Here is a 1005906-nt window from a genome sequence, read left to right on the forward strand (position 1 = left end):
CCGAAGGTGGGTGCGAAGAAGCGCGGCAATCATTCTAGGAGAAAATTCACGCGCGAATAATTCCTCGTGTTGGAAAAGACGGGATTGATTTGAGTCGGGAATAAATTCGCGTAACCGAATCTTGCGTCTCAAGATATGTCAAAAGCTACGTACTTTGTCCGGTACTAAAAAGGGATAGTTTATATGGAGTAAAATAACATTTATGCTTTTTTAGATTTTTTAACTGTTCTAAATTTTTTATTATTATTGTTAATTATTATCTCTACGTCGCTTATATCTTAATTCTTCTATCTGAATCCACCAAATTAATCACATTTTAGTTTATCTTTTACACATGTATATGCATAAAATAAAACAATTATTGTATTAAATAACATAATTTTTTATTTTTATTTCTCGTCATCTGCAAATGTACAATTTAATAAAATAAATATAAAAAAAGTCATTTTATTAAATTTATCATTACACTTCAAACTCTTTCCGTACAAGTAACTACAACCGAAAAAAAGTTTTAAAAAACCGTAATTTTTTCGGTTTCGGTGTCGTTCACTGGTCAAGAAACCGAAACCAAAACTGAAACTGAAACACTAATTCGATATTTTATTAAACGGTAACCGGAACCGAACTGAAAAAAGCTTTCGGTCCGAGTTCCTGATTATAACATCAATTATTGTGTTATAAAAAAAGAGTCGCTTAGTGTCAAGAAAAATGATATAAACGCGTACCAAAAATTAACAAGTTAGAGATTGAATAATTAGTTAGACATAAAACAGTTCTAACCGTTATAATCGCGCGAAAAGGGAAAATTGATTTGAAATTCGCAGTCGGCCGGAAGTGCGCATATATATATAAGAGAGAGAAAGAGAGAGAAAGGACGCGTTGTATACGAGAAATTTATTAAAATTACACACTCCGATGAGTAGCGAGCGCTATTCAGAGAACGAAATATCTTCGCGGGTATTTCTAATTAACTGACCGCTAACGAGCGCCCGTTCGCCGTGATATCGTGCGAGCGAATTGGGATAAAATTGCGCGCGGGCATGCCAATCTCTCGTGCGAACGATGACGGAGGAACGACGTTTTTCTCATATTATGCGGCTCGTTATGCGACCCGAAGCTGTCCTGGAAATGATAATGAAAATCGCGCACGTTGCACGAGAGCGCAGATCTGCCACTGTGCCCCGAGCACAAAGCGCGGGGATCCGTAATTAACGGTGCTAATGATCAAATAATATGGGCCGCCGGCGCCGGAGCTAGCAGCACGGCGAACACGATCATTCACTCCATCGGAATACGCTCTCCCCGCACGATGATTAATCGAATGTTATGCGCGCAACAATATTGAATTCTGTTGCGTTGTTACTGTGTTGATAATCACGCGGGACGCAAAGCCACGTTTTCCATGAAATCCGTATAAAAACAGTTTTAATATGACGCTTCAACGTCGGACAAATATTTACAATACTAATTACTTTTTTGTGCTTGTTATTATTCAAATGCATGTACCATTCCAATGCATCTCTCATATGAGATAAATATCAGAGAGCAGAAATATGAGATAGAGTAGAAAAGTTGGAAATTACATGTTTAATTTTGACTTTTTTGAGGAAAAAACTTATGAAAATTTTGAACGTTTGTATGCTGTTTGATTTGCAGAACTTGTAAAAAAACAGTGACTAACATTACGGAAAAAAATGTAAGCTAAATTTTATAAATTTGTAAGAGATATTTAATGTATTAATATTATATTACGGGAAACATAATTCCTCATGGATCGAGAAGGATAAAGAGATCGCCGTCCTGTCGAGTTCGTTCGATCATAACGCAAAAAAGAGATTATCCCACGAGGAAAAGAAGCGTGAGAATACGTGACAGGTGCATAGTCCACGTGTTCTGAAATACGTCAGTCGAGCTGTCTGCGGTTTGCTTCAAGAATAATAAAATTTCGCGAATGCAATTACAAGAGGAATAATCGTGTGGAGAGACGAATTTGATCTCCCATGTGGTCTAATTAATATCAGCTTTCATACATATTAATAGCACTAATTTAACCGCTAATATTCATTCGTGTATTATTACGTTAGATGATTATTACTTAACGCAACACGTGGATCATAATACAGTATAATGTCTATTGATTAAAATTGAGCAATTAAATTCGCAAAATAGTCGCATTCTATTCATAATCTGTTTTTCATAAAGAAAAACCTATTTTATTTGAATAGATATCTTTATTTTAAGTTCAAAGGTGATAGGTAAACTTACTTTAGTCGATTTATTATTTATGACAAAATTTGGGGCAGATTTCTATTTATAATTTTATACATATATGTAATATAGAAAATAAGGAGGCCAGGATTCAATTTGAGCTAGCGCTATTGGAAAAAGAATATAGAAAATACTTCGAGATGTAAAATACATCTCTGCGCAAAATATATATCAGAATACGTACATGTATTAAAATGTGCAGTTCTCATAAAATTATAAATATACATATATTTTTATCATCAAATATTAGTTATGTCGAATTGTGACTTTAGAAATTTAATCGCTCTACATGAATTATATATATATATATATATATATATATATATATATATATATTTCTTCCATTTCAATAATATATATTAATCATATTTCTCCAATCTATTCATCTTCAATCAAAACATTTCAAAATATTATAAAACGTTTATAGAACATTTGAACACAAATAGAATAAATTTCATTATAATACGAATAGTCTCTTTGTAAGAACTTTTGAACATATTCTTATATTAGAATATGCACTTGCAGCCGAGATTCGGAGTGAAGAAATTAAAACAAGACGGACGAGCGATGGCAGAGGCACAGCAACGAGAAGAGAAGGGACTTTGGGTGCAGGCTGAAGCCGCGAAAGAAAATGCGGGTGTTGAATATGCAAATACCAGTCTGTAAGCGGCGCGAGAGTTCTTTCTCGGTAAAGTAGCCGGCCGGGTAAAATTATAACGGGCGCATGAAATCGTTGCCGGAAAACGGAGACCACCGTCGAGAGCTGCGGCGCACACGGTACCCCTTCTTTTTTTCGCTCCCTCACCCCCGATAGAGTCAATTTAAGTTTCCGTTGTTCGCAAATGTTTTCCGTCTGTCTGTGCTGCGCGGAAATGAAAGATCAATAAGGGTCATGGTGGCAGAAAGTCGAAAAAAGGCGAACGCAGTTCTCTTCTTGACGAATTCTTCAGTACTTTGGAGCAAGAATGCGTTATTCTGCAGTTGGAAAATAAAAAGAGAAACGAAAGAGGAAAACAGAAATTGAAAATAATATTTGATTGCAGAAGTATTGTTCCAATTTGAAAATAATGATATAAATAAAATTAAAACATGTATTTCTATTACATTTATAACAATGGAAACAATTATTTAAAAAGAATGTGTGTAATTGATATATGTATATCTACAAAATAAAAGTTGTGTTTATGTTATTGAAACATATATATTTCTATATCGATTTCCTTTATTTTACTTGCCGAAAAAAAAGATTATTTCTTAAGAAGAGCAATACCCAGGTAGCACATGTTCGTTTTATAAACGTTTTGTAAACGTATCCAATATTTTTTAACCGTCAAGCATCAATAGGAAACGTTTCAACAGAAACATTTTTAAAATCATGGTTTAAGAAACGTATTTTTTACGTTTCTATAAATAGAACAAAAATTAATTTTTTAATTCAAAATTATATATATACACATTATTAAGACTGTACTTATTAAAACGATCCCCAGATAGTACAGAAAATTAAAAGCTGACGAAAAGATGTCTTTTTTAAGTTATCTTTTTGACAAGGCTAAAAGATACCCATGTAGCACATGTTCGTTTTATAAACGTTTTCTAAACGTATCCAATATTTTTTAACCGTCAAGCACCAATAAGAAACGTTTCAACAGAAACATTTTTAAAATCATGGTTTAAAAAACGTATATTTTACGTTTCTATAAATAGAACAAAAATTAATGTTTTAATTCAAAATTATATATATACACATTATTAAGACTGTACTTATTAAGACGATCTCCAGATAGCACAGAAAACTAAAAGATGTCTAAAAGATGTCTTCTAAAAGTCATAATTACGTTAAGTCGACGAAAAGATGACTTTTTGATCATCTTTTCGACAAGACAAAAAAGATCTATTTTATAATATACTAATATAATATAATTTTATAATATTTTATAATATTTTATAATATAGTGTTCTTTTGTTTGCCGCTACGTGGCGTGTTCAGACTTAACTCGTATTCAAGTTTTCATAACATGTATATAAAACCTAAAAGAACAGGTACTAAAAGTATAATTTAAATTATGTCTTTTTTGTCAGTTTGACTTCTGACGTAATCTCAACAAGAGATTCAGAACATGATGAAAATAGATAGATTATATCCATATATGCATTATTTTATTGAATCTGTGAATAAACACATTTTTCACAAATAAAGGAAAAAAACCGTATTTTGACAATTTCTTAAATTTTTTTTTTGTTAGAAAATGACGTTTCCCTTGACGTTTTTTAAGTGGACATTTTAACCAATCAGAAACGTTTTTGAAACGAATATGTGCTACTTGGGTACCTTGAGGAGAGATTCAATCATCATCATTTGTGTGATATTCTTACAAAATGTAGATTAATTCTTTTTTTATTTTTCTCGCGATATTTCAAATCGAAACCTTGTTCACGATTTTCCGAGGCCCATTCAAATAGCTAACGGAATTATCAGCACCAAGTACGAACCTTACGTACCTACGTCTATTCGCACCCGGTCGTGTATGCATGCACAGGAGGGATTTGGAGGATGAGAGCGGGAGGCAGAGAACGCGGGCGTTAAATATGCATGCCGGGTAAAGCGGTAACAATAGAAGGTTCCTCGTCTCCCGTAGCCTTCCCCTCACCGTTCGTCTGCGCTACCCTGGTCTCGTTCCCCTTTGCCGGAGAGAACTGCCTCGCAGTTGATCGCGCGACCCGGGCGCAAAACACACCCCGCTAATGGCACCCCTGGTACTCTCGTCTCGTGATATCTCGCGCGCACCCTGCGCGCCGCCCTATTGCATGTATGTGTATGTATATACACATATACTCTCACCTATTTTCGGCGCTATACATCCACCTATCTACCATCCGGTCGTGCGGTACCGGTTTGCGTTCTTCCTGCATCTCGTATTTTCTATCGGCGCAAAACTCGATTTTCCCCCGTTTCCACCACCGCCTCCGCCGCTGTCGCCGGTTGTGCTAACTCGATCTTCGCGAAATGCAACGGCATTAATTAACGCACGATAATCCGATTGTTGTGATACACAGGTGTCGTGCAATTGTTCGTGATACACAGTTCAGTTCACGACGTCGTAAGCATTGAATTTCAAGTATATTTAATTTTGAATGTGGGTAGCTTTCGCATCGACTGCCTGCGTAAGAAAACGGATAAATCAGCCTTTGAAATTTACTCGGGAATAAATAATATGTCAGCATCGTGCATAGATAAATTGCCTTTAGACATGAATAAAAAATTTAATTTAATGTCATTTTGTATCGATAAAGATTGTTCATATATATATATATATTTGCATTTTTATCTTTATAATTAATACTCTCAAATGAAAATTTTGCTCTATATATAAGATAAAATTTGTTTTAAAATTTGGTAACAGGATGGCGCCGAACTTGCGCCAAATTAGTTTTGCGAGACGCGGGCAATATATCTTGATCAGCATGCGACAATATGTTACTCAGCTCGCGCCAACTGACAAGCGAAGACACAGATCTGTTTGCTATCTCTCGGTGCTATCTCTCTAACCGGCTCCTCTGCCTGGCGCGATTGCCTCGAACATCTGCCACTGATATCGCTAGCGGACAGCTCAGGAGATTGCGATGTCTCGAATCCGATACGAGAGAGGTCGGAATTAACCCGTTATAATCGAAAATAGGTAGCGTAGGAGGATAGGTAGCAATGTCGTATCAAGATACAAGAGAATTCATACGTCATTTTCATAAATCTAAATGTTAACTGAGACTTGACTGATTTTTTGCAGATTACGTTTTAAATACAATTCTATCTAATATGAACAAGAAATAGCGTCTAATAAATTATACAATATATATATATGTATAAAATGATATAAGCAACAAAAGTTAAGTTGCCTAACCGCAAAGAAAAGTAAAAAATTTCTTTGATTTAAGCAAATAGTTTAAAAATATAACAAGACAATTCAAAATTTTGCTTTTATTTTTAACTTCAATTTTTTACATTTATCCTATGGATTTCAATAAGTTTAATTTTTATAAAAATTAAGCCTTTATTTTGTAAGATTCAAATAAAATTTACAATAAATAAACAGTTCTCTAGTTAGAGATTTAAAAGAACTTTAGACTAAAATATAAACTAAATAGTCTTAAAAAAAGATCTGAACGATCTGACTACTCAAAATATCAAAGTAGATGTTAGATTAAAAATTGAGACTGACAGTAGGAAGAAGATTTTGATTCGGAAATAGCGTGAATTAATTCAAATCATCTCCATCTCTCGTAAGCTGTTACATAATATATTCAGCTTAATTATCCTTTTTATATTCTGGCAAAGTTACAATGTTCTTTGCATTGCAAGGAGGTTCAATCGTAACGGGAATATCGGATTTCGTGTGTCAGTCATTTGTACGGCGAACACGTTTTTAAGGAGCTTTCGACTGCTCACGTACTCCGGGAACTCACTATCCCGGAAGGACACGGGACAAGGACTATGCTGATCCACGCGCGAGACGTCACCGTTGCAACCAAGTCGGCCAGCCTTAAGGACGTTACCGTCCTACTGCCATCTTATCCTCATCCCATTTCGCTCGGTGAGTCCCGCCGCATTCGACGGTAAAACCGAGTTTGCCCGGTTCTCGACAGAGCCGTGAAGAGGGAAGGAAAAGTCGTCGTCAGTTGTTGGTCCGGCGGAATAGATCCTCGCTGGACCGCCGTGTGCGGCGGTACGACAAAATACGCGAAACGTACACATACAAACCATGGGTATATATGTATACGCGTGTAGGGTGCCCGAGCGCGCGATATAGTCTACTTGAAATGCGGCCGGCGTTCGCGTCTACTTCCGATCCATCTGGTTCAAGACGGGCGACAAATCGAGTTACCGCTCGAGACCCAAGACCAAAGAGTCCTCTGGCAGCCTTCCTTTCCTTCCTTCCTTCCTTCCTACGTTCTTCCGCCATGCTCTCCGCGACTTTTCTTTCTTTTCCCTTTCCTTATCTCCTCTTTTATTTCCTACTGCAGCCCCGTTCTATACTATTCTTTACGTTTCTTCGTTCGCAGTAGTTATTGGCTTCTTTCTTCGCTCGGCTGAACGATATAACTGCCGGGGATACTTGGCCTCCAGGTCGCTCCGATAGGATGATGGAAGAAAAACGGAGAGAATGAGAGAGAATGAAGAGAGAACAACCCTGTACCGTGCTAACTCTGTTTAGTGTCCGAGATCGCGAGTAAAACGACTTGCTAGCTCGTTAGACGCCACGAGTACTACTCACCGAGTTTTTCACGAGTGATGATATCACGTTTCGCGAGAATAGCACCTTTCCTCGGATTAGTCCCTTGAATTTCCACCGTATCACCGTCGTTGTGTCTCGTACTCGTCTCGTTTCTGTCATCCCTTACGTCGTGGTCGGATTACGGAAAGAAAAAAAGGGAATGTTCGTGCGACGGTTAACGCGCCCGTCGTTCATTGAATACGTGCGCAAGTAAATAAAGATTGACCGACGCGCTGTCAAGATGAACCGATAAATTACATCGTGAATAAGGGGAGCGACATTTGATCCACGTTTCAACGTGAACGATAATTGAGCAGTTTGGAGCGGAAGAGTACATTATTTACCAGGGTGAATTGAAATATATTGCCTTTTTTATATTAAAGATACAGTCTGTTAATACAATTAATTTCATAAGATTCTTGAAAGAAGTTATGATATTAAATTCAATTCATATATCTGAGTATTCGATAATTTATCTTTATCTTACTATACTTAAGAGGATGCTGGATTACCGACCGAGTTCTAACTTAACAAAACAATATATTTGCTTAATATAAAAGTTGCAATTTATATATATAAAATAAAATAAGTTCTTCGGGGTCAAAATTGCATGAAAGAATATTTATGAACTTTTAGAAATGAACTTAGAAGCCTAGATAAAACAAATTTCGTTACAGAAAAACGTTGTTGCCGTAAAACATTTTCTGTAACAAAATTTGTTTTATCTAGGCTTCTAAGCTCATTTCTAAAAGTTCACAAATATTCTTTCATGCAATTCTGACCCCGAAGAACCTATTTTATTTTATGTATATAAATTGCAACTATTATATTAAGCAAATATATTGTTTTGTTAGGTTAGAACTCGGTCGGTAATCCAGCAACCCCTCTTAAGTTAATATAAAAATTGAATTCTTAAATATACTACTTACTCATCAGTTATATAACAAATTAATTATGTACTAATCTTCTTGTTAGTTGAACAATATCGCGTTTTATATTCATAGTTTTCCAATATCAATAATTATTATCAATGTTGCAAGACTGATCTATTTTTCGATGAATGGAAAAGTAACATTTATATAAAAATAAATACAGAATATCAGATATCATAGAATTAGGTTTGATTATTAAATTCTTTGAATATAATAAGTTTTGCTTATAATTAAAATATTAAGATAGTAATATAGAGTTGTAAATCAGAATTATAAATCATGAAACTAATTGTAAGAAGTTTATCTTATACAAATCTTACTTTTCCATCACGAAATAAAATAAGAAATTCTCTTATTTAATTATATTAAATATATTAAATATGTTAATTAATATAAACATTTATAATTAAATCTTAAATTAAAATTTTTAAAAAATGTTGATATTAATTAATATATTTAACGTTTATAATATGAATTCAAAATTTTTTTTTTCTACAATAAAATTAATTTTAAATTTATAAAAGAATTTGCAATTAAAATTAAAATAGCCGTCAAGTGTATCTTTGCGGTAGAATGTTAACATCAGCATATTTGTATGAAGTTCGTAGCGGCAAGTAACAGCAGTCTGAAAAGGACCGAATAGGAGACGGTAGTGGTAACCTTATTTAGCGTCCCAGGATACTAATAAAGCGAGATGCTGGCTTGGGCATTCCCTACGAAATTTCTCAAATTAACCTCATGATCCCTATTCTTTGTCCGCTACTCCCCCGTGCATCGTGTTCATCTTCTTCGCAATTCTTTCCTCCATTTTTCACCTCTGTGAATAACGCGTCCCTTATTTACTCTTAAGCGGATAGCTATTGTACGAAATCCTTTGCAAATTGCCAGAGAAAGATCGAAAATTTCTGTAATATATAAAAATAATTGAGCTTCTTATATGTATAATAATATCGTCCATTTTTTTATAACAAATTAAATCTCCTCTTCGTTAAATCTTGAAATAACGAATCGAGCTGTAATTAAGAATATAATTGAAAATAGAAAAGAAAGAATTGCGATATGATTTTCAACCTTCAGCGTTTGTGAAATTTGCATTGAAATATAGTAATTTTAATAATTTTACATTTGCTTCTTTTGTATATTTTCTATATTTCTTTACTTGTTTTTATGTATATACTTTGTTTCTACTTCTCTATATTTGTTTAAGCATTTAGAGATATATTCCGTATAGGATTTTTCTAAATTACTACTTCGAAACTGTAACTCGAAAGTAACAAGACCGTAAAAGGTTGATGGGCGTACAGCTGAGACTATCATTACAGAACGTAGGGAGAGACGAAAAGAAAAAGAAATATGAAAAGACGAAGTGCAATCATAATCCCTATTTCCCATCCGGGAATAGGATTCGAAGTAAAATGAGTTTCTAGCCGAAGTACTTGCCGCGAATATCTAAAGGCGGCGGTATCACGTTTCGCGAGAATAGAGACTCTCTTTGAATTAGCCACCCGATCTGCCTTTCTTTCCCATCTCCTCTTTTCTTTGTCTCATCCGGATCTATTCGCTTAGCTTCTCACTCGGGTCGATAAGAGCCTTTTCGTGCTGGTTAACGCGTGGCTCATTGAATAAAGACTCACCGAAGTTCCATCTAATTTATGGCGTCATTCTGAGAGTGAATATTTCTACCGAATAGAGATAAGAATATGTCGACATGCCAGAGAGAGAGAGAGAGAGAGAGAGAGAGAAAGGGAAAGAGAGAGATCGCTTCTTCTGGAAATAATACCATCTGCCACTTTATGGCCGTTACGCCACGTACGGCTGTTTCTCAGTGATTTGTTGAGAATTATTGGCTGAAATATACATTTTGGCAAAAATATGCATTTTAAATTATTCTTCAATATGATAAAAATTATCGAAAAGTTTTCTATAGTGTATATATTTTTTTCAATCTGAGCTTGAAATAAAATTTCAGAGAGACTTTTTAGATTATGCAAAGTACATTTTTAGTTTTGTTAGAGATATTTAGTCGTACAATTATATATTACTAGGAAATATTTTATATAATTTTATCTTACTAATTTTATCTAACTAGGTAGCTTTAAAGAATATTTCTATGAAAAATTTCCTTATCATAAGTACTCTCGTTATAATAAGTCTTTTTTTTTCGTCTTGTGTAGTTATGTAGTGATAGTACTTTTTTAAAATCATAAATAAGCATTATTTTCATCGTTTCTTATATATTTTTACTTTGTGCCACGTTCACGTTACACGTGACATCTTTTCCAAATTTAGAAGCAAGCAGGGATAAAGACAATCAGCGTATAATAGCTATATATACATGCGGTTTATTAAATAAAGTTTCAACTTGATATATCTGACGCTACTTTATAATATAATTTCGCAAATTATTAGTAGAACAAGAACCAATAAATTGAATAACCTATTTTTAAAAATATGCAATTATTCGATGAAAATACTATATATATATATATATTACATCTATTGTATAAAAAATGCATAATTAATTATTTTAATTTTCACAACTAATTTTTTTTTATTAAAATATTTCTAAAAAGTATTTTTCAACTCCTATAAAAATGTTAACAACTTATGTTCAATGTTTGTACTACATATACAATTCTATATTAAATTCATATGTTAACATCGATTTAATAGAATTTATTTCTATTTTACACACATATTTGAAGTTAATACACTATGGAGAAATATTCGATAGAATTCCAAAGTAAAATAGCGATTTTTTTAATGTAAATGTTTTACAATTTTACACGACAAAATATATATTATAAATCAACGAACTTTCATAGAAAATAATGTCGCAAAATCTCAAAGGGATAGTGCGTAATATAAAATATGTGAATATTTTGCGAATAGAAAAGTAATAACTTTCCAGGTAATAATGTCAGAATATTAAGCTGACATTTGTGACTTTCGAGCATCGCCACTCGAGTCGAGAAGAGAGAAGTCCGACTCTACTCATTAAAAAGGAATACTTTAAAACTAATTTCTTTAAAGTCGGCCATTTGTTCGTCGGGCGTTTTACACTGAATTCTTCACTACTTGACACCCTCTACAAAGTCAATTATTAGCGCTCGATGTTGGAGAAGACAAGACGAGCGAGGAAAGGCGAGAAAAAAAAAAGAGCTCGAGTGGGAAACTCAAGCAGGCGATACAAATCTTGTTGGGCGTTCGTGACCGTGAATAAAACGAATCGTCGGTTCGAGTTCGCCTACGAATTGCCAAGATCGGGTATATCACGTACCACAGTGATGGTGTTTTCCGTCGAATTAACCCCTTCGTCTCTTCGTCTTGCCTTTTTGCGCCACGCTCACTTAACTCGTGGCCACTGCATTTCATTCGAGATGTTCGAGACAATGGCAGGAGAACGAGGAACCGTAGTTTGCGCCAAAGTCAGTGACTTTCGAAAGAACTACTGCGGCAAAAAAGACTCCCGCGGAATTAACGAGAAGGATACTTAATCCCCTTTGTAGTAACTCTTACAGAGCAACAGAGACGTCAATTTTATTTTCAAAGTATATCAATATACAATATGTAAATAAATATTATACATAAAATTTTTTCGTCGTAAAAAAGATGCATGCAAATAACGTTTCTCATATTGTCATAAAATAAGTTTGGTTGTCTCTCAAGTCTTACTTGACAGGATTAATGAATAGTATTTCAGATTTTATATATTCATTTATATATATATATATACAGGATGTCCGGTAATAATCGCCTCACCACTCATATACAGGTAGAGCAGGTCAAACTGAACATAAAAGTCCTCTGCCATTTTGTGATTTGCGCAATAATTATTAAACTATTAATTAAAAACGCTCAGCATATGCTGAGTGCTATATACGACGCGCGCTCATATGCTGAGCGTTTTTAATTCATATTTTAATAATTATTGCGCAAATCACAAAATGGTAAAAGACTTTCATGTTCAGTTTGACCTGCTCTATCAGCTCTAGAGAGATAAGGTGATAATTACCGGACACCCTGTACATATATCACAGAATATAAATAATATAAAGAATATAAAGAATATAAATAATATCAATACGAGCCGTCAAAGTCAAATGTTTATACGTAGTACATGTCTTGTAGTAATTATATCATTTTGCGTAGCATATAGTATGCTCTTCATTGTAATTTCAATCTTTATCACACGTCCTCTCCAGTCAAAGATTGATAACTGACTGAAAGCCTTCAGTGCTTTCTCACGCGCGTAAACTCGAGTCAAAGACAGGTCGTAAGCAAGTAATGTTCACGGCTGAGTCTGTCATTTTATCTGCGTGATAGCCTGATCTCGATAATAAATAAATTCAACCTTATTTAGCGAATTATTTTTAATGTGATGGGAATATACATGTGTTCAAACATTTTCGTATCTCGAATATCATATATGACAAATAATTTTCTCTAGTCGGGAGAGAGATACATATACGTATACAAATATTTATTGCATTGACAAATACGTGCGAAACGCACATTATTTGCCGAGACAGTTTTATTCCGGAAAACTGAGGCATTATTACGTCTTCTTTGCTCATTATTGTTGTTACTGTCATCGTTTTGCTTACCAAAGATGGATCGTTCTGGACTGTTCATCGTATCTCCTGCGAGAGCAAGAGTTGGACCGGCCGGGCTAAGAGACGGCGGGTCAGGCGCTGTGTTTCGTTTGAAAATTTAATTTCTCTAATTAAAGTGCCGACGGGCTTTACCAGGGCACATTTCTCGTCGTCCCTCGTCCTCCTTCCTCTCTCGCCTCCTCACGTCCGCTGCTTCGCGTCCTCTTTGTGTCCCGGATGCGAGCCGCGCCTGCGGCCTAGCTTTTGCCGGCATCACCCATTTCATTAAGCTAATGAAAGTTTTCTTTTGAGGATGATACGCCAAACAATTTTATTCCGCGTATCCGTGCTGGTGTTATACAATGCGTAGTATGTCCTTCTAATCACGAGTGTCTATCGGATAATTAAGCGTCTAATCATGCATGTATGTACACAAGAGAAAGCTCGCAGCACATACAATAGGAAATATAATAATATTTTTTACTCGTTCGATAATGTAATACTAATGAATAATTTTCAATAAGAAAGAATATTTTTTGAGTATGAAAATTTAAGTTTTTATAGATTCGATAGGAAGCTATCGTTGTTTTATCAATTTATTCTTACTGACTCTGAATATATTATGGTCTATAGTTTCACCTTCTGCATTCATTTTCGTTGAAATAAAAACTTTTATCATTATTTCTCGAAATGCTGATTTCCATTTGCAGACCCTTATCATGTATATTCGTGCACTTTTAGATCGCCGTAATCGACCCAGACGACGACGCGTCGCTCTTTGAGGTGGAAAAATCAGTGTTAGCGGGAAGGTTCGAAAATAGCGATTACGCTTACATCAAAGAGCATGGCTCCTGCCCCTCGTCCCGTGGAAACTAACGCCGGCGGAATTCATTTCCATTCGATAGCTGGGCACGACCGAATGCGAAAGCAGCTGCCGGCCATGTGGTGTGCAAACGAGGTGGATTAATCGCTTTTCCCTCCCCTTCCTCTGCCATGTGCGATATATCGCAACGGCGCCTCATTCGCGGAGAGTCGCAGTATCTCTCACGAAGTTTCATTTTGGCAAGATTTTTTTTTGCGGCGCGCTCTACTTTTTTTGTTTGCCTTTCGCGCTCGTCAGCCGCCGCGTATATTATAAATGCATTTTTTCCGCGATATAAAATAAAATGCATAATGCAATAGAAATAAAAAAATATTGAGAAAAATATAGCGCGTTGAGAGACTTAATAAGCGGCGTTTTTCTTTGTAACTTTTTTGCCTTATATCACGGAATATTATTTCTAACACTAGCTGATTTTTATTTCCGCATCTTAATTAAAAATTAAGAAAAAGGAAGAAGTAAAGTATATAAATTGTCTTGTTTTCTCTTGGCTGGATGCAACATGGATCGTTAAGTCGTAATTATCGGTCGAGGGGTTCGTTATACATATACGGTTTCGCAATCTAGTATCGTGAACCGGTTACCACTAAGTCATTCGTTGAAGGACTGTTGAACGGTGTCTTTATGCCAGCGTAGATTTCCGCCAACGTGATTTATGAATAGGTGCTTTCTACATTTCCCCGACCGCAGCTACACACTATACACTTGGTCTCCCCAGAGACGATGAATTCTGCGGGTATGACCTGTTTTCGTTAGTCCAAAGTGGTTTAATTATTAATTATCATCATAAGTATCTATCTCTCGACGCGATGATTTTTGCGCTCGGATAAATTTTAATTTTTTTAATTTGAGAATATTTTAGTATTTTTAATTTAATTTTATTCAGAGCCATTAGATTGTTTTATTCGCATATGTGTCCTGTGTTTTGTTTTAATTTAATTATTTAATAGTGTAAGTAATTATTGTTAAATAATTGAAATGCTTAATTTATTTTGCACATATGCAATCTGACAAATTTATCACAATCATATGTACAAGTGGAAATAGTTAACTATATAATTTTAATTAATTAGTTAACTCTAAAAATGGACAGAAAAAGATTAATATTTATGATACAAAAACTTTGTTATTAAATAATTTTTAAAATCTTTTATCGTTATAATTTCTAGGATTTGCAAACGAATCACATAAAGTCCTGATGACTGACTTTATCCGCAGTAATCAAATTTTCTCGAAACGTTACGGCGCTGCGTAAATTAGGCATTAAGATAATTAATTTGTAACACATTTAAGGGTATTAAGGCACGCATTAGAATAATAGATATTTCTTCATAAACTAGAGACCATCTTCCCATTATTTGCTCATATTAATTTGCGAGCTCTTATATAAACGCTTTTCTTCAGATATTACTCTGCACAATTACTTTACAACCTTTAACTTTCTTTACAAACAGATAAATTTAAATTTTTTTGAAGTCATTTTTAAGTTTTAAATATATCAAAAATATATTTGGAATCTTTTATGAATTATTTTGAGATTCAAAGCTTAGAATTATAACCATGCGAAGAGTATCGAAAATAATACAAAGAGAAGTCGTTCGTCGAATCAATGATATCTAAGTAATTTATATCCTGCGATCACGTTTTCGTCCTTTATTCCAGCAAACTAAACTTTACACCGTAGTTACAGCAAAGTTACGCAAACTCATTGTGCAAACTTCATTCGAAAGCGTTACAATGATTATACCGAGACGATCGATTGTCATCACGGTGCATCGGACTCTTGCAAGCTCTCTGGGCTTATTAAAGTCACCGATTAACGGCATGTAGGACACGGTGCTCTACATGGAAGGCTTTGTCCGATTCCGCATTAATCGAGCATAACATCGTGGCGCTGGTCCATACGGTAACAACGAGTATGAATGCAGTCCGTTCCGCTTAGGTGAGCGGATGTGATGTTAGGCCGGAAGCGTCGCGTCGCTGTATCCGCTGTACGCATCTGTAATATTCTCTTGCTCTAGGATGCTGGATATTTAATTGTAATATCGGTCTATTCGGATTGCATTATTGCTGAAAATTAGCGCCTCTTAATAATAATAATAATAAGATTAATAATTAATAGAAATAAGGAAAAGTTAATAATAACAATAAAAAATAAAAAATAAGAGAGATCCTGACAATAAGAGAAAAACTTGTTAGCCTTTTATTATAAGCTATTATATATATGAGAGCTTATGAGCTTACATATATATATGTATATATATATTATATTACATGTATGTTTTTTGTTGGGCAAAAAATAAAAAAATGATAATAATAATCAGAGAATTTTAAAAGAAAATTTCTATATTCTCTTCATTGCTTCTTTCGATGAATAATTGGTTATTAAAGAAGAAAATGATCTTCTTTCCCTTAGTTATATATTAAAGAAATTTAAATGCAATGCCATTTGTGACTATATCGTATACAACATAAATGTCAACGGTTGAAGCAGCAATAGTTTCTTGTATCGAAACTCGGTGCGTCGTTTAAAACTGACTTGCGAGATGTAGCTGCGACAAGAACGTTGCATCGTTAAGTCGCTAGTGAATTCCGCTCTGTCACGGCTCATTGACATTCATGTCGCATTCCACAGGAAGTGCAGGCGCGTTTAACTGCACCAGGCGGAAAGAGATGCGCGAGAGAAATAAAAAAAAAAAAAAAAAAAAAAAAGAAAAGAAGAGAAAAAACGGAAAAGTCACGCGGTGATGGATCGACGCGGTTCGCAACGTCGCAGCGACGATTTCGCGCTCTTTATTTCCGTTTTCGCAACTTAGAACTCGCTGCTATCTCTTTATGACAGCCTTGCCAATAGCACTTCCGGCGCGTGACGCGGAATAAAACGCAATCCCGCGAGAAACGCGCACCTGCGTAAAGTGTACGCTTTATCGGAGCACTCGGTTATTATTTAGAGAATCACTTGTAAAAAGCTTAAGGCTATTGAAAAAGCTTAAAATAACCTTAGTTCTTGTCATTAATCGATTTTTTTAATTTCTCGGTTTCAATTTTATTAATTGTGAATTAGCGTTTATGTACTCTGTATAAATATACAGAGCAAGAAATTTTTCTTATATCTCTTTTATTTATATATCTTTTATATATACAATATTTTTATTTTTCTCTCTTTTTAAATATTCGTATATTTGTATAGCGCTGTAAAAGGAAAAATTAAAAATATCAAATAAATTAATATATTGTATTCTATTATACATATACAACTTATTTTACTCTATCTTTCACTTTCCTATACGTTTCTCACACATTGCAAGTAATGAGCAGCTGCAAATTTTCCATTATCCCCTGCACCATTTCCGTTCTGCGGTGGTAATGGATAAATCAGGGGAAATGGTTGCGGTGAGTTCGGGGTAACAGCGAAAGTAACCATTTGACCTTACCCGTATGTGTGCTACTACACGCCAATCTTGTAATCTCGACGCGATCCTGCGGAATATTTTATCAGACTACATCGAGCGCACCTGCCGCCCCTTCGGAGTTCCGGTGGACTCACCTGTATCCTACAGGTTGAACAACAAACAGATTCCGTTTTCTCGTCCCTTCGATGCTATCGCTCTCGTCCGTGACGCTACTCGTTGTTTGTCTTTTGCTTTGACGGATGGTGGTTAATGGGCCGATTTATTTCAGTCGCGATTAGCGGTTCATGATGAAGAGGGTCATTGAGAAAAATTTTCTCTTCTTTATTCTCTTTCTACGTCTCCCTCTCTAATATTTTGCTTTATCCCATTTTATTTATCTTTCCCATTGAATTAATTCATCGAACGTGCGTCGAAAAGAACGTCTCTTAATTATTTGATCGAACGGTCGATTGTCCGGCGTATTTTGATGCGGTGAGAGAACGATGGTATCTAATATTATATGGTTTGAATATATTCGGGGTGTCACTGTTATTATTTATAAGCTAATGGTATAGAGCGTCAGAATGATCGATCACACGGGTAAGTAATTCCAAGTTTCCAGTCGCCGCGTGCGCCGTGACGTCAATCACTCATGGTAACTTCTTACTGCGGCAATAATACACCCGTCGCCTTATCGCCTCACCGCATCGATCACCTACCTTCGTCGAGCTACCACCGCACATCGAATTTCAGAATTGTTCGGTACACATCGTTACAATAACGACCCCAGCATCGCTTCCACCCCGTTTCCCCTGACTGCCGTTTCTCGTTTCCGCTGTCGCCAACTGCACACCGATGTACCATCATCTTTATTGCATCGCAGTCAATGCGATTACGATATCGATGGAAATAGATATTTATCGAATAACATTAATCGCGCTTAATGTATATTTTTATCGAATCTACATTTGTGCCGTCCTTTCTGATTAAAAATATATTACTATTTTTTATCTCAATTTAATATATTAAATATTTTTACTGCATTTTACAAAATAAAAGAAGAATAGAAAAATTCAATCTAGATTGACAAAATTAAATCGAGTTTTGATGAGCTGGAGCTATTTTTTAATTTTTATTTAATTTATTAATTGTTTGCTGCCTTTTTTTTCTCTAAAGTTGAAAATAATTTTAAAATAAAAAAGTTAACAAAGATTATTGGAAAATTAATCCGCAGTATTTTCTTCGACGAATCATCCTTGCTTTTTTTCCGCTTTTGTATGAAGAAGATGGGGATGGATCCTTTCCCAGAGGAGTCCTAGAGCATAATAAATGTCCGTCTATCTGGCTATCTCTTATTGCGTTCCACAGCGATATGGTGTAAAGAAATAAAGCGAGGGACCGAAGGCATAAAAGGGTGACGGCAGAGTTTCGCGTAAAAAGAAATAAGATACGTGAGATAAGGATGTAGAAGGACGCACGAAGACAGGCGCTTATATGCAGCGCGTGACATAGATTGCGGCAAGAAGGATAAAGGGAGGAAAAGATCATTGAAAAAAGCGACGGCGGAAAAACCTATTTTACGCCAAAGTCGTTTATTCCCTTGAAAAAAGAATTTTTAGTACCGTTGGAAGATCGTGACGCCCTCGTGACTTTTATCGCGATCTCGCAGCTTACTTCTGAATTTTAACGTTATACAATTTATGTTAGTCGTTATTATTATACGTAGCAACAATATCAAATAACATTGCAAAATAATTTTAAAAATAATTGAAAATTATTTTTCTCTTCAAAACAGAGAGACTTTTCCTTTTTTAAAGTTTACAATTTTACTTCATAAAAACGCGTTTATAGAGTTTGTAATAAAGTAAATAAAAATAGAAGAATGGTCAGTGAAAATGTAATATTAACGAAGAGAACCGTTTGAAACTGAACGATGGAATATATTCAGAAAAGAGACAAATGTCCTGAAAAAAGAGCAAGCATTATTGCGGAACTCTACTCGTAAACGAATAAATCGGTATACACTCTAACAACAAGTAGAAACCGGAGTAACTTGACGACGCACTCTTTGTCCACCAGTAGTTGTAAAAGCGAACGATGCTTGCAGAGAAAAAGGTCGGCAGTATCAATAAGACGCAAGATGGCAAGAGGATACGGAAGGAAAGATAAAAGCGCCGCACTTATTGCTAAATCATGAACGAACCGGAGTAGTAAGGCGATGCGACGGTCTTTTTACGGCGACGCAAAAAAGCGTAGAAAATGATCACGTAGATCTAAAAGGAACACAGGTAAATATAAAGAGAACATAAGTCGGGAGAAAAAATAAAAACGGAAAATAACGGAAAATGATATTTAGTACTGGTTAAATGTTTGCATTTTCAAACAAATTAACAAAGTCTATATATAAAATTATAGAAAGTATGAGTTACTAGAAGAGAGAAAAAAAATTTGTTGTAATTTCGAAAAAATACGATGCACAACCGGAAATAATATATAACAAAAGAAACATAATATATATATATATATAAGAACAGCAATAAAAAATTGATCATACCGTCATATATGTATCACATGAAAGAAAAAGAAGATAAAATAGATTTTGTAAAAAAAAAAAAAAAAAAAAAAGAAATAAATATAAGTACATATTCTTTTACGGTTTTTTAGTTTCTAGAAAATATTTCAAAGGCCCTTTTAAAAATACTTTCTGATTCAGCCTGGACAATTTCAATAGGTAATGAGATTCAGAAATAACATGGAAAAATACAGCAGTGAGACGGAGAATAAACGCGAGGAAATGCAAGGATCTCGGTAATGCTACAAGGTACATCGGTAAAGCCGGCATTCGAATGTCGTTAACTGTGGCAAAGGATTGCGCAGACGTGCAATCGTGTGCATGCGAAGTTGCAAGAGGCCAAGAAACGGAAAATCACGTAAACGGATCCAGACAAATTGCGGGGTATGCGAGGAAAATGCAAAGCAAACCAGAACGGCGAACTAAAGGGATGATGATAATACTTGTAAGCTTATAAAGTGGCACGCGCGTGGCGGTCGAGTTGCTGGACGAAGGGCCGCTTTTATTGCGGCTAAAAATCGATGGCGGCCTCTCTTATATAGTAGAGAAAAGCAAAAGATAAACGAGGTCAGTGAGTGAAAGCATATTAAAAGTAAGACAGTGTATAAAAATCAGAAAACACGAATAAAAAAAAATACAAAAGAGTGTAACTTGAAACTATATATAATCCAACGCCTGATATACCTTTTGCTTGTATCTTGTCGTCGTTGCAGTCGATTGTATAAGACAGGTATAGATTTTCATAAAATGAATTATCCTCCCGTGAATTAAAACATCTAAAAAAAAATAAAAATTATGTGAAAATAGAAAAAAACAGATACATAAAAATATTTAAAAAATATATCGAAAATCATTTTAACATTATATTAACATAAATTACGATAGTAAATAAATATGATAAAAAATGTGTGAGGTAAAGGAACACCGACATGATAAAATAATAAAAATCAACGATATTTTTTTATGAAAAGATAAAAATAAACAGCGTTGTGATCGTTAACGTCGATGTGAAACGCGAGAGAGATGGTAGGGATATTGTTAAAGTATTAAAAAGAGGACAGATAAGGGATTATATAGAAGATACAAAGCATCTCCTTCGAGACTGAAAGAAGAGCTCTCATGGTAAAAAGTCGAGATAAAATAATGTAGAAAGGGAAAAAATGGAGCGAAAACTAAACTAAGAGAAAAAACTAGATGAAAATGTGACAAGAGACTTTGAATTTTTAAGAAAGAGAAAGAGAAAGAGCAATGAAGTGCTGTCTCATAGATACATCTTGTTTCAAATAGCATTGGCAAAGTAAATAATACGTCGAGAAATTAATAATACATCAAAAATACATCTACGCAAGCTTTTAGTATCATATCGAATCGTTCTTTAACTTTCTAGCAATAAAAAAAACATGACTCAAATTGTTAGAAGTAATTGCTAGGAACATAATATATTAAATATATAAGCAATCTCAAGAATAACTAGAAATAAATTATCATGATTGCGGAAATGCGACGTTAATGTGACGTTTTAAAAAAATATCTTAATTTTCAAAGTATATATAATTAATCTCTTGACAATTCACATGAGGAATTAAGCTGTTTTCTATGGATTCCGCGATGCATCCTAAAACAATAAACAAGAAAACGTAATAAAAGTTGCACGCTAAATAAACGTAGGGTGGAAAAAATATAAAGGTGCGGTGAGAGAGAGAGAGAGAAGGTAACGCGCGCCCGGGGGCGGGGAGGATCGGAGGGGTTAGTAAAGATGAGTAAGTTTGTGAAAAATAAAATGGTCGTGACGACGCATCTCGGAGCGTCTCCTCGAGAAAGAAAGGCGCTCTTGACGGTGTTCCGCTTTAAAGATAACGAAGCGAGTTCTTCGCGGAACAAAGCTTGGTAACCGCCGCCGCCACCACCGTCGCAGTGGTCGCCCGAGTGTTTGCCGAGACTGTCTCCAGCAGCGCGACAGGAGCGACAGGTGGCTCCGTGTGCCCGCTTTTTCACCCCTTCTCTTTCTCTCTTTTTGCCGTTTCTCCATCCGTCATTTCCTCCCGATTCCTCGCCCCCGAGCTCGCTCGCACCGTTGGCACTTGCTCGGGGGTATGATTTAAAGTGTAAACTTAAATATTCTAGTTGGTACCTTCGTGCAAATAGATTCGATATTAATAGAGCTTCAGCACCTCACCGACAAAAAGAAAGAGAGAGAGAGAGATAAAGAGAAAACTGGTATATCTGAACATCCGGCGTAGAAAATTTTTAATGGCGAATCGGGAGTTACTTTGCTTAATATATTTCCTTTATTGTTAGTTAAAAGAAGCAAAAGAATAGAAATTTTTATAAATTAAAAAATAAAAGATATTAATATATAGATTTTTTAAATATAACAACAAATAAGAATTCAGAGATAATGACGAGAAAATTAACGTAGAGAAAATAACATGTCAAATAAAATATTCTTTTCTGGGCAGCTTATGTGATTATTTCAGTCAAAACTCTTGAATAAATTGCAAGTAATCGTCTCGAATAATATGCAAATTTTTTTATCTGACTTTTTCATCTTTCTTTAGAATGATTGATTTATAAATAGATGATATTGAGATAACCATATACATATATTTCGATTTAAAATAATTATTTTCTCTTATCGAAAATAATTATTTGCTCTTATCTACGACTTACCTGCTTTATATATAGGGAAAGATATTTCATTCAAATGGTAAATTTGAAGAAATCTATTAATTAATAGAATTATAATAAACGCGTCAGAGCTTATAAAAAAATTAATATCCCATATCTTTCATGTATAACAACTTTCATAATTTAAATAAATATTTAAGAGAAATATCTTTCTCGCGATAAAAAAAAGAAAAAAAAACAGTTGGAGGCAATAGTCATCTTCTTTAACACCTTACTAAAATGTAGGGAGGAAAAAGGAGTCGTATGAAATATGAAATATATCGTTGTATATTAGAGAAAAATAAAGGAAGCTTTATTCTTCACATATCATAGCAGGCGATACGAGTCGGCGGCGCGTCGTCGATGTCGAACGCGCGCGTCACCAACGACGCAGAGATATAAACGAATATCGGTAGGAAGATCGGGCCGATAGGGGATCTTAGGGTACACGGTAATGTCACGGTAAGAAGGGGTCCTCTTCCTCGTCGTGCGGGGTCGTATAATACACGCACCATCTTCTCATTCATCGTGTCTCCGTCCTCGCTTTCTCCACCTCCTCGGTCATCCTGTATTTCTTCTGGTCACGCCAAGATCGCCGCCAGTTTGTGCAGATTCGTAATGGTCGTTGCGTCGCCCGGTTGCAATCTAAGCGCCTCCCTGTAAGCCGCAGCGGCCTGCTTGTACTTGCCGTTCAGGTGTAAGATCGCCCCGAGATTCGTGTGGCTACGGGCCTCGTGCGGCCTCAGATTGGCCGCGTGTCGATACCAGATCTCGGCCTCATCGCGCCGATCGGCCTGACGAAGTGCCGAGGCCGCCGCGACCGACAGTTCATAATCGGACCGCGACAGCTCGGCCGCTCGCAGCTGCTCCTCGGCAGCTTCCACCAATCGGCCCTGCGACGTCAGGAACAGCCCTGAAAATTTTGTAATCAAACACAACGTTGTCGTGTGTCGTGAGGAATTACAGCAGCTATAGAAATCCGTTTATACAGTTCTAGTTAATTAAATTATTCTTTTCATGGAATTGTTAATCTACTAATTGTCTATTTAATCATGTACAAAGATCTGTGTGAAAGAAAATCTGTTTCAAAATAATTAATTAAATTCTATAGATATAAAAGATACGTTGTTTATATAGATTTACTTCTCAAATAGACTAAAAAGTTTTTAGAAAGCTTTTTTCAGGTCAGAGGAATTTTAATTGAGAAAATTAAAGAAAAACCGATATAATTGAAGAATGCAAATATGACAAAATATTTTTTTTTTCAAGCATGTTTTCAAAATCTTTGAAAGGAACTTGATGGAAATACGAGAATAGCTTTAGTTGCAAATGTGACGCAAGAAAAAAAAAAAAAAAGAACAGTATTTTTCACGGTGATGTTCTTGAAGTCTTTAAAAGAAATGTAATGAAACACAAGGACAGCTTTAATTAATGAAAAAATAAATATATAAAAACGCTTATTAAATCTTTAACTCTTCTATAATGTTACACAGAGAAATGTTCTTTATTTTATAATTAATTATAAAAATTAAAAAGTAAAAAATATCTCATTTCGCAAATTATGTTTTTTGCGTTAATAATAAACGTCTTATTTTATTGAGCGAACAGAAAAACGATAGGCGACGGCGAGATCGTCTTGAAATCCGCGCGCAAATTAACGTGCCCGATGTCCTGAAGCGTCGCCGAGTTTCTTTCCGGAATTTCAATACCCGTCGATTTCCGTTTCTCCCCCTGCATCTCGGTTCATTCCCGTGCCCTTTAGCATCCGTTCTTTTTTCGATTAGCCGGTCTGCCTCCCTCCTTTCACTTCAGATCTACTATCATCCCGCAGGAAATATTACAGCGGTATTTATAGCGGGTCGACGGAGGGAACGACGATCCTCTTATCTCCCCCTTCTATTAAGCGACTCTTCGAATCTTGGTTCTTTGATTCTTTTCCGTCGCGAAACCGCCCTCCCTCTCCCGCCCCTGGTCGAGAGGAGAAGCTTCGAGGACTCCTTTTCAGGACAGATTCGAGGATCGGGAATCAATTATACCATTGTTACAATGGGGCTTCGATTGTGGCGACGGGGGATACGTTCGACCGAGTGCAAAGACGGGATGGTTAAGAGAGCGTATTTCATTGCTTTAATAATGAACGAGGGGTCCCTTATCATTGCCGGCGACGGCTACAAATACGGGCATTAGATATTTAAATTGCGATGCGGTTGAGAAAGGAATTCTGGTCGATGGGAGGACGATACTGGAAAAACGAGATGGAGAATAGGCGGGGGCGATAACCGGAGACGCGTCTACTGTTGAATTTCGGATGACGACGACGCTTTCTCGTGGTCGCAATTAAAGGAGCTTTCGGTCGCGTCTTACCGTAATGATGGTGCACGCTGGGGTCGTCCGGTGCCAATCTGCGGGCCCTCAGGAACCATCTCTCCGCTTCCAGGACACGGCTCGACTAAAGAGAGAGAAAGCAGAGGCGACTTGTGAGCCACCGCGAACTCGATAGCCCTGTCTGTCCCCCCTCCCCCTGGCAGTTGCTACCGGCTGAGGAGCTTGTTCTATTGCATTGAACAACATTTTTGAATATATTATATCCATTAAATTGTATATATATGTGTACGTATAACGTTGAACATAAATATTTAAATAGATCTAAAAGAAATGTAAAAAATAAAACACTTTAATATATATTGAAAAATCGAAATTTTTTAAAATTTCAGCGAGCATCATCCTTCAATTTTCTTTTTGCCACAGAAATATATATTTTTGTTGATAAATTCGATCTAATATGCAATATGTCCATTTACAAAATCCAACCGTATCACAGAAAAAAAAAACAATATCTGATAAAAAATTAAAAAAAATAAATTTATATTCAACACTGAATTTCCTAAAAAAAATATTTTAATAGTGGTATATCCTAAAAAAAAAAATTTGCTTGCCATCCATTGTTATTTGTTGAAACCACCGGGACACAGTCGATATCTGACGCAAATGTAAATATATGTAGTTTCGGAAATGCACAAGAGCCGGGAGGAGCGGGGACTTTATGTGTTGACCCAAATATATTTATGCGACGCGTTATATATACCGCGTATCGCCGAGTAGTAGTTTCTCAAGTGGTAACGGTCGATATGTAGTCAGACTCGGAAAGTAGATCGCGATAAGATGAAACAGAGCGGCGACGACGGGCAAAATTTAAAAGCGCAAGACCGGTGGCTACTTACGTTCCGTGCCAAAAGTTTGCCGTAAGTGATGTGGGCCGGCACGTGGTCAGGCTGGCTGGCCAAACTCGCCTGGAACCACCTCTCCGCCTCCGCGTACTGTTGCAGTCTGGACAGCGTTTCGCCTAACAGATTATACACGCTCTGGAAAAGAAAGCAGGCGAGAATTCTCTTTTGTGTCATCTAATCTCTTTCGCCATCGCTAAAGAAGAATCCACTTTAAGAATTCTTTGAATTCTCTTTCTAAGAAAATGTTCTGAATTAGTTCACTTCCTTCCATCTACTTGAGCTTTTCGATTTATATTCTCTCTTTTTTTTTGGAGCAGATTTTTTTTAACGAAAGTGCAATTACATGCAATACGTCTGTATTCATAATTCTCTAACACGTGCAATTTTAAATATTATTGTAATTAGCGTAATTAAATATCTTTTTATTTCAGACAAAGATAACATTTATATTTAAATAAAAAGTAATAGTGTGCGACCCATTTGCACCGCCGCCGAATTTAATTCAGGAAAATCCTGTAATTTTGCGGTAATTTATGTCATTATAAATTTAACAGCTTATATTATACGCTTTTTCATAAATTTTTCAAAAACTTTAAAGAACCCTACATTTATAAGACTCAATCTTCCTTTCGCTTTACGCTACTTAAATATGCAAATACCGGCTAAAAAAATATGTTAAGCACGAGCGACGCTTGAAAAAAAAAAAAAAAAAAAACACAAGCATAGGATGCAACACAACCGAGAACTATATTTACGAGAAAATCACGTGTGGATCGAAGCGCGAGAGTGTTCGTTAGCGTGCTGAGAGAGAATTATGCTAATAAATTCAACAACTAATAAATTTGCCGACAACTAATTCACAAAGTGTAACAAATTGCCGCGATGTATGCGGACGCGTGTACGCGTTTTAATGCGTGTTACAATATAATAATAAGCTCTTAATTACCTTCAATTTAGAAAATGTGATTGCAAACGGCAGAATACTGAAATGCGTCATTGCTGCGTAATTAATTACGCTTCAATGTGAAGGATCATTTCCGAAATTTTCATCACGATTGAATCGGGATGTGGTATTTTAACACGTACAGTAAATAAAGAAAGCAAGCAGAGGATAATCGATTCCGGAAGGAATCCTCGCATTGGAAAGTTTACTGATTTTCAGAATCGGCTATTGTGTTGCTAATGGTTATCATTTGTTTGAAATGACAAATGTATGTTGTATGCGCACAAATTTATTTATCTATATTTATCTTATTCATTTATAATTTATTTATCTATAATTTATTATCTATTACCTAAATTTACAATCGTTGTAAAAAATCAAGAAGCATATAACAATAACCTTTATAAAATTTGAAGTAAATTCTTGCTTAAAAAAAATCATAAATGTGTGACTATGATTTGTCAGAAATTTTAAAATATATTCAATACCTTGATGACAAAGTTATAAATTAATATTCTTGTTAAAAAATGGTAAAATAAAAATAAAAATAAAAGATGAAATAGAAAAGAAATAACAGACTAAATTTTAAAAGTAAATTAAAAAATTGAAATGTTAAAATATAAAAGTATTAAAAATAAAATATGCGTATTAAAATAAAATTTGCTTAACTAACGCATAATGCTTGAAAATAATTAGAGGCTTACATTAAAAAAGAATTAATCCCAAATTTTACAATAAAATAAGGTTACATTTGCATTTTATATTTTTTTCTGGAATATACTCTGTCTGACACATACAAATACATAGAGAAGTAGCAAAGCGATCGAAAGCGGGAGCGTCACGCGGCATCTAACATCGAAAACCTTCTTCCCGGGCACACATGAGAGACCGCAGCTCGCATCTCGAAGTTGTAGTAGGCTAAAACTTTTATGATTTTGTTCGAGACGAGGGCCCGCGAGCCGTCGGCGTTATTGAGGAACAAAGTCTTTCACGGGTAGAGAAGACAAATGGCAACGCGTGAACGAGAGACAGGAAAAGAACGACTTCGAATATTCCCGACTCAGTCGTCAGACTCGATTGCCTCGTGATTCAATGGATTCCGCGGTTTTCTCACCTCCGTGAAAACGTCTCGTGAGGAATTGTCGCTACGCGATTCCAGTCGGCAACTTTGCCAGAGAAAATTGGAATGTTAATTGATTCTTTTATTCAAAATGCTTTATTACGTTTGTATCAAAATTACTCTAGTAATTTACAGTTGAGGAAATCATTCATAGATAAAAATAAATGTTTTGCTGAATTTGAGTTTTGCAGGGATAATTTGAAATTTTATATAAAATTGCATATCATAATAATATACAGGATGTCCCATTTTAAGTGTCCACCCCAAATATCTCTCTTATTTTTGATTTTAGAGAAAAATGGTTCAGACATGTGTTGTATGGTTTCGAGGGGGCCATAAGATGGTATCATTGGTTTGACTTTGAAGAGTCATTTGAAGGTCACGTGAAGGTCACCTCAATATTTTTAAATGGAACACCCTATATATTATTGCATATTCTTGTAGCTTATCTCGAGAACTTTCTAAAATACTATAATCAAATGTTTTTTCATTAAACACTTTTCGAGTTATAAGGCTTCAAAGTTGCAGTATTTTGACTTAAAATACAAGATATATCTTGTAAAATACCTATTCATTTTTCGATTATCTTACCTTAATACTTTTATGTACAGAATAATGAGACAAATCAATTGGCGTAATTAAAACACATAATTATGTTAAGGTAAAAATGTGTAATTGCTAGTTGCAAATTCAAATTTTTTCTTAAAGATAACTATGTGTTTTCTTTACATCAATTGATTCGTCTCATTATTCTGTGCATAAAAGTATTAGGGTAAGATAATCAAGAAATGAATAATTTACGAGAAATCTTGTATTTTATGTCAAAATATTGCAACTTTGAAGCCTTATAACTCGAAAAATATTTAATGAAAAAATATTTTATTATAGTGTTTTGAAAAGCCTTTGAGGTAAGCTCACGTGACCTTCAAATGACTCTTCATGGTTAAACCAATGGTACCATCTTATAGCCCCCTCAAAACCATACAACACATGTCTGAACCATTTTTCTCTAAAATCAAAAATAAGAGAGATATTTGAGGTGGACACTTAAAATGGGACACCCTGTATGTATATTACTTCATTGTGAAAATATTGTCACATTGTTATAAATCTCAGGATGAAATTGCAATTATATTAGCTGTCGCGGGAAATAGAATTACGCATAATAAAAATAATGAAGAGGAGATCTTGATGATATCATGATTTTCGCACAATTATTCTGACATGTCAGAGACCTTATTTCCTACTTCTCTCTCGCGTGTTATTCAGAGGCGTTCTATTATATATTTCGGGACTCGAAAATAACGTTTGCACATACTTTTTGTCACATACTCCAGCGTATGATTATGTCCGTGACGAATGTTGCCTCTTTGTGATCGCGATCATTATTTTCTTACTCGTGCGGCACAAATACACGTGGACTTGTGAATAGGAAACGTGACGAGCGGCGCTGCATCGCGTCAAAGAATTGCGCCGGCAAAGTCGCGCGCGCGTGAAGCAACCGGCTTTCCCCGTGCGCGCTCGCATTGTTCCGGATCATTATTCACTTGGACTACTTTTCAAGGATGTTGCGCGTAGTACTTGCTTAGGCATAATGCTCGCTCGAGCTCGCGGCACACAAAGCGACGCTTCTACCGATCGACGCGGCTTTTATGCACTCGAGATGGTTCTCACGCCTTTCTGCGCCGAGCTGAGGAATAATGATCTCGGGGTCGCACATCCCATTTATTGTAATACCGCGATATGTAATGACGTATGTATGTTTCGCAGCCAAGAGAGATGGATATAGACTGTTTTCATGTTTTAAATTTTATTATCAAAATCATATTGTATAAAATACATACTTAAGATGTCGATTTTTCTTCAAAACCATAGAAAAGATTCAAGGCGCAAAATTTTTCCATTTTCGACATTAAATTTTCTATCCAAAGTGAATGTTGAATCTTAAATTTTCAATAACGTAATAATTAATTGAAAATAATGCTTTATGCACTGTGTTGTGCACTCATAAAATTTAATTGCAATCGTTTCGATTCGTTATGATTTTTTTAATTAAGGGCTAATTAAGTTTGTATATACCCGCTATTCCAATTACGCATCTCATCGTTCGGCGAACCTTCAAATTTCCTGTAATTATAAAATATCTGGCTATTGTGCGCACTCATCGCGTAATTACTCCGATGTTCTCCCATCGTGTTTACATTTATGTCACAGTCAACGAGTATTTGGCAATTTCCAGCGATTGGCCGGAATGTCTGCTTTATAGTGCGGTTCGATGAATGTTTAATCAAGCCTTGTATGATGAGAGTCGACGGTATGTTGAACGTTTTGACTTTTCAAAAAATAATAGGATGTATTTTTTTCTCGATCCTGTCATCGCCGGACCGGATGGACGGTATGTACATTTCCCGTTCACGTGAATTAATATTGCCAGATCGATGAATAGTTAAGTGGGACGTTGGGACATTGTCCCAACTGATATTAAACCGATCGGAAACACGGCACACATTAACCGGACACATTTAAAATCACGTTACTATTAAATCCATTCTAAATAATTACATGTCCGTCCCATTACGGTATGCATGCAAATGGTCGGCGATCAATCGATGATCAATATTTTCATCATGCATCACGGAAACGGAGAAGGGATTAACGATATCATTATTTACTGTTGCAATATCGATTAATTTAAAAAAACTTCATTTACAGATAATGCCAAAAGCTCTTTCTTTTGCATTAATATAAAATTTTTCATGAAAAATGTGACAAAAAGAAAAACAAAATATTCTACAAGTAACAATTATTTAAAATATTATTTAAATTGTTGTTTAAATATTTTATTCCATAATTTTGTACATGTATAATATTGAAATTTTGCATGAAGTATCATTTGACAAGTAATAATGTTTTAATCATAAAATCTAAAGTTCTGAAAAGATACGAGATTATACATTCAAAAACTGAAGTAGGTATATATTTAAAAATAAAAAGTAACAGATTACTTTGAGTATGCATTTTCCGGAAATTGAAAACGAGGAATTATTCAAGATTAAATCTCTGTCTTGCCGTCAGAGATTCCGTAGAATTAATACGCGAATGATTGCGCGAAGAATTTCCACAGTGCAGTACGGTTAATCCGGTCGATAATTACGTCGAATCGTACACCGGCACGAAGTTATCTCTCCCTCTAATGCGGCATATTCCAGATTCCGTCGATTGTCTATGTGTGTGTATGTGTGAGAGAGGGAGAGAATGCAGAGAGAGAGAGAGAGAGAGAAAGAGAGAGAGAGAGAGAGAGAGAGAGAGAGAATACAGATGGCTGAGGATGTCGCGGTGTCGTCGTCGTCGTTGTTGTCGACGACATCTGCATACTGTCTCTCACAACGGGACAAACAATTAGGACAGCGCAACCCGAACCGGGTAATTAGACTAACTGACTACGTTTGAAAGCTGGCTAAAAGAATATACGTGCGATAGACAAGAGAACTAATCGCTGGAAATAATTGGATTAAAGCGAGGCGTTTGTCGTTCGCTCTCGCGCGAACAGTTTCTATCTATGAAAGTGTACAGAGTCTCTTCATACTCGCTCTAGCCACAAACCGGAAATAGGCTCGTGACACAATCGCGTATGTAGCGTTGAAAAATTAGCGATGAATAATGTAGATATATCGTGACGTAGAGTTGATGAAAATCCAAAGTATTTTGTTCTCGTGCATAAAAAAGAATATTGTAAAAAAGCGGAATTATATTAGGCAAATCAAGAATTAGGAATTTATATATATATATATATATATATATATATATATATATATATATACCATTGTTCCGATGGTTCAACAGAATCATCCGATGAAATTATACATTTGTTGCATATTGTGTTAATTCCTCGTTGTTGACAATTTTTAAAAACGATACAATATATATTTTAGTTTTATTTTCCAACATTTCAACATTCAACATTTTATTATCTTACATTGATTACAAACTTTTATCATTAAAAGTACTCTATAAATATTTGGGAAATATAATACAAAATTTATAATAGATATAAAAAAAATTTTTTAAATATTATTAATTAAAAAAAAATTATCAATTATATAGTTATTCGTCGTTCTTATAAATAAATAGTTCTGGAGAAATAATCTGCTACTAACACATATATATATATATATATATATATATATATATATTATATATTATATATTAGTAGTTTTTCAGCTTTTTGATGAGTTAATATATCTTCTATTCGTATATGAAACGAGCAAATATAACAGCATTTTATATAACACGTGAATCGATTCAGAACACGTGCATGTATGAAGTCGCGTAAATTAGCATCCGAGGTGAATTCTCCGGTGTAGAGACAGGACACAGAAAAGTTCCTCGCGATATCTAACTTTCACGAATCTCGCATCTGTTCGGTAACTCGATAACAAACGCGCATTTGGCAGAGAACTGGAATACGGATTATTCGTCTCGCGGAGAAGATTTGACAAAGTCTTTGAGTGGAACAATAAGACGGTTGATTACGTACACCGGGTAAATGGATTAATTCTTCGTCGTAATTTTATTGTCGTTGTGAGACTTTCGCGATGACTTTGATGTCTTACAGTAAGGACTATTTGATATAATACAATCAAATGTATAAAATTTTAAAAATCTTATTTAAAATGGGACAAAGTTTAACGTACTCGGAAAAATCTTGAAGTACGATTAAAGTAAATTTTTTGATAAGTATCATTATATAATTATTAAAAATATATAATTATATAATTTAATTTTAATGATGATTTAATTTTTCAATCACAATATTTTTTTAAGAATAATCTTGTTTGAACAGAATTTTTTTGATAAATTTTCGACAAGAAAATAAATTGATGAAAATGAAATGCGCATGAAACATCAAGATATCCGTTATTTGTATAGAATGTTCTGTGTTAAAAGAGGGACGTTTTGAAACAGCCTTTCATCAGAGAATACGCAAGGATCAGTAGCACCGATGTGATGGTCCAGTAATTTGATCGATTGCAGCTGGTGGGTTTTACCTAACCAATATTGGGCGGATTACGGTTTCATCTCATTTCGGGCTTTCACTCAATGTGGGATCCCGTCTCATTATACTATTAATGATTTTCCGATAGCTACGCAAGGGACAATAGTGTTCGTTGTATTCATACATCACGTGACATTTTGATAACGAAATCCTTGAATATATCGATGAATATTTTATAAAACATTTGTAGGTTTTTTGATCAATTAATTTATCATTATAATAACGTATTTTATTATCATTATATTTGAATTTTACTACAATCTTAGTTTGTAAAATATTGTAGAAAACGATAAATCTGTTACTAATAATTTGATGTTTTATTTGTAATGTTTATTTTATTGCCGTTTCTGCAATTCCGTTGGAAATAAACATTAGCGAGAAGGGAACAACTCAACATTATCGGAAGAAAAATTATTCTCATTGTTAGAGAGTTCGAAACACATTCCTTCTCGTCTTTTCCGGATATTGTTATATGCTCTTTCATTGTATACCAAGTCATCTTGACGATCTCGACCATTTATCATTCTCTCATGCAGATACCGCAACGTCCATGGAAACACGCCAAGAAACTGTTCTGCGGCGTACTTTTTGGACAAGATGATTCTCTCACTTGGAAAAAAAAAAAAAGAAGATAGTCTCGATGTCGATTTCTTCGGCGAATTTTCGCGGGATTACGATTAGGAGATGCGACCTTTTCGAAGCGAGATTCACGGAGGCGCCACCGCGCCGCTCTCGTAGAGTTTCATCTAACTTTCCACGGGACAACGTCGCCAGCCGTGCACGCCGTGGAATGAGAAGAGAAAGAGAGAGAGAGAGAGAGAGAGAGAGAGAGAGAGAGAGAGAGAGAGAAGAACCGAGGGCCATCGTGATAAAACATCGGGAACTGGCGAAACTCCGGTGTAATCTTGCCGGCGATGTTTTACTGCGCGGGCTGGCACGTAGGGGGCCTCGGGCTGCACATACACACATAGACACGCACGTACACACACACGCGCACACAACGTGTATGTATGTTCAGGGCCACGCGGCATCGTAAAGTCCTGAGAGATATCGCGCCGGCGATTAGACCCTCGTTTTGGGAACTAAATTTCTGCGGGTGCCGACTCCCTCTTTCCTTCGCCCCCTTCTCGTACCCTTTGTCCGCCCAGAAGCTTGGACCGGTTCGAAGCAAGGATCGAATCCTTTTGACGCAAGATCTCCACGGTTCTTCTCGCCGCTTTTTGTCAATCTCCTATATCTCCTCGGTGACTATCATCAGCCAATCACGAGCGCGCGTGATTTATGAATCTGTCATTTACTAACTCCAGTACTAAAAACAGTACGGTGGCTTCTTATACCAAAAAAGTTTCATGTGTTGCTATATTGTTTAGAGCTTTGCCCTATTCAGCTTCATCGAAAGCGTAATGCATTCACTTACAATTAGATTCATTTCTCGTCACCTTCATTTATACGTAGTTTTTTTCATTTAGTGTATTATTGATAGTGTTAGTAGGAGATTATTTCTCCAGAACTATATATGATTTTATTTATAAGAACGACGAATAACTATATAATTGACAATTTTTTTTTAATTAATAATATTTAAAAAATTTTTTTTATATCTATTATAAATTTTGTATTATATTTCCCAAATATTTATGGAGTACTTTTAATGATAAAAGTTTGTAATCAATGTGAGATAATAAAATGTTGAATGTTGAAAAAAATGTTGGAAAATAAAACTAAAATATATATTGTATCGTTTTTAAAAATTGTCGAAAACGAGGAATTAACACAATATGCAACAAATGTATAATTTTATCGGATGATTCTGTTGAACCATTGGAACAATGGTAGCTGCTTCTCTCATTGTCTGTCAAAAAAGCGCTATTTCATCAAACACATTTTTCTAGAAAAAAAACCGATATGAAGGACAAGGACGCCGTCATAATTGACGGAAAATTAGATGAATCATAAATCGCGCGCGAATTTATTTTCACGGATTCCTATCGAATGCGAGCGAGCGAGCATCGAAACATGATCCCCTCTTTCTCTTAAGATGGCACAGCCACCATCCTGCTGTTCTCGTTTTACTTCTTTCGACTTTCTTGTTTGTTCGACTACGTACTACTATCCGAACGCCCTCCCACCCCCCACCGATCCCTTTGATAGCACATGGCGGAAACTTTCGGTGACTTTCTGCCGTAGATAGGCAAGAATTGGAGAGTTTTGCTCCGGGATGGTCGGGTGTGAGTAAGTAAGTTTCCCGTCGTCTACTAGAGAACGGCTGTCGGATGGATTTGCGACACGGCGGACCGTCTTAATCAGCCAGGTTCTCCTGATCGATAAGTCGTCCGGATGCTTCGCCGGGCCCGAATTAAATTTCGCCAGCTGTCAACATGTAATTTATTTCAAATGCAAATCGGGTTGTCAATTAAGATCGATTCTCAATCGAAATAGAACTAAACTCGAAATTATTTCTTCATACAATTTAAACGTTTAATATATATTTAGATCGGTATCATTTAATATATATAATAATAACCCTCTTTTATTTTCACTTACAGGGGAACGTGGGGTAGAACGGCCAACGTAAGCATTGAGCAAGTTTTCAACATATTAGAAAAGAAATAACTCGATCTTTTTTTTACTAAAAATATTCTTTGGAATATCCACTATAAGAAAAAACACAAGTTTATTATAAAATAATAGTTTAAATAGACGAGATTATTGATTTAGTAAAAGCCTAGATTTTCGTGATATGCTTTTCATGCGGGGTATAATGGACTACCTCCAAAACTTGTTTATTTCATTAACATTGATATCTAAAACTTCTTAAAAGTTGTATATTATAATATGATATATGTATAGAACATAAGAATATAGATTTGTATTTTTAAATGATAACTATAAATTAATAAATAAAAACAATTCTTTTGTTATAATAAATATTTTTCTCTTTAAAACATGGAAAAATATCTTTTAATGTAATATTTTTTGATATTAATTTTGAAAGACAGCATCTATGTATACTCTCTTTCTTTCTCTAGTATAAAAATAAAAAGTACAACATTTCGTGAGCTAATATTTCATTAAGCCTTAAAACGTATTTATTTACTTTTGATCATATAAAAAATTCTAATTAATCAATATTTACATAGACATAGTATGAAATTAATAAGAAAAAATCATTTTAAAACATAAATGTATTTACGGTAATAAAAAATAGAATTTTATTATTGTTTACCTTATATAAATATATCGAAGAATTACAACTCAGTCGCGGAGAGCACAGCAAGTGCATTAAATAATTTATAACAACTTTCAACTAAAAATATTGTGACCACTGATAACAGCACGCAGAAAGAGACAATAGCAATAATTGCAACATATTTCATGAAATGGTAGCATCTCTGTAAAAAGATATCGACTCTGCACCATTGTACCCCGCGGTACCGTTCTACCCCACGTTCCCCTATAAAGAAATTTCTTTATATCAAAAAATTTATCTTAAGCGCGTGCATCACAATAACACGTTTTCGTAATGGCAAAATGAGATGGTACCGTGACTTATATCTCTTAAGCTTTCACGATTCAAAAATCCTCACTGCCAGCAGTGAGTCCACAATCCATGCACGTACACCGCCGCAGACCTCACGGAATAAAAAAAAAATGTTAGCTGTCGCAACATCGTGACGATATCGGGAACAAAGGGTAACGGCGAGGCGAGAGTGCTTAATTCGCGCGAGTGGCACGAGGCGGTGTACGCCCGCGGAATTCCTTCCGCCCCGTCCTCTTTTTTTCCTTTCCTCCGACTTTCTTTTTATTGCAAAAGTGCGCGCAGAAGGCCGGCAAAAGAGAGCAAGAAGGCACGGCCGGGTGCGGACGGACGGAGGGAGGATGATGCACAATGGGCGTTCTTCTGGAAGATTAAAGTGCAACGGCGGCACCGCGATGCGGAGCTGTGTCGGGCAGCGGCTCGCGTTAAAATTAAAATCGCGCGCAAAAACGTACGGAGAGAGCAAAGCGCGGGAGCGGTGGATGAGAGGATTGACGAGGGTGAGAGAGGTCCGGGGTGCTGGCTTGTAATTTAAAAGCTTCTCGCTGTTTTTCGCATGGCCCTAAGGAAGCCATTAGGATCCCCGCGGGCGACTGGTAGACAGATAGATAGAATGACCTGCAAAGTACATCGCCGGGAGCACACATCTCTTGCGTTCAGAAGAGAGTCTCCCTGGTGACTTTGGAATATTCTCGTTACTTCTTGCATTCGATTGTAAATCCACTTGCTTGCTTCATCGAAATATTAAGTCGAATCGTGAAATCGAGCAAAAAAAGGTCGCGATTGTTATTTGCTCCATTTCTAATTTTACGTTTTCTTGAAAAAGCAAGCGAATAAAGATATATATTTATCATATTTTGAAATAATCGATTTTAAAATAAAAATAAATTTAATACATATAGATAAAAAATTGCTACATCCTTACATAATGATATTGGTTTTTTATGACTAAAGCTATATTGTTATCCTGGAAAATATAGAAATTTTTATCAGCAACGCAGTACCACAATTACTCAAATAAATTTTCTTTCATTTGAGATCGTAAGTCAAGCCGTAGCTCGCAATAGCCTTTTAACCGTTCCAAACTGTTACTAGCAAATAATTGTCGGGACGGCTCTTTTATAGGCGTCCTTAATTCTCGTTCTGATAAGGTTAAAAGTTTCTCTTTACTTTTGACTCTCCACTTATCGATCTTACCGTCGATCGATGGTACCGAGAGCGTTAAACCGTTAAAGAAATAGCTTCGCTGCTTCGTCGGAATTACGAAGCACTATATCCTGAAAAGAACACTTAAAACTCATCCCTAAGTGTAAAGATCGAAACGTTGTACGATGAAGGGAATTGATCGGCGGATTATTATAAATTGACAATATACAAATTTGCGAGAAGTGCAATACACCGTCTTCGAGATAAAGGTAAAAGGGAAGTGAGAGACATGTTAAGTTGATGCCAAGAAGCGAGAGCGAAAAAAACGAAAGAGGGAAGACAGAAAGGGTTTGCGAAATTACCTCGAGCAGCATTGTGCTCTTGTCAGAGGGCTGCAAGCACCTAATTAGCCACTCAAACACTGCCGTACAAAGCGACCCTCTGTTATTAAAACGATATGTAAAACGAGGGTGTCTCTTCATGGTGCTTTTCTTTTTCGGACAGCTTAGGTTCGTCGATTTCGCGACTCCCAACGGTGCTGATAATTTCCGGGAAATTCGTCGCACCAGAGCCTTTTGTTTACCATATCAATATCGCGACATTATTATACGTCAGCTTAGCCATATTATATACGTCATGACACAATAGCAATAAAATTTAAATCACGCGTGTTAAACTTTAACACGTTAGAGTTTATGTCAGCCATACTTCAAGCATGTTTAAAAGAAATTTTTTCGATAAATTGAAATTTGCCAATACATATACACGTACATTTTCTAATAATATAAGCAGGAGCTGTTTGTTTCAATAAATTGTAAATCCAGAGCATTAGTTATGTATCAACTAGATTTCGTAATAGCATTTATTATAACTAAAGTTCATTGCCTCGTGGATTAAATCTGTTATGAGCTTGAAAATTGTTTCATTATTCATTATTATTACCAGAATTTAAATCGGCGTTAACGAGAATATAGTGACGTGCAAACAAACAAGGAAGACTAGAGAGTAATGAAATAAAATGTTTTAATAAAATAAGAAGCTTTCTGATAAAGCTAAAAAAAGGTTTAATAGAGGATTTCTGTAATCAAAAAGCAATTGTAATTGTGTTAAAATACGTTTTTAAAATTGTAAAGAACATTTTTGTAAGATATTTACGTATAATATACAATTGTCATTTGTTTGCGAATTAAATGAACTACTGTATCTGACAGAAATCGTGCGATAATACATTTTACGGAAACATTGCTCAAAGCACAGGGATGTTGAAAGGTTTAGCTGTGTCGGTTTGAAACGATGTCAGCATTGTTAAATTATTAAAACGGCTTATACAATTAATCGTTCAGTTGATTTAGCTGTAACTGCTAATCAATTGACAAACTCAATCGACCAAGCTTCTATTAATCACCGCATTTTTAACACGCGTTTGGTAAACGTGACCAAAACGATTAGGCACCATATCTTCTTTTAACGAGAAAAAAGAATAAGAATATCAATTATTTAAAGCAGAAATTCTTTAACTGTTTTAACCTAATTTCACAAATGTTATATACATATAGCTAGAAATATTTCATTGTAAAAAAAAATTATTTAAAATTTCTAAATGAGTAAATTGTGTGTATAAAAAATTTATATAAAGTTATTTAATTCATATATGTATAAGATCAATGTCAATTTTTCAATTTAAATTTATATTAGACAATTTAATCTATATCTATAAATATCGTCCGTCTGTCTGTCTGTCTGACCGCGAACTACTTCCACATTTGTGGACCGATTCCCACGAAATTGGTACCAAAATGTTGCAAATTATTCTGGGATGGCTGCTATGTGGTTTTTATTTGAAAATTAAAAAAATTTTTTTTTAATTATAGGTTATGTTTTCGCGAAAAAAGATGTTTTTCCAGATTTCTCTGCCAATGTGTTCAAAATGTTTCAAAACATTGAGAAATCACATTTTTTAAATTAAAAATTTTTTTTTTAATTATAAGAGGTTATGTTTTCGCGAAAAAAGATGTTTTTCCAGATTTCTCTGCCAATGTGTTCAAAATGTTTCAAAAAATTTTTAAATGGCAGAGAAATCTGGAAAAACATTTTTTTCGCGAAAACATGATCTCCTATAATTAAAAAATTAAACTTAAAAATTTAGAAGAAACCACATAGGAACCATCCCCGAAAAATTTAAAACGAAACATTTTGAACACATTGGCAGAGGAGTTCTGGAAAAACATTTTTTTCGCGAAAACATAACCTCCTATAATTAAAAAATAAATATGTATAAATAGATTGAAGAAATAAGCAATCAAGGATATCTTATTAAGTGAAATCTACAATTTTTTACGAAAAATATTATCTGGAGAGGTTTTGAAAATTGAATTATAAATTGTGTGAGAACTAATAATAACGAGGTCAGTATTGGGTAAAGGTTTTGAAGTAAAGAGTTTGAAGCGCGAAGCGCGGGGCGAAAAGCTAATATAATATAAATTTATATCTTTTATATTTATAGAGATCTCTAACATTTCGAAAAATTTTGTGTGCAATTCACCGCAAATTATCATCACTACATAAAATTCAAATTAATATTAAACACATATATCTCGTTTCCCCTTTTTCGACATACGGTCGTATCGACAGAGCTAAATGGTTCGGCAAAGGAAAAAGTTTCTGGTTATTAATTTTTCGTTACGCGCCACGACAGTCCAGCCTGTCAGCCGGTACCGGCAATTTTCCTCCGAAACTTTCCGTCCCGCTACTTATTCCATGGGGATGAATGCGAAGTCGCAAAGTTTGTCGGTCATAATTGATGTCTCGTAAAAAGAAATCGGAACCGGATGGAAAGGGGATTCGATCGAGACTAAAACCGCAAAGGAAAGGTTTTGACAGGATTCCGCGCCTCTATCTCTATGAAATCAATCGCTGCTGAATCGCTTTGATATGCCAAACGCGGCATACCTGAAAGCGATGGATATCCCGTGTTCGGGAATAAATAAATGACACATATCGCATTTTATTCCCGTCGCGGCTAATATATTTTTAGCAACGAAATATCTGAAGCATCTGAACGAAACGGTAAATGTGAAAAATTTGGCAGTGCAGAAGTTCCAATTTAAATCTTCTTTCTTCCAAAATTATTGAAATTCTATAAAGTACTTATAAACATATCGTAATATAATTTTATTTATTTTCCGATAAAAAAATATCGCAAAATTGTAAATAATATCTACGTTTCATAAAATCAGATTTCAATATCACTGAACGTGATGAAAGATGATATGTGAATGACTTTGTGTATCATTGAAAAATATATATAATAAAAGTTAATTTCGAAATATTGTGACTTTAACGTTTAATTTAATCCGAGTACATTTAATGAATGAACATATATTTATATAATGTTTCAAAAAGAATACACTTTTAGCTGCTTTCCTTTGTACTCTTTGACATTTTTCCGCTTTGCATGAAGATGGTTTTAATTTTTCAAATAGAACCAGAATGATAAATCGCACGGACTTAAGAGTAACGTATTACGAGCACCGGCTAATTGCTAAGTACTAATTAATGCGGTCTTAAGCAAAGCTATAGTAATGAATTATACTACGTCAAGGCTATTTGCAATGAGAACAAAAGAACAATACTCGCTAGCTGTTCACGTTTTTATCATCATCATTTGGGATGAAGCCTTCGTTTGTTATTCGCCGTTGCTTTAATTCATTGTGGAAACAATTGTAATTACGATTATAAATATATATTATATAAATACAATAAACGCTCGTTTGTAAACATTTGATTTTATACCTTCCTTTACCTTGAAATCTGTTATGATATAAAAGCACATAATAATTGTTTTTATAAGTCGTTATACAGGGTGTCCGGTATAATCGCCCCACCTCTCTAGGACAGATAGAGCAGGTCAAACTGAACATAAAAGTCCTTTACCATTTTGCGATCTTCGTAATAATTATCGAGAAATTAATTAACAAAAATTGACAAATCCGCGCGAGTACTAGGCGCACTACTCATACACATCCATTGCCAGTCGTAGATCGCTCCTCCTATCATTCAATGAACGCCTAGTAACCGCGTATCAGTAGGATGGGCCTTCTCGCCGCGCGCTTATACTCGTGCGGATTTGTCAATCTTTGTTAATTAATTTCTCGGTAATTATTATGAAGATCGCAAAATGATAGAGGATTTTTATATTCAGTTTGACCTGCTTCATCTACCCTAGAGAGGTGAGGCGATTATTACCGGACACCCTGTATATGTATAATAAAAATAGGGATTATTATTTTATATATATATATCGTGCAACATATTTATTAATAAGCAAAATTTGCTTCCTATCTCTTTCATAATAACGAAGAGAAATATAGCCGTGGCGAAATTTGAGAAATGACGATAATTTGGCGAGCGCAACGGCTATTTTATTAAATGATGAAATATTCCATCGACTTATGACCGAGGGATGCTTTGGAAGTTTCGCTATCTAATTCCCGCAGGCACTTCTCGACTGAGAGAAGGTTTCGGAAGGAAGTCCCGCCGAGGTCCTATCGGTGGCTAGAAGCCGCTGAAAGTTCATCGAAGTACTCAGTCGGGGATATTATAACTCGATGCGAGCGCGATGCCGGCAAAGTTCCCCGAAAATCGCGGAGAAGCAATAACTCGGGATGGAAAAACGGCAGAATCGTTTCGTTTCGACGAAAGCCCTCTTTCTTACAGTTGATGCTGTTCCGCCTGAGTCACCCGATATCACTCGGACGGCCAATTTAAAGTTACGATTCGCCGGCCATTTTCATGTTCCCCGGGGATGGCAATGGTGCTGGCGACGCTCCGATTTGAGGTGCCCGAAATGCGGTTTGACGACTATTACCGTATCGGCTGGTTGTTATCGTTGATGGAGGATCTGACTTGCGAATTTTTAAGATACGTTTTCTCCCTCTCTCTGGGATGGTTTCTGGAGATGTTTCTAAATGTGAAGTGTCGTATTGAGTTAAGAAAACCACTTTTCAATAATAATAAAATTTGACGTTATGACATTCTTTTCTACTGCAGTTTAATTGCGAGACGTGTCAGCTAAAGAATTTTTACTTACCAATAATTTTACTCTAAAGTACTTGTGAAAGTGAGATATTTCGATTTGTGTCGAAAAAGCTAAAGAAAAAAACGTTCACAATAGCAGTGAGCGTTTAGCAACGATTTATTTCAAGTTATTATATACATATAGATACATGTTACAAATATATAATTATTTTCATTTTTTTATGAAATAAATTAGAGAGAAAAATTATCTAAAAGATTTATCGCGATGCAATTTTTAGATGCAAGAAAGAACAATTTTTTAAAATAATTATTTAACAGTTATATGTGTGCAAACGAATATTTTGAAAAATTATAATATTGTAATATTATAATATTATTATTATTATTATTATTATTATTAACGCATTAGATTAATCTGAAATAAACGTACTCGCTATATATTCATGGCATAATAAATTTTTCTCGTTTCAAGCAAATTATATTCCTAGAACTTTCAGAAATATACGACTTCTCAGGACGGCATTTGCGAAATACCCCTTTACGTGCATATATCCGAAACGGCGGCGGTACACTCGAAACTTTCGTGGGATAAACGACTTGTGGTGTGTTTTCATAACGATTTCCCCTCCTGGACCGTCTCTCTTCGACTTCCATTCTGGAAATAGTCATTCCGGAAGTAAGAGCGTCGAGAGGGGGGAGGCGACTTACGTACGACAATCGAATAAAACCGTGCCGCTGTCGATGGGAGGGGGGGGGGGAGGGGCGGAATGCAAAAAGTTTTAAAGAGAGGAATTTCAATTTGTGTAATATCAGATATTTCGGATTCTCTGTCGCCTGGCGAGAAAGAGAGGTGAAGAGAAAGAGGGGTAGAAAGGAGGTTTAATCAATTAGGTGAACGCGCGAGACGCGACGGCGCGAATAACTGCGTGGCGGGGAAAAGTTTGGCGTGGAAACGTGCCAGTGTTGGCGATTCTCCTCGTCTTTTCGTTTTATGGCGATTACCAATCATGAGGCTCGAATGGGAAATTATGTCGAGTGAATAAAGCGAAATATCGAGATGAACGCACCTAATTTTGCGCGCCGGGGTAGAACCATTTCTCTCAGTTCCATTTTTCATTCCGCGGTCACGTTCTAAGGCGCATTATTCAATGACGTCGTGACGTTTCACCAGAGAAATGCTTTATTCAATTTATTTAAATATGCGTTTTAATCGCGCGATTAATGCATTTTCTTCTAAATTTTGTCGCGGATATACATGTATGCGCGCAACTCATTCATCCGCGTTTACATCGATAACTATAGACGCGTTTTGCATTTGACACGTGCATAGAATTCATACTTTGACGTTGCAACTGTTACGTCACTCACGATCGACAAACATTGCTTTCACGTCAAATCGTTGGTAACGCGACAACTAAAACCGTTATTATTTCGAGCCATTTTTTAAATAGCGGTTCAGTCATTCAGTTTCAATGCATGCAACCTCAAAAATGCTGGAAAATATCCGAAAGTTACGTATGCAAAAAAAAAAATTTTAATATAAATACGCTATCTTACTCTACAACTATATCCAATGTACATTCACAAAGTAAAAAATAAATCAAAATTAATAAAAATAGAATTTGTTTAGAATTCACATTTCTGTCGTATACATTGATTATATGCTTATTAATATATAATGTGTTTATTTATAAAACTTTTTTTATTGTCTGAGGTAAAAAATTTCTATTTATTAAATTACTATTATTTATTTAATTATTGTCTGAGGTAAAAAAAATTTCCATTTATTAAATCTCTCTGTTGTAAAAATCACTTAAGCGAATTATTCATAATAGTTAATAAACGCGAAAATAAAGTTCTGCGTTTACTGCTCTCGAGGGCGAAGACACGTAGACAATTTTATCTCGACGCGTAACAAGGTTCATGGTGCGCCGGGTAGTCGACGTATATATTCGTGGAAAAATCGTGGAACCTTGTACGTCCGAGCTCTCGCAGTTTCTTGGCATATCCGCAGCATCTTCGCTGCATATGCTTCCGCATACACACATACATATATGCTTAAACGTATATATGTATACATATATGTAGGTATATGTATATACGCGTACCTGCAGCAGCGTGTAAGAACCATGGAAAGGCGAAAAATACTTTTTGAATAAATTGTCGCGTAGGAATTCCACGGCGATGCGCCGAACAAAACGTGGCTGTAGCATGTAAAACGAAGAGAAGACAGGAAAAGAAAGGAAACAGGGAAGGTCGATCGGTCGGTCGGTCGGTCGGTCGGTCGGTCGGTCGGTCGGTCGGTCGGTCGGTCGGTCGGTCGGTCGGTCGGTTTAGACGGGGAGAGGGTACGGAATGCGTCTCGTAGAAATGCAAACTTCTCGCTTCGGCGTCGATACCTGGTTGTTGTGCGATCCGATGTTGTCGCTTCGCTTGCGCTGTGTTCAAAAAGTTGGACGTGGATTGTGAAAACAGAAAAGGAAGAAAAGAATGGCAAAATGGGCGCGCGAAGGAAAACGGAAGAAGGCACGGGAAAGAGGTAGGAACGAGAGAAAAGTCGGGGATGACGGCGGGTAAAGCTACCCTACGCGGAAGAAATTCGCGGGAAGTTCGCCCTGTGCGTCGTTGCGATACGGGCGGTTGCATCGGGAATGGTGGCATCGAGAAGAAAAAAACAAGGAAAGAAGGAGAAAGAAGGAGAAAGACGCGGCGAGTGAATGGATCGCGAGGAGCGTTTTCCTGATTTTTCAAGGGGAGAGGGGAGACCGGAAAAGCGACGCTAGGATGGTTACCGGGAATACGATACTGTTCACGTACTCGGTGGTTTGGAAATATCGATGCTTTCAGATATGTCATCGTCACAAACCACCTTCTAGTCTCTTTTTCCATATATCTTTTTTTTTTTTTTTTTTTTTTTTTTAATATAAAAAAACGTAAACATTTTCTCTCTTCTTTTTTTTATAAAATGTTTTATATAAATTTAAAACAATACTTTATGTCATATTGCTTCCGTTCAATTTTCCGATATTCTGCAATTTTCAATTGCTATTAACTGTTAGTTTTAATTTTTACCCTATATTGTACATAAAAGTTAAGAATAGCATAAAAATTAAATTGAATTGAATGTATCTCTAGTTGCTCCATATATCTCCTTATAATATAGTTTACGTAAAGTGTTCCACAGCATGAAAATACACTTTTTCCATTCTTTCTGATTATCATGCTGAACGAAAGAACAAGCGAACAAAGAATATATCGGTTTGCGTGGTGCAGACGATGATTGAGTGGAGAACATCGAATTGCCTCGAGTGAACCGGAAGCAACAATAATCTTGGAAAGCAATTAGTAATCGAAGGGTCGGCCGACGAAAACATGAGAAATCTGTTTCGAGTTGATTACTTTCTTACGGACCGTTCTCGATGTATCGTTCGGAGTGGTTTACCGCGTCCCCGGTTTGTTAATCGACCGAGTGCAATCGACCAAGAGAGGCAGAACGATTCATGGCAATCGTTTTTGTAGTTAACTGTCGCGTCTGCGAGCCAGAGAATTTGTACGCTAATATTTCTTGTCAAAAGGTATAAAATAGATTCATATTTCAAAATATAATTATTCTTCAGTCAATTTTCAGCGATAATTTTAAGAAACTTTCCGCTATAAATTCAATTCCGTTTACTGACATCTGATGAGTGTAACTAAATTTTACTTCAAAGTTATTGAAGTAATCAAATCATGTTAGTACATACAAGTTGTACCGATATAATCGATACGTGCTCTGTCGGCATGAATTTCATTATACCTAATTTTCGGAGAGATAGAGATAGAAATAGAGAGAGAGAGAGAGAGAGAGAGAGAGAGAGAGAGAGAGGAAGAGGAAACGAGAGGAAAGAGGAGGGAGAGAAACTGCATAAAATCGCTCGAAGCCAAACGAAGACATGGCCTCGAAGGCACTTACCAACTATACGTGCCCTAAGTATTCATAGTTCTCTCGCGCGCGCATCAAGTTATTCCGCCTTAGTGACGTAATGAAGAGGAAGCGGTGAACTACTAACCTGAGGTGGATAGTGATCCGGCAGGGAGCGTAGGGCTTCCCTGTACGCTGACAGGGCTCTTTGTAATCTACCCTGATCGGCATACAGGGCGCCTAATTGAAGGAGCGCCTGCACCCTGGCCGCCTCATGAGCCCTTTTGTCCTTCAGACCGGAGCCGTCCAAGGATGCACCAGCGCGCAAAACCGCAGCCGCCTCCGTGCCACGTCCGACTGAAATCAGCGCGGCTCCCAGATTTACGTAAGCTTCTGCAAAGAGAAATAATAAAGATCATGAGCATGATAATATATATTTAAAAAAAAAGGAGAGAGAGAGAGAGAGAGAGAGAAAGAGCGAGTTAGATCTCTGATTTTCATCCAAAGAATTTTAACTCTAGACTTAGCAACGTGTTTTATAATATTTTTTTCGTTGCCTGAATGAATCTACAATCTTTTGTGCATTTTGAAATGTGTAAATTGTATTTATATTTAAGTATTTACTTCTCCCATAGTGCGTTTGCTAGAAAAAAAAATTGTAAATATCTCTCATTTTTTATATATTTTTTAAACTTTGTAAAATGATTAAATAACGTTTTCAAAGTTAGACAATCCAGGATAATATATGCTAATAATATATTGTACTCGTGTGAAATATACGAAAAGCGAATAATGTAAAGTTGGATAAGTGACGTTTGGATAAATTATGGAGAATAATTTCATGAGCCGAAAAGATTACGTTGGAGCAAATCCTGGCCCGGCGGAAACTTTAGATGTGGCATTTCGTTTTCTCGACACCTTTATTTCTGACTTTAATTAAAAAAGTCCTTTCACGGAGAGAGAGAGAGAGAGAGAGAGAGAGAGGGCTAACTTTTCCAGACCCTAAATTGGAATAAGCGCTTTGTCGCTCAAGTAAAATTGCCATGATCTCTCGCAAACCGCAAGGGCGATAAGGGAGATTACGTAGTATGGGGAACTTTTAGCCTGAAATAAGGAACAGCCTCAAGTTTTTAAACAGATTTCATCTCTACATTTATACATTTCTTACGCGATTTTCTTAAAAAGGCCGAATGATGAAAATCGTGTGCAATCGGACAAATTACATTCTATTATGTTAATAAAATTGTTTATCATAATTTTATCATAACGAGAGTGCTTTCTTGTCGCAAGTTAATTATTATACAATTTTGTTGCAGATCTCTAAAGACACAAAAAGAGAAAGTAGAGATAAATATATAGAGTGTAATATATAAAGAATGCAATAAAATAAAGAAATATATGTAGTTTAACGAAAATGTCGGCGCAGTCTGCGCGAAAAAGCAGTAATCCACGTGGTCGCATTTTATTTCGAGACTTCGGCAATTGGTGAAAAAGAGGAAAAGCGGGGCAATGAAAAATGGCAAGCCGTAAAAGCCGGGCGGTATAGGTTCGCATTTAGTCCATGCGAAAACTTATTACGCGGCACGCTCGAATACCACCTGTTACCATTTATCTCTTGAACACGCTCGCGCGTTCTTACTTCTTTCTTTGTTGCGAGATAAATTTCGATCTCCTCGCGAGTGCGCGATCGCGTTGACTTTTAACGGGGGGGGGGGGGAGGGGCCAGAGGGAGTCGATACCGCAAATGTAAATGACTGTGATATATAAAGCAAGAAGAAAGCATCAAGCTCTCATTCTCTTCGCGCTATCTTTAATTAAAAAAAAAAAAGAAAGCTGCCCATTGGACGTATCGAAATAGCAATTTCCTGGTCCTCGCTCGTCGTGAACAAAGATAACTATGCCTCGTATTATTTTGAATAAAGAACCGACTGCGGCGCAATCCATTTTCCTCGTCGCCGTTCCCCAGGGATACTCTATGGAATTAGAGTGAGCCGACCGAGCTTCCTGTATTCCGGAATCAGGATGAATGTGTTCGCGACGCGAGCGCACGCGCGTATGTCTCTCTCTTTCGAGCGTATCGATGTTTAAGCCTCACGTTATTATAGTAGCTTTCATTGCATATATTTTGGCAGTGATATGTTCTGCCTACTGGATTCTGTGCACTTTTTCCAAACAGCGCTACGGTAAAACTGACCATTCAGATCTCGCAATTTTCTTTATAATAGAGCAAATAATCATAAAGTTAGGAAGAAACTATAGCTGACAAAATCAGAGATAAAAAAAACTAAACTAACAAAATGGCTATCCATTAAATTGCAATATTTAATATGCAAAAATAATTAAGTTTAAATATTTAATTATAATCTTACTATTAAAATTTAAAGCAATCTAAAATTACCTATATAGTTACAAGAATTTATTTCTTACGCGGAGAACTTTTATTATCGCAAAGTACGCGTGGATTCATGATTCGATAACACATCGGGTTATTAACTGATGCCGCTACAAATTCCAGATATTTTGATCTCTACGAAGACATCCGAGCATTTGAAAAGCAATAGCAATCGGCACGCACAAGATAATTACATCGTAAAAAAGAACTAAAAGATTGCGAAATGACGACGACGTAAGACAAACTTACTCTCCGTCTCTCGTATCGAGTTTGCTGATATCCTCTTCTTCGCTCTTTCTTTGTCTTTTATCTCCGGAGAGGTATTGCGACGCGTCGTAAAAAGAACGGAAGACAGGAAAAGAAGGCGAAATAACGCGCAATGGCAGCGGCCTGCGTTTGGCAGTGAATTATACTGTCCGCCTTTTGCGGCCTGCTCTTTCCACATAATCGTACCGAGTTGAGGAGGAGAGTCAGGTGGCCCGTCGACACACCGGAAAATGTGATGGCTGGTTTGAGATGGAGAGTCGGTACACGAACGTAGAAGGGAACTCCGAGCGGGCAAAGAGGAGGAAAAGGGGGGTGGTAGATTCCCGTGGGTGCTACGGCGTAGGCGGAAGAAGGATGGGCGGACGGAAACTGCTGTTTCATCTCCGACTCCGCCAACTTGGCAAGACCGCCGCTCTGTTTGCTTCCTAATTACGAAGGAAAGAGAATAAGATGCGAGACGAAAAAGAGAGAGAGAGAGAGAGAGAGGGTGGAAAATGACGCGGACAAGCAAAGACGAAGATGCGGAAGGGGTGGGAGGGCGAGGGGAAATAGGACCGAAGTGAATTCAACTCCACTCGCTCTCGCGGAATTAAGATTCCATTGTGCAGTCGAGAGTTTTGTATGTGCCTTGCAATTTTCTGGTTAACCTGACCGACTCCTGGCACGCCCGTCCCGCTTTTCCCTCCCTGTATGGGCCCCGCGCGTCGCGTCGCGTCCTTCTGACGAAGATGGATGGCGCGCGCGACCGACGCCCCCTTCGATTTATCGTCCGCGACACGCGCTGGTTTTCCACGATAATTCGTTGCGGGCGCGGGATGTGTTCGGCCACGCGGATATAGCGTCGTTGATCTTGCGAGACAAAAGCGGAGCGCCCGGCGCATCGAGCGGTCGATGTTATTCATAGAAGTCGCGGCTCGATTTATGCGCCGGCGAGAAGAATTAATTGCATCGGCGAATGTGAAAGCAAAGCGTTTCAATTCGACGCTACGTCGAATCGAGCCTGACGGGATGCCGATACGGGAGTTTTTAATTGTTTTTCATGATCTATTGCTGAAAATTATAATGCAAGCATAAATGATAAAATATATAATAATAATAATAATATTTTTGTACATTTCAGTATTTCGCCAATCATAACTTTTTTAATATTTCTCAATTTTAATTCTCTCTTTAGGAGATTATAATTTTAACACTATATAATGTAAGCACGTGTGTTCCTGAAAATACACTGAATCCTCGTGCATCTTGGCGTGAACAACGGTGACAAAGCGTAGAGACAAACTTTCGCCGAGTGACTCGGTCGAGTCCCGTTAGTTATTAAATATGGCCGTTAAGTGCTAGCTGGCGGTGCAAGCTGTTGACCGTTGAAATGTTAGTTTCAAGATTATGGGACAATTTAGTGCGCGGCATGGCAATGTAATTTCGCACGCATCCGACTGTGACTCGTTGTCGGAAATGCTCTTTACAGATGCATAGAGGAGGAAAGAAAGAGAAAGAGAGAAAGAGAGAGAGAGAAAGGAAGATGCAGAAGGTGGAAGAGACAAAGAGAGATACGTAGACGAGAAAATATACCTCTCATTAACGTATATACTATTAGGCCGTTGTTTTTGCGGCACGTACACAGTTTTCACTGTTTGCGACCGCTTTTCCACACTGGAACTTTCCGAGTAAGCTGATCGTTAGCGGACAATTAAATTGCAACGAACCAATGGCTGCTATTTGAACTCTTCCTACCGTCTGAAACCTCGCCTCGTTCCGGTCCGACCACCAGCGGTGGCTTATCTACTTGCGCGTCTGCACATGTCTTGCCTTATCTACTAGAAATGTTACGAAGTAATCTCGTAACATGAGTTTCAGCGAAATAGCCAAATTTTCGGTCTCTAAAATAACCAATTCAATTGCAGATAACATCATATATATCTTTTTAAAATTATCTCAAAAGATTCTTTTTTACTACTTTATTTAAAAATAAAAAATCCATTTATTACCGATTGTAAGAAATGTAAAAGAAAAAAAGTATAATTTTTATAATCAGCTTTTTTGTACTGTAGACTTAAAATTAAGTCAAGATTGGACACAGAGAATAGAAAGATAAAAAAAGCACTGATGCTAAAATTTAATACATAAGCTACTTTACAAAAATATTTATATATAAAAAATGATACGATCAATTTCTTTCACCCTTTCCGTATCAAAATTCTAACTGGATATATAACACGTCGTTTATTCGCACGATCCAAATCGCACGCGTGACCGCCGTGCTGAAACAGCCGATCAGACGAATAGACTAGACGGCGATGATCCGCGATAGGATTACGAGAGGAGAGCCGATACACACACAACTCGGCTTTCTTTTCGCCTCGGGCGGTCCGGTAAATCGATCGTAACCACCCAGCTTTTAAAACACGTTCGATCCGAGTAATTAGTGGCTCGATCGGCCACCAATTTGTGGATACGGCTGCCGCAGACTGCGCTCGCACCTTGCAGTATACGTATTTTCAGTCTGACATGGCGTATGCAGATGTGTCCACGTGTGCGTGCGCGCGCGCGCGCGCGTGTATGTGTGTATGTGTGTGTGTGTGTGTGTGTGCGCGCGTTTTGTGCACGAGTGTATGCGGAAGCTGCAAGTACGATACGTGTAAATGTGCAAACGTGAGAGCGACCCTTATCGATCGGCAATGGCAAAGGGACGCAAGTGCGTAGGTAAGCGTGTACACGAATACGCCCTGCGGGTGATTCGTAGACGAGCGTGCATACGCGCATAAAATCGCGCACGCATTTTGTGGGCATGCTATATACTGGAAACCGAATTAAGAAGGTTTCGACCCCGTGAATGAAATCATCTACATATTTATGTAATTGAAAATTAAAGCGAATCAGGATTTATATTAATATACATATATATATATATATATATATATATATATATATACAGTATCGGCCAAAAATATATCACTTTTAGTATTTTTGAGTATAATTTTATTTAAAGTGCATGGATATTTATAATATCATAATATATGTTTTGATAGTAAATACAACTTACCAAATAAAATATTTTTCATAAAATAATATAAAAATTTAATTTTAATAATATAAAAAATTAATTTTATAAGTAAGTAAATTAAATTAAATTTATGCTCAAAAATCCTAAAGGTGATATATTTTTGGCCGGTACTGTATATATGAACTTAAACTCTTTTAAATGCTTATTAAAAATTCGGTATTATTCTTCCTATAGGAAAATGTGGTTTTCTTTTGCATGACATAATTGTATGTTTGTGGCAAAATTATTTGAAATTTTCACAATCAATTCTCTGTTTTGTTTTTTGCGTATGGTAAATGGATTGTCCTTGTTTCGATAAAGTTGCACTACGGAATCGCTTTAAACAATCTGCGAATTTCAAACCGCTCCAACCGCCGCATGATATTAATTAAGTAAATGATTAAATTCGGATGAAACAATTAATTTGCGTGTTTAATATAGATTATCGCGACACACGGTACGTCTATGAAAAGCGACGGCCGTCGTCCATCCGGCTTTTCTGAAAATGTAATTACAATTCGCCGATTAGCGAGACGGAAAAATATGTAATTCCTGACAATTGCCATACAACGCGGCGGCATCAAATATGAAAATTAATTAATACGCTCGAATTCAATAGTTTATTTGATTCGCGTTACGTACTGATAGAACCTGTGCCAATCCCCGCCCGCCGTGCTGTGCCACTTGCGCTAAAAGCAATTACAAAACCAATAACAGCATATACGTGAAAAATATTCAAACGTGCGAGTTCACCGTTTTCACTATATTTATTAGTAATAACTGTATAAGCTTGACTGATCAAAACGTTAGAACAGTTTAAATATTAACTAAATGCACTTTTGACCAATATCTGCACAAATTGTATCAACTTTAACTATTGGAAAATATGATTCAATTTATTTTTCTTCTAATGCCTTCATAACTTTCATGTGCGTGATTTTCTATCGTTACAGAAGAAAAATTAACAATAAAAATCAGTTAGAGTCAATAGTCCGAGTTAATACGAATTACTCTCTTTAAGCTTTTAGCTTTTAAATATATGTAAATTGTAAATGCATTAAATTTCTTGTTAAAATTAAATTAACTTTATATTAATTGATAATATTACTTGAATTTCATTGCATCATATTAAGTGTGTAAAATAAATATAAATCTCTAGATAATATACAGTATTCATTTTATTTGGATCGTGTGTTGTTATATTGAGAAAATTAATTCGATATAATTTTATAAGAGATTGCTTACCACTTTATGAATTTTGAACTGCTTGTTACATTGTATAACTGAATAAACGAGTAGATAATATTCTAAAATAATTACGATTGTAATACGAGATTATAATGCAATTTGGCTGCTTTTCATATAACTATCCAATTAGAAGGCCTGATCGGATGTACATACACATTATTCTGATTACAACCTTGTTTTGATCCTCTCGAGAAACGTTTCTAATGAAGAAGACAAGCGGATATGTAACACAGCATACACGTATACATGTAAACTCGCTTTACGTATTTGAATGATCCTGTCAAAGATAGAAGGGATGAGGGCTGCGAAAGGGGATGCGGTCTTTACATGAATTGCCGTATTCACGGGAATCAATCGTGTTAAGTGCTCATATAACCGATCCAGCTAATTTCTCGCAATTCGAACCCCGAGACGACACTTTAACCGCGCACGATACGAAACTCTGTTTCTCAGAGCCCGGTAATCTCTGTCTTCTCGTCCCGCCAGCGCCATGACACTAACAAGATCGCGTTTCTACCGTGAATGATCGCAAGCAATTATAGCTCTACTAAAGACGTAGACTCGGAAGAACACGCGCATTCTAGAATTGCAATTTGAGCATTTCAAAATGTATTTTCCCTTCAAAACTTTATAAAATTAAAAAATTCATTAACAAAAAATTTCTTTCGAATATCCGTGTTATTATAGTAAGTATATGTATCTGTATATTAATATTAATAAATATGTGCTACAAAAAGTTATAATGCATCAAACTTAAATGACATGTTAACGCTACTTTAGCTCCAAGATTCTAAATACATTTGCACATTGTATTTAATATAAGTATAGCAAAAAACTATATATATATAACAGGAGACATTGATTTTTGTTTGTGACCCAGATATTTTCGTAACAATAATAGCTGAAAGTTGTAAATATCAAACCGGAATATGTAGCTGTAATTTTTAATTCTAACGTTTTAAATTTATCATTGTTCTTAACGACATCGTGTTATATATACACGCTAAAAAACATTTTGTATTTTTGTTGACATTTTTGTGTTAAATTTTTAATATACCCTTATGTTAATATAACATACTGTAGTTATGTTAGTTTAACTTTTCTGCATTGAGTTAATATTCACCGTTTCTAAAAGTTAAAACAACACAATTACCAAGTAAATCTTACACTAATTCACATTTTTGTGTTAATTTTTTACATATTATTTGTGTTATTTGTTTACATATTTGTCTTTTGTTAAATTAACATTTAAAATTAGAGTAGATAAATTGGGACACGAAAAATATGTTAAATTTAACACAAAATTTTTTACCGTGTGTGTGTATATATATATATATATATATATATATATATATATATCATGACGATTGTGTGTAACTGTGAGAGAATTGCTAATAATAATTCAAAGCATGTGAGTGTATAATATTATTGAAATAGAAATATCAATAAACTGCATTATACAAAAATATATATTATAAAAGAGATAAAACATGACATATATTGTACAGCAAATATAAAATATGGTAATTAAAAAGTTGATAATATTTTCGACATATATCGTGAAAAAATAATATTGATAAAATCGATGTGTTTTTCATTAATTAAGATTATCCGTTTGAATTATTGGATTGAAGTGTCAAAGGTAACTAAATAGATTCTTAAATTGGAAACCAAATTTTGACATCCGATACTTGTATTTTTCACCAGTTTGATGTTTGGAAGAACAATTCGATTTGTAAAAACATTCGATATGATAACGATAAAACTGCTTTCGCGTGTCGACGGCAAGAATCTTGCTAATGGAAAACTAGAAACGGCTTTCGAAGTGAGTGATTGCACCGCGAATGCTACCTTGCTGCATGTATCAGTTGAAATTAGCCGAGATTTATAGACGAAGGCGCGCGTCCCGGAGGCTTTTCTAATAATACTCCGACTAAAATTGCACCCGTCCGGTTAACCTACTTACAGGTTGGGTATTTCCGATGCGCCCGGTCTGTTCATATATTTCGCCTGTAATGAATCGTTACGTGTAGCTTTCGATTGCTGGTTGCCGTCGATTCGAGGACGCAAATAACGGTCTAGCAGAGGCTGCTCCATATAACCGGTCTAGCTATTTGTGAACCTACCCGTACATTATGGGGACAATCATTGTAGAAACTTCCAATAATAACACGCGATTTATAGACGATCCGTTCGCGAAATACGAGTACTTCGACACGACATTTGTCGATTATCGCTTATATATATGTTTAAAAGATGTTTCCCTTTTAAGGACCAATAATCACAAACATAGTGCATACACACACACACACACACATATATATATTTATTTATTTACTTATTTTTAGTGCCAACTTTATCGATAGTTTTAAAGTTTGTATCTCTGTTGTATGAAACGTGAGATCTTTTGATTCACTCTAGATTTTTAATTGCAATTTGTTTGTCATTTTATTATAGAATTAAGCAAAATTCATTTAAATTTTACGCAAATTTTTTGATTTATAAATAAATAAATTTAAATATGATAAATAAATTTAGTAACTAAACGTTGGAGTAAATAAATTTAACCATGTTTGTGTCACATTTAGTTGTCAAATTAGAAAAGTAAACTGTTTTTACAATGCTACGAAAAGCAATTATGATTCGCAATTTGATTTGACAAATCGTGTAAAATATTCATACTATAAAACTATTATTATTATTATCTTATATAAATATAATTAGGAAATGTAACATAGGAAGCGTAACAACAGAAATAAATGTTCCAAAAGTTAATGACTAATATTAATTGGAGCGATCATTATCTTGCGATTTATATGACTTCGCAGCCTGACGAGGTTATATGAGATTCACGTAATTTATTTTACCATAAAATCGTTAAACTTAATTAATCAAAGTTAATCAATTATTTATATAAGAGATTCATTATTGCAGAATATTAATATTGTTACTAAAACTGAATAACGTGCGATTGTTAATCAATCATTTGGTTAAGGGAAATTCTCGTCGCATTGTCAAATTAAAATTATTAAACTTGATTAGTGAAAGCTGATCCATTATCTAGTGGAGATGCGGTATCGTTAAATTAAAATCAGCCAGCCACAAGTTAAACCCGGATACAGAGCCAAAGCGGATGTATCATTTAACATTGTGGGAAAGTGCTTTGCGCGCACACGTCCGAGGGTTAATTGTGAAAGTAAAGCAGAGACGTCTAACTGTGAATATCTCTCCGCCTTCTGTCTACGCAAGTCTTTGCTCTCCGCGATTCTCTCGGCAACTTGGTTGCTGTAATTGAGTCGCCCGTATTTCGCGAGCGGGCCTTTTGCACACGTGTTGTAGACAAGCGGACATTTCCCGGAAGTTCGCCCTCGCGAGAAATCTTTCACACGTGGCGCGTTTGCTCGTGGCGAACTCCATTAACACAGAGAGCACTTCTATCTTCCTCTCTTTTTCTCTTTTTTTTTTTTTGACGCTAGTTTCATCCTTTTCGTTGGACGAACCAACTATAAATGAGCGTAGATACTGCCGCGAGATTTACGAGAGCGCGGCCGTTTTGTTGGATTATAGATAGCCTGTATTCTGAACTTGCGCTGGCGGGCGCAAACTAAGTCCGGGTTGCTCGTAAAATCTCGGCGAAAAGAGGCACGCGTTATTCGTTACTCGAACTGTCATAAAAGTTGCGCGTCGCGGATCTGTATATATGTGTATGTGTGTATGTATGTGTGTGTGTGTGTGTGTGTGTGTATGTGTGTGGGTGTGTGTGCGTATCCTGGAAATATAAATACAATCTATAAAATAGAGACTTTCAATCTTGTCGCATTGTCTTTCTCCCCTCTTGTCATTGTGATCTATGTACGATAAATGTGAAAAGCATGCGTTGTAATAATTGTAGTAGGTATAGAATAAAAGAGAGTTCAATTAGCATTCGTTGTTAATTAGATAACGTTAAGGCAGAGTGGACATTATCAAAGTTTTATGCATTCTTCAGCGACGAAGTTTCCGAAGTATTTTGCATGACGCTGCCATCGTGGACGAATGTTAAGTAAAGGACTTCTTAAACATTCCTTGTGCTCTTTCGCTTCCAGGCCGCTCTGGTCGTCGGGATCGAGTTTAACTTCGCTAATATACTTTCGCGCCCCGCTGCATAGAAGCGAGATGTATCCACATTTCAGTTATCGGTCGAACTTTCACGACGAGCGAGTGAACTTCGAATGAATAAAGTTCGTGGGCAAAAAAAACTAGACCGCGTCGCTTCTTTCTCTTTGTTTTCGTTCAACTGTTGATTAATCGATGATAATACGTCGACTTTAACGTCGACTAACTTTGAGAAATAACCTTTAAATGGCGGCAATGTTAGGCAACATGAAACTTGTCCATCAAAATATCAGACTAATAAGGAATATTATTGTGTGAGAATATATATATATATATATATATATATATATATATATATATATACATAAACAATATAAACGATATCAATGGAATTAATGTATACTAATATCACATATAAATAAATATGAGTCTTTCAAACAAAATATATTATTCAAAAAATTTGTTAATAGTGCTTAATGATTATTTTATTTTATATACAATACTTGTTCTTGCTTGTAAAAAGTAAAACTCGTTAAGGCTATACTTTTTTGGAAGTCTAAAAAAAATCTCGTAGAATAAAAAGAGACGCTGACATTTTAGTTTATTCTGAGCATTTTCTTTGATTTAACAGTCGAAATTATTTGTATAAAACTATCAAAAACTATAGAATTATTGAAAATAAAGTATTGAACCAATTATTGATGAGTTTCCACGAAACGATGGTGTTACACATATTATTTGATCTTCGTTTATTATATATAATTATTATTATATTTTATAAAGTATAAAATCTACATATAACGAAACATCATTATGAAGTGCGATTTAACATTATGCAAATCATTTTATGTTTCGAGCAATAATTCCCCTAATTAATTTAATAAAATTTTCCTAGCTTTTTATTCCCAACGGCAAAGTTAGCCCGCAACCTTATAAAATTAAACATTATAACGCGCACATGCAATTGCGGTCGTTTCCCTGGAGAAGTTTCATACGCGAGTAAGCTTTTTAGTTTCCCTGCGCGATAATCGTCAAAAATTTCCAACACAACGCGCTTTCCATTCTCATCCTCGCGCACAACAATGCATAACCATAAACGCGGTTTAACTTCTCACGATATATTTAAGCCACATGTTTATTTAATTGCTCCTTGCGGTTTAATTAAATTTTAACGTTCAATAAAGTCCTAGATAATCCTAAAGTACAAAAGAGCGTATCTCTTTTTCCGTATTTCTGTTCTATTTTTTTCATGAAAAGAAAATGATAAATTATGATTGCAGTAATTTGTTATATTTTCTAATAATAAAACTAAAAAAATAAAAATTTCTATATATTTTTTTTCTCTTAATAATTTTATCAAATATTTAACATTAATTCATTGTTAATTTTATATATAAATTAATGATAAGTTATTGATAATTGCATTAATTGATAAGCTAAATCTTGCATAAAGGATATTTCTTTTAAAATATATTTTTCTATACAAACGTAACAGTAAAGTTGTGCTTTCTGTGTACACGATTTCGGATATTTTCAATGTATCAACATCATTGTTTTCATGGATTTTATCTTAATATCCTCAAAAACTAAGAATTTTATATAACTTTCTTAAAACTTCTATTCTAATAAAAATCAAAACTTTCGTGATGTAACCAACACACGAATACTTTTAGAAGTTTAAATCAAACATTAGTAGTTTTTTTCTCTCAAAATAAAAATAATAAGGATATTGACCACAAGTTTAAATATTTCACGCTCTTAATTCTACTCTAATAATGGAAAAGAATTTTACTTAAATACACTATTTTTACCAAAATGAAATATTACGTCAAAATGTGTATCACAAAAAGATACTTATTTTCTTTTTATGACTGCTGTCACAAGCTCGTATATGTTCCGTAATAAATTCCAATCTTACGATCTAAGATATTACATTACGTTTTGATCCGACAATACAGTCGAGCTGATGCATTAGTAAACTTTCCCGGCAACTTTTAAGCCTGTTTAAACTGTCAACTTTTATCGGCCATTACTCACGTTGAGAGGGTAGTTTTAACCGATTAGTTCGCTATCAAAATCGATAGGGCATGGATACTCGTGACGTATAACGCGCAAAATGGGGGCAGTTTCGCGTTCACGTGTTATATACATGCACGTGTTTTCTGTATATCTGTTTGTATTGTACATTGAGTAAAGACATTTAATTGTGTTAATATTCACTTGCTAACGATGTCTACGCGCTTGAAAATATTGTTAAAGCGGTATTAGAAAGAGAAACAGACAAAGAGAGAGAGAGAGGGGGGGAGAGGGAAAGGGAGAGAGAGAGGGGGGAGGGAGGGAGGGAGAGAGAGAGGGAGAGAGAGAGGGAGAGAGAGAGAGAGAGAGAACATGTCAATATTGTTAGTTGGTAACTAAACCAACATTTGTTGATTGTTTGCATTGCTCATTTTTGATTGGTCAATAGAAACCGCAATGCTGGCCGCTAAATACGGGCGATATATAGATAACTTTGCAAACATTGTCGAAACTTTCGTTTTCACTTGCAAAAGTATACTGAGCACGACAAACAATTTAGGAAAACTCGTTAATATTTGACTAGGATGAACGGGATCAATCGCTAACGTAATTCAATGTGTACATAAATCCGTCCGTTCGCCTGTATCAATCTCTTGGAGATAATTATGTGCCAACGTCAAACGTGCTGAATCAAAGCAAATAAGATCTGAGGTTGTTGCCAAATAAACGCGTAATATAATTGCCATTAATCTAAAAAAATCTATAAAGTATTTACAGAAAATAAAAAATATTAATTAATTGTAATATATATATATATATATATAAACTTGCATCTTCTTCTAAATGTTTTAGAAAAAATATTACAAACAGAAACAGAAATAATTTCTTCTAAAAAATAAATTAAAAAAAAGAAAAGAAAAAAAATTATTATGTATACGTTTCTTTTCATTTTATATAAATAAGATTGGAACTTTTGCGGTAGAATATCTTTTATTTAGATAGATGGTCGTTTCTCGCAGGAAACCTTTCCGTTTAAAAATAAAACATGTTAATATAGAAGAACGATTTCCGTGTAACCGCGCTTTCCTCGCGTTTGCTTCCGTTTTCCTTTCCGGCTGCAATGTATAGACGCTTTGCGAATTCGATCGCGCTTATACGGATCGTTTCACTTCGTTCCGGACGGGAAACATTTCGGTCAGAAAAGTGGTATGTGCCATGGAGGACCAATAAAATCGATATTGTACTGTGCGGAAGTATCGTTTCGTAACGAACCAATTCCACATCGGTCAAAGTAAATCGTCGTACGTGGTATTGTGTACGGTATTGCGTAACAAATTCGCCACTGTTTCGCACTGTATACTTCGTGGTACGGTAAATATTCGTTTTCCCGGCATTTGCCGAAGCTCATTGCGCATGCAAATCGCCCGCGTATAAATTTATACAAAATTATACCTCTCTTTGACGGTATCGCATCTGTTTGGATTTATATATACATATATCGCATATAAATGTGTTTGTGAGTTATTCTTTACAATGCTAATACTTTTCTCGATATGTGTCTGATAAATCAGACGTGACATTGTTAATCTGTCGCACGATATGTACCATGTTACTAACCGGGCAAAATTTCAAATATATTTTTGTGCCTACAAAATGAATTTTTTTTTTCTAGTTAAAAATATTGAGTTATATCAATATTTTCACTGCTATAAATTAAGTTTTTCAAACTGTTCAAATTTGACATACATATATAAATAAAATCAAATTGAATTTTTCGCTCTATAAGGTTTGTGAAAATATTTTTAAATGTTTAAATCTTGTTAAAATTGACTTATTATAACTACTCAATGTTTAATATTAGAGTATCACATTTCTCGAGATTTCTCTCATAATAAAATATTGAAATTCAAATATACGCTCAATATTTCTGTCATTAAAATTAATGCAGATGCTTATGGGACGCGGTGGTGCGCGCAAGGCGTCGAAATCTAATCTACATTCTGCGTTTCGTTTCTCGTCGCAGATGTGCCCGTCGTTCCAACCGCGCGGATCTACCAGCGGTATCACCCTTTACGAAGGAAAAACATCTGGGGACCGAGAGAACCCGGAATGGCACGTGAAGGAGCCATAAAATCGATATTGTAACGCGACGAGTTATCTCGCGCGCGGTAACGAACCGCTCCCATGTCGGTTGAAGTAAATCGCGGATCGTACATATACTCTTCTATACGGAGGGATATACGTGTAACAAACGAGCTGCTCGTCTTTCTTTCTCTGAGCTTGCTTTATTCCTTTTCGCCTCTTGTGGGTCCTTTTCGACGCGCACTTCGCCCTCAGGTTTAAGGCCATAAAGATTGGGTCTCCCGGGTAAAAGACGGCTCGTTAAGGACGCGAGCCGATCTCTCAGCTTCTAGTCGTAAGTACGGATGTATACGTAGACCCGAGGGGACTTACTACATAAGAAGCAAACTATACAGGGAGAAAATAGCAGTGAGATAATACACGTGTCTACAGTAAAGCTTATTATACTGATCGTAAAAATAGTCGAAAGCATGCCATAGTGAAACGAGAAAAATTAGAGGATAAGTGTCTTGAGTGACTAAAAATAAAAACACGTTGGGGGATTGTTATATATATAACAAGTAAAATGGATCGAATAACGACAGTTCGTCTTCATTTCCCGTGATAATGCTACTGATGCGTATATTTTTTCGTGACGTTAAGAATCCTTCAACGATCGATCGGTGGTAATAAAGCGAATCCATCAAATAAACGTTAATGGTGCTCAAATATTAAGTTGCTCGAACGATATAGAGTTCGAGAGCTAACGAAACCGACGACGCTACGTGGTTTTTAAAGTTGGAAAACGAGATGCAATTAAAAGACTTACGAGCTAACGAAGGCCGGAAATGAATGGCTCGTTGATAACTCAAAATTGCCTCTTCGTAATTCTTCCTGCCCTGCTGTAAGATGCCTCTGTAACAAAGAAATAAAGCCTCTTTTAATACACATTTCAATAAGAAAACAAAAAATATATATTCAAAAAGTAAAAAATTTTACATAATTTTCATTCTATAATACAAAGAAGAAAAAAATTCAATAAGTCAAAAGGTCAATAAAAATATTCAATTGAATAAACATATTATAATGTTGCTAATGCATGGGCTTCAGCAAACCAGCCATTAACAAGATAAATAAATTTTATAATTTCTACTATAATAGTTTGTCTTTCATCGTGGTACATATTTTCGGCTTTCAAAAATATTCACCTCTTCGATATAATATCAAGTGTCAAACGTTGCGAAAAGAAAGGAAAAGTTTTCCGTCTTTTAGACAGTGAGCGATTAATCTTCCCTCGAAAAACGTCACTTTCAGAAACGATATAAAAATATTACTTGTCAAGGCGATGACTTATCGCACATGAGGTTGCTGCTACGCGGCGGGATTAAATTGCGAGCGCAATAAGCACGATTCGTAATACCCACACACACACACACACATACTCACACACCAAACACACACACACACACACACACGCACGCACGCACGCGCACGTACGGAGGCTCTCTCACTCTCTTTCTTTCGCAAAGTTACATATTTTAGAAAGGACCCACCGCTTCGGCGTTGCGGTGATTAATCTTCCGACATAAGTTGTCGCTCGAGAAACGATGAAAATATCACTTGTCGACACGTGAAGTATAGTCAGCCAGCCGATGGACGACTTGCGCAAGTACTATCGTTGATATTTTTCTCGTAACACGTTATCGAAATCGGACTGAACGATACAGCGTACAGTTATTTTTCTTGCTTCGCATGTTACGCTATTTTTCTTACTTTCCGACTAGATCAGAGTTGTGAACAGAATTTTGCACAAGAGTTATAACGTGGTTTGAGAAATATTTGTACTCTTTGCATACTACGTAGGTGTATATGTTGCTGTATTTTTTAAAAATTATACTATTCCCTCAAAAAATTATAATTTACATGTGTTATTTGAATAATATATTTTCTAAAATAGAGAAAAAGAGAAAAGAATAAATGAGCTTGTGCACATGTCTAATGATTTATTACCAAGATTCATTACGAAAATTCAAAATTTCGACCACGTTAACTTTTATAACGAAGCGCGTATGTACAATTTGAATTGGCGTAAATTACTGAATGTTAAACAAAGTTTTCTGTGCATTCCCAATCCAGTAGAAGCGCATCTTCGCGCTATATGCTGCCTTTTTTACAAATCTGTTAACGTTGAAATATATAAATTAACATCAGTAAATTGTAACATTTTATCGAGTTTCTACGAATGAATAAATTACGGATGAAAAATTTTCCATTTATTCTAAAGCGCAGTTTTGAAAATCATTCTTTCCTTAAAAACAATTAATTTATTATTAAAATTAAAAGATATTTAACGCGTAAATCGAATTTTCATGTCGATGCAGCGTTGCGAAAAAATTATACTAATGAGAGCGCTTCGTAAGCCTCCGAAGAGCGGCAAGTTTGAAGAGAAAAAGAAAAGAGAAGGAAAATGGCGAGATGGAACGAGATATTTCCTTTCCTGCCGTGCGAACCTAGCAAGATGAAGAGAATCTCTGTTCGTTAACGAGCCGCTACTCTGCATTCGTTAACTTTCAACAAGACCAAGACGTTCGTGGCGTATACATATACTCTGTTCGTCACTTTGTCGGCTTTTTCTCTTATAACAATTTCCAGTTTGTGCCAATTTACAATTACACCCTATTCTGCTTAATTTGTTATTCAACTCTTGGCCCGTTTACCGACCGTATACTGCGACGATTTTATAAATCTTTTTCGAGTAGTACAAATCCGTAAGTTTTTTACTAAAAACGTACGATAAAGAATCACAGGGAATTACAAATAAAATTAACGTTTTGTATAATTATAAAAGTCACAGTTGTTTCTGCAATTGTGGAATATGTGCTCGACATAATAAAAAGTAATTGATAAATTCACAGAACAGTTTAGTATTATTTATTTAAGAAATAATAAAAATGCTATTCTTACTTTTCTAATATTTCTTTAAATAATGTTTGATTTATGCTTTTAACCAAACCAAATTATATTCCATAATTGATGAGTTATATAATACTTCTCATCTAATTCTGGCCGCTATTATTTGATCAAAAGTTAACCGCATTTAATGTCAAATGCGAAATTGAGGCACGAACCAATTTATGCAGATGGCCGGGGAACGAAAAGACAAATCGCGCGCGTAATTCCCCGATGTCGTTCGTTTAAAACACGAAACTTAATAAAGCGACGAGGCGCGTCAAATGCTGTTACCGTCAAACCGCTGTGCGTACGGCGGCTTCGTGGCGTATAGTTCAAACGGGAACATGAGTGTGTGTTTCCGCACATCGACAAAATAAACCACAATCGTTTGGTCGAATCGCGCGGATATAATTATACGAATTATCCCAAGTTCTCCGTGTAACGGGTGATCGGTTTTACGGGAAAACCGTTTTACACTATAATGAATTATGTTTTCCGTCGACTGGTTTCGATAGCAAAGCGAATGTTCTCGAGAGTTTCGTTGGAAAATTTCGTTCGTAACAAGATGCGCAAGAGGAAGCAATGAATAAAAGAAGGAAGAAAAATAGTTAAAAGATCGAAGTGAGGGAAAGGAAATAAAAAGCACCAAATACACAGAAATTGTCGTTGAATATCTAACCGTTTTTATGCGGCGAGCCAATAAAATAGAAACGCCCATAAAATGTTCAACACGCGTATATACCGATAAAAGCTCGACGACGAATGTCGAAAAGTTGCTTCAATTCATGACGCGTGAATGTGCGTATTTCAACAAGACTGAAAATGCAAACGCGATGCACTGAAAGGTGTACTATACGAGAGAGATTTTGCGAAACATCACTTCAAATCGAATGCAATGATAGTTGGTTACAATCATCGACTTTCATCACTTAATATCATGGATATTTACTGTAATCTGTGTATAAAATATATTTAATTTCTAGAAATTTTGTTTATCAATTTTCATATTATTTATCCAGACATATCTCTCCTCCTCAGTCCATCGTCTCTTGACAGAGGCGTGGTGCCTTCTCTTTTTCATATACATTATACATGATTGCGTACGCGGATAGTACACGTATATGGGATACTCTACACCTACAATTTTTAACGCCGGTTCCGAACGGCTAATTTTTGTAGAGAAGTGCTCATGGCAAGATTACTCTCTCGGTGGGTTGCCAGCGTCCTTCCGAGAGGAGAGCGAGCGTATATAATTTTTCTGCTCTTACCCGGGGATCGAACCCGGGACCTTTGGCTTAGTAGACCGATACGCTGTCTACTGTGCCACGCTTCGCCTCATCCATACGTATATATGTATATTATATAATATAACAACTAATATAATATAATTTTGTATTATGTAAAATGCTTTTGCATAGAATCTTTTTTTTTATAAGCGATAATACATATGTGGATATATCTGCCGTAAGTCATTGTGAGAGCCGGTCGTTCCGACTGTATATATTTGTTTGTTCGCAGAGCTCTTCCTCGATGTTACTGTCTAGAGAGTCGAAATTAAAGTGTGTCTAAAACGACCCTGTGTGTCTAATACCACCACACTGGCGACGAATCATAACAACTCGCATAATCGGCACATAATTGGTTCGATTTTTGAGGAAGAAGCGTTTCGATCATCCGATTCCGTATATAAAGAGTGTTCATCCAGACTCGGGAAGGATGAGTTAGTGGAAGGACGCGACTTACCCGTGTCGAAACGCGCTTCTTACTCTAGACGCTTTCGACTCGAACAAACTATACAGAGTCCTTAACCTGTCATAGTCCTCGAAGGTCTCTTTTACTAGGCCAATAGGCCATTCGTTCCGTGGTCTCTTTTCGGTAAGGGAATTAAATCCCTGTTACACAGGACGGGACCTTGTGCGATTTCGGATTAGGGAAGTAAGAGTGAGGTTAATTAATTAAATTAATTATTAAAATTAAACATTATAATTTATTATAAAAATTTTAAGAAAATAAAGAAGAATAAACATACAGAATTTAACATTATTTTCCGCGGTAACATAAAGAGAAATATGAGTACATATATTTGTAAATTGTAATGCTACTAACGTAAATGACACAATTCTCTACCAGCCTGACATCCTGATCATCCTGAATAATTCGTTTACATATTCGTGAATTTTTATTAATTTTAACGTTTTATGTTATCGATTTACGTAAAAGAGTAATTTAAATAAAACATTGCTTTTATTTTTTATTGAAATTTTCTGTTTGTGTATGTAACGTGTGATTTAATATTTAAAATTTTTTTTTTGTTTTTAACATTTAGACGGTTTATATTCAAACAAGAGAAAAAGTATCTATATATGAAAATTGTTTATCTAGAGATATAATCTAGAACGCATCTGTATATCACAAACTCACTTTATGATCTCTATTCATATACATCCTCGCAACATCATTTTCAGTTTTATTATTATTAGAGACCTGTTAGCTTACATTATATTTTCATCGAGCAATATCGGAAAATGACCCTTTAAATTTGTAATATTCCAGTTGTTTACGTAAAACCTATCCACAAAATTATACAAAATGCAATTTTCAACAATTTATTATTAGAAATTCTTAAGTGTATCGCCGATAATTATTATGAATCGAGCATGCAAATTGATTACGTACAAATAAACGTAGCTATTAAAATGCAGACTGTAATAATACAAAATAATTCAAAAGAAACAAATTAAATAAACAAGTTCGTATTTTCGTAATTTCAATTCATTGAAATATTTGAATGTTTACATGCTACCGGAGTTTCATCGATCGGGCTATGTCCTAGCTAACTAAATTCAACTAAACTTAACTCATACAACTTTACCTCAATGATAGCGATCGTGCTTGTTCCTAGTAAACCGTACAGTATAATAATTGCATGCGAAAAATTCCTACACCTGGTGATTTAAGCTCGATATAAAAATTTGGATGTAATAAATCTAACCTTAACTACATGTATACGCATTCGCTTTTATATTTTACAAAAATTTAGATTACAAAAGTTTTCATCATCATAAAATTATATTTTAAATTGTTTTGGCGTAATATTGAACAGATAATTAGATGTAAAAACCGATAGCCCCAAAAGCTTTCATCATAATAACGAGGAATGCGTTACGCGATGATTATACAGTACGGCATGCATTATTACATAATTTGGCACCACGACAGAAAGCAAAACCACGAGCTCTCTTTGGCAAATAGTGCAAAAGTTACACAACACACACACACACACACACACACACACACAAATATATATATATATATATATATATATATATACACGTGTATATCAGAACAAAAAATTATCTCTAAAAAATGTTATCCTAGTTATATATTTCTACTTATATACGCGCGTAAAAAATGTCCGATATTAAATTTCAAATGAGAGTCTCGTTGGGCGGAACCGATATTAAAAAAGCATTAATATTCGCACGTAGCGGTTACGTACGCATTCAATACCCCGCTAATTTTTTGCGTAGATATAGCGGCAGTACAAAATGACGGTGCGTGACATAAATTACATTTCGCCTCGCGTATTTTCGCGTTTAATTATGCAACTCATTGTGATGTGATAACTGAAACGATGCGTAAGCCTAAAAAATTGCATGCAAAGTGCATGAAAAGAAAAAGAGATATAAAAAAACTAATGTATAATCATTTCATAAATATTAATTGCTTACATATTATTGATTCTAGATGTCGATTTATATTTAAGATGTTGCGTTAACATCATAGCTATATGTATATTACAATTTTTAGATCGCAACGTTTTTTTTTTTTTTTTTTGGTAACAGCATCGCATTTACTAAATTCAGCACTTGCAACGCTTTTTCCAGGTCACTTGTCGTGCATGAAACCTCGAAAATTTCATTTAAAACGCCGTCAGAGCTTTAATGCCATCCGTTTTCAGACAAATTGCGGAAATCCGTCATAAGTCACACCATCGTGATTGTCAATCTAATCTGAAAGTCTACCTTAAAACATCATCAATGTCACATACTGTACTTTCGCCTGTCACTCGGCTTTAATTTCCGTGCAAAAAGCTTCGCGGCGAAACGATCACCTGGCAAAAGCAGCGGAAACAAAAAAAAGAAAAGGGGGAGGGGAGGGGGGGGGGAAAGAGCACAACATCTGTGCGATGACTTATCGCACGCGGCGCCGGAACGAAAGCGGATGTCGTCGCGGCGGCGTCGATAGCGACGGGGGTGTTAATCGCCGATCGCAAAACACTAGTCGGCGCCAGAGAGAGAGGGTGGATCAAGTGAGCGGGATGGGGGCGATAAACCGCGCGATCGGCTTATGGATTTCGCAATGGCGCCGATCGATAATGTCTGAATTGCAATCGGAATAAAAATGGCAATAAAGACCCGAATCGAACCAAACAGCGACGTGGTTGACGAGATGCGGCAAATCTGCGATTGCTGGCGAACAAGCGGTTGACATCGATCGATACCGTGTAAAGTGCTTGCCATTATTCTTATGAATATTAAATTTAGCTGTAATCCGCGTTCTCAGCATCGGACGCGTTTGTCGCGCGCGGATAATATAATGGATTTCACCCGCTGGTATATCCATCATCGTTTCCCTGTTACCGTGTATCGAGGAGAATTGAGAGACCATTCCATCTTGGCCATTCCGCAGAATTTTCTATTTCGCATTAAATTTCATCCATCAAATTTTATTGAAGAAAACATGTGTATTAGACACGCCTGCCTGAGATACGTCATCAAATTATGTACATCAGTATCGTCGAATTTACATCGCCTTCGGAATTTTCTCTGACAATAGCGGTTCTTGATTTCATATGATGTGTTTCCTAATATGTGTGTTTAGATATCTTACATCTCAACATATTTCAAGTTCTTTCTAACCGAAAATGCAAAACCTATTATATCAATTAATATTCAATATTTAAATACACAACAAACAATAAAATAAAAATAATATCAAAATAAGTATTTGAAGCCTAAAGAATGTTTGATAAGCGAAATGAAAAAAAAAAGATGCATTGCAAAGATGTTATCACAACATCGAGGATGACAGTATCTACGGGCTGAATTTTTCGCAAAATGTGCGAGAATCGACAAATCGCAGGCGACTTATCTGCAATCGTTGGCCGTATTCCCAGATCGGCATCATTTTCCGTCAGACACCACATTCGTCAGAATGCATTTATCGCGAGCGGCGCCGCGGCGACGACGACGACGACGACGATCGTCATCACAATTTTCACCGTCGTCACTATCATCATCGACGCTGTTCCCGAGCATCGAATTGTTCGATCGATCGTTACATTGTCACATACGCGAAAAGCGTGTATGTTTGTGACTGATGGTTATCTCCAACGGTCATACGCTCCGGACTTTTCCAAGTCGAAATCAGAGCCACACATACGGATTTTCAACTGTACAGGGACGACCTAAAATCCGGGCCGCAAGCGCAAATACGAGAGAGAAATCGCCGTGAACAAACATTGCAAAGCATCGATAGCGCGACCGAATGTACGCTTTATCCTCTGCTTTTTTCCTAGAAAATCCTAACGAAAAAAATGCATATATAAAATGTAAATACACACACACACATATATATATATATATATATATATATATATATATATATATATATATATATATATATATATACGTATATTTCTATAAAAAAGATCTATAATGTTGGAGAGCATAAAAAACTTCAACTTGTAATTCTTCTTCCTATGTGTGATAAAGTTTTTGTTTTAAATTAAAAAGAGTAGAATCGTGTGTTTTAGTTTTAAAATTTACGGACAGATATTTTTCAAATAAACATTAGATCTGTAAATAAATGTCAAATCGCGCGCTATTATTCCGCGCTCTTGTCACTTTGACAGTTTTAAATTGGAATTTTATGGAGAAAGAGAAATACAGTCATCTTCACATAGACATCCATTATGTTTCGAATGTATTTATTACTCTTAATACGTTACGAAAGAGATTATTGACCAAAGAATTATTGCGATAGGACAACTTATTCTGACTGATAATTGAAGCCTTGCCTATTTTTTTTTCCTTCTCGAAGCATCGCGCACGATTCCATAATGATTGGCGATTTACGACACTCTCACTGTATTTTAACGATCGCTTTTCAAGAGTTCGAGAAAGAGAGAGACACAAACGGTAGAGCCCTTACGACCAAAGCGTCGCGCAAACAGAGGACGACGCCAGGCATCGGGATATAAATCGCAAGGGACTCGGCGCAATTTTATGTACTCTGCCTCGTAAAAAAGAATTTATAACGATTTTATGCGCCACAGAGCGAGCGAGCGAGCATGTCCTATCGGCGATTTCGAGAGAATTTATGTTTATTAATTGTTTATCGGATCGCGGGGCCGAGAAAACGGTCGGCTTCTATAGGTACAAAGTGTCACGGCAGGAAATACGGTTACGTCGCTCGTGCCAATATTGGCGTTACATAATATTTGATTTATGTTACAATTTGCGAAGATCGAGTCCTAATGTACTTTTGTATATTTAGTGCAATGGTTAATAAGTAATTGCGAAATCAACTAAGTGTGCACACTCATTGCATCGTAATTAAAATATATTAATAACGATATTAGGAAGAGACAGATTTATTTTGATATGTATTTCTATGAAAAAAATTAATTCTAAGATTTATTACATCTATTTGTATATATCGTTGCCCTTTACATTATGTATATATAGTGCGCTCTGGGAAACGCTACTGCAAGACGTTAAGTTAATTTTTATGGTCGGGTTCTCGGGTAAAATGTTACAAGAGCTTCCGAAAGCCAGGAATAACTTGCCGATAACGCGACACACTTGTAGTCTTCGTGCAAGAATACGGTCGGATGGAAGTTCCGTATCGAACGCTTCTCGCGCTCCTTATGCGAGTTACAAAGTTCCTCGATACCGATCGGAAATTTTCTGCGGAAGTTCTAAATCCAGTCGTATTTTTTGCCTCGTGTCAGTGGGAAAGTAATGACCGTAAATTGTTGAGAAGTAATATGATAAAAAAGAAAGTAAGTAATTAATTGTTTCGCAAGTGTTACGGAAGTATTACTAACTAAAAATATGAACAATTAAGAAATTGTTATGAAACTTAATTTGAAAAGAAATTTATGATTATTATAAAGCTTCAACATTTTATATAATACGACACGATAGCCCTTGACGAAGATAGCTGAGGAAAGCAGCAGGTTTTTGGTGAAATCGTGCCTCCTGTTCCTTGGCAACGTTCCCGTGGGAAAAGCTGCTTGAACTTCGGGCTCGAGTAGGCCATAGTAAAAATCCATCATGTATACTACAGACGAACTTTGATCCGAAAATACTGAAAGAATTTTTGAACATTTCATGTATTTTTTAAATCAAATGTCTAAAGAAATTCCAAAAAGAATAAAAAAAGATTATAGTAAATATAAAATTTAGAAAATTCGAAGTAGATATATTTTATCTATTCTACATTATTCTATTTCCTGCACTTGTAGAAATATTATTCTTTTCAAATATGAGTGTATTTTAAGCAATAGAAATGTGGGATTTAAGTTTTCTTTCTTATATAATTTTACTCTCTTTAATTTTAAAAAAAGCATGCCATTTAATTTAAGATAGATGATTAAAAGTAATCATAACTCTATAAAATATAAACAGTGAGTAATATTTTCCTTAGAAACCCAAGAAATATATTTTCGATAAGAAGAATGAGGTTGTAATTAGTTGAAAGATTGTAAGAAATAACCGACTCGTGTTATGTGATTGTAACAATTATTTTTATCTTAAATGTATATACGTCTATCTGTAAAGACACGAAAAATTAAAGTCAATCGATAACGTATCGGTTATTGACAACATTTTTCCACATATTTTCTAATTTTACTGTTCAATATAGAGTTTATTATTGTAACAAGTTTGATTCGTAGTAGCAATATATCATGTATATAATCTCGGTAAATTTAAAACTCGTGTTCCGTTATCGGAATTCTATTTACGAGTCCTGAAACATGTTTCGAACTGTACACTATACTTAACACAAGCGTTATATATGTAAAGTAAGAACTACATAAAAAACTTTTGTAATAAATTTCTAGTCTGCGAAAAATATTATTTATTAAATATCTCATTCATAAAAAAAATAATTATTACTTTAACTTTTATAAACTCCCACACGAACATATACATACACGCACGCATACACACACATACACACACACATATATACACATTAAAATTATCTATGAAAAAAGTACATTGATAAAATTAATATTTAATATAAAAACATAAAACTATTCTTCGCTTTTTTTTTAAATATCCTGAAATCAGAACATCTCTATTCATCGTGTAGTTCAAAGCTAAAAGACCAATATTTTGCAACTGTGTAACACACACACACACACACACACATATTCTTTTTTCATTTCTAAACTACGGTGCCACACATAACTTATCCCGATTCGGGAGTATCGATTTAACACGCGTCATTCCATGTTGATAAGTTTCACCAAACGATAAAGTTTCAGATCAAATCGATCATCATTTCCGAACGAATTAGTATAGTATCATATGTTACCTGTCATTTGCACGCCTCGCATTGAATGTAACCAAGCCCTCTCGAAGTCCACTCGGGGATTCAGTTTGCCGTGTCGGAGATGAAAAAGTGTTAAATTCGCAAACATCAAAGAGACGAGCTAACGCGAAATGTTTCATGCGACGTCGATGTTTCAATCGGCATCTCTCGACGACGTGATACATCGCCAGTGATTTCTATCGGCACTCTCATTTTCGCGACGTAAAGTTCGAAAGCACTATATATCGATCGAATAGAGAAAAATCGTATCTCATTGTTACTTACAAACGATGCGTAATAATCGAAAATATAAAATCATTCATTTTTATAGAAAATAATGCACGAGGTTTGATTTATTTGTAATAAATATATTTGCAATAAATAATAAATATTTTTAATAATAATTCATAATTAATTCATAATATTTTTAATATTAATTTTCGAGATCATAATATATATAAAATTTTAACTCCCTCGTAGTTGAAATTTATTTTAATAATTCAATAACATTAATAAATGTAACGTATTGATTTGATTAATAACGTTATTGAATTAATAAAATAAATTGTAACTACAATGATGTTCATTCAACATTTTTCTTTTTCAGTATTTAAGAGAGAAACAAAAAAAAAAGGATATATTGTACATTCTCGTTCTTTGTGAAAGAAACGCATGTTTAAGAGCCCCGAAAATTGAAGTTCCTGTACACTGTAAGTAGTTCAACCTATTTTAAGTCAGACCAAATATACTCCAAATGTATCTTCCACTTTAAACGAACATTTGTCCGGTCGTTTTCGCGTGATGCGGTAATAAATAGGCAAACAGAAACTTAATTCCACTCAGGTAAACGCAACACGGCGATTTTGTGGTCTACTTGTTAGATACATAGTGTGCTTCAGCTGGGTCTACCGTGTCGATACCATTGCCAGAGAACCTCCAGCGTCGAGCGCGATTTTAACGAGAGCTCGTCACGCTCGCCCGGTCCGTTCATTAATGAGTCCTTCGTATGTAATTTGCGGTTTCAAACTGTTTTTCTACCGTCCGTTGATGTCCGCTGAATTATGCAACGCGCGGCAATATATGAAGAAAGTGGGCCACACGTTTTTCTCCTCTATGTTTTATACGGCGGGGAAAATCGAAGATAAATATTTTCAATTTGTAAAAGCACAACGCGCACGCGTAAAGCTTTTGTTGAAACATTCTCGCGATTATTTAACCCGACCCGACGTGAAACGAATGATATTCGATAGGGAGCCGCCTAATTCATCATTGTTCGCTGTGGGCGTATGTACGTGTGTGTTTACGCGCCCAGTGGCGTAACATGCGTATACAGATGCGTATACACAGAGATGACTGCTGTCACGCAACGTTCAATAAAGCTTGCACAACATCGAATATGCTCACGTATTGTTCTCAACAATATAATATGTCATTTCAGTCGCAACACGTTATTCGGATGTACCGGACGATACACGTACAGGAATCTGCGGGAGAGAGATAATTTATGAAGAACGTACAGAGAACATACAAGGGATGTGCAATCATGTGGTAAACCCACTCTCATCGTAACGATTATGACCTACAAGATAATTATGATACTGTAAGATCGAGTTGCGTTGTGTCGAAGGAACAATCTTGCACGATAATAAATGTTACGGCGACTCATTTGACGCGCGTAGCGTTACATTTTGCTTTTAATCGCATAGATAAATCTAAAGAGAAAGAAAATAGTGTACGATATATATATATATATATTACAAAGTGTTAAATTATATAACAGAGAAGATAATTTGATATAACATTATAAATAAAAAAAGTGTGCAACATTATTTATATTATTTATATAATATTATTTAATAGCTATAAAAAAATAGATGAGTTTCGATGTCGGTGTTATTTTAGACTGTTTTATTTTCTGAATATTCGGATATTGTAAACTTAATACTTGATCAGATTTATATTTATCTTATTAATTTGTTATCGTGTTTCAAAATATTCCAATTATTTTTGCAGATACCATTAAAAATAGTAAATTGCAATCAATTAGTGTAATGTGTCACGTAAAATGCTGTCAAAATAATATGGTAAAGTAAATGAAATAAGATCGCTAGAATCGTATGTCTTTTGTTATGTCAAGTGACAAGATCTGAAAGATACATTGATTGTAATTTTTCATATTATATAATACATCCGATTCTGTTCTCTGACATCTCGCTTATCTATTACGTTTTGCATTAGCAAATTATTACATGACTTGATATTTGATATTCTATACATATACCTTCGATAATATTGAAAATACTGAATGGTCTCGATATTCATTTACCACATATCGATGAATATAATCGAAATTTTTAAATACTACTAATTAAACAATTTGAAGCTTTTAACAAGTATTAAAAATCCAAGTGGGATATTAATAAGCCTTTTAACGGTAAAATATAAATGTATCGAGCCCAATATTCCACTTTTCATTGCATTCCAATTTATAATCTCTCTACCCGCGTTAACGAAATCCTTGAAAATCGCAACGAGTATCTATTTATTTTCGAACTGAATCGCGGCGAAAACGACAAAGGCGGTAGTTTCGCAGCAATGAAAGCGACTTGTTTCGCTCTGTTTCCTACCGTTCATTCTGTTTTCTATTACGTGCTCTATCCTTTACAATCTGTAAAGCCAAATATTTGCAAAATACAATGTCCAGTGTGGAAAAGCTAGTACTTCGAGAACGTATTGCCGATTGAGATCGAGCTTTTCTTCAACAAAATCTCAACTAAATGTTATCCTTTTCAATGTACATAGTACACACACACGGGCGCACACACACGTGCAAGTTTTTCTGATATTTTATTCTAATTATTTTAGTAAGGAAATTTTTTAAAATCAAAAATTCTGTAAAAATTTCTATAAAACTTTCAAAAGATTCCCATTAATTTAAAAGTTGAGCTAAAAAATTAATGCTAATTGAGAATTAGCATCAATGGAGTAATATCTTGTTCGAGCTGTGTAGTTGCTCTAAATTTTAATAATGTCTGTAATTTTCTGCGAGTCAATTCTTTTTTTTCACAGTTCAATCTTGCTAAATATCCAATATATTTTGTGCACTAAAATCAAAAGTTATCGGCAAAATGGTGCGGCAAGGCCGCGTTCGTGATTTCATGGAACATATGTTAAATTCGTGGAAAGATCCACGCGATCGCGGAACGCGGTGGAACATTTATTTTTCCGCTTGGTTTTGTCGATCGGTGGGTTTGAACGAATCCGAATCGCTCGATTTTCTCCGAGTATTACAGCTAGGAATGAAATCGTCCTGCACACTCGTCTCCCTCACGCCCCGTCTTTGTCTCTTTGCCAAACTATTTTTTGCCGTCGGTTTTACAAACACTTCTTTTCCATTCCTCGTTTTTTCCGTTATCTCCTTCGCTCTTGTTTTTTATGTTGTGTGTATGGCTCAGCGCGGATCTGCCCGGGTTTTCGATACTATCGCGCGAAAAAATTTGTATGACGTTCAATACCGAATAAACGAGTTTCTATACATCCGACTGTTTCTCGTCATTCCAGTTAAATCTAGAAAGTCAACTATTTTAAAACTATTCCGTCATATTTTTAAGCAACTAATATTAAAAGTTAGATTTTAACTTTAATTCGAAATACGCATCTATGAAATTTTAAAGAATTTTTAAGGATGAGTTATAAAATATATATTGCGGCAAGAGTATTTACTTATTAAACTTGAAATATAAATTCAGATACACCTGTTATTATAAAATTTAAATATATAATTAATAACATATAAATCGTTACACTCACAAAATTGAACTATTATCATTAATACCAAAAAATGAATTAAAATACTAACTGTACCATCAAGAATAATTAAACTACCCTGTATAATTCAGTAATCGCATTATGCAAGTTTGTCCAATAATTCGTCGAAAATGAGGAGTCACGTATAATTCGCGCTGCATTTCAAACTGTATTAATATAATAATTATCCATGTTGCATTTTCCACGTTCCTTCTGCATTGAAAATGATTTCTTTCGCGCGGACATTTATTTTATTTAAATATCGCGAACGCGGGACACGAAAACGTGATATCGTGAAACGCATTTTCAGCATCACGATTCGTCGCGTTTTCGCAGTAGTACGTGAGCAAAATTGCGCCCAGCAAAATCATGACGCCAGCAACAACCCACCGGCGTCGTGTAGGCGACATGATTTTCTCAGATGTCACTGGCACCAACACGTTCATCTGCGTTCCTTCATAACGTATTCGCCTCCTTCTCTCTCTCTCTCTCTCTCTCTCTCTCTCTCTCTCTCTCTCTCTCTCTCTCTCTCTCTCTCTCTCTCTCTCTCTCTTTCCTTTTGCGCCGCGAAACACCGTGAAACTTGGAGAATAATTAATTTTCACCGACGCCATTGTTTTCTTTGCCTAACAAAGTGGACGGCTTTTCAGAGATACCGCGACGTTTTTCACGTATATATTCATAGTATGTGTCTCCGCGACTTGATGTTTGAATTTTTTGGAATCACATGCACGTGTATGTATGCGCGCGCGCGTGTGTGTGAAAAGTTGCAGTCACGCGTACGCTATGGAATGCGATACGTTCGGTTGCGTCATAAAGAGCCGAGTCACGCGAGCTTTATATATTATTCACGGAGCCACGCCACTGACCGCTGCGCTCGCATCCTCTCGCTCTTTTTGTTCTTTCGCTTTTACTACTCTTCCTCAATGCGCGGCGCATCGTTCTTTTTTCCTCACCGCATTTTTTTTCCAACACATTCCCCATTCCGCCGCGCCGGCTTCATATCTCGCGAACGAAGCGCGCGGTTCGCAAACATCCTCGCCGCATGCTACGTAGGAAACACGCGCGGCAATTTCATCGGCCCGACAAGATCTGCTTGCGCAATATTTATAGCCACCATCGCACCGTCCACTCTCACAATTGTTCCCCGTCAAGTGTCATAAAGCTAAATTTCCCGGCCGCGTGTGGTCTTGAGTTGCTAGCTGACAATGAGTTTTAACCTCCTAATGGTCGCAGAACTACAATAATTCAAGTTGACCGAGTGACGTAGGTCTAACAATAAGGCATATTTACAGTCTGCCTTTTAGTTCCATTGTTCGAATATAGTATGCCGATTACTATATATGTATATAATTCATTCTGGTTGGAATAAAACGATTGTGAAAAATCTGGACATTAATAATTAAATATCAGTGCTTAAATTTGGCGGAAAATTTTTTTGTTAATGTCATAGTAATTTAATAAAAAAATTAATGCATTATACAAAAGCTATATACGTTATATTGTAAATCTGTATTAATATTTTATTATACATACATTTCTGCTTCTACGTCATTCTTTAATTCTTTCTTTGCTTTAAAAAAATTTAGAGATTTATATACTTTATTACTTTTACTTTTAGCCATAGTCGCACAACTAATCACTGTATATAAATCTTTTCTAGATAGATATAGTCTTTAAAGCTTGATTATACATGTATATAAAAATTAAGAGAGACCAAAGAGCTGAAATGTTTTTGTAATATCTCTGCTTACAATGTTTTTTCGATAATACCTTTAATTGATCCAAAATACTATAGAAAAGGTATCGATTCTTTTTAAGAAGCAAAAGTTCGATTCGGTACTTCTCAGCAAGAACACTCTCAGGCTCATCGAGTGTGCGAGCTGTACATCGCGGCTACTCTGACTTTACCGCAGGCGAATAAGAGCGGTTTGTGTGCAATATTTACAGCGGTACCGGCACTCTACGGCGATTGCCTCTGCCCGTCCTTTCGAACATCGTGATGCATTATCCTGTTCGGACCTCTCGCCGTCGTCCTGTCGGCCGAGGCGCGAGAATGGAAACACAGGATGTCGTTTAGCGCGGAGGAAAAATACACAATCGATAGTGACATCGATCCCCGAAATATATTCGACTGTTTTGATGGCACTAACGTGCCTGCTTACGTTTATGCAATCTCTCGTCTTGGGGGCTCGCCTCTTTCTTGTTTTCACCGCTTATTGGCCAAGTTTCAGACGGCAGAGCCGTATCGAGGGCGCCTCCGAGTTCGCCGAGTTCGTCGTCGTTTGCAAAGTAAATCGCGCGCGTTTGAGAGATCTCTCGGCTGTGCATTGTGCACCTCCCTTCTCTCTTCTCCTTATCCTCTGGCATCACTTACTTCATCCCCCCTCGTCGCTTCCGCGATTTCTCATAAGCATCTCGCGTATTGCGAGACGAAATAGGATTTCCTAGATGGGCAGAACTTTTTGCAACTGTGTAAAAAAGGCTTTAGAATCTTTTAGTGTCTAAAAAAGTAATTGAAGAGTATTTCTAGAAGACCAATTCAAGTATGATTTCAGATCCTTTTTCTCTTCTGAAAGTTTCTGATCTATTTGCGTGATTAGATCCGTGCAAAATATCGTTTTTTTGAAAATACGCTTTTTACATTGCAGGGAAATAATATGTTCCATGTATCATTAGATTATTTCTAGTAGTCTATATTTGGAGAGAAAGATGAGATAGCAAGGATAGCAAATAAAGAAGATGAAAATGTTTTTTAAATTCAAGAGAAAGTTCTTATTTTAAGTAACATTTTAAGTAAGATTAATATTTTTGAGAAAGTAAATAAAGAATATAAAATAATAAATCAGGTAAAATATTACAAGTTGAATAATTTATATTTATAAATTACGTAAAATAAAATGTAAGAAATATTTTTAAGTTGTTTCTTAAACAAATAAATGCAAATACAAGTTTGACAAATTTGATATTTGTGTTTCGTTATTGCATCGAAACCGCTGGTTGAGGTGTATATCGAAATGATCGCGGATACTTTATGACTTATGCCGACTCTTACTGTCATTCTTCACGAAATGGCCATGAGTAACCGAACGAGACGTAAAACACAATACGGATATGGCATGACGCACGATCATGTCTGCTTCCTGCCGTTCTACAATCAGTTGCGCGGTCAACTATTCCGTTCACGTCGCTTACATCACTTACATCATTTTCGAAGACGCGAGCGTTGCCGAGTCAGACCCAATTTTATTCGCGTGTTCAAAGTCAAATTACCTCCAACTTTCTCTCTCTCTCTCTTCTCTCTCGAACGCGCCCCTTAATAAACGACTTTGGAAAATAGCAAGAGCAAGGAACGAGAGGCTTCGGCTTGGTTGATTGGTTGGTTGGTTGGTTGAATCGGCTCGACGACCTGTGACGATGAATAAAGAGTCGCTGTTGCGAGAGCGAGCCAAGCCAGGCTAACGTCGGAACCTATTATTCTTCGAAGTTTAAGGGAAGATTCAGGGTTGCCGGAGCGGCGGAGAGGCTAGAGTAAGGACAGACAAGGTAAGAAGGAAAAGAGAAAGAGAGCAGGGAGAAACGAGTGGCACCACCCATCCCCTATCTACTATTGAGTTCGCGCTAATTTTACATCGCTTAAAATTTATAGACGGGATGTTAAGGCGCTTATTAAGGCCGCGCCCGCGCGCCGCTCGAGTGGCCTCCAGGATCCGTAAGTTTTCTAGAGAGGGGTACTGAAACGTAATGATCCCTCCCCCGCGCTTTTACACGCCATGCCATGCAGCGTCACACACACACACACACACACACACACACACACACACACACACACACACACACACACACACACACACACACACACACACACACACACACATATATATACACACTATACCGCACCGACCGACTCTCGAGTCCTCCCCTCCCCTCCCCTCCCCTCCCCCTCCCACCCCTCTCTCCTCGACGCGGACGCCAGTCCTCCTTTTTCCGGCTCTTATACCTTCTTCACCTTCGTCATGTTTTCGGCTAATTCGCTGGGCAACTTTTCTAATAAAATACGAGTTTTCCGGCAGGACGGCCAAGTTTTCATGTCCACCACCACCCGTCCCGTACTTTCGAAGCGCAGATGCTCCCGGAAGTACGTGAATGTTACACGCTCCCCTGATTACGTTTTCAATGGCTCAAAGATGTGTTCTGGTTTTCGCGTGAATTAAAGTACATATTGCAAATATGTAAGATTAAAGTTTTCATATCATCTGGCGAGAGATGGATTTCAACAGAAATGATATAGCGACTCTCTTGTGTCGTTTATTCTTGTATTAAAAATTTCAAATAATTATAAATATATAAAACATTTTGAAGAAGTGATTGTTGAAAAATTACACTTTACTATAGATTGAATAAAAATTACCTAAACGATAAGAGTATCTATTTAAGAAGGATTTAGTAAATAGAATATACTCGAGTAAAAGGAAAATTTAACATTAATGTAGACATAATAGAATACGGGAAATAGATATTTAAGTATGTTAAACTCCTCAGATGTCAGAATGATGTACGGTATGGAAAGTAGTAAAGGATCAAGGTAATATGTCGCGAGTTAATAGCGTATAACGGGCAAGTGTCAAATTAGACGCGATTACACATTCCTTTCCCGTTTTCGCCGACCCAATATGGTTACCCTCGTCGTGAATCGCGTTTAATCCTTGGTATAACTTTTCTAATAAAATACAAGTTCCGACACGCGGACTAACAAGTTCTTGTGTCCGCTACTCGCGCCGGTCTGAAAGTTGGAACGCCTCTAGAGTTCGTGATCGCGCGCTGCGTACCTTTCATGAATCGTATTTTCGATTATCGAGATACTGTTTGCAGATATCGATCCATTTAAAAGATATCGTAATATTTGATTACGTTTTGCCAGGCAGAAAAATCGAACTGAATAAAACCGATTCCGTATTTATTACCCCGCCTTATTTTATATTAATCCACTATCCTAGAATTACTTTAAAATCATTTAATTCGCTTCATTAACTTCATAATTAACCTACTTTAAAACAGAAATAATTTTAAGTAGCGATAATGAAGAGTTATTTGCAAATTAATTTGATTGCTTTCATCGATATTTCGTTGATGTATTATTTAATTTTGTGACCAACCTCTCTCACAAATAATTTAATGCAATTTAAAAATCATTTTCCGGACATAGGTATATTTATAATTCAGTATATATATATATATATATACATATATATAAATATATATATTTTTTAAAAACATATATATACATATATATATATATATATATATATATTTCTGAATACATATATTTCAGTATTTATAATTCGGTGGGTCATCCTGAAATGAAATGTTACACAACTACGAGGATATGCAAATAATACCGTTCTACTTTCTATATTCGTTGCAACTGCAGCTTTCGCGTGGAAAAAAATGCTGTTCAACGACACGATATGCGTACAAAAGAATAAATAAAATAAAATATTCACAAAGAGTAAGTTTTTGTTATTCCCAGATGTTTTCAAATAACTTCTGTCTGTTAAAACTTGGAGAGTTCTATTAATATATATATATATATATATATATATATATATTTCGTATAATTATATTCAGTAAACATGAGTTTCCGGAGATGTGCAAAATGATAGAGAAACTTTCAGCAGAAGCGTGTACCAAAGAGGGAGGTATGAAAATAAATATAATAATTTATGTTTTTTCCTTTTATGCAGTACATAGATTTAATTTTTTTTTCTATTTTTAAATAAACTTATATAAAATGTTTCTATTTTATAAAATAATATAGTTTAAAACTTAAGTTTTATATATATATGTATAATTAACTGAGAGTTTAAGTTTATATTAGTTCTTTTTTTCTCCAATGGCACAATGACGCTTATTAAGAGAAGAATTCTGGCCAGCAGAACCGAATTAGCAGAGAAAAGAATAGCCCCGAAAAAGAACGATCAAGCGGGCAAAACGGATGAGCCGAGAAATTAGATCTGTCGTAGTGAACCGATTTAAATGCGACTGGAATTCCTCTCGCAATTAGTGGCCGCTCGCTTAAATCCGGTACACATTATACGATCTCTCGATACGATTCATTTTATTTTTAAAGTAGTAGGCGACAGCGCGAACGTTCTATTTCATTAATTACGCTCGAATCTATATCACTTTAAATCACTTTAAATCTACGACAATACGGTCTTATTTGTTTCGTTCTTCATGCAAAATTCTATTTTATCTAGGTTAAACTTTGGACTTGACATTAACTATTGTTATGACAAATACAACGAGAGAAGAATACATTTCATTATAATGCAAGAGATTGCGGTCTAATCTAATATGTGAACTAGGTATACAATATAATAAAACACGTTTGCATGAAATACGCGTGCGAGTAACAAGATGCAGATTGGTGACAATATTTATATAGAACTCGATTGTTTTATCTTATTGTGTGCGGAATAAATATTTTTATATTACATTGTCTGTCAATTTGCAACTTTTATACGTATACTTGATTCGATGAGATAATGTTGCGAATAGGAATAACAATATCGTCAAAATTATAGAAATTTATATCAACGGATTCGATTGATGGAGTGGTGTCAGTTTATGAAATCGAGCCTTTTTAGAATTTCGACATGATGACATTGCGATCGATGCCATTCCGGATGTACCTACTATATTTACCAAATACAAATGTAATGTAATGCTTTTTACGAGATGTCTGTTCGTTAATGACAGTTCCGTGATACAAATAATTTTGATTTTTATTATGATAACAATATCCATTATATTCTATCACGCGCAGCAACAGAATGCAGCTATTAATAATCAATTGTGTCGGTTGTCTTTTATTCATACCACAAATCAAAAAATTTTCAATAACTTTGATGCATGTTTATTGTAAATTGCAATTGAAATAAAAAAAAAGAAAAAAAAAGAAAAAAAAAAGAAGATATATCTGCAACTTTTTATTGTGGAGAAATATTTTTTAAAAGCAATACGAAAACCTTCAGAATTCTCAACATACTCTTAGAAAATCGCTGATAGCTTTTATTCGAATACACATATGATATCATAATATAGTCATGACAGATATGCGCATTTTGTTTTATGCATCCGGGCATATATAAGATGAGTCAGCTGCCTCCATCGCGAGCCATTGTTCCGAGAAATATAATGCAAATCTTGTCACGTGAGAGTCGATGATAAGACATAGCAGATACGTGCACTTTATATATGCTTTAATAATATTTGACAAGAGAATTTCTGCGTAATCTTTTTCAGATTTAAAACAAAAATGTCAATATATTACATCTTACACTTTTTTATTTAACATTTCAATTTATTGTTTTTAAACTTGAGTCATTTACATTTTCACGTTTTTGCGTGATTTTTGATGAAACCACATTTTTATGAATGTTCAAAAGAATTTTTAGAAAATGATATTTTTTATTCTGGACATTTTTTTTGTTAAATTTTAATCAGCTGCGAATGATAATTTTGGTTTCGTTAAGTAATGATATATTTTATGCGAGTACAAGTAATAAAAAATTTTAAACTTTCTACGTATTACTTATTCAAATTTCACCATGATAATGTAGATATTTTAAGAAATTTATACTCGATAATAAAATGTATGATTTATATAAATACAAAATATGCGAGAGAAATATAGGAATATTACGTCTTTTATTTATCTCTCAAATTAATATCCTTCATTTATTTGATTTTATAATAAAGTAAAAAACATTTGCTGTTATAACTTTAACATAGATTTCACTGGATAAAAAAATTCTCACTACGTCGTGCAGTTTACATATCGCGTTCGTAATGCAAACGATCCTATATTTACATTGACGTAAATGTAAATATCCGTTTATTTCTATTACTTCATTTTCATTCATTTGAAATTCCATTTTGATCGTTTAAGAATTAACTCCTTCCGCGCGTCACGCCACGTCATACGACAGCACGTCATTCGTCCACGCTCCGTCTCGTTTTACCGCTAACACTCTTCCCTAACTTCTGCTAACTCGATAACAGACAGCAATATATCATTTCGACATTGTAGAACTCGCTTCCATTAATAATTAACATTGACGTGAACGCGTATTGCCTTTGAGTGTCGTGGCTTTGCAACCGCAGCAACAAAGCTTCCGAATATTCGGTCGCGACGACCGAGACGGCCGGTCCCCGGTATTGGAACAGGCGTCGATTCCACCTTCACTCCGCGCTCGTGCGTTTGCTACATATCTATATACGTGCGTATTCGCCTGTATATGTGCATATATGCGCGCATGTGCACATTGCAAAGACTGGTCGATGGTACGCACATGCCTATAGTATAGAGGGTAGCACGGAGAGTGCTAGCTCCTCGCGCGGGGTGGATATGGAAGGCCGCGGTCCGCTGGACGCATTATCCTGGTAATATCTGATGCGTCGAGACAAAGCTGCAAAGGCCGATGCTGCCAACGCGGTAACCAACGGGCCGTATTGGGCCGGATGGTAATACGGTATTCCGTATGCGGGTCAGAATCGGCATCACATGTGCGCGCGCGATCCAGCTCGCGGATATTGCGCCGATACGTGCACGGTTATGGTGCGTGTATTCGGGGTGAGATGGCGAAACGAAGTGATATGCGCGCGATGTAATAAAGGATGGTATGGGAGAGGAGAAACGGGAGAGGGGAGGGGGAGGGTGAGGATTATATGCGGGTGCAAGAAGAGATTGATCGCGATGGTGGGATGCGGGGGTGGACAGTGTAATGCGGTGAATGCGCACGGGGGATGTGGGAGGACGTGAAAGACAGATGCAAACGGTTTCGCAAATGCGAATAGCTTGGTGAATAAATCTACACGGTGTACGGTTTATAAGTAGATTAAAATAGAGTACATGGTTGTTATAATCATTTGAAAGAGATGCTTGTGGAATTGTCCCGTTACAAAATAATTACTTTACATGTATATATATATATATATATATATTTAATAATGTACTTCTATCATTTTTTCTACCACATATATTTACAATATATTTCTATCTCTCGACAGGAGTTAGATTGCGAAAATTCCATTATTTTTTCCACAATTTCTAACTTCAATTCAGAGTATTAATTTTCTTTTTATTTCTCTTTATTAGTCGATTCGAAATTAACCAAATAATCTGTAATTTTCAGACATCTGGTATATAAGTGATACATGATTGGTAAAACCGGACAGGAGGAAACTAGCGGAGAGACAACGTAATAGCGAAATGAACGAAAGAGAGGAGAAATGTGGAAATAGAAAGAGAGGGGATACGCGAAGAGAGGAAAAGGGGGATGCACTACGGTAACGGCTGCATAGCCATTGCGTACATTATTGAACGCCGTAACGACGGACGGGAGGCGCGAATATTCCGTACGTGTGAGACTGGCCATACGCGATGCCTCATCGTCGATCCACAGGGAACACAAAAGATACATACGTCCGAAGGTCGATATTTAGAGGGCAGCCGGGAATTATAATCATACTTTAATCGAATGTATCTGCTGCCAACGACCGCGATTGCGCGCGATCAAACGACCTGGGCAATTGCAAAACGCGTTCCGCTCTCTCATATTGGGTGATTCGTTACGGTTTATCGCGAATACCATAGTCATATAGGCCGTACTCTACGTATAATATAATTAGAATATGCGTTGAAATACTGAAACAATATCGTTACCGTATTGTAAAGGATTAATCCGATCGTGTTGCGCAATGCCAGACTCACACAAACTGTAAAATTTAACACAAAATTTATATCACGTGAAAAAAGATATAATATTACAATATTATTTAATCTGTTAAATGGTAACATCTATTTACTTAAATTTATCAAATGTACTGTTTGTAGACTCGTATGCTTGATCAACAGACAACGCGAACAACTCGTTTGATCGGGCGTAAATGTACGGATCTTTCACCAACAACGCACGCAGGATTGCGCAATTTAGCGAGTAAAAGGAAATTACAGACGCGTTCTCTAGGTTGCAGATAGCCGAGAGAAGATAACAGAGAGATATTAACAGAGTACATGGGAAAAGCGGATACCTCGGTCAGCGTTGATTATGTCAAGGAGAGAAAGAGAGACCGACCAGCAAGGTCACCTATATATCCGATAAGAGAGACACGCGTCACTTGATATATACCTATTACTCGGTCAGCGGATCGATCCATTGGCTCGCAGGAGCAACTGCGTATAACGTGGACGACATAACGAGACATATTCATTGAAATTGTCACGAATGTTTGCCGTGTGGGGCATTATTTTGGTCGCGAGTCGAATAAATTGCTGGCGAGTATTGGGGAATGCATTAAGTTCTATCTCGCGCAATTTCATTTTCCGTTGGTGCATTTGCCTGTTCGATATCGACGATCTCACCCTATCTTGAAAACCTTGCTTTTTCACCAGCAGAAAAAGGCAATTTGCGTTTTTCGACAGTGTTAATAAAATCAGAGCTTATGGAAAAATCGATCATTTTCATGGCAAGAAAGCGACCAGCTGTTTTATGATAGTTATTTGTTAATATATGTATTATAAATATATTTAAAAATGTTCCTTCTATAAATATTATACAATATTAAGCATGTCCTTACATTCCGAAAAAAATCAGAAAATTTCGAAGGAAAAAAAAGATTTTATAAATCGTAAAATATCTTTCTCTAGTAAATCTTTTAAAATTTATCATTATATGTATAACAAGCCTCAACAGAGGTATTAATCACTTGTGTCGCGTCAGAAATTTTCATTGAATCTGCAAATCGTAACGGTAACAATTGATTCTCTTTTGATTATCCAATTTCAGGAATCGAAGAAGATGATGGACTCGTCGCACGGCGTCTCGTCGTAAATCTCGTCGCTGTTGGAAAAATTCGTTATACAAAAGAACGCGCACGTGGACGCGGGGAGAATCTTCTCTCCGGAATTTTGAAGGGTTTCGAGAAATATTATGAGGATCTCCGCGAGGGATCGTTTCGTGCGTGCGTGATTCCCCGGAGTGCCATCAGACGAACTCTCGAAAAGTTTCGTGCTGGGATCTGGCAGGAGGTCTTTACACGCGCGGCACCGTCATCTCTCACTCTCACGCGTGCGCCAGCCCTCTCACATCTGGACTATCACCTCTTCTTCTTCAACTCCTTTACTCTTACTTTTAGATTTATTTTTATGTATCTTCCTCCTCTCTCTCTCTCTCTCTCTCTCTCTCTTTCTGCATTCGAGGTAGCGCCGAGGGATCGGATACTATCAGTACGACTGAGAAACAGTGGATATGTATCGTTCTGTATTATTCACTGCTCAGTCGATCCTGAGGGATGTCGGAGTTCCAATAAGTGCTGCCTCCGCGTTATTCTTCCCCCCTTTTCACCATCCCCGTGTTTGCGAATTCACATGCCTGCCGGCGTCGTACTTTATACGCCTTCCGTCTCTCTTTATCCACTCCTGCTGTCTTGCTCCGTTATCCCGAAGCTCGACGTTGTTATCGCTCTACATTATTGTCAAAAATTCAGCGCCTTTTTCGCGACATCATTTTGTTTGCGTAACGTCCGTATGAATTTGTTAAATCTTCTTATTTGTTAATTATCTTGCTTTGATAGCGTTCTTTTTACAATAAAATGCTAATTAAAGGATATGAATAAAGATGGTGCGATGTTGGCATAAAGTAAAAAAACTTTGAAAAAGTTTTTAATCATTTTTGAATAATCGTAAAATATCGCAAAATTGTGATTGCTAAAAAGTTTAAAGCGTTAGTTATATTAATTCTCTGTCCTCGTAGTTACCGGTTCATTATTAGTAATTTATTAGTAAATATTATGTAGAATGTAATTATTTGATAAATCGTTTAAAACTTATTAATTCGTGTCACAGTAAAAAATTACGTCTTTTTCTGGCATCGTTATAAAGAACCTTTATTACACTTTCAATTTCATCCTCTCAAGCCAATGTCTGTACTCGTGTATGTACCCACCAAGTACGAGAGTCTCGACCCTTTTCTGTCCTGAAGTAGCCCTTACTACGATGACGACGAGCGTGCTGTCGTTTGCTGGCTAATTAATTCATGAGCTCGGTTTACCCTGACGAACCTGCAGTTCCACTTCAAGATGGTAGATGAAGATAACTCCATGATAGTTTATGTCTTGTCGCTTTTAAGGTTTCTGAACGATCTCTTCTTGTTTGTTTCTTCTCTCTCTCTCTCTCTCTCTCTCTCTCTCTCTCTCTCTCTCTCTCTCTCGCTCTTTTTTCTCTCATCCTTTGGTTCCGCTTTTACTATAGCTCACACAACTCTGCTTGTGTCTTTCTCGCCTCTAACGGTATATCCGTCTCGGTGTATATTACAGTGAGCATGGCGCGAGTGTCTTGCGTTTACATTGGACCGAGATTAAACCAAGTTTCAGCTCGATAAATTCTCCAACTTAACGGATTAATGTATCAAACTATCACGAACGAACTACGCGATGATTCATGGAACGGGTAAGTTTGTCGACCTCCTGGAATATTTCTCTGATTCTTGACTTGCGATCCATTTCGCCATTTTTCATAGATGATAAAAATTCAAATCAATATCGTATTATAATAAAAACTACGGCGATTCAATGTGACACGATTGATTGTTCCTTTAGTAATATTAATAATAAATGAAAATTTCGTTCAGAACATGTCACAACTCGTATAATAGATGATGTTTGCATTACCCGAGTAGTGTTGTTTATCCTGTCCATCTTGTTTAGCGTTAATCAATCGTGTTCGTCCGTATACCGTGGCCAAAAATGTGTCTCCAGGAAATTCCATTGTACTCGTCCCACGTCCGATCGATAATCCGCTTCATCGATTCGCAACTTACATTGTTTCCTGATCCTCCTGGACGCTCTCGGAAGTAGCTTTCGTTTCTGCGGTCGAACTCGAGATCCCTGGAAGAGAAGGGCTCTTTCGACGATGTCTTCTTATCCCGTACCGTTCACCGATCTCTTGACGTCAATACTTGTTCCAAAGTTGAAACGCCGAGTGACCTCAGCGGTCGCTTAATCGGTCAAAGACGCAACGAGAACTACGTCCTACGGCTATGTGCTCTTCCGCGTTGCAGTCACGAAGAAAAATCGCCCGGTTTGCTCCGACGATCCTGCCCGTTTCGAAGTCAATAAAGCCGACAGAACTACAGAACTTTCCTGATCAAAGATATCGGAACGCGGCCGCCTTTCCAAAGATACGCGTTTTCTCTCAATTTGTACTAACAGGCGAGCCTTTCTGTTCGCGATTTTGACGGCCTTCTGATCCGATGGAACTGAAGAAATTCTGAAAATCTATATGAACTTGGTACGTATGTGCCTACATATATGCATGGAAATATTTTGCGATGCTGTAAATTTTTTTATCTTCAAATATTTTTTTCAACGTGATTCATGTTTTACTTTTGACTGCGAGAGAAGTAAAGATTAATTTATTTATTTCATAAGTAAGTCGAGTCTTATATACTTGCTGTATTAATTAATAATATATTAGCGACATCAAATCATTTTTTGTAATATTATATATGGAAATTTTCATTCTTCTTTCTTTCTTATATAGTTTTCGAATGATATTTACTCAAGATTTATTCAGCTTGCTATGTGCTACGTGTATAGTAAGAATTTCTTCAATCTGTCCTTTCTCCACGATATATTCCGAGCTCATCGATATTCCGGACAGTTCTGAGCGTTTTCTTCAGTCACGAAGCCTCGAACATCGCTTCACCGCAGGATTCCTAACACGACGCGGAACTTGATATTCGCGCATAACTGTCGCTAGTATGCGATATGTCTGGCGCGCGATAATTGCCCGCGTGGCAGTAAGTTTATGCGACTTTGATGTGTCTCTAATACACGTCTCTTCATCTTATTCAGCGATACAGAGTCGGAGAACTGACGGGTAAATGGGTTTTGCTTGTATTTGCGTATTCAGTCGGGCTTTATGACCGACAAACATAAATGCACGGATAAAACCGCCACGCTGCTCTATAATCCGCAAGAAAATGTCACCCCGAAAAGCTTGAAACCCGCTTTAAGTTAACCATGCAGTCATCTCATTGTCAGCTAAACTTCATATGATGGAGAAGAGAACACTAAAATCGACATCATTAGATTTGCCCGAAAAATAACAACTAAAAATCACAACAAATGTCTTAAAAAAAGGCGTCCACGACTCGGCGATAAAATCGCCTAATCGTTTCTTAAATCTTTTCAATTTCCTTTGACATTTTAAATTTTTGTTCGAGTAAGCTCCCCCTGATGGTCCTTCTTTCGCGCTCTGATGCAACCAACGATGGAAAGACGAGGATAGTCGGGTTTACGAGGCGGCGGTACCACCAACGAGCTGGTATCTGATAACACAGACGGGAGAGCCTGAGATAATACCTCTGTACCAACCGCCGGCACGAGCGGTTAAAGTTTAGGCAGGTAGTTCAGAGCGGTAAAAGACATGGTCTCGCGTGCATCCCAAGGGCGGAGACAAGAGTGCACGGTGCATCTCGGCCTCGACATTTTCCGTACAACGTACGAGGGTGAGTTTGTGTCTTTCGATGTATTTAATGAGCTTACGCTTTACAGTGGTCACGTTAAGAGCTAACAACGGCGCGACAGAAACGTTAATTAAGAGACGCAGAGATGTAACAAGAGTTCACACAATCGCTACACTTTACCTTCTGTTAAACGCACAAAAATTCGAAACTTTTTTTTTTATCTTCCTTAAAAATTTTTCTATAATTGAAAATAGAAGGCATGACAATGTTTTCGCGCTTTTTGTAGCAGTAATGTGATTTTTAATATCCAACGTTGATAATGAAAAGACCAGAGATCATTAATATTTACAGTAAAATTGCGCGTGAATAGAATATTCTATACCAATTTTTTGCCAACAACTATAAAATCGCCAATTCTTTTATATTTTCATCAGCTATCCCTTCCTTGATATAGTCAGATTGAAATAAGCATTCATTTTTCAGCGAATAAGATCGCAGATTCTTTTGTACATTTCCAACGACAATGCTTTCTTTGACAGTCAAATAAGGGAGGCAAACATCCCTACTCTGCCCAGTAAACTGATAATATTTCGCATATTTGAATAAACAGCTCGTCTCTCTCGCAACTTGATTCCCATCTCGCACAAGAGGCGCATTAAATTCCCCTCGTTACGATTAAGCACGTGGTAAAGATCGTAACTCGCGAAAAGCTCATGATGGAGGAGAGAAACGTGTATCCGTGAGTGCCGACCGCACAAATGAACGACGCTCGCCTTCACGCACGCTGTTGCATCTTCTCAAGAGCCGGCTCGGACTCTGGCCCGTATGCAAATTCGAGCGAGGATGCACAATCAAAGCTCCGTCCAGACGATACATATTCAAGCGGCCGGCGCGGACAAACACCGTGTCGGATACGGGCGTTGATGACTTAAGGCCGATTCACGCTTAGCGACAAGTCATTCCTACTAATGAGAATCTAATGTCAGAGTTCATGATACGGATTAACGGTATTATATTTTGTGTCAATGTTGGTTCACATTGTCAAGCTATTTTTTAATAAAAATAAACAATAAACGTGCGATTGCATAAACTATCTAATATGTTTAGGTTCCAAATTGTTAATAAATTCCTTTAATAAAAATATTAATAAAATTATTATTTAATAAAATTATCTTCTAATTATCTACAAATTGAAGTGATATTGTCTAACTTAAACGGAATATATAATCCGCGATAACGGTTTATACATAACTTACACTGTTGACAGTTCATAGTTGCTATAAATTCTAGCATTATATTTTTATTAAAGATTGTTTTGTCGTGATGTTTATATCAATATCGGCAAAAAGAAGTTTCTGCCGTTGTTTTTAATGCTATTACGTCGTCATAATACTTCGTGCTGCAAGTGATTTGTATATCGGTCAGTGTAAATTCTATTGATACATTTCTATCAAAAAGCGCGAATCAGCCTTTACAGGGCTGAGGAATGTACGTAGTAACAAGGACGAGAACCGTTGAAATGGACGAGCGAAGGAGGTGGAGAAGGACGAGAGGAGATGGTGCGAATGGTCGGTTGCAGGTGCCTACATCCTGTATACATCAACAGGACAACAGATTCCAGGAGGTCTACGGCGGATACGCGCGCGGTCTCGTACATGACCGACAAGGACGAAGCCCATCAATTTCCCATTCAATTCGCTGGACCCGTCTTCCGCACCCTCGCGTTTACCTATCGTCGTCTTGCAGTTCGCCCAACGACTTAGTTTTACGTCAACTAAATAGTATTCCGTTAACCAAATCCTCTTCAACTTTTACGCTTCGCCTTGCATTACATTCCCTGACAAATCGCGATCTTTGCATTACAACGTAATCTTAACAATCGTCGTTTTATTTTATTTAGCAATCGTGTTTCAAACTAACTCGAACAATATGTTAAAAAGACCAATATATTTATTGATTAGAAAGACAACAAGATAATTTACAAAGGATTTGCTAGAAAAAATCGTTCTCAAAAAAGAAAAAAAAACAATAAAGATCGTAAGATCTATTCCAAGAATGTGGCCACGATTATTTGATTTTCTTTAAGACACAGAAATCTGAAATTTTGAATTGTAGACAATAATAATACATTTTTACTTCTGACTGCATGTACAGACAGTTAAATTCTACATGTATAAAATTCTTATCAAATTTGAACAATAAATTTTTTAAACAACCATCGATTCAGCTCAAAATGAAGCAAATTTTTGATAACAAATTATTATCTGAGCAAATAATGTTTCTGATTATTGGCTTAAAAATATTGAAGATCCTTATTGATTTTCTTAACATAATGACAACTTCAATTTAAAAGAAAGCTTTGCTTATAATAAGACCTGTTGCATAATGGTATTTTGATCAGTCAAAGGACTTTAAAATCTGCCTACAATGTTCTCGATACAAGTCGATCTGATGATAATCCGGATTATTCTACATATACACGTATACACTGCATTGCTTCTAAAATCGAACATCTGACAAAAAGATTCTGATATATCGTTTAAAATTTTGTTGGATTTCGATTTGATACATTTTAATATTTTTGACACGATTAGAAATTATGATATATATTTTACAATGATATAAAAGAACGTGTATTTTAATTATTTTTTCAGCAAGAATATTATTTTCTTCTCATTTAATATAGAAAAACTGCAACGTTAACACATTTGCAAAATGTATAAGTTATTATTATTATTTTTAATGTTCACATAATTCCTTATGCAAACAATAAATTTTATAGAGCATTAAAGCGATTAATAATAGCAGTTATTTAACATGTACACTCTGTTCTATTTTCCAAATTGGAGCGTCGAAATTCGTCGAATCGATATGACCCTCTTTTTTAATTTTGCATACTTGCATTGTGGTCTAACCTAGAAATCGGTCCATTATCGAGATGATACACCGACTCTGCTATGTATCAGCTGCATTACAGTGCAGCGGTATGTGCAAAGAGGTTTAATGCGTATGGTCTCGCTAGGCAGCTAAATGACACATCCCAATTTCATATTGCTTATTTCCGATAAATGGGTTTACATCTAATGAGAATTTGGAAATTGCGATATAAATCCACTTTGCAACATCACAATATTACGGTGACTAAACAAAATGATAATTATTGATCTATTGTAGCTGCGTGCGAGCGATGAACAGAATATGTTCGAGGACACACGCGTTCATGTTTCGTGACAGCGAATATCATCGCTGAGCTTTATCCACAGACCTGCAAATTCCATCCCAACATGACACTCCTCTTATGATCGTGAATTTATAATATTCGCTTTGTGTCGCGCTATTCCACCGTACATTTTTGGACGGTAGAGCAAATTTGCGGAACAATCGAGTCGCTGTGCAAAATTGTGATATAAGTTAGTAATTAATCAGCCATAGACATTTTAGACAGTATAATACGTAATTATTTCTGTATAACGTAAAATTTTCAATTATTCTCTTAAGCGTAAAAAAAAACATGTTACGGTAAAATAGCTATATTCTAAAATAAGTTCTTTTATAAATTATTTTGCTTCTAAAAATCAAGATAATATAATATATGTAATTAATGATATTCGTGCATATATGTATATGATTTATACTATTGCTGCGCGGTCCAATAGGGAGTTTGCATTTAAAAAAATACATTTTTTTATATATGTAATGTAAATATATATTATTATAAATTTATTTATAAGAAAATTTTAAATCATAGAAAGGTATAAAAAAATTAAATTAAAATTTAATAAAATTTAAATTGTGAGAAAACAATTTTGATTGGTTGGAGTGTGTGACGTTACAGTGCAATAGTTTCAAACGTTTGTTTTTTGTATTCTGTATTGCGATATTCAGTTATTCTTGATCTCGAGATACAAAGAAAAACAATTTATTGGGTGTTTTAATTGTTGTACTTTTACATAGAGATACAAAACAGGTTTTGTACGTGTTATACCTTTGCCCATTTTCATAATAACTGAATATTTTAATAAATAAAAATAGTGTGTTGTCACTGTATATATTGGTTAGGTTTGGGGAGACGCTATTTCACGCTATTTAGCGCTATTAGCGTCTCCCCGAATGCAGATATTGTACTGTGACGTCACATCGCGTTCGGGAGCACTTGGTCGTTTCTAGATCGTATTCGATAATTTCAAATAATGTAATTTTTATTATTGATTTTCTCGCTTAATTTGCATTAAAAAATTGCAAAAAAAATAATTACATTTAAAACTATATATAAATTATAAAATGCAATTGTTTTTCAAAATCATGCAAACTCCCTATTGCGATCACGGTATCGAAAAACAAACTTGATTCCACTCGCGTTATGAGGAATGTACCGCGGAATGTTCCGTTAACAGTGTTTATTGTCTCCATCAGTGCAGCGGAACGCAATTAGCAAGCTCTTTTAGCGCGTCTTTGACTCGCAATTTTGATTAAAATAATTAGTTGAATTAATTTCAAAATTCATCTTCGGATGCGGGTTTGCGAGATTTTATATCTCCGAGGTCCGTTTTCTCCTTTGCTCGCAACAATTTGTCATCCGTCGTGCGATACGTACAGAAAGCCTCCTCACCTGTCTGCGCGATGACGCATTCAACGGGTCTTTGACGCGGCTCCGCCTCTCTCTCTCTCTCTCTCTCTCTCTCTCTCTCTCTCTCTCTGCATCCGCATCCTCGTACCATTTTGCACGTCAATGCACCGTATAACGGCGCATGCCTACCTGGTACGACGACGAGGCGCCCCAAGCGTCGCGACGACGACAATTAAGCATCGAGAGAGAGAGAGAGAGAGAGAGAGAGAGAGAGAGAGAGAGAGAGAGAGAAAGAGGGAGGACGGGAGAGAGAGAGAGAGAGAGAGAAAGAGAGGAGACAGAGAGAGAGCCCTTTGACGCGGTGTCAATTCCCACCTCGAATCAACCGATTCCATTTTCCGCTGAACGACCGCCGGGAATCAACTTCCCGTTTCGCAGCAAAGCGCGTCGTGAGCTAATTTGGTTAGCCATTTTAGCGGCAGAGAGCATCTTAGATGATTGCTATGCGGAATTATTGTCATAATTATTGCTACGATAACTACAAAATTTGGATAGTTAATTACTTTCTGTGACAAGTTTTTGCTGCTTAACATCATCTGTATTAAACGTTTCTTATCTATTTTACGATTTAAAAACCGAGCGCCTAATTATAAGAAAAACAATTTGTGCCGCAGTAAAGGGTCGGTAGATAAATTGTATTACATATTTGCACGAGATTAAGAAAAATTGCGGTTTAGTTACAATTACTAATTATCTTGCTCATCTTATTTGCCTGCTGTTCTGTGCAGATTCCGTTTTTTTATTCGTTTTTCGTGTGCCCAATCTCCGCATCATCATACCACCACGTTGTGATAACAATGGAAACTCAGAGAGGGGGATGGCTAATTAAGTATCGCCTACCGACAAGAGTAACAGAGTAATACATAATTACAATGTATTCTTCGGATACCCGCTCGGGGAAAGCTTTTTGCTCCCTCACGGTTTTCTTAACACGTGGCGAAGACTAATCAATTTTCCATTCACCGGCAGCCGCTGATGGATGACTTACGATCACGCCGGGATTTTAATAAATCAACATCCGTCGTCGCTACTCGGGACGGGGACGGGGGGAGGGGGAAGGTCTGTCATCAGTCTTCTTAAGTTGACCTAGGTAGAGGAGAGACGCACGGTAGGCGCAAAATCGTCCGTCGCTATCTCGTCGCCGCGACGTGAACAAGCGCGCTCGTCGATGTCGAGCATGTCGCAAAAATCGATCTATCGCCGGAACTGAGATCGACGTTGACGGAAGTACGGTTTATCCGGTCGGTCGGAGGTTTTCTTCGATACGCGAAAGCAAGGAGAAATCAAACTCTACAGTTTGGAACGAAGGCGAATGGCAATATAGTATTATATAATATATATTATATACATATATATATATATATATATATGTGAACAATAAGTAAAAGGGAAGATTTAATATATCAGAGAAAATCATGAAGCACGAAGTGGACTTTATATTTCCTTTATAGCATCCAGGCTGTAATATCCTGCGATATATCTGATCTGCTCGTAAATTTCCGCGGAAGAAAGTAAAACGACCAGGGGGAGAAACGCGGGAACGCGAAGAGCATGAGAGCGATATACGTCGCTTTCTTATTAACCGTCTTTTTCTTTCGAGGATGATGACGGAGAGACCTAAACGGAAATTTCCCGGGCTATTGATTCGTATCGATAACGTACGTCGGGTGATAATTGCGCGCCGTATATCATCGGAAGGGATAATAATTGAAAAGTGATGAACCAACTCATTTTTTTGAGAGCTCGATCATGAATAGGTCGACGTATAAGTTGGAAAAAATTCACGTAACGAGGGACATATATTTACGATTGTAATTTTACTTTCAATAACATGGCAAAGTGCCTTCTGTAAGTCTTCTTCTCGAATTACACGGTCTTTTACATTAACTTGATTTTTAATATACAGCGTGTCCTATTTTAAGTGTCCACCCAAATATCTCTCTTATTTTTGATTTTAGAGAAAAATAGTTTAGACATGTGTTGTATGGTTTCGAGGGGGCCATAAGATGGTACCATTGGTTTGACCTTGAAGAGTCATTTGAAGTTCACGTGAAGGTCACCTCAATTTTTTTTAATGAAACACCCTATATATTCTTGCATATTCTTGTAGCTTATCCCGAGAGTTTTCCAAGATACTTTAATCAAATGTTTTTTCATTAAACACTTTTCGAGTTATAAGACTTGAAAGTTGCAGTATTTTGACTTAAAATACAAGATATCTTGTAAAATATTCATTTTTCGATTATCTTACTTTAATACTTTTATGCACAGAATAATAAGACAAATCAATTGGCGTAATTAAAACACATAATTATGTTAAAGTAAAAATGTGTAACTGCTAGTTGTGCAAATTCAGATTTTTTCTTAAAGATAACTATATGTTTTCTTTACACCATTTAATTCGTCTCATTATTCTGTGCATAAAAGTATTAGAGTAAGATAATCGAGAAATGAATATTTTACGAGATATCGTGTATTTTATGTCAAAATATTGCAACTTTGAAGCCTTATAACTCGAAAAGTATTTAATGAAAAAATATTTTATTATAGTGTTTTGGAAAGCTTTTGAGGGAAGCTACAAGAATATGTAATGAAAAATAGTAGGTTCCAATTAAGAAATTAAAGATGACCTTCACGTGACCTTCAAATGACTTTTCAAGATCAAACCAGTGGTACCATCTTATGGCCCCCTCGAAACCATACAACGCATGTCTGAACCATTTTTCTCTAAAATCAAAAATAAGAGAGATATTTGGGGTGGACACCCCATTAAAATAGGACATCCTGTATAGTCGCAAATCAATAGTATGACGCGTATTATGTCCGAAATTTTGATGACACTAGCAAATTTTTTAAGGATTTAGTGATAGGTAATTACATCGCGCTTCATTTCACTCCAAAAGCTGATCCTGAGGGTATTACCGTCAGTGCCACGAAAAGGGACAAACGTCGGGTGTGGCTTATCTGAACGGACGAGCGGTTTCACTGGAATTTGCTTGTAACCGCTTGTAGCCGCAGTGTACGCTAGTTCAGCATGTTGAAATCGTGTGTATAGTAATTACTTAACGAAGTAAATACGATTTCACACACACGTGAATATTCCGTAAATGTTTTTAACTTGTCCAAGTTAAAATAATTGTACTAGAATAAAAATTAAAATAATGCAAGTGTTATTAGAGAGCTAATCCTCTTAAATTTTTTTACCAAACCTCAAAAATATAATACGAGATATATTTTATGGATCATATCCCAAAAATAAAAAGTAAAAAAAAACATAGATAAAATATCATATGTTATACAAAATTTACTGCTGAAATTAAATCTATTCACTATTTCAAGAAACGGTGCATCGTAATGCTTTAAAAATAGTCGTAAGTCGCGAATGCAATGCTGGTATTATTAGAATTTCAAATTGTTGTTTTTTTAAGATTTTTTTTATATCTGCAACACCGGCTGTCAGATTTGTTTGAATAATGTATTTGGAATTTTTTGTTCCACACATTGGCCTAGTTCTGTTTTCCCCTTTTTACTCATTTGGATGACTTAAAATACTAGATTTATTATTAATTTATATAAATATCGGTATTAATTAATATTCTTATACCAATTAAATAATTTGATATTAATAAATAATTTGAATAATTAATATCTAACAATTACAATAATTAATAATAGTAAAAGCAATAGTTTTTTAACTTAAACATGCTAGCATGTTTTAGTATTAAAATTTAATTAATAATTATGCACCTTCTTTAGGTTAAACATATTTAAAACATTTCTATTTTTAAAATCTCATTTTATATTACATCTATTTTGTTTCAGAATTTGCTTTTTATTTTGTTATTATTACGTCAAATATTTGTAATATATTGTTTTTATTTTAAATATATCTCAAAAGCATTTTTGTCATGTTAATTAATTTATTATGCTATATTTATTCCGTTCTAAAATTATTTCATTCAACAGCATTAACTTGGCTTTCTCGATCGATATATTATTCTTTACACTGAATAATCTGAAGAAATCTTTATCTAATTTCCACATACATGAATTCTAAAATTAATGCTTATATATCGAGATATAATTATTTTGAAATTATTTCGTGACCTGAAATTATTTTGTTTCTGATAACTAATTTTGCTATCAATTAATACATCACCTTCTATCGATCGTTCAATTCAATCGGCAGGAGTTTCGTACTAAGACGTCTATGGTGAGTACATAATGGGGCAAGTACGTGGCGCGTAGTACGTGCTACGTAGTCAGCTTATCAGAAGCGCGCAGAGGGATGCCCAGGATAGGCAGGCTTATCGACTCAACGGCTTGACAGGCTTCCGTGTCCTTTCCCACCTTTAGTAGGTAGAGCATCGAAAGATGATGAACGCCAACCGAAGGACCCTAGGGACTTTCAGCTACTCTCTTAGGACTGTGCTTGGTAAGCTCTATACGAAGTCGTTGATGCGTTGTGGAGAGAGATCGGGAGGAGAATACGCTGACCAATATTACGTGCTTAAGAAGCTCGTGGCCGTTCCTCTACGGCTATAGTAGTAAACAGAGTTTCCTACCGGGCTCTTCCTTTTCTGAGGACCGACTTACAAAGCGCGAACAAATATATTCGGTATCGCGATAGATAGAAAAAGAAATCAAGGAAAAATTAATAAGTCAAATATGGGGATCGCCTGTAATCCTCTTAGCAGCAATCGCATTTTACCGATAGCGGACTAAGTTCAAACGATTATTGATGTTTAAAAAGGTTTGCAAGTATTATTTTTAACAAATCCTTAATAGGTAAAATCTCTAAAGAAAGAAGAATGGCAAATCGGTATGTTAAAAATAATGACTTTAATCTTTAATTTTTGAATAATAAGAGACTTCGTAAAATTTCGCGATTAGAAGTATGTATTTGACGATATTTTAAAGATTTACACAGAGAGAATGTAAACAAATATTTTTTCTCTAGCAAGTTTTTCTCGAAAGCTTCGAAAAATCGTTTAAAGCTTGAATTATCCATTATTCCTTTTAGTTTATTATTCTCGTTTTTGCCGGGCTTTTCATATATAACACGCATCGATATATAAAGAATATGACTGAGAGAATTAGAATGTGACACTTACAGGTTGTAGTGCACGTCTGCCATATTCGGTCGATATCGAAGAGCTTGGACGAACGCTTCCTCCGCTTCGGCTATTCGACCCTGTTCGCTGAGAATGCTCCCCAAATTACCATAAGCTAAAAACAACAAAAAAAATATTTGACTTAATATTTTATTTAATTTTTCATTAAATATTATAAAAAGCTCGAATCAATATAATCTATAGATACACATACAATAGTATGATAAATCAATTTAAACATATTTATATATAACAATATTACATAAGTTTAGAAAAATTTGAAAAATACAGCAATAATTGTAAAAAGATTGTGAAATATAGTTTACCTAAAAGATAATACTAGCGAGAGAGTACCAAAAAGGTAATTGTTAATGGATGGCACGATATACAGGTGCGAAATACATCTTATGTTTTCAGTGTTAATTATTATCCTAGCGGCAATTACTTGAGAATTATCACGATCAAGATACGCCCGCCCATCATTTCTCTGCTTACGTGCTCGCTCTAGTACACGGTAGTACGCTTGTAGTTGAATATTCAACTCGTTAAATGATCAGTAGGAAGTGCCCCAAGAACATAGTTACATGCTGCGCGCACGCACACCGCGCTTACATACATCACGTTCTAGACATAAAGGCTAATATTTTCGTCGTTATTCCACTTTCAGTGCTATTATGAGATATTTGAGGCGCAGTTTACAGAACATTTCGACCTACTCTAGTGATACTAATTTTGATAAATCCATAGTGCATGAAGTAAAATAATTTTAAACCAGAATTAAATATTTACGCAGCGAAAGCGCGGAACACACGAATAGAATAATTTATAATTTCATCAAATATATGGTATAGGATTTCCAATAATTAATAATCTATATACCTTTTTCGCATTACATATTTTAAATCAAAAATACATTTTCAAAAATATTTTCTTGAAAATATTGACTGGAACAAATTGACAGAAATATCGAAATATATCTCTTTCATTGGCACGGTTTCGCGAATGTGCCTAATCGTGATTGACATATCGCACTATTCGCGATCAATGGAAATCGGAGTTAGCTGAGGAAAACGGTGCTGAAGCGTGCGCCGACGACGGGCGTCAGGCACTATACACGCGTTAAATCAACGAGTGGACGTCAACCCGATGGTAGAGTGACTCCGTGAGCTCTGACAGAGGAAAGGGGAGGAGAGTGTGTGCAGCCACCGGGTGCAGGCTGTTGAGCAAGAAGGACACGAAGGGTCGAGCGGGAAAGACACACGGATATAACCGACGAATACGCGCGCGCACGTGCGTCGGCGACCTGAACCAACAAAATGTAAATTTATTTCTCGTAGCGGAGCAGCCTGTTAACACGGTAACACGCAATTTCTGTCGGCGCAATTAAAACGCACTGTGACGTCGCTGTTGGCGCCGCGCCGCGCCGGTAGCGCGTCGTGTCGGCGTCAGCTCGCGTGACCGTTGGCTCGCTTCTACATCGCTTCTATCCGCTTTTTCTCGCTCGCTTTTTTTTCCTTTCTCTGTTGCTCTCTTTATAAGAATATTTGAAAAAAAAAATGGACAACAGGAGATTGGGTGGGAATGGAAGGTATCCTGGGAGAAAGGGCGAGATTGTGTTCTCTTGCGAGAGCGCCTGGCAAATATCGGGCGCGGAATTAAGGCGAGAGCTGTTAATTTAAAAAACGTGAGCATGTGTGCGAATAAGAGAAAGAAAGAGGAAGAGGGAGAGAAAAGAGTATAAGCTTTCTCGATCAAAGCTTGATAAACACGTTTGATAATTCTTTTTATATTACTAAATTAAAATTTACTTCTTAAAAATTCTAATGAGAAAAATCTATTATTTTTACGTATATAGTGTACACGCACATTTATTAGTTAATGACTAAAAACTTATGTTCAAACATTTTATTTAAACATTAGATTGATTAGGATAAAAGCTGGTGCTGGCATAAAGTTAAACTTTAGAACGCTCCATTAATCGAACGAACATGCATAATAAATAATATAAAAGTTGGGTTAAGATAATCTTAAAATAATGTAATGCGATCGATGATGTGGAACAGATGCGCAGCCCTGATGTGCGGCGCAATTAATACGAACTACTGTCCGGTAGATTAAATCGTGCAATCAATCGTTAGATTATCATGAAAGTAAATGGAGCGGATAAAGTGTAAAAAGTGGCAAAGACGAATGGCGTTCCAAGAGAAAACCTATGTAAAGGAAGAATCGAGTAACTTATATCGTCGATGCTCCATATGTATCGAGTTTAAAAACTAAATATCCATCTGTCTTTCCCTTGAAAATCTATTTTTAAAAAGAAAAATAAATATTTCTTCGCGATTCTAAGATAAATTATTAATAAACATAAAATGAAAAGAAAAATATCAGAAATATTACTTTCAATAAAAACTGAGTACGTAATGGATAATAATCGTAGGAAAGAGAAACATTAGTACACAGAAATTCGCTATGTTTTTAAGTGTGTGTAAAGACATTTCACTTCGTGGAAACTCATTATTTGTTGAGAGTTTTAACATATATTTGTAATAGTAGTCTAGAGTTCATGATAGATTAAATAAATAGTTCTAGTCATTAAATAAAAAAAATTGCTCGGGACAAACTAAAAGGTCAAGTTTACGCTTCGCCTCACTTTCGTGTTAATCAAGATTTCATGTTATTCTGCAATCACTTTCGATTTCCAGAGCTCTATAAACAAAAATTATTAGAATATTTATTCAACAAATTAGATCGCCCGAGACGCTAAACGTATAAGTACCAATATGAAACACTAGTCATATTTCGATAATTCTATCGATTTTAAATAAAATTTCCTGTTATTCCGCAATCAATTTTAATTTCTAGCGAGAGTTCTCTATATGCGTATCAAGTATTGGAATATTTATTAAATATTTTATTATTAGATTTTATTATTAGAATTTAAACAAATTAAATTGTTACATGTATAACACGAAATTTCATTTAAAGACAATAGATAGTACTGTCGAAATAGATAGTACTGTCGAACGGAGTTTCACCTCGGTACTTAAACATCTGACATCTTGGACGAAATCTCGTCTAATTTGTTTAAATAATATTCTAATAATACACAAAACTATTTATTTAATCTATCAAGATCTCTAAAATTATTAAAAATATAAAGAACTTTCAACAGTTATTAATTAATAAACTTATGTTTCTATGAAGTGAGACGCCAGCTTCACACATCATATATTAATATTTGATATGTAGTAATAAAATTTTCTATATTTAATCTGCATTTCATAAAAGATAAAAATAAATTCTGTACATTTTTCACGACATAACATTTAATGTGTCAGCGTATATCAGTTATTTATACGCTTGTCATATAAATAACGCAGAGTGTAGAAAAATATATACAAAAATATAGTTAATTTTTATTGCATATTTTTGAAATAATTTTCATTATATTATTAATAAATATTTTTTAAATAATGAATAATTTTTTAATTCATTTCATATTCATAAAATATTTATTCAATTGTAACTCGTCCGATTGGTACCTAATTTAAGCTAACTTGTCACATACGGATTAAATACACAGCTCCACAAAAAAAAATGATCGAAAATTTAGTTTAACTAGAGTGGGTCTCCGACAAGGATTTTTGGTCACTGAATTCGAATCTGAAGTCCGTTTTCCTCCATCACATCCTGTTTTCTTGTAAAATGGTTATATGGTTTAAATATATTATATTTCAAATCCGAATTTCAAAAGTCACTGGATTCGGATGAAACACGGTACTCGGTGGACGAAAATTTTAAGCCATGATAGAATTTTTTATTTCAAACATTGAAATGTGCAAGGTGGATGGCCGTTTTGACAAAGAATGAATCATACATATATAATATATTTAAACCATATAACCATTAAAACCATTGTCGGAAACCCACTCTGATTAAACTAAATTTTCGATCATTTTTTTTTTTTTTTTTGTGAAGCTGTGATATTATAATATCTAATTAATATAGACTTACCAGTTGTAGCCCCGTTATTTTTTTTATCATTATTTTTTTGTCTTAAAGTCCTTTTATTAATCGATGATCGATGATCCATCACATATGCAATTGATTGTGGATCAGTCAATTGGGTAATAAATTATCATTACTCACGAAAATCATAATACTTAAAAATTCGACAATTGCACGGTACTTTTTTCAAGTACATTACCGATGCACATTTATTTATATTGTTTCAAATATTTCAAATATTTCATTACGAAAAAAATAGATGCTGAAAATCAAAACTTGTGATACTTGTATTGACATTAACTTTACGCGCGATGATGTAATACATACTTTCGATTGAATATCGATTACCGATATATATTCACGGCACTTGTTATTATAATAATCTAACACTTTTATTCGACACTTCCCACAATATTTATACGCGCTGATCTACTCAAGACATTTATCATATTATTCACTATCATTCGACACTTAAAATACATGCATCTGCAATGTACTTTTGTCCAATATTTATTTTCGGCATTCCCGTAATTCGTGTATACAGGGTGTCTCATAACTAACGAGCCAACGCTCGATGAACGGATAAAGTACAGAGTACAGTGAACTAAACAAAAAAGTATTAGGTCATTTTGCGATTTTCGCAATAATTATTAAAATATTAATCAAAAACGTTTGCGAACAATATTATACATATGTACAAGATGTCCGGTAATAATCGCCCCATCTCTCTAAGGCTGATAGAGCAGGTCAAACTGAATATAAAAGTCCTGTATCATTTTCCGATTTTCGCAATAATTATTAAAATATTAATTAAAAACGCTGAGCGTATGAGCGCGCGCCGCATATAGCGTTCAGCATATGTACTCTACCCACTCACGAGCGTTGGCTCATTAGTTATGAGACACCCTGTATACCAGGCATGTCAAACACGCGGCCCGCCAATATAAAGGTTGCGGTCCGCCGAGACTTCTTGAAAATTTTTTGAAAAAAATATTAATTAATTATTTTAAAGTAAATTTTATTTTTATTTGTATGCACTTTAGTTTAAATTTTGCATTTCAATAAATTTTAATTTAGTGCTTGAAAAATGTAGATTATTTTTTATTATAGTTTCTATTTTTTTTTCTTTTTATAAAAAATCGTAAAAGATTTTTAGTTTAAAAAATAATAAAATATAAAACGACTATGTATGTATAACAGTATAATGTATAATATACAATACATTGAGTCTAAGAAATACATAATACAATAATTATAAAAATCATATTTTATTTATTTTTTGAACATTGAAAACATGCGGCCCTCAACTTAATACAAAATAAATCATGTGGCTCGTAATATCATACGAGTTTGACATACCTGCTGTATACATATAACAGTCGTTCGATAACAAACGTAAAAGTGCGCGTTCATATTCGTGACATTGTCATAATCGTTCAACGATTGCCATTTTGACATCTAGCAGAGACGCAGTATGCGAAAAATTTATACGAATAGCTAAGAGAGATAAAGACAATGTTTTGATGAAAAATATCTTGAAAGATGCGTATTAATCTGACTGCGACTTGATATAATTTGTTTGTATATAACACAAGCTCTCTCCTCAATTTCGAAAATCGTTCGGCAAAGGTCCGTGTCTTTGTCCAATAAAACGCTTCGCGATACGTCTTTTGAGGTACATCTTCGCGTCGGGTCAAAAAATTCTAGCAATAAAATCGTCACGACTTACGCAGCGATTGAATCTCGATCCTTGTTTTTCGATGTGATACGTTATAACGTCCGTTATTTTTCTTCGGTACTCTCGAAATCATTTATATGTGTATAATGGCGGCCCTTCGATAACACAGCAAAAACGCGATTACTCCAACGGAGTTGACACGCTATTCGTCAAGGCGTCGAAGAAGGAAGCTCAATAAGATGTCTGATGCGAATCATGTACCGCCCAAATATCAATCACTATTATTCGCGAGATTTAATCTGACACTGAATTTAATCACGACAATCACTCGATATTTTCTGCTCGATACTCGCGACGGTTGCGATTCGACATGTGACGCGCTTTCCAAGGACCCTAATAGTGACGATTTTTGTAGTCAAATTCAGGAAAAAGTAGCTAACTCGCGCACGTTTACTCATCGTCCAATATCCAATATTTATTCGTTTAAATTCAACATTTTCATAACTACTACTCGTAATCGAAATAAACTTTACTCCCGTTCATGACGGTTAGCGAATTATAATAAATAGTACACTGAAACGAATACACTCCTGATACTCGTTCAAAACACGCCATTTATAACGCAGTAAATTATCTCAATATCACGAATATCAAAAGATGTAAATAGCGGTCGCGCAGACTAATAGACGTCCTGAGAAATCGCCCGTTATTCAATTTGGCACTCCCGACATTTGTTCGCTCGCGAAACTCCCCTCTTTCGATCGACAAAAAGACGCGAGAGACACAAGACTGACATTTCCACCAGCAGCAATTCTTCCAGACATTTACCCCTGTAACCATGTAACTGCATAACATAAGAGTTCCCCCTCCACTGCGCAGGATCATTGCGCGGTAGGCGATTGTGTTTGTGTATAGCGTGCGCCATAGACAGAAAAGTATAGACCGTATAAAGTGTTAAGGACCATGGGGGTAGGCGCTCACGTAGAAAAAGACAGATTGAAATGTGTAACCGTACGTTTTCTCTTATTCGTGCAAACGCATGGTCACACATTTCACTCTTTCTTTTTCTACGTGAGTGCCTATCCCCACTCCTCAAGTAAAGGCAAATGGTTAATCTGTACTTTTATGTCTATGGTGCGTGCGTCGACCAATTTGTCCGCGATGTTTTTTTTCCCTGCTTCGCGCTGCACGTGTTACTTCTCTGTATTCCTTGCTCGAACGAAATAATACTATAATAGTAATTTTTCTCGTTACACAGAGAAAATATTATAGTAAAAATTATAATATATAATATTTGTAATTTTAGAATATACTAATATATATATATATATATACAAGAAATCACGTGTAATATTTTTTTCAATAATATTGTATACGAATATTGTATATTAGCCTTATGTTTTACGAAGGAATATTGTAATTATTCAAATATTTTGATGCATAAATAAATACATAATTGTTAACAATAGAAGAAATACATATATAAATAGAATACAAATAGAAACAATAGAATAAATACATAATTTATTATCTTTACTATGTATATATGTATATATGTATATATGTACAATTAATTAATTATTGACGAGCAGATACAAGTGTCACACTTCAATATTTATACGGTATCTTGGACGATCTAATTTGTTTAATTTTCTAATCATTTTTACAAATAGACCTTTTTATAAAAGTATTGTAAAATTCTTAAGTGCTTAAAATCTGATAAGAAATGTTAGAAAATCGTCGACGGACAAAGAAAGACACAGCGTGAACTTGACGTCTCAGTTTGTCCCGGAGCTGTTAATTTTTTTTATTTAAATAGTCAAAAACTATGTTTGTTTAATTTATCAAAAATTCTAGAATTAAAACTATTAAAGATAAAGAACGACTCTCAACGATTAATGAGTTTTCACAAAGTGAAATATTACGAGTAGGTTTACACACAGCGTTTCTAATAATGTACTAGCATTGTATCATGCGGATGAAACGCTTTATAGAAACAAAGTAAAAATTCTCGCCAGCGAAAGGAAAGCCAGCCAATTACACGAAACTATAAGTTAAAATAATTACGAAAAAGTACACCGTAGGGGATAAGCGCTGTATGAAAGTGGATAAAAGGTGGAAAAAGGGTATGAACGGATTAGAAGGGTGCATTAAAGGGAGAACTCCCTCTCGACAGATGAGGAGAAACGAGAAATTCGCGTATGCTTTCAACGCGCGTACATGCTGGCGTGCACTCGTGTAAGACGGTTCTGTCAGATAAATTAAAAATATGAAAGATATGCAGGAAGCAAGAAAACGAAAAGAAAGAGAACTGATGATTTTTTTTTTCAGTGCAATCATATAAAAAATTTAATGATTGCTTCGGTGTTTATTTAATTAGTGAATATTAAATCGCGCATTATATGTTTTTGCAATTTTTATTTTAAAATGAAAAATGTTAAATTTCTTTCAATAAAAGCTATATATGTATATAGTAAAAATTTCGATATATGTACATATTTATTTGACTATAAATACATATTTCGTTTTCTACATACATACATATGTATAATGCGAACAATATCATTTTACAAAATCACTCTAAAAAAAGCTTTCATCAAAATTCTCTTTCCAACTTTATCGTCAAATAACGCTCACAGGTAAATTCAGAAATTTCTTCCATATATACAGATATAACCGCGAGTTGAAATACGTTCATTATACAAGACTTGAAAAATTAAAGGGAAGAGTCATCCGAGAAAGGGAAAAACAGAGAAACAAAGTGTAACAGACAGAAGGGTCAGATGGGGCTCTCGTTATATGCTCGTGTATTCATCTTCTCAGCGATTTTATGGACATGGTAGGCACATAGTTGCTGCGCCTAGATGCAAGATGAACAAACGGGATAGTGTCACACACACACACACACACACACACATGTACACATGCAGGCCGGTGGCACAATGGCCCCGCCGTTATAACGAGAAAACAGGCGGCGTGTGATATCCGTCGGTCCTATCGGCTGGCAGGGGAAATTTCATTTTTACGTGGCCGTATATTTCGTCGCGGCGACGCGCCTATCGGACCTCGATCAACGCGCAATGGCTTTTTATTATTAACGCGCGCAACGTTTCTATTATCTTTATGTCTTTAATCCGTCCAGCGAACAGGCAACAATGCATGGCGGACACATCGGTTGTTCTTTTTCCTTTTTACGTTTTCTCGCATATATAAAGAGATACTGAGTTCTCATAAATACTGCATGCATTTAAGAGCTTATGGCCGACGACGCAGCTGATAAAAGTGTCATCGGCAACGATGATACTTTACGAGATACCGAATCGAGCTCATGTATGAGATCACATAGTCGTTAAAAAAATGGATTAGTCGATAAAAAGTTTAAACTATTTTTAAATGACTATTACTTGATAAAAAATTAGTCATATATCTTCTGATGGCTCTTCTATCTTACTAGTCATCTTTTTCTCTTCATTTATCATCGCACTTTATTTCACGTTAATTCTTTTGTCCTACAAATTATTAATATTAAATATATATATATATATATATATATATATATATATATATATATAATATTGTCGACCTCTGAAAAACTTTTATCTAATTTCTGAACCTAAAATTCTATCCCATGCACGGGCATTACAAGTTTGAAATTTTTTATCACAAACTTTTAATAACTTTTAATGATATAGTCTATTCTATATACTTGTATAACTTTTCCATTTTAAATCTTGCGAGAATATATATTAAAATCTTTCTAAGCCATATAGGTAGAGAAAATTAAATTAAACGCGAAAAACAGAAAAAAAAATCGTGCTTTCTTCGATATTCATAAATTTAAATGATGCCTCTCTTTCATATACCTTTTTAATTATTCGATTAATATTAATCAATCTCTTACCTTTCGGCGGATTGACGTGCAGCGCGGACCTGTACAAGCTCTCCTCATCCCTCCAGTCAGCGTTTCTCACGAGCGTCTTCGCCGACATCACGGCGATGAGGATCGCCGCCGCCAACAGCACCGCCCTGCCGCGCGTTTTGGACCCGTTTCTTCTCGCTATCCGGTAGCATCCGGACACCGCGGCGCCGACAACTAGACAGGCGCCCACGCTGGGCAGGTACAGTATCCTCTCGGCTATGACGAAGCCCACGTAGAAGAACAGATTGCTCGCCGGCAGGAACGGGAGCACGAGGAAGCCCAGGGAGACGGCGACGGTGGTGGCCGCCGTTTGTCGGCCACCAACGTTGACGCCGCTATTACTGCTCGGCCTCTTGGCACAATGACAATCGCCGAGCGGACTGTTGTTATTGTTGTTGGCCGCCCTGCAGCCATCAGTGTGACAGCCACCGGCACGTCTACCGGCGCACACGGGACACCTGGACGATGTAGCCGTGCGTGTCGAATACGCCTGACCCACCGTCGACGAGTTACGTCGACGTCGTCGCAAACCCCTGACGGCCCAGAAAGCGGCGCCAATCAGGGCGCCGTACAGGCACACCGATTCTAGATTACGCAAGTCCAACAGGCTCGTTATGCGTGGCACGGCGTCCATCGACCAGTCGAAGCTCAACGTGCTCGGGCATAGCAGCATTCTTGCGCTGGCCGCCGGTAGATACAGGAACGTCAGGCCACGTGTCAGCCGCGACGGATGTCTCGCCGCCGGATTGTCTGCGCTCGCGAACTCGGGCCTGTTGCCTACCAGCCTCAGCCGACCCAGGGCGAGTAGCGCCAGACCGCCTGATAGAATGCTGACGCTGCGGCCTCGAGAGAATCCGCAATTGCCCTGAAATTCAACGATTGACAGATATGTCATTGCTCATAGTTCTGACGCTTTATTGCATGATGATTGTCATGCTTGATGACTGCACAACTAGATGGATGTTGTGCATATAGATTAGCTTAAATTAAGATATATCAGTGTTGTCAAGCATTATGACCCAGGTAGCACATGTTCGTTTTGTAAACGTTTTCTAAACGTATCCAATATTTTTTAACCGTCAAGCACCAATAAGAAACGTTTCAACAGAAACATTTTTAAAATCATGGTTTAAGAAATGTATTTTTTACGTTTCTATAAATAGAACAAAAATTAATTTTTTAATTCAAAATTATATATATATACACATTATTAAGACTGTACTTATTAAGACGATCCCCAGATAGCACAGAAAATTAAAAGATGACGGAAAGATGTCTTTTTTAAGTTATCTTTCTGACAAGGCTAAAAGATGTCTAAAAGAATATCTTCTTACCTACAAAAAAAGTCATTTTTTAAAAGATGTCTTCTAAAAGTCATAATTAATTTTAGTCGACGAAAAGATGTCTTTTTGATCATCTTTTCGACAAGACAAAAAAGATCTATTTTATAATATACGTGTTCCTTTGTTTGCCGCTACGTGGCGTGTTGAAACTTAACTATAACTCGTATTCAAGTTTTCATAACATGTATATAAAGCCTAAAAGAACAGGTATTAAAAGTATAATTTATATTATGTCTTTTTTGTCAGTTTGATTTCTGATGTAATCTCGACAAGAGATTCAGAACATGATGAAAATAGATAGATTATATCCATATATGCATTATTTTATTGAATTTGTAAATAAACAAATTTTTTACAAATAAAAAAAAAACCGTATTTTGACAGTTTCTTAAACGTTTTTTTTGGTTAGAAAATGACGTTTCCCTTGACGTTTTTTAAGTGGACATTCTAACCAATCAGAAACGTTTTCAAAAACTGGTTCTAAAACATTTCGCAGAAACATTTTTGAAACGAATATGTGCTACTTGAGAAATTTTTCATAAATAAAGGAAAAAAATCGTATTTTGACAGTTTCTTAAACGTTTTTTTTTTGTTAGAAAATGACGTTTCCCTTAATGTTTTTTAAGTGGACATTTTAACCAATCAGAAACGTTTTTAAAACGAATATGTGCTACTTGGGGAAGAAGCTTTACCGTCTAATTTTTTAAAAGACTTGCAGCAGCCAAAATTAAAAGGTTCAATTGCCTTTTGACAGTTATATATATTTAGTAAATTTTACTCTTACTCCGTATTGTTATTTTTGGCACCTTCTAACTGTACAGGTGGGTCAGCGTATTTTCAACAAATTTATTAATATGTAAAAGTGTTTTAAAAAATCTGAAAAAATGTATATACCACCTTTTTTGAACATTCTAAATAAAGAGTAAAATAATAAATTTGAAAAATAATTTACTTAAATATAATGTTTTATAATTATTTGTTTTCGAGAAATTGACGTTGTTAGAAAAATCACAGACAATAATGATCTATCAATACGGAATAAGGGTTAATTGAGAGATATCAAATATTAATTGATAAAGGTAATTGTTTAATTAATGAATTATAAATTTTACTCGGGTTGATTCGTAATACACGTAATACACGTTTTTTTTTGCTGTGATATAAAGAGAACGACGTTGTAGATTTTAAATAATCCAGCTAAAGATAGCACATATGTGTACACGCGTACATTATGTTGCGACACACGTGCGCGCGTAAAATACATGTGTTGCTCGCAGGTGTGTACAGAAATAATAAAAGTACCGTAGAAACGTATTACGAGGGGTATCTCGGGAAATATGATACCGTAATAACGCGACGGTTATTTTTGTTGTCAGTTCATCGGGTATACGTTGTTGCTGCTATTGCTATGGCGCGCTTGCGCTCTTTTTTCCCATGAATAAACATAAAGGAAAAAGAAGCGAATTGGAAGTATGAAAGCTTTCACAGTCGTCGAGACGATGTTTGCTTCGGCGAACGCGGCATCGCATCCGACCGGAAGGTGGTTTCGGTCGAATGGAAAGGAGAAAATCGTTTGTCCGACGAATCGACGAACAAGACGCGTTTCGCCGTACAATACTCATGTTGACGAAACGTGAAGGAATAACAGTTGCTTTGTTGCACCCTTTACCGCTCTCGATGGACAAGCAAAATGTTATTGAAGAACGGCAGCGCCAGGATTTTGCGTTGCACAAGCAATCCGATTACAATTCTCTCAGCGAATTCATAAAGCGAAAATAACTAATCAGTTTAATTATTTAAGTATTATTTGTTAATACGAAATATAAATATTATATAATTTCTAATAATAGAAAATTCAAATTCAAATAATAGAAAGTATAAGTAATAATTTTTAAGAGAAAAAAAATTTACTTTATCATCGATACTTTCACTCGACATTTTACATGTAACGTGTGTTTATAAAAAATAATGACAAATATTCTTTTATAAAGTGAAAAATATAGGGCATATAGAACTTTTTTTTTTTTGGTTAAATTAGATTATATAAAATTCGCGGGAAGAATCTTAATGAAATCTTTCTGCGTGGCAACCATGGCTGAAAATGCAATTCGAAAGTTACACAGACAGTCGGATCAGGCTGAAATAATAGTTTGCGGGGAATTTATAATTCACGTTAAGCACGATTACGCTCTTTCGCCGAGTGCCGAGACATTCGTCTCATATCTCCAACGACTGGAATGAGAACTGGCACAAAGTGCGCCGCAAAGTTCGTTAAAAAAGTTAGCTGACGCGAAATTGAATGCCACGTCGTTGTGTTTAAGAACGGTGTGGCGCGCGCGTTGTTTCCGGTATACGCCTTATTACTTCGAATTACCCCTGCCCCCTTTATTCTTATACTATTTTTCCTCGCTTCTGTATCCCTCTCTTTTCCATTCCAATTTCATATTATTTCCAAGTTTCTCTGGGCGCGCCGCGAGTTCAAACGTCGCAAAAGAGACACTACACGAGAAGATTTGTCAAAGCATGGCCGTGAATAGTTTAAAACTCGCCTTAATAAACGAACGATACGTCGCGCTTCGTACAAACTTCCGCCAAGTTCGTTACAACCGTAAGATGTAATTTTCCGGGCGATGCGAGCGGCTGCATCCGGGCGACGCGCCGACGCCGGCGGTCCCACAACCGCTAATTCCTGAACAAAACTTTTGCTATAAAGACTTCCTGTGACAGCGACAATTATCCGTATTACGTACAATAAGGTGCTCTGTACGTTTCACAGAGTTCGTGTAACATTACGCGATTAATGTTAATTTACTCATCGACTGCTGTTCTAGAAAATCAATCCAACATCAAAACATTTGCGAGAGAGATGGCACAAGTCTTTGATTATTTATTCAACATTTATATGTATAATCTACTGCTACATCTAGTTTCGAATTGAAATACATTTTCCTCTTCCATGATTTATATTTAATATTAAAAACTTTATCCATGGAGTATAATCCCAGGTAGCACATGTTCGTTTTATAAACGTTTTGTAAACGTATCCAATATTTTTAAACCGTCAAGCATCAATAGGAAACGTTTCAACAGAAACATTTTTAAAATCATGGTTTAAGAAACGTATTTTTTACGTTTCTATAAATAGAACAAAAATTAATTTTTTAATTCAAAATTATATATATACACATTATTAAGACTGTACTTATTAAGATGATCCCCAGATAGCACAGAAAATTAAAAGATGACGAAAAGATGTTTTTTGAAAGTTATCTTTCTGACAAGGCTAAAAGATGTCTAAAAGAATATCTTTCTACCTACAAAAAAAGTAATTTTTTAAAAGACGTCTTCTAAAAATCATAATTAATTTTAGTCGACGAAAAGATGTCTTTTTGACAAGACAAAAAAGGTCTATTTTATAATATAAGTGTTCCTTTGTTTGCCGCTACTTGGCGAGTTCAGACTTAAATATAACTCGCATTCAAGTTTTCATAATTCATGCATATAAAGCCTAAAAGAACAGGTACTAAAAGTATAATTTAAATTATGTCAGTTTGACTTCTGATGTAATCTCGACAAGAGATTCAGAACATGATGAAAATAGATGGATTATATCCATATATGCATTATTTTATTGAATCTGTGGATAAACAAGTTTTTCACAAATAAAGGAAAAAAACCGTATTTTGACAGTTTCTTAAACGTTTTTTTTTTTTTTTTTTTGTTAGAAAATGACGTTTCCCTTAACGTTTTTTAAGTGGACATTTTAACTAATCAGAAACGTTTTCAAAAGCCGATTCTAAAACGTTTCGCAGAAACATTTGTGAAACGTTTTTGAAACGAATATGTGCTACTTGGGATGTCGCTATCAAAGTTTTTATCCTTTTAATAATATAATTATATGTATTCAAATATGAGCAAATCGAACATAATCGATAATTCGAATGCGTCCTTGCATCTACTGGATATACTGGAATTAGCTACGAATATGCTGGAGGATTATCGAGGCTACACTATAATTGTCGTAATTCCACCACTTATCGTGGCTTTTCTGCGCTTCGTGGCGATATTGTTTTATCTCCGATAAAACGGCCAACGAAGCATCCAAAACGAAACAAACGTCACAGAGCTGGATTTAACATCGCAGTGATATTTCAAGAAGAGCTATCCGGCTGCCTGTTCGATACTTGCACCAAATCGATAATCTGAAAATCAGATTTTTTCCAATTACTTCGCGATCGTTCCGGACAGCTCGATCGTAACTTAATAAATTTCCGCTCTCCGCCCTTCTCGCGCGCTTTTCGCGTCCATCCCGGTTCTAGTTTTCATCTGCGGAACGTCACGTCTCGTTTGTCTCCCGGCCTCGCTGCAGTTTCCGTCGATCCACGCATATTTCCGCGCGACCGAACAAAGCGAGTAGAAAACGAAAGAGATGACGTTGTATTTGCTACCAGCGGTGACATTTCCGCTTTCGAGTGGCGAGACGTTTTCGTTTTGGACTTTGTGATTCGTGGGACAAAAATCTCCGATGCTTTTTTTTTTTCTTTTATTTTATCAATTATTATATTTTTTATATTTAAATAATAAATAATCATTTAATAATCTATATAAATGTTAAAAAATTTAATTGAAATGTGTTATTTAACGCGTTAAAATACCTTTGATTTAAAATTTTGATTCTCACAAAATATCATCTTTTATGTCTCGAATTCCATCTTAGAATTTAATCCTTAATCCGCCACTGAAGCACATCGCATTCGACTGCAGGCTATCCTGGTGGGAAACGGTACAAACGGTTCGCACACGATGGATACTTCGAACTGAACGAGAAAGGAGTAAAAGCCGCAGAGGGATGCAGCAGATGGCGAACGAGGAAGAAGAAACGGAAATATAATAAGAAGAGAAGTACGAAGATTGGGGTAGAGAAAAGAAAAGGAAAAAAGAAAGAGGAGAGGACGTGTAGAGGCCTCATGGTGTTCAGAGGGGCGTCGAAAGATGCGAACGATCCTCTTGGCACCCCTCCAATTCACCGCTGGTAAACGGGGGAGAGACGGGCGTACGTCATGCATCACGCGAGGCGTCCGGTGCATCCGGATGCGATGTGCGCGAAAGGAGAAGGTGAAGACGAGGATTTCGGAGATGGCGAGAGAAGATGGAAGCGAGAGGGAGAGAAAGAGAAAGGTAGGATAAGTGACGACAGTAGGCGCCCGAAGGTGGAGGCTGAAGATGGGCGGCTTGCCGTGTGTGCATCAGCTTGCTGTCTTCGCCAGAATGTAGGCAGGATGCAGTGCCTTGCAACGGCACTGCGTTATCGGTTACACGCTTCTCCGAATCCGTACGTGAGCACGCGGGCTCTGTCTGTCTTCCACCTTGTTTCTCTGTCGAAACTTTCACGCTCCGCGAAATGCGAGACGAGACGCGCGAGTAAACGAGTAAACGACGGCGCGACGCTCTCGCGCGTAACAATCATGGAGCGCAAATCGTGCGACACGTCCGCAAACTGATATCGATTCGCAAAACTCAATAATCTTATTATGAAGATCACGTTTAGTCCTAATTTTCAGATTTAAAATACTTTTAAACTGTAGTTTAAACGATATTTAAACGCGCTTACTTACTTACTTACATACTTGCTGTTTAATGTCTTTTACATTTTTTATTTTTAGTGTATATTAAGTTTTCATTAAATAAACGTACCGCTATGGAAAAACGTTAATTTTTTTTTAAATAAAATTACATATTTAATTATAAAAACTTTGAACATTTAGATAATCCGGATATATTCTTGGATTTACTTTTGAATATATATGTTACCATTCTGAGGAATAAAAATATAATAATGTAGATCCTCTCGTATATTTCAATTTACTATTACATATATATTTTATACTTTATATAACAAAACGTTTATGACTGTATCTATTAATTCAAAACAAATCCATTTAACAATCGAAGATTTCAGTGTAGGAATTCATATTTAAAATGAATCTCAAGTAGATCGAAAAATGCTACTTAATCTTTTGCTCTGAATGTTTGATTTGGCTGCTGTAAATCAATTTTGAATCATATGATAAAAACGCCTGATGTCGGTAATAAAATTATTAAACACTTACCTTTCGACTTGGCTCGCCGCGACAGAGCTCCCACAGAAGGCAGAGAGCCAGAGACGATATACCAGTTTCTTTGGCGAGGGTAGCCAGCGTTGATGACACCAAGGCCAACAGCAGAGGAAACGGCGATCTCGTGCGATTACAATGGGCCGAATACGTCAAGAAAGATGTCAAGGTCAGGAAGCAGGCAAGAAGGTCGGCACGTCCGACTATACCGGCCACAGCTTCGCTGTGAATGGGATGGACCGCAAACAGGAAACCCGTGATCGCGTGCGCGAGATTGCTCCTTCCTGGCAGGACCTGCAAAGTGTAATTGCGGATATCTCGTAAGGTACACATGTAAACGTTTCACGAGGCAATCCTTCAAGCGACGAGAGTGGGGTAATTAACTTAAACCATTAATTACCTATACTTAGTTGCAAACATTGCTTGACTTGAATTTAATTTAATCCTTTGTCAAGCAAACAGAAAGCAATAATTTTAACGATTTTATCAGAATATTAAAAATTTTTCAATTTTTTTGCTTTTTGTTTTTTTTTATATGAAACTTTCAAATCATAAAGTTTTATAAAAAAAAATTGTAATATAAATTAATATATATTAAAATATATAACATCAATGTCAAACACAAATATATACCGACAAAGATATAAATGTCTACTGACGTAAAAAATGACGAGTTTTTTTTTGAAAAACGAATAAAATGTAAGCGAGTAAAAAGAATGTTAAATATGTAAAAATATAGAAGAGCATAATTCGTAGGTTTTTACGCGACACTTAATAATCGTCCGTAGTGGTCATTGACAATATTCGAAAATTATACGATCTCGATGCACTTTTGCAATAAGGAGATAGAGGATACGACGAGATGGGCGGAATTTCGAGCAGGGAAATTGTATAAATGTCGTATATTTTTTTGCCGCTCGCCGCGCCGGTGGAAAATCGAATCGATAGCGATGGCTCGGAAGGAAAATCTCTCGGAATCGAAAATGAGGAGAGACCTCGCGAGGGCGGAATGCCATACGGGAGATATGAATAACATGCATATAACTCAAAACGTTGCTCTCGAAGTACGAGAAGTACCTTCATTAATACACTTAGACTCAGTTAATTAGTGTGACAGTTTCATTACTCAGCAAAGTGCTGTGTGTATTAAATTAACGTGGCTCTTCATACTCTTGCGCGCTCATAATAACGCGCTAAAACGATTTGAGTTGCTAATGAACTTATAAAATGGTATGCAACTTTGATATTGCTGCTTATTTTCACGGTCCCAAGAATGTGCTAAGTATTTACATGTAGAATTCTAGTGGAATCTTTCCATTTCCATTAGTTTCGTTTCTCTAGTGTGAGTTCGCTATACTAATTAAAAATTTTGGTCTATCTCATTTCAAAACTTGCCTGCGGTCCATTCGCTCTAATAGTAGTTGTTCTAATCTGTTTTTAGTTCATTTTAAACTTAATCAAAGTTGCATGTTTAATCGAAATTTTCTGTTATTTAATAACATATGTTACCGATTAATGTATTGATTTTATAATATATAATTTAATAAATATGTAATTAAATTTAATAAATTTCAATGCTTATAAAATTATGCTTTATTAACATATATAATTAAATTTGATTTAAAGTAATACAGTTATAATTAAACTTTGCGTAATTTACTATGTATGTAATTAAATTGTATTTTCCGCAATTCCTCAAAGCGCCATGCTAAAGTTAAATACTCCAAGTTAAACACGGTGACCAAAAGAGGTGATGTAAAATTAAAGTCTCATTAGGATGATAGATCCTCATCGCGGTTCTTTTGATCTTCCAACGTATCTGGAAGTTCTGTTCGAGATGTTCGCGTACAGTTACACCGAATCACTATTACAGTTCCTTTTCACGATCGCCTTACCGCGCCTTCGGAGTAAGAGGAATTCCAAGCTAACTAAAACGAAGTGGCGTCGTAAAATTAAAACCGCGCAGTAGGCTTGTAGCGAAGTTGAGCGAAATCTTCGGCTTTATTTAAATTCTACGACCGACAATTTTCCGGAGACATGTTCCGGTAAGTAAAATAACAAAGATCTCTGCGGTTTTATTTCAAATATAAAACGAATCTAGAATAGTTAATATAATTAGATGGATTTATAACATATGTTTTACTGTAAAGCGAATCGTGCTCTTAATTTCTTCTGACAAGACCATGCAAATTGAAACAATAATGACGCAATAAATGTAATGTAAAGTATAGAAGAAGAATTAAATCTATTGAAAATAGATCTATAAATTTTGATAAATTAAAAATATTGTTCTCTTATATTGCAAATAATAAAAACAATTTAGAGTAAAAAACAAAGGCAAAAATTGATTAACAATTTTTTTAATGACCAATTTATCAGCGACCTAAATATATTCCACATTTTAAAGGTTAACTTATTAATATGCCGATTAATATTCCAATAGAAAAATCTAACAACGAATATAATATTTCAATATCGGGCAAACTTTTATAGCTTTATATTTCAGACAGTTACTATATTTATATATATCGGATATTATCAAAACTCCCGTGTTATGTACATTCTACAGGTGTCACTATTAACTTCTTTCTATCGCAGTAAAATTTGTATATTATTTAAAAGAGATTGTTGCAACGTAATTTTTTTCTTCGCACAGATGTAAAGCCAAAATATTTTCATTTTTACCGTAACTTATTGTTTATTTTGATTCAAAAGGTAGAATTTCAAAATGTGTGTCTTAAAGAAAATAAGAGTGGTTACACTGTACCTTTCTAGCAACCTTGACCACGAGAATGGTGCAAGCAGCGTGCAACGCCACATTCACCAGATGATAGCCCCAGGGTTCAAGGCCACCTAGAGAATGATTCAGACGAAAAGTGGCCACACAAAGCGGTCGATAACTACCGTGCGAGCCGCGTTCCGTCAGCGGTGTTCCCCAAAAATCATTCTCAAGCAACCGGTACCACGGTGTGCTTGCCAGTAAATCAGGGTTCGTCAAGATTGCTCTTCTGTAACAGAAAAACAAAAGTTCACGTTATACATCAGCATTACGGGACATAAAAGTTTTTCTTATATTTTTATACACACACACACACACAATTTTAGTTTCGTATTAAATTGTTAGCAAATTGTAAAAAAATTTAAATGTCTTACTTTAACCACAGATTAATTTGCAATAAATATAATATAATCATTAACATATATATATATATATATACACACATACATACTTTATACATTAAATAATAATAATACAATAAAAAACTTTATTATAATACAATAAAAAATTATAAAGTGTTTTTTAAATTATAAATAAAATTCCTGACTACAAAACATCTTTCTAAAATTAAAGAATAATGACAACTCATGGATTTAAAACCAATATTTAAATTTATCCAAAAAATATCCAAAATTCAATATCCAGATTCGATATGAAAACAATAAAACTAGTTAGATGTGGGAAACAAAATAGCAAAATCAATTTTTTTGACGTGCCATGATTCGCGTATAACTTAATCAGTGTATAGTGTACTAATATAACTCGTACCGGATTACAACAGCAAAACATGTTAAAAACCGCGATGTATTATTATACCTAACGCAATTCAATCTGCGGTTAAAATAAAATAAGCCGTTTCAATTTGCCTACGCCATGCAATTTAATGCAGGACTTGCAACATTTCGGTCAGTTCATCGCGTTAACCGCATCAACCAAAGTTCTCGGGCCGAATGCCAGCGACAAATCATTTGGGATGGCATTTAATAAACCATTTTTATCTTGTGTCCGTAAATTAATTACTCGCGGCGCGAACACACCATCTACATGCATGTATTAGTTGGCAGAAACAATTTTCACGCTCGTTATCGTTTGGTCGTTTCCTAACCGTGTGTAAATATCATTGCTTCGACGCATTCTCGTTCAAGAATTTTAATTCCTTTTAAAAATAAAATTGAAAATTAATAACCAATATTATTTGACAGAATATTTGATGAAATCTCCGTTATATGTCAGATAATATTTTAATATAAATCGTGAGTTTTAAATAAAAAGTTTTAAAAAATACAAAAATTATATAATCCTATAAAGATCATAAATTGTAAAAATTTTTAAATTATATACATATTAAGGTATACATCAGAATTTTTAAAAATCGAGATAATTATCAGAAAATAAGATCTTATCAGATTTTAACATTTGAATTTATTTCATAAAATAAGTATAAGAATCACGAATAATACAACTAGTTAAATACACCACTCCTTATATGGGGTACTCGTTATTATCGTCTACTTCGCCGGCAAAGCAATTGTATGCGAAGATCACTTACACAGGTCGTAGTGTGTTAGCCTACGAAAACGGTTACGACAGCGATAGTGCTCTGTTGAAACGGCCTTATCGCTCGGTCTTATATCGTCGCTCGCACACTCACGGGTACATATGTATATTTCTACGTGTAAGAACTGCAAAGTGTATTTCGAGCACTTCATGAACCTAAGAGTCTTCGGTCGTCCACGAAGAAAGTGCTGGAACGACAACGACGTAGTTGCATGAGGATCAGAATGACGCCGTTTGCCTGGCGCATTTTTGTCTCTTTATTGCGACCTTAAATGGAAGAAGATATCTATACGAAGTACTCTCCAGACACACTCGATAATTTAAAAACTTCTCTTTCATCAACGATTTTTATATCTTCAAGTAAATATCGATTTCAAGCGTAAAATGTAAAAATAAATAATGTGTATAAATAAAAAAAAAAACAAGATAATTTTTTAACTGAAACACTAGTAACAATTATACAAACTCTATAATAATATGAAATATATATTTTTTAATATCTTTATCTTGTTTATCGACACAATTATGTAAATGATCATAACTTTTCACGATAGTAACGATGCATATTTTATAATAAAAGTACATTTTTTATATCGATTAATAAAAACATCGGATCGCGATCACAGATTGGTGATTATCGAGTTTACTTTACGTAATAACCGGCATGCGATAGAAAATGATGTTATCTCTTTCCTGGATTATATTTTCAATTATTGTATCGTTATAAATAATAAAACATAAAAGCATGAAGCAATGCGGAGGTAATTATGACACTGGAAAACTAAACGTTGCAACTGTGTATATAATATATATATATATATATATATGAAATAAATATAATAATTGCGAATAATAAAAAAAATGAAATATCGAATGCGATTTTTTTCGAATTATCAAACTCGAAACTAAAATCACAGAAGTCGATACGCAAAGAAAGCAATTTCGCGACCGCGCTTTTACCTTAAGAAATTCTTTCTTATATTATACATATATATCTTGGTGAAAGAATATAATTGAATCCTTACAAGACTAAATCTATTTGTTCTCTCAAAGAAAGGAGAAAGATTACCGCAACAATAACGTGTACAAGCGCTTCATACTGCCTTCGCGAAATGAATAAAGCTAAACGATAACATTTTACACAGCTAGCAAGTCTATTTATACCTCAACACCGTATCGGGGGAAACTTTCTGTCATCTTGAATCATTTCAAGTCTCTCTTGGCGATTTATCTCATGCGCGTTTCCCGAATTATGAAAACGCGATACGTTATATAATCTATTATTCTCGCCTTTACTTTCATCCAATTAATTCGATTCTACGTTGAACGGGCTTTATAAAAAGATTTGTAAAAAGTACGCCACGATTCGTTACGCTTCGTCGAACTTTTTCTTCGTTGGATCGTATAGACGATCCTTTACCTCAGGCGAAAAGGCGTTCTAATCGACACCTGATCAATATTCATGAGTATCGATGAACTCGATGTTTCGGTTCGTCTCTAGATCCTGATATCAAAGGTTACACTCTCGTCGACTATCGTCGAAAAAATAGGATTTCGTTGATTTTGCTTCGTATAATTTTTAACATTGTCCTTTCAAGCAGGTTAAAATTGACTCCCACCTTCATTTACTGCGTTATTAAATTTTTTTTTCATTTGGGATAACATGTCTCATGTTTATTGTCTATTTGACCTGTGCAATTTTCTTTTTTATCTAAATCCCTGACAAAGTTATTTCACAAAAGTAATAACTATTTTAAAGTATTCATATAAAATATTAAGTAATATTTTACGACAAAATATTTGATAATATATATATATATATATATATAGTTATTTTACATGAGTAATGTTTTTTCAAGACTCTTTCTTCGTCTCTTTATCAATTCTTTTCTTTCAAATCTAAGAGCAATATATATAAATATAATATTATTTTAATATTAATTATGCTTGAATAATTCGTAAATACTTGAGGCACAAGTCACATGGAAATATTACAATAAGTATATACTTATATAAATACTTATATAAATTGCATATTTCTTTGAATTTAAAAAATGTATTAATCATTATAACATGTTCATAATCATCAAAATTACATCAACTTATTAAAATACGATATGTGGTAAAGATTAATATAAATATAAATAATTAGAAAATAAAGTTTCTATTATGAATAGAGAGAGAAAGAGAGAGAGAGAGGGAGCGAGAGGAAGAGAGAGAGAGAGAGAGAGAGAGAGAGAGAGAGAGAGAAGACGAATAAAAATTATCAGAATTTTCAGATAGTAATTATTTAGACGTTATGATTCGGATGCATATTTAAAAGTATACACTTTCTTTATTAATCTGCAAATAAATTTTGCGCCGAGTTCGCATGAAAATCTCCGTACTATTCGGGACGTCGCGTAAAACGCGACACCAAATTACTTTCTTGTTAGTCGCTCTCGCACAATTCCCACCATTTTCCCGAATAATTTGTTATGCCGGAATGAGTTTGTCCGTAAAGCTGTGCTTGTCCTGGGGCGCGAGTAATCGAGATTGCGCGTCCTCAACTCTTTTTCGCGAAGCTTTCGTCCGCCATTCGTCCACCGCCCGTGTCGACTGGCTTGCATGTAATGAAAATTTGTAAAATCTCCCGGCGAGAGGCGCGAACGACAACCGGGATGAGGGAGCCATCAATTAATCCCCATTCATGCCGATTGCAGCATTCTGAAAATTCGCCCCGGTGTCGTCGCACCCGCCTCGTTTAGGAGTTATTTTTCTGTCGCGGTGCTCCCCGATTTTCCGCTTCGCTTAAACGAGAGGCGCCCAAGTAAGTCGCTTTTTCCACCCACGCACTCCTGCAATTGAATTCGAGAGTAATCTCCGTCGCGGATCCTGAATTTTGACATAGCTGCCTGATTGAGTGACGTACGTAAAAAAGAATAAGTGGAACAGAATGGGACAGAAAAAAAAATTTGTAATGTTCTTATATTAAAAATTTAAAAAAAATGTAAGTAGATGTTTTTAATATATTATCATTTATCATGTATTTAATATGATGTTTTGTATGCTCAACTAAAAAAAAGTTTATAATAAGAAAAAAAAAAAAAAAGATATGAAATATCAAGTTTTAAAAATTCTGTATACTATTTTTACCTTAATCAACGATTTGCATTATCTTTCATTTGACTTTAAATCTTAATTTTTCATCCTTCATCTATAAGATTTGCGAGATGACGTAGCGAAGTTAATACATCGCATGCCGGGCGAAACGAGAAAATCAACGTCGAAATTTAATCTCGATAATGAACGTCGTGGTCGCACCGACGTGCGCGAGTTTAATGGCGCGTGTAGATGTACGAGATACATCCGACAATTTAGAGATCGATCACTCTGTCATCACGGTTTGCACGTGATCGATTTCAACACGACGCTGCAATATTTGCATGAAGAATTATTTCTTTGAAATCCGTGCAAGAAATAAAGACGCCGCGCCGTACAACGGCACATCGTGTACAACAGTTCACGATAACGCGCGTGACGTTAATGAAACTTGCCCCGAGCGCACGAAGGGATGGAATATTTTTCTGTCATAAATTTGAACTTTTGCGCGAAGTAATTGTTCGAGTATGCTCTCTTCACACCATATACTTTAAATTCTATTTTTCTGCGAACGTCCAAATATTTTTCATAAATGAGTTTAAATTGCAAATTATTATTATATCTCTGTAAAAAATTATGAAATGTATAATTACAAAGTCCAAACTCGACGCTGACATTCACTCGCTTTTATTTTTTTATTAGAGCCATTTTTAAAAAGCAATGCATTATATGCTTAAACATAAGTTTCATGTTCACCAACATCCACATTTTATAAAAAAAAGGAAACGACTAAAGCAAGACACATCACTGAAATGTCTCATTCTGATAATCTCCGAAAAAAACGACGCGATGTCATGGCGTGTTCTTCACGTGTCGCGTATGACAAATGTAAACGTTCGCGAGTCGACGAAGCCATTAGAAAAGCGAGTGTATTCTTGTTGACACGCGTGTACACCCACACGTATACATATACATCCATGTGCACTTATGACAACGCGAGTGTGACATTAATGAAGCTCGTCCTGCGACTTGCGAAGAAACGGGGCGACGTCACGTAAATGGATTCGGAAGTGGGACGAGTAGCTCGCGTTCCTTCAACTTTTTCGCTCTGCCTTCTCCACACAGTCGAGTCATTTAATACTCGTCCGACCCCTTTAAGCCTCATCGACTTACGTAAGACGACACCAATTCAATTTTACGCCCTCCTTCTCGTGAAGGGTGAGGGCCGAATCGGAAAGCGCTTAACGACCACGGTCAAATTAGAATTATTGGGCACCCCCAAGTGCGCAGAAATGAATTAATAAATTACCAAGAGCTATAGGTGACTCCCTCTTCCCCTGTCCCTACTTTACCCTGAGGGGAGCATAGATACCATGCGCGACCGCGATATTAAAATCGACGGATGATTAATCTCCGTCCGTGGTTTCGTCCGGTTCGCATACAGTGCCGGCGCTATGAAAGAGCGCAAGAATGGCGAAAGTGTGATAGAGAGCATGGCGTAGGAACGAGGAGGGTGCGACAGAACAAGGACGAGCAATAGGGAAGAACGAAAAGGGAAGTGTCCTATCGATTACATCTAGTTTCTATGGCAAATCAATGTTAAGAGAGGCAACACGAGAATGACTGGATAAAATGTCAATTTTGTTCCAACATGCAGGTTCATGTTGCATTAAATTCAACAAAGATGATATTGCGTGATGCATTTTCTATGTATATGTATCGATTCTTCTATTATTTTTCTAATATTTAAACCGATTTATCATTATCGCTCTAGACGATCAATTTTGCAATCATTTTCTTATTTATATACCATTACTTTTCTCCATAATCCAATAATAGTTTAGATAAAAATCTTTCTCTTATAAATATGTGAGATTAAAAAGAAAAAAGAACGTTTTCTCTTGAAAATCTGCTCAATTTTTTATCGGTTTTTTATTCGCAAAAGAAGAGTTGTAAATTAGTATTCCGCGAATATAGTAAACATTATTAAAATAGATTTTATTACCATCCCCGATCTACAAGCATGTTGCTACAATAAAACATGATACTATAGGTGTATATTGCAAACATAACGATGAAGGAGCAGATGAAAGAATATTACTATACTCGCGCAAGAATATTTATTACTTACTTACTGCGATCGTGTCTCGAAAAAGAATGCGAACAACGTGTCTCGTCGCACGAATGACAACAAGGTTATCGCGCATATATATGTATAAACATAGCGCGTTATGTATCATCGAACAAGCACGCAAGCGCTGAATTTTTGTTATACGGTTTATTAAAATACGTAATTAGACATTATTGTATTTAGATGGCTGTGATAAACGTGACCACTGTGATTAAGGATGTTTAGCACCTACAATCGGAGCAAAAAGTAGTCGAAATTGACAAATATATGTATACTTTTCTCATATATCTTAATATATGATTAGTATAAAGATTGCATAAAATCTTATTATTTATTCATAGCTAGAGTGTAGAAATGTATTTTCAAACTTCTGTTGCTTTTTTTCGGAAAATTTTCATGTTTCTTAAATTATAATGAGAAACTTTTATCATTGATGGTACCTCGATTTCAACATTACAGCACAAAATTTGAATTATAAAAATAAAAGAATTTACTCGTACAGAGTAATTTAAAATGTCAGAATAAAAATTATAATAATGAATAATGGCAAAATATAGAAGATTTTTAACTATTTCTTTGATAAATTTAATAATTTGTCATTTCTCCGAGAAGAAAGAAATGTGGCAACATGGTAATTTTTCATAAGTTGGTCAAATTGCAAATTGACATATGAGGCCGAGTCGCTTCTCGCTTACACGTTTGTATATAGAGGCTTCTTCAGATGAAAAGATAGGTTATTTAAAATGTGAAAAGAAGGCTCAGCTGAATGCTATGTTGCCACGTTTTCACAATAAATAATATCGATGTCATCTCGGATAATAGGACGAAATTGAGAAAATTATATTCAATATCTTTTGAATTAGTCAATACTTGACCAAAATTATGTGATCAAATCTTTCCTCTATATTTAAACTATACTTTTGCAAATTTTGAATAAATTCCTATTATTATTTCTATCTATTTTAGCTCTTAAATCAACACGATCACAGGTTTTTTATAAGATAGAAAATCTATAATCGTATCAATTTAAGGGCTAAAAAGAACAGAAATAAATATATTTATACTTATTTATATAAATAATTATATTTATAATTATATTAATACTTTTACTTATAATTAAATTCACAAAATAATTATATTTATAATAATATCGACGGGTAAATTCATTGAAAATTAAAATCCTTATAACTTTTGATTGCTTCAGTGAATCAATTCCAGGTTTTTTTTATAAGTCTCTGAACATGTATCAGAACAATCTGTGCAAATTTTATTAAATTCCTATATTTTTAAAAATAAGTACTAAACATCCTTAAATGTAACTGTAAGGAATAGCGACGCGACCTTGTTTACGTACTTGACGATATGTCAGTGTGACGTACACGCTCCACTACACAGAAAAGACATTGAGAAGGGAGCAAGAGGACAAGAACCGACGCGTAGGAAGACGAAAAAGTTATTATTGTCCAATCAACTTTCGTACGCTAAGGAGGGTATATTATATACGTTCCATCGATAAAGTTCTTTGAGAGAGATTTTATCTAGTCCACTGGTAAAATTAGTTTTTCTCTACATGTATTTAATAATTAAATGCTCGCGTTTTAGTACCGCACGATCCGTCCTATATATTTTCCGTCCTGCTGTTTTATTACTGTTTTATTACTGTGTTTTATGATTCTAAAATTTAAAAAAAATAATTTTATTCTATAGCTCGCACGCAAGTAGCTCGCGATATTATACGAGTCAACTTAATGGCTGAAAGTTTACACACTATACGTAATACCATCATCATGTCAACGTAACATCAAAAATTCTTATGTATATAAAGTTTTAAATGGAGCAATATACACCGACTGTCATATAATCGGATCGCTGTTGACATTTAAAACCCATATAAGAATATTTGATGCTACATTATAAAGAATATGTGATGTTACATATAGTGTAAAACACGTTTTATAAGATGCGATGTATCGTTTCAATAAGCGAAGAAGACACGAATTCCGAATTTTGTTAAATATAACGCGCTGTTGTTAATACGCAGTCATTGTCTTTCGTGCAAGAAGATAGTAGTGTTTTTATGTATATCATCATTCTTAAAATACAATCACAATTAATATTATGTGTTTTCTAAAAACAATCATATCCTTTAATTCTACTTTTTTGTTGATTATTTATATAAGAGTTTATATCAAAAGAAAATTGGATTTTCTTATTATATTTTATGAAAAATTATATATCTATAAAAGAGAGGTTTTTTTTCGAAATTACGTATTAAATATCTATTTAAAAAACGAATGTAAAATTTAATAGAGCGCGTGATTATTTTTTGACAAATTGATTACTTTGTTTGGACTTTTTTAATACATAATTTAGATATGTTTATATCTATTTTTATAGATCAATGTTGTGTACAACACTATCATTGGACGGCGTACGTCCTGTTGTGGTGAGTGATAAATTATTTTTTATTATTATTCAAAAATATATTATATCAGAATGTAACTGCAAAATATGATACCGCTAGTTCTCAAGAAAGTAGCAAAATTCTATTCATTTTAATCAATTAACACTTAAAAACAGAGCAATTCGAATTTGTTGAAAGTAGATAAATCGAATAGGTTACTTAAGAATTAAGAAATAAGAGAGAAAGAGAGAAAGAGAAAAACAGATCGAAAAATATTTGTTTCATAACATAACGAATAATGTAACGGTTATTATGAGAGAGAGAAAAATTTTATATCCCTATCTTTTTACATTACGACGAGCGAGAAAATCGATTATGCGCCATCGCGCGAACCCGAGGTATTATCGCAAATGGAAATTTTTTGCAACGTGGTGAAAACCTCTCTCAGGCCGCGCGATCTCGTAAACTTCTGACCCGCGATCATTTCCATTCTCGCGTTAGAACGCGCATTTCGATTCGAGTTCGAATGAGAGTCGTTAATCCTTCGATAAATAAAAATTCGTATTGATTAGACGAATCGCGGTGAAAGTAAAGCGACATTCGTTAAAAGCTTTAAATAGGTTTAAAGATCTAAATATACAGATTTCCGATTTCGACACTTCGATATTTCGTTCATCAAATCGATTTCCTTTACAATATAAAAGCGGCACTACGTAACGCGTTGTATTTTTCGCTTTGTATTCGTCTCTATTTTTCCTCGTAGACTCTTTGATCTTCGCAGACTATGTCACGCGATTCGTGTCGAATTTATAATCACTGTGATTCTTTTGTCACGCGATATTACAAAGACTATACTGTCAAACAGATGGAACGCGTCATCGGAGTACTAACAATAAGTATTTGTCAATTAACGTTTTACAACTTCTGCACGTTTACCTCGATATCTGATAGGCTTTAAATTTCTTTTCCGGGGCTATAAATTTTATATATTGTACTAAACACAGAAAAAAATCATGAACCGTTGAGTCAATTGTAGTAATTTAAACATTTTCGTAAAAAATCATTATAAATATCAAAATTATATCCAGAACGTTGCGTTATATCCAAACTTACTGCAATAATTTATGGCATTAAAGTTCCAGCGCACAGTCTCGATACAATCAATCCTGATCGAATTTCGTAGCGCGATTCCCTATTGCGCGATAAGGTGATCTTCGTTGCCGCGACTGATAGAAATTCACACCGATGAACGCGACACGATACGGTGCCGCATCTTTGGCGAGAGCTGGCTGCACGATCCCAAGGGATGATGCGGTGCGTGGCAATTTGCAGATTTGTCCTTCTCTCTCACTCTCACTCTCTCTCCCTCTCTCTCTCTCTCTCTCTCTCTCTCTCTCTCTCTCTCTCTCTCTCTCTCTCTCTCTCATCCCTTATCTCTCACTAACCGCCGAGTTCTTGCGCTTTCTCCTCTACTTTCTACCACAAATCTTACAAATGGCGAAGGAACATGCGGAAAAATAGAAATGCAAAACATCGAAAAGAGAAGATAACAAATATAGAGAAAGGCAAAATAAATAAAAATTTGTTTGCGGAACGTGAGAGATATTACAGATATTAATAAATAATGAATAAAATTAATTAATCTTTTAAAATAGTTCTATGACAAAGATAGTTAAATAATAAGGCAACAGATTTAAATATAACGGATTCAAATATGTTAGCAGATTGATAGTAGGTATATTATTAACTCGAAAATACGTAATAGATCTTATTGACTCGAAAATACGTGATTTGGTCTTATTGACTCAAAAATACGTGGACGAATATCTAAATTCGTATGCGTCATGTTATCTAAATGATTTTAATAGCATTTGTCAGTTTTAGTGCAAAATATAGATCTGCATAAATAGAATTAGGAATAATTTCTGAAAAAAGGAGAATAATAATCGTTACGCAAAATTTCGTCATACTTTTTCCCGCATACATTTTCCCATGTATCTTCTGTGTTGCTTGTATTTATTGATACTTTTAACACTAACAAATTGCCAATCAGAATGCATAAAATCTGTGAATAATACAAATGAATAATGCAAGTAAATACTATAAATGCTATTGCTTTTATCGTCCATTTAGTTTCCATTCGGAAAACGATTATTCGTGAGATTTTTTTTTTTTTTTTAGAAAAGCACAAGAAGAATAAATGATTCAAGTAATATTTTCAATATCGAGAGAAATATATTGATATATTCTATAATTTTATAACAAAATGAGATTAAAGAAAGGTAGGTATTTACCACGGAGAATTCTTATCATACCCATACGTGACGTAAACGAAAGTATGTATACACATGTGTGAGTGTGTAAATGAATATTATTATTATTATAAAAACCGCACAATGTGATAGTGACGGACCTCCTAGTATTTCGTTTAAAAATAACCTATATAGCTTCGTGCCAAAGATCAGTACAGGAATCAATAGAGGAGAGATTGATAGAGAAAAGGCATTGACATTACCGCGAGACGAAAGAAAGGCGGAAAACGAGGGAAACCGGAAAAGCGACAGAAGAATAAGGGAAGGAGGCAAGACGTGAGAGGAAAGGTAAGAGCACATAGCTCGACGTTGCTACATTATGTCAGGCATTTCCCAGAAGATAGTCTCGGGAGCGAGAACCGCGAAGATGTCGGTAAGAGATGGGTAGGGCGGTAGTGCGGGGGTGCGCGCGAGGGAGGCCAAATAAATACCTGACTAAATCGTCCGGAAAACTCATTCCATCCTTCGGGCGTTTCTTACGGGGCGCACCTTCAACCGCAGCGCCGTCGACGCGCTCGAGCGGATCCGTACTGTTCCATTCCGCGATTTTCCTCGTGCGATTTCGCGAGCGGATCGGTAGGAATCACGACCCGGCGAAAACGGTGACGAGCACCGAAAATGTCGGAATGTTATCCGGGATTCTCTTAGCATTCATCCGTCCCGCGGAATTAACGCTTCGCGGCAGATTTCATACGTGTGTTACATCTTATTTGAGCGGAGACGCGCGATTCGCCAACAGATAAAATGATTAGTTATCCGGAAAAGAAAAAAACAAGATTATATACATATATCTGGAATATTTTTTTAACGATTATGGAATCTCTTTTCCTTGATACGACCATTAAAAGAGAAATGTTCCTTCTTTAAAAGAGAGAAAAATATTTTCTCCCTCATTTTTTTTTGTTTCTTTTTAATGTCAAGGTATTACTTAGAAATATTTTCCTTAACCATCAATCTTTTGCTGCGACCATTAAAGGAAATATATATCAGGTTTAGAAGAAAAATGTTTTCCTACTTTTTTATATGTTGCCTGAAACCACTATTATAGGTAAAATATGATGTAATATCAATTAATATACGATCGATAACACAACAGTACATGATAAACCATTATTATTAGTTAAATAAAATCATGATGTGCAGAAACAAAATTTTAAAAACATTGTATCTGCGAAATATGTAATCATTAAAAATTTTTTTTTTACTATGTGTTGTGTAATTGCACTTTGATATAATTATAAAATATATTTTAAGTTGAGTTTTCGCGATATATACGTACGCGTAATATAATATAATGTTAGATTATAGATACTGATTTCGTTGGATTACATTTATAAGAACGTCAAAATTATTCGTATAAATTTTCAACACGACGCCGCCGGCTCGACTCAATCGTATCCGGTAATAGAAATTCAGCGCCACGACGCTGTTACGCCGGCTGTAATCGATTTCAGGAAAGCAATTTGGGTTAAGTCGCGCCGTCGAAACAGATGCGACAAAGTGTCGCGCCCGCAAATGGTACGTCAAGTCGGAAAGGGGCGACGATAATTATTAAGCAAAGCGGATCGATTAATCTCATCAAATCGCCCCGAAAATTCATTTCACTCTTGTGTTATTTCGCGCGTCTATTTTGTTGTCTAATCCTCTTCACAGTAATTATACCGGCGTGACTCCGGGCCCGGATCTCATCACGTAAAAGGGTTATCGGGGCTACAACCGATAGTAGCCGCGAACATAATGAGGCGGTGAGAAGTAGCCTGATCGGCATGTACGTCGATAATCTATCGGTGCCTGCCATATATCGCGATAACAAGATCTCGCATGCTTTCAACAGTTAAAAAAAAATTTAATACCAAAACATGTGATATGTTATATGCGAAACATAAAAGGATGCATTATAAAGGCTAAATAAATGTTCTTATTTATAAATTCTGATATTTCCTCTACATTTTTTTTGTTATTAATTTTATAATTACGCTTAGTTTAGGATTAAAATATAAAGAGAGCAATGACTTGAACACATAACGTATTAATATTAAATGACGCGAAATGCAATTTGAAATTAATACTACGCATGCGCGAGATTATATATCACTCGAAAAATAGTTCATCTAAATGCTCGCTTCATCACTCTTTCTGTTTTGTTTTTCACGTGTGCTCTAGTTTTTCAGCTGCGATTGAGCTGAAAAACTATGCGGATTATTATACTCGCTGTGCATCGTCGGGCATGATAAGATCCACAGACTTTGGCGTGTACCCTCGAAATAACGCGAGTTATCCAATCTTCCGGAAGCGACTCTTTCGAATTGCTCGTGGAAAATATATATAGCGTTCGTATATGGGAAATAACCGTACGACGTATCGAATTTTATTCGCTGGCAGTTTAGAGGACGTTGCGAGCTAAATCGGAAGACGCGGCGTTCTCGTTTAGATCAATCTCGTGATGTACGATCTACAGAACATTCCGTAGGTATACGTAAGCAGAGCAGGGTATCTTTCCAATAATTTCACAATCGATACTTCCGCTCTCCGATCAACTATTGTTAATATTGAATATTCTAAACTATCGATTATAGACAAAGTAAAGTTGTTAATTTAATTGAAAATTATTTAATAACAAAACAATTTAATAATCTATAACTGTAATTTATAAATATATATATAAAGAAAAAATAATTTATAAATCACATTTGATGTTAATTTCGACGTATGTAAAACGAAATTTGACCTTTTTTTTTTTTGATATGACACTAAAAGCTTTATTCAGCTCTTTATTTAATATTAAAAAATGAATAAGTTGAAAAAGATTGGACCATGAAAAAAAAAATCATGCGTTAAAAAAGACATCATTTATAATTTCGTCAAGCGTAATTCATGGATAAAACTAATCGCATGATGTATCTACATGTCATCCTGAATTTCAATACGGGGCATTCATTCTAAGATCGACGCATGATTTATCGCGTCGTCGCAAGAAACTGTCTCACAAATCTGTGAACGAACGAATGCAGGGTTGGCCTTTATAAGCTCCGTTCCTTTCAGTTGGCTCACGCGGCGTCAAGTTTTTTTTCACGCATAATATATACGCTTCTTCGTTTGACGAAGAGGGGCGTGAAACTCGGCGGGCGTAAATCGAGGCTACCGAGAGGGACGGGACAAAACGGAGCGAGGCTTTTCGCAGAAAGCGGATTTGTGTGGGGAAGAGTGCGACCCTCGTTCCTTCGTACGCCGCAGGAGGACGTCGAGGACGTCGTAATAGAAACCCCTGACAGAGGTCAATCTCCTAACGGTCGATCCCAGTGAAACCAATCCACCTACCATCCATCGATCACCGTCCCCAATCCGGCGCGCAAGACGCGATCTATACCTATTCCATTTGGCGAATAACCCGCTCGTGCCGTTCGGCACGAAGTCATCCACCTCGCCTTTCTGCGCTTTTGCATACCGGCTCCATTCCGCTCGATCTTATTTCTCCAAGTCTCGTCGTCTTGTTATACGTCAGTTCGTCGCATTGATCATTATTTGAGATTTCGTCCGGAATTTCGCTTGCCTGTACGGCACGTACAAACGCCTTTCATTCATATACACGTTACAAATGTTGCAAATTGTTGTAAATTTTGCAAGATGTATATGTGTAAAAATATACCGAAAATATAAATGTATAAATGTACATACAAATAAATAAAAATATTTTTCTAAATTTAGAGAAAGACTAGATCTATTCGGAAATATTTCTGCAAAATTATGTTTTAAACATGACGAACAATTTCTCTGTCGTTTACTAAATATTGTACTATCTCTTATTAATAGATATTTATTCATTGATATTGCAATATAATATGTATATGCAAATCTCTCATTAACATTTATTATATCTTATTAATAATTAATGAGACACTTCATTTTCGAGACATGTATCATATATAAATATGAATATCATAAGTTTATAATATATTGATATATAATCTTTGCTTTTGATTCAATAATATAGTTTTACAAACGAATGTTCACTCATTCGTAATAATTAAATTGATCATTATGCGATCAATGGCGTGTCCAAGTGTGCACGCAAAAGTCAGGAAAGTCGCGATAGCATGGGAAAATGACGGTATTTAAGATGCGCGCCAAGGGGAAAATCGGAGTTTGTAAACTGTCAAAATAATGCCGGAACTGTGATCGTTACGCTTGCCGGTGATTATGTCTTTGAATAGATTGCGGAAATGAACGGAGATTATACTGCAACCTGGGCAGACTGCTAACGATAACTGGTACTCGACGGCTGATTGTGAGATGAATTGTATTTACGTTGTAAATTATATTTTCCGCCTACTATTCAGATATTTAATCATTGTTTAATCGAATCTCTTTTTAATTTAATTCTTTATTATGTACAATTCATTTTTTAGCTCATGTGATTTAGACGGAATATTAGAATAATAATTAATTTTACACATGCTTTTATAATGTAAAACAAAATAATCAGCATAACAAGAAAAATCTTCGATAAATTCACATGTATGAAATTACATTAAAGCTCTTTGTCGTAAGATCGTGTAATTTTCGGTAACCGTGTCTAATCCGTTTCATTCTCACTGCTATTAATTACACGCTCCGGCGAAATAAGTGTGATTATTAATGTGTAACTTTGAGGTGTTTGGCCTTCCGCGTAAAACGACGTATTAATCATCGTGATTAATGTACGCTTCGATCTTTAACCCTTCGTACTCTCGCGTGTCGCCTCTACACGACGACATAGATGTGCGATTACGGTTTTGCATAAATTAGAAAGCGCCATTAATCACACGGTCAAGTATCACAATGAATCGCTCTGCTTGTTGCACACTTCTTGTCAGGAAATTTATTTCATCATGAAAATCGTTCACGTATTCTTTTAATGCGCAGTAAGAATCTAATCTCTTATAGTAAGAATGTTGCAAAATGCTCGATTACGAAAGCTATATGAATCAAGTTTTTAAAGTGTAAATGGCTAACAAAAGCTTATTTCGCAATCAATCCCGAGGGGACTTTGTTTCAACAAAGTTTCAATCCCACGCTTAATTGCCAAGTTGAAAATTAAAAAGTTGTCCCCAACTAGGGACGTCGATCGGATTTTCCATAAAGAGAAATCCACCTTGAATTCGGTGAGAAATCCTCGGGACGCGGGAGACAGAACGAAGGAAAGGGGATGGAACTTGCGGCATACTCTGTATATTTTAACGCCACCATGGTGACCGATTGGGTAATCCGGAAACCTCCGAAACAGCGGCGGAAATAGGCGGGAATACGTATGGCTGTGGTGCACCCCAGGGAAATATCAAATTCACAGTATCGAATGTTTCAACGTCTCTGCTTGTGTCCCTTTCTACTCTAACTTCGTAAGATATTCGACCCTGACCAAAAAAAGCACCTTTCTTTCTCGCTGTCTTTCTCTCTTTATCTATACTCTTTTGTGTGACCGCTTCCGCGCATCTTATCTGCAATATTTTATTTTGCATAGAAAATGATCTCGAGGCAATCCCGCGACCCGCGTGTCCCGTCAACCGTGTGCCACGTGTCTTCTCTCTTTCTGCTTACACTCCCACGTATGTATAGGGTTCCACCTACGTGCAACGAGTCTTTTCGATACATCTCTCTCGTCCTCGTCTTCCGCGTTCGTTGCGAGGTCCTGGCAGACTGCCACAGGCGAAGACGACCTGTCTCTCTATTTTCCCAGTCGCTCTTCTTCCAGTAATAAAGGTATCTCCTTTTTCCTTCTCTTTTCTCTCTCCCTTCTTCCTTCTCCGTCTTTTCCTTTCCCTTTTTCCATTGCCTCTCACTGCTGTCTCCATCCATCTGGCGTGCAGCCTCTTGTTCTTTCTGCTTCTTTCCCTCACCGTATTCCTCCTCAACGACAGTCCATTTACGGCCGTTAGCGACGACGTTGCCGGTGCACGTCGTTTTCCACCAGAGAGCCGAGATTCTCTAGATTTCACTCTCTCCTCCTCTCCTTTTTGAGCTCTCTCTCTCTCTCTCTCTCTCTCTCTCTCTTTTTCTATCATTGGCTTTTCCTTCCACCGTTATCGACTCCGATAGGTATTGCCGTCGTAGGTCGAGTCACGCGTTTCATTTTATAAATGCGTGTGATTTCTCTGTGGCTGTCTCTATTTTGTGGCGTGGCATGGAATATCATCGCACTTTATAATTTCATTAAGCAGTACTTCGAGTAATGAACCTATCAAAAACCATGATGATTCGTGTAAGTTCTGAAGTAATGTTCCGTACTTTCTACTATTTGAATTTTTAAGACATATTTTAAATATTGCTTGTCTGACATTAAAATTGACTTTAAGATTAACGAGAAATAAAAATCAAGCAATTACATTAAGTATCAATGCTATTAAAAAAGTAATATTTGTAAGCTTGAAATATCGGTACGAAAATGTTAATTAAAAATAGCACAATACTTAGAAAACTATTGATTTGATCGCAATAACATTATTATTAAAGAATTGTTTATCCGAAATATTATCTAATGAAGAAAAGATAAGAAATTATCGTATTTTTCACATGAAATTGTAATGGCTCATATATGTCTTATTTTCTGGATAACTCTTCACTTCCGATATAGGAGATTTACTGCGGTAAGGACCGACGGCCAAGATGGAGAATCAATGCTCGAGAAGCAGAGAGGTGGAGTCGATACTGGGTCACTCGGAGACCGCTTCGAGGATCCTCTTTGCATTGTTGCTTCAACTCCATACCCACCAAGGACCTCGTCCTGACAGGACATTCGCGCGCTTAACCCAAATAGCGCAGATAGCATAGTCGACAATAATAAGCACATCATAGACGAATTTGAATTCGATTAGAAACGGTTGAATTAATAGATTGTCGACAGCGGATAAATATCTTACAATTGAGGAAAAAATAATTACAGAGAGTTGAATGAAGAAAAATGGCTCATAAAGTAAAGACATTAAGTGATAATTGCGAGTTTTATTATCTGCAAATATAAAATAAAATCGTTAATATTATAGATAGTAATTTCCAGTTAATCTAGTTTAAATAAACGATTAACACATTAATCTTTATGCGTGCTCGATTAGCGTTACTGATATTTATGCTATCTCATAATTAAATGTAATAGGAGTGTGAGCGTAATTGCAGTGGTACGAAAATCAGGTTAATTAATTTTATTAATGTCATCCATGCTATCGGAAAATAATCTGATGAACGCTTTTAACAAATTTTAATATTGGCTTTTCAAATTTTCTCGAGAAATGTAGTGTAAATATTTAACTTGGTATAATCCTGGCCCAACATTTTATTGAATCTTTCATTTGTCACAAGAGTTTATTCTGGTATCTATGTGTATGTACAGAAGAATATCAGTAAAATCATTTCTTATATTATATTTTGACATACGTTCTCTCTCTCTCTCTCTTCTCTGTCTGACTTTGAAGATTTAAAAAACTATTATTTTAAATAAAATATATTTGTCGTTCTTTTGTTACATAAATTTCATTAAAGTGATAAATAAATATTAAAAATTGTCTATATATATATATATATATATATAAAGTATGTAATATATAAACTTATATAATATTCATTTTTTAAGTATTATTAATAAATTATTTTAAACTAAGAATGTAGAAAATATTAAGTCAGTCTCATATTTCAAGCTTTTATTTTACGTTAACGGTAGTTATTATTTTACAATAATTAGCGCGATTATAAATCTTGCGCGCCATTTGGCGTATAGGATATTCCCATGCGGATCGTGGAACGAATTAAAGTGATATAAAAAGAGAATCGGTGCGAAATCGGAATATCCATCGAGGATCCTCGTTTGCCGAGCCGAATTTCGTTCGTCCGACATCCGGAAATGTAATTCCGACTTTCTCTTTCTCTCTCTCTCTCTCTCTCTCGTTCTCCTTCTCTCTTGCGCGTTTTATAATAAAATTCATGGCCTCGTCCGGAAATCGCACTCTGTACGTTCCCGATCGGCAGCGCGGTAGCAAGCACGTTTCTTGCTCGCGCACGGGGCGGCTGCAAGAGAAAAGTTGCCCCCTTCCGTCCTATGGGTCCCATTCACGCACACCAGATCGCTCGTGCAGAGAGCCCGGGAACTCGTTATTCCGATCACGAGGGGATTTCGCTCGCGCCCGGTACAAGAGAATCTTTTACGACTCGTGCTCGTGTCGCCAATATCGACGAGGCTTCGTAGTTTGCCTATATAATACGGCCAAGCGCTTTCCTCCGAGAGAAGAAACGGCGTCGAAGGAATTAGACGGCATATTCTCGCTACGATATACATATAAATCGATTTATAAAGCGATAAAATCAACGTTATAATCCTTAAGGAGCAATTCAGTGCGATACAAAAAAAATCACAAAAAATCGCGTAAACTGAATATTGATAATAATGATAATTAGAATATACTGATAAATAATTAAAAAGTCGAGAGAACTAAAATTTATTATAAATTTCCTCTACGCTTGTTGACAAAGTAGTTTAATCACAACACTGATCTCACTTTTCGCGTATTCTGGGAAAGGATATGTCTAACAATACAACTACAGCTTTTCAGGATTCAGTCATTTTGTAGCATGAGGATATAAAGGATCTAGAGGATTTCAAGAATCCGGAAGTACTACAATTTGGAAGTTGGAGATGGTTCGCGGATTCCAATATTTTGACGATTACGCGCGATAAACACGGGATGTTAAAGATTGAAAGCTCTTCTCTAACAATAATAAGATCTTAAACTGAATGGATTTATCGTAATTTTCGTATCCAAATTTTTACAATTTCGGATATTTTAACATGTAACGCAAGCTCAAAATATAATTCTTATATATAGAGGATATAATTGACACGTGTGATATTTCTCCATTTCATTGCGAAAATTACATTTTGAAATTCTGTAGCATGATATTCCGGAAATGAGATATCTGTCTTCTGTAAACTCTCATGATAACGCTTGAAGCTTAGAGGAGCTTCTCACGACTGTGAGAAGCGAGGGACAATTTATTGCTTTCTCAAGCTGACGTTTTCAACAATGTATATTATTATGCTGACTCCATAAATTATCATTCGTGCACTTTCATTCTTTTTACTTCATATACTCATGTTTCTAAACTTTATACACTAATTTTTCAAGTTAAACGATTTATCACATAATGCATAGGTTGAACAACTGATCTCGTATTTTTAATGCGATCGATTGTCAAAAGAGCAAGTGTTATTTCCGATAATTTTGATCAAGTATTATTTTTAAAATTTTATGAGCTTTGTTAAATTATATTTTCGCTAACTAACCATTTTTTTGCGTATTAACTTTTTTCTACCTTCATACGCGATAATCGTTAATTTTAATACATAGAGATTTCTCGACAAATTTTCGCGCCATATTTACAAAACCTCGCAAATAACACGGCTTCATTTTTCATGAGGCGTCACCGTTCAGTAAATTTACAACCCTCTCTACATACCGTCGACAATTACCGGCTGTGCGCGCGCACATATGTACCTTTGGTATCCAGGCACACGCGACCACCCCTGTCGTGGGCCCCTATCGCTTAATCGACGGCGATTCGAGGGTAGGTAATCCCATTCATTGGGCCGAAGACAAATTCCACGTGCCACAATGCGTTTCGAAGTAGGGGGGAGGGAGCATGATTCGGAGGGTGGCGGTGCTCGTTCGACTGCGGTTACATCGGGAAACTATGGCATCGGCGGATTTGTGTACGCGCGTATATGTGAGCACCCTACCTCCCTTCCCACCGTCGTCTCGAACCGTGTACACTGGGATGACTGGGTGCAGGAAATTCCTTGCAACTCGAATAGTTTGAATAGCTATGCCGTCCGGCTCTTCTCCATGGTTGCACTCCGGTGTTCTCAACGTCCTTCCATCTATATATCTCTTCCGTCTTTCACGTCAACCGCGTCCTGATCTTAAGCAGGATGCACACTGCATTCACCTTAATGCAGTTCAGTTCGGTTATAACGGATGCGTCTACATCGGGATTATAGTTTGCGTTTCGGCCACTATCTCGTCTGATCGATTAAAATATACTGCATCATAACTCGAGCAATAGTTGTATCAACCGGAAAGAGAAGAGCCGTTGACATTACAGCTACAGGTTGTGTAATTTATATTCGAATTTGAATTTCTTCCATTATAAAATTATGAAAGATTGGAAATCCTTTATTTTAGTGCCACGTGAATTTAGTTAAAAATAGATGAAATAATTTGATAATTTAAATACAAGTCATACTCAACGTTTTTTAAAAAAAAACATTCTGCTTTTAAATATAATTCCATTATTTAATTATAACCGTAAAATATCAAATGTGTTAAATTAATTTTTAATAGTATATATTAATTTCTTTCACATATTGATAATAAATGATTAATAAATGATTAAATAAGAAAATTTATTTTAAAGATTGAATTAAACCGCAGCAATTGCAAGTGTGCTTCCTGTTTATTTTACTCCTATTCACAATGCATTTCCTTTCTTGTTCTGCCACTAGCTAACCAGATTATGTAGCGAGATTAGCAAGCGTCGTTATGGCCACAAATTGGACGAAAGTCCGCGGACGCGAATATCGATTTTTCTCAATAGAATTTAAGAACGTTACGCTTTTCCAACCATCGTTACTCTACCGTCATCCATGTCAGTCTCAAAGACGAAGGCATTTCGTGAAAGCCGGTTTGATGTCGCTTTGATGCGATTTTTCCGCCTGACGATCAAGGCGACGGACCCGCGAATATTCTTAAAACTATGACCTGCAGCCGCCAGCGAAACTTTCTGAAATTTTCGCCGTTTTCCCTAATTGCAAAAGTTAATCGCTAGAGTCGAGATAACTTTCGGACGTATAATTATATCGTAATTCATAAGGCAGAGAATATACGCGGAAAATACGCGCCACCTTTTATTGCACATATGTGTATGTAGAGCGTTTTGATTAAACATACGACCAGATTTTTGCGGGATTACGCTAGGCGAAAAAGATAGGTATTTATTGTACTGCGCGCTCATAAATTCAGTCTTATCAAATTGTGAAATTGCCGGCTTTCGTTATCATGCATAACTGAGCGTACTCGCTTCAGGATGCGAGGACAACGGAAATTATAAAAATAGAGGAAACAGGAGAGAATCGAAACGACAGAAAAAGCTAACTTCCAGCTGGAATGATAATTATAAATATTATAATTAGCATTATGCAGATGAACATACGCTCCAGTTGCATATAACGCACTAATTTAATTTTTAACATGATATTTTTTAATGTTTGAAAAAAAAATGTTTTTCTTTCTCTCTCTAACTTCCCTCTCTCTCTCTCTCTCTCTCTCTCTCTCTCTCTCTCTCTCTCTCTCTCTCTCTCTCTCTCTCTCTCTCTCTGTAATAATATCATGCTGATTCTTTACAATCATATACATGTGTGAATATCATAAAATTTTTAATATTTAATAAAAATTTAACATTATTAAATACTTTTAAATTTCAAACATTTTTTTCTGAAAATATAATTAATAACATTCCCGTGATTTTACAATATTCGTATTTTTCGTAAAAAAATTGCTAAGTACGAAATTAGAAATTGTAATAAAATAAAAACTCATATAAAAGCATATATGCATATTTTAAGGAAGTGATAATATAAATTTTAATATTTTTTTCGAGTTTTGATACGCAGCTAACATATACACCAAACAGAACGGTTTAAACAAGTTATACATACATACATATATATATATATATATATATATATATATATATACTTATTATATCGTGTATATATTCCTGTGTTTTTTTATTTTTTTCTCACACTTTTTACGTTATTTACGTATATTATGGTACAAATTTCACAATGTTACAAATGCATTGTACAAAATCGCGCGAACCATTAGCTATCGTCGACGTTAAAATATTGCGCGATATAGAAAATATATATGAAACGGAATTTTGCGGAAAATTAAGTTTGGCCACAGTTTATGGCAAAATCGTTTCGCATAGAGAGGGCCATCGTTTCGCATAAAATAATCATTAGCATACTTCCGCGGCAGCATTATATATTCCATGTAAACCTATTGCCCGCGAACAAATTTTGTCGGCATCGTTACAGTAAATACCCAGTTATTAATCTATAATAATCTTTGACGTGTTTTGCCGAAATTCGTTTCCTATAGTGAACCATTTGATGGAAAAACAAAGTGATAGTCAACAGAAATATACTCGCGAAATGACGAATCCACGAGGCGACCATTATATTCAATTATCTTTGTAACCTGTCGAATCAAAACATAATATAGAACACTGTCATCGTTTTATTCGATGGATTACACGGCGTTATATAGATTTATAACAATAGAATCGTAGTATCTAACGAGATTGATTGAATGTCGCATTTTGCGATAGCCAATTGTAATAATAGATATAATAGCTACAGTGAGTGTGTATCAAATATAATTGCAGATTTAATTATACAATACAATGAAAATTAAATAATAGCAATTAAAATTCGCAAAAAAAATTGAATTTTATTATTGCATCGACAAACTAACATTTTTGCATTCTTCACAACATTGATACTTTAAACTATCCCTCGGGATATTTTTAAAACGCAAATCTGCAGCGACATATATGCATGGAAAAATTTATATTTTTCAGTTGACAGTGACAGATCGGCGGAACAAGCTGTGACGCGAAGAAGCCGCGAGGTCGATGGAAGAGTCAGATGGCAAAACGTGTGGCGGCTAAACTTCGCTGCCGATATCGCCGCGGCCGATGTCGTACCTCTTTATGACGTAAGATGGTACGTATCGTGGTTCAGTATCGTTGCAGAATATTTTACTCTTTTTCACCTTCGTTTCACAGCCACCATTCGAGTTCGCACGTACATAAAGGGGTTTCTCATAACGGCGTATTCGATCCGCTCTTTACGCGAATCCTTGTTTCCCATGCGTTTTTTTTTTTTTTTTTTTTTTTTTTTCTTTTATCCCTCTTGTCGAATCGCGTCTATTCTATTCACGTCTCTCTCACGTTTTGTATTCGATCGTATACCTTGCCGCGTATTCGAAGTGCTGCAGTCGGTTCTCGCGTAACGACACCGCTTATATTCCTCATCGACAAACCGGATTTTCTCAGCAGCGACATTGAGAAATGATCCCACGATCTCCGAACGAGAGATATTCGCAACTTGCCGTTCGCATCGGATCGCTAATCGATTTTATAGGACACTTTTAGAGGAGTCGAAAGAATCGCCCAGCATAGAATGTCGCGCGGAATGATATATTTGAGATGAAGACGGAAGTTTGGCGAAAAGTACTAAAAGAAGTGAATAATCTATAAATTTCATTGTCAAACATCCATTGTGACATTTGCTGTTGGTTATTTCTCAGTTAAATATCAAATATTCATTAATATATTATTTCATTTTAATCAATATTTATGAGTCTCTTTTTAAATGATCATCGTATCATGAAACATCATATCTTTTTATTTAATCCCTCATCAAATTGAATGAATAGTGAAAAGTATTTTCACATTTCATCACCAAGTCACAAATTCAAAGTTTTTAAATGCAATTAATATGAATGAAAATCATAAATGTTGTATAATCGTAACGTGTAAAATTAACGAGTTTTCTTTGACGCTTTAATCGTTAAGTTCCTTTGTTCCTGATGCCACATGACTTAGATATTCACATTGCTTTTTATATCCCTTTATGACGTTCCAATGGGCATCGTTTCTTCGTCCTGGAAAACGTTGTAAAAGCCGCTGCTACGTTCTTATCGACAGATCCAATGTGCTCGAGCGTGACGTTGAAAAACGCACGCTAGATCTTTGCCAAAGCGAGCTACGTCAAAAAGAGAAATGCGAATCCTCGCGGAGGATGCATTTGCAATCGATCTTTAAAACATCTTGCAAATCATGTCGGTTTACGAATGGAAGGTTTTCGCAATAACGCGCGCAACGTTTTTGCCTATAAACTGGTCTAACGCGTAATGTATGTATTTAAAATAATCCTGCTCGTAATGGAAAACATTAAACTTACTGCTAATGTGCTCTTGATAAATATTAATATTTATCTGTGCTTGAAAAATTACAGTTGTAATAAATTTAAAAAGATATATATTGAAATAATTTTTGAAATGTTTGTGAATCAGAGCACTGCTCACTCGTCGAATATTATCGTAGCAGCCTGTGTATCGTATGCATATGCAAATGCGCAGGATTCCAATTTCGTCAGCGAATGACATGGCTGACGATGCGAAAATTCCTGAAATTATGCGTAGATGACACCCGTTTCATGGGATTTAATGTTTCAACGTCAGACAGAGCGCGCGCAAAGAACAGTCAACTGTTTACTCAGGGGAGCCCAAGTTTGTAATATTACGGTCGTCGGAAAGAAAAACAGAGGATTTCCCGTAGGTACCCGTCCGACTGCGCTAATAAAAGAGATGGTCTCATCACGGTCCCGCCGTCTGAATATAAATCGCCCAGACACATCTACATAAAGCTAACGTTATTCTGCTGATCCGTCTCGAGAAATGGTCGTATAATTTCGTTTCCAACGTCGAAGCAACGATTATCTCTTTTAGATCCAAATTACTCCCAGCTTCGACACAAAGCACAAATGAAATTCATCTTAACTACATTCAATGTGAATTAAGAGCCATGCGACATTTAAAAAAATTTTGTCAATCATTATACTATGTATGATAATTAAACATAAGATCTGATCAACATTTTAGCTATAAACGACATTTAATTTCAGAACAATTATGTAATTACGTAAATGAATTGTTTTTACAAATTTCATTTAAAAAGTGGATTTTATATATAAATAAATATATATATACATATACAGGGTGGCCCATTTTAAACAATACGGTCAAGTTTTTCGTAAACTAAGCGAAATATCGAAAAATGGTTCAGACATGTGTTGCATGAACGTGTTTCGAAGGAGCTATAAGATGGTGCCATTGGTTTGACCTTGGATAATCATTTGAAAGTCATGTGAAGTCACCTCAATTTTTTTAAATGGAACCCCCTATTTTTTATTACATATTCTTGTAGCTTACCTCGAGAGCTTTCCAAAACACTTATGATAAAGTATTTTTCATTAAATATTTTTTGAATTATGAGACTTGAAAGTTGCAATATTTTGACATAAAATACAAGATATCTCGTAAAATATTCATTTTTCGATTATCTCACCATAATATTTTTATACACAGAATAATGAGATGAATCAATTGGTGTAAAGAAAACACATAGTTATCTTTAAGAAAAATCTGAATTTGCAACTAGCAGTTACACATTTTTACTTTAACATAATTATGTGTTTTTTTTACACCAATTAATTCGTCTCATTATTCTGTGCATAAAAGTATTAGAGTAAGATAATCAAAAAATGAATATTTTACGAGATATCTTGTATTTTATGTCAAAATACTGCAACTTTGAAGCCTTATAACTCAAACAGTGTTTAATAAAAAAACATTTTATTATAGTGTTTTGAAAAGCTCTCGAAATAAGCTACAAGAATATGCAAAAATATATAGGGTGTTCCATTTAAGAAATTTAAAATGACCTTCACGTGATCTTCATGTGACTCTTCAAGGTCAAACCAATGGCACCATCTTATAGCCCCTTCGAAACCATGCAATACATGTCTGAACCATTTTTCAACATTTCGCTTAGTTTACGAGAAAAGTGACCGTATTGTTTAAAATGAGCCACCCTGTATATATGTATATATATATATATATATATATATATATATGAAATTTTAATTTTAAATGTATACTACATTAACAAAACATAGTTTGCGTTGAAAATTAAAAGAATTTGTTTGAAAAATATATAAAGTCCACGCAAATTGTCGCTTTGGAAAAATCTGTTTTCCAAATATAAGTAAAAAATTAATGTTTTAAAGTTATTCATTAATATAGACATACATTGCACATTTCAAGCAGCGAATATGTGCGATGATATATTATAAAGTTAAATAATAATATTGAGATTTGCATGTGTATTTGCACAATCACAAATCAGAGCAATTTATTTAATATTTATTCGGCTTATATTTAATTGAAGAGTTTTGATAATTCGTAGAGCAAAAATATAAGTTTTCAGAAAATTTCAAGATACAATACGAAATTATGGCGAACGTAATACAACCATATACGAATCGTCACGATGAGTAAATAGAAAATTCCCCCGTGGAAGACAGAATACAATCGGTCTGACAAATGAAAAAGCCACAGTAACCTTCCGTGGTTCAAGTAATTGTACCGAGACGAGAGCGTCGGCTGCAATCTTATTGAAGTCATTCAGACACACGATAGAGGATGGTCTTCAGGGACGTTTTATCACTTGAGCAGCCGAGATCATAAGGGTCTGCGATTAATAAAGAACTCTGAGGGAGTTTTTCAAACTCCCATGAGTCAGGTTTTCAAATCAACTTAATAAAGTGCAACAAAAAATAAATATATATATAAAACGCAGTTTTTCAGATTTAATTTTCATTTAGTAGGCTCTAACAGACAAAGTTAGGACTATACGTTACGACAGAAAAACGTGTAAACCGTTTCTATTCGAAACTTGGGTATTAAAATTTTTTAATAAAACAAGATCGATAATATATCAACCGATATAATGCACATTAACTATAAACTTGAATACACAAGATAAACATAAGTGCATGAAATATATACGAGTACGTTAGTTTGATGTATCAATCACTGAGATGCTCTTTTAATGTACTTTAACGTCCGCGAATAAGCTAAAGAGCTCTCTGCCCTCTCGTTTGTACAATAGGTAAGAATAAATCGGATGAATCCCATTTCTCTGATAGCAGGATCTCAAATTGCGATGGTACATGTTCAAGAGGGATGAGTAACGGGATGAGTATCGCATATGATTGTTCAAAGCTTCTTTTCCTTCCCTCTGCACCTTCGTTCCTCGCCGATGACTTTTGCTCTTTCCCTTTCCTTTTCTTCCCAGTCGACGGATCCAATTCGCTGCCACGCCGCAGGGAGTCTAAACGTAGCTGTTGGTGGAATCAACGATGATACCGTCTTTTCTATGGCGCGCACATAAGATCTCCGCGGGGAGGCATAACGTATATATATCCGGAGCTCCCGAGAGGATCGCGGAAAGGTATTGTTGATTGAGGGTTGATGTCGGCTCTCTCTCCATTCGGCATTCTATTGTTAAGTAGAACGTTCCACTCGGGAGACGGCAAACGGAAGGTGAGTGGAAGAAAGCGAGTAGGAAACCCCGTATGACGGAGGAAGGCGGAGGAATAAAGGATGAGAAGAGAAGTAGCATAAGAAGTTACTTGGTCGTATCGATGCCGGCTTACGGAAAGAGCAAGAGAAGAGGTATGAGAAAGAGAGAAAGAGAAAAGTAAAATGAAAGGAAGAGAGGTTCAGAACTGCGTTTATCGCCAGGGAGAGAGTATAGAGAGAAGGAGAAAAAGAGGAAGAGAAAGATAGAGGGAGAATCCTTCTTTCTCGATTCACACGAGAGATCGTGTGCGGGTGCGGGTGCGGGTGCGAGGGCGAGGGCGAGGGCGAGGGCGAGGGCGAGGGCGAGGGCGAAGGCGTCGAAAGTCCGGATCAACTTGATGAAATGAAACGGGAAACCTGATAGACGTAGCAGCAGGCTAAAAGGAGATCGATCGGGCGGGACGGCCAGGACCTCCCTTATGGAAGGAATGGCGAAGGGGCGCGAGAAGATGGAGAAGGCAGCGCCTGCGGCACGTAGATAAGATTCATGCGGCCGGGCGTCGTAAACTTCAACGGGCTGAGAACGAGGCCTAACTTGCACGAGCTTTTGCGCAAAAATCCTGATACACTCATGCTCTCTTTTTACCTAAGGATCATTTGTCTAAACGGTGGATATTTCGAATCACGATATCAATCTACAGTTTATCTGAAATCATCATCGTGGAATAAGTAGAAGAACGTAGACCATTTTTTAAATTTATAAACAATCATTAAAAATTATGGATATTTATTTAATATTTATCTTAAAAGTAATAACTTGATACAATTTATAATTATATTAATTTATTCATAAAATACATTCAATGCATTATTCATTTTTATTTGAAGATTTTTCTACTTTATATCGTTGCAAATAATTTAATATGATTTCAAAAACATGGTTGAATGTTTTATGATTTCCTTGGTCATTTCAAAATTAAATCAGATTTGACTTGATCATGTGATTCAGTATTGATTGATTTATAGATTTATCATGTTCAATATCAGCTTTGTACGAATAAGGCGCTAATAAACACTGATCATATCTCTTCGTCAAATCAAATAAATTCGCAGTAATTTATTTAAACAATAATCCGACTACGTGGAATTGTCGTTTTCGAGAAAGATAGAAGCGAACATATAGCGTTAATATCGTACTCGATAATCGATTGTTCGATGATTGACGCAATGTAATCGTAGAGAGCGCTTTATCGAAGGATATTACGGGGAATTTGGAGAATGTCGAGAGAATGCTGGACGCGTACAGCACGAATACGTTATTGCCGTGACAATATTCAATTACTTAATATAATCCCTTTACTATGTTGCTAGGCGAGGTTTTACGTTACACGGACGAGTGCTGTAACCATTTTCGATGATGGCGTATTACGCCATGTGGATTCTCGTTAGCGAAAATATGGAAAACCGTGAGTGTGAACGAGCGAATCGTGCATAGATTTTCCGAAATATCAATGGAGCGTTATATATTATGCCCTTTCGTTGCAGGAAGTACTTTCCATCGATAGAATATGCAATGGCCAATGAATGCCAAAAAGCGTCATCGAGTAAAATATTTCTGATGACACTCAGAAAATACTCCCTATTTTCATATTTAAATAAATATGGTTATGCTAAAACTGCCCGCCGATATTATCTTTCAGGATATAAATACGTACCATCGAGATTAATGCGAAAATAAAATCGATATTTGTAGCAGACAATACACATACAATAGCGTTGTTCCTCCTTTGCGTCAATATTATCGCGCGAAGTCATACTACATCGTGATCATCAATAATAATTTTAACATGAGCAACGAGTTTCTTTATCTTCCCGCAGGGCATGTTCTTGACAGATTCTGACAAATGTCGGGGAATAACGCCATTGCCTAGTCATCGCGCTGTGTCAGAAATATTGTCACTGAACGTTTAACCCCATGCGATCTTATATCAAGATATAATTCAATATAACAATTTATAAAAATCATATCTGAATATTTTTCCTACAAATATTCGTAAATTTGCAAAATTGTTATTTTTTTTCTACGGATACAAACAAAAAATTAATTATATAACTTTACATTAATAATTATATAAAATATTGCAACTAAAATGGCAAAATATTTAAATTCCATTTATTGAAATTCTTTCAAACTATAAAATATTAATTATTATAAAAGAATGTGTTAAAATCGTAAATTTTAAATTATTTTTCAATTAAAGTTTCGTCAGTCGAGAGATACAAAAAAGACAATCATTTACAATACACAAATACGTCGCGCAAGTCATGACCGCCATATCGTTTGCTGCCACATTTATGTCAAAAGGCCTTATTTGAGAGACAGGTCAAAATCCGATGGACGGTGTTCTTTGTTTTGACAAGGGTAACGGATAAGAAGGATGCGAACGCGAAAGCAAGGAACCTAAGGGCACGTCTGAGCTATCGAAATTGTTTATCGGGTACCGGGGAGATTCTTGAGGGATTTTGGGAACACTCCATCTTCCGTCATGCGGCAGGACAGAACCCTACTATTAATGCAGCGCGCTCGCTCCGAAACGAGAAAAACCTCTACAGTCGACCCTTCGTAACGCGGAATAAAAATTCGTACGTCAACGCCAGATCCGAGGGAGGGACTCGCTTTATTTTTAATTTCACGAAAGCAATCGTACGCGCGCTGTTTACGGGGTGTAAAAAATCGTGGAAAAAACGGGAATCGAGTCGAGATCCCTGTGAAGAGAGCAAGAGGGAGTTGTAACCGAGGTTGGTGGTATCGTGGGAGGTGTACAAGGGTGAGTCTGGGCTGGCGCGCACACTCACTTGCTCGCTCGTGCACATCGCGGGCCAGGAAAAGACTACGGCTACGATGGATTTCACGTGTCAGAAACCCTCGATAAACGGCCCGACTGGCTGCTCGACCATAGTTGAAAAATATTAGCCGGGCGTCAGTGTTGCCCGGGCAAAGGTAAAATATTGCGCTCGACGGCACGACCGACGTGGCGGCACGGGCTCGTTATTGTTTCGCGGCGATCTGTAATTATCGGATCGCGCGAATATAACCGGACACAGGGCGAACGCGCGGAACGATTAATTCTCGCCTTCGATTCCTTTTTCTGTCTCTTTCTCCCTTTCTCTGTCTCTCAGCTCCGGCGCCAACCTCCGCTGCGCATCGATGATTCGCGCGCGGAACCACCACTCGACTCGGAGTCTGGCCAATTCGTCCTTTTAAATCAAGTAAAATTAGCATAAAACGTTGATTTGGCGAAATTATTCAGTGCGCTATGTGGTTTGAAATGAAGAATCTAAGACTAAGAATCGTTTCGTGTAAATAAAAAAGAAATTATATCAAATTAACGTGTGTAAAACATGGAAAATGCTGTGTTTGAACATCTTTCTTTGTTTATTATTACAATGGTTTTAATATTCGAGATTGGCAGTATCAACAATCTCATGCGATGACTAGATAATGTCGTATACTACATCGCTGGAATATCGAAATGTATCGCACGTTGGCGGTTCCAACAAAACAATCTGACTGTCGCGTCTATTATTTGGACAAAATAACGTTGGCCTGAATTACGAAACGCGTCGGTTTAATGATGCTCACGCTCCGGGACGGCCTCGAAATGCCGGCGTCATTAGGATCATTGACGATTCATTTCCGGCATATGACAGAGAGTGAGAGAGAGAGAGAGATACCGTTTGGGCGGGACAGAATCGGGTCAAGTTTCGCGTGTCACGTCACATGTCGTTCTGTCATCACACGGGTTATCGATCGATCGCGGTTGGACTGACCGATGTGATGGTTCGCGCGGCCGGAAAAATATCGCTTCTGACATTTGAAGCGACAAATTGATAAAGATGATATGTTCTGCGATAAAACCCTAAGTGAATTATTCTCATATATGTATGTATATGTATGTGTGTGTATATATATATATATATATATATATATATATATATATATATATATAATATATATATAATATATAATAAATTAATATTTCTTATTGCATTATATGAGTTTTAGATTTAACTGTTAAATCAATCACACGTAATATAAAATCCGCAAAAGTCTGGATCTTCTTAATTTTAAAGTCCGTAAAAAATTTATATATTATGAATGCGATATACCTTCTTTGTTTCTTATATATCATCCTTTTAACGCATCATAATAATAATATATAAACTCAAAGATTCAAACGGCAACTAAATATATGACGTGAATGTCGCAATTAATTATTGCTATTATACGCAGTTCCAGCAATGCAGTATTAATTTGTAGTCACCCGAAAGATCGACGAGACTGACAATGAATCGAGTAGAACATAACGTGTTCACAGTTAAACCTTAATTTGCGCTTAAAAGCTTCTATATACAATCAATGTCGGTCATTCTGTGTACTTATATGACTGTCAATGTACGATCAAGGAGACACTGCAAATCCAGATGGACATATGTATATGTACATACAAACATACATATATATATATATATGTATATATGTATATATACTATATATATAGAGAGAGAGAGGGAACGGAACGTGCTTTTGTCGTCTTAATGAAACGTCACAATCTAACTCCTCTTGGCATTCCTCGTGAGAAAGCGCCCTGGTATTCTGACTATTCCGGCATGACCGATGGAAAGCCCAATGACATAAGGGTTTCATTCAAGCTCTGCCAAGACTAATGAAGAATTCATGGCTCGCGGAAATCAGCGAAAACAAGAAGGGATACAAACAAGGATTATATACGAGCAATATAATGAAAAGTACAATACAATGCGAGGAATAAAGCATTAATTTTATTGTAAAATTGAGATGTTAGTAGAAATTATTCCGGGTATATAACTTGAATCTTATAAAGATAAAGAAAAATACGCAAAGCATTTCACAAAGTATGAAATATAAATTTAAGAAATAGCTATCTCTTAAAAGAAATATTCTTTTCTGAGTCGACGATTTTTCAATATTCGCATGATACGATTGCTAAAAGTATGCGCATGTATATGTATATATATATATATATATATATGAGCGAGTATTTGTACGATGAACGCACTGAAAGATTGAAAGCATTGCCGGTTAAGTGAATTCCTAACTGCAGCGCAAGCGAGTCTAATTAATATTTCAGATCACGCTCACGCTTAAGGCGACGTTTTTCATGACTAATTAATTTGTCGTTACCTGCGGGAAAGGTAACGATAAAATTCGCAACAGATGAGAAAACTTTACAAAGCGAGGCTTAACTTTTCCTTTGCCACTCACTCAGAGCAAGCTAACTTTAAGCCTGAGTGCAGGCCTGTAGGTCAACACGTTCTAATGTAAATCCAGAATTTCCATCTGCTTTTAGTATCAGAGCCTGTAGCTAATCCAGATTTTAGAAACTCTCTTCTCGTATAGCACTCACAGGTCATTTCGACAGTTTCCAAAGGTAACGAAAATTTAAAGCAGAATGCTCTTAATTTTCTCGCTCGTATTTCGATTTCTAATGTGTAATACGTACGATGACAGTAGTGTATTAACACGGAGATAACTCTTATAAATTTCCATTATGTTTCGCTCCAAAGATAAAAATCGGATATAGAATGAAACATAAATGAAATATGAATGTTTCGGAACAACGGGGTTAACACGATTTAATATAATGATATAACAGTACCAATATATATACGCGTTTACGTTGACTCGCAGTTTCCAGGATACATACATATTTGTGGAAATTACGAGAAATTTGTATTCACGAGATATTACGATCAAATGCAATAACCTGAATCGAACGTGTTATCATGTGTCATCGTCCATTAATTTGCTTGTGTTAGGAGAATTTCATAACACTTTGCTGAATAAATAATATTTCTAAACATATCTCTCGCGAAAAGTGTCGATTTAATATTTAATGCATTTATTATCAAGTATGATTAATAAAAGGATATATATAGAGAAAGAGAAAAGAATATATCACTCTTGAAATATCTATTTTCAAAAAAAATCTTTCCATGCCAGACAATATTATATTATCTTGGAATTGACAAACGATTGAAAAGATTTAAATAAAATTGTGTTTAAAATTTATACAGTAAATAGTCTTTTTTCACAATAATTATTTTATTATTTCAACTCTTGAAATATCTGATCTATCATTAATGTTTTTCCAGCAAGATATACAATGTTTCAAAACCGATGGAAAAAATAAAAAAGTACATTATATTGTGAGAAATGTGAACTTTCAATCTACAAGATAAACTGCAGTTTCTCTCTTTCTTCGCGAATCTATTGCATCGCGCTCATTCCAAAGGGACCCGGCGTGCCATTGCTCAAAGCTGACGCTAATAAGCCACCTGCGTATCCAACCCGGCTTAGCTGGCGTTCCTACAGTGGTCTGACCGAGTCCCTTAAGAGAGTGCGAAGCTATTACCACTCGGACATTGTCCGAGAAACATTGTCGCCAGGCGATACAAGTCAACTGGGATTAAATAGACGTGTCGCTTGGTAAACCGAATGCAGCAGGACGCGACAATTTCACGTCATTCTGTACGCACAGCGTGGGAAGAAGGCACTCGTTACATCGAAATCTTTACAAAAGAGCGATATCGATTGCGACAGGCGAAAAAATTGAGCTGTCGACGTGACGATGATGATGACGTCGGCGGCAGCGAGCGAAATAAGGAAAGAGAGAAAGATCTGGAAAAGGCGACTTCGCGCGTCGTTTCAGCAAACCCGCCGGCATTTTCCTCCAGCCCTCATGCCCTTTTTTCCATTCCGCCGAGACTTTGCTCGAAGATTAATAACGCTACGGCGTAGCTCGCATAAGACTCTCTTTAATCTGAACCAACGTGAACGCGTATATTACACCTGCTGATGCAGATCGTCTACCGACGCCTTTTCTTTTTGTTTCTCTCTTTATCCTTTTTTTAAATTTTACGAAGGTTGAAAGACGAGACTCGACGAGATTTTTTTTTTATTTTATACGACGCGGCGCTGATTAACTCCCGCAGATATCTCAACATCTGTGATATCGGGATGAGACGTCCCGTGATAATTTGTATTTCGTTCTAAAGGGATTCGCGCGCTTTATTAATGAATATCGAGGATAGCTGTTACAGAGAGAGAGAGAGAGAGAGAGAGAGATAGGTAAACAGCAAGAGATAGACAGAGAAGTGGAAGGGAGAGAGAGAGAGAGAGAGAGAAGGGGGGGGAGAGAGAGGAGAGAAGTCCAAGCTATGGTATATTAAAGCTGTCACATGCAGGCGCGTGCACATGTACACAAAGGCTCTCCGGTTAGTCACTAGTACAGGTGATAGCGAGCTTTTTCTTATCACGTTGGTAGACAATGTACAGTCTAAAATATCTTACTATATACTTGCGTTTCATTTTGGCAACCTTGAAGAAAATACTTTAAATTATATACAATGCATTCCAGAACTTTCGGTCTTTCTTTTTTAATAATCAATTATTCTTTAAATATAATCAATTACTTTTTATTGAAAAATATGTTTGAATATTTTTCTCATTATACAGATATGATTGAAAATGTAAAACTTTTTATTATATCGCGGAAAGATTTAGTGGAAATAAAGTCGCGGTACATCAACGAGCACTGACAGTTCAGTATTTTGACCTGTTGATAAGTCCAATTATGACGCTCACGCGACTTTGTTGTACAAGAAACGCGAGAGAAATAGATGAACAATGCCGTGAAAAGTTAGAAGTGAATCGGTCACACGAAATTTAGCTCAGCAAATTAAAGAGCGTGAACAAGGAAATACCGCAAAGTATAATTGTGACGAGAAAATAGTTGAGAAACTATAGTCTTGAACCGCACGAAAAGATCGTTAACTATAAAGCAGATTCTTCTCGCTTCCGTCGCGGCTGTCAAATTGCGTCGTATTTCTTTCCTCGGAGTTTGATATTTCGTTTTCTTAAATTTTATTCTGGGTTTTTATTCTTTGATCAACCACTTATATATGTCTCTAGTCATACAAAAAGTCTTGAAATCGTTCATATTACATTAACGGATTAAAAAAATTTCTTTTCAAAACTGAGGAATATCAAATGTTAATATCAATTCTTAATCTTTATACTCGTATAATTTTCACAATTACATTTTTTTAAATAGATTTTTATTTAATTCTTAATTTTATATATAAATGTTTGTAAATGACACATTAACGTGCGCGCGCAAGATATACATATAAATGTAAGCATGTATTCAGCAGTAATAAATAGCCTTGATATTAATTACTTGAATTTTTCCAGAAAATGAATTAAGTTTACTAAAATTTATTATTTATCTTTATTTATATGAAAATAAATATAATATAAATAAGTATAATAATAAATAATCTCTCTCTCTTTCTCTCTCTCTCTCTCTCTCTCTCTCTCTCTCTCTCTCTCTCTCTCTCTCTCTCTCTCTCTCTCTCTCTCATTTATTTAATGTCACGCATTAACGTTGAATTTTCTGATTATTTGCACGAGCTTTTCCAAGAAAAAGAATCAGTTTTTTGGATGTAAACAGCCTAAATTTATTTTGGTCGCATTGGTAATTATCAAACTAGTTATTTTAGTTAGCCATTCAAGTCAATTATGAATATACATGAGACCTTTATCGATTACGTTCGCTGTAATTTCTGCAAAGTCTGCCTTCGGACAGAAAGTAAAATTAGTTGAATCGTCCACCCTCGTGTGATAACGGAAAGTCGACTGTTTGACTTCCAAAAGCTAACTTTCAACGTTTAGACAATTTACGATCAGCATTTTGTGCAGAATCAACCAATGTATCAAACAAGCGTTAAAGATACAGTACCGGCCAAAAATTTATCACCTTTAGGATTTTTGAGCACAAATTTAATTTAATTTAATTTACTTACTTATAAAATTAATTTTTTATATTATTAAAATTAAATTTTTATATTATTTTATGAAAAATATTTTATTTGGTAAGTTGTATTTACTATCAAAACATATATTATGATATTATAAATATCCATGCATTTTGAATAAAATTATACTCAAAAATACTAAAAGTGATATATTTTTGGCCGGTACTGTAAGAGATGTATAAAGAAACTAATCAACTGATCTTATTGTGCGGTTTTAACAATAATTATCAAAGCAATAAGACATACAAGTATGATACACAAGTATAATATACAATTTTAAGATGCTTTTAAATGTAAGATAAGAATCATAGAAACATAAGTAGATAAATAGAAATCATTATTCGCGTTCTAAGAATAAATTTCCCAAGTATATTAAAAATGTAACGTTACATGATAAAAAATTCAATAAAAATCAATAAATTTACAAATAAATTTAGAGCATCGTATGAAAAGAATCGCATTTTCGAATTCGTCGATTAAATAATTATTGGTAAATAATCATTTCTATTGAGGAAACTTAAGAAAGCGTTGTACAATTAATTTTTTTCTAATTTTATGTATAAGTAATTAATGCGTGCGATATATTTATTAGCAAATAATTATATATACATATGTTATACATACGTAATAATATGATATTTTTAACATTCCTTACGCAAATAATACTTTGCAATCTGGACTGGCGGATACTGAATTTCGAGCGATTTTAAGATTTTGCGCGAACGATCGAAGTTTCTTGCACTATCAAGATAGAAGGCGATGGTGCGGAGGAAAAATTGTGAACCAAGAAGATTAGATTTGCGGAGTGCTCCCATCGGAGTGTCGAGTTCTTCTGGGCTGAGGTCGTTGTCGAAAACTATTTCCACCTTCTTGCCTCTCTACGATCGCTATCAGAATCGAGACGGTTAAGAACGACGATGTTCTTGCTAACGATGTTTGAAGCAAAAGTTATCATTATGCGAATATTTACAATATTGCGCGAACGATCGAATAAAGAATCGCGACCCTTATCAATTTTTTTCCCACCACTACAGAAGCACTAAGTACTCTCTTAAATACGGTCTGCGATAATGGATATCGATCGCGACTGAATGTGACTTAGTAATGATCGTAACCTCCGACAGTTAATGCTCGCATGAAAAATAAATTAGGTCACGTATAAAAATATCTCAGAAAAAACTATCACGAGACTATTCTTAACCACAGGCACTGTGTTAAAGAAAAATTGACGATTATTTCAATATCGAGACAACGAGACAATTTTAGTGCTATACAGGAATGGGCACTCAATTAAAAGGTATATTTTTAAATAAAAGATATGTTTTTTAATCAAAGACCGCGTATATACATATAAAAAGATATTGTATAAAAGAAGTATCGATAGCGATTACTACATCCGTGTATTTTATAATCGAAAAACTTGCTGCTTTTGTCGTATTATATATCAGTGAAATACGTTTGCTACTCGTTAAAGTAAACGCAAAATCATTACGACTGAAGAAGAGAGAACTATCAAACATAGATAATGTATACAAAAGCTGTTTAAGAGATGCAAATATTCATCGAAAGATTTACGGCGATCATAATGAAACTTTGTCAAGCTGAAAATTGTATGGCGTAGAAAAACGTAACGATTTGACATTTCGCGACGAAAAGAGAGACACTATTATATCAATCAATTCCCTCCTGAAACTCCGTGGCACATGTTCCTCTTTCTTCCTTTCTCAACGCGAATCGACCGACGACGAAATGTCGTGTTCGCGCTTGCAGGAAGAAACGTCTCAATTTTTCTCTCTCTTGACACGCGACAATGAAAGGAGAACTTTCCCTCCAGCCGAATCGCTTAATACGACGATGATCTACTTCAATGTGATCATAGAGGTACAAACTGTGATAAATGGGAATTCCGAAACATTTTTTCATTGCCAAATTTAATTGAACGTTTAATTACAAAGTTATTTATCGTTAAGAATTAAGAAGTTAACAAGTTAATTTTAGAGAGATAAACAATTAATAAGGTTTAATCTCCGTTTTAATTTTAAGCAGAACATCATTATTAAAACCTGAGAAATTGCGACCACGTGCGCTCTTACAATAATCCGCGACTGGTGATAAAAAGCGTCATCAAGACCATTCGCGATCGTAAATAAAAAAGGAAATACAACAATTTTTCTCGCACAGAACCTCGTCGCATGTGAAGCGATACTTTTGTGCCTCCACACGCTTACGGAAAAAATAGGGACTTTGCATTTAAAAAAAATACATTTTTTTATATATGTAATTTAAATATATATTATTATAAATTTATTTATAAGAAAATTTTAAATTTTAATCAATAGGAAGGTATTAAAAATTTTAATTAAAATTTAGTAAAATTTAAATTGTGAGAAAAGGATTTTGATTGGTTGGAGTGCGTGACATCACAGTGCAATAGTTTCAAACATTTGTTTTCTGTATTCTGTATTATGATATTCGGTCATTTTTGATCTCGAGGTACAAAGAAAAACAATTTATTGGGTGTTTTAATTGTTGTACTTTTACATAGAGATACAAAACAGGTTTTGTACGTGTTACCTTTGCCCATTTTCACAATAACTGGATATTTTAATAAATTAAAAATAGTGTGTTGTCACTGTATATATTGGTTAGGTTTGAGGAGACGCTATTTCACGCTAATTAGCGCTATTAGCGTCTCCTCGAATGCAGATATTGCATTGTAACGTCACATCGCATTCAAGAGGACTCGGTCGTGTCCGGATCGTATTCGACAATTTCAAATAATGTAATTTTTATTATTGATTTTCTCGCTTAATTTACATTAAAAAATTACGAAAAAAATAATTGCATTTAAAACTATATATAAATTACAAAATGTAATTGTTTTTCAAAATCATGCAAACTCCCTATTCTCGCAACGGAGCAACGTTAATACGGCCGATTACGACGATGCCCGATGCCCGTTTTATGTTTCATGCAAACCCGCGGCGATTAGCACTCGTGTTCTTGTTTCGTTCCTTCCATTACGCTATTTATTCCACTCTCGTCACGCACGTCTACTAGTATGTACGCTAATATTCGTGTAAGTATGCAAACGTGCGTATCTTTTACACGTATGTGCATGCGCCCTATAACCGGGTTTTATTACCAACATCGTTACAAACGGTTTGCTGTATATTCATTAGACATACCCTATTTTCAGTATTATTCGGTTGGCTACGATATACAATCGATTATACGAAGAGGCAGAAAAGAGACGTCGTTGGTGCGAATATAAAGTCGAGTTTCTCGTTCGTCGAGAAACTCGATCACGTGTTCTGTCACGTCGACGATCGTACGGCTATTGAGAAAAATGGAAATTATTTCGTCGCGTTGTCAATGAAAATGTTATCAACGAGAAGTATATTCGAAAACTTTTGCACGACACAATATCCCCATTATGGGATTAACTGCAACAACTCACGACTTGAGGCCATTATCCTCCGTTCCGTGTTGTTTGACCGTACTGCTAGCTTGAAGCTTATATGACTCGTTTCGTTGTTACAGTTATTTTTATCCGTTATTTGATTTCTTCTAACGAGCTCTATATAAGAGAAAAGTTAAACCCGCTGTTCAATTAACATCCCGATACTTTCGCGCGGACACTACGTGTAAATTAAATAATCGTTAACCTCAATTTCTCCTCTGACTCGTAACGTCAAAGTACCGTCAATTACAGGGCATTAGGCGCGTTTGATCGGTCACGTTTGATAACTGATACGCGAAAATTTATTAGATGACTTTACGGGATTGGTATACACGCTCGTGTATTTATATATTCATTATGTAAAGCGAATATGAAAAACAATCGCAAAAAAATTCATCGCGACGCAATAATATGGAGACTCTTTATTACGATATATATTATTGTAATTTTTTTCCACAATAATCGGGAAAATACACACTCATATCCAACTAAATGAAATTAAAGAGAAAAGAGATCCTATATTTGTTTATCGATCTAAAGGTTTTTATATAAAAAAAAAGGTTAACACCTTTGAGACGCCTTTAAGACGCTCGAAGAGAGAAATGCCAACAGATAAAACCTGTCTGCTCAATAAGAAAATAGTTCAAGAGTATATATAGTCAGACAGCTGAGAAAGAAACTATATTTTATTCTTTTCATCTAAAAGATTTAGAGATTCTTCTTATAATAAACTTATATTTATAAATTAAACTATTTTATGCAGAGCAACTTTAAACTCCACTTTGTTGTTTTAAAAATTCATTAAATTAATTTCATTAACTAATTTATGTCAATTATTTATAGATATTTCCCATGAAAAAAACGCTTCTGAATTATAAAAAACTTTAAGATACAGACAAGCAACATTATTCTATTATAATATTATCTTCAGAAATCATAGTTTAAAACTGAGAAATATTTAAAAATATTCGATACTAATTGTAAGAAATACTATAAGATACTATAAATATTATAAAATGGTTGTCTTTTTTAATTAATTGAATTATTTCTTCGTTTCAGATATAAATCACAGAATACTTTTTTGTAGCATGAGAAGAGAACAATTTTTAAATAATACACGAAAAGTGCGCGATGCATATAAATACCTACAATCTGCCCTCGGGAATTTTCTTCATGGTGTTTCTTGTCGGTTCAACGGCTAGAAAATTTCCACGCATGCGGTCGTACCGAGTTATGTGTGGACAAACGCGCTGTTCGTACATTCCACCCGGTGTGTTCTCGTAAAAAATTGCAGGCGCGACACAGTAATTTCTACGAGGAATACCCTTTCGTCGCGGCATTATTCCTATTTCCAGATTGCGTCGTGCGAGATACCTCACATTTTCATTTTCTTTTTGTCTCTCTCTCTCTCTCTCTCTCTCTCTCTCTCTCTTTCTCTATCACTTTCTCCCTCTTTCTCTTGTCACACGGAAATGAAGAGAAGAGAAAAAGAAAGAAATAGAACGAACATGCAAAATGTCACGAGGTATGCTTTGAAATTTACCGGCGCGACGATACACACGTAGGACATTTTCTCTACGCCTTCCCTGTTTCCTCTCCTTTTTGTAAAATCACAGACTTCAGCGTGCTCTGTTTTACGCATACATTTGTAATATGCGCCGTACGGCGCAGCGTAGCACAATTTTGCGAGGGAATATCGCCGGGCAGCGGTGTATTTATGGACGGCTATAATTTCGCGACTGTATACAATTTGCAACCAAAGAGAGCTTATGCTTATCCGTGGTATGCTAGCTTTGCGAGCACGAGAGTATTTGTTAATCGTCGTCGATATCGGTCGGCCGCGTCCCGCATCGTTTCGTCCGTATTCATGGCGATAGTGGAGCGTAAAGGAGAACGACGGAAATCTCATTTAAATATGCTTACCGTATCCGGATAGCTTTATCGAAAAATGTACGTAGAAGAGAGAAGGAAAAATTGTACGCCCGCGGCGGAGGTAAAGCCGATTGCGCGACTCTTAACGCAAGCTGCTCTTGACAAAGAACGATAATAGAGAATTTGTATTTTAATGAACGAACAATGACTATGCGGCCGTACGATTATATACATTTCCCTGTGCATTTGACCCAAGAAATTTAATAATACGGTTTGAAGATTCTCTCTCTCGTTGGTGCTCGCTGTACTTACCCAGTTGTAGTTTCTGACAAAAAAGCAAGGTTCATCCCGCAAAGAGAACCGCGGGTACGCGTAATAAATTGAATATGAGAAAATTTCCCGCCCTGAGGAAAATGGAAAGAAATACATAATAAGATGTAACATACTGCCCATAATATACTGCAATAAGGCGTCGCGCGAAAAATAAGAATCGCGGAAAAAGCGTCGCGGCATTTAACGCGACAAAGGAATATATAGAGCGTAGCGTGCACAATATGGAGGGAAAAAAAGTAACGGTTGAAAGTATATAATACATCTTTCTCGGAGCTGCGGTATATCGAGCGTGTGTGAAATGGTTAGCGCGACGTTCTCTATTCGAAACATTTCATGATATCGCTATTGCGAAATATGTCCCGTGGTCCCGTTGTCCGAAAGGATTCCGTTTCACGCGGTCGACAACCCTCCGATTCCTGCCGAAAAGCCGAACGTATAACGGACAGTAGGTATTATATAAATGTGATGATTCGCAGTTTATCCTGAAATGTCGGTGTTAAGTCTCGTCGATCGATACCTCTCTCGACAATTAAATTATATTTTTAGTAATTAATTAAATAATTCATTATTTAACTTATTCAGGAAATAACAATTTTGCTTGATTGATATACACACATGTAGAGAAACATAAATCTTGATTTTCCACTTAATTTCTGGAGAAAAATATTAACATTACATAAAAAAATGACTATATCTTTGGTTAGAATATAACGCTTAAGTCACAGTCGTGATATACTCCAAGAGTTTTGTCCGCTATGTATTCTAAGCAATATGCGGACGCGAGAAATACGCGGCGGAAGAGAAGGAGGTACAGACGACGTGTACAGACGACGTATAGGATCCTTAGCCGGGACTCTTTATTCGGCACGTCGCAACGGTGTCGTACAAAGCGCATCCTGCGTATACCATCGCGGCCGCGACTGTCTCGGGGCGGGAAGCTATTTCCTCGAGAAAAGTAAGACCCATTTCGCGCTCGTATTCTCGGGATAGCGCCTGGCGACGTCGATGGGGCGGTGGGGTTAACGTAGAGGCGTAAATTTCGGTAAATGCGACCACGTAAAGCACGTTCGCTTGCAACGACAGCGCGCACTACGAACTTTACTAGCGTGCACGATGACTGCAGCGCGACGACGACGACGAAGACTATGGCGTCCGCTACATAATGCTTTATGCATAACGAGCAAATTGAACCGCGAGAGCGCGTTGCGCGGGACACGGAATGCTAACGAGAAAACTTGAGACTTGAGATGTGCAAAAAAAAAAGAAAGAAAGGGCAAAGGAAAGGGAGAGGCAAAATTCGGAGCGTAGAATTCGGAGACGGGATTTTCAAAAAAAAGAGAATAAAGAGAGAAAGAGAGGCAGGTAGGCAGCGAGATATTGTATACCACGACCAATGCATTGTGTGGCGCCTGCAGAGATCATGCTTGTGGAATATCAACGGGCATCGCTGATCGATCGATTTACGGAATTTATGATACCAACGGGTATGTGGGTGAAATTGGCGTCTCACTTTGTCGAAATTGATTAATTGTTCAATTGTGGTTTTATTTTTAATAATTTTAAAATTCTTGATAAATTAAACAATTAGTTGTGGTCATTAAACCAAATAAATAGCTCGCCAAGTTCACGCCAAGTTGTGTCTTATTTTGTAAAAATTATTAGAATAGAAACAAATTAGATCACCCCAAGACGTTGAACGTCTGAGATTTTGTGTTATTTTGAAATCATTTACACTCTCTGAGCAAATTTTTGTGTATAAAATTATTAAAATAGTAATTATTAAAATATTTACTGAGAAAATGTGCAAGATTTTAAATAACTTTTACGCATAAAATTATCTCTCTTTCTCCCTCCTTCCCTCCCTCTCTCTCTCTCTCTCTCTCTCTCTCTCTCTCTCTCTCTCTCTCTCTCAAAATTAAAAATGATTAATTAATAACATGAAATCTCATTCAAACTCGATAGAGATATCGAAATAAGATCAGCGTCTCATCTTGATATTTATATGTCCGGTGTTTCGGGCTGTCTAATTTATTAATAAATATTCTAATAACTTAATAGAACTGTTCGGAAAGTAATTATAAGTGATTATAGAATAACATGAAATCTCATTTAAAATTGATAAAATTATCGAAATCCAAATTATTTGATTAATATTTTAATAATTGTTACGCATAGAACTTTTTGTACAATTATTTGTAAAACTCTCAAGCGTTTAAAATCTAGTAAAAAATGCTCGTCGAAAAAAATTATGGAAAAATCGTCGGCACGAAGTAAGACTTAACGTGAACTTGGCATCTCGTTGACAGTTGTGGTCTCGAGCCATTTTTTTTATTTAATGAACTACTCGCTTAATCGATCAAAACCTCCAGAAATATTATTAATAAATTAGAATTCTGAATAATTAATAAGTTTCCACGAAGTGAGACGTCAAGTTCACACCTAAATGGAATTGCACAAAATACGCTATGTGATCATCGCGGCAAAAAAAATTAATTCCGCGAATAATACGTAATAAATTACCTTATGATTTCTTCGACAAGGCCCGATGTCATCCCAGGCCTGCTCATCCTCTCCGAATCCTTTGTTGATGCATCTTCACACACTCACAAAACACTCGCCCTTAATTACGATCGTAAACATACTCGAATGTAACAATCGCGCGACATTTTGTACGACACTCCCGATAATAATATTGCACTCCTCGACGTACACTTAATTTTTATTGTGACGTAGAATAACGCGAAGGAAATATTGATGTTCATCGTGCTCGCGCGATAAATATCAATATTCTTTTCGCGTAATTCTATGTCACGATAAAAAGGTAAGGAGTGCGATTATTATCGGGAGTGTCGTACAAAATGTCGTACGATCGTTATATTCGAGTATATTCACGATCGTAATTAAGCGAGTGCTTTCGAAGATGCAACAACACAGGATTGGAGAAGATAAGCAGGCCTAAAATGACATCGAGTTTTGTCGAAGCAATCATGAGGTAATTTATTATGTATTATCATATCACGGAATTATTTTTTTTTTATTGTCATTTTATTGTGATTGCGTAGCGTTTTTCGTGCAATTCCATTTAGGTGTATGTATGAACCTGACGTCTCTTATCGTAGACGTAAAAAATCATTAATTATATTGAGAATTTTGGTTTTATTTGTAATATTTCTACAGTTTTTGATAGATTGAACAAATTTAAACCAAATAAATGTTTCGGGACAAACTGAGACGTCAAATTCACGCTGCGTCAAATTTTCACTTTTGTCTGCCGACGATTTTTTAAGCATTTTTTTGCGCTTGAGAGTTTTATAACATAATTCTATAAAAAATTCTGTGAGTAAAAACTATTAGAATATTTATTAAACAGATTAGCATTAGATATCCTGAGATGCTAAGCGTATAAGTACCGAGGTGATTGTATTTCGATAGGTCTATCGACTTTAATGAGATTTCGTGTTATATGTCCGGCGTCTCGGGCGATCTAATTTGTTCAATAAATATTCTAATAATTTTTACATAGAACTCTAGAATTCACAGTGATTACAGCATAACATGAAATCTTATTTAAAATTGATAGAACTATCGAAATAGAAGCAGCGTCTCATCTCGGACTCAGACGTCTGGCGATTCGGGCAATCGAATGTATTTAATAAATATGCTAATAATTTTTACATACAAAACTGTCTCTATAAATTAAAAATGATAGCAGAATAACACAAAGTCTCATTTAAAATTTTATTTAAAATCGATAAATTTATCGAAATACGAGTATTTCATCTCGGCAGCTCGATATTTATATATGCGATGTCTCGGACGATCTAATTTATTTAATTAACATTCATATAATTTTTACGCGTAGGACTTTTTGAAGAACTATCAAGCTCTTAAAATTTAATGAGAAATGCTAAAAAAAATCGTGGGAGGACAAAATAAGACGCAGGATAAACTTGGTGAACCATTTTTTTTTTTTTTTATTTAATAGCCAGAACTATTTATCAAAACTCTAGAACTATTAAAAATAAATCCAGAACTCTCAACAATTAATAAATTTCTACAAAGAGAGACGCCAGCTGCAGACACACCGATGACGGCGCGTAGACGTAATACGAACCACTCATTATCTTTTTTTTTTTTGTTGTAATGATAACATCGAGACAATCAGATACAATTTTGGGATGGGTTTACATTATATGTATAGTTTGTCTGTCTCTCTTTCTCTATTTGTGCGCATAAATTAAGAAACCTCGGTGTTAAACGCAAGCAAGTGAGATGTGCAAAGATTAATTATTTTGGTACGCTTTATTAAAGTGATTAATTTTTATTATATCCCGTTAGAATCGGATAAGTGTAATGGTGAAGAAGATATCGTTCTTCATTTCGTTAAACTAAGGACGGTAACTGGCGTCAGTTTCCCGGAAGTGTTGGAAAGATGAAGAAGAAGTATATCGTCGTAAATCCGCGTGGGTGTCATCGGAAAAATGGAACCGGACACGCAGATGTGTAATAAAGCTCGCTTAATTAACACGCGAAAAGATGTGGCCGCATTCGCGATAAAGTCGAGCGTTTTATTTTGCGATCCTGGACGCGACGACGGATATGAGCGCAGAAGCGCGCGGCTTAATGAATCCTGGGATGCAGCATTAAGCGCTATCGCGTTTTAGAGTTTAATGCTCCATCGTGGCGGGTGATACTTTCGATAAAGTGTTTCTTACATCGTCTCTGCGATTACCATTTTTAAAGACGGTAATGACGGTCGTGCGCAATTGTAAGAACGAAAAGGATTACATTTACCGTTAATTCAAACAATCTACCTTCATTTCTGTTTAATTCGGTTTTATTATTTCAACGAGGATTAACACTGTTTGAAACTATAATGACAAAGAAAAGTCATATTTTCAATATAGTGACATTGTGTGGATATATGTATATATATATATATATATAAGATACATTAAAAAGATAAAAATGTATTATATAATATTCGTGGGAAAAGTAATGATTTTATAATAATTCAAAGTTTCAAAAAGCATATTGTTTGCAGTTGCGATATGAAAGTTAGATATAAACATATTCACACACAACGAACATTGACAGAATCGCTTTTTGAATTTATAATAGAGTTCGAGAGAAACGAGAGAAACAGTTTCTATATCCGGATTAAACACATCAGGATTAAACCAACTATACACTCAGTTTAGATGAATATACGGCGATGTGTTTGCTCAAAACTCCTTTCGATTTAAAGAGGATTAGGACGAGAGCGTCGATTGACGTCAAAGGGTCCATTGCGCACCATCGAATCTTCTCGCTGAAAATTTCCTAAATACATATACGTTTGCGAATCGCGATACGACAGTATAAATTATTCATACTTTAATCGGCCGACCGGCATAAAGAGCGATAACGTGCGTCCAAGGACGAGAGGTCGGGACCGGCTTCTCATCGCCCGGCTTCCTGAATATTTTTGCGTCGCGGACAATGAAGTCGCCGGACAAAGGCTTCGCTTTCTAATAGCGCAACTTTTTCGGCTTGCCTCTAGGAAAAGAACGCGCTTTCTTTCTTGTCAAGCCATCGCGATTGTTCGCGCAACATAGCGGCGTTACTTTAAAGAAAGATCGATCTTACGCGCAGTCAGGACCGAGACATAATGAGATACGTATATAGGATACAAGATAAAAGATACAAACGATAAATGAGTCGTGAAGCGCGAAGTAACAATAAAAACATAAAGTTTAAAAATGCTAAGCTTTATTGATTATATTTTGACGTGATATAATTTTTTTTTTTTTTCTTTCAATAAAATCATACGCGCGCAATTAACACATTTAAAATCCTTTTTAAAATTTAACGATACCCTATAGTATCCTTTAACCACGGTCGTGTTTGACAAAACGAAAGTAACTTACAGTCTTTTCCTCGCAGACCCCGTGGTATTTTGCTGTCTTCCGTCTAAGGAAACTATTATTAAGAATTTAACGGATTAACGTAAGAATAAGATCGTGTTCTCCAAGGAAAAAAAATCTCTTTCTCTTTCTTCTCTTGTCCCTTTTCAAGCCCGATAAATTGAAGTCCTGCCATTACTACGGAATCCTTCTAACTTTTTTTTTTTTTTTTTTTTTTGCCTTGCCGCACGGGCGATGTTGCAATTCGCTTTTGTCCTTTCTCGCTCTTTCCATCTTGTAAAGTACCAGGCGATGCCCGGCGGCGCTTTCGCTTTGTACGCAGTTAGAATTCGCGCGAGACTCCGTCGCGGAATGCCGTTATGAGAATGCAAATTTTATTTCCGTCGGGGAAGCGACCCGGACTCGTAACAATGTTACTCGCTCCACTAAGATCGATATCTAAAACCGTAGTGATGTATAATCGACAATATCGCAATTACTGCTTACTTATTTCTAATTTTATATGAAATTTGCATAATACAATATGCGTATGTATTATTTATATCAACAGTTAAATGTTAATTTTATTATTACGTTACATTCTCTCTTTTATTATATGTAGTTTGCAGTTAGAATACAAAAATACAACAAATTAATCCAGTTTCAAAATCATAATCTTTTTTAGAATTCATGAATTTTCATGAAACCTGTTTCTTTCTTAAAAATCGGATTAAATGTATTTATATTTATATTACAATTCAATTTATATCCGCAATATATGTGAAATTAAAATACAAGAGAAATAGGTTACAAAAATTATCATTTAACTCTCAAAAATTCGGATAAATGTTTCGTCTTGAAATATTACTACATTAATTTCCAAGAGCCTACCCGCAATCTTTTGTAACTCTTTTGTTTCATTGCATTCGTAGCAGCGACAATCCATTGCTTGCTCGTTTTTCTTCAGGCTTTTCTCTCTTTGTTCTTTTCTCCTTCTCTCTGTTAGAAAGTGCAACAGCGGTGGCCCGCGGCGTTTAAAGCGGCCGCGTTTCAGGGCTGCGCCCGCGGTTTCTAATTGCGGCCACAGTCTGGGTTTCGTGAGTTCGAAAGGGCGGAGGGTAGAGAAGGTGGAGGACACGGGATAGGAGAGAGAGCAAAGGGTTGCTCGCGGAAAGCAACGGGTGCAGTGAATCCACATCAGGGAACTAAGCTCGAAGATCGCCCCCGGGGGTGGCGGTGGCGAAGACGGACGGGGGCGGGGATGCGGATGGTGGAGAAGGGCGAGGAAAGCGAGTTGGATTATTTTAAAACGAGATTGAGATAACTTCGAGAGCTAACCGTAGCGGTTTCACCTGAGGCGCAGAACTGGAAAACAGGAGCGAAACGAACAAACGGCAAAGAGAAAGAAAGACAAAGAAAGAAAGAAAGAAAGAAAGAGAGTGAAAGAAAAAAAGCCGTGGAAAGTGCATGCGTAAGAAAGTGAAAAAGAAAGGGGAACCGAAAAGCTAAGAGACGTAAAAGTAGACACGTGAAGTCGCGCGAGGTATATATAAATATATGAGTGATGAGGGAGGAAAAATGCAATGTGCAAGAGAACAGATATAAGGAGGATGGTGACGAAGGTTGAGAGGTGGAGATGGATAGGGTAAGAGGGATGAAGCACGGAGGACCGAGGATTTGGGGAACGCACGCCGTTAACCCGAGATTGGAAAGTTACCCGATCGTGTGATTGCGTTTGGACGGCTAAGTTCGAAGGGAAGAAAGCCAAGGACGGGGTGATCTCGTCCTTGGCGAACTCTTCCGTAGTCGATTTATCCTATTTGCCGACTGATCATTCTCGTGAAAATAATAAACCGATATATCGATCAGCGTCGTCGGTTTCTAACTGAAAAGCGATAAACGTGAAAAGAATTCAAGAATGAGGTTTTATTATATCTACATCTTTATTGAGCGTAATAAAATCTTATGATGAAAACGTTGAGATATATATTTGAACTTGAAGAGAGATATATTTATCGAGATTAAAAAGAGAGGGATATGAAATTAGCCGGTTTGTAAAGAATCCGAGAATGATTCGGTTATCGGTTTATGATCGGTATAGTGTTTAATTTTAAAGAAAAATATATTGCCGCGATTGATTTATATTTCGTGACTACAGTTATGCAATTATTATTTGTTTTCTTTAATTTTGAGCTATATTAATTATTTTACTTTATATATTTAACAAGATTAAATATTTAATAAATCTTCCGCGCGTTGTGTAATGTATACATAACATAAATACATTATAATTTCTTGTATATCTATGTGTAATCTAATATTTCCGTGAGAAAAATAGATTTAAATACATGTTAAATAACAGTATCAAACAGTAGCGGAACAGTAGTCTCGCTTTTAATGGAATTTACAAAATTTACGTCAGAGGCTTCTCTGTTTAAAAGGGGACGATGTAATGAACGGCGTAATGAAAAGCAACTAAGGCTTTTATCAAGAGACGGAGCACAAAGACTAAGCACCCTTAACGTCCATGGACGGACATGCGGCGCAGCTCCTTTACGAGGGAGTCGGGAACGTCGCTAGAATTAAACAAGTGGTAAAGTGTTCTGCACTTTGTACATGATACGCATAGTCGTAAGTATAAGCATGATACTAAATTCTTAAGTAAAATTCTAAATTAGCTAAATTATAGTCAGATTTGCATGGCCTTCACGTTTCCATAATTTTAGCCATTTCGTAGTTCACATTTTTCATGCAAACATAAATCAATGTTTCAACTTGCTTGAAAAATTTAAAATTATTATTCTCTCAACGAAAGAGAGAGAGAGAGAGAGGGGGGGGGCGGGCAGAGAGAGAAATTAATATTTAAAAATTTAGGCCATTTTGATATACATATTTTGAGCTATAGTGTATGGAACTGAATCTTGTCTGATTATTTGTTCTATCAAGACTATTTTATTTATTTTATTATTTTAATTTAAGGGCCTTTTTTAGTGAGTTAGTAGTTGTATTAGATTTACGCTATACATATACACTTACAAGACGCTTTCAATTAGTTCATCTTGTAATTCAAAATAGGACATTAAAAAATTCCTGAAAATCTGTTCAATTTTTTAATCCTTTTTTTATCCTTAAAAAGAATTATAATCCGTAAATCAATCTTTTCATTAACATATTAAATATTAAAATAAATTTTATTTTCTTCGCGATCAACAAGCATGTTAATATTATGGTATTACATTTACATGATATTATATCATAGAAACACTAAAGGAGAGAAAGAGAGAGAGAGAGAGAGATTCAATTAAAAAATATTACTTGTAGTAATAATATTCAAATAATATTAAAATAGTATTTGTAAGAAATGGTATCAGTAATAACAAGGTGATCACAATATATATATATATATATATATATATATATTATATTTTCGACAGGTAATACGAATGGACTTACGTTCTTCTCGTTCGACTGTCGCTACGCAAATGATAACAACGTGACTGTGAAGGACAACAATTTATGTACATATAAATTCCAGTTCAACGTTCGTGTTTTAAGGTGTCTAGCGCGCTATTGTAGTCCTTTACAGTCACCTTGTTATCATTTGCGTAGCGACAGTCGAGCGAGAAGGACGTAAGTCCTTTCGTATGTGTCGTATTATCTGTCGAAAATATACTCTCGTAATAAATATTTTAAAACATGAAACGCAATATAAATCACTATGATTATTATTAGAATTAAAGATTATCAGTTTGAGTAATTAATTAATTCCTGTGGTGTAAGAGAGCATGTAAGAGTAATCGATAAAGTTACGCTACACTTTCCGATAGATATAACTTTCTGCGAAACTTTAATTTTAACTCGTAAATTTTATCACGTAATTTTCAGATATTGAGTGGTTCGTGACTTTGTGCGATTGCAGGTTCCGTTTATTTTTCCATCGCAACATATGATTTGCATTGTGTGCGATCAATATCGGGAGTGCCGTGTAAAGAAAGTATCGCGCGATCGTTGTCTTCTTAATCAGTGCGCGTGTGATCGTAACGGATATGTAATTAATTGTTTTCGCGAGTATTATGTGAGTGCCGACGAAGAAGCAGCGAAGAATGAACAAGGAAAAAAACAGGAGGGAGTCCGGAAAGGCGTTATGCGGCAGGGAAGTAATTGTGAGATGAGCAAATTATAATTTTTATCGAAAATAAAATTTTTCTTCGGCATTTATATAATTTTCGTATTAAATATTTATTTAAAAAATTAATGAAACATTTACGCGTATCTAATAATTACTTTTTCATACTTTAATTACTTTGCTTTACAATTTGAATATATTTGTGTTCTATATTAATGTTGTTGTCGCTATTATATTTTTGTTTTTGTATATCATATTAAGAAAATGGAATAAGTCAAGAATTATATAATATGTATTTATTAATTTATTTTATTAGAACTCTTTGAACTATTCTCTCCTAAAGGACACTATAATTTTGTTTCTAATACATAATGATTACTTCTCGTAGTAAGATCGATTCTAATTGGGTGTAAAAACCTTATTAATTGTAAAATCAAAATTAAATACTGCTTTATAGACATAGATTTCTGAGAATATAAATTTATGTAGTTTCAACTAGATCATAATTTTTTTTTACACTTTTAACCCTATTTATACAGTCTCGTACGATATATTTCGCAAAGAGCGTAATCATTGAAACTCAAATATGCTGCCTCGCACAATGCTACTGAAACAATAGCCGGGAAGTTCATTTCTGAGTGACGGCAAACGTGGACTACCGGCCGATATTCTGTGAGAGTAGTATGATTTTATAATAAAGAAGAAGAGAGAGAGAATGCCGCGTTATCGGAATGAGAGAGTACCATGGAATAGACTCGGTTCTCGGTCCGCGCGATACGAGAGGCGAGGGATGTTGGCGAAACGAGCACATCGGTCGAATAGGACACTACGGTATTTCCCTCCTGCGGTTGGCGAGATCCCGTTTAAATCCCGTCGGTAGCGCCGTACGGCTAGTCCACTAGCTTCTCGACAAATTACTCGGCTCCGATAGCGCAGCAATTTCCAGGATTCTGGATCGGTGGTCCACAGTTCTGGACCATGGCTCGTGCCGCCTCGTACATACTCGATCCGATCGGTTGCTCAAGGTACAATATATGTAATAACAATATCAACAGCTCGCAAATGTCGTCTAATAATCCTGTTTGCAAATATACTCAAGGGAATTATCGCATTAAAAGCTATAAACTTTATTCGAAGACTCTCTTAAACATAAAAAATTTAATCAGAGTAGTATTTAAAATTAAATATAAATACTTGAAGAATTTTTAAAACTTTCTGACATTAAGAGTTATTTTAACAATTGTTCGCAGTTGCGCAGAAATTATAATTATATTAATCGCGCTTAATCACCTAATATGATTAATTCATCAAATATATCTTAATAGAAATATATTTTAAAAAATTGATACCATAAGCCTTCTTCCAGTAATTTCATTAGCTACTCTTTTTAATTAATAATATATTTTATCCTCTTTTGAAGGCATCATGCCGACGTGATCAATTATGATTTAACCCGACTTTGCGGATGCGTAGTGGTGAATTCCAGTCATTGTCCTTATCGTACGCTCGGAAAACATTTTAAAGGGAGATCAGAGAGAGAAGGAGAGAGAGAACAGACATTTCCCATTTCGGGAGACCGCCGCACTCGCTCGATCTTATCAAGAAAGATTTCCGGGTTTGAGAGTGTTCCCGGCGCTATTTTAAGAATGATCCGCCTCTTTGTTAGGAGCTCTCGCATCTGAGCCCCTTGCCATTATGCCGAGAGCAATATCCGCGCGAAGAAGGCACCGAAACGAATATAAAAGCCGCGCGCGCGATGCTAAAAGTCGCGTACCATCGTGTTCACGTATAAAAATAGAAACAGCGCTTTATACCAGCAATCTATTTTCCATTTCTCGACTATTATAGGACGATATAACAATAGATCGCGCGATCACGTAGATTTAATAAAAGATACTATTTTACAACAACGCTTTTTAAATTAAAAAATTTTTCTACGCATTTAGAAGATTTAGACACATTAGCTTTTTACAATTAAACCACGATATTACCTTGCATATACAAAATTTAACTGTAATTATCTAGTTCATTTTAATACGCAATATTCTCTCCATCTCTCTTATGTATACGCGCTTTGTATAATATAATATAAAAGTAAATACAAATATGTACATTTTCCATGATTGAGAGGTAATTAAAAACGAAAATTGCATTTACATATTGTACATTACAACGCAACGCAACGCAACGCAATATCAATTACATATTAAATATTTCTAAATAGCAACGTTTCATTATAAAACTAATTGCAATTGCAAGCGGCTCGAAATATCGCTCGTCTATCCGTTATTGCGATACATGTTTCGCGGAAACGATCGCGTTCGTGTCGACGAAAAAAATCTCGACGAAGGAGGCCGCGGTCGGTCCGTGACCGCGATTGATCGATTTCCGAATCGGGAGCCTCTCCTCTCTCGAAGAGACGGCGAAGCTGACAGGAAGGACGATAACTCAGAGACGGATAACGAACATCTATTTTGACAGGAGATGAGCGTTGGTGTAGGGTGGTCGAGGAGTAGAGACGCCGAGTGAGACGCGTGCAATACTGAACAGTTGGGAGAAGGGGAATGCCGGAGAATGGGAGAAAGGGAAAGGGGGGGGGAGGGAGAGGAGAGGGTGGATAGGATGCCGGCCCGAGGCATACATTATGCTAAGCTGGCCATTAGGGGGTGAAATATGTTTCGCGTGCCCCAGTCAGTTACCGGACGAACGGTAGGAGAAGGCATCCTCTCCAACGTTCTCCGACTACTGCGGCCTCCCGAACAAACGGCGCGCGCCTCTGAGGCGTCTTACATTGCGCGGTTACCAGTTATTTGCAACTCTAACGACCGCTAATTGGCTCGCAGCGTTTCCTATCCACCGCGTATTCCACGTGGCTCTCAAGACGAGCTCTGGTCTAGCATCTAACTGATGCGCTGCGTTATGTCTTTCGCTGATCTCCTCCCCTCCTTTCGCCGCGAATGCGAATAAGGAATCCGAGTGCTCTTTGTGCTGTGATTTTACACTGAATTAGAACTTTGGTAATTTCTCTAATTTCTCGAGTGATTCTGCGTTAACCCTTTGAGTCACGAACTTTCTAATTGTCAGTATTTTATAAAATTTGGTATATAAGGGTTTTTGGGATCGCTGATTACGAATCCGTTGTCAGATTTTCAAAATTCAGGATGGCGGATCCAATAAGGCACAAGAGGTTTTCAAAATTTTACTTCCGCCATATTAAATTTTTTTTCCTTTAGATTCAGATTCTGCGATCTAAAAAAAACTTTCAGAAAAAAAATTTAAAAAAGAATACAACTGTTACTTTTAATTTAGAACAGAAAATATTGCTTTTTATCTATTTTTTATCAAAAAAAGGAGGATTTAACAAAAACAACACGGTGGAAAATTCTGAAAAATACTTTAGAGTGTACTAAGATTATAAAAAAATTGCCGTATTTATTGTCTTAATAGATTAGTAGAAAATGCATTTTTTCATAAAAAAATACTAATTTTGACTGTTTGTTTATATATGGTATTTTTGCAATTAACAATTAATGACTGTTCATATTTTTTTACATTTATTGATGTTCTAGAGACTCTGTGGAAACAAAAAATCCGGTGTTTGTTGATAAAAAAGTTAAAACAATAAAAAACTACAAAAAAAGGTGGGTCTCTGGGTGATCCACTGTGATTCAAAGGGTTAAAGAGGTTACACTAATGTACCAAGATTTTCATGACTGTTGTAAAAATTAGAATAAGATATAAATTTTGAAATATAAACTTAAAAATAGATAAAATATAATTAGATAATAAAAGACAAAATAATTTTTAGATGTAATTTTTATGTACAGTAAATTTTTCATATCATTGAGTTGTCATCTTTGTCTTGCAACTACGCGTAGATTTTATCGATTGACAGTTTACTCTCGTAAATTCAATTTTTCACTTGCAGTATTCGGGTCTTAATGAAAATGTTCTCATTTATCCAAGCCCGACTATTCATTTGCATGCTATCGAACTAAACAAAATACACAGCCCGTTGGTTTAAACGTCCAATAGCCATTGCTCGTTAGCTTCCTCTTGTTTATTTACTTCTATCTGCACGCACGACCTATTTTTTTTTATATAAATACACAAATGTGCGCCGCGTGACTGCGTCCATTTCAATTAATAGTACATAGTCAGGATCTGACAATAAAAAGAAATAGCAATCGAATCCTGATGGAATCGATGGAATCACGAAATACTCGGTGAAACCTCATTACCGTAAATGTATGCTAGCTTTCCTATTGTACGGATAATGCCCGCCATTGAGAAGATATCAGCCAGATCTTATGAATTTCATGGCATTGTAAAGCATTAACTCAGTCACCGAAGCGACTTGCTTTTATCGATATCATGAATGAATGATACGTTTGAAACTGTAATTAGCATCGGATGAAAGTTATAGTCGTATGTAAAATGACAAAAGAAGGAATTAATATTTTCTTTCAATTGAAGATGTTAGAAATAATAACGAACGGCAAATCGATAATCTTTTAAATTGTCGAGAAAAATATTTTAATAAAAAATATAAATTATTTTAAGACTTAATTATATAGAAAATTTATAGATTGCACAGAAATGGAATAAAAAGATAGAGGAGAGAAAATTTTATTACTTCTTTATTTATTCTTATTTTATTTTTTATGAATTTTAGTAAAGCTTAATTATCAAAATATTTAATGTTAATTTATAATTTATATATATAATATACATTTATATTATTATTTCAATTTATTTGATACTTTAAATCGTTTTGAAGATATGCAATCCTCGCAGTTTTCATGATATTAAGTATATAAGTTAGTATCTTCGATCGTGTCTAAAAATAAACTTTTCTGCATACACGGAATTTAATTTCGTCTCAGAGTTTATCCCCAATAACCGAGATACCTTCATCGAGTTGGATTTAATTCTATCCGTGGAAATATTTTTATCGCAGCCGTAGCGATACGCATCGTGGGAAAATGCGACTTAATTAAGAATTCCCGATTGGCTGTACAGCGGCCGTGGTAACGCCGTTATTACGGAATGTGCTAGTATATGCTTAGGAAAAAACGAGGGATTTAAACGACGCCACGTGTTTCTGTTCGCGAAATTACCACACTGAAACTTCGACATATTTCATCTGAGCTTTTCCAAAGTTTTCATATTTAATCAATTTGAGAGTTAATGTATTATGAATTCATTTATTTCTTATTATTTCATTTAACTGCTGTTTTTCATTTAATAGGAAATATCTAATTAATTAAACATTGAATTAAAATTCTAAAAAGATCTCTAATTAAAATTCATGTGTGCTTTAAGTAGTACAGAAATTTTACATATTCTATTTTACGCACATTAAGAGCTTAATTTTCAAAGTAATCTTTATTTTTAGTCGCTTTATTTAAAAACTATTTGTATTACAATATTTCAAATAAAAAAATTGATTTTAAATTGGTGAAACTGTCGGTGAAATTAAAATAAAAAATTTATTAAGATTTTTTTTTAAACATTTTGTTTATTAGTCTATTTATTATCGATATGAATAGCCATCAGAACTTCTTATTGATTAACTGATCAACGATAAACTCGATAAAATACGAAGAAGTAAAAAGATTTAGAATAATCACGTTTTTCTCATCAATTACCAGTAATAAAGCACTTGACAATAAAGAATATCACCGAGACAGATTGCCTTGCGCGAAAATATTTTTCTTTTCGCGGTCTCTCCCGTGCCGTTGGTGAAGATACTTTTGTCGCCATTACTTACGTCATACTCGAGAGGTCCTGCGCTTAAATATCACATTGCTCTTATACGCAGCGTCTGTCGCTGGAAGATAATAAAGTGGTTCCTTTTTCCACACGGTTACCTCATTTTCGGCAATGTCGAGGGTCAAACAGAAACTGCCGTCTGTGATTCTTCACGAAACGATTTTCTCTTAACAACAGAAAAATACGATGATTCTCTTTCTAAAGAGAGAGACGGGGGGGGGGAGAGCAAGAGAGAGAGAGAGAGAGAGAGAGAGAGAGAGAGAGAGAGAGAGAGAGAGAAACATTCAAAGTGAACAAAATTAATCACATCAATATAAATATTAAATTTACAATCATGTATTTCAAACATCTTTTCATCATTATACATAATAATCGCGATGATAATCACATATACAGATCTGATGTAGCAAATTAAAAATTAAATTTATTTTAATTCAATTATTACAATTTTATTCGACACATTTTCCACGTTATTTTCATTTTCTTAAATATATATATATATATATATATATATATATATATACAATTATTACGCTTTATCCAAGCGATGACGAAATTACAAATTTGTCTTAAAGAGCGTTAACTTCTTACATTAATAAAAATACATGCATTATCTTGTTCATAATATTTATAATCTTATTATACATATATATTAAGTGTTTTAAATACATTTACACATATAGTTATTTATATGTATAATGTTACATATATAAAGTAGACTTTAAATAAATTTAACATGTAAATTTCTGAATATAATTTTCAAATATGAAATATACTATTTAATTATTTTATATTGTATTTTTTGTTATATTGATTTAATACAATTGATTAACTTATTTTATTCACATTTATTTATACAACAGTTTATTTCTTTCTATTTTAAAATATTATATATGTATATATATATATATATATATATATATATATATATATATATATATTTATATTTGTTTGAGGAAATTTTTTATTTACACAATACAATCAATTTCTTCTCTCTCAATCTTTGGACTAAGTTACAATATCCAATAATCCATTAATATCCGCAATGACATTATGAAAAGCTACATATAGCTAATGAAAGAGGAAAATCGACACTATGTCTAACTAATCTTTCCTTCTCTCCTAATCTTTGTACGATACCCACCCTGTCTTCGGCCGACTAAATTATTTCCTGTGGCTCGAAACTCTCCGGGGTGCGATAAGCGTCTAGGTTGCGGGAATGACATTATATGGAGAGGAGCAAATATTGCTGACCGCGCGAATAATTATAGCAACGCAATTCGGTGCAATGTCGGCGTCATTTGTCTATTACTGTCGTGAGTAAAATAATATGATTGTGTTTCGCGGTTTACGAGCATATTGCGATTAATTTTCAACGAAGAGTCAATTATTATAATTAGTGAAAAATCGCTTCGGATGTCGATTGGATCGTGTAATTTGCGGTTTTCGCATAACTATAAAGACCTACTTACAATTAGACAGCAATTTTCAAATAAACTCATATTAATGTTAAAATAACATGATGCATATCACACACACACACACACACACACACACACACACACACACACACATAACTTTTCTTTTTAATATTTTAATAAACTTTTGCATTTTTTGTTATTTGTTGTTTTAAACATTACATGAAGATCATTTAATAATAAATTGATATATGGTATTATTATATAAGAGCACATATTAAATTAGTTTTCTATATTTAGCACTTCGAGTTTTACGGTATAACGAGTGACAAGAAATCTTAAGAAAGTTTTTCCTTCCCTCTCCATCTGATTGACATTCTACTCTTGAAAATACAGCAATAACTTCTCGAGTACATCCGGAAAACTTTGAGCCTTCCTCCGATCCAATAAATTAGCCGCCACTTATTTCCCCACGATTCCCTGCAATTCCTCGCAATTAATATTCCTCGAGGATGCCACGGGAACGGGCAGAGCAAATCGACGATCGATCAAATACAATTCCGCCCGCAGTCGATGTAGTCTCCATTTATAGGAGGCAACGGTGAAATATCTGCCCGGCGTAATTCTTCCCCCAGTCAAATAATGTAAAAGATGTACATCCTTCAAAGTGCTACCAATAGAAAGACGAGAGACGGAAAATAAATGGCGGCTGCGTGGAGAGATCGATTCCATCCAAAACCCCGCGCAAGGAGAAGAACCGCTACGGAAGGGGAAAGGGTGGCAGAAGCATGAAAGAAAACACGCGAGAGACGTGTTTCCCTTATTTTTACTTTCAGCCCTTGTCGTCGATTCGACGACGATAAGAGGAACGAGTGGTAAACATCGAGTCCCGTTTAATTGGGCAAACTTTCTCTTGAGCGAGGAAAAACTACACTCGTACCATTTATACGTTCCGTCTTTCCCCGGAACCTTCGTACACCTAGCGTTTCGGGAGGGTCGGGTGGATATCCGAGAGGTTTCCTTGAATAGCAACGAGACATCGCGCTCCGCTTGATTTTAGATTCTGTCCAAGGCCCATCGTATAATTCGTCCCCGACCCTCGCGAGAATTTCACCCTGAGGGATCTCTGTTCTTCGTTCATCTTGAATTATCGTACGATAAGATTTTGATATGCAAACCCCGAAAAAATCGCTTATACGCAATATATATAACGCGATGATGTACGATCGTTAAAAGAGATTTTTTTTAAGTGACTTTCTTCATCTTAGAAATCGCTGTCATATATCACGAAAGACTGCCTCAAAATTAATTAAACTTCTGTACATTGAATATACTATAAATAAAAAAAAATATATCAATATTTGTATACAATTGTCAAAAACAATTTTTTTTTAATTTTTTATTAATTTCCATAAGTGAAAGAAAATCCAAACGATCTATACTATCGAAATTCAGTACTTACTGAAGCATTTATTTAGTCTCATTATGTCGATGTCTGGGATAGTGATGCAAAAGGACACGCTGATAACAAATAGGTATAATCGGCGGATACTGGATCGTGTGATAATAGCTTGCTAGACGATAATTAGCTGCGTGCCGCATCAAGTCGTAATAGGTTCACGGTATCGAGTGTCCAATAGCAGGTGCGATAATCGTCGAGCAACAATTCTGTTAGCAATAGAGTTACGTAGATAACATTGATCGATGTGTCGCTCCTGTCCAATGTTGATCGAACGTTCGTAATAATTATCCAAGACTGACTAGCAGGACACATAGGTGACACTTACGTAATGTATGTAGCAGTTACGTTAATATCCGCATAGCGTAGTGATCTTGTGATCGATCATACAACATAGTCTCGCACGCATTGCAAACCCATTCCCGTAATAGCTTCGATGTAACTCGTACGACAGTTTTTGATAACGAATATCATACAAAATACCATACACGTATCTTTTAAATATAAACTATACGAAATATTGTTAAAAATATTAACCAAAATATGAATTATATATAGCCTTCTAATAAAATAATTTATTTAAAATATAAGTAGTAAAAAATATTATATTAAAAATATTATATTAAAAATTTTATATTAAAAATACTTATATCGCTATATATTGAGTTTAGTTTCCTTTTAAAATATTAAATAATTTTAAGAACGAGATTTTTACGTACTGAGTAACATTTGGCGAAAAGCGAAGCAACACCGGTGAGAAATACAACGTTAAGAAGACACGTAAAAAGTAGGTTAAGAAAATAAGAAAATTGAAGAGTATAAAACTTTATGAATACCATGCGAAGAAAACAGCATCTACAAGGCTTTCTGGTCTTTATGCTTTCTCAAACATTAAACAGTTTTAAGACCAAAAACAAAAATTATATACTCCTTAAATATTATATTTGCCGAAAGAGAGCAAAAGTTATATAAAATATCTTATTAAATATTTTTATAAGAAACTAAATTAAAGCCAACACTAATGAAGCTGAAATATATAAAGATTTGAAACAAGTACGAAATTTTTTCTCCGACAACAGAATAATTACATTTTGTATTTTGCAATCTACAGATATACTGTTAAGATTACCGTGTTTTTATTACGTATTTACAAATATTACGCTACTTTAATGATAAAGAAAATATGATTAATCAAGTTTTGCCATTCGAGTAATTGAAATAAAAATTCGCACACACAGTAGCATCGAGTCTATTTGCGAAGAGGTCGTTTGTGTTCCTCGTAAATTGCGTGACCATGCACGTTTCATTTCCCGATAGACACGAGAAACGGGTTCGAGTATGCCAATTTTCACATTGCGTCGCGTTGTACGCCTCATAAACGCATATTGACGAGCGTCCGTGGTTTACGATATACATAGTAATAAAACGTAGCGGATTATATCAACAAGATTTAAGGGAGTTACAAAATATAGCTAAAATTTAAAATATATATATTTTTGCTTACAATTTTTGACTCATCTCTTTTTCTTCGCATGTTATAATAATTTGAATTAAACTGAAACTAAAATATCTATTTAACAAATCACTTTTATACGATTAAATAAAGAGATAACATTTTAAAACATTGAATACAATATTCTTTTATACAAAAAAAAACATGTTCTGTTTTTTTAAAATTCCACGAGAAACTTTAAAGAGCTAATAGATTATATTTACAGTGCAAAAAATTAGAAAAAATTGTATTTACAATATTAAATTTTCGAGAATAGGATTCTTTTATAACAATTTAGATATAAAAATTTTTGTATAAATGTATATATATATGCATGTATTGTGAGGTTATAAAAATAGATCTACCTTTTTATTTAATTGCATAAAGATTGAATCTTTATGGATACATACTTGATTGAATATTTTAATTGATCGAATAGATATATATCCTCTGAATTATATTTTACTCAGGGTACCGAATCGAAAGCTTTTTTCAGTTCGGTTCCGGTTACGGTTTAATAAAACATCGAATAAGTGTTTCAGTTTCAGTTTTGGTTTCTTGACCAGTGAACGAAACCGAAATCGAAATAATTACGGTTTTTTAAAACTTTTTTTTCGGTTATAGTTACTTGTACGGAAAGAGTTTGAAGTATAATGATAAATTTAATAAAATGACTTTTTTTATATTTATTTTATTAAATTGTACATTTGCAGATGACGAGAAATAAAAATAAAAAATTATATTATTTAATACAATGTTTTATTTTATGCATATACATGTGTAAAAGATAAACTAAAATGTGATTAATTTGATGGATTCAGATAGAAGAATTAAGATCTAAGCGACATAGAGATAATAATTAACAATAATAATAAAAAATTTAGAACAGTTAAAAAATCTAAAAAAGCATAATGTTATTTTACTTCAAACTAATATTTCTAAAAACTTATTATTAAAAAATTAAGCATTTGCAATCGAGCATTAAATCGTCATATTGATTCAACTATAAAAAATAGATCTATACATATATAGATTAAAAACTGGAAAAAAGAATCGAAAAAAACTGTTAACCGTAAATAATATTATTGGTTCGGTTATGATTTCGGTGTTATAAATTTTGTAAAATTTGGTTTCGGTTCATCTAAAAAAAAGGGTTAACCGGAACGGTTTTTGGTTTAACTTCCGGTTCGGGCCGGATCCCTGATTTTCCTACATTATATTTTATTATTAATTCTAAGCGTCATAGTTCTATATCTCTGCATTGCACAAGATGCAGCTGTACAGAACTGCTGCTGATACGAAATGACCGCGGCGTTTGCCAGCCGCGTTCGTTTAACGCGACTGGCAAACGGGTTTATCGTCAAATGAAACGGAAAAATTCAATTTAGATTCTCGCCGCCACCTGCCCGACTTTTCGAAGGTCGTACTTTTTCCCCCGATCCCTCGAGGTGAGCCATGACGACCAGCTCGGAAAGTGTTTCCCGTTTTCGTCGTCGCCGGGACGGCACATAAATCCCGCGCGGGATAAGAATTCCGGGGACGGGCGTGACTCTTTCTAGATCGGATTTCATGCTCTCGCGCGTCGCCGACCGCGGATCGTTAATGTACGAACGCCCATGTTAATGGAATTAAATCCAATCTATGTGGACGGAGATGTAGAGGTTGAGATAGATGCGGGGGAAGCGGGAGACAGAAAATCCACGCTCGCTTATACCATACTCGGCGTCACCGCGTAATGATAGTTGACTCTATGATGGATTGGTTCGTTCGGCCGTGGTTTCACCACACGCACAAGTCCCGCTAATGCTGACACATACGCTGCATTCTACACAACTGTAAACTAGCAAATTTTTCCAATGCACACTGAAAACTTTTTTGGAAATATTCTTTAATCATCGAAATGCAGATGTGGATTTAACGAAAAGAAAATTAAGTTGTCGATTGTAAGATCAAATTAATTTAGGAACCAATTTTTATCTCACTTATGTCAATTGTATTTATTATGTTTATTTTTATTAGAGATAGTTAATAATAAATGCACGATGCATTTATTATAATTTTATTATTACATATACTAAATTGTAGTGCTATTTGAAGGTATTTTTCAATTAGATTATTTATTTTTGTTACTAGTGCGGATAATTTTATCCTTGTTGTTAAGTTAAAGCATTAATTAATCTGCCAATCGCTCTAAAATTGAGATTAGCGTTATAATTATCGAAAGAGAGTTTTATACTATCGACAAACCGTCACGTGCAAATCTTCCAAGTACGCGTTTATGTGGCAAAATTAACTTGACTCGACAATACCAAATAGAATGCTGCATATAGAATGTTTTGTGATTCAATGTGTCGTGGCAGAAAATTACTTGCAAGTATATAAAATATGTAATGTCCAATCCTCTCTCTAATGCTTTAATTTTATTATAGTCTTAATGCACATTTTTTTTTCTCTTTTTTTTATATTTTATAATTTTGCTTATGTCATATTTCTTTCACCTATGCCAATCCTTTAAAAGCAGGCTTTCCTAGAATTATTTTCAATAATTCATGATTTATTTTACTACACGAAAGATTTATACTAATTTCATCTCTCACGTATTCAAACTCCGGCCGACCACAAAAGGCTACATTTACCAACTACATTCGCATTGCGAGGAGATAAAAAGCCGTTCGCATGCGCGCGGGAATGAAGCGCCGGCGCGCGTCTAATTTACCTTCGTAGCCGCGGGCGAAGTTCCGCGGATACCAAACAAGTCTAATCGACCTTCCGGCATGCTCGCGCGAAGTCAATGCGAACTCGATATTCGCCGTTGCGGTGTCTGTGCTTGGAAGTTCTTCCCGGTCATGGATGGTTAGAAGAGAGGTAGCGGACATGTGTGCATATATATATATATATATATATATATATATATATATATATATATATACGCGTGTATGCGCACACATAGGTAGGTCGTCGATAGAACGGCGACCGCAAGCTCGGTGGCTGTTACGAAGGGGAGGAAAAGGGTTGTCCGCGTCCGTGTGTGTTTGCTTGTGTGTCTCAAGAGCGTCGGAAAGCGGATAGCGGTGTGGCACACACACCGGAATCGCGGCCGCACAATGGACCCCTTCAACTATCCCCGGGATAGCACTCGACGTCGCAAACAAGCCCCTTCGCGGACTGGTCGGTGCGCCGCGCCACGCCGCGTACGGACCGAGTGACAATAAATTCCGCAAATATAAGCAACCAAACGAATTACCTCGGCGAAATTTTCTCTTCGCGGAGAGAGAAAGGCGGAGGGAAGAGAGGCGGAGACCAGAAGAGAGAAGGAAAAAAGGATGAATGATGAGATTATAATTTGACCAAATTGGCCGCCGAAAAAGAAAAAATTTATTTTGTAGGCTAGTGAGAGATTGATATGAATCTTTATCTCGGTAGGAATTAATTTAGGGATGTTTAGTACGTATTTTAAAAAATATAGGAATTTAATAAAATTTGCACAGATTGTTCTGATATACGTTCAGAAACTTATAAAAAAAAACCTAGAGTTGATTCACTGAAGCAATTAAAAGTTATAAGGATTTTAATTTGCAATGAATTTATCCGTCGATATTATAAATATAATTATTTTGTGGATCTAATTATAAGTAAAAGTATTAATATAATTATAAATATAACTATTTATATAAATAAGTATAAATACAGTCGGACCTCTTATCCTACGACCCTCTTATGCTACGAAACCTCTTATCCTACGACCGCGAAAGGGGAATTATACCCCTACTCTCAAATTTTTATCGTAGGATCAGAGGTTTAAGGGGAAGATTCCGGACCGAAAATGTCGTAGAATAAGAGGTTCGACTGTATAATTATTTCTGTCCTTTTTAGCCTTTAAATTGATACGATTACAAATTTTCTATCTTATAAAAAACCTGTGATCGTGTTGATTTAAGAACTAAAATAGATAGAAATAATAATAGGAATTTATTCAAAATTTGCAAAAGTATAGTTTAAATATAGAGGAAATATTTGATCACATAATTTTGGTCAAATACTGGACTAGTTCAAAAGATATTGAATATAATTTTCTCAATTTTGTCCTATTATCCAAGATGACATATTATTTATTGTGAAAACGTGACAACATAGCACTCAGCTGAGCCTTCTTTTGACATTTTAAATAACCTATCTTTTCATCTGAAGAAGCCTCTATATACAAACGTGTAAACGAGAAGCGACTAGGTCTTATATGTCAATTTGCAATTTGACCAACTTATGAAAAATTACCATGTTGCCACATTTCTTTCTTCTCGGAGAAATGACAAATTATTAAATTTATCAAAGAAATAGTTAAAAATCTTCTATATTTTGTCATTATTCACTATTATAATTTTTATTCTGACATTTTAAATTACTCTGTACGAGTAAATTCTTTTATTTTTATAATTTAAATTTTGTGCTGTAATGTTGGAATCGAGATACCGTCAATGATACAAGTTTCTCATTATAATTTAAGAAACACGAAAATTCTCCGAAAAAAGCAACAGAAGTTAGAAAATACATTTCTACACTCTAGCTATGAATAAATAATAAGATTTTATGCAATCTTTATAATAATCATATATTAAGATATATGAAAAAAGTATATATTCGTCAATTTCGACTACTTTTTGCTCCTACGTATGCTTTAAATAAAACAGAAATGAGACAAAATTACAAATTATGAAGAGAAATAAACAATTGCAAAATATTAAAAATGTATCAATTAATAAAGATAATAAAAGCACCATTTCAGTAATCTTGATATAATGATACTAATACCGTAATAATAAATTAAACACCTAACAATATATTATCATTAAGCGTATATAATATAATCGTTAGGAATAAACCAGAGAAAACTGGGATTGGAATGGAGTCGATAAATTGTCCTCACGCGCGATTGCAACTGCAACTGCAGCTGCTGTATCAATCCGACCGCATTGCTTTGGCGATCGACCTGTAGCGCTCTATTCGTCGTGACGAATAGGAAAAACAGACGGACATGGTGAGAATAATCGCAAAAAGTCAGTGCCGATGCTGTTGCCTTTACGTTTAATTAATTCTGTCAGTCACGCCGGAGCGTCGAGCTTGGTTTATCTCGACACGACGCGGGAGGGAAAGTGTCGCTGCCGGTTGTGCCTGCAGTCGTCATCCGCCATTGTCACCCGATTCCGCGAGCGCAGAACGAATAAATGGCGCAGCTACGAGAGACATCAAAAGACCGTTCCGTAGTCGTTTCGGAAAATAGATATCTCGCGTTTAATTGATGAGAACTCTCGCTTCATAAATGCGAGACGGAGAGTCTCGCTGGGAAATCGATTTCTTGTTGAATCCACACATACATATATGTATAAATGTCCTAGAATATCTTAATCTTAATTTGAGCGAGTTTCAATGAATCTGTTTTAACATAAAAAAGAAATTGCGAAAGTCAATCTATATTATATATTTTTTACTACTTGGCACATTAAATATCATGACAATTTTAAATCTTGTATAAAACGCTGAAAATATATAGAATGTTCTTTTATGAAGTTAAACGTGCAATTAAAAGGTTCCTTATTTAATTACATTCTAAAAGTTATACTCGCGTAAAATCATTAATTTAATTCCAGTTTGCTCATAACTCGAAGAGAATCAGCTTTAGGAAAAGCTTAAATTTGACTCTGAGGATAAATTGTATTCATTTTGACAAAAATTCTCCAAATTTCATTCCTTCATTCTCAAAATACACTCTTATTATTCAGGAATCTATCGAATAGAAATCGAAAGTAATATATTCGTGGCAAAATGGATTACGCTTGCATCTCACTTTCGTGCCGTCATATTGCGTTAAGCCGTGAAACTGTGCACAATGCGGCGAGATTTGAATAAACCAAATGAATTGTGTGAGAGAAAGACGGCATAAAACAATAACGATTTCGCCAAATAAACAGTGGTGCAGCGCGTCGCTCTTTCCCTCGTTTAATTCCACACCGCGTTATCGGCATGACACGTTTAATACGAGGATGCGGAGATATAAAGCGCACGTGCATCTAACTTCTCTACAACAGCGGCTGATATATAACATCGTGCTGCGATATAGACGTTCTTATATAGAGAAATTACGGAAAATATCTCAACCAACACAACCCAGACTGAAAAACTATACGTTGCCTTGCTCCTTTTAATAATCACACAGTTGCTCTTACGATCATGCGTTTTTCAACCATAGAATTAGCGTGCAGTAGCAGAATTATAAAATGAGAAAATAAAAAAGGTAAAAACGTACGAGGCAACGGATCTCACGAGCAGACAAAAATAGTTTGCATTCCCACATGTTCATTTCTCATAAATTTACTCAACGGCTTTATTTGACTTAGGCATCAGGAAATGGAGTTTGTTATTAAGCCTTTTATGATCGTGTACACGTAAATGCACATTACTCGACTTTATAACATCGTGGGTGACTCTATTTACCATCGTTATCGCCACCACTAAAATGTCAGCATGCCACTAGAACTGTATTTTGAGCACAGTGAAACAAAAATGTTTACATTTATCTTTCGAAGCAATTACAAATCGAGGCGGCATTTCGGCGAGCATAACGGCAGCGTACGTGATAGACATCGCAATTCAAATCGTGCGTAATCTTTTATTTATCTAGGGGACTCAATTTCGGAAAAAATGTCGCATAGGAAATGCCGTAGCGGATCGTGTTATTTTTGCACTTATGTGCGCGATATTTATTCTTTCGCTAACTTTATGTAAGTAGATGTGTATATAAAAAGAGACTTATCGATCTTACGCATTTTCTCATGTTAATGTGCATAATTAAAGAAATAATAAGACTTTATAATTACAAGAATAATTACATTATACAGCAGAATTTTCATCTAAATTGACTAACTAAAACTTTTAACGAATAATCCATAAAAATTGTAAGTTATGAGCAAACGCCAAGTTCAACAACTTATTATAATTTGTATCTAGAGTGAGTTCGTGTTGAAAATGAAAACGTCAGTTTCAATGTACGCGTTATAATGAAAAAAATCATTAATTCCCAAATTATTCTTATAATCATTCGATAATCTCCCTGGCATCAGTTACGCTTTAATGTAAGAAAAATTTTTAATTTACATCATGATAAATTGAGCGAGAATTTGTATTATGATAAATTGAGCGTGAAAAAACTCGCCAAATGATGTGAAATATTCTTGATTAGCCTGGGGCGAATAGCAGAGACAGCCTATATTTCTGTCTCGAGTGGCTTAACGTGTTATTGCTCTTAGTACGAGCGTTGTTTCCTGATCGATCTCTCCAGCATCTGGCTGACGTACATGTGCAACATACGAATGCAACGCACGAGCTGAGACGCTCGAACGGACGGACGGACGGACGGACGGACGGACGGACGGACGGAGGAAAATTCCGGCAATAAACGGGGCTGGATACGGGCCAAGTATTTTTATTGCCGCAAGGCCGTCCACCCCGTGTTGCACTCGCTGCGGGGTCACTGCCTACGAAATAATGCGACTTGGACCGTAATACTTGCCGCGCCGCGCGACTTACGGCTCGATGCGCAACCATTCTTGCGAACATTTTCATCGTTACCGATGCGGAAGTATCCCTGAATTATACCGCCGCGAATAAATCAGCAGATGCGCTGTAGTAAGCTATTTTTAAGCGGAACGAGAAAACGTTAGAAATGTGCTCTCTCTCTCTCTCTTTCTCAAAATCGCACGATAAATAAACCGATCTTAAAGTACGAAACTACTTGGTCCGGACTTCCAATAGCGAACGCGAGAGATTTATGTATTGCGAGTGATGTTGTATGATGCGAATCTGAAGAAAGAAGAATGTGAAAGTTTCGTGCCAATTTTCTTATGCAATGTTTGCAATTAATTAAATTGAATTTCATCGTACTTGTGTTCTTATCGAAATGTAAAATTAAAAATCCTATCAGATATATTATTGCGATATTAATTTAATTTAATTTAATCCTTATATCGAACATGTCGAACTTTATCTCCATTCATATGTAGGTATATCTTTGCGCGATTATATCATTTCTGAGGTAGGTACGTCTCGTCGGTTCAAAGTTGCATCAATTTGAATCCGAATATGAACGATAAGGGGAAAGGGGAGTAGACGGTCGTGACTTGGGGGTTCGCTTTACCTAATTGCGTAAAGTCAGGCCGGAAGTTTGAGCATATTAGAGGTACCTGCGCTTCGAATAACGTCATGCTATCAGGTCCGATTCCGATAGATGCCGATACCGCATCGAAGTGGGTTGTACAAGGCTGACTATACGTATCTCGATACAACGCCTCGAGGGGGCTACCCACTATCCACCTCTTCGCCGATCCTCCTTTCCTCGGGTTATCGCGTTACTAATGGTCGGCGTGGTAATAGCCGCAGACACCCGATAGCTTCCCTCCGATGAGCGTAACGTCAAGTCAAACCCGAGGTGTATGAATGCACGTGCTATGACGACATTGTGGACGTGAACGAACGTGAACCTGTGTGTCCGTGCATTTATGGACAAGAAAAAATGCGAGATTACACTACTTTGGATTAATAAAAAGGAATTACGATGAAAGAGAGAGAGAGAGAGAAGAAAATATATATAAAATAATTTGAAAAAACTATTTATCATTTTTTTTATTTGATCGTGTTTTTTTCCCCGCGCTTCAACGTCGCTATATTTTTGCTTCGCAAACTTTCGTTCATAATGAGAGGACTGAATGGAAGAAAGGTTAATAGAAAGATAAGACTTTTTTAATGGTTAATGGCGATCGATATTGCTAAAAATGGGAGAGAATAAGATAATAGCGCGATAGTTGTCTCGTTGGTTTGATCAAAACTTAGCTGATACATATTCTGGTACGTGACTGGTATTCATTGTTGAAGCTAGATTTATACAAAGTACGTATAAAATTTGAATTTTCTCGCTGTTGATTCTCACGAATCAATTTTATGTGACAAATATATAGATGTAATTTATACAGAATGTGTTTGCATTTAAATTGGGGAAGTCTATAGATTATTTATAAAAATTTGTTTGGTGCAAATATAAATAAGAGATGAACAATTCAAATATTATTCACAGAAAACTGAATTTTATACAGATGCAGAACAAAAAGGGGTAATAAATTTTAACAATATAACTTTTGATGTAATTACCAATATTAAATATATATTTGATCGATATGCTTAATAAAATCATTTCTATTTAATGTGCAGCAATCATTCGCAAGTATGCTATTGATGAAAAACTAACATTTACCTGGAAATGTAATATTAACTCTTAAAAGTCATATGGGTTGGTCATAAATAGTCATTTTAATGCTATCTATATTTTAATGATGGAATATCCTGAAGACCTTAACTAATAAATTAAAAAATGGTTAAAATTTATTTTTTAACTTTTGTTGTATATAATTATTTTCTATATATTTAATAAATATATACATGTATAAATCTTTGTAAATTTTTTCAAGCACTTTAAGACATTTAAATTTGCGACAAGATTTTCTAATCCATATGTGACTAGAAATGGAACAAAAAAATGTGTGACCTATGAGAGTTAATGTGATATTAATCGGTACAAACATGTATAGAAATATCCGTGTTTTTGACAGATTACGCTTCATTTATAGAAATACAGTTTGAACTAATTTCGAATTCGAATTGCATAATGAAATGAAATAATTAAATTAGATTAACATGTGCAAAGCAGCCCTCAATTAAGCGATACAATAGTATCGTGATGTATAAGAAAAACGATTGACAATGCAAATATTCTAGGCATATTGTCGAGACTAAATAATTTATTAGAGATTCTAATGTGTTTTCAATTAAAATCTCTCTCTATAACCGAAGAATAAATTACCAAATTAATAATTCAAATAACAGAAAGCTATTGATATGTATATAGACAGTGGAATAATGTACGAATCTCCGAGTAGCAAATAACTTAAATGGAAAAACTATTGTATATCAATCTATCAATAATAAGTCAGAAATACGAGTACAGTGTATTCGATAAAACTATGTCATAAATATTTAGCATAAAATAATGTTGCGAGAAAACAATTAGCTGGCATACGGCGTTTACATTGCTAGTATTGCATAGTATTTGCGCAGTGAAATTAGAGCTTCGTATATGTTTCCTTGAAACGCGATTATTCTTTATAATCAATTAGCAATTATCAACTCAGCTTAATAATTAATTCGATGATTAAAAATTCATAAACATGTAATAATGAATATTCCAGTAATATTGAATAAATTAGGATATAAATAATTTTTCGGATTGTTTAAATTTCTACTTTATTTATTTGAAATATTGTATTAATCAATTTATATAAAAGTTTTGCACTTTTATTGCTAATTTCAAACACTGCAAATTATTCGTATAACGTTGAATACTTACATTAAATTATTTAATACCGAAAACATCAATTTGTATACAAATTTGAATAGTATTTATTTATTATATTTGATGTGTGGTTTAACGATTTTTTTCATTAGAAAACCAATTTATTAAATATTTATAAATAATTATCGATTAGTACTATACATGAGAAGACACGTTTATTAATTTGTTAACTCGTTGAATCAATAATCCTAAATACGTAACAATATAATATTGGGAATAATCTCTGTCTCGGTGGGATAAAATCCGAAGTTCGACTTAAATTGGTGCAGAAACGTCAACCCGAACGACTGTGGATAGATACTCCCGTAAATTGACTCGAACCGCTTCCGAAGAAGATTCGGGTCGCGCGGTTCGCGGGTTCGTAACAAAAATATGCCCGGAAGAGACGTCAACCTCGAAAGCTGATCGAGGAAGGGCTTTGCCCCGCACGAATGATGCAACGGTGTTGGCTGCAACAAAACGGCACGGAAGCCGACGAGAAGAAAGGAGAGAGGGACGGTTAGAATCTCGCAGCCGCGAAAGATAAATCGCGTGGGCGGGCCACGGCGAAGAAGCTAACGGGGTAACAGCTACTCGGGAATATAGTCCCCGTGGCACCCCATTCGTAACGCGATATATCACGGGTAAGAAAAGTTTTGTCGGGGCATCGAATGAAGAAGGAAGGCGAAAACAAAGAAGAAGAATAGAGAGGAAAAGGAGAGGATAAGGACGGAGGTGGGGCTTCGATCCTGCTTGGAACAAACGACGCTGTCGTTGAGAATCTTATGAGAGAGAATGCGCGTCAGGAAGTAATACGCCTGTGAAATTGAATTAAATCATTTTCGTCTTATAGTCAAATTTATATTATGCATTGCGTGCAAAATGTGTGTAGAAGCCAAGTTTAACACGAATAAAAAATCTTTTCAAAATCAAAATAAAGTAGAAAACTGAGCGATATAGTCAGACAGCTAGTATAATAATCGACATATTCGTAATTAATACGTAAATTAATTATTCAAACGATTTTATATATATTTATTTATTTATTTATTTAAAGTTTTTATACTTAAAAAAAAAAAATTTCTTTTCCAGAGATATTATCAAATATGACGTTAGAGAAAAATGACGTGTAAGAGAGAAGGAGAGATACGATACGAAACTCCTGGGAAGGAAACGAAGTAGAAACTTATCGTTATAGTCAGACATTTGGTACACAGGTATTGTTACACTCGATCGTGCACGAGACGCGGGACTCAAATTGAACTTGCACCGCGCATTTATTGCCGGGTCGGCGGAAGCAGGAAGCATTCCATTATCTTCGACATCGATGATTCCGCGCGTGCGACGACCGCTTCGCGACATTAATCTTTATGACCGATCGCTTCGGGAACGCATTGCCGCCTAACCATCAATCCTCGGGACGTCTTGATCCATTGGCTTCCAATTGCACGTAATCGCGCGCAAGACATTTACATTCTGACCTTTCCTTTCAAATTTCACTCTACGGTACTTTGTTCATTCACACCGCCGCGCCGGTATCCAGACGGGAAAATAGCCCAGACGAGAGAGAACTAGTGAAGAACAAAAGCACCAACTCGCGTTTGGAATGCGTCGCGTCTCGTCGGTCTGTTATTTCGCCGTTAATTCGCGACTCGCGCTCGTTACCCCTTTCGCCTTTCGAGACTCAGATTCCTTTTTGTCTCGGTAACACGCCCTATTGTCCTTTTTATGCGGATCTTCCTGCTTGTACGTTGCAGAAGATATTCTATAGCCATCGACCAATTGTACGCCATTGTGTACCTGCCTATTGTGTGCCTCTATGTTCATTCATCCCGCGATCTGTGACGCGATGACGAAGACGAACGCGCTTTCATTAGCGATTGTAATGTATATTCTTTGCTACCACTCTCTCGTGCAGTCGCAAACGATAATAATCATTGTTGATTATTATCGGCGAGCCGTCCGGAAGATTTATTTTTGCGTAACGACGATCGTCGAGTTTTTCAAATTGTCGATATCTTTGTACGAAATAATGTCATTTATTTGAGAATACTAAGTAACATTAGGGAAAAAAAAAATGTGTAATGTGCTAATTCTTTTTTAGTTTTAATTTATCTTGACAATGTTTTATTTTATATTTAATTGTAAGTTTATATACGTTATACTGTGAATTTATATTACGAATATTAATGACAGCAAGCTGTAAAGTAGGGCATGTTGGCGGTGGCTGAGAGACGCAAGATACAACTCTAACATTTCGCGAATCTTGAAATTTGTACTGTAACCACATCTCGAAGCTCGTTCTCTCTCTCTCTCTCTCTCTCTCTCTCTCTCTCTCTCTCTCTCTCTCTCTTTCTCTCTTTCCTTTTGGCTAACAGTCTGTTTCGACGAGATTTCGACGCAAATCCCTTTATACACGCACTTGGATCGCTCGGGCCAAATAAAATTGTCGAGTGAACGATGTAGACCGAGAGAATTCAAAGTACTTGAGCGGAGCAACATTATGGCACGTTTGTGTCTCTTTCATATACGAAACGGTCGTCGAATCTAGGCGAGATTACTTTGTTTGCTGTGAGCGTCTCTCCCGTCCTCGTCCTAGAACGTGACTGTCGTTACACTGGCTGCGACGAAATTGCCCCGATTCGCGAACATCCCTCTGCCAGTTACAAAGCTGCGCCATTTTTCCCTCGGAGCTTCGTAAAGCGAAGATAAATAGCTCTTCGCCATACCGGACGAAGAAGGAGAGAGTATCTCTGCCATCATGCTTCATCCGACACGTATACTCGCATCTATATATATATATATATATATATATATATATATATATATATAATATATAATATATATAGATATATACATCTGTGTGTACACGGGTCTACCTAATTCCTGCACGCCCGTACGTTCCTGCGAGATACTCAACGTCGTTTTTCACGAAACGACTTCAATGGTTCATAGTTAGCGAACAGTTTTTATTAAACTCCGTTACTTGACTGCCTGAGGCCAAAACGTGAGTTTTATACGAAAAATCGCGTGTGTATGCGTGCTCGAATATTATCTTTTAGTGAATATTACTGTGCAGACTTTAGGAAATGCTATAATAAAAAATTTAAATATCAATGCGAGCTATCGATAGGAATCGACCTTCACTCGTTCGAACGTTAGCAATCGGGACTCTGATTTCTAGTATCCCGCGTCTTACAAAAAGCTAGTCTTGGATAAAATTCATCGCTAAAAGTAAAGAAAGTTTTGCAATCGCGAATCTTTTGCGAACTTTCGGAAACTCGAATACTCCTTTCCGACTGAGAGGGAGAGATGGGGTGGAGACAAGTCGCCGCTGAAGAGAATTATAAAAGTGCAATCTTTATCTTTGCTGACTCTCTCTCTCTCTCTCTCTCTCTCTCTCTCTCTCTCTCTCTCTCTCTCTCTCTCTCTCTCTCTCTCTCTCTCTCTTTAGTTACGATTGAACTACTAGGAAGAGGGAGGATAGAAAATTAAGTCGCGCTGGCTGTTTTCTTGCGTATCGCAATTGGACTTTTCACGTTCATCGAGCTCTATATAGATAAAAGATATCGCGCGAATACCGGACCAATTAATTATGCAAACGTTAAGCGCGCATTAAACGCCAAAGCCGGTAAAGCAGTTTGAATTAATTAATGCGCGATGCGTTTCTTCTGACGGCGTTTATCCTCCCTCTTCCTCCCGCTAAATCGCGAAAACGGATCCTTGTTTCTTGCGGTTCTTATGCACCGATCTTCGAATTATAGTCGGCAGTCGGGGACCAGGAACGGGTGGGGTCGATGAGCGAAGAAAGGACATCGCGAAAAGAGCAGGACACCAGGCACGACCTCCATCCACACCCAATGCCGAGAAAGTTTTTCCCACGCCTCGGGGCTTCCGTCGACGATGGCGGTTGGTGGCGATGAGTGGGGAAGGAGGCAAAAGCGAGGGGGGGGTTGATTTAAGCTGCCAGACATTAGCACCTCGTGGGGGCGCCCCTTTGCTTCCACTACGACTGCCGGCGCGCACCCCCAAGGTGTCCAATCGAGATAGCGGATTTTGGGGTAGTTTCTCTCTTTCTCTCTTTCTTTCTCCTTCTCTTCTTCAATCGTGCGCTCGCTTCGTGCCTCTCGATCTTTCGTCGCATTCTCTTTCTCGTCCATCGTCCCCGGAAGCGGGGCTACACTTTACCCTTGCCCACGTTTTCGTATCCTCGGGGGTGCTGCTGGCTTTCGAAACTCAGTTTCGAAACTTGCACATTTGTCGCTCTGACGCTCGCTCGCGCGTCCGGAGCCTTATATTTTAACCATATTCTCGGGGAAAGCGGGACGGATACTTGGAATTCGTTTTCTCGGATGGACCTTTGGACCGCTGTGACCTGTGCGCACACTTATCTATCTGTAGGTAAACCAATTCTCAGCGGGGCTTCCGTGCTCCGCATTCCCTAACTCGCTTTAGCCTATTTCGCGAGAGTGCGAAAAGTTATTTTACGTCGCGCGAGAGAGTTACGTCAAGCGAGATAGTTACGTCCGCGTGATCCGTAAACTGAATTATAACGACGACGTCGGTGACGCTTCGACGTCGGATATGTGCTCAAGAAATTCATCGCGATCGCAAGAATGGTTACCGAAATTCCTTTTTTCACCCTAATATTTCTCGAACCTTTCTCGATAATACTGTAATTGAAACGCGCTCGTATATGAGTAATTTTTTAAATGAAATAAATAGATGGAAATATTGGGTAAATATTAAAAAATTCAAATATCACAAGTTTATTTATATTCACGATGATTACGTTTCATCAGTTCAACAATAGAAATAACAAATAAAAGAAATTCAAAGTTTCCATTTATATAGTATATTACATATTACTGTAATTTTTCATACGTGTGATATTGAAATATTCGAATAATACAGATTTTTGTAAATAAAATATTTACACTTTTATCTGTGTTTCGTCAAAATATTTGTTTTATGATAGCGAATTTATATTGCAGATAGAAAGATTATATGTATAGCCGATTATCGATGCGCGTTTTTCTGTGGCTTCCGAAGTTAAATCCTATCGTCACAAATCTGCCGCGCGCCTGTTCTCTTCCGCGTCGTTCGCTGGAAAATCGTCGGTGCGGCTGATTAACCGGTCGACCTTGTGTATCGGAGTATAGGAAATTTCCATGTTTAAATCATACCACGAGAGCTCACAAATGTAAATGCGATGGCAGCAAACAATGTTGTCTCCGCTAAATTTTCCGGCATAATAAATTTGCATGGACGAAAAAATTGAAGTTGCTTTGAGTATAAAATAAAATATCGAGAAAAAAAGAGAGTGAATTTAAGGGGATTAAACGGAGATATTATATTAATATTATTGCGATACTCAGCTGTAATCATTACATGACACGTATGCATATTTTCACGTAGACAGAAATTATCAAAATCATATCGAACGCGACAAAAATCTGTCATTTGTCGGAGTATTAAAATAATCAAAACTTTACTTATTTTCTTGCGTTACAGTTGCGAAATTAAACGCAATGTGTGTCGCACGTAAAATTGAAATTACCGATATTTAATTATTTCCATGCTGTTGATCGACGTTAGAAAATATATGGTATGTTATTGCACATATTGTTTTTATTATATTTTTCATTTTCTATTTATATTTCATTAATTTATTTAATTGTTTACCTCTATGTGTTTTTAAATAGATTCAATAGTTATTTTACGAATAAACAAATAAATAATGTTAAAGCGTTGCAAATAAATAAATAATATATTATCCTTAATATACAATTGATCAGTCTCTAGCACATCAAAAATTTTTTATTTATATAATAACCGTAATAACACCCGGTATATCAAAGAGAAAAGATTTACCTCGCCGTGTGAAGAAATCGCGCCTTCATATCAGATTACGTATCTCGGATTGATCGACCGCGTGTTCGACGTACGATATTTCCCAGGAACATGAGACAACCTCGTCAGATTACAGGTGGCAGTCACGATCGTGGTATATTCAACCGTCAGAGATATATCGAAATCGCGAATAAGTCACGAAATCGCGCGAGATCTCGCAATGGAGCCTCTCGCCTATTTCTTTTCTTCGTATTACACGTTCCACGATTTTTCGAGCGACATTTCGTCGAATAAAATGGAAATTTTCTGCGCCTGCTGCTAGAAAGAAAGAGAGAGAGAGAGCGAGGAAGAAAGAGTGGAGCTCGATGTTTGCTCACGAGAAAGGATGATACTACGCAATGACAGTGATGCAAATAAATTTACGAATATTCCTGGAATAAATTGTTCACAAACGGAGAACCGAGTAAAGATCCGACGACTGTTTCTATCGAGCTGCCAAGTTAATTACAAAGTTATGAAGGAAATAGATTACTCCTGTACGTGCAATATCGCTGTTACTTTTGTTCCGTTCATTTCCGATAGATGCATCAAATACTCATTTGCTCGATTAAATATTTTATTTTGAGCAATAATGTAGCTGTCCATTATACTTATTCTTGGCATAAATCCATTTTGATCGCTAAATATATACAGAGGCCAAGCGGAATATTTAAGCTCGCTGTTCGTTATGTATTTGGATTATGGTCTCTACTTACTCGATGTTAGTAAGACGATCCCGGGAGATCGCGAAAGAACTATTCGGACACGTGCTATTCGTCTACCTGTTTGCGATGCGCGCGTATGTACCAACGAAGTCGAAGTCAGTTCAACAGGAATAGCGAACAAGAAAAATAAGAGCACTTGTGCATCTTTTAGGATCTAAAGTTTTCGTTCAGTCGCGCGTAAGACAACTTTATTCTCTTCCTGAATAAGTGAAATGTACTGCCAGATCGCATCTAAAACTCGAAACGATAGATTCGTCATTAATGAAAGATAGAATACACATTTGTTATTACAAACAATTGACGATGAAAATAAATCCAAAATTTTAATATATAGAATATCATGCAGATAATAATTTCTCTTTTTTTTTACGAATCATTTTAATTAATTTAATAATACTAAAAGAAATATTTCAGTACAAAAGCTTTTTTTATATGTGAAAAGAAAAAATGTTTTTGTCTACATTATTGAAAGATAAAAACATCATACTATACAATTTATAATATACTATGAGCAACTTTTTTTGCCCTATTAATGACGTCCAAAAGTTTTGTCGTATTTTTGCATACGACGAGCTTTTTGTTCGTAAATTTTATGCACTGCGTCTCTCTCTCTCTCTCTCTCTCTCTCTCTCTCTCTCTCTCTCTTTCTCTATATTTTTCTCACTCTCTTCACGAGCGTCCCGTGGGATCCAAAGTGAGCAGTGATCTCATCCATCTATTTACTCACGATGCATACGCTAACCCAGCAGTTGCAAGACGGTGGAAAAAATAGTAACGCAGCGTTAGAATTTTTTCTTCAATGTGAACCAATTTGCGACGAATATAAAATCAACTCAATAATAAACTTTTATATTTTAATTTGTATTTCGACGTTTTTATATTTTAATATGTACGCTTCAAGTTATTTAATAAAGCATCGAGATTGAACGAAGAAATATTATTAAAATAGTTCACAATTCTCTTCTATTTAGTCTTAATTTGATGCAGGATTATTAATTTTAATTACGTGTTTTCCCTTAATTCAATATTGATTTTAAAAATATTTTGCACGCGTCAAAGAAAAAGATATCGAAGTTGCAATTAAAAAACAACAGAACTATTGAAAGGATAAGATAGGAAACGCGGGGACGAATATCATAAAGGCCAAGAGAACGCGTTTGTGGGATTTAGAATTTTGCCGGGGAAGAATTACAATTGCAAAGCAGTTTCGTAACTGGTGCGGTATTAAACAGTCAGTGTAGAGACAGTACGACTCTACAGGGGCTTCCTTTTCCACTTTAGACGTGTGCGAAGGAAGCGAATCGTATAAGATGGCGGTTGAGTAAAAGGCTTCGTATGTCATTGAGAAGATCTTAATAAATTTCTCATTAATATAATAACGATATGACTGCATAAAGTGTCTCTGGTTCTCTGCATCTACTTTCACCTCTAAATTCTTTGACATATTTGTAGTAAATTACTCCTTAGAAAACGTTCTCGTTGAATCCTTTCTACAATTTCTGAACATTTAGATCCAACTAAAATTGCGTTAGATACAATAATATATTTAAAATTTAATAAAACGCAACATTTAATTATCTATAAATTCACTTTGACTACTTTATAAAAATCCTTATATTTACGATTGCTTTTAATTCAAATGTCAGTGAGTTTATAGTCTTAAAAGGAAAGAGAATATTACAGCTTGTTAAAGTTGCTCGGGATTGTCGAAATTGTTTGAAGAGTCTGATATATCGGATAATGTAATGAAGTTAAATATGTCGAATTCTGTCTCATCGAAGCTAATTCGTGAGTTCGAAACGGTTTCAGGAATTTCGAGAAACTCGTCCTCCCCCATTCGGTATTCCCGCAGGTTACTGTGATTATTCAAACGCGGAGCTTGCTATCAGCGGTCCCTTTAAATGCCCGGTGTTTTCGCGAAGCAAACGGGAACAGAACTGTCTGTAACTTGTCCCACGGGAAGCTTTCCACCGGCTGTCGTGCGAAAGCGCGCAGCGGTAGTCCACCTCGTCTGCTCGCCTCTGGTAGCGGCCATATATCACAGGCTTAATAAACGCGGAAAGTAGTCCAATGCCAAGAACCGGCAGCTGCAAGATGTTGCCGCGCGAGGTCTGACGGGCGGGCGAATAGCGAAAAATAACGAGGAGCTGGAACGCGGCATTAAATGCGGACAATCGTGCTCGAGCTCGTGTCGTGTCAACGATCGCTTGCCATTGGCGTATTAACCGGCAAAAATTTTTCTCGAGTTTGTAAAATTTAGCTATAATATTTTGCATTAAATTAGCTAGACTCGTAACAATTTGATTATTCCTTTTTAGATTATAATAGGGAGTTTGCATGATTTTGAAAAACAATTGCATTTTATAATTTATATATAGTTTTAAATGTAATTATTTTTTCCGCAATTTTTTAATGCAAATTAAGCGAGAAAATCAATAATAAAAATTACATTATTTGAAATTATCGAATACGATCCAGAAACGACCAAGTGCTCCCAAACGCGATGTGACGTCACAGTGCAATATCTGCATTCGGAGAGACGCTAATAGCGCTAAATAGCGTGAAATAGCGTCTCCCCAAACCTAACCAATATATACAGTGACAACACACTATTTTTATTTATTAAAATATTCAGTTATTGTGAAAATGGGCAAAGGTATAACACGTACAAAACCTGTTTTGTACCTCTATGTAAAAGTACAACAATTAAAACACCCAATAAATTGTTTTTCTTTGTACCTCGAGATCAAGAATGACCGAATATCGCAATACAGAATACAGAAAACAAACGTTTGAAACTATTGCACTGTGACGTCACGCACTCGAACCAATCAAAATCGTTTTCTCACAATTTAAATTTTATTAAATTTCAATTTAATTTTTTAATACCTTTCTATTGATTGAAATTTAAAATTCTCTTCTAAATAAATTTATAATAATATATATTTAAATTACATATATAAAAAACTGTATTTTTTTTTAATGCAAACTACCTATTATACGTAAATTATTTGACAAAAGAGAAGGCAATTTAAGCATAATTAATTTTAAACGAGATGTAAATGCAAATCTTTTATTGGACTTTAGAGCTTTAATTATTATTGACAAGTCTTTGTAAATGTGTAATTATTCGTTGTTGAAAAGTTTATACAAAGCACATATATATAAATTTATTTTTTGCAAATTTAATAAAATTTAAGCTAACAATAAACCAATTTTTTATATTTTATATATTTTTTATACTTTAATTTTATATGTTAATTTTATATTATATTAAAATTTATATTAGCTAATATAGATTTTATTGCGTTGACATTTTTGTTTCGCTTGAAAGGAGAAAAGCTTTTCAATGATATTATGTCGCCTGGAGGTCTATTTTAGCTACTACCCTCCGTTCTTCGTTACAAACCACAAAGATGGTCCGTTATTGCCGACAGATTCGTGCATTCCGTGGATTATTAGCTCGAATTCACCACTGACTTTAACGTTTAACGCAACTCTCCTGGAGGCAGGAAACTAACTCGCAATTCCATGAACGACCATTTCGTATACTCAACAACTGCAGCGGAAGTGTAAACAGCTCGCTCGTGATGCATCATCGAATTAAATTCGAAGAGTAGTGTTCTATCTTAATTTGACCGAAAATAGTCCAAGTTGACTGACAATAACGGATTGGCCAGACCTAGATTCGCGTGTTTCCAATAAAGTCCGAAACCCAAAACGTCATGTGTAAAGTCTTTTAAAGAAGACAATGGTATCGGTAGGTGAGCGATTAATGAAGCACATTAAAAGAATAAATTCGACGGCATTAGCGATCGTTAGTGCAGGCGTTAATGGCGGAAGGGCGCGAAGGGCGCAGCGCGGGTTAGGGATGTAAATCGCAAAGTTTTAATCACCGTTGGCGGTACGCGGCCGGTAGCGGCGGCGCGTTAAAGCGAAATTGCGCTCTACTAACAATGAAATACGTAAATTCTGTGCATCCGCGCGCGATTCAGGGCTAATGGCACGGGGTATCGTTATTTACGGTCCCACCAAGGATAAATATTCTCGTGTAAGAAAAAAAAATACAATCCAGAGGCCAAGTGTAGCCGGTAGCTATATCTGTATATTGCGGTGTATATTATGGCATTTTCATGTCCTCCTTTAATGAAGTAATGGAATCAGCTCTCAATCAGTCGATTATTATCATTTACTGTATTAATTATGTTAATCAATTATATTAAAATAACATCGTGATATTTTCTTAAAATTTAGAAATTTGACGCTTTTTTAACGTTTTTTAAATAGATCGTTAATATGTTTTTAAATAAATATTTTTCATCACTTTTAATGATATTATAATAATTAATAAACTCAGGATAATGAACGTATACTATCATGATTTATCTCAATGTCATAATTATTTTAATTGAGTCTGCCAGAAAAATATCGAACTGTTTGTATAACCATTTTTCTATAGATAAATTTAATAAATTTAACAATCATGAGATATAAATTACTATTTTTAAAATGGCGATCAATAATATTGCATTCTGGACAGTCACGATTTGGTATTCGAGGCTCAAGTTAGTCATCACCCTCTCTCGCGTGCCACTTCATCTCGCAGGATTATAAATTTGGCAGCTTCGGGGACGATTAAATGTTCCCATGAGGAAGAGGATGATTCGCACATCTTTCTTCTCGTTTCTGCAGGACCGAAAAAAATCACTCGGCTGGTGAGAATACAGTCGGAACATATCGCGCGCTGCGGAACATGGACAAAGCCATCGAGCCGCGTTCCGTCTCGTCCCAATTCCCCGGGGCACCATCCTCAATGGGTTCTAACCCTCCCACCCCGGGTCCCCTTTTCCCTCTTCCTGCCCACCACCTTCGACGACATTCCAATTTATTCTCAGCTGCTGGCTGGCACGCTTTACGACCAAATTCCCTCTCGCAAGACGCTCTTCCCTCTGTCTATACCCTATATCTTCCCCTTCCGTTATTCCGTTCCTCTCTTTCTCTCTTTTCCTTTCTCTCCCTCTCATCATCCCTTCTGCTCTCGATATTTGATCCTCTTTCCTTACATCTTCATCTTTTTTCGGTTTAATATATCGCCGTTTACCGCAAGCAATATATATTCTGGCTCTTATAAAATATTCGCATAAAATGTGTCGAGTTCTAGAATAAGGTTTTAGGTAACTTTGATCATTATTATAAATTTGAAATTTTACATTTCACATTCAACGTCAGCTAAAAAGAATTATTCGCGAAAATTGAAATATTCACGCACTCGTACTTTTATTAATTTGTGTCATTAATAATTTATATTATAATTTAATTTTTAATTATAATTTTAATTATAATAATTTTTTATATTATAATTTAATTTTTAATTGTAATTTTTTCTAACTCATTATAATTTATGTCATCCAAATGTGTCACTCATTTACGAAATCTTTTGTATATATATATATATATATATATATTGTATTTGGAATGTGTGCAGATCAATTCTTAAGCCTTCATCCCTTCGGGATCATGTCTATATTATCTGTGTGCTCTTCTCGTTTCTCCTATTGACGCTCTTTTCTTTGACTCCCGCTCTTATTCTCGTCTGTATTTATTCTCGCGTTCTTTTACCGGCTTCAATTTTCGTCGCTTTGACTCTGGGAGTTTATTATCGAGCTTTATCCGCGAGTACACACATCCCGTTCGGATCAGACTAGGAATAAAAGCTCCGTAGCCTCGAAACTTCTGCTGCACACATACACATACCCACGAGCAAATGGTGAAAGCGAGAGAAAGGTGAAACGTTAGGAAGAGAAGAAATAAGAAAAGAGAGAAAGACGAACGAGGGACAAGTAAAGGAGACAGATGGTGGAAGGTGGTGGAAGCTCGAAGCGAGAAGGCTGGTTCGTACAGCCGCGACTAGCAACATCAAAGAGCCATTCAGAAGTTTCTCGTGCCTTTGAGATTTTTCCGTTAAACGAACTCCAGGTTGTTGCCATTCTTCACCAGCGAGATAGAACGACGAGGATGAAGATGGCGAGCCAGCTAGATATCGATAGGATCTTATAAAGATCTAGTCGGATTAATCACTGCGCATTTTTTATTGCGCACAAAGACTGAAGGAATAGAAAATTCCTTCCGGGAGTGAATCTTTTTAAAGATCAAACTTTTGTGAGATAAAATAACGACGAATTGAACACATAGATAATTGATACACCTTTGAAACATAGGTTTTATATCTTTTCTGCGCATAAAGACTGTACAATTTAAAGTTTAAATAAATAAAGTTTTCTTGTCTGTTTTATAAAAAGTTTAAAACAAGATCATTCTTTTGGAATAACGATATTATTTTCTGCAATAAACTTGACAAAATAATTCCAGTAATTTTGCAAAGATAATTTTAACTAACTTTAAAACCGTCATCGTGAATAGAGTGCCATGTGTGACGCCGACATTAGAGAAGTGCATTACATTTTGTAATATTTCGCATTAATATTGTCACTAGCTCGTTGGCAGCGCGCAATGCATGCGTGCGATGACATCATTAAAGCAATTTGCATAATGAATTTCACCGCGATAATAGGGGTAAAAAAAATCCATACAATGTAAAACGAAATGTGATTAAAGTCGCTATTAAGTTTCCTGTAGTCGCTTCGAGCCCCTCGCGAATCTCGTCTCGCCTTGTCTCTCGTGTCGTTTCGCTCTTATCCGACCTCGCTCCGTTAAGATTTGGTGCATCAAGCACGACTGAATAATTCAGTCGCAAAACAAACGATCTTAGGAAACGCAGCGATATATTCCCCGACACCGACGACGACGACGGCAGCGGCGGTGGAGAGAGATGAGTCTTGTGTACATGTCGCAGCTGCCTTGCATTGTGCAGGAAAGTAATCATGCTAATGTATTCTCGCTCGGATGTTGCGCCCGAGAAGCGAGAGAGGGTCGAGAGCGAGGAGGATTGCGAAGTTTATTCTTAAACACGATTAGCGATCCCGTAGGCATCCCTCTCCCCCCGCCCCAAAGAGACCGAGGTATTGCTATGCAGGGAGAAAGTGAGAGGTATCCTGCGGGGGCCTCCTTTAATCTCGTACCGCGCAAACATCGGATTAACGATTCCGGAGAGACGAGACCGTCGACGCGCGAGAGATGAGGCGCTCATCTTTCTCTCGATATTCTTCGGCCCGAAGAGGATTCTCGTCTTCTCGTCGCAAAGAAACGAGAGAGGGAAATAGTGCCGACTTCCGATACTGATGACGCTGGAATGGTTGCGCGCGTTCTTTGACTATATATATATATATATCGCGATGTCGAATTTGCAGTTTGCGAATCTGAGTAAAATTGAAATTTCCTCTGCTGCGCATCGGGAACACGCCGACTGGTTTCTACCCGTACTATCGCGATTATATCGCGTCTGTATGGCGGTTGATGTGTAAAGGATAGAAACGTGGATAGCAGAAAATTAAAATGTGACGAATATCGATACTGCGTGATCGAGGAGAAGGCATTTCGAGGTACGTTTCATCTTATCGTTTCTGCGTTTTCAGATTTCTAATTATGTCATTCACTTTTTTCTACCTTCTTTATAGTATATTTTAAAATAAGATCATTTTTCTAATGAATTACAAAATTATATATTATCATATAATTATATTGCTTTATATATATATAATATATATATATATATACATACATTTCTTATAGTTATTTGATAATTGAGAGTTTTTTTACTGTTATATATATAAAATAATAACTATTATATATTAATCGATAATAATATTTAAATAAAAAATGAATAAAGATTAACGTCAAGAAAACTCTCGATATTCTCTTTCAATATCTGTTTTACAGCAATATTTTCAATAATTGGAGAAAACAATTGGACACAAATTTCGAACAATATGTAAAATTAATGAAAATGCTAAATATGTCCTATCGCGTGCAATAAAACCAAATATATGATCCTTATGTAAATATATATTTTACATTAATCTACAATTTATCAAATAAATAAACATTGTGTACACGAAATTTTTAACGCAAATTTAATTCGCAACAGATGTGAAAAGCCGAGTGTTTACATACGCAAAGTTCAACAAAAAATAGCGCCGGAAAATTTTCAAAATTCAACGTCGGGTCAGATACATTGTATTCTCGAGCATCTCTTCTCTCAGACTTTACATCTCGAAAAAGAAACTTCTTAGTATCACCTTATGGCCATTAGCAAAGAACGCGAAGAGTCTGGGAGGCAAAAATGGGGTACCTTCTTAAATGCAACGCGTCGAGACGTTTTCAGTTTTGTACAAGAATTGTGAAGAAGACAGAATGAAAGTGAGAGAGAAAGAGAGGAATAAAGGAAAGAAAGAAAGAAAGAAGGAAGGAAAGAAAGAACGAAGAAGAAAGAGATGAATCTCGACGTTTTAATTCAAGATGGAAAGACTGAATGGAGAAAAGGATGAGGGAAGGAAAAGAAGGAAGGAGTGGTCGGGTCGGGCGTGCGTTCCAGATTTCTGGAGCCGTTCAATGATATTCCCGAAGAGAACGAATGAAGGTGGAGGGCTCCGGATGGCCGCAATGGAGTTGGATTTAGCTGGAGGGCGAATGGCGAATCGGGTCGCACAGAGTTGGAAGATGCGGCTGTGTGTTCTCGAGTCTCATTCTCCAGCCTGCATTTCCTCCTGCTCGTCGTATTCTTGTTTCCTTCTCTATCTCTCTCTTTCTCCGTCTGCTTCTCTGTTCTCTCTAAGTACGTGTCTATCCCCATACATATATGCGCGCACGCGATCGTGTTATACCGTGCGACCGATAATATACCCGTGTGCGCCGCTCGATCTCTATCTGACTTTCCGAGATGCGGTTGACAGGTCCGTGTGGGTTTGTGCGAATCACCCGGAAAAATATGGCTCGCGTTCGCGTTCGAATGGAACTGTAGTCTTTTCTCTCTCTCTCTCTCTCTCTCTCTGGCTGGTATCAAACGTGATTTCCACGCTGATCGACAGTATCTCCCGCGAAATGATAGAACAGCGGACAAGACTGACGGATGAAGGGTTTAATTTTTTGACCGGAAAACTACTTGCGAATATCTATCTCGTCATTTCACCGCAATCTATTTATTAAATCTATATATATGTGTGTGTATATATATTCTGAACAAATAATAAAAATCACATATTTTGAGACTCAAAACTTCTTAGAATTTCCTTTAAAAAATCGGTTATTGATATATTTAAAATATTATATAATAATTTTTTCTTTATTTGCATACTTTAATGGAAAAAGTATGTATTAAAAAAAACTGTGCAAATACGACTCGCTCTCGGATAAAACCAAATCTAATTACGCGCAAACAGCCACGTGTACTGCACAGTTTCATTGGCCGGAGGAATGATTTGTATCTCCTTTCCTCATGGGTGTTACTCGGGCCCGACCGCAATCAACGATTATAATGATCGATCTAAATTCAGCAGCGATCTCGTGGCGCGAGTGGCAATTTATTAACGATCGATTTGCAATGTAAATTCATGGGGAAAGCCCGGCGCGTCGCTGATCGATATCGACTTGGCTGACGCACGCGATCATCCTGAGCCAGTGACAACTATGAATCGCGAGAGTCGCCGATTGGCTGGTCACGTAGTACGAACGTTAATTACGCTTCGGTCCTGACTAAGAGGGAACTTTGTTCCCGCGGGGATTAGACCCTCGCCGGATTCCGGAATCATGCGGCGGCACGGCACGGTTCCGTGGTGTTAAAATCAGCAACACCATATACATACAGAATAGGATTGCGTGCTGCTTCGTTACTACTCCAGTGACATCCCTTCTTTCGAGATCGGAGGTAGGGGCCGACAGCGACGTCAAGAACGTTACAAACGATAATTCCGTGGATACGTCAGTCATTGAATTCGTCGTCGAGGTAATCTTTTCCACTATGTATCACAAATGCCTTACTTTTCGCCAAATGAATTATTCAGACGTGTTGTTAAGATTTCTACGTCTCTTACGTTACCCATCTACACATTTTTAGTCTCATCTTGTAATCTTTATGAGATCTTGTTAGCGCCCTTTTTTATGTTTTATTAAATAAAAATGACACATGTATATATAATGCGCGTAATAATGATTTTCAAGAAGGAAGCTGGCGTGAGAATTATAATTCGTTGTGTGATAAATTTACCGATAGATCACGTATAATATTACAGTCCTCGATTGGTTACGTATATATGTATGAGACGGGTCTGATTAGAATCGATCATTACAAAGTGGAATATTGCGCGCTGGCGAAACAAGGACCATGAATAAATTTCGTGTGTCTTAGCTCTTAAGAGCCTTAGGCTCGCCACCGATGCAGCCTCCAGCGATGCCGCGCGTAATTGCATAATTTATCGTGGACGCAGTGAACCGCGCACTCTAATGGATTTCCGAAATAAATTTTGATAATCGCTCGAGGCAAACTATAGCTGTAATGATTAATTTTCGAGCCGTTCCCAATCTAATGGATTTATGGTTATACTAGTAAACAATAGATACACATTCTTTTCTCTTAACAGAAAAAAAAGTACTAGAAATGAAAAGACATAAGCGGCAAAGACATATCTATTAATACGTTGAAAAGTACAATTCACTGTTTGCAATTTATAATTAAAGGAACGCGCATATTATATATAGGTATATGTACATATATATAATAAAAAGTGTAAATAACTCCAAAATAATCGATCGCCCAATCTTAAATCAAAAATAATTTCTTTTCTTTATATTTTTTCTATTCCACGATAGTATAACAAAATTCATTAATGACTTGTAACTTACATCGTGTATTATTTTATTAATAAAACCGCATCGGCAAATATGTATCATCGCATGATGAGTGTTTTAGATGTTTTACAATTAAATATATTCATTTTCAAAACAAAATAGCCGTGAATAATGGAGGTTAATTTCACGATTTATCAAATATGACATGTTTAGTGATTATATTTCCAAAATAAATGCAAGCCCTGGATACACGAGTTATACAGTCCTACATACATGAATTATAAAGTCTGACACAGTTTCGGTTGAATTAATTCAGAGGTTGATCCATTTTCAATGTCTAAGAATAACGGCTTTTGTGAGTAAGTTTGAACAACGACGTCTTCCAAATAAGAAATTTATTTTTACTGTTTTTCTCAGACTGAAAACGACGAGATAGTTTTATTCGCTTCTTTCGATTCTTTTTAAGTGCTTGATGCACAAATTAGGAATCGAGGAAACACACACACACACACACACACACACACACACACACATACACACACTGTATCAAGTAACACTCAATTGCATAATTTATTCGGTATAACGTACTCCCTAATGGATCCCCAAAACACATTTCGACAGTCCGACGGAAGCGAGTCGCGCTATGGATGCAGAGTGGTAGGACCGCACGTTGCCGTTGGAAGTGCAGCGGAAGAGGCATGTGCGAGTGCAGCGCATAAATGGGTATTAACCCTTAAGTGATACAGCGGTGTGGCCGGGGTGTAAAGCAGGTCGACCGACATTCTGAGAACGTGTGCCTTCTCGATCGAGGTGAGGCACTGACGACGAATATATACGATACTGTTCTTCCGCTCTTGATAGAAATTTAATACGCTGATATTGCGTGCATAATGAACCTCGCATTCCATCGGAGGAATCTATCCCTCGTCGCCGCTAATTTAGCGCGAAAAAAATGGGGCGTTTAACAAGCCAAGATTAATGAATCAAGACCGTGCTCGATCGACCGTGTCTGAGTAATTTTCTGAGCATATCGCAAAGTGCATGTCCGAAAAATGGGGATGATGGAGGACGTTGCTTGTTCAAAGATCAATTCCGCAAACAAGGTCCCAACGACACCAGACGACCTTTCCATTCGAAAGGAAGAGCCCGAGCAAGAGCAGCTGCGACGTGCGCGCGATTTCCCATCCCTATTCGTCGGTATACGTCGCGTCGACCGGGATAAGCGCAAGTACGTTCTTACATAAGGCGTCTCGTCGTCTATCTGTTCCGTAACATATGCGCCAAGTGGATATGCAAAGAAGGCTCGCGTCTTGCGATCAGAGAGGATCGGCAGAATGGATGGAGAGAAGGACCAATGTGGGGAACTGACACGAAGCAGACGAGGAACGAAGTGGCGGTGAAACTGGAAGGGCGAGAAACTGGAGGGCGGTCCGGAGGTTGCTCCGGCAGTATGTTACAGGTGCCGAGGTGCGAGAGCTTGCACGGGGTAGGGTAGAGTAGGTAGATAGGTAGGTAGGTAACGGTAACGTTCGAGTCGAACGGAATATAGAGTAGCTCTAGCGAGGTACATACGTACGTTTGAGGACCGGGGTTTGCACGAACGACCCACAAGTGCCGCGCCAGCTCGTGTGTGTGCACAAGGCGGTCCTCTCCTGGATCCGCTCGCCTCGCCTGCATTTCTCGCCATCATCCATTCCAGGCCGCCTTTCCCCTGCCATCCTATTCTCCGACTAAACATCGTGGTCGCCTTCTTCGAACGACGCCGATATCTCTTTAAAAATACTTTTCGGCCCGAGTGTGCTGCGGTAGATTCGAACGCAAAAAGGACTGCAAGTGCGAAAAATAAACCTTTTAGGAGAAAGTTATTTCTCTAAATATAATATAATATTCTCTTCTAGTTCTTTGCGTTTCTTTTTTTTTTTTTCCAAGGTGTAAACGCTGGTACGAATATAACCGAGAAATTAAAATTAGACTTGATACTTTCTGAACAGTGGACATTGGCTGTGAGAATAAATTTAGAATAAAATCAGAATAAAATAATCTAAGTTTACACTCACAACCGTGTAACGCATTCAAGCGAAATCTCTTTCATAAACGAGAAAGTATTATCAAATTTTCAAATTTGTGCAAGCTTAAATATAAACTGATTAAAAGAATATCCGTTTCAAAGTGTGTAACGGATAATCTGTGAAACGGGGTGGAACTTCGTTGGTTCTATTAATACGAAAGCAGATTGAATTTAAAGCTATAAGTCTATATTCATTTCGTTTCATAATATCCATTTTCTCGAATGCAATCCGTTGTCATGTCATATTGTCGTTTCTTCGTGATTCGTTCTCTTCAGATTTCGAGCCGAAGTGCAGTGGAGGGATGCGGCCATCGATCGAATGATAAACGTACTTGTGACGAAACGAGAATGGTTTCGCCACTTTTCGACTCGGCCCGACCTATTTTTAGTAAACCGATATTGGTGTTTACACGTCACGGATGTTATTTTGTCGGATTTCATCATTCATATTGTACCTATTGTGTCAAGTCGAGCAAACAGTTTCGCGCAAAAGTAACACAGGGCAAATAAATTTATATGTGACTAAACGTTTCAGGATAAAACGGAAGTCTGTAAGTGAATGCGCGCGTCAATCTTTTAGAAGATGTACTCGCGCAGTTGCTTCTATCTCGCTGCAAATAGCTGTGAATACCTCGCGTTCGTGAAGGTAAACTCATAGCCGTCCTTTGAAATACGCTCCGCGGCGATATTCCTTTAAAGATATCTTTACGTCTATTCGAGTTTTTCCGCTTATTAGATCTCCGTGCTGTCCGGTACGTGTAACATTTTTAGTTTCACTGTTTGCTTTCGATAAACGTCGCGATAAACTTTCACGTCGCTCGTCTTGTCAATGTACTTTATCTAATGTCGTGCTTTATTTAATTTTACAGATTCAAGATAAAATCTTCAAAATGTCTCTGACTTGTCCTAGTTATTTTATCGTCACATTAATTTTATTATAATTATGCAACTACATTCTAATTACTCCTATTAAATTACGTATAAAATTTTAAGATTAAAAGTAGGATCGTTTTTTATGCACTTGTTAAGAGTTTATATCGAAAATTCATAAATTAAAAAATTTTTTTATCCGAAACATTTAGTCTGAAAATTTTATTAGCATAATTTAGCGCTTCAATAAAAGAAATAATGAAAGTAGCAAAATAATTCGTTAGTGAAAAAGGCAAAATCATCGACTCAGGGGTTTCGCTATCAAATGAGACATGTAAGGAGATGCGCTTGATGACGTAATCGTAATATAGATAATGGTAGGATGTAACGTCGACATATCCGTATAGATTTCCGAGGTCTCACACCCAGCTTGCGCGTTTACTGCATCGTTTCCCTCCAACTGATACGTAATTACCACCTCGTGCTACATAAGTCCCTGGCTAAAGGAAGGTGTACGGGTGCCGTCTTGCTGTAACGTTTCTCAGCTCTCCTTCGTGCCGTATCCTTTGCCAAGCAGCTCCTTCAAGAGTAAACGACGAAGTAGACGCCATTTGGTACGGGCGTTAAACCGTTATCGCGTTAGATTTTCCATTTTTCCGAGAATTCCTCGAATGACCTTCCACGTTACAAGAAATCATTACCTCCGTACGATCCTCTGATTCACGATATTTTGATCCGATAGGAAAAGCAGCAGAATAACAGCTGCCGCTCGTGAGACGCTATATAAATTCCTCAAGGCGGATTATGGAATTTTGAACACCCCGTCCTAATCTGACAGAGTTACGATAACGAAGGGAAACGCCGCGTAAACACAGGACGGCTACGCTAAATAATTCCGGCGAACAAACGGCTAACGTGAATTGCTATTGTACCACCCTTACACTGCAGAAATGATTTGCGTAGCTTGTGAGGCCGTTGTTTACTCAAAGTTTGATGATATGTGTATATTCACGCTTTCACAGTATCGTTTATAAATTGTAATGATATAAAAAATTAATAAACGCCAATAAAATTCAAGTAAACGGACCGATAAGTTGAACTTTTGTAAAACAATTTCGCGTAACAATATAATTGATGTTAATAGATTTGATTTTTTTTATTTCTCATTGTATTAAATTTTAAGTCATGGTTATATGTGTAAAAAATAGTAAACATTTTGATACATGATTTATCTGATATTTTGGTTAAGGCATAGCTATGTTGTGCAACATTATTGTAATATTTTCTCTTCCTTTTTAGTAATTAATAGGTTAGTAATTAATCTTCAATTAACATGATTAAATTTGGGTAATACAACTATTACATAATTCGGTCTGTTCATTCGCAATGAATCAATAATTTATGTTAATAGATTGGAAAGTATAACTTCATTGTAGAAGATAATTTTTTAATTAACATTTAAATTAATTTTAATTTTTAATTATCTATTATCTATTATTATTTATCTTTTATTTCATTTATTTTACAATCAGTATATTTCAGTTTAAATACAATGAAATTATATATACATATTGTATATATACACATATATAGTGAGAATTCTGTAGATAGATTTTCGAGCTAAATTGCCGATCTTTATAAAATTCTGGCATAATCAATCGCGCGTTGGCTAGTTCATTATCAATAATTTCCAAAATTAATTTGCAACAACAAAGTCTAACAAAGCCGATAAGCCCTGGAATGCCGAGCTGCATATTATTATACCCGAAAATGAAATTCTCTCGCATGCGAGACTACCTTACGGCATAGTGTCGCATCGTTAACACTAATCTCTGCCTCGTAAACCGACGCGTCGTCTGCTTCTTCCATCCTGTTGGCAGACATCATCACCGGTATCTCTTCAGGCTCTCCGCGCCTCATCTCGACGAAGCTACGTAAATATTTGTCGCGCGCGTTAAGGGATGAAAATAATAAGTAGACAGCTTCTCGAGAGAGGGTTTCCTCACTTGAGTTTAGGGGCGCTCATAAAGAGGGCAAAGCCGTTTTAAGCGAGAGCCGCTAAGTAACACGCCACCTATTAGGCACGACCCTTGGATATCGAGCGGTACTCATTGTCTCAATTACGTGGAACCTAAACGAGAACGTGCTCGTTGAGGAGCCACGAGGGCCACTCACCTTACCTTGTATGCAACTTCTTTCGATTTCTTTGTCGGTATATACTGTTGATCACACATACACGTCCACATTATCTAACAATAAGCACGTACATATGTCTAAGGTTGAATTTTGAAAGACTCATAAACGATAATTTTAAAAATAATCAATATTATTAAAACAATATAGTCTTATATACATATATTAAAATCTTTTCGCATTAAAACAAGAATTAAAAATATAAAGAATATGCTTTCAAGCTTACAGTATCTTGATAGTGTGAAGCTAATCAAAAATAATAATTATTAAAAAATTTTAAAAAAACCAATTTTATCTGAATCTTTAATAATTTCTTTAATTGTAATATCTCATATTAAATTATAAAAATATAAAAGATTTCAAGTAATATGTTTTACTACGATTCAAGAAATGCAAAAATAGGTCTTGTATAGATCGATTAGTCGTTCTAATTCGGTCAGAGCGGAAAACTTGGTATGATGACAGTCGCTCGTGACACTTGCAAATTATGTTTCATATCGAGTGTCTGTTTTAAACTCTTCGTGACACGCGGCACTTTCGACCGCGAGAAATTACACGTGCGCCACGCAATACCGTGACCGTGTCAAATCGTGAAAATTTAAATAGGTGACGGCTGGGGTGCGCCAAACCGGTCATTAAATGCAAAATACCAGAGTGTCGGATACAAGTTACGGAATTTCCTTAATAAAAAAATTGACGTACCGTCAATAACGTGATTATATAATCGTAAAGTCGAGACTGACGCATATATCCTAGAAACCTCGATTTTAGTTTTATGAAAAAAAACTGTCTCCATTTCTTAAACGTATTTTTTTTTGTAATTAAATAGTCAAAAAATACCTTTCTTGTAACAGATCAAAATATTATATTCAACTTGTCGATTCTCATGAATGGAGAAATTTATTGATCACATTTCGATTACGAAAGCAGATCTTGTTACTGTAAGATATCGTCAAATGCGGGTTGTATGCATCTCAAATTTCGATAATAACGATAATAGCATTTACGTAACTACAGATACTCAATGCAAGGAGATGCTTGTGTATTGTGAGATAGTGTCTACTAGAGCGGAAAATGTAATGTGTGTTATACACGAATAACAATATTTTCTTTGAGAAACGCAGGAATAACGCAAGATAAAGAAAAGCAATAATATACATATATATCTATCTTTTCAACTGTTAGATATCTGTCAAAAATATGTATCTTCAAAACGCTTCTGAAAAATAAATTGTGTAACCTTTTTTGATCACGCAAGACCGCAAAGTATAAAAGAAAGGCAAAAGGAGAATAAACATGTGCATCTATAAACGTGTTATATTATTTAAATATAATCAACAATTATATTTATTTATCAACAATTATATATTTATTTGAAAAAATTTATAATTCAACATTCATCGTTATAGTATAGGTATGTTATAATCTCTATAAATTCTATAATATATAATATATAGAAATATAATATAAAATATAATATAAATATAATATATATATGAAATACATAGAATATATAACAAATATATGATTAATTACACTTTTTAAAAAATTGTTGACGAAATAATCGATTAAGAATAATTGGGAATTAAAATTTCTCTATCGAATAGAACAAGAATATTATTCTCGGAATGCCGGTCACGACTAGGCAGGAGGATCTTCACTTTACTGTTTTCGGCCTGCCTTGCTGTCCTAAGCCACCCAATTTACGGTGCAAACATTAAAGTCGTCATAAAGTACTGGCAGTCTTAAGACGCCATAAATCGCGCCGTCCTTCCGCCACCCTTCTCTTTCTCTTCACGCGTTCCTTTCGCTCCACTTTCGAGGGTGAATCTGCGAGAGCCCGCACGGCACGGCAGGTGTATTTCACTTTCGTGGCCGTAGTTCTCTCAAGCACGCATGCCAAAGCAGCTTACCGGGAATTTCGTTGCCGTCTTTTGGCCGCCGGAGGAGAGGGAAGATTGCGGGCTGAAGTTGCGCGCCGCCGCTGCCACCGTAGACGAAACAAAAGCACCCCTTCCTTCGTCTCTTAAATATTAAATTCACCGCAAACTGAAGAGATGAAAACATTAACTAATAATACGAAACGTCTTTGTTTCAAAAGCCGGCCCGTTTATAAAGTTTGTGATGTTTGTCGACGTTCGATTTCAATTATCACATTAATGCAAGTTATGCAATGATGAATTTGATGAATTTTACTAAGTCAGACTGTCCGCTTTTTGTAAATCTTGCTAAATTTGAAGCATAACTATATGGGAGTGATAATGTCAATTCATGAAATATTAATTTTATTTTTATATAATTTTACTTTTAAATTTGATAATTAAAGACATATTTAATTATCTTTGTTTAAATTACTGATTAATTCAAAGCTGACTTTTTCATAAATGTTATTATATTTTTTCTTATGACTTTTGAATGTTTGAGGGCTTTTGATTAAAATTAATATAATATTGTAATTAAAATTAATGTGATATTAATTTAATAATTAAAATTAATATGTACACGAGAAATATAATGTATATATAATTTAAAAATAAAAAAACATCTTCTACTTAAAACAGAAAATTCTTCTTATAATATCGAAAGAATAATTTTAGTTAATTTTCACATTATAATTCACATGCATAATTAATAAATTATGATCACGTTAAAAATAACAACCATTGTTCCAAATTTTTGTCTTAGAATATCTACTTACTCTAGGTTAAGAAGTTATACGATTATACTTGTCATGTATATAAATCTTTTGCTTAAATTAAATTAAAAGATCTAAATACCACGAAAATACTCTTGTGGAAATAGCGTTCAGATTACGCGATCGAAGAAATAAGATAGGAGAGCTTCGAACCTCTTTATATGCAACAAGGTAGTCGTAATCAAAATCTATCGACTCCATTCGTCGGCCGCATATATCCGAGCGATATATCTATATCTAAGAGCGGCGTCGTATCTGAAACGAAATAAATCTTCTACGAGGAGGAAAGCGGATTAAAAGAAGCTGAAAATCTATCCGGCGATAATAAGGACGAGCGTTATCGGCGGAGATTGAGTCGTCGGATAGTCCGGCGCGGTAATTTGAGGCGCAAATAAATCGATATCCGCGCGAGCGCCCGTTGTTATTATTAATGACTTTAGTGCTCGTCGCTGCGGCGATAACGGGATATTAGGTGGACCCTATCATGTAAAATTATAGAACAGTTTGGCGAACACGGGCGTACTTCCGCATAAGCGGTGTCATTATCATTTTAGCGTAATTAGCGTTTAGTAATTACTGAGCATATTCATCACCAAGCGTCTGGATATCATACTGAACAGTATTTATATTGTCATGCGGAGCGTTTTCATTGTGCATATGCACGGCAAACTGCAATAACGCAGCTCAAAGTACGCATGACTTGGTCGCATTTTCTAAAATTGTGCATAATTGCCATGTAAATTAGAATTTGTAACGATATTAAGGACGGTTCAAACTTATTCATCTCCCTTTTCAAGTTTTAACTATTTTATAACTAGGAATAACTTTTTAACGTTAAAGAAGATAGTAAAAAAGTTGCGGGTTTTTATATACGATATAATATAGTCGTTACTTGACACAGTTTTGCAACCTTTAGTTGCAATTACTTGACTTAAATGCCAAAGTCAAACACGGGACAATAGCGAACGAAAGGAAAATCCACGGAGATGAGGGAGTATTCAGAATTACGGCAGTTGCATAACCGGCAGAGCTGTCATTAACGCGGTTGCTCGTGCGCGTGCACATATCTATGTATGTGCACGCAGATGCGTTTCACGTGAGACACATTCGCCTAAACCACTCGCGTTTCGCGGCTCGCATACAAGAGATATCCTACCGGTATGAGGGAATGCGAGTGCCGTACATAAAAGGCAGTTGTCGAGACAGATGCGCGGTAGCGCACCGGGTGGGTGGATGGGTGGTGTTAATAATGCCCGACGACGGTTCTTACAAGCCGCCTTACGTCGGAAAGGCAGCATCGCTACGCCAAAGTGACACACCGTGTGCAATTTAAGTGGCGTATCCCGTCGTCCTCGTTGCCCCCCGCCGCGCCGTCGCGAATATTCGCGAGAAACGTGTTTCACCGCGTGCCTGCACGTGCCTCGTGTGCATCCAATTTCGAGAACTCCCGTTTCTATCAAACGTATCGTCGTCGGCGTCTTTGTGGGAAAAAAATCGCCCAACGATTTGATATCAGAAAAAAAGACCGTACTCCCGTGTCCTATTACGATTCGGCCGTATATAATGGTTTTTAAATAAGATTTGCTTTACATGATAAATTTTGCGAAAGAAAAATTGCAGAGAGAAGTTTGTGTATATTTCCAATATGAATAAATTCAGTAAACCTAATTTAATATTTTATTTGAAGATTGTGGAATTTAGAATGATACGAGATGAATGTTTGTGATATCGTGATTTGCTTATCTCGTACCTTATTTAATTTCTATCATTCGAACGTGTATAACGATTTTTAAATAAGGTTTAGTTTATACAAAAAGTTTTGCAAAAATAAATTGCAAAAGTTTGTGTATATTCCCACAACATGAATAATTTAAATGGCATTATTTTATTTTACAATCGTGGAATTTAGAATTATATGGTACATGAGATAAATGTTCATGTCTGTAATATCGTTTATTTCATATCTTACTTATTATGATTCGGACATATATAACGGTTTTTAAATAAAGTTTGGTTTATACAAATTTTTCGAAAAAAGAATTGCAGAAGTTGTGTATATTTTAACAATATAAATAAATTAAGTAGTACTATTTTATTTTAAAATCGTGGAATATTTAGGATGGTACGAGATAAATGTTTTGTTCGTTTAACTCGTACCTCTTATTTAATTATCAGCTTATTATTATAAATAATGAACCGTCGAATCGCACAGTCGAAAATATGCAAGAAAATGTACATTCTCGTTCGATGAAACAGTTTTCGGAAGAGGTGTTTTTTGATTACCCGGCGCGCGGCGCACTACGTGAGTCGTAAACGTCGATTATTGTGAATTATCGGGCCGCGCGTAGATGCAAGTTGGAAGTTTCCAACTCGTAAGTCACAGAGCCGTATCCCTGTAGCGAGAAAGCGGTGGTGCGTGGTATGTATATGAAAGTATATTTCCCCTCGCGTCTGGTATATCTAGAAATTATACCCCATAATGTAGCTACGGGACTCGAAGAAATTTACCACTGCAACGTACCGCGTAAGAAATGTACGAGTGTTAAAAATGTGGGGCTAAATTTCATAAGAAAATGCTGGGAAAAATACGCCTGTGCGCGCACAGGTGTTCCATTGTAACATCGGATACGAAACTCCAACGGATAGGAAATGATATTTAAATATTAATATTTGGAAAATATTTCTTGGATAAATTGAAATTTTGTGACATTAATAAGGGCGAAATGTTCTTATTAATACTGTTGACGTTGCATTAGAAGTTTTCCACGTAATTCCTACATATTGTCGCCGTTTTTATGTCACGCGACATTCTTTTTTGATAACGTTATATATATATATATATATATATATATATAAGGTCTCGTAAAAGGGGATGATAATAATAATTGTTACATAAATGAGCACTTCGCGGTGAATGTCGGTAATCGCGGTAAAACGTTAATGGTAATGGTATCATTCTCTCGAAATTACTGTGCCGCAACGTGTAATATACAACATAAAACTTAATGTCAATCTGTTTCCTAAAAACCTACAGCATATATTTTGCATAATAAAAGATCGTTTATAAAATGTGATTAAATCAGCACAGTGTGAGAATCATCGAAAATTTTTGTTATATTGTATATACATATTTATCGTGCGATTAATAATATATACATTTAAAGATTTAAAACTTGAAAACCTATACCTATCCTCTTTTTCATTTCTTTATTATTTATGTGACTTGAGAAAAACAGTTAGATATACTATAAAAATGTAAAACAAATTTCCATAAAAACGAGTACAATATTTTCTTCCCAACCTTCTAAATATCTGTGCTCGATCGAAGTCGGATTTAACTTGGGCTCGCAGCAAGAAGATTAAATTCTTGTCAGATTATTTTCCACCCGTTTTGCCGCCAATTTATTAGGGACAGTTAATCACCGCCCCAGATAAATTTTCATGTCGACCGTGGGTTTGATCGCGCAATTGTAAATGTGTACGTCAAATGCACTCTCCGCTGAGAAATTTCCGCGACACTATATCGATTATATTATCCTCAACGTTATCTCAGGCACTGCACTCGCAATGCAAACACCTTCGGCGTTATTAACGCCGCCGCAGCTCTTCGGTCCTCGTGCTCGCAACTCGCAACAACCCCTTTCCATTTAAGATTCTCATTCCGAGCACGATAACGCTCAGGTAACCGAGACGACGGCGGCGACGGCGATGACGACGGCACCCTTGTCGCATAGAACGTCGTGGGGTCGTGGTTTAATTATCTTTGCCTCTACGGGTCGACGGGGCACCGACTTACCGGCCTGCAGTACCCTACCTACCTATCTACCTACCTACGCGACGACGTGACATCGTTCCTAATTCTCAACCCTCACCGATTACATTATTAATATCAACGCCAGAGCAAGCCGGCGCGCGATGGCGGCGTCGGCGTCGGCGTCGGCGTCGGGGCGAGAAGTTTTTGCCGAAGCTGGGCATACATATGGATGCGAGGACTCGCCCAGACAGAGTCAGAATTAGTCGTGTTATTAGCGATCCAGCGATCGTGAAGACGGGTGCAACGGAGCGCGCGACGGCTACTGTTTTCACTAATTTTCTCTCGCACCTCGAATATTCAAGATGTGTAATGCATGAATATATCGTGATTTCATATTATCTTGCAAAATTGAGGTCAATTTTATGGGGTGTATCGCAGATATACGTACTGATATTAAAAATTCTTGAATATCTTATGCCGTGGTTATCGATTAATGAATATCGAGAGAGAGATTTTGAGGTACCTTTGGATATCCGAGAATAATCATTGAATATCTCTATGCCGTTACTGTGGTATGGTTACATGCATATGTATACGTACATTGGTTTGCGTTGTCTATTGGCATAGTTACGATAGTAACGAAATCACTGCCTCTCGTTTCGCGTAGTATAAAAAAAAAATTTCAATTTTCTGGAAATTGAGTAAAGAAACGTCGTAAAACACAGTATATATGTTTAAAAAAATCTACAAGTCAAATATAATTTATATATGATTTTGTAAATAAAATTACACAAAGTTTTCAGTATTTTCTTTTTCAAATGCTAGTATTAGTGATATCTTTTACGTGAGAGAAAAATTATATGTAATAGGTATATAACATCTATATCTTTTTGCACGCAGGAATTTTTGACATTGCTCTAGCGAGCCTAGCGTTTTCTATGTAAATAGTAATAAGCGAGATTCGAAGTAACCGTCGGGCGTAACACCCTACACGCTCGACTGATTTGATTTCCACAATTTCCGGGGGTGCTTGGCGGATTGTCATGCGAAACGCGAATGAAGCCGTAATTTAGCGCTCGCGCGCGCGCGCCCCCGCGCACCCTCGACAAGGAAGGCGCGGGCCATCAGTGCGGGTGAAAGAGAGCGCTGGGAGGCAGAGAGCGGGTTGACAGCGCGGGAGAGGAACGGCGAGCGGGAAAGCGGTAGAGCGGAAAATAATGCAGCGTGCGGAATTACAAATTACACGCTACTGGAGCGGTAGGTGGGTCCCACCCTCGCGCGGCGCGGCAGAGGGGCTCTGTTCGTTCCGTTGATTACACAAACAACATTCGTCGCAATGCTGTGGAGAGAGAGAGAGAAGGGGGAAAGGGGTGATAGAGTGAGAAAGAGACATTTATTAGAGAGCGAATAAGAGGGAGAGAGAGAGAAAGGCACAGCGAGGTGGGAGCCGCTAGTATCAAACGCGGTCGTTACAAAGCCCGCTATTAATCTTTATTACAAACAATCCTCTGTGTTAATTCCGTGTAATTTCCCACCAGTCATGCTCTAAATGCTATTGCTTTTGCATATGACTATAGGGATGCACTGCGTTTAATCGTGTCCTTTAAAGAATGATACGTAAGAAGTAGCGCGGGTATCCAAATTAATATGAAATAGAGATATATGTAGCATTCTTGCAATGACACACTGTCAACGAGTTTCCTAATTAATCAGTTAAACAAGTTAATTAGTTAAACAAGATTCGTTTCCTCTCAAAATTTTTCGCAAAAATGCAAAAGAGAAGTTATGTATGATGGAAATAAGCTTTTTCATTTCAATCTACATCCCTTTGACTCAATCAATTTAACTTGCATGTATGTGTGTCAATCGCGTAAGCCTTGTACTCGTTTCGAGTTTTTTTTTTTTTAATTTCAATGCGTACTTCTTTCACGTTCGTGCTTTAATTACTGTAAATTAAAATATTTTAAACGCGAAGCAAAATTGCTGAAAATCCGGAAACATTTTTGAGAGAAATTTTCTTTTCTCTCCTATGAGCCTCTTCAATCCCCATAATGGTGAGTAGCAACGCATGGTGTTGCGCGTAAGTAGCGCGTGAAATTGCGCGAGTTGCACGTGAGTAACGCATGCCGTGACCGTAAACAATGATACCATGCAAATATTATACGAAACGGCACCCGTGGCAACGACGTACGGATTTATTGGAAAACTCGATACTCGTGAAATCCTAGTCTCTCGAGAACACGCGACGTATACACGCGTACATAAAACAAGATAATTCCAGATCTCCACGGATTTCATACGAAGCACGTTTTGCTCTTCATGAACAAACTGCGGAAAAACTATGGCAAAAGGAAGATACAGCACTATGCATCTTAATTCAAACTTTGAATGGATAATACTCTTTGGATTGCAACTTTATGACGAAGAATTACAAAAATCATCAATTTATATTATATTATATAATATTTATGTAACAAAAATGAATTCATACAAGAGTCTCAACCTAACGCACATTTCAGCTACTTTTATTGAACTAAAACGATACAGTTATTTCTCTGCATGTAATATACATTGTTATAAAAAAAAAAAAACAACAGTTTATATTTATTTGATTTTTAAAAGTTTTAAATCTTGCGTGTTGTTTTTTTCCGAAACTAAATTTTTAGCACTTTATATCTATTTTAAATTTAACGGTATTTGAATAATCGTATTAAATATTGTTAAACATTTATAATTTATAATAATATTAATCAAACACTGCGCTCTCTCTCTCTCTCTCTCTCTCTCTCTCTCTCTCTCTCTCTCTTTCTCTCTGAAGATAATCGCAACACAAACTGATATGATCGAGTCTTAATTGATTAAGTTTATCATAATGAGAATTTCCTCTAAAGACGAATCAACACGACGGGGAACAACGCATTAGAGAAGGGATTAATGAGCATAGAGAAGATCTCTTAGATCATTAACCTAAACGAAGTTTCGGATGGTAAACCTCGACGAGAGATTGTTAACGTAATATTCCACCGATCGTGTAACGAGGAAGTTGGTCCAACTTGTGCGGATTAGAGAACAATAAAATTAAATATAATCGAATAGTGAAATACAAGGCAATGGGACATAACAATAAGATATAAATTATTAAATAAAAAAAAATAAATACAAGGCTAACAATAAGAATATAAATTAAATTATCAATAAATACACAAATAAAATTTATAATAACTAATGTATCAATACACAATTTTATGGTCATTAAAAATACTTTAGTAGGTACCAACAATTCGTGCTGTCTCTCTCTCTCTCTCTCTCTCTCTCTCTCTCTCTCTCTCTCTCTCTCTCTCTTTCTTCGCAATAGCAAATTTATATCTAAAAGATGGATTTGTTTTTTCTTTCTCTTTCTTATATAGAATCCAAAAAAATCTTTCATTATTTCTATTATTTAATTAAATAAGTATCTCTCTACAAATGTGCAATTTTCTAAAAAGTAAATTATTTTAATATTTTGGTAATCTTTGGCAACTATAATGTCGATTATCTCGCGCGCACAAGGTAATTTATATTCATATAAAGAAACATCGGTCATTAGCTCATACGGGCAGTTCGCGGACGTGCGAACATATCCGCGTGATTCGCGTCAGTAAGAGTAATGAAGGTCGGATCTTATCTGTCGATAAGAAGCAGCTTGCTCGCGTCATCCCATATATATCTCTTTTTGGGTAATCCCCGAAGAACGTCGCTTAAAGCCCGAATGAGGGCTTTGGCGTTCCCAGACGTCCCTCTAATACCCTGTATTAAACATCCTACCAACGGGGCATTAGCGATTTATATCATCCCGCAAACGCAAACTACTATTTTATAATCTGCACCTAATTTAAATAGACAATTATTCTTCTCTCTTTCTTTTTCACTCATCCGCTCAAATTCAGCCATTACAGAAAATTCCATCGTACAGGAAAGGCTAAGATTCTTTTCCTAAATCTTATTATTCATAAACATATTATAGTTGTTCGTGTCGCTGAAAATATATTCGATTGACAATTTTAAGCGCATCTACGATCGATCGCGTATCTTTCAAATTTGCGAACCACTGTCCCACAAACACCTGCTATGTCGTCTATAATGTTCTTCCCGACTGCAGTCTCACTTGGACGACACCAGGTTATAACGTGGCCTGGGGATGGGTTTTTTGCGCGAACACGTCCCGGCACCGGCATCGATTTCGCATCCACCGGGTGTCTTGGTCGTGAAAGGACTTCGCGGCGAGAGCAGCAGACTGCGGGGAGGGAAAGGGTGATGGGAGCTCAGGATGCGGAGGTAGAAAAGGACCTCCATTATCGGGCGTCCCACTTTTGTCCCAGGGTTTTGCAGCGATGCCGATGTGGCGTGAGAACGCCGCTGGCGACTCCTAATGCCACGAAATCACCAGGCCGTATAGCGTTTCACGCGGTGCTATCCTTCCTATCTTTTGCTCTAGTCGTTTTCTAATCCGAAGAATTCCAAGAGCGCCCATTTTCCGTTGTACTTCCGTAGCACGAACGGCGCTCTAATTTTACCGCAAACATTCCGCCTCTCCCCTTCCGGCAGGCATCTTAAAAATCTCTCGGCAGAGCTTTCCGGGAGAGTTCCTCCCGCGTGTACTATGAGAAATTATTAGATGGTTCGTGCGATATAATCGAGAGGCTATGTACATTTATCTCCCGCCCGCTGCCGGCTGTTGTAAGAGTACTGAAATTCACGCCGTAAAGGTGTAACGTGGCGTAGTAAAGGTTTAATACGAGCCGCTTAGAAAAATTCCATTTTTCGTGAAACGTAAAGCGTACCCTAGAGTGTACTCTTCACGGAGGCTTATATCTGCTAAATCTGGTCGAGTCATTAATTTTACGGCAGATTATTTCACTACACATACAGCATCTTATATGAGAGTTTGTCCAAGATTTAAACGCTACACATACAGCATCTGATATGAGAGTTTGTCCAAGATTTAATTGGAGAAAATGGATTATTATCATTCTTGCATATATTTGATTAGAGTAATTTTTTTTATCATTAATTACGACAATAATCGAAGAAATAGTTTCGCCAATTGTTGAACTTTAGAAAAATTGATCAAATATCATTTTGTACTATTGATAAAATATTATCACTTTTTTATTCATTGCTTTTCACATTCTACGTTGGTTTAAATATTTAACGCTGTGCGAACGTTATTTTTATAATGTTCATCATAATCCCACGGATATTGGTCAGATTGGCGTCGTTGCATTATTAGCAATTTTCATCGCGGGCAACGTCACCGCGCAGTTTATTTGAATTTTCCTCTGCCGAATTTTACGTTCGACAGTAATTAATCGGGAGAATGAAATCGCTGTGCATTGTACGTTTATTGAATTTTAACGATAACTCGGACGTTTCGCGTCAACATAGAAATGGGGGATAAAAATTGCGCGACCGTGGAAAAGATGCCGTTTATGTTTGAACAAAGCGACATTATTTGCAATCGTCGATGTGCAATCGATTGCGCTGCGAAACTCATGTAAAACAAATCATTTGCCATTGCACGTGAAATCGTATTCAGACAATGCATTTCCATAGCGTCGTAATTTTCGGATGCTCCGCTTTGCAACTTGTCTCTCCCCCTTCCCTCCTTCTCTTCCCCTTTCTCTTCCTGCCTTCGATTCAGCCGGACTAATTTGATTACGACAACGACGGACTCGCAACAACAACAACAGAGCCGGCATGCGCCGCAGGTTGCATTTCTCTACTCTATTTATGGATATCGATCCGGACGTTTCACTTTCGATAGTGGTGAACCGTGGTCGTTTGTGAAATTAAAATCTATCGCAAAAAATATTGCATTTCTAATAAAGTATTATATATTATTTTATAAAAAGATGATATTATAAAAGATTCCTTTGATAATACTTTCAAAATAAACCGTCTCAATACAAGTTGATAATTTATTCAACTATATAATAATATTTCAGAAAAATAGCGTAATAGGGAGTTTGCATGATTTTGAAAAACAATTGCATTTTATAATTTTAAATATAATTACTTTTTTCGTAATTTTTTAATGCAAATTAAGCGAGAAAATCAATAATAAAAATTACATTATTTGAAATTGTCGAATACGATCCGGAAACGACCGAGTCCTCCCGAACGCGATGTGACGTTACAGTGCAATATCTGCATTCGGGGAGACGCTAATAGCGCTAAATAGTGTGAAATAGCGTCTCCTCAAACCTAACCAATATATACAGTGACAACACACTATTTTTATTTATTAAAATATCCAGTTATTGTGAAAATGGGCAAAAGTATAACACGTACAAAACCTGTTTTGTACCTCTATGTAAAAGTACAACAATTAAAACACCCAATAAATTGTTTTTCTTTGTACCTCGAGATCAAGAATGACCGAATATCGCAATACAGAATACAGAAAACAAACGTTTGAAACTATTGCACTGTGACGTCACGCACTCGAACCAATCAAAATCGTTTTCTCACAATTTAAATTTTATTAAATTTTAATTTAATTTTTTAATACCTTTCTATTGATCAAAATTTTAAATTTTCTTCTAAATAAATTTATAATAATACATATTTAAATTACATATATAAAAAAATGTATTTTTTTTTAATGCAAACACTCTATTATTTTCACTCGATGATCAATAACGACTCGGAAAATTATTCATACACGTTTGAAATTCTCTTAAAAGTACCAACAGTCGATTTGTTTCGATTTTTCCAACACACGGGGAGTATATCCCGACGTCGATCGCGGCACCGTCGTTCTCAGCGAAGAGAACGCACGACGTATAAACCGCCGGGAAACACAGTTTCGAGCTCTTACGCGTACACTACCCAGCATCCGGGCAAAGTTCACCTTGTTTCTCTGTTTCTCTCTCTCTCTCTCTCTCTCTCTTTCTCTCTCTGTCTCTGTTTCTCCATGTCGTACTCTGTATACCTATACACACGCCGAAGATAATCCACTACTAAGCTCGCTCGATTCGCAAAGACTGTGCACCGTTTGTTTCGGGATTTGCCATTCCGCTTGACTCCCTTCGAGCTCTCCTGCCACGACGCGTCTCTTCGCGTCCTACCTGCAAATTCCTTATCCTTTTCCAACTATCGTGTTGCGATATCTCGACGAAGCAGCCAGTTTCTCGAGAGAACTCGGGAAGTGACGGGATTTCGGCAGCGAGACGAAGAGACAAAGGAAAATGTAGGAAAATCCGGGAGGAGAAATGATGGAAAGGCGGCGCGGCGGATAGATAAGAAGAAAAGAGAAAGGCGGGGAAGGTTGAGGTTTCGCTACCGGTTGAATGGCGAAACATTGTTGTCTCTCGCAAAAGACCCTTATGCCGCGAGATGATAAGAAAGAATCCGCTGTTTATCTGCGTTAGTATCGGTACGACCGCCATCACAGCAAGGAACGTAGTTCACCACAGATAGGAATGAAGGGTATTTGCGCGATGTAAAACACGAGAGAGAGAGAGAGAAACGTCGCGCGACGAGTGATTAACATGAGTCTCTTTGGATAGGGTGAGCACCGCTGCAAAGATAAATACTGTCTCGAGAAAGCGTTGAATGTATCTCTTTGAACTAATTTCAAAGAGAGCGCAGAGAGACTCGCAGAGAGTCCTGCTTCTCGTAGTTTTTAAGCTTATCGAAAAAGTAGCAAAGAAATTTTTATTCAGAAGAGAGCCGACTAAATAATTTTAGTAATAAATTCTTTGAACCATTTCGAATTGGTTTCTGCCTAACTGTAAATTTGTGCAGCGACCTGAGCTTCTCCTAGTTATCAAATAACGAGACCGTACATCTGCTAAAATTCAATCGAATCCTACTTGAAGTTTAATTGGAAACCTGAATGTTGTATATTATCATGCACGAAATTCGCGAATATAATTACGTTAGGAAAAATGAATATAATTATTATTTAACGCTAAAAGTTTTATAAACTAAAAGTTCTGTAAATATTTTGTAAACAATACGAATTTTCATGAAACATTGTCTTATATTATTTTCTGTAAATTCCCGTTGAAGTTTGTTCAATTTCCAGTTGAACTGATTCAACAGCAGATATCTGCAGTAAAATTTACATTGGTCGTTAATCCTTCACGTTTTAACGTTCACGCCAATTTGCAGGATGAGTTTCCGACAAGTACCTCGTGCGTAAAGCAAATTTCTCTCCGCATTACGCGCATTTACCGTGTAAAATACTACGCGAAATGAACAAATGGTTGTGCGCGTTATCGCGACCTATACAGCCGCGCCAGAAATCCGTTTCACTACGCGTCGCTTTTTGCGACGATGCGGCGCGGCGGACGAGCATAAAAATGGCCATGCATGCCACTCGTTGATCCGTTCCAATTCGTGGACGAGCGTTGATGCCGCAAAAAAAAAGAAAAAAAAAAAAGCGAGATGCAGATACCATCTGGCGTGGAATCATCGCCACGATTATATCGATAACTTTGCGCAGAATCGCGTCAATTATCGCGACCATTTGTGCGAATCACCTCGGTGATATGATATTTTTCATTAGATCTTTTTGTTACAATCGATCATTCGCCATCGAGCTGCCATCGCACAAACTTTTTATAAAAGTAAAATGGCATGAAATTATGCGGAACAAAGGACCGGGTTTGCACCGGATAAAAATCCTAACATATGTATTAAAATATATTCACAGACATAAGAGAGGCGCACTCATGAAATAAGTCTTTTTTACAAGCAACTAAAAAATATTGTAATAACTGTCTGATGATCTTAATTATCTAAATTATTATTATGACACAAATTTTCGAGACTAATCAATGTTGCATCAATATTTTATCCAGCAGCATAATTATTGTAAGATAAATATCATTTCTTCACATATGTATATGCGATCCTATTATTATTAAAGGCTGTGAAATTAATGCAAATCGATACATGGATCAATTTGTTTGTACTTTTTTTAACCATTGCATATTCTGAAAGTGAATTGATTCTCCCAAATTACATTTTGCAAAAAGAATAATAATAATTTTTTCAGAAATCCTAATTGCGAGAGACTGCGGCGTTAATGCCAATGGTATAACCTGAACGTATTATGATGCATAATCGTCTGCGTGCACGCGCCAATTATACATGGACGATTAAATGTACTCTTTCACGCAGTCGATATTATTGCGTTATGCCTGCCTCGCTCGTTTACTAATCGGGCTAATTCAAGGTGCAGCGGCGGCGGCGACGGCGGCGGCGGCGGCGGCGGCGGCGGCGGCGGCGGCGGCGGCGGCGGCGGCGACGGCGATGAGGGCAAAGGCGGTGTACACGCGTTACCGTGCAACAATAATCGAGTAGAATTTTGCACTGGAGCGTGCGTGCGTGCCGCGGCGGTTTACCTGACTTCGGGACGCAGGTAATGAGCCGATTAAACGTACAAGTGCACACCTCCGCAAACATTTCCTCCCCATTTTCAGCCCCTTCCCCTTCACACTTCTCCGGATTCACCGTGTGAACATAACGGACTATAGCACGTTGCGTGTAGCACTCGAATAGGATGGATAAACTGTGCTTTCAATGGAAACGCGAGGGGCTTTAATAATCATTGTTCTCTGTGAAAGCTATATTATTTAGTATCTTGTTTTTGATAGAAGAAAGAATTGCGTTATGTTATATACGAGAGGAAAAGTTTCCTCTGATTCAACCTCATCGGATATAATTGAATCTCATCTAGAGTGCTTTCAGTAGCTTTTTCTCTAAAAAAAATGTTTAATTTTAAATTAATTGCTTCTACATTTGCTAAATATAACATTTAGTAATAAATGCAATAAATCTGAAACTATTAACTTATAATTTTCATGCTTATATCAAGAGATTCTCGTATTGAACTTTGAAGATTGTTTATATGTTAATTAATTTATAATCATGTATTTTTTTTTCTTGTATTTAAGCTGAGGCTAAAAATTAACGAATCTCCTCGTGAGGATTTTTGTAAATTTAATTTCTTTCAAAACAGCATTTGAAAATATCTGTGCGCTTTTTTTTATGGATATGAATGCAGCAGTATATAATGTGCATCGCTTACTCGTAAAACCTGACGGTGGAAGCTCGCTCCACGGGTTAAATCCTAAGCTTGCGAATGTCCTCCCTTCATCCTCGCGAAGCGCATGCTGACATATGAATTCTGTATCTCAAGATATTCTTTTACGTGTTTTCTTCAAGTGAGCAGCCATAAGAAATCGCGTTATAAAATTAACAGAATACATTATCTTTAAAGATAGTATTACACATTTACGAAAAATTCTCATATTCTCGGGTTAAACTTGTTAGAATAGAATTTATGTAATATGTAGAGGAAGACTATAAAATTTACATTTTAAGGAAATCACATATTCAGCGCGATCTGACTTGTTTAATCCAATAAAGCCAAAAATTATTTTTTTAGCATAACTACTTGGAGACAAGTGCACCTTTTTAGACTTACGTTGATTAAAATGACAATGATATATAGGACATGATAAATTTTATATAACTAAAAATTATTTTATGTATTATAGAGCATTTTTTTTTATTGTTTCACGCTCACGTCGTATCTTTCTCCGCTTTATCTTGGGAAGTTTTCTTCTTTTCCGCTTTGTCTTGTTAATAAAAATCACCGATTAATTTTCACGACGTGTACACGCTCGCTCGCAAAGCCTCAACTTCTCGCTCGCCGTTCGGCTTGTACGTTCACCCCATCCGCGAAGCGGATATTTACTGCGTCGTGTCGCCATTACGGAATACCCTTATTCACCGACGGCCGGGTAACGTGTGCGTCCACCCCGTTCCTGCTCGCAACCGGTGATATACTACTCTCTTTAACTATCCCTCGAACGGAGTACGCGCTAGCAGGTTGCTCTCGTTTTTTCGATCTTTCAGTCGCGCATTATATTTCGTTTTTACAGTAAAGCACCATCAAGACTGAAAGAGAGTATAGCCGTAAATTATCTCTTGTTCTCCTCTCCTTCTTTTTCTTTAGTTTGTCATTTCCTATCTCTCGCATCATTGCAGACCTTCTAGCGCGAAAAATTGCATCGATCTTAAATCGTCTCTCAGGATAAGTGCCCGATGCGGTTGCATTCCTCCCGATCGCGGCCCGACGATGCACCGACCCGGTGGACACACACAGTCGCACGTGTGCTCACGCGTGACTCACACGTGCGCATGCACGAGCAAAATGGACGGCTATCCTGGTTGCAGCGAAATTGCAAGAATTTCCAGCGAACATTGCGTCCACGCGATGACGCAACGTTCGTACGCGACGTTCCAATGGAGAATTCTGTATGAATGTTTCCAGCTTTCCCAGCAGCGTCGATCTCTTTGTTCGATCCCCGTCTGCCATTCGGGGGAGGACGTGCGTTCGCCCGCTCGTCATTTTTATCCCGGCAGCTGGCCATTCGCCTCCGTGACTGACGCGAATTCCGGATTTATAATGTTCCACCCTTCCCTGTAACATCCACCTACGCTTGGGATGGCAACGGGTCGATACGCGTATTCGTGAATCTCAATTCTTTTTTAATTCGACGGTTATGATTTCTGAGTCATGTTCTATCCGAAATTAAACGTTAGATTTTCCAAATTAACAATAAATTTGAATAAATTGTGTATGTGTATATAAGTTGCGATTTTAATTTTCTTACAATTATTGGTATTTGAATTCTACTAAAACCGATAGAAAAAGTCATATATTTTTCTCATTTCCTTCTTTTTTCCAATTGTCATTTCCTAAGGAAGTAATTCCTAAAAGTTGCGGCATTCTTTCATCTATTTTGAATTTACTTGGCAATAGTTTAATTGCCACTTCTAATCCGAATGCCCCTCTTCCTGACTGTCTATCGCAGTCTGTTCGTCACAAATCTGTCCTGAGAGAAGCGTAGTCAGTCGCAGCTGACAGCGCGAAAAAGGGAAATTTCCATGTGCGAAAGGTTTATTCTGTTTAAATTAAAATGCGAGAGACGATAGCGCGCTAGAATTATTGACAGACATTTTTGTTGCCCTCCCTCTTGAGATAAAAATTTTGTTCACGAATGAACATTTTACGCATAAAACACGTTTAAATATCAGCTCTCTTAATCAATGTAGTTCTGACATGCGTTATTAATACATACGTATAGATACGTGTAGATACAATTTAGAAATTTATGTATTGGGAGATTCACATGACGTTAAAAGTGCGGAAGATGCGTGAAAATTCGTTAAAAAAAATTGACAGAAAATAGGAGTAAAATAAATTGTGAGAACATTTTTATTCTCTGGTTTGTTACTAATTGTTCTCGGCATTGAAAGCTGGCTTTAACAAAATCTCTCGCGCCAATGGGCTTATTTCAATCATATTAACCCGTTTTATATGTTGGCTGCTTTTGCGTGACAATGATCATAAATTATTATCTCTAACCGCATTTGTTTTATAAATTACATCTAGAGAACAGATTTATTGCGCAAAACGAATACGTTTCTCGATGGTGTTCCAATGGAATATAAATTTTTTGCGATTCGTCTGTATGTTGCTCCGAATTGTGTTTGGCACGATTGCATATTCCGGCTGCGAAATACGTAATAAATGCACAAAAGCGATGTTATACAGATTAATAGGTGTCTGTCAAACTCTTCATGCGCAAACAATACCATAACAATACAATATTTTAATGCCGATAGCAATTAATCAAAACTTGGAAGGATAAAAGTGTCAGCTAATACTGCAAACATTTTTATATGTTGTCAAATTATATAGAGTTAAGATACATTTTAGTGACGAATATTATGTCATTTATCTAATTAAAATTATATATTCTCGCGTATATAAATTTTATAATACTAATATTATTACCACTGTTACAATTCTCCATAATGTAAAAAAGCACATGAAACAAAAGAAATATACAACAGAAAAAAATAAAAGCGTGAGAAACATGTGACATAAAAATTATATTACAATATAATTACTGCCAAAGGGCAGATTTATAATTAAGTTTTAAAAATGCAAAACGAGAAACTGCGGTGCGAAATCCCTGGGACACGTACGTGTAATAATTAACGTTAATAAGTAATAATGCTAATAAATTATGCAAGTCCATACATAAGTCTGATTCAAACATTCGTCAAATCAATCAATGAGCTGATCGATTATATGATTCCGCCGGTTTCCTCATAATGAGAATGCCCGATGATGCAGCAGCGTGTTTTTCTCACACGGTCGGTACAATCTTTCTTTCATCGTCGTAGCCATGTTCCGGAGCGCGTCCATTATTTACGCATGCTCTGAGAAACCGTGCATCGTAGTAAGTCCGAATGCACCGCATCGACTGAAATAGTAATGCCGTGCTTTACATTTCATGTGACCGAAGACGCGCCTTCGCCGAATACCGCCAGTATTATTCACTGGCGGAAACGGAACAAGCTAAGCCTCGACCGCCGACTTTTCTTATTCCGAACTCGTCCTTGATGCAGCTGCATCCAAGCGCCGCTGCAGTTACACGCGAACGTGCAACGTCGCGTTATAGTAGTACATTCGTAAAATTAGCTAACATGCGAAAATGATAGAAACAGAGGAAACAAATTAATACTTAATCTGTTCTAGAATGATTATATTATCTCTTTGAAAGATCCAAATAAATAAGAAAGAGATGCAATTAATAAAAATAAACAAAATATAAATAAGATATGAACAATAACTTGTGAGTATAAGCATAAAATATAAACAGTAGAAATGCAATAACTTTCAAGAATGTGAGATTAATAATAAATGCAACGGAAAAATACAAATAAAGAGAGAGGAAGAATTTTGTATTAAAAGCAAGGTTAGTATATGTAAATCTGTAGTAATAAAGTGACTTTGAAATGGGATCGTTATATCCGCATACGATATAACAGCAAAATTGCTAGCTAATATTTTCATCACAAGCAGATTACGGAGATGCGAAGGTTTGCAATGCATAACAGTACTACGTGTAGTCCAAATTTCCGCAACCACATACGGAAATATGTCTTTGAAAGTGTCCAATTTGCATCTCTGAATGTAGTAAAACATTCTCTTTGCACGAAAACTATAACACAAATTTCTAATAATTTCCAGTAATACGTTTACAAATCAGAGATATGTATGTCAGAAAAGATAAAAGATTGAAAACATTATAAAGTATAAATGATAAATAAGAAAAAAAAAGAAAAAAAAAATAGTTTAGCGCATACATTAGCTAAGATATTCTCGTTTCGCAATTTGTTTGAGATAAGATGATGCCAGAGGAAAGCGACACAGAGAGAAACGCTTGCGATGCCTTCCAACTTTGTCGCGTTTCGACTTTACTTCCTTCGTCTTGGCGTCCGTTCCCGTTCTGTCCTCGTTTCTCTCGTTTGCTTCCGACTCCGTTCCCCGGCGCCACCAGTAAAAAACTGGCCGAATAAATATGTCCCGTATTCTTTGCACGGCCATTGTGGTCTAGGCGTCGCGGTAAAATACGGAGCTTTTATTATCCTATGAGTTTCAGGCACAGCGGTGCGGCCGGAATAAACTCACGACACACGGTAAACTTCGCGCAAGACCTACGGTCGCAGAATAAAATAGTTGGGATCTTCTCGCGCTTCTCGCATGTGTCAACGTCGGTGTTTTCTATTTTCGGTCGAGCATCGAAAAGACAAAGCGTCGTATATAAAGTTCCTAAAGCAGAAAGACGCGAAATCAAAAAATTCAAAATTAAACAGGCACATTAAACATTAATATTAAATGCCATAGATAAAAATTAAAATCCGGAATAAAAAGTTAAAATTGCGATACATATGGAATAAACGCTCGAGAGAACGAGTCTCGAAAGACCTAAAATTGCAAGCCAACCAAGAACAGCAGGATTGCCGACGCCATGGGTGGCGGGTGAGAGCATTTTGCTAGGTCACAACGAGAAGGGACGAGAAAGTAGGTACAAGTGAGATAGCTAGAGAGAAAGAGAGAGAGAGAGAGAGAGAGAAAGAGCAAAGGGAAAGGAGAAAGAGAATCGCTGACAAAAAGGACGAGGATGGAGGAGAGCCGGCCGGGGGTTCTCGTTAATAACCGGACTCGACTTGATTATGGTCGCCACCGGCGGGCACATCGGCCGCTTTAGCCTCAGCGGTCGCATCGAACGAGGTAGCCGCTAATGGGCCGGATATGGATGAAAAATTATCTCGGCTTAATGCGCGCGCCCGCGCGAGCACACGGCCGTTTTTCGTTATTACGCGAGCTTTAAGGCTCCGCCGGGAACCAACGCGATATCCGCGCCCTTTGCTGCCAGGACACCCTTTTTCTCTCGTTCTCTCTCTCTCTCTCTCTCTCTCTCTCTCTCTCTCTCTCTCTCTCTTTCTCTCTATTTGTCTGTTTCTCTGGCTAGCCGAATTCGTTCCATAATTAAGCGCTTGATTATCGGACTAATCGCGCCGGGCGTTTCCAGCGGAACGGTCGGCACAGTTGATTTCCGACGCCTAGACCGGAATAATTTAATTTATGGCGAGCACTCTTCTCCCCACACCGTATAGTTCCGCGCCTAAATGTTTATAACGCCGTTGGTTTCGTGCGACCGATAACGTAAACGGAATGATTGATTAACCGCGCCAAATCAGTGATCGTACGGATGCTCCTTACGCGAAGAAAGCGTGGCGGTCACGCGATATTTCGACATTATCGCTATTCGTAAACTTGTATTGCATTATCTTAGACAGCCGTCGTTTTAATTTAATTTCTATGTAAATTCGTCTACAGAGTCTTATAAAGTATAAATCTAAATTACTCTGCATAAAATTGAATCTAAGACGATAAAGGTAATGATAAAGTCAAGTATTTAACTTGAACCTCATATTTTTCATATCATAATTTCTGCGATTTATGTAGACGAAAGAGTATAAACTGTGTATTGCATTTATCTCATGTTCATTTTATCAGATAATTTATACAAAAATTTTCTTTTATTTCTAATATCTCACATTTTCTTTCACTTATTAATTCACCAAACAATTGGTGAGTCAGTTAGTTAATACCATATGTAGAATAAATTAATGAAAAAGATTTATTCCAAAAAAATTTCTGAAATAATTCATCGGCTCGATCATATCTGAAAAATATTGAGACCTATAAAACAATATTTTAGTAAAACGTTGAAAGAAAAAAATCACATTCACACACGCACACACACGTTGAATTGGTCACGAAAAATAAACGCTCCTGCGAACTGATGAAGATACGCAACTATCAAAGTCAAAGAATATTTCAGATTATTCACAATCTTGCGAGAACTACGTGCAAAATTGCATTCAATGCATGACAGCAGCTCTATCCTTCATAGCTAGTTACATCAGAAACTTACGCCTCGGTAAGAAAATCATAAAACTTTTGCACTAGCGAAATAATACTTCAATGATTGATAACTTTTGCAAGTGTTATATGTGTCGGGTGCACGTTTCTACGACGTAATTTTACAACAAAAATTTTACCGTACTCTGTTTGAGAAATATAAACGTGATTATTTGCACACCGCTTCCGATAACCGTAAACGAATCGTTCGGGCGCGAATGCGCGGAAGTGATCGGCGGAAGTATAGCCGGGTTTTCCAAACACCGGTCGTGTAAATAACGTCGGCTTGTTTTCTATTCATCGAACGCTTCTCGAATGCAGTGTGTATCGTCTTTTAACAACAGTAGGTTCGTTAGCAATTATGCACGCTATTAAAGTGAAAAATATAAAATTCAAATAGAATGGAAAATGCTTGCCAAATATATGATTATCAAACATATATATATATATATAAAGAGAGAGAGAGAGAGAGAGAGAGAGAGAGAGAGAGAGAGAGAGGAAAATATAAAGAAAAATATTAAAAAAAAAAAAATAAAATTAATTAATTATATTTTTAATCGACCTATTTAAATTTACATTCATTTTTCTAGTCTCTAAATATTAAAAATGTGGGAATAAAGGAATTATTTTTTGAAGTGATCTCTCTCAGTATAACAATATATTCGATATGATGCAAGATTACTTTCGTTAATGCAATCCAATTTCATCTTACGATATCTCGACGCGAGCCTCCAGTCGGCCTAAAGCATGGCATAGCACGATCGAGTTCTGGCCACGATGTTCAAGAGATTACGGAATACTCAATTAGGGGATTCAGTGTCATAGAATTCGAGAGCCCCGGATTAAGGGCTCTTATCGTGCGAGTAACTTTGGATTATATAGCACCGCGCCAATTCCGCGCTCCGCGTATTTCGGCCGCGCTATCTGCCAGACACGGCTCGCGAATGCTTCGAAGGATGTCGCCAAACGTTGGTCGACATCGACGAGGAAATCGCCTTTGTCTGCTCCGGAAGCGATAAACTGCGTGTGTGTTAACCGTTTTTTCCTAATTTATTATATTTGAAGTTTGTTGAAAACGATAATTATCTTGTACGATAAGGTCTTTATTTAAATATATATATGTATAAAATCTATATTTCTATTGATGAACATTAATATTGTAAATAATGAGAGAAAAAAACATTTCTTCATTTAACTGGAAATAAAAATTATTTTACTTTTGTGTACTTAAAATAAAAACTTTTTATAAAATAAAATTTTTGAGAGTAACAGTATTACGTTATATGCGAACAATAGTTATTTTTTTTTTTAATAATTTATTTTTTTAATATTTAATATTACATAAAGATTTTTTCCATGTAAATATTAAAATTTATTATTTCAGTGTTTTTGTGCAAAATGATGCTTTACAAAATTCATTTTCACATTTGGCGTCCATAGCAATTTTTGAATTACTTGAGCGAATAAAAAGCTTTCGCAATAATGTGCGATATTGCGCAATATTATTCAAAGAACGTACATCTGTGAATGATTAAAGCATTGCACGGTATTTGTGAAAATTTCGCTGAGACAGATATCGACGAAAGGGAGATGGAAATAGAAATAGATAGGTAGATAAATAAATAGACAGAGAGAGAGAGAGAGAGAGAGAGAGAGAGAGAGAGAGAGAGAGAGAGAGAGAGAGAGGGAGGGAGAGAGAGAGAGCACGCCCTACAAATCCTGACGCAGTCTTATTGATCCGGAAAGAGAAAAGAAATAACGAACGAACGGTATGGTGGTACACAGTTTGTTGCGATTACTTCGTGCTCGTGGCTATTTGTTTCCCATAGCGGCGGTAAAGTATCGAGCCGGTGGCAGCGCAGAAACAATTTTCCGCGGCGCGGGAGTGACGGCTGAAATATCGCGAGGAATGTCATCTATCGTATATCACTCCAGGTATGAGTAATATTCACAGCAAGCTCGAGTCCTTACAAGCGACATTCATCGTCCTTCGGAAACATGTCAGCCAATAAGAATTTGTCCTTTTTTCTAGACGATGGATGACAAATCTGTCGGCGTAATTAAGGATATTTGATGAAGCTCGAATCGTATCGATCTTTAAAAGATCAAGTTATATATTTTTTAAATCCTTGGAATATCTTGATTTGAAAAGTTTCTAGTTTCACATGTCTCTTACGTCAAAATAAACGACCGAATTTTAGATTGCCGTAAACATTAGTTCAAGTTAAATGATGTTTAATTGATTCTCTCTCTTGTGATAGGTATTGTGTCTCTAGGAATAGACAGAGAGTTGATTAAACTTAGTTAACTTTAGTTAATTAAAGTCTATACGAGAAATGCTCTTACTAGACTATATAATAGTTTCCAATCTTTCAAAAAGTAAATCAAGTCGAGCAGCAAATTGTACTATGTTCGAACGAATTGTTACACTTTAAATCGCATGTATTTGATACGAGTCAATAAGCCTTAGTAAGCTATCAACAACTTTGAGTACCACACTGACCAGTTTCCATCACACATACACGTACACGTACATGTACACGTACATACATACACAAATCAAAGCATTCCTGCTATCGCCAAGTGACGGCGAATTATCGTTCACGGCTATCGCCCTCGAAACTTTCGCGACACCGTGTTCTAATCCGGCGAATCTCGTCACGCGACCTAGCCAAGTGTGTCACCGGTCGCCTTACGACCTAGTCTTAAAGCAACTCCTGTCAGAGAAAGCCCTGGATCGAGACTTCCCGGAAGCTTTCAAGCTTCGAACCGGGTAATCAAGACTATTGAGAACGCTATAAATTATACGAGCGCAACTTTCATAAAGATACCGCAAAGAGAAATCTCGCGCTTTTATCGGCGCGAATAAAAATAGAAACGTACTTGCAATATCAAAATTGCAGCTCATTAATGCACGACATTATTATGCCAGCTTGAAAGCCTATTTTATAATAGCATAGAAACGTCATTCCATTCGTTTATTTTACGTTGGTGCTTCAGAATCTCTGCCGGAGGAAAAAGACGGCAATTTTATTCACTCACCGGTCATCGTAGACGAAACCCGCTTGCAGAGTATTGCAGTAGAGTGCCGTCGCGACGAGGGCGCAGGCTACGGCGAGGATATCCATGTCACATCGTGACGAGGACGCTGGCGGCGACAGCGACGTCGACGGCGGCGGCCTCTTAACTTGTTGCACGTCCGCGGGCCTTCCTCCTGCACCACCGCCGCCACCACCAGCAGCACCAGCACCACTACCACTTCCTCCTCTTCCGCCCCCTCCTCTCCCGCCGCCTCTACGTCTTCGCCTGACACCACCGATTCTTCGCGCGGCGGCCGAAACGTCCGCCGGACGATCAAACGATCGCCGATCTGACGTCGCCTGCCCGGATGACGGGTCCCGCGCGGGATGAATGTCGGTGACGCGTCCCCGGATACGATCCAGCAACGAAGCTATTCCCGGCGCCGAATCCGGGTGCTCGATCTATTCCGGCGCGATAGCGGAAATCGACGCCTCGCTTCTTGATCTTACATCGGTTATTCGGGCGACAGACGTCGCGGATTCAGAAAAACCGTCACAAAGCCAGAGGCAGCTTGACGACCTATTGGATGAAAGAATGATCTCTTCGGCAGGAAAAAAAAAAGATGATTATGCAGCACGTCCGCAAAAAGTAATTGGCATTCTGACTTTACGAGAATTCTTGAGGAATTGCTTGTTGTAGCTGACTCTCTCTCTCTCTCTCTCTCTCTCTTTCTCTTTCCGTCGACGGCGATGAAAACTGCTCGCGCCAGATGCGTTTCAATTCACCATTCACTGACGCACGATTGCAATTGCGATTCTTTGCTCCGCGACTAACAATAAGAAGAATCGCGTCGAAAGGAAGACTTCGACTTGCAGAAAATTCTCACCGGGAGGCGAAGCAACGACGGAGTCGTTGATCCGACGCTGCGTTCGTCGCCTCTTCTTTATCGGTCAAGGGAACTCGCGTCTCCGCGAATGTTCTGCGGCGAGCCAGCGAGTGCGGAATGCAAAAAGAACTCGATGTTTTTTTGTTAACCGCGAGGTCCTTGGGACCGCAATTAGAGTGGGACGACGACGGCTGTACTCGCGATAGGTACCGCTGCTGTTGACGGGAGCCGCACTAACGACGACGACGACGACGAGATGTTCCCAGCGCGATCGGCACGCGGCGCGACGCATGTTCCGGATGCGGAACGCCAACTGTCGCGCGCCCCCCGAGGACGAGAGCTTTATACGCGGGAGACGGGCATCGATCGGACAGGCGCTTGCGCTCGCCCGCTCTCCTGGTCCTCCTCCACCTCCGCCTCCACCTCGTCCTCCTCGCGTTCTCCTCCCCGACCCTCTTCATTCTCCTCTTCCTCATCCTCATCCTCCCTTTCTCTACGCATCTACGACCGCTCGCAACGACCACGACCGCGACCGCGACCAACGGGCCGGATTAACCGCAACCCCGGGGACAATGCTGACCGATGGACGTCCTTTTAGAGAAAATGATGCGGCACCATAAGGGCCGCACCGCGGCAACGGCGCAGGATGCACGTGGTACGTAGTGACGCAGAGGACGAACCGAGAGGATCCGGCGAAAATTCGAACTTTGGATCGTTTACGCCAGACAGACGGACCGTGAGGGAATTGTGTACGTCCGTTCTCCATTTTCCGTGAGATCGTCGACGGGGTAAACGTGGAGTTCGTGTGGTCGAGGAAACGTTTAGCTTGGGAATGTAGCCGGCTGCATCCGACGGCGATTGTCGTCACCTACCCACGTGGCGATTAAGCCGTCCACGATGCCGCGGCGAACAATTGCAGGAACAGTTGCCATGTCATCGTGAGATCATGTGAAATGTTGATTCTGTGCGAAAACTATTTCTAGAGAAATTAGTAACGTCGAATAGAATCACGTAAGTAGTACATATATATATATATAAATATATTACAAAAACGAGACGTGAATTTTAATGTCTTCTATGGGCCGTCAATTAAAAAAAATAGGATAGTTTAAAAAATTCGAAAACCTCAGATCAAGTTGATGCGCGCTTGAAGAAAGCATTCCTGCTTCAGGAAAATTTTCTAAATTCAAGTTATACATTACTCTTTTAAAGAAGGAGCTCATATACCCTATATACACCTAGATTCCGCAGTATCAAACAACAGGTAAGCTTCGTAATACCGTCGTGCATAAACTTCTACCTCTCTCGTAGTCCTCCCACACTAATGCGAAATTTATTCTCGCTGTAACGCTTATAAACATACGACGGCGCAAATACAACTCGTACGGTATTTCACGCGGGTTCTAACACCAGCTTGTGCTGAAGGTATCGTCACTCTCGGTAGTTTAATCCGTCGACACGCTGGCGCATAACGGCGATTCGTCACTAAGTACCTACATGTAATTAATCGTCGGAACCGACGTGAAACGCGCGTGCATTTATCACGCGTATTATGGCACGCGGATTCTCTTCTTCCTCTCCCTTTCTCTCTCTCTCTCTCTCTCTCCCTCTCTCTCTCTTATTATTGTGCTAACGCTGGACTTAGACGTTTCTCGGAGCGCTATTGTATCGCGAACAAGAGGCCGCCACCCGTAACGCTTCAATTATTCCGAGCGCGTAACAAAAGTAATTCGCGCTCCGATGAGCCGCGATTAAAGATCCCGCCGCGGTTACTCCTAATGTGGTAATTAAGCATTTAAACGCTTAACTCACTCCTACGCAAACTACAATACCGGTTAGTGCTGTGTATAAACGAGGAGAAACGGCCGACAGCCAGGCTGAGTTGAGAGCGAGAATATGATAACATATGAACGTGTGATATCAGTATCTCTCTAATTAACTTTAATGTACGCGTATCTTCGTGCTTCTTGTCATAATGTCTTATAATTATATCTGACTTCTCGCGCATTTTCTCATATAAGTCTCATAAATTTTGCAAATAATAAATTAGTTATATTACTGAAAATATGTCACATATTTTATCATTAAGTTAATTAGAGAGATACTGTTATATTCAAATATTTCATATTAAATGATTCTCACGTTCATCTATAATATTCTTAATTTATGAATTAGAGAAACTCTCCTAGAGATTTCTCCCTAAATATAGAAAATAAAATTTAAGTATTGGAATCTTTTCTTTTTGTCAGACTCAATAAAGCTCAGTGTCCGCTTCGACAGTAATCCATCTGCGAGAAACAACGCCATAGAAATACAAATTAACCGCGCTCGTAACACTCCGCGATTACTCACCCCAGTGCTCAACTCCCCTAAAGCCGGCCATATGGGTCCGACGCGTGACGAGGGGCCGCTCGGGATGCGAGGTATAGCGTCGCGGTTCACGAAATGAGGTTGACAGTAAACAATACCGCTTACGAAAAGGGGAGCGAAGATTGCGTGGGTACCACGAAGGGATAGGAAACCCTTCTGCAGCCCCCACAGTTATAGGACACATTGGTAACCTGTATCGTCTCCTTCCTCGATATAGCACGCGCGATGTCAGGTTACATTGCTGTCAAAAATTGTGCTGTATTGAGGCAAATATCAATGTTAATATTAAAATCTCGACGCTATAATCGCGGTATGTACCACTAGGTCAGAAATATTTTTGTTTTCAAAATCAATATTGACTTAATTTTTATTTGTGTTCTTCAACTAATAATAATTTTTATCATTATTTATATATACAATATTACATTTGTTATTTTTATTTCATTGTTTCGATTGCGTCATCAATGCCGATGTCGAATGTGACAACTAAAAATAATCCTCTAGCGCATTAAAGCGGACAAATTCTATGCTAAAATATCCAGACGTATCAAAACATCGAGTGGCAGATATCATAACAATATCAAAAGCTACCAGGCGGGAGAAGCAGCACTCTGTTATTTGTCCCGCTGGCAGATTAAGATAATGGGTTAACGCGAAGCCGTCAGGCTGCATCGTGCCGCGCCGGTCATCGGACCGGGAAAGGCGGACTAGAAAGGGCGAGGGACCGGAGGGCACCAAATACGATGACCGGCGACCACGCGATCCCGCCGGACGCGAGCCACGGGAGGCTTACGCGTCCCGATGTGAGAATTATCGTGCGAACCTATCGTCGAGCATGCGCCGACAATCAGTTTGTTCCGTGACGCGATGACGCTTACACGCACTACACGACTTATGACTGCGTTTGTACGCACTGTATGCGTAGTGAAAAATATTTAGAAAGGCCTTCTGCGCGAAAAAAAAAAACAATGAATGAATTTTTATAAATGAAAATATTCCTAAAAGATAACAAATATAATTTTAAATAAAATACACGCGCGTTTAGTATATATTTTTATTATATATATGTATTATATATATATATATATATATATATATATATATATATATATATATATATGTGTGTATGTATATTATATATACATATGTATATGTATGTACGTATAATTATATTTACATGTGTGCGCGCAAAAGTATTGCTTTATATATAATTATATATTTATTTATTATTTAGAAAATTGATGATCCCAAAATTTTACATGATTTCTCTATCAATTTTTAGTCGACGTTCCTCAAATACATACATATATATATATATATATATATATATATATATATATATATATATATTTATATATATATATATATATGTTCAACGATGGGAATAAAAAAAATTCCGATACGATATAATCGTAGGATATATCTATATCCTATGTATCTGCGCAGTTTGTTCGTGATCATCTTTGTAACGTGTGCTCGCTATTATCCTTTCAAACTCGTTGCGCACAACATGCAAGAGAGATCGACACTTCCGTTTTGTCAGTTTATCACGTGAATAACACCGTAGCACGCAATATTCTGCGATTGATTTAAATCCTAATGAAATTTCTTTGGTTATTAATATCACTTAATAATATTGATTATATTTCAAATGCATTATTCTTGGATAAAGACTATCTAAATGCACGGTAAAGGTACCGGGATATCTTCATTTATAATGATTTGCCCGTGAATCACAGTACAAAATTTTGATTTATTGACTATTTCATACTATTAACTATGTTGTATTACTTTAATGTTATTAGCATAAACAATATTAGCTTAATTAACTTGGTAATATTAATTAATATCAAATAGCGCGTGCGGTCTATGTGTAATTTATCAATGTATCGCGATGATTGTTTGACAACAGTAAATTTATCACGCGAAGCAAAGAATCAGTACAAGGACAGTTTATGATAAAATTCGTAAATATATGATTAAAATTTCATAGTTTGTTAGATTTGACTATATATTACGTTTAAAATAAATGATAGGGACAACAATGAATGATGTAAAACATCAGAGGAATGTATAACTATCATATAATGTACGCATAAATTTTGCCAAGAGAAATGGCAAAAAGAAAAATATTTTTAATCTTAAATAAAAAATTATACATATAAATCTGACTCACATATAGTATTTAAAATTAAATAAAACGATAAGCGCGTCATCGTTACGACGTCTGTCGCTCGAATTTTTGCTCGTGGGAATTCGCACTCAGGCCACGTGAGCACAGTCAAAAAGTCGTTAATTCGTGGACATAGCGTACTCCACGCATGGCGCAAGCCCGTACTATTGTCTCCGAAAATACGTGGTGGAGTAAAGTTACAGTGAATTTAAATTTGAACGCGACGGCCGACACCGTGCGAGATGTTATGCGAGATGAGACGTGTTACACAATCAGATTATATTGTAACGAAGGCGTAATAGCGATACTTGCACGCGTGCGGTCTTTTGTATGCAGAACGTCCTAGTTTTTTCCATCCGTGCGACAAAGACCACTGAATCGGAATTTTTTTTCATTACAGATCGCAAAAAGTGATATCCAATGAAACCCTTTCACTGCGAGAAGATCAATTAATAAAAAAACCTACTCCGATAACGAAAGCGCGGAAACCTGACATACCTAGCAATTTTATGAGGTTTGATAAATGAAGATGAATCGTGGCGCAATTGATAAGCTAACACGTGACACGCGATTCCGCTGGCGCGAAGTTTTCATTTTTAACACAAACGTCGAAGCAACCCGAAACGCCAATCAAATCCGCGCGTTTGACGTTCTGTGTTGAAGCTATTATATTCCTGTAACAACACCCCGGGCTATCCCCTTCGAGCCGAATACATTTTAATCATCGAATTGGCCCGGCAAACGAAAAAGATTGGTTCGTAACTGGCGCGGAGGGCCCGCTGATTGTCGGGCTACATTCGACGTATTTTTGCCGTGTAAACGGCCCGACCGTGGCGAGAATGCTTCGCGGCTTGTTCATCGCCATTGAACCTACCACGTTTCCGAGACTAGAGATCTGTCTGACATTGTCCGGTCTAAAAAAAATTCTTCCTCGTTGATGCGATACCATTCTCTCTCTCTCTCTCTCTCTCTCTCTCTCTTTTTCATAATGCGAGTTATAATCCGGTATGTTTCTTGAGCACATATACATCGATACTATAATATGTGTGATTTTCATAGAATAGTAACAAAAAATTTAAATTTAAAATAAATATTTATTTATATATATATATACATATATATATATCCTCAATATGGAAACGTTGCCTGGAGAACTGACTTTCGAACGACGCTTTTTCAATATTTTCTATTTTCTGCTTTAATTTAAAGTAACGATTATGCAAGAGTGGCGAATATATCTATCGACCGCAACTGCATTTTCCGATTTTCATGATGCGGCTTTGAAAACGTTGCAGCTATCTCCGGAAACATTGCGCTGTTGCACTCAGACGCGAACAACGGAGGCGATGTTTCATGACATGCGACACTCGCGGGTTAACAATCGGTATCGGGAGCAGATTCTATGCGTTTGCCTGTCCACGCGTTTTTGTTATTGACGATGTGGCGAGCGTTTCGCAAGAATGATTTGTGGCGATTGTAGCTGCTGTTTTCGAGGGCTGCTGTTCGCAGTCGAATCGATAAGCAAACACGATTTAGCGACACGCTGGTTTCGAGAATGCGTGTCGCGAAACGAGCGACCGCATGGAATTCTCGAACGACGGTGATTTTCAAATGGAACATTTCCGGAGGTTTCCTAAATTGCGCCGACGGGCAGAATTCGTAAGAAGAATAAATGGAAAAGGGTATTAAATTCTCTCTACTATTGTGTATTGTATCGTTCTACACGGTCGATTATCGTACAGATACTTTACACAGATTTAAAAATCATGTAGAAAAGATATTACATTTTACTTTTCTTTATCGCTTGAAAAATAAAATTTTAATATATACATAATACATACATATTAAACAAAAAATGTATCAATAGAAAAACGTCATTTCTTTTACTTAAAAGTTAATTATTATTGTTATATAAAATCACATTTGCATATATGTTGAAGATAAACGTATATATATATATATATATATATATAATAAAATTTACATTTAAAAAATATATCGAATATCATACAAATTTGAGGAGTAAGATTTTTTTTTCTATCCTTATTTCACTTTCAGACGATTTATGAAAAAATTTTGAGTAAGTATTATTAAAAAAAAAACTTTGGAATGTACCATTTCTGTTAACAATCAGCTTTTTGAATGGGTAACATGCAGACATTAAAGTGTTAAGAGCTGAATTGACATACATAAAGACACCGGTAACTCTCATTTCCGTAGCCATAATCCATCGCAATTTTCCCCACACTCATCGGCCAGGTCATCGTCCGCGACGTTCTTCGAACGAACACCTTTCGTCGTTCTTCCGACGCTCGATCGTGACTCAACGACGTCGACGTCGACATTGACGTCGCGAGTAGAAGGTTGAACGAACGAATGAACGAGCGAACGAGCACTCGTAGTCGATGCAAATCGCCGTAAACGAGGCGACTCCGAAGCACTTTCACCTCACGTTTCCAATTTGCGTTCGCACGTTCCGTGCTCGCATGCTTACCTTGACAGATGGACGCGTGGCACGGATGACGATATGTCGATCGTATACTCTGCCAAGGCTGGCAAAACACAGTAGCAGGATGCACCTGCATCTTTCGACGACGTAACATCCGTTGTCAGGATCTAAATAGAAAAAAGAAGATAAGAATACAAAATTATTCACATAATATATGATTTTTTTATTCAAATAATTTATATATATATATATATACATATATATATATATAAAGTTTAAAAATATTAAAGATAATATATCTAGCTGTCTAAAATTTTTTTTACTTTATATTTCTACGTTATTCATTATCAAATGTTTGAAGAGAAGAATACTAACACGTAGATAACTAAAAATACTTGTGTTAGGTATGCATCGTTTAACGTTGCTTCGCTACTATGCTTTGTGAAGACCAACAGGTAGCGTGTTTCGCAGACCGTGGTAGTTCGCGACCTTCGACGTTTCACGAGAAATTAGACGGCGCACGAGACCGCGAGGAATGGGTGCTCGTAACGTGGAAGTGACAACTTTCCGCGAGACGAGCGAAACTCCGGAGATAGTTGGGCAATTATTCGGTCGCCCTAAGGCAAGACGAATTTGTGCTCCTGGTGATGGGGAAGTACCGGACCGTCACCGTGAGAATTTGACGCAGTTTAACCATAGTTTCAACCGGTGATGTTATAATGTTGTGACAGGAAAATTTTTCAATGCACATAAAGAGAGGATGAGGAGGTAAATTGTAAACTTTAATCGTAGATATTAATACCTACGATTTAATTGACAACGGAGAAAATATTAATCAAGATAAAAACGTTATACATCGAAATTATAGTTAAATGAAATAATTTAATCATTTTTGGCATCTCAATTGTAATAAATTAATTTTCCTGACAAAATATACAATAACATGATTTTTTAAATTCAAAAAATAGATATATGTTCTATCGTTAACGCTGTCGAGAAATCTCGCCGAGAGGCTATTTTTGAAGTTCCTCTAAAATTGACATTCACCGATGGAAAATTCATTCGCAGGTGTCAAAACACACGACAGTTGAAGGTACGTGTGCACTCGCGCGTAATCTTGTGGACGGCTGATACTCGATAGTTGAAAATTAATTCATGAGAGGCGCGCTACATCGAGATACGTTTGACGTTTTCAAGTGACGTCGATTTGATAAAGATATAATGTATTAAATAATTTATATACATATATAAAATTCATCGTTTTTCCCACGACTCTTCAGCAGATCAAACTTAAAGATTCATTCATTTCTATCCTTGAAATTATTCAATGTAAATAATTGCAAAATTAAAGGTACGTGTTCTTTTTTATCCTATATTTTATATTTTCTTATTCTCATTGAATTAATTTATTTTATAATGTTTAATGTACGCAATGTAATACGTAATATACGTTTAATTACGTGATATACGTAATTTTTAAATAAATTAAATGATTATTCGCTTATTAATAATAACGTAATGTGTATAATAATTGCTGTAATATTTTATTTTAAATAAAAAAATAAATGCGCAATATGTGTCATTTCTTACATATTTTCAATAATATTCGCGAGGGAATATCTACGCGCGATTTTCGCACCCAAAGCGAGAGAATAATGTGTCTCAAAATTAATTCAGTTATCGCCTGGCACACCATGCGCGCATCGCGCCCAGTGGGCGATATTGTCCTCATTACGGTTAAAGGGTTAATTAATTTCCTGCTGAAATTTAATTAATCGAACGACCGAAATTTATTTGCCGCTCGCCGCGACCGCCAAACGCCGCCGTTATTGGATCGGTCGGTTAGTTCAGCGACCTAAACGCCTTATTAGATTTAGAGCGATGCCACACCCGAAGCTGCGGACCCGCAAATGGCTTGCCCGCGGTGATGAAAGAGCACGGACGGTATTTACAGCAATTAAAATATCGTATCGCATCGTCGCTGTGTCGGAAAAATTTACTTGATCGTGGAGATAATTAAAAGACAATGGCAAAGTATTTCGCAGGCGAGACAATATCGCGTAACAACAATTTTCTTAACAAGCGACTGGAGAAGAACATGCTGAAATTTAGTTCCGTTAACCGTGCGGTTGAAAATACCGCGTAAGGGCCCCACCATAGTCTCTCTTTCCACTCTCTCGTTCGCAGCTTTCGCGACTTTACAACAGCTGGTCCACCGAAACTCCGTCGGGAAAGTGGGACTCCAGCCGGGAGAAGTTGTGGCCACGCTGCTGCGGATCGACGGGAAAAGTGGCGTGAGAGGAAGAGAGAGGAGAAAAAGACAGATTGCAGCAAAGTAGAGCGGAATTGATCCTGTGTTGTAGGACTAAGTCCTTGTGAAGCACCGTGAGCTTGATACGTGATTAGATACACTTTAGATATTGCAGTAACGCGATGAGAATTGTTTGGATTAAAGCTGAAAGGACATTTAGAGAGAATATAAAGACAAAATATGACACATTTTTTTATAATCCACTTATTTTGTTCTTCACATAATTATGTCACGTAATATGTTGTCGTCGTACAACGAGCAGCAAAATTGTATGCAAATGCATTCAGAAAAAAACGCATAGGAGTAAACAATTAAAAAAAAATATACACACATGCCGAAATATATTTTTCTTGCATTTCCAGTGACTCTCGTCTTTTTTTCATTTTCAATAACTAGTTATACGCGATTTTCGTCAAAATCTTGCAAGTTATATCAATCGTTTTGTGAAAATCCTCCCATAATTCTCATGTCGTAATCGATTGTTCGTGTAAACTAGAACTCGAGTTGGCCTTTGCACCCCGCATGTTGTAATGGAATATCGCGGTTCAGCTCTCCTCATTAAGCAAGTTAACAAATTTCACGTATTCCCGCATCGTTGGCGAACGGTGTCAAGTATAGTTATATTAGAGATGTAGGTTTAACACACAAGAAAATGTGGATTATATCACATTACGAATAAATCCTCTTTTTGTGACAGCACATTTTTTCATAATTAGGAGAATAATGAAAACGACCTGATATCTAATAATTTAAGAATAATTAAGTTATATTAATAATTTAATAATAAGAAAGTTATAAGTTTTGTGATATCGTTGTAGTGTACAAGAAATATGAAGCATTATAACCTATTGTTTTAAACCGTGATATATGTATAATTTAATAGCAATAGTATAAAAAGGTTATACAATTATATATATATATTTATAAATAAACATTATCTTTTTAGCATTTATAAGAAATATATGTAACGTGCATATAAAATCAATTAAAAAATAAAAATTATAAATGAAGAAGAGATCCCCATACGTATTGTATGTTTAAAATGTAGAAATATAGAAAAAGTAAATTTCAGGAATACGAATAATTATAAGAGACAAAAAGAGCAATGAGAAAGAATCAAAGAAAAGAATAAATAAAAATGTTTTTTTTTTTTCATTACAATGCATGGATGCGTTTTATAAGTGATTAAATTTAACAAATAAAATTGAAGAATGCGCAAAACTATACGGCACACGTTGTACTAAATCATGTTCGCGATTCCGGCCGAATAATTAATTGGCAAAACGGCGAACATTATACAGCAAAAATTGTAAATTACGGCGACTGATAAGTACCGTGTTATTAGGCGCCTGGAAATGCGGACCGCAAGAGGGTCTGAACGAAAGGATGGCACATTAACGAAGGTGAAGCAAGCCGGCGAGAGAAAGCTGCATCGAGGGTGAAAGAGAAGGAAGTGAGAGAAAGGATAAGTGTAACGAAAAGAGGGAGACAAGAAACCAGAATACAAGCCGGGGAGAGAAAAGCCCGGGGCAACGACACGACTTGTTGAGCACTATCTGTCGCCGTGTCTTTACCCTTCCACCTTTTCCGTCTCTCTCTCTCTCTCTCTCTCTCTCTCTCTCTCTCTCTCTCTCTCTCTCTTTCGCTGCCATCCGTAAAAACTCATATCTTCCACTCTGACGTACTTGCAGCGCCGTGTCATCGCTATAGCAGCAGTCAACGAAGATGCTGCGATAAAATGCTGTGCTGCAGGACCGGAATAGTTCAGCGGCAAAAAGGGATAAGCGCGTTCATCCGTGCGCGGACTCGGTCGGGAAGCGCGTTTCGCCTTTTTTCTCTCGGCATCGTCGTCGTCGGCTCCGGCGACCACGTTATCGTTAACGGATTGAAGCGCATCACAGAGTTCGCGTGGAACGTGTTATCGTGCGACGCAAGATTTTGTTATCTCCGGTAACATGCATGCGCGTGAGGGAGAATATAGATGAAGTGTGAAGCGAACGGGATCTACAAGATCAAACACCGATATAAACTGCGAGGGTAGAGATTGATTATTATATCTCCATAAATATGAAAAATAAATTTTGTTATTTACACTAATGATAGAGATCAATGTTGTTTGGCCACCGTACATAAAAAAAAAAAAAAAAAATTAAATGTTGGATACGGTTTTGTTTGCTGTTAAAACGATGGGAATTTTTCATAGCAACGTTTCTCAAAAGGATGATGTAAAATGGAAAATGTCAATATTGCTACGGGATTTGACAGTATTTGTATTGGTAAAGGGCCGTTAAATAAACTCGCGTTTTTGTTCAAAAATATCATTAGATTTACAGTTCGAAAATGTTCACAGACAGCATTGGAATTTGTCGAATAGTCAAATTAAATTGGAAAAACGAACGTCAGGTGCCAACAAAATATATTGTATATATATATATATTTATCTAATGTTTTGCCAGTTTTTGTAACAAGTTAAAGAAATAAAAAATCCAGTGAAACATGATTTATACATATATATTACACGACTTTACGTAAATGCTAATAAGTGATAGAAAATTTGCGGAAGAAAAAATGCCAACGTATACATGTATGTATATTTATATAATATTATTCTATCTTCCCATACACATAATTTTTCATTTTTTTTTTTATTGTACCATATGTTGTCGCGATTCCGGCAAAGCCCTCATTCTCTCGTGATATTGTTGGTAACGGATAGAACGGATATCTCCATATGATTCGTCACAACGTCTTAACGTCCCTTTCCATTATCCGTGGCTTTGTTTCTCATTCCTTTCTTGAAGGAATGAATGTTCCCGACACGATAGACCAGTCGGTGGAGATAATCCGAGTGAAATGTGCTCGCAGCTATTTTCAGTTCCAGTAACGCTTTGATAGCAGCTGCTCGGAATATGGATAAGGGCCAGAGCTGGTCGCCGCTTGCTGGCCTTAACTAGTGACCGCTCTGTTCTATTCTGGCTTCTATCCTACCGCGTAATGTTACGCGAGGTAGAAACAGTTGTTACATGCTCAAGTATCATGGCTGTATTTGCACATCGTACGCTGCCACGTTTGAATGTCATTAGCGCGCCAAGTTTGGAACAAAAATAAAAACAAAAATGTAGAAAGTCTTCTTATTATCATTAAAGCTATAAACAGAATATATTGCTACGTGGAAATACGGATTATCTTTACAACTTTTTACTATATTCTGTGTGTGTGGTATCAGAATAAAAAATGTATATGCACACACGTTATAGATACGTTATACGTAATTAATTAAATATCAAATGTATGTATGTGGCAGGTTTTTATAAAATTAGTTTTTTTTTTTTTACAAAAGCCTATAACGTTTTTCTAAAACATTGAAAATATTCAAATATGTAAAATGATGTTTTACATAAAACCTGGGCCTTTTTATAAAAAGGCTGATTTTACAAAGAGCCTGCAACATATATGTATACTTCACTTAATAGATTTAACTATATAAATCTAGCTTACAAAGTATTAAGTTAAAATAATACTTTTTTCATAATTTCCTTTTTTTCTAAAGAGGTTTTTTTATAACGATTTCGATTGACAGAAAATAAATAAAAAGAGCACAAATGTAACACGGTATATCCAGTATATATGCATTGGAAAGAGTGATTTCGAGAATTGGATGAACTGGATTTACCAATGTCACTTCGTTGCGTACCACTGGCGGCTCTCTCACGCCGGGATGAACAATTTATAAACTATTCAGAGACAGCCGTGAGATAGCCGCGAGATAAAGCGCAACGCAGTGAGCCGCAACATCCGCGGTAATATATTATTGCTTAGACAGCGCGGATACCTTCCGCAGCATGTCAGCCAGTTGATAGCTTACACAAGGCGAATGAATTGTCATGTTAAGAACTATCATCTATCTCACGTCATTACTAATCAAAAAGAAAAATAGCTTTAAGTTATAATTATATTACATATAATTAATTTACATTAATTAATCTGTCAAAAGGAAGAATCAATGTTATAATTACTAAATGTAATTATTAATATTTTATGATTTTAGAAATAAATAGAGTTTCACATCAGTGATTGCCCCGCGGTAAATGCCCATGATTGATGAATTTGTTTTAGCTATAATGGTGAAAAAGGATAAGCTATTTCATCATAATAGCGAAAATAAGAAGCAAGTTAAGCTAACAAAAGTATAAGGAAAGTCTATCCACGTACGTAGATAGAGGATATATACGAGGGTTCCTTTTACCCGCGCGGAGATTCGATATACCTCGTGCACTAAAGTCGTTTCTTACGTGCAACGTGCGCCGATAATGGTCAACGTGTGCAGCTGTCTAGAGCGTGCGCACACGCTACACGCTCTGGATAGAGTACCAGCCACTCGGGCTGACGGCACTTGAGGTCTCGTCGAGTTACCCGTGAGTGGTGGATGTCATTTCAATCCGCTATTCGATTACGCCCGGGGCTCTCGTCTTACCTTACCTATCTACTCACCGCGAGATATCGCGTTAACTAGTTGCTCTTTCCGCAGCGAGACATGCCGCGCCTGCTTACACTTTACGCGTGTCTCGCGTACGTCGGCGAATGTAAGTTTCGCCCCACGCGACGACTTGGATAGAATACGATAATACTATTTCTTCAGGAGGGAGAGATGGTTCGCGCTTCGTACGTGATGTTGGTGCGAAACGCCAGGAATAATATAAATATCTAAACCGGAAGGATTAATTTTGTAGAAGAAGAAAAAAGAAGATATATTCGTGCAAAATAATTTCTAAATCAAATCAAAGTAAATTTTGCAATCGTCGAGGAAATGTAACAGCGCAGCGAGTAGTTAATGTAGTTATTTCTTGACTTAGAAACAGCTTGTTTCTGCATTCGTGAGCATTTGCATTCCTTTTGTTTATCCGTCTTCTACGTATTTACTTAATGAGAGCGCGCATAAACAGCCGCAAACGGCGTCTGTTGCGGCGAAGAGGATTAAGCAACCACCCAGGCGAGCCACGTCATCCAAAATTCTCTAATATCAAGCTTAATTAGCGGATGTTTCCCTTTCCCGTCCAAGTCACGCCGCGTCCGCGCGCGTAACTGACGTCAAGGATACCCTAACCGCATCCACTCGACCTCGCTCAATGCTCCTCTTCCTATCTGCCTTTCACCCCCTTCGCTTCTATTTCGTCCTCTCTGCTCGTCTGTCCGTCTATACCCGGGAAGCCTCACCAACGAGTATGTGTCAGGGACTATGAGGAATCCTTCGACCCATTAGTGTCCATGCATACCGATCCAGGGATCGAGTGCCACCGTATATAGAGCCACTCGGCATAAATGAGCCTATCATGTTCCGGATAATACGAGGCGCAATATTCGTCCTGTCGCGATAGATCATGTCGCACGCGCGCGGCTGCACCCTTAGACCGTGCATCGCCTCTTCATCATCTTTCGCAATAGATCTGCCGTTACCGAGATGATAAAAGAGGATATAGATATATCGAGTTAGAGTAACACGTGTTCCTTTAAGAATTACGCAGTGTCTTATTCATTCTTATTCTTATTCAATCTATTCGACATTCCAACTGTCTCGCCAAGTCATCTCGAATAGATAGGTTCCAAACACGAGGAAAATATCGGATATCCGTACACGGATGGAAAGTCATTTGTTCATTAACGCAGCTTTATCCACGGTAACGGTGGCGAATATCGAGCCCGTTAATCGATACGAGGCAAAACCGCGGATTTACCGACACACGTCCGAACCCGTGCACGGCACGTCCCGCGAATCCATTAAAACTTGGCGGACTGTTTCTGAACGTTGCATCAAACGAAGGCATCATAGCACCCGCGGTAGTTATTGGGATAGAATAATGTGTGCTCGCTTGTATTCTGCAAACATTTTTTTGCAATATACGTGCAGTTCGTTTTAATAGATGTAAAATAATTATATTATTTATATCATTTTATAAAATTTACATCATTTTTATTTATATAATTTCACATTTAAATCATTTTAATAAAAAGAAAAATATTTCCAGAAAGAAAGGAAGAAAATTCTTAAAATAATTTCCTTATATTTTATGAAATAACAAAGTATTTAGAGAAAATTAAAAAAAAAAAAAAAAAAAAAAAAAAGAAAACGATTGAAGAACCAACAAAATATGTTTGTAATTTAGAAAGACAATATTATGTTTTTATATAAATTTTCTTTCAATCGTTCAAAGATATTGAGTCGAGATTCTCCGAAGCAGATTTAGCTGTCGCTTTATTAGACCAATAAACGTTTAAAATTTGCATATATCTATTTAAAATCATACACACACATATACATTTTTCGCTAAACGTTCTACTCTAATCTCATATTCCTCCTACTTTCTCTTTTTGCGGGCACCTAAAAAAGAAAACGAGTGCCGTAACTGCATAGCCGCGTCATAAAAGCCCGCGGAGTTCATCCGCGGAGATTGTATCAGCGGGGATTTAGTCGGCGATGCTCTCCGTACCGTACAGGTATGTATGTACGGTATCCGAGCACATTCTTCGACCTTATGGCCTTCGGCCTAGATCGTACACGGCTCGCCGCGCCGGAACCCCGGAAATGGCAGCGGCGGAGGAGCGTGCTTTAAGTAACGTTCGGTCCGCGCGTTGCTTCATGACCGTGCACGTCGCTAGATCGGATCGCGAGCGACTACCACGTCTCCTGCCATCCCGGAATGCGATTCCCTGACCGTTTACGACTAACGTATCCGACGCACGTACGGCGTACGTGACGCGTGTAACCTCACCGCCCCTTTTCGTCCAGTACTGACTTTAGGGGTAGAATCGTCAGGGTTCGTATCAGAAGGCTGGAAAACAATAGTTTAAAAGATGCAATGTCATTTAATAGATATTTAATTATAACAGGTATAATCACGTAATATTAATGAGAGGCAGACAGAAAGAGAGAAAGAGAAATAGAAAGAGGAAAAAACTAATTATTTTTTCAGTTTATACACACATATATACACAAATAAACATAGTGCATATCGATAAGTATACGTATTTAAATTTGTGAAACTAAAATTTATTTGTATTCTTTAATGATTAAAATACTTTTTTTTTTTCAAGAAATTATGATGAGACATAAAAAAGGATTAATTACGTTGATATATATTTTTCTGCACCCTTGTTATCATTACGTACTCGTTCCAGGCGCTGATATATCTAAAGACGAGGGTGATTTCCTCCCCTGGGTTCTCCAAGTCGTCTACAACGTACACGAGTCATTTGCTGCGTTTGGCGAGATACGAGATTCCGAGGGATAAAAAAAGGAGGAGAGAAAGACAGAGAAAGAGGGTGCGACATCCCGGCCAGCCGGTGCGTGAAAAATCGCGCGCTTTTATACAGGGGGATACGCAGATTCCTCTTGGGTTTTTCATCATTCTCGCAAGATGACATGGGACGACATATGGTTTGGGAGAAATCAAGTATAGTAGGTATATCGTCGTAGCTATCGATATTCTCTCGGTGGTATCCTAAATTTAATCTGAACATGAAAAATATTTCAGAGTCATCTTTAATTTAAAAATAAAGCAATTATCAGATCCTAGATCAATCGAGATATAGCGTCCCTCGTTAAATTCTTATAAAAAAAAATCAATTAAGATTACTCATTGTATAAATGATATAGCAAGATAAGTACATATACCATATGATGCATATCGCGTGCCATTTTGAAGTTATTTCAGTTGATAGAAGTTCAGCTACGTGTAGTCAATATTAATCCCTTTAAGAGACAAGAAATATGACATTTGGAGGAAAAATATAACTTAAATATTTTAAAAGTTTACTTATTATATATTTCAACATCAGATTTGACCAAAAAGCCTTATATATTTCGAGGCATCAGTCAATTCGAGATAAAAGTTTACGAAGCGTATATATATATATATATATATATATATATATATATATGTATATACCGAGTTCTGAATAATGTTTCTTCCGAAAGAAGAGTTTAAATAACTGATACGATGTGAGGCTGTAATTTTGATCGAATAACACGAGAACAACAACGACTGCATAATTTAAAGGTTATCTGCTCTTGAAGCTTGGAGCCTGGAGCTTGGAGCTAATTCAATTTTGCGCTGCTGTAGACGTAACTTTTCGGCGTGCACTAAAACCTGCCCTGGGGCAACAATTTTCCTGTTGAATTCCTCCGCTATCGATGCGGTGAAAGACAGCGTATGCATATCGGAATTAACTGATAGATATCGATACTATATGCATTTATAAAACTTTGATAATTTCAGAAGTGGCAGACACGATCGCTCATACTAAACTATATAAAAGCTTTCCAGAGAGAGAGAAAGAGAGAGAGAGAGAGAGAGAGAGAGAGAGAGGGAGAGAGGGAGAGAGACAGTTTACTCGAAATATCAGATTATTATTGCTTTCTTGTTCATCTTTATATCTGGCACTTATAACATTCAACTATATTGCCTTATATTTTATACTGCCTTATATTTCGCGAAATTGTATAGTAAACGTAAATTATTTCAAATTTAATGTAAAATAAACGCTATAGATGTTCCGTAATTTGCGATCATAATTACAGCGGCAAATTCTCTGATTATTACAGAGTTTAATGCATAGCTAAAATTAAACTCGTGAGTTTTAAAACGTTTTGTAATACGTTTTTGGATTTTCATTAAAAAATTACTCGAATAAAATTTATATTTATATTTGATTGTGCATCTTTTTTTTCTTCGTTGCTCACAATCATAAATTTCCTTTAAATATTTTACATTATTTGTGAGTAGACTTCTAAGTTTTAAACTAGTATATTGTGTATTTGAAGATCAAGATCTATCTCTTTAAATTTAAAAGTTCTGAAAGTTTTTCTGTGCAGTTTTCTACAGAACTTGTGACAGGTGGGAAGCCACTGAGAATCATCTTCGCGCAACGTAACATGACACCGACTTCGTTACACCGATAATCCCCAAGAGGGTATCGGTACCGAAGGCGACATCGACATGAGAAAGAAAAAGGATAGGACGCACTTTCTCTCTCTCTCTCTTCCTCGCTTGCCGAGAAAATTACCCTCTAAGCTAATATACCGCGATAGTTCTTAAACACACAGCGCGCACACACACACGCACACATACCGGCGATTGAGCGAGAAGCAACCGTTAATAATTCTAATCGTACCCCCATGTGTAACGCAGCGGCTCCATAATTGCTCCATTATAGGGCGGCGGCGGCTTCGGGGAGGAGGTAATTGGCCACGACGATATCCCGAGTACACGGACTTTTGGCATGCGGTGAAGCATGGCACCGCCATGTAATCCGTTGTGAGTCTCCATGTGTTCTTGGGATCGGGGAAGCGGCGGCGGAGATTCGATTCTCGCGCAGTTTCCGGAGCAACCCTCTCATCGAGAGTCGAGAGCAAGATAAAGGAAGCATCTATACATCATTCGACGGACCGGGCCAAAGCGGACTCGACGACGACGGCGGCGGCGGCGGTGTCGCGACGCGGTCACATCCCACACAGGGGTGTTTTGTATTAACGACGCGCGCCCAACCAAGAGCGATAGCATGTAAGTTGTGAAATATTGAAATGGGATTTTTCCGTCTACAATAGGGATGGGGAAGGAGGTGGGCTGGATTGTCTCCCTCTTTGCGCGATGAAAAGACGACGTCAATGGCGACAATGATTGTGTCGTCGGCACGTACGTGGAAAATGGGAATGTAATGCGAATCGGATGAACTCTATAGAAGCCCGTCGACCGCGTGATGTGATTGAGGTTCTTTCGTGACGTAAATATATCAACAGTTGTATCAGTTTCGCATCGCGCTCTGATTCCTCAATTTTATTGTTCTTTTAACTTTAAACAAACATTTTCTTCGTTCTTTGTCAAAAATATTTTATTCGAAAAATAAAAATGAAAGATAATTTTGTAACATCTCTTCTTTATTTTAAATATAATTTTCTTTTTTGAAATGTTAAAACACTTGTAAAACATGAAATGTAAAATTAGAATCTGTAACGTGCATAAGAGATTGATAACAGAGATTGATAAGGAGAATAAATAGAGGCTAGAGCGTTAGCGAGAATAGAAGAAGAGAAGGGTATATAGGAAAGGGTTGTGAGCAAACAAGTAATATAATGAATGCATTGTCATCCACGTTGATGTCATCCATGAATACACAAATATACGACGCGCGGTCGACTAATTAATTTCCGATGACGATCAGTTCCCGGTTGACACACCTTTGACTGCGTGACGCACGTCCTGAGCAAATTACATGCGTTTGTCTGTTACAAAGAATGTCTACATTTCGGCGTAATTAATGCGAACATATAGCTGCGAGGCAAAATTATGTACTCAAAGACGACTATCATTTGGAAGTTTGTACGTAATAAAATAAATATGCATCTACCACATAAATAGATTCAACTAATATTCAACACGCGAATATCTCCATGATTAATCTATGTTTTTATATTATTTGATTAAGCGCCGGAATTTGACAAGACACTGATTAATTTAATGTTATTCGTACAGTTCAAAGAGAATTCTTTAGCAAGTAATAAGAAATACATTTTTGATTATCTAAATAATTTGAACGAACAAATAATTATCTTTGTATATTTTCACATATAATCTGAAAATCTCTTTAAATTAAAAATCTCTAAATTGTGACAGTTGATTTATAATGTATAGAGTCGTCCAATAATTTAGAACTTGGCTCTGCAATAAATCTTTTGTTTGTTCCCGCTGCGAGATTCGCGCACGAAATAAATCTATCTATTCACATCACCCTCTCCCTCAAAATAGCGATCGATATTTTTCGTGCCATTATCGCGCTACGTTTACGCTTATCAGCGCTACGCATCGTCGCGTCATAGACGAAGCGTCCTATCGGGCCGTCGGCCGTCGGCCGTCTGCTGGCAGGTCATATCAGGCCGATCATCGGAATTGCTAGCTCGCGTAATTTGCGTAATTGCGGTTCGCGGCCACAACGAGCGACACGACGAATAATTCGTCCGTGAATGGGTCAAGTTTTATCCCAAATTCTCTCGGGCGCATCCTTTATCACTCTGCGTCGCTCTCAAAAATAAACCAGACGCGAATTACGACGTCCAATGTGATCACAAGGTTTCTCGTTCTGGAGAAGATACAACATGGAACATTAATATAAAGTACCTTTAATATGTAAAAATTGGTAGGATTTTAAATAGCAAAAAGCACACAAAGTAAATTTTTATCTTCGATCATAATAAATATTGTTGTATAATTTCTAATTGACTACGCTCTTTAATTTGTAAATATTTTTTACTTCGACTTATCATTATAAAATTGATAATCAAGCTTTGTGTTTCAGATTTTCGCCAAATTTTCAAACTTAAATTAAACGCAATGTAAACACGTATAAAGTTTTAGTTGTGCCATTTCTATATGACTTATCTCATTTTCAAGTAATACTGCACTTTTTCATATTTCGAGAAAATTGAAAATTTGACGTTTCAGATTGAAAATTGGGCGAGAATTCAAGTTTGAAAAATTTATGTCGAAAGTCACATTCGAGAGAAGAGAGATTAATATTTTGAGTTTTATTTGGCGTTTTCGAAGCTTGCCGAGAATATAGTGGCTGTTTTTAGACACGGAGAGGGAGACTACGTTTTGAGATAAACCACTTGAAGCCTTAAATCTGGTCCTGCACTAAACCAGCCGCGTGTCGTAACTCGTCGGTTGGCGCGGCTCTCTCGCGCTTGATTCGTGCCGGCGCGGCGCGAGAGTAAAACGCAAAGTTATTCCGCCGCCTTGCCAAATAGGCGATCTAAATGCGCTCAACCGACCAGAAGAGGTAATACGTTACCGGTTATTGCCGGCGGCAGCATCTTGCCGAGAGCAACCCTCTCTCGAAATCACCCGGACGGTTGGTACCACGGGATCGGACAAGGAGGGAAATGGGGGTGAGGGGATGGTAATGCACGCAGTCAGTCGCGATCCTCAATATCGCCTCGATTTTGCGGTTTAGAATACGCGTGTGCGAAATTAACCGTGCGACTTTCGACGGCACGATCAGCCAGCCAAGGGGAGACTGGGCGGAATGGAAAATCTTTCGGTCGAGAGCGATAGCACCACCGCACCCTCGCCATCGATAAATCGTCCAGAGGTCGCGAATTGGCACCGATCTTGGGATTGTTAACCCTCCCCAGCATTAAATCCGCACGACCGATGAACATCGACGTATAATAGCGCTTTCCGATCGAAGGTAGAGCCGGAATGTGCACATTTGAATGCCGATGGAATCCGATCTTCATTTTATTCTTTCCGATGCTTTTGCGACCGTATTTTTTACCGCATTGAGAGATTGTATCGCAAGACTGTATTTATCCCAATATAACTATATATATATATATATATATATATATATATATATATATATATATTTCTTTTTTTTCTATAAATAGTCTTTAATAATGGCCGTTGATACATTATAAAGTATGTACGTATATGTGTGTAATATAAAAGTCATAGAAAATGATTTTTATTTATAGCTACTATTTATTTATAGACATTTCGAAATATTTGCTTGATTATTTAGTCTTACAGCTATTTAAAAAATATTGAGAAAACCCACATCAAGACACAAATCAATATATATATATAAATATAAAATTAACTAGTTGCAGTAAGCACTGCTTGAAGCTATTGATCGCCGTCGTATTTTGGTATTGTTGTCGGGCATCGCATTGCATTGAAGTTCGACGCCTTGAAAATGAGATTTCGATATCGGCTTTGTTCGGCTTTGTTCGGCTCGAGTTCGTATGCTCTTCCATCACGTCAGCGTGAATCGTCTCGAATTGAAGCGACGAAGAGTCACCGATTTTTTTTTTCTCATCGTGCTTCTACGATAGCGCGCTGCGAAGTTCGCTCGTCGATACGGGAAGTTTGCCGATCGTCGACGGAAGTCAAAAAGCGTCGCGCTGAAACTCGAACGGAACGGAATCGAAGCGTTTTCCGAACTTTCTGACAAAAACGATTAAGCGTTGTAAACAACGGGTCGATGACGGCGCGAGCGCGACGATGCAACGCGACGCGATGCATCGCGAAGCGATGCACCGCGATAATATTTCTCGGCGCGCGGTTCGCTATTTGTCAGGAGATGGATGTTAATAGATACCGCCGCACCGCCGAGAAATATCGAAACTTGGTAGAAAACTTACGGGGGCGACCGTAAATTCTCAAATAACCGGAAGAGAACTATGCCGCACAAACTGCGCTCGGCGTGTCCCGCCCGCCGCCACCCACGTCTCGAGAATGTCAACGCGTGGAAAATTCCGAGCGTTTTCCAGCGATAACCAGCTCGAGGAACCGGACAGAGCAGACGTTGTTGCGTAACTATTAATAAAAACTTCGCTATTGCACGATATAAACTTTACGTTGCACGACGAAGGAGCGTTTATCTTCTTCCGTTGTTTGCTGTCAGTAAGTTAAATGAATCGACGCGCTTAGTAAAGAAAATGGACAATGTCAGAGAAAATAATTGAAGATTTTTGTGATGATCAATAACGCATAAGAGACATTAAAAATACATTTCTCGAAGTATTGGTTATGTGTGAATAAAAAATATTTAAAAATACAAATTTTTTACAACATCTTTTTTTAACACTTTAATCAAATCGTCATCGACAAAATAAACTTGGAGAGTAATGTCGTTACATCGCAATACACTTGCAAAATATTTTTCACCGTCCGGTCACGTCGCCAGTAACGCAGTTTTAAGGGTGCATTGTGCACCGCTGAGATCAGCTACAATTTCTATCGGTCGCGCACATCTGTCGCTTGTAAGGGAAGTGTACGTGTGTCGATGTGTATAGTTTCGTTGTACAATGGAAGCTACGGCGTATACGTAACAGCACTACAAAAACGTGCAACGTCCAACGTGCTATCGACGGTGAGGGTGAATAGCATCGCGGCAATGACAAAGACAGCGATAGGGCGTTTAATTAATTTTCTCGCAAAGTGCTCCTACCGCCAAATCGAGTGGTCGAAAGTGCATTTGAGTCTTCGACGCGTCGCAATTTGAGATTTCGACCATCTGTGATTGCGGTCGATCGTGCAAAAGTTCTGGTGTAAAAAAAAAAAAAAAAAAAAACCCCATAGAGCTTCGGCAAAAAGCATTAGGCATTATTGATAAATTCTAGAAAAATAGAGAGAATAGAGAGAAATATTTCAATTTAATAAATATTTGCCAAGATTGAACAACGAAGAGAAATATTACGAAAAAACAGCTTTCAGCTTATGAACGATGCATGCGTTTCAAATTCAAGCCGATTAAGGCGTTTCCGATACAAACAGGACCAAAAGAGAGCCGCGTTCGATTTCGCGTTCTGGAAATTTTTAGCAACGCTTGACGATCAAACATATATTCATTGGATACCATTAACAAAAAGAGAATACGAAAACAGTTTTCAAACACGATATAAAATTTGCACGGTTTCTTCATAAATTTTTCACAAATTGTTCAGATATCTCCAAATACACATATCTCTAAATCAGTAATGTGTATTCAACCAAATAACGTTTCAATTGAATAAAAAAATATAACTTTTGCTGTATAAATAAATGCAATGCATAAATTTTATCGTGCTAAAATAAAGAGAAATTTATGGCAATGAAAGACATTGCTTCTCTCACACATCACAACTCTCGTATGTTAGTTTGTCGCATGTATAATACCTATAATTATAAGTCTTGTGAAGTTGCAATAAAATCTGATGAAATCCATAGGTCTTAATAATGCCAGAGTCTTAGTTGGGTATTACAACTCAATAGAGAGTATCTTTTGTAATAACTTTCCATAAAGCCACCGTGAAAGATGTCCATAACTAAAGCCGTAAGTTATATAATCGTCGAATACAATACTCCCGCTGCATTTTGCGGGCAATTCTCGGCGACAATTCCCGGCGAAATTCGGTCAGGAAAGTCAGTCTTCAGTTTCATCCGAAAGGCGGGCGGACGGGGCGGGGGGGGGGGGGAAAGGACGGAGAAGGGGGGAGGGGTAGAACCCGCGGGAAAATCATGCGGCATAGTGAAAGAGAACGAAGAGGAACGAGAGGGCGAAAGAGGCGGACGGACATCGATCGTCGTTTCTCGCCGTTCGTCGTAGGGCCGTCTTCGTCGGCGGGCGCGAGGCGTGCAGCCGCGCGCGTATTCATATTCATATTTCAAAACTCGTAACCCGCCTCCACCCCACGGTCCCCATTGTGCAGCTGAATACGCTATGCAGAATGCGTCGTCTGGCGTATAACGTTGCGGCGCCGCGACCGCCTCCTGAATTAGTAATGGCACGCTGACAACGGCCGCACGCTCTTGGTGACGCTCGGCGCCGCGCCGCACGGATGCCTATCGCGAGAAACGCAATTTGCTCCAGATATTAATTCAGGTAATGGATTGTTCGTTAACGCACGTGAGCGGCCAACTGTGTCGTCTCTCTCTCTCTCTCTCTCCCCCCCTCTCTCTCTCTCTCTCTCTCTTTCTCTCTTTGCACGGACATATAATCCTGCATGTATATCTCGTAAAAAATCCATTTATTTAAGCTTCATAATGCACGAGGAAATCCACAGATATATGTATGTATGTATGTATATATATATATATATATATATATATATATATATGTATATGTATATGTATATATACACATATTATTGATATAAATATAATAAATAGTACACAGTTTGTGCAGCAATTTGCTGCGAACGCTGTTAGGGCTGTTAGAGAGTTGTCCCCGTTAATTTTTTATTATTATTTTGATTTAAGTAATAAACAGTATATCCCAATTTAGAGAGAATATACGGTACACGCTTTATAAATTATACGGTTTAACAATAACGATAATTAGGTATGCGTAATGGATATTTTAATAAAGTTAGTTGTTATATATTAGTTGTTATTATCTCTGCTAATCGCGTATCGATTGCAACTTTATTTTGATTTTCTGATCGATTTATGAAAATTACAATTTTCCACATGGCCGACATAATTACTCATTGATTATTCGTATTACATGCGATTATTTTCCTTCCTCGATGAACGCATTCTCCAAACGCACGCGCAGGAAAAGATTTCTCAATCATGAGCCACCAACTATACCGAACAAAAGCGAATTCCCGGAGAATAAGCGCAGTGAACAGAATAGAGCTGGCGAAAAGTTGGTATTACATAATTAAATCAGATGGGCCGAAATCGTGTGCGAAACAGTCAAGTGGTTACACGTACGTGTACACTCTCGCGAATGTAACCGAGGAGAGCAGAGAGAAATAGAGAAAGATATAAGGGAGGGGGAGAGGAAGAGAGAGAGAGAGAGAGAGAGAGGGGGGGGGGCAGAGGAAGCGGAGAGGATATACAGCGGTGCTAACGAGGCTCCGAGGATCGAATCAAGACCGAATCTCCGCCGCTGATTGACCAGGGCGGAACCCGGAGCGGTAGAAGGCTAATTAGCTACCCGGATCTCAGTACGTGACTCGACAACGGGATCCCGAGACGCAGCGATTATAGTTGCCCTGAGCGTCTTAATTTCGATCCAACGCCCGGCGCGGGAAGAAGATGGGAGGAAGGCATTATATCCTACGAGGACGCCGGTCAAATTTCTCTTTGAATGCGCCGGTACGTTTCCCTCTTCCGTTTTCTACTGAACATCCGCGCTTAGAAATTCAGCGACGCCCGTTAGCTGCCCGAAATGATAATTAGACGAAAACTTGGCGACGGCAATTAGCGCGTCTCTGCGACTTACATAGATGAATATATGATATATCGGAACTAAACTAGATTTTAATGACAGATTTAGAATCTAGAATTTTTTATTAATGTAACTTTTTTAATTAAGTATGCTGCAAAAATAAATGGTTTTTGAATTATAAGCAAACATTCCCGAAATTGAAAAACATTCCATGACATTTATTGTTTGTTTACATTCGGTCCATACATACTACTAAAGAATTTATTCAGTTGAAGTTTTGTTTACCATAAAGTTTAATGTTAAATATTATTCGATTGCAACAAGTGAGGAACTATATTGAAAAATATTCTCTAATTGAAAAAAATTGTTCAATTTAGAATTTATTATTAAAGTGAAAAAATCTCAGAGATGTATATAGGTAGATATAATTTCAAAGAATATTTATTATCTTTTAAGAGCTTTAATCTCGTAAGAAGAATAAAAAATACAAAATAAATAAATAAAATGTGAAAATTAGAACTAAATAATTCATGTAAGAATACATGAATTTTCAAGATTACTCGACATACTGTAATAGAAAGCAGAGCGTAATAAAGCAGTAAGCCTGTACAGTGCATGTAAAAATAATTATCATAAAGATAATATCGGTGCGCATCGCAGAATTCTATCGTGTAGTAGTTTATTAGTTTATTAATTCCATCCGCGAGAGAGTAAAACATAATTCAGGAAGGAATTTATATCGAGTAACCAGTGGAATTATTAATAATGTTTGATATTATTATATATGTACGGAAACGTGATTTAATAATCATTAGTTTGTACATTAGTACGATAAAAATCGACTTCAAATTGATTAAACAGATCGATGAAAATAATAATAATCTTTCGCGCAATTAAATTTTTTAATGATCTCAAAAGATTTAATATATTACACACGAACGTCATTGCATTTTTTTATTGCGAGTTACTGAGAATCGCTTTATTACAGTTCCAGATATGTAACGCAAGCGTGTTTCATTATTAATTATCCGACAACAGTCTTTTGCAACGACGCTAATTGGCGCGAAATTAACAAACGACAAAACTATGACGAGTATAGTAATACTACCGCAAATGGGTAACATCTGCAGCACCGGAACATCTGATGTCGGTAACTTGATCGGTGCCGTCGCTTCGAGCTGGGTCATCCGTCATTCATTCGAGACCCGTGCGACACGTGCCAAATAATTACGCTAATTGAAACGCGAATACATACTGGTGTAATCATCTATAGTAATTAGTAGAGTAATTTTATTATCTCGTTTATGATCGCGCGAGGTAATCGCGCGAGCGCATACGCTTTCGCGAAATGTAAAACGTGTTATCAAGGCCGCGGCGCATTAAACATCCTTTGTTTAATCCCAAGCCGACGGCTAATTACAGGCAGCCTTACCGAATAAATTACAGGGCGCCTATCGCGCAGACTCCCGCTTTCCGGTTCCGAAATAGAATGCCGATAATCTTTCTGCGCGCCTAGAAAATCTTTAGCATATAGATTATAGATAAAAAGTCAGTCGGGATATAATCGTACAACAGTTGGTTAAATATAACGTCAAAATAATATTTCAACATACGAAAAAAATTAATAATTAAAAAAATGTTTGTAAGAAAAAAATAAAATTGTATTAAAGAGTCATTAGAGAAAATAAATAGTTAAAAGTCATAACTGTTTCTTATTCAACACGTATTTAAATATATTAGATTATCTATACTAATGTATGTAACTGTTTAACTTATTCATATGAATGGTTCTTTAATTAAATTTAAAGCGAAATTTTAAACTGAATATATTTAAATTTTATTGAATTGCCTAATTTTATTAACTTCTTAGACACACTGAAAATGTCTTGGGAGACAGATTTAAAATCGCGTCCATCGATCGAAAGAACAAAATTTTACAATATCTTTTAGAGTTATGAATTTGAAACGCTTAATTAATCCGGTTATCATCATCCACAAGACAGGACTAGGACGACCGCGAAATAAGCCTGACGGGTTGAATCGTTCGCTTGCTTGGTTGCTTGCGTGCGTAAGTACGTACTAGTGCGCACGTATGCACGCAGTTACTCAGTATACGTATGGAATGAACACACGCACGCACACGGGCGAGCAACTTCGAGCCGGTCGACGGAAGTGGTATAATTACCAGGAGAGTGTAGCTTGCAAATTTGACTGGGTGCGTACGACTCGTTGAATCCAATTCAACCGACTGAAATATAACGCCCGTCGATTATTGCTGTATGATGTATATATACTGCCACGTTCTGGTTTATGAACAGACATGCATGAGAACGAGAGAAGAAATGGAGGAAGAGAGAGAGAGAAAGGAAAGAGTGATATTTTATTGCAGTTCATAAATTTTACAAATAAACTGACAAATTTGGCAATAAGATCTATTCTAGAAATTATATTTAAACCTCTGTCTCAATTTTTTATAATGATTATTATTATACTTACATAAACAAAAAAAGAACTGATGAAAAGATTAATAGAGGAAAGATTAAATTTTTGAATACTTTGTTACATTATTGTCAATTTTATATTATATTTTTTCAGCATTTTTATTAAAATTTTATATATATATATATATATATATATATATACAGGGTGGACCATTTTAATCCATCCAGTCGAATATCTCGAAAACCAAGGCCGGGAGAGTAAAATGTTTCAGACAAAAGTTGTATGGTTTCGAGGGGCCCATAAGATGGTACCATTGGTTTGATCTTGAAAAGTCATTTGAAGGTCATTTCAAGTTTTTTAAATGGAACACCCTATATATTTTTACATATTCTTGTAGCTCATCTCGAGAGCTTTCCAAAACACTTATGACAAAGTATTTTTCATTAAGTATTTTTTGAGTTATAAGGCTTCAAAGTTGCAGTATTTTGACATAAAATACAAGATATTTTATAAAATATTCATTTTTTGATTATCTTACTCTAATACTTTTATGCACAGAATAATGAAACGAATCAATTGGTGTAAAGAAAACACATAATTATGTTAAAGTAAAAATATGTAATTGTTAGTTGCAAATTCAGATTTTTACTTTAACATAATTATGTGTTTTAATTATGCCAATTGATTCGTCTCGTTATTCTGTGCATAAAAGTATTAAAGTAAAATAATCAAAAAATGAATATTTTATGAAATATCTTGTATTTTATGTCAAAATACTGCAACTTTGAAGCCTTATAACTCAAAAAATATTTAATGAAAAATACTTTGTCATAAGTGTCTTGGAAAGCTCTCGAGATGAGCTACAAGAACATGTAAAAATATATAGGGTGTTCCATTTAAAAAACTTGAAGTGACCTTCACGTGACTTTCAAATGACTTTTCAAGGTCAAACCAATGGTATCATCTTATGGCCCCCTCGAAACCATACAACTTTTGTCTGAAACATTTTTCTCTCCCGGGCTTGGTTTTCGAGATATTCGACTGGATAGATTAAAATGGTCCACCCTGTATATATATGTATATATATATATATATATATATATATATATATATATATATATATATATATAATATTTTATTATAATTTTATTATACATGTCAATAATTGTATTCTAATTTTCATGATAATTTTGCGTTTTCTTTCTTAGTTTGACAAATTAAAAAAATTAATAAAATTTTTTAACCCATTATTTCTTACATCGAAAACCAATTTTCAACTTTACAACATGTATTTGCGACACTGCACGAAAAAATGATAAAAATAATGAAGCGGATAACAATATTGGAAGTTCTGGGAACGGATCAACATGGACAGTGTTTGACTGCAGGGAAATTAATGACCTGACCCGTATATACCCATTTGGTAGTTTGAATCGACGATGGAGTAGAGCTTGGCTAATTACCTCCGCACTCTATACAGAAAGAGATTGCTTGAACGTCACTGGCCATACAAACTGCAACGTTCTCGCATTTCTCTCTCTCTCTCTCTCTCTCTCTATTTCTCTCTAGTTTTGAGAAAATTGTATACTTGTAGATTTCTATAAATTTAGCCGAAGGATTCGATAAGTTTATATTCTAAATCTTTGAAAAGACGTAATTCGATTAAAAAATTCATCCATTTCAAATATATAGTAACTTGTTTAAATGTTTAAATGTCATTCCAAGGTTGAAATTTCCATTCGCGGCGATAATTCAAAGTTATATCAAGGAAGAAGTTTCAACTTGGATAAAATTAAAACTTTATTTTCTTTCCGTTACTCTTTATTAAGAGGATTAGATCGTTCCCAGGAGCTCTCGAGACAGGCGATGCATCGATAGCCGAAACGAGAAGGAGGTCTGCCGCTACTCAACTTCCTAAATTCTACGAAACTTTTCCGCGAGAGCAATTCTTCTTGAGCGCGGGGCAACAAAAAGTAGAAAGCTCTCGAACGCCCACATGATCAATCGGTTTGCTGGGTCGCCGTGTGTACACACGTAGTCTCGAAATGTTTGCAAAATAGACGCGCGTCGCGCTCTTGGCATTCACGAGAGAAAGAGAGAGACAGGAAGATTCGGAACCGGCGCAATAATTCGATCGCCGCCGGGTTGAAAAAATACCACGTACGACGAGAGTGATCGACGTGCGTCGGGGTTTACGCGGGAACTGGAAACGAACTCTCTCCCTCGATTTAACGAGATAATTTGATCGATCTCTCGTCGTGCGCACCGGCGCATTTACGTTTCTACCGCCTGCAGGCACTCCACCATGTACAAGTTGCATTTCTCGCCCTACCATTTACACTTTAAATATGATATTATGTCTTCAAGAAACATCATACTTGCTATATAATTGAAAAGAATCTACAAACAAAATTATCCGATAACTGGATGCTCTTGAAGAAAAGGAGAATAATTCTTTTTCTCTCCGTACTTGCGTGAACACCTCTATACTTTATTGTTATTACACATTTTTAGGTCGGTCCATGAATTTATACATATTTTTCAGAAACTTTGATTAAATCGATATATGGAGTATATTCGATTATATCAGTATATTCAATTACATTGATGATACTTTAGTCAGCCTCTAATGAATGGCGCGCGTTTACACGAGACCCTCTTCCGAATCTGCACAATCAAGCTCTGTCCGCAACATTTCGCGCTCGGTATACCGGCTTTCGGGAAACGCAACCAATGGAACACGCACACGCTCTATATTATCGCGATCGTCGTACGGTTGCGCGACCAATTTCCACGTGACGGCCGCGAAATAATTTACGGATAATGAGGACGCTACGTGGTGCCCGGTCAGACTTCCCGGCCGCGAGGTACCCAGTTAACCGACTGATTGCAAACGGCCGGACGCGGACGTGATCGACCGCGAAACGTGCTGAAAAATTACCCCGAGGTGATGCCAGCGAGGTAATGTCGGCCGTTATCGTGGATGTTATTTATGTGATTATCTTGTAGGAAGCTGGTTGATTTAACGTATATATCTGTAATCCTTGAAATTTCATTATTATATATTAAATATTTCTAGATATTGCTGCAGAATATTGTTAAAAGCTATCCCTTTTCTTAAATAAGGAAACAAGATTGTGCAAACGTGTATCTGAAATACCTTTCCTCTCTGCGTGTTATAATATGTTTCTTAGTCTTTGTATTAAAAATTTAATAATAGAAAGAAAGAATATTTGTTAGACTTTAGTTAGAAAAAGCCGATACACGCAACCAGAATTGCATGTACAAATTTCTTAACTTTTTTTCATTTAAATGAAAAGAATTTTGAAAATAACTAAAAAAATAATTTCTAGATATTCAGTCTAATTTGCTTGGAATAATTATTTTTCAAGATGTTAGTCGATTTTTCGATATTTTTGAAATTATATAAATATTAATTGTAGCAAAATCCGAGTGATTAATTTTCAATTCTATAAGAATTGACAATAACCGTAAAATAAGTAAAATATATGTGCTTAAGATTTTTACAAATGTGTCAAGACAATAAGAAAATTATATTAGTATTGTTTTTATAGTAGAATTTTATATATTTAGAAAAATCAAATAAATAACAATAATTTAAGAAGAAATTTAATTAAAGTAAGTTTTTGCATATAATTATTCGAAAATATTCCTGACTAGTAGTAAAGTAAAATATATTATCTTAAAAGAGTTATTCAACAATATCTAGATCTGATATACGTTATTTCGAAATAGTCTTTAGTCAATACAATTGAAACTATATAGAAACGGCATCGCGGTAAGAGAATCTTATTAGAACTCCGGGCAGCTTGATATCGATTCCGCATCAATTTGCATTCGCCACGATTCAGGGGAAACTATTCGACTGGTTGTTACGTGTTCACCGCAGGGGCGTATCAGGGTGCAGAAGTGTCGGACGCGAGGAAAGTGATTGCCAATGACATCCATTACTGTCATGATGTCTTTATTACCGTTGCCGCTCTCATGCGTCGAGATGAGCTTTTGCAACAGTAATAGTTTTGACACATAAAATGACTCTTTTTCCGAGAGATCGCTAAAAGGTACATCATGTATTTCTAACCATATATATTTCAACATAATAGTAACTATATTTATACGCCAATTTATATAACAGATTTTAGAGATTCAGATTCTGCACGTGATTCTGGTACAAGTTACATAAAGTAACAAAACTTTTATTTTGCATATTTATTTAAGCTACTTTTTATCGTGCGAAAGTAAAACTACAGAAAAAGCGTTGCATACATAAAAAGGTATGTAAGGTAGCTAAGAGTCACGTTTAAATGTTGCAGGATTTTAATATAACACAGAAACTTGAAAAGAATTTTATTCTTTTTCTCTTAAAATTTTTGTTAAATACATAGTATTTTTCTAATTTTCGTTTAATCTTGTAGTTTCTCTTATTATATTTTATTATCAAAATACTTTTCTTTTTTAATAATAAAACCATTTACGTGGATTCTACACATTTTCACGTGTACTACGACTACCTGAATAGAATCTTATTCAAATTTAAAATAATAAAACATTTTGTTGAAAAATATTGTTTAAAATTTTTAAACATTATTTAAACATTATTTAAACATTGTTTAAAGTTTTCAGAATAATTCTAAACCGTAGTTGAATCGCCAATATACTATCTATCGCGGGACGTCTTATATCGATGGATATGAAAGATTTCTATCTTCCCGAAAACTTGCATGTCGACGAAATTTCTCCTAACTTTCCTTGGCAGCGAGTGAGGATGCGCGAGTACGTGTACTATGTATTCGCGCGCATAGGAAAATGATCTAGATCGTCAACGTTATTGGCCATCTTTTCACCTCCTAGCGACGGCCACATTGAGGGAGTATATAGAGAAAATGAGAAAACGGCGTGCCCTTGAGTTATCATGCGTTTGTCGAACGATATACGAAACGAATTTCATGTGAGACGTTTGACGTATCTCAGGGAAAATATTGCATTCCATTGGCAATCGTCTACTTTTCAGTAGGTATGCGTTTACAATCTCGTCGGTGGGTGCACGAAGAAATTCGCAAAATTGAACATAGACATACAGCGGTTTGTTGCGCGCACGCCAATTCCGATTGAGTAACACATTTTTGCGTTTGAAATAAATGTTACTTGACGTACGTCGATCGTAATCGTAAAACTCAAGTTGCGAAAAATATCTATTCATTTTATTTATACATTAGAAATATCATGTATTTTAATTCATTTAACTTTATTTCTTTTATTTCATCTTCTAATTCAATGAAGTTAATATAGCAAACTATCATATAAAATATAAATATTATATTGTATTTGACATTATGTGTTTATACATATATATGTAATTATCTTTATACTAGTATTATTATTATTTTCATTACTAGTAAAAACATTATGAATATTACAATCAAATATCAAGTTATATATTTATATAATCAAGTTATTTTTACACAAACAGATAATGGATAATGAAAATAAGAATAATTAACGAATAAAAATAAAAAAAAAAAAAAATAAAGAAGACTGATATTTTAATTGCATTGGTTAGTAATCTTAATAAGTTTTCCAAAATTAGATATAAGTGACAAAGAAGAAAGATCATAATGACATCTTAGACATTATATTATTATGAGCATATTCATCGGTGTAAGCGTCACGTATCTAAATTTCCGGGACGCGAAGTTGGCCCTCGTTTCCCAGCGAGGATTACAGCTCAACTCGACTATTGTCGGCGGACAATAACCGGTGGACAGGACGTAATATAAGGAAGCACACCGTCGACCTGTACACAGTGACGAGCGTATTTATTGCCAGCTATTGCGGGTCAGGCTTGCGACGATCTCCAGACAAGAGAGACAGCGGGGATGACGATGCCGCGTGAGGGGACGCGATATATATATATATATATGTAGGTATATATATATATATATGTATATATTTTTGGCGGTGCACGGAGGACCACACGGCCTATCTCGCGGAAATAGCATTTTCGAGACTCGACATTGCCGGGAAAGCAATAATACCGAAAGCAGTTTTAATAAAGGCTTAGCCACGATATATCGCAGCCATGCCTCACATTCTCATCTGTCCGCCTACACGCGTACATCGCCCTGTCCTCCTTACTCCCCGCGTCTGTCCTATCGTCCATTCTTTCCCAACTCTCCCAACAAACCCCTTTTATTCTATGGCGATCGTATGTCAGGGGACATACACCCGATCGCTATACCGTTTTCTCTTTCTCTCTATATCGTTTGTCGATACGCAAATATTTTTTTTTCCACAATTCCTCTGTGTCGCGCGCGCGCGCGCGCGATTGGTATCAAATTGCGGACGCGTTTGCGTTAAGGGAGCGATATTTCTCGACGAATTTGCTTCATTATTTTAACGAACGCAATCCAATCGGCCGGCGTGATCCATTTCGATCCCGCGTGTCTCTATCCGACACCGTCGCAACGGTAACGCGACACTCGGCTTTAATAGATGTCATCATTTCAAACCGAAAATTTTCGTCGAGATAAAACTTAAGTCTCGACCATAATAACTAAGTTTGAAATCAATACTTATACAAATTGAATCTCAATATAATTCTAATCAAAATAGTAGTATATAAAATATTATATACATATATCAACATGCAATACAGTTATCATCTAAATAACTTTTTTTTGTATTAAAATTTTATAACTTTTATATTAAATTGTATTAAATTATATATTATATCATATTGAGGCTTTTCTTTTGAAAAACGATGCTACTTCTCCATGATAAGTATTTTTATAATATCATATATTAAATATTTTTAATTTTTATAAGAATAGGAAAGAAAAGCGTAATATTATGAAAAATAATGCTTTAAAATATTTATCATCATTCGGTAGTAAGTAAAATTCCAAGTAAACAATAAAAATTTCAGTATTGTAATAACATCGTAGATAATCTTATAATTATTAATAGACTTGAATTTTAAATAATCATCATTCTGTTCCATGTTTTTGTTAGCAGTGCGACCCAATTCAACAATCTAGTTTCAACTTGCACTTCTTCAAACTAATAAAATGAGATTATGAGAGAATAAATAAAGAGATATAAACTATTGTAATTCTTTATCGAGTTAAGTCATTTTATATTAACGTTTAAAAATTACGTTTTACGTATTTCAAAGCTCGGTTCGGTTGAAATTTAATTTGTGATGAGAATTTTATCGCAGACTACTGATATTTGATGTTTAAATAATCGCTATTCTACTCGATTTGACTTCTAGTATCTCTGCGACCCAATTACACAATTCGTTTCAGTACGTGCGTTCTCGTTTCTGGCGCCGAAATAATAACAGAGACTGCTGAAAGGGTTCCAACGGAATAAAGGATTAGTCCTCGCGAGCGAGGATCTGCATTAAGTGTTAAAAAAAAGAGAGAAAAAGAAATGAAAAAAATTAATCCCCACAAAGTCAGTCTGGAGAAAAAAGGGTGTACGCAGGGAAACCATTGGATTAAACTGGCGGAAGATATACTGCGTAGTCGTTACAGTCGTTACAGACGTAACAGAGGGCTCGAGAGTTCAAGAAAGGACCAAGTAATAACTTTTTACAATATACGGAAATGCGTTACGTCTTTGTACGTTGATGTAATTATCACCTTATAAAATTGTAATACACATATTAAGGCGGATTAACTCTGGAAGTAAAAAAAAATGTAAAAAAAGACATATTTCCCGAAGAACAATATATAAATCTAATGGTGTGTTCACATAAGGAATAAATTAAATTAGGAATAAAATTAAATAAATTTTAAAATTATGTGCGCATTTTTCTTCATATATATAATAAAGCTTTAAGTTTAAAACACAAAAAAAATGGCAAAAAATTCATATATATATATATATATTTTGAAACTTTTATCTTTTATCTTACAAAAAATAAAAATATAAGACTGTCGCTTGCCAATTAGCGATTCATTGCTAAATATCGCTCCCCCAAAGTGTCAAATAAGTATCACTAATCGGCTTAAGAGCGAAGAGGCTGTCGTCGCAATGGCGGTATCACAAATTACACGTCGCCACGATGCGATTCTCCCGTCACTTTCTCTTGGCGCACCCCTTCGACCACGCTCCTTAATTTCCTGTTTGCCTGCATATTTGTATACAAACGACTTTGGCCGTAGTCTATACTATAGGAGAACGAGGAACGCTCGCTCGCTCTCTCTCTCTCTCTCTCTCTCTCTCTTTCTCTCTCTCTCTCTCTCTCTCTCTCTCTCTCTCTCTCTCTCGCTTCTCTTCACGTTGGCGACCTGCGCCGATAACGACGCCGATGCTTGTTCGCCATCACCGCCGGGGAGACTCACCCCCGGCACCGATGCCCTCGGATCTAAATTGGAATCTGTCTGACCTCGCAACGGTACTACTACTCGAAGAGCGTCTCGAAAGGTTCGCGCGATTGCGTTGGACCTGGTGACGAAAGGAGAACTATAATGATAGCAACGTAATACTTAGCAAGGGACAACTCTATAAAAAAAAGTCTTTAAAAATGATATAGATGACATTTGAACGAGAAATAGACCACTTAAAAATATCGTAGTTGAAAGAAACTTTTCTTAACTTAATATCCTCTCAAATAATATCATAATCATGAAATAAATAATCAGAAACGTATAAAGAATAAAACGCACTTTTTCTATAAAAAAAAAAAAAAAAAAAAAAAAAAACGCATATAAATAAAATAGTTAAATATTATTATTTGGCTGTTGGTTTTCTTTATACTATTTTTTTAATTGCCAAACATTTATTAAAGATTTTTATCGATTCATCTGTGGTGTATAATGTATGTATAATAATTCACACTTTGAAAAAATTTTCAATTGTGTGTAAAGATTGCAGCCGCAGTTGTCCATTTAATGAAGCTCAGTGGCTGTACGAGCGCGAAATATCGCGCGAATCGTTTCGATATTGCCGTTTGCGTGACGGGCAACGATGTTTCGACTATCGATACCCGGTGCTGCGACGCGATGCGTCAGCCAGCAGCCAGCCGACGCTCGGTTGCGTCGCAAAACTCGATTCTACCGGGGCTTTTTTGACGATGGAGCAGGATGGAGACGTAAAACGCTGATATTTCCGCGATCGTGATGGCGATGCGCGCCGCTCACGGCTGGGAATTCGGCTGATTTATGGAGGTGACAACGCGGTACATGGTCCTGAAAACATCGACTTTTCGATGCACGCGCGCGCAGCGTATCGTTGGTCCGTGATTGGAAAAGATTGTGGCATTATTTCATTCGTTATCCGTGTATCGAGCGAGCGTCCTGACATTTCCGTTTTAATTTGCTTCCGCTTTTTAATTACTTAGGCGTATCCCAATTTCCTTTTATAACTTTTTTATTGAATCACTAATTTAGCAAAGCAGAGGAAAAAATATTTATTTTTGGCCAGAGATAATAAATATTTTATAGATATTTATTTTTGTAAGATTAAGTCACATTTCTGATATTAATTTTAATACACCTTATTTTGTTTAATTATTATAAGAAATGTTTCAATTATTACCTAACTCGTTTAACACGACTCAATTTTTGCTCTCTATTGCCGTTTATAATTTATTTCTTATTTATTTTTTATTATCGGTTTAAATTAGTTAGTAAAATGATATTTCTTCTCAAAATCTATCTTGCACATCTACAAAAGGTTAACCTGTTGCGGGAGACGCTATTGCTTTAAAAATAAATCATGATGTTTTATATATATATACAAAACTTTATCTGATTTATTTTTTAGTAATAGCTATATAATAGCCTAGTTTTATATATACATATATATAGATATATATATATGATAATATAATTAAATTAATCACACAAAATGAATATCATTAGCAATCGCTTTTATCAATCTTTTATAATTGCTATACGAAAAATTGTTAATTAATGTATTTAAGAGAAGCTTTATTTGTAATTATGAATATATTGCGTGTGCAATGCACGTGAATTCAATTTTCCGCAAGATGCTTTTCGTTTGTAGCCGTCGTGTAATAATGGAATAAAGATCCCGGCAGACTTTCGTGAACACGCGTTAAATACAGAGAATATCGAAGAAAAAAGTAATCTGTTCAATGGCAGTAACACTGTCGAGAATTGCGCAGCATCTTGTTTCCGTAGGAAATCCTCTAATAAGAATTCCAAAATAAGCTAAGCTAAAGCTAAGTTGTACCGCGTCGTAATTTTCGTCACATTGCGATGTACAATTCCAAACCTTCCTTTACGACATTGCGTGGAAGGGCGGTAAGTTTTGTTGAAACACAGCGAGACCAATCAGAATGACGGTGACAATATTTCTCAATCCCTATTCCAGAATCCCAATCCTCGCAAAGCAATGCGAACGCAGACCAGGTCGAGAGCCCCCGTCTTATAAATGCGAGCTGCAAGCCGTATTTATGTTTCACGCGCAGCTGCATTGCCGCTGCGACAGTTTTATAATGCAGATTACGGAAGTATTCCGCGCGTTTCTGTTACACGATACTGGACGACCATCTTCGCGGGGTCGAGGGTGCAATTGTAATTAACTCGACTCGTTCGTGGCTTTAATGTTATTTTATCGAAGAGAGAAAGAGAGCACATTGAGGGGTCTCTTTCTTTAAACGGGCGTATTCTCAGATGTAAGGTTTCTTTTCCGGTTTCTTGCCTTTCGCATTCTCTGCCGTTCCTTCCTCCGTTGGTTTTCTTCCTGCTCGGCAGCATCGGCAAATCTTTCTCAATTTCTTCGGAATCCTTTACCCGGCAGAACGAGATTGAAGCGAAGAGGGGCGGCGGAAAATGAGGAGCGCGTGGTAAATCACGCGGACAAGGTGGAGGCCGTCAGAGAGCAAAGGATGAGATGAATAGACAGGTAACATAAGAAAGAAGAAAAAAGAGTGAAGCAAAAAGAATGGCCGATGAAATCAGTGATGGATTTCTCAATTTCTTAGTAAGCGTACGAAAAGCACGCTTCAAACGATGCAAAAAGTAAGTAAGTAAACACAATCGTTGATAAAAAAATTTATATAAAACGATCATATCATATTTATATCTATAGAAATACATGATGTATATATATATATATATATATATATATATATATATATATATATATATATATATGAAATATTATATAGTATGTAGTAATAGTAATTTTAAATAAAATATCAATGATATTATCATAAATATGTACGCGTACGTTTCTTTCTATTTTTCTCTTCTTTCTTTTTAATAATTAAAATATAAAAGGATTTTCTTTTAGAAGCCGCATTTGCCGTTACTGGGTAAAATGGCAGGAAGTCGAGGAAGTGCAAGTAACCTGCCACTATCTTTTCTCTGACGTTCATAATCTTGCCACGAGATTTTTTATAGATGTAATGGACTCGACACAATTATCGATCACGTACTTTGCGCCGCGTTATAGGCTACATTACGTGATGTTCGAGGTTTTAGTGTGAGAGAGAGAGAGAGAGAGAGAGAGAGAGAGAGAAAAAGAGAAAGACAAATATAATAGAGGCCGAAATGAGACTAAAGAGGACTAGTTGGATGAGAAAAAGTAGTCGCTGCGGGGGTTGCGTCCCTGAAGTCGAACTCGAACAGTACGATTTACTCGCGAATCGAGGAGAGCACAAGAGAGCGATAAGTGCTCTTCAGTGTCGAATTCACGAGCAAGCTGCCGTCATGTACAGTGTTTCCCAGACATTAAAAAGCAAGTTATAAAAAGGTAATTGTATTGATATTTAAACATTAGTAATTTTTAATCAAGTAGTACAAATACATAATATTTTGCGTCATTTATTTATTTTTTTCAATAAATTTTGTTTTAAAACTAATGATGTGCAACTCAATTGATATGAAGATATCCAAATTATAAAAAAGTTTTGCATTCCCTATTATCACACAAGTTTTATTCAAGGTTTAAAAAAAAATTCATAAGAGCGAGATAAACTACGTACGCAATGCGTGAGATCATCGTGGGTAGAAAAATACTTGGAACAGACAGAACTCAGCGATGAATGTTAAAGTATTCCTTGTACAAGCGCCTTTCTCATTACTCTGCCATCAGGTTCTCGAATTGCGTTTTAAAAGATACTTTCACACTTGGTCAAACACACAATAAAATTCTCAAGTGGAAATCATAGCGTTATATTGATATTTTTACATGCAGAAGAGTCAAGAAAATATTCGTAAGTCTATTCTACCGATTCATGCGTCAAAAATCCAGGAATAGATTTGTCGATTCTGGTAGATTGCGATGACATAATACATATTTTATTTCTCTCTCTCTCTCTCTCTCTCTCTCTCTCTCTCTCTTTCTTTTTTGATAAAAATTATTTATCAAAGAGAGATGAATTGCTTGCGAATTAAGTACGCTACTATCCAATAAGATCAAAATAATACAAAATGTCCAAGTTATAGTTTTGCATTTCTCAGATCCGATGAACAATTTCTCTCCGGAAATTTATTAATTGTCGTGAGTTAGTTAACTCGAAAATAATCAATACGTCTCACTACTACATATCTCTATCAGCGTGTATAAAATGACATAATCGTATGAGAAAAGCGAGATGCGAATCATCAACGTTTCTAGAACGTGAAGAAAGATCTGTTATCGTTTGTGAAGCGACATGCGGAATGACATTTGTCATAGCACGATATAAGTGCTCGATATTTGTTTCCAATCTTCGACGTATCGAAAATAAACACGGCGACCGTGCTGTCTAGTCAGAGACAAACTACAAATACCGATATAGCATTACTTGGAAGAGAGGAAAAAGAGAAGTATACACTTGGTCGTGGTGCAGTTTCGAAGTGGCGCGTATTCAATGGGATCTGCTTGCCAGTATGTATTACGTGACTTGTCCGAGGAAAACAATAATTCTGCGCGATGTCATTCCCGAGCGAGTCCATTCCCATCGGGAGGAAACAACACTGTCGGGTGCAACTCAACGCTGCTGTTACTTATTCGCGACGCACAGCGTGGCATCGCGACACGTTGCCGAGAGATGCGCTAATAGTACACTCTGCAATGGCAAGAACTGCGAATGGAATGAAGGAACGAAAAGAAGTTTCGAGCTTCTTCCTTTTGGTATTATCGATTATCTGTAAAACAAAATACCTACACAGCCGAAGATTATCAGAACGACGTGTTCAATGCACTTTTACATTCAGCAACAGGAATGTCTTAAAACATGAATTTATATGCATATCGTCATATATGCATTTTCCACATGTGCTGCATGTGACAGGTATTTAATTTCATGTGTTAAAGCATCTCTATCCTCATGTATACATATTTAAGTGTGAAATGAATGCCAATTAATACAAATGCACAATAATCTTATTTGAATGTCTGAAAAGTCATAAATACGAAAACGATGAAGTTTTTCATGTTAATATTAATTTTAATATTAGCAAAAAAAACATAATATATACATATTAATTTTAATAAAATGAGAATTAAAATTAATTAGAGAGCAAGCTTAATTGTTATATTTCTATAAATGTCAAATAATTCAACCAATAGCCTTCTTATTTTCTTATTTCTAAGCGTTATTTCTAAAATACATGCGGATATGTATATTACATCTTCTATATTCTTAAGTAGATACGCGTAAAGAAAGAAAAAGGAAGAGAAAGAGAAAGGAAGAAAGAGGAAGAGAGAAAAATAGACAGATGCAGCGTGTGTACGTATACGAAAGTACAAGCAGATACGCACGTGTACGAACGAGATGGAGGATAGGTAGGTACGAGTTACCCAAACTCCCATTCGATTCGAGCGACAAACTTTGCAAGCAGTTTGATCGCTGGAGTTACAGATTCGCCGTAGAACTCTGAACTCCAAATGGGGAATCTATTATCGGAGCAAGCGTTTGCACGTACACGTTCGTTTGCGCGCGTTGCCAGTTCCGGCCATGTCATAAACGACGAACTGTGTCCTTTACTTCTCAGGTTGTATTATCGCGATACGTCGCGGCAGATTTTAAACTCAGAACTTGTAATTCTCGCTACTCTTCTTAGCAAAGATTAATCCGTATGATTATAGACTGCATGCAAATAATTTGATTCATTTAAAAAGAAAATGATTTAGAAAACAGATATATAATAAATCTGTTTCCATTTACATATTTTCAACAATTTTTACGACAATTCCCTCTTCATTCATTTGTGAGAATTTATTTTCTTCTTACACTCGAAAAATCTTTTTTGCTTTTTTGCTTACGACGCATTTCACCTTTTACAATGACTAGTTTAATATTGTATGCTCCATAATTTTCACTTCTCTACGAAATATTTTGAACGAAAATACACCAGCCATCTCCGTTGTTAAAACGATACGAAGATGTGCTAGTCAGATACAACTTATGAGGCTATAAATAACCTAAGTAGAAACAGGAAGGAAATAATACTCAGTCAGACGCAGGCCATTTACCCGGAAAAAGTAAAAATGCTCGGAATGTGTTCTCCTTTAATTCCTCTCGACGTACACAATCAATTTTTAAAAAATATGTGGTGTTTCGTAAGGTTCGCATCAATCTTTTTCTCTTTCTCTTTCTCTCTTAAAAGTATTTTCTAACAAATTCGAGATAGAAAATTTAAAGCGGAGCAATACAACATCCTGCACTCTGCAAGTCATTTGTTTCCTTCCACCAAACAAATCAATTAATTGGACCAGGACATAACAGAAATTCAAAGGAAACACTGTTGGCTGTAATCGACCCAACTGTAGCCATTAGCTGGCAGTATTTATCTACTACCTTGTTGTTCGCTAATACTATCGAGTGTTCGACGATTACTCGATCCGTTGTGAGACGCGGTTCGTCGTCTTTCCCCGACTATGGAAGAAAAAGCCGAAGGGAGGAACACACGGGCACCTTAATTTCGCGGCAATCCCCCGGATAAACGGGGTAAGCTTGAAAGGTGGATGCGGGCATCTTGGCAGATTCACGACGTAAATACATTTGTCTCCCCGCCTAAGTGGGCCGGCTGTCTCTTCGTTGCCGAATAAATGCCAGCCAAATAAAACTTCCCGGCTACACACAAACGCAATTACCCTCGGGCGAAGACGAGGGCCGCTGACTGGCCGAAAGACACATTGCGATGCCACGGCTCCGTCTTGTATTCGACCAGTTTCCACGATGGCGCCGTATCGTGGCTCAACGCCGCGCGAAATTAACTCCCTTTCGTTTTCCCTGCTTTAAATTCGCAATACGGACGATCCACAATTGCATCGGACGTGTCGGTATCCTGCGAGGAAGAGCGAATACAAAAGCAAAAGAGCTCCCCGTGGGAGAAAAGACTCGATGAATTAATTAAGCCACTTTATACACATACCGAGATAAAAAAAAAAAAAAAAAAAAAAAAAAAAAAAAGATGTGCTTGTGAATTAATTATGAATTAATATTGACACTCCATTTGCTTACAACCGCTGGAGCCCCTTAGTAATGTTTGTTAATGCCTCTGATACCCGACACTTACGTATATCCTTCGTTGTTGAATGTTTGCGTTACATCAATGTAGACGTTACGCCAAATTGGTAAACTCTGTGAGCTTTAATTAAAGCATACAGCCTTAATTTTCTCTCGCAACTTTGCGCCGTGTAATAATTTATATTGCTATAATTTATACGTCGGTGGGGCAAATAATATTTACCAGCACCAATTCTTTGTACAAGTATCTCTAATTAAGGATCATTAGCAGAAAATGCATGGAATCGAGATCACGACCGGCTAATATTATCAGAGAACGTCGACGGACCGTAATGAGACACGGGCGGCGACGGCAGGTATATCTAGATCAGATGCAGACAGCGTCATGCGAGAAATTGCGTTCGGGGTAATTGAAGAGGAGAGAGGCGAATGTGTACATACTACAAACTATGTTAGCGGACACGCAGAGTCAAGATGTGATAAATGTATTCTTACGTTATTAGATTGACGACCTAATATAAACTCAAATTATTAATACACCTAACAGGCATTTTCTAGATATGACATTTTTTTGTCAGAAACTACTTAAGATATTTCATTATATGATATGTTATATAAGTTTGAATTAAAAATCTACATGAAGCAATGTTTTTTCAATGTTCTCTCTTTATCTTGTTTAAAGATTTTTTAAAAACTCTTTATTTTACATTTTTTCCGAAGTATTTATTACTTTCTTATTCTTTTTAATACCTGATACACTTTAATTACTGTCATTTACTTAAAAAAGTTTTAAATTACAATATTTCAGTATTAATATCATATACAGGATCATATACCACGAAAAAAAAAGTAAAATCGACAAATGTAATATAATACGATTCATTCTTAATATACTTCTCATCTGCATGATAATCGAAAAGCTTCTATTCCCTTTATAATATATCCGGTATTCAAAGAACACTAATGAATGCAAAAATGTGGGTGTCGATGTGGCTGATAGAGAAGAAGATTGCGAGAGTGAGAGAAAGGAGAGGAGAGGGAAAAAGATGAGAGTATCAGACTAGCAGTACCGTGTTCATGTGCTCATATTTCCCGATTTCACGTGCAACGAGAAGCGAATGGAGGCGATAGCCGATATCGCACCTGCCTGCCGGCGGATGTATAACTGTATATGCGCTACCGTTATCCCGATATTCCGGATAGAGCGGTGCGAGCACGTAATTAAAATTGACACTTTCGTTTTGACGCACAGTATGCAGGTCACGCGTTTAGTATCTCGATCTTTTACTTCTGTCGTGATCGCAACTGTGTTACGCCGACGACGACGTGTCTTCCGCAAAATCAGGCCTATAAAATATCCGTATAAAAAATAACGATATCGATATGATCCGCTGCAATAACAGAGCTAAATCTTTTCGTCTTCGCTGAAGGATACGAAACGTTTTACGAGATTGTTTTTGCACGTGAATTTGATTAGATATGTTTTCTTGCAAATTTTAAATTTTGAAAAGCATTTTAATTAATAATATTTAAAATCTTAAAATTATTCAAATTTTTATTCAAGTAAAGTTTATATTCGCAAGTAACAGAAAGAAATCTTATTGTTAGAAACAAACATATTTAATGCATATCGATTCATAAAAATCATCATTTTATTCACATTTATTTTTAACATCTATGTAATAACATTAAGATCGGGAAACAATTGAGGATACGGAAACTTTTTGCGAATAACGAAAAAAGCATTTGGTGGACGAAACAGATTGCAAAACTGGTTGGCTATTAAATGGCATCTACTATTAAATAAACAATAAATCTCGCCGCCGCTACTTCGCGATGGTCTTTGGCGCTAATTACATTTTCACAGTTTGTGGATCGCGCATCGGAGAGACGGCATTCGCACGGAGCGGAGCATTCCCCAGACCCTTTCCCATTTTCGTTGGCGCGGAATAGAAGGGAAAGAGGCGAAAAATGGGCGAAAGGGCGCGAGAAACGAGGATGCGCAATTGAAATTGCAGGTGACTTCTGAAGACGAGAGACGCGAGATGCATTTCAACACGACGGGAAATAAATTTATCACGTCGTTCGTCCGGTACTTACGCTTGTGCCACGGCGGTGTCACTGGCGGCGAGGTGGATTACAGCGGTCGCTGTAAATGTAGGTGTAACGCGCGTACAACATGCAGGTCGCGCACGTGTGACTGCTCTCTGTCTCCTACCGGCGAGTTATATCGAGCTACAATGCTATCCAGAGGCCAGACCTCTATTTTTCGTGTACACGTAAAATCCATTTGGTCGTTCGACATACCGGTTGTCGCTCCGACACAATCACATCGTCCCCTTGTCACGCATCTACGGCTTGGGCTTTATTGTCCGGGGCTCCCCGCTAAAAATTCCTGGCTTTCGCATCGAAACGAAGAGCAATTATCCCTCGCGCGTTCCGAGCTTTTAATTGTCCGTCTGAGAAAGAGAAAGACAGAGAAAACGAGCGGCGAGGGGAACGAGCGCACCAGTGGACCTCGCTTACGCGACGCGGAAAATATTGTATTACTTTTCTGTTACGGAGCGCAAGCGCGAGAACTCGTTAAAAGCGCGTAGGTAGTCTGGCGCGGGCTGGAAATTTTGTCATTAACGAGAATGCGCCGGAAGAGGATTACTCGGGCTTATAATTTTTATTTTATTTTCCTCAATCCGTCCACCGTTAATGTCTATCGATCTTGTCTCTCTCCCTCTCTCTGGGTTTTCTCCCGATGGACTTTTGTACGTTCTTCTTTCCTTCGGATTGCATTTTTTACAATGAGAGAAGTGTCTCTCTGCTGACTGAACTTTTCGATAACGGAGAATGGATATTACTAATATAATAAAATGTGTACAATGTTCCTGTATATTACGCATATTATATTTTTCCGAATATAATCAAGTATTGAATATGTATACTTTTTATGTAAACACCATTTAAAATATTATTTAAATAATTCCGATTGTAAAATATTCCACGTAAAGATTATTGAGATTAAACGACTTTTTTCCAACGAATCTCTATCGAAAGCAATTTATGGGAGATTTTAAAATATATCAAAGCAAACCCAAAATTATTCATTTCTACCTATGTTATAGAGTCAAATATAAATTTCATTCGTAATTTTTTTAACTATATAACGTTATATTTTTTTCTGTAATAATAAATTATATTTTCCATTGTAATATAAATCTCATATTTGATATAATTCAAACAGATTATTCAGCATACACTTGATAATATATGAGCGTAAATGATATCGTTTCACAACTTTTATTATTGATCAGTGATTTAATTATTACTCTCTTCTAATCTTATTTAATTATTAAACGCGAACGATATGAAAGATAGATATGTAAAACGGCAGCGATAAAAAAGTGCTTTACACGATAGTCCGATAGTCTGAAACTAATACTCGTATTAGCATTAAAGCATCGTCTAAGCAAATGCGATCGTTCAGCCAAGCAAAGCCGCTGCCCTTGCGCACACCCGTTCCTTTTTATCAGGCTCCCCTCTCGTTTCTTTTCACGACACACACTTCCAGTCCGGACGGCTTATTTCTACCGGTTAGGTTCACCGGTGGCTGAAGCCATCGGGTATTCCCGGCGCATCGCGTAATGCCACGGTATTACACCGCGGAGACGTCTGAGCTCACTAACCGGTAAATATGAGTTTTCACTTGGCGCGACCGCGTTGTGCCGCCACGGTTCCATTTTTGCCTCGTTAATTACGATTACGTGTCGTCCCAAGGCGCGACATTGCCCGGCCGCCGACGAGACGCGTCTAGAAATCTGGAAAACGAAGGACACGAGAAAAGAGAGACAGAAATTCAGTCGGAGTGAAAATTGTGATTTTATATTGATAAATTTAAAATCGGAGCTTAAATCAAAATCTGATAGATTTGGAGGAAACGTAAATAATAGTTAAGTATATTGAATATTTATGTTGACTTTCTAATGAAAAATATATATATGTTTGGAAATTGGTACTCAAACTTTTATCCGTCAAAAATAGGATTTACCTCTTTTATTTATTAATTATGAAATATTTCTATAAATATAATATAATAACCCGCAAAAAGTTTCCGTCCGAGTAAATTATTAGTATATTCATGATATTATTATTAGTACATTCATGACATTATTTTTTTTTCTCCTGAAATTTTCGGTGAACAGTAAAATACAATTGTGTTTCTTTCCTTGCTTAAATTGGCGCATTATTATCGCCTATCGAAAAATAGAACTCAAATTCGCGAGAATTAAAACCTGAAACCTCTCGGACAGCATTACGCTCCGCGTTTGTAATTAATTAATGTGAAAGCAAGGGTATGGGTCTTATACGATCTTGATGAGCCTTTGATACGTTGCGGGACAAGTCGTGTAATGAGAAAAACGTGTCGGGTCGCATCTAACGGAAAATTGCCCCGAGATGTTGAATTAATTTCTCAAAGGGAAATTATAAGTTCAATCTAACATTAACTCTACTACAGTTATATAGAATGTGTGTTTCAAACTTATACAGATTTAATATTAGAACTTGTTGGATATTGAAATTTGCCACATGTAAATAAGAAAGTAATAAAATGTTGTTTTCCACTCACAATTTCCATCACATATGAATAAGAAGTGAGTAGAAAATATAAACTCTAGAATCACTTAGAAATAATCCATTTCCTTTTATACAGCGATTATGTAAATAATTTTTTCACAGATAATTTAATCTTCTTAAATTTTAAGTCTCATATATGAATTAATATCAAATTTAAACATACGCTAATATCAAATTCTCGTGTAAAATATAACGCACCATCATAATTCTCTTTTCGAGCAACGTGCAATATATAAAAGTTTTGTACCTTTGTAAAAGTTGATAATTTTCATAAAAAGCATACACAAGTACGTCGGTCCCTTCGCTAATTATCAATTAAACGCGAGAAACTACGTCGTAATTCAGATCGCTAAAGGTAGCCGATCGGACCATTAACGAGCAATTAATATTCTAGCACTATTGCCAATATCGTCTTGAGAAACTCTCTAATAATCATTATATATACGACAAAATGCTTTTTCTCATTTCACATTGCAAAAGCTTTAAATCTGTTCCGGAGATAAACTTCCTGAGATAAGAACGACATGCAAGAACTTAATTCTCGTGTTGACATTTTTATTACAGATCTCTCTACGAAGTGCTGGGATTAAACACACATTCCTGTAGTAATCGCTAATTAAACATGAGAATTTAATGCAGCAATGCTATTTTAAGGCACTCTGATCTTAAGCAGCGTGTATAGGTACGGCGGCAGCAGTCGGTGCAGGTCGATGGGTATGTACTCGAGAAATGTATTTGGGAGAATGTACGAGGTCGGTTCCGCGCTTTGGGATAGGCTCGAGACTTCCCGTGGTTTGTCTTCGGTGCTTCGACCTGCGGAAGCTATATTTCCACGAGACTTCCGGGAAACAGCGAACCCGCCGGCAATTAGTCAGGAAGTGCCCTACAAGCCCACTACTGCTCACAGAGCGAGAGCTTTTGCCGAATAGGACGCGCTGGCATACTCGACCGTCCTTTGCGGAAGATTCGTCTGTGCTCGAGCAATTTTGAACCGCGAGTGAAATATTCATACGGGATGTGCCATTAAGTACAGAGTGTCTTAGATATGATTCATTTAATATACGTCGATTCTTCGATCAAAATTCTGTCACTCTAAATTAGTATCATTTCATCGAGTTTAATTTGATTCTGTAACAAGTAACGTCATTTTCTATTGGAAAATGGAAAGAGAAATTATCCGCCGAAAGATCTTTCTACATTCTGATACTGATGATATTACAACGAAGTCTATATTTGTTACTATATCTTATGCAGTGGTCTATGACAATGGTTTTTTTTATAACAGATTATCAAATTTCTTTTTTTTTTTTTTTCGACTTTAATGAACTTTGTCGCAAACGTTATAGCGGCATCATGAAATATTTACATACAGTATACAAAGTTTTTTTTCAGTCAAACGATAACCCGCGAGTATATTTACACATGCCTCGTGAGCTTTGTTGACGTTTGTTGCGCGCAGAATTTCCGTTTGTCCCGAATTCAACGAGTGCTATTAATTATTGCTCATTAATTATCACTCCAATGTCGTAAAGTATTTACCAATAACTTATTGTTAGATAAGCATTGAACAAAAGTGACTTTTAACACAAAATCGTTTGTAAGAGAATACTTTGCAAATTCGTGACAGGTTAATGTAATAAATTATTTATTTTCTAATAATAAAATAAAATAAATAATAAATTACTTATTTCATTTCTTTTCTGATGCGCGTTTGCGAATAATTATCAGTCTACATTAATGAATGATCATGTATTGTGTAGAATAGTAAAAATATACATTCTTAACAGAAACATATTAACTTCAAGTTTAGTCATACAAGAAAAATTTCAAATACATCTCTCTCATTTTAAAACAAAGTTTTCGTTTCTATATCTTCTTCAAAAGCAAGACATTACATTTTCAATTTTCATTTTTAAAAATTTTATCAGATAATATATTAAACTATAATCAATAAAGTAGAATATTTATAATTGTATAAAGAATAAGTATATTTTAACCCAGTAAAGTGTCCTTATACTTTTGCATTCTATTATTTTACAATAATATAATATTTTCTGCATTCTAATATAAAAATTATTATTTTTGATACGTTTGTTAAAGGTAATTCTAAATAAAAGTCAAGAATATTTAAAAACTCACACTATGTGTACATATAATAATAAAATGTTTAATACTTATATGGAGAAAAATAATTTTCTGCTCTTTTATTTCCGCGAAGTCACAGACGGTGAGCCGCGTGATCGATCTACTTCAAGAAAAGATGAAGGAGTAGAACGCGATGCGGCGATGGAAAGAGAAAAAGAGGAAGACCAGGACCGAAGAGAGAACGGAAGAAAAGAAACCGGGATATTACTTTTGCTCGTTATCGGTTAATTGGAATCACAAGATTCTCAATCGTTTCCGAGAGAGTCCCAGCCGGCTCACCTTCCATTCCCCATTTGTGGCCTACTATCCCTTTGTAACGTCGTGGGATAAGCGACTTCGTCGGGTGCAGTCGTCGGGAGTGGGATGCAATTACGGTCTTCTCTATAACAAACTCGACTCTGGCGCGGTAACTACTTACCCGCAGCTTACTCGCAGCTTACTCATGCATTGGCACGATAAATTCACTCTTCAAGTGCCCTCCGCTGTGTTTCTGAGTTTAAAGCTAATAAGAGTCTTTTCCTCTGCCCCTGTCTCTCTGTTTTGCTTATTCTTCAACCTCTACTTATGAAGGGTATTTATACCGAGCATCGATTATGTAACTTGACTCAAATAAGCTTATATACCATATAATATAATTAATATTTTAAAATAAGGATAGGTAGAAATACCGCTGAAGAAGCATCGACGGTTGTCTTATTCGATGATCTTTGAAAAATGAAGAAAGAAAAAGAACAGAGACAATGAACCCGTCGTCCACGAAAACCGATATTTCCGTCGTCGCGGCGGCGACGACGACCGTACGCGTCTCGACGACCCACCCCGGAAGAGGAAATTTCATCTTCTCACGGCCTGCGAGACTTTTTTTCTTCCTTTGCCATCCTACTTTCTAGTCGACGGCTGTTACTACTTTCTTTCTTTCTTTCTTCTCAGTCTTTCTTTCTCTCTCTCTTTTTTTTCTCTCTCTCATACACACACTTTTCACACACTTTTTTTTTTTTTACATTCATATAAACTGTCGCGCGTCAATTGCCGTCCGTGTTTTATATTCGTTTATCGCGACCAACAGCTAATTTCGCCATGTCAATTACACTGTTTCAGACTTCGTTTTTATTACATAAATATAAAAAGATTAATTGAAATAATAGAATCATAAATGGAATAGAGTGCAAGATCATTTTTTTTCAACATATATTGTTTGCATGTTAATATTTCAAGTCATGTCGATGTTTTGCCAAATATTTATTCATTTATAAAAGTTTTTATTTCGTTGATTATTATGGCATCTGCAATAATTAATAAAAACAGAGCAGAAATATTACTAAAAAACATACCTTTGATCCTTAATTAATTACATAAATATTTTTTTGCACTTTGTTACAACAGTGCGCAAAAGCGTTAGGTATGTGACCAATTAAAATAAAGGCAATTTTATTCTCACCAATATTTTTTGCGTGCAGTTTATTATTACATATCCAGTTTTCGCTCAATTTAACAGATATTTTCTTACTTGCATTATATTTCAGTATATTAATTATTATTAAGTATTATCTCTCTTTTTTTCTCTCTCTATCTATCTGGGATTTCTCTATCTCTCTATCTACTGAGGAATACCTTGGGCAATCGATTTTTGCTACAGGAAAGATCATTTGATAGAATTTTTTTACAAACAAACGAAGGATTTTAATCAACTGCAATACTGAAGTATTGCATAAATATAAAAGTTCTAGATCCATTTATACAATATAAAATACCATATAAAATAGCATTGCTTTCTGTAACGTTACAAAGGCTGGTACAATTCTCTTTTAGAAAATACTTCCGACCATTGCATAACACGGAAGACCAATTAGGAAGAAAAGCGAGCCAAAGATCGTCCCAGCGTCCATTAAATACAAGGAGACACTCGACATCATGTTGCATCATCCGCGTCCAATTATTACAGTTACATCATTACTTATTGTTTTACAATGACGCGGTTTTTCTTCATGTCTTCTCTTTAATCTTTATTTTATTATATATTTTTAAGAGTCACAGAAGACTCTTAGATACTTGGATATATCGTTTTATAATTTTATATGAAAAAAATCTAATGGAATGCGCACGCGTATACCACATTAAAAACAATTCAAATTCAATCAATCGATGCGTCGCGAAATTGCGTCGGTTCAATTGAAAAGAAGCAAGTAGGAAAAATGTCCTTTGCCAAAAGGATATCTTAAGCCACCTGACGAAAGTTCGCTCCTTCTTACATTATCATCGCACCAGCGAGCACTTCGTTCCCGTTAACTTTTTAACTAGTTGCGAATTAAAATTTAACTCCCAGTGTATCCACCCTCGCCGCGTTCGACACTTTCTGGCATTATAACTTGTCAGTAAAACGCTTCTAAAACCAGAGTTGCCGGATTGCTGGAAGGGATACCGATAAAATACGGGAAAAAGTAAAAATTCTTAAATCTTTTAAACATTTCCTTCGATAGTAAAAAAAAGAAAAAAAAACATTATAATAGCGTTTGGTAAAAGTTCTGATTTCAATAAAAGAATTTTCGAATATCTTAACGATATAAATATATGTATTTATTAACGCATAGTAATATTATGAAATTGTTGAATTTTATCGATATTAAGAATTAGAGTTCTGAAATTTTTATATAAAATATGTTGGAATCCGTAGAATTTCTCAATTTGATATTTTATCTCCGCTTTGAGGAAGTTGATTTGTTTTTCTATTATTTTGCCAGGACTTTCCCATGCAGAAACACAACGATAAATACGACGCGCAGATGCGGGCTCTCAGTTAATTTACCGAATTCCACGCATAAGAAACAAATGCTGTTCTTTTGTTTTGTGCATAAATATAAGGGTTTATGAAATTTTCGCCGGTGGAGAAACTTGCGTTGCTTCTCGGGGAATAAAAATGCCGGCAAGTCGAGATTGCATTTTTTTCAATTTTAGAATGGGAGATATATGAGATAGACAGAAAAGAGAAGACGGGCTTCTCGGTCCGGAGAAATTCTCATAATCCACTGCATTCCAAGGTCGTAGCTAATGCCGGGAAAATCTGTCAGAGAAGATGAGATGACGGCTTAGAAGTTTCGCGAATGTCCGAGAGGGATCTTAAATTAAAAGAATTTCGCTCAGTAAAAGTATCTTAGGAATTTTTATTCGTTGCATCTATCGCACAAAACTTTGACAAGTAGAATGCATTACGCATATCAGTCCTTTAAAAGATTAAATCATTTTAAAATTATCAAAAATTGTACGAAAAATTATTCACAAACTAATATAAATCCTTTTCTTTCCTGATATACATATATAGATATATGTATATTTTTTTAATGTAAAAATATATGCAATATAATAATAAAATATACTGTAAAAATAGTGACCTATGACAAATTTCTCGTATATTGAGAAAAAATCATTATACTTAATAGTATACGGAATTAGTTTAGGGCAACGGCAAGATAATTATAAAATAAAATTCCGCAGTTACAACTTCGCGTAACACTCGTGATTGTAATTACTCGATTTTCGCGACGGTGACAAAGTTTCGTCGTCGCGGAACGCGCGAGTTTGCCGAGAAAAACGGTAGTTGCAAGGATGTTCTTTTTTTTTCTCGCTACGGAGGCTTTGCGGTAACAGAAATATACATAAACTGCGCGAGATACATTATGATAAATAATGCATAAATATACATAAGTATCAGAGGCGGTGGAAAAGTTGGGAACCTTTACAAGAAATCTTATAAAGACTTTTACGAGAAAAAAGTTCCGTTGCGTTCTCACGATATTGGAACACACAGACACGCGCAGCAACGCTCAGAAACATACACACATGCATACCTACACCAATGTATATTGCGTGAAAAGAGGGAACGTCATCTCTATGATCAATGCGCAAAGATATTTACATGACAATACGAAATCGACGCGCGTAGCTTAATTTTGCGTAGTCGCGGAAAATTTCGCAGAGTCGATACTCTTCATAATTCGACTGAATTATTCATCAGCCATTTTAATCTATGTCCCAGATTTTAATAATGAACATGGCAGTTGTACAGAAAAGTGAAAGATATCCTCCGATGCATTAATGGGGCGCGGATTATATTTGACAAATGAAGCGAATACCATTTACCTCGATGTAATGTATTATGAATATCAAGAATTGAGATACATATATCATTTTCGCTCATAGATAAAACTGTAGCTTTTTGAAGTTTATCAGACAAAAGTCCTTATAGAAACTTGATTGATATTATATTTCGTCATTATTGATTGTATATGTATGTCACAAGGTATAAATCAACAAAAATAAAACTTTAATATATGAGTTTTTGTTCACCAATGTAATTAAAATGAAATTGTACTGTTATTATATGTATTTCATATAAAAGTCTTTGTGTAATTTTCGTCCACTTAGTACATGTTAAATAAGTGCTAGATGGTGATAATACTCGGAATTTTGTTCATTCCTGTGCAGGATAAAACGCACTTCACAGGACTACGCTGCGGCTAAATGATGTACATATTTTCCCGTATTTTTCCCATCCTCGATGAAGTCAGAGGACGCGCGGAGGCACTAACGAAGCTGCGTGCTCCAAACCGGGCCGTAATTTTATTCGCAATTCCGCGACCGGCGCGTCGAGAGACTCATAACAAGTGCAACAGTGCAACGCGTGCGTTTGCGTCTTTGAAAAAAAAAAAAAAAAAAATTATTTCGCACCAGGGCAGCACTCCATGCGACGACGCGACAGTAGTGATGCGGTGCGAATGTGCACGCGTATAAGAGAGCACGCCATTGCGAACAAGTAGAACGGATTTTGCGACACAGCGCACAGGAGAAAACCGAGAGAGAAAGAAAGAGCGTAGCACGAGAACGCAGCGACCGCGTACAGCTCTCTCTCTCTCTCTCTCTCTCTCTCTCTCTCTCTCTCTCTCACCATGGACCGGGCGCGGGACGAACAAATTGCACGTTCCCAGTCTCGTTAAAACAATGTCGTCGTGTAAAAGGCGCGGGAGGAAGAGTGAAGGAGGGAAGGAGGAAGGTGGGAAACGACATGAAGGGTACAGAGAAGGGTACCGACGCGGAGAGGGAAAAGAGGAACGGACTAGGTGACTGCAGCCTCCAGCGAAACAGTATTCAGGTGGAAAGAGCTCTTCGCTCGTTAGCATTTAATTGAGAACCTCGCGGGGAAAGGGAGAAGGGGAAGAGAGTATCCTACCTTCCCCTACAGACCGCCCATCCTAACCTAACGACCGGTCGACGGGCTCGTTTAAATATTTTAATAATCTCTTGTATCGCGAATGGCGATTCGAATATTTAGCGGTACCGCGATATCCCAGAGCGGCGGAATACGTTCCCTTTGCCGTTGTCGTTCGAAATATGTATGAAACGCGGGATCGTGAAGCTATCGGAGTCAGCTGAGACCGGACAATAGCGGAGAGAGAGGAACCCTTTTCGAGCGACAGCGAAGAATTTTGTCGAGCAATTAAGTCGATATTAATTGAGACTCAAGTTACGATTTAGATTAAGAAAAACCGTAGAAGCATTCCTGTCTTTGTGAGATATTACAATTCATATTTGAAATGGAAAATTGCAATTCAAGAAAATAAAAAGATAGAAAAATGTCTAAAATATTACTTTTTGTCCATATTTCTTATTTAATTTTTAATTGACATACGTAGATTTATTTTATTTCCAAATCCCCTTTCCTTGTGAAATGTTTTTATAAAGAATAAAGTAAAACCTAATAGAAATAGTCCGTTAAATTTTGTTTAAATACCATTCATAAGATAAAAATTTGAATTACAAGAGACTTTTTCTATAACAAAGAAAGAGAAGTTTTTGAAAAGACTCTGATGCGAATTTTAAAAAATTAAAAAAAATGTTACTTAAGGATTTAATATTCAAAAGTTGATCATATAAACTCGATCACGTAAACTCGCGTTATTTACATACAGAGAAGATATTTACTGCCAATTTATACATGTACTTGCTAAAAGCGTAGTGTGTTAACGATAATAGCTCATAATAGCGATAATATATTTTTCATATAAAATATCGAAACATCGATTTTTTGGTGACGATCAGCGTCGTTCGGAAGTTTCTTGTACATATGTACATGTTGTACCGACACTCTGACAGAGATTGACAATAGGAAAAAATAGAGTTTTTTCCGATTAGTCGCATCATTGAGTCGATCAACCTTACCTTTCGCTATGAAGTAGGCCATTGTAACGAGTGACTTATATCGAATAACCTACATCGGCTTTTGAATTTTCCGCTCTAATGGAATGTGCGATTTAGTCAAACGTTTTAATGTTAACATTTTTTTCGAACGATTACGCCAATTTACTTTAGTACACATGTATATTATTTATCTATTAGAATTATCTATTAAAATATCACATTTGTGATTCGTATAGTATAAAGTTTATCTTTAATTTAAAATCAGTTTTTTAATTGAATATTATATTATATAGATATTATAGTAATTCTATATAGATGTTAAATTAAAATTTTTATTAAATACACTCTCTAAAAAAAGAGTAACAATAATGACTCTATCTCTTTACTGTTCTTTTCATGTAAATATACTGTATCAATTTTTCTGTAAATATCTTTTTTTAGCTAGTATACAACTGATCATTTTTTATTTGAAATGGTAATTAAAAAGCATAAAGTATCGCGTCAGTGTATCGGCAATATCGCAATAAAAAAAAGAGGAAATATATATTTATAGGAAAGATTATCAATGAAACAAATTATATTCGACATCCAAACATAAACTTTGAACTTCATATAAATTTGTCGTAAATGTAACAAAAACTTAATAATTTATTGTAAAAGCGGTTTTTACAAAAATATATTTTTATAATAAAATATTGCGATATATACATATACGATAGTATTTTATACTTTATTTCTTCACCTGTTATGCTCACAAATATATTAAAACTTGTGTACAAGACAATTTGATACTTATACCTATATAATTTCATCAATCATAATCAATTAAATATATATATATATATGACAATAACTATCATCGAATTTGTTCCTCGTAATCTTGAAAAGCTGATTCGATTAAACGATCGTATTCGAAACCATTAAATCCGAGGAAATCCTAAATGTGCGTGCATTAAGAAGTATCGCGATTAAGAGCTCGACAAAATTATGCCGGCGAACGTTATCACCATAATTCGCCGATCTTTATGCGTCTCTTCTCGTTGGCAAATCTCCCACAAAATCGGGATAGTATTCCAATAATCCGCGTCTCCGGGCTTCAGGCTATGCGAGGAAAATTCGTTCGAGGAAAGCTTCCGTTACTTCGCGAGTAAATAACGTCTCAGTTATTAAACGGATATTTACATATACGTCGCGGAGAGAAACGAGCTTCTCAAACGGTACAGAGAGTGCGCCATAAAAATGTCCTTACGCGATACCATCGCCGTCGGAAATATATCCTTTGACCTTTGATGGAGTAACCCGACCTGTGGGCTTGGCGGTAGCCAAGGCTACTTTGTAACCTTGTATCCTTCTCCTCCCTCTCTCTTTCTCTCTCTCTCTCTCTCTCTCTCTCTCTCTCTCTCTCTCTTGCTTTTTGTCAACCTCTCGTTTTCTCCCAAGAGAAACCCTTTACACCCTATGCTTTCTGCCAGATCAAGCAAGCTATTCAAGGTTCATTAGCCCGACGGGTGTACAAAGTTTCTCACGTCCTTAATACCCGAAAACCACGAGACCGTAACACATAGTAGATCAGTCCGTTTTCACGGATACGTGGTCCAATGATCGACAAATGTCGATGTACGATGTTAGCCGGTCTTCCTGCCTACGAATTTCACTCGCGGTGTATCTCGCTTGCCGATCTGTGTACATATCAGCAGGGTCGAGAGAGGGTGAAGAAAGGGAGGCTACGCGCCGCTACCTGATGGTATTTGCTGTTTGCAGTTACTCAAACCTCGCTATGTGTTTTCCCATCCCCTCACGTTCCCGCTGCACCCTCGGTCTTGCATTCTCCGACAGCTTCCTCTCCTGTGGTCGGACGGCTGCGTCGTCACGCGTTGCCTTGACGTACCGTGTGCACTCGGCATACTGGAGATTGGACAGAAGGAGACAGGAAAGAGAGAGAGAGAGAGAGAGAGAGAGAGAGAGAGAGAGAGAAGGAAAGAGAGTCAATGCCGCGTGGGAGAGATTTTATTACATGAAAACCTCGAAGAATATAACCATGAAAATATACAAATAACACGAGTGTCGCAAAACAGACGGCGGCGATAATATCGCGAGCACGGCGACGAAAGGCGTTGCTCATCACAGCAGCAAAATTGTATGAAAATATCTACTATCTTTGCAAAATTGTCAATCGGGCGGCATGCCAACGTCGTACATGGTTTACAAAATTGGATAGTACCTTAGTCTGTTTTTACATTTTTTACGAGTCTCCGTAAAGAAAGTTATTAGATTATAATATAGAAAATCTATAATTTAATTAACGAAGCAGCAATCTAAATCCTTTGAAGATTATTGTCATTAAAGTTAAAACTGTAGGTTTTTTTTTTTTTTTTTTTTTTTCAGAATCACGTATACCTGAACGCGCACATCCGTTTTCCGAGGGAGAACGTTTCCCGTTAATCTCCCGAATGCGACACCGTACAATGTAGGAAGTCGGTCTGCTGGAAAAAGCCGTTGGTGTCGGAACGTTTTTCTCGACGACCGTATCGGCACACTACGAGCAAATTCAACGGCGGATAATATATCTTTACAATGGCTGCTGCTACGTACCGTCGCCCGTGTAACATCGATCCCCCGCACTTAACGGATGCGTCAAACGCAGCGCAGGAAAATTTGATTTTACACGACACAAACCTTTCAGAAACATAACTCCTCGTTCAATGCGAACAGATAAACCGTTTGGCGACGACTGGCGGCGCTCTTTTCCGTGGATACGGATAGTTTTAACGAATCTGACACGAAAATCGTTTCTACAGACCAAACTGAACCGTTCGCGAACAAGTTTGCAACGATAATTTCAACTAAATATCTCTCTTCGTGAAAGAATGACTAAACAACTTTCTCTACTATCAGCTTCTTCTTCTTTATGTAAGTGTATAATATAATATATATAAATTATGCGAATATAATAAATTTTATATGTGTATATGCGCTTTGCTCTAATCAAAAAGTATTGTATTTATACTATCTATCTATATATATTTATCATCTAACCAACAGTTTTAACATTTTAGCGATAAAATAAATCTCAGAATAGAAATAAAGCAAAGTTGTGCTCGAAGAACTACACTATAAAAGATATACAGGATACTATGGATTTTTTTTTGACATGCGATCAGGAAAACCGCGTGAATCCTACCTTCTGTCGTCTTCCACTCTTCGGAACGTTCGCATAGCGCCGTGTAGCCGGTTACACGGTTTCACCATTATCGGGTGTTTACGAGGATGACGACGAGGGGTGTAGTACGAGGCACACACGAGGACGACCGGGGTCGCATCGCCGCCGGTGGAGATCGCATCGGCCGCTCCGCATAATAACTAGCTACCGCGCATTTACATTTTAATACGGCCGTTCTGCATAGCGGATAAAAGGTGTATACCTATCATGGATGAAATCACCCGCGCTGCTATCTCCATGTCGTCATCGACGACACCGTCGTCGTATGCACGCTTCGATTCGACTTTCGTCGAAACTACTATTCAATCGCACTAATATTGCCTTGAATTATATTTATGAAAATCGTTTTATTTGATCGTTCGATCTTTCCTTCAACAATTAAACATTTATAAACGGCGTAATATTTTTTAGAACATAAACAATTGTGTGTGTGTGTTTTATTTTATTTTATTAATAACTAACGTTTTTTAAGTGCATGAAAAAAATATTACTTTATTAATATTTGCTGAATAATTCGCGAAGAATCTTATGTGCTGATTCTGGAATATAAATTAAAGAAAAGAAAATTTCAAAACTAAAAAGATCATAAACTAATAATATCAATAAAATAAATTTTTGTCATTTTAATGTGGATGTAATAACTTTAAATGAAACAGTTCTTAACTCGCAAATCCATATTGAATATATTACATTCGCGCGGACATTTCAGTTTTTCTATTTAAAATATATACGCACACATATACATATATATATATATATATACATATATATATATATATATATATATATATATATATATATGTGTGTGTGTGTGTGTGTATTGTTAACGGAGATTAAATATCGAAATCGTATCATCGGATATCGGAAATTTTGACCGCGCGAAAATGGATGGAAAATGGATAATATTAACAGTACCTGGCGCACGCTTGCCAGACAAGTATATAAAATTTGAGTAATTCTTTATCCCGTGACAATCGGCTAATCGGAAAATCAAACACATTATCTAAATCTCAAGACAATGTAAATTTCCGTACTTATTTTTGGGGCGCAATTTGTTATCCAGAATTGTTTCACTCCGAGAGATTTTCAGTCGTCAGAGATCGGAGAGGAGAAGTTTCGAAGGGTACCGCGTGTGTTGTAGCATGAATCCGGAAAACCGGTTAGATATCCATTAAGATAGTGCCAGGCCATCTTTAACGGCGAATCAGAATGTCGACAACAACGGTCGGCAGGGGTTGGTGTCGAGAGAATGACGAAGCAAGAAACACGGCCCGTCGTTTCGCCGCGTGGTTTACGAGTTTCTCTTCGGAGTGTCCCAAACGCGATTTTGCGAACGGATAGGCTGTGAAAAACGTTCCAAAACCGAGATCGTGCGTTATTTATACCGATATTACCTGGAAAGACTAAGCGCATTCAATTCGAATGGAATATTTATAATGTTCAATTAAATTACTATAATGTTCAGTTAAAGTCCTTTTATTATGTTTGTTCAAATTTTACGTAAAATTATTTCTGATAAAAGAATTATCTATTTTTAATATTATTTAGGTCTCTGAAATTAAAAATTTATATTTAAATAAGTATATGTCCCTAGTAATTGTGATTAAAATATATTATGTTATTTAAAAAATTAAATATACGTGACATATTTTCGATAGGCGGGCTATTCAATTGCATATAAATGTAGCTGATGAGTGGAGATCGTGAACGGAGCTAATTGGTAGGTAATTTATTAAATGCCGAAAAAGTGCGATAATTGAAGCGGAGTAGCGAAAGTCGTGTGTCATAATTGCGATGCACTCTACTTTTTTACGCATCGATGAAATTCACTGAGCTATTCAATGTAATTTAATTGAGCTTGGTTCCATAGATCCAAGATGAATAGGCTAAAAATCGATATTTTTTTCTAGCAAAATTTGTATGACTGAAACTACTTTTATTTAATGCATTTTATTTCTAGAATCGATAGTTGAAAAAGATATTAATTTGTCGATTTCATGTCTCATTCTGCACGCACGTTTCCGCGTGAAACAGTATTGACTTTCTCGGCAAGTCCATAACCAGACATGGCTCATGCCGGGCAATGAATATCGGGATAGGGAAATGGCGAGAGAGCCTTGTGAATACGTCGTGTCGTCGTGCTTGCACATATATAACAGTGATTTATTAGGTAGGGAATTCCAGTTCGCGGTCTGACTCGGTTGCCCGTCGCGTCGCGTCGCGTCGCGTCCCTGTCGAATCCCGTAAACATCTTCGATTCGCTCCTCGGCATTTTCGTTTAATCTCTCCAAGAACGTTATAAATTTCAATTCATTTACCATCCGCGATTTTTCTCGAGAATCGTGCATCACCGCTGTAAAAGCGCACCTTCGAATGATACAAGTATCTCTACCGCGAGTTGAAACGAATTGCGTCTAAAAGAAGCAATGGTAATTTCTTCGAGTATATTTTTAACAGCTTTCGAGTTAAATTAACGTTGACGGTTGTTTGGAAATTTTGTGAAAACTGAAAGCATGAAACTTTGTTACTTTGTGTTACTTTATACAGTTTTATAATGTAATGTTTTCTCTCTCTTTTTCAGATAATATAAGTAATAAGTTTTTACTATTTTTTGTTTTTAACTGTAGTATAATCAGATAAAGCCAGATAATAAACTTTAAAAAATAAAAAAAATGTACATGAAAAAGAGCATATTTACGACAAATAACAAGAAAACATTCAATTCTCGTCAAAAAATTTGTCGATAGAGAAGAGTCAGCTCGCATGTAGAATAAGGAAAATAGATTACGTTATTTAATCTGAATGTCAGGAAAAGCGAATGCGGTAGATATCGACAGGGAATCAATTCTGAATGTACAATTCAATCAAGATCAATCGTTTCCGGCTCGCAATATTATAGGTAAGAGGTTTTATCGAACGCATTTTTCCTTCTGACAGTTCACCTAACTCGCAAAGATATGATCGCTTCGTTATCTTCGCGTACGAGTTGCAATTATTTTCTGTTCCGTGCTAATCTTAATTTCATTTACGACAGAACGCCCGAAACGCCAAGTTGCGCTTCGCCGCGCAGCGGAAATAAATTGGTGCCGTGCAATTACATTATATCCGCTAATTTGTTTTGGTCTTTTGCAATGTGACAGAAGACTGGCACTCTCAGCTCGGCATTGCGAAATACATTGAGGAAGAAAGACGGCAGTAACAGCCATTTTCATTTTCAACGTTTTACGAGATGCAACGAACTTAACTTTGAACGTTTAAATGCGTCTATTGAAATGTCAGAACGACTTATTTATGGTATATTAATAATAAAGTGCCAATCACACACTTTAAAAAAATTTCATAAAAACAATTATAGTGTATCTGCTTTTTTACCATTCGCATTATTTTCAGAATAAATAATCGATATTTTTGTTTTTTTATTATAAAAATATTAAATGTATAAAAATATTCAAGCTAAAAAAATAATCATGCTTTAAATGTAGAAAAAAGACATAAGAATTTCGCGCAATATCTCGCAATTTGTCAATTAATAATGTAATGTTTGAACAATACATAGCACAAGTAGAAAAGGGACGAATTGCGGAGTCGAGACATTCAAAGTCATGTGGCCTTCGGATAAAAATATCGGTCCGCTGGTAGTGAATTATACGACGGTAAGGTATTATTCCGTGGTAAGGGATGGCATGGCAGCAATCTGATTTCGTTATCTATGCGCCGTATATCCGTATAGGTTCTACCGTGAAAATAACAGTCCGCAGAAATAACGTATTCGGAGACTCTGCGCTCGCAGGTATGCCGCGTGGTTTTCTATCGTTTCGATATTCTCCCCGCTTTCGTTGCTGTCACAAGAAAAGAAGACGAGGGATGCAACGGAAAACACGGAAAAAAATGCGGCGACTCATACATATGCAAGAAGTTTCCGGATTTAAAATGCAGTCTGAAGAGCGCCTACGATCGAGTGAACGACAAGAAACGAATAATTATTATAATCATAGTGAGTACGTTCGATTTTTCAACAATTCGAATGCCAAAATAAATGAATTATGCAACGATACAATGTTGCTTTCGCAAAACATATATATACATATAAATTTATATTAATTTATTTTTTTATTAAATTTATGTATATTAATTATTAGATTATATATATTAATGGCGTTTCTATCATAGAACTCTCTCTCTCTCTCTTTCTCTCTCTCTCTCTCGTCAGATTGGGTTTCTTTTTTAAACCATAAGTATCCTGGCTATTTTTCAAATATAATAATATTAAAATCATTAATTGGCATACATGATATTTGCTTTCTTTTTTGTAAAAAATAAAAAAATTCTAAAAATTACGTATCGGAAAAATTATTAATAAAGATACTTCAAAAACAATCAATTATAATTGTCGCTAAAAAAAATCTTTTTATTAAAGATCAAATTTTTTTATATCAATATATTTAATATTATTTCGTTCTATAAACGACATTGTTCTCATAAAAAAATAGACTAGAAACACGAAACTAACGGACAACGGTAAAAATGAAAGAGGAAGGGTCGTGGTGGTATATGCTATACGCAAGAATACAAGCCCGGCTATTAATACTCGCAAATTATAAATAATGTCGCTATTGCGACCACAAATCAACGTTTGCGGTAATACCGTTGGGATTTTCGACTCGTTGGAGGATTAAGCGCTTTGCAGAGAGACGCCGACCTGCTGCTGGAGAGAAGACGATAAAGGATGGCGAGGGCAAAGGGAAAAGGAGGGAACTCTGCGATCGAAAGGCGAAGCCCACGGGGTAGATCTTGTGCATTAAGCTCCATTAAAAGAAAGGTAATGTTTCGTGGATATGTTTCATCGAATCGATGCAAGCCGCACAAGCGATGCGATATCGCCTTACTAACCGCTCTTGCCATAATAGCACGATACGCGCGCGCGCTGCACAGAAGCAAAAAATATTTATTTCCGATAAAGTTCCAGCCATTAGACGCCATCCGAGAACGTTCCATGCCCGTGTTTCGGAAAGTCTTCCCACCACAATTTCGTTCGTAAGATCGAATTTTACGGTTTCGCGATCGGGTAATAATAACCCGCTGTGATGGCACAGAGTATTTATGTGTGTGGCTGTGTGTGTATGTGTGTGTGTGTATACCTTTGAAATATATTTCCAGTCATAATCACGCGCCATTATTTCGCGATACAGGGTAGTGCGTATCGATTTTAGATACTTTAAAAAGACGATTTTTTATAAATGATGCTTCTAACTTATTTATAGCCGAGATTAATTAAACAAGTTGTGCAAATTCAATCGCAAGTATATTTTAACTAAACGATTTTTATGTCAAATAAATTTATTCTCTCTATGGTAAAATTGAAGAATAAATTTTTATGTTCTTCCTAAAAATATATATATGTATGTATATGTGTTTTGTTTAATATAAAAAAAAGTTAATACATTTACATTAATATATTTTGTTAGAATTCGTTCAACCTATATATATTATGTCAAAAAATATGTACTACTAAATTTAAGTGTCACGAGTATCAAGATGTCACATAACTCATAAATTTCTTATAAAATAAATACAAGAATAGATCGAACAAATAAGACTGCGACTTATTGCCTGAAGAAAATTAGAGATCAATATCGCGGAGATTTTCCGACAGATAGATCGTTTAGCCGAGAAATAACATGACTGATTCCTGCAATTACTGCCTGGACGATCTTTGAGGGGTCTTTCAAGGAGGGTACCCACAAATCTGGAAGACTCGACCTGGACGCGCAGAGAGGAAGAAATAAAACGAAGTTGGGATGCTCAGCGATGCCGCGACCTGATAACGTCTCTCTGCCGCGGGTCTTGTCTCGTTGTCTTCGGCCCGAGACGCCGTCGTCGCCATACGCTAGAGTAATCACGGTGAGAGAGGCAGGCCGTCAAACAGATTGAAATCAAGGGAGAAAAAAAGAGAGAGAGAGAGCGAGAGATGAAAGAAGAGAGACGAGGAACGGAGGAGCTTTTATTTTCTTTCGCAGAGTCCGCGCAGAAAGCACCGTAGCCAGATCTGAAATGAAAATCTGTGGCAGGCCCGCGGGATAATTCGGTGGAACGGAGAGAATGCGCAAGCAAGAACGTCGACAAACTGATTAAAAAGTCGACCTGCAAATCCGGAGAGAGTATGAATATAATCTCTGACAAATATTTAAGTTTTGCCGGCGCGCTACGCTTCCATAGAAGTCGCGATTGTTGACTGCGCGCGTTACCCGATAACGTAGTGACCCTGCCCGAAGCGTGGCTATCTCGCCGGAAATAATACCACTTCGCGGATTAACCGGTTCAAAAGCACCGACTCGTATTGAATCGAGGAGAGCGGAAGCCTTCTTTGTCGAAGCAAAACGTATCTGCAAAATAGATTTGAATTTTGAAATCATTTGAATATTCAAATATTCCGATAGCATCACACGGTTCTAGTTTAAATAATCTATCTCACAAATATTCCAACACTTTTTTAACACAAAAGTACCTAATAATCATTAAAAAATTATTCTTTATGGTATGCAATTATATTAAGTTATTACAGATTTACAGATTAATGACGAAATATTGAAAATATTGAAATCACATATTGAAATTGAAACTGAATTTGTAAGCAACGCCAATCAACGTTTTTCGTATTGTAGAAATTACGTAAAATTTGTTTGCCTAAATGAAGGACTTAGATATGTCAATATTTTATAAATTCTTACGCATGAATGTGCAAACTTGATTGTACAATAGCTTTGAAATCTGAAATGCAGTTAATCGTAAAAATATATAGAGGCCTGGAATTCATATCGGTATTTATTGCTTCGGCTTTTTGCTGTGACAACAAAAGATCGTGTATCACCTTCCACGGGCGAGACCGAAAAATATTTTTACCGTTATCAGATAAAACTCAAGCGGCAAAAAAATACGAAAGAAAGGAGGGCTTTAGCCAGCACGAATCTGCCGGGTAAGCGCTTTTTCCTCGACACCCCGGCAAAGCGAAGAACTGCGGTGGAGTTCTCAGTTATGTAGAAACATTTTATATAATCCTGTGCGCGCCGCATCAGTGAAGAGAATCTCTAAAAATCCCGTCGCGCTTCTTAAGAATTGTATTCTTATACTGGTCGATCGAGAACGTCAGCGATTTTGTTCATCTCTATCTTGGACCGACTTTAACAAAAAAAAAAAAAAAAAAAAAAAGTCATTTTACAAATCGGTGGTTTTTTTGGAGGAAAAAAAATCTGACTCAGAAATGCTATAAATAAAGTATTACAGTACAAACCTTGAATGCTTATTTGTCGACAATTTTTACTATTGTGTTGTATTATATATAATATTGCTCGATATCATCCTATTAATTAAAAATGTAATATTGAATAATATAATTTTATACTATTTACAGAAGAAGGTGTTGAATTCTATATTATCGTAACTATTAAATATTGAAAATATTAAATATATATATATATATATATATATATATATATATATATATATATATATATATATATATATATTAAGTTCTTTATAAAATTTATTTAGAAACATAAAAATTGCAAAGTTTACTTATAGATATTTACTTAAAAATTATGTATGTCTCTGTATACAAATACTTCATACTCGTAAACTTATATAATCTCCAAATTCCTAGAAAGGACTACAAAGGATAATTTCCACCTATCAGCGTTCTAATCGCGAATATTACGATCCTTTGACTCCTATACTAATACGGACTAGCATTATTTAATTATCGTCGTTATTCCGTTGCATCAATTAATCAATCTTAGCTTTCAAAAGCTGATCCGTCTTAGCGGATTGCGATTCCCTAACTATGTTTCACAAAGGAACGTATACATCGTAAACATCTTGAGTCGCTGAGCTCTCAAGCTGTGCGTTTGAAACGCTGATCGAAATCGAACGCCGAGAGAGAGAGAGAGAGAGAGAAGGAAATACGCAGCTATATTATTTATACTATTTACTAGCCTGTTAATCCATTAATTCTAATAAAATAAAAACAGATTTTAGATATCTTCCTATAAATATTCTTGAGAATATTGACGAAATTAAAGATTTCTAAATGTGTACATATTCATATTATTTAAACTCGTGTTTGTGATAGTAATGGCATTTAAAATCAGTAATATGATAAATAGTGCGATTTATTATAATTATCAGAGCCGTTTGAAAAAATAATACAATACGGTAGAAGGAAAAGGGAGGGAGAGATTAACGTTTTCGGCATCCACCAGCAATTAATTGTCGGTCGTAACGAGGGATCACGTGCGCGCGCGGGCAGCGATTAGGCGCGCGGCTAATCCGCACGCGCTGGACCTGCCGGAGCGTCGGCGACGCGGACAGACGGCCGTGCGATATTGCGCTAAACCGAGCAATTACCGGCCGTAATCCCAGTAATAGAATTCCAATATGCGTGCCAATTGGACCGAGTTCTCCCAAGTGCGTGAACCTACGAGGTTCACGGAACCTGTGCGCCCTGACGAAAATCGTGACACGGCTCAGCCATTAGCCAGTGCCTGCAGTTACGGATAACTATCCAGGGGAACTCTCTCTCTCTCTCTCTCTCCCTCCGGGCGGGCACGCGTGTGTACACACGCGTGCAGCACGCCTGCCCCTATATGCGTATCTCGCATATGTGCATGGCAAACCGCAATAAGGGTACCTCTGGAGAGGACACGCTCGAGGGATCTACCTATCTGTCTACCTTTCGATTTGCACATTCGACACGCAATATGATCACGGTCACTGTTAGTACATACAACTACGAAATACTTCGTTGATCCGGCGTTCGGCGTGATTATTGCGCGCGAATCGAGTGTGCGAGTCACACGAGAATAACGTAGAGATAGAACAAAGAATAGAGATATCTACATCCGGACCGGGACTAGTACAGAGTATTATTGAAATCGGTATAATTTCAGCGAGTTCAATTTTCAATATAAATACGAATTTAATGCTGTAGATATACATACGCATGTGTATAAAAGGGTAACCATGCGTCAATCGTTGCGTTTCATTACGTGTACCTATAGCGTTAAATTTGCAAACATTATACCGACTGCAATACATGAAGTAGAGTATCTCTGTGTAAACATACGATTTTTTTAATATGGATATAATAATAAAAAAAAAAGGAATGTACAGATTTTGTAGAATTCGCACTATATAAAATAAGATCTGAAACTAAATTAATAAAAGTGCAAAACATTTTTGTAATAGAGTTCTTTTAAATAAAATAAAAATAATTAACTTTAATTTTAAACCAAACTATTAGATATAATTGTTTAAAAATGATCCATTTTGAAGCCGAAATATCACTTAAATCTGCATTGTATCAATGATAAAAAATACGCATGGTTCGAGGTACTCTGTATATTCATCATGTTCTAGCATTGCATAAAGCTACTTACATAGTTCTGAAGTTTGAAAAGCACAGCAAACAGGAATATGGAGAGGAGATGGAAGCAACTCGACGTGGAAAACTATTGCGTGCTTCTCGCAGGGAAAAAAGTAAAGGTAGATGTTGCTGCGTCATCAGCAGCCGCATCGAACTTCTGTATTGTGCCGCGAGTGTGGACTTTCCACTTTTGCGCATATTTATTCGTGATCCGTTGCAGGGGAATGAGTGGTGAATGTGGAAGTTCACTCTGAATACACAGAAAAAAGAAACAGAACCGATATTACTGTACCGTTCGACAATGTACAAGCATATAAAGTATATCAATTCTCCATTCATCTAGTAAAATTCAAATTCTTACGGCATTTTATCGCAAGCTAAAAACGCAATTTATATCAAACACATACGTACAACGGTATCGAGTTATTGTCAAATGATATCAAGTTTTTAAAGTTACTAGATAAGTGGTGAACAATAAACAGGAGAAAGCTTTATTTTCTCGCCGCAAAAAGAAAAGGCATATTCATGGTCGTTACATTATCTTTTTTTATTTCGTCAATATCTTATTTGTTGCTATTTTTTAGAGACGACCTGTACGTTTCTAAGACAAACAAATTACTGGTAAAGTATTTTACACGAGCAACTGAAATTTGGTAAAAATACTACTTAGTACCTTTATCTTATCAGCACAGAAACGCGTCGATTCTCCCAGCTGAATGGGTACAAAACAAAAGACCAAGAGTTCGCGATCAATGTACGTATGTACGGGTAAGGGTCGAGAGGATATACGAGGAGAAACCGAGCAAGAGGATAGCTCGCCGTTAATTGGACCAGGTCCGATGATGTCGCCGTGCGAATTGTCGGTCACGAAATTACCCCGATATCTTCTCGCGTCGTCGTTTAGAACTCGTGCGGTACAATAGGACGCTGCTACACGGATTTTCTTTTCCTTGTGCCTCGCCGACGCCCTGAAGGGAACCCAATTACTCTGGCGAGACTCGGTAAGACCAACTGACGAGTTTTCGTCGAGAGGAAAACCGTAGCGAGAGACGAAATAAGACACGAAGAATAATAAAACCGAGCACACAATATGTGTGTGCGTGTCTAGACATCTTTTTCTCTTTCTCTATTCGCAACGGCAAGGCTAGCGAGTGTTGCACGTCCGATGTAAATTATCGATTTTATTGGAGCGCGAGATAAATTTAACGCCGATTCATTGCGCGATTACATTTAATTGCCTCCAATTAAATCGCCGTTCCAATTAAAATCGACACGAGCAGGGAAGGTTCATTACGATTTATTGGATCAATGGCAGCAGCCCTTTCTCTGCCCTTTCTTTTGTTCGCTTTCGTGCAGTAAATTTGCAAAGAATTGAAAATCAAAGAAGTCTATATGCTTTTTTAATGTATTTTTAAGATATTCTTTCATAAAAGCCACATTATTGTATGTCTCAATTTTACTTTATGTGTTCGTATAGAAAAATTAGCAACTTTTTTAAATACATATTACGAGTCAATAACGATTTAATATTAATTTTATATAACTAACTTATTTCAATTAGGATAATTCTAATGTTGTGATGTATTACATTTATATAAAAAACAATATTTATTTAAAATAATTTCAATATTTTAAAAACGTATAATTTTGTATTCCATAGACTAACACTATATTATTTTGCTATAAAAAGTTACTACTGTCCCAACAATAGGGAGGGAGCTAATTCATTTTTATTTCGTTTGAAAATTTGCAAGTGTATAACGTAAATATGTCTTTGAAGTATCAAAAAGAGGTTTTTAGGAAGTAAAGTTCATATATTACCACGAAATGCGCACATGGACAGGGAAGCACATTCACTGACTAGTTGGCGGCGAGCCGCCGTTATCGTACTGACTCTTGTTTCTAAGTAAATAGCCAGCGAGGAAGCTTATAGGATCAGCGGGTCTCTCTTTGGCTAAACAGGACAATGCTTGTAACAATATCGGTACTACTGTTTGATCCAAATACTGTCTGGTTGGAAGAGATTGCACTTCAACACGAGATTTCTTTGCTGGTACACCAGACATATCGCCATCTTTATCCATTCCTATTACTTTCTGTAAATAAAAAGAATATAAAATTTATAAATCAATGAGTAATATACTCGCAGAAACACTAATTTATAAACTATTGTATAAACAACTCTAACAAAGCAGCTTTGATTCCTTCAATCATTTCAACTGATCAATTTGATTTAATGATTTTTCAATCACAATATTAACTTTAAACTATTGTTTCCTAGTTGACTCTGACGTTAATATTATAATTAGATTAAATACACTTACTTAGGCAAGTTTATTTTTTACATAAATGAAAAATATTAATTCAATCCACAGATGGATATATATGTAAACAGATATTCTGTATTTATAAGACCATAACTTAATATGAGGTTACTGACAGTCCACAGATAATAATGATACCGCACAAGCAGAGCTCTAACCTAACCTTACTTTCGCGCGCGCGTTTTCTTTGTTATTGAATAGATTTTTTTTTATATTCCTCGAATGAGAGAAATATTGCCGCTCGTCGACAAGCTGAAATTATGAATTTGCTTACATGAGTCGTCTCGGATACGGCATTGGCGATGGGTTGAACCGGCGTCGATGCTTCCGTTCGTTCTTCGGTTCCGTTCTCTGTCGTTACATGAAAGAAAGAGCAAACGAGGATTACATTAATGCGAGATTCCGTGTTGAATCCGGTCGTTAGACAGAACCCGAGATTACACGTAAATGGGAAATAAACAGGTACGTACCACCGCCGGACGCCATCGTATAAACAACCGTCAATGCCAACCGACATTGAACATTGAACTATACACACCGTGATAATCCTCCGCTAACATCACGCCGGTAAAGTGCGCCATCGATAAGGTGGATTGGAGATCCGCAACTGTAGATAAATTTTTTCCTTCTAAAGGCCTACCGACTATGTATATAGTTCAATGAACCTTTCAATGAAACTAAATCTTATTTGATCCTATTTGCGATTCTTTTTCATCTATATCTTTAATCTATTACATAATTTATTAAACCTTATAATTATATATATATATATATATATATATATATATATATATATATATATATATATGTTTAATGTTTTGTGCGATTAAATAATATAATAACGTATAATGAAATATTATATTATTAATAATTATTAATTACATTTTATATTAATATAATATATTATTAATATAAAATAAATATAAATTAGTAATATATAAAATGAATATGATATTATTTAATATAAAAATGTTTATAAATATATTATAATATTTATAAATATATTATAACTGTATGTATAAATATTATATCATTTACATATGTGTAATATATTAAATGTATTTTAATATATTATAAATCAAAATTTACTTATATTTCAATTGATATAAATTAAAAGAATCGCAATTATTAATGTTTCTATGATTGAGATATAAATGTATCAAAGTAATGTACAAGAAATGAATTGAATTAATATATGCGTTAAATAAAATCGATATATGTACATAAGTAAAATACTCTCGTTTACTCTCAAATAAAATTTGAAAATCAGAAAGAAACTTGACAAAGCTGTAGAGAGATAAATGTCGACGTTTTACGATTTATTTATTTATTTAACGCAAAGTTAGACGCTACAACTTTGGTACAAAAACATAAAATAGTGGCGTTGAGAGGAAACGATACACTGCGAGCGGGTCCTCGAGTCTCTCCGCAAACGCGGAGCATGATGTTTGCGCGCGTTTTCTTCTTTGCCTTTTTTCCATTATTAGACAATACATACGCGATCCCGCTTATGTTTCACGGATGTTGCAGGGATCAAAGAAAAAGGTACGCAAAGGAAACGCTTCGAGTCTTACAGGCGACGATGAGAAGGGTACGAGCTCGAAGAACCGCGTTCGCCGTCGTACGAAAAGAACAGCCAAATGCTTTCAACGCATATATCAATCAAGCATACACAAGCGAGCGACACGCTTTTTGGCGTCTCTCAAAAAGTAACATCGAATCCTGCAAAGAATTACCACGCAATATACGTCGATCACGCGACGAGCGAACGATGGGCTCGAGGGTGCTTAGCAAGAAGAGCATACATAAGTGGTAAATTAAATTATTAAATTTTACAATACACTAGAATGTGTACAGAAATATAAAGCAACAATATGCGAGCGAGAAGTGAATGAAATAATATGTGGACGTAAATTTTCAGTCTTCAAGTTGTATTACTCGTTATCAATGTTTTCAGCTGAAAGGAACCAATCAACGTTTAGCCGAAATTCAATTGAACTAATCATTGCTAGATGTTTCGTGTACAGCACTTCTTGCCAAGCACCCTGGACCGCTTAACATAACGTTATCACCTGTGTGACGTCGCGGACGTCCACTTCGCTTATAAGACAAAACGATGAGCCGCGACCGAAATAGCGCGCGGACGTGATCACATCACTATATATACGAATGCATTAATATCATTATCATTATCGGCTTGTGCCGATGTATTAGCTCTGGTTAAATTCGGAAGCGATTCGAAGCGACAAAGTTTTCGCGGGGGCGAGTTAAGTGAGTAGAACGTGATACTATATAAGTCGTAAAGGGTGACTTGGGACGATACTACGTTAATTACGGTAAGAGCGCGATCGTAACATATACACGAGACACGAGGCTTTTGCGTAGCCTTTTAAAATCACATCGATGAGTAAAAGTGCGTCGACGTGTCGAACCACTGCCAGTTTAAAGGAGGGCAGAGGGTAGGAATTCCTCTGCGAAAGCAGAGGCGACTCACGAGGACGAAGCACCCCTTTGAAATTCTATATGATTGCGAAAATTATCTGCGCATGTTTTTACTTTTATCGCATTTATGTAAATAAGAAATGAGTAATGGCAAGTAAATTACATGATAACAATAATAGAACGTATTAATTATGACTTACAAATTGAATTAACATTCAAATAAAAAATACCAGAATATTAAAATATCTTTTGCATCTCTTCAATTAATAACTAAATAAATCTAATAAATTGAATGAGAGAAGTGAATTAATGTTAAAATATAATAATAGCGAAATATACAAATGCAAGATAGTTTACTCAAAACATAATGCGAATTATAACGTGACAGACATATCTCGAGGGTGCTTCTTCTTCGTCCAGTCGCCCAACTGGGAACCGGCTCGTGCATCGTCTCGGCAAACAAATGCGACACCTAGAAATAGCTACTTACAACGTATGTATAATATAATAGTTAGCGTATATATAATATATATTTATATTTGTATGTATATATCTAGAAGTAGTATCGTGATAAAAACGAACTATGAGACGCGGCGTCGTGATCGCGCCGTCGCGGGATGTCGGGATGTCGGGATGTCGGGATGCACAATCTGAAGATGCCCGGAGAGCATCCGTTCCGTTCGTTCGTCGAAGATCCAACAAAGCTCAACCATTCGATCGGTGGATCCCTTCGATTCGCTTAAGTTTAAGGAAACGATCCGTCCCGACTTCTCGCTTCGTCGCAAAGATACAACGACGCCTTCTCGCGACCATCCGTCCGACTTACAAGCTATCTACGTTAAATCAGCTTTTATATTACTCGAATCGCTTATATCTGTTAACGATCATCGTCGCGATATCAGAATGAATCTTATCGGTACGTCGTAATCGATCGAAGAAGATTAGCACGGGGGGGATTAATTAGATGTTTTACAGCGGACTAAATATTTATATCATATTATAATAGGACGACAGCAAGTGTGGTGTGGCGTGTATTGCGTGCACGCACCAGCGCGTGTATGTGAGGATAATGTTGTTAATGTATAATATAATGTTTAATTTATATGTGGCTGGCCTAGCTGTGTGTATCGAAGCGTTCCCTCGATGGCTTGCCGCGTTGTTCTTCCTACGGACAGTCGATCGGCGGATATTTTATATACGGAATCTTACCCTTCGAGCGAGCGATAGGAATGTCTCGAATCTATCGTCTAAATGAATCGCTAAAAATGACGACAATGCGATAATGACGAAAGACGAGAAGCGACGACGTACCCTATAAACTTTGCTCTCCGCGACGTCGAGACTCAAGATTGCCGATCGTCAAAGGGGACAGAAAGGGGGAGGGGACACAACCTTCGTTACGAAATTATAAATCGTACAGTATATGTATATAGTATATGTACGTATGACGTATTGTGTATGTCTATATATCTCGTACGCCCGCAGGGAGCGGCAGTGTGGCACAACCATGACTCAAAAAGCGACCAACTAATCTCATACGTGTGTGTGTATATGTGTATATATATATATATATATCGTATATACGTTTTTCTCCCCATTATACGCAACTCTTGCGACGATTGTAATCTAGAATTATACTCCGGATATATACGAGAAGACCCCCGTTATAAATTCACCGTCGCCGAGAGCACCATCATCCGGGCCGCGTCTCTGCCGCGGTTGGGCGTCCGCGAACACGCGATTTCCGGTTGTGTGCTCGCTTTCCTACAGGATCGCCTCACAGCGGCAGCTGCGAGCCTCAAACCCCGCATACACGTTCGACGACAATGCGGAGAAAAATCCAAATCGTCTCTTTCATAAATCAAAATATTTCATAAATACGAGAGATAATTATTTTTAATAAATTAATAAGTTTATATCACATAAAATAGCTTTAAATTATCTCTTGTTAAATGCGGATGCGTATCATCGAGAAAGATTCGAGGAAGATTATCTAAACGCAAATTTTCCCTTTTATTTTGTCGAGCAATATTAAAAAATTTCAATCGACATAATTGAACGTGTATGAAGAGTTTCAGGACTTGCAAGACTTGCGAACGAAGCATGACTGACCTTACGAATCACTGTGCCTCCTTCGCGAAAGGGCAGTAGATATAGACAGTCTTGAGTCTGGCCTTCCTAGATGTGCGTAATCGATTAAGCTGATTCGAAAAATTGTATCAAAAACAAGGCAGTTTCAAAATTGGCCTTCCTCAGGATTAATTGTAAACGAATTCGAGGAAGTACGAGGGAAAAATGGAAGGCCAAAAAGTGTTTAAAAAGTGAGATAAAAAGGAGAATGGCGATAATTTTTGGTCGCAAGGGCGAAGGAGGCAATTTCATTTCGCAAGGCGGACCGCAAATTTTTGTCGATTAGGTCACGATTTCGAGATGATATCAACATGCGTACACCTTATACGGTAATCGAATCTATCTACTCGCGATGACGTCTAATTTCTATCGTAAATCGTTGCAAATTGGACCGACGACAGCACCGGGGGAAGAATTAACGTGCGCTTCATTTCCGCGTCTCTCGGCTGCTTTTCTCGTGGCCGCCGGCTATCGAGAGAGACGGAAGATCACGGAAGATGATGATTTACAGGTTACACTGCCACAGTATCGTAGGGTGTGAGGAGTCCCCCGTGACCGCCGTGGGGGCTGCCGGTTTGCCGGCCGGGAGCTTCGTTTCTGCAACAGGAATTTGCACTTTTAACATCCAATCACGCCGAATTTGCTCTACGCAACTTCAACAACATTCTCGCGTGCAGATATCTTCTTCCTAATTTTAATACGCTTATTTTTAACATTAGAAAATCAGAAGCATTTACTTTGATTACTAACAACTCTTACTTTGCGAATGGAGAATCTGTTTAGTGCAATTCACTAAAATAAAAATTAATAAAAAATTAAATTGAGAAATCTGCATGCGAATTAATACGACGTAAACATGCGTAACAATAGCAAAAGCAGCGATGATAGCAACAATATTAATTATGCTATAAATAAATAAAATGTAAAGATGACGAGAAAGACGCATATCAGTCGTAAGTAGCGTCAGCAGATTGTAAAGCGGATTTAGTAGAGATGACAATAGCAAGTTACTGCATGTTAATAACTGTAGTGGAAATATGATTAGCTTTTGAAACTTATGTATTACATGTCTCTACCGCATTTTACTTTCGAATTAATTACATAGCTACACGTTAAACATTAGCACTATTAAAAGCTACATGCAAACACATGTTGTATTAGTAAGCGTTCTCGATTAGAGACATATCCGTAAGCGGTTTAACGGTTTTGAAGGGTCGTCTACTCTGCTCGTCGCAAAACAAATCAGATATAATTTCGATGGGAATGATGAAAATCAGCGGAAAATGGTATGACGCATCTCAAAAGCTCTTCACATATCTTTAACGTTTGTACACCCTGATTATGATTAACGAACTTACGGCTTCCTGCGTAATTAGTCATGAAACAAGAAAAGATCAGATGTATGTTAAATGGTTAAATAATGAGATATTCGAGGGTCTCTCCAAAAGTCGCTAGTGAACCGCGCACTCGATATCATTACCGATAATTTAATCGCGTGCGAATAAACTCGAGTATCCTCGAGTATAAAAGTATATATCAAGGACTGATAGAAAAGGATCGATCGATAGCGTAATTCTATAAAGAAGAACGCATAGAGATGAATCGGATAGCGGTCCAAGTGAAACGGCGCTCAATTTAGAAAATACGTCGCGTTGTATTTTATCGCAATAATACTGTTAATACACGACACTGCTCTCGCGCGAAAATGAAATCGCCCGAGACACAGCGGTAGAAACGGTATAATCGTCATTAAACTGTTCACACCGTTAACCAAGCTCACTCGCGCTCTACTGACCTCTCTATGAGTTTACGCATCTCCTCGGTGGTCATGCCGTCCTTGCCGCGAGCATTCACTGAAATAGAAAAACACACGGCACGATTGACACAACGATTAAACTACTACGACAACACGTAGCATGCAATTCGTGGAAGCTATATAAATGATTAGAATAAAAAAATAGAGAAAAACACATATAATCCACGCGGCGAGTCTTCTCCATTCACGACTCGCTCGCCATGCGATACGATCCGCATAATGCGAGCCGTCGTACGCCTAATAATGCCTAGTGCATATGAAAACGAGCATCAGTAGTAGGGCTGAATCGGAACGAGATCGTTTTTTCAAAAGGGAGCATGTTGCCGGATCAAATAAGATCCAAAGGGGAAAGGCGAGTCTTCGACTTTCCTATCGGATCGCGTCGAGATCCCAACTTCATGATATCCTTCATTCTACTCGTTCTCCGATCTGTCCCGCGAATCTTTCTACTGACCGCCATAGTTGCGGTTGACAAGCTGGTCACGATCACATTCGGCCTCGCTGATCTCATTGCTCTCCTTGCTGTCGTTGAAGCTGGAATTGTTCTGATCCTGGTGGTTTCTCGGTGGCGGTGGGGGCGGTTCCGGCGAATTGGAAATGGGAATATTGCGAGCCGAGCCTACGCTACGACGTCCGACCGATCCGCGAGATCCGTAATGATCGTAAGGTGCGCCGTATTGTCCATACTGCGATCCGTACTGGTCTTCCTCGGGAGCGCAATTAGCCGGGTCGTCGTATTCGGGCGAGAAGACATTGTGAGTGCCGCTACCGCCTCCTTGGGATGGTACTCGTGAATAACGGCCATTTTGACGCGGCTGTGAAAAAAATTAGCAATTTTTTTAACAGGGATTACTGATAGAATTTATAAAGCAAATTGTTCATAAAAAATGAAACGATCAAAAACTTGTTTAAATTATTTAATTAAATGTATAAAAAGATATAAAGCACCATAGATTGAGATCCAGAACGGCTGTGAGCAGAAGCATTAGTCGGATGTCCTACGGGTGGTCCCATGGTGCCAGAATGACCGTTTCCTGGATGGGGGAAGGTCTGGAACTGCATAGCCTTGCTCGGATCCATTTCCTCACGGAATCCCAAAAGATGGAAGGTAGCGTACGGGCAGATCTCATCCTCCATACCTGCAAATGGTTAATCAACCAGGGTAGACTCTGCCGCTATAGACGAAAAATCTACGAGACATGATTTGTCGAATGATAAAGATTGCTTTAAAGATTGTTTCTCGCGTGTAAAGTCCATTGTAACAAATGTTGACTTTAGTTTGATTCGAAATATAACCGAAAAAATTGGAAGCAATCTTTTCCTCTATTGATTTTACATGCTATTTCTATTCAAATTTAAACGAGCAAAAAATGTTTTTTACTCACTTTTGTTTCTTCTTTCCTCGATTCTCATTTTACGTTAAATTATTAAATCTTCAACAATTTCTCATGCGTATTAAAAATGTATTTAAATAGATTTTGCTTCAACTGACCCGGTCGTCTTATCAATTAATCACGCACACACACACACACAATTTCTGTTTTATATATAAAATGTTATTTTTTAAATTAAAATTAATCGTTGATAATTTCATCTATTTATTTTATTTAAACTTTGTATGAATAATGAATTTGAAATTTCTCTAATTAAAATCTAAATAACTATTTAAAATATTAAAAATATTTTTTATGCATTCTAAAAATCTGAAATCGATACGACGATAACGGGCATAGAAATTTTTATCCTAGACTTTTTTGTCTCAGAAAGATAATGAATGACGATGAGTAAATAAATGTAATTCTTCCCAAAGTGATTTGTGTCATTTGTCGGCGTGCTATGAACGCAGGCATGCGAAAACGTGCAACATCGAAAAATGTGTCATTAAAATGACACGAAATTCATCAAATTTGAGGGGGGACTTACGAAGACCGCCAGCAACATCGCCGGCTCCGGCCTGTGATTATCGATCTCGTAGGGCGATCGGACGAATGCCGGATGCCCCCGTTAATCAAAAATGCTCTTTTACCAACCTCTATGCGAGAGACCGTCTGCGCTGCCCATACGTGGTGGCGGCGGGCATCTTCTGTTGGGCGCATAGTGACTCAATTCCTCATACATGTGCCGTCTCGGATCCCACGTCGAGTGACTCCTTATCGAGCCAGTTCCACCTATCGAACACATACTACAAAGGTCGTACGACACGCTGGCGCCTATCAAGATTTATTCCTACCAAACTGACCAACTTTTTTCTCTTCAAAGAACTGGAGATTCTGGGGAGGGTATTCCTTTTTCTCTCTTTTTTTTTAAAGGCACGATTAATATGTATAAATCGGTGCAGTCGACACTCGTTAGGCACCAACGGCGTGGTAAGCGCAAACAAATAGAAACGAACGTTATTTTCGCTGGAGGAACATATACATCTCGACATAACGTATATAAGAACATTTGGAAGCGAGAGGCAAACGAAATAAAAAAACTGGCAATGTATGGTCGTGTATATGGCTTCTGTCTGGTCTAAGGGTTGTGTAACACTGGTCGGGAGCTTAACGATGTATGATATATGCTATGATAAAATGTGTATTTCTTGAGAAAAGATGAAAGAAGGAACTATCGTGCCGATGCGACAACAACTACACAAGTAGTAGTCGAAACTGGTCTAAAAGGTAAGTGTTGGCAGTTGTGGCTTACTTATAACTGTACCTCGCTTGATACGATCGCATGTATTGTAGTTGGAACCAGGTACAGGTGGCAGTTTGCGATTCGGTGGCGCGATGTATCCCAGTTCGTCACGAAGATCGGATCTGCGTTTATCTAGAGTTGCGCCGCCAACACCGGTTTGCTGATAGACTACGTCATCTATAATAAAGTGAACATGCAATCTAATAAACATGAACGCACATATCATTTTAATATAATACTTTTGATATCATTGTTAGTCAATATAGATTACATTGATTATGCCATCACCCACGCTTGTGAAATAAAAGGAAGAGGAAAATTAAGAAGGCGGGATATTTCGAGGAGATTGCAAGATAGGGTGGCCGACGCGTGGATCAATCGTCGGGAAATTATTATGACAATATTATAAAATAGTATATTGTTACGCTTAATATCTATAGATATTATAGCGTATAAATTATCGCATTTAGTTTATAGATTAATAGCGTTCACATAAGATTATTAACGCAATTTTATTTCCCGATGAATTTCCACCATCTTTATGCGACTTAACAGGTAAAAGTAATAAAAAATAATTTGTATACATTGTCCCTCGTAATATTTCTCGTCGGCTGAAGAGATACCTCGCAGCCGCGTTTGTTCCGGACCTCGAGTTCTCCTCGAGAGCGCCACGCAAATGACAACTATTCCTACTATTATGACAACGACCGTCGCGCCGACCGGCACCACCACGTTTACGTCAAGCCAGCTGGGTAACCACGGGAAATAACGTCTTACGTCCGCGGTGTTGTCGTTACCGCCGTTACGTACGGGAGGTGCGATCGTGCCTGTTCGAGAAAAGAAATGGAACAAAAAAGATTAGAAGACCGTTACCTTTATCGCTACCGTGGCCCTTTCCCCTAAGTACGCAGATCACGATGACGGCAACGATTATAACGAGAATAGCTGCTACCACCGGCACGACCAGATTTAAATTAGCCATAAAAATTTTCATCGGGTCCTCGTCGTTGCCACCACCGTTCACATCCGGTAGCTCGCGGGCCGGTGCAATGGTGCCTGGAACAAAAAATGTTTCGGCCTTAATCCAGCCACCATTGGCACCGGCTACGAGGCGCCGTTGCGAACGTCAGACAGACTCATACTCACCGCCAGTCACCGTCAATGTCGCGAATTCATATTCGGCCACAGCGAAACCAGCATTATTGTGAGCCGTAACGCGTAAATGATACCAGCTAGCGGGATCCAGATCCAGTACTACGAAATTACCACCCGGCTTGACATTATTCGAGACCTGGTTCCATTCCTGCTGATGCCTACAAAAATGCGCTTTTAACTATCGATTTCAATTAAATTGTACGTACAAACTTGCCAAGAATTTTATCTCTTTGTCTTACTTCTTTTTGTGTTCAACAACAAAATATAACATCGGGCAGCCACCGTCCGACCAGGCGCTCAAGTGTAGAGTGATGCTATTCGTAGATACTTCGATAAATCTCGCTGCTTCGGGAATGATTGGTTTGGAGCCCTTTGTACGCGTATTCAGGATGTCCGAAGGATCGCCGATTCCAATTCTAGAAATTGTCATTGTTATGTATAAAATTCCTCATCACGCATTTTGTTAGATTACAGTTTTAATAGTAGATAAAGTTACCCGTTATAAGCCGTGACATAGATTTGATATCGAGAACCGCACCACAAGTTTTCAAGAGTATATTTTTGTGCCGTGGAACTGATCTGAACAGTTTCCCAGTCGCCAAATTCGGGTTTATAGTGAATTGTATAACCGTGAATCGGGGCATTATCGGTCGGATGTGGGCGTAATTTCATCGTCAAAGAATTTGTAGTGGTGGCAGTAAGTGTGACCTGTGGCGAATGCGGAGGAGCTGCGAACGTAATGTTAATTTCAGTATAATCGACAGAGTTAAAATTAATAGACAACATTTTCGGAATATTCATGTACCGTGTACGACCAACTGATGAGTCACAGTATCGTGTCCAAAGGAGTTTTCCACGTAGCAAGAATATTCTCCGGCGTCCGCGCGGTCGACTTCCTTGATAAATAGTGATCCCTCGGGTAATTGTCTCAGTCGGTCGCTTGGTTGAAGAGTCGCGCCTCGTACTTTCCATGTTACTTCCGGTGCGGGCACGCCAACGGTGAGACACGGCAGCTTTACATCTTCCTTATAGTTTGCGGTGAATTTGTCATCAAACGATGCGATCTTGGCTGGTACTGTAAAAGTACGCATAAATATAAAAATTAGAAACAGTTTTTAATTCTATAAAAAATTTTAATCAAGTTACAAATTTAATTTAACTAAAATACAAAATTTTTTAAATAAAGACATTAGAAGACATTACCTCGAACGCTTGGACCTAGAGTCACAATCTTAGAAGCTTCACCTTCGCCGATATTTGTGCTAGCAGTTACCCAAAAGTCATATCTAACTTGTTTGTCCAATCCAGATGCTTCGTGAGTAAGTTGATTCGGCAATACTTTTTGACTAGTTGGTTCCTCGGCTTTGTCAGCTTTCGTATAAACGGTATACTGAGAAATAACTCCGTTGGGCTGGCTAGGTGGTCGCCACGAGATAAGAATGGATTCCGCGGACATGACCAGAGCTTTGATAGCGATTGGAGCTTCAGGTGCTGAAAAAATTTATTAGAAATATTAATTTTGTTTATATGCTGAAAATAATTGTAGAAAACACACTTAGAAGTCTCAATGTAATCAGAGATTTATTTGATGCAGATACAAAAGTCCTCGCACACACACAAAATCGCTATATTTCGCAGTCCGTTTCGCATGTTTCTCGCTCGCTCGCTCGCTCGACCTCTAGCCCAAAAACGCCACGTGTGTCTCCGCGTAGACCTGTTCAGATGCACGCGCTGTTCCAACGGACTAATACAAATATATATATATATATATATATATATATATATATATATATATATATATATACATATATATATTATTAGCCTGCTAATAATTGCATTCGGTCAACCAAACTTTACTTATTTTCCCTCATAATTTATAAATTTTTTTTGTATCGATAATTTTCTTTTTATTGTCATAAAAGCAGCGATGACTTTGCTGTTTTTATAACAATAAGAAAATATTTTTTGATATAAAAAATATGAAAATCATCGCATGATTACTACTGTATTTTTAAACGCGAATTATATATTATATATTCGAAATATATGCCTCTGTATATACGTTGAGTATTTTTTAAAATTACCATCTTGTTCGGTCTGGCAGTGAATTGGTGCGGACTTGACGCCATCTCCGCCGGAAGTGAAAGCCAAAACTTGCATACTATAGTTCGTGTACTTCTTGAGGCCGTGCAAAATGGTTTCGCTGGAAGATGTGATCTTGGTATCCTTTGTATTTTCATCGTACCACATGTCGGACGGGCCATAGATAACCTGAAATAAATATTTAAAGATGTCGTTGCTAAATGTTTATTCTTCTCAAATTGCGTTTTCACTTACTTTATAGCCAGTGATAACACCGTTAGCCGCGATAAGAGGTGGTGACATCCAGGACACTCTGATAGTCTGAGAAGTGAGAGTCGTGCAAGTGGTGTCGTGCGGTGGTTGTTCGGGTACGCCTTCCGCGGTGTGCTGTCTGCGTTCTTCGCTCATCGGTCCGGAGCCGACTTTGTTGAATGCCTGAACGACCACGCCGTATTGCGTATAAGTCTTGAGATTAACGATCTGCAGATGATGATGTTCCTTTCCATCTTCCTTAGAGAACTCGACAGTCTCAAACATGTACGGTTTGTCCGCCGACTGTCTGTATCCTACGTAGTAGCCAAGAATTTCACCGTTCCAATCCTCGCGTGGTGGTGGTTTCCATGTTACCTGACGAAATATATTTATTGTTAATATCGTTACACATTCTGAAGTAGTCACCGCGCATTCTGATTGTTACCTTGAGCGTATGCTGATCGAGAGCGTCCACCTTGACCGAGGTTGGCGGACCCGTGGGTGCCTCTTCAGCGGTAATAATAGTGACCATGTCGGACGGATCGGACGTGCCAATTTCATTCTCAGCGACGATTCGAAGATGATACGTAGTTGCGGGCCTTAGATTATATACTCCAGCCACATTCTGTTGCGAGCCAGGTACGAGCACTCTGTCGATATCGGTTTCCCAAGAACCTTTGCTGATCTTGTATTCAATGACATATCGCTTGATAGGACTGTTTCCGTCGTAAGGTGCAGCCCATGATAATTGCACTGAACGTCCTGATTTATCCAACACCTTGAGACCATAAGGAACTTCCGGCACCTCTATAAAAAAAAATTATAAAAGTGAGATCCAAGTGTTTCATCGAACATCTGTTGATATTGCATTATTCATAATTAAATAAATGAACCTTGTACAATCATGTTAATGCTAGTATCATCACTGCCAAAAGCATTCGTAGCTACGCAAGTAAACAAGGCAGAGTCGCTTCTCTCGGTTCGTTTGATGCTCAAGTCGGACAGTACTCCATTGGCTAAGATTTCTTCGCGAATAGTGTAACGAGGATCGCTCTTTGTGTCTAGCCTTTTGTTATTCATATTCCATAAGATGCCGATTGGTTTCTCTCCTTGCGCTTCGCATTGCAATACAGCCGGTTCTCCACGACGAGCGGTCTGATTTCTTAATTTAATTTCAAATTGAGGAGGAGCTAAAAAAGATATTGCATAATAACAGTATGTAAAACGTAAACGTAATTATATTAAATATTGTTAAAAAAGATGAGAATGTAAAGTACCTTGAACTGAAATGAGAATGACAGCCGACAGGCCTGATCCAATGCCGTTAACAGCCTCGCAAAGATAATAGCCTTCGTTCGTCTTTTGGATATTATTAATGGACAGAGTTCCATCTTCTACACTAATATCAGGATTACTCAATTTCAAGTCAGTGTAATCTCCCGGCGTATCCCCTGTAAAGTAGAACAAACGTTAATTAATTAATGCACGTTTGAAAAGTCCTTTATATTTGTCAAGCTGCGGCTGCAAATGCACACTTACCAGCAGCTCTCTTCCATGTGACTTGAGGCTTGGGGAATCCGTCGGCTTTGCATTCAACTCGCGCATCAGATCCTTGAGCGAATGCCTTATCAGTGGGTTCCAGAATCCAACGAGGAGGTACTGTTACAGAATAAATAGATTAGTCGCGTTGCACTATTTTACAACATGGAATTTTACAGTATCCAGGAGCCAGTCGCTTATAAAAACTCGAGTTGTTTACTTTTGAGAAAACAAGTTATTGTTTATCGTAATAATATTCTTATAATTACAGTTAAACGTTACAATTATGTTCATGAATAATATATCGTTCTTTGCTTTTAAATTCCATAAAATATAAAATACTAATAAGAATAAAGTTAAATATGTGGAGGCAACAAGCACACTTGGAAAATTTGTGAAATAACAAAATCGTTTGTCCAAAGATAGTTAATAAAATTGTTGCTTAAGAGTTATACATATATTTTGATATTTTTAATCTTATTATATAAAATGGACAAGAACTCGAATTATAAAAACCAGTTTTGTCGCGTGCAGGACAAAACGCGACACGCTCCTGCTACTGCGAATAGAGAGTATAGTATAGCATGCGGGATTCTGAAATGATTATACGGGTATCTAATGCATGAAGAGACAGAAAGAAAGGGAGACGTGATGCGGGCAAAAAGAGAGATTACGGATCCAGCTCTGAAAGAGTTCAATAGCGAACATGCACGAAGCGCTATTAAATTTGTACTCGAGCATAGTGCATCATGCTATATCGCGTTTACGAATAATACTCAATATTATATTCGTTCAATTATAACTGCATGCATATTAAATGTCTCTCTACTAGGCTACATACGCGTCTACAAAATGAACAAGGCAAGACGTGTGGTGAGGTGGCGAGGGGGCGAGGAGAGAGAACGTGTTGGGGGAATTCATTCGTGGAGGTAGGGCTATGAATTTATCGAGGGGTGAGAATTCTGAGATGCGGTTGGTTGGATGGTCGGTCGGTCATCTTAGAGAACAAGGACGCATTTTAGCGCGATGGGGGTACGGTGAGGTATAAATCGACACTCGAATGTAACGAGACGAATATAATATGCAACTCGCATGTGTCAGACCTACGCAATTCTGCGATCGCAAATAAGTAGCAATTAGATTAGAGTCATTTGTGCTACGGGAATGGCGAACGCGTTCGTGAAGGATGTAGAAAACGCGATGAGACTTGCGTGCGAAAGGAGGATACATCCTGAGCGTCGCGTTAATTCGCCGCAGGGATGATCGAAGCCAACGTAAAAAATCGCAGAAGAACGGCTGACGATGAGAGCAAGATAACGAGGCGGGTAAAATAAACGAGGAAAGGCCAATGGCTCGGCATAAGCTATTGATTTTTGGACCACGAAGGGCTTTAGTTTGATCTTGGCTCGCTTGAAAAAACTGACGAATACGTAGTAAAGAGGAGAATTACAACAGATAAAAGTAAATGTAGATAGAGACAAGAAAGATAAAGGCAAGAAAGAGGCAGAGACAAAGAGTATGAAAGGAAAGTGGCAAGACAGTGAGAGAGAGAGAGAGAGAGAGAGAGAGAGAGAGAGAGAGAGAGAGAAAGAGAGAACGCGCGAGAAGGTCGTTAACGGCGACGAAAGCAACGCGCTGCGTACAAGTTGAATCGGGCCTCGGACGAGCGCCGAATCAACGGAAATTTTCAGAAAAGCTTTTCGCCAACAGGGAAAAACACACGATCAACTTTACAGCAACGATGAATAAGATGCAATCCAATCAATCCAAGCCTGCGCTCATATAATACTTTCGCGGCATCTGCGCACGGCTGCATTTTCATTCCAAAACTTTTGCTTAACCATCATTATCAATTATCATTATCGTGTCATTCTCAGTGCTCCGTTCTTTATTCTGGACCTAACCGTGGACTCGTAAGGTTGCCTCGTGGACCGTCTTGCCTGACGGATTACTAGCGACACACGCGTAACGTCCGTCGTGATCCGGTGTTACCGGCTCGATCAGTAGTATACTCGTCCGTGGGCCAAGTTTCCCGATGTTGTATCCCAAGTACTGCGGCAACGATTCGCCCTTGTAGGTCCAGACAATCTCGATCGGCGTGTCACCGACCGGTACCATGCATGCCAATTGAGCGGCCTGCCCGGCAAAGATCGGTCGGTCTCCAAAATCGAACGGACTGATCCGTGGCAGGACTGCAACGGAATGGCAGGTAGATCCATGCTCTTACAACCATCCTTTTCTTCTAGTCTTTCAATGTCGAATGGTCGCGTCCATCGTTATTTCTGCTCATTCTCTGTACGTAATATGCTCGTCGTTCAAGAATCTAAGGTTGCCTTCCCTCTTTCTTTTCAGCGCCGTCCTTCTCTGCATGACGCGATACATTCGTAAATAATCGATGATACTAAACTAATTATACGAAATAATCGAGATTAACTCTGACAGATTTGACTAATGCGGTATTATTTCGGTAATCGAGTAATCGAGTAATCGAGATGAGAGAAGGGATACGGAATGACAGAGAGTGAGAGACAGTTCTGGGCCGGGAAAGAACGGGAGACACGGCTTGTCTCGTAATATCGACCGTTTGTACTCAATTCCAACGATCGTGGGCACAAACTACGTACGCCTATGCGAACCAGTTAAACGATTTAATCTCGTTACAAGGAAGACAATTCTCTATAGACAAAAGGAAACAGTATGCGCCGAGCAATGCAAGACTTCCAGACAACACATATCTCGTAATAATATCATCGCAACAGTCAGGGCGGACAGATTGGAAATTTTACGACGTGTATGAAAGCGGCAGCAAGGGTAACAAATCTAACATATCGAAAAAAACTACTGAGATATTGGATAAATATATATATATATATATGTATTTATATATATAAATATAAATCTACAACCGAATAAAAAGGTAAACGTACCACTGCTTTCCGCTCAAATAGTAACACGCATACAAAACGGTAGTACTCTCACTACGCGTACGCCCGTTAAACACCATCATCATGCCGCGCGGTTTCGCTTTATGTTAAAGAAAATATATGTATATACTTTATATATTTTTTAAATCTTTTTTTTTTCTGTTTTATACTGGATGCTTTTGTGATCGTGTGTTTACGCTTTCTCTGTACCGTTCACTTTGAGATGGGCACTGTGCCGTGCACTGCCCGCTGGATTATCGGCGACGCAAGCATACTCTCCGGCGTGCTCTCCCTTGACAGCGGATATCGTCAGGGCCGAGACTCTATCCCCCACCGGGGTGATACCCACTTCGTCGCTTACTTCTAAGTGGCGGCCCTTGAACAACCACTTGAGCGAAATCGGCGTGTCCCCCTTCACGACCGCGCAATGGACGATTATCAGATCGCCGGAGTTGGTTTCGTCAAACGCGAACGGCTGCAGATATGGAGCGACTGCCGAGAAATAGAGAACGGACAGAGACTAGAGACAACAAGCAATAATACCGAGAGAAAAAGAGAGAAAGAGAGAGAGAGAGAGAGAGAGAGAAAAAGAGAAAGACACGCGAGCGAAAATGAATATTTTCGCTTATCAAGGCGGATGTGTATCGCACGGTCTCTGGCGCGATTAGCTCAATCCCTGTAACAGCCTGCTCTCGTGCCTGATCGCGTCCGCAAAAATCGCGATTAATCTTCATTTTACGGGATTAATCGATAAGAACGCGACGGATATTTGAGCGGAAAACGATTTCGATAAAATATCTCTACAGGAGAAGCGGTGATCTAGGATAATGGATAAGAAAGGAGAGGTGAAAATGAAAACCAGATATAGGCGGATTTGCAAGGCTCAAGGAAATATCGAGTAGATCCTTGCTAATCAGTATGCACCGTTCACAATGAGATCGGCCGAGAGCTCGTGCCTGCCGGCAAGGTTTTCCGCGACACACGTGTACGTTCCAGCGTGGGTCGCCTGGACGGATCCTATGCTCAGTATTGCGCCACGTCCGCCTAGATCCACGATCGAGATTCCAGAGTGCGGCGAGATCGCATGACCGTTTAAGGTCCAACGAAGCTTCAAGGGTGGATCGCCCTCGACCACTGCGCACGGTACCGTTACTACTTGACCCGAGTTAAGCGGCTCCTCGCCGAAAGCGAATGGCAATAATTTCGGAATGACTGGAAGAAAGAAAAAGAGATCAGAAGAGGAGAGAAAGAGTCACAGACTAAATCAACGTTGAACGATGAAACCGCGATTTAGAGAATAGAAGATGGAAACTCCTCTTCACTTCTTTCTTCGTTTCTTCTTGCTCCCCCCTGTTTTGCGATTTGTATTATGGAATGTGTCGTTTTTTTTTTTCGTATTGTATTTCTGGCGCTATATGTTTCGCGATGCTAATCAACAAGAAAATTAATAAAGAGAATACATATATAAAAGGAGAGTGTCTGAGAAATGTCACGTCCAATAATAACATTCGTACGTTGCTAAATAATAGCGAACTCTAGAGAACATAGACACACGCCGTGCTATGAATATGACAAGCGAGGAAACGGATTGCAGAGAAACTTAGAGAAAAATAACGACGTGAAATAGGAATATAAAATTAAAGCAAGATTGATAGAGAGAAATTATGAAACAAATAATTAAAGGACGGAAAGGATTATTTTCGGAAGAAAAAGATGGCTAAATATACAAATGCGAATCGCGAGCATAGATTTGTCGAAAGGTGTACCATTCACGTCCAAGGTGACTGAATGAGAAATTGATCCAGCCGCGTTTGAAGCAACGCAGGTATACTCTCCAGCGTGTCGCGCAGCTACCGATTCAATGGTCAGTTGTTTGACGCGCTTTCCGCTATCGGACACAATCACGTCGCTGTGATAAGATTGTATAGGACGGCCGTCGAAGGTCCAAGTGATCTCCAGAGGAGAATCGCCTTTAGTCACAACGCACTGCACCGATACCAAGTCCCCGGCGTTAACGGGCTCCTCGCCGAAAGAGATCGGTGCTATCTGTGGAGAGACTGCGATACGAACGCAAGATAAAGCAAGATTCGAAGAAAATAGGAAAACGACATATATATTTTTACTTGCAAAGTCCGATGAGTAGACACTTTTAAATATTTGGCGTCCAGAATCCAGAAGAATGACGAACGAACAATTTCTTTCTTCGAAATGGCGTGAATACGAATAGACGTAGCAAGGGGAAAGTAATTAAAATTGAAAGTAATTATATTTTTTATATGGATCTTCAAGGATAGATCTTGTTATCAACGATAGCGTTAGCAATTTTTTATTAGGAAGGATAGAATTTTTGAAGTATTACGGGATAAAGTGCTGACGATGATACTATACGTCTTAACATGCGATTTTTTAGTACCATTGACCGATAAAATGGCAGAACGGCTGACGGATCCGACCAGGTTGCTCGCGACGCAGCTATATTCGCCAGCATGACGGGCAGTAACGGATTCAATAGTCAGAACAGATGTCTTTTTTCCGGTATTTGTAATTGTTATATCGGGATGATTGAGACGCGTAATAAGTTCGCCATTTAAACTCCATCGTATTTCAATCGGTAGATCGCCCTTCAAAATACTACACATCGCAGAAACTTGCTCGCCCCAATTAGCAGGTTCTTCGCTGATGGAAAATGGAGCGATCTGTGGAGCGACTAAAAAATAATCGTAAAAAAACGATCACTATATCGTACATAAACGATTATATAAATTCCTCGATCGGCAAGAATCATAAAATACACATATATTTATATATTTTATCGAGCAAACGTACTTTGCCTTCATAATCAATTTTTCTAGATGATCGATTAATCGATTGATTTCTTCAATTTTTTTAAATATGCATTTTGTTTAATTATTCGTAATTATATTCGTACGTGATCAATTGCCAATTATACCTCACTCGATGGGATAGTTATATCGATTTTAAAGGAGTACCGATGTTATTGTCATTAACGCGTGGAAAGGAATACGATTTCATCTAACAATAAGTATGCTTGCAGGCAGATTAGTGGGCTCAATTTCTCGATCTCAGCGAGGCATTTTACTTCATGCAGTGCTGTACCATTTACGATCAGAGTAGCGGAGTAGCTTGTCGCTCCGGCGGCGTTCGACACCGTGCAAGTATATTCCCCGGCGTGTCTCGGGCTCACAGCCTCGATAGCCAGTACACTGATTCGCTTGCCAGTACTTGAAATAGATATATCTGCATAATTTTCTTTGGTGATAGGTTCGCCGTTCAGCGCCCACGATACCTCGATCGGCAGGTCGCCCTTCACGATCGTGCAGACCGCCGAGACCGCCTCGCCCCAATTCGCGGGCTCGTCGCTGATCGAGAACGACGCAATCTGCGGAGCGACTGAAAACGAGATTTTCCAAGACGTGTCAAATCTATTCACAGACACCTCTGATTCGAATACCTGTCGTGCCAACATCTAGTACGCGAAAAAATCAAAAAATGCTGTTCCTTGGAAAATTTTCCAATTTATGTGAATTAATGTTTCATTATTGTTTCACGCTCCTGTAAATATATTTTTTTTATTGCTGTACTTATTTGATTTCGCTGCACGCGTTTGTCATATGTATATATGTAAGTGATAAAAAATAAAAAAACTTCGACTTTGAGAAAGATAGGAAAAATGTAATGAAATGTAAATGTTGGTAGTATCGTTATCGTTTTATGGGAGATAGCGAGCTGCAAAATTTCCGCAGTCACAGTGAATATACGTGATGAGAAGCCAGACGACAGACAGACGCGTCCTCATCGTCCCCCGTACTCGACAAGGCGTAAAAGATTGTTGAGAAGATGAGTGAGGAAGTTGAAGGGGATGATGAAAAGGAGGAACGTTTTGTCTTCTATGGCCGGCGGAGAAAGAATAGTCGCGAGACGAGATATCGCATGTGTATGCATGCGCGCGTGTTACCGTTTACAGCTAGAGCGGCTGTATGACTGGAAGCTCCGGCTTTGTTCGACGCGGTGCAAGTGTACTCGCCGGCGTGTCTGGCCGCGACAGCATCGATCGACAGGACGCTGAGACGCTTGCCCTTCGTTATAGAGAACTGATCTGCGCTCTCGGCGGATATCGGCTCGCCGTTGAAAGCCCAGGCAATGTCCATCGGGAAGTCCCCCTTGAGGATGGAGCAGGTCGCGGAGATTGCCTCGCCCGAGTTCACCGGCTCGTCGCCGAACGTGAACGGGAAGATCTGCGGAGCAACTGCGATCGCGAATCGCGCGTGAGAAATAAAAGCTCGACAGTTAGCTACGACACGTCGATGAAACTCCCCTTCGCGAATTACGTTGCTCGCGGTCCTCGCGAAATCGGTCGTCGGCAGTAATTGCGGCGATCAGGAGCAAAGGTATCGTATTATGAGACAATGCGATGATGAGGGGTGGTTTACGATGAATTATAAATCGCAGTGATGGATTAAGCAAGTGCTATATGACGTTTAGCTGACGTGCAGGTGTGCTGCTGGAGATAAGTAGGTACCGTTGACGGCGAGGGTTGTCGAATGGCTGACGTTGCCGGCCTTGTTCGTAGCTACACACGTATACTCGCCCGCGTGTCTCGCAGCCACGGATTCAATGCTGAGAGCGCTCATATGTTTATTAATCTTCGTAATCGTGATATCCGAATCGTGCGGATTAATCGTATGTCCATTAAGCTTCCAAGTGATCTTTATGGGAGAATCGCCTTTTGTAATAGAACACGTCACGGAAACCATGTCGCCCGAATTCGCCGGTCCATCACTAATCGTGAAAGGCCCTATATGTGGCGCAACTATAATATTATGATAACAAATATCAGCCGATTTCCACAACCGTTAAATCTAAATTATATAACATAATACATTAGAAACTTTTTCATTAAGTATATATATGTATATATAAAATAAAAATATATATATATTTATATTTATATATAATAAAGCATCACAATCCCTCTGTTCGAGTAAAATTATTTTTTTACCACGCAAATAGCATTTTTTATTTTTGTTCCTAACGTCGCTGAAATTTAAAAAAAATATTGACACACACGAGATTTTTCTATAAATTCTTTCTTTTTTACACGGAAAAGGAAAACTTTTTTTGCATGGAAAAGGGAAATTGAAGAAAATGGTGGGAGTGAGATAAACCGCTTTGCACATGCACGATAGGGAAAAGTGAGAAAATCTACGCGAAACACAAGACGTGGGAAGACTTTATACCGTTCACGGCAAGTGATGTGGAATAACTCGTTCCACCAGCAACGTTGCTAGCCGTGCAGGTATATTCTCCAGCATGACGTGCCGTCACGGCATCGATCGTAAGCAGACTGACGCGCTTGCCGGTACTGACTATCGATATGTCAGAATGATCTCGAGAAATTGGCTCGCCGTTGAGTGCCCACTCGATTTGGATTGGGTGATCGCCCTTCAACACCGTGCAAGTTACCGTAATGGTGTCACCCCAATTCGCCGGTTCCTCGCCGATCACAAACGGCATGATTTCGGGGGCAACTACAGAAGTATTTTTAATTATAATTTTATTTTACTTTAATTTCAGCAAGAACTTTAAATACGACAATTTTCTTCGAATTTACGTATAAAATTCCTATTTTATTTCTAAATTCAATAGAATCTTAATAGATTGTAAAATGTAATATATATTTGAATTTCCATCTTGTAACGTCATTAACTTAGCCTGTCACTTTCGTTAAACGTGAAGGAACGTGATGGGATATCTTTGGGAGTAAGTATGTGATAAGTGAATAGTGTTAGCGTCAAGCTACATGAGAGAATGACTCATGCATGCACCAGAGAATGATAATGAGAGTTTCGAAGAACATCGTTCTGTACCATTGACGGCTAAGGAAGCGGAATAGCTCGTTCCACCGGCAGCGTTACTAGCTACACAAGTGTATTCTCCGGCGTGGCTAGCCGTAACGGCGTCGATCGTGAGCAAGCTGACGCGTTTGCTGGTGACGATCGTTATATCAGAAAAATCGTGAGAGATCGGCTGACCATTGAGCGCCCATTCGATCTGTATTGGCTGATCTCCCTTCAGGATAGTACATGTTGCCGTCACTGTTTCTCCCCAATTCGCTGGTTTCTCACTAAGCACGAATGGCGCTATTTCCGGAGCAACTAAAGTGGACAAATGATTGATCGTATAATATACGATTAATCTATTATGAATCGTTGATTCGTCGGTACCATCGGCATGAATACAATAGCACGCCTTTACGATCTGACAGCGCCTTGAAGACCGCGATTGACCACCGATAATTTCAGAGGAAATGGATAATAACGGATAATGACGGGCGATGACGGAATGTGGAGGTTCAAGTGTAAACGCACAGGAAATATCTCGGACAAGATGTACCGTTCACAGCTAAAGTCGTTGAATGACTGGTCGCTCCGGCTTTATTCGACGCTGAACACGTATATACTCCTGCGTGTCTCGCGGCGACGGACTCGATGCTGAGGATGCTATTCTTCCGTGTCGTCGCCAAGATATTAATATCCGAACGATCTGGCCGGATCGGCTCGCCGTTCAACGCCCACATGATCTCGATCGGTAAGTCACCCTTGAGAATGGCGCACACCACGGAAATAGAATCACCCCAGTTTGCTGGTTCCTCGGCGATTTCAAACGGTGCGATTTGCGGTGCGACTGCAACGAGTTTTCTTTGTTTGTTTTCCCCTCTTTTTTTATTTTTCTTGTAAGCAAATCGTCAATCTTCTTGAAAGTTCAACTATCTCGACGCGACCAAGCCAGAGAATTGAAGAAAAAAGAAATATATCGGAATAATTGACGTTTATCTTTCCATTAGACGTTCGATCGCATCCTCGCCTTTTAATCGGGATGGAAAGGGAAAGGAAGATAGAAACTGAGGAATTTTTCAGAGCAAGACCGACATTCTTTTCTAACGATTATTGTAGATACCGTTAACTGTCAATTCCGCGGAATAAGTGGTTGCACCAGCAGCGTTGGAGGCAACGCAAGTGTAAGTGCCTGCGTGACTCGGACTCGCAGAATCTATTGACAGCAGGCTGTTCCTCTTGGTTGTGGTCACAGATATTCGATGATTCTCTTCGATAGGCATTCCATTCAATGCCCACGTGATTTCTAACGGGGAGTCCCCGTTGACTACTGTGCAAACCACCGATACGGAATCGCCCCAATTCACCGCTTTGTCGGCCATTTCGAAAGGAGCGATACGCGGTGGTACTGTCACAGAAATGTCATTTGATACCGAACCGAAAGTGGGATAAGTGAGACAAAGAAGCTTGAAAAAATAAGCTTGAAAATTATAGATTGTAGGAATTTCAACCTCCCAAGACTTTTACGATTTTTTTTGTTCGAGATGCAACTTGCTTAAAAAGCATTCAAATATAGAAATTCTAACAAAAGAATATATAATGTAATTGGCATATGTGTATATATGTATATCATTGATATTTTTTAAGGCAACTAGTTTAATTCAACTAGTGATAACGCGATTGTTATCAGCTACATCTCAAAGCTGCGGCGCATTGCCATACACACGCAATTTTTCCTGATGGTGCCACGAAGCGCTATAAAAGAAGCGTAGCCCGTAGGTGTGTGTTTCGTGCGTCCAACCAACCACCCAACCGTCATTGATTCAAACTGAACAAGCGTACCGTTCACCGACAGAACCGAAGAGTGGGTAGCGGTTCCGGCCGTGTTGCTCGCAGTGCACGAATACTCGCCCGCGTGTCTTGCGGCTACCGATTCAATCGTCAGTTGGCTGATCCGTTTGCTACTCCTGCTTATCACTATATCGGAATTGTCGTAATTATGCTCGTCGAATGCGCCATTCGCGGTGTCGATCACACGCCCATTAAACGACCAGATTATGTCGATAGGTAGATCGCCTTTTATCACGGCGCATTGAACGGTCGCCATCTCCCCTGCATTGGCTGCCTCATCACCGAAGGTGAAGGGCGCGAGTTGCGGTGCCACTGCAACCGCGAAGGGCACACTCGTGAAACAGACGTTGAAACTTCCGAACATTCGCGGAAAAGGAACATGGCCGAACCAAATTCAGAACCAAACTGGACAAGTCACAAAACTATTTGTGGATTTTTAGAGGAAAAATCGGAGGGAAGAATGGAGAAAGAATTACTTTCAATAGAGGACATCGAACAACAATGTAACGATAAAGCGATACGGGAAAAATTAAATATAGTAAAAAGAAAAAAAAATATATATATATATATGTATAATATAACGTGAGCCATCGTTTCGCTGTCACTGCGGGATGGACCTTTGTCACTGGCTGTCGTCGTCTTTAGCGATAGTCTCGCGACTTCAAGATACTATCTTACGAGATTATCACCTCGACAACGACAGTAAGCGCGAGCGGTGATTACTCAATCGATATTACTGCGAAGATATACAAGAAGTTACAAGAGAATAACGTAAGTGTGTACAGGTGTAAGGCAATAGATTTTTTACATATACGAGAGCGCGGTACCGTTCACCGAGAGTACAGCGGTGTGACTGTCGGATCCGGCAGCATTGGTCGCAGTACATTTGTATCTTCCAGCATGTCTCGCCGCCACACTGTCGATGCTCAAGAAGCTGACCCTCTTATTGATCACAATATTAACATCGGGCCGACTCGAATCGATCGGCATGTCGTCGAATGTCCACGTCAATTTTACGGGAAAGTCGCCCTTGACGATTGTGCAAGAGACCGACAGCATCTCGCCGGAGTTGAGAGGATCGTCGCCGAAGGAAAATTGAAGGATCTGTGGCGCGACTGTGTGAACGACACCCAGCGTAGATGGAAGGGTGTGATAAGAGACAGAAAATGGTCGGCAAAAGGATAAATAATGATATTTTGTATATGTGTGAAAATGTATATAAATATATGAATTAAAAATTTTTTTGCACTTTTTTAATATAACGAAAAGAGAGAAAAAATACAAATGTTTATATCAGAATATAGAATTGCGGAATTATTAGATTATTTATAATAGAAAACAATAATGTTATTAGTTATATAAATATATAATTATATATAAATAATATTATAATATGTATATATAAATTTATAATTAATAACATTATTATGTCCTATTACAACTAATTTAATAATTCTACAATTCTATATTAACGTAAACATTGTTATTTCTCTCTCTTCTTGTTATGTTAACTGTAAGAAAATTTTCAATTTATAATATATATTTATATACATACATACATAATAATTCTAAATTTTAAATTCAAAATTTTTAGAATTATTAAGTTAAAGAGAGAGAGACAGAGAGAGAGAGAGAGAGAGAGAGAGAGAGAGAGAGAGAGAGAGAGAGAGAGAGAGAGAGAGAGAGAGAGAGAGAAAGAGTTTTAGAATTATTAAATTATTAGTAATATTCATAACAGGAAATAATGATGATTAATTAAAGAAATTGTGTAAATGTTGATGTAAAAGAAAATTTGCATAGCCGCGTGTCTATAGATCTTTAGTGACCAGCTCAATGATATATGCTTGAACGATATATTAGGAAGACGAGGAAGACGATGCATGATAGAAATGGGCGAACATTCACTTCTTTCATGAAAATCGATTATATATACCGTTTACAGCTAGATGAGCCGTGTGTGTCGTGGCACCAACGCGATTTGACGCAGTACAAGTATAATCACCGGCGTGTCTGGCCGCGACCGATTCGATAGTTAAGACGCTGTTCTTTCGATTCGTGCTGGCTATCACGACGTCGGAGTCGCGACTGTCAACCGATGTTCCATTAAAGGCCCAAGTAATTTCGATGGGCTGATCACCTTTCGTGACGGAACAGGTGACTGAGACCAACTCGCCCCAGCTGGCCGGTTCATCCCCGAAAGCGAAAGGCAGTATTTGCGGGGCAACTGGAAAGAGCGACTGGGAGAAACGGGGCAAGAAAGAATAACTATCGATTCGCGATGTTTCAAGAATAATCGTAACTCGGAGGCATTTCTCGCATTTCGACTCAAACAACGTGAACCAGTAGATAAGGTTGGTATGGCGGTGGAATATATATCTGTTTCGTCGAGAGATTTTTCGGCAAGGATGGTGGATTATTCGATGGAGATATTTGAGGTGTGTGACAATAATTATGTATAAAATCTATTGTATATAATGGAAACCGTGCAACGGGGATTAGAATCGTACCATTAACGGTCAAAGTTGTCGATCGACTGACAGAACCGGCCAAATTTGACGCGGAGCAGGCGTATTCTCCGGCGTGGCGTGCCGAGACGCCGTCGATGCTGAGGGTGCTTAAGTGCTTGCTGATTCTGGTGATTGTGATACCCGTATCTTTCGACGTGTCGATCGGTATACCGTTAAACGCCCACGATATATCCATAGGCATGTCGCCCTTTAAAATCGAGCAGGGCACGGACACGGAATCTCCCCAATTAGCGATCTCGGCATTGAAAGCAATGGGTAGAAGCTGCGGCCCGACTAAAGGTGTCATCAAACAAATGCTTCATTCGCAGCAGCGTCTGTGAAATCGTGGATCGCTTCGTCGTATAGTCGCGTTAAAGCTTTCGGTGGATTCGAACGGAAGGAGGTGTCAATTAACATTTACGCAGAGATAAGGGAGGGGAGAGGGGTGAGCATGACAAACGAAAGGAATTAACTATAATGCTGTTTGTGCAAGGACGAGATAAAAAAGGTGACAAAACGCAACTGAAGAATTAAAAAGACTGTGTTCTCTAGGAAGAGAATTTTAGTCCCGAACCATTGACGGTGAGGATGGTCGAGTGAGACGCCGTTCCAGCCGCGTTTTCGGCGGTACAAACATATTCCCCCGCGTGTCTCGCGGTGATGACCGAGATCATGAGCATGCTAACGCGATCCGCGACCTTCTTCGCGATTACGCCGGAGGAACCACCCATCTCTTCTCCGGGATAGCTCCAATGTATGTTTAACGGCAGGTCGCCGGTCGGCACGATACACTGCAGATTCGCAAACTCTCCAGCGTTCATCGGTAGCTTCGTGAACGCGAACTCCTGAACGATGGGCGGCACTAAGGATGGAGGAGCGATGTGGATGTATACAATTAGATCGCGTAATTGTCGCCTGTATATCCGTAAATGCGTCCGCGTCATGCGCCATGTGCTCAATATCATTACATTATACATGGAAATATTTTTGCTCAATTCTCATATTAATAATGTTTTTTAAATGTATGATTTTTCCTTTTTTCATTATCAGAAAATTAAAATTTGAATTTAATTGAGAATTAAATTTATCTTGAATATATAAATAATATAATGTTGCAAAAAGTCTTACTTTATAAATGCGAAAAATATTTATTTGTCCGATAGAAAAACTGTGTTTATATAAAACATACACGGACGCATGACACTTGTTATTGCACAAGATCAACGTATGATGGAAGAAGAGATCTCATTTAAGCGCGTCAGAATTCTTACTAACGATTCACAATCGGCCACCGCCATACCAATTCCCCAAAACATTTCATAAATACGTTTCCTCTCTATGGACGACGTACGTTTGCTCTACGTTATTAAATAATCATGACGACGACAGCGAAATCGTTCGTGCGCTTGTCCGAGTCCGTGTCCGTGTCCTACATACAGTCGCACCCTTTAGAATCTATGATTCGTTTCGTACACACGTGAATGACACCTTCAAAAAAAAAAAAAAATAAAATAAAATAAAATCAATTTGCCGATACTTTCGGCACGGTATTATGTTTAATATAGAGCAGTGCGACGTATATATATATATATAAGTTTAATAGTGGCTGTAATAGATACGACAATCTGTGTTGCAAGGAGAATAGCTGAAAATAAAATATTTACTATTCTAACATTATCACAATTATTTCATCGATTGGTCAGTTATTCGGTTGATGGCTGCAAATGTAAATGTTTTTTTCCATTTTCGAAATTATTGAAATATCCATTATTTTGGCAAAAAAATTAAATTTCTCATAAAAACAAATCATTATTTTGGCAAAGAATTAAATTTATCGTAAAACAATTTCTATATATATATACAATATTTGTGCTAAAAGTATTTAAGATTATTATTGACGAGAATAAACTGTTGATTTTAATATGTTATTATATGTTCAAATTTTTATTTAATAAGTTTTATATTTAATAAATCGAAAAATTCAATTCTATTAAACTTAAAAAATTATTTGACTTTTAAGATGTAATCAAATTTTGCAACTCTTTGAATAAAAGTGAATATTTGTCATAACATATTTAAAGTATATTAATATTACGCGATCAATTTTGTTACGAAATATCAACTAAAAAATATAAGAAAATATAAAGTTTCAAACTTACCCATAACTTGAACTTCCAATGTTCCACGTGCACTGTAACCTTGTGCGTTGCGTGCTACACAAGTGTAAGTTGCCTGGTCGCTCATTCGTTCAACATTCTCGATGATAAGAGTGCCATTAGGGAAGACCTTTTGCTTTCTGTTGATCGGCAGAACTCTGGTGTCTCGTTCCCAAACGATGCTTTCAATCGGGTATCCAGCAACAGGACAGGTGACGCGCAAAGTTTCTCCAGCGACAATAGCTTTCTTGTCCATGTGGCGAATGAAGGGCAAACCATATACGTTGAGACGGGCAGAATGTTCGGCAGCTCCAACCTGTAACAATATATTACGCATTGAATATTTTATTTGAAACCTACTTAAAGGACATTCAAATTATTTAATAAATTTTAATTTAATAATGATTATATTTAAACAGAAAAATTTAAATTTTATATTTATTATGTTTTTATCACAAAAATATTGTAAAAAAAAGAAAAAAACAGGAGCCACCAACCTTTGATGCAGCAATACACTTGTACAATCCACCATCATTGGTGTGAATGCTTGAAATATTCAGATGCGACACGACGTCACCATTGACGGTGACGTATTGTCCCACTTGCAGTCTCTCGGTATTCGACAGCCGTTTTCCATCAAGTTCCCAGGTAATTTCGGGGGTGGGATTTCCGCTGGCAACACACTTCAAAAACATACTCGGTCCGGGTTGAAGAGTCTCTTCTGCAAAGGCTTGACGAATCTGGGGGGGCTCGACTGTCAATAATCAAAGAGATAGGAGAATAATTCCGTTGACATACACATAGACAATCATTATATTATCTTTTATATTTGCTCGGTCAATTTTCTTAATTGGCAATTTGATATATAATTACAAGTGTATTACCTTAATAAGAATCCTACTAATTACATCAAGAAAATTCTTTGTCTTTCAGTTAATGAAAATTTTTTGTTTTAGAAATAAGATTGACATTAATTTTTAATTAAATTAATTATATATGTATATATAGTCAAATTTTGTATATAAATAATTTAATTACAAATTTGAAGAAATATTTCTACGATATATATATAAAAGAGTGTAACTCACATCTTCCGCCAAGTTTCAGTTCTGCCGTTGCTTGTGCGCTTTCCTGATCATTTCTAACAAAGCATTGATACATTCCCTTATCCTCCTTTTTCACACTTTCGATTCTCAACACGCGATCTTCCAATCCAAGCGGCTTTCCATCCTTAAGCCAGGAGATGGTCTTGATTGGGTTGCCTTGGACGGTGCAAGTGAAGGTGGCGGGTCTTCCAAAGTCGATGGTCTGCGTGCTCGGTTCGATCTCCGCGTTCAGCGGTGCCGTAACGGTCAAAACAGTCTCCACGCTTTCGCCGCCGACGGAATTGTTGACGATGCAGAGATATTTACCGGAATCTTCGACTCGCGCTTCACGGATGATCAGAGTGCCGCTAACTTGACGTACACGCTCATTCAGCTGGACCGGTTGACGTCTCGACGTGCCCTCGATGAATTTGTACCATCTGAAACAAAAGGATAAAAACTGCCGATTTTTGCGCTAATGTCGAAACGAGAGTCGCTCGTTCCGTACTTTTAACATTCTCGCTTATCATTTTAAATTTAAATTGAGATTGTAAAATGGAACAAGCAATTTTATTAACATAAAAACTAATTTTAATAAGAGATGTTTTTTATATAAATTTATATGTATAAAAAGAAATTATATATTTATTAGATTATACTATTATTATATATGTAAATTAAACAAATTCTTTTTCCATAAAAAAAATATTTGTTTCGTGTGTATAATTTTATCATATAATATACTGCTCATGAAACTAATCAAATAAGAAGAAACGATAAATGTTGCAATTTTGACGAATACATTATATATGCTCCATTTTACGCTGTTATGCCTTATTCTACAATATGCGGGGCTTTGGGCGTCTCTGGGCACGGCCTTTTGTTTTTTTCACCGATCTATCGGTATTATATATGTCTCACAAGAGAAAATTTCGAACAAGAACAAAACCATAATTTTATAATAAAACAAGACATCTCTGCTGTAACCTTACACGATCGAGAAGCGATGCAGGCGGGGCGCAACAGAAGAACAAAGATTGACGGCAAGATGACGATAGATGATTAAAAGCAAGAAAAAAGAAATATACAAAAGGATATTGGCGTGTCTTATCGCAAAAATTCCCTGAAGGAGAAGGTGAAAGGCGACTGCAGCGTGAAAGCAAGTACGAACGACTCTACTTGATTCTTCATGGTATGCGATTAATCGCAACGACATTGACTAGACTAGGCAAGGAAAGCAGAAAAAAGAAACGCCTAAAATAAAATCCAGAACACAAAATGACGTAACTAAACGATTTCAGTAGCGGTCTTTTAACGTGGCTATTGGACGCAGGTGCTAGTGCAGGGTCACTTTCGTAATTTTCCAGGCAACAATATCTCACATAATGACGTTGCAATATAAAATCGTGTGAAAATTTTTTTCTTTGGCATTGGATTAATCGATTTCAGATTCGTAAACAAGTGACCTACTGGGATTACGAGATATTGTCGAATATAATCACAAGTGATGGAAGGCGGTCAGATAGGAAGCATAAGTGGTGGTGGTGGTGAACTGGCGGTACGTTTAATAGCGATAGTGCAACTGGACAACGTGAAAAAACGTTAAGACTCGATCCTTGTCTTGTAAACTTGATCCGCTTCTCTTTACCTTTTCTTGTAAACGAACGGGAGAGAGAAGGCGGGGAATTATGAATTAAAACACGAGCGGATGAACGGAGGCACGAGAAGGTGGCGAGGACTTACCAGCCAGATATTGTGGGACTTATTTGGAGGTGTGCAGGTGTAGGGCAACATTGACCGGCCCATTGATCGGGTGACACCCTCTCGGACCACCCGGATCAGCATCGAGGATACCGGGGGAGCAGAGGGCCCGCATCCTTTTCGAGGTCGCGCTTCCGTCACCTATCTCGAAGGTTGCGCTGAGGGGGTAGGATCCAGTTGGCACTGAAAACCAACACGTCCAATTGGCCCCGAATCAAGAATATACATTTCATCGTTTAATCGTTATTGCTCTTGTGACTCGTAAAATATACTCGCGTAGTTATTTTCAGAATTGAAAGTCTGTCGAGACTATCGCACGAAAATCAAGAGTAACTTTTTCTCCGCCATTCTGTTCTATTATAATTTACGCGCTCTCTCTCGTTCTCTTCTCCTGTCGCTTTTTTTCTTTTTGTTTTTGTTTTTATCTGTGTTCTCTACATTTTTATCTATTTTTCTCTCACATTCTGCATCAAATTTTAACGATAGTTTTATTTCTTGTTTTAAGAAAATCCTGGCTCTTTCACAATCCTATATCCTTATCTTTTTATTTAAAAAAATATATATATATTCTTTTTTTGCCCCTGTCGTATCTTACGGTACCGCCACCCGACACGGGGTAGAGGGTAAGGATAAACAATTCAAAAATGAATATACAGGATCTGCGCCCCGCGGAGCGTGAGACTACGTCCAAATCAGGGAGAACAGAAATCTATACGGAGATGTGTACCTAGTTATCGGGGCAGGAAAGCCTTGTGCCGCACACGCCAGCGCCAGAGACTCGCCCTCTACCCCGCGGTACTTATTAAGACCGTCTCCAGTCGTCTTCGGGGCAGTACGACCAGACGGCTCTGAAATAAATAGATTGCCCAAAGTGAGAGCTTCGTCTCTTTGTAACGTTTCAAATCCGTTCTATTTCTTGATTTCATCCCGGAAACGATGCGTGAAGAAGAATGCGAATCAAGAGAATCTGATCGATTAATAAGTTTGATTATACGTACCCCGTATGCCATTGCGCTGACCTGGTTTGCTTCGATAGAATCATCACATGCGATTACTTACCTCACTACGGTACCAGATTGTGACTATATTAGAGCGTTTTAAAGTAAGTTTACATCTGATATTTTTCTTACATATTGCTTATATCTGAATAATCTCAAAAAATTATTCAGAATTTACTTTTGCAGATACACTGCATATGATATGACGTATAAGCGTTAGACAAGAAATATAGATGTAAACTTGTGATATAATGGACTGAATAGATTACTTAATTTCATTGATAATAATAAAATTCTAAGCCTAAAAGTTAGATTATTTCTTTGTTAAAATTTATAATTTTTAACTTCTCTCACTATAAAGAAAAACAATTTCACATATGTAAATACTCAATAATACAAACTTGCCATAATTTTATTTCACTCATAGATGACGACGATGAAAAATGGAGGAAAGATGAAAACGGATACGGAAGAAGACTTGACACAAAATCTACCTTGTCAAAGGTACAGGGTATCCCTGAAGGGAATGACTCAACGCAATGTCCTGATCTATAGCAGTCAAAACAACTTCCCAGCCCTCAAATTTCTTCCCCGATGATCGCGGCGCAATCTTACTTGTACCCTCTGAAATCGATTATGTAATATCGTAAAAAAATATAGAAGGTTTTCAGCGATCTTTGCCGATATACCTTGTTAATGGGACAGGAAAACCCTGAGTCGCGCAATCCAGGGCCGCCGTACTTGTTTTTAATACATCTACTAGTTTGCCACCCTCGTAACGCTCACCAGCAATGCGTGGCGCAACATTGCTAGTCGGTTCTGTAAATAGGATTGGTGCAAAATACAAGCTAGCATAATAAAAGACTTTGATATACTACGTTATATGCCATTAAAACTATTTTTAATTTAATAATGTAAAAGTGGCTTTAAACATAAAACAAGGAAAAACTAAATTTAAAAATTGATTTGCAAATCTTTTTATAATAAAATTTTTTTCCTAGTGGTCGTATTTTTTTCGTAATTTAGTATCAGTTATTTATAATATATATAATAATTTAAAATAATTAAATAACTATATACAATACATTGTATCCTAAGTCAGACGATTTTATTTCACATTACGTTTAATCAATCGACCGATAAACGTCTATACCTGAATGCAGGTGCTGGGAAACCCTGAACAGGACACGGTAGACCGACCATTCTTTCGACTAGGATGTTTCTCCTTAATCCGTTTACATCTTTGTCTCGTACGTTTGGACGTACGCTGCCTCGCGGTTCTGCAATAGCGCAAATAGTGGAAAAATAGGAAATGCAACGTTTTCTTCATCGTCATCATCATTATCGAGCTTACCATTGATGCACGATACGCAAAACGCAGATATCGCAAAATGTGAAGATAACGATTGATTATCGATTGCTCGTGATCGAATTTTTGTCTTTAAAAATTTTTTTATCGAATTTTATTAAATTGTGGCGAGATTATCATTAAATTTGAAAAATTAATTTTTTTAATTTTATATAAGTTTTGAACAGAAAATTGATAGAATAACTAGAAAATTATATTTTGATAACTAAATTGCTAAACTGCTTACTTTGCTCACCTAAATAAAGGCGATGGACTGGCTTGAGCATCGCAGAGCAATGTTACTGCTTGACCTTTGATTTTCATCATTCCATCAAATTTGGATCTAGGTGGCAATCGAGGCGGACTACTTCCAACCGGTTCTATAAACGAAAAGGGTGAGGGATTCACCATCTAGTCAAAAATCAATCGATATCTTCACATAATCTGCTTCAATGCAAAGTACATTGACAAGATGCGCTTTTTGTCTCAATAAAAGCAAATCTCAGTATTCCCCGATGTTTAAAAAGATTAATTAAATTAATAATATTCAAAGAATTTATAATTTCTTCTTGAAAATAGGAGAATTTTGTGTATAAAAAAAATTTGTTTATACGTGACTAAAAATAGGGAATGTAAATATTTAGAACTATCTAATTATTAATTATTTTTTATTTCAAGACAGTTTTTACCAACGACCAATCTTTGCATCGAACCTACACATACCTGAAAACGGGAAGTGGATTTGCTTGAGCCTGACACAACATCGCTATGGCAGATTGCGATGCGATCGAGAGGACAATTATTTTAGCTGTCGGTGGCACTTTCGGTGCTGCGCCAGTTATTGGCTCTACGTACACAAATAACAACAATAATGCGATGAAACGATTCTAGATATTTTACGTTGACATGTATTCCCTAAGCGAGCAAAGCTTTTCCCAAGAAAAGAATATTATATTGAAGACATGGGTATCTTTATGAAAGGGTGAAATAGTACTGACGAAATAAAAGAAATTCATCCCCACAATCCTTGGGATTAATAATCGTAAATACCTATAAGTTGGAAGAGGGTGTCCCTGCGCAGGGCACAGCATCGTTAAAGCTGCTCCAACGACATTCGCGAGAACATCATATTTAGAGGTGGAAGCGACTCTAGGTTTGGCACCATTTATCGGTTCTATAGAACGTTATGAAAACTACATTGTATCGAATACAAAAATAAATTCCACAAACATGTTAAATTAAGTATATCGATAGACTGACCTAAATGCAGGAGCAGGGAATGCTTGTGCATCACACAATAAACTGATTTCGGCATCATTTGCTACTTCGAAAGAATTGGACTTTGCCGTTTTCGGGAATTTTGGAGCCACACGACCTGCAGGTTCTAACGTTTAAACGAAGACTATTATTTAAAATGACACATCCGTATTATTTAGAATGCGCCACCGCCGATATACTTTTTAGAAAAATAAAAAATGTATATACCATATATATATATATATATATATATATATATATATATATATATATGTGTGTGTGTGTGTGTGTGTGTATTTATAGTAGTTTTAAAATTTATCAAAACTGAATTAAAAGAATTAAAAGAGTGATAATTAAATGATGATAATTACTATATTGATATTATTTACTGATGAATATACTGATAGACTGACCTAAATGCGGGAGCAGGGAATGCCTGTGCATCGCACAATAAACTTATCACGGCACCGTTCGCCACTTCGAAAGAATCAGATTTTGCCGATTTTGGGAATTTTGGTGACACACGACCTGCTGGCTCTAACCAGTAGAAATAAAATTTGTTATTTCTCTTAAAATGGTACATACGTTAGGACAGAACGCGCCACCGCCATATATTACATTTTTTGCTTAATTTATTTATTCAAATAAACTAAATAAAAAGTGCTCTATAATTATTTTAAAAAAATAGGAAAAAAATCATATAAATTATATTAATAAATAATATAAATTATTGGCAATATATAGTTGAAAAACATAAAACAACATTTAAAATGCGCGATTTATATCCAGTTCGCTAACAGCGTTACCTGTGTGTCGGAGGTGGCGATGCTTGAGCGGCACAAGTTAGCGCGAGCGATGATTTCGCGTGTCTTACGTAAGTGCTACTTTTCGCATCGCTCTGAAAGGCGGGTACCTTCGATCCCACGGGCTCTGGAGCGAAATGAAAAGGAAGGCTCTCTCTGAATCCTCGGAGAATTTTTCATTCTCTTAATTACCTGAACGACGGCACGGGGAACCCCTGCGCAGGACATTGCAAATTCGATGGGTTTCCTGCGGCGCGTATAAACGAGTGGACGCGATCATCGCTTGAGAATTTCGGTCCTTTCGCTCCCATCGGTTCTAGCAATACAAAAATCATATATGCCAAAATACGAGTCTTATTGAAAAGAAAACAAGCTGCATCGAAGAATCCGCGTTCTTTATTCACATAAAAACAAAATTCTCAATAAGAATTAAACAAGCTTTGATAGCTTTGATAGTCTTTCGCAATCATTCTGTGTAATTCCAATTAATGACGTAAAAATTGGATCGATAAAGAGTGCAGTAAACGTTCTACCTGAACGATGGTACCGGGTGACCCTGCGCTTGGCACTGCACCGCGAATCCAGTTGTTGATTTAGTCTGTAGCCATCGTTTCGCGTCACCCGTGACAGAAGGTGCCTTACTACCTATCGGTTCTTTACGCAAGAAAACATTTCGAATTCTTAGAGAATGCGATATCTTGGAAAAATTAAAAAATTATATCCTAAGATATCAATTCATTCCCGATTAAATAGCATCATTATTTATGCAATTGAGAAAAAATTCAATCGATAATTCGCCTATATTTGATTTACCTGAATGTCGGTACAGGGTAAGCTTGCCCTTGGCACAAAATTACGATGTGTGTGTCGGCGTGCCTTTCCATTAAACTGCCTTTTTCTCCCAAAATCGAGGGTGCTTTAGTACCGACCGGTTCTAGTGATGTACAATAAATTTTAATTGTTCGAAATGGATCGCGCAAAAATAGCATTACCTAAAACTGGGCACAGGGTGACCCTGAGCCGGGCATGTCAGCACAATGTTGGATCTCGTAATAGTCTCTTTCCACCCGCGTTTCATTTCGCCAATCAGCGCCGGTGCTTTACTTCCGATCGGTTCTGATATGACACGTAAAACGAATATTTCAAAAATGTAATGTCACGCGAAGTGCAATTATAGACCCTTCATATTTACACTTATAGAAACTATTAATACATATCTCGATTCGATATAGTTATATAATACATAAAAAATTCTTTAAATTGATAATTCATAAAAATAAATTTTTATATGTACATTTTTTAAACTTATTATAAAAAAATTTATGTTCAAAAATTTTATCTTTTAAAATATTATTAATAAAAATGTGTGACAAAATAATTTCTCTAAATGTATTACGTGGTTACATGATTACATGATGATTGCAAATCTATATTTACGGATTAAAAAAGTTTACCTAAAACTAGGCACAGGGTGCCCCTGCGCTGGGCAGAACAACACGACCACGAAGCCTGACTTTCTCTCCTTCCATCCACCCTTCAAGTCGCCTGTCAATGCCGGTGCTTTGCTACCGACCGGTTCTGACGGGACAGAAGCCACCGCGAAAACAAAAAAAAAACGGAACACATGTTCATTAAATGCGGTAACTTTACCTAAAGGAAGGTACAGGATATCCCTGCGCCGGACACGGTAACACGGCACTGAAGCTCGCTCTTTTCTTCAGCCATCCCCCTCTTATCTCGTTCATGAGAGCCGGGGCTTTAGTTCCGATCGGCTCTAACGATTACAAACGTGCATACGATCAAACAATTCAAATTTCGTAGAATTTGTGATTGTACATATTACTCAAGCGTGATTAATTTTTTTTTATCTAATTTAAAGCATAAATCGATGCTTGCGCCTATCCACGAACACAAATCGCGAAGCAAAAAAATATAAGAATAATAAAATAAAAAGTAAACTATACATAATTACATTAATATAAATGTCGCAAGACATATTTTATATATAATTTTCATGTATCTTTTTATGTTACTCATTACCTAAAAGAAGGTACGGGATATCCCTGCGCCGGGCACGACAACACGGCATTGAAGCCCGCTCTTTTCTTCAACCACCCCGCTCTTAACTCGCTGAGAGTCGGGGATTTAGTTCCAATCGGCTCTGACGATTTATAAATGTGCATGATGATAAATCAACTTTAACTTTGTAAAATTAACTGTACATATACACCATTTAAGTTTGATTATTTTTTATCATCATAAAAGATTAATGTGTTCGCGTTCATCATCATAGACGACAAATCGAAATAAATCCAAATAAGTTAAAGTTAATAAAATGAAAAGTAAATTTTTATTTTAGGTTGCAAATTTTGCAAAACCTAAAATAAAGTTCAGCTAAATAAAAATTGTGAAATGCTAGAAAATAAACGCTTCTATCGAATCTATTATATTTTTTACATGCTATGTCATTACCTAAAAGAGGGTACAGGATACCCTTGCGCTGGGCAAAACAATACGAGAGCAGATCCAGCTCCGATCTCCATCAATACGCCCTTCACAATGCCGGTTATTGCTGGCGCTTTGCTTCCGACTGGTTCTAATCATTTATGCAACAAGTGCTCAGCAAGCTGATATTTTTACTCAACGTGGAGGCTTATGTGTGTTTTTATGTAACCTTTCTGATGGAACAAGAGACCCCTTCATTGGCAAGAAACGGAGCAGAAAATTGGAGCAAAAAACGACGCGCAAAGATAAAATATGAAACGAGGAAGTAATAACTTGAATTTGACTCGCACATAATCGCTCATGATTTTTTCCTTATATGTAGCTAAATGCATATGTCTTTTTCGTATCAAAAAAATATATGAGAAAGCTTTACCTAAATGAGGGTACAGGGTATGCCTGTGCTGGACACGGTAATACAGCACTAGATGCTGTTGATTTTTCCATCCATACACCTTTCACGTCGCCTGTTAATGCCGGCGCTTTGCTGCCCATGGGTTCTAATGTATGTATGTAAATGAACATGCGATAAACAATAGCAAAATCATCATTTGTTTTACAGGGACAGGGGACCCTTCTTAAATTCACAGAATAATACGAAAGCAATATAACCAAATCACGTGATTCGTATTAACTTTAATTAATTAATAAGATAATTTATATAATTTGTATAGATTAAAAATGTAAATTATAATAATGTAAAATTTAAATACGTACACATTGCACATGTATTTAAATTTTACGCTATTAATGAAAATTAAAATTATAAAAATAAATATTATAAAAATAAAATTATAAAAAAATTATTAAAATTAAAATTAAAGAAAAGTCTAAGAAAAATTTCATATATAACAACAAAATTTACCTAAACGAAGGTACTGGATAGCCCTGCGCAGGACAAAATTGTACGATATCGGAAACAGCTTTGCTCTCCATAAAACCTCCTTTCAAAATGCCCGTCAACGTCGGTGCTTTGCTTCCGACTGGCTCTAACAATTTACAGACAGATACGAGAGCATGCTAAGAAAATTTATTACTTCGTTTACGACTTTAATAGATTGTAATATGTATGTATACCTATACGTTGGAACTGGGAACCCCTGCGCGGGACAAAATAGAGTCAGATCATCCCCTCGAACGCGATGGTACCACGCTAGTTTTGCATCGTTAGAGAACTTCGGCTTCTTCGTAGCAACCGGTTCTAATTACATGATAGGGAATGAAGTGAAATAATCTTCGCATGCTACGAGAATCATCTATTGTTCTACCTATGATTTTAATACTTGCGCGTATATACCTATATGTTGGAACTGGGAACCCCTGCGCGGGACAAAACAAAGTCAAATCATCTCCACGAACACGATCGTACCAGGCTTTCTTTGCATCACTCGAGAATTTCGGCTTCTTCGTAGCGACTGGTTCTAGTTATACGACGAAAAATAAAATTTTTGAAAAATGGAATTTTCTTTACATGCTGCGAGAATTATTTATTGTTCAATCTACGATCCTAGTATTGTATTTGTACATGTACCTATGTGTTGGAACAGGGAACCCCTGCGCGGGACACAGCAAAGTTAGATCATCCCCTCGAACGCGATCGTATCCAGCAAATTTTGCATCGCTCGAAAATTTTGGCTTTTTTGTAGCAACTGGTTCTAATTACATGACAGACAATAAAGTGATACTTTCCTCGCATATTGTATGAGAATCATATATTGCTCTATTACAGATTTAGAATATGTATGTATGTACCTATAAGTAGGAACTGGGAACCCCTGCGCGGGACACAACAGGGTAAAATTGTTTCCTCGAACGCGATCGTACCAAGCCAGCTTTGATTCACTCGAGAACTTTGGCTTCTTCGTAGCGACTGGTTCTAATTACACGGAGGGAGAATGAAGTAATTGTCACGTCACTTATCAAATTTCAAAAAATTTTTTAAAGCGAGAAAAAGCGAGTAATTATACTCGGAATTATTAATCTATTACTGCTCATAATAATATTACAGAGATGAACTATAAAAGCAAATATCACAATTTAAAATTCTCAATCATAACGTAATTATCCGGTACCTGGTTACAGGAACAGGATGCCCCTGCGCGTTACACAGCATACTGGTTTCCGACCCGCGGTTACGAATGATAGAAAATGTTTTAACGTCTCCGATAAATGCGGGCGCCTTGATGCCCATCGGTTCTAAATAAGAGAACAAAAGAATTGACGTCACGCGCCGCAAAAGATATGTATGTTTCATGTGATTGAATACCCTTAGACAGGGTTCCCCTCATCGACTTTCTTCGCGCGATTATTTCGTAAAAGGTATGAAAGAAAAATTACAATTGAGCTTCTTGCGCTGAATAATAATTAGGTAAATATAATATTACAAATAATATATTTAAAAGACAAATTAATCCTTTAAAAGAATTTTAAGTGTCTTTTAAATAATATTTTTATTTTATCGTTGCGTCTTTATGTCAGAATAGTTTCTGTAGAACGTTTCTCTATAGTATGTCATTATTACTTGTAAGACCTTGATGTTATTCGAATTCTTATTAAAGATCGTACCTAGACACGGGAGGAGGATGGCCTTGGGCATTGCACGGAAGACTGATTTCTGCGTTCGCTTTCCGTGCCACTAGAGATATCTTTGCTTCACCGGCAAAGGCAGGCGCTTTGCTTCCGACAGGCTCTAAAGAATATTGACTTGCCATTACTCCGAAACTAATTTCGTTCATACATTCAAAGCGGGGACAGGGCTTCCTTTTGCCAACAATAAATTATTACACGCGTAATGCATTATAAAATTCATTTTTAATAGAAAGACTGCATCTTGAATATCATATTTCTTCTCTCTTTTATAAAGCTTAGCAGCTTCTTTTTTTTTTAATAAAAATAATACTTACAGTAATGCTATCATTTTTGATAACACTCTCTTGCATTCTTATTAATTAATAATATTGAATTTCGTACCTAGATATTGGAGGAGGATGGCCTTGAGCATTACAAGGTAAACTAACGTCCATGTTCGCCTTTCGCACCAATAGAGACAATTTTGCATCGCCCGCAAAAGCGGGTGCTTTGCTGCCAACGGGTTCTAAAGAATGTTAATTTATCTAGAAAGCTGTACTGTTTACACATAGCGGGAACAGAGTTTCCCCTTAAAAACGAAACTCGACCTCAGTCTATTAATATATAAATTGGCTCTGTTTCTTTCGATTTTGTTTGCATCGATAAAAAAAAAAAAACGTTTTCACTTTTTTTACAATTTTTGTCACTCGCGAAACTTTTCAAAACTGTTACCTAGTAGTGGGCACGGGACTTCCCTGAGCAGCGCAGAAAATACTAATGGGTTGTCCATCATATCTTCCGATTGTACGACTTAAATCATCCGACGTTAATCTCGGCGATCTGGCACCTACCGGTTCTGAAATCGATGGAAATTGTGCATCGAGAAACGTAAGAATCTCCTACGACAGATTACCTGGCAGTTGGAATAGGAAATCCCTGAGCATTGCAGGCAAGCACCACATCCGTACCCATACGTCTAGGATATGCTCTAGAAGTATCATCAGTAGAGAAGATCGGTGATTTAAACCCGACCGGTTCTACGAAAAATAACGAGAAACGGCGAAATGATCAATCGCTCGTGACAACCCATGACGTCAACAACAATAATAATAACGTGCGCGCGCGAAACTTCTTAATTAAATAATTAATTGACAAGACGTTTCCGGTGGGCGCAACAATAAGAATAAATTATCGCAAATTAGAAATTCAATCTCGAGCGTATAATTAAATATTCTATTTTTTTTAGTATAATTATGAAGGATATCGACGAAATATATTCTCACCTAGAAATTGGAACAGGGTAACCTTGCACCGGGCACATCAGATTCACCGCATCATGCGATTTAGTCTCCATGAAGTCAACTTTACGTATACTCGGCAATTTAGGTTTTGCGCTCGACGTGGGTTCTAAGAGACGTACGAGAACGAGAACAAGCATTGTTAGGTAACTGATATTGTTACTGACCGCGTAATGGGGACAGGGAACCCTTGAGCGGGGCAAGTCATCGACACTGCGGTAGAGCTAGGCGTCGGCTTCACCACTTTTATATCAGCGTTTGTGAACTTTGGTTTTGCGCTGGATACCGGCTCTATATTGAAGAAACGTTAAAATGTCAAACGTGTCGATATCACATGACGCGTTTCGCGAATGCTGAGACTGGGTATCCTGAGAAAGAATCGGAGGCAGGACTAGGTAAAATTATATTTCAAATACAACAAATATGGAATGTTATTTACAAATAAAAAAAATAAAAAGGAAAATGATTATTATAAAATACATAAAATTTTTATTCTCGAAAACTTTATTTCAAGTACAAAGTGCAATATGTAGTACTTTATATTTCAAATGTTTATATCAATGGTGTATCTGAAATATTGCCCAGTCCTGGATTAAAATAAAAAACGACAGCTATTAAATTTCTACGCAAAAGAAAAGCCGAGAAAAGACCGCGCAGGAATTAAGCGAAATTTAAATATTTGAATAACAAGGACGAGAGAGATTAAACCGGAAAGAAAAATCAATGGCTGCCCTTTAATGTTCACTTTCTCTCACTTTTACTCAATCACTCTTTACATCGTAACCTCGCATCAACTGATATACTCAATGATAAGCTCTATACATTTGATGTACCTGTAGCTCGGCACGGGGAATGCTTGAGCTGGACATGGCAAAGTTAATGGATGATCACGTTGCACCGTGTACGTCGTGTAGGTACGAGAATTTTCTGTCATTGGAAATTTCGGTTTCGTACTGGCAACCGGTTCTACAAAAGAAGAACCAGATTTACGAAGATATCAATAATTGTTACGTATAATGGTCAAAGTAAATAAGAATGCTATCTATTCATTCAAAATCGGACTATTACGATATCTAAAAATAATCTATAAACGAGCTACCTATTGACAAAAATTATTACTCAATTGATGATTCCTAACATTTACCGCAAACCGACAATCTTATTTTCTTCTATTTTAATGCTTAACAGAGACCATACACCGGGACAAGGTAACTCCATTTTGGCAATTAGCCGCGCTATATTGACTATCCAGTGCCCGGTAACCATCGTGAAACACTGGGGAAGATAATTACTTGCCATGACGTGTCCTCGATGACTTCACCTACCAGAGGCGCGATCAAAGACCGTCCTGAAGCAGACGGCGAGGATAGCTCTGATTAATATGAAGTTAAGAAGCAATTTACCTGAATGCCGGTACGGGAAACCCTTGAACGGGACACAATAAAGTCGCGATGGAGCCCAATATTGCATTCGGATTTGTCGATTTCACGTCCAGCGCCGTTAATTTCGGTTTTGAGCTCGACAACGGTTCTACAGGTCACATCAAAAATACACGAGCAAATATCGAATGTTTAGCCGTGAAGAAAATCGATCATTCACCGTGCGTTTTACATCCATAAACTTACGTACTTGAAGACTGGGACAGGATACGCCTGAGCAGGACATTGTAGAGTTAGACCTTTGATTTCCGCGATCTCGAATGTACGACTTTTATCAATAGTCGAGAACTTGGGCTTCGCGAAACCGACCGGTTCTATAAATTAAACTTAGAGTCAAGTCGATGCATTAATTTCGATAATTGATATCGATCTATTAAAATACTTAGAGAAAATTTAAATAAATTTCTAAAAGAAATTATTTTTTTAGAAATATAAATTAAAATAAAATAACAATATTGTACACATAAATTAAACAAATTAAATAAATTAAAAATCTATGCAAGAAATTTATCGTCGACGGATTGAAAACTCAGATTAATTACAGGCTTGTTTTTTTCATAAGAAATCGATACTGGGACAGAGTAGCATCCTTAAAACGCAGACACTCTCGGATACTTCCCCTCGCAATTCTCCTTTTTCCACGACAATGCAGGGGAGATCGACCAATACATCGACCTACCTATATGTGGCGACCGGAAACGCCTGAGCCGGGCATAGCAACGTAAAGCCTGTGTCTTTTGTAATGCGCAACCCAACGTCGTTTACAGATGGAAACTGAGGTTTGGTGCTCGACGCGGGTTCTAAAAACAGAACGCTAGACAGTCCGATATGTAGAAAGCGGCACCAGGTTATTCTAGATATGCTGGAATAAGGTTTCCCCTTCTCGTCAACATCGATAAAAATTCTGCATTGATAGCCAAGAATAATCTAATCGAATTGAACTGTTGTAGGAGGAAGAGAGAGAAAGATAGCAACAATACTGTTTTAAAATTTTCTAATTATGAAGTCAAATGTCAATGAAATAACAGTCTTGGAAAAATCGTACCAAAAATATGTGTAAAATAATTCAAGTTTGTCAATAACATAATATTATCGTTGTAGAATTCTGAGATGTACAAATATGAATTCTTGATTTTTTAATATTCTGAAAATAATTAATAATCGCCACGAACGCCTACCTATAGAAAGGTACCGGAAATCCTTGAGCGGGACAAAGCAGAGTAACACTTCTATGCGAAGAAACGCTAAATCGTTGAAGATCGCTCGAGCCAGATAATTGCGGGCGCGTGCTGGACGCTGGTTCTAGATATAAAAGATTATCTTTTGCAGATAGATGCACACTATGAAGTCTTTACCTGTACGATGGAATGGGGAACCCTTGGGCAGGACACAGCAATGTCATTGCACCGCCGAGATATACTTTGAATGTCTGCGAATCCGCCAGCGACGGAAATTTCGGACGAGCGCTTGCGATTGGTTCTACGGAAGTTCCAAGATACCGAAGAAGCATCGATAAACACGAGATTTACTTTCTGCTATTTATGTTATCAATTATATAGACTGAATCAGAATATGATTGCAAATTATAGCGCGATAATAATTAAGTTTACTTGTGCTCCAATTCTAAATAATCGATAACAACAATATTTAAATTAGACTAATATTTTTATAATATAATCTTGTGCTGTATAAATATTTTGCACGTAATAATATATATATATATATATATATATATATATATACATATATTGATTATTGTGGAAATTAAAAAGAGATCGGAAAAACAACATATGCACACACATATATATATATATATATATGTATATCAGTCCGCAATTTCCTCTCTCATTCTTTCTCCATTGTTTCGCATTGCGGTCGTGCACCAACTGGAATATAGCTCTATACGCATTTACTTTCTTATGATATGGACGCTTTGTATACCTGAAGGCTGGAACGGGGAAAGCCTGTGCCGGACACATGAGAGTCAACGGCCGATCGCAGTGAACTGTGTACGTACGCGAGTTCTCTGTCATCGGAAATTTCGGTTTTGTGCTGGCGACTGGTTCTATAAGAAAGCGAAAGAAAGCACGAGCGTACAGCGCGAATCTATAATTGGACTACTGCAATTGTGAAGGCTTAACCTTTGAAGTCAGTGAAATATCTACAAGTTTTATTTCCTTTTGATTTAAATTGATATACTGATTGCTGAGACAGGTCATATTAATATTTTACATTTACTGGAATACGTTATTAATTAATAGACAAATATTTTTGGCTAAAATAATTTAAAAAAATTAATAATAAGAAATAAACTTGTTAAATTGTTGTGTAATATTAAGAAAATAGTTGCAATTTCAGAAAATAATCGCGATTTTAATTATCCTGTTACTCGCATATTGTTTCTGCCGCTTCCATATTATATGTAATTTTATTCTTTGTCCTTTGTTAAAACCTAAATATATCGCGATATAACCTTGTCCCACCTATATGACGGAACGGGAAACCCTTGAGCAGGGCAGGGCAGAGTCAAAGTGTCTCCTTGACGTGAGACAAATCCACGCGAGTTATCCATTGTCGGAAACTTTGGGCGCACACTCCCTACGGGTTCTACAAAAAGACCGAGTGTCAAAGGAAATGTGTCAGAAACGTGCTGACAACATGATAATGATCATTTATGTATGCCGGGGGACAGGGAATCCCTTGAACGCATTTAAATAGTTAAAAGAGAATAACTTATTCGAAATTTGCTATTAATCCAGATATTATATACTTCCATGTTATAATTCAATATTTCTGAATCTCAGGAATTATTATAAAAGATGCCTACTTTAAAAAATTTTTTTCTTTTCCGTAAAATATATTATTCTAAGAACTTGTATAACTTGTAAACTTTAAACCGACTTGAGAGGGAGAGATAATTTATCCTACCTATAAGATGGAAGCGGAAATCCTTGTGCAGGACAGAAAAGAGGCAAGCTTTCGTTGATCCTCGTCACGAGCCCAATCAAGTTGATGGTACTCGAAAGTTTCGGACGTGCGCTTGCTACAGGCTCTGTCAGTCGCAGCGCGAGGGAAGAAGAGGACAATTATGAGATGAAACAACGATTCGCGAATTTCGACTTACTTGTGAATCGGAACAGGGAACCCTTGAGCGGGGCACAACAAAGTTGCAGATCCATCTTTGATCATGCGAAATCCTCTGATGTCGTCTATCGTCGGAAATTTCGGTTTTACGCTGCCGACCGGCTCTAAACATTATTTAATCAAATATATACTGCTGTCGGAATTTGGGATACCATTATGTGCAAGATGACGGGGAACCCCTAATGTTTTTAAAAAAACTTCAAATTTTCTGAGATTCCGTGATTGAGCATAAAAGCATAACGTGGCACGATTTTATCTTTCGGCGCTGCGACGATTTCTCCGTGCAAATATTACAAATGCAAATGATTTTCGTCTCACATTTAGTCTTAAAAAATGCAGAATTTATGCTCTTTCTGCCTCTTTCTATAATTATATACTATAAAAATATAATATCATTACATTTTTACGAACAAAAAAATATAGTAAAACAAAAAAATCATTAAAATTGTCATAAAATAAAGTTATACAACTTTATTAAAAACCGTATTAAATTGAACCTATATCGCTAATTAAAGAAAGATGTAATTGTGAAACGAAAACCATCGCGATATAAGACGTGCTATCATTGCTACCAGCTTCACCGCAAGTATAGAATATTTAATTGCAATTCCTAAATGGAGAACCAAGACTCGCTTTAAGAGATTCTAGTGACACTAAGGTTGATGATATAATACCTATATGATGGAACCGGAAAGCCCTGAGCAGGGCACAGAAGTGGCAAAGTTCCATTCGTGGATGTGACGAGGCCGTTTATATTGCTGACGCTGGGGAATTTCGGGCGTACGCTTCCCACCGGTTCTATTATATTATGATCCAGGAAGAAGAAAGAAAAAACAATGATTTCCGCGTCCTGAGCGACTTACTTGTACAAGGGAACAGGGAACCCCTGAGCGGGGCACAGCAACGTAACCGAGCCGTCCTTCGTCGTGCGAAAACTCCTGGAGTCGTCGATTGTCGGAAACTTGGGTCTCACGCTGCCGATCGGCTCTGATCATATCGTTTATAATTGGGACTTGCGCGTCCGCGGCGAACGGTCATCCCGAAGGACTCGCGTTCTGTTATGGTCTCTACCTGTACAGGGGAACGGGGAACCCCTGTGCTGGGCATATCAGGACCTGGGAGCCTCCGACGAACGTTCGGAAGCCACGTATGTCATCTGTCGACGGAATCTTTGGACGTACGCTGCCCATCGGCTCTAAAAAGCATCGTTTTTGTTTGTGCGTCTTCCGCTTATATGTAATTTTGGTATAATATAAAGTATGAATTATCCTTGCCAAAGAATGGATGATAAATTAATTATAAGCTATTTTCCTAGAGAGAACTGATATTAGATACTCAACCGAATCAGTGAGAAGGAACAGGGAACCCCTATGCTAAATATATACATATACAAACTAGCTTGAAAATTCTTTGCAAAGAGACGTTATTATAATTTTATATATAACTAAAAATGTTATAGGCATATCTAATGTATAAATCTCCTAAGTTATTTTTCTTTAATGTAATCGATGTTCGATACATTTTAAGACCTGATTCGACAATTAAAAAAGTTTAATTAAAACAAAAAGTATATCACGACTAGCTAATAAAAAATTTTCTATTTTATTTTATTTTTAATATAATATATTTAATTTTATCATTCTTAAGCAAAAGCGATAATAATTTGCTCTTGCAACTTTGGTCGCTTTATATCCTGTTATTCTTTATTATTTGCAACATACTTTAATTAGAAAGAAAAGTATATAATTCATCATTTTATCATTAAATAATATTAATACAAACTGTCTCATATAAAAAAAAATTCAATTTCCAATAAACAATCACAAATTCTTTCGATCAAGAGTATCGTACCTATAATATTAGAAATCTTTAAGGAAGGTAGAAAAGAGTATGTTGCCTTCCAAGCCACGGAAAATTCGTTTAAGTTGTTCATCGTAAGAAACTTTAGTTGTATACTCCTCACGGATTTTGCATAACAAAAAGCCAGTAGAGAGAGTCGTGTCAAGCCCTTGCCAAGCCTCCCCGTTCGTTCCGTTAATCATCGTTATTACGGCTATATTGCATCTTGCTCTAGTTAGCTCCTAAATTGTTACATTGCATACTGTCAATGGCTCAACAAGTTTGCCTTTGCGCTATTGCGCGGTTCGCCTCGTACGAACAAAGCGATTCGCTTATCAATGTCATCCTGCCGATTAGTACTCAATAACTATGCGAGAGTGGCGAAGCGAAAGTGATTTGGTACTCAATATTCCGCATTGTAATGCGGAGAATCCTTTGGAGTATATTAATCTTACTTCGATTTGAATTAACCGAATTACGCGATAAGATAAACCGTGAGCAAAATCTACACATATAGTATTATGATATCTAAAAAAATGATGAATAAAAAATCTAATATTAAGATATAATAAAATATTTACATATATTACTTCCACGTGCAATTAATGTAAAATTTTTAATGTTCATAAAAAGATAAAAAATGCAGCAATATTTGATTCTTTTTTTTAAATAAAGAGAAACGTAGATACCACTGTCACACGTAATGGTTTAAATATCACTGCTAATTTATTGTAAAGACAAAGAATAATCGATCTATTTTGCCTAAGTAGCAGCATAGAACGCAGCTCAAATGCGTTTAGTGCCATGTTTATTGGACGTGCGCAACGTCCACACATGAAGTTCTCAGCTGAAAAAACATGTTCCGTAAACTTACCACGCGAGAGCGAAGGACAGAGCCCGGAGATCGCGGAAGGCGCCGCGGAGCGTCGAAAGAATTTCGCAACCCAAATCATGTATATATATATATATATATATATATATATAATTCTTCCTTTTTTCATTCTTTTTTTTTTAACAATTACTCTCGAAACCGATCATGCCAAGAGTCGAGTTTTGGGCGGGGCGGTGGCGCGTGCCCGCAGGGGTACCCTGTCCCAGCATTCAGGTTTACCCGCGAGCTTGATCGCGCTAAATATTAAACATGCGTTTCGACTTTTCTAAAACGAAAAGTTCAAATGCTGATATAAAAATACCGAATAACCTTTCTTAACAACCTGACCTTTCATATTTTCTGAGAAACCGAGTGAGTCGATCAAGCTCGTTGGCCCAAACGATTGCACGTTCATTGAACGTGATTATAGATCCAAAGAGACAATTGAGTTTTCAACAATATGGAAATACTTTGTATTATAATAAAATTAACGAATGCAGATAAATAATAATATTGATTGAAATATCAATCTTACGTAAATTCTTCTGTTAGAAAAAAATCAATTGTCTCCTGGATGATAGTTTCGAACCCAGACACCTTGCAATATAATGATTAATTTATCCTAAAGACATTAAAAAATTGATATTTCTTTCATCTTGATTGTTGTATAAGAGAGATATTAATATTCATATACGTATATATAGTATTACAAATCTGTTATATAATGTGTGTTGTGTAAATCTTTACATTTACATTAAATTGACAGATAAACGAATCGTTAAGCGATAATATAATTACATAAAAAATATATATAGTTATTTTGTAATTATTTGTTATAATTAAAAAAATATATTTTTTTAAAAATAAAAATTAACACTACCATCAATTATACTAATCTATAAAGTTGAAAGTATAAATTATGGTATCCAGGTCCGAAACTAGAAATACGATTCTGATTTCATTTGAAAAACAGATGCAGAACGCTGATTAATGAAACTGTAGCCTTCTGATTACATTGAAGGATTATGAAGAAACATTTCTAAAGAATGCGGTACTGAATCAAAATCGTAATTTCCGTATAAAAAAAATAAGACACTTTTGCGTTTTCACTCACCAGTAATGACGAGACGTCCCTTCGTAGCGGATAGTCTAGTTTCACCTGTGAGTCTGTGTTTCGTGCGACATTGGTAAGTCTTATATCCGTCTTCGGGGCCGACGTCCCTGATGTGCAATTCTCCGGATGGCAACACCAAGTATTTTCCATCTAAACCCGTTCAGAATCACACATGTTAATCATTGCACATTAATCTTACTCTTTGACGTGACGTCAGAATAATCGCTCGACTGATTATTGCGTTTAATATCGTATAATACCATTATCAATCGTTTAATTGATTATCTGTTTAATAGGCACATACGTATTATTAGCATGAAGGAGAAGTCGATTATTCTGATGCACGATGCAGTCGCACGATGCTCGAATAATACAAAGATATAAAATTGCGAGATATATACTTCGAGCATAATGCCGTCTTGATTAATAAACATGCGGTATCCTTCGTCGAACGTTGAATCGCCACGGACCTTTCATCAATCTCCCGCTTCAACATTCGACGAATTCTTTATGAAACTCAAGCACGTTCGCCAAACAACAGCATGAGAATGTTGCGTCGCATAAAAAAGATATTATGCAGAATCACGCTTTTATCTTCTTGCAATTGTGAAAATACGTGGCGCGCAACATTTCCCTTGCTCATTCAAACATCCAGGAAACCTGTTTTTTGTATTACTATATGTATAATAAAAATAGAGAAAATAAGATAAGTACTTTTTTCATTCTACATAAAAATCTATAATATTTATTAGCATTATAGATATGATTAATAAACATTTTTAAAATACTTTTAAAAAACGTTCTCTTATTTATTAATTATTTTAGCCTCACACATTATTTATCATTAAATTTCTTCAATAGCTAAATTAAAGAACATCTATGTATGCAATATAGTATCACTTAACGCAAATTATTTTCACCTTAATAAACGAGATATAACGCATTGTTCGTTTAATCTGTTAAAGTTATTCTCTATCGTGGTTGAAACAGTAGTTTCAACACTTCTAACGAATCTGATCGCTTTTGCGGCCGACTCTCATTGGTGAACGAGACTTCCTGGATAGGCGAACTAGTTACATGCAGTCACATACAAGCGGTGTCCATAACCATTTAGCTACTATCACACATAGAGGAGGACACAGGTGAGAAGAGACGGATAGACCGATCGAATGACCGGAAAAAAATCGGTGGAAAAGGGGGAGAGAGGTCTGGAACAGCGCGAGCAGCGGCAGTCAACGTCGTATAAATTTTTTATATAGAATCCCGCATTGCACGGCAGTTTTGAAACGAGGGGCGTCCGATTACAAATGGAAACATATATCTTGCAGTTTGCACGCGTGTCGTGATACAATAGCGTAGTTCGATTGGTTACTTGGTCGATAGAGCGGAGGCCGATGGAACGATTTAGACGACCTGGATTTATATTTCTGCCACTTGGCAACTACATAAGTTCGTGTCGACCGAAAAAATTCATTTCTTTTCCTCGCCATTCTCTCTTTCCCTATACGTTTCCATATTTGTTAAAATTTGTGTGAAACCGCATCGTATTGCAGATCTTGTAATTGAAGGTTGCATTGTTATTTGTCACGGTCGAGCTGAGGATAATTTTTGCATAAACACGAAAGCGATCATCAAGCGGAGTATCATTACAGGATGATGATTGAATGACTCATGAGAGAATCCTTGAACTACATTGTAGTATGCACTAATAGCTTACCGAGCACTGTAATTCTGACAAAAACAGTAACAGTTTTGTTTTATCGTAATTAAAATATATAAAAAAGAAGTAGAAATATTTCTGTAGGAATATTGCATCACAAAGTATATATAACTTTGACGATAGTATAACACAAATCAGAAAAAATATGAAAATAGAATATAATTCATAGAAGACATTCCATGCGTTTATCTTTCAATAATTTTTTGCGGAATGTGTCAATTTTCTAGATTTTCGAGTGTCTTGAAAATAGAAGATTCACGCGACATTCGAGCAGAATGAGGATGACATGAAATATTATGCATCGTGTACCGTAATCAGCGCTAGGATATATATCAGTAGTCTCGTCTTCAATCCAAGAGTCAACCTCGACGAATTCGGCGACGAAGCTCGGTATGTGACACTTGATAATTGCGGCGTTCCCTTGAAGGACATGTTCGTCCATCACGTTCACTGCATACCGCTGCCCGACAACTGCAACCAGACACCGGTTTCCGGTTTTACCATAAGACGCAAATCTCCAATCTAGCAGGACATGTCGATCACGTTCGGCGATTGACGATTTTGATAGAAAAAATTAAAATAACAATTTTACGATAAACAAAGTATTACGATGAATGATTATACTTTTAGATTCGGAAAGATGTTTTCATTCATTTCAACCATACCATAATAATTCATATAATAATAATCAATAATTATTAACAGCTAATAATAAATATTAATAAGCCAATATTTGTATTAAAATTCAATATTTTGTTTCTGATCTTATTATATTTATGTGTTACGCGAGTTCTTAGAAACTCATTATTCTTAAAAATATTTAATTTCAAATAACCTAATTTCATTTCAGTTTATTATGTAATATTTCTATTTTTTCTTAGTTGAATTATAAAAAAATCGGCTCAGATATATTTTATTAAAGTCAACATTATGTATTAGAAAAGTCAAACCAAAATATTGCATAACATCTATTGTACTATTTGATTCAGACATTATTAGCTGATAAAATATTGAATTTATTACACGCTTTAACGAATCCACTTTGAATATTAATACAGCGAGCAAAGTCAATATACATATTACGACACTTCGTACCAGTAAAAAAATTTATATTACGAAATAAAATTTATGCTATAAAATATCTTATTTATATGTGTAATAAAAAACCAGTTATTTGCTTAATTAAGTACAAAAATATTGCAATAATTATGTAATTAAACTATGCCGGAATTTACAATGAAAGTTCACGCTCGATAAACGATTTAAACGTTATATTTTCAAACTCATACGTAATCAAAACTATATATTGCCAATAATTCGATAAACTCCGTTTGATAATATATCACATATGAATATATCATTATCAGAAATTTTATTCACGCCATCGTCTGTAAATTAAAATAACTCCTACACTATCGCGGACAGCTGTGAAGAATACGTTCCTGCATTTGTCAAAGAGAACTGGTCGCACGACCGGTCTTGAAATAGACACGATCGATATTCAACATTACAATTCGTTGCATATATTCAATAAACAGGTTGCATATAGGTGTATGTACATACATCGCAAAGATATACACGGAAATAATATTTACGCTATATGCATTTTATATGCTTAATCTAAAAAAAACATAATGTGTGGCATCGAGGAAAGGAGAGAAAGTGCGCGCAAGATATCAAATAACTCGATAATTGAGCCAGTTCTCTTGTTTGGTGATTTGCGCCTTCTCTAAGGAGAACCTGTGTCCTTCTGGTTTGCAAGAAAAAAAAATACGGTATAACGTGCACCCTTTCATTTTTGACTACCATATGATTGTTCGTCGGCGACGTAGCTGCCGCCATTGGAATCGATCCATCCCACCACGTCCACGTGGTCGGCCACGAACGAGGGAACTTGACACTTGAAAATAGCCGCGTTGCCGCCTATCGCGAACTGATCGTAAACCTGAACTTCAAAGTATTGGGCAACCACTGCAATGAAGCGAGAAAAAAAGAGTTTGGCGTTTGTTCTAGCTGTGAGTGTCGCCGGTGCGGGCTTTGATCGCGATCGCGCCGATTAAAATTTCAATGAACCTGGCTGTCAGCAAACTGACTGCTGCAGCTAGTTTCCAGTCGTGCCTCTATCAAGCGCAGCAAATTCCGATTGCACGATGGACACCGATTCGATTAATCTGACTTAATCTAATTGCAAATTATGCCCACGAGTAAATCCGCGCTCCCATCTTCTAATTTCAGCGATTTCATTCCGCGAATGACATACTGAAATGTTGCAATCCAAAAAATTATTTTGAGAGATATCATTGGATGACAGATGTTTTAAAATAATATTTTTCAAAGCAATCATAAACCAAAGTTTTATATCTGAATTTGCTAAAAATTATATCATAACTTATATTCTTAACTCCCAATCTGATATATTAAAAGCATACAGTACCTATTTTTGAAATATGTAATAATGTATGTTTTAGACAATAATATTCGTGTTCGTAAATTAGATAAAGAAGCAAGACAATTATTCGTATATACGGCAGCATGATTAGAACAAAGTAAATTTAGTATATCAATATTTAGTACATTAATATTTTATATAGCTCACAAATTAATATTATATAATATTTTCGGGTACTGACTATAAATTCAATCAATCGCCAGAAATAACCCTTTAACGATCATCTTTTTCTCTCTCTCTCTCTCTCTCTCTCTCTCTTTCTCTCTTTCTCTACCAAAAGTGGATCAAGCTAATCGCGCGGGCGTTAATTCGCTTCTCGGTCCGATTAATCTGACTTAATCTAATCTGAGAGTCATGCCGAACGAAGTCACTGCCAGCCGCTCTGCCTCTATTCACCCTTGCCGATCGCTGAATCGGAAAGGACAAACTTTCCAGGCAAGATTCACGTTCCATTCCATCAACCACCAACCCTCTTTTCCACTACCCGAGAATGCGCGTTCTGTCGAACAACGTGAGTATGTGGCACGGATGAACCATCTCTATTCATCTGAGACGAGCACATGGTAATTAAATTTGCAAGATGGCTCATCATGAAAGTAAATATAATATGTTAACGGGTTTTAAAAGAATACTCAGAAAAAAATATGATTCATCTAGAAAAGATAAATAAGAAATTGCATTACAGAGAGAACAACTAATTTAGGATTGTAAAATAAAACATTATGTCTAAAAATTAAAACATTATTTCGTTAATGTTAATTTTGTGTAACCGGCATAACGCATTAAGTACCCTTTTCCTGCTGACTATTCGCGCTATACATGGATCCATCCTCAGCCAGCCACTCAATCACATCTACGAAATCCGCCACAAAGCTAGGCACGAGACACTTCAGAGTTGCCGTATTTCCGCATAAGACGAACTCGTCGATCACCCTCGTCTCGTAGAATTGCTGGACCACTGCAATGCGCGAATTCTCAAAGAGATCATGATGTAATAAATCATGTTATCTGCTTTGACGCACGCTACTCGAACTGAACCGAAAGATGATTAAAATTCTATAATGCTATCGTGTTTTGCGTCGCTGATACTATTATCGCTTTCAGATTTAGTTTTGTATATAATCTTTGACATGTTGTTCTCGATATTTATCTCGCGAATATTCAAATATGCTTATTAACGCAATTCTTTCTCATTGCGTTCGATTACATTGGACTGTAGTAGTTTCGAAAGTAAAAGTTGGAATGATCGCGAGCTGCAGCCGACAGTTGTCGGGGAGCGGACGAGAAGAAAGTGCGCGAATTTATTTGAGGAAAGGAAATGAGAATGCGGAGAAAGAAGAGAATACAGAAATTATTCCGAGTCACAACAACGCATACTACATCGGCATCGACCGGCATCATACCGTACTCTTGTCCGGACGTGTAAATCGTCCCATCGTCGGCCACCCACTGATCCACGTGGACGAACTCGGACACGAAGCTCGGTATTTTGCATTTCATAATCGCGCTGTTAGCTTGAATCACGTACTCGTTCTCGGCTTCGGTGACGTAGAACTGCGAAACGACTGCCGGCGCGGGCAATGTGTTAACTCTTTGATGCGATGAAAAATGAACCACCAGTTTGATAATTCGAGTATAGATTTTTAATTACATAATGATGAAAAAATTAATTCACTTTATACGAAATAAATCAATCGAGCAAAAAATTAAAAAAAATTTTGTTTGAAATTTTTTTTTTACAGGAGATACCTAATGTTAGTTATCGATTTTTCGTAAATATGTGATTTTTATAAAAATACATATTTTTCAAGGAGTTAAAGTTAACGGATCGACGGACAATAGAATATGTACCCTCACGTAAATCTTGCAATAGGATTGAAAAGAAAGAGTGAATGCGTTATTTTGATTAAAGGTATCATGGACACAAATAAGCAACTGTTGTCTTTCACGAATTTGCATATGAATAGGCGACAAAGAAAAAATTCCACATTAATATCTAATTCACTTTATTAAGAACCTGAAAAAGTTTAAATTTATAATTTTCTCAATTTTAAGATTATTTTTTTCTCAATTCCTTAAAAGATTAAATTGCTAATATTTGTACTGAATTCTTGAATCATTTATTTCAATATCTTTTCTATTAGAATTAAATTGATATCCTACACGATATCCTAATTCATATACAAATTTTTGATAGGATGCCTAAAATAATCGAGGGTAGATCTGCAGTACCCTGTACGACTGCAAGATCCTCGTGAAGATAAACCTCTCCATCTTCACGAATCCACGCCTCAACAGTAACGAATTCTGCGATGTAACTGGGAATGCTGCATTTTAAGATCGCGCTGTTTCCTTTTATAACGTATTCAGTCAATATCTCCGGATTGTAAGGCTGAGTGACGACTATGTGGAGAGTGCAAATTAAATTAAATAAGTATTCAAGGCAAGCCAATAACAAATATCGCAATAAGAGTCTGCATAACACAAATATGCAAAATAAAATATATTAATTCTTAGTTTGTCATATTATTTGATGGGAAAGAGATTTACACGAATAAATCACAAAAAAATATAATTAAATATTTGATTCATTGCTGTCATCTACGAATAAAAAAAACCGAACCATTTAATTATCATGTATATTAATAAATTAAAAGCAAATAATAACATTTTTAAGAAAATTACAGAAGAAACTGCTTGCAATCTTTTTTCTGCGATTTATGAACACTTTCGTATGTCTAGAATAGAGTGTCATCACAATAATACAATCGCAAATTAAATTTGACAATTCCAAGAAAATATTTCTTCCAGTAGTTTTTGTTTCGTGCTTACTAAACTATAATGTTACGAGATGTGTAATTCACTCTGAAACTTTCTCTAAAGCAGCTTCTCGGCCAAGTTTCCCGAAATCTAATGCGCTCGTTATGGATACGGCCAGCTTATTTTCTTAGGTCTGTCATAATTCGCGGCGTGAGAGCCACCGGATGGTTCATTAACCTTCATATATGTATGTATGTACTGCCGCCGCCGTTCACAGCCGCTGTCAGATTATCAGACCGCGCGGCCAGCGGAAACGAATCGTTACCACGTGCCACTTTGAACTTTGACAAAGTTGGACAAGGGGAGAGGTGTCTGAGTAGCATGGATACAGAGGGTAATATGACCGGAAAGAGAATTTCCTCACCCTGTGTACTTAGCGTGTACATTTATTGGCTAACGTTTTCATCACACACATAGTTGTCATACAAATTGTGCAACGCCTGCATACTATGAATCAATTAAAATGCATCCAAATAATTTAATTTGCAGACAGCATACATATATAATCATGTGGCACAAACTACTTCCAAACAAGCAAAATAATTTAGCTTAGATAAATAATTTTTTATCGAAGAAAAAACCATGTGTCTGCGTTTTATGATGAATAAGAGAATTTCCAATTGCTATTCTTTTTTTCATTCAGAATTTTCTAATAAAAATTTTTTTGTAGGAATTTTCTATTTGATACACATTGTTACAGGAGTGTTATAGTTGATGATGATACAATAGCACACATTTTTTTATTTTATTAAATTAATAAAAATAATCAGTATTAACTTTCTTTCATGATGTTTGTATGAAAATAGACAAGGAATATAAAATCTTTCCGGCATACTATGTGCCTCTTAAGAAGGAATTTCTCTCTGGAAGGATGGGAGAATAAGTGTAGTGAATGGACGGAAATATATGCTGTACCATAATCAGTAGATGGTTTAAAGGTTGAGCCGTCGCTTCCTACCCACGATTCGACCGACACAAATTCGGCGACAAAGCTTGGTATGGTGCATTTCAAAATAGCTGCATTTCCCTGTATTACATACTCCGACACAACTTCCGCCTCGTAATATTGAGTCACGACTGCGAAAGATAATAGCAAAGATAATATTATAATGACGCATTGTGTAACTATATCGTACATCGCACACTTCCTAACTTCGCGTCGTGTTGCGTTGTTGCGTGGTTAATCGAGGAGAATCAATTTTCTCGGCTCAGGACAGATTACCACAACATACATTCTTCAATCATTATGAGCAAGTCATTGTACACTTGTAAGACAATATCTTATTATGCGCGTTGATTTAATCATTTCGTAAAAATGAAATGAATTTCTCCGGGGGGAAATTAGATGATCAAAGAGATTGCACTCTATTGCAGTCTAACAGCTAACATTATACAATTTGATGCTCTACTGTGCTATGTAATTGCGTAAACTGGTTCTTAGCTAATAAGTAGAGAATTCCTGATTCGAAATACCTAAGAATTTAGAGCAGTTACATAGCTTTCTTAAATAAAACATAAATACTTTATAAAGCTTTGCAGTCATTTAAATATAAAGAACAACAATAATAAGTTTAATATGTTCCAAGTCTCTTCTAAATTTAAATTTCCGGTCAATTAAACGAAATATCTGCAAGATTTCCGATAAATCTTGCGACAAAGAGATTCTGTTACGTAGAAAACGATGTCGACGACGTTGACTAATTTATTATTCGCTGCCAACGCGTGTTCCAACTTTCCCAAATATCCTAAAGATTTCGGAATGTACCGTTGCCCTGATCCGGATCAAAAGAGTTTCCCTGGTCGTCCTGCCAACCAACGACTTGAACGAACTCCGCGACGAAACTCGGTATACTGCACTTGAGAATGGCCGCGTTGCCGCGTATTACGTATTCATTGTTGACTTCGGACTGATAATACTGATGCACCACTGTAATAAACGGGCGAAATAATCTGCGCTCGTTTCTGCTATTGAGCGATAGGCGTCCACTTGTGGCATTTTAGTTTCCAATGATTGGAAATATATTTATCAAAATATTTTCAACGAATTGTACCTATTTTAACGACGCCGCTTGAAACTGCTTGATTAAAATGTAATTTTACAATATAAAATATATATATATATAATATATTGACGAATTATATACTTTTAATTAACGTGCGCACGTGAGAAATTAATTTTTCATTCAAATAAAATCCGAATGAAACGACGTTGACGACAGCTTTGGACGATACATTTTGCCAACATTTTACGAGCAGAATAGTTCGCGTTGTCGCATCTTATGTCACAGTCATGAAGGCATACGATCGATTGATGTCTAACCCTGATAGATATACGTATATTGATCAGTCAATATAATGTTTCAAAAAAATGTTATATTAAACAGCATTACAATTGCCTTCTTAATTAACGTACTTATAAATACTTTATAATTTTATAAAACATTAATTGTAAGTAAGATATTAATATAACGACGAATCCACGTATATGTATGAACATATATAATATTAGATTGTAATATTAACTGTAGACCAAAAAGAAAATTAATTTATAAAATACTATAAAAAAATATTTATCATTATTATTATTTTTATTATAATTAATTAGCATTGTGTGATATATATATATTATTAATTTGGAGAGAAGAAGCCATACATGAGTAAATATTATTTAAACAAACCGACACATATTTAAAATACACAGCTGTCGCGCCAGCAACAAATATCGTATAACCGTGTGGTTTAATAGAAAAACAAGAGAGATAGTAAATACATCGATCAAATATCCGATTGTTTCGGCTAACGTGCTAGATATATCGACTTGGGAATAACGTTAACGAGACGAATGACGATGCGCGCGTATGTACGTGTTGGCCATGGAAGTTGAAAGTGAGCGACCCATATACTTTCGCGCACTAAATGGGTTTGCATTTCGCCACGATGGCAATTGAGATCAATATACGAGAAGCGCTCGAGTCACACGGATGGTGTCAGTTATTCAACCGAACGACACGATGCATTTGTGACCACGAAATGGAACATACGAGCGAGTAATAACGACATTATTTCTTAATTGTCTCTGTGAGGGACATAAATCAATTTAAATAATGTCGAATTTTGACGAGATACCAATATAATTTTATTATATTCTCTCAAAAATACGCTTTTATATATTATGCATGAGCGAGTTTTATTATCACGAAATTTTTCTATATTTTGAACAATTATAAAATCATAATGTCTATACGTGTTCATGTCGAGACACGAATTATTCTATGTCTCTTCGAAGATGCGACAACGAAATTTTCTGCTCGCAAAAATATAAGGAGATTGGTTTTACTTTATTGATCGAATACTTCAAATGATACCAAAGTCATCGCCAGGTACGAATTCCTCTCCCTGATTCGTATGCCAGGATAGGACTTTGACAAAATCGGCAACGAAAGAGGGAACGACACACTTCAAAATGGCACTGTTCCCACAAATCGCGTATTCCTTATTGACATCGGTGTCATAATACTGCGCCACCACTATAATTTTGCATACAAAAAATAGATGTGTTAAACACGTGTTCACGGTATGCTTAACGCGTGTTTCGCTCCAGCCTCAATAAACGTCTATAAGAATCTTCCAAAAAAATATTTTTTGAATACATTTTTTTAAATAAATTTTTTTTCAAAATTGAATCTTTAATTAATATGGGAATATTATTAAAAAAATTTATTACTATATTTGTAATTACAATATATTTAGTAACTGCTAATACAATGTTACTAAGTAATTGTGTACAGTCTCATCACACAAAAACTAATTCATTTTAAAAATAATTAAAAAACAAGTAAAGAGAATTTTTTATATTATTATATATAAATTTTATTTATAATTATTGAAAAATAAAGATGCTATTGGATACTATGCTGGTCGATAAAGTAATATGACGTCAGAGCTAATGACATCACTGCATGTGATTCAGAAGTATTTTGAATTTCGCAAGAAATGACATCACGTAAAAATGTGATTATATCAATCGTAAAAAATAATTTTCTGATTACTTGAAAGCAAATTGAGACTGGAGAAGGAATGTTATATACATTTGTATAAACGGCGGCGGCAGAAATTGCAAGATATTTAAAGAGCAATACATTGTAGCATTTTGACCGAATGAATATTAATTGAATTATTAATCGAATAATCGGATTAATACTAATGTCTTTTACCGAATTAAAGTTCTTCCAAAGAATAACATCAGATAAATGTGGAAGAAACAATGCACGATAAAACGTGCTACGATTACCAATAGCTGAAAATAATATTTTTTAAGTTTTCCTATATATGTTTAGCCATCTTATATATATTCTTATAATATTACTGTAACTTTAAATATATCTATATAGTATTATATAATTATTTTCAGATACAAAAAAGAAAATGTTAAAAACAAAAGTTTTTTAACATTTAAAATTAATATTACACTTGAATTTAAACTTCAAAATTTAACAAGAATTTATTTTTTAATATTTTATTTTCTTGTTAAAAAATCTTGAACAGATTAATTAAATTGCTGAAAAACAATTTAATTTAACTATATAAAATGTTCCCACACGTACCATTGACCTTAATTTTAATAACAGTTATTTTCACTAAATTACACTTTTAAAAAATTAAAAAATTGCTTCTTTTTCACAATTTTAATTGCAGATTTAATTAGCTGCACATATACGTTTATATTAAATATAAAAAAACTTGTTATTTTTTGTCAGAAATTAATATATACCAAAAATTCGTCAGATAGTTTATTAAAATTAAAATTAAAATTGTCACGCTTTTTCAAAACTCTTTTTTTTTTAAATCATTTATAAAATATTGGCTAAAAAATAGATGGCTAAACGATAAATATTTAATGGATAAATAGAAAAATGACACTCACCAGCTCTCACGTTGACATCACGGCTGTGTACCGAACCTGCAGGGGAACGTGCCAAACAGCTGTAGACCTGAGCATGAACTTCCTGACGATAATCCTCAGCGCGGAAAGGAGGGAATACCAAATTTCCGTTCGGCAAAACCTGTAAGAGACCAATAACTATAGTTTAAACTCGTACAATCATAGCAGTAAACTCGGAAATAATAAATAATAATAAGCACGTTTTTATGATCGTGTGAATGAATGTCAAAAGGTATGAGTATTTAACGATCTTATTCACATGATACAGAAAGATATTTGATATTAGAATGATTAATTAGTGTGTGACTATTTAAAAGAAATTATTTATCATTCTACGCGTAAAAAATTTATTTAGTGAAAAGCCTTTTTTGTGACTGATTGTGAGAATATCCATTGCTAATATTATTAAGAAGTTTAACAAACGCCTTATTTTAAAGAAGTTTGATAAAATTGATCGTGAATAAAATTCAATTTTGATTATACTACTATATTTTCGAACAAAAAAAATAAGTCATAATTTGACATACCTGTCTCAGTCCAGGAACGTCTCCTACAGCAGTTCCGTCGGAGCGGACCCAGATGATATCCGGTTGAGGATTTCCTCTTGCCTGACATTCGACAACGGCTCCAGTTCCGTTTGAGAAATCGATTCGGTTTGGAGGTTCCTTGACAAATACCGGTCCCATGGATACATCTTCAGCCGAAACAACTGCAAATACAAATTTCCATTAATTTTACAAATGTTATTTTTAAGATATTATTCTTGCTACGAAACGTTTATTTCGAAAATTATATATGTATAATTTTGAAATATTTTGATTATAAATGTCAATCTATCAAATTTAAGTTTAAAAAGATTTCTATTGTAATACTTTCAATATAAATATATGCAGCTTGTTTTACAATTTTTAAAATAATAAATGACATGCCATGACTTTATTTATGACCACAATTTTTCTAGACATAATGATGAATTTTACATCAAAAGCTATAGCAGTAGTTTAAGTTACAAGAAAAATGTTTTGTACATTGAAACGTAAGAAACACTTAATAGCTTATGGGAATAGCATACGAAGCCAATTAATTTAAAACATCATGAACGATGAGACTTTTTATCTCGTGTCTTCGAGTTTCGCTTATCATCCGTTTCAACCAGGATATGCGACACCCACATTCAATTGGCGCGTTGCCAATTGCAGCAAACAACAGGTTGTCAGATCTGTTATTGAATAATATGCGATCAACGTCACGAGAGCATAAGGGAGACGACAATGCGTGATTCCTTTTCCGTCATTGAGCGTTGCGTCCTTGGTTTTTACCGGTATCATCAATAGCAAGAATGTTCCCGTCAATAAAAGATTATGTGCCATTTGTTCTAAATTTATTGCAAATGTATAAACATTGTGCACATTATATATTTAACAAAAAGCAAGAATGTGCTGTCTTTTGAGAAATATTATGAATCATATCAAGTAACTTTTAAAATAATTTTATGCAATGTTATTTATAATTTTAATATAACAAAAATAATGATACCTTTTACCCATATAATTATAATTTTCATTATAATTAGTTATTATAATTAATTATAATTATAATTTATGGCTCATCTCAAAGAAAAAATTCTCGCTCGATCTTTATATTTATCTGTAAAATGATGAACTGCAACATTTTTATAACGACAAGTTGTAATGTTTAGTAATGTAAGTCGCTCGTTGCTATATAAAACAAAATTTATACAGAAATTTACTGTACTACTTTTGGCATATAACCACCTACTGATTCACCTACGACGACGACTGTAAGCGAGGCAGTAAAGCGAGAGCAAATAAACCTGGTGCAGTATAAAATCAAGTCACGAAGAACCGGTTGGGCGAAGCGCGCGCCGTTGCAGTGAAAGACAGGATACATACACAGGTAAAGAACAGGTGTTCAGAATTTTTTTAGACCTGTGCTATCTCTGTTACTCAAATTTCATCTCACAATTTTTTCACTTATTCTTGTCTCGCAGCTTCTAGATTTGCATGCATCTATTTCATTTGCATGCCGATTGTAACTTTCTTTGACTACAGTTGCATTAAATTGTAGCAGATAGATTAAATAGAGTACAAGAAACAAAGTATCACATATCTTTTACTATTTTTTATGAGAGAGAAAGAGAGTACCTATATAAGTATCTGTTAACTGTATATTTTTATTTTTTTTTATAACTATTACTGAATATTCTTTCGTTTTTTCTTTCTCTATCTTGATACATCTCCATATTAAGTTGACGATGTTAAACATTATAATAACATCGCATCAGAAAGATTAAATTGATATTTAGGTATTATTGTATAATGATTAACTGAATGCATGCAAGATGTTCAATGATGATTGTACATTTAGATTTAATATAAGGGTTGCATTATTTATATTTTTTGTAACACGTGCAATAATGGACTTATGTCAGAGTATTGTCGAGTATAGCTACATGTGATAGATGTGTGCGTTGTATGAGCGGATATCGGTCGCAAAAAAAAGTACATTGTAAAATTTTTTTCCCAGATTGAACTCTAATGCATCTCCGATGAAAGACGAGATTCTTCTCGGTCGACAACCGCTCTGTAATCTATATATAGATATAGCTCTTTGAAACGTCCGGATACGCTACATCGAATATATATTTCCAGCACGCATACACGCGCACGCGTGGTCGCTGCACGTGCGGCTCACATGTGTGTTCACACTCATTTTGCGCCTGTTTGTGTTGGAACGTAAGACATTGTGACGTGCATAATAATGGAAAACATTTCGAAATCATAAAGTCGTCGATTAAGCAATATTTCCATGGAACTTTAGCTTCGATCTTTTGTTAGTCTAAAGTCAAATTTGTAATCTTTAGAAGTGTCGGAAGAGAGATTTAATAGATTCGTATATATTTTCATTGCTATAGAACTGTCATACGCATTATTATTCAAGATTTATTACAGTGTTTAATTATTTTTAAGTAAATAAAAAATAAATTAATTCTTGTTCTAGTAATTTCTTAAGAGATTCTAAAATAAACAAAATAAGTTATTACAATTGTTACAGAATTGTGAAAAAATCATTATTTGATTATTTGATTAATTCTGTTTTATTAATATTTTATATGTATTAATGATTGAAAGAATGGACACAATCTATAAATAGAGAAAACCTAAAGAAATTCTTATAAAATTCGGATTCTTCAGATTTTATACGGCTTCTATGACCGCCTAGTCTATTTCTAAGACTTCCTGTTGAATACCAAAATAACGAATGTTCCTTTAAGCGTGTAGCTTGTTCTAACTTGAAATACAGATAATGCAGCCGGTTTTCAATATTATCCAATACAACGATTATTAAAATTCTATAACATAATGTTACATTAAAATCTGATTATAATCTGTTATTAAAATTTTTTTTATATTGTAACTTATATTTATAATCAGCATTATTCGGTTGCAAAAAAATTTTTAATGTTTTAAATATGTTTGATTTTATAAATTTGTTCGAAGAGATTTATTAAATAATTATAATTTCTTTTAATGTGTTTTTCAACTCAAAGATCGATTAAAAAGTTCAAATATTCAAGATCGATGCTAGCTAAGCTTCATAATAAATATTTCTCTTATTGAAGTATGGAACATAACAGGCTGATTCACCTGGTGGTGAATATTCGAGACCAAATGCAATTCTTTCTAAAGCATGATGTGAGCCTGCATTCTGGGAACAGCAGCTGTTCCTTTCCCTCGATCTTCTCATCCCCTCCTTCTTAGTCTTTCGCCGGCAGCTGCGTCTCATGATTTGTTCGTACCTATACTCAGGATCTTTCACGGTCCTAACCGTCTGTTCAAAATACGCGGATGTGAGATCACGCTAAAAAAGCAGCAACATGAACCGTTATAATGAATCGCAAAGAATGAGAATAAAAATCGTAAATTAATTATTTAAAAATCGCGGTAATATACATATACTATACTATTTTATATTTATATTTTTAAAATGTCAATTTTTTATTGTTTATTGTTTATTGTTTTACCTCAACATTAAATTAAAAAATGGTGTTGTATTTTAATAAAAAAATGTGTTAATATTTTTTACTAATTTTTCTAATGATAGATATATCTTTAATAATAGATACATCTTGGAGATATTTTATATCTAGTATCATGTGTGTGTGTGTGTGTGTGTGTGTGTGTGTTTTGTGTGTACTGGAAGTACGCGTGTACTATAGAGAATAGACTGCCGCATCAGCTGACGAAATAGTTTAATATGCTGAGATGCATGTTTTATAAGATATTGCAGTGATATATTTAAATGTATGTTAAATAGCTGACTTGTATATAAGGAATTATGAATAACTTTGAAACAGAAAAAATCGTTACGATATTCAACATGCGACTTACACAAGATTTTTAAGAATCATACAACTCTATAGTTAGCGAAAATTTTACTTATTTAAACGAAAATTTGAATTATTCTTATAATCTTTTTCTCTCTTTCTCTCTCTCTCTCTTCCTCAATTTATTTCTAAATCTAATTCTTATATAATTTTTCTTCGTCACATATAAAATATAATATCAATATTATAATACTCATTATTGCTTTAGAAACGATTTAAAACTTTGTGTTTCACATCAATTACGTTTTACTATGTATTTAATATAGAAAAAGTAATGGCTTGTCTCTCTCATATAAACATCTTTCCGATCTTTGACGCATGGCCGGCATCCATCAATGTTTCTCGGTAATTATCGTCGAGTCACGCCAAGGAAGGCAGTGTGAATAAGATCTTTTAGTACAAAGTTGACTCACCCGTTGTCGATACCAGGATGGCAACTAACAGGAGCATAGCGATGACGTTGACGGGTATCTTATACCCTCCGCCTGGATGTTCTCGCCACATCCTTATCTCGTTCCTTCTGAGCGCACTTTCTCTTTCTCTCTCTTCGATTTTCACCTAATTTCACATAAAATACACTGATTGAACAATACGTTCATCGATTGTGAAACAATCGCCGATGGTTTGCCTCAATGGTATTTCAATTTAATTATTTAAAAAATCTTCTAGAGAATATTTAATTATTAAGCTGAACGCTTAAGTTTGGCAAGTAAACACTAAAAAACTTTCGTTCAATTCCATGTTGGTTGGTTAACTGTTAAAGACATTTTGCTTTCAACATGTGTAGCGTTTCTAGTATGCAAGAGCTCACGTAGGCTAATCTCTACGACTTCTAAAGTGTCATGTAATCGGTCGTTCTTTGCTTGTAGAAATCATAAATCTGATTGAATGAATACACAATGAATATCTCGGAATTAATTAATTATTATTCAAGGACTCTTCTATCCTATCAAAAAATATGTCTGATACTTAAAAACTTTAATTTTTTGTGCATCAAAGAATTTAACGTTAAAATTAAAATAAATACTAATAAAAATCAATTATGTTAGCAAAGAAATATAACTAATATATTGCATGGAATACACACACAATATTTGTACTGTAAATACTGTAAATTTATGTGCCTATTATCAATCAATCATATGGCAAAAACTATAGTGAAAAAAAAAAAAAAAATTTGTTGATGTATATTTGATGATACACTAAATAGATGATTTAAAAAAAAATTAAAAAATTTTTAAAATTAAAGAATTGTGTTAAAGAGCATCTCTCAGATATCTAATCCCTGCCATTTCAAGGATATTAAAATTTAATTTTTAGACCGACCATTAACAATCGTAAAAAAATTCTTCATTAATTGTGTTTTATAATTGGAAATTAAAACAAGATAATATTTACTATAAAGAACCGCGAAATACAATCTTTCAATCTTTCCGCAGTAACAAGATTCTTGCTCTTTATAAGAATAGACAATCAGAATCGCGAGAAAAGCTCTAAAAAGCCAGGAGTCTCTTTGACGTCCGTTGGTCTGCGATAATCAACAGCAGAACGCGAGAGCGCTATCTCGTCGCGAAATAGAAGTGCACGTGCTGAATCGCTGATAGCAAGGGTTACGGTTGAAGAACACAGCCAGAGCAAGCGGACAAGGGGAGGAAAGCGGGGAAAAAGCGATCGCGAGAGGGGATGAAAAGACGTAGGAGGGAGAAGGGAGACAAAATGTGGCGGAGTTGAACGGCTCGTCACGGGGCTGCTCCCTCTCGGGGCGAGTTTATTGATCGCAGGGTGCGGAGCGGTTGAATCTACCCCTCGCGACGATGCACGCCATGCTGCCATCCGGAACTCGGAGCTAACCAGGCGGCCACGGTGGTGTGTATGTGGTCCTCTACTAAATCCGCATTACTTTCTCACGCGCCTAATAAAACATTTGCAACAAAGCCCAAAATTATTGTTTAATTTGACATGTCAACCGTACGTCTGTTGTGGAAATTAATTTGATTAAGTCGCAGAATTGAAACATGACGCCACACAATATCTACATATGTTATTGTCGTTACATCATATAATTCGATGTACATGTAGCGAGTCAAAATCGGGAAAAGTCATGAAAGTACATAACTGAAAATCCAGAAACTGTAAAGATCACCGCAAATCGCTCAGGACGAGGATGATATTTTGCTATTCTAAAAGAAGACAAGTTATATAAACTTATTCCACAGTTTTTCTCTGCGCGAAAAAATCGAAAAAGATGACAGAAAGAATCTTGCTACATTGTGACAAAAGGAGCAAAATCTTATGATACTATATGAGAAACAGAGGAACGGATAAAAAAGAATCTACGCAGACTCCCAATTAGGTCTTTCAAGTTTGAGAGACTAACTAACGCGTACAAAATCATTGTTCTAGATTTTAGTTACAAATTCATTTTTTTTCGTAAACCGATTGACACAAAGATTATTCTCAATCAATCATCTTAAAACTTCATCGAGGTTTAGCGACCATCGGCGATAGCATCTGACCGAATTTCCAGCTTCTAACAGCAAAGGCCGAGCAAAAAACATTTTAAATCATCCACAGATCGGCGCGTATACACATACACACAAAGCATGATCACTGCTGATATATTTCACCACATACGCACACAGACACACATCGACATACACCTACGAGCGATTTCACAAAATCGGCCGACGCTCGTTTTTTGTCGCGCGCTTCAATTCGTCTTGAGAATTAGCGGGGAAAAATACGTTTTGCGCGATGTTAATTTTACGTACCGACACTATTGTAAATTCGCAGGAGCACAGATGCACACGCCGATTACACTGATCGGAGCGGAGAAACAAGCACTCCGAATCCGTAAACGACCGACCGTAGAGTGCGGCGTCGTTTGCTTCAGAGCAGCGGCTGCTCCTCGGCTATCTCGAGGTCGACGGTGGTGGAGGTAGCGGTGGGGATTGTCGGCGTGAACACTCACGCTGTTTCGCAGGATGGGGGGTGCATTGTTAGCAGGGCCGTCCAAGAGATTTAACCCTTTACTATAAAAAAAAAGAAATAATATATAATTTACCATATCAAAATATGATTTTAATTTTTTCTCTTTCACGAAAATAAAAATTTTAAACAATAGCCTACGTGTAATTTATATTTATATCATTAAAATGCATACTTAAAATTCAAAACATAAATGTAGTGGATATAATTTATAAAATCAAATATATAATTTGATGAAAATAGAATATATATTATATCTTTTATATTTTTATCTTTTTTTCTATTATTAAAAAGAAAATTATTATATTATAGAAAAGTCAGTGTGTGTTTTCTAAAGATTATAAATATACATATTATATATAATAATTAAATATTTAGTAAATATATATTTAGATATAAATTAATTTATCTCATAGACATAAAAGTTTACATTCACCAATAATTTTGTCCAGGGTGTCAAAAATTATTCAACCGGCACTATCAGTTAGTCGACCTTTGTCGCCCGCAGCGGAAACGACCAATGGACCAAATATATATGAAATATGTATATTTGTGTGTGAAATGCGCATATGTGCGAACATATGGATGTAAGCGTATCTTCGCGGATATTTGTGGAATGCTTGTAAACTCATTACAATGATAACTTTATGAGATAATAAAGCTGAAGAAGATAAATATGTAATAACACTTAATCTAAGTTAATAAGTTACATGAAAATATAAAGCGAAAAAAATAAAGATAAAGATAAATATATTAAAATATTACATTAATGTATAAAATAGTTACTTTATAAAATGTTTTCTCATATAAATATTTTTATTAACATCTATAAACGTGTCTGTTATATATTTTTTTTCTCTGTTCTATTATTTCGATATATATAATTACTTAATTATATCCGTTTTTAATTCATGCTTTTCGTTATTCTGATCGACAAAGTATAAAACATTTTAAATGTTAGGTTAGATGCTATGTACAAAAAAGTGACATCATAAATATATATTATACTTTGTTTTTAAAAATATATTTTTTCTTTCTTTTGTTTTATTTATATAACAATATAAATAATTTACCTTGTATCCAGAACTATTATTATATCTTGTACCGCCAACTTCATTACTCGTTCAACATTGTTTAATGATTACACCTAAAAATTACTTATTTAAATCTTTCAGATTGGATAAAATATGTGTCTGTTTGTAACTTTAACACTGTTAGAGTTTAATTGTATTAGATAATTACAATTTTTTAAAGAAATATATGTAAAAAAATGATACCTTGCAAGGAGAGCTGCAAATTATCGTTTCATTTCGAATCACAAGTTTGAAAATGAATAAGATGTCGCTGCGATCAACAACAGCTTTCAAAGTGCGTTCAGAAATCTACCCGCAATAAAGTAGCATTTAATTAACCAATCAGGACAAAGGAATCTTTGCTCCTGATTGGTCAATTAAACACTACTTTATTCTACGAGTAGAATTTTTGAACGCATCCTTAAAGATGAATCAATCTTACCAACTGTCAAAGATTTCTGTGTTGTATCTTTTGAAATTAGCTGTCAAAATGGTAAATAAAGATCAGGTAAAAAAGGACATAAAAGAATTATGCAAAAATGACAAATATTCGATTTTACTTCCTACTTATAATGAAATAGATAATTTACCAATAATAATATGGCTTATTGTGAAATATATGGAAGAGAGGTAAAAATAGCTGTATAACCTTACATCTAAGAATATAACATGTGATTAATAATAAAAAATAAATAGATAAAGATAGAATGAATTCAAACTGCAAAACCGAAAATAATTGTTAATTGAAAATCTAAAATATTACAGCGACCTCAATTACGAAATTATTGTGATTGACGATGGTTCACCAGATGGTACTCTGGATATGGCTAAGCAACTGCAACGAGTTTATGGCGAAGATAAAATAATTTTAAAGCCTAGAGAGAAGAAGTTGGGATTGGGAACTGCTTATATGCATGGAATTAAATATGCAACAGGAAACTTTATTATTATCATGGATTCTGATTTGTCTCATCATGTATATTTTATATTGATAAATGAATAGAGCGATTTAGTAATGATAAGCATATTTTTATAAGAAAATTTTTACCTTTCAGCCAAAATTTATTTCAAAAATGGTTGAACTGCAACGATATCTCAACTTGGATATAGTTAGTGGTACAAGATATATGCAAGGCGGTGGTGTTTATGGCTGGGATTTCAAGAGAAAGCTGGTCAGTAGAGGGGCAAATTTTCTAACTCAGCTTTTGCTAAGACCTGGTGCAAGTGATTTGACTGGTAGTTTCAGGTAGTAAATTTTTCATAGACTTTCTACTTTTATGAAATAACTAATGATTATAATTTATTCCTTTTGAATTTCTAATGTTAGGCTTTACAAAAAAGATGTATTGGAAAAGTTGATACAATCTTGTATGTCTAAAGGATATGCATTCCAAATGGAAATGATAATCAAGGCTAGGCAATTCAATTATACAATAGGAGAAGTTCCAATTACATTTGTTGACAGAGTCTATGGTCAATCCAAAATGGGTGGATCAGAGATTTTCCAATTTGCAAAGAACCTTTTGTATCTTTTTGCTACTACGTGAAGTTAAGAAGTTTTCTAAGAAACAATATTTTCACAAATATCAAACATTCCGGACTAAATATTTTAGATTTTGAACTATGTGAGCGTCTAACAATAAATGCGACCAATATATATATGAATATATTAAAAAATGTACATATAAAAAACTACATACACACACACAAATGTATGTATGTATGTATATGTATGTATAGTTTTTATATGTACATTTTTAAATATATATATATATATATATATATTTAATATTAAATATTTATATATATATATTTAAATATATATTAAATATATATATAAATGTACAGATAAACTATTATATATATATATATACATATATGTTTCTAAACTATTAAAATACAATATTATATTGAAATATAAAAAAAAAAAAAACTTGTATATGTTGCTGATTATTAAAGCAAATATTATTTGATTATTATCAATGGTTGGTCATATACACAAATTACTATGTCAGTATTTCTATTTCCATCACGCGAGTATTTTCACGCGATGTTTTTACAATATGTATGAATAATTTCGCAGAAAAATAAAGTTACTTCAAGAACGCACGTGCTTCTCTACACGTGGCTGCAAACGGTAGAAAGGAGCATGCGTATGTAACGATTGTGGGCTCGTCTACCCTCGCCGCACCCTCTGACGTCACACAGCCTCCATTTATTGATCCATTACGAAATTACAATCTATATTTTGACTCAAGTAGAATGCAAGACGTAAGGAGACTAGATTAACCAAGATGGGTTTTGATATAATATATAGTAAATGAACTTTATAATGCTTTATAACTTTTATTGAAATAATTTATCTCAGAGATTCTCAAATATTATCTCACAACTTCCTCAATCAATTTATATACATTTAATTCTTAAAAAATTCTAAACTCAAAGAACCTTTAAAGGAGGATATAGAAATTTTATTGAAAAAAACTAAAAATAAACTATTTCTTATAATCTTAAGATAATATTCTTATAATCTTAAAATAATCTTCTCAAATTTCAAAATAATTTGGAAAAAATCTATTAAATCTTATCTTTCAAAAGCAGGAATAAAAACATTTTTAATTTTCTTTTTAAACTTTACATATAATATTTATTTATCAATATAATTTTTTTTAAATATAGAATTAAAAGAAATTACATAGTTTTAATTACGGATGTTAAACGATATATTTTTAACTTCCGCGAAACCAAAAACAGCAATTTATTTTTAATTCAAAATTATTCCTTGCCAAAGTTAAAATCAAGAGATAAGAATAGGAAGGAATAGAATGAAATTCAATCGCAGTTAATCCTTGACCTTTCACGACCGAAAGAAGTAAAAACCTATTAAATTTTAATTCTCTTCTTACTCTGTTCTTCCGAGAGATATATTCGCCAATTATACAAAAGCTTTCATTTATATATATAGCATTCATTTATATATTTAGCATTTTTTTTAAATATTTGTGTCATATTTACAGCAACGCGTGCAAAGATATTACATATTTACGAATATACGCATGTCTTTTCTCAAGGAAAATTAACCCGTCAGTAGAGAGGGTGGTTCTAGATACGAAGCCAGTTCTGTCGCAAGCTTCGCCGCGGCCGGATGTACAAGTGGGGTGGTCTGCGCGCCGGGGCGAAACTTGCAAGCTCCCCCTTTATCGAGCTTGCAGATGGCTGTGCCTTTTCGATTTTGACGTGTCCCTCCGTGTTTCTCCCCGTTCGTTCATTCGCGCCCTTCGTGGTACAATATTTCTGTCGTTTAATTCGTCGTTCGCTTTATCGTTCGCTCCACAATCAGCATCCCTCGACATGCCCAGGAAGGTCGGATTCAATGTCGTCTACGCCACGAGTAAGACTACCAGACTTAGATTTGCAAAATAAACCGCATACTAACCTCGAGTCGGAAAAGAGTTGAACAAACAACTAAATTCAATAGATTTAATTTAATAGATATAAGTGGATATAATAATTCCATCAAAAATTTGCTGTTTGGCTATTTTCCTAAATAATGCAGCATTCATTACATAATAAATAAAATAGTGTGATTCGTGATTGTGTGTAGTCCTATAAAAATTAGTTAACGTTGTAACTAAGAATTTTCAACTAATTATGGGAATAGTTTTAAATAAAATTATAGAATTTTTTTCAAATTTTCTTTTCGTTTCTGAAATTCATCCTTTATGGGAGCTTGATCTGGTATAATTCTTAGCGCTTCAATTATTTTTGATACGGTCCATCAGAAAATTTTGCCAAGATTTTACCACGTTTCAATTTTCATTTCTCATCATATATATTCGGATTATATATACATTGATTTCTTCTATCGCGACGAGCCGTGGTTCTCTCAATTTGCGACGAAGCATGTTATTCGGCACATGTCTCCGGTCTAATCGATACAAGCAATATCTGTTTGTGTTAAACTGTAGAATTAATTATAAAAATATATTATATAATATTATATTCGTAAATGCGCAGTTTTAGAATAATTCTGTTATACACGTTCTATTAATATGCAATTATAAATTGCGCACGAAACTGCAGTATTACGTGACGATATTGTGTGCTATTTCTCTCAAAAGATATGCGATTTGAAATTCTAGAAAGAGTAAATAGCATATAAAATACTGATTTCTTTTTGCATAAAAAGTTGCAAATTCTGAAAATATGAATAAAAATAGACAGCTAAAATGATAAACGAGAAAATATTTCGGAAAAATATCTAAGCACTAAATAACAATATATTCAGCACATATATTATGCAACTAAGTGTCAATAATTAAGTAACGTATAGTGTATGTGTATATATATATATTGTTTCCTTCATATATAGTAAAAGAGTTAAGAACTAAATCGAGCATGCTCGATAGACAAGTATAATAGCTGTGGATTGACATTTTAATCGAATGCTTCTAACTCTAGATATTTTAACTATTATTATATTATATTCTCTCTCTCTCTCTCTCTCTCTCTCTCTCTCTCTCTCTCTCTCTCTCTCTCTCTCTCTCCTTATATATATCATCCTGATGTTTAATTATTTCACTCTATTAAGCAAGATAATTATATAAGCATTATATAAGCATTTAAGCAAGATAATCAAATTACTTTAAAGCAATTTTTTCATTACATTTTAATCTCGTGAGATTAATTTCGTCATTACCTCGCGTAATATATATGAGAGATACACATTGATAAAAAAATGTACATACATATTTACTTTGAAATTAAATTTAAAATAATAGGAAAAATGGAATAATATGTATTGGAGTATTAATATATATGCTCTGGAATAATATGCCCAGATAACACAAGCTATTCGAAAATAATTCATTTTTATGTCACCAATTTTGAGTCCCTTTTATAAAATGTATTCTATATGTATTTCAAAAGAGACTCAAAATTGGTGACATAAAAATGAATTCTTTTCGAATAGTTTGTGTTATCTGGGTATTGTTTCCTTTATGGTAGAAAAATTAAGTGACTTAGGATATTTAATTACATTTTAAAATCTATTTTTCAGGCGAGGAGGACAGGCACTCGTCGCTAGAGCTTAATGTTCACGGGCCAACGGTAAGAGGTTGGCAAAGTGCAAGAAATTGCACGTATCCTCAGGAACTGATCCTACGTCTTCATGGACCCACAAAACTTACAAGGATACAGGTTCTGGCTCATCAGTATCTCATACGTAAGTGTATTATATAAAAAACTATTCACTATTAGAAATTATATTTTGAACTATTTACACAATTTAACTTTCGAAAAATAATATACTTAAACAGATTTTTTAATATTAATAATATTAATAATTTCGCGAGAAATAGATAGTTCAAACATAAATTAAAAAGTAATTGAAAAGTACGACTTGTGTATATGTAAATGCAACTAATTACAAAAAATAATATCTCTTGTAATAAAAAAATATTGAAAAAATTTTATTTTCTTAGGAAGAAAGAGAGAAATCTTATATTTATTAATTTTCTAAAATTACTTAAGATAAAAATACTAATTAATCTATCAATTAAAATAAAATTACTAATTAATAACATGCCAACAAATTATGTAAAATATAAGTAAATAGAAGTAAAATATAATTATTAACGCATCGCTTAATCAAATAAATCCCAATACTCTTCCGATTAAAGTTACTATTGTCCATTTAAAATGGCATTCTAGTTAAAAAGCAATTTGCCGACAATGGAAATTGAATTAACGAGTCTACTGTAATTTCCTGGGGCTACATCAACTCCTCCTCTTTCGCTTGCTTGTTCCGGGTGTAATGCCGGAAATGAAACTTACCGAGTGGCAAGAAAATCGTGTCAGTTTTCAATCTGAGATTATGACCGGATAAAATAAAAGTCTTTTCCGATAAAAATTATTGAGACAATTTTCCCAAGAAATGTGTATTGTAACATTATTTATTTTAATTGTAGCTGAGAAGTTGGAAATCTGGACATCGAGGGAAGAAAATGCATCCACTTCGACGGACTTCAGTTACCTGGGCTACATTACGCTGTCCGATAATGCGTCGACCCTTTACAAGAGCAGGGAGCTGAAAAGCGTGGCTCTTCCTGAGACGGAAGCGCTTTCATTGAAGCTCAGGCTACACAAACCGCACAGTAACGCGCACAACACCTATTGTCAGGTATGAGCCACTTTGATAGTTAACTATAAAATAAAATAAAAATATAGTTTAATAAAAATGCATAGAATAAGCTGAACTAAAATATGAAATTAATTTAGAAGAAAAATTATAAAAAATGCACAGAAATTTATATTTTTTTAATTCTCTGCAATAAAGAACTAAAAATTATTTTTTTCCAATCAGGTTGGTCTTATTGCTATAAATATACTTGGTGAACCCTACGGTCAAGAATTAACCGGACAGGGAGATGCTCCATATAATCCACACTATACCTCGCCTTACGACGATCTAGCGTTTGAAATGTACGTCGATCGAGAAGTAGCCAAACTTATAAGACAGATGGAAACGAAAAAATTGCTGGCGGTGGAAGAGGAGAGATTCGAATACGCTTCGAAATTGAAAGTGGCAATGGAAAATTTAAGAAAAGCAGGAGAGCGGCTAGGCAAATACGAATTGGAAAAGAAGTACGCCATAGCTTTAGAAGACTACGACAAGGCCAAAGCTAAAAAGGCCCAAGCTCAACAATACAGACAACAGGTCTATCAATCGTTGGAGATATACAATTTGCTCGAGGTTCATGGGGTGAGTAACGTTTGCAACTTTTTCGAAACTTTTTATCGGCAAAAGTTCGATAGTAATAATGAAAAAAAATAATACAGCCTGTAGAAAAAAACAATTTGTCATCCGTGGACGATACAGAGCAAACATCAGCTGACACCTCGAAAACAGCGACGTTGCCTGACGATGTCACATCTCCTCCGAGATTAGTTATACCACCCAATCGCAATGGTGCCTTGTCACCTACTGGCCCTGCACATCAACCACCGGTGTCGCCTTTACATCAAAAATCGAATAGTCCCGGTATAATTTATTTAAGGATTATTATGCGCGTTTCTCTCTCTCTCTCTCTCTCTCTCCCCCCCCCTCTCCCCTCTCTCTCTCTCTCTCTCTCTCTCTCTTTTAATATAATTTAAATTTTTAGATTTAAAAAATTTTTACGTAATATTATATCTTTATATTTTTGTATTTTCCAGAGGTAACCGATAGTCCGACGAATGGAGTCCATGAAAAACAGAGCAACTGTAATAAGGGATCTCTCAGGCGGAAAACTAAATCAGCGGGCCCGGCTCTTCGCTCAAGTTACGAAGCTTATGAAGAAAGAACGATTCCCGCTCTGAGACAGTAAGATAATATAATGTTGAAATTGTGATGACATAGAAATGATATATGTAAGCTTTCATTTAAACATCTTTTTTAGTTCGCATACGAATGAATTCACAAGAGAATGCCACCTAGATAGCACAGAGACGAAAGTTACTTCGAAACTTAACGACAGGGAGAAAAAACAAGCTGCATTGCCTATCACGGTCTTCGGAATGGACATGGTAAGAATAACATTATCAAAGCTATTTTCTATAATCTCTAAATACAGGCGAGTAATAATAGCGATTGCATACAGGTGGAGAAATTCTATTCGAAGCAATTCACGGATAAGGAGGAAGGACTGATGCAACTAAAAGAAGAATTAAAATCGTTCGATCCGGAGGTGTCAAAGCATTCTCCGAATAAAGTAGCCAGAGCGGCGATTCTATTGTTGCACAGAGCTCTAAGGGACAAGGTTTTCAGCGTGTATAGTTTAGCTGCGCAACTTATCAGGATCTTCTTCGCTGAGTTCGCTGCGGATAGGTAAACTTTTGTTATTAGAAAATGTCATTATTCTTAGTGTATTATAATAAACTTCTAATATTTTCCAACTAATGATTTATTAATAATTTATTCAGAGTATCCTCGACTGAGATCGCCAGAAGCGTTGAACGTTTGCTGCCGGAACTTTTGACAAAGTCCGGTGACACTACTCCCAGGATACATAATATGGCAGTGCATACAATCCTCAGTATGGCAGACTGCAAATGTGTGCGAGAATTGCATATAATACCGGTGCATTTAACTAGGCCCGTCAACAGTAGTACGCATCAAAGACTAGCGCTGAGCAGACTGGAAATGGTGGAACAACTGATACTGAGCCATGGCATCTCCACGGAAAAACAAAGGTGATTCTGAACTATATACTCAAGACGATTCAGTCTGCATGAGAATTATCAAATGTTTTGAGGAGTCTTGGACCTCTGCCGTCGAAGCGCCGTTTCTCAGGCTTTATCATCTAGTCGATTCGCAGAGGTCTTTCCTCAAGACCATGTATTATTAAAACGCAATTACTCTGATAAGGTATTGTAACTGTTGTAGCGGGTTGACTTGTCGGACGTTATCCGAATTAGGTTCTTCCGGTCTGCACCATCCGGCCGAGGCGGTACGAAAGGTCTCCGAGAGAATTCTTGTGTTGGTGTATAAAGTCAATCCCAGATTGGTGCGAAAGCAATTACCGCCTGACGACGATATAACTCGACGAAATCTGTTGTATCGTCAGCTCTTCCATGAATTCGATTTGATCGATCTTCAGGTAGGTTCGAATGTATAAAACAGTTACGTTCAGATTTCGAATTTATATGCAAATAATTGCAGAGGAAAAAGGAAGCTGAATCCACCCATAAAGCAACAACGACGCCTACGCGAACTAAATCTACAGAAAACAATGTAACTAATTTAACTAAATCACCCTCGAGATCGAGTCCGGTCGTAAGTACCGGAAGTTCAACGAGTATCACGTCTCCGTCCGAGAACAGTATTGATCATAAGGGAGATAAGTACGTTCAATATAAATTAAAATTTATAAATTATTTTGCAATAGATATGAAACTTTTTGATGTCTCTTTTCGTTTATCAGAATGTGCATATTTTGCCTATCAAAGGGTCAAGTCTATTCTGAAGAAGGTCTGAACATACATTATTGGAGGACTTGTCCTATGTTAACAAAATGTGAAGCGTGTAAGCAAGTCGTAGAAATTTCTTACTTGAATCTACATTTGTTAAGTAAGTACCCAAGAATTTCAACATATACGACATTAAATAATCAAGTGACATTTAATAATCGAAACTATTCTATAAAAAAACACAATTAAAAAACATAAAATTGAGAAATATAATTATTTATGAATATTTCCTCTCTATTTCTGTCTCTCTCTCTCTTATATTGTAGAGTTATATATATTAATAATATGTAATAAATGTTATCAACTCTTTTTTTTACAGATGAATGCGATATGAGGAGTAATTATGTAAAATGTGAAACATGTAAACAAGCAGTCCATGAAAGTACATTTGAAAATCATAGGCAAGACAAAAAATGCACAAGTAAATACTACCTTACTATCCTAGTACCATTTATAATATTGAAAATCAATTTACAATTGTCAGTACTGGAAATCAAGTATGACAGAAATTTGAATCTTAATTTTTGTTTTAGAACCTATAGAGGGATATGAACGCTGTCCCCTCTGTTTGGCTTTGGTCAATCAAAACAAATGGAGAGAACACCTTATGGGAGAACATCCATGTATAAATAATCCTCGAAGCAAAATTGGAAAAACTTGTAAGTCTTGATATATCTTAAACTTAAAAAGAAAAAAAAAATATATATATATATATAATATCCCTTATTTAAACTATTATTTATAATAAAATATTAAATAAGATTAAATAAACAGATAAAAAGATTTTTACTCTCTCTCTCTCTACGAGTATGTGTATATACATAAAGCTTTTTTAAAAATTTAGAGACTCAATAGTTATAAAGCAATACAGAGAATGAAATATTTTATATAACTTTAATGAAACTCGAAATTCTTATATAATTTTAGGTTCGAAATCACCATCTAACTCACAAAATCTCAGCGGCAAGTTAACATCGCCAACGGGTAGAGATTACTAGCATCAGGCATCAACCTCAAAACCAACGGAGGAACTCGACAAGTCTTAGGAAGATTTTTTTATTTTATTTCTTTTTATAGTTTATATATGTATGTTATGAGCTGTATCCAGCCTTTTTCATATTTGTATCTACATTTAAATGATTTTTATAGCAGAACCCGTCCTTTCTATTGGTAAAGATTCATATTGAAAGATTTTAATTGTAAGTTGAAAATCCTAATGTTTAACATTTTAGATAACACGCTTATATCAAGCGAATTTGTGGAAGATATGACTCGACTGAAAGTCAAGGCAAGAAATTTTAGAACTGTTGTTAACAGGTTTCACTCTTTCTCGCATTGTTATCATATGATACCCATGACATTTACAGGGATGTATCAATTATTAAAGTAGTGATATCAGATGTTAAAGGAACATCAAAACATTTCGGAATTAATGATACCTTTGCATCCGGCCATATTTATAAGAAAAAATTTGTATTATATATTCTGACGAGATGCATCATATAGGGATTAGAAAAAGGAAAGCTGCTTATCGCATGTAATTTCATAAAACAGTTATTTCATAGAAAATGGAGAGTAAAATTAATCATTTTATCATCATTCCATTGTTGTTTTTTATCCTACAAAATCATGTTTTTTATTTAACTCATTCATAATATAATTCATTAAACCACATTATTTCAACATTCGATTATCACTAGATCAAATAAAAGTAATGTTCAGTTAAACAAAAAATATAATTCGAATTTTTCATTTAAATGTAGCACACGGCAGAAAGGACGAATGTAAGAAATTAGAAAAATTGACAAGTTATAATTACATCGAACTGCATCGAACAATGATTTATTAGTGTTAATTGGCATCTCTGCACCATTGATTTTGTTCTATGCCAATATCATTCCTCGTTACAAATTTTTCATTAATCTTCAGTTCCAATATCATCATTATTGACGTCCTCGACTAATGTGGTTGTACGATTTTCCTTGAATTTATTTTTCTCTGTGAAATTACAAGATAAATAATTATTTATCTTCTATGGCAGTATAATACTGTATGATATGTTCATGTACCACAACATACCAAATTTAGAACAATCTGCTCCTAAAAGCCGTAAGTAGTGAACCGCGTCGCAAGTAGGCACATATGCTCTGAGAGACATTATGCCCCTCCATCCTGCCAGTTGAAGATTTAGTTGATTTATATTGTCGGTCTTCTCTTCTTTGTATAACAGTATACAACTTCCAGTTGCTTAAAAATTAAATATATTTTTCAAGTATATATATATATATATATATATTTGTGTATTGTCATGTAAAAGTAAAAAATCAGCATTATTATATTTACTGAAGTCTTTGAGACGTTCTTGAGTATCTGGACTTAATTTTACAATTTCAGGTGGTGTATGTGGATTATCACTTTGTAAAAGCATTATTAAATCTTCTTTCGAAATTCTAAGCTTTCTGTTATCACTTATGTAATGACTGATACTCTGCATTCCTTCTTGAGCAAGTCGAAAAGCACATTTCATATTTTTATTATCACATCGCACAAAAGTTTTAACGCCAGTATTAATCATTTTAACTTTATTTTCATTAGATATCACTATGTTACGAATTGCTGGTGATGTAAAGTAAATATTTTTCTTCTTTCCTTCATGACATCTTACTAGCAGACATCGCGGATCCAAATCATCAGATATACCATAAAAATCTCTGAAAATATATTGATAATACAATATAAAAAACAAATTACATTAATATAAAAAAAATTCAAACTCACTTAATAGACTGCCATACATCTTCCGTCTCATCTTTAAAAAAAACAAATGGATCTTCCCTATAGCCAACAATTTTTCTTCGTTTCCTTTGCAGATCTCGTGATTTCTTTTCTTCTTCTAATAACCTTTTTCCACTTTCTGAAAACTCATCTCGTGAAGTTTCTTCTTTCGAAGTTAGTCCATCCTTATTTTCATTATCATTTTGAGTTTGTACATTCTGATTTGATTCACTTTCCCATGGCAGAGATTTTACTTTCTCCAATACAGCCACGAAAAAACCTCCAGTATCTTGATGATGTGGTAATATTCTCATACTATATAATTGGCAAAGTAAAAAATGTAGTCTACAAAAATGATTCAATTCATTTGTTAAATTATTTGGTATTTACCAACGTTCAAGATTAAATTTGGAAGCCTCGTTTGCTTGTGGAGGAAACATTTTTGGCCGTACTTGCGTTTGCCATTGCTCTGGAACTTCGTCCCAAGTGTTATAGTATTGTAAATTTTTAGACGCTGGTTTCCAGTGTGTAACACCTGAAATATATTATTATATTCATATACACAGTACATTTTGAAAGATTAAAGAAATCCTTTTTTTAAGTATTTTAAGTATTGTTGATCTTAAGACTAACCAGGGTCGCATAATAATCCTGGTACTAAGTTTCTACAATCAATTAACTGTACTGAGTCTCCAGTTTCACAAAGAAGCCTGTAAAGCACTGCTTCATTTTCTATTGGATTTAATGAACATGTAGAATATACCATTCTCCCTCCAACTGTTAGCATTTCCAAGCCGCGTTTTGCTATCCTATACTGAATTCTACAAAAGAGTTAAGATTAATTTATCTCTATTATTATTCATATAATACATAAATTTATAGCAGCTTATTTTAAGCTTATTTTTACCCATGTAGATTACTGCCATTAGCAGGACTCCATTTGCACCATATATCTGGATTCTTTCGCATAGTACCGTCACCACTACATGGGACATCTGCAAGTATCCTATCAAATCTACCAAAGGACAAAGTTTATATAATTATTTTCTTGATATATAATTATTATTGAGTTTGAATTACTTACTTTAATGTGTCTTTTGTACCATCTGAATTAGTAATTATAAAGTTAGGCATAACAGATGAATCATGATTTGTAATAAGAATGTTTGGACTATTTAGTCTTTTAGCTTGATGTACCAGCATATAGCAGCGATTATTGTCAAGATCATTGGCTATTACAAAACCCTCTAAGATAAGCATTTAAATAATTAGTATATGATGCTTATTTGTATATAATGCTTATTTCTCTTAACAAACTTAATATTAACTACCTGGAGGAATATTTCCTTCATCTGCATGTATCATTTCTATAAGTTGCGCTGTCTTGGATCCTGGTGCAGCACACATATCAAGAACCTGTAAATAAAATTAGTATATTTTATTTTATTCCATCAGTTGTGAATAATTTTAATAGATTTAAAAAAATACCTTATGTGAAGGCTTCACATCCAATACCAAAGGAGGAACCATACTAACTACTTCCTGTCTGCTGATACTACCATTGTTAGTTTCAGCGATAAGAAAGTTATGCAGCCTAAAGTATGCTTCAGATCGTCTAATATCTTTTCTAGTCAATTGCAATTGCCATGCCAATTCTTCTGGATAAAAGGGTAAACTACGTAATATAGTTTTTACTTCATTGTTAGAATCTTCTTTATCACCATCCAGATTTGCATTTAAAATTTCTTTAAAGAAATCACTTTTGATTATCTCCAATAAGACTTTAGCTTCAGCCTTTGAACCAGTAATACGAAAAGCAACTGGTAAATTGGTCCTCATAGTGCTGATAAACGCATCCCATTTATCTTCTGGAACTATTCCTTGTGTCTTGTAATAATTCTCAAAATCTTTGTTCTCCCTGATAATATCTGCATAACTTCTATGGGGAGTACTATCCCATTCATCCTTTTTCTACAAAAAAATATTATAATTATATAATCAATATATAACTTTCTAAATTTACATTCCTATCAAATAATAATATTAAATAAGATAAGAAAAAAAAGAATTTAAAGATATTTAAAAACATACATACAGTATATACACACATATGCATTTATATCATATCTATCTAAAATACATAAGCGAGTATATATATATATATGTATACATATATAAATTATTTAATAATTTCATAATTTAATTATTTTCATAATTTAATCATTAAATATACATATTTTTTTTTAATCTCGTATAACCATAATCTCTTTTATTTATGTAATTTTGATATTAATGATTTTAATCATACTTTTAGTTTCTCACGACGTTTTTCAGCGAAATTCTTTTTCGGCTTATTTCTTCGTCCTTTACCCATGTTTTAATAGTAGTTTTGATTAATTAACACTAATAATTACACAAACACACATAAATACTATTTTAGTAGTATTAATTTACAAGTAAATATGAATAATCGTTCCACTACACGCGGTTGTCTGACACGTGGTAGGTTAACTTATAGCCATTTGGCGCTTGGCGCTCGACACCTGCAGGTTACAGGCTGCAACGTATAACAAGCGTTGAATGAACAAAAAATTGAAATATGCAAATATGCCGAGGAAGTGGATTAATAAAATCATTTGAATCATAATGAATTATTTAATATACATATATAATGTTATAGTTCTACTAATTCCAACAATAAACATATATATATATATATATATATATATATATATATATATATATATATATATATATCGAATTAAGAAATAATTAACAATTAAGAAATATAATTATTGTTTTTTACAACACAGTTAATTTACTTCGAACTAATGAGTCACCGTTTATATTAGTCTAGAAGTCTGTTTGCAATAAAAATAAAGAATAAAAATTAAGTTAATCAAGATGCTAATATAATCAATGCTAATGTTTATTGGTCTTATCGATCCATAATATTGTCCATATTCTAGAAGTCTTTTATTTACAAAATTACAATGCCAATTCTATGCATTTAAAGAACAAGGCCTTGATAAGAAAGTCCGTCAGAGTCTGCCGATTCCATCCTATTTCTTAAATGTTCCAATGTATTAGCCAAATGCTTCTGTATTTGATCAGTTTCCTCACTCGCTTCCAAATTGGGAAGTTCCTCTCTAATTTTTGCGATCACTTGATTCAATATTTGCACGGTCACCTAAAAAATAATCAAATTAGAACAGACAAGTCATAAAATAAGTTGATGTGTTATTCCATAATCGAATCTTACAGCAGTATTTCCTTTCTCATAGAAGTAAATATAATGGTTCAGCAATTCCACATACAATTGTACTTGCACTGACGTATCCATGCATTGACTCGCTATCCTAATACCTTTCTTCAAACAGTCTAACACTTTACCTCCTTCTTGCATCTGAAATTATATTTCTCATGAAATTTATCTCTCAAATAATCTCAGGATTGTACATCGATATATATTCATACGTACTTCTTTTCCGCCTGTAGCTAAAGATTTTCCTGACCAAAATATATGTGAACAAGTAGCAACTCCTCTACATTGATCAGGCTTTCTCAACAACTTACTAGCATACAAAGCACACTGATTACGCACGGGATCTGCATTTTCTTCACCGAAACAGCTCATCTGTTCAAATGTAGCAATAATCAAAGTAATCGCCGCAAGCTGCGCCTTTGAATCACTTATTTCATCCTCGTATATCGAGAATGCTTGACTCATAAATTCATAAGCGACCATTTCGAAATTATCAAAGCGGATTTCGCCGATCGCTATTGCACCTTGCAGAAATAGCCTTAAAGGTAGTTCGGCCAATTCGGCCTTCATCAGTGCTGTGATAGTCGTGTGACAGAATTGGAAAATTTTTTGACACTTTTTTTGCCACATTTCATCCTGAGAAAGGATGGAAAACAAGACAATGTCAGTTGACCTCATTATTCAATAATTTTATCTTATTTTAAGTACAGAAATTACAAACCTGATCTTTCAATGCTTTATATGTAAAGGCCAATTGATAACTTTGGAAAACTATGGGTGGCAGAGTATATTTGATTCTTTTGTTACCACCAGCACTGAAATGTTTCCTCGCAGCGCTTAGTATCATATATTGCTGATCCGGTGTTTCCGATTTAAAATGGTGTATTAGTCTGCCAAGCAGACCTTGCTCCTCAGCGAAATCTTCAGGATCTTCATCTATATTTGGTTGATCTGGTTGATCTTGTATCAAAGGAGATACCATAGAGAGTACTGCATCTACTTGCTCTTGCATCGGTATCAATGTTTCGTTTTCCAAAATATTTGTTATTATGTATATAGCTAACAATTTTCTGCCCTCGTAATCGAAATAATCCAAAAGAGGTGCATAATGCTCAAGTTTAAGCACAGTTAATATGTTCTTATAATTATCTACAGGAATTTTCATTAATCTAACTAACTCTCTCGAAACAGCACTATTATACTCCAACCTGAAAAAAAAAAAAAAAAAAAAAAAAATAGATATTTAATAGGCAGAATATAAAAACTCACCCACATATACAATAAATTGCTTAAACTTACTTATCAACGTTTTGTTTCTGGAATATTTGGACTGTTGTGAATAAAACTTTATCTACATAATCTACTCGATCTGGATAGCATTTATGTGCTAAGTTTATGAGAGCTACTTGAAGCGAAACAATATCTTCAGGCGGCATATCTTGTCTTGTCTGTAAAAAAAAAAATCTGATCAAATAGATAGTACATATTACTGTAATTAAAGTGTAATATGAAATATCTTGGAACCATTCTCAGACTTAAACTAGATAGTAAGGAATTTTTAGCTTTTTAAATCATGAATTGTCAAATATTGTGTAATATCTAATAATCATTGAATGGTCATTTCTTCTTACATAATTATAATGATAAAGTTTATTCTGTTTTAAATATATATATGTATATAATGTATATACCTGTATAATAATAGCAATCTGATCACTAAATACATCAAAAAGCTTGACATCTTGTGGAATTCCTGATATTTGATTAGGACTTCCCGGGCCTCCTACACCATCAGATCGTTGACTAAAGGCTGCAAGTCTATCAATTAGTGATATAATAATGTTTTTAACATTCACTCCATTTTGCAATTCTGCACAAGATTTCAAGAATGCATTTAATGTTTGTAAATGGAATTCATCAGGAAAGACCTAGCCATATAAGAAAAATATTATTTTTTCATTTTTATTATTTTTAAGATAAAACAACATTTATGACAAATGAGAAAAATATACCTGAATTATGCACTCCATAAGATATTCCTGTGCTATAGCATCTCTACAACTAACAACCTGTTCCAATATTCCTGGTAGTACAAGCTGAAAATATATTTGTAATGTTTAAATTCAATTAAAAAATAAAAAAGATTATATATATATATATATATATATATATATATATATATATGCATGTATGCATGTGTTTATAACGTACCTTCTTATATTTATCCAATGTTACAGATTCCAATTGACTAAGTCGTACAAGATTAGTTCCCACTAAAATTCTAAGTTCTTCCCTTTCCCTTTCTCTTCTTTCTCTATCCCTACTGTGACCTTGATGTTGCATGCGTACCCATAATTTATTCATTTCTGCAAAATTCATCAGAACAAAATCTATGCTGTCACGAACCTGAAAATAAAGATTTAAGAATAATAATATATTCAAGAGAAAAATTATACAATTTATTATTAGAATTAATATTATTAGGATACGTACAGTCCCATCTTCATCATCACCCTCTGTAACATCTGGCAAAATATTCCTTGTGCATTGTAACAAATAATTTCTTAAAAATAAACCACGTAATGGATGTTGCACACCTCTGCACATTTCTACAAGATCTCTTAAAAGATCTCTTTTCAAACCGGGAGTTGTTTTGATGTAAACCAAACCAACAGTAATGAGTAAGTACCTAGAAATAATAAACTAGATTATCTCGTTTTTCACAATCAGAAAGTGATAATGCAGAATTTCAGAGCAGATACATACAGTCTAGGTACAATATTACCAACATATTGTACTAATTCATAAAGATCTGTAACTTTTCTTCCTTTTTGAAATTCCTCCAACAAATAAAGCTCTAAATGCCGCAGTTCATCTGTGATTGCCATATCTAATAATAATTGTTATAAGAAATATCTATATAATGTATATCAAAATTAATTACTTGTATTAAATATTATAATTCAAAGAGTCACAATATATAAAATTAAATAATTAATAAGGATACATAATTCATAGTAGCTTTTTGGACTGAGAAGAGAAGTCCTAAGTTCTCCTAACATAGTGGAGGCATGTTTTAGCGCATCCATCAATTTAGCCTTGTCCAAACAGTGTTTCATTTGAAAAGCTTGAACTTTAACCACGCCAATAGCATCTTCCAACAGCTTCTCTTGTTCTTCCATTCCTGTTATGGCAGGTGTCATTGGCTGCGAAAAAAATAAAGATACCTACCAGGGGGACACCAGGTAGTACCATACTAGGTAAGCCATACAACTCAAGCATGCACTACAAATACTTAAGCATTGGGAACACAGTGTCTGAAACAAGCTATGTACTGTAATAATCTATTTATGATTAAAGAAGCATTAAGAGGCAAAATGTAATTCTTAGTTCTCGGACACATATTATTGGCACAATATGTCAAGTATACTAATATTTTCTATGTAAATGCATTTGCCTACATTTAAAAAAAAAAATAATAATTTCAACAACAATTTTGAATATATTGAAAAGGAATAATATATTTGAAAATTATTCTTTTAATAACATAGGACACATACATAAATTATATTATAATGTACTACATATATAAAATTAAAAAGTATAAAAAAATATAACGTATGTATCTTCTTTACAACTTAAATAAATGTTGATTAGTTTGTATGGAAACAAGAAATTAATCATTCTATTTCTACATATTATTGCATTAAAAAAAATTCCAATTCTTACGTTTTGCAACATATAACCTTTACAACGCGAAGCTAATTTTGCATGCGACAATCAGCACACGGATATAGTCTACAATAAAATACTTATTTTTTATGAACAACATTACAAAACATTCAAAATACTATAGTACTTACCATTTTCTTGAAAAAAAAGTACACAATTAATCGTTGTGTACTTCCGATACTCGTTTTGACAAGACACTAGATGCGCTCAACTTGGCTAGAATTCCATATGATATTCTATAGAGATCTCTCTCTCCGATTGGTTTTGATAGATAATTTATGATTCATGTATATACTGGTCCGTTGAATGTTTCAACTTATTGTTATAAATAGAAATAGGCAAAAGTACAAATTAAATAAATAATTTTTAAAATTCTGATTTTTCTTATTTGAGATAATAAACAATTTATGGCGGTAAAAAAGAACAAAATACCATATGTAATAAGAAATTTTTGATAATTAATTTTTGTAAATTATATTAAAAGAAATTATATATTTAATTAATTTTAGATTGAAAAGAATATTTGAAACAGAAAAAAATTGTACTGTTCAATATTTTATCTCCCTCAAAATTGATATTTTATAAAATTAAAATGCAATAGAGGAAAAAGGAGGTATTTATAGTATCGTATAATAAACATACAAATATAATTACATATAATGTATTTATTGTATATAATATATGCTGGGCTATGTTTGATTATCCAAAGATTGTGGTTTTGTAGGTGTCTGTTCCTAGTGGATAAATAACCTTTCTGTGAATCAATGCCAACAATAGCGAGGCAATCGTAAAGTGTAAAATATTATTTAACCTTTAATGTTCTCATATACGCATCCAACTCATCTTCAGATTCGTTTGGGTCAATGCATTCATTACGTGGAAGAACAATTTCAGGGGCTTCAGAATCGAAGTACTTTTCTTCTTCATCTTGATTCCTTAATTCTACATTATCATAAGCTTCATTATCATCCACAGTACTGAAAATAAATCAAGAAAATATATAATAAAACAATTGTTATTTTTAAATACTTTAAAAAGTTTCTATAGCTTTTTATTATTAAAAATTATGTATTATAAAAACTAAAACAACATATATATATATATATATATGTGTGAGAAAGAGACATATACAAGATAAACATGTATCTTGTATTCATATTCATTTTAAAAATTATTTCATGGACACAAATATATGTTAATATTAGTTTACATCTTTTATAAGATATTTCTATATCTATTTTAAAAAATAATTACATATATATAAGTATATATTAAAATAGGAATGTTTGTTAAATATATATCATAAATTATTTAAAATGTTATTAATAAACATTTCAATTATATAAATTTTTATATAAGTAAAAAATATATTTATGGAAATTTTTCCATAATTCTTGTATTTATATTGATTACTATAAATATACCTATAGTCGAAATCTCTATCTTTACCATCCAGGAAACTCTGGTACATGTTTGTAACAAATTCTTGCCTGAGTAATTGTATTTCTTGGTTTGATATTTTATGTCGCATTTTACTACTTTGTAATTTTTTATTACTGTCTTTATCAGTCTTTTCATTTAAATTTTCACCCCAGTGAAAATGAATCTGTTTATTAAAATATGTTTTATTGTTAGATATAGCATTGTTTCTGATATTATCATCCTCTTCCTCATCATCATCATTATCTGAATCATTCTCCTCTCTTACTTCATTCTCCTCTTCCTGTTGAGATTTTAAATGCTTTTGCAGTTTGTTCCTTTCAACAGCTTCCATAAGTACATCAACATAATTTATACTACGTGTATCAATTGTATCTCTAGCTTTCTTTTCCTCTTCTGTTAGATATTGTCCTACCAAATGTTCATACAATAATGGATTCCTCTTCATCATTTCACATTCGCTGAAATATTCCCCTTTTTCTATTAATGCCTTCAGAGCTTCATATCTTTTGTTCCTGACATCAATACGTCTTGTAGAATTATTAAAATATCTCTGCAGTCTATTTACATGATAAACTGTCTCGTAATCTTCATTTTTACTAAAATACTTCAAGTGCTCGACTTTTAGATAGTGTCCAAATTTTGATAGGAATAAGTAGTGATTCTTTTTTAACAACCTTTCAGCTATGACACGCTTTTCTTCATACGTTAACTCAGGTTCTCCTTTCTGCTGGCTCTTGAAAATTGCTTTGCTGTTAGCCACATTATTTAGAATCTCTTCTTCAAGAGTATCATATTTTACATCTACCATAGAAAAATCTTTCTGTTTTTTCTTACTACTGTTATTCTCATATGGAATATTTTTATTCATTTCCAGAGCCATTTTCTTTGTGAAATTTTTGGTCTCTTTCAGGAAATCAAATAAAATTCAGGAAATCGAACAGTGTACACTTTGACTTTATCTCAGTTGGGTTTATATCATTCGTGTATATTATAGATTAAAGATATAATAGGAAAGAACTCTCGATCTATCCACACAAAGAATATACGTCTGTATATATATATATATATATATATATATATATATGTATGTGTGTGTGTATATATAAATATATTCTTTATGTCATATTTACTTCGTAGTTTCTTGCGAGATTACACTTGCATTTCTTTGTTGTTGTTACTCGCGATAAACAAGATAAAGAGCGTGATTTTTGGTGTGTACGTATATGCTCGCTATAATACTTTGTAAAAATTCATCGGACAATCAAACGTCATACAAAGTTTACATCACACTATGCGTCATTCTCAAGGGGAACTTAACCTATGAATGTTCGTCGATATGAGAATAGGACAGCAAAACATAACGCAAACGAGAAGATGTGATAAATATTATAGTGCTTATTAATATTGTGTGTTCGGTATTTATAACAATTTTTTTCAACAACCAACAGGTAAATGTTTGCTCCACATTTGCTCAGCATGTCAAAGTTGTTTACTAATGTCTCATTATCATCTTATCTGCCTATAATTAATTATCAATCAGATTAATCACGCTTGATATCATTAGCAGTTTCCAATCTCTTAAGTTTAATATTGTAGAGTGTAACTTGATTTATTAACATTGTGTAATTTAATAAACTACTACATTATTGAATATATTTGTAGGTAGAAGTGATATAAAAATTCAACAAAACTACAAAATAGTATAAATAAAGTTTCATCATATATATATTTATTATGTTTGTTTCATTCAGATATTTTTTGCTTTATTTAATTTATTTTTAATAAATTTTTGTTGTATTTTTGAAAATATATGCAACATAAACAATAATAGCTTTATCGTAACTTCGCATATGCTATTTATATACAATGTTTAAATCCTTTTCATTATTATATCTCCAAGAATATTTTAACCTATTAAAAATAAACAAGTTTCTTAATCACGAATTAATTATAATTCTTAGCATGGCAGAGAATTGGTTGAGTGACATAGAAAGATGGAAATGGAACTGGACAGAATTATGTGGATATAACAAAAATATCGATCCTTTGAATCCTGAAACACATGACTTGGGTGTATGTTTCCAACAGCTTTGTCTTCAGGTAATATAATAATAAATTTTATTTTGCAGTAAATTTGAAACATAACATGATTTTTTACCAATTTTATTTCTGAACTTTCAGATACCAGTATTAGCTCTCATAGCTATAACTTCTGCATATTATTGTGGAAAAACAAATACATCCTCATCTCGACAGCATTACACCTATCATGCTATAAACATAAGAATTTTTATTACTATATGTCTTGTGATATTGCCTATTATAAGGGCATATATTATTTTAACTAATACTACTATTCCTTTGGTGCATGATGAAGTGCAAGACTATAGCACACCATCAAAAAGATTGGACATTTCTTTTCATAGGAATCCAGCTTTAAATGAAACAGATATTATAAGCAAGATACGTGATGGATTAAATCACACTGTTAGATCAATTGTTAAATCAATTGTATCACCAGAGAGTAAAGTTAATGATACCATTGTAATTCCTGTTGCATCTTCTACCTATAGTTATGAGGCGACATTAAAAATTACTGATAAATTTACTTCTGCTAAGCCAGTGGATTATCTTGTAGCAAGTACCGAAGGTTTAGCATGGGTTATGCACCTTTGTTTTATTTTAAGCTTGAAACGTGGACGTAATCTTAATCCACGCGGACCAGTACTATTACGAGCATTGATATTTCTTTTGATCGTTATTTCTGCGCTACTGTTGCGCAGTCATATCAATAATACGCCCAAAGACGATGTTTTGCCAAACTTATCACTAGGTTTCAGTATCAGTGTAGTTACTCTTCTGATATTGTATACAATAACATTGATACCGGGTGCCAGTAGGCCAGAGCACATCAGGGCATCATCCCGAAATGTCACAGTAAGCTATTATCACAAGATTGTGTTGTGTTTTCGTCGATCTCTGTTTTTTATCTAATTACAATTGTTTTTTAATATTCAAATTGCGCAAAATGTTATTTAATTGCCTGTAATGTTTAAAATCGATTAATATGATGATTTAAAATAAAAAAGTAAATAAATAAAATAAATTAATAAATAAAGATATTATAGTGATATATCACAACGTGTTTGTAGATAGGAGAACGTACTGCACTATTGAGTAGTCCTACCTCTTCATACGTACAATTTCCAGAGGAACAGGACCCGAGCTATCTTGGAATTGCCATGGAAGATGTTACTATTATTTCTAAGCTCCTGTTCCATTGGGTAACACCATTAATGGAAAAAGGTGTTAAGGGGCTGCTAAATCATTCCGATGACTTATTTGATTTACCCGATCAGATTAGTACCAGTGTAATTAGTCATAAAATTGACAAACACTTAAATAATATGGTAAATAAGCAGTTATGATATTCTGCAGTTTAATGATAAATTTTTTTTGAATCTTTTAAGCATATCTAATAATTATTTCATATTAGTTTTCGTAATAATAATAATACTAATTTTATAGCCGAAAACAGCGAGCAATGGAATCGAAAATAATTCTGAAGCACCACTTCAGACGAATGTAAAAGTAATTACAAACAAAGTAACACTATTTTATTTGCTGCATAAATGTTTTGGCTGGGAATTTTATGCGGTTGGAATACTGAAATTTATCGCAGATTGCAGTTCGTTTGTGGGACCAATATTGCTAAATAGATTAATAGGTTTTATTGAAGATAAAAATGAATCAATCTCACATGGATATTTATATGCATCTCTTATAATACTCAGTGCTATAATTGGTATAAAATCAAATTTAATTTCAATATTAAATATATTTGTTATATGAATTATATATGACAGAATAATATTTTTCTTATAGGTGCCTTTTGTAATACTCATTTTACATTTTGGATGTCTGTTGTGGGTTTGAAAATTCGCTCTGTAATTATTACTTTAGTTTATCAAAAAACATTGCATTCTTCTAACATCGATTTAAATCACAGTTTTAATTATGGTGAAATTGTTAATTTTATGAGCACTGATAGCGACAGATTGGTCAATAGCTGTCCTAGTTTCCATACATTTTGGAGTATACCATTACAGGTATCTACATGATAATAATATGAATCTATTTTATTTTTTTATATGTATTAAATATAGTATATTTTTTATATATTATATCTTTATATATTACAACTTTCTTTGTTGCTTCTTAAAAATGTTTATATTTTCAGTTATTTGTGACACTGTATCTTCTACATAAACAAATTGGAGTTTCGTTTTTAGCTGGTCTTGCATTTTCGATAGTACTTATACCAATTAATAAGATGATAGCAAATAAAATTGGTAAGCTTAGCACCAAATTGATGGAATATAAAGATCAAAGAGTGAGACTAATGGGAGAGATATTGCGTGGGATAACTACAATCAAGGTTAACGTGTGGGAAGATCACTTCCTACGAAATATTTTCAGTTAGTACATTTTCACATAGATCATTAAAAAAATAATTTCTTGCATTTTTATATCTAGCATCTTTATCTAAATATTTTTTTTAGAGCTAAGAGAAAACGAAGTAAAATATTTACGAGGTAGAAAATATTTAGATGCCCTTTGTGTTTATTTTTGGGCGACTACACCTGTTATCATCTCGATATTAACATTTGCAACATACGTATTGCTTGGAAACGAATTAGATGCCAAAACAGTTTTTACTAGTATGGCGTTGTTAAACATGTTAATAGGACCTTTAAATGCATTTCCATGGGTTTTAAACGGTCTTACAGAAGCATGGGTATCTCTTAAGAGAATTCAAAGAATGCTAGATGTATGTATATTTTAAAATTATACATAGTGCAACGAATTACTGTTAGATACTTAATGTTTTTATTCTATTAATTTAGTTGTCAGACATGGATGCGTCATTATACTATACAGATATTACCCCTGATGTTGATTTATTGCTGCAAAATGTAACATTAACTGTAAATCGTCCAAAAAGTAATGATGCAAGTCCAAGAAGTATAATCACTCCATCTTCGAGTACTGACGTTAAGAAAAATGTTACTTTCGAAGATGACGATGTCTTTACCTTACATAATATTAATTTATCTGTACAAAAGGTAAGACTAAACTTAAATTTTTTCTTTGAATACGAAACAAATACAAAATATTTTCTTTTGCACAGGGACAATTAATCGGTATCATGGGCAAAGTTGGAAGTGGAAAATCTTTACTTCTAGATGGTATCTTAGCGGAAATAACAAAAACTAAAGGAATAATAGCAGTTAATGATGATCACAGAGGTTTTGGATACGTAAAACAAAATCCTTGGCTACAACGTGGTACAATCCGGGATAATATTCTCTTTGGAAAATCCTACGATCATAATAAATACAAGTAGTTATCAATTATCTTGAAATTGATGTTATAAATTTTTATATTTTATATATATATATATATATATATATATATATATATATATAGCATATTAATTTAAATTTTATTTTATTTTATAATAACAATAGGAACATTTTGAAGGCTTGCGCTCTCACGTCCGATTTGAACTCATTGCCTAACAAGGACTTAACAGCCGTTGGCGAAGCTGGAAATACTTTAAGTGGCGGTCAAAAGACAAGAATTTCTCTGGCTCGTGCTGTGTACGCTGATAAAGATATTTATCTATTAGATGATCTATTAGCGACGTTGGACGTCAAAGTTGCTAAACACGTATTTCAACACGTAATTCTAAGCTTATTAAAAAATAAAACAAGAATATTATGCACGCATCAGATTCAATACTTGATCCACGCAGATTTAGTCATCGAAATGTCGAAAGGAAAAATTATCAATCAAGGAAAACCGAGCGACATTTTGCCCGATCTGGAAGATTATCTTTTGTCAGAGTCTATCGAATCCGACTTGGATATCGCGTCTATAAAGATAATACCTAGTGAATTTAATCAATCAGAGAATAACAAGGTAGATCCGTTACTTGGAAAAGAAACTACTGAGAAAGGAACAGTACGCTTTTCAGTATATATGTGTTATATCAAGGCCATGGGACAATATTTGGCAATTTCAATATTTCTCTCTATGGTTTTAATGCAAAGCTCAAAAAATGTTACGGATTTATGGTTATCATACTGGGTGACCCATGCTAATACCACAACAATCAATTCAACCGACACATCTCGATCTGGAAAATTATTGCAGTTCTATTATGACAATTATAATTTGCATGATATGAAATATTATTTAACAGTTTACAGCTTACTAGCTGTATTTAATTCTCTTTTTACTTTAATCAGAGCTTTCATTTTTGCATATGGTGGCTTACAAGGAGCCATAATGATTCATAAGCAACTCTTGAAGATAATTATGCGGGTAAATATGAGCTATGAAATAATTCGCTATTTCTTGCGATATCAGGATTTTACCATGCAAATTGGTTTCAGGCAAAAACAACATTTTTCGATATTCAATCACTCGGTAGAATTATAAATAGATTTTCATCCGACACATATACGATCGATGATTCTCTGCCTTTTATTACTAACATCTTGCTGGCAAATCTATTTGGTTTAATTGCTACCATTATAGTTACAGCTTATGGATTACCATGGATCTTTTTAGTATTAGCACCACTTATACCAATCTACCATTGGATACAAAATCATTATAGGTACAACTTTTGTTTCTAAGTTACAAAATATAAAAATGTATATTTGTTAAATTTATAATTCTCCGCAAATATTTTTCATTATCTTTTAGATTAACATCGAGGGAGATAAAACGATTATCCAGTATCACCCTATCTCCTTTATATGCTCATTTTAGTGAAACTTTGAGCGGACTAACGAGTATCAGAGCCTTTCGTACTGTACCTCGTTTCAAACAGGAAAATGAACTGCTACTGGAAGCCAGTCAAAAAACGCAATTCGCTTCTGTAGCTATCAGTCAATGGCTCGCGCTGAGACTGCAATTTATCGGTGTCGCCCTTTTAGCCGGAGTTAGCATTATGGCAGTGCTGCAACATCAATATAACATAGCTGATGCTGGTTTGATCGGCTTAGCAATCACATACGCATTATCTGTAACTGGATTATTATCTGGAGTGGTAAACTCCTTTACTGAGACTGAGAGAGAAATGATTGCGGTGGAACGAGTTAAACAGTATTTAGATCACGTACCGATTGAAAATACGATGGGGGCTAATCCACCTTACGCGTGGCCTAGTCAAGGTGTTGTAGAATTCAGAGAAGTTGTTTTGAAATACAGGTAATAGTTTAAAATTTTTGAGTAAAGATAATACACGATTGTAACATTTGGTAAACGTAATTTATCATATCTGCAGAGATCATTTAGTGCCATCGTTAAAAGAAGTAACATTTGTCACACGACCAGCGGAAAAAATAGGCGTTGTTGGTCGCACTGGCGCTGGAAAAAGTTCGTTACTAGTTTCGTTGTTTAGACTGACAGAGATTAGTTTTGGGAGTATATTAATCGACAACGTGAATATTCAAACGTTGCAATTAAATGCATTAAGGTATTTATAAACTTACAAAAAAATTAAGAAAAAAATAATTAATGTATGTTAATAGTTGTAAAGAAAGAAAAATATTTTAGGTCCCGTTTAGCTATCATACCTCAAAGTCCGTTTCTCTTCTCGGCTACTATTCGAGAAAACGTGGACCCGTTGAATCAGTATACCGATATGCATATATACAAAACCCTTGAGAAGTGTAAAGTGCATTCTTTAGTTTATCGATTGGGTGGCTTGGGTGCAGTCTTGGATGAAGGTGGTAGTAATCTCAGCGCCGGTCAGAGACAACTGTTTTGCTTAGTCAGGGCTGTGCTACACAATGCAAAAGTATTTCTTATCTATATATAATATTGTTCGATAAAGCAATTGTTCGTGTATATAATAACTTGATATTTATTTATACAGATCGTCTGCATTGACGAAGCCACCGCGAATGTAGATCAAGAGACGGATAAATTTATTCAAGCGACAATAAAATCTTCCTTCCAAAGTGCAACGGTTATTACAATCGCCCATAGAATAAAGACAATTATGCACTGTGATAGGTATTTTATTTTTTTGATTATATAAGTTTCTTTTTACTTAATAATCTGTTTGCAGATAAAAAACTTTATTAATTTTGTAATGTTTTTTGCAAGTTTTTATTTTAAAAAATATGTTTTCTATTCAGAGTTCTAGTGATGGGTGATGGAGAAGTATTGGAATTTGACGAGCCAAATTTATTAATCCAGAATGCTGATTCTTATTTCTATCATCTGGCTAATCAAGAATTTTCGGATCAAGAATGATTAAGCATATGATACGATCTGCTGATGCAGTATGATTCAAGATAATGAATGTATGTACATAATGATTGTGTATGTGGCGTATATTATATACACGATACGATATTTCTTAAGAGATGAATTATTATATTTTTCATACGAATATAGGACAGGATTAAAAGTAAGTAAGCGTTTATAAAAAATAAACATTTTTTATTTGTATGAGCGAGATATGTAATATATTAATATTATTGTTACCGTAAATATAAATTGCGAAACTATCTGAAGTTTATAATTAATATTTATTAATAGGAGACGAGAGTCTATATGTATATAAGTTGTCTTCTCTACTCGATAATAAATATTCAATAAAAAAATACAAAACAGTTGATTCCCTATACTTTATATAATTGAAAACATAAATTCTCTGCGCTAGAAATTTTATTAAAAAATTGTTATCTAGCTATATTACTTTGTAACACAAATTACACTTTGGTACAGTTTATTTGACACGATAAATGCGATTGGTGCGATTTATATAATAATTAAGAATACGATTGTTCGTTTTAAAAACGCACATTTTGCAATATTGTTCACGAAGTTAATTAGCGCTTGGTAGCGCGTATGCACGTGTTGCCAGTCACATTTACATGTCTGTGTTTGCCTGTGCGCGAGCTCGAGCTCAAGGAACGGCATAATTTATCCCGTAATGTATCCGGCATTCAGCCATATGACATGACGTTTCCTCGCTGTCATCGTTATAAGGCAGCGAGAATTAATGAGCTGTAACCCCGGCTAATTTGCTTTCCGTTTTTTAATTGCTTGAAATTTAGCGGGACATGTACTACGCTATGTCGACGTGTCAACGAAAGTGAGATGTCCCGTACACTCATGTTTTGCCGACTGAATCGCCAGAATGCGAGAGAGGCCATGCCTCGGAAAATAAGCGCGATTCATGCCGCTAATGAGATCGTTTATGTTACACGATCGGTCAGTCTTCCGTAAGCTTTTTGTAAGAAGCTCACAAGTAAGCTAAACTCCATTCATTATGGTTCAGTAATCGAAAATTTCTATTTACAAAATATTGGTTTAATAATTTAACTTCTTAATATTAAAAATATGTTATTGATTGGTTTATTGTGTATATATCATAAAATGTGTTTATTATATATATGTATATGTGTATTATTTTATTATTTTTTTCTTTATTAAAATCCGAAAACTCTTGCAAAAAGAGATATTCTCTCTAGCAAAGGCGGTTTTCTTATCACGTATTTTATAAACTATCGCGGATATAGGCGCATGACATAAATCTACCATAAACCTTGCTTTTAAACCAAAATTGCCTGTGCTTTGCGGTGGGAGCTCACGTGTCTCAAAGGGCTGACGGTAAGTAAAAAAAAATTATACAACATGATACAGCCGTTAGATCCTCCTTTCAGCTTTGTACCACGTTGTCTGAAAGTATTCGCCGCGCGCGGAAGGAATACTTTTACAACAGGACATTCCGTTCATGACGGTAAGAAGCATCAACCATTCACATAGTAAAAAAAAGTTAAATTTCTCTATTCTAGGATTTTAAATACTTTAAAAATTTTTTACGTTATTAATGTAATCTATATAATTTTTTATTTCAATAATTTCTCTCTCTCTCTCACATAAATTATTATTAATAATTTGCAATTAATAATTTGTAATTAATGTACAATTAACTCGATACGAGATAAATAATTTCGCATGAAAATTATACATAAATATGCAGAAAAAAATAACGTAACTCAGGCAAAGTTCTCTCAATAAAATACCGATAATGTTCGAGTTAATATTCAAGCGTGCACGTTTCTCGAAGGGTTGGTTCATTAACAGATTACATGGGCTTTGTGGAATATTTGAAATATCATCTTGGACGTAGCAGCTTGTCGTATCACGGATGGCATGCAAGCCCTTTGCTCTTATACGTCTCTCGGCAGGCACTTGAGGTCTGAAGCATAGTCGCTATACTATGACAGATACTCAGCTGGCTACTCCAAAAGTGTGTCTATCGGGGAAGGTTGATTCAACGAATACGTAACCCTAAAGAGCATAGGGAGAGATAGATAAACAGATAGATAGATAAACAGATAGATAGAAAGATGTTTGTGTGTGTACGTGTGCGTGTGTGTACTCGCCTCTTTGATAACTACCAAGCGCTATTATCCAATTCGATTGCAATTTCATAGTAAAATGGTTGCGGATATTAAATCATAGGCACAAATCGATACGGTGGCACATTACTGCCGTGTGCTGTAACATAATTACCATTTATTACCGCAATTTATACGGACGGTGTTGCCACGAACCGCACGCTGCTCAACTAAAACTGAGAAACGCGATCGTATTTAAATTTATGCATGGAAAATCGCATTGTGTACTGTTAAATACTGCTATTTTATATTATGATCGACAGACACCATTTAACAACTTTAATTATAGAAATTTGTCTAAAATGTGTAATTCTAATTGTTTTGCTATTGCGAAGTCGATTATTCTGACATTGCTGTTGTTTTTATAATCTTTTCATAGCTCTAATAAATAATTCTTTACAATTCATAAAGCAGAGATTATAATCAATCAACCTCTAATTTAAATTAGAAAATGCATCAATAATGGCATAATGATTGATTCACTTTTAGTTTATCATGTCACGTTAAGATTCGTTTCTGCCAAGATTAAAACGCGATAGAAGATAATCCTGGATGATAAAAAAATGATATCGCGGTAAAACACGAAGACACGATGACAAGCGGATGTCAAGCAAAAGGCTGATTACACGACCATATATCTGAATTAGGAGCGAGCCTCCATAACTCATTACGCTCACAATTCTCTTTCGTCAGGCGGTCGCACACGTTGCTCGCATAAATCACAATTTGCTCTACTGGTGGTCGCAGGTGGACAGGAATAGCGGGATGCAAATCTAAAAAGCTACGATTGCGTGCGACGCGCGCGTGACGCGTGTAATCGATCTCGGCGCGATCTTTAGCGCCGGTAATTACAACAATGACGCTTTTTTTTCTCTTTGCTTAATCGATCCAATAATTCTTTCTGACATTAGCTGCAAGCGAGTTAAATGCTAGATCAATCAGCTTAAAGATATGAAGATATATCGTTATCTATTTTTATATTCTAAATTTCAAAATGCACATATACTATTTATTATTGTGCATTCTTGTTTAATTTAAATATATACAAGGTGCATCGCGCGGAAAATATATGACATCGCATATATTTTTTATGAAATTTGGAGTTGAGTTTTCTTTAATGAAAATTTCATCGCGCGTTATCTCTTTTCAAGTGTTTTTAAATTCTACTTGAACGTTACTTCGCGTTTTAACACATTTTCAATTTTTGAAAAGTGTTATTACACTAAAATAAATGACTTTTAATAGCAATGATGAAATGACATCTCTCGGTAATATTTCTAAAAGTAATAAAAAAGAAAAAGATAACAAAGATAAAGAAAGAAATGCCACGAAACACGAAAGTAACACCTCTCATATTTCCATTAAGTAAGGCAAGACATGTCGAATGACAAATATAACACGCTAGCTACTGCTTTTACCATGATTAGTGCGCGATAAGATGGAAAGCTATGTGCACACATGTACATATGTATGTGTGTATCAAAAACGTCAAAGTACATCAACATCCAATGCATAGACTCATTTGCACAACGTAAGTATGCGAGTACAACGTAAGTATACCGATGTCTCACGCACGTTCATATACAATATTAGGTTTTTTCTCTTGGAAAATGTGTGAATTGTTTCATGTGTAACATTAGTCACGCTGATACATCATCTCCTTTTCTATTGTCATTGCTTTTCATTCGAACGATATTAAAATACAAAACGTAAAACTCATTAAAGTTGAAATAAAAGCTTAATTATTTCAGATATCGAAATATTACAATTAATACAGTTTAGAATTCCCTTTTGTGCCAAAATTATAATATGAAAAACTAGAATTTCATCTATGTTGCAAATTCTTGGATAAGTCTTTGATTTTCGAAATTTGTAATTCCACAAATACCTCAAAAAGAAATAGTTGAAACAGTAATAATAAATATTACATACACTACAGTAATATAATAAATATTACATGAATAATACTCTTTTTAAATATCTTTTATGTCATTTTTTCTCTCTTTTTCTTTCTGTAGCTAACATTAATTAATAAATAGCATAAAATATTTATAAAATTAAATGTAAAATAATAAAAAATATAAAAAATTATTATATTAATTAATAAAAGGTTGTTCGTTCATTTATTTCCAAATCTGACTATTAATGATAAGCTTTCATAATTTTTTATTATTTTTTTATATATCTTATCACACGTCGCGTCGTTGAATAAAGATTAAGAGTTTTTTTTTTTTTTTACCAACAACGTGAATAGGTATATATTTTCAGAGGAAGTTTCGCATAACTCTTCGTGCACACAGAGATATACATCGCTCATATAATACGAGTCATATTGTACGATTTGTCGCAGCAAGACATGTTGGGTATATGTAAACGGCTCTTGTGCATTTATTTCTATTCCGCGAGCTTATTACCAAGTCTCGTGTTAAGATGAACGTATTTAGCATCCGTTAACGATTGATGAAAATGAGCTTTCCTTTTTCTTCATCTTTTTTTTGGTGTTGGATCATGAACGCACCCATTCATTACGCGTTTTATTATAATTGACAAGTCACGGCAAGAGCCGAGATAACTGTTTCATTCCAGATCTCAAGCTTCATCTAAGAACGAGATCAAATATATTCGCAAGTCTTCAATCCAATTAAATGTCTAAGTAACATTTTATTAGAGATACATTTTTCAGATTCAATAGTAAAAATACATATGTATTTATATGTATATAAAAATATATATGTATATCAAATTATACGTTAATAAGATTCGATACTGTAATAAACAATTTGTTTTTTCTTAAAAAAATTTAATAAGTTTCAATATATTTTTAAATCACTTGCACACGTACACATACATACACAGACAGACAGAAAGACACAAAGGATTTGATTCCATCTCTAACTGCATCCTCTATGATCCACGGCGAGTCAGACGAATTTTGCATGCGACGCCCGTTCACCAAAGGGAAGCGTTTAATTGCGTTTAATATTTCTGCTCGGTGGGCGGAACCGATGATTATCCCATAATATTGCGCGAAATATTCAGTTTCGATTACATCGGACCGCAAATGTTATAATGCTAGAAATAATTAAACGCATAATACTTGGTAACGTTGCATATAATACGCATATACATACACAACACGCACATAAATACAAACATATCTACTAATCAATATTTTTGTAAACATTAATCCGTGTGCGATCTCGACAAAGTTATAAAGTTTTAATTACTGTTGCTAATGGGCATTATTATTCGACATTTCTAAATTAATTTTAAATGGACAGAACATATGCGATTACGTAAACAACTTGTTACTCTGACGAAACTTCTAAAAGTTATGTCAAGTTGCAACAGATTTTCTTTTATATTTTTATGTAGCAAAATTAATAACGATAAAAATTAATTATGCTATAATATACTTCAAGTAATTATTGATAACTTTTATCTTTTTTTATTATAAAGGTTATATGATTTGTTTTATAAGTTTCAATTATATATATATATATATATATATATATATATATATATATATATATATATATTCCTGGTAACTGAGTATATATTTATATATAAGCTTGGCTTCAATTAGTCGTATATAAGATAATCTAAGAACTTGAGTAGATAATACCTGACGACGCATCGATGTGAAAGCGCATGTTCGATCGAGTTCGATCCCCCTAATTCATTAGCATAGAATTTCAAGCGAGACAGTGCGCTTTGTCCGATGGGCATTATAATAATTTAGCGCCGCGCTGTTGCCAGGAATATATGACTGGCTCGCCCAGTCTGCACAATTGGCTTCCACCTGATACGAAATAGATGCAGCTCGCACAGGAAGGGAGTCCATTCGTACTATGCCAAATGCGGCACAGATAGTAATTGGCTTTCTCTATCCGCAAATCTCCTATATATGGTGCACCATAAAAAGCAATCTTTGTGGCTAAGTTTGAAGTATAATTAGAAAGTGAAACAATTTTAAAGTGAAACAAGTGTTGTTTGCAGAATCACTACATTGTTCTATTTCTTTGATTATAATTTTATATTATACCAAAAATATTGTGGTAAAATTTTATTTAGATAAATATATATTTTTATATTAGATAAATGCAAATATAGTTAACATTTTATTTCTAAAAATTGGAAATTTTAACATGAATATCTTTTATTTCATGATGAAAAAGGTCTTTTTTTTAATGATCCTGTGTAGAAATATACGTACGCTTATAAGGTAGGTACGAAACAGTATCATAATCTTTTATCTCATTGCTCCAAAATGAAAAACCTACATAAGGTAATTGTCCTAATATATTGGGCTAACGGCAAGTTTGTTAATTGCATAGTGAAAATTGTTTCATTAATAAAATGGCTAAGCCGGCGTGTAGATGATATCGATTCTACTAAAAGATCTTATTAAAAACTCAGCTAGATGTACATTAAACTGAAATTAAATAATAACATTTTTTTACTGTTGTTACATTATTATTCTTTTTTTTATAATAATTAACTTGATATAAATTCAAATTCTACATTATATATATAAATTTAATTTAAATAGTTTTTCTTTCTAAACTATTTTTTGTGAATCGTAAAGAATAATAACTTGAAAATTATCTAGAAAAATGTAATTCTTAAAAATTGCAATTTGTTATAACAAACAAGTATGAAATAAAAAAAAAAAAACATAAATCATCAGTAAGATTTAGTATCATAAAATACCGGTTTGAATATCGCTTTCATTGTTCGGTTTTTTTTTCCGGATCGCATAACATGATTTTATTTACGTCTGATAATACAATATAACACTCAAAAATCATCACAATGTTTATCGAACATGTAGCTGCATACTCATATTTCCATGTATAAAACTGGGAAACTCGGAAGAGTAATATTCAATTGCAGCATAGATACATGTTTGTAGCTTAGCAAAATATATCGGTTATACGTCATCGTACGATGAAACTATCCCGTCGTATCGGTTCTCTCGATTCCTCGTAATCGACACGGAATCACCAGACTTCGACATCTATAAGGTCTCTTCTCTCACACAACGTATGTCACGTTTCTAAATCGGCGTTGCCTGCCATTGCCTCCGGGTCTTTCAGATGGTTTCGTATCCGGTTACACACCCGGTGTGTGTTAAATGAGAGCTGACAAAAACACGTGTAACTTTCAATCGACCGAGCAGTCGCTCAAAAGATTGCCGGCGAGGTTCCTTAATTGGATTAAATAAATTCAGCTGAATGACGTGTGAGCAATACGCATGCATGTTTGTGTGCGTAGAATGTTGTAATGTCTTCGTCAAGCTCACTAGCGACACGTGTTGCAAACGTGAGGATGCATTCTCGTGTGAATACGATAAGACGCGTCGTCTCTTGCGTAGTGCCGACGCAAAGGGTTGAAATTGGACGCGAGGGCGCCGTCCAGGAATTCAATAAACTTACACCCTAGTGATATGCACGTAGATTTAAGCTCTGTCATTTGCAGAAAACAACTTGTACTTGTTGATTAGCGCAATTTTGCATACATGTGAAAATAAAACTTTATATAAAACAAAACATTTGTATATTATCTTTACACATATCTCATTATTTGTGCCATTAAGAAAAGAAGTCATTTCATTTAAATAAAATTTATATATATATATATATATCAACTTATGGTTATTTTAGTACCAATATATTCTACATAAAGATTTAAAAAAAAACATTAAAATAGCTTTATAATTCAGAGAAATTTTTTATACATTTTTTTTATTATAAAGAAATTAGTTATTTTGCAAATCGATAAAAGTAATTATGATTTCTATTTCTCAATGCAAAAAGTTTATACTATTGCAAGTTTGTTATTTACTTAATATTAATAAATAATATATTTCATAATGTAAGTTTTGATTTATTCAATGTTGATAAATAATATATTTTATTGTGTGTAATAGTATATTGATTTAATAAATACTTATATATGACAATGGAAAAGAGAAATATTACAGATAAAAGAGCTTTCATCTGCTTAAAATAGAAATCTCACTTTTAAAGAAAAGACTCAGGGTGTCTCAAATCTTGTAAAAAATTCTGTGATTTTCCAGGTATTTTTGTTCAAAATTCCAAATAAAAAAAATATTTTCAAAACTTTTTAATATAATATTGCGAATATATACGATATATACTGCCCGACTCAGCGACTTCGCCCCTATATTTTTCTCGCCTACGTCTCTTTAAGGGGGTAAAGGGTTTATTAAATTCTCAAAAATGAGAATTAAAAATCTTAGTAAATAAACCAAGAAAAATATATACCCTGTGTAAAAATTATTTTCTGCGAAATTGACGCATTAATATCCGCGTTTGGCTCTTATTCGCCAAGTTTATAGTTGCTTGTTTTTAATATAACTTTCTCTAAAATAAATTTCTTTATTACATTCATTTTCTAATGTTTTTTATTCATACAAAACAAAACCGAGCATCTTAAGTTTGAATGTTAGATCTATAAATGTACTATAAAAAAAACTGAATCATTTTTTAACTTTCATAATTTTCACGTTTTCATCTGTCATGTTTTTAAAGTCTCCAGTAGATTATGATGATGACACAAACTGCTAACTAAACTGTTGATATAATGTCACAATAACTCATGTAAGTTTTTTGTATTGTGAAGTCACTCGGTATGTCAGAAATTTCCGCGTGAAAAAGAAATAGAGGAAATCTAAAAAGATTAAAACAATAATCGTGAAAAGGACAGATAATATGTAGCGATCGAAAAAAAGAAAAGATGATGAGATTGGACGAGAGAAAAATGCTGAAACGCGGAATATGAGAGCCAGAGTCTCGTAGGGAGGTACACCAATCTTTATAATAAAGATCCTTTTCTTACTTTAAGTTGTAGTTTCGACACTGACAAGGACAATTTCACATCCGAGATCAGACGGTTTCAATGACGTATCAAGTCTCGAGAAAGTAGAAAATAATAGAGCTTATAAAAGCACGGTAAAAAACTCACAAAAAATTCGACATAACAAACTTGATGATATAACAAGAAAACTTGTCTGGTTATGTACATTATAAACTTTGTATGTAGCTACAATTGCGTTGAACATTAAAATTTTCAGATTTTAACATGCTCGGAAAAATGAAAGTTTTTTTATATCCCACGTACACATATGCACACAATTAAAACCGGCATAAAATTATAGTCGCAAAATAGAACGATGGAAATTACAGTGCTTTTTGTATAAGAAGAAGCAGAAAAAGTAAAATGCAACATGCAACCATCGAGCATTCCAACAGCAGTTGGAAATGTAGTCCAACATGTCGTTCTTCGTAGTGCTTGCACATTGCGTGAGAGATATAAGGTCGTCGTCCCTGTGTGTGAATCGATCCAGAAACTTTCCGAAATCTGCGACAGCAATATATCTTGTGTGGTTACGCTATCCTTATTCATCATATAGATGTGCTTGTCATGAATTATACATATACAGCTAGTATTTGTAATCTCGCAAGAAAGAAAGAAAAGAATAACGCTAAAACAAACGGTGAAATATGTAAATCTGTACGAGAAGGAATCAGCATTTTGTCCCAAAAAATATTTCTACCACCGATAAAACTATATATAGATATGTATCATACGAAGAGCTATGAAATATATAAATTGACTAATTAATAACATTAATAAGTTGCATTAATTTATTACGAGCAGAAAATATAAACTTCACTGAGATTGTAATATCAACAAGTTATCCATTTTCATTATTTCTGTCAGCCAATTATCACGTTAATTAAATGCAACAGCTAGCAAATGAAGCATATATTCATTTCACATGATATATTTGTCTATATTTTTATACAGAATAATGTAATATATATACTTGTGTGTGTGTGTGTGTGTGTGTGTGTGTGTGTGTGTCCTAAAAATTTGAAACAAAGGAAAGATAGAAAATAGTGATAGTTTATTAAAGAAATCCTATTTTTAATTACTTTTCGTCTACAATTAAATTTATACACTATGCCAGATTTGTATCTCTTCAAAAGCAATCTTTTGCGTTTGAGATTAAAACACATTTAAATTTAAACAAAAGATAAGAGATTTTTAATACAAAAACATTTTTTTATTATTTCATGGTCTAAACTTTTAATCGTTTATAATGAACATTGCTGATTCTCAAAAAATTAGTTTTAAGGCACTTGCAGAGTTCTCTTATTAAAATATTCATAGCAGCCTTAAGGCCTTTTCGGACGGTGAATTTATTTTACTTAAAATACTTCACGATAAAAACCTACAAGTTCTGGAAATGCACATTTTATGTCAAAGCTAAAGTTCGTTTTAATGGCATTGTTACAAATTTTGCAACTATCGAAGAAGAGCTCTCAAGACCGCTTCTTAAATCCGCTTATAATTTTGATTCACACGGAAACAGCAACGGAGACTGTTCAACTGTATGGACTAATGAGAGTTTGGAGATAGGAGTTAAATCTGATTGCTTCGGGATTCGAAGTCTATCATCGTTGTCCAAAGGGATTCGGAACAGGGAAGAGAAGAGGAGCGGAGAGAATGGAAGGATTGGTAGGCCAAGAGGATACTCGGTGCAGCATCTATTGATGGTAAGCCTCGCCATCGTCCGGGCGGACAATAGGCTTCGTAAAATCGTGTGAATTAGTAAAGGGCCTCTCTAGGCGAGGGAATAATCGGGAAGCCACTAGATAAAATCTCTGTTCGGCGCAGCTCACGGAAAAGCAAGATCATAAAGTGCGGTCCGGCGCGCGAGCGGGTGATGCGCCAGTCGTATTATAAATTGATAGCGATAAAATCTACTCGTCTCTTTTCTCTTTCTCTATCTGACGAGGAGAGAGGATCGGTAACGGGTCGTTTGGTCACGGAGACGGCGAAATGGCGAGATTATTTCAAGGCGTATCTCTCTCTCGGGTCTCATGCGATTTCTCTGGCTCTCTGTCCACATCTCGATATTATTGCGTTTTTCTCTCTTTTGAAGGCATTGAGATTGGTGGTCTAACAAAATAAGTCGGTGACAGTTTTTGAATCGTGAATATAATAACTTTAGAGAGATCTCTAACAGTTATATTCTCCGCACAATATAAATTATTTAACATATAAATTAAAAATTAAATTATTAATAATTGTTTTTAGATAAAATTATGTCACAAAATCTTTCGATAAGAGCCGGAGCTTATTTCATTAATTTCTACGAAGATCCGTCTCTGTAGCGCAGATGTATACGACTTTTCTTGTGCGATACCTCGAGAAAGGTAAAAGAAGGAAAAAAAGAGCGAAGCCGCAGACACACAGTTCCTTTGCGATATCTATCTGTGCAAATATTAAATGGATCCGCGGAAGTGAAAGAGAGGTTGCCCTGCGATGTTTTCATTTAATATCTGCTGGAGGTCCGCTCGGCCCACGCCGACTGCCAACCGGCATTCAGCGGAAAGATTGCGAGAGTCATTTCCCGCGACTAGTATAGAGATGTTGCCTTTGAGATAACCCACTCCAGAGCAATACGAATGTCTGGATACCTTGCGCGCGCTGGGAGAGACATGCTCTACTTGCTCCCGATAGTCCTCAAACTGTCGCGATAACGCGTGTTAGGTATAATGTGCGCCCTTTCCAAAATTGAAATAAAACGATGGATATCATTGTACAAAAGTTATTATATTCACTTGATAATATTCAAATATATCTAATAAAAAATAATCTCATTAATATAACGTATAATAATTTAATATTAAAATATCAGTAATATTTATTTATTTGCATTTGTAACTATAATAACTTTAAAGTGTTTTTCTTTATTACAAACTGTGTTCTTTTAAATACCTTTTCTCTTTTTATGAACAAAGAATTGAAAATTATATTTTAATCGTAATTCGAAGATTTAGTAGATACATTAAATGAGTATTAGTAGATTAATTAATAATTTGATTTAATGCCGAGACTCTCTCTCAGGGATATCATGTCAGCTAGAGTGATAAATTTGTAACAACGCGAGTGTAATGTCCCACGTGCGTCCATTGGCACATTGCCAAGCATCACAACTGTACGGATGATTACAGTAGCATAAGGCATCATTACTACACAGTGAAAACTTAATCAAACAATTATTGGTCGAAATAATTATGTATGTAAATACGTGTAATTTCACGCTCGCTTTACTATGACCAAGATTGATAGTTTCCAAATCAATATATATATATATATATATATATATATATATTTAGTAAGAGATTCATAACTTTGAAGAGATTTACTGTCGATAAAAAACGCATGATAAGCAAAAATTAGTTAAACGACAATGATATATCGCTACATACGTCACTGGAAATAAACGAATATATCATATATTATATGCAGAATTAATGCGACACTGGATATGCAGCAACGATATATCGGGATAGTTTACTATATTCAACGATGGAATTCCACCTGCCCTAGAGTTTAATGTCACCGCGTTAGTATTTTCTTCGTGCGAGCAATACGAATCGTTGCTCGCGCACGGAGACAGCGGTAGATTACCGTCGACGGCGCAGCAATTCTTGCGGTCTGACATAGTGTAATATTTCAACGCCGTCTTGACAATATTTTTCAGCGGTGTCGCACTAGATGGTTGGGTATATCGCGAAAGTGGGAAATGTCAGCGAATGATTGCAACCCGATGGTGCAAGTTCGTCAAGACGGAATGGTCAAGAAAAGCCGATAATTTCTGCCGCGTTTTCAGAAAACTCGATCAATATATAGATAACAACTTCACAGTATCTTTTATGATATCTGCTAATATTCAAGTTTAGGACACTCGAAAAATCACATTATTCAAACTTTTGATCATAAATTATGAATTACAGATGTTATTCACTATTTTAACAGTGTTTCGATTATAGCAATATAATTTAAATCGCGATAAGTATAGAATGTGAAATGAAAATGTAGAATCAGGCAAGATTTGTCACTATTTTTCTTTAGAGAAAGATTGCTTATTGTTAAACTCTTTCCGCCCTTCTGACTGGACATGTAATTTAGTTGTCCTCTTTACAGACTGCCTTTGTGTCAATACCGGGCGAGTGGCAAAAGGGGGAAACATTTCGACGGCGACATGTTAACACGACGAAAGTTGCAATTCAACATTTCGTAGTTCTAAATATCCTCGAAAAAACATTAATGGCTAGCAGCAGCGTAGCGGGTAGACAAGAGAATGCCAGGAGCATGAATGCACGGACATGGTTGCGATCCTGATTGCGATCCTGATTGCGACGACGGGCGGACTTCTTTTAGCTTCCACCTCGAAAAAAAATTGCGACCCTCGGTTAAGGCGAAGACGGCGAAGTCATCAGCGCTGATAAATAAAACGTTAGAGCTACACACGCGTCACACCGACTGTCTGTCACGTATTTTTTTTATTACGCATGTACACACATATATCCGCGCGCCCTTCAACCCTTCCTTCTCCTTTACTCGCTCAGTGAGTTGTGTTCAGAAGTACGCGGGCAACATATACACGTGAGATCGCCACCCTCTGCCTGTTTCAATCTCTCTGTCTCTTTCTATCCCGTCGTTACTGCCACTTCGAGCTGGTGAAACACGCGTACTCCAGCCAAACAAAGGCGACCTTCGTTGTCACCCCTTTACTCGACACGACTCTTACCCAGGTAGCTTGGTACAGACCCGGGCTGTAATATTTCGAATTTACGGATGCATACACCTTGTAAATACGCATGTGAGCTAGTCTATGAGAAATATAGGCTCTTTGAGGAATGTAATTTGAGTAATTATTCGCGTATCGCTGTAGACTAATTATTTTCTAGAATTATTTTGTGGTGATGCAGCACCAAGTTACGTTCAATACGCAATTATATAGTTGTACCGCATCGTCATTATATTTTAGTCTATTATAAAAATAGTTTAAGAATTTATAGATCTTTTACTCATAAGATAAGGAAAATAAATTATATTCAGAGATATTGCTTTGGTTTACATAGTATAAATAAGTTCATAATATAAGTCAATGTATAAATCTCCGAAATTTAAGATATACCTTGAAGTTTGTATAATCGTTTAATGTACCTACGTACATTCTGGAGAAGCAGCAATTTGTAGACTAGTTGAAAAAGTCGACGATGCAGTTCCGACCGCAGATATCCAAGCATGCATTCGTCGAGAGCTGTTCGTTCTCTCGTCGTGTACAGAGCACCGCAACCCACCCCTTTAGATCCTGCCAGCGAAAACAACGAATAATGTTTTCGCCTCGCGGAGAAATTGCATTGAACGTAGCGATGCCTCCTCGCATCCGTTTCGCGCAGAATAATGCAGCGAAAACCGTAGCAGAGGGTCGTGCCTCTGCAACGTTAATGCTCTCGTTCGGTCTCTTTGCCGCTATATTTTTTCCTTCACGTCATTATATCGCGCAAAACAAAAGACTTACTTGCACAATTTTCCTGGAAGCTCGATCTATTAAGCGACGTTCATAATCGTCCTTATTGAGAAGATCCGTATTATGAGAAAACACGGTTCGCCAGACTTTTTGCGGCATTTTTAATACGCGAGATTATTATGTCGACTATTTGCTTAAAAGAAAAAAAAAATTGCGAATATTTTTTAAATATGATTGACTGATTGTTTTATTTTAATGGAAAAAAAACAAATGCCAAGTTTAATTCTACCTCTGTGAATTTTAAAGAGATATTTTATTTTGCAATGTAAATTTTTACATGGAACTACTATGACTTCAAAATGGCATAAAAAGTTTCAGGTATTATTTGCATTGTGCAGATTAAACCTAGAAAAATGGGAAAATTTTGCAAACATAGCAGGTTTTTTTTAGAATAAACTATATTCTGTAATTTCAAATTTTTCCTTTCCAGTCGTCGATTACGACAAGCGACTGTGTTCATTCGATTGTCTAGATCAAAGCGTATGTTTACCGGCGGCAATCGGGATTATATTCGTTCGTCGAACGTGCGTGCGCGTACTAATTCATTTCCACAAAATTCACAGCAGAGAAACGAAACGCGAGGAATCAAAAACGCGCCGATAAGTCTGCTTTTCAGGGCGAAACAGACGGAATTGATGCGTGTGAATGCGCAGAATCCGGCGGTTCGAGTTCCCGATCAAAAAGCCCACGCGTTCTCTAGGTCTCTTTGTCATTAGAGAGCTTCAGTGTAAATCTTAGTTTCCGGCAAATTGTCGAATGTCTTTGCATCGTACTCTTTACGTATTTTGCGAATCAAGGCACTAACGATGCAAGAATTTAAGGATATTCGAGAATAACGGCAGTATAATGCATGCGCAAGAGAATCGCCAAAGCACGAATTTTTATAAACCATTGCAGCAAAGCAAATAAAAAGTTCGCCAGAAATTGGGTTGCGAAATTCTCTTATATATATATATATATATATATATATTAAAAAAATATAAGTAAAAATATATATATGTAAACAAGTAAAAAATTTACAATAATATTTCATTTTCATTTTAGTTTATTCTATTAAAAATTCAATTATCGTTAATTATTTGTTTTAATCTTGATGATAATTTAATTAAATAATTTTATATTCTATACTTGTGAATATTTAAATGAAAATACCTACAATCTCTTTCACAAAATATATATTATTTAAAAAGCTTTAAAAAATTTATAATAATATTTTTTACTTTTATTTTAGTTCACTCTATTAAAAATTTAATTATCACTAATTAATATTTTGTAATTATTTTAATTAAATTATTTTATATTCTATACTTGTGAATATGATTTTATATATATATAATCATATTTACGAGTATAGAAATTTAATAGATAATATAATTTAATAAAAATATCAAGATTAAAACAAATTAATTAGCGTTATTTAATTTTTTTAATGGAATAAACTAAAATAAAAATAAAATATTATTATTATTATATTATAAATTTTTTATTTTTTTCGGTTTTTTAAATAATACATATTTTGTAAGAGAAATTGTATTTTTAAATAAATTTACTCTATTAAAAAGTTTAATTTATGTGAATTAATTTATTTTGATCTTTATATTTTATTTGATTTGTTTTAAAAAATTTTACTTTTATATAATGATATTCTTTGTACATCTTTTGTGTCTAAAAATTAATTCATTATTGTTTTTTCGTGATTTCTCTTTTCTAAAAATGATGCATCATTTACTTTATTTATGTCAACAACTTTGACATTAGAAATTGGTTAAACCAGATGATGGTGATTATTGATGCTGCTACATCGTGAACTAGACTCGACATTGTGTTTGTGAAAATATTCGAGTAGTAATTACAACATGACAAATAGTATACTGGTGTACACATATGATGACTGCTTCGCCGATTATTTGTGACTGATTATTCACCACTCTCCAGTGTGTTATAAATGATCGTTCACAGTATTGCTCGCAGCAACAATATTGTTGCAATGATTTGCCTGAGTGCTCACGATGATTAGTTATACTGCGCATCGCATTGCACGATCGCGGAAGTGTCGAATAAACACGATATCTTGACAATGTGATTATTGCATCAGCATTATCTGATAATGTTTATTATAAGAAATTTGTTACGGTTGAAACAGCATCAATCTAATTTTCCTAGACATATCTCAATTTTTTTAAGCAAAATATATATTGATTATATTATATTATGTCCATTATATTATATTTATTTATTATATATTCCTAAAATGATTTTATTCTGAAAGATTAAGCTGATTAGATTTAATATGTTTCATCACAAGATTTTGAAAGTGTATTTAGTACCTAGAAATTTTGAACGACTTTATTCAAACTGATGAGCTTTGCGTTCACCTTTACGAATTACTGAATACTGTTGAGCAAATTACATTTACGATAACGCTTGCTTAGTCTGTGACAGTATTAAGCGCGAGTCGAGAGTTATATTTGTTGTATGCAATCCTCACACACTGGTTGGCCAGTCGCATTTCATGCGGACTAAGCTGCATTTTGACATCACTAACGTTAATACGCGACGATACAACCGGAGACAACTGTAGAATTTCCCATAACGAAACTCGTTTGCGCGCGCGCGAGCTTGGCATTTGTCGGACAGACGTCAGAGAGTACAAAACGGAATATGGAATAGGAAGTCTATTTTCCAATACCGGTCCGGTTTACAAGATCGTGTGGAAAGCATAAAGATAAGAAGCAATACGGTATACGATCGATGTGTAAGCCTGGTATGCGGCGGTAATGTAACGTAGTATCTCTAGGCATATCGCTCGGCAAAGAGAGAGCGCACAACCGAGCAATAAAATGTCTCAATGGAAATGAAACACACGTTGATTAGGGTGCATTTAAAATTTATGGATTTACGTAGCGCGAATCTCGTGCATGATAAACGCGACTGCGACGAGAAAATAATACATTGAAACTCGTTTAAACGGGTACTCAGGGAATACACAGCACGGTTTAACGATCACATCATTTTAAGATCAAGCCGCATATGTGTCGCGATTGGGTGTACTCTGTAAATATTTTTTGTACATTATATTTTATATATCCTTTTGTGTTTTTCTTCTCTCTTTCTTGAAACATAAAATCGAATACGGATCAATCTCGAGTTTATTATATTTCTCGTCATTCGTGTGAAAACTTACTTCTCGAATAACATAAGCGACAGATTTATAGAGATAAAGTAGACCGAATGTGTTTGACGTTAAATCTCGTCAATCATTTTCGATAGACACGCGCTCGGCCGATTAACGCAATCCGATCCGATTTCTGCGTGCACATTTATGCACACGAATGCAGGAGCGCGTATTGCGCGAATACGCGATCGTATTTGGTGTTTCCAGTCTCGTATGCTTTCCTCTTCAATTTTTTCGTCCGCCCTTTCTCGCGATTCCGACTTTTCTTTTTTCGTGCCTGGTGGCAAGAAAAACGGTAGGATGTTTCACAGACCGTAAACACGAGAAAATTATCGCGCGCACGGCAGAGATGAAAGGGGTGGCCGCTACAACGTAATAGCGAATTCTTCTTGGTAGTTTCTGCGTCCGGCGTGGAAAAATTGGCCTGTTGGTATACGCACGTGATTGCGTTGAATTATGATCAGTTTTGATAATAAGTCAATTTTTCGAGCATTAGCATTAAGATTATTGTCGACGAATAAAAGTATAAATAAAAGCGAATCGTATTATCCTTTGGATCGTATTAATTTACGATTTATCGATGTAACGAATTTTATATTTTTGAACATTCAATATGTAATGTGATATATAAGATTCGAGAAATTATATGCGCAAAAGATGAGTTGTATTATATTTATCACACAAATTATTATACATCCTTAAAATAGACTATTAATAGATTTTTCTTTTTATTTATACTGTTTTACCCTGAAATTTTTATTTTTATTTGACACTTTATTAATATATTGTCTGTGAGAGGGAGAGCAGAGACTAAGAAGATTTTGTATTTGTCTGTACGTGAACAATGGAAAAGGCATTTGTTACGGTAGGTTTATATTTGACAGGTATCGAACGATATTTCCATCCGGTGAACTTTTGTTTCTGTTCGACGATGAGTACAAAACTGTGGGCTTCGAGATATGATGACATATTCGTTTCCGCGATATCTGTATTCTTCTTTTTTCCGCGATTTTAAAACTTCATGCTCGATGAAAGTGCAACGCGACGTGTAAGATTTTTCGACAAATTTATTGTCATCGAATCGAACTTTCTGATTAACGAGCGATAAGTTTAAACGTTGAGACTGACGAGAAAGAATAATATTGTAAAACGTATTTTTTTTTATCTATCAAATTATAAATTATAAAATTTTTTATACACAATTGCGCGATTTCATCACACATGTATAAATAATATAATAAATTTTAAAGATCTCTGTCTAAATATAACATATTATGAAACATTTTATATAAAAATACACGCACAAGATTGTAGTTGGAAGCATAAAATGAGTTAATTTAAAAAATTAATAAAATCGAAAAATTATTGAGATTGATATTTTGAAAAATACTATACATAATCATCCGTTGTGTAACACGAACAAGATGCATTATCAGTTAACGCATATTATTCCGTACGTATCACAAATAACGCTTATATCTGATTGCGTATACAGTGAATAACGAGAGAACGAAGGAGAAAGACAGAAGTAAAACAATAGGGTGTCCCGTGAACGGAGGTGAGATGCGACCGCAGAAAGGAGAATAAAGGTGTCAGGTAATGTGATATATGAGATCGATTTGAATCCGGCGTTTAAGCCGCGAGCCATAATTCAATCTCGATCGCCTTTTCCTTCCTTCTCCACCTCTGCGCGGCTCTCTCCCTTTTCCATCGTCTTTCTCGTCTTTAGCCTACTCGTTCGGCCGTGTACTATCCCTCAAGGGCACGTTCGATACTCGATATATACTTAGGTACATATACCAGCTACTTTCCTCGTGATATCCGCTCTCGCATATATAATGTGTATATACGCGTATCGCGAACCTCCTTGGGTCTCGTTCACGTTGTCTTCTTCGATTACGGAGGGATTTCTTTATAGGATTATCGCGCCGATCGCTTTCATATCACGTCTCATAATTTCCACTTTGTTATTATTCCGATTATAGTTCTCGGCGCATTGGTAGCGCGGCTACACTTTGAAACAATAATCGCTGCCAAAGTTATTAGACGCACGGGAATAAAAATAAATGTAAAATAAATATTTCTGAAATCTATCTATTTTGATTTTTATCACTGATATTTTTTATAACATTTAAACAGAAACGTTGATATAAGCAAAGATGATATTTATTTTGTACGGACCAGAGAGTGAAACGAATTTCTTCATTGTTACTGACTTCATATTAATTTTGAATAATTTGTATAACAGATATGATAATGTAAGTTTGCATAGTATAACATTAGGAAATTATTATTGTTGAAGAACAACTTCTCGCATTCATGAATAAAATAAACAGAGGAAATACGATAAGTGATATTTGTAGAAAATCACATGTGGATGCGAAATTTATTTTACATGGGATTCAACCGCTTGCAAAGCGCGTCTTACGTCGTTGACGTGACGAGACGAGACGAGATTCACGTTTTTCCGCGTAGATGTGTGTGTAAAATGCATGTCGAGACGTCTGGGTCTGGATATGCAAGAAAGGGAAAGCTCGAGGATATTCGAAGGAAATGTGAAGGTCACGTAACAGACCCTTTGCGCGATTATCTATACATATATATCAAATATAGATAATGTTCCTATTGAATATATCCTATTGTTGTTATGTATCTCACGTTTACAATACATTTTAAAATGATTATTATCGATGCTTTTTTCAATATAATATCAAAGAGAAATAAATATTTGTATATAATTTTCCCAAGCAGAAATATCAATATAAATAAATGTAAGAACTTTGAAATGGCGGTGCTTTCTTTAAAAAATATTAAGAATAAAATATTTTTATATTTTAGAATTGTTGCAAAATTATTATATATAATAGCACAAACATTTTATCTAACCAATTGTCTACTTTAATATGTTTATATAAATATATGTTCCTTTATCTCTATTAACAATTTAGTTTGCAATAAAAATACTAATATCATATATTTTACCTATCTAACATATCAGTTACATTCAATATAAATAAAGAAAAATTTTTAAATAATTTAAGGATTAAATATTTGTATAATAAACAATTTTATGTATATATATGTAAGAAATGTAATAAACTAATTTTATTCATCAGTTGACCTGCCACTACTTTTCTGCTTTGTTTTTCAAACAGCACATTTGGTGTAAAAATACAATCTCTGAGATTACAAGTGCATATATCAATTATTATTAATGTAAAATTATAAATACAAATATATTATAGACGCTGGTCGGTACTTACTCGTTTTGTTGCCGGACTCGTCCGGTGACTCTTCGCTGCAATACTTGGCGAAATGTTGACACTTTTCGCGAGTACAATAATCTCCTAAACATATAAAGTTTCAAATTAATGGTTGAGTTTTTCTTATATTTAATATTCGTGATCGCGATCAATTGTGTTATTCGATATTTATAACCTCACTTCGAAGCAACTTCTGTATAAATTAGATATCGTGTTATACTTACAAGCATATGGCCCGGAAGTGAAAATCGAGCTACTTTATCAATTAATCGTAGTGTTAATTAACCGATCCTTCGATACTCGGAAAGTCAAATATACATATATCGCGTTGCACGAAATGCGCGTCGGTATGAAGTTGACGCGTTTTTTAATTTGTCGCAGGTCGCAGGTACACCAACGTACACATAATTGCGCTCGAAAACCTATTCCGAATAGATTAACATTTGATTGACCAATCAGGACAGAGGAATATTTTGCTCTTGATTGGTCAATCAAACGTTATTGTACTCCGATTATTAGATTTTCGAACGCAGATATTTTCTATAACCAACGGATATTACGTCAATTAGTTCGCTAAATAAAATGCGACAAAATTGTATGTCAAATCAAAAAGCTCCAGGTACGTGTCTCTTTCACGCATTGTTTTCTAGCAAAATACAGTAAAAGAAAAATTACCTTTTTTTTTTCATTCGTACATAGGAATCTATTTGCACGGTAGGCTCATCATCGAAGGGAAAAAAAGCAGCTTGGAAAATAGAGACAGGACGCGTGCGTAAGTCAGAGAACCCAACGAGAGATAAACAAGAACGGGACGGAGTACAGAGTCCCGTACGCGTCGCGGCCGCGGCGTACGAAGTACGCGGGTCGTTGGAGTGGGGGAATATTTAGGAAGGGGAACAGGAGCGAGCACCGAGCACAAGGCAGTGAGTGTGAGTGTAGTACACGCGCAGCCGCCGGGACGCGCGCATCTCTTGACGTGCTGGCGCTCTCTTCTCGACGGAGAGAAGGAGGAGTGAAAAGAAGCCCGCGCGAAATCACGATCAACTCGGCATTGCGTGTTCGGGCTTCGCGGTCGCGTCATGATATCGATATATTAATAGCCTATGCTTCGTGTACGACGCAAATGCGCGCGAATTCGAAACGTTTGTTTCTTCCGGTCGAGTTTTGAAATTGTCCGGCGCCGAGAGGGGTAAGGGGGGGGGGTGCGGGGCGGCTGTCGTTCTAAGTGTCACGTGATTCGCGTCCGCGACGATACGCGCGAAGTTGCGGTGACTGTGTCGGCGGTGAAGCTGTCTATCATCATTCGGAGACGCATCCGTGGAGTGCAAGGCACAAAAAAGGTATGGATCATTTTGAAATGTGTTCCTTGAGAAAATCTCTCCGGGATGCTTTTGATTTTCTTCGCTTCGCGATTGTATTTCGTTATACGTATACATATATGTATGTGCTATTTGCACAGCGAAACCGACAAATTATTCGAACACGTTAGAATGCCTCTATCGAATTACATTTCGTGAATTAAAGTGAAATATGGCGTGACGGATCAAGATAGCGACAACAATTATCAAAATATTATTATTGTATTTTCAGCTAACTTCCTTTTTTTCTTGATTACAGAACAGCGCCAACAAATTACGCGTCAAAGATTAAAATTCGGGATTTTCGTGTGATTGTTCGTTTCGTAGTACGATCATATTCGAGTGAATAGATATTACGTCGCGTTGATTTGGAAGACTTCGGCGAGTTGTTTGTTGTTGTTTTACGCAAACTCGAAAGTTACGTCGATGCGACGTATCTTTCGCCGCGATAAATTCGATATGACCGCGTGAACCGCGTGATCAAGCGGGTCGCTTTGTTACCGCGTCGGGCGTCCATATTCGAATTCCCGCCGTGTTCAGATCCCGCGCCGGGGTCGCGCACGCTCCGGTGATTTTGCGAAAACGGCGATCGCAAATTCGCGAGTGCGCAACCGGTTGGCGTGAGAGTTGCCGAAGAATCTCCAGCGATGCATCAATACAGGATGAGAGTGTTGCAGAAGGAGGAGGATGATCTGACCGATCGTGAAACAGCGCGTTGTGGTCACCGCTAAAGGGCTCCACGTTTGCGACGACGTCCAGTCAGCGAGTTCGGGGTGAGTCTAAAAAAATCTTTTACGTGACGTCACATTCAATTTTGAAGATTAATATGTATTATTAAAAATATTCAACTAATATTGGCTATTCTTTTTTAATATTTTTAATTTTTATCATGTCAAGAAGCATTAAATTACTTTACAATGTGATATTCGAGAAATATCAATCGTACAGATTTAGCTTTTATACAGACAATTGCATCCCTACTGTTCAAAATAAAGCAAGGTAATGATTATTAAAATTTTTTTGAAATAAGATATTTTTTAATAATTATATAATTTAATAAATATTAATTTTAATAAATTTTTAAATAAAATTGGGCAGAGTGTCACTTATTATTAGTTTGATATTGCGTAACAAGAGTTGGTTATATTTTTTTATTCACTTTTTTCATTCCGTAATTACATTATATCGATATTGGAATTGTTATGTGCATAATGTCTGCTTTTTCCAATGATTATCGGATTATTCAGTACAGTCATATTGCTCCGCACAATTATACAGGGTTGCTATAATTGCCATAATTATAGGATTGTGATATTCATATTTATGCAATCTATGTGTTTGCCACGTAAATAGATACTGTGCAAATATAAAATAGATATTCCTAGAGATTATTAATACATGCAGATTACAAATATATATTTTGATATTCTGGGCGTTCTATTAATAATAAATTATATTTATATTGAAAATGTTACTATGAAAATTAGCAAAAATTGAGAGATTGTATATAAACGTTTGTTTATTATATCTTTTTATATATTAAGAGAGTGAGAGAGAGAGAAAGAGAGAGAGAGAGAGGAAAAAGGTAAAAGTATTTCTTAAAAATTATTTATAATAATTCTAACTTTCATAACACATTTACATAACGCATTCATCGTAAATTAATATTAAATATTATTTAAATGGTATTGCAGCACGTAATAATTATTTAATATCATGAACCAAGATAAATTGCATTAAAATTAAAATCGAGATTAAGATTAATTCAATGTATTGTATGTTGCAATGAATCTAATCGCGATTGCGGTACAATATCGTCGCAAAATGTAGAACTCGCGAGGTAAAAACGGTACGGTGTGTTTGGCTACTCGACGAAAAGATCGTTAGTCTGGCTCAGCTTCCGTGAAAGGTTAGGAGAATGCGACACAATTCCGTTGAAGAAGACCACCTCTTCAAGTAGGCGCTTAAACGTCAACATCTTGGAGAGCGCAGTCAGTCGCTATGAGTATATGGAGTGCAGCAGCCGCTTCGTCCTCTCGTGACGTCTCGGTTTCTTCTCTTTCTGCCCCCTCCCCCTCCCCTCCCTCCTCCTCGCTGCCCTTCACTGAAAGAGGAGCGGCAAGAATTAATGCACGGTATAACGAGGGATTCATATCAACGGAATATTTCCAGCCGTTCTATTAATTGCGCTTGCATTTCCGCTCCACCGATCGTGTTCGTGATGTATGCGAAATATCCGAGCTGAGGTTGCTTACCGGGGGCATTGGCTGTATTCACATCGAGATCATTTAAAGCATAGTAATACATTCGAGTGATGTAACATATTGAATGTACTATTTATTTAGAGGAGAGCAATTTTTTGCAAATTATATTCAGGTGAAAATTGCAGAAATTACTTTGCCATAGGCAAAATTTGTCACGATTCCCATTTGAAACAGTATCGGTTATCGAAATAATTTAGTACGAAATATATTTCGCTCATAGAATGGTTTTTTTTTTTTTTTACGACAATAAAATATTGTATTATTTTTTACAAATTCAATAAAAATGTTATTTTAAAAAATTTTTCATTTGGGACATAATAGATAACATATCGCAAAATATATTTCAAGCAAAATGATTTATTTGGTAAAATGTATGTATATTTAGAAGAGTATTATTTTTATATTGTGAAATATATAAATATATATCTAAATTATAAATATATATCTAAATTACTACATTTTTTGTGAATTATTATTGTATAAGGAATATCTTGTAACTTACGATAAACTGTATAAACGAGATTGCCTAAAGCGGAATATATTCGAAACTATGTTTAACCGCAAGAACATTCGCGGTTCACTATCGTGAACTTATTTCAAAATATCTTTAGTTAGTATATCACAAGTTAGTTTATTGCAAAGTGTAAAATTACAAGTACATTGAGTACAACGTGACTCGTTATAAGAATATATTTACCATATCGTATATGTAATAATCCACATAATGTAGCATATCGCGGATTATTTTGAAGCAAAATAGTAATACTAATACAAATAGAATATGTGAGAAACAATATATAATCACGGATAATTGGCACGGTAGACTATTATAATTCATTCCAAAGTATATTGCCTCATTGCTCGCGGCACGTAGTATACAGCAATGTATACTTGCACTAATATAACTTGATATAATGCACAATAGATGCTTTATCAATGCAATATTCGGCGCAACATAACATCACTATCTATATATTGCGAGATATAAATAGTTTATTGGAGATAGCACTTAAAATTATTATTAACCGTAAAACATACTGGCAATTAATTACTTTATCTTGGCTTTACATTCGGAACAATGGTACCGCGATAGTAATCGATAGGCAAAGATAGGGAAACGAACGCAGCTGATAGAGAGAATGATGAAAAGAGGGTAACGGAAGGGAAGAGGAAATCACGGTATAGAGAAGAGCCGGCGAAAATTGGAGAGGTCGCATCGCTGATGAGTGCGCTGAACCAGGCTCTTCAGATCTAGGGGAGGTCTTACTCTAATTTCAGCGAGGCGCTGAAATGCACCGTGCCTCTCTTCCCATTTTCGCGGTCTTCGTTTAGAATCCGAGACTATGTTGAAAGCGAGACGACGGTGAGTCGCGCGAATGTCGTTGAGACGACACTGTGAGAGAAGCGTAAGAAAGAGCAGAGACGAATCACTTGTTCTCGAAGGAGTTTCATCCGTCGAGTACGGTGAGAAGTTCTCCGAGAGATGAGACGACTAGAAACAGAGAATGGTTTTCTCTCCGCGACTTTTCACCTCGCCGAAGAATTTTCTAATTGAGCATCTAACCCGGGGTCAGATTAATGTTGGGCCACGTTAACAATGGGCGCTTTTAAGGAACTTACTGGCGCTTGAAAAACTCGACTAAGATGTTCTACTAAAAAATGCAGTACGTTACTTAAGCCGCTCGCGCACTTAAGTAATAATTTTCATTGTACAAACCACATGGTTATATGCGATATACATATTTAGTAACAAGTAGGCCTTGCAACCAGTCGTTGAATAACGTATAAATAGTAGGCATATAGATTTCTTTAGCAAAAGGTAAAATAACAATAAAATAAAAATGAATTAAGAATAACGAAAATAATATACGAGAATTATCTGATATATATTTATCACATTTTTTTATAATATTAAAATTTTTTAAGAGAGTATACTGTGAATAGATAAAGAGAGAAATTCAATAGATGCTTAAATAAATGACCGATCGACATTATTTTAGTATGACAAAATTTAAATTTTTCTTCTACAGAATTATAAGAATATATTACAATAAAATCTGTGGATTCTCTCTTTTTGGAATTTTTTTTATCAAAACAAAAAAATAATTGGTTTCTCCTAAAAACATAAAAACATGTGGGGGATAAAAATATAAACTTGCATCGCTACAATTCACACAGTAATGATCAGCATTCTTTAGAGTATTGAAATTTTATCATTATTTATTTTATCTGTATGCGATAATTAATATTAATTATAAATCCGGAAACTTGACATATACGCAAATATAGCGTAAGAATTGAAAACATTCAAGGTAATTAAATATTACGATGATGAAATACCGCTCATCGCAATCAAAAATATAATTGAAAATTATTCGCGCGCGTAATTCTTTTATTGTTCTTTCTTGTATGCGCGTCAATTTTATTAAGTATCAATTTATAATAATCAACGCTATTACTTTACGACATTGTTTACATATTTACTATAATTAGCGGTGCAAAATTTATGGAATACAAACGGACGCGGCGACCGAACGAAAGAGGAACTGAAATGTGTAGGGAGGGTGTTTCATTTTGAACGAGGAGCATTCTCCACGGCCGGCTGGCTCGCTCTAAACAGGCAATATTACCTATTGACTTTGGCTCGCGTGGGGGTTACTTTGTCGATGGTTGACCGGATACGAGTTTCAGCAGAATTTATCTATATGTGGCTTTATTTTATATGAATTATAATTCGACAATTTTGATTATTAAAATAAATAACGTGTGAATAATAAAATAATGAAAGTAAAGAAATTTGTTTAAAAAGAACGTTTTGTGGAAATTACAGATTCGATAATTAAAATTAACGTCAAGGAAGATTCAACGCGTGCAGAGAAATTAAAAAAAAAAAGAAATTTTAAATACGATTTCAAAATTAAAAAGTTTTTTTTTTACTTTCTTTTTCCATCTTTAAACTATTCCTCGCACTAATCTTGAACTATTCTCAACTGTATATTTAAAGATACGTTGTCTGATTCGGAACGGATGATTACTTTGCCAGAAATTTTTGTCGAGTTATGATCGCGGTGCATGTTCATCCTGACAGCTGTCCGATTTGTTTCGTTTGGTGCATCTCCACCATTTTGCACGGTCTATTTAGCTTCGCATGGGGTTCATGGACGCTTGTAAAATTTCGAGCTGTAGGTTTCTTCACGTTTTATTCTATGATCTCATCACTATGTCTTATTACTTTGAGCTCTACATTTTTGAATGAAAAAACATTCTTTGACTGCGATTTCTCTTTTTATACTCTTTTATATAAAATTTTCTCGATACCATACACGTATGTATTTTCATTAACATGTTTTTAATTCTGTAGTGTTGACTTTATTTATCTGAATAAATGTATCTTTATCTTTATAGTGATGATTTTTCAATGTTTATTATGTAAATTTGCTTCGTCCGATTATTCGCTATTTGATAGATTTGTTATTACAACGGAAGTGATATCATAATGTCTGTTTCTCTTGCAGCAAATATTTTCCTGAAATTGTAATAACAAAACCATTGTTACATGTAATATATATATATATATATATATATATATTAAAAATACTACCATTCATACACGCACACATATACACACACATGTCTCATATTGTTATCGTAATTTTTAGTAATATCGCGTTCCGATAATGTAATATTCCGCGTGTATAATTTTACAATTTCATTTTGTACAATGTATCTGCCATTCGTATTTGTAATTGTGAATAAATAAATGCGAAAAAAGTTATCACAAAGAATAATAAAAATTTATATGTTTTTTAAATATTTTTATTTACTTTTATTTATAAACTTGTTGCAAGAAATATGACACATAATATTTCAAAATTTAAAGCTGGTCTGGAAGGTCAATTTTAATGTTTGAGCACACGACAATTGGCTACACAGAAGATCACTAAATATTTTACTATTTATTGTTAATATTTAATGCAATTTTAAAGATTATAAAGATTTAATTAATTAAAATGGATAACAACTCTTTTTCTTTACGATATGTGGAAACTTATGGATGACACTGTATATTCTTGCCTCTTTATAATGAAAAGTCAAATCGATAGATCATTGGAAAATATGCGGCATGTCAACGATACGCCATCCGTCATATTATCAGCTTACAACATCGGCGTGTATATTTTTTTACACGTTCTAATTATAACCATCGTGCGCTCAACCCTGCATACGGTCAATCCGGATTTCGGTCGGGTAAAATAACTCGAATCGTATTACACGTGCGTTAATACGCCGCGTGTAACGTACTGACCCATGCCACAACGGGCAACGAATAATAAACGAATGGATACGGTAATGGAACGTCCGAATGTGAGAAACGGGACAAGTCGATTTTTTCTCAATAAATGAATTCATTCAGTGTTCGGTACGTTATTCCTACCGCGTAAGATCCAATCACATCTGGAAAATTCTTGTTTTCTATATTGATAAAATCGATATGGAATCGCACTAACATATTATTTAATTTCATGAAATTAATTTTTGAAAAATTTAGAGTCACAAAATTAAATTAAGTTTGTCAAATTGCAACTAATATATAACTTTTACATGGTCCGTATTGCAATCAATATGTCAATTTTACTCTAAAAGAGATCAAGTTATATCATAAAAAGCATATCACAAATAGAAGTATATATTTTTAGATTTTTTCAATATTTGATTCTTAAAACACAAATTTTTAAGTTTTGATAACATTCTTATGATAAGAGAGTATTATAATATAAAAGATATTACTATCGAGAAATTTTACCACTTTCGTGAAAAGAGAAGTTGCATTTACTTCCAAACTAAATATTTAATTTGTTCGGTCGAAAAGTCGCTGCGAAATCTCTGGCGATATGCACTGGCCTCAGGCAAGTTCGTATTTCTTGTATCTTCGATAATTATTCATTTTCCTGTGCGTAATTTGGTTTAATTTAATTGCAAACGTCGCGCATTTCCCCTCTCACACCTCACTATATTCTCATTCTCTCTCTCTCTTTTTACCAGCAACCCTTTATGCATTTCCCAGACTGGCTCAATATAAACTGCAATTTAATTGCCGAGCTGGCCAATAAACCATGCTTCCTCTGTAATTTCGTGGCCAAGAGCCGTTTATTGCAAAATCAAGGGCGCACAATAGAATTCGGCGACGATTACAATTAAGACATTTTTCGGTTTTATTTTTTTTTTAAATCTTTGTTTTATAAAGATGATTGTGATCGCATTCTTAGCAAGTACATCATTTTCTTAATTATCGATAATTATCGCCGATTATACCGAACTATTTAAAAGTTTAGTAAATTTTATAATGGTTCAAAAATTACATGAATGTTTCTATGTATTAGACATTTTTTAATAATTTTTAATACAGTCATCATCGATTGTGCGATTATTCACAAAAAAAAAAAAAAAAAAAAAAAATATTTATTCACACACTGTCAAAATTTATCTATAATATGCATTTTTAATTGCTTCTGTGGATCGCAATATATACGCATTGCATGCGCCCAGTCAGTGACTAATTGGCAATAAAATTAACGTGGTTTAAATTAATTGACATTTTACATGTTATTTTGTCCGGCTATTCATCCTCTCCATAATTATTTATTATAAATGACAATATAGAGAGGTCCATCTTTTCGGAAGGATACTACCACGATTTTTGGCGTTCTGTCATATATCATCCATGCATTGATAGCGATTATCAGTCAAGTTTCGAAATCCCGCGAATGAACAAGTATTATCCCGTTTATCCAGTAACGACGGTAATTATCGAGCCGTCCGACGCTATTAAATTAATCTGCCGCCATCGATATCGCCCAGCCGTGGCAAAATCCGTGGCCTTATGGCGATAAATATGTAGTTGTATAGTCCCGTCGTATTTCATTCACGACTTGCGATTTGTCACCTTTTATAAACCTTTTATGTCCCGACCTGTTTCTTAAACGCTCGTTTCTATGCTCGTCTATGCGATTCTTATGTTACCGAGGATACGTGTTGCGTATGCCGTTATATTATGTACGCTGTTTGTTACATGTATTACACGCGTACCCGGGGGGAACGGCGCTTATAGCTACCTAATATAGGCGCAGGCAATGTCATAGAATATCGGATAGCGTTCGATCGAGCATCATTGAGAGAAATTCCAGAGGGTGGTATTGTGTCGCGAGAAGAGAGAAATCCTACTGGGACTAGAACTAGGGAGAAATTTCTTCACTTGAAACGTCGATCTTGCGTCACTCGAGATACTATATTAACATCTGGTACATCTGTTAAGAAAATATGCGATAGCTTCCTCTAATTAATCTTCTTATGCGAATTATATGTATATAGTATGATATTAAATATTTGTAATGTCGTTTAAAATATCATATGTGTACATGAAAATTTATAGAATTCTTTTTATAGATTATAAATTTAATTTAAAAATATATGTAGAGATTCTTACTTACGAACATGGTTTTTTACATATTATTCCTTTTTTATATATATAAAAAGGGATAATTTGTAGGAAAAAACATGTTCATAAATAAGAATAAAAAGAGAAAATTGTTTAAATTTATATTCAGTACTGTTTAATGATAATATTTTTATCAAAAAGAGGAAAGTTTCCAATAGATATAATTCAAATTCATAAATATTATAATATTTATAAATGGTTTTATAATATTATTAATTACATTAATAATTTTTCTCGGAATAAATAAGAATAAATAAAATCAATTTAAAAAATTCAAATTAAAGAATTAAACGAGGAAATTTGTTCATCCGTTTATGTCTGTTAAATCGATTATTGTGTTTTCGACAGAGAGAGCTTGAAGGTTGGAGAAAATCTTTCAATTTTTTACTGTTGTATGTTGTATGTCAGAATCATGATGAATGAATCGCCGAGTAAAGAACGCTTCTGTGGAAATTTTCTCTAGCTTTAATAAGTTTAGACGGAAGCTCTATATCCACAGTCAATCAGAGTTTTACATTTGAAGAACAATTATATTTGAAGTCTAAGATGCATTTGTAGTTTGCTTAATTAATAAAAAAATCAGGCTTTATTTTCACTGTGTGTGATTTTAATAAGATTTTTGCGACGAGAATATTATTCGTGTTGCTAACCACGTCTTAAAATTGTGAAGAAAATTCTTTAAAACGATGTTGGTGAAATACTTGGAATGAAATATGGATTTGTATATTTTAAGATACATATCTCTCGTATAAAGCAGTCATATTTTCAATTTTTATATTTTTCTTTGAACATTATACATAATTTGCATGATATACTTATTCGATATTTTATGAAAAGTATAATTTTATGATTAGATGATATCTAAAGATCGTATATAATTTTCTCTCTTAAGGATAAAATTGATCAATTTCGCATAAATAAGTCGATTTATCAGAATTATGAGATTATGGATTTAAAGTCAGAACTTACAAGAACGTAAAATAGTTTTGCGCAAAAATGTTCCTTATATGAGTTGACATAATCAAAAATAATTTTATCTCTAAATTGCTAATGTACGCGATACACTATTAAATTATCACTTTTTCATAAATAACTATTTACGAGAATATTATAAACTATGCCATCTGCCTTCTTTTGGTCCGATTAAAACGGGTATGTTCTCATTTGCGGATTCTAAGCAAGATAGAACCGAATTCGCACCATCTGGCACTCGAATGTCCGCCGAATTACTCTTGAAAGCTCACGGTTTTCTCAAGAGACACGTCTCTCTTGTGGCGCGCGTGTATTCATTGCGTAATTAACGTCTCGTAATTATAGACGCGCAACAAAGAGAGAGAGAGAGAGAGGGGGGGGGAGGAGAGAGGAGAGATAGGGATGGAGGGAGGGACAGAGGAGTCGGATGTTCCACGGATGCGTTCTCGCTTCTCGCCCAGTCGTGCACATTACAAGCTTTCACGAGGCCGGACCACGTGAATAAGGAACTGAAGAGGGTGTTACGTGCATTATGGACCTCTTGACGATGGGCCGAGTGTCGGCGTCTACGAGTCGTTCATTGCTTGGCCGAGACCTGGCTCGTTCTTAGGCCTTCTTTGAGACGGTCAGCTCTCTCTCTCTCTCTCTCTCTCCTTCTTTCTTTCTCTTTTTTTCCCTCTCCTTCTTTGTGCTCAATTTTCTTTCCTCTCTCTTCTTTTCTTTTTGGGCACTTCTCTTTATGCGCGGGTCCAATTCAGCGGCTTCTTGCTTGGTCGATCATGTATTTTGCAGACATTGCCGCGGGGACGTTTTTAAGTCACCATCACGTCGAGAATTATCCGCATTCGTGGGAAAACCGATAGAAACGATCTCGGTTTCTCTTCCTCTCTCACTTCGAGACACTACTTCGGCATTGACGAATGGAGGTGGTTGACCTCCCGGTTCTTTAAGAGACGCGCGCCAGTTACTATCTCCACCTGATACCTCGGCAATGAAGTTGTACAGCGATTCTTCACTGCCAAAGATAGGTCAGGTTGCGAATGCGCACGGATGTCATTGGGATTAATGTTGCGCGATTAATGGAATTGTTTGCTGTAGATAGTACGGGAGAACCAGACTCGACCAATAACAAAGTATTAGCAGTAAATACAGTTTTCTCTTTTCGGATAATTTTCGTGAAGTTCGTTTAACTTTAGTAACGAGATAATATCGTGACGGTTTTATTTTCGCAATGAAGGAAACGTTGAAATTTTTAAATCAGTTTAATAACTCTTGAGGATTTTTCTGAATCATAATATCTGTCAATCGATTTTTTTCCTTTCTGATCGGTCATTAGAATAACATTGCGATGAAATGCTGGAACAAGGTATGAAACGAACGGGAAGGAAGGGAAACAATAATAGTTCATCGCGCGCACAGTCTATTAACACGAATAATGCGAGAAGTTAGTCCTGACTGATCGACACCGACGTTGTACATGGCTCTTCTATCTCTCACCTCCGACATTGCGGTTAGACGGGCGAACGGAAGTTATGCCTTTGAATCGCTTCGCGCAACGCTCGGTAAACTGCAACAAACTGTTGCCAACGATGAGGGAATCATTAGTCAGGTCGATAGGTCCTCTGCTGAGTCATAAAGATAGTAAAGTCTCCACTATCCCGATGTTCATTTTTACAGTTGTTCGTTATCACCATAGTCGACATTCGATGGGCGGTAGAAATTATTTATTCAATTTTAAAGTACGGTGGGAAAATTATTATGCAATTTAATTATTTTTTTATTAATATATAAAATTAAAAATAAAATGGAATAAAATTAGTTAATAAAATTTATATTTCGTTATAATTGTCTTTGTAAGCGTGACTATACAATTGTAGATTCCATCTCAACTGTAGATTTCATTTCGTGTATTTTAATTAAAATTGAACGACCAATTTTTGACTTTTCTTCCGTGAAATGTGAATACGCGATTATTAACGAACAGAAAATTTTCTGGAGCCGCGGGCGTTTTCCTCATTGTGAAAGTTTAAATCATTCGCTATTCGTTGAACTAGCACAAGATTTAACGAAGCAAAATACAATGGCATAGCGGAAAATGTTTATTAACACTTATTGGATTATTATTTTTATCTTTTTTTCTCGATATTTTCTGAAACTTTTATGTATTTTGAATTCATTTTGTTTTCACAATGCATAAAAAATGCAAAAATTTATGTTGCCTTATTTATCTGCTTTTTTATTATCGCGACATTGTTGATTAAAGCGATCCTTTTAATTGCGCTTTTACGCTAACGGATAGTATAGATTATATCGATTATTGGCTTGAAATAAATAAAAAATCAGCTATGCAAATCCCAATATTAAAATATGCTATCATAAAATATGCTGTTTACGTATTTAATGCAAATCTTTGAGGATTAATTCATTAATTTCTAATATTAATTTACGAATTCAACGTTTACATTTCGGTTTTATCTTTTGCTACCCCAACTACATTTTTTTTCGGACTTCGACTGGGTTCGTTCTTTCTCTTTCTTCGGTTCATTAATTACGGCAGATTCCTGCCGCTTAACAAAACACATTTTACTTTTGTCGGGTACCCGGTACGTATAGAATAGGCACGAGTCGTCATTCGGTCATGAAATTGGTCACGTGGCTGGAAATGTTTTGTGCGCATGTAACCGAGAAAGACACAATGAGAGAAAAAGGGAGAAGAAAAGAGAGGGGAAGGGAAAGGAAGGGGAAAGGGCGGAAGGGAGAGAGATAAAGACAGTCGATTCATACAAGGGGATGCGCCTCTTCGATCGAACCCGATTTGTTACGTAAGCGAATATACCCGGTATCTTACGAGAGAGCGGTGTTTATCACGCTGTGAAAATCCTTGTCACGTGCAGTCGCAGAAGACGGACCTAAGTTCGTAACTATAACGTTCCTGTTGCAATCCGCGTGCTATCCGCACGTATTTCAATTTCGTTTATGATCGCATCGTGCGTGAGCAAAGCTGTTCATTCAACGCAATTCCAAGACGATGCAGTTCGTGATATCGCCCGATGTGATTAAAGTTGAGAAATTGAACGATGATCTGTAAGTACCTATATGTAAAGTTTAAATTATCAAGATATTGATATAATTAACTACTTTTTTTAAAGTTCCATTGTTTAAACATTGTCAAACGTTGAAAGAGAAAACGTCAAAAAGAGAAGCGAATGAATATAAAAAAATAAGAGTCGAAAAAATGATACATAGTGTCTTTACATTTTTGTTATAAAAAAAGTTTATATCTTTTCAATTTTATTTATTATTATTAAAATCAATTTGTATGTATGAACATATATATTTAAATATAGTTTTATATTGCAAAAAGAATTTTTTCAAAATTAGAAATTATAGATAACATTTAAGAAAAAAAACAACAATATTACATTCACCAATCGTTTATATTACATTAGTCCGTTCGTATCCGCAATCTCTCGGTAGAGTCTGAATTCGAGCACGTGGCATAACCATCTTGCGTTACACACATAATGTAATTATGGCACTATCTGGCGTAATCGTGTAATTGCATCGGAGATTTGCCTTGAAAAAACTGTTCACGAAACGATCTCGGGTTGTTCGTGATCTCGGACGAGTATCAACCCTCGACGAGACGGCCGACACGGTTGCTTCCGGTCGACGGCCAGATTTCACGGCGAATTAAAAATTTCGCATCCTGGCGAGCCGCGCGCTCGCCGGTCGATGAATAAAACATCGTTCTGCGTGGTTAGTCTGATTATTTACGCAGGTACGCGACGAGCAGTCGCGCGAGCCAAAATCGATGTAGCTGCGGCTTGTAAATATCTAGTATTAATATACATCGAGGCGCATCTCTGAACGCGTGGCACAATTTTTAATATCGCCGTTTCAAAAAAACAAAATCAACGCGTGCGGTGAATACATTTTATATTGGAAAGAATGAATTTTTGTACAGTATCGCCGCGAGTTCGACGAATCCAATCGAATAAAGTATTGATGCTTGCTTGAGATAGATATAGTGCAGATAATAAAGTGCACTTGGATGTAATTAAACGCACATGCTTGCTATATGAGCTATCTTCCGGCTGGTTAATGATATCAATGATTAAAAGCTAGCCGCATAGCCGCTGGTTTGTATCCATGCTCGCAGTTCTCGAGAAAGAAAAGGATTGGATGACGAGGAGCAGAGATGTAGTGAGGAAAGTTGATTAATGAAACTACGCAGATTACTACGTGATTGACATGCAGAAATTCTCGTGTATAGGATGCATGTCTGATATCAATGATTATCTGGATAGATAATTGGAAGTGTGTCGCTGATCTAATTATATTCTCTCGGTGCTTGATACTGCATATGTATGTACATTATTCTTATTGTTAGTCTGGATTTAAGAAGTCTTTATTTGTATGTGTAATTAATATACGAAATAATTTTTTTAGGTTTCATTGATTATTTGTCGTAAAGATACTTATCGTACAATTTTATTTTTATACAAATTACTTTACGTAATTTTAGTCACAGAACTACTTATTCAAATTATCTATTTTATTCCAATAAATTTGTTTTTTCTCACAAAATCTTTTATAGTATTGAATTTCTATAATTATTTAATATATATTATAATTGATTATATAATTTAAATTGTGTGCTCAGTAATACATTTAGTGTAAACTAACAAAAAGTACAATTATAATGGAGAGTTTGTTCAAATAGTAATCCTCAATAACTAAGGTTCGAATATATTCTTGGTTCAAGAACGATCGCTTTTAACACACGATACGCGGGGTGGACGTACATACAGGATACCTATCGAGGGGCGGTCGATTCCCTGTAGGAATTACATTTGTACGCGTTAGACGGCCACGTGGCTCAGTTCCTGAGGGATTCTTTCGCATGAGCGAGCTGTAAAATCGCGCTCAGATTATTTAGCGCAGAAGAAAGATGTACGTACAAAAAAACCTCGTCCGTGTGAACTTCGTCTAAAAGTGGATTATAGAGGCGATCGCTGATTTCTCATTCTGCTCGTTAATTCTCATCTAATGCGATACGAACGTAACGTAACGCGTTTTTCGAGACCGAGAACGTCATCTATTTTCCATATCGATGAAACAGTTACTTTGTTATCTCACGCCGTATTATCTCGGATTTACTTGGCGGCGAGGGAAAGCACGATCCAATTAGGACCGGCGTTATTACCATAAAACATTTCAGTCGTAACTCGGGCAAACGGATCGCCATGTCGTGCAACAGTTCCCAGCTTTACCCCATAGGGATTTAATGCTAAAGTACAATATTTAACTGCGTCGTTTCAATCGATTATTCCATGAAATAACGAAATAGTTAAGCGGCTTGTTAAGCTAAATTGCTTTTCTTGAAAATGAAGTATTTCATATTTGTATGATTGTTAAGCTAAATTGCCTTTCTTAAAATGGAGTATTTAATATTTGTAGCATTATTCTAATGGTATTTCATTCTTTTTCAGAATTATTTAAAATGATTTAAAAATGAAAATGTATTTTGTTCAATTTAATCTATCATAGAAAGATATAGGAATAAAAACAACAGAGTAACTGGGATGTAAGTCTTTTTCATACAAGTAACTAAATATCCGATATTTTATTTGTATAGAATTTGCATAAAATCGATATTTATATAGAAGTAGCATTCTTTCACTAAATATCGAAATCCCGATTTTACAGACAATTATGTAATTCAGATAGCATTAAGATACCTTTGTTTGCGGCATCAGTCTGATTCTGAACATGGAACAAAAGCGAAGGTTTGATTGGCCAATTGGCAAGAGTAATTAAACAGTAAATGAAATGCGCTTTTGAATAACAGTCTCGCTGTAATACTCTTACTCTGATTTGCAACTATTTCTATATTAAATGTTGAAAATTTCTCACATTTTTTAAGGAATATATATACATGGAAACACAATTATATAAATATAGCTCTATCTTTGCAAAAAAAATCTGTAGATTGAAGAAGTGTATATAGGTATTTACACATTTCATTCACACGTTCTTATTCGTTGCTTCCATTAATAATGCAGTCAAAACGGTAATTTCAATATTTTACTAATGCGCCTGCAGACTGCACAAACCATCTACGTGACTACGCATATCGTCGACTGTGGTATTAAATATTTACTTGTTCAGTACCGAGCATCTTCTTGAATCCTCCCAGATCCTCTCGGATTCTCTCAGACAGTTATGTCTATTCTGGATATTGCCACCTAGGGACGGCGTTAACTTTGAATGCCGTACGTTCGAGATATTCTATCTTCAACATCTCTCTGTATACGTGTAACGTATTTAGGATGATTAATATTGTTCGCGAAACGGAAGAAATTGAAAATTTATTCATTGTTAATTATTTAGTAATATTAATAATTTATATATTAATTACTAGCAAATTTATATGTAATATTGATGTTAATAGTAAAATATAATGCAAGTGTACAAAGAAGAGGGGGGAGGGGGATGTATTAGAGAAAATAGAAACTAAACAGTACAGTTAGTAGGCAATTAAATTAATTATTTGTTTTCATGTAAACGTGGCTCATTAATATTTTAACATTATGACTTTAGGTGCATATTGGAGCATGTATGAAAAAAAAAAAAAAAGTATATATATATATATATATATATATATATATATACACATATATTCAAATATGTACATTCCGTTATATGTACATGTCGAAATATTAATAACTTTATGTGTACATATGATATTGCAAGGTAATTTACATAAAAATATCATCTCCTGCACTATGTTAGTGTTGAGCGAATATCTCGCAATTATTCCATTTCGCTTAACGTAGACGATCTCTAATTGTGCACAATCATAATGCTGCACTTCCGTCGGCAACTTTCGCCGAGAGCCGCAATTTGCGAATTCGTCCTGCGGCGGATGGCGCAGCGAGAATGAGAGTAATGAGGAGGAGAACGCAGAGACAGATTCAGCGATGTGGCGCACTGATGAATTTTACTTTCTATATAACTCGATGAATGAATAAAGCACTCGTCAAGCATTCAAGAATAGAATTGAATGATTGTTCCAAATTGCGTACTTTACACTCATATTTTCTCGTTGTTATTCTCAAAAAGAAAACATTAGTCTTGTTGATCATTTAAGTACTTTTTCTCTTTATAAATATTATGCCAAAATATTTGATCTTACATTTCCAAGTTTTTGAAAATAACTTATATTTATTTATTTATATATATTTTTTGTTGTCATACTTTTCTAAATTATATATAAAAACACCGCACATTCTCTGATGTTTTAAATCTTACAAATATCTTTTATATTGCAATGTACAAAATATATAATTTATATTCTATTTAATTGTATACTTACAAAATAATCTAATATTTTTCGTATTTAAGGATTACGTGTGTGAATGTATTTAAGAAAATCTCAAAATATTTTCTGGTAAAACTTTGAATTTGAGCTTTACGATAAAATGATTTGTTATGATCATTAAACTACGGGGGGGGGGGGATAAAAATCAAACACCGCAAAATCAAACATAGCAAAACTATCAGTCCGAAATCTGATAAAGTAAACGATCTTGTAAGCGTACATGTATTTTATATGTGGAACAGTTTGTACATAACCGTTGATATCCGGCTTACGACCACTCAGGCGGTCTGAATTCGAATTTTATTGCTTTTTAATACTACGAATGCGGAGAATTTACCTTTCCCCTTTGCTCGTTTGACTTTATCTTCTTTCGTCGGATCTCTTGCGTCGAGACGAAGGAAAACAGTCGGATATACATTAAGCCGCCGTGGCTTTTATTGTGCCTTTCTTCTACATGCTGATCTTGAATCCCTCTGAAATCGATCCTTTCGGATTGAACTCCAGACGGCGGGCGACAGTTCTCTGTCTGCTTATTGTTGCATGATTTAAAATTTGTTGCGAGCGAAATATTTTGCACTGTGCGTAAATATGAATGTGTATAAGTATTAGAGAAAACGAAATAGAGGATAAAGAGGATGAAGGATGAGGGGAAAGAAGCGCTATAATATAGTGATTAGAGGTCGAGATATTTCTTTCCGGTCCTCTGAACTCGGCTCAATTGACTTCGGTCCTGCTTCGGCAAACTCGTTATAATTGAAAGAGTATAAGAATAGCTATACAATGTTGCGACATCACTACAATACGTGTACATTTTATTTCAATCAAATTGTTGATATTAAAACGATACGAATATCATGTTCAAAATAATTAAGAAATTTATTCTTATAAAAATATGACAATTATTAAGCTTGTCAATTTGCATTAAATTAATTAAAAGAGTTCGATCTCTAAATAATGATTCTAAATGACGTAAATTGCGCTATATATCGATTTATTTATTATCTCAAATTTAGGACAGTTATTTTCTAGACTTCATGAAATTTTTCGCAATTGTACATGAAAGCCAATTTATCGCGCGTCGCAGTACTTTTTCCAGATTGCGTCCGGAGACTCTCTCGTTAATCTCGTACTAAACCACACTTAACGTCAGAGCTTAGACAATAGATTCGCAGTACCAGTATCGCGGCAGGTAGAAAAAATATTCGCCGAAGAGGTCTCTCTTTCTCTCTCTCTCTCTCTTTTTATCTCTCTTGCTCATGGCGGTGAGCATTCTCTCTACAGGACATTGAAAGCTCTCCGGGTGCCTTGCCAGCCAATATAAAGCGATATATATCCGTTTTCTCAGTGAAAACCAACTTATATATAGTAAAAGGACTTGGCTTATTGAAAGCGAAGGGTATCACGGCGGGGAAAAAAGGTACTGATGAGAGAAGGAGAAGATTTATTGAAACCGCGTACAGCACTGTTTCTATATGGCATTCACCATCGCTCGACGTCGACGAAACGTCGACTTTTAACTCTTTGAACACTTGTCTGTGTGTATACTTGTATGTGCAGGCATATGCATGCTTCGTTGATTTGTTTAATAAATAGCATGATATCGGTATTTATATAGCAAGTGATATGCGCGCAATACGAGACTGGTGAGGTGATAGAGATAGTGAATTCTCCGGTCGAATTTATTGGAATATTTGCATTACACTTTTGATCAACAACAACAATCTACCTTGCACGTCAACACTGCTGTCGCTTTGAAGAAGCTCTGAAACGCGATACCGGTACAGACTCTTTAGATTCAACGAGCTTTTCCGATACGTATATTTAGAGCATGCAATTTAGAAGTGGAGCATGCTTTGATCGTGAAAATCAGTTTTGATTCATTTATATTGCGAGTTTAAGTTGCAAACAATTCCTTTGAAAAGTCCAATAATATTCAAGTTGGAATTTGTGTGTGCTTTTATTACATAATAAATAATAATATAATATATCATATTACAAATAAATAATATCATATTAAAAGATTAATTAAAATAATCTTATGATATTTCTTTGTATCAATATAATCCTTGTATTAGAAAAAAATGCAATATTTTTAAATCCAAGTTTGCATATATCTTCATTTAACATTTGCGCAAACGAAAGATGTGTGAGGATGCTTTCTAATTTCTTTAATTGTTCTTTTAAAACATTGATGAGAGATATACAGTACCGGCCAAAAATATATCACCTTTAGTATTTTTGAGTATAATTTTATTCAAAGTGCATGGATATTTATAATATCATAATATATGTTTTGATAGTAAATACAACTTACTAAATAAAGTATTTTTCATAAAATAATATAAAAACTTAATTTTAATAATATAAAAAATTAATTTTGTAAGTAAGTAAATTAAATTAAATTTATGCTCAAAAATGCTAAAGGTGATATATTTTTGGCCGGTACTGTATATTAAAATGTGCAAAAATTTTTAGCTTTCGTTTAATATAATGGATGTTTTACTATATATAAGTAGACGCACAGCGCTAGAGAGAGAGAGAGAGTTCTATTCCTCTAATATTATTCTCGTACATTTGGTAGTTTGAGGAATTTCCATTAGTGGAAGCACGAAATATTCTTGTATCGCTTACGCGCGCCTTCGACGTGAGCTCCTCGTTTCCACGCGATCTTCGATACCGTTGGATACATGTAATCTTCGACAGTGGGTATTACCCCTGGAGTAGAGCGAGCAAAACGGTGGTAGTAAAGTAACGGAGTATAGTTGTATGCGACAGTAAGGAACTTGTCAGCAAATCGGTTTTCCGATATCGCATCATAGTAAACCTTTCAGTTTGTACATACATGAGTTTATGAACGTGTATCACTATAATGAAATGTAGAATACCATTCAATTACACATTGAAATTTAATTATATATATATATATATGTACTTGAATTGTATGATAAAAAGTAATTTACAGAATTAAAAAATAATTTGGAAGACTTAAAAAGTTGACAGTTTTTTAAAAATCGTTAACAGTAATGCGTTTAATCACTTTGCATATTTTTTTCACATGATATTACATTTGATATTTTTTATATTTTATCGTTACTTTTAAAAGATCAATTGTTTAACTGCATGTTAAATGATACAGATCCGATAAAGTTAACAATTTCCTGTTGTTATAGCGAGCAAGAATAAAAAAAAAATCATTCACATTATATTGGTGCCGTTCAAATATCATTATTTCACGTTACAGAATCGATGAATCGTGCAACCGATAGCGCGTAAACGCTAACATCATAGTAAAATTCGCGTGCAACCGTCACATCGCATTGTTCCGCACGATTGTCGGGAATTGTCGGTGCCATTTGCAACAGTAACATAACATCTAAGAACATTTCCAATAAGATACGAGCAATAAAAGAGACTTTGCGTTCGCGGTGCGATGGAATTCATGTTTGTTCGCCTGTTCGTTCACAGGTTTGCACGTTTCCATTTTGAAGTAGGTCCCAATGGAGAAAAGCGAACATATAAGCGAAAAAGAAGGAAGATGAAAGAAGGATTTTAAAGGAGAAGAGAGCTTGTCGTTTTGGGATTTACACCGATCGATGCTCGACCGTTAATCGGCCAATAAGAGAGGGGTCTCGTGTAGGGCTCGCAGGACAAAGCCGGCCATTATTTTTCAGATGCACGTCGCTCGATCGACGCCTTGTATTTCGCATACTTTATTACACGGTATTACCCGGGCCCGATTCTTTCCCCGGGCTTCGCCGCCCGCGTCTCGGGTCTTGTGGGCGAGGCTTTACGAGTTAACCGAACTCGGCAAACGCGAGAAGACGCCAAGTGCCACGATAAGAGAAAAAAGAACAGGATGAGCAAAAATTCCGAGAAATCAAGTGAATAATGGAAAAAAAGAGTGTTGAAGAGATAAAGGATAGAGTTTAGGGCTTTTTTTAATTTAAAGACTTCTGATCTAAGCATGTTGTCGTTTTGCAAATACTTTAATTCGTATCTCTCTGATTTTTGCATTTTATTTTCCGAACAAGAATATTTTTAGAAATATCTACAAAATTATACATGTGGATATATTATATATTTTATATTATATTAAACCCGTTTGCGAAATATTTTGTTTCTAAACGTAGGAAGGAAGGTAATCTTACATCTCGTTAGAAATTTAAATTTTGTTGGGTCTGAAACGTTCAAATGTATTACGTCGGATTGGTGAAGGGAAACGTGTGATTGGAAGGGAATGGGTAAACGCGTCGTGGAGAGGCGATGAAAAATCCGTCGAAGCGACGTTCATTGGAAAATTGCGACCAGTCGCTCGGGACAGGATGATTAATGCCAGCAAGACGGCGTATGTACGTACTTGCATCCCCGGTGGAGTGCATCGCCGCCGGAAGTTTCCGGCAAAGTTTCCTCATGCCGGGTAACTTTTCCTTCAACACTCTCCTCTCCTCTTCGGAGTCAAGCCGCTGAAGCTTATCGCACGGAAAAGACTGGTATCCGTATCAGAGAACCAAGGGACTATTCAGTTTATGATATCCGTTGAATGTTTTCACTTGAGAAAGTCTTTGTAAGAATTTTCGCAAGATACGTCGGCATAGTTGTTAGTTCGAGTTTGCGTAAATATCTTGCATAAAAATTAATTTATTCCGATTATCTCGATTATTAATTGATGCAAGCTGCAAAGTAGTTAGTAACGTATTGATTCATATATTATTTAAACCTATCAATTATTATATCAATCTACATGTCACTTAATTTTATCAATTAATATTCAAACTATTAATACGTGTAGGTATTTGCTAGAATAAAAAAGATAGTTGCAAAAACTTATTATAGAATTATATTAATTAGAAATGCAAATTAAAGAAGCTCAGTTACTTGCAAATTCACAATAGATATATAAAAGTACTGTATTTCCGCTAAATGTATATAAGGATACTTTGAATTTTTTTATTTTTCCAGAAAACATAAAAACGTCATCATCCACTTGATTTTATGAAAAGACAGGCGTAATTCGTGTCGAATTGGATTACGACGTGAATAAAAATCTTATCTCTCTCCAGTATTCATATTATCTGCATACATGGAGAAAGATGAGATGAGCACCCCTGTTTAAATGGCACGATTACCTCTGTCTCGTGCTTTATTTGCCGCTCTTTGCTCTCGCTCCACTTCGCTCTCGGTAGTGCCACCTTCTTTCTTTTCCCCATTGCGTTACACTCACTTGCCATCGACCACAGCATTGACTCGAGTGGGTTTTTGCACAGTATATGAGAGGTCGGCGACTCTCGCGCAGCACGGCTGCGAATCCTTAAAAACGGATCCATTAAAGTTTTTCCGGCGCTTTTCCAACCGATGGTGGTGGTAGTGGTGGTGGTGGTAGTGGTGATGGTTATAAGCCATGATCCAGAATTGCATTCACGTACAATGCACATGAAAATTGTCGGAGCTCCGCTGCCGTTCGTCTATCGAATACACTCACAGGAGAATACTCCTCGAGAGACCTGTCTCATTTTTACCACGGTTTTTCATTACCGTTGCGCTTTTCGTACCGATATCGCGGAAATAAGTCACTGCGACTCGTGCTTTTGTCCTCACCGTCGATAACGGTTACGAATGCGAATAATACATCGCGATGAGTTAGATCCTTACCGTTAACTGTGCGGGAGCATGCTCGCGGCCATTCATTCGTGGGAAACACGCGCGAGGAATGCAAATCCCATAGAGGAAAGGAAAAGTCGAGATATATCATAGCGTAATGACATAGATCAACGTTTTTTCTTTTTTGTGAAGATATCAAATACATGAATTAGTAATTGTGACATAAAAATTGTCTTTTGTGATTTTATAAGTATATATATACATATATATAGTATGTTTTTTTTTTTGAAAACAATTACACAAATTTTTATTTAATTTTTTATTTAATACATTTACATATTTTAATATATATATATATATATATATACACACACGTTATATTTCGCGTAAAAAGAGAGAGATTTCTCAAGAGTTGAACATAGCATACATGTATTCAGCGATGCTAAATATATAAAGATAAATATACATGACATCCTATGCAAATGTAAGTTTATCAACGTACTCAGACACGTTAGCAATCATTCAAAAATAAACGACGTTTTGCGAGCAATCTTTTTAATACATGTACGTTTACATTAATTTAAACTACGCCGTGAGCAATGCGCACATTACTCGGATAAAGTTACGTAAAAATGATGTTTCATTATGCTTCTTTACGTAAAAGTTTCTCTTTTATAAATACGTAGTATATTACCATGCGAAATGAATACTAACTGTGACGGTTGCGCATACGGACTGCATAAAAATATCCATTTGAGAATGTTTCACTAGACATTCAATTTACCTGCTTGCGTCTATTCAGTCGTACGATTTAAATTCCGCGGAATCTGACTTACATTTATGCTCTTACGAAGCTTCCGACAATATTTCCATACAGATACATCAACGTTATAAGCAGTTCGTTCGACATATACTAGCTGTCTCAAAATTCATGTAATTTTTACGCAACATCGATTGTCAAAGCGGAAAATATATTATTTTCTGATTCCAGAAATTCTTAAAATGTATTTTATTGAGAACTACAACATGCTACAAAATTAAGTTGCAAGCATGCATTTAGAAATCTGAATTATTCAAATATATGGTAATATTAAGTAGACTAAATAAGAGATTGTACGAAATTATTTGAGAATTAATAGAAGAGTTAATTTCTTTTAATTTAAATTAATTTTTATCTAAAATAATATCTATTATTAAAAAAAAAAATTTGAATAGATAATTAGAATATTGAGTACTAAAAATTAAATCAAACTTTTCAAGAAAGATTTTTTTCAAACGAATTTTACGAGAAAATTCAATGTTGGGAGAGAACGTGTATTTTTGGGGCACCCTATGTACATAACGTATCGATAAAAATGTGAATATGTTTACTTTGCGATCTCGTATATACATAACATATATACTTCCTGTCCCAGAGCCTCGTAGAATGTGTTCGAGACTTATGCGAGTGCGAGTAGGCGCGTCGGCGTGCCTCGAGAATTTCGAACGAGCTAGAGTGAAAAGTTTCCTGATACGGTCGCTTCTGGTAAATTCGCGGCATGCAGTGAATCAGACTAACCCGGTGCTACCTTCCTCCGCTCAGTCGTTCTTTCGCGCCTCCTTTTCCTACCTTTTCCGTGACACAGCGGAGTCCCTCCTAATTTAACATTCTGCACCTCCGGGTCCGCCAAATCCGATTTGGCCGCGACGCTAGATAAACTCGCCCGCGTACTGTTAGATAGAGGATGAACCTCGACAGGATTGTTTCGACTGTTAGGTAGAACGGTAGAAAGGTAGAATTTTATTTATATCCGAGGACCAATCCCTTCTTCAGTTAAAGTAAAGAATAAAAAGAAAGAGTACATATGTTTATATATTAGAAAAAGTAAAAAAGAAATATGTATTTACATGTTGCAAAATATGTATGTAAGTACGGTGTACAGTAAAGAACTGTAAAACCAGTGAAAGCAGATAAATTTTACATAACAAAAACCATATTAAATATAACGGCATAAAAGCAGGACGAATATTTTCAGACATAATTGTGCGAGAAATATCGAAGTAGAGTTAAATTGGAAATTCGAATATATAGATACATGCTCGCAGGGAAATACACGTATTCCCTTTCCGACTTATAGGTGAGCCATTTTCCGATATTTGCCCTTTAATAATACCACCGCATCCGATTTCCAATTTCCGATGCAGCGTTGCAGGAAACGCTGGAGATACGGACGACGTAGGCGGAGAAGACGAATGGCTCCATCTTCGACGAGCACGAGAGTAGAAAATCTGTAAACGACGCTTTAAGAGCGAACGCGTTTATAATGAGATAAGAAAATTACGCACTCAAATTAAAATCATTGAAGAGGATATGCAACGTTCGTACCCGTACTATATCTCAGTCGCGCTTAGTACGTACTTTAATTAAAATATTATTACAAATAATTATTACAAAATATATTTAAGAAAAATCTTATTTATTTAAAATAAGTTTTTTGGCAGGTAGAACAAGAATCTTTAGAGATTTTTCAATATTTAATGCATAAAAATTCATAGAATTATAATTTTTTAAATAATAATCTATGTTTGATGCGTGTGAGATAATAAAATTCTAATTCTCATTCAATGCTTACGCGAGAAAGATCTTCGCTTTTCTTCAGAAAGCAAATAACAACTCTAAAGCGTATTCGCTTCCATTTGATTCGCTTAAACAGCAATGGCGAGCCGAGATCCGCTGAAGTGTATTTGTATGCTCTTGGCTAAAGCAACATACTGAAAAGCTTTGCAATCCTCTCTTAGCTGTTCGATGGACTCGATGGTGTGTCAAGCTGAAGAGAGTCGTCACCACACGTAACTACCAAAGCTAATCCCATATTTCGCTTACGACAACTGTTGAAACGATAGCAAAGATTAAAATAATATTCAAAATTTATTAATACGCGAAATATTTAAAAATATCAAATATATGAAAACAGCTTAAAATATTATGCTGGATACATTAATATTATTGAATTTATATTCGAGTAACGTTACTCTTTTTTTTTTTTAAGAACTAAACTTTTTTTTCTATGTACATATATAATGAGAAAAAATTTCGTCAGTTCTTAATAAAATGAAAAAGAAAAGACTTTTTCACCTCTTCGAAATGCAGAGGATTTCTGTATGGTGATTTAGCCGATGGAGGCGTAGCAGTAGTTTCTTGGCTCGCCTTAGACGCGATCTTTCCATCAGAAATTATTGCTTTGAGACCCACGGAGAAACTTCCTGGCCCCTGAAGTTGGTGTAGGTCGTCTAGACGCGTCGCAGACGTGTTCTATAGCGCGAAGAGAATTAGGGTAAGATGAGCGAGGGTAAAATTCTCCGTCGCATAGGGAAAATTCTTGCAAACGGTATCAACCCTGGCTTTAGATAATCCGCAAGGTAATTGAAATAAGACATATATGATTAACTCATTACTGTGCAAATTCTAATTAGGGAATTAAATAAAAAAGCATAAGTAGTTAAAAACATTTTAAACTAAATAATAAATAACTCAATAATAATTGATAATAATAAATAACTATATAATATTGAATTAAGGATAACACCAGTCTTAGTTTTTTAACATCACATTTTAAATGATTAAAAATGAAGCTTTTGTTTTGTAAGCGACAAACTTTATTTTAACCAAATTATGAAAAATTGTTAGAGTAAATTTAATTTTAATGAAGTTTATATTTTAAACTTAATGAACTTTATATTCTAAACTTATATACAATTAGAATTAATTATAGAATATTTAATGTTAAAAATTGAATTTTGTATCTTTTTTTCGGAATATCATATCAGAATAACGAGTTTTTTTTCTATTGATATGCATGGTGACAAATGAGGCCAAAATCCCATCGACGGACGGTGGCCATTAGTGCCGAGACGAGAAATTTGACGGATGACTTAAAGTCCGAAGAGTCAAAGAGTTGAAAACGGAAAGTATTCTTCGCGAGTATATTGACAAGGGTAACCGACTGCCATTACGTCCTTCAGAAGACCTGGTCCCTTCCTGCTCTTTGACCTTGCTATTCGGTTGAAAGTATTCTCATGGATTATTCACCGCAATACGAGAATCGCGATGTGTCGTCTTGCTGAATGGAAATAGCTTAGCATAATTTTCATTCTTCGAAAAGTTTCTCTTTTCTCGGTGCTTTTTTTGCATACGATCGTTGAATCACACTTTTTCTGAAAGATATAGAAATTAATAAATTACCAAGAAAATAGATATGAATTGTCAGATTTAATTAAATAAGAAATAATTAAAAGAAAAGAAGAGAGAAGAGGAGAGAGAAAGAGATATATATATATATATAAATTTAACATTTTACATGTGAAAGATATTTAATATTAAATTCTAAATGCAACGAAAACGCAGGCATGATATTTTATTGCGGAGGTGTAAGAGACAGAATGGCATTGGTTCATCTTGTTTCAAAATATGAAAATATTTGCACGACGCGCGTGGTCTGCAACAGGCGAAAGATAGATGAAATGTATGCTGTGTATATTTCACAATGATAACTCGTGTGGATGCCGTATGCATCTCACAACAAATCCAATTCAGCGGGAGGTTCCTCCTATACGACCCCGTGCTTTTCACGGGGGCAGGAAATCCCAAGCAAATCTAAACAAACCGGAGGAGGACGGGCGCTCGTTTACCACCTACGATTTTGAAAGGGACGGCGCTTTATTTATAGGAACTTTTGCCGCGGCACATGGCGAGGCACGCGCGGAATTACGCGTGTTTCCGTGTGCGTGAGCTGCACGCTTGTGAGTAAATTATTTGGATAAGTCGGCATGGCCTCCGGTGTGCGCACTATGACGGTTCTCCGAAGCACAAAACTCGGTCGTTGTTTTAGATCCGAGGGCAAAGGACTACGAATGTGCGTTTCTGCTTTCCGTAATGTGTCATTTAACGATTTATCTTGTTGCCTATAAATATTATTTGTACGAGTTGCCTCCGATAGTATTTCCTTTGATAATTATACGAATGATTAATTGTAGGAAGATAAATGTTTCAGGAAATATAGTAGACATTAGTTTTCTCAATATATATGTTATTTCGAAAAATTAGAAAATTTTAGATTTTGTATAATATAATATATATATATATATATATATATATATATATATATATATGTGTGTGTGTGTGTGTATTTTGCATATTAACGTAGAGTAAAAATATATTTTATGTATAATTTACATTTACGCTATTAATTGAATTATTTTATTATTTAATTTTTGCCAGAATATAAGTAAAACAATGCGGAGGGTAGTGCTTTAATGGACGTCACGAATAGTCTTGTAACATGCCTATAAATATTCAGTTCTAAGTAAGCTGCTTTGAGCGACGGCTTTTCTCCGATACTATATAAGTAGTTTCATTTTATAGAGCGAATGTAAGTTATTATATTGTTGATTTTTTTTTACATTTAGATTTATTTTTCATAAGATGTTTTCTTTGTAAAGACTTTAAAATAAGAATCGTTTGTGAAAGATAAAAATTTTCATGAAATAGAATCGGATTAAATACGAGAGGGTTAAAATTAACCTCCTACCTGAGCTTGATGCCTATGGGACAGTCAACTCACTTTCGAAAGAGAAATCAGTATTCTCTGATGGACCGCATGTTTAAACTCCATAGGTGAGTTTGATTTTTTCTGTCGCTTCTCTCTGTCCCTTTCGATGGATTATTCGTTTAATGGTCGGTTAAATATTGATTCTCGGTTATTCGGTTTGCGTGTGACCTGGCTGTCGACGCATTTCGTTGTACACAATCCTATCTAGATAGAATAGCTGCTTATACCTGTGAATACATATCTTCTAACAGAGATGCGTTTACGTTGCAGCGTGTGTTTGCAAACGCGCAATCTATTTAAAGACTTTAGTAGCAATGATAAATATTATTTTATGATTAAACAACCGAGATTAAAAGTAAATGGTGCTAATATAAAAAATTATAAGATAGATTGCGATTAAATTAGAACATAAATAATATAAATTAGGCAAAGTCTTGCTCGGATTTTTCTTTTCAGTTCATTGAGTCGTAATTTGTATTTTCTATTATGAAAGGAATTGCGAATTACCTGAAATTTTTAGAGTTATATATACATATATATATATTATATGGAGTTATATATGTATTATACATTGTTTAATAATAATTGATAAAATATTTCCGTAATTTGAAGAGAATGTTATAACTGTTATTATTATGTATATGGCACAGATGTTTCTAAAGATTAACAATTATATAATTTCATTTTAATATCAAAAGGACAGACGAATGACGGATAAATGCCAGATAATTTTAGAAAAACATTAGATAGTGGAAAGCTAAAATGATGAATTTCACTGGCACGTTCTTTCACCTTATTCGATGCTTACCGAAAGAGTGTGAATAACGGTCGGCTTGGCGCGAAGCGGTGTTACAGCGAACGTCGCGACGCCCGTTCGCTTTGCTTTCAAAGGTAACGTCCGTCCCTTTCGTCAGCTGGTCGGTGCGCGGTGGCTTGGCTAAATAAAACCGACGTGTTTTTAATGATCCGCGAACAAATAACGCATTCTGCGTATACGTTCGCGGATGCCAATAGTATATGTCGCATACGTGCACTCGTGCGTTGCACGTTGCGTCGAACGATTCTGACAGAGAAGCGCCTAGGGATCCACGAGCAAAAATATATCCGGTGCAGCTGTGTGAGGTCAAATTCACGGTCGGTGTTGGTGCAAAAATCACTCGCTTCAGTCCCATTTATACTCGAAAACATACATGTGTATGTGTTTTTGCGACCGCTTGATAATTAAAGTCGACCAGTTTTCACGATTTATGCGCCATCGATTCAATAAATTTTACTTTTTTCCATGTGCACACAATGGTCTGTTGCACATATGTATATCGCTAACAGATCACGATTACTTTTATTATCTAAAGAGTAGATATGTATATACTTATGCTTAGCGAGAACGAATTGTGACATAATTTTCCCGAATATATATAGATAATTAGAAATATTAGATATATTTTGAATATATAAAGCGAAATATTTTTCAATATAATAAAAGCATATCTTATATTAATTTTAAATAGAGATTGATAATATTTTAAGAAAAATCATTATTAATTTTGTTTATTATAATTTTAATTAAGTTTTTGCTCATAAAAAACTTTTTAATACAACAAAATCCAACACTGGAGACTTGCGTGCGATGAAACTTTCGAGAAAAATTCATCAAACTCGAGCCTAGGGTTTGTGACGCAGCTCAGATTACAAACAACGGGATTTCTCGTGCTCTGCACTGCCGTAACAACTCTAGCAACAAGTGATATCCGTTGGTCGGATTCTCTTTTCCTCCTGTCCTTATTTTCCTTCCACATCACTCTCACGCTTCACATGGCGGCGAGAGCTTATGCCGTTTTCTGTCTGTCCGTCTGTCCGCAGTACCTTTGTGTCGTTCCATACACACCATGTGCTTTAGTGTGTGTTTTGCTTTCTGGTAAAGGCATCACATATTGGTAGATCAAAAGCCACGTGCTATATTGTATGTTTCTCAAAGGTTTTCGCAATTCTTAATCGTTAACAAACTTCTTGTCTTCATTATTTTTTTTTGTCCTTTTCTTATCATTACGCAATACTCTTTCTGTATTGCTTTTTTCTATATATATATATATATATATATATATATATATATATATATTTAAATTATTGAATACTTACTTTCAAAAAATTGTTGATATTTAAAAAGATATATAATTAATTTTTGATTTATTCTGTATAGAAAAAAATTTTATTTTATTCTGTATATTTTTTGTTACATTTTATTTTATCACTAATGAAAACTTAAACGAAACAAAAAAATGCGTTTACATGCGGCAACATAAAAGAAAGACTTGAATCGACGTGATGGTTCAAGTTCAGGATGAGAAAGGAGAGAAGGCTAATGGATCCTGCGGGATGCTAATGGTTTGCATCCGTACGCCCACGTTCTATTTACAACTAGAACCAATTACGGCTAATTCAATGGCTATTTATTAGTCGATTAGTCAGATATACTCTGAGAGGCTGCCCCTCGAGGACATCTTCATAAGCGATCCTTCTGCGTTTGATTATTCGTGGTACATATTCATGCTTCTAAATGCGCGTTTTGATTTGCTCCTCGGGTGTGATATCGCTGATGATTGATATGTAGATACTTGAATAAATATGCAGATTAAATTATTTAGTGTTAGATAGAAACGTAACTTAAGACGCGCGAAGATGTTTAATACAACGATATAATATAGCGAGATACATATGTATATGATATGAAATGAATATAGTATATTACATATATGAAAGTTAAATATTTCATTTTTACATATGGGTATTAATTTGTTGCGTATAATATTATATTATAAAAGGTAGTGCGAGGACTTTTAACTAAAAAGTAACAAGATTCATATAAAGAGAATAAATGATATATGTTAGTGAAAGAAAATACTTTGCATATATATATATATATATATATATATATATATGTGTGTGTGTGTGCGTGTGTGCGTGTGTGTAAATGTATATACAAGATACATACATATAGTATACATATAACAATATACATAGAACACAAGGTACTATTAATGGAAACAGATTTTAAATCGCAAACAAACCGTGCCTATTAAAACGATTTCTGCATCCGAATTTTATGCAGAAATGATTTGTCAAATGATATCTCTCTCTTTCTGTATCTACTAATAATGTCGATACGATCGGGAAGAAAGGCAATACGCGGTGGAGGGGAAGGGCAAGATCGTTTATGCCTTTCTCAGAAAGCGCGACCTAATTAAACGAAATATGATAGAATCTTACTTACGGCTTCGCTCTTTGACCACCCAAGAAACCGTATTCTTATAAAAAAAGAAAGAGAGAGAGAGAGAGAGAGAGAAAGAGAGAGAGGAGCAGATCGGTACTCAAGAACGAACTTTGAAGTCGCGGTACTGAAAATAATTTGCCACGATGCTTTGAACGTTGTTCCCGAGTGCGGCATAAATACCCCTATAATAGGCTCTGAAAGTTTTAGGGAGATTGAGGGTGGGCGCTAGAAATCTTAACTTCGAAGTCCTTGGAGTCACGCGAGTCGCGGTCGAGTCCCGGCCCGCTTCGTCTGTGTAACAAATCAATTAGCGAGATAATTATTGCTTTTCATTCACGAACCGGTTCCGTGCATCATTGCGCCACGAAGATCAAGATATTCGGTTTCTCTCTTTACCATCCTTTTACCGTCCGCTTGTAAAAGGCAGAATCAGAGTCTTTTACATCTCCTAATTAATTTGACGTAATAATTTTCAGACGATTATGCAAGCGTATTTCGTTGTCACTTTTGATAAGTAAATTGTAATAAGTAAAAATAAACGAGTTTCCATGTATTTGATTGATAACGTTAAAGTCAAGATTTTCCTTTTTCGTTAGAATTATTACAAAAGCTTATATAATAAAGAAACATTAAGAAAAAATTTACATTAAATTCTTTTACAATTTAAAAGAGTAGATACATCTAGTAAAAATAAGGTCTATTGTAACGTAATGCTCTTTTACAAAAAGATACAATTTAGATATAAAAGAATAATATTTTTAAATTAGTCTTTTATTTTTTCAAAAATCGGATTTTAAACTTGACACAGAATGATTTGTTTAATTATCGTGCAAGTAGAAAATATGTTTTGAGACATCGATTTTTAGTCTCGGATGTCATAATTTAGCGAGGGAATTGCATTCTCTTTTTTAAAGCGATTTATAAGCACAAGATCGTGATTTTCTAATTTCGCGGTTTTTTTATAGTTAAGTTAGCTTTCATCGGAGGTACCATAGGGGAATGAGTAAGAGAATGATGTTCATGGGGAAGAAAAGATCACGAATCCTTTATCTTGATAGAATCCAATAGCGTGACGGGCAAAAGGCGACTGTGAACAGTTAACCCTCTTTCCTTCATTCACTCGGAAAACGGAAACACTTCCATTTCCTGCAACCGGTTGGAGAAAGTCGAAGATTGCTTTCTTCTCACGGCATCAGCTTATGACAGCTTTACTTTCGTTTTTGATTGTTGTGCTATCTATGTGTGAAGCTTCGTAATCCGTGATTTCGATCAATCACTATAATATCTATTATAGCAGGCGGCATTTAACTCACCACTCAATCACTTTTACTTGTTGATATAATTATACTTACAATTAGATATAATTATGTTTAGATTTCATCTTTGTTCTTGAAAGCGTGAATGATTATTTTATGAAAAACATACATACATTTTTATGTATATTCGGAATATATAGATATACGTACACACATGTACATATATATAATTTTTTTCACTTTTTAAACTTTTAAAAATAGAAGAAAGAATAATTATGTAAGAATATATATATGTAGAGAGAGAGAGAGAGAGAGAGAGAGAATTTTAACTAAAAGTATTTATAATATAATTAAAATTAAAACTTTATTATATAATATTAAAATATTATTATATATTTTAAACTTGTTATATAATTTATCGTTAAAGAATTGTTTTTATAAAATTTTCGATAAAATACTCAGAGCCGTATAAAAAAAATGTTACGCGAAATTCTTATGCGATAAAGTATAATGTGTAATAGTTTCAATGCTTCGAGAGTACTGTAGATATCGTGTTTAATTATGAAGTTCTTTTAAATACGCTTGAGGATTATCCCCTTCGAGTGAAGCGTAACACGAGAAATGTGAAAAAAAACCGGATCAGGTCAGATCGTACAGGAAACAACGCTGGAAAAGCGGAAACCGCAGTGAGACGACCGCGGAGGGTTTACTCGTCGACTCGGAAAAAAATCACTTTTTATTGTTTTCGTTAGCTCAGCGTCTGTCCTTCGTTCGAGACTTCGGAAAGACAGGCGGAAGAGGATTGAGGAAAAATATGGGAAAGTGTAATAGGAAAGAGCCGACAGTGAAGGTTGCTGGCGTTGAATAATAAAAGAGCGTACGGATCACGTTCTTCCTTCCTTCGGATGCTCTGAATTCCACTAAAACGCTCGTTTTTCTTATCGTCCATGTAATCAGAGAATTTCTAAATATTTTTTAGTATAAATCTAATTTGAGTAAAATTAGAGAAAGATATTTCTCGTAAAGGGAAATTTCTTGATTCACAGATTTTTAATTATACGTATGATAACTAATTAATCAATATTAATTAAAAAGTAATTTAGTTATTACACAATATAAATTTTATTATCGATCAATATTTACAAATTTTTATACAACAAGACATTATTGCAATAAGATTTTTTTTATTAATTTGATAAATGTGATGAAGATTATTGATAAACATAATTTTCGATCGCGATGAGTAATCAGGATTTGTTTCACGCGACCTTTCTATTGAACATTTTGTCATGTAATGTATCACGAGACATGTATGATCGAAACTACCCCTCTACGTGAGTATAAAGGGGATAAAAGTTTCCCCATGGCGAGATGTTTGCGTAGGCCAGCTGTTGACGGCTTGCCTACGGTCGCAAAAGCTTAAATACCTAGTTTACCAGCCCGAGCGCCATTCATGAAAATTCAGGAAAGGGTCTGGATTTTCTCGTTCGAAGCCTGGCTAAAACTCGTCATGATCGACGACTTCGACCCTAATTGTTTGTCCTTCATCCGATAGGCGATTAGACGGATTATCCGAGCGCATAAGCATATCAAGTACTCTTTACGGTTAATATCTAAAATAAAATCTTGACATATTTGTCATATAAAATAAAAGATATCTATCATTGAGCATAACTCTTTTCATTAAGTGAAAAAATAATATTAAAAAAACATATATACATTTAAGAAAATAATCTCTAAATTTTATTCTGTTCATAATTCTTTTAGATATTAGAAATTAAAAATGGTCTAAAAAAAATATATATATATATTTTTTTTTTCTTTTTTTCTTTAAATACAATATAAATATTTTCTTCTACACGATAAAATCGTTAAAATCGTTTTAAGCTAAGTAAAGCGCCAACGATAAAAGATATCGTTGTGGATAGGAAAAGCGTTCTGTAACAGCATCCAAATTGACGGAGGAGGGTCGCATGTCGTGTACGGTGACACACTGTAATAATCTTCGGCTAATTGGACGTGCGTACAGGTAGGCCAGGTTGCATAGAGAAAGTTAGGTAGGTGCGTCAATAACAATGGATAATCCGCGCATTCACGGGGCTTTGCGGCCGCGCGTTCGAGAGTGGATTCTCGCGTGTTCCTCCCTCATCTCGTGTCCGCCTAGATATTCGCTCTGTGAACCATAAAGAAGAGGGAGGAAGGGGGTACAACCCCCTCGTGCGCGCGAATACGCGTAGGTACTTGCATGTACTCCATAGGTTTATGGATAAAGGAACCCAGCAGCCATATGGCGCCAAAGCGAAGTCCTTACCGCCCCTTTCTTTCTCATCCCCCTTTGGTCCCCTTCCTCTGTTGTTCGCTAGTGCTTGCTTCTCTCTCTCTCTCTCTCTCTCTCTTTCGCTCTGTGTCTCTTTCACCCAGGTTCCCTCGCACCCCTTGACACCCTCATCCGCTATGTACGCTTCAATTCTCTAATGGATTTGTGCTCGCTGATTACGTCAGTCTGCTTGGTACCTATCTACCATACCTTCCATTGCAAGGTGCACGCACGCATGTATACGCTAGGATGTTCATACGACATAATCAGAACCTTCATATTAGCCCGTTAGGCGGAGTATTTGAGCCGTCATAGCAGTGCAGTCGTTGATGAGCGAGAACGGATTGCGATGACGACTCTGCAATTGGAAATTAATGTAATAGTAATTGCGAAATTTCTAAATTCAAAATTGTAATAGCGAGGATAGAAAAATGTACATTTTATTGATGCAAAGTGAAAAAGTAGAACAACTCTATTTATTTATTAATGTTTACTCTATTATTTATTAATGTTATTAATAAATAATGCACAAGAGATGTTTGATATATTCAGCAAATAAATCAAAAAATTTAATAATATCTGCCACGAAACAATTTATGTGAAACAAAATAATATCTTTATTTCATATATTTATAAATATTAATATTTTTTATTTCATGCACAATTTATGATTATATAAAAGGAAAACTCACACACGAAATTTTTTTAAATTCTTAATAATCTTGTTTCATCACGTTAAAAAACCGAATCTATTACGGCATAAAAAATTCGATTTTTATATTATAAAAAAGATATCATTTTACTTATTAATTTTAAATCTTTCTCTTGATAAATTCAAACTTGAGAGTTAAAAAAACCGTTGAAATATAATCTTTTTCTCTCAAGTGAAATTTTCGTGACGCAGTATCTGCGGATAATATCATGTGATCATCGCATAAAAATTCTTTTTACACCGCACGAGGAGACGGGAGGAGAGCATCGCAGCGAGCGATATCGGGAGTATCAATGGACCAGAGTGTCGCCGAGTTGACGTATAAATAAATTAAGCGCGCGTAGCTGTCGTTGCGGATCGGCAGCGTTCACGGTTCACGGGTGGTCCGGCTGGCCGGACGTTTATTTCAGGAGCGTTATATACGGGAAATCAATGGGACGTAATTCCATCGTCGAATTCTCTCACCACGGTATGGCACAGCTCGGCGCGGTGGCGGCACACGCGTGTGTGTATATATGTATATATATATAGGTACGGTTGTGCGCTCAGGATTATTATTATTCACCAGCTGATCAACGTGGCAGACAACATCACGAATGTTTCGCGAATGCCAATTAGACTCAAGGAAAAGGACGAAAGTCACGTAGCTGAGATGATTCGAAGACACTTGCATTTTTCAGCGCTAAATTATATATGCTGCTTATATATTTGCTTACATCGTGCTGTTTATATATGTATATGTAAATATGTAAATTATATATATGTATATAATTTATTTATGATAATTATACAAGAGCAAATATTAAACAGAAATTATACACCTGTCGAAACGTATCCTTTTCTACAGTACTAATAATATAACTCAGTCGAGATTGCAAGCGTTAACTTTATTGTGAGATTAATCGAAAATCACTCTGAATCAACTTTGCTTTTGTCCGCTTGTCGCGGAAAACATTTGTCCGAAATTTGAAATTCGATCACGTGCTCATGCGTGCATACGTGACCGAATGTATCGAACATACATGCGGGATGTTATCGCCGTGAATATGATCGTAACGGTGCATATTTATAGGATGAATTCCCGCGCTGAAGAGTCGTCATCGCGTCCGAACAAATAAACGGACCCGACGGTTTACGCCGTTGCGCGACCAGGTCATCAATATTTCATACCCGTTCGATGACGGCGTTGCTTCTTCTCGGCGCTGCCGGTCGGGATCGGCGCGTTGCAGCATCTCTGCAACAGATGCATATACGACGCTTTCATGCGTTCTCGCATGACGACGCATAAAACAAATGCGTTAGCTCGTGAAGCGATCTTTTTTTCTTCCTTACATTACGTTCGGCATTCGTTAACGACTTTCTTCGGACAGGTTTTCGACAGCAATCGCATTACCATATCCGATTTGATTCATTCGATAGCTGTGAGAAATCGCGCGGTATCGAATTTTCGCGCAAATCAACTGACGGGATATCGAAAGTTAGCTCAATTGATGAAAACGAGAAACGCTTTCGAAATTTGCACATCAACTGTGGAGAATATTCTCCGTACTATCCGGCGTTTTACGATCTTGCGAGAGCCTCGAAAGTTGATATATCCAGTCAAACAAAAATGTGCACGTTCGCGGGTATTGTATGCATCAAGCACTATAAATTGTCTCGTAGTTAGGTAGCAGTCCAAGATAGTGAGAAAACCGAGCGTTTCAGGCGCGATAGCGCGCGACATCGAGGAATTTATTGGGCCATAAGGATTGCGAAAGACGTGAGAATATTGCGCTGTTATTCGCTTTACCGACAATAAAGCGAATTTTGTAGCTCGCAACTATCTTTGACGATGATACTTAATGATACGTAATGGTACTGCCAAGGTCGCGTTATCGTTCGTTAAATTACAATTGAATTGCTTCAAATGAAAAGATTTCTTTTCGAAATCTATACGTAGACAATCATAATTTACGAAAATTTTCGATTTATACGATTTAATTTGCGGAGAAATATTCAAGATTTTGATTTAATAATGATATGTAATTTGTTTTATTAAAAAAGTTGATAATATTAAATTTAAATTAATTTTATATTAAGCTTTGTAAAAATTTATTGGAATTATGGAATAATTAACTGCAGCAATTATATATTTATTTAGAGTCGTATTGAATGAAAGTTTGCATTCCGCGTCTGTTACGACTGAATTCCATCAATTCTCCACAAATAAAAAACACAAAACCTATTATAACACGTATAAATAATCTATGTGTCACAACATTGATTGTCGTTTTGTTTATTGGAGTGATTAGTATGACGGGATACGATCGACGTAGCAACCAGATCGATTCTCCGTCTGACACGCCATGAACCATGTGCTCCTTTAACGTTACTGCCCTCGCTACCGTCGCTAGCGCAAAGCACAGTTCTAATTGTAAGATTTAACGAGGCATGAGTTAATGTTCTCTCGCTTCCTACGTTCGTAAACCTCTCGCTACTACGTTTGCGCGAACCTCGTACGTAATTGCCTGCAAGCGAATATTATACATGGCTCCATCAAACGTTGTAATTCCTTTGGGAAGGAATGTGTCTTGCACGTGACACTGTGAAATCTTCCTTGAAACGTGACTCTCTATTTTTGACGCTGTCTTGGTAGCGTCGATCCTTTGGGATATCTTCACAATCACAGCAATATGTAGATACATATATTTTCAATATAATCCGCGCTCGAAACTAAATAGAAAAATTATTTTGAATTATTGTTAATTAATTGTTGAGTAATAAATATGTATATTAATACAGAGATTACATATATATCGTGAGTAATTTGCTTTAATTTTGAAAAAAAATGTTTAGCATGCTTGTGACAACGAGTTTTTTTTTTCAATCTTTCTGCCTTTCAAAAAATTTATAATTTCTCTCCAATTTTTTATTATTTTAATATTTATAAAATTTCCCATACGAGTAGATTTTCTGGAAAATCTATAGGGCTTATATTTTGTACTGACTTTCAATCAACCATATCAAATGAGATTCGTGAGTCACCGAATCCCTAAATAAGTAGCATTCTTTTCCTATCGCGAGCAGAACAGTATGCCCGTTTCTCAGGTGAAATGACGTCTGGGGGAATCCAAGTGCGGGCGGCATAAGAGTCCGGAATTTAATATTAAAAGCTGGTTCGGTGCATGAAACGCGGGTCGGAGAGGACGGCAAGGAGGTTATAACAGGCCGAGATTCTTGAAATTTATCTTTTGCTGTATATATTCGTTAAGTTTCAAGTTTTTCCGCCTACGAGTAGTCGGACGAAGCTTTACGATCTTTCTTTTCTTACCTCCTCCTTACTCTCTTTCCCGTGCCTCATCTTTTTCTCTCGTTATCTTCGAGAGCTTCGGTCTTCCGCGTCATCTGGACCGTTGCATCTGCGCTTCGTTACGTTGGTTTCTTCGTCGTACTTGTCCGAGAAGATTTTCGAAGACGCTTACTTCACCCAGAGGCTTCATCAAATATCGCGCATTGCGGAACATTTATTGAATCTGTTGACTCTTTGGGCTTCTCGCTGAAAACTTACTGGAAAAGAAAATCTTGCTGCCCTTACTCCTGGCCAATTAAAACGTCGCGGAAGTTAAATATAATGCTAGATACTCCATCTTCCAACGTTCCTTTTAAAACGCTTAAGATTTATTATCCTATTTTTAACTTTTTTCCTTTAAGTGAGTGTTATTGCAAAATTTGTCACAACTTGTCTGAAAATAGAGTTATGGAATATTACATAATATTTTATGTGTATAAAAAATATAGTCAATTACGATCTATCCTTGTAACACAATATTACAAAATCAATATTTATATAGCATCGATATTATTCAACTTTCTTGAGTTGAAGTTGAGCGATAAACATGCATACATACTAAAAAAAATTACATTTAATCTTGCTTTTAAATCTTGCACAAAGTGCAGGGAAAAAAACGTACTCGGCTATAGGTAAGAAATTTAGTGGAAGAGAAAGGAGACATAGAGATGAGAGGAACTCTCGTAGCTGTTGCGTAGTGTCTCAATAGGACGCTCTCACAACGTACAAGAACTCTCTATATCATGTACGAAATGTCTCGATAACGAAAGCGAAGGATGAAAATTTTGGCGTTCGTGTTTGTTCGTAAATATAAATGTATATATATTTTTGATGTCTAATTTTCTTATAAAAACTTATAAAATTCCAAAAAAATTATATAATACTTATTGTTAAATAAAAATACTGATATTTCTTGCAATTAATGCGGTAATTTATATATCACGATAAAATTAGAAAAATCAGAGATTGAAGGCAAGATTGAATTAGAAAAATTAGAGATCGATAGTTTAATTATCAACCTTACTTTTGTTTCCTTGTCATTTGGCTACATATCTTGATAAATGATGAATATAATGGTTCTCATTAAGTTTTATGACTTTTTATTATCAAATATTTGTAACTTGTTGTAAAGTGTTTTTTTGGCGAACTTGGCTATAACTTATTTGCAGATATTTCAAGAAATTTGGAGAATATCAGAGATATATATTTTTGCAATTTTTAAGTTTCTTAAAAAATAAAAAAAACTGAAGATATGAAAAAGCGTCTGTGAAATTACTTGTAATAGTAGCGAAGAAATTATCATATCGCAACTTTCACTTAATCTTTGCTTTTAATTATTTGACATGATGACTACACATTTTGGGCATAAAAATAAGTTAATGTGTGATAGAAGGCGCTAAATTTATCCACGGAATGTAAGGACTCGTCGAATGCATTAGACATGTGTCACATAATATGTTTCTCTGATTGTGAGTTAATTTACTAACAAAAATGCTAGTAATTATAAGCGAAAATACAAATAATTTAATTTTCTCTCTCTACTGACCTAAATTACGTATACGCTATTTTCATCACTTTACATAAAGCTTTCTATGCTGAAAATATCTGAAATATTTCCAGTAATAAAAAAATATCTATTTATATATTAGGTCTCTTAAGCTATCTGAGCCAAATTATCAAAACGTAAAAAGATATATATGAAAATTATTTGCTATTTTTTGTTATAAAAAATATTTTTTTTTGTTCTAGCCGTTAAAAAGTTATGAAGGGCTAGATAGCAAATGATGAGCAAAAAATTTGTGTACCATTAATTTTTTGTTTTTATTTATGTATGTGCAATTTTTTATAATGGCTAGATAGCTTAAGATTAAGCTATCTAGCCCTTCATAACTTTTTAACGGCTAGAACAAAAACAATATTTTTTGTTTTGATAATTTGGCTCAGATAGCTTAAGGGACCTTTATATATTTCTGTGTGTGTGTGTGTGTACGCATGCGAATTATGTATATATTATCTTACATTATATTCAGAAGAATATTTTCTGTGGACATTGTAATGCAGATATCGACTTTATTTCGATTTTACATAGATACGATCGCGAGAGAATTGTCGCAGTGTTCTCCACAACGAAAATGTTATTTCTCACAATGGAGGGAAGAGGGCAGGAAGACGGAAGTGAAATTTGAATTTCATTATTTAATTAAGCTCAACGAAATGAGCGCGGAATCGAACGTAATAGAAGACTTAAAGGGATCCGCAGAGGGAGCGAACGACAACAGCACGAGCCGCCGCGCCGGAGTTACGTAGCGCGTAGGAAAACATACTCGGTGGTGCGTTTATATATACATACACACCTATGTATATACGTGCGAATCGGCACGGCAGCCAATTTAAATGCAGATCGTGGTTTAAACGCCGTCGACGTTCGAACACATGAGTCCCCCGACTGCTGTGTGCGGGGGACACCTTTCCCCGCCGCCGCACTAGAAACTCGGCTTTCTCTCTCTTGCCGTTTTCCCGCGCTAATGCCACCGCTGGGATTTTAATCACGAGTTTCCACCCTACGAACTATGCGGTCCATGTTTCTGCACAGTGATCCCTGCTAGCCCGTTTTCCTTTTTTTTTCATCGCTCCGTAATTGCGACATTGTCGAATTCCTTCGCACATTGTATTACGCCCTCTCGTCGCCTAATAATTCATTCTTAACAACCCACAATTCAATTTGACTTCTGATGTGCAATAATATAATTTTCGAATTCGATATAAAATATATTGTATGAAGATTGGAATCAATAGAAATCAGCAATTCAATTTTATTTAAGAATTAAAAATAATGATAATTTGATGATTATATTATAGCTAAAATTTGAAAATTATAATTTTTACATCGTATATAATATATAAATATATTAAATATAAATTATCAGTTTTAATGCGACTTGAGGAGACTTCTCGGACAAATTGAGAGACGCGCAAGATACGTTTGAGTTGCCACAGCGACTCGGGAGGGGTGTGTAAAGGGGTGCCGAAGTATGGCTTATGAATATTCAGAAATCGTGCGTGTCGTCGTCGTTACGTGACGCATATATATATTCGTAAGCAGCTGACACGAGGGTTAGGGCTAGCCTGAAAGAAGGAAGGTATTGGGGTCGCACAGGGGATGCGGAATCTGAAAGGATAGAGTGCTGATGATAGCAGATAAGGTACGCTGCGTCTTGCCTATCGGTAAGATATCCCTCCTCCCCGTCCGCTCTCAAGTTACAAGAAGGGGAATTCGCTGATAATCCGCTTACGCACAACGGATAGATAAACTGTTTATTATTACTTTCGTGCAGATATATATGACTGCGATATCTACCATTGGATACGGGGTGTCCCGAGAATCACAATTGATGTGTTTTTAGCCGCAAATATTAGCAGCGAAGATGATGGTTCTTTTAATGGCGAGGAGCTTCTAATTATTCGAGAATTATTCGAGATTTGAAATTAAAAAATTTTAGCACACTAAACCTAGGTAATGTGTGAATAGATGATTCAAAATTATTTTTAACTTTAGAAAAACTTTATATATATCTTATTATATGGATATTGAATTTAAGAGTTGTTTGTTAAACTATTAAATATTGAAAGTCAAAAAAATATAGAAATAAAAAAAGATATTTTCGGAAATATGTGGAATATGTGTGTGTGTGGGGGGGGGGGGGAGCAAGAAGGATACATTCGGTGATTTTGAGACACTCTATATATTACGAGTAAAGACACGATTCCCGATATCAGTCAGTCAGTCAGCAAGTCAGTCAGCCGTGTTCTCACCCCTGCGTGTCATAAAATCCATTTTCCCGCTTCTGGAAGGGACGAGATTTGGAAGCTCGAGGAAGGGCCGCGCGAGGATCCGCCGCGTAATCCAGTTTTATTACTTTTCAGTCAGCGCAGGAAGTATAAGAGATATTCTCCACTTACCCAGGATTACTTCTATGAAGTCTGCAGCAACTTAAGGGAGAGGAAAATATTTCTACACTCCGCGAGACTATTATTTCTACGCTCGGTAGTTACTTTAAGCGTAACTGATCGCTTCATAGCGGATAATGTCTTCATCTCATCAATAGAGAAAATAAGAAATTATCGTGGAAAAGGATTATTTCAAATTATTATTAGCACGCAAATTATTGGAGAAAGATTTCAAATTCAATTTAAAATTATTGCAGAATTAGATTCTTTAAAATTGATATTATTTGAAGTGAAAACAATATTTTTTATATCTTACTCCTTATAATTTATTTTCATATTTTATTGGATTTCGCCTATATGATCAGAAATTATTTTTTTATCTTGTTTGTTAGAAATTTACATTAATTTGAAATAAGTACGATTATTTATATTTTATTGAGATAGAGATCTGGAATTCTTTGCTTTTCTACTCGTGGATATTAAGAGCTCCTGAATTGGACGACATCTCTAACAGTATTATTGTATTGTAGTGTTTGAAATGAGAGTGTGTGAGTGCGAGCGTATATCACTTCCGCCTTCGTTATTGGTTAATCAAATAGTAGGACCTCTTCATTAGCCTCTGCCGAAATTTGCTGCCGAAATTCGTAATACCAGCCAGATGGCTCAGTCGGACTTCATCGATCTCTTTTGGTCCGTGTCTAATGTACGAATATAAAGTTATCCTCCAATTCGTAAAATAATTGAGCTTGTTAACATTAATACTATTTCACCTTAAATAAAATTATTGTTTCTAGAAAGAGAAATCATTAGCTATCAAAAGTATTAATTTCTTTTATATAATATTATTCTCTATCTAATATGATTTTAATGCATATTTTCTAGAGGCAATAAATTATCGAAATTACTTTAACTCTTCGTTAGGCGCAATATTTAATAGATACAAATAGATATTATTTTAAGCCATATTACTACACACTGCGATCTATTGTAATATTTACGAATTTGTTCTTTACTGTTTTTGACATATTTTAATGCCTGATATATTAACATAATGTTAAGACAAAGTTGTTTTAAGAACCAAAAAAAAATAAAGGGAAAATATTGCGCCTAACGCCGGGTTAGTAGTATTTTTGTTTTTAAATAAAAAAATAGTAGTTTTTTCTTTGACTGCAAAGTAGAACTGCTCAAAAATTGCAATTAGAAATGTTAAATTAAAGTGTATCTCATTAAATTTCTGTGAGCACAAAAAGAATTTTTGAGATACGCACACTTGACCTGACGTATATGTTTATAACGAATCGTAAAAGCATTTATAAAAATTATTTTATTTAATTGATAGAGTTATATTTCTGAAAAAATATAGTAATAATTATTTTATTCCTTAAAAATCTAGTAAAAGATCTTTTTTATTCTTCAAAATATTTTTAAAAATTTTTTAAAAAATTTGAACCATTTATTTATACATATATAGAGAATTGACTTTAATATCACTAGCATTAGTTAAATTGTATATCATTGTTTAACAATTGTGATTAGAATATTAGTAGCGGCCGCCATTGTAGTTCGTATAGCCGATTTAAGATAATTAATTATTTATTAATTAGCTTGACTTTATTAATTAATTTTAGCAGGTGTTGGTGGTAAAATGTTAAATATTGTGTTTATGTTGTATCATTATTATGTATTAACATGATTTATGTGCGTGTGAATCGACACAGAATTGTTGTTTGTGGGTTTGCTAGGACGGGGTCATAACGCGATGAAGTAATGGTTGCGGTAATGATTAAACGCGCAATGAACGGGCACTTGGTGCACGGTTAACGGTATCGACAATCTGTACGAGAGATGATGACTCGATACTCGCAACACGATTGATTATTTCCCAACGGTTGCAAAGCAACTTGACTGCGATGTCGCTTGCGATCGAGATATAACAAACATCGATGGTACGATTACAATGGGTTAATTGGTTTATTGCTTGTCAATCATTGCCAAACGGAATGAAAATGTTTAGAATGCGTGTCAATTTATATGCAAATCTTTGCGTATAATTTCTGATTTTGAAATAAAATATCTTGTTTTAAAAAGATAAGATAATGCATAAAATTAAAATTCATGCCAAGTTTTAAAATGTTTGAAGATTAGATGATATTTTCAAGAGCTGTGGATTTTTGTTTTATTAAGACTGTAGTATGGTGTCAGTTTTAATTAATATTTTAACGGATTTTCTTTTTTCAATACTTTTAGATATTTACAAAAAAAGTTTCTTTGTAGCAAATATTATCCTGTTGTGAGTATCGCAGGATAATTCAATTTTTCTTATCTATATACTATATCTTACGATTTAGAAGTGATAGAAAAACTTTTTCATGAGTCATACAATGGTACGGAATATATACTATACAGAAAATAGATGGGGAAAAAGCACAACAGAAGCTGATGCACACGAAGACAACCATAAGTGGGGATGTACTCGGTAGCGGAAGATAGTAGGGAGAAAGTCGACGGAAATACGATTAGATGTCTTGGACACAAACAAGTCGATGATCTCATGTAGAACCTGTCGAGATAATAATTTTAAAAATGATTGAAAGATCTATTCATTTTATTCTGCTTTTCTTTCGTTCTGCCGTTTCGTTAATTACCGGACGTGCAATAATTCCTATTCGTCTATATATGGCGTGAAGGACGTATCATATCGATATCTCAATGCTGATTGCAAAATCCATTTCTGTGACTCCGAGACTGTGAGACGTGTGTAGCTTTCAGAGGTAATGTTACAAAGCGTACATTAGCCGGTCGCCGTCCATGAAGCTAGTAATTAATATTTTTCGATGACGTTAATTAAATTTGCGTTTTTAATTAAATTGTAGGGGCTATTTCTCTGCATGATCGAGCCGGCATATGAAACATGAGCGACGACCGGCGCGGTTTGTTCCATGGATTGCAATATCGCCGAATCGACGTTTGAGTACTTTACTAATTATCCACCGCGAATAAACGGTGTTTGAAGCGCTCAGGCGCAGAAACGCTCGTGTGGGATTTACTAAACAGGCGGTTACGCTCTCGCAACTGAATATTTAATTACTCCAACGATTTATTTCACCGTGATAACTGTGCCGGGTTTAGGTGAATAAATCCTCACTCAATGTAATTAAATCATCGAATCATATGACTAAATATGGTCAGTGGTTGCTCGACTCGCGAAACGGCGTACACGTGAGTTTTCTGACAGATACATTTCGAGATTATTTTTCGAAATAGAGGAAAAAAATAGTAAATTATTATTTTTCTCTTTATATACATAATATAAATATAAGAAAATATATATTATCAATTTACATAGATAAATATAAATATAAAATATCGAGGTGACCATAATTCTGCGATTCAAATAATTAAGAAGAGAGTCGAGATAAATTCATGAAAGAATGAAGAAGGCATACGAAAAGATGGTCCCTTTCACAGTTTCCTCGATGCTCCTTTTCGAAGGCAGCCGTGCAAGTGCGACAAGTACGTCGTTCCGTGAGTTTACGGGGCTCTCGTGACTGAAGAGGGTAAGGACGTAAATCGGGGAGAAGTACGAAAGAAGCAGAGAGACGCACCATCGTCGCGTGTCTTGTGCCGAGGTTAACTTGGACTGTTTATTGTTCGACACCCGAAGCGCTCGGGACTTCATTAGCTAGAATTGCGATGTGTAGCGTTCCCAGCAACCGGCTAGGGAAGGTCCTGAGATTGGGAGGAGACTAACTAAGAAGAAGTTGTAGAAGAAACCCAACGTCTTGCCGGTTTCCCATTAATTAATTAAACGAGGGAGCATGGTATACAGATACAACATCGCGTTAACATGAAAGTATCAGATACGTTATTTTGCCAAGAACTGTTAATTTTGTAAATTCATAAATGTTGTGCCTTATTATCGAGTGCAGGCAACTCTTCCTTAACTGGCGTAAATAATTAACATCTCGTTAAATGCCGACTTTACAGAAATATCATAGCTGTCGTAATGATCTGTATTTGTAACGCTACGCAAATATCTATAGAGCTAAAACATGCTTTAAAAGATACTGTGGAAAATTTGAAATATATTTATATATGAATAATTTTCATTGAAAATATCTTCATAAGATTTTTCTTTAATACGAATTTTAAATAATCCAAGAATGTGCCTTCAAATCTTTAGTAAATATTTTCGAACAATATTTACATCTTATAATTGATAAATACTTTTTTCAGTCCTTTAGACAACGCTTTTGTAATATTGAAAATATCATAAGGAAATTATTTATGTCTTTCAATATTATTCATTTTCGAACGATAAGCACAAATTCACTGTCGCTCATCGCTATTCTTCTATCCCCGTTTTCCGAGCGGACCCCCCGCGGACTGTGAGTCAGAAGTCATGTAACGGAAGGGAGACGCGTATGAGAAGGTGTAGACCAAGCGATTTGGTTGGCGTTACTGCACGGTACCCTGTCTGTAGTGAGTTATGACATCCATAACTAGCACCCACGTCTTTCATTAACCTCGCCATTGTCGCGTGTTTCATGACCGCGAAGTTAAAGGGGCACGGAAAGATTGTTTGGGGGAGATCGAAGAGGGACACCTATTTGTTTTTCCTCCGTTTATATTTGTTCGCCATATGTCTCGCTTACTGCATGTTCGAACATTGTTCATAAATCATGAGAAATGGCAGGATACTCAGTTCTCTTAAGCTGGCAAGACCAAATCAGCAAAATCAAATGGGACCTAATGGATTATTTAGTATTTATTTTGTATTATTTTGTACTACCAAAAATAATTTTGTATCCCATGCCAATTCAGAAAAAATCGTGGCGCTGCTAACTTAATATTAAGCTAGCAGGACCAAAAGAAAAAATTAAAAAAATAAATAAAACAAAACAGATACAATTAGTATTAGTAGTATCATAGCAATACTTCTCGCGATTTCCATTTAATATTATTAACTATTAATTTTATTATTTTATTACGGGCGATACATATTTCTCTAATAATAATCTTTAAATATATCTTAGATGCTTTTTCGCACTTTGAATTTTTCGCGGATTGAGATGATGTAATATATTAATCATTTTCAGATTGAGATAATACGAATCGCAGGATCGAATGATGAAGCAAAAAATTGTAATACACTCATTTATTAATAAAATTAATTTGAAACTCGAGAACGAAAAGTGTTATAAGTAAAACTAGTTTTACAAAAGAATCAGATAGATCGTATATCGAAAGCTACTGAGAATGAGGTAGAAAAACTTTATTGATATAAACCACATATGTATGTCGAATATGTACTTGTTAATTCTCGCGCGCGAGCGTTGGCTGAACAATAATAATTTTTTAGTCTCTCTGCTTTCTGCGCGATGCGGCGGTCCTTTCCCCCACTTGTTTTCCCCCACTATGTCCTATGCCGTGTCTTCCTACGTCACGCATACCAAGGATACAAACAAGGGCGCGTCACTATTTTTTACAAAGGATATTCGGCATACCTACGTATATTATTTTATAGACATAAGGAATTTGTTATCTTACATCGTCACACAGTGTTCGGCGCTCGACCTTTACAGACGTAGCGCGCTGTTGCTCTTGTCATATGTACGGCGACATTCGAAGGAATAGGTATGCGTACTTCGTATATACCGTATTATTCTTTAAAATACGATTAGCTAATTATAATCTTTATAATTAGCAATTGTTAACATAATTGATTAACTCTTATGATAAACTGCACGTAAGAATATCAGCTCTCTTAAGCTGGCAGAACCAAATCAGCAAAATCAAATGGGACCTAATGGATTATTTAGTACTTATTTTGTACTATTTTGTACCACCAAAAATAATTTTATACCCCATGTCAATTCAGAAAAAATCGTGGCGCTGCTAACTTAATATTAAGCTAGCAGCAAAAAAAAATTAAAAAAAATAAATAAAACAAAACAGATACAATTAGTACTGAATTTGTACTAATTTGTACCACCAAAAATAATTTTGTACCACCGAAAATAAATTTGTACCCCGTGCCTATTAAAAAAAATTGTGGTCCTGCTAACTTGATATTCAACTATCGTAATAAAAACCATTAAAAAATAAAAATTAAAAATTGATCTGATTAATACAGCATTTATCCCTAGCTTAATATTAAGTTAGCAGCGCCACAATTTTTTATTTTTTTAATATTTTTTTGGTCCTGCTAGCTTAATATTAAGTTAGCAGCGCCACGATTTTTTCTGAATTGGCATAGGGTACAAAATTATTTTTGGTGGTACAAAATAGTACAAAATAAGTACTAAATAATCCATTAGGTCCCATTTGATTTTGCTGATTTGGTTCTGCCAGCCTAAGAGAGCTATGATACTCAGCTTTTCAAATTAAATGGAATATGATAATGTTAATTTACTATTTCTTAATATATTTTACATAACTTATTTCAATCTCTTATTATGTGTATGATGACTTGATGCAACTGACTTGTTATGTCATACTATAATTTAACATTGAAACTTATAGAATTTATTAGAGCAAATATGCAACAATATATAGAGTGTTTATATTTTGCGCGATATAAGTATTGTTAATGCAATGTGACATAAAATAAGTAGTCGATTTTATTTTATTTTATAACAAAAAATGCACAATTTAGATTAGAAAAAATTTTTCTATACAACTTAAAAAATTTTTATAAGATTTTTGATATTATATAAAAAAATTAATATTATGTTATATAAATTCTCTCTCCTTCTCTCTTATATCCTTTTTTATATAAAAATGATCATTTTTATAATGTTTAACATGTTATAAGAAGACAGCAGTTACAATCAGTTTATTGTGTTTGACGAGAAATAACTTAATCTTTTGTTAACCGCGTGTGTGAAAACTGATACCAACGATAATCTCTTCGATAACAAACAACATCGATCACAATTCTGTGTGAAATACTTTGTCACATCTGTTGAATGAATAGAGATAGGTATTCGGTAGAAACGAATGTGGAAAGCGCAAAACCAATAAACGATATTGATCGATCTGAAAGTCAGCCTGAAAGTATGACATGCAAAAATTGACTATACACTTTGGTTATATATTTTAAAATTATATTATATTAATTTTCTTAACCAAACTTTTTTAACAAAAATATAAAATAAAAAACCAATTGATATTAATTTATATCACTAAAAAATTCTTTATCACAAAAATACCAAATATAGATTGTTTTGTTGAATATATTTTATCTTTTGAAAATTATTCTAAGTTCTTAGTATGCAGAACAGTAGACTATATGTAAATAAATAGTTATGCGTTTAATACTAAGTGCATTAAGAGAATTACCAATGAAAGAGATTGAATTTGACTTTCTCCCGAGAATACCATGTAAAATTGTGATTGCTATGGAACATTATAGTTTTCGGTAATTGAGAATCCTCGTTTGAAATGAAAATGACAGAAAATGGCTCGCGGTGTTTTGAATTTGCATTGATAAATTTTGTGTTAATTTTCTCATTAATCGATAAATATTGCCAGATTAGATTACATGTTTAGTTTAACGTCTATAGAATTATTCCGCCAATATAGTCCCGTTTGTTTTCGATGTATGTGTATGTATGTGACAGAGGTAATTTAATAGAATTAAATTTGGTTTAAACGGTTATAATATATATGCAGTCCGTAATATGTGTATTATGATACATTAGCATAATTTACATTTCTCGCACATTACACACTGTATAAAATTGTAAAAAAATAGTGCAATTGAAAATATACAACATTATATAATTTAATAGAATCAATGTTGCATTGTATTTCAAGAAGAGTGAACAAAATGTGTAGTAATCACTTTATTTATACAAATTGATGTGTTATTAAAAATATGAAATTCACGTTATGTGTTATGAATATATATATATATATAGGGATTTTCAGTTGAATAATTTTTTATGAAACAGAATTTAATCTTTGTGTCTATGGTGTTAAGATTTAATCAATTCAAATGCAAATGCAACCACTCAGTGTCCTTAATCAGTCGCTTAATCCAAGCTTTACTAACAATAAGTTTCGAATGAAAGTTTTAAACGGGAAAATTATAGCGAATAATATGCATATACATTACTATTTTTCAACATTGTAATTTTCAATAAGAAACATATATGCTATATATATTATTATTATTCGGAAATCATGCAGTACTTTTTTTCATAAAATATTTATTATTGTATTTTACTATAATTACTAAATAAACACACTAGATATTTTTTATAATTTTATAACTTTTAATATTTTTTCAAATTATATACATATAGTGCGAAATATACGGCAATATATAGAGCGTTTATATGTTTTGCGCGATATATAAGTATTGTTAATGCAATGTGATATAAAATAGTCAATTTTATTTTATTTTATAACAAAAGATGTACAATTCAAATTAGAAAAATTTAAAAAAAATTTTATATAATCTTTGATATTATATAAAAAAATTAATGTTATATAAATTCTCGGTTATTAATGCGCAGTAGTATGTAGCAAAAATGCACTTTTAATCAGTTTTTTGTATTATTTTTAACATCAACCGACATACAGAAAATTAAGCGAATCAGTATGCAGCAGTGCGTATCCAATTAATGTAATAATTCAACCGATGCATTTTGCTGTTAGTTATTCCACTCGACTTTATTGTAAAAAATCATTATTAGTTATTTGTACAATTACGCTTCCCATATACTCTAAATCAACTTCCTGAACCGACCAGAGGGAAGCAAAGTTAAGAAAAAACGGGAAGGACTGTTGCGATGAGAAACGCGTTATATTTTTAGCGGAGCCTTTGATATAGCTGTGTGTGGGTGGGCTGTGCGGTTCGGTTGGCTTTTTAGTGTATAGTAAACATTGCCCGAAGATAAACTAATTTGTCCTGAATTTATAAAGTCTGCTCGCCCGTCTCGGGACAAGATACATAGATCATTTACTTGCTTAAACAAACATCACAAACAGGGAGACGGGAAAATCATACGCATGTGCAGTCGTGTGAGTGAGTTCACGGAAAACTTTCTGCGCGCGATAAATATAAATAAAATAACGAAATGACATTAAAGAATACAGTTATAAAAACTAACCATGTAAAGAGAAAAAAGGGAGAGATACAAGTTATAATTGTATAAAATTTCTATATATATATAAGGAGAAAGTATGTAAAATTTTAATAATTAAATTTTAAATATAAAATATTAAATAATTTAACGAAATATTAATTAAATAGAATTTTAAATAATTTAAATTGGAAAAAATATCTTAAAATTATAATATAAATTGAGTAAAATTCTTTTTCTCTTTTTAATTTGAATTCTCGCATCTAAATTAAATATCTTTATATAATTTTTTTTATATTTTTAATTTATCTCTTTCTCTCTGCTTAGTAATATATACACACACATTGTATATATAATACATTGTGTTTATATAAGGTATTAAATTAAAACACTATAAAATTTATTTAAAATTGATAGTTTTGATTTGCGAATTAGAAAAACTGAAAAATTCACAATTATTTTTTAGTTTTATTCCTCTCTGTGATCCATATACACATATACTAGAAAAACAGGCCAGTTATACACGTGATGCTCCGATATGCGATCGCCATGAGAATGTCGGATCGTGGTCACATGTGGCGATCGCGTCGCGGCATGAGAAACTCCCGACATGTATCTTCGGCCGCGTGTTGATACGGGTACGCGCAGTTGTGCGCCGATGATTAATAGGAATCGACAGAAGCCGATGTTGCGCGACGTCGACATTGCCCGGTCGAGAAATATCGCCGATAAATTCTCCTTTGAATACACGTCGTCTTTCTCCCTCTCGCGTGAATAACGAAATATATCTTCTTCCCTTTTTCGTTTTTCTTTTTTCCTCACTCGTTAATAACATTTTTTTTCATTCTGATCCCCGAAAGCGTGCGCTTAATGAACGACTGTGTAGATATAAAGGAATTAGGAGACTGTAAAATGTATTCTGTGAAGCGCACACTGTATATTATTGACTGTTTTTAATTTATCGTATTTGTTTGTAACGATCAACATCAATGGTAGTATACATAATTATAATAAAGAAATAATGAAACTAATATCTACAATTCTACATTAAACTTTATTGATAACAAATATGAAGGATTTCTTCTTTGAATAATGACAAATAATTTTCTTTCTCGTTAATAGTGTTTTCTTATTCTTTGCAGACGTAAGTTTTCATATGCTAATAAATATAAAAAATTGAGCATCTGTGAAAATACATTGTTGTTAAAAATATTATGAAGTAATGGATTGTGATTAATTTATTACATTCGTTAATTTATTACACAATGCTAAATGGTGATAAGTATTAGGTAATAATATATAAAATAAATTAAGCATTTATTACGATATATTAAACATCGTAACTTCATTTTCATTAAACATGAGCAATTATTTGAATTTAATTCTGCCAAATTGGAAGTATCCTCTTTCATTAATGACGTTTTTTGATTTTCGTTGGAAGATGATGTACGCGTAACGAACAATCGACGTGCAATATGCGTGCATATCAATGAAAGAGTTAGAGGGGTTGGGAAGCACGCTCTTGTTAGGAACACAATGTGCACATCGCTCGACGGATGAAGCTTGGACGTTATGTGTCAATCGAACGTTATTAATTTGCGGTATTCATTATCCTCGCAGATAGATGGCGATTAGCGTCAACGATAATGGCATGAATTAGTCATGCCGTTCTGTCGTATTATGTCGCATTAAACATTGGCTGCTCGTTTCCACTAAACGCGAACGATAGGAGAATCAATAATTTAGATGGGTACTCACGTACTTCCCTGGTTTATAATGACAACATGAATGATCTATTAAATTCTTATCGGCGATATTAAAAGCAATTTGGATTTTCTTTCATTTTTTATTACAAAGTACTTGTGCATAACATGTGTAAAAGAGATATTTTTAATTTAATATAGTTTAGAAAACTTTTGAAATAATATTTACACAAAAAATATTCAACAATATTAATAATAACATTTTATTTTAACTCTCTAAATTTAATTGTAACTCTCAACATAAAATATATACAATAAAACTATTAATTTTTTTACAATTGTGACAGAAAAAAGTTATAACAAAAATAGATAGCATTTTTGCGAAGTAAAGAATCTAAATAGAATTATTTATTAGAGACTTAATAGAATTTTTTTTTAATGTTTGATGATTTAATGCGGATCGATCGCGACGATTAATTCAGAACTTCAAAGTTCTCGACAGTATTCTCGGCAGGATGTATACATGGTTGCTGGCGATGCATTTGCCATCGAAGGTACGGAAGTGAGGGTCACAAAGAAGTCCCGGAATCGCCTTCGGCTGAGCGACTCGGTGTCACGTATGATGAGCCGCGTTCGTGTATATGTGTACGTGATCCTCTGCGTATATGCGTGACATATTGTTTTCGCGGGTGTACTGTCGCGAGGGGAGCTTGTACTGCGCTCGTTTTGCACCTCTCACCCTCGTTTCGTCGTCCGTTTTCGCATTCACCCTTCTCGATCTGCGTGTTGGTAGTTTCACGAGTGGGCGTTATTGTGTTACGATGTACTATACCGCGGCAGCTTCGCAGACTCCTACGGTGCTCCAGGCCACGGATTTGGGCGCAAACGTTATTATTTTTCGCAATTTGCTAAGCAGATGCTTCCCATTGTGAAGCCGCCGGCGTTGTACGGTTGTGTTGCTCTCGCAGAGAAGTTTATTTTTCTGGCTCGTCTCCGAAAGACATCGCGATATTTTGCCTTTGCTCGCACGGCGAAATAAATTTTTTTGCGCGCGAATCCGTGCAATCGTGAAATCTTTATTCCTGTGCACAAGCGTAAATATACGAGATGTGCGAATTGCAAGAAAAAAAAAGAGAGAAAGAGAAAGGGAAAATAAAAGAAAAAAAAAAAGTATATATAGTGAAGTAAGAAATCAGTTTTAGCACCGAACTAAAATTTTTCAATTAATTTAGTAATTAAACATTTTGAAGGCATACAAAATTTTTTTTTTTTTTTTTTTCTGTAAACAGAAATTGTTTATTTGTTATTTCTCGCCTAATTTATTTTCTGCAAACGAATTATTGATTATCATAATATTTACTTATTTACGTAGTTTAATAATTTTTTACAAATAAATAGCAATAAATAAAAGAAAAAAGTGAGAAAGGAAATAAGGACAGTAAAATATTTTTTATGTAAATAAAAACTTTGCAAGACTTTTTTCCTCCCTTTCTCTCTCTCTCTCTCTCTCTCTCTCTCTCTCTCTCTCTCTCTCTCTCTCTCTTTCTGTTGTCTCAGTTTTTATATATATTATTTATTTTTTAATAATTTTTAAATATTATTGTCTTGAGAATTTCATAGTTTTTACCTCTATTAAACACGCTTAGGAACTATCCTTCTTGTATCTTTACCTTTGTAGACGTCTACGTCTCAAGTTGCCGTACCCGCTGTATGCGCACGCGAGCGCGAACGACGCGTATTCGTGCCGGAGGCTGAATATTTAAACCAACTTGCTAGCGCGCATTGTTTCACCGGCATCCCCATCTCGGTGGATTACACACGTCGGGAAATAATGATCACACTGGTCGTCGTTTTCTACCCTTTCTGCTTGTCTCCTTTGCCGCTGTCGCGTCGTCCGCGTTCTCCGCACTCGCGATGCTAAAACATCTGCGACAACAATGTTGCACTACTGGCGAGATTGTAAACAGACGCGTTTCTTTCTTCCGACGACTGAGAGTATGGTCGAATATGGAAAGCATCGTTCGCGAATTTCCTTCAATGCGTACCACGATACTGCCAGCATTATTACAAACGTCCCTTTTTTTAAAAGATATTTTTTGTGACTGATTGTAAAGATAAATACCATGGTAAATATGTTAATCAGACTAATTCTTTTTGACTTTCTTCTTATACATAGTTTATTTCTTTTTTTTTATAATTTTTGTATTTATATCTAATTTTAATAATAAATTTAAGAGTAGAGAAGAATTGTGTCATTCGCATAGTTATATTGATTTGACTTTTTCTTTAAAAAAAAAAAAAAATCTTTTGCTCTTTTTCGTATATACACTTTATAATATTCTTAGAATTTTAATTGTAACGCTATTGAATCATATCCAGACCTGTTTAGCGCGTTAAACTAGTTTGAATAAACGAAGGGAAACAGACACACAAGAGAGAGAGAGAGAGAGAGAGAGGGGCAAACTCTGAAACCGACTACATACTGTGAAGTAGAAGTTTTAACGTTGGTAATCGTACCGGTTGGTAGTCGCTTTTTCGTTTTTCTTTGTCAGTCCTTTCCAAACATTCACTCTTTTCCAAGTTTATCATCATTTCTGTGATCTTTCATATTACTAAATTTACGATAAACAATACTTTTGCGTTGAACTTTTGCTGACGGTTTTCTATTATTAGTTTTCTATTATTAGTTTTAATTTTTCAATTATAATAATATACTTTATTTTTGATAACAAAGTATAATTATTGATTTAAACAACAAGAATATAAACATATTACAACTATATACCATATAACAAATTATTTTTAGATAACTTTTATGACTTTGAAAATATCTTAATAACAATATATTTTTATTTAAATAACCAAGTATTTGATTTTATCTCTTATAGATATATATATTATGGAGATGCGGACAGAAAGACCACGAACTGCCGGTCGAATAGCACCAACTGGAAGAGTAACACCAACTGTGCATCAAACTGGTGGAGGCCGAAGAAAAGCTATACCGGTTCCACCTCCGAGAGTGCCGACTCCTATGCCCATCGCGAATAATAATCAACAACGGTGAGTACATTCTAAAGATTTAATTGAGCTTATATTTGCGAAAAAGAGCCAACTTTCAAATTTTGTTCTTGTATTTTTTTAAAAGAAAATTATTAGTATTGTGATATATATTTCATAAAAAATAAGTATAATTTTACCACATATAAATAGATCAATAACTTTAATTGTTTTTTAATACTTTTAAGTGCTAAAACTTTAATTTTTATCTGTATAATACACAATTTTACGTATATACAATTTTTGTTTTCATAAAATACAATACTATAATAATACAAACACAAATATAATACAATAATATAAATACTACATAATACAAAATAATACAATATACTAACATAATGCAATAATACTAAATAATACAATAATAAAAGTAATATATTAACGAAAAATTGATATTTTGATATTGATCTTTACTTGCATATAACTTGTCCGAGTAAGCTAGAAATGTCTATGGTGATAAGTCTATCGTGTCTGATTCACACACGTAAGTTCATAGAACTTTATGCAACGATGATATATCAGGGTCGTGCTTCTCAAACTTGTCTGATGCATTTACTAATGCGTACCTATTCGCCCGACGACACAGGGCGCACAACTTTGTCGCGTGGTTTAGCGGTGGATTTTACAGCGAGTTTCCAATCACATCAATTCCTCGCCATAGGATAAAGTGCCATTAAGTGTGTCTCTTGCATCAAAGTACAGTCATGGATAGTAAAACGGCTTGGGATAGCTATGGCTGATTAAACTTAACCAGGAAGCGCAGGGTCGTTGCTGCCCACTTCGCTGATCTCCTCCAACAATCTGCTTCAGCCAAGCGTTGCTTCGTGCAGAACCGGGGGATTTACTCGCGGATAATACCACCCCCGAAATGTTAAGCCTTCGTGGTTAGAGTATTTTTTGGGGCTGGTGTTCGCCAGGCTGAGGATTTTCGAGGGTGGTTTATCGAGGCGCCGCAAACTGCGCGCGTAACAGTTGAGCTTGATAATTGAATAACTAAGTAATGAAAAGTTTTAAGTATTTTATAAGAATTATGTTATAAGAGAAGTATGTAAGAATTTTACTTTACATTTTTAGTCCGAAAATATATAATTAAATTTACGATAAATGATTTAAAAAATTCATATTTGTTAAACGTACTTTTGGTGCATTATTCCATCTTTATCTTTTTTACAATCTTGTATTTAAAATTTTTATATTTAAAATCTTATATTTAAAATTGATAAAAGTCATTCTTGAATGTATTTACTTAAGCGTTCTGTGTCTAACAATAAGAGTAAATAAAATTATTATTCCGGTTAATTAAGATGCTTTTCTTTTGCATTGAATCGTGAAACTAACATGTTAGATGTTAAATCGTCAGTGATAAGAGCTGTCAGAAAAAGTTAGAAAAGAAATGGTTGATGACGTTTGATTATCAGAACTTTGCGAACTCTTTTAACGAGTTCCAGCGCGTAATTAATTACGCAATTGCCTTTTTCTTCGATTATATAGGAAACTTATAGAGATATATAACAGTTTCATCTGTCTCTTCGTTGTACAAATGCATCAATTGCAATTTATTATTATCTCATTAAAAAATAAGAATAAATAAGACTTGGAATGCAAACACACATATAATTACACAATAATATTTTATTTTATTTTTTTTTTTTAAATTAGCTGACATCTACGAAATTTTTACATATTCCTAATTACTTTGGTCAACATATGTAGATGCGACTTTTGTATTTGTTAAAAGATTTTAATCTCACAATTAGAGATAAAAAAGAGAAAGAAAGAAGAGAGAAAGAGAGAGAGAGAGAAAGGGGGGACGGAGGAAGAGAGATAGGAAGAAGGAGAAATGGGAGGAGAGAGAGAAAGAATTAGAGAAAGAGAAAATGATAAACCGTAAAAAGGATACGAATACAGAGATTAGGGAACTGAAGGTTATCTCGAAAAGTGGTTGTCGCCATTGTCAGTGTATTCATAAGTCTCCTAGGAATGTATTATCATAATTTTGTTGCACATTACGTTGCTATTCTGTTCTTACGCGAAGAAATTTACATTTTATTGAACAGTCAGCAGGATGTCTGGAAATGTCTACTCTCTGGAAAACATAGAAAACCTGGAATTTTCAGAAATTTCTTTTGTATTTAGAAAAATCAGAGAAATCTTATAGAATTTTATTGAGATTCGGGAAATTTGTTTGAAAATTCTCTTTTTGATAGTTTTTCTCTCATATTGTAAACAGTCAGCCGTGTATGTGAAACTGGCGTTTCACTTCGTGACTCATTAATTGTTGAGAGTTTTGACTTTATTTTTAATAGTTGTAAAATTCTTGATATATACATACAATATATGTCTAATCTTTCAGTTGATTGTCAGTACTTGTACATTTGGCGTCTCGGCCAATCTAATTTGTTTAATAAATATTAATAATAATAATAATTTTTATCAATAATTGTTTAATAAATATTATTAAAAATATTAATAATAATTTTTACGCATAGAACTCTCTCTGGAAATTAAATGTGATTACAGATTGACAAGAAATTCTCATTTTAAAACTAGTCGATAAAATTATCGAAATACAACCAGTGTCTCATCTTGGTATTTATACGTTCGGCGTTTCGAGTGTTCTAATTTGTTTAATAAATATTCCAATAATTTTTACATATAGAACCTTCTCTGGAAATTAAATGTGATTACAGATTGATACGAAATCTCATTAAAATAGATAGAACCAGCGAAATATGACTAGTGTCTCATCTCGTTATTTATATGTTTGGCATTTCAGACGATTTACTATAGTAATTTCTTTAATAAATATTTTAATAATTGTTATGTATAAAATCCTTTCTGGAAATTAAATGTGATTACAGACTAACACGAAATCTCATTAAAGATAAAACTATGGAAATACGACCAGTGTTTCATCTCGTTATTACATTTAGTGTTTCGGATGATTTAATTTGTTTAATAAATATTTTAATAATTTTTATGTATAGAACTCTCTCTATTTTTGGAAATTAAAAGTGATTGCAAAATAAAATCTCATTCGATAGAACTATCGAAATATGACTAGCGTTTTAATTTGATAATTTAATTTATTTAATTAATATTCTAATAATTTATACGCATAGAACTTTTTGTAGAACTATTGAGCTGTCTTGCTATGAAACTGTCAAGCACTTAAAATTTGACAAGAAATGATTAAAAAATCATGGACAGACAAAGTGAGACACAACATGAACTTGGCATTTGTCTCAGTTTATCCTGAACAATTTTTCTTTATTTAATGGCCAGAACTATTTGTTTAATTTAGTGAAGAACATAATGGGATCGCCAGTTTTACACACAAACACACTATTTAGCTATTCAAATAAATTATACGTTTAAAATATATTATGAATATTTATATCTGTTTTTTTTTTGTTTATATATTAAATGTTTTAACATAATATTGAATATTAAGTACATATTCTTTATATTGTTTAATTAAAAAGAAATGAAAATTTTATGCAAGTGAAAAAATGCTTATTTTATGAAAGTAATTCAGTTTTTTAATACAAATGTAACACTTGAAATTTAGGAGCCCCTGTGTTTTTCTTTTGTATGAAATAATGGAATGGAAAATATCAGAAAATGCCTGTAATAAAAAAAAATTATTTTAGAAAAAGTTGTATTAAAAAATCTTGAAAATATTCTTTTTACTTGAAATTTTGAACAAAAAACTGGAAAATTAGGGAATTTTCAAGGAATCTTTTTACAACATTTGAGTAGATACCTTGAGTCAGGTTGCGAAACAAAATTTTACTTTCAATGTTTTTAAAATTATCTAATACATTACATGTATTAATCAATGCAATATTAAAAATGAGTAATATTTTGATTTAGTTATCATAATTTTAATAAAAAAATAAATTTCAGTATATTTTTTCCATAATAAACTTTGACAGTTTTATTTTTTTTAATAATTTTATGAGAACTATTATATAATGTAACTATAATTTTTAAATAATGTATAATAATTTTCCATTTTTTTTCTATGATATATACTGTAATATTATTTTTATTTTATTTTATTTTATATTTTCTTTAATTTTTGGATAAATCTTCAGATTCCCGGAATGTATGAAACTGTGTAACACTCGAACATATGTAATTTGAACCTATTAATTACAAGTAACTTTACCACAAAAAATATATGCGTCAGCGTGAGAGCATCGAGCGAAATTGGACGTTGTTAGTGGTTAAACGCTGATCATTGAGATTCTACGTTTTTCTGGTTCGTGGTATTTTTATGATTTTCATGGCATTCGTTTTCTAATCTCCTCTCTCTTTCTTTCTTGGTACGTACATTTCATTAAATACTCCTTTTTTTGCTATATTCATGACCACCCTTCGTAAATATTCGTGCGGCGAAGGTTCTACAGCTATTCGCAATGAATCCTCGTTCCCGGGGGTGACCGTAGACGCGGACCGAATAAAGGATGGGATGAGAGATGCGTCAGGAAGTTTGAAGTATTTTCCTCATAAAGCTTTCGCTTATCTAAAATATTCGCGACGATGCGGATTTCGCTTCCGGATTTTAATTAATTAACGGCCAGATATATACTGACGGACCCGAATGAACCCGTTCGGTCAGACGATGTGTGTAGCAGTGGGAGATGATGATGGCGGGTGAAAGATGGGTGGAGGAGGTAAAGGTTCATTAGAACCTCGCGCAGCTTGAAATTCTGTCGACCACAATGTAAATAACTCACTTGTGCTTTATATAAAGCAGAGAGAGGACCTTTGTACCAAAGAGCCGCCCGTATGCGTTCATTAGGCGGTGTTTAGCGTAGTTACACCGGTACATTTCAAACCGTACCACCATGCGCGAACACAAATGTACCAGTCTATTCTACTCATTACACATCTACATAAAGAATCATTGAAATGTATCGAGAGAACTATTTGGTATCTCCCGGAAATGCGAAATCTCTCGTCATATCCGTTCGGAATAATTACATGGAGACTGCATGAAAGAAATATTTGACAATATATGAAGACCTCCGCGAATTAAGAAAGAATGTTTACTAATAATTTTAGCTAGATTAGAGTGAAATATCCTATTGCGTATTTATTTTCTTTCTTTAAAGATAAACGTACGTAAGATAGGCGAACGTGAATGTTAAACGTAATGCTAGAACGATGAGTAGCTTAATACTCCGCGCTATAAACCGTAGACATATCTTATGGAGAGATATTTACTAATGCATAATTACACGAAACAAATAAAGAAAACATGAGACGATGCAGATTGTAATTATCATCGCGAATCGACCGAGTCGCATGGTCGCCTTTCTCGGGGTAGGAAATAATACGAAAGACAATAATTACGGTTTCAAAGAGGAGCGATTCTCCAGGATTCGTCTCCTAGGAATATCGTGACTAACGAACGCCCTAGTGCCACCGTGGCGGAATATACGCCAATTAGCCCGTATTTTTCGTCAAAGAGATCAAACCTCGATTCTGTATTAGTACAGAAGACCAGAGGTTACGGTCGTAAAGAGTCGTTGGTAGAGACAAAGTAGAGGTACCATTGGAGATAATATCAAAGGAGTTAAGCCGTAGTATAACGTCCCGGCGTCAGAGAGCTTTTACGATTTCTATAGGAGCGATTATATAAACGCTCCTTTTTGTAAATTTAATCTCATTGCGTTGTTAACTTATCCTTCTTGCACGTTGTTTTTGTACACTTTCGATTATTGAACAGAGTTGGTTGAAAAAGTTTAAACATAAGATTCAATGTAAGAAGTTGCGTATCAGAGAATAATAAAACATAAGTCTAAGCAAAGGATGAAAGTTTGGACGGACTGAATTTTAATAACGAATCAATAATTGATTTTTTAAACAAAATCTTTAACAAAACTGTTTGCTGCAATTTTTTCCAATAAAATTTCTTACAAGTAAATATTTCTATAATTAGAAAAAAAATTATAAGTTACAATTCCGAAGAAGTGATATCTATTTTAACATAATTAAAATAATAAGATTTTATTTGATTACATCCTATGAATTGATTTCACTTTTATTATATTGTAATGATATAACTTTATATACAAATAGAGCCACGGTTGCATATATACAATAAATATTTGTTTTTAATTTAACGCCGTGGTAATCAAATCATTTTATAATATACAATTTCTTTTTGAATTGACACACATTGCATATGTATATTCATGTGAATTTTGTCATCTCACCCTCGGTTCAATATCCTTTCACGCGTGATGCTTCCGTATGGATCTAATTTAAGACCGGTTGAAAGACTCGATTGATTTGTCGTGCATGTCGAGAGTTAATTAGCTTCGAGCACAGGCGATGGTAATCTAAAGGTTCTCTGGCTCGCGACCTTTAATCAAGCGATTGATCAAGCGATAGTTTGACACATTATCGACCTCCATGTACGTGATGATCAAGACCACCTAAAACTTTGCATTGATCGAGTTTCTTGTAATTTAACTAATTATATATTTAACCGTCTTTCATAATTATGTGGATGTCAAATATAAGAAGCATGTCACTTGTGGCGAACTTTGATGAGACATCTTTCTATTTCTCTATTTTATATTGCGATCTATTAGATTCACTTACATATTTTTTCATATAAACTATTTTGCTTGTTGTGTACTTCCACCCAATATTGATTTATACAAATGTATCTTCCGAGATATATGCATAAATGCAACGAGTTATTATTTTATGTTTTACGGTTTGATAGCTATTTATTTCTATGATCTTTTGATTTAGCTCTTTACAGTTGTTGATAGTAACTCGTGGGCTTTGCGGCTCTTGATAGCGATTTATATTTCGTCACACACAGACCATTCCGTTCGCCGCCTTTTTTCCCGCATTGATCTGCACCGATGAATTCGTCGGCTGCCGCGTTGGCTTTTGATGGATTGTGCGAACACGCACGGATACGCCGCCTCAAATACGTCGAGGTGCTTAACGAGGCAGATTTTTACGGGATCGTTCGACGAATGGGAATATGGATATTTTGCTACGAGAGAAACTCGATGCCACGCACGTTCGAACCGCGGCGAAATACGCGTACGAAAATGATACAATGACGCTTGCATATGCAGGTCAGAGGCTCGCAAAAATTTTTACCATAGCTGTGAAACATTTTTATTGGCAGGTGTAGTAAATTGCATGTATAACAAATTGTGTGTCACAAAATATTTTAATTTTTAACAGTTTTTTAATTCTTAACATAGTTAAGGAATAATAATGAGACCAATTTTTTCTTTTTTTGTCTCCTTTCTTTTCTCTTATTATTTCTACATGTAAATATAAAAATTTTATATATAAATATATATTAGGACCGTCAAAATAAAAAATTATTTTTTTGTCAAACATTATATTGTTTTTCTCATCTATGGAATATATCGTCTTAGCATATATAATTGAGCGTTAATGACTTGAGCAAAGATAATTTTTTTGTTTCGTTTTTATTTTGTTTAAAGATAAATAACATTATTAGATTAGAAACGGTTAATTGATATTTATCAGATTTATTAAAAAGCACTTTATATAGTAAAACATTTTTTTAAGTACAAAGTGTATTAATGAACTATCATTTTATTAATAAGTTTTCGATATTAAATTTATCAATTTACAACAGTGCAAGATCTGCTTTATCAGCTCGTGATATACCCGGTGTCACGATAGAAAGCGTTGGTATCTCAATCTAGCGGCAAGCCACAGAAACATAGTTACGAGGATGCTGCGACGTCGGGACGCCGATAGTGCTCGGCGTCTCCGTTGGCAGGCGCCACTTTCCAAGGAGTCGTCACTTGAAGGGTGTTTTTCACCCCTAACAGCGCGGTCGTAATTTTCCTCTCTACCGAGATTCACAGTTAATCCAAACTTGTAAACTTGGAAACGTCCGCGGGATCATCCTGTAATTAATTAGATCGTGAAAATAATGTGTTTCTGATATCTATTGCGGAATCGTATCAAACTATAACTATAACTTGAACACAAACTTGATTAGACGCGTTTAACTTTTGTATGATTTAGAAGTTTACTGTCAAGCAGTTAAAATTAATTCTCTATTCAGTTTCCCTTCTCAATCTTTTACACCTGTGTTAAAGAAAAAAAACCTATCCAATTCGTTATTATCGAAATATGCATGCCGTTTAATTTAATATGAATGAGAAAATAATAGCGATGAAATAAAATGCAGATTAGCGATATCTAACGTTCGCCAACTTATTCTTCGCGAAGGTGTTTATCCGATACTCATTATCTCGAGAATCACATTGTATTTATCCGCCTCGTGAATATTTTATCAGGCACAGGTCGTTAACCTAATGGAAACGGCGTTAAGACCGAGGGGATCGATATGGTGTACTTTCGCCGTCGTCATCCACAAAGTCCAATCGTGAGAAAAGGAATCGTGAGGAAAGGCAAGAATCCGCGTAGCTCTAATAGCGCGTGAACGCACTTAATGGAACTATTTGAATTATAATGCGGCCGATCGGAACCGCGATTGGCAGCCTTCGCTCGGGGATCTCAGACCGCGGCGTCTTGCCCTAATCTTCTTTTCCGATTAGAAAACCGGTCCATCTCACACCGTTATGAGGCCTAATAGCTATAATGATAAAAGATTGATAATTATGAACATTAATATGCGCGTTACATTTCCGCTTATGTTTTTATGAAATACTTTGGGTTTTGCGTAAAAAGAAATTGTTTTTTTTTTTTTCATATGACTACTTGAGATTAATTAAATTCGGTTCTGTTTATATACATATAAATATGGCAGATATTTTAAAGATTAATTTTTTTTATGAACTTGGAGATTATTATGTTTTGAAGAAAATGGTAGTTTTATGGATATTTTTTATATAAGTAAAAGAGGAAAATGAAAAAGAGTGATTAACAAAAAAATCTAAAATTAAAAGGGAAATATGTTAGACGGTTTGTTCAAAAATAATCAGAGAAATTGGAGTCGTAGTCTCGTAATCAATATTTTCACGACGTATACATGATCCCAGTTTACAACGATCATTAGTACCAGAGTTGAACATAATTATTTGTAATTTATTTGATATCCGGTACTTTAATGATGTTAATTACACGAGATGAAGCCGCCTTTACCGCCTTCGCGTAATCATCTCTTAAGTATTAATTCTTGAGTATGTGCCTTCGACGCCTGTTTCTTCTACCGTGCGATAATGATTCCGACAATGCTACAATTGCAGTCTCTCTGTTTTTTTCTCTTATTTAGCGCGCTCGATAATCTTTCTTCTGCGTCAATGGTGTTGAAACACAGTAAGAGAAAATAATACGTCTTGAAACTATTACGCGAGAAAACTAATATTTCTAAATTTTTATTACATTGTATACGCTTTAATTGCATACAGAATTGCAAATGCTTAATTAACGTTAGCAAGAGATAGGCGGGTTGTATATATACGTACGTATGTAGCGAAAGTCGTCACGGACAAATGATAATGTCACTATTGTAAGAGGTAAATGCTAAATACGCCTGATGAATAAGATATCGTTCGATTAGGAACTCACAACTTGCCTTTCATTACTTAGCATGATGTAAAGGAAACAAATATAATTCTAACTATAAAGTCTAAGAAACATACATGAGAAATATATTCTATTTCTATTTCTATACATAACTTTCTTTAAATATTTTCATAAGAAATTTTTTTTTGTATTAGCTAATGACATTTTAAATCAATGTCTCGATGTACTAATTGACATAAGAATTATACTTTAAATTTTAAATTTTTTGAAAAAATTACTTAATCAAAGATTCTCTAAAGTTTCACTATACGTATACGTACACTTTTCAATTTAACGATAACACTGCGAAAATTAATATCAGTGTTAAAAGAGTTATCAGATATTTTGTACAAATTGAGATAAATGATCGAGAAGAAATATAATAATTTATTAATTTAAGTTTAGAAATATTGAGTATTAAAGTTCACTTATTTGTTGATAGAACTTTGACATAATTGAACAGAGTTAAAATGAACAGATAAAACTACAAACGTGCATTATTTGCAACTATCAAGATAACGATCGATATTTCGGCTTGAAGCTCCGTTAATGAGATCGTTTAATTCTATGTTCGCGCGACTTCACGTACGCCCTTACAAGTCGTTACAGCACCCGCTCCGTCGTCATCTCTCAGACGTTTATAATAATGACGCTAAATTATCATTTCTGTCTGTCATATCTCCGGTAACTCTCTCGGCAAAACGACGAGCGTGGGTGGTTCGTATAGCTGACTTTGTGCCGACTTTCTCGGACTATATGGATATGGACATCGCAGTAGTGGTCAACCATCGTCTAATATATCTTTATATGTCATTAAACAAATTATTTATTTTATTATTTAATTATTTTATTTAGTTATTATTTTATTATTTATTTTATTTAATATATAAAATATTGTGTATTATTTATCTCACATATTTAATACCTATATTATAATATAGTGAGATTTTCTTTTCTATTTTCTTTATAATTATATGTAAATGTTTTAATTTTTATATATAATTGTATGTAAAATTAATTTCTTCAATTGTAAAAAACAGATGATAAATTTTGAATAAATGTGGAATTTTGTCACTAATGAAACAAATAACTAAAATAAAATAAAACTAATTAGCTATTATATGAAAAATAGTAATTTTATATCATTTGTTATTGAATACTTTATTTTATGTGCATTGCTTGTGGAGTGTTTAGACTATCGGTTGACCACCTGTGGGTCCAAGATTCATACATAGGATATAGGATATGCACGTGCGTGCATAAATGTGCACGTTAGGTGCGTCTGGTGCCAATGATCCACATGAATAATCGATACCGTGTTTACCGCATTTACCTGCGGCGTTGGGTGGACGCAAGTGGGCGTAGGACATGGATCACAAGATTATCTTGTTTAAGGGATACTCTATCTAAGGGATATCCTGTTTAAGTAGACACTACATTTCAAGACCATCAAGTATCATTTCACTTCTAATGAAATATGAAAATTAACCGAGATGGTGTTGATAAATTTTACTCATACCTTCTTTTAATTATTATTTTTTTTTATTTAATTTAGAATACTTCAACTTATATAGAAGTTGATCTTTTTTTTTGAGGTTTTTGAAATCTTTTAAAAAACCGATTAAAAAGAAATATCATTTCTCTATTTTTCAAATTAATCTCTTTAAATTTTATTATAATTTTATTTTTGATTACAAAGTTTAATTATGCAAATTTATTTAAAATAAATAAAATAAAAAAGATAAATTCTTTTTAGTATATTATTACAAAAATGTTAAATACATTGCATATAAATAACTAATTGAATGGTTAATATTACTTTTTATTTTATCGTTCGTGAGACAACGACCATTGAAACACAGAGACTCTAACACTCGGTGACAAGGATTGTTATGGGAAAAATCTGTAACAGACAGTGTTTAGTGTTTTAATTTTATTTTTTGGTTCGCGATATTTACGATCAATATATCGCTTCTAGCATGAGCCCGAACATTTTATCATTCGTCGCGTACATAAATATAAACTAGCAACTATTATAAACACGCACAGGATTTAATACAGTATACCATTCATAAAATTTGCATGAGATTACATTGTGTAAATTATGATGTGTAATAACAGAGCGAATCTCGATTGAATCTAACATTGTAACATTTTTCTCAGACACGTATTCTGTTGCTTATTATATAATTACGTGCAGTGCGACGTATTCATATAATGCTTATAAATATATTCATAATTAAGATATTAAACGAGATATCTCATTGCGTACGAAAATTAGCCCACAATATTTACGCCAACGTTAAGAGAGCTATTATATTTTTACATAGCCTGATTAAGAGAACACAAGATTATATAATCTAATAATTTTATTAAGGAAGTAAAAAAAAATTCCGTATACATGTATTGCACGCTACTATGTAACTCTTTTGAATTTATTCATTTTTATGCTATCTTTTTAGTTATTATTTAAAATACTTAAAATTATTGAATTTGCTTGTAATCTCTTTAGCAGCTTTTGCAGAAAGCACTGCAATTCCAATTGTGTGCTGAGAAGGAACTTCAAGCTACGTGCGCGTTTCGTTATCAATTTCGATTCACTTTGAATGAGTCGAATTTGTTACCAGCGGTATTATCTCAGGCGTTAACATACGCGTTTTAACGACGGTGTAATTAATTAATCCTCTAACGGCACGGCACATTGCGAGGCAAATAGCGGAGCGGAATGTAAATTACGCGTCGGTGCGCGTCAATATCGGCTCGCGGAATGCGCTTCTATATACTTAACGAGACAACGCGCGCGTGAGTCGGGTAAATTCAGAACAGGGCGATATAATAATGTATCGACCTGCCAAGTGTATGTACACTCACGCCGAGTCCTTGCAAGTGAGATACCCACGCATGATACGCGCAATAGTGATACTTCTCTGATAGCTTCCTCATCATTTTCGTGCAACACGATACTGCACACTAAACATTTTTGCACTGTTTTATCTCATATAATCCGTATATATATTATTACTACGAGTTGTGCCTTCACTTCCTCTTAGCTACGAAATCTTTAACAACTGATTTTTGTTAAATCGTTAATATTTTGGTAATAAAATTAATCAGGTATTTTATTGTCACGTTTTATAAGTAATTAAAAATTGTCAGATACATAAATGTATATTTAATAATAGAAATATATCTTTTTGCGTTTTTGAGTTTTCCTACTACGATGCAACAATTTTATTCGATCCTAACTATAAATACACGTTTTGCGCGTGACAAGCGCACGTTTATTCGTTATTTATTTACTTTATCGTCATCGACAGCTACGGCAGACAATGTGTCATTTTGAAACATCAGCGCGATAGCACATTGTTTCATACATTTTTATCTATGGAAATCCGAGAAGCAATTGGCCTTCTTTTCACGTCATGTATGTTTAAATTTATAGTGAATCAGAAAGTTTCTATTTTTATTATTAAATTTTTGTTGCAATGTTAAACGATTAACCGCTTTCCTCATTCGTCAAATATTATATGTATATTGCAAGAAAGTATCGGTCAATTTATTATTGAAACTGACTTTCGAGAATTATTAATTTTAAAAAGACATAGTTATAACTCACATATAACGCATTACCGTTATTGGATATGTAATTACTTTCCAACATATGTTCTTCATTAATCATTGTTGACTTAATTTATAAGTAATCACTGCTATTATATGTTTCAAAATAGGTATACATCAATTTCTAATATATCTCCGTCAGTTTTCGATATTATCGATATACCCGAGTCCAGGTTTAGTATTATATCGTAAAATTGATTCAGGACCCAGCTAAGAGATACAAGTGCGATAAGGCGTATCAATGAATGGGCGAAAAAGAGTGATGAATAAAGTAGCTTCATTCTGTCGCGGAGGAGCAGAATCACAGCGCGTTCATAGATCGCCGATAAATCTCTTTCAACGCTCACAATCGCCACTTATGACGACGATTTGGTCGGTGTCGCAGGATCATGGCCCCCGGGATCCTCGGGGATGCCGTACTACATCGGCGGCGGGAATGTAATGCGGTTCACCGTATGGAATGCCCACGGGCCGCAGGATGCGCGTGTCCCGGCCTGATGTTGATGGATAAGCGGGTCGCACTTTGCTGATGCGCAATTTGTCATTATACAGCTGATGCGCGTGCACGCTGTTGTTCTCTGGATGTCCGTACCTATGCATCTTACTATTTGTGATAGAATGCTACACTCTTTGACTTTGTGTTCGTAGCGAGACACACGTTCTGTCATGTTCATCCTGCCATCAGAGATAAAACGATACGTGGGCGATAACAATTTTTTTCAGAAAGCGGTATATGGGGATATCGATAAAATATTTTTGTCAAAATCTGAAAAGAATTTATATATTATATGTGTAACACTGTGTTCACAATCAAATATATATAAAAAGATAAATTCTTTGTAAAAGTTTAGTTAAACAAAGGTAAGACTATTCAAATCCAGGCAAGTCAGTATTGAAGCATTTATATTAAAAATCTAGTTTCTTTAATGAAAATAGTATTATTACTGAAAAGTCACTGATAAGATTTACAATGAATTACATATAACTTTGCAAATCAATAAAATCTCATTGAAAGAGTCAATTAATAAAAAAGTAGTTTTAATTAGTATTTTTTTTATATTTTATTATACATAAAATAAACTTATAACACACAAAATATATTGTGTTAATGAAATATCTGAATTTTGATGAAGACTCTCATTTATTTTTTTCTTCACAGCTTAATATAATTCTGAATTTGAGTACTAGTTATACTTATTTTATTTCAGATGTTTAGAGTTTGTTTTTTTTTCTTTAAAACTAACAATTCATAATAAATAGAAAAAAAACTTTAAAGTTACATCTTACAAATATATACGGTTATTATATACTGATTTTTCAATGAAATCTCATTTTTCACTGCCATAATCTGACTCTAAGACATAAGACGAAGGAGCAAAGTGTCAATGTTTTCACTAAAGATCAGATTTCATGAATATTGAATATTTCGTAAATATTTCATGAATAGTTCACTGATCCGATATCCACTCGATGATATATTGTATCTGATTACGCGAAAAATTGATACGATGTCAATCTAAAAGAACGCTGTTGCAAACCTATAGTAATATCGATAGAATATCTATCGATAAAACTTTCGCAACGAATCAAAAAATCCATATGATGAGATAGATTTCGTCAAGGAGAGAATCTCTGAAGCTTGACACGAATCGACGTCGTATACAAGAATCTCAATTATTCATGACGATCCGCGCGCTCTCAGCTCTCGGGTGTACCACCCTTCACACGCATTATATCGTCGTACCATGCAAAGCAGTAACCCTCCGAGGACTCTGCCTCCCGTTCCTTTCCTTTTGTTCTCTCTCGCGAGCGAATAACGATCGTCTGTAAAGCTATTCGCGCACGTCCGAAGCTTGCTTTGCGTGTGCCAGTGAAATATCCTAAAATTATGCGGTAATATCTGGCGGCGACGTAAACACACACACTCTACGCACGTATATATACGCACGCATGCTGCCGAGGGAGCGTCACCTGTGCAACGGGGATGGGATACGAAGACATGAGAGCACCCCTTGGGATCTTTGCTTCTTCCTTTTCTCTCCCCTCCTATATGCCGAACATTTTCATAAACTCCCTCATAAAGCATACTCACACATCCCGCCATGCATCTTGCCGTCAGGCACAAAATGGATACATTGGCATTAATTAAGCCTGAATGGATTTCCGAGAGCGGATGGATTCTGTAACTTTCCGCCAACAATACTGAAATTCCAACAAGTGGAAGGATCAGAGTTGGAGAAAGGCGAAGGATGACGGTGAAATGCAAAGGTGGTGTCAGACAGCAATTTCATTGGAGTGAACTGTAATATGAGATTTGTTCATTTCAAAGTGCACTTTCCATACTTTCTTTCACTTTTTTTTTTTTCTATTTTCTTATCCTCGGCCACAAAAAAATGAACTCTTTATTTTAAGTTCAAAAAGTGTGGAACAGTGTAATTGAAAATGGCAAATCTAATACTACTTGAAGGATTATTCAACCTTTTAAAGATTTAAAGTTATTACTTAATCTTTCTAAAGAATAAAACTCTAAGGCATTATTAAAATTATTATTAAAGTCATTATGAAGTCATCATAAAAAATAAAATGTTACATAATTTTTTTTTTCAAATACTACTAGATTTGTCATTTTTAATTGCGCTGTCTCATACTTTTTTTAAATACAAGAGAAAAAAATGTTTTTATCAAGACTAACAGAGAGAGAGAAAGGGGGGGGGAGGGGCAAGAAATATATAGTTTTCTTAGAAATTTAATTGAATGAATCTATAAATCTTGTTCTTAAATGCAGTGAGAGAAAAAGAGAGAGAGCGAAACTATCGATCGTCAAAAATGTCACACTTAAATAAGCATTGGATGTTAATCGATGGAACCGTGCCACTGAATTAATTCGTTTGTGACAGAAGGGAAAAACGAACGGTCCTCCTTTTGTGGATTCCATCTTGTAAGCAGTCAATGAATATGTATGTCTACAGTCTTTGTATGTTCCGTCTCGATTTACAGGATTGGAACTGTATATATCAATTTTTACATTTTCTGCATCTTTCTTTTTATTAAATATTAAGGTTTTTCTCGAAAAATATCGGCTTGACATTTTATTTATTCAAAAATTCTAATCTTTAGAGATAATTTTAGAACATAAATGTTTTAAACTATTTTTCAGAGATGAATTTTATAACATAAATGTTTTAAACTATTTTCACGTGACTCTTTTGAAATAATATTTTAATGAATATTTAATAATATTTTGTAAATGTGATATTTCTGTATAATTAAGACGTTACTTATTTATGTCGAATATGTAAATGTATTCATTGTAAGAACTATTTTGATCTATCTTATATTTTATGATATAACTATTTATATGGCTATTATCGTTTTATGGCGAACCAACGGCAAAAGAGAGTAAATTCGTTCGAAATGCGGTAATGAAATGTCGTAAGACGCTATTGGGCGACAAGACAACGCACTTATGGGATCCGTCGAGTATTGGGAAATTGTATACTGATACGCATTACGCGACGGGGTGGCAACTAAATACTTATATATAACCATCTATGCAAGTTGTAAATATATATTTATAGATATTTGTCCGGGAACTCAAGCCATATCGAGCATGTGTAATAACCGTTGTAAAAATGTTTCCCAACGTTACGGATTTTGCATGTATTATTACACAATCTACTGTTTTACATTGGGATCATGAAAAATCGTGAACAGTGCAATATATTGCTGCGATTAATGTTTTAAGTCGATTCTTAGATTTGTTATGTACTTGCTTTCGAATTTTAATTCAAAAAAAATATATGAAATAATAAATTATTTAAATTTTTTATCGATCATAAAACAGCACATTGGGTAAAGTATTCTGTTTTATAAACATTATTTAGATGTATCATATATGATCAAATTATACAATTATACAGAGGTGTCTAACTGTGAGATATGCCCGTATGAATAGTTTTGTAACAAAAAGTACAAATTCCAGCGTTGCATAGCGCACCCGTACCGTGTTGTAATATCGAATTTTCGTATTGAAATTTAATACACGGTAATATTCTGAAATTCTCGGCGTAGAGGTGCAGAATTAAGCTGGAAGCTGGAAGGCAGCCCATGCACACCAAGAATTCCATATCATTATAAACGATCGCGGACTGAAATTCAGAGAAAACTCGTGTTAGGATTTGTCTATTATCTTATATATTTATAATATGTGACAAATTAGTAGGATTAAGTTTCTTTGAAAATTATATATTTATTAGGTAACCATGATAAAAAAAGTTTAATTTTATTATAATTTATCTTTAAATAATATTTTTAGGCACAAATCAATTTTAAATTTACAATTCATTTAGACATATAATAGGAAAAATAATTTAGTAATGCCTTATCTAGCTTAATTTAAATTTTCAATTATATCGATATAAAGACTTTTGGAATAAGAACGCGAAATAAAATTAAAAAATTTCTTCGCTTTAACAACAAGTGCATATGTCGTAAACACGCCGGGTAAATATCGATAATTAATCTTAAGGTTTTCGTTAAAATTTCATTTATATTCTTTTCATGATTCATTTTTCAACCCGCGAACGTGAATCCCAAATAAAAGACGAAAATGATAAGGAAAATAGTTGCTCGATTACTTTAATTAATATTTTTAGCAGTCTAATTTCCTCAGAAAAAAAACTATTCCAAGGGATTCTGAGGTCTCGCCATCAGAATCATGCAAACTTTTGGTGTCGAGTAATCGCATAATAATAATTACGTATATGTTAATTGCTCAGTTATTTTTGGCTTGCCGAATAAATCATGTTAATAACGAAAACAGCCATTTGAAATTAACCTTTCATATTTATTTAAAGAATAACGATCATGCTAAGAAAATTTTTATTAATTCAATCTTTTTAGTTGCTAAAAAATTTTTTTATCATTTTACATCAACTCTGAGTTGTACGTTTTCGAATATTTTTATAACTATGATCCAGCGCATTATTAATTATTCTTTCTTTCAGAGAATTTTTGATAGTACATTATGTAAAATGTAATAAGGATAATCACTATCGAGCGCGCGCGGCACAATTCTTATAACGCGCTGCAATTGATAGCGGTCCGTTCATAATTGCTTTTTCCTACGGGGGTTCTTCATTAAAAAAGCGGCATTTCCTAATTCTCGCTCATCCCTTGGGTCGCCCTTCATTAACGCGGCGAGATCCATCGTCGGAACAAGCCGATACTTGTCGTGCCTCCACAATTAACCAAATTAACGGGCAATTAGCCGGGGAACCTCGGCACTCGAATAGTACGGGAGCCGAGGCTTACCTGCCATCCTGGGTACTATAACGTCTTCCCTTCTTCAGCCACGTCATCTCACTGCTCGTCAATTTCTATCCGACGTTCCATCATCTCGGGGCTAAAGTGTCGATCGAATTACATTACGGCTTGTAGACCCCGAGGAGGAGGACGCCTTCGTGTTGCCCTCCGTGCCTTGCTAAGTCGAGGACCCTATTGCATATGAATATAAGTGTATTATCATAATATCATGCCGAGGGGTGGCTCCTCTTCTGGTTGGCTGCTAGGGGGATAAAATCTCCGGAATCGCGTCGGTGAGGGATGGAAGCCCACTTTTACAGGATGTATACGGAAAATCCCGATTCCTATCTGCTGGAATGCAGAATCGCGTCGCAGGAATGCAGCGCTGGATAAGCGAGCTGCTTGCTTGCATATACACGGCAGAATGTGATATATTGCGATGCACCTTTGCACTATGGGAAATCTGACTCCAAATAGAATGTTATAATATAAAAATAATACTCTCCAACTTGCAAAATATCTCGAGTTTTATACATTTTGTTTTTCAGGAAATAAATTTTAGTAAACATTTTTTTGACATCTATTTTAACATAAGTATTTGCAGTTAAACTTTAAATTATCTAAAAGAAAAATTTATTTAAAATTATCTGAAAAATTTTGGTATTTATATTTACACAGAGAGAGAAAGAGAGAGAGAGAGAGAGAGATAGAGAAATAGAAGTTCTTAAATTTTCAGTAGCACATAAAAATTATTTCTCAACTATGTTTTAATTAATATAAGTATTATAATATCTTGTATTATTTAATCCGTGCTTAAAAATCGAAACTATGAAGAGCTCCATTAATGTCATTATGATAATGTGACGTGACCAAAGCCAATTAATGTCAACGAAACGAGTATTGTATCTCTGACATTCTCGCTTAATTATCCTTTCTACATCGATCCTACAGTATAGCTAGCGCCGGCGGTGCAGCCAAGGGAATTGATTATCTCTCCCCGGGAAGCAGTTCTTCGAGCCGCTGACAATGCCATTCACGTCTCGATCGAGGTGTCTGTATTTATCCGTGGCCCGCTCGGATTTGTCCGTCAATTAACGAGCGCGCTTTAATTAATGCCAGCTTCATCGCGGCGTTGTGAGCTCGTTGGGATATAATGTCAAAGATTGACGACCTATCTAGAAAGCCGAGGAAAAGCCGATCGACCATCTACAATGATGAGCGTATCGGAAGCCAAGAACAGAAAATAATCAGAAACTATCTTGGACATATATATAAAATATAAAATAATTCTTTTAGATTCGAAATTCAATTAAATTTGAAAATTTAATAACTAATTAAGGGATTATTTTCAAAAAGATATTCTCTGTTCGAAAAAGTAAGATAATTTATACATCAATCTAATAATTAATGAACAAAGTGCCAAATCAAATTTTATTTTTCAAAATTATTTCTTTTATTATTGTATATTTTTTAAAACTATTTATTAATAATTTCAAACTTTTTTAAAATATATAAATAGTTATAAATTCATAAAATTATTTGAAAAGATTTTACAATGCATTAAAAAAAATGTGACTTTTTTTATTTTGATATCTTCTCGACTATGTCAACATTGATTGCAAAGCACGTCGATGTACGCTGACGAGAAGCGTGCTGCCAGACAGTGGGAGATTGTTACCTGTCCTCGGGATAATGGAATAAATAAAGCAGGTCTTGGGGGGACGAGCCTGTTCGTTCCACGACCGTCTTTCTATTGTGTCGTTCTGACTTCGCAGGAATCGACTTCACCGGTCTATTACGTCTGTTCCGTTTCTGAGATCGTTCGACGAGAACGCGAGGCTCTTCGACTTCCCATTCAAAATCTGTCGAACGGATGGGTAGATTAAACGGGCATTCAGTATCGAAGACGCGGCATCCTGCTTTTTATGAATGCACAATGAAAGTTGTAACGCGCATTCAGTTAAATTGCCGGATCGCGAAATGCATAGAACAATAAGATATTGGAAGCTTTGTAAGGATTACTTCGCCATCATTTTAATTTTAAACAATAACTTTTTACAATGTTATAAAAATTTCAGGGGAATCTATATGTAGAGGATAATTTGTTTGCTGACATTTTCTATTTAGTTGAAGGTTAAAGAAAAGGTGTTTCTCAAAATTGATAAAATATTTGATAAAATATAATTAATAAAAAATATTAATAAATTATATATAAATATCATTATTATAATAGTATTTTATAACGATATGTTTTTAAATAGAACAAAGGAAATTACTTATCGTCACATTTACATATAAGTTTTATATTTCAAAATGTTATTTCTATAATTTTTTATAATTCCTAACCGTAATTAAAGAAAATCAAAGAATCCATTTATAGTTCTTTCAGACTTAACGAGAGTTTTCTTCGCTCGTTCTTTCGCTCGGTCCAAGTTTATGCGGCGTCGAAGATATATATATAGAATAGAATACAGAAGCAAAAACGCATTGCGGTTCGCAGTCACCGGTCGCGTTCCGTAGTTTCGGTGGCAGCAAATCGATGGCCACTTACTTTGATAGTCCAGTTTTTAGTTGGACTTCCTCCCCCTATCCAGAACCCTGCTCCGTCGGTTAGGTTACCAGAGAACAATGGGTCACAAATCAACGACGATGGCTGCTAAATCTCGCGAGGTCCCGCGACTACAGCTACGTAAGTCTTAACGATGCGTGGAATAGAAGAAGGTGAACGTTTCGGGGCACCGCGTTTCTTTTCTTCCTGCGTTCGTGTTCCGTCTCGTTCGTGAAAAGGGTTTCGGAATTAACGCACCGCAAAGCGTAGCAGTTACATTGTATCCATTATTTTCTTTGTAACCGCAAGAACGAAAACCACGATCATCGTTAGCTTTTCTTTTTGCACAGAATCTAATCACTACACGTTAGTTATATTATGAAATTAATCATACTTTATTTTTTTGTAATGAAGCAGTCGTCGGATCGTGTTATTTGTTCTGTAGAATTTTTATAGAACATTATTCACGATGATGAAAATACTTGACTTATTTATCTTTACATAAAATTTAGTACATCTCGTGTAAAATAAAGTCGTAGATAAAAGATGGATTTTCATTAGGAATGGAACTCCATTAGAAATTTTTGCTTACGTTATGGTTCTCATCTCGTGAGTATCTTACTACCTCTAAACGTTTATCATCCTCCGATAAGCCGCTACACCAGAACACATCGAAGGCGTCAAACGCATGAAACTGGAGAAACAGAAAAGACTTCTTGCATAAGACTTCTCTCTTAATGTACCCCTTTCGAGGACTCCAGTCATGATACCGCATGAAGAGGCGCTGTGCCCCAGGGTTCTGCAAGTAGTTGCGAAGCTACACGACGAAGCAAACGCGAAACCTGGCTACCAACAAGGATAAAAGAGGAATGACGCTAGCAAAGAGCACGGTGCATTCCTGCCGATTATCGTTATCGTTGATACGTGTCTCGCTACCGGCACCTAGACTGTCTCGAATGCCTACTTGTAAGCGACGGAATATAACACTGGAATATTACGGGTACTCTCGTTCGGCACAGGCATACGCGATTCGTAGCGGAAAAAGAAAAATAAGAAGAAGAAGAAGAAGAAGAACAAGAAGAAGAAAGCAGCAGCCAGACGACGGGGATCAAGAGGAAGAAGAGGAAAAGGAAGGAGTGAAACCCCTGAGGGCTGCTGCCGAGTCGATACTATCTGATAGTCTATTTATCTTTCGACGTGCTTCACCCTTTGCTTAGTGTGTGCGCCGTACTCTTTACTTGACACCCTTTACTTCGTTCTCGCGTAACCATCTACGGGAATGTAATCGACCGACGCTGTTGATTCGAGTACGGCAAATTTCGTGTGCAACCTGAGTTTTCCCTGAATTTCCCAAACGGGCTATATATAACAAGGCAAGTACCAAGTTTTCTGCGGTTTCGATGGCTTGTATTCTCATCACACATTTAGCGCTACATTATGACTGTCTAGTTCTGAGCTTTTTATAACTATCGTCTGAATTTTTTTTTTAAATCTATGTATATATGAAATGGACATACTATCCTTTGTTTAGAAATAACTAATCGTAAATGCCTTCCAGAATCTAATTCATATTTGAAAATATAAACGTGAACATGCACAAATGTATATAGTATAATATTTATTAGATTTGTGATTGTAATTTTCGAATTTATATTTTTCGGATCGAATTACAATTTAGCGTGAATTTTACATGATTATTTGAAGAAGTAAATCTAAAATAAGATTATAAATTATTTATTTTATTCTCTATATTAATAAACACTTTAAAATTAATTAGAAATAAAATAAGAGTTAATAATAGTTAAATATCATATATTCATATCGTCTTCGTTGCATCGGTCGTGCGATGAATGCACTATCGATAAGAGGCAATCGATGCTCGAGTAGAATAGGATAGAGAAAGATAGCCACGCGTTCGAAGACCGGACTTGATTGTATCGCGTTATGAGAGCGTGGTTCGTCCTCGAATGGCAGATCGATATCGCGGGACTTAACGGATTTACGACCCGTGTTATCTCTCAAAGGTACCGACGAGCACGCACCCGCGATCGCTAGGAGATGGGATCGTTTAACGATTTTGTTCCGGAATCTTACTTACCTATACTCAATGCCGACTATTGTTCGCCGTTTGGAAAGTACGCGCCATAAATGATCTTGTTTCGATAATCGCTCTTTCTAGAAAATCTTTAGACGCCTAATATTGGCATGAAAATAACAGTCTCTTATTGAGATGGTACCCCGGTATCACTAAATTTATTTGCATTGAATAGAATATATACGATAGATTTTTTTACATAAACACAATGATGTACAAAAAAAGTTGAACGAAAATGATTTGTGAAAACATGAATCTGAATTTCTTTATTAGACTTGATGCTGATGCGCAATGTTATGAATATTGTCTTATCAGAAAATTTTGGAATGAAGCTCTTTGAATTTAATTAGTCTACAATTATTTTAAAAACACACTTTTAATTGTATGCGGAAAATAATATACAAATATTTTTATTATGACTGTCCTTTAAAACTGAAAAATTTATTTATCAATCTTCTTTAAAAAATGATTATTTTAAATAGATAAGAAAGGACGAGATATTAAAATGACTTTTAAAACAGGATGCATCTAAAGTCAGATAACTTCTTAAACTTCTAGAGATTATGCTGTTGGTTTATCACCTGGAGTGTTATCGCACTTAGGTGCGGAGGTACTGAACGGTATCGTCTTGTCGAGGTAGACGTGGAACATCGTTATTTTCTTGGAAAATACATCGTTATTCCTTCCTGTCGGTATATCTCGACGGATTCCTTCGTGCAAATGCTAATCACCTCTGGTTAATATCAAAGAAGTCGTTGGAATGTAAATAGACTTGTCGCGATCTCGTTATTTATTTATCTTTTCTTTTTTGTCCGGTTTTCGAATCGTTTATTTATTCAAAACTATTCTTTCAAGATTACGAAGTATCGTTATCGCACATCGATGAATTCTCGATGAATATTGCAACACTTTCGCCTCCTGAAAAAGATTTTCGCATCGTAGAGCAAACTTCAATTTTAAATATGAAGTTGACAAATTATTCTGTATTTTTATTGGTAAAAATTAAAAGTATTATCGTTTTAGAGCATAAACAAGAGAAAATGTATAAAAAATAAAGTCTAGGAAATTTAAGTTTTTTGAGCACACACACACACACACATACACACACAATGTTATTAAAGTAAATATTAATTTAATTGTAAAATGAAATAATTATACATATAAATATATATATATATATTTTTGTCATGACAAAATATAATAATAAATTTTTAGAAATAAAATATATCGGTTGTGACTGAAGTACTTCCGATAAAATTATATGTAAAAACATGACCCTCTATAAATAAAAACATTACGTAAATAAATTTATATGCTTCAAAAAGATCATTAAAAATTCATTTTAGTTATTTTGCATAAACGGAGTAAACAATGATCCGTGTAAAAAACTGCTAGAGGTGCCGTTATATCCATATACCCGTAATATTCATATGCCGCGAATCGCACATAAACATAGTACATAAAGACAGCAAATCGCTTGCTGCAGATTCCCGTATATAATATCTGCTGCGTATCCTTTAGATACTACGATCGAAAGTGCATCTTTGTCCACAGATGCGACCGGCAAATCAGGCGTCATAACACGACATGCCGCGGGTTCGCGTGCCTTTGCATAATCAAAATTGTTTAAAGCTGCGACAAATATCGATTGTACGTGATGTCAAGAATACACCTACGATGTTTTTTAGTCGATGTAGTATATCAATAAACGTACTAAAAATTAGGCGTTGTTTGAAATTTTATTGGAATATTTAAATCTTAATAATAAATCTGATGTCAGAGCAAGGTAAAGATAAAAAACATATATATATTCGAATTATTTAAAAAATTTTACTTATGCTCAATATGGATACAAAGTTTTTGATATTCTACAAATATAAAATAATCGAAAGTTATAGACATTAGCGTATACATCGTTGACTTTTATAAAGAAACAAAAACAGTGATCGCTGATAACAAATTTCAGGGTCGTGAAGTCGGTTTCTCGAGTCTTCCGAGGATCGTTCATGCGTCGTTTGCCAATCATACGTTACGATCGATAATCTTAGGCGCTTTGCAGGAAATGACCGGTTAAGCAGATGCCTAAAGCAGATGGTCCACGAGAGAGATTTCTTCGATCGATTTTACTCCCTTAAAGAACCAGATTTACGTATCACGCTGCGCGATCAATGCTTTATTACTCGTGAAAGTGACAAGAATATTATCCCAATGTGTGTGTGTGTGTGTGTGTGTGTGTGTGTGTGTGTATACATCTTGTCGCTTCACCAAAAGCATGGTCTTATTCCAAAATCATGGAAAAAAACGTCGTTGTTAGTGTCTGCAAACATATCATGAGAAAATAATCGAAATGTAAATTTCTAGTATAATTATTAAGTGAAACGATTGTGTGAACCGACATGTGACAATTTGTGAATCGTGCAGTACATCGCAGTAATCATTGTTTTAATAAAATTGCATTATTTTAATAAAAACATTTTTGAAGATTTTTTTACGGAATAAAACTGTCTAAGATCTATACACGAGACGATATTTATCTGCCGCGTAATAATCTGTTGACATAATGATTGTGCGAAGACAGATAGTGAGCGAGAGTATTGGTTGAATTATCAAATTTATTGGCCGATGTACTCGAAAAAATTTAACATGACATGACATTCTCTTTTGTTCTTGCCGTGAATTCTAGATAGATTATAATTTAGGTAGATTATAATCTAAATAAAATTTTAGCTCTCACTGTTTATTTGACAATTTTACGTTATAAACATAAACCTTATACTATTGGACCGCGCAGTCTATTATTTAGGCTGTTGCCGAGTTATGGGAAAGAGACAGACATACTCAATCACGCGTGTGACAAGGAAACTTTAGTGCCTTAAGGGACTAATGGTTTCCTTGTCACGCGTGGTCGATTATGTCTGTCTCTTTCCCGTAACTCGGCAACAGCCTAAAGCCTAAACAATGGAATGCGCGGTCTAGTAGTATCTGGTTTACGATTATAAACATATATAACTGATTGTAAGGGCAAAACAATAATATGTCCATATTAATCCTAAAAGTTTATATCTCATTTACACAAATTTTTTTATCAAACTACGATAGGAAACGTGCTTTGAAAAATAAAAAAATTTCTCAAAATTTCTTACATGTCAAGCATTTACATTTATATCTTAAATCTTACGTTGAAAATATTTGTGACTTTCTCCAAATCCTCTCAGCCATGTGAAAAGTGTTGTTTTCGGCAAAGCGCAGCGCACCGTACATTTTCGTTTCGCCCGCCCCATTGCTTGCGGCCTCGAGTAAGTTTCTCAAGTCTACCGTGAATTTTCATTCAGCGAGCGGCCGGCGCGGATTTTCGTGAGAACCGTCTCGAGAGGTTTGTATAACGGGATACACCTGTGGAAAACAGGGGAAACAGCCGGACGACCGCGACGCATTTACGGAGATTTAGAGTGAGCGTAGTGGCGCGGTTTGCCTCATCTCAGCTCGGCGTCGGATATCGTCCGTTGCCTCTCTTCGAGTCCCACCGAGGAGGATTCTGTAAAACTCACGGAGACGAGCAAAAGGAGGTATATACGTGTAGTCTTGAAGATTATCTTCCATAGTCCATGAATCTTCTCCGATCTCGCGTCGTCCCCATCGCCTTCTTTATCCCGTTTCTCCTTCCTTATTCGCGCTTTGCGCTCGCCTCGCAGATGGCTAGTTTTTTTTTCATCCTTCGCGTTATTAACTCCCACACTTATTTCGCTGCGCCTTATACGAGGAGAATAAGAAAGTACCATGTTTCACCTTCGCTCAACGTCTTGGATATATTGGCGTTAAATTGATGCAGGAAAATCAAACAAGACAAATGATCGATCGATGATTGTTATACAAGATATTATGTTTCTAAGTTTCTCACGGATAATATTTAAACGTACAAATTAGCCGAGCGGTTTAAAAAAATTATTGATTATAATTCGATATGTTGCATCGCATTATGAATGGAAAAAAATCCAACGATAAAGTTAATTATAAATGTGTAAGATATGATGTTTTCTGATGATTTTTATAATAAATTATTTTGCACAGAAATTATAAAATGCATAAAATATACTCTGCAAAATGCTACATATATTTATTGTGATAAAATAAATGCTTTAAATAATTAACTATCAAAAATGAAACTTTAAATTATTTTTGTTATTTCAAATAATATTCAACTTTGCTTTTTTGCACACGCTCGTAAATAAATTGGGTTATTTAGTCCGCTTTTTATCTGCAAAAGCTTTGTTAGCCATTACTGAAAAAATATTTAAATCGAAAAAAAATATTGAGCTCGTATTTTTACTATAATTTTCTCCGTGAAAAGAGAATGTAATTGGGTAATGTACCTATTGCTCGATAATTGTAAATTGCTCGGTTCGAGAATGTATATGTTCGAGTGAAACTCGCCGTCGATTTGAGGAGGTACTTGCGTCTTTAAGGTGCTGATCCGAAGCCGGGACCAATAATTTAGACGGTTTCGGGGGATCCCGGCAATAATTTAACCCGCTAGGGAGGCCTAAACCGGCAGCTGCGCCACGACAGCAGGCACGGGGCGACGGTGTCGCGATAAACTCTCATAATTCACTTATGGGATATCCACGGCGTATCAGCGTCTCAGTTCCCGCTTGCTTCGCAATCGCGCGCGCTTAAACGCCAAGGAAGTCTTCATTGAATACGAGTGCGTATTTCGTAACATTTGTGCATATACCCTACACACGCGCAAGCATGCTATTATTCATGGGTATGCATTGTGCGAAGTTGTGCTTCGCGAGATCTACCGACAGCAGGGACGGTCTTGGAGGATCATGTAGGTCCTGAAAAAAATAGTAATAATTATATATAAATGAAATAATAATTTATTATAACAACAATTTAAAAAGAATATATAATTAATAACTAAATTATAATTATTAATTAAATATATGATTTTTCGTATAATTGATATTTTGAATGATGGATATTGCGACTTTGTGCGTCCGTACATATACAGACACTCTCGTTTTTTCTTTACAAAAGTATGTTTTAATATTTTAATTGTATGTATGTGTATGTAAAGATAAGAAAAAAATAATAAAAATACAATAATAAAGAGAAATGATAAAAAAGGTAAAATTAATTTATTATGATTTAATTATTCTTATGAAAGAGAGAGAGAGAGAGAGAGAGAGAGAGAGAGAGAGAATCGGAATTTTAGTATACATAATTTCAAGTACGAATATTCTACTGGGCCCCTTCTTGGAGCAGCCCTGGCAGAAACGAACGGCAGACGTAAATTTCGGTACAATCCGCCGCGGGATAGGCGGATAATTAATTCTATGCAAAACAATGCCACATATGGGTTGTGCGTAAGCTTCAAAGAGATTGCAAGAAAGTTAAAAAATACGTCTGCACGCGGTGTAACCTATCTTGGGATTAATGGGATAATTGCGAACGTACGATGGGGAATTCAGTCACTGTCTAACTATGCCAAAGTGCTCTTCGCGTCATTAGAATGCATGCGGTGAAGAATAGTGCCTTGCAATCTTAAGAATTTAATGGGAGGAAATTCTCTTGCGATTTCACTTTTCTAATTTTCACAAGGCGATAGGAAGAATTAGAAATTCTATTTTCTTTGTGCATTTTATAGAAGTTTTTCTTTACTAATTACTAGAAAACGTAAAAATATAAAAAATGTATACCTTGTAATTTTTCCCTTACCTTATATTATAAACAATTAAATTTATGAATTCAATCTACGTAGATATCGATAAATACACCAACTTTTTATCTGCTTTTTGTTAAGTACGGCGATTTCGCTTAAAAAGTCGTCTCGAGAAAGTTAATAGTTTGTAAACACGCGAATTTTTTCCGAGCAGGTTGGATATCATTGCGCTAATCCAATTATGAAGACAGTTGCGGATACATTATAATGATCCCTTGTGGCCGGAGATACGTATCGTATCTCCTCCTCTCATTCCAAAACTGTTCCTGCGTCGTGCAACGTGCAATCTGGCGGACGGTGATGACCGGTGACGGTGGCAATGGTATGGCGCTTGCACAATAGATTCGGTTTGATACATCGCCGTACGGCACCATTAATTTCGTGGCCTCCTGCCCCACAAGGCCTCCCTCCCCGTACACACCCATCTCGTCCGTTTAGATTGCTATTCTCCGTCAAATGTCGTTCGCGTTAATAACTCATCCAAGTAAATAATAGCAATTAACGCCAATATAGCTCGAGAATGTTGCCCGTCATTTACTCAGATTTCAGTGTTGTTCTAACAATAAGCGCAATTTGCATTTATCTCGAAAAAGCGAGAATGATTTTTTCTGTCAATGAGAAATAAAACGAGACAGTTGTTTGAAGCCTAAACGTTTCGCTTTAAAATATTCGAAGGATTTTATTTTATATAGGTATATATATATATATATATATATATATATATATATATATATAAATGCATTTATATAGATTTTCCACATAGGGATTTATGACAATTTAACGCATATTCCTGATATGTAGCTTGCATTCATGTAAAATATTTCTCATATTTTAACAGATACTTTGCGTTTTTTATTTGCAAACTCAATTTAATAAACAAATATAATTCCACAGATATATTTTCAGAACTTTTATAACTATATTTCCTAACTATATTTTCAGAATTTTTATGAAATTGATTATATTAAATAAAATTGTGTGTGATATTATATATGTTGAAAATGGTATTATATATCCTGAAAAGCAAATATTGTTTCAAACCATTTTTTATATACGTACATTATATTTTGCATTAATGGAAATTACTGTGCATTGTATATATATATGTTGGATCGATAGTGGAAAAATGCATATACGCGTTATAACAATGCGAAAAATTCAAGCACGTTCTGACGTACTTTAGGTAAATCGCGACGCTCGTTTCAGTTGTACACGAATGTCCTCGCGAATGTTCTCGAGAAGAGACACACGTGATTTGACTTTGAAGTTATTCTACGCATGCCAAGAATTTCATACGCGCACAAGTGACCCGACGTCGTTCACCGAAATGTTCTAACAAACTATATGACAACTACGATTATGGTATTACCTGTTTTCTAAAGTAGCATTACGTAAGATAGTTGACATTATGTTAATACATTCACAAATTAAATAACAATATATTTTTATCAAATTATAATATAAAATTAATACAAAAATATTATGTGAGACTGAGTTAATAGAAAAATATAATAGACCAGAATGTGCAATATTTAAGAACCTTTATTGCCCTTTTTAAATTTGAAATATTTATTGGTTTTTTTATACACCATAATTTTTTAAAGATATATTATATTTAGTCAAGGCTGTGTGTGTTCTTTCTTTATTTAAACTTTAGATTTACATTATTTAAATGTTTAAACAGAAAAGATCTTCCGTTACCGTAAACGTTTTAATTACCGTTCAATTCAATAATAATCGCAGCGACGTTCACCTTCGACGAGGTCTTTACAAATCAGGCATCGATATACTAACGTTCACTCGTTTCCATTTCAGGAACAATGCCAACGTCGTTCCGCCCACTGTATCGGCCATGTCGAAGAAAGAGCCGCACGAAAACATCGCCCGGATAGCGAAGCGCTATCTCGACGATAACATGCAGCAGGCGTGGATCAATCCTCGTCTAATATCGATGGTGAGTGAATATAAATGCAATGATTATGCGCCGGGCGCACGTGCGCCGATCCGTATCCATTATACTCGGCCGCGCTGGGGGACGGGGGGAGGGGTGAGGGGGGAGGGGTTACGCGCGCGTACTTTCCGAGCCGGCCAGCAAATTAGTTTGCGGCGGACTTCAACATTGGGAAAGTTTCGTGATTAATTTATTGGGCGGGAATGCGCGCACACACTACATCCTCACCGCTACACGGAAGTCGAAACGCGGCGAGTTTCTAACTCGCCCGGACTATTTCTGCGATTTCTGGTTAGGGAGCCAGGACTGCGCGGCACGATATATAGCGCGGGAGATCTTTTGGAGTATCAAGGACAGTGCAGGGATTTTCATGGCACTACTGCTGGCGGAAGGAAATGTCTTTACGATATCGTGCAACTCATCCTTTAGAGATGGAATACGGCTGCAATAAACTGGCGACATGTTTGTTGCGGCATTTTGAAACAAGATTCGATATTAAACGACTATTCGATTTTTGCGTCGCGAATAATATTTGATATTTAACGCATTTTATTTGCGATTAATATTGAAATTTTAAATAAACGACGTGTACAAAGTATGATATATTGGATGACTAATTATAAGAGAACGATATTATATTAGAGTATCTTCTGAGATTCGGATTTCAGTTAGGAATAAGACGAGATCGTTTTGTTAGAGAATGTATGTTTAAGACACTTTTACGAGACGGCAATGATAGGCATGTTAGGTTTCAAGTATTTATTTTTCATAAAAGAGAAAATGTGTCTTGATTAACAATCTAGAGACTGTTACGATTTCCGATGTATAAATATTGAACGGATCTTACGCTCCATTACGATGGACAAGTAGTTGGGTCGCTGTTGCTGACGTTTCGAATATTGCAGAAATAAATCACTGAGCGTAACGCCCGGTCGAGTGTCTCATTAGAGTTGCAACCGAGCCACTCAAACGTTCCGCATGGTTTTGATTTCAAAGCTGGCTTGCAGTCAACACGGGAGCACGCGACCCAAATATGTTTTCCGCGAAACAAATTTTACAATAACGAATGAATGTCTAAGTAATTGTAAATCGGGCGATCTAATTATTATTATTATTAAGGCTCTTTCTTTTTTAATGTTTGCTTTTCAATAATATCTCGTGAAAAGCGTACAATGAGTGAATGATGAAAAGATCGCATATCATTCAAATTTTTTTATTCGCATTACCTCGTATTTCCCACTTGCTTTTTCATAAAATTTTTATACATTTTGCAGTGCACAGAGTTCAAATTATTATATGAAATACGAATAATGTAAAAGCATAAAATATAGAAGCATAAAGATATACAAATAACATATACATTTGTTTTATACAAGAAATTTATACAATTTTAGTAAAAAACTTATCAAAACATTTTTATTGACATACTTATTTATCATTGATCAATGTAATGCTTATTGCATTGGAAATTAATTAACTTTTATTACATTAATTTAACATTTGTTTAATTGTGTATAAAAATGTATTACATAACATTGTACAAAGTAGTTATTTAATTTATTTTCTAATACTGACACTAAAAGAAAAAAACGGCATCGTTAGAGATGATTTTTTAGCTTTGTATATCTCTGCACTTCCGCGTGTAAATTCGGAGGGGGGGGGGGGAAGAGAAAAGAGAATTATGCTGACACTCCACATACACGGTGATCAGTTATGTTGTCGGCGGCTCGACGCGGCGGTCATAGAACTATACTTGGGACAGGTAGAACGAGCGGATAGGTCATTAAGCGAGCCAATAACAAACTCGTGATTCGCATAACCCTTCGTTACGTTCGCGGGTGCTATTAGCCCGCGCAAGGCGGCAATCATTGCCGGCAGGTAAGACTCGTTTTGTAAGGCGCCGAGGCAGGTCCCGGTCGCGAACTCATTATTTCCACTCCCTCTTGCCTTTCTTTTTCTTCTCCTGCCTTTACTTTCCTTTTGCGGATCTGCTCGTCGATGCTCCTTCGCGGCACCTTCTTCGGTCTCTTATTGCCACGTAGTAGCAACCTTATGTAATGTCTCAGTTGCGTGTCTCTCCGCGTGCAGCTTGTTGCGCTGATGACTCGGCTCTGCGTGCACACCTGTATAAAATAGCACGCGACGAGACTTTGGAAAAACATGAGGTGCTACAATGCGCATTATCACGGTATAACGAATCAGGAATCTTGCAAGTCAGGTCTCAAATGCAAACATAGAAGTTAAAGTTTAAAGATTTACGTATAGTCATGATGTGAAAAAAAAAATTATTATTGATACTACTATTGTGCTTTCAGGAAAACGAAGCACAACTTTAGCTCTAAACCATGTTTCCAAAAATTGTTCCAATATTTTTTAATTAAATAAATAACATATTAAATAAATAAAAACATACGTTTAAAGTTATATCAAATGTGTGAAAATACTTGAAAAAGTAACATCTTTTAAGATATTTGATAATTTCCGATTTTTGACTGATATTAAAAATGTATATAAATTAGATATATCATGTACTTACAATGACCGAGTATGCTTCACGTGACGTTCTAATCAGGAATAAATAGAAAGATTTAAAATTAAATACAACAACGGAAGATTCTCCGTCTGTTTCTTCCTTGTATACTTGTTTCTCGGCTTCAATATCCATATTAGCACGCGTATTCATCGGGATTACGAAGATTTACGATCGTTCTGTATTACTTATGTCCGGCGGCTTTATTAGCATGATTGGTCGCTCCAAGGATAGATCGCTGCGCTTGCAACCGGATCTCGTTCTCCGGTTAAGAGCTCGATATCTCGATCTTCTTGTCGGTGCGATGGCTCGTTCCGAGCTTGAAAGAAGTTGTTCGTTCGACGCCACGTAGTTACTGGTGCTTCGTCTCAGGAGCCAACGACACTATTTGTAATTTGTTACGAGGGTCGCTTCGTTATGGTCGGCTTTAAATCCTTACGATCTTGCTGTCGCTGCCCATGGCGACGGGCGACCCGCCCTCTCACTAAGTACCGAGCCTTCGAGCGTAATCCAAACCTCGGTCTTAATGAATTTTCTGATTTAATAAGAGAGCGCGTGTGTGAATGTGCGCAGCCGACACCGGAATGTTACTAGTGATTGAAGAGAGGTCGCCAAAATTCAAATCATTTGCATGCGTTTATCAGCTCGTAATCACTTCGATAAAGCTTGTTAAGTACATATGCCAACATTTTTAATGCGTAATGCAATTTATATTTATTGATTTTTATAAAAGTAATAATGTCAAACTAGTTTTTATACCAAATACAACGGACGGATTTTGTTATCGGAACATGAATGTTTGAACGTTGCTTTGTTTTTCAAACTTTTTTTTTTTTAAACAGATTTTTTATAGATTGCCTTATACATTGCAAACATTAAATTTTCAATGACGACATGTATAAGTATGCAACTGATAAAGAGAATTCATTAAAGAACAACTTGAGCAGACGTCTCATTTCTCGACTCATCCTAACCGTTTAATAATCTCGAAAATTTTGACGATCAGGGAGGGCTGCGTATTCGTGCAGACGTGTCTATATATATGCGTATAATACACACAGGATAGCTGCTTGGCATCTTACCCGATGATTCTCCCGAGTGCCCTGCATTCGCCGTCTCTAATAACAATAATAATAAGAAGGGACGGAGGGCCGTTTTAATCAGAGGGTTTGCCCGCCTGACGTGATTAACTTAAAGGACCGAAGGAGAGGGAAAGGGCGGATACCGCTGTCATTTCAGGTGTTTATCATATCAGTGAACTGAGGGGTTGCGCTCCGTCATCCTGACTGGAGGATAGGGTGAAATCTTGGATTTGCGTATACTTTCATTTAGTTTCGTTTCTTCTTGTATATTTTCCTGACGGCATCTTTCCTCACTTCTCATCCTTGTTTCATTATGAACCGTTCGAGCGTGAAAATGTCCTTTTATTTTATCGTGATCATGCTTCGTATGAAAATGATGCGAGGGTAATACAGTGTTAATTCGCCAGCTTTATCAAGACAAACAGAAATATTGGCAAATAATTCTTTTTGTTAAAAAAAAAAATAGTCTGAAAACATGTATTTTGTATTTAACTGCAGTTGAGATAATTTTTCACGTTCAATTTTTTTTTATTATTTTGTTATTAAAAAGATTGTTTTATTAGAAAAATAAAACAACTCGGGAGAATGCGAAACGTCAGGCGTATTTTTTGAGACTGAGTACTTTCTTCGTTCTGTGGTAAATATCGATTTTTAAGGCGGATATGGTCTTACCGCAGGAAACAGGAAGGGAAATGCGTGACCGTGCCTAACTCACAACGCCACTCTTCCTTTTAGCGTTGATGTCACGTCTGCAAAATTCCATAGAAGAAGCTCTCTCATTTTTCTCTCCAATTTCCTTGCTCTTGCTGATCTTACGCCTCACCCTTTACTCTAATTAACAGGATTTTCCGCGAGTCTTTAAAAGAATCGCCCTCTGGTAATAACGATACGATATCAAATACCATAAAATGACTCAATTGCCGAGCCGATTCAGATTTGTAATAAATTTTCTGACGAAAATCATTGTGCGATCTCTTCATCTATGTTATCAGCGAGAAACTATAAATATTATATAAACTAAATGTGAAAAATTTGATTTGTTATTCTCTTCTCATTGTTAGCTGTAATTTAGTACATTTTTTGCGTTTAAAAACATTTCTTTAAAGTTAAAATTTGACAATAGAAGATAATATTTATGTTGATAAAATCTCTTTATTATTCAATTAGAAATTAGAATTATTTTTGACACTATTTTAAACTAGTGAGTGTGACATAAGAAGAAAAAGATAATGGTGATCGAAGTTGTATGTGCGCAGATATTTCTTGTACAATTATACGGCTCTTCACACCCAGCGGCTTTTACATCAAATAGCGCCGGTTAACGTCGACGAAGCGGAAAAAACTGGTTGCTTCCGAGTCGGAATCTTTCGTCGTCTCCGGAGGATTATTTTGCGACGAGACTACTCGAGTGATATCGAGAGTGTCAGTGTATTTTCTTCGACACGGGATTACTCGTCAAAGAATTTTTCACACGGATAGTGGCTCCGATCGCGATATCGATAGCATTTTTGTAAAAATCATGAGATAGCTACGCTTGTTTTATTCCCGGATCAGCGGTGTCGCAAAGCGAGTGCGAATGTATCGGGTGCTTTATTCGCGTCACAGGAGAATTTATAGACGCTGTTATATATCGCGATAGCTTAGTCCTTCGCGAACAAAATTATTTTCTCGATAATTCTGAAATGGAGACTTGATTTCACTTCTCGAAGAAAGTATAGAAAAAAAGGGTAGGAATATATAAGATAGAAATTAAAAATAATAAAATATGAGATTTTCAGATTAGTTAAAAGTTATATAATGGAGATAATCCCATATTCTTATTTTCTGCTCTAATAAATCAATGATTATTTGAAATTTATTTCTCGTGAGATTAAAGCAGCAATACCACTTGGTAGGTCAAAGTTTATTGAAGACGTTAGCGTGGCGTTGGGAATAGAGATAAGCGCGACGGTAGATAGGAGGTTGCTTTAATATTCGGCTTTGTTCGCTTCATTAGCGCGGCACAAAAGTGGCTTAAAATAATTGAGTCTAGCCCGGGTATAATAGCCATTCTGATGTCCCATTGTTGCCGGGCTTCGGACTTGTGATTCGCGGCATTATCAATGGGTGCTTATTTCCTCATTGTGCCCGCGTCCATTGTTTTTATTTAATTTTTCAACCCCATCTATATACTTTCGGTCCCCTTTTCCATCGTTGTTGTCGTTCGTTCGCGCATCCGGCTATATCGCGATCGCTGTACGATGGTAACGAAAAATTGATTTATCGTCGGATAACCACACGCGCGTCTTAAAAGTTTTTATGCCAGCGAGCATTTTTGCCGCTTTGCCGGCAAGGAATGATTTATCATCGGAAATTTCTTTATCATTCTTCTTGCTGATCTAACCGGGGTACAACGTCTTTAATTTTCAACCGTGGACAGAAGGAGCGGATTCGTAAAAAGCCGATGGTAACCGGACGATTATATGCGGTATATCCCCTTCTGGGATATTGCCAGGGATATTTCTTTAACCGCGACTTTGAAATCGATTTTTCTTTAACGATAATTTAACTGGACACTTCATACTTTTTTATCATATTTTTATTTTTCACATTGATAACATTGTCTTCAATCAAGCTTGGAAATTAAAATTAAAATTAAAATTTTATTAAATTTCAATTTTTTTAAATTAATAGTTAATACTTTTAATAATAGTTCATAAAGCAGATTTTATTTTTTAAGTCTTTAGCGCTTGAACTGCACCACAAATTACAGTCTAATGTAAAATGTCGCATGTAAAATTAGCGTTGGAGTCTTTGCTGGTTTTTGTTTTCTATTTCCTATAGCTTCTTTTTTTGTTCCGTCAGAAAGACGCAATGATACGCATTCTTACGCTCAAGCTGTGCAGGTCACGCGCGCACCCTGAGTTCACCGTCCTCGGCGCAACACTCTGTCTGTGTTTAATTGAATTTTTAACGCGAACGTTTCATTTCGTCGGCGTAAATGAAGACAAAGGTCGCGCTTTTTTAATTATCACATTTTACGAAACGAGATAGACCCACCCGGATATCACTAGCGTTTCTTGTCCGCGGGAGCGCCTCAAGGGCTGTTACCGGGTAAAGGAAAAAACGAACCAAAATAGCGCATTTAGTATGAATTTGCACTTATAACGAAAGGCAGAAATAGTACTTTCAAGTGTTTTTTTCCCGAAAGACTGTAATCAGTAATGTTATTAGATGAGTTTAGATTTATTTTCCTTATTGAATAGATACAAAATGTGGTATAAAAATAAGAAAGAAATTTATGACATTGAAAATTACGAGATGCGCGATAGTTTTATTTCATCAGAAAACTAGTATTTCACACGTGTCATTACCCGTATAACAACATGAGATAAATATGATCATTATTATTAAGATAGTAGCAGCAAACATCAACATCATTATTTTTCTGACATAAAATATAAATTATTCTTTAAAATCTTTTTAAAAAGAATCTCTCAATTTCACTGATATAGTTTTCAAAAACTTTCTGTTTCTCGTCGCGTATATCGTGCAGGAAAAGACAACATTTTTCGTTGACCTTTCCGGTAATATTCGGTCGATGGAATCATCGAGTTTATGGTAATTGGCTAAACTCTTATATCTTTTTTTCGGTCTTCTCTTCTGCTTCTTCATTCTTATTTTATTTCTTTCCACCTATTATCCTCGCGCTTTTCTTTTAGCCTCTCATTTATCGTACATCGTAAACCTCCGCGCGAAATATTATAGTCTGTTTTTATGTCCTTTGTACTATAAGTAGATATTTCTTTTTTATCGTCATACCGATAATCAAATATTATCAAGATTATATTAGTTTCAATTTCCGCGGCGTTGTATCGAAAAATGAGGTTGCTTGCGATAACCAGAAGGAGCGACAAGTAATCAATGAAACTTTAGATTGATCTTGTACAATTAGCGTCTGAGAACGTACGCCTCTGAAATTCGCGTTGACGTTGTTTTCGTAGCTGTACGCCGCAGAGCTGCGGCCCGTTGACAGCTTCTGGATTTTGGAGTAATTAATAACGAGAAGTCGTGCGCATACGACTAGGGTGTAAACTTACTCCCTCACGGCTCTTCAATCCCTTTTCGTGACGGACGGCAATGTAAATGAAACATGGGGGCGAGACATTTTCTTATGACTCCGTGGTGCACAGTCTATATATATATATATACAATACATACATACATCTACACACACATATATATATATATATATATATATATATATATACATATATTTATATTGTTTTAATAAGTAATAAATTTAATATTTATTTCAGAGAGAGAGAGAGAGAGAGAGAGAGAGAGAGAGAGAGGAAAAGAAAGAGAATACAATATATTGTTTAATCTTTTTTATGTTTTTTAGAACATTATTATACATATTATATAAGTCCTGTATTGTTTGCATTAACTTTAAAATTGTAGTGAAAAAAGTAAACAAATATTAAATATTTTCACACATTTTTAAATATGTTTAAACATTATTATTATTATTATATTATACAATTACATTTATCACACACATAAAAAAAATAATTTTTATGATTAATATTTTGCTGTCATAAACTGTTGTGGATGATAAAACAATTTTGATAATTAAAATGATTGCTTAGAAAATCGAATTTAGACTCGGCGTTTGCGGTGATCGATTTGTAAAAGTACGCGGCAGGAGTGCACAGGGTTACATGGTGGTGACATGATTAATATAATCCGCGTCCCGAGGCGTGCTCTAATTCGTTCAACGACCGATTGACTCTCGACACGCTTGCCATAATCCCAATGCCGCTGTCGGCGACCCCTCGAGAAATTGCCGTGGAGAAACTCTTGGTCCCCTTTCGCAGTCCGACGAATCGCATCGGAAAATCAATCGAAATGATTCCGCACTCGTTCCGCCGCGGAAATACACGGCCATGTTGCTATTATTCATCGACGTCATACATGCAACACCAGCATAATGCTCCGGATATCACTGTGGAAAGTATATTATATTACTCGACGAAAGAGAGAGAGAGGGATGAGGAAGAGGGAAGACAGCGCGTGCACGCTCGAGTAGCAAGTTTGCGCGTGAAGGCATAAGGGGTAATATCGTGGAACGAGGGATACGGTCCGCAAATCCCCCATGATCCTCTCCTCAATGCGCAGCGCAGCATCTTATGATACCAACCTCCGAGCCTCTAGTGATCTCGGTTTAATATTTATAAACCGGATATATGGCGTGGCGCATACCTGCGCGTCTCTCACGTACATATATATATATATATATATATATATATATACACATATATACGCCAGAACGAATGGTGCACTTGCCGCCAGAGATTGACTCGATCTCGCCCTACGTTTTTCTAACGACGTCGTTGAGACCCTTAGCTAGTGCGATAAGATTTATACGTTGTCGATATCGATCCTTTGCCTTGTTTCTTACGGGATTTTTTCTAAATTTATTATTGTTTATTTTGTAATTTTGATAATTGTTGGAAATTGCTTACGTTGCTTATATTTATTAATATTACTTTTCACACTAGTTTCTGTAAAAAGATATCGACGTTGTTCGAAATCGCGAATGATAAACACGCGAAGGTTGCGATTGTCCGACTATGAAATTAATGTTGTACATTTGCAAATGGGAATACGAAAGATTCGAAAACGGAAGAGCTTGCGACACAATCTTTATGGTGGCTTCCAATCTTCAGGAAACGAATTCCCGATCTTGCTCTCGCGTACGATTTCGTGCGATGTCAACGACATCGGTCGCACCCTCGGAAAGATTCGGGTCATTTGGTAAAGTGCTACTTTGTGTCACATAAAAAAAGCGTCGGCGTCCCTCACCGTCAGGCAGTTACTTCCCAGTCAGCGTTTTCCAATGGCCAAAATCTTCGTTCCCTCCCCCCTCCCCGCGATTTCGGTGGTAAAGAAGGGCGGAGAAGAATGGCACGGAATAGTGTGGCGTCCCCGATTTTGGAATCTGCGATGCTTTTTTTAAAGATACACTTGTTAAGAGAACGTGTTTTATAAATGTACTTTAATACTTACAATCAATTCTTTTAAATAGATAGTTAGCTGTATAATTTAAAACTTATTTTACACAATAATATTGAACAATTATAATGGAACACATTGGCGTCGATGGAAGATTATAGTTTTTATGACGATGAAATCCTCTTCTTTTTTTCGGATATTCTCGTCGGCAAAATCATTTGGAACTCGGTTGGCATTATAATCGCGAAAATTCAGCGATTCAGAACAAGACTGGTCGCTGTCTCAACCATCGACTTCGCAAAATTCCCGCGGGAACTTTTCCGGAATTTCTTGCCGCGCAATCGTAACGATACGCCGAAGAGAGGATAAAGGGAGACAGATAGAAAGAGATGAGAAAGGAGATGTAAAAAAAAAAAAAAAAAAACGCGTGGCAGTTTAATCGCTTCGGAAATGCATAGTGCGTTGTCGGGGCAATAAGTTATCCGTGGCAAGAGAAAAGATTGAGCAAGGGATTTCTGCGGGGGTGGATCGAGAGTGAGAGAGAAAGGGGAAGAGAGAAGCTCGACGTGGAGCGCCGTTAATTTATGGACTTATTTTTCCCGGCATGCGGCCGCAATTAATCCTGCCCTTTAATTGTTCCGTAACGCGGCTCGTGGAAAGATCTTTCGAACTGATTAATCGGACTCGGTCACAGTTGTCGCCGGGCAATTTTGCCGTTGACGAAAGATGATTCTGTTATATAAGAGACGATCGGTAGCAGATTACTGGGCAGAGATTCCTACAAAAAGTTTCAAATAAAAAAAATCTTTTATTCTACGTTTCTAAACATTTTATTAATTATATGCAATAATAATATTTAACATATTCCACAATATTATTTAAAATTAAATATTTTATATAAGATATTGCAAGATGAATCACAAAAGTTTATCTATATTCTTGCAGCAATACGAAACCAATATCAATGTAAACTGTTATAAAGATACTTGCGTATTTAGAACGAAGGCTATGGTTGAATGTGTGCTTACTTGAAAAGCACAAGCACAGATTGCCCTAAAAGGTTCGTTGCTATACATACGCAAGTACACACGCGATGCGCTGCAACTCTGTAATTACACGCGTACAGTTGCCACACGATAACAATATCCTCATAACAAATCTCCTGCGGTAGTGAACGGTAGAGAGTTTGCAGTTATCGCTAAGGAACGGGTAGCCTTGCCAGCGAGATCGTTCGTCTGTCCGCCTTCTATCAACGTGCGAACTTGCCGGTATTAATGAAGTCTCTCGGGCCGAAAGCGAACGTATCGAGTTGCAATCTCATCCGCGTATCGGCTTCTTTTCCGACCGACCGTCTGACGAGAAACAAAGCGGCCGTAAATCCTCCCTCGCCTTCCACCTCTGAAACTCCTCTTACTTCCGGAATGGCGGCGGGAGTGTTTTGGGCGGTTGCCCGCCACTTGCCGGGAATATATCCGAGATTCGCGTATCTTTCCGCCCCACTAATTTCAGGGTCGGAGAGAAATGACCGTGAAACAGCGAACGATACGGGAGGAGCGTAGAGATCGTTAAGTGTATTAGGAAACTGTTACTTCTGCGACAAACCACGTTTTGCGATCCCTTGCGTCGCGTCGTGTAGTAGTGGTTCCTTCAATAAAAAGGATAAAGACGGAAATAGAATTTTCACAAGTGCTTTTATAGATAACAGAATATAAATCTATGAAATATACAATACACAATATTTAAATATCAGAAATAAAGAAAATTAATATAAATTGTTTTATATATAAATTTTAGCATAATTTGACAATTAAAAAATATAATAATCTTACAAAGTTAAATGATCAAAAGACCTATTTTAAAGCAAAAGAAATAAATAATAAATGATAAAAATAATAGATAAAAGTTTTATAATATTATATATTTATATTTATATATATTTCTATATATATATATATATATTTTCTATAAAAAAATATACGAAAAATATTACAAATATTTAAAAAATATATTCTTTGTATGTTTTTAAATATAAGTAATAATAATATATAAAATAATACACAAAGTTGAGAAAGACATATCAAAATTATTTTTAAACAGTAAAACTGCAAAAGACGCGTCACTACATTTCTTCCAGGGTTGATATCCTGCCGCAGTCTCAAACTGCAAGAACTCTCATTTTACCGTGAGGTAAAACTCCTCCTTCTTATAAATCATACTTCTATTCGGTTGGTTAACCCGGGTTGCCTGCCGTATCCGACGTCAATTCTCCCTCCGCATCCCCTGCGGCTATGTTTATGTGCCATTTGCTGGGAAAGTGAAATAATCGTTGTCGTCGTACTTTCGTTGTCGACGCGCTTGCCATTTTTCCTCCCCTTAACCGTGGTTGAACCAATATTCCTATTTTTCCGTAAGCCATTTCGTCCATTTCTTGATTCGCTATGAAACTTTCCATCCTTACCAAAGATAATCAGATAAAAGAAAATTGTTTTATTTCTACATATCGTTCTATCATTTACAACAATATTTTTTATCAAGCAAATTATAATATAAAATATTAATTTCTTATGTAACTATTTAAAACTTAATACTATTAAAAAGTTTATATTTTTTTATTAATAAATTAATTTTATAATTATTAAGTAATAAAAATTAGTTCAATAATTTATTAATAACGAGAAAAAACTGTTAATTTTTTTTTCATAAATATAATGTATTTTCATAATTATTTATAGCACAATAGATTTATAATCGTATTTGAAAATTTGTAAATAATTATACACGAATTTGCGATTTTAAACGTACAGTTCTTTTCGTCGTTTCCTCGCGAGATGAAATGATATTCAACGATTATTCTGTTATATTTTATGGTCCATTATACGCAGAATTCTCGGTTCCACACGCTCCTGCCAAAGTGTCGGGCGCGTTATTAGCGAGTAATATGCGCGATAAATGATTTTAAATGAGTTAATATTCACAGTTTCGATATTAAACTCCGCGTGGCGTATCGGAATTCGTTATAGGTCCAGAGAATGTGCACCAGTATCGACAAAACTTCCTCGCCACTCTCGAAACGGCCATGGGCGCGAGGGTCCTCGGACACGATATATTGTGGTCGGATCGACGTGTGCTCGTCGGATTTCCATGTTCAGGAATTCCGCCGGAATTCACAGTCTGTCTCATTTGCGACGATTTCAGCCCAGTATGCCACTTTTTTCCACGCCGCTGCGGTTTTTCCTGTAAAAGCTTGACATTCTTTCCTTCGAGATTCGGTCGTTTTTACACGTCGCGATACCATTGCTCAATTTTAATATAGTGAACAGTAAGCGAAAATAGAGTACGAAACTCTTATTCATATCGAGATACGTTCGGGACTTTGACAGCGCGATAAAGTTTTAAAACTTACTTTTAATTTAATATTAAAAAATATGTGATAAAGACATGAGTAAATAAACATACACAATAATTATTTAGTAATATTTATCATATTTTTATTACCATAGTTTGGCATAGATTATACATGCTACACCTTAAATAACTAATGTGGGAATGCGGAGAGATATATGCATGTGCAATAATTTAGAAATATTGAAGCGTTCAAAAGATCCTTTGGCAACCTCTTTGCGTTATTTCCACTTTAATAACGTCGGGTCGCGGATGTGTATAAATTTCAGAGCGTACGGCATTTAAGAACGCACACTCGTGGTTCCCACGCTATCGGCATGTAACTATATATGCACACGCTTGCGATTCATGACGTATTATTGTATATGTCTCGTGAGAACATCTTTCATACATGCTCATTTTGCGATGAAAACAATCATTTTAATAACTCACTTTTATCAGCGAGCTTTTATCGATGAACATTTTTATGTATATTTTATGATAGCGATTAGCTTATCAGAAATTTTTGTTGAATTTTAAAGATTTTTCTGAGAAATAATTTTTAAGTAATAATATTGTAATTATAATAATAATAATAAGATCAAGCTGTTGTTTTTTTACTAAATTGGTTTGCTTTATGAAACATTTATCTTTTTACAAAATTGATTAACATAAGATTCTACGTTTTTCTTTAATTGTTTTTTCCATTCAATATCAATATATAAATTTTAAAGAATTTTTTGCCATTATACATTATATTGAATACTTTAAAAGATTTTAAAGACATAATTAATTATTTTCATTTATAACATTAGTAGCTGGGGAAAGTTGCAAAATATGAATGATTTAAAAGAAGTATACTTTTCGAGACTTCGCGTCAATTACTTTTTAATTGTAACAACACCATTGGGTAACACGGTGTGGATTTGGAGAGAGATTCCGATGCACGTGATTGGAGGGTAGCCGTTCTCTACTGCTCCATCCTCTCATAACCGCGGAGTTGACGGCTGATTGAAATGTTAGTGCGCCCCCAATCGAGAAGATGAGTCCCCGAAATCAAATCACGGCTTCGACGAGGGTGGATGCACGGGCGGGTTGGTAGTTCCCTGTGCCATCGTGCTGGCACGAGAGAAGGAAGAGGCCGTGTGGAGATCGTCATGGCGTTTGTCTCCCAGGCCATTAAGCAGTATTGGAGCTCGCTTCCGCCAGGAAGATCAAATCTCCAGCGACTCGTTAGAAATGAGAACGGAGTCGTTCTTCGACTCGTGCATCCAGTGTTCGTCATTTCATTTGCTCGTTCAGGAAACGTCGCTTCCGCCAACCGATTGTCATAGATTATAGATTTTACGGGATCTATGCAAGCGAGAATATCGGTAAAGTAATGAAATCAGTAAAAAACAAGGAAAATCTAGTCTAATGGCACATTTCTCAAGAACGATTTCGAAAATGCTCAACTATTATACTTAACGTGAAAAAAATCTGATAGGAAACGCATGTGGAATCGTTTTACCTCACCGTATATCGGAGGATAACCGCAGCTCTTATAGCGTGTTTGATCCCTCGCACGCGTTGGTCACGACTCGATCACGTACGGTCACGAGAAGCCACGGGCGGCCACGCGTCGCGGTCAATGGGGAGGAGCGCGTGTCAGGGTACAATTTGTCCGAAATGCTTTGGAATCGCGAGAAAGGGACCACCCGGATCGATCGCATTAACGACATTTTTACGTGATACGTCGCCGCGACGCGACGTCGTAGAATGCAGAAGAAGGAGCGCTCGTTCACTCGTGCGGGCCGAGAAGAAGTCGTGGAGGGGCGCGCGCATTTAGTTAATCAGATTAGCGCGGGTAATTAGAGCGGATCCCCAGAAATTCGTTCGTGAACTTCGTTCGCCATGGTAATTAGCGATAGCAGTTCGTTAATTACACGCGTTAACGAGAGGGGCCGTTCATCGGCCGCGCTGCATCGGCCGCCGGCTTGTTTTCTGACGGATCCGCGAATCGCGTGGCCGCGATTTTACCCGCACCTCGTAATTAATTGTCGCGAACGCATAAAAACTCACCGCCGTTACTTCCGCTCGAGAGAAGCTCAGCGGGGCGCGTCCGGAGTAGATATTTCCCCCGCTCGCCTTCCCCGTCAAACAGGCGATAATAAACAAAGAGAAATTATTTTTCCCCCTTTGACCGGCGCGGCGCGCAGTCTCTCGTTTTGCTTTATCGTGTCGTCCTGATCGTTGGGGGCGGAGGGGGGGGGAGCGGGGAGAGTCGTCGTTGGGGGAAGCTCTGTCGCATCATTTTTCTTTGTACGTCGAGAAATTAATTACTTTGTCTAATTATCGTGAGTCGCGAATAATAGTGTCGCAAACGAGGTCTCAATAAAAAGGTTTTTATCGATAACATTGTCAGCATCGATGAGGATCTTTGATACATGTTAGCGTGATGAAAGTATTTCCAACATTTATTCTGATATTATTATTATTTTCATATCGCGATTACTAATATCATATTTCGGAATATTGATGTTTTTGTTGCATATTTATTAAAAAACAACGTAAGTAGTTCTTATATATTTTGTACGTTTATTTTTAAATTATATAACATTATAACATAATGTAGATTCTCTCTATGCAGCTTCAGAGCTTAAAACATTTATGCAAGTCGCGTGTCATGGCACGAAGAAGGAAAAGGCGAGCTGCTTCGTTAGGAAAGTTGTTCGCACATATACAGCGTGGCATCTGACGTCCATTATGCGCCACTCGCGCGCATTAGGCGAATATAATATACGCAGAAAGGCTTTCCTTTTATGCACGTCTGTCTCCCTTGAGCGCCGCTCGGGGAAAAAAACAAAATAGTCGTCTCGGAAAAGTGAAAAGACGTAGTCTACCTCCTGTCCCGAACCCTCCTTGAGTAACCGAAAATAAAAGAGTCCACTATTACGAGAAGGCTCAAGTTTCGAAACGTTGCGTGCAGTATAAGATGCGAGTTACTTTCTCGTCTGGATTTTTGCTTAGTCGGTAGTTTGAGATTGCGACGCCGACGTGAGAAAAAAACCATGCTTTATGAGGGCTATAAATTTTCTCGTAAAAGCCCTAACCAAGGTATCTTCACGACGGAAATCAGTATCTTTCGCGTATACAGGAAGTGTATAAAGCTGCTCGGTATGTTTGTTAACGGTGAATAGTAAATCTAAGAAATTAGAAAATTTTTACATTATTGCAAATATTTGGTTGCTTCTAGTGCCTCTGTTATTTTTTAAATATTCTTTTTGTTTTTTTTTTTTAAACGTTCGTAGAAGACAGCTATACCAAATACATTCCCTATACTTTCTTATCTAGCATTATCGTCTTCCAACATTTGTTAGCCGTAGATCGATTGCGTCTGCCGCATCTTGTGCAGCATGCACATCGGTCAAGTCCTACCGCGCGCAAGGCGTGCTTTAATTAAGATTTATAAGCAGTTTCGATACAATGCGACGTCTACCCTCGACGTACAGGAGACCGATCGGAAACAATTTTCTCCGGTCCTGGGGTACGCAGGACGTAAACCATTCCGACACTTAACGCGTTCGGAGAAATCGCTCTTATCGCATAGAGAGCCATGAATTGGGATCTGGATGGATACGGTGATCGAAGAAGCGTTTCGCATAAATCCACAGTGCACTTTAATCAATGCTAACAATCCGTTTATGGCATGGAGGGTCGAGCGCGTTCGCCAAAACCGAAGGGCGACGATGACCTTTTCCGGATTTGCGAGGGTCAGTTTTCCTCGTGCTCGCGCACGAAATTGCGTTATCGAAGCGAAACTCACTTCATCAGGACGATATTGGTCTGTCCTGTTTCTTGAAAGAAATTAAGTCTCACCTCCATTAATGTTAATTCGATAAAATGAGTGAACGATTGCATTGATAACTAATCTTTTTAAATTTTAAATTATAAAACATATATATATATATATATATATATATATATATATATATATATATATATGTATATATATGTTGATATGTTGAGTAACATAAATTGATTGAAGTGGCTGAATTCAAATTAATCGTAATATAATTAATTATATAAGATAAAATAAAAATTAAAACAAAAAAAAGATTAAAAAATCCTTTTAACTCACGCTCAAATATTACAGAATTTTTAATGAGGTCCAGAGTGTAATCCGTTATAATTTGAGTTCCCGTAATCGAGCAAATTTATATCTTTGCCACGGCAAGAAGTTGGAACGAAACTTGACGACAATCGAATTAACGTGGCTTTTATTAAAAGCCAATTAAAGTCTGAAGGCGATTACATTTAATTTATGGTTAATTTATGGTTTGTTACGGTTAATTTATTGCTCGTCGTAACCATTATTTTCGCCTTAATGTACTTATTGGAATATTACGAGTAGCTATATCTCACGGTGATTACTTTTTTCTACATTAGGCAAGTTTACATCTTTCTTTCTGCGAACTTCTGTTTATTTTGTAATTGCTTTCTTTCTACAGATTAGTTTATAGATTTCTTTTCTCCTTTCTTATAATGGAAAAAAAGGAGTGGAGTGCAAATCGTTACAAACAGGCCGAATAAATATTGCAACTCTGATGAATCATTCATGTATCTATCAATGATATAGTAGCGACACATCACACGTATGAAATCATAGTAGAAATATTATCATATATATCTTGTTTTTTTCTTTACAATACATATATAAATTAGCTCTATAAATATATTCTTTACAATATATGTATAAACATATATATAAACTAGTTTTATCACGAAAATTAAATTAATAACGTTATTTTTTACATCAGTTTATTTCTCAAATTAAGAGATTACTTTAATATTGAATTACAAGTTTTGTCATTTGCGCGATTTAATTTAAACTTATAATCGATATTATTATTAATAACTGTTAAATAGCTAATAGTTAAATAGTTGAGCGGATTTTTTGTAATATATTTGATATTGTAGTCTGATTCCTGTAATTATATCATTCCCTGGAAGAGCCGACGACGGTGTCGCGATGCATGTTTGCGGTGTGAATGAATTTGGCGCACTTGCGTTTTTGGTTACGGCATGGAATAGCGCGGTGCAACGAGGATGCGGTGGCGGTTTTAATTACAATGCAATTTTCCTTGCGGTGCCCATCCCTTTGAAATACCGTTAGGCTTCCACTCGAATACACGAAGCAATCACGTACTGTCTAGGCGAGGGAACGTCTCTCGTGCCGCCGCGACGTTTTGATCCGCGAAGATTAAAGGGGTCCCACCCTCTTTCTCTTCGCCCTTAACGTTCCCGCGTCGTCACTCTCGTGCCCTATCGTGGTGCAACGTGGAATTTGGCTGGCATGACTACCGCAAGTGCGTAAATATGGCAGGAACGACGCTAGCCGTCTCGAGTTCTTTTTCGTTCCCTGACTTTGAAGGGACTCCTCGCCACTTGAGTCCACAGTTTCATATTTTTCACTGCCTAGTGACGATCCCATCCCAGTAGATATTTGTAATTTCTTTCTAACATTAATGGTTTAATAGTCTCTGATCATTTTCGTGAATTATTAAATATGTAGCAATATGTAAATTAATTGTAAGTTTATTTATTAGAGTTATCTGATTAATTATTCAATATAAAATATATATATAACATATATGTACATGTAAAGATTTAGGATTTTAGATATATTATACAATAGATAATTGTATTTCTCATTGATGACGATACTTTGTCACGCGGTATGTTTTCTATCCCTGAATGCGTTTTTGCAGTCCACCCTCGGGCCGGAGTGCCGTATAAAACCCATTTACGATCCAATCCGGTCTGATAAATTCCAGAAAACGTACGAGTCACGGACGGGATGCGTGTTGGGTATAGGGAGGATGCAAGAACTATAATGGATTATCGAGGGATGGCGTTCGGTATTCGAATACCATTTAGGATTAAAACCCATCAAATTTTCCTTCTTCCTGTTAGCGCGAAAAGACAGGAGCATTTTTCTATCTTTATACGCATTTGTTTGTTATTACAGTAATTAAGACTTTTGTAATATTTTTTTTTTTGTGCCGTTATATATTAACTTTTTTCATGCTCTAACTTTTCAGAATAACTGTACTTTATTAGGATTTTATAAATTTTTATTTTTAACTTATATATCCTTGTAACTTTTAATTGCAAAAAATATTACTTTTATGCTCGTGTTTGATTAAGCTCGCCGATCCAAATTTTATTGTAACATAATTTCAATTTGTTGAAATAAATTGCAATTTTAAACAATTATTTTTCAATATTTAAATGGAATATTTTATTAAAAACTAAAATGGGTTACCATATGTTTTACATGCTTGATGTATGTGTTCCAGTATTTTTTATCTGTGAGTTGACATTTATCAGATTTCTTGGAGGCGCGAACAGTTATTCGCGACTTTAAGATCCCGTGAAATTGGGCCGTGACGGAGAAGTTTGCTTTTTACGACGCCCGTTGCTTTCGCGACCCTTCACCGACGAATAGAGCTAGCCTACGAATGCCGAGTAATTTCTTTGTCGTCTTTTAGAAACGACGTTCCCCACGTATAAATCAAAGAGCTCGTAAGGGCGTAATGATTCAACGGAGAGCTTTTGTCGCAGGCGAGTGGCCTTTCCTCTTTGGTTTTTCGCCGTGATGCTTTATATCTCGCAAAGAACTTTCATAATAATTCTGCGCTTTTTAATATCTAGATAGAATCTGTTATAGTAAAAATCGAAAGCTATAAATCGACAGTTTTTAATAAATTTTGCATGTTGGACAATTAGTTGGATACTTAAATATTATAGGTCAAATTTGATTTCAATATTTTGATGTGATTACATTTGATATTATAAATTTTTTATTAGGTAAATGAATTTTACACATTTTCACGTGCAGCTGGTTTAACAAATTTTGATAACAAGATTTATCAATATACATTTCTCATACATAAAATTTAAGTTTTTACATTCTACATTTTATTGTAATTCACTTATGACATGTTTTATTTTTACAGTCTAAAGTAATTAAACGATTTATATATTTTGTCTTTAGAATATTAAATTTGATGATTACTACTATTACGGTCAAAGATTTCATGATATCGGTATTAATGCCCGATATCACATTTCAATCGATATTGTGTTCTTAGTAAGATTATCCTTCCTACGACCCCGATCGACCCTTACAGCATCTTCCTTTCCGTAACATGCACAAGACGCGATCGCTGGATGATGGATGGTGACGCAAAACTTTGGCCACACTAGACCGCGCTGAGCTCGAAAGTGGACAACGAACGAATAAAACACGCTCGATACGCGACGTTTTCGTTTCGAGCTCCGACGTAGGAGGAGAGCCGACGCTGACGTTCCCATCCGTCATGATGTCGTCAGACATCCAACGGCCCTTCAACCCCCGGAACTACGCGAACCCCATGTGCGCGCGTTGCCGGCGTAATCGTGCACCAGGTGCCACACTGACGTCCCTTAACGAAGGACGCGACTCTTCTCCCTCTGTCGTTCTTCACCGTTCTCTTTTCTATCTCTTTCCTTTTTACAGTTCTCTTTTCTTTTTCCGGCAGAAGAAAGCAGTCCACAAACGGGGCGCTCTTAACAAGCAGCGGAAGGGAGGCGCTCGTGCTATAAAAGGGACTTTTTTTGCTTGTTAGATTGTTTGCTCGCCACGGTCCTTGCTCGGGCCCGGACGACGACGTCTCCGCCTTATCGAGATTGCACCGGTTACAGAAACGATTTTTTGTCGCTCCTGTTTTAGTGATCAGTTCGATGGGGTTGAGACGAGAGGTCGTGAGAACTACCATCATCATTAGATCTTGTTATTGTCCTCGTTGAGTATAATTCTGTATAATAATGCATTTTAAATTTTGTGATGATTTTTTTATATTATTGATTATAAATTACTTTGACGTGAAATTAAGAAAGAGTAACTTTTTAATATACTTTATAATTTAAATAGAAGAAGAAATCACGCGTGCAAATTTGTAAATTATTTTAATTTAACATCCACAATATTTGTTTTTCACAACACAATGTTTTTCTATGAAAGTAAGACATTGTCGAGAAAAATATAAAGAAAAAGAATAAAGTATAAAGAATTATATATTTAATATAAAAATACAAAGAATTTTTATTTTTATACATATAATTTCATACGAGTTTCTGTGAATACAACAACATTCATTGTCACTTATATTTCCCAATTATTACGTGTAAGCAACTCTTTCCAATATTGAAGTTCCAATCACGCAATAATTCCATTTTCCGACGACGGAACGATATCAGTCGAGCAAAATAGATCGAGATTAGCGGAATTCTTTAGCAGGTCTTTAATTTTTTCTGGATACTTCTCCGCGCGCGCCTGTCCCGTCAGACTTTGCAAATCCTTTGGCCAAACAAGCGGCGAGGATCTGGCAGGTGCCATTTGCCATTGAAATCCCGCTGCCATTAGAGACGTCCGATCTAAATCCCAGTGGCATTTGCGCAGCGGATTGTCGTCTTATCCGAATGGCCGTTTCTCCTCTTGGAGGCCGGGCACGCTGGGCCCGTCTGCCCTCTTCTTCCCCATTTTCTCCCTCGCGCATTTCGCTCCTGTTATTTCACTATTCGTCCTTCCTTGCGTGCGCGCTCTCGTCGCTCGGCCGGTCGATGTGGAACTTCTCCTGTGACCGTTTCTGGCGGTGAACGTTACCCTGTTAAGATCCGCAAAGCAAACAGCGACCGGCAGATAAGAGTGTCCTTCGGGAGCCCGCCAGGGATAACATAGGGCTTTAAAAGGCTCGCAGCGTTTTCGCCTACGACATACCGCTGCGTCCTTTCACCCCAAATTCGAAGTTCAATACGCTCGTCCGCAAATATTTTCGAAAATTCTCATCAGCATCGGACGGCAGGACGTATTTTTATCCGCGCGAGCATTATTTTTTTAACACATTAATCTAAAAAGCAATTGATGCTCAATTTGATGATTAACTTATAGCTGTCTTTGATGTTATTATAATATTTAATCATATATCTATTTTAATCAAATGAGAGGAAAAATAAATATTGTTTCATTAAAAATAACTAGAGAATTTATTAGAAAAGATAAGATTATAGAAAATGTATCACAATATAGTATGAACACATGTCTATACTATATTGATGAGAAACGTGAAAATTGCGTTAAGTGAGCTTTGACGGATTAACCCTTTCTCCCGATGACAGAGTGTGGTAAACTCTTCGGTGGAGAATTACTCTGTACAGAGACAGAACAAGTCAAACAACTCAAATGACTCTCGACAAATGAACGTTAGAGTTTGCCTGCTCTTACCCCCGCGAAAAGTAAATACCGTTTGGAAGTTATGTAGTAGTTGATTTTGCCCAACAAAGCTACAATTCGATTGCTCAATGTTACTGCCAGCCGCACGTGTTTCACGTTCTGTCTTCTCACCGCGCGCAGCTTCGCAAAATGCTAATTTAACTGCCTATCGATGTTTGTATTTTGTCAAATATAAAAGTGCTCGCAACAATTCATGCACATATAACGCTGTTTTATGTGAAAGAATATTTTATAGCTCCTTGTATGTGTATGTGTGTGTGTGTGTGTATATATATATATATATGCATGCAATTTTGCCTCTTTGCATGCATTAGATAACGTCGTCGAGTCACATTTACAGGGTGTGCTCGAAATCGCAAGTTTCACAGATCTTGAAAAAATGCAGAGAAAAATTGTCGTTTATTTCATAATATTCATAGTATTATTAACTTTTTATTTTCAATATGATCGAACGCGAGTAATAAGTAAATGTTTTCAAAAATATAAAATTTTTATTATTCAAACTGTTTTCAGTAGAATTTATTTTAGCATAATTTTTATTTTGCATTATTTCTCTCTCTCTCTCTCTTAAAGAGATATTTAATAATAAAAATTAAAAATTTGTGAAAAGTTAACATGTGAAAAAATCTGCTTGACTTCTGTGATACTGTGTATATTCACATATTTCTTATAAATTCTTTGAGGTTTTTTGTATAGAACGGCATCCATTGCCAAGGAAGCCATTCAATTTCCCTTTCCTCAGAATTGTATTCAATTAATTCTTAAATCCACGTAGTTGCTGAAACTGTTGTGTGGAGATATATATATATATATATATATATATCTTTTTATATCCATGAATGTGTGTATGTGTGAGAAAGAAAGAGAGAAGAAAGGCAGAGAGAAAAACAGAAATAGTGCTGGAAAAGATTGGGTTGGCAAAACATCCGAATAATTTATGTCTTTATCAATTGAACGAACAATATAGAATCGCATTAAACCGATTGTTCCGTCGTGAAATATTTCGGTATATATATTATTTATTATTTATTTATTAATAATTTATTAGTTATTTAGTAAATAACTGTCATTAATTATTTATAGTTTTAACTGATCTTTTACCGCTATAAATGCTATATACGGACTAAAAGCAAAAAGTGTTGAGTAAACGTTGGGTTTTCATGCGGATCGACCTCACAATCTTCATTTAATGGAAGGAAAATAGTCACCTGGACGATCGTTGACGTGAGCTTCGCGTGGTTCTATCGGAGGCATAATACGCACAATCACCTCGCTAATCAGTTAATTGCGTGATTTTCCGTCTGTGGAAAAACAAGATTAGATTCGAAGGGAGAGACGAGTGCACCGTTTCGCTTCGCAATGCGGCGAAAATCACGCTATCCGGCTGTATCGTTAACATAGATACAGAGGAATGGCGCGCCATATGTATGTGGTAACCATCGTTGTGTACTCTATTCGTGGTCGATAGAAGTGAATTCAGCAGTTTATTATCATTTCATTATTTTAATATAATATCGCGTAATTATGTATATAAATGCCAATCGATTTATACATAATCGATTTATTTATTCGTGGTAGATTGATAAACGAGGAATACGATATCGTCCACGCACAACATTCGAGGGGAGCAATGCATTCTTTAACATCCCATTTGATTCGTTATTTAACTAGAAGCATTAAGCGAACCATGCTCGCATATCGAGTGAAATGTTTAACGCGATGCGACAAATTTCATTATTGAAACTGCAGCGCATTGCCGCGATAAGGGCGTGCAATTTTACACGGCGCGTATTATTTTGTCGACGAACGCCACGCAGTTTTGCTTTATCTCACGCAAGCGCGTAATATAATGGCGTCTTTCAAGATCAATCTTCTTCTCACCTGTCCGCGGTATTAGAAATAGGGGATCGTTATTCTACAACTCGTCGTTCTTGCTTTGTTCCGTGACTATTTTATATGTACGTGTACCCATCTTCCCCTTCTGTACTTTTTGCAGATTTTTTACTATCTACGTTCTCATTTTCGCGGAGGCGATGATGCGAGAACCTTATGTGTCTCGCGATGATTATTCGGAGTGATCGAGGGAGGTTTTCCCGGGTGCAAACTCAACCGTAAGAGATTGCTCGGCCTCTATATCTTTCAGCGCGATTCTCCAACCTCGTCCGTTATCCACGAATCATCCTTTTGTCTGGGCTTTTTCTCTGGTCGCTGTTCGTTTTTCTGGCGCGCCAGTCAGTCAATCAGGAAATTTATTCGTTCCCGTGATAGTCGCCAAACGAAGGTAACGATTTGAACTTTGAACGTAAAAACGCAACGTCGTATTTCCTGTAAGATTTAATTATTGTTTATAGATAAAGAAGGAAAATTTTAAATCATTTATTTGGATGATGTGATTAATACAATATAACTTTTTTTTATATTCCTTGTGTGTATATATATATATATATATATTGTATAATATTTATGTTACGCAAATTAAATAAATTTTATATCATTTTTTTATTATCCAGTTAGGAAAGAATGAAAGGAAAAGCATTTTCTATATATTTTTTAATAATTAATAAAAGAAGTTTTTTTATTCTATTAGTCTAACGATTAAAAATGTTTGCAATGACATTCATAGATGCGGTAATATATCGATGATGAATGATTTCCAAATATAAGACGTTATTCGTGATTCGTTATTTGTGTGCAGTGCGTGCATTCACGCTAATCTAATGGCGCATTAAACTACAATTGTTTCTTGCCCCATAACACTACATGCTGCCGAAACAAAATACGAGTGACAAAACGATCGAAGATTTTCATTCAACCGTTCAACCGAGCGTCTCTAATTTGATTGGTCGCAATGGAAGGGCAGATAGCATTGAGACAGATCAGTCCGCCGTGAAAATCGGATGCACCATCCCTGATATCCCTCCGGGGAAATGGAAAATCCAGTTATAACACCGAGCATCGTCGTGTACTTTTCAGCTGCGGTTAGTTATGAATAATACTCGTCACTCTGGCGTTATGGTCAGCTCTCACTCAATTTGAATATATATATTGCTACAGACTGACGCTGTTATGTTGAATACGGAAGCTTTAACATCGTATCCCCATATTTCGGGAGCTTAATTAAAATGATAAAAAAACAATATTACCAGATATAATAACAGTGGTCAGTTTGCTCTTGTTAAAATTAAGCTACCAGAAAATGTGAAATTTTGCGAGAATACTAAAGAGAAGAGAGAAATAAAAACAGTTTAATATTTTTAATTGTAAATTATAATAAACTCTGCACATAAGATGAACATTACGTCGGTGAAACAGGTTTAAAATCCTTCGGCCACTACAGTCATATGGATTTTGTAAACAAATCACTTTCGTCCCTTATGGCTTTCTTGCTTGTCATTTAACATTTTCATGAGCAGCCACATGGCCGAAACTAACCGCGTTATCTACCTTTATTTGATGTTTGCACGCGGAACTTTGTTCATTGCCTCATTTACACGGTAACCAAGGGTACTCTGCCTTTAGTCTTTTCCTCTCTCTCTCCATCTCTCTCTGCTCCATGGTCTCCTCGTCTTTTTCCTTTTATGCTTTTGTCTCCTTTATTTAATAGTTTCTATCCGGTGCTCTCTCATCTTCGTCTCTGAGGGAAATATTAGCCGCGGGCGCAATAGCGTTAAAGGGGAACAGTTAAATTAATAATTTCAAAATTTGCAGAGCTAGAGAGGGAGAAATTGCCACTCGTGGCTTGAATTCCTTTATGCAGTTGTAGTTTTCTAGTCGACGAGATCGCGTCGGCGAGCAAACAAATTTGGATCACCGACTTTCTCAAAAGTCAATTTATTTAATGAATGTATTTTACAATTAAATTATCTGATAGTTTCATACAAACTGAATCTTATCACGTAATTAAATTATGTAATTAGATTTAATATAATGTATTCAAATTCAAAATAAGATACAATTACTTGCATGTTAAATAAAGGAGAAAGGAAGTTATATGGAATTAATAACATCACATTTTATGTTTTATAAAATTATTAATAAAGTATGTATATACACATATATTCATATATATATATATATATATATATATATATATATATATATATATATATATACACACATATTTTTTGTAAAATATATTAATTAAATTTATTATATATAATAATATATTAAAATAATATTCTTTTGTAACATAATATCTATTTCTCTTATTTTCAAATTTTAAATTTAAATTAAAAATTTATTTGTATCATGAGAAATATCATTTTCATCAAAATTATGTGTTCCTAACATTTTTCCAGAAATGCGTATTCAATTATCTATTGTAGAAATTATTATTGTCGTAACACTTCAGACTTGATGTAATTTTTTCATTAACATGGTTCCGCGTAAAATATACATGTTGCCTCGATTAACCTTCGATTGCTGTAATTTTCACGCGTCGGTCTAATGAGAAACGCGGTTATTTCGGACACTTCGTAACAGGGCACCGGTTGCACCAGGATAATCTTAGCGGCAACCGTAATTATGGGGCCCCATTTTGAAACGGGCCCCACTCGTACAAGGCCCAACCACGGTGGAGCTTGTTATTGGCAGCGTAAACAACATGATTATCTTCTTCCGCGATGTGGAACCTGCCAAAAAAGATTCTATTAATATTTATGACGATCCATGCGTGTGATTCGTTTCGACACCCTATGGAGAGGCTAGACTTGCCAAATTATACGACGGAATGAATTATAGGTTGCGGCTGCAACGTGTAAACGTTTTCTACGCTTTCATTATCAACGGAACATAAATGAGTGATGAAGATGAATGAGAAGTGCATTGATCAATTTTCGCGAATGTCGCATGTATCATATCCGCAAAAATCGTGTTGAACAAGTCAGTGATCTATATTCTATCATGTATAAAAATATTAGTTCGATACTTAGAGATAGCTCAAAACATAATGATATTTCTATAAGAAAAGACAAGTATCATATTACTCTGATTACTAGTTACTAATTAAATAATTTCGACTTATAATTAAAAAATGATAATATGATTGTAAGAATGTAATAACATCGTATTAGGATATAAAAATGTTTATTTATGTAAAAGAGAATTTTAGATATATATAATTTTAATATTGTGCGTAATATTTTATAATAATTAATGAAAGCAAAATTAAAGTGATACGGCCAGTGCAAGGATTTCAGGCGAATATATATGTATGAAATTTATTTTACATGAATGCAAGCTGCATCATACGATTTCCCGTGGGTCCAACAGCGTTTCTCTTTAATGATATTTAATAATGCCACACGTCATCCAGCATTATCGCGAAAAAAATGGCATCTTTGCATCGGGGTCAACGATGCATTCATTCAGAACATTCTATCACGAGTAACGAGTAACGAGTAACGAGTAACGAGTATTTTTTATTGCTCCGAGAAATCGAGCACATAGCCGATTCGATATGCGACGACGATATTTTATTTCGAGGTGTCGTACAATATTTTTTATATCTGTCATTGAATTTATACGATAAGCAGAATCCAATAATCTACCGAGATGGATAGCCCAAAATTCACAGTTATTGATACGATGGCACGTTTTATTCGTTTGAATATTTATCTGTTATAAATTTTAAAAGGGCGATGTTTACGCAGCAGCTGTATTTATCTCTGATGCATGTATATCTACATGCTGTTATATGCAAACATAAAGCCTCGGATTTATCTCTGTGGATAAATACATTGGAGATGAATTAAACAAAATCTGATTTTCCAAATAATTAGATCGCCGCTAAATTATTATACACAGCATTTGCGCTGAATATATCTCCGACAGTCAAGAATGAAGTATAAATAGCATGGAAAATTGAGTTTATTATTTTGCAAGGTAATAGTCGGAACTAGACTAAGCGCTAGACAAATTGAAGAATGGGCATATTAATTACGTCATACTCTATTAGGATTTACCGCGGACACTGTCGCCACATTTTCGCGTTACGCGAGCGCAAAGTTCCGTGAAAATAGAGGACATTAAAGTCTTTTTAGCGATGAATTCCGGGTTAACATTCTTGGAATGGTCGTTCTAACGAGTACTACTACGATAATAAAAGTGAAAGGTGCGCGAGTCAGTCTCGGTTTTGCCACGTGGAAAAGGGTTGAACAAATTGGTAAGAAGGAAGAGAAAAAAAAACGGAAAGAAAAAGAGAGATGGAGAGAAAGAGAGAGAAAGAGAGATAGCGGCAACGTGATATTTCGGGCGTTTTCCCGACATGTTAATTGTATATTTGAGGCCCCTAATAAACAAGGCTTCGCCGGTAGCTCGTTGCTCTTACCATGGAGAGAGTCTTCATTACCAGCTGTAATATATAACTGCAGCCCCGCAGGGGCATTCTCGATTCGCAGAGCGTGTTACGAAGTGCCGTGTACGTACCGGGTGACCCGGAGAAACCGGATTAGACGATTGATCACCCAACGTGATCGTACCTACCTGCGAAAGTCGCGATCGATAATTTTCTCGATTCGTTCTCTTCTGTTAACTCGCGCGACCATCTGGGCTCTCAGATCGAACATTTTCTCGTTATCACGACGAGCACGAGATAGGTGACGTTACTTTAACTTTGCGAGCCGACTTTCGCGAAGTCGCCGCGGCTAATCGTGTCCGGTCATCTCGGTTGTTCATCGTGCCTCGCAGCGTTCTGAATAGGGGCTCGCACGGAAAGAAAGCGAGATCGCATGTGATCTCGGATACATCGGTTTTGAAAGTGGTCCCGCGTATATACAGGGTGTCTCAGATCCTGGCCTCTCCACGACTTGTTTCATCTAACGAGCTCACATCAATTTAAAACAATTTTCTCACATGTCAGAGTAGCAATATTTAAATGGTGTAAATATAAATAAAACTGAAATTTTATATAAAACAAGGTATAAGATGATATAAAGATGAAAAAAATTATTAATGATACTTTAATCTTTTTAGCACATTTAAGATAAACTTTACTTTTACAGATTTTTCAATTAATTCAATAGAAAGTTGAATAAATTGAATTGAAGACAAAAATGTTTAATATTAAGAGATAATACTAAGTCAAATTTTCTTATAAGAAAATTACATTTCAACTTTATATCAAAAAGAAATGTAAAATTATAACATTTAAATTTTGGATTATCTTGAATATCTTTAATTTAGAAAGAGAAACATGTACAATATATGTATTTAAATTTAATTTTTCAAAAAATTATTAATTTTCTAAAGTAAAAAATGTATACATAAGCATTCCTGGGACAGACTGTATGTACATGTGTTCCGATCAGCTTTCAGTCTTGAGGTGTGAACCGGTTTTCTCGACTTGATTTTTGACACGAGCTCCAAGCCTTCTTCAACCCTCTCAGTTTATTCCGACGGGGTTCTTGCGCATCATTTTTGTTTTTCCTTGTCGTTCTTCGTTGGAGCAAGCGAGGCTTTATTCAGGACACGATGTGGTGGATAGCGGCGGCACGCCCTCCCGGTGTCAGATTTTATTTATCTCACGGCGGCTTTTTGTTTCGCGCTAAATACTCCGGCGTTTAAGAAGACGGGCCTCCCCGATTTATGGCCGTCGTTGCTGCCTCGAGTTCGGCTTCTTGCCTCTCTTCGTCTTTCTCGAAGCCGTTCGTCGAGCGATTCACGTAAATTCTTCGCACATGCTTGTCTTGTGGTTTATCCGTCGTCGGCATCTCGTCGAGAAATATATGTCGCAATCGTTAATACGTTTTAAAAATAATGTTGAGAAATTAGATTATAATATATAATAAAAATTTGAAGAGAGGAAACACATAGGATGACAAGTTCAAAATTTTTATTCTAATAACGTTTTTTTATTCTGATTTTTTTATTTTTAGATAAATATGGAAGCGGTGACATCGACCGACTACGATTCTACGAATCTCAGCAGAAACTTTAATCAAGTCGGCTTCAACACATACAATTACTCACAGTTCGAAGAGAAGTACAAGCCGCGACAGTTCTTCAAGTACGGCAACGAGTATCTCGAGTATGGGCACAAACTCGGTGCCAATGAAAGATACGCGCGATCGAAGTATCAGGACGGCTCGAAGCTCGATCAGCGATATTCACGCAGCCACTCTCAACCGGAACGGCAACACCATCTGTACCAGGAGATACGCTCCAAGTCTCAGGATTCTCGCGAACTCACATTTTACCAGATAAATCCGCCTGTAAAAACTGAGAATCCACGGCAACATGACAAGTCGCATCAAAAGTTGAAGAAGGAGTTGACATTCTACGAGATCGACGGACCACCAGGCTGTCAGGAAAAAAGGGAGAAGTCCGAGAGCAAGGAGCGTGCCGACAAAGGGACCAAGTCTCACGACAAGTCTTACGCTGCTGGTCAAGAGAAATCACAAGCGAAACACGGCAGGCAGAGTCACCAGGAGCAGCAGAAAACATTGGCGAACGCGTCGGAACATCGTCAGTTGAACCGCTCGCAGTCGGATCTCACGGAGTGTCAGCTGCCGAATTACTGCGGCCATCGCAATAATCCATACATCGATCCGCCCAAGTATCGACAGTTTGACAGGCCGCCGCGCTATCAAGAAGCTTTGCCGAGAGTAGTGGAACCGCCACCCAAATACCATCCTGATCCGCCTAAGTACATCGAGGTGTCCAAACGGCAGGATGACTTTAAGAAGACTCAGGTAAGCCCGGTAACATATATAAAAATCTTGCATGTGTCGTATCTTTGAAAGATTGAGCGCGCGGGTTAGGTTATTTCAAGACATTATGGATCAATGTTATAAGTTATTAAATAACATGGAAGCTATATTTTTAATGTGAAATTATTTGAAAAATTAACTTTTGAAATTTATGTTATGTCATTTTATATATATAACTGATTAAGAGAAGATTGTCGTCCGCTCTTCATCACGCTCTACCATTATTGCTCCGTTTTCTCAGCAGCTCACGTGGTGGCGGCTTGATATATATCCGGCGCATTAACGGTAGACTGTGCATGAATCGTAGTACTACACGCCGACTATAGCACGTCGCGTTATCATTTAGCAGGAAGAGAGGGGCAGACGACAAGGTGGTAGTGGCAGCGGGGGTGGCGGCATCAGCGGTGGTGGCAGTGGCGGTAATTCCAGTGGGGGAAGAGGGAACACCGGCACTCATGGCGCCGAGACGCCCTCTAATCTGGCCAGTATCACGCCGACCGCGCGAGAAGCAACACGTGCCCCGATCGCGCGACAGCGGATCTTCCATAAAACGTGCGACGTGCGCAATAACAGTAGCAATAACAACAACAACAGCAAGGAGAACTTGCTACAGGAGACTGGCAATGATTGTGACGTAACGTTATCTTCGCGTGGTTACGTCGAGCCGCTGAAAAGTCATCATAATCATCATCATCATCATCATCCTCATCAGCAACAGCAACAACAGACTCGCGGAAGCACCATTGCTAGCGGTGTTATTGTCGGTAATGTTTTCTTGGACGGTGGCGGCGACGGTTCGTGTGGCGAAGTAACAACGTGCGACAAGTACAAGGCTACTGGGTCGGAGTCGAATCGGAACAGTAGCGACGCGATTCAAGGTCGTTCGAACGAGAGATCCATGCTGAAGATTGAGAAGCTGTCGGGAAAGAGCGCTTTACATAGTGGCAGTGGCGAGTCCACGGCGGTCGGCAAGTGCGGCGCGGAAAGGATGAAGCCGGCCTCGCAGGAGGCCGGCTACAACAAGCACGAGGTCAACAAGGCCAAGAGCCACGATGTCGGACATGGTTACAAGGTCGAGAACTTGCGTTATTACGGCGAGCTGAAGGGTTACGCCGACTTTAAGGTTTACGGTGCTGTTGACAAGCAGCCAGCGTCCACGCACGAGAAATCACATCTTTTCCACGCGCCTTCCTCGTGCGAAAAGGGTGACAAGTGTCATGGCAAGATGCTGCCTTCGTCCGCGCAAAGTTACGGCCTAGGTAAGAGCGGTCAGCAACAGTCGGAGAAGAGTCACCACAGCGGAGATCACTACTACCATAGATCATCGCATTCGAAACCGCCGAGCGCGTATCAGGTGTACCAGGAGACCAAGTACTCGTACAACGTGAGCGGAGTGCCCGGGACGCCGGCGCAGGCCAGCGCAGCCGCAGCGTTCTTCGCAAGGTCAGTGTTCACTCAATTTAGCAAATATGACAGCGCATCGCAATAGCATTGGTTGCTGATGCGAGGTTTTCAGTTATCGCGACACTTTAACTTTTCTAGAGTGTCGATCTTTTTTTATCCCATAAAAAGGGGGATTTAAAGAAAAAATTATGAAGAATTACAAATTACACATTTGTACGAATATTTATTTTTCTTTATTTCAATTTTCGGCTTTTCGACAATTTCACAAACGCTTGGGAATTAAATGATTTACATTATTCACATAAGTAATTTTAATTTCCAGAATTTTTCAATTTTTATGACGATTCAACTGTAAATTGTATTTTATGTCAACTAAATTTTAATTTATTGCATTGTTCTTTTTCTTTAGATCTTTCAAATATTGAAAAATATGCTTTTAAAACACAGAATCGAATAATAATTGCATAAACATCCATTTTTAATATTGCATATTTTAAAATTTTTTTCGAAATGAAAGACCGAAAACTCGGTTGAATATTACTTGTTTAATTAATTCTAATTCTTTTTAAGTACTTTTGATTTCTCGAGACATCAACGTTACAGCACATATATCAATGAAACACGATTAATAAATAAGAGAGAAAAAACGGCAATTTTATTCAAAGAGTTTGAATTCTGTGAAAGTTTAGTACGGCTATTACACGATTTTTATTTGTTTGGAGAAATTTATACTCTCTTATATCGCGCGCGAAGTAACCAATTTACAAGATCGTAACCGCGTGTATAGATCTCATATTCCGTTAGCGCATATCTATGCGACTAAATGTAAAAAGAGTGTCGGACATTTTTCATCGTTATCAAGCAGGCCTGCTTCTTGGAGCGTGAATGCAATCGCAGCAACGCTTGCAAAAGCATTATTTATTACGCGAATCGATACTTGTTTGCTTCATGTTATTCGATATCTGTAAACTCTAAATTATTTTAGTCAACCATCTTTAAATTTAACTTGAATTGACAAAAATTGCACTATTAAATAACTGAAGCAATTTAACAAAACTTTATTATGAAAAGCTTATATTTTGCTCTACATCAAACAATATAATCCTATTATCTCTCATCTTTCTTATTCATTTTGCACCGGTTTTCCGTGTTTTACCGGGATAATCACACGATTATGCGACTGCAGTTAGCTAGTAGGATAACACTCAGCTTTAACTCAACTCCCCCGAGTCATTTCTTCGTCCTGCGACTAAATAGAAAGTGCGAAAGCCCAATTCTCTCGACCCCCGTTGGTCTTAAAGCGCATTTTGCATTATATGCACGTTAACCATTATTGCGGAGAATATATATATATATATATATATATATATATATATATATATATATATATATATATATACACGAAGCATGTGTAAGCGACCATCCTTCCTGGTTAGGTCGGTCTCAAGCTTTGATCTTGGCTCGCATATTTTCGACGTTTTCATATAAAAGTACACGCAGCTTGCATGAGCGAGCGTAAATCGCATGTGGTTTTATGTGCGAGAAGAAAGCTCTTGTTCTCTCTCTTTATCTCTGTCTACCTAAAGGTTCCGTGGCCGCAACCGTCTTTTCCCCTTAACCTTAGGCGCGACCTCAGCCCTTTAATAATCTTGCTCATAGCTCGTGGATATTGTAAAGCACAATGGCATTCTTAAGGCCTGTTTATACTCCTGTCTCCATCTTGCCTCCTCTTTTTCTTTCTCTCTCGTTCACATTAGCTCTCCGTATGTGCGTGTAAGTGCATAAATCCATGTGAGTTATTAGTAGTGGCTAATTACGAAGTACGTTTAATAACGACGTATGTACGTAGGAGAATTGAAAGTTTTTCGAACGAGATGATGGGAGAGAACGCTCGGGAGAAATCTCTCCAGTATTGCCGGACTTGAAACGCAACTGGCAAATTATTCAAAGCGAATACATCTGTTATTATTCGGAGATATTCAGCTATATACATATAATAAGCCAGGGCTTTTAGCGAGCTTTAGTCGAGCGAGCGCGACTGCAGTGGCTTTTTAGGCTTACGCGAGATTTAATGATGTATCGGGCAAAGCAATGACTGGCTCATCGGGACATTCAACGAGGATTTAAGAACGTTCAATATGACATACAGTCATCTGTATCGAATGGGTGGTATATAAATTTGCCCTTTTATCTCGGTTAAACCATTTGTGTCCCCCAATTAATTTACATCAAAAGTGTAGGTTGCATCTTTCATCTTTTCCGCATTTTTTTCGATATGTCTGATCGAAACATTTCTCATATGTCTGTTAAAACATTTTTCATTTGTTAAAAATATTCCTTTCTTTTATACAAAAGCCGGATATGGTTGGCCATTGTTACTAAATAAACGAATGCTGGAACAATATTGTTGAAATAAAATTTCGTGCGCTTGTTTTTTTCTCTTTTTTTCGTCTTGTCAATTTGTCGAGAATTTTTTTTCATTTTTGCAAGTTTTCTAAACAAAATGATCGTGAATATTATATGTCTGTATGTGTATGTGTGTCTGGGTGTATGTGTATGTGTGTTGATACTATGCACTATTACAAGTCAGTTAGCTAACCTGTCATTAACGTATAATAGGATATAGCGGACGCCTGAACGATCGTGCCTTGTGTTCCAATGATTCAATGCACTCTTGTCAGTATAGTGACGCCTGTTCTCCAAGAACTGTCTCTTCTCAATACCTCTTCCCTTTTGCTACTTAACAATTCTTTAGAAAAGACCAACTCGAAGGAAGTTGTCGTGCGACGAGAATTGAAATTACTCGTGTTCCACGTGCATTGTTGATCGATGTTATATTATTAATTTTTTATAATGTTAATTAAATTTCAAAATTAGTTGTCTTTATTGCATTTCTATTATTAAAGTCTAATATTTATACTCTATCATTGTTTGTGCCAATATTAAAAAAAATATATATTTTTGAATTTATTAAAATTTAACTGAATTTTAGTAAAAAATATAAACTTATTTAGCATTCGCAGAACAACATTATAAGCAATGGATATATTATTCTCTATAAGATATTCTTTCATAAATATTAATGTATTGAGAAAAATAGCGACTATAAAATTGTAAACAATGATAGAGAGTCACAGACAGTTTAAAATTAATAAGTTTTGAGTTTAAAATTAATAATTCAAAGTGTTGCATCGGATTTGTCATAATCGAAAATATTGCAGAAACATCTCTACATATCATTTTCAATTCCTCAACATTTTTAAAATTCCTGTTTACGTACATTGATATTAACATGAAAACGAGTTTAAGAATGTTTAGGATGTTATCCTGTCGAACGTAGGCGAACTTTTCACTGAGCTCGTTGATTTATTTCGAGTTTCTTATTCGATTCCTCAGGAATAGTCAACCACTTCGTTTTAATCGTTTTCGTGACGCTCCGGATGTAAATCTGTTTCGCAAACACGATGCGAAGTTGCGGAGAGTGGCTGCGCTTTTTTTTTTTCTTCCAAATTTTCTCGCAATCGAACTCCGATGGAGATCCCGATTTCCCGATGGACTTCGCCGTTGCACCTCTCGTAAAGTTGAGATTTCAAAACTTTCACATTGAAGTTGCCAGTCTGTACGCAACCCGAACACACGGCAAATAAAATTGACCTAGGTTGCACATCCCCCGGTACCGGCGGGATGGTTGAAAGAGAGAGAAATGAAGAACGCAGAAAGAATAAGGCGAAGGCGGTGGGCCAAGTCCGCCCGTATTGTTGGACGTCGTGATTTTATTGCCCCTTTATATTGCCTCCGCGATACTCTTTCCTTTTCTCATTCTTTCTTTCTCTCTTGTACTACGCTCATTTCCCTCTCTTCGCCTCACGCCCCAGGTTCGTTGCTGTCCCTCACTTTCGACCTCTGGCTCCGGGGTCGCGAGAGCGATTTTTACGAGGCAAGCTCGTCTCGCGTCTCCTGAGATGCAACCCGGCCTGCCGCTATCCCTGAAAATTGCAATCTCGAGGATCATGATAGTTGGACTCGCTTTTAATCGAAATCGGGAAATAATATCGGGCAAGAGGGCGAGAATCCGACGAAATCAGAACCGTAAGAGATTATATGAATTTCCGTGCGATGATTATTGAAGGCGACTGGGCTTGTGTGTATCGCTTTTTCTACTGTTGTTTGTGAACGTATTTCGCTTCTCTTTATAGTACGATTGTCGAATCAAAAAATTATCATAAGAATGTAAATACATATGTACACAACTGGATGACCAACCGGGATTTTATTCGCACGAGAAATATTGTAAGGACGGAATATGATCTCCATTATAGAATTACAGAAAAGGAAGAAAATATCTTCGGATTTTTCCTCGAACGAGGCGCGCGCGCGCGTGCTTTATCCTATACATATTTATAGCATGCAGGATTTTGTCTTCGTTGTCGAAGCTCGGCGTGGGCAACGCGATAGCACGCTGAGATTCTATTAGACATACACGGATAACCCTTAATTAGGCAGATGGGATGCGAGGAACGAAACGTAAATAAACGCCTGCACACATATTATTCGTGGAAACATATCCTATTTAATTTGAAAGCCAAGGAAAGACTTTATCTTGTTATACTTGTATGTACATAAGCGATATATCGTATCTGTGAACGGCAATAATTATTGGTGCGAAAATAAGAAACTGTATGAAGTTGCAAAAAATTATTCGCGATAAGATGCAAGTCATCGACACAAAATTTACATCAAAAAACATTCTGAGTATCAAGTTACATCGTGAAAGAAAGTTAATAACTTTTGCATGAAAAAATTTTCAATTCTCCGTATGATGGATATTTCATTTTTTCCACTCTTTCAAGAGGTTATATAATTGTATAATTTTAGCTTTGTTTTAGGACAAAAAAAAAAAAAAGAAAAATATTTTTTTCTCTAGAAATATTTTCTACATATAGATATCAATTTCTTTTATCCATGCTTTTAACTTCTATATAAATCACAGAAAAATCATTACCTCATTGATTTAATACCACATATTTTTAAATTATCTACTAAATTATTATATTCGACAAGCAACCGGATCTGTCCGGGGTGATCCGTTACTAACCGACAACGAGTCTGTCGACGATCCCGGGCACATCCTGTGGGTCACCGATGATACCCGGACTCTTCGTTCAACAGGTAGCGTTCTCTCGTGTAGCCCGAGTTCACCGACAACCCAGCCCTCTCCATTATATTCATATCATGTAAATGCGCCCTACCGTGCTTCGGCCAACTCCTATTTTCTACCCCTGTGCCAAGCCAGACGTAAAGCTGTACCAGTAGAGAGAAAAGAGAAGGAAAATGAGAGAGAGAGAGAGAGAGAGAGAGAGAGAGAGACAGAGAGAGAGAGGAGAAGTTCAAAAGAGAGTAAGAGAAACGTCATTTCTATTTTACATTTATTCTAATGGGATAATACTAGTTGTTTTGGCACCTGTGTGTGTGTGTAGATGTGGCTTCGTATAATAATTCTTCTCTGCTGCCATTTGATACCATTCGATTATTTTCATCGTCTCAGCAATTTATTATTTCACTTCTCCTTTTTCTTATATATATATATATATATATATATATATATATATATATATATATATATATATATATATATATTCTCTCTTTGAAGATCCTCTGCGCATCGTAATTGAAAAGGCAAACGAATACATGTAATATTACGCTAGTAATTTCTGTTCTTACGTACAGATTTTTTTATACATTTATGATTTATCAGATCTAAAAAAAAATCGAGATAGTCACTATGATGAGTGAATTAATTTTCTACTAATTTAATTTTAATACAGAGACAATTAAAATTTCTTAAAAATATGTTGCATTTTTTTATATATTAATCGGTTAAGTTTATATAGAAAAACTTTCTAGATCTTTAATACATCAAAGTATTCTTTCTTTTCTTCCACTTTTAATAGCCTTAAATATACTTTCTCTCTTCCTCGTTAGCTTCTTTATATCCTTCGTTATATCTTTATTAACGCTACCTGTACTTATTATGTATTATCTTTCTCCACCTTTTGCACATGCGGTTTTAAGAAGATTTTAATTTTAATTTGCGAGAAGGAAAGTGTATATATATATATATATATATAGAGAGAGAGGGGGGGGCATCTCTTCGAGTTTTCTATTTTTCTCTTTTTTTCTCGTTCATTATGAATGAAAGAAAGTGTGGAGAAGAGAGTTGAAATGTCTTATATATATCTTCTACTTCATATTTTCTCTTTTCTCCGTTCTATCCGCTTCGTCTTTCATTTGTACATCGATAAACGTATCCAACAGCTTGTCACGCGCATCTTGTCGATATCGGCTTCATCGTGTGTGTGTCACGTCCAGACAGGTCCTCATTTATATCGCTGTTTCTAATGCGTCTTATCGTACATTGACTTAATAGTCGCGCTGACTATTAAGTCTTAAATGATACACATCTATTACCATTCATTATTTATTCAAAATGGGGAAAAGCATCGAGAATTAATTTACTAATTTATGTGATAAACGGAAGTTGTTGCTGTGATTCATTTATTAAAAAATTTCGGCGCTTTTAAATCAGTTTAATAAATGCCTAGAATTATGTATTATGACTAATCTTTTAGTGGATACGCATTAAGTGGAATCTATGACTTGAAACAGTTTATTTTGAATATGCGTGTTTTTTTTTTACATTGCTTCTATACTTAGCCAAAGATGAATCAACTTATTTTCAACCACGATGATTTATCTTGCACATAGTAATCAATAGTGAGTAATTGATCGATTAAAAAGCCGAGGAGAACTGGATAGGTTTAATTTAATATCGGAATAAAAAGCTTTCAGATCCATGAGGAGAGGTGCCCTGAAATTAAAGAAGCATTTAATTTTTAATTTATAATCTACTTTACTTATTGATTACTTCCTTGGATATTAAATTGATAGTTCTGAATTTCTTTTTCTTTTTTTATTGATTATTGGTGATTCAAATAGAGAATATCAATTTAATTTATATGATACGATCAAACATTTTTAAAAATGTAAATAAAAAATTGTAAAAATTGTAAGCATTGATATAAAATTTAATGTATTTGAGTTTTTAAATTCTTCGCGTCGTAAGAATCAATTATCGCAATTAATCATTATACTGAAAGCTATTCTATAGATTCTCATTATTTAAAATAAATATTTTTGTTATCTTTCTCTTTTCATGATAAAGTAAATGCATTAATGCCAAGTGAGCAGCTCTGTAAATGTTTAAACAGCTATATATACGAGTCCACGACTCTTTTTTCGGTGCTTCGATTGAGACCTCGATTTCGCCAATTAGAGGTGAAATGCCCACATTATGTCGATTAACCAGCGGCATCTTAACGAGTTTCATGGCTGATTATTAAAAGCCGATAGCTCGTCGTGAAGACCGGTCCATGTACCAAGCGCATTCGTGTGGGAAGCCGCAGTTTGTAATTACTCTACCGGACGTGCGCGTATACGCGACCAATGTACAGGCAATTATGTCACACTTCGGTCCCGATATTACTTTTCAATTTGATATCGTCGATGCCGATGGACGTGCTCGGCCACTTTGACCGCCACGACCGTATATCAAGCCTTTTTTTTTGCAGTATGTGCCAATTAACGTGTATCTGCGTACGCGCGCGGACGACCATGATTAGCCGATTAAAGCATCGTGTTGCGGATATTGAAGTCGCACTTCGGACGATGGACGTGAAAAAACAGCATCAGTCGTGCGTTTATATGTGCTATTATTTTGCAAAAAGTAGCGTGTTTCGATTTATTATTACGACTATTTTATCATTGCGTTGTAGACAATCATTGTCAGTATTTAGAAAGTTTGTTGATTTATAAAAAAATAATGAAGAAACTCAAAAAACAACATAACTTTTATAATGATTTTAAGACAGATCCAAAATACTCGAAATAGTTTTATTTCGATGTATATTTTATATAAAATATATAAAATTGTTGTAAAATTTTTTAAAAGATTTAGTTTCTTCTGATGACAATTTTTACTTCATTTAAATTTCTTTCACGTTTTATATAAAGTGATATGTGTGCGATCGTTCAAGCGACCTGACACAATTCAAATGGCTTTACGTGCCATTGTATCAGGAGATTTTTTTTTGTACGTGCGCTAGTGAAATCTCGTACCTGTCCGAATATCGGGAGCGCGTGAGCGTCATTAGTTATCCTGCATTATGGTCGAGGAACGATTCAAATCAATTTGGAGGTTCGTAACCCCGACTATAGGGGGTCCATGGCCGCTTCATATATCACCGTGACCAGTGGTCGAAAGGCAGCGGGCAAACGGTATATATCTATATAGGGAGGAATTTTCTCTCAGATTTCGGTCGTAAAAAAAGAAGAGCTCGCGCGCGACCAGATCTTTTTATCGACTCAATTAGGCTGCGCGCGATTTTATGCCGTCGAATATGTGACGAAATATCCGCGTTTTATATTCGACCTTTCGGCGTCATCCTTATGTCAAATGTGGTATCGCGTCGAATAATATAATATATCGGGCGTGTCGTACATTCCGGAAATCGATCAGAGGGATGATCGTGCGACGCCGAAATGTTGGGCAATTTTTCATGTGAATAGCTTTGCAAAGCATGCATATCTTACGCTCGCTTTTCTGTGATTTGTTATACCATCTAAAAAATTATGCATATCTATGATAAATCGGCCAATCATGTGGCGGAATAAGAACTAACATAAACTTCAACTCTATAAAATTATGTTAATAATTTTCATGTAATGACTTTTTTAATTTTTATATTACAATAACAACAGTAATGAAACTTTATTTATTTGAAATTATATAACAAAGTGCAAAAAATAATTGCTTTAATTCTAATTGTTCCAAATTTATATATATTTTCGTTCAATAAAGCAACAACAAAAACATGTTTAATATAAATAATTACAAGTTTAATATATATATATATATATATATATATATATATGTGTATAATAATTAATTAATATAAATAATTTTCATCTTATACTTTACCATATCTTTTTTTGCGTTTTGATTTTAATTTATGACAAAACTTATCCTCGTACATGTAAATGACATTTTCTTTTGTAATGATTCTCTTTGAAAAATATGTAACTTAGGATTAAATAAAATCGATCTTTTTTTATACTTTACGATTTTTCGATTCAGCATCTCTAGCGTTTAATTTAATTCTGCTATTAAAGCTGCCGTCGCAGGGAGAGTTCGCGAATGACCATTTCATACTCTTTTTCTCTCGCCAGCATTTTGTCACGCGAACAACAATCCAATCGATAAACAAATACAAACGAGCGCGGAGCGCCAGCGGGTGGTTGTCAACGAAACGCACGAGCAGACTCTGGAATAAAAAATATATATTGCCTTTCATGTACGCGAGAGTCGTTGCGCGTAGAACTTTTAATTTACAAAAAGCGCAGTGCCGAACCACGGTCTCGATGACTCATATTTCTAGACAAATGTGTCTGCCAGCACTTCGACGAGTTGTGTATATTGCAACTTGCACTGTTATTTGTTTGCTTTATCCAAGTAGTTTGCAAACGGCTTCTTGCCTCTTTTTTTTGTCGTCTGTTACTACATATTCTACAGTAAGCTTTTATAAAATAGAGCAACTACGCTCGCGCAACGGGTTCATAAAGTTTCAATTTTGTACCTTGGCGAAAAGGTATTTATACATAATATAATTAAGCGAAATTTAAATAAAACTTGATATTTTTCGCAACGTTAACTAATTTTCTGAGGCATTGGTCAATCCGGCGGAGTAAAAGCAAACATTTCTCGATCTGACACAGCCTCAATATTTAATTGGTCGGCATCTACCACATGTTGGGAATGAAACGTCCGTATCTGTTTGTGAACAGGCTTGCAAAAGGAGTCTCATAAAATACCGGGCAATGCCATTAATAACACGAGACGAGAAATGCTTTGTGGCCGCGAATACGCAGTCGGTTTCGACGATTCGCCGGATCGAGCGTTTATATTTTATGCATGTGCGTCCTTTTACATACGCATTTATGCTGGATATTTTATAATGCAACAAAAAAAATTCGAGTTTTGCCTTTAGTACAATCGTGATGAGATATTTAATTTCAAAAATTTTCAGGAAGATTCAATCGCGTAATACAACCAATTGTTAAATTGCATAAATTTGCAAAATTCTCGTTTTCCAAACACATGTAGACATATTTGCTTTTTACAGAGAAATAAAATATAATTCATACGAAATATATATATTAGATTATTTGGAAAGTTTTTACTACTCTTTCTTTTTATAATACATATATATACATCTATACATATATATATATATATATATATATATGTAATAATATGAAATAATATGAAATAAAAAAATATAATCTAGAAAACTGTTGATTATTCAATATTTTTCTTTTTACAGAACGATATAATACATTATAACGCAATTATGTCCCTTGAAATTCTTTAATGTCACTTGTGTATCATGTTTTGGTTGAGCAGACTTTAGATTCAATTATAGATGCTGACAAGTAAAGGTCGTCCGATAAATCTCTATTCTTTAGAATTTTTTTTTTACCATTTTATGATGGCATATTTTTTTTGTTATTCGTCGTATTATTCTCTTATGATTTTCCGACGGTCTTTCAGTTTTCAAGTATTATTTTGGAGATTTAATTATAGATCCTAGGCTTTATATGAGACGAGAACGAAATAGACGTATCAGTGTATTGATCACAGCACGTATTTCAATTTTTATAAATTCTATATATACAATATTGCGAACAGAATGTTAATGTATTATGCCCCATAATATCGTATATTTTTTTTTACGTTAAATAATATATAAAAATTTAAACAACCAGTATGATAAAATCTAATATTATAAGAATTATTTGTCTTACTTAAAGTTTCAAGCCAACAAAAAGATTTGTATATAAATTTTTATTTTCATATTTTTCTTCGTTCAAATATAATCTCTGCTAAATAAAAACCAATATATATATAATATCAGATTCTTATTGATATCCATTTATCGATAATTGTGTCGTTAAATGAGGATGTGAAGACGAAGGTTAATTACAACGATCTCCGATAAATCTCGTGCAAATTATCGGCAAACGATGTAAATAATCAATGTTTTTCCCGAGAATAATTAGTGGAATAATTAATCATAGTTAATTCAGCATAAATCGTGTATATTTTTCTTCACGCTCCACCGGCCACTATTGCGAATTACCCTCACACCTAAAAATAAATGCGTATTTCTGCAACGGTAACGTACTCGGTAACAAAGATTTTTTTTATCGCTTTAGGACCCGGTCGGCCTCGTCGTTCTCGCTTCGATTTGAAACACAGAATCGTCTAACGGGTGACGACAAAATGCGCCGTACACGCTGGCAATCGTAGCGACAAAATAACGAACAGCTCAATTAGGTGCGTCGTAAAATGCAAATGTATGCGCGTGCCGCCTTGGAACGTGCTAGGCAAGCTTTTCCTGCACATATACATACGTGCACGTGCTAGCACCATGCTTACGTGCACGCGGATACAAGTAGTAAACATAAGTAGAAAAGTCATCCGTCCGGAACCGAACGGACGTAATAACTTTAATTGTTAATTAACGCTAGCTTTTTGCGTCTCTTGCCGCACCGCCGTGAGAGCTCTGTACTCTTGGAATATTGCCCTCGACAGACTCGCCTTTTGTTCTTTGTCTTCAGGACTCTGCGAGATTCGAATGCTCTCTTCTAAGCTCCCTACTGTGTGTCGGTCGCGAGATAATTAATACCGTTGAATTTAATTACGACCCCACGATGCGTTTAAGGTGGATGTTTGCGTTTTTAATTAGTGCAACTTCGCTCAGCGTTATGAATGCGGATACGACGCGTCATGCGTTTTTGATGTATTTAAATTCCTTTCGTGCCGCATCTCAGGTAGATCCGTATTCTGTGGTTTCTTTAATTTTTAGTTTTTTTTTTTTTAATTTACGCGCATTTAAATCTTACGCGCGTTGATATGCGAAATATATAGATTTTTGGTCGAAACTCTGCGCAAAAATTTTGTTTTACCCCTTATTACTCGCGTGTTTAAAAAGGATTTTTTTCTTAAGACAAGGGAAGTATATAGTATATTAAGTATATAGTAAGCAGCTTTTTTATTTATTGTCATGCTCTTACGAAGCAACCACTTTTTGCTACTTCTTTTCGAGATTATAAGAGTGCGCTTAATATTACCGTCTTCTTCCAAGCAGAGCAGTCTGTTGTCACTGAATAATAATAAGAGAGAGGAGCTTCTTAATCTTTATTGTCGACAGAATATTTTCTCTATGAAGTTGAAGTGTTATATTATAAAGTATAGTATAGTTTTATTAATGAAAAACGAGTTGCATCTTTTTATCCGTAATATTAATATCTTCGCGTTGCATATAACAATACGAGTCGATAACAACATGCAGTAAATTGGTAACAATATCTTTTCTTTGTCGCGATTTGCTTTCATGAATAAATATCGATTGGTAATCGATCGCGTATTGACGTATCTCATTGTAAACTCGAATGTAAGAAGCTATCGCATGAATAGAATTTGTCAAATGGACCGACGTAAAAAGAGTCAATCTTGCAAGATCGACCTCCTGCAACAGCGTCTCTTTGTGCAAACTCAATAGTCCATTCATCATCCTGACTACTCGATCAACGCCTAGTTCGCACCATTTTTATGAAGGAAATGGCGAAGAGAATGTCGCCCGGTCAGACATTCTACAGCGTCAACTTATCATTCGATAATAATATGCTATATAATATAATATACAGAAAAGAATACGATAGGTACATTAAAATCTTGATTATTCTTTTGAATTTTTGCATTTCTGTAATTTATATTCTTTGTTCGATGCGGAATAAAATTTAGCAGATATAAAGAAAAAATTTGATAAGATTATTTTAATATAATGTTTTAAAAAAATCAGGAGAATATTAATACTTTATCAAAATATAATGCTTGCACATAATACTTTATTATATTGATTTTTATATTGATTTTTCACAGACTAACTTTAATTAAATTGATAATTAAGATAGCTGTTTTCAGAATGTTTCAATTCCAATATATAATTCTACCGTAAAACAAAACTTATATTTTTTCTTTGTATGGATATTTTTTTGCTTATATACTGAGAAAGTATGTGATTCTTTCTCCGCGTCTTTCGTAATTTTAACGATAGTATGAGCCAGAAATACTAAGAAGCGCGTGTTCGTGCAGAAGACAAACTGACTTCTTCAACGATTCTCGTCACATTCGAAGCTCTTCACAACTCACTTTGCTCTCGCCATTGCTTTTATTTGGGTACTGGCGAACGTTTGACTGACACATTTTAGATAAGCGAATTTATATGTTCTCACGATAGTTTAAAATCACACCAATCCTGAATATATAAGGAATGTAATTATTAAAAAATGAAGATAGATAGATTTTGTATTAAATATAATTTATTCTTTTGGCTCTTATTATGAAGATAGATAAATCTATCTTAATATCACAAAAATTACACAAAAACTTAGATCCATAGATTTATAAACTGAGAATCAATGATATGATTATTACTACAATGATCGGATAGAACGATTTATATATGTGTGCAAATAAATATGAGAAACTATAAAATAAGTATAATATATCGAACGGCCTGCTGGCCGTATTAAGATCGCATTTGATGTCGGATTGCTATATCCTGATGGATCGCTTGTCGATTACGTGGTCTAATCCGGGCTCGCATGACTACGACAATCCGGGTTTCCTGCGGGGAAATAATTTGTCATTCCGATCTCGTTCGTGATCCCCCATCTCTAAGATTCGGGCGATCGGCTCGCCGTGTCGTAAACATTCGCTTTTCGTGCCTCGCGATACGGCGATACATCTTCCTCACGGCTGCGCCATCGTGCCCGTCACTGCATTACGCCGAGGATATCTCGTAAACAAAATGGATATGAAAAAACAAATACCGAATAAAAATCGCACGATACAATACGTCGTGCATGAATGATTGATCGCGCTGCCCCTTTCAGGCCTCTTTCTTGAGAACTTGATATCCAATATCGCGTTTTTACAGACTCATTTTTAACATGTTGAAGTAATTTTTATCCTATGATATTCTATCTATAGATATATAGGTAATACATTATTATGAATTTAATCGTGTCCGATTTTTGTGATAAAATAATAAATAAATATCGTATAATCAATTCCACGACCCTTTACAGTTTTTTAATTAATAAAATAGCTTTAAGATGAAAAATTCATTATTATTGTATAGATAATAAAAAAGAGATAATCGTACAATAATATGGAACGTTATTAAATTAATTTTAAAACAATAGATACTTTATCTTTCTCTTTCTTTCTATCACATTTTTGTATATTTATTTTGAGACAATGATTTTCATTATCTTTATTAACGCACGTGCGTGCATGCGTGCGTGCGTGCGTGCGTTTTGTTCCCGTTTCGATGCGTCTCGCGCATCGAGATGTCGACTCTCGACATGGCGAGTATTATATGTATACGCAGACAGCTATGAAAGAAAGCCGGTCGTTTCCGAATGCAGAATGCGACTGCCGCACGTGTATCGACTCAGATCTCGAAGTACGGCTACCCGGAAGGATAAGTCGTCCTTTGAGAGAGCTCTCACTCAGAGAGAGGATCGTGTCCCTTCCCTTTGCTGATATTTTTGAAAGTTGCGCGCGAGAGGAATAGACAGCAAGCTTGGATTGACGTGTGATAAAGCTTAATCTTTTTGGAAAAAATGCCAAATCAACTTTCTCGCGTAAGTTCATTCTCTTTGCTCGCAGATTTATCCAGGAGTTACAAAGTTTATTTTTGTTCTGTTAAAACGCTGTGAGAAAAGCTTCACTTATTTTTCTGGCTTTTGTCAGACTAAATTCTTTAACGTGACACGATGAGATTTTCGAGCTGTTTAGTAAAATATACGCACAGGTTTTTTTTTTTTTTTTTTTTTTTTTTAGTAGTATTAGGTGGTGATTTACATTGAATTAAATTTATAAATAAATATATTTAGAGGTACTTCTTAGAATTAGCGAGAAATAATTTTCATTGTTATTTTATTTTTATATTATTACTGTAACGTCATTCTTCATGTTCATATCTTAATGTAAAAAATATGTAATAACTTATGAAATATGATATCTTAATGATTTGGTGATAATCTGCTTCATATAATAGAGCAATGCGGATACATTTTCTTAACCGTCAAGGAGTATGCTTTAGACGATAGAGAAGCGGAGAATGATGTAAATGTGCTCTTCCCGATCGAGATTAGAAATCGAGTATTCTTATGCGCATGTATCTTCCTTCGAGCGCTATTAAAGTCGACGATCTGCCAATTAGAAATCTCATGTGTATCAGCAGCACGAGGCAGCGTACGTGCCGCCTCCGTTACCACTATTACCGCTGCTATTATGTGCCGCTACCACTATTACTCTGCTCATTATTTCGATAGTCACGCGAGAGTGCCTCTTCTCTTCGTCTCGTTCAAGTACCAGCATCTACTTCACGTTGAGCGTGCGTTGTCTGTGCATCGGGGAAAGATGCATCGCTCGCAATCCAATGGTCTAAATATGTATTGACAGTCTATTAAAAAAAAAACTTATTTTAAATCTTCTTAATATCCTAAGCTAAAATTAGATATCTCTCCTTTTTTTATATAATTTTTAAAGAGATCTTAATATGAAAGATAATGAAAAATGTATTAGATTAATGTTTTTATAGAACAATTTATGTAATGGAATTGGGCATAAGTAGATCTAAGATCAGTTCACATTTAGGTTAATGGACTTTAAATTAATGTAATTTAGCTTCGCCCCTATAATTCTTCATGAAATTTTTATTATTCATTTTTTTTTTAAATTACGATAGTAATTGAGTCATAACATTTACGTGCGTGTCTATTTGTTAACTTTTTAATCATTATTTTCTGCATGTATACTAATAGAATTGTCATATAATTTTTAGTTTACAGCAAATTGGAAAAATTTGTTGCAATTATTTTATTCATGAAAATTATTTAAAAATGTTCCCTGTTGCACATCCAGCTTGTTAAATGTTTCATAATTCTAATAAGATTTTGAATCAAATATGACGTTTTTGCTATTCGCACACATGCAAATGTCACGGTTAAAAATGATATCAAAAGATGATTAAAGATGGATAAAAAACAAGAATCAAAAAACGATAAAGGGCGTGTATGGTTTCACATGCGCGGACGAAAATCTAAACGGAAGAATAAAGGGAATAATGTTTCAGAGAGAATAAGTTCGGGGCGAAGTTCGCTCTAATATACTGGTAAAATAGAATAAATAGTGTTTTCTGAGAGTTCCATTGGACAGCCACACATATCTAAAGTCACATAGGCGGGGATAAATCCATTTTCTGTGACGTGGAATACAATATAGGCGCTCTCTGACAGACAGAGTTCGTCCCCTCGAACTGAGTTTTTGTCATTCTCTGCTTTTGCTTTTGCCAACCCTCCTTTTATTCGCGTCGGAATTTTTGACTAGTTAGAGAAGTCATGTAGAATAATTTATCTTATTGACATCTTTGTCACGTATATCTAGATACTGTGAAATTACAATAGTGAAGCTAAAATTGTCCAAAGATAATATTTTCATGATATTTTTATAACCTGAATATTTTATATGTAATTTGTTAGATATATTTTATACGTAGTTACAAAAATATATGCGTTTTGTTTTGTAAGTTACTATTTTTGAGTACAGAAATTTATAGGTAATTTCTTTTCTTATTTATGATTCAAGAAGTGAGTTAACTCTATATAAAGTTAATATTTCTTTCTCTTATTTGTTAAAATAATATATCGTTTAAAAGATTAAATCGATCGTGCCTGGTTTTAGTTACATCATAATTTCTCGTCGACACTTTTGCGATAATATCATACAAATTTGTGCAATTTTGTTTAATTTATGGAACACTTGTTACATAAGAGAAATTGGTTTCTTCGAAGGTGAAAAATAATTCAAGTCGACGTGTTAAAGTGACATGCTATACTTAAATCATTTCTCTTTATCTTTACATTCGTTAAGGAAGTTGATATCATAACGCGACATACGCGGAACGAGCTGCTGGTGTACCTTGCTTTATTTCGTCTCGCCGTATCGAAAGTTAGATATGCGCATATGCGATATGCGATATGCTCGAGGAAGTCGATGATTTTGCTAGTAGAAGCTGTGCCGGTAAACATGGAGTAATAAAGTTTCAACTCAACTCTTGGGACAAGGCAGGCGGAGTATGGGTGCGATACTCAACGGCGCCTGTTTATACTTGAAGAGGGCGAAATAAGTGAATAAATTTAATGGCGTCTTCGGTTATATTCCATTACTTTGGGCGTCGATAAAATTGCATAAAGATTTACGGAAATCATAAACGACTTCTCGCCACAGTTTTGCGTAAATATTTCACGTACTAATATAAATAGCAGAATACATTACGATGAAATATAATCTCTTTAGAATTTCATTAAAGTACGATTTATACAGTTTTATAATAGGTCATTATGTATCGATATTTCGTTTAATAATAAATATAATAACGGCATAAGTGAATAAATTAGAAGCATTGCATTTGCTTCGCAAATATAAACGAATTTTAAATCTGAAAAAATCTTTTTATTTAAATGCGTAGAACACAATAATATTTGTAGGAGTGTATAAATTTTATATTTTTCATAAAACTAATGACCAGTGATTCGAAAAATTATGTATAGAGATCATAATCTTACTTATGATGAAGAAAAACAGCGATCTCGGAGAGAGAAAATGAAAGAAGAGAGGCGGGACAAAGAGACATCGATATTTCTTAAACGAGCTCACGCTGTAGCGGCATGACGTTATCGCTTCATCGTGTAATATTGTAATTATATTGCTGCACGTCACGAAAGGCTCGGCGAGTTACTGAAAAAAATGTGATGCCACGATTCATTCTGATGAATGACGGTTACATTATCCCAATCATAGCCCCACATTTTAAGATTCGGAAGACTTATTCACTTTCCTCATAAACCGATTACTCGAACTTTACTCATTCACTGGATTTTATGCATAATTATGTATATGATTAACACGATTGTTAATTATGTAACAGTCTTCAAAAAAATACACGGTAATTTTATGCTGCATAGAATCTATCTGCAACTATTTTTTAATTCAAAATTTAATTAAATTAATGTATGTTGAGAAAGACATGTTTACAAATATATATAATAATTAAAAAATTATTATCTCTTTATATTCACAAATTTGTATGATAGTATTTTTGCAATTACTTTTAAAACTTCACTTAATACATCTTTTTTTCTCACAAGAATATATTTTTCGAACAATAAACATAATTTCTAATAATCTAACTATTTTTCTTTTAATTGATGATCAGTCCCGGAATCTAGTTTAATTTTGGTTCATTTCCTTAAAGTATGCATACATAAATCTTGTACATACATGTCACTAGAGTGATGCTGGATGCGTGAGCGGAATCAAGTGCGCTCTTCGTATGCAATAAAGAACGCATAATTTCGTGTCTAATTATATGTTAGATAATTAATCCCGTCAAAAGGGGATCAGGAGTAGAACACCTTATTTGCATTCCAATATCTGGAGGAATGCATAGTCTGAAGTGTTCTATACATGTATGTAAACGTAAACCAATATAATGAAGGCGGCACGAGAAATATGTAATATAAAGCTGCAATTTTTAATAATTTCCAGACACTATATTTCTGATATAGATTTGCGTGAAAAAAAATGTAAGAAAAATGTTTATTTTTCTTTTCACTTCTTTTCGCTTCTTTTTTTCATTTCGCGTTGATATCGAAATAATTTCGATTTTCCGCACATATCTCTCTCTCTCTCTCTCTGTATATATATATATATATATATATATATATATATCATCTGCGAACAGTGACAAATTAATCGTTTAGAATCGATTTGGCGATCTTTATATCTGTTCGTTCATCTGGATTCCTTAATCATGTGACACTCCACGTTTCTCTGTAAGTACATTTGCATCGCGTTGTCTTCCGGCAACGTTAGCGCCGGGTTTATCTCAGATGAAGATTGGCTTCGAGCCGATGCGTGTGTGCGTTGGGTTGACAATGTTATGGATGACCGGGGGGAGGGGGGAGGGGGTGTACATGCTTGCGTGAGAACGTGCGTGCGAGAGACATGCGTGCGTGCATACGTGCGTGCGTGCGTGCGTGCGTGCGTGCGTGCGTGCGTGCGGGCGGGCGGGCGGGCGGGCGGGCGGCCGGACGGGCAAGCGCGCTTGGACAGCCGTGTAACCATTCGCATAACGGTTCGGCCGGCTCTCTTTCGTCCTTCTTCGAGCACGGCGTCTCCTTTCAAGCCCAGTCCCTTGTGGAAGTTGGGTGCCGCCACTAGGTCAAACGGAACGAACACGATGCCTTATACCGGAGTCGTCGCTACTATACATATTCTGCTGGACCACCCTCTAGGTGGTCTCACGGAATCTTGGTTTTACATCGCGTAAAAGCACTCCGTGACACGTGATTATATATAGAGTTTTAAAATTAGGATAAAAGACTAATTTAGAATTGGGGTAATGCTAAGGATTTCATCGATATGATTAATCTTTTGAAATTTAGTAAATATAAATAAATAAATAAATATATATATATACATATTTTATATATTTATTTATTTATTTATTTATTTAATTATATTTATCAAATTTCAAAATATTAATCATATCGATTAAATGCTTAGCATTACCCCAATTCTAAATTAGTCTTTTATTATACATATATATTAGATTCTAGTAAAAGTAATTATTATAATTCTATTATTTTCTTATATTGTTGCAATTATATTTCTTCTACTTGTGTTCTGTTATTATTATATAATATATTATGTTAGTTTTTGCTAAATTTGTTCTTGCTGGTCTTGCTACATCATAAACTATCAAATTACTTTTGATGAACCGTAACTGTTAATATACACATGATAACGAGAGTTTTGAAATATTCTTTGCATATACTTTATTAATCGTGAAAAGTCGTCATGCATGCATTCTCTCATAATACTTGTCGCAGTTATCTGTGCATTCTTTTTTTGTCGCTCTTGTTTTTTCTACGCACAATGTCTTGCTGTTCTTAAACATGTCGCGTGTTTTCACGTGCACTTGTACGGCCGCATAGTCTTCCCGTCCCTCTTGCCATTGTTATATCGCTTGCTAACACGACATTAATACATTGCCGAAGAGTTATGAGGCGGCGACATGCTCAATTCGGGGTAGGAACTTTTTAGGACTTTGAAAAATCACCCCGTCCGCTAAAAGCGCTGGAGATTAAAATTAAATCGGAGGGCACTCCCCCATCACGTCGGTGGTTGAAACCACCGTACTCGTTGCCATTTGTCCTTGCCCCGTGTGTGCATGTCGGCACGATTTTTCGCCGATAATTAAGCGCCACTAAATTTCACCGACGTCAATCAGTTTACTGCGTTATCGGCATTTGCCTTTAAAATCCCACACGAGCGCGAACAAAAATCATTTATCATGCTGCTTCGTAACATATGATACGAAATAAAGTTTGTATATTGCTTATTAGCAAAACATAAAAATTAACATTGTAAACATTGAATTATTTCATATTGTAATATGCAAGAAATTGCAATTTTTTGTTTTAACAAAAATTCAATTAATTGTCCAGATTAAATTAAAAAATCCGTAAATAATTTTTTTGTTTTAAGTAAAAGAAAGTTACACATTTAAGTTTATTTAACATTATTTTTAAATAAATTTTTAGTAATTTATTAATAATTTGTAAGGTTTACTAACCTGCCGTGATTTTGTTGATTTAATTCTTGAAATATACTCTTAACTTATGTTTCTGGTATTCCTGATATACATATAAGAAACTTTTTTTTACGCATCCTGTGCATCAGCCACTTGGCTGCCGATGCACTGCTTTGATACAAACGAATCTTCTCTTGATGGCGTACGAGAAATAAATATCTATTCGCGTACCGATAGCTTTGAAAAATGCACTCGCGGGTATTTATTCCCGGGCGTTCGGCGCGTTTTCGACGATACGAGGGTAGAGGATCGTTGTTAAGCGGGCGCTCTTTTTTGCATGCTCGCTCTGACCGAAGCAGAAGGTTTTTGACGGAACGCGGTAGAGTCGTTCGGAATTTAATTACGGTATCGCGCGCGCGCGGCCGGCTTTTCGGGTGAGTGACCCGACCGAATTTACTGGCGTATTCGCGGTTAAGCTGAAATTGCCACCATGCACGTGCGCGAACATCGTGGACCGACGCGCGAACCGATAATTGAAATGCACTTTTCCGTCGGGGACGATAGGACGCTGTATTTAACCGCTGATTTTTTTTCCGCTGGAATAACAATCCTCTCTGATCTATCTCTCTCTGGCGATAATTCGAAAAGGACCATCGCGAATTCAAATCGACAGATCTTCCGCACGATCAATCCGGTTTTACTTTGTTCTACAATTCGTTTCGTGTGAAAATTGACTTTGCTCAACTATTTTCCGGTCAAAGATTTAAATTAAAATTATACTTTTTCACGTCGCTGTGCAATGCAAGAAGTAGATTTTTTAAACTTCTTCACATTTTTTAAGAGTAAATTGTTTCTTATCAATATTAAGAAAATATTTCCTTGATTATTTATGTTGTGGATTAATTATATAAAATATAATAACTATAAGATTTGCTTGTGTTTTTTCTGAAAGATTATTTAATTTTTCAATAAAAAATTATTAACATAATTAGTGAATCTTTCATGGGAATTTCAAGACAACTGCACGCACACTTATGAAATTAGTTTTCCATATATATAAATATTATTTTTTGCTCATACATATAAATATTATTTTATTTATATCATGTATAAAATGATTCTAAATAGTTATATAATATATGGAGAAAAAAAATAAAAATTAAAAATATAATTTTAGAACGTAAAACATATCTGATAGAATTGATTGTTTATATTTTACGTGATGAGACTTGATATTTTGCCACCCGGTATATGGATCGATCGCATTACACAGGTTCCTGTATTATCTGCAGCATGTGCAAGAGACTTTCAGAGAATTCTCACCAATGCTTTCGAAGATGGCGATAGTATTCTATATCTTCTTGTTAATTTTAAAGTTTTTTAATAATTTTTATTTTGTTTATAGAAATTTCAAAATCGAAATATTTTATATATATTTATTTCTTATATAAACATTAATTTAAATTAATTTTTCAACTTAACTAATTTAATTAATCTTAATTAATTTTGTATTAAAGAACTGTGAAGAAATATTTATTTTTTATTATAAGGCTATATATAATTATAACATTAATTAATGTGGTTTAAGATATATTTTGAGATTTATATACATTAGATAATCTGCTATAAATGTTTTTAATCAAATTTAAATTCTATATTTATTAATAGTGAATTTCAAAATAATAAAGTAATCAAATAAAAATGTCATGTCTAATTCATGCTTCATAAGATTTATATTTATAATCTTAAAGATGATTGCCGACGTTTTGATTGATTTGCGATTTCATCCATTTTTCTTGGAATTGATTCAGATTAAAGTTTATAATAATGGACTTACTCTTGTCATGATTCCACGTTGAATTTGGATGATGCATCATTAAAGCATAAGTCTGATTGCCGAGAAAGATAATGTTCATCGATCTGTCGGTTGCCGACGTTTTCGTAATTGCTAGTCGCTTTCTCGCGCACTCGAGAAATTTTCCCTGAGCCGAGGGGAGAAATGAGAGATCGAAAGATCAGGACCGCCCGGCGGCTTTGCGAAAGAGAAGAAAAAAGAAAGAAAAAAAAAAACGTACGGATATCGGCGGATCCGCTAATCCCTGGGATATAATCTGCCGCGAAAACGAATTAAAGACGATAATGCGCGGATAATGGCTTTTTGAGCATCAGCCTGATCTGTCTCTGACTTGCCGCCGAAGAGGCAATTTCGTGGTTTTCGTGATTTGCGATGCGCTCTATTTTTTTTCTTTCCGCACGTCTTGTCGTAACGTGTGGGGAGAAACGTGAGGATGGACGAAGACGAAGCGAAGACGGAAAACGTGAAAACAAAATTACCGGGAGACGGTAGAGAATTAGGCTTCCACATCCTGCGGTTCGTTCGAGGGACAAATATCGTTGGGATGAGACTAATCGCCTAGATGAGAGCTCGCTGCGTGAGTTCTCGGCATTCTGCCTGCGTATCGTTCTCCTCCGAGATTTCGGTCGGATTCGAAATAGTGAATCGATGTGAAATGTCAGATGTACTGAGAGAGATAGAGAGAAAGTCTTTCAGACAGTGATAAAAACGAAAGAAAAATGTATACTCATATTTATTGTAGATTTTTTTATCTGTATGATATATTAGAAAAAAGAGAAAGAGAGAAAATATTGAATTCTCATCTTATCTTATTAATAGCTAGTAGTTATCTTAATAGTAGATAGTAAATGATAGTGTGTTTATATTAGAGTTTGCGAAACTAAAAATTGCGAATATGTCAGCTATCGTTATAATTATTGATTATGGTAATAATATTTTTAATAATTGATTGCAAATAAAAATTTTTACTTGAGAAAACATACATATTATTGTACATATGTATACAGATACTGCAAACGCATAAATGATAGAGTAACATCGGTCAAGCGATATAAATTAATTATAGATTGGCAGTAATATTTAAAATACGAGCGAAATAGAAAGCGAATGCGAGTAATTAAAACGATGAAAGGAGAGCATTTGCAATGCGTTAGAGGCGAGGTTGATTGATAGTATTAAATAATGCTAGTCCGTGAGAGATATTTATCTAGATGTCAAATAAAGAATCAACACTATCTAGCAATTAAAACAAGAAGTGGCTGACTCTCTATCGCGTTTTTATAACAGTGACAGTTCCTTCAAAAGGTAGACGCATTATGATAAATGGCAGCGTGCTTTCCATCATACGTTATATTTAAATGTAATGGCGCAGAGAAAGGGAGAAAGAGAGAAAGAGAGAAAGAGAAAATTGTATATACATATCGATCTCGTATTTTCACTCTGATATCTGGATTCTAAAATTAACATGATTTAACTGACATCCATTATTGGAAACTTCTTTAATTTGACATGTGAAATTTTCAGACGTTTAAAAGCTACATTTTCAAAATAGATGTATTTTTAACTTACGAGTTCGCGAGATGTCTATCAAAGTTATTAATGAGGAAATACATAAATTTGTTTGTCAACTTCTCGCGAGTGATAGTCGATATTTTATCGTATCAATCTGTTCTTCAAATATTTTATTTTATCGCGCGATAGAAACTAAATAACATTTAAATAATGTTTCTATTTTTTATTTTTATTCATATTTTTTAAATATTTTTCTTCATAGATCCTTCTTATTATTATTATTTTTACTAATAATTAATAATAGTTATTTATTCTTTTTATTTTTGCTGATTTTATTATTTATAATACTATTGTTAAAATACAAATTTTTCATAAATTTACACAATATTGAAGTAAATCCAAGATTTCTTGAAATTTTCTGAAAGTAGAAAGACATGTGATTTTTGCGAAAAATCACAGATCAGACATTAATGATCTTTCTTCATTTCGGAAAGCAATTGAGAGCACTGACGTATTCTCAACTGATGATAATGCATGCGAGTTTTAACATGGATATACACGGGGGAATGAAGCGAGACGGGCACACAATGTGCGATCGTGGGGTTTGTTCCGATTCTTCCTTTCGATTTCCGAGAAAATAGCATTCTCAAGGGATGCATCGAAAATGCGGTGGAGGAGAGAACCCGAGAGATTTCCACGCTCGCGCCTCTATTCATTCTCGATGGAGACGGACAGTGAAGGCATCGCGCACCGATGGTTGCCGCCAAAAATATCCAAACTATTCGAAGCTATTAGGCGAATGGTCGCCAATACTATTCCTTTCTACGGTCTGAGAATCGCTTGAATATGGACAATTTATACGATTCATCAAATTCGCAGACACTTTTGAAAAGAGAGACTTCCATCATTGTCTCACGCTAATCCATTTTGTATCGTTAATACGCACTAATTTCGATTATAGTTATAATAATGAGATAATCTTTGAGAAATCACGTTGATGTTCGCCTTAAATATCAAGAATTTCTAAACAATATATTAATATGTCTTAAATCAGAGAATAGAAAGAAATATGTTTTCCACTCGAGAAGAATTTATATATATATTTCGATTATTGTTTTTATTTGATTATTTTTAATAATTTTGATTCGATTATTTTCATTCAAAAGATATCAAAAGGAGTTCTATCGACCATGTTATGTGTATTTTATATGACGCCTAACAATGAAATTAAAAGTATACATATGTATATTAAGTTTGTTCGAACCAAGACTATTGGATATTAATTATATAAAATATTCTCAAATTCGATATCACAGCGGTATAGAAAGACGAATGGGAACATTTTGCGATATTCATTATCGGTGGCAGCTTGTCAGTGAAAACAACACAATTATGGTAGCGGTTTATCCGGCCAGGACAGCTTTCGCTATCCTGGCAGCTTTCCGCATGCGGGCCTTTGCCGACCGTACTCACCCTCCGCACCGGGCAAATTATATTCATATTTAGGGGATTACATTGGCGATTTCCTTCCTCCACTACTGGTAGGATCAGAAACCTTAAAGGGACGCCGTGCTAATTATTTCCCTACCCGATCTTCCACTCAGATTGAATTTCGCAATGGCGATGGTCCCAGAAACGTCAACGACAGAGACGAGATATCGCTTTGTGCCATGTCGAATTCGGTCCATTACGCGCGAACGTATCAGTCAGCGTGCTAATTAGGCTAGTCATGCCAAGGAGAGTAACGAATGATAATTAAGGTGGAAATATACCACTTTATAACGGCATTGATTTACGATTATAATATCAACTGACACTTGATGTTAATTGGATCGTAAGATCGACATTTTCTTTCACTTTTATAGGTCATATTTCATATTTTATGTTATGAAATGCGAAAGCTGAACGTTATTGGCATTATGAATTTGTTGTTTAATTAATTCTTTTGAATATTTTTGAATTCAAATGTTTATATTTTATTTAAATATATAATAGGTAATTGTTAATTTTGATGATTAATTTTCAGTATCTGTAATGAAATTATAGCAAAGATTTCTTTGATATAGTCGACCAACCCACATGAGAGAAGTGAGTTGTTCAGTAATAAACAGTAATAAATGGTAGCAGTAGTTAAAACAGTGTTCTAATGTGCACGCGAAAGGCGAAGTCCAGTCTACTTTCTGCTATTAATTTAAACGACACGAAATATTCTGTATGGCTTAACTGAAAATGTCAGACTATGATCGTTAAGCGTAGTTACAATCTCGACCAAGAGCAGCTTGTTTCGCCGCTCATGTAAACTGCATAACTGCATGGCTGCACAAGGCATACGTTTTGCCTCGAGCCGTTTTGCGAAACTCTCCGGGTAACTCTGGAAAGCGTGTAATGCGAGTTATTTGAAAGTCGAGAAGGAGACATCAAAACTCAAATTAATCGCTAAAGCATGTGCCGTTCGAATTGACATTTTTGCAAAGTCTCGAATCACATGTCAAAGTATCGATGTTTTCTTCAAAATTATTAAAATAAAAAAATGACACGACTTTTTCTGCCAAACCAGTTTCTGATAAGACTACTTTCTCTGGATTTTTATCGCAGTACAACAATTTTTCACGGATTTATATTAATTGTATAGCTATTGTATAGATATCTCACACGCACGAATGCAATGAGAAATGTTTAAATATTTTCTTTTTTACTCGAATTTAATTAATTTTATTTCGAATTTAGTTCACATAAAAAAATTATAGAAAAATTCAATGTTTAATGCACATACAGACACAATTGCGGTTCAATTCAATATTTTAAAAACTTGAGAAAATAATTCTAAATTAAAAAAATAGAAAGTTAGAGAGAGAGAGAGAGAGAGAGAGAGAGAGAGAGAGAGAGAGAGAGAGAGAGAGAGAGAGAGAGAGAGAGAAAGAGACCGTATCTTTTCAAAATCGATATTAATATACGGTCATTGGACGGAAAATGCACTTTTGATTTGCGCACAGGATTACAGCCATCCGTTACTACTCGCCGTCTCGACGGATGTCGAGAAGTGTTTTAAACTTTCGCAATACTCGTCGTCGAAACGAACCATTTCGCGTCGAGAAACTTGCCCGTCTCTTCGGAAAGCACCCTTGGAGATGTTGTCAACCGCAACCCTAACCGTCTCTGCGATCATTTACTGTCCGCATGCGAACGCTCGATCGCGAGAACACTTCTGATAGTCACATTTATATTCGGCGCGTGTCCATGCACGTTGCAAGATCCTGCCAGCATATTGCCATTCTTCGGTGTCCTTCTTCTAAGAGGATCTCTCTCGCGAGGATCCTATTTGCTCAATGCATGCGATATGCAAGAGAGACACGTGGTCTCAGGACCTTCGCCCTCGAAACAACGCGAAGCATGTAAAACGGTGGAGAAGGGAAACGTTGATATTGTCGCGTATTCCGATATGCTCGTTGGCTTGCACGTAAGGAGAATTTATCGGATGAAGGAGTGGGCGTCTTTTTTTCAAATCGAATACCTTGTTCGGAATGGGACGCGAACCAAGCAAATTTTATCGCACTTGTACGCATAAGGATGCTCCGCGTTTCTCTCGTTTCTTTCTTTTATATAGCAGGGGGTATTATCGAGAGCTGAAGATTGTCATAAATCATGAAATATATCCAGCAGAAGGCGCATATTTGTATTTGTGGCAAGTTTCTACAATGGTTGGACAAAATGGCTTTTCCAGATTCATAGAACTTACCATATATTATATGTACGATTTTGCTTATATCCGCACAAGAACTTTTTATCAATTCTGATATTTGAATTATAAATATTGTGATGTGCAATTTAAGTAATGCTTTGTTTAATGTGATAGAGGAATAATGTGAAAAAAGACAAATGTATAAAGAACTGAGTAATTTATAATATTAATGTTTGAATATAGAATGAGAGAGAGAGAGAGAGAGAGGAGAAGAGAAAGAGAGAGATCACAAATAGAGAAAGTACAAAGCAGTAGATATAAAATTTTAGTTTTTAGTAGTTTTCTCAAAATTGGAATTACACGATCTTTTTTTAAATTTTTTGTTTTAAAATCTTAATTATACATATCTGTACGTGTAAAACTGGCGTCTCTCTTCATGGAAACTCATTAATTATTGAGAATTCTGGCTATATTTTTAAGTTTTAGAATTCTTGATAGATTAAACAAATAATTTTAACTATTAAACCAAAAAAATGACTCGAAAGACAAATTGACAATGAGATGTCACGCTGCATCTCACTTTGTCCGCTGACTTTTTTTAGCATTTTATTATTATATTTTAATATTTTAATTTACGCTTGAAAATTCTATAATAGTTCTATAAAAAATTTTATGTGTAAAAATTATTAAAATATTAATTAAATAAATTAGATCGTCCGAGATGCCGTACGTATAAATATCGAGGTGAGACGTTCGTATCTCCGCTTGTGAAATATAAAAAAAGTCATGTAAACGTGAGAAGTTTGCGTTTCGAATCGATATGTATTGTCGCCTGTATTGTTGCCTTTTTACCGCGTATGTGATTGGCGATCGATGATGTCCTGACAGAGAGAGAGAGAGAGAGAGAGAGAGAGAGAGAGAGAGAGAGAGAGAGAGGTGTGAAAGTAATCGCGGAAAGTTCGATGACAGTTTAATGAGACATTCTGTTCATATATAATTAGATATAATTATATTCCATAGAATATAGAAAGATTGCAAACATAATTAAAATGTTACAGTGTGATGCAACATATTATAAAGTATAGTCTTTTATATTATATATAACCTAATATATATATATATATTAATAATATAATATATATGGAACTAAATTATAATTATAATTATTTATAGTTTTTTTTATATATTATATTATTAATATATATATATAATCTACTATTATTATCTGTAATTTAAAATCTCTATAGTTCACACTAGAATGCTTCACAAGCATCTATTTATAAAAATTATTAAAATATTAATTAAAAATTAGATTATTTGAGACGCCGTATATATAAATACCGAGGTGAGACGTTCATGTTTCGTCTATAATAAATTTTTTATAATAATTAATTGTGCACATATACATACTATACAGATGATAAATTATTTGTTAACGATTGTATATTTATTTGTCGAGTTGTTTGCATTAAAATTTGAAATTGCAATAGTTCTTCATAAAACATAATACTCGTATGTAATATTCATATATATTATTGAATAAAAATATTAAGCGCGTGTATTTTGTATATAATATATATTTACACATTAAGCAGTATATTCTATATTCTATGATTACAATATATTATATATTCTAATTTTTACTATAATATTTTCTCTATGTAAAAATTTTTATCATATTATTTCGTCGCGGAACAAGGAATACGGAGCAGTAACATGTATGTACAGCGCAAAGCGTATTTCGGGAAAAAAACATCGGAGACGAGCAGCTGCACGTACCCAGGCGTCTAATTACGCAAAGCCTTGTCTACAATAAGTCGATGAGATCATAAGAAGTTTAACCAATTGCGTTTGATTATTCCTTTCTAAATTCAATCGTGATTGATTGGGGCTTCCTACGTCAACGACTCACTGTAGACAAGGCTTAATGCGCGCAGTAATACCAAGTTGAATATCCCGTAGAGGGGAGGTCAGTATCAGAGAGATCACTGCCGGGCGATGTTGATCCTCTGTTTCGCGCGTCTTAAATCGGTCGAAAGGGAGAATTTCGCGGGTGAACAAGTGTCGGGAGTGCCGAATCGAATAACGGGCGATTATCCTAGGACGTTCATTTAGTCTGCGGGAGTGCCGAGAGTGGAAAGACGGACGATCGTTTCAACATATTATTTATTAATCCATATGCAAGAGTATATTGATTTATCGAACTAGATGGTGCATTGAGTGCGGGCCCCCATAGCGTGAAGCGTATGAGGAGGAAAACGTCGCGGATCACGGGTGATTCGAAATCGGTCGACGGGTCGTCGACGGACGCTGCACGGAACAAGTGGCGCCATCGCGCGGCAATACCGCGCGTTAATGCCGCGTACCGCCCCAAGCAAGACAGCCTATAGAGGGGATAAGGCTGCCGTGTCGCGGTGCTACGTGGGACGGTATCTGAGGGACGACTGCTGGCGATGCATGCGACAAGTCGTGTTACCGCGTAATATCGCACGGAAACCGACTGAGACAGCCTATGGAGGAAAATAGCTGCTGTGCTAAAGTGTCACCGCGATTATTTAATCGGGGCGATCACTGCCGGCGATGTTGATCCTCTGATCTTCTCGCGTCTTGTATCGTCGGGAGTGCCGAACATAATAACGGGCGATTATTTCTTTATTATTATTAGTCTTCGTGATCGTGATTTACGTCTTTCGATATTCGTAAACGACATAACTGAGATAATTTATCGCGTTGCAAATGACGGATTTCGAACGAGTGTCGGGAATGCCGAGTTGATAGACAGACAATCGTTTCAGGGTATTATTTATTAATCCGCGCAAAAGAATGCACCGAGTTTTTGTATCGTGTATTATATATAACGCGTTGTACGTGTAATTTTATTATTCGTGTGGCGACAATCAAGCGAGAAAATCTCGCGACGTATATCTGTATATGTATAATTTGCCGATTGCTCGCGCGATGAATACTATTATTTTTTTTCGCATTATTCTATATCGTAAATAAAACAAAGTCCGAGCCTTGGAGTGCGATTATTATCGGGAGTGTCGTGCAAAATGTCGCGCGATCGTCATAAGTGATTAATTAGTGTACTCATGGTTATTTAAGTGCAAGTGTTTTGTGCTTTCGAAAATACATCGACAGAGGATTAGGATGAAACTTGGGATGATATCAGGTTTTTAATAATAAGGTAATTTACTACGTTTTCGTGGAATTAATTTTTTTTTGTCACGATGATCGCATAGCATATTTCACGCAATTCTATTTGGGTGTATGAAGCTGGATTTCATTTTGTGAAAACTCTTATTAATTAATTATTAATATTAAATTTAATAGTTCTAGGTAGATTAAATAAATAGTTTCACCTGGTCTACAATAAAATTGTATATGCACAGAAGGCGTCATAATTTCTTTACAAATGAATTTATGCACATATTAAAACATATATGTATATATTGTGTATATGCATATATGGAAAGTATATGTGTCCCGATATGTGCATAAATTCATGTGTAAAAGCATTAATGACCCTTTCTGTATATTTGCTATAAAGATGATAAATTATGTATTTGTTTTATGGTTTGTCAATAATTATGTATTTATTTGTAAATAAATAAAATCCATTGAAATAAATTGAAAATCATCTAAGGAGTTATCTAACTCTTTGTAAATCTTTAACACTTGGAGTAATAGAAGAATTTTTGTGAATAAAATATAGCCAAAAAATAGCAAATAATTTGTGTACTATTAATTTTTTGTTTTTATTTATGTATGTGCAATTTTTTATAATGGCTAGATAGCTTAAGGTTAAGCTATCTAGCCCTTCACAACTTTTTAACGGCTAGAACAAAAACAATATTTTTTATAGCAAAAAATAGCAAATAATTATCAAATAATTTTCATATATATTTTTTTGTTTTGATAATTTGGCTCAGATAGCTTAAGAGACCTCAAGCGGTGTGGTATTTCGCGATTGTTCTGTAATTTCGTTTCGCCGCTATGTTTCTGTTTCTAAACGAAATTTCATTTAAAATCAATAAAACTATTGAAATATTAATACTTGTCAATTTGTTTTTTATTGCTTTTTATATACTTTATGTCTGGTTTTAGCTAACCAAGTGCTGAAGAAAAAAACATTGTTTCGAGAAGCAAAGGAAAATTAGTATTCTGTGAGATATACATTGCGCTATTCATGGATGAAAAATATTGCGACCAACACAGGGTTAATAACCAGAACAATTTGTTTAATCTATCAAAAACTTTAGAACTATTAAAAATAAAGCCAGAACAATTAATGAGTTTCCACAAAGTGAGACGCTAGCTTCACATGCACTATAAATCTTGACACGTTTATAATTAATTTTGGAGTCCCTAAACAAGAGAAATTTAAATAAGTATTATATATTATAGTATATTTTATTAAAGATGCGAAGATGAAAAATTATCATGTCTGAATGCTTTCTATTACATTTTTGTCACAATATTAAGTGACTCAATCACTAACCGTCAATCACTAACCCAGATTCTGTTGCGTCGCCGCAGCTAACTAAATTCCTAATTAAAACATTCGTAATTAAAGTCAATGTTCCGCCGCGCAAATCTCGTCGGCAGTCAGCTGAAATATTAAACGCGCGCGAGAAAGCGTCATTCGCCGGCGAGAATATGAAACGGACGGAATGAAATGAATACGTAATCGGTTAGACGACGTCGCCTCTTGTAAAGAAGGAAAAGACGCGATGGTGGAACCGCCTAAATTTCCGGAACAGATACAGCATCTACTTTCGAAAATTTTTGTATGAAAAATTTTTGCTAAATATCTTCAATTGCACATTCTTAATTATTTATAATATTGAAATATTTTCAAAAGTACCGAATTTTTCCTGTATTTTTGTGTCTTAAGGAAATGGTTCTTCTAGACAAGTATTCTAAAAAAAAATTTAAGTTTTTTTTTTTAATCATATTTTATGCGCAAAACTTATATTATTTGTTAATTTTTATTTCTAAAAGTCATTAAATATTGTTCGTTTACAATATGTGTATATTACGAATAAATGATATTTGAATTGAAATTTTTCCAAATGTGTCAGAAAACGTAACAAACGCATCTGATATGATACATATATTATAATATATTCCGAGCTAGAGCGGGGCAGTCTTCGATCTCTTGTTGATCAAAAAGTATCTCATAACTTTATCGATGTATCATAAAAATAGAAGTGCCTATTATTCGCGAGATGTCTCTTGTCGTTAGGTGTTTTTGTTACTGATATTTTCCACAGAATTTGCACATGGAAAACATGCAACTATCGAGCGAGTCATATTTGTTTTTTTTTCTTGGATATTTTATTCGGTTCAAAGGCTCTCTCTGTGTTTTTTTAACACGAACGACACCGGGTCACGAACAGATTTACATTCAGCGATTTTGCATGCGGCGCATACACACAACGGGGGATTCAACTTTAATTTCTTCATTTTTCGTGTAAAAAAATAACTATATTAGGGGGGAATATATTAAATATTTTTAACATATATGGAAAAAAATATATATGGAAAATTATTTTTTAGCGAAAAAAATTAATGAAAAATTTATATTAAAATTCAGAATTATAAATAGCGTGTTATAAGATTTTCACTTACATATATTTCTTATAATTTGTAATTGCTTACTAATTTTGTTTTCTAATTTTATTCATATATCTTTAACCGTGAATATCGACACAATCATTTTGCAATGGTTTAAAACTTTATAAATTTTCTTAGAAAGCTATTTTACTTTGGAATTATCTCATTGCACTGTCTGATACCTTTGCCTTATCTGTAGAATGAATACACTGAAAGTACGATATTCAAGTGGGACATCTTGAAACCGTGTCTAATTTACATTCGCGTATCGTTCTCTGAGCCCCAACGCGGTGAATGTCTGTCGGTTTGCTGCCATTATCCTCTAATTATTCGTTCGTCGACGGGGACGTCTATGAGGTCAATGTCTTTCTTCGTGAAATTTGAGCACGTATACATTTGATAGTATAGAATCTGATAATATTATAGGCGAAAGAATATTATTCGATATTTGCATAATGAAGAAATGAGCAGTATTCATTATAATTAAATATTTTAAATTAAAATAAAAATGTTCTATTCTTTGTTACCAAGGGGACATGATGGGTCTCTTTTTCTCCATCTGTCATCTTTAAACCGTTTTAATCTTACACAAGCTGTCAGAAGTTATATATACTTTTTTTGACTATTTTAACTAATCTGAAATCAGTTTTTTTTCACATCTGATTTTTATAAATACGATTAAATCTGATTTGTCATTTTTTCATACATTTTTTTAATTTTATAAAATAAATAACATTCTCGGAATGCTTCTTAGAGATTAAAATTTCGTTATCGCTAAAATCAACTTTAAATTCATACGTTAATATAATCAAATTTTATTATTGTAATTGTGATTCACTCAACTCTTATATCGAGTAATTTTGCATAAATCTTTCGTCATTCTTTGTTCTAAGGAATATTATCGTGAGATTTTTCGGCAAATTTCCGCTCTTGCAGTTTGATATATCCTGTATATTAGAAACGGCTCGCGGCGATGTTGAAGAGAGTGAGAGTGAGACGACATCGAGGGGTCGAGAACGGGCTCGTTTAAGCGTACTAAACCGTTGAGGTTAAACCGCAGTCAGTCGTCATGGAGGAGGTTCGTAGGAGAGCGGAGGATGGTTTCGATAGACAATGGGGGTGGTATCGTGGAATCGCGTCCTGGCACGCATTGTGCGTACCCTCTAACGACGAGCGATTACCGGCCCCGTGCGTCCCGTTTCCTGGGGTTGGAATGATCCTGCGATCTCACGAATCAGACGACTATCTATGCGCATGTAGGAATTTTTGTACGCAATAATTTGAAAAATTTGAAATCCTGTTTAGTGAGAAAAAAACCTGCGAACCATTTAACACTCGACAGAAAGTTAATGAAACTTTACAGAAAGTCAATGAAAACCTCTCCCTTCTTCCAATCGGCTCCCAAACGTTTTGTTCAATATATTAATTATTTTTATAATTTATTTTTATTATCATAAACACACACTACGTGATTTTATAATAGGAATAATTACTGAGTATGTAAAATATATTTTTCGTGCCACAATTTCAACAACCTATTACAATTGATAAATACGAAACTCGCAACATATTTCCAAAGGGAATTCTTTTAGTTATAATAGACATTTATTATCACCTGACAACTTGTCATCGAGTCTCGTTTTCACTCGCTTTATTTCGGGAAGTCTATTAATAAATTCTCGGCAGCTTGACAACCTGTTAAGAATAGATTATCGTAACTTTCGTCCCCTGAGCGCATTTTCTCAATGCAACACTGAAAAAATAAATTGTTGCGAGAAGCTGCTTGAGAAAAACCCGACAAAGAGATGGAAATTAATATGTGTCATATGCTGCTTTAAAAAGATTTGATCTGGTTCGGAAATACCAACATTTCACGAATATGCATGTATTATCGCCATACCCTTGCTGTCCAAGAATGTACATACGCCGGTCACGGGTCGAACATGGCCGATCTAAAAATCTTGATTCATGGCGTGCTACGGAAGGAACCGATGCCGGGATTTATGACCCTCTTTTGGATATAAGCTATGTCCTCGATTTCATGCCGGCCGGTGATCGCGTGAATATCCCACGTGCATGCGAATCAAACGCGATCGAAGGATCTTGGAAAAATCAGGACCTTTGTGAATATGTCGGTGAAATATACACTGTGTTCCAATTAGAACTCGTATGATTTCAAAATGAAAATTGCTTGTTCTTTTCATGCAAATTTAATCAAATTTGTCGCGGATTTTTATTTTCGTGATTAAATATTTTGAATTTCGAACAAAATTTCTATTAATTTACATTTTTCTTGAAATTAATCGGAAAAATAAGATTGTTTTCAGACCTATTTTTAACATTAAAATTTCAATTCACAAAAGATTTAATAAATTTAAATTTAAATATCTTTTTCAAATAAAAATGTACAAAACGATCACTTTTTATTTAAACAATCAACTTTATAGTGTACTCTCTCATTCGTATATTCGAAAAGTTTCTAACACGTTGATGGACGCTTTTCTCTTTCTCCTTCCAAATTCTCGCTAAACAGAGATCGGTTCTAAATTCGCCGAGAAATCAATCACAGTCGCCGCGGACGGAATTGGACACCTTGTATATCTCGGCAGAATTCACCAGCGCACGGACATCCCGAACACAATCGATTCAGGGCAACGGTCCAGGGCGCTTTTACGACGTCGATCCACGGTGATCCTTTTCGCACACTCGACTTGTGCAATCACTCACGTTGATTTTTCTTTTCGCGTGCTCTCGCTGCAGTTAGCCGACCCTGCTGAGCTATCGGAGCACGTGGAAATATCGCGTCGACAAAACGCGAAGAACTTATTTTTGAATGTGATATCGTACATGTTCGGTTTTACGCGCTCCATTTTCACCTCATTGTAATTGTATCTACAGAAAATCGGATTTGTTATAAGATAATATATACTTTTTTGTTTTAATTACATTTTTTAAAGTTAGATCATTTTAATCTCATTTTCATCCTTTTTTATATAATATAATTATACATATAATAGCATTTTATTTTTATAAAAACGGCTAATACGTTTAAGTTTCAATGACATTTGTAAAGAGAAATTATCTAAATAATATAAATAAATTACATAAAGAAATATTAAAAATTGTGGTAGTCGAAAAATCGGCAAATAAACTATTCATTGATGCACTAAACTATATTTTCTCTTAGTTTCTTTTTAATTCAATAACAGATGAAAAATTAATGTGTAACTTGTATAATATCCCACAGCATTACTTTTATACGTTATAAACGTATTTTACGATGCGTCGTTAGCGCTGATGAAGCCAGATCTGAGCTGTAATCCCATAATTTTTTAACTGTCCCCACGAACTGTGTCCTTGAGGGGCATAACTCCGGTTCCTGAATCGGATAGATAGCAGTGGTCACGACTTAGAACTGCCATGATCTGACGAGCTGGGATTACATTTGATCCTTTTGGGTTTGCGCTCCCTTCGCGCGACACCTTTTACTTAGCGTGGAAGTCGCTGTATAAAACAACACGTGACAGTCGGTTGTAATTCGGGAACTTCCGTGTCATTGGGTATTCCGTTCAGCTCGACCCGTGCGTTTGTTAACGCGCGCGTTATCGCCATGATTTATAGACCGTATAAATATACCGCGCGCGCAACGGTGGCATAACGTATGCCACTGATATCTGCTTCCACTTTGTTACTTCTGCCTTCCAACGAAATGAGCGGATCGCGTAAATTTTCCACGAGAGATGAAATATAAACACTCCGATCTTCGCTCAGTTAATTACTGGCTGACGTTAAGATGCGCATGAGCTCCGGTGAATAACAAATTTATGGCTCTACGCGAGGATGAGATCACTCCAATTACTCTATTCACTCGGGAAATTTGACGTTTAATCACCACTGGCATAAAGAAAGAAGATATGAAATTGAGACGTAAAATGAAGCGAATCGTCAAGAAGATTTGTTAGACACACAACATCATAAGTTTACTGATGTGATTTAACAGATAAAGTTTTATATCGAATTAATAATTCATTAAACTAAATTAAAGAGATATATTTTTCATTGTTAATTTTTAAGTATTAATTCAGCAGAAAGAAATAAACATTATAGAAATATAGGAATAATATTATAGAAAAATCTATAAAAATATATAATGTATAAATTATATATATAAGGAATAGATAATATACAATACATGTATGGATTATAAAAATTTTCCTATATATATAATAAAATGAAAATAGATATGCAGTACTTCAAATTAATATTTGAAATATTATCAGCATTTATGATGTTTAGAAGATTATCATAAAGTTGTGTATTAAAATAATTACTTTTAAAAATAATTTTTACAATGTAAATTTGCGCAGCAAAATAAGGAGATGTAAAGTAATTAATTTGAAAAAAAATAACAGAAACTTTAAAAAAGAAAACCAATGTAAAAAAGTGAAAATTTGTCTCGCATACCGAGATACTGAGGATCGAAGATTAGAAAATGTTTCGGACTTGAGAAGAGGCCCGAGGTCGTTTTGCATGAGATTGCGAAAGCGATGAAGAGGGTTGCCAATGGCTCGACCGCAAACACCTCACGTACCGTCGTGTAGATTAAAGCTCACCCCCTCCCTCTTATATAAGCTTTCGTGTGCGTGTTGAAAACACACGGGAAATCTTGCGAGTTCCCGAGAAGGGCAAATCGCGATCAGAGTCGGGAGAGAGAGAGAGAGAAAGAGAGAGTGGGTGATGGTGATGGTAGTAGTAATGGCGAGAGGAAAAATCAACTCACGAACTTACCCGGGATCAGACATGCGTCCTACAGCGTCGGTAAGCCTTGAGTCGGCACTGTCGTCGGGAATAAGACGGTATTCCGTCACGAGATCTTCGTCTAACTTTGCCGACTATGTCGTATTAAAAGCTCGTACGAATCGCACGTGATCGACGTCGTCGATTTCCGCGCGGCACGTGGAATCCGCCATTATGTATATTTCGGCACATTTGTCGCAGGAGATTCTGCCCCTTCACGATGTAATTTTATGTTACGATATCTATACTTTTGTTTGTGTGAAAAGGAAAAAAATAATACTGCCTATTATAATGTAGATATATTCAAAAATATTCCGTGCATATATTTTTTCGCTCAAAATGCTTTTGTCGTTCAAAATGTTTTTTTTATACACTAAATTACGATCATCATCACAGTATTTATCAGTTTATTCGATTAAAGATTTATTTTTATTTACTGAAATTATTTCTGTTACTTGGTATATTTAAAATTGAAGCGTGAAATTGATGTTGCTATGGATTTCTGTCTTGCAAGGCAATTGTGCAAATATAATATAATGTAGATTATTTATAATGTAAATTATTTAAAACGAAGTTAAATTTAATGAAATAAAACTATTAGGAGAAGATTGACGCGAACAAGTTTTATTAAATTGACAGCATTTATAAATATATATGAAATTACCTGAAGTTTATTATTATTATATGTATATTTTATTAAGAGTTTTAATTTACGTTTTCAAGATTTAATTCGTGCGCCTAATTAATTTATAATTTGGACAATGATGTCGTTCATTTTACAAAAAATTCTTGACATCTTCTAGAAGACCTGTTATAGTTTGTTTTCAAAATAAGATAAAGAATTTAAGCAGCTACAATAAAAAGTCCTTGTATCCACTCTTCATTAAACCGTGATAAATATTAAGTTTGTCTCATCATAATTTTATCGCGAACTCTGCTAGCGTAAGACTACCAGTATTCTACGAGAAATACAATTTCACAGCTGTTAAACGCAGCTCGCTCGAGAATGTCGGCATCAGGCTTTTCCCTCGAAAACATGCCTCGCACGAGAAGATGAACCTTAATTTTGCGTTGGACGCAAAACACGCGTATGTCCGTCTCTTAATCTAATAGCGTGAATTCCAGGGACTTTTACTGTCGTGATTCATCGCAGACGACCGCCATTGCTTTACGTTGTTTTTGACGCGTCACTAAATAGGCATGTCTAAAAGCAGGGTGATCATCAACAGTTACGATGACAATTTTATAGTGAATTGTCATTTATTCATGACTGGTATATGTCGTGCATTATTTGAAAATTATATTAATTATTGTATTTTATTTTTTTCAACATTTTTATGAATAATATAGAGAACAGCACAAAATTATAAAGTTATAGCTAATTTCAATTTTATTTCATATATGAGTGGTTATTTTATTTGTGGAAAAATCAACACATGTAATAGCGAGTTATATGTGATTGAAAATTATAATTTAATAAGATTGATGATATTAAATCAGACGTGGCCGAAAATCGTAATAAAATAGTGGGAGATAAACCCCAGAGTTTCTGTACCTGCGCGCAAATAAATCGAACTCGCCGTTAATTGCAATTGCAACGAAATTGATTCCGCCCGGTTCATTCCATTTATTCGGCGTTATATAAAATATAGTAATTATAAGCACCGTGTGACATCGACGTTTTAATTATCAAATTTTACATTGGGTTCCGTCAATATTTCGGGAGATATTTGAATCGCGGGCTTGTCACTTTCAATAAAAGCACGCCAACGAATAAATAGTGAATTACGTGCGTTCGTCTCGCGTTTTCGGTCCCGATGTAAAATATTCGCGACGAATTATTCGTAATCTGCTTACGGTAACACGCGATCGGGGCTTCTGGGACAATCTGTAAAGATTAATGGTACGAAACGTCGCGTCTGCGTGATCGATTCACTCATCGTGATGAGTTTGCATTAGGGCGACCAGTTTTAACGCGACGTCGCGACGCTGACGGCCGTAAACATATGAGGGTTGCATGGCAATAATTTTGAGCCATAAAAGTGGAGGCTCAGGCCTACCAAAGGGAGTGACTTAGGCTCGTACCGACGTTAACTTGGATCATTACCGTTTTACTGATCTCAAACGGTCACCAACGAATATTTAACAGCAACGAAAATCGACCAGACGAACCATGTTGTTTAATCGATGATTCCCCGCAATTCTTTACATGTACTCGTATGTATATTATATTACACCGCAGCTAGCAGGAAAATTTATGCATCTTTTATATGTTCGAGTGCAATATCAGATAGCACTCTCTATGAGTTATATCTCTTTAGTTTATAGATCGCGATTGTAACTTTGATGAGACAAAATTGTGTAGGTATATTATGGCTTTAAAATTTAATTAAACTCTTCTGGAATGGCGCATTGTATCAGACGAGGGGTTGCTATCATTACATTGCTAGTATATGAAAGATAATATATTTATTGCTTCAACGTCGACAGACTAATATAAAATATCTTTCAAAACCCAATCGATGCTCATGTATAATGTGGAAGAATTGATGATATTCAATCTCTTGTTTTTATTTTTATTATTTAAATATATGATATGAGTCAGAAATTTTATGAATGCATTATTATTATGTAGAGTTAAATTATTTTATTCATTAAAATTCCTTATTAATATTATTCTTTTATACGTTACATATTTTTTACAAAATATAACAATATGAAACATAGCAGATAATAAATTTTTCATATTTTTTTAATAGAACATAATAAAATTTAATTATTTTAAAGCAGGATTAAAATATATGTTTTACATGTTTTAATATAACAAATATAAAGAGAATATAAAAAAAATAATATATTGATGATTAATCGAAAATCACAGTTTAAGAATGTGCGACTAATAGAAGTTTTAAATATAATAGCGCGCAAGAATAAAAATCATGCGTTTAATATTCATATTCTAAAAAAGGGTGTGTGTAATATTTAAAAATAATTCGTGATCGTGCGAGAGATGGGCGGTATAAACCTTAAACGGTTAAGAGCCTGATATATTTAATTAAGTGTCATAAATGAACAGAGTCCGTCACGGTGGACTCGGAAAACTGTGACATTTCCGGCACGCCATGGAATTACAGAGCGAGAGATCGCTGTTCGTGCGTGCATCGCACGAATTAATTTTCCGTCGTCGTAAAGCTTCCCATTATTTTAATAGCCACCGTCCGTAGGAGGCGACGATAAACTTTCGCTATGCAGGATTACGCGATGCGCGCACGTGTCTCATTCGAAGGAAACGCGCAGACTGCATCGGAAGTCGCGTTAGCGTTCGTAAAGAGAACTCGCTTTCACTCTCTCTCTCTCTCTCTCTCTCTCTCGATAGAAGCGGCGAGAACGGTGAGTCGACATGAAGGGATGGAACAGGATGATAAAGGGCGGCGAGGGGTGCGCGCAATAGTACGGGGTGCGTGAAGGACGGGCGAGGTATAGGCGAACCGGAGAAATGGCCCGGCTTAATCCTCGCACGCACTTACGCGGCGACATGGCGCGACGCGGAAAACGCGTCCGTCGTCTCGCAGCGGCTCGCGCGCGAGAACTCGGGATCGGGCTCGTTTCTCCTGGGTATAATGCCCACGAAATAGCCCCTTTAGTATGATATACGTATCACTTACGCGGCGCGATAATGAAAAGATTTGCCGGTTCTTTATGACTTCCGCGCAACGGCTAACAGGATCGTTCGTTTCCCTGTCGGAGGTCTCCTCGGCCTTTCCCCGCGTAATTTTCCTTCTTGGATTTTCTGGATTTTCTATTTTGCCGCATTCGATTAACATCGTCATAACGCCTGCATATCATTATTGATACTTTATATGTATGTGAGTGATGGTGTTGAACTCTTTTTGTAAAAAAAAATAGGAAGACACAATCTTCAATCGAAATATTAATAGTTGCATCTTTCAATAAATCTTAATAAGATAAATTTCATTAGCCATTAAACTCGTAAAATTACAGATATATTTGTTTTCTTAATCAAGAGTTTCAAACTCCTAACTCTTTCCACATATTTCTTTTCTAGATATCGGAATAAAAAGTATAAAAAAAATAAGATAGTGAAAGTTTTGCGAGCGCGACTTTCTAAACGATACTAAGTTACCGGGTGCTTTAGTAAATTATGTTGCCGGCACGGCACGAGATTCTCGATTGTGTAACCAGTAAGCGGATCGTTTTGCGAAAGCGCTACAGAAATGGCTGATGTACACTCTCGCCGTTCTACGAAGCGGATCGTTTCTATACACCCGGGGCGACTTTGTAGCATCGCTGGGGCGTTTAACAAGTCCAGAACGACGAATTGTGGGCGGTTGCGAGTGAGTTAGGGCGACGTTTTGGGGAATCGAGCCGAGTAAGCGTATCGCGTATCAGCCAGCAGTTACGCGAATGAGCGATGCTGGGAAAACATCGTTCTTTATGTGTGTGTGTGTGTGTATGCGTGTGCTTATTACTCTATTTTACCACACGCACTAAATCTTACTTAAAATCTGTGCAAGAAAAGCCACATTTTTTAACTTTTTCTTTATTTTTCTCACTGTAATTTATGAAACCAATTGTTTTTTTGACGTGAAAACAAACATAATTTTATCATGATTTGTCTTCCATTAAATAGAATTTAATATTTGTATTGTTTAAACCGTAGGCTAAAATAATATATAATAATATATAATAATACAGTAATATTTCACTTTAATTGTTCAATGAATAAAGTATTCTTTTTGTAACAGTAATAACACCTCTTTAGGTGGTGTTTCCATGTGTTTATTGGCCACAAATCATCTTTTATGTATCATGTATAGTATCGTGAGAGGACTTAACTGTAGTGCATGAAGTATATATCTTGCTCTATGCTACTGTATCTCACTACCCCTCCACTATAAAATTCATTCTCTCACTCGCTCTTTTTCTGTCTCTGAAATTCACTTGGTTGCTCGCTCCCTCGCTTTATATATGTGTACGCGTGTGCCTGTCTCTCAGCTTAGCGAAGCTCCTCTCGGGGCTTATACTCTATTTCCATGACACCCTCTCCTTGTCTCGTAACCGTGCGCGTCCCGGTAACGAGCCCGCCGTACTGTCGAGGAGGAAAAAGATTGGATTCCCGAGAATCTCGAGAGAAGAATTTTTTAATACGCGTACATAAACGTTTCGCATCGAGGTGCGCGACGCGTTCCGACGACGTAAAAATGTTCTTTATGCGAGAGGCTTTTCGGTCACGAAATGTCGAACGAAATGCGAGCGCGTTCTGAAATCAAGAACAACATTCAAAATACGAGTTTCCTGACGTACTACAATTAACACAAGTACTAACAATTTCAATGCAATTTTATCGTAATGCAGTACAAAGTATACTTAATATAGCCTATCGTAAAACAACATTTATTTAATATTGCATATCATATTTGTCTACAACAGTATTATTTTTATTTTTATTATGGCGTATGTGTCAATTCTTTAATATATCTATTTAATAGGAAAAATTTATAATAAGATAATATTTTTTTGTATAAAAAACCGTGAATATAAATTTAAATGTCTCAATAATATTTAAGATATTAATAAATTAAAGCGACAATCAAAAATTGTTTCGGCACTACACAATCGAGATATTTATTTAACTGCAGCATTGATCGATACCTCATTCGTCACATTGCTAGGAAATAATGTAGCAACATCGAATCAACTCGCAAAAAACAGAAATGGCAGAACGTAGGAATGCAGGCGAATTTTAAAAGGGTCGCGATCCTTTTCGACTGCCGACTGTGCATGTCTGAATTGTCGACAGAGAGGGGAAGAGAGAGAGAGAAAGAATTTTTCCAGATACTTTCGCGGGATGAAGGCACCTCCCGTTTTGGCCGACTGCAAGGAAACCTTGCGATACTTGCCGTCACAGAGGATAAGAGAAACGATCGTTAAAAGCCGCTGTCATCGCACTCGTCAGTGTTTTCGTTTTCAAGGAGGATTTCTTAGTGTGTAGGAAGACTGGCATAATATAAGTTGGAGCGAAATTGGTGATTGATTCAACGTATATCAGAACGAGAGATTTAAAAAGAGATAAGTAGTCTGATTTTTTTCTAGTAATTGATGTCCAGAGAAGACTAGCGTTGAAATGTTTGAAAATCTTGAGAAAAGGAGAAATAGAATTTAAGATTTGCTTAAAATGGTTGGTTTAGTTAAGATTATTTTTTTATTCATTGCTACTTGATTTAACTTTAATTAAACTAGATTTAAGCATTCCTCAAAGAAAGATTATATCAACCAGTCAAGATTAATGAGGTTATAATTTTAGGCAATCGGTATCTTCGTATTAACACTTTTTTTAATGTGGTTTAAAAATTCATTTTGACGAAATTTCGTTTGACGCTGGATAAGATTGAAAGAGCGAAAGAAACGTAAGAACTCAGTTAAGTTGTTTCAATCGTAGACTTGCATACGATTAATTACTGAAATAATTGCAGACACGAAGACTATTTACATTTGCGTTACCGGAATGTTGTTTGGCGTGGATATATTTGTCGGAACTTGTGTCTTTGGATACACGAAACATAATATACGGGGATAGTTACGGTCCTGACTAAACATATATTATGTTATGTGTAAGTGCGTCGTTGTGTAAATCTATCGTATAATATAATGCGGTGAGTATACATGAGAAACGCGCTTCGCGAAAAATAAATTCAGTTTATCTTTAATTAATCGATGACACTTAACTATCGTGGTGCAGTATTATACGATGATCGATTGAAAATTATATGTAAATATCCGCGTATTTTTTATGTATTAATATCAGTAAAAATAACTGCATTCAATGAATTCTTTAATCTATTTTTTTAATCCACAAGATGAGAAAGAGAATCACAAAAAACATTATACTGTTTGTACATATAATATATGAAAGTTTAATTTCAATTTCTTGAATTGATACAGGAGTTAACAGAGAAATTTTTATTCTCTCTTGAATATAAGGCACGCTTTATTTTAACAGTATTTTCATTTCAAATTCTCCGCGTCAACCAAGATTTTATTTTCGCTCTTTCCTACGACGCGAGACATGGCCGATTTATTCCTTCGTCGTTGGAATCACACAGCACGTTGAAATCACACAGTCATACGATAAATAAAATAAAATCCGTAGGGAAAAGGGTACACGAAAAACGACGAGTTCGCTACGGCTCGTCGCGATCTACGCGTGGCACACGCGCAAATGCCTACGGTGGTTTCGCGCCTGTCACGTAGACGGTGTTTAAATTGGGCGCAGAAAAACGCGACCGGCAACACACACGCGGTCCTGCGTGCCGAAATTTTTCTTTTGTGACGCCTATTTCTCGTCGACTCTCTACAAAATGACTCATTATCGTCGCCGCTCAAAATAAACTTTTGTATTTTTTAATTGTTACGCTCTAGACTACTCTAGCTCTAGGAACTATATATAGTAAATATGCATAAATTATTTACAACACAGATTATAACATAAGACAGTAGATTGAAATGATAAATAATTTAAGATTAGAAGTGCTATTTTTTCTCTCTCTCTCCCTTTTTCTCTCTTTTCACTTTGTGATTGTACAAGATATAAACAGAAAAAAAGAACTTATTGTCAAATTTTAATCAGGGTTAATTAAATTATCAATCGTGTAATTATGATTTTTTTTTTTTACATATATGCGAGAAATATAAAATACAATCGAGAAATTCTTTACCAATTATTTAGTATTAGTTTAGATCTCTTTTGATTACATAAAATAATATACAAATAACACTTTAATGATATTTTGTGTAAAATGGCGGAAAATTATCCGAGCAATTCCGCTTTCTGCGGGCAGAAAATGATTGGCGGAAATGAACCGCGTCTTTGGCGCCGGTTAGAGGAGAAAGCAGGCCTCGTTAATTGCGCCCTTGACTTTAAATATTTTGACGTGCCCGAAATTTGGTCGCTCGTGTCGCCAGACACCACGTCACCGAATTGCACAAATATTTACGACCATCTTTTCCTCGGTGTGCAAATCTTCTCGGGTTTGAATGCTGCTGCGCGTTACACGATGTTTAAAAGATTTTCATTTTTTTTTCGTATTAAAATAAAATTAAACGAAACCTCATGACGAGAGAAGAATGGCCGGCATGAAAAATCACCGTTCGCCTTCTTGCGAAGAAAGGATATTACGAATGTTACGCTCCTCTTGCTGGAATCGTAAATCTTCCCGCGCCGCCGCTGAGTTTTGCGAGATTTTACAAGACACCAACTCGGCTGCTTGCTTAAGACCGACAATTCTTCCTTGACCGATGAGCCCTTGATTCCTTGTACACTATTGGACGTGATTTTTATTTCTGTATGAAAAGTGTTGGTGTGCCAAGAAATAATTGATGTATTTTACAAAAACACATTTTTAGGTATTCATAATATATTTATGTTACATATTATTTCGTTATTTTATAATTCGTTACAACATTTTATTGATATAACCATCTACTGTCCATTGCTGTTTATATATCACAATAGACGTTTTTTCTACTAAAATCTTTCCTGCTGACAAAAATCTCCCAAGCGATATTAGCTTTCATGGTCAACGTCGCCAATATCCGAAAATTTTTCAATAAAATAATACTCGAGCGTGTCGATTAAGAGCTAATTGATTTCGAGTGTAAATCTAATGTGTAGGTAAGGTTTTTTTTTGAACGGCGTCTCCACTGTTTCGACTGGGGTTGCGGTTACCACGGGGTTGCAAGCAGTGCTTGCAGACGAAAGCGGTTGTTGCCACTAAATTTACGGCGAGAGGGCTAACCTTCCTCTTTTCTTACGGTTTCTCACTCGTATTTCTCCGCTCCTCTCGCCGTTAATGAGTCCCGATCGTACGGCGCCATATGTTTCCCCGGCGATGCTGTTTGTTTTTTGAGGGGGAGGAGAAAAGCGGGCTTTTACGCGCCGACCGTATCTCTCGGCGTTGACGTTCCGAATCCGCGTGTAAAATGTAACTTAACCGCTTTAACTACACACGCGTCCGCGGTTGGACTGCCATTAAATGCTCGATATTTTCGGGTTTATGTTATATTCATACGTCGACAATGGATGGACGTGCAGTGTGGGAAATTTCATCGGCGCACGAAATACACACAGATAAGCAAACAGATATCCGCTGGATATGGGCGATGATGGGAAATCAATCATTCGATTGATGCAAACGCGTTTATTGTTCGCGAGGGCGAGGTTACTCTATAAAAATTTTATCGGCATAACTGTCGTCATGTGCATGAGGACATTGTTGACCCTTATTGCATCGTCCAAATTTTAATTGGTTAGAGCTCGCTTCCAGAGAATCTAAATTTCGCCGTGTTCCTTTGACTGCGCCCAAAAGAAAAAAAAAAAGAAACTTTTAGTTTGTGACATTTCCTCGAGTAACGTATTTTGGCTGCAATTTTTGACATAAGAAAGTTTGTATTACGTACCGCAGATAAAATTTGCCAAGCAGATTGAATTTGAATCGCAATCTTCATCTCTTTTGCAGTAACCTTTTCCTTTTTGATTACCAGCTTCCTTTCTTCCTTTGTCGGGAAGATGTAAAGTCAGAATGTCCGACTCGCTCTTCTTTTAAAACACACATTAATATTATCATTATTAATATTATCGTAGAACACACTGATTCACAAAAAACAAAACAAAAAAAAAAAAAAAAAAAAATAATTGTTTTTAAAATGCAATATTATGACAAAAGATAACAAAGTTATGATAATACACGAGATGTGTGCTAAATGATGTGATTAATTACTCACGGAGCTGGAATCGTCTGTGCTGAAATCGTCTATATCGATCACCCGAATATCCGATTTTCCCTATGATGGAACGATCAAGTAAAATTAGCACATAATCACGGTGTAATACTACAGTTTTCACTACCCGTCTATTTGACAAGATGATTCGCCGTACCTTATCCTTTATGATACATGGATGATACGCGGCCGAAACGGCGCATATTAACAATACGAAGAGAAAAAGTCGATTCATGTTGGGTTATGCGCTTAAGAGAATCGCAGTTTCACGACATGGAAGCGCACTTTTATACCCTAGGTCTTAAAGCGCTCGTTATGAAATTGTTCTATCAGCGCGTCCTTATCAAATCGTCGTTAAAGTGTGCGCCTTTAAAATGGATCGTTGAAACTTTTCTTAACTCGAGCGGAAATTATGTAAACGTGACTGATTTCCGACGCAGCACTATCCGCAAGATTTGTCGTTTATTTATCTAAATTAGAAAAAATAAATAGATCGTAAAATAATGTGTGTCAGAGCGACGTTTCGTAATTATTTAGTGCGAAGAAAAACAAATCTTTGTTATTTCAATTTTACGACAACTTTAAGGTGATTTAGTTACCTTTTATCAATGTAAAAATATTTTATTTTTACTAAAGCTTTTGTATCAAGTTTAGTCAACAGAAGCATTATTAATTTTCGATATTTAAAGTAAACATTAAGAATAAAATAAAAAAAAACCAATGTTACTATAAAAGTAATACTAACAGTTATTATATTTTATAGCGGAAAATTTTAGAAAAGCAGATTGAACAAGCTGTCTTCCTACTTGTTTCAGAATATATTTCATCGATTATTTTGAAGCGTTACGATCGCATTGCCTCGTAGACCAATGTCTATGTATTCTTATTCGATTTCCTAGTATGTATACTTTCTTTTTCCTCTTGAGCGATATATATTTTCAGCTTCTCTTCGGGTCCTCGGAGACAGAGAGGATACTTACTGCGCATTTTCCGCAGAATACCACGCTATCTTCCATAAAATAAGAAATACGAGATACTCCCGTTTTCCTGTGCTCGAGGAGGTTCGATTCCCCGTGCGCAGTATGCATTTTCGTGTTCTTGCGCGGCTGAGTATGTAGCAATACGGTTGTGACTTTCCATCAAGGAGATCAACTTTAATGATCAACAACAAGCTTAGTAATCGTCTTTTATTTTCGTGTCTGCGAATGAAAGCACATGGAAGGAAAACGATCGTAATTATGTTAGGATTGAAACTTTTAATCAGCTGCCATTATTTTATCAACAAGATACGTTGTGGTTATTGCAAAAACGTAAAGGACGCGGAAAATGCGCGAACGAGTAAAATCATATGGTAAAGTAACGCTCCTTCTTATTGTTTGTAGTCGCGTTCGGATAATTATTGCGTGCCCATTAGTACTTGAGCTCGCGCGTTCGCTTATTATGTGAATAATCAAAGATGTTTTCAGCCGTCGAGGAAATGGCCACATTAGGAAATTGCACGCTCCGTACCGCGCATATCGTTATTTTCGCTACCTCGTTATCTGTCTTTGAAAGAGCTCTTTCATTCGCGTCGATATATGCGCGTATTCGTGCTTGTTGGAGAAATCCACCATATGTTTGCTTCGAATGTGAGATCATTAATATTTTGCTCTTGTTACATCACTAGTTGAGAAATAAAATATCATGAAAGAAGATTTATTATTGTATCTTTTAGTAATCTTAAGTGATCCTTTAAATATTCATAATTACGTATGGATGATATTAAAATTACCTACATATATAGTTGCATATTAAAAGATTACGTGGTTCTGATGTAAGAATTGTTATAAATTGTTTATAAAAATATTTGTGAGCATATTTTTATTAGAAAGACATAAAACACAGAAAAAAATCGAGAATTTATATAAATGAGGAACATTGAGAAGATCGAAAACCACATTGCAAAAATTTCAAACCTTTTTTTCTTTTAAGAAATATTTTGTATTTCACTAAGTGTCTCCATTATCGTGTACGCTCCGTTAATTCCTAACGCCACATACTTAAAAGCGAGGGGAGTACAGCTGTTTGCATAGCGCTGCCACTACTGTTAGCGAAGTTGTGGCGTGAAGGAGTCCAAACTGGATACGGTGTTGGAGTCCTCGACGGTCTGTCGACGTGACCGGAAGTCCTTTGTTCGCTTGATTGCCGAACAACGTGGAAACTGGTCATTAGCTTAGCAAATAATGCTCTCCCGAGTATAGTTTAACCTTTAGTTAAACATTCGCTCGCCACCGTCTATCTCATACCTTATTATGTCACTACAATAGTATAAGCAGTAATCTCACTTTAGTTAGGGGTGCGTAAATTATTAGTAAACTGAAATTTTTCATTATTCTATTAACTAAAATAACTTTGGTTGTTGAACTTTTAAATTCTCGTCGTTCTACTCTCAGGATTCTTTTTTCAGGAGAATCTGATCATTTTCTATTATTATTTCTAGCGCTATAATAAATAAGTAAGAAATTTTATCAGAGGATGCTAAAGTATTCATGAACATAATTTAATAATCTAATTTATTTGTACAGTAACAAGATGAAACATATGTGACAAGAAAGTTGATTTGTTCGAATTACCGATTGCTTTAGGAGAACAAATTGGAAATATTTCACAACAGAAGTAAACGGAACTGTGGGCTTTTCTCAATGCTGACTTCGCGGGAAAAAAATGCACGGACCAAATTAGTTGAAACAGTCACAGTCTAGACGACAGGTTGTGAATGATGAATGAACGCTGTACGTAATACTCGGAGAAAGGTAATTTTGAACTTTTCCGCGGTAAACGGAGAGTCTAGACACTCGTTTATGTACACGTGTATGTGTGTGTAAGAATAGAATACGAACACAAATCTTATAAACTTCTCTAGACATGGAGTCAAGTATCTAAAGAAGAGAAGATTACAAGCTTCTTGTTGCTCTGTCACAAATCTGTTTAATAATGTTAACTTTCGTAATTACAACAATAACGAACGAAACGTTCTGCAAGAGATATTTAATATTCTTGAAGAGATATCATATACACCTATATATATATATATATACACGTACACGATCAGTGCGTTTATCTTATATCTTAAAGTAATCCATCTACTAACCCTTTATCAATTTAAAGTTTAGTTAAATTTGATTCGCTATAATTAAAGAAAATTAAGTAAACAATAAACAAAATGGAAATAATACTTAAATGCTAAAAGTTTAATTTGCAAAGATTCTTTAGACAATCATAATATCCAAATTATTGATGATTCGTATTATTATTGAAAAAAATCTTATGAAATTTGTACAGTTAACATTTCTACTTTCTCTGTCTTTTACAAGTTTAAAGAAATTCAATGTACCATTTTGCATTCGCTTTGTGGTTGCTCATTTACATTTTCCAGAAGCACGTAGTCGCGCTTGGCTAATCTTGTTAATCGCAGCAAAAGAACGTTTTCGTGGAAGGATGGGCGAAAAAGGTGAAGCAACGATCTGATGCGTTGTCGCGCTAAACGGTCGACGTTGCACGCGAGACTAAAGGCGAGAAAAACGAATTGCAGATTCGCTCCGCGGGATCATTCGTCAGCTTCGTATATTTAGACGACGTTCTTAACACGTCGCCTTTCTCACTCCATTCTCTTTGCTCTTCTTTTTTCAGTTTCACATCGTCGAGCGAATGTCTCGCGAGAATGCAAATAAGTCGATAGCGGTATAGTTATAGTTCCGGCATCTTTTTTTTCCACACATTTTCCTTAGGTTCCACAGACTTTTGCGATCGAGTGTATGTCCGGTCTAAACGGTTCATCCGATTACCGTTCGGACAAGCGGATTACTTTTTGCGGATATCACATTTTTCACTTTGTGAAAAGCAAAAAATTATTTAACGCAGAATCGTGCTCGAGTGTGTGCATGTATCCATGCGCGCGAGCGAGTGGATATAATATACGGACGGTATATTCTCGAGCACGGTGCGCTCATGCAGTATTCATTCGAAAGCGTTTAATAACCAATACTGTCGGCGAGCGGAATGTAATATTTTTTTTATACCTGTTATATAAAAAAAAAGGAGGACGAAAAAAAAAAAAAACGATGCGAATCCGATATATCGACACGAGATACGAACGGGCTCGATTTAGTTTCACAGATTCTTTTTTTTTTTTCGAACATTATCGCGCGCCGGTCGAATGCAATCTTTATCCCGTCCTGGTCTGCTCATCAGCCGAAATAACCCGAAAATAACGCGCTTCAACTTCGATCATTGCTGCGAGATCCGGCAAATGAAGATTAATGGTAAAACTCGACACGGCCTTATTAAACGGCCCGGCCGATGAAAGATCCCGCGGAATAATTCGATATCGATATACGATATCGCCTGGTAGAATATTATTGATATTGATCGTATAGGCACGGAGCCTAACGGATGGAACGCGCGCGTGCACGCACGCACGCATGCACGCGGAATCCGTGGGAAAGCGGCTTAATTGGAGCGATTATCTCCTCGTTCACAAAGAGATAGCAACCAGCATTTCGTGATGCACTTACGTAACGATTAAATCGATATATACGCATATATCTGCAATGAGCGTGTGTCTATGTGTATTCGAGTGAGATATATAGATGGAACTAATGCGGGAAGGAGATTGGGTCTTGCGGTCGATACGACGTGCCCTCATCATGTTTAAAGCGGCCCCGACACGTGGTTGTCACCTTCCAGCGTCTCAACTTCCTAACAAGGAAGTGGCGCTTTGTCTTATGACCGGATCGATATGCGCGCTTAAAATAATGCAACTGGCATACATTAGAAACAATAATAAATTATATGCGACAATTTACGATGCAGATAAAAATTACACGAGTTTGATGTATCGATATATAAATTTTTCAAATATTTAAGATCGAATTGTAGAGGCGTGAAATATACATATAAATGACAGCAAGTAATTTATTTATTTCCTATCGTTTATATTTCACGCTTGCACTTAACTATAATTCCACTTTAAATATTTGAAAAATTATTGTATTGATTAATCGAACTTGTTTAATTTTACATCGTGAATTGTTCCTCATCTATGTCGGTTGTGTATGTACACACGCACACACACACACACACGCACACACACACACACACACACACACACACACACACACACACACACACACACACACACACACACACACACACATATATAAATTCAAATTGAATTTTTGCGACAAGTACACACTCTATCGAAGTCTAAATTACATTTCTGTAACATTTTTCCGAAGATTCCTTTATTCAAGAACGTGCCGCGCAAAATCAGATTATACGAAGCCACCCTAAGATTACCGAGTGCCGATTCGTCTTTCTTCATCGATGCCGTCGTCTTTCGGGTAACAAACCGGTCGTCTAACCGCTTCCGCCCTCGTGCTTCTCGCTCACCAAAATAATATGGACTAATTTCGCCCGGGCATCCCTCGGGAAACATCCCAGGGGAGCAATAAGGGGGTCACGGAAATACTCGGCATTGAATTCTGTCCATTTGTCCAGCCGGCTAGTTCGCGGAGAACAGCCGCGAAACTTCTAATTTCCCCATACGTCACACGTGGACAGCGTTCTGACATGGCCAATCGTGGCCCTTTCTGCTGCAATCGCTGCGAAAACACACAGGGGCTGTTTAACCCCTTCACTGCCAGTATTATCCAATCAGGAAGCTATTCTTTTTTTTACTTATAACATGCAAATACGATGAATTTATGTTCGCTACTGTTCTTTATTACGAGAAACTTGTCTCTTTGCGAAGAAATATTGTTCATTAAATACGCCAGTTTGATTCGCAGAGATATCTTCTATTTATCAAACGTACTGTAAATATCGTAAAACACATTCAAAGCCATGATAAATATACTTGACTGAGAGTTCGTAATTTAATCTGCAAAATCTTGACTGTACATGCGGTTGTCTTACGCTATTTGTAAATTTATGGCCTTATACATCACGCTTTCAGGTCTTTCCATCTTCCATACCGATATCTATAAGTACACGTTGCGTAATAACGTGTTGTATATCGTTGTGTAGTCCATTTCCGTAATGGTGCAAACTTTTCTCTGAAAGTAATTTCCTTGTTTCGAGAGTTATATCGAATATCGAGAGAGGATGGAAGATATTATAAAGAAAAATATTATTCAGAACACAAAGCAAAAAGAATTGCAAACATACAAGTGTCTTTCAAATGTGACAGATATTAGATAATTGGTTTTCTGATTCGCAGATTAATTAAATATGTATTTAAAAAAAAATTTAATATATATCTTAAAAAACGATGTGTGCATTTCAAATTTATTACAATTTGAATTTGTCTTCTTTATATTTTCAGCTTCAATTTAATTATTTAACAGATGCCGATTTCGTTTCGTCTCGGATCGACTCATGGTTAGATTCACGCGATAAGAATTTCCTTCTCTCAGTGAAAGACTGCAATCCTCCTCGTGGAAACCTTATGGGAATCTTCGCGAGTCTTCGTTGGCAAGGAAAAGGCCTGAAAGCAGCACGACGCGGATATATTTCGCTTGCGCGGCTTAAGAACACTATTCTCCCCACCGTCTAAGGCGGAAATCCTGCGCAGCGCGCCGTCGTCGAGATTCCCGAAGTGGAGTATCGTGTTCGGATGTCTTTCATGTTTTTCGCGTCGAGTTGGTCGTGTCGCGCGCGGAGCTCGAAAGAAATCGCGTACTTCACCGCGAGGTAGAATCTCTCTGTCATCGTTGAGTATTACGGATTAGAACCTAGACTTTCGGAATTGAAGACTACGTCAAAGAAAATAACTTTTTCCAGATATTATGCGTGCATCTTTTTTAAGAAATGCGAAAGTTTCTGTACAATATTTCCTATAAAATAGAACCAATCGCAGGTTCTAATAAATAATTAACATAATATGAAATATAAACTTATTTCAAAACTAACTTGATTTAATCGAATTAGAAGAAGTACATAAATTACAAGAAAATATTTAATATAAATTACATTTTAATTTAAATTTATATTATAAAGAAATATAGAAATATTTTATAAAAATAATTTTGAGTGATATTAAGGAATGTTGTATGTTATTTTTTTTTCTGAGATTAGAGTTTTTTCTATAGTAACAATATTTTATTATATATATTTAATACTTAAATATTTCAATATTTTATTAGTATCAATATATATTAATTATTTTGATTGCAAATGCAATCAATTATTGTTTCAACAATTTTGCCTAAAAATTTAATCCATATATGAAAAACGAGATAAAACGGTCACGATGAAACCACTGACAAATTTTCGCGGATAGAAAAAAATCGCGAGAGACAGTAGAATAATAAATCTTGTTACTCAGCCATTCCGACAGTAGAATTTTGCAGCGGAAAAGAAATTTCAGCACGGCGACGACGACGACGCTTTTTCTTACTCGATATAGGAAATGCGTCTAATGGAAGAGCGACGGACAGCCGCTCCGAGATGTCTTAAAGGCCATCGATTCGGCCGAATCTGTCGGATAACTTGGTAGTAAGACTTATCGCGTGTCGTAGGAACGGTCCCGAGGAGACAAGGGTCCTCCACGAGTAAGGCAGTTTGTCGAGATCCTCCGTGACAACTATCTTCTACAGGCAGTAGCCCTCTTTCTCTCTTTCTCGATAGAGACTTAGAAACCGTTCTCTCTTTCGTGTTTTTTTTTTTTTTTTTTTTTTTTTTTTATAACCGCCTCCAGTGGTCCACGTTCGGAAACGATGTGGAACGTGCGACAATGATCGAATTAATTCTTTTTGCCGATCTGAAACTTATTTGGTCAGAAACGCATCACGTTCCTGCCATCAGCACGTACGCGACTCTTGTGGATAATTCCGATAATAGACAATTGACTATTTAGCGTAATCGACTTCCGTACACCAAAAATAAAATAGCGGACATCGCTACGGCGCGTGATTGGGTCCACGTCATTTATTTTAATTTGCAGAAAACAAAGCGCGAGGATAGGAACAAAGGACAATAATTGTTTCGTTCGACCCTACGATCCTGATCTATAAATTAACGGCTCTTTCGGGCCTCTCTTCTTAATTGGGCCGCGTATTAATTCCCCTCCACGATGCAACCGCAAGGATTTATTTGCGGAGCGATGCGAAGGGGAAAGAACGGCGGTGATAAGAGAGACTCAGAAACTGGCTGGAAACGTGGAAGGACACGTGGGATTACGAGGTCTTAACTGTGCGTGCCAAAATGGACGAGGATCGCCACCCTTGACATTCTAGTGTGAGGATATCTGAAATATAATGCTCCAAAAAAATCCATACAGGCAGATCTAGATTTCTCATGACTTTATTATTTAATGAGAAATCTGTGAGCAACTTGAACCTTTCTTATATAATAAATAAAAGTATATTAAAGCTAATAAATATTTTGAATTATTATAAGTGATCTAGAGTTTCTGAAATTATTATTTCTTATTTTAAAATAACTTTTAACAAAGTTTAAATTTTGATAATTAATATAACATCGAACATTGAGTGAAAGGCAACTGCAAAGCTGAAAATTTTATTAATCTTTATAATACAATTTACAAAAATAATGTAAATTATTAAACTATATTTTATATACATGTAAGTGTTGATATTTGATTATTATTGCGATTCGATATTTCCTAATTTGATTCATATTTACGGAAATAAATGCTGCGTCGTGATATTGATGAAATATAATCGTACATTCATCCGGTTTCATTGATAGGTAATGTTGCGCTGAATCGTGCATTGGAACGTTACATTGAAACATTTACATATGTTAAAATAGGCGTTAATTGCATGTAATTTTTCGACGTGCGCAATTTGGATAACGAGCGTCGCAACCGAGTGAATATAACTGACGAGAGAAAGTAGACAAATTTGATCAACGGCTGCGACACCTTGACGTCCTATTCGTTTCCGGTTGTCGCGTCAGCTTGCTGGAAGCGGCTAATTAATAATAAGCGTTTAATTATGCGAATGGATGCCCGCTTTTGTTGATTGCGCTAGCAGATACGGACGAACATTGTCGTCCACGAGAAAAGCCTATTCGAAAGCGTATTTCATGCAGCTTCGCATTCCGTGCGTGCATTTGTATAACCGGATATACGCCACGCAGCCGTGTAACAATTGCAACATGCTACTGCAAACGCAATTATTCGTAAGCTAATATTTATCAAAGACACGTGAACACATTTATCTATGAATTTAAAAAAAAATGTTAGATAAATTCGTTGCTCTTTTTTTTAAGTTTTGGATCTTTACAAAATATTGTAAAAAATTTCAAATTACATTATTAAAATTATTATTTTTCAAATTACAATATTTACAGTACTTTAAGCTCCTTTAAACATTTTGTATATCGCAATTTATGTTTTGCATCATATTTAAATTACTCACAATTTGTTATACCAAAATTTTAACGTTTTGAATTAAAATAGTTTACATGGGTGCATCGAGTACTTGGCTGTTTTTATATATTTCGCTCTATGATATTTCTGGTATACATATACGTATAAAATAGAATACTGATTTGTATCGAATAACAGATATACCAAAAACATATCATTGTTAATTACACGACGTTTTATCGCAAAGGTTTTCAAATGATCCTGCGCATTTCTTATTGACGAAGGGAAGTTAAATAGGGGTGAATAGAAGAGGTTGCGCTGTAACGATTTAAGAGCTGCTTTGACGTATGGTTGCTCCCACGAGGTCTTTGTGAGTAAATATATCCCATCCACACAGACGCCGGATAAGAGATAAACAGCCGCGAAATTCATCTTAATTTTAGAACACGGCTCTCGTAAAGTGTAGTCCTCCAAGTGTAGTCACGATGGAGAAAATGAGGCGCGACTAATTGAATCACGTGGAATTAACGTGGTAGGTACGAGGGCGAGAAGATTAATGAAACGATTTCGCTAACAATCGCGTTCATCGGGTTCTTTTGAAAATCGTTAACGCTGTAATAATTATCCTATCAATTCGACGATTGAGAAATCGTACAAAAACATAATGTATATTCTAATATAACAATATGGTTAGTTAAAAACGTATGTTTTGACTGCATATATTGTACCTAATAATATTAATAATTATTATATTATACTAATGTACTGATATTAATGATTACTATATTGTACTTAATAAATATTAATTAATTGATTATAATCATGGATATTAAATAAACGAATTTATTAAATGTAACAGATATGTTTTTAATTCGAGATTATTACACAATATATTTAAGATACATTATATTTTTGTACGATCTGTTGATTAATTAATTCGTGCTTATTCGACTAAAATCGCGGGTAGCTTATCAACTTCCGTTTATTACCCACGAATTTGCGATTAATGGCCGCTGAATCCACATATCTGTGCCATCAACGAAGGCATACGTGGGTGGTGCGTGTATCGCGATCTCTAACCGGGCAGTCGCGATTAGGATGGAATTTTAGGGTGTGCTTCACGACGGGCGTTCGCGACGAAAACAAGAAGGGCACAAGTCGCATAGGCGGGTGCGCGATAATTAATAAACAAACTCATAGATATGCGATAAGACGTCGCGTGAGATTTACATTGGGGAGAGGAGGCTTTTGCTTTTCCCTTCGCTTATCGCCGATTAGAAACGCGAGTGTTCGCGCGAGCCCGGCGACCTTCGATCGTTGCGTTAGAGAGTAGCTTTTTATTTTACTTTCTTTCTCGGGAGTGGCCCGGCGGAGTTTAGCCGAGGGTTAAAATGTTTTCAGAGGCGCCGTGCTTCGCAGTGAAAGTCTCGTTGCATCGCGCAAAAACAAGGGTGAGTTACGAGCGAAGGGCGAAGTCCGTCTCTCTTCTTTCTGTACCCACGTTTAGCAGTCGGATAATTCAGGCGATACATTTGAATTTGCCACCATTACCCCACCAATCGCCCTACCGTATTTATCTTCGTCCTCTCGAGGGATATTTCCATTAGGTAATTATCGCGTTAACGGATAAGTCAAGTCTGAGGTCTTCTTGGTAATCGAGCTTGGTAAACTAGCTTTTTCCATATATATCTTGAGATAAATTTGTTTTTTTACAGATATTAATCGAATTAAAAATCACAGAAATTTTTGAAAATTTTATTTATTTTATTTAAAAACAAATATATATAATATAAATATATATTTTTTTATATTATATTGTATCTTATAGTGTATTGATTCATTTGTTTTTGCTTAATTTTTTTTCTTCACATATTGTTTTTATGAAAATATATTTCGAAGAAGATCCAGAATATTTTTCATCTATATTCGCGAATAATATTGTATTCATCAATGTTTTCGAAAATAATTATCTCCTTCTTGACTAATCGAGAAGAACGGTTTAGTTGATCTTTAAGCGGAAATAGCGTACGATTTAAGAGCTAAGAATCATCGTGATAATTTCCACCAAACGGAAATCATGAAATATCTCTCTCTCTCTTTCTCTCTCTCTCTCTCTCTCTCTCTCTCTCTCTCTCTCTCTCTCTTATCTTCCCAAGAGTCTTCGTGAATACGCGCGAATTACTGGTAAGGCCATATTTCTTCGATTATCGCGTGCGTGTGCATCAAGACGAGCGAAATACAGGTTTTATCATTTGCTTTGTAATTAATGCTCCGTCTACGTAATTAAGCTTCTGATTAAGTGCAAATTCCGGTGCTTCTCGCTATGAATCGGCAACGCGTTATTGCGTGATCCTCTGAACAAAAATCTCGGTCGTCGAGTAATTTTAATCTTATATATGTTGTTTCGTGCGCATAATTTAATAATTTTTCTTGTTTGATTGCAGGTAAGCGATGAACGCGATGGCCTACTTGTTGGAAGAAATTACGTGTTTCGGATCACAGTGACGTGAAATATATAATATACCCAGTGAGTCCTTTTATACGAGTAAAAGTATTTTCGTGGACGACTCGTAATTTCGCTTGTCTGGCTAACGCGCGTATCTAAGAAATGGCGCACTTTGCTATGGTTTTGCGAAGCACGATAAATTGTTCGAGTCAAATACAACGCCATTTACGTAAACACATCCACTCGTAGCATGCTGTATGTTCCGAGCACAGAGAAATATAATAAAACACAGTGAAAGATCGATACCGCGAGAAGTTAAGTGGATAACGTAATGGTCTCCGAGTTAACGCAAGAGCATCCAGAGCGACGCGATGGTAGGGCAGAGGCGCCGGAATTTCAGCCATTTTCTTCAGGATTCGCATGCGTATTTTTTCGAGAGGACCGACTATCGAGGGGTCGGTCCGGGTTTCGCGATCTCCGTGTAATCTTATTTGCAATATATCTCCGTAAGAGAAAGGTTGCGACGAGAGACCCGTCGTTTTCCAGCGAACGTACTTTATAATCTTGTGTTTCTCGCCATGTTTCCAACATTCTCGATGCCGTCGTCACAGTGTCTCTTTTTCGTTTCTTTTTTCTTTTATCAAACGTACGTACGGCGCACTTTTACGAGTTAGTGCTAGTAACAGGAACTATAAATTTCTCGTTTTATGTCGGTCGTTGAACGTTTTGTCCTTACGACTTTTCTACAACTATACGGCGAAAAAAATGTATCGACAAATAAATGCTTCACACTTTTGATAATTCCGACAATTAGGCCTATAGTTTTGATGACTTAAATTTTCGCGATCGCGAAAACCATTACCTCTTGGCGTTACAGTGGCACGGAAGCGACTTTGTCGTAAGGGTGAGTTCGAGGGACCGTTTACGCCGTCATTCCCTTATTCCGGTTTATGGTGCTTTAATTATCGACTTACTGAACTGGCATGACGATAAATCTCAGCAGCTGTTTAACTTTATGAACGGTGCAGTTGCGAAAGAGCAGCGCAACAGTTCGACGAAATTGACGTTCTCGAATTTCTTGGTTGCTCTTGATAAATTCATCGTGTCGCATTTCGAGTCGCGACGGTTGCGCACACAGTAGCCGAATAAATTATACTCGTGCTAATTTCGACGTTTGAACATTCGATGACAAATGGTGTGGCGGGAGAAGGAGAGAAGGAGAGAAGACAAGCTGCGCGATCTTAAAAATAGGATTTCTCTCCGTAGGGAAATCTAATATTTCTCTTCCGGCGCGCGCTCTTTCGCCAAAGTTCGCGATAAAAGTTAAATCGGAATTAACGAATTAAACAGTTCAACGAACGGCTTTAAATAAATCCTACGAATAAGGAGGAAAGTTCCATAATCGTCGGAAGTTCGATGACTTTTAGCAGATAGGTACCACGGAAAGATGGCGTTTTATTTGTAGATATCTTTGGCTCGTGGAAAAAATATAATATATTTAAAAAGGACGTTTTTTATACATTATATTATATATATACACAAAAGTTATTATAAATTAAATTATAATGAATAATAAGATAGATTATAAATTATAATGAATAATAAAATAGATGTTAATAGGGCATATTATTGTAAACATCAACCTGTAATGCTATAACTAATTTATTTATTTTTTTTTGTATGACAAAATTATTTAATTCTTTTTTTTTCTTTCCCTCGGTCTTTCCTCGAGTTTATCTCGCAATAAGTAACAACGACTGCTTTCTTCGAGCATCGTGAGAACCTATTCTCATTGAAAAAGGTCATTTCTCACGTCGGCCTCCTGAGGGCACTTCATTAAGATGGTCTATCAAACGACAGTCTTTCAAGCATTCCGACAAGAGACCGTTCCTCGATCTGACCTTGTCGAAGGCAGGGAACAACCGGACTCTTGAAACACGTTCACGAGCGTTTTGTAACGAAGGGCAAAAGTGTCGAGTAAGATTCTTTCCTTCGAAATTCTGATGAAGAAAATCGAGGAAAAACCGATAGAAAATGGATGAAATCGATTTTCTCGCTTTAGCGTTATTTTCTAGAAAGATTCGGTCGTTACCGAAAAACGGTTTTCTTGAACATTCTTTGTCTGAGGGACCCATGAAAACACGAAGAGACGAGCCCATGTTAACGATCTTGGCTCGACTCCTCGTGTCTAAAAGCTTTTCATCGTGAAAATATTTGACTTTGCAAATTAATGCAAATCAAAAATATTTATGTTTTATTTTTATTCATAAAATACATATAGAAATAGATGATATAAATAATTGCCAAAATGACAGGTTTTTTAACTGTATTTCTTTTTTATGCACGTTATTTTAAAATTTTTCTTTTCTTATATAAATTAATTTTGACAAAAACACGTTTAATCGTGCCGGTTTAATATTAGCTATATATATTTACGTTGACTTGTGTCGCGTCACTATTTTTTTTTTTTTTTTTGCAAACAATATCCTCGAATACGACTCTTGGTATCCGGCGTTTTATCGACTTTCAGCGAGTCGCGACGATCCGCGGAAATAGGGTCGTAAAACTTCGATACTTCCTTCCTTCCAGCTGCACGACGTTCTCGACGATTCTAGAGATAAGCCTAAAGACAATAGGGTGTGCTAGTAGGAAATGACAACCCATGGGGCTCGAAGATCTAACCCAGATTAAGGGTCGTGAAATCTTTCTTGCGTACCTTCCTCTCAACCACTCTCACCCAGACCGCTTTTCCCCGCATCATTTTAGAAACTTGGCGAATCCCCACTCACGAGAGTATCCACTCGAGTTCCCGGCCAAAACACTTGCCGAGTTACACGTTCTTTAAGGAAGGAATAAAAATCGGGGAGGGAAGAATGAGGAAGAGTGGCAGATCCTCACGTCGAATGTATCCAAATCCTCCGCGAACGAACGCAGGCACGGCGCCTATTTGGAAGTAAAGATACACGAGGTGCTCTTGAGAAAACTTATACGGTAATGGCGGGCTCGTCTCTCTCGTCTGACCGCGACGGTTTTCCCTACCTTGAAAGATTATCCCTGAATGGCGGTGTTTGCATCCCTGCATTTTGCGTGTAACGCGATGCGTAAAGTGGCAAGATAAAAACCGCGGGAACCACGGAAATGGTATCTTTGAATTGTACTTGAAAGAGTAATTGCTACAATTTTGAAGAAGAGGTCAATTGAGGAAGGATATTTTCGTCATATTGATGGTAATCCAAACTTTTTATCGCTATATAAAATTGAGGTAGAACATTAAATTCCTAATTTAAATATATGCATATAATGTCATTTTTAATAAAACTAATGAAGACTATTTTTATAAGACTACTATATCTATTTTTATCATTTTTAAAATAACTAGTTTATACGGTAAACTAGGATATGATGGCCATAGGCTGTATATTTTTTAACAATCGCTACATAGTGCGCTTTTTTAGTCACTGTCAAAGATAATCGATATTGTAAATATCGATTAATGACTAAAAAAAGCGCATTATGTATAGCGATTATTAGAAAAATTATAGCCTATGACCATCTTTTCCGTATGACCATCATATCCTAGTTTACCCTATGCATAAAATATGTTATTAAAAAAGATTTTCGCGATACATATACATGTAATTGATCGGTATGTATTTTAATACATACTGATCAGTTACCTTCTTTTTACACACACGTACGTAATATATTATACAAGTACTGATTAAAAAAATAGTGGCTGCAACGCGAGAAGAATTTAAATGTTCAATCAATATAAATGAGTCATTCAATTCTCTAATGTTGAATATAATCGCTCACAGTGTAATTTCTTTTTGTATACGCCGCCGTAATGTTTTCTCCGGAATCTCCCACGTCTACTAAATCAGCCAACACTGTAACTATGCCTAATCACTAACTGCAGTCAAACGACGCGTTAATCCACGGAGCAAAGCCGATCTCAAATCTATGCAAATACAATTACCCTTCTCTCTTTGCTGTCGAGCTCACCAGCGCCCTCGGCGTGGAGATCGGTCGGTTCTTATCAGATCGTTTCTCAGAGTATCGTGCAAACGAGGCAGGATCATCCCCGGGACTATGTTAATGCAATGGGGAGAGCTTTATCCCGTGGGATTAGCCAGGTCCGCGGAAAAGTTTTCTTTTTTCTACAAAGTTCCGAGGTACACCAAAAAGAATCGATCTCGTTTATTTATAAGTGTAACGTAGCATTGTCTTTTAAATTCCTATAAAGGGCACAAAAATGTTAAAAGTTAAATGAAATTTGTACTTTATCATTCTATAAGTTAAACATTTATTTGCAATATTTAAACAATATGAAAACATGCTCACGCATTTTTTAAGAACATCTGAATTTTTTCTAAAAAAAAAAAAAGGTCGGTTTTTTAATTTCACCAAGAAAAACTCCTTTCGAATAAAAGAAAGCACATAGAAATGTATTTTATATAAAATTTTATTATATTATTTATTATATTTTATTATAAAAATAAAAAAATTACTCTTTACTATCTAACTTTATATAAAAATTAATATTATTAAGACTCATTAAATACTTTCTATCAATACAAATTAAATTAAAAGTTTTAGATTTTTAAAATTTCTGCAGTCTTTTATTTAAATCTGTTTTGTCTCACTGCCATTTCGCTTCGATAGTGACCATTTGTGTATGCGTTGTTCTTCGGAAAATCGAGCACCGCGAATTACGGCTTTTAATCCCGAAAGTGCACTCTCGGTTTGCCGTAGATACTCTATTCAACTATCAATACGAGCCGCATATCGTGGAATTCGTGTCGTAAATCAGGTTTTAACTAAAGGCCTTCGGGTGAGTGAAGAGAGCCTCAACAAATCGATGCGCCATACTAGATCGTGTACGTCGCGACCTCGCGCGTATTTTACCTGTCAAGGAATAATGATTGTGGTGCATCACTTGTTCGACGGCTTGGATGATCAGCGTCTCGATGCGAAATGACTTAAGCTTCGTTATCCCTCTGCCGTCTCTCAGCCTTATGATAAGTTTAATTTTGATTTCTCTGAAACAACTCATATTCTTTGGAAAATTACGACGCATATTCGATGCACATTCAGACATGTACATATATGTATATGTTTAATTTAACTCTTTCGTTTATCATTATTTCTATCGTGAATTTTATTCACACATGCAAAAGAAAAAATATCGAATTTTATTCTGTAATATACGAAATTTCAATAATTAAATATTATACTACTAGTAGCATTTACTTATTTGATTTTTATTGCTTTGTTCTGGGAATTCGTTAAATGCAATTATAAATGTAAGGTTAATATAAATTCTTTCATAATCTAGTTAATTCTAGTCTGCGATAAATTTGATTTAAAGCTTTAGAGTGCCTCTCTTAGAAAGGTGGAATACCTCGCGCATGGAGTACATTCTTGTGAAATCTCGAGACATCGGAATATATGCGGGAGGGTCGAGATGGAACTCTAGAAAGACAAAGGAAACGTTGCGGTCGAGTGGCCGAGAAGAGGAAAATTGAGAGACAACGGTGTCGGCGGCATTCATGATTTGAATACGCTTGGCCGCTCGGTGATAATTATCTTTGCGTAAACTCTTCTAGCCTCATCTTCTAGCCCCCGTGTGTTCCAGGCAATTGCCATGAAGTCATCCAAGGTCGGTTGGATACGTTCTGTTGGTTTTCCACGAACGCAGGATGTTTTTGCAAGACTTCTCGTCGACGGTAAACTACCGCTCGGGCTCGCGCCAGAAATAATCGGACAGCGAACTTGGACTCGTAAAAAGCAGAGTTACATCTGCCGGGCAACTTCTCTTATCATTCTTATCTCGCAACTGGATTACGATCGCCTGGAGAACGCGCGCGCACGTGACACAGATCGTGAATTCTTCGATTACGCGTTGCATCACATTGTTTCGCGATTGCTCACGGAAACTCAAATCGATTGATCGGGATCGATGCAAGATTCAAGATAGAGTTTTATTGCGATTCTCACGACGAATAAAAGGCCGCATTGGCCATTCGGTACCGTCGATTCACGGCGCGGCGCGATAAAAGAAAATTACACGCCTGGCGTAAATCGAAATGCACCCTGCGTCGATACATACGATGGCGGTTACGAGCTGCGGTTATGTCCGCGTGCGTGCTGGACCTTTGATAGTACAAAATACATGCCCGTGATACGCAATGTAGTTTCTTTTGCGCTGGCGGTCGACGGCGATTGTATCTGAATATAACGCAAACAGCAAAGTCGGTAGTCGTTAATTTTTTTAATGCATGTTTATCACGACATTGAGTGGTCATTTGAAACGAAGTATTGAATTAACGTAATTTTTATGTGCATTACAGTCTTGTGATTTATATTTTGAATGTATCATAAATAATCTGAAAAAAAGCTGATTGATAAATATGGGAATCAAATAATGTTTTGAGATATATTTATTATATTTATTTTTTATAGTAAAATATTCTAATTTGTAATTTCAAAATTGGAAAATATTTTCTTGTATATAAAAAAATAACTTGTATAACATTTAAAAATAAAAAATTTTTCATTATTTAATTTGTAAAGAAAATTATTTTATTACTTATACATTTTAATAGATGCAAAAATTTTTAGAGAGGATATGTATTAAGAATACGCATATAATATTTCGCATTATGTTTTTGTATTATGTTTCGTCTAAAATATTGCCAGAAATTACTACGAGCTATGTATACTTTATATGTTGCCTTCGTTGTTACGTTGCTTAAATCGCTTTTGCTTGAATGCGAGACAAAACGGGAGAAAAGGATAGAAACTCGAGGATAATAATCTACCAGGTTTTAAGTTTCTTTATACGTTGTTGAACACAAAGCCCTGCTACAGAAACACATTCGCATTCCCATTCCCGTAAAAAGTTTAGAACTGTAGAAAGGTTAAAAGTAACGAAGAGGAGTAACCACTGCTACCGGTATCTTGCAACAAAAGTGGTTGATTTTTATGAGCCCCAGGGCTCATCTTTTTTAGCATCATACGAATTATAGTACATTGTTTTGTCTTTTAGTCTTTTGTTGCTCTACGAAGTATTAACTCTGTTTTCCATAATTAACATTTTTCATAATTATCGAAAAAAAAAAATTACATAACTTAATAGAACTACGAAATTTCAAATTTATATTAAGAATGGCATATTACGTTGACAAGTTACTAAAACTGAAATGAGGGAAGACGTTGTAATGTTGATTACTCTATTTTTACAAAAATGACATTTATGAGGTACAATCATCAGAGGGGGAGGGCCTTTTACGTACGTTTCATACATAAAACGGGGTCCGAAAATTATGCACCCGGCAATAGGTCTCTGTTGTAGCGTCGTGCTCCGATAATATACAGGGCTATATCCGTTTTTACGCCACTGCGATCAGGGATTGTGAAATCGCGTTAAACTCCCCTCTGATAGGCGATTATGTTCAACGAACCTTCTGCACTTACGCACGACATCACGCAGCCCTCCGGATTTAACCAACGACAGGCTCGTGCCTGGATGAAACAAAAAAAAGTTCATCGCCAATAAAACAGAATGCGAGGAGTTTACCGTTAATAGCGTAAGTGAAATACGACGCTTGCAGTCGGACTCTTTGTAACGAAATTGCCACATCTATGAGCTATAAAATCTCTAGACTATCAAAGTATAATTGAAAGAACTCTAAGAGTATTAAAAAAAATTTTAAATATAATTGCATGAACCATTATATGTATTTAATTAAGATTATCAGTCTAATCAGTCCAATAAATAAAAAGGAAACATATAAATTTTTTCAGTCTGTGTTTTCTCTGTAAAAAACAGAATTTATATCGGTTTTATATCTTTATTATTTTTTACTTTGAATTTTTCGAATTTTATAGCAATAATTACGTGAAATTAATGATGTAAGATACTACGTCAAATTAATACTAATTCAAAGAATCCGCTCGAGTAAGGGTTTAACTCGGGTAACAACCTCGACGTTTAAACTCACACAAGGTCAGCATAAAGAATTGTATGTCGAGCTAATATCACTTCCGCTCCCTTCGCGACACAATGAAGCTTAATTGACCGGAAGACGTTAACGCGCTGCTGCATTTCCGAACGTCCATCGTTCTCAGCCTAACCGCATATTTTGCCTCCTTGATCGACACTCATTAAATCGCATTAGCACTGCGTATCGAATCACCGCATAATGTCCCGCAGTGAAAAGTTTTCCTATTAAGGGAACGTGTCACGGTTGGATTAATCGATATGTTTCGCGAACGTCAAAGTTCTGGCGCATTTTAATAGCTCTTTTTTGGCCGCGAACGCGAAATAGTTGACAGATTTTTAATTAAGTGACATATCACATTAATGTTTTGCCATCAAGAATTACTTCTGAACATGAGTTGAAAATTCAACAATATCCTATTGAATAAATTATTGATGAAGATATAATATGGGACAATCGGATATTTCTTTGATTGTAAAAATATGCAGATTGTAAATAGATAACAAACCTAATGGTAATCACTTCAATGTTTCTTTAAAATTTCGATCAATAATTTATTGTTGTAACTTATTCAAATATTCATCCATAGAAATTTATATTATCTTTTCCCACTATTTTTCTTTCTTCAATTTCACTTTCCCTTATTATTTCGAAGAGTATATTCTTTTAAGAAACAATTGAACATCTGGGTTCCTCAAATTGGCATCCGTCAATTGCGATATTTCATTCGACGACTATCTATTGTTGTTGTTCGCGCGAATGAATAGTTAATTTTTCGCTGACGCGACGCCGCATAAAGTGGGGCAGTGTGTACCGATCTGTCAGAGTGTGTCGATATTCCGATAGTATACATTATTCCCCAGGTCGCGTTCATCCGGTCCGGCGCGCTAACGTCGTCTCGTGTGTCGATCGATGCGTCAGCCCGATACAATCGATGAAAGGTCTGATTTCCATATGCACCAGACTACTACTACTACTATTACGCGCGCATTCGTATTTCGTCCTCCCTGCAGCAGTGCAAGGCGCAGCATCGGCGTCGGTTATTGCATCGCAGTCAATATCAATCGACACTGTTTCAACATTAATCGTCGCATGAGCATCCGACGGTTTTTGTCATATTATTTTAAAGTAACAGAAACGCAATCTCGCGCATTTGTATCGTTTGCACTGTGTATAATAATAAAAACATATTTGACAGACATTACGAAAAATTATTTAAAGGAAAAAAGTCTTCAGAGAAATTTTACAACGGGAAAGGAGATAATAAATATTATAATAAAGTTACGATACTGAAACTGCAGAAATTAGATAACGGCATGCATTATTAATTCATAACGGTATAGTAAAAACAGAAATTTATTCCATTTGCCATTTTGCAGAGTAACATAATTTACAATAGCAATAAGATTACAAGAGGGTAATTATAAATTTGAAGATAATGTTATAATTCAGGATTTAAAATATTTAATATTTAAATTCAGGATTTAAAATTAGAAAGTACGCACAGTATTAATTTTTTGAATCAATGTATTCACTTTTTCTCGATGCGCTAATGTTGCGTTTCCTCGCCGAGGCAATCTAGGCATGTACAATTATTCCTGGACAAGGGTCATTCGAAGTACACATCGACAGGCGGCAGGATCGAATTGCTCGTTTCCATTGACCCGTTCGTCCTGTCATTCGACGCCGCAGGGCCGTCAAGGGCGGATACCCGGGTGTCCTGCAGTGATGTTACCCCGAAATGCACCAGGCGCAAAGTGCATTCCGCTTTCGGTATCCGAGTTTGTCTGTACAAATATTCCTTTTACAAAACAGAATATATTACTTTAATGAATATTGCGTACAATATGTTTTTTCTCTTTCTCTCTCTCTCTCTCTCTCTCTCTCTCTCTCTTGCGCGCGCGAGTAACCACATAATTCTATTAACTGATAGTTAATAGAATAATAGCAAGAGAGAAATTGTGATATTATATTTCTTTTATTTATCTTTTTTAAAATTTTTTCATGTGTTTCTTAAATATATATAAATACGTAATTATTTAATATAATATACTTTAAAGATGAGGAATATAAGACAAAATTATACGAGAAAAATTATACATGATTTATCTTTTTGAAACTTGATGTTTCCGTAGCTTTTTATATATAATGATATTATCTCAATAGATAATTCCACATAATTCTGTTCACTGATAATCAATAGAATAATAGCAAGAGAGAAATTGCGATATTATATTTCTTTTACTTATCTTTTCTCATGTGTTTCTCGAATATATATATGTATAAATACGCAATTATTTAATATAATATATACTTTAAATATGAGGAATATAAGACAAAATTATACGAGAAAAATTATACATGATTTATTTTTTTTAAAACTTGATGTTTCCGTAGCTTTTTATATATAATGATATTATCTCAATAGATAATTCCACATAATTCTATTCACTGATAATCAATAGAATAATAGCAAGAGAGAAATTGCGATATTATATTTCTTTTACTTATCTTTTCTCATGTGTTTCTCGAATATATATATATATAAATACGCAATTATTTAATATAATATATACTTTAAATATGAGGAATATAAATCAAAATTATACGAGAAAAATTATACATGATTTATCTTCTTGAAACTTGATGTTTCTGTAGCTTTTTATATATAATGATATTATCTCAATAAATAATTCATTTTGTAATAATGTCACAAAATCATTCGACGATTATTCACGAAACACGGAAAGTGTTACGTATTCGTCGCGTAACAATGTGTCGCTTGATTTCGAACACGATTCGCGAATGCGTATGAGGAATTTTCAAGAGGAAAGCTTGCTGCGTCGGTGAACGGTGATGCGCGGCGTTTTCATGGATCGCTAATACGAGGAGTGCTGACGCTGTTGTACACGACATCGTGTATTTCGTTATGTGTTACGAATAGTGGATACGGACATACGTATATATATATATGCAACATCTCGGCCCGGGATGTCCCGCGAATTGCGTTTCCGTGCTACAACCGTGCGCAGCTAGAATTCTACAGTCGACGGTATGGCCGTTTTATGGTCGCGCACGTAATGCGATGGACCGCGGTAGAACCGGAAATGGGTCAGAACCGAACAACAAGGCACTGATTCCTACGATTTCGCCTGCTGCTTTATTACCGTGTGAGCGAGAGTGGTCATTAATGTTATACGAAAAAAAGTCTTTTCTCTCTATCTTTTTCTCTCTTTCACGGACACGCGATACGTTTATTTTGTTCGAGCGCGGAAACCAACAGCCACGTTGTTTTTCTCGAATAATGGAACAATATTTGATGCCGCGGAAATGGAAATATATTTAATAACCGATACACGCGCGCGGCGCGCACGTTACACGGCTGCGGTGGTTCGGACATGTGGTTTGTTTTGTCCAATGTGGATTACGCGTTGATGGAATATTATCGATACGCCGATAAGAGATTTCGAACAGTAGTGTATACATGTAAAATTGTATGCGTCAGACATTATTATACACGTCGCGGATTTTTAATTAGAAATTTGATGAAGCGAAACTCTTTATTCTAGTTAAGATAGATATTTAATTTCTTTAGTCGATTTTAACTTGACCGATTATATTATAATAAAAACATGAACTTTAAGAAAATTTTATAAAATAAAATAAAATAATTATTTAGCAAGATATTTAACGTATTATAAACACAATATGTAAAGAAAAGCTTGTGATATTCACGAAACACCTAATGGGAAACGCAATGTTTTCTATAAGAATCATAAAGTTTTAATTATACGTGTTGTCTTTCCAGCGAAGAGAGAGTTGATGTTGATCGAGAGAAACGCGTTTCCATTCCTGCCATTTGTCTCGTTGTCTCACATCTTCCCGCGGGAAAACGCCCGCGTGCGGGACGTGCCAGCGATTTGTGTATTTTGACGAGTTTCGAGCTCGTCAGAACCGGATGTCTCCACTCCGGAGACCCGAGAGGCGCAACCAGCTGTCTCTGGTTTTGGCTTCCCTCAACACCCGCTGCCATCCCGAGCTTTCCCCCAGAACGCATCGTTACAAATGCAAATAGCATCTCGTACGCATTTTTTTTCCGCTTTACGCCACGGAGCGAGCAAGAGAACGCGTTCCACTCACGGGGAGGATTATTAGCATAGAAAAGTTAAATGAAATTTACGTGCCTGCACGTTGCATTGTGTCGTTGAAACATATGCAAAAACGAATCGACGATTTACGATAATATCCAAATAAATCTTCTCGGAGACTCTCAAATGGCAATACATGCCACTCAACAGTACGTAAACACGGTAATTCGGTTTGAAAGGCATGAATTATGAAATCTTTCATTTTTATTTAATTTTTAAATTATGTTAAAATTACTTTTATCTATTCATACATGAAACAATATTAAGAGAATAAAATGTTAAAAATAATTTAATATTGTACTGCTATGAAGTTGTAATAACGAATTTTTGAAAAGTTTTTCTAGTATTTCTAAATATAAAAATATTTTTCTACCCATCGATCATTGGCTAAAATAGTAACAACTAAATTTTTATAGAATTTATATTATTTTATTCAGTTCAAGATACATTTTCTGTAGAAAATACACGAATCCCTTTGCTCTTCGTTTCTAACATTTTTGACATATTATTATTTTCTCCACGTGCGCTTAATAAATCCCTCTTGCCGAGAGATTTTATGAAAACGTCGCAATAAACACTCGGAGATGCCGGTTTTTTCCTCGCTTTGCCGAATTCCGCGCTTTCCCGTCGCGCGAAAAATGCCAGTACTGAATCATTTTACCTTACTTTCGATTCGGCGGGCGAGAGGGGGGGGAGGGAGGTGAACGCACACCCACACGCGTAACAAAATAAAAAAAAAAGAGAGGAAAAGAGGAAGAAACGAGAGAGGAAGAAAAAGGAAAAACGCGTCAACGAACTGATGTCGATGGCGCCTGCGCCAGCACGCACCGTCGAGTATTCTCTCACGGCGTGGCGCCGCGACGCCAGGCGTCGTCAGTAGCGCGGCGTGCGCCGTCACACTCGCACGTGTTACTCTTCATCGAGCCGCGCGTGCATATGCAGTGCGCGTAGTCGCACGTTCTCTCGTCTTAGATAGTCGTAGATATAATCTTTTTATTTATTTATTTATTTTTTTTTTTAACAAACTACCGCAAATTATTTAACGACAAATTTAAATCATTTTTTTTCTTCAAATCGAAATTGCGAAGTAATTGCAAAAATGACATAAATAATCTCAGATAATGTTGATAAATGAATTATCGAGGTGATATGGAGGAACTTTGGAGCTTGGGATATTGAATAAACTATTCATGTATTTCGAACTAAACGAAGTATTCATTCAAGTTTTTATCAAATTCTAATTTGAATTTTATTATCAAAGTGTAATGAGACACGATATTATCAGCAATGGATAAATGTGTAAAGTTCATCCTTGCGTAACGCTGGATTCGTTGAGGAAAGACAAAGTGGTGGTACAAAGAAGTGTCATCAAGATGATCTAGAAATAGCGGCCTGCGGGAACGATCGACCAGAAGAAATAAACACTAGAGTTGAGTGAAGAGAAACACGATTAAATTGCTGTTACTGTTTCTTGCGGGAATTGAACCTAATAATTTTTGAAAAACTTACGGGAAGTAATCGAGACGAGACGTCAAGGGAGAAACATGTGCTCTCCCTACTTTACGTAATGCATAATTAAAAGAAAAAAAATTAAATTGTGCACGCACGAAGAAAGACTAGCCGTAGTGTAACTTACGACATCGCTTGGAAAACGTTTTCGGTTCAGCGTCGACGTCGTTACTCTTCCGGTTTCGTGCGCCACCCGTGTATTCAATACGCGAAACGTGCGCACGCGGCTCTCGTGCCGGAATAAATCGCGATAAATCGCCGATTCATGCGGACGAGTTGCGGCGGAGCACGTGTCACACTTCCACGGCAATTTTCGGCCGATGTCGAACCGTTCTCGCGCCCGTTCGATTCGAATTATAACCAATTTATTACCGCCTTTGCCATCGTTAATAGCTGTTGGCAGTTTGGTCATTTACGTCTCTGTTATACGTCATTTATACTTATATTAATTATTATTCGATAAGTCGACAACAAATATACCTACACACTTGTTGAAATATATCTACGAGTAGAACCTTATCACATACATTCCAATCTGTCGATATCTTTCCCCGTCTGATGATTACTTACAAGATACTATTTAAATATATAATCGAGTAGATCGCTCATAGATGATCGTATTTGTATATGAGAATGTCGAATTATCTTGGGAAATTACGTTTCCTGTTGCACCGAGTTATATTGTGACTGTTATGACTGGATATTTTGAGACCGTAGACGGTCTGCGTAGTTGATCGAGCCTCGCCGGCAAGCTATGAAAGTGTCGTGAGAAAATTGTGAAATTCCGGAATTTACGCGATCCCGTGAGGATCCCGATCGAAGTGGAAGATTCCTGGAATTGGTGAAACGACATGGCGACTAGCCAGGAAGGCAAGGAATCTCCCAGGTATTACTTTTGATATATTTTACAAATAATCAGAATAATGTTCTAATCATATTGCACATATTCGTATCATGAAGAATGCATAATAAAAAAAAATTGTACGTTATTTATTTTTATTTATTATCAGTTTGTTTCTTCATGGATATTTATTCCAATCGTAATAAATAACAGATCTCTTTAGAGTCGATTTTCTTTACTTTCCCAAGAAAAATTTCGAAGAAGAAGAGATTATTGCTTGTAAACATCCAATCAAGCCTTCGGAGGTCTTTAATCAACAATTCTTCGTTTTCCGCTTAATAGCACGTAGCGGTAGCCTCATTACCAAGACGCGTGATTAATTGCTAATGGATAATTAAATCTCAATTAGTTTCTCATTATGTACTTTCCATGTATGTACTTCGCATGCATCTTTTAATGCGTTATGGTGATTCAATCACGGAAAGTAGAGAGAGGAAGAACCGCACTTATAGGCGCGCATAGGATTAGTTCGAAAGCGAATCGAGAAAATCCATTTTTACCGATATATGTCGGAACTAAATCCCGGAGAGAAGAGGCTATCTACTCGTGATGGTAATCGCGGCACGTACCGCGACATTACGACACGGTCCATGTGCGTCAGGGACGTCTATGAACGTGACTGACCATCATGCGACGATCGCTTGCAATTGTGCGCGTCACTCTGCTGTCAAATGTTACGTGCGAGCTCGTCTAATGTACGCGAGACGTAAAATCGCTAAAAGTGAAGCTTGAAAAATGTTCAACAACAACTATATAATGAATAATTAAAAATCTGCATTATTATTGCGCAAAAACTTTTGCTAATTTCGCGCTACCGAGATGCAAAATATACGCTTCTCACAATTTGTTGTAAAAAAATATGAAAAACCCGAATGCACTAAACAACATAAATAAATTTTAAATATTACGTATATCGCGCTTTGCTATATAGCGAGATCAGCTACCGGTTGCTATGTGAAAGCATCATGTTACATTCATGCGCGCCTCGTAAAATCACGCGAATGCCGCTCATTCTCGTAAATTCGCCAGTCTAACATGTAGTATACGTGAAAATAGATTACTATGAAATCATGACTTTCATAAAATGATACGATTGCGCACATAAACATATACATTTCGCGTATAATTTTAAAATTCTTGATGACTGTTTTGCTTCTCCTAATAATATATACGTCCCATAAAGTACGATACAATAAAAAAATTCAGATTTAAAACGATCTCGCATGGATTCCTCTGACATTCTGCTTGACATAATCTCGATCCAGTAGATATTTAAACGAATATGAGGAGATCGACAGATGGAAACGGACGTCAAACCGTTTTATGTGTAATGTTTTTTTTTTTTGTTTGTCCCACCAAATGATTATCACGGAAGCGAAAAAATCACCATAAATACATTTTTATAAGATATTGACGTTTCGTAACAAAGATAAAACTTTGCTGAAAAGTTACTAACCGTTTCGACGAACTTATCTATACTTTTTAAATCGTATATCGTATATATCGTATATATCGCCATTTCGAATTTTGAGGTCGATATGCACGCGTTAATAATGTTGGAAATAAAGTAAAAGATTTTGTTTTCAATTCCTTTCTCATTGTTTTTCCTGCACGAAAAACTTGATTTTTTATATATAAACCCGCGAAATCCTCAAAGCGAAGCATATTCAATTGAGTATATTTATACGACGAATAATTATAAAGTTTGCAGGTAAAAATATTTTCCAGATGAGGAGAAAGCCGTTATCGAATTACACACACATTTTCAGAAGACTATATGCAGCGTAAATGAAATATAAACGAATAATAAATCGCTTGAAAAAGAGAATATTAAAATAAATATGAAATTAATATGAATATGAAAATTGTTAGTAGAAATGTCTTCATTAAAATTATATTAAATTTCTTTTTTGAGTTATTATTATTATTTAGTATATTCGAGATAATGTGTATGAGAGATTTATAATTTTACTAGAAAAATAATTATAAATAGAGAGTAAAAAGTTAAAATAGATATCGTATAAAAACGGATTTCTACGAAAGCTATTCGTGTATAAATATAAATCACGTTGGATTATTTAAGAAAAAATATTATTCGGGCACAACATTGTATGCAACATGAAGACGGTGGAAATCTTGGAATAAAAGGGCAATATTTTTTATTCTAGCACCACCGGAGTTGTATCGCATGAAACGACCTGAAACAAAAGTTCATTGCATGTTGGGCGAGCTGATAACTATGATAACTACTTGCAGTAGTCGGCCAACATGCCGAATTCCCGTGCACATCCGCGTGCGCTGTTGAATTCAATAAGGTGAATGCACTCGACCTTGTCAAACATTGTTGCAGTCACGTCGGAAATGCATAATATTTCGATGTATCTCGACATGGATTCTCGATACATGAAGTTGTTCTCTATCATTCATGAAGCTCCCGGTACGTTGTATTAAATCGGAACAGAGATACGTTTACTTGATTCGCGCAAGCGAATTAACAAAATATTCATACACCGTATTCATGCAGCATTTATTGGCCGATTATTTCGTTGAGAATAATACGGCAAATATCGAAGCAGCAGAGTAATGTACATTTGTTCCAAATGCCATTAATGTTAATTCCATTATCGAGTGCCATTGTAGTTAAATTGTTTGATCATTTTTCTCTTTTTTTCATGTTGTGTTTTTAATGATGTGAATAATAAATACTGGGAATATTTTAACTTAGACTTTTTACACATCGAATCTCGAGAAACCTACAAAATTTTGCAATGGCAAAATCGACAATCGATGTTACACTACAAACCGCGAACGAGTTTCCTGGCGGAAAGGCAACATTGATTTAAGATAACGGCGAGAGATGCCAGGAATTGACAAATTGCCTTAGACTCGAAGGCCGACGCGGATAGAAAGGCGTCGTAAGATTGGCTAAAGGTGAAGAGTAATATGCCGCGGTAAGAAAAGAAAGGTTCTCTCATACAGGGGCATGTTGCAAGTTGGGAGAGGGGGAGAGAGGACAATAGAGCCGATAAATAAATCTGTAATCGGTGGTCCACCAGGTTTAGCCTGAATGGCTCGATTGGCTCCTAAAGGTGATTTCCAGGAGGGAGAAACCGAGTTCGGGCAAGAAAAGCTCTTTCACGCTCTTCGTCTCTCTTTTTTCTTGCTGCCTCGGTCATCGGTATATCTCGCCGAAGGGCTTTACTTTCTCATCCCTTTCCACCCTTTCGCACCTTTCTTTTCCCCTTCGCTTCACGGTCTCTCTGTTATTTGCCGCCGATTCGTCGTCGCCGGCAAAATCTGTGCACGTGAAAAATGGCAAGTAAGACGAGAACTTGTAATTAACTTCTCACCTTTTCGTCTTAGTTTTTAACACGCCGTGTATAAGAATGTAATATCTATTTGCAAAAATACGTGTGTATTTGTGATCATGAGAATAATTGTAAATAGAGAATTTTGCAAAATATTGAAAGTTTTAGACAGGAAAATTTATATTAATTAGCAAGATTTATTTTTAAATATATAATCAATATATCAGATATATATATATATATATATATATATATTTGATTATAGAGTGATCGGATTTCATTATTAAAATTTGTCTGAAATTACATTATGTACAGTATTATTATCATTATTATTATGTATATTTGGTTCATGTTTCGACTACTTTCATAAAAAAAGGCGAATTAAATCACTAACACGATTAAGGTCACGTACAATCTTCAGTTAGTTTAATCGTCGAATCTGTATCGCCGTACGATTCTAAATCTACTGTGCGAGAAAGTCAAATTAGCATGCGGACCGTAGTATATATTTCATGAGAAATACGATCCTAATACTTTACTTTCATTTGCGTAGAAATAAATTGTTCGTATCACCAGCCGTGCACTAAGTACAAAGATAAGTGGTTAGCTAGTACCAATTATTGCATTCATTATCACTGACCGCTATGTTTGAAGATTACATGCTCGTGTTATTCGCGTCACCACTGATGCAGAATATGGCGTAAAAAACATAATAATCTTTCAGACACAATTATTATGAAATAATTAAAAAGATTTATGAAAGATATTGGAGATTAAAAGCTCGCGACAAAAAATATCGATAATATCTCATAAAGTTTTCATTATAGGAGAAAGCCACAATGTTCGAATCTGTTATGTGTAAAAATTGTAGCTGAGAGAATGAGATTTTGTGACAATATATCTATGTATACTCGCTGAGAATTATTTCGCGGTCAGTCGTGCGTATTGCGTAAAAACACGCACGCGCTACGAATCGTCGTTCATAATTTCTTCTCGTAATCTGCCGGACATCGCATGAGTTTCGCAGTTTACGAGCCAACGTGACTGTACACGCGCCCGTGCCTCCGCCCAGGCTCGTTTCTTTCAATAATACAAACCGTAATCGTGCGTATCCCACTTCCATTTAAGCCGGATAAGCCGCGACTCGCCGCTGGCGAGAAAGAAAATACTCGACAGCCGACCGGGAAAACTTTTTCAATCTGCCGTCATTATGTGTAAGTTTAGTTTGCGTTGGTTCGCATCCGGTTAACTACTCTCCTCCGTCTTCTTTACTCTCTTCTTTCTACGACGTCCGAACTAATTTTCAAGGAGATGGGCGATGGACGTCGAGGAGGACTGCCAGGTACCGCGAAAGAGCCGTCGTTCTTCATGGAGTTACCGAGTCTACCGCGCCGTGCCGGAAGCGAAAAGTAATTCATTAAAGTATACGACTTCCGAAGACATTTTATTCGGTCTTTAGCGTGACTTGCGGCCACCTATAATCTCATGAATATCGTCGCATGGCGTTCGCATTTGGCGGAGTAACACGCGGCTTGATTTATATGGCACAAGATCATGGGGCCGGATATACGCGTTGTAGCTTATGCGAAACATAATCATTGCAGGAAAAATTATGATTAGGTATCTCAGTACTTTTTAATGAAGTGTAATCGTATTAATCACATTAAGAAATTGTAGAGTCAATAAATTTAGTTGGAAATAGGTTTCTTGACACTTGTAAAACTTTTCGTCGCGTATAAAAAAACATGTAAATAAAAAAGATAAGAAATTTCAAAAAGCATTAACTATTATTAAGTTATACGCGAGTAAAGATATATAGGCAAGTTTCAAGACGATGCATTATCGTGTAATATTGTAATAAAACACGCCTTTCATAAAGACTTCGGGTAATAAAGCCTTTCTAGCAGCAACACGTGCACTCTTTCTCCGTTCCTCCTTCTTTCTCGCAAGAAGGTTGCGGTTTTAATTATGGCACGATACGTATATCCGAAAATTAAACATAATTCCAGTCAGGGGGAATATTAATCAATAGTCTCCTTGAAGATTCATCCGAGTCCGGGGGACTCGTTCCCCGTTGTTAAAAATATACGTAAGAGAGAGAGAGAGAGAGAAAAAAGAGAAGGAACAGCCGAAAAGAAGAGCGAAAACAAATTACAGCAGTCCGTCTCCTTCCGCCGCATACGGAATCCCGCAGCGTAATTTTCTCAGCAACGCAGCCTCCCCGCCAAGCTTTTCCTCGTCTTTTCAGTCTGACGCTGACGAGACACTTTCCTTTCTATAGCGAAGAATCGTTCGTTAGTCGTAAACCGCTGTCAAAAGATTTTCTACGAAATACATATTATCTGATATAGTTCATAACGGACTGAAAAATCTTGCGAGAAAGTTAACATTTTGCCTTTATGAAATTTTTCTAACTTCGTGAACCCACGTTTCTTCTTTCTGCGCATTTTCAATTGGGAATTCGATACTTATTTTCGTCGCAGATCTATAAGTTAAGTCGTGTTCCGAGTTTTTGGTTAGGTTCGTATCTCTGAATAACACGAGAACATCTGTGAGATTGAATTAATGTGCAAAATTGAAAATATGGATAAGCCATCATTCTATTTCCATGTTAATCTGACAGTGTTGCAACTACATGATGAATTCCCAGAAAATTGTTCAACAAGAAATTTGCTTGATACATTCACAGGAGAAAATTTTAATATTGAAATTAGAATTTGGAGAAATACAGAATTATAACAAAATCTATTACGTTTAACATATATTTTCATAATTGTAATATAAATTTAGAACTTTTTTGCAACTTTATCTTTGTGCCTCGAGAAAATATAATAATATATTTAAAAACGCTAGAAAATTTCAATAAAATAAATTTAATAAATATTAAGTTTTTAATTTCTCTCAGTTGACTTAAAATAAAGCATATTTCTAACTCTGCAAAGCTGACGAAATGCCTTTCGGGGTCCCAGAGGTGAAGAAGTAACGCGCATCAACGACAGAACAAACACAAACGCATTCACAAGAAAAAGCTTGTGCGACTAGCTAGGGAGACAGGGATAAACAAATAGAGGGTACAAAACCATTGTTTCTTGTAGGGTACACGCGCAAACTTACGTGACAGGTGTGCAGACGAATCGGCATCAACGATGAGATTCATCATGCCTTTCGCGCGTTCTTGAAGCAATTTCATTCTCATTTTTCGCATGACATTACCCTTTGTTTTTTCTTTCTACGGAAAAATACCTCGAGCATTTTGTTTAGCTTATAATATCAATAATTTGAGCTCTTAAAATGAAATTGATAAAAAACATTAACTTTTAAAAATAATAACCAATAATATATTAACCAATTATATATGTTGTGTGTAATAATGTTTATTTTATTTTAAGATTGTTGCAGATTAATAATTGATATCATATTGCATATAATTGATAGTATGAAATGTTATTATAATTAAATTAGAAAAATTAATAATAAATAAAACAATTAATACTACATACTTCAGAAATTGAATTTTTTCAGGAATAGATTCATCGTCGAGCTTTTAAGATATATGTATAATATTATAACTAACGGGCTCAAAATATAATTAAATTTCAAACCGGATAATTAATATCATCATATGAAATTACTAACATTAATAAACTTACTCGTGCTGTTTCAATTTAACAAAATAATAGTGTACGCGATATTATTATTACATTACGTTATGACTGCACCATTTCATATGTTAATATTCAATAAACGTTTGACGATTCAGTCAGATTTATGATCATCTGGTGCGATTCTGTCTCCCGACATATCGAACGACCGAAACATCAAGACGAGCGTATGTTTCGAATAAAGGGCAACCGTATTTTCATTGCGCTGCTAGCTTTTCGCACGAATGGAAGGAGCAGCAAGGAACAGGAGGTAGAAAAGCTGCGGGAAAGCTGCGAGCCGATGAAAATGACAATGCCTCGCGGGCACACGTCCGACGTTTTCCATCGCCTCCTCCTCTCGTTCCTTTCCTCTCTTCACCGTTCTTCGCTTTCTTCGTTGAAAGCGAGTTTCGTAATAACCGGACGAGAAGGAGCGAGTGAGAGAGAAAGATGAGGAAGAAGAAAGATGATCGGCCGCTGCGGTTCATACAATATCCGGAATATTGGGAGGCGGAGGGATGAAAGGGGAGCACTTCTTCGAGAAGAACGACGCGGGATCATAATAAGTAGAGACGAGGACGTGGAAGGCCGGAGGTCGCCGTCGATGGAAAAATCACGACGGTCCTTTTCTTTGGTATTCTTCGTTATATGTATGCTGCGTTGCTACCGCGTAATGAAACGCTATATATGTATATCTTTAGTTGTTTGTCGAGTTTGTCTGGTCTCTTCGCGATAATTCGCTTTCTGATTTCCGAATTTATCCCGGTAAATGTACGTACATGTTCGAATCGCTAACGATGCTTTGTTTCGCGCTGGATATCCGAATATGTTGCTCTTCGCGAAACACACACAAAATAGTTTGTTATTACGTGTATATGTGCTACAGTGATACACATAATAAATCATGATGGAATTAGGGAATTAATTATTACAGTTTTTTCTATTATTATTTCTTATAATATAAAATTCAAATAATTAACTATAAAATATTACATAAATATATAAAATATTAAAATATACGTCGGAAACAAAATATGCATAAATGCAAGAATATTTCGAGATACAGTCAAAATTATTACTGTTTTGAATTTTTTAATATTTTAATCCGCACTTCTATTTAAAAAAAAAAAAAAAAAAAAAAAAAAATTTTATAATGTTTATCTTTCTCATTATTTCAACCAACTTGTCTAATCTCGTAATCCACGTCTGGTTTGGCCACGGTATTGCGACGCAATGACAGTCGTAAATTTTTCGCTAGCAATTCACTATTGCGCTATTCGGCCAACTTAATTAGCGCCTGCTACGACTTAAGAATAACAATCCTGAAAGACACCGGGAAAAACTCTCGGACGGAACTTTCTTAATTATGCTAGCGTGCGTAGAAGACTGTTGGATAAACCCTCGCTGCGTCTCCCTATGCTTTCTCTATCCACCTACTATCCACCCACTCTCCGTCTCGTCTCCTGCCGCTTTTCCTCATCTCACTAGTATGGTCGTCGTCGACGTCTCTGTTCCGTTTCTCTCGTCTCACCTCGGCGAGCGACTCCTTCTTTACGTGACGTGCACGCTGAACGTCCGACATTCGTCGCTCGATATGTACCCTTAGGTCCTGCGTTCGCATCCCCCTCGCACGCATCAGGACCTTCCAGCCTAAAACGCGCTCGCTTCCTCCTTTGAGTTACTGCTTCATCTGCCTTTTCCCGCTCCTTTGGCCCTCCTTACAAATCCACCGATCCAGCCGATCCAGCCGATCCCTCCGTCGTCGTGCGTAGCTCGGCTGATATGGAAATAAAATCAATACCATTGTTTCGCGGTTTGCACCGTGAAATTGGGTCGTATTTTATTTGTGCCATCAAGACGCGCGCGATGACGACGACAACGGTGCCACCCTCGCAGAAACGATATACACGCCCTGATTTATTGATCGCCGATACGCCGATCAATGTGTTTTCCTACGTTTCTTTCCTTTCTTTTCATTTCAAGTATTTTTTATGCTGGTTTTATGATAATTTGAACGGTCTGTGCGAGAACACAATTTCCAGATTACGTATATCGTACGTTCCTAGTAATAAAACGATAAATTTCTTTTTTTTTTTTTTTTTTGAAAGTAGCGTAAAGCATAAGGTACAAAAGTTTTATTCGGATAAGCATATCAATTTTATTATAAATCTCGAATAGTGAAGAAATTGAGTTTTACTTCTCAGCATTTATTTTTCAAATCAATATTCAATCAATATTCAATGACACTGATTTGAATTTTCGTGCATTAATATCATCTCGTATTAAGATAAAAATACAAATGTTACATGATAGATGTAGTTTACTGGATATCGATTACGACAGCGATACTTCTGAATCGTGAAGAATGCAAACTTTCATTATGCGATGCACGAAACAAACGAAACGATTGTCAAGAGTCAACATAAGAATACGAAGGAACATAATTGCGAGAATATTAAATGACAACGGCGTAGGAAATGAAAAGAGCAATGTCGTACGAATTATAATTGTAAGACTAGAACTGAAACATTTTGTATCGTTGACGTCTCTACTTCAGCGACTACTATAGCTTAAATTATACAGACACGCGAGTAGGTCGAGATGTAGGCAACGCGAGGGAGAAAAAACAGCATAAAAGTAATGTCGATTTGTCGGATATATTACGAGGGCAAATCGATAAAGTAGTTGTGCATGAAACATCTGGGGTGGCTTCCGTCATTTAACTACGGAACCGACGACAGAACGATCTCGTACTCGCGTGAACGAGAGCGCCCCTTTCTCTCTCGATGAGCGGCTATAAATATTCAGGGAGGGGCGCCGACAAGGAGTACAGACTAGAAAAAAACGCGTGATCCGATCGTGCGAGAAATCGAGGAAAATCTGATTTGTTACGGGAAAGTTTGATTGCCGATGGAATCGGCAGAGTTATCAGTCTCCTTTCACAGTGTTCCAAGTTTTCCCGCAGTATAAGAACCTTTTCCAAAATTTAATTACATTGTTAGAAAAGTAGCAGCTCGCATCAATTACAGCTAGGAACTTGTATGAATTATCGATAATTAATAATAGCAAAATAATAAATAAGAATTCAATCATTATAATTACATTAATAAGAGATTATTAAAATTATAAATGATGAAGTAAAAATTGATAAAATATAAAATGAAAAGATTTGCTATTGATTAAAGAGTTGCTAATTAATTACATTTTTTTAATTATGATTGTAATGCATATATATGTTAATATTGTTAATATCTAACTTAATATCGTTTTCACAATCGTGTTATTCATTAAGTTGAAAAGTAAATTTCTTTTAATGATTATTGAACCACCATGAATATTAATGTGAGAGATTTTTGAAGTTTGAAAATGACAAAGCAAAAGTTCGTGAAATACGAAATCGAAAGACTATTTATTAAATTGTCAATTAATTGTACTCTTTTAAGTGACTAGGAATTGAAAATAATAATACATATGTAATCAAATTTCTGATTATAAATATCGTCCTCAATTGCTCGATAAGTTTGATGACAAACTCGTAATTATTACAACTTTGCGCGGCTATCAAGGCAAAGTGCCAGAGATTAAGGATATAAGAAGGATATAAGCTTTGCCGTCAGAGAAATGCCTCGCCGGAACGAGTATGTAAATACACGTAATGCTGGGATGCAAGTTCCGTATGAGTGTGGGAAAGTTCGCGAAAGTTCCCCGGTGCAGATATTTGCACGCTCACGTGTCTGCGATGTGAGGGAGCGAACGCGAATTTATGACAATTCGTTCGCCCTTCTATAGCATCATTATAGTCGAGATCGCGAGATCTTCTTGAAAAGTGCCGTTATCTACGTCGGCATTTAGCAAATTCCTTGCGGAATCTTAACGAAGTCGCACGCGTCAAATTCCACGTAGCACGTCCATTGAATCGCATCTATAATCGCGTACAAAACAACTTTCTCGCTCTCTCGGTTTTAATTAGAATACATTACAGACAATGGATCTCGCGCGATATTTTTCTTTCTCACCTGGAAAATGGAATCGTGAAAGTTCGCCAATATGATTTCCAAATTCTCTCTCGGGAACCAGAATTTTTATTCTGACATAATTCTTTTAGTATCCGGACCAGACGATGGCAGTCGTTTTTCATCACTGGGTAGAATAAAAGAGTTAAAAATACGTGTCACATAAATTTGTTAACTCGCGCCTGCAAATCTAGCGGTCTTGCGAAATTTATTCGTTTTTCATATTTTCACGACTTTCACAAATAACCATAACGCGTTGGAGAACACGTTAGTTCTGACAACTTAAATCTAACTGATCTCCGCGCCGATTTCCAATATTACGAGATGTCAGGAATAAATCGACCAGGTGTACGAAGCTGTATGTAACATGAAAAAAAAAAGTCTTCGATATGGAATATACGAGGATTAAAATGTGACTGTGTTTCGTTGTACTCTTTTTGACGCGGCTCGTTTGCGATACGATGCGACTGCGATTGGAAGGCGTATGACGTATTGCGGCCAAAAATTGCGGAACTGCATGGCAATGCCCATCCGCGAGTGCAATTTTATGAGTGTTCCACTATCCAATAAAAGCATTTGTCTGCTATTCTTTCCCAGTGAGCTTTTCTTGGCCGTTTTTAGTTCTATGCTATTTGTCGCGTACGTCGAACCATTATTGACGCAATATCGAGTAACTTTCATTTGCGAGGGCCACGACGACGCTTCGCCAGGGGCTGTCGGTCCTCTTCAAAGCGGGAGGCAGTCACGTGTCGGTTGGGAACGAATAAATTTTCGATAAACCGACGTCGGGCGACGGGCGACGATCGCTCCGATTTCGCTATCTCGATGGCGCGGCGGCGCGTATCGAGTTCCCGTCGTCGAAATAACACTGAAATATGCCACGTGTGTGACAGGGACATGTCTGAGCAACGGATAATACAAAGTAACTCTTGCTTAATGCCAAAATACGATCGCTCGTAAAACTGACAATTTATCAACGTTAACGAACTATAGCTCTCGTTTCAGAGAAAAGCACACGCAAATTGATTATCAAGCCCTACATTCAAGACAAAACTGTACTAGATCAAAAAATAAGGCCGCATAAACAGTCAAATATTTTAATAACTCATCAATAATTTTAATAATAATTAATTAAAATATGATTAGGTACAAGGTGTGGAGAGCTGTAAATTTGACATGAAAAATTGAAAATTAAAAATTAAGAATATTGCGAGTACATGTAGTTTATTTTAAATATAGTACCAAAAAAATTATTAATATACTAATAGGCGCATTAAATTGAAACAAAAAAACTAACTGCTAAACTAATACAAAAAGCGGACGTTTCGGCTTGACCTTAGTTTTTTTGTTTAAAATAAACTACATGTACTCGCAATATTCTTAATTTTTAATTTTCAATTTTTAATGTTAAATTTACAGCTCTCCACACTTTGTACCCAATCATATTTATTATTATTAATTAAATTTAGAGAGCTTTCATACAACGTTATTAATTAATTAAAAATTACTAATATATAATTAATAATTATATTGTTATTTGAAAAATCTCATAGATAGATGAATAAAATGGAAAAGCGAGTAGAATTTAATATACGCATTAAAACATCATTTATATTGAATCGCTTTTACTTCAACTTGTTTATAAACTCTTCTGATCGTCGTAAAGTAGTTGCTTTTAGAAGCCCACGAGCCGCTGTTCTCCCCTGGAATGGAAGTTTCTAACTCGATTCATCCAAAATCCCATTCATGCGGCACACGGGTGGATTGTAATCCGGATAAGAAAAGGTTATCGGCCGATATCGGTTTTGAGGACGATAACTCACGCCGGAAAGGACGAAATCTCGTTCCGTTTCAGTATCCCCCGCGCTCGCGCCCGTGCTCCCTCGGGAGCGGCGGGTTTGTAACATTTTGACAGGTCGAGGGTGTTTCGTCCCGGAAGGTGCAGCTTCTAGTCTCTAGTAGGCATTAACAAGTGACGACGTAAGAGAAAGAGAGAAAGTGAAAAAGAGGGCGAATAGAGCTCGTAGATCACAACGAGAGCGACGACCGACTCGAAATATCGAAGGTCGGAGGAGGACTGGTTAGCATAATGTCAGCCTGAAGCGACGGTGAAAAAACGGTAGGCGACGGATGGGCGGTTAAGTTAGGATGGAAGCGGGGGTGGAATTTCTTAAAAATGTCAGACAGGGCTTGCCAATGCATCTCCGGGGGCGGCAGGACGCAGCGCTTTACGCATCTCGCCGTAAAATTCCGGGTTATCGACGGTTCGACGTAGGCGGAGTAGACATGGAAAGCGACGTGTAGGCGAAAAAATATTCCCCAAAGGCGCGAGCGAGTTACGACGAACTGAAAGTATTATCGTGCGACGGTTGTGTGGGTGACGCAATTTGCCTACGCGCTGCGTGGCAATTTTCCTTACCGCAAACTTCGGGCATCGCGTTTTTCATCGCGGAAAAATCAATACTTTAATAAAAAGTAATATATTCTAAATTTATATTTGTCGCTCAAAGGACGACAATCTCATCGCGCGTTCTATAAAGTTTTCAATAATTGACGTACAATGTATTACGAGTAAAAAGATGCGAGATTACGTACTACCTTACATTTACTGTGCAAATTGCGTTATTTGCACGTGGTATTACTAGAAAAAAATGAAAAAATTTGAGCCAAAATTTAAGATGCGCTACTGATTACCGTGTAGAATTTATGACATCATCACACAGTCTTTCACCTTCCGGCCTAAGATTGTGTATTTTGTTCGCCAAACGTGACTTGTACATATCATAAAAGTAATATCGAGAGTTATGACGCATTCGAGCTGTGCATCTTTAGCTTGCGGTAATACATTAAAGATACAGTGCTCACAACGTACAACGTTCAGTGTGCTTTCGTCTTCTATTTTCTTTCTTTTTTTTTTTTTTTTTTTTTTTTTTTTTATACAAGTAATCTTTCAGAACCGTTCCTCTTTCTAATTCTCTCTTTCTCTCTGGCCGTCTGCAGTTTCCATTAGCTTAATCCGTGACCGGAAAATTCGATAAAACGTTAAGACACGATAATGTCTTTTTTTTTTCATCCCGACGCGAGGAAAAGTGGTACACGCCTGCCATCCCGCATCCCGCTTTATAGTCGAAGCCATTATTGGCGAAGGAAATATGTATTATCCATAAAACACGTCGGAAGACTTACGTGCGCGGAATATAATGGGATATATCTCGCGACGATCCTAAAACCGGCGTCGTGCCATTTGCGATCGAGCGAGCGAACGAACGCGACGTTAAATTTCATAAGCACGAGTTAAGGCGTGTTCAGCAAGCTCGTCCAGCGAAAATGTATTATATAGGACGCCCCATAATCGCAGAATGCGCTTTTGAATATAGATAGCGGATGGCGAAGCAATACAATCCGTTCGACGTGGCATTCAACTATCGCGTGAAACAGCGTTTCCGGATGATGTACATTCGCACCGTATTTCCTTCTTCCGTCCTCCTCGAATGCACTTTACGAGATGCGCGATATCCAACGAACGCGCGAAAGGACCGTTCGCGTCGAATTCGATCTCGATGAACGTTGTACTCTCGTCAAATGCAGCTTACTGAGATCAATTTTCTGGAAGGGTGCGATTCTCTTCTCCTCGAGAAGGAGATAAGAAAGAGAGAGAGAGAGAGAGAGAGAGAGAGAGAGAGAGAGAGAGAGAGAGAGAGAGAGAGAGAGAAAGACAGAGCGAGACCAAAGGAAAAAAGAAGACAATATCCTATTCCCGCGTTATCCGCGCGTTGCACGCAATCTCAAATCCGCTCGTCTATTCGCGGAGAATACGTCGTCTTTGAAAACCTTCTTCTTTTCCTGTTCGCGACGATTTCTCCGGCTACGTCGCGCAAGACGGACATCGCCGATAATACGCCTCTTTTACGATGTACATCCCTCTCTCCTTGAACTAGCTATCTTCAACTGACGTTCTTCATGCAATTATCCGTCGAAATGCTCGCTCCATCTCCTGGGAGATCCTAGACTAGTCGACCAGGCGGACCGTACTGGGATCCATTCTACTTGACCACCGCAACGACGACGGATCTCTCGACGATGTACGATGCTGCCGTGAGCAACAGCAGTGGTATAGATGTTGTTGCGGTCTGCCATGTCGGCTTCTGAGTAGTTACAACTAGATAGGGACCGACAGGTGCTCGTTCTCGGATGAACAACAATGAGAAACAAAAGCGAAAGAAAGCTCATTCTTCAAATGATATCAAAGAAAGGAGTTTTTTCCTGAAATATACAGTTTTTAAACACGTAGATTTTGTGGATCGAAATGAAGAATTTAAATATGGATTTTAATAAATTTTTACAAGAACAAAAACGATATATTGCTAAATAACTTTTAGGAAATATGTCTATTAACTTGCAAGCATTTTGTTAAAACTGTTGAGTAAATTTCGTTCAAATGTTTAATATTGTTAACGTATATATTTATAATTGTTTGCAATTGTTGTAATGATTTAGTCGTAAATAGATAATTATTATTAATATATGTAGCAATATGTATTATTCTGTAATAAGTATTAGATTTGTTGTGTTAAAGAAATTTTAGATTTTTTGTGAAAGCGAAAATTACATATCAACGTTTCTTAAATATTTTTGCATTATATGCCTATAATGACGAAGACCAAAAGCATCTGAAAGCAAAATAACAAAGTAGATTTTATGAATGAAGAAAAATCATGTGCAAATTTCTTATTTCCGCTCTCTCGACAGCATAATGCATACGACAAAGTATCGTAATTTCAAGAGTTTTTTCATTTTTGTTTGTTTAAAATGGTCTACCTCTACTCTTTAGAAACGCGTAACATTGCAGATACATTATCTCAGTGAACCTTAAATACATTCCTTACTTTACTTTTTCTTCTTTTCATACGGACAAAAATCGGGGAATCAACTCGACGAATTAAGAGATTAAAAAGATGAAAAGAAAAAAAATGTGTTTCTTTATATTTTAAATCTTTTTAGATTTTAATATCATTGTTTATACAATTTACAATTATTTCGACGAAATCATAACTTTTGCTGCATTAAATTAACTACAAAGTCTTAACGTCACTTGATATTGAACGTATCGGAAGTATCAAGCGACGTGAATATCGCGCTCTCGCTACGTACTTCCGCATACGCGATCTTAATTTGCAAACTATTCTCATAATACCGCACGTGACGATAACCGGGCATAGTTACGTGAACACGCACGCGCGCGGGAAAACCACCCACACGGACGCGTCGTAACCACCGTCGACCTCGATCGGCAACGTCGCGTCTTCTGGACACGCAACGTCTGCGTGCCGGTGCAGGAAACTATGCGACTTCAAAAGCCACCCTCGACTCTCCCCCTCCCCCCCCGAGCCATCCACCACCACCTTCCCCGCCGGCGTTAACATATACCGGTAACACTTGACAGGTGCCTTCTCGCCGAACGGACTTCTGGGTTACGTTGACACTAAGTTCACAGTTTATGACCGCGCTGCGATCGATCGCGGTTGTATCGCTACTCTAGATCTACACTATACCGCGACTATGAAAAATCATCTGGTGCAAAATCGCAAGACTGCAGCCTCGACACGCAATTTCCGGCCTTTTAATTTTGACATTCATCGCCGAGACGTATTCAACGACTGGCAAACGTTAATGCGTGAATAAAATGCGAAGTGACGTTTCAAGGAGAAGCAGTAACATGTTGAGTTTTAATCAGTCTAGAAAAGTAAAATGTAAGTTTTTTTTTTTTTTTTTTTTTTTTCAATTATTCTTAGCGTATTAAATATAATTATAACACTAGTAAAGTAATTATTCAGCAAAATAACAAGAAATAGGCATTTAGTGGCGTTTAAATTCTGAATGAACAGCAAATTCCACGTCCGAAACAAACTCGACTGTTCCAAGTAGGCGAAATCTTCGTAAAGCTTTCCGGGCTGCGACTCCAAGACTATTTGGAAGATCTTAGACTATCGGAATGCTCGGTTACAGTTGCGTATACCTATATAGCGCAAAGCAATAACCAAATCGTGAGAGGAGGAAAGGGAAGCGAATTACGGTGTAAGAACAGTCTCGCGTCAGTCTGCGTGCAACATTTCCGACGCGGTAAGCAATCCGCTATAAGTACACAACTCCGACTCGATGCAAGTTTCCGACTTTCCTCCCACCCCTTTCTCCCAGACGCCCCTCTTTCAGAGCTATCTCTAATCCCTCGTCACTCTCGAGCAATATTAAGCCAAGTTTTCAAGAGTCTTACACGGGTATCTTACGTTTGTACGCGCGCCACAATTCGCACACGCGTAGAACCGCCCTCGAACGCTCAAAGCAAAGGTAGAATTAAGTTTTATTACAATGGGGAATACAAAGGCACTCTCTGTCCAATCGGAGTATGCCCGCACGGAAGCAGCTTTCACAGACGAGATTTAAATCCCAGATTTCTCGCTTAGCTCTGCGGCTCAGCAAACGTGGTCTTATGATTATATTGGATGCACAATAAATCGTATGTCCCTCATTTAAATACGTCTTTTTCGCATATCTTCTTAACATAACTTTATAGCATATTTATCGTACACGTTCTGTTTTATACATATTCTATCATAGTCTTTAGCAGAATATTCCCCTGATACATATACTTTTCTCAAAAAAATAAGGAGGAAATTCGAAAGAGAAATGGGCAACTCGAGTGAGATTAAGATCAAACGTTGCTTATACTTTTCAACAACAAATTTTCTGTTCATATATGAAATACGCGGATATGAAAATGCATATATTATATGTAACAGGAGCTACATTGGTTTTTTTTGTAACTTAATTATTACAGCAGACTTATTGTTTGCTTCATGACACATAAAGTGTGTTTTGACGACGTTCAATACAACTTTGCCTGAAGGCGAATCCGTTTCCTCGCGAAGCTCCTATTTCCGCCGTCTCATTCACCGACAATTCCTCATCCCTAGACCAATATGCAGCCGATGGAGAAGGAAGTCTCATCTTGCGGCCAAGTGTTCACCAAGTTTCGACGCGCTCTATGTGTTTGCCTTCATCATACTCTACTCTCGTTCGCTGGACGTACGAATAACAAAAGATCATATTTCGCTTGTTGCTCTATAATCTTACCAAGAAAACGAACAACATGACTGACATAATAAAGAAGTTTTTGTTGTCCTTCTTTCTCTCCATTTCTTTCAATTTATATCGATAATTAACTCATAAGTTGAATCACACAAATTATTTCATTCGTAAAACATCGGATAGAAGTCGGAAATGGAATTTCGTAAAAATGTTTCGTTGTATAATGATTGTCTCAATTTTATTATCGAAAAAATAAAGAGAAAACTCTTGATAAATATTATTGAAATGTTATCTTCATATTATTTCAAATTTAAAGTTCCGAATTTAGCAAATAACAATTAAATCAAATGAAATATCAAATGGAATATTGTCATCATACAGTTCAAAAACACATAGAAGACAGACTAAATACAAATCAATGAATATAAACATAATATTCATATGTAAAATTAATTAAAAGAGAGACATACACGAGTCAAAATATATAATATTGCTTCACTTTATTAATATTTGCTGTACGTAACTAAAAAAAATTTGTTTGGAATGCGGAACAAAAAAATGATCAGTCATTACGGCATTCATCAAAATACTTCCTGTTTTAACGTTAAAAGTCATGGTTATTTATTTTGTGTGCGGCAGAACGGTGAGATTAAAGAGAGCACAGGAAAAAGAAGACTGGATGTGTTTCTCTTCTTTTGTGAAGGCAGTCGAAACACGTATACGTGTCGTGTCGTTCGGTAGTTTATTTTTAATCGGAACGTTTCGAAGCACTCTCTTCGTAACGGCAAGTCATGGTCCGACGACGATGTGCCTCTCATTTGTGGAGTAAAAACATTATTTGTCACTATCATTGTTGCGTGTCAGGTAGAAAAAGTGACGAGTCGTTTCACAAAGTGTCGAGATGAGTATTAATTAATTATGACTTCGATGATATTACTTATTCACGTCTTGCTTCTGATGAACAATTAAATGTATTTACGAGCATTACATTCGCAATTTTTCTAAAGCTAGATAATAAAACTGACATTGTCATTATGCACATGTCATTGTCAACGAATATAAAATATTACTACATTTAATTTCAACATATAGTATAATTAAATTGCGTAATAATATGGACAAATTTAATAAAAAAAATGATAATAAAATGATACATATAAAAGTGACTCGCATAGGTTTATAATATCTTCACTTTTAAATTCACACAACATTTTCATTACTTGACACTTAATCAAATTTTTAGTCGACCGAAAAATCGCCTCAAAGATCCATGGAATCCATTCCCTGGGAATTTTAGTGTCTTGAAGATCAAAGATTCGTCGTGGATCGTCCCGTGTGTGTGTGTGTGTGTGTGTAGTAAATACTCTACAATTAGAATATCTTCGAAGGCACTTTAACATGACTCGCTGGCTTTTCATCTTCCTTGCCGCGTCTTAAATTATTACGACGGAGATCTGTCGCAAGCCACAAATTAAAATTATTGACCGACGTCTTGCCTCCGCGAGTCCGTAATTCATTTTTCAAAGGGATGGGAAGGAATACTCGTTGAAAATAGTAAAACACGAACACTCTCGTGTCTCCCGCGCTAATCGCGACGAAAGCATGTTTGTCGCGCACCGCCCGGCGTTGTCACATGTGAGTGTTAATTGCGACGAAAAAGCCCACGCGTGATCTGTTATCGTTGTAGAAGCGCATGTTGATTAATGCGCACACATGTGATTCTAAACTTTACCAAAACCAAAGTGAGAAACTAAATGTCTAATTATATATTCCATGTATGTATAAATTTTTGTGCTCTTATTTTCAAAAATTTATATAAAAATTTATTATAGAGTAATATTGCAAAATTTTTTACAAATTAATATTGCATAAATTTGAAATATAAATGTATGAAAAATGTAGATGGCAAGAAAAACTCGCTAGAAAAATCTAAGATAAATTATAAACAAAAATGAGAGATTATATCGCAACCTTTTTAATGGCATTCGTTAAATCGAGAAGCGTGAAAGTTGTAAAGTCAAATCGGATCCTCAGAGGCACATCATTTATATAAAAACGAAATGAAACTACGATATTTTTTTATGCGGTATGAAGAAGGGGAACAAATGTCGCTTCGCCCGACACCTCGGGCAAAATCGCCAAGAAGAAAGATATCTTGCCGCGCATATTTCTGAAAGTGTCAAGTCGACGCGTCACCCTGGAGGTCACGTCAGTGTCGCGGCTGATGTCACGCGGCCATCCCTAGGGACTATCCGGAATATCCTGGAGCAAGAGCGCATGTGCCTGTATGTTTCTCGACTATCCTCATCGCTGTATATACACGCGTGTACATTGCCGTGTCGTATTACGTGCACACGTCACACGCAGAAGAGTGTCGCGCGTCCGGGAACGTCTGAGTGCCGTCGACTATGATGGATGCGTCGGGTTTGACGTAACGTAATAGGTACAGACACGCGAGGGAGTGCACTCACGTTTCTCTCTTGCTTCTTTGTTTTAATATACACTTCGTGACACACACTGCGCCTTATTTTACTTAAGAAACCTCCACCATAGCGATTTAGGAAAATAGCATATCGATTCTCAAGTCTTTGCATTCTTGCAAAGTGTATGCAACATCCGCTAACGGGGCTCTCGAGACCGGTTATAAAACGCCGACGTAGAAACTTGTGTAGTTTTTGTGTTGATAATGTATCTTATAATTTTAAAACGAACTAGTTTTATATGTGAACCACTATGGTGGCAAATGCAATCTTTTTGTTAAAAACTAGAAATATGTCGACTAATTATTCATTTACAATAAAAATATTGTTGCAAATTTAATTTAGATAGAAAATACATGTTGAGGAGAATTGGAATTATTAATATTAAATATATTTGGAATATATAAACTAGAGATAAAAAGTTGCTATAGAATCAAAATTATTTACCATTAAAATGATAGTTAAATTGTCAACGGAAACGTACTGCCGGCCTCTCTCGTAAATACGACGATAAATTAGGGTAATATTCGAAAATTACATGTGTAATGTGCCGTGAAATGAATCGATCACGCATCAGCCGGGGTGTCGCGATTCGGTACAAAAGGAAATAATCGTGTATCATGATCGCCATGGGATTTCTATTTAAGCCATTTTTTTTCTTTCTATTGTTATATTTTTCCTTTCTTTCGATTCACTGTGAATATTTTATGTATGCCATTTAGATAGTAAATGATAAATTATTAAAGCGTTGAAAGCGATATATATTTAAGTTGCAATGAAAAAATTTTATACAAAAGTGAAAAAAATTATTATTTTACGTATTACATACATATAATTTTTATTAATTATTTTCACACTTATTTTAGAATTGCTTTATGTTTTTACTTTTATTTTTTGTATATATATATATATCTTGTATATATTATTTTAGCATGCATGGCATTTTTTATCTAGCTCATTCCTTTACTATTAACAGTACATATTAGGCATTAAATGCATCTAATTTTCATTTTTGTAATAGCGTTCAACGTGAGAATGAAATCGAAAAATTGCGCTTAGCGCTAAACACATAGCAAAAATATACGAGTAGCAAAAGCTTCTCACATTTTGTACAATCAGCAGTTACATCGCATTGTAGAATCGCATAGATTATTTCTATTATTAATAAATTAAAAAAATATGGATATCTGGAAAAATATGAAGCATGCAATAATGTTCTTTGCATAAAAAAAAAAATGGAAAATTATTTTTTTTTATTACTTTTAATTGTGTGTGCAGAAAATTAATTTCAGATAAAATTTCTTATTAAAATTATTAATATAGATATTTTGGAACAACAAATTTCAGTAGAATGATATAAATAAATACTGACATGATTTTTACATGCATTTATATACATATTTATGTACGTATATTTTTCGAATTGCTTTTATCGTTTACAAGCGACAGTAAACGCAAAGTAATATTTCATACTCACGAGAGTGCATATACATAAATGCAAGAACATAGACATATAATGCTTGTCGCAAACAAGATAAATATTTTTCATGCGCGATTGCGGACGAATTTATTTCGCTACTCGTGCAACACACGTCTTCTTTCGTGACATCGGGCGTTTCGTCAAACGTCAGGAATCTCACCACCCTTCGGCAAAGCGGCGGAAGCCGCATCCTTTTATGGATCACAGGAATGCATTCCGGATGCCTCGAGGCGAAATGTTTCTCCTGCAACCGTCCATGTAGAAAAGAAATTATATCGACAGCTCTCTTACGAAGACTACCGACGAGCGCAACGCGTAGACGCTTTTCCTCCTTTTCCCTTCTCCATTTTTTCCGCCGCGATCGGCACCGCGCCTTACGAGAGTCGACAGCGACGAGGCAGACGAGGGTGAAGGGCATAAAACGAGGGTTCACAGAGCGCTTCGAAATCTTAGCGAACTGCAGAAACGATGCGAAGTCCCTGGAACAACTAGACTATTCTTTCGCGTGAATATTCTTGTACTGTTAATGCATTTTGAAGCAAACAACGTTCACACACATATTTCGAATATGGAAAATTTTTCTTGTATATTTTATTTTCATAGAATTTTCTGAATCTGGATTTATTATACTTGGCAATGTTTTTCATACGCGAGTTACATTTTTGTTTGGTATTAACGATTTTTATATTTTTTTACGCTATATATCTCTTTTTTTCTTACAATGTTTTCTTTCACGATACAATTTTTCGCAATGACTACACGTTGTCTAGACCATGACAGTTTGTTATATACAGAAGCAATTCAATCAGAGTTTACGACACCGACCAGTTGAGACATCCCGATTTATTTTCGATCACAACTCAGAACTCTGTTGCTCTATTTCTGACAGTGTTTCATATGATTTACGACGCGAGAGCCGTACACACACGGCAATATAAGTTAAACTATTCTTTCTTGTAGGCGCGATACTTTTCTACATGTCTATAGCGAATTTACGGCTGCACGTGCCTGATAAAAAAATCGACTTGTCAAGTTTTTCTCATGCGCCAAAGTTTGCTTATCTATGTCGAGTTATTATCGATAGTTTTTCTTTTATACAAGTATTTTTTTTTTACAAGTTTCTCGATTACGAGTGCAGCACACGCTTCCTCTCGGAATATAGCATCAAATATATGCAGCGATAACGCCATCAATCACGATTACTTGCTAATAGAAATTACGAATGGAAAATTACGGAAAATCTGTTCGTCGAAATTAACCTTTTAAAAATCAATTAAATGGTTATTTGTGAAAAAAATAAATAAATATCAAGATAAAAGAATAAAGTTATGAAAAATATTATTGAACAAGATGATAAAAAAATTGTATAACTTTATTTAGTTATTTTGTGCTTGACATCATATTTTCTCAATGTAATCACAATTATCAACAAACAACTTCCCTTTATTTGTTGAAAAATGAGGAACATGAGATTATCGATTTAGTGCTCGAAAAATAGATGAGTTGCGCGAGGAGTACATGGCGAGGGGCGGAGAAGAGGGCTGGTAAGGATTAAAGCAAATGCACTCTTGATTATCCAGCTGAGCCGAAACGGAAAGATAGAGGCGGGTTCGGGCTAAGAAAAACACGGAGAGAACGAAGGTAATGCGAGAGACCGTTGAATACGCGGTCGGGATTTTTCACGGATCGATTATGGCAATTCAATCAGGGGGGAGGTAGTGGAAGCGCGGGTGAAACTTGTCGTTTCGACGTCGAAGCGAACGCGTCAGGACGCGGTTTATCCGGAAGAGAGCCTCGGAGAACGGCGGCGTCCTCTCGAATGCGCTTCCCATCCATCCCGATGGGATCCTCCGCCGATGTTTTCTTTCCGTTTCCGGGCAACCGAACGGAAAAAAGGTGCGTGACGGAGTCCTGGTGGAACGGGACGGAATGGAACGATAGGAGAAAAGAAGGACGCGCGACCGTGGCAGTGCAAACGGGATTGGCGAGTTTGTCGAACCACCGGTGTGTCGCACACTTCGGATGCGAGAACAAAGTAAAAAGAAACGAGAAAAGGATGTTACGCAATTTATGGAGTGATTACGTAGCTCATGGCTCGTTCTCATCCTCCATCTACAAAGCTCGATCGCGTAATGAGTCATATTCTAACAATAAGTATGTGTGTGTGTGCTCCCCCTTCAGGAAAAATTATTCAAACATTTGTCGTAGGAATTATATAGAGCGAGAAGTAGACTTTAGAGGCAAAAAAGCAACCTGACGTTAAACAAACGATAATCTTTTAAAGAGAAATTAATGGGATTTCGGTTTCATTAACATGTAGATAAAATAAAATTTTTCATAAATTTAAATTAAGAATTTTTTTCACAATTTTTTTCTCATGATTTTTTATGTTTGAGAAATTATAAATTTTCTTTATAACTTTATTATTACTCGTCATTTTAAAGCTGCTACAAAAGAGTCACTTTATCTCACATGAATATTTAGCTTTAGTCTAGAATTCTAAATAGCACGGTACTCCAGTGTATTATTTTGCCATCCTGTGGATTGCCGTAGGAAGGCTCGTCCAAAAGCTGAGCGCGTTTGCGAAGTGAGAGCAATGTAAAATTTATAGATCGTAGAGGTAGCGTAAGAGGCTTAACTTTTCGAGCGATAATACTTCACTAGTAATAGGTCGAGAGCCGGATTCACGTAATAATGCGATTACTGATATCGGTTGCAACGAACAGAGAGAGAGAGAGAGAGCCAAATTTAAACTACAATTATCCCCCGCCCCATGAAATACCGTAGAGTGCAGCGCGGGTGATAACGATAGTAGGCACGCTGCTGATACTTTCCGGCATACAATGCGGGGGAAAAAAAACTTTCTCTGCGTGAGCGTTCCGTTCCGCGGTCATAAAAGTGTTAGAGATTTTTCGTCGGGCGTCCATTAAGGTGTTTACAGAGCGACGGGAGCTTTGTAACTTTCCGCAGGCAGGAAAAGCAGTTAATGAGGATGCAAATTTAATCCGTCCGGAAGAAATTTCATTTACTGCCAGTCTCGACAAATAATTTGTCGTGGCTCGGTGAATCTTATAACTTTCAACGTCATCCGCGGCTATCAAAACCCCTTCGTTCCCTTTCGTATAGGATAACTCGAAATATCATTGACAAAGTTCGATTAGTGACTATCGGTATAATATTTACATCAGATCTCCAATTGCAGATAACTATATGCTATATGAACTATAATTTATGATATTAATTAGCAAATGCATTTCAAATCCTTTAGACAATGTCGCATTTTTTCGACGTAGACTTTACTCTTATAAAAAAATGATTTAATCAACAGCGTTAAAATTACAACAGAAATAAAATGGTCTGTAAAACGCCACGTAACGTTTCATTAAAGCACATGCACGTATAAGATTATGAAAAAAAAAAATACAAAGAAACGTTAGTTAATCTCTTTTAATTTTTAATTTCTAGTAAAAAATGATTAGCTTTTGGATATCTGCAAATATGAATATTCTTTATAAAAATTCTCTGTGAACAGCGGTATGACGACCATCAGGATGATACGCATATTTGTTCAGATGGTCTCGTCGTTATCATCGCTGTAGTAGACCCTGGAGGTTTATTCGCGGCCTTGCCAGGTAAAAAGGTCGATCGTTGCGTGTGTCTCTTTCGCGAGGTATTTAATTAATTCACCGGCTATAAAACTCCTCGCGGCTACACTGCTCGTTTTCCCGACCGCGAAAACTCGTAAAAATCTCGTCACGTGTCTCTTTGTCAAAAGTTTTTAATTCACGCGTCGCGCCAATATCGAAGAGTGTCGCGACGCGAGATATGCGACCTTACTAACGAGGCCAGACGTTTAGAGCGTTTCGCGCCATAATTTCCTTGATTAAGCCGAGATATGTGGCGGATTGCCAAGAAGGGCGCGGCGTACATACCTCCCCGAGTTTCCCCGTCCGTTTCCCCCGGGGGTGGTCGGCGCGTGTCCGTTCGCTCGTAAATAACATCGCGAATTAAGCGTGTAATTTCCGCGCGAATTACACGCTGGTCCCGCGATCTCCCTCGTCGGCTTTACCAGCGATATTTTTATTATTGTAAAAACACACGCTACAAAAAATTTACGATTGCCCGACGCGTCGCGACAAATCGCGCCGAGCACCGAGAACTGGATGACAAATGCTTTCCCAACGCCGAAATCTCCATTGGGAAAATCAACAATATGGTTAAAATTAGTCATTTTACAAAACGCGCGTTCCAGATACAAATTGCACAAATGAATAAATGTTGAAGAGCGAGAACAGAGATATAAACGCGAATGCAATTAAAGAGAGAAATAATAAATATACATTAAAATAATATTATATAAATTAGTATAAAAAATAATAAAAATAAAATTTACATATATTGCTTTTTTAAAATATCGTTTATACTATGTATACTTACCGTCTTTTTTTATAAATCTCCAATGTACTTTTTATGTACAATGAGAAGAAGCATGCAGTTACGAACGACGGGATTTGTTGCACGATCGTATTTTTTTTTTACGGCGCATAGTTTAATATTCCATGCACTGGCATTTTATATGCCTCGCTCTTAAGATATTAAATGTCAATGACAACGGTGGATATGGGAATTTTGGCGATATTTCATTGGAGGTTTTGAATACATGTATGAGGAAACCCAGTACGCATCTGCTCCTCCTGATTGATGAAATAGATTGTGCTTTTGTGACACGCACCTGCGTCTACCGCATTCGTTCACATTCTATTTTGGATTCTCCTAAGGCATATATTGCGAAGTAAAAGATACATTACTTTCAGAATGGTACGCTTGCTTTGTACCATCTTACTGTACCATCAACATGTGATAAAACACTGTCGTATTTTTACTTTCTCTCTGCCTAGTGATTATATGTAAAATGAAATTTTAACAAACTCCCGCTTTTATTTTTTAATTTGTGTAGCCGCAAATATCTTATTAAAAGTTAATTACATAATAAATTCATCTTCAGTTTATTTAATTAGTTCAGTAATTAAAGCAATTTTTATGCGTAAAATTTTTAATCTTAGATACTACATAAAGCATGTTCCGTCAGTAAAATTATATATTGTTTTTCCTATCCAATACATTGCTAAATATCATATACTTTATAAATTTATATATTTCATATGTATGTATATTTTAATGAGACTATACAAATACTTTAAATAACATGTAAATTATTAAACTTTTAATTATTTTTTATGAGTGTAGTAGGTTTTCTTTACGGTGAATTTTTATTATTGTGTGTAATGTTGAATGAGAACATGCAATTAGTTGGAAGCTCCTGTAGCCGCTAATGCGGCGGATTCTGCTTAACTGCGCCTGTGTTAATTACAGAAATATCTCGCCGGGATCAGTCATGTTTTATTATGCGTTTTACATCACGTCTAAAGAGCGCGGGCAACATTTGATATTATTCTTGCTAGTAGTTATTCCATGAAATTTCAAGCAAACGAGACGCGTCTGCAACGAAATAACGGAAGATGACGCGATTATCTATTTGGTACATGGCCAACATCGTTTCGCAACTGTAAAAAAAGGAGCAGAAAAAAATCTGCATTGTTCTTATCGTGCAAAAAACGCGATGTGCTCTCCAAAAGTGGCCGAAAGTTCAGACATAATTTGTTCGCTAAAGTCCCGCTTTATAAACTCGCTACTCTTCTCTTCGTCTCTTTTCAGTCCCTTAGAAAAGAGGACTGTAAATAATTAAAACAAGCATAAAAACTCGGAGAGTTTCGCGAGGCTGCATTTGCCTGATGTAAAAAAAAAAAATGCATAAAGTTCCGAAGAGCAACGCGCTCGTTAAAACGGTACGTCGAGCCGCACGACCTCATGGATCTGCCGCCGTCGTTTTTTTTTCCTCCGTCGCTACCGTTTATTGTGCGCAACAGCGTTGATAGTGCGCTAAAACAATCCTTTTGAACAGCCGGCAAAACATTCCGTTTGTCGATGGATGTTATGCGGCAGCGACGAGCGTTATACGAATTCGGCGTCGTTGCGCCCGAACAAAAAACATCCGAAAGCTTTTGCGCAATATTTGTACTCGAGTACTCTAATTGCCTTAAAGGTTTTACACGCTTTGAACGAGCTATGAGCGTATCCCGATCGGTCGAGGATTGACAATTTTTAACCGGTTTTATTAACTTTGAAAAAGTTCTTTTTTTCGCACGACATTACTCTTTGTTTATTCGTCGGCAGAAATTTATTTTAAGTTCAAAGTGTTTTATCCAAGGATTAATTTTATAATTAACTTGTCATGTTTTTTAATTTAATCTTAAGGCTACTTAAAACTTAAAACTACTTTACAACTGTAAATGGCGAAGCATTTTATATTCACTTTTAATTCACAGTAAAAAGAGTAGTGTAACGTTACGTTACACATACATACAAATATAATAATACTATGATAACGTGATGATGATGATGATAAAAATATATACATACACTCAGGTACATATACATACATATCTTAGATTTCTCTGTTAAAAATCGTTACTCAACAAAAAGTTTGAGAACCTCTCCTTTAGCAAGTGTTATAGTACTTTTTTTTTTACTGTAGCCATCTACTCCGAAAACTATGGTCGTCTGTTCCAAAATTACCCTATTATTTCACCATGTGCTTCGAGGCACCACCTTCGCGAGTGATAAACTCATCTGCTCTTTCTTTCTCTCCTTTCTTCCTCGATGTCGCTCCGAAATCTATTAAAGAAATTGTCGACCGGCACACGTCGGCAATCCTCGTAAGTCGTTTCACGCGCCGTTCGCTCGCACCTGCTCACGCGTGAGCGAAAGAGCAGCGAACGACGTGATTCACTTGACAGACGGACGAAGGAATGCGACACGGTCGGTTGGTGCAAAGCGACTGCACCTCGTGGCGATAACCGCGTCCCGTCGCATCCCCTGCGCCTTCCATTTTTTATGACACTCGAAAATCCGGTAAAATCGCGCACCGCGGAAACGCTGAAGCAGTGAGGAAGGGGAAGAGAGGAGGAGGCGACCTCGAGGGTGAACGAGAGTGCGCGAGAGGTCGCATGGTATTTCCAATTTCACAGAGCGTGGGTTAACGAGACCCACGAGGGGTGAAGAGAAGTTAGGGGCGACCACCCTGCGTAACTTCCCTATCTGCCGCCAAAACTGACGCCGACGGTCGGGCGTATAGCGTCCTCGTTCCCGGCGAGCCCCTTTAAACGCGCCTGCTACCTCGATGCACCCCGCGCGCCCAGGGGTTCCGGCACATTACCTTCGCTGATTACCAGGCCCGCCCCGCGGAGTATGTCACCCAGTCGCTCCCGAGACACATACCTTCCGGAGTGCGGCGACCCTTTCGCAGGTACGGTCGCTACGCATCCGCATCGAGATAAATATCGCCTGAAAAAGCCGAGACGAGAGCTACGTGCCCGGATGCTCGAGAAATTCGAGTGTTTGACCCGTGTTATGGCCCCGTTCGATATATCTTCGCGTCGTAGATGTGCGAATTTGATAATAATATTTGCAATGGAAATAATTTAAATATAAGAATAATGTTTATTTATGCCGATATGTATAACGTTAAAACAAATAAGAGACTAATAAAGCAATTTAATTACATAATTCGACTTCTTTCGAAAGTAAAAGTTTTTACATTTTACATGTAATATTAAGCGGAAAATCAATTTTTCTATTTCAGAGCAGCGCAGAAACTGAATCTGTCGTCGAGCCCGCATCGGAGACGACGTTCCGGCGACGAAAACATCGGATCTGACGAGCTGCCCATTTTTCCCAATGGATACGCCGCGCTCCTTCTCAAGTCACCACCTCCGGCGCCGCCTGCCCTTCTCAGGAGGATAGGTGTAAAGGAGCTCACCGGAGTCGGGAAGGTAAGCTCTTATCGATATCGCAGCCTCGGGGGCGCAGACGACGAAGTTTCGGTCGCTATTCTGGAAAATACCCGACCATGAATTTCTCCAACCGATCGCTTCTATCACGGCGACGATGGAACCCATACGAACGTTTTTCATCCGTACATTTAACCTCGTATCATGCTTGGATTTCTTATATAAAATTATCGAATAGAAAATTTTCAATATAAAATAAAACAATAGAATTTTAGATTTAAAATTATCCAATTTTCAAAAAAGATAAATTCTCTGAAAAAAAAAAATGAAATTTAATTTATCAATATTTAGAAAATCTCTGCTCTAGAAAGAGAAAGATAAGCAGATGCTATATAAGTTTAGCCAAAATCACGCGATGAGCCGGACAATTTAAAATTGCATTTTCCGCGGTTACGTAAGAAACAATTTTCGTTCGGATTAATCAAATACGTGAACGTAATGCACGTAACATGAACGCACTCTCGCATGTATAACAGCGTCTGCTTCTCGATAGGATTTCCGCGTAGTTTAATCGGGACAAGAGAGCCCGCAGCGTGCAAACCTTCGCAACCTAACCGTCTGATCCGGAAGCACGGTCGACTTCCGCTCGTTTCGTTTGCGCAGCGCTTACCGTAAATCCGTGGCCGTTCAATTCCACCACAAGGGGAAAGGAGAAGAACGTGGGCCCCCGCAGCTATCCAGCGGAATTTCCGTCTTATGTGCACGCTATCCCCCGACGTACATGTATGCGGGCGAAAACAATCACGACATGCACGAGTGACGTCTTTGATATATACAAGTGTATATACAACGCGCACGCGTTCGCCAGCCAGGGTAAAAATTCACATGGAACGCGAGAATAAAGTTTACTAATCAATACTAAGAATATATTATGCATTTTTGCATAATAAATATTTAAGTATTTCATTGTTCAAATGTAAGTAAATTATTGACTCGATAATGGGAAAAATCTTCCACATATATCTATATTTTTGAATTTGAAATTTTTATAAAATACTGCATTAGTGAGTGCAATATCAAGTCTTGCATCGTATGATTAAAATGAATCATAAATATGACAAATCTGCATTAGTTTCTATTAATTTTTTTTTCACATCGCGCGATTGCTCGATCATGCGTCCTCAAAGGATGCTGTACATTACACGTTTGGATCCACAGAAAGAATGTACGGGTGTAACAAATCTTCGTACAGGCGTGCAATTTGAAATGCAGATGAGCGTCTCGCGCTACTATAAGCCGTCCGCTGCCACCCCTCCTACCTTCCTACGCCACTAGGCTACAACCCTTTCGCCGTTTCCATTCGCCGTTCGAGAGGACGGGCGTCGAATATCCGGTTTAAACTATCAAACTGAGTATCCGCAACGGAAGCTCTCTGAAACTGCCCCAAGTTCGCCAAACGCGCTCGAAACGCGAATCATGATAGCGAAGATAGAGATTGGACGGAACATCGGACTATCCGAGAGATATATCTCGACTTTCAATCGCGCTCAGAGTTTCGCGTCGATATAATATACTGCCATGTACAGTTTCCAGCATCCTTAGACATTTTAGCTACGCACTAGCTATCCCTAGAAATTAACATTCATATAAAAGTTACATAGAATACTTGACAGGTAAAAATAAGAGAACAAATATAATATCTGTAAATGATAAAAATTTCAATACTCTTTTTGCAAAACTCGTTATATAAAATTTTATTTTAACAAATACCGAAAAAAACATTACGTATATAACAGTGTGATAATAAGTTATAAAGGAATGGATGGCTTTTTTAAAACATTCTAAATTTTATGACATTATTATTCATTAGTTCAAGTATTGATTTTACTGCATACGGCGTAAGATGGTATTTAATTGTACACTGCACGGTGGTTACACAACAAGCATGCGTGGTAAAATGGAATGGAGTTTGATCAGTATGTTGATGAAGATGAAGTCGGACGAAACAAACCGAGCTGTGCCCGTGTAATCTCCAGAGTGTACGAACGCGGTACGCTTAAATATTTGCGCGAGGGATAACAGCGAGGATCGCATAGCGACGACAAAACGATTTGGCTGGTCTCAGCGTAACCGTCCGTATCTCCTGGCATGGGAAATGCGTTCTGTAAGCGCGCGGAAAAGAAGACGTGATGAAGAGCAAATTTCCCTGCGGTACTTAATTATGATCGAGTTATACGGGACGTGTAAGGTCCGTGTTAAAGCTTTAGAAGTATCTTTACAAACTTCAAATCGGCTCTTGCTTCACGAAAGTTAAATCAGAATATAACTAGAGAGTTAGGTATAAGTATATATACTTCAAAATTGAAAAAGATTTTGATTCAATTAATTTTCTCCCGTATTCAGTGTATAATTAAGTAATTAAATCAAAGATATTCTATTTTTTAATTACGTTTTTTGACATGTAAATAAAATGTAACTTTAAATAATACCGCTTTATAAATATACATATTTTATTAGCACTTTTTACAATATTTTAACGTAAACTTTTTTCTTATTAAATAAGTATTATATTGCTTGTAAACCACGAATTCTTTATAAATCGTTTCTATAGATGTACTTGATTATGAACAATTCTTAACTATTTTTTTCAGGATATAAATTCGAAAAAAATTATTTAATTTAATAATTTACGACGGAATTGTTGATCATCGTGCGGCGTCTTTGCTCTTCGACAACGACGAACGTCTGATTTTCTTGCGGTCGGGAAGTAGCGGTTCGGAGAGGATCCTAAGGGAGCTTAACGCGGTCGGGTTTGAGAAATTCCATCGAAGCATAGGGCACAGTGTAGTATTACATGAAAGGAATGCTCGTTACGTTTTGAGATGCGCGTCCCCAACGGAATAAAAGCCTGGCGGCTGCACCGTTGCGTAGACGGCGATCCGACAGACTCGGAATTGTTTTTCGAATTAATTTGTCAGAAATAACGGCTTATTGTTTACCGACGGGCGGACTAATTAAAGTAGAAGCAGCGACTGCGGAAAGATACGGAGGTAAAGCGTCGCTGTTCCTTCGCTAGACCAGCCATATTGTTACGCGGAGAACTTGGTCGAAAGAGGAGTCGTTCGCTTTTCCATTCCTCTCGTTTCCCTCTCGCGCGGCATCCTCTGAAAGGGAATATCCTTCAGTGGGAAATAAAGTTTGCTCACTGAAAGCATCCGCGCTAAGCGCGTTTGACTCGCATTAATTAACGGGCTTTTCCGCAATCTGATGTCGACTCTTTGGATTTCGGTTTATTCTACCCTCGATTATTCGCCTACTATTCCATAACTTTCTTACGCGAGAAAAGTGAGAATTTTTCGTAAACTTTTTATGGTTTACACAAATTAGACCGAAAAAACGTTTGTGATAATACAATTGCGATAAGCATAATTTATTTTTTAAATAACTTTATACGATCCTATCTTCGTCAAATATTGGAATCATAATTATATAATGCTTGCATTTTTTTTCCCGAACCATTCCCTAGAGATATTCGATGAAGATAGCTTGAATGCCGCTGTACACATTCTTCCGGAGATTGTTCCGCAAGCTTGGCGCATCAAAGTCGCAGTTCCTCCGAGTTACCTATGTACGTGTCGCGGTTTCATAAATAGATCCCGACTTACTACTGGTAATTATCGCTTTCACGACAAGCGGTGGAAGCGCGTACACGTGAGGGTTGCTTTGCGAGGGGTCTGTCGGATATTTAGTGTCCTCGCCGACAGAGAGAGACCCGAGTTAAAGCCGTCTGCGCAAAATGGAGGCTGAGCGCGATGCTTTACCTCGGCTTCGTTCTCGTTTAGAAGACGAGTCGTCTGCAGCTACGAGTGGTCGCTCGCTCGTCCCTAAGCTCGCTCGCGTTTCAGCGCGTTTTGCCGGAACGTCAGAGAGACTTTAGAGCGCTCGGCCGCAATCCCCGTTCCCTTCCTATCTCTGTCTCCGTTTCTGTTTCTGGCGGTACTTTCGGCTCGCTCTGTCCGGCTTCCAATTTGGAGCTCAGACTATCGCGGCGTGTCATTTCAACCAGAGACGCGACAAAGCTGCAATATTATACCAATAGAGGCTCAGATATCTCAACGCGAACATCATACGGCAGGAAGGTACGCGAATAGAGTTGTTTCGATTGTGAGATAGGACATTATAATACGCCAGACAGATAATAAACTTCCATAAATATTTCTTGACTTGAAATTTTAATGGTACAGAGATAGTCGGAATTAAATTTTCCTTCAGATTTGGAGATATATTTAATTTTCATCTCTTTCTGTGTGTCTCTATCTCTCCATGTTCTTCTTTAGATTCTTTTTCAAAGCCATCAACTTTATGTACATATTTGTCCAATATTGTATTTTTTTTATTTTTTTAAATTTACTTGCTTCTTGTATTAATATAAACTTTTTTTTTATGTCGCAGCTATTTTCTATGATAATAAAAATGTAAAAAGATATAAAATTTTAAAATACTAAGACAATAGTTGCTATCTATAAGTTTCAATCAAATATTTAATTATCAGATAAATAAGTCGATATCATAATTTAAGATAATAGTTTTATGTTCAGTTTTGTTTGGTCATATTTATACTATATTATTATCGGTACAAAAATTATTTGATCACACAGTATAGCTAGCAGCCTCACTGCAATCAAATCCCACGATTCGTTTCCGCGTTCAGATTACTTCTACTATCAGACCAGTCGTCCAGAGTCGAGATCGAATTTTGTGAAAGAGGAGATGCGACCGGAAAAAGGTCACTTGTATCGCAAGTCAATCGGATATGTCCAAAGATGCGAGGATGGCAAATTTATGAGTAAGAATGTTATTCTGCAACACACAGAGTCGTAGAAACTTTTGCGAAAGATCATTTTCTTAATTCAAGAAAATTAATGAAATATCTATAACTCTATAAAATCTAAACACGTTCTAATATTAAAAATAAGTATTTTTCGTAAATACTTAAATACTTAAATTCTATCGAAAAAAAAAAAAATAAAATGAAGTTATTATATCAATTTCTTAATAAAGAGAAAATATATTCATAAAACTGTAAGATATATTTTTTATCGAAATACGAGAAATCATTCATGCAAAATTATAATATTTTTCATGGATAAAAATGAATCTCATATGCAATATACCATCATAATAGCAACAATATGCAATAAATAAACTATCATAATAGCACACGAGAGAAACTGTTGCATGTTTTTTGATACTTTGCATAATGATCAGAGTCACTCCGCTGATGTTGGCTGTCGATGAAAATGAACATCGTGAAGATCAATTTCGCGTGAGCGCCCGCAGTGCGCTTAATAACGACATATTAGGAAAAATCACTGCGGAATCTTTTATTTTTATTATGACACGGATACACGCGAGAATCGATTGCTATTATTCTGATGTTTCAGAGGCAGTGGCGCAAGAACATGCGCAATTTCGCTTCGAGGAAGCTGCTGACCAGAACTCGTCGCGGTCAGCGGTTTGAACGTTCTACGCGTTTACCGAGCTTTATTGAAATGTCCGGTCTTAGGCCCCCTTTGGCCGCCTCGTTACGAGCAAGACGAGAGGGAAGTCGGTCGTCCTAGACACCCTTTCTGACCCTAGAATACCTAATGAGGACCTCTGATTTTACCCTGGCATTCGACCGGACGTTGCGCTCCGAATCCTAGCCAATCGCGTGTAGCAATACGAAGATCGAGTTTGGAGTTCATTATTGCCGATAGTAGTAGTCCTTGTATTGACAAATTTATGTGTAGCGCTTTCTCGACGAAGACAAAAGATACAAATGAAAATTAACCCTTTCAAACTCGAATCTTTATTATCGCGAAAGAAAACTTTAAAGTATTCGAGAATAATTCCATATAAATATCTTTTAAAAATTTTTTAAAATATTTTAATAGAGAAATTGCTTTTAATTCTAATTTTAATTACATAACTTCTAAAATATGATTAGCTCTAAAATTAAAATATTTTCTCTCGTTCATTGCTATTAATAAATTCATAGAATATAAAATATTTTATATAAAGACTTTTGCAAAAATAGTAGATATCTCTCCGTTTGAATTTACACTTGATGAAATAGATTATGCCGAGAAAATTGATTTCGCGATCAAGATTTATTATTCAAATCATTGTCATATAAAAATTTCTTCGTTCTTCGCACATCCTTTATTGAGATCGTGATGTGTCCTTCCTAATTTAATTTTCCGCACGTGCTACTCTAATACGCGGCGATAACAAGGTTCTGCCGACGGGGTTATTTTAATAATGAATTAATCTAAGAGGCATTATACGGGCGTCAGAAAGGGGTCGGGGCATTTGCGGACAGTCCATAGGGACCGCCGGACCACGTGGGCCACGTGGTATCCACAGGATAATTGGAGGTCACTGCGGTTTTAGGGACTCCTCGAGTCCCTCGCGAACTATTCTGGAAGAACACCCAAATACGGGCCACGTTCGACGGGTTGACTCGCATAATTATTCGGATTTCCGCTTCGATTTGCTATGCAGTAATTAAGAAATAGCGGCTACGGTGATATACTGCGCAGACCGCGACGTTATTGTCGAGCGATTAAACGCATTTCACAACTACGTGCGCATGGCAATTTATCGATTCGCAAATATGTTAGATTTAGTCGAATTAAATCTCAAATTTTTATTAATTTTTTATTTAAATTTGTGAAAGAAATGCGAATTTAATGCATTATATTAAAAAAGATACATTTTTAAGATAGCAAAGACATTTTTTTTTATTTTGCATTTATATCACAGTTTCTGTATTAAGTACTTTAATACATTGACAGATATCATTGTTATATTTTATTCAAATTTTTAATCGAGTCATATTTATGAACTATGTATATTTATATGGAGTAGCAAATTTTTTTCTGTTTTATAAACATATGTCTTGTTTTATATGTTCCCAATCTCTAAAGAATATCAATTTATGTTTTCCTTTTAATAATCTGATTGCTAAATTTGTGATATACTAAATGCGACCATAACACATGATCTATAAACGTTTTGAAGACGGTCCGAGTGGCGTTTAATTAACGAAAGGGCTTTAATTGAATAGAAGAGAGAAAATCAAATTAGTGGTGGAAGGAAACTAGTAAAGAGAAGGTACGAGAAAAACCGTTTTGCTGTTAGCTGCCAGTATTATCGATTTGTTTTTTTTTTTCGAATGCTTCTACCACGAGAGAAACTCGCCACGATTAATGTTCTCTTATCCAACTGTATCCTGTTACATGTTATTTATAATTCATCTAATGATTTCATTTAATTAATAGGCCATCAAGTACAGATTTCCGATTATATCGAAAGTAGATATATAATATATTATTTATCTCGTATTCCTCGTAATACTGTAATGTAATTATAATATTTGTTTAATTAAAGCCCTTCCTGCGTCTTCTTTCCGGTACGCATGTGACGTAAAATCCACTGGGACGAATATTTCAAAATGAATTCCTGTTTAATTCAGCGACCGAGAAACCACGTGTTCTCTCGTGGATCGTCACCGTGTTAAATAAACCAATTAATAATTATCGCATGAACTCATATCGGAGTCAATTTTGGTTCCACCATCATATATGATACATGATAAAAGTGAAATATTTTATAAAGTATCTCTCTGTATTTTCCTATAAAAATATTTATATCTATCTTCCTAAAGAATTTTACTTTATGCAAATTGTACAATTTTTTTAATAATAATATAAAATATAAATATTGTGGAATAATATATTTGTTGTAAGCTATACATATGTATATAATGTATGTAATTATTTTGATGAGGCATAAATGCCACACGCGCGTGCGAGCACTATTGTGTTTTAATATCCCTATGCAAATTATTCGTAATTACATTTGATTAAATCGTTTATAAACAAGATCATTGTTTAGATTACAGAGATTATTATTATTATTATTATTATTATTATTATTAACTCGACACGAGTATTCGTTGAAATACCTGATTATATTAATTTTAAAAATGCATTATTATTAAGTTTATTATTATCTTCTTCTTTTTTAATAAATCGACACAGCGTATGACACATTAATAACGTTGCCAATTGTCATCGGAAGATATTAATGTTAATACGAAATTATAATTAAATTATTGGAAGAAATTCGTGCATATATGGCATTGAATTGTAACGATCACGATGCACATTTAGAAGCTTATGCAGTAATTTACCAGCGCGGGACATTCGTATTTGCGTATCCAGAGATTGAGATTCCAGCCTAAGCGCATTAGTTGTTCGGTCTTTGTGTCCTGGGATCGCCTGCGCCCACGATGCTCATTTCCGGGGCCACTGTCATAATTATACGTTCTAAGCGACTTAACGAGCATCGGTACTATTAAATATACCGTCAGGTACCATCCCGCTGTCCCAAGATTAACTTGGGCTAAATGCGTGTAAGTTACATCGCCGGGGCCACTTTGCCTAAATAGCGAATCCATTAATGTCTGTTTAGCGTAAGTTAGCTGAGTGACGTCGATAAATTAGTATTTGCGGGTGCTTTTACTTCGCGATAAATGCGTAATTCCATGGGTTTGCATCCGATGGAGTAAATATATATCTCGACAAACTATATACAATAATTATTTCGTAAAGATAAATATTCAAATAATTCTCTTACAAACTTATTTAATCGCAATTTTGACAATTTAGAGACATTTCTTGAAATATTATTTCTTTTATAAAGCAGAAAATAAATATCTCTTTCCAAAAAGAGGTATTTACATTAATAGATGTGTGTGATTGCGGGTAAATAATAGAAATTATTTCTAACAAATTGTAATCCGATGACGGTAATCGATTCTGCTTCGCAATCGAAACGCAATTTTACGCGTTAGATTTTCGTTTCTTTTCCTTCCTTTTCTTCTTTCACTTTTATAACGTATGTGCTTACATTACCTGCTCCCGCGCTTCACATGCAATCTGAAAGCGAGTTACTTTCGGCACGAACGATGAATCGGTCTGCCCACTTTCTGTTTGCTCGGCTGAATATCTCGGTGTAAACGGGTCATGCTATGGAACGGGATGTGCGTCCCGTTCTCTGGGGGCCCGCACCGCGTCGAACCCCATCGAGGAAACGTTGTTTAATTTCACCGAACACGCTCGCTCCGCGTCTGGTGTTTCCGCCGTTTCGCACTATAGACAATCCCAAGGACAATCCATTTGGGAGCCAATGTAAGGAGAAGAAATCTTTTTACTAATTTTACATATCGCAATCTAACATTTTACATCGCTATTATTTTCAACACAGAAATTAATGCTGCGCTATTTATTTTTTATATAACCAGTTTGGTAAAGCATGATAAATTTCTTTTTTGCCAGAAAATAATTGATAAGAAAATCTCTTTCTATATTTATAATAAAGTCTCTTTTTATAATAAATAATTTATTTTTTTTTTGCAGAAAATTTGACACAATTTTTTTTTTAATATTTCCTTGTATAAGTTGATTTAACTTGATAATGTTAATTATTTCAGAGAAAGTGTATTGAGGCGTATAAGAAAATAATATAGGCAAGTTCATGGAAATATATGTGCTTTATATTTTACATTCATTTAGCATAAAGTTTTATTCAAGCCAGAAGTTTTTTTATGTCAAGATAAAGTAGAAACTTGAAGATTATATTACCATGAAGTGCACGAGGTGTATATTCTTTTTCCGGGAACCTTTGGCTAATATAATACGAACGATAACTTTTATTAATGAGATTCAAAATCAAGAATATCAAGCATCATTTGCAATCAAAAGAAATGCTAGCTAAAGGCGTAAGTTATCACAAGCTTTGTGACGATGCCCGCGGTCTTGGGCCTTTCAATAACCGCAATCCCCAAAAGAACTCGTATGACACCCTCTCTTTCGATCTCTCTTGAGAACGCAGTGGTGGCAGGGTGGCAGTGCCGGTTTAATAAATGTCCCTGACGCGCAGTCGGCAAGGGTACAAATCGCTTGGAACCGCAGACACAATGCTTAGTAATGGCGGCTGACAGTCTCGCGCAACGGGTCCCCCCTCGACGTAGCAGGTTCCCCCTCAGGTTGCTATACCTTGCGCGATGCCCATTCGTTATGTTTCACGAGTACCGTTGCCGCCAGCGTTTCGTCGATGTGTGCACGCGCGCCTGCATGATCACTGCGATTTGATTTCGGCGCAAATCGACGGACAAACGACCGTAATTAATCCAGGCCGTTGGCCTGCGGCTCGCCCGCCAGGTGTTCAATCGAGGGGTCTATCGGAAACATCATCGTGTTGATACCTTAACACGACATTGCCCGAAATTCGAAAGTATCAATCCAGATAACGTTGAGATAGCTAATTTGAATTTATAGATATAAAAATGGAGAAAATGTAAGAAATCTTTTATCACTGCACTAGTGTTTAACATGTTAAAATATCCTTTCAATATTTTTACATGTACTTGGATCTGATAATTATTATTTCAAAGAATTTTGTTCAAATTATTTATATACATATATAATTGCATCTTACACTTAATTAAAAAAAATTATTTGAATAAAAATTTCTAAAATATATATATTTTTATGTACAATGCACGCATATAAAAAAAGTTTCTTTGAGAAATTTGTATTCAAATATTTTTTTTAATTAAGTGTAAGATGTAAGGCAAGCATTCAGAAACTTGACAACAAATAAAATATGCATGTAAATTATATTTTATATTTTTTTACTTTGTATATTTGAACAAATTTTCTTCTCAATTTAAAAATTTTATTTAATGCTCGATCTTGCAAATGTTTTACTCGAAACTAACATTATTGACATTTATTCTCTTACGTAGAGCATGTTAGATTTTGCAAAGAGTCGCAGATGCGACTGAAATTCTGAATAAACAATGTCGTCGATGTTCACACGAGCTAGCTCGAAATCCTTGAAGGATTCATGCGCGACTGGTATCTGCTCTCGCATTCTCTTTGAATTTGTCTCTTTATGGTAGTGCAGAGTCGCATATTGCCTCGACAAGCCTTGGCAAGAACTTTATTACAGTGTGCAAATGCTAGCCGGTGCTGCGGAAAGATGGTCGACTCTCCGAGGACACGTATGAAATATACAAAATCAATCTCGAAACACATATACATTTCCCGGCAGACACGTGCGACGAAGTTGGTGGAATCGAGTTTCACAGATCTGTTTATAACGACAGTGAGGATGTGATCTCGCGAAACGTGAGAGCTGTAGTATCGACCGAATGATGAAAACGCGTTTATAGGTAAGTTCCTGTTGCAATATTGCCTTTGGAATCTATCGCTGCGACTCGCTGGAGCGCGGGCCGCAACTTCATTTCCTTCTCTCTTCGGCTTTTGATCCCATATTACGTGCTGCGAATTTATTGGAGAATAAATTGATCTCGCTCGACTCCAACCGCGATAGTTTACGAACTTACAATCTCTTGTTTCCATGCGGTTTGCGCTATTCTATCGCTGGACATACGTTTGTTTGAAATTAAATATTTTGAACTGTTAAATGTGAGAAAAACATAGTCAGCATTTTTTCACATTATTAGTATAATAATAATAATTGCATTGCCGAGCACATAAATTTCAAGAAATTAAGATAATTAGCAAAATATTAGAAACAAAATTAAAATAATATTTTATATTAGTAAAGATAATTTCTCGCTTATTAATTTTATTATTAGTTCGCAATAAAAAAAACGACGAAATCAAAATAATAGAAGGTTATTCCGGAAAATTTTTTATATGTATTCATATTACATCTGAAGAATCTACTGATTTACCGGATGTGTAAGGTTCGGTTAGTTGGAAAATTAATAGTCTACCGGTAGAAATCGAAACGAGACTGGACAAACATGCCAAAAGAACAGAGGGCTGCGAGACGAGTGCACACGAGAGGGTGGCGGCAGGCGGGAGAGAGGGACACAGCGGAACGGAGGGAAAATTGCGTCGCGAACGAGTAACACGAGTCGTTAGTGGCTAATCCGCCATAGGGGACGAAGGGGACACGTTTCGAACCAGCAGTGGCGTGCACCAACCCTTTCCCGGATTGAGCGTAGGCTCAAGAGTTGCGCGAAAACAAGAGGACAGCTTTTTGGGGCTCGCGAGAGGAGGATTTAGTTCCGTAGATGAGTAGTGACGAGAGGGTGGAGGATGCAAGATGAGGAGAGGGCGAGAAACAAAGAGGGAACGCGTTGAGGGCCCGACCAAAAGGGCACGGTACTGGGTGGTGGGAGCTTTCTGTTGATTCAAGTGGGCACGTGATAAAAATGACAATGATGAGTTAATGCAATAACTGTGTACCTTCCGACCCTCATTCGACTGGTGCCGCGCGCACACACACACACACACAATTGTGGCGGAACGTCCGTGTGCAATCGTGCGTGTAACGCACGCACACACGACAACAATGGGATGATCGGACCGCGACGACGACGGTATGCTAGTATAATTTTCAGGGAGAGAAGTTCCTAGACGGGCGGACGATGATAAAGGCGGCGCGTTAATTACCAATATGAGGTTCAAATTTACGTGACTATCATGCCGCAAGTTGAATTAACGACAGTAACGTATCGAAGGTAGAGAAATTAATTTTGATAATGTGCAAGCAAGTGACGGGTTGATAAAAAGTTTATAAATAAAGATATATATATATATTTATTTTCATTTTGTTTATGATATTATTTTAGAGCATAAAAATATTCTCTGTAATAATGCTATATAGAAAAGTTATATTCTTCATTAAAGACTCTTTTAAAAGCGAATCGATTTCTCTATTATTTGTGATGATAAAGATTTTATTATATATTTAAATTTTATTATATATTCAAATTTGTAAAAAAATTAAGTGTTTGTCTTGAATTCTTTATAATTTGTAATATATATAGCCCGTATAGTTAATGTTCTTTGACGTTATCCGTCAAATGTGTTGTACGAAATCTCTGTCTTTCGATCGTATCAGATTTATCATAGACACGTTAGTATTGTGCGAAATCCGCGGCAGAACGATATATTACATGTAAAACTAATTGATTGCCGGACATTCCTCGATATATATATATCCACGCGCATCCATTTTGCTACTGAATTCAAGCAGACTAGCCTTTGTAGAAGCAGATTAGGGTGGAACGAATGATCGCTATTGCCGATGGAAACTGTATTCCTGGTATTTAGCGGCGGCCGTTGCCAATTTACCTCGTGCGCACGATAAACCCAGCTGAACGGGATTAATGCTCGGCAACAGTTCCCCTAGTCCAGTCTCGTCCATGTCACTTTGCTAAGGATATTCTTTGTGTGAGTTTCTTTTCCTTCAGCGTTTTTACTGTAGTCTCTTTTAATGGCGAAAAAACGTATGCAAATACAAAATTTCAGGAAACTGGAGTTTTCAAAATATCAGGTGTTTGTTCGACATCTAACTTCGTTATGCGATGCATATTCTGATAGAGCAGTTATATAAAAATCGATATCTATAACTGACGCAGAAAGGTTATATTTACTTTTGAAGTGCTTAGACATGCACAGAATCGCATATAAATAAGAAAAGTATTTTCACATTATTACATAATGGTGTTTTAATATATTTTCAAATAGAGAATTTTGTTTTAGATAGGGAAATAGAGACTAATTTAATTGAATGCGATAGAAATAGCAAAATTAAATATATTTAAATAAATTTAGTTTTATTAATTTGATAAAGAATCCTAAAATAAAAGATATGACAAGACAAATCTAAAAGAGAGAGATATAATAAGTATATTATTAATATAGTTATTTTGAAGCCTTTCTTTATCATGATATCAAAAAGATATAATTTTCTTTCGCATACATATATATATAATTTCTAAAATGCTCTTATCATTTGTCGATTATGTATATTATTGCATAATATTTACGTTTCACAAATCATATAGTTCAATTGCGTTTAATAACAAACTAGAAATAAAGTTTGATTATTAAAACATACAAGTATTAGATATTGATGAGTTAAGAATTATTGATTATGGTAATGAAATGGATTAAAGTAAATCGATCTTATAATCAAGTTGGCCCAAAATATGTTACACTGAAATTCGAGAATCTCTCTCACGACAGTGCTTCGTGATCCTTCGAAGGTGTCATCGACCTCCGTATCGCGCGTGTGCGATATTTATAAGCGTTTATTTGCGTAATGGCTTTTTCATTTAAATTGCAAAGATGTATCAGCTACCAAGTTACTCTCCTGCACCGCACGTGCTCTTAACTACTATTCGGAATGACATAGCGACCGTTTGGTTTTCATGGCTCGTGGATATTTTCGGAGTTAATTGGCTGATGGATAGACAAACATTGCATCGGTTTGCATCTCGCTGCATAATTAATCCACCTTCGTTAACCTGGCATTTTCAGCATGAGAGGTCAAATTTATCTAATACGTTAGTATTGTTACACATTCAGTCCGCTTTTCTAATTGTTATTTATGCTACTTATTCAAATGTTTTCTTGTAATAAGAATATCACAATAATAGAGAAATACTTTTACGCGCTGAAAAAAGAAAGTGTTTTTTTCCACTCTTTTATGCAAATTAGTTGAGTGACGATCTTATGACAGTACAAAATTATCGAATAAAATCTACAGTGAAAATTTATTCTAAATGAATTTGTAACCTAAGTACAAGATATCATTATTTTGAAATTGGAACAAGGAACGTGTTTTTCTGTAATTTCAATATAAATTTATGACATATATATCAAAATCAATTACACAAAAATGCTTGATAAACATTTACTTTGCCATTAAAATTTTCTTCCATTTGTCTCTGAATTTGTTAATTAAAAAGTTAAAAGACATAATCCAAATAAAATAAAAATAAATCGTGAAAGCGTATAAGAAACATATGAAAGATTAAGATCCTTTTAGAGCTCGTAATGTTTAAGAATTTATGATGTAAAAATTACACCGAAATTAAATTTTCTCTCCCAGAGATAAACGAAAATACGAGTCAGATTTCTTAGCGTTCCCGGCAGCGCGACGAATTTCATGTGAGGACACGTAACACTTTCCACGTTGGTATTCGCGTTAGCACGAATTGCGCTATCTCCGGTGCGATATTGCCATTAGAGGTGCAGAGACACGGTGGATAATTGAACGGCGTGCTAGAACCAAGGAAGCGAGTCGCGGTCGTTAGGCGGATGCTTCATCGCGCTCGTATCCGGGGTCGTATCGTTAGTACACGCACGTCGCGTTCGCAGGTAAACGTATTATACACTCCTTCGTGAGCTCGTCGCCGTCCAGAAAGAGAGAGAGAGAGAGAGACGCGGTTTCATTTTCTGCAGCCGCGAAATTAGATGCACGTAAATTAAATAAAACAACGGTTCAGTATAATCAGTCGACAGAAGTAAGCAGTATCCGTCCAATTTGAGAAAAGTGTTCCAAAATTAATTGGATTAAATAAAACATTTAAATCCAATATGTAGGAAATATAAACTGGAACACATATATAAATATAATGTAACAATAGCTTGTATTTGATTACAGCTTTTTTTAAATTTATTTTGCAAATTGGATAAGATTGTGCAATGAAATTAAATCGATTTATAATATATCAAATATATGTTTATAATGAATTCTTCGTGATCAAAGTTGCTGTGAAAAAACTGAACTTAACTAAACTGTGGACAGAAAGACGCAGTACTTTCTACTTAAATAAACATCTGGTTACGGCGATAATCGATCGTCTCGGTGCAATTTACACCGGAATTTCCATTCTCTGCATCTGAAATAATCCCCGCTTGCCGCTAATTGTTTTCACGCGCGTGTTTATGAAATTAATGCACCGGAGATGCCGCAGCGCGCAATTGCAACGCGCGACGGCATTTCGACCGCAGTATGCAATTCGCGGTCGATCGCGCGTGCTTACGTTGTGTATACGCGTGCGTTCGTTAAAGTTGGATTATGCGAACGAGTCTGCCCGAGAAAATCTCATTGACGTACCGCGAGCCCACGAGCGATTTAAAAACGTCGAACGGGATTTAGATTAAATCTGGAATGTAGCTGATCGCGAACCGCTGAGAGATTGCAGAAGTTTCTCAGAAGTTTCCGCTCTTCATGCTCTTGTAAACTCGTTGCAACTAAATTATGGCGATGCGTGATGCGCGTCTGAATAACGCGCTGTAGAAACACCACCTAACAAGCTTAAAACACATCGCGCCGCCATTGCGGATATGTTCATCACGCGCCTAAATTATCGGTGCATATTATTACTCGTGTATGAAGAGCGCGATGCAATTCAGAAACTACTTATCAATCTTGAAAGCGTACGATTTTATAGAACCATATTACATCTAACTTTTCTATGAGAAATCAGTTTAAGTTCAGTTTTATGCAATGCATTTTGATTCTCGGCAATTTATCCTATGAACAAGTGATGTAGACATCATAAATTATTTTAGAAGTTTTTCTATCTTGTCAGTTGCAGATTTTCACTGGCAAATTTAAAGTTATAAAATGATCTAACTCTAAAGAATTAAAGATTAAAAGTTTTCTAATTTAATAATAAGCTTCAACAGAATGTAAAAATAACTGTATTTTTTCTAACCAGTTTAAAGTAATTAAATTTTAAGAAAAATTTAATTTACCATTGATTAAATATTGATGATATCTCACTTTGTGTTAAGAAATATATTTCTTTTTTACCAATACATATATATGCAACTAAAAATATCCATGTTGATGTTTTTTTCATCGCCATCACGTTGGTCATCGCTCGCGAACGTAAATTCTCGTTACGGCGATATATCCAGCGCGGCGAAAAAGCCAGTATAAAAATAGAATTACCGAACGCGAAAAGTTAAGCATCGAGAACTTTTGGATTTTCCATTAATTTTCCCGGACGATGCGGCCGCGCGTCATAATTCAATGCGTCATCGTTCGTCACTAACGCGGTGACAGATACGTCGATCTGTTTTCTTTCGAAGCTGTCGAATGCATCGATGCGCCACGAATACACCAGTGAATGCGATCGACGAATATATATGTCCAGTATCGCGCGTAATATTTGGCAGAGTTTGGTATCGAATCGCCGCAAATATCGACGAATAGTTAATCGCAGATAGATATAAAAACAGACGCTGTTTATTCTGAAATTTTTTTTTTTCGCGATCAATTTATCTATTGAAATTGCCAGAGTTTAAAAGGATTATATATATATCTTTCCAACTGAAAGTAGTGAAAAATATTCAAATGCTCAGATAATACTAATTTTTTTGCCAGCGTGGCAACGTGTCTTCGTATCTCGCTCGCCATTTTTCATTTAATAGCAACCAGATATTATAGAATCATTAGAAAGCGATATTAATTTCAGCGGAAAATATCGCACTTACTCCGTCGTCGTAATTACGATAACACCTATTCATCCTGCACACGCGCTGCGAGCATTTGATACCTCGCGCGAGGGTATCAGTGCCATCACTAGCTACGTACATAGTTACAGATTGCACTTAGCGATCGTGTGCGCGCGGCGAAATGCGAGCGTGGCACGACAAAGTGCGTTTATGCGCCACGAACTACGTTGAAGGCTAATGAAAGATGAAATCTCTGGTTGGTAGACTTTTTTTTTTTTTTTTTTTTGTTTTCGACCTACCACGCATTTCAAGCATACCTGATTCCTGCCCGTTGTTGTAATGGCGTGCCGCGTCGACTGCATCGACGAAAAATAAATACGTATAAAGTAAAAACACATGTAAAGCGAAGTAACACGTGTAAAATATCGCCGTTGCGTTGGTCATAAATTAATAAGCGATGTCGGAGAAGCAGTAGGAAATATGCATTGGATTTGAAGGGGACAGGCAACTTCCTGATTTAAGAGCTGCAGCGCAAAATATGTAGGGGGTGAAAACTATCCCTGCTTCTCTCTCACTTTTAAATAGCTCCAGCTTTAAGGCAAAATTAACAGAAAATTTCCAACACATGACAATTTTAAAAATGTTATTTGAAATCGAAAAAAATAAGTATGCGATCGAAGAACAATATCCTCATTCAATATAAAGGTTAAATTATCCTATAATGTTCCCTTCGTTATTTGTCTGTCCTTCTCACAATAAAAGCGAAGACGCGCGTAAACGCGTATTTGATTTCGAGGAAGCGATTCCACTAAGAATAAGAATCGGCTTTGATCAACGAGTCTGGACTGTAGTCCTCAATCGAGCTGTCCCTCGAGTGACGCTCCATGCTTTTATTCGGCCTTCTATCCCTCTTCTTCATCTCTCGCAGCCTTTTCTGAGGGAAGCGGCGAAAACAATGGCACGCTTACATCGAAAACCCGCGCGACTCGCGGTGCGTATTTTATGTCTGAGTTATTTGGCACAAAAGCACTTCGAGAGAGCGAGAGAGAAAGGGAGGAAGGAGGGAAAGAAAAAGAGAACGGACGCCGCTGCTCGCGTCCTACCTTCGAAAGGAGATTCCATAGGGCGTTTAACCGTTGCGCGAAAGTTCTTCCCGTGAAAGAACGCGCCGTTGTATTTTTCGACGAGCTGGTCGCGGGTTTAAACAGCGGTATGCAACGCGCGTCGAGAAACGGAATGAAACGCGCGGCGCGTCAAACGCGAAAGTTCCAAGTGCGGCTGCCGGAAATCATTTCTCTTATACTCGCTCTCTTTCGCATTTTTTTTGTTCAACATTTATAACTTTTATCTCAAAATGAATTTTTCTTCAAATATACATATGATAAAATTAACCTCCTGTGACCTCTTATAAGATTCATTATCTCAGTATCATTTTTTTGTTTAGGAACTCATACAATATATATTACTTAATTTTGTAATATTAATTTATATTAAATTCAAGATTATTTGATTTGATTTTTTTTTTAAATATAATAGGTAACAATAAAATAAGTCAACATAAAAATATGTTAATTTTAACTTAATTTTGTCGTCAAAAATAAAAGTACTATTTCGTTTCAGAAAAATATATATCGATACTATATTTAACAGATTAAATGATTAATTACTAAAAGATCGAAGACTGAAGCGATGACTTATTGTAACCAATATTTCACAAAGTTTGCATATCTTACTCCGCAGGAGATGTATATGTCTGCGCATGAGTGAAGTTATGTATTACGTCGTTCTATTCTACGACGTGACACGACATGTATAAATCGAATGTGTACTTTATGTTGCAGAAAAAATCCAATGAATGCTTCCCGCGTGAGCTAAGCATCGTTGCTACTTTGCTCCATTTCCTCTTCGCGTTCGGATTAAAAATTGATATATTACAGTTTGGCTAGTTTCTCAAGAAATATGAAAATGTCGCTCGTAAAATTTAACGTAAGTAATATGCATCCCGTATGCCAAATATCAGATTGAAACTTCACAATAAACTCGAATGTAACAAATAAGATTACGTAAATTCATTTAACAAATACGAAACTTTTGATTATTCCAATGGCATCTTTTCTTCACGATTTAAAACTTTTCAATCGTGCTTGTAAATTATTTGCCATGACGATTATTTTTCCGGTAATAATAAAGCATAAATTAAATGATCAAAAGAAACAAGTCATAAAGATCAAGAAAGATATTAAACAATTTCTAAATAATATCATGTAAATATTTAATTATATAGCCAGGTAACTTCCTGACGAGCAGATCATTATTTAAACCTATCAAAGTCAGTTTGTTTATAACACCGTATATTTAAATACAACAATAGAAATATACAAAAATATTTAATTATTTTTTAACAACTTGTATGAACGTTAAATTCATTGCATGTAATATAGTTTGCGATAAATTTACGTAATCTTTGTTTATTTTTTGAAATTGGCACAGATGTACTTGTATTAAAACTATAAGCAATAAGTTTACTGTAGCAGTGGGAGTTTTACGACGTTGAGGAATGTTGAGGTGGTGCTGGTACAACTGTAAAACAACAAAGTCTTACAATCCTTTATATCGTGCGCAGTAAAATGGCGGGCGCCTGTAGAAGAGGCGAAACGCAAACCCATCCGAGCGTGGCAAATTAAAAGAGCAATTTAACAACGCCTGGTAAACTGTCTAAACGAAACGAAACACTAAGAGCTGCGAGTCTACACGTCTCGGACCTCGTTAAAATAATACTTAAAGTCTCAGAACATTTTATCACATACATTTTATCAAAACTCTTTCATTTGGCAAAACACGAATGTGAACAATCTTACAGAAAAATTCAAATGTTAATTATGCCATTGCTTTGCAATATGAGAGAATGAGATGAAAGATAAAAGGTACCAACTACATCTTTTAGATTTTTAAAAGAAAAAAAAGACCCATGTAAGAAAGAAATTATAAAAGAGTGAGACGCGGTCGTTGACAGATCATTCTAATATACATTAAAAGGATCTAAATATCGCGCGAGTAAACAAACTTACTTTAATTATATTATCTGGATATTTGCCGAATAATTTTTTGGAGTTGAAAATATGAAAACAAACTGTCTCTTATCTTTGACCGTCTTAAAATTATAGCAAGACACATTTCTTTACTTCTTATATCAAGAAATTATTATTTTAATATAATCATATATCTAAAATGTCATACACTATTTAATATCCAAGAATAACGTATCTCAAAGAATCCGATTAACGCAAACGATCCTCTTTCTGAGAGCGAGCGGTAATTTGACCGATCTGAGGTGAATTTGTAGAAATCTGCGGAACGTGGAAGTGGCCGGTTGTACTTTACTCGAGAGTCGGTACAACTGCCATTATTTATTCGCTGTTTAATAAGCAATCTAAATTCCGTCCATCCTTACGCCCCGCAAACCGCGGCCCGATCTACCCCTGCTGCACCATCCCTCTTTCGGTACCCTCTCCCCTCTCCCAGCTTCTCTGCACTCTCATCCCTTCCGTCGCCTACGGGGGTCAAATCTCTCGAAATCGATCTCCTCTTCTCGTTCCGTCGCCCGCGGCGTCCGATTCGTTTGCTTTAATTCGATGGCGCGATTCGATAATTCGCCGAGTTATATCAGGAGAATTCGCGACATGGCGGCGTTCAAATTATAGATAAGGTTCAGTGACCAGACGGATTCAGCAGATATAATTTCACGCCAGCTCTAAATCGGTCGCCCGTCGTAACATATATGGGACGAGTCAGACTGCTGAGAAATTGATATATGCTGCCATGTTCACTTTACATATGTAATTGACAGCGAGAAACGTATCTATTATTTAAATTCGTTGAATATTAATTACATTGTTAGATTAAATAATTAAATTGTCATATATGTTATACGAATATATGGAGACAGCAATATTATGTGTATAAATATTATTCGTTTTATTTCTGAGGAATATTGCATATCAAAATTGTCCCTTTATATATTGCATCGTTTGTCGGCATTAAAATAAGCTCCATTTTCTTAAGGATTAAATTGTTTGGGTCACGTATTATGTTCTATATCTAAGTAGTAAATGATAAATATACGTATATGAGAGATTCGAGTAAGTACAGTATAGTAATTTATTTAATAAATTTTACTTTTAAACCTAATATTATATTATCTGCTTATTCGTTAAAAAGATATTTAAGTAGCAAAAAGAATATTTTTTTAATTTATATAAGGAAAATTATTATCTGTAAATGTAGACTAAATTCAAACATATTTTTTTTAAACTGTATGATAAAATTTGATAAATTAAAATTTAAATCTTAATATATGTCCTGCAGTTTCAAAATAAATTTTAATATCTTTATTAGAGCAAAGATGTTTAATCAAATAGAAATATAATTTATTTGACAACATATTTTGCAAATCATATTAGCCTAACATTTCCTTTTAATAGAACTCGAAAAGCAGTGATGAATCTTAAAGTCGATTTGACTCATCATTGATTCGATCAATGATACAAATGCATCGTGCAAATGTAAGTACAATTTGCAGGCGCGACCGCACCTAGAAAAATTCCACGAAAGAAGTAAGCAAGGCGCGGATAACGAGCTATAGTCGCGCGCACCCTCGGTTATAAACATCGTTAGTATGCACCGTTCCATTATTACCATTCGTTCTAATACACGAAGGCCGCGCGCCAGGCCAGACGCCTCTCTGGGGTATCATTCCCGATTATTACTTCGAAAGGGTTGCCCACCACCCCGGAACAGCACCTGAGGGTGTACTACCTTCATCCCTACCGGAGGCCGTCCCGACCTCGAGCACGCCACTTTGCGCGTGCAACACTCTTCTTCGATCCTTTATGGCTATTTCCATCCTTTGGTAACTGAGTCATACGTTTTGTCACGGTTAGGCGTGCAGAATCACTCGGAATGCTTAGACATTTGCTGAACGACACTAGGGTGTCTTTAAACGCGTCAGAGAACTATCTTCCTACTCCAACTACACAGGCTTTTTCGATGGGATAAAACCAAGTCTTGCGTAGGAGCAAAATCATTGCAATGCAGTCTCTAAACTGTAAACATATAATTTTCTACTGTAAAATTCAAAAAAATTTTGCGTTATAATAAAACCTAATTTTTAAATTTAAAGTATTATATTAGAAATTTATTTTATTGTAGTTGAGACTTATCTCTATATTTTTTTAATAAAATAAATTTTTTTTAAATGTCATAATACAGAAACACTTTAATTATCAATATTATAAGTATTTAATATATTATTAGTATCCAATAAGCACAGTCTGTAAGAAAGGATATAATTCTTGCAGAGATACAAAATCTAAAATTCAATCGATGGTCAATATAAATCTTTTTTTCTCTGTGTGTGCACGAATTTGATTTTTAATTTACAATCAATCCACGATTGCTGCGTATTTCAATTCTCTCGTCAGCGCGTTTCCACGTTGTGTCGCGAACATTTCCGTCCAGCCTCTCTTCTTCTAATGCATTTTATAGCAGCCTCCAACGATTTCGCTTCTCGGTACATTTCATCTATGCATGAATATCAGAGGATCGCCGAAAAGAGAGAAAAAAATAGAGAAAAAAGAATACGCGGGAACTGGTACTTTCAATTTCATATTGTTCTCCTATTCTCTCGAATTTCTTCTTTTCATCTGGCAATCTGCGGCATCAGATAATTCAAAAGCACAGTTAAACAGTGAACAGTAACATTTACAGACACGAATTTTATAAAATGTTGGCGAAAGATACTATTTTGCACGGATGTACGGTGATGATGTGAATATTCGTATAAAGATTTTGTACAGAGAAGGAAAGAGAGAAAAAGAAATAGAGTTAAAAATTATACGCCGAAGGAATATCCCTTCGATGAAGATTCCCGGTATCGACGCGTGTTAGAGATATATTTCTTTTTCTTTTTTTAATTGTTTCTCTGTGCAGTGAAATTAAACGTGAGATATTTCTTCATTAATATGCAAATAATTCTCCATGTGTAATAAATTAAGATTTTAAATTAAGATTTATGCTCTTTTTATATTGTAAATGATCATTCCGAAATAACTTTGAAATTTTCGTCTAGACTTCGCGTAATTATAGAATCATAATAATTGCACAAGGTATATATAATGCAGTACTAGCACAGTTATTTATAAGTAAAGCTATTTTAACTACGCATATTTTCTAAAATTCATTTCGAACGCGTCAAGCATTTAGACATGTTATAATTTCGCTGATTTTAATTAAGCATAGGGTTTCTGGAAAAAAAATTCTGGCAGCACATTTGCCCTGGACCGCGATAACGAGACGTCTGATGGACATGGTTATTCTCGGGAGGAAACGGCTTACAGGGTTGGTGGAGAGGGTTGATGGAATTGAATAGTGGGTCAAAAACTTTTTTTCAAACCTTTTTTCATTCGTCAACCGGTTTGACAACCGCACCTATTTACATTTTAATATCGAGTTTCGGTCCATCCTCTTTCTTAGCCAATTCTTTTAATTAACTAAGCGTCAGCAATAAGAATTTACGAAATCATTATTTTTACAAAATATTATCAATACAATTGTAATATGCTTTTTATCTTACTTTATAAAATATTATTATATTACGAAAGTATATATTTTCTTATTAAATTATTGTTAATCTTTTTTAGAGAAAAAATAAAATAGCCACACTTAACAGAAGCCAATAATAGCAAAAAATATATCCAGTTAATTTAAATTACAGTCAGCACATTCTTACGGTGGCTCCATCAGGCCAGCTTCGTCATCTCCCAGTAATTATATACTTAACTTTTTCGCCCTTCGGGACAGAAGGTTATCTCGAATAGTGCACCCCCGAGACATCACTCATTCTTAAAGAAGGGAAGATGGCAGTGACTGGTAGCCAACGGCATGATTAAGGATTAAACGGTTGAAACACTTTCTAAAATTTAAAAGAACCAGTCTCTTTGGAATTAGCAAATTAAATGATTAAATGGAAATTCATGTATCTCTAATATATTTCTTAAAACGTAGTTTTATAATCATTTGTTAAAGCTATGGAAAACAGTCGAGGATACGATATCATATATAATAGATATGCACATTGGTACTGCGGAAAAATCGTTAAAAATTTTTCCCCTGTAATGTCAAGGGAATGTCAGCCTATACATGCATGGAATAATAATGACGAAAACCACTAGCCAAGATTACGAATGCTCTTCATGGTCTCAATTTGCGAATTCCATCGGCCCTGCACCGCTGTTCATTGTTATCTAGGGATTAATAATACATCGAATACGCCCATTCTCGACATCCCAATATCCGACACACAAGGGTGGATCAGCATACAACGCTTATAAACGAAGAGACAAACATCGTCTTATGTCTCGAGAAGACGGGAAAATATCTCGTTTTTAATTTCGCGATTAATTTTCTTCGTGATAAAAATAAAAATCTGTTACATAATTTCAATATTATCAGAAAATATCTATTTGATAAGATTCTGTATTTTTCATGTTTTCTTTGTACATAAGATGTTGTTAAGATTTACGCGAGAAATTTTCGACCATTTATTTTAATTGAAAAAAAATTTCTCGAAAATGATTCGAAAATTTATAATCAAAATTAATATCAAGATTTTCTGCATATTAAAACGGAGCTTCAGATAAATCGATATATATTCTTATTCAACAATATGTAAAGATAATATGGAGCAATATCATTGACTGTAATATCTCGTATTATTCTCCGCTGGCACGCGCACAAGTTTCAAAGCCCGCAATGTGGGTGCATTAAATTAGAAATTAGATTAGACGGCATGCGCGTTTTGATAGCCACTCATCCGCATTTCTCTTCCATTTTATAGCACTAGTATTGTAAATATACGTAGTGCGTAAATCGCCGATTAAACTGTCACGATTAATGTCATATGTTACGAATGTATTTTGATATGTTCGAATCAATGTAAAGAATTGCTCTAGTCATTCCCGAGAGGAACAATGAGGAGAACAGCGGGTCCATGGACCGAATAATCAAAGCCATCGCTTCCCCTCCGCCACGCCGCAATCCTGAGAGATATCGTCGGTGCATTAGCAAGTCAGATAAGCGTAGCTCTTCCCAAGAGAAAGAGAAAGTGAAAGAAAGGAGTGCTCAAATAGAGGAGAACCGTCTCCCTTTCGCCTCGCTTCATCCCTTCTTTCTCACCGCTTTGTAAAGGTGGGTAAAGACGCGTACATATATATCTAAGCAGCGAAGCTGAGAGAAGGAGGGAGAAAGACAGAGACGACGAAGAGAGAATCGGTGGATTTACGTTTCTTATATATCGCTTGAGGTGCCAACGTTCACCCTCGTCGCGGCAGTACCTTGAGAATTTAAAAGGGGCGGCCGGCTTAGAGGGTTGAGTTTCCTTCTACCACCGCCGCTTATTTACTCGGGCGCCCAACTTTTTCCATCCATCGATGCCATTAAAAATAAAAGTCGACCGGAGGATCGCGTAAGTGCTTCCCCAATTTGAGGATATTCTCTTTTTATTTGATCTTTTTTCTTATCTCTTTTCTTTCCCACCGTTACATTTTCTCCTTGCCGACTTACCTTGAATAAAAAATATACCACTCTACGTTTCCTGTCGTGGAATTTCCGTGCATCGGACGATTACTCGGAGTTACGTTACCGATAAATTGTCTGCGTAGACTTTTTACATGGACGTTGTACCTTCGTCGTTGTATATCGTCGGTTTTTCGGTACTCATCTAGTTGCTTCGTTGGAACAAAGATATATTTTCCTTGTTCGTATTGCCTGAAAAGAAAATCCTCAAAGTGACTCACAAAGAAAATGGAAAACAAATTGCAGTAGATAGACTGTATTACGTGATGAAGTATGCAAAGATCGAGATCGAGGATAAAACTCTATTTGTGCAGACAGGCGCAAGTAAAGAGGATGGAAGGAAGGAATGAGAGAAGCTCAGAAAAGAGAGCCGGTGCAACTGAAGCCATTGTTTTCCGCGGAAGTGTTTCGGCACCTCTCGGCAAAGAAAGTTTGTACAACTCTCTAAGCTAGCTGCCATTTTCAATACAAACTGCCACATCTCATCTGTCCTGAGGGACGCTGAGGAGTTCCCAACATACTCTAATATATCTGCATTATTTTTCAATTCAGGACTTTGTATTGCTTTGCAATGCCAGCAACATATCTCAGATAGGTTTTGCACGATGTTATAAGTTGAGATTTAAAATTAAATAGAAATTTAAATTGTTTTTTTTTTTTTTTTATGTATTGGGGAAAAGAAGAAGGAAAGAATTATTTATTAGAAAATGTTATATTCTATCGTAGTCCCTCACACATTTCATCTACAAATAAAAATTCTTCCACATACAGCGTACATTAATTCTAATCATTGTCTCAAGCCTTATTCCGCAACATGAATGTTACTTAGGCGTCATTCGTCATGCAATTTACTCGCTTCGCGAGCACCGAAAACATCAGCAGGGTCCTTTGTTAATTCGCGTGTTATCCATTAAGTGGACAAACAAGAAGCCCGACATACAGTCCGACACGTTGGAAGAAACAACGTCGAGCGACGAAATATGTTCGCGGCTAGACAGCCACCCGGCGGGAAGACGGAAGCAATACGGCGGAAGTTAGAATAGAAGCGGCCATTGTTTTCCACTGGATTGTTCACCAGTCTGAGAAGGGTCGACTTCGTGTCAAACTGCACTTTTTGCGGCTCACCGCGGCTCTCTGCAGTAGCCATGTCTGTTGCCGTCACGATGCTACTCGTTCGCCTGCTCGCGAGTTTCGCGAAGCGTTTTTCTCGCTAACCGCTCGTCGACACGCACATGAAAAAAATCTCCGCGATACCTTCAGACAGACTCCCGTGAAAAATTCACGGGACAGATTCATTCAACAGATCTACTCACAACTGTACACATTTATTCCCTATGTGAATAACGTAAGATCTTTTATTCGCATTTATGACGCACGTTGAATATAAATTGAATTTTATATTAACCAAGCTCTGGTGATATTCTGATTGAATATGTCAACATGATAACATGTTAATATAAAAATATATATAAATTTTTAGAGAATATAAATTGTTAGAAATATAAATTTTTAATGCATATTATATATATTGAAATTTTGTTAGTTATCCTCTTTGAAAATAAAAGAGATATATCTCTCAATTTATTAGGATGTACGAACGAATATTTAAAAGAACAGCATTACGTTTTTCGTCGACGATAAGGAAACGCTGCGAGCACTTCCTTGCGTTATCTCAGTTCTATGCTTTAACTTTCCACTCGGTGTGGACTCATTTAAACTTTTTTAACGATTCATACAGCGACCCCCCTCCCTTCTTTCCCGTACGTCATTCCGCAAATCCGAGAGTTCCGCAAAGCGGATTCGAGCAGAAGCTATGGCCGACGAGGATCTTCGACGTTGTATAAGTGCATCTTGTGCGCTCGCGTTCTATTAATTATTATTAACATTCGCTGCCTTAATGCTCGCGCAGAACAATGGAGTAATTGTCGGCCAGACTTACCCCAAGATCCTTAAAGCCACCTTAAAGCTCGTACTCGGCGGTCTAAGCTCCTTCCTCTGTACCCATGGCGCACGATAATAAGTCGCCGGTGCATCTACTGCGGTTGATATTCGAAACCTGCGCAGTTTCCACCTCGCAACGTTCTCATTAAAAGTCATCTCTTTTACTACCTTCCGTTTCACACATAACACAACCACATGTTGGAAACTGGTCGACAACCACGAAGGAAGGAAGACAAATAACACAACAAATATACCTGTATCTAAAGACGTAATTAGCCGTGAAATTTTGCATACCGTGTCTTTTGAAATATTTATGACGCGTACGATATATAACACTACTAATTAGAGTTGCTTTTATGAAATACTGTTAATTAAAAGTTAAGCGCGTTGCTGCTTGTCTCAATGTTAAGAAATGTCACGAAGAATGTATTATCCAACCAACTTTACGCATACATTCGCGAAGAGAGCTTGGGGGTGCATTTTTTATCAATTTCTATTTTCCACGGCTTGTAGCTTAAGCACGAGTGGTGTCTCAATATTTTTTCCTTAAGAGAAGATGGCACGTAAAATATGGTAGTAGTAGAACATTTCAATATATCGAACGATAAGCTCTCTTGAGGGAGGGGAAAGGGGAGGGGGGCTTCGAAATTCCTGGACAATTATTTCCGGTCCTCTCCTGACCTCGCATGCTGAAGCAAGGAGGAGGCGTGAAGCGAATCGCACTCAACTTTTCTCAGTGAAGGGACTCCGGTATTGTTTAATCCCCGTCTCCTCGTTACAGCGCGAGCTCCTCAACTTTTTCGGACAAGAAGTTCGTCTTGTTCATCCTACCTTCTTCCTCGCGCTACCGCCGACCTTCTTGTCTCTATCGTTCGTGGATATAAAAGCGGACGGAAGGAAGCGGAAAGAAAGTTCATATCGAAGCCGCGTACGTGAGCGGAAACGAGAAGGAGAGAAAAAGTGGAAAAGAGAGGTCGGCAGAAGCGGAGATTTGAACTTGAAAATTCAAGTTTGAAGTCGTTCATTTGTTCTCTCTGTCGAAAGTTCGCCGTCTAGTGGCACTTTTCCTCGGATCTCGTTTGCAATGCAATAGTCGGGAATTCGTTGATAGTTCCCCTAATCGATTATGCGCTAATACTCTCACGATGTTAACTTGAATTCGCTTCAACAAGTGGATGATACGCAAGAATGCAATTATAAAGCAGATTAATTTTTTATATTATTTTGAAATTAATTACGCTTATTTGACTGAAAAATCGTATTTTTTGTTCTACATTTAAAGAATACTGTTTCGAATAAATATATAATTACAAAACTCATACAAAAATACGAATTGCAAATAAAAAATGTTTTTATATTTCAAGTTGATATTATCGCATTCAATTGCAAAATTGAGTAAACTATTTTCGTTTATCTTTATACAAGTTTTTATTTTTTATATATTTTTATGTTTCATATACACATCTTATTTTTTATTTATCTTTATATATACAATATACATACATGTGTAAGTGTGATTATGTGAGTATGTGCGTGTATAATTTAGCTATAAACTATGTATGAATAAAAGCGAAGTATTTTGCGAAGCATGCTTTAACCAACGGTATTTAACGGAAGCGTATTTCAGCATAGCGCATTTTACCGTAACATTTTTAACATTGATAACCAGCTCAACGAATTACTCTGTGACGCAGAAGTTTCAAACGAATTATGTAATTTGCCCGCGCCAAAAGCAAAATTGCCGTATACCAAATGCATCCGCGCGTTTAATCGGTCCGATCCTAATACAATGACATGCTCGAATGTGAGCGTGAAACAATATATTGGTATTTCAGATATTTTATTAAAGTTCCAAACGCGGGCCACGATATCACGCCGCGGCCGACGAACGGGACTGAAAGGGAGGTGAGGGGACGGAATGTGGTCCTGTCGGGGTTCATAGCCCTGTGAGTACGAGTACTATCGATTATTGACTTGGTGGCAAAGGTGGAGGCGATACATCTACCTCTTTCGCCAAGATCTTCTAGAAAATCCGAGCTTTTGCCGGATAAAATCGAAAAATTTAATTTCAAAATGGAAGAGAGATGTCGTCGCAAATCTTTACAAAAGCGTAGAACGTTTTTTCCGTTTTCACTCGTTTTGGTTTATTCATAGAATTCACGGAGACGATTGTATCATATAATCAAAATATTTATATTATTAATGATAATTTTGTCAAGATAGAATTGCGTTTGTAAACAATTGTAAAATTATCTCGCATAAATGCACATCATAAACATATCTGTACGTTTTATTTATATTATTATTTATATAATTATTTATATTTTTTATATTTTATATTTTGACCCAGACAATTATATAAATTGGAAAATTGTACACCAACGATATACCTGCGCGTCAAACTCGCAGAAGCGATCAAAGGGAACCCGTGTTTCTCGAGGCGGAAAATCAGTTTATACCGTCTAACAAACGAAATTAACATTCACGGCGCCAATAGAGCTCGGATAAAAGCCCGAGCAGATATCAAATACAATTTCCGTTAAAATAGTTATTTCCTCCGGCTGTCCGTCCGTTCATCCGAGACGAGGCGGTCGGTCTTGAGGGAGTCCATTAATGTCGGATGGCCGGACGGGTACCAGAAGTCCCAGAGGTACCACAGACGGAAAAAGCAGCCGTGGCAGGAGCAGACTGTCGAGCCGACTAAAGAAGAAGCGGCGGCGAAGAAAAAAGGTGTAATACCGAGCGGACCGGCATTAAACGGATTCTGCGGTCTCGCCGTCCGCTGCTTCTTCAATCGCCTCTTCGCGCGCCGCAATCGTTATTTATTACCGAGAGATTTATTATCAAAAATCGTTCTTGCAAACACCTCGGTCCTTGAATCGATTAAGCTTGTCCACCGCACAAGTCGCGCGTGCATCCCGATATCCTCGACGTAAAACGAGAGACAGTGATGTATCGCGTTAATCCATTTCGCGCCAGTCCATTACACTCATAACGAATTCCCTTGCTGAGATTAGCACTCATACAAAAAAGGAAGAGAGAAAAAAAAGGGGAAAACCTATACTTTCTCCGCTGTTCTTTCTCTCAGCCGCATGTCACATCGGAGAGAACAGGTCTCCTATCCGCTCGCGTATCTCATAGTTCTTTTATTTTCTTTTTATTATTTTTTTTTTTTTTTTTTTTTTTTCATTCTTTTCGTTCTCTGCTTCCCGGAGGATAACGAACCGCCTCTTGCCTGGTCCCGGCTAACGATGGGCACTTAAAGTTTAATCTACCTAATTAATAGTGCTCGTCTATTACCGGGACGAGTCTCCTCATATTTTCTGACCCTTGTGAGATATTCCCGCCGGCTATAACCCTCCCCCAGGAGCAAAAAGCGGCCCGGCTAATGCAGGGAAATAGCTGTTTCCTATGTTTTCAACTTTTTTTCTGTTTGTTTCTTCACCCTCTGATACTCATGCCCATTCAATGTGTTCCTCTCCTGTTTGCAGGACTTTGAATGCGATCGAATGAAATTCTCGCATTCGCGGAATTGCTGCCGATTGTCCTCAAACGGCTAATCTAATTTCTACGAATCGAAACTGAGATTGTAACGTTTAAAAGAAATGAGATAAGCTTTCACAATAGCCTGAAAGAATTCAGGAAATGTCTATAGAGAAACAATTTAAGTTCGAGAAAGCAATATTAAAAAAAATTACAGCTGTATATATAAATATGTTTACTAGAGTTAAATTGTTTTTCAAATAATATTTCTCAATTTTTTGTGAAAAAAATTTTTTATTTAGATTTAAAAGAAGAAAAAAAAACTTAATTAGTTTCTTCTTTATCGAATTATTTAACAATAACACATTTAAAGGATTATTATAAATACGAATCTCTCAATCAAATTTCTATTTTATAATGAAAGTTGATACTATCGATTAACCAGTCGTCCAATTAGCTTGCATAATAGTAATTCATAAAATGCAACACGTGCGTTTGCAATTGAATGAATGTAATTATGTTATTCTCTGTACGGTTTAATGATGCGATAATGATACTTAATGACTTTGTTAATTAATCACATTTAATGAGTTATAATAGCGCTACAAAATAGGCGATGAAAATAATAGAATATTTGAAGTCTATATGCAAAGCTAGATTCGCCATTATATGCGCATTATTCGCATTATTAATTAATTTACAAATGAAATTACATTAGCCAGCACGGTCTCAAGATGGCCGAAAAGCGTTCTTTCATAATTACATTTCACAGTGTCGAGAACATATAATATGCGAAATTCTATTACTTACTATTTATTACTTGGTAATTCATATAAAAGAATTCTTTAGATAACACAAAATTATTAATTAATGATTAAACATTTCGATTAAGACAAAATAAAAAATTTATTAAAATATCTTTAAATAAAGTATGGCAAATTTGTATATTTATTTAATGCATGATACACTTTAATTAATCTCAGCGAGAAATTAAAAACGCAATATGTATATTTATCCGCATAGATCATATTCAAATCGACTCCAAAATACAAGACTTTTGCCATGACGGGGTTTATACATTGATTCGCATTGTTCCGTAGCAGAGGGTTGATTTCTCGAAGTCTGCGGGAATGATCGACAACTCGCGTTAGGATTTCGTTTTATCTCGATGCGTCTTTTCTTTCCTCTCGCGTAAACTTGTACGTGCGATGCGTGTCTTCTCTCCCCCTGCCACCCCCACCGTCTTGTCGATATCTCTCATATCGATGAGCAGAATCATTAATTTCATTTTATCACCGTACAGGGCTCGAAGCGGCCTGCGTGGTAATGCGTTTTAAATGTAAAACAGGCTAAGGCCTACGGCGCTATCGGAACGAATTCGAGATAAAATTTGATTCACATTCGTTCGCGCGTCATTCTCTTCGCGAACTTTTCAAACAAGACTATGTTAAATGACGAATTACAGGACTCGAAAAGAAGATGAAACAATTTCATCCTCTTTAAAATAATAAAAATAAATTTCATGAATGGCGAGTATGTACATGTACAGATTACAAAACTTATCAAAATTTGTTAAACTTAATAAAATTAAATATTTTTATTGAAATTGGAATTTATAATTTGACCTGATCTAAGTTTTACCTAAAATTTCTCGTTAAAGTAATATTAATAGCATTTGATGTAAAAAACTATTGGATGAAGATTATGTAAATGCGGAATAAGTGACGTCAAAAAGTATGTTAAATAAAATTTTCAATATGAATCTCAATCTCTGTATGTGTGATATTAAATTAAAATATTACATTATTTATATTGACACTGAATAAATATTCAAAAAATGCAATATTAATGGAAACGTGGCATCTTTTTATTTTTACACTATCTGAAAAACAAATGTCAGTGAAAATCAAAAATCGTGACGTGAAAAAAGTTAAGCATGATTAATAATGTCTAATACAATACTAATTTATTGCTGAATCCGTTATACGTCTCGTCAGCACGATGACATAAATTATTATCGTGCACTCGAGATATGAAACACGCAAACACAGCCGATTGGCTGCAAGAAGGTCCCCGATCCGAGTTGCTCATGGAAATGGACCGACGAGACGGGTATAGTCTATCGTTAAGCGGCTCAACTACCACGCTGTCCAAACTTCGTCCTTCCACTCTGTGCGCGCCCTTCTGTCGCGAAGGATAGGACGAGAGCGTTCGTTGTTCTACTTTATGAATATTCTCTTTGTAGGCGTCCCTTGATGCACTCGTTCACTTAGAAAATGTCAGTAAATGCTGCACCTTGCGCCGGTAAATGACTGGCCTCGTACCACGAACGGAACGACAACGCCTTAATGGAGAAAGGATTATTTTGCGGATAAATTAATGGATGCTTTGTCAATGCGGACATCGATAAGGTATTACACTCAAAGAGGACAGTATATCGAGCCGCGCTGTTAATAAATTAATATATTGGACATATAACACCAGCCAACCACAATCACATAGAACGGTTCTTACAAAGTACATTAAGTTCGATCAGAGTTTAGTTCTCGATATTTTATTGAAAAGAACATAAATTACCTTTTAGTATCTCCATCTGAATATTATCATAAATATATTATATCATAACGTGAAAAGAAATTCTACTTCAATATTTATTGTTATAAAAGCCACATTATTATGTATGGGCTGTACATTGTTAGTATTAGAGATTTTATTATATTCTTCATGATGAAAAAATCTGTTAACAATCAACTTTAATGGAGAATATTATCTAGGTTTCTAATAGTTTTATAACAGTATAAAACTATCTTGTTCGGAGAATTTACGAAGAGTTACATTGATTAGATAAACGGAGAAAGGCTCGATAAAGCAATCTGCGCCGGCGTTAATTAGTCATCCGAGACGGTCCAAGGCAATGAATGATTTAGTGAGCCGATCGCGCGCTTCACAAAGAGGTTTCCCATGTTCCGAGTCTCGGTTATGCATATTGCAGGAACGTGCCCGTCATTCAAAATCCTCTCCCCACGATTACGCGGATTGTACTCCCTTTTTAATGCAATATCAACCCGACGATAAACGATTTTTTACTGGCGTTGCCATTGTTTCTGGCAAAACTCGCGAGCGTAGCTGCTGGCGATCAATTGAATATATAATACCATCGATAATTGACTTTTATTATGCAATATAAAACGAAATTTTTCAAACTTTATATGTTGTTGTAAAAAAAATATACATTTTTTCCGACAACTTTTTGTTTAATTTAGTTACTTTTTTTTTATACATTTTTTTATACTAATTACTTTTTATTTTATATCGCGTACTAAACTAATATCTTGTAACTATTTTACGTCGCTTTTTGTTAAACACATTTAAGGGCACATTCTCGGAAAGATATTAAACGTTGAAAAAATTTGAAATAATTTTAAAAGGCAAATTCACACCTGCTGGTAGATACCTAGGCGATCTCGAGCGCTTTTATTTCTCGAGTTCCATCCTTGCCGTTTCACTTTCGCGCAAAGTGCAATTTCGCTCCGCACCCTCCTCTTCGCCCGTCGCATCGGCAGCCAAGCAGTACCAACAGCATTATGCAAATGAGACGGTTCCGCCAACACGCAAACGTTGGAACCCCATTCGACGGTATACTACCCCTATCCATCGCAAAAACCAAGGTTTGGCTTCTGTTCGGAAGGTATTCTGATAAGGTCCCAACGAAAAAGAAAGCGTCATGGCGACCCTAGGGAGTCTTTGTAGCATTTCGATTTTTCAAACGATGCCCGGAAAATGAAGATTTGATAGATATCTCAAGAAAATGTCACCTGAGATAGTGCAATTCGACACCCGAGGGATTTCTGATTTCGCTGCGGCTCGAGGCATAAGAACTGACGAGTTTAGTTTAGACGTCTTCTCAACGTTTCCAATCTACTGTCAGTGTGTTATCTGATAATACTGTCTGCTTCGGTAAATTTAATCGTACTATATTATGATAACATAATAAGACAAGGATACAATCATGGAAAATTTTAATCCACGACTATCATGATTAAATTTAGAGCATGTTATTTCTTGTGTTAGGCTCGATTTATAACTTTTCAAATCGTGTTTTTACATTAAAAGAAAAATGGAAAGTAATTCTATAAGCTTTACCTTTTCAAATCGAATAAAAAAATACAATGTTAAAGAAGCATTAAACAGACATGGCACATAAGAGATATAAAAAGAATAAATGAACAAATCAAAGGCGAAAAAGCATGATGCTTTTGATGTGTCATATCCAATTATCAATTCGACGTAACAGTTTCGCACGGCAACGACTTTTCGAATCACGGACGAACGAAAAAGTTAACCCCTTTCTCATTTCGGGCTATTTCCCGTCGCGTGTTCGTCGTTGCAATTTAATTGCATCCGGCGTCCAATCGCGGAAAACTTTTCGTCAGAAGGATCCTAGCAGGAGAGACAGAACGCGACGGGGAATTAGAGAGGCTCGATCGAGAGGGGGAGAAGTTCGGAATACCGGAGCGCAGCGGAATAAGTGATCGATTCCTTGATAATTACGTTAACGCGGACGTACTGGCAGACCGATCAGCCGCGAATAACGTAATTACGGAGTCGCATTACTGTACGCACGTGGGAGGATCAGCTGCATCAACGACCCGCTTCGTTCTCTCGCCTCATAGTGCTCTATCTTGTTTTCCATCCTTCTCGCGTTGCGTCCCTCACGCGAGAACTGTCAATGGATCAAAGTAAGTCAGCTTTGATCAGCGGTTCATTTAATTTACGCATTACTTTCGCGGTGCGTGAATCCAACTTTCCCGCACATTATTGGAAACAGAATGCCGTGATGCGACAAAGTATTATCTATACGTTGCAAGTAGTTTAGAAATATTTTATTATATTGCGAGAGAAATCGATATCATTGTACATCAGATAACATCATAATGAGCATTATTTGGGTGTACGAAATTTTTTATAACGTATCTTGATGAAACACAGATACTGTATTCGATAATGCGTTCGCGGTCGTAACTGTCTGTTATTTTCATTGTAATGAACATTAAACGAAATTGGATTCACAAATTGTGTGACGCGACTCTGTAATATGAAATTTTCCGGAAATCGGCGCTGCGGGAACGGAATTATATCATATACGAATTGACCGACGAAAATCGCTTCAAAATGCAAGCATAATTTCATACGAGATGGTCATTATTTTTACTCCATCTAAATTAGAATGTGTACATACGTGCGTGTGGTCGCACTTTAATTTTTATTATTTTTTAAAACTATTTTTAAAAAATCGATGTAATAGAGATTGATCAATACATATGAAACAAGAAACAAACAAAATAAAATGTGTTAAAAAAAAAAAAGAACGGTATATTTTCAGTAATACGAGAAAGAATTTGTAAAATACACTGGGAAAGAGAGAAAATCCTTTTATGTCGTGACATTGTTTACATTTCGGGCCATTTAAACTTTGCTTACAGAAGCATTGTCGCAGTCGGTTGATTAACACTTCAAACGGAAAAACCGCAAAATAGCCCATAATGACAATGTTCGCAGGGAGAGACAACCAACCGCATGTTCGATAAATCGAGGTCTCGTTAGAGCGGCTTTATACGCGTCACAAAAGGGAAACCGCCCCTTACCTTTGAAACTGACTGTGGAAACGTTACGTATTGTACGCGTATGTACACACACGCATTCACACATACATTGCGAATCATTTGTACCGAGCATCCAATTTTACTTCACTTGAAACATTGTTATTTTGTATTTTTTTGTTTTTTTTTTGTACGTTTATAAAAATTGTAAGGGAAAGATTAGATATATCAGTGTTGTAAATATACTTTTTTCGAAAAATATTCTCAAATATATAAGAAAAACAGAATATACAAGGTAAAAGGTGATTTCGTAAACAATTATATACAATGGTCGAATAACTGTAACAGTAGTAGTTGAATAAATATATCGGGATAGAATTAAGCGGTTTGCAGTGGTTTAATGAACAATCTAGCTAATGCCTCTAATTCGAATTTCGGCCGCCGCAAAATTGTGAGCAGTTGAAACGCGGATTTCATTACGGAGAACTATTATTATAGAACGCAAACAGTTCAGTTTGAGTTAACTAAATGTATAGCTGCTAAACACATATAGAATTGAACTTCTTGTTTAGGAAATTATCTGAATAGAGCTAATCGTTCTTCACGATTTAACGCGAAATGCAATACCAAACTTGTAACAATTTTTAAGTCTCCGCTAATTAATGCAGGACATTCTACGTGTCAAATGACACTGACGAGTGATTAGAGGATGATTCTAATAATATTTAAATAACAACAATTTACAAATTGGCTAATGAGGGCCCAAGCTCAGTTATTAATGAGCAAAAACGTTTTTGGATAGTTAGATTGTCAAGTATTTAGTATAATAAAAATAAATAAATTTGTACGCTCACTAATAACTGAGCTTGGGCCCTCATTAGCCAATTTGTAAATTCTTGTTATTTAACTATAGAGGACCGCCTTAATTTAGTTATTGTCTAATAATATTGACTTGCGTTGAGTGCGAGATGATCTTTCGACGCTCAAAAATCCGCGGAATTAAATAGCGTGCGAGAAGAGCCTAAAATCGATAAATCGTCCTGAAATGAAGAGGATGACTGGGAAAAACGGAAGGGGCAGGTGATAGAGAAGGGTGCCGTCGCGTGGAACACGTTAATGGATAATAGGATATCCGTTACGGTCTCGACCTCCCGAGTCCGTCTCCGGCTTCTATTCAGCCAGGCGTATAAAGATAAACTCGATATCGCGACGCGAAAGAAACCATCCAGCGAGCCATATAATTATTTCGCGTTCTCGAATGCTTTGCGTTCCATTCTCGGGACGAATATCGAGTTCGTGCGTCTGAGGATGAGCGAAGGGACTTGATATTAATGAAGCTCGATGCTACTGTCGGCGTAGCGGCGATCGGCAAATCGGGTTTATATTAGTCAGAAAAATAACAGGATGGCGATAAAGTTATATTTTTTATTTTTCTGGAAAACTCATTTCTGTAATGAGTATGATATGAAAATCGTCCATTTTGTTAGAAGTGAGAAAAAAAGTAGTAAGAAATTAAACGTAATATTAATTTATTTTTCAAAATTAAATAAAATTTTAAATACGTCACAAGATGTGATGAACTAAAAAAATTAAATTTTTATTTTTTACAATAAAATATATAATGATATAATTATGTTTTAGTAGCAGTATATTTTTTTCTACTTCAGTTAAGCTTTTTGATCATCTACTGTGCAATTTTTTATCTATCCGCTTTCTCCATATAAATCTCGAAAACGACGCGTTCAAATAAAATCGATAAGTGTATAGTTGCTAGAAGAAAATTTCAGCACAGAAACCCCCGATCGTTAAAACATCGCGGATATATCATCAATGATGTGTTTTGTAAGAGTAGAAGAGTTACAGCTACTACTTGGGCTATTTGTATTCAATCTGCCTTTTAACTTCCTCGTCTATGCTTCTGCACGTTCAAGAAAGCTTTCCTGCGAAATCGAAAAGGTCGAAACCGAGCAAATCATGAGCTAAGAAAAATATCAGCGAGAAAGAGAGAAAGAGAGAGAGAGGGGGGGGGGGAGAAAGAGGCACAGGCTGAGCGGCGGCGCATTGAATGCAGTCGCTATCAAAACAGAAGCTAAGTGTTTCGATATTTATCGGTTAGCACTTTGGCCGGTCGTTTCCGTGAATGGCTGCAGAATAATGGCAGCGTGCAGGGTAGTAACATGCCAGCCGGCAGTGGGTTATATTTTCTGGAGAAGCGCCAACGACAACGGTAGTAGAAATGACTTTGTGAAGGAACAGGCGAAAAAGCAAGACGGACCAAGCACATCGGAAAAGAATGAAGGACAGAAAGGGACAAAAGGGAGGAGGGAGGAGATCGCGAAATTCAATTTTTCTCCCTCCGCGATCGCTCCGTGCCTCCTTAATCGCCAAAAATATTGGTCCAGCTTTTTTGGTACCCATCCACCCGGAATTCTTTCGCTCGCATCTTTTCCGTTGGACAACATCCCTACCTATCTTTCAAGGCCATCGGTTGGACCGTAGCCAGACACTTTTACGGGAAAATTTACGAGGGCCTTAACGCTACAGGACCGGGGATGCCGCGGCTTCTTGAGAAAATTACGTGACTTTTACACGCTTTCCTACCTTAGCGACGCATGTTTTGGCACAGTAATGTTGCGCGGCCATCGTGTCTGAATGGAAATGTTCACGGTTAAAGAACGCTTGCGGAGCTTGCTCTTATCTGATGGTGGATTCAAGTGGAAGAACGAGGAACCTGCGGGGACACTCATTTACACCGTTTAATGCTAACCAGCTCGCCAAGGTATCGCGATAAGACACGGGACACGCTAATTTACCGTGGTTCTACGTGTGACTAGTACATTTTACAAGATAAGTATATGTCAGTTACGAAAAATAATATTTGCTTTTTGTCGATTGATTACAAAGTTAACGTAGTGCTAACGATTGAATATTTAATCTGGTAATAATATTGTATGTCTAGAGAGAAAAGACTCTTAATGTCTTTAATATTAATTACCGCTTTCTTTTTTATAGTCTGAGAATGAGCTAGAGAGTCCGCGGGACACGTGTAGTCTAATATATTCAAACGTGAAATTTTGTCGAAATAAATTTAAATAAAATAATAAAAATTTAATAAAGAAATTTTACAGTTATTTATCTTAAATATAAAATTGTATACACGCAAAATGCATATATTATATAATATATTGTCTATAAACGAGATAATCAGGTACGATTCCACGCATTTATTTGAATATGCTAATTTAGTAAATTAACTATATTATAATATTTTAATGTGTCGCATTATATTTCCGAGATAACCGACCAGTCGTATGAAGAGAATTATATACTAGAGAAACTACAATACATACATACTAACAACATAGCGCAATTTGCGCGCAGAATTTGTAATTTGCGATCAGTATGATGATTCTTATCAATTTACAGCAAAATCACGTGTTACGTCTGCGGTCCGTTAATTCGTGCTTTATTGCCAACGGCTTGATTATATGATATAAAAGCTGCGTGCAGTTAAGCCCATCAGACAGCGGCCTTTCCCCAACTGGCTCATCGTGATTAACGTTTCTTTTACTACTGCAAATGTAAAGCGCTTTATGGCGACCTGCGCCGTTATCTCGAAGATCGAGGCTTTATTATGACACTCGGTAGCAGGGAAAAGGGGAAGTAGCTGAGAGAGAACCGGCGACGGAGGAAGAACAGTCGTTTGAAGGGCGGCGGGCAGATATACCGGGTATCCCGCCCGAGGGAACATTAGTCCTGGGAACCAGGAAACATGGGAATCATGCGGTACCTGCCGTACTACCCTCCCTCTATCTCCCGACAGGGCCGTATCGAATCCTGCGAGTACCCCCGAGGGCTAGCGGCTGCTGCTGTCCGGTCCACCCTTTCAACCGCTGCTAACATTTGCGGCTGTTTCGATAAAATGAGAGAGTTCCCTAAAGTGTTGGGCTAGCCGTTCACTATGTTGCCTAGAAACTATAAAGTGAAAAAATAGTTAAATAGTTAACAGTTCCGATCTTCGACATTTTTTATCGCACGAAAAAGCACTCCGCCTGAAATATTAAAATTTCAATTTTTGTATATACGGTTATTTAATACATGCCAAGACATTTTAGTATCGAAATGTACTGATACTTTTTTTGTATCGATTTTTATATTACAATAAATTTTATATTTTATTGTTATAATTAATACCACGCAAAGAAGAGATACAAAAGTATCCTAGCAATTCTATCTTTCTTTAGTACAAAATAACGTTAATTTTTGAATATATCAATGTATATAAAATTGATTTAATCAACGGTAAATGTAAACGAATGTAGATGCTGACAAGCACGTTTCTATAGTTTCACGAAATAAGTAAAATATAGATAGAGGAAAAATTTAAAGTAGATCGAAATATACTCTCTATTTCATGGCAGCGACACGTGCGAACCGTCACGGAGATCCTTGCCGGTATACTTTTTTCCTTCGGTCTTTTTCTTTCTTTTTCTTTCCACTATCACTTTTCTCGTTTCTGTTACCTTCTGAACTTGGCATGCAGACACGCTCGCAGTGACTATTAATACACCATTAAAGTTCCATTGGACGCACTATCTCGAGAATATTAAAAGATGCAAGATGTAAATGTTCCTCATTAAAAATGTATGATTCCATTCTTTTTCCTCGTATTTCACGCAGTATCTTTTGCACGCCACATATTGCGACGCTACGTTTTTATTCATAGGATTTGTTTTATTCAAAGTATTTTTCATTTTATAATCAATTTTTAATAATTGATGCATTTAAATTGTGACTATTAAAAAAACTATGTGTATATAAAATTATACAGATTTTAAAAGTTAAACCTTATATATTTCTTCTCGAATTTGTTAATCTAGTTAATTAATTTTGGTGAATGCTGTCGCAGCCTTTCAAGCTACAAAAAATTACAAACGTTTTTAAGCACTACATGCATCTTTTGTCTAATCTATGTGTCGCTTGTGCCTTCTATATGGAGTCGACGTTACCACTGAATGCAAACTTAATCTCCGGGAATAGTCCGTTTCGTTGGCGAGAGATAATATCAGCTCGAAACACAGGTCGGGTAAGAAACAATGCGCGTTTGGAGGATACGTTACGGCGTCTGGATCGTATAGAGAGGAGGTAAAGTCGGGCCGGCCGGAAGATAGTGGTAAGGGGAGCTCGCGATATGAACGTTTATCAATGATATACAGTACGCGCGAGCGCTCGACCCCGACACAACAAGGATCGTCGGTATACTGCACTGATCGGGACGCTAGGAAGGGACTCTGAATGTATGGCTATGCCTGTTGGCGTTATGCCACGAGGCACGCGACCCCGCCATACGCGTAAATATGAACCGCTTTATGCACTTGCCCTGCCTGCGGACAACCCCTGCCCCATCGCACAGTATATATCCTACTCGAGCGAGAATAACCGAGCGATTGCAAATGGGACGGACGCCTCATTTTGATACGATATGATGGAACATACTCGATGAAAGATTGAGTAGAAATGTGGGATAATGGAGAAGCCATGTAGAACGCGCGTTTTAAAAAAACGAGACGCGAAAAACGAAAGACGACTTCCGTTAATCTACCCTGACATTTCCACCACGAGAGAAATCAAAATCAAAATTGAATGAATAATTAAGTGCTATTTTATTGCTAATTCATTACTTTAATTTAGACTTTATAATGTATTAGTGAAATAAATTTAAAAAATAATTGAGTAAACTTTTAATATCGTATAGAGTGAATATGCTGAATAAAAAGGAAATTATATAACAAAATTTAACACTAAATTATTTCGTACTTAATTGTATTATATCCGAGATTGATTTATCATAAAGATGTCAGAAGAAGATTAATGAAGATTATTAATTCTACCGTCAGTTGATCTCAGCTACCGATGCTCGTGTAATCAATCTGTATCATCCATATTATCAACTTATATTTAGTGGTCTGCTGCATTTTACACCGACTACTTTGGATGATTTAAAAAACGCCTAGAGATCGACCACGTAATAAAGAAAGATGTGTGCAAAATGCTTCGCAAAATGAGTCACATCATATTTCAATGAGATTCTTATTTCTGATGTTAGTAACAAATCGATACGGTTGGAAATATTTCAGCAATGATATAATTACTGAATTGAGTCTAAAGTATAAAATAGAAATTATTTCAATCTCTTATTTCGATCTTGTTTCAATAAAGCTTTTCAATAAAACTTTTGTGACAATCCACGATTACGACGCAGTCTTCTATGAGAAAAAAAAGGATCTATCTTCCTCTTCTTTCGTGTTGAGGCAATAAGCTACGAAGGGCAAGTGATCCCTATTCTTTATTTCCTTTTCGACGTCGTTAAGAGAAGGTCGAGCCCCACTGTGCGACCCAGCCCTTTCAGAGCGATTGAACGATTTGAATTAACGGTTTTTCGAAAAGAGACGCGGGGACAGAGATGGTTTTTATCGGATCTGATACGTAAGAATGGCTGATATCCCGGAATAAGGCGAGACTATAAACTAGGAGCCGTGAACAAATCAATGAGAGTGCTATTCGGCCTGAAGTGACGATAAGAGAAGAAAGATGGAAACGAGAGTTTGCTCTCTACATGAATATTGTATGCTATCAATCTGATCGTCAAAAAGCATTTCCGCGCTCTATTCCCGTCGTACAACATGGAAATGAAGCAGTTTGCACGCCTCGACTTTCCGCGAAACCTGGCGATTTCACATAAAAGTCTCCTTTAAATTCTTTGTAGCTATAGGTGAATCTGCGCTGAAGATTTTTTTCAGTAAACAAAGCTGCAGAAGAACTAGCTGATTTCATATTTAAATTTAATCTACATAGATATAGATGATGGAGGATTTTTGAAATTTAATTTTAAATACAATAATAAGCTCTTTAACGAATGTAAATATTTTTTTTTTTTCGATTAAACTGTCAAAATTAAACTTCCGAATTTTTAAAAAATTTTTTTCAAACTTTAATTGTCAACATACAGATAAAAATAGAATCTTCTGTATATCGTCCAAACATAGCAATAGAAACTTGTTACTAAAAATATCGTAGTGTCGAATGGGAAAAAGAATAATGGATAAGAATAACAAAAGCAATGAAATATCGAAGGAATAGTAGCTACTTCATAAAAGCCCGGAATCACAAGTGAGCTATAGATCGTGTGAAATCAGTGAAAGTATTGCGGGCTCGCTTTCCTGGAATTTAAAAGCAGCGAAGAAGCAAGGAGAAACGATCGCTTCTACGGATGAAAATTTCCGGGACTTTGGATGGTTCTTGAAATGGGATGAGGATTTTCTATGGAAAAGATTTTTCATGAAAACGTGGACGAAGTCTGCGTCTGACAGTCCACGTTGCCGCGTCTGGACAGCGGAAGTCCGTGAATTGAAAGCTTGCATGCTACTAGAAAGAGAGAGGGACAGAGCTGTTGAAGCTGTTGATATCCACGAGATGCAGGAAGTTGCTCTCGAAAATTCTGAGTTTCGTAGTTGGATGACAGCGAGTACTAAGTAAACGAGAAGTGATTGAAAAATAATATTATGATTGAAGAATTAGTTGTAGACCTAACAATAAGATCATGAATAAATATTAATATAATTAAAAGAAATAAAAAAATATAATATATATGTAATAATGATGAATTTATATTATAATTTACGTTACTTTCTTATTTTTTATAATATGGAATGTGCTGAATTCTCTCTTTCTCTTTTTTAAAATTTGAGATTTTTTTCTTGAAACAAGTTAAATAATTCAATTGAGAATAATGTTTAGATTTAGTTTGCTATTATTTTTCTTAAATATTAATTTCTATGGATTTTCTATGGATTAGATTTTCAATCGTTTATAATTTATTATTCCTCGATAGATTTTTGACAAAGAAATTCTATTCTTTATATATTAGTCATATTTATTCACGTAATATCATCTGTATAATTGATACTTTTCCGCTGTTGAATATTTATTATTCAATCAAATCTTATAATATTGTATATAAAATGTGATATATATTATATCAACTTCACTCTTGTATCATTCAGCGCATCCAAATATGTAATTTGCATAAAAACGTAATAAAAGAAATAAGAAGACCAAGAGCCCATTGATCGCGTGTGTAGCTTTTGGATCCAGAAGAAGAAGCATTGTAAGGCGTTCGATTCCAGAATCACCTAGCATGAAGGAAAGGATATGGAAGGAATCAGGTTGAGTGGACAGGGGATGAGTTTACAAGCGAGATAGCCGGAGGCAGGACAAGTCGGTTTATCAGGTCTCGCCCGGCAGAGCCATTGAATGAACAGCCGTTTAGACCAGGCGGCGTATTGTCGAACCAGACATTACGGAAATTCGAGTGCACCTCCTCCCTTGCCTCCTTCCTTCTTCCCTTCGATTGCCCTCCTTCCTTCGATTCGCAGTTTCTTCTTGCTACGTGCTCTAGCGACGGCCCAAGACGTCGGCAACATGTGGAGATGCTTTAGCTCACCTCATCGTCGTCGTCGTCGTCGACGTCGTAGTCTCGCAAACGAAGGGTCTCATGCATTTTTGATAAATGCCGCCGTCTTATGCTATACTATTGCGACGTCCTGCCTTTCGGCGCGTACGCTAAAGCTCTAAAATGTACGTGACGGTGGCTCTTGAAGAGTCTCGATGGATTCTCGAATGTTGTTAGGGACCGTCTGGCTCGTGTATATCGTGATAGCAATTGAAATTGCTCTCAAAGGTACCAGGACTTGTGACTGACGAGATACATCATATAATATTTTATTTTATGTTAATGTTCTTTTTAAATACAAACGCAATATATACACGTGTATCGTTTTTATTTCGAGATATATTACGTATTTTAATATACTAGTTCTTCAACATAAAAATTTAGAACTTTGCAATAATTCATTTTAATTTCAGAAATGCAATCAAAATAGAGAAAAGTATATTTTAAAGATTTAATGCGGTCGCGATGAAAGAAAATTGAATTCAAAGCCCGGCTGTAAAAAGGTGCGGATGTAGGACGATTTACGCAAAAAATTGTTCAGTGGTCTTAAACTCGCAGTGGTCGTTTTCTCGCTAATCTCAATATTATCACAGTCAGTTCGGCTGACAAATTGAAATTATCATATTTCTTTCGAAATTTAAAAATGCGTATTGTTGCTTAATCCGCAAGCATAAACAATTTACGACACTTTCCGTAAATTTAATTTGCCTACGAGCCAGTATTTTTTGACTCGATCGTTTTTCACATTTTTCTTGTTGCACGAACATAAATAAAATTAATAAACAATCTGAACTTAATTCTTGATGATTGTATAATGTAAACGAGTTGAAGCACGCGGAGAATTGACAGGTGATCGATTACGAGCGTTTATTGATATTTTCGATACATTAATTAATAAAATCGTAGCATCAAATAACGTATATATTCAGTAATAATATTAATATAACAATGTTTATATGAATATATTATGACAATACATTTTATGTTCGTGATATATTCTTTTATGATTTAATGTGAGACTCAAAACATTATTATAAAGAAACTCTTTTTCGTATTAATTAAAAATCTTATAATTATAAATTTTTTTATTAATTTTACTCAAGTAGAATATATTTCATTATGGCAGAAAAAACATCTGATTTCTAACAAATTGTTGAATAAAAATATAGACTGTACGATGGCTGTAGGATGGTTGACAGATTTGGCGAGGTGTAAATTAATAAGACGTGCTGAAATCGATAACGAATGAAATATGGCGAGCGTCATTGTCGAGTAAATCCAATGTTTTACACGTGTCCGTGCGCCAGCAGGAGACACGGATACGGGACGATATCCCCACGCCGCCTAATGCAATTTGTCCGCGTAGCGAGTTACGAGAGAGCGTCACGAGGGTACGCGTATTCGTACGTTTACGTCTGCGTATGTATATGTGTGTGTGGAGGTTGAAAATTTTTTCGGAGGCCACTCGAGGATCAAGTCCCCTTTATTAAGTGTAGTCTGGAGGACGAAGGGGTAGGTAGGTGAGTGAACGCGTTGCCAAAATTTCCAGCAATTTTTCATCCCCCTTTTTGCCGAAACGAACGAGAATGAGTAGGTGGACCTCTGCAACCCTAACGTGCGTAACGTCGTGCACGCGTGTACGCAGCTGACGGAAAGGAAGGTCGAGTAATAAATGGAACGTAGGTGCGGACGCGCATCTACTTTTCAATTCGGGAACCTTCCGGGGTCAATAAGTGTCGACGAATGATGTACAGTGCTTCTGCCTGATGTAATAAGGAGTACTAGTATTCACGGTGCGAAAAGGCAACGCCAGCGGCGACGTCGCATCGACCGGTCACGTCCGATAAAATTCCGTTATAAGGAGCGATCTAACAAAAGTTGCGATGCTCTTTAAAAAATTTAATTTGCGATTTTTTAATCTATTTATCTATTAGTATGAGAGAATTTTAAGTATAAAAATTACAGAAATTCACGATACAATATACTGGAATGCAAAATAAAATTTGAAACTGAAACATGACGAGTACGAAATAATAATTTTATAAATTGGAAAAATAGAGTGTCAAGATTTGATATTCCTCTTTTTTCGATTATAATGTGAATGCAGAATCTCACATTTGTATCATTTTTAATGCATCAAATTAATGATTTTGAAAAACAGATTGATATTTTACATGCGGTAGTTGCCCCGAATAATACTAACTTAATTATTTGAAATTGACATATAAATATATCTGATATAAGATTATAATTTAATTATATATCATGTTTTTCTAGAACGATAAGATAAGATGAGGACACGATGTAGCGAGTTTTTCACGGTTCCTACTCCATTTAAGCGCGTAGATATGCGTCGCCAACGAAGAGCATGATTAAAATTACTTGCAAGGGAAAGACTTTTAATATAAATTCATACTTGCTGGCGTAATGAATTATTCAGGACGCAATTTAGAAAAACAAATGGCGAAATAGCGCGCACTCGCGACCATGCTTCATCCAGCCGAAAGAAGCCGGCGCCGGTGGCTGCGTCGAGATTAACGGAAAAAGTAAGAGGAATAATGCAGGACGTACTAAATTTTTCCCGTTTCAATTCGCGATTTGTTACCGCGCAGAGACTGATGCTGGAATTTGTGCACTTTTAATAATACGACGTCTCAGTCCTTTTCTGCAATTATTTTCTCCGAAAGTGCTAAACGGATTCGTAAACATATACAAGCTAGTCGCTACGCTGTTTTATAATAATAACAATAATTTTGATAATACATATATATATATATATAATAAATTTAAATAAAAATTACAAACAATTTGATTGTATATCGTGTGATGCAAATATGACTCTGATATTACATGACAGTGATTTTTCGCAAATATGTATTATTAGATAGTTAAAAGTACGTGTGTAAAAAAATACTTGTAGCGATTATTTCGGAGTTTCACGAGTACGATACATTTCTCTGCACAATCGTGTGTGTTATATCCTATATTTTTTTCGAGACTACCACTTGCGCGCAGAATATCATGTGCAAGTTTCAAGTTTTCGCTTTCCCGGGCGCAATTACGTGTTTCACGCCTAACGTTTCCGGCCGCGTCGTAAGTTTCTTTCTTTCATGGCAATTTTACCGTCGTCGTCATGATCTGACAAGCTGCCGTCCAGCTGTTGCAACACGCGGCGGCGGCTTGTGCAGAGCAACTACTTTAACGGTCGATGATAAATCCCACCTGCTAGCATTTCGTCGATGAAATCACTCTGCCGAGGCGACGAAACGCGGAAATTATTCCACGTCTCCTCTCTCCACGCCTTTTGTGGACAGAGGCTCGATGAATGGGAGGACAGGCCGCGACGTGTTTTCGAAACAAGTTGATTGTATCCCGAGACGCTCATATGTACGTGCCGGACTGACTATCCGTCCGAAACACGAAAGTGCACTCCGACGAATTACGACTCGGCCAAGCGTCATTAAAAGCGTTGCTTGCTTCGCTTATTAAGAGTTATGATTGCACGAGATACTTATTAACTTACTCCTACACAAGCTACACTTGTGCCTGTTGAATCCCTGCATATCATTTCATATATTAATGTTGATCCCTGGTTACTTGTCGTTTTACGAGTTTCTCTTAAAATCTTACGACAACGTGAATCAATACTAATTTTGATTAGATAAAATTTCTTTTGTTTAGATATTATTAAAGTCATAAATGTGTAAGAAAAAAGAGAAAAATGAGTATTAGTACACCTGAATAACTCAAGTTATTGCAAACGCGACGTAATCTCATGAAGATTATAAGAGAGAATATTCTATTTTTTATATTCTTATTCATATCACAATTCGATCATTACGTAACGTAATAATATAGCATGTATTTTTAATTGGTTCTACTATTTTATTTATTTATTTAATGACGTGAAATCTATCATAAATAATTTGTATTTCGCACATCAGAAAGACCCACATTTCTGATAATATTATTTCATCAGCTCATTATCTTGAAATTGAAATGAGAAATCGGGTAGAATGTACGCAATACAAATACTTCAGTACGACTTGCAAATTCGTCTTGCCATTCCATCTGACGTTCCCGTGACGCCTTTCATCTCTCCTTCCTCATCTTCATCTCGTTGCAAAGGGAGGCCTCCCTTCGATGCTTCGTAATACTCACGTCCGGAATACTTTGGTAGTTTAACGAGACAGTTGCCTGTGGTTGATCTACGTTTAGATATTTTTCTCATCAGTGTTCATCCCGGTATATAGGCGCGGCCGCGAAGTCGAGTTTCGGTAGCGTCGGGATTGAAGAAAGAAGGATATTGTCTAGGATGGACGTGACAGCGAAGGGAAAGGGAGGGACATATTTTTCTTGAAATTTGTCGCGGCTATCTGCCCAAAGGGATCTACCCTCGTGTATAATTCCCAGCTGGAGAAGCTGCAAATCTCGACTCTTCTATCTCTTATCCCTCCCTGCGTTTCCCGTCTATCCTGCGCCGCTACTGGAAGCTGATATAAACGTTCAAGTCTTCCGCGCTTACGCGCAGCGAGAGAGGAAGAGATAGGGAGGCAGGTGGATTTACGCGCAAATCGTACAGTGACTTAAGCCCAAGATCTCTGGAGTCCTCATGATGAAATACAGCGAAGGAGATGTTTAAACTCGCGTTCTTGAACTTTAATTAGCTGAAGACATTTCTTATTCCCGCAAAATAATTTCTAAATTAAGATATTTTCAAAACACAGATTACGTCAATCCGTAATTCAAACTTGAAAACGCTGTTAAATAAGTCGACTGTAATAACTGTAAATATTACAGTTTACTATGTTAACTAGACGATATGTACATATTTAATAGATATCCCCTTATTTAGTTTCCACGGGAAATCGTAAATAAAAGGATAATTTTTTTCCTTACTCTAAAGATATATTGCGTAGAAAGAATGTGAGTTTTAAAATTCTTGAGCCTTCGACAGACATGAATTTTGGTAATAGATCTTAACAAAGTGCGTGGAGCCACTCCTCCGAACTGAAATCCACCCTCAGGACGCGCGTGCGATTTTAGTGCCAACGCACTTTCTACTCGCGAAGCTTTAGACACGAGTGCGCACCCTTCGCTTGGTCCACAAATCTTCCTGACTTTCGCTTAAAGCGCGTTAGGGCTATCCCGTGCAAGGCGTGTCGCCGAGGAAGTAAACGCACGACCGATTGTCGCAGATGCCTAAGACGGATTTAACGACTCGCTCGGTTCGTTGGGGCAGGGATTACGCACGGCGGCTCGTACATACGTACATGTCCTCAGGCACGTTTATTCGGCGGAATTAACGCCGATAACGATCGTCGTAACTTGGCGGTGAACGCGTGCTTTAACGCGATAAGGGATTGCAGTAATTCGTCTTTTAATGGAATACGAAATGTCCTAGACACCATGTTGATTCTGAACGGCAGATTTGACTAATCTAGATCCAATTTGTTATCAATTAAAAGATGTTGTTAATTGCAATATATTGTAAACGATTATAATACTGTTGTAATGTAAAATGAGATTACCGCTCAATTAAAGTTTTTCAAGAGTAGATTTCGCAGAGTGACAATTATATTAGTTGGGTGAACGTATAATTAACAATATATATTAAACAAACATTGATAATTAATTGATTCGATCATCGAGATATTTGCTGAATATTGAAAAGATGTGAACTTCATAAGTTCGATCAGTCATCCGCGTTTGCATGATCGAGATGCAAAGACCCGCCTCGGCAATTCATCGCGTCTAATCGCGCGATCACGCGGAAAATATGCACCCCGTCATGTGCATCGACCCTAATGTAGGTCAGCGGAGTCAAGGTCGTGTTCTTTAATTCGTTGGTTCCCCAAGCGCATAGACGCGGGAAAATCGCCCCCTCGTTTTTAGCGAGAGGAAGCAAGACCGGAGAGAGAAGAGGTGTCAAGGCGTATTGCGAGAGACAGCCGACTGTGAAACTCGCTTCCTCTCTTCGCTCCGACGTCGTAGTAACCATCCCCGGCATCCCCGGTCGACTGCTCGATCCCCATGGAACCGTACATATTTAACGTGACCTCGTGTGAATAATCGATGGGCGAAGGCGCTAGCCATTTGTACTTCTCTGGTTACTAACTGCGCTTCTTTAAAAATTCAGTTCACCCCGGAGCGAAACGTTCCTTTCTACTTTTCTAGTAGCGAAGTGCAACCGGTCGCGCGACGAATGCGAGGGGTAAGAGGGAAGAAGAGTTCTTCCTTTTACCTGCTTTGACAGTTCGTGACGGTTGTATCACTCTATATAAACTTGGGTGTCCCGAAACACGTTCTAGTGGAGTTTATGTTCTCATCAACGGTTTATTTTGCAATACTTAATAAAATTATTAGAATATGTATATTTTATTTCAATTTCGAGACATATTGACTCAATCTAAGTTGTATATAAAACAATATATATAAAAAACAATATAAATAAATATATTATCGAAAAGATGTAAAGTGCGATTAGTCATTAATTTTTATTTTATCAGGATGTGTAATTATCGTATTTTATTATATAAGCATAAAACAAACAAAAAATATAAAATTACGGAAAAACAAAAGAAAAGTTGTCATTTAATATACTACGTCAAAAAGAAAATATTGAATGAAATAATGTGTTATTTTATAAATATAAAAAATATATTTAATGTATAAATAATTTTTCATAAACTTGTGTAGATCGTTCCATTAATCGAACCGCAATTTGCACTTTTACAACAAAATTCCGTACAGTGGCACGAGACACTATACGTCAAAGTATAATCTAGACTCAAAACCCGCACCAGAAGCATCCGGTAGAGTAGAAGCATCCGTCATAAGTCAGACGTTCTGAAAGATGCACTGTGAATTATTTATTATAACCGCGCTACGAGCGGTCGAGTTGCTGTTTCTAAAACGACATCTCGAGCATTTCGATTCAGAGAGTGACTTATTTCCTCCAGGCAGACAACACGACCCGACTGATTTAATAACGTGATGCCCAAGTATTATTAATATCGTGGCTTATTTTCACACACTTTAGTTGCGAAAAGGTTGAAAATGATACTTTATTACGATTAATAACGGTATAATAGCTTATAATTTACTTCTTTCATTTATCGTATATATTTTTACTTTCATAAAATATTCTTAATTTTTGACAATGTTAAATATTAGTTTCAATTTTAGCAAAGTTTAAATACGATATCCGATATCCTTTGTAGCATCAATTTTCATATTCAATATTTCAATTCGAAAAGAACAGGACGATTAAATCGCCATAATCGACAAAGATTGAATTCGATAAGTCTCATGAATAAATTCGTAGTTTTTCAAGTTGCTTCCCGCCGAGCGAGATCGAATGATAACTGAGATTGAACCGGAATCACGTCTGCTTGAGCTTCTCTAAGAGGGTTACGACGCGGTTTGCTATCCGAACATTTTTTATGAAATTTCAAGATTTTCTGTGACTGCTTTCGCTTTGAAACTTGAGCGGATGCACTTCTTGTACTCGAAGATGTATCGGGCTCCGTCTTGAGATTGTCGCGCGAGTAAACAGCCCGAGCTAATGAAAACAAAACAGTCTCGCAGCCAGCTAAGGCTCCCTTCGTGAAAGCAAGAACCTGCGCTGGCAAGGTCTACAGAACTGATAACAGACGTTGAAGAAAACCGGATTATGGACTCAGGATCGTTCCGTAGAGGTTCAGTAAACTGCAGTGTATTTCCGATTTACCTATTCAAATATGTCGCTTAACAAGAGTTATAATTTCAATGATATTATTTTTCAACGTCACACATTATAATTGAATACAAATGATATTAATAATTAGACGAAATATTTCACGGTAGCAATTATAATATAAATAAACCACAAATAATTATTACTTTAATTACGATGTCAATTGTAGATATTAATTACTTCAAAAATTAATATTTAACAAATTAACTTGTCATAAAAGAGATAGAGAGAGACAGTGAGAGAGAGAGAGAGGGGGGGAGGAGGGAGGGGGGGGAGAGAGAGAGAGAGAGAGAGATAGGGAGAAAGAGCGCGAACGAATGCGTGATTTCTCGCATATCGTGGGTGTTACAGGAAGCTCGGAAGCGCGAAATTGTTGGAAGCAATGTTGGCAACAACGGGACTCCTAAATTACCATTTCCGACTTCATCAAGTCTACGCGCGGAACTTGCTGTTTCCCGCAACTCCGCTCCGTGGGATTTTCTACGCCCAGTTCCACCTTCGCACTAGCATACTTCGCATTGATATTAATGTGCTGCCTCCTTCCCCGTGGATTAATATTAATCGTCGCAGCCCGTACGTGCTCGTGTTGCATGCACGAGGCCCCGAAGGTCTGTTTCTCCCGAAAACATTCATCCTTACCGGCCCTTTCGCGACGGTAAGGACGTGTGTTCAGCCTCCGCGAAAATTCGAGCCGACGTACACCGAAGGTCGAAAAGGTTGGAGAAGCAACAAGGGATGAGCATCATCGTGCGGGTGGTATGAATTAATTTTAAGAACTCCTTCACGCATGCAATTCTGTGAAGCAACGCTTCTGTCTATCGCAGTTTATGATCAAATTGCATTATATGCTGCAGCGATTTAGGTGATAATCTAAAGTGAATTATTACCTCGTTTCAGTGTTTAGGAAACCTATTCGAAAAAAATCATCTCAGGGCATTTACACTGATTATGTAAACAATAGTTCCCGATTAATATAATATAAATCGTACAATTTGCGAATTTCTAATAGTTATTTCATTATTGCCATTGCATACAAATTAATTTTCCATTTACACTATTAATATTTTGATATCTGAAAAGTCTTAAGGATAAAAAAAACTATTGTAAAAGAAAAACTTATATTTGAGAAAAAGATTAAGTTAAGTTATTATATATAATTAATTGATTTTCAAACAGGATAAATATTTTTGTATATTTCTTTTTTTTTTCATTCAATACGTATATTATTCATTTATAAAAACGGGTGTGTGAAGTTAGCACTCCAAAATGCAATTTTTATAGTTCTGATTAGAGTTCTAGCTTCTTCTTAAGAGTTCTTTATAAAAAATAAAAAGAGTTCCGTCGATTAACGGTTTAAAATTTGAATTTGAAAATTGGGGTGCTAACTTTACATCGAAAATCGAGATCGAGTAGTTCTGAATAGCTTTTTCAAAGTTATATTTCCAAAGTTTGGTAGAATGTAATTTTTTTAAAACTATCAAGAGCTCTTCATTACATGTAAAAATATTATAATTAATCATCAGAACTATTTAAAATAAAAAAATTATTTTTTAATTTTTTTAAAATTTAATGCTTTATAAAATTATTTTTTATTTATCAGGAACTCTAGAGGGCATAAAAACAAAGCAAATAAGCTATTCAAAATTACTCGGTCTCGATTTTCCATGTGAAGTTAGCACCCCAATTTTCAAATTCAAATTTGAAACCGTTAATCGACGGAACTCTGTTTATTTTTTATAAAGAACTCTTAAACTCTTTAAGAAGAAGCTAGAACTCTAATCAGAACTATAAAAATTCACACAAAAACTTCACACATCCCATAAAGACTATTTTTATTAATGCAATTTCTATAATTAATATTTAGGATAAAATAGGATTAGATACTCCTGATAAAATTTTCATTTTGTGCAGCAATGATTTTTGTTTTCAGATTAATTAAAAAAAAAAAAAAAATAAACAAGTACACTACAAAGGCGTTTAATATATTTTATGAAATTCGAATACTTTATGAAACAAACTGTTATATTGAAATTTAGGAAGGGGTTTGATTCAACTATATTGTAATCACTAATGAAACATTTTAAATTCTGAAATTGATTGTGCAAAGTCAGAACGAGTCGAAAAGAGAGAAGTATCAAAGAGCAACAAATATGGTATAAACCTTGTATATACATTCCATGTTCGCCTCAAAGCCATGGCTCAGACCTCGTTACGCAGAATCAACCTTAATCTGTTTCTTGTTCGACGAGTCGTCGCTCATATGGCACCGCTTTGTGCCGCGTATAACACGCATTACTTTGTTACAAATCATCGTCGAACAGCACACACGAAGCTATTAATTAAACGTAAAAAATATATCTCAAGTCCTCGACAGAAAATTCTCTGCTTTTCTACATCTTTTTCTGCGAATAATTATACCGTTCGTTTAACTGCGCGCGTAATCGAGTTATGTCGGCAGAAGGGATTTCTAACAGCTGGATTATTGTGCTTTAAACGTTGCGACGATAAAATAACTCGGCTAACTGAGTTGTGAATAATTTTACAAATAAAAAACATAAATAATTTTCATAAAACAGTAATAATATTGAAATTGTGGAAAATATTTTTCCTAATATAAAATTTTCTTATAAAAGCTGTTATGATTAAAATATAAAGAAATAGACAAAATACAAGAAAGACTTGCACTCTTCCACATTTCAATATTATTTAGTAAAAACAAATATTATTCTCGTAGTATTCGATAATATTTGCAATTATTCGCGTTTATTTACATCTTAAACGTTTATACAAACCTCAAAAATTCTTTTTCGCTTTTAATCACAATAAAGCATGATAGAGATTCACGGAATACCTCTTCTTCATTCCGTTCCAATCCTCTTAACTTGTCTCGCAAGTAATTCGAGCATCGTCGCCATTACAGCGCAGATTAATTCCCGATCCGTTGCGCAGCATCCGCTCGCGACAAATCGAGTGAATGAGGAGGCATCGCGTAATCGAATCGTAATTAAGCCATTACCAGCGTTAATGGAGAAGAATATTGAATGCGCCGCCACAACAAGATGTGGAATTGCATTACGCGAGATTCGCGTCGCGAGACGAAGTCAAACAGGCGAACGCGGTAGCGTTTCAAATTCATTGTCAGTAAAGTATGACGAGTTATTGGTTATGAATTGTCGGAAAACTCGCGAGACATTTTCGCTCTCTACCAGAGTAAACGAATCAATTTTTAAACGCCGTATGCATAGGACTAGGTAGTTTTGTATAATCCAAACGGGTAAATTTTAAATTCGAACAAACCGCACGGCACTATTGTGTTTATAACGAGAATATATATTACTTTTGGTACGAACTGCGAGCGATCGCTCTTTTTTATGAAATTATAACGCGGCGCCGATCGAAATATAGGCGCGCAACATCGTAAAAACATTGGTGGCGAGCTTACCTATTCTACTGGGACTGAACAACGGACGTGAAACAGTTTTCGCGGAGGGTATGTAAATCCGCTTAATAAAATATGACACGAAACGAGTTATTTCTTTTCACGTTGCTCCGGCCGAAATTTCGATTAACTCGCGTTTGAGTTTTATTCAAGTCAAAGGAAACGTTGCTGCAGTGATTGGTACCGTTATTAAAAAGTTTATGACAAATGAAAAAAAGAACATTATTAGAAAGCTTTCATCACATGATAAATTAGGTATATTCCGGTATATATACCTAACTTTGAATTCAATAAAACCTAAAGTAGTTTTTCGCGTGAGACCAACTATAATGATATAGTCGGCGACTCAAGAATTTTTTCTTTAAGCCTAATTTACTCGTCAAAACAAAACAATTATATGACTGTGAATTTGAGCGTGATTCATGACTCGGAAAATACGAGGCATTTTCATTTTTTATCGTTCGCCATGTGCTCGAGACTCAATCTCGAGGCGACCGTAAAATCGCGATGTGAGCGAACGGTACGTTATTTCGCAGCGACATTAGAGCAGAAAAAGAAAGACGACGGACCCAGATAGATATATGTGCCTGCTGAAAGTGGCAGGAACACGATTTACGAGCACGATTTCATATGATGTGGGCTAAAGTTCGCCGAGTTTATGCTTGACATTAAACCTTTACACTCAACCACCGTGTATAAGTCACTTAACTCGTACCTCAGTACAATGGCATTTAAATGCTTTATCGATTATTGTCCCGAGGGTCGAATTAAGAGAGCAGAGGAAGAGACAAGGTGGAATCGTTCGTCGGTAAACGAGATGCGGTCTCAGGGTGGGAAAATGATTTCCAACGAAGTCCGTTATTGCCACAACTCTCACGGCAATCTTGTGGCGAACGCGCCGTAAATGCGAGGCTAGGTTGGTGAATTATGAATTCGATGTACCGCGCCGTGATAAAGCCATTTTACGGTTCGCCCTCTTTTCCAGACGATTAAATTCGCGTGAAACCAGCGAGGAAGTAGCAGAAACGGGAACACGATGCGCGAGAACTTTGCGTAACATGATCGTGATCGATCGACGATAAAATGCAATTGTTATTACTCTTTTGTATTTCCTTTTCTTTATATATATAGTATATATATATTTCACCTAACCTATGAGTATATATCTGTATATAATATATATACATATATACACATTTAAATTAGAGCATTCATTCCATTTATTGCTTACTATTACCTTAGTAGGAATATAAAAGATGCGAAAATAATTGTTTCTAAATATTATTTGTATAAATTTAATAAATAATAGCTTTTATATTGGTTAAGTTAAAAATATTTTGTCTCTTTTAATCTGAAATATTTACTTCGCTGTAATATATATGATATATTTAAGCAATAAATTTACGACGATAAAATATCTGCAAATTTTCAGAAATTTCCAACCGCGTATTTCCTCAACAAGCATCATGTACCTATTCGCAGTATCGATCCGCGAAATAATTCGCCTTCCCATTTCCCGTCGAGTAATTGTTAACGCGCTACGTCGGGCTATATCGAACGTGGCGCACACGAACGAGCATCGAACGTACCTGTTGAAAGCTCCAGGTGCGGGTGTAATCTGGGAGCGGACAGGGTGAGTTCCGAATCTACCCCGCCTGCCTGTCGTTGCCGCGCTGTTTCTTCCGGGTCATAGTAACTCGATACGTGCGAGGAAAGGACGCCTTTTCACATCGGCGCGCTTGTTTATGCCGCACACGACATCGGCGTAGCGGCGGAAAACGGGAAATTGAATAAAGTCCGCAGCGGGAGGCGACCGCGCGCGAAAACGCATTCGGGTATATCGAGCGGAATGATATATTTGACAAGGTTCGTATTGATACGTGCATATTACATGCGCGATAGGGAGCCGCGCCGCAGCGTCGGCCGTCTGACCATATGCGAGCACGTATCACTTACGGGCGCCCGGCTGGACCCGTCGCCCGTCGCCCGTCGCGTCGCGTCGTCTCTTCTCTCTCTCTCTCTTTCGCGATCGTGCTCCTTTCTCGCCTTCTATCCCGCGCCATGGTATGTACATACATCACGTTTCATCTATAATAAAATTTCAGAAGAGAAGACTATGAAAACAAAGGATGTTTCATATTTGGCTTATTTCACAATCTGTGTGTTTTAATTAAATTTCATATCCACGGCAGTTTAATTAATTGTGAAGAAATTTCGATGTATTAAATATTATTTAAATACTTTATAAAATTCTTCCAAAATTAAATAATAACATAATGATTATGATTAGGATAGAATTTAGCTACTGTAAAATTTCAATGTAACAGTCAAGTTCTTCTTCTTACAACAACGATGGAATTCGATTTGTGTGGGCTGGAAGCAGCCTCCATGCATCGTGATTCATTTATGAATATGTAGAGGCGCATGATGGTGGTCAGACACCGGAAAACTCCGGATAGTACGGCATGAATATGCTAAGCGCAACGTAGTACTGGGGAGGGCTAAATTTTTTTTTCTCGCTGCATCGATCCTCGCAGAGTCAGAGCGTGAGTTCCACGTGGAAAATGATTTCGCACTTTTATCTGTCTTTTTGTCATTCTATCACATCCGCCAACGATGTTAGTCTTCTCGAATTTTAATTTTCCGACATTACAAAAAGGCAGAACAGATTTGCGAAAATAAAGTTGAGAAAGAGAGTCTTCACTCTTCTTAGTCATAAGCTTGAGTTAGTTTAAAAATTTAACTTCTTTCGCGCTTACAGCCTCGAGCTTCCTAACATCTTTTTCTCGCGAAAAAGAAATTAAGTCAAGATACTTCAAAATTCTTTTATATCGCGTTCAAGTATATTGTTGTCAGATATTTTTAATAATTTTGTTTATGCAATTTATGCATAATTAAGGAGTTAAACATTTTTAATAATGCTTATATTAGATTACATAAAAGTTAAATTAATATCTAATTATTTTTTATTAAATATATATTAAAGAGAGGCACATATATTAATAGTGGAGACTTTATGTCACGAAAACCATTGTACATTACGAAATATAAACAATATTCAACAAATGATGTTAAATGATACTTAATGGCTTGACAAAAGTCTAAATCACCAACATTGAAGCAATTTAGTAATATAACAATCTAATGATGAAATGTACAATTACATTTGATCACTTATTTATTCACCACATGTAGCTTAATTTCTCTTCATGTGTCAAACTCAAGCCATAACGAAATATTAAAGCGAGTTCGAATGGAGGAACAAAGACATAAAGGAGCAAAAGGAAATCGATATATTATCAATTTCCTCATGCACGTATATGAGAAAGCGGAGAATGAGAAAAATGGCAAAGTTACGAAGGCCAGAAACGGCAACTGCAATGGTAACAGTAAAGCATTAACTTTATCGCTTACAATCTATATTTTCTCTTTCTACAGCTACAGGAAACACGAGAAGGTTTATTAGTATTTCAGACAGGTAATTCCTGTTCTATCTACCTTGCAACTCGATTTAGTGGAGCAGCCGGTATTCGCGAAGCAATGAAATTATACGTAATGATATTGAGCGTTAGTATCGTGCAAGGCGTATGCCCGATGAGAGATAATATTCGATAAAAGGATACAAATGATCCCGAAATCTGAATTCCATCGTATTTAGACGAAGAAGATCGAGTTTAGATGCAAAATTGTCACTTTTGTTAAATTAGGTGAAGCTATTGGATACAAGTTCGAATTTTCTCTTGATCGACTACTTAATTTAAAATAAAATGATTGTCCTTTTTAACTGAAATTTCTGAAAAATTAAATCTTAACAAATTTTTTAAATTATCTTATCTTTTATTAGTTGTATTATAGATACTGTAAATGTTTTATTTTTATCTAAATGCGAGAAAAAAAGTTTTATAAAACAGAAATAACGAATCGATCGCCAAAATAATTCTGGCAACCGGAAGTAGATTTATGAAACGAGCTCGTTCGTTAGAAATAGAACACAGTGAAAAATGTCTTTTCGATATGGATAACTAACCGCGCCCGTGTCGACGAAACCCTTGCCTTCACCGAAAAATACCCGGCAAATCGCGACGTCAACGTTCCCTTCGTTACGACTGCTCGTCACGCAGGTTGTTCCTCGGATATGGAAACCGAAAATTACGAGAACGGGGAAGTTCAGGCTTTATCTCAGGCCTTTATTACATCGGCTGTCAAGCGGTATGTACGAGAACGCGTACGATTAAACTCGCGACAACAATAATTGCGCGTTGTACTTTACGACCGATCGTCACGCCGGTGTCATTGATTCTCGAAATTATTCTCTCTCTTTCCCTTTACTATTTAGTTTTTTTTTTTTTTTTGCCTGCAAATTGTGACTAATAATTTTCTAATAAATAACTACGTCTGCGTAATTGCGCTTTAATTGGGAGACAAACCTACCGCTCCCGTTGTTGTTGACGAAAATCGGAATTTGTCTGCCTCTGCCGCTTCCGTGATAATTCACTTTTTTTCGGGTGTTTCGCGAGATATCGCCGCGGAAAACACACGATATCGTCAGGCAGGACGATAATTACGCGCGCGTGTAAACGACTTGTCGTCACGCGAATTGTACATTAATCCGCCGCGCCAGTCGAGAGGAGAGAAACTCGCCCACTCGCCAGAAAAATAGGAATGTACATTTTATTATAATTATGCGAGCGATATAATCACACACATTGTTGGGTGTCGTGACCTATTTATGTTGCAGTCACTGCACTTAATGTCGATAACAGTAATAATCCGCCTGATAAAGTACACGTCGACTGTAATTTTGCATTCAATTGCATGATGACTGAGGGTAGTATTTTTCACTTGCGTCAATAAATTTCATACGTTTAATTCTTAATTAATTCGCATTAAATGCTGTATGTAAATTAAATAATTTAATTTCAGCAAAAAATAAAATAAGAAAAAAAAACACGGTTTTTTATCTCACAAGCGATGGAATTTTCGGACATATTCGTCAGAAGCAATCAACTCGAATTCCAACGTTTCTTAACCCTCGTACGTGATTTCGATATTTTATCCCTACTCGATAGATGGCAATCGTCATGTCTTCGCCACTGCGAGATTTATTACACCGCGGCTTTAGGTAGAAGCGAGCAATTTACATTTCCCGCTACACGTATGTTCGGTTTCTGCGGCTCGACTATATCCAAACGTCGAGACGTCTCCCCGACTGCTATGCTCCTCGTCGAAATTACCAGGGATTACGTACGGAGGAATTGCCCGACGTGCAGTACGACGGTGACGACGAAATAGTGTACTCACAGCACGCTATTAGAAACAGCAATAATCACCAGAAAAAGATTTGTAATCGAAAGATTTGACGTATTATAAATTCTTGACAGTATTACAGTTCGTTACTTAATATTTTTCATAGAAAATAACAGATTACAGATATAGATTAAAAATATAATTTCAAATGAAGAAAATATATACATTGATTAATGCTAGGAAATAGAGTATTGTATTCTTCTATGGAAAATTGTTTCCACATCAATTGTTTCCACCTAACCAATATACTTTACTTTATTAATTATTTTATATAACAAAATATGTCATTTTTCTCTCACGTTGTTCGACAATTTATCCAGAAATTAAGTTTTCAAGTTGTAATTTTTTTTTTTCATTTGAACATAAAAAATTATTTTTTTTAGTAAAGTATTATAATAAATAGAAGAAAATATATATATTTGCTGTATAAAAAATAATTGTTAAATGCCTTATCTTATTGACGCATCTACGTTATTCCATTTTGATTATCCCGAGAGATCACTATCTAAAATTTCGCAAAAATACGAGTGAGTAGTGTTTAATGGGTCCTTATTGGCTGCTCAAAGGACGGTGAAATTCTTCAAAGGATCACTGGCATCGTGTCCTATTAGCATTTAAGATTGCGAAGGATCATGTCCTTCGTTCTTTTTACTGCGTATGGTAATGTAAACGCAGTCGTTGCCGACCTTTTCACGGTAATTGGGTCAACGGGGTTAGACGCACGAGAAAACGAATGATGGACGAAGAAACGAAGAATATCCGATACAGAAAAGAGGCAGAGACAAGGCTGACGAAGGCTGACTTCTCGTCGAAACGAAGTGGCTTGAAATTAGTTTACCTTTGGAAACCAATTTCTTTCTTTTTTGTTGCCCTCCTCTCGTCTGCCACTTTCTGTCTGACATAAGAGCGATTTTTCTCCTGTAAGAGGAGGGGCCCGTCCTCCGACGGGTAACGAGAGACGAAATTGCCGAAGGGAGGAAAAATAATAAATGAACGATACGGGTCGCGAAAAGATCAATGTCTGATAATACGGTAAATAATACAGTTGTTCCCTTTTCGCGTTTATACAACGAACTGTGCATCACGTGCAACAGGCCCTTATTGATACTCTAATACATTCTATTTTAATAACCTACTATGATACATACCTGCACTCTGTAGAAAACACGAATGCAATCCATTATATCGCCATAACGAGCAGAAAAACACTGCGGCGAACCTTTTAATGGATTTATTAAACGGCTAACGATAAACTCTGCAACAGAAAATTAAAAACATCATTAATTTATCACTGACAGATTTTAATAATTCATTGAAATTTTCTAACTATGTATTACGTGACAAGTTTTGTTGGAAAATCAATACTTAAATATCATTCTCGTGTAAAGTCATGTTGAAGAAAATATCACGATTCAAAATGTCAAATGAAGAATATATGTAAAAAGCCGAGAGAGAGAGAGAGAGAGAGAGAGAAAGGAGGGGGGAGAGAGGGAGGGAGAGAATAATATTTTTAAAATAAATTTTGATGCTTTTTATCATGGATCTTATCCCTGTTTTATAATTTTACTAATTAACTTATCCTGCATATAAAATTTACGCTATACATTTACATCTGTTAATGTGTATACAAAACATATGATTATAAGGATGAAAGTTATTGCGGATTTGCACGCATCCGTCCTCATAAATTGAGGAATGTATCAAATGTTCCTGATTTACCAGAAGAAAGAAGAGAGAAAGAGAAAAAGAAAAAAAGAAAAGGAGAGAAGAAGGGACACTGGTAGAAGTTAGCGATGTAAAGAAATTTATGACTATCATACTTCACGGTACGTCAAGCTGTGTTTCTTATGGCCTGACTGCTATAATCTAGGCACTTAACATCTTACGGTCTAGCCGCGATACTTTTCAACATGAAGAAATGCTAGCTTTGCAATTTTCAGAAGAAAAGTGTACATTTTGAAAAAATTGTTGCCAATAATGGCGAAATTATTTATAAAAATATCGACTGTACGACGATCATAAATTAGAGATTTCTAACAGACGAAGGTAAATTCTGATAATTCCATCGATTATCGCAAATTTTGTAAGTGCCTATCTCCATCGGCGCATCGCGACTGACAGAATCAATAATCGGACGATATTAGGAAGGAAGGCCGAGTAGTCGGATAAAAGACGACCGGAAGACGGCAAGAGCGAAGGAGATGCCGCGACCGTCATTAGCTAGACCAGCCACAAGTCAGGCCGAGTATTTCAAGTTGTTGCTTTTCACGTCGCTTGACGCCGCGATATTAACCGTATAACATGTACGGCCGCCATTATACAGCCATTACAACGTCACACCGTTGTACTAACGTATTATACCGCGAGCGCGACGCTCGCTCAGTCCGGGCTAAAGTAGCGTGCGGCACGCTTCTACTCTCTATCCGCTATCGCTACTTGACTGACAACCTTAACTGACGCAGGATCCCTTTTATACAAGCCAACCAGCGAGCCAGTCCGCCTAACCAACCTTCCTCTTCCTTCGCCGCTGCCACCTTCCCTTACCGTATATTTTACCCTCTTCACCCGCACCTTTGTTAGCGAGACGACCACGGAAGTATTGCGTTACCCTGTGTACAGCTACGTTCTTGTCGTATGCCACGTCGTGGTGCTTGCATACTGAATCGCGAAATTCCGCCCGACTGAGATAAGGCGCATACCGAGGCACATGTTTGCCAGAGAGCAGAAAAAATAGCAGAAGAAATAGAGTTCTCGAACCGGGAGTATAAACCAGGAAACATTTGAGAACTTTACATTGTACAAGTGTGCATACATTAATTCGCGGAAAATTAATTTTTTCATGTTAATATAACTGGTAGAGAACTTACAACTTGATAATCTTGCTTAGTAAATATTTATTCTAATAAATTTAAAAAATTAAAAGAATATATAAGCTGTCTTTTTAAATATAATATACACAAAAAAAAAGTTACATCAAATTGAAACGTACGTATTTAAAACTCGATGATTAATGTTTACTGTAATGTTAATAAATCAAATCATGCGTTGTTTATGTATACATATCTTCAAGAAATAAAAAATGAGAAGAACACTATTTTTCTCCCGAATTGACTTCTGATCGTCGAGGTACGGAAGAATTGTGTTCGTATCACCCTATAGATACTTCATCGTCGGGGAAAATTCAACGCTGATGGGATTGCATTCGCCACGTCTCGCGAAAATCAGATTTGTCGGTAGTACACCCCTTACGCGAGGGATGAAATGCTCCTGACCCATTTCGTGGCGTAAATTTCGTTCGAATCGCCTGAAGGTCTTTACGGTGTAAATTCCTTAACTGCCGAGTCAGAAACTTTAGCCCCTCAGCTTACCCCGAGGCTGGACATTCAGATGGTTTTATCACGATATATCGAACATAAATATATATCTGATTATATGTGTATGTATCTTATTTCGCGAATATAAATATACTTTAAAAGAAATATTACTGATTTTATGGAAATATTGTTTACCATCTTTTGATGAATGTTAGTTTTATTTAAATTTATATTTTAATTTATTAATTAAATTTATTTTATTAATTTGATCTAATTTCTTTTAATTTATGTTTTGTTTATAATATATTAATTTAATACTGAACTAATATTCTTAGCGTGAAAATATTGAATATTGATTAGTAATGATTACAATGATAAGTATATATACTGTATTTTTCTTATCTCTCTCTTATTCATTAAATTAATTAATCTAACATTTGCGTGGCACATTTCTTTTCCTATAAAAAATACGGTCAATTTATATGCGAGATCAATTGCTATACATTGGAAGCCGAATATCAAAATCACTCCAGGACAATCTCTGGGATGGTTATTATAATTTTGACGAAGGATTCATACTGAGAATCACTCTCTTCTCATGGCAATTACGTAAATATAAATAAACTGCGTTCGCGGCGTATAATCTTTGGTTAAAGATCGCGCAATCATAGGTCGCGATAGTCTTTGATGATATTCGTTGTCGAAGTTATACTCCCTCGGGTCTTCACTTCTCGTCTCTTACAACCGAAGGCCACAAAATGCCAGACTGTGGAATACCAGAGCGCCTTGTCGGAAACAGTAGTCGAGATACATTCCAGTTATAACAATTAGTTTCCACCATCGCGTCTCTCGTAATGCATTCACGTAAAAGCACTTTACGATCTGCCAATGAGATTTTGTTCAACAATGGTTAATGATTCTACGATGCCGTCATAAAGAAAGAAATATAATTGAGTTTCCGTTTAATTTCATCAACGTGATAAATTAAAATCAAAATTTTAAATTTTGATATATACATATATAAAAAATGTAATATATATAGAAATCAAATTATAATATAATAAATAAAAGCAATTGTCGTAAATTATTATAAATTTTCTTCTTATTATAATTATAATTTAAAGTAATTTAAATACCTATGCTTCTTTATGTCTTTCTCTTTCAATAATAGAAAAATAAATATTTTAAAATTTACTGCTTTTTTATTATATTATATATATTGTTTTCATTATTATAAAATACACGAGATGTTTGTAAAATTTATAATAACTTATCGTCAAGCAATACATGTATCTTTCATCGAAATATTTAATCTTGAATAAGTATACTTTGTATAACGTGTACAGGATGTATTTTAAGTTGCCATCAAATCCTTACAGGTTGCTCAACTTTTGCACTAAAACCATGCTGGCATTGTCTCTCCAGTGTTCTCAGTAATTGTTATTATTATGGATCATAACGAAACTTTTGACGGGTGTAGAGCAGTACGCAACATTGTTAATATGCGAGTGTGTACTTGTATGAATTCGTACCAGGTTAGATGGTAATTTCGCTTTATGAACGCCAGATCAAATCATAAACTCTGTATATGAATGAGGTTGTCCTGTGTAGGTTTCATATTCTCTTTTGTAAAATTTATGTTAATAGCTATTAACAAATGTAACAATCTTTATGTCAATCAAACGTAAAATCTGATATGATGTTCATTTAAATATAATTTGATTAATGATATTTAATTCATTTTCTATATTTAAAATATTCTCGACAGTCTAGATTATTGTACATATATTTTACTGTAACGCATATCGTATTATTCATAAATTCGCGTATTTGTATCTTTTTCCTTTTTTCACTCTCGTCCTTCACTGAATTTTACTGTCAACTTTTCACTTTGTAAGCGCATTTAATTTCCATATTTTCTCGCATTTTTAAACGTCATTCTCTCAGTGCACAAAATAATTTGCAACGACGTCTTGCTTCGAGTTACATCGCGTTTATCGCGTTACACTGTTTATCGTCGACACGCGAATCGATCATCGCTTGATTCTATCGCGCAGACGATGACCCGATCGGGAGCTCGACGAGAATTTATATGGAACTTTACGCGACATATCGCTCATTTATAAACGCCAAACACGTCGCGCCACGATCGTAAATTGGCGGATAATACTTCCGTGAACGAGTGCTGCTATAAAACACTCGCATGTTGTAACCTAACATACGACACATACATATAAACGCCTCGGGGTTCGAACGTTAAAAAATTAATGTGTTACTTCCGTTGCAAGTGCCATTTCCAACATTATTTAGTTTATATGTCCGTTATATGTGAAAAATGTTTTTTAATGACTCATCACGTTATTCGCTTAAAGTTAACGAGACATTATTGCTAAGGTAAATAATTTACAGTCTGTTTTGTAAACGAATATATTTTAAAAATTTAGAAAAATTAATAAACTAATTATTTTATAGTAAAATATATAAATAATTTTTTTAGATAATGCATGTGCGTTTTAAAAACTAGTAATATATATGTATATACATATAGACTGAAATATTAACATCCAATTCGTAGAAGCACTTGAACGATGAATAACTTCAGTAAATTACTCGTCGGATTAAGTCTATAATAAATCTTCTGAGGAGGAGAGATCTCTATGATCACTAGCGCGTTGATCACAGTTTATCGCCGAGTTTCCATCTGAATCAGTTACATGTTTCAGGCTGGACCGCGAACTAATTAATTCCAACGTACTTGCGCGTAAACCTGAATTCATAGTCCGTAGAGAGGATGCATAAATTCAAGTAGAGTGGCGGTAAACCTCCCTAGCCCTTTTCCCGTTTCAAGGACTGTACGTACTTGTCCAAACTTTGATGATTACGAAACAGGCTTACAGGACGCTTTCGTTCTGAAATGTAGTTTTCGGATATTTTATTGGAGTAAAAATCTATCAAGCGTTGGTATTTTCAGACATTATTTTCACACACAAGTGCCTCATTTTTAGTCAGTATTACGAATAGAAAAAAAAATGTCGCGAGATGCACGTAAACATTAATTGTAAATTGCAGAAAAACTATGAATTAATTTAACTGATAAACATTTTAGCAAAACGACAGTTAATTTAAAAGTTATCAATTAGTATTATATCACACATCGATGCATGTAAAATTTATTTTAATTTTACAAATGTGTATTTATGTGATAACTTTATATTTTAGTCGATAATTGTACATATTATGCAACCTGATTACGAAGAAGCGTTAGTATTATACTTTCTATAATAAACACTCTGTTATTAATGTTTTAAACATTTATCCCCGTTGCTCTCAAACTAAATTTTTGCAAGAAAACAGCATTAAATTTCGAAATATCAAAACGAGTCATTAAGATATATCTTGTACAATATTTGTATAGAAAATATTTTATCTTATTTCTGTGAATAACAAAAATTTCAATAATAGATTAATTTTATCGTACAGAAATTTTTCATAGATGTTTTACATCTATTTACTTTCAAAATCATTTGAAATTTAATGCAAGTTCCTTGTAAACTCAGAATTTCATGCCGCAAATTGCTGCGCGTAATGGCCGTAACGCCGTTGCGAACCGGAGCGCTTTGGTGACGCGAAGTGTCCTTCGATAGCCTCGAGGACCCCGGGACCGATCCTCCTTCGTCCTGGTCCGTTCGAGCGGAACTGATATCCACCCTTGAAATCAGCTTCGTAACGAAATACCACGTGGCTGCGGGCAAGCACGTAGGGTTACCTCGCAGATAGCCGAGCTCCGGGAACCGGAAGGGACGGAGGGCGGCGATTCACCTTCGAGAGTGGAGCACCCTTCGCGAAAGGGTGAAGTACATCGAGGAGATTCGTGCGATCGATGTATATATATATATACAGAGTTTCTCCAGCAATGTCGAGGGAGCTGTTTTATTTCCGGTCGCTCGATCAGTACCGCGCCGGTCTTTTCGCAAAACTATTACGCGGCGGAGAAAGAAGCGACAAGAGGATGCCAGGTCTCCCCGACTAACTGGGGAGAGCGTCGGGTGGTCGGAGGACAGAAACAAAAAAAGACGCGCGTCTGTTTTTGTATACCTGTGCGTCGTCGCAACGGCAGGGAGCGTTCCCGCATGCAAAAGATAGGACGTGCACCGCAATCTGAACGAAATCTCCAAACCCAATTTCCTGGACAGACAGACAGACAGACAGACAGATAGACGAACGGACCGGCGCAGTGTTGCGCGAACAAACCGTGGTTTGTACCGACGACATCGATCTGGGTGCACCGAGGCCGGATGCAGCTTTAATAATACATCGCGCGGACTTCGCGCGGAAGAAACGCGTGCGGCGCGTCTTATCGGTCGATAAGTTCGAGTTCGCTTAAATCACGCGCGAACATAAAATGTGGCGCAAATCGTAGATAAAAATAATTTAAGAGTTTTCTCTGGAAGGACAACTTGATATTATTCTATATACTTTTCTCTTTCCAATAATTTTTCAAGTTTGCACAAGTATAATATCGTATTACATAAAATATCAGTCTTATCTACATTAGTTGAAGTTAAATAATCACAATTCTAATACTAAGAATTAATATAAAATTGAACAATAAAATTTAGAGTAAAATGTTATGTTCAAATTCAACAATTCATGAATGCTAGACTGAAAATAAAACAAAATGCATGAATCGCAAAATGCTGAGTTAATAAAAATTGCAAAATGTTAAAAGCCAGAGATAAGTGGGGTCGCAAGTTTATCCGATGTATGATTTTTAATAAAGCAACTTGTTGGCCCCCCTTGAATGCTCAACTGTCCGTTCGATATTTGCGAGCGATATTCAATTTCACAAGAGGATAGCAACTATCTTCTCGCGTATTTGGATACATGCATTTCTCCGCTATCATGTTACCCAACATCCATCGTGACTCGAATATCGTAATTAAATGTCGCATACTCAACATTTTAAAGCTGTGAAATGACCCTTCACCATTTGCTCATTTTTTACGTTTACGATGATAAATTATCTTTTCAGTTTGTGTAGAACTGAAATTAACTCGCTGCATAAAAAATTCATATATCCATATATTGAAACAATTATAACTTGCGGGAAAAAACTCGCAATATAAATGTTTCAATTAAATTTGAAATGTAGTAACGCATTACGCAACAAATTTAACCTTGCGTGGATAATGAATCATTATATATATCTCATTATTATATTTCTATACTAATTATGTCGTGTATGTGTATTAATCATGATATTTACATAAAATAATATAATTGATGGAGACATTGTAGCAAATTGATATATAGCTATGATTAGGTATTTTATTAAACCCAATTTTGTCTATTAATTTTATGCATAATATGCGTTTAGTAAGTTCTGCAGCTCGTTCAATGACCGTAGGTCACAGTAATTTTAGACTTGACGTTCACTTAGCAGGAACTGTCTATCAGGTAATTTTGATAAGTGTATTATTCGGCGAGAGAGCGAAGCTAATTCATTATACAGTATTAACCTATTGAAGCGAATTCGCTGGGCGCTTAAGTGATGAGAAAGCTTTATCTTTAGTCACCAAATGTAATCTACCGTCAATCCAATTGACAGACTCCAAAACTAATTCAATTTCACAATAATTAATGCATTTATTGTGAACTACATTAATGCCCGCAATCACGATCGAAAAGTTACATATATCTACGATTACCGTCACTAAGCGAATAATGTGATTATAATATCATTAAAATACATATTTTAAGATACTGAAGAAAATACTGAAATTACTGATGAAGAAAAAAAAAAGAAAAAAATTCTTTAATCATACATATTTATTATTTATATTCAACATTATATTAATTTTAGAAAGTGCAATTTTTATATAACGCATTATTGAATTTTGAATAATTTCATTGATTTATCTTATTTACTACATTTTAGATTTAACATTTAATTTGATTTTAAATTCATACGCACTGATCTTAATAGAAAAGAAATTTAATTGAAACCTTTTGTGTATTATTTAGGTAAAAGTCATGCTGAGGGTTTCGTCTGGAGACGGAGGCAGCTTCTTCAATGCGGATAAGCGAAAGAAGCAAGTTACTTTAGTGGACCCAGCATCCGGCCAATCTTCATCGGCAGAAGATCGACGGCCTACCGTAGCAGCGCCAAAGATGTTCGCGTTCGATGCTATCTTTACCGAGGAAGACTCCCAGGTATATAATTATAAATATAGAAAAATATGTGTATATATGTGTATTTATATATATTAATTATAGTTACAATATTTAATAAATATTTATATCAGAAATTTAGAATAAACATATAAGAATATAATAATTAGACAAACTTCTCTCTCTCGCTCTCGTTCTTTCAATTAATTACTTTAATAGAATATTTTCTAAAAATACGAATAAAAAAAGATTTGCGAAATATACAACTTAGACGCAACGTTATTTTATAAAATATTGTCAAGTTTCAATATTAGCTCTTTGATGTATAAATGCTGTACGCCAGTATAACTTTCATAAGTTTGTATGTTTCATCCAGTACACATGTAGAAAGTACTTTGCAGTCGGATTTTAAGTCGACAACGAACTGAACTTAATTTCTACCATTCAGACTGTTAACGTTTTAAATTTTGAATGGCACTCGAGCGTGGCGTAGTGAATAAAGTGGCACTTACAACGAGCGTGTTTAAAGTTGCTCGATAGTTGAGAAAATCTGTACGCGCGCACAAGAAAGAGAGAGAGAGAGAGAGAGAGAGAGAGAGAGAGAGAGAGAGAGAGAGAGAGAGAGAGAGAGAGATCTCAAGTCAATGACGTCTTCGTCGGCCAGCTGTTTTTAGAGTAGCAAGTAGCAACAACCCTCAATGGAGGGTGGTTGCTATTTTGTACTTGACGCTTTTCTTTGTTCACTCGGTTTGTTCTCACTCTGGAAAATCCTTCTACCTTTCTCACTTCTCTTTCGATTGATTCCTGAAGTGCCGCTAGCCAGCTCGATTCTTCGAGATTCATGAGAAGAAGAAGGCAGACCAAAGAAAAAACTCGAAAAAGTTTACGAAGAATAAAAGATAGAGTATCGGAATAAAGAAAGAGAACTGAGAGAGAAAGAAGAGTCCTAGTACGTGCTCCGACGAGGTCTTACGTCCATCGTGGAAACGTAAGAGGCGTCCCTGCCGGGCGCATAACTAAACTAATTTCCCGACCTCTAAACTCCACCTCCAACAGGAAAATCCATCCCTCCGGGCGAATGTTGCTCTTTGCCTGTGACTTCCCGGTTGCTGCTACCAAGCAAACCAAGTCTTGCCGACAGTATCCTCGGGACAGTTTATCGTGTTACTATATAGGAGGAATATTTTCCTATATTCTTTTTCATCATCATCATTTCTTACGAAATCCGACAATATTCTATAAAATATACGTTTCATTGTTTTTCAGCAAGATTTGTAATTTTACAGAATACATTCCTAAATGAGAGTTGATTATATAAAATATGTTTTCTCTTACACACACATACAAATGAGAATTTATAAATGTATATTGTATATAAATAAATTATTAAGTACTAAAGCAGAGTTTCACATTAAAGAGATAAATTTTTGACTAATCACCTCTGGATTAACGTGCCAATCGTTATCAGTAGCGCTGAAAATTATTATCGAAGCTTTCTCTGCATATCAACGATCCCGATGAATTATATTATACGGCCTTGATGGATGGCACCGCCGCAGCAAATATCACTAGAGATCGTAAGCTACGCCGCAGCACGATGTTATATACACATATTGAGATATTTCGGTACTCCTGAGAGACATTATTGAGCGTCTGATTCAAATGAGCCCGGAGCTACTGGATATTCCAGAATCCCTCTCTCGCTCTTCGCTCTGGCAGTACATCTCTCTCTCTCTCTCTCTCTCTCTCTCTCATCCCTCTAGCCATATACCTTAATCCAGAGAAACTCTACCCGCCTACACCTTCCCACCTACTCTTCCTCCCTTTCAACTATTCCTCTCCCTTTCTCTTTAATATTTCTCTTTTGGCCCGACAATGTTTAGAAGGATCATAGAAACGAATCGATTGATTCGATCAAATGTTCGTCGGCCACGGCGATTGTCATTGAAGAACACAATAGGCCTTTTCTCATCCCCTCTTTCCACTCTATCGGGACTCTTTTTTTTTCTTTTTTCCCTTTGCGATCCATCGAACCGGCTACGGACCAGCTGGGCTTCTGGGGGTAAACTCTATGGGATAAAAGAGCCGAATTCGAAAGAGCGAGTCTAGCGCGACTTGTCGTCCTTTCCGATTGGCTATCAAACACACACTCGCTTGAATATTTTAAAGACTACTGGGGCCGGCCGCCATTCTAACGGGCAACCTACAATCGTTCATCATCAAACCAGCGATCTCTTTGACGTTTTTGTAGAATCACGAGAATCGATGGCGCCGATCTCCGCCCTTCGAAAGTTCCGCTATCCATATCAGATTTTACCAATGGACGATTGCGATCGTAATAATGAGTTTTTGATGTCAAGTGAACATAAACACAACGATGGCTGTTGTAATAAGAATAAATCGAAGTAAAATCTTTATACGTATATTAGTTTCCCTGCACAACTATTTCAATACAATAGAGAATATAATTTTATCCTTTCTTAAAAATGTATCTTTTCAAATTATCTTTTATTTAATTTATTTTTTATTCAAATTATCTTTTAAAAAAATTCAATAATATAAAAGTCAGATTTAATATATTAAATGCTTCTAAATGTTTCATTCAATAAATAATTCTTACGTGTAGAAGTAGATCTAAATAAACGATCGGAAACATAAATTTCTTTATATATCATTCTTCTATTGATAAATGAAATGATCATGATAGCAGATGGATATTAATCGACAGTATCTATTCGTCGATGACGGTAATTTTAACGGTGACATAATCTGCTTGATATGCTATATTTGCGCGTTACATTGGCCGATATCTGCATAAATACTCCCTGCAGACATATGACGTCCATATATATTTGAGCTCCAAGTTAACAAGGATATCTGCTAGCTAAAGAAAATACGATTAATTCGAAATTGCAGTTGCACTTCTATTTGCAAAGAGCAAAGAAGCCACAAAGCGCAATTTCTATTATTAACATTTCAACCAGTCAAACACAGAGTCCATAATGATAGCGTAAATTTTATTGGTGGATTATTTGATAAAGTCTAGTAAACTTTGATAAAGTTTCAGATTGATTTAAAAGTCGTTACAGGTCTATTTCCAACGGAAAGAAAGTATAGGAAATACGCGAGTGAGAAGCTGATGTCGAAAAACGTATATCAGATAATCAAGTTTATCTCTTCGAGCAAGAAATAATAGAAAGATACAGAAGGAAGAGAAACGACAGAATCCTTTTGAAGACCGTTCTCGCGAGTGCGCAATTTGTGCGGAACTTTCTTTTCGCGTATTCGATCACGCGGCTAGCGAGTATAGTGAACAATTTATCGGAAACAATATACGACGAAACAGAAAACTCACAGCCTGTGTTTCCACGGCGCAAGTGATATTATATTTTTCAAAGCTAGCTTTCAAAGCGAGTTTTTTAGCAAATGTAAATGTTTGAAAATGCTTTTTTCAATAATCTAATAAAACGATTTTAATTAAAATTTAATGTGAGAAAGAGAAAAAGAAACGCGTAGTATTCAAATTTATTTTCATACTCGTAAGTTTTAGTTTCCTTGTTTGTTATTTTGTTCTGGCATCTTTACGTATATTTAATATAATTCAAGTAAATTTCTTTACAAACATATATATTTAATAAACCATTTATTGTTGATGTAAAATTAAATACACAATCATTGAAAAAATATATTAATTAAATTAATAAAAAAGTTACAGGCTTTATTATTCTAAACATTTCTTAAAATATCAAGAAGAAATTTAAATATTTAGTAATTTGAATTTGTGTATGTGATAAGGTATTTAATAAAATATATAATTCATTTTCGATGCTATAAGATAAGTAACGACGTATGTATTAAAATCCAGTAGAAACTGAACCTACTCGAGTGTTAACAATGAGCTGCCAATAAGCAGGCCTCGCGAACGAAACCCGGCCGCGAATCAATCGACATCCATCTCAATTATGCGCGTCATACGCGCAAACAGCCACGCATTCGACGCGCACATATGCAACCGTGTGCGTGCCCGCCGACAATTCCAAGCCGACCGGAGACCCGACCAGGACAATGCATCCCGACCAGAATAATTCACCGCGGCCATTATAGGCAGGACAAGGGCTTTATTATTGACTTACGACTAATAGTCACGCTGTGGATTACGCGTGTATGCGTATGTGCGTCCGTGTATGTACACAGTACACACGGTTGATGTGTGTGCACGTCACCGATCTATTGCTCATTTGCTGGGGTATGCTGATTGAACGAGCCGACCGGTCAGACCTATCTTGCTTCCTGACTCGCGTAGGAATTTGGCTGCCTCGCGAAAATAAATCGCCGGTTGCGTGTCTCTCAAATTTTTACAACTTTATTCTTGGAAGCGAAGAAGAGTAATTATTTTTTGCTTCGGAATTAAATTAGAAAAGATTTATTCTATCCGATTGAAAATATCTTATAAATATATCAATTAAAATTTCATTCTCATCATTAAATTTATTTCTATACTAATATGAGAAGCCACTTTTATAAAATGCGTATTAGACTTAAAAGTTTTTTATTTCTTTGTCCTCCATACCTTTGCAATAGTCTATAAATCATGCATAAATGTATATAGGTATAAATCGTTATAATAATAATTGAATTGACCGGTTGTCTCTAAAATGCACTCCTCACGGAGATATTCTGTATCGGCGAATAAACATCATCGGCGTGGGGTTCGTCACTGCCGTTCTCGAGCAAATGCATGGTAATCTATAAACCAATCATACGGCCTCGTGGCCAAGGTATCCTGCCCTCAGCTGCGTCTGCGCTCCTTGCCTCTTGGCCCATTCTGTCCGGCCAGATATCCGTCGTATCCTCTCGAATGACGTATTTCCATATTACAGCGGGATTAATTTACGCTGTAGTGCGACCGGGTGTTAAGCAAAGCTAATGAAGTTTGACAGGTGCCAGCCGAACGGTAGCGAAGACGAACGAATAGTCATTGCACTTTGTTGTACCTCGCTGCATCTACAGATGTTCGCTTCATGACAGACTATAGTTTACTTTCGTCCTTGCGGAATAAACTTAGTTATACCGTGTATCGAATTAAAGTTTGCGCCACAATTACGTAACAATCTATGTATCTTTCGCACGAACTGTTTGAAATGTATTCCGCATCCTCTTAGTCTGAAATTCTTCAATCGGATTTGGAATAGTTGAGTTTTACAATTAATGAAAATTTAACGAGCTTAACTCTTTCTATAATTAAATCATAGACAAATTCGATTAAAATAAATAAAAAAGCTGTCATGTGTAATTACTGAAAATAATAGATTTACTAAGTGGTCAGATAAAATAGTCTACGGAACAAAGCGATAAATAGATTTCTCGCGCAATCGGATATCATCGATAGGATAGATAGCGAAAATAAATTATCGAGATTCCACGGATCGAAAGACAGATAGAGGTCTCGCAATTTCGATTTTGCATCGCTCAGACAGGCACTGGGATTTCGCGAATGCTTTTTTGATCCGGCAAGCCACTCCCGCCCGCGTAGGGGTTAGAGAACGACACGATGAGGGCAGGGGGCGAATTCGGTAAACCGGGGAGGGGGGAGGGATAACGCTAGAAAGGGAAAAAAAGGGGGGGGAGGCAGCACTCGTTCGCTCCCCAGGCACCAATGACGCCAATCTCCCGTGTAAATCGCGACATATTTCACGACATCGCGCGGCGGAAGGGCGCTCGTGCACGAGCCGGTTCTGTCACCCTTTCTCACCCTCTGTTCGTCCGCACCTCTCCCCCCCCTCCCGCCCCTCTGCTCGTTCCTCTTCGACACTGCAGCGCAGCATTCTGCGGATCCGTCGGAGGTGGATGAAAAGTTTTCCGAGCTGTTATCCCTGGAGTTATCGCGCCACGCGCTGACGACGAGTTGAAAATTCTACGATGTAAATACGATCGCTATTCGTTCTGCGGACCGCCAACCGGATTTCGCTTATTTGCGCAGCCGAGCTTCCTTCGAATTTATCAGTCACCGTCTCGCAAACTGCTGCGGGAATTCGTCAGCATCGAAAATTTTTATGCACGTGCGCTCGTATGCTCATTGTTAGCGATTGCATTCAGCCCGAAGTTCGCAAATTTTTAATGCCTTGCACCAGCACGGCAGAATTGAATAATTTTATTGTGTGGTTGTCTCTCTTTCTACCAAATTAAATGCAGTTTGGTTTTATTGCGGAAGGAAGTGATAAAAGGCTCATCTGATTTCATATCGTAATAATTACTTATTCGCAGTTATTAATCACTATGTCATTAATTATTAAACCATTGTTCATCGACTGACAAATACACTGAGCTTTCGCGAGATTAACTTAATATTTATGTTGCCGGAAATTATTTATAAGCGAATAAGTTAAAATGAATTACGGTATGTCGAGAGGAAAGCACGTGTATCGCAATGCAATTTTTGGAATTACCGGTTCGTAAATTCCGACGAGAGTATTTCCTGTGTGTGAGCCTGTGTTTCGCACATTCTGTGTCTCTCACCCTGCCGTACCTCACCTACGATTACTAACCGCTCGTGTCTCGTCGCACGTATACAAGAGCGAAAAGCATCCCCTCAGGGCTGTTTGTTTTTGATACGGTTTTCATCGAATAGCGTCGTCGCGATAGATGTTCGCGTTACATCCAGATGCGACTGCGTTTTGCTTATAAAAAAATGTACTACTATCTCGCACATGCACATTCTTGTTAACGAAACTCACGAGTGTTGTAATAATTTCATGATAATTTTATTTTATTTTATCGCACATATATGGGATATTTTATTTTTGAGTTAATTTATTAAATTATGATTTATATATATATAACCATAAAAAATGCTAATATATATCCAAAATGTTATCTTTGATGAAGCATTATATGGAAAAAAAAAGATCACAACCGCACACGTTAAACTCAACGCGAGAAAGAACTCACCGCGATTGTCAAAAATCGACATACGTGATTGGCGCGATTGTTAAAAGTCCGATGACGCTGACAATGGATGATCTAGCATTGCCGCGATAAAAATGCTGATCGCGTTTTTTTTTTCCATTGATAGCAAAATTTCTGTTCAGCACGTTTTTCCCATTTTAACGTTCATGATCGTGCCGAAGGAGAAGATTACGTGACTCGCGTTTATTATTACGTGAATTCGAACAAACAAGCGATGATATAATTACAATTGCTGTCTGAAAAAACGCACTTAATACCGCGTATATTTGATTTTCATCAAACGAGTAGTCTGAAAAAAAGCATTTCTATTATTGACTATTGAATATAAAAATAGCAACTAAATGAAATTACATTTGGGAGAGGGAAAAGAGCGGAAGCATGCTTGTAAGCAACGTAAAATGCAAGTTTAATAAATTATACCTATAATTCGCGTATTTTAGACCATAGATAAATATTAATTCTAAGATGTTATTGTGCTTTCTCGGTATTGTCTTAACGAGATTTCGTTGTCTTTCGTCGCGCGTTGTTTCTATAGTTATATTAATATTGATACATCAGCAGCATCGCACGGAAATTTGCATAAGAACATCATCACAGTGCATAAAGGCGTCGACCAATGAAACAACCGACGTAAGCCGCTGTATTGTACTGCGAAGCTTATACCGGGTGCCTCATTGGTCGGAGACGCTTATGCGCTATCATCTTATGTAAATTTGCTTGCAATAGGCTTTAGTTTACGCTTTTACAAAAGCACAAATAGCAATTCTCTTCTAAATATATTCGGATGAAGGAGACAATTTCTTGTAAAAAAAAGCAAATTTTTTTTCGAATTCTCATTTAATTATTCTATAACAAAATTAAACTTTTCAAATTTAAAATTTAAAAAGAAAGACCAAAACATTAGACTTGTTATAAAATTACTAAAATTAATAAAACGTAAAGACATTTTTATGTTAGAGAAAAGTAATTTTAAATTTCGTTAAAAATTATCTATGGATTAATTACCATATAAATGCGAGAAATAATCCGAAGAGAAAGATCTTCATGCATTCTTTTTATCACATCGATAAAAGTATTTCGCAAAAACATTAGAAGAAGGAACAGGGACGAGCCAGCGAAAGTGTCGGTGCTTGTAAGTCGACTAATGTCCAAGACGACGTCACCTTGATTCACCCCGAGACATTACCGTCGAGACATCTGGAAAACTTGCGAATTAAGAGATTCGTCGGCGACGCGAACGGAGGGGAGATCATTCGATTATTTCCAGCCATTAAGAGAACCCCTCCTCGTTCATCCCACTCCAACGTCACAAGGGTGAAACGTTTCTCCTTCTTTCCGAACTTTCGACATGAGTTTTACATTTCGCGTCTGGAGAAGGATGAAGAGGCATCGGAATGACGAGGGAGAACGAGAGGCGTGCGTAGATGGCGAAATCGAAAATGGAGAAAGCGAGAGAGCGCGGTGGATTCTTCTTCGCAAGCGGAAGGTGCTGTTACGAGAGCGGTACATTCGACCCTCCGACCGTACGATTGGTATTCCGGTCCGGTGCACCAATATTGCGTTACCGAAACGCGTCGCGCAAACCGAATTTAAACGACTACGAGCGTGACGACACGATGCCGCTTGTAAGTCACACCGCGGTGCGTGTCTTTTAATTCACACCACCCCGCTCGAAATAAACATCTCGAGATGAGCGGGATTGAGACGTCACGTGCGGATCGACCGATTCCTCTCAATTGACGAGGGCTGCTAGAATTATAAAAAGCTCTTGATGAACAAGGGGGAAAATTATTTTTCAAGAGCTCAATTATCTGCAAATTAAAATATAACCTATCATAGATATTAAATTAAAATATAATCTGTTACAAATGTTACCGTGGACAAGATACATTTTTTCATCCAGTTATATTACCTCAACTTTCATTTTATCTCATAAATAACGCACAGAAAAAAAATACATTCGAAAAAAAATATTCCACGACAACCTGTACAAAGGGCCGATCAAACAATTAACTAATTTTTACCCAGTCCTATTTCCGGTTACTTTCCACGTATCAATTCTGTGAATTTCGATTATTAAAAGAACATCAAAGCGGAAGTGAATTGCTATTGTTACTCATTTTTAACCGGCGGAAATCCGAGCGAGAGAATTAAACAGCATTACGTGCGGGTGTCTGGCCCGAGGGCGGACATCACAGAGAGGGTGGTCTCTCGTCGGTGAAAATTTTCAAAGGCTCGACATCGATGGGCTCTCGCTCGCGCGCATCAGAAGCGTGCAAGAACCCTTTCCGCAATTTCTCCGGTCGCACGAGCGCGGAATCAAGTGTTTGAGATTATGATGGTGGCTCCGGTCACGTATTTCATTAACCGTCATGCCGACAGTTCGGGGAGTTCAAGGGCGAGATTTCTGGCGGCGGAGGGTGCAGGTATCTATGAAATGTATTTGCTTTACGTTACATCCCTCGGGATGATCCTATTATAATTATGAATGTCGTTGTTGTTGCCATGGCAAGTATCGGATGTACTGTCGTCAATTCTGGTTTTTGTTTCATACAAATTCGTTTGAACAAAAAGTTTTTCTTTATAGATATCTTCTATTTATCAGTTAAATATTTCAATATTAAATCAACACTTTGTAGAGCGAAAAGAATTTATAAATCCATAAAATAAATTTTATTATAATTTCATATATTAATTATTATATATTACTGAATTTTAATTTTATGTATAAAAATGAGCTCTTTTATTATTATGTCAACATGTTGCAAAAGTGAAAGTAAATACGACAATCTTATTGATAAACGTGATTAACAGAGTTCCATTTAATTGGCGTGCGATCACCCGCGTATAAATTAACGAGCAATTCTCTCTCGGATAATAAATTCCTTTCAAGACGCGGCAAAAGAAGCGTTTCTCTGTTCGCGAATCAAGAAGTCAATGTAAATCTGCGGCGGTATCGGCAGACTCGTTTGCGGCTACACGCTATGCCGCCCCTTTGAAACGAGCAGCGACAGATTGGTATTACCATATTGGGAAAGGGACTAGACTCCTTATTTCCCTATCCTTTTACCTGCGGGAAAGAAAAAAAAGAGAATATGGAGAGAGCGGTCGGTCCCTCTTTTTCTTTCTCCTTCCGGCGTTTCTCTTTCTTACTTCGATTCTCCACTTCGATCGTCTTTCCGGTGCGATTCCTTTCTTACCCCTCCCGATACACTACTCCTTCCCTCGCGCTTTCTTTTTTCACGAGATTCCCGCATCCCTTTTTCCATCTCGGGCTCATCCGATTCTCGTCCACGAAGATTTCAATCTTGTTTGGTCGAGGCATCGACACGTCCTCATCTTCCTCTCGATTTTCTCCGCAAACTGCGAGAAATTCCCTTCCCTCTCATAACATACATTTTTCCATCTCTTTCGTCCTTCTAGTCTTCGCATGTTGATTGGTGTCGGAGTGAAAAAAGATAGTCGATCTATAGAGGTTTCTATCATCGATCGCACGCGATACATCAGCCACAAGCTCGACATTGGACATTTCGGCAGGTTTCGCGAGAAATTCGTAGAACCGACTTCTTTTCCTCGAATATCCTACGAAATGATCCTACGATTTTCGCGTTATCATCGGTCTTTTTATTGATACTCGAGATTTCGATAGCAAATCAGTGATCAACGATTCAAGAGCCGAGCCTTTTTTAAAGAATGGTTTCATTCGAGTTGGGCTCGAGCGTTGTTTCGCGGCCCAGGAAAAGTCTTTTCCAGTCTATGAATACATTAGGAGCAAACAAAGGGCCGTCTCCTATAATCCCGCGACCCTTTTCCCTCTCTTCCTCCTATCCCGCCTATTTCTCCTCACTTTTCACTCCGGGGATGTTACACGCGTTTATTAAACCCGACCCGCCAACACGCTTTCTTAAGCACTTTACGAGAGCCCGGACGAGCTCTTCCTCTCGCTGTCCTGTGGAGGCTTGACGTTTCGCCCCTTTCCATTCTCTCGTCGCGGTATTATTGCGAGGCAGACGCAATTAAAATCGCGTCCATTCAGCTGCCCTAAAGCTATACCGAAGTACAAAACACGAGATTTAATAATTATTGGAACGAATTTATTTGTCTATCGTGTGAAAAAGATAAAAAAATATTGTCATCAATAGTTAGTAATTATAATATTTACAATTATAAAATCTGTATAAATAATAAATATGTATGTTTCTTTTCAGACTGAGATCTGTTCGAGCGCTCTTACGGATGTAATTCACGCGGTCATCAATGGAACGGATGGTTGTCTATTTTGTTTTGGGCACGCTGGTTTAGGTAAGTTAAGAAATCTTTCTGTGGCGATGTTATATATTACAATATTTCTTCCTTATCAATCTCATATATTAAAATAATATTATTTAGTATTTATTTTAGTACTAATTTTAATAATAATATTAACTTTTATTTCGCTTTTATTTTGTTTTATTCTTTCTTTATTATCTGAGTAATATCAAGTTTAAACGATATATTTTTGCACTTCTCAAAAAAACGTGTAGAAATTACGGAGTGTTCTCTCAGAATTTAATACATAAAATTCTCTAGAAATAATACTTGTTTTAAATACCGTGCAAGAGTAATATCTTAAAGTAATATATTACAAATTTTTATTCAACGATTTCTATTCAACAAGCTGTTCCGTTTTGTATAGACGACATTTCATTTCATTTGATAGTAATATTTGATTGCGCAAAAGTTATCGAAATGAATCGAAAAATAATTATATGAAATGTCTTGTAAAATTTTGATCTGTAATGATTCTTTTTTTATCTCTGTCAAATGCACAATATTATCCATTACTTTTTATATTAATTTATTTGATATTATTATTTTTTGTTGGAGAATACAGCGTGTTGTAAACTTGAATTTTTATCTAAACTTCATCAGCATTCTGAATTTCCTTTAAAAAAAAAATTTTAATAGTTATGAAATAAAACAACCTCATTGCGGACCGAATCACACATTAATACAATAATATTTAAATTATTTCTATATATTTTAAAAGTGTGAAATATATAGAATATCTAGAATTTTAAACAAACTTAAAAAATAATATGTTCTTATTTCTTTAAAAAAATATAACTAATTAAAAGTAAATTTTTTTAGCTATAATATAAAGAGAAAATTATAAACTAAAAAGTAATTGTAAATTGATCACAAACTTGTTTACATAATCTAGAACGTTCCAAATTATTTAACAGTGATAAACTTGCTACAAATAGACTTTTATTATTTATACAAGATATTCCATACTGCTTCGCGTATTCTCTTTGAGTCAAGAAATAAATTATTCCAGAATATCGATGATATATATCTCCTGAGGAAAATGTCGCTAGAATTTTTTTCTTTATTCTTTATTCTTCATTTATTTAGATATTCTCTTTTCTTTATTCATTTCTCTTCGTTTTGCTGCTGCGAGGAACGCGTCGATAGAAGCGCAGAGTTGTTTTACATTTTAAGTAGTGATATCAAGTTTGCATGCAAATGCACGATTATGCGTGGAAAGTGTACAGAAGGGAGGATCTTCTCGAGTGGTAATGTCAGTATAGAAAAAGAGTGAGAAAAGGGAAGAAAGTAGGGACAAGAGGAACGACAATGAGGAACAGTGAGACCGGAAGGAATGGCGATAATGTATGCTACTGGGACACACTCTTCCCCTCATACCTTTCGAATTTTAATACAGCGCAATCTAAGAGAGACCCTTCCTGTCATTGCGTGTTTTCTGCGCCAAAACAACTTTTAGACTAACGAATTTAAAATCTATTATACAAAGTGAAAAAAAAAAAATACATACTAAAGTAAAATATTATTAATCTCGAAATATATATACATATATATATATATATATATATATATATATATATATAATACATAAATGGACATTATATATGTATGTACATATATTTTTTCAATAAATACAATTAATTTTACAAGTAACAAATAATAAATAATTTATAAATTACTTACTCCACAGTTGCTCCGCTGATATCTTTTTTAATCTGTGACCTTCTCTTTACCCTTTATTACTGCTTTGTAGCATACTCACGATATCGTGAAAATACAGTTAATTATGATCAAAAGTATCTAATCGAATAATCGCGCGATACTTTTCACGACACTCCCGCCGTTGATCACGCGAAGTATTTTATTATATTGTGACGAAAAATAAGACGAAATAAAATCTACACAACACTAAAAGATTAAATCTTGGTCAAATCCATCATGGTAATGCTCTATTACTGATGTATATATGTACGTAATATAAGTATGTTTGTATCTTAAAACAATGTTATTTACAGCAATATTTGAGAATATATTTCAGCTTGCTAATAGTTTAAATTTACACGACAAATTTTGATTGAATAAATCTCGCAAAATACACGTCTTGACAAATTCCAACAATAAATTTAATAATAAATAGTCAATATATGTATCGCGTTCTTTCGTTAATTGAAATAGCCATCGTCACGATACGTATCATTTATTAAAAAAGTTAATTGCGCGGAATCATTAATCGTAATTACTAATTTTGTAATATTATCATGAATAATCTTTTCGAAAAGTTATACGATGTAAAAGTTAATACGACGATATTTGGAACGACTCGCGTCATTACTTGCTCCTTCGAGTCTCACTACGCAAATGACAACAAAGCGAGCGCGCGTCTCAATGTCAACACGTCATTGATCGCACAAAAACGAAGGCCAAAGACCGCGTGAAAGTTAATATACATAACATAGTATACCATTCATATTCATAGCAAACCATTGTTATTTACGTATAATCACTGCTGTCATTTATGCAGCAAAATTTAAGCGAAAGATAACATCGGTCTTTGTATCGTTGTAATATTACACTTCGAAACACGATTATTTCTTATAATTATTACAATTAGCATAATTATTATAATTATAAATTTAATTAATTAATTTCTAATAAATGGACATGTAAGAATATATCGTGGCTATTTCATTCAAATAGTGAGAAAAATATAAAATTGATTACCATTTATTAATAATATATGTACATATTTCGCGAAATTTATGTACTATTAAATATTAGTTGTGTATTTTTTATCGATATCGTCTAATTAGCTATTAAATCGTCTCGCATAATATTATATAATATCAGAGTAAAAATGTTAAATGTCATTTCGTATTTTTTGATATTTACAAAAAGGCGCAAGTACACTTTGGATCGACTTTAAGTTGAATTTTATAATTCACATCCTATTTCGATATTTATATGAATTTAATATTATTGAAATAATAATCCGTTAATGAATTTTTTTTTTTTATTAAATCGTGATCACAAAAATTATTCATTAAAATATTTTTGATATCGATTATAACTGAAATAAAGTTTTGATAAAACGCGATAGACGATACTCTCTCAGTCGGTGTATCAGAACCAATTAAACTTCGTGGAATAATATTTCCGCACCGAGTTTCTTGTATATATTTCTCGCTGGAGGATTTTTTTATATTTGATAGACAAACACGTGTGAAAGTTTATATATTTAGATATAGTAAATAAGATAATAATAGTAATTAAATATAGAAAATCACATCATTATAAAATCTGAATTCTTCTCAAAAATATATCTAAATTACTGTTTATATCTCGTTGTATAAAATAATTATATTCTCAATAGTTGTCTCTAAAGTCACTCAAATAAAACATCATTGTCTATAGAGAAACCACATTTCTAAAATTGATTTCAGAATCAAATAAGCTTACAGTTTTTTTTTAAAGCGCGACCTTAGTTGGCTGCCATTGTTCCTGTCCTGATATGGTTTCATAATTCATGGCGCGTTGAGAAATCGTCGGCCTTCAATGTCGAAGTTTGCGCAATCGAGCGGGATTTCTTGCGGCGCACGAAAAGGGAATCGATAAAGTCGACAATAAAAGGAAGCGCGTCGGAGAGATAAGAGAGCCCAACGACCATAGACAAAGAAACGCGCAAAAAGAAGCCAAACGAATTCACGCAGTGTGTCTTCCCTCTCTCTTCCTAAAATACTTCAGGCAAGTCCGCGAGCAAACTGCTTTTGATCATCTCTAAGCGCACATTTCTCTCTCTTTTCCATTCCTTTCTTGCTGCTTCAGCTCCTCATTCTTTCCTTTTTTCATTCCTTTCTGTATTCCGATTTTCTCTTATCTCCTATCATCCTCTGAAGCAAAAAAGAAGACGAGAAAAAGGGACCGACCGCGATTAGAATAGTGAAGGCATAAGAAAAGGAGGATGCAAACTAGGGGAAAGACCAGATTTGCATAAATCTGCGGGAGGGGGGGGGGGAAGGGAAAGAATATGTATGAGAGACAGAGGCAACCCAATAAGGTCGGCGATATTTAAAAATGTCCAGAATATAGAGCTTTTTATTTCGTACCCGCGATGCACATGTCGGTGCAACCAACTGTATTTTGCTCGCGTGCGCGTCTGTCATTCGTGGTCTAAAAATTACGGAAAAGCTACGAGAGAAGAAGGATTGCAGAGGATCTGTGAGACAGTGCCGAGAGAAAGAAGGGGGAGGAATGAGAGAAAAAGAGAGAAAGAGAGGAAGACATGAAGAGAGAGAGAGAGAGAGAGAGATTCGCGCTCTCAAAGCAACGGGTCTTGTTTCTTGCGAAAGGACAGAGGGCGAGTAGAAAGCTGTAGCGTATATAGATATAGCGACAACAATGGGCCCGTTTGTACTTTGTAGCGCGTTCCTAATTACCCCCGCGCGGCGAACACCTCGTCGAACCCTTTGAGATCGCGGAAGGACCGTGAAAGTGGATTATGCAACAACGAGGGGAAGAAGCACGCGTGCTTGATGCACCGAGACTTCCCTCTCGTTCCTTTCTCAAAAACGGTGCTTTGACAATGATAACCTTAGTAAGCGATTCAGTCAAAGGAACCACGTGCTTCTCTCAATTTTGTTCTACATAACCGCGGAAGGATTTATTCACTTCTTGCTAATTTTGCGTATATAAATTCGTAGTAACGGTATAAAACAACACATATACATGTGTATATAAATTAAATCTTTTTTACTTATGATAAGTTAATTACGCAGAGAATATCAAAAATCGTAACACGAAGCGAAATGATTCCTCATGCAAATGCAAGTCTAAAATAATATAGAATAAAATTGTTTCACAGATTGCATTTTCGAGAAAATTGCATTCCCATTAAAATAAATATATAGTATAAGAAACAATGCGAACAACTAACTAATAATAAACAATCTACCATAATCTAATATTAACAATGATATTTTTCTCATATAAAAAAGTATACTCGTGTGGAATTTTAATTATCACTCTCATTTGATTCAAAAGTATCCCTACGGGAGAGCCTGGTACTGATCGTCTGAGAATGCAGCGGCTATCGCTCCGTTTTTCTGCCTCATCGCCAGTGGCCCCGCGAATTTCGCGGTGGCATAGCGCGAATTCTTGTGGAATTTTTGCGGTTCGACCGTTCGAATCTTTCCGAACAAATTCTCCGCGAATTCTCCGAACCGGAATCAGCCATTGAGAAAAGTTTTCGAGATGCGGTCCCTTACCAATGAGATGGCCCGGCCCTCTCTTTCGCTGTGCTTCTAATTAAATAACAACATAATTCACCGTCCTACATTAAGACAATTAAATAACGTTTAAGATTCAACGGCGGCTGCTGCTTTTCCATTATTTTGCCAACGAGGCTTCCCTTCGCCTGGAACTTACGCCTTTCGCCTCAACCTCTCGTCCTCCCGTATCGTGATCCCCCTGCCATAAGTCGTCTCCGCTCTCGTCTCGGACTATTTTATGATTTTAATAAGAGCTCTTTTATTTCTCTGTCAATAGAAGAGTGTTTGAGTACGGTTTTCAATTTCGCCGAAACTTTCGCACCGAAAGTTTTGCAAAGTATGCGCCGTTATCGTAATTCATGCTGAAATTAAATATACAACCGGGCCATTTTTTCGCGAATTATATTCCGTTATTGTGGCTAATAAATTAATTTTAATATTTATTATTTATATTTATTCCATTTAATAGAGAAGCATAATAATCGATCGATAGTTCATCTCTATTTCTGCATAATCCTCGATTGTCATTCTAGCCGTTACATTGTCGTTCACTAAATAGTAAACAAATTAAGCGGCTCGCTCAGATTCGACCGCAAATCTGGCATCGCAATTATTGCACCCATCCGGCTCGTACGCCAGCCATGTATATAAACGGGATTTTCGAACTCGTCCATGTGAATTGATTCGTCGCGACACGTGAGGGGGAAAATCGCGATTATGCCAATCAACAATGAAGCTTGTCCACATACCGGTTGCACAGGCGACACCGGTTACGGGCGTTAATACGATCCCTAGGGCAATAAATCCGTCAGTCTGGCAAGAATCATTCAAAATATTAACTTTAACCCGTCATCGTTTCTCGACAAAAAAATGAACGTCCAACTATTATGATATTTTATCTTTAAGTATTTTTTTCGATAGTTTTTAATTAGAATATATATATTAACTATAAATTTAGAAGGAAATATTCAAAAACTATATATAAATATATATTTACATTTATATATCGGAAAATCACACGCGAGTTTCATAGAATAAACAGTATAAGCGGACAGTAAACTAGTTATAATTAATTCAAATAGCGGTGAATAATTTTCATCTACGCCATTTGCATTTACATTGCACGCTTAAACGCTTGAACATTTCTCCTCTCTATGATGTAATCCCGCGTTTACGTTATCCGTAATCAGCAAGCAATTTTCTCGCAATGTTTAACATATCTTTGCTCTTATTCAGGCAAGTCGCACACTATGTTGGGGACTCCGGAAGCTGGTCATACACTGGGCGCAATTCCTTGCGCCATTGCGTGGCTCTTCCGCGGAATTTCTGAACAACGACAGAGGACCGGCGCTAGATTTAGCGTCAGGGTCAGCTGCGTAGAACTGACCACCGGTCAACAACAACTGAGAGATCTGCTTGCAGCGCACGCGAACGGTAAGTAATCTTCCAATTAGTCGCAAAGTATCTTCGCGTGAAAGAGAATAAACTTTTTGTTCACACTTCTTCGTTCCTCTAATTAACGTTATCCACTTACTACAAATGGCGTATATATTCGCTGAATTATAAATTTATTTTACTCTTTCGAAGGGAGTTCTTATCACGACTTGTACAAAATTATCAAGAAATAAATAAATTAAATTTCTATCGACTGTGATATTTAATTCAACCAAAAACGAGATATACATAAAATTATAAAGGCACTAAAAAAAATAATAAATAAAAAATTAGATGCAGCAGAATAGACTGCGTATTCATTAATAATTATTCGATAAATATATTCGCTTCGTACAATGTTGTTAATGAGTTTTTATCTGATTAAATCGCGTACTTTGACTTTTAATCGAAGAAATAATTAATCTACATCATTTGTCTAAAATTTTCTGTTTTTAGACTAATTATCCTCCTTTAAGAGACGAGATGAGAGTCTGCAAGAGTCTCTTTCACAGACAGAACTAATCTGCTATAACATTCAGAAGCGCGGAACTATCTCGAGCGTTCCTTTCTCGTGAGAGAGGGTTCGGCATTTGCCGCAATTAATTCAATGTTTCGAACAATGCGGCTAGATATAATTGTTTAGATTAATTAATGCCGTGGAAGGGCAGCAATGGTAGGTGAATTGTGTGTTATCGCCATTGACGCTATTACATCCGGTCTATAATACTTGCGCGGTGTATAATAACTACGCTGATTTTCAGATCATGGTTTCTAATCGCATCTAATCTCGCAATGATTCTCACGTAATCAGGATTAATAATATATGCCACGACGAATACAATTATAGAATACATTTATTTTGATTGTAATCGATGCGAAATGTTTAAAGCAAATTCTGATTGCACATACATTAAGAATTTCATATAAATTAGTTTACTAAAAAATATTATAAATATTATATAAATTTGCACAAATTGTGTTTTACATAATGCCATAGTACATTTTGCAATCTACGAGATGATGCTAAAAAACGAATATTCCTTTATCTCGGTCTCTGGAGGATTGTCAAGAGAACGGCCAAGAATATCCCCACGAAATACGAATATTTCATGCTATGATCGAGTTTAAAGACAAAGCATAGCCGGACAAGAGCCATGTCGTATATAGAATTCTGCACGGAAATTGCAATAGCTCGCACGTTCCATTTGCCTGATACGCACACTCGTCCGACTTGATCTCCGACATATCCGAATCGACGAAAACCAGTGGTGCGGCTGATGCTCGAAAATACGGAACGTCGAAATTGTCCTCTCTCGACCGAGAATAATTCGCGGAAAATTCCGCGGTAATATTTAGGAAGTAGAACGAGACTCGGTATTGGCTGCAATTTGATTTCGTCTTCACAGACAGCCAAGCGGACGACTTGGTCCGTAAAATTGAGAGACAGGATTATTTCCTCCTCTTATTTTATATTGACCGTTACGCGTGCCCTCCCCCGCCCACCTCTTTCCCTTCAACAACTCGCTTTCTATTACTTTTGTTATCCGTTCCTTTTTGTGTCATCTCGAAGAATCATCAAGGACTCGCTGGACTAATAAAGAGTCATTTCTTTGGAGGGTGGATTGCTATAGTGCACTTGTGGGAATAATCGTCAAGGACATTGTCCTGAAAATTAACGAGGCTGTCCGCTCTAGAGTATCCTCCTTCTTGCTCCAGAAATGGGATATATAAATTTGTACAATATTTCTCTGATGTCGGATGTTACACGAGTTCTAATTAAATTTAATGGATTGAATGTATGATTCAAATAAATGTTTATAATCAAACATTATAAACTTTCATTTTCTCTTTCTCTCTTTCGACATACTTCAATATAATAACTAAAAGTAAAGTAAAAACTAAAAAATTGAAAACAATTCAAAGAAAATGTCAACTAAATTTCTAATTTATTAGTTACGCGAATAAAATTTTTTCCAAATTGATTAATATTAATTAATTTGTAAATATTAATATATTCTCAATATGTGTATATGATTTCAATTCTCACAAGTTTTGAAATTACAATTCAGAAATTTGCCACATAGATTCGAACATGTACGCTAAAATCTAATTTTCTGCCATGCCGCGAGATACTCCTGGGGATTTTGTATTCACGGAAATTAAGACGTTTATTAGTATAACCGAATCTTCCTTGAGTATGTGCGATGCGCGCATTTCGCGTAAAACTCACGTTGAACGAATCGTTTGAATGCTGGCTTAACGACCACGCCAAGCAGCTTTCTGCTTTCCCCCAGCAATGGACTAATTAAAATGCGATGGAATTAATTTTCCAGCTTATTAAATAATTAACTCGTATCTATAGAGAACTATCTTGACTTCGTAAATCTATCCTTTCCCCTTCTGCCGTCTTATCCTTTTCTTCTCTCTTTCTTCCTCCGCATCTTATTTCAACCGAAGCTCAGTGGCGTAACGAATATTTAGAGAGTCTACTAATAAAGAAATTTACAGGCTTTTAATTATGCATCTCTGATAAAAATTATTTTGCTCTTTAATTTTTCGAGTCATTTTAATTAAATATAATAATATGATAATATAATAATATGATATAAAAAAATAGAATAGAAAATATATGCAGATAACCAGTTCTGATCTTTTACTCTTTTCTTGTAAGAGAATATATCATTATTTTTATTTTATTTTATCTTACTTTATCCTATTTGTCTGATTTTTTCTTTTTTCTTCTTTCTTTCTTGTAGCTTTTTCTACCTCTTTTCAATCTGCAAGGACATTACTTACGCCACTGCCCGATGCTGCAACCAGCGCGTTTTGCGCTCAAGATTTAAGTCGAGCATAGCAGCACCCTCCAAGAGTTCGCGTTTTCCCCAAGAAACTTGATAATCCCGCCCGGTAATTATTTAAAGTTTTCGACGTCTGGATCTTACGCGGGTACCTCTGACGAAAAGGGGAGAGTGTCTCCGAACGAAGGTTTATCTTTGTTATTTCTAACTGTATGCAATGGAATATTTAATTAACGCCCTAATGCAATAATTGAAGGCAACTTGCGGTGGAATATTTAACACTTAACCGAGCTCGAATAGTCACTTCTTCCTACTGGTTGTTAATAATTGAATGCATTCATAAATAAATAACTTGGCTCTCTGTCGATTTACATATTGGCTGTTACATACACATTGTCTAAATAGAGCCTTTAATATAATTTAAATATGCATGCTCACCCCATTAATATTAAAAATATCAGAGCTCTTTTTTCCATCAGCACAGATATAAATTATTAATGCGTAAATGATGAGTTGCTCAAATTGTTACTAAAAGCGTATTTACTAGTTTATTATATTTAATATGAATTTATATTAAATTTTAAACTGGCATTAAAAAAATCATCGTACAAACAAAAATTATCGTACGTTATTATTATTGCAAAGAATCCTTTCGAAGAGCAAATATAAATTATTAAAGTTTCATCTCTATTTTATTACATGTTTATTTCGTAATATTCGGCAGTTATATGCAATAGAACCAAATTTACAATAGCATTGTAGAAGAGATAATACATATCAATAAATATATATCGATGATGTATAATGCTTCATAAGTACTAGAAAAAACTGGCAATATGCATCCGCGTAAATATATTATAATTCGATATTAATCCGCGTGGCACCTATGTAAAAACAATTTTCCCTCATATAGCGGCACAATAATTTCGAATATCACGCTTCGTAGTATATACATGTACAAGCTGTTAATCGGAATAAACCGGAATTTCCGAGTAGGAAAGTGGTAGACAGAATGATTCAGAGTTTAACCTTTTAAATAATTTATCACTATATTAAAATATATGCGATTGCCGAAATATCAATGATTCCACATCATTGGTGACAACAGTTTCTGCTAAAAATAAAATGCATTTCTTGTAACTGGTAAATAAATTAAATTAAAACTTCAAAATGAAAATGAGCAATAAAAATATATTTAATTATTGTATTACACATAAACATAGAATTATTTTTTCATATAATATTTTTAATGTGTATCTTTTATATTTCATTAATGTCATTGTTATTAATAGTGTATCTTTTAATTTATGTAAAAATATTAACTTCAATTTAACTCAATATAAATTAAAAATGCTCCATTCTTTTTATCAAAATTTTACTTTTTCAATGAAAATAGCACCTATATCCTATCATTTATTCGAAAATTGGAAGAGATGGACTTTGAATCACCTTATACAGATCCCCGTGTGGTGAACAGAGGATTTCATCCAATCGTATTCATTTTAATCGGCCGTCATGCATATCAACGAACGGAGTGGCAAGCAAAAGAAGAGAATCGAGGATATTTTCCGCCGGTTTCCATTCGCTCGCGGCGAGAGAAAGCTTGCGATAATTCTCACCACCCGTTACTGTTTTATATTTCTCTCACGTATCGGTCTCGCGGAGATAAGAACGAAAGTAGAGAATAATAGTGAGGAAACAAAACGTTGAAACGCCACGTCGGTAGGTTTTAATGTACATGACATACAAGTGAAACGAATGAAAAAAGCGTAAAAAAATTAGCGAGTTGAAAGAAAGGAAGAAAAGTGGAATAGAAAGTGCAGAAAACAAGATAAGAGAAGATTGCTACACGTTCTGCATTTCTTTCTTGATTGCATACAGAATACAACAGATTCTCTACTCATAGATAAAATGTGAAAAATCACTATTCAACTCGACATGAAATCGATGTATTTCAGACACAAAAAAAATGATCCGTTTGAAATTGATAAAGCTCGTTTTAGAGAAATTGGAAACAAACAACAGAAACATTGATACACAAATATTACCTGTATTAATGACATCAATTAATAAGATTTTTATCATATATAAAAATTATTAAAAATATTTCAAACATCAAAAAAAAGTTGTTTCTCTATTTTAATTTTATTATTACATGTTATTACGTTTATAAATGCGTAATTACTTTATACATTTTTACATTTACACGACACAAATAGTAATTAACTTTTTTAATTTTTTATCAATATTGAATGTTGATAAATATTAAATTAAATTTTTTTATCGCAGCTTTATATCTCGTGGAATTTCGAATTTCTGGCAATACTAGCTAGCTTAAAAAAATATCAACCATAGTTCGAAACGATTCACCACTAAGCCGACTATCGTTCTGGATGTCCGATTACTCCAACTGTTTGTTAATACTCAATTTGATTGCTAACCGACTCGTCGATCGAAATACTCGCGATATCAATAACCGCGATACCACATCGACTCGATAGCTCAAAGTAGCAGTTCGGTAAACTATCACCACACTGAGTTTTGGGTTTTGGATCAAACGATTTTTAAAACTATGAACAACAGTCACGATTCATAACAAAATATGTTAGAAATTAGTATATATGCAACTTTTATTGCGTCTTTTTATTCTTTTAATAAATTTTATATTAAATTAAATATTAATATTTTTTTTTTTTAATTATTGGAAAATATTGATATTAGTTTTTAAGTTCTTTTATCATTAAAAAAATTTGTTAAGAATTTATTTTCTGCTTTATTGTTTCTTCTTTGCTCATGTTACAAGTGTCATTATCTTTCATCAATTTATCTTTATATAGAGTTTTTTCTCATTATACAATATAATTAATCTTACTATATTATTTAATATATATAAGTTTATTTTATTTCATTTACCAAAATGATAAAATAATATGTACTATTATTCTATTATACTATTATTGTACATTTATACCGCATCTTCTTAACAATAAAATATTTTATTTATGATTTCTTTGTATTTATTTTTGTTAAACTCGACTTTCTTGATGATTAAAAATTAAGTGTTTTTTTTATCGTATCTCAGAATTACAGCTCTATGTATGTACGACTCTCTGACTTAAGATCATCGTGATCGTGCACTGTCAGGCACAAGAGACGAGTGCCGTTAAAGTGCCGAGTGGTAGAACGAAAGCGTGTTGTTTCCGAAACGGCCATAAGTTTTCCTTCCCCATGGGGAAGTCGGCCACGGTCCATTGCCCCGCACCATTCGCTCGGAAGCTACCCGGTACATAAGACGACGGTTTTCTTTAATTGCTCGCTGCGAAGTAGATCTGGCAGCCGATCCCCTCTTAAAAGTTACGAAAATGGCTTGCGGCAAATCATCTCCTGTTGAAGAAAGAGATTCACATAGAATTTGGCAACTGTTAAACATATTAAAATAATTCAATAAATTTATTTTTTAAAGAAATTAAACTATTTAGTTCGTATGTGTGTTTTTTTGTATATAATGTAATGACTTGTGAGGTGAGCAAAAAAGAAACAATAAAGCAGAAAATAAATAAATTCTTAGCAAAATATCTATGTGAACGTAATAAGGTCCAGATAAATGTACTATATTGATTTCTCAAAAGAAGAGACAATAAATTTGTAACATATTAAAAATCGGAAGTACCATTTATATTAAAAGTTTTCTCGATGACATTTTTCATCGGTAGAAAAATAAAACTAGCAACTAAAAAAAATGAACACTCCTCCAGGCGCATTATAGTGAAAAGTGATTTACGGGAAATACAATTTCAAAAAGATCAATCGTATCTCTCTGAAAAAGAATATTTCTTTAGAGTTTCTTGCACGTCGTCTGACGACACCGGGCGATAATTCGTCCATTAATTCCGTCTCCTTCACTTGCAAGGAGATGTCGGCGCCGTTGAACTTTCGCTAACCTTTTCACGTTGCTCTTATATCCGCGTTGTTCGTCCACCACGCCTGGGGAGATTGTAGTGACACTTATTTCGGCAAATGTAGATACCTCAAGCTATACAGACTTTGTCCACCGCTTTCAAGGAAAACGCCGACTGCGTCTACTTTAATACGCAATTCGAGGGTTCATTAATTTTCTTCTGCTCTTCCTTCATCTCCTCTTCTTCGTCTCCGAAGAAGAGTCTTTCCACCCTGTCCGTGATATTGCACATGGATACACTGGGTGTCCTGCGAATCGAGCGACGCCTTATTCTATGCATATATAAGGAGAATAAGTCCCGCTGCAGTCGATACATCAATCTTAACACTTTCGGAATAGTCGACCACGGTGTGTCTCTATAATGCATTCTTATACCAAAGTACTAAGGAGAAATAGGGATACTTGTGTTGGAGTGATGTATGATATTTTAACGTAGAATATACTTTTCATGATATCATCTTTCGAATATGATCAGATGATGTTATTTATTTCTCATCAGTTATCTATCTATACACATTTTATACTTTGTATTTTTCCATAACAGATGTTTCGTTCATGATCAACTATTGACGAGTATCATGATCGATTGCACAACTAATAATTTAATAGAATAACTATTATAAATAAGACCAATTTCTCATAAATCGTGTTATATAATATAGATTTTATATGCCAAGAAAGATCTTGGGAAACTCGCGTCAATGACCGTGAAGTCGCTCTCTCTCTTTCCCTTTCTCTAGAGTTCATGAAATGAAAGTGTTTCAGGATATTAAACCTTCAGGAACCCGTAAGACATTATTAAACTATAAAGGACAAAATTACTTTGTTCTAGAAAGAGGTACATGGATAATTCTGTCTTGAAATTCTATATAAATCCCTTCAATCAATTATACTCTAAAAAGTGATGTGAAATTTGTCGAGAGTCGATATATTATTATTAAATTTTTTTCCCAATAATTAAATGGAAAAAATTATTAAACTCGAAGTTTATTTCATTTAACATGAGTGTTTTATAGTATGTTTTTGCGTTTAGCATTCAACTGTCTTTCAGTTCTAAAATGTTATATAATAAGGAAAGGATCAATATTATCTAATAACCTCCAAACTTCGCATCAAGAAATCCTGGAGCCAACCGACTTTAATAACGATGCAAGCGGATAAGACCGTCCCGAAGGGGCCCTGATTCATAACGATACGCGTGTTCGGGGCGAGAAACTTCGCGTAGAAATATTGCGGAGCTCGGGAAACAAGTCGCGTACCAGGGCGCAGCCGGCCGTCCGAAAAGGCGAAACAGATTTCCTTTACTGCCCTTCTGCCCCAGCGACGATGAGGACTGTTACGATCGAAGGGACCGGGCTCGGAAACTGTATTCGAAACGCGTCGAAAAACGATTTATTCAGGAGGTGGAGAGACAGAAATAGGGACAGAAAGAGAAAGAGAGTGAGAGTGTGTGGAGGCATTCCTTTTTTTTTTTTTTTTTTTTTTGAACACCCGCGGCGCTCGCTCGCTCGCTCTCGCTCACAATTGCCCTAACAATAAGTCGAAACCGCGTCCATTATGACGCATATGTGCCAAGAGGAAGGCTTTGCTCGCAGATCGCTTTTTTCATGCCGCATTTTGCTATTCCTTTACCACCGTCGCGAGCTTGCGTCGTAGTCGTCAACATCGCAAACTCGTCATCTCCTTCCTCGCGGTACTTTTACACCGCAGGGCACAGATGCCTGTAATATTATATCCTCCGGTCCCTTTTATGGATATTGCCATGCCGCCTCTGCACCGTACATCCACGCTCCGTATCTGTGTGAATTATTATACGCGACCAGTGTATATATACGCGCCTGTGCGTATATCTGTATAACGTCAACTAGACCGGGCCGTCCTTATTATTACCTCGAAGTCGTGAATTTCAGAGTGTCATGTTTCAGTTGCAAAGTTTAAGCTTCGTTTCAGAGCCGTTTATGTCACCTCTCAATCAAGAAATCGGAAATTTATACAGTATAATTAACCCTTATTCCGTACTGGATCATTTTTCTCTGTGATTTTTCTAACAACGTCAATTTCTCGAAAACAAATAATCATAAAATAATATATTTAAGTAAATTATTTTTCAAATTTATTATTTTAGTCTTTATTTAGAATGTTCAAAGAAGGTATATATATATTTTTTCAGATTTTTTAAAACACTTTTACATATTAATAAACTTATTGAAAATACGCTGACCCATCTGTACAGTTAGAAGGTGCCAAAAATAACGGAGTAAGAGCTAATAATATAATAAAATTAGATAGAATAGATAGAATAGAATTATATAATACCATATAATGATAAAACGTAATTATTTAAATTTATCTTTTATATATTTGTATATATTAAGCGACACAAATGACAGTACTATTTATCTATATGTATTATTGTAATAATATACTGGAAAAGTTCATCTTTTGTATTAATATGTCAGTTTGCTCCCTTTTTCTCTAAAATTTCAAAAGAAATACTTGTTACTTGAAAAATAAAAGTTAAAAAAAGATTTCCAAGTTTCATAATGAGATAAGAATAAAATAGGTATTATAAGTCGACATTATAAAAATTAACTTTTAACTATAATATTAAATGCAGTAAAAAAGTATACTTTTCTACTTTAACAATTATCCACTTTTTTCCTTACTTTATCATAACGTCTTAATGCCAGTACAAGCTGACGAAACCGCAGACTTATTCGGGCCACTTCACCGTCTCATAAATATTAAATAGCTTCCTTAATCCGGATGCTTACAAAATCTCACAAAGTACTATCGCGCTTACTTGTGCTTCTTCTATTATTAAGAATTTTTGATATAGAGAGGATCTGTGAAATTATCGAAATTTCTGTAACAAGCGCGCACACTATCGCCAATCTACTCCGAATATTCCGAGGTCGCTTAACTCTTTCGTGTATGTGTGCTGAATACGCTTCGTCGAATTTCATTACCGAACATCTACTACGGTTAAGTCGGTTCCTGAGACTTCGCAAATTACGGAAATCAAGAGAACTCTAGTAAGTGTAGAGGATACTCCCGTTTCCTGCTTTCACGCGCGTTTCTTGTTCCCTCGTTGCACGCTCAACTGACTCAGACTCTAGTATCTCTCGTCTAATATGATATCGTATATAGTCGAAATCAATCGCTCAATGACTCGATGAAAGCTCATGCGGAGTTCATTTTCCTGGACCTGCTACGAGGTTTGCGGCCATTTTCTCGGCGCGGCATAAAGGGACGGTAAAAGGTTTCCGGCAGGAACAGATGTGAAAAGTCACAGACGGCCGGGCGGAAATAAACTGCGGCATATGTCATTGCCCTCATCCTTATCCTTTTCCGTTCTTCCTTTGGCGTCCTTTACGACGTTCATGCCGGAGGTAGGAGCCGAGACGAGCTCGCGGCGGTAAAAGGCTAATTGGCAATTTACAAACGTGGGTGGGGTTATCTAAACACCGTATAAACGCGAACGACGTCCAACTGTATCAGTCGTAGCGTCCCAAGTGCATAAAGACGAACGCATAAAAAAATATACGTGTGGACAGGAAGAACGATGACGAGAGGTAATTTCAGATAGATGAATGTACAATACATAGTGTTGGATAGAAAACTAGATACTCGAAAAACATTACTTGAATTAAATTCACTGTACGTGCTCGTTCCGGATCTCTTTACCTTTACAAATCTCTAAATAATACCATAATAATAAAATCATGAAACAGGATGGCTATCCAAATCTTGTAAAAAATCTTTAATTTTCCAGGTACTTTTGTTCAAAATTCCAAGTAAAGAGAATATTTTCAAAATTTTTTAATAAACTTTTTCTAAAATAATTATTTTTATTTCATACGTTTTCTAATGTTTTTCATTTATATGAAGGACAAACACAGGAACCTCTTAAGTTTCAAAAGTGCTAGATTTGTAAATGTACTTAAAAAACTGAATAAGAAAACTTTCATAAGAAAAGCATTTTTCACTTGCATAAAATTTTCTCTCTTTCTCATTAAAAATTACAAAATTAAAAATACTTCATATTTATTATTATGTTAAGACATTGAATATATAAATTTGTTTGACTGACTGACTGCTGTCTATGAAACTGGCGTCTCACTTCGTGGAAACATTAATTGTTGAGAGGTTTTGTTCTGGTTTTATTTTTAATAATTCTAAAGTTCTTGACAGATTAAACAAACATAGTAGTTCTAGCTATTAAATAAAAAAAAGACTCAGAAGACACTAACAATAAGACTAGAGACTTATACATATAGATAAAAAAATGGTACTTATATACATGTACGTACAGCATCTCAGGCGATCTAATTTGTTTAATTAATATTCTAATAATTTTTACGCATAGAACTTTTTGTAAAACTATTGTAGAATTTTCAAGTGTTCAAAATCTGACAAGAAATGCTAAAAAAAATTGTCAGCGGACAAAGTAAGCAGCGTGAATTTGATGTCTCAGTTTGTCCCGAACCATTTTTTTTTGTTTAATAGCCAGAATTATTTATTTACTCTATCTTAAGAATTCTAAACCTATTAAAAATAAAACCAGAATTTTTAACAATTAATAAGTTTCCAAGAAATAAAACGCCAGTTTCATACACACGGTTAACTGTTTACAATATAAGAATAAAATTATTAAAAAGAGAATTTTCGAAATTCCCTGAATCATAATAAAATTCCATGAGATTTCCCTAATTTTTCCAGATACAAAAAAAAATCCCTGAAAATTCTAGGTTTCCATGTTTTTTCAGAAAGTAGACACCCTAATAAAGGCGAAAGGATCATATTGTCAAACATGTTAACGTTTGAACGATATTTATTTTTTTTAGTTTCCTTTTAGATAAACCTTTCTCAACTACGAGACATACTTATATCTGAGTTGATATTACATAAAGTTTTGTATTAGTTCAGGCTTAATTAAAATCAATATTTAAATTTGTCTGACTTTCTAGAATTTTCATGTTGTATAACAGTCTTGGCATAAATCTAATAGCACAATTATTCGAAACTTTCGCAATTATATGATGACGTTTCTCGACCGAAAATCCGCAATTTTGTCATCACAACTTTTTACAAATATTTTCATAGATTGCTATTAAATTCCGATACGAAGAAATCTTTAGTCTGCTTTTTCAATCTATCAACTATTTCGTCTCCCATCATATAGAACATATGATTTCAAATATCTCTGTACGAAAAGCAACTTGAATGCATGCAATATGCGCGAGATGTTTGTAGCAATATTTTTATTTTCTTAAATATAAATTTTTTTTGATATTCTTTAATGTTTTGCGATTTGAGACGATTTTTCCATAAGAAAATCATTTGCATAAATATCGATTATATCTATTTATTATATATAAATTTATCTTGATTTTACGCATCAATATATTACAAAATGTTTCTGTTAGCAGAGATTGCAGTTTTTACATTTTTTACATCAGCAAAATCCGATTAAATCTCATTTTCCATTATGTATTATCCGCAAGACATAAAACTTCTAGCTTGTAATTTTATTTTTTTTATTCCACATTTCGCAGCACACGCGATCGCGACGTTTATCGCCGCGTCCAATTCGTGATAATTGATAGCTCGCAGTGCTTTCTTTGAAATTTCTTTTCTCCTAGTAACTATCCTTTTAACTGCCTTTCTCTGTTCTTTTACGATCAGACTGTTTTATTTGCACAGCTAAACAGCAACAATACGAAGATTACCTGATACGAAGATTGTCTGATTCGATCGTCTGATCCACGCGCTCGTATTTCCCCGCCGATCTCGTAATTGCCCTTTTACGCTGATCACTATTTACTGCTGTGTTTCGCATTACGTTGATTATTCGCATGTAAGCCCACGACCGAGTATCCCTGGCGCGTATACGGACGCGTGATAAAGCGCGATAGCGAAACGTAGGTATCTCCTGCGACATATCTTCCGACGTTTTATCGACGTCGTAATTTAGAACGAGGCGTCCCATGGATATCTCCAGCCCCGCTTCGACCGATTTACGGCCCCGAGTAGCGCGCACCTGTATCTCGAGCCTCATTCGTCCTGTTCTTCGCGAATATTATTTTTCCGCGAAATAATGGAATCAAATAAACGGAGAATGTTTGGGAGTTTACGCGAACTGACTCAGGATAAATTTTGCACGCGATGCAAGATGCATCTTTTTGGGGAAGTAAAGAGTCTGGCTTTTGTCATTTTTTTATAATCAAAATGCATAGATATCGTGATATTATATCGCTAATGTAACAAAGAGTAGAAACAATTTATATCGTATAATATGTATGATATGTAGTGTAATATAATATCTTATATGTTATCTTTAATATATAACATATTAATACGGAACGACATATTATAAAATAAGAAAAAAGGCTAGTAATATGATGAAACTTTCATTGCATAAATGTGAAGAATCTCTGATGCACAATGACGTAATAAAAATAAATATTATGCAAGGGATGCGAAATATTACGTAAGAATATTCCATGTAAAATCTGCACTGCATTCTTCGCGAAAATTTGAGATAAATTTACGTAACACTGGCCATCCTTTTATTTCCAGACTCAGAACAATCACCGGCCGTATACCTCAGGGACGATCCACTGTTTGGCACCCTTCAATTGCAGCAGCACAGCGAGCTACGTGCGCCTACGGCAGAACGCGCGGCTTTCTACCTCGATGCGGCGGTTGCTGGTCGTCAACGGGAGGACGGCGACGCGCATATGCTCTACACACTGCACGTATACCAATATAGCGTCGCCGGCAAGGGCGGAGGTAAATAAATCTTCGAATTTTCTTGCATTATCATTTTTCCCTTCGTCCGATTTTTCATCGTTATTTCAAGTAAAAATACGTAATATTCCGTTATTCTTTCTCGTTCTTCTCGCTCTATGTCATGAAATTCAAAAGTAGCGCTGTTTCTCGACTGCGCAGTTGCCGGTGGCAGAAGTCGGCTGCATCTGATGGATCTAGGAAATTCAGATCGCGGCAAGTCCTCGGGCGGAATTCCTCTTTCCGGTCTGGGCAACATTCTGCTGGCGATCTTCAACGGCCAGAAGCATTTGCCGTACAAGGAACACAAATTAACGCAACTGCTCAAAGAGTGCCTCGGCTCTCTGACCTGCCACGCGGCTATGATAGCTCACGTATCGCCCAATGCCCAGCACTATACAGAGACGCTCACTACTGTTCAGCTGGCGTCGAGAATCCACCGGATGCGACGTCGGAAGATCAAGTTTGTCGGCGGTGGCACGCAAGGTACCGGGAGCGGTGGCAGTTCCGGCGAGGAGGCAGCTCGACAGAACAGCGAGTGCGATCCAAGCTCGAGTGATTTATCCGCCGACACGGTAATTTACGTCGGTCCGAGTGCCGACGACGCCACCGATGGCGAACACCCGCCTGTCTACATACCCAGCTTGAATTCGGGCGACAATCGTTGCGCGATGGGTAGGGTGCTTCGCGGTTCCGCCGCCGAGAGACCGAGCAAGATTCCCGAGGAGCGTAGTCCGGCACATAAATCCAAAACGGTGAAAACGCTGACGCAGACCGCGTCCAAGCAGACCTCGCCGGCGCACAGCGCGACGCCGAAAGCGAGTCCGGCTAGAAAGAATTCCTCGTCAAAGAGCGCGTCCTCGGCGTCCAAGATCAACGATTCACCCAGTAGTAAGATCCCGGTAGCGGCGCAGAGCGGCGGCTCCGACGAACAGTGGATAGACGGTCCGAGAATTTCCAAGTCAAAGGTCGCCGAGGCCAGACATATGTTGAAAGATTCGCATCACAAACGAGAGACGTGGATCGACGGGCCGATGCAACTGACCAGTGCGCCGGCGCTGCAATTGCACACTCATCAGCATGCATCTTCCGGTTACGGTTTCATGGACAGCCACAAGAAGAGCATGATTAGAAAGTGGGTGGAAAATCAGTCGTCACAGATACAGCGGGCAAAGCACGTCGCACCGCGGCTTGACTCTTCCAAAATGTCCTCCGGTCAGTCATCCGGTCAGTTTAAAGAACTGACGCAGTTCAAAACCTGTGGTGGTACGGAAGACGACGATACGTCATTGTCCACAGTTGAGAGTGATAGCTTGAAAGCGAACGAGGTCGAAGATATAACCGAAAAATTGAGCGCCAAGCTGAATCTACTGAACGTTAAGTCCAATACGGATTCAGGGTTAGATTTAACGGCGAGCCCGGTGATGGATGATAGTGTCGAAAAGGGGAAGCTCGATCTACCGGATGACGAAGATGACGACGAAGAAATTGTCGTACCTCCACCGTTACCGTTGATCGAACCACTCAGTAACGGAGTAAGCCGGGAAGTCTCCATGGAAAGTCTGAATCTGTCGCACAAGGATATCGTTCTACCTTCGAGGCATTCGTTGTCTTCGGAGGACGAGATTTTAGAGATTGTCGAGGTAGAAGATTTAGAACCAGTACCTATGCAGGACTCGTGTTTGCAAGTAACTGAAGAAGACATCGCGCTCTGTATGGGTGAAAATCCTCTGCCTGAGAGTGATCAAGAAGAACATCCTTTAAGAATTCTTAGTCAAGAAAATCTCACTGTGGTCTCAACTTTTACAGGTGAGTAAATTTTCGTCTATGCAAAATACTCATACTTTTCTCTAAACGCTTATTATATATTTCAATATTAATTATATATAGAATAAATATTTATAATGCCTTTTAATTTACGAAGGGTGACTAAATTATTTTATTATAATTTATTGTAAACGTTCTCGTGTGCTTTCTCTGTCTCGCTCTTTACATTAATCCTTTGAGTCACAGCGAATCACCACCTTTTTTTCGTAGTTTTTTATTGTTTTAACTACTTTTTTATCAACAAATACTGGATTTTTTTGTTTCTACAGAGTCTCTAGAACATCAATAAGTGTAAAAGAAATATGAACAGTCATTAATTGTTAATTGCAAAAATACCATGTATAAACAAACAGTCAAAATTAGTACTTTTTTACGAAAAAATGCATTTTCTACTAATCTATTATGACAATAAATACGACAATTTTCCTATAATCTTAGTACACTCTATAGTATTTTTCAGAATTTTTTTAGAATTTTCCACCGTGTTGTTTTTGTTAAATCCTCCTTTTTTTAATAAAAAATATATAAAAAATAATATTTTCCGTTCTAAATTAAAAGTAACAGTCGTATTCTTTTTTAAGTTTTTTTCTCTGAAGGTTTTTTCGATCGCAGAATCTGAATCTAAAAGAAAAAAAATTTAATTTCATAAATTTAATATAGGGATCCAATATGGCGGAAGTAAAATTTCGTCTGCTATATTGGATCCGCTATCTTGAATTTTGAAAACCTGACAACGGATTCGTAATCAGCGACCCCAAAAACCCTTATATACCAAATTTTATAAAATACTTACAATTAGAAAAATTCGTGACTCAAAGGGTTAAGATAGTATAATTTCTGTAAAAGTTTTTCTTTTAATCATACACTCGCATTTAACTTCTGTTTCGCCGCGATTATTTTTGTCGCAAAACTTTTGTACAAGCTATTATTTCGCATCATCTCAAAATCGATTTTTTGATCCTAGAAACGTATAACAAGCTATGCGGTAGAAAACAATAATTCATTTCTCTCGAATACAGAAACTCCGATATAATTACATGTCATTGCGTTCCGTTCTTCAAATCAAAGCGGACAGCTGTCTTATAGTTCCGCTGTTTTCCCCCGTCGTTCTTATCCGGCGACTTCTTGCACGATAAGATATAAAACTTGGACGGACGAAAGGTACGAGACAGAAAAATAATTTCCAGACTCCATGTCGGTGATGTCAGACACGGAGAGATACAGACCGCATTATCCGCCGCCGGTTGGTGCCGGTGTTCTACCTAGGCCATACTTCGACCACGAGGACTTTCTCGAACAAGAGACCAGGCACAAGTTCGATCAGCTGGCCCGCCTCCATGAGCTCTACCAAAGCAAACTTGCTCTCGCCAACGTTTCCAACTCCGTGACTTACCAGAGAGAAAATTCTTCCACTGTCAATGTACGAGATGCTCCATGTAAGTTTCCGTTATTGGAGGCTCAATTCTGTAGACGACAGAAAGAAAACCAGACAGATTTCTTTTATCGCTACATTGAATTCTCTCAAGAAACGGCCTTGTCGACGTTGTCATCAGAATTATACACGCTATGTAATTCCTTGCTCACCACGTTTAATAATCGCGTCGCAATTGAAAGCGATTTCCAAATCTGGTTTTAATTCACTTTTAAGTTTGCATAAACAATAGTGCTTTATTTTATAAATCCACTCTTGTATTTCCTCTATTAAAATTGAAAAAAAAAATACGAAACACAAAATATAATAGAATTACGATAATTCAAATAAAAAATTAAAGTCGCGAAATGCCGCTTGATTAAAAATAAAAGATCATTTTTAAACGAATAATAGATTTTCATCAATCAAGGCACTACAGCCAGCAATCTACAATCTACATCCAGTATAACATTAACGCAGGACAAATTCCAGCAGCGACCGTCTTCCGTCCGCCGTCTCGCTGTCAATCCTTGTCCCTTTCGGACGTCTTATTCAACGACAACGCGAGCAATCACGGCAGCATCTACAGTGAACCCGCGTACATAGCCGGCAAGCCTGATCAGGAAAAGATCTGCGATAATTGTCGTCAGAGCATGTCCAGGCCCGCCACGGCCTCTTATTGGTATCCCAGTAGCGTCGCCCATCTCGCCAGTCCTAGAAGGTACTGCGGCAAGTTGGGCGACTGCAATATCTCCAGTCTGAGGCATCCGGATGGCGCTTCGAATCCCAACCTGAAGGAGGAGATCGAAAGGATACCCGGAAACGGAGCGTCCGGCTCAGATCCTGAGGAGGAATATATAGAGGCGAAGAAGTTATTCACGGCTGCTGAGAGGTCCGAGAGAACGGTAACAGGAAAATCCGACATCGAAGAGGACCTAAAGATTCAAGGTACGAAAATGGAACATCGCTAAAATCTAAAAAATGCTTTCACATATTTTTTTAATGCCTCTACATTTTTATAAAAATTGCGTTGATTAAAAATCAATAGAAATTTCAATCATAGCCTAATTCTTAATTTACATAATAGAAATATTGAATTGCACGTTTGAATAAAAATCTTGACTTAAAAATTAATAAAGCTACCAATATATAAATCAGCGTGCTGTTCTAATGTTAAAGATAATAAATTATATATATATATATATATATATTTATTATAGATATTTATATATATTTTATATTTAGGTGGCACCTCTTTACAATTGTCGATGCCATCTCCGGCGCCATCCTCCGGACGAATGCAACGCAAAATCCTTAGCCTTGGCTCATCGTTCGGTCTCAACAAGGAGAGCTCCGATTCCGGTGCTGACACAACGCCACGAGCGGCTAAACTATCACCGGCTACACTATCCAGACATCGTGCAGAGAGCTCCGGTTACGACAGTATCGTTAGAGACAGCGAGACGAGCAGTATCGCTAGCGATTCGTCCCGACAAACCGGCGCGTTACAGGAACATCAAGGTAATTGTATACGATCGATATATCAAAATTATTCATTACACTAATAACACAGTTAAAAAAATAATCTAAATTGGGATCGACATACATTTAAGAAAATGCTGATGTAAAACTAAAATATAGAAAATAATTTGAGAGAAATCCATTCGTTTCTTTTTTATTATTAGTAGTAAAGTTAGAGGATTTTTTCAGTTCTCGTTTTGCATGGAAATTTCATCCCCATTTTTTTCGTTATTTATCCTATTATGATCTAATATTCAACTCTTTGTAAAACTATCAAACATCCAGTCAAATATGCAAAGCACGAAAATATTGTCGGAAGCGCCTTCATATTCCTAGAAAGGATACGCAAGCCCTCTAAAACGATCCCGCCGTACGGTGATTCTCCTCAGGTGGCGCGCTGGGGGTTCTAACTTCGACGTTGTGCGGGTGTTTCAGCGGTGGAACAGCGGGCGGCAGGGTACGAGCTTCGGCGGTCGCGGGCCCACTGCCGGGCTCAACCGGGGCCGCCCGCGGCGTCGGCGATTCTCGCATACACAGGCGAGGACGTAGACATCCTGGACAAGCGCGCACGGGTACGCTCGAATCCACGTGGAACGATATCCAGGATACACAGCCTGCGCCTGCGCCAGCGCCTTCTTAGGCTGGAGCTACGAGACGCCAAAAGACGCCTAATGGTGCCCGACACTCGCTGGGACTATAATCGTAAGTATCAACTTTATCAATGTAACATATAAATATTTTAATTTCTTTCTCCCATTGCATTACTTGTTGCTTTGAAATACGACGCAATTTTTTAATATAATTTTAATATATTATTTATTACATTTTTAATATATTTCCTATAATATTTATAAACAATTATGTGAGCAACTGATTTCATTATATATATTTTACTGTAATATACTGTAACATATTGTATAATTTAACAGTTTAATAAATCGTATGAATATATAAATATTTTCTTTTTCAAGTATAAATTTGATTTAATAATAATAAATATTTATGAAGTATTTAATAATATTTTTACATATACATGTATAATTTTACAATATATACTAAACTGTGATTAGTGATATGTATGTATTATTACGATCATATCTGATTTTAAAAATAGTGTACGTGGAGGACAGTATGGACTGGCGAAATCCGTCATTTTTGGAAGCTCTGACGGCCGAGACGTGTATTCTCCAGAAAAGAGTGGAGGCTTGTAAGAGCCACGTTCTTCTGGTCACCTGCTTCGACTCCTGTCCTCAGCAGCCGACAATGGCCGAAATTAAAATCACCTAACGTAGACTTAGATCAGCACGCACGACCGCGTGTTGATCAACAATCCCGCCCATCCACCTACGAATTTAATCGTTGAAACGAGACGAGCGAGGTCGCCGAATAGAATGAAATAAATTAGCAGAGAAATGACGTCGATGTCGCTCGACTCCGTCCAGTAGTTGTTAATGATATATTGTGGTCACCGTCATCGTCATCGTATGTCGTCGCTATTGTTAAGCTTAAAATGATACTAGCAAGATTAAACGAGAAATAAAGAAACATAAAAAAAATCTCATACCGAAGTATCGCACACGTACACGCACACGCACGTGTCTTATCGAAGTTATATTATAGAGTTCTAGCAAAAAATGTATTCGTGTTAGAGATTTCGCGGTTGTTCAGTTTCAACGATGTTTCTCAGGATACAGGATAAAGATGTTAAATAATTCTCGCGTCTTATTACGTAGTGACAGGAGTAAGTCAGTTTCGAGGATAATGTTTGTGCCGCGTTTATATTGGCATTAATGGTTTTATGTACGCGAGAGTTTTGATATACTTTGTTTTCACATTTTATTAATCAGAGTCATTTAAAACACTATCGCTGCCATACTGTCTGACTGATGTCATTTATAAGAGATAGACTTCCGACCTAAAAAGACTGCCGGCCAACCGGCCAAACTGCGAATATTCATCGGGAACAGTGACAAACAAAACAAGCGAATAAAACTGTCGCGATAGACTAGAGATATTTATCTCAATCTAGAAACAATATAACACGCGTCCATATTCGTGATCGAGTCAATCAACTGCGGATTATAAGACAGTCAAATAAAAATCGAGAAAATCGATCGTAAACGTAAATTAGCTATAATAATACAAACAATCTCGATTATACAGTATCAACAATTAAGATCGTCTGCAATGTAGAGACCAGCGAGTGGTTAAATTTTTCTTTCTCCATGATATCAGCGAGAAAGAAGAAATTCTGCGATGCTAGTTAATTTAGATTGTCGATGGAAATGGATTCGTAACAATAGAAGTTAGATGTTAGTAGTAAATGCAAATTTTTTTCATTCAAATATCAAGCTTCGATTTTGAGGGGAAGCCAAATGAAAGCAATGGGAAATTTGCGGTGAGTGAACGAGTAACGCACTGCCAAAATAGTGCAAAAAGAAATCTTTTATACCATTAACGATCGATCGATTAACAAAATGCGCCGTACGTAATGTATTTAACACACGCACGTTAATTCATGATATTATCGTAGCTTTAATCGTTATCAACAGTTACCGCACTTTATAGGGTTCTGTAACTCACTTAGAAAGACACGAATGAAAGAAAGAAAGAACGCATGGACGAAAGAGAAGAAAGAGAAGTGAGAATAATAATAAATCATAAACTTTTGCTAATCGTAAGAAATGTTCACGCGAGTGCTATTGAAACTTATGAAAAAAAAAAGAAAAAAGAAAAATAGGAGAAAGAGGAAAAAAATGAGAGGCCTAACTCTCTCATTTCCTGTGAGAATGTTATACGAAGAGAAGACGTCGAGAGGATATATGTAAGTACAGGCGGAGGTAAAGTCGAGAAGAATAAAAATAGACGAGATAAAAATAAATCGGCATGGGAGTACGTGTAGAGGAAAAGAGAGGAAGGGCAGAAACACAGTGGTATTCTAGTTTTCTGATGCGAGTCATGATGGACCGATATCGATGGAAAAAAATACGACTCGTTTTTCTCGTCCTAAATTGTTATACCTTGAGGTTTATGCATGATACACACGTATATGTATATGAATATATAAGCAGCACACGCATACAGATACATATACACACGATGCAAAACAATATTGTATGTGAATATCGACGCGAGTAAAACACGAACACGAACGACTGATCATCACACATATACATAGACACGTATTTACATTCGGCATTTAGCATTAAATGCGAGCATCTAAAAAATTTCAAGTTTCCAAAATGTAATATCTCTAATATATAATTTTAAAATCGCACAGCGCAAAGATTGCTACGAACTAAAAAATATTTGATAGTCGCATTTAGTGTTAAGCACAAGATGTAAATGCGAAGGCACAAATGTCATTTTGACAGATTCGTGGAACAACAGATTGCCGATCGGTAAACTTGTCCTCCACGGGTGGAAAGTAACAAAACCAAGTGACTTCGTGTCGCCCGGCGCTAATTAAAGAGATCCTACACGTTTGTTTCTTCATATCTCGCTCATCAACGACCAAAGATGAGTTCGCCGCTGAAATCATCGCCATTTCTTTATCTATCGATTCCTTCTGTTAATAATGAATGTTCGATATACATATATTGTTTGTCGCAAGAAAATTACGATGTTTCATGTTGATCGATTACTCAAATTGTTGCGATCAGCTACGATAATTATTATACGTATAATATTCTATTCGCTAATCTTCTCAAGGAGATTACATCTAGGAAGTGAATTTTTATTTCCGTCGTTTTGAAAATCGCGGTAAATATCCTTATACATAGTTTATAATGTTAAAATTCATGCATATAATGTATTTGTTTATCGTCGCGTGTTTGAATTCAATCTGAGTTAAAAACATTGCTAAGAGCGTATCAGTCCGTCTGCCGTGAATACAACAGTAATAATAACGAATTATAGTGATAGTAATTATTAATTGTAACTAGCGATCTACTTCCACTTTCCACCGGAAAACATGCGTCTCTGTATCATAGTACTTGTATGATATTTATATTTTATATGTACAAATTAGTCATGTAATTTCTTGTAATAAAGATCAATTTACAACGTGCATCTCGGAATTATTATCTTCCAGATATCCTTGTGAAATTTCAGTTGCCATATACATATATAAATCATTAATTATTTTTATTATCTTAATTATCTTTTGTTTCAATTGTAAAAAAAAAAAAATAATGCAAGAGAAGAAATTACGTATGTATGTACAACATCTCACTTTTAACGATACAATATAGAATGAACTTCAAATTCATTATTTTTCAAAGTGACTTACACCACTTTCAAAATAAGCGGATCACATACCATCATATACTAAACGAGAGCGACCCTGACAAATTCCTGAGACAATTTATTGGGATGTTCTAGGCCGCGACGTAATTCTAGGCGGCGTATGCGAATGTAGGTCCACCTCCGTTTATCTGTCGACGTTTATACTTTGTTTCACAACGCAAAACCGCACGCGAAGCTTTGCGTAAAAGACGGCCAGATGAATCGCATACTATCTCGGAGAAATTGCATGACAGATAATCGAGCGTAATAATAGAAGGCGTAAAAAAATGTGGAGTTGTATTAAAAATCGGAGCAATTTTTAAATGTCTATTTACCTTAATACTCGATACGTAACAAGCTGACTTATTGTAATAGCGTCATTCTTTTTAATGATAAGATTACGATTATGATAAGTAAATAATTATTTCTCTCTTACAATTATTTATATAATGTTAAGTTAAAATTAAATGCATTAGATACTCGAAATTGCGACAAAAATGTAAAATATAAAAAACTCTGATAAATACTTTATAGATGAGAACAAATAAAAATCTACGTGAAATTTATCGATTTTAAATGCAGAACGCGATGCAGTCAGAATACAAAGTAATGGCTCGAAAATCATTGCGTCAGCAATGTCAGCCAATTTAGCTGCGGGATGCATAACCTTGCAGCTCAATTATCTTAGTCGTTGATAAAATACGATTATGGTCGCAATTAAATCCTTAAAATCCACACGAGCTGATTACAATATATATTACGTAATAGCGTAAATCTCGACATTTGAATAAATCGTTCGAAAATACAATTGAATCAACCATAATTTCACATGCAAAAAAATACGTGGCATAAATGCATCACTATTGTTAATTTAAATGATGATAATGCTTTTATCGTGCGTTTTCACACGACGTACATAAAAAAGATGTACGAAGATAATAGTATTCTGAATATTTCTGCACATATATGTATAAGAATTAAGATATGCTAGTGATTATTAAACAATTAGATCCGTAAATAAAACGCTGCTGTCAGAAAAATGCGCAATGTTTGCAATTTTGTTTTGAATAATAAGTTATAATATGATTACGCAACTGTGTGTGTGTGTGTGAGATTTCCGCGTCCACCTCTGTGAGACTTCATAAGAATGCATAAACATTTCTCATCACTTATTCAAGGTAATTAAACTTCAAAAATGTCTTTCAATCAACAGAGAAAATAAATTTAAAATATAATATTTTATATAATTCAGACAAAAATTAAAAAATTCATCAATTTGTTCTTGATCTCTCCGGTATATTTGTAAATGACTTGACGATAGAACGTCATCACATCAAATGATCATTGTACGTACGGTACGAATAAATTACAGATAGCAAAAGAGAAAAGCTGAATAATTACAGATATACTCGATATACAGATATACTTGCACGTTTAGTTTAGTAGCGGCTGGATCGAAGCGGTGTCGCGAAATTATCAGCGAGCGCGGGAAGTGAGCGTGACGTTTTATATATTCGGGACGATCGCGCCGGTCGAGGAGCAGCGGCGGGCAAAGACGATTAGGGGGCGGCAAGAGAAGAGACGTCGTGGCCAAGTCGAACAGTAGCGTTAAGGCAGTCCGAGAGAATGGCTCGCGGCGCAGTACGCTGGAGCGTCCTGCTGGGCCTCGCGCTGGTCCTGATCGCGCCCTACACTGCTGCCCTGTCTAAAAATGATCTATACCAATATACAGGTCCGGGCGCATTGGCCCTCGAAAGCGATCCGAATCGGATGCTGATATCCGCAGAGACGATCCTCAAAACTCCCATCGTTTTCTACGATAAAATCTACAACTCTATATTCGTGAGTACCGTAAACGATTTTTTTTTTTTTGATATTGTTATCTCTTTCAATGCTTTGCAAATTTTCGATCAAATGCTTGTTTGTATTAAAACAGTTATTTAGATAGCAAAATACTTTTTGACTATGCGTGACTTTAGAAAATATAAAGTTTATATTTAAATAAATTTTTGTTAATATTACTGTGTGTTATGAAAAAAATCTTCATTCATCAATACGATAGCAAGAATTGTAGGAAAATTACAAATTTAATTAATGCTATAATTTACAGTTAATTTTAATCGGTTAATCGAAATCAGCATATGAAGTAATTGCATGCAAATGACAAATATATTAAAAGAATGAAACAAGAATGTATACAATGAATTACGTGTACATTCTTTTTTTTCTTTCAATATATGAAAGGACATAATGAGTGTACATAATGAATATAATTTGTCTTTTTAAACAAATAAGAATGTAACCTACAAAGAAAAGTCTTCTTATAATTATCATAGCTTAATTATGAAACATTAACAATTCTTAATATAATAACTTACATTACACGATGTCAACCTCTCTCTGAGATCGTATTCTGTTTTTTATACAAACAAATTTATTAAGAAACAGATTTTAAGAAGCACAAAATTATTAAAATCAACGATAATAACTTAAATAAAATATATATATTTAAATAATTATACAATTTAGATTAAAAAACCTCATTAATATACGAACACAAATTCTGCTATATGGATTTGTAAATATGAGTGCGCAGTGAAGTTATTATTAGATAGCCTATTTTTGTATTTACGTTTGTGTAAACTGATCGTCAGTGGAAAATATTATTCGAGAAAAAATATTCTTGATAACTCGTTGCAAATGTATGTTATGAACAATATTTTTACAACTATTTGCAACTAGATATTTTTGTCACTTTATACGACTTGATATGATTAATTCAATCTTGTCGCATGCATAAATCAATCATTTTATTCTATTCTTACCTTGTATAAAGTATATCTTTTTTTTTACTGTGATTTTCCAAGAAAAAGCTTTGCTTCTAAAACATAAAATACAAACTTGGTTAGTAAAATTTTACAGAAAATCTTTTTTTGCTGCAATTTTTAAATATTTGTTATATAATTTACATTCATGTAATTTAATATTATAAAAACATTGTATAAGCTATCATAAATCGTCGTCGTGATATAAATAATCGTGACATTAGTAGTGAACAACTCATAATACTGTCAGTTTTCAAAAATCAGTAAACAGCGAGGCTCGAACACTGACGGCAAAAATCGATGGAAAGGGAAAGATCTAGAAGAAACCTCTCACACGAAATCGAGTCTAAATTTTGACGAGCACTGTTGAGACCCGATATACCCAGATGTATTTATATCCGCGAATAAAGATGTATTTAATTAACTCGGCAAATCATTGTTACGTTACCCCGCCTTGCTTCGAATCGTAGATTTCTTTCCTTTTTCCCGGTAATATCTTTACAATTGCAATTATAATTTTCAATTAAAATTTCGTCGAATTAAAGTAAGAATAAAATAAAAACCAAAATTTTTTCACCTCTTTATATATTTTGTTAATTTTTATCTTTAATACTAAACAATTTCGTGAATGTCAAATTTACGTAAAAAAAAGATTTACCTGACCTCACTAAATTTATTAATGAAGAATACTAAAAAATGACATAACGCGCGATATCTATCTACCCTATTTTTCTGCACTAGAAAAAATTAAAAAAATTTTGTAAATGACTCACAAAGTCATTAATAAGAAGAGTAGAATGATGTTATGCACTCTATACGCGGTATTCATTCATTATTATTAGTATTATTAGTATTATTTCATCTCTCTCTACAGGGCTAGAAAAAGTTAGAGATTTTTGTTGGACATCTCACAGATTAGAAAACTTAGTACAGTTTCTCCACGTGACGAACTTCAATTTACGCTCCGGTCTAGAAAAAGTTCCGAGACGGCGAGACGAGCGGCTAGGCGTAATTCCTCGGTTAATATCAATTTGTCGCGTGGTAGACAATGACGAAGCCGCGCGCGCGTTTGGTCATTCTCTCAATTCGGCTTGCGGTCTCTAATCCGGTCAACATCTTCTGGCATGACACGAATTCATTGCATCGCGTTTGCGATGACGAACGAGAGTGACTCTCTAGGCGGTACAATCGCGCTTAATTGCGGCGGACGCGCCGCGCTGCTCATCGCGCACAATTTACGAGGGCCCGTTAATTCGTATGAATGAACGAGCGAGAGCGACGCGTGAACCGGAAGACGACTCAACGCGCATCCAGACGATGCCAAGACGAGACGCACGATAAGATTCCGGTAGTGTTTACGCGCCGAAAGTTCGGCCGTAAGCGAAAGCGTGTCTCGAGGAGGTGCACGCTATAGAAACACAAGAAAGCGATTATAAAGGGCTTCTCTATAATTTGAATTAAATGTGTCCAAATATTGTTGAAACTCAAAATAAGACATTTTTTTATTTAAACTAAATAAAACGTATTCTAAATTTTTAATGATTGCGACGGCTTTTTTAGCTTTGTACATTACATGGTAAAAAATGTGTTTGAAATTATAAAACATAAAAATAATTAAAAGCATTTCATAACCGTATATTTATATTTTACGAAATATTCACTCAAATAGACAAATATGCTTCTAAAATTTGTCTGCTTGGTTAAACATCCATTAAGATGTCTCTCGTATTTAGAGCTATTCTACGATATATCCGAAGGTCATCAAAAACGCAGAGAGACAATTCCGGCCGTTTCCTTGTTGTAGCCACGAGAAAGATATTTAAATCTTGATACGCACTTTTGAGTCATCGCGCAAACATAGACAGCAAAATGATCAAGCAATCGTAAAAACCGGCATCTAGAAAAGTCTCGCAGGATACGTCGTGTGATCTAACTTTTCCACGAATTATTGTACTACTGCGGAGGCGGCGATATGAATGAACATTAATTATGCGCTAATCTTGCGCAGATTAAAGCGAAGGATTCATCTCCCTGAAGCAATTTATTGCGAATCAAGGTGCATGAGCTCATACGTGGAAGCGTTTATGCATTACGCCTCCACGAACCAATGTTATCAACATTTTCTCGAGTGGAAAATAGTTTTCCTATTGAGACTATACAACCTTGGTTAACAGCAGGGAGTTTATCTTTAATAAACTATGATCAATCTACATAATAAATGTATTCAAAAGAATACTATGTCTTTTTGAGTTTTAAAAATATATGTGTTTTTGTGTGTATGAGTAAATATCGAAATATATAATTACATCTGTTATTAAAATGTATTAAGAATTAACTGTGTGTATGTGTTTTTTAATTCATGACAAGATTATGTTGACAAAGCAATTTAGCGATAATATTCCATTTCATTTTACATTTTACATTTTACAATATATCCATTTCATTTCATATTTATATATTTTAAGCCAGACTATACGTAATAGGAGCTTTCAAATTTCAGTACCAAATTTCATTTTTGGATTAGCATGACTTTCGCAGTCACTGTTATCAAAGCATTAGATTCATGATCCGTCGTGATCCGTTCCATTCATCGTGTTCCGTCAATAATTCAAGCGTCCGCAAAATCATCGTCACATTATTGATGACGTGCGTACGTGTGCCTCGCTTAGGGACGCGCGTCGAGTCGAATCACACGCAGAAACTCGGCCGGCTAGTCAGCCGGACGGGCGTAAAGTATAATGACAGATAATTGTGAGAGACTAGGCGGATTAAGAGCCTAGAATGGGAGATTCGATTTTGCAGGTATTGCAACAATATGTGCATCGTAATCGTATCCTTTTACATTACTGTAATACATGTGCACTGAGCGCGCAGCATTATATACATAGTTACAGTTTGCATTTTTCGTGCATCAAAAAATATAGTTTAAAAATTTAAAAATTCACGACATTATTCTTCCCTTTTTCTGCGTAGAAATGAAAATTAAAAGCGGTAGATATGACAGAGAAAAAGAACAATTTTTAATTTGGTATGTATTGTACGTTTTTGACGTACATACATTTTTATTTTAAACCAGCTTCGCAGTTTCAATTCATTTAATGCCATTAAAAAAAAAGTTATAGTATATATATATATATAATTTTTTTAAGAACACGAAGAATATTTTTTTAAGAAATAAGTATAATATATCTACAAATATTTTATTAATGTTTTAGAAATAAAAAGCGCGCAAAAATTATAATGACTGCACTATTGCTAACAAATGTTTCACAATATCAATCGTAAGAGTTGCATTAACACAACATAAGATTACGAATATATTAATATCTGCCATTAATCATGATAGCTTTCCACATATTAGTTGTTGCACAAGGAAAAATCATACTGATGAGTTTTTAGCACTTGTTCTTTATGACAACCGCACATTTTATTGTAAAATATTTGTATTTTAAAACTAACATTATTTGACTCTTTGGTTTTCCAAAAAAATATCACATTGAAAATAAATTTTACATCTTTGTGATATTCTTTACTTCTGTGGTCTAAATCTGAATTTGTACAAAAAACTCAATGAAAGAAACTACTCTTACTATACTTAATCAAGTGTTCGTATCAAGATACAGTGTAATACGACAGGCAGTCTGCGATGCAACCGCTATGCAATTAGCTTTTTCCCACATTATTTAGCGGAGAGAATTAATGGGAGGAATTGTAAAATTCCACTCCCGATTCTTCTAAATCGGCTCTGTTGTTGGCTTCGTCATCGCCGGCAAAATCCAATTAAACTCGTCACGAAATTCTCAATTAATTTCATTATCATTTCTTCCGTTTCTCCAAATTTCCTTTCTATCAACTTCCAATTTCATTATCACATATCTTGTCATAATCTTGAAATTATTCATAGCCATAAAAATTCAATTTATATTTGTAGTTTTGTAAAAGAAAGTTGCTATACTCATTTTTTACAAATGTATTTCATGTTTTCGTTTGCCTTTCTCGATTCAGCGCGCACATTTAGTAGGCAGACAGACATCTTTGTAGGCGTGCAATTTGTTGGAAATGTCGAGGAAAGCGAGCATGTCATGTAAAACTAGCCAAGTGTAATTCAAGCACGCAGGAACTTCCGCATGCAAACGCAAAAGCAGACGGCAGTCAACTAATTGACGAAAATTTTGCTTCATCCATTATAAAAGAAATTACGTAAAAATTAAAAGCTTTCACAAATTTAAAAGTTTTAAATCGTTCAAAAATAATGTAATATAATCGATTAATAAATCAGCAAACAATAATAATCGAATAATAATCAGTGATTTATTGCACTATTTTTTGCAAAGTATTCTGCAAAATATTGTTTTTCACATAAATTCAATATATCAGAAAGAATCTCTTAAAAAAATTATTTTTGCTGACTACTTCATAAGTAATGTTTGTTTATCATAGATATATACATATTTCAAAATAAAATTTTAAATAACTTATTAGCAGGACAAACCATGTGTAACTTTTTAAAATGATTCTCTATTCTAAAAAATATAATAATTTGCTTTAAAGACTTATTAACAGAAAGGTAGTAATTTCTCACAACTTATATTATTAATATTTATAAAAATTAATCAAGAGGTAAAAGTTTATAAGTAGTAGATTAAGTAGTATAGGATTTTTATACAAAAAAAAATGCTTATAAAACTCGTATATCATGCGATTCAAGAAAACTGATTCCGACATTCCAATGGAGCGCTTCCTCAGGATAGAGTCTTAGCATATTATTATTATTATGCGAGCTCAGGTCAGTGACAAATCGCGATTGACATAGATGTATATCACGAACAAAGACGGTCTACTTAGAAGACCTGCCTACACAACAATCATCTCTATTTCGTCGTTTATCGTCGACGATTCGTAGTCATCAAAATGATTGCGGCCGATTGCGCGATCGCGTTAGCGCGTGCGGCATGCGTTACCGAAACCACCGCCGCACCATCACTCTCGCCGTCATCGTTGATTCGCAGCTGCTACTATGTTACGACAATTGTACATGCACCAAGATTAGCGGCTAACCCCGAAGTCTCGCGATTAGCATACGAATTCGACGCATTCATCCCAACGTATTGCACGAATGAGGCGCTCAATAGTGCTTATGCATCACCGAGATGCATGGAAATTCGTTTCAACGGATGACAGATTGAAAAGATTTCCCATCACAAGTTATTATGGAAATCACAAATTATTGTGCATTTTTTTCTCACACATTATGCATGCTGTGATCCACAGCGTGTTATTTCGACAATAAATTTTTTAACGAAGTTAGAGACTCTATAAATAACACATTCCAATTATTAATCACATTTCTTTGTCCTGTTTTGAGATAATATAATTTATAGTCTCAAAGCTCATTTCATAATTAGTGTGACATTTTTTATATACATATTGGTATCATCATACAATATACTAAATATAATAAATATATAAATATCAAACAAAAACTTTTAAACATTCCGTTAAAAACTAATGATTTTAAGAGTAAAAAGTAGAATATAATTAAAAAACATAAGTTTAAAGCTAAAAACATTTAAGTAAATAAATATGTATGTATATACACGCAATACATATCAATTACGAGATGATTCCCGATAAAGAAAAAAAAAAGACTCAAGTGATTTTGTCAGTATAAAAAAGTTCCGCATTTGATATTGAAATATTCGTCGATGTGAAAGCCGATCTCAAATTATTTCTGTTGAAATACTAGAACGTTATCGACGGTATCAGAAAGAGAGACGGCAGCTAACACGGATTCCTTCTGTTACTTTCACAGGCTGTGTTATCTATTTTCACCGTTTTTCACCCATATGTGTGCGTGTGTGTCATTGGCTCGGCTGTGACCTATGACCTCGACGATAGCCTCGGCGGTGATAACGAACCGAACTTTCCCACTAGTTGACTTACGCGAATGTCACAACGTCCAATCATATAGACAGGCTTCGGTGGGACTATCAATACTGGTTTGACATTTCCAGGCATCGATTATTGGACGCCTCGATGACCGATGTTGATTATCAGTCTATAAACTCACGTTATATATAACAGGATGAATAATATTGATTGAATATCGGAAATTGGAAGACTTTTGCCTGTTTGTTAATTGCAATCGTATTTAATATGCGGAAATGAATGATATTCTTGATAACTATAAAAAAAACTTAAGAGATTTTCTAGTAAATTTGTTATGTACAAAAATAATATTTCTCAAATGTAATTGAAATAATATTTATATATTATAATTGATGCATGCCACATTAGATTTTTTGCATAAACATATAAAATCTAATTTATTCAGTTATTTCTTTCAAATATTCTTAACAATAATAAATTTAACATATTCTAAAATAGTTTAATAGATAGAACTTACCATAAATAAAACTTGATTTTATAAAAAAAGTTATTAAAAATAATGTTAGAATGAAATATAGTCAAAAGCTTTAATTCATATCTAAAATAAATAAATTATTTTGCTATGTAACAAAATCATAAAACAAGTCTAATATCAGACTAATGCCGCAATAGAGATTATTACTTTGTCGCCCTAATTCGTGTCAATTCACTTGAATCGGGTCGCTTGTTAACGATGCGCTTAAGAGAATATTAAATTCGATGCGGCGCCCGTGATATTAACCTCACGTGAAAACAATATGGGTCATTTGAGCAAACGGACATTCCAACTTGGACTTTGAGTGGCGCATAAGAATTAACATTCATGAATCAGAACGTGGGAATGGAACACGAAACCATACTGGAGAGATATAAAAATTCGTAAGAGATATTGAGAGAATGAAAATTTTCTGAAATTTTCTAAGTTTCAAGTATTATTTTAAATACTTATAGAAAAATTTTATTTATTTATAATATTACTTATAATATTATAATATTATAATATTGTATATACTTATAATATTATAATATTATTTTCCTTTTAAAAATCTATCCTTAAAAAATTGATAATTAACAATATTAATTAACAACAAAAAATCTTAAATTAAAATTATTTTAAACTTTCATTCAAAAATAAAATAGCAAAATAATAGAAAATACAATAATTGTATAATATTAACTACATTTTTGTTAACTCGAATTAATTAATAAAACGTTCAAAGTGAGTAATGTGAGAACCACATTTTTTCTCAGCACAATATTTGTGTAAGACAGTTGCACCGCTCTTTTGGGGAGTTTTAATTTTGTCTTAATGACAAGTCGCTTCTTATGGAGAAACAGCTGCGGCCCGACACTGCACGAGGAGTGCATCGTGTCGAACATGAAGTAAGAGTGGCACGTTTAGCGCATTTCATTTTAGCCAATTGACGAAACAAGTCAGCGGCCCCAGTAAGGATAACATGACCGCGTCAACTGCTTTTTTCCGCTTTGAAATGGTACCAAAGAATAATGAGGAATAATTCGAGTTTTTATTTTTCGTTATTCTTAGAAAGATCAATATTTTTTTGGAGATTAAAGAGTTTTGCAATGTAAAGAAATAATGCAAAAATATTTCATAGACAATAAATTACATTTAAATATTCCATCTTATATGTATAATACAAAGATATAATTAATTATAATAGAGATTTAAATCTTTAAAAGATTACATATATACATGTGCATGTGTGCCAAATATTTCTCCAGTTATCTATAATTATATCCAGTGTCATATTTAAAAAAAATTAACACAATACTATTAATATTCTCGAATAATGCAACTATTATTTTTTTGATTTTCATAAAGTTTTCCTAAAAAAAAAAAAAATTATTATTATCCTGCAAATATATCATTGTATATTACTTTCACCGATTTCTTTACAAAGATCACGCACTCGACAATATCATTGATATTCCTTCGCTACTTCCGCAAACACGACGCCTTCTTCCTGATCGAGCGTGTCGTTGGGTGAATGACTTCTCAATGATAGGCGCTAACTCATTAACGTGCATGCATGTATATCGTGCGACTCGCGTCAACTAATGACGCAGGGTGCGGGCCCTATCCCTCTCTCCTAATTATGTCATTGTCGGATTTCTCGCTGACAGCTCGTGCCGACGATTTACCTGCTGACCCGCTGACGCCAACCTTCTGTCATGTGCGCATCATTAGATGAGATTTGATTTATTGTCGCGTGCCGGCTGTGTACGCGAGTGCAACTCTTGGCGTTGCAATTAACGTGATAATACCTCGCTGTAACTAAAGTAAATCGCGAGCAAAAAATTCGCATTATGAAAAAAAACGCGTTTTTTTCGGTGCTGCTTTAAAGGAAAAAATGATGTCAATTAATTAATAAAAGTAAAATCATCGATTTAGAAGAATTAACAGACATTTATTATGCTGTAAATGTGTGTAAAATTACAACAAGTTTTAAATATGTCAAAAGTTGTAATTTTGAACGCTCGAATTAATTTTTTATTTCAATGTTTTCAGTTCTAAATAACTGCTATAAGTGAAATTTGAACTTTTAACTGTACTTAAATAAATGAACCTTTGGAAATTTCTCTCTCTCTCTCTCTCTCTCTCTTGGCCTTTTCTCTTTCTATAAATTCTATCATTTCACTATATAAATGATCTAATTTTTCAATACGTCTGAATTCTCGTTAAATATGTCGTTAAATTGAAGCCAGAGTCACAGATCGTATCGGTTAATGAACATCAATGGAAAATCGGTTTCAGGTAAATGGAAATGGCGTTCTTTCATTCGCGAGAGCTATGCAAAGATTCTTCAACATTGCGTTCCCTCTCGACGATCCAGTAATCGCGCCTCTCTACACACACGTCGACACAAGAGCTTCGGGAACAGTTTATTATAGTGAAACTGATTCTCCCGAGATTCTTGCTAGAACCGGAGGATTAATTCGAAGCGCCTTCAAGGATGCCATTAGCTTCGTACCTACGCACGTCTTTTTGACTACCTGGGTGGATGTTGGTTATTACAATGAACGTAACGATAAGGCAAGTTGTTTGCACATTTCGAAAAAAATTTTGACAGTCTTCTCTCTTTCTCTCTTTGTTGTATTTAATATTATACGTCTTTCCACTATCACAAGGAAAATAAAAAATTTAATAAACATGTAATAAAGTTTTCCAAGGACATGAATAGCATTCATCGAGAGTCTCGCCTTTCAGGTGAATACTTATCAAGTTGCTATATCATCCAACGGTTCGCATTCCTTTGTTGAACTGCTATACCCGGAAAATGGTATACAGTGGATTCAGGGTGAATCGCATCCCAGCGGGCTCCCGGATGCCAAGGCGCAGGCAGGATTCATGAGCGAGGGCAAAATGTATACCCTGAGGGGCTCGGGCACCGACCAAATTCAGAATGTCGACAAGTGAGTAATGGGCAAAGGCGCCGACTGTATTCACATACGACGCATTCATGAGTCTTTGTAATTGTTTTTAGGTGGTCGAATGTAAATAGGCCTGGCCAGTGGCTGTTTCAAGTCGGTCCCCTTGAGGAAGGCGAAAATATAAAGACTCCCGATAATATTGAAGGTAATACGGAAAAGTCGGATAATATAATAATATAATAAAATAAAAATCAGATAGTATAAACAAATTTAAAATATATAGATATTTATTTATAAAAAAAATTATTAAAAATAAATTAATATACCTTTATATATAACAAAACTGAAAATGGTTCTATATTTAACATTTCTAGCTCATGAATATATTATAATTTGTGTAAATTACGCGTGCAAATTAGATATTATTCTTGCATCTCATGACGTTGATTATAATTAATATACGCTCTTAGATACTATGACTCTGCATCAAGCAGCCAGCTGTAGGACAGGCGCTACCACTTGTCATAGCAAAGCGACCTGCATCGATTATGAGATCGGATTCTGCTGCAGCTGCAAGCAAGGTTATTTCGGCAACGGGAAATCCTGCCAGCCAAACGGTGAGCTATTTATCAACGCCGATTGTTAAAAATTCGCGTTGCGAGATAAGACTGAGCTAATGGCATGCAAATGTAGCCTTTGAAGTATTCTCGAAACGGGGATAAAGAAGGAATCCTTCAACGTTCCCCTCTGAACTCTCGAAGCGCTCGCGCGCGGGACGCTTCGTCTAACGCGGACAAAGATACGCAGAGTCGTCTCGCGTAGAACAAATAGATATATCGCAGTAAGTAGCTGCGTTTGCTCGAGTGCGCTCTCTGATCTATTCATAGTTTACGAGACTGATTCTTATGACTTCCACGGTAACATCGTAAAGACAGCAATATTCCTTGAAATGAATCGTGGTTCTTTGATGATCACGTTGCAACTGTGCATGTTAAAGTATCCCTCCCTGCATATGATAATTGCATAAAAGAAAGATGCAACACTTTCTTAAGAAAAGCAGAAAACTGGTGTTATATCTTTCCAAATGTTATTTTGTCATCAATTTAACAATAGTGTAAGAATATAAATAGATTACTTTGTATGACGCATATGACGTTTCTGAAAAATAAATATTTCGTATACATATAAAAAAAATGATTAACATGAATAATCATAAAATTCGTTAATAAAAGAAAATTAATATAATAGAGATTTAAAAATATGATGGCCTTTTAACTAAAAAATATAATTTTTAGATGTGCCTCTTCGTGTTATTGGCCGAATAGCTGGCACGCTTAATGGCGTGGAATTCCCTTCAAGAGATCTACAATGTTACGTGCAAACCAAAGATGGACGAACGTACACCGCCTTATCAAGAGTGCCTCAAGAAATTGGTGCCAGTTTTCAACTTCTAGGCAATTTAGGCGGTGTGATCGGTTGGCTGTTTGCGAAACCTATTAGCGACACTGAAAATGGATACGAACTTACAGGCAAGTACTTTGTATAAAAAAATCTTCAAAAATCAATTTCAATCATATTACAATATAATATCGTAACAGGTTTTAATCTCTTCATGCAGAGAAAGATAGAGAGAGAAAGAGAGAGAAGCAGAGAAATAATATATATATAATATAACAAACTATGTAATAGTTTTATCAATTTGTTTAAGAAAAAATTATACGTGTATATATATATATATATATATATATATAATTTTTTTAAAACAAATTAATAAAACTGTCTATTACATTATATATATTACCGATGCTGAAAAAAATAATAAAATAATAAATTTTTCGATTATAAAAATTATAATCAATCGCGGTTTCTAAATTTTGATCTATAAGAAGCACGATTATAAATATTTCGATATTGTATTCTGTTATAATTTGAGGAATTCATAAAATTTACAAAATTATCGAACGCGGTAACGTTTACAATTAACAGTTATTCACACGAGTGTGTCTACGTATAGGTGGTTTATTTAACCATACGGCAGAGCTAGTTTTTCCATCAACCGGCGACAAAGTGACAATACGTAGCAATTATCTCGGATTGGACGTCTTCGGTCAACTAAAGATGGAAGCGGACATCAAAGGTACAGTCCCGCATCTCGAAAGGGACACCAGAATGGACTGTGGTGATTTTGACGAGCTCTATACTCGCGCTCAATCGGGGGTGATTCGTGCACAAAGCGAGCGTACTTGCAAATTACTGCATGGTGACGGAGACGAGCGGGAAATCGCCTTCACGCTAGATCAGATAATTAGCTATCAGGAATGCCCGTATGGTATCTTCGATCCTGAAGATGACACGACCAGATTGAAGTTTTTCAGAGGCGTCATTACTTATGAGGCTACTGAGGGTATTATACGATTTGCCATCAACACCAAGATAACGCCTCTCGAAGAGGAAGATCCGTGTATTCAGGGACGACAAACTTGCGGTGATCACAGCTCTTGCGTGATCGATGGGGATAGTTTCAAATGTGTGTGCAACACAGGGTGAGTATTAATTTTTTTATAAAATTGATTTACAAACAAATCATTTTTAAAGTAGATATTCAAAATCTCTTCTTAAATATATGTGATGAGTCTTCATGAAAATATATTATTTCAATATTGGCGTTAATATTTGTGTGTACATCCTTACCTTATGATTCTTCAAGTAGATATTAATAATATACTGCATTTATTATATTGCTCGTAATATATGTGATATGTGAAAAGGTATCAATATCTATACGAAGAGGATGGAAGTGCGATTTGCGTAGACGTGAACGAATGCACGGCCGGTAATCACATGTGTTCTCCGGATGCTCAATGCATTAATCAAGAAGGCAGCCACATGTGTCAATGCAGAGCTGGTTTTACTGGAGACGGTCGAGTTTGTGAAAGTATAACTGCATTTGTTTTATAATAAATTATTATATCATAAAATCACAATTACCGTACCGTGGTAACATTTCAAAGTCGATCAAGTTCTTACTGCTGATAGCGACGAAAATAATCTTGACATCTGATAATAAAAATTCTCTCTATTTTTAAATTAATTTCAATTTTAAAGATATTTAAAAATTCATTTCGAGAATAAAATATCTTCGTATATATAGCTAAATATTAAATTAAACTAATCATCTCTCATTGTCAGTTCATAACTGTATAGTATGCTCAATAGTATCGAATTGTATATTTGAAAAATTTATTTATTTGTAATGTAGGATTGCCATCTTGCGAGGATACTCGCTGCGGAGATTATGAACAATGTGCAATGATTAGAGGTACACCTACCTGTGTCTGTATGCCTGGTTTTGAGGAAACAGATCAAGGCTGTTATCCCGCTCAGCATGGTAAAATGTTTTCAGATATAATAGACTGTGTAGCAAAAAACAGCTGATCATCATATCATACTTTTGTTGACAAAAACAAAAACTTTTACAGTACCCTGTAATGAGGAGGATAACTGTTCACCTTATGGGCTTTGCAGCTTTGACGGAAATAGGCAAAAGCACGTTTGCGTGTGTATGCCCGGTTACGTCGGTAAGTGGAGAGTTCAAGAAAAAATCTTTGCCTACCGTTAATAATTAAAAAAAAGGATTTTAAAAATATAAAAAAATATATAAAAAATCCTATAAAATATATATGCAAATCAATATAAATTCAAACCACTAATATGAAAAATTAATATTATAAATATTTTAGCGCAAACTAAAAAGCTTATAAAAGCTTTAGAGCTATTGATAGTCCATAAGAGATGTTCATTTTTAATTTATTTTGTTATTCATAATTTCAATTGTCGCATATTCTTTATTCATAACGTCGGTTATCATGTATTTTAATTTTAATATAAATTTTAAGACAATTTGAAGAATAAAGTAATTAAATTTAAATTGCAAATGATAATCAAATATTGGTCACACGATATAGCGACGAGTGATCGCTTTAAATATACATGACCACAATGCAATATGTAGTATTTTCTCTCTGTTATTTATATGCGATTATTTACAGGCGATGGATACACGTGTTACTCTGAATCCGATATCACCACCACAACAGACGAACCGCCGCAACCGCAGTGTCTGATTGAGATGTGTTGGTGTCCAAGCGGTTGGGAATTTCACAACCATGCCTGTGTAAGGCAAGAGGGAGAGTCTACAACAGTTGATTATCGAGACTGTAAGTTGCACGAAAAGTAATCCAATAATCGGTGTATCATACTTTTTTTTTATTTTTGTGAAACGTGAAAGTTTTTAGCACGGATTAGATCAATGCCGATTCTCTACGTTATTCGAATACGCATCATAGCATGCTAGTACGCATATGCATCATAGCATGCTCTGCATGGAAGGATTATACGTGTTGATAATTATTTGATTGCACAATAATAAATTAAGTATTAGTACGATTCCTTTTCTATTGAGATGTATTTGTATCATTAAAAAAAATTAAAGTCCTCGGAAAAACGTAACAAACTAAATTTTAAATGTGTGTATTTAGAGATATTTTAGATAAAAAATATCTATGTAATAATAAAAGTAATATTTGAAATCAATACATTAATATATGATAAACCATAAAATTTAACAAATTAACTGGAATAACAAAATTAGAAATAGAGCCAGAATAGTAATAAAATACATTAAAATCTATTTTATTTAATTATACTCAACTATAGCTATACTAGTATAATAGACGTTAATAGGTTCATTATAATCAAGTTATGGCAATGTTCGTCGATTGAAACATCACGTTCACATTTCTCCGAGGATCGTTCAATTAGAACGCGACGCGAATACTAAAATGCAACTGAGAATTACAACAATTTGATCAACAGTTACTTACAAATAAATAATTGCATGTGAATAAATTAACATGAATAAGTTGAACTCTTTCCGCGACGCGACGATGATCAATATTTAATAACAAGCGTGATTACGATCATTACGTAACGCGACGAACATCGTTCGTCGATGCATAATGCGTTTTAGTATCGGCACATCCGCTCCCGGAATGCTTCGACGACGTCTGCATATGTCCCGTGGGATACGATTACGACCATTTGGAACAAATTTGCGTTCCGCTGCCAGGATACCACCACGACACGATGGGTCCATCAGGCTCTAACTGTATGACGCATTTACTGCTTGGCTTTAAGCTATTTATGTTTATTAATGAGTCTCAAGTCCTTCTGAATGCTAAACTCGTGATAATAACGCATGCTTTCATTTCCATATGATCGTTTTAATTTCATTATATATTGTGCGATATATATCTTCTATCTCACTAATTAATCAAAATGCTTGCGAGCTCATAAATTGTTCGCAAATTAAAAGTAATATTTTTATAACGAAAACGAAATTGCAGATAATGTAATGACAGTGTGTTAACAACATAAACCTGTTTTACGAAGCTCAATGTGAATCGCTTGAATTTGCGAACTCACGTCCCAAGGTTTTTTGGAAAGCAGAAAAGTGTGAGCAAGAAAGAAACTTGTTCTACAAATAAGTGTACTCGAAGTTTCGCTATCTTCCAAGTCCTTAAACTCACTTTCAGAAACTTGCGACGCGCAACCTTTTAGTGAATAGTATGACAGAAGATTATCTCGGAAAATTAGGAAAGATGTCTGCAGCGCGTGCAATTCCCTCAAGAAGAACTACAAGATCAAAGTATTCAAACGTGACTAAAATATTCTAATTTCATTAAACATATATTTTTTCTTTAATATTTATGTTGTAAATAATAGAGTATAATATTTCATCTTGAAATAGTCATATTATATACAAACATAAAATATAAAATGATTTGTGTGATTTCAAAATATTTATTTTGCTCCGAAAATGCTTTTGATATTTATTCAAGATGCTTCAAGCTACAAAATAGGTTTTGACATTTTGATGATTGCGATAAAAACATCAACTTTAATATTCTCTGAACGATATTTTCTTTCAAAATTTTCATCTCACGCAATGTTGTGCTCATGAGATTAATTCTTCGTAAAGATGTATAAAAATAGCATGTCCCAGAATCGCTGATATATCTGTCGAAACAAATTCAGAGATTTCGAGGTATCTTGCAGCATATGACTAGCAGGAAAATTATTCAGTAATTAACTCGTAACTCTTTATTGATCAAGACGTGTTCTTAACATCGCGAAATCTAGCCATTTCCATTAAATTTTTCGGTCTCGCTATCGGGACAGCCAGCTATCGTCACCGCTTGCCGTGCAATGTATCATAATCGCGCACACGCTTGTGTCCAGTATCTTGCAACGTGGTGAACAGGTGTCATCCCTACGCGCAATGCATCTACGTGACGAGTACCGGCGATTACGAGTGCCGCTGCAACCTGGGATACGAGGGCGACGGTATGGAATGCACCAAGACAGGTACGTGCAAAATGCATCTTGCATCTGCATTTAGTAAGTTAATCAATAAACGACAACCAAATATTATATTTGAAAGAAAGTGCACTTTTAATTCTTCGATATAATATGTATAATTTTAAAAATTTTCTTATAAATAAATTCATAAAAAATATATTTTTACAACTGTAAAAAAAACTTTTTGAATCTTTTGAATCCCAATGCTTTTTTTCAGCAGTTTATAAATCGTTCAAAATTCAATATTTTAATATCTTATTTCTCAAAATGCTAGTGCGCTTTTCAATGCTCGCGTTCAATAATTATATTTTTCCTGAGGAAAAAGTCTAAATTATGAAAGGAGTGCGGAGGTATGTTAATAGTAACACAACGATACGATTTTTTCTTTCTTCTTCGCGCAGAGATATCCTGCTTGGAAGTGGACGTCTGCGACCCCAATGCGTCTTGCCAGCACGAGGAACCGTTAGCAAAGTGCGTGTGCAATCCAGGATATGAAGGCGATGGAACAACATGCAGTCCTATCGGTGCTTTTATTATCCTTATTTTTTTTTAATTTTTGTTTCATTCATTCCGCGCACGATGCGCTTCGGAATGTGAATGCCATTTCTTTCTTTCTTTCAATCGGCGATTTCCACTATGCATGCATATCGCCTCTTTTACATATCGCATTATCATGTAAATTGAGAAACCACACACAATTATGAGCTTCGAACTCTCGATTTGACTAGTAATTGTTTCAGACGAATCAAAATCATTGTCTTTTATATCGCGATGTAAGCTGCATAATACGAATGGAAATGTGCCAAATTAACATTCTGTCTGGTGACTTTCTCGCATTCTAGATGAGTGCAACGACAATTCGGAATGCGAAGAGAATGAACGATGCACCTATCATCCCATCAGCTCGCGTTATGAATGTACCTGTAACCCCGGATTCAGCTTAGTGGACGATCGATGCGTGCTATCAGATTGTTCGACGAATCCTTCTCAATGCCACGTCAACGCGCAGTGCATATCGTCCAGCGACGGTGGCTACAAATGCGTCTGCATAAGCGGCTATCATGGCGACGGTATACGCCAATGCGTGGAGGATCATATCGGCTGCAATGTTTTGAATAACTGCGGCCGAAACGCAGTTTGCGGATACAATCAAACATCAGCGAATTTCGCCTGCATTTGTCAACCGGTGCGTACAGATGCGTATCATAAGTCACATCATATGGGATAATCAAATTTGTTATCACTGTACGTGTCGTATACTCGTACGTGCTACATTATGCCAAATACTACCAGTAAGTGAATACACAATAGTAAATGAATACAGCGCGTATAGCGTGTGTTTTATTAAATGAGCCTTAAACATTATTAATTAAAAATTGGCAGAATCTAACATGTGACTATCAACTTGAGAGAGAAAGAGAAAGAGTAAAATAAATTTATGATTAACTGAATACTCATACTTAAAAATTTTATGTGACGACAAAACAAAGAATAAAGATGTAAATTCAGAATACTTCTCGGCAATATTACGCCATCTCTCTTGACGTAGCTTATTGATAATGTAACACACGAATAATCGTAATTTCACTGCCTTTAGGGTTACTACGGTGATGGTTTCACCTGCCTTCCACATATCTCGTGTAAACGCGATCCGAATCTCTGCTCTTTGGACGCAACATGCGTGTCGGCCGGTGAAAATCAATTTGCTTGCGTTTGCAATGAAGGTTACATCGGTGACGGTATGAACTGTAAGCGCCGGCCGAGGCACGACTCCAACTTTTTGCTGGTAAACCAAGGAATGGCTACGCATCGGATACCATTCGTGCCTACGCAACAGAATCCAGGAAATCCCATCTACATAGTTTATGCGCAAATGGCGATTGCCCTAGATATCGATTGCCTCAACGGCAAAGCTTATTCCAGTGATATAACTGGTAATTGCTCGTTTCTATTCATAAGTTGATTTGCTCTGAGTTTTAATACCATTACGACACGTTAAAATTATTCTACACTTGTATATATAATCATTACTTCACAAAATAATACTACTTCTATTTTTAATAAAAAAATAGAATTCTATGATATTAACATATTACTTAATTGTCAACGTATTAAGAAAGTAATTGAAAACAATATAAGAACAAGATATTTTTGCAAATAAAATCGCAATTCATCTATTCCGTAGGTAACAGAATAATTGAACTATCTTACAACGGATCGATGGCACAAACATTTATTCCGAAAGTTAGCAGTCCCGAGGGATTGTCGGTCGATTGGGTCTCAAGAAACGTCTTCTGGACCGATTCAGGCAAAAAGACCGTCGAGGTTGCTAGTCTTATAACAAAGAAACGCAAAGTCCTAGTTTCCGATGGACTAGACAATCCAAGGGGAATAGCTGTTCATCCATATCGGGGGTAAGAATATACAAGTGCGGAGAAAATCTATTTGCAAAACATTTTAGTTTCTTCAAATTATATTTCAAAATCCGATCTCACTATCATTTCTGCATATATTTGCATTATGACAGCGATAAAAGAAGATATTAAAGATATTAAAGAAGGCTGTCTTTGGTCTAACGGCGGAACGTAAATTAATCATTGGGAACTGTTTAGGGAATCTTTTAAAAACAGAAAATAACAATTATTTGTCCACCAGATCCAAGAAGGAGAAAATTATGAAAATGGATTTATTATTAATTGCTCAAATAGTCATATATAGTATTTTTCGAGATTTATATTTTTTATATGTCTTTAAAATAAAATCAGTTGCACATTCATGTGTTAAAAGATGGATAGTAAATATAGAGAATATGATTTTTTGGATCACATAATATACAGAATGTTCCATTTTGACACTAAAATATAGGAAATATACAATAGAATTTATAGAAATTACAAGATTTTAGAAAAAAATGTTTCAAATAAAAAGTTATAGGATTTCAAGTAAAATATCAATCGAGTGGGGATTTGACGATTTGATTGAGGAGAAAGAGTGATTTTCCTTTGACAACAAGCCGTTAATTAAAACGCATGAAAAGAGAGTCGTACACGAGCCAGCGGTTCGGATTGACATGTGATGGTTGAGTGCAAGATTGTAAAGCAAAAAAAAATTATTTGTATCGACCAAATTATAATTAAACATTCTTATTGTTAGTTAAATCCTTTTAAATGTCGTGTAAATCGACTCGATTGGCGCGAGCGCGTCATGGAAGACAATACATTTGAAAAGGATTGAACTAGGAATGTTTAATTATAATTTAATCGGTTCAATATTCTCTTCGCTTTACGTCTCTCGCTCAACTGTTTTATTCGGACCACCAGCTCATGTGCAATTCTCCTTTCATGAGCTATGTTTTAATTAACGACTTATCGTTAAGGGAAAATCATTTGTTCTCTTTCAAACCGTTCGATCAATATCTCACTTAAAATCATACAACTTTTATCTGAAACATTTTTTTCTATAACCTTGTAATTTCCATACGTTAGTGTCAAAATGAAACTTTGTATATTATATAAATAGAAAAAAAATCATATTCTCTACGTTTACTACTCACCTTTCAACACATAAACGTGCAATTGAGTTTATTTTAAAGATATATCAAGTATAATACAAAGCTTGAAAATTTCATATGACTATTTCAATTAATAATAAATCTCAATTTTCATAAGTTTCCCCGGACTTGGTAGACAAATAATTGTTATTTTATTGTTTCAGAAGATCCCATAAACAGTGATTAACCCAGTGATTAATTTAGATAACTTTCGCCATTAGATGAAAAATGGCTTATTTTTAACACCCTCTTTTCTTCGAGTTTCTAATTGCGAATTATTTTTCAAAGACGCCAACTTTCTTATATTTTCTTTTATGTCTACAGATTCTCTTAAACAATCTAAAATTAACTTGTATAAATAAAAATAACAAAACGCGCATGTGCTAAAATAATTTCACAAATTTTATAATATTAATAATATTTCATTAAAACATCTATATTTAAATTTTTGAATTGTAAGATTATTAATGTATAATTTTGTAAAGTTTCCGAAAATTTTCATAAAGAATATTTTTGTTTCAGGAAAATATTTTGGTCTGATTGGTATCGCGTTTCTCCAAAATTGGAGTGGGCTAACGAAGATGGTACAGACCGAGCAATCTTCCTTCAGGGTGATTACGTTAAGCTACCAAATTCGTTAAGTATTGATTGGTCGACGGATGAGCTCTGTTGGGCCGATGCTGGGACATTTACGATAAGTAAATATAGATTTTTATCACATAAACACAAAAAAGTATTCTATTAATCTTAAGCAGGAAAATGTCTGATGACATAATATATTTTATTATTGCAAAACTTGCTATTCTAATAACAAATGATCTCTTCATCTTAGGCTGTATCGAAATAGATAGCAAAAAAGTCAATATCGTCGCTAATGAACTTACTTATCCATTCGGCTTGGCAATATCTCAAAATTATTACTATTGGACTGACTGGAAAACGTAAGACAATAAAGCATTCACGATAATCTAAAGGAATGATATAAAATCCGAAAGCTCATATATCACGCTATTTACATTGCAGACACAAGATCGAAGTCGGCATGAAAACTAATGGCGAAAGACGCACACCGTTATCCGTCCCGCCAGGTGGAAGCGGAAAACTATACGGCATTGTGGCTGTTCCTGAGTCATGCCCTAGAAGTAAATTTCATTTTCATAAATATATTTCTTGATATAAATTTTGCCAGTCGAATTTTACCAAAAATAAAATTAATAAAATTTGTAAATGTTTATTCTCTTTAAAAATAAATTCTGAGAATTTAATATATCGTTCAAAATTTCATTAATATTTACAATTTAATATTTATTTGTTCGCACAGTAACCAATGTATGTCAATACGAGAATGGAAGGTGCAACAAGGATCAACTATGTCTACCAGACGGCCAGGGCGGCAGGACGTGTGCGTGCGCAGACGATGTGAAAGAATCTTGCACCGACTCTCGTTATCCGTCTTAAATCCGTCCTCGTTACAGAAAAAAAATAATGCAAAATTTTGTCTCGCACTCGATATTAGCTGATAAGAAAGCGCTCACATCGAGCTAAAAATAAGTAATCACTAGATCAAGTGTAAATTATGACATTAAGCTTAATATTGATTGATAGTCATCGACATCCTCAAATAACATCTACTTTTGTATCTCAGTCGCGATGCACAAGCTGTACTGCGATTTGATCTTATTTAATAAAAATGAAGGAAGCAGCGAGCGATGCTTTACAACGTAATATTCACGACTGATCATTTCCATCATTTTCTGGTTCCAAGCTTATTTGCCTAATTAGTTTTATAATTAAATACAAGAAGAGAAAACCCTGAAAGATCTTTTATATAAAACTGCTCTACAAGAATTAAAAATTATTACTATCATTGCTCAGCGAGGAATAAAATCCAATTAGCTACAACTACCGTATAATTTCTGCCTTTATTTCTCACATATAATATTAATGAGTTTATATAACGTTCTTAAATAACTTTGATATTGCTGTTTTGAAGAAAAATGTGGATGAAAAATAAATGTAAGTATAATTTTTCTTCTTAAACCGAGTATAATTTTTCTTCCTGCTGGTTATAAATCCGCTAACTTTGTTTCTTTCTTGAAAAATTTTTGCGTGGTATAAGTTAGAATAAATATAAATATATATTCATATATATATAAATTCATATGATATAAATATATATATTCATGTAACAAGAGTTTATTAAATACAAACATACTGTTTTCTAGTTGGAACGATGAAAGATAAATATTTATTTACTATTTTAACACAAGATCTTGAAAAATAAGATATAGTCTCTCTAACGTTTTCAACGTACATCGCGAATATTTTCGTGCGAGATACTTCTTTTGAGAACGTGATATTTAATCGGTTGTGGGAAAATCGAAGAGCGATAAGGCGAAAAAGGGAATGAGGAACCGATATAAGGAAGAGATAAGACGACGACCTCAAAAATCGACAAAGGGCTTCGTACTCTCCAATGGATCCGCACAGAGAGCGACAAGAATCTCTTGGAAATGTGTCTCGAAAGATCTTTCTTCTAGTCGCGCCGCAATAATGGTAGAATTCTGGAAATGGAAGGTAGCCGTAAACGAGCGGCAATCTCTCAGTATTCATCGGAAAATCGTGTTTACAGTAAAGTATCGTATATTCGATACGAAATAAATACAAGTGTTATTTCGTCAATGAACTTTTTTTTTATATGAATACTTTTATATGAACACTTTTTTTGAACGCTATTGTGAAAATGGTTATTATGTAACGCGAAGCCATGTAGAAAAGAAAACTTAAAATAAATTCAGGAAGGTCAACGCGCCGTACATAAATAGTGAACGATAACATATAACGTTCTTTTAAGAGCGTTGTTGTCAATATAAAAACATCTTTAAAAAAATAAGAATAAAATAAAAATTAATAATAAATAAAAAATAATTTTAAAATCAACAATTTTAAAAAACCACATAACAATTAAATAATAAGGTAAGTGAATTATCTCTAGGTAGAGATTGACAGCTAAAAATCGAGTAAATATGATAGGTTTTTGTATTTGAAAACTATGTATTATTTTCTACAGATAATACATCTTCTATGTTTTAATTGTGCATATCAAGTAACATTTACGTGTTATATTATTACAGCAATACATCGTTATATTATATTATATTTATAAAATAAGATAAAAGAAAGCACATCTACTCTATATCAAAAGGAAAATTAATTATTTAATTAGAAATAATAGATATTATGTCACTTTCTTTCTTATATTAAGTCTTTAATTAATTATTAATTAGGTGAGTGTATAGGTAGAAATTAATCTTTGTTGATTTTAATTTACATTTACATTAAAATCAAGATAAGATTATTTAATATTTTATTTAAGAGAATCTTACATATCCAATTTTTTATTTTTAGGTTTTCTTGGAACTTAAATAGTATTTTTTTCTATATTTTTAAAGCCTCATAAATGTGAATATTCAGATGCTAAACAATTTAATTTTGTCGTATTTATGAATTCCATTGGGTTGATAGCGCTGTTAATGTTCGAATTGATCATCGTACGCGCAACCGTAGTTCGCAATCTATGCAAATAAGCATCGCTTTTGATGATCGGCAGGCGCTGAATGCCTGGGCGAATTGGAAAAAGCTGGCCAAAGTCTGCCATCGACAGGTGCTCGATCAGACTGTCGCGCTATAGCTTTTCAAGAAGAATGCCCGCTCTGGGATGTAATACTCATCCACATGCGATGTTCTATCACTAGATAACTATACTGTCTCGTATAACTTTAACCGTGGTCAACATAAACTTCTTTCATTCAACAACTTTTATACAAAAATATTCAAAAATATTTTGCACATAATAAGATAACTGTTAAATTTCGAATAAAATAAGTATATATATTTTTTATATATAGATATATCGTCTAATATATATATATATATATATATATATATATATATATATATATATATATATCAAAAAGTCTCCGTTAGTACTTAATTATAATTTCTTTAGCCATTAACAATACTATAAGATTTTTTAAAGATATCGTAAAAAAGAAAATATTTAGATTGGTTCTTTCTAGATTGGTTAAAATTCATAATTACTTTGCAACAGTAACAAAGTTTTATTTACTGCAAGTAAACTAAATCAGGAACTTTCATTAAGAAGTTGCGATTAACAATTATTATAATATAGTTGAAATGACCTCCCAAACTTTGTCATAATTGAAAAGGAAGAAGTTAATAATGAGTTATTAATTTCGTTTCTATCATAATGTCATAAAATTGACATTCTTATAATTAAAGCTCTAGATTAATTTCTTGTGCTAATTCCGGTTCTATAAATCATTTATAATAATTTAAAAATTAAGAAAAAAAAAACATTCTACTTTCTGATTATTTTTACTGATTTAGAAATCTTATTCTTTTTTCTATCTATTCGACTATTTCGGCAGTTGGATTTTTTCATTATGAATAATTCAGAGTAAAATTATATAATGAATCGTTTAGTATTTCATAATAAAATTAGGAGAAAAAAAAGAATAATAGAAAGTAAGAGATTAAATCAACGTTTTATATATCAGCGTGGCTATAAAAAATATTACTTTTTATCTTGTTAGTACTTAATAATTTCTATAATTTTATTCTTTTTATATATATATGTATAATGTACGCGATAATATCGTTAAGCACATTCACGATTAAAACTTTGAACGAAATTTTTATTAAAATACTATTTCTATTTTGCAATCAATAATATTTCATATATTGCGCCTGATAGTTTAAACGCATTTTGGCGTACTCAATAAAAAAGCAATTATTATCTTGATTGCTTTCTTTGGAGCTTTTACGAGAGCTTTGCGCTAGCCTTAGATCTTAGAAGGATAATGCGTCGGCGGCGGGTGCGATGGAGACGGCGCCGAAAGAGGCGCGCGAGCTAGACAGTAGAAACAGCCACCGAGCACAGACCATGGCTAGTAGTCAGTCGGCGGTCGGAGTCCGCGCGCGACGGATCGTGAGGTGACAGGCTTGTACTACTTGTTCGTTCGCTCGTTTGGCAGCGGTGCGACGATACAGTTGACTCCGCGTGAAACGGGAACACGTGCATGCGTGCGTGTATTTCGTGTGCGAGGATAGTGAAAAGTGCGCGTGTTTCTAAGACGTACGTCGCGCGTGGACGAAAACTCGAAATATCGGATATTTATACGAGAACCTCGTCTCGTCCGAACCGGCTCTTCGTACGTATTTAGTTGCGACTCGTGCAACACGCGCTCGTGATTAAATCTTGGCTAAATTTGCGCACGAATTACATTCGAATTGCTTTCGCTAGTAGACGGCGACGGTGTGCGATTTGGACCGATGCATTTCGGTGGGCCGTGTGACAAAAATATCCACGAAAAATGTCGGCAGCTCGCCAAGCGGCCTCGAGAGCACACCCGTCGTGCTCCTTTAAGGCAGCTTTGATAAGATAATCCAGAAATATATAATCGTCGATATAATGGCGCATCGATGAGCGCAACGAAACAAGATATCTACGTGATATTATTTCGTTATTGTAAACGACCTTGAACGGCTTTGAAAAATTGACAGATTTTTCGAAGCGATAACTGCAGATTTCTTGAATGTCGGATCTCAAAATACGTGTCAGGGATATAATAAACCCATTCTCGACGTTCGATCCGAGGGATCCATATTAAGGTTCCTTTTTTATGAGGGAACGAATTTCGTGCGAGCGTGACGATATAAAAGCGTATTCGCGTCTGGCGTTTATGGAGCTCTGAGATTCCTCGGAAATTATGCTACGCCCGAATGTGGACCGCGAGATATGGAGCGAGAGCACGAACGCGCGTCTATTCTTGAGGAACGTTCGCGGCAAAGGCTGCACCGCGCTTTTACAAAAAGAGTAGCGCGTCAACCGCTGAAAAGGAATACGTGCACAGAGAAAGGAAATGTCAAGTATTCCAGACACGCGTATGTGAAAATTCGTTCGTCCAATCATTTTTCTCTTTCTCAGAATTTCCTCAATTGCCACACGTTTCAAACGTGACGTAAGTCAAATTTTAAAACTCTCTTAAAATAATCATCTCATCGTGTCATAATTAATGATCGACATTATTCTTTGGTACGAAGCTATCGCTGTGAAACGACTTGAGTGCAAAGAAATATGGTATTCTACACACGTACCGTTTCTATAGATGACGCGTTACTGTAAAAAAATTTACTTTTATTTAAAAAACAATGTGGCTATGAATAATGAATAGACAATCTTCAATAATGGACGAATATAAACGTTGAAAATTTATCGTATTAATATTTAAATTTTAATTGCATTAGTTTTTTCGTATTCACACGGGTAAAAATAAGAGAGCAACAATGCTTGCAATATGCAAAACTTTAGCAATTATAAATTCTATATTCACTCATGAAATCAACAATCTTCATGAATAAATAAACTAGTACGAATGCAATAAAAAAAAAATCAAAACAATCTACACATCTGACGTGACATTGTTTTTCCTTTTAAATGACTCTTGTCATAGAATTTGTTTAAAACATCGATTATTTTTCTGTTTATTTCAGGATATGAATGAAAACTAGAAAATATAATTGAAAATATAATTAAATTCAGAAAAATATTTAAAAAATGGTACAAGTCAAAGTATAAAAATTTCGTGAAAAAAACAATTTGTGGAAATATAGAATAAAATGTATAATTTCTTTAAGATAAGGAACCTTTGTATTTTTACTAATTTGTTAAATTCACAAATTCTGTGAACTTTCTTTATTACAGAGACAATGTTAATCGTAAAAAGTCATCACACGTTAGACGTATGTAATTGAAAAAAATATCATAATATATAATGTGAGACATGATTTAAAGAAAAGTTAAGTGCAAAACATCAATGATAAAAAACTCAAAACTGTTACTGCGAAAGTCAAGGAAATTACGACAAAACTCGAAAGAGTGTAGACAGGACTCGATTCTGCCAAGTAGCCCTTCGTCGCCAGTCATGCATATTCAGCCGAGCATAGGAAAAAAGGGCGATAACCCCAGTGTGGCCGTGAATGCAAAATACTTTGCAACACGAAAAGCTTTTAATGAAAAATTTAAAAAATGCAGGGTTGATGACTTGTATTATTCTTTTCCTATAAATATGAAAATTGTTACGATAATCATAATTTGAATATTAAAGCTATTAAAAGTATTGATAAATATAAATACGTATAAATGTGATTATAATCATTTTATTTCTATAATCCACTTTATCCTCTACTTAAGAATCATTACGCAATATTTTTTTTCTTCGAAATTAATGTTGTTATATAAAAATTGGAATATATTTCACTCTTTTCTTTTGTCATGTCAGATGCAATTTCACGTAAGAAATTATAAATTACAGAAAATATATATTTTTCTGAAATCTTATACTTAATATAAAACATTATTAGTGGTTCAGTTATATTTGTTGAGAAAATAAACTATTCAAATAATTGATTTAACAATTGTAGGTGAAGAGTCTCAGTGAAAAGCTTATATTCGTGATATTGCAGCGCGAAAAGGCGTCACCGTTCGTCGTTGAGTGTCACACGATTTTTACCTCTGCTCTGTTGACGCTGCGGCGCGAGCTAAACGATCGTTTTTATTCCCTATAGAAAAGAAGTGGATCCGCGTCGAGGGAGAAAATGAACGGTGCGGAATAGAAATGGTGCGAATGTAGGAGACCCCGAGGAATAGAAAGTCGTTCGCGCGAAACGTACATTCGCATTTTAATATGATAAAATTACGAGCAGCACGAAAAGCCGTTGTCTTGTCACGATTTGTCGAATCAAATGGAAAAATAAAATGGATTTATATGTAAATCGATTAAACGATTTGTAATTCCCGTTTAAGTTCAATCGGCTTTTCGATCGTGCGCTTTTTAGCCGTGCTACACGACATTACAGTAACTCGGTTATTTCGTGTGTGGTTTCTACTCGCGAATATAATGCGTGGAATATAACGTATAAGCAGAGCAAAGCCCTTGCATGCACGCGTACGAATCAACCCGTTACAATTGTATCATTTGATCGTCTAGGATATATGTATATTATAAACAGCTTTATCCTGTCGCTCGTTGCTTGATGTAATTTCCGCTTTTATAGCATATTATCTAATGTAATACGACTATTTTTAACAACAGATTATATTTGAGTATAGAGTTTCAAATTAAAATTAATAAATAATATTGTTTTAATGAAAATTGTGAGGTACTTTTCATATTGTTTTGAAAATGTCGCAAATTATATTATGATTCTAAAAGAAAAAAGAAAATAGATAAGTCTATACTGATTTCTTAAAATACTTTTTGAAAATCGAATATCGCTAATCGCTTTCGGGTGAGAAGACACCCTTCCTAGCAGGAAAACGACAGCAATCAGATAACTTGCGAGAAGAAAGAACTTATCGGTTTTCAATTTAACCTTCGTCGCTTTAGTTCTTCGGGACGCAATTGTCGCGAAAGTTCACAGCGATTGACAATGAAGTGCACATATACACACGTGACACATAATATAATCATATACGAAGAGCGTACATGATTATGCACACACATATACGCAAGACGCAGCCTCCCTTGCATTAGCTCTCTCATCTCCCTTCGAACTTCTGTCAACATTTTCTAGAGCGACTGCTTCCGTTATATTCACACTGATATTATCCGGCGAGTGTCAAGTTGTATCATGTTTCATTTGTAAATTATTTTTTCCGCGAGTCTATCTCGGCACCTCTCGTCCATTCGACCGTCCATCCTATCTGTTACCCTATCCTATCCCATCCTATCCTGGCAAACGCAGCCCTAAAATATTTATGTGCACAGATACCGGGTTTTCGAGCGTGGTCCAATCGCAGCCACCGTACGCGAGAACGCCGCGGGCCGATTAATATAAAGCCACCTGATCAAATCGCGTTCGATTGAAAAAAAGAGGAAAAAAAGAAGAGAGAACAAAACAAAAATACCGTCATTTCGGCAACGCATGCCGGGGGCATTTCGCGCGATCACGTACCTCTGCGAACTATACCGATTCGCGCTGAATTCCCACGAATTTCGAGAGGTCGTGTCGCCGTGGGAAATTAATCGGGCGTGAGTGTGTGCAGCTCGATCGACAAAAGTGGCTGTTTTCCGAATACCGGAACTCTCCTGGATTTCGGATTGAATATCAACAGTAAAAGGAGAAAACGCCAAAGGAGGTGCAAAGTGAAAAAGGTTCGTGCCTGGTCGGAAGAACTGGATAAGCGACGCATACGCACACGTGGAAGCCTGACAGACCGTTAAATGAATGTTGCGGCGGGTGCTGGCGATCGTGACGGGCAAATCGAGGGGGCACGGCAGGATCGCTCGATTTAAATTCATAGATGTGCGAGCGGACGGGCCCACAATGGTGGCTCGGTTCCCGCAACATGTTCTACTGTTACTCGTACTCGGTGAGTAAGAAACACACTCGCGGGTATTCTAACAAATATGTCGTGAGGTAATCACGCTTCCCTTCAACGATATTGGATTTGAACTAATAAGAAAATGAGAAAAGTTAATAATGTTTCGAGTTTTAAAGAAATAAAAAAATTTTAAGAGCTTTGTTAACATAAGAAAAATATAAAGAAATAAAGTAGAAAAAATTTGCTTCTAAATTATTTCTTTGAATTAATTTAATTATAAAATCTTGTCTTTATTCAAGAATTTATTAAATTTCATAGTTTCAGAGGAAATGTAACAGTTATAGAGAATACTTGGATATGCATCCTTTCCTTCCTCTAGATATTTCAAATTCATATATAATTTAAAATAAAAAAATGCATGTCTTAATATGTTTACAATAATTTCCAAAAAATACTAGTATTTTTTCTCTTCTCTTCTCTTCTCAGTTTGAATTACAAGTATCGATTTAGTATACTTATTTTGAAAATAGAATAATTTAAATTTTAAATAATACGTTAATATATGGACATGATATCTATCCATATATACATGTCGTATTAAAAATTTATTGTTTTTCGAAACTTCATTTACGCCATCTTCAAAAATAAGCAGGTCATATGTCCTCTATATTTAGGCACCAGCCAAGTTAACCCGCCATGTGTGCGCGCGCGTCTAGCATAAACGCACATATAACGTCTGTTGATTTAGCTCTTTTTCACTGTTTTCTTTTTTTCTTGGCGACACGCAGCCCTGACTTGCGTCGTATCGAGTTTCGACACTTGGGAGGTTTGTCTAATTAAAGCTGTAGAAACAGTGCAATAAGCATACCTCTTAGATTTTATATAAATTCGCGTGTAAGACTTTTTATATAAATAATGTTATCCATCTCTTAACACAAAAATTAATTTGTTCTTACGAAGTAAAACCTAATTTCTTACGTTGAGATAATCATCATTATTCTCTTTTGTTTCAAGGAAAACTCTAAGAGAGTCATTTTACACGCAGAATTAATTTCAATGTAATCTAGTTTTTGTAAAAGATTATATAGTGCATTATAGAGAGAAATAGAGAGAATTTTATGAAATATTTTAAGGATTTTTGCAAATAATACCTGGACAGTCACGATGAAAAAAGTGACGATACATGTGAACAATTAGAATAAAAGTCTGGCTTTTACAACGACCAAAATGATAAAAAAAGAAATACTCTTATGTCATTTAGTAGCAGTAACTTTTATACGTGCTTTCATCAAGTGACAAAGGCGAATGGAATTTAAATGCGCATAAAACGCAAACACGTTCTCGAGACACTTCATCCAGTTTTTTTTTATTGCATTCTATCTATCTTCAACTCACAGCGCGATGCGAGTGCAAGGAGAATGCAGTGCTGAATAGTGTCGTTGCGCAATGCAGTAGATCTACCGGACGTTAAGTTTTTGTTCGCCTCACGTTCGGATCCGATATGAACTTAAGGTGGTACGTTCGGCTAATCCGCCTTGAAGGCGGGTTAGCGGGACGAGAAGTAGAAGTTTAATTAAGCCAGATTACAGCAACCGAAATGAATAAAGTTTCGTCAAAGAGGATCACGAAAGACATCTTTCTCGTTCCGGGAAAGATTCGGCAAAAATAAGATCGAACGTCTTGGCGACAACAAATAAAACATTAGCTCTTATATATAAATGCACGCGTGTATGTTTTTATTAATTTAAAATAAAATAATAATTCCCTTAATAGATAAAATTCAATTTATTGATGTTATATAAAATATGTGTTGTTACCAAAATATAACAAAATAAATTCAAAAATATCGTAAATATAAGTAATTTGCGCAAAAAATAAATAACGTATTTTGCCTCTTTTCAATTAAATATACGTTTGTTGAAATTTAACTATATGTAATAGTATAACAATCATTTAAGTTCCAACGATTTCCCCATTTATTTTTACATTCAATTTTATAATAGCATTCAGTTTTCAAGTGTAAAATACAAAATTTAAGTGTAATTTCGATGAACATGGATATCGTTTTCGTCTGTATGTTAAAACACCGTCCAATTTTTCGAATCAGTTCACATAGTCGCGCACGCACAAACGACATTTTTTTCATGTTAAATCGATAACACATCGAACAAACGCCGATAGAGAGCCCTTGGTTGATCACGTAGCGTCAGATACTACCAATTGCATCGTTAATTCACAGATATACGCTCGGCGAACGTGCCGCAATTTCCTGAGCGCGACTGTAGGCAACGACTTTGTTCAATTTGCAGATTTTCTTATCACTTAGCAAGCTTCAATCGAATGCCAAACAATATTATCCCGTATTATCAGTCTAGTCCATCTCAAAGCAATCGAACAACACTGCGTGATATTGAGCGAAAATTGTCGTTATGACCAATAATTGAGCCTAGATACGAGCATGCATCGAAATTGGAACACGGAAACTGCACATATTACTCACAAACATGAGCAATATTTGGTGATGATGAGAACTGCAAATACGATCATTCGAAATTTGAGGCTCAAAATTTATGAGATTTATCTGCTTGACGTTTATATGATTTTTTAAATATTAATACTATATCGCAAACAATAAAAATTCTTATTGTTTAAACAAAATTGTTTTATTCTTTATTGATTAAACAAAAAAGATCTCGTGGATTACCGAAATATACATATATATTGTCTTTTTACTAGATATATAAAAATTTTCTGAAATAGATTAAATTGAGAAAAATAATGAAAATCGTAAAGAAAGATAAGATAATTGAAATTAATAAATAAAACATATTATTTGACATACCCTGTATTCTTTCCGTACAAACTATTGGATTGTTTCTGATACGAATTCACCACGGAAATGTTGATGGAGTCCTTTGTCGATCACAAGTATCATTGTCGAGCGATAGAAACATCGTTGATTCACGGCTAACATCCAGTCAATTGCTGTTTACTTTAATTTTGCTGTTTAATTTGCTGTTTATTTCTTCTACAACTTCAATCAAACGGTTAACATTACGCGTTAGTCTACTGTAATAATTAAAATCGCGTTTAATATAACTTAATATAATTCAACAATGCGCAAGTAATAAGTATCGCGTTGAGAAAAATTATCGATTTTCTTGTTGGAACGACTTTTGGCAAAGATAAAAACATAAATCAGCAAACAATGTGCTACATTCGATTGTCCATTAACGAGATTGGCGTACGTTGCTGTTTCGTATCGCAGATTGCACTTTACTCTGCTGTATTGCATCCAATAGCAATGTTATAACGAGATCCTCATCAAACCATATAACGTTTATCGATCACATTAATTTTGAGAAATCATTATTATTGCAGCCTTGCACTATTTCGAGTCTAAGATAATTATTGCCAATTAATTACATATCGTACATACATATAAATCAATTTTTTTTAGTCAGATAAAATTAAATTGTTGTTTCTTCTATTTGTTAATTAACTCATAAATAACACACACATGATTGTATAATGTAATAATATGTGTCTAATACATAATTAGCGTTATAATACAAGTTAAAAAAATAATATTTATATAGAGCACATAAAAAATATACATAGAATTATAAAGAAAAATTGTTGTAATTGTGAAGGATCCACAAGAGATCATAAAAGATCAAAGTTTTTGAATTTATGTTTGTTGTATATTTGCAATTCTTTCTTTTGCATATAAACACATTACACACGGTTTTTATCTCGGTCTACTATTTCCATTTGAAAAAAAAACGGCATGAGAGATGAAGTCTCGCAGGTAGAAAATGTAATACTGTGTCCTCGCTTCGTAGAGGAAAAGCGTTCAATTTACATTTGTTTACAACAACGAATGGTTGATATATCTATCATTGTATTCAAATTTTTCTCTCTCGTATCACTTCTCGAAAACAAGCATAACTTTGCAAACTTTACTATACAGATGTAGCTTTTTTACTTGGCAAATAAAAATACTTTTTCCCTATCTTTAGTTAATGAAAATTCTTCAAATGAGATTTCAAATGTAATATATTATATTTGTCAGTATTATCGATTTTAATTTCTGTGAAAAATAATATGTCTTAGCCAATATTGTATAGTTTTAATCTTCAGGCTGAGATAGCTCATTGTCAGTGTATCTTATTTAGTGTGTGCAGAAGATCAGATTTAATTTTTACGTGTTGCCATAAACTAAATAATTCTGACTTTGAATGATTAATCTTGAATTAGTAATGTAATTGTTATGATCCGTGATAAGAATAACGTAATCAAATAAATCACAAGTTAATATAAATCAATAATGTAATGTTTTCATTAAAATGTTCGATACCAATTGAATTTTTCAACCGATTTGGATGAGTAAAATTTAATTAGTGTAAAAATTACATGTTTGATACAACTTAAAATATACAACATGATTAATAATTGCTTAAATTATACGCCGTTATATTTAGAGAGACATATGAAAAAAAAAATAATGTTATATTGAGATGGTGACCTAATTAGAAGACAGAAGCAGCAACTGCATTTCTCAATACCGTAAATAATCGGATTGCAAGAAATATAGATTAATTTAATAATTCCATTTTCATCAAAGATATATGGATAGAGATAAATATGTAATATAAAAAAAAATAACCACTTTAATTAAAGTTTAATTAAAAGTTGAATCACAAACAAACTTAAATTTTTAACAAAAGAATTCACGTTTTAAATTCATTTGATATAAATAAAATCTACAATTCTCAGGATAATCGAATTATTGTACGATAAATCATAAAAATTTGTCATGTTTTAGTTAAGTTCGTTAAATTTTTTCAACATTATAATTTTTTGAATTTGACTTTTACAATATTATCCATATATGTAAGTGAATATGTATGTAATATCAAGTTTGACAAATTGTCACGAAGAAATTATAAATGTAATTGATAAAATTAATATAATATTTATTGATCACAATTATTGTTGCAGTTATTTGTAGAATTTTTATCAAGCTTCAGCCAGATTATCGATAGTTCTAAATTTATTTATTTATACATATATTATATTGTTTTATTCTATTTTGTTTATGTTTAGAATTTTATTTTTTTAAAGTATTGCAACTAAAATTTAAAAAATACTAAAAAATAACCACAAAAACACAAAAAAGATATTTTCCTCGTAAAATGTCTCTTATTTATCCAGAATGAAAAATTACTGTATTTCTGTATTATAAGAAGACCATGATAATGGATATTGGAGCCGTAGTAGAATTTTAACGAAGCTATCAAAAACGTTATTGTATTTTTAATATTCTGCAAACTCGTTAGCATTGCTATATCTCAGTTATTAATCTTGAAATAACATCGACAATGAAATTCAGGATTTCGATATTACGAAGAATGAGTCTCTGTGCATGAAGTTGCTTGGCGTATACGTACTATAGCTGGTCCGTTATGATGATAATGTAGTTATGACAAACAAGAATCGTAAACATATATATACGTGTTTCCATTGGAGAATAAACCATGTCGTGGCGAGCGGAAGGGAAACTGTTATAAAACGATTTTCCTATAAGTGATTAGCATCTAGATGCAAAACTATTGTGTAGCCGATTTAATGGAAAATGGTGCAGCCTCGTTTGCGTTATGTACTTTCTAATCAATCGCGTCATTAGATAGAAACTATTATTTAATGTTAAAAACTTTATTATTTAATTAATTTATATTTAATTTAAATTAATTATTAATCTTATACTCCAGTCATTATAAACTTTCTTCATTCGTGTATTATATTATTATATTATTATATATTATATATACAAAATTTGCATTATCTCTCGGTATATAAGCACAAATTTCTCGCCATAAAATAAAATTACATTTTGCTTTATTACGCTTTCAAGAAATACCTAATTAACCGCGAAGACCTGTCAATACTCATCGATAAAACGATACCTTGGCGACGTTATAGTAGATGACTAAAGTTTGTAGTGGATATCTCTAGGTTCACGTGACAAGAATTGAGTGCGAGCTGCATAACGGGTAATCCGATCGAACATCGACCGTGTTTGCATGATTGTAGATGCCACATAAATATATCCGTTCGATATGCACCGCATTCAAATGCACCGCCGCATTCGCAGGAGATTCTCAGCTACATGATCGGATCAATTTGTAAGTTTCGAAGGGACATTTCGTGCTTTGCATTGCGCACCAGAGATTTGTGACAAGTAGACGTATAACTAACCGAGGTCAACTCTTAGAAAAGTAGCAGAGTGAATTGTTAAAAGTGAACGTTAAAAGACTTCAAATATAAATTAATTTCAAAAAACTTTTAAAATCCTACTAAATATTTCAATTAACCAAATTTTGAAGAGAATCAAATGTATACGCATTTTCGTTTTTAATAATCGATATTTATAATTTTAAAAATTGTATAAAGGGAAAGAAAGAAAAAGACATCAAGTCTTGCTACAATTTGAAATCACTATAAAGCTAAGAAATTCTTATATGGTTTCGTGCAATAATCCACCACTAGAGGCTACTCGGAGGCAAATGGAAATACATTTCAGGACACACGGTCCAACAATTTCCATCTTTTGAATATATCCCGATTCCCTCCAAAGGAACCCGGTCCTTTCTGCAACGTCGGCGGCAGATAAAATCCGCACGATTAATAGACGTCCACCGCCTTTTTGCTCCGCGTGCGCGTTATCATTCCTGCGAATTGTTCTGCCGGGGCTCGATGGTTCGAATTCTGGCACGCCGACAGATCTTTGGTGAAATATAAGTTATTCGTGATCGTTCGTGGAATGTCCCACGATGGCGCCCATTTCGACGCTGCGAATAGCAGGAATAATAACCGACGATGACCGTACTGAAGAAAGCCAGCAGCTCGGCGCAAAAAAAAAAAAAAAAAAAAAAAAAAAAATAGACGCGCAAAGAGCAGAAAACGGGAGGAGGATTTTTATGTTCAAGATAGAATAAAAGAGCGGTTCTCTTAGAGATTTTACGACTGCGTCGATGTATTCGCCGGTGTGAATATAAATTGAGGTAATTGAGTATGACTACTGACATTCGCGCTACGCGTTTATCAGCGAAATTGTGGACGCTCTATTTGCAATGTAAAGCAACTCATCCTGTGACACGACTCTAAGGTAAAACGAGACGCAAATGCGCTATGACATGCTCCCAAAAAGTATTCTATTTATATAAAAAATAATATTTACATTGTTTAAATTATATGTCATAAAAGCAATATATACATATAAAAATACTGAAACTATTAAGAACTTATAAAGAGACATTATTGTGAAAAAAAGAAAACTCTATAAAATAATGACTAAAATTATAATTATTATTAAGTAAAAATTATATAAATATAAAGAAAAAAAAATATATACATATAAATTATAATTTATTGTAATATATGTATTATGCATATATCATTTATACGTAATATGTATTTAATTTCTAAACAGAAAATATGCAAGTCAGCTTTATTTTATGTAATTCTGCGAAAATAATTAAATTTGTATAATAATTGTATATTCTACTATGTACAAAATATTACATTTTATTTCTAAATTAAACTTCTGTGTCCACGTAAATTTAATATTTTATTTTGCAAATATAAAGTATAATGTATACATGGAAAAATACGGTACCACATACTATTCATAAAAAAGAATAGTAATAATATTTTACATTGTAATAATATGTTCTACTTCTCTCTTCTCTTATGCTTTTATTAAGGCGAGGATAAATTTAGGGTCGTTTCACTTGAAGTTAATATATTACGCCGACAATTCTTTTACGCTATGCTTTACGTGTGCTTTAATTCTAAAAAAATGGAAAACACATGAAGATTTAAAAATATAATAAGCCAATAAAAGTACAGACAAATTAATAAATGTTGTTAAAACATACAAAATTATATTTTGTTGTAATTAATGATATAATTTCAAGTTTATAATTGAAAGCAATTTAATGTGTTACATTTTTTGTAATAGTTACTTTAAAAAAAATGTTAATTAATTTATTTGAATTAATATTACCATTATTACAAGCAGAAATAATATATATATATATATATATATATATATATATATAAAAGACACATATATAAACACTCGCACGTGAAATATATAAACACATGTGCATATGTAAATTGTTCAAATAATTTCACGTGGCAGGTGCACAGACTTTTGCAGGCAAGTATCATAACGAAGGATCATAAAAACACGTTGAAGAATATGGAAAAGGTGACGAAAAAGAAGAAAAGCCCGAGACCTGTGAAATACTCAAACGAGCGTCAGCATTAAAAGAGAAAAATACTTTAACTGCATAAAACGTGGCTCCAGCAAAACTTAATAAACATCAACAGCAAAAAGTAATATCAAGAAAATATGGAAATCTCTATGAATGTTTCACGATGTCAAGGGAATGATAGGACTTCTCAAACTTATTGCTTTATATTTATGATTTAAATGTAACTGTAATTATCAACAAAAAAGCATATAGCTTGAAGCTAAATATAGAAAATGCAAAATAGACAATTTATTTTAAGAATATATACGAAAAAATTATTTTAAGAAAACATACGAAAAAAACACTTATCATAATCATAGAATTAATCATTGGAATTAAGTATTTATACTGAAGTATCCATTGCGCTTTTCTACACATACGCATTATGCTTAACGGCTTAACGATGAAATATGGCACTTTTCGCATTGAAAGGTTCGATCGATACGAATAAAAACGGATAAAAAAAAGCACCAACCTATTCACGCAGACCGCGCATAAACCCGTGCTTAAAATCCATAACTTATGTGCTCGTGCATCGATGAGAACAAAAAACATTGCAGTGCAGAAATGTAATGTTTTATATGCTGCACTTCGTAACATTTTTCCTCTGATCTACGTGAGTTGTCAATGTGTAGTTGCATCAAACGTGTGTGCTTTTTATATAGCACACATGCGAGTTAAAAAAAAAAAATATATATATATATATATATATTATATATTTTACACATTAATAATAAATTAAATAAGAGCACACAAAAATAATTTAACATGAAATAAATACTTGTGATTATAGCTAATCCACTTGACATCAAAGAAATAAAATTTAATTTCTAATTGAAATTAATTTTATTTTAATTAATATTAAAAAATATTATAATATTTTTAATTTAATACAATAATCGATTATAATCAATTATAATTTTCGTCATTATTTAAAACTATTAAAAAATGAAAAATAAAAATTGATCTGATTAGTACTGAATTAGTACTAATTTGTACCACCAAAAATAAATTTGTACCCCGTGCAAATTAAAAAAAAAATTGTGGTCCTGCTAACTTAATATTCAACTATTGTAATAAAAACCATGAAAAAATGAAAAATAAAAATTGATCTGATTAGTACTGAATTTGTACTAATTTGTACCACCAAAAATAATTTTGTACCACCGAAAATAAATTTGTACCCCGTGCCAATTAAAAAAAAAATTGTAATGATTTAATGGTTTTTATTACAATAGTTGAATATTAAGTTAGCAGGACCACGATTTTTTTTTAATTGGCACGGGATACAAATTTATTTTCGGTGGTACAAATTAGTACAAATTCAGTACTAATTGTATCTGTTTTGTTTCATTTATTTTTTTAATTTTTTCTTTTGATCCTGCTAGCTTAATATTAAGTTGGCAGCGCCACGATTTTTTCTGAATTGGCATGAGGTACAAAATTATTTTTGGTGGTACAAAATAGTACAAAATAAGTACTAAATAATCCATTAGGTCCCATTTGATTTTGCTGATTTGGTCCTGCCAGCTTAAGAGAGCTGATATTCTTACGTGTAGTTTATCATAAGAGTTAATCAATTATGTTAACAATTGCTAATTACAAAGATTATAATTAGCTAATCGTATTTTAAAGAATAATACGATATATACGAAGTACGCATACCTATTCCTTCGAATGTTGCCGTACATATGACAAGAGCAACAGCGCGGCTACGTCTGTAAAGGTCGAGCGCCGAACACTGTCTGACGATGTAAGATAACAAATTCCTTATGCCTATAAAATAATACGACATATATATGTCGAATACGTACTTGTTAACTCTCGAGCGTTGGCTGAACAATAATAATTTTTTCATCTCTCTGCTTTCTGCGCGACGCAGCGGTCCTTTCCCCCACTTGCCTTCCCCCACTATGTCCTATGTCGTGTCTTCCTACGTCACGCATACCAAGGATACAAACAAGGACGCGTCACTATTTTTTACAAAGGATATTCGGCATACCTACGTATATTATTTTATAGGCATAAGGAATTTGTTATCTTACATCGTCACATAGTGTTCGGCGCTCGACCTTTACAGACGTAGCGCGCTGTTGCTCTTGTCATATGTACGGCGACATTCGAAGGAATAGGTATGAGTACTTCGTATATATCGTATTATTCTTTAAAATACGATTAGCTAATTATAATCTTTATAATTAGCAATTGTTAACATAATTGATTAACTCTTATGATAAACTACACGTAAGAATATCAGCTCTCTTAAGCTGGCAGGACCAAATCAGCAAAATCAAATGGGACCTAATGGATTATTTAGTACTTATTTTGTACTATTTTGTACCATCAAAAATAATTTTGTACCCCATGCCAATTCAGAAAAAATCGTGGCGCTGCCAACTTAATATTAAGCTAGCAGGACCAAAAGAAAAAATTAAAAAAATAAATAAAACAAAACAGATACAATTAGTACTGAATTTGTATTAATTTGTACCACCGAAAAAATAAAAAATAATTTTGAATTAAAATATCAGCAATGTTTTTAAAGTTAAATAACAGTTATTTTGTAAAATTGTATTTTTTATAACTATAAACAAAATTATTATTACTAAACAATTACAAAATATACAGTTCCTGTATATATTAAAACTTATTTTATCAAAAATAAAATGCGAAGTTCACATAGATGATCATTTTCAATACAAAATTTAACATTCCTACATATTTAAATGTTATCTAGTGACGTGTTCGATATTAAACTAACAGAAATGGATTAATAATGATTCACTGGTTTTATAGGGCAAAAGAAGATTATATTAAAATGTATAAAATCACGCGAATGTCTCGATTGCTAAATAAATGAAAAAAAACTCAGTGTGATTTCGTCTGCTCTACTGGCGCTACATATTGATTTAATATCTATTGTATTTCTTTTTGAAAACCAGTTATGTATTATTTTCTGTAAATTATTACTTTTCATTATTATTTCTATTATTATCACATCTTTTATTTTTATTATTCTTTTCATTATTTATTTTTATGTATTATTATCACGCCTATATTTCATTACACTTATGTACTGATTGGGTATCATATCAGTCTGCTGACTGTCGCTCTGCCTTTTGCTGCAACAATGCATGCCATTAAAATTATTATTATTATAAATCATTGAACTGACGTCTACACACATATATTTCATGCGACGCCTTCTCTTTTATATGCCAAGTTAAATTAATAACCAAGTAATTAAAATGTCAATAAATATGAATAAAATTCGCAATATTAAATATCCAAAATATGTTTGAATTTATAAATATCTTAGGACATTTATAACCATTATTTTTTTTCATGCAAATTAAATTTTTAGTTTAGAGTTTTTAATTCAAATTTTCATTATATATATATGTATATATAAATATATAAATTTGTTTCACAAATTTATTAATCATACTTTAATTTGTATGTACTCAAAATTTCACTAAAAATAAATAATGCGTAAAAAATCCTATTCTATAGTACATAAAAAATCATCGCGTTATTTTATAATATTGTTCTTGCATTGTTCTATAGTATATAATAAAAATCATTGCGTTGTTTTGCACAATACCAATCAAAAAAGCGAATAACGGTGCACTTCGAGTGATTACGCTATAAAAAAAATTATCAAACGCTTTCAATGATTACAATAGAAAGAACATCAAGATGCAAAGGGTGAAAAGTGCAGGACAGCGGTGTCATTTCCGGTGGTGTTCGTTTTCCGCCGGAAACTTCCGGTCACAACACTGGATTCGAAAACGTTCTGCGGCAACTTCTGTTTTATTGTTACTACACACGAGTGCACTTCCAACGAAGCATGCTACAGAAACCTATGTATATATACATACATGCATATATATTTGACCATGAAATAAAGCATAGCTTCTTCTCATCCTTTAAGAAAAATATAGCGCATGAAAACCCTCAAGTATGTTTCAAGTTTGTACAATTCGTCACATTGCAGCATTGTTGTACATATATGTAATTATACATGCTTGTAATTTGTAATTCCATCTATGTTGTATCAATATTCACAAAAAAAATTAAGGTACAAGCCAAAATAGCAACAACGTGCTGAATAGAATCCAGCCGTCTTGTGCAAATCGACTATCCACTTTAAATATATTCTTACAAAAAAAAAAAATCCTATTTTATGGACATATATATTTTATCTGTATTAATTTATTCTCCTTTCTTTTTGCACAAATACTTCTCTATAGTATAGTTCGGATAAAAATCATCACTTGAAAGAGACCCAATAAACTTTTACTTGGAACTCTTAATTAGCATTTAAAGTTCAGAAGGTAACGTTTCCTTTCATTCCATAACAAAAAAGATAAATGAATAATCACGAAATTCTTTGTTTGCAACAATACGTAGTAATTACAACATGTTGATCGTATCACTGGAAATTACTCGACCACCTTTGTTGCGGTTCTCTTTGCGACTTAAGCTTTCTCTTCTTTCGGAAATACCTCGCGCCAGAAAATTGAGAGGGTAAGAGATCAAAAAAGGAGATGAAGGAAACACAACGGCCAATGTACTCGCTTGCTATCATAAAACGACTTTGCGCTAATAATGAAGCTGTATCGCGGAATAGATAGTGCCCTTTGAAATATTGGCTCTCTGGCAAAACTATAGAATTCACGAGACGGCACCAGGCAAAGACAATAGTATGGCGGAATTGAACGATGCGAGACAAAACGAGAGACGCAAACGATAGCTGAATGCGATTATAGTTTATTTCGATCTATAAAACGAAACGCGAACGGCGCCCAAAGACGAGTAAATGGACGAGTTTCTAAAGCCTGATTGAAATCTTCGTAATCAAATCTGTTGCACACGATAAATAATCCAGTTCCGGTGATAAATGGATAAATGGATTTGAATATAGCACAAGTAGAAATATATTTTGAAAATCAGACATACGTATTCAATTTATATTTACGTACGTTATTTTGTGCGTACAGAATTATTATATAAATTGCGAATATATGCAGCCTAATATGCCTAATAAATAACCTAAATATGCAACTTTCCTATTAATTCTTTTTGTAAATAAATGCAAATAATCTTGTAAATAATTTAATAAGTACGGAAATTATTATGAGTTTTTTTTCATTATGTTACGTAAATTGAGAAAACTAGAAATTGAATTCTATTAAACTTCTTCAATACTTTAACATGATTAATAGAACAGGATTATAATAATAATATAATTCATAAAACAATTTTCTTCAATACTTTAACATGATTAACAAGTAACAGGATTATAATAATATAATCCGTAAAACAATTTTCTAATAATATGATGATTAAATAAAAAAAGTATTTAATATTCAAGACCACAAATTTGTAATAATTATTGCCACGACTTAACAATTACATGTTATTGTACGCATAAGTAAGATTAATGTTAACGTCTATGTTCGCCAGAAATTGCCTCTGTATTGTTGCTTACAGTACTCGTTATATATCGACGGAATAGTAGTAGTTCTACGACCTGGCCGGCACGAAGAGACACGAGATATTAATATCTCTTATTTGACCCTCTCTTTATTCTATCCTTCTTTATGCACTCCTTTTCTACATATAGGTCAGCGTTATGTAATCGAATAATAATCGATCCAATTAATCTCCAATTACAGTAGTAAAAGATTCGTTATAAAAATTTATTAAAAAAAATTATTTATGATTACCGGAATTAAATTGATTTTACTCTAATAATTTTATTTCAATTTTGTACTCATAACACAATTAATTCATTATTACTTATATCGAATAAATTTCTCTGTTCAGTTCTATTTCCGTAACACAATGATTTTTTCTTTATAGAGATTCATTCTGTAGATCGCTGCTCCTTTGTTCCTTGTACAGAATTATGTTTAAAATAATATAAGCGAGCAAATATTTTCTCTCCCTCGCACGTCGTGCTCGTATTTCAATCTTGGATGGCGAAGCCACGCCGAAGGTTGGCGTATTCATTTTGTTAATAAACCGCGGCGCGCGTGTTCGCGCTCGCACGGGTATATATATATATATATATATATATATATATATACATACGTACGGGATTGACCCAATTCTCATTAAATTCCTGGCAGTCGTCACGACGCCTGATTGCTCGCCTGTGCGCTCGTGTACGCACACGCATTTTCATATCTCGCTTCGATTAAGAGAAAGAGAGAGAAATAGAGAAAAAAGATCCGTCAGTCAAAGAGAGAAAGCTTCTTCAGACATAATATCGGCGATCGTTTGTGAGACAATACTTTGTCCCTGCTTTTGTGAAATGCCGAGCCATATATGCGTCTCTTACGGTGAACGATTGACCCACATATTACAAAATTGTGCGTTCGATCGTGAGTTTTGCCGCTTACGAATGCAACTTCATTGTTTTTGCCGCGTACAATCAGATGGAATAAAATTGAACGGGCAGATGAGAAAAATAATAAAAATCGATTTTCTGTGAATAAATACGTTTATGTAGCTTATAGATTACAAAAATGTTTTTTTCCATGATATCTTTATTGTTTTTGCAATTGGCAGGTTGGATAAAATAACATGAGCTGTTAAAATAATGATAGCCAATCGTATAATAAATAAATATTTATCTGTTTGTTTATAGATTATTTAGAGATTACAAAAATATCTGCTGTTGACTTGTTGGGGACTTTTATACAAAATAACCATAATTCTGCGCGTGTGTGCGCACACATGCACGCGCATCTCAATTAATTCAAAAACCATAATTGACTGCAAAATTACCTCAATATTTTTCACAGCATAAAGTGTCTCAACAAAATAGTTTAAATAAATTCAACAAATAATTAATCACATTAATCCTAATTGAAATATAATTGTTGTAAACAAAATACAATAAATATATATATATATATATGTGTGTGTGTGTGTGTGCGTGTGCGTGTGTGTGTGTGTGTGTGTGTGTGTGTGTGTGTGTGTGTGTGTGTGTATGCATGTATACAATAATGATAAACTCTTATTAGTCTTATCCTTTCTAACCTTTTATATTTGATATAAATATAAATAAAAAAAAATTTTTTTTAAATGTGTGTGTGTGTGTGTGTTGTGTCTCGTTAATTTAAAATATAAAGCAAATTCTATATTATTTAACAAATCATTAGCATATATCTACAAAATCGTAGACCTGTCAATTATACCAGATTTTCCATGATAGAGTGCATGATACATAAATAATATTAATTAGAGAACTCGCATATATATCCTTCTATTTGGATAATTTGATGTAGTCATGCCATTTCTATCGCGATATTATCAATTTATGCTCAAAACAAACACAATTACATCGTATTATTAGCGTAGGAAACAAAAGTATATTATTAATAATGAAAACAAGCAAAGGCAGACAAGTAAATAATTTGCAACATTCAGTCATTCCTCACATCTATGACTATTAATAAATAGCTAGAAAATCTATGTGTATGACGTCGATATAATCGTGAAACACAGTTTAATTTCATTATACACTATGACGTGTTATGTTTACTTTAAACTAGTGTTGCATCTCGGATATGCAATACTCGTGTGTAATCACGTAACTCAAATTGGTCCCGTATTCCACACACATATATTCCATTATGTATATTTAAAGCATTCCGAAATCACAAGTTACATTACACATGTATGTAGACTATTCTATCCGTTTACTTTTTTTTCCAAATCGTAATCGTATAAATATCTGTTAATGAAGCAAAAATTATTATTTTTTTATATGCAAAAATATCATTATATTTAATAAAATTAATTTTTCATGACTTAAATATATCCTAAATAATACATATTTAAAGATTAATATTCTATTATAATATATTAAACTGTTTAATATGATAAAATTTATTTGACCAAGGCCATAAAAATACAAAAATATGAAAAATATATTAAATATTAAAACAAATGAGATAAAAAAATTACAATTTTTATTAAATAAAAATCAACTCTAAGTTTCATAAAAAAATTTGTCAAAAATATTTGACATTGCGGCACCCTGTATGCGACGTAAATTATGCATCGAAAATTACGCATCAACGCTCGTGTTGATAATTTAATCATTTTGGATTTTGGCATCAGCATTTCAGTGCCATTTAGCCATTTTTTTTATCAACAATAGAAATAGAGGGCGAGATAGGAAGCTTTTTAAATAGACAATAGCAGTAGTGATTAATGAAAGCAAGATAAAAAAAAAAAAAAAAAAAAAAAAAAAAAAACAGCACAATGCTTTTGTTCTTTAATCGATATCCATTCTTTGGCTTTCAATCTTGTCTAACGTTTTAAATGTTCCTGTGTTATATACCTTTAACGCCGCATCTTCAAGCTTTTAAATATCTAATCAATGTTTACATAAAAGCACCGACTGTAACTGTAAAGTTGCCGCAATGTTTTTTACAAAATCGATACGGTATCATGTATAAACGAATTTAATCATCCATTATTAGCATGTTAATTTTATACCAGTAAATTTAGCAAATTAATAAATAAATACTCGTAAGAAATTAGAAAAATAACTAAATATTATTTTTTGAATATAAAAATCCTCTCTTTAATTTAGATCTTTTTATAAATTGTTACTAATTGTTGACTAAATTTACGGACCATTTGCAAGAGAATGTACACGAGCATATAGGAATTTCGTAATTTATACTATGTTAACATCTTTTCGTAAATTGCAGCATAAATTCAAATTTGCACAAGAGGCTCTTATTGTCTGGTATTCCATGCGAAAATTATTCATTTGGATTACACAATAAATTTAATGCAATAAATTCTTTAAAAAATACTTTGTTAATCAGAAATAGTACTTATGTATGTTTAACAAAAAATTAAGTTTATAAAAAATAGCTTTTAATTTAAATTTTTTTTTTTTCTTCGTGATAAGCTCTTAATAATTTAATAATTTTAAGTTAAAGTCTTTTTATTGTGTTTACGTCGCATGTTTATTAGTCATCGATTACATAAAGCTTATAACAAAATAAACACAAAAATAATAGGTAATTAAACATTCTGTTGCATTAAACATCCTAGTTTGTTATTTCGTTAGCTCTTTCTCCAACTAATTATTTCTCCCGTTCTCAACATCTTAAGAGTTCCTCTTTAAGTAGACTGTGGCTTAAAAGTAAAATTGTAACGAAAGTTTAGTAAAGTTACAGTAAAAAAACTCTCCAAATGTCTAAAGTATCTTTGGTTACCAATTAAAGCAACGGTGGAGTTTTTTTACCCCTAACAATAAGTCATCAATCTTCTTTGAAAGAGTAAGAACAAGTAATTCGCTAACAAAGCTGATAAAATGATTTTCTCTCCCCCATTATAGAGAACGAGCTTCGATATTTCAATAACTTTTGCTTTTCCTGTCATAACATTCTTCTACACAATTAGATAATAAAAAAAAACATAACTGTGCAAGAATGATAGAATAGCAACGCGATGTTTAGTGTTGCGAATTTGAGGAAAAGTGGAGGGAGGGCAAAGGGCGAACATTACGATAATATTCCACAAGGGGTAAAAAAAGAATTACGGTATTCGGTCGGAAGTCTCAGGAAAAGTTGGAGAACGGAGGAGCGAGAATAATAGAAACCGCTCGACGTGGTGAGAGCGAAACGGAGCGAAAAGAATGAACGAGTGAATCTCTCAGGATCTCTCTTTGAGGTCGACCTCAGGGACCAAATGCGCAAAATGAGAAACGAAAAAATGACAGAAATAGAATACAAAAGCTATTGTAATAAAAGGTAAATGTAATATATAACTTTAAATAACTAATAAGTTAATAAAGAGAGAATGAAAAATAGATTCTAAAATATATAAAATTTTTTTTTTAATGTTTAAAAAAATTCGTTATCTTTATCGTATATATGTATATATATATATATATATGATTTCCGAATATTTTGACTAGTCAATCAGAATTTTTTTAATTACCTCAGTTTTGCATATTATATATTCCAAATATAATTTCATAACACACTCATTTAAAATAAATATATATAAATTCTGTTAACGTGCATTGCTATTATACATAATAAAATAATATCCATATTGTTATGCTCATACACAATAAAATAACATGCCATTCTCAAATCTTGTCAAATTAAACCCCATTAGTGTTGCAATTGTTATTATGGTCATACTACCATATTCAATGAAGCTCTCTGTTCGACATATACATGTAAAACAATAGTTTATTACCATATTAATTATATTCCAATCAAATGTGTAACATTGATCTGATTCTATAGATGCTATAATCAACTATCACCTGCATTTGTGATCGCGCTATTTATGTCGCTAAATTTGTCATTATTTATGACACAATATAAATTTCTCTATATCGATTACAATTTCACGACCTTTTCCATTAAGTTACATTTACGTTAATACATTTGGCTCGCTGCCGTTTCATTGGTCAGCATTGTCTTCGTCTAACTCCTTTTGTGTCCAGGAAAAATAAAAGTTTTAATGCACAGTCAGAATCGCTCGTTACAGTTTCAGTTCTAATTTTATTAGTTCTTATACTTCACCAAATTGTTGTTGACACATCTAATCGATGATCTACAAATTTTATACAACTCGTTAGAATCGATTTGAAAAAAGTCATGTTTAAAACATGGATTAATAAATTGCAGTCTTTTGAATGTGCGCAGCAATAAAAGTAATGTTTAATTTTTCAAGACAAAAAAACAAGTTTCATATCGCGTGGAACAACGTTTTCGTGTAAAGTTACATAAAATTAAAAACCATATGTGTGTGAGACCTTATGCGCTACTTTTACCGCATAGAAAATACCCCTTCTGCAAGGCAAGCATGTGATTTTTCCCAACTGTATTGCTATTGTGGAATAGCATCATTTCTCGTGAAAATATGTAAGCGTACTCATTTCGCGCACCAGTAGACTATCTTCGCATAAAACTAACGTTGCAACAAATTTTTCTTATTACAAGGTATGCGGCACGCAAAAGGCGTAATAGGCGCCGCTATTATTACTGCCATTAGATTTCATATTCTGTGTAAGACCGTTACGGCGGGAATTTTTCTTTTGCAGTCAAATTGCCTTTTTTCAGTTAACATATGGTTTCTTTAGTTAGGCCATATTTTGTTAATACGGAACATATATAACGCGCGCGATACACGAGGAATTTGTATGCAAAAATGGAAAAAAATACATATTTTGGTCACGCACAAACGGATAAGTGAAATGTTTGATGATAGAGATCGTATGATATTTCTTAAATTAGCATTTCTTATAAATAAAATTCTAATTTTAAAAGAAAAATTTTAAAAGAAATTTAGAAATAATGACGTTAATAACTTGCATTCGCAACTTTTTTTTCATTCTTAATAATTGTGTCAAGATTCTTAAAATATATTTTCTTAGCACATTTGACTGTTTTAAAGAAGAAATACATAAAGTTTAACTTTAAATTAAATAACATATATGCGTAATTTAACAATGTCAAAAGACGAGGCAAAAATACGTGTATATATGTACTCCGAAAACCTCCTACGAGTAAGTATATATACGTGTACATGTATAGGATAAAGGATTATGCTCGTTTAGACGACGCGCGACACACGTCGTGAAATTTTATTAGCCGAAAAACGTAGTGGAGTATAGCAGGGCACTTCCTAAAACTCAGAACAACGTCTGGAAAGCAAAGCGGACGATAAAGCCGCCATCCACCAGGATGTAGGTGTCCCTGAGTATTGCATTTCGCCCCGAGAAATCTTATATCGTATATGCTTTGTTAGATTTTCGAAAGAGATAAAAGATTGCAAATTTTAAGATCATATTCAAGCACTTCGAATGTGTTTTTTATATTTTAAATGTTTAGTGTATTATATGATATACAAGATTATGAATAAAATTTTGTCGCTACTTATAAATTATAAGATAGTCTTTAATATTTATTATAAAATTGGATAATAAATAAATTTAGCAAATCATTTAAAAAATCCTGAAAAAAATAGTAAAATACTTCCGTTTTATTCTTTTTTAATAAAAATTAAATAGACTTTGATAAAGAAAAATTTAATTTGAGTGCAAAAAAATACCATTTTTCTCAATCACTTTGGCCTGAATTGTGAAATGGAATAGAAATGTATGCCACTAGCTATTTTTGTGCTATGAATTTTTTTACAGTAAATCTTATAAACTCTGTAACAAAGTATAAATATTTTCTATTTCAAATTTATTTAACGAATATTTTGACAGACTTTTTATGCCGGAAATTTCTATTTCGCACAAATTCGTAAAGGCTACACAAAACGGAAAATGCAACGTTTCTGCATTCACTAAAGTTTCATTCTACGTGCATCAAATTAACTGACAACTAAGTATGTCTATCTTAAAGCAGATACGTTGAGGTCTCTCAAGACGAGACTGGCTTAATGTGGGAACAATCGTGAAATGATCACCGACGTAATTCAGCACGACATTCAGAGTTTCAAGAGAAACTCTGCAAGATCTTGACCAAGTTTCAAGGATATCGTCGAACTTGGGAGCATTTCAGAAACCACTTTATATATATATATATACACTTTATATATATATATCGTGTGTAATTACAAGAGAAAAATTTTTTAGTCATAAATTAAAAAGGAAAAAAATTTTTAGTTTATATGAAATAAGCCCGCATGCAAAAATCTATATTGCGACGAATTTTTTACGCTATCATAAGATTAATAAATTAACTGTGTCAGTTATTATAGCGTATGTCTAATTTTCAAGCATAATCCAATTTACGAGTTAGAATAGAATATACAATATCGACAGTTACAAAAGTAAATAAAGTATCAGGCGACAATCTAAATTTAGATATTGATCATAGTACCTCCAATATATACATTTCCTCTTCTGTCTCTCTCTCTCTCTCTTCCTCTTTTTGATTGGAATTTCAGGGAAATGTTTGAAGTAACCGAAATAATTGCCAATCTTGGAAAACGATGGAAATCTATCAATCAATCACGTTGAGATGGTTCTCTATAACAGTTTACTATATATAAGTAAAATTGAAACCGTCGAAAGCTTAACCGACAAATAAATCAATTTTATACATATAAATGGCCCTCGCCGTTGTTCGCGGCGTCGAACAAACCACTGGAACGAATTAACGGCGACTATGGAAAGCGAGTGCTCGCGGGAAAAAAAAACAAGTAAAGTGAATTTGGTGCTGCTAGCTGCGGGAATGTAACCCGAAATAATACCCATAGGGAAACCTTATTTACTCATGGAAATGAAAACTGGCGAATATGGCGATATAATTTAGGTGGTTTATGCCAATGTATCGTAAAACTTCGTAGCACGTATGCATATAGAGAGTGACTATATTACATTTAATTGTAGGTAGTTACCATAGTAGTGATTGTGAGATATTGGGATAAAATTATTATAATAGAATGGGGAAGCTGGAGATATGTGTATAAACATATACATATACAACATCATATTTCGTGTTTAATTTAAATGTTATTGATACATATCTTTCTCACTTCCCCTCCTCTCTCTCTCTCTCTCTCTCTCTCTCTCTCTCTCTCTAATATTAAATATATATATTTCTTAATAAGAATTATTATTATTTTAATAATATACAAACAAGTATAAAAATACTAAGGCAAGTTAGAAAATGAGTGAGATTTGTTAAATTGGAATAATAATATCTTCTATTCACTACCAATAATCAGCGTCATTGCATTAAGTACTTAACTTTGCAAAGCTTATTATCTTAGTAATTGAAGATTGAAATTTAATTATGCTCTCAATTATATATAAATCAGACTGATATCAAAATCAGTGTAATATAATCTACGAACGAAAATGACTAGCTTAATTTGGCTTAACTTAAACGAATCAAGAAAGCTGAAGTATATTTTTACGATTTAATACTAAATTGAAGGCAGATCGAATATCATCTGCAATCATCATTAGACTACAAAAAATTATAGGAATTTATAACATTTACGAACGAAAATAAGAACTCGAGAAAAAGATAATTATTGAACATCTTTTAGCTTCTCTTCTTATTTCTACAAGAATTTAAACGCGATATTTTTCGAAATGAAAATCCGCAAGTCGAGATAATAGTTCTCCGCGTCAGCTAGCTTAGGAAATATTTCTCGCTACTTATCCTTTTCTCGCCTCTTTCACTTACTCCTTTGTCGTCACTACCGTTGCTATTATTCGGAGAGCGAGAAATATATATCACGCCGAGAGCATACAAGAAGTAACAAACAGCGATATAATTCTCATAGCTGGCGGAATGCATTTGCAACTTTTAACGTCCAATATCTCATAGTTGAAACCGTGAAAGAATGTATAATGCGATTCGTTTGCGCACGCAATAGTGGTAAAGTGCGATTCTGCGTTTCCGATTAAAGCTGGCAAAACCTTAATTAAAACATGTTATGTATAAATGGGTAATCACCCGTATTATATCGAATATTGAATATGTAGATAAAATATTCATGCCCTCGATGCATTTCGTGGTATAGTTCGTTCCATTTACAATTACTGGTTGATCAAATTTTAGCCCGTGTCACTCTTTAATAACATGCAGCGAGTCAAATTAATTACAACAGGATCAATCGGCAAATGCATTGCAAAAATAAAAATTTACTGACATGAATTACATTGAAACACAAATAACAAATAAAAAAAATATTGAAATATTCAATTAAAAGCGTTTAATAATTTTACATGGCATCCAATATATTTGTGTGTATTGATACATCAGATTTGAATTTTTTCAAATTTACTGTAGCTTTGTATCTTTTTGTATTTCTGCTTCTCATATACGCAGTAACAAATTTTATGCTTAATTTTATATATATTTTATAAATTTTTTTTTTATTTAATTATAAGTAATTATATGTAATTTAATTAGATACTAGTATATGTATTTTCAAAAACATTTTTTTTTGAAAATAAAGGCCCTACGTAGAAATGACATAACATGAAAAACAAAATTCTAAAAATATGCAAAAATTTACGAAAAAGTATAATAGACGTATTTCCCGACAAAACCATTGTGACGGAGACTTCTTTTCGTTTTCATACGCGGCGCGGCGCTTTTTACAGACATTTTATCGTTCCACCGTATCATAAGAATTCAAGCTCTTGGCATTTCTCTAAAACCTTCATATACGGACATCGTCCATTAAATTTTTCCACGTTTTACTTCGTTCTCTTCTTCGACATAGCATCTCGTCGCAGCCAGACGCTTTATACTATCTCTTGGATCGCACCGCGATAATTGAATTTCACCGGCTGATTTAGCGGGCAGGTCGTTGCGCGAATGAGGGAAAATAATACTGCCGATATGCCATTCACGAGTCGCATTGCTAATTGCCGGAACTCGGCCGCGAATTATTAACGGACCGTTTGCGTGGTACTCATTACCACTGATATCGATTCGGCGAATTTTATTTGTCCTTTCATTTCTCGCGTCCGACGTAAATAGAATACTATGCGCGCGGTCACAATACGGATGCCGACTATAATATCCGACGTGCCGTCTATAACATACGTTTTAGTAATGATTAGCGTATAAACGGCAAATATACATGTATGCTCCCCATCATTTGCGATTTAATTACCTTACTAGTGCCGTAAATTGAACCGTGTTGAACGTTAAATCTAATATCTGTTTACACTGCTAACGCTTCGAGAAATGTATATAGTTAATAAAATTTAATTATTAATTTGTTTCTAATCAAAGAATAACGTGGTTATTTATTTTCTTATCTAAAAAAAAAACCCTTAAAAATTAAATGATAAAACTTGTTACAATATTTTATTTTATAAAAATTTAAGATTTTCTTTTATATGAAAGAATAAAATAATTGTTTCGATCAATTTTCTCAATTTAATTATATCAATAAATTCTATAAATTGTTTTTGCGGCGTTATTTGGTTTCTCAAAACAGAAAATAAATTTTTTAAAATTCACTAAAAAGTGTAGATGTGCCAGGAATAATTTCAAGAGTGCTAACATGATTTCCAGAACAAATTGCATGATACTGCAGTAGTTTGTCATCTTAAGAGAGAATAAGAGAAGTTTAGTTCCTAGTTTTGGTTGACATAATGCAAAGCCGGTTGTCCTGCTTGGCGACACTAATTAACAAACAGTGTTAGCAATATCGTAAATGCAATTTAAATAACCTGCACAAAACACCAATCACATCCTCACTAATTAATCCTTATAGAGGAAATTTACACTTTCTCTTTTGTCTTGTGTCAGGGTGCCATGTTCCGCGAGAAATTTTTCGATCAACTTCATGACTCGAATACCAAAGGCGTCTTGTTTATACTTCAAAGTCTAGAGGCGAGTGGATGAAGAATTGTTAATAAGTCTGCGAGGGCTGTCGAAGAAAATCCTATTATACTTCTTTCTCGCTCGTTCTATAAGAACCACCTTACGTTTTCTAGTAACGCGCAAAAAATAAATTATTCTCAAAGTTGCAAAGTGTTGCGCCCATAATTACGTATTCCGAGTTTATTAATTTCTATTAATTATCAGAGAGTAACTCTAGTTTAATTTATTAAATTAATAATTTTTACTATAATCACATCGCATCTGTCATTATATTATATATTTAATTATATTATCTGATCATTTTGCTATTATTCATATTTTAGCTTTAATTTAATTTATTTAATTAATAAAAAAATAATTAAATAAATGCGAGACAGCTAATATTATAAGTCAGTAAGATTGTATAGGAAAATTAAACGTAGATATATGTTTTTATAAATTCACGATATATACTATCACTATTAAATAAAATTGTATGTGAATGTGCGAATGTAACAAAAGATATTATCGTTCGTCAATATAACAAGGTAAAATTGATTATCTTCCAAAAATCGTGACAAGCCTGTTTCAATTAAAAACAAACTGGATTTCCACGCGAGGAGATAACCATGTATTCGATTTTTTTCATGCAATTATATACCCATCATATTTTTTACGCCAACTATTTGCGAATGCAAAACAGATTCATACACAGTATATATATCTTCATGCATTTCTCATTTTCTAGCATCAAGCAAAATGTACTCTATTTTGTTTTATAGCAATTTTGTTTTTTCGCCAGTATTTTAGTTTCTAGTAATATGTTTTATCGTCGAATGTGTCAACGGAAATACTTATAATCTCCTAGCAAAAATATACATTGGCGCGTTTTTCACGCGCGAATCAACGAAAATCATTTTCGGCGCAAAAACATTTATGCTCAAAATTTCGATTGTTAGATGTGATAACAAAATGATTTACACATTCGAGGAGTATCAATTCCACTCACGAGTTTTCACAGACAGAATGGACATTTGTGGAAAAGAATTTATGAGATGAGAGCACATAAGATTGCCACAAAATTTCCAACGAATTTGTCTGATTGTACATACGTATTTCTTTTTCCGCAAATCAATTCGCGATTAAATTTAAGAGAATGATTGAACTCTCTTTCGTACCTAACAACAATCTCGCAATCTTTTTCAACTTTTGAAAAATGCGTCAGAAATTCGCATAAATGCCGCGCATAAAGATACTTGGGCGAATTGCACGAAAATAGAAATCCGCTTAGTATCAACCGGATTCCCGACGAATTCCGCGCTATTATCCTACATCAATTAAAATCTTTCCGCGCAGTCCGGGCTAGGAAGTGAAAATCGGCTGCGATGGGGACGCAATGGGACGCGAGAGCAGCGAGATTTCATGAGCTTAACGATCTACGGAAATGCAAATTGTACGGAACCGTGTACACATGGATCATAAATGCAAATCTTGCGGAAAAAACTGAACATAAGATTACACGCTCGCATTTTCCTCGTAAGAAATGCAATGTATATTAAATCACTCGAACATTACAACGTTAAACGTATTCAAACGCGAAATGAACGTAAACAATCTCGACTACAAGAATATAATTGAACAAATGAGATAATTTGAATAAAGGGAATGTTATTACATGTACATTCCGCGATTTGGAGCAACAACCGGACTGTATTTGCGAAACACTATAGGTCCATATGTGCACTGTATGCTTGAGTTTAAATGTGATTGTATGATTTTCATTTCGTGTTTAAATTGAATGCGATTTTCATTTCAGATAAACAAAACTCATATTCAAACTGTATTTAGCGCTAAACAAGCAGCGAGGAAACTGGTCTATCTCATTAACGAGCCCATTTGCTGATTCAGCAATATCTCCTACGTGCAAATACGCATTACATGAATATGTGTTTCACATAGTTGATATTTTATAAAGATATAAAAGATATTATAATTAATTCTATTTGTCTTGTATTAGCTAAAAATAATTTAATAAAATTTTGTTTATCGGTAGATTAAATATAATTAACAAAATATTATTGATCAATGCTTGTTAAAAATGTCAAGCATAAAAAATTAAGCGAGACTAAACCACTAAACTGAGATAATTATAAGAAATTATGATGACTGCATAAATGTAAGAGAAAACACATCAAGATTTAATACGCGTTTTAACCTAAATTTAAGAATCATTGCGGTGGGCGATGCATCAGAGTGTGAAGAGCAGTATGCATTTTTCATCGGTCTCTCGATGCTTCCAAAAAGATTATCTGGCACACTTTCCACACGATTACAAAGTGAAAGATGAATATATAGGTGAATAAAGAACGAGAGCCATCAATTTACGAAAGTAACCAAATTTTACAAAATCGCTTTTGACGCAATTTTACAATAATTTCGTAATCCGCTAAATTAACATTATATCATTAACTGTAATAATCTATATAATATAACCTATATTTATGTAATTAATATTTTACATTAATATTCATATGATATAGATAAATCCTAAGTAGCTAAATATTATTACGTTACAAACATATGTATATTATTTCACTTTATCATTGAAATAAATTATTTATACACTATATGTAATAGCGGTATTAAATAAAACATTTGAAATAAAAAAGTATTACATTCTCTTAGTATCGATTTAATCTTATACTTAATATGGTTTTACTGTATCAATCATATATCCAATATTGAAATTCTAATGGCTTTCCTGAGTGAAAAACGCGATACCATGGACGATACTGCAGATAGTATGATATCAGATTTCATAAAATGCGACGTATATTGCGGCGATATCGTTTTTAATCATTTATGTTCACGACAATTTCAATGCAAACGCTTTTATTCCCGATATTGGTGATATCGAGAATATTCGTTCACGTCGCGAGATACACAGGAGCAAAGCTTTTAACACGGATGCACCAATTTTACGGCACTATATTTTCACCGTCTTATCGCGCACCGTAATAAATTGTCGCACGACGATTATGCGAAAAAAGTTCCAAAATCGAGCGATAAATTATATTGTCTTACCATTCTTGTTGGCACAAACGCAATCCGATATGGTTCCATTTATTTGGTCATATAATCTATCTATCGCGAAATTACGATAGAATAATTCGGCAAAAATATGTCTTTTCTTAAATATAAATGATTTTCTTCTCCTGGAATATTTTTAGCAAACAAAAAAGTGATAACTATATTTCATAAATACAATAATATTATTAAAAAGTGATCAACGTCAATTATACTATCGAAAAATATTGCGTTAACACAATTGTCTCTTAAAATTCACTTCTAAAACCGATGTTCGAGATATTAAAGACCATTTCATGCACTCAGAATTTCCCGATATCTGTGGAAAGGTAAATTAATGCAGACTGACTTCCTCGAGTAAACTAAGGCGCACAAATAGAGGCGACCCTTTTGGAATTGAAGCGAGCGAGCAATCAAGAAGTTAATTACGACAATGTTATGCAAACGCGTCCGTCTTCTCGCGCGTTGTAATGGCGCGGATCGAAATCTATGGCGAGAAATTCCTCGTTTACCTGCGTTCGACTTATAACCAACGCGACGGTACATTAAACGGGTACGCGAAGTTTCATTCGCCCTTCCCCCAGCCTCGAAATGCATAAATCCTCCGACTAATGTCGTGCAATTTGTAATCCACGGCAGCTTCCAGTACATAAAGTTCATATATTACACTTCTATGAATCACGACTTTCCACGCCGCTCGCGCTACCCCATTTTAGCAACCGTTGGCCGTCGATGTGAATTTCAATGTTTACTTCAACCAGAATAACGATGTAACAGTGGCGTAATTATCTTTCATACGCGCCTACCTTATGACAGATAATTATTACATTTTAAATTATTTTGCAATAGCTTTGTTTAAATATTCATAACATATGATATTTACTAATATAAATTATATTTGTCATATGATAAATGTTTTGTAAAAAAAAAAAAAAAAAGGAAAAAAATGTAAGAACGAAAAGTTAAAAAATAAAAATAAAATTGAATATTCATAAATATTGTTTAAATGTTTTTTTAAGTAGTTTTCCTTAAACTCATCAAAAAGTTGTAAATCCTTGAAAATATAACGGAAAATGATAGAGAAAATTTTGCAGAACAAAATAAGATGCTAGGTAAACTTGGCATCTCGGTTTGAGACATTTTTTTTGGTTTAAGGGTCAAAAGTATTTGTTTAAACTATCAAGAATTATAATACATAAAATAAAAATACAGAACTATTAAAAATAAAAATAAAATTTTTAATAAATTATTTATAAGAATTATTATTTATCAATTATTAATTATTTATGAATTTGCACAAAATAATACGCCAGCTTCGCATATATCATATTTCATCGTTTGAGACGAGTATAAAGCGATAATTTTGAATCATTTTCACTTGTCTATCGAGCCACAAAAAATTGACGATCGTTCACACAATCCGTATTCCGATTTCCCGATTCACGTCATTACGCATACATCGCATACATTGAGTTCAGTGACCTACGATACCTCGAATTATGCATTCATGAACTCTCTCATCTCGCGCTTGCTATCTTTATGAAAAAAACTCTTTTGCTCAAAATATTAAAATATTTTACAAGAGAATAGTTATTCAAAAATATTTATAAGAGAGACTTTATAAATAACGGCTAAGATCTTTTATAAATATTCTCAAATAACTATTCTCTTATATGTCTTTTTAAAAAATTTAATATCTAGCTATCTGTTTCCAAATAATTCGTTTACATTTATATAACTTTTTGTGCAATACCAACATTACATTAATATGAAAATCGTGCAATTATTTAAAAAATATATATAATTACAAAATTAAATTAAAAATAGCATGTTTTATGAACGAATTTTTTGCTAATTTCTATAATTTGTTCACGAAATTTAACTAAAATTCATTACAACGAAACGAGTAACACAGCTAAACGTTATAGAATACGTAAGCTTAAAATACCAGACAAAATGAATGGCCGGATGGCTGGATTGGCACAAATAAAACTAGCTATGAAACCAGTTCTCTGTGATTAGTTCAAGGCAATCTTTGTAAGAAAAGATCTAATTTATATGTAGCCAAGAATTATAAAACATTCTTTAAAATTTTAAATTAAATTATACGTGACAATTATACTATTTTTTAAGCTATATATTATCGAGTAAAATTGTTTAATTAACAATCATTTATTAAAATAAACATCTCTATAACAATTCTACGGTTATCTTCCAGAAAGTACATACAAAAGATATAGAAATGTTCTTACATTTTCGCTCGATATATTATATAAAGATATATATTATTTGTAGATGCTTACAAATATCTTCTAAAGATAACGCAATTTGTCATGAAAATTTGGGAAGACGAACGAAAACGCGCACCCTCTGCAGAGAGTGCGACGTTTCCGAAATAATAATCAAGTCACACCACAGAACTCACGCCCGCCGTTCTATCTTCACTCGGCATAATTCGCCGCTGCGGAGCAATCTGGTTCGTTCTCAACGACAGGGGAAAGTTACCCGGAGTCTGGTGGCGCAAGGACCGTCATATTTTCCGAGTGTCACCCGTAACTCATTCTCTTCATCCTTCCTTTAAACGCGACTCGCGAACCCGTTTGTAAAGACGGACGAAGTTGGTACATTATGTATGTCTCGTTAGACGAAGCAAGCTCGCTCGTGCCAGAGACACGGTCACACGCGCGCGTGTTGAATAAGAAAGCTGCTCGATGAGAAAGTCCTTGAACATCCGACTTGCTTCTTTTTCTTTTTCTCCCCCTCATCACTGAGAAAGAGCAGGTGAACCGTGTAAAAAGTATTCTCATAACACGATAACTATCTTGTATGCTCGAGACGAGATGGCAAATTCGAACTGAAAACAATGGTTATAATTACGTAAGAGGATCGATTAAATACTGTCAATTGTCAGGAAATGATAAAGAATGGGCTACAATATCGGTTTAAAATAAACAGAGGTGAGACGAAATTATGTGAAAACATTTTTCGATCGTTATAAGACAATTAAAGAACTCTTTAACTCTTTCAAACTTATATAAAATCAAACGTATTATATACAACTCGACTTTTTAACAAATAATTATATAAAATGTTTTATTTACATAACTATAGAAATCTCAAGAGTTTTCAAAATGTTTTTGAATGAATCAATTTTCAAATTATAAAACAATTATACAATAAATTCTATTTATAAAACAATTTTTAGAATAATTGATATAAACAAAGATATAAATAAAACTTTTTTCTATTATTATTATTTTAATTAAGAGTCAAATTAAATTTATTATTCGAGTATATTGATAATGCATTCGCATTGTGTTACAGCAATGCAATTAAATTTCACAATAAAATAAAAATACAGAGAAGATAAACTTTCTAAAGGTGAGAAGAATTTATCCAGTGAATCCTGACACCAATTGAACAGTAGCGTTTTCATCATCCATCAATTTCTTATTTCATTTAAGTTGGGAAATTGATGTGCACTCTTTCTTTTTCAGATCTGCAACGTTCACAAAAAGCTTCCTTCTAAGATCGATCACGCTCTACTATCTGAACCATTGTTACTATGAATAATATTTAAAAGTGCTTTGGAAGCATACAGTTTACATCACACAGACCACATACAGATTTAAAGTAATAAAGAATATACCTATAATTGACTGATTATATAATTGTGAATCTCTATATTTCCAACAATATTTTTGCATAAAATTTAAAGTCAATTTAAAAAATTCCACATTTAGAATATATCAAAACATATTTATAATTATTTATAATTTAAGATTTCAAAGAAATATTTTTGTTAATATTATATATTCTCTTAACTAATAATTAATAATTAACTTTATATTAATATTAACATAAAATTAATTCACATTAAATTAATTATTAGATATCAGAGATTTGGATTAATAATTTATTTTTTAGACGTGTTCCTTTAAAATTTGTTTAGAGATAGAGTTTGCGACGAGAGTACATGTTATAATCTTAAACTAAGTAAGCTCGGTAACATAATGATGATGATTCTGATAGTGTCACGGAGACGGATATGCATTAGTCCACACTCGCATCCTATTATCTTGTTGCTATGTCTACCACAAACTAGCATCATCAATGCGACACGTAATTCCTCAAGACAAGAGAATTTGCTTCTTCGCATAGATTATGTCTCAAACTACGATGTAATCTGATGAATTCATAATAACCAGCAAAATTTTTTTCCTTTCTTCCATTGAGAAAAATATATATTTAAAGATAATAATTATAATATCATTTAATTTCAATTTCTATTGTATGAATTGTATGAATTGAATATTGTACTTTATCTTTTCATTTTCTTAAAATAATTTTAATTGCATTTTAATAATTATAAATGAGAAATTATAAGTATAAACTCTTTAATTAAAAATTTAATACAATTTTTAAAATTGAAACGTTGCTTAAATATTCAGATTATGGTCAGAAAATCTATGTAACACGCGATGATATCAAGTAGAACAGGACACGCATTGGTCCGCCATCGATAAATATTTGGCTCGTCAATTTCCAGAATATTTTTGTGGTCGTGCGATGTTTATGTCAGTACGAACGATTAATTGTCCGGTAAATTGAAAGATATTCGTATTTTTTCTGAGCTAGCCAGTTATATTCTCCCTACAGAATAAACATTCACATCCGCAAACAGATCCGTATGTATACATACGGAAACGTACTCGCAAAAGGCTGGCTGAAATTTGCAATCCTCTCTCCTCCTCCTGCGTGCTTTGTAGAAACCACATTACCACGCCCAATATTGTTTTTCACAATATGACCCGAAGCGCGTGACGTTGACATCTGATTGTCGATCGGAAATCAACGGGTACTTATACCGCATTCGAGAGCATAACAGCATATGTATGGTGCGCAATTATCGGTCGATAACGTTTACGGTCAGGAAATGTTAATGACGCGTTCTTTCCGAGCAAGACCAGTCTTGAATGTGCATTCCACTGCATACTTAATTGCCGATAGTCATTGATTTACTTGTCAATATCACTGATCAGCCTCAAAGAGCGCCTGAGTATGCTTCTTGTTTTACATTCTTATATAATTTAAACTAATTATCACAAAGAGCTCTTATATTAAAATAAAATCGTGAAATCTATTTGATAATTTTACAAAACAAATATTTTCAAAAGAATATATAATTAATCTATTATTACTCCATTGTATCAAATTATAATTTATCTAGATTTAACACTCTTATTAAAAATATTTGTTATTCAAATAAAAAAGAAAAAGAAAGAAAGAGAGTGACTTGTCCTCCAAATTTTTAATCATCAAAGTCTTTCATCAATAATTAATTTAATTAAATAAACAACTCGAACATGCAATTTAGATTTTCACTCTACTCTAAACAGTTATTTTCGTTCGAGTTTGCGCGCAATTCAATGTTTATAGTACAGTATACAATTCTCTTATAACGTTAAAGTCGAAATTTTCTGCATCAAAATCGACGTGCCATTCGATCGGCTCGACTATTATTTGTTCGCAGACCTGCAGTGGCAGCAGACGCGCGTTTCGATTCTACCGGATTGCCGTCGTGACATTTACCGCCCGTATTTTCCACGACGGCAGCTGGCACAAGTCACTTTATACAGCGGCTCAAATCGTACGCGATGCCTCTGCCGTCTGCATACGCAAACGCGGCTCATTTTCAACGTGAAAATACAGTCATCTTAAGAAAATATCGAAAAACTCTTAGCATCGGAAAATTCTCCGCATTTGCTTCGTAAAACCAAAATAAATTGCTTCTTAAACGAACAGAAATTACTAAAGTCTGAAAAAAATTATATTATTTCCAAAACAGATATTACGCTACCAGGTTATATTATCCCCCTCTTCCTCCCGTAATATCTCAAACTGTGACTTATTTTTCAGCTGATTTAAATATTGATTGACTTTGAAACCGAATTAAACAAATAAATTATGCATTTTAGTATCTTTTTGCAATGTACGTTACTTACTATATTATTACTATATTAATATTGTAAAGTTATTGTGACGAACTGACAAATATGCGATGCGTTGATGTAATTACTATCTAATAAAACGTTTAATATAAATTAACATATAATCAGAGCCTTGGAACTGAAATATTTAACGAAACTGAATAACTGCGGCATTATGTACATTCGTACATATCGTACATAATTATGTACGTTCGTAAAAAATTCTGTAACAATGTGTCTATGAAGTTGGCACGACATTTTATTAATTTTTAAAAAAATAATGGCAATTCCAGTAGCACTTTTCATAGTTCTATAGTTCTTGATAAACATTAAAAAAAGTTAGTCTCGTTAGTAGTTCTAGTTAGTTCTGTACCAATTCTATAATTATATATCATTTCAAGGCAAAATTCCAACAAATTACCAAAAAAATCAAAAATGAAGAATGACGCGAATTGAACACGACACTCTCCTCTCTAAAGTACTAAAACGAATTAAAAATTCTTATTTTTTACAAGAGTTCCCGATAGTTCTAATTGAGAGTCGCATATATATATATATATAATTTCAGATCGATATTCCACCAATTAACTTTTAAACAATTTACGTTTTAATTGCGAATTACGACACTTAGTAAAAATGTGTCGTGCTGATGATTTTTGGCAATTCTAACGATAGTTCTCGACAATTCTGCAAGAGTTCTATGCATTAAAATTAGTTTTAAACAGAGTTCCGATCATTATTTATTTTTAAAACAATTTTTAACAATTACATCCAGCACGCCACTTAGTAAAAATATGTCGTGCTGATGATTTTGCCTTGAAATGATATATAATTATAGAATTAGTGCAGAACTAACGAGAATTCTTAATAAACATCTTGATTTTCGATGTTTTCTTGTACTTTAGAGGAGGATGTGCCGTGCTGGAACGTGAAGTTAGCACGTCATTTTTTATTTTCTATATTTTTGATATTAAAAATGCGGAACTTTTTTTAATGTTTATCAGGAACTATAGAACTATGAAACTACTGCTACTGGAATTGTCATTATTTTTTAAAAATTAATAAAATGTCGTGCCAACTTCACAGACACTGTAACAATTAGACTTAATTGTAAGGAATACTAAATGCGTCGATTACAAATGTATGTATGCCTAAAAAAATCTAAAATTAAACCGACTTCTCGCAGTGAAATGCGTAATTGGTGAAATATGTAGAAAGAAAACAAATTAAATATGTACAGACTATCACATCATTTGCGACGAGACTAAATAAAATTGCAAGCTCACATTCCAAATTTGAATACCGCAAATGCAACGCGTACAAACCATTTAAATGCTAAGCAGCAAGCATGCAGTTCGCATTTAATTATTATTTTTTTTTTTTTTTGCGCTCCTGGTAATTCACTGTAGAAATATTGCGAAACGTTAAGCACGTATGTAAAGTCATTAATTATTTCAGTATTTTTCTCTTGGAATAATATTTCATGATAAACTAAATTAACTCCAAATTTTTACACATCAAACTAAAAAGTCAAAAAAAAGTTAACAAATTGCCAAATTGCAAATTAGTAATTATTGATGTTGCATAACAAACTTACGTAATTAATATTTTTCAAATGTGTGCGTGTATCATATATGTTTGTATTAATTTTATTTCTCAGTTCAATATAATTCATAACGATAGAAATAAAAATATATATTATTTAATAAATTGTTAAAAAACATGTTTGTGTAAACATACGTTTCCTTCGTAAAAGTATTCATATTAATAGAATATATTATCAAAAATATTCAAATATTGTGATTAGAAATATAATGCAAATGGAAAAAGTTTTACAAATCTGCATACATATAACCTAATGCTTACAAGGTAAAAGAAAACTTGGATAGCTCTTTGTATAAACGCAGAGGTGCTTTCAAAACATGTGATCTCAAAATATGATAGCTCTCTCTACGTATGAATGTAGGGTACAAAAATATCGCTATATACCCGGAATTTTGTCGTGAATAGCACATGTCATGTAATGTCAAAATGATCGACGCAAAATCGAATAACTGGGGATATTTAGATAAATATAGGTATTAAAAATCCATGAAAATCAATTCATTTAGAGATTTAAAAAATAAAATGTGTATCACGCCGAATTACATATATATAATATGTAATATAAATTTATTCATCGAGAGAATAAACCGATGTATTACAATATGTCTATTCTTCTAGATTACCCTTCACTGAATTACGTATAAAAATTAAACATATATATAAGCATAAAGACTATTGCAGTATTTTTTTCAAACGCAAATAAAAAAAGCGAATAAAAGAATATTCGAAATATGCTTTGAATGCTAAAGAAATTCGTAAAAAAATTATATATCTATTTTTATCCAAATAAATAATTAATTGCGCATGAATATAATAAACAAGACTAACTCACCATCCGATGCATTGCCAATATATACCGCCGTTGCATTCTTGCCGTTGACTTCTCCATTGTTGCAGGCACTGTTGCACACGAACACAGATCGACCGAGAGAACACACAATAATTACGATGCCGCTAATGCTAATTAATACGATACGATGATCGCCCGTCATTTACGATACGCCCGTTTATCACACCCACAATAGATTACTAACGACGAGTAAATAAAACTAAACTCGAAATACGGCGAGCGTCTGTCGATCACCATCGACACATTCGACAACAATTTTACTTTACGAAGAGCTTTCGATCGTAAATCTGTTAAGAAACAATTAATAACCTGGCGTACTTTAATGTAAAAATACACTCGATGCGTCTTGGAAGAGCGAATATCGTAAAGTTGTATTGACCGGCATAACCTTACAAAGGTTACGCTACAAAGATTGCTCGTATGACACGCGAGTCGATACAAAACGATCTACGTAAATTTCGTGACGCAGAGCAGTTACGGATGTCGAAAGATGTGATTGATCGCGACTAATTGATCACGCACTAATTAACACAATAATCTTTCGATTCGACACCCCCGACACACGCTCGCTTACACACGACGTTACCTCTCGCGAAGAAAGCGCGCGAATAATACGCAATGACATATGCATATGACATACCTACTTAATGACGTAGCGAGCAGTGATTCTCCAGACTGTCGCAAAGTCGCGTAAAAGACCGATAGTACGACAAACGTCATGTCGGCATCATACCGGGCGCTAATGGAGGAAACGCAAATCAAAACAAACAATAACGAGTATGTTCTATCATACCTGTCAATAATAAAATCAAATATAAGTCGAGGAATATAAATATAATAATACATGTATGTAAAAGAACGTCGCTCAGATCGTTTCTCGATATTCATAACTGTCGTTTCGTGTCATGAGGATGTTGTTCACTTGACTCGACGAGCAATCTACGGTACGTATATATAATAATAATTTAATAGCCGGTTAAACATAATTTTTCACGATGCATCAGGAATGTTGAGTAGATTATTTAAAATAATAATTACCTGTTTTCGTGACGGATTCGTGATTGAAAGCTTTCGCGTTACATGAATCTTCGTCGCGCGACACTTTGAATTTTTCGCGAATGAACGGTATATATTCCACTTGACATTACGAATCACTCGTGACATCAAGTAGTATCCACTCCAAATTCAAGTCGCTAATATTGCGCGGTAAAATCGATGGACACCTCGTCGTGTTACGCATTTAGTGCATTCACTCGTCATTTGTGCATTGCGCGTGTGATAAATGTGGAGAGTGTCATACGAAATGACGGGAGATTATCACGTTAATTAACATTAACGGATTATAGCCGCATTCAGTCGATCAGTGTCCTCTATGCAATTGTATATAGTCTGCAACAATAAAGCAGTCGGCGAGGATCGGCGATGCATCGGCTGGTGAGTTAACCTTTCTCTTTTACCTTTAATTATTTATTTTGATTAAATATATGAATATTTTTTTAAATTTTTATGTATATATACGTATGCATATTTATAATTAGAATCATGGAATCCAAAAACTCCACATATAAAAAAATCTCGCCTTTATTCCATTTTTTTATTTCCCACTTTTTTCGATATTTGTTCGTATGTAACATTCATTAGGAAAATGCGCACAAACAATACACGCACAAATCAAGTATATCGAAAAGTATAAATTCTAATATAATATAAAATAATGTAACTATCATTCAATCAATACATGACATTATTTTATTCAGCTGAATATGTGCACCGTGCTTTTAATCAAGCATTGAGAATATTCAATAATCCGTCGAAATGCTTTTATTAATTTACGAGGGAAAAAGTTTTTTAACAAATATTTTATTTTAAATATATTTTTACAATTATTATTATTATTATTTATTTTAATATAATTAATCAAAAAAATTTCCCATTTCAATAAAAAATGGGATTACGACTAATGCAAAAAATACTTTAATTCGACGTTCTTTTACTTTTTCTATTAAATTTTAGTAGTAGAAATAGGAATGAGAAATGGTACAATTTGCCGTATAAATCCATGTCTTAGGTAGTGCCCACCGATAAAAATCGCATATTCCTCTTCTGCAGTTATCACGTTTTGTTCTTTTATCACACAGCATAGTGGTCGCTTTAAATTCACGATTTGTCACGTAGCCTCGGAATAATAACTAGAATAGATGTTGCTCTTAAAGTCGATAAGACGATGGCTCGCAAGAGAATGCAAGGTGAAAAGATAGAAAGTAGATCGTTGAACTGCCGTTCGAGGTAATTCGTAGCAATTTAAAGCGATTTAACATTGCCCTCGCTGCCGGTCCGCCAAGGATTAATCGAATGGATGTGACTGAAAAACGCGTCGGGAATCCAGAAAATCCTCGTTTCTTGGCAGAGGATAGAAACTAAAGGTAAGATAAGGAGGGTTAAGGGAAAGCAAACTCAAAGTTTTCGATCTTATAAGAATCTTTAACCGTTTTCCAAACACTCAGAGCGGCCGAATCTAATTTGTTAGTCTCGGATATTTATCTTCGATGTCAACGTCGAATAATTAATTACTGAAAAAAAACAAACATTTATTCACAATTCGTGTGCTGATAAATTGTTGAGAATGTTTAATCGATTAAATATGTAAAATTGCCTTGTTTGCTAAATATAATCAATTATGTTTTCTCTTAAACACAAAAGTAATTTATAAGTTTACTATAGCTTCAAAAATTTTTCAAAAATTAATTAAAATAAAATAGTTTAAAAAAATTTTTACAAAATATTAAAAAAATATTAAGTAAAAAAAAGAAGTGACTAAGAAAGAGCTAAGTGCTATTATGAGATCGCAGTATAATTTATTATCGTATATACATAAATGAGTGTATGTATGTCAAATATATACATATGTTTTGATTCTTTTTTCGAACAATTTTCAGTAATAATGTGTCAATATTATATAATGTCAGAGATAGTATGAAAAATGTCAATACCATATAATGTTAGATAAAGGAAAAATTGGATTTAAGCTCTTAATTTTTCCTTTATCTGACATTATTTGGTATTGACATTTTTACTATCTCTAGTATTATATAATATTGACATATTCTTACTGAAAATAGTCTGAAGATAGAACGGAAAGGTACATATTTGACATGCTCATTTATATACAATAAATAATATTGCGTTCTCACAACAGCTTTTAGCTCCTATTGACCACTTTTTTCTTTATTTGATTTATATTAAAGTTATATTAAAAACTTTTTTCTTTTTTAAATTTAAAAATATTAAATAAAAATGAAAAAAATTCTCTGTTTGTATATATTGCATATAATATGTTGTCAACATATTTTATAACAGTTTCTAAATTACATCTTTTTTCCATTACGATTTTTTTATTATAACTAATCAAGTTATATGATATGAGTTAATCGGATTTGTTATATTTTTTACACATCTCTTTTTAATGTTGTTTTCATTCAAAACCAATACTTTTTCTTTTCTTTCGCTTTTTCTCTTTCTGTAATTTTACTAAAATCAATTTACTATATGGTATATGTCAAAATAATATCTTTATCGATCGCTGTGCCACAGCACTACATGAAGCTACGTGATGAAATTTTTACGGTCGTTATATTGTTGTCGCGCGTATGTCTCGGTTAAAAATACAACGTCGAAGTAACAATCGCACGGGGTGCAGTATCATCGACTGAATGAAAAACAAATATGTGCGTCTTTCTATTACTTGATGATTCTTTTGTCTGACAAATAATACAATCGACGCGTTTGACTTGTGCATGTACTTGCATTGTAGAAACTTCTGAATGCTGTAACATATTTTATATTTGAGTCTACGAAGCAGAAACAAGTTTGAAAATGATCGACGTGGTATGACGTGAAATGTAATACATGCACGAGGCATCACATCCAAAATTTAATTACACGCCATTTACCTCATTCATTAGCATTCTGGTTTCCATAAACTTTCATGCGCCGATCGTCAATAATAATATTTGATCAAGTCTCGACATTTCAAACAATTAAATTAAAGGGATTATCAGATACTTGACATCAAAACTTGATCCCTGATTAAATGATGCAGCTCCTTCGCTCTCTCCCGTGCATGCAATACTCAATAATAATTCACAGAACTCATAAAACGCTAAAGATCTGAAATATGAAAATATTATTTTTATTCAGGAATATTTATTTTTCATTATTTTTTTTCATTAATAAATGTTAATGCAATGTTGAGCAAACGTGAAAGCTGACTTTATAACAAATTTTATAGTATAATGTAACTTCAAAGCACTCGTATTTATCAAGTTTATTGCAATATTCGCAATATTTATATACCATGATTATTGAGTACTTCTCACATCCAGGGTTGACATATAATGAACATCCACTAAATGCGGTATAGTGAGCCACCCTAACGATCATAGCAAGTGTGGTAAAAATATTTCGTATGCTTTAGTTTGACTTGTAAATATACTAGCTTAACATTATGGCTCGCGTGTTTTTACTGTACTATTATACATGTGATAGCGTATTATATTTTATAAAAACTGTTTACATTCTTTCTACAAAAATATATTTAATTTACAATATTATATATATTCTTTATAATATTTATTTCCAAAATGAAATAATGCTGTTTTGAGGAATAGAAGAATAGTGTGTTGATTGATTTTGGTTTAAAAACACATTACTAAATTTAGAAGTGTCTCTTTTAAAAAGAAAGCAAACGTATTTAAACGTATATTTCCTTCAACACATGAATACACATGAATATTGCGAAAATATGCAATTTATAGATTTTTGACATTGCACATTGACATTTCGTGTGCATACGATTTCGCGATATCGTAATATCTCGTGCAGAAAGAAGCAAATACGCATCATTCACGCCACGAAAATAATATATGTATAGACGTTTATTCATTTCACGGTTCTAGCAGAATTCTCGTGGAAAGATGTTTATATGAAACGCATTGCTGTTCCTTTTCTTTGATATACGACTTATATGCATTAAAATGTCATTCAACGCAAAAATCCACTTTATACCATATGTCACGTCGGCGTACATAGTTTATCCTATTCTGTTTTGCCGTTTGCCAACTTGTCATTACTGATATATAGTTGTAAAAAGATCAGGAAATGAATAGCGAGATGTCTTCTGCAAACTTCCTCGTATTAAGTAGGACTTTTAGCACGACGCGGATATCCTGAAGCTGTACTTTATTCCGTGAGCTTTCGAGATTATCCGAAATGGCATCAGACATGCTAGAAATTTACTTGGTCCAAGCGATGCGACTCGACGACGGCTTTTCCGCTAGTTGATTCGTTTAGCCTACATCAGGTCAACCCGTAACAGCGATTTGGGCAGTAAAAAGAGAAATAATTTTATAATCATCAATTTTTTAGCATTGATGAATAAAAAATATGTATTTATCTGTCTCGAGAAAGATTCATAAAAATGAATATACATCAATTATTCTGGAAATATTATAAAATTAGAAAAGCAATTTCTTGTGTTGAACAGAAAGAAAATTATAAACTTGATATCTGTATATAGAGAGAAACTATTTTTTTTATTATATATATATATATATATATGTGTGTGTATGTGTGTGTGTGTACATGTCTTATATACTTTTTATATATTTTTTTTAATTTTATACTTTAAATAGAAAACTGATTTAACATCACAATTTGCTGGTTCAGAAACGCAATACAATGAAATGATAATAAGTTCTTTACATATTTTGCATGTAATTCTCAAATTTTTGATATTATCAAAATATTTATATATTAATATAGTGAAATGCAATGTGTTTATGTTATCATAGTTGATTAATACAATTTCTAATATTTTTTATATTTTTTTGTATAATATAGTTGAAGTATATATTTATAATATAAATACATCCGGCAAAAATAGGAAAAATTTGATGTGTTTCATTACATTTTATAATCTTTTTATAATCTTTGTTGCAATGGAAAATGAGTGGATCAAATTTCGGTGAAAATAGGGATCACGAATTCTGATAAAATATACTGCGGAAAATGATGTCATTATACATATATATAAAGGTAAAATTTTATTAATGATATGTTTTTATTCGAACATGATACGAATAATACGTTATGAGGACTTTTTGCAAATAACATAAAAGTCTAAATTATCTATGCTTATACGACTCAGTTAGTAACTTCCTATAAAAAACAAATAATTTTGTTATATTTAAAAAATTATTGATTGAAATAATAATATAGAAAATATTATCATAATAACAGCGCCAACAATTTCTGTGCGAAAGATAATTTTCAGAAAATTTTTATGAAAATAAAAGACAACCAAGTCAGAACGGAGATCGTAAAATCCGGATGATTCAAGCCGTCGAAGAAACGGCTAATAGAGTAGAAACTACTTTATTTTATCGAAAATCTTATCATAAAAGTTTCCACTGTTAATTTACGTTAATAAAGAGAAAAAGAATTGTGAAAAATATCTTTGCACAGAGCTAAAAATTCTTATAACAGTACATACATGTATTTGTAATATAGTATGTACGTTTTATTGTTAATATTAATTAAAAATAATTGTCGATTATATTTTTGGTATATATATTCTCAAGAAATACATATATACTCTTCCAATCTATTTTACGACTCTGTATATCCTTCGATCGCGTAATAAGAAAAACACATCAACCATTCTAAATCCTGTCGAAACATTGGTCGACGTAATAAACATCGTTGTTTCATTTTCAGCAGTAGTCCTCTTGTGATCATAAAAGATGTACGACCTATTCTATTTTTGTTTCATATATAGAAATGATTGTTGAAGTCAAGACATCAGATACTTTAGACAAAAAATCTATATGTAGCTATCATAAAACGAAAATCACTGAAAGAGAGAAGAAGAGAGAGAGAGAGAGAGAGAGAGAGAGAGAGAGAGAGAGAAAGAGAAAATGTTGAAATATTCTGAATGTTTTAACTCTCTTCTGAACACTTTTTTACGCAATTATTGTAGAATAGTTATTGATAATATATTTTTTCTTTATAAAATATGATCCATCTGTCTCAGGTATATCAAGTTTAAATTTTTCCTCCTGTTTCGTAGAATAATTACTTTTGTAACTTTATATTTCTCATGATTTTCATCAATCTTCATCAAGATAGTTAAATGTGTAATTTTTACTCACCAATGCTCTCGTTAAAATTAACGATAATAAAATTACTTTTTTCTATCGAATTAAAAACTGATATATCATTAATTAAATTTTCATTAATGAGAATTTGATGAAGTTTTCGATGCAACTAGCCAAAAGTCCTTTTATGCATACAAAGATAAAGTCTATTGTTTCGTTTAGTACTCATTAATGAAACCACTCAATTTCGCGGTAGTGGAATTCGTGCAGGACTGAAAGCGCGATTATTTATTCAAGCGGCGATGGTGATAGCGCCATTGTTTTTGTCGTGCGTAACAAATGGGCTATACTATATACCGCACTGTTTGCCCTTACATTCACCAAAATTATACACTGCAAAATGACACGCGTTCAAATAGTATTCACGTTCTTTTTATTTCAAAATATACATTAAATTAACTTTATACAAATAAAAGGGTTATAATATTTCTTGCTGCTAGCAAAATCTATTAAAAATTTACAAATTCAGTATTTTCAACTAGTTTCCCAGAATTAAAATTGAATATAATGAAACCGATATTACGAAATAAAATATCAATATTTGATGTTTATCATTTATGCAAATTATTTTCAGAAATGTAAGCTACAAAAAAGTTTGCTTTAGTTGCAAGATTTTTTTGCATATTATTTTCTTATGCAAGATTGTATAAGCTTCATACAACATGGCACAACATTGAATCTGCATCAGCAATCTCGGCTTACCGTGTCGATCAAGTTTCGCGTAAACATTTTTGATATTTCTACATATATCTCGCGGAGTGAAATGCGATTATTGCAACATCTTAAATATTACCAGCAACCACTGAACAAGAAAATCATAATGTAATCATGCGATATATGTGTAATGTATTCTCTTCTGTGATACACAATAATTTTATAACGTCAAGCTGCCGCGAAAAAGCTCTCAAGCGCGCACATCATTTAGACTGCCAAATGCATCGGGCTAAATCCGGCTTTAAGGAGAAAAGCCCGCAAGTTAATGTTACGGTTTCTCTCTCCGACGAACGTATCTCACGATATGAACGTACGGTGCAGTGTTCGATGAGCTCAAACAAATGATTTATTCGAGACACGTCGGTCCACGGATTGCAAGTTCCTGTTGAAGATATAGAAGGTATTTCGCTTCTACTTCAGTGAGAACTAAATCGGATCTATCTCGCAAGTCGGGTCACAACGTTGGATTATTGTAAATATTTGATCGTCGCTATGTAGTGACAGGATTATCGATAAATTATATGCTGATAGAAAAACAAGAAAAAATCTGATTTTTATATATGTAATATGTAATATGCAGAAATTCTATATGGGAAATTGTTTATTCTGTATTTCTGAGCATGTAGTTTAATTTAAAAAAATGTATTTTGTTGTCCTAATTATTAAAATATTTTAAGCTAATTTTAATTATTTTCTATTGGTATAATTTTAAATAAATTTTATAAATTTAAATAATTTTTAAGAATCCTTTTATTCGAAAAAGTCTAGACAAAATGTAGATTAAAAAACATGCAAATTTACTAGAATTTGAAAAAATTATATATATATATATATATATATAATGTGTCTTGTGTATGTATGTATAAAGATCAAACGTATTTGTATATTTTATTGAATTATTTACTTTATAATCTAGAAAGATTATAAACATTATTAAAAAATAATGTTTATAAACTATAAAGTCTTTTATATCTAACAATTAAATTCTGAATGCAAAAATAATGTTGGATCAATCTTCATTTATTTCATTTTTTATATATGATAAAATAACATAATTAACTCACTTTTATCCATCATATTACAGATGAAGGTTTGGTTCCATTGGGGTTAACCAGATTAGATATACATATCGCATATTCTCTCACGCGCGAATAACGTCTCGGTATATTTATGCAGCCGGTTGCGTGAAGGTACAAACGGACCAACCCATATTATACCAACCCATCTATCTTGCGACGGATAATCCAGCTTACTGACTGTCTCTCTTTCTCTCCTTCCTTTTCTCAGCTACTTTCTTTTTCATACGTTTTACGACAAAACTTGATTGAGATATGCTGCGATAATGCCCGGCTCCATTATACCCTCCTTCTTTTTCTCCACTTTCCGCCATCGTCTAATCGGCTTATCCTTGGCTGATCCTTATGTAGAGACGTTTGTCTTTCATCTCTATCGTTTCCATATCGACGGTATAATTTTTCTCAAAACGATCATAATCACAATAGCTAACTAAATCTCGATGAAAATCGTCACCACGCTTTTATGAGAAGATGTAGACGAATATAGTCAGCTACAGACGAATTTGTTCTCTTCATTTCGATGGTTTCATGTAATCACGACAATTTTTAATATAAAATTTTTATTGAATCAAACAATATAAAATTTTTATTGAATCGAATAATATAAAATTTTTATTGAATCGAACAATAACAGCTAAACATTTGATACATTCACAAACTTGTCACACTGAAGTCGATAATACGAATAAATATATTTGGAGTATGAACAATTAAAAATAAAAATATACTGTACGGATAACTGTTGTATTTTAAAATAATGTAATAAAAAATTTTATTAGAAGTCTAGAAATGATATTGCCACGAGAGAATAACAATATTTAGCCTTTAATTATGCTGTTCAGTGGCGAAAACTTTCCTCATAATTCGCAATTTTACACAAACTTATTATGAACCATTGGGGATCAAGGGTACTGAGTTAGTAAAACTTATGCACTTGGTAAACTCATTATCTGAAACTCTAATTGGCTAGTTTTATAGAGAAAGAAAACATTAACTAGAATAAAATATAAATATAAGCAATTATCTATCAGATATGATACGATTGATATTATTAATAGATATATTCGAATAAAAGAAAAATCGTTATTTTGTACATTAAAGTTAATAAATATGAACAGTTTATAATGTTAGCAAAATTCATCTCTAAATATTGCAATGTAATTACATGCGAGATGTTAATTATGTTTTGTGACTATTAATTTCTTCACATGTGACTAAATTAAATTAATTAGTTTTAAGCATAATGTAAAAATAATATCAAAATGTCTTTTCACTGTGAATTATTAATAGTTATATACATATAATAATTTTAACTAAAGGGATTATATTTTTGATTATATTTTGGTGTATATACCTTTTACAACGATAATGAATAAGATTTACATATATTATTAATGATCAATATCGTAGTTTATTAATTCCTATGCACTGCTTGTTACGACCTGCTAATATATGTATGTACAGTTAGCAAATCAGCGTTGATTGGCAATCATTTTCTTCATTAGTGTTTTAGGTTTTACATATTTCATTTCCAATCTATATTCAGTCAAATTCATTTTTTTCTAATGATTCCTATACAATTGTATTATGACCATTATAAAGTCTATATGCATATATTGTCTTACGTGCTTGTTTATTTATATGAAAATCTAACAATGTAAAAATCAAACACGCAATAATATAAACATAATGATAATACATTATTATTCGAGCTATAGAAATCCGTTATAAAAAAATATCAAAATTCGAAACCGCGTAAAAGAATGCATCACTTATATCTGCAGAGAAATCTGCATTGCGTATTATATGTAATGTTGGTAATTTCGGTCGAAACGTATCACTTTGTCTGTCAAGAATAGTTGACATAATATGTTTTGCAAACAAGTGACAATGCACAATACTCTTTTTTTAGTGCGAACAAGTTTCCCTAATGATCGTACTTGCTACAGATTACATATTAGCCGTGCATTAGGTACATTTGCCAGGGTCGCAAAACATATTTCGTGCTAAATAATTGCGACCCACCCAAAACACAGCCGCAACTGCCGCGCATTACCATAATTATAATAAGCAAACACTGGCACGTGCAATTGACATAATTGCCGACGCGCGTTTGCGATGCAAGTATGTCAGTTGCAAGTACATAAGATTGAGCAAAGATTTGCTATTCTTGCTATGAATTGATGTTCAATATTGGTATATCTATCGTACATACTTTTAACTTAATCTATCATTTAGTTAATTGTTTTGTGATATTGCAATCTTTATATTTCTAATTAGAATTGATTAATACAAGATATGCTTTTTACTATTTCTTTTAACATGTTTGATATATAATTTAATCTTGTAATTTAATCTTGTAATATATATATATATATATATGACTGACAACAGTTTTTTGTATGTTCAAAATCCTATTGTAAACGTTTGCGTTGTCCACGTAAAATACGACACAATCTTGATACAGTATCTAAATGACATCATAACAATATCGCGTAAAAAATCGTTCCATCTAAATAGACTTTTAGGATAAATGCAGGCTTGCGCAGTGATATTTATTTGTCAAAGCCAGCGCAAAATTTGTCTCGACAAATGGTAACAGTATGGCATACGGCTCCACAGGTCGTTCTACTATTTTATGGCGACAGTATGTCGACCTCGAGTTTCCTTCATATAAATTTTTCCCTCATATGATTGTATATCACGGATATTATAGGAATTTTAATAGATATGCATCTCGAACATCTATGCATGATTACTTGCTCATATAAAGACGAATTTGTTGCAATGGAAAAATCGTACGCTTCGATACATAACTGATATCGTATGCTTCAATACATAACTTTAATACATAACTGATGAAATATGAGATAAACGATATTATTGTCAACTTTTGTGTTGAGAATTTTTAACGTTAGATTCATTAGATAAAATGTAGTAAAAAAAGTGAGAAATAAGTTTATTTATAAGCGTGATTTATATATGTACATATAACAGAAATGTTCCACAATATACAATATTATACTTTTATGTATAGTGTACGTACACATATATATATATATATACGCTATTTGCTTTTTAATTTTGAAACTAATTATTATTTTTTACTTTTCTCTTTAAATTGTTTTTTAAAGTGTGTACTTTACGACGAGGAAAATAGAATTTTAATTTTGTAAATGTTTATTGATTTCTGAGAAAACACGTAAATATTATTTCACACAACTTTGAATTTATATAATTTCGCACAAATATATATAATGTTTTATGTTCACGAATTTATATGAGATAATTCTCCTTTTCACAGAGAATTACTAATTCTAATTGCTCAATCAAATGTCGGCATTTCTCCTCATTATGTACGCACTTCCGTAAATCCGCATGATTGTGAGAGGCGAGATTAAGTGATTAAATCCACGGGTACAATGCGCAGATTTGAAATCGACGAGAATAAAGAAAGAAAAATCGTACGCCATATTAAAAGCATTTTCACACTGCTAATTTGTGAATTTACTTTGCTAATGTATCTGAACTTTTTTCCATTTAAAATTTGTTTAATTTCTATTGTAAAGTGTCTCTACTCCTCTCTTTGCAAAGTTCTTGTTTTAATTTCATTTTAAAAGTAAAAAATCTTAAGAATTCTAATTGATTTTAATTAATTTTTAGCCTCTTTTATTATTATTGATGCCGTGTGTTATAACATGCAAAATGATATTAATATTATGTTATGAATATTTATACAGTTTAGAAGAAAAAATATTTAATTGTATATATAATAACGTATATACATATAATAAAACATTAACAAACGTGTGACACACAAAAAAGATATAAAAATGTATTAAATAAAATAAGACAAGAAACTACAATTAAATGTCGTACGATTCAAACACATACCATTGAAAATACCGTTTATTTTCTGTCGGAAATGTTTTAAGTTTGCATCTGTTGTTTGAAAAGAAACTTATGAAAATATATTTTGAAACTTAATATATTTATAGTAGGTAATGTAAGTAGAACGACCAAACTAGCCAATAATATTTTTATTTAATATTAAAACGACGTTTCGATATTAAATAAAAATATTATTGGCTAGTTTGGTCGTTCTACTTACATTACCTACTATTAATTGAATACTAGCGATTGGAATTTAATAATTTGGAATTTTTTAATATATTTAATTCAAAATATTATAGAATTTTAAAAGATATTTATTGTTATTCACACATTAATATATAACGTATTATTTTATAATTAATTTATATCATTTTTTAATCACATCTCTAATATAATCACAAACTTTACTATCAATTTTCGAAATAAATCAGAAATTCTCCATCAGCTAAGGAGTTTGGTGACAAATTTATTGTGAATGCATGTACTATAAAATACATATATATAGTCGGATGGTTTGTGCGTAATACATAAGAAACAATCACGCGATGTATTAATTATCTTAAAAGCAGAGCGTAGTCCGCTTCATTAAGCGTAAGAACGTTGATTAATGTCGCCGCGCAAGAAGCGACCACCGTAACGACGATGAATTAGTAAAACCACACATACCGCCCATACTTGGCCCAGCAAAGTAACGTGTTTTATAGCAACAAAAAAGCAAGATGGGACTATAGGGTAACCGCATTGTTAACTGCGAAACGTTCGCAGTTTTGCTCGTAGTCCAGGCCAAGAAACTCACTGTCGCATATACATCTGTCGTGCTAGCCGCAGATGCAGTAAACTTTCTCTGTGTGCTGGGAATACTTTAAGTTCCAAGTGCTTCTCGCGGGAATCGCGCGCGAGCGCGGTTTACATGCTCCATTCTGTAGAAAAGAAATTTCCCCCGGGCGATAGTAGAATGTAATTCCGACGTGGGACATGTCTGATTAGGGCGCATTGGTCCCTCCGTTTTTTTTCGTCACCGATAAGTCCCGTTGATGCAATTCCCGGAATTTCTCGATTACACGTGAGTTTCTGCATTTACGACATTCGAGATAGTCATTGCTGCACTTATTCTCAGTTTCAGATAATCCTCCTGTGAATAAACTTTAAGGTTCAAAGAAAATGGCAATATCATCGAATAAATTATAAACTAGAGAAAAAGGGTAAAGCAAATTAATTTTAATTTATGTTTGATTTGAAAAAAAGATAAATGCTCATAAGGTAAAATATATAACGGAGAATATATGTATATTGAATATAATATACCAATATAATACAAGAGAATAAAACATAAGCAGCAAATAAATGCTTTAATACTTTATGTGAAAAATTAATGTCATATAATTAGTTTAAAAGCTACTGCACATATCAACTTCATTATCTTTTGTGAAATAAATGAATATAATTTGCACACGAATTATCTTCGGGAGCAGTATTTTAACGTTAAGTAAAAAATATCTTGTGTATTATACGATAATTAGTTAATTAATACGTTAATTATAATGTATTAATTAACTTAAAGTCAAATTAATTAATTACTCTATGCGTGACATTTCACGCATTAAAAGCATTATTTTATTTCAATCAACACGCAAAGTTAAATCAAAATATAATGTAAAAGCGTGTTCTACATTACATTACATGGATATAATAGAAATGAAAGATTAATGATAAAAGAGCGTGACTCAATATAACACAGTTAATTAAGAATTTCTGCAATTATATACATATTACATATTATGTGTATATGTTATATTACAACTCGAATGATATTTACAGTTAATGATGATTTGAAAAATAATCATCACTCTTTACGAATTTCTATAATTCGTCATATAATTTATATTATTGTCAGCAGGTTTTTAATATATGCAAATTTTTTAATTATTTTTTCAATTTTTTAATATATATGAATTATTCTCTTTAAGAAAAAAATTAACAGGTTGAGTATTCATTTTACATTTATTAACGATTAATTATTCTAAATATATACATTTATCACATATTTCTTTCATATGATTTTCTGTTTTTTGCAATAGTAAAGAAATTTTTCAATTAAAGTATCGTCGAAATACGGCGGAAAAAACGAAATTTAAAGTACAACAGAATGAGCTTTTTCTCTATTTGTAATTTGCTTCATGGAAAAACTACGGTTAGGAGTTAGAAGATAAGGAAAGAGAATACATCAGGAGATAAGAATATAAGAGAACAGAATAAATACAGCATTAACTGCTGCGAAAACTCAATCGAGACGACATACTTGTAATACAACATAGAGGGTAGGGTAGCGTGAATTGTGCTTTGCTGAAGGGGTTCGCTGCAAGTTTAAAGCGTTTCACAGAGCAGAGGAAAGTGGTAAACTCACATATTCCTGTTATATGTTCCGTCCCGATGGTGCGAGGATTTTGTCGCGTTTACACTTCCTCGCATGCGAGAACTTTTGGCCACTTGAAAAGTTTCTATCCCCCTTGTGTGTACGGTCTCTTTCCATTTCCCTTTTCTCGAGAAAAGTTCTCGACAATATAAGTTACTGGTGCGTAATCTATCCATTAAAACTGATGTATTGGTTGCTGCAAACAGTTTATACTATACCCAAAGTTATTTTATCTTTTAACGCGAAAGATAAGAGCGTTTCGAGTTTCAATATGATATATAAATTGTAATATTGAGTTATAAATATTCGGCGATATTTTATACACTATTAATTTAGATAGGAAAATTGAGATACTCATATTAAATGTTATTTATTTATTGTTATAAATATTGTTACAATTCTCGTTTATATATGTAATTGTTACATATATTTTTTATCAGTTTCCGCATTTTTTCATAGAACATCAAAATTATAAATAACACTAAAAAATAATTATAATAATATAACAATAATATTTTTTGGTACAATGTCCAAATAAAATACAAACATTTATAAATTTAATTACAGGATAAAATGTTTATCTCTAAACAGAGAGGTGCTATAAATCTTACGTAATAATTTATTTAGTATAATATATATTTAACAGAAAATCTCTCTTTTGTACTTGATTCCTGAAGCATTCAAAAATCATACTAAAAAAGGAATTAAAGCGACATGTCTCGTATTTCGCAAAGCCGAGAATGAATCTGTAAAAATATTCAAGAGTGATGCGCTCGTTTTTCATTGAATGTTTTTGTCTTCAACCGAGTCACTATGAAAAAGCGGCTGTAATTCTTTCCTAACAGATTTCTGAAATACTCCGGCGCTTGTGCGAAAGAATAAAACAACAAATAATAATTTATATTTCTTCTAGCAAAATTGAGCGTAGACTAAAATTATCGACCTGTATCTGTCATTGGCTTCGTACGAACGATACGAATTTAAAATATTTGAAAAGAAGAAAAAGAGAATGCGAAACAAAAGAAGAGAAAAGAAATCGCTCTCGCAAGTGAAATAGAAAAATAAAACACTTTGCTATTTGAATTTAGAAATAAAGCATTCCTCTTGTATCGTTAAATCAAGATTGAAAAAAGAGAATAAACGATAAAAAATCTTTTCATACTCGTAATGACTCATGCATCAATAAATAAATTAATAATTTTTAAAAACGCAATGCAGAAAATTCGAAGTACAAGACTAGAATATACATAGAATATATATATTAACATAAGATATGTATTTGAAATTTTCTTATATAACAAAATCTGGCTAAATTTTAGGAGAGGCAGGCAAAATATTTTTGCATTAATAAAAAATATAATAAAAGAACAGATATTTTTTGTAAAGAAAAATAAAGGACTGTGGTTTTATTGTGATAATTTAAAACTAGTTATAAAATATAAAACACTCATATAGATTCCGACTTGTGTTTTACTTAATAGTATTTTATTACAAACTCTTGTGTATCGAATGCAAAGAAATATTGATCGCATTTGTTAAAAAGATATAACTTTGAATTTATATCCAATATCCTCTTATAGTGAAAAACATAAAATCGAAACTTTTCAACGGCAAATGGTTTTCATGTTTGTCTAATTCATTCTATATTTAAAAAATATACAGTAAAGTAAATATCAGTTATATATATATATAGATATGTATATATATGTATATACATAACTGATATTTATTTTAGTATATTTTTTAGATATAGAATAAATTATACAAACATGAAAAAATATATATATATATATATATATATATATATATATATGTATATACACATCTTGTAAACGATATCAGTTTGCATATCAGCAGCGGTAGTAATGCTGCTCTTCGAAAGAAATTGATAATACTGAGAAAAACACCAAAACTCAAACGTTCGGACGAAACAAACTGAAAAAAGGTCCGAAAGTTGCAATCCTTTTGTATAGTAGATACTGGCTTGGAGCCCGCGGCCTTAACGGAAATGTCCTCCCACTTGCTCTACCCTGGACCTGGACGTCGATTTCCGGTGTGTTTACGGATTCCCACGCGCGTCGTCCATTCTGGACGAGAAAAATACGAGATGCAACCACGTGAAACTCGAAATGGAAATACAGGAGATGTATTTCGATCCCTGAATATCCGCGTAAATTCGCCCTATGCGTTATTTCGTCCGGTATTAAGCATACTCGATGCTCATCTTGCAATCGTACGATTACATGAAAAAATAACGTTTCACGGATTACATGGCAGTCTGTTCGAAACGAAGCAGACTGCCATATAGCTGGCTAAAAATAACAACATGATAGCGGCTGTATCTATAATTTTCTTTCTTTACATTTTGAACAAAAATATTTTAATAATAAATATAATTTTCTTAGTTAATCAAAGATTAACATTATTATATGTAGGTATATGCGCTGTTCTATTTTATTATTTTGTCTCAAATAATTTAGTGCAGAATTTTATGCATGAGATATAGAAATATGTTGAATTCATATTTTGTTAGAAAAGATACACATATGTATAAGAACGATTGGATGGAGCTGACACAAATATATAAACAGTGATGAGGAAAATTGATTATTGCTGAAACAAATATTTTCTGATTGTTTTCGTCGAAATACAATGCATTTCTGTGCAAAAGAAAATGTTTGGTCGCAGTTATTTATTTTCAGTTATGTTCAATTACGATGAAATACAGTTTCGGAGTCTAATTGTTTTTGAAGCCAAGTTCTTTTCGAATATTTATTGTAGCATATTGTCGCGGAATTTTAAACTTCGCAAGCAACGTAAACACGTCGTACATTATTGACAGCTCTTCGAGTTTTACTGAGTTTACTGGATAATAAACGTTCAACATGGAACAAAACGAAAATATGTAACAACTTTAATATACAATCTGTTCATTCATCGAGTTAATCAAAAGAATATACAATAAACGAGAAAAATTGGAAAAAATTCTTTATTCAAAACTCTTGCGTTTACAACGTCATAAAAACTTGAGTCGTTTAAATTATATTTAATTATAATGTATTCTTTTCTGATCAAAGCTTCTATATATCGAATATACAATTAAATACGCGTTTTAATAAAACAAGTTATATACTCTATATAAAATATTAGAATTCTAAATAATATACACGCAATCAAAATCTTTGTTAAATACACAAAACTGCAAAATACACAATAGCACGTTTTAACTTCTTTTAGTTTATATTAAAAATAATATACTTTGTGTGCAGATACATTTTGCATTTTTTTGGGAAATCGTAAAAAGCATGCACCGCATGAATGAACCTCTTATTGAAAACGAGATAGCAGGACATTGTATCACCTGGTCGTAAATTCGCATCGTTCGTATGTTGCTACTGTATTTTCATTGTGTCGCGTACCGCGAGAATTCAGGCAAGATTTATTTAGTAAGTGATTTAGTGATAGACCAGTTTGTGAACCGGTCAGACAGACTGATCGACCAGTACGCCGTCGGCGTACTGCGTTGATAAAAGAAATGAAGCTTGGAGAATTGGGATTGGATGAAGAATCGCATTCGATGCCCAAGGAAAATATCGCGGGAGAAAATATCGTTCAAGGAAATATCGCTGTTCCGAAGAACCGACGTTATTCTTATTATATAGCACTATATAAATTCTGGTCAATATTACTTTTGTAACTGTGTGAGAATCGGCTGGTCGCTAAAATATTGACCGAGTGTAATCGATTTGTAAGAATTTAGTTGATTAAAATAATTTCAGATTTACTATGGTGCTCTGATCATTTATTTACTCTTACCATATATACAGAATATATATACAGAATATATATACAAAATTTTCTTAAGATTTTACATATTATATGAAGAGAAATACAATAATATTTGAAGTGTTTAATTGATGGTAAAACATAAATATGACATATTTGAAGTTTTTTCTGTTGAAAAGATAATACTTAAAATAATTATAAATATCTACAGGATATAACAAAATATAAATATGACATAATTATAAATACAGGATATAACAAAATGTAAATATGCCATATTTGCAGTTTTCTGTTGAAAAGATAATGCTTTAAAATAATTATAAATAAAGGATATATTGTAATTAACAGATATCCTTTATGTAAACGGATTCTTTGACTAATTTGGAGACATTTTTTCCTCAGCGAAAATGTACATATGTACATAAATGCATATAAATAATTCTTTAATATTAAAAAAAAAATGAAAAGAAAATTAGAAAAAGAGTTTGCAAATTTAGAAATATATTATAATATTGCAAATTAAATATTGCGTACAATAACACCCAATGTATGTATTTAAGTTTAAAATTACTTTACTGTCACACCATAAACGTTCGTACACACAAATTGGAAATACACGAACTTTGCCAAGAGAAGCAATGAGATTGAAGCATAAAATGAGCACCACTATTACTGTTTTGCCAAGTTAGATCTTAAAAGTGATTGCGCACATACGAGTCGCCGTTGATGAAATGTGTTTTGTATCGGAAAGAATCGTTAAAACTTTAAGGAAGGAGAAAGTGACAATAAATCTGAGTCGTAGGAGCAGCATTTATGACAGAACGGACGGAAGACGTAAAGTACTTAAAGTGACAAGCATAAACAAAAAAATTTTGTTGCCTCGAAGAATTTACGAGAATGTATATAGAGTAGCTTATTTGAGATAACTGCACATGTGATATGAGTTATCAATTAAATGCAAAGCAAAAACTAATTTAAACTATGAGACGATGAAAATCATTTCCCAATTTTCTATTTTTTTTAGCATTTTCTAGTACATAAATCTTAAACTTAATATCAGCTTTGCAACTTTGTGAAATAATGTTTACACTTGTTATACGCTGTCGTCATTCTTTTTCTTTTCTTTTTTTTCTTGCTAATGGATCTCTTTGATGGGCCACTTGGCGGAATGCTTTTTGCTACTCAACAAAAAGTAAAATATATAGCATAGCATACTGTCTTTTTCCAAGCATTGTAACTAACTTCCGGAGTCGTGTAATAAATCTAGAGGGAAGAGAGACATCATCGCCAGCGTATTGTTGTAGTAATTCTCGTTCTCGAATTTTCCTATACAGACATCGAAAATATCTGCTCAATTAATTAAAACGATTTATTAACTTATTCATTGGATATAGATTTTTCCTTTTTCGTGAAAAAATCAAGAATAAAAAGTTAAAACAAGCAATCAAGCTGAAGAAAAAATTATTAAACATGCGACACAATATTTTATAAAAAAGAGAGAAAAAAGTTAAGATATTTACTTTAAGAAAAAAATATCAAAAAGACAGCTGAAATTATGAGATTAATCAGAGACTTGTACAATGCGTTTTTTGAGTCGTCAATAACAAACAAACGCTAACTTTATTATAGGACAAAGGACCCGCATCGAGTGATCTCATTTTACGGTAAACGTGAAGCAGAAATACGGGTCGATGAGCTCGATGAGCCATCGACCGTGTGAGCACAATTTTATGTCAACGATCCCCTTCGGAACGAAAGACGTTCCTTTTAATAGAAAGTCAATTTAATAGACGCGAAACTAGTTAGATATTATCTGGTAGAATTATTGATGATGTAGCAAAATTACAAACAGTTAACGCGAGATTAAGCCATAGGTATTTATTTCACATGATGACATAAAGTCTATGTCAAGATTAAAAAATCAAAAAATACGCATAGCATGCTTTGTTTTCTCTAAAAAATTAAGTTTTTCTTTATTTAAAAAAAATTTTTACTCCGTGAGATTTTCACTAATTTTTTTTTCTCTTTTTTCTTCGAAAAAGTATTATTTCGATCATAAAATTTTTCATATTTTCACGCTGCACATATTGATTTAGCAATGTGCACTCTCGGTTGCTTTTATATATATTCTATTACTTTTTTTTAATAAAAAACCGATTTACAAGATTCTATCTTTTGATCATAAACATGAAGATATACTTGCTGGTATCGCGCTTTCGATTCGAAGCGAAAGCGTGGGCGTCGCGTCATGTCTTTCGTTTTTGTAAAAACAATATCCAAAGGGATCCGTGACTGGAAACGAGGAAAATGGAATTCTTCGTAGGTTTCTCTGAGTATATATGTAGAGCTATATATACCATACGAGAGTAATGGTATTTGCCAACGCACGCGACCTCCGTTGTAAATAAATATATACACATATATGCACGTCCAAGAGACGTACAGACGAATGACGATATTATATAATATTTATATGAAAGCACATCGTGCACTATATGATATGTGCAACAATATTTCGGAGGCTTCGTACCTCCTTCAGAAATATATACGCAAACGCGATATACTTAGCTACTTAAGATGATAAAACCGCGAGAGATCCTTTATATTCATCATATTTCATCGGGATGTACATTTCGTTTCTCGAAGTATATGTCACAAACACGTTTAAATATCACGATTTGCTAAAAATCTATATAAGTCTAATGTACATTGAATTATCAGCAATTTTATAACATCCGCCCTTAAATTTTTCTCTAAAAATGTTAGAATTTTAATTTGCACAAGAATCATGGAGCTAAAATAAGCAATTTTATAATTGATTTTTGTCTTTATAAAAATACTTACAATTAATAAATATTATATGTATATATAACAAATTTTTTACATTATAAAATCTATCACAAAAATGTAGTTTTAATTAAAGTTAACTTTAGAGAACAATTTATTATTTACAATTAAAATATCTTGACAATTTAACACACAAAAGATGATAAAATACATTCAGCTTCATAAGTAAAGTGAGAATATGCATTGTCTAAAGCGGATTAAAACGTATCTGCTTTAAGCCGTTGTAAAAACATATTATCTCACGTAACTTATATAGTCTTATAAACTTTATTATTTAACCTTTCGAATGAATATCTTTCTAGAGTTCCGTGGAATGCACACAGGGTTAAAGTGACTTTGAGCAATTTGTAGACGAATATAATAGTAAAGTTAAATAAGATTGTAAGCATTTTTCTCATTGAATAATACACATTCTTAAAAAGAAAAATTCAAATTTTATAACTTTTATACTTGCAACCGAAAAAAAAAGTAAAAAATTTATTTAAAAAAACTTGTAAAGTTAAAGCGCATGAAAAAGTGTTATAAATAGATTCAATAAATTTTTATTTTTCGATATTAAATTGTGACATAAAACCTATCATATTAGGTTTCATAGTTGATGGGTTTGTGTGATGGCGTGCAATTAAAAAAAATGAAAAAAAAACAAATAAATAAAATAAAATAAAATAAAATAAAACAAAATATAAATGAAAAATAATTCAAATTGATCCTAATCTTTATTTAAATGATTGCCAAGAGAATTGATAAGAGTTAAAAATAACTGTAGAGCTAAACGTTTAGTGGAATAATCGGTCTACATTAAAATCATGCAGTGGACAGAGGCAGAACTTCTAGTTTTAAAATAACACTAATAGAAAAAAGTGTTGGAGTCACAATAACCGTTGTGCAGTCGAAAAGATAATTTTAGGAAAAGCAAAAATTTGTAAAAAAACAAGTCATTCTACTTTCATGCTTGTATGCGTGCATTTCGCAAGAATCTCATCTTAAAAAAGTATTAGATATGGATGATATCGATTGGTTAGTTGTGGAAGATTACATATAGTATCATGTGCGGGCTAAAGCGAATATTTTAAAAGTTGTTCGTGAAACTTGAGAACTCTTACGATTCTTCATCTGATGTATTTCTTTCACGTATATCACGTATCTTACTTTCTGCAACCGTAACGTGAGAAATAAATTCTGCACGGTCGATGCAATACCCATAGGATATAAAGCTGCAAACAATCGTAGCCTCATATGCGTGACTGTGTTGCAGAATCAGCGCACATATTAAACTATTTTCATATATTTTCCGGTATTTGAAACGATCAACAACTGTATTATTATTCGATAGAATGGAGCAATAATTTAAAATATTTGTTTAAACAAAGGTTTACATGAAAAACAGCTGTTTTTTTTATTCGTTATTTGATTAATTTTTAATCGCGCAGTTTTTATGTAGCTGTTGATATTTAACGAATTAATTGTATGAATGTTTTTCTTATCTCATCTTTCCAATAAATTTTATTAAATTTCCTTTGTATGTCGGATGTTGGTTAGGCTACAAAAATTTTTTTAATTTCACAAATAAATTTGTACTCTACGCGAAATAAAATTAATTCAAACTTATAATTCAGGCTATGTGGTATTCCAAACAGATTGCTTGAAACGCGTTGCACATTATAAAATAAACAGCCATCACAGAGAACTTTCTTTTTAATTGCCAGTACTCGTTTAAACTATTTTTATTTTAGAAAATTTGCAACGGCCTTAGGCCCCAGCACAATTACGAAATTTATATATGTATGTACATACATCGTGAAATGTGAATAAAATAAACAGAAATACTTTTTGAAGAGTAATAGAGTAATAAATATTTCGTTAATAAGTTTAATAAGTTTAAAATAATAATAAGTTTAATATTAAATATAAATATAATAATAAAAAATTATATACATATATATACAGAATAGATTACATTAATAAATAATAATGAAAAAGTAAATACATTTCTTACTAATTATAATTATCTAATAAATTTATGTTACGTAATTAGTAATATTATACTATTAGGGAAAGTAAGGATTGCAAACACTAAAGTATTATTTGTTTCGCGCGAGATACGAACAATGCAGCCATTTTCGAAATGAGATAAGAAAGATGGGTTCCTTGAAGAAAAAGTGATAGCGTAAACAACGCGATGAATGTCTCGAGTGAAAAAGAGATTATCGCAGGTATGTTGCAATCTCGTCTTGCGCGAAACAAAGAGAAAGCAACGCGAGGAAGCGAGGCGAGCGAAACAAGAAGCTACAAAATTGTTTGCCGGAGTACGGAAGGACAGACAGCCGAGCACGAGAGAGAAAACGAAACGCTTAGTAGGCGAGGATCTGATTTACTTGCTGCAGGTGGATGTAGATTTCCGCCTTGCTGTTCGTAGAAACCCGACGCCTCTGAAACACAGCGTTGCAGGAAGCTCTCGAAATTTAGCGGTGTAACTCCGACGACTGGTTTGCTGGAATTTCACAATGCGCGATGAAAATGTTCGCCTGCAAATAGGAAACGAGACACGAACATGTTACACCTTTTGTTCATTCCACAAAGAATCGAACATTTACAACCTGCTGATATACAATAATATATTGCACAAAAATATTCAAAATCATTTTTTTTTTTTTTTAATTTCCTTTAAAACTGACGCAGTTTACATTGAAAAGATTTTATATTGTACATAATATTAAATGCAATCAATAATCAATTTTGAATCAATTAAAATCTTTTAATGAATAAATATTACAAATATTTGTTATAACTTAAAAAATCATCAAGCTATTCCTAAAAGAAATTTTCTTTTTAAATTAAAACACTTTTTTTATTTTAATATTTTTCCATTTTTATTTCTGTTGAAAACAACACGAAGTTATGTAATTTCTCCATTTTACTGTAACTTTACTTTGGGTAAATGTAAAAGCTATGGTTACATATATACTTTTCTTCGTAAAAAGGGCGGTAAATGGAGCGAATGAATTTTGATCTTATCAGTGCGCGGTTATTCTCGATAAGAATGGTACAGCCTCTCTTCTCTATCTAGCTGAGTCTAGAAATCTTGAGTCTAATAACATTGGAATACATAAAACCTGATGTTTACGAGCCACAGGCAATTGCAAAGAAGTAATTGGTACAAGAATTGTTCTTTAAAACGTATCGGGTGCATTTAAAAAAAAAAAATAAATAAATTTCCAAAAACAGTTGAAATATAATTAATGAGTAAATTTATTTCTTATATAATTATTAAAAATTTTATAATTTTTTATATTTCTAGAAAATTTGTTATCGCCTTTGATTGCTAACAATATATTAGTAATAACATTAATAGACTAAATTTTATTAAAATATTACTGCGCGAATACATTGGCTTTATTTAAAGAACGCTATTTTCAACTTGCTACTTGGAATAATGATATATCGTTCTGGAGATCTTTCAAGAGTACCTTAGACTAAAGTGCAAGATAAAAGCACTTTGGGTAAAAACTTAGCTTGTCACATCCTGAAATCGAATGAAGGGAAAAGACATCTTGTAAGACATTGACTTAAAAATTTGCGAGCAAAACTCTCATATGCCAAACATAACGAGTTTTTTTTCAGTAAAATAAGAAAACTTTGTTAGCCGAGACGCAATGAATAGTACAGTACATGAGGTTATCATGCTTTAAAGGAACCCGAAGAGAAAAGTCACGTTATACGCATATATCAACGTCATAAAAGAACACTTTAAACTCTTATTGAGATGCTCCTGTTTGAATGCCACATAAGATATAGTATTGTATATATACCATCAAACTATTGCATCTGAGATGCAATACGCATTCAACAAAAGGAGCATAAAATGTACGAAATAGTATATCTCTCTTCCGTGCGTAGGGTATATTATTCCATTATTACGTGAACTATTGTAGGTGCTCTTGTGTTACATTTACGCTAAAGATGTCTGTCTGAATTTCATCTTACGTTTGTATAAAATATATTATTCAAATTAGACAAGTGAATAACTTTTAGATTCTTGACAATAATATTCTGTACGTAGTTGTATAAAGTTTTGATAATAATCATTTTATTCCAAAAGCAGAATAATTAATTTCTTTTATATTATTATATAATTAAACATTTAATGAGCTTTTAAATGATTTAAAAAGAATGTTAATGAATTTATGAGAATGAATTTTATTTATGTGAATGAATTAATATTCAATGTTTATGTAACAAACAATGTCTGTGAAACGAACGATATCTAATTCAATAAAAAAAAAAAAAAAACAAACAGCCTGAAAAAGGAAGATAAATATCGATGTAAGCGCGGCGAATTATTTTACGAATCAAATAATCTGTATTCCGTCTGAACGACAGCAACTGTTAAATCTCGTTAGTTATCAGATGTTGAAAGCTAAAAAAGTGAATGACAGAAAGTTAAAAAAAAGCATACGAGAATTGTTTGCATCGCGTACGTTTTCACGAATGGAACATCCGATTTAGTGCCTTTCTTTATTTATATATCGTTACTTAATTCGATCGCGTTAAAATATGAGTTACTATTCTCAGGGATAAAACACATCTTTCTCTTTCTTTTTCGAGATATTTAAATACTATATGATTAAAATCGACACTGTATTACGGCGCTCGTTCAAAAAATTTATGATATATTATATTATAAAAAGAAATTCCATGAGAAATTACTTTTAATTAATAACATGAACGTCAGTACTGCATTTAGTTATTGAAAGCGTATAGATTTTACAAAATCTTTAATAAATTTATTTCATGTCATTCTGTCTGGAAACCAAATAGTGATAACGATATCTCATAAAAATTTTTAATTCAATTTATCTAAGAATCTTTGAATGATTTCAAAAGACAATCTAACTGTATATACATATATATATATATATATAACTAACAAAACATTTCATAAATTATACTCTTTTGAGAACTATTTGTTATTCGTACACTATATTACTATTTCAGTTACTGGAGCGTCTACGGGAGAGACCGAGGACCCGCGGTGGAGCACGTATAGCGCCCGAAAAACGAGTCGATCCTCATCGCCGCGATCTTGGCCATCTTCGAGTTTGGAACATGCCGCGAGGGAAAGTAGACCCTCGAACGGCAAGCTTCCGGAAACTACACCTTGGAGCGTCGACAGATCGAACCCCGGAACTCGATCAGATCCGAGTTTTCTAGGTATGGTGGTCGAGAGATCCGAAGAAGACGAAGACGGGAGGAGGATACGACAGTCACCGGGGAGCAATGACATGGAGGACGTGAGGAGTGCGCGGTATAACCCGTCCATCTCGTCCATGAGCGACAAAATAAGCCAGACAGATCCGTCCAATCGGATTTCCATCGAGTCGTCGTCCCCGCAGTCATCGACAGTTGGCTATTATCCTGCGAAGATTTCGTCGATTTCTGGAAGCTCTCATAACGTAATTCGTACCAAATGTCATAAATAGTAACGATTATTCGAAAACTTGATAGCGATTAAGGTTGCAACTGTTTCGAGTAATACTAGACTAATAATAATCATTTCATATATATATTTCTTATTTCACAACTTGAATTTTTGAATTAAAGTAAAATTATAAGTGCGCCAATAATGTGCCAATAATCGCATCAATTATTCGAATTTTTTCAGATAATTAAGATAGAAAGAATTCATAAAGATATTCATGCAAACTTTCAATTTTTTTATGAGAATCTCTGCAAAAATCAAATAAATCTATTTGAGCTTATAATATATCACAATAATCATGAATACATGAAACACAATAAGATATTGGCATTGGACTATATAACATGGATTCCTTCACGCGATATCTCTCATCGTAACAACGACATAATAGTCGTAATTATTCAACGCCGTTTCCAATATCGTAATTCGAGCGATAACTATAATTTAGCATTGTCGAAATACCAATGCCTAAAGCGGAATTGGGTATCCGTTTAATTAACGGTTTGATATCTCGGTATTAAGAGCTTATAGTCTATTGATCGTGTAAATTTTCAATCTTGCGCAGCTCAAATTAACGTGACGCGCACGTGGCGATAAAAACCGTGAAAAGCTTTCAAAATTACTCATAAAAGAGCAAAGATCTTTCACTACATTACAATTTTTTTATTTGTTAGAACGCTATTGTACAGCTTATGAAAGAGCTGTATACTGTTTCATGCAGGACATGACGTTATAAATTTAAATGTGACTTTACAATGTGTGCAGATAGTGGCGACGTCTGAGACACGACTATTATCCGAGACGCTTTCACGCCAGAATTTGAAAAATACGACACCGATGACGACCTCCGCGAAAAACATGATGCCACGACGTCAGATGAGACATATTCCGGATATGTGCGAAAAGTTTCAAGTGGGCGACCCAACGAAGAGGGAATTTTATAGCCCGAATTATCCGGATCCGTATCCAAACCTCACCGACTGCGTTCAAGTTTTGAAAGGTAAGTGATTTTGTTATACTACAAATAATTGAGTTTGAACTTGAAAATAAAAATTGAAGGGAAAAAACTTGAGAAATAGAACTTTATCGAAATATAAAATCAAACGAGATAAATATGATAAATATTTTTAATTTCTACTTCAACACAAGAGTAATTTTATCAATAATTGCAATAAGTAATATATTTGTATAATAATAAATATTTTATTTGACCGCGTAATAAATATTTACGAAAAAGGAAAATAGAGCATGATATGGAATTCTTCGTGAGTTTTGTGATTGCAAAATATATTTACTATAATATTTGAATTAATTACCAAAGATAAACAATTTAGCTGGCAATCACAGTTTGCATTAAACCACCGCGCTTGCAACGCTGACTCGAATATTGTAAGTGCAATCACTTTTGCGGCGATGGTGCGATGATCAATAATCGATTCCCCACACGTACATATCGTATCTCTCTGCGAAATCGATTTTCGAGCTTCGAGAGAACTTTTACAAGATTGCTCACGGTAAGAACACGCTAGCCAGATTTCACTTTACTGCCGTGCACCGTTCGCCGATAATGCGAAGAAAAAAGGCAAGCGTGTTGGAAAGGCGAACTCTTTCTAGACGAGGTAAACCTTTGATCCGCGATTCTTTCGTATCTCGGGGCAAATGTTTTGAACAAACATCATTTTATTTCAAGTAAAGTCCTAGTTAAGTAGATAGCTCTTGATGTGATGTATTTTTGCATGGAATATATAATATAATAGAGAAATAGTTATCACTGATAGATTCCAGACTGTCAACATTATATACTATATTATTACAATCTCTCTTATGACTCTTGTCAAGTGTGATATTATCTTAAAGATCTTTTACTTATTATACTAGCAATTCTCATATATTATAATATTGAATCATCGATAATTCATCTTGTTCAATGACTTTATAATAATGAAACGTATTTTCACACTAATTTTTTTGAAATAAATGATAGACATGGAATAAGATGTAATTTCTTGATGGAAAACTATATAGTTAATCATAAGTAATAACAAGTGATTGCTACATAAAGCTAGAAGGATTCTACAGACAATACATAACATATGAAATTTTATCTTAAAGTGCTGTAAAAGACAAAAACAATTTTACTAAGCAAACGCATTATACAGAGTGTAATGGGGCGCTTTTTTTGAAAACGGCTTATAATAACAATCGGTAAAACGGTTATGAACTTCATTATTTCAAATAAAAAGCGGGGTCGAGTAAGGTATCATTGGATAGGACCTTTAAAAAGAAACAACTTTTGTACAAAAAATTTTTTAATTCGTCCAACCAATTGAAAGAAAAATACAAATAATAAATTTTCATTCACAAATGCTCGAATTGCCTTCCATTGACTTCCACGAAACAGAACATTATATTACGATGTTTACTTTTCCTTGCTCAAGGAAAATGTAATTTAATCTTACTGTAAGTTTATGTTGTAAACGTTACATTAAATTCCTCTTTATTTTAAAGTGAGATTTTGCATTACGTGGAATAAAATGTGAAATTTTTCCTTAACGCATATGTTGATTTGTTTTACATTTATTTTTATTATTTTCATTATGGTGTTCAGTATTGAAGAAGCTTTTGACATGTTGATGATGTTAGGGGAAAGTCAGAGGTGTTTTAGAAAGGCAGCAGTTATTTGCAATAAAAATCAATTATTTGCATTTTTCTTTTATATAATTAATTGGACAAATTAAAAAATTTTTTCTACAAAAGTTATTTCTTTTTAAAAGTTCTATCCAATAATACCCTTTCGACTTCCCTTTCTACTTGAAATAATGAAATTTATACCCTGTTTTCCGATTTCTTGGCTTTTCTGGAAAACACAAATATCACTACTCGATTCTTTATTAGGGCTTGTACCATACAAATTTCTTTCCCAACTTGCTACGACAAGCCGTTTTCAAAAAAACATCTGATACGAGCGCTCTGTTATACCCTGTATATGTCATTATTATAAATTAGAAAGATATGGTACACTTCTAAACTAAACAAAAAAATTTCATAAACGATTCATTGAAAAGTAACGATATCTACGAATATTTTTTTATTATTTTATCAGACATGATTTCAAACAATATTTCTGCACGATATGGTACAATAATTTTCTTATTTAAGTGAAGTAATAATAAAAGCATATATATATATATATATATATATAAATGTTATAAGATAAAAAAGTATTATTTGAAATAATTTGAAATATTTGATTGATGATGGATTATGATGCACCATGCTGATGTTTGATCGAGGAATAATAAACGGAATGGTAATGATTTTCCCAAAATTACCTTCATGTATTATACATTTATTCTATATTGCAGAACTTACAGAAAGTTTAGTATGTTTTATCTCGTTTCATATGTATAAGTTCAATGTAACTTGGTACCTCGAACATAACTGAACTTTCTGCAAGGATAAGAGGGGAGAGTGATTGATACACCCCGGTGGTTCGGTTCGTTGGCTAAGGATACCGTGAGAAGATAGTAAATTTTCCCAGACTGACCAGCAAAAGGAATAAAAAAGAAAACGAAATCCTGCAAAATGGAAAAAACATAGAGAAATTTTCTTTTAATGATCATGATTTTTCTTTAATCTTGGAGTATCTTTTTTATTTATATAGCTGGATAAAATTTAATTAATAGGCTATTATGTTATACAAAATCTGATCTTTATTAAATTTATAAATACTATATTATTAAGTTTCTTTCAATTATTAATAATCGATGCAACGATAATATTATAAATTGAGAATTAATAATTTGATCTTTATTTTATCCACCAACGTTTAATAAAATAATCAATAAAGCAATAAATAACACAAAAAACTTTAGTTACGATAAATTAAAAGTAACAATAGTTTCATATATATATTCTTTCATTATACGTCGTTATCTTTCGTGCCAAGAAAGATAATGCAACAAACGATTTCTCATTTTATGCTCGTATACTCTCGAACGTAGCGACGCGAGACGATCCTATAGGTAGAAAGTCGAGAAAAGGAAGAATTGGCAAACGTTCGGTGAAATCATAAATCTTCGCGAATTCAACCGCTCTCCTTGTCCATGGCTGCACGAGAGCAATATCTCGATAACGAATCGATGTATCTACGTACGGCCGGAGAAGTTGCTCGCAGCCGCTCGACGAAAAATGTCTCTCCGTTTCGAGCTATACACGCGTGCAAAATTCAGGGGATTCAGAAGCCATTTCCTTTCGTCTGCCAATTATAGCAATTACAACTACTTATTTATAGAATGTCTATTTATTCACAGAAATAAAATTTTATAAAATATCATTTGTACAGAATATATAATTCATTGCTAAATTGATTTTAAAAGAGTTGATGTGTAATAGTTAATCGTTCATAGAGTTTATAAGTAAATTTTGCTAATACGTAGAGATTTATTGACCTCTCTTTTAATCCGGGATCTCAAAATGTGCCGGATTGGGCAATGGACAGCAGCTGGCTCTTGTTTGAATTTAAGTCAGGGTCGACAGGGTTTACCGAGTCTCTTCGCGTATACGAGAATAGCTACCACGGTGATTACCTGGGTTCTCGACCAAATCTTACAAATGTCGAAGTAGTACGTTATAAATGTGCACGTTATAAACTCTACCAAAGTCGTAAAACTGGAGGAAATGATATTCAGGCGAGAAGAAATATTTAATGGAACGGCAATATATTAAATTCTAAAAATATCTATGACTATTCAATAAACCGACACATATGTACTACACGTATCTATTATGTTCTCTTTGTATTTAATGAATCCATTTTTGTGTAATTTTCGTTTAAATTGTTCAAAGTTTAAATTCAATTTTATGAAAAATCATAAATTATGGAAGTCGTTCAAGAATGTGTTCAAAACAGTATTCATGTATTTAATTACGCTTTCCGTTAATGTTAAAGTAAAATTAAAATTTTGAAATTATATTTAATTATGGCGAAATGAAATTGATAAATGTCATATAATTTAAATAATATGTAATAATTTTTATACTTTATATTGTTTAATGATACATTCAGTTGTGTATTGAGATGAATTAAAATCAGCTTTTCATCCCGATTTAAACTTGTTAACAAGCAAGAATTATATTGGCTCAAAAGGATTCGTTTGTCATTGTGTAACAATTGTGATTGCACTTGGAAGAGAGATTATAGCGCATTAGAGATATCCTACGTAAATCATGTCATGTAATTATCTCAACGTCAACTAGGAGAGTAAGAAAGTTTCAAACTAGTGACAATTATGGCCACTGTATTTTCTGACGTTTAGTGTCGACGATTCTAATTATCGGCAGTTAAACATCAACTCTAATATATTGATTGCAACAAGAAATATTATAATTGTCATATGCTGTTAATATGGAACTTATTGTTAGTATAGAAGTTTAATCTGCAAGATCCTTTTAGCTATAAATTGTTTACAATGCATTTCATATTATTTCTGAAATTTGCATGGATGTCTACAGTTTACATTGCATTGCAAAAATAAATGCTAATATTTTTCAAATAATTATTAATGCAATAATTTATGAATTAAAAATTATGAATAATTGTTTTGCAAATGATGCATGTGCGTAAATAAAACATGAATATATTTATGAATCAATAATATCGTGCGTTAAATTACGCGAATGTAATACAAATTCATCAGATTGTTGATAATTAAGTTTTTCAGTTTGCTTATACTTAAGCAAATTTAATTATTTTTGCAACAAAACATATTGTTTTTCAGTTTAATAATATAATATAATATAATATATAGTAGTAATAAGTATATAGTAATAATAATATAGTATATAGTATATAATATGGTATATAATATAGTATAATAATCAAAATTCTCAATTTAACAATCTGACAAATTTTAATCTGCCAAAATATCAGCGCAGCATCTCGAGTCTTGTCTTGGAATTTCCAAAATATGTGAGGCTCGTGCATTGTCTGGCAATTCGCAGTTGTCACTTGGCAGGCTATCAGTATGAAACTTCTGCGGAATCTTGAGAAGGATCTTTGCCGCCACTATATACCGCATGTTGAAATATTTCTCCGTTTCACAATTTATTAATTCGGTGTAACCTGTAAAATTTTCCAATAATGCAGTATATAATATATATTTTATATAATTTTTTTTTTATTTTAAATAATATTTTAAATAAGTTTTAAACATATATAATAATATTCCTCTTTAAATAATAAAATTTTAAAAAAGATATGTTTGGGATTAATTTCTCTCTCTAGATGTATAAATAAGAATTTGTTAAAAAGTTTAATTATTTTAATTTTTCAATCAAATAAATAAAAATTGATAAATAAAATATTCTATAGTTATATTGTAATTTTTGGTTCTATACTCTTTATCATTTATATGTATATTATAAAGCTAAATTTTGATTTGTGAAATAAAACTGTTCAATTTACTATACAATCATTCGTCATTTATTAGATGACATTACTAGGAGGGACACGTACAGCGCACGTGCATTACTATTATTTTGTTAGCGTCCCAGCTAGGTCCTAGGAACAATGGATTCCAACCATTACTAGTATTGACGGACTTATTGACTCTAGAATCGAAACGAGATATCTTCAGTAATGATTGCTGGATATGCCAGAATTCTGATTTGATCAGATATCCGACGATTTGAGAAATGATAAATGTAACTAAAATTCGAATGTAAGTCACACAAGATGAACTATAATATCGCTAAAAAAAGAGTGTGTATTAAACTTTTTAAAATTATTTTACGTATTTCTAACAATTTATTGGATTTTTTTATTATTTAATTTTTAACAAGTGCATGTTATAAAAAAATTGAAATTACAGGAAAAAATTAAAACTAAAATTAAATTTATTTGAAATTAAGTGATGAATAATAAAGCTTTGTTTCAATTTTTCAAGAAGAATTTATTCATAATAGCCTGAATATTATTCATCATATTTGGTATATATTAATTTCCACATCATTCCGCCTCTCGACTTCCGCTTTTTAAATTTGCATCTCGCTCGTTGCATTCTTTATCACACACGGAAACAGCATAGCAGCTGTGCCACTGTTATGACAGAGCTTGCTCTCTTTCTCATACAATGTTGTGTAAAATGATTCCAACCACAAAGGATTCATTATCTCAATGACTGTCGCAAACGATGCTCGTTCACGAAGCTCGCTCGCTCGCTCGCTCATGTAACATCACACGTTCCTCTTATCGCGGTGCACATTTTCAAGCGGCATTTCAAATTCCAGTCCGACTGGCACGGACAAAAGAAATGTCGATATTTTCGCGATTTTGAAACCGACATTGCAAAATAATTTATCTCGAAGCTTTCTTGCTCCGCTTTTGTGATACGTTAAGAGAGGTAGTTTGACGCGCGAAAGTTTATCTGATTGTGAGAAAGATTCGCAAATCGCGAAAACCGAACAGATTGTAACTTTCATTATGCAAACTTACTATTGTTCCGAAATTCGACGTGATCAATAGAAGCGATGTGACGGTCCAACGCTCTGTTTGACGTATTGTAGATATTATCGAGCGTCGCAATTGCTTCGGTTGTTGTTATGTTGACTACGTTCGATGATATCGAGCAGATATGTAAATCCAACGTCTGCACTGTAAACGAGAACGACGGCAAGATTGAAAGACACATCGCCGCAATAATATTTCTGCGGTGAACGAAAAACCGAGAGTGGGAAACAGATCAATTTATATGTGTGTCGTTTTGGCACAGCTAATACGTCACATTTCATATATTTTTTCTATGAAAGATACATTTTCATCTCTGTCAGTTTTATTAATTGTTATACATGTACACATGCTCGAATTGTTTCCGGTACTTTCGACGTGCGCCATTTATATCGAGATCACGATGTCATGATCAATTTTATGTTCAAATTTCAACGTGATATTTAGATTGCTCGGCTTTCACATGCATTTATTTCTTAAAATGACGATATTGTCGTCGGTTTGTGAACGTAGAGAAAATGCTAATTGTATTCCAGTTGATATGTCAGATTAAAATCAACAATAAAAAAAGGAAGTTGAAAATATTTTTCAACTTTCAGAACGATTTTGTAACTTATTTATATTTATACTAGATTTTAAGTAAAGAAGTTTAAACGAATTTAAGAAAACATTGACTAATATAAGTATACAACACAACAGGGTCCTGTATATTTATAGCCACATATTTTACTAACAAGGCTAAAATAACATATATGGTGCAAAAATATGATGTTATTGCAGAAAACCAAACCGTGAACGGAAAACGGAGTTGTAGCATCCTCGCGCAATGGCTTTTATGTAATAATATTAAAAACTTCACATATACCCAGTGCACTCTTTTAGAATATACGTCGATAAAATAATCTATCTGGCTAGTCGATCAAACGTATTCATTTATACACATACATACAAATGTGTGTGTGTGTGTGTGTGTGTGTGTGTGTGTGTGTGTGTGTGTATGTGTGTATGTATGTATATATATTTACCATCACATACAGCAAGTGCTTTTTGCCTTTTAAATATTTTATTTCACGAAACAATATTTTCTACCATTAATTCCACAGAACACGGTACACACTATATATAGAGTTTGTAAATATCGTGAAATATTCTACGCTGTATACAGATGACTGGCTTTTCAATCAATGGTTGTTTGAATGCCTAAAAGAAAATATCTTTATCAAACGTGCACCAAAAGCCTGAAAACTTTTTTATAAGGTATTTTCATAAGTTAATTTTATTAATATTAATAAGTTTCAGTATTTATCTCTCTTATTTATTTAATCGTATTTATCTATCTTATTTAACCTGACAGAAAGATTACACAAAATATTAAAAGTCCTTTTTATAATTTGGATGAATATAATATCAATCAATATAATTGATTAAATTCAGACATTTTTAATCTTTCATGTTGTACGTTCTATAGATTTAAATTAGATTATATTCTCGATTAACTATTATATATGACATAAGTACTTTAAATGAATAATTTAACGATCAAGAAATAACACTTGAATTTTGTTAAAATGGAGTTGTGACTTCTTGATCCGGGCCAAATATATCGCGGGAGCTATCAAGAAACTTACAAACTGTCCGTTAAACGTCTTAACGGAATTCCTAGCGTCTCCGATTATCTTCTCGAGGTTCAAGCACGTTGTAGTATTCCTCCAGTTCTCGGTAAACCTAGCCTCTAACTAGCTGAAGTGGTAGGCAGCCTCCAGGCATTTCCAGTTAAATCATTTGCCATTGAATCTCGCTTCACTGACACTCTCTGATGATTAATGCCAGTTGCATCGGCCACATTGAGAGTTTGCGAGATGAAAGATTACTCATGGTAGAGACAGATAGACAAAGAGAAGAGAGAGAGAGAGAGAGAGAGAGAGAGAGAGAGAGAGAGAGAGAGAGAGAGTTAGAATGCTTTTAGGGTTGTAATCTAAACTTACTTAAAACGATTATTTCAAGAATTCTTGATTAAAACTCTTGACGATAGAAAAATCAGCCAACATAATAAGTGTAAACAAAAAAAAATCGATCATTAAAAATTAGAGATAATTTGATTAGGGTTGATTAGCACAAATTAAATAGTAACTAATATATAATAATACACTAATAATGACAAAGAATTGATAATTATTTTAAAATGTATATATTGCGTATAAAAAGTAAATATATATAATTTTTATATTACAAAATGTTTTAGATTATAATATTTTATTTTAGAAAATATGTATATAAGAATAATTGTGCATTAGATTTTTAAATTTACTAGTATACACATTTTTTTATAAAATTTTTAAATTTTTATTTAGATTTTAATTTTATTACTTATTTTAAAAAAGAGTAGGTTACTTATTTAATAAGCATCCTTTTCAGAGTTGTAATAGTTGAATTTAATTTTAATCAAAGTCTCACTTTGCATCAGCCAATTTACATGAGATAATTACAATTTACACGAGTAAATTAAAAAAGAACTACATTGTTATTGCGAACTTGTTAATTGCTTATTCTCGTAATTTAATTATCTGTTGTTGTTTAAGAATTAAGTGTGTGACCGGAATCTATAGATAACATTGTTTCGAATTTGCAGAGATGAGATTACTGTAAATGTCGAAAGTTTTTATTGAAACCGCAACTTTTCAAATACAAAGAGAGAGAGAGAGAGAGAGAGAGAGAGAGAGAGAGAGAGAGAGAGAGAGAGAGAGAGAGAGAGAGAGAGATTTAGTATTGTAGTAACACAGCAAATACTCTGAGGAATAAGCATCAAACTTATTGATCCAATTCGTTATACAAATCGTTTATAATAACTTTTCATGTGCAAAAAGTTTATGTTTTAATCTGTTCTCTAAAATTTAATGTAATATAAAGATATATTTAAATTATAAAATATTTTGAAATAGTGTTGTTCTTTAATTGCCAATGCTACAAAATGTATTATGGTTTATCTTTTTATCATTTTTATTTTATTTTAAAGAAAAATCATAATATCAAACTGTATTTATAACGATATTTTGAAAGTAGCTCTTATAATACGAGTATATCCGATATTTCGATTTAGCGAATCATACATTCGACACCTCTAAAAGTCCAAAAGCGATGAGTGTCGATTCTATGAAAACATGTCAAAATTCGTACCAGATATTGCTCGACATTCGTTTCCTATGAAATCTATCACGTGTTTCAGCAATCTTACGTTTTCCTATATCGTACTTTCTGAGATGTACTTTTCATGTAATATCTTATGACATGGCACGAGTAAATATTGATCTTCCATTAGGTCTGGCGTGTACAGCAGCAAAGTGTCTACTCGCTCTAGGAAGCCCATTTCCTAATTACAAACTTGTATACGGAATTCTATTATGTAATTTAGGACAAGCACAAGTCAGTATATTGTCCGCGATATCCAAAAGTGCTTGTCTTCATCTCTTATAAAATATGTTATCAATCATATGTATGTATATAGCTATACCCTTTGTTGTAACAAGTCATAAACATTTTATCGTAAATCTAGCATAAAATCAATATTCTTCTGCAACTGTATATTATTATAATTATTCTTAGATAAAAAAATATTTGGTGTAACTTTTAGTGCAATTTTGGAAAGATAAATTTGAAAATTTTTACAAAATTGCTGTAAAACTTAATAGAGAAACTTTAAGCACTCGAAATAGTTGAATTATATCGTTACTGAAAGCTAAGTGATTTTTTTTCGGAATTAACTCTGATATGTTTGCAAATGCTTTGTAAACAAACTGCTTTCAAAATTTTAATGAAAAGTTCTAATTGCTTGGATTGCGAATTGTTTCGCACATTCGTTTAAAGTGATTATACGGGAGCATATCATTATAAAGCGCGCATGAGGAACTCTTTAAAGCATGTCGAGATAATCAGGCACGTTAATGAGATCACGGTCGGTTGAAGATTGGATGAGAATGTGAGCCCGGGATAGAACGGGAGATCGGAGTACAATCTTTTATACTCATAGGACTCTCGGTCTTCATAACGTGCGCTAATGAAGAATCTAGTGCTTTCTTTCGAGAAAGAGATCGAAGTTCTCGTTAAACAAGTGCGCTCGGTCATCCTTGTTATCACATCGTAACGAGATGAAGAACTAGCAACCGCGTTCGCGTGGCTTCCCTTTTTATTTAATCAATATCTTATTCCCCTTTCAATGCCTGTCCATTTCAGCTGCCCGCGAATTTCAATCGACGATAATGGACTCTAAGAATTCGTTGTGATGAACATTCGACTTTAAAGGCATTAGACTAGTGTAAATTTAGGTTGAAACATTTTTCCGTAAATGCTGCAGCTCCGCCTCCGAAAATCAATGCTCCGACTTTCATCGTGCAAACAAACTGAGAATTATTTACAAACAGCAATGATGAAATATATTTTTATAGAAATATATTAGATATTGGAGTAAGTATTTCTTGAGAGAGAGAAAAAAGAAAGAGAATAAAAATTCTTATTTTTATTTTTATTCTGTTAAAAAATAATAGAAACGCGAACGAAAAACATGTGACAAATTTACATTAAAACTTATTTTATCTTTGTTATATCATAGTACTTTGTACAGATGACATTATTATTTCTAAACACTGTAAGAAGAATAGCATGTATATGTTTTCACACTTTTAATTAATAATTTTCGCTCTGTTTCGCATTTTTATATCGTAGACCGAATGACAACTTCTAATGTAACGATTGTGAGACTGACATAAATAAACTTCGCTTGATTGCGGCAATTCTTTGCTGTCTCTCGATTCTCTAAGATTCACACAAACCGCCTCATGGCCCCAGATCGTACATTTTGCGGACTGCAGTCGAAGTTCATAGTAAGTTCGCGGTAAACGACCAAAGTTACGGGCGACACTTCGTTAAGATCGATCGGAAAGTTGGTTCGTGACGCCAAGTTAACCTGTTGGTCCGCAGTTATACATCCGGGTGCCTTTCTTCACGGCCACCGGTTCTCTTCGCGTGTTCTTCTTATTCTACTTTTCCACCAGTCTTGTTACCTGTAACCTCCAATTCATCGTCGCTTTTCGCAAGTCCAATTTAAACCGTGCCGACGACAGCACCGGTTTTTTCATCCGGTTGTCACTTTTTCTACTTTTCCGACGAAGAAATATGACAAGAAGTTTCCCGCTCTTCTCGTGGATGGATAAAACTTGCATCGTTTCTCATTAGCTGCCTTATAAAAAAAGCGCGACTTATAGACGTTACTTTTTCATGAACTTTAGTATTCGTGATTCAAAAACTCATAGTAGGGAAGTATATAAGTTAAATATTTGGAAATCTTACTTTCCAAATTATTATTATTTCTACCCGTGTTAAATTTGAACACGATTATTGTTTTTGATTACATGAGAAATAATTTACAATTTTCTTATAATATAATCTAATATCTTTTCTTTCATACAAGCTATGTTTTATATATCTATATACATATTTCCTTAAAAAATGTCTATCTACGGTACTTTATGTCTTTTATACGAAAAGTAAGCTTTCAGAACTAATAAAAGAAAGCGTTTTTAGAAAGAATGTGTGCAAAAAGCGGTAGTAAATTCATTATACAATGCACTTTTCTTATTTTTTATTGTTACTGATATAATTATTGCAGTATTCGTAAATTGAATGGAGGGAAAATGGGAGGGAAAGATAGGGAGAACGGCATCCAAGAAGAAAAAAATTTACTTCGTGTTCCAAGCAAGGAAAGCATTTCCATGACGTCGAAGATGAGGAAGAGGGGAGGAAGTGGGTAATAAGGGTGGGCACGGGGCATGAATCGTGGCTGAGTTCCAAAGTGGGGCAGCAAATCAAGTTATCAACCACTCAGAAGGTAAGGGGCTATCAAAGAACCGTTTAATGCGATCGCACGTAAATCAAGTCCAGACGAGGTTGCCTGCCATCCCCGCTGTTTCGTTGAACAGCGAAATACTCCTAAGACCGAAAGTGCCATCGTGCTGCATCAGAGGCCATTAATTGCGGTCGCGCGCAATGCACGCTTGTCCTTGAACGGGGCGACATTAACGACCGTCCGCAGAACGTTCTACCTGTTCCTGTTCGCCAATTAACGCCGCTGAAATTAGCCCGTTCTCATCGGACAAAACATTTGATTGATTTGACTGCAACATTTTAAATAATTGGTTCTGCAAAATACAAGGCAAATCTAGCTTTTTAATTTTGAGAAAGAATTAATAAACCATATAATTTAAAACGATAAAATTTATTATTATATTGATTGATATCTATTCAGTTGATACATTTTGAAATAATCATTAATTATCATATTATTTATTTTATTGGAATATTCAAAGAGAATTCTGAAGACATATTAGATAAAAAAACATAAAAGATAAAGTTAATATATAGTTACTATTTAAATCGTAGTCACTATAAATCTCTATTTAAATAATTCTTGATTGTTGAATTCTGTACTATTTAATGTCTACTATCAGAGCTATCTAATATCTTTCCCAAGCCAATTCTCCAGTAAGACTTTGCAAAGTATTTAAAATCGCAGATTTAAATATAGATAACGATCAAGATAGGTAAAGCCCGGTATTAAGCGGGGTTAAACTTTAAACGAAGTTCCCAGAATTCACGGTGTTTAAATTTAATCTACGATTAAATCGAAAGTCTTTTAACATAAGGGATTTCACGTGCGAATAACTGTTTTACGATTAAGCTGTTCTAATAAACCAGCAAGTATATAAAAGATATGTGCATATATATATATATATATATATATATATATATATATATATCTTCTCTTATCTCGTAAAAACTTTTACATTAAAAATATATACTTCAAGTTTTTTTACGGATGAAACAAATCTACGTGAAATACAATCAACGGATGAAATTGTTAAAAGAGTACATACAGTACTAAAGCTTAAGTAAACTTTCGATCTTCCGACAGCAAGTAGCACAAGAGAAACTCGAATAATCTCAGCGGAAAAAGCAATTAAACTAAAGTTTGTCCTAAACTACGAAATCATCGTAGATAGATGCGTTTATCTTAACTCGTATCTATCGACGAATTGTCAGCAAACAAAGGAACAGGGTTTGCCCTAGCTGCAGGGCTAGTTAGTTTCTTCCCGGTGAAGCCGATCACCCCCTTCGTTCCTCAGCCATCCCTCCGGCCACTACCATGGTCGTTGGCCATTGTACTCGCAGACCGACCAACGTGACGCGTCAACTCGTGCTTCGACCCCTATGAATCACTGCGAGAACGGATATCATCCCGGTGTAGGAGAGCGCGAACGTGTGTCGGGGAACAGTTGTGTACGTGCTCGCGGTGGACGGATGGTGTTCAACCGCGCGTTGGCCCATGTGTTTAACCACGATCTAATTCGATTCGTTGGTGAGGTGGTAAGCCACGACACTAGAATAAGGTGTGTTCAGGAAATATTGACGACGCGACCGCGAAGATTTGTTCGACGATCGTAAATATAACTTGAAAATTATCACCAGTGGCGTAGCCAGGGGGGGGGCTGTAGGGGCTCGAGCTCCCCCCCCCCCAAAGATTTCAAGTTTCAGTGACTTTTCTTGAGAAAAAGTCCCAAGAAAAAATGCCTGCTAGAAACCTCTAAATTTAAATTTTCCACCTAAGATTGCTTTTTGCCAGCGTCAACACTTATATACTGTAGCCGTAAAGATGTCAGATTTAATATTCGATAACAAAGCTACCATCGCCAAAATCAATAATTTAAGAGTTCCTTTAAAATGTTTATTACATGTTCTTTAATAGTATATATCTTTTAATTTATGTTAAGTTTTTGATTTTTATAATATTCATTTTTATTATTTACTTCTTAGTTTATGTCAAATTTAAACTGAAATAAAGTTGTGTGTAATAATTTTTTTGCCTAAAGAGATTCATAATTTTCAATAAAAAATATGTAGTCTCGTTTCTATTCAAAGATATAATAGGCCGGAATTTTCATAGATCGAGCTAACATTCAAGCTTGTCTCAAGTCCACTTTTAGGTCGTCTTGAGACTCCGTTCAGCCAATGAGATGGCTGAAAGAAATCTTGAAAGCTTACTTGAGAGCTTGAATGTAAGATCGGTCTATGAATTCCAGCCATAGAAATATTTTTGGCCCCCCCCCCAATACCTAAGTTTGGCTACGCCACTGATTATCACGTCTATAATAATTCGCCAATGTTGTTGTTGGCGCAAACACAGAATAAATATATTTTGCAGGCAAAGTGGAAATCGTTTTATTTGACGGTTATTGCATAGAGTACTTCTTTCCGAGAAGGTATGAAAGAAATTTGTGATATCCATTGCCTTCGGAAGCCCGGTCACTTTTGAATTATTGGATACTTCGAATTATTGGGTGATGGCCAGGAAATCGGTTCGAGATGCATTAGACTGTAGAACAGTGGACGGAAAGCAGTTTCTACGTCAGTCATTTTACTGAAATATATGGTACATTAATGTAATAATATATATATATATATATGTTAATGCTGTTATATTTACAAAAATATAATTTGCAAATATTTAATTCATAGAAAAATACTTTATTTTTTAGTTAGAGAAAACTTATTTTAGATTTAAAAATAAATTTTTAAAATTATATAGATAATTATAAAAATTTTATTAAATTTTCATATTAGAGTACAGGAATTTGTTAGTACAGTAATTCTCGTAATTTTTTTTAACGCTGTATTTTTATAATTACTATATTTATTCTGTAACAACTATTATGCGTGTAGTTGAAAGCGATTGAAATCAACGAGCTTTTGAATGCGATGTATTCGATGTTGCTTCTTTGCGAATATTAATAATTGGGACGCTGAAATAAAAGCATGACCATCGGCAATTTATTACGGCTAATTGTCTGTCAGTTTAATATATATTAAACTGGATACCTTTCTGATATGTGTGTGTATCAATGTATCTAGAATAGAAAATACAACTTATAGCAATTGAAAATTACGCATAAAACATAATATAAATTATTTTATTGGAAGAATATAAAAGATATAAAAGATCATGCAATAGCCGAAACGCGTCGACGAAGTTATCTTATGCGAAAGAAATGGAAAAGGGTTGCAACTTTGTAAAGACATTTTTAAATTATCATTTCATTTCTTCTTTGTAATTAATTAGAGTGCTCTTAAAAGATTCTGCTAAAGAAAAATGATTTTGTGAACACAAAGCACTCCAATTTTTTAACTTTCCATATTTAACTCTCTTTAGTATTCTTTTTATTTTCTTGTTTCTTTTATACATATTATATCGTTTAACATTAAATGCATAAAAAATTTTAATATCAAAATATGTATGCAAAGTTAAAGAAATTATTTTAATAATTTTTTATGATTTAATTTTATATAATGTGCAAAAAATATATTTGTATAAAACTGCTAAATAGTATAGTAAATAGTACAGTTCTTATACGAGTTATTGATTAATTAAGAGTAGTAATCTCAATCATGTGTGAGTTATAAATATTTCATATTTTGTAAATCATTAAACGAAACACATGTGCTTTCTATAAATTGTGAAGGTAATTTATTATTCTATAACAACTCAAAAAGTTATTTAGTTTCTTTCATAAATTATGAAGGAAACTTCTATAATCTTTTATCTTTTATTATTTAATTCCTTTGAGTTTATTTATATTATTTGATATATAAATATATCAACTACTACAATTTCTCAAAAAGTGAAAAATTAATAAGTGGCATTATCGTATGTTAAAAAAATTTGTATGAAATAAAAAATTATTATATCTTCAATTTTGGAGAAAAAATGACACAATACTATTATATATATATATATATATATATATATATGAGATTGTATTTTTTCTATAATTGTTCCTGCATAATTTCTATTTATAATTTCTTATTTCTTATTAAAAAGATTTTAAAATTTCTTAAAATCTATAATGTCTGATCAAATTAAAAAGTTATTAAAAAGAAATTAATGTTATAAAATATAAATTTATTTAAAAATATTATATCAATGAATGCATATCTATTAACTAAATACTAAATCAGCGATATTTAACTACATTGCTTATCACATCTGGTTACCGTTTGATCAGAATGATTTTCTTCTACCGGTTTAATATGGCATTGATGAAAATTGTATCAGGTGAGCCTGCAGCACTTTATTTCCATCTCATAAAACCCGAATACATCACCACCAAGCGGTTCTTTTTTCTCTCGCTTTTTTAGATTGTTCCTCCTTTAAATCCTGGCGAAAAATCCGCGTGCATTACCTCACACAGCAGCATGTTGGCAATAAACATCCAGTCCAGAGGAGGAAATGTGGTGTGAGGATGCACCATTTTCCAGGAGTTTCTAGAACAGAACGGTTAAGCTTGTGCAACTTCCGGCAACCATGTGAGACTCACCCTTATTCGGCGGAACTCTCTATGGAAAATTCGATAGCCTCCCAAAGGGAGGCGTCGATCGTTACTATGAGGACCACGTACCTCGATAATCGGCACGAAAAAAAGGGAGGTTCGAAGCGAGCGGGTCTCTATCTTTTTACGATATTTTATTGTAGATGTAAAACTATTTATTTGTGTTTTATATTGTGCCTCTCGCACAGAGAGAATGAGGAGAGAGGGTGAGAGAAAGAAAGGGGGAGGAGAAAAAGAGCAGAGAGCTTTTTGAATAAATTTTTTTGCAAACAAAATTGTTTTAAATCCTGATAAAACTTTTCAAAATTTGTTTATATATTTTATATAACAGTCAATCAGATTTAAAAATAATTTTGTAATATCCCGACATATCCTACATTGGTATTTAAACTTTAGTTCCGTTTAATTATTCTCTCTCCCTGTACTTTATATGGATACTCGTATTTATCTTTCTTCTTACGCTCAATATATCTCATCTCTATATTTTTATCATGTATGTATATTACGTGAAATTATATCATTGATCGTATCATTCAATTACGTGAATTGCAGAGAAAAATTATGTTTGTTGCAATTCCATGCCTCTTTAACGACGTACATGAAGCCAATATGATTGCTTTACGATATTTTTCTAGATTGACGCGATCCAATTTTCTCGTGTATTATTATTATTATTAATCGCGGTGGCAATATAAGATACATCTTTCGACCCATTCCGTACATTAAGGACTACGGAAAATTCAATGGTCTCATTGGTAGCAGACTCTACTTGTACCGGAAGAGCTACGTACAACGATAGTCATGGAAAAGTGGCCTAATCCGGAGGTAGGGACGAGCGCACATGAACTCGAGTGCGAGATCGTTTGTATGTGCACATGGACGTATACTTACACGCGTTCTATGAAGCACCTAGCGCAAACACCCTGTATAGCACCTAACCACGGCAGAGTAAAACATATATGTGTATATGGAACTGTGCAGTCAGAATTTCATGGAGCAGGATCAAAGGATTGTCTAAATGACAGAAATTATTCCGTCTTTACGGTAACATTAAGACCACACTTGCGATGATTTCGCGATATGAGACTTCGCGTTGCAACGCGCCGACAGACGAACTCAATTAGAATTAGACATTATTAAGCAAAATAAAGTGGTTTAGGTTACAACTTTCAACGTAACGATGTCCTGCTCGATGATATAACAATGTAATTACAAGAGCTCAGTCATCGAATGACAGCATCCAATTTTCAGAAAGAAAATCTGGAAAATGTAGACCAACTCTAGAAAACTCTATATTACTTGTAAATGTTGGAATATTTATCGAGACTAAATAAATAAAATTCAACATTTAATTTTTCATTAAAATATCGATATATTTGATATATTTGAGTTTATATAAAAAGCCAAATATATGCTACATATCTTTCAGTCGTTGAGTGCAAAACGCTATTACATGGAAGCATAATTTTACGTCGTTTTTATAAAAAAAAACTTTTATATTACGATCGAACATTTCTATGCAAAAGCAGGCAAAAGATCTTAGAAGAAAGTTTATCGTGAATTTTTGCTTCGAAAGTGCCAATGCTCGCTGTGTGTTTCCTTCTTGTTTTTCTCAGTTTTTATTACTTTAAAGCGCGCATCTTTGTCAAAGGAAATCCGGGGGGAGAAATTGAGTCGTCATTCGAATGCAACGTGTGTGAGTGAGAACATTCGGTTGTTATAATACAATATGCGACAATTTTTGTGGTTAAATTAGGTGCCTATAAACAACATTATATTTTTGACATGGTCTCGACATAGCAGTTTTTTTCTTCAACGAATTTTGAGCGACAAAGTAGAGTTAATATACGTGTTCGCACGTGCGTCCTTGGCGAGTAGTCATATGATGCGTGGGCTTTTCTGCGGAGCCAGCCAAAATTTCATTCATAGAAATGCTTCGATATACCACGATTACATGCTCTCGAATGGTACAGTGAAAAAGAGAAGTTATCAGACAAATATCTCAATTTTATTTTAATGATTACAAAATCATTTAATGGGCTTAAATAAAAAACTTTCGGAAAAATATACAGCTACTTTGAGTAGCTTTGCAAAAATTATAATATTTTTTTGATAAAGTACTATATAATTTTCTCATTTTTTAAAATTATTTTTTTCTTATTGTATAATATATTGTATAATATTTATGATCTATATACAATTTATTTTTCTTAAGAGTTGAACGATCTCTATAGAATCTTAATACATATCAATAATTAAATATAATGAGCTATATTTATTCAATGATGAACTATATTTATTTTATGACTAATGACTTTCGAATGAATTTGGCATTTACAATTTTTTTTCTAAGAATTATTCGAAAACATGTAATTTCAACGAAAATTTATTTATAAAAGAGAAAGAGTTTTTGCTTGTCAGAAAGAACCAAATATTTGTGTACATCAGTTTTTAGAAGTGACGTTCAAGCGAATTAAATCACTTCTGAAAATTTTTGATGAATACATTCCTGAATTAAATACTACTAATTTTACTCAATATAATTTGGTAATAAGCTTCCGCATACGCCATTCTTGGCGCGATCTTGATGTCTAGAATAGACGGACTATTTTTGAAAACGCATTGAGAACTATTTGCGGGCAAGGGTAGATATATCGACAATCGTTATATGATTAAGAGTCAATGTTTCTTTGATTATATTGGTGCGGTGTCTGCGTATCAAATCATAAAGGGATCGGACAAAGTCCAAGTTGCAAAAAAAGAGTATTCGATTGTAATTACATTTTATTCTCGACTATCATTTTACTAGACTAAAGATATATCGATAATTAAATATATTAACAAAACAATTAATGTTTAATAGAGAGAGTAAAAAATTCTCTACCGCTGCTTCAATGAAATCGGACATCTGACAATCAAGATTTCAATAACATGTGTAAGGGCGTGTTACGGGAATAATAGGATAATCCTGTGGTTGCCCAGGGTGACGTCTAAATGCGCATAGTCAAGTAGACTGGTGGTCCATATACCGATGTGCACGCACGCACACACGCATTCGCGTATATGTATTCACATATATTCGATCGGACATACAAATACACGGATATGCGCGGAGACCCGAGGTATCTAGCCAGAAGATAGAGTGTATCCTAACGATCGGTCTCGTCTGAATAATTCTCGGATAAGTTTCGTACGTGTGGAGAAAGTGAAGTCGCGTTTGCATCTCTACAGCCTTATTACTGATCGCGCGCGTAGGTAGAAATTTACTGGAAATGTCGCCGACACGTTTCGCCCCTGCAACTTTTTGAGAACTATGTCTCCTTGTCGTGGCGCATGTTCGCGATAACAGACAAACTACTTTTAGTTATACTCTGTTCGTAATAACTGATGAGAAAATGAATGCGTATAAAATAAGTAAAAGTAATCACAATTAAGAAACTATTACAACGGAATGATTGGTGCCTGTTTAACATGATGGGAATTTATTCGTTGCCTACACCTAACCTCCTGTTCATCTTCTTCACGTCACTAGAGCGTTTCAGAAACTATGTTTCAAGCGTTTCTCTTGACGCTGATATTATATTACACGGAAAAATGCTTTGTAAGCGCTACCACCGAGCTACTGTAGTTCTAACGTGGTAACCAACGAGAAAACAACACAGCTTCGTGTCGTAGCTTCTGACGAACAATTTGGCCATGAGCCAGTCTAATTTCTGAGGCTAACGACATTGGAATATTTGTCTAGTAACTCGTCGTATAAGAGTTGTTCGCGTTGCAAAGTTTGCAGGGAGAGAAGCAAAAATACGTTAGACGTTTTATTATTCTATACATATTTTAGAGAAAAGTTGAAATTCAAAATAAGAATTAAAATTGAAACACGCGTTATAATTGAAACATGTTATTTATGGTAATCTCATTATTTCATTATGCGTAATGTTATAAATTAGGCAGCATGAGATGAGAGAGCGATAGTATATAATATCCAAGCATATTGTCCGATCCCACGTAGATTGGATTACTATATCAGATTGTATGCATAATTATTGACTCGTTGAGTGCAAAATAGTCGCCCAATCTATACATTAATCGCAATTATTGATTGACTGAAATAAATATATATTAACAATTATGTCATTATTACAAATCAGTAAAATCAATCTACTTGCTCGTCCTACGCATTTGATATATCTCTACGTGTGTTAAATACAAAATTTTAAAAAGTTATATTATTCGTAATCGCGGCACTCATTGATTTAATCAGTTTATTAAAAATAATTTTTTAATTTTGTCTTGTACCGATTAGTTAGTTATTATTTTAAAATATTATTATTAAATATTGATTATTCACGATGAGAAAAAAATTTATTTTCTTATTTCAGGATATAATACAGAAAAGTAACGATTTTTATATTATTTTAATAAAAAATGCAAATAAGATTCAAATTGTATGAATCATAAAATTATCAGGAATTTATGCTAAAATAACTCTTAGATAATATTATGTCAACAAGCGTGTAAAGTTTACATTTTGTAACCTAACTATTCGGCATCTCTATCGCGCTTTATCTTTAGAAATTTCACGGCTATCAAAGCCTTCTCATTCTCTTTTCGCACCCTCATTTACTTAACATATATAAGCATATTTGTTAACGGCTCACCGCATTTCTCTTCTCTTGTTTCAGCTGACAAAGGTATGTTGCTGAAACTTGATTTTCGGGATGAGTTCAAGCTGGAAGACAGCCCGAATTGCCGTTTCGATTTTCTCGAGGTACGTGATGGCCAATACGGATACTCTAATCTCCTCGGCAACTTCTGCGGGACGAATTTTCCCCCCGAGATCACATCGAAGACACGATACCTTTGGTTACGATTCCACAGCGATGAGAACATCGAGGGAAAGGGTTTCAAAGCTGTGTGGAACATGATACCGAGACCGACCCATCGTAAGTCTCAGAATCAACAAAGTTTCTATACCTCGCGAAAACTTTTTCTACATTTTGATTAATTTTTTATTGGAATTAAATCTCAAGCGTAAACTAATAATTTCTAAATTTTTATAACAAGTTAACAGTAGGTTATAACGCATGTTGCGTTGTTTGAAAGAATATTCTAGAAAATATTTTATATATATAATGTAATAAGTGTCTTTAAGTTTTTTCATGTAGTTAACAAATTTTACATTACAGTTAAATATCTATATATTTCCGTTCTGTTTCATATATTTAAAAATTGATAAATATTTTTAAGGAAATATGTTTTATGAGATTTTCTTAATTACTGGGTCTACCGCTTCCTTCTTCTTTGCATGTCAAGAATTCGGTTATGAGTTTTGTCAGAGTCGGATCTATCGGTTATCTATCTCAAATGTGAGACTCATATATATGTTCTCTGGATGTGTAACCACAGATTATCAAACCGATCGATAAAAAAATCGAGATCTCACCTTAGATTTTTTGCTTCTCATGCTTATGTATATTATTCTCGCACACGCGGTAGAAAAAATTTTGAAAATGTATTGCTAATTAGTCTAATATAAAAAATAGCAGACTAATTTGTTTTTTTTTTAATTTTGTAAACATTTTAATTGGCGCTAAATAAAAATTAATGTGCAGACACCAAAGCATAATTAAAAATCTTGAAATAAAAAAGAATGAAATAATAATTTTCATGTTCAAAAAATTTAAAAAAAATATACATGTTTACAATAATGCAGAAAAAGAAAAAGTATAAACCAAAAAATGTGCCAATTTAATGTGTATATTGTTATAATTGCCCGATTGAAACCAAACTAAATTTAGTAAGTGCAATTTCTCGTTGCAATCGTGTTGTAGCGAGACAAAAGTCTAAAAGAAAAAATTGAAAGTAGATTAATAAGCGTGATGACAACAATTAAATAATTCGGGGACGGATATGCCGATTGTGAATATTCGAGGATTTTCTTCGCGTGTTCTTGTTCAGAAAATTACGAGACTCTTCAGAAATAGATAGCTCGCGACAGTAAGACAGTATAACTGCGACCGAGATCAAAATTAATTCATAGTCAAGCAGGAGAACAAAGAGGAAGGGCTATGAATACACGGAATATAAACGCAATGAGTCTGGTTTTAACCGGGCGTCATCTTTAGATCGATATATATATATTCAGGTAGTAGAAACTAGCGCGGTTAACGTGTCCAAACATACTGAAATTTTTATCTTGTAGTTAATTAACTCATTCGTTACAAAATTTCAATATTGATACCCAATATTGACACATCTTGAATTGTGCACGCTATTCTTTTAATATTATAATTATCGTATTTTTGTATAAATATTTTTTTAATAAATATTTATACAATATTTTTAATTAAGAAAATTGGTAAAACACATCTCGAAAATCAATACTATACTTTATTTTTCACGTTTTACGCATTTTTAAATATTAAAAAATTGTAAGAGAGAGGGGGAGAAAAAAATAACGCAATATCACATAATATCGTGTCTGTATTAATTAAATTGATTTAAGAACAGATTTAAAAATAGAACAGACATATTAACGATTTTTCATAACAATTAAAACTCTTTTTTAACGTTTTATTGTTTTCAGATGTTTAATAGTTAATAGTTAATATCCACTGCTAATTTTTATCCCAAGCTGCTCAATTTATTCTAAATTTATTTAATAAATTTTTGTTATAAAGCATTCATTGTATATTTAAAGATATTTTAATAATATTTTGCGAAACTTTTTTTTACAAAAAATGATTATACTCTCGCTAGAATCGCTGAATTTTCAGCTTTCAACGGATTTAATATCACATTACTGTGATTTCTCTATGCAAAGATATCGTTGATTATGTCCAATCGTGATCGGGGGACTAAGGCTACCATGCCATAACTATTTGTCGAGCATTCGCGCGATAAATAGCTGTCTGGGGATCGGTATGTAGCAGCGTACCGTGCGCATAGAGTAATATAGCTTTCATTCATTATTTATGGAAAAAACCATTTAAGTGCCTTAACTCAGCAAAAATTTACATAAAAATGGAAACAAAAATAAATCTACGCTTATATTTCTTATCACACGCACGAATATAGTTTTAATGCACAGTAAAGGGTATTATAAAATAATATATTATAAAAAAATATTATAAGTATTAAGAAAAGTGACTTATTATCATATATTATCATCTTGTAAATATCAATAAATTTCGCTATAGCATATTGAATCAAATATTGAATAATCTTTATCATGTTGAATCTCTCTTTAAATGATATAATGTATAATACATATATTATAAGGAATGAATATATATAAATATCAATATACGAGTGATCGTTGACATGTGAGCCTAGGGAAAGTGTAGAACTGTAATAGGTGTGATTCACAGCGGGCGTGCCACCAGAACCAGAACCGTGCATAGTTAACGTGACGGATACTGCAGAGGCGATAATTCATAGCAACGACGTCAAAGACAGAAAGATCCTGGCCGAGAAAGAGGGTATAGCGTTGGATTGTATGTGGGTTATTCGAGTGAAGGAAGGATGGAAGGTAAGGAATATTTTGTGCATTTCTTTAATATACTTTTATTAATTAATAAATTAGAAAATAAAGTATATTATTGCACGTTGTCAAAAATTTAATATCGACGAGCTAAAGAGTATATGTATAAAGCGTTTCTGTTAATATTTCTCTAGTGCCATAGAATGTTGCAATCTTTATTTGATTTGAGTACACATTGCTACGGTATTCAATCGATCCGAATGTTTGTTACTAGCCTGCAGCAACGTGATTTCAAAAAGCGTCTCGTTCAAAGTAACGCGTTCCTGAATGATTTACAATTGATTTCTGTCGCCGTAGCGTGGAAATACAACGCGTGAAATACTTTGCCTACAATATATCCGTTAAAAAATTTACATCGCGACAAATAACGGCAACGTCTGCTCCAACGTAGAAGAATCCTTTAGTTTGCGAAACTTCGTTATTAAAATTATTAATGAAACCCTATTTCTCACGAGCGTCTTTTAGAACTATGTATAAAGTTTTTCCTGACATGATAAAACCCGTGGCGAGGAAGTTACAGTCTCACGCGTACTTTTTACCAGCTACGACATTGTCGAAAAGTTTCACAAACTCAGAATCGACCCCGCTACGTCACGCATATCTAAGAATTCTTCATGGGTACTTGGCATTTTCACGGTTCTTGGCACATCTTTGAAATCACCACTTTTAGCGCTGCTTTGAAAACATTTCGCGACTATCTGTTTTATAACAATATTCATATAATTCCTGATGCAAAAATATTATTGCAAAATTTCACAATAGTACAACAAATAATGAATTCTACAGTGATAAAGAGTGAACACATTGTTTAATTTGTCATAAAATTCTTTGAACTCTATCTCTTGATCATTAAAAGGTGATGAAAATCAGTGACCTGTGCATGCATATATATATTTGTGTATAATGTATGTACATGTGTAATGCATTTAAAAAAGTGGAAACACTCTGAATTTTCAGATTCAACTGACGTTCCCAGAAATTTTTAAGCTACAGCGACCGAACGAGTGTGATGCCAACTTTGTCGACATATTTAAGGAATATACAGATATGTTCTCGAGGGAGAAGAATTTCTGTGGCAGTATCGCCGATACCGTCATCATTCAGGCCAATATCGCCCACTTAAGGTTCTACGCGGAGCCCTCGGCTATAAACAGCAGCTTCGAAGCGGTGATGACTGCCGTTAGAGACAAGGACAATGAAAAACGTGAGTCTTTTTAAACATACAACAGTAGAGACATACGTATCTATATTTCCGGCTAAATGCATTTCCGGAATGGAGCTTCAAGAACATATAAATCAATGAATCATTAATTCATTTGCTATTAAAATTCCTATTTTTGCTCCGGTTAATGTAAAATGCATATTGAATTAAAATGTTATCAAAAATTTATTACTAAAGCATATAAAGACTGAAATTATGACACAAAGCAAATATTACAGCATACTAAAATTACAACACAACCATGGACTCATGATCGTGAATTTAATATTTACTATGCATTTTTATAGCATAATTGTAAGCGATATTTTTATATTAAGTATGTAATAATTTTTTTTTATAATTTTACTTTAGTTTTTTTATACTTTAGATGAATTCTTTAATCTATTATAATAAAATTTTAAATTAAGATTTTTTTGTAATAATAGACAAAAATTAATATTTAAATTTATAATATCAAATAAAAACTAATTAATATAGTTGGAGTGAAATTTAATAAAACACGACTTTATATTAAGCTTAATAATTAATGTGTTATGGAAAATTAATCAATTATCTAACTAAAATCTAGTATAGAAAGTTATTTATATGCATGAATAATTTAATAATTATAAAATTGATAAGTTAATTAATTTTCAATTAGTAATAATAACTATTATTAAATATGTTTACGGAAAACGCAATATATAGTCATGGCCAAAAGTATTAGGCATCCTTAAATTTTTCGTATTTTTTATTTTTTTAATAGTATATAAATATTGAAAAGATTCAAAAATTTTTAAAAACTATTGATCACATTTTAAAGCTGAAATTTCAAGCTTTAAAATGTTTTTTTAATTTTTTGTCTGCGATAATTTTTCGCCGTCATTTTTCGAATATTTATCGACATGTTTGAAAAACACAGATTTAGTTTCAAAATTATGTATCTCGGCCAAATATATTTCAATTATATTACTGATAACGCATTGAAGTTGCTATCGATAATTTAAAAAATTTTGTATTTTCCTTGTTTTGTGCTTTAAAAAAAAAACATTGTTTTGTTTCTTAAAATTTCATTATATTTTTGACACTCTGCAGCTCGGTAAAAAAATTTCTCTGGAAAAATGTAAGTCAAGTTCCATAACTACAACATTTTGCCTATAAAAATGCTTTTTTTTAAACTTTCCTATAATTTTTTTTTACATGATACATAATTTTGAAACTAAATCTGTGTTTTTCAGAGATGTTGTCGATACTCGGCAAAAAATTATCGCAAACGAAAAATTGAAAAAACATTTTAAAGCTTGAAATTTCAGTCTTAAAATGCTATTAATAGTTTTTTAAAATTTTTAAATCTTTTTAGTATTTATATACTATCAACAAAATAAGAAATATGGAAAATTTAAGAGTGCCTAATTCTTTTAATCATAACTGTATATATATATATATATATATATATATATATTGTAATAATTAAAATGATGCTAAAAGCTTTGTATATAAAAGTAATACAAAAGCCATTGTTATTGTATACATTTTTATAATAATTGTAAACAATTTTGTATAGCAAAGTATTAAAAGTTTATCGAAAAATTTTATCAAAAAATTCTTTTAAATAAAAATAATACATTGTTGTAAGAAAAATTTTAAATTTTAAAATTTTTTTCAAAAAATAATTTAGAGAAAGAGAGAGAGAGAGAGAGAGAGAGAGAGAGAGAGAGAGAGAGAGAGAGTGAGAGAAAAGAGACGTGCGAGAGCAAAACAGAGAGACATTAAAGTCGGAATTTTTGAAGTACTCTTTGTGTGCGATCAATATTTTTAACAATGCTAGGCATAACGTCAGTTTGCTTTTGGCAGTTTAAACTGCGCAACCCGACTATTGTTGTAACTGCGATAACAACGTGAAAATTGCCTATGGTATGCCAGAAGTATCTGGTACAATTTCAGAAAAATTTTCTCTCGTATGTCGCACTTATTGTGTAGATTATTTTAATTTATGATTTTGCTGATTACCGATGATACAGTTAACCTTTGTTTTGAGTTAGCAAGTTATATTTCTACAAAAATTATAAAATTTTACAACAATATTTTGGAGAACATAACTCTATTTTTCTGTTCTCAATAATAATTGGCGATAAACAATTCATTTTAAAGCAATGCAGATAAGATTCAGAAATACAATACAGTTAAATGCTAATTAACAATAAGATTGACACTTTTATGTATTTTAATAAGATTTTCTAACTTTTTATCTTACGCTTTTAAAGTGCTTTGTGTAACGGTCGATGATTACCTAAAAGGGTAAGCAGAATTAGATTATTACAAGACAAAGGCTTACATTTTCGCGTTGCAGCCTATAATTATATATATGCTTTATTAAATAATCACCTTACGTTTGACAAAGTCTTAAGAATAATCGTTGGGTAAAGGAATCAAATTTCAAATTAATGGTCGTACACTCGTCTGAATGTTAAATGAGGCGACCCGCAGAATCGCAGTTACGTGTGCGGAATTCACACGGGTTCTAGTACGGCACGAGAAGAATTTCCGGCTTTCCGCACCTGCCGCCAACGCGGAACTAATATCTTGCCAGCAACTACACTGTAGGTGTTCAGCAATTCGCTTATCCAGACCGTCGAAGGATAAGACTTTAGGATAAGACCTTACAATTTTCCCATGCGAATTAAGAGTCGACTTATCGCAGTTATTTCACGGAAACACGCTTCGGTAGAAGCAATTTCACTCGCTATAAATTTGCTGGAAAATTTATATACGTCATTTTAAACGTGTAAAGTCATGTATTAAATACGTGTGGCGGAAACTCGACAACTATTAGTACTACAGAGAGAGAGAGAGAGAGAGAGAGAGAGAGAGAGAGAGAGAGAGAGAGAGAGCAGGAATTAATTTTAGATATTATTAAAATCTAATATTGAACGTTGAAGCAAAATCAATTGGTTGCGTAATTTGTGGATAATAAAAAAATGTAAGGAATTCTTGACTCGTGGTCTATATAATAGAGCTGATGTTTCCTTTTTCATTTGTTCAATAGAAATATTTTGATATTCGCAACATGTCGTTTCTTTTCCTATTTTGCAGCTTGCAATCCCGACGAATACGATTGCGAGGACATGACATGCATCGCCGCGGCACTGGAGTGCAACGGAAGGGTGAACTGTCGCTTCCGATGGGACGAAGACGATGCAAAGTGTCACGTGAGTTTTAACTTTGTCAAGATCTGATTCAATATCACTCGCTTTACAAATTTGACAAAAGGCTATTCAGTTCCCGGATTTGATCCATTTCCGGCGCGTCCACGAGTTGTATCCTTCCGCTCCATACCATTCGCCTCTTCTCTTACTCTTTTTATAGATTTCTATACCTTTATACAGTTTTACAGACATTTTTTTTCTCATGAACTGCAAAAGTTAAATCGCACGAGATAGCTCAAACTTGCAAAATGAGATGAAATGAATTTAAACAAAGTTATAAAGATAACTTATGACATTTCTGACATCTCAAATTAAGAGTTAAGAAGCACCAAGAATGGTATTAACATAAGCTACAAGGGATAAATTTTAAGTAAGAACCTTTGTTAAGTATTAAAATTATTACTGTGAGAAATATAAATGGGAGAGTCTAAATATGTAGTTACACAAAGACGAAATATTTACACTTCCAAATAACACGTTTCCATTTATCTTACATAATCTCTAATAGTATTTCTCGTTAGTTAAATAAAACCATTCACGTATGCCTGCGTTTTGTATCAGTACCACGAGGATGTACCTTAATATTGCAGCATAGTAAGAACGATACGTCGCCTCGCCTTAATTGCCCTCTGAGCTTCCACTTTACTTGCTCCTGATCTTCCAGGTTAATTAATTTATTCGAGGGAAGTTTTATGGCTCCCTTTAGTTTAACTGGCTCGGTGAACAAGGCTTCTCGAAACTCATAATCTTGGAACGGCAATTTGTTTCTTCTAATTTGAGAGAACGAAATCAATTTCATAGGCTAATTTTATGTTTTCGTGTAATTCTATTCTCCTTTTTTTCTAAGCGACTTTACATACTATTGTTTATATTGTATATTGTAATATTGATTACTATTGTTAAATGCTATTTTTAATTTTATTTTAATTTTGGTCCTATTTATTACTGTTTGCTCTGTTTATAAAAAATTGTCTCTTTGATTTAGAAGAAATATTTGAGAGTTACAGTAATATAATTTCTTTACTTAATTTATCGTTTTAGTTTGCATTTGATGTAGATATAAGACTTTTATGCAAAGAACCGTATTCTCGAAATAGTTTATGAAGAAAAGAGAAGGCAAGATTACTTTTAGACTGCAAATGGTAGTCTTTTTAGAATATGGTGAGCAGTTCATGATCTTACAATAAACGTTAAGAGTGCTACGTCTCTAGAACTTTGTAGTCTTTTAGCTGGGATTATCCAGGGCTTTTGGAAAGCTCATTTCACATCGCCCAGCTTGGGATTCAGGATATGAAATCCTGTGGCAAAGCGCGTTGACGAGACGTAACTATTTTCGACGACCTTTAATTCTATACGTTTTATCATTCTGATTCAAGTAAAGAAAGTTGTGAAAAGACGTTTGACATTTGCGACATGACACCATTCGATCCCATAACTTTAAAGTAATCTTGTATTTAGTATTACGTTAATATAATTCAAATTATCAAGCGTAAATCTAATTATATTTTTTAGTCTAGTTTTAAACGAGCTTTTCTTAAATGACTTTAAAATAAAGTCAATAAAAATCACCTCAACAAAAAAAAGATTGCAATCTTATTACTTAACATTTATTCTTTAATTATATTTTTTAACATATATTCTTTAACTATATTACTTTAACTATATTCTTTGCTTATATTACTTTTATTAATTATAGCAACGGTAAGAAGTAGCTAATATAAAATTAATATTGCATATCATTTATAAATACAATGTTACCGCTGAGAAAAATGAAGAGTTATATAAAATGTTTATACATAATTTTGCACATAGGATCTGATATTAAACAGTGCTGTGATACAGCATGGTCGTCTGCTGAGATTTACCATCGTCTTTTATTTGCTAGTGCCAAACCACGAATCCCGGGATATGCGCGACCTCACAAGGGTCGCCTCTACGACTTAATCGTCCTTCAACCACGCAAAACGTCCCGTGTGTCTCTATCTCTTCTGCTGTCGTCCCTGCCTGTAGCACTGGGGCTAATTAATTTATTCCGGCAAAGTTTTGCAACCAGCACGACTCGCTCAACCTAGGTTCCGTGATCTCAGGACTGCGCTTGCATTCGGACGTGCGTTCCGACGGTTTATACGGGTGGGTGTTTCCGATTCCGGGATGTACAATACTACGCGCTTTTGGCAGACTACCAGAACAAGGCACTGGCGAAACGACGGCACGATGCCACCGACGGGATATTAATCTAACAGCGAATAATGCTCTTGATATTGCCGCTCGCGATTTTGCCAATGTTTCGCCGTATTTTATCTCAATCGTTTTGGGCGGAATGTAAAAATCAAGTCTCGCGCAGAGGATGTGGCAATGACATACAAATTAAAAAAATAGCAAACAGTGAGAAAAAAAGAGTTTAAAAATAACAATTTTGAGAAATCCTCCATAAAATATGACTATTATACATTTATTAATTTTTATAATTTTACTATTATATTGTATATTTAGTATAAAAAAAGAAGCGTGCTATAAGTATATAAATTTAGAATGCTAATTTTATTTAATCGCTTATTATACTTATAAATATTGCAGAGGGAGAGAGAGAGAGAGAGAGAGAGAGAGAGAGAGAGAGAGAGAGAGAGAGAGAGAGAGAGAGAGAGAGGGAGTAATTTTAATTTCCACCAGTAATAAAACACAAAACTATTTAATAATTATATAACATTGAAAAAATAAGTTAATTACTACATCATAGTTTTACAGAGTAATAATAAAAAAATAAATAAAAGAATATTCAATTATAATTTAATATTTATAATTAAAACAATTATTTATTTTTTGAAACTATGGAATAATTAAATATGTAATGTACGTATGACTTATGATAAAAACGTTGTTTATAAAAAAATTAAATTATATTTAATATATTTCTGAATTGAATGGTTTTCAGCAGTGTAATCTTAAATGCGATTATCGATGTATCAAATTTGAAATTGTAGATTGTTACTCGTGCAAACTATTATAACTAAATGGCCAACAATCATTAAACGATATCTTTTACTGTGGCCACGCAAACAATACGCGTTTGTAGGCAATTTCACCGTTCTGTTAGTCGGAAATAAACGTCCTCACTCGTGTCAATCGCAATATAGCGGCAAATTTATCGAGTAAACGATGGAGAAGCGGCTGTTTACTCCGACGACATGTTCGTTCAATGTGTCACTCCATCGAATAAATCGATGACAAACAACACCATACCATATCGAATTAATTCAGCAATAATTAATTATTGTGATATATCACAAGCTACATAAAGGGATTTTTTGTTCTTTTATTAAATTTATGAGATTAGCTGGAATAATATTGCTTGAAGAACAGGATGTTTTTAGCAAAGTTTTCTTTCTATAGTTTTTGATATATAAATTAATATAAAAAAAGTAAATTTACTTTTAAATAAATTTTAGTTAATTAATTTTTAATTAATTGTGTAAAATTCTATTGGAAACAATTCATGTTGCCTGTTACTGTTTTACGCGTAGTTTAATAAATGTATTTTTTGCATGAAAATATTATAGATTCGGCACTAATTTTTGAAACTTGATTTGCGTACGAATCTTTCTCTTTTTTCATAATTGTTAATGCAAAATAATAATTATTGTTAATTTTTTATTAAACACAGCAAAGTAAAACTTTCGCAGAAAAATTTTTGAAATGAAAAGGATTTGAAATCGTGTCAATAATTCTCTTACCTAGTACTATTATTGCATTTGCTTTTGCTGGTAAATGAGAGCATCCTTGCGAAAACGTTTGAAAAAAGGATCAGCGCCTGTGAAACGGGTTGGAATTTTAAATCTCATTTCTCTGTGCTGCTTCCAATTCTTTCAGTTAACGGACACAACTTCATTTTAGAATTGCTTTAACATCGATATTAAAAACAGATACTTCGAAATGTTTTATGTTAAATACATTCTGCATTGATTTGACATTGATCGTTCTTTTTATTAGAAAGAAATTTAAATAATATATATTAATATATTTTAAATTTCTTTATAAGTTTATACAAAAGTTTGCTTGTTTTATGTGCAATAAAATGTGAAGTCGTCATAAAATAACAATAATTTTTTGTATACAACAATATTTATATCATATATATATATATATATAACAACTTGTATTTGAATTACAAAAGTAATTTAACAGTTAATAATAAGATGTAGAAAATTATTCTCTTATTAAAGATTTCACTCATGTATACGTGTACTATATGTGTATATATGTTGTGCTATGTGGTAAATTATGAACAAATTCTATTAAAGGAAAAAGCAATTTCTTTGATTAATTACACGATATCTTGTGAGAAGACATTTATTTCAGTCCAATATAACTTTGGAAATGTATGGCCTGTAAGATATTCTGTAATTAAATGGATTCTCTCTCTCTCTCTCTCTCTCTCTCCTTTTCTCTTTTCTTTTTTGCTGTCTAATGATTAATTTTTATTTTAATAATTTGCAATAATGATAATTGCTATATATATTTATCAATACACTACAATTGAACAATGTGGAATTTTTGGAACTTTAAACATCGGATGTACACAGAAACGAGATCAGGTAAAATTAAAGAAGATTCGTGCATTTCAGCGTTACACGCTGTAATTTAATTCAACGGCGCACAAAACGGCGTTTAATTAAATTAAAGAGTGTAATAGTCAAAAATGCTCTCCTGCCTACGCAATGTCACATCCGAACTTTTCGCGACTATTAGCTCTTTCGTATGACTAGATATATTTTTCTATTTAATAATTACAATTTTGTCCGCTTGTGAGTGTATCCGCGCCGCAAAAAAATAACACAATCTATTTGCACAATGATTATCCCATGGTACTCAAGTTTTTACGTTTTATTTCACATTTTGTTTTTCATACTTTGTTGCACGTATTCTTATTCATTAATTCCTATTTTTTGAAAAACTGCATAAAACTAGAAATGTTACATGTCTGCTGAATTTCAAAATTTACGAGAGGATTATAATTAGATTCATTTTTGCTGAAGTTAGATTTACATGATTATTTATTCATTGGAAAATTCTTGCATTGGTATAAATATGCTAAAATATTTAAATATTTTAATGTCGAATAATGTAAGATTCCACAGAATTAACGTTCTGTAAAATTGTCTGTAAGATTATTAGATTATTCATCATCGAAGCGATACTCGTACCTTTTCTGGCCGCGATCTGAAATATGGACGTCAGAGATCGTGTGCAAAATGAATCTAACTTTCTACCTATTCAGCATCTTCTTGAATCTTTCAGAGTTGTCTGAGAATTATAGATGAGGTACCCTCGACGATATAAGACCTATATATTAGCTCAAGCGAGTTTTACAATAAAATGTTACTTGTAAAATAATAAAATGTTAAATAAAATGCTCTTAAAATTTGTAAAAATTTATAAAAATATTAGTATAATGTTATTTTATTAAATATATTTAAAAATATATATAAATTAATACATAAATAAAAATAAGCGAGTAATATAAAAAAATTACATGATTATACATGATTATACATGACTCAGTTTTCAATGAATCGTTTAAAATTATAGCACCAATACCATTAAGAAAGAGGGCTTAGAAAAGGTGCAAGCCACAATAACGTTATCGATGGTGTGAAAAATCTCAACCGCTCGTACGGACGGAAGAATCACAATCTTTGTACGAGAAAGTGCGAGTTCTAATTTTATTTCGATGCATGATAGTGGAAGGATTCGTTCCTTTTATCTTGTGGCAGCATCGTAATAGCTAAAAATACACATGGTGCCGGCAAGTAACGTAAATTGTAGAAGGAAAGGCGCATGTCATGGTGAGAAAAATACGAGAGCTTGAAAAGGATGATTACATTTCAACGTCTCGGTACTACACCAATCAATATTAAAGTGAGAAGGAAACAAAAGGAGAATGCAAAAGGAGTATGTTCGGAAGGAGTACATATATAACTTTGAGAAAACTTATACTAAATCTTACACGATTAGTATGTCAGACAATATTAATAGTGTTATTCTTGTAAATCTGTATTAGTGAAAATGTCACCAATTAAAACAATGAGAAGATTTCACTGAATATTAATGAAAACACTCACACTTTGCTTCTCGGTCTTATGTTTCACTGATTATAGCAATAAGATTTTATATAATTATTTAATATATTAGTACAACCATTTAATATTTAAATTCAGTATTATATATGCATTATACTTTTTTACTTTTATACTTTTTTAAGACATGCTAAATCCGAACAAAATCCGATAAAAAAATGAACAAGACTTTTGATCAGAGAGAGAGAGAGAGAAAGAGAGAGAGAGAGAGAGAGAGAGAAAATCTTAAATACTTTTTTAATACAATGTATTAATATGAATTTATCTCATATACATATAATATTATAAGACGCATTTTAAAATATCATTGATTGAAACAATTACTACTGATATAACTGATTCTTTCAGTGAGATTTCATTGCAGTGTTATACTTACAACTACAACTTATTAATATTATACTGAGTTTATTTAAAAAGGATTGAAATTACTAAATATTAATTTATTTGTTCAAATTTAATATAAACTGCAAGAAGAGAAAAAGTACCAAGTGATTTTTGTATTTTTTAGTGACTTCTTTGTTTTTAGCTGTCTTTATTTTTAATCGTTCTTTAATTTTTTATATAAAAGGTAATCTCTTGATAAAGCGATACAATTCTCGCTTACATGGATCAATCTCTCACTGCTATAACGTGTTTTAACAACAGGCAGTCCGAAGGAAATGTTCTCTAATGAGCAGTCTTTTTAGCGAGCTTGCTTATCGAATAGAAGGAAGCGGATAGAGGGATAAACAGGAGGTGCATCGGAAAGGCAACAAAGTACTCATGCGTACACGGGATCTCTTCTCTCTCGCTAATGAGAGGTTCTCGAATCTTTTTCTCGGTAGTCTTGGTAGCGACTAATTATTTCCGCCTTGCGGAAACTTCCGCCGGAGTTGCCATTAATTTTCTTCTTTTCCACTTACCCCCAGGCAACGCACGCAAAGCACGTACTCGCGCAATTTGGTAGAAAATATTTCTGATATCTTTGAGAACAATACGGCGTGGCATATACGTATAAATATTATAAATACGAAGTAAAATGGCAAAGTAAAAGATCCTTATTCTTTTGAGGTAATGAAATTCTTTAAGTTCTTAGCGATCGGACGAATAAAACCAAGCGAGCTCGACCAGTCTACATTTGTGCGATCTATCATTTTTTTATATTCTTTTATTAGCGATCCTTAAAGTACAAAGTGCAAGAAACTCAAAGAAAATGCGTAATGTGACGCTCATATTTTGTGATACTCATATACAAATGTGTACATAAAACTTGGCATGTTATATCCATTGGATGAGATTAATTAAATGCTTCCTTTTTGATATAATTAATTCATCATATTGTCTAACATAACAAACGCATAAAACAAATGTTCTCTTGAAGTTCGAGCCGGTGAATATATTTTCAATCTCATAAAAATGCTTTTATAGACTGACATGGAAATCGACGAGAACGAGAGAACGTAAATTTTATTTTACCGAGCGTGCCTCTACATTTCCGGAAATTACTTGTCACCCTGAAGAAACGCGACTCTGTGAAACATAAGGCTATGTATTTAGCATGACATTTGTGTGTAGACGCACAAGGACATTGTTCCTAGTTAGACTATGTCTATATAGATTACAACACAGAGACAGTCGATAGAACTTCAAGTCCTCGTCGAAAATGGAAACACACGAACGGTGCGTGTGCATGTACAATTGTTGACATTAAACATTGTTACACGCTGTGGCATGTCCAAGATGGCGTGAAAGATCTTAACGAATGACGCACTTTAACTAGTTTGCACACAGTAGATCTAATTTGGATTTAGCTTTTAACTTAAGATAGTACAACGTGTTTATGGGGTCATTGTCTTATTGGAAGGACCGCTTTGTATAACTCTGCAATGCGCTTTATTGTTCTCATAATTCTAATTAAATACTTTAATTTATCTGTCAGATGCAAATATTGATATGTTGCAAATCGTATACACAATGATTTATATCAAATATCCTCGATTGATATTTTATATATTTCTTTATGTCTACATAGTAGACGTAAAAACGCTTGTAAATGTACTATACGCATAAGTCTTTTGCGAAAGCTGTCTACGTTAGTACGGGTATTAATAATTCAATGTATCTTGCGACTGGAATTTACAGAGTAATATTAGCATTTATGGACATCAAATACGGTGCCGTAAATACTAGAAATATTTAAAATAGTTACTCGTACCTTCGTCTTTTTGGTAGCTCATATTGTGCGGACAATGTGCATGAAGAATTTTTATTGCTCGAATAGTACAAATTCCCTTTCTCTCTTCGTAAAAAGCGAAGGTCCACTATCCGCCGACAAATTGATATATCACTTTACATAGAGATTCCCATATCATACTATGTATATTAACATTCACAACGAGAAATTTACGAAGTAAGATATTTTAGTAGACGACCATGTAACGTTACGTTAAACTCTTTAAAAATTGGGGACACTGACATTTTTTGTGAAAAAAGAAAAAAAGGAAAAACACGTCGTGTTAGTGAAATTTGCGCGATTGAAGGATCGTGGAATAAAATAAAACATTTCGATGTGTTCCAATTCAGATCGTATCGACGCCAATCACCATAAATCCGGACATCGTTTTATGCACTCGATCGATAACCAATGTCGATTACGAAATGGTACGAAGCGCAGATAATGGATAACGTGCTTCTGGGAACACTTTATGAATGATATTTCTAATCGCCTTTTTCATCTTTCTGTAATTAAGTAGGCGTTATTTTTACTTTAATAAGTATATGTTAGAACAAGTTTTCTCCAAAATAAACATTTCATTTTCATAAAAGGTTTATCGCCGAAATTAATATTATAGCTTTTTTACAATATTCTGTATACATAATGATAAAAATATAAGAAATATAAATTATTTATATAATGTATAATTCTATGCTTCTCTATAATATTAAAAAACTTGATTACAATATTAAAACAGTTTTATTACTTGAGAGAATTCAGAGAACATTCTCAAACTTCTCGTTGAGTTTCTTAATTGGACAATTACATGGAATATCGAAACAATCTCTTACTTAATAAACAAACTCCGATTTATATCGTTTATCACTGTTGGAGTCGACGAAAGGTGTCACATATTCGCAGCAGCGAGTTCTCCAATGCACTGCAGCGTGTAAATACATTCACGAAAACGTGCAATGATTCCGAGCGTACGAGCATAACAATAAACCACTCAGATTCGCGGAAGCAGAAGAAAGCATCCACTTGTGCAATCTCTTTTCTCGTCCTCCTCTCTCGGCTGCTTATTCGTATGCGCATATACGGGATGACGTATCACGCTACACTCTTTCTTCGAAAGAGAAAAAGAGAGAGGGAGAGGTGGAAGGGAGGGAGAGAGAGAGAGAGAGAGAGAGAGAGAAGAAGAGAAATATGAAAGCGACTTAGGAATAACGCCGAAAAATTTCACCACCGAGATATGCATTATAATAGCATCCTCTGACATATATGTGAAAAAGAACTTAATATCCACACGATAATCGTAATTGCTTTTCTGCACCTGTCGAAAAATTCTCTCGGGCACGATTTAGCGGTTTCGGCTTGTCATCTGTGCTTTCCTCTGCCATCGTCCAATTGCGCTTTTCCTGCACGACGTGACGTCCAATCGATGAAAAAAATTTTTCCCGCTAATAAAAATATGATCGATGAACGCACGCGGAATGCACTGCGCTACAGAGTGGAATCGTATATGACAATGCAGTTATACCTTTGATCACGTATTCGTTTTATAATTATATTGTATTATATTACTTTATCAATATTTCACTTTGCAATTTTTATTTTTTATTTATTATTCAATTTCTTGGTAAAACCTGTCCATATAATTATTATGGATTTTTATTATACATTTGTTATAAACTTCAATAGTTTTATACGTTTAAAATTTTAATAGTTTTATGTATATATTTTCTCTTGTACATACATTTATATACAGATATGTAAGAGTAAATATTAATAAGCAATTATTTTTGATAAATTTTTAAAGTAAAATAAGATTTCTCTCTCTCTCTCTCTCTCTCTCTCTCTAAAATAACGTAATCTTATATATACATGAATGTATTTCACACTTATACAAATTTTCCATCGCGTTAAGCATTTTGTAATTGGATGCATGTTTCCGCTGTTGAAGCAACCACCTCAATTTGGACGATATACGAAAGATAAATGTAGAGAAATTATAACGCGATTACCGGAACGAGCAGAAATATACGCAGAGGTAGAAGGAAAGAAAAGTACGGTCTCTCTTTGAATTGCCATGTAGACGAACATGTAACCTCTACATAAATTACTCCATTGCTTAATGGTGTATTCCTCGTTTTCTACAAACAATAATAGTGTTGGTAAACGTTATTTTGTGTCAGTGCCACGCAAGGTTGACCCGATGAAATTAGTCATTACTGTGTAAGCATTGAATGCATAACGTGACTTGCATACACTGTATCGCGCGATATACGCTCGCAGGACTTTCAACACGCAAAGTTACCTCACTTGTATTTTCAGTATGAAATTACTAACATATGATCACTAACGTGATGGATAGCTTGCATTATTTATGACATTTCCTTAAAATTGTTGAACAATTTAAAGACGTGTTTTCGAATTAATAAAATTTGTAAAAGTATTTATTCCTCTCGAATTTTAATTTCTCTTAAAAGTAAATTATTTTCTAAATTAATATATATATATATATATATATATATATATATATTTATATTTATAGTTATATTATACCTAACCCCGAGAGGAAGAAAAATTGGAATATATTGCATCTTGAAAGATAGAATACACATGTTCTTTTTCAAGAAACGCATGAAAATTCTGCGGGCGATTACGTAGTACACGGCCTTAATCCATTTTATATCTAACGTAAATCTTGTTTGTCTAGAATATATTACTTGATAATTTAAATACGGTACTACTCTTGCATAAGTATGCAAATTTGCAAACACGCTTTGTGTTATAGTAGATGAAGTTTCCGTGTTAACTTGTTTAATCTGACGAAGAAACGCATTCGATGTTCATGAAACGCATGCATCGTGAATTGTTAAACGCAAATTTAGAAAGTCTGAAATAAAAATACAGTAACTACGAAAAATATTTAAACAAATCCGTAGAAATATTGAACTTAAAATGATATTGAGAAAACGCATGTCGCATGCATCATAATTGATTTTATATCTCGAAGAAGATATCGAAAGAAGATTTTAAGAAAGTTTTATATTCATTATTAACAAAGAATTTTTATAAAATATAATCGTAAATGCATTTAAAACGTTGTCAAACGCATGTCAAACGTTTTGTATTTAAATTACAACAAATACGATATAAAGTAAAATAGTATTTTAACGAGATCGAGTTACTCTTACAATCACTTAAGTAAACGAGGAGCAAACAGGCAAAATCCACGGCGGCATAGCCATTCTAAGAGACAAAGGATCGTACGCAAGAGACAGGAAGCGAAGAAACAAAGAGGAAGACGGATCGTGTCGATCCTACTTGCTTTGTGCACTCTATGCTGTGATATTTCGCAAATTCCTCCTGTTTAAACCCACTCTGCGTAATGTGTAACGCTCTCCTGAAATTTCACGAAGACATTTATAGTGTGACATCTCCATAGCCGGTTGCAAAGAGGGCAGAACGATGGGACAAGAGGATGCTCCTTGTGCAACGATGTCGGAGATGCAGTGACGATTCCATGTATATCTTCCATTGTCGAGAGAACTTGTATTTAATAATAAGTTACGGAGAGAAGAGCTATAACTTGAACGAAATAATTATTAGCGCACTGTCCTACGCTTTCCAACTTCCAAATTTCTCCTCCGATTTGAAATGATTCCTTTAATGGATTTAATTATGTTATATATTAATTGTGGTTATTAATTATTTAATATATCTGTGCAAATAATATAGCTAATCTATTATTTGCATATATATATATATATATATATATATATATATATATATATATATGTATGAGAATAAAATTATGAGAGTCAAAATAAAATAAAAATCGCAAAGTAAAATAAACTATTTTCACATAATTAACATTATTTACATTTTAGAAAAATATGCAGAGGAGAGAGAAAAGTATATTATATATTCGTATATAGCATATTGTATTTATTGATTAAAAATCAAAGCGGTTCGAAACTTTTACTGATGTTTGCGCTCTATATGATTCTGATTTTTTATATAATACATAAAATTAAAACAATGCACTATATCTATATTGCGAAACAATCAGGGATATTGGATACACGTTTAATATTTTTTATATTTGCAGAAGAAGAACGCACGGTTGATTGATTCACAGCACATCGTCATAATCCTCGTCGTTTTCTCCCTAATTATGTTTGGTATGAGCTTTGCCTTCGTCTTCAACTGTGTACGGAAACTTATCCGCGATCACCGCATTATCCAGGTGAGTGAGTTTTATCTTCCCAACGACTAGCACTCCTTCGTGCCTTCGATTTTAGTACATGAGATCGAGAAACGAGATCTCTACAGAAATACGCGAGAGCTTTTCTACTACATTTCAAAAAGTATTTCATAATGTTTTGTTCGCAAATGCTCCCCCTCACGCAAATACGCATACATATCTCGAATTGTTTATTTACGTAGAATTGTTGGTTACGATTGAAACTTTATTGCAAATTTCATTAAAATTCAACTATACGCTTTCCTATAACGTATAAACTGCAAGAGTCTTTCTTTTTACGATCGTGCTATATTTCAGTGAGCTCACACAATTTATAGGTGTCCAGTGACGTGCTTCGATGATTCGACATCCTTTATTTTTCACTATTAAAACCGAATTGAAAAACGAAAATATTTATCCTGATATTTTATTTTATTTTTCGAATAAGCGTTCTGTACTGATTTTTCAGGACCATATTTCTATTCTTATTTAACCTGAATGTTTAAACCGGAACAATGTCATTATCAAATTTCTCAATAATATAAATGAGTTTATTTTAGTACACGTACTCTGTAATTTGTTAAATTATATTATAAAATACATGTATTATGAACTGCATACGGTAATTGTATTATCCCAAATAACAATTATACTAACAAACGTTCAAGTGCGCCCATATTTCTTTTCCATTAATGCAGTAATATTCCGGCCTTTATCATATGTCACGTTTGTAACACACGAAATATTATTACTGTTTGTTATTAAGTTTTCATTTCTGCACACAGAGAAATCATATTTTGATTATTAATTTATAATTATATTTAAATTGTAGTTAAATTTATTGCAAATAAATATGATGTATTGTTTCTTGTCTTATTTTTTAAACTAACGTGACTTATTTTAGCAAGAATCATATGCAAATTAAATTGAACGTTACATAAAATGATTTATGTATATAAAGACTGTTCTTCACTTAAAATTTATTTTAATATGTTATTAAAAATAAATTACAATTTGTTAATAAAATTATTTTCATTATTTTAATATATCTAATTTTAATTGTATATTTAACTGATTTTCAAAGGTAGATTTTTTTTTATATTTCAATTATCGTGTATGCGTATTAACATATATATATATATATATATATATATTTCTTCATAATAAATTCAGTTTATATATAACTGCAATAATCTTTCGAAAATAAAGGAAATATAGTGCACTGCATTTTGCAAACTGTACAAAGATGCACATGAAATGAAATATAAACAGTCATGGACGTAGTAGATTATTTAAGCTCAACAAAGTTATAATTTATTCTTGCGCGTTTTTATCAATTTTACAATGCAAACAAATATTTTTTATATACCCAATAAATAAAATAAGCAGTGTGAGTTTATTTTATATTTAACGACATGCATCTAATTTTTATAAATTGAATATTTTTAAACATTATTACTTACAGAATAATATCGCGTTTCTAGGAATTTCTACAAACGTCTCAATAAGTTATTAAATTTAATGTTCGTATTATTATGCATTTCGTCGTTTCGCTTTCCCGCAGGAGCACATAAGGCAATCCAGAGAAAATCGCTTAGACGAACTGGGTCGAAAGTCGACTCCATGTCCAATCTCAAGTTCTAGAACGGATTTGCGTGAACATGGCAGCGAGTCGCCGAGTTTGGAGGTCTTGCCCAGCAAAGAACTCATGCCACCCACTACCATGATATCTCAAGAGTACACCAAGGATCTCGCCCTCGAGATAGCTTACAACGCGGGCGACATCACCGATATTCACCAGAGCAATAATGTAAGCAATGCCACGCAGGAACGCCTGCAAGAATCCAGCGAGGAGCCGGAAATGCGCGATAACTCCTGTCAAACGAGAGAAAGCCTTTTCGAGCCACGAATATTGGATGCGATGGGCTTTACTACCTTTGGCGTGCGCGCGCCCAGCTCTCAAAATGGGACCAATCTTCATCATCACTATCATCATCATCATCAACAACAGCAATTGCTGCAACAAAGCCCGCAACGGTCTCACCTCGAGAGCGTTCAATCCTCGCAGCCGAGCTCGCAGACGTCGCAGCACAGTTCGCAGCAGCAAAGCGTGTCTCAATGTTCCGGCTGCAGTCCAGCGGCTCGAGGACGGGACGGCAGTATGGGCGTCTGTCCGAAACACAACCCCATCCCGGCGCCACCCGGCTGGTCCATGCACGAGTCCAGCTATCCTTTATCCGTGTCGCAAGTAGCCCAGTATCCGGAACAGCTGGACTACCCGTCTTACCAGAGATACCAGAGTCCCAAGCCTGGTAGGGATATTTATCGGCAGTCGCCCAAGTTTGTGCGACAAGCTACCGCGGGCTCCGGGGAAAGATACGGCAGTTCCGTGTATGGATCTGGCCACGGATCCAGCAACACCACGTCGAGCACGTCACAGCATTCTTCTGGTAATACGCCGACTAAACGTCAGGCACAGCCAGTGGATCCGAGGTATCGGGCGGAAGCCGTGATCGAGGTGGATCAGAGACGGCCGTTCAGCATAGAGAGTACGAAGAGTGCGCCGGACGTAATCGCGACGCACTGACGCCGGGATTCTGGGGATTGGGAGCCCTACAAGAGACGCCATCCCCGTCAAAATTATCCGGCGACGATTTGTAACAATGTCGGGAACAAAGTGACCGTCGCGACGCAGAGCTCCCTCGATGACGACGTCTCGACGAGCTCCACCATGGAAGCGAACTCTTCCTCCTGATCCATGTGTCGCGACGCGATCGAGCGCGAAAGATCGCCCATGGTTAGTGAATTCTGTGATCGCGATTCGTCAAGAATTAATCAGTCATCCAAGATCAGCGATGCATCAGCTCATATCCATTTGATTGAAGAAAAGCATATCGAAAAAACTACTGATGAATCAAGTAGGCTTGAAGAACCGGCGGTAACAATCGATAACGCGTCTAATTTCAATACGATCGATATCAACGCGCATTCACGATTGAACAGTCTTCCTAATCTACATAATTCGATGAATCGCGCCGGTTCGTCGACAGCGGACGATTCGCTAACCTCGAAACCCTGGAGGCAAGCAGAGACTACTTTGAAACAGCACGATTTGCCGATTCTGCGACCGCCGGAAGGCTTCAGGGTACCCGTGTTTAAATGCAAAACCCCATCCCTGTCCTGGCAGCACTGCGGATGCTTCTCACACACGCATCCATTACCGCGGCGATCGTCGATTACCTGGAGTGCCTTCGAACGATGCGTGGATCCCGTGTATCGTACCTGGCCCAATCGAACTGCGAGGCGGTTTGGACGGCCGACGAGGAGGACGGTCGGTACACAAAGCTCGTTGGACGGTATTAAATCGTCCCTCGGCATTCTGCGATGCGTCGTTAGGTCGATTGATATGACGAAGAAATCGCTAGACCAGGAGATCGGGGCTTCTATACCTTTCTAGTGTTTGCTTACGATTCGCGTCGCGATTTCGCGTCAGCGTTTTTCTACAATAACAAATGGTTTTGAATTCACGCGCTTCGAATCGCTGTCTTAAGAAACAACATGAACTTTTTTGAACGCGACCTCGATGTTAGCTATGGTGTCGCTAAGGCGATAGAAAAGTAAATGTTAATGTATATAGTCGATGTAAATGTGCGGTACGTTACTAGCGCAATTCGAATAGACAGTGACGACTATAGCCGTTTACAGTTGAAACACACGTTTTCTAATAAAGAAGATAAAAGTAAAAAAATTATTCGCATCTATTGGACGATCCAGGTAGGTGCAATAATCTGCTGGCGATATCACGTGAACAAATTTGTGACAAAAATAATTGAAAAATCTTTAATCTTTAAATAAACGAAAACCATGCATTTTATCGTGTAAACATCATGACAATCGCTGCTTTTCACGGCATAGCTACATGACATATGACTTGCGAAATGGAGAAAAGAAACGAAAGAGAGCTAGATAGTATCGTAAACTTCAGGCTAGTACTTAAGCGCGATTAAATCGAGTCGCTTAAAACATTCACAGTATACGGAGCGAAAACGAGAAAAACAACGCGCACCGTCGATTCAGCGAGAAGATGAAAGGAAGCTTTTGCTCTTGAGCTTGCGATTCTTGAGTTTGAAAAAAATACATTTACAATCTATATATATATACCTATTTATTTACACTACGATTATTTTTTAAATATTTTTATGATTCCTTCTTTTAGCAATACAATTATGTAAACTACTTATTTAAAGATTGCAGTGCAGAATAAAATTGTGGTATTAAAATTTATTTTACAGAAAGTAACAAAAAATTTATAGCGTTCAAAAAAAATGAAACGATACCTTTTTCAGACATTTTTCCTCGATTGAATCAAAATCCCCTTTTAAATTTTCTATAATATGTTATTTTTATTTTTATTATAATGCACGATAACTTTGGATGTAAAATTCTTACCTTATATATTCTTTAGAATATGTAATGCAGTTTAAGATGCGCGCCTTATCCGATTTTTATTACTTATCGATTTTTGTGAAATCTCGTGGGCTTAATGGTACGTAACATATCGGGAACGAAATCTCATTTGTTCCTACACTGCAGGACCACCCGGGAACGGGAAAACGGAAACCAAAGGCTATTAATCACTCGTCAACTAAAGAGAAAAACAAACTTGCACAACGGTCTGCGGTCTTCCCTGCTTAGGAGGGAAAGACATGAGTAAAGTGGCCCGCGGGATTTTCTCAGAAGCGACCAATTATTTCAATTAGCTAAGCATCTTATTTTGCGAATCATCGGTATTGGTGCAAGTCGAACAAAGTTTATAGCGTACACTTGATAAAGCGTTTATTATTAGATTCTTAAAACATCGTGATTCTTCGATTCAATGTATTCCCATCACGTAATCTAACCGTATACTTTGCGAAATGATACATCTTTTTTAGCAACGCCCCGTGCATCGCGGCAAGAGATTTCCAATAAATTTTTAAAATAAATTTAGACGCATGACATACGTATCTATTGAGTTGCGACGTCAGATAGAGATACAAATGCGAATCGAAATTATTAGTATCGTTTAACGGTACTTGGCAGAATGTGACTAGCACTGATCGACGCCGAGAGAGGAATTATAGCGATTATACGTATATCGGCGCGATCGATATACAAACCGCATGATGTTAGGTAAACTATTTTTCCACGTGATTTCTGCAGAAACGTGCGAGTCTGCGCGCGTTCGGTTAGCAGATAGTTCAAGAGATGCATTTATAGTTCGTAATGCACATACACACACACACACACACACACACACACACATACACACACACGCACACGTACGCACGTATGCATGTCCGATTGTGCCGAATCAATGATCTTTTGATCAAGCGACATGTTGTTCACGGTTCTCTACGAGAAAGCAATGTTTATTTCAGCGATGGCATAAATATTTCGGTCGGAATCGAATTATCCGATAAACGCCGGGATATACGTTTATTTTACGAATGCTGTGGGAAACGTCTGAAATCACATGCGGTTTGATAACCGCGCGAGTGTGCACACGACGGTTACACTGGTTTCCACTGCATCCTCCTTTGTAAGTTCCATTTGCAAACCGCTAGATCACCTAGTGGTTCTCCAACTGGATTGTCTGTTATTAATTCCTTCGTGTGGTTAGTTCCTTCTAAATGTTAACAAGCTACATTATACATTATTATATCTTCTGTCTACTAAAGTTTATAATTTAGCAAAAGTATACCTCGAGAATATAGTAACATAAATGAATAAGAATAAGTTACATTTAAAATTTTGTGAAACGTAGGATATAATTAATTCGAAACGTAATATGTTACATTTTAGATAAAATAAATTCTTAATACTTTCACAAATCTCTTATCTTTTTGAAAAATGTAACTTACATATATTATTATTTCACATTTAATGGATCGATTATAATGTTCTTTAATATATGCTGCCTTCATTGTTCGTTGAATATGTCTATTATTATGATTATTATTTATAAGACGATCTCTTTGTTCAATTTTTAATGTTATAGTTATGCTTTTAAATTATAAATTAGTTTTTTTCTTTGATTGAATTATTGGATATTAAGTTTTGAAAAGTGTTTTTCTGTTGATAAAAATCCATATTTTTGGCTTAAAGAAAACGAGATGTGTTATTGTTGTTACTAATATATTATTGTTATTCTAGTAATTATAAAAAAATGTATAGAAATAATTGTACATATTTATGTGTGTTACAAAAAAAATCTGATGCAGACAAACTAAATCCCTTTCAGACACGATGAGAAGAATTAAATTCTGCGTCATTGGGAGGAAACACGAGTGATTTGTATATACATATGTATAGGCATACATATCCGACGCAGTAGTATTACCGACAATATACTTCAACTTGACGAGTGTGATTTATCCTTAAGCATTTCTCTTCGTGCCACTTCTGCACTTATGGCTCACAAGTCATACAGGATACACACATAGCAAAGAAAATCGGAAAATACGACCGTGCGTGCGCAGATTGTTGTACTCACGACCAGATCATTAATTAAAATAGTCAATTAAACGCCGATCGCAAAAACGTGTATGTATCATGTGCATGTTGACTACGATCGAAAGGACTACGTTCACAAACGCACTTTTTACAGAAAGCAGGAGCTAATTAAAATTTCCGTTTGTGTACAGATCACATGTTAACGTTTAACATGTAGAACAGAATGTACAGAGTGTATACATTTGTATATAAAGTATCTACAATATGGCTATTAAGAAGACACGAGACGGATTATATAAATATAGTACTTTTAAAGTAAACCGTCTATCATAAATTTTCTTCACCTAATTCAAAAGTTGTATTACGAAGCTTTCACAGCGATGCTTTTAAGGTAAGTCAACATCGAGCGAGAGAAAATCGACAAGAAAAAACCTTCTGATCTACTATTTATTTTAATTATACGTTTTTGCTATTTAAAGTATCATAGTTGTCTACGTTATGACGGTAATTAAGACATGGACGTGCTTTGCAATCTACAAGATGTCTTTTTATCGATTTTGTACTCGTTCCAACTCTTAAGTCTTTAATATAAAGTGTTCGTTTGTAAAGCCTTGTGTTCGTTTGACCATATCTCATAATTAACTTTAAATTCGATCGAAAAGTCAGCCCTCGAGTTTATTTTGTCTCGTAATTAAGAAGTACGACTTTTCGCTGCCACTAGAAAACTTTACTCAACGAAGTTAAGGCTCCGTAGCTTTACCTTACCTTTTCTTTATATTTTATATGTCATCTCGCCGCATAAGCAGCAATTCCACATGTATAAAGCTAAGTAATTATGCGTAAGATATAAAACTGTATTATCCAATAATTCCCAGTAGATTTGCCGAGCACGGATTACACTACCGCATTTCCTCTGTTGTGCTCTTATGCGTATGTTCACAGAATTTACTGCAATATTCATTATTTATTATGTAATCTCATTCTTTTCTTAATATTTTGTTTACAATGTGAAAACAAAATTTATTTTCTTTAGAAAAAAAATCCTCTTACAATTTTATGTTATTTAAAGCAAAATGTGTGTCTGCCATAATTTTAATTGAGAGTTATATATATATACATATATATATATTTCGTATATAAATAGGTAAACAAAAAAATTAAAATTTTTTTTCTCTATTAACATAAATTACAACATTTATCTACCTGCGCAGAATCTAATTTTTATTTTGTGCCGTAATATTCATATTATTTAGCTTTAATTAAAAATTTGTAAATGACATTAATCAATATCACTAATTACATTTTTAAAACTTTTCAACATATTATTGCCAAAGCTGTTGAATTTAGAAACATTAAATTTTGTCGCATAAAAAATTTAAACAGAATAGTATCTGAATTGTCTTGTTTGCTCTATAATGAAGTAATTCGCGCGAATGTTACCACAATTTTTCCGACAGACTTTGCAATGAGGTGAAACAATGGATGCGAATAATAAAGACAAATGGAGACACTATAGTATGTACATACATACATATGCATATACATATAAAAAGCACTCGATGTTGACTGCAGTTTTGCATCTGCATATTCTGCTTTGAAGAATCGCCATTTATCGCCATTTCTTTTTATTTATAAATCTTTAATGTATTGTACATACACATTTCAAAAATAATAATCTTTCAAGTGAAGATATATATCTCTCGAAGCAAACAAAACCAATGGGACTTTGATTTCCTTGCGCTTTTCCGTTTACAATCGTTTGCGCAGTCCCCCTTCATGAATTTATTCATAGCAAATATAAAACTATTCATGAAGATCCTACTGAATGGTGTCGCTGGTCGAATCGTTGCGAAGAAATGGTGCGTGAGTTACGTGGCTCGCCGTGTCTATACGGCGCGCTTGTAGCACAATTTATGCCGCGATGACATTAAGAATGCATAACGGCAAAAAGTTTCGATATGCAGCAAAAAACGGTATTTCATAGTGTAGTGTAGATATATAATAATTTTTTGATCGTGTTTTTTCGTCGAGTCGAGTACAATCTTGTCTAAAAGTTTTGCGCCCGCAAAGTATAGTTCAAATAAATTGTGACAAATCAAACAGTGTTAAAAGCAACGTGTAGTAAATTTAAAATATTATGTTATTAATTATATACAATACATTTAATTATTTTTATTAGAGTTTAATATAATTTAGTATATTTTTAAATAAAATAAACACTTTTTGTTTCGGAAATTAAAAAGAATTGTTTATCTTTATACTTTATTATATTCTATATTTCACTATTAATGATGTTTTAATATAAAATTTTATTGTACTTTTTCTTCTAATGTTGCTTGAAGCATTAAACTTTTAATAAAAGTTGTACAAAACAGTGTACCTTTGTGTATTCGTTTCACCGCCTATTTGTCAACGCTAAACTAAATATTTTTCCTGTACAGAAGAGTCACTACCGGCTGGTACAAATATACCTACGTATATTGTCAGCAAGGAAATGAATGGCAACGTTTATGTCTGCTGCGGCACAATGTGTTATGAGGTTTAAGTCATAACATAATACAGATGGATTTTTTGCTTTATGGCGTTTGCTCTGTAGTTGAAAATATTTACGAATTTTATTTAGATCTTTATCTATGAATCAGAGAAAAGAGAAAGAAACTATATTATTATTTTTTTGGATCATATAATTGCACCTTTGTATTGAGTTTAAATTAAGCTAGAAATTTCATAAATCATATGACTTTATTGTTTTTAGAAATAAATTGAAAAATAGTAAATAGTATATTAAATTATTGAAAATTTATTTTACCTTTATAACTTAGTGCAGGATAAATAAAACGAGATAGACATTTTCGAAACAAGATTTACTTTATGTTATATAAAATTAGATATTTATAATGTCAATGTGCACTGTTTCATATATATTTGTAATCATTAAATCGGATTGTGCAGGTAAATTTTTAACATTAAAGTTGCAATCACGGCATTGGCAAGCATGGCTTACCAAAGTCGAAATTAGCGATATCTCCGAGAGTAATCTGGATTGCGCAACTCGGAATAATTAACGGAAAATGGAGTAATTAGTGCTACGTTCGTCGCAGTTCTAATTAAATTTTCACTCGTCGCCAACAAATGTCCATAAAGAGGCCAGGATTTGACACTACTGAAAATTAAGAATCTGCAAGATCAACTATGGAATGCAAATGAAAAATTACTCTTTATGTACAAATTTTCAAAAGCTAGTCGAGTGCTTCTCATTATTTCTTTACAGAATTTTCTACAGCAGTAACAAATTATACTTACGATCACAAAAAAGTTTATTTTCCGAGTAAAATCGAAACTACAGAAAAAACAGGAAAGGTACTCTTTTTACATTTGTAGTCGGATAATGAAGTTTAATTTCATTACATCGTATTCGTTAATGACGACATTTCTTTGCATACTCAAAGAAACTTCTGCGTCTCGGTTCATTAAGTCTCGCCACACCAAGACCGTCTTCAAATACTTGCAGTTTCAATATCTTCCTGATATTAAAGTAAAGAATAAGAGACTCTTCCGAGAAGAAGAATGAGAAAGTTATATATTGTAGAGCTTTTTTTATTTCTCACTTTTCCAGAAACGAACATTTAATTGCTCTTTAATGAAGTGTACCGAAACGGTCTACAATGCAAGCTATGGCAAAGAGTAAATTTATCTTAAAGTATATAATAGAGCTCGTTGTTATTATATGTCAAGAGACGATAAAATTCTCTTATAAAAATAAGAAAGATAAAAAAATTTAATATGCATTTCACTTAACTGACAATGAAAAAATATCTATTAGTTTTTGTATAATATGCAGAAAGTCTTATTTTATTGTATTTTATACAGTCAAATCTGGAAGTCACCGGGTTTTGGAAACAAATATTTCAGACAAAAGTTATTTGTCTCGAAAGGAGACATATATATAAAATGGTTAGGTTAAGTGCCATTGGTTTGATTTTGGATAGTCGTTTAAAGATCACGTAAAAGTTATATTTCTTAGCCAAACAACTTTTGTATGAAACATTTTTTTCTGAAATCTCATGATTTCTAGATATTTGACTATATAAAATAAAATTAGACACTTTATATAATAGCTTAAAGTCATATTTTTTAATATTTCTTAGTAATTTTTAAAAACACATTCTTGAAAAATAAACAAGAATCAGTTTATAATGCGTATAATCTCATTAATCATTAAACGTGTATTAAGCATTCTTACGTGCATTAACCGTGTATTAAGCATTCTTACGTGCATTTTGCATGGAGACTAGAAATGTTGCATTTTTAAGAATATCTGAATAAAGTTTCTAGCGGTTATAAAGCAGTATAAACGGGCCAATTCCACTGTGTTTGCCATGCGAGAATGAATTCCACCGCAGAAAGTATCTCTCTGTATTACCTTACGGATTAAAAAGTTACCTGCGAAAGAGAGAACGTTTCCGCAGAAACGAGTCGCCCTCCACCTCTTCACAACTTTTATTCTTCGTAATGCATTTTTTAATGAAAGAACTGTAACATGTATATAATAATTCCTGAAATACATACATATACACATATAATAACTTTTACAAGTCGCAAAAAAATATGTGCGATAATTGATTAAAAATATTAATTGAAATATATCGGATTAATCCACTTTTAATTCATTTTTCTATCTACACACATAAATTGAATAATCAGGTTAGAGATTTAGCATTATTAGAAGAATCAGCTTGCAATTATGAATTTGTCGTCGTTGTGTCGGCATTTAATTTTTCTGCTTTTGTACCGAAAGATTTAAAAGAAAAATCTGAAAGAGGCCAAATGAACATAAGTCATCTGGCTTATAAAAAGCTTGCTGAAGAAACACAAGAAGATATGCATCGAAACATTACCTTGTGTTTTTCTTGCATCTAGTTTAGTAATGGCAGCATTGGACATTTTTCTTAAATGCATACTAAAATAAAGAGATACATATGTAACTTTATGAATTTTATAAATTTTCTTTATACTTATGCGTGTATGTGTGTAATAAAATAAAACATATTAATTTTATTAAAAGAAAGCTGTTTGTATAAATAAGTATCGCAATAGTTACATAATAATTTATAGCAATCAATATTTTATTATTTATTACCTAGGAAACAGCACAACAGAGTACACTGCATTTCAGTAAATTATAACTACCGATTATACTAGAGAAGGAATACTAGAGGAAACAGGCAATAGACATTAGATAGTCCCATAACAGTAAATTTTCAGTTATGATATCTGCAAAGTTCAACAGTAATTTATTAACCAAAACTTTTTTATATCTTTTTATTCGCTAAAATAATATTATTTATTATTATAATATTTTTTATTACCTATTTCCATATAATTATGATAATTATTAATACAAGTTTGATAAGAATTCTAATAGTAAAAAGTTGGAAAAAGTTAGGAGGATATAATCGTAAAAGCGTCGTTTCAACGACGACATTTTTTTCCTAAATGTTTCCACGATTTCTCGAGAGGATACGATAATCGGAATAAAGTAACTACGATGTGGTCCAAAAAGAATCAAGAAAGATTCTATGTGATGTGCGGGCGGTGACAAAGTTCACGAATTACGATTGCAGAAATCTCTTGGTTGACCAGAAAAAAGCGAGCGAGATAGGGCGCTGCTTTTCGCTTCATCTGTATTTATTGCCAGGCAGGTTACGGCACCAAAGTCGAGAGTTTTATGTTCATTGATGGATCATGTCTTTATGACGCTCTGCCGTAAAATAAGCATTTCCTGAGCTTTTCTGAAGAGAAGGAGGATCTCGACTCAGGATTCGTTGGAATTGCGGAAAAATGGAGTTTCTATATCATGTGTCTTTATATATGTATAATACCTAAGTACATAGAGACATATTAGATATTGAAATAAATATGGTTCTACATGTCATTGATACATGTATTATTCACCTAAACATCAATAACTGAGAACGCGAGTGCGCTTTATATTATTCTTACTTCGAAACAGAAGAGAAAACACATTATGTGTTTATAGAACATTGAATCTTCGCTTTTATGTCGTAGAATTGTCTATTCTAATCTACTAATATTGAGAAAAAAATATATATATATATTATAAATAAATATATTGCAGAAAAACATATATCACTAATTAACAGATTATTATTTATATATTTAAAGTTAATTAAAAGAACACGTTCTTTATATTCCTTGAGCGTTTGAAGACAAGAAACGTGAATTTTCTACTCGTTTGTGCCAACACATAAATTTCTATCCGACGGAAGTACGATCGTAAAATAAATTTTCTCTACGTCGAAACGAGAAACTATGTACTACTATCCTCCGCGATATTCAGATGTAAACGTCACGACGATATTGTTATTCTATACTATCATTTGTGTTACGAATTTAATACAATGGCAAACAATAAAATTTCTAAAAAAAAATCTAAAAAAAACGATTTATTCTACGATTTCACCGAGTGCATTCGAGGCCGAAGTTATCATCTAACTCTTGAATCTCATTAACAACTTCGAATTCTAAAGCATTCGAGGGCTGAAAGTTTTCTTTGAAGGGCTACGAGATAAATTTCTCAGTGGCTCTTGAGAAGCATTAAAAGCATTAAATAAGTTTAAGTGCAATTTAATACATGCAGGTCTCATTATAACTTATCACGGGGGTACAACTTTTTAACCATAGGTAAAAAGCTCACGTTTACCGGCACTCTCTTATATAGTTTGGATTTTTTTATTATTGATATGTGCCTATAATACTCTTTACAATTTTCCCTCATTACATCCATTTAATTTAAAAATTTGAATGAAATAAGTTAGAGCAAAATTTACATGCAATAGAATGGGAAATATATTATATTTATAATTGAAATAAGATATTGAAGAAAGCGAGAGAGAGAGAGAGAGAGAGAGAGAAAGAGAAAGAAAGAGGAACATTGCAACGAATTCTTTAAGAAATTATTTTATTTGGTTTTTTCAGTGCAATTTCATCCATGACGAAGTAGATAGTAAATTCGCATTTCGTCGAGAGAACGTAAAACTTCATTGAAAGTGCATTTGTCGTTCGTCTCGGCATCTTCATTGCCGGTGAACGAATTTACGCTCATTGGAAGATCACGATTTCATGACGCCTCGTTGTCTAATGTCTTGACATATGGCGTACTAAAGACGTTTCTAGAACGCGCTTGGCGGCGTCGTTTTGGACGGCCTATTGGAAAATTGTGTGTCCCCTTTCTTCCCTCCTACTACAAGTTCAAGCTGTAAACGGATGGATAGAACTGGCGAGGCCATTACCGCTCCAAGACGTTGTATTTTCCGGTATGTCTCACAGAGGCATAAATATACCGTTAATGGCTCTGCCATCCCAGACACGATCAACACAATTATTTCGTTCACCGGAGCGTTGCGAATTAAACGGTCTCGCTAATGTTCATTAATAGCCACATTTTAACGATCGTTATACAGCAACATGTTTAATGTTCCGTGTTGCATCAAAAATTAGCGATTGCCAATAATCAATTACTTAAAACTCGACAGCTAACGATTTGTGCACTAAGATTAAGTTATTAAAGATTCAGAATCTTATATCTTATATTAAAGATTAAGAATCTTATCATAATAAATTAATTTAGACTTAGAATAAATTATTTCAGATTTACAATTAGAATATCAGTGTCGGAACGTGTCCATTATTGAATAATCTATATTTAAACGTTCAAATCGTAAACAAATCTTTTGATTTAATTCAAAACATTATAGACGATTCGTGAATAATATTTGAAAAATTGCATACTTTCGAAAAACAATCTACGATCATTAGCAGTCACCTCCCAGCATATCCACGTATTTTATAGCAGACGTAAAAGCGTTAATAACTGCTGCAGAAGGCGCGCAAACTTATTTCGTGCAAGAGCGCGAATGGACAGTGATTTAATTATGACGTTTATATGCTCGAAAAGATCCAGCACGCAGGTAGCAGAAAAATTTACATAATGTTAGAAAACATTCAGTTTTAATTTTACATCAGCGCAAAAGCTTGAAATTTATTTTACACGACGCCGAGCTGTAAATCCAACTCTTGAAACTGTATACACGGATTATTATTATGAATTTTTCTGTAGATTTTCTCATATAAAAATTTATAATTATATAAATTAAAATATATAAAATATGTTGAACTAGTAAAATATAAATATTGATAATATATTATTAATTATAATTTTAATAAACAAATAATATTTTGTAGACTATTTTAAGTAATGGGAAAATCTTTGCACATATTGATAACATAATAACGTAGCAATACGTGTAGACCGTTTGATATCACTTACTTATGCAAAATAATCAAATTATCGGTATCGGTCTCGAATACGGAGTTCTGACTCGGGATTATTGAAAGAGCTGAGGGAAGGGGGCCGGAATCAACCGTTAATGCATATTAATGAGCATTAGCATAGTCCTCGCGCCAGCACTTTGCGGTTAAATAAATTAGCGGCCGAACATTGAAAAATGCGTTTCCGCGGGATTTAATGCACCGACATGCACATTCCGTGCCTTAAACTTCCAAGCCTTAATGGGACGATTAAGGATTTAAGGCTAATGCTCCGTGCAAATACTTGCTGTCTTAGACCCGTGGCTTCCCTTTCCTTTCGTGTTAGCTGCCTTTAAATAAAGAGAGCAGTCTTGCTGCAATTGATCGAAAATGAATAGTTTCTTGCACGAGTAAGAATCGGTATCTTAAAGTCGAAAAGAATTTTAATATAGTGATCTATATTCTTTGCACATTTTCTGTAGTTCTCGTTTAAATTTAGTAATTTCGCAAATTTAAAAAAAATTACTCATAGTGCGACAATATCAATATACATATTGCAAAATTTTATATTGCAATATAATACCATTTTTTATGCAGTACTAGCATTTTTTATCTTATAAAAAGTAAAAATTATGAAAAAATTAAATAGAGAGATCTCGAGTTATTTAATATAAAGAATCTAATCGTACAGTTTTTGAACGATTTTTCCAAGGTAGGAAATAAGTTTCAAATAAAGTGCAGCGCGAACTGACACTTTCCTTCTTTTCTTAAGAAGAATCTCTAGAAGAATCTTGACACAAGTTCTCTCGAAAGTCAAGAGAATGCAATTCACGCTGAAGGGTACTTTCAATCTGACATATAATTTGACGGATCGCACGTCAACGTGTAAACAACACCGCAGCTATCATGATGTAGTACGAAAAGAATTATGACACAGTTTGTAATCTAGCCTGTGGCTTTTTTGAAACAAAAAATCGTGTGCATTTGTTTTAATATTTAATATATATTTAATAATACATATTTAATAATATTTATTTTATTATTAAATTTTATCTAATCAGCATTGATCTAGAAACATAATTGTCATATTAACATCTATCTGGAAAAGAAATTATGTTAAGATGTGTACTTTTAAAAATAAAATTTAAGTTTTATTAATAAAATTAATATTAACTTAATTAATATTACTTGTTGAAATCACACAATTATTTATCATTCAAAATATTTTTTATTTATTTGTGAACTTAATATTTATGATGTATCTCGTATCGGATTTTATTTATATTTTTGCAACACATAAACACATTTCGCAATATAATACGTTCAAAAAATTTACAAATATCATTAAGCAACTCTAGTTACTGTTATTATTGTTTTATGCATGGTTATTTGTATTTAATATATTTTATATTATTTTATTTTATATTATTTAAATTTCATATTATTAAAATTATGAAATAAGATATCACAATAGACATATTAATATAGTATATACTTAATATAAATGAACAAAAATATCAAAATTTAACAAGAATATTAAAAATATTAAAGATTTTTTTATTCAACAAACTTAAAAAGTGGACAGTGAATTAAAATCATGAATTTTCCAAATGATGATAGGGAGAATACTTGTATTCGCATTTACAGTAGATATAGTTGTAATCAAGTCTGTTCGTCAGCGGATACATCGCCGGAAGAATTCAGGAAGAAAAGGCGATTTCGAAAGAGAAGAGAAGAGTGGAAGAGCAGAGGGTGGTGGCGGTCGACGAGATAACGGAATGCAGTTTCGGCTTTACGATGTAAACGGCGTCTGGAGATAGCTACGTGGATCAACCGCCACCGCCGCCGGCGGCGTATCTGCATCCGCATCATCGCGCGCAGCGAAACTCGGTGGTTGCAGACCGCGGAATTCGCAATACCGCTTTGAATTTGGATTTATATCTGGACATCGACGGCTGGCGGTTTTAATAAAATGTAAATAGGCGCTGACGGGCCCTTCGAAAATGCATTAATTCCCGTCGATCGATCGGTCATAGTTTTCTTTTAAAGTACTAACATCTCGAAGGATCCAAGATGGAGATGAAAGTTAATAAATGCGATATGGCTTAATGGGGATAACTCGCTCGATGAATAGTGAAGATTAGATCAATTATTTTATAACTTATAAAGAAAAATATTTTTCAATGATTTATTAAATATTTTTAAATTATTTTTTCTTTCTCTCTCTCTCTCTCTCTCTCTCTCTCTCTCTCTCTCGCTTTTCTCTGTCAATATAATAGCAAGTATAGGAGGTAATTTAAAATTCGTTACCTATTTATAACTTCTTATTTAAAGCTGATTGTGAGTTAGCTATTGTATATTTTCAACATTTTACGTCTGCAAAAGAAAGCAAAACTTTTCCAGTTGTCTTTAATTAAGCACAAACGGAGTAACTGTGACTGCATTGTCTCTTAACAATTATAATAAAATTAATAATTATTATTTACAATTATTAATATTTAATTAATAATAATAATTATTAAAAAATTAAGAAAATAATAACTATGTTTAACTAAAATAAATAGAATAAAATCCTCATAATTAGAAAATGATAAATCATAATTGTACTAAATATAAAGAAAACAATTTTTAGAAATTTAGATATAAAAAGGTTAAATTCCGATATATTACATTTTTAAATTTCTGTCATAATTTTTCATATCTTTTACTTATAAAAGCCAAATGCTTCCATCACTCTCATACGTGCTTGATTTCTTTCCTTATGTCGAGTTAGCCTCTTGCGGATTACCGTAACGGAATTGACTCTACGTGAGAAGGATCAACTGTATATGTGTTCGATCACTGTACGTGTACATCGGACTATGAGACATGTGTAGATCATGTGAGATAGAATCGTTGCTTTCCCGATTATCCAGCTTGATCGTAGAATCAACCTGTCCTATCCTCTTAGTTTTCATAGAAAAAATATTCGAAGTAGACAGGATATCCAATTGCGACCTTTCATAATCTTCCTGTCTAGAACTCCTCTTCCTTGAAAAATTGCATTTGTAAAGACAGATAGTAAAAGATTAATCGTTAGTGAAAATGTATTAGCTAAAAATAATATATCGAGATATTGTTAAAACAATCTAATCACCAGCCTATTTAATGTATTTTCTGAACTGAAACAAATTAACAATTAATATTTTAATTTGCAATGAAAAGTTTGAAATCAAATACGGAAGAAAAAAATAAATTCTCTCTTTTTTAAATAAAACTCACATAACAACATAAGTTATACTACATTTAATTACACATGCAAAGTAATTATATTTATATTAAATTTTTATTTATAATTTATCTAAAAATAAAAATAAAAGAGAAAAAGATATATTATATTATATCCTGTAAGCATCATAATATTAAAGAACTCAGGCAAAAATTGTGTAATTTAATATAAATGTTATTTAATACAAAGAACAACTTTGTTTATCATACATTTCAATGTCAATTCGTTGAAAAAAAATGGAAATAATGATCTTAACAATTTTAATGATTTTTTAATTAAATGATAGTGTATTAAATTTTTAAAAGCAATTGGGATTAAAGTATTTGTAAATAAAATTATTTTAAAAAAATTTTTAATTTTTTTCAGAATAATTAATATTTATTATTATAACTGATATATGTTGTTATAATCTGTGTTAAATGGAGATAATAAATAAAACGAAGAAAAAATTTTTTAAACATTTTCATAATAGTGGAAAATCTCATACATCTTTTCAAAACTGCTAATTCTAAGCAGAGACTCGGAACAAATCGGAATCAGAATAGATAACCGTTCTGTACCTTATTTTAGTCAAACCGAAATCGTAAATCGTACTATATAAAATTCTATTAAATTTATAAAATAATATTATTTTAATTATTGTATAACTATATATTATTATTAAAATTTCTATCATATATTAGATAAAAAATTGAAAACAAAATTCATATTTTAACTGAATAAATTAAATAGAATAATCTATAATAAACACGTCTATAATAAACACGTACATAATAAAATATATTTTCTTGAAATATTAAAATATTAAATTATATTTAATAAATTAATTTTTTAAGAATAATAAATAAAGTAATAGAATATGTGTTCTTTTCTTTCTCTCTCTTTCTTTTTCTAATAGAAAAAGACAAATTTATGCATAATATTTAGGAATAATTAAATAGTTGCGACGAGAGAGAATATTTATTTAATATAATATGACAAATTTCTATAATAGTATAGAGTTATATTCAGTAAATGTATTTATTCTCGGTAAATTTCTATATATTTTATCACTATCAATTTATATTTAGTTATATCTAATAAATATATGCGTGTATTCATAATAGATTTAGAAGATTTTTATTTTTCACAAATCATCATTAACATTATTGACGTAATTTTCGTTACAATATATTCATTATAATGAATGGAATATAATCGTTGTACAGTTCATACATACATAGTAAGTTATAAGATTATTTTGCTTAAAGTACTTTATATTATATTTCGTAATCGCGTTTTATGTAGGTATATACTTTAAAGCGCATTAAATGTATCGAATAATAATATTATTTCAGTTAAGAAATGTTAGGTATTTTAGAATCACTTGAAGTACATATTTTAACTCGTTTTATCACGTAGTATAATATTTGTTATTGTTTTGCACGAGAGAGAGAGAGAGAGAGAGAGAAAAAAAGAGAGTATAATCTCTCTTCTCCTTGACATCACCGCGTTGCGTGGAAGGGATATATTAGCACATGAGTAGCCGTGACGCCATGACATTCATTCATTTCGATTCCGGCAAGCCGATAACACGTACGCACTTACTCCTACTCCGGCACGTGCGTCGCAGACTCACACGTTCGGTGACCTCGAAGTCAAGCACACTCTCAATGCGTTAAAATATGTAACAAGCAATTCCGAAATACGTAAAATGATAACATTCAGCCTTGATGTATAGCGCTATTGTTTTCCTTCGTCTCGACTTCGCGTTACTTCGTCTTGTAATCGCAGTCATTTCACGATTATTTTCGGGGATACTTTTAATCTCTGTTTAAAGTATCGCATATGTAAGACAATGGACGACCTTGACAATCTGCGAAGACAAGGAGGCCTAGGAGAAATATCAGGCAACGGTGGAGTAATCATGTTGTAATTTCTTATTTGTATATTAATTATTTATTAATTACATATGCACGATTTAAATTAATCAATTAATCGCGTAATTTAATTTTTTATTTATATGATTTAAACAAGAGAAAATTATCCATAAAAACTTTTATAAAAGTTATTCAAACTATAATCTTGTGGAAGTTTTAGAAGATTACAGTTTTCATACAGAGTTATTATTAGAGTTTTTAAAATTTATAAAACTATTTTATTAATTTACTTTTATTTAGAGTGCATTAAATATAAAATTCAATCCCTACAATAATAATATTTTGAAAGGCATTGCTACAATCTGGATCTTTTATTTGTATGTTACAGATCAAAATGGCAATCTTGACAATCTGAGAGGAGGAGGAGGCCTAGGAGAGGCATCCTGCAATGGCGGAGCAACTTTAGAGTAAATATTATTATTTGTAAATTATAATAATTATGATACACTGCATTTACAAATTAATTCGGTTTATTTATTTGATTTAAACAAGAAAGACTCACTCAGAGAAAGACTTTCATATTAATTACATATAAATTTTATAAGAGTCTCTATTTAAAAAATCTGCTTTAGAATTTATAAATTCTTATTCCATATCTATATTTTTGTTTATTATTACGCATCAAGTATAAAATTTGGTGAGTATAATAATAATTTCTTGAATATTAATTATTTTAAGAGCTCTGCTCTGTTAAATAATTGGGATTTTATATTTGTATGTTACAGACAACGTAGCTTCGATATCGACAACTCCGCTATTGCGCATCATTGTCGGTAAGTGAGAAAAAGCTTTTATTTTAAAACAATGGATTTGTAGAGATTTATAAATGGAAATGTAGATTATATAGATGAATCCGTTGCTTTAACTCTCAGACGGCGGGATAATCGTGTGCACGGATTCTGAGTTAATTTTAAATTATAGAAAAATTTCTTTTTATACATATTATATTTTAAGATAAAATTTTATATTATATTCTTTATTCATTATTTTTTAACTTTTGTTAAATAGATATACTATTTGTACATAAAAATTGAAAAAATATTTTAAAAATAAAAATATCTGATACGTATTTCAATATTTTATACAAAATATATGTAAAATATTTATTTTATATATATATATATATATATATATGAGTTTTCTAAAACAGTTTTAAAAATGTAGGGCTTTAATAATCCGCCGACAGAGGATTAAGATGTGCTAATATGTTTGATATATATGTACATTATTTGTATTTTGCAACTTTTGACAACTGAACGACATATACATATACATGTCTAAAAAATATTCGTAATATAGTACGATCCTAAACAAATAAAAATCATTTTATTTGCCAGCGAGAATTTTAACTGGCAGTAGAAGGAATTCTTCTTTCTTGGTCCTTGGCTCATAAAAATCGAATCAAAATGAGTATGGCCAGGAATAACAAAGATAGGTTTAACATGCTTTAAAAATACATGGTCAATATTGATCAGAATGCATAAAAATATATGTGATTACGAATTCCCAAATCTTGCGTTATTACGAATTCCCAATTAGGACTCCCCAAATCGTATTAGTACGGATTTGTGTTGACATAACCAGCAAGTGGAGTGAGGTCTGCTAGGGCTATTAGGACATTAAAAAAGAAAATAAAATTTAAATGTAAATTAATTTTATTTTTAAAGGAAAAAATATAAAAATGTAATATTTTTTTCAGATTAAATAAAAAATTAAAAATTTTATAATAAAATTAATTAAATATAAATTATGTATAAAAATGAAAAAAAAATAATTATAAAAAAAGATTATTAAGTAAAAATTATATTTATATTTATAATAAAATTTAGTTTAATTATAAAATAGTGTAAAAACCTGTAAATGTATCTTGTACAATAAATATAATATGTATCGTTGTATTTATTGTATATTAATTGTAAAAAGAATTTATTGCAAATTACACGAAATTGAAAGAACACGTATAATAATACAAAAATCCATTAAAATTCTCAATCGAAGTTTTCTTAATTGAGAGAGACGTAATCGATAAATTTATTAAAATTCTTTTTGATGTAATAGACTTTCAGCTACGTTTGATCTAAAAATTTCTAATAAATTTTATATTGGACTTCAGATATTTTCGTGTAATTCCATGTAATAAAATTATTTTGTATTAAATTTCAAATTACATTATATATTAAATTTTATATCCTATTTTGTAAAATATATCTGTAATATAATTAATTCTAACATAGAATTAATTATATAATATATATTTTGTAAAACATTTTGTAATATACTCTTTTGTAAAATATTTTATATTAAATTTTATATCATACTGTGTAAAATATTGTATATTTGTATATAATTTATTCTATATATATCATATAATATTCAATACATACTTTTGTATTATAAAATATAAGGTTTTTCAAAAACCTGCAAAAAATGCACTTTAAACGTGCAGGTTTTTAATGGGTATATCGCTCTTTATGGATGGGTTGCCACACTTCTCCGGATCGGCCAGCGGTGGGTGCGGAATGTATTTTGGTCTCTTAAAAAAAAAGTCACAATAATCTAAGATCTCAAAAAGAAGGATGCATTGCATAACGGGAATGCAACATAATTAGAAATGAGATAGTTATAGTTGTCTAAAACCCTAAATGATAATAATTTATAATTATGTTACAATTTGTAATTCAGCATACATTGTATTATATAGAACATTAAGCGTTTAAATATTATGCTATTATGAAAATTATAGTAAAAATTCTTTACCATATTAGAACAGAACAGAACAAAAATTGGAACAGTGTGTGGGTGTGTGTCATTAAACATTTTATTAAACCATAACCGAACCGTAATTTTATTTCTATCCGGATCTCTGCTGCTAACAATAAGTTTAAAGTTTTATGGCAGTAAAATGAAAAATTGCTTTAATGGTCAAGGATATTGAGCAATCTAAAAAAGCCACATAAAAAACATATTTAAAATGTTATAAACCACATTTAAAAACCACGTTTAAAAATACAATAACAGCTCGAATTTTTAAAATGACTCGATCCGATAAGATAGATTCAGTCTGCTATAATGATAGTCATAACAATTAATAATATTTATAACAAGTAGGATCTTATAGTAAATAACATTATAAAAACAGTTTTTTATGTATTCTTAATATGAGATAAAAAATAAAATTGCATTTGAAATACGTGATATACTTTAGTATCTTTTTTAAATTATCTTTAGCATATATGAATATATATATATAAAATATTACCAACATAAATAATTTAATTTAGTTGAATCTATTAAATAATCTTTTAATACAGTATTAAATTTTTATTCTATAATTATTAGAATATAAGCAGAATATATAATAAACAGTATCAAAATTACACGGAAATTGAAGAAATGAATATATATATATTACACATAGACGAATAATATGGAAATAATAGTCATAAATAACTAACAATGTTGAAATCCGTTCGAACAATTGCATAAATTTCTAACGCATTGAATAGGGATCGAACTCAATAATGCCAGTATTTACCGGTAATTGCAACCAGTTACGACTTAATGGGATTCTCGCAATTATTTACTACGGGGGATCAACTATTTGAACTACTATTCTATGCGTATTGCAGTACATTTTCAAATCGTATATAATTATTATAAAATCCAAAATCACATTTATATCTTATTATAATTTATACAAAATCTATATAAAATTTTAATATGCTGTGTTTGCGCGTAAATCAATAACTATGTTTTTAATTAAAACATTAATATAGTTAAAAATTATATAACAGTAATCTTACAATAAATTGTATTTATATTAATGTTTTTTTTCTTATACATATAATTAACGTCTTAATGAATATTATTTTATGAATATGTTAATTATTATAACAGTAAGATGAAAGAAAGAATATATTTTTAGAGCAATTTGTTGCAAATGTTTATTTTTTTTTAATATTTTGAATATGTAATATCTTGTATCGCGTTTTAAACTTTTTATTGACATAACATTATTTGCCAATTATTGCCAGATTAAAAGTGTACAACATACGAATCGCAGGATTCGAGTAACGAAAAATCGTGATACATTATCCGTATAATATATTATTATATATTATTATATACGGATAATAAATAATTAATTCAAATATTATTAAATAAAGTATATTAAGTCTATTGCGCACATTTTTTCCATATAAATTATATACGTTGCATATCTGTCGTAACTAAGCATTGAAACGTAACCGCGACAAGAGATTACATTAAACGAGATTATTTCGTATAATTAATGCTGTTCATGAATCTGCGCAATAGATTAACTTCGATAAATGATTCGTAAGATTATCGCAACGATAGCTACCTATTTATTGAAATAAGTACTATTTCACATAATATATTTCAAAGCGATAAAATGTGGAAACTATTGTTTTAATGCCACAAAGTATATCATCTTATTAAACACATTGACATACCATTGCTATAGATATCGACAGACATTAAAGGCGATTATTTCTTATAATTACTTTAAAATTATTATACTTCAAAATTGTTTATTTTAATAATACATACGTAATAAATTTATCATGCAGATTTTATAAATCAAAATGCATCATACAATACTAAATTCTGATTGTAAATTTCGACCTTGTTTTAATTATCCGTTAATTTTATTTACATCGTATTGATATATCAAAGCATAACGACTAAAGTTATTTAAAAATTTTTTGATTATTAATAAAGTTTACGAGTATAGTGTTCAATGTGTTTAATTAATAAACATAACATAATAGTTAGCAAATATAATCAAATATCGAGCGAATAGTTTTCGAATTGTTTCCTTGTCGCAGTATAATAAAGTGTGCGTCTTGATTAACGGGAAAGCCGTGTAAAGTGCCGAGTAATCAGTGCATTCTGTTCATTAGTGCGGTGCTCGATTGTATTTAACCAAGTTTTCGCGAGAAAATGAATGATGTGTCATAAAGAATAAACATGAGAGAAGAAGAGGACCAGAAAGACGTCAGAAGCCACTAAGGTAATTTATGTACTTATCCATTTTAATTTAAATGCAATAAATCTTCGTAACTTCTTTGATATAACAATTGCATAATATAATAAAAATATTACAGCAAACTTTATAATAGTATAAGACGTTAAACATGCTTTATATAATACGTTAGATAAATTACAAAATTTGAAAAAAATTTATGTTTCTTTCACAAAATAACGTATTTTCAATAATTACGTAAATCTTATAATTACATTTCTTTATATCTTTATAATTATTATTACATAAGTCTTATATAATTACATAATCCATTGTTTCTCGTGATGTCTCCCGCGTGAAAGTCGACTGTATGTATATATTATGTCATATAATGTGTGAAAAAAAGACAAAAAAAAGTATAAAGGAAAAAATGAAAGAAATGGAAGCATTTAGAAATGCATTTAGGAATGAAAGGATTAAAATCTTCAAACCATTTTATATGATATTTTTTGGTAAAATCTTGTAAAAAAACTGATTTTCATTTTATTAAGTTTGAAGAACATTTAATATTTAAGTAATTTATATTTTAATTGAGAAACTGTGTTATAGTTGAAAACTTGCAATTAATTACACATGCTCTGTACTGTGGTTATTATAATTACATATTATAATTACATATTTTAAAAATATAACGCACAATATATTTTCTACAATTTATACGCAATTTTTTAATTATTTTTGACGATATTTTTTACTATTCAAATCTTAACACTAGAAGTACCGAGCCGTTTTTTCTGACCATTTCTATTTTTTAGATTAGTAACCTATTTCTTATGTAAAATTCTGATCTTAATTATTTTTCTATTATTTTAAAAATAGAATCGGTCAGAAATGACTGCTCGGTACTTGTAGTGTTAAATTGAAAATAGTTTATAAAATATACACAATGGTTTGTCATTGGATTAATTCACATTCGGTCTGATTATATCGAGCCAATCAATATTGAAGAGGGATTCCATTGTACCCTTTACCTTTCCACAAATAGAGTTAGCAGTCGAAGATATTTTAATTATTTCATATTTGACATAGCGAATTGCGCCGTTTGACGCAAACAAATTTAATATTACCGAACTATCGAAGTCAACATCGCCGAAACGTTTTGCGAACCCTATAATCGACTATGCATTTCCAATTAATTAGTCAATCGCGTTCGCGGATTTCATTAATTATTCGCACGTCTAGAACGACGAACTGTCATTATCGGTTAGATATTGAACGCAAACTTATGAATGTAATATAGGTGATGGACAATTATGTTTGTATTTGCTATAATATCGTATTTTACGTTTACATGGCGTTATAACTTACAACGTGTCAAGCATGTCAATCATTTAAACGTAATGTTTAGGATAAATATTAATTCTCTCTTTCTCTCTCTTTCTCTGCAATATATTTATTCTTTTAATAGTTCCTTCAAAAATTTATCTATTCTGAATTTATAGTATGTGTTAAACACAAATTTTACAACACGCTATTATCTTAATCATTATTTCGTTACATTCACTTCTCTTTGTCATGTAATATCTCGAAGCACTGACACGCGAAGGAGCTCTTATGGAAGCTCAGCGAGAGTTGTATCAATTTCCCTGTGCACTTGAGGAAAGTATCGTCGTGCGGATTTCCGCCTACGAGGAAATCGCGTTTCTGCTTGGAAAGACGGCGAACTGCGCCGAGGTTGCATACTCTTGATTAATTCAAGGATTCTCCTCTCACCTTTCTCCCCGTCGCGACAATCCGGGTAATCGAGTCACTCGCGACTAAGCGGATCCAATGATGATACTGTTACGTGCAGATAGTACTACGAATGCCTCGGGATCCATTAAGACTCGAATCGCGATGTTAGAGCACACCAGTAGATGCACATCAGGACTTCCTGGTGTATTATATATGCGCTTTACATCTATAATAGCTATCTTCGTATACTAACATATCGCGAACGGCAATGTCATTTACGCCCGATACACTCATCCGCCAAGCATTCAATGCAAGAAATAGCGCGGTATTTGCGCTTTACATTCCAAAAATCGTGTTTGTAATTCAATATGTGGAGCTTTTTGATATAAAGTTAAATTCTTTCAATTTTTTTTAAACGTTACATATGCTCATTCTAATGGTTTTCTTCTTATTTTTTTAATCTCTCAACTAAATATTCATCATCTATATATTTAAAATATGAAATATATATGTATCTAGAAGATTTGTATCTTATATGTATATACTCATACATATATGTATGTGTAAACCATTTTTTTATTTATATGTATAAATGTTTTCTTGTAAAACAATGTTATTAATAACGAGAAAATTTCTTAATATTAAATAATATTAAATATTCTTAATAAAATATAAAATTAATAAAAAATGTATTTAATATTCTTATAAAAAGAAAAATATTTGCAATATTTTGTTATAAAATTTTCTTTTTATTATTAACTTTAAAAAATTACTCTAATTTAAAACAGATACTTATGTATCTTTTGATGTTTATAAATTCGTTATGTTTTAATTTATGTTTTAATTGCAACGAATATTTCGTTAAACAGTACGCGTATCGACGTGTATATTAGAATGTTGCATGTTGAATTTCATTAATAATACAGTTGCGGAGAATGGGGAAACCAAGTACCGCAAAGGAAGTCGCCTAGTCTCGGCGGAAATAACGAACGTTTCATCAGATTTCTGCTTCTGTCGACGCGTGGAAAGAGAAAGAAAGTAAGATTTATTAGTGCAAATTAACATCGTTATTTAGTAATTATTAGTAATAACTAAATAAAAAACCTATATATAATATAATATAAAAAATTATAATGTAATATAAATTATAATATAATAAATAAATTATATAAATAAACGAGATACGGATATATATGGACAACTGTTTGCAATGTTACAAGAACGCGTATTATCCGTTGGGTTAGAGAACTATCATGTGATATTCCGAATGCACTTTGAGATAGAGTTTTGATTGCACATTTGCTTGTTATGCTGCTTGCTATTACGCAACGTGTTGCTGCTTACTATGGAAGGTACTCAAAACACTTGAAATCGTAGTTTCCAGTGTTATAACATCAGACTTTAGGAATTCTATTTTACGCGGAGATTATACCAATATAGAAATTTAGCAATTAAAAAGGCTGCTGCTTTAATTTAATTTATACAATAAGCAGAATTATTAATACATGTGATATAGAACTACAAATTATGCTGTAAGCATAAATTAATTATGTAATTATCACATAATACTCACTAATTATACCCTTCACTAGTTATTACGTTCAGATAACAGAGTTAAAATAATTAATCTTATATTTTGCAATCAAGCAAACTAGAGGACAAAGATATTATTTAATAAAATTATAAAGATTTTACTTCTAAATCACATACATGTAAAATATATTTGAACATAATTCAAAATAATACGTAGACTACAAATTAATTAATTTTATGTTTTTAACTAACATTTTTATAAATAATTACAATTTTAAGATACAAATTTTTTTTTACATTACAATAAATGTTATAATACAAAAATAAATTCTAGAATAAAATTAAATAAAATTGTAATCCGTTATAATTTAAAATCGAGACAAACCATCACCGCAATATTATTTTAGGCGCAAACAACAAGGCGACAAAGACGACGGTAACCGTCAAAAAATGAAAAGATCTAGAAGGACCGAGTAAGATATAAACAGGGACACAGAACCCTGAAGAGAGAGTCGCAAATTCGCAAAGATAGAACGCGCATCGAACACCGACGCAGACTATACGCCCAAGAAGTGTAATATTAAATAAAGTATATCGGTTATTAATTTTAATTACTACCTAGAGTGATTACTTGTGTCTCTCCACACACCCTACAAAATAAAGCAAAATTTAAAATAAAATAAAATTTTATAAATAATATATAAATAAAAATTCCAGCGTAAAAATTGGAAACTACGATTTAAAACTTTAAGCAGATTTCAATAGTAAACAACGCAGCAAATAAGACAATAAATAAGTAAATGCGCAATAAAAACTGCATCAAAATTAAAAAGTATATAAAATTATATTCCCTACGAATGTTGTGCGCAGATTTTATGATTAATAACTCGATAAATAAAGGCACATTATTTTTAAATAAATTGAAACTGCACATTGAAAAGCGAACGTATGAATAACACGCAAACTTGTGAGCGTGCGAAGTATTTCTTTGAAACTTAAAATTGATATGCCATTCGCATCCATGTCACGAGATCGTCTGGATTAACAACTGAACAATGTAACAATGCTTTTTTATTCGTTGAGACGAAAACGACAAACACGTGCGTTTTCGATACCGTAAAACGAGCGACGAAGCATGAATTGTACATGAACCATCGATTTTACGACGTCATCGTCACTTTATATGTTGAAAATTGCATTTATCATTTAACATTGCTACACGTAAATTAGAGAACGTCAACAACGTATTTTCCTGCTTCGTCATCAATTATTCTAAAACGGAATCTGATTTATCATTCCTTTGTTAAATTGTATATTATTTTTTTATTTAACACAGAGCTTGAAAGAAATGTGTTTTATTTCTGTCTTTTTTGAAATTAATTAATCTTATTAAATACTGGCAGTTATAAATTTGCTTTTTATAATTTTATCTTTTAAATTGTTTGTTCTCTTTTTGTTCTCCTATGGTAATTCACTAACAATAAGTAATTTCAAAAATACAATTACGTACCCCCAAAAAATGAACTTATGTAATTATGTATATTCATATATAATTATATTCATATATAATTAATTCGAAATTTGGCGCGATCTGGCTATATATAATTAAATCCGAAATTTGATGTGATATGATCTGGCCATACAATATTATCCAAAATTTGGAGCGATTTTATCTTTACATTATATCTTAATATTTGATTAGATTTGTTTTCATACATGTTGCATAATCAAATTTATAGAATATGATTATAGAAAAATATGATTATAAAATATATCAGAACATATCGCGCCATTTCTCGGATATTATTATATATATTCATGTAAAATATTATCAAACCTTTTTGTGTCTAATTATATATTTATTTATATCGAATTATGTTATACCCATTTTTTCTCGGATAGTTAAACTATCTATAAGTAATTGCAAACTAAAAACTAAAATTAATTTTTGCTTCTTTGTGTACTTAATTATTAAATTAAATTTGAATAATATAACTCTTATATTGACTTTACATATATTTACATATATCTAATTAACAAATAATTTAATTTATAAATATTAAATAATTAAAGAATGATATTTGTATTTCTTTTTTAATTTTAACGTAGAACTAAATATAGATTATAAGGTTAAAGAAGAGGAAGAAATAGGGGAAAAAAGAAACTACAAAAAAATAATTTTTTTTGCCATTTTTCTCTCAAGAATTTTATAAAACAAATTATAAAATAAACTTTATAAAATAAAAAATGGTGGTCTCAAAAATTTGATTTCTCTTGTAATGATGGGACCTTAAAGAAAGTACAATTGATTATCTCTTTTTTGATTAAAATATGAAATACAGTCAAGCTGACAAGATAAACCAGTGTTGCATCAACTTGTTGACAATTAATCAAACTTTTGGGACATCAATAGGGTCACTACTCAAGACTAATTTGCTTCGAGGTTCGTACTTTGATCGCCTGTTAAAGCTGTTAAACTCTAGCTATTATTTCGACCATTAATCATTTTATGATATATAATACATGCCATATATCTGCCTTCCTTTCAGTTAACCTTTCTCTCCATAGGGTTTATGTATTCTGACTACGCTTTAATATAGAAAGGGGCTTTAAAACGGTGATGAATACATTGAGCTTTGGTTATCTCATAAAGTCTCACCGAGAGTTAGTTAAAAGTAAGCTTTAATTATGAAATTATAAAATTATTAAATAAATAGATAATAATATTATTTATTAAAGATATAAAATAAGATGTGTATATATTTTAGAATATTTTCATAAATAGTATAATTATTGTAAGATAAAATAATTTTAATAAAATGGAAGGTTTCTAACATTGTTAAGTGTATTAAGAAAGATAAAACAACTCTCTCTCTCTCTCTCTCTCTCTCTCTCTCTCTCTCTCTCTCTCTCTCTCTCTCTCTCTCTCTCTCTCTCTCTCTCTCTCTCTCTCTCTCTCTCTCTCTCTCTCTCTCTCTTTCTCTTCTCGTGCTAAATATTAAGTAAATATAATCAATAAAATTTTCCAATAAACATATTTTATTATATTCAAAATAATAAAAATACATTTACATTATGTATATAATTAACAAAAGAAGAATAATAAATTTGAAAACACCATTTTATAATATAATTGCAGGGTAGAATTTGCCGAATGTGTAAATTGTTTTTTTAAAAGATTTGCGCAATAACACTCTCAGGCTGCTTTTCTCGCAGATTAACTACACAAATCGCGTAACTCCACATCACAGAATATTAAGCTTTATCATAATTACTAGCTACTGTGACGATATAATGTCCCATGTCTCTGTGCTGTGGTTACGGAGATACCGTTAAGGATCTTTATTATGTTGCGTCATTTTCCACTCGTATCTTCCGGCTTCGTAATTATCGTGCGAATTAGTTACCCTAGCCCTTCTTTCGGAACCGCTCATCATTTCTTCTGTACTTGTACTTCTTCTCTTTCCCAGCTGTTTCTTAATATTCTTTCCGAAAAGAAAAAAGAAAGACAAAAACCGACAAATATAAACCAAAGAGCAAAGAAAATAAACTATGAGTATGACAAAATAATGTATTTGATCACTGTGAAATCTTTGAAAATTGTTCAAGAATTTCTAGCAGTGTAAACAATCATGTATATTGTTATAATTATTAATTTTATATTACATTTAACTAGTTTGTTATTTTTTGTTAATCATTGTAGAGATACAACTAGCGATATCTAATTTTATGTTTGTGCTCTTTGTTCTTTATTATTTATTATATTTAATTTCTGACGTGCGATAAATTTAAAATAAAGTAGCACAATAGAGGACAAGAAAAGAGATGTTTGTGATAAAATGCGATCGCCGTTATGTGATTACATAATTGCAATTTATCACAACATTTTATTGATTGATTTCTAAACGTCGATGATTGATTTGTTTGTAAAACTTATGAATAACTTATAACAAATATTATATTAGTCTTCAATAAATAATAGTATGTTATCTTTCAATTTGCAATTGATTATCACGTGAATTGAAATGCCAACGCAACGTAAGATTTTGCAGATTTTTTACGGTTTTTCTTTCTCCACTGACTTTTGGATTATTAGAAAATTTCATTTTTCCTGATATGAAAGGGCTGTGGGGAGCTTGGTACACGTTATTGGCATAATCGTTCGTTGATACAGCGACTGCTCAAATAACTACGTCAATGTTCGATAAAGTGCCAAAGTTCTCGTGATACCTTCTACGGAAGTTGGCAGCAGTATAATGAGAATAATGCACCTGACACTAATCTGAACATTGCTTTCACGGAAGGGTTTAATACGTGTTATAAAACCTTCGATAATATCTAATTATTTAAATATACAATAACAATTTAATAATTACATTTTCAGTTAAAAACAAACATCATAATTGGAATTATTTTTTAACAAAAAAAAAAGATATTAAAGATTGATTTGATTAAAAGTTTAAATAACATGAATAAGTGTATAGTTAATTTTATTTGCTTTTAAAATGTTTCACTCAAGTGATATCTGAAGGAGAGAAAATCGATTATGTGAGTGCAGCTCTATAGCGTCGCAATCACGCGCGCGCAATTGCTGCGGTTCATTAGCATAAAAAATAATCAGAGATAGTTATATACGAATCCCACGTGTGGCGGCTTGTTACATTTAATTGAGCGTAGCGTCGGCGTATATAGTTAAACAGTTTGCGACTAAGAGTAGCCAGGAGGACTATCTTACCGCGCTCATCGCAAGATGAGTTAAGCCGCCCGTATCATCTATCCTCATTGCCCGGAGATTCTCAGCGGTATCCATCCCTCTGACTGTCTCTCCCCTTTGCCGTTTCTCACAGCATCTCTATTCTCAACCCGCTGGGGACCCACTATCCCCATACTTCGACGACATGGTAACTACCGGCACTGTTAGACATATCGGCACACAAATATAGGGTGTTTCAGAAGATCCATTGAATGTTTGCTTAATTATAGATGCCTAACAGATCTTTGACGAAGGAAATATCGGAATGTAGTTTTTGAGTAGTTAAAAATAGAAAGATTTAATCATGATGTAATCTTAAGCGAATAACGAGACGACTTCCTCTAATTAGTTTCTTACATTTTTACAAACTTTAGTAAAGTTTAAATTCCTTTTCATAGAATTAGAGAGTCGTAGGTTAAACGTTATCTTCCTCGGCAGTCTCACTGTAAAGAGATCGACAAATTGGCCAAGAAATCTATAATTAGAAGGGTAGTTCTTTGAACACCCTGTGTACACACACGTGTTCAGAGATTATGTATATAGACGCATATGGTCTCTACCACTCACCTTCGTACCATTTCTCTCTTTCGCGCCCACGGGGACGGGAAAGAGGAGAGGGGAGGAGGAAGGGAATACTGAAACGCCAGACGTTGAATCGAGCGCACCCCCGGGTACAAAGATTACGCTCCTTTTTTTTTTTTTTTTTATCTCGGTCGTAGTTTTACCGCTTTTCCCCCTTTCTAATCCCCTCTTCCGTTCCTGCTACTAATTTTTTTCAGTCTTTCTCTTTCTCTTCGATTCGCCCATGATCTTCACGTCTTTCTCTCTTTCTCGTCGCGCTAGTATCAAAGACTGATAAAACCGAGAACAATCGACGGGGGTACGGGAACGACGGTGTCGGTACGAATTGACCACTACGTCGAAGTTTCTGCTTTTATAAGAAATAAGAAACTACGTTGTAGAATCGTGAAATGATAAAATGATAGAGAAAAGGGGGAAACGAAAAAAAAATCGTTTTATTATTCTTTGTTAGAATAAACATATAAAAGAAAAATACAGTGTAAAAGGATCACAAAATTATACGTATTTAAAAGATAGAAAAGTAAAGTTATGAGAAAAGAAAAAAGAATACAATATATATTTAGTTATATTTTAACAAAAGATTAAATAATTGGGCTTTTTTTGAATCAGACATGTGTTAATTTTTTTATGTACACATGCACATACACAAAAAATTTTATTCTTTGACAAATATATCTCCTGAAACTCCTGTTATATTATTTAATATTTTTTAAAAATTCTTTATAAATATTCAATGTGTCAATATTTTTGAATCCAATACACCGCATGATATGTATATAGTAGTATCTTTAATATACGCACTGAATAATAAGTAACGCAGAAATTGAATGACTTGTGACTGGACGTGACGTGAAATTCTAATTTCGTGAAACCACCTACTTTAAAATTTATTGTTCTGTTACTAACTCTAAAACACACCACGTATGTACATATATATATATATATATATATAATTAATTAACTGTAGGTTAATACGATTTGCACGCAGCATTCTCCAAGTTTCCGCGATATTTCTGGATTGACATTATCAGTAATCTTTATTACCGCAACTCCAACCGCACCACGAACTCACGACTAAGATAATAGCCGGATAATGGTCGATATTTTATCGAAGCTGCCCACGCAACATTACACTATCCAGCACCAATGTCTAATTTCACGTTGATTAATGCCGCCGGACATTACGCGTGTATATTTATGCGACGTCCCCGAGGTAATGCATTTAGATCTACATTCGAAACTGAATATTCTCTTGCAATATCGCTCTTGATATCGAATTGTTGTTGACAGCGTTTTCATTGAAATCAATAAATTATTCTATAGATAAGTTAGAATAAATTATTCTATACATTATTTCTATTGTTTCTAAGAATACTCTCTTTATTTGCGTAAAATATAACCAAAAAAAGTAATACAAAATATATGCAAGCGTTACAATATCATACATAATTGTGCGATGCAAGCAAGAATCTCAAAAGTGATTGGTAATTCTGTTCAATTTACTGGAATTACGCAATTTCCTTGGGACTGATTCAAGAAGGATCTAGTAGTTACAAAGTTGCTAATCTACTACCTAGTCGCTATCAAAATTACGTCGTGAAGCATTGTCCGAATGATTGTATTGTACCGAGAACTTCTAACCGCAAGTCGTAAGCATCTGTCGTCTGAAACCATCCAGGCTTGCATTCGCAAATCTCCGTTGTAATTTACAACACTGCGTGCACACACTTGTACACGTTAAGTCCACAAAACTTATTAATATAAAAGTTATAAGATAGATTTGATTTAAGACAAACTTATTAACGTAATCATCAGACTTTTACTCGTTCTACATAATTGGAATCTTTAGACACTAATTGTTTTATTAATATTTAATTAATTTTGCCATAGTAGTAATTTTATCATTATAAGTATGATGATGATCGTCAAGGATGAAATTTAATTTCAGAAAAGTCAATAAATTTTAAAACAAAAATATATTATTTCACAATCTTATAGCTTGTCGATATTTTTATATTCATTATATGAAATGATAATTTGACTGATATCGATTAAACTGTCTTCGAATTTTTATATTATCGCCATGAGAAATTGAAAACAAATTTAAAAGCTTATTGGTGATAAATCAAAGTTATCAAGGATATGCTGCAATTTGAGGATCGTTCCAAATACCCGACCTCAGAAGTAATAGGATCCGACGATTGCACGAGAAAAGACAGGAATTCGATATAATAAAAACATGCAGTCGTTTCGCTCCGTTAATCACTCCCGTGTGAACGAGCAATAAAATCCTGTACGTTTTTCAACGGATCTCGTTGAAAGCTCGTTCACCCGCGTTACGAGTTATAGGCGCACATGCGATGGTGGACGAATCCTTGAATGTGGTGAATACAAAAAGTGAGAAAGAAGAAAACGAGACGCTTTGCGTGTGATTGGACAACGATTCATATAGATAAAGATAAAAAAAATTTTGTTGAAGCAAGAAAAAAACTTTGCACTATTGAGACTATTCAACAAATTTTCAACGAGACAATTTTTTTTCCCAATCCAATTTTCAGGGAAAATTTTACGAAAATATATCGCCAAAGAAATGTACGGGGTAGAAGAAAATATTTATAGCAAATACCTATGTATATGTATATAAAAAAGAAATGCGGACTCTTATTCATGCAATTATGTATGCTAAACGCTATGCATAAATAATCACAGTCGGTGTGTGAATACATCTCCGTAAAGATTATCAGAGTAACTTAATATAACCGAAACCCGGTTGAAACGGAACTTTGGATAACGTGCTTATAAATTCGACGAAACGTAATTTCGTAGTAGTATCGAGACTGCATTGATAGCTCTCTCCTTCGCATAAACACAGAGTTGCATTTCCGATGCACGTTCTCAATCGTTTGACGAGCCGCCGTGGAATTGCCCGTTTTCGCCTTCGTTTTCTGTTTTCCACCTTTCTCGTATTTTGTCGATGATTTGCACGAATCTATCGGTAGAAATGTTCGAAAGTTTCGTAGAATAGTTGGTAAAGTTTGCTTATAGACGCACGATGCGCCGAGACGGAATTTTGTTTGGAACTTTGTGAATGAGAGTTTGTAGTTCCGAATTGAAAGTACAAAATGGAAACGCCCATAAAAGGACTGATTTGTAAAAAAAAAAAAAAAAGAATATCGCATAGTACATCGCACACAAGTTAATAACAATCAATATATGTTGTTTTGTTTCAAAATTGTCATTTTTAAATAGCTTTACATCTTTAAATAGTTTTACGTTAAGACTAAAGAAAAAAGAAGGGAGTATTAGACATTTTTATTCAGAAAATAATTAATTTAACATAATGATATAATATAACGAACTATATATAACTTTTTACACTGTGAAAAATATTGTAACATCTTTTTCCAATTTTAGTATTTATCGGAGAAAGTACAAATATAATTCAAAGATTTCTATGGCTGTGTTTTTTCAACCACGTTATGACTTCTATAGTTCTTTTCATGTTTTTGCGATAATAGCTTGATGAATAGAACGATAACTTTGGAAATTTTCTCTTTTTACAGAATATTACAAGTATTAACAATTCGGAAATACAGTACTACAAAAGATAGAAAATATAATTGTGAAAATTGTTTGAAACTTTTGCGTCTATTAATGAGGAGAAAAACTTTTTGCTTAACTTTATGTAAAGCGAATGTTAAGCACATGGTAGACAGTACAGTTTTACTAAAAATTGTTTGAATTAAAATAAATTAAATGAATTAAACTTTTTTATTTCCTTAATATGTAGTCTAAAATACCGGTAGAGCTATCATTTTACATTAAATTTCTTTAATTATTTATTTTTGTTCACAGAAAATTAATTATATTTGTGTGCGCAATATTTGCTTCTTGCACGCACGCGTATGTTAAGTAGAGCGTGGAAACTACAAACGCTTTTACCGTGCATTCTTGTGCACTACGCCTATGCTTCGACCAGCTGCAGACTCTGGCTGGCCGTTCGGATAATTTACATCCGGTCTAACTTCACGTTACTACGAACTGCAGAAAGTGCATCCTGACCCCGCCCTGGCGTAATATCGTTGGCTAGCTATCGAGACACCGGCCAACTTCGATGCAAAACCGTATTTAATATTTTAAAGCCGCTAATATATGGCTATTCTCGCGCGTGTTATCCCAATAGCTTCGGATATCATAAACATAAAATGTCAAATATCGTTTTAATAAAATACTGCTTTTTATTTCTTTTTTTTTTTTTTATAGATATATCGTTATACAATTTTTGAAACATCGAATCCCGTACTTATAATACAAGATATAAACTAATTTATTGCACATCGCATTATTATTACTTTCTAATTATTAAAAAATTTGAATTTGATAATCAGTTTTAGTTAATATTAGCTAAATTAAGATGCAAGGCAGATTACGCGCATAAAAGTAGATAAAAACATCTTTTTAGAATTCCTTAAAATATCTCGTATACGCAGCTGTTCTCAGACAAAGTTTAAGAATCACTAGGAAATATTCTGAAAGTTCAGTACTCCGTCATATTGTTTCAACTACGAAAATTACATTTTGTTTTGTTCATTCATCACTCATGAATTCGACATAATTTATACGAGACGTGATTATCTACGTTAAAAGTCATTCAGGTTGCAAATTTAAATATACAATTAGAGAAAGAAGAAAGAGATAATTGAAAAAATTCTATGTCTTGTTGGCAATGTATTTTCCGTGAGTATCAGAGATAGAACATTACTTTTAAATTCTAATTTAATTTATTATAATAAAAATTACATTATATATTATAATATAAATTTTGAGCACGCATTAATACATTAGCTGATATCGATATGATTAGCGTTAATATATTAGCTGAAGGAATGGAAGTTTTTCGTGTTGAAGAGATGCGAATAAGCTTTTATTAAAAACCCAATCAATGACTGAATATATGAGTATATAATTTATTATGAAGTATAATTATCTGTAAGTGGAGAACTGATATTGCGCTAACGATTGAAATACATTAAAGAATTGTGAGTACAATCGTTAATTATTTATACCGATTACATGGACACGTTTCGTGATCCGTACTCATCCAGACATAATTTAGTATAATTATAATTACGCTAATAAGAATATTTCTTATTTAATAACACTGATTTATATACAAAACAATCTATATACAAAATTGATCTATATACAAAACAACGAAAGGTAGGATATGCTATCAACATTATATTTATTTTATATTAAAAAGTGAGTGAAAAATTTGTAAAATTTTAAGTCATAAAACAGAAATAATTTCAAATTCATACGTATTATTTTTCTCAATAAATTCTCATGCCACTTCTCATGCCTAACCTAACTCAATGACAAGACTTTGGCAACTACTTTTGCGCACTTGTCAGTTACTAACTAACTGAGAACCACATGAAGTGTTTGCACCAGGAAGGAAACTGGCATATCGAGTTTAGCCGCGAAACTTGGGAAACGACAATCGTGCAACTTCTGACACAGAAACTCGTCTTCGAAAGCTCTGATCCTGCTATTCGCGATAAATTGGTGAAATATTAATAAATTTCGTGCTATGTATATTACGAATCAATAGAAAAATATACATTAAGTATATATATTATACAGCTATGGTTAAAAGTATTAGACATCGATTTCCCGTATTTCCTATTTTGTTAATAGTATATAAATACTAAAAAGATTAAAAAATTTTTAAAAACTGTCGATAACATTTTAAAGCTGAAATTTCAAGGTTTAAAATGTTTTTTTAATTTTTCATTTGCGATAATTCTTCACCATAATTTTTCGAATATCGACAACATATCTTAAAAAGCACAGATTTAATTTCAAAATTATGTATTATCTTGGCCAAAAAAATTGTAGGAAAGTTTAAAAAAAAAGCATTTTGTAGGCAAAATGTTGTAGTTTATGGAACATAACTTAAATTTTTCTAGAGAAACTTTTTATATTTTATTGTTTTGTATTTTTTATTTGTCTAAATAAGAAAAAAAATAATACATTTTTCATTTTCATAGAGCATGATTCACCTTGATCTACTTTGATTATTTTTCAATAAAATAAGATAAGTAATTTAATTTGCATTCCTCCAAATTATATTTAACATTACTTGCATAAAATATGAAATGTCTGAACTTTGCAAAATCTCTGAAATTGTTTAATTTCAAATTTCTTGTAAATACTTATGAAAAAAATTTGCCTGTCTATTAAATTTTGATTTATGTTATAATAATTAAAATAATTTTTACAATATATCAAGACTAGCGAGAAATACAGCACGTGACATTCTCACATGTGACAAGCTCCCACGATTCGTTCGAGGGCGGATCTAATTTTACGATGTAACCAGAACTTCGTAGACGCTGTACTTATCTGGTCTACGTGCTAGGCTGTACTCGCACACTATGTTGAATGGAATACTGCAAGCGTGACACAATTGAGACCTACTAGCTGAGGATTCTCAAACTGCATCTTGATCGCGAAACATCATCTTATTGCGTACCCCGAGGGAATCGATCGTGTATTCCAAAATCGTTTAAGGCTATCTCTTCCTTCTTCCACCACCATAGAGTAATACGAATCAATATGTCAATGACTCGGTACAAATTTCCGAAATAAAATTTGGATTATCAATGCGTTTCTGTGTGAAGAAAATATATTGATGTTTAATATTAAAAAGAAACAGAAAAATATATTTACAATTAGTAAATTATAAAATATTTTAAGAAAAAATTTTTATTTTTATTTTATTATAAGATAAGAGAAATTTATTACATTTTTCTGATAATGAAGAAACTGAATTAGGGTAGTGTGTTTAGTGTTTTGAGCGTGAAACGAGAATAAATTTGATTTTCTTGCTTTTTAGATGCTTTCAAGGCAGAAGTGCGTCGTCACGCAACAACGATTTCTTCTCATTATTCTGCTTGAAGACGCTTGAGTTATTCTTTATGCTTTTAAAGTTTATGTGGTATACTTGCTTTCGGCGTGATTATGATCTTAGTCAACGTTTTTCGAAAACGTTCGAAGACATAACCATTTTTCGAGCCTAATGTACCTACCTATAATAATTACCTCCACGAGAATATCTACCTATAATAATTATAGTACCTATATATAATAATTATAGTCTGACAAGATCGATATAAACCGAGATGTAGACATTCCCAGGACACCTACATGTTTTACGATGCCCGTGCGGTATAAAATAAAGTCTATCAAAATACAAGCGCATGTTTTAACAACTTGCCAACGCTTCCCGTTTATTATTATGAATTGTGCGAAAGAATAGCAAGTGATTAACTCAAAAGAAAATGAGAAGAAAAGAAAAACCTTCGCAACAGTTCAACGATGATTAATATGCCGGCTTTATCAATGTGTAACTTGTGCGAACTCGTTACAAATTAATTAAGTCACGCAGATGCCAGAAAAATGTGATTTATTGCGTTGAATTATTACAACATACAGTTAGTCGCAAATTCTTTGTTTTTTAATTAGTATCAAGGAATTTTAAAGATCGATTATATTAATTTTTAGTTATAAAATTGCTCCTTAAATTAAATACAATTTTTAATAATAATCTTTAATGTTATATAGTTTCTTTTGTATTAAATTTTTGGATTGGAAAATTTCTCTAGTAATTAAAAAATAAAAAGATTGTTATTAAATATTGTATTTAATTTAAGAAACAATTGTATAAAAATTAATATAATCGATCTATAAATTATTCGATTTTAATTGACTATAAATTATTTTAGTCCTTGCTTTGCCTATTTTTTATTTAATTTTTTAACATACTGTAAGTAAATCAATACTTGAAACATCAATAACGTTAATATGTTTCATCTGTCAATTTTAATCACTGTTTTTTATTTTAACTTTATCAAGATGTATTAATATGCTCCATAACAATTAGTGATGTAACGAATTTTCTTGAGTTTATTTTCCTAATTTTTAGTTTTCTTTATTTAATTGAATTTCTAACGTCCGGCGCCGAAGTACTTCACAGTAATGCGCTTTCATCGTATCAACTGTTGGAAGAGATCCAGCTTGGACAGTGCATTAGTGATCAAAAGAAACCCTCAATTTTACTTTGCCTTTGTTCGTATAAATTGTGAAATTTTCGTTTTTTAGTCGATTTTTATACTAATCGATTTTCATACTAATGCACGGGATTCATATCGGAATTGAATTAATTAATTTTTAATACAAATTTAAAAAGCAATAAATAGGATAGTATAAACTTGAAATCCCCAGAAGAGCTTGAAATATTTTTGCCTAAATGCAATTCTCACTATTACTTTGTTCATACAAAATCGAAGAAATAATTTTTATACGTTTTATATAACTGCACGAAAATTTAGAATTGTATTTTATTACACATTTTTTGTAAAATTAAATTTGAGAAAATACGCAAATATTTTTTTCTACATATATGTTTAATCTATCTAAATTTAATCGAATATTATTCATAATATGAAATTGACACGAATATCAGTCATCGTCATGAGCGAAAAATGCATAATGAGTTTAATCCAAGTGATGAACAGCGAACGTGTTAAAGACAAATGACGCAGTCAATCACATTTTACATCCAATTAAATTGCGAATGTCCGTCTGGATTCAGGAAAGCCAGTGGACGCCCATCCTCAAGAGACTGAAGATTAAGTGTTAGAAAACTTTAAATTACTTACAGCTAAGTTCATTGCTTGCTTAAAGCTTTGACCATCAGAAAAAGTAAATGAAAATACACGTAATTTAATGTTATAATATAATAAAAAACGTTTTATTTATTGCATTAGATAAAAGAAATAATTTTATTAACTTCTTCTTCAGCGTGCACGTATTTGCATAAAAAGTTTGTCAACTTTAATAATGTTTGCAACAAAACGCTGCAAAAAATGTCTTTTCAGTTATTAAGTATTTGACTTTTTATTCGATAGACTTAATTACTCTTATTGTTACCAGTTATAAAAACCCTTAAGTGGGTAACTCTCTGTCAACTACCGGCAGCTGATTTTCACCTCTATCCAAGGGTAAGACAATTGCTGAAATGTCACCCTTTCAGAAACGCTGACGCGATGCGCACTGCTGCGAAAACAGTACTGAAAGCGCTAAAAGAAACTCGCTTACGCTACACTATTCTCCAGAACTTTACAATTGTTGAACAGAGTGCATTGCTGTGCGAAATTATTACGATGAAAGAAATAGCACAAATGCTAGTCTTGTCTTGCAATAAAGCGCAAATTATATATTTTCTCTACATATATATTATATTAGTATTGGGAAAAAAATAGATAATCTTTAATCTTTGTAAGTAATAAAACTTTAAGTTTGAGCAATCGATTAAATTTACTGTACGCGTTTTAAAAATATAATATATATTTAAGAAACAAAATTAAAATAATATAAATAAACAATTAATCAGAAGAAAGAAAAAAATATTAAACTGCTAAAAGACAACTAATATTTTTTACTCGTCATATAAAATCATGAAGAAATATTCTTTCGTGAAAAACAACATGCGTATATACTATGGCGGAAATTGTGCCAAAAGACAGGAAACAAATTTTATTTATGCTCATGCGAAGAAGCTAAGTCAGCTAGGTAAATGTAGGAGTATATTGCAGTTCAGATTTCTCTCTTCTTTCTCATGACAGAGGTCGACTTTTACGTCGCCAACGGAGGTCGATATAGTTCAAGGCAATGACATAAAAATATATGTATGATCCTAATGGAAGAGATTTGAAGGGTCCTAATCGCTGCATATATTTTGATATTGATTATATATATTTTATATATATATATATATGTATATATCTTGAATCATCTCTGAAAATATATCAATTATTAAAAGTTCTCTCTCTTTCTCTTTCTCTCTGCAATGAATTTTTCTTCATACATTAATATTAAATTTCTGCATAGAATATTCATGCTTTTTTACATTTGCTTTAATCAGTGATTTTTAAAGAAGATGAGTCTGCAACATTTGTATTTTGATAATAGATTTCCCTAAAATTAATCACGCGTCAATAATAATTTGATTTTTGCGAGTATAATTGATGGATTTCAGATAATGAGAAAGATATAATTGACTGTCAATTATGCGTCAGTAAAAAAATTTTCAATAAATGCGTCTGGGGTTTTCAGAGATGTAACCACGTCATCTGGAAAAACGAGCTCTTGCTCCAACGTCAAGATTTATTATTTGATTCTGCGGCGCCGGAAAAGGACGGTGCAGAGACGAGTTTTACTTGACCACGAGATGAGATCATATTTTATAGAGATACGCACAGGATAAAACGTATCCGCTTTCTTAGCCATCATCGGTGTATGTCAAGCGAAAGGATGAGAAATCTTATCACTTATATCGTAGTCTTCTACAATGTGGCGCATATTTCAACGCTATTGCCTTCTTACGAAGTGTCAATTAAGATTATTATAATATGGGTTATATATTACAATTGTTTAAATTATTAAGCATCTTTGATAAATTTGTCAAGCATCATTTTTACGCCTAGATATACATGTGTATATACAATTAAAAATAAATTAATAATTACACGATTTTCTTAAAAGTTTACATTTCAAATACTATTCTATTGAATACTAGCTAATGATGCATGCACTCCTTGATTATAGCACTTAGTGAGATAATCCTCTGTATATGAACCATTTAATATCGCGTAATATCGCCTTGCACAATATTTGCTAATTTACTGGAATTATTGCAGTCTAGCTGAAACTATAATATGAAAGCTTTGTTATTGCGTTGTACATAAAGTGAATATGCAAAATTGTGCGCAATGCGAAATATTATATTTGCCAAAATATTAAATTTATCGGAAAATTATAACTGTCACACAATGAAAGAATACAAATGGAAATTAATGATCTATTGGCAAATTATAAAAGACGTCACAATACAAAGGATACAAATAAAAATTAATGACTGTGTAGTACATACAATAATTACGTTATATACAAAATGTGCTTTATTAAATAGATAATAGATACCATTAAACTATTATATTTATATTATATTACATATATAATATTATACTTATAAATCTATTTTATCTTTGTTTATTATAGAATTATTATACATAATTTAATTAACAATCTGACAAGTCATTAATTGTGTATATTTATTTGTCAATGTAAATTATTGCGAAATAAGAATATGTAAAACAGAAGCATTTATAATATTTTAAACAGAATTCTGATATATGAGCTTATAAAACTTCTGTTATAAAATCATTCGTTGCAACGTTGAAACGTTCAGATATCACTTATAATTCAGTTTAATCGAGAAAACATTAATATTTATAGATAGACTATGCGAGGTTACGCGGAACGAGATATCGGGCGAGCAAATGTAACTAATGATGGATATATCGGCTTGTTGTCAATCTTTTTCCTTATTATTTATTACACGTAGAGAGAGTATATGCTGTATTTACTCAATCTGGTGAAAGAAACTCATCCGTATACCATTCTATCTTGCGACCCTTCGCGAAGAGTGGCAGCAAAATGCGTTATCGCGACATCGTAAAAGACATGTCACGCGATTCGCTGCCGTGCTCCGTGGAATTTCAACGTTGACAAAATCTCACGAAATCTCCTTTTTTCTGAGTACCTTTCCCTCAGTTATAGCCCTCGTCGTCCCGTCCTCCCGTCGGTCCTCAGAAAACCCTCGTTATTGGTCGACGGAAGAATCTGACGCCAAAGAAACGAATAAAAGGGGTGAACAAAATCCGGATAAGATTTTCTTCAATTTAAAAATCCTACCTGATTTGAAACCAACGAAGAAAAGCAAACGATCTTTAGTTCCAATTTACTTTGTAGACGCAATAACTATAAACAGATCTTACTGGATATCATTTTAATTTGAAAAAAAAGCGACAAGCCGAATTATTTTATCCCGGAAGTATCATCTACTTCAAAAATAATACAAGTAAAACTTATACAATAATTACGCGGTTATACTTTTATTACTTATATATATATATAATTGTTTCTATCTTGCATTGTTATAATATATTGTTTAATAGTGGACACGCGCCGTTTGATCAATTAAATATTCGATCCAATTAGTTTGCATTACGTACAGGTCATATACTTGCATAGCTAATTTATGTGCATATAAATTAATAATTTATTAACACAATTCAATCTTATTAGGCATGAAACTGACGTTTGTTTAAAGTAACAGGCTTACTATGTGAATACTATATGTGATTTAATACTGATTATTATAAATCAAACAGGTTATCTATTGTATGATAAAACAATTAACGACTTGTAAAAATGATTATAATAATTATCCAGGTTGCAAAATTATGAAGAAAAATTGCATTTGTAAAAAAAAGCATTTATGCATTTATTTGATACATGTGTGACGTACATACATCATGGACATAAAAATATTTCGCAAATGCTTTTCTCGTCATCGTTTTTGCTAACTCACGAAAATGTTACTTTTTCTCTGAATAATATTAAATCAAGTGAATACGTGGTTCTGGAATTCCGTTTTGCCGTGAGCGAAGAAAAATCTGAACGATGATGGGACGATAAGACAAGACGAGATAAATAAATGGAAAGACTGAGAATGTACATTTTTTTTGGTGTGAAATATTAAATCGACCGACGACGATTCCGCAAGGCAACTTTGCATACGTCTCTTATGTAAATTATTAGAATACGCGGTTAAGTAATAAATCTGTCGTTTTAAAAAAAGTATACTTGGTCATCATTTGAAAATCGCCAAATAATATCAGTGTATTTATTTACGCGTATTTTATCATTTTTTATTGTATTTAATTTAAATTTCAATTTAAATTCTTCAGAGTACTAGTAGCATCGTGTTATTTCTACACAGAAATTTTTAATTAATAAATGAAATAAAAAAGTTATTTCCAATGTGCTTCGCGATTTTCGCTACCGTTACATTTAATAACCTATAACCTGAAGTTATACTATAAATTATTGCTTGCAGTCGCAAAATTTGGTAGTATGTAATAATTTTTATAGCAACTCGTAAAATGTACTTTATCACTTCCGAAACTATCCTTAACACGTATGCGTAGCGCGGATAGATCGAGCGTTGAACGAAATGTACGCCACATTGATGAAACATACATGGGGCTTGTCGCCCCGCGGCGGCTACGATTTTAAACAGAATACAACTCTAGATTTCGGTGTTGCTCAGTTCCGATGTTGTTGTTATTGAGAAAACAACGTATACATTTGTCCCTCCATATCAATATTCATAACATTATATGCAACCAGCGGAAGTTTGTTCGCGATACTGCGCATCCATCTCAACAACTGAGCGCGACTCGACGCCTGTGAACGCTGTAAAAAATTTATTTCGCCACAGCAGGTGTGATGCCAGTGCAGCGAAGAAAACATATCGCTTCGCCCGGTGAATTTATCGCTGCGTCAACCAGCGCGCAGCTTTGCCTACTCAAGCAAAATAGAGAGGAGAAAAAAAAAACGACCGGCCGCGCCTCGCTCTGTCGTATAAAACAGATGTAGTCTAAGAATCTGGGCCATCTAGTTACAGTGTCGGTAAAGAGACTGAACCGTGTTTTATGCTGGGCTTTTCCACGAATCAGGACACAGTACAGCTCGCACAACGGCAGACATAATGAAGATTTATTGTTAGTGTTATCCGCAGATTTATACTATTTTGTCATGTTACACCAGACTTATTTTTTTCATTATCAATTTAGCACGATCAAAGATGAATACATATGAAGCGTAAAATTCTTTAAATAATAACGAATTAACTGATATCAATTACAACGGAAAGTCAACTAAAAGTATTATTACATATAAATATTACATATTACAATCACTTTTTTGGATGAAAAAATTGTGGTACTAAAACAATAAGATATAATATAAAGATGATTAAGAAATATCTAATATTATTTACTATAATAATAACAATTAATCTTTATCTTTCTTATTGTTAATTTCTATCACAGATGACGTTGTCAACTTTAAACGAGCTCATCTGTTTTCTAGTTGATGCCTATCTCGATCCATCGCTTTAATAGCGACGTGTACCAGCGTCCGACGTAACAGAGTTACAACTAATTGAATCTGTTTATCTCACTCGAGTAGTATATAGCTTATTTTCTCATACATTGAACGATATTATATACGTCGAAATTTGCAAGCTTTCCGCGTTCGGCCAAAATCACAGACATGTATACATATACATGCAATGTAAGTATGTCCATGTAAGTATGTATATGCACGTAGAGTCGTATTGACCGCGAACAGATTGTGTTGTATTTCATGCTGATGTATACTGGACCCCATCGCAATTGCGATCTTGTTAGGTGACTATTGTATTGTACAACCAAAGCCAATCGTCACCGTGAAACGTCTACCGACAAACGAGAAATGAAATAGAAGCGTAGTTTCGCGTGCTTAATGCGGTTTACACGGATCTATAGATCAGAAAGAGAAAGACAGAGAGAGAGAGAAAACAATCCCTACAACGATAAATTAGCACAATATACAACAGCTATAGAATCTTATCGATTAAATTATAAATTGCGCGGCGGATTAATTGCGCTCCATTAAATCATTGTAACTGAGGAATTTCAACTTAATAATTACAATAAAATCAACAAACTTGATGATTCGAGTCAATTTAAGAAAACTAATAATGAGAATATCATTGTAATTATCAATTGTGAAAAAATGGATAAGAAATGCATTGTGATTCCATAATAAAAGCATGTAATATACATGGTATTATATAAGATTATATAAAAGCATATATATATATATATATATATATATATACATATACATATATGTGTGTAGCAAAATTATAAATAAGTGTAAAAGTTTATAAATACTAATAATTTGTATAAAAGTATAAAAAACAATAAATAAATATAATAGTTTTCAGATTAAAAATCAAATGTACCTATTTAAGTAAGTAGAATAATTATTTAAATTTAGGAAATTTAATTATGCAAATAATTAACATAAAATAAATAATACATAAAAGAAGTAAAAAATTGTTGATATAAGTTTATTATTAACAAGAAATTTTAAAAATTATGTGAGCAAATAATTTAATTACTTTGTTGTTAGTTTTCATGAAAATTTGAATAGTTATTTAATACTTTTACTCAAACAAAAGTTAATAAATCTAACATTAAATTTTATATCTTTCTTTTTTTCCTTTTAAATCTCTGAATTAAAAATCTAAATCTAAATTTAAAGAATAAAGTTTATCTATTTATCATATCTGTAAAATGATAATTAAATATAATTTAGTATTATTATCTTTCTTTCACATTTTTACATCTTGAGAGAAATTTGTGAGTTTAAAGAGTTATAGAGGACTCTTGTTATCGATTTTTCAGGGGGTTATAGTTGCTCATAAAATTACAAACACGTTTTCGCTCGATTTATGAATAAATGATTGTGTGGGCGTTCGTAGGGTTGAGGGGAATAGAATAGGTCAATAAATCATGACTATATTACATAAGTGGTAGTTGATTCGCTCACGTGAATCGCGTAATCGCCATTAGCTTGCTTGACTAACAATGAATGACTAAATCAGCTGTTCGTCACATCACGCGATTGAATGACTGAGTGATCAGCTGTCTGTCACTTGTGCGCCCGCGCAGCACAATCTCATGCTACTGCCTGTAAATTGTCGGTCAGAAGAGTCACAGCAAATTAATATGTCACGTATAAAAAAACCGAAAATGCTAGAAGGGTAATCTGTTTTACATTATTATAAAATATAATGCAATATTCTAAATGCTTTAGCTTTGGTTAAAAGTCGTCAGATTACATACGACCAACGGAAAATAAGTCCAATTGGACCGAAGAATTGTTACGCTAACGGTAAACAAGATGGGGGCCAATATTGGTCAAATAACGTAAGTGATATCCATGAACAAAAAATACATACACATTTCTACACATGCAATAGCACGTAATCTACACAGAATAAACTGCGTCAAATAAACGAATAAAATAAACACAGGTACGCGTAAAATAAACAACAAGGAAAAAATAAATAGAGACAAAAAACAGATGGGGACAGAAAAAAACACTACCACTGCGTTCATGAATAAAATCTTGATTAAAGCACATTTCTCAAATTTTGAATAATCGCCGATTTCCGTTGACTTAACGGTAGAAAAGCGGTTAGGACTGTTAATAAACTCGCTGTTAAAATCATATTAAGGATTATATTAAATATTTAATTAAGGATTATATTAAATACTTAATTACTTTTTACTTGCACCTGTCAAAAAAACAGAGATTTAAAAGATTATCAGTTATAATTTGTCAAGCTATTTTTGTAAACAAAGTTAATATCTTCATTTCTAAAAATTTTTTTTCGCTTTTAAAGAGTTTTTTAATTATTAGTAGCGCTGATTAATTTTTTCATGATTTTACGGTTATCCGATTGAAAGTATACTGCGTTTTTAATGTATTTAGATCAGACGCGCTGCTTAATTTTCGAAACAAAGGTTTGTTTTATTACAGTTTTCTTATAGTCCAAGCTATACTCTTTCATTTTTAGTTATTAATTCTGTTAAAGAAAAAGTAGGATTATTAGAATTATTAATTCAGTCTATAAATAAGTTCAATGAAATCGCATTCTATTCAAATATTCGAAAATATGCTCTGATCTGATCAAGTTGGATCAGTTATTCTCAGAAGAATCCATATTCACGTTTGATTCATAATTATGCACAAATGCAATTATGAAAAGTATTCAATGTTTGTCAAGAAAATTTTGTTAGTTAAAAAAATAGTGATTATTATTTCAATACATATTATTTCAATAATTGTGTCTTTGCATGTACATGTGCATGTGTATGCGTGCGTATGTGCGCGCATGTGCGCGCATGTGTGTGCGTGCGCGCGTGCGTGCGTGCGAGTGTGTGTGTGTGTGTGCATTAGCATTGTAGAAATTATGCTCGCATATCGGAAATGAGTATTAATTATCGTTGTTTTATTTACTCACGTTTGCTTACAAATTTTTAATTTATTGCGATTTATTTTCTTATTTGATTGTTAACTTATATATAACATTTTACTTATCTATCAGCTATATTTTTAAAACTCTAACAAAATACGTTAATAGTTTAAATACTTTATTTTACACTTAAAAAAGACATAATTGATAAATTTATTAATGACTCTTTTAGTCGCGGTTGTTTGCACTTCATAAAGTTTAATAAGCTGTATTTATATGCAAGCTAATCATTAATAATAAATATCGCATAATTAATCATCGTTTATCAACCATATATCTATTTTGAAAATTTCTAGTATATTTTATGTTATTTCATATTGCCTTTTGGACATTTTCGTGTGATAGTGATTCGTTTAAAGTATGTAATTTATATAATATTTTTATATTAAACTTTGAGATAACAAGTTTTAAACTGATCAAATAACTTGTATTGTTTTGCCATTTATTGCCAATTATTTTGCCGTTTTGCAAGAAAGATAATTATCAATACATAATAAATTAATCCGATTTGTTTTTGCATCATTTTAAATGCAAACGCGGAATAGAATTAGTTTTAAAAAAAAAACCAAAAATATGTTGCGGACTCCTCTCGCACAGCCTCTGATGGACAACCTTAGCGTCTCGTATGCATTATACATCATTTTAATTTCTACGACGCGACAACGGGGATAGTAAGTGTCGGGATGCATTACATAGCAACGTGAATGGGCAAGCGCGCACGTGACTTTTTCCGCTATTTTAATAATTTTGCATTTGCTATTCGCGTTTACCGCGACGTCAACATGAAAGACCATATTTCACACAATAAGGTGTAGGCTGCTTCGCCAAACCATCACATCATTTTTCACAATTTTCGATGATTAATTATCAAAACATACCTCACTATTGCAACGATTATTATAAGCAATTACCTAACAATTACCAACCTCTTTACTCATAACCATACAATATATCATACGATTAATTAATATTATTGTGTCTTTTATTTTGATATATTTTTGAATCACATTTTTAAATCATAATTTAATATATATAAACATATAGATATACATATTGCATCATGATTTTTTTATTACACTAAATAATGCTTCAAGAATCATCATTTTTATTTAAATATTGAATATCAATATATATATAACAAATTTTACCGAAAATTATTATTTATTATTATAAAAATTACTATAAAACACACATATACAAATAATTATTGCTTAGATTAATTATACTTTTGTTAAAAAAAAAAGTAAAAATTCAAATATTCTTCAAATTTACAATATCACATTTCCATCTTGTATTTCTTTTGTAGTTGTATATTTATTTCATTGCAAGCAGAGAGAGAGAGAGAGAGAGTTATTTCTCATCTCGAGATTACTGTCGTAATCGGCACTTTCATTTTAGCCACTTCAAACGATAAAAGATAAAGGCAGGAATAAGATCAAAGCGCTTTTCATACTCGTTACTATTTTCATTATGTGCTGTGATGCGTGTAGTCTACCTGCGTGACTTAATTAATTGATGAATACACCTAGAAAATGCATTGTCCTTATAGACTAATTATAATTATAAGTATAGACTAAGTATAATTAGATTACGTAATTTTGTAATAAAAATTAAAAATGTAAAATTTTTATATTATCTAAATTTTCTACTATTTTTATACTACCTAAAAATCTCTATGCTCGTGTTTAAAAAAGTTTTAAATAAAATTTTGCTAAATTTTTAATTTGAACGCGCTTAAATGTTAATTATATTGAGATGAATAAGTTTAATTTTAAATATCTGAGTAGCAGTAAATAAAATAATTAGATTTATTAAATATTTTGACAAATCCGCAGTATCAATTTGTATTTCACTGACAAGTGATCAGAATATACTATGTGTAGCTTTTAGTATGCAACTTTGAATAAAAGCTATTTTTTATTCAATTTTGCATACTATTAATTGTTTAGTCTTAATTATTTTAATAATGTAAAATAGTAGTGAGATACGGAGAGATATAAGTCTCGGTTGATTATAATTAACTCTCGCGGCGACTATTGTAGTATACAAGCCTCAAAATTAACTTCGCCATAGTTTCCTATTCTAAATACCGGCCTAAACTAATCTAGGCAGTTAATTGCCAATTTTCTGGCTATATACAGATATCAAGGCGTAAACTTGCTTATGGCCATTTCCTTGTAGAAGCAGTTATACAAACTCTTGTTGCGGATGGTCCCTTCAAAGAGAAACACAGAACAAGCCGTAAACTGTAAATTAATCATAGAAAATCGAGAATACATGTAAATTTTTTCCTCGAATGTACAAAATCCCATTAAATTAAATTTATATTTATAATTTGCATTTTTATCGAAAATTAGAAGTTGTTTTTTCTTTTACATCACGATTTTATACTCTACATTTTATATTCTGTATACAGATTTAAAATTTATATAACTAGTATATAGCGTCTATCATATAGCATATAGTTTATATATTACGGTCATGCGTCAGTGTAACATTAAATTTTTCATATAAGTCTTAAAGAGATATACTGACCGTCACAAAATTAGATCGTTGATACTCAAAATCAATTTTCTCGGCGATAATATTTTAACGTTTATTTGCTTTGTTGTCGTCTGACTTGGTGTGCATTGTGAAGTCACCGTTATTATTAAAGCCTAATCTCTTGTTGGTTGTTCAATGGCTAACCATTTATTGCTTAATTAATTAATACAATCTTTCTTTGCGGCATGGTAGTATCTCTGCGTACTATCTTTTTTCATTTAATTTTTAATTATTTTAATAAAGTTCTTGGCGTTCAGTATTGTTCTTTTTGTTTTCGCAAAACCTGAGTGCTAGTGTAAAAAAAAACAATCGTACATTTTTATTTGCACAATTACTATCAAATAGTCAAATTGTGCTTTTTATGAAAAAAAATGATTTTTTAAATTATTCAATATCGAAACGGCAATTTAGTACTTATATTTAAGACATAAAGTATTTTTCAGAATTTTTTACTACAATGTTTTTTTTTATAAATTCACAATTAGAAAATCAATATTTTTTTACTGTAAATTTAAATATATAGTTTAAACATCTCTTATAATGATTAACGGAGGGCTTTTTGGGTCGCCGAATTTAAAGCTGAGATCCAAAGCAGAATTTAAAAAATTTTTAATTCTAAATGACTAATCTTGAATTTGGTGGACCAAATTTTGAAAAATTTTGTTATTGGATTTTAAAAATCTGACTTTATATAGATTTGTGATCAAATCATAAAACCTTTAAATATAAAATTTAAAAAAAATTGGTATAATACAAAAAATTCATAGTTCAAAGAGTTAAATGCGTATAACAAAAGTCTTTGAAATTTTACAATTTTTATTCTCTTTATGACATTTCTAGTAATTCTTTTTGTTTCTTTTTTTGTTTGTTAACTGCAACTATTTTACGAATCCGCTTTATTCCGGAAACATTTTAATGTTAAAAAGAACACAATTTTACTCAGATTAAAATTAAAACTAAATTGAATTGAGATAGAAAAGACAGTGGATGATAGCGTAATCATGAGTTAACGATTAATATATATTGAAACGATTGACAGTACATTGATGTTACAGTGACGGTGATGCTTGTGTATAGACCTCTCTTTTGTAGTTTATCTCATATAATATAAATAAAAAAAACTTTTTTTTTACAAAATAGATCTTTCTTCCATTTAGAATTTGTTCTTTACTTGTAATGTGTAACACGCATTTTGATTGCATCCACTTGATTTACTCTCTTCCGTATCGAAGCGTGCGAATGATAACTCGCTCGATGACTTTCAAGAAGAACGTTTCCGCTGTCCGGTCGTAAGTCTTGCGGACAGTAACATCAGAATCTTTGAAAAATGCAGACATTGAAAAAGATCGTAGTACCGGCAACGCGATAGCGGTACATTACTCGAGGAAAAAGTGCATTTTTCATTCGGAATGTCTTTCTGTCGCGCGTGGCTTTCCAGTGCAATATGCACGATACAGAGGAACGTATGGAACGATGTTACATTTAAACGGCATCCCGTAAATACATACACCCCACACACACACACACACACACACACAGCTTTCGGATTCACCATTCGTCGTTGTCACTGACACTTCACGAAATTGTCTACTATGCCGTAAGCGTGATCGTTGTCGATTTCGCCGGTAAAGTGAATCGTTGGAAAATTTCCGCGCTGTAATGATTCTTGACACAGGTATACATAAACGAGGGAGAATTGTCGTACAACATTAAAACATTTTTTTCTGAAAGAAAGTGACCTTTTAAAAAAAACTAACTTAATTATTGTTTGAAATTAACATTATTTTAACAATAAATTTCAAAAATAAAAAAATGGACTGTTTATTAATAATTTATTACGATCCTCAATTATAAAGTAAATTCTATAATAAACTCATTTAGAACAATTATGTCGCAGAATACACTGAAATCAAAATAGTATTATATAATTAAATCGCCATTTAAATGCACCGATTTAATCGTTTACATTATAGAGAAGATCTACAAGGATTAAAGTTTATACGAGAAGTTGCTCGAATATTATGATTTTCACACGATACATGTCCGAAATGACAAACACATAACACGCGTTTAATAGCACACCTCGTAAAGTTGGCGATTTGAAATGTGCACAGTCATTCGAGCAATGTGCGATAATACCCGTACATAGATACGAATACGCTGGAAAATACGCCAAAAAAATGAACAAGAGATCGACATAATAAATGATCGTGGCAAACAGAATCCAATTGTTTGCGCGGTCGTAGTCACTCGAATCAATCGCCGCGACGTTGACCCGAGGGCTGTACTACTGTTTGAACATGCCATTGACTTCCATTTTCACTGGCATTTACAATGCAAAATGTAGGTACATGATACTTTGAACACACAACACTATTTTTAACATTATATATATATTAGTTTTGCTAGACACTTTCATCGATGCGTTATCACTCAAGAAATGGGTATTGATATGTTATTTTTATCATACATAATTAAATTAAAATATTGCTTTTTTGTATTTTTTTCTCTCAATACATTTATTGCACATACGTTAATTATTATAATTACTTAATTACCGCTATTATACATATGAAATGAGTATGAAATAATATTTACGAAATTTTGACAAGCATGGTTTTTCAAGCAATTAATGAAAGTCTTTCTTTATTTTTATTATTTATATAAATATTCTAGTCTAATTATAGAAGTATAATATAAAAGTCTCTAATATAGAAGTATATCACAAATTCGCATTCTTGAGAGATATCGCTGTAATTGCCAAGACATTTACGTATGTTTTTATACGATTATTAATTATAGCTGCTGTAAACACCAAAGTGTCTACATCTATTTGATTCATTTTTGATCATAAGAGCGCACTCCAATGGAAAATTGAAAACGAGTATCTCTCTGATGTAAACGCAGATTTTTACTATATTCCTTGCGTTTGAAAGTACATTTAATATGTATATGTATTACGTTGCGGAATAAAATGTTAACCCGATTTTGAACGACACTTTCGAAAATTATTCTTTTTTAAACTAGAAAGAATAATAGATTTCTTTTACAGCACTTTTATAGCTACTTTTGTGCTATTAATTATTTTATTATAACTTTATAATCGCAGTCTTTTTTTACACTGTCGTTTTTTATGGCATCCGTCAAAGCCTTTTGCTTTTTAATCGCAGCTTATCTATATAATATATATATATATATATAACAATCCCATATCAATCGGATGTATCAATATGGGCTTAGAAAGTTCATAAATTGATTCACTGAAGTGAAAATAGATTTATTTCTTCGATTTTACTTCCTTTGTCTTCTTTCGCATATATATGGGAAAAATATTTACAGCCGCATTCCAAATCAATCTGAAAGTAACTGAATAGTTGAAAATCGCTATTAAAGTATTAGAGCTCGCATAATCGATCTCTGAAAATTCTTCTCAATTCGATAGTATTTCTTCTTATATACTTCGAAATTTCTTTCTTTATTTTTGTATATTGAAAATCTCTATTGCAATATCTTTCTATTTATTTATCAACACAAAAGATTAATTTATGTTTGTTTGCAATGTTATTGATTAAATATATTTGTCAAACTTTAATGACTTAAATATTCTTTGCATTAGTGTTTGAATTATGAATATTCTATTTCCCTCATCTCAGATATTGGTTATTCAGCGCTTAACGATATTCATAAATTCTACATAATTCTGTGTTATATAACAGAAACTTGAATACTCAGATCTCTCTACAAATTGTATGTATTTCTGTAAAAAAACGACTAGTCTATTACTAGATTCTCAATTATTAAAATCAATATTTTATTACAAAATGATAAATAATGTTGATTACAGAAATGAAGAGTCTAGTCTATCAGAGAAATCAGAACTGGTAGTAAGCCGAGTTTAATTCGCCTTAATGTTGCACTTGCAAACGAATTTCTCTAATGCGAGCATTGTGTCTGATCGTAATGCTTCGTGCCATTTCTGTTTCATGACAATACGTTTAATCGATCATCACCAAGGGAAGAGAATTCGCATTGCACCAGAATATCGGCAAACGAAGGATAGGATAATAGATTCCAGCAACGTGCCATATAAACGATGGAATTCCCAAGAAAATTAATTAACCGAGTTTAAACGGGCAACGCACCACAGCCAGATACCTGCTGGTTTATTGCTCGCATCTAAAACTTGGGGACTACGAGAACAACGGCGTAATGATCACGGCAGAATAAATGTCGCCTGACGAGAATTATTTGTGCGTAACTACCGACGTTTTGAGATATGAAAATATACTTGCAGAGCTTACACTATTGTATAATAGCGGTAAAACAAAAAGTTAAAATAAATGTTTTTCTCTGCGGAGAATTATTTTTTAAATATGAATTACTTTGAGAATTTTGTGATTTTAGTAATACAACTGTCATAATTGTCTCCATCATATCTCTCTCTCTCTCTCTCTCTCTCTCTCTCTCTCTCTCTCTCTCTCTCTCTCTCTCTTATATAGCATATAATCAGCAATTTAATTAAAAGTTGATTTTTGTTTGAGTAATTTTATATATATATTTATACCTATACATATATATTAAGCTATGTTTCTGTTATTTTACAAAGCTTCTCATAATAAATAAAAAGTCTCTGTGCATGTATAATTATAATAAAGTACATAAAGCAAACGAGTGTTGGACAGTTTACAAATTATCTGTGCTGGGCAGATTTCTGTCAAAATAATAAACTTCTCTTTCTATCTGCATATTATTATTTTCTCATATTGTAGAAACACAACGTAAAGCTTGTTTTATTGTTACAAATAATTAATAATGAAAGAAGAACAAATTTCATAGATAAATCAAGAAATTAAGATGTTTTAATGCAAGCATTAAAACATTAAAAGTGTTTCAAGTATTAAACAAAGTAATTGAATAAATTTTAATGATAGTCAAAGTAAGGTCAATTGCTTTTAGACGCTATCAAATAAAAATAAAAGAATTGCACGGTGTAGGCGACATGGACGAAAGATCAATACAGTAAATAAGCGGTCCAGCCGAGAGAAACTCAGGTGGCTTTAACTTTGCTGTGATGTCTCGCAAACCTGTGAAAAGCTTTGAATGATGGGTAGACTCGAAGCTGGATTGGTCAAATAAAAAAAAATTGAAAAGTAGAATCAAGATTAACCGGGAAGTCGAGTTTCCTTTCGATCGCCGGTCGACCTTTCTGCCGCGACCTTTTTCTACAGCTATGTCTCTATTGCTTCATTTAGCACTTTCCTTTCTATTACATCCGACCAATCAGCTTTCAGTTCCGTTTGTAACAAATGAAAGCACACAAAAGTGCTATTTCTCTACTCATTTTCTTTTAGAAAAAAAACAAATAATTTGCTTCGTAGAACTGATAAATCACCATTCATTTCGATACTAATAGGATTCGCATTAATTATTTGGACTTTTTGAAGCAAAATATTTTAAAATTAAAGCTTGTAATAAATTGAAAAGTAAATTTTATATTAACAATAAATCTGCATTATACACATAAAACTATGATATACATAATTTTTATATTATATACATGTATTGCAATTATAATATGATATATAAACGTATCATGATATTATATTATAAATATATATTGTATATTATTATATATTTATATTAGGTCTTTCTTTTATGAGAAAATTATAGATATTAATATTTTAATTTTATTTTGTATAACAAGACATAAAACACATGAATTAATATAATTATGAGATATCGTAATTCTAGATATAATAATATAACATTAATCATTTTTTTTTAAGATTTTCCGAAGCTGAATTTCATACACTTTCTTCTCCATTCTGTGGAAACTGGACCACTTTGTCTAAAGGATCTTCTTGTATCGTAAACCGCTTTTGGTCGCTCGAGATTTTCCAGAGGATTAGTGCAATCGCTTAAGTTATTTTCAGTCAAATAGCTCGCTCGATAAGAGGCAACCTACCTTTGTCGTTGCACATTCCTATGCACTTGTTACTCGCGTTTATGTACCTCCACCTCTAAAAACTATTACGTTCGAGAATAGGTAACCCGGACTGCATTTACGTAACGTGAAAACGGTTACTCCATCTCATAAACGTGCTATAGTACTTTTCAGAAACGTACTGAGAATTTTCGTCTTTGAAGGATTTCGTCTTCGCGGTTTAAATCGTCACTATCATCATCATGTCAAATAGTAAGAAAGTTTTGTGAACGCGTAAAACAGAAACTTGAATAAACAATTATAAACGATATTAGTGAAAAATTATTTTATATAATACTATTAAGAAAATTATTTAATATTGCAATTAAATTAAACATCAGAAACGTAATAAAAATCACTTAACTCGTTTTTTGTTCAAGAACATTACGTAACTTCCAGCTGATAGATTAAATCGAACATTTTGCAGAAATATAACGACGTATTAGAAAAAATTATTGGTTCTATTATCCTCGAGCGTTTCCTGTACGTGGCGGTTATTACTGCGAAATGTGCGAATCCAGTACGTTGTATCCAGTACGCTCGAACAAAACATGTCGAAATTACTATGAAAGCGCAAAGCCTATTAAGCGAAGTTCATTAGAGCGTACTGCAGTGTTCCAATGGTACAATATTTGCGCGCTCGACGCTTCCGCTTACGCGAATAACAAGCCGGTTTTAAATTATCCGTTGTACTAAAAAGCCGTCGTGAAATTTCTTGCAACAACTTGATCTTCTTACTTTAACACTGACATTAAATTGCACCGACAAATGTTTTCCAAAGTTTCTCCAAAATCGTGTCGAGGAGGGACATTTATTGCACGAAGTTTTGTCACATAAAGCTTGATTTATCAGAAAAAGAGAAAAAAAATAAAGAGAAAAGAAGAATAGAGAGAAAGTGGAAAAAAGAAAGAGAGAGAGAGAGCTACTTAATAAACGTTTCACTTAGAGCCAACATGCAATACATCGCACAGCTTCGACAGCGTGCCGATATCGATAGAGATCGTTTCTCTTCTCTCTTGGGTTTCCTTCTCTTCTCCTATCCACGATATGCAAATGTTGGTGAATTAATGGCAATGTCTTATATGCATATAGATCTACCTAACATCCTTAGATACGCGCGAAAGGACCAATGACATGTTCGCATCGCCGGTATCCTTCGCGGAGAAATTGCGAAGGCCTTCTTGTCGCACCTGCGACTCCCTCAGCAGATAATTTACAGAGGGATATGTAGACTTTGATACAGAATACTATAGAAAAATTGAAGAGAGTAACCAAATAAAAGAAAGTCTGTCTTTAATATAATTCGTTGACAGTGCAAAATGTATTTAGTGTAAAATTAACTTTTGCGAAAAAAGAAATTTAGACGAAAAAAGAGAAAGCGTATAAAAAATATAAAAATGATTACAGATTGTTACGTATTATTTGTATTCTTCACAGAAGAGATAGACTTCAAAATCGAATAATATTTTAGCGACTGTAGTAAAAGAAATATTTTTCATTACTAAACACAAAGGTTTTGCAAAAAATATACAATAAAAATTAAACATAATTATTACTAAAGCGGACAATTAAAAAAAAAATTATAAAAATGCGATATTGACTTGTTTAACAATCACTATGCAGTTTAAGCTTGATTGAAAGTTCAATATTTATGCGGTTTAGTAACATAATGGCATACTAAAAGAAAAAAAAAGAGACAAAGAAACTCGTCAAATTTTATTTAAAAATATTTTTATAGTTTTTAGTAAGCTTATATATAAATGCAAATATACAAATGCAAATTACAAAACAAAAGTTAAATTTTTTAACGAAAAAATCTTCTCAAACTTTATTGTCAGAAAATAGATCGAACAGAAATGCACGACACTTGCACATAGAATGTTTTGAAGTTACTTTTATAAAATTTTTAACAAAATTTTATGTAAATTGTATGTAATAACCTGCGCTTAATTTTTTTATTATTATTTTTTATTATAATATACAATTTTAACATGTTAAGAAATACGTGCTCTTTATGTAGTCATTATTTAAATAATATGTAAAAATATAAATAAAAAATATAAAAATAATTATGTACAAATCTACTTTTCAAATGCACGGAACAGATAAAACTTACAACTAAATGAACTTTCCTTAATATTTTATAAGCTTAAAAATGTATAAACCATCTATATCTAAATTTTTTTTGTTTTAATATCATGTTTTTATTAAATCGTAAGAAAAACATATGTAAATTATGTGTTAATTTATAATTTTAATAATGTAACAGTAAATTGAATCAATTGTAATACAAAATTACGGTTTATGGTAAGTAAAGTTATGTCTTTATCGAAAGTAAATTCTCACGTTTACTGCGAGGAAATTAAAATTTTATCTTATGGCAACTCACAGATAAGAGAAAACAAATCTTCTTTTTATCATTGAAAAGGATATCGTGTCCTGCACAATCTCTCGCATCATCTAGCGAAGAAATACGTGCTAGAAATCAATTTCAACTTGAAATTTATAAAAATGTTCGTTTGTTACCGACGAAATTAATTTCTATAATCAAGAGAGTAATACAGTTTTAGTGTTAAATCGATTAGTCGAGTTAACTGATAAAGTTTCAAGGGAATTGGAACGTACCAACAACTCTTGAATTTATCCTGCTTGTGGCCAAATACTCTGCACGCGGATGCAATTCGAGCTTCGAGATGTTTTCCTCCGACAAGTGCGTGTACTTCGGTCGACGTAAGCACATTTTGGGATAAACATCTTATCGGGATCTTTAATCTGTGTACAGTTTGCTATAGTAAGGATATCGAAGAGTTGAAAAGCTTACACGGGACTTGCACTTGCTTTTAAACGAGGAGATTACAGGAAAGTTGCAAGTTACCCGAAAATCTGCGGCAATGTATCCCCTATTACGCTCTTAATGAAGTTTACAACATACTTGAATGGGGTTGATATATGTGTACCGACATGAGAGAACTACGGCTATTATATTAACTTCACGAAGTTTGGTTTGTGGCTAGCGAACATCGCTTTATCACTATCTCCTTGGTTACCTTCAATTAATTATTTATTTAATTCTTTAAGTATTTACATGGCTAAGCGTTTCATTATTACGTAGCGTGTACATCGTGTTATTACAAATTATATTAAATTATTTAATTAATTGCTTAAACTTAGTCGCTTCAAAAGCGTAATTTTAATTAATATTAGAGCTAATAATTACGATAAATTATCGCGATTTTAATAAATACATAGAATGAAAAATCAATTAATTATTGTTAACGCTAACAGATATAAATGCAATCGATTTAAATAAAAACGACTAATTACGTGAAGCATATTGATTTTTTTTTAATTTTAGTTTAATAAAATCAAATTAGACTATATTTTAATATACGTATAAAAAATAATTCTCAAGCAAAAAAGCCTATTTTATCTCACAACATAAACGATAATCGTATTCCCAAATAGCGCGAGTCATTGTTTGTTTTATCAAGCTTATAAAAATTCATCTAATGCTACTGAAGGGACTAATTTGACGTTCATAATCAACTCTCTACAATAGAAAACTTTGAATATTGCTCTTCGCCAAAATTGCATTTAATTAAACTCTTTTCACACCGACAAGAATTTGCAGACGTTCAGTCCTGCATGCTTAGACTGAGTCTGAGACCTCCTGGATTTTAATAAAACACGTCTAGTATTGTGCTCTCTCTCTCTCTTTCTCTCTCTCTCTCTCTCTCTCTCTCTTTTCTCTTTCTCTCTTTATTTTCTGTTTCTCTCTTTATGTAATGAGCTCCAAGGGAAAATATTTAATATAAAGTAATTTTTGCAACGTGCACACGCAAATTTACCGGCAAAAACCGACATATTGCAGACTTTAATCCCTCTTTTTATCAAGCATAAAGAAATGCATAAAAATTTTATCTTATAACATAGAGATATTATATTTAATATTAATAAATTGAAAATATCAGAATTGTGTATAAAAAAGCACGCATTGTTGTCTAAAAGCGTTGATTACTTCGCATTTATTATTTGTTTGTCAATGTAATGTAAAATTATTATGCAAGAGTGGCTTGTGAGATTTCATTAGTATATTATTTCGAAATATTTAAAATTTATTTAATTGACAGAATAATTTATGTCGGCTAAAAATGAAAAGTTAACAAAAAAATCATTAATCTATCTTTATTTTAATGTCTAATAATTTGAGAAAAAAATCTTGATTATTGCTGAAGTGAAAGTTGAAAAATGTGACTTTCTTTTTCATTTATCAGGTACAGTACTTTTTTATATTTTCTTTATAATAAATAAGTTTAAAATGTTTATTTAAAAATATGGTTAATTTGTTTAGAATATTTAAACATTTAGAAATTAAAAATATTTACTGTAATTATTAATTGTAATTATATACTGTGAGCATTAATTGTAATTTTATATTAATAAAACAAATAATTATATGTAATCAAACATATGTAATTTTGATAAATTTATTGTGCCAGAAAATATTCCAGAGTACTTATTGCATTACAAGAGGACAGAGTAATAATCACAAATAACAACAATGTAATTTCAATAATTATTCTTCGCTCTTTGCGTGTTAAGATCCAAAGTGTATGATAATAACTATAATTAACCATGACATTCGTTATGCTGGAAAACTTTGTTTAGAACGGCGTCCCCATTAATTATCTAATTAATTATCGATATTGTAATCAACTTAAGGATTATTAAAAGTTTAACGGGAAATAGGGAAGGAATGCAAAGTTCTACCATGTCAAATAATTTATGTTTTGCACCGTATGAAAAACGATAGAATGTTATTTACCGACTTTGCAAAGAAGTAGTTCGTTTATCAATTCTTTATGCACAGAAAATGACTCGTTTATTCTCACGAAGATGGCGAAGATTTTTCACGCTCGTGAATATACCGTATCAAATAACTATCTGATTTACGATTTCGTTATAGTTGTTAACTTCTTTCTTTCGCATGACTGGACAAAAGAATTTTCTTTAACAAGCTAAAATAAGAATGTAACAACGTTTTCCTTTCGATTTGCATAGAATCTCTCAGTTTCTCTTCTGACTTGCAACATGTGTTCTTTCAATGATATAATCTTTTTCAGATTTTATAAAACAGCGACACAGATTTGATCAAATCAACTAGATAAATAGATGACGCATACATACATATATATGTATATAAGCACGCATGTGATCTTCTATTTGGGAACCTTGTTAGATATAAGTGTCTTAAATGTATGTAAATATTTGATTGCGTTCACTTCTATTCTGTTCTCTTTGGAGACTTAAGAAGATAAACGCGAGAAAAGTTTCGCAAACTTAAATTTTGTGTTTGTCACTTCTTGATGGCTCTCAATAGAAGATCACAGGAACACACATTTCGACGATGTGCATTTTCATCCTACGATAAAGTTTGACAAAGAATAGACAAGACTTGGATAACACATCGCAGAACAATAGCGTCGTCTTCGACACTCCCGTCTGTCACGTAATGTCCTAAGATATGTTCGTTTTCTCGATTTATTGGCGAACACGCGCCAAATTGACAGCGGAATTCGAACAATTTGAGAAAGCGAAGTAAATATTCAAAAAGTTTCTTCAATTTTAGTTGATTTATTTTAAAAACTATTTCAGTACCATTACATCAAAAATTTTAAAAATATTAAAAAATAATAAGATTTGAGATAAAAAATTATAAAATTTATTTCTATTACTTACTTTTTATATCTTGTAAAAGTTATTTTGAATTAATATAAAGCATGTGTATGTAGCAAAGATAAACCGGTTATTATCGAATTATCAAAAATATCTTTTTATTTTGTCATAGATTGTCCACGATTTATGTTAGAGTATTTGTTCTTACATAAATAACGTAAATTCTTTTTCAGATTGTTGTGTCTATTATGCAATGTTATAATATATTATAATATTATTATTCTAAAAATAATTATCAAATAAAATGTTCTTTGATTCTACTAAAAACAAACGAGCTCTTATACATTGAGGATCAGTCGACATAGCTATATCACTTGGTTCTAATTACTAATGTTGATTACTATATATCAATTAATAAATCTACGAAATAGCAAATTTACAAAACAAATTTATTTATTATTTATTATAAGTTAAACATTGAATAAAGAATATCGAGATTTATAATTTGTCGAAAACTACATTTACTTTACGCGTTTTAACATAAGAAATATTTTTTAAAGAACACATACATTTTTGTTACGTACACATGAACATGAAATTGTAAAACTTGTTAAAAATATGCAGAAAGTAATCCATGAATTATTTTTTATTAATTATAAACTATTTATATAATAATCAATTACTCTTATTCATAATTAATATCACAAATAAAACGAGTTTTTTTAAAAATGTAGCAAGTTAGCAGCTTAAAAAAACTCTTAATCTCGACGTATAGCAAAGAAATGGAAGAGATAAAATATATTTCGGTATAGTATTGTAGTATATATTTTTGTTACCTACATGGTTAGTGATACATCTGATGATATTTTTTTCCATGGCACTAAAAGCTTTAAAATCCAACATTTAAAAACGCGCTGTTGGAAAATGTTCTCTTACACGAACATGAGGCGTGAAAAATATTCGTTGCTACATGTGTGTAAATTGAAAAACATGTAATGTTGTCTAGAATTGCCAAAGTGCAGCGGATAATCTGGCATCATCTTTTACTCTATGTATATGATTTTACAAAACAGAATAAATTAACTTTATTATACATTTCATACATATGTCAATATACGTGTATCAAAATAATACGAGATTTGCTGTATCGAATAAGAAATTTATTCAATAATTATATAAAAACACGAGATACATTAAATATATGAATATTTAAAATATTAATAATGAATAATTTTGTGTACAATTATACATTCTGACTGTTAAATGCAGTCTTATACATCCAATCAATATCTACTTCAAAGTCACAGATTGTAGCAGCCAAAACTTTATCTTTGATCTTGTTGCGGATATCAAAGTTTATCAAGTTATCTGCAATGTTCCCAGCCATCGACGTGTTGTCTTGTTACCGAAAAGTCGTTTGGCCACTTAACCCATGAAATTGATCTGTTAGTCCTTGAAGTGTTAGGAACTTGAAACAAACCTCAAGTAGTTGCAAATTTCATAACACGATAGTTCAATGTAATTAATTGCAAACATGTTCGTCTTTATAATTATCATACCTCTAACGTATACAATACAATAAAATAAGGACATTATATGCAAAATAAATTTAAAAATACAACTAAACACACACACACACACACACACACACACACACACACATATATATATTTATATATATAATTTATATAAAACAGCATATTTACTATAGTAATAATATACGAGTATATACTAATATATTTTGAATACATTACAAAAACATTCTCTTTGACACGAAACTTTTAAATAAATTATAAGAAAAAAGAAACACAATTTAAGATAATATTTATGTCTATTTTAATTATTAATTACATAAAAATTTTTAATATTTTATACAACAGTTAATAATAGATATAATAATAGATATAATTAATATTAATTATTTATAAATATATAATCTGTAGTTATAATATTATATTTTCTGATAAATTACTCGACGTGACAATTGCATGTAACCGTTTTGAGGAGTTTCTAAATGTATATAAAGTAATATTAACAATAAGTAAATGAATGGATAATTTTACAATGAGCCATTCGTATAGCTTAACCGAAATGTAAATTTCATTTCCGCGTTGACAAGAGATGAAAGTGAGCGACTACGGGTAAACGGCTCTATGATATCAAATAGTAATAACATTCCTTTGCAATAATAACGCCACCGACTAAATACCGATAATTAAATTTCATATTTCAATTTCGCGGAATGCGCGAGAGAATTGACAATTTTAACTCGCTGGCGATTTGGCGAAGTTAGTTAAATCTTTCTCTATAAAGTTTATTTGCTCGTCCGTATTATTATATCTGCTTCATTTTTTTAGTCCTAGGTATTTAAATTAGATGAAAGTTGGTCGCAGCACACTGCTAATGGAAAGTATCGAGAAAACGTGTAGTTTCTGAAGGCTGAAATTTAAGAGGATCAGAAATTGAATTGGTTTTAGGGTCTCACCTTGGGTGTACATTTTTGCAATAAAATGGCTGTCGTATATTTTCATAAAGTTACGGGTGCGCCATTCATCTCTGTCATCCTAAACTCATGAAGTCACTATCAAGAGAATAATTACAGTATGTAATATCATCACAAAGAGCATTTGTTGATTAAGATATAAAAAAGAATTAAGCAGTAGCTTTAGTTATAAATATAGTACTGCCAACAGTTGTTTTTTTTTGTAATATATATAATGATATAAGCTTTCTAATCTACCACTAATAATAAATTAGAAGTTTGCATTTATAAGGAATATTGTTGCCAGCTAAATTATATACCATTTAGTATATTATTATCTTATTATTTCTTTATTTTTCGCTCGTATAATTTTATATATAAATATTATAAATTATATATAATTTGCTGTTTGCATTATTTTTTTAATAAACCTTACGATATAAAACAATTTAAAATAATAAGCAGAGCTTATTTACTTAGAAGAACACGGCCAGATAATGTTCAGAGATCCCTTCTTTTCAACGTGGATAAAAATAAGATGCTCCCCTAGTCACGCAATCCCCTAAGCAGTCATCTCAGTTGATGTAAAAAAAATGATGTAGTTTTTCTTCTCGCATCAAATGGAAATTCTAAGCAGATGTTCGCAATTTCAACCCACATAAAATTTATTTGGTCTGAGATAAGATAAGCTACTCCTTATGCAAATGTAGTATAGAGATCGTTATTCTGTGAAAGTCAATTTTCGATTGTATTAAAATAATAGAAAACGAACGAAAACTTTTATATTTATTATTTCACTATTTTGTAAAGTCAACCAAGAAAAATTTACAAAAGTATTTATGAAGAAATAGTTTCTATAGAATGTGTACAATACAAATGTGTGTTGATGAATGCAGTGATTGCTTTTCTAATTTTTCTTATTTCAAGTGAAAATGACGTTATTCTATAATCAATTATATAATTTGGTATCATCAGTTTTCGTATTCTAATTTTTCTTATTTCAAGTGAAAATGACGTTATTCTATAATCAATTGTATAATTTGGTATCATCAGTTTTCGTATTCAAAGTGTAGAATTCGTGTTCAAAGTGTAGAAAGTTTCTTATTGTTAGTGTACTTTGATAACAGATCCGAACTGCACAAACAAGCTTAAAATGGATAACTATTATCTCATGCTGAAACAAAACTGAAGTTTCCTTGTGATGTGGTCGAAACTCGATAAATATTACTTACCAAAAGCTAAGAACTTACTATGTACATATCAAATATCTTACATCTTCTCAAGCATTTTTTTTAACGACAAATATCTTTTTAATAAGTTTAAATCAACTTTTCTTTTAAAAAAATAGTCATTTTCAAAATCTTATATTTTAAATCTGAATTTTAAATTAAAGTTTTATTAAAGTAAACTTTATTTGAAATAAACCAAAAAATATAATTTTTTTGGTTTTTAAAGTTTTTTAATTCAGGAAAGAATTTTATTTTTCTAATTATTTATAATTTAGGCAATATTGACATTTTGACATTAATGTTAAAAAATACAATATTGAATCTTATTTATCTTCTTAATTTATAATTCCTTTTTCTCTTTTAGAGAAAATAAAGATGCTTCCCTTATCACAATCTCTTTTAATGCTTTTGGAATATCAGGATCCCTCGATATCTCCTTTTTTCCTTTTGATATCTCTTTACGTCTAAGAGACCAAAGTTAGTTAGCCGAAATATTTGGGAGAATCGATGGCTGACTTAATTTGACATGCCTCGCGCTTGACGCGAGTCGGACAAAGGCAAATCAAATGAAGCGAACGCAATTGAAGCGAACGTTGTCAGCACGATTATCCTAGGCGTCGTCGTTAGAGCTATCGAGTTATCAAATGAGCGCTGTGCTCTCAGAGATGCCTTAGTGAAGTTCCGGTCGTTGAAAGCGTATTAAGTGTCCGAGAGAACCGGGAATTAACATCGTTCCGCGTTGTTTCTGGCTGAATAAGCGTGCGAATTTTCTCGTTCGGCACTTTAGAAAATTACTCATATTCGCGCCATTCCACACAAGAAGAGAAGAGAGAAGAGAAAGGAAAAAAATACAAAGAAACTATCACCTTACTTCGATTAAAATCAAAGCAATAATCTAAGGACTAATTTGAAGACAAATATGTGAATTTTATTTTTAGTCATTAATTATTTAGTATTGGCTATTTTTAGTTATTGATTATTCAGTCGTCCATTTGTTCTCTTATTTATATTTTCGTGTTTAAACGCTGCATTAGTTTAAACTTTCTTATAAAGACTGATGTAGTTGCTATGCATGTGTTATTAATTTTTAAAGCAAACTTATTAACAAATATTGTAAATATATAAATTGTAAAAATTGAGTAACTAATAACTTTACTTATTTAATTACTAATAATTTTAATAAAGTTTATTAAGAAATTGCAATGACTTATGTATGCTTATTCGCGATTTATAAGACCGTTTGCGAGAAAAATCACGTCACTCCTGCGGTGAATATAATATCTCGGTAACAAAAAAAGTAACCGTGTTTTCACGTTCCTATTCATCAGGCATTTTCGCAAGGCTCGTGAGATCATAAAGAATTCAGAACGCGAACTGCGAAGTATCGGCTAACTCACGGTAAGAACGCGAGAACCACCGTGACAAACTTTTTAACTTGTAAAGTTAACACCGATCGTGCGTTACCGCGATTAACTAACGAATCTCTTTTTCTTGCAGAAAAATAAAACTCTAAACGTTAATATTTACGAGAACGCATTAAAAATACAGAATAATTAATACATTTCCGATCAGATATTATGCAAATGGAGTCGAATATCAGACTTGCTTTTGTTTTTAAACTCATGAGAAGAAAAAAATTATACGACATTATGAAACTTTTGCCCATCAAAAATGAAAGAAAAGTCATCTTAAAAGGATCGATATACTATAGATTTATATTAAAATAAAGTATACGTTGATTATGCATACTTCGTGCAATGCTTCGCGTGAGATGACAATTTTCCGATATGCTCGCGAAAATAAAACGCTCGGAAGTTCGAAAATCATAGTTGCCAAGTATACGTGTGACACCGATTTATTTTGCTATGCAAAACGAAGTCACGTTTTCCTGCCATCCATCGTAAACTCCGTGTAAACAGATCCGTGGATTATATATTTCTCGACTCGATGTAACATGCAGATGCAAATGAAAGAGCAAAGCGTCACGGCTTTAAATTTGCGGTCACTGCTTCAAATTGCATATTACATTCAGACATGTTTTTTGAGATCGATCAAAGTAAATCATTAGATCAGTAACGTTAATTAATTAAAGTAAATCGGCACACATTTACTTCATTTAATGCGATAAGTAAAGTAAGTCATGTGAAATAAAATAAATTATAACATAGACAAGCATTGCAGAATTGTTCGCTATTGCATTTGATATTTAAAAATCAGTCGATTGATTGATTTTTCACGTTTATTTTAGAGTAAATTCCAAAGTAACATTTCTGACAGCTAGCAATATATTATACTACTAACTCTAAGTTGAAAATTTCTAGTTTCTAATTACCATCTCTATAAATCTGAAACAGTAGTTGAAACGTATTTTAAGACATATTTTCAAATAAAATTAAAATGCAGAGAAATTTTGATAACAGTGAAATCAAATTTTTCAATTGTGTATTTTAATTCTATTATATGTGCATATTTATTCAATATAAAATATTTTATCATTGATTTTATTCAAGGAACTTGCATATATATATATATATTTTTAATATATTTAGGATAATTTTATTAAATAGCAATAATGTTTTGCATACATACAATGATTGCTTTATTTAAAACTTCTTCGTATGGGAAAGAAATTGTATTTTTTATTTAACATTATTAACAAATTATTCGCAAAAATTAATTTGTAAAATTGTTTTATAATGATATTCTTTAACATTTGATTTACTGATGTATGTACATATCGAAAGAGATAGGAGAAGAATTACAGAATTTTTTTCTTATTTTACTTTGCAAGCTGGCGAATCGTTATCGCTGTAATCAAACTCATGTTTTTCAGCTTGCTCAGCCGTGATCTCCCCTATGTATGGATCAAGATATCGATACTGTAAATCCTGCTCATACGTGATCCACTTTTCTTTGGGCAGATATATCTTCAGAAAATCCAATTGCGTAGCACGTATGAGTCTGCAAAGCATAAACAAAACTCCTAAATGTATTTATTTGATAAACGGTTTAACTGAAAGTCGGCCACGTAATATTTTGAGATACTTTTGCGCTTGTAATAAAAAAAAGCACAAGAATCTCTTTCTTTTTTTTCTAATTCTAAGTAGATAGTGAAAAACAGAAACAATTTTAGAAAAGCGCTCGCACCGGAAGTAAAACAACCCGTCGCAAACAGGTATCAAAGGTAGAATACGAGCGCTGACAACCGAGTCTCAAATTAAGACCTCGTTAAGCAAATTTAGCACTTAATAAAAAGCGCTTGGCGCCTTGGCTAAGTCTTTGAAGCGCCGTGTAATACGCTGACGCATCCGTCGACATTCTCGTCAGGCCGTCATTTATATCAGAGATAAATCTTAAAGAATCTACGTTGCAAAGTTCAAAGAAATAATATATGACGTTGGCTGAATATTGCTAAGATTGTAAATTTCAATTTCAAACTTTAATTATTAATGAGATCAAATCTGCGATCGCAATATAACTGTTTTATAAAATATTAAAGAAACTATAGAGATTCTCTCTCTTTCTCTTTCTCCTCTCTCTCTCTCTTTCTTTTTTATTTTGTCCCCCTTTCTTTCAAACTTTTGTAAATTTATACAACTTAACTATAAATAATAATTATATATAAATATTTATATAATTGATGAATTATATAAATACTAATTATATAAGTAATTATATAAATGTTTATTATTTACATACTATTTATATTTGTTTTATAGACCTATGTGAAAGAGAATCTTTTCTTTACTTTGAGGATCTATATTAAATTCATATTATTTTACCTAAAATTCCTAGCGTCCAACATCTCTTCTGGTAATCGATGCAGTGCTTCGACTACTACAGGATCGTTGTAATCTATAACGTCATGTGTGTAAAGCCCGTATTTGTTATATCTTGACCATTCAAATGCTAATTTTCTCAAAATAAACTTCCAGCTTTTTTTATTTCCGCACTGATTCTGTGCGAAATTCCGACTTGATAATTTTAGATTTTTTATTAATATCCAAGGAAATTTGATGGTGGAAAACATTATTTTGCTTATAAAAATGATCTTATAAATTCAGCAACATAATATCGAATCATTAACCTCCTAATGCTAACTGCATGTTAATATGCGACATAAATCCAAATGAAAATCACGTATTTCTCTTTCTTTTTCTCTCTCTCTCTCTCTCTCTCAATTGTTTTAATATTTTAAATTAAATATATACAAAATTATTTGCGTCATTATCTAGTATCCTTTATTGTCAATTGATTTTTATTACTGACGTGTGCACTTATGTTATAAAAATTATTTTTAACTTCTCAAATAAATGTAAAGTTGTTAAATATGTGCAAGTATTTAGTGAAATTATTTAATTAATGTGTAATAATCATAGCAAAGATTAATTGAAATTATAAATATTGAATACATCAGCATACGTGTATATTAAAATGTAATTAATATTACAGATATATTTTCATGTTACTGCATAGTTCCGTATATTTTCTGCTGCGTTATGTAATTCTTTCTTTTCGTTCTTTATTTTTGTAAAAGCAAGCTTGCGAACAGTTAGTTGAAAGTGAAGCGAATCGAAAAGCTACAAAACCTCGAGAAAATAAAACCACAAGAACCACTTTGTCAAATAGTTGAAAAAAAAGAGAAAACGAAGAAAAAGCCGACGGCATGAAAATCGCCCGCGTAACAATGCCTTTGCAATGCATTTCTATTCCGGTCGATTTTTGTATCGCCATTCCATTTATCCTGATGCACATGAAAGTAAAACATGCACACAACTCTGCCTTATTTCTTGCAAAATCTTATTGCATTAATGTTTTATACATGATCTTTGTGTAAGTGTTAGCTACGTAATTTTTTCTTTAATGTAAAACCAATAGAAATACAAATAGAAAAAAAGAGAGAGAGAGAGATTAGACAAAATTAGATATTTTATTTAAAGTTTAACATACTAAGTGTAGTCACATATATTTATTATCGTTGTATATTCAATGATAACAAAACTCTCAAAAATATTCTCATCATTTTATCGCTGTTGTAGATAATGCGTCCAACACGCAAAAGTTGAGTCGCGAAAAAAATGGAAGAGGCAAAACGAGAAGACTTATACATATAATTCTCCTGTATTTTCGAGAAAAGAAAAGAGGGTTATCGGTGATTTATGAAGATCGATTTCGAAGATGGAGTTAAAATAGCTATCGACGGTGCGTATATTTTTGCAAACTAACTTTTACAGGAACGCACACGTATGGCTACGATCATATTCATGAATAATACTACCCTTCGATCTGTTTGCATGCAAATGCAAGGGAAGGATATATATACATTCCTCTTTTATCATCTTTTTGCATACAACACTGAATAAACTTCTGCGTGCATATTTGTTCTGGGCAAATCGCGAATGCGTAAACCATCGCTGACGTTGCTGATCTTTTTGTGTTGTGCTTTTGCATATGTTTCTCGAAGAAAAACGTATTATTTTTCCTTGTACTTTCTTTTCACGTTACTTCTCCGTTATGTAATTTATATTATATGTGATATGACGTATACACATAACACATATGTATGTATATAAAATTTATATATATAACACACACACACACACACACACACTCACACACACACACACACACACACACACACACACACACACACACACATATATATATATATATATATATAAGTCTGTGCGCGTGAATGGAATTTACTGGATGCATGTTCGTGATGCATGACAGTCAGAATTATTTCAAATGCGGGAGAACACTTTTGCATCTCGTGTCGTGCTCAATGTCCTCTAATGAGTTGCGTAGTGGTACCGACTTCATGTAATACGTGATAAAACTTTTTGATATATTTTATGTCTATGTTACAGCATAAATAGATATATTAAAAACAGTATACATAAAATCAAATACAAAATTAATGTATATTAATTAGATATAAGTGTAAATATGTGAATTGTTAACATATTTTGAAATTACATATTTACAATTACATATTAACATATTTTGAAATTACATAGTTATTAATTTTCTTTAGATTAAATTAATTACAACGATTATTTTTTATATATTAGATTTATACAATTTAACATAATTTATACATCATATAATAAAAACACAACATTAAAAATTATTAAACTAATCTTAGAAACACGTTTATTTTATTACTTTAGAATTATTTAAATTTTTAATTAACTTTGGATATTAATATGGCTATTTATATTTATAGAAGCGTCGATACTTCTTCATAAATATAATTTGTTTTCTCAATATATATTAAATGTTAATCCTCTTTTTTACTGTTGTATTTCACGTGTTTAGTTTCACACATTGCACAATTTTCTGATTTAAAGTGATAAAATTATAAAGTAGAATTTCAATAGCATTGTTCTCTCCCTCCCAATATTATGGTCTTTTACGACTGCCGAACAGTAGAATGGAGAGAATAACATTGTCCTTCAATCCACTAAGGCGAGAGCTCAAAAAGGGACTATCACGTCCATAAAGAGCACGCGGTACCATAAGAGTTTCAAACGGCGGAATCTCGATGAGATGAGTTCTTTTTTGAGAATAGTACCGATTCCAGTAGTGTGGTTCGTGACAACTTCGTAAAAATCGCGTCATAAAAATTTGTTCGGAAATGTTTGCATTCCGCGTGCTTTGCCCTCTCCTGTCGAGATATTCACTTCAATTTCCATTTCATTGTAAAATATTGATCGATTCTTGTCCCAAGTTCGGATGTCTTGCCTTTTTTACAAGTGACTATCCACTTCCGCGTTCCTATTCGTTTATCTCCTATTCAGCGACAAGAATAATCGTACTGAGCCACCATAGTATAATATATATATATCATTGTGAGAAAGACACTGACCGAAGAATACGTCATTTCAGTTTTATTCGTCGAAATTATATCTTTCTCGTCAAGAGGAATAAAATTAAAGATTTTAGTATTCCACAAAAGTATCGCAAGAATATACGATCAAAATGTAATTGAAAAAATAAGAGGATATATACATGTACAAATTATACATATATATATTATTTTTATTTATTTGTTTTATATCTTATTTCATATTTTATATTCAGTTTCACTCGTTATTTATGGATCAGAAATCTGTAAAATATTCTGTATTATTTCGAGTTTTCAATTAATACAGTTCTTGATGCTGATATTAATAAATACATAGTAATTTTTTATAACATAATAAGCACGACTCATTATTCGATGTATAAAACATTTTCATTTTACATTCCTTTAGTTTTACAAATCTTTTTAAACTATCCAAATATTTAATATATTCATATATATTTAATGTAATTAAAAAATGGTATTAATTTCTTTAAAGTGAATAACGTATACCCGTAAAAAGGTAATGTAAATAACCTTTAGAATGTCATTATGTTTTGAACGCGTATGAAAAAGAATCTTTTGCTAACAAATTGCTAGAAGATTTTGAAAAAGATTTTATGGAAATGCAATCATAATTCTGCCGCTATGTAGGTCACTGCGATGACATTTCGGTCAGTAATTACTCGTGCCGGAAATGAAACGACGGCCATCTTGCACCTGGCACAAATCGAACGGACTGGCAAATCGAGGAAATTAACCGCAGCAGATTTAATTCCTCTGGGAATTGACGATTGCTCTAGGACGCGAACCAATCGACTTAGAAGTGATGGTACAAATCAAATAAATGACAAAAATCTAAAAAAATAAAACATAATTATTGCGATAATATTTTTCATAAGAAATATTAAAGATTAAAAATTTAATAATGATTTGCAAAAATAGAATTTGGAAACACCTTTATTAAAATAAATGTTTAATAATATGTTTAATAATATATAATAATTGATACATTTTTAATACATGAGAAAAGAACAATAATAGAATATTAATATATAATATATATAAAATGCATATAATTATATATATTATATAAAATAAGAAAAGATAACTAGGACGCAAAATCTTAGTTTTGGATTATTTTGTTTATCGTAAATGAATTAAAATAGTGGAATTACATCGATGTGAATAGTATAATTGGTACAAAAAGATTTCTTTATTTTTAGATAATGATATTTCAGTTTATCTTTTTTACAAAGCAAAAATATATATTATATTTTTAACTTCAAATTATTAAGAAAAGTGTCACACACACACACAACATCATACACTAAAAAAAAAGTTAAATCCTTCACACACATTTTCTATCTGGAAAGAATCATAAAAATTGCATGCTCAAATGATAACATAATATTGAATAACGTTTCTTTACAACTATTTTATCACGAGATATAATTATGGAATATTTCTTTAATACATATAAATGTATCAATTTTATTACTGTATCATTTTTGACATTTTCATGAATATTTCATAAACATTACATTCAATTAATGAAAGTTTATTGCAATCAATATTCATATTGTTATATCTCAATATTTAATATTAGTCACATTCTTCTGAAATGTGTCTTTCACATCATTACTTCTCGCGTTTATGGCAATAACTGAGTTATTAAACGGATTCCTGAGCCATACGGTACTCAAAAAGACTTCCGCGTTCTGTGAAATTGCGCAAACTTTTGCTAGACTTCGAACGTTTGTATTTTGATGAAAGTCTTGTTGTTTGAAGCCGAGAGTCGTAAACTTTCGAAGATAGAACTGAAGATTCCTTTGCTTGCCCCTCTTTGCTAACGGGACCGTAACCACCACCACCTGGAGTTTTCATAATGAATCTATCCTGTAAAGACAATTTTATGAAAAATTGTTAGCTTAACTTTCTCTTAATAACAATAGCTATATATATTTATAAATGACGACGAAATAAAAATACTATAACAGAAAAGCTAAAAGTTATATTAAAAAAAATAATGTTTCTCTTTTATTACAGTATATTTAATTTCTTTGAACAACTGAATATTTTATATAATATTAATAAAATACGAAATATATACTTTTTTTAACATTAATAAAATACGAAATATATACGTACACAAATTATATAAAATATAATAATGTTGCTGCTGTCATGTATTTGTTATTGTCGCCTTGTTGCCATTGTATATTAAATATTATTATAAAAGTAAAGATATACTTTGTAATAATATAGTTTACAGCGTGTTAACAGATACTTTAATGGATGTAAAGATGAATTACATCACAAAGTATCGCCGACAATTAAACTTATCGTCATTAAATTACAAGTTTATAATTATTAAATGTAGTGAGAAGCGCGACAAGCACGAAGAGCAGTAATGCTACGCTACAGGTTTTTGCATGTACAAGCTATATGCAGCCCAACTTTTGACTAAACCGCTGGAAACTATTCTATCGAAACTTCGATGCAATATCGTACCGCAAAATAACGTCATCAAAATTTTTGGAAAATTGCGTTCACTTTTGCTGCAAAATCATATCGCATATTAATCGAGATTTATAACGCAAGTCATGTGATGTAAGAACAAAATACTTTATAAAGTAAAAAATTCAAATATTATTATATGCAGGAAAACGAAAGTATTTTAACATTTTATTGCAAAGCGTATTATATCAAAGACAAAATTGTTATAGAATAATCTCTACAAATAATTTCTCAAAAATACACAAGAACGTACAATAATATCGTGAACTTTAATTTAAATAATAGATAACACAGAAGACTATGACAAATAAAAACTATATTTATATTTATATTCTCTATATTTATATTAGGGATTCAATATTTGTTAGGAATTTTTTTATCTCTGTTTTCAGAATTATGTAATCCGCTTTTTAATGAAATGCATCAGTAGCGCGCGAAATATTTTCCGGTAATAACGACTGTAAAGATGCCATTTCAAATGCGAAAAAAGATAGAAATTTTTCATTAATATTTTTTGTAAGCTTTAAAAGAGGAATGGATGTAACGAAAGAAGCAAAAGTAAATTCCGGTTTATACATCTGCATGGTAATTGTTATCTACGTTTCATGGTACTACGAAATTTTCGGAAACGTAAATGTATACCTGCCGGCTTTCACGCTACGATAACTGCGAAAAGAAATTTTTCTGGTGTCGGTTAATGCGCACACTTGTACAATTTTTATCGCCTCTTCCCCTACTACTGTATCTCATCCATTTTCCCTCGACCCGTCTCATATTTTTTATCTCGCTTGAGGAAACAAATATAGAAATCAGAAGGCGCAGGGTCGTTGCAAGAATGTATTGTACAAAACTTTTTTTTTACAGGGCGAGAAGAAGAATTCAGAGATTAACTAGGAAGACATACTAAGGTATTTATGATATTTTACATATAAATTATATTTTTTATAGATTATAATTTCTAATATAAAGAAATCGAGTATTATGATAAACATAAAAAAATTTCATAAAACATGTTAAGAAAACTACATTATGTATCTTTTTGATTTTATATAACCGTGCCATTTTTTAAAATTCTCATAAGTTTCTTAAGCACTTTCAAACCCCATAGAATCGCACGGTTTCCAAAAAGTTTTCGCTCTATTTATTTTATGACTGAGAATGATATATCGGAATATCCTTCTTGCTCACGCTCAGCATTAGCTTAATATGTGGCGTTTTCACGACAAACTTAAAACACGATCACTATCTAATAACGCGCGCACACAGCTGCAAAGGAAATTATTTTAGTATTATTTTACCCCTTGCTGTGTGGCTATGTACAGAGTGCGGTAGGCGGCAGATTCTATCTACCGAGATAAAATCTTTACGAGCCAACATAAACCATAGAAGATTTCTCCATTACTAAAGATAGAGTATCTTCATCTCTGCCTATCCCTTAAATTCTGCTACACTGACTTTAAACTTTATTGTGCAATTACTTCTTCGAGAGAAATAGATATATATGAATTGACCTGAGTCTGCTGATTATCGCGCGAAATTACACTTTACTTAATTAAGTATTGTCTTATTTTTATATAAAGTATTTAAATAATTTATATCAACCATTATAATAAAATCTGATTTATCTCTTTTAAACAATTATCTGTAAAATTAATTATTTCCGACATCTATGATACAATAATTATATACTTGCGAAATATGTAAAATTGCTTACCCCTGTACAGACTGGAATGGCAGCTTTCGGACCTAAATTGATTCGTCTGCCGTCAGCTCGTATCAAAATGTTTAAGCCACATGCCCCCTCCTCGCCGTAATTATATCCAGGTGGATGATGCACTCTTCGTTCGGTTAATACCGATAAGGTCATTGCAGCTCTGTAAACAAATGTTCAAGAAAACTCATGAATGAAGGCAACGTTTGCCGATACAGTAATTCATTATCACTCTCAAAACTGAATTTTTTATTAAAAGAAGAGAATTTATATAAATAACAATAATATTTTTATAAATTTGAGATTATACAATGTCTTTAATTACCTAAATATCATCTCACGCACAACACCATCACCACCAATATACGTCCCATTACCGCCACTTTCAAGACGAAGCGAGAACTGATTAAGTATAACCGGATAGCGAAGTTCCAATATTTCTGGATCAGTGATTCTAGTGTTGGTCATGTGTGTATGAACACCACTTCTGCCATCCCATGTCGGACCCTATATAAAAACACAAATGTATTTATTAAAAAACGCCTGCTACATTAAACAATACATTAATTTATAAATTATGAATTATAAAATAAGATGACATTTTTTATCTTATACAAAAATTTTTTAATATATATACGTATATATCATAGAGAAAGAGAGAGAGAGAGAGAGAGAGAGAGAGATTATCTCATTTATAATAATTATGTCTATATATTTTTTCTAATTTCTTTATGAAAAAATTGTTAAATGGTTTTTTCTTTTAATTAATTATTTAAAATAAATATTACGAGTATGTATGTTTAAAACTCGAATACATATATATTATCTAAACTTGTAATCATCTTACTGCTCCACTACCACCAGCAACTGTCTCGTAGTAACCCCAATCTTCGGTACCAAGAGTTACGTTGTTCATACAACCTTGTGAAGCCGCGCAAATTTCGAAAGCTGTTAAGATTACATCAACAATACGTTGAGACGTCAGGACATTACCGCCAACCACTGCCGCGCCCTCCGAAGGGTCGAGTAATGATCCTTTAGGAATAATTACTTTTACTGGCTTTAAGCAGCCCTACAAAGAAAATGACACTAGTACGAATTTATCGTTGAATTTCCTTCTAAGAAGGCCTGAGGGGACGTTACCTGATTTAATGGTATGTCTCGACCGACCATACACCTCAAACAATAAATTATCGCAGACAAAGTTATGGCACGCGGTGCGTTACAGTTGCCCCATACTTCATAACCCGTTCCACTGTAAATTTACAAATTTTGTCTTATAAATTGTTGTAATGTGTGTATATATAAAATTATTACATGCAAAATTAATATACAAAATTTCTCAAAAAGCAATTAGAAAAATAGAAAAATACGTTACTGTATTTTTTTATGATTATATTTAAAGCATAAAAATGTCATTATATAGAAAAATAATGAACAATGGCAAATGTTGATAAAAAAAATAAATAGTGAGTAATTATAATTATTATAATTTATTGATATATTAATATTCCAAAAAAAAACATACCGAAAGTCGAAAACAGCTTCACCTTTCTCTATATCGAGATCCACATGCAGTTTGATAGGACTGCCATCATCGAGATAATCAATAGCATCAATGTCAGTTTCTTTCTGTCTTTGCATCTTAATTCTCGTACCTATCGATTTCAACATTTCTCGAACGGCAACTTCGGCGTTACGTTGGATATAATCCATGTACGCTTGAACTACTTCGAGACTATATATATCAATCAATTCGTTTACCAGCTGTGAACCCTTTCACAAAAAAAAAAAAAAAAAAAAAAAAAACTAGTTTATATATAAATCCTACTTTCAAAAATTTTAACTTGAAATAAAATTTTTATTATACAGAGAGAGAGAGAGAGAGAGAGAGAGAGAGAGAGAGAGAGAGAGAGAGAGAGATTAAAAATAAGAAAATGTAAATTATAGGGTGTCTACTCTCTAGGAAAATATGGAAGCCTGAAATTCTTAAGGATTTCTTTTGTATCTGGAAAAATTAGGGAAGTTTCACGGAATTTTATTAGAATTCAGATAATTTTTTCAAAAATTCTTTTTTTGATAATTTTGCTTTTATATTGTAAACAATCAGCCGCGCGCGCGCGCGCGTGTGTGTGTGTGTGTGTGTGTGTGTGTGTGTGTGTGTGTGTGTGTGTGTGTGTGTGTGTGTGTGTGTGTGTGTGTGTGTGAAGCTGGAGTCTCACTTCGTGAAAACTTATTAATTGTTGAGAGTTCTGGCTTTATTTTTAATAGTTTTAGAATTCTTGATAGATTAAAGAAATAGCTATGTTTAAATAATAGTTATACTCTATTAATAATTATATTCTGGTTATTACAATAAATTAATAATTGACTCGGAACAAACAAAGACATCAAAGTTTATGCTGCTTTCTTTGTCCACTGACGATTTTATTAGTACCTATTTCTCATTAGATTTTAAGCACTTGAAAATTCTATAATAATTCTACAAAAGTTTTATACGTAAAAATTATTAGAATATTAATTAAACAAGATCGTCTGAGATGCTGTACGTATCGAGGTGAGACGCTCGTATTTTCGTTCGTCTATAATAAACTAATTGTGCATATTACAGAAGGCGTCATTAATGACTCTACAAATGAATTAATCCACATATCAATATATTTATATATTTTGTATATATATATATATATATATATATATATACGTAACATAACATATATAGAAAATGTATGGGTTCCGATATATGCATACATTCAGGTGTAAAGGCATTAATGACTCTGTATATACTATCAAAATAATTAATTATTTGTTGTATTGTTAATGATTACTTGTTAATGATTGTGTATTTATTTGTCCATCAAAATATTTGAATAATTGCAATATTCCTTCATAAAATATAACATCCTATAATATTCGTACATATATTATTGAATAAACATATCGCGCGTGATTTCTAGTGTATATTAGGGTATCCAGTAAAGGTTAAATCAACGCTCGTGAGCAGGTAGAGCGTATTAAACTGAACAGAAAAGTTTTTTACCATTTTGCAATTTTCGCAATAATTATTGAGAAATTAATTTAAAAATATCGACCAATTCGTGCGAGTATTAGCACGTGGCGAGAAAGTCAGCCCGCTGTCACGTGGTTGCTAGTCGCACGCATAGCAACCGTGTAACAGTGGGTTGTCTCTTCTCGCTCCTAGCGACCACGTGACAACGAGCTGTCTCTTTTCGCAGAGCGCTAATATATTGACGCGATTATATTGCTCGATATTTTTAAATTAATTTCTCAATAATTATTCCAAAAATTGCAAAATGGTAAAGGACTTTTCTGTTCAGTTTAATGCGCTCTATCTACTCACGAACGTTAATTCAATCTTTACCGGACATCCTGTATATATTAATATATTCTACAATTACAAATATATATTCTAATTTTTATTATTATATTTTCTCCGCGTAAAGAAAAATAACTATTATATTATTTCATCGCGGAATAAAGAATACAGAGAACGTGAAGTGCATTAAAAAAAAGGGAAAAAAATCGTAGATGATTCCCTGAATTGACGTCGACGGTCGACGCATGCTACGGTACGCATGCAATGATACACGCACGAGAGTCATTCCCTTCACATCCGCGCTACAGAATTCAGCTTTGTTACGTGCATGACACAGTCGACAGTCGTAGTGTCCACGGAGCTGAACTCATTGTCAGTCAAATCGCGTCGAGTCGCGTTGAGTCGCATCGTGGTTGCTCTACATTGTCATTTTCATCAATTTTGAGCCAATATTGTGTAAAAGCGAATATCGGGAGGTTTAGAGGATCGAGATTTAGGATAACGGGGCCATATTCTCGAGACAGATTTGTTCCGCACGTGTTTGTGGCGTTTTGCGATCTTTGATCGTTCGATCTTGCAACTACGTCGTTTCGCCGTTGCTTTTGCGCGTATTTCGGCGGCTATTTGCTTGACCGATGAACGCTGCAAGTTCTGTAACATTTTCCAAAGTATCCGAGTGTCAGCGGATATCCGCGAATATCAAGGGACACGTTCAACAATCGCAAATTCGTCAGAAACAGTGATTCAAATTATAAGGGGAAAGTGAATATCACGCGCGAACGTGTCGGGAGTATCGAATTGAAGACGGTCGTTTCATTATACCTATTAATCCGCGAGAAAGTACACTAAATTTTTGTATATATATATATATATATATATATATAACGTGTTGATTTTGTTATCATTCATACAATAAGTGAGCAGGAAGATACCACTCCGACATAAATATCATGTATCAATAAATGTAATAGGTATCGTAATAAGAAGTATCGTGTAAAATGTCACGCGAGTATTTAGTGAATGCTTTCGAAGAAATGCATCAACGAAGGATTAGAAGAAAATGAGCAGACCTGGAATGGCATCTGGCTTTGTGGGAGCAGCCAGATAATTTATTACGTATTATTCGCGGAATTAATTTTTTTGTCGTAATTATCACAAAGCATATTTCGTGTAATTCTATTTGGGGGTGTGTCTCACTTCGTGGAAACTCATTAATTGTTGAGAGTTTTAATTTTATTTTTAACAGTTTTAGAATTCTTGATATAACTTAACAATTTTAAACAAATAGTGCTTATTAAAAAATAATCCTGGAAAAATCAGGATAAACTGAGAAGCCAGGTTTCACGTTGCATCTTACTTTGTTTTTCGATTATTTTTTTTTTTAACATTCTTGCTAGATTTTAAGCGCTTAAAAGTAAATATGCAATTGTTCTAAATACAAAAATGTCTGTGTAAAAATTATTAAAATATTAATTATACAAATTAGATCGCCTGAAACGGAGTAAATGAGATTTCATGTTATACCGGCATCTCGATCTAATTTGTTTAATAAATATTCTAATAATATTTATGCATACTTAGAATTTTATTCAGAAAGTATAAGTGATTACAGAACACAAAAAATAACACGATATCTCATTTAAAGTGGATAGAATAATCGAAATATAATATCAACATCTCATCTAGGTGTTTATATACGTTTAATGTCTGAGCCAATCTAATTTATTTCATAAATATTCTAATAATTTTTATGCATAGAACTCTTCTCTGAAAATTAAGAGTGATTACAAACTGACATGAAATCTCATTAAAGCCGAACTATCGAAATACGAATGGTCTTGTCTTATCTCGGTATTTATACGTTTGGCATTTTGGACAATCTAATTTGATTATTAAATATTCTAATAATTTTTATATATAGAATTCTTTCTCTGGAAATTAAAAGTGATTGCAGAATAACAAGATATCATTAATCGACGGAATTGTCGAAATATGATCAGCGTTTCATTTGGCAATTTAATTTGTTTAATTAATATTTTAATAATTTTTATTGAATCTAATATTTTAATCTAATCTTAATCTAATATTTTAATTATTTTTAGACTTATTACACAGAACTTCTTGTAGAACTATTGTGAAACTCTCAAGCGCTTAAAATCTGACAAAAAATGCTTGAAAAACCGTTAGCAGACAAAGTGAGACGCAGCGTAAGCTTAATCTCTCAGTTTGTCCTGAGCAAATTTTTTTTATTTAATAACCAAAACTTTTTATTTAATTGTCAAGAACTCTAGAATTAAAAATAAAACCGGAACTCTCAACAATTAGTGAATTTCTACGAAATGAGACATCAGCTTCACACACACACACACACACACACACACCCCAGTCAGCTAGCCAAATAAATTATGTGCTTAAAATATAAATATATTTGAGGCTCTGTCTTTTTTTTTTTTTATATGAATGAAAAATATTAGAAAATGTATGTATGTAATAAAAAATTATTTTAGAGAAAGTTGTATTAAAAGATCTTGAAAATATTCTCTCTGAATTGAAATTTTGAACAAAAAAACTTGTAAATCAGGGAATTTTCAGAGAGTTTTTTTTTTAAAGATTTGAGTAGACACCCTGACATAAGATTTATATAAATTTTATAAGAAATAATTATTATACTTTTTGATTTGCTGCGATTTGAGCTTTGATATCACTAATATTGTTTGCAAGATTTCGTGTTCCCGAACTTCCCGGTATTTTGCCTGGTGCCATCAAAGCCTCTGTTAGTTCTTTTTCTTGAAATATCCCCTTATGTACTAGCAGAAAACTTTTAAAAACAGCACCTTCCTATATCAAAATTTTCCATAAACATATATGTATAATTTTCTTATAATGTTTTTATTCGGTGATAGTATTTTCGTATTAAATTAGTCTTCCTACTAAATTAATTTTACCTTATCTTAAAATTAAGTGTTGAAATCCGAAATTGAAGTGCTCAAATTATTTAGCAGAAAATTAAATTTATATTTGAGTGAGACTGACTTAACGTTAAGGTCTCTCTCATATAAAAAAAATATAAATAATTGTTTAAAAATGTATAACAATTAAGTAATAATTAGGAAATTAGTGTTATATTGTTTTAAGATAAATAAACGCCGAATTAGGTGTTTGTTCCACTTAGCAAGATTTTGAACTTTAACGTGGATCGCGTCTATCGCTTTACAATAGTAAAGTATTAGTATTAAAAACATTCTTTTGGATGGTTTGAATACCTAATTTCGGACTTTAGTACCTAATTTTAAAATAAGTTAGAATTAATTTAACGCTAGTGGCAGGGCTAACTTAATAGAGATTATTTTCGCACCTGATTTAAACTCGTTGAATGCGGTGGCATCGAGCCTGGTGTGATTCCACCAATGTCAGCGTGATGACCTCTACTAGCCACGAAGAATACCGGCGTAGGCACATTTCTGTATATAATTTGCATAGAATACTTTCATCAAATAAAATTATGTAATATTCATTAAAATTATATCTCAAATGAGTACAACGTTCGTATATATGTAACATTTCTCAGAGAAACTTTTTAGATATATGCAAAAGATATACAGACTTGTAAAATACTGGCGTGATGACTGTCAGATCTGGGAGATGAGAACCACCTGTTGACGGATGATTAGAAAGAATAACGTCTCCCGGTGAGAATTTGCCCTTAAATGCTCTCATCTGATATTGCACGGTTTCTTGCATGGCGCCCAAATGCACGGGGATATGAGGTGCATTTGAAACAAGGCCGCCGTCCGGACCAAAAATCGCACACGAGAAATCCAATCGCTCTTTAATATTAGTAGAGATCGAAGTTCTTTGAAGTACTCTATCAAAAATTAAAGATGCAAATATGTATATTATCTAGTAATCTTTGAAGGAACATTGAAAGGATTATATTATTTTTATAAAACTGAAATTATTTACTGATGTACGTACCGTCCCATTTGTTCGGCAATGCTCATGAAACGATGCGAAAAAATGCTGAGTTGAATCGTATCAAGATCAGTGCTAACTTTCGTTTGTAGACCTTTTCCAATCGTTATTTTTACATCTCCACGACAAGTGATTTCTGCAGTACAATCTGGCTCTACTAAAAGTGTGCTCAAACTATCCATAATAATGACAGGACCATGTAAAATATCTCCAGGAGATAACGAATTTAATTGATAGACGCCAGTTTCTTGATAACCGCTCTCGAAATACACCATGGTAGTCTAGAAAACATTCAAAAGATTTTGAAATTTTTTAAATAATAAGATCTAATTAATATTATATTAATTATAATCCAATTAGATGTTTGTAACATTGAATTGCAATTGAAATACTGAAAGTTTTAGTTTAATGACCATGTAAAATTATCAATACATCGTCACCTTTTCTGCTTTCGGAGAAGCTTGTGAAGGAGGTAATATGGGATCCTCCGAAATTTTAGTTTTGCCAATTCCCCGAACTCTTACATCATTCACCAGAATTTTGCGCTCTGGTATGGTAAAACCAAACTCTGTCTTATATCTTAATTAAAAGAAAATTTGAAGTAATTGAATAAAATAATTGAATAATTTAGTATTGAATAAAGTAATTGAAATAATTTAAATATATGAATAAAGTATTTCTTCAATTTCTTAGAGATTAGAGAACTTACCTTTCTAGAAAAGGAGTAAGAAAATCTCCGTGTCTGGTGATGGTGTCCCCTAAATTTTTATTTGAAGAAGTGCACATTAAAGCGCAGTCGGTACCTTCGTAACGTAAGTGTAGAAATGATTCCGTTTTTATTTGAGAATCAGCAAATCCTTGCGCATGGAGTTTGCTTCTAACTTTGGCTTCCATCGCATCCAAACAATCATCCAAACGGCCGAAACTTTCTACATAATAATACGAATACACGAAAAATATAATAATAGAAACACAAAATGAAACTTATTATAATATATATATGGATATTATTATAAACTATTAATATATAACAAAAATTGTTATAAATCACCGCGTTCGTAAGCTTCGGCGCTCGGCTCTTGTGCCTCTTCAACAACGTCTGCTAATGCCATTCCGTAAGCTGATAATATACCGGCATATTTATGAACGAAAACTGTGCTTATGCCTAACGATCGAGCGATTGCGCAAGCATGTTGTCCTCCCGCGCCGCCGAAACATGCCAGAACATGACGGGAAGTATCGTAACCCTTTGCCTTTCATCAAAGAAAATAATATAAAGATAATTTAAGAACAATATGACACACAACACATTAGTAGCATATTTTGCAAAGAAAAGTTATGAGCTGACATTATTTAAACATACCTGAGTCAAAGCGCGAATTGGTCGACACATGGTCTCGTTCGCGACTTTGATAAATCCCATGGCTACTTCATCGACCGACATTGCTTCATTTTTCTTCAAGAATTCATTAATCTGCAATATTTCCAATCAATTTAAGAAATTTATTCTTTTACAACGCATAAGATTATATAGAAATATTTTTTGCATGAAAATAAAAAAAGATGCAAATGTTTGAAAAGATCTTATCTTTATACGTTAGAAAATTACCTCGTATGTAAGTTCTGTGAACATAGTCAGCGTACGAGATATATCTAGCGGTTCATTTTCCTGAGGTCCAAAAATTTGAGGGAAATATTCAGGTAGCAAGCGACCCAATACAAGATTCGCGTCCGTCACGGTCAGTGGACCACCCTTCTTGTAACACGCGGGACCTGGATGAGCCCCTGCGCTCTCAGGTCCAACCTCAAAGAGACCCGACCTAAAGAAAAGCATCGATCCACCTCCAGCCGCAACTGTATTGACATCCAACTTCAACCAACATTTTTATTTAAATAAATTGAAAAATATTCTTTTGACAAAAAGTTACGATTTAAAATAATATTTGTAAAGTAAAAGATTAATTATACATTCAAGATATATTTTATATATTTACTAAAATTATTTTTAAAAATATTTATACCTGTGGGGCTTGTATAGCGATACCGGCTGTAGTGCTTTCGTAAACATGCTCGTAGCTTCCTCCATATCGGCTTACATCGGTCGACGTGCCACCCATATCGAATCCAATCACTGGTAAATCAGTCTCCTTTCCATAAGTTGTCATTGCATATCCCACAACACCACCAGCTGGTCCAGAAAGTATAGCACGTGATCCATTAAAGCTTTAATGCATTAACAAAATGCATGATATTATTTAATATTAAAATAATAAAAGAAATTTTTTCAAAACAATAGATTTAAAAACTTACGAATCCATAGGTGTTAATCCACCGTCGCTTTGCATAAACAGTACGTTTACATTCTTCAAATTGTCTTTAAATCCTGAGGAAAAAGCCTAAAAATTTATCGATTACAGGTTAAAAATAGAAATATATTGTATATCTTGACCGCTAGATTTTTTATATACAATTATAAAAATAATATTACTTGTAAATAATTTTTAATGTGCGGTGTCAAATAAGCATCTGCGCACACTGTGAAACCTCTAGGAACTATTCTGGTCATCGGCATAACTTCGTGTGAAAGAGATACTTGTGAGAAACCTGCTTCTCGAGCTAATTCGCCGATTCTGACTTCATGAGCCGCATAACTGTATCATATAACAATGTATTGATGCAAGTAAATAATTAAGGTTTCATTAAATTATGATACTAGTAATGTACTTTCAGAAAAAAATTTCTGAAAAATATTGCCAATTGCAAAGAAATTTTTATTTGAATGATTTACTAACGTATAGCTATGCGCTAAAACGACAGCGAGACTCTCGATTCCTAAATCACGAAGTTCTTTCAAATCTTCTTTCAATTGTGTTTCATCGAGTTCTTGTGTAACAAATAGATCTTCGCCAGTAGAACCTTTTACCCTTCGCCATGATTGATTCTCCATATGACATTTTCCTGGCAAAGCGGGGATTACTCTACATTTTACCCCAACTACATATTTGTACAAAACCTCGGGCATCGTTATCTCCTATTAATATTTAACAAATGATAAATCAAATACAAGATAGAACGAATAATAAGCGCAACTCTACATCACCGAGATAAATTTCGAGATAGTTATACATGTTATATTGTAATTTTTGCTAAATTCTTTTAAAACTTTAAATAGAAATATTGCGTTTGTTGAATTTATATCAATTCAATTCAATTATACAAACCAAATCAAAAATATTTGGCCTTGACTGATTACCAATATAGAGAAGATCCTCAAAACCATTATTTATTAATAACGCCATGTTCGCGCCTTTTCTTTCCAACAGCGCATTAGTAGCGACTGTCGTTCCCATTCTGATCCATTCTATATTTGAAATATCTACTGCACCATCCATTTTAATACCAGTTTCCTAAAATTAATAAATAATCATAAAATAGATAAAAAAATTTTAAGATTATAAAACTAAGGAGATATAAAATATTTTATATATTTGATTATATTATTATAATGTAACGCAATCCAATTTTATATGTATATTTTTGGTTACAACTATGTATATCTTTTCTTACAATTTTTATAATTTATTTATAATTTATTTTAATTGCAACTAATATTGCTTTTATTTATATTGTAAACAATTTAACTACAATATATAATACATACCTCTTCCAATATTCTACGAATACCTTCTGTTGGTGCATCATTATAATTATTCGGATCGACCGAGAGTAATTTCATAACTCGGATTTTACCTCCAGGACATCTAGCATATATATCGGTGAACGTACCACCGCGATCTATAGAGAATTGAAATTTTTTGTTCCCCATTGCTTACTGACGCAAATTACACTAATAAAAACAGAAATTTTTTATATTATTATATTGTAAGGATTGCAGTTCTTAAAATTTATGCAAACTATAATCATCTCTGTTTGAATTTTAGTAATATTTCGTATTTCTTTTTATATAAAATACAGAAAAATTATATATTTTTAAAAAATATTCTTTTTATTATAATTTAATTTTGATTTTGATTCTTTTAGTTTTATTAAAATTTTAGATATATACATTTTTAGAGATACATCCGCTTATGCGAAAATAAATATGTGCATACTGATAAACAAGCAATCAAGTACGATTTCTGATAAGAAATTAATTTATACCTCTTGTGAAAAAAAGAAAAGAATAATTATTTGATAAGGTACTTTAAAAATCTTTAACTTGTAAATCCTTATATCGTGTGTTATCTGTATACGTATTCTTCCATATTTCGAAATTGCATTCTTTACAACGTGATATATTAAATTTCTAATAGACATATTTATCTAAATGATACATTTACTAACGTATTTTTAACGTTATCTCTTGAAGGTAAAGTTTATTCTATATAGTTTCTATTAAAATTTGTCTATGTTCGAATTCAGGAAGTTAGAATTATAAATCGAAAAAGAAAAATTTATTTTGCACGTTTTTTAAATCACACTGACAGAAAAATATGCAAAACGAATTTTTTCTTTTCGATTTATAATTCTAATATCTCGAATTCGAATATAGACAGACTTTAATAGAAGGTATATAGAATAGATTTTATCTTCAAGAGATAATCACATAACCAGCGACTGATAAAAACTATTTGTTAAGATTTGTGAAAATAAATAAGCATAATTGATAAAGTTAAAAATCGAAATATATAAAAATTGTTATTAAAGTCACTCTTGACAAAATAATTTGGAATATATAAATGCCTAAAATGTCTGAAATATTATTATACCCGTGTACTTGTGAATTAAAATTGTATATCTTTTATTATTTCGAGATATTTAATTATGATTTTGTTAAATATATATATAGCACAATTCATAGAATATATTTGTTGTTTGACTAAAGTTATATACGCAATATGAATCACTTTACACACATACACTGTTTCCACAAAGGATCAAACATATGTATATTTTCTTTCACAACATAATATTTGGTACATATTAATATCAATAAGATTTATTAATAATTATATTTTTTTCATATTTATATATTATTATATTATTCTTTTATATGTATTATTACTATTTATATATATTTATATATATTAAACTATTAAATTCCTTGAACAAAAGGGAAAAGATTTTAAATTTCAAGAAATATTAAATATTTCTAACTTTACAGTTCTTGTTTACGTTGCACAAGTGCACAAATGTTTAATTATACGTCAATTATATTTTCATGTTAACACGTCATCGATAAGATTCTATTGCCAATAATAATTGTTGTGATATATAACTGTGTTACAAGTACTATAATGTCACGTGATAGTATTGTAACACTATATGTAGTAGTATATGATAGTAATCTAACACTAACCAGTTGTTCTTGGTTTTACTATATTACTACACGTTTTATATAATAGTAGTTTTATAACAGCACCCATCTACAATAGCAGGATAACTGTGACTGAGAGCAACGGATAACTTGAGTGCGCATAAGTCCTCAAGTGAAGGTTCTCAATCAACAACCGAATACTTTAGCTACACACAATTTACATATCATACATGCATACATACAAGTAAATGCATACATACGTACAGATAATTATTGTATTACAATAATTTTCTTCTCCAATTCTTAGAGATAATAAACAAATCATTATTGTTTCTATTAAAACAATTTAGTTTTAAAAAATTTTATAATTAGAAGTACAAGTAATAAACATAATAAAAAATTACGTAAAATATAATAAAAAGTCCAGATTTTTAAAATTACATTACCATATTTTATTAGGTAAGGAAATAAAAACAATATATATTTTTTTCATTATTTGTATTTTTAATTATAAATTTTTTTAATCGTTTTTGGTTTGTGGGAAATTATTTAG

The 1005906-nt window shown here is 34.7% G+C and overlaps 14 protein-coding genes and 1 long non-coding RNA gene across 90 annotated transcripts; 6 read left to right on the forward strand and 9 right to left on the reverse strand.

The window, feature by feature from the left end:
* Window positions 1–22860: 22860 nt before the first annotated feature.
* Window positions 22861–313902, reverse strand: Tmtc2 (Transmembrane O-mannosyltransferase targeting cadherins 2). Of its 4 annotated transcripts, none has more exons than XM_072909087.1 (11): window positions 313762–313902; window positions 251270–251391; window positions 243368–245205; window positions 121139–121379; window positions 118369–118665; window positions 110898–111780; window positions 101311–101425; window positions 62496–62581; window positions 46693–46937; window positions 25798–25938; window positions 23760–25025 (listed from the first exon to the last, which is right to left on the reverse strand). In XM_072909087.1, exons 3-11 carry the CDS (start codon window positions 243451–243453, stop codon window positions 24768–24770), a joined length of 2352 nt encoding a protein of 783 aa, XP_072765188.1. In that variant the 5' UTR covers window positions 243454–245205; window positions 251270–251391; window positions 313762–313902; the 3' UTR covers window positions 23760–24767. The 4 variants fall into 4 exon arrangements, with proteins under 4 accessions (XP_072765185.1, XP_072765187.1, XP_072765188.1 ...); XM_072909088.1 differs by having other exon boundaries at window positions 24893–25128; XM_072909084.1 differs by lacking the exons at window positions 251270–251391; window positions 313762–313902 and adding an exon at window positions 22861–23489 and having other exon boundaries at window positions 24941–25025; window positions 243368–244664.
* Window positions 313775–316733, reverse strand: LOC140675065 (protein dpy-30 homolog). Its single transcript, XM_072909095.1, has 4 exons — window positions 316543–316733; window positions 316347–316423; window positions 315570–315844; window positions 313775–313998 (listed from the first exon to the last, which is right to left on the reverse strand). The coding sequence occupies exons 1-3, from the start codon at window positions 316556–316558 to the stop codon at window positions 315602–315604; spliced, it is 336 nt and encodes a 111-aa protein (XP_072765196.1). The 5' UTR covers window positions 316559–316733; the 3' UTR covers window positions 313775–313998; window positions 315570–315601.
* A 613-nt stretch (window positions 316734–317346) lies between these two features.
* Dscam1 (Down syndrome cell adhesion molecule 1) lies at window positions 317347–386738 on the reverse strand. Of its 50 annotated transcripts, none has more exons than XM_072909760.1 (30): window positions 386598–386738; window positions 384240–384384; window positions 379946–380127; window positions 379401–379539; window positions 372447–372614; window positions 369517–369678; window positions 367488–367637; window positions 349034–349154; window positions 346549–346985; window positions 345958–346214; window positions 345464–345776; window positions 340789–341109; window positions 330168–330287; window positions 329906–330079; window positions 329522–329818; window positions 329074–329435; window positions 328632–329003; window positions 328379–328565; window positions 327498–327785; window positions 327100–327369; window positions 326791–327022; window positions 326534–326710; window positions 326286–326452; window positions 325724–325966; window positions 325149–325316; window positions 324491–324628; window positions 323409–323599; window positions 322915–323275; window positions 322440–322497; window positions 317347–321241 (listed from the first exon to the last, which is right to left on the reverse strand). In XM_072909760.1, the coding sequence occupies exons 2-30, from the start codon at window positions 384328–384330 to the stop codon at window positions 321157–321159; spliced, it is 6231 nt and encodes a 2076-aa protein (XP_072765861.1). In that variant the 5' UTR covers window positions 384331–384384; window positions 386598–386738; the 3' UTR covers window positions 317347–321156. The 50 variants fall into 50 exon arrangements, with proteins under 50 accessions (XP_072765861.1, XP_072765876.1, XP_072765871.1 ...); XM_072909775.1 differs by lacking the exons at window positions 340789–341109; window positions 349034–349154 and adding exons at window positions 334016–334303; window positions 349994–350123; XM_072909770.1 differs by lacking the exons at window positions 340789–341109; window positions 349034–349154 and adding exons at window positions 334858–335148; window positions 349994–350123.
* Window positions 386739–388339: 1601 nt separating this feature from the next.
* On the forward strand, window positions 388340–389590 carry Dpm1 (Dolichyl-phosphate mannosyltransferase subunit 1). Its single transcript, XM_072909271.1, has 4 exons — window positions 388340–388517; window positions 388653–388863; window positions 388943–389133; window positions 389215–389590. Exons 1-4 carry the CDS (start codon window positions 388378–388380, stop codon window positions 389432–389434), a joined length of 762 nt encoding a protein of 253 aa, XP_072765372.1. The 5' UTR covers window positions 388340–388377; the 3' UTR covers window positions 389435–389590.
* A 1404-nt stretch (window positions 389591–390994) lies between these two features.
* LOC140675087 (centrosomal protein of 104 kDa) lies at window positions 390995–398486 on the forward strand. 2 transcript variants are annotated; one of them, XM_072909134.1, is made up of 15 exons: window positions 390995–391278; window positions 392947–393111; window positions 393857–394068; window positions 394252–394650; window positions 394728–394929; window positions 395103–395250; window positions 395327–395453; window positions 395528–395754; window positions 395850–396119; window positions 396295–396526; window positions 396589–396770; window positions 396851–396996; window positions 397216–397317; window positions 397430–397555; window positions 397824–398486. In XM_072909134.1, exons 1-15 carry the CDS (start codon window positions 391239–391241, stop codon window positions 397892–397894), a joined length of 2649 nt encoding a protein of 882 aa, XP_072765235.1. In that variant the 5' UTR covers window positions 390995–391238; the 3' UTR covers window positions 397895–398486. The 2 variants fall into 2 exon arrangements, with proteins under 2 accessions (XP_072765235.1, XP_072765236.1); XM_072909135.1 differs by having other exon boundaries at window positions 396313–396526; window positions 397824–398484.
* A 225-nt stretch (window positions 398487–398711) lies between these two features.
* Nsun2 (tRNA (cytosine(34)-C(5))-methyltransferase Nsun2) lies at window positions 398712–402218 on the reverse strand. Its single transcript, XM_072909136.1, has 11 exons — window positions 401980–402218; window positions 401160–401642; window positions 401003–401087; window positions 400756–400918; window positions 400579–400686; window positions 400305–400492; window positions 400062–400206; window positions 399675–399986; window positions 399240–399607; window positions 398976–399143; window positions 398712–398894 (listed from the first exon to the last, which is right to left on the reverse strand). Exons 1-11 carry the CDS (start codon window positions 402043–402045, stop codon window positions 398815–398817), a joined length of 2166 nt encoding a protein of 721 aa, XP_072765237.1. The 5' UTR covers window positions 402046–402218; the 3' UTR covers window positions 398712–398814.
* A 357-nt stretch (window positions 402219–402575) lies between these two features.
* On the reverse strand, window positions 402576–406927 carry LOC140675267 (vacuolar protein sorting-associated protein 35-like). 4 transcript variants are annotated; one of them, XM_072909575.1, is made up of 12 exons: window positions 406800–406927; window positions 405944–406142; window positions 405703–405826; window positions 405430–405625; window positions 405148–405342; window positions 404949–405032; window positions 404628–404864; window positions 404236–404384; window positions 403658–404144; window positions 403153–403572; window positions 402934–403077; window positions 402576–402861 (listed from the first exon to the last, which is right to left on the reverse strand). In XM_072909575.1, the coding sequence occupies exons 1-12, from the start codon at window positions 406800–406802 to the stop codon at window positions 402682–402684; spliced, it is 2418 nt and encodes an 805-aa protein (XP_072765676.1). In that variant the 5' UTR covers window positions 406803–406927; the 3' UTR covers window positions 402576–402681. The 4 variants fall into 4 exon arrangements, with proteins under 4 accessions (XP_072765676.1, XP_072765675.1, XP_072765677.1 ...); XM_072909574.1 differs by having other exon boundaries at window positions 405944–406163; XM_072909576.1 differs by having other exon boundaries at window positions 405944–406253; window positions 406800–406884.
* A 388-nt stretch (window positions 406928–407315) lies between these two features.
* LOC140675268 (coiled-coil domain-containing protein 97-like) lies at window positions 407316–409137 on the reverse strand. The gene is made up of 3 exons (XM_072909577.1): window positions 408093–409137; window positions 407480–407645; window positions 407316–407402 (listed from the first exon to the last, which is right to left on the reverse strand). The coding sequence occupies exons 1-3, from the start codon at window positions 408989–408991 to the stop codon at window positions 407358–407360; spliced, it is 1110 nt and encodes a 369-aa protein (XP_072765678.1). The 5' UTR covers window positions 408992–409137; the 3' UTR covers window positions 407316–407357.
* A 70-nt stretch (window positions 409138–409207) lies between these two features.
* LOC140675266 (ATP-binding cassette sub-family C member 10) lies at window positions 409208–416698 on the forward strand. 2 transcript variants are annotated; one of them, XM_072909571.1, is made up of 17 exons: window positions 409208–409559; window positions 410073–410211; window positions 410293–411048; window positions 411264–411521; window positions 411640–411916; window positions 411997–412220; window positions 412352–412589; window positions 412674–412942; window positions 413019–413237; window positions 413303–413514; window positions 413643–414501; window positions 414573–414799; window positions 414889–415395; window positions 415472–415663; window positions 415744–415987; window positions 416066–416205; window positions 416331–416617. In XM_072909571.1, exons 2-17 carry the CDS (start codon window positions 410074–410076, stop codon window positions 416446–416448), a joined length of 4878 nt encoding a protein of 1625 aa, XP_072765672.1. In that variant the 5' UTR covers window positions 409208–409559; window position 410073; the 3' UTR covers window positions 416449–416617. The 2 variants fall into 2 exon arrangements, with proteins under 2 accessions (XP_072765672.1, XP_072765673.1); XM_072909572.1 differs by lacking the exon at window positions 409208–409559 and adding an exon at window positions 409610–409769 and having other exon boundaries at window positions 416331–416698.
* Window positions 416699–438680: 21982 nt separating this feature from the next.
* Window positions 438681–775728, forward strand: LOC140675269 (uncharacterized). Of its 9 annotated transcripts, none has more exons than XR_012048353.1 (17): window positions 438681–438806; window positions 439084–439597; window positions 495645–495819; window positions 526483–526621; window positions 556799–557614; window positions 557979–559075; window positions 663245–663434; window positions 734733–734921; window positions 746054–746147; window positions 752654–752851; window positions 766190–766402; window positions 766562–768208; window positions 769414–769662; window positions 770052–770585; window positions 770883–771158; window positions 771548–771860; window positions 772273–772383. XR_012048353.1 is itself a non-coding variant. In XM_072909579.1 (17 exons), exons 3-17 carry the CDS (start codon window positions 495656–495658, stop codon window positions 772443–772445), a joined length of 6246 nt encoding a protein of 2081 aa, XP_072765680.1. In that variant the 5' UTR covers window positions 438681–438806; window positions 439084–439597; window positions 495645–495655; the 3' UTR covers window positions 772446–775728. The 9 variants fall into 9 exon arrangements, 7 of the variants coding, with proteins under 7 accessions (XP_072765680.1, XP_072765683.1, XP_072765684.1 ...); XR_012048354.1 differs by having other exon boundaries at window positions 770130–770585; XM_072909579.1 differs by having other exon boundaries at window positions 771594–771860; window positions 772273–775728.
* On the reverse strand, window positions 605810–607422 carry LOC140675270 (uncharacterized). 2 transcript variants are annotated; one of them, XM_072909588.1, is made up of 4 exons: window positions 607306–607422; window positions 607152–607211; window positions 606828–606963; window positions 605810–606723 (listed from the first exon to the last, which is right to left on the reverse strand). In XM_072909588.1, exons 1-4 carry the CDS (start codon window positions 607381–607383, stop codon window positions 606590–606592), a joined length of 408 nt encoding a protein of 135 aa, XP_072765689.1. In that variant the 5' UTR covers window positions 607384–607422; the 3' UTR covers window positions 605810–606589. The 2 variants fall into 2 exon arrangements, with proteins under 2 accessions (XP_072765689.1, XP_072765687.1); XM_072909586.1 differs by having other exon boundaries at window positions 605812–606723; window positions 606828–606966.
* A 1303-nt stretch (window positions 775729–777031) lies between the features above and the next one.
* Window positions 777032–799286, forward strand: Ndg (Nidogen). 3 transcript variants are annotated; one of them, XM_072909081.1, is made up of 21 exons: window positions 777032–777287; window positions 786975–787253; window positions 787428–787633; window positions 787705–787796; window positions 788062–788208; window positions 788887–789120; window positions 789606–790134; window positions 790360–790526; window positions 790851–790979; window positions 791071–791169; window positions 791641–791808; window positions 792621–792758; window positions 793892–794017; window positions 794413–794535; window positions 794854–795197; window positions 795609–795945; window positions 796197–796425; window positions 798084–798259; window positions 798394–798502; window positions 798585–798703; window positions 798883–799286. In XM_072909081.1, exons 1-21 carry the CDS (start codon window positions 777072–777074, stop codon window positions 799017–799019), a joined length of 4104 nt encoding a protein of 1367 aa, XP_072765182.1. In that variant the 5' UTR covers window positions 777032–777071; the 3' UTR covers window positions 799020–799286. The 3 variants fall into 3 exon arrangements, with proteins under 3 accessions (XP_072765182.1, XP_072765184.1, XP_072765183.1); XM_072909082.1 differs by lacking the exon at window positions 792621–792758 and having other exon boundaries at window positions 777033–777287; XM_072909083.1 differs by lacking the exons at window positions 792621–792758; window positions 793892–794017; window positions 794413–794535.
* Window positions 799287–802505: 3219 nt separating this feature from the next.
* On the forward strand, window positions 802506–918892 carry Neto (Neuropilin and tolloid-like). 4 transcript variants are annotated; one of them, XM_072909940.1, is made up of 11 exons: window positions 802506–802795; window positions 803572–803605; window positions 806414–807018; window positions 870115–870572; window positions 871364–871598; window positions 893218–893478; window positions 895906–896066; window positions 897036–897282; window positions 900373–900488; window positions 912931–913068; window positions 914630–918892. In XM_072909940.1, the coding sequence occupies exons 3-11, from the start codon at window positions 806874–806876 to the stop codon at window positions 915650–915652; spliced, it is 2784 nt and encodes a 927-aa protein (XP_072766041.1). In that variant the 5' UTR covers window positions 802506–802795; window positions 803572–803605; window positions 806414–806873; the 3' UTR covers window positions 915653–918892. The 4 variants fall into 4 exon arrangements, with proteins under 4 accessions (XP_072766041.1, XP_072766042.1, XP_072766039.1 ...); XM_072909941.1 differs by lacking the exon at window positions 803572–803605; XM_072909938.1 differs by lacking the exon at window positions 802506–802795 and having other exon boundaries at window positions 802802–803605.
* Window positions 814740–817051, reverse strand: LOC140675437 (uncharacterized). The gene is made up of 3 exons (XR_012048397.1): window positions 816960–817051; window positions 815770–815906; window positions 814740–814826 (listed from the first exon to the last, which is right to left on the reverse strand). It is a non-coding gene; the product is annotated as an uncharacterized lncRNA (long non-coding RNA).
* A 70774-nt stretch (window positions 918893–989666) lies between the features above and the next one.
* Window positions 989667–1005544, reverse strand: LOC140675070 (5-oxoprolinase). Of its 5 annotated transcripts, none has more exons than XM_072909098.1 (22): window positions 1005396–1005544; window positions 1003698–1003883; window positions 1003258–1003443; window positions 1002829–1003067; window positions 1002525–1002687; window positions 1002347–1002432; window positions 1002058–1002259; window positions 1001646–1001906; window positions 1001400–1001510; window positions 1001088–1001289; window positions 1000746–1000965; window positions 1000477–1000615; window positions 1000040–1000317; window positions 999669–999929; window positions 999420–999525; window positions 998735–998902; window positions 994256–994503; window positions 993871–993982; window positions 993575–993799; window positions 993053–993234; window positions 992731–992890; window positions 989667–990395 (listed from the first exon to the last, which is right to left on the reverse strand). In XM_072909098.1, exons 2-22 carry the CDS (start codon window positions 1003860–1003862, stop codon window positions 990171–990173), a joined length of 3939 nt encoding a protein of 1312 aa, XP_072765199.1. In that variant the 5' UTR covers window positions 1003863–1003883; window positions 1005396–1005544; the 3' UTR covers window positions 989667–990170. The 5 variants fall into 5 exon arrangements, with proteins under 5 accessions (XP_072765199.1, XP_072765202.1, XP_072765201.1 ...); XM_072909101.1 differs by lacking the exon at window positions 1005396–1005544 and adding an exon at window positions 1005199–1005329; XM_072909100.1 differs by lacking the exon at window positions 1005396–1005544 and adding an exon at window positions 1005194–1005216.
* Between the last annotated feature and the right edge of the window lie 362 nt (window positions 1005545–1005906).

This window comes from Anoplolepis gracilipes, chromosome 17, assembly GCF_047496725.1.
Source record: "Anoplolepis gracilipes chromosome 17, ASM4749672v1, whole genome shotgun sequence".
Taxonomy (NCBI): Eukaryota; Metazoa; Arthropoda; class Insecta; order Hymenoptera; family Formicidae; genus Anoplolepis; species Anoplolepis gracilipes.

Coding starts and splice junctions, on each gene's coding strand:
- Tmtc2 (XM_072909084.1), bottom strand. CDS start 243,453: ATGGATATCCTCGCCGTAGCCTGCGCCCTCGTCGCGACGGCACTCTAC. Junction 25,026..25,797: donor GCAAACTTTTGGCACGGAAC/GTAAGTAGCCAC, acceptor CTCTCTCTTTAG/TCGAGCCGTGTCCTGGAAGC. Junction 23,490..24,940: donor CAGCGTGCACCATCATTACG/GTAAGACGCGAC, acceptor CAAAATTTTCAG/GGCTGTTCCTGACGTCGCAG.
- LOC140675268 (XM_072909577.1), bottom strand. CDS start 408,991: ATGGCTCTGGAAATGAATAAAAATATTCCATATGAGAATAACAGTAGT. Junction 407,646..408,092: donor GATAGAGATTTCGACTATAG/GTATATTTATAG, acceptor ATTTATTTTCAG/TACTGTGGATGATAATGAAG. Junction 407,403..407,479: donor CGTATATGAGAACATTAAAG/GTTAAATAATAT, acceptor TTTATCCACTAG/GAACAGACACCTACAAAACC.
- Nsun2 (XM_072909136.1), bottom strand. CDS start 402,045: ATGGGTAAAGGACGAAGAAATAAGCCGAAAAAGAATTTCGCTGAAAAA. Junction 401,643..401,979: donor AACGTCGTGAGAAACTAAAA/GTATGATTAAAA, acceptor ATTTTTTTGTAG/AAAAAGGATGAATGGGATAG. Junction 400,687..400,755: donor GGTACAAAAGACACATTAAA/GTAAGTAATTCA, acceptor GTCCTTTGGTAG/ATTTGATAGGATACTTGCAG.
- LOC140675270 (XM_072909586.1), bottom strand. CDS start 607,383: ATGAATCGACTTTTTCTCTTCGTATTGTTAATATGCGCCGTTTCGGCC. Junction 606,967..607,151: donor GCACAGACGATTCCAGCTCC/GTGAGTAATTAA, acceptor GTGTTTTAAAAG/AAGAGCGAGTCGGACATTCT. Junction 606,724..606,827: donor CTTGGCAAATTTTATCTGCG/GTACGTAATACA, acceptor TTTTGGGCGCAG/TCAAAGGAACACGGCGAAAT.
- Dscam1 (XM_072909751.1), bottom strand. CDS start 384,330: ATGTGGCGAGAACATCCAGGCGGAGGGTATAAGATACCCGTCAACGTC. Junction 329,819..329,905: donor CATTCTCATTTCAGTTCAAG/GTACTTTACATT, acceptor TATCTTTTTTAG/CTCCTCCTCAATTTGAAATT. Junction 328,566..328,631: donor GTGTTATCACTGGCTATAAA/GTAAGTGAAAAC, acceptor TATTTATTTCAG/GTTATCTATGGCCCGTCCGA.
- LOC140675087 (XM_072909134.1), top strand. CDS start 391,239: ATGCCCAGGAAGGTCGGATTCAATGTCGTCTACGCCACGA. Junction 396,527..396,588: donor TCGATTTGATCGATCTTCAG/GTAGGTTCGAAT, acceptor AAATAATTGCAG/AGGAAAAAGGAAGCTGAATC. Junction 396,771..396,850: donor ATTGATCATAAGGGAGATAA/GTACGTTCAATA, acceptor TTCGTTTATCAG/AATGTGCATATTTTGCCTAT.
- Dpm1 (XM_072909271.1), top strand. CDS start 388,378: ATGGTAAATAAAGATCAGGTAAAAAAGGACATAAAAGAATTATGCAAA. Junction 388,864..388,942: donor ATTCTGATTTGTCTCATCAT/GTATATTTTATA, acceptor TTTACCTTTCAG/CCAAAATTTATTTCAAAAAT. Junction 389,134..389,214: donor GATTTGACTGGTAGTTTCAG/GTAGTAAATTTT, acceptor TTCTAATGTTAG/GCTTTACAAAAAAGATGTAT.
- LOC140675267 (XM_072909573.1), bottom strand. Junction 405,827..405,943: donor AAAAAGCTACTATGAATTAT/GTATCCTTATTA, acceptor AATTATTATTAG/ATATGGCAATCACAGATGAA. Junction 405,343..405,429: donor GTGATGATGAAGATGGGACT/GTACGTATCCTA, acceptor CTTTATTTTCAG/GTTCGTGACAGCATAGATTT.
- LOC140675266 (XM_072909571.1), top strand. CDS start 410,074: ATGGCAGAGAATTGGTTGAGTGACATAGAAAGATGGAAATGGAACTGG. Junction 412,590..412,673: donor CTTCCTACGAAATATTTTCA/GTTAGTACATTT, acceptor TATTTTTTTTAG/AGCTAAGAGAAAACGAAGTA. Junction 413,238..413,302: donor TTAATTTATCTGTACAAAAG/GTAAGACTAAAC, acceptor TCTTTTGCACAG/GGACAATTAATCGGTATCAT.
- LOC140675065 (XM_072909095.1), bottom strand. Junction 315,845..316,346: donor CCGTATCCGAGACGACTCAT/GTAAGCAAATTC, acceptor TTTTATTTACAG/AAAGTAATAGGAATGGATAA.
- LOC140675070 (XM_072909098.1), bottom strand. CDS start 1,003,862: ATGGGGAACAAAAAATTTCAATTCTCTATAGATCGCGGTGGTACGTTC. Junction 1,000,966..1,001,087: donor CGCCGAAGCTTACGAACGCG/GTGATTTATAAC, acceptor ATTATTATGTAG/AAAGTTTCGGCCGTTTGGAT. Junction 999,930..1,000,039: donor ATTGCCGAACAAATGGGACG/GTACGTACATCA, acceptor AATTTTTGATAG/AGTACTTCAAAGAACTTCGA.
- Neto (XM_072909940.1), top strand. CDS start 806,874: ATGTTGCGGCGGGTGCTGGCGATCGTGACGGGCAAATCGAGGGGGCAC. Junction 807,019..870,114: donor TCTACTGTTACTCGTACTCG/GTGAGTAAGAAA, acceptor TTACTATTTCAG/TTACTGGAGCGTCTACGGGA. Junction 896,067..897,035: donor GAGTGAAGGAAGGATGGAAG/GTAAGGAATATT, acceptor CTGAATTTTCAG/ATTCAACTGACGTTCCCAGA.
- LOC140675269 (XM_072909579.1), top strand. CDS start 495,656: ATGGAGATGCGGACAGAAAGACCACGAACTGCCGGTCGAATAGCACCA. Junction 557,615..557,978: donor ATGACTTTAAGAAGACTCAG/GTAAGCCCGGTA, acceptor GTTATCATTTAG/CAGGAAGAGAGGGGCAGACG. Junction 768,209..769,413: donor TGTGGTCTCAACTTTTACAG/GTGAGTAAATTT, acceptor AATAATTTCCAG/ACTCCATGTCGGTGATGTCA.
- Ndg (XM_072909081.1), top strand. CDS start 777,072: ATGGCTCGCGGCGCAGTACGCTGGAGCGTCCTGCTGGGCCTCGCGCTG. Junction 787,254..787,427: donor ACAATGAACGTAACGATAAG/GCAAGTTGTTTG, acceptor CTCGCCTTTCAG/GTGAATACTTATCAAGTTGC. Junction 792,759..793,891: donor GGGTCCATCAGGCTCTAACT/GTATGACGCATT, acceptor GCTTGTGTCCAG/TATCTTGCAACGTGGTGAAC.